General features: G+C 37.6%; 18 protein-coding genes, 2 long non-coding RNA genes and 1 pseudogene across 32 annotated transcripts; 13 read left to right on the plus strand and 8 right to left on the minus strand.

Annotated features, from left to right (window-relative positions):
* Nucleotides 1-449: 449 nt before the first annotated feature.
* Nucleotides 450-71,532, minus strand: LOC138319328 (malate dehydrogenase, cytoplasmic-like). The gene is made up of 6 exons (XM_069262404.1): nt 71,435-71,532; nt 57,319-57,411; nt 56,001-56,097; nt 15,532-15,707; nt 11,349-11,471; nt 450-707 (listed from the first exon to the last, which is right to left on the minus strand). The coding sequence occupies exons 1-6, from the start codon at nt 71,435-71,437 to the stop codon at nt 513-515; spliced, it is 687 nt and encodes a 228-aa protein (XP_069118505.1). The 5' UTR covers nt 71,438-71,532; the 3' UTR covers nt 450-512.
* On the plus strand, nt 45,470-50,612 carry LOC138320111 (uncharacterized). The gene is made up of 4 exons (XR_011208099.1): nt 45,470-45,554; nt 47,213-47,449; nt 48,245-48,368; nt 50,524-50,612. It is a non-coding gene; the product is annotated as an uncharacterized lncRNA (long non-coding RNA).
* On the minus strand, nt 68,428-70,742 carry LOC138319329 (uncharacterized; annotated as a pseudogene).
* Nucleotides 71,533-106,855: 35,323 nt separating the features above from the next.
* On the plus strand, nt 106,856-173,579 carry LOC138319782 (bromodomain adjacent to zinc finger domain protein 1A-like). Its single transcript, XM_069262917.1, has 23 exons — nt 106,856-107,190; nt 107,347-107,622; nt 109,352-109,447; nt 114,981-115,091; nt 115,450-115,537; nt 116,047-116,242; nt 116,491-116,657; nt 126,831-126,969; nt 127,402-127,551; nt 127,724-127,813; nt 128,018-128,242; nt 134,112-134,277; nt 134,543-134,644; nt 135,898-136,963; nt 137,206-137,306; nt 141,379-141,506; nt 144,187-144,258; nt 153,182-153,435; nt 156,829-156,971; nt 161,841-162,091; nt 163,211-163,405; nt 165,926-166,068; nt 167,153-173,579. Exons 1-23 carry the CDS (start codon nt 107,078-107,080, stop codon nt 167,420-167,422), a joined length of 4,542 nt encoding a protein of 1,513 aa, XP_069119018.1. The 5' UTR covers nt 106,856-107,077; the 3' UTR covers nt 167,423-173,579.
* Nucleotides 173,580-185,664: 12,085 nt separating this feature from the next.
* Nucleotides 185,665-254,377, plus strand: LOC138319330 (UTP--glucose-1-phosphate uridylyltransferase-like). Of its 4 annotated transcripts, none has more exons than XM_069262408.1 (14): nt 185,665-185,808; nt 209,917-210,051; nt 218,251-218,358; nt 220,620-220,802; nt 221,524-221,657; nt 224,998-225,066; nt 225,303-225,525; nt 248,067-248,135; nt 248,239-248,270; nt 248,424-248,520; nt 249,384-249,462; nt 250,439-250,602; nt 251,038-251,142; nt 251,425-254,377. In XM_069262408.1, exons 1-14 carry the CDS (start codon nt 185,800-185,802, stop codon nt 251,530-251,532), a joined length of 1,515 nt encoding a protein of 504 aa, XP_069118509.1. In that variant the 5' UTR covers nt 185,665-185,799; the 3' UTR covers nt 251,533-254,377. The 4 variants fall into 4 exon arrangements, with proteins under 4 accessions (XP_069118509.1, XP_069118510.1, XP_069118506.1 ...); XM_069262409.1 differs by having other exon boundaries at nt 185,704-185,739; XM_069262405.1 differs by lacking the exon at nt 185,665-185,808 and adding an exon at nt 193,017-193,142.
* Nucleotides 254,378-268,246: 13,869 nt separating this feature from the next.
* Nucleotides 268,247-315,779, plus strand: LOC138319332 (cytochrome P450 4F2-like). Its single transcript, XM_069262412.1, has 11 exons — nt 268,247-268,692; nt 279,359-279,503; nt 279,723-279,904; nt 282,717-282,841; nt 288,233-288,295; nt 292,530-292,653; nt 307,893-308,022; nt 308,464-308,593; nt 309,003-309,281; nt 309,546-309,611; nt 309,832-315,779. Exons 1-11 carry the CDS (start codon nt 268,504-268,506, stop codon nt 309,932-309,934), a joined length of 1,536 nt encoding a protein of 511 aa, XP_069118513.1. The 5' UTR covers nt 268,247-268,503; the 3' UTR covers nt 309,935-315,779.
* On the minus strand, nt 270,503-271,330 carry LOC138319333 (uncharacterized). Its single transcript, XM_069262413.1, has one exon. The coding sequence runs from the start codon at nt 271,328-271,330 to the stop codon at nt 270,512-270,514; it is 819 nt and encodes a 272-aa protein (XP_069118514.1). The 3' UTR covers nt 270,503-270,511.
* Nucleotides 315,780-315,919: 140 nt separating the features above from the next.
* Nucleotides 315,920-360,220, plus strand: LOC138319331 (cytochrome P450 4A25-like). Of its 3 annotated transcripts, none has more exons than XR_011207995.1 (11): nt 315,920-316,868; nt 333,826-333,970; nt 345,198-345,379; nt 346,894-347,018; nt 347,208-347,270; nt 355,433-355,556; nt 355,766-355,895; nt 356,043-356,172; nt 357,802-358,094; nt 358,464-358,529; nt 359,274-359,327. XR_011207995.1 is itself a non-coding variant. In XM_069262410.1 (11 exons), the coding sequence occupies exons 1-11, from the start codon at nt 316,638-316,640 to the stop codon at nt 359,374-359,376; spliced, it is 1,578 nt and encodes a 525-aa protein (XP_069118511.1). In that variant the 5' UTR covers nt 315,920-316,637; the 3' UTR covers nt 359,377-360,220. The 3 variants fall into 3 exon arrangements, 2 of the variants coding, with proteins under 2 accessions (XP_069118511.1, XP_069118512.1); XM_069262410.1 differs by having other exon boundaries at nt 357,802-358,080; nt 359,274-360,220; XM_069262411.1 differs by having other exon boundaries at nt 315,920-316,832; nt 357,802-358,080; nt 359,274-360,220.
* A 12,373-nt stretch (nt 360,221-372,593) lies between these two features.
* Nucleotides 372,594-638,662, plus strand: LOC138319783 (papilin-like). The gene is made up of 37 exons (XM_069262918.1): nt 372,594-372,777; nt 416,294-416,542; nt 416,881-416,983; nt 421,777-421,921; nt 447,817-448,033; nt 451,839-452,030; nt 453,145-453,235; nt 543,161-543,346; nt 574,226-575,260; nt 578,305-578,488; nt 579,024-579,223; nt 583,180-583,338; nt 583,619-583,771; nt 585,443-585,610; nt 586,732-586,839; nt 594,090-594,284; nt 595,663-595,863; nt 596,240-596,407; nt 598,596-598,705; nt 600,829-600,874; nt 601,683-601,862; nt 602,892-603,068; nt 605,578-605,766; nt 605,932-606,141; nt 609,285-609,458; nt 609,837-610,040; nt 610,221-610,427; nt 619,334-619,501; nt 619,906-620,097; nt 620,260-620,574; nt 623,899-624,084; nt 625,083-625,205; nt 634,430-634,574; nt 635,068-635,222; nt 635,314-635,586; nt 635,814-636,089; nt 636,578-638,662. The coding sequence occupies exons 2-37, from the start codon at nt 416,477-416,479 to the stop codon at nt 636,718-636,720; spliced, it is 7,044 nt and encodes a 2,347-aa protein (XP_069119019.1). The 5' UTR covers nt 372,594-372,777; nt 416,294-416,476; the 3' UTR covers nt 636,721-638,662.
* A 1,835-nt stretch (nt 638,663-640,497) lies between these two features.
* Nucleotides 640,498-642,373, plus strand: LOC138320112 (uncharacterized). The gene is made up of 2 exons (XR_011208100.1): nt 640,498-641,462; nt 641,840-642,373. It is a non-coding gene; the product is annotated as an uncharacterized lncRNA (long non-coding RNA).
* A 20,325-nt stretch (nt 642,374-662,698) lies between these two features.
* LOC138319334 (zinc finger protein Gfi-1b-like) lies at nt 662,699-681,943 on the plus strand. The gene is made up of 2 exons (XM_069262414.1): nt 662,699-662,952; nt 665,529-681,943. Exons 1-2 carry the CDS (start codon nt 662,766-662,768, stop codon nt 666,632-666,634), a joined length of 1,293 nt encoding a protein of 430 aa, XP_069118515.1. The 5' UTR covers nt 662,699-662,765; the 3' UTR covers nt 666,635-681,943.
* A 1,290-nt stretch (nt 681,944-683,233) lies between these two features.
* On the plus strand, nt 683,234-713,163 carry LOC138319336 (ribosome-releasing factor 2, mitochondrial-like). 2 transcript variants are annotated; one of them, XM_069262415.1, is made up of 8 exons: nt 683,234-683,467; nt 684,542-684,670; nt 684,769-684,849; nt 685,607-686,412; nt 688,297-688,620; nt 701,330-701,690; nt 707,449-707,615; nt 712,880-713,163. In XM_069262415.1, the coding sequence occupies exons 1-8, from the start codon at nt 683,251-683,253 to the stop codon at nt 713,141-713,143; spliced, it is 2,349 nt and encodes a 782-aa protein (XP_069118516.1). In that variant the 5' UTR covers nt 683,234-683,250; the 3' UTR covers nt 713,144-713,163. The 2 variants fall into 2 exon arrangements, with proteins under 2 accessions (XP_069118516.1, XP_069118517.1); XM_069262416.1 differs by having other exon boundaries at nt 688,297-688,593.
* Nucleotides 713,164-728,956: 15,793 nt separating this feature from the next.
* Nucleotides 728,957-737,683, plus strand: LOC138319337 (cell division control protein 42 homolog). Its single transcript, XM_069262417.1, has 4 exons — nt 728,957-729,178; nt 734,954-735,012; nt 736,436-736,639; nt 736,831-737,683. Exons 1-4 carry the CDS (start codon nt 729,028-729,030, stop codon nt 737,029-737,031), a joined length of 615 nt encoding a protein of 204 aa, XP_069118518.1. The 5' UTR covers nt 728,957-729,027; the 3' UTR covers nt 737,032-737,683.
* Nucleotides 737,684-763,069: 25,386 nt separating this feature from the next.
* Nucleotides 763,070-772,316, minus strand: LOC138319784 (5'-AMP-activated protein kinase subunit beta-2-like). Its single transcript, XM_069262919.1, has 5 exons — nt 771,792-772,316; nt 770,425-770,579; nt 765,878-765,971; nt 763,677-763,794; nt 763,070-763,233 (listed from the first exon to the last, which is right to left on the minus strand). The coding sequence occupies exons 1-5, from the start codon at nt 771,918-771,920 to the stop codon at nt 763,070-763,072; spliced, it is 660 nt and encodes a 219-aa protein (XP_069119020.1). The 5' UTR covers nt 771,921-772,316.
* A 20,055-nt stretch (nt 772,317-792,371) lies between these two features.
* LOC138319338 (uncharacterized protein CXorf65 homolog) lies at nt 792,372-809,130 on the plus strand. The gene is made up of 2 exons (XM_069262419.1): nt 792,372-792,844; nt 807,911-809,130. Exons 1-2 carry the CDS (start codon nt 792,703-792,705, stop codon nt 808,246-808,248), a joined length of 480 nt encoding a protein of 159 aa, XP_069118520.1. The 5' UTR covers nt 792,372-792,702; the 3' UTR covers nt 808,249-809,130.
* A 4,967-nt stretch (nt 809,131-814,097) lies between these two features.
* LOC138319339 (centrosomal protein CCDC61-like) lies at nt 814,098-856,654 on the plus strand. Its single transcript, XM_069262420.1, has 16 exons — nt 814,098-814,358; nt 816,771-816,951; nt 817,100-817,182; nt 819,083-819,246; nt 826,755-826,860; nt 827,056-827,102; nt 832,107-832,323; nt 832,571-832,650; nt 832,833-833,098; nt 834,489-834,567; nt 843,258-843,349; nt 844,589-844,624; nt 844,976-845,100; nt 848,888-848,940; nt 849,557-849,642; nt 855,311-856,654. Exons 2-16 carry the CDS (start codon nt 816,801-816,803, stop codon nt 855,406-855,408), a joined length of 1,683 nt encoding a protein of 560 aa, XP_069118521.1. The 5' UTR covers nt 814,098-814,358; nt 816,771-816,800; the 3' UTR covers nt 855,409-856,654.
* A 31,432-nt stretch (nt 856,655-888,086) lies between these two features.
* LOC138319340 (arginase-1-like) lies at nt 888,087-897,734 on the plus strand. The gene is made up of 7 exons (XM_069262421.1): nt 888,087-888,263; nt 894,861-895,040; nt 895,151-895,416; nt 895,625-895,681; nt 895,794-895,898; nt 896,127-896,263; nt 896,648-897,734. Exons 1-7 carry the CDS (start codon nt 888,195-888,197, stop codon nt 896,818-896,820), a joined length of 987 nt encoding a protein of 328 aa, XP_069118522.1. The 5' UTR covers nt 888,087-888,194; the 3' UTR covers nt 896,821-897,734.
* Nucleotides 897,735-919,570: 21,836 nt separating this feature from the next.
* Nucleotides 919,571-931,733, minus strand: LOC138319341 (lysosomal proton-coupled steroid conjugate and bile acid symporter SLC46A3-like). Its single transcript, XM_069262422.1, has 6 exons — nt 930,854-931,733; nt 930,491-930,528; nt 926,999-928,188; nt 926,735-926,818; nt 920,850-921,006; nt 919,571-920,151 (listed from the first exon to the last, which is right to left on the minus strand). The coding sequence occupies exons 3-6, from the start codon at nt 928,158-928,160 to the stop codon at nt 920,097-920,099; spliced, it is 1,458 nt and encodes a 485-aa protein (XP_069118523.1). The 5' UTR covers nt 928,161-928,188; nt 930,491-930,528; nt 930,854-931,733; the 3' UTR covers nt 919,571-920,096.
* A 9,817-nt stretch (nt 931,734-941,550) lies between these two features.
* Nucleotides 941,551-959,863, minus strand: LOC138319342 (dentin sialophosphoprotein-like). Of its 6 annotated transcripts, none has more exons than XM_069262425.1 (7): nt 959,754-959,863; nt 948,544-948,582; nt 948,081-948,213; nt 947,186-947,387; nt 943,992-944,578; nt 943,783-943,822; nt 941,551-943,606 (listed from the first exon to the last, which is right to left on the minus strand). In XM_069262425.1, exons 4-7 carry the CDS (start codon nt 947,384-947,386, stop codon nt 942,398-942,400), a joined length of 2,037 nt encoding a protein of 678 aa, XP_069118526.1. In that variant the 5' UTR covers nt 947,387; nt 948,081-948,213; nt 948,544-948,582; nt 959,754-959,863; the 3' UTR covers nt 941,551-942,397. The 6 variants fall into 6 exon arrangements, with proteins under 6 accessions (XP_069118526.1, XP_069118525.1, XP_069118527.1 ...); XM_069262424.1 differs by lacking the exon at nt 959,754-959,863 and adding an exon at nt 949,100-949,301; XM_069262426.1 differs by lacking the exon at nt 959,754-959,863 and adding an exon at nt 948,763-948,804.
* Nucleotides 959,864-999,065: 39,202 nt separating this feature from the next.
* LOC138319343 (homeobox protein Nkx-2.1-like) lies at nt 999,066-1,006,767 on the minus strand. The gene is made up of 2 exons (XM_069262430.1): nt 1,005,901-1,006,767; nt 999,066-1,000,628 (listed from the first exon to the last, which is right to left on the minus strand). The coding sequence occupies exons 1-2, from the start codon at nt 1,006,220-1,006,222 to the stop codon at nt 999,829-999,831; spliced, it is 1,122 nt and encodes a 373-aa protein (XP_069118531.1). The 5' UTR covers nt 1,006,223-1,006,767; the 3' UTR covers nt 999,066-999,828.
* A 58,406-nt stretch (nt 1,006,768-1,065,173) lies between these two features.
* Nucleotides 1,065,174-1,116,199, minus strand: LOC138319344 (5'-3' exoribonuclease 2 homolog). 2 transcript variants are annotated; one of them, XM_069262432.1, is made up of 17 exons: nt 1,116,154-1,116,199; nt 1,113,233-1,113,283; nt 1,112,935-1,113,042; nt 1,112,238-1,112,327; nt 1,112,023-1,112,095; nt 1,111,766-1,111,849; nt 1,111,181-1,111,281; nt 1,107,707-1,107,786; nt 1,107,256-1,107,312; nt 1,105,345-1,105,413; nt 1,105,078-1,105,218; nt 1,095,107-1,095,210; nt 1,073,573-1,073,630; nt 1,068,007-1,068,184; nt 1,067,537-1,067,823; nt 1,067,441-1,067,476; nt 1,065,174-1,067,368 (listed from the first exon to the last, which is right to left on the minus strand). In XM_069262432.1, the coding sequence occupies exons 4-15, from the start codon at nt 1,112,304-1,112,306 to the stop codon at nt 1,067,755-1,067,757; spliced, it is 1,083 nt and encodes a 360-aa protein (XP_069118533.1). In that variant the 5' UTR covers nt 1,112,307-1,112,327; nt 1,112,935-1,113,042; nt 1,113,233-1,113,283; nt 1,116,154-1,116,199; the 3' UTR covers nt 1,065,174-1,067,368; nt 1,067,441-1,067,476; nt 1,067,537-1,067,754. The 2 variants fall into 2 exon arrangements, with proteins under 2 accessions (XP_069118533.1, XP_069118532.1); XM_069262431.1 differs by having other exon boundaries at nt 1,067,441-1,067,823.
* Nucleotides 1,116,200-1,133,943: the final 17,744 nt, after the last annotated feature.

Raw genomic sequence — 1,133,943 nt, forward strand, 5'->3', positions numbered from 1 at the left:
AAATAATGCTCAAAAATGTCTTTTCCCTATATAAACTATAGCAAACTTGACCCCCTCCCCAGGGGGGAACATGAGACCCCAGAGTCATAAAATTCACAATTTTTGTAAAAGAACCTCAAGACCTTTCAATCTATGAAGAGTATTTGATTCTACCATTTCTGGAATTTCAGAAGAAGATTTTTGAAGTTTTAGCCTATTTGACCCCTTTTGGCCCCACCCCTCAGGCTTCTGGGGGCCTGGGACCATATAATTCACAATTTTGGTTGACCTTTGGCTATGGAAGGTTTCTGCAAAATTTCAACAAATTTGGTTCTGTAGTTTTGGAGAAGAAGTCGAAAAAGTAAATTGTTTATCGCCATACGACGCACGACGACGGACAAAAGGCGATTATAATAGGTCACTTGAGACTTCGTCTCAGGTGACCTAAAAAAAGTAAAACGAAAGTAATGTTTTGTATTGTTGGACAACTGTTTTATTTAACTACTAAAAATGTTGAACCTTTTTTTTATATCCTATGACCTGTTACTCACGTTGACAAAGTCCTGGCGAATCCAGTTGTCATCCTTAATTTTAGTAGTAGCATTAACCCAAGTGTCACCTTCCTTGATTTTGGCAAAAGTCACATCCGGGAACTGTGTAGAGGAATGGTTTCCCCAGATGATACAGTTTTTCACATCACTGCATGCAATTCCCAATTTGGTAGCAACCTAAATTACAGAATTCAGACACATTAGATTTAATTTTAGTGCATGCATTGATATTTTATATTTATTATTCCAATAACAAACAAGGGCCCAATGGGCCCAAATCGCTCACCTGCAATCTGGTAATCATACATAATTCATACTTAACAAATAGAGTAAATAAGAATTTATATCATCCCTAAGCACACTAGAGGCCTCTTTGCCTCTTGGTTGTTAAAAAGAAGTCTTTTGAAGATTATAGCCTATTTGACCCCAGTGACCTTGAATGAAGGTCAAGGTCATTTTTTGAACAAACTTGGTAGCCCTTGATCCCAGCATGCTACAGGCCTAATATCAGGTCCCTAGGCCTCTTTGCTATTAAGAGGAACTTGTTTAAAGGTTTTCACCTATTTGACCTCTGTGACCTTGAATGAAATTCAAGGTCATTTATTTGAACAAACTTGGTAGCCCTTGATCCCAGCATGCTACATGCCTAATATCAGGTCCCTAGGCCTCTTTGTTATTAAGAGGAAGTCATTTAAAGATTTTAGCCTATTTGACCCCTGTGACATTGAATGAAGGTCAAGGTCATTCAACAAACTTGGTAGCCCTTGAACCCAGCATGCCACAGGCCCAATATCAGGTCCCAAGGCTGTTTGGTTGTTAAAAAGAAGTCTTTTCAAGATTTTTGCCTTTTTGACCCCTGTGACCTTGAATGAAGATCAAGGTCATTCATTTGAACAAACTTGATAGCCCTCTATCCCAACATGCCCAATATCAGGTCTCTAGCCCTCTTGGTTACTACGGAGGAGTCATTTAAAGATTTTAGCCTATTTGACCTCTGTGACCTTGAATGAAAGTTAATGTCATTCATTTGAACAAACTTGGTAGCCCTCGATCCCAGCATGTCATAGGCCTAATATCAGGTCCCTAGGCCTCTTGGTTATTAAGAAGAAATTGTTTAAAGATTTTAGCCTATTTGACCTCTGTGACCTTGAATGAAGGTCACGGTCATTCATTTGAACAAACTTGGTAGCCCTCTATTCCAGAATGTCACAGGCCTAATATCAGGTTCCTAGGCCTCTTGGGTATTAAAAAGAAGTCGTTTAAAGATTTTAGCCTATTTGACCCCTGTGACCTTGAATGAAAGTCAAGGTCATTCATTTGAACAAGCTTGGAAGTCCTTCATCCCAGCATGTTCCATGCCAAATATCTGTCTCTAGGCCTCTTGGTTATGAAGCAAAAGTCTCAACAAGATATCTCAGCCTATTTGACCCCTGTGACCTTGAATGAAGGTCAAGGTCATTCATTTGAACAAACTTGGTAGCCCTTCATCCTAGCATGTCACAGGCCTAATTTCAGGTTTCTAGGCCTCTTGGTTATTTAGAAGAAGTCTGTTAAAGATTTTCACCTCTTTGACCTCTATGACCTTGAATAAAGGTCAAAGTCATTCATTTGAACAAACTTGGTAGCCCTTCATCCCTGCATGCTATAAGTCAAATTTCAGGACTCTAGGTCTCCAAGTTTTGTAGAAGTAGTTTTTTAAATGGAAAAGTTGACGCCTGACGACGGCCGGATGACGGACGCTGCACTATAGCATAAGCTCACTTGCCCTTCGGGCAGGTGAGTTAATAAACCAAACAAAGTTGAAGTGATATCAATATTAGTTAACAAAAGAAAATTCCTTTGCTTAAGGAAAAGGCTATATCTGGTCTCTTGTTATCTAATTAGCTTACATCTAATCACAGATGTAATCACACAGATTGTAACAGATGTCCTCCTCTGAGAAGTAAAAATTTTCTTGTATTAAACTTTTTTTCTATATAGATTTTTGGAAATAGGAGTTCATACCATAAAAGAAAATGGAAGAAAAAACATATGTCCATGTACTCGTTTTTGAGCTATTGTCAATCAAAGATACCTAGTTGACAAAATATTGGATTTTATGGGAATTTTGCCTTTTTGACCATATACACAAGAGATTAAAGCCATGATTTCCTAATGATGTGTTTGATATGTATGGAGGTTTGTAGAATTCACTTCCTAGTGGTCTTCTTTAACAAGAGCTGTTGGAGAACAGCAAAGCTCGCCTATTCAGAAGAAGTTGATGTTCAAGTATTTAATATTTAAGCATGGAAATATGACAAATTAACAGACTCAAAAAACCCCTAAAGGGCCCCAAATTGGTTGTATTATCACGTTCAGCATCCTTACACATCACAGGGACCTGGCACGATTTTTTTGAAACTAACAGTATACATACATATATATTATAGTATCAAGGGTATGAACTCGGCGGTCTAGAAAAACTGACCTATTTTTTTAAAACCGTGATTTTTTAATAAATGGGTTCTATACAACATTGACGGATATCTTACCTTAAAGAGAAATAATTTCTATTTCCATTGAGTGCTTGATGAATAAAATTGGCCAAGTATTGACGAAGTTATGGCTTGATGAATCGGTAAATTTACGAAAAAATTGCTAGGTAGACATTTCCCTGTCCGGTCGAAATGTCGTCTCGGCTCTAATGGGTACCTCAAAAACCAAGCCAAAATCACAAAATCTACGCTTGTGGTGGTAAACAGTACCCATAACTGTATTCATCCACAATCTCCTTTGGAGGTGTCATGACCCGTACTTTGTAAAAACCCCATTTAAACATCGTGTAGCTCTGTTACATTAACCGTCACCGCCATGTTCATTTGTTTTTCGGAACGCTTCTCGAGTTTACCCACAAGCACAAAACTACATAATTTGCATAATGTAGTCAAGATATGTAAAGCCGAGGAGCGTTCCGAGAGAAAAATGAACATGGCGGTGACGGTTAAAGTAAGTGAGCTACACGATGTTTAAATGGAGTTTCTACAAAGTACGGGTCATGACACCTCCAAAGGAGATTGTGGATGAACACAGTTATGGGTACTGTTTACCACCACAAGCGTAGATTTTGTGATTTTGGCTTGGTTTTTGAGGTACCCATTAGAGCCGAGATGACATTTCGACCGGACAGGGAAATGTCTACCTAGCATATTTGACGTAAATTTCCTGATTCATCAAGCCATAACTTCGTCAATAATTGGCCAATTTTGTTCATCAAGCACTCAATGGAAAGATAAATTATTTCTCTTTAATGTAAGATATCCGTCAATGTTGTATAGAACCAATTTATTAAAATAATCAAGGTTTTAAAAAAAGTAGGTCCGTTTTTTTCGACCGCCGAGTTCATACCCTTGATACTATAATATATATATATATGTATACTATTGGTTAAAAAATTTCGTGCCAGGTCCCTGTGTTACACATTAGGAAAATAAAATCATAAACATTTATGATGACTTATGCTTAAACCATTGACAAAATAGAAACTTGCTCAAAAACTTTAACATGGAAATATGACAAATTAACAGACTCAAAAACCACTAAAGGGCCCCAAATTGGTTGTATTATCACGTTCAGCATCCATACACATTAGGAAAATAAAATCATAAACATTTATGATGACTTAAGCTTATATAAACAATAGACAAAATAGAAACTTGCTCAAAAACTTTAACATGGAAATATGACAAATTAACAGACTCAAAAAAAACCTAAAGGGCCCCAAATTGGTTGTATTATCACGTTCAGCATCCATACACATTAGGAAAATAAAATCATAAACATTTATGATGACTTAAGCTTAAACAATTGACAAAACAGGAACTTGCTCAAAAACTTTAACGTGAAATGGGACGCCAACGCTGACGCCGACGCCAGGGTGACAACATTAGCTCCCCCTATTCTTCGAATAGGCGAGCTAAAAAAATACCATTTTTGATTATTAAGACTCATATTTTTTCTCAGAATAACAACATATGCTACCCCTACCCCTTCATTTTCAGCTACAAAATGCACCATTTTCAGCCATTTTTGCCAAATTTAACCCTCTACAGAAAAAGTTCTGGTATTAAACTTTTGTTAATATTTTGCATATCAACAGGGAAAGGGTTGGTCTTTCTAAATCAGGCAGAAAAATTTGGGGTCCGTGTGCTTACCTTTTTGCCCCATTTGAATATTTGTTATTTTTCAATATTTCAGAGTAAAAAAATTGCTCAAATTACCATTAATCATAATGTGTCATTTCAAACATTGGTGCTCAATATTTTAATTACCACAAACCTAGTAAAGATTTACAGCAAAAATTAGCTCGATACAACTAACAAGAGGCCCACGGGCCTTAACGGTCATCTGATTACCTTGGCAATAGCCGTAGAGGAAATTAATTAGATATGGTGTCATGGTTAAACAAGAGGCCCATGGGCCTTAACGGTCATCTGACTCATGGCACAAAACAACAAAGTCATAGTATAAAGTAGTGGTTAATCATTTATATAAGCAATACAAGGAACTCCTTTGTTGAATATGTAAGTTTCTGAAATAGGTCAAGGTCATTTGTTGAACAAACTTGGTAGCCTTTCATCCATATAAAGTTGTAACCCATTCAAGGATTAAGGAGGGGTAAGATTTTAAAGCCAAGTTTCAGCAGAGCTCCAAGTTTGGACCCCGCCGTTCCATCCCCATGTTTTCATGTTGTTTGCTATCCCTTGAAACCCCTACAGATCAATGTCCATTGAGATCAGAGACCGAAACCTGAAAACAGGAAGTGGGCCAGCGGCCATTTTGGAATACCGAAATCTTTACGAAAATGTTTGCATGTTGTTCGCCATCCTTTAAAACCCCTATAGATCCATTTTCAGTGTGATCGGAGAACGAAACCTGAAAACATGAAGTGGGCCAGTGGCCATCTTGGATTACCAAAACCTTTATATACAAGAGATCCCAAAGGGATCTTGGCGCCCACCAAAGAATGATCTATATCTGACAAAGGAAAGATGGATCTTTTCTCTACTTTTTAAACTTTTTCAAACATACTACATATAAAATTTGAGACAGATCGCTTCAGTACCTTTTGAGAAATAGCGGTAACAAACTTCAACTATCAAAATCCAAGATGACTCCTTGGCGGCCATCTTGTTGATCAATCGGTCCCAAATCACAATATGCACAACTAGGGCCCTAGGGGAACCTACATGTGAAATTTGAGAAAGATCCATTCAATACTTTCTGAGAAATAGCGATAACAAACTTTGAATAACAAAATCCAAGATGGCTGCCTGGCAAAACAAAATTCCTTCAGTAGTTCTCAAAAATATCGATAACAAACTTCAACTGCCAAAATCAAAGATGGCTGCCTGGCGGCCATCTTGTTTTTCCGATCAGCCGCAAAATCTGTACGGCACAAATATGGACCAAGGGGACCCTCCATGTGAAGTTTGAACAAAATCCCTGCAGCAGATTTGAAGAAATAGTGATAACAAGCATTGTTTACGAACGGACGCCGGACGCCGGACGCCGGACGCCGGACCAGGACGCAGGGCGATTTGAATAGCTCACCATCTGATGATGGTGGGCTAAAAATATGATTGTCCTTCCCTAATGATTATTTACACCAAATATGGAAAAAAGCCACTCAAGGGTTAAGGAGGAGTAGGATTTTAAAGATAAATTTCATTGAAGTTCCCCCTTCTGAGCCCCACCCCTCTGTTCCCAGGAGTCAGACCTAACTCATTCATATAAAATATGAATATATCCTTCCCAAATGATGTTTCACACCAAATATGGATGAAATCCACTCAAGAGTTAAGGAGGAGAAGGATTTTAAAGCTAAGATTTAAAAAAAATTCCCTCTTTTGGGGTCCCACCCCTCAATCCCTAGGGGTTCAAGAAAGCTCATTTATATAAAACATGATTGCCCTTTGCCCATGATATTTCACACCAAATATGGATGAAATCCACTCAAGGGTTTTGGAGGAGTAGGATCTTAAAACTAAAATTAGAAAATTTTCTACTTTTGGGGCCCTGCCCCTCAGCCACTAGGGGTAGGAGTAGGCTCATTTATGAAAAATATGATTGTCCTTCCCCATTGATGTTTCACACCAAATATGGATGATATCCATCCAATGATGAAGGAGGAGTAGGATTTTAAAGCTTAAATTAAGAAAATTTGCCATTTTGGGGCCCCGCCCCTCTGCCCCTAGGGGTCGGACCTATCTCACTTATATAAAATATGATTGTCGTTCCCCAATGATGTTTCACACCAAATATGAATGTAATCCACTCAAGGGTTAAGGAGGAGTAGGCTTTTGTATAAATAGTCTTACGCACAACGCACGGCGGACGGCGCACGACGATGGACAAAACATGATGACAATAGGTCATCCTGACCTTTGGTCAGATGACCTAAAAATAAAAACACTTGGTCGGGACCATGTCAGGATCATTTCATGCAAGTGTCAGCCAAATTACACTGACAGAACTCGAGAAGAAGTTCAAAATTCAAGATTTTAGAATATTTGACCAACGTGACCTTGAAAGTTGGTCAATCCATTTGCACAATTTTGTTTTGCACAACTTTTGTAGCCCTTTATCTCATCCGTGTATTAAACCTGAAAAAAAGTATATCTAGCCTAATGTTGAACCCATCTGAACTTGACCTTGTGGAAAGAAGGTATGATAAAAAACCCTAAAACTCATGCCCAACTGCATGCTACAGCACCAAATGTAATGAGTAGAGAACTCTGCTAGGCCTTACGCTGTATATGAAAATGAGAAGAACAAGGTTTGACCCTTGTGAACTTGAAAGTAGGTAAAGTTCATTCTTCACTTGAAAGTAGGTAAAGTTCATTCATTTTCACAACTTTTGTAGCCCTTCATCCCAGCATGCTACAGGCCAAATATGAGTATTTCAGCCAAATTTCAGCAAAGCTCCCATTTTGAACCACTGTCGTTCTATCCCCATCTTACCTCGTCCTTTATAAAATATGTTCCCCCTTCTGAGCCCCGCCCCTCTGTCCCCTAGGGTCTGACCTAACTCGTTTATATTAAATATGATTGTCCTTCCCCAGTGATGTTCCACTCAAGGGTTAAGAAGGAGAAGGCTTTTAAAGCAAAATTTAATCAAAATTCCCCATTTTGAGCCCCGCACCTCTGTCCCCAGGGGTTGGACCTAACTTGTTTATATAAAATATGACAGTCCTTCCTCTACGATCTTTTACACAAAATATGGGTGAAATCCACTCACAGGTTAAGAAGGAGTAGGATTTCAAAGCTAAAACAAGTACATGTAGTCATTGTAATGGACACTAATACATAATCCCCCAAATGACCCTCCCCCTCCCCCTCCCCATCTCCACCTGCAACAAATTAAGAATGCAGTTGCACAGTGTATGAACATTTTGAAAGAAATTTTGAGGTACTTTTACATTCAATGAATTGAAGACGAAAATTTGAAATCAGAGACCGAAATATAACAAGAGATCCCAGAGGGATCTTGGCGCCCACCAAAGAATGATTTATGTCTGACAATGGATAGAGGGATATTTTCCCTGCTTTTCAAACTTTTCCAAACATTCAGCATATTAAATCTAAGACAGATCACTTCATTACTTTCTAAGAAACAATTTCTTGGTGAAATCCAAGATGGCCGCCGGTTTGCCATCTTGTTGACCGATCAGTCCCAAAAGCACTATGCACAACTAAATCCCAAGGGGAACCTATACATGGAATATGAGAAACATCCCTTCAGTAATTTCTGCCATATAGCGGTAATTATCAAAATCCAAGATGGCCGCCCGGTGGCCATCTTGTTCACCGATCGATCCCAAAATGCAATATGCACAACTAGGGTCCTAGGGGAACATACATATGAAATATATGAAAGATCCCTTCAGTATTTTCTGGGAAATAGCGGTGACAATCTTTAATTATCAAAATCCAAGATGGCCGTCTTGCAGCCACCTTGTCCACAGATCGGTCCCAAAATTCAATATGCACAACTAGGGTCCTAGGGGAACCTACATATAAAATTTGAGAAAGATTCCTTCAGTACTTTCTGAGAAATAGCGGTAACAAACTTTAACTATCAAAATCCAAGATGGCCGCCTGTCGGCCATCTTGTTCACTGATCGGTCCCAAAATGCAATATGCACAACTAGGGTCCTAGGGGAACCTACATATGAAATTTCAGAAAAATCCCTTCAGTACTTTCTAGGAAATAGCATAACAATGTTTAACTATCAAAATCCAAGATGGCCACCTGGTGGCCATCTTGTTCACGGATCGGTCCAAAAATCCAATATGCACAACAAGGGTCCTAGGGGAACCTACATATGAAATTTGATAAAGATCCCTTCAGTACTTTCTGAGAAATAGCAATAACAAGAATTGTTAATGGACGGAAGGAGGGAAGGACGGACGGACGGACGGACGGACGGACAGATGGACAGACAACAGACCACGGACGAGTTCTGTTTCCCTTCCCCCAACGATGTTTGTGGCCAAATTTGGTTACAATCCATGCAGAACTCTAAGACAAGTAGTGATTTATAGGATTTACCTCTATTTCCCCTATTGGGCCCCGCCCCTCCTGCCCCCGGGGGGTCAGAGCCAAAATTTATACAAGTTCTGTTCCCCTACCCCCAACGATGTTTGTGGCCAAATTTGGTTACAATCCATGCAGAACTCTAGGACAAGTAGCGATTTATAGGATTTACCTCTATTTCCCCTATTGGGCCCCGCCCCTCCTGCCCCAGGGGGGTCAGGGTCAAAATTTATGCAAAATCTGATCCCCTTCCCCTAAGGAAGTTTCTGGCCAAATTTGGTTGCAATCCATGCAGAACTCTAGACAAGTAGCGATTTATAGGATTTACCTCTATTTCCCCTATTAGGCCCTACCCCTCCTGCCCCAGGGGGGTCAGAGCCAAAATTTATACAAGTTCTTTTCCCCTACCCCCAACGATGTTTGTGGCCAAATTTGGTTACATTCCATGCAGAACTCTAAGACAAGTAGCGATTTATAGGATTTACCACTATTTCCCCTATTGGGCCCTACCCCTCCTACCCCAGGGGGTTAGAGCCAAAATTTATACAAGTTCTGTTTCCCTTCTCCCAACGATGTTTGTGGCCAAATTTGGTTACAATCCATGCAGAACTCTAAGACAAGTAGTGATTTATAGGATTTACCTCTATTTCCCCTATTGGGCCCCGCCCCTCCTGCCCCCGGGGGGTCAGAGCCAAAATTTACACAAATTCTGTTCCCCTTTCCCGAATGATGTTTGTGGCTAAATTTGGTTACAATCCATACAGAAATCTAGGACATGTAGCGATTTATAGAATTTACCTCTATTTCCCCTATTGGGCCCCGCCCCTCCTGCCCCCGGGGGGTCAGAGCCAAAATTTATACAAGTTCTGTTCCCCTACCCCCAACGATGTTTGTGGCCAAATTTTGTTACATTCCATGCAGAACTCTAAGACAAGTAGCGATTTATAGGATTTACCTCTATTTCCCCTATTGGGCCCCATCCCTCCTACCCTCGGGAGTTCAGAGCCGAAAGTTATATAGTTCTGTTCCCCTTCACCCAAGGATATTTGTGGCCAAATTTGGTTACAATCCATGTAGAACTCTATGACTAGTAGCGATATAAAGGAAATGTTGACGGACGGACGACGGACGGACGACGGACGGACAGAAAAAATGTGTTTTCCCTATATAAACTATAGTAAATTTAACCCCCTCTCCGGGGGAAAACCTGAGACTCCAGGGCCATGAAATTCAAAGCTCTTGTAAAGAGCCTTAAAACCTTTCGATCTATGAAGAGTATCTGGTTCCATCAAACCTGTGAATTCAGAAGAAGAAGAAGATTTTTGAAGTTTTAGCTAATTTGACCCTTTGTAACCCCGCCCCTAAGGCCCCTGGGGGTCAGTCATGAAAACTTTGTTAATAGGATTCAATGGCCATTTCATAGGGATAATTCTGACAACGTTTGACTAATTTCCTATTTCAAATGACCAAATAATGCTCAAAATGTGTTTTCCCTATATAAACTATAGTAAACTTAACCCCCTCCCCAGGGGGAAATCTTAGACCCAAGGGTCATATAATTCACATTTTTTTGTAGAGGGCATTGAGACCTTTCTATCCATGAAGAGTATTCGATTCTACCACATCTGTGAGTGGAAAAGAAGATTTTTGAAATTTTATTCAATTTTACCCCTTTTGGCCCCTCCTACAGCCCCCTGGGGGTTGGGGGTCATATAATTCACAAATTTTGTTTGGCCTTATGCCTTAGAAGGTTTGTGCAAAATTTCATTGAAATTGCTTTAGCGGTTTTGGAGGAAATGTCGAAAATGTAAATTGCTTAAAGGCTATTAGAATAGGCCACCAAAAGGCACAACAAGGGCACTTATCTGACTTACCGGTATCTGATATACTATTCAGAGAGATTCATGGAGCTGTGTTGAATGGTTTTGGAGTTATAGTCCAGAAACAAAAAGAAACAGTAATTTGGTATTTATGACAAAGTTTCCATAATAACGGAAAAAAATTCCAAAATAGAAGGTCTGCAACAACAAAAGGTATACAGAAAGTTTCAAGGAGCTGAAACGGTTTTTGAGTTATAGCCTGGAAAAAAATCTCAGACGGAGGGAGCTCAACTTAATATCTCCCACAAACACGTTTTGCAAGAGATAACAAATCAGAGTTTTTGATTGTCAAATAGCCCCAAAAAGTATGACTTTTTTTTTATCACTCATCACTTAATATACATACTGTATTGTGTCACCTACCTGAGCTGTTGCTCGGTTTTGATCAAGACGAGTCAGAGCTGAGAAATTTTGCTTGGGAATGGAGGGTGCAGATTCAGCACAAATCAAGGCATTGGTGTTAGCTGGGTTACCCACTACTACAACCTGAAAGGTAAAACAAGTTAAATGTAAAAGGTGAACCTACACAGAAACTCCGCAATTGTCAGAAAAACTTCAAAAATAACTAGAAATTGTCACCGGGACAATTTGACGGGCTTACTCCGTTCAAGGTCATTCATAACACACTTGGTAGCTCTTAGTTTCAACGTACCAAAAGTCCAACACCAGGTCTTAGGCCTTTCAGAACTTTACAATAAGTCATTTGAAGATTTTAGGATTGTTAGCCCGAGTGCCCTTTGATATAGGTCAAGGTCAATCACATTAAAAAACTTGGTAGACATTTATATCAGCTTGCTTCATGCTTAATATTAGGTCTCTATGCCTTCTAGAAATTGAGAAGAAGATTTTTTTATGATTTTGCCGAAAATTGCATTTTTGAACTTTGTCCCTTATTTCCAACCGGACGTTTTACAGAAAAGTGCTACTTAAATTAATTGTTTCATTTTTGATTCTACATAACATATCCAAAAATGAAAGAAATTGGCTCTGTGGTTAACTAGCTACGGCTATCTCAATGAGCTGTATTTTCACTTGTTCATTTTTATAGCTCTAAATTTACAAGTACTCTGTGACCTTGGATGAAGGTCAAGGTCGTTTATTTTTTCAAAATTGATAATCAACTACCAAAACATACTTCATGGACAAGTATCAAGCCTCTATGCCATGTAGAACTTGACAAGAAGATGTATTCGTGATTTTCACCGAAAACGGCGAATTTACATTATTAGTCAATGATAGACCGGAAGTTGACATTTTAGAGAAAAATGTACAATTACAAAGTTTCTCCATATACTCTTCTACATAACATATAACAAAATGAAAGAAATTGGCTCAGTGGTTAACGAGATATGGCTGTCTAGGTTAAACCGGAAGTGACATCATTGAAGCCATATTTGAATTTGAATCGACACCATATTAACAAGAATTAGTCCCGGTGATAAGTGGAAGATCTTGTGTGAGTTTGGGCTTGATCGGACTGGTGGAATCAGAGGAGATAAAATATAATTGTCGAAATTTGCAAAAAAATCTTACTTAAATATTAATTACGTCATAAAAAATTAATTAGTAGACCAATTTTAAGTTGAACACATCAGAATCTTCAGAATGGCATACTGCATCAATGCAATGCAAAGAGTTGGGAAAAAATGAATAATTAAAAAAAAATCTAAAAATAGTCACTTTTGGTAAACTTTGACCTCTAGCGAGCTTTTTAACGAGACATATTTTGTGGAAACATGTAATGGGTAGAAGTTAGATATGTTCATTCCCTACAATAAAATACTTTCAGATTTGAAACAGCTTTCATACCTTTTGAGTTATAGCAGTTTTTGTGTTTTTAGGTTTTACGTCATGGCGGCCATTTTGGAATTTTTGACCTACATAATTTTGTTCATGGAACCCCTTCAGATACATATTTTAAACAAACTGAAATCATTTTTATCCTATGTCTTACCGTTTGACCGATAGAGCGTTCACAAAAACAGGAAGAAGAATAATAATAAGAATAATAACAAGAATAAGAAACTTAACGAAAACAATAGGTCTTTTCACAAATAGTGAAAAGCCCTAATTATTCATTCAAGAAGGAGGGGGTAATGGCCAGTCAGAGACACCAATTATACAGAATTGTCTCCTCGACAAGAATGTTGTTTAAAACCAATGTAGAAGATCTACTGAGAACTTTATGACTCCTGGAAGCAGCATTTTAATGACATTATTGATGACACAAACTCAGTAAAATTGAGTGGCAATATACCAATTGATCATGCAAAACTAACACTAGCTTATTCTTCAAACAAGAGGCCCATGGGCCTTAACGGTCATCTGACTATTGGCACAATACAACACAGTCAAAGTACACAGTAGTGGCAAGCAAGATTTTAGACTTTTTCACCCCTGTGACCTTGAATGAAGAGCAAGGTCATTTATTTCCTTAATCATGTCTATTCTGTTCTTATGAATGCAAAATGTACCTCGGCCAAGTTTCTATAAATCCACTAAAATTTTTAGGCCCCAAAAATACCAGGACAGTAAAATTTGTGCTCAATCTTGTGCTCTGACTGATGCAATGTCAGCAACTTAGCAAATATATTCAATAGGATGTGATTAAATCACAAGAGGACTTTAACAACAAGAGGCCCATGGGCCTTAACGGTCATCTGACTCATGGCACAAAACAACAAAGTTACAGTATAAAGTAGTGGTTAACAATTAATATAAACAATACAAGGAACTCCTTTGTTGAATATGTAAGTTTCTGAAATAGGTAAATGTCATTTGTTGAACAAACTTGGTAGCCCTTCATCCATATATGGTTGTAACCCATTCAAGGATTAAGGAGGAGTCAGACTTTAAACACAAATTTCAGCAAAGCTCCCATTTTGGACCCCACAATTCTATCCCCATGGGTCTTACCTCGGTAATTTATAAAATATGATTGTCCTCACCTAAAGTTCCCCCTTCTGAGCCCCGCCCCTCTGTCCCCAAGGGTCGGACCTAACTCGTTTATATTAAAATATGATTGTCCTTCCCCAGTGATTTTTTCACACAAAATATGGATGCATTAATCCGCTCAAGGGTTAAGGAGGCAGTGATCAATCTACATGCGCATCCCGAGTCCTGGAATCACAGAATTTTAAAAGGACCCATGATATTTCTGGGAATGGGTATCTATAACACTGTGGGACCCATTGTTTTCACAAAAACCATTGAAAAGGACCCACGAAAAAATAATCATAGATTGAACACTGAGGAGGAGAAGGATTTTAAAGCCAATTTCATCAAAACTCCCTCTTCTGAGCCCCGCCCCTCTGTCCCCTGGGGTCGGATCTAACTTGTTTAAATAAAATATGACAGTCCTTCCCTTATGATGTTTTACACAAAATATGCATGAAATCGACTCAAGGGTTAAGGAGGAGTAGGATTTTTAAGCTAAAACAAGTACTCATTGTAACGGACACCAATACATAATCCCCGAACGACCCTCTCCCTCCTCCTCCCCACCTGCAACAAATCAAGAATGCAGTTGCTCAGTGTATGGACATCTTGAACAAATTTTTGAGGTACTTTCATATTCAATGAATTGCAGACGAAAATTTGAAAACAGGAGGTTGGTCCAGCGACAATCTTTCAAAATTTTTATCATATTGATCAGCATCCTTTAATACCCCTTTATACTAATTTTCATTGAAATCAAAGGCCGAAATAAAAAAAACAACAACAGGAAGTTGGCCCAGCGGCCATCTTGGAATACCAAAATCTTTAAAAAAAATGTTTGTATGTTGTTCGTCATCCATTAAAAAACCTATGGATCAATTTTCATCGAGATCGGAGTCCGAAACCTGAAAACAGGAAGTGGGCCAGTGGCCTTTTTGGAATACCAAAATTTTTATATAAAATATGATTGACCTTCCCTAATGATGTTTTACACCAAATATGGAAGAATGTCACTCAAGGGTAAAGGAGGAGTAGAATTTTGAAGCCAAATTTCATCAAAGTTCCCCCTTCTGAGCCCCACCCATTTATATAAAATATGATTGTCCTTCCCCAATGATGTTTCACACCAAATATGGATGAAATCCACTTAGTGATTAAGGAGGAGTAACGTTTTAAAGGAAAAAGTTTACGCACGACGGACGTCGCATGGCGGACGGCGGACAACAACGGATGAATCACGATGACTATAGGTCATCCTGACCCTTTGGTTCAGATAACCTAAAAATTCTAAAAATAAAATCAGAGCTAGTTTTAATACTTTTCTAAGCTGTTGTACATGTGTTCTGACTCTTGCAAAAAGCAACTTGACCATGTTTCATTTAAATTAAATATGATTAACTGTCAAAATTGGACTTTAAATGCAAATGTTAATGTTTTCGCTGGCGTTGCTGCTACTGCCGCCAGAAAAGCAATACCTTAAGCTTCCATGACTATCGTTGAAGATGAGACATTAGAACTGGTTTTCATGTACAAATATGAAAAACTGTTGATGGTAAAAATAAGTGATTTGTTTGATATATTCTGAATTTCATCTACTACCTGTACATACCTTGATGGTTTTTTTAGCAACTCTGTCAATAGAAGCTCCCTGAGCTTTGAAGATCTTGACATTAGCTTTAAGTAGATCTTTTCGTTCCATTCCTTCACGTCTTGGCATAGCCCCAACCAGCATAGCAACATCTGCATCTTTAAAGGCTACATCTGGATCATCTGTGGCCACCACATCTGTCAAAATAGACATCATGAGTTTCCTTTATAAAGTACAACCCTGTCACATACAGACCATCATATCAAAGCCAAATACAACATGTCATCAGTGAGTACATCTTGGTCACATGGCATCCATCACATCTCACGTATAGGGAACAAGTTGGGCGTAAGGGTGAGAATACGAGATTGCATACATAGTTATGTTATACCCCCCTTTCCCTATCCCTTTCTTATTACATATGTTAAGACATACATAGTTATGTTATACCCCCCTTTCCCTATCCTTTTCTTATTACATATGTTAAGACATACATAGTTATGTTATACCCCCCTTTCCCTATCCTTTTCTTATTACATATGTTAAGACATACATAGTTATGTTATACCCCCCTTTCCCTATCCTTTTCTTATTACATATGTTAAGACATACATAGTTATGTTATACCCCCCTTTCCTTATCCTTTTCTTATTACATATGTTAAGACATACATAGTTATTTTATACCCCCCTTTCCCTATCCTTTTCTTATTACATATGTTAAGACATACATAGTTATGTTATACCCCCCTTTCCCTATCCTTTTCTTATTACATATGTTAAGACATACATAGTTATGTTTATACCCCCCCCCTTTCCCTATCCTTTTCTTATTACATATGTTAAGGCATACATAGTTATGTTATACCCCCCTTTCCTTATCCTTTTCTTATTACATATGTTAAGACATACATAGTTATGTTATACCCCCCTTTCCCTATCCTTTTCTTATTACATATGTTAAGACATACCTAGTTATGTTATACCCCCTTTCCCTATCCTTTTATTATTACATATGTTAAGACATACATAGTTATGTTATACCCCCTTTCCCTATCCTTTTCTTATTACATATGTTAAGACATACTAGTTATGTTATACCCCCTTTCCCTATCCTTTTCTTATTACATATGTTAAGACATACATAGTTATGTTATACCCCCCTTTCCCTATCCTTTTCTTATTACATATGTTAAGACATACATAGTTATGTTATACCCCCTTTCCCTATCCTTTTCTTATTACATATGTTAAGACATACATAGTTATGTTATACCCCCCTTTCCCTATCCTTTTCTTATTACATATGTTAAGACATACCTAGTTATGTTATACCCCCCTTTCCCTATCCTTTTCTTATTACATATGTTAAGACATACATAGTTATGTTATACCCCCCTTTCCCTATCCTTTTCTTATTACATATGTTAAGGCATACATAGTTATGTTATACCCCCCTTTCCCTATCCTTTTCTTATTACATATGTTAAGACATACCTAGTTATGTTATACCCCCCTTTCCCTATCCTTTTCTTATTACATATGTTAAGACATACATAGTTATGTTACCCCCCTTTCCCTATCCTTTTCTTATTACATATGTTAAGACATACCTAGTTATGTTATACCCCCTTTCCCTATCCTTTTCTTATTACATATGTTAAGACATACATAGTTATGTTATACCCCCCTTTCCCTATCCTTTTCTTATTACATATGTTAAGACATACCTAGTTATGTTATACCCCCCTTTCCCTATCCTTTTCTTATTACATATGTTAAGACATACATAGTTATGTTATACCCCCCTTTCCCTATCCTTTTCTTATTACATATGTTAAGACATACTAGTTATGTTATACCCCCCTTTCCCTATCCTTTTCTTATTACATATGTTAAGACATACCTAGTTATGTTATACCCCCCTTTCCCTATCCTTTTCTTATTACATATGTTAAGGCATACCTAGTTATGTTATACCCCCCTTTCCCTATCCTTTTCTTATTACATATGTTAAGACATACATAGTTATGTTATACCCCCCTTTCCCTATCCTTTTCTTATTACATATGTTAAGACATACCTAGTTATGTTATACCCCCCTTTCCCTATCCTTTTCTTATTACATATGTTAAGACATACATAGTTATGTTATACCCCCCTTTCCCTATCCTTTTCTTATTACATATGTTAAGACATACATAGTTATGTTATACCCCCCTTTCCCTATCCTTTTCTTATTACATATGTTAAGACATACATAGTTATGTTATACCCCCCTTTCCCTATCCTTTTCTTATTACATATGTTAAGACATACATAGTTATGTTATACCCCCCTTTCCCTATCCTTTTCTTATTACATATGTTAAGACATACATAGTTATGTTATACCCCCCTTTCCCTATCCTTTTCTTATTACATATGTTAAGACATACATAGTTATGTTATACCCCCTTTCCCTATCCTTTTCTTATTACATATGTTAAGACATACCTAGTTATGTTATACCCCCCTTTCCCTATCCTTTTCTTATTACATATGTTAAGACATACATAGTTATGTTATACCCCCTTTCCCTATCCTTTTCTTATTACATATGTTAAGACATACCTAGTTATGTTATACCCCCTTTCCCTATCCTTTTCTTATTACATATGTTAAGACATATAGTTATGTTATACCCCCTTTCCCTATCCTTTCTTATTACATATGTTAAGACATACTAGTTATGTTATACCCCCCTTTCCCTATCCTTTTCTTATTACATATGTTAAGACATACCTAGTTATGTTATACCCCCCTTTCCCTATCCTTTCTTATTACATATGTTAAGACATACATAGTTATGTTATACCCCCTTTCCCTATCCTTTCTTATTCTTCTCTACCCCCTTCCTATCCTTTCTTATTACATATGTTAAGACATACCTAGTTATGTTATACCCCCCTTTCCCTATCCCTTATTCTTATTACATATGTTAAGACATACATAGTTATGTTATACCCCCTTTCCCTATCCTTTTCTTATTACATATGTTAAGACATACCTAGTTATGTTATACCCCCCTTTCCCTATCCTTTTCTTATTACATATGTTAAGACATACCATAGTTATGTTATACCCCCTTTCCCTATCCTTTTCTTATTACATTATGTTAAGACATACATAGTTATGTTATACCCCCTTTCCCTATCCTTTTCTTATTACATATGTTAGCATACATAGTTATGTTTACCCCCTTTCCCTATCCTTTTCTTATTACATATGTTAAGACTAGTTATGTTATACCCCCCTTTCCCTATCCTTTTCTTATTACATATGTTAAGACATACATAGTTATGTTATACCCCCCTTTCCCTATCCTTTTCTTATTACATATGTTAAGACATACATAGTTATGTTATACCCCCTTTCCCTATCCTTTTCTTATTACATATGTTAAGACATACATAGTTATGTTATACCCCCCTTTCCCTATCCTTTTCTTATTACATATGTTAAGACATACATAGTTATGTTATACCCCCTTTCCCTATCCTTTTCTTATTACATATGTTAAGCGTATACCCTTTCCTATCCTTTTCATTACATACTAGTTATGTTATACCCCCCTTTCCCTATCCTTTTCTTATTACATATGTTAAGACATACATAGTTATGTTATACCCCCCCTTTCCCTATCCTTTTCTTATTACATATGTTAAGACATACCTAGTTATGTTATACCCCCCTTTCCCTATCCTTTTCTTATTACATATGTTAAGGCATACATAGTTATGTTATACCCCCCTTTCCCTATCCTTTTCTTATTACATATGTTAAGACATACCTAGTTATGTTATACCCCCCTTTCCCTATCCTTTTCTTATTACATATGTTAAGGCATACATAGTTATGTTATCCCCCCTTTCCCTATCCTTTTCTTATTACATATGTTAAGACATACATAGTTATGTTATACCCCCCTTTCCCTATCCTTTTCTTATTACATATGTTAAGGCATACATAGTTATGTTATACCCCCCTTTCCCTATCCTTTTCTTATTACATATGTTAAGGCATACATAGTTATGTTATACCCCCCTTTCCCTATCCTTTTCTTATTACATATGTTAAGACATACATAGTTATGTTATACCCCCCTTTCCCTATCCTTTTCTTATTACATATGTTAAGGCATACATAGTTATGTTATACCCCCCTTTCCCTATCCTTTTCTTATTACATATGTTAAGACATACATAGTTATGTTATACCCCCCTTTCCTTATCCTTTTCTTATTACATATGTTAAGACATACATAGTTATGTTATACCCCCCTTTCCCTATCCTTTTCTTATTACATATGTTAAGACATACATAGTTATGTTATACCCCCCTTTCCCTATCCTTTTCTTATTACATATGTTAAGGCATACATAGTTATGTTATACCCCCCTTTCCCTATCCTTTTCTTATTACATATGTTAAGACATACATAGTTATGTTATACCCCCTTTCCCTATCCTTTTCTTATTACATATGTTAAGACATACATAGTTATGTTATACCCCCCTTTCCCTATCCTTTTCTTATTACATATGTTAAGACATACATAGTTATGTTATACCCCCCTTTCCCTATCCTTTTCTTATTACATATGTTAAGACATACATAGTTATGTTATACCCCCCTTTCCCTATCCTTTTCTTATTACATATGTTAAGGCATACATAGTTATGTTATACCCCCCTTTCCCTATCCTTTTCTTATTACATATGTTAAGACATACATAGTTATGTTATACCCCCCTTTCCCTATCCTTTTCTTATTACATATGTTAAGACATACATAGTTATGTTACCCCCCCTACCTTTTCTTATTACAATTTCATACATAGTTATGTTATACCCCCTTTCCTTATCCTTTTCTTATTACATATGTTAAGACATACATAGTTATGTTATACCCCCCTTTCCCTATCCTTTTCTTATTACATATGTTAAGACATACATAGTTATGTTATACCCCCCTTTCCCTATCCTTTTCTTATTACATATGTTAAGACATACATAGTTATGTTATACCCTTCCTGTTATACCCCCCTTTCCCTATCCTTTTCTTATTACATATGTTAAGGCATACATAGTTATGTTATACCCCCCTTTCCCTATCCTTTTCTTATTACATATGTTAAGACATACATAGTTATGTTATACCCCCCTTTCCCTATCCTTTTCTTATTACATATGTTAAGACATACATAGTTATGTTATACCCCCCTTTCCCTATCCTTTTCTTATTACATATGTTAAGACATACATAGTTATGTTATACCCCCCTTTCCCTATCCTTTTCTTATTACATATGTTAAGACATACATAGTTATGTTATACCCCCCTTTCCCTATCCTTTTCTTATTACATATGTTAAGACATACATAGTTATGTTATACCCCCCTTTCCCTATCCTTTTCTTATTACATATGTTAAGACATACATAGTTATGTTATACCCCCCTTTCCCTATCCTTTTCTTATTACATATGTTAAGACATACATAGTTATGTTATACCCCCCTTTCCCTATCCTTTTCTTATTACATATGTTAAGACATACATAGTTATGTTATACCCCCCTTTCCCTATCCTTTTCTTATTACATATGTTAAGACATACATAGTTATGTTATACCCCCCTTTCCCTATCCTTTTCTTATTACATATGTTAAGGACATACATAGTTATGTTATACCCCCCCTTTCCCTATCCTTTTCTTATTACATATGTTAAGACATACATAGTTATGTTATACCCCCCTTTCCCTATCCTTTTCTTATTACATATGTTAAGACATACATAGTTATGTTATACCCCCCTTTCCCTATCCTTTTCTTATTACATATGTTAAGACATACATAGTTATGTTATACCCCCCTTTCCCTATCCTTTTCTTATTACATATGTTAAGACATACATAGTTATGTTATACCCCCCTTTCCCTATCCTTTTCTTATTACATATGTTAAGACATACATAGTTATGTTATACCCCCCTTTCCCTATCCTTTTCTTATTACATATGTTAAGACATACATAGTTATGTTATACCCCCCCCTATCCTTTTCCTTATCATACATGTTTTCTTACCCCTTTCCTATCCTTTTCTATTACATATGTTAAGACATACATAGTTATGTTATACCCCCTTTCCCTATCCTTTTCTTATTACATATGTTAAGGCATACATAGTTATGTTATACCCCCCTTTCCCTATCCTTTTCTTATTACATATGTTAAGGCATACATAGTTATGTTATACCCCCCTTTCCCTATCCTTTTCTTATTACATATGTTAAGACATACATAGTTATGTTATACCCCCTTTCCCTATCCTTTTCTTATTACATATGTTAAGACATACATAGTTATGTTATACCCCCCTTTCCCTATCCTTTTCTTATTACATATGTTAAGACATACATAGTTATGTTATACCCCCTTTCCTATCCTTTTCTTATTACATATGTTAAGCATACATAGTTATGTTATACCCCCTTTCCTATCCTTTTCTTATTACATATGTTAAGGCATACATAGTTATGTTATACCCCCCTTTCCTATCCTTTTCTTATTACATATGTTAAGACATACATAGTTATGTTATACCCCCCTTTCCCTATCCTTTTCTTATTACATATGTTAAGACATACATAGTTATGTTATACCCCCCTTTCCCTATCCTTTTCTTATTACATATGTTAAGACATACATAGTTATGTTATACCCCCCTTTCCCTATCCTTTTCTTATTACATATGTTAAGGACATACATAGTTATGTTATACCCCCCTTTCCCTATCCTTTTCTTATTACATATGTTAAGACATACATAGTTATGTTATACCCCCCCTTTCCCTATCCTTTTCTTATTACATATGTTAAGACATACATAGTTATGTTATACCCCCCTTTCCCTATCCTTTTCTTATTACATATGTTAAGACATACATAGTTATGTTATACCCCCCTTTCCCTATCCTTTTCTTATTACATATGTTAAGACATACATAGTTATGTTATACCCCCCTTTCCCTATCCTTTTCTTATTACATATGTTAAGACATACATAGTTATGTTATACCCCCCTTTCCCTATCCTTTTCTTATTACATATGTTAAGACATACATAGTTATGTTATACCCCCCTTTCCCTATCCTTTTCTTATTACATATGTTAAGACATACATAGTTATGTTATACCCCCCCTTTCCCTATCCTTTTCTTATTACATATGTTAAGACATACATAGTTATGTTATACCCCCCTTTCCCTATCCTTTTCTTATTACATATGTTAAGACATACATAGTTATGTTATACCCCCCTTTCCCTATCCTTTTCTTATTACATATGTTAAGACATACATAGTTATGTTATACCCCCCTTTCCCTATCCTTTTCTTATTACATATGTTAAGACATACATAGTTATGTTATACCCCCCTTTCCCTATCCTTTTCTTATTACATATGTTAAGACATACATAGTTATGTTATACCCCCCTTTCCCTATCCTTTTCTTATTACATATGTTAAGACATACTAGTTATGTTATACCCCCCTTTCCCTATCCTTTTCTTATTACATATGTTAAGACATACATAGTTATGTTATACCCCCCTTTCCCTATCCTTTTCTTATTACATATGTTAAGACATACATAGTTATGTTATACCCCCCTTTCCCTATCCTTTTCTTATTACACATGTTAAGACATACATAGTTATGTTATACCCCCCTTTCCCTATCCTTTTCTTATTACATATGTTAAGACATACATAGTTATGTTATACCCCCCTTTCCCTATCCTTTTCTTATTACATATGTTAAGACATACATAGTTATGTTATACCCCCCTTTCCCTATCCTTTTCTTATTACATATGTTAAGACATACATAGTTATGTTATACCCCCTTTCCCTATCCTTTTCTTATTACATATGTTAAGACATACATAGTTATGTTATACCCCCCTTTCCCTATCCTTTTCTTATTACATATGTTAAGACATACATAGTTATGTTTATACCCCCCTTTCCCTATCCTTTTCTTATTACATATGTTAAGACATACATAGTTATGTTATACCCCCCTTTCCCTATCCTTTTCTTATTACACATGTTAAGAACATACATAGTTATGTTATACCCCCCTTTCCCTATCCTTTTCTTATTACACATGTTAAGACATACCTAGTTATGTTATACCCCCCTTTCCCTATCCTTTTCTTATTACATATGTTAAGACATACATAGTTATTGTTATACCCCCCTTTCCCTATCCTTTTCTTATTACATATGTTAAGGCATACATAGTTATGTTATACCCCCTTTCCCTATCCTTTTCTTATTACATATGTTAAGACATACATAGTTATGTTATACCCCCCTTTCCCTATCCTTTTCTTATTACATATGTTAAGACATACCTAGTTATGTTATACCCCCCTTTCCCTATCCTTTTCTTATTACATATGTTAAGACATACCTAGTTATGTTATACCCCCTTTCCCTATCCCTTTCTTATTACATATGTTAAGACATACATAGTTATGTTATACCCCCTTTCCCTATCCTTTTCTTATTACATATGTTAAGACATACCTAGTTATGTTATACCCCCTTTCCCTATCCCTTTCTTATTATATATGTTAAGACATACCTAGTTATGTTATACCCCCTTTCCCAATCCTTTTCTTATTACACATGTTAAGACATAAGAATTAAAGATTTTTTATGACATGTTGATCTCTTTTTCCTAAATGCCATGAAATGAAAAGCAGGTATACTGAATTAAGGAGAAAACATGTATCACCTTTGACACATAGAGATAGAGAATCTAATTCTGCCACACAACCACACAACAAAATTCTATATAAAACTATTTTTCTACATCCTTATGAAAAATAAAACAAACAATGTGCCACAAAGCATGGCAATATCCCATGCTGTAGTTCATAATATTGATGTACAACCTATATGTATTTCATGGTATCTAGAGACTGTGTTTTCTTATATTAGGTTTACTTTGTATTGAAAATGGGTGGTCCTCATTTCAATAAATTTTATTACATCAAAATACATATACAACTGTAAATAGATTAGATAACAGGCTAAGCCTATATAAATCTTCTCTGTAGTGGTGCAGATAATTCAATTCATTAAAATATTATTTTAGTTTTATTACACTGCTCACACACACTCATTCATTCTCCTTTCATTCCAGTAGGCTAGTGACTTAGACACAAGCATTAGATCATAATTATAATTATACATGACCGTCGTGAGGGTGAGCTTGTTGAACCAAATACATGCAAAAACAAAGCAGAGACTTGTTCTGATTGAAATTGGCTGTTTATTAAATATAAACGCCGCACTTGAAAATATTTACTTTTCAAGCCAATATCAAAACCAATTGACCCCACAAGACATCATTTGGTTCTAGGTGGGATCATAATTATAATTATGATGTAGACTTTATTTATAAATGTATATCAATCCTTATCTTTATAAGAATTATTGAAGATAACAAAAGAATTAAAATTTACCAGTATTTTGATAACTTGATTAACATGAAATTTTACATAGAGACATCAAAAACATTGCCAAAGTATATTGAGTGACTTTTGATGAGATAAATTCATTTACATCTACAGGTAATCTCCAGAAGTGAATAATTCTGTACTTACAAAACCAATTTTGGTGTGAATATCGTTAATTAAATTTCTTCAGTTAATATAATTGTGGCAGTAGAAAAAGAAATGGTTAGAGTCTTCAGTGTGAGCATGATGGATGGAATAAGGTGATCAGTAATTTTATCATAGTTAACATCACTAGCATTATTCCGTAATAGACAAAGTATAATATTATAGATATTCAATTTTCTAGTGTTACAAAAAACAAGAGATCCCGAAGGGATCTTTTCCCTGCTTTTCAAACTTTCATACTATATCATACTATATATGAAACTTGAGAAAGGTCCTTTCAGTACTTTCTGAGATATGTAGCGGTAACAAACTTCAATTATTAAAATCCAAGATGGCCTGTTGATCATCTTGCTGACCGATAAGTCCGAAAAATGCACTAGACATCTCAGGGAACCTGCACATGACATTTGAGAAAGATTCCTTCAGTACTTTTAGGCCATGGGCTAGGAGGGTCCCACATGCACCCCCCCCCCCCCCAAACCTCCGAACCAATATTTTTCTGAACCCTTATGACCCACTGATCACAAATCCAAATGTTAACATTGCATAAGTTGGGATGAACTTCCGGTTATGGCGTCATCAAGATGGCCGCCATCTCGAATTTCACTAAAAATTGAAAAATAGTCATAACATTAACATTTTTCAACCGAAGTAGACAAATGAGGTATCAAAATGACCACAATAGAACAACAAATACATGTCATGACCAAATAAGCCAATATATGTAGTGATTTGAACGCAGGAAATGAAAAAATAATATTTTAAGCTCAAAAATGGTAATTTTTCAGCATTTTTTCATATTTGGCTTGACGCAGCAAAATTGTTTCCCAACAACAAATTATTATTCACAATCAGTTATTTGACCTCTTATCAATCTGTTAAAACAACAACAACAAAAATATATAGAAATGCAAAAGAGATTTGTTATACCATCATTTGGTTTACAAAACATCACCGGATGCGGCATATGATTGTTATTTTTTCCAAACCGCTAACACTACAGTTTCCTGGTGTCTTGGAATTTCCTGAATATAACATTGGCTATTGACGATTTATATCTTAACAAATTTGAATTTAAAGTTGGCTGAATATCTTAGTGGGACTTCAAAATAATCCATTTTCATGCTCGAAATTTTGTAGACTAGTAGCCTTTCAAACTGAATTATTACAGCAAAACGCTAACTAATAGCTATAGGGTATCAAATTAAAGTTCCGTAAATACCATGACACTTTTCGAAACATATTGTGTCTTTTAGAATGAGCACATCCATTGTTTATTTCCTGTGTATAACGCAAGATATAAGATGGTTACTACAGTGTCACATATTTCTTTCACTAGTTCTTAATGCTAATCATTTTCGTTGTGCGTGCTTTCTCGCCAGAGTGTCGTCTTCGACCTCGGTGACCTGATGTGACATTACATTACCGGGTTACCATCGTGGTTCTAACTTGTCAACTGTCCATGGTCAGAGTTAAGATCAGAAACATCGGCTTCAGGGATGTGGGAGCTCTTCCTGTTTCCAACCTAGTTTCACCTAGATTCACATATCGTATATGATGTTCCAGACTTCCCCGGCATGATGGAAAAGACACCAGATCAACATTCTGCGGAGGGTTGAGTTGGTTCTCCTTAATTCGTATGAAGCACAATTCCTAATTCTTGTGAACTTCAGTGACCATAGGTGGCACAGGTGGATTCTTTGAGGTCATAATTGAGGTCTGCAGTGAAGTTTCACTCTTTGCCAAGTCTGGAAAGCACTTTAGAGAACTTTTTACTGGAGAGTCTTCAATGGTCTCTTTGCGCATACACCAGATGTGACACAACCAGCACCTTCAAGGGAGTGGGAAAAGTCATACCAATGAAAAACATTTAACATTTATGCCCTCATTAATGACCTCGATTATATCACCTGTGCCATTTATGGTTGCACGAGGGTCCACAAGATTGATGAATAGTACTTCATACGAATTATGGAGTTATGTGCTTAAGAGAACCAATTCCACCATTGGAAGAATGTGCATCTGGTGTAATTTCCATTATGCCGGAGAAGTCTGAAACAGCATATACGTACGATATGTTAGAATCTGAAAGAGATCCCACATCCCTGAACCTGTTGTTCCTGATATGAACTCTGGTCATGGATGGGTCATAAAAGGCTAGAACAACACTGGTAATGCAGTGTCACATGAGCTCATCGACATCGAAGATGTCGATCTGGCTTTTGACGAATTGGATACTGATATATCGAGTACTCTGATTCGGACTGCATGTACCAGCTACCAGATATGCCGAGTCTCTTCAGTGGATAGGTCAGTGAGACGAGAAAGCACGCACAATGATAATGGTTATCATTGAGAACCAGTGAAAGACATATTAGTGACATTGTGGTAACCATATGACATTTTGCTTATGCTATGCATAGGAAATAAACAATGAATGCGCTCATTTTCAAAGACACAAACGCTTTGGGAACTGTTAATGATATTAACGGAAACACAGGCTTAGCTTAGGTTACATTTGTTACGCTATCAGTAGGTGTTGTGTTATTTTTGAGACGCTGCTAATCTACAAAATTGAGGGTATAACAATTATTTCTTTTTTTGCATTTCTATATATTTTTGTTGTTGTTGTTTTAACAGATTGATAAGAGGTCAAATAACCGATTGTGAATAACAATTTGTTGTTGGGAAACAATTTTGCTGCGTCAAGCCAAATATGAAAAAATGCTGAAAAATTACCATTTTTGAGCTTAAAATATTATTTTTTTTCATTTCCTGCGTTCAAATCACTACATATATTGGCTTATTTGGTCACGACATGTATTTGTATCTATTGTGGTCATTTTGATACCTCATTTGTCTACTTCAGTTGAAAAATGCCAATGTTATGACTATTTTTCATTTTTCAGTGAAATTCGAGATGGTGGCCATCTTGATGACGTCATAACCGGAACTTATACGATGTTAACATTGGTTTTGGTTATTTTTGTTGCTTAAACTGATTGACAAGTGGTCAAAAAACTTATTAGAAATAATAGATTGCTGTTGGGAAACATTTTTGCTGCGTCAAACAAAATATGAAAAATTTGCTGAAAAATCACCATTTTTGAGCTTTAAATCCGATTTTTTCATTTCCTGCGTAGAAATCACTACATATATTGGATTTTTTGGTCCTGATATGTATTTGTTGTTCTATTGTGGTCATTTTGATACCTCATTTGTCTACTTCGGTTGAAAAATGTAAATGTTATGACTATTTTTCAATTTTTAGTGAAATTCGAGATGGCGGCCATCTTGATGACGTCATAACCGGAAGTTCATCCCAACTTATGCAATGTTAACATTTGGATTTGTGATCAGTGGGTCATAAGGGTTCAGAAAAATATTGGTTCGGAGGTTTGGGGGGGGGGGGGGGGGGGTGCATGTGGGACCCTCCTAGCCCATGGCCTATTTCTGAGAAATAGTTGTAACAAACTTTTAACTATCAAAATAAAGATGGCCACCTGTCGTCCATCTTGTTGACCAATCAGTCCCAAAATGCAAGATGCACAACTAGGGTCCTATGGGAACTTACATATGAAAATTGAGAAAGATCCTTTCAGTACTTTTTGGGAAAAAGCGGTAACAAACTTTAACTATCAAAATCCAAGATGGCCGCCGGTCAGCCATCTTGTTGACCGATCGGTCCCAAAATGCAATATGCACAACTAGGGTCCTAGGGGAACTTACATATGAAATTTGAGAAAGATCCTTTCAGTACTTTCTGGGAAAAAGCGGTAACAAACTTTAACTATCAAAATCCAAGATGGCCGCCGGTCAGCCATCTTGTTGACCGATCAGTCCCAAAATGCAATATGCACAACTAGGGCCCAGCTAGGGGAACCTACAAATGAAATTTGAGAAAGATTGCTTCAGTACTTTCTGAGAAATAGCGGTAACAAACATTTAACTATCAAAATCCAAGATTGCTGCCTGTCGGCCATCTTGTTGACCGATCAGTCCCAAAATGCAATATGCACAACTAGGGTCCAAGGGGAACATACATAGGAAATTTGAGAAAGATTGCTTCAGTACTTTCTGAGAAATAGCGGTAACAAACTTTAACTATCAAAATCCAAGATGGCCGCCTGTCGGCCATCTTGTTGACTGATCAGTCCCAAAATGCAATATGCACAACTAGGGTCTAGGGGAACATACATATGGAATTTGAGAAAGATCCCTTCAGTACTTTCTGAGAAATACCGGTAACAAACTCTAACTATCAAAATCTAAGATGGCCGCCAGTCAGCCATCTTGTAGACCGATTGGTTCCAAAATGCAATATGCACAACAAGGGCCCTAGGGGAACCTACATGTGAAATTAAAAAAAAGATCACTTCAGCACTTTCTGAGAAATAGCGGTAACAATAATTGTTAATCGACGGACGGACGGGAGGGACGAACGGACGGACGAAAGGACGGGAGGGAGGGAGGGACGGACGGACGGACGGACGGACGGACAGACGACGGACCACGGACGAAAGGCGATTTCAATAGCCCACCATCTGATGATGGTGGGCTTAAAAAAAGGAGTAATAAGTAGAGGAACAGGATTTGTATTGTTCAATTTTGTTTTAAATAATTATGTACCTATAATGATCATGGCATTAAAGTGATATCAGTATCAAGTGAGTTCCAAATTTGTATGACATCAGGAAAATAGCTATTACCCCAAAAGATTTGATGTAAAAAGATGAAAGGAGAGGTCCTCATTAGTAAAAGTCACAACTAGGGTGCCCTATATATACCCGATATATACAGAAAGCTATTCATTGAGCTTAGTAAAATTGTTTTGGGTTTATACATGTATTCCAGAATGTTTAGCTCAGAAATGAAAGAAAACTGTAGTTTGGTATTTTTATTTTCCTAAGTAACCTTAACGGGCCTTAACGGTCACCTGGGTTCGAATAAAGAATAAAACAAAGACATATAAACACTACATACTGGTCCTTGAAGTCAGTCAGTGATTTTAGATTTGACTTTTTAATCTATGAAGAGTATTTGCTTCCATCAAACCTGAGAACTCAAGATTTTTTTTTAATTTTAGTCATTTTGACCCTATTTGGCCCCGCCCCTCTGGTCCCCCAGGGGGTCAGCAAGGACTGATATGGATGTTAAAAGTTTGACTCATTTCCTATGGAAATTGAGCAAATAATGTTCATAAATGTGTTTTTTCTATATAAGCTAAAGTAAACTTGACCCCCTCCCCAGGGGGATATGTGAGGCCCCAGGGTCATGTAATTCACACATTTTATAAATCACCTTAAGACCTTTCCATCTAAAAAAGTATTTGATTCTACCATTTTCAAAATTTTAGAAGACGATGAAGTTTTAGCCTATTCGACCCCTTTTTGGTCCCACCCTCTGCCCCCAGGGGGTCGGCTAGTACCAATATGGGTATGATGTTAAAATACTATCTCAGGCTAATAACTCTAAACCAAGTATGAAAACTAAGCAAAAAATGCTAATAAAAGTGTTTTCCCTGTATAAACTATAGTAAACTTGACCCCCTCCCCAGGGGGAAACGTGAGACCCCAGGGCCATATAATTCACATTTTTTGTAAAGGACCTTAAGAACTTTCCATCTATGAATCCCTAGTATTTGATTCTACCAGTTCCAGAATTTCAGAATGAAGATTTTTGAAGTTAACTAATTTAACCCTTTTGGGACCGCCCCTAAGGCCCCTGGGGGTCAGTCATGGAAAATTTGTTAATAGGATTCAATGGCCATTTCTTAGGGATAATTCTGACAACGTTTGACTAATTTCCTATTACAAATGACCAAATAATGCTCAAAAATGTGTTTTCCCTATATAAGCTACAGTAAACTTAACCCCCTGCCAAGGGGGAAACCCGAGACACCAGGGTCACATAATTCACATTTTTTTGTAGAGGGCCTTCAGACCTTTCTATCCATGAAGAATATTTGATTCAACACATCTGTGAGAGAAAAAGAAGATTTTTGAAATTTTAGTCAATTTTACCCCTTTTGGCCCCTTCCACAGCCCCCTGGGGGGTGGGGGTCATATTATTCACAATTTTGATTGACCTTATGAAGATTTGTGCAAAATCTCATTAAAATCGCTTCAGCTGTTTAGGAGAAGAAGTCCAAAATGTAAATTGTTTATTGTCGCATGACAGACGACGACGGACAAAAGGAGATTAGAATATATATATATGTCACCATGATATTTCGTCTCAGGTGACCTAAAAATGGAAGGCACCCTATAGCAAAAGCCACAACTAAGGTGCTAGCCTGATAATACAGAAAGTTTCAAGAAGCTAAGTTGAACAGTTTTGGAGTTATACATGTATTCCAGAAAAGTATCTCAGACATATGCACACACTCACACACAATTTAACATCCCATTTCACAGGATATAACAAGAGATCCCAGAGGAATCTTGGCGCCTACCAAAGAATGATCTATGTCTGACAATGGAAAGAGGGATCTTTTCCCTGCTTTTCAAATTTTTTCAAACACACTACATATAAAATTTGAGACAGATGGCTATAGCACTTTCTAAGAAATAATGGTAACAAACTTCAACAATGAAATCCAAGATGGCAGCCGTGCCGCCATCTTGTTGACCTATCAGTTACAAAATGCAATATGCTCAACTAGGGCCCAAGGGGGACCTACATATAAAATTTGAGAAGAATCCCTTCAGTAATTAATGAGAAATAGCAGTAACAAACTTTAACTACCAAAATCAAAGATGGTCGCCTGTCGGCCATCTTGTTGACCGATCGGTCCCAAAATGCAATATGCACAACTAGGGTCCTAGGGGAACCTACATGTGAAATTTGAGAAAGATCCCTTCAGTATCTTTCTGAGAAATAGTGGTAACAAACTTTAACTATCAGGAAACATGTATAAATATGTTCTGTTATGTTCATGGAAGTCACCTGAACCATGCTGCAAGATTAGTATGTCATAAAACGTCGTATTCTAGCCAAATCACGTCTCTGTAAACGACAGCCTGCTTTCCGTGTATTTCGCCATTTGTTATGGTTGGATTTCGCGGATTCCGCACGCGCTATGTAACAAGCGTTTTGATTGGCTCGGACTCGTCGGATGATCACCAGCGCAGGCTATAAAAGGGGGTGAAATCGGACGAAAGTCAGAACTCATTTGAGCTCCCAAACGAGTGGTCGCCTCTTCTGGCCCTAAACTTTGGAAAGCCATGAGTCTCCTCAAACCAATGACCTAATAGTGGTTCAAGATGTTTGAGATCTTCTCCGTAAAGGGAACTTAACGTTCCAAGGGGAGTAACTCTTATAGAGTTAAGTTACAAAGCTCTAAGAATATGAGTGTTGTCCGTTGGCGAAAACGGGGAAACGTCTCCGTATTCGGAAACACTATTTGTAGACGGAAGCACCTCTGTCTATAGACTCATTACATATTCTTATCTAATAATTAATGTTTATTATAATAGCTTTTATATAGTAGGTATTTATTTCTCCATATTCGGAGCATTATACCAGTATAGATGGAAGCACCTCCATCTATGGAAATGTTCCATATTCCAATAATGTATTCAAGGATATAGATCAGTGTTTAGTGTAGAATATTTGTATAACCTTTGTAAATCTCGATGTATCCAGTACCTGTACTTTGATGATTTGTGATTATAATAAATCATAAGTTGATTTTTATTCCTGACTTTGTTCTTTTATGGAGTAGTGCTAGGCTGGAACCGAATCCCTTATATATTACTTTTACTTGGTGATTGCTGAAATACGCAACCCGACTCGAAAAGTTACATTGGTGTCAGAAGTGGGATAAACTGAGTTCCAGTGTCTAGTGGATCCATGAAAAGAACATTAAAATTGGTATATAAAAAAAATCACAAAATTTGAATCCTGAGATATTGAGTTAATCTATACTGAAATCATAAAAATCTGTAGAGATCTTCCCGATTCAGAATTCTGAAGTAACATTCCGGATTAGAATGATGTGTCTGGATACAGAGAATGAAGAGTTGAATAATAGAGCTGCTCCAGACATGGATTCAAAAGTTCTGAAATTACACAAATAGCAAAGATTAAGACTAATAATTCCTGTGATGGAGAATATAAACAAACAGTTTGATAGATTTAAGAGAAGACAATAGAAGGAATTTATGTGGAACACAATAGAGTGTCTTAGAACATAGAAAATAATAGTATACATGAACATGTAAAAGAATCTTTAGATGAATAGAATTAATCTTAGTCATAGGGAAAGGAAATCTCTCTGCAAGACAACACCAGAGGTGCTAAAGTTTGAGGTTCACCATTGGCTTACATAAATTACAAGAGTCCCGAGGCTCCCCCTCATTTGAACACACGAAACACTGCAACACAATACAAGACAGGAGTCTTGAAAAATCCTCAACAATATATCTGGTGGAGAAAATCTAGACTAGAAACTATCTGTCCCAATTTGAAATAGTAGCACAATATAAATGGGTGGGACTATCATACAAAGATCTCTCTATCTAGCTGGAAGCCTAAGTGGAAGTGCGAGAGCCATCCGCACAGAGCTCCAATGCTAAGGAGACCCGAGATTTTGATACCCTAGTTAGGTTACTTAATGTAAGTGTTTGGGTCAGGTGGAACGCTCTGAAATTATACATGAAGCTAGACTCCAAACAAGAGTTTAAAGGAAAAGGATGAACACTCTCTGAGATGGCTCAGTCTATCCAAAAATGACTCGCCAAGCATACCCTATGGCTGATGCACTCAATTGAATAAATAATCCTAGCATTGGATTACTTTATCGATGCTATACCAGACTCTGATACCCCGTTTACGGATCAGGGTAACTGAGACCAAAGAACCTTAAAGAAGCCGAAACGCATGCCCATCATGGCTCGAGGCTCATAGGTTAGCTGATAAGCCAAAGGAGTAAGGTGGCAATACACATGATCTCTGAGGAAAGAGATCGCACTGTGTGCCACAACCCAAATGCTATATCCTGCTAAAATTGTACAGATCAAGAGGGCATTGAAATTGTGACATTGAATAAGTCCATACAAGCCCGTACACAAAACACCAAAAATTTGGTAGATCCAAGAAACTCGGGTATCACATCAAATGGACAAAATCCTAAACCTAGGAATTAGGGTGGAATAGGGAATGGAAATGGTAACAACCAAGTGTTTAATCCATATTATGGAAAACAAACACAAAAATGGTCAATTTACCCAAAAACACAAATCAAAATAGAGTTTCCAAATGTTGGTAACCAAAGTTTTGATTCCCAAAATAGGAAAAGTTCCAGATTTGACACACATGACTATGGCACAAGTACTGGTTCAAATTGGAACCAAACACAGAGGTTCAAGGTCAAATGTCACACAAAGGTCAAACTTTCACAACCCCTCCCACACTTCCCAGTCAATATGGTGGTAATTTCAGTCACCTCCGATTCAGGGAAACTACTAGATACTGAACTTCGAGGGTCGGAAATTCAGTAGAAGAGGTGGAGAGACCCACAGATATTGTTGTGAGCAGCATAAATAATGACGATCACACCGGTTTGTTTGTTTGTGCACAAATCAAAGACTTTGCACTTCCGCTACTAGTGGATACAGGTGCTACTGTAACCATTCTAAGCAATAACTGCTTCCAAAAATTGGGTATAAATAACTCCAATGTAGAACCGGTCAAATTAAATTTTATAAACACGCTAACTGGAGAATAAAAAACACCAATTATTGGAAATATGTAAGCTTGTTTATTGGCTTAGGTAAACAGAAGATGTTACAAGAAGTCTTGATATCAGACATTAAACAACAGGGTATCATAGGATACAAGATTTTTCCTGACCACGCATTCCTATTGATATCTTATTAAACAAGAATTGTGCAATGCATTGAAAATAGATGGAGGAATAAAACGAAAAAACAATGTTTTCCTCTTTTCGATAATTCAAAGCTGAAAGCAGCGCAAAGCCAGCTAGGTTGTAGAGTCCACATCTCATTAATCAGAGATATTATAATTACCTCCAAATTGTGAGATGAATTGTTACTGGAAAAAATTAAATGATCCCAATTTGTAGACAAAATACAAGCCAGTTAATGAGCCTTCACGCAGGATTCATGTCAAAAACATGAGGTGTTAGTGGCCAAAGCTGTTGTAAACCCTAGTATGTGGTTATGTCCCTTTGAGAATTCTGAACTTTAGCGGATAATGATACGCAAAGAGTATACAAGAATTCTGTGGTGGCGACTATAGATACTATTGATGAAATTGTGGATCAAAAGCACGAAAATGTGCAAGTTAAATGAAGTCACTGTGGAAAAACCACAAACTCATGTTATTCCCGGAACATTTGAGAAGTCCCTCTTATGGAGCAATCTTGTGAATATCTGAATGAGAATCAACAGTGGTCAATTAAAAGAATTACTTATAAAGTACAAAGATAGTTTCTCAAAATCATCCCATGATTTGGGTAATGACAGATCTTGCTGAACACAAAATAAATACTGGCTCAACTCCACCTATCCGACAACCGCCTAGGCGGGTTCCTCTATCAATGGTTAAGGAGGTTGAGAAAGAGATAGAAGAAATGGCACAAAAAGGCGTAATCGAACCTTCCGAGAGTCCATGGAGAACTCCAGTGGTCTTAATACGGAAAAAGGATTCTAGCCTAAGATTTTGCCTAGACTATAGGAAATTGAATGATCAACTATCAAAGATAGTCATCCAATTCCTAGGATTGATAGTACTCTTGACTCACTATCAGGTCACAACTGGGTTTTCAACCATTGACCTCAAAAGTGTGATTATACTGGCAAGTTTAAGGTAGCATCTGAAGATAGACCCAAAACAGCATTTTCCATATACCAGGGGGAGGACTTTGGCAATTTGTATCAATGCCATTTGGTCTTTTGTAATGCCCCAGCAACCTTTGAAAGGTTAATGGAAAAAGTACTTATTCACCTTTCCCATGATATTTGCATGGTGTATTTGGATGATATAATAGTACTTCTTAGCCAAGACATTTGATGAAACACATCAATAACCTTGATTAAAGTGTTTGGAGGCTTCAGGAAGCTAATCTTAATAATTGCATGCTAAGAAATGTTTCCTATTATGTAAGAAACAGGTTTCATTTTTGGGCCACATTGTTAGTGAAGGAGGGTATCTCAACCGATCCAGAAAAGATAGAGTCAGTCAAAAATTGCCTATTCCTAATTCTGTTAAAGAGGTGAGACAATTCTTAGGCTATGCTCCTACTATAGGAAGTTTGTCCAAGGATTTGCTACCATAGCTAAACCACTACATAAGTTGACGGAGCAGTACCAAAGGTTTACCTGGTCCTTGGATTGTCAAAGTGCCTTTGACACATTGAAACGGGCATTGACAAGCTCGCCGATACTGGCATATCCAAGGTCTGAAGGTGAATTCATACTGGATACAGATGCTTCTGACTCCAGGTTTAGGTGCAGTCCTCTCTCAGCTACAAGATGGGAAAGAGAAGGTCATATGTTACTATAGTAAAATGTTCAGCATGATCTGAGAGAAAATATAGTGTGACACGTAGAGAATTACTGGCAATAGTAAACTCTAATTAAACAATTTTCACCACTATCTTTATGGGCAATATTTCTTGGTCAGAAGTGATCATGGTGCCCTTACTTGGTTGATCAATTTTAAAAAACCCTGAAGGACAAATGGCTAGATGGTTTGAATTATTATCTGCTTATCAACTTTAAAATTGAATATAGAGCAGGTAAAGCTCATGGCAATGCTGATGCCTTATCTAGGAGACCTTGTTTAGAGAGAAATTGTAGCCATTGTGATAAAGCAGACAAAGGTATGATAATAAAACCTGTTTCTGATGAGGCTACAGATACTATTTGAATGGCCTAAATGGCCTGATATATCTCATTTAGGTGAGAGCACCAAGTTTTATTGGATGCGATTTGATTCCCTCACTATAAGAGATGACATATTATGTCACAAATGGGAAACCATCCAAGGGGGACAACCCTTGTACCAAATGGTTATACCCAAATCCCTAACAGACTATGTGATGAAGCAGTTACACAATAGTGTGACTGGAGGTCATTTAGGGAGTAAGAAAACACTCTCAAAAGTGAGAGAGCGATATTTCTGGGACAGAATGTCGAGAGATATCAAACAGTGGATTAAAAGCTGTGACAAATGTGCAGCTAGAAAAACACCACCAAAATGGCCGAAGGGTCCATTACATACATACAATGTGGGTCTCCCTATGGAGAGATGGGCCATTGATGTATTGGGACCTTTGCCTTTAAGCAATAAGGGGAACTCCTATCTCCTAGTAGTAGCAGATTACTTTACTAAATGGGTTGAGGCAATACCCATGCGTAATCAGAAAGCTACAACAGTTGCACAAAAATTCATAGATAGAATTGTCACCATTTTTGGTGTGCCTATGCAACTTCACTCTGATCAAGGGACAAACTTTGAATCAGATGTATTCCAAGAAATGTGTAGAATCTTGGGAATTGAAAAGACTCGAACCACACCATATAGACCACAATCTGATGGAATGGTTGAACGAGCCAACAGAACAATTGGAAATATGCTCTCCTCATTTGTGGCAGAGAATTTAAGGGACTGGGATGAACACATTAACTTACTCATGATGGCTTACAGGTCATCTTCTCATGAAAGCACCGGGGTCTCGCCTTGTGAGATGGTGTTTGGTCGTAACATAAATCTTCCTGTTGATCTTGTTCTGGGACGGGTTGTACCTGAAATGAACACTTGTACTAATTACACAACAACACTAAGGAAGCAAATGGATAAAATTCATGAGTTTGCTAGAGATAAAATTACACTCTCAACAAACAAAATGAAACTTGAACATGACCGAAACACTCAACTCAATCAATTCAAAAGAGGTGATCCAGTTTGGCGTTACAATCCTAAAAAAAGTGGTATTGGCTCCAAATTACGGTGCTCATGGGAAGGTCCATATGTCGTTATTGAGAAAATAAATGATGTGGTGTATAAAATCCAAAAATCTCCAAAGTCAAGACCTAAGGTAGTTCATCACAATTACTTGAAATCATATGAGGGTGATGAAAAACCAAAATGGCTCAAGAATTAGGAGAATAGTCCTTTAAATAAATGTAGACTGTTGTCTAAATTACTATTCCAATTATTGTTCTGTCTCAGCGATATCTGAACAATATAATTGCACTTTCTCTGCAATTTGGATTTTGGAAAGAAGTCGTAAAACAGTATACCAGTGTACCACCTGTAAAGCTACCTTCGGAAGACGGGATGACAGGATACAAGCACCAGGCTACACCAGGGGATATGGAACTCAATGGACGTGTCCGGACGCCAGGGAATTCCAGTGAAGGAAGTGAACTGTGGAAAACATGAACAATTATTCAATAATTATTGAATTATATCAAGATATTAATGTAAAGTTTTGTAAATATTAATTTAGTAATAATCAAATTATAGAGTATTATATTAATATACATTTTCTCATAATTATTGAGAAATTATAAATAATTATAACTATATTATTTATAAATATAGATACTAAGGAAGTGATATTCCTCATTGAATTATACATGTAAGTATACGTATATAAGATGTTGATGTAGGAATTATTTTGTGTATTATATTGAACATATTTTTTTAAAAGTATTACAATCTCTGTTTATAAATTCACAGCGTGTACTATATTACATTGGAATAATATGTGAGCAAATTATGGCTGCAAAGACTTACCACAGTACTCACCATACATGCATAATAGCTGCTAATTGGTTGTTTCTGAAGTCAAGCACCTGTGTTGTACATTGTGTACAAGCTCCAATATCTTTGGTTGAGTAAACATGACATGCAGGCCATGACTTAATTCCTAAAAATGAAAATATTCGCAAGTGAACTACTGAAATCTCCTATGATATTACATTCGGGACGAATGTTTTTAAGAAGGTGGGGGGGGTGTTACGATCCGTAACGGCGAATATTATACACAGGAATGTAAATTCATGACATCGTCATTTTTTTTCTATCAGAACAATGGAGGCCTAGCCCCGATCTGAGAATGGTTATAAACTCAGCTTCACTCAATGTGATATACGTGATTAAAAGACAGAGAGTCGTAATTATATTCATTATTGATATTGACATGATTAATAGAATGTATGTTGTATTATTATAATTACTTGTGCGACGAATAACTGTCGAACTATCTGACGATTTGAATCTGTAGCGTTAACGTTAGAGTAAAGTATTAAGATTCGACAGATAACGAAAATGACACAAAGTACATATATTTTTATCAGGAAACATGTATAAATATGTTCTGTTATGTTCATGGAAGTCACCTGAACCATGCTGCAAGATTAGTATGTCATAAAACGTCGTATTCTAGCCAAATCACGTCTCTGTTTCGCCATTTGTTATGGTTGGATTTCGCGGATTCCGCACGCGCTATGTAACAAGCGTTTTGATTGGCTCGGACTCGTCGGATGATCACCAGCGCAGGCTATAAAAGGGGGTGAAATCGGACGAAAGTCAGAACTCATTCGAGCTCCCAAACGAGTGGTCGCCTCTTCTGGCCCTAAACTTTGGAAAGCCTTGAGTCTTCTCAAACCAATGACCTAATAGTGGTTCAAAATGTTTGAGAACTTCTCCGTAAAGGGAACTTAACGTTCCAAGGGGAGTAACTCTTATAGAGTTAAGTTACAAAGCTCTAAGAATATGAGTGTTGTCCGTTGGCGAAAACGGGGAAACGTCTCCGTATTCGGAAACACTATTTGTAGACGGAAGCACCTCTGTCTATAGACTCATTACATATTCTTATCTAATAATTAATGTTTATTATAATAGCTTTTATATAGTAGGTATTTATTTCTCCATATTCGGAGCATTATACCAGTAATAGATGGAAGCACCTCCATCTATGGAAATGTTCCATATTCCAATAATGTATTTAAGGATTAAAGTCTCTTTCTGGTGGTTCTATCGAAGGATAAAGTTGAGTAGGGTATCGATATTTGGAATGGACCGCAAGCGGTCCATGAAACAAATATCGATACCCTACTCAACTTTATCCTTCGATAGAATCACCAGAAATAGACTTTAATCCTTATATTTACAGTCTTAACTATTATTTTCATAGCTCAAAATTTACCCTTAATAGTGTTTATGGCATTTATAAGACTAAAATTGAATTATATCGTTTGATTCCGACAGGCATTTCGAACAGCCACTTGAAGTGGCGGAAATTCCCGCCAATTTATCAATGAACATACCAATAAAATGAGTTCCGTCTGATGAAGCATATATCTGAGGTTTTCCCGATATGGAACTATAAATCATTTTATTTTATCTGTTGTTAAAAACACCATGGTGCAAAGCAGTTTGGTTTTAATATTTTGCTTCGTATGATTTCACACGCTTACACAATTCAAAACGTGGCAGGATATTTAACGTAGTTGTGACGCGGCGTCCGATTCAAACCGCCTGTGTCAAGGAGGTGTGACAAACAGAGAGTTTCTTCAATTTTGTGATCACTTGAGTTCTACTTAATCAGTTCACGTTTGAAATTTCTTGAATACACGGATGTTTACATAGTTCCATGTCATTCTTTCCGGATTTTAGAGATTTTCAAATGTATCGGACGTCGTTTCGAGGAACATGTACAAACACAGGTAGGCCCACTACTGTAAACGTTTACTGTACCGCTCTCAAAATGTTAGCTATATTTATATTGTTGTTTTAAACACTTCAATAAATATTAGAGGTATCTATTACAAGTATTGTAAAGCTACAATTGAAGGATTCCGTTTCATTGATATTTCGAAACACCCAAACGTACATTGTGTATGTAAGTCCTACTCTTGCCGATTCACAGTAGATTCTAGATAACGTACAGGACTTGTCTGTCCGCCGAGGTGAACAAAAATGCATTGTCGTGCTAGGTCGTTTTGGTTACACTTATCCAACTCAAATACTGACGTGTTCTGACATATCTTATCCATTCGCGTACAACCAAAGATGTTAAAAATACGAATATAATGTAGATCTAGGCTACATGTTGTAGAGAACAACACAGACTCACAGACACACAACATGTAAACATTGCGACGTCATCGGAATGTGCAAAAACTGTACATTGTACAACATTGTTTATTTATCATACGCACGGAAGCATTGCTCAAAGAGGTACGGTAGTAACATAAACAATGTAACTTTTCTACATTTGTATTTACACACGTACATGTATATGTGTTCAAACCTATTTTGATACATGTACATGTTCATCGAACGTACGTTCGGTTACTGAAAACACCAAAAGTTTCTGATTTGGACAATCATAAATTCATCCGCGCGGCTCCAAATTGCGCGTGACATACTCAATTTATCGAGAAATAAAGTTGAGTAGCCTTTGGTTGAAATCAACGGGGTTTATACTATCAATTTCACCACTGACTGTAAATATTAAAGGATATAGATCAGTGTTTAGTGTAGAATATTTGTATAACCTTTGTAAATCTCGATGTATCCAGTACCTGTACTTTGATGATTTGTGATTATAATAAATCATAAGTTGATTTTTATTCCTGACTTTGTTCTTTTATGGAGTAGTGCTAGGCTGGAACCGAATCCCTTATATATTACTTTTACTTGGTGATTGCTGAAATACGCAACCCGACTCGAAAAGTTACAATACCATAGCGTTACATGTGGATTTCTTTACACCAAGAAAATTTTTGCAAAATTCCAAATTTTTTTTCTACCTTAACCTATTTATTAATTCCTCATAATTCACAGCCATAGAAAAGAACACTACAAACATATGAATCGAAAAGGTGCAACATAGTTTTTGATATTCAAACTCATATTATTACATTTGGAGCGAAGAGCAAATAGAGCTTTACGTCCCTGTTCAGCCACATGTTTAGACATAAAACTAAGTTTATTGTTGAATCGGAAGAGGGCGCCTAAATAACAAAATTGATCAACTACAGAAAGCTGTTCCCTATTGAAAGTCCAAATTTCGTTTGCTTTAACTATACCGCCATTACGAAAAACGACAATCTTAGTTTTTTCTGTATTAACTGTTAGTTTCCATTTATCTGCATATGTATTTAAACTGTTTAAAAGCCCTTGCAACCCTTCAACCGATTCAGAAAACAATACCAGATCGTCAGCGTATAGAAGAAGGAATCAACTCAATTCTCCAAACTCGTAGCTAGGAGCACCATTTTCAATAAAGCTATTCTCAAAATCGTTTATAAACGGAGAAAAAAGCAGGGGGACAATATTTCCCCTTGCATTAAACCTACGTTATTAGAGAAAAAAATTGAACAGTTTCCATTTACTAAAACACAAGATTTAACAGATGTGTAAAGAGATTTGACCGTTGGACAGCTTGTACCAGAGACTTGCTCTATCTACATAATCAAAAGCTTTACGAAAATCTACAAAACAACAATATTAAAGACGTTTTCTTTTAGACAAAGTTTTTGCAATTATAGTTTGTAAAGCGAAAATAGCATCAATTGTACTAACCCCAGGTCTGAATCCGAATTGAGCGCCCGTTAAAATATCATGTCTGTTACATACATCTAATAATCTTTTATTAAGAATTGAGGTAAACAATTTACAGTACAGTAACTGCAGTAGACCATTCAGACGGAAAACAACCAGAGTTTAAAATGTTATTAAATAATGTATGCAACATAGGCAATAAAAACACTACCTTCGATAAAACATTCATTTATCAAACAGTCCAGACCATGTGATTTACCACGTTTAAAATTATTAATTACAGATTGTATTGTATTTCATTAATAGAAAAATACGTGTCTAACTCCTCAAAAATTTCCGCGAGTCATCAACTACAGCCTCGTTCTCGGTTGTAGAAGCGGAGTTTTAACTCCATTGTTAGCTACATTATTAAAATGGTCAAACAACTGATTAATTGAAATTTGGGGTGAGTTAGAGAATTTTTTTTTTCTGATTTTTTTGTAAAAAATATTTTGGGTTATGCTTACGAAGATATTCTAACCTAACACCCTCGTGGAACATGCATTGTCTTTTGTTCTTTTTTTTCAATGATTTTATAACGCTTTTTCTTGGCAATCAACTCAGCGTGCGTCACTGCATTTTTATTTTTGTTAAAGATGCTAAGAGCACTTAAATATTGCCTACGTAAATATTTAATTTCATCGTTAAACCATGGCTGGTCTTCAGTAGATTGACTATTTTGATACTGAGCTCGGTCCGCCCTGTCTTTATTACAAAAATCAGTAGATACATGTTTCTAAAGAAAGGCTCCATAATATTTTGTAATTCAACGGTGAAACGATTGACACTTACATCAATAGATTCCTGGTTTAAATTTCCACTAATTAGGACATGTTCTTTTAAGCTGATCAGAGTTGACGTTTAAAGATTCTATGAACTGATACTTGAAATTATCATTCCACCTGAAATTAGGTTTCCTATTACGATTCACCTCATCTTCTTTTGTCGAGTTATTTAATATACTAACATTTTCAGTAAAAAGTTGCACGTGTAGAGGAGCATGATCTGAATATTCTGTAAAATTGCAAACAATAAAAGATTTTACAATTGGAAATAATGAAAAAGACATCAGTAAATAATCAATCACACTCATACCATAATGACCACAAAAAGTGAAATCATTGGAAGCACCATCATTGTCTTGCCGTTTCTAATACGAAGACCGGTAGACTTACACAACTTAATTAATCTGGAACCATAATCATTGATACCTGCATCAGGGTTATATCTAAGGGGGGGGGATTTTTGTCAACATTCATCGCATACTTAATTAAATATAGATTCAAGGTGATTTCGGACACTTCCGTGAATAAAATCATAATTAATAAAATCTTCCATATTACGAGTTCGACTATTTAAGTCTCCTTATAACATTATTTGCTTGGAAGCAGAAGCCTCCAAAATCAACGATTCCAATTCCTTAAATACATCACAATTATAGTACGTGTAATATTGAGAAGAACTTGGGGTATATATGTAAAAATAAGCATAATAAACATTAGAATGTTATATATACAAGAAGCCATTAATGTTTACTTTCTAATAACACACCTACCAGGCAAACAGCTTGATGTTTGCATTGATTATATATATATAGATAATTAGGAAAGTATGTTTTATTACAAAATATTTCTATCATATAGTGTCATAATTATATTAACATCAATATAATTTTTTACATTTTTCTATAAATCATTAATTCAATTTATCAAAATTTTTAGTAAAATCCCAATAATTCAGTAAATTATTACATTGTGTCTTATTTTATTACTACATGTATTTGAAGAAAAAAAAAAGATTTTTTTTTATATATATTTTTGAATTTAATCTTTTTTGATAAATGAAGGGGCTTTTGTCCTCTTTTTCATTAGTATGGGGGGGGGGGGGGGCTTTTGTCCAAGGGGGCTTTTGTCCAAGGGGGCTTTTGTCCTAGGTAGGGGTTTATGTTCTATGGGGCTTTTGTCCGGGGGGGGGGGGGGAGGGGCTTTTGTCCGTACCCCTGCTACCTTACCTATTCTTTCCCAGGGGGTCCATTAAATAGCATTCAATTAAATTGATCTCATGCTGTGCCAGCCTCGGTACCTTACTTACTACCTGACCCCACGTGGTTGTGATCAAACGAAAAAATCAACCAACACCAACAATAATATATATTTATAAACTTACACAACATGCACTTTATTTAATTTGAAAATTTTTTTCATTCGAGTTACTTGTAAAGTTGTTTATATGCTCGAAGCCTAATTACAAATGTGTAATCCGATATAAATGTATAAATGATGGCGTCAAAATCCCACTATACCATGTGTTTTATTTTATTAACGAATGATCCCGAATCTACTTTCATTTATTCCGTGCATGCTAATATGACTCACCAACAAGAAAAAGCTGCATTGCAATCATGAGTTGACTCATTGAAATGAGTAACTTAACATAAATAGGTCTTACAAGCGAGGAGAATGTAAATTATGTTTCTTTAAAGTCTCAATAAAAGCGGATATAACGTTAGACATGTCATAATTTATTTTTTTATCAATATAAAGAACGTTTACCCTTCTAAAGGTACACATAGGCCTACATGTGCCAAAAACAAACTTTTTGTTTACACCGGAACTCAATATCCGCACATGCGCAGTGATTACTTCATCTCTTGCAGCCATGATTCGTGGTAAATTCGGTAGCAGGGTGAAGGTATGTTAGACAGCCACGTAACTCATAGGTGAGTAAATTCAACGCACGATCTAAGCGAAAATGACAACTTGAAATAATATTCAACATTACTATTATGATCACAAATCCATATGAATCTAAATCGTGACAAAGCGACGAACATTTTCTGCAGATGTGAGGTCTGATGAGGAAACGGTCCCATCAAAGTTCAAAGGGAGAGGTCAATCAGTAAACATTATCTTGTGGTATTACATTAAAATATGTACCATCGTCAAATTGTATTAAAAATTGATGTGATAAGATGTCACACAGTTTGAAAGCGTTTGTTTTAGCTATTATACATATCATTAGACTGGTTGACACAGTCACAATGATAAACAAATTGCAAAGTGACAGTTGTGAACGTGTGACGTGAAAGCGACCTACAAAAACGTATCTTGACTAAGTTCCGAACATTCCAGCCCAATTACCTTTGTATCGTAAATGGATGTAATGTAACAACCATGCCTATATATACACCTGTTCATTAATTAATGTCTGATTATCCCCTGGAGCTCGACCCATCATTTTACGTGCAGTCCTAATTTTTCCCTTGTGGTGCCCCCAGGCATGATGTTTTCTGCAGGAAGCATGCCATTCATTGAGAAAACGTCCCTGGCACTGTTTATTAATTAACCTCATAGCAGATGCTAGGAGGCTCTGTCCTAAAAAATAAATATTTCACACATGTATTTGCCGAATAAGTACTACATGTGTTTTGAGAGAGTCAAAACTCATTTTAGTTCATCAGAAGTTTCTGTCTGCTGGGATATGTGTATAGCTGAATACACTGTCAATTGAGGATGTAATATGTGAGAGAGTACAAAAGCTGGAAGCACTCTAGCCACATTAGTCACTCACATGTGTACATTAACATATATACTTCTGGGTCTATACATGTATTGCATTTCTTCAGCTCTACTCTCTAGGTTTAATTATCCTAAACAATAGGGTAGAATGATTCCTCAGAAATGCACATGTGCAGCATATGCAATACAGCAAATTAGATATGCACACAATGAAAAAATTCATGTGCAACATATTCACATGTAAACTGTACAGTGATTGATCAATCTAGGAATATATATTTGCATTTTTGTGGTAATTAAAGCTCAAGTGTGTTAATTAATCATTTAATTAAATATGTTTTCATTCATTATTTTGTTCTTACATGTAGACAAAAGTGAACATTTCTCTGTAAATATTATAAGCAAATCCCTGGCATGTGACACTCAATTATAATTTAAATGTTTAATGATTTTGTTAATGACACAATAAGCCAGAGGTCTTAAAGGTCATGAGTGATCAATGTTAACACCTTCTGATTTGAAGTGTTGTATTTGGCTGCAGTGCTGCCTCGCCTGTCGAAAACATCAGATTTGTTGTCAGTTGTCATTGATAAAATAATTAATGTGATAACACCTACTATAAATATATAAAACTGTGTTGATATCTTTCTACCCAGTCACTTTTGTCTTGACTGCCATCTGAGAAGGATTGAATCATTGTCAGTGAAATAGAAATTTAAAGGTATACTAGTCGTAAAGATTATGATAAATCTAAGCAATATTGATTATTTATTTTAAGAAACAAAAGTTAAATGTAGATCTATACCGTGGTACCTATATGCCTATAATCAATTCAGTTTTGAATATAATTTGTTTACAGTATATCATGATTTAGATGGAAAACTACAAGGAGGAAATAGAAGGCCCTACTAATATTACGAAAATAGGAAAAATTAACCAGTGACTATGCATGTATATCAGTAGTTGTATGAAGAGGATCTGAGATTGAAGTGACCTGTTGACCTGCCATCTACATCCCTGAGAAGGAATCCCATACACATACCTGAGAACAGGATATGCTAATGATATAATGGAGTAAAGCCCAAACCAGAAAAAGGTAAAGTCTTTATAGGAGTTTATACAGTATAACCAGCTTGTTAAACTTGAAATCAAATCGAAATGAATTAATTATATATAAGACCCTTTACAATATGATTATCAATATATATTTACAGTGTTACTTGTCAAAACCAGCTGTATTGTCTAAGCCAGATTCCTGTGTATTCAGATATAATTGAATGGCATTTTCCTTGTTGATTAATTCAAAAGTCAGGCCATATATACCGGCCAGATAACTAACATGCTGGGATGGTCCAAGTGACATGCAGTTTAGACAAGGTCTAGATCTTCTCTGTTATATATACCTGGTAATATAAAGTACTTTTTTGTTTTATAACTACCAGTCTACCACTTAATTGGTTAAAAATTGACCCTCGCGGTTTGACTTGGACATAATTTCTAAATTTAGTAAAGATATAAATTGTTAAATGGCACTTGAATTTCAATGGCATTATTTCTTTGACTTTAGTAAAATACTTGAAATACATGTATATTTCAATGATATTATGTCTTTTGATTTATTAAAAACACTTGAAATACATTATTCTGGAACGTTCTTAGATAAATATTTAACAGCATTAACTAGAGTTTACTAGATCTATTTATTAATCTATGCAGACATTATTTGTCCTACATAATAATAATGTATATCTGAAATTATGTTTTAATTACCCCATGGGTCAATTGAAGGTACATTTAAAATTTTGTTGATGAATGAGGGCAACTTTGTTAAAAGTTTTAATTGAAGATCCAGATATGAAATTGAAATGATTTGAATGCTTTTATTTTGTAGATGAGTTTACCTCGACCATCAGGGCTAAAAGCGCCCTCAAAAATCGGCAAACCCTCGGGTATGCCAACTCCACGTCCACCAGGTACAAGCATTCCAACTCCTGGTTCTGTGCACAAAGTGCAAAGTAAGCTTGCTCCTTCATGCTTCTGTCTTTCTTTCCTCTCACGATTGTCTGGTTTTTTCCTTTGTTCCATGCATCCATCTGTGTGTATTGTGTGTCAATCCTTTTGTTGTTATAATCACTGTACAAAGCTGATTCTGACATATGAATTTATTTTTTTTACCAATTTTCTCCTAAAATGTCAGAGATGGAATATCTAATCGTTGATTATTGATGATAACTCTTACTAGTTGTAATTTATAAATATAGATGACAGTTCTCACAGAAATGAAAAGTACTTGTTAGTGAATTAATAATTCTGGTAGTTCTTGAATAAGAATGTTAATGTTTTAATAAAAAAAAAAAACTAATTGTCCCACGGAAAAGTACTTGAATTTTGTATACAACTTTAATCAAATGCATTCAATAAGAAATAATTTGCAGTTCAGAAGAATATTAACTGCCTTATATTATTTTGGCTGTAAATTTAACAAATTGTTAAGATAAAAACAGTACTACCATACGTATATAGTACGATATATGAACAGTGGTAAATTGGACTTATCATACATTTACTACTGTACATAATGTCAATATAACATATCGCACATCCATTCCTTATGTTGCTCGCCTCCTGCAGCGTTGAAGTTGAACACAAAGTTTGCACAGACAATCAGATATGACCATTTGTCTATAAATATACCAAATTAAAAAGTGAAATTATCACATAACAGGCCCGTCTAGCCATGTCATACCGCCATGTCATAAATATCGTAAGACACATGTGTAATAACACTATTTTTACGTCACAGGTAGTTTTGACGTTATAACATTTTTTATGACGTTGCCTAATCTTCTCATTAGAAGGAAAAGTCACATCCGAGCCGGATTTCTACTGTTTTTATATAGTGACAAAATTCAAAAGTTTCACTTACATTTCTATTAACAAAAGTTGTGATAAATAGAATCTTACACTCGACTTAATTTCATAATATGAAATTTATCAAACTTGTTAGATAATTCGATATGCCACTTGCCTAAAGGCTTGTGGCATATCAAATAATTGAACTTGTTTGATAAATTTCATATTACATAGCTATTCATGTAATATCCTCTATTTTTAACATTCAAATATATTTGTTCTGTTAAACATTATCTATTGAATTATAATTAAAACCACTTTCGTTCACCAATAAGTGATCAGACGGCATTATTACGGGTGTAAGTACATATGTTTGTTGTGTTAACTAGGTTTTTTGTAAAATTGCAGTGAAACTTGTTGATGCGATAATTTTGTTGATCTTATATTAATTAGGAGCTGTAATTAATCTTATGGGAAAATGTGTTATAACCAATTAACCAGTGCTGTGTACGTGTTGAGTCCTATTAATTGGATAATAAATGGATTATTTAATAATATGAGATGGGTTGGTGTATCCACAGTTATGGCATTGTTTAAGTGTATATTTCAGTGAACACTGCACAAAAATGGGAAAAATATAGTCGGTGATAATTTTAAGATTAATGATATATGTTTTTGCACAAATGTTTCCGTTTGGGTAGATCTAAGTGTTTGCATTTCATGTTGTATTGCAGTTGTGCATGAACACTTGTCATTTTTAACAGTCTCTTTGATTTTGAAGTTTTTTAGCAGTCTCCCATCACTGATTTAAACAGAAACCACATTCTGTCAAGGTCTAAATTCATTTTTTATTTCAATGTTTAAAAAAATATGAGAAAATGAACTACCAACCTCAGAAAACTGACGAGTTAATTTAAGAAATCCATTCAATATGTTTAAAAGTTGTAAGATTGATTAGATTTAAAAGAAAGTAAAAGCTGTTTTCTTGACTTTCTCTCTCTGCTTCTGCTACTCTTTGTTTAGCATTTACAGCAATTCTGCTAGAAAATGGAAATTACAGGCAATTTTTTTTTTCAAAATCGTAATTATTTTGCAAGAATTATTTTCTTTGAAACAAAGAGAGAGTAAACTTGGCTGTTGTGAATGTTCTTCATGTAGACTAGTACTAAAATGTTTTAATGGCTAAAAACTTTCTACATGGTATTAAATAATGGATGCGAGACTTTGCCAGAATTGGTTTGCAGTAGCTGTGTCTTTCTAACTGTCTGCGGTGAACCCTTGCTGTATATGTGTGTTGCTTGATTTGATTTAATCCAGGTGCAATAGCTAAGAGTGCTCGCGCTGCAGGTATTAGTGCTGGTCATGCTGAAAAGTACGCTGCTGATGTCCTACACACTCTCAAAGGTTAAAACCTCATCACAGGTAGAAAGTAGTATAGGGTATACTATATATATATATAGTGTGTATCATCAAAGTGACACACTGTTACATACCTCTATATTGACGCACATCACCCAATTGTACTGAATGCAGTATTGCCAACGCTTATAATTTCCCCCGGGTAGATCCATGTTTTGGACATTTTAGAATACATAATTAACCTGAAATTCGAATCGCTCTTCAGGTCATCAAGTAACCCGGGTTTGAGGACCAGGAGTAAAGAGTAAAAAATCTCACAAAAAATGGCATGTGTCAAGTACCGATCAAGCCATGTCATCAATGTAATATTAATTGCATTTCAGGGCATATCGGCCCTAAATACTTTTTCAAACTGCAAAATAGTTTTCAAACGTAAATTTAACATTATCACAAAACTGGTTTTGATTTTAATTTCTTCACCTTCATTAATATTATAAAAAGTAAATCTTTTGTGTTTTTGGTTATTTATGCTTTAAAATTACACTAAAATTGTTATGCACATGACCCTTTTTTTGATCCTTCACTTGATGTTTATTAACAGAAATTGGCAATACTGTGAATGGTTTATATAACTCTATGTTAGCAGATTTTTTAACAATGTAGGAACAGTAGCTATAGCAGGTCATCATATTAAGGAAATTTAATGTATTTCTCTGTGTTATATGTTCTTAACCGACCTTTCCAATAAGAAAATTTTGTTACCAACTACAATTGATCGTTCTATCTATTGTTTTATTTATTATTTACTCCTTGCACTGAGACTTCCATTGAAATGGTTATAATGCTGTCTTAGCTTGCCAGTCGACTGAATTACTAGTGCTTGTGTAAATGTTTCTTGATCTTGTGACTCTTTTATAGGCAAGAATTTTAATTTTTCATTGCATGTGCATGGTTGTATATCCTACTTTAAATTCATCATTTTATGATTTATTTTGTAATATTTTTTCCCATGCAAGAATCAAATCCAAAGTCTAATTTTGGAGGCAAATTCAAAGTATTCTAGCAGTGACGTACAACCTGCTGGCAGCAAAATACTGTAAACCAACTTACTTTCACATGTGATTCACTTTTTCGTGATCCATGCAAAATTTCACAAATGTCTATCTCCATGAATTATAAGCATCTTCATGAATTTTTATTTTTCAAGGTAAAAAATGTTAAATTCGCGAATGTTAATCTTTGCGAAATTGTTTTGAAATGGAAATCATGAAATTAAGTAGCCACGAAAGAAAGTTGGTTTACAGCTATCAGATATATAAATGGCTAATTCAAAGTTTTGAAGTACAGTAAACTGACTCCAAGACAACTATAAAGTTCAAATCAATTCTCAAATGATTTAGTATTTAGACAAATGCTAAATAAGTTTTATTCCTTTAAGGGGTTTCTGTTCAATCATCTAAGTTTCTTATACACTATTTAACATCAAATATCTTTATGTGTGAAGATTTATTTCTGCTGTTCCACTTTGTCCTTCATTTAAGGATTAACTTGAATACATTTTTTATGTTATGGAGATATAACACAAAAATCTGAGTGTTCTCTAAATAAACCGCTTCATGGTTTATTTAGAGTACACTCAGATTTTTGTGTTATATCTCCATAACATAAAAAATATATTCAAATTAATCCTTATTATTCATTTACTAAAGATAGTCTCTTCAATACTCAAAATTAAATTTTGGGACTCTTTTGTCTATGAAAGTCATTACGCCATCATCTCTGCCAATCAGAAGCAACGTCACAAACGGCGACACCATTTTTAGCTCGCCTATTCGAAGAATAGGGGGAACTAAATGTTGTCACCCCGGCGTCAGGTGTCAGCGTTGGCGTCCCATTTTACGTTTAAAGTTTTGAGCAAGTTTCTGTTTCCGTCAATTGTTTAATCTTAAGTCATCATAAATGTTTATGATTTTATTTTCCTAATGTGTATGGGATGCTGAACGTGATAATACAACCAATTTGGGGCCCTTTAGGGGAAGTGATAATACAACCAATTGGGGCCCTTTAGGGGTTTTTTGAGTCTGTTAATTTGTCATATTTCCATGTTAAAGGTTTTTGAGCAAGTTTCTATTTTATCTTGTTGACCGATCGGTCCCAAAATGCAATATGCACAACTAGGGTCCTAGGGGAACCTACATGTGAAATTTGAGAAAGATCCCTTCAGTACTTTCTGAGAAATAGTGGTAACAAACTTTAACTATCAAAATCCAAGATGGCCGACAGACGGCCATCTTGATGATAAGCCAGTGATCGATCGGTCTCCCAAAATGCATTATGCACAACTAGGGTCCTAGGGGAACCTACATAAGAAATTTGAGAAAGATCCCTTCAGTACTTTTTGAGAGAAATAGCGGTAACAAACTTTAACTACCAAAATCCAAGATGGCCGCCTGCAATATGCACAACTAGTGTCCTAGGGGAACCTACATATGAAATTTGAAAAAGATCCCTTTAGCACTTTCTGAGAAATAGCGGTAACAAACTCTAACTATCAAAATCTAAGATGGCCGCCAGTCAGCCATCTTGTAGACCGATTGGTTCCAAAATGCAATATGCACAACAAGGGCCCTAGGGGAACCTACATGTGAAATTAAAAAACAAGAATTGTTAATGGACGGAAGGACAGACGGACGGACGGAAGGACGGACGGACGGAAGGACGGACGGACGACGGACCACGGACGAAAGGCGATTTGAATAGCCCACCATCTGATGATGGTGGGCTAAAAATATTGACTAACACCACAGTATTGTTATTAGGGGTAAGCACTGCCATAAATGTCACAATGCATATATTACGTAGGTAACATAATACATATAAAGTAATGTATCAACATTGAACAGTTAACAAATGTTTGTTTTTAGGCCACACCAAAACAAGAGGCCCAGAGGGCCTGTATCGCTCACCTGGTTTATTTAGGAATTATCATAAACAAGAGGCCCAGTCGTATTATGATTGCTGTTGAATGCTTAGATTCAGAGAAGTCGTTTATATGGAAATATCCTAATTGACACTTTTGGCCGCCCTCAGGCCCCAGGGGGTCAGCCCGCCCCACAATTTGTACAAGAGGTCCAGAGGGCCTGTATCGCTCACCTGGTTTGTAATGTCAAGTCATGTTCTGAATACAGGTTCATTGTTTCTTTATGAAGGAATTTGAATATTTACCTCTTATTTCCCTATTGGGCCCCGCCCCTCCTGCCCTTGAGGGGTCAGAGCCAAAATTTATACGTATATATATATTATAAATTTATAAGTCCTGTTCCCCTTCCCCTAAGGATGTTTGTGGCCAAATTTGGTTACAATCCATGCAGAACTCTAGGACAAGTAGTGATTTATAGGATTTACATCTATTTCCCGTATTGGGCCCTGCCCTTCATGCCCCTGGGGTATCAGAGCCAAAATTTATACAAATACTGTTCCCCTTCCCCCAAGGATGTTTGTGGCCAAATTTGGTTACAATCCATGCAGAACTCTAGGACAAGTAGCGATTTATAGGATTTACCTCTATTTCCCCTATTGGGCCCCGCCCCTCCTGCCCCTGGGGGGTCAGAGCCAAAATTTATACAAGTTCTGTTCCCCTTCCCCCAAGGATGTTTGTAGCCTAATTTGGTTACAATCCATGCATAACTCTAGGACAAGTAGTGATTTATAGGATTTACCTCTATTACCCCTGTTGGGCCCCGCCCCTCCTGCCCCCAGGGGGGTCAGAGCCAAATTGTATACAAGTTTCTGTTCCCCTTCCCCCAAGGATGTTTGTGGCCAAATTTGGTTACAATCCATGCAGAACTATAGGACACAAGTAGCGATTTACATTAAATGTTGACGGACAGACGACGGAAGCCGCTCCATGACAATTGACATAAGCTCACCGGCCCTTTGGACCAGGTGAGCTAAAAACAAACATTGCCTGTACAAAGTGTAAATGAAAGGTGATATTTTGAAGGAGTTGAGTTAACTATATATACATGTATAGGTGTCTGTGATAAAAATCATCCCAGTTGCCTTTGTAGACTTCACTTGGTAATGCATATAAAAAATTAAATATCTCGTCTGGATTAAAAATAAACTTTAACTGGAAGTCTATTGCTAGGGCTGTGGATTGTCTAACATGTGGCGATCTGATCCGCTCCACGATTCAGGATTGACGATTCACAGATCGGACCACAAATCACCAGTTAGATACAAGCAAAAGATTCAATTGAAGTAAAACTGTATTTATTGATAAATCAATAATGGTCTTATATATTGATAAATGTTTGATTGATAATAAAACCAATTTTAGCAGTTTTACATTCCTTATCATTAAGCAATAGAGTTACAGGTGAAGTACAGCAGGATTCAGTCACTGTAACTGTAAAAAAATCAAATCATTTGAATTTTGAAATAATGTCATCTCAAAAATACTATTGCACAACAATTACGGCATGAATCAAAGTCAAACCATCTGTGAACAGAAATTATCACGGTAAGGGATAATTCACCATATCAAAACATTTCATTGTTACTTTTATTTTAGTCAAATACAGAAAAACATTGAAGTTATAAAAAAAAAAATCTATAAGAGTAGTTACAATTTACTTTGATTCTAGGCCTATAGTTTTTATTTTTAATCAGGTGATTTATGATTTTGACTCATAATTAGCCTACCTTTCGTTTTTGACATGGGTTTCACATCTACAGTACTCAGTTGCCTAATATAATATATTCGTATTTTTACATATTTCCGACCCGTAATGAAAACGAAATCGATAATAATCTTTTACATCTCTAGAAGTCAATAATTATGTTTTATCATTATAATCTTATGAAGAATTTACAACATTGCATCAAAGCGTGGGTACGAAAATAACATGTTGCTAGCTTTACTTCATGCAGCTCTTGTGTACTTCCGGTCTACTTCAAAGTGAAAACATCGATGATATTCAGACTTTAGTGTACATTCCTTCACATTTTTGAGCTATGACAGAATTAAAGAAGGTATTATTTTTTGCTTTTGAAAGATCGCGATCCACAAATATCAGGAGTAACGAATATTCGTATACGATCTTTCTCAATAATTCGTGAATACTCGAGTACTCGGATACTCGTTACAGCCCTATCTATTGCTGACTAATAACACCCACCCTAAATTTCCTCTTGTCTGGCTTGCTAAGGAGTTGTCTGGACAAATTTTGAAACCTGTGTAAAGTGAGGTGACCTGGTTACCATAGTAACACTATGGTACACATCTAAATATGGTCACTAACATTATGGCAAAGTTTCAATGAAATTAATGTAGCAGTCTAGGAATTGTACGGACAAATTTTTTCTACAGACAGATGGACAGACAGACAAACAAGCTGATTCCAGTGTATCCAATGGGTATGATAAGTTACCTTTGACAAGTGGGAGAGCACAGTCCTGAATCTCCATAGCTACACCTTTTAGAGCTGTCATCATTATAGGGATGTCCAACAGCATCAGCTCAACTGGCTAGAAAACAGATTCTGATCTATCAAAGTCACTTCTCTTTAAATCAGAAGGATATAAACTAGAACAAAATAATCGCTACTGAGCCAAATAAAAATACAGCACATTAACGTGCCGGATGAGTTGAGTATGATATCCTTAATTATATTCATAATAAAATCAAAGTATGTGAGTAGAATCATGTACATAATTTGTGTAAACTTGGCTTATTTAAAGATGCTCCACCGCCAACAGAGTATAAATGATACACATTATTTGAATAATAATTGGTGTTTAATTATGGAATAGCTTTTATTTAGTTGAGGTTATGAGGGTATAATGATAATGGAGCACATGTAAATTACACGGGCTCCTTTATAATTATACCCTCATAACCTCAACTAAATAAAATTTTGTTTCTTATATTTACAGTTTTACACACAAATGAATATTATTTATTCTTGCGACAGATGCATATTTTGTTTTTAAATATCCATATGTTTTTCTCTCCCGTCATTATTAACCAATGTCGATTGAACAGTTGATTGTTATCGAGTCATTCATATGTTCCCACCAAAAGTGGGGTCATGACCAAACGTTTCCAGCTGCATAGCTACGCCATTGGCTATTCACGTAACCACAGAATTGCTGCACGTGTTGTGCAATTGTTATACACTGATAATGATAATACTAGAAAGCCTAGTTATTGAGTCCATGTCAGTGCATACTGTATATATTCATGTCTAATTAACACATACCGTAATATAAAATAATTCAATTTACTTTTGCACATTGGTGCATGTGCAGTCAGCTCTTCATTCATATGGGACATAGATTTTTAATACTTTTATCAGGAGGTAAAATCAATGAAACTCAAACTTTTCAATGGTGGTATTGGTGTAAAGAAACTTTGGTAACTGAAGAGTAGTAACATTTATTGGTAAAAAAATAGTATTTGTCAGCGGTGGAGAATCTTTAAAACAAGAAATTCAATAAACTATCACATTTAAAAACCTATAAAGTTTTTGTTAATAGATGCTTCTTCTCAATGATTCTTGAGTTCTTGGTAAAGATAATTTGATTTGAATAGTCCAAATCATCAATCTAAATAAAGCATGATAGCTCAATTAATTGAAGTTGTTACATGGACGGGAACAACATCAGGTGGTTTCTGCCTTTTAGCTATTGGGAAGGAGTTTTTTATACTACAGAAAGACTTAAATGTATGCACTAATAAAAACTTACTGTATCTTTTCCAAATACATCTCCTTTAGCTACAGAGTACAGAAGAGAGTAGGCAATCTGCCCTGCTGCTCCTGTAATGACAACTCGGATCGCCTGGAAATACAGATATATAACTCTTGTCTGATCTTGTCTTAAGGCAATTATAATTTTTGTAAAGTTTTTAAAAACAAGAGGCCCATAATGATGATTAATGCTATCTCATTAAAGTAATTAACAACAGAGAATTCATTTTCAATATTGAGTAACAACTGAACTACCACTCCTAGACATAAATATCACACTAAATCTTAATAATATATGAAAATAAAATCAGACCAATTAGATAATGTGACTTAAAAGCAACTGTAACCGTACCTAGGTGAAACAAGTTATATCAATAGGTAACAAGAGGCCCATGGGCCTTAACGGTCATCTGACTCATTGCACAAAACAACAAAGTCACATTATAAAGTATTGGTTAACGATTAATATAAACAATACAAGGAACTCCTTAGTTGAATACGTAAGTTACTGAAATAGGTAAATGGCATTTGTTGAACAAACTTGGTAGCCCTTCATCCATATATGGTTGTAACCCATTCATGGATTAATTTAAGGAGGAGTCAGATTTTAAAGCCAAATTTCAGCAAAGCTTCCATTTTGGACATCCGCAGTACTATCCCCATGGGTCTTAACTCGGTCCTTTATAAAATATGATTGTCCTCATCTAAAGTTCCCCCTTCTGAATCAATTAAAACCCCTATAGACCAATTTTTCTTGAGATCAGAGACTGAAACCTGAAAACAGGAAGTGGGCCAGCAGCCATCTTGGAATACCAAAATCTTTAAGAAAATGTTTGCATGTTGTTCGGCATCAATTTAAACCCCTATAGACCAATTTTCATTGAGATTGGAGACCGAAATTTGAAAACAGAAAGTGGGCCAGCTAAAATTAAGAAATTTACCCTTTTGGGGCCCCCTAGGGGTCGGACCAGACTCATTTATATAAAATACACCAAATATGGATGAAATTCATCCAAGGATGAAGGAGGAGTAGGATTTAAAAGCTTAAATTAAGAAAATTTCCTCTTTTTGGGCCCCACCCCTCAGCCCCTAGGGGTCGGACCAGGCTCATTTATATACAAGAGATCCCAGAGGGATCTTGGCGCCCACCAAAGAATGATCTACGTCTGACAATAGAAAGAGGGACCTTTCTCTGCTTTTCAAACTTTTACAACATATTACTACCTATGAAATTTGAGAAAGATCCTTTCAGTACTTTCTGAGATATATAACACTAACAAAATTCAATTATCAAAATCCAAGATGGCTACCTGTTGGCCATCGTGTTGACAGATCGGTCCCAAAATGCAATATGCAGGTCCTAGGAGAACCTACATATAAAATTTGAGACAGATCGCTTCAGTACTTTCTGAAAAATAGCGGTAACAAACTTTAATTATCAAAATTCAAAATGGTGGCCTGTTGGCCATCTTGTTGACCGATCGGTCCCAAAATGCAATATGCAAAACAAGGGACCTAAGGGAACCTGCACATAAAATTTGAGACATATCCCTTCAGTACTTTCTGAGAAATAGCGGTAACAAACTTCAACTATCAAATTTCAAGATGGCGGCCATCTTGTTGACGGATTGGTCCCAAAATGCAATATGCACAACAATGGCCCTAAAAACCTACATGTAAAATTTGAGAGAGATCCCTTCATTACATTCTGAGAAATAGCGGTAACAAACTTTAACTATCAAAATTCAAGATGGCGGCCTGGCGGCCATCTTGTTGACCGATCGGTCCCAAAATGCAATATGCACAACTAGGGCCCTAGGGGAACCTACATGTGAAATTTGAGAGAGATCCCTTCAGTACTTTCTGAGAAATAGCGGTAACAAACTTTAGCTATCAAAATCCAAGATGGCGGACTGGTGGCCATCTTGTTGACCAATCAGTCCCAAAATGCAATATGCACAACTAGGGCCCTATGGGAACCTATGTGTAAAATTTGAGAGAGATCCCTTCAGTACTTTCTGAGAAATAGAGGTAACAAACTTTAAGCATCAAAATCCAAGATGGCGGACTGGCAGCCATCTTGTTGACCGATCGGTCCCAAAATGCAATATGCACAACTAGGGCCCTAGGGAACCCTACATGTGAAATTTGAGAGAGATCCCTTCAGTACTTTCTGAGAAATAGCGGTAACAAACTTTAACTATCAAAATCCAAGATGGCGGACTGGCGGCCATCTTGTTGACCGATCAGTCCCAAAATGCAATATGCACAACTAGGGCCCAAGGGGAACCTACATGAGAAATTTGAGAGAGATCCCTTCAGTACTTTCTGAGAAATAGCGGTAACAAACTTTAACTATCAAAATCCAAGATGGCGGACTGGCGGCCATCTTGTTGACCGGTCGGTCCCAAAATGCAATATGCACAAATAGGGCCCTAGGGGAACCTACATATGAAATTTGAGAAAGATCCCTTCAGCCCTTTCCGAGAAATAGCGGTAACAAGAAATGTTAACGGACGGAAGGACGGACGACGGACAACAGACAAAAAGCGATTTGAATAGCCCACCATCTGATGATGGTGGGCTAAAAATATGATTGTCCTTCCCCAATGATATTTTACACCAAATATAGATAAAATCCATTCAAGGATGAAGGAGGAGTAGGATTTTAAAGCTAAAATTAAGAAAATTTGCCTTTTTTGGGCCCAATCCCTCAGCCATTAGGGGTCGGACCAGGCTCATTTTTTTATATAAACAAGAGGCCCAGAGGGCCTGTATCGCTCACCTGGTTTGTAATCCCAAGTAATGTTCTGAATACAGGTTCATTGTTTCTTTTCTGAAGGAATTTTAATATTAACCTCTAAATCCCCTATAGGGCCCCACCCCTCCTGCCCCCAGGGGGTCAGAGCCAAAATTTATACAAGTTCTGTTCCCCTTCCCCCAGGGATGTTTGTGGCTAATTTTGGTTACAATCCATGCAGAACTCTAGGACAAGTAGCTATTTAAAGGATTTACCTCTATTTCCCCTATTGGGCCCCACCTGCCTGTCCCCGGGGACCAGAGCCAAACTTTATACAAGTTCTGTTCCCCTTCCCCCAAGGATGTTTGTGGCCAAATTTGGTTACAATCCATGCAGAACTCTAGGACAAGTAGCAATTTATAGAATTTACCTCTATTTCCCCTATTGGGGCCCCCCTCCTGCCCCCGGAGGGTCAGAGCCAAAATTAATACAAGTTCTGTTCTCCTACCCCCAATGATGTTTGTGGCCAAATTAGGTTACAATCCATGCAGAACTCTAGGACAAGTACCAAATTATAGGATTTACCTATAATTCCCCTATTGGGCCCCGTCCCTCCTGCCCCCTGGGACCAGAGCCAAAATTTATACAAACTCAGTTCTTATTCTCCCAAGGATATTTCTGGCCAAATTTGGTTACATTCCATGCAGAACTCTATGACTAGTAGCGATTTAAAGGATTTACCTCTATTTCCCCTATTTGGCCCCACCCCTCCCGCCACGGGGGGGGGGGCCAGAGCCAAAATTTATACAAGTTCTGTTCCCCTTCCCCCAAGGATGTTTGTGGCCAAATTTGGTTACAATTCATGTAGAACTCTATGACTAGTAGCGATTTAAAATATTTACCTCTATTTCCCCTATTGGGCCTCGCCCCTCCTGCCCCCGGGAACCAGAGCCAAAATTTAAACAAGTTCTTTTCCCCTTTCCCAAAGGATGTTTGTGGCCAAATTTGGTTACAAGCCATGCAGAACTCTATCACGATTAGCGATTTAAAATATTTACCTCTATTTCCACTATTGAGCCCCGCCCCTCCTGCCCCTGGGGAACCAGAGCCAAAATTTATACAAGGTCTGTTCCCCTTCCCCCAAGGATGTTTGTGGCCAAATTTGGTTACAATCCATGCAGAACTCTAGGACAAGTAGCGATTTATAGGATTTACCTCTATTTCCCCTATTGGGCCCCGCCCCTCCTGCCCCTGGGGGATCAGAGCCAAAATTTATACAGGTTCTGTTCCCCCTTCCCCAAAGGATGTTTGTGGCTAATTTTGGTTACAATCCATGCAGAACTCTATGACAAGTAGCGATTTAAAGGATTTACCTCTATTTCCCCTATTGCGCCCCGCCCCTCCTGCCCCTGGGAGATCAGAGCCAAAATTTATACAAGTTCTGTTCCCCTTCCCCCAAGGATGTTTGTGGCTAATTTTGGTTACAATCCATGCAGAACTCTATGACAAGTAGCGATTTAAAGGATTTACCTCTATTTCCCCTATTGCGCCCCGCCCCTCCTGCCCCTGGGAGATCAGAGCCAAAATTTATACAAGTTCTGTTCCCCTTCCCCCAAGGATGTTTGTGGCCAAATTTGGTTACATTCTATTCAGAACTCTATGACTAGTAGCGATTTAAAGGATTAACCTCTATTTCCCCTATTGGGCCCCATCCCTCCTGCCCCCGGGGGGCCAGAGCCAAAATTTATACAAGTTCTGTTCCCCTTCCCCCAAGGATGTTTGTGGCCAAATTTGGTTACAATCCATGTAGAACTCTATAGAACTCTATGACTAGTAGCGATTTAAAGGATTTACCTCTATTTCCCCTATTGGGCCCCGCCCCTCCTGCCCCTGGGGAATCAGAGCCAAAATTTATACAAGTTCTGTCCCCCTTCGCCTAAGGATGTTTGTGGCCAAATTTGGTTACAATCCATGCAGAACTCTAGGACAAGTAGCGATTTATAGGATTTACCTCTATTTCCCCTATTGGGCCCCGTCCCTCCTGCCCCAAGGGTCAGAGCCAAAATTTATACAAGTTCTTTCCCCCTTCACCCAAGGCTGTTTGTGGCCAAATTTGGTTACAATCCATGCAGAACTCTAGGACAAGTAGCGATTCATAGGCTTTACCTCTATTTCCCCTATTGGGCCCCGCCCCTCCTGCCCCGGGGGGGTCAGAGCCAAAATTTACACAAGTTCTGTTCCCCTTCCCTCAAGGATGTTTCTGGCCAAATTTTGTTACAATCCATGCAGAACTCTAGGACAAGTAGCGTTTTATAGAATTTACCTTTATTTTCCCTATTGGGCCGCGCCCCTCCTGCCCCCGGGGGGTCAGAGCCAAAATTTATACAAGTTCTGTTCCCCTTCCCCCAAGGCTGTTTGTGGCCAAATTTGGTTACAATCCATGCAGAACTCTAGGACAAGTAGCGATTTATAGGATTTACCTCTATTTCCCCTATTGGGCCCCGCCCCTCCTGCCCCCGGGGGGTCAGAGCCAAAATTTATACAAGTTCTGTTCCCCTTCCCTCAAGGATGTTTCTGGCCAAATTTGGTTACAATCCATGCAGAACTCTAGGACAAGTAGCGTTTTATAGAATTTACCTTTATTTTTCCCTATTGGGCCGCGCCCCTCCTGCCCCCGGGGGGTCAGAGCCAAAATTTATACAAGTTCTGTTCCCCTTCCCCCAAGGATGTTTGTGGCCAAATTTGGTTACAATCCATGCAGAACTCTATGACTAGTAGGGATTTAAAGGAAATGTTGACGGACGGACGACGGACGGATGATGGACGACGGACGACGCGCCATGACATAAGCTCACCGGCCCTTTGGACCAGGTGAGCTAACAAAACTGATGGCTCCGAGAATGACTGTGTGATCATCGAGACAGGTAATTTCAAAAGAATTTGGTTGATCATATAACCATACACAGAAGTTGGGTGTCACTCATCTGTTAGTACTTATCAAACACATTGCTGTAGGACTGTTATTGGACAGTTTTTTTGGCTTAGAATACCTTCCTCAGTTTTGCTATGACAGAGCCAGGGACATTCTCGATACTCCACTAAAGACTTACTATCACTGTCCTTATATCCACCCCTAGACTATCTCCTAGTAAAACTGGAGGCATCTCAGGTGAAAACGAGAGATCCCAGAGGGATCTTGGTGCCCACCAAAAATGATCTACGTCTGACAATGGAAAGAGGGATCTTTTCTCTGCTTTTCAAACTTTCACTACATGTTACTACATATGAATTTTAGAGATATATAACAGTGACAAACTTCAATTATCAAAATCCAGGATGGCTACCTGTCGGCCAATTTTTTCACCGATCGGTCCGAAAATGCATTGTACACAACCAGACCCCTAGGGGAACCTGCACATGATATTTGAGACAGATCTCTTCAGTACCTTCTGAGAAATAGCAGTAACAAACTTCAATTGTCAAAATCCTAGATGGCGTTCTGTTGGCCATCTTGTTCACTGATCGGTACCAAAATGCAATATGCACAACTAGGGCCCTAGGGGAACCTATGTGAAATTTGAGAAGGATCTAGGGGTGTAACAATACATTTTACTATCATTATATTGCAATTGTATGCCTCTCAACTCATCAATCGATGGCAATTTCAAATAGTTGATAACAATCGCCAATAGTACACCAAACTATTGATAGTTTCAATTGTCAAATATTTTTCTTTAACTTGGACTTAAATCATGTACTCACAGAGGATTGAAAAACAGACTCACAGAGGATTTATAAACAGACTAACATTAGTCATGATAAAATGTCACTTTTTTCATACTATTCAATCAAAACGCAAACACCAACAATGTTTTCAATTATGATCTTCGTTGTGTTTGAGTTGGTACTGATGCTAGCAGGTAAAGGGAAGTAACTCTAACCCTATACTGCACTAGATGTAGGTCATGGAGGCCAATTCGTCGCCTGGATTTTTATATTATTCAGAATGCAATACTATTGCAATACTATTTTAATTGTTGTTTGCAATAGTTAAACTATCGCAATAGTGTTTTCCCTGATAGCAATCATATTGCAATGAGTTGATCCCTTCAGTACTTTCTGAGAAAATTTTTGAAATTTAAAACAAGAGATCCCAGAGGGATCTTGGCGCCCACCAAAGAATTATCTATGTCTGACAATGGAAAGAGGGATCTTTTTTCTGCTTTTCAAACTTTTACTACATATGACATTTGAGAAAGATCCTTTCATTACTTTCTGAGATATAAAACAGTATCAAACTACAATTATCAAAATCTAAGATGGCTACCCGTCGGCCATCTTGTTGACTGATCAGAATGCACAACACGGGTTATAGGGAAACATTAATGTAAAATTTAAGACAGATCGCTTCAGTACTTTCTGCGAAATAGCGGTAACAAGCTACATTTATCAAAATCCAAGATGGTGGCCTGCCTATAATACATTAGTACATCACGTGACAGAATACTGGATTCTGATTGGCTACACACACAGGTACTATTTGTAATAGTGCCCGGGCAAGCGGGCACTATTGAAGTGGCACGAAACCGAACGTGAACATCATTTTAACGTTGCACTTCGACCAAGACGTCAAGATGGCAGACAGGCTGTTGTGTGCGTAGATGAAAGCAAATGTTGTTTTCTACAGAAGACAGTTCACTCATGTTCTTAGTGCCCTCTCAACCAGGCCATAATAGATAATTAGTACTTAATAAGACGGAATAGGTTTCTAGAATGTGTTAAAGAGAACTATCTCATACAACATGTACAAGGTCATACCAGGCACAGACAGGAAAATGAACCATCAACCCTAGATCTAGTACTTTCTAAAGATGAGGATACAGTTAAAAACTTGAGGATTGATGCACCAATAGGAAAGAGTGATCATGTAACATTATTCTATAATATCGAGATTGTGATTGATAAAGATAACACCACCAAAAACAAGTACTGTTTTTATAGAGGGAATTACGAATCAATGAGTTTTGAGATTTCAAACATAGATTGGGAAAACAACATGGATGAGCCACAGGTGTTCGTTTCTAATATAAGTAAATACTGTGGATGCGTGGGCCTAGGTACTTTGTCGACAAAATTAATTCAAGTATGGAAAGATATATACCAGTGACAAAAAGTAGACCTGGAAGGAGGTACAGGAAAGCTTGGATGAATGTTGAAACAATAAACACCCTCAAAAGAAAAAGGAAGACCTGGGAAAATATACTAAAGGAATAAAAACAAGCGCAAACTGGGAAACATATAGATTAGCAAGAAATAGAGCAACATCAGCTTTAAGTGCATCAATACAATACGAGTCCAAAATTGCCAAGGAATTTAAGACAGACTCTAAAAGTTTCTGGAAATTTATCAAATCTAGGATCAATACTAAAACTGGAGTGCCTGAACTAGAGAATGGTGTTATAGAAACTGAGGATGAAGGTAAATCCAAGGAACTAAACAAATTTTTCGCAAGTGTGTTTACGAAAGAAGACCTAAACATCATACCTACACCAACTGCAGTTAATCTACAGTCAGAACTTCTGGACATTCAAGTTACAACAGAAGAAGTGTTTAAAAAGCTATCAAAATTAGATGCATCCAAATCCCCTAAAGAACTAAACCAATGTATTAGTCTCCCCTTATCAATAATCTTTAATAAATCACTACAAGAAGGAGTTCTACCATCAGAATGGAAAGAGGCAAATATAACACCAATCTTTAAAAAAGGAAATAAAAGGAAAGCAGAAAACTACAGACCAGTTAGTTTGACCAGCATCATTGTAAAATGTTTGGAATCTATTCTTAAGAGACAATATGATGGGTCATCTAGATAGGAATAATATTATAATGGACGAGCAATTCGGCTTCATCAAAGGAAAACTACAACACTTCAACTTCTGGAAGTCAATGATGAAATAACTAAAAAGCTGAACGAGGGTGGAAATTTGGATGTGATATATTTGGACTTTAAAAAAGATTTGACACAGTGCCGCATAAGCGTCTGATAAAAAAGCTAATAAATGTTGGAGTACGAGGGAAAATTGTGACATGGATATTCAAAATCTTAAAAGAGAGACGTCAAAGAGTTGTAGTCAACCGAATACATTTTGACTGGGTAGAAGAAGATAGTAGAGTTCCTCAAGGTAGTGTTCTGGGACCTATCCTCTTCATCGTATATATAAATGACCTGCCAAAAGCTATACTTTGAAAATCAAAACTATTTGCGGATGATACGAAAATTTACGGATCATGTAACCAACTTGAAGATTCTGAAAAAAATAAAAATGATTTGGACAAATTAAGTGAATGGTCAACACTATGGCAATTGAAGTTTAATTTATCTAAGTGTAAAGCACTACATTTTGGACAAAGAAATCCCAACTTTGAGTATGTCATGCGAGAAGAAGATTGATCCATACAACAAATTTCTTACGACAAATATGAGAAAGACCTTGGAGTTACTTTCGACACAGAACTTAAGTTTAATCTACATGTAGCAAATTGTGTGAAAAAGGCAAATAGGCTAATTGGAATGATAAAGAGATCATTCAAGATGTTGGACAAGGATATGTTTCTTCCACTCTATAAGTCTCTAATACGACCACAACTGGAATATTCAGTAACAGTTTGGAACCCAATTCTGAAAAAGGATATAATTGAGTTAGAAAATGTACAAAGACGTGCAACAAAACAAGTGCATGGACTCCGTGAAACACTATATACGGAAAGACTGAAACTTTTGGGCCTACCAACTCTACAATATAGGAGACTACGATATGATATGATCCATGTGTTTAGAATTATTAATGGTTTCGACAAGACGAGCCATTCTGCTAATGGATTACTTCCCCGGAACTAAGATAGGAGAACGAGAGGTCACAACAAAAAGCTTAAAAAACAGCAGTCAAGACATCCGTGCAGGAGTAATTCCTTTGCTTTAAGAGTAGTGAACACATGGAATAATTTATTGGACAAAGTGGTTAACTCGGAAAGCATTAGAGAGGTTAAGATTTCATACGTGTACGTGTATGTGCAGAGGGAATTCCCCTACTTTTTACGTGAATTACGTCATCACTTCCTGCTGATTGTTACACGTACACGTAGCCATCAACTTAAGGAGGAAGCAGAAAAGCTGAGAAAAGACGAAGACAGAAAAGAAAAGGAAAGGGAAGTAAAAGCCAAAGAAGTACGGAAAAGAGCAATGGAGTGTCTAAGCCATCAAGTAATGGTAGGAACATGTATACATTATAATGTCATCACTCCTGTTTAGTGTGAAATCATTAGCATTTAATCTTTGGTGTTGTAGTTTACTAATCATTCAAACTGGTAAAAGTAAAAAGTGACTTGATTAAAGGTCAATTGGATTGCCAATATCAAATGCTTATAACTTTAATCTATAAGTATGTAATATGTATGTGTACTTCTATTTTCTATGCATCTATTTTCATTTATTCATCTATATTCATGTCTAATCCGATTTGTATATAAGGTGCAAATAAAATATGTTTAAATCAAATCATTTATAGAAAATGGAGCAGAAATTCCAACTCCTAGAAAGAAAAAGGACCAGGGAGTTATAGAGTATTTAAGAGAAAAGGCAGAGGGAGAACGGGATATGAAGAAGGAGGAACTGGAGATAAGGAAAGAGGAAGTTAAACTTCAACGTGAGAGGTTCGAATTAGAAAAAGAAGAGAGGAGCCAGCGACTTGCTATTGAGAAGGAAGAAAAAAATCTGATGTTTGAACTGTTGAGAAAATGTCTATCAAAATGAATAAAAACCTTTTCGGTCTTATTCACAACTGTCTATGTATATAAATTCAATGACATAAAAAGTATGATATATATACTGCGACTTTGGCTATATCGATTTATCAATTTATATGTGCATTCATTTCAAACGATGAATTTTGATTTTGATACAGTCAAAACTGTCTATAATCGGTTAAAGGGACACAGCAAAATGGCCTTTATAGACAGGTGCCCTTTCTACAGAGGCCAATTAAATAGCTATTTACACCAGTTGGGGTTTATGAGTGTCCTTTATAGACAAGGGATCTTGATATGGAGATGGTCTTTATAGCAAGTTTCAAGCAAAGGTCTTAGAGTTTGAGGAAACCGGAGTGTCCGGAGAAAACCCAGCTGATCGTGTGGGTAACCTTTTCACGTCCGTGCCAGGGACCAAACCTCGGCCGACTAGGTGAAAGGCGAGTGGTTTAACCACTACACCACACGATCACCCATATATTATCATGCGTTCTATTAGACCCAAAAGACTATGAACTTCATCAAAAGAATGATAGACTTTATTACGTAAGTGATCATTCAAATATGCATAGGTGTACCTCAATAAAATTTGTCAGCGTGCACTAGTATATATCATAGTACATGTATACACTGACATACACATAGAAGATTGAAATCGATGTTTTGGATGAAAAATTCAGTGGTCACAACTTTACATGTACTTATTCGTTCAAATATGATACAAGAGATGGTGGGTCAAGTCCGAAGAAAGAGCTAGTCTCGCTTCCATAGAGACAGGTATGGCAATTTGTAAGCAGCGTGGCTACCTTGTAGTACTTTCCTACAGGCTGGAGATACAGTTTTTGATTTTTCTTATAGTCAAGAAATGCAAACAACGAGAGTACCTTCCCGAAATTCCATTCAACACATATCCGGACAGCAGACATTTTCTTGTTAAAAAGCATTTGATTTGCTGACAAGACACCACTTCTATATGGCGTGATTATGTGTGGTGTAACAGTGTTCAATCTACGATTATTTTTCGTGGGTCCTTTTCAATGGTTATTGTGAAAACAATGGGTCCCACAGTGTTATAGATACCCATTCCCAGAAATTTCATGGGTCCTTTTAAAATTCTGTGAGTCCAGGACTCGGGATGCGCATGTAGATTGATCACTGGTGTAAGAGGGTAAGCTGGGTCCCCATAAACGACAAAGGTGTTGCCTTGACGGGTGGTCATCTGTCGATGCATTTGCATTTATACACTACTTTCTCTGAATAATGCAGCATCGTGACGCCGCCCCTCCATTGGTCCAAACAAATGAGCTACAATACCGTTTGGGGTAACGATGCTTTGGAATTTCAAAGAGTGAACTCTCTTATGGCCATTGAAGACAAGCTTTTGTTGCTTCTGTGGTCTACAAATTGGCCGTACCGTTCCGTCAATAAACCCCCAACAGTTATGTAAAGGTCCATGCCGGCCCTGTTTTGATGCTGCAAACTGTTCTAGATTCTGAATGGATAGCCAAGGTCTGTTTAAATTTTCCAATAAATGTCCGTGGACGTTATGCACATAGTCAAGAACCTCGTTAAATATGTAAGATAGTTCAGCGGCTGACCTTCCAAAAAGTGGCCGAAGATCTTCAAGACGACAAGGATATGAAAGACGTCTTAGAAGGATGCAAAAGCCTTCAAGACCGGTACACACTGTACCATTACTGCATGTTATTTTCATTGGAATATTTAAGGCTTGGCATACGATGTAAAGATCATCCTTTGAAAATCTAAACAAATTCAAACATTGCTCGTCTGTGAGGTCTTCGAGACTAAATTTCGGCATGCTCACATCTTCTGCTTTTCGAATCGTTGATAGAAGTAGCAGCTCGTCATCTTCAGTGATAGCAGCTAGAGAACAAATGTCCGCCATTTTCAATATCAGATCAGACGACAAGTCAGGAAATAAAGTGACATATAATTGGACGTTATTTTAACCAATCAACGTCGTAGAATATGTATGTTTTCTTTACATGTACACGTTGTTATATATTCAACATCATTTTTCTTCGCTGAAATATACGTGTATGTGTACGTGTAGCTACACGTACAAGTTTAGATTCTTAACCTCTCTATTCAAAACAAACTTAAACAATGAGTGGAAGAACCATTCTTTGAAATTTAAACCAGATTGCTACAGTGAGATCTAACTGCATAGACAGTCCAAACCTCATAAATTGTGTACATATGATTGAGCTGTTGTGCCATGTGAAGAGAACTTTATTTCACCGGAAGTATATTATTTCAATATCTGTAAAATGGTTTGTACATGACTTATCAAGTGTTTGTACAATAGTTTTTAGAAAACGGAAACACAGACTTTATATACATATAAGATCGGAAGATCTAAAATTGAATGAAGGAAATGAATTTGATTACATCGGACATGCGCAACTCGATGAAATCTACACGACAGAAGTCAAAAGCAAAGGTTGTCTAGACGCCAATGGCTTATCAATAGACCAAAGATCAGGTAAATAATGGATTCTGATTGGCTACACACACAGGTACTATTTGCAATAAAGTCCAGGCAAGTGGGCGCAAAGTGGCACAAAATTTTATGTGAATGTATTGTGACATCACCATTACATGAGGTCATGTATGACATCATTATAACTGGTTGCGCTTCGTCCAAGACGTCAAGATGGCGCACAGGCTGTTGTGTGCGGGGACGAAAACAAAAAATGTTGCTTTTCTACATAAGACAGTTCACTCATTGATCTTCTTTTAATTTTTTTATAGAAACAGATTTCTGTGATAATTCATATGTTGTACTTCTAATGTAACATTGTGGTGTGGAAATGAAGATAGCGTAACGATGACATTAGAATGGGTCTCATGTGAGAGTGATGTACTACAGGGCCATGTATAGTCTCTATATGAAAAAATAGCCAGAAATACATATAACTATACACTTATATGTATTTCTGGTTATTTTTTCATATAGAGACTATACATGGCCCTGTGGATGTACTAAACCCATTATGGCCTGGTTGAAAGGGCACTATTGGATAAAAAAACGACAGTGATAGTAACCCCTGAGGTGGATATGTAACAATCATAGTAACCACTGGAGTAGCGAGTATGAGGTGGATATAACGACAGTGATAGTCATCCTTGGAGTTTCGAGTATGGAGCCGATTTATCGAGTATGGGGGTTGATAAAAAAGTGATAGTAATAGTGATAGTAACCGCTTCGCATCCCAGTTGAAAGCGAGCTTGACTAAATGAGTTTAGACTAGATATAAGACAAAAAGTTGTTCAGAGATGATTCGCTGTAATGATTGTTAAGGAATGTCAAATGACAATAAATCTAGCACAACTTAGTTACTAAAGTGGACGAAGGTGGGAAGAAGGTCATAGTCACGCTGCTGGTGACTGCTGTTTTCGTAAACTTTCGATTTGTTTCAAGGCGAATTTGAATTATCCTACCACAGTCGATACACATTTTACTGTGAAATATTTAGTTAGATAGTCCGTTCATTATTTGGTAATGACATGTCGTTACCATATCTACATATTTTGCTGAAAATCTTACCATAATTTTCCTGTGGATGCCGGCTAGTCTATATTTAGTAGGGTGAAGGTCGTTTATGGAGGTTGATATAAATTTAATGTTAACTGCTTAATAAAGAAACGAAACGAATTAATGAATTACGATGCCCGACAGCTTTGCCACTGGGGTAATCGTGGTACATCGGCTTTTAGCTCACATACATAAATTGTTAGTGTACACCGTCAGCGGCGTAGCTAGGTCTGGATAGGCTTGCATGTCTGGGGGTGAAGGGGGCGACAGCCCCCTGCTCAGGGTCCAGGGGCGAAGCCCCGGTAGGGGGTATGGGGGGCGAAGCCCCCCAGAAGCTGACGGGAAATTGTTACAATGTAGTAACCATTTTACTTCTTTGGTAACTTTTAACGTATATACCAATGGTTAAATGGAGGTCACGATATTTATGTGATAACCATGCAAAACTATATATACATTGTATACATACTAGACTCCCGTGACAAGTGCTCGAACAAAAACACGGATTTTGGCTATAAAAATTAAATTATAAAGTAATGGGAGAATTTTGTGTTATTTTAACTAATGAAAAACTTAAGGAGAATATTTTAAACAATTAAAATTAAGTTTACGTGTTGGTTTGTTTATGACAGCGAGTCAAAGACCACTGTCCAAATGGTGGAAATTGCGTAAGAAGGGACCAGTCCTCGACCACCTCAATAAAAAAAATATTGTATTAATGACCTATTTTTCTACTTATTCTGTTCTATTTCTAACAATTACAACCACAAAAATTCTTTTCTAAATAAAAAATCTGTTCATATTCGACAAAAATAAAAGTCAACTATTTCGTGACACTGGAAATCACGGATTAACACGCGTTTTAGTGAACCAAAATTGATCAATTCACTTTTTCGTTACTAAGGCCAAGAACATGTTGCAATTGCTTTAATTAAGTTGTTTTGATATCATTTTTAAGATGATTATATGTTTTTAGAATATTTCTAACTTTTCATGCGATGTTGTTTATTTTGGTATTCGTAAATGTTTCCCGATTCAAAATCCACAATTGCGTGAGGGATTTTGGTGAAGAAGTCTTCTTCTTTAGTTTAAGTCTAATATTGTCTTCGACAAAATTCAAACATATTTAACAACTTGGTAACCGGAAATATATAGACTATTCTAATAAATTTCCAGAATGGCCAATCTTCAAGTCTTTCAAATGTGCACAAAGTTATGTCAGGCATACAGTTGGGCATATCATATGTATTTATACATAATTTATATTCTGCAGCGTTACGTGTATTCAAATGTTGTGTTTTTTTCTGACTGTTCAAAAATGTAAGTCAGATTATTTTTTGCATGCTTGAGCATGCAAGCATGCACGGGCGCTACGCCACTGACACCTGCGAAGGGAAATGGAAATTATCTATTTTAAAGGAAGACATTGATTTGTATTTACTTTTTAAATGTTGGTGATAAACAAATAATTGTTGGAAAGATACTTTTAAAGCCTTCAGAAAGTATTTGGCATAACAAAATATAACTGTTGATGGTAAACCCTTTTTCTACAGAGCTTGGTAAAGATTAGGAATTCGTAAACAATGAGATTGCTGCCGAAGCCTCGCTCATGCATATTATATCGGCCACGAAGCCAGTATGATTTTTTAATTAGATGGTTTCAAGGTGTTTGTCATAATGGGGCTTATATCGTCTTAATGACGGCACTTTTGGTATAGATGTATAGGATAATTTTGAAAGGAAAATTATCGCTCTTTCCAACGGTAGTTTAAACAATATTTATTCAATATATACATACATATACACAAGAACATACAGACAGCTTGGATGGGAAAACAAGCTAAAAGCTTATATTAATTCCTCTCCTGAAATAAAAGCACGGCGTTTTGACATGGACATGTAGCCTACATATACACAATAACAGGACAACCAGTGAGACAATACATTTCTACTTAAATAGAGATATTTCTGTCTCTATAGATATTTTTTCCGTTGTACATTGAGTGTTTAATATAGAAATATACTGTCAATAGACAATTAATTTTATAAAGGGTCTAGTTACTTTTCAATTAAGTGATAAATCTATATGTTTTTCGTATACATCTACTGCAGACATTTAAAATAATAATTTTGTGATAATAACCGTTTTTATGACGATGTACTAGTAATGTGTTTTTATAGCCGCTAAAGGTAGGCGGGTTAGAAATTTTGAGTCTATAATACCATGTAGAGCCGGTATGATTTTCATCGTTTTTAGCTCGCCTATTCGAAGAATAGGGGGAGCTAATGTTGTCACCCCGGCGTCGGCGTCGGCGTCAGCGTTGGCGTCCCATTTCACGTTAAAGTTTTTGAGCAAGTTTCTGTTTCGTCAATTGTTTAGTAAGATTTAATAAGATTTAATAAGATATTTTGTGGACGCAGGCAAGTAACATGCCTCTATGTCCATATCTCATACAATGAAATACAATGAAATAATATCCATGATTATAAGTGATATCAATTATTAAATGAAGTTAGTTAATTGGCACGTCCGTGTTCCATTTTATAGCTCCCCAAGTGGTTGTATTTAAGTTCCAAATTAGCCCAGTGCTTGTCTAGACTTATCTCCAAGTCTCTTATTGTTGTTGAGTTTATGATATTTTCTGGCAAACTGTTCCATATATCGATAGTTCTAAATCCAAAGGAATATTTCCGTATATCTAGCTTGCAATGCTTTTTCTTTAATTTTTGCGAATGACCTCTCGTCCGGGATGCGGTATCATGCTCAAATATTCCAATGGTAACCCTTTCGTCATGGAAATTGTTCATTATCTTGTATACATTTATGATGTCTCCCCTCAGTCTCCGGTAGGATAGTGAAGGTAAACCTAGACGCTTTAATCTCTCGCTGTAGGGTAGATCTCTAAGCCCTGGAATTAGTTTGGTTGCCCTCCGCTGTACTTTTTCTATAGATTCGATGTCCTTTGTTCTGTATGGATTCCAGACGCTTGCAGCGTATTCTAAATGTGGTCTTACTAATGCTTTGAAAAGTTGTTTAAATGATATTTCATCTATGTATACAAAAGATCTTCTTATAAGTCCAAGAATACTATTGGCTTTATTGGCTGCTTGTTGAATGTGTATAGAGAAATTTAGATCCTTGTCCACATGCACTCCTATGTCTTTTTCCGATGATATGTTCTCAAGATTAATTTTATTACCTCCTGCATCTGTCATGTTGTACTTTCGACTTTCATGGCTTTTTCCTTTTATGGTTAGAACCTTACATTTCAGCGGGTGGAATTTCAGTAGCCATGTGTTTGACCATTCTTGTAGTTTGTCCAAATCCGATTGTAAAGCCTTTTTATCATCTTCATTTCTAATTTCCCTGTAGATTTTGGTGTCATCGGCGAATAGGAAAGTATTTGATGTGTTATGTTTCGGTAAATCATTTATATAAATCACAAATAAGATCCGACCCAAGACACTGCCTTGGGGAATTCCGCTCAATACTGGATAGTCCTTTGATGATTTCCCATTCACTATTACGCGTTGCTTTCGTTGACTAAGAAAGTTTTCCACCCAATTAACTATTTTCGCGTTTATTCTATAACTTCGGAGTTTGGCGATTAATCTCTTATGAGGCACTTTGTCAAAAGCCTTCATAAAGTCCATGTAGACAACGTCTATTTCTCCTCCATGGTCCAGAATATCGGTCCAATCTTCTAGTACCATCAGTAGTTGTAGAGCTGTTGACCTTCTTGCTATGAATCCAAACTGTTTAGCACTGAATAGATTATTTAGGTCCATGTGGTTGACTATTGCATCTCTGATTATCTTCTCCATTGTCTTTCCAACTACACTTGTTAGGCTCACCGGTCTGTAATTTCCTGCATCTGATTTTGAACCCTTCTTGAATATAGCCGTTATGCTGGCTTTCTTCCACGCCTTAGGTGCTATACCTCCATGTACTGATTTGTTGAAAATTATACGAAGTGGTTTACATAGAATTAATTTTAGTTCCTTTAGTAATCTTGGGTGTATCTGGTCTGGACCCTGTGATTTGTTGCTGTCCAAGTTCCCCAGCAATTTCATTATTAACTCCTCGGTACATAAAAGTTCATAAGAGTCATGTTTGATTAGCTTATTATCCAAAGTTGGCATATCTCCTCTAGGTTCCTCTGTAAAAACACTACTGAAAAATTGTGCAAGTACTTCTGCTTTGTCCCCATCCAACACAGCAATTTTTGAATCATCTCCGTCTAGACCCTTAAGTTCTGAAATCCCTGTTTTTACCTTTCTTTTCGAGTTGATGTATTTCCAGAAACGTTTCGGGTTTCTTTTGACATTTCCTGCAATGTCTTTCTCCATATCTCGTCTCGCCTTCCTCAATGCACCCTTTACCTGATTTCTGATTTTAGTATATTCTCTGTATTTCGACTCTGTTCTCACTTCTAAATATCGCTGCCATGCCCTGTGTTTTTTGTTGATTTTCTTTCTAATGTTCTAATGTTGTTTAAGCTTAAGTCATCATGAATGTTTATGATTTTATTTTCCTAATGTGTATGGATGCTGAACGTGATAATACAACCAATTTGGGGCCCTTTAGGGGGTTTTTGAGTCTGTTAATTTGTCATATTTCCATGTTAAAGTTTTTGAGCAAGTTTCTATTTTGTCAATTGTTTAAGTATAAGTCATCATAAATGTTTATGATTTTATTTTCCTAATGTGTATGGATGCTGAACGTGATAATACAACCAATTTCGGGCCCTTTAGGGGTTTTTTGAGTCTATTAATTTGTCATATTTCAATGTTTAAACAGTAAATACTTGAACATCAACTTCTACTGAATAGGCGAGCTTTGCTGTTCACCAACAGCTCTTGTTTATCTAGACCTCTGAAACGTTTAAAAATGGTCTTAGGTCACTCTGGTGGGTCCATGATTATATAATCTGTATCTAATTCTCAGATCCCTGTGATATCGACGGTCACAGGAAAAGCCGATCAACTTTTTTTTTATGATTACTTTTGAGTGAAGTTAATCGCGAATGTAAATAACTAAAAGTGAGAAATTCGATGTTTCAAATACTCTAATTCATGCTCTAATTGCAGGTATCTTCGTGTAGTTATGCAAGAAAATCCACACAGAAAGTTTCCGATTTGTTGTCGAGGAGTTAGCAACGAATATGAGAAATTCGATGTTTTAAATACTCAATACGGGGGTTTCGAGATCCCAAAACGATGTGGGTAAAGTACTATTTACGTTCGATTAGTCCCACCTTCCGGTGATTATGACGTCGTCATTTGACGCGATTTTTGTGACGTCATAATCACCGGAAGGTGGGACTAATCGACGGTAAACAGTATTTTACCCCCGTCGTTTTGGGATCCCGAAACCCCCGTATTCATGCTCTAATTGCAGGTATCTTCGTGTAATTATGAAAGAAAATCCACACAGAAAGTTTCGGATTTTTTGTCGAGGAGTTAAGCAACGAATCAGTTTTAATAAGATAATATTTTCCTGTAGTCTGTAATTTTGATACATTGTGAATTGCAAAGTTTGTGACTGTAAAACGAAATTTTACGTAACAATTAAAGAAACCATTGATTAAAGCAACAATGATATGATGCTTGACGTATACGCACGTACACACCGATGTGGTATTGGTGGCGGTGTAGTGATATTCTATAAATCATGTTTATCAAATAGGATATCTGTCGTAGAAAACATTTATGATAGTATAATATGGATAAAAATTGACGATAACACGATAGATAGATACATCGTGTTTTGTTATTTCCCTCCCGAAAACAGTGTGTTTTATGAAAATGATGAAGTAAGAGATATTGATATGTTTCAAATCCTACAAGATTCTTTAATAAGATATAGTGATCTTGGCAAAGTTTATATTACTGGGGATCTCAATGCACGAACTGGTTGTAGACTTGATATGATAGCAAATGATACTTTAGCTATAAATACTAACCAACCCGCTGACTAAGTTTCTGATGATATATGCGATATTACTGAACGTAAAAATATGGACAAAACAGTTAATTCTTTCGGTAGAAAATTATTGTCATTCTGTAAAAATACTGGTTTTAGAATAATGAATGGACGACATCCTTGTGACCGAGAGGGAAGTGTTACATTTTTTAATACGAATGGTACTAGCCTTATTGATTATCTACTTGTGGAGACTAATAACTTTCATGACATAGTAGAGTTTAAGTCTGGAAATTTTGAACCTGTCTCCGACCATGCACCTATATCTTTGACGTTGAGATTAGAACAAATATCTGAAGTAAGACAAATTAAATATGATATTCATACTAGATGTGTATGTGAAAATATACGATGGATGGATGGAAATATAAATGAGATAAGACAAAATCTTATGGAAAATATGAATTCATTAAATGATTCACTTAGACCTTCATTGACAAACCCGGTTGATATTGAAAGATGTATTGAACGAGTTGGTTCTATTCTACGTGATGTATGTTTACCGTTGTGTGATGTTTTTACTTGTAATTTACATAAATCTGATGAATGTCAAAGGAAGAAATCGGCATTGAAAGAAGATAAACCCTGGTTCAATGATATTTGTAAGCAAAAGTACAACGAATACAAAAGAGCCTTGTATAATTTTAATAATGAGAAAAATGACAGTAATCATAAAGCGCTTGCAGAGAAATAGACCGCTTATAAAAAGTATGAAGTAAGACTTAAAAGAGAATATCAACGACATGAAGGTGATATGATGGAATATTTAAGAAAACATAATCCAAAACATTTTTACAAATTTTTCTGCAAAAGTAAATCAAAAACATCTGATAAACTTTCAATTGATGATTTCTTCCTCCACTTCAAGAATCTCGCGAGCCAATGTAACCAAGATGGGGATCAATGTACCAACAATACTAATGATGTTATTGATAACAATTTGTCCTGTGTGTTTAATGAATTAGATAAGGAAATTACTGATCAAGAGGTATTATTTTCTATACGCAAATTAAAAAGAAACAAAAGTTGTGGTGTCGACAAAATACTTAATGAACTTTTCCTTGATTGTAAGGACATTCTTGCTCCATTTTTGGTCAAGCTTTTTAATGCCATTTTTAATTCGGGCATATTTCCAGAGGCCTGGTCTACTGGTTCTATCACACCAGTTTTTAAGAAAGGTGATACTGAAAATATTAATAACTACAGAGGAATAACTCTTGTTAGCTGTATGGGTAAACTTTTTACATCCATATTGAATGAACGTTTAGTAAAGTGGAGTACTGAAAATGATAATATAACAGATGCTCAATTTGGCTTCAAACTGGGCTATTCAACGATAGATGCAATATATGTACTGTTACATGAACGAATAACAGAAATGAGAAACCAACAGCTAAATTCAAAACACAATTTAATGATATATACAATATTATACAGAGATGGTTTACAATGTCTAAAGTAATTGGTGGTGGTACAAGAGTAGTACGATGATTTAAAGTGTTACTTATCTGTATGCGAATGTCCTGGTATAATCCTTGATCCTTCCAGGTTTCAAATTAACAATAATCACAAATCCACAAGGAAATTGAATGTCCACCGATGATTTGTAAAGTTCCAGGCAATATGAATAAATCCACACAAAGTGTTGTAATAATCCACAGATAAAGTCACAATAGCTCTCCCAATAGAATCTTATATGGCACTGCACAATTCTTGATATGTCTCATTACAGGTCTCATTACAGTTCTGATTAGCCTTGGGCAGCTGGAGTATATATAGCTTAACCCTAATTCAAGAATATTGGAGAACCTTCTACTTCTAGAAATATCTAACTAAAAACAGTAAACAAGTAAACACACAGAACTTTCTGGAAATAGATCATTCTAGATCTCTACTTATAATCAACATGTTTACAAACATATTTGTTTATACATGATTATATTCTAGAAAGTTCTATAACCTAAATCAATGATATGACCTTCATAGGATGTATTGATATTAAAGCTATAGGAGTTATCTCCCTTATCTCATAACTACATGTATTTAGTGTCATACATAACACACCCCTCCTTAAAGAAAAGAAAGTTTTCTTGAAAAGGAAACTTTCTTGACATATCAAGTAATATTTAAATCCTTGATAAAGCATCAGCTAGAATATTGTCTTTCCCTTTGATATGTTAGATGTCAAGATTGTATTCTTGCAAAGTCAAACTCCACCTGAGAATTCTTTGGTTTTTGTTTTTCATTTTCCCAATGAATTCAAAGGGTTGTGGTCGGTGAAGACCAACACAGGCACAACTGTAGTGCAGAGATACACATGAAATTGGTTCAAGACCAAAATCAACGCTAAACATTCTTTCTCAATGGTGGAATAATTTCTCTGGTGTTTGTCAAACTTTTTCGAGAAATAACAAATTGGATGGTCAATTTGTTCAGTACCTTCTTGCATCAAAACAGCACCAACACCTACATCGCTGGCGTCAACAAACAGTTTAAACTGTTTATTAAAATCTGGAGCAGTCAGAACTGGTGAGTTTGATAGTATGGCTTTCAATTTCTCAAAGGCACACTTACATTCGTCTGACCAGACAAATTTGACATTTTTCTTTAACAAAGCAGTAAGTGGAGCTGCTATAACAGAGAAATTTTGACAAAATTTTCTGTAATATCCAGCCATACCAAGAAATCTCATCAGCTCTCTCTTGCTTCCAGGAGATGGAAAATCTATAATTGATTCTACTTTGGCCTGAACAGGTTTAACCTGCCCCTGTCCTACAACATGGCCTAAAAATTCAACAGTTGCATGACAAAATTCACATTTCAATAAGTTTACAGTCAATTTCATGGTAGTGAGTCTTTCGAAGAATTCGCGAATCCCGCGTAGATGGTTTTCCCACGTGTCGTGGTAGTTGATGACGTCATCAATGTATCCATCACAGCCTTCCAGGTCTGATATCACGCTGTTAAGAAGACGTTGAAATGTTGCCGGGGCATTCTTCATACCAAACGGCATAACTTTGTACTGGTACAAACCTTGCGAGGTTACAAATGCCGACACTTCTTTAGCTCTTTCTGTTAATGGCACCTGCCAATATCCTTTCAACAGGTCAAACTTGCTTACGTACTTGGCTTTGCCAACTTTGTCAATACACGAGTCAATCCTTGAAATTGGATAAGAGTATGTTTTACTGACAGAGTTTACTTTTCTGAAGTCAGTACAGAACCGGTATGTCTTGTCTGGCTTTGGTACCAGAACACATGGAGAGCTCCATTCACTTTTGCTTGGTTCAATAATATCATTGTCCAACATGTATTGAATTTCTTTCTTTAAATGTTCTTCTTTCAAAGGATTGACACGGTAAGGATGTTGCTTGACAGGTGGCGCATCGCCTACATCCACGTCATGATAAATAGCATCTGTTTTGCCTGGTGTATCCGGAAACAAATGTTTAAACTCAAGTATCTTTCAGTTCATTGCGTTCCTTTTCTGATAGATGACACAGTATCTTGTCCAAGTTCGCGAGCACATCTGAATTCCGTAACTTAACACCACAGTCTAAACCTACATCTTGTACACCACCATCTAAGTCTAATTTACAAATATCAGCTGTACTTTCACTTTGTGATGGTACAGAGGCCAAAGTAGCAATAGGTTGAGAGGTCTTGCTCTCTTCTCTATCTACATATTTCTTAAGCATATTAACATGACATAATTGAGTTTTCTTGCGCCTCCCTGGAGTTTGTACAATGTAGTTAACATCATCGACCTTTTTCTCAACAACATAAGGTCCAAAATATCTAGCTTGCAAAGGCTGACCCGGTATTGGTAATAGAGCCAAAATTTTGTCACCTGGATCAAAACTTCTTGCACGGGCATCTTTATCATACCATGTTTTCATTTTGGTTTGAGTAACGGCCAAATTTTCTTTTGCCAGTTCGCATGCCCTTGTCAACCTTTGCTTAAAGTTAGACACATACTCTAAGAGATTCACTTTAGAATCTTCGTCCAGAATTTTGTCTTTCAAAATTTTCAAAGGACCACGTACAGTATGTCCAAACACAAGTTCAAAGGGACTGAAGCCAAGAGATTCTTGTACAGATTCTCTAACGCCAAACAACAACATGTGTATACCTTCGTCCCAATCTCTTTTGTTTTCAAAACAATAAGATCTCATCATATTCTTCAATGTCTGATGAAAACGTTCTAAAGCACCCTGAGACTCTGGATGATAAGCACTAGACTTATACTGCTTGATCTGGAGCTGGTACATGACTTGTTGAAAAATACCAGACATGAAATTCGAACCTTGGTCCGATTGGACAGCTTTTGGAAGAACAACCAATGTAAAGAATTTAATTAAAGCCTTGACTATGTTAGGGGCCTTAATATTTCTGAGTGGAATGGCTTCAGGAAAGCGTGTGGAAGCACACATAATAGTTAAAAGATACTCATTCCCAGACTTAGTTTTGGGTAGAGGACCTACACAGTCTATAATGACTCTACTAAATGGTTCCTCAAATGCTGGAATGGGATGCAAAGGTGCAACAGTGATTTTCTGATTAGGTTTCCCTACCACCTGACAAGTATGACAAGACCTACAAAAATCCGCCACATCCCGTTTCAACTTGGGCCAAAAGAAGTGATCTAAGATCCTGTTATAAGTCTTGGTCACACCTAAATGCCCTGCCATAGGTACGTCATGAGACAAACTCAGAATATCTTGCCTATACCTCGGTGGGACAACTATTTGATTAACAACCTTCCAGTCTTCCTCGGGAGACACATCAGGGGGACGCCACTTGCGCATTAACACACCTGACTTACGGAAGTAACAAACTGGGACTTTCTCAGCCTCTTCCTCACTCAAAGCCCGATTACACAATAAGGAGATTTCAGGATCTTTCTCCTGTTCTACTATAAGCTCCTCTCTAGACAAAGATGATTTACTCATCATGTCAGACAAAGAAGTACCCTTGTTAGGAACAACTCTATCACTATCAAAGTCTACAGGATTGCTCAAAAGATCACACTTGCTCCCGACATCCTCTATATCATGAGCCAAGAAAGTGTCACCTAACCCTGGACTATAATGATCCTCAACTACTGCAACATCAGAAACCTTCTTACCCATTGAACGAGTTACAGCACAAGAAGGGAAAATACCAGGAAATTCCTGTTGAATAGTCTCAGCATCACCTGTTTTATCTGGAATACTGGACACTAAGGGATCTACCCTAACTTTCTCTCCAGCCAAGTCATTGCCTAAAATGAGCGACACGCCCTCTATGGGAAGTTCCGGTCTAACACCAATGGTGACAGGCCCAGTAACCAAGTCTGACTTTAAATAAACACAATGGAGAGGCACATTAACAAAACCTAACTCTACACCTTGAAGCAAAACACTACTACCACATGAGGTCTCCTCAGACAAAGGCACTACGCCATCTAATATCAAAGAATGAGAAGCCCCAGTATCTCGCAAAATCTTCACAGGTTTCAAGTTGGTAATATCACTAGTAAGTGAAACAAAACCTTCAGAAATGAAGGGAGAGTACTTCTCCAAGACACTATCAGACTCTGAGCTCTTAATCCCAACAGACACTTTAGAATCTTCCACAATATCACTAAGTTTCTGACTAGGCTTTGACATTGCTAACACAGAAGGAACTGACTGTTTACGCCTTTGCTCCTTACGCTGGAGAGAATAACATTCAGACATAGTATGCCCTACTTTCTTGCAGTAATTACAAACAGGACCAGAAGGAGACCCCTACCTGCCCTATGATCTGTTTTTAGAATCAGACTTAGTCTTATCACCTAATTTAGGTTTGTCGTTAGAAGGGCCACTAAAGGTTGGGTTCCTAGGCTGACCAAATTTACTAGTACCTGTGGTACTGTTTTTGTCTTGAGAACTGTTTTTAACAAATGAGCCTTTGTGGGTGAGAGCGTAATCATCAGCCATTGTAGCTGCTTCACTAAGTGTTTCAGCTTTTCTCTCATCTAAATGAGTTTTTATGTTTATGTGGACACAACGTTTAAACTCCTCTATCAACAATAATTGCCTCAATTTACCGAAATCCTCATCAATTTCTTTAGAATCACACCACCTATTAAACAATTGTTCTTTTTCTCTGGCAAATTCTACATGAGTTTGTTCATCTCTCTTTCTCGAGTTTCGAAATTTCTGGCGGTAAGCCTCAGGAACTAACTCATAAGCTTTCAAAATAGCTTTCTTGACTACGTGGTAATTTGAAATGTCATCTAGAGATAAAGAAGAATAAATGTCTCTAGCTTTACCAATCAAGACACTTTGAAGAAGCATTGTAAGCTTATCTTCAGGCCATTTCATACTATCAGCTATTTTCTCAAAATGCAGAAAATACTTGTCAACTTCTTTCTCTTGAAAAGGAGGAACTAACCTAATATTTCTACTGACATCAAAACCTCTGTTTCCTTGTAAACCCCTAAAAATTAGATTACTTGAACCGTCTTGAGAAGCTAGTTCTAATTCTTTCATTCTAAGTTCTGTTTCAGCTTGAATTTTTTGCTTCTCTAGCTCTAACATCTGATCTCTCTCTTTTTCTTTTAATTCTTTCTCAATTTCTTTTTCTCTTAACTCTCTTTCTTTGTCTATTTCTTTTTCTCTTAACTCTCTTTCTTTGTCTATTTCTTTTTCTCTTAACTCCTTTTCTATTTCTCTTTCTCTCATTTCTTTCTCTTTATCTATTTCCATTTGTCTTAGTTTCATTTCATGTTCAAGTTCCATTTGTCTAATTTGAATTTCTGAACTGACTGTTTCCTCTATACTATCTAATGCACTAGAGTCAAATTTGCCATTGTCAACAAAATATCTTATAATTACATTCCTAATTTCAGCTTTCCTCAAATTAGTTTTGATAGTAAGGCCTAAATGTTTACCCAATAACAGTAAATCCTTCTTACTAACTTGCAAAAGAACTTCCAGGGATGGCGCTTTAACAAACTGTTCTACCTGCATAGTAGTCATATTTATCTAGCTGTTGGTTTCAAATGTAAACTCAAAGTTTGTACACAAATTTTGAAAATTTCTTAATTAATTTTTCAAAGTTAGATTTCACAAATTGAATATCGATCTCGGACACGAGCCCCCAATTCTGTTACATGAACGAATAACAGAAATGAGAAACCAGCAGCTAAATTCAAAACACAATTTAATTACAGTTATATATACAATATTATACAGAGATGGTTTACAATGTCTAAAGTAATTGGTGGTGGTACAAGAGTAGTACGATGATTTAAAGTGTTACTTATCTGTATGCGAATGTCCTGGTATAATCCTTGATCCTTCCAGGTTTCAAATTAACAATAATCACAAATCCACAAGGAAATTGAATGTCCACCGATGATTTGTAAAGTTCCAGGCAATATGAATAAATCCACACAAAGTGTTGTAATAATCCACAGATAAAGTCACAATAGCTCTCCCAATAGAATCTTATATGGCACTGCACAATTCTTGATATGTCTCATTACAGGTCTCATTACAGTTCTGATTAGCCTTGGGCAGCTGGAGTATATATAGCTTAACCCTAATTCAAGAATATTGGAGAACCTTCTACTTCTAGAAATATCTAACTAAAAACAGTAAACAAGTAAACACACAGAACTTTCCGGAAATAGATCATTCTAGATCTCTACTTATAATCAACATGTTTACAAACATATTTGTTTATACATGATTATATTCTAGAAAGTTCTATAACCTAAATCAATGATATGACCTTCATAGGATGTATTGATATTAAAGCTATAGAAGTTATCTCCCTTATCTCATAACTACATGTATTTAGTGTCATACATAACAGTACTTCAAACCTAATTAACAAGTATTTAAGTAAAAAGGGCGGGAGATTGTATTGTTGTTTTGTGGATTATAAGGAGGCATTCGATCTTATTGATAGATCTCAGTTATGGAGTAAATTGATTAAAAAGGGTGTAAGAGGGAAACTGTTACAAATAATTCAATCATTATATAGTTCGGTCAAATCTTGTGTTAAGCATAATGGTTATTATTCAGATTTTTTCTCAAATACAATCGGTCTCTTCCAAGGAGAAATTCTCTCCCCGATTTTGTACTCATTATTTGTAAATGATTGTGAAATGCACTTTATTAATGAATGCTGTCCATCAGTTGAACTCAATTTAATAAGTATTTTTCTTTTAATGTATGCAGATGATACAGTGCTTTTTGCAGAAACACCAGAGAAATTACAGCAAATGTTAGATGCTCTGAAGTCTTACAATAATAAGCATAGCCTTAATTTGAATATTGATAAGACAAAAATAGTTGTGTTTAGGAATGGGGGCATTATTAGAAACACTGAAAAGTGGTTTTATAATGGAAGCGAATTGTTGACCGATCTTGTTTTATTTGGATTAAAAAGAAATAGCCATTGATTGATCAGCCCATGAAGAAACTGGTGATTGATCATCATTCAAGAACTCTGCATGTGTTACTCTTAAAAATTCATCATCATCATCAATACAGAAATGTATCATCAGCAAATATTTTTATATGATATCACATTATCCGTTAAGTCATTTATAATTAATAGGAAAAGAAAAGACCAAGTACTGAACCTTGCGGTACTCCAGCATTTATCGGTTTTTCATTGGATTAATTGATATTCGTTTATTGTTACGCGTTTTCTGTCAGATTAGTAGGCTTCAAACCAATCATATAGGTTAATATTAATTCCATATTTTTTAACTTATACAATAAGCCTAAATGCCATACTCAAAAGCCTTACTTATTTCACAGAAAACAGATGAAAATAGTGATTGATTTATAAGATAAACACACTAAGTGTTTAAAAGGGTCATTTTATGATATTTCAGATCATATCTTACATTATTTGTTTCTCAGAAGAAATCTCTGAATTAAAGAGGAAGATTCTCATCCTTGAAAACAGAAAAATAATACAGCCAAGTATAGATTAAGACTAAGTCAAAAAGTCTACAAATACACGTCAAGTTGATAATTTAACGTTCAATTCAAATATCATGGCAAGTCTGATTTTTTTCTGAAGAATGCCATGCACTGTTTAATACACCATTCTGCAGCAGCATGATAGTTACTGATTTGTTGTTTATCTACAAAGTTGATTTACCTGAAATTTACCTGTGATCTTGCACTGAGAACAATTCTGAGATAGACTATAAGGTGTCTTCACACTTAGCCAACATTCTGAATTTTGAGGTATACAGGTAAGGTGTTTTGTTGGCCAAGTGAGACTAGGTGTGAAAGCTAGAACAATAGTAGATAATTACAAGTAAGGCTATAGGCTGTTTCATAAAAGTTCCAATTTTTAAATGGGTTTGCACTTTATTCAAATTCAACTTTTTTTTGCATTTTACAAATATAAGAATAATATCCAAATACAATTAACATACAGGATACGTGGAGAATAGACAACAGCATTACATAAATGTAGCATCAACGGTACCTAATCCAGGGTGAAACCTAAACTGGGCATCAGTAACAGTACTGTTTGATTCCAACCATTTTATAAGACGATTATTCAAAATTGTTGTAAAAAGTTTTGCCATACAGCTAAGAATTAAGACCTCTATAATTGGCAGGGTCACTACGGTCTCCTTTCTTATAAACTGGTATAATTTTACACAAATGAAATTATAAATATGGGACAAGGAAGTAATTCTAACCGTGTGGACAAAACAAAAATATCACATTTTCGAGGCGATCTGCCAAACAAGACAAACAAAACGAACACGATAACATTATAATAATAACCAATATTATAATTAACAGAAGACACCAAATTAAAATTGGAAATAATTAATTTTATTTGTTTTCTTTTCTAAATTGATCATTTGTAAAAAACAAGTCAGTGATTTACCATTTTGAAATGAAGGTTCCGTTATTGATAATATAAAAAAAAGTTTTAATAGAATTATTAATGTATTTTATTTTTTTTACCTGAAAAACTAAAACTTAAAACACAAATCCATTTTAATCTTCAACTCGTCTTTTTTTATAAATATTTCCTATCATAGAAAGTAAGAACAGACTATAGCTGATACTCAATCAGGTGTAAAACTTGACATGTTGGCCAGGTAATCAACACACCTAACTCCTATGAAAACACCCTATCCTACCCAGAGTTGGTGTTGGGGAAGACCCCTTATAAATATATATATATATATATATATATCGGTGTATCTACTCGTATAGGGATCTTCCCCGAACACCAACTCTGGTAGGATAGGGTGTTTTAATAGGGGTTAAGTATAATTTTGAAATAATGAATTTAAATCTGCCCTTATACTGTAATTAGCCATGCCTTTGGTTGGATGGTTATGTAATACCTGGACCAGGGTGTTTTGTACCTGTACACAACGCCATTCATCGAACTCACCTGTAATTACCTGGCCGCGGGCAATTTGCTATTCAGTGGACTTAAATCAATTCAATGCAATTCATTTTATTCCGTTGACCTTACGGTCCATAAGTACAAATTACATCATGTAAAATATACAATTGATATAACAAATGAGATGGAGAGTGATTTATATAATAGATAATAAATTTCCAGCCAAATGTCTCAACTTTTTAACTTTTCTGACCTTTTCTTAAAAGCAAAATGAATAAATTTGCCAGTATTTTGTAATTCTTTAACGTTGTTAACGCTTAATAATTTAACTAATTTAAAAACGCTTGGTCTTCTGTAATAATATTTCTTAATATACTTTTGGCGTAAATCAACATAAAATGGACATTGTAATAGAAAGTGATATTCATCTTCAAGTTCATTTAAATCACAACATGTACACAATCTATTCTCTCGTGGGATATTTTGTTTTCTACCCTTTTCAATATTCAGATTGTGTGCCGAAATTCTTATTTTGGTTATACATTTTTTATATACAGTGTCAATAGGCTTTCTTAAATAAAATTGTAAACAAAAATTATCATTTAAATGTTTATACAGTATACCTCGTGTTGTATTTATTTATATTGTTGATAACCTCTTGTCTATATACCTCATTAATTCTATTTTCAATAATATTAAATGTATAACAGTCAACGTATCTATCATTCCAGAGGTATGCTAATCCATTTTTTGCTAGTTCATTTTTAATGTTAATTGACCACTCATCATTAGTTTCAATTCTAGTATCTAAACATTCTTTTAAAATACAGTTGGAAGTACCTTTTAGTTTTATCCAATACTTCAAAATTTTAATTTTTCTGGTTATATACAAAGGCAACCTCCCTAGTTCTAAATAGACAAAATCATTACAAGTTTTTTATTTACTCCAAGAACATTTTTGCAAAAGTTAATGTGCACCTTTTCTACCTCAGGAGCTTTATGATGTCCCCAAATTTCACTTGCATATCCCAGTATAGTATTAATATATGTATCAAAAATAGAACACCGAGTCGAAATATTAAATGCATGATTTTTCAACTTACTACATATGGAAAAATAAGCTTTTCTTCCTTGATTTGCAACATGAATTTGCGTTTTCTTAAATTTACCATTGTAATTAAATAACATACCAAGATAATTGAATTCGTCGACTACATCAATGTTAACATTATTGTAAGTCCAATATTCATTTTCCCTCTGTCCACCCCCGTTTCTGAAAATCATTATTTTTGTCTTATCAACATTAAGAGTCAACTTACAATCGTTATTATATTTATATAACGTATCAATCATTTCTTGCAGAGATTTGGGCGACTCAGCGAGTAGAACTGTATCATCTGCATACATAATCAAAAACAAGTTAATCAAACCAATTTCTATTGATGGACAGTTCTCTCTTATAAAACACATTTCACAATCATTGACATATAAACTGTACAAAATCGGTGACAATGTTTCGCCTTGGAATAGCCCGATCGTGTTTCTGTAATATTCAGACAGAAATCCATTATATTTGATACAAGATTTCACATTTTGGTAAAGTGATTGAATGATTTTTAGCATGTTTCCATCGATTCCCTGATTTATAAGTTTAGTCCACAAAATACTTCTATCAATTAGATCAAATGCTTTCTTATAATCTATAAAGCAGCAATATAATCTTTTTTTACTTTTTAAGGTTTTGTTTATCAATGTTTGCAAAACAAAAATTGCATCAATTTTAGAACATCCAGGCTTAAAACCAAATTGGGCATCTGTTATTACATTATACTTCTGATCCCATTTCATCAGTCTTTTGTTAAGTATCGATGTGAATAATTTACCCATACAACTAACTAATGTCAGCCCCCTATAATTACTTGGTTCATTGATATCACCTTTTTTGTAAATTGGTACTACACAACCTTTTGTCCATGACTCTGGGAAAAACCCAGACTTGAATATATTATTGAAAACATTAGTAATACACAAAAGTAGTTCATTCGAACAGTCTATAAAAACCTCATTCAAAATGTTATCTTCGCTACAGCTTTTGCCCCTTTTCAGATTTTGTATGGCAGCTAACACTTCATCGGTGCTTATCTGCATGTCTAATTCTTCAAAAATAGGCTCTCCGTTACTCGAAATGTAGGCATTGTCAAACTCATTATTCAAGTTTTTGAAGTGGGTATAAAAATCATCAATCTTTAAATCCGACTGCGATACTTTAGCTTTTTGTTTCGAGAAATATTTAAAGAATTGTTTCGGATTATTTTTTCGAATCAGATCTAACATATCCCCTTCATGTCTCTTGTATTGTCTTTTCAATTAATTTTCATATCTTTTGTATTCTGTTTTTTTTGTCAATAAGTATATGATGATTAACTTCTGACTTAACTATATTAAAATTTGTCAATGCCTTTTTATAGTCAGCATACTTTTTCTTACATTCATTTGTAAACCATGGTTTATCATCACACCTTTGAGCACTAATTGGCTCAGACATATTACACTTGGAATACGCTTTACGAACTTCACAATAAGGTAAAACACAAGCATCAATAATTTGACAAAAATCATCAATTACACCATTTACATCTATTTGGAAACTAACTATTCTGTTACTTATATTCAACAAATTACTTGAATTATCACTCGGGTTTTTTCGAATGATGTTAATATTTTCATTTTTCCATTTAACAGACTCACACTCAGCTCTTTCCTTACATCTAGATCGTGTATTTGTAGACAAAGCTTCATGTTTATAATTCAAACGTATTCTAAAAGTGATTGGTGCATGATCTGAAATCTGCTAATATCATTAAAGTTTTCAATAGATGTCAATAAATAATCAATAGTACTTTTTCCATTTTTACTGTAGAAAGTGAAACTTCCATCTCTGTCACCTTCGTGACGGCCATTGACAATACGTAAACCACTAGCTTTACACAACGATAAAAGTCTTCTACCAAATGAGTTCACATATTCATCCATATTACTTCTAATCTCTAGGTTTACATCGCTGTTGTAGTTAAAACTTTCTAATTTATCTAGTAGATCATTATTTGGTATGTCATTCTCAATAAAATCATGTCTAACACCTGTTCTCGAATTAAGATCTCCAAGCACGTATACCGAACCTTCATTATTATATTTGACAAGTGTTTCCTCTAAACTCTGAAACAAGTCAGTATTATTAGATGTATAGAATACACTATTTTCCGGGGGCAAGTAACAAAAAATGAAGTGAATTGTACAATTTTGTTTGGTGTATTTCAGAACTATTATTGAATCGTTAGTGTTATGTACAACTCTCATGTTATTATATAAATTATGTTTGTAGAAAATAACTATGCCCCCTCCCCTTCCGCTCTTCCTGGGAAATGCGAAACTAGAGTAACCATGACATTCTATTACATCCTCTTCTGAAATTCAACATTCACTAATGCCCACAATATCGTTATTTTTAATGGTTTCTAAAAAGTCACTGTCATTCAACTTTTTGCAAAAACCTTTCCCGATATTCCACGAAACCACGGATGTAGAATCCGTAAAGTCACTCACCGTGCCTCCCTATCTCAGGTTAAATGGCGTTCCATGACTCGTTGTCTCCTTTAGGTTAAGTTGGGGGTGATGTTCGCTGGAATGACCATTGGCTTCGAAAGACCCATTACCAGCCTCGAAAGATGATAATCGTGCTCTAGAGGTAGGACGATCCACAGCACTGTTGGGAGTAGATGCCGTCCGTTCTCTCTTACCAAAGTCGTTTATGTAGTGTGTGTTTTCAGGACTGTTAGTATATACTTTTTTCTGAAAAGTTTCCTCTTCGGGAGAACTAGTCACCTTGTCATCCTTTCGACGTGGGTTTTCAGTGTTCCATGCAGAATCCTGAAAGAGTTGGCCGTCGATATAAAGTCTATCTCTGACAAGTTTGACGTGGTGGCCAGCCGATTTATGATGCTTCATAATCGGATATAGTCTTTTCCTCCTCACCTCTACAGTGTCTGGGAACTGTTCATTAATTCCGTATCTTTTTCCCTTCAAAAGGTATCCCTTCTTTTGACCTCCTCCTTGTCCTCAAAATGCAGGAATCTCACAACAATAGGGCGGAATTTGCCCGGTCTGTTGAATCTATGAACATTTGCAAACTCTAAATGTTTATTTATGCCAAACTCTCGTCTAAAAAGTCCCTGACCTTGTCTCCCACTCTTTCCTCTTTTTGTTCCAGAAGGCCTGTTAAGACGAGGTTGTACTTCATGCCCTGCATTGTTGGTCCTCCATCGTCCTTTGTAAATCAACAGTATCATGTCGTAGGTTCTTCATTTCATCCTCCATAACTGAAGTGTAGTTGGTTTGCTCAGTCAATGCATCTCTGTATGTTTTCAATTCTATACTGGCTTTAGTAAAAAAAATTGCGTTTTGCTCTGTTTTTTCTTTCACTTTGTCATAGAATTCACTTATTGCCTCGGTACTTTTTTCCAATTCTAAGTTCTTTTCTTTTACAGCTTTTACGTCACATTCTAATTGTTCAACCTTCCCTGTCAACTTGCCGATGGCTGTTTCTAATGCCTCTATCTTGTTAACTTTATTCTCTATTCTAACCAGTTTTTCATCTATTTGTCCGACTTTCTTAATCAATTGTTGAAGCGAGCTTACTAAAGATTCGCTACTTCTATCTAAAACCATACGTGTATTCTCTAGCACCTCCGATGTCGACGTAAATTTAGTACTGGCCATTATATCAGTGTATAGAGTTCAGGTAACGTCATTCTCATCCATCAGATTTACTTCCCTTCATTTCACTCTGTCAGTTGGTATAGCGATAGATTGACAGCCGATGGGGGCCGAGAATGAGGTAACGTCAGTAGTCCGTGACGAATCGCCGATCCTATAAACTTCAGTCCTTCTGAAAAGCGGCTACTGGCGTACGCCGGTCACGTGACCGGGCAACGACCGGGCGATCTGGCAAAACAAGCATAACCGGCGTATTCCATCATGGCGAACATTTTTTCAGAGCTTTAGTTATATTTTAAGTTTAACATCAAACACAATCAAAGACTGAATTCAAGTTGATCAATGCGTATTTGGAAAAAAAGCGATATTGCCAAGAAGAAATTTAGCATTCAAATATTCGTATTTTTCATTACCGGGCCAAGAACTTTAAGAAATTCATAAATCATTAGAGTTAAATATTAATAGGATACCATGACTGGCTAATGTTATTGTTTTGTTGTTTCGCCTATTGGAAAATGACCCCCCCCCCCCCCCCCCTTCTTAGTTTTTATTCATCATGCGTGCTAATCTGTATAATATACATGTGTATGCTGTTTTATTCCAAAAGAAAAATATAAGAAATTGCATCAAACTGCATTAATCTCTTGTGTTGAAATAGAAAACATATGTGATGGCCTATTTCGGCCATGTCGCATTGTCGCTCCTCACAAAATCGCTCCGTGCGTTCCGATAGTAATCCACATTTGATGCAATGTATGATGCATTGTAATTTGTATTGTATAATTATATACATATAATAAGACATAATTTTCTAGCATTACAGCTTGGAATTTAATTTCACATCACAAGACAGTACGCGAAGCAACAGTGAGATAATGCGCGGAGTGACATAGCAACAAAAATACACTGTCGGAGTGTCGGTGCGACAAATTTTATTTTCTCGCTAATGCGACAGAGCGACATGATTGTTTTATCGCACAGTCGCGTGATATCGGCAAGTTTTTTTTGTCGCTCCAAGCACTGTCACTCCTTGCATTGTTGCAATTAGCCACACACCAATCATTATTTATTCTAACTAAAATTCAGGAGATCGCTGAAGCACTGGTTAGTAAAGCATGAGTTATCTTACTAGTAACAAACTGGGTTTAAATTGATACCCTGGTGTGGCAATGTTTATTTCTTACTACATGTCACCAGTAGAATTCTTTATCTCATGTCATGATATAGGAATTAACAGAATGCCCGTACAATCATATTCACTTTTGAGCATTCTTTCTGAATTATGTATTTACAATGTACATGTAGGTATAATACTGTACAAATAAATCTATTTTCTTATGTTACACTCTGAATTACATGTGTTTGACGAAAACGATTCATTGGAACTTTAAAGTTGTATTTCTTGTAATTTTCACTGAAACGACATGTCGTTTTAACATTTGATATTTGAACATGGACATGTATCTTGATGATTTAGCTCCCCAAAACCATATGTCAGCCTATAAGAGAGCCGAAATCTAGGGATAATATATTCCTGGTTTTGAATAAAACGCCTTCAATCATCGCCATGTTCAGTACCTTCGGGTTTTGTCGGAATTCCGAATCGTATCATGTGACTGGCGTCCACACGTCCTGCACGTGGTGATCCAGGTAACTAGTGTAAGCGCATATGTGTTTGTTTACGTTTTCCTTCTGGCTAATATGAGCAAATCTTGCTGGTATATGTCCACAGAGCGAGTATTTGAAACATCTAATTTACACATACAGTAGCTGTAATTCAATATTGTGTGTATCAAATATTGTAATGTGCGAGCATTATTTTCTTTGTCGATCCAGTCTGCTGAGTCGACCACAAGTTTTGTTTACGAAAATAGTTTTCCTTCTGGCTAATATGAGCAAATCTTGCTGGTATATGTCCACAGAGCGAGTATTTGAAACATTTAATTTACACATACAGTAGCTGTAATTCAATATTGTGTGTATCAAATATTGTAATGTGCGAGCATTATTTTCTTTGTCGATCCAGTCTGCTGAGTCGACCACAAGTTTTGTTTACGAAAAATGGTTGACATTTATCTTGGTTTCACAACTCTCGTGTTACTTCGAGATTGTCGCAACGATGTTCGGAAGAGTTCGGAATGATTCAGCCACTTTCGAGCCCATTTTTCACGTGTACACGTTAAAAAGATTTTTTACTTTTATAATTAATAATACTTCTAGTGCTGCAACTTTATAAAAATTGGTAAAATTTGAAAGTTTAAAACTCAGACAAATGGAGAAAAATATGTATAACACTTAAACAGTTTTTACTATGACAAAAAGAGCGAAAGTGATAGACCATACAACTTTACATGTGTTGTTTTCGAAAGTGTAAAACTTAGAATAAATCTTAAATCTGTTTTTATTGTTATTGATAAGAGTCCAAGAGAAGTCATTGAAATTTAATATACTTGGAATAAAACATTCAATTTTTATCAGAGATTTAAATAGTAAATGATATTTAAATCTCTGATTTTTATATACATTATATTTACAAATTTTATTATAATCACACTAATAGAATGAATATACACAGGCATTTGATATAAAACGCTGTGACACCGTATGTATTACATTATATAGAGGAAAAAATATCTATAGAGCCAAACGCCTGGGGTACATACATCTAAGCCTATACATCACCGCTCGTTTCGATGTATTCGCTTCATAAATGGATATCTACATACCTTAGCGTATCAAAAGAGGTTTCAATTCCTGTCCGTTAATGAATACAACAAGAAAATCACAATGTTTGGAGAATTTATGTCTGAACGGAATGAGTTTTGCTTAAAGAGAGTTTCGTCAACAAATATCTAACCCTCATTCCGCCATCTTGCGCCGGTATTGGCCGGTGAATCAAAACCGGCTGATCCGGCGTACGCCGGTCGCGCCACCGGCGCATTTTTTCTTTGAATCGAGTGACTTAGCCGCCTCGCCGGGTCGCCGGCGGCCGCCCGCTCTTGACGAATCGAGCAGGGGTACTGTGAAACTTGTCGAGGTAAAGAATGAACGTACCCATGGGATATGCCCGAATGATATGTTTTTTCCTAATCAGTCACGAACTAGTTTTATCCATTTTACCTTATAGATCTCTATGTCATGTAGACCACAGACGTGTCTGCCAGAAGAACCCTACGTATGATGATTTGTAAAGTTCCAGGCAATATGAATAAATCCACACAAAGTGTTGTAATAATCCACAGATAAAGTCACAATAGCTCTCCCAATAGAATCTTATATGGCGCTGTACAATTCTTGATATGTCTTATTACAGGTCTCATTACAGTTCTGATTAGCCTTGGGCAGCTGGAGTATATATAGCTAAACCTTAATTCAAGAATATTGGAGAACCTTCTACTTCTAGAAATATCTAACTAAAAGCAGTAAACAAATAAACACACATAACTTTCTGGAAATAGATCATTCTAGATCTCTACTTAAAATCAACATGTTTACAAACATATTTGTTTATACATGATAATATTCTAGAAAGTTCTATAACCTAGATTAATGATATGACCTTTATAGGATGTATTGATAAAAAAAGCTATAGGAGTTATCTCCTTTATCTCATAACTACATGTATTTAGTGTCATACATAACAATGTGTACATGTACGTACACGTACAGTATGGCTGCCGATATCTCGAAAAATAAAATAGTGAAATCGTTCAATTTCATGAGTTTACTTTTTATTTTTTAGCCACTTTTATTCCATGTGCCGTTATGTGAAGTCTCAATTTGATATGCTATTACTTTTAAATATCACTGTTTTCTTAGTCTTACTTTGTAAAACACCTTAAGATGTGTGATTGTCACCAAATTAAAGTTTGCTTTCGTAGATCACCCCAAGCGCACGGCAGCCATTACGTACAGTACTGCCGAGATCTCGAATTTCGCCCTTTTTTAGAGTCACAAAATTACGTATTCTAGATAATTTGTTCGTCAGAAATTTTGGATTTTAGCTCATGACATACAAATGAGTCAGTTTATAGTTACTTTTTATCGTATTTTTAAACAAAACTTTTAGTATTTTAGGATTTTCGAAGCCGTGCGCAATGTGTCCTGGTCGGCATTTACAGTATTACGATCTGTATTCATAAATCTAAATGTAGTCTATCTAACATGCATTCAAATTATTTTAAAGTAATATCACTTCAATTTGAGACTTCACTAGCAGTCCATGGAATAAAAGCGACTGACGTTAAAAAATAAACTCTACAGCATTAAAACTGAACGATTTCACCATTTTAATTTTCGAGATCTCGGCAGCCATACGTTTACGTAAACATGTACATTGCGAAGATCTGCATATAAGTGTAACACAGTGGTTTATAGCATTCCTTTAAAGGAAGATATACACGGAAAAGAACGAAATATATATCTTTTACAAGTACTTATTGAGATATGTGTTGGTAATTACGTATTTATATTATTAAATTCCCAACTATGGGCTGTGTCCTGAGGTGATCTACCAGCGAAGGCTCCATGCACGAGCGGCCGTGGTCTGGCAATGTGGTTCACATTTCGTTATATTTAATAGTATTGTGAACAAGTTTTTCATGTATAACAGAAACGTTACACAATAAAATCAATGATCTATTCATAACTTTTTCACAACAAGGATTTCTACCTGTGAAGAAAAAACGGGTACTGTGACGGCCCGACACCGCTTGGCAAGCTGGCTTCAACACTCTATCTACACAAATTAATATATTCAGCAATAAACAATTGTAAATACAAAAATGTAAATGTCTGTAACCTCTGAAACAATAAGAAACAATTCTAAAATCGGAATTTGCAAGTATGAATGTGTATACTTTTGTCAAAGTATCGATTGTGTAGCAGCGATGTACGTATCTGTTATTGTTTTTATTAGTCGCCATACTGTGTTTGTACCTTTGAGGACCCGGATGTAAACTTTCTGTGACGTCACGCCATCTTTTCTGAAATCTCCTATAGTCTCCTTACAATATCGAATGAAATTCACCTATAAGTCTAAATATAGTAACAGTTTGGATTGTAACACAATATACACACATCTAAAAAAAAAACAACACTTTTCAAGTTGACAAAATTCATCAAGGTCACTCCAAAATAATACCAAACAGTTCCGATAACGAATTCACTGCAAATATTGATACTCATCTCGTTACTTCATCGATAATCTCCATCTCTGTCAGAGCAATCTCAAACGTGTCAGTTATCTGGGCGCCGCCATGACACCTTCATCCTAAATCGGGTATTTGTCTTACTGTCAGTCAGGTTAGGACATCCGTTAATTCGATTGTGATTTGAATTATGGAAACTTCGTACTCCGTATCACTAAGTATATTTTTAAAAGGTACAAGATATTATATCTTTTTATAATGCCTGTACACAGGTAATTTCATTTTTCAATTTTAACACTTTATGTGGTCAATTTTCAATTTGTTTATATCCGTAAGCATTGCGGCTTATAAGACACAAAGTACAATTTTAATACATATTGAATAATTTAAACATGTACAGGAGAGTGATTGTATACAATAAAACACAAACATTAGCACACAATTATTATACATCATATACTATACAGTTACGGTGTATTAAGAGACTGAGAACGTTTCTGGAATGCAAGTTTTAAGAATTTTCCGAGATTATTTAAAACTTTAACATTATTTACACTGAGTAATTGAACAAGTTTGAACACACTTGGATGATAAAAATAATAAGGTTTCAGATATCTAACTCGTAGTTGGGTATAAAGAGGACATTTAAGGATGAAGTGAAACTCATCTTCTATATCATTCAGGGCCTGGGGAAGGGGGGGGGGGCAACCCCCCCCCCCCCCCCCCCCGTTCCCCAGGACGGGGGGGCAAACATGTCTTTTTGCCCCCCCCCATTTTCGCCGACTGAAATTTTCTAAAAATGCTTATTTGAAAGAAAAAAGGGTCCTCCTGCACATTTTTCGTACTTCATTCTAGAAAATTTTCCGCTGCGCGGCGCATTTCCTTAAACGTTCAAGCACATAATGTCAAACCTTAAATAGTAAAAATTCAATACACACGAACTAGACTAAAGTGTTCATCAAGGGATTATATGTACTATTTAAAAAAATGTCTCTTAAAAGATCAATTTGTTTATATGTCTTAGCGAGACAATTAAGTCATTTTTTATGTTGCACAACAATGTGCCGATGGTGTGAAGCCGGTATATTCAGATCGAGTAGGGTTGCATAATGTTATGGCGACACAATTATCGTTTCTAAATCGAAAAATTACCATGTTAAGAACGCTTTATAATCATTAAAATACCTCTTAAAACTCATCTCAGCCATTCTAAATCGTAATTTTTTTGTCCAGGGGAGACCCCCGGTCCCCCCTAACACCAAATTCTCGCGCCTTTGAGCGCTCGCAAATTCATCAAAATGCATCGTAAAACTCATCTAAGCCATTCTAAATCGTAATTTTTTTCCGGGGGAGACCCCCGGACCCCCCAAACACCAAATTCTCGCGCCTTTGAGCGCTCGCAAAATCATCAAAATACATTGTAAAAACTCATCTCAGCCATTCTAAATTACAATATTTTTTCCCGGAGATCACCCTCAGACCCCTAAAACACCAAAATCTCTCGCCTTCGACGCTCACACGCTTATTTAGCCAATTTGCATATTCGTTAATTTCCTTTTAGTGACCCCACTGCTTATAAATGTGTACAAGGATTAAATTTAATTAGACATGAAAAATGTACATAAAGCATATATGGTTGGGAGTTGAATGAATCTCCTCCTGTAGGTGCGCCGGGGTACAAAATATTGAGGACCTTTGCCCCCCATTACGTTTCATCTTCCTACGCCACTGTCATTGGTATCACAAACTGTACAGATTCTATTAGGTCGTGCTACATTTTGAAACCTACCACTTTCTATATTTAACTTATGACTACTTAATCGTATACTTGTAATACTATTTTTATACTTTTGATCAATGGGTTTCTTTAAATAATATTGTAAACCAAAATTGTCTACTAGATGTTGATATAAAATTCCTTTTGAGGAATTCTGTATCCTGTATAAAATTTCTTGGGTACATACATCATAAAATTTTTGTTCAATTAGTTTAAATACAATATTACTCTCATACGTTCTTAGCTTATTCAGTTCGGCTTGTATATTCATGATCCAATTATCATTATGGTGCGCTTGTTGTATGATGTAAAAGCAGCACATAAGTCTGCTCGTGATAAACGTAAAGAGTGGATCGCAGATGGAAAACCGCGCGGCTTCCAATATATTTCTTATCGCCAGTATAAATCTGCAAAACGTTAATTCAAAAATATACAGTGCATAGCTTAGGAAGAGTACTTGCGTTCCCAGCAACAGGAATTGAATGACGCTGCGGACTGTGACAGCAAAACGTTTTGGCGGGCATTGAAACAATTCAAAGGTCCTTCTGCACGAAACTGTTCCCCATTAAAAGTTGGCAACCGCATGCTTAGGACTCCGATTGAAATTGCGGACGCTTTCGGAAAGTACTTCCAAAATGTATATTCGGCGAATGCCTCTCGAGTTGTCCCAATGGACATAGAATTAACGGATGGTCCAAGCGATATTCTTGACGCTAATTGGCTGAATAAAAAACCGGCGTTCTCAGAAATAGAACATGCTATTCGGAGCCTTAAGGTAGGGAAAGCTCCAGGGATCGACGGAATCCAGAACGAACATTTAAGATATGGTGGTAGGACTCTAATAGTGTGCCTACAAAAAACTGTTTACTAATTGTATAGAACTTGAGCATGTTCCGTCTATATGGAAGAAAGGCATTATACTTCCTATCTTCAAAGGTGGGAATAAGTCCCGCGGAGATCCTTCAAGTTACAGACCTATCACACTTTTATGTTGTATCTATAAACTTTTTTAAAAGACCATCAGTGCCCGAATACAAGACTCGTTAGACACCTCAGTTGTTACATTTCCTAGCGATCAGCAGAACGGTTTCCGAAAATCCTTAGGATGTACGACAGCCACGTTTTCCTTACAAGAGACTATCTTCCACAATCTTGAACTAAACAGCAAGGTCTTCGTAGCATTTCTTGATATAAAAAAGGCTTTTGACACTGTCTGGCACGCTGGCCTACTGCGTAAGATTTTTGATCTCGGTATCACTGGAAATCTTTTTAACACGATTTGCGATTCCTACACGAATATGCTGAGCTCTGTGACGTGGCACGGAATGACGTCAAAGTGGTTCGCCGTTGAATCAGGAGTTAGGCAAGGTGGAGTATTGTCCACATTTTTATACCAAACATTTATCGACAATCTACTTTTACGTTTAGAAAAAAGTAACCATGGTGCGAAAGTGGAAACACTAAATGTTGGAAATCCAACGCTTGCAGATGACATAACGCTGATAAGCACGTCGCCTCGTTCACTCCAAAGTCTACTGAATATTTGCCATTACAGTGAAAAGTGGAAATTCGAATTCAATAGCACGAAATGCAAAATTATTGTAATCGGGAATAATACCGCACGCCAGCTCGACTTCAATTGGATGCTCGGTCCTGTCGATATAGGTATAACTTGTTCTCAAGTTCATCTTGGAACTCTAGTATCAGCCGGAATGTCCAACGTGGAACGTGTTCGCGCGGCGTGTGATAAAGGAAGAAGAACCATCCACTCGATCATTGGCATTGACCCATCCAATTTCATTAATCCGCTCGTCAAGACCAATTTGTACAAAAAAGTGGTTTTGCCATCTGTTCTCTATGGATGCGAACATTGGGTGCAGTTGAGTGTGAGCGATCTTTCACAACTAGCTCGTTTCCAACACTACGCAGCAAAACTTATTCTTTGTGTACACCGGCGATCAAGATCGGACATGATCGAGCCCATGCTTGGATTATTTCGTATATCTGCCGAAATTGACAGAAGAAAGTTGCGTTTCCTTCAGAAACTGATATCCTTAGAACAGTCGTTTTTAGTCAAGCGAATCTTCACCGCACGATTGTATTCCTATTTGAATGTACAAATTGTAAAACCAGGATCTTCTTGTGGCAAAGGATACCTTCCAGATATCGTTGGAGTCCTTCAAAGATACGAGCTACTCTCATATCTTGACACGTACCTCAGGTCATGTTCATTCCCCTCTAAATGTAAATGGAAATCAATAGTGAATACCGCAATATCATCTACTGAAAACGCGGCCTTGAAAGTCCGTATGTCAAATGATTCAGATTTTGAGATGTTTCGGCTGTGTCATTCATCCTACAAACCGTACGTCATGTTGCAAGCAGCAACATCCTTATTGGATGTTCAGGTAATCTACTCCTTGTGTTCCATGTTGACATTATCAGTCACCCATGATACTATAGTGTGTGTTCTGTGCCTTCAGCACTTCCACGACGCCATAGTTCATTTCTGTGCTAGCTGTGATCATTCCAGAGCTCTCCGTGACAGGTTTCTGCAGGAAATCATGACTGAATTTGGGCCCAGTGTCTTCACCACTATCATAAGCAAAAATGACATTTCATTTGCTGGAACCCTTCTAGGCGAAACGACAGGAGTCCCTTTCCAGGATGATGCTGCTAGAAAGACATACCTGATGAAATCGGCTCGGTTCATCTTGAACGCTTTGCGTTTATTCCATCCGTGAATGTGACATTGATAAAAATTCGCTTAAAAGAGTAATGGCTTGCCTATTACTCTTCTATTTATACTAATTGAACTTCTCTCTTTGTTCTCTTTTATGTCGATTTATATTGTATCTCCACCTGGAGGAAATAAAGTTTGATGATGAGATTTAAGAATCAACGTACCAACACAAGCTGATGATATATTATACGATAAATGTTCATATATCATTCCATTAAATCTCTGTATGATATACGACAGGATCGACAATGAATATACTATTAAGGATTTTGTATAATTTTGAAATAATGATTTTAAATCTGCCCTTATACTGTAATTTAGAAACATATATCAGAAATATCATTGACGTATTTCTGCTTTTTAGTAAACGTTAATGATAAAGTTTCAAAGGCAACAATATAGATAAACATATTATTTTAGGTATAATTTCGGTACTGTTACTCAAATATCACATAACTGACAACCGTCCACATTTTATTTTTACTCAAAAACTGTGCCGTGTTTGCTTCGTTATGGCAGAACTTTGAAATCAAAACACACATTCTAGATATATTCATATTGGGTATTTTTTTTTTTATTTTACTCGTAAAAAGATAGTGTTACATTACACCATTATATTGTAAGATATTTAATACATATTTGATACGGGCTTCATTCCAAGCTCATGGGAAATATGGGTTATAAAACCTATACATGTATATAAGCGTAAAGGGGATCCTAACAATTTAGATAATTATAGAGCAATAAGTCTTGTTTCTTGTCTCGGTAAAGTTTTTACATCCATATTAAACTGTAGACTGAACAAAATGGCTGACGAAATAAACTTGATAACTTCTGCTCAAGCAGGATTCAGGTAAAACCATTGTACAACTGACAATATTTTTATTCTACATGTTCAAACTTCTATCTATTTCTCACTTGGTAAAAAAATTGTTTTGTTCGTTTGTTGATTTTAGAAAAGCATTTGATTCAGTTTGAAGACTCGGTTTATGGCAAAAAGTTCAAAGAAGCAATATAACTGGGAAAATGTTTAAAACAATAATTAATCTACATGAAAATACAAAATCCTGTGTCAAAAATGGAAATGATGTATCTGATATGTTTACTTGCAACGTCGGTGTAAAGCAAGAAGAAAATTTGTCACCCTTCTTATTCGCTATTTTTCTCAAAGATATTGAAAGTTTTTTGAAGAGCATGGTGTCAATTGTTTGAAGAATATAAAAGATTTAGGTAATACTATTGGAATGTATATAAAACTATTTGTAATTCTTTGTGCAGATGATACAGTTATAATGGCTGAATCAGCTAACGATCTACAGTCAGCCTTAAATAAATTTGAAATATATTGTGAAAATTGGAAACTTGAAGTAAACACAAATCAGACATTTTTTTTTCAAAGAGGAAGCCTCGAACTCATCCTCATTTCACATTATTTAACAAAGAGATTGAAATTGTAAGTTAGTTTTCATATCTAGAAATATTGATGAATTTTGATGGGAGATTTCATAAAACGAAATTGAAACTGTTGCAACAGTCAAGAAAAGCTATGTTTGCTGTTTACAAGAAAATAAGAAACATCCCTCTTCCTATTGATCTCCAGCTGATCTCCAGTTACAGCTGTAAAAGTATATGATTCCCTTGTTTTACCAATATTGTTGTACTCAGTAGAAGTATGGGGCCACGAAAATATTACAGCTATAGAAAAGCTTCATTTACAGTTTTGTAAACGTATACTCGGCGTTAGGAAAAGTACGTGTAATTACATGGTATATGGTAAATTAGGGAGATTCCCTCACTATGTATAGGTTAAAAACAGAATTGTTATGATTTGGCACAAATTGATCTTTCAAGTAATATATATATAGGTTGATATTAAACTTGCAAACAAATAATATTATGGAATTCAAATGGATGCAAAATTTCAAAAATACTTTTGAAGAAACTGGTTTGAATTATATATGGGACTACCAGAATGTATGTACATATAATAGAAAATATTTAAACTCTATCGTAAAACAAAGATTACAAGATCAATTAGTACAAAAATGGTTTAATGATATAGAGAATTCACCAAGAGGTCGCAATTATTCTATTTTTAAAAGTAATTTTGAATTTGAAAAACATCTGGTGAAATTAAAGGCAAATAATTATAAAATTCAGAACCTCGAACATTCAATTACCTATAGAAACTGAAAGATGGACTGGGACCCCTGAAGTAAATAGAACTTGTAATCTATGTTTTACTGATATTGGAAACGAATATCATTATTTGTTTCAATGCAGAAATGAAATGGTGAAACGTTTACGAGAAATGTATATACCAAGTTACTATTATAGATACCATAGTGTTATCAAAATGAAAGGCCTGTTTACTATATGTAACATAAATGTTCTGACAAATATATGTAAGTTTTTGAAAAAAAATGAAAAACTATTGATTGAACATGTACATCACTAGTACTAATACATATTGTAATGCACTGTCGCACTATGGGCCCAATATACTTGTATGTTTATATTATGTATAGTGACCACCTGTTACATACTTGTATGTCTGAGAGTGGAATAAAATCTTATATGTATTCGTTTCGTCGCTGGAATTTTATATACTATATATATATATATATATATATATATATATATATATATATATAACTATTTATGATTAGCCTTGAACAATATACTAGTAAAGACTTTAATGACAGGTGTTTATCTTTGAACAGTCAACACCAAGTGAAATAGGACAACGTCTGTTAAACATATCTAAACAAAATAACATGCACCAAATAATAGACCAACCAACTCACATTACAAACACATCTGCCTACATACTTGATCTAATTTTTGTTGATAAACCACATTTTGTTGTAAATCATGGAGTTAATTTTAACAACAAAAACAACAATATAATTAATGACGATAAAGAACAAGAGGCCCAGAGGGCTTGTATCGCTTACCTGGTTTTTTGTGTGCTTTTTTTTTTAGCAATTCTGTAATTTAGTAATTAGCGATCCAAAAATCACAAAGACAAATTGAACCCACGATTTGTTTAATTTTGATATAATGATGCTATTGATACAATGCGAATATGCTATCCAATGCATAGTTTCAGAGAAGAAGTAATTTATATGAAAATAGTAGTCTAATTAACCTTTTGGCCCCGCGCCTAAGGCCCCAGGGGTCAGCCCTATCATTTTTACAATTTTGAATCGTAGGAAGCGGGGGGGGGGGGGGGGGGGGGGGGGGGGTCTTTTCCCCCCCCCCCCCCCCCCCATTTTCGCCGACTGAAATTTTCTAAAATGCTTATTTGAAAGAAAAAAGGGTCCTCCTTCACATTTTTCGTACTTCATTCTAGAAAATTTCCCGCTGCGCGGCGCATTTCCTTAAACGTTCAAGCACATAATGTCAAACCTTAAATAGTAAAAATTCAATACACACGAACTAGACTAAAGTGTTCATCAAGGGATTATATGTACTATTTAAAAAAATGTCTCTTAAAAGATCAATTTGTTTATATGTCTTAGCGAGACAATTAATTCATTTTTTTATGTTACACAACAATGTGCCGATGGTGTGAAGCCGGTATATTCAGATCGAGTAGGGTTGCATAATGTTATGGCGACACAATTATCGTTTCTAAATCGAAAAATTACCATGTTAAGAACGCTTTATAAAGCGTAATTTTTTTGCCCGGGGGAGACCCCCGGTCCCCCCTAACACCAAATTCTCGCGCCTTTGAGCGCTCGTAAATTCAACAAAATGCATCGTAAAACTCATCTAAGCCATTCTAAATCGTAATTTTTTTCCGGGGGAGACCCCCGGACCCCACAACCACCAAAAATCTCGCGCTTTCTGGCGCTCGCAAATTCATCAAAACTCATTTAGCTATTCTAAATCGTAATATTCATTGGACCAAGGGAAATCTATATTTCATATGGTGCCATTTGGTAGCTTTTAGCAGTTTGGGTGTGATTTATTATTATGCAAAATAGTTAACACCAAATAAGTTGCGTTGATAATCTGCATATCAATATATTTTAGTCTCGTAGGCCTATGTCATAGTAAATTAAATCATTTTAATAGGTAGATATCTACCTAAATTGTAATTTATAGACGGTCACTATCATACGTAGTATTCATTCTAAAACGAGTTTCACAGAAATATATAGATTCTACATACATATGTACAACCCAGAGTCTAAACTTCCATGGAATATTGGAATTTTGCATACAGTTGATTTAGTTTCCCGCTGAAATTTAGTCAACAATAGTTATTTCCCTTCTAAGAGGTTTTCTGAATTTGGAGGTAAAATGTCGTTGTATGACCGGGTGACATGAATATTTATAAGACATTAAAATCATCTGACCAATCAGAATACGCCTTTCTCTTTGTAAGCCCCGCCTGCTTTGTGTTTTCCGATCGCATATCGCCAAAAGCTTCAAATATTTTTATTCTGTAAAAAGCGAATAAAGTTGATAAAAAATATCTTTTGATGTAGTTACCTTAATCATGAGTCAATCCACTAATCTGTGTGGTCATAAATATTTTACAATTTTTTACTGAGTTGAAATCACGATTTGTTTTACCCCCACCACAAATCCATTTCGACTGCGTTTTGTCGTGTTTCACGCCAGCAATCCTTTGACCTCATTGTCAGGAAGGAGCGAAGCAGGCCTAGACAAACAGGAACAAATTCACCATAAACAGCAAAGTTCCGTGGAAATACTGAACAGCATTGATCGATTATGATATTTTAAACATCCTACTTTCATTTTGGCTCAGTTCTGGTCGTTTTGAGTGAATTTTGGTCACTCAAAACTTTCTTTGTTTTTCCCTCCAAAATTCAAGATGCCGCTATTGCGACGACAGCCATTTCACAGAGAGAAGCCACCACCTGATTTAGATGGGAACGAGGAGGTTTTCCACTGTAAATTGACTAACGAGATATTTAGAGATTACGAGTAAGTATGTTCATTGAAATGTTTACATGTCGATTTCATAGCTGCGGTTACCACGTGTTTGATTTTGACGACGATCATGTTCGCCAGACGTGTTTATGTAAAAACGCACCGCCATTTTATTGCTAATGCATGCATCTTTTGTCTATCATTATACAGGGAATTCTTTGAGCGTATTATCCTTTGCAATAGCCTGGTATGGTCATGTTCCATCACCGGCCGGGCAGGTCTGACATATCAAGAAGCTATAGAATGCGAAGAGAAGGCCCTGAAGAATTTGGCTACCTTTCCTGGATATTTGCAGAAACCGGTTTTGTTTCTAGCTAACCTTACTCATCGGACACGTTTGGTAGACATGAATGACGACATATTCGTCTTTGCGAAGGACAGATTCTTCATAGGCGAAGTCGCAGAAGTGATGCTTGGCGGAGAGAGGTATACAACATGTACATGTAGCCTACCTTGTTCTGTGCTGGGGGGATGAATGAGCTTGCTATTTCAAAGAATTCATGTGCATTTGTGAAAACGAAAGTTTGGTTTGAGTAATCTGGTATATGAATTGGTAAATATTGAAACTGTCATGGAGGATTTAAGGAAGGATTTTTTTTACTGGTATGTAAACTGCATTTGTTGGACATATACCATATATTTCAACATGACACGTGTCACTCGTTAGGTCATTCTTGATCTGAACAGTGGAAAATTTGGTATGTTTTTAAGTTCTTGGATTTTTCTAAAGATCGACTCCTCCCGAGAGGTCTATCTTTCCTGTGTGATCCTATTATCTCTGGTCTTTTTCTAATTCGCCTAATATTTTTGAATGCTCCATCCATAATTGATGCACCACATCTATTCCTCAACTTTGTAACCACTTTAGCATCAGATTCTTTACCTTTAAATCCATCCTCTTTGTGTTGTTCTGGAATACCGAACAACAACAAATTGTTTTTCCTTTGTTTCCGATTCTCTAGTTCGGTTATAATATCCTCTATCTGGGTTGGTTGTATTTGTCTCGGTGTCGGTAATTTTTCAACTTCGGGGTCTGCGGCAAAAAATTGGCCTCTGCACATATATGGTAAAAATATCTATAGTACCATCTGTTGTATTTTGACCTCTATCTCTCCCAGAGTGCATTGTGGTCCCCATATTCACCTCTGTAAATGGCCCACAGAAATTTCAAGATTCTTGAAAAAGTATTTTTGACGCATATGAAATTCTTCAAAGAGACAATTCAGTCTAAGAGCGTACATTAAAAGTTACATATCAATTGGAAACAAACCACTTCTAATGGAAATTGGATTAGTTGGTTTTACTGTGATTTTACTGTGATATGCCAGAAAAGCCCACTATAGTGAAATGTTCAAACTCGCTTGCTGTCCGCCATTACACATTGTGGTCAGACATCTGGTATGCCGAACCCTGGCCCTTGCCAGTGTAGTAAAGAAATTTTTGCCTAGAACTACTCAAATTGCTTTTACAGTAGTGTGTTTATGTTATTGTAGGTGCATGTTCTTGTCTATTAAAATATCATTTCATCAACTCCTCAGTGGTTATGTATTACATTTGATAAACATACATGACTTTGGCTCGGGTATGGGTACAGCTTACATGTTGTACTGCTTAATCGTATTGATCAACAATTCGGAATTTCAACAGTATCAATCAAAATACTTAACAAGGTCGTGGAGTTTGTCAATATTTCTTGTTATATGTTTCATAAGGAATAGAGAACAATACATTTATGTCATATTTTGCTTCGTGGTTATGTAATAGAATAAGCCTCATTGAAATGTCCCTTTAGTATTTATTGTAAGTTTTCTTTTGTATCATTTTCCTGTAAACGACTTCAGTTCTGGCATATTTTAATTTGAATATTTTGCGGATACACTAGATTTAGTAAATAGTCATGATTTGCATTTGACGTCCACCGTTTCAGAAACAATTACTGTGACGTCATATATATTGTATTAACCAATTGTCATTATGTAATGTTCTGTGACCTAAGGTCAAAATTGCATTCTTATTCTGGTCATGACTCAATGGTGAATGTTGTCAATACTTTCAATAGAATATTCTTGTCAACATGTCAGGAAAATACCCATTAGTTTATCATTTTAAGACAATAAGAGATGTAAATCATTATGATGAACTTTTGATTTTGCAGGAAAGCTTGCAAGATTCTTCGTGTGATTCCACCAAGCTCAGGAATATCTGATGTGAATGGGTGTATTGTTATTGACTCGGATGAAGAAGAAGAGAGGTAATATTATCAGATTTTAAGATGCATTACAGTTTGAGGTAGTACAGGAATGTTTTTGGTTTCGTGCATTAGTTTCTAATTGGCTGCCTCATCTTACAATATGGGCTGATATAGAGTGTTTTTGTGTTTAAAAAATCACCTATAAAACTTTTTGACAATTTTTAAGGGTTAATTAACAAAGAGGTTTCCAGGCTTCTTAAGCTGAGCATATATGCGAGTAAAAAGACGAGTTAAAATTGATCACTCATCGCCATGTGGCGAGTAAAAAAAAAAAAGAGCTGTCGTGGATTTTCTTCTGTACTTAGTTTTTGTACTGATATAACTTAGTATTTGCAAAGAAATAATGAAGATCGACATAATTCAAGGACGTTTGAATTACATAGCCATGGAAGTTGACAAAAATCCTATCAATCTAATTGGTTAAATTATATTCCAACAATTTACTAACACCACCTGGTGAATTAATTACCTCAATCTACACTGATGCTACCTGTATGTATTATGCATGGAGCATATACATGCAATTTATTGTATGACATAATAAAGCAAATTAAGTCAGTCAAGAGATACATGTTTTCTGGTTTCTTGTTTTTGTCATATATTTTCAAACCACTTTGACCAATCGCCTTAAAATCAAGATGTAATCTGGGGGAAAAGAATTATTTGCAAGAACATTTTTCTAGGTTTTGATTTGATACATGCTTACATACTAAAACAGGTAACTAATTTAAGGTTTATATCGAAGTTTGATGATCATTCAACTTTTTTTTCCCAATTATCATTCTTTAACTCTTAAAAGTTGCATGTGCCGTAGTTTTCATACTCACGAATCAAGAAGGGCTTTTAATGTTTTATTCCCCTTAAAAAATTTACCAACATTTTGTGAATACACATGTACTTAAAGGGACTAAATCGCTAAAAAATCATGTAATAAAAGATAAAAAGAATTATAGGACTAAAATTGTAAAAGTTGTGTACTTTGTGGTAATAACAATATTTAAAAGTTTGTATAACAATTTTGTTCAAAATGGAGAAAAACTGAAAATAAATAGTAACCACCTAGTCACAATTTCATATTATTATCTTTCGGCGAGTGTAAACAACCCCTACGTGCATGCGCGACACGTGAACATTCCAAACATCTGATCATTATATCAATATTTGACATTCTATATACATTGTATATCTTTAGTTATAATGTCTAACCGTCTAATGGGCATTCCCTATATATCTCTAGTTATAGTCTTTATCCGTCTAATGGACATTCCTTATATAGCCCTATAGCTATAATATGTATCCGTCTAATGGAAATCCCCTATATATCCTTAGATATATAGTGTCTACCTGTCTAATGGACATTCCCTATATATACCTAGTTATAATAATGGACATTCCCCTACATGTCACTAGTTATATAACTTTTTTCCATCTGATTTACTTAAAAAAAAATCGGCCTAACTATATATCTAAATTTTATGTGTACTTTTATGTATTCAAAGCAAAAATATACCTTACATATACATTATAGACCTATGTATATGTTTGCTTAATAATGTACATGTACACCCGTATTCATGTATAATATATACATAATTAACGGGTGAAAATACCTCTCGCTTCTTGTCATATTTCCATCAAATACTCTAAAGCTTCATAGAACTATGCTGTTTTACTTGGCAATGTAGATACAGGGGCGTAGGAAGCGGGTGTGGGAGGTGGGGGTCGGGGTTGGAGGGGATCAGGGGGGGGGGGGGGGGGGGGACAATTGCCTCCCCGTTTCACAGGACGAGGGCAAACATTTTTTGTTGGCCCCTCTCCACCCATTTTCGCCGAAATGTTCTAAAATTGCACATTTGAAAGAAAAAAGGGTCCTCCTGCACATTTTCGTGAACTAGACTAAAAATGTCAATCAGGGGATTCTACGTACTGTTTTTAAAAAAATGTCTCTTAAAAGATTCATCTGTTTATATGACTTAGCAAGACAATTAATTCATTATTATTTTGTGTTAAACAACAATGAACCGATGGTGTGAAGCCAGTATGTTCAGATCGAGCAGAGTTGCATAGATATGACGGCATTCACAATTACCAATTCTTAATGCAGGTAACTTTAAATAAAAAAAGTATCATGTTAAGAACGCTTTAAAATCATTAAAATACATCGTAAAACTCATCACAGCCATTCTAAATCGTAATATTTTTACCCGGGGGAGACCCTCGGACCTCCTCAAACACCCAAATCTCGCGCCTTCAGGCGCTCCCACATTCATCAAAATGCATCGTAAAGTTCAAAATCGTAATGTATTTCCCGAGGGAGACCCCCGGACCCCTCAAACGCCAAAGTCTCACGTCTTCGGCGCTCGCAAATTCATCAAAATGCATAATTAAACTCATCTTAGCCATTCTAAATCGTAATATTTTTTCTCGTAGGAGATTGTGGCCCCCCCCCCAAACACCAAAATATCGCACCTTTGGCGCTATCATGGCAATTTGCGTATTCATTAGTTTCCGTTTATCGACGCCACTATCTATAAATGTGTACAAGGATTCTACTCAACGATATATGAAAACAGTTTATAAAGTATATATGGTTGTGTGTTGAATTAAAGAATCAATCTCCTCCTGTGGGTGCGGGGCGAGGAGGGGGGTCCAAATATTGAGGACCTTTGCATCCCCCACATTACGTTTCTTTCTACGCCACTGAGATATGCTGTAAATGTATCGGCTATTACGCTTAATCAGGCCAATGTAACCGATGAAATATAAGTTGCCTCTTAGTAGTGTTATTACATCTATATCCATTAGCCGGATGAGATTTTCAACGACCCCGATTCCGAACTCAAAGATTCACTCGGTTCTTTCCGTTGTAAACAGTCAATGCCGACAGATACAATTTCTTGTTGTGTTTGGCGATATTTTAACGTTGATAAACATTGCCAATGGTTCAAATTAAATGTTGTAATTTTGAAAACTTTCTAATTTCAGGTATAAGAACGTTTGTAGGAAGTCAAAAACCCTAAGAAGTCTATGTAAATCTAATGATTTAGTAACTTTAAAATGTATCGGTTTTAATTTTACAAGTACAAAAAAGATATGAAAATGTTTTTGGCAGTACTTGTAAAAATAATTATATCAGTTTTACAATGCAGTGAAATGAGTACATACAGTCACATCATGAAGCCAAGATGTAGTCTACAATTTAATTTTACATTTCTACAGTGTTATTAGTAATTATAAAATTATTTCAGCAGGTATGTTTCCATCTGAACAATATTACATAAGGCATCAAAACAAGAATTTTACAGCACATAAAGTGGGTGTTGTGACAAATGTTTATAGCTTAATAAATGTTTGTCTGTCTATTTCAATGATTTTCTCAATTTATTCATCAAATCTGGCAGTGTTCAACAGATTGCTGAAGAAAAACTAGTATGTCAAAATTTCCCACCAGTTACGGCACATATGACTTTAATTAAAGGGAAAATTCAGTCTAAGAGTACATTAAAATTTGCACATATATCGGAAACAAACCAGTTTTAATAGAAATTAGATTAGTTGGTTTTACTGTGATATGCCAGAAAATCCCACTGCAGTGAAATGTATGTATGCTTACTGTCCGCCATTACACATAGTGGTCGGATGTCTTGTATGCCAAACCCTGTCCCTTGATAGTGTAGTAAAGTTTTTTTTGCCTATAACTACTCAGTTCACTCTTACAGCAGTGTGTGACTGTTCACCTTATTAGATGCATGTCCTTGCCTAAAAATAATTTCATCAACTCCTCAGTGGTTATGTATTGCATTTGTGTAACGTGCGTGACGTTGGCTCGGGTATGGGTACAGTATCTATCAATCAAAATACTTAACAATGTTGTGAAAGTTGTCAATATCTCTTGTTATATGTTTCATAAGGAATGTAGAACAATACATTTATGTCATATTTTGCTTCATGGTTATGTAACAGAATTAGCCTCACTGTAGTTTCCCTTTAAGTGACGTCTTGTAAAACCTAAAAATATACTATAAAATACAGATGTCCTTCCCAGCAATGCATTATAATCTATCAACAGTAAAGCCTAACAATACTTTAAGTACTTTGATTTTTAGCTAACCTGGTCCAAGGACCGAGGTGAGCTTATGGGATACCGCAGCGTCCGGCGTCCGTCAACAATCGACTTCTTCTCCATAACCGCTGGTCGGATTTCAACAAAATTTGACTGGTAGCATCCTTATGGGCTACTGACTGAAAATTGTACAAATGATGGGGCTGATCCCCCAGGGGCCCGAGGGGGCGGGGCCAAAAGGGGTCAATTTGGCTATTTCCATATAAACGACTTCTTCTCTGAAACCAAGCATGGGATAGCACCCATAATGCAATGGTAGCATCCTTATAGGGTGGGGATTCAAAATTGTACAAATGATGGGGCTGACACCCTGGGGGCCTGAGGGGCGAGGTCAAAAGGGGCCAATTTGGCTATTTCCATATAAACGACTTCTTCTCTGAAACTAAGCATGGTATAGCACCCATAATGCAATGGTAGCATCCTTATAGGGTGGGGATTCAAAATTGTACAAATGATGGGGCTGACCTCCCGGGGGCCTGAGGGGCGGGGTCAAAAGGGGCCAATTTGGCTATTTCCATATAAACGACTTCTTCTCTGCAACTTGCAACTAAGCATGGTATAGCACCCATAATGCAATGATAGCATCCTTATAGGGTTTGGATTCCAAATTGTGCAAATGATAGGGCTGACCCCTGGGGGCCTGAGGGGCGGGGTCAAAAGTGGTCAATTTCCATATAAATGACTTTTTCTCTGCAACTTGCAACTAAGCATGGTATAGCACCCATAATGCAATGATAGCATCCTTATAGGGTTTAGATTCCAAATTGTGCAAATGATAGGGCTGACCCCTGGGGGCCTGAGGGGCGGGGTCAAAAGTGGTCAATTTCCATATAAATGACTTTCTCTGCAACATAACATGGGATTACGCTCATAATGCAATGGTTACATCCTTATAGGGTTTGGATTCAAAATTTTGCAAATGATGGGGCTGACCCCCCGGGGGCCTGAAGGGTGGGGTCAAAAGGGGTTAATTTAGCTATTTCCATATAAACGACTTCTCTGCAACTAAGAATGGAAGAGCACTTATAATGCAATGGTAGCATCCTTATAGGATTGGGATTTGAAATTGTACAAATGATAGGGCTGACCCCCGGGGCCTTAGACGGCAATAGATGCGAGGTCAAAAAGGTCAATTAGGCTACTACTTTCATATAAATTACTTTGTCTCTGAACCTATGTATTGGATAGCATATTTGTATGGTACCAATAGCATCATTGTATGGTTGTGATTCAAAATTAAACTTTGGGAGTCAATTTTGCTTATTTTTCTAATTGTCAGAGTCTTGTGATAACTACTAACAAAACCAGGTGAGCGATACAGGCCCTCTGGGCCTCTTGTTAGTTCTTATGAAAATGCTTATTGGCTGAATATTTAGCTAATATTGAAAATGTACATGTGTTTCTGTATAGTTCCACAAAGAGGAAGGGAGGAGCTATTTTGCCAGCAGAACAATACCGCTATGTTGTACAGGAGAAAGGCAAGAACAATATTACTATTACTGTACCATCAAAACAAATCAGGTGGGTTTGATTATAAGATTCTAACAATAACACTTTTTCTTGTTATTTTGAAAACTTCTCTTCCATATGCAATACTTTTTATAGCATGGTTACATATTCTAATGATCATATATTTTTACACAATAGAAACTTGGTAGCCATTAAGTCAATACTAACATCAAAACTATTGAACTAAGTACAGACACCGAAATCTGTTGTTTAACTGTATGATTTAGGAATGGTTTAGTTACCTGTCTGTTAATTACAGTATACCCCAATGCAAAGTTTTTATATGCAGTTGGAAAGGGTAGTTTTGTTGCGACCGATTTGAAACCTAAATCAGTTGTTTAGATTATGTAAGTTATTTTTGAATTAACAGTCGTAAAAAAGGCTTGTACACCAGGGATAAGAGCAAGTTGTTCCTGAAGCAGTATTGTGAACCACACATGGGAATCTGGAGAGTCAAGGTGAGAACGCGTCAAACAGTCATTAAATTCCAAACTAAACAGTTTCATTTGTTAAGTGCGACAACTGGTATTGTAAACTTAACTGTAACGGGTGGCTATCAGTAACTGTTATATGGGATACATTCTGAATCAATGTCAATTTGTACTTGTAAACATATAATACTGTATTTGTTTGTATTTCTTGCCACTTGTTGTCACTTAAATGATAAGACTTAGATAGGCTTTGCCTGCTGTCTAATCCTTTTGACAGTATATAATATAAATGTTAATAAAATTGGTTAAAAATTAAATTGTAACAATGTCAATTTTTGTATGTAGTGGAAGGGAGCATATTAAATCATATAGTTTTGTCCAGCTTTTGTAGACATTATCAGTAATTCTTAGTACAATTTTGGGACCTTTTCTGGAAATTTGTGATCAAATATTTATAGAAAGTTTTAAATCAAAATTAAATGTATACATCAATTAGTGATTGATCTTGTAGTCATTATAGTTCTTTCTTCCTACAGAATGACATAGCTATCAAAAAGGGTCTAGATAAGGCAAGTTTCCTCGACTTTTTCTCTGGTCCACTACCCACATTTGAGATCACAGAGTCAAAGAGGAAATCATTGCCAACATCTAAAAGAGATGAAGAAATGGAAGAACAAGATGTCTCTGGAAAAAGGAAAAAGAAGAAAGAAAAGGAGGAAAAGCCCAAAAAGGGTAAGGGATATGCATGAATTAGAACTTACAACATTAATGAAATAAAAGAATCTTTCATATAGAGGATTTGTAAAATGCCTTCAGGCTTTAAGTATATTTTATCATCAGTTCTATACATATTATAATTATAGTAATATTGTTCTGGCTTATTGTGTAATATTACAATTATAGTAATATTGTTCTGGCTTACTATGTAATAAGGTAGCTATATATTGATTGCTCTGATTTCTATTGTTCTTTATTGAAAGAAAAATCCCCAAAACCCAAACCTGAGCTTGAAATGACAATGGAGCAAAAAGCGGCTATCAAGGAGCAGTTAAAACAGCAAAAGATGGCAGAGAAAATGGCAGAAAAAGAAGAAAAGCGAAGGAAAATGATGGAAGAAAAACAAAAACTAAGAGAGGAAAAGCAAAAGGTGGATATTTGATTGTTGTTTTTGTACAAATATTTCTTTTGTGTCTGTAAATGTTGATGCTTCTGAAGATACTTTATTTTGAATTTTAAGATCATCATTCAAGAGTAATAATATCAATATTTTGTGTAAAATTCTTTCAAAAAAGAAATTATTCATATAAAGAAACAAAATGGATATTAGTTTTATATTGTGTTTAGAGAAAGGGGATCGAAATAACAAATTTTGTTCGAAATAAGTTGTACACAAGGTAGCTACTAGCTAACACTAAATGGTATGTTTTAATTGGTTCCTATGTCATAGCCATGATAGCAAACAGTAATATAAAAGTCATAGCCATGATAGCAAACAGTAATATAAAAGTCTTAGCCATGATAGCAAACAGTAATATAAAACTCATAGCTATGATAGCAAACAGTAATATAAAAGTCTTAGCCATGATAGCAAACAGTAATATAAAAGTCATAGCCATGATAGCAAACAGTAATATAAAAGTCTTAGCCATGATAGCAAACAGTAATATAAAAGTCTTAGCCATGATAGCAAACAGTAATATAAAAGTCATAGCCATGATAGCAAACAGTAATATAAAAGTCATAGCCATGATAGCAAACAGTAATATAAAAGTCATAGCCATGATAGCAAACAGTAATATAAAAGTCATAGCCATGATAGCAAACAGTAATATAAAAGTCATAGCCATGATAGCAAACAGTAATATAAAAGTCATAGCCATGATAGCAAACAGTAATATAAAAGTCATAGCCATGATAGCAAACAGTAATATAAAAGTCATAGCCATGATAGCAAACAGTAATATAAAAGTCATAGCCATGATAGCAAACAGTAATATAAAAGTCATAGCCATGATAGCAAACAGTAATATAAAAGTCATAGCCATGATAGCAAACAGTAATATAAAAGTCATAGCCATGATAGCAAACAGTAATATAAAAGTCTTAGCCATGATAGCAAACAGTAATATAAAAATGATAGCATGATAGCAAACAGTAATATAAAAGTCATAGCCATGATAGCAAACAGTAATATAAAAGTCATAGCCATGATAGCAAACAGTAATATAAAAGTCATAGCCATGATAGCAAACAGTAATATAAAAGTCATAGCCATGATAGCAAACAGTAATATAAAAGTCATAGCCATGATAGCAAACAGTAATATAAAAGTCATAGCCATGATAGCAAACAGTAATATAAAAGTCATAGCCATGATAGCAAAGATAGCAAACAGTAATATAAAAGTCATAGCCATGATAGCAAACAGTAATATAAAAGTCATAGCCATGATAGCAAACAGTAATATAAAAGTCATAGCCATGATAGCAAACAGTAATATAAAAGTCTTAGCCATGATAGCAAACAGTATATAAAAAAGCCATGATAGCAAACAGTAATAGCTGATAGCAAACAGTATATAAAAGTCTAGCCATGATAGCAAACAGTAATATAAAAGTCATAGCCATGATAGCAAACAGTAATATAAAAGTCATAGCCATGATAGCAAACAGTAATATAAAAGTCTAGCCATGATAGCAAACAGTAATATAAAAGTCATAGCCATGATAGCAAACAGTAATATAAAAGTCATAGCCATGATAGCAAACAGTAATATAAAAGTCATAGCCATGATAGCAAACAGTAATATAAAAGTCATAGCCATGATAGCAAACAGTAATATAAAAGTCATAGCCATGATAGCAAACAGTAATATAAAAGTCATAGCCATGATAGCAAACAGTAATATAAAAGTCATAGCCATGATAGCAAACAGTAATATAAAAGTCATAGCCATGATAGCAAACAGTAATATAAAAGTCATAGCCATGATAGCAAACAGTAATATAAAAGTCATAGCCATGATAGCAAACAGTAATATAAAAGTCATAGCCATGATAGCAAACAGTAATATAAAAGTCATAGCCATGATAGCAAACAGTAATATAAAAAGTCATAGCCATGATAGCAAACAGTAAATATAAAAGTCATAGCCATGATAGCAAACAGTAAATAAAAGTCATAAATGATAGCAAACAGTAATATAAAAGTCATAGCCATGATAGCAAACAGTAATATAAAAGTCATAGCCATGATAGCAAACAGTAATATAAAAGTCATAGCCATGATAGCAAACAGTAATATAAAAGTCAGCCATGTAGCAAACAGTAATAAAGTCATAGCCATGATAGCAAACAGTAATATAAAAGTCATAGCCATGATAGCAAACAGTAATATAAAAGTCATAGCCATGATAGCAAACAGTAATATAAAAGTCATAGCCATGATAGCAAACAGTAATATAAAAGTCATAGCCATGATAGCAAACAGTAATATAAAAGTCATGCATGATAGCAAACAGTAATATAAAAGTCTAGCCATGATAGCAAACAGTAATATAAAAGTCATAGCCATGATAGCAAACAGTAATATAAAAGTCATAGCCATGATAGCAAACAGTAATATAAAAGTCATAGCCATGATAGCAAACAGTAATATAAAAGTCATAGCCATGATAGCAAACAGTAAATAAAAGTCATAGCATGATAGCAAAAGTAAAATAGCCATGATAGCAAACAGTAATATAAAAGTCATAGCCATGATAGCAAACAGTAATATAAAAGTCATAGCCATGATAGCAAACAGTAATATAAAAGTCATAGCCATGATAGCAAACAGTAATATAAAAGTCATAGCCATGATAGCAAACAGTAATATAAAAGTCATAGCCATGATAGCAAACAGTAATATAAAAGTCATAGCCATGATAGCAAACAGTAATATAAAAGTCATAGCCATGATAGCAAACAGTAATATATAAAGTCATAGCCATGATAGCAAACAGTAATATAAAAGTCATATAGCCATGATAGCAAACAGTAATAATAAAAGTCATAGCCATGATAGCAAACAGTAATATAAAAGTCATAGCCATGATAGCAAACAGTAATATAAAAGTCATAGCCATGATAGCAAACAGTAATATAAAAGTCATAGCCATGATAGCAAACAGTAATATAAAAGTCATAGCCATGATAGCAAACAGTAATATAAAAGTCATAGCCATGATAGCAAACAGTAATATAAAAGTCATAGCCATGATAGCAAACAGTAATATAAAAGTCATAGCCATGATAGCAAACAGTAATATAAAAGTCATAGCCATGATAGCAAACAGTAATATAAAAGTCATAGCCATGATAGCAAACAGTAATATAAAAGTCTCATAGCCAATAGCAAACAGTAATATAAAAGTCATAGCCATGATAGCAAACAGTAATATAAAAGTCATAGCCATGATAGCAAACAGTAATATAGTCGCGGCGTGTCCAGTTAGAATACCTTTAGGGAGTGGAATCGGTATACGAGGATGACATGGGAATCGTGTGATGACCGATAAAGGTAACTTAGCTTCGCAACTTGGTTCCAAAAGGCAAGACCATGGCGTGGTAGGTGTATTCATGTTTAAAAAAGCAGCAGAGCCGCCATGGGTGTAGGGAACGTCAAACCAGCAGACTATGGTGTAGGGGAAAACATGCAAAAAGCTAGACCTCATGGTGTAGTAGTAATCATCAAAAGCAGATCACCATTGTGTAATGAACATTCGTAAAAGCATGATCACAAATGTGTGGTGCGCGAGGGAGTCATTAAAGTAGGGGCGTGATTACGTCATTGGGTAGGGAAACATCAATTAAAGTATTAAAGAGGGACACTAAGAGGAGAAGAAGACTAGGGAACAATGATTCAAAAGACGAGACCATTGGGAGTTCAAGGGAGACATCTGTGTGTCATAAGAGCAGAACTCCATCGTGGAGTGATCTATACACTTCGTGTAATTAATTTTACCCAAAATCCATTGTCTTGGGCTGTAGCTATGTTGGAAATTTAGTGATTCCTGTGGAGTGATAAAGACTGTGGATATAATGAGACGTTGAACGGATAATTATAATGTATCTGTGGTACTAACAGGAAGGTCTATTCCACTATTTGATGAGACTTTTTAGGCCCAACCAGATTCGAGGAGTTGAGTTTGTTTACTGATATTTGCATCGATAGAAGTACGTTGAAGTGGGTATCTTCTCTCTCAAGAAGATGTTGCGAGCATTTGATAGGGTTCCCTTTAAGGAGAATCTTCGGGTGTGTGCGTATATGAGCATTTTGGGATATCGACTGGGTCAGCAGGATGGGCTGGCCATACCGCGGCGTGGAGGTTGTTGTGATCTAGGATTGAGTAGTTGTTTACCGCCTATTTTCTCGATAACAGTTACTGAAAGGCGAGGATCGTCCGTTCCAAAATGTGCCTAGTGTGCAGGTGTTTGCGTCGTTGGTCCACTTAAGTTTAGTGCATATAAGTATGTAGATATATACCATCTTCAGAGACTGATTGGGTTCAAGAACAAGTGAGCCGGAGCAGTGGGAGCCGTATCTTGGGATTTTAGATGTGTTGCAGGTTTCACTCTAGGGGTTGCTTGTTGGTGCGCATTATTGCTTTTGCCAGATCGAAGTCGGGTCACCTTGATAGGGCCGGCGAGTTGTAGCCATAGTGACGTTTGGAGAATCGCTAAAATTTGAAAGTTTGTTATATATCTCAGAAATTACTGAACGGACTTCTCAAATTCCATATGTAGTAAATAAGATGTAAAGTTTGAAAAGCAGAGAAAAGATCCTCTTTCCATTGTCAAACGTAATCATTATTTGTTGGTCGCCATGGGGGGGCATTAGAGAGGATCCGCGCTCTGGGATCTGCTGTATCTTAATGACTGTGATACTCAACTCTACTAGTGGAGCCTAAAACAAGTATCAATGGCACTAAACTTAATCCCACCTGCCCCAGTTAGGCAGGTCAGAAGATATAACGACCTGCCCGACATGTAGGTGGTCTGACCTGCCCTGAGTTCAGTCGAGCAAAGGTAATGTCGGCTCTGAGCGGTCAATATGTATCAGAAACTTTCACTTTCTCTGAAGAGTTCCAGCTTACTGTCAAACCGAGGAGAGCTTAGGATCAGAGTTCCAGTCGTTGGTGGGCGCCAAATCGACATCTTCTCCCAATAACCGCTGGGATGTCCTCTTTGCCATCCTTAATTCTGACTAATGTACTGTTGATAAACGTCTTCTTCTCTGAAACCAACTCATTACATAATAGGCCTAAACAATGTTCAAATAATCAGATTGGCCTGAGGGGACTCAAATTAGAAAAATATCCACTTCGTCCACTGTCCTAAGCAGTAGTATAAGTCAGGCATCAGGTCATGGGCAGAGAGGGCGTATCAAAACTGACCTGCCCGAGTCCAGCGCACCCATAAATGCAATGGCATCTGAGCGCTGCCCGGGCCTTGAGCAGGACTCGGAGGGTGGGGTGCTAAAGGTTTAAATGATGTCATGGGATTTGCCTCATACGAGCAATGGCTTAAAGGTTTGATTCAAAATTTTGCAATTGATGGGGTATCAGCTCAAACTCAAACGATATCATTAACTTGTCTCCTCTGAAGAGTTGATACAACTCTACATTAGTATCAATGTAAAATATCCAACTCAGCCTGTTTATTGATGGTACGGAGATATAACTGACCTGTCCCAAAGGACCGCAGCCGTCGTCCGTCGTCCGGCAACAATCGACTTCTTCTCCATAACCGCTGGTCGGATTTCAATAAAATTTGACTGGTAGCATCCTTATGGGCTACTGACTGAAAATTGTACAAATGATGGGGCTGATCCCCCAGGGGCCCGAGGGGCGGGGCCAAAAGGGGTCAATTTGGCTATTTCCATATAAACGACTTCTTCTCTGAAACCAAGCATGGGATAGCACCCATAATGCAATGGAAGCATCCTTATAGGGTGGGGATTCAAAATTGTACAAATGATGGGGCTGACCCCCCGGGGGCCTGAGGGGCGGGGTCAAATGGGGTCAATTTGGCTATTTCCATATAAATGACTTCTTCTCTGCAACTAAGCATGGTATAGCACCCATTATGCAATGGTAGCATCCTTATATAGTGTGGGGATTCAAAATTGTGCAAATGATAGGGCTGACCCCCGGGGGCTTGAGGGGCGGGATCAAAAGGGGTCAATTTGGCTATTTCCATATAAATGACTTCTTCTCTGCAACTAAGCATGGTATAGCACCCATAATGCAATGGTAGCATCCTTGTAGGCTGCGGATTCCAAATTGAGCAAATGATAGGACTGACCCCCGGGGGCCTGAGGGGTGGGGTCAAAAATGGTCAATTTCCATATAAATGACTTTTTCTCTGCAACTTAACATGGGATTGCGCTCATAATGCAATGGTTACATCCTTAAAGGGTTTGGATTCAAAATTTTGCAAATGATGGGGCTGACCCCTCCAGGTCAAGATCCCTCTTTCCATTGTCAAACGTAGATCATTATTTGGTGGGCGCCAAGATCCCTCTGGGATCTATTGTATCTTAATGACTGTGATATCAACTCTACATCAGCCTAAACAAGTATCAATGGCACTAAAATATCCACCTGCCCAGTCAGGCAGGTCACAGATATAACTGACCTGCCCGACAGGTGGTCTGACCTGCCCTGAGCAGTCGAGCAAAGGTTAATGTCGAGCCCTGAGCGGTCAAATATGTATCAGAAACTTTCAACTTCTTCTGAAGAGTTCATATTATACAATGTTTTATTAGCTTACCTGGTCCAAAGGACCGAGGTGAGCTTATGGGATACCGCAGCGTCCGTCGTCCGTCGTCCGTCAACAATCGACTTCTTTTCCATAACCGCTGGTCGGATTTCAATAAAATTTGACTGGTAGCATCCTTATGGGCTACTAACTGAAAATTGTACAAATGATGGGGCTGACCCCCCGGGGGCCTGAGGGGCGGGGCAAAAAGGGGTCAATTTGGCTATTTCCATATAAACGACTTCTTCTCTGAAACCAAGCATGGGATAGCACCCATAATGCAATGGAAGCATCCTTATAGGGTGGGGATTCAAAATTGTACAAATGATGGGGCTGACCCCCCGGGGGCCTGAGGGGCGGGGTCAAATGGGGTCAATTTGGCTATTTCCATATAAATGACTTCTTCTCTGCAACTAAGCATGGTATAGCACCCATTATGCAATGGTAGCATCCTTATAGTGTGGGGATTCAAAATTGTGCAAATGATAGGGCTGACCCCCGGGGGGCTTGAGGGGCGGGATCAAAAGGGGTCAATTTGGCTATTTCCATATAAATGACTTCTTCTCTGCAACTAAGCATGGTATAGCACCCATAATGCAATGGTAGCATCCTTGTAGGCTGGGGATTCCAAATTGAGCAAATGATAGGACTGACCCCCGGGGGCCTGAGGGGCGGGGTCAAAAATGGTCAATTTCCATATAAATGACTTTTTCTCTGCAACTTAACATGGGATTGCGCTCATAATGCAATGGTTACATCCTTAAAGGGTTTGGATTCAAAATTTTGCAAATGATGGGGCTGACCCCTCCAGGAGCCTGAAGGGTGGGGTCAAAAGGGGTCAATTTAGCTATTTCCATATAAACGACTTCTTCTCTGCAACTAAGAATGGAAGAGCACTTATAATGCAATGGTAGCATCCTTATAGGGTTGGGATTTGAAATTGTACAAATGATAGGGCTGACCCCCGGGGCCTTAAACGGCAATAGATGCGAGGTCAAAAAGGTCAATTAGGCTACTATTTTCATATAAATTACTTTGTCTCTGAACCTATGTATTGGATAGCATATTTGTATGGTATCAATAGCATCATTGTATGGTTGTGATTCAAAATTAAACTTTGGGAGTCAATTTTGCTTATTTTTCTAATTGTCAGATTCTTGTGATAATTACTAACAAAAAACCAGGTGAGCGATACAGGCCCTCTGGGCCTCTTGTTGGTAATTCAGTCTGTTTTATTCTTGTGTCTTGATCTGATACAAAGATGTTTTTTGTTAATACTTTGACTATTGTATTTTGCCAATAGTCAAATGACCAGTAAGACCCATGGGCCTCTTGTTCTTGATGATTTTGTAAATGTTTAACATTTGGTACTAGAAGTAATATCTCATTGCAGTTGTCTTAAAACGAAATGTACACTCTAGGACAGGTTTGGTTATTGTGGTGGTTAATTATAGGTATTATATGATTTTTAGGTCACCTGAGACGAAGTCTCAAGTGACCTATTCTAATCGCCTTTTGTCCGTCGTCGTCCGTCGTATGTCCGTAAACAATTTACATTTTCGTCTTCTCCAAAACTGCTGAAGCAATTTCAATGAAATTTTGCACAAACCTTCTTAGGCATAAGGCCAATCAAAATTGTGAATTATATGGTCCCCACCCCCCAGGGGGCTGTGGGAGGGGCCAAAAGGGGTAAAATTGAGTAAAATTTCAAAAATCTTCTTCTCTACTCACGGATGTGGTAGAATCAAATACTCTTCATAGATAAAAAGGTCTTAAGGTCCTTTACAAAAATTGTGAATTATATGACCCTGGGGTCTCTAGTTTCCCCCTGGGGAGGGGGTTTAGTTTACTATAGTTTATATTGAGAAAACACTTTTTTGCTTATTATTTGGTCATTTGTAATAGGAAATGAGTTAAATGTTGTCAGAATTATCAGTATGAGATGGTCATTTAATCCTATTAACAAATTTTCTATGGCTGACCCCCAGGGGCTTTAGGGGCGGGGTCAAAAGGGGTCAAATAGGCTAAAACTTCAAAAATCTTCTTCTGAAATTCTGGAAATGGTAGAATCAAATACTTTTCATAAATAGAAAGGTCTTAAGGTCCTTTACAAAAATTGTGAATTATATGACCCTGGGGTCTCACGTTTCCCCCTTGGGAGGGGGTCAAGTTTACTATAGTTTATATAGGGAAAACACATTTATGAGAATGTTTTGCTCAATTTTCATTGGAAACAAGTCAAATTGGTTAGAATTATTAGCCTGAGATAGCATTTTAATATCATATCCACATTGGTCCAGGCCGACCCCCTGGGGGCAGAGGGGTGGGGCTAAAAAAGGGTCAAATAGGCTATAAAACTTCAAAAATCTTCTTCTGAAATTCTGGAAATGGTAGAATCAAATACTTTTCATAAATAGAAAGGTCTTAAGGTCCTTTACAAAAATTGTGAATTATATGACCCTGGGGTCTCACGTTTCCCCCTTGGGAGGGGGTCAAGTTTACTATAGTTTATATAGGAAAAACACATTAATGAGCATTTTTTGCTCAATTTTCATAGGAAATGAGTCAAACTTGGTTAGAATTATTAGTTTGAGATAGCATTTTAATATCATATCCAATTTGGTCCTGGCCGACCCCCTGGGGGCAGAGGGGTGGGGCTAAAAAAGGGTCAAATAGGCTAAAACTTCAAAAATATTCTTCTGAAATTCTGGAAATGGTAGAAACAAATACTTTTCATAAATGGAAAGGTCTTAAGGTCCTTTACAAAAAATTGTGAATTATATGACCCTGGGGTCTCCTGTTTCCCCTTGGGGAGGGGGTCAAGTTTACTATAGTTTATATAGGAAAAACACATTAATGAGCATTTTTTGCTCAATTTTCATAGGAAATGAGTCAAACTTGGTTAGAATTATTAGCCTGAGATAGCATTTTAATATCATATCCACATTGGTCCTGGCCGACCCCCTGGGGGCAGAGGGCGGGGCAAAAAAAAGGTCAAATAGGCTAAAACTTCAAAAATCTTCTAAAATTCTGGATATAGTAGAATCAAATAATTATAGATGGAAAGGTCTTAAGGTGTTTTATAAAAATTGTGAATTATATGAGCTTTGGGTCTCACGTTACCCCCTGGGGAGGGGTCAAGTTAACTTTAGTTTATATAGGAAACATATTTGTGAACATTATTTGCCCAATCTTTGTAGGAAATTAGTCAAACTTGATAAGAATTATTAGCCGAAGATATAGCATTTCAACATTCATATCTGTCCTCGATGACCCCTTGGGGGACCAGAGGGGCAGGACCAAAAAGGGTCAAAATGATTAAAATTTCAAAAATACCTCTAAGTTCACAGGTTTGATGGAAGCAAATACTCTTCATAGTCTAAAGGGTCAAATTTATAAATCACTGGCCAACTTCAAGGCCCAGCATATAGTGTTTATATGTCTTTAATTTGTTTCATTATATATTCTAACTCAGGTGACCGTTAAGGCCCATGGGCCTCTTGTTTTTTTATTCCCAGGTGCTGCCAGAGCCTCAGCCAGTAATGACCAAGATCCCAGTGGAATCCTTTGGAGATGCTGTTATGGTTATTGAATTCATCAATAGTTTTAAGGCTCTATTTGATTTGAAAGAGTACTTTCCAAAAGGATTTACGTTTGGTAAGATATACCAATATTTTATCATGTTTCCTTTAGCAAAATTAAGAATATTATGCATTGTATTTGACTATTTGTAGGTATTCGCTTTATGTCATCCATTGCAGTCATAATCAAGAAATGACAAATGATCTATGAAATCATTCTTAATACTTGCTTTTTTAAGCAGATATTTATTATTTTTAACTGGTAATATGTTTAATGCATAAGCTATTTTATTTACACAACTACTGTAAAACATTCTCTCTACATTACTCTGAACATTGACGTTTAATTGATTACTTCTTAGGTTTGAAGTGGCAAAATCAAACAATATCAATTTTCTTTATTGTGAATAAGGAATTGAAGATTTGCTGTGTGATTACATCCTCCATTTCTATGTGAGTGTATATAGATTGGTACATTTGTGGTATGGTGTGTCATTTGTTTACACAGAGGTATTAGAGAAAGCCTTGCTGGAGACGGACCATAATGGTACATTGACAGACATCTTATTGATGATGATCACAGCTGTGTTCAACCTCCAGGAAGAAGAGGAGGAAGAAGAGGAAGCACTGTCTAAAAAAGACAAGGGAGATAACCAGTGTAGGTAGCATGCTAGACTTTCTCATTATCTATCATAGATAATGCATGTATATTTTAAGTAATTTGGTAGTTTTTTTTTATCCCTTACAGATATGAAAAGCTAATTATATATTGATTTAGCTCATTAATTTTTGTTCGTTGTGATTTACATAAGCAAATTTTTTCCCCCCAGTGTTGGACATCATTGATGATGCAGATGCCTCTAGTTACCAGATGATAGAAACCGCTAGCAGTTATTCTCAGATTCCCCAGCTTAACCATGGTAAGGAAGAGCACAACATACTTCTCTTTGCGACCTTATAATTAAACTTTTTAGATCACATGAGACAAAGTTGCCTTTTGTCAGTCAATTGTTTCCAACCACATAGGTCTGTGGGAATCCAATACTCTGAATATATTGAGTTATTGATGATTCCTATAAAAATGATGATTTCATTACCATTTGGTCCTCTGTTGTGTTGTTTAGGCTCACTGTTGAAGAAGCTACCATTGGATTCCTTTACTCTGTCGGAGATCCTCCGTCTTCACTTGTTGTCATCTGGGGCCAGAGGTAAAGAGAAGAATATCAAGTACCGTTACCAACAAAGGGGTGGCTACACTTCCCAGGATGATCCAGGACTCGACTTCAGACGCCAGGAACAGGCTGTACTCAGAAACCTGTCCAGTTTGTGTGTGTTTGATTTGGAGCCAGGTAAAACAACATTCTCACATATTCAAGATACCTTTACAGTTGTTCGTGATGGGTGTTTTTATCCCCCGCCCAACGAAGTTGGCGGGGGATATACAAATGGGTTCCGTCCGTCCGTCTGTCCGTCCATACGAATGGTTTCCGAAGCATAATTCTAAAACAAGTACAGATATTTCCACGAAACTTCATACACACATTGGTCTTATGGTCTAGTAGTGCCTTTTGCTATTTTAAGGTTTTCGCTTTTTGTACTTTTTTCTGTAACCATGGAATCATTGCTGAAAATGGCAGATTTTTGTATAACAGTCGTTTCCGGAGCACAACTCTAGAACCAGCAGAGATATTTCCATGAAACTTCATAGACACATTGTTCTTATGGTCTAGTAGTGCCTTTTGCTATTTTTAGGTTTTCATTTTATGCACTTTTTCCGTAACCATTGAAACATTGCTGAAAATATCATATTTTTGTACCAGGTTCGTTTCCGCAGCATAACTGGAAAACCGGTTGAGATATATGCACGGAACTCCATAGACACATTAGTCTTATGGGTAGTAGTGCCTTTTGCTATTTTAAGGTTTTCATTTTTTGTACTTTTTTCTGTAACCATGGAAACATTGCTGAAAATGGCAGATTTTTGTGTAAGAATCGTTTCCGGAGCACAACTCTAAAACCAGCAGAGATATTTCCATGAAACTTCATAGACACATTGTTCTTATGGTCTAGTAGTGCCTTTTGCTATTTTTAGGTTTTCACTTTTTGTGCTTTTTTCTGTAACCATAGAAACATTGCTGAAAACATATTTTTGTAGCAGGTTCATTTCCGGACATAACTCTAAAACCAGCAGAGGTCTTTCCACGAAACTTCATAGACACATTCTTTTTAGGCCCTTTATGACACTGTCATTGTACTAGTTATAAACAGGTTAATAGTTTTTCACCTATATGCTTCACATTCATAAAACTATTCACCTTGCTGTATCTGCCCTTAACCAGAAAAGAAAGAAAAACATTTGGATTATATTTGTGGCAGTGTTATTTGGTGGATGAAAGAAAATACAAATACTGCGGTCAAATTTGAATGATATATGTATCTTAAGACATTAGACAACACAGACCTTGAATTTAATACTGCATGGAGTAAAAAACGGGAAAATTATCGCCAACAAATGTCAAGGCTGTATACCTGATTCAACAATTGCAGCCCCGCTCTACTTGAATTATACTCCATCTTTCTTTAGCTCAACTTACTTTTTCCTGTTTTTTTTTTTTTCGTTTACATAAGTCTCCACAATCAAACTTACTTCAGCTTTGATATCTCCATTGGCGGGGGATCTGAATGACTATGTCCTTATTTTCTTTTTTTTGGTGGGTTTTTTTTTTTTTTTTTTTTGGTCATCGGGTCAGGACCTATAGTCGTCATGTTTCGTCCATCGTCGTCCGCCGCGCGTTAACTTTTGACATTTTGAACTTCTTCTGAAGGTCTACCAGTGCAATTTAGCTGAAACTTGCATGAATTGATCCTGACATAGTCCCGACAAAGTGTTGTTATTTTTCGGGTCGATCCGAGATCAAAGATGGCTGCCACAGCCACCATCTTGAAAACACATTTTGAACTTCTTCTCAAGTTCTACCTGTGCGATTTGGCTGAAATTTGCATGAAATGATCCTGACATGGTCCCGACAAAGTGTTGTTATTTTTCGGGTTAATCCGAAATCCAAGATGGCCGCCACAGCCGCCATCTTGAAAACACATTTTGAACTTCTTCTCAAGTTCTACTGGTGCGATTTGGCTGAAACTTGCATGAAATGATCCTGACATGGTCCCGACAAAGTGTTGTTATTTTTCGAGTCGATCCAAAATCCAAGATGGCCGCCACAGTCGCCATTTTGAAAACACATTTTGAACTTTTTCTCAAGTTCTACTGATGCGATTTGGCTAAAACTTCCATGAAATGATCCTGACAAGGTCCGGACAAAGTGTTGTTATTTTTCAGGTCGATCCGAAATCCAATATGGCAGTCACAGCCGCCATCTTGAAAACACATTTTGAACTTCTTCTCAAGTTATACCGGTGCAATTTGGCTGAAACTTGCATGAAATGATCCTGACATGGTCCCGACAAAGTGTTGTTATTTTTCGGGTCGATCCAAAATCCAAGATGGCTGTCACAGCTGCCATCTTGAAAACACATTTTGAACTTCTTCTCAAGTTCTACCGGTGCGATGTGGCTGAAACTTGCATGAAATGATCCTGACATGGTCCCGACAAAGTGTTGTTATTTTTCGGGTCGATCCAAAATCCAAGATGGCTGTCACAGCTGCCATCTTGAAAACACATTTTTGAACTTCTTCTCAAGTTCCACTGGTGCGATTTGGCTGAAACTTGCATGAAATGATCCTGACATGGTCCCGACAAAGTGTTGTTATTTTTCAGGTCGATACGAAATCCAAGATGGCCGCCACAGCCGCCATCTTGAAAACACATTTTAATCTTCTTCTCTAGTTCTACTGGTGCGATTTGGCTGAAACTTGCATGAAATCATCCTGACATGGTCCCGACAAAGTGTTGTTATTTTTTAGGGCTGCCGCGATACGGCAGAAGCGTACCACAATATATTGCGATACACAACAACTGTATTGTGATATGTATTGCAATATTTTGACCTTAACATATGTGTTGTCTATTTTGTATATATTCCATAATAAAAACACCCTTTACATTATACAAACATACAGTGCTATGTTATGTAGTTTTACATCGATTTGAACCATGTTGTTGAGTAACAAAAATGTTCAAATGTGTTCTTGTTTTAAAAAAAAATATGAGTCTGTTTGTGAAAACGCTAGGCTAACTGTTACAGACGATCGTAACCTAATAATGCAATAACTAAACATGATAGTGTCTGCAAATATTTACACTTTTGAACCTAAATGATGAACAAATTTACGTACAATTGTCCTGGCAAAATAAGCTTACGATCGTGATTAAACTTCAAAGGGCTGACCGGCTTGCAGTGTTGTTTTGACACGTGTAGGAAATCGAAAATGGCGGCGGACGATGAAGCCTGAAAAAGCTGGCAAAATCCCTGCAGCCATGTATTCACCGGGCCTTAAATGTGTTTAGAGAATTGAATCATTTGAACATTATACACGTTAGTTACAAACATTTGACCGACATCTGAATCGAATGAAAACGAAAGGGATACCCACATGGCTTCATATTATCGGAAAGGAAAACAAATACAACTTGCTGGTTTTGTTTTAATGACAGGACGTTTTAATTATATCAAATTAATGAAATTATGATACTAAGAAAATATATCGTAAAAAACCGGTACAGGTAAACTGTATCGTGGTACAATATTTTTTGGTGGTATATTGCAATACCCCAATATACCGGTGAACCGCGGCAGCCCTATTATTTTGGGTCGATCCGAAATCCAAGATGGCCGCCACAGCCGCCATCTTGAAAACACATTTTGAACTTCTTCTCAAGTTCTACCCGTGCAATTTGGCTGAAACTTCCATGAAATGATCCTGACATGATCCCGACAAAGTGTTGTTATTTTTCGGGTTGATCCGAAATCCAAGATGGCCGCCACAGCCGCCATCTTGAAAACACATTTTGATCTTCTTCTCAAGTTCTACTGGTGCGATTTGGCTGAAACTTGCATGAAATGATCCTGACATGGTCCCGACAAAGTGTTGTTATTTTTCGGGTTGATCCGAAATCCAAGATGGCCGCCACAGCCGCCATTTTGAAAACACATTTTGATCTTCTTCTCAAGTTCTACTGGTGCGATTTGGCTGAAACTTGCATGAAATGATCCTGACATGGTCCCGGCAAAGTGTTGTTATTTTTTGGGTCGATCCGAAATCCAAGATGGCCGCCACAGCCAACATCTTGAAAACACATTTTGAACTTCTTCTCAAGTTTTCTGGTGCGATTTGGCTGAAACTTATATGAAATGATCCTGACATGGTCCCGACAAAGTATTGTTACATCTCTGGTTGATCCTAAATCGAAGATGGCTACCAAGACACTATATCTAATTAATTTTCTATATGTTAAATCCCTTGGGCCTCTTGTTTGAAATAAAATTTGTTGAAAGAAATTGAAAATGATCCTGACAAGGTCCTTACAAAGTGACACCATATATACATGTAATTAATTTTACTATTGTCAAGGTAGTCAGATGATTGTTAAGGCCCTTTGGGCCTCTTGTTTTTTTGTGAAACCTTACAAAGTGACACCATATATACATGTAATTAATTTTACTATTGCCAAGGTAGTTGGATGACTCTTAAGGCCCTTTGGGCCTCTTGTTTTTTGTGAAAAAGATCTCCCTTTTTAGGTCACCTGACCATAGGTCATGGTGACCTATTGCGATAGCCTTTTGTCCGTCGTCGTCCCTCGTGCGTTAACTTTTTGTTGTGAACACGATAACTTGAGTAAATGTGAACCGAGATTGATGAAACTTTGTATTAAGCAAGGTCACTGCTACTATTTTTAGAAAATCCCTATCAGCACTCTAGCGGCTTCATTCCTTGAGTGATTTTGATCACACTTCACACATAGACAAAAGATCATAATATCTTGTACAAGATTGAGTGTGAAGATTGCCAGACTAAGGTCAAGTCATGATCACTGTTACTATTTTTAGATAATTTCTTTGTCAGCACTCTAGCAGCTTCATTCCTTGAGTGATTTTGATCAAACAGCACACAAATACAAAGGACTGAAAAAGTTTGAGTTTCAAGGTTGCAGGGTCAAGGTCACCGTTACTATTTTTAGAAAATCCTTTTCAGTGCTCTATCGGCTTCATTCCTTGAGTGATTTTTATCAAACTTCACACAAATTTAAAGGACCATAATATTTTCGACAAGATATAGTTTCAGGATTGCCAGGTCAAGGTCAAGGTCACTGTTACTGCAATAGCCTATTGTCCATCAAGCGTTAACTTTACTTTGTGAACATGATGACTTGAGTAAATGTTAACCGAGGTTGATGAAACTTTGTTTGTAGCCTTATATCAACAAGATTTTGTACGAGTTCAAAAATGGGAATTATTCGACAGTAACGTACAAGTTATTGCCCTTTGTTCTAATTTTATCATTGGGCTTGTGAGCAAGATGACTTTGGTAAATGTGAACTGATTTTAATGAAACTCTGTATGTAGCCTTATATCAACAAGATCTAGGATGAGTTTGAAAAAGGGAATTTTTCGACGGTAACTATATTATAGAGTTCATGTCCTTTGTAATAATGCTATTATTGGACCTTGTGTTCTAAAGATATTGTGGTGCTTTATCAGAAATGTGAATTTTATAACCCTTGGCCTCTTTGTTTGCCCCTGGGGAGGAGGCTAAGTTTGCTATAGTTTATATTGAATACTTCTTGGGTATATTTTGTTTATTTTCTACTGGAAATTGTTCAAACTTTTTATTCACATTATAACCACAAGAGGACATTTTGCTATTATGTCATTTTGACCCTGTTTCATCCCCAAAGGCTGAGGGGTGGAGTCCAGTGGGGTCTAAATGGCTTAAATTTTCAGGTCACCTGACCATAGGATGATAAAATTAGAAAGAAAAATAACAACCATATGTCAGTCATGATAAATTGTTCCAGTATGCAAATTCATCCAAGACCTCATTGCATACAGAGTTTCATCAACATCAGTTCATATTTACTTCAGCTTCTGTGTTGAATACAGGAGGGAAAAAAATAACACACCATGTGTTAAAGTCCCTCATAGCTATTATGTTGGCCCTTAAATGACAAATTACTATTGGATGTCAGGTGACCGTTAAGGCCCATGGGCCTCTTGTCTGTGAAAAAAGCATCATGGTTTTACCCTTTCTTGTTGTAGTGGACAAATTAAAAATCCTTCGTGTGCTAACACAGCAGATTCTAACGTATGCAGCAACACGAGATACAATCGAGGACAATTATGAGAGATTACGTCAGTTAAAGTCTGACCTAAAACAGTTACAGTGGAGCGAACATCGACGTGAACGTGAGGAAGCTGCAATAAGGTTTGGGCATAGATAATTCTTGGTATGATTTTATAATATAAAAAGAAATATGAAAGAAAACATTTTGTTAAATGTGTTTTTGTGTAGAGAATGATCCATTTCTTCCTGGCAATTTATTTTTTTCACAGCCTTCACATTCATTATAATTGAAAGAGAAAATGTTGATCTAAGGAAATCTAAGGAAATTTACACTATCAAAATTTATTAATATTTGCTTTCTTCATATATAACATAAATAAAAAAATTCTGCCTGAATTTTCATCAGATATAAGCGCCGGCAGGAAGAGCGTATGATTGAAAGAGAAAAACTGGAACAAAAACGTTTGAAAAAAATGCAGCTTTATGAGGAAAGACTGCGTCTACAGGAGTAAGTTAAATTTTACTAAAGGTATATATAGGTGTGTTCTGCAAACCAGGCTACAAATATTACTTGACTTGCTCTCATGTTAGACAACATGAAGAAGTAACACATGACTTCAGTACCTTGTGTTTGGGATATCAAAATAGTTATGAAGAGTAGATAAAAACTCACTTCCATTTCAAAGAGAAAATTTATTCAGTTGATGACATTTGTCAAATGGTATTTGATTAAGGACTAATTAAATGATATTTCTAGTTGAGATTGACTGAATGTTTTTTAATAAAAAATTTACACAATTTACTCAATAAATTTGTTGAGGTAGGGCATCCAACATCTTCAAATTATTGTTATCCCCCGCCCAACGAAGTTGGCGGGGGATATACAAATGGGTTCCGTCCGTCCGTCCGTCCGTCTGTCTGTCTGTCCATACGAATGGTTTCCAGAGCATAACTCTAAAACCAGCAGAGATATTTCCACGAAACTTCATACACACATTGGTCTTATGGTCTAGTAGTGCCTTTTGCTATTTTTAGGTTTTCACTTTTTGTACTTTTTTCTGTAACCATGGAAACATTGCTGAAAAATCATATTTTTGTACCAGGTTCGTTTCCGGAGCATAACTCTAAAACCAGAAGAAATATTTCCACGAAACTTCATAGACACATTGGTCTTATGGTCTAGTAGTGCCTTTTGCTATTTTAAGGTTTTCACTTTTTGTACTTTTTTCTGTAACCATGGAAACATTGCTGAAAATGGCAGATTTTTGTGTAAAAATCGTTTCCGGAGCACAACTCTAAAACCAGCAGAGATATTTCCATGAAACTTCATAGACACATTGTTCTTATGGTCTAGTAGTGCCTTTTGCTATTTTTAGGTTTTCACTTTTTGTACTTTTTACTGTAACCATGGAAACATTGCTGAAAATATCATGGTAAATGGTAAATGTTACTTTGCAAAACTCCACCCATCTTTGTGTATATAGTCTAATATAAATGTCAAGGCTGTATACCTGATTCAACAATTGCAGCCCCGCTCTACTTGAATTATACTCCATCTTTCTTTAGCTCAACTTCCTTTTTCCTGTTTTTTTTTTCATACACACAAGTCTCCACAATCAAACTTGCTTCAGCTTTGATATCTCCATTGGCGGGGGATCTGAATGACTATGTCCTTGTTTGGTTTACATAGATTTTTAGTAGTATAGACCAATGGTAAACTTGAGAACATTATTACCTGACTGATTCTACTCTGTGTTGTAGGAGTGGCCTTCCAGTACCGCCATTACCAGAGGATGAGGATGATGAGTCCGAGGTAATCCGGTCTGAGCAGGAGAAAGAGGAGGAGCGTGTACAGGAGGAGGAAGAAGAGGCCAACAAGAAAGCAGAGTTCGCATTACAAGAGAAGGAGATGATTGACTCAATATCTCGCCTCCAGCATGCCAGTCAGACTTACCCTCTGGGACGCGACCGTATGTATCGACGATACTGGGTATTCCAGTCTTTGCCAGGACTATTTATTGAAGACTGTGAAATGCATGTTAAGGAAGAATACTTGAAACCTGTTCAACAAAACCCAAGCTCCAATCCTTTTCCAAATGGAACACTTTTTGGACAACAACTTCCCCCTCCAGCACTCCAGGCACCACCCAAAAAGAAATTACCAGAAGAAAACGGAAGTGACAAAGAGAATGATAGCATGAACACATCCTCTGTAAATAATAGCATGAATATATCAACAGCTGACAATAGTTTGAATGTGTCGAATAGCAATGCCGCAGGGAATATGTCCATCAACACTAGTCAAACATCTGTTGTAAATGGTAGTGAAGGGGCTGTTGATGATGTGGTCACAATAAGTGATGACGATTCTCAACCGGGGAAATCAGAGTGCATGCACCAGGGACCACCGATGCTTGATAGTCTGGCTATCAAACAAATCATGGAGGGTCCAAAGCATATGTGGACCTATATATCTGGTACAGAGCAGTTTGAACAGCTAATAAATTCTCTCAACTCGCGTGGATACAGAGAATCGGCTTTAAAACAGAGTTTGATAGATCAAAAGAGCAGAGTATTGGAACTAATAGGAAAATGTCCAACAAAATCTTTGTGTTCAGCTCCGGCTCTTCCTGACCATCTAATTGACGAACGAGAGAGGAGCGAGTCACCGGCTGCTGATGGGGTCACAAAGAAGGCTTCTGTTAAAAAAACATCAAAGGGTATGATAAAGGGAGACCAGGCACAGGAAGTGTTAGAAATCAACCTTCGGGAGTTATTACTGGACCTGGAGGAGAGAGTATTCGTTGGAAGCCTTGGCTCTCTTAAGGTATAATGTTTCAGCAAATTCAAGACAGAATACAATTGTACCCTTGCATTGAGACATTTTGCTTTCTTCTGTTTTTCATGGTTTCATCAGTTGAATTAATAATTTTGTTTGGTGAAATTGAATACAAAAGCAGTGCATTTTTATTTTTTGTTCATTCAGAGAAAAAGAATATTGAAACAAAAGCAAAACTCTCTATAAATGTTAAAATGAATGCTTTATATGCTTAGAAACATTGCTTACAGATTAAAGACCGCTTTGCCTGGAGAGATGCACTAGAGCATGGAAGCTTTGACCCACAGACAAATGATCCTGCTTTTGCCAAATTTGACAAAACAGATGAAAAGTATGCATTCTTATTAATTCTTTAAATCAAAGGAGGGGTATCACTTTGGACCGTTTTACTGTCACTCCGTGATAAGCAAAATATTTAGCTTGAAGATACATTAGATTTTTCCTGCGCTCAAAGGGTGAAAATTCCCATTTTCATTGTTTAAGTCCTAATTGATTACATATTTGAATAGAAATAACATTTTTTTGCAGTTTTTGCCTGTAAATATTGTGTTTGTGAAGTTTAGTTCAGAAAATGTTGAAAAATTCACAAAAAGTAGGTCACAGTGACCTAGTTCAGCATTTATTCTATTTTAGCATTAAAAACTTAAAATTTTTGCTGAAAATTAGGATTATTCAAATATTTGATAGCTTGAAATTGATGTTAAGTACTGTATAAGGATCTTGGCATGATCTGCTTAAGGTGATTACATCCTAGGGTCACATTGGCTAGGTCATGTGCATAAATTAGGTCATAATCAATGAATGGTATCATCTGTCCAATAAGCATATGCTGTTTTCCCATGTTTAAAGCATGAATTTAAATTATTTAAACTTATTTTATGAGCTTAATTTTTAGCCCACCATCATCAGATGGTGGGCTATTCAAAAAGTCTGTGGTCCGTCGTCTGTTCTTCCGTCCGTCCGTTAATAATTCTTGTTACTGCTATATCTCAGAAAGTACTGAAGGGATCTTACTCAAATTTCAAATGTAGGTCCCCTAGGGCCCTAGTTGTGCATATTGCATTTTGGGACCAATCGGTCAACAAAATGGCCGCCAGGCAGCCATCTTGGATTTTGATAGTTAAAGTTTGTTACCGCTATTCCTCAGAAAGTACTTAAGGGATCTTACTCCAATTTCATCTGTAGGTTCCCCTAGGGCCCTAGTTGTGCATTTTGCATTTTGGGATCAATAGGTCAACAAAATGGCCGTCAGGCAGCCATCTTGGATTTTGATAGTTAAAGTTTGTTACCGCTATTTCTCAGCAATTACTAAAGGGATCTCTCTCAAATTTCACTTGTTGGTTCCCCTAGGGGTCTAGTTGTGCATATTGCATTTTGGGACCAATCTGTCAACAAGATGACCGTCCGGCCGTCCGGCGTCACCTTTTCCATTTAAACAACTTCTTCTCCAAAACTTGGAGATCTAGAGTCCTGAAATTTGACTTATAGCATGCTGGGATGAAGGTCTACCAAGTTTGTTCAAATGAATGAACTTGACCTTCATTCAAGGTCACAGGGGTCAAATAGGTGAATATCTTTAACAGACTTCTTCTAACTAACCAAGTGGCCTAGAGGCCTGAAATGAGGCCTGTGACATGCTGGGATGAAGGGCTACCAAGATTGTTCAAATGAATGACCTTGACTTTCATTCAAGGTCACCGGTCAAATAGGCTGAAATATCTTGTTAAAACTTCTGCTTCATAACCAAGAGGCCCAGAGACCCAATATTTGGCATGTAACATGCTGGGATGAAGGACTACCAAGCTGTTCAAATGAATGACCTTGACTTTCATTCAAGGTCACAGGGGTCAAATAGGCTAAAATCTTTAAACGACTTCTTTTTAATAATCAAGAGGCCTAGGAACCTGATATTAGGCCTGTGACATACTCAGATAGAGGGCTACCAAGTTTGTTCAAATGAATGACCTTGACCTTCATTCAAGGTCACAGGGGTCAAATAGGCTAAAATCTTTAAACAACTTCTTAATAACCAAAGAGCCTAGGGACCTGATATTGGGCCTGTGGCATACTGGGATCAAGGGCTACCAAGTTTGTTCAAATGAATGACCTTGACCTTCATTCAAGGTCACTGGGGTCAAAAAGGCTAAAATCTTAAAATGACTTCTTCTTGATAACCAAGGTGCCTAGGGACCTGATATTGGGCCTGTGGCATGCTGGGATCAAGGACTACCAAGTTTGTTTAAATGAATGACCTTGACTTTCACTCAAGGCCGTATCTTCATATTTAAGAATATTTTAGGGAAAATATAACATTAGAAATATTACGATTTCCGCATATGTTTTGGTTTTCTTTTTAGAAAACTAACATGGGTTGCTTTGAGTCTGACGTTTGACTCATAAATCATGGCCAGATACTTTTGCCAAATAAAAGGTACATTGTTTCGTTACGTTTAAAGCTCAGATTTATTTTAAATTCACAAGAACTCTAGTGGGTAACATCAAAAAAGCTTCATGTAATGCATCGGACTTTAGCAAGTCTTTGTAAGACTAACAGTTATCATTTAGTTACTGTACTGGTTGGCGACATATTATCGTGATTTTTGCTTTGCTGACTTTTGAATAATAATATGTCATGGCCAGATATTTTTGCCAAATAAAGTTACATTATTTGGTTACTTATTGCACTCAAATTTCTTTTGAACTTATAAGTTGATAACGTCAAGAGCGTCAGACTTTAGCAAGTCTTCGTAATGCTACAGTACATTACACGCCAATATAATTTCATTTGTCACTCTTAGTAGCTTGTATATATATATATATATATATATATATATATATATATATATTATCATTATATTTTGTAAGTTTATGTTGATAAATTTTGTACTTTTCCCCTTTCAATATAATGCAATTGTCGATAAACAAAAGGCACAACTAGCTCCCAGTGACAGAACAAGGGAGGAACTTCATAACTATTAACTTTTACTGCGCAATAATATCATGAGATATAGTTCGTCAATTCAACCGAAACAAAAACCTCTATAAACGTTATAAGAACTTTCTTTTGCAATTATCTTCCTAACATTTCATTACATTAAGCGATCAGTAGCATGAATTACATAAAATTGAAAAAACATTCACAATCCAAAATCCACCGAAAGTCTGCCGCACAGGAAGACATCAAAGAAGGTGTTCTTGATTTTTGGGACCATACATGACGCGTAGGTATACATAAATCATGGAGTCCCTACTGAACACTTAAAACGGTGCATATGTATGTACAAATTCAATGTTTGTGTTTTTGAATACTGAGGTTCGATTTATTCATACTATCAATAATATGTAAAATGAACAAAACAACATTAAATTTTCATTGCGGAGTGGTTTTATTTTATGTGCACAGGCTCTCCGAGCGTACCTAAGAATGCTGTTTCACAGCATCAAAAAGTACTGAAGGGATCTGTCTCATATTTTATATGTAGATTCTCCTAGGGCCCTAGTTGTGCATATTGCATTTTGTAACTGATAGGTCAACAAGATGGCTGCACAGCCGCCATCTTGGATTTCATTGTTAAAGTTTGTTACCACTATTTCTTAGAAAGTACTATAGCGATCTGTCTCAAATTTTATATGTAGTGTGTTTGAAAAAGTTTGAAAAGCAGGGAAAAGATCCCTCTTTTCATTGTCAGACATAGATCATTCTTTGGTGGGCGCCAAAATCCCTCTGGGATCTCTTGTTAATTCTAAAGTAGAATAAATGCTTCACTAGGTCACTGTGATCACTTTTTGAATTTTTCATCATTTTTCTGAACTGAACTTCACAAACCCAATATTTACAGGCAAAATCTGCAAATATGTTATCTCTAATCTAATATTTAAGAAACATGGAATAGTGAATTTTTACCCTTCGACCTTAAACCTCTGAAATTACGATGAGCACAGAAAAAAATTGGATATTCTGCATAGCACACAATATGCAGCTGACCCTGATGTATCTATCTTCTTGCAAAATATTTTGCTTTTCACTTAGTGGCTGTAAAACAGCCCAAAGTGATGTCCCTCCTTTCATTATATTTGGTAACAACTTAAAGGATAATATTTAAGTATGAAAATGAATTATTTTATGCCTCTGACATGAAGAGGGGTATTAAGCAGTGTCAACCAATCTTATCCTGATTTCACCTTTGATATATATGGAGGTTGGGCAATTCTGTTATACAGGCGTTTCTAGTTTTGCTATAATTTGACATAAATTTAATAAAGATAATTATGGTACACTTATGGTGTATTGATCAGATAAAGTTCTTTGTTGAATTAGTATATACTTTTTCTTTCAAACACATCAGACCTCAATAATGATTATAATATTATCCCCAGCATCTGAGTTATGCTTTGTTTTGAAGGGACAATGATGATGACACCTCCTCTGTAAGTTCTGAGGGATCAACCGAGTCCACTGTTAAAGATCTGGCCAAAGCATTACTACAGATAGAGAGGGCTGTTGAGCCCAAGTACATGACTCCTCCTCTAGGTCAGTATACTATTATACCTGTGTTAACATTAGCCCATCTACTAAGTGCTTTAGTTCATAATAATTCTTGTAAATGGGTTATTATAGTCTTGAGTGACATTTTAATCACCATTTGTCCATGTATGTATGCAAGTCATCCATTTGTTTGCAAAAAACACACATAGTAGCTGAACCGATTTCAGTGATATTTTTTAGCCCACCATCATCAGATGATGGGCTATCCAAATCGCTTTTCATCCGTGGTCCGTTCATCTGTCTGTTAACATTTCTTGTTACCGCTATTTTTCAGAAAGGGCTTAAGAGATCTTTCTCAAATATCATTTGTAGGTTCACCTAGGGCCCTAGTTGTGCATATTGCATTTTGGGACCAATCGGTCAACAAAATGGCCGCCAGGCCACCATCTTGGATTTTGATAGTTAAAGTTTGTTACCACTATTTCTCAGAAAGTACTGAAGCGATCTCTCTCAAAGGAGTAGATATGATAGGACCAGTATTTGGCCTTAATTTTTCAGGTCGAAAAATATTAACTCTGATCCACATCAATTTCACATCAATAAATACTCTCATATTTGCCATTCATCAAAACATAACTTTATATAACCATGTACACGATGTGCTCCACCTATGACGTCATCAAATTGATGATTTTCCTCTTCTCGCCAAATTTTGCTAGAAATTCATCATCTTTAGGTTAGAAAAGGCTTGAAATGGATTTGGCCCCCACCTTGGAGCAACTTTATATTTTCCATGGACATGCGTAAATACACGATACACAACATATGAAAATCTCTTTCTGCTCTACGAAGGCGGCCACATTCATTTTTAGAGAAAACCATTCACAAAGTTTGATTTTTCAAGGATTTTTGTGAAAAATGGCGGGAAACTGCATGTTGATGACGTCAAAGTGAACATAATTGGCACATGCAGAATATTTTCGGGATGTAATGTGTAAGCAAATGTATTCAACTGTTATATGGCAAAATATGTTGTTCTTTACTGGAGAATTAATTTTGGGGCCATATTTGAGTCTTAACGTACCTTCTCCTTTCATATGTAGGTTCCCCTAGGGCCCTAGTTGTCTATTTTGCATTTTGAGACTGATTGGTCAACAAGATGGCCACCAGGCCGCAATCTTGGATTTTAATAGTTAAAGTTTGTTACCGCTATTTCTTAGAAAGTACTGAGGCGATCTCTCTCAAATTTCACATGTAGGTTCCCCTAGGGCCCTAGTTGTGTATATTGCATTTTGAGACGGATCGGTCAACAAAATGGCCGCCAGGCCGCCATCTTGGATTTTGATAGTTAAAGTTTGTTACCGCTATTTCTCAGAAAGTACTAAAGCGATCTCTCTCAAATTTCATATGTAGGTTCCCCGAAGGCCCTAGTTGTGCATATTGCATTTTGAGACTTATCGGTCAACAAGATGGCCCCCAGGCAGTCATATTGGACTTTGATAGTTAAAGTTTGTTACCGCTATTTCTCAGAAAGTATTGAAGCGATCTCTATCAAATTTCATATATAGGTTCCCCTAGGGCCCTAGTTGTGCATATTGCATTTTGAGACTGATCGGTCAACAAGATGGCCACCAGGCTGCCATCTTGGATTTTGATATTTAAAGTTTGTTACCGCTATTTCTCAGAAAGTATTGAAGGGATCTCTCTCAAATTTCATGTGCAGGTTCCCCTAGGGCCCTAGTTGTGCATATTGCATTTTGTGACCGATCAGTCAACAAGATGGTCGACAGGCCACCATCTTGGACTTTGGTAATTGAAGTTTCTTACCATTATTTCTCAGAAAGTACTGAAGCGATCCGTCTCAAATTTTATATGTAGGTTCCATAGGACCTTAGTTGTGCAAATTGCATTTTTGGACCGATCGGTCAACATGATGGCGGACAGGTAGCCGTATTGGATTTTAATTATTGAAGTTTGTTATATATCTCAGAAAGTACTGAAAGGATCTTTGTCAAATTTCAAATGTAGTAACATGTAGTGAAAGTTTGAAAAGCAGAGAAAAGATCCCTCTTTCCATTGTCAGATGAAGATCATTCTTCGGTGGGCGCCAAGTTCACATCACCTAAAGAAATATAGTAACCTGGATAGAATCTATATTTGTATTTACAAGTGTAATGAGAAAAGAATTTTTTAAATACAATAACATGGATAACTTATCTAAATAATAATGTTTTTGTATATTAAAAATTTAAAAAATTGTCATCTGCAACAGATTCAAATACACTACAATGACAGCTTTGTGATGGCAATGCCATATAATTTAGGCTTTGATAAAGCATTCCTAACAAATTATAAGAGCTAGACCAACCTTTAGAATATAATTGTGTCAAAGGGAAGGGTGTACCTGAACTCAATAGCAATGAACAGAAGCATATTCATCATTTATAGAATCCAAATGTCTCATTTAAAAAAAACAACCACATTATTGTATGTTAGTGTTTGTGTTAAGATTACTCTCAATGGATTGTTTGTGTTGATATATCTGGATAGGGTAAAATGTCACATTTTGTTTACTAACAAACTCTCATTGTAGGTATTTAACTAATTCATTTACACGTGGTACTACATAATTCAGATTGTAAAAGAACACTTATCTTGTGTGCTGTGTTAAATGCCAGATTCATTGACAAAGGAGAAAACATAATAACATTTATTTTCATTATAGGTGAAAGTGCAGAAAAACAAAAGTTGAAGCAACTAAAAAAAAAAAAAAAGGAAGAGGAAGAGGACAGTGATGGTTTGTATTTTTACCTAACTTTCATCGCCATTTTAATTTTTAGCTCACCTGGCCGGAAGGTGAGCTTATGTCAAGGCGCGGCGTCCGGCGTCTGTCCGTCAACATTTCCTTTAAATCGCTACTAGTCATAGAGTTCTACATGGATTGTAACCAAATTTGGCCACAAACATCCTTGGGGGAAGGGAAATAGAACTTGTATAAATTTTGGCTCTGACCCCCCGGGGGCAGGAGGGGCGGGGCCCAATAGGGGAAATAGAGGTAAATCCTATAAATCGCTACTTGTCCTAGAGTTCTACATGGTTTGTAACCAAAATTGGCCACAAACATCCTTCGGGGAAGGGGAACAGAACTTGTATAAATTTTAGCTCTGATCCCTCAGGGGCAGGAGGGGCGGGGCCCAATAGGGGAAATAGAGGTAAATCCTTTAAATCGCTACTAGTCATAGAGTTCAACATTGATTGTAACCAAATTTGGCTACAAACATCCTTGGGGGAAGGGGAATTGAGTTTGTATAAATTTTGGCTCTGACCCCCCCCCCCCCCCTGGGGCAGGAGGGGTGGGGCCCAATAGGGGAAATAGAGGTAAATCCTATAAATCGCTACTAGTCATAGAGTTCTGAATGGAACATAACCAAATTTGGCCACAAACATCCTTGGGGGAAGGGGAACAGGGTACCGTTTCACAAAGCATACGTAACTTTATGGGTACACGTAGGATTTACGTGCACGTATCTTTACGTGTAAGTAAATTTTAAGGGTGTTTCACGACGCCGTACGTAACTTTCCGCACTTACGTGCAGGCTTACGTGCACGTAAGGTAGACCGGAAGTGGATAATGTCAAAACAATGAATCTTTATTTTCTCAGATATAGATGTAAAAACATTTTGCTAGTGCCCATCATTTGCTTCCTGCTACCGTTATCCAGAGTATTCTCCAAAATAATCAAAACCACACGATTTAGATGATTACATATACATGTATGTGAATAATAAACTGAGATACATACAATCTATGTGTGTAGCATTAATAATAACAGAACGAATAAAATAATTCGATGCGTCTATAATACCTATATACCGTAATTTTTAGAACGAATATACGTACCTGGCCGCCTACTATACTTTTCGGACAGGTATACGTACGAAATGGTGCCTATGTGTTGCTGAGCACTGCCTCAGAAAATCACTCTTGCATAATTTTCAATATTTTTTTGTGGGTTTCAATTATTTCATGCATGTGTATACGTGCATTTAAATAATATTTTTGTTTTGTCCAAAACAAACATAACGACCATACTTTATATCTACTGTACCGTTCACAAGACGCCCAGTTTATCATTTGTAGAGTTGCCGTATATTTTTCTTTCGAAAAGACTTCATATTTATATGTGAAAAAATGTCTCGCTATTAATTTAATATTTCCGGCGGCTTATTAGGGCCACTATATAATTTTATTTATCTTGCAGGTACAAGTTTGTATCTTGTATTTACAAGTTAGTATCTTGTACAAACAAGTTAGTATCTTGTACGTACAAGTTAGTATCTTGTACGTACGAGTTATTATCTTGTACGTACAAGTTAGTATCTTGTACGTACAAGTTAGTATATTGTACGTACAAGTTCTTATCAAGTTGAGTTGATCTGCTGTTCACCATCGAAGAATTAGTGTTTCATAATTGTAATTTGAATTTGCCGGATTATCAATCGAAATTGTTCATGTATAATTACTTTCATAATTTTGAAACTGGCGTTGTATAGTTGCTCCATTAATATGGGACATTGCAGAACCCTACATAGTTTACGCAACTTCCCTTTATGTCAGGGTTCTGTGTACCAAATTTTATCAAAATCTGTTAAGAATTTTAGGAGGAGTACAGACAGACAATCACACGGATAGACGGGCAACACGATTCCAGTATACCCCCTTAACATCGTTGCGGGATATAAAAACAGGAGCAGACGAATTCAAAATTTTCTTCAGTGACAAATATTACACTTAAACTATCACTGAAAAGTTTTAGCTTTTATTTTACTTCAGAATACAAGTATTGGAAATAATTAATTTTATTCCGATAAAAATCCAAGGTATTATGCCCTATATCCTTTGGACGGCCGTAATGTATTTATGCGTAATTATGCATTTGCCCCATTTCATGCACCCTTCTGGAGCCCCACTGAGACCGTTGAAAACTAAATACTAGTTTTTTGAAAAGAAGATGTTCGTCCCTATATAGCATGTCAATATCGATTCGGTCATTGCATTAGTGACGTCACAAATCACCTTTGAACATGCCCAAATAAGTCAAAAATTGAGGTCTGAAATCCGGATTTTAGTGTGTGCCCGGAAACCTGTCGTTGTGAGCTTAATTATCAAGATACAGACATGCAGATGGTCTTAAACGATAGAAGAGATATCAAAGTAAGAGAAAATAGAGAGAAAGGGGAAAGGAAGGGGAAAATAGCACCAATTTCAAAAAAAAAAAAAAAAAAAAAAAACAAGTCCCACGCGCAGGTTTCTGCCTTCCATGACCCGTGCATGGTGACCTTTAGGGGACTTCCGGTGACTGTTTTTACTTGTTTGTAGTGTGTGCTGTTTGTTATCATCGTGAAAATGGCATCAAACCGAAATCTAGATGCAAACTGCTTTCATAGATGGCATTTGTAATAACCTACTATCAAAATTGAGTCAAGTTCGAATCCTGCCGGCCGTCGAAAGGATATGGAATGAGTTACTGATTGCACAGACAACAAAAGCAAAACACATCATTTTATATTTGTTTTTGAGTTGATGAGACATATATACACATGATTAAACATCGATATTGCATACGGTTCAGTTTTATAACTCAAGTACGATGAAAAGCATACAACCGTTTTCAAAATGGTTTGCATAATCATTACTTTGCTCCATTAGCACGTTATTTCCTGCGTATTGTTCGTGGACTATTTTTAACATAAAAAATGTCTAATGCGCGCTATCTGTGGATATTATTACGAAAATATAAAGATATGCAGGCTATACCTTGTAGCTATATTAAAGATGCACAAAATAACAAGTGAAAAGCTGAGGTACCCTCCTACTATACTAAATTATTTTCATCTGAGCTTATTTCTTGAATTTGAAACCTACTATTAATCACATAGTATGCTAATGACTTTATATGTCTATAATAAACCTATGTCACCCTCTCCAAATGAAAGCATTACAATTTATATAGACTCACGTGTCATTATTAGCACATAGTACACACTATATCTATGTATGTGATTTGTAGGACTTGAGAGTTAGAAAAAAAACATATATCGGAATAGTAAGAGTATAAATTTGAAGAACATGTATGGAACGCTAATGGGACATTTCCTATTTTCTGTATATCCATAGTTTTCAGTACCAATAGCACACAGGAACATTTGATACAAACACATACTTGTAACAATTACGTGTGTTATAAAAGTCTAGCAAAGTTATATAATTAATGTTATACTATCGTATGCCTTTGGTAAGTACATCCAACATTTGTTGTACAATGTAATGTACAGTTTTGAACATTCCGATGACGTAGCAATGAGCACTTGTGATAGTAGTAAATAACTTATAACACATTATTTCAGTGTGCAGTTGTAGCTTTTACGATATTCATAATTATATTACTATTAAGCCGTCAAGAAACTCTTGTTGGTCTACTCAAATAGAAAAAAAAATGGTTTCAAACTTGTGACGTTAACGTTGAAATGTATTTGCTCCTAAGGATGAATTTATGGATTCGGTACATATATTAGTTGTACTATTTTGTTTATGTGTCACAAATTGTTGATGTGATGTCCGTAATATTGGCGAAATTTGACGTCACGTTCGTGTAACGTTGTATCAGTATCTTTGTGACGCGTTAATTAAATGGATACCTTAATGATTGAAACAAGTGATGCGACTCTACATGTATACATGCTAATACAGTCTGTATAACATAACGTTTACAATACAGTATATGTGTTTGTAACCAACAAAATCCAGAAATAATGTCAGGTTTCAATACGAAACGGAACGATTACATCATTAGATTTAGATCTACTGAAATCAGCGACCATCGCTCTGACGTAAACAAATATGCGAATATCGGGATTAGCCCGTGTTTCTTTTGCAAAAAATTATCTAAGTGATAAAAAAGACAATATCCCTGCAACATACGGACATGATGAATCAATATGAAATGAAAATGAAAAACAAATAAAACATTTTAAAAGTAGAAAAATACAAAATACCGTTGACGGCATGGAAATTTCCGCATCGACAATCCAAGTGAGAAAACTTTAAAACTATGATGTAATTTGTTTGGCTATTTGTTCTGAGACTTTAAATATGCCAAACAACAACGATTTTGTGACTTGTATCATACTTTCGTTGGGTTTACGGGTGGTATTTTGTTGGTGTAAGTTACGTACGGTTTTGACGTTATTTACGTGTACCCGTAAGTCATTTACGTTTACCCGTAACTTACGTGTGCTTTGTGAAACGGTCAAAATAACTTACGTACAGGTTACAGGTACCCGTAAAATTAAGTATGCTTTGTGAAACCGTACCCAGAACTTGTATAAATTTTGGCTCTGGTCCCCCGGGAGCAGGAGGGGCGGGGCCCAATAGGGGAAATACAGGTAAATCATTTAAATCGCTACTAGTCATAGAGTTCTACATGGATTGTAACCAAATTTGGCCACAAACATCCTTGGGGGAAGGGGAACAGAACTTGTATAAATTTTGGCTCTGACACCGGGGGCAGGAGGGGTGGGGCCGAATAGGGGAAATATATATAGAGGTAAATCCTTTAAATCGCTACTAGTCATAGAGTTCTGAATGGAATGTAACCAAATTTGGCCACAAACATCTTTGGGGGAGGGGAAACAGAACTTGTATAAATTTTGGCTCTGACCCCCCGGGGGCAGGAGGGGCGGGGCCCAATAGGGGAAATAGAGGTAAATCCTATAAATCGCTACTTGTCATAGAGTTCTGCATGGTTTGTAACCAAATTTGGCCACACACATCCTTCGGGGAAGGGGAACAGAACTTGTATAAATTTTGGCTCTGACCCCCGGGGGCAGGAGGGGTGGGGCTCAATAGGGGAATTAGAAATAAATATTCAAATTCCTTTAGAAAAGAAACAATGAACCAGTATTCACAAACGTACTTGGCATTACAAACCAGGTGAGCGATACTGGCCCTCTGGGCCTCTTGTCTTTGTAAACTTGGTATTAGCTGTCGCAAGATCCAGGCAAATCATTTTATTAATAAAGTGATACAACTATTTCTCTATAGGCTCAAATAGATTTGTACTTGTGTAATGCCAAGTATAAATACTCCGTATGTAGCATATGCCAAGGCCAAAAAAATTCATTCCTAGTTTCTCAGGCCCAGCCGCATCGACATTTACCCCCCCCGCACCAACGTTTTTTATGCGCCATAACTTAAAAATTCAAATCGAGACCGCCGCATTGAACGCACCCCAAATTTCCATTCGAAAACGCACCCGGAAATTGGGTCCAATTTTACTATGCACCTTTCATTTCCGGTAAAAAAATGGTTGCCGATGTCAGCATTTGCTCAAAACGGAATGTTTCCTCCCAGGATTATGTATTTTCTACTGGTTTTCTTTGGATATAGTGACGATTGAGATATTTAAAAGCTGTTCTTAAAGACTGAGTAAGAATTTATATTTTCTACACGTGTTTTCATTGATTTTCATGTCCTTCAAGTGAGAAAAAAATAAAATGTTATCTGCCACATTTGTTTTCAGAGAAATAACAAATAAAAAATATTCCCGCCGCCCGCACTGACTTTTTAGGTCAACTGACCGAAGGTCAGGATGACCTATTGTCATCGTGTTTCGTCCGTCGTCGTGCGCCGTCCGCCGTGCGTCGTGCGTAAAACTATTTATACAAAAGCCTACTCCTCCTAAACCCTTGAGTGAATTACATCCATATTTGGTGTGAAACATCCTTGGGGAAGGACAATCATATTTTATATAAATGAAATAGGTCCGACCCCTAGGGGCTGAGGGGCGGGGCCCAAAAAGGGCAAATTTTCTTAATTTAAGCTTTAAAATCCTACTCCTCCTTCATCCTTGGATGGATTTCATCCATATTTGGTGTGAAACATCATTGGGGAAGGACAATCATATTTTATATAAATGAGCCTGGTCCGACCCCTAGGGGCTGAGGGGTGGGGCCCCAAAAAGGGCAAATTTTCTGAATTTTAGCTTTAAAATCCTACTCCTCCTTCATCCTTGGATGGATTTCATCCATATTTGGTGTGAAACATCATTGGGGATGGACAATCATATTTTGTATAAATGAGCCTGGTCCAACCCCTAGGGGCTGAGGGATGGGGCCCCAAAAGGGCAAATTTTCTTAATTTTAGCTTTAAAATCCTACTCCTCCTTCATCCTTTGATTGATTTCATCCATATTTGTTGTGAAACATCATTGTCGATGGACAATCATATTTTATATAAATGAGCCTGGTCCAACCCCTAGGGGCTGAGGGATGGGGCCCCAAAAGGGCAAATTTTCTTAATTTTAGCTTTAAAATCCTACTCCTCCTTCATCCTTGGATGGATTTCATCCATATTTGGTGTGAAACGTCATTTGGGAAGGACAATCATATTTTATATCAATGAGCCTTGTTGACCCCTAGGGGCTGAGGGATGGGGCCCCAAAAGGGCAAATTTTTAGCTCACCTGGCCAGCTTATGTCATAGCGCGGCGTCCGTCGGCGTCCGTCTGTCCGTCAACATTTCCTTTAAATCGCTACTAGTCATAGAGTTCTGAATGGTATGTAACCAAATTTGGCCACAAACATCCTTGGGGGAAGGGGAACAGAACTTGTATAAATTTTGGCTCTGACCCTCCGGGGGCAGAAGGGGCGGGGCCCAATAGGGGAAATAGAGGCAAATTGTATAAATCGCTACTTGTCCTAGAGTTCTGCATGGATTGTAACCAAATTTGGCCACAACCATCCTTGGGGGAAGGGGAACAGAACTTGTATAAATTTTGGCTCTGATCCCCCGGGGGCAGGAGGGGCAGGGCCCAATAGGGGAAATAGATACAAATTGTATAAATCACTACTAGTCATAGAGTTCTGCATGGATTGTAACCAAATTTGGCCACAAACATCCTTTTTGGAAGGGGAACAGAACTTGTATAAATTTTGGCTCTGTCCCCCGGGGGCAGGACGGGTGGGGCCCAATAGGGGAAATAGAGGTAAATCCTATAAATCGCTACTTGTCCTAGAGTTTTGCTTGGATTGTGACCAAATTTGGCCATAAACACCCTTGGTGGAAGTGGAACAGAACTTGTATAAATTTTGGCTCTGACCCCCTGGGCGCAGGAGGGGTGGGGCCCAATAGGGGATTTAGAGGTTAATATTAAAATTCCTTCAGAAAAGAAACAATGAACCTGTATTCAGAACATTACTTGGCATTACAAACCAGGTGAGCGATACAGGCCCTCTGGGCCTCTTGTCTTAATTTTAGCTTTAAAATCCTACTCCTCCTTCATCCTTGGATGAATTTCACCCATATTTGGTGTGAAACATCATTGGGGAAGGACAATCATATTTTATATAAATGAGTCTGGTCTGACCCCTAGGGGCTGAGGGGTAGGGCCCCAAAATGGCAAATTTTCTTAATTTTAGCTGTCCCAATTCCTGTTTTCAGGTTTCGGTCTCCGATCTCAATGAAAAATTTGTCTATAGGGGTTTTAATTGATGCCGAACAACATACAACATTTTCTTTAAGATTTTTGGTATTCCAAGATGGCCACTGGCCTACTTCCTGTTTTAAGATTTCAGTCTCCGATCTCAATGAAAATTGGTCTATAGGGGTTTTAATTGATGCCAAACAACATGAAAACATTTTCGTAAAGATTTTGGTATTCCAAGATGGCCACTGGCCCACTTCCTGTTTTCAGGTTTCAGTCTCCGATCTCAATGAAAATTGGTCTATAGGGGTTTTAATTGATTCAGAAGGGGGAACTTAAGGTGAGGACAATCATATTTTATAAAGGACCGAGCTAAGACCCATGGGGATAGTACGGCGGAGGTCCAAAATGGGAGCTTTGCTGAAATTTGGCTTTAAAATCTGACAACTCCTCATATTAATCCTTGAATGGGTTACAACCATATATGGATGAAGGGCTACAAAGTTTGTTCAACAAATGACATTTACCTATTTCAGAAACTTAAATATTTAACTTAGGAGTTCCTTGTATTGTTTGTATTTATCGTTAACCAATACTTTATACTGTGACTTTGTTGTTTTGTGCCATGAGTCAGATGACCGTTTAGGCCCATGGGCCTCTTGTTAAAATAGTGGCCTGAGAAACTAACAATTAATTTTGTTTGGCCCAATGTGAATACATGAACAGCCTAGTGATATGTTTGTAAAATTTGTACATAGGTTTATATCAGGCATATTATGTGACAAATACAATATCCTAGAGAGTGTTTCTTGTCAAGTTTGGCATTACTTAATGTAATATATTGAAAATAAGAGTTTAGAATAACAGGTTTAAGTATCTTTGTGAAGTTGAACAAAAACAACAAAATTGCTTTTGGTGCTTGAGTTCTGAAACTCAATTGATATAAACTGTTTGCCAATTTCTAGACATATTTTTGTATGCCCATTCAGTGTACATGTACCAAGTTATAAAGTATAAAGTTATCTTTGTGTATTATCAACATCACTTCTGTAGATATGAATCTTCACGAAATTTAGTTGCTGGGACAGACAGTTTGTTTACAATATGTGTAAATAAAGACTTCATTATGATGTATATTTATTATTAACATATTTGCTATTATAAAGTGGAGAGGGGATAAAGGGGGGGAATTATTGGACATGACCAACTGTTTTCATGGATATTAACCTACTTACAGGAGAGGAGGAGGAGATACAGAAGACACAAGTGCGGTCACTGTTGGAGAGATGGGAGGACTCACTGTTGTACTGCACCAGTCTCTCACAGATATTCCTCCACATGGCCACATTAGAGAAGAGCATAGCCTGGTCCAAGTCTGCCCTCCATGCCCGCTGTCGAATTTGTCGGAGGAAAGGTGACGCTGAACAGATGTTACTGTGTGATATGTGTGACAGAGGCCACCATATGTATTGCCTGAAGCCAAGACTCAAGGTAAGTTTTATGTTAATGGTCAATATAAAAGTCTAGGTCAGGCGTGTTATGTTTATCCTAGTAACAGGTCAATATTAAAGTCTAGGTCAGGCGTGTTATGTTTATCCCTGTAACAGGTCAATATTAAAGTCAAGGTCAGGCGTGTTATGTTTATCCTAGTAACAGGTCAATATTAAAGTCTAGGTCAGGCGTGTTATGTTTATCCCTGTAACAGGTCAATATTAAAGTCAATGTCAGGCGTGTTATGTTTATCCCTGTAACAGGTCAGTATTAAAGTCAAGGTCAGGCGTGTTATGTTTATCCTAGTAACAGGTCAATATTAAAGTCTAGGTCAGGCGTGTTATGTTTATCCTAGTAACAGGTCAATATTAAAGTCTAGGTCAGGCGTGTTATGTTTATCCCTGTAACAGGTCAATATTAAAGTCAAGGTCAGGCGTGTTATGTTTATCCTAGTAACAGGTCAATATTAAAGTCTAGGTCAGGCGTGTTATGTTTATCCCTGTAACAGGTCAATATTAAAGTCAAGGTCAGGCGTGTTATGTTTATCCTAGTAACAGGTCAATATTAAAGTCTAGGTCAGGCGTGTTATGTTTATCCCTGTAACAGGTCAATATTAAAGTCAATGTCAGGCGTGTTATGTTTATCCCTGTAACAGGTCAATATTAAAGTCAAGGTCAGGCGTGTGTTATGTTTATCCCTGTAACAGGTCAATATTAAAGTCAAGGTCAGGCGTGTTATGTTAACCTAGTAACAGGTCAATATAAAAGTCTAGGTCAGGCGTGTTATGTTTATCCCTGTAACAGGTCAGTATTAAAGTTAAGGTCAGGCATGTTATGTTTATCCCTGTAACAGGTCAATATAAAAGTCTAGGTCAGGCGTGTTATGTTTATCCCTGTAACAGGTCAATATTAAAGTCTAGGTCAGGCGTGTTATGTTTATCCTAGTAACAGGTCAATATTAAAGTCTAGGTCAGGCGTGTTATGTTTATCCTAGTAACAGGTCAATATTAAAGTCAATGTCAGGCGTGTTATGTTTATCCCTGTAACAGGTCAATATTAAAGTCAAGGTCAGGCGTGTTATGTTTATCCTAGTAACAGGTCAATATAAAAGTCTAGGTCAGGCGTGTTATGTTTATCCCTGTAACAGGTCAATATTAAAGTCAAGGTCAGGCGTGTTATGTTTATCCCTGTAACAGGTCAGTATTAAAGTCAAGGTCAGGCGTGTTATGTTTATCCCTGTAACAGGTCAATATTAAAGTCTAGGTCAGGCGTGTTATGTTTATCCTAGTAACAGGTCAATATTAAAGTCTAGGTCAGGCGTGTTATGTTTATCCTCATAACAGGTCAATATTAAAGTCAAGGTCAGGCGTGTTATGTTTATCCTAGTAACAGGTCAATATTAAAGTCAAGGTCAGGCGTGTTATGTTTATCCCTGTAACAGGTCAATATTAAAGTCTAGGTCAGGCGTGTTATGTTTATCCCTGTAACAGGTCAATATTAAAGTCAAGGTCAGGCGTGTTATGTTTATCCTAGTAACAGGTCAATATTAAAGTCTAGGTCAGGCGTGTTATGTTTATCCCTGTAACAGGTCAATATTAAAGTCAAGGTCAGGCGTGTTATGTTTATCCTCATAACAGGTCAATATTAAAGTCAAGGTCAGGCGTGTTATGTTTATCCCTGTAACAGGTCAGTATTAAAGTCAAGGTCAGGCGTGTTATGTTTATCCTAGTAACAGGTCAATATAAAAGTCTAGGTCAGGCGTGTTATGTTTATCCCTGTAACAGGTCAGTATTAAAGTTAAGGTCAGGCATGTTATGTTTATCCCTGTAACAGGTCAATATAAAAGTCTAGGTCAGCGTGTTATGTTTATCCTCATAACAGGTCAATATTAAAGTCTAGGTCAGGCGTGTTATGTTTATCCCTGTAACAGGTCAGTATTAAAGTTAAGGTCAGGCATGTTATGTTTATCCCTGTAACAGGTCAATATAAAAGTCTAGGTCAGGCGTGTTATGTTTATCCTAGTAACAGGTCAATATTAAAGTCAAGGTCAGGCGTGTTATGTTTATCCCTGTAACAGGTCAGTATTAAAGTTAAGGTCAGGCATGTTATGTTTATCCTTGTAACAGGTCAGTATTAAAGTGAACAGTCAGGCCTGTTATGTTTATCCCTGTAACAGGTCAATATAAAAGTCAAGGTCAGGCGTGTTATGTTATCCCTGTAACAGGTCAATATTAAAGTCAAGGTCAGGCATGTTATGTTTATTCCTGTAACAGGTCAATATTAAAGTCAAGGTCAGGCGTGTTATGTTTATCCCTGTAACAGGTCAATATTAATGTCAAGGTCAGGCCTGTTATGTTTATCCCTGTAACAGGTCAATATTAAAGTCAAGGTCAGGCATGTTATGTTTATCCTCGGAACAGGTCAGTATTAAAGTGAACAGTCGGGCAAGGATGGCTAAAGTCGGTAAAAATGGTGTGAATGTATCCAGAATAATTTCTTATGGAATAGAAAAATAAACTTTCTCGTCAAAATCTGTCTGCGCACGTAGAAATTAATTTAAAGTATAGGAATCCTAAAACGTCCTCCCAGCTGACTATGCCTGTGGTTACATTTCCACGCAGCCTCGCTTTCAATGTTTTCACCTTTTCTTTATTTCAATGGTCAGAACAGGGAAACATAAGCAGACCTTGACCGTCGCATTAATATGTGAGAACTTTTGGTATGCCAATGAACGCATTTAGACTGGTTTTCTTTGCCCAACTATTCACTTTAAAGTCAAGGTCAGGCGTGTTATGTTTATCCTAGTGGTGTTGTGATGGATCAAGTTCATTGAGTATTGTTGGTCTGGGGTGTTTGACCAATTAATCGAGTAAGAAATGTGTAATCGAATTTGGTCGGGATTGTCCAACATCATGATAAACAAAAGTGTGTAATTAGCCAATCAGTAAAACACGCAAGACATGTCATAGAACACTTGTCGTAATCAATTGCTTGTCTGTGTTGTCGCTCATTTCAAATATGAAGTGTCGAAACAAATTGAAGAGCACAAACATAATTAAACCACATGGCAACATGTGTAGAAGAAACTTTGTATGATTTTCCTGGAAAACGTACACGGTCTTCAGTGCGACCAAAGACAAATATAATCTATTTTAATCGATCATCCGTTGGTTACACAAAACTGATGATCGATCATGAAATTACAACCGATTCCCAACACTAGTTTATCCTCGTTCCAGGTCAACACTAGACTGTTTTCATATGGGGATGTTACTGGATATGTTATTAGAGAATGAAATAAAACTAAACAAAGGTGGCCAGTACCAAAACCTGTGTCCATATAGATAGGGTTCAATCCAGAGAACTGGTGATGATTAGATGTTTTATTTGACAGAATGTTCCGTCAGGAGATTGGTACTGCCCTGACTGTAAACCTAAGGAGACAAAGAGAAGCCCTCTAAAGAATCGACGGCGCACATTTAGTGAGCAGTCAGAAGAAGAGGAAGAAGAGGAGGAGGAAGATGAAGAAGTGGATAGGTATGTTTTTTTTATTATTGATACAATAATCCCGAAGGGCCGGTGAGCTTATGTCATGGCGCGGCGTCCGTCGTCCGTCGTCCGTCCGTCCGTCCGTCCGTCCGTCCGTCCGTCAACATTTCCTTTAAATCGCTACTAGTCATAGAGTTCTGCATGGATTGTAACCAAATTTGGCCACAAACATCCTTGGGGGAGGGGGAACAGAACTTGTATAAATTTTGGCTCTGAACCCCCAGGGGCAGGAGGGGCGGGGCCCAATAGGGGAAATAGAGGTAAATCCTATAAATCGCTACTTGTCCTAGAGTTCTGCATGGATTGTAACCAAATTTGGCCACAAACATCCTTGGGGGAAGGGGAACAGAACTTGTATAAATTTTGGCTCTGACCCCCCAGGGGCAGGAGGGGCGGGGCCCAATAGGGGAAATAGAGGTAAATCCTTTAAATCGCTACTAGTCATAGAGTTTTGAATAGAATGTAACCAAATTTGGCCACAAACATCCTTGGGGGAAGGGGAACAGAACTTGTATAAATTTTGGCTCTGACCCCCCGGGGGCAGGAGGGGCGGGGCCCAATAGGGGAAATAGAGGTAAATCCTTTAAATCGCTACTAGTCATAGAGTTCTACATGGATTGTAACCAAATTTGGCCACAAACATCCTTGGGGGAGGTGGAACAGAACTTGTATAAATTTTGGCTCTGGTCCCCCGGGGGCAGGAGGGGCGGGGCCCAATAGGGGAAATAGAGGTAAATCCTTTAAATCGCTACTAGTCATAGAGTTCTACATGAATTGTAACCAAATTTGGCCACAAACATCCTTGGGGGAAGGGGAACAGAACTTGTATAAATTTTGGCTCTGGTCCCCCGGGGGCAGGAGGGGCGGGGCCCAATAGGGGAAATAGAGGTAAATCCTTTAAATCGCTACTAGTCATAGAGTTCTACATGAATTGTAACCAAATTTGGCCACAAACATCCTTGGGGGAAAGGGAACAGAACTTGTATAAATTTTGGCTCTGACCCCCCGGGGGCAGGAGGGGCGGGGCCCAATAGGAGAAATAGAGGTAAATCCTTTAAAAAGCTACTAGTCATAGAGTTCTTCATGGATTGTAACCAAATTTGGCCACAAATATCCTTTGGGGAAGGGGAACAGAACTTGTATAAATTTTGGCTCTGGCCCCCAGGGGACTGGAGGGATGGGCCCAATAGGGGAAATAGAGGTAAATTCTATAAATCGCTACTTGTCCTAGAGTTCTGCATGGATTGTAACCAAATTTGGTGACAAACATCCTTTTTGGAAGGGGAACAGAACTTGTATAAATTTTGGCTCCGACACCCCGGGGGCAGGAGAGATGGGGCCCAATAGAGGAAATAGAGGTTAATCCTTTAAATCGCTACTAGTCATAGAGTTCTGCATGGAATGTAACCAAATTTGGCCACAAACATCCTTGGGGGAAGGGGAACAGAACTTGTATAAATTTTGGCTCTGGCCCCCCGGGGGCAGGACGGGTGGGGCCCAAATAAGGGAAATAGAGGTGAATCCTATAAATCGCTACTTGTCCTAGAGTTTTGCTTGGATTGTGACCAAATTTGGCCATAAACATCCTTGGGGGAAGGGGAACAGAACTTGTATAAATTTTGGCTCTGACCCCCTGGGAGCAGGAGGGGTGGGGCCCAATAGGGGATTTAGAGGTTAATATTAAAATTCCTTCAGAAAAGAAACAATGAACCTGTATTCAGAACATTACTTGGCATTACAAACCAGGTGAGCGATACAGGCCCTCTGGGCCTGTTTTTTTTATTATTGATACAATAATCCTTATCTACTTAATCTGTGAACTATAATGCATTCCATTCATGGGATCTACATTTCACAGTTTTGTAAATGGAATCCATTTCTGGAGCTTTAACTTTGCAGTACACCAATTCCTTTAAATGCAATAGAACTGCACAAGATAATCATGAAAGCAGCTACCTGGACACTAATAGCAAGAAGTTAGGTTTACTTAAAAAATTCACAGTAATGTTTAATCCGGCAAAATTTTGTTTGTTCCGACTTTCTCACAGTCCTTGCCGGTCTGAATGTCTGGCCATTTTTTTTCAACTTTCATCAGATGGTGGGCTATTCAAATCGTCTTTAGCCCACCATCATCAGATGGTGGGCTATTCAAATCGCCTTTCGTCCGTGGTCCGTCGTCCGTCCGTCCGTCCGTCCGTCCGTCCGTTAACAATTCTTGTTACCGCTAATTCTCAGAAAGTGCTGAAGGGATCTTTCTCAAATTTCATATGTAGGTTCCCCTAGGACTCTAGTTGTGCATATTGCATTTTGGGACCGATCGGTCAACAAGATGGCCATCTTGGATTTTGATAGTTAAAGTTTGTTACCGCTATTTCTCAAAAAGTGCTGAAGGGATCTTTCTCAAATTTTATGTACAGGTTTCCCTAGGACTCTAGTTGTGCATATTGCATTTTGGGACTGATCGGTCAACAAGATGGCCGACAGGCAGCCATCTTGGATTTTGATAGTTAAAGTTTGTTACCACTATTTCTCAAAAAGTACTGCAGGGATCTTTCTCAAATTTCATATATAGGTTCGCCTAGGGCCCTAGTTGTGCATATTGCATTTTGGGACCGATCGGTCAACAAGATGGCCGACAGGCGGCATCTTGGATTTTGATAGTTAAAGTTTGTTACCGCTATTTCTCAGAAAGTACTGAAGGGATCTTTCTCAAATTTCATATGTAGGTTCCCCTAGGACCCTTGTTGTGCATATTGCATTTTGGGACCGATCGGTCAACAAGATGGCCGACAGGTGGCCATCTTGGATTTTGATAGTTAAAGTTTGTTACCGCTATTTCTCAAAAAGTACTGCAGGGATCTTTCTCAAATTTCATATATAGGTTCCCCTAGGGCCCTAGTTGTGCATATTGCATTTTGGGACCGATCGGTCAACAAGATGGCCGACAGGCGGCCATCTTGGATTTTGATAGTTAAAGTTTGTTACCGCTATTTCTCAGAAAGTACTGAAGGGATCTTTCTCAAATTTCATATGTAGGTTCCCCTAGGACCCTTGTTGTGCATATTGCATTTTGGGACCGATCGGTCAACAAGATGGCCGACAGGTGGCCATCTTGGATTTTGATAGTTAAAGTTTGTTACCGCTATTTCTCAAAAAGTGCTGAAGGGATCTTTCTCAAATTTCATATACAGGTTCCCCTAGGACCCTAGTTGTGCATATTGCATTTTGAGACCGATCGGTGAACAAGATGGCCGACAGGTGGCCATCTTGGATTTTGACAGTTAAAGTTTGTTACCGCTATTACTCAAAAAGTACTGAAGGGATCTTTCTCAAATTTCATATATAGGTTTCCCTAGGGCCCTAGTTGTGCATATTGCATTTTGGAACCGATCGGTCAACAAGATGGCTTGGATTTTGATAGTTAAAGTTTGTTACCGCTATTTCTCAAAAAGTACTGAAGGTATCCTTTACAAATTTCATATGAAGGTTCCCCAAGGACCCTAGTTGTGCGTATTGTTAATTGGGACCGATCGGTAAACAAGATGGCCGACCGACGGCCATATTGGATTTTGATTGTCAAAGTTTGTTACCGCTATTTCTCAGAAAGTACTGAAGGGATCTTTCTCAAATTTTATGTGTAGGTTCCCCTTGTACCCTAGTTGTGCATAGTACCTTTTAGGACTGATGCATAATGCCTTTCGGGACTGATCGGTAAACAAGATGGCCAACCGGCCGCCATCTTAGATTTCATTGTTGAAGTTTGTTACCACTATTTCTTAGAAAGTACTATAGCGATCTGTCTCAAATTTTATATGTCATGTGTTTGAAAAAGTTTGAAAAGCAGGAAAAAAAGGTCCCTCTTTCCATTGTCAGACATAGATCTTTCTTTGGTGGGCGCCAAGATCCCTCTGGGATCTCTTGTTTAAAGCTGCTAATGGCTTAGCCAAGCGGCTATATTAAGATAGGTGCATGTTGGACCCATCTCCGGTTGATGCGTGCGCATCTGCTGACCTCCGGTATTGACAGTTAGCCAGATAAACAAGCAACAACCATGTCACCAACCTGTTCATATTATTATAATCATTACTTGATATTTTTGCAGTTCACAAATAAAATGGGATATTCTTGATACATTTTTCTGCATTATTTATTGGCGTGTTTCCCAGTGGGTATGTGGCTTCAGACGATGACCTAGTTTTGATCGCTGGCAGTACCCTGTAAAATGCCGTCGGGTTGAAGCTATACTTTCAAATTTTCGCACCGGGTAGTGTTTGGGAATTTGATCGGTATTGCTATTGATATGAAGATAGTTTGATAATATTTCAGAGATTAATGCAAGTATTAACTGCATTAAAACATTGAAGCAAGTATTTTTGTATCCAGTGTAAACTTTCTGGCTAATCATATTATACTGACTGCATAAACAAAACATGGCGGCCACAAAGTAAAGCATAGTTTCTCCAACTGATCGTGAACTACAGGTACGTTACGTTCACAAATAAACATCTTTGAAACTGTAAATGCCTTTAGTAGATGTTTTAGGTAATAGTTGTATTGGATAAGAATCCACGACTGCAGAAACGATGTGCATCAATGACGAATATCTTCGCCAATTCATGTGAAAAATGACAAGCCTTTCGAACACTGAAACATGTTGACAATGCTGGTTTAAAGTGAAAGCAGTGTACATGGAAAAATATATAGGTGTATGTAGTTGAAAATAACCTTTAATGAGCACTGTCCACAATAAGGACTTCACCCTCAGAAGAGACTGACTTTAAATGACTTAAACTGATATTTTGACTAAACAAAGTAACATAAAACTAATTTTTTTTCTTTTTTTTTCTTTTTTTGTAGTGAGGAGGAGGAGGAAGATGAAGAAGTAGAGGAGGATGAAGATGAGGAGGAGGAAGAGAACAATGATAACTTGTGTGCTGTGTGTAGTAAGGCAGGCATGCTTATCTGTTGTGACACATGCCCCTTATCCTACCATTTGGCATGTGCCAAACCCGCTCTCAAGAAAGTTCCCAAGGGCAAGTGGCTATGTCAGATCTGCTCTGGTGTGGAGAAACAGGGAAAGATCAAACTTGTTAAACTACCAAGCAAAGGTATGTCCAATAACTAAAATTACCATATAAAGGTATGTTGTATGTGCAATTTTAAATCACTTCATGCAGTTTGGAATGCTATGAAACTTTTTACCTGTGTGCCGAGCATGGTGTCAATGATCTTTTTTATTATGCATCTTTATACATTGATTTAACTTGTATATGAATTAGTGCTGGAACGGTTAGTAATAATGCCAACCGGTTAACCGGATCGGATTAACCGAACCGTAACCGGATAACTGTACACTTTTGTAGTTGTTTAAGTAACGTTACAGTCGTACATCGATGCCATGAATTTGTCATACTTCGTCTGGATTCCATAACAATTGTTCATATCTTCCAGGAAACACTCATTTAACACAAAGAATTATTGCTTTGAATTAGATTTATTTTGCTTGTTTTTAATAAAACCATGACAGTGAATTGAAATCAGTGTAAACACTTACAATGTCAAAGTAGGCCTATTTCCTGCACATGTTTTCTTTTGCACACGGCACTTGCGTACATCACACACACTGGAACGTTTGCATAGAAGCCAAGTGACACCTATAAGCGTTTTAGTGACGACCCAGTTTCCGATCACAACACTGTTGTAACCCTTAATTTTATTACAAAATTGCGCTTCTGAAAGCATATATACTTTTTACTATAGGTGAAGATGGTCGTTAGTACAGGTATTTCATTACTTTGAGGAGTATTTTTGCCGTAAGAAATGTATATGGCGGTTATCGGATAGCTAAAATGCTAACCGGATACAAGCTGAAACCGAACCGTGAACCGGTTATCCGGTTACCCGTTCTAGCACTAATATGAATATGTGTTATCATCAACTTTAATTTGGATATAACTTGACATCAATTATTAAAACAATTGTTTACAGTACTGATTGCCAAATTTCAATATATATTAGCTTAGAAATCATTGATATAATGTATATGAAACTCTGCATTTTGTGAATATTATATAAGAAATCTTAGCTTGTATAATAGTTATCCTTTTGATGCAAAATCTAATGAGTGATATTAAAGAAAAGAATACTTCATATTTTGCATTGACGTTTGCTATTGAGTAATTAGTGTCCTGATACTATGTTAACTGGTTAATCTGAATTGTGTTTAGGTGGAAAGAAGTCCTCCAGGTCTACTCCTACATCTAGTAAGGCATCCTCAAGGAAGGGAAGTCCCCGCGACAGCCCAGTCACCGTGAAAAACTCGCGTAAGAGAAGTCGTCCTGTTTCTCCAGTGGAGGAGGTCAAACCAAAACTGAAGAAGACAACCAAATCCATGTCAAAGCTAGCTCAGGATGTAAATGGAGGTATGTAGAATAATGTGTGTTAATCTTAGTTGGAACCTTTGGGAGGGGTGGGGGCAAAAGATTTATGTTCTATACTATCAGTCACACTGGAGGGGGGGAGGGGGCTATAGATTTATGTTGTGTCTTTCTCCTATACTATCAGTCATATTTGGGGGGGGCTATAGATTTATGTTGTGTCTTTCTCCTATACTATCAGTCATATTGGGGGAGGGGGCTATAGATTGATGTTGTGTCTTTCTCCTATACTATCAGCATATTTGGGGGGGGGCTATAGATTTATGTTGTGTCTTTCTCCCTATACTATCAGCCATATTTGGGGGGGGGGGCTATAGATTTATGTTGTGTCTTTCTCCTATACTATCAGCCATATTTGGGGGGGGGGCTATAGATTGATGTTGTGTCTTTCTCCTATACTATCAGGCATATTTCGGGGGGGGGGGCTATAGATTGATGTTGTGTCTTTCTCCTATACTATCAGCCATATTTGGTGGGGGGGGGCTATAGATTGATGTTGTGTCTTTCTCCTATACTATCAGCCATATTTGGTGGGGGGGGGGGCTATAGATTTATGTTGTGTCTTTCTCCTATACTATCAGCCATATTTGGAGGGGGGCTATAGATGATGATGTTGTGTCTTTCTCCTATACTATCAGTCATATCGGGGGTGGGGGCTATAGATTTATGTTGTGTCTTTCTCCTATACTTTCAGTCATATTAGGGGAGGGGGCTATAGATTGATGTTGTGTCTTTCTCCTATACTATCAGGCATATCGGGGGTGGGGGCTATAGATTTATGTTGTGTCTTTCTCCTATACTATCAGTCATATTGGGGGATGGGGGCTATAGATTGATGTTGTGTCTTTCTCCTATACTATCAGGCATATCGGGGGGGGGGGCTATAGATTTATGTTGTGTCTTTCTCCTAAACTATCAGCCATATTGGAGGGGGGGCTATAGATTTAATTATCTTTCCTATATATCAGTCTTGGGGGGGGGGCTATAGATTGATGTTGTGTCTTTCTCCTATACTATCAGTCATATTTGGGGAGGGGCTATAGATTGATGTTGTGTCTTTCTCCTATACTATCAGTCATATTGGGGGAGGGGGGCTATAGATTTATGTTGTGTCTTTCTCCTATACTATCAGTCATATTAGGGGAGGGGGCTATAGATTTGATGTTGTGTCTTTCTCCTATACTATCAGGCATATCGGGGGTGGGGGGGCTATAGATTTATGTTGTGTCTTTCTCCTATACCTTTCAGTCATATTAGGGGAGGGGGCTATAGATTGATGTTGTGTCTTTCTCCTATACTATCATCAGTGCATATGGGGGGGGGGGCTATAGATTGATGTTGTGTCTTTCTCCTATACTATCAGTCATTTTTGGGGGAGGGGCTATAGATTGATGTTGTGTCTTTCTCCTATACTATCAGGCATATTGGGGGGTGGGGGGGCTATAGATTTATGTTGTGTCTTTCTCCTATACTATCAGCCATATTTGGAGGGGGGGGGCTATAGATTGATGTTGTGTCTTTTATTCTCCTATACTATCAGTCATATTAGGGGATGGGGGGGGCTATAGATTGATGTTGTGTCTTTCTCCTATACTATCAGTCATATTTCGGGGGGGGGGCTATAGATTTATGTTGTGTCTTTCTCCTATACTTTCAGTCATATTTGGAGGGGGGGCTATAGATTGATGTTGTGTCTTTCTCCTATACTATCAGTCATATTTGGGGGGGGCTATAGATTGATGTTGTGTCTTTCTCCTATACTATCAGGCATAGGGGGGGGGGCTATAGATTTATTTGTGTCTTTCTCCTATACTATCATGTTGTGTCTTTCTCTATACTATCAGTCATTTGGAGGGGGGGCTATAGATTGATGTTGTGTCTTTCTCCTATACTATCAGTCATATTGGGGGGGGGGGGGCTATAGATTTATGTTGTGTCTTTCTCCTATACTATCAGCCATATTTGGAGGGGGGCTATAGATTTATGTTGTGTCTTTCTCCTATACTATCAGTCATATTTGGGGGGGGGGCTATAGATTGATGTTGTGTCTTTCTCCTATACTATCAGCCATATTTGGGGGGGGGCTATAGATTGATGTTGTGTCTTTCTCCTATACTATCAGCCATATTTGGGGGGGGGCTATAGATTATGTTGTGTCTTTCTCCTATACTATCAGTCATATTGGGGGGGGGGGGCGCTATAGAGGGGGGCTATATAGATTTATGTTGTAACTTTATCCTATACTATCGGCCATATTAGGATTTGTATGGGCTCTATTTCTTATGACGCATTGAAACATCATACTTTGTACATTTATAATATATGGTCTAAGCGAGGGAAATACAACCTAATGGCTGATATGGTGGGGATATAATTTGTCACATTGTCTTGTTAATCTATTCTGATTCTCTGATGAACACAGTAGGATCTGATGATATGAACAGTTATTAGTATGTTTAGATTTACATACATGTGAATGTAAATACCAATTATTTTTATTTTAAGATGCAGATGTTAAACATGTTGCTACAACAAGTTCAAGAGGCAATTCTAAAGTCCAGCACATGAAAATCTGTGAGGACTTGGTCGTTGAGCTTGTGAAGCATGAAGAAAGCACTCCATTCCTTAAACCTGTCAGCAAAAAACTGGTAAGCCTTACCACACTCTCTTCAAAGATTTATTGTTTTCTGATTTACTGTCAGCCAGTTTTCTTTAAAATGCGAAATATCTTTCAAGGAATATGTAATGAAATTAATTTGTCAAAATTTATATCCGCAAATTAGTATCTTCCACAATTTCTGCAGTGCACAATTAAAGGAGGGGTATCACTTTGGACTGTTTGACGGCCACTCAGTGATAAGTAAAATATTTTGCCTGTTATATGCTATTCAGAATATCCAATTTTTTCTGCGCTCATGGTAATTTCAGAGGGCAAAGGTCAAAGGGTGAAAATTCACATTTTCATTGTTTAAGTCCTAATTAATTAAATATTAGAATAGAGATAACAATTTTTGCAGGTTTTGCCTGTAAATATTGGGTTTATTCAGTTCAGTTCAGAAAAATGATGAAAATTTCAAAATGTTGATCCCAGTAAAAGTGTTGACCATGCCGGTTTGAAGTGAAAACAGTGCCTAAATGGAAAAACATATATCAGGGCAAGAAATATCCCTGGTCCAATGGGCGGAGACCAGTAAAATATGCTCCCGGGCAAGTGAAAATTGGTGTAAATTTGTGCAGTTTTAATGTTAATTACCCTATTTTGGGTAAAATTAGACTGAAATCTTAAATTCGGGCAAGTGGTTTTCAAAACAAGTTTCTTGCCCTGTATATCGGCGTATTTGGTCGAAAATAACATCTAATTAAATATAAGCACTGTCCACAATTCATTATTTTTAATTATTAAAATAAATCACTGGTGAATTAACTTCAACTAAAATACAGAAATAACAAACACAAACACTAAAACAGTTGTTCACTACTTGATTTTTCTTTGTTTATAAAACAAATAAAAAACAGTCCGGTACACAATCATTTCAATGAAATTTTTAATTTAATACCCCATTGCTCAAATCCCCCACCTAACCAATGGAAAAATAGGCGATGGGGTCTTATTTTCAGACTTGCTCCTCTCTCTGTTCTCTTTTAGAGTACCTTTGTTGAATTTCATCTCATGATGTGTTGGTATCTCTATATAAATTGATTTTTAATAGATTTCCTTTAACGTTATTGTAGGTCCCAGATTATCATGACATCATATCCTGTCCAATGGACTTCTCAACTATCCGCAACAAGATCAATAGTTTTATATATACTGATGCAATGAGTATAGTGAAGGATGTACGACTCATTTTTTCTAACTGTGCTCAGTACAACAAAAAACAGACTCCTGAATACAAAGCTGGTGGCCTTCTGTCCAAACTGTTTGAGAAACGCCTCCGGGAAAACCACATTGGTGTCGAGGATTCAGCTCCACCTAGCAAGAAACAACGCCGTACATTATAGTATTGAGTGTAGAGTAATGATTTTGTGTGTAATTGATAAAAATTATCATTAGGGGTGTGACAATACACAGCTATGGTATAACACTGTTAAAACACCATACAACACAGCCGTGGATGTAAATCACAGCTCCATTGTCTGATAGGCAGGGGCAGACAGTTCTAGACCTAGATCTTTTACCAATGCTATAAGGAGGAGCTCTATGTATTAAGGTGTGCCATTACTGAAGTATTCTACACCCCTGGTGGTCATTGCTTTGTATGATTATAGTTTGTTACACAACTACATTGTGCACTTCAATGTTTTGCAAGTTTAATTGTAGTAAGTCTGAATTTGATATCCTGTGCATGCGAGAAGTTATGGATCAGTTTTGAGTGAGTTAATAGATATTTAAGACTGATAATGTGTTCATTCCAGGGTGTTCTACCTGGTATTTATCATCATGAAAACAATGAGAGTGCTACTGTTTTACAGGTTCTGTTTTAAATCTTGTTTAAATCTAGAATTCCATCCTATTTTCTTGTTTATTTTTACATTATATGCTTGTCAATGAAAGAAAAGTTAATCCGTACAAAAAATTATCTCGTTAGGTGAGACTGTACATAACGTCAAAAATAAAAAAAATCACAAATCTACACTACTCTATCTAGTTAGTATTACAATTTTCAAAGAGAAAAAAAAAATTAAGATTATGTATGTTGAAAAAAATTGCTAGGTATACATCTTGTTGCAATTATGAATACATCTATTTACACATAGAAGAAACAAGTGAGTATCTCATTCATGACTTGCACACCTTGATTTTTAGCTCACCTGGCCCGAAGGGCCGGTGAGCTATTGCCATGGCGCGGCGTCCGTCATCCGTCCGTCAACATTTCCTTTAAATCGCTACTTGTCCTAGAGTTCTGCATGGATTTTAACCAAATTTGGTCAGAAACTTCCTTAGGGGAAGGGGATCAGATTTTGCATAAATGGTGACCCTGAGGGGTAATAGAGGTAAATTCTATAAATCGCTACTTGTCCTTGAGTTCTGCATGGATTGCAACCAAATTTGGCCAGAAACTTCCTTAGGGGAAGGGGATCAGATTTTGCATAAATGGTGACCCTGACCCCCCTGGGGCAGGAGGGGCGGGGCCCAATAGGGGTAATAGAGGTAAATCCTATAAATCGCTACTTGTCCAAGAGTTCTGCATGGATTGCAACCAAATTTGGCCAGAAACTTCCTTAGGGGAAGGGGATCAGATTTTGCATAAATGGTGACCCTGACCCCCTGGGGCAGGAGGGGCGGGGCCCAATAGGGGTAATAGAGGTAAGTCCTATAAATCGCTACTTGTCCTAGAGTTCTGCATGGATTGCAACCAAATTTGGCCAAAAACTTCCTAAGGGGAAGGGGATCAGATTTTGCATAAATGGTGACCCTGACCCCCCTGGGGCAGGAGGGGCGGGGCCCAATAGTGGTAATAGAGGTAAATCCTATAAATCGCTACTTGTCCTAGAGTTCTGCATGGATTGCAACCAAATTTGGCCAGAAACTTCCCTAGGGGAAGGGGATCAGATTTTGCATAAATGGTGACCCTGACCCCCCTGAGGCAGGAGGGGCGGGGCCCAATAGGGGTAATAGAGGTAAATCCTATAAAACGCTACTTGTCCTAGAGTTCTGGATGGATTGTAACCAAATTTGGCCAGAAACATCCTTGGGGGAAGGGGAACAGAACTTGTATAAATTTTGGCTCTGACCCCCCGGGGGCAGGAGGGGCGAGGCCCAATAGGGGAAATAGAAGTAAATCCTATAAATCGCTACTTGTCCAAGAGTTCTGCATGGATTGCAACCAAATTTGGCCAGAAACTTCCTTAGGGGAAGGGGATCAGATTTTGCATAAATGGTGACCCTGACCCCCTGGGGCAGGAGGGGCGGGGCCCAATAGGGGTAATAGAGGTAAGTCCTATAAATCGCTACTTGTCCTAGAGTTCTGCATGGATTGCAACCAAATTTGGCCAAAAACTTCCTTAGGGGAAGGGGATCAGATTTTGCATAAATGGTGACCCTGACCCCCTTGGGGCAGGAGGGGCGGGCCCAATAGTGGTAATAGAGGTAAATCCTATAAATCGCTACTTGTCCTAGAGTTCTGCATGGATTGCAACCAAATTTGGCCAGAAACTTCCCTAGGGGAAGGGGATCAGATTTTGCATAAATGGTGACCCTGACCCCCCTGAGGCAGGAGGAGCGGGGCCCAATAGGGGTAATAGAGGTAAATCCTATAAAACGCTACTTGTCCTAGAGTTCTGGATGGATTGTAACCAAATTTGGCCAGAAACATCCTTGGGGGAAGGGGAACAGAACTTGTATAAATTTTGGCTCTGACCCCCCGGGGGCAGGAGGGGCGAGGCCCAATAGGGGAAATAGAAGTAAATCCTATAAATCGCTACTTATCCTAGCATTCTGGATGGATTGTAACCAAATTTGGCCAGAAACATCCGTGGGGAAAGGGGAACAGAACTTTTATAAATTTTGGCTCTGACCCCCCGGGAGTAGGAGGGGCGGGCCCAATAGGGGAATAGAGGTAAATCCTATAAATCGCTACTTGTCCTAGAGTTCTGCATTGATTGTAACCAAATTTGGCCACAAACATCCTTTGGGGAAGGGAAACAAAACTTGTATAAATCTTGGCTCTGACCCCCCTGGGGGCAGGAGGGGCGGGGCCCAATAGGGGAAATAGAGGTAAATCCTAAAAATCGCTACTTGTCCTAGAGTTCTGCATGGATTGTAACCAAATTTGGCCAGAAACATCCTTAAGGTTAACAGAATTCGTATAAAATTTGGCTTTGACCCCCTGGAGCAGAAAGAGTGGGGCTCAATAGGGGAATTAGAGGTAAATATTCAAATTCCTTTAGAAAAGAAACAATGAACTTATATTCAGAACATTACATAGCATTACAAACCAGGTGAGCGATACAGGCCCTCTGGGCCTCTTGTTCCTTGTAGGTTTAATAGAGATTATGATACACTATAGTTAAAGAAAATCACTTTTTGAGCATTTAAGCTCTTAATAATTATGGTTCTATTCTAAGTTGATAGGCATATTGACTCTGTCATGTTTTAAAATACTTTCGATAACAATCATTATATTAATGATCTACATGTACTGACATTGATAGTACAATTTGGGTGTCATCATGTGATATAGGGTGTGTTAATGTAAGTATTCCACCCAATAAGCTCCCCGTCCTTATAAGTGCTCCCCCCTTTTAATGCCTCACTTTCATTCACTTACATTGACTCAATACGGACGGAAACTATGAAAACTCAAGTTTCTCTATTTGATTTCTTTTGTTATTAAATTGATTACTGCTTTGGGCTTTTCCTGTAAAATATCTACTCCACCCCTTGAACTCTAGATTTTTTTATGGGGACCATGCATAGAAGCAATTAAATTTTATGTGGTACCAGGGGTAGAAGCATTTTTTACAACATTTGAATCACCCACAGAAGTAGTTTTTAGCACGATGGATCATAGCTCATCGTAGCTTATAGCATGACCCCTAGTTTTGAAAATCACATTGTGAACAGGATATCTCAAGTTATATATCATTAACAGCAATGAAATTTGGCAGAGACATGTAGTTCTATATAAGGTCGGAACTGATAAAACTTGGCGACAAACAGACATAAACTGAATTTTTGAGGAATTAAAATATATATCTTTCCTTCTTTGTCTATAGTAATATTTAAATGAGAAACACAATGCATGATGGAAAATGATATAGCCGACGGTACCACTTCATACAAAAAAAATATAATTTAAGAAAAGATTAAGGCAATTAAGAGATATTCATTATTTTTCTATTCTTAAATATGTTACTCAAAGTGTCATGACATCATAATTACCGGTGTTGGATAATCTATATTCCCTGGACAGTGTCACAAGTCAGGTGCCTAAGTTTCATCTAGATGCTGTTTATAGGTCTATATCTGTGTGTGTATGTGTTAGATATACCATTTACTTTTAAAGGGAAAAACAATGGTTGAGAGTTAATTAATGTATTTTGTTATCAAGGCCCTGGGAAAGGCTCGCCTGTAGCTGCCAATGTTAATTTGTTGACCGTAGTACACATTCCGTTGTGCCGAGACCCAGCCAATATAACTTGTGAAAGGAGTAGATATGATAGGACCAGTATTTGGCCTTAATTTTTCAGGCCAAAAAATATTAACTCTTATCCACATCAATTTCACATCAACAAATACTCTCATACTTGCCATTCATCAAAACATAACTTTTTATAGTCATGCGCACGTTGTGCTCCACCTATGACGTCATCAAATTGATGATTTTCCTCTTCTCGCCAAATTTTGCTAGAAATTCATCATCTTTAGGTTAGAAAAGGCTTGAAATAGATTTGGCCACCACCTTGGAGCAACTTTATATTTTGCATGGATATGCGTAAATACACGATACACAACGTGTGAAAATCTCTTTCTTAGTGAACATAATTGGCACATGCGGGATATTTTTGGAGCATGTCAGGTGTAGAGTCTGTGTACATCCGCTATGCGCAGATTCCAATTGCGCATGCGATACAGGAAGTCTGTTTCTTATACCGATTTCGTCGTGATTTAGTGATACCAATCTTTCAAAAACATATACTATAAGATATACTTGTCAGCAATAATCTACTATAAATTAAGAACAGTGACATTACACAGTGCTAAACACATTTGTTTTGTGTAAACTTAAAGCGGCGTATCATACAAACTCTTGCATCGGTCACGATATTCTAAGCATCTGATCGACTTTGGAAACTTCCGGAACAATACAATGCAAATCAGGTTTATATAGTCAATAAAAGAAAGTGACGATACGGATAAAATTTTGTACCGGCCACACATTTAATTTATTTCATATCATCCTAAGTCCTAGTTGTACGTTGCATTATCGCTTACTTAACCTTGTGACAACAGACCGCATTTGCTACAGTTCTGATAAATATTTCTAAAAGCCTTGCGTATTAGAAACAGATAAAACAAAACATTATAAAATATCAGTCTGAGTGTCTGAGATCTAGATCTAATGTACCCCAGAAAGGCATTCAAGCATGTCACAGGTTAGTCCCCACGTCCATAGAGATTGTAATGTGTTCTAGCGGACAACTATTTTTAACAGCGAAACTAGTCTAGCGTATCAATATCAATATGATAATAAACACACTTCTATGTAGCAAAGAAAACATTTAACAAAGTTCAAAGTAATTTTACATTTAAAGTTTGATGAAGTAAATGAAAGTATTTGTTACAGTACAGCAAGGGCGTAAACTATCTCCTTGCAATAGTCCCAAGGATAATGAGCGAAATTGCTACGTACACCTGTTGCCGAGGAAGTAGTTAGCGAGTACTTAATATCTAACAGACATATTTCTAGGTTTTTCTTTACTAACCTGGGAGCTTATTTAGTTGAATATGGTACATATTATATTATATTGCTCAATGTTGGAAACTTAAAATATTTTCATTCAATAATATTTCAATGTATTATTTTCATTAAAGGCTATTGTGATCATTCTGATGTTGAAATTAATTGGAAACTTATTAAACAAAAGAAGAAATGTGTAACAATTAAAGTTAAATTTGATATTTCAATCGAGAATTTATATATATAGTGAAAGATTGATTAATATCATGATTTCTTTAAGAAATACTATATTGCAATTTTTACTGTTGTATAGCAAAAAAAGGATGATGAATGAAAGAAATCCCATCCTAACTTGAGATTTGGATTAATAGTGGGGAATTCACTTTACATGTGTGATCAGACACTGTAGCTGAGGTAAATCCTCTCGGTCAAAACTAGATAACCCTATCATATTACAATCAACAATGGTTCTAGACTGACTTTTAAACTGTAAGTTATTTATAGCATCATCATCATTATTTAAAACTTGCATGCATGTCTTGTTGAAATAAGTCACTAAGTGAAATTTTTACGGAATCCCATCCTAGTCTACCGACACTTGTAATGTGTAGATGTGCGGTAGTAGGAGGGACTAGGTGGTGTTAGGAGGATGTTGATGGACCAGTATGTTGGTGTCGTTACACCGTTATTATTTATCTTACTAGAATTTTGTCTGTGTTATCACTGGCTGTACTATTAAATTATTGACAACAAAATATTGTATGTGTTTTTGTTTCATTACAACTGGATGATCAAGCCTACAATATACTACTTTTCGGAAATGGCTTTTTAGCCCACCATCATCAGATGGTGGGCTATTCAAATCTCTTTTCGTCCGTGGTCCGACCTTCCATCCGTTAACAATTCTTGTTACCACTATTTCTCAGAAAGAACTGAAGGGATCTTTCTCAAATTCCACATGTAGGTTCCTCTAGCGGTCTAGTTGTGCATATTGCATTTTGGGACCAATCGGTCAACAAGATGGCCGACAGGCCGCCATCTTGGATTTTGACAATTGAAGTTTAATACCGCTATTTCTCAAAAAGCACTGAAGGGATCTGTGTCAAATTGCATGTGCAGGTTCCCCTAGGGTTCTAGTTATGCATATTGCATTTTGGGACCAATCGGTGAACAAGATGGCCGACAGGCCGCCATCTTGGATTTTGATAGTTAAAGTTTGTTACCGCTATTTCTCAGAAAGTGCTGAGGGGATTCTTCTCAAATTTCACATGTAGGTTCCCCTAGGGATCTAGTTATGCATATTGAATTTTGGGACCAATCGGTGAACAAGATGGCCGACAGGCCGACATCTTGGATTTTGATAGTTGAAGCATGTTACCACTATTTCTCAGAAAGTACTGAGGGGATTCTTCTCAAATTTCACATGTAGGTTCCCCTAGGGATCTAATTATGCATATTGCATTTTGGGACCAATCGGTGAACAAGATGGCCGACAGGCCAACATCTTGGATTTTGATAGTTAAAGTTTGTTACTGCTATTTCTCAGAAAGTACTGAAGGGATTCTTCACAAATTTCACATGTATGTTCCCCGAGGGCCCTTGTTGTGCATATTGCATTTTTAGCTCACCTGGCCCGAAGGGCCGGTGAGCTTATGCCATGGCGCGGCGTCCGTCGTCCGTCGTCCGTCCGTCCGTCCGTCCGTCCGTCTGTCTGTCCGTCAACATTTCCTTTAAATCGCTACTAGTCATAGAGTTCTGCATGGATTGTGACAAATTTGGCCACAAACATCCTTGGGGGAAGGGGAACAGAACTTGTATAAATTTTGGCTCTGACCCCCCGGGGGCAGGAGGGGCGGGGCCCAATAGGGGAAATAAAGGTAAATCCTATAAATCGCTACTTGTCCATAGAGTTCTGCATGGATTGTAACCAAATTTGGCCACAAGCATCCTTGGGGAAGGGGAACAGAACTTGTATAAATTTTGGCTCTGAGCCCCGGAGGCAGGAGGGGTGGGGCCCAATAGGGGAAATAAAGGTAAATCCTATAAATCGCTACTTGTCCTAGAGTTCTGCATGGATTGTGACCAAATTTGGCCACAAACATCCTTTGGAGAAGGGGAACAGAACTTGTATAAATTTTGGCTCTGACCCCCCGGGGGCAGGAGGGGCGGGGCCCAATAGGGGAAATAAAGGTAAATCCTATAAATCGCTACTTGTCCTAGAGTTCTGCATGGATTGTAACCAAATTTTGCCACAAACATCCTTGGGGAAGGGGAACAGAACTTGTATAAATTTTGGCTCTGAGCCCCTGGGGGCAGGAGGGGCGGGGCCCAATAGGGGAAATAAAGGTAAATCCTATAAATCGCTACTTGTCATAGAGTTCTGCATGGATTGTAACCAAATTTGGCCACAAGCATCCTGGGGGAAGGGGAACAGAACCTTGAGCCCCCGGGGGCAGGAGGGGCGGGGCCCAATAGGGGAAATAAAGGTAAATCCTATAAATCGCTACTTGTCCTAGAGTTCTGCATGGATTGTGACCAAATTTGGCCACAAACATCCTTGGGAGAAGGGGAACAGAACTTGTATAAATTTTGGCTCTGACCCCTGGGGGCAGGAGGGGCGGGGCCCAATAGGGGAAATAAAGGTAAATCCTATAAATCGCTACTAGTCATAGAGTTCTGCATGGATTATAACCAAATTTGGCCACAAACATCCTTAGGGGAAGGGGAACAGAGCTTGTATAAATTTTGGCTCTGACCCCCAGGGGGCAGGAATGGTGGGGCCCAATAGGGGAATTAGAGGTAAATATTCAAATTTCTTCAGAAAATAAACAATGAACCTGTATCCAGAATATTACTAGGCATTACAAACCAGGTGAGCGATACAGGCCCTCTGGGCCTCTTGTTGGACTGATCGAACGACAATATGGCCGACAGGACGCCATCTTGGATTTTGACAATTTAAGTTTGTTACCGCTATTTCTCAAAAAGTGCTGAAGGGAGTTGTCTCAAATTTCAAGTGCAGGTTCCCCTAAGTCCCTGGTTATGCATATTGCATTTTGGTACCGATCGATGAACAAGATGGCCGACAGGCTGCCATCTTGAATTTGGATAGTTGAAGCATTTTACCACTATTTCTCAGAAAGTACTGAAGTTATATGTCTCAAATTTTATATGTTCCACTAAGACCTTAGTTGTGCATATTGCATTTTCGGACTGATAGTCAAAAAGATGGCCGACAGGTAGCCATCATATATTTTGATAATTGAAGTTTGTTACTGTTATGTATCTCAGAAAGTACTTGAAGGATCTTTCTCAAATTTCATATGTTGTAATATGTAGTGAAAGTTTGAAAAGCAGAGAAAAGATCCCTCTTTCGTTTGTCAGACATAGATCATTTTTTGGTGGGCGCCAAGATCCCACTGGGATCTCTTGTTAATTCTAAAAATGGGAATGTAAGGCAAGATTGATAATTTTGTAGAATCGCATAAAATGCAGTATTAGTTTACTGTTGATATCAAAATTATCACATTCTGAAAAGTTCAATTAAAATGAATTACATGTTAATTTTCATAATGCGGGTTGTCTTGTGTTCCCAACCGTCCTAATTATCTCAAGATAGTTGACTATCACTGGGCAAGATGTAGGAACTGAAATGAATCCGGTGGTTGAATAGACTACAATATTTTATGTGACTAATTTTCAGTAACTAAAAAGCCTATATAGAGACTTGGTATTGTGTCGGTAGCATGCTGAAATGAGGGGCAGCCAAGTTTGTTTGAATGAATGACCTTGACTTGAACATCTTTAAAGGTCACAGGAGTCACATAGGCTAAAAGCTTTGATCTATATATTATGTTAAATAAGTTGATGAATTCTTAGTTAAATGCCTAGAAACATTATGGGACATGTTGCCAACCTTGGAAACCACTGTGCCTAAAATCCCCTACTCTTCGTTTATCAGACTGCAGCCCAGCATAGGCTAATTACATGTACGTGAGTAAACGATGATGGCATGTTGCATGTTTGTTCGAATGACTACCTAGTCAGGTTTGTTCAAATTCATGACATTAACTTTCATTAAAATGTCTTTGATTTTTTGTCGTTAACTAATGTGAAGCCTACCAGACCTGCATCATGCTGGAATGAAGGGTTTACCTGATTTAACAAATGTACTTTGCCCTTCAAGCAGGGGTCAAATATGCCAATATATTTCAGCAGCTTCTTGATGCTGGGTTGATGGACAAAGTTTGTTCAAACCAATAACCCTGACCCGATCTAAGGCCACAAGGATCAAATACTGGTGGTCTATAATCTTTGAACCTAACTGGCATTAAGACCTGATCGTTGAAGGCGCAGGTTTAAACGTTGGGGTGATGGATTAACGTTGGAGGTGACGGGTTAAACGTTGAAGATGACGGATTAAACGTTGTGGCGACGGATTAATGTTGTAGGTGAAGGATTAAATGTGGCGACGGATTAACTTTAGAGGTGTCGGGTTAAACATTGAAGGTGTCGAATTAACGTTTGAGGTGACGATTAAACGTTGAAGGTGACGGATTAACGTTTGAGGTGACGATTAAACGTTGAAGGTGACGGATTAACGTTTGAGGTGACGATTAAACGTTGAATGTGACGGATTAACGTTTGAGGTGACGATTAAACGTTGAAGGTGACGGATTAACGTTTGAGGTGACGATTAAACGTTGAAGGTGACGGATTAACGTTAGAGCTAATGAACTAAACGTTGGAGGTGACCAATTAAACGTTGTGGCGACGAGGATTAACTTTGGAGGTGTCGGATTAAACGTTGGAGGTGACGGATTAACGTTGGAGGTGACGGATTAACGTTGGAGGTGACGGATTAACGTTAGAGCTGATGGACTAAACGTTGAAGGTGACTAATTAAACGTTGTGGCGACGGATTAACGTTGGATGTGGTGGATTAAACGTTGAAGGTGACGGATTAAACAGTGGTGACTGCAGAGTTCTATATGTTCTTAGCTAGTTGTATTCGGACCGAAATGTCATTCTACCTTTATTTGGTCCTGAGTGTCTATAAAGCACATACTTTGAGGATTCTAAAACGCCTGAAAATGATCTGGACCCTAAGAAAATCCTCGTGTATTTACAATGTGTGTTAACTGTAACCAAGTCCTTCTGCTTAGAACAATACGTACACGTATAAAAGACCAAAGGGATCTGAGAATTATTTACAGATTATATAATCATGGACCCACCAGAGTGCCCTTAGACAATTTTTAGACGTTTTAGATTTCTAGATTAACAAAACGGTAAAAATCATACTCTACATGTAGACCGAATAATCTATCTCTTAAAATGAGCTCCTTTTCTTTTTGTTGCCATTTATTGATACGCTCATTTTACTCTACATGGTACTATGTACGAGAAGGGTGGAAACTTCACAGATTCAAAAATTTCCAACCCGCCTACCTTTAGCGGCTATAAAAACACATTTCTAGCACATCTTCATAAAAACGCTACTACCGTTGGAAAGAGCGATAGTTTTCCTTTCCATATCACCCTACACATTTATACAAAGTGTCGTCACTAAGACGATTTGAGCCCCATTTGCACAAACATAACCCTAGATTTTGGAAAATCGACCAATTAAAATTCATAGTGTCTGTTTCCGATAAAATATGCATGAGCGAGGCTTCCACTGCAATCTCATTGGCCGGCTATAAAAAGTCTCTCTTCTACATGTACAGTGTGCACATGTATGTGTTTGAATACTAACGGCGAAATCTAATTATAGATGTAAAAAAAACCTTTTCGGTGCGTCTCTGGTGTGTGGTTGACGCCAGAGATGACTAGAAATTATAAATAATTACTTTGTGACAATTAGAGATAGATGTAATTTTGTCCGTCATATCAAATGTGTTGAATAACTAGCGATGTCTGAACCATCTCAGCATTACGAAAAGACACTGAATTTTAATAGTCGATTTTCCAAAATCTAGGGTTATGTTTGTGCAAATAGGGCTTAAATCGTCTTAATGACGGCATTTTGTATAAATGTGTAAGATGATTTTAAAAGGAAAATTATCGCTCTTTCCAACGGTAGCAGCCGTTTTTATGAAGATGTGCTTGAAATGTGTTTATAGCCGCTTAGTTAGGCGTGAGTCTGTGAGCTTTCTATTCTTCTCGTATATAGAACCATGTAGAGAATGATTTTACCGGTTTTTTTATCTAGACCTCTAAGACGTCTGAAAATGGTCTTAGGGCACTCTGGTGGGTCCATGATTATATAGCCTAATTTGTAACTAATTCTCAGATCCCTGTGTAAAAGACGAACATTTGACCTTAAAGGGACTAAATCGCTAAAAAATCATGTAATAAAAGATAAAAAGAATTATAGGACTAAAATTAATTGTAAAAGTTGTGTACTTTGTGTTAATAACAATATTTAAAAGTTTGTATAACAATTTTGTTCAAAATGGAGAAAAACTGAAAATAAATAGTTATCTTTCGGCGAGTGTAAACAACCCCTATGTGCATCCGATCGACGCGTGAACATTCCAAACATCCGATCGAAGGAAATCTCATCTGTCTAATGGACATATCTACTATCGACTGAAAACACAAATTTATCGACTACAGGTTCCTGATTACTACTGATAACTGATTACTTTTGAAACGTATGCAAAAGTTTTGTGAAGAGTTTCTAAGTGTATATAATCCTATACTGTACAGGTTTTTGTAGCCATAAAGAAGGGTTTTCATTATATTATATGGTTTTATATTTGCTTCTACCATTAGTTTATTTTCATTTGTCATGATATTATGTACTATTCCGCTAAACCTGCCAATATTATTAGGCTTTTAGAAAATGGCCTAATATATAGACTTTATAATAAGGAAAAAATGACGAAAAACTAATAATATAGGCATGTTTAGCGGACTAAGTAAGTACGTGTATTTCTTTTATCATTATATCAATATTTAACATTCCGTATACATTGTATATCCTTAGTTATAATGTCTATCCGTCTAATGGGCATTCCCTATATATCTCTAGTTATAGTCTTTGTCCGTCTAATGGACTTTCCTTATATAGCCCTAGCTATAATATATATCCGTCTAATGGAAATTCCCTATGTATCCTTAGTTATAGTCTCCATCTGTCTAATGGACATTCCCCTATATGTCACTAGTTACATAACTTTTTTACATCTGATTTACTTAAAAAAAATCAGCCTAACTATATATATAAATTTTATGTGTACTTTTATGTATTCAAAGCAAAATACACCTTACATATACATTGTAGACCTATGTACATATATGTTTGCTTAATAATGTACATGTACACCCGTATTCATGTATAATATATACATAATTAACGGGTGAAAATACCTCTCACTTCTTGTCATATTTCCATCATATACTCTAAAGCTTCATAGAACTATGCTGTTTTACTTGGCAATGTAGATACAGGGGCGTAGGAAGCGGGTGTGAGAGGTGGGGGCGGGGTTGGAGGGGGTCGGGGGGGGGGGGGGGGGGCAATTGCCTCCCCGTTTTCCAGGACGAGGGCAAACATTTCTTGTTTTCGCCGACTGAAATGTTCTAAAATTGCACATTTGAAAGAAAAAAGGGTCCTCCTGCACATTTTCGTGAACTAGACTTAAAATGTCAATCAGGGGATTCTACGTACTATTTTAAAAAAATGTCTCTTAAAAGATTCATCTGTTTAATTATTATTTTGTGTTAAACAACAATGTGCCGATGGTGTGAAGCCAGTATGTTCAGATCGAGTTGCATAGATATGACGGCATTCACAATTACCAATTCTTAATGCAGGTATCTTTAAATAAAAAAAGTATTATGTTAAGAACGCTTTAAAATCATTAAAATATATCGTAAAACTCATCACAGCCATTCTAAATCTAATATTTTTACCCGGGGGAGACCCTCGGACCTCCTCAAACACCCAAATCTCGCGCCTTCAGGCGCTCCCACATTCATCAAAATGCATCGTAAAATTCTAAATCGTAATGTATTTCCCGGGGGAGACCCCCTGGACCCCTCAAACACCAAATTCTCGCGGTTTCGGCGCTCGCAAATTCATCAAAATGCATCTTTAAACTCATCTTAGCCATTCTAAATAGTAATATTTTTTTCTCGTAGGAGATTGTCGCCCCCCCCCCCCAAACACCAAAATATCGCACCTTTGGCGCTAGCATGGCAATTTGCGTATTCATTAGTTTCCGTTTATCGACGCCACTGTCTATAAATGTGTACAAGGATTCTACTCAACGATATATGAAAAAAGTTTATAAAGTATATATGGTTGTGTGTTGAATTAAAGAATCAATCTCCTCCTGTGGGTGCGGGGCGAGGAGGGGGGTCCAAATATTGAGGACCTTTGCATCCCCCACATTACGTTTCTTTCTACGCCGCTGAGATACGCTGTAAATGTATCGGCTATTACGCTTAATCAGGCCAATGTAACCGATAAAATATAAGTTGCCTCTTAGTGGTGTTATTACATCTATATCCATTAACCGGATGAGATTTTCAGCGACCTCGATTCCGAACTCAAAGATGCACTCGGTTCTTTCCGTTGTAAACATTCAATGCCGACATATACAATTTCTTATTGTGTTTGGCGATGTTTTAACGTTGATAAACATTGCCAATAGTTCAAATTAAATGTTGTAATTTTGAAAACTTTCTAATTTCAGGTATAAGAACGTTTGTAGGAAGTCAAAAACCCTAAGAAATCTATGTAAATCTAATGATTTAGTAACTTTAAAAAAGTTACGCTTGTCATGTTGAAGTGCAAGACGTTTTCAAATGTATAAATGCTAATGGGGAGCTGTTAATTATTACATGGGTCAAGTTGGTGTGTAAAGTTATGTGATATTCTTGTATAAATAATGTTTCACACTAGACGAGAGTTTCATCAGGAATATATAGTACATGTATACAGAACACATAGATACATAGGCTATCAACACCTCGTACAAGAACACTTCTAACAGCTGTAATAGGGAAATGTTTACATCAACCAGGCAAGAGAAATTTATTGCATTAAAGTTTTTCTAAGTCATTTTTTTTTCAAACAGTCGGATAATTTAGGACACGACATGTTGAAGAAGTGGAGAAAAGCAGGAGTACTAAGGAAAAACGTAATGCACTCGGTTCCGAACTCGTGACCTAGAAATGGACGAAGGATGGCGGGCTAGGGAGGGAGAGCAGACAATCGTAGATTTACAAACGTAACGGTGGAATTTAAGTAAAAGCATGGGGTATACAAAAACACGTCAGACTTCTGCTGAAAACAAGGGGTCAAATTTACCTTATTGATGCCATATATTACTTAATTACCATAAACTGTGCTGTTTTTATCAGTCATAATCCTGAAATAACTCGGCAGTATAGTGCAGCTGAAGTGTGTGTGTTCTGGTAGTGTAAACATATACATCTTAGTGTGCGTGTTCTGGTAGTGTAAATATCATACATCTTAGTGTGCTTGTTCTGGTAGGGTAAACATATACATCTTAGTGTGCTTGTTCTGGTAGTGTAAACATATACATTGTGTACATCTTAGTGTGCTTGTTCTGGTAGTGTAAACATACACATCTTAGTGTGCTTGTTCTGGTAGTGTAAACATATACATCTTAGTGTGTGTGTTCTGGTAGTGTAAACATATACATCTTAGTGTGTGTGTTCTGGTAGGGTAAACATATATATCTTAGTGTGCTTGTTCTGGTAGTGTAAACATACACATCTTAGTGTACGTGTTATGGTAGTGTAAACATATACATCTTAGTGTGCTTGTTCTGGTAGTGTAAACATATACATCTTAGTGTACGTGTTCTGGTAGTGTAAACATATACATCTTAGTGTGCGTGTTCTGGTAGTGTAAACATCTATACATCTTAGTGTACGTGTTATGGTAGTGTAAACATATACATCTTAGTGTGCTTGTTCTGGTAGTGTAAACATATACATCTTAGTGTGCTTGTTCTGGTAGTGTAAACATATACATCTTAGTGTACGTGTTCTGGTAGGGTAAACATATACATCTTAGTGTGCTTGTTCTGGTAGTGTAAACATATACATCTTAGTGTGCTTGTTCTGGTAGTGTAAACATACACATCTTAGTGTACGTGTTCTGGTAGTGTAAACATATACATCTAAGTGTGCTTGTTCTGGTAGTGTACACATATACATCTTAGTGTGCGTGTTCTGGTAGTGTGAACATATACATCTTAGTGTGCTTGTTCTGGTAGTGTAAACATACACATCTTAGTGTACGTGTTCTGGTAGTGTAAACATATACATCTTAGTGTGCTTGTTCTGGTAGTGTAAACATATACATCTGAGTGTGCGTGTTCTGGTAGTGTGAACATATACATCTTAGTGTGCTTGTTCTGGTAGTGTAAACATATACATCTTAGTGTACGTGTTCTGGTAGTGTAAACATATACATCTTAGTGTGCTTGTTCTGGTAGTGTAAACATATACATCTTAGTGTACGTGTTCTGGTAGTGTAAACATATACATCTTAGTGTGCTTGTTCTGGTAGTGTAAACATATACATCTTAGTGTACGTGTTCTGGTAGTGTAAACATACGTCTTAGTGTGCTTGTTCTGGTAGTGTAAACATATACATTGTGTACATCTTAGTGTGCTTGTTCTGGTAGTGTAAACATACACATCTTAGTGTGCTTGTTCTGGTAGTGTAAACATATACATCTTAGTGTGCTTGTTCTGGTAGTGTAAACATATACATCTTAGTGTACGTGTTCTGGTAGTGTAAACATATACATCTTAGTGTACGTGTTCTGGTAGTGTAAACATATACATCTTAGTGTACGTGTTCTGGTAGTGTAAACATATACATCTTATATATTATATTAGGTTATTTGATTTGATAAAAATTTCATTTAAATCTATTTTTTCTGTCCCAACTTTATCCCTTCACTAAGGTATGAAATCATCCATGACCGAAATGTTTCCAATTTGATTTTCATGTTCATTCAAGTTAAATAAATGTGACTTCATTTTGGACACTTATTTATAATGTTTCCGTTTTAGTGTCTACATCATGTTCTTACTCGGATAGAAATGATCATTCTGTATGTATTTTAACTGTACCAGACACATAATCCTATATATACTACTAGATGTACCGAGGGCGCATTTACACCTATAAATAGCTGTACATGTATATATGAGAAGACCAGCAAAGTATGATATATTCATCTTACTTAAACATTCTAAATATTAATATTAAGAATGTGTATGCTGTTAAATGTACATGTAGTTGGCAAAGTTAATCCTAAAGACAACTAGAATACCTTGTAAGTTTCGCTATTAAAAAAAATATATCAATCACAAAGTTGCGGTAGTTACCTTAATCACGTTTTGAGTTATATATAAAATTACCCGAATCGTGTGTTATTTTACATGCTTGATCCCAACCTTTGTGGGTCTCTGCGTATGACTTATGTTTCAAATATTATTGTTACAATGCACGATCTACGGCGGTTATGCCAGAAACATACCCGTCTATTCTGGTTTTTTTTTTATACGGGAACTGCAGTTACCCTAATTCGGTTCCCCATAATATATATTGACTAGGAATCTTATCCAAATCTTTGAGTTTGATCATTTTAATACTGTAGATAGGGTCAATACACACTTGATTGTTTTTAGAAATAACAAACCCAGAAACCTATCGTGTATTTGTCCAGAAATGTCTTAATTGTACATTATGTACATGTATTGCAGAAAAAAATCAAGCACTAACACGGAATGTGATAATGGGGGAAGCATGCTACTTCTGCTGAAATGAAAAAGATATGTAGAATAAGACATTTCTATGGTTACGGTAACCAGTTAAAAAGTGTTTTTTTCTGGTGGTCTGTTAATGATCGCTTATATTACACTAATATCTGTTCTTACAAGAGTATCATCCCAAAAACATGTTTTTCCTGGTGTCTTTAATCGACAATAATGTAAGTTTAATGTATATATTCGCATGTACACGTACTTCGATATGTATCTCTAATTCAGTTTTATTTAGAAATGACTTCATAGTGGTTTTTACTATAACAGCCACCTCACTGCGATCTCCTGTAATTTACCCTTATGACTACAGATGTGTCTGCTATACAATACAGTGATGATATTCCTTTTATATTCTTGGCACTCACGTCGTACATAAGTCATCGTGTCTACATTCACCTTACTTGGTGCAATTCAGATTTTCATTTTGTCTTGGTTCTTAGACCCTGATTTTTGTCATGTTAACTATTTTGCAATGTCTTACCGTCGGACAATCATATGTATGTACATGTATGGGTATCTGAAAATGGTGAAGTGTACGTACCTGTTTGAGAAATATTTTAAATAAAATGTAACCAGTTATCTTTATTATTCATTTTTGATGACAATTCCATCAAAGTTTTTATATATAATATGCCCATGATCACGTACAGCAGCTAAATAATCCTTGATTTCCTCGTATTTTAGTACCGTCAACATGTTGGATACGGGTAACTGCAGTTACCCTAATACGGCAAAGCACTGTACTAATAACTGCTGTGCTCTGCGTACTCGCACGAAATAGTAGATGTTACAGTACACAAAGTACATGTACATAAGTTAGGGCTATAATTTAGGCCTATAATCAGAAACATATATGCATGTATATATGTTTCTGCTATAATTACCGCGAGTCGTATGAAATACCTCATGTAGGCCTACAGTATATTTTTTCTTTGTAGCCTAGTAGCCTAGGCCTACAACTGTTTCGAAGTAACTTGTGAATTTCAACTCCCATGTCCCTGTGTACAAACGTTTCCGTGACCCAAAACGTGCGTTAAAGCGTTTCAGAGACCCTGACAAGCCTATATGAAGCAGGAGATTTGACAGGTCAAGGTGATTGTTAATAACATTACATTTATTTCATCGCTAGTAGCCTTCTTATCGGGAGCAGACATGGCGACTGTAAGTAGAATGTATATGTAACCCTATACTTAAATTCAAATCTTACGTTGTTGGCACTTGTCAGTGTATTACTGCACATGGTCTGGTAGGACAACGTGATATGTTGTAATATTTTATATACCACTGAAATATAGGTGTACGTGATGCACGTGCATTTCATCTGCTCATGAGGCCTATGTCATTATATCTGACAGTGACGTTGCATTGGCAAAGGATCTGTCCGATTGTGTACTGTAAACGTATTAAAAGTAGATCAAACACAATAGATTGACAGTGATGTAGTCAGACTAACTACATATGTACCATATCAGGTCCGGTAGCACGCTAAATCTGGCTATATAGATCTAGCTAGATTAGACTATATAGCCAAATCTGACAACATGTACAGTGGACAAATGTAAACAAACAGGTGAGGTTTGGTCACATTTTTCCTTTGCAGTATGAAAACCTGGATGACGAAACGTGTAACTCGGTGATATGTATAATGTTTGCCTACTTGTTCATTTGCACGCGACTTTTTAAAATTCCATCGTTGCAATTATTTAGTATCCATTATCACTATTCCCTGGTAACAAAACTATAGCGAGGCGAACCAATATGGCGTGGTTGTGTCGTCTGCAGATGTAAAGCATCCACCTGATGAAGATTCGGGCCACTGGTGCGCTTGGAGCATGCAGATCCCGTATAAATTGACCATGTGCAAAAAGTGCTAAAGTCCGATCATAAACAACAAGATACTAAATGGGAAATTTAGATTTCATATCTTTTTCATCAGAACATGAGAATAAATGGATGCAAGTACCAACAAATGCAATGACAAATTTTAAAAAATCACCATAAATTATCTTGGATGACAAAAATATTTCGTTTTGCCGTTTCTCAATATTCGTCATTGAATTTTCAATGTGTACTAGTAAACCCCCAAATTTTACTAGTCCGACTATTTAATCACTAGTCCAAATGAAATATACAGCCGTTTTGCTTCAGCACTTCAGTCATGATAAGTTTACGATTTTTGACACAAATTACAGCCTGAATGTGTTCGTTCATGAACACAAATTTTCACAAAATGATACATCAGTTCTGAAATGATTGGATACACTATGTACTCAAAATGTGTTGTAAAATGCAATTGACCAGCACTCTTTTAAATATAGTATATTTACCCTTTTAATTGAATGGGAGCCGCTAGTCCAATCAGACTAGTTCATTACAATTGGCACTAGTCTGGCTGTAAAATTACTAGTCGTGGGCATCAGACTATTGCTTAAAGTCTCAGACTGAGACTACAAAAGGTCAGTAATTGATTAGGCAATGAAAGAGTTGCCAAAATTTCCACAGATGGTGGTTCGGTGGCACGGTGGTGAAGCCAAAGTTTCCACAGATGGTGGTTTGGTGGCACGGTGGTGAATCTCTGTTCTCTATTTAACAAGACAGGCAGGATTGGATTACAGGATCATACATACAAAGATATGTGTAAAAGGAGTAGATTGGTGTGGCTTGTATATATATGGTTTCCATTAGGGGTGGGTATCGCCTAGGGAAATTTATTATTATATTGGGATAAAAATTTAGTGCTATACTACACCAGTATTAAATAGGTTAGATTGGCAAATGATATAATTTGGGCTTATTAAAGTTGGTTGAGGTGGTATCATGTTTGGAGGCAAAGGAAAGTCTGTGGAGTGAATTTCCCAACAAAAGCTACTAGCCTTTGGTCTAACTTGGCAACTATCTCAGGTGGGTTTGAACTTGACTCAAAGATACAAGGCTAGCATGATAAAGTAAGGGTATCTTTATTACCAATAATGATGGTAATTATTAGTATGATAAGGGAGATAACCCAGCCATAGAAATAAAATATCAGGTAACTTAAGGGAAATAACTCTTTTGATCTTGTAGTTAACTGCTATAGTGTCTTAATTCTCTGTGATTGCTTGCTATCTGTATTACATTGTGGTATGCTTATGCTAATGAAGCATTTGAAAGGAGAAGTGAAATTTTTCTTTGTCTGTGAATGTGGATCTCCTATTTTACTACCCTGGTAAATCTTTTCCACTCTTGATCCCTTTTTCCTCGGTAGGTATTCAGATGACAGTTGATTCTCCTTTAGGCTTTTTTTTTCTAATCGCTTTTTATCCGTCGTCGTACGTCGTGCATCATTCGTCGTCATGTATCTGTAAACAAGTTACATTATCGATTTCTTCTCCAAAACTGCTGAAGCAAATTCAATGAAATTTTGCACAAACCTTCTAAGGCAATTTTGAACAAACCTTCTAAGGCATAAGGCCTATCAAATTGTGAATTCTATGGTCCCCACCCCCAAGGGGGATGTAGAAGGAGCTTAAAGGGGTAAAATTGACTAAAAATTTCAAAAATCTTCTTCTGAAATTCTGGGAATGGTAGAATACTTTTCATAGATGGAAATATCATACACCATGGTTACCTACCTTCACGTAGACAACCACCAGTAAATACAGGTATTACATCATTAAATTACATTGTTACCTACCTTCACCTAGACAACCACCAGTAAATACTGGTATTACAACATGGTTACCTACCTTCACCTAGACAACCACCAGTAAATACAGGTATTACATCATTAAATTACATTGTTACCTACCTTCACCTAGACAACCACCAGTAAATACTGGTATTACAACATGGTTACCTACATTCACGTAGACAACCACCAGTAAATACAGGTATTACATCATTAAATTACATTGTTACCTACCTTCACCTAGACAACCACCAGTAAATACTGGTATTACAACATGGTTACCTACATTCACCTAGACAACCACCAGTAAATACAGGTATTACATCATGGTTACCTACCTTCACCTAGACAACCACCAATAAATACAAGGTATACAACATGGTACCTACATTCTTACAACCAGAAATATGGTATTACCTACCTTCACCTAGACAACCACCAGTAAATATAGGTATTACAACATGGTTACCTACCTCACCTAGACAACCACCAGTAAACACAGGTATTACACATGCTTACCTACCTTCACCTAGACAACCACCATAAATATAGGTATTACAACATGGTTACCTACCTTCACCTAGACAACCACCAGTAAATACTGGTATTACAACATGGTTACCTACCTTCACCTAGACAACCACCAGTAAATACTGGTATTACAACATGGTTACCTACCTTCACCTAGACAACCACCAGTAAAATACAGGTATTACAACATGGTTACCTACCTTCACCTAGACAACCACCAGTAAATACTGGTATTACAACATGGTTACCTACCTTCACCTAGACAACCACCAGTAAATATAGGTATTACAACATGGTTACCTACCTTCACCTAGACAACCACCAGTAAATACAGGTATTACAACATGGTTACCTACCTTCACCTAGACAACCACCAGTAAATATGGTATTACAACATGGTTACCTACCTTCACCTAGACAACCACCAGTAAATATAGGTATTACAACATGGTTACCTACCTTCACCTAGACAACCACCAGTAAATACTAGGTATTACAACATGGTTACCTACCTTCACCTAGACAACCACCAGTAAATACAGGTATTACAACATGGTACCTACCTCACCTTCACCAGTAATAGGTATTACAACATGGTTACCTACCTTCACTAGACAACCACCAGTAAATATAGGTATTACAACATGGTTACCTACCTTCACCTAGACAACCACCAGTAAATACAGGTATTACAACATTGGTAACCTACCTTCACCTAGACAATCACCAGTAAATACTGGTATTACAACATGGTTACCTACCTTCACCTAGACAACCACCAGTAAATACTGGTATTACAACATGGTTACCTACCTTCACCTAGACAATCACCAGTAAATACTGGTATTACAACATGGTTACCTACCTTCACCTAGACAACCACCAGTAAATACTGGTATTACAACATGGTTACCTACCTTCACCTAGACAACCACCAGTAAATACAGGTATTACAACATGGTTACCTACCTTCACCTAGACAACCACCAGTAAATACAGTATTACATCATTAAATTACATTGTTACCTACCTTCACCTAGACAACCACCAGTAAATACTGGTATTACAACATGGTTACCTACCTTCACCTAGACAACCACCAGTAAATACAGGTATTACAACATGGTTACCTACCTTCACCTAGACAACCACCAGTAAATACAGGTATTACAACATGGTTACCTACCTTCACCTAGACAACCACCAGTAAATACTGGTATTACAACATGGTTACCTACCTTCACCTAGACAACCACCAGTAAATACTGGTATTACAACATGGTTACCTACCTTCACCTAGACAACCACCAGTAAATACTGGTATTACAACATGGTTACCTACCTTCACCTAGACAACCACCAGTAAATACAGGTATTACAACATGGTTACCTACCTTCACCTAGACAACCACCAGTAAATACATGGTATTACAACATGGTTACCTACCTTCACCTAGACAACCACCAGTAAATACTAAGGTATTACAACATGGTTACCTACCTTCACCTAGACAACCACCAGTAAATACTAGGTATTACAACATGGTTACCTACCTTCACCTAGACAACCACCAGTAAATATAGGTATTACAACATGGTTACCTACCTTCACCTAGACAACCACCAGTAAATACTAGGTATTACAACATGGTTACCTACCTTCACCTAGAACAACCACCAGTAAATACAGGTATTAAACATGGGTTACCTACCTTCACCTAGACAACCACCAGTAAATACTGGTATTACAACATGGTTACCTACCTTCACCTAGACAACCACCAGTAAATACTAGGTATTACAACATGGTTACCTACCTTCACCTAGACAACCACCAGTAAATACAGGTATTACAACATGGTTACCTACCTTCACCTAGACAACCACCAGTAAATACAGGTATTACAACATGGTTACCTACCTTCACCTAGACAACCACCAGTAAATACAGGTATTACAACATGGTTACCTACCTTCACCTAGACAACCACCAGTAAATATAGGTATTACAACATGGTTACCTACCTTCACCTAGACAACCACCAGTAAATACTGGTATTACAACATGGTTACCTACCTTCACCTAGACAACCACCAGTAAATACAGGTATTACAACATGGTTACCTACCTTCACCTAGACAACCACCAGTAAATATAGGTATTACAACATGGTTACCTACCTTCACCTAGACAACCACCAGTAAATACTGTTTACATTACAACATGGTTACCTACCTTCACCTAGACAACCACCAGTAAATACAGGTATTACAACATGGTTACCTACCTTCACCTAGACAACCACCAGTAAATATAGGTATTACAACATGGTTACCTACCTTCACCTAGACAACCACCAGTAAATATAGGTATTACAACATGGTTACCTACCTTCACCTAGACAACCACCAGTAAAATACTGGTATTACAACATGGTTACCTACCTTCACCTAGACAACCACCAGTAAATATAGGTATTACAACATGGTTACCTACCTTCACCTAGACAACCACCAGTAAATACAGGTATTACAACATGGTTACCTACCTTCACCTAGACAACCACCAGTAAATATAGGTATTACAACATGGTTACCTACCTTCACCTAGACAACCACCAGTAAATAGTAAGTATTACAACATGGTACCTACCTTCACTAGACAACCACCATGGTTAACCTACCTTCACCTAGACAACCACCAGTAATATACGTATTAACAACATGGTTACCTACCTTCACCTAGACAACCACCAGTAAATATAGGTATTACAACATGGTTACCTACCTTCACCTAGACAACCACCAGTAAATACAGGTATTACAACATGGTTACCTACCTTCACCTAGACAACCACCAGTAAATACTGGTATTACAACATGGTTACCTACCTTCACCTAGACAACCACCAGTAAATATAGGTATTACACCATGGTTACCTACCTTCACCTAGACAACCACCATAAATATAGGTATTACAACATGGTTACCTACCTTCACCTAGACAACCACCAGTAAATATAGGTATTATACATGGTTACCTACCTTCACCTAGACAACCACCAGTAAATACTAGTATTACACCATGGTTACCTACCTTCACCTAGACAACCACCAGTAAATACTGGTATTACAACATGGTTACCTACCTTCACCTAGACAACCACCAGTAAATATAGGTATTACAACATGGTTACCTACCTTCACCTAGACAACCACCAGTAAATATAGGTATTACAACATGGTTACCTACCTTCACCTAGACAACCACCAGTAAATATAGGTATTACAACATGGTTACCTACCTTCACCTAGACAACCACCAGTAAATATAGGTATTACACCATGGTTACCTACCTTTACCTAGACAACCACCAGTAAATATAGGTATTACACCATGGTTACCTACCTTCACCTAGACAACCACCAGTAAATATAGGTATTACAACATGGTTACCTACCTTCACCTAGACAACCACCAGTAAATACAGGTATAACAACATGGTTACCTACCTTCACCTAGACAACCACCAGTAAATACTGGTATTACAACATGGTTACCTACCTTCACCTAGACAACCACCAGTAAATACAGGTATAACAACACAGTGGTATTTAGAATGAGATAATTCTGATATGATGGAAACCTGATGGTAACCAGTATAGCACTGGCTTGGTGACGGACTCGGTAACATGATAACATAATTCATAAACTGACTTAAAACTGTAAATTACTTCGTCTAATCTAACTTCACAGTACTGGAGATGTAACCTACCCTAATGGCCTTGTATATCTATATTTGGTCGAGTTTCTGTATAATATCTCTCATCACTCAGTCAATATAACCAGAACTGGTAATTGCATACTCAAGGAGTTGAGATGTAAATTACAGATGTCAGCACAACCTTATAATAACTTGACTGATGTTGAAACTTCAGAAAGAAAAAAAAGAACATCCATTGGTCTAGATCTCAAATGGCCAGCAATTAAAACATTCCTACCAGACCCTGTCATTAAACATCACATTTATACTGTACCATGTCATTTAGAAGACCCTTTTCACTTTCTCTATTGGTGAGTTATGTTTCAAAAAATCTGAATAAAAGTCCATTCTTACAGATGTATATGTCATCAACTGTCTACAGAATGATTTTAGAACAAAAAGGGCGAGTTAATGTTGGGGAATGATCAATCTGGGAGTGGAGTGTGGTTCAGTTGTGATGGAGCTCCTTCAGTACGTAGAGCCATCACAAGTTACCTGTATCGATGGATTCTATTACCTTGAAATGTTGAAGGTATGGTGCATTTTATTGTCGTAGATTTATCAAAGCTGAGAATTTTATGCCATATTTAGCAAAACATGTACCATATTTTACAGCACATGGTATTGTATTTGACTATTATTTCTACTTTTGATGTTCAGCTTCTAGCTTACCTGGCCAGTAAAAGTGACAAGCAAGGCTTGTAGAAGGCTATGTCTTGCCAGAGTTTGGAGGGTCCTAGATTTATACCATAGGCTGACTACTGCAGTGTTTCCCCTCTGACTTATTTTATGCTCCTCTCCATTATTTCCAGCCCTTCCAAGACACTGTTGATATCACTGATGCTAGTGTAACATCCCTCTTGTCCTATACATCCAGTTTTACTTATACAGGTGTTTTAGGCCTCTTATTTCACCATTGTACTTGGGCTATTCTCATTTATAAAGTAAATAGATCTAGACCAGACTGGTAGATAACTGCCATAAATTTGTCTTTGCCAATTAAATCAACTTACCTGAAGGTTAAAGTTACCTGGAATGGAACGGTTACCTGTAGTCCAGGTAGCTTGTTATCAGCAGACAGTGTGACCTCTGCCTAGTCTACACGTCCTGTTAATGTTAGAGAAAAGAAAAGTATGGGGTCAACATAGAATACACCTGTACCTGCTTGTTGTGCTAAATTTACACATTTGTCTAAAAAGAAGACGGGGCTTTAAGTTTGTTTCACTGTGCACACCAGACGAGAGATACTTTCATGATTTACCTGTGTTCTATCTGTGTCCAGCTGTCAAATTACAATAACTTCCAGCTTGCAATGTTTGTTCAGTGTATGTTGTACAAGTAAAGGAGGACAGGATATTAAAGCTCAACAGTATTTTTTGTGTGTGTATACGTGTTAATTTGAAGAAGCATGTCAGCTATGAATGGAATTGACCTATCTACAAGTGACCCTGTGTCGGTCTATGTAAGTACAATATAATGTCTTTATCAAAAACTTTATAAACCTATATAAGATATGAAGATGATATATTGAGTTACAGCATTAACAGAAACTTCCTGTATAACAAAATTGCAAGAATAACGCTTAAAAGGATCACATAAGATATAATGATTGACAGTATTACAGGTGATACATTGACTCACAGTATTACAGAAGATACATTGACTCACAGTATTACAGAAGATACATTGACTCACAGTATTACAGGAGGTACATTGACTCACAGTATTACAGGAGGTACATTGACTCACAGTATTACAGGAGGTACATTAACTCACAGTATTATAGGAGGTACATTGACTCGCAGTATTACAGGAGATACATTGACTCAGTATTACAGGAGGTACATTGACTCACAGTATTACAGGAGGTACATTGACTCACAGTATTACAGAAGGTACATTGACTCACAGTATTACAGGAGGTCCAATGACTCACAGTATTACAGAAGGTACAATTGACTCACAGTATTACAGGAGGTAAATGACTCACAGTATTACAGGAGATAACATTGACTCACAGTATTACAGGAGATATATTGACTCACAGTATTACAGGAGGTACATTGACTCACAGTATTACAAGGAGATACATTGACTCACAGTATTACAGGAGGTACATTGACTCACAGTATTACAGGAGGTACATTGACTCACAGTATTACAGGAGGTACATTGACTCACAGTATTACAGGAGATGCATTGACTCACAGTATTACAGGAGTTACATTGACTCACAGCATTACAGGAGATGGCATTGACTTGCATTTACAGTATTTCAATTACAGGAGTTACATTGACTCACAGCATTACAGGAGATACATTGACAAGCATTACCATGGTATTTCAGGATTGAGTATATTGACTCTCAGTATTACAGGAGATATACATTGACTCACAGTATTACAGGAGGTACATTGACTCACAGTATTACAGGAGGTACATTGACTCACAGTATTACAGGAGATACATTGACTCACAGTATTACAGGAGTTACATTGACTCACAGTATTACAGGAGATACATTGACTTGCAGTCACATGGTATTTACAGGATTGGAGGGATACATTGACTCACAGTATTACAGGAGATACATTGACTCACAGTATTACAGGAGGTACATTGACTCACAGTATTACAGGAGGTACATTGACTCACAGTATTACAGGAGATACATTGACTCACAGTATTACAGGAGGTACATTGACTCACAATATTACAGGAGATACATTGACTCACAGTATCACAGGAGATACATTGACTCACAGTATTACAGGAGGTACATTGACTCACAGTATTACAGGAGATACATTGACACCCAGTAGTACAGGAGAAACATTGACTCACAGTATTACAGGAGATACATTGACTCACAGTATTACAGGAGGTACATTGACTCACAGTTTTACAGGTGATACATTGACTCACAGTATTAGTATACCATTGTCTCAGTTTTACTGTGTTCAGTTGCTCTCCCTGACAATAACGGTACTTTTCAATGTATATAAGAACATTTCTCAGTAATTGTTTGTTAATCTTGTGTTTAATTGTCTGGCTTGTTTTGTGTGACATGAAAATGAAAATGTGAAAAATGTAGATTTTATGTTGACTTGTGTCACATAAATGTCTACACTGAATTCCTCTTGTCTGTTTATTGCAATGTGAAGAACGGGTAACTCTGCATTGTTTAAATGTGAGAACTTGCACTTGTGCATCTCGTTTTAAAACCAGTTTCCCATACAGATATATCCAATAGTCCTGGCAAGTACTTCCCATCCAAATTTCATACTGAGGCAATTAAGGCATGTCTTAGGGGCATTTGTTGTTCATGGCCACAAATGAGAACTTTATAAATTGTATAATGAATGTTATATAATTACAGGATTTTATTTATGAATTGATACAAGCTGTATTACAGGAGGAGTAAGAATAGCTGTGATAGCTGGTGCAGCAGGTGGTGCTGCTTAACTTACACGTACCTAATCCCTGTTTATATGTCTGTTGATTTTATAATTGTCATAACTACTCACATGTTGTGACAGATGTTAATCGTATTAATGTCAATCATTACAGTGGTCCCTGGGAAAAACAGATGTTATCATAATTGCCAACCATGACCATTGACCAATACACTATCATGTGATCTGCACTTTTAAACTGTATCGTTTAATTCACTTGCTTTTGATTGGCTATGCACATACCGGTAGTAATAATGTCACAATAGTATCTCCGGGCATTATGAAAAGTGATGTGGTGTTCAATGTGAATCGTGAATATTCAACGTGTTAAGACGTCACTGTTGTATGACGTCATTATAAGATCTATGTTCTACTGGACCAAGAGGTCAAAATGAATGACATGCATGCTGTGATGAACAATTCAGATATTATGGCCAGCACAATTGTTATCACGTCACTATTGTAGGATGTCATTGTAAAAGTTCATATAAGATCCACTGGACCAAATGTTGGACATGCATGCCATCAGGAACAATTAAGCATTGGCTTATTAAGATATTAGATGACACAGCTGTTATGAATTATGAGATATTGCATCAGAATGTGGTGACATTGCACAAACTTTCCCAAAACTAATCTTTAAAATAGTCCCGAAATACCCAGAAAAAACTCTGTCTCCTTATATGTATGAGAGGTGAGACTGCTAGTTGCTCTACCTAATTCAGCAGAAGGTGTAGATTTCTGTACCAAAGGAATTCTTACCATTCATAATCATCTGTACAGGTGTATTATATACTGTATGGTGTATCATATATAGGGTTGTTTGGAGGAAACTTGAGACTTTTGTATTCAGCTCCAGTTATACCTTCAATAAACATTTTTGGGGCCTGATATATTGTTTCCAAAGTTACTCTGAATGTGATATAGGTTGATGGTATCAATATAGTCTTCTCATTATCTTTATATACAAGACACTAATTTTTAGCATATCCCCTTATATATTACATTTTTCATGAAAAAAAAGGGATTGTCACACAACAAAACCCCATACCATCCCAATTAAAAATTCCCATGATAAATATTTTTCAGGTTATGATCAACGTAAATCCCACCCATCCCATTATCTTTTTTCCATGACAATTCCATGATTCTCTTTATAGTCAATTTATCAGAATCATAATCCCACCCATCATCGAAGACATGTTGTCACATAAGTTGTCATACAACTGTTAAATCCCACCGTATAACTGGATTCTCTTATAAAAATTGTCCAGTGAAAAGGTCCCACCATCCCATATTTTCCATGACATTACTTTAGATCACACAACAATCCCGACCCATTCAATCCCATCACAAAATCCATCCATCCCATATAGACAGTCCATGCATTCTCTTTATAATTGTCACACAACAAAATCCCACCCATCCCATATAATTCACAGTGATTGACTTTATAGTGATTGCCTCACACAACAAAATCCCACCCATCCCATATAACTCCATGATTCTCTTATATAGTGATTGTCACACAACAAAAATCCCACCCCATCCCATATAACTCCAAGATTCTCTTTATAGTGATTGTCACACAACAAAATCCCCCACCCATCCCATATAACTCCATGATTCTCTTTATAGTGATTGTCACACAACAAAATACCCACCCATCCCATATAACTCCATGATTCTCTTTATAGTGATTGTCCACACAACAAAATCCCACCCATCCCATATAACTCCATGATTCTCTTTATAGTGATTGTCACACAACAAAATCCCACCCATCCATATAACTCCATGATTCTCTTTATAGTGATTGTCACACACAACAAAATCCCACCCATCCCATATAACTCCATGATTCTCTTTATAGTGATTGTCACACAACAAAATCCCACCCATCCCATATAACTCCATGATTCTCTTTTATAGTGATTGTCACACAACAAAATCCCACCCATCCCATATAACTCCATGATTCTCTTTATAGTGATTGTCACACAACAAAATCCCACCCATCCATAATAACTCCATGATTCTCTTTATAGTGATTGTCACACATCAAAATCCCACCCATCCATATAACTCCATGATTCTCTTTATAGTGATTGTCACACAAGAAAACCCCACCCATCCCATATAATTCCATGATTCTCTTTATAGTGATTGTCACACAACAAAATCCCACCCATCCCATATAACTCCATGATTCTCTTTATAGTGATTGTCACACAACAAAATCCCCACCCATCCCATATAACATCCATGATTCTCTTTATATAATGATTGTCACACAACAAAATCCCACCCATTCCATATAACTCCATGATTCTCTTTATAGTGATTGTCACACAGAACAAAATCCCACCCATCCCATATAACTCCATGATTCTCTTTATAGTGATTGTCACACAACAAAATCCCACCCATCCCATATAACTCCATGATTCTCTTTATAGTGATTGTCACACAACAAAATCCCACCCATCCCATATAACTCCATGATTCTCTTTATAGTGATTGTCACACAACAAAATCCCACCCATCCCATATAACTCCATGATTACTCTTTATAGTGATTGTCACACAACAAAATCCCACCCATCCCATATAACTCCATGATTTCTCTTTATAGTGATTGTCACACAACAAAATCCCACCCATCCCATATAACTCCATGATTCTCTTTATAGTGATTGTCACACAACAAAATCCCACCCATCCCATATAACTCCATGATTACCTTTATAGTGATTGTCACACAACAAAATCCCACCCATCCCATATAACTCCATGATTCTCTTTATAGTGATTGTCACACAACAAAATCCCACCCATCCCATATAACTCCATGATTACCTTTATAGTGATTGTCACACAACAAAATCCCACCCATCCCATATAACTCCATGATTCTCTTTATAGTGATTGTCACACACAACAAAATCCCACCCATCCCATATAACTCCATGATTCTCTTTATAGTGATTGTCACACAACAAAATCCCACCCATCCCATATAACTCCATGATTATCTCTTTATAGTGATTGTCACACAACAAAATCCCACCCATCCCATATAACTCCATGATTCTCTTTATAGTGATTGTCACACAACAAAATCCCACCCATCCCATATAACTCCATGATTCTCTTTATAGTGATTGTCACACAACAAAATCCCACCCATCCCATATAACTCCATGATTCTCTTTATAGTGATTGTCACACAACAAAATCCCACCCATCCCATATAACTCCATGATTCTCTTTATAGTGATTGTCACACAACAAAATCCCACCCATCCCATATAACTCCATGATTCACTTTATAGTGATTGTCACACAACAAAATCCCACCCATTCCCATATAATTCCATGATTCTCTTTATAGTGATTGTCACACAACAAAATCCCACCCATCCCATATAACTCCATGATTCTCTTTATAGTGATTGTCACACAACAAAATCCCACCCATTCCATATAACTCCATGATTACTCTTTATAGTGATTGTCACACAAACAAAATCCCACCCATCCCATATAACTCCATGATTCTCTTTATAGTGATTGTCACACAACGAAATCTCACACAACAAAATCCCACCCATCCCATATAACTCCATGATTCTCTTTATAGTGATTGTCACACAACAAAATCCCACCCATCCCATATAACTCCATGATTCTCTTTATAGTGATTGTCACACAACAAAATCCCACCCATCCCATATAACTCCATGATTCCTTTATAGTGATTGTCACACAACAAAATCCCACCCATCCCATATAACTCCATGATTCTCTTTATAGTGATTGTCACACAACAAAATCCCACCCATCCCATATAACTCCATGATTCTCTTTATAATGATTGTCACACAACAAAATCCCACCCATTCCATATAACTCCATGATTACCTTTATAGTGATTGTCACACAACAAAATCCCACCCATTCCATATAACTCCATGATTCTCTTTATAGTGATTGTCACACAACAAAATCCCACCCATCCCATATAACTCCATGATTCTCTTTATAGTGATTGTCACACAACAAAATCCCACCCATCCCATATAACTCCATGATTCTCTTTATAGTGATTGTCACACAACAAAATCCCACCCATCCCATATAACTCCATGATTCTCTTTATAGTGATTGTCACACAACAAAATCCCACCCATCCCATATAACTCCATGATTCTCTTTATAGTGATTGTCACACAACAAAATCCCACCCATCCCATATAACTCCATGATTCTCTTTATAGTGATTGTCACACAACAAAATCCCACCCATCCCATATAACTCCATGATTCTCTTTATAATGATTGTCACACAACAAAATCCCACCCATCCCATATAACTCCATGATTCTCTTTATAATGATTGTCACACAACAAAACCCCACCCATCCCATATAACTCCATGATTCTCTTTATAATGATTGTCCACACAAACAAAATCCCACCCATCCCATATAACTCCATGATTCTCTTTATAGTGATTGTCACACAACAAAATCCCACCCATTCCATATAACTCCATGATTACTCTTTATAGTGATTGTCACACAACAAAATCCCACCCATCCATATAACTCCATGATTCTCTTTATAGTGATTGTCACACACAACAAAATCCCACCCATCCCATATAACTCCATGATTCTCTTTATAGTGATTGTCACACAACAAAATCCCACCCATCCCATATAACTCCATGATTCTCTTTATAGTGATTGTCACACAACAAAATCCCACCCATCCCATATAACTCCATGATTACCTTTATAGTGATTGTCACACAACAAAATCCCACCCATTCCATATAACTCCATGATTCTCTTTATAGTGATTGTCACACAACAAAATCCCACCCATCCCATATAACTCCATGATTCTCTTTATAGTGATTGTCACACAACAAAAATCCCACCTATTCCCATATAACTCCATGATTCTTTTTATAGTGATTGTCACACAACAAAATCCCACCCATCCCATATAACTCCATGATTCTCTTTATAGTGATTGTCACACAACAAAATCCCACCCATTCCATATAACTCCATGATTCTCTTTATAGTGATTGTCACACAACAAAATCCCACCCATTCCATATAACTCCATGATTCTCTTTATAGTGATTGTCACACAACAAAATCCCACCCATTCCATATAACTCCATGATTCTCTTTATAGTGATTGTCACACAACAAAATCCCACCCATCCCATATAACTCCATGATTCTCTTTATAGTGATTGTCACACAACAAAATCCCACCCATCCCATATAACTCCATGATTCCTCTTTATAGTGATTGTCACACAACAAAATCCCACCCATCCCATATAACTCCATGATTCTCTTTATAGTGATTGTCACACAACAAAATCCCACCCATCCCATATAACTCCATGATTCTCTTTATAATGATTGTCACACAACAAAATCCCACCCATCCCATATAACTCCATGATTCTCTTTATAGTGATTGTCACACAACAAAATCCCACCCATTCCATATAACTCCATGATTCTCTTTATAATGATTGTCACACAACAAAATCCCACCCATCCCATATAACTCCATGATTTCTCTTTATAGTGATTGTCACACAACAAAAACCCATCCCATATAACTCCATTCTCTTTATAATATTGTCACACAACTCCATGATAACTCCAGATTCTCTTTATATATGATTGTCACACAACAAAATCCCACCCATCCCATATAACTCCATGATTCTCTTTATATGATTGTCACACAACAAAATCCCACCCATCCCATATAACTCCATGATTCTCTTTATAGTGATTGTCACACAACAAAATCCCACCCATCCCATATAACTCCATGATTCTCTTTATAGTGATTGTCACACAACAAAATCCCACCCATCCCATATAACTCCATGATTCTCTTTATAGTGATTGTCACAGAACAAAATCCCACCCATCCCATATAACTCCATGATTCTCTTTATAGTGATTGTCACACAACAAAATCCCACCCATCCCATATAACTCCATGATTCTCTTTATATATGATTGTCACACAACAAAATCCCACCCATCCCATATAACTCCATGATTTCTCTTTATAGTGATTGTCACACAACAAAATCCCACCCATTCCATATAACTCCATGATTCTCTTTATAATGATTGCCACAGAACAAAATCCCACCCATCCCATATAACTCCATGATTCTCTTTATAGTGATTGTCACACAACAAAATCCCACCCATCCCATATAACTCCATGATTCTCTTTATAGTGATTGTCACACAACAAAATCCCACCCATCCCATATAACTCCATGATTACCTTTATAGTGATTGCCACAGAACAAAATCCCACCCATCCCATATAACTCCATGATTCTCTTTATAATGATTGTCACACAACAAAATCCCACCCATTCCATATAACTCCATGATTCTCTTTATAATGATTGTCACACAACAAAATCCCACCCATTCCATATAACTCCATGATTACCTTTATAGTGATTGTCACACAACAAAATCCCACCCATCCCATATAACTCCATGATTCTCTTTATAGTGATTGTCACACAACAAAATCCCACCCATCCCATATAACTCCATGATTCTCTTTATAGTGATTGTCACACAGAACAAAATCCCACCCATTCCATATAACTCCATGATTCTCTTTATAATGATTGTCACACAACAAAATCCCACCCATCCCATTTAACTCCATGATTCTCTTTATAGTGATTGTCACACAACAAAATCCCACCCATCCCATATAACTCCATGATTCTCTTTATAGTGATTGTCACACAACAAAATCCCACCCATTCCATATAACTCCATGATTCTCTTTATAGTGATTGTCACACAACAAAATCCCACCCATTCCATATAACTCCATGATTCTCTTTATAGTGATTGTCACACAACAAAATCCCACCCATCCCATATAACTCCATGATTACTCTTTATAATGATTGTCACACAACAAAATCCCACCCATCCCATATAACTCCATGATTACCTTTATAATGATTGTCACACAACAAAATCCCACCCATCCCATATAACTCCATGATTCTCTTTATAGTGATTGTCACACAACGAAATCTCACACAACAAAATCCCACCCATCCCATATAACTCCATGATTCTCTTTATAGTGATTGTCACACAACAAAATCCCACCCATCCCATATAACTCCATGATTCTCTTTATAGTGATTGTCACACAACAAAATCCCACCCATCCCATATAACTCCATGATTCTCTTTATAGTGATTGTCACACAACAAAATCCCACCCATTCCATATAACTCCATGATTCTCTTTATAGTGATTGTCACACAACAAAATCCCACCCATCCCATATAACTCCATGATTCTCTTTATAGTGATTGTCACACAACGAAATCTCAACAACAAAATCCCACCCATCCCATATAACTCCATGATTCTCTTTATAGTGATTGTCACACAACAAAATCCCACCCATCCCATATAACTCCATGATTCTCTTTATAGTGATTGTCACACAACAAAATCCCACCCATCCCATATAACTCCATGATTCTCTTTATAGTGATTGTCACACAACAAAATCCCACCCATCCCATATAACTCCATGATTCTCTTTATAAGTGATTGTCACACAACAAAATCCCACCCATCCCATATAACTCCATGATTACCTTTATAGTGATTGTCACAGAACAAAATCCATATAACTCCATGATTCTCTTTATAGTGATTGTCACACAACAAAATCCCACCCATCCCATATAACTCCATGATTCTCTTTATATTGATTGTCACACAACAAAATCCCACCCATCCCATATAACTCCATGATTCTCTTTATATTGATTGTCACACAACAAAATCCCACCCATCCCATATAACTCCATGATTCTCTTTATAGTGATTGTCACACAACAAAATCCCACCCATCCCATATAACTCCATGATTCTCTTTATAGTGATTGTCACACAACAAAATCCCACCCATCCCATATAACTCCATGATTCTCTTTATAGTGATTGTCACACAACAAAATCCCACCCATTCCATATAACTCCATGATTACCTTTATAGTGATTGTCACACAACAAAACCCCACCTATCCCATATAACTCCATGATTACCTTTATAGTGATTGTCACACAACAAAATCCCACCCATCCCATATAACTCCATGATTCCTTTATAGTGATTGTCACACAACAAAATCCCACCCATCCCATATAACTCCATGATTACCTTTATAGTGATTGTCACACAAAATCCACCACAAAATCCTTATATTATGTCACACCAAAATCCCACCCATATAACTCCATGATTACCTTTATAGTGATTGTCACACAACAAAATCCCACCCATCCATATAACTCCATGATTCTTTATAGTGATTGTCCACACAACAAACCACCATCCCATTAACTCCATGATTCTCTTTATAGTGATTGTCACACAACAAAATCCCACCCATTCCATATTAACTCCATGATTACTCTTTATAGTGATTGTCACACAACAAAATCCCACCCATCCATATAACTCCATGATTACCTTTATAGTGATTGTCACACAACAAAATCCCACCCATTCCATATAACTCCATGATTCTCTTTATAGTGATTGTCACACAACAAAACCCCACCCATTCCATACAACTCCATGATTACCTTTATAGTGATCAATATTGTAGTTTCTTGTTTGTTACTCTCTCATATCAGATCAGTATTCTATATGTACAGGTAATATGTTGTCCACAACTGAATACTGCATTATTACCTAACATTACATATCAAAAGATCATTTTGTCTGTTTGAAGTTTAAACTTTCTAATTTTACCACTTTTTAGCTAACCTGGCCCAAAGGGCCGGTGAGCTTATGTCATAGCACGGCGTCCGTCATCCTTCCGTCCGTCCGTCCGTCTGTCTGTCCGTCCGTTCAATCCAGGAGGGACGGGGCCCAATAGGGGCAATAGAGGTAAATTCTTTAAATTGCTACTAGTCGAAAAGTTCTGCATGGATTGTGACCAATTTGGCAGAAACATCCTTGGGAGAAGGGGAACAAAGATTGTATAAATTTTGGCTTTGACCCCCCGGGGGTGGGGCCCAATAGGGGAAATAGAGATAAATCCTTTAATTCGCTACTAGTCATAGAGTTCTGCATAGATTCTAATTGAATTTGGCCAGAAACACCCTTGGGAGAAGGGGAACAGAGTTTGTATAAATTTTGGCTCTGACCCCTGGGGGACAGGAGGGGCGGAGCCCAATATTGGAAATAGAGGTAAATATTAAAATTACTTTAGAAAAAAAACCATGAATCTGTATTCAGAACATAACTTGGCATTAGAAACCTGGTTAGTGAAAAAATCTTTTTATCGAGTATACGAGAAAAATATGCCCAAAAGATGCTGAATCATTCTGAACTCTTCCGAACATTGTCATGATAATCCCAAAGTAACTTTTGGTAGATCTTAATTATCAGAGTAATGGCCCCTTGATTTAATAAAAAAAAAGTCATTTTGTGCCACTTCCGTACAATAACTGTAATAAATATAAACCGATTTTCTTCAAACTTAGTAACAAAGTTAAATGTCTTAAGGGCTCGGCCAGGTTCGATCGCCACTTGCGACGGATCTTATTTAGCAGAGTTATGGCCCTTTGATTTAATAAAAAAAAATCATTTTCTGCCATTTCCCTGCAATAACTCTAATAAATCTTAACCGGTTTTCTTCAAACTTGGTAAGAAGGTCAAATGCCTTAAGGGTTTGGCCAAGTTCAATTGCCACTTTTGGCCTACATTATGTAGTGGAGTTATGGCCCTTTGATGTACTAAAAACGTCATTTTCTGCCATTCCCTGTGCAATAATTGTAACAACTGTAACCGATTTTCTTAAAAGTTAGTATCAAAGTTAAATGCCAGCTCAACCAAGTTTAATAGGCACTTTCAGTGGACATTATTTAACACAGATTATGCCCCCTTCATTTACTAAAAATTTCATTTTTTTTCTTCAATCAGTTTCCTTTACCCCATTATACATGTTTTTTCATAAAATAACTAATAAAACATCTTACTTCCAATAAGACTTCAGTTTATTTTTTCATGTTTCAGCCAACGTTAAACCTAACCTCAATAATGTTTACGTACAATATGTCCTGAAAGCGGGGGATGGAAATTCCACACGTATTAATGTCTAATAGCAACAATACATTCAACAATATAAATGTGTTTTACTGTATGTCTCCAATTGTCTCATACATGTATTATTTGTAAAGATTGGCAAGTAATTTTGTGGAATGTCAACATAGTCCGCCAATGTTGACAGGTCACGGTCTCGTTCTGCACCGTTATTGCGAAATAAACAGATCCGCCCCAACATAGTTTATCGATACAGAAACAGTGGCAATTGTAAATATTCATCATATAAATTGGGGACAGCGACAAGTTTCTCATTTGTTTTATCTCCATTAATCATAATGATTTAAATATTTTGTAAATTAATTGTAAGATGCAATTTGTTTTTGTACCAAAAAAATTTGAATTTGCATTAAAACTGTCTTACGAAGATGGATTGGGGCATGTTGTTGTAAAAATAATGATGAACAACAGCATTAATCAGTGGGCGAGCCAACCAATGGGAGGGGCCAGCACTCTAAACAGTACAACCAAACCATGCAGACAGGACAGACCATGTTTACCAAGGCATGCAGGCCACACACTAGTGATGAATATACTTATTATCGCACTTCTCATTGAAGTTTTCTATATATACCTTTTCAGAGCTTTTGTTAGAGGCAATAAATCATGTTTAAACAACTTTCATGATGAAGCCAATGGTTAAATTAAAAAAATGATTAAAAAAAAAAACACAAAAAAAACTTCTTATTTTCATTAAGTAAGCCTTATGATTTTTAAGTTTGTATGTATATCGTTCGGTTAAAGTTGTATTGTTGTATTGTATTACAGGCAATTTGAAGCCTATATTAGACATTTCCAAACAAATACAGTACATTTAATATTACATCTTGAATGAATATTATTATCTCCCCAACCTATCACCACAGAAAAATCTGAAAAAATCTGGAAGTTTCAGATAAATATTCTGATATACATTGCAATAAATATGTATTCTTTTCTTCATCACAATGGTCACAGTCTATCACCAGCTTTCTTCTTGTCACAGGAAAAGCATTTAAATTGTACATTGTACATATTTTTCTCCACCTCTTAGAATTGAACTTTCCATATTTACCCACTTTGATTATGCTTGCATTCATTAAGTTATAAGATAATTTAGTGTATATTTTTCTTTTTCTTGTGTACACATTGAAAATAGCTCAAAAGCTGTTCCAATCTATTTCAATCAGTATTGATATCGCCACAGTCGGTCACATGATGCAACTCGGGAAGTTCTGATCTGTGCAGGTATTGCCTATGTCGTTCACATGATACAAGTCAGGTTTCCAATATTACCTGAAAGTTTAAACATGACGCTGATCTGTGGCAGTTTTACAAACTGCATGATATTTTTTCTAACATTTTCGCCTATCTCAATAATTTGTTGGTGCTTTTATGGGTCTGAATCATGATTTATATAAATCCATAATTACACATTGTATGTTTTACAAGTTTTTTAAGGCCCACTACCTTTCTGGAGCAAAACATAAAGGTTTCTTAAAAAACATTAATAACATCAGAAAATATATGCCGATGGCCTAAGATGAGGTACACAACACCAAACTTATTCAAGATTTCCTCCGTAATATATGGTAACAGTGCAGAGTCATTTCGCTGTTTTGACATCTGACGCAGTGATAGTTAACTACCGCGTGGTATTTAGAATGACTGCGGGAAACTAACATGACCCGCCTTATGAAAATTAACATTCTATTTATTTTAATCAAATTGTTCAGAAGGTGATGATACGTGTAGTATTAACGATAAGTTAATAACTTTAGCAACTCAACAAAATTATCAATCTCGTTTTGCATTCCATTTAAAAAAATTAAAAGCCATTTCGGAAAGGTAATGGGCCTTGAAAGTGAAAATTAAAAGAAATGTAACTTTAATTGATGATGCGGCTTATATGTAATGATATCGTCACAGAACCTGTGAATATTAAATGTGTAGCATTTCAATAACTAGTAAACCATGTGTACACTGCATCTGACAAATGACGTCTTGAGTTCTCTTTAAATGAATGTAGGAGATTGGTGCTATCTCATTGCTGATTTTATTTAACATAACTAGAATTATATCAGTATGACATAAAAAGGCGCTGCAACAACAAATTTTGATTGCTTCATCTTAAACACAATCTATCCGTTACCTACGAACCACGTGTGTTGTATATCCCACTAAAGCATGGGCCTTAATTTCTGAAAGTGTATTGTACAACAAATCTACTGCTAGCGACCAAAACTACGTCATCGTTTGAAGCCATATACCGACCTGGAAACACGCTAATAATACAGAAAAATGTATCACGATAAACCATATTTCTATTGGTGAACTGCAAAAATATTCAGTTATGATGATATGTATAATATTGTAATTAATTTTTCTTTGTTTTCATACCAAATCTGGCTTTCTGATTGGCCAATATTTTTTTTGCATACCACTATGAAAAAAAAATCTGAAAATGGCGCGAAACCCCGACGTTATCGTGATGTCACAATAGAGACATTGACGTTGCGTATTGATTCGGAAAAAAGAATCCCTTGAAAAACCACTATAATGTTACATTTAAACATACTTCATTTTATCAAATAGAGTATAAAATTAATTATAAGTATTGATGTCACTATTTTTTAATTTTATCGGGGTATGAAAAAAAAATTGTTTGCAAACTTTTGTGAGAATCCGCTACGTGGAAGCTTCAACCAGAGATGGGTCTAACATGCACCTATCTTAATAAAGCCACTTGGCTCAGCCATTAGCGGCTTCAAAAATGCCACATATGAAACATTTTCCATATGTGTCGTCACAACATCATTACAAATATCATCACATAAACAACATCATTACAAATATCATCACATAAACAACATCATTACAAATATCATCACATAAACAACATCATTACAAATATCATCACATAAACAACATCATTACAAATATCATCACATAAACAACATCATTACAAATATCATCACATAAACAACATCATTACAAATATCATCACATAAACAACATCATTACAAATATCATCACATAAACAACATCATTACAAATATCATCACATAAACAACATCATTACAAATATCATCACATAAACAACATCATTACAAATATCATCACATAAACAACATCATTACAAATATCATCACATAAACAACATCATTACAAATATCATCACATAAACAACATCATTACAAATATCATCACATAAACAACATCATTACAAATATCATCACATAAACAACATCATTACAAATATCATCACATAAACAACATCATTACAAATATCATCACATAAACAACATCATTACAAATATCATCACATAAACAATTTTACAACTAGAAGAAAATGTTAAGATAAGATAATTTATGAAATGATTTCTGCTTTTCTTGGTCTCTACCTAAGACCTAGTCTTGTCCTATTTAAGACAAGCAAATTAGTCGAAGCATGATTCAAAATGAAAAAAAAATCAAGGAAGTTGGCAGGGCATTTTATGGTTATGTAACTAGAATTGTTGATTATAGAAACTGTGTAACATGGCTGTTTGTTTTTTAAATTCAATAAAACTTGGCATTAACTGTCAGTAGACTTGACATCAACTCTAGTGACACTTAATAATTTTGTGTTTCAGACGGCGTATGTGAGGGGCCACCGACGGACCCCAAGTGATGTCCAGTTCAAGGAGCTGACACGGCGTGACATCATGAAGGCCATGAGTAAGGAAGTCAGCAAACTGGTCAACACAGCGTTACCCGGACAACAGGAGGTACACTTTCCTTCATTGTTACACCCTCACATTGAGTGTTAAAACCAACTGTTAGGTATGGGTTCCTGAATTTTGATTCTAGGATGCTAATTAATTTTTGATAAAAGAGTGTATCAACCTAAAAAATCTGTTATATCACCAAAAGGTAGATTATTTCAAACCTTGTTTCTATCCCCTGTGATTGGATGGCTTTGGGATTTATAATCTATTTATCTACAGCATCGATCTGCTGTATAACTTTGTTCTCTTTACTCTCTGTATCATGTCTGCTTAGGTTATATTCTATTGGAAGATAATACACAGCAACCTATCATACCTTTATCGTTCAGATTCTGAAAATGTAACTAAATTACACCTTTACATAAATGTACACATAGTACCTAACGTCTCTAATGAACTGTAGAACCAATTAACCTGTCCTTATAGACAGCTACTTTGGGAATTATTATGCAGCTATATAAGTATAACATTTGACCTACCGATACAGTTTTGAAGTACTGATGCTAGAACTCTGTGGATGTGATCCTCAACCGACTCTATCCAGAGTTTTATCTAGGTGTCATCAAAAGTAAGATTTATATATTTCTAATGTTTCTAAAATATTCAATTTTCGAACTAATGGATATGTAATAGCATCATATTTTTTTGGATCCCATTATCAAAGGTTTGTAGTGTATATTAGATACCATTATCAAAGTTCTGTAGGTATGTAAGATACCGTTATCAAAGGTTTGTAGGTATGTTAGATAACTGTTATCAAAGGTTTGTAGGTATGTTAGATAACTGTTATCAAAGGTTTGTAGGTATGTTAGATAACTGTTATCAAAGGTTTGTAGGTATGTTAGATAACTTATCAAAGGTTTGTAGGTATGTTAGATAACTGTTATCAAAGGTTTGTAGGTATGTTAGATAACTGTTATCAAAGGTTTGTAGGTATGTTAGATAACTGTTATCAAAGGTTTGTAGGTATGTTAGATAACTGTTATCAAAGGTTTGTAGGTATGTTAGATACCGTTATCAAAGGTTTGTAGGTATGTTAGATAACTGTTATCAAAGGTTTGTAGGTATGTTAGATAACTGTTATCAAAGGTTTGTAGGTATGTTAGATTAAACGTTATCAAAGATTTGTAGGTATGTTAGATACCCATTATCAAAGGTTTGTAGGTATGTTAGATAACTGTTATCAAAGGTTTTGTAGGTATGTTAGATAACTGTTTTATCAAAGTTCTGTTGGTATGTTAGATACCGTTATCAAAGGTTTGTAGGTATGTTAGATAACTGTTACCAAAAGGTTTGTAGGTATGTTAGATAACTGTTATCAAAGTTCTGTTGTTAGTATGTTAGATACCGTTATCAATAGTGTTTGTAGGTATGTTAGATAACTGTTATCAAAGTTCTGTAGGTATGTTAGGTATATCGTTAATCAAAGGTTTGTAGGTATTGTTAGATAACTGTTATCAAAGGTTTGTAGGTATGTTAGATAACTGTTATCAAAGGTTTGTAGTATGTTAGATACCCATTATCAAAGGTTTGTAGGTATGTTAGATAACTGTTATCAAAGGTTTGTAGGTATGTTAGATAACTGTTTTATCAAGGTTGTAGTATTTTAGATAACGTATCAGTTTGTAGGTTATGTTAGATTACTGTTTATCAAAGTTTGTAGGGTATTAAGATAACTGTTATCAAAGGTTTGTAGGTATGTTAGATAACTCTATATCAAAGGTTTGTAGGTATGTTAGATAACTGTTATCAAAGGTTTGTAGGTAAATGTTAGATAATCGTTATCAAAGGTTTGTAGGTATGTTAGATAACTGTTATCAAAGGTTGGATTGTAGGTATGTTGGATATAACCCAAAATCAAAGGTTTGTAGATATGTTAGATAACTGTTATCAAAGTTTTTGTAGGTATGTTAAGATACTGTTATCAAAGGTTTGTAGGTATGTTAGGTACCGTTATATCATATGGTTTTAGGTATGTAGGATAAATTGTCAATCAAAGGTTTGTAAGGTATTTAGGATGTTAGATATCAAAACTGTTTGTTATCAAAGGTTTGTAGGTATGTTAGATAATGTATCAAGGTTTGTAGAGTATGTTAGTACTGTTATCAAAGGTTTGTAGGTATGTTAGATAACTGTATTATCAAAGGTTTGTAGTATGTTAGATACTGTTATAACTGTTATCAAAGAATACACTGTCATCCAAGGTTTGTAGGTGTGTTAGATAAATCTGTTAGCAAAGGTTTGTAAGGTATGTTTAGATAACTGTTATCAAAAAGGTTTTTGTAGGTATGTTAGATAACCTGTCATCAAAGGTTTGTAGGTATGTTAGATAACTGTCATCAAAGGTTTGTAGGTATGTTAGATAACCATTATCAATGGTTTGTAGGTATGTTAGATAAACCGTTATCAAAGGTTTGTAGGTATGTTAGATAACTGTTATCAAAAGGTTTGTAGGTATGTTATGATAACAGTTATCATAGGTTTTTTGTAGGTTATGTTAGATAACTGTCATCAAAGGTTTGTAGGTATGTTAGATAACTGTTATCAAAGGTTTGTAGGTATGTTAGATAACTTATCAAAGGTTTGTAGGTATGTTTGATACCGTTTTCAAAGGTTTGTAGGTATGTTAGGTACCGTTATCAAAGGTTTGTAGGTATGTTGGATATTGTTATCAAAGGTTTGTAGGTTTGTTAGATAAACTAATATCAAAGGTTTGTAGGTATGTTAGATAACTGTTATCAAAGGTTTGTATATGTTAGATAACTGTTATCAAAGGTTTGTAGTGTAGTGTTAGATAACTGTTATCAAAGGTTTGTAGGTATATGTTAGATAAACTCTGTTATCAAAGGTTTGTAGGTATGTTAGATAACTGTTATCAAAGGTTTGTAGGTATGTTAGATAACTGTTATCAAAGGTTTGTAGGTATGTTAGATAAACTTGTATCAAAGGTTTGTGTAGGTACTGTTATCAATAGATAACTGTTATCAAAGGTTTGTTTAGGTGTAGATATTGTCATCAAAGGTTTGTAGGTATGTTAGATAACCATTATCAATGGTTTGTAGGTATGTTAGATAACTGTTATCAAAGGTTTGTAGGTATGTTAGATAACTGTTATCAAAGGTTTGTAGGTATGTTAGATATACTGTCATCAAAGGTTTGTAGGTATGTTAGATACTGTTATCAAAGGTTTGTAAGGTATGTTAGGATATTGTTATCAAAGGTTTGTTGGTATGTTAGTATTATGTTAGACATTATCAAAGGTTTGTATGTATGTTATAAACATCAAAGGTTTGTATGTATGTTAGATAACTGTTTTCAAGGGTTTGTTAGGTATGATAGATACTGTTATCAAAGGTTTGTAATGTATGGGTGTAGTTAACTGTTATCAAGGTTTGTATGTATGTTAGATAACTGTTATCAAAGGTTTGTAGGTATGTTATAACTGTTATCATGGAAGGTTTGTAGGTATGTTAGATAACTGTTATCAAAGGTTTGTAGGTATGTTAGATAACTGTTATCAAAGGTTTGTAGGTATGTTAGATAACTGTTATCAAAGGTTTGTAGGTATGTTAGATAACTGTTATCAAAGGTTTGTAGGTATGTTAGATAACTGTTATCAAAGGTTTGTAGGTATGTTAGATAACTGTTATCAAAGGTTTGTAGGTATGTTAGATACCGTTATCAAAGGTTTGTAGGTATGTTAGATAACTGTTATCAAAGTTTGTAGGTATGTTAGATAAACTGTTATCAAAGGATTGTAGGTATGTTAGATAACTGTTATCGAAAAAAGGTTTGTAGGTATGTTAGATAGATCAAAGGTTTGTAGTATGTTAGATGTTATCAAAGGTTTGTAGGTATGTTAGATAAGATAAAAGTTTGTAGGTAATGTTAGATAGCGTTATCAAAGGTTTGTAGGTATGTTAGATAACTGTTATCAAAGGTTTGGTTTAGATTAGGTAGGTAGGTATGTTAGTTAATCTGTTATACAAAGGTTTGTAGGTATGTTAGATAACTGTATATCAAAGGTTTGTAGGTATGTTAGATAACTGTTATCAAAGGTTTGTAGGTATGTTAGATAACCGTTATCAAAGGTTTGTAGGTATGTTAGATAACTGTTATCAAAGGTTTGTAGGTATGTTAGATAACTGTTATCAAAGGTTTGTAGGTATGTTAGATAATCAAAGGTTTGTACGGTATGTTAGATACCCCAGTATCCAAAGGTTTGTAGGTATGTTAGATAATATCAAAGGTTTGTAGGTATGTTAGTTATCAAAGGTTTGTAGGTATGTTTAGATAACTGTTATACCGTTATCAAAGGTTTGTAGGTATGTTAGATAACTGATAAACTGTTATCAAAGGTTTGTAGTATGTTAGATCTGTTATCAAAGGTTTGTAGGTATGTAGATAACTTTATCAAAGGTTTGTATGTATGTTAGATAACTGTTATCAAAGGTTGTCAGGTAGGTTTGTAGGTATGTTAGATACCGGTATCAAAGGTTTGTAAGTATGTTAGATAATGTCATCAAAGGTTTGTAGGTATGTTAGATAACCATTATCAAAGGTTTGTAGGTATGTTAGATAACTGTTATCAAAGGTTTGTAGGTATGTTAGATAACTGTTATCAAAGGTTTGTAGGTATGTTAGATAACTGTTATCAAACTAGGTATGTTAGATCGTTATCAAAGGTTTGTAGTATGTTTGTAGGTATGTTTAGATAACTGTTATCAAAGGTTTGTAGGTATGTTAGATAAACTAGTTATCAAAGGTATGTTTTGTTATAGGTATGTTAGATAACTGTTATCAAAGGTTTGTAGGTATGTTAGATAACTGTTATCAAAGGTTTGTAGGTATGTTAGATAACTGTTATCAAAGGTTTGTAGGTATGTTAGATAAAACTGTTATCAAAGGTTTGTAGGTATGTTAGATAACTGTTTATCAAAGGTTTGTAAGGTTATCTAAAGGTTTGTAGGTATGTTAGATAACTGTTATCAAAGGTTTGTAGGTATGTTAGATAACCGTTATCAAAGGTTTGTAGGGTATGTTTAGATAACTGTTATCAAAGTAATTTTTGGTTGGTATGTTAGATATGTTATCAAAGGTTTTGTAGGTATGTTAGATCAATCAAAGGTTTGTAGGTATGTTAGAGTGTTATCAAAGGTTTGGAACTGTTATCAAAGGGTGTTGTATGTTAGTATGTTATCAAAGTTTGTAGGTACAGTTATCAAAGGTTTGTAGGTATGTTAGATAACTGTTATCAAAGGTTTGTAGGTATGTTAGATCAAAAGGTATGTTATCATCAAAGGTTTGTAGGTATGTTAGATAATAGGTTATCAGTTACTCAAAAATGTTGGATATTGTAGGTATGTTAGATAAAGGTTAGGTCAGTAAAGATAACTGTTTCACAAAGGGTTTGTAGGTATGATAGATAACTGTTATCAAAGGTTTGTAGTTTGTAGGTATCAAAGGTTAGGATGTTTAGATAACTGTTAACAATGGTTTGTAGGTATGTTAGATAACTGTTTACTGTTATCAAAGGTTTGTAGGTATGTTAGATAACTGTTATCAAAGGTTTGTAGGTATGTTAGATAACTGTTATCAAAGGTTTGTAGGTATGTTAGATAACTGTTATCAAAGGTTTGTAGGTATGTTAGATACCGTGTTATCAAAGTGTCTGTTATCATACAAAGGTTTTGTAGGTATGTTATCAAAGGTATGGTAGGTAAGTTATCAAAGGTTGTTAGCTATATATCAAATTATGTTAGATAACTGTTATCAAAGGTTTGTAGGTATGTTAGATAACTAGTACCTTTAGTCAAAGATTGTTTGTAGGGTTATGTTAGATCAAAGGTTTGTAGGAATGTTTAGATAACTGTTTATCAGAAAGTTCTGTAGTGATTATCGTATAATCAAAGGTTTGTAGGTAAGATTTAATTACTGTAAGGTGATGTAAGATATCAAAGATAACTGTAGTGGTATGTTGGTATATGTAACCGGTATGATAACTGTTATCAAAGGTTTGTAGGTATGTTAGATAACTCATGTTATCAAAGGTTTGTAGGATATGTTAGATAACTGTATATCAAAGGTTTGTAGGTATGTTAGATAATGTTATCAAAGGTTTGTAGGTATGTTAAGATAACTGTTATCAAAGTGTATGTATGTATAGATAACTGTTATCAAGTTTTGGTATTGTACGGTTATGTTAGGATACCATACCTTAAGGTCTTTGGTAAGTATGTTATTTCACTGGTAGTGTATCTAGATGTAGGTACCTAATGAAATGATAAGGACAAAGGTTTTTAAGGTAATGTTAGAATACTGACATCTTTATAGTAGTATGATAACTTCAGTGCAGTAATACTGTTACAGAGACAAGGTTTTGTAAGTACTGTTAGACCTGTATGTTATAAAGTTACTGTAGGTATGAGATACATGTCAAAGGAACTAAAACATATACTTATATCAAAGGTTTGTAGACAGATACATGTCAAGATAACCTAGTTAATGAGACAGAGTGTTACAGGTGAAGCTTCCTTAATAACTGAAATGGATATATACTAGATGTGATATTAAAGTTGTTGTTGGAGACCAAAAGTTAAAGGTATGGAGAATAACTGTTATCAAACTAATTAGTTTGGTAGTGTAAGGTGTAGGTAGGATGTTATCAAATGTTCAAAGTAACTGTTAGAAAAGTTTAGTATAGTCAAAAACTGTTTCGAAAGGGTGTAGGACGTTAGAAACTGTTACCAAGAGATTGTACAGTATGTTAGTATAAGGTTATCAACACAGGAACACATATAAATGGATAAGTAGCTTTATCAAAGGTTTTGGTAGGTAGATGTTTAACTAATAAGTATATGTTCATGTATGTGTTATCAAAGGATTGTAGAAATCTAAGATAACACATCAAAGGTTTGTACTGGTTAATAAAGTTTTATTTAATATGATCAAATTGAAATCCATAGTTTTGTAGAGTATGTATAGATAACTTATATCATAGGTTTACTTAGGTATGTTACTGTGATCAAACTTCCAATCACTTATTTGTGTTATGTATGGTTAGATATCTGTTATCAAAGGTTTTGTATGTATGGTTAGATATCTGTATATACAAATGTTTGTAGGTAATGTTAGATAAAAACAATGTTTGTTTACTCAATATTGTTTTGTAGTTGTAGTTACAAAACTGTATCCATGGTTTGTAGGTGAAGTTAGATAACAGTATATCATAGGTTCTGTAGGTATGGTTATAAAACTGTTTATGCCAAAGTTTGTATGGTAATGTAAGATATAACTGTTATCAAAGGTTTGTGTAGGTATGTTAGATAACTGTTAACCATAGGTTTGTAGGTATGTTAATATAACTAATATGCAAAGATTGTATGGTATGTTGATAACTGTTATCAAGGTTTGTATGGTAATGGTTAATATCGATAATGCTTATTCAAAGGTTTGTAGGATAAGTTAGATAACTGTTATCAATGTGTTGGTAAGGTATTAGATAACATGTTAAAAATACGGTAGGTATGTTTAGATACATTAAATGTCATGTTTATATTTCCTAATGAAAAGGTTACAGACAATTAAATTAATGTTAGGAATATCTTTCTTTATAGTACCCGGAACCATCTCAGTAATACATAGTTTACCTGAGACAGATCACAGTAAAAGTACATGGAAACCTGTATATATTTATACAGAGACCATGTGAATTTCCTAAAACATATATATCCATAAAAGATTACTGAGACAGATACATGTCAAATTTTCCTATAGATTACATTGTGAAGTACCTTTATATAACCTGGATAGATACTTGTAATTTTGTTGGAGACCCAGAAGTAAAGGCACTGAACTAGCTGTATGATTCGTGTAGGTCCAACGACCGTCAAATGTGGTTAGTTACACCAGGATGAAAAAAACTAGATTACCATGTCTTAAGTAACAAAATACTGATGCTAAGAAACTTTTTATATTCTGTAATTTTGACAGTTTACAGCATCACACAAATTTCTGTACTGTAGGTTAAAGTTTCTCTATGTTTAAAACTTTGTCAATCCAAACATACTTATATCTAACAAGCATTTAATGACAGACCTGTTTTGGATAACAGCTTGTACAAGATAAGTCTGATATGTCTTCAATCAATGACTTGGCCTGTTTAACTAATGTGAGGTATAAACGGCTGACATGTTTCAGGAGATGCGCCGTGAACTGGACGATTATGAGGAATTGTTTAACCGCTATCTTCAGGAAACTGGACCATCGTTTATGTGGGACAGAATCAAGCTTTTACCTGACGATGCTGTAAGTAAACTTATTATGTTGTAGATAATGGTTTCTCAGATTTACCTGATTATCAGTTTTGCTTGGTGACCTTCTTGGGCACTTTTACATGATGATTCTACTGGTACAATCTTAACTGATCATTCTCAGAAAAATTTCATATGTAGGTCCCTCTAGGGCCCTAGTTGTTCAATTGTTTCTTGGGACCAATCGGTCAACAAAATGGCTGCCTAGCAGCCGTCTTGGATTTTGGTACTTAAAGTTTGTTATCGCTATTTCTCAAAATGTGCTGAAGGGATCTCTCTCAAATTTCATATGTAGGCTTCCCTAGGGCCCTAGTTGTGCATATTGCATTTTGTAACTGATCGGTCAACAAGATGGCTGAACGGCCGCCATCTTGGATTTTATTATTGAAGTTTGTTACCACTATTTCTTAGAAAGTACTATAGTGATCTGTCTCAAATTTTATATGTAGTGTGTTTGAAAAAGTTATAAAAGCAGGGAAAGGATCCCTCTTATATGTAGTGTGTTTGAAAAATTTTGACATAGATCATTCTTTAATGGGTGCCAAGATCCCTCTGGGATCTCTTGTTACAGAATTGGGGGATTGTCTGAAATAATGCACTATTGATTGATGCTTCTGTTAGTACATTTTTAGGTGGGCTATTCAAAATGCCTTTCGTCCGTGGTTCGTTCTTTCATCTGTCCGTCCATTAACAATTCTTGTTACCGCTATCTCTAGGAAAGTGCCAAAGGGATCTTTTTCGAATTTCATGTGCAGGTTCCCCTATGGCCCTAGTTATGCATATTGCATTTTGGGACCGATCAGTCAACAAGATGGACGCCAGGCAGCCATCTTGGATTTTGACAATTGAAGTTTGTTACCGCTGATCTGTCTCAAATTATATGCAGGTTCCCCTAGGGCCCTAATTGTGCATATTGCATTTTGGGACCAATCGGTGAACAAGATAACTGCCTGGCAGCCATCTTGGATTTTGATGGTTAAAGTTTGTTACGGCTATTTCTCAAAAAGTACCGAAGGGATCTTTTTCAAATATCATATGTAGGTTGCCCTAGGGCCTAAGTTGTGCATATTGCATTTTTGGACCGATCAGTCAACAAGATGGCCACCACATATCCATCTTGGATTTTGACAATTGAAGTTTGTTACTGTTATTTCTCAGAAAGTACTGAAGGGATCTGTCAAAAATTTCATGTGCAGGTTCCCCTGCATTCCTTGTTGTGCATATTGCATTTTGGGATCAATCGGTCAACAAGATGGCCGACAGGACGCCATCTTGGATTTTGACATTTGAAGTTTGTTACCGCTATTTTTCATAAAAAAGTGAAGGAATATGTCTCAAATTTCATGTGCAGGTTCCCCTAGGGGTCTTGTTTTGCAAGTTGCATTTTCAGACTGATTGGTGAACAAGATGGCCAACAGGCAGCGCCATCTTGGATTTTGATAATTGAAATTTGTTACCACTATTTCTCAGAAAGTACTGAAGCAATCTGTTTCAAATTGTATATATATGTAGGTTTCCCTTTGTGCTTATTGCATGTTTGGACCAATCTTTGAACAAGATGGCTGACAGGCCGCCATCTTGGATTTTGATAGTTGAAGTTTGTTACTGTTATTTCTCAGAAAGCACTGAAGGGATCTGTCTCAAATTGTATATTTAGGTTCCTCTAGGTCCCTAGTTGTGCATATTACAATTTGGGACCGATCAGGGTACAATATGGCCGACATACGCCATCTTGGATTTTGACAATTGAGGTTTTGTTACTGCTATTTCTCAGAAAGTACTGAAAGGATCTGTCTCAAATTTCATGTGCAGGTTCCCCTAGGTCACTAGTTGTGCATATTGCATTTTCCGACGGATCGATGAAAAATATGGCAGATAGTCTGCCATCTTCGATTTTGATAATTGAAGTTTGTTACTGCTATTTCTCAGAAAGTATTGAAGGGATCTATCTCAAATTTCATATTTAGATTCCCCTAAGACCTTTGTTGTGCATATTGCATTTTAGGGCCAATCGATGAACAAGATGGCCAACAGGTAGCCATCTTCGATTTTGATAATTGAAGTTTGTTACTGCGATATATCTCAGTACGTAATGAAAGGATCTTTTTCAAATTTTATATATAGTTTGTAGTAAAGTTTGAAAAGCAGAGAAAAGATCCATCTTTCCATTGTCAGATGTTGATCATTCTTTGGTGGGTGCCAAGATCCCTCTGGGATCTCTTGTACTGATAGTGATGTTCCATTGTGTTGTTGTAGGTGAAGACGTATGGAGAGTTACAGATACCTGACCCAGATAAGATCAAGGACCTACTTAACAAGCTGGTCGTAGTGAAACTGAATGGAGGTCTGGGTACCAGTATGGGCTGTACTGGGCCTAAAAGTGCCATAAGTGTCCGAAATGAACTCACCTTCTTAGATCTCACTGTCCAGCAGATTGAGGTATGAGTCACATACATCCACTTGATTGACTGACCACAGGTTCATGGTTCTTCTACATCTTATCTTTGGTTTGTGAATAGACAAGCAATTGCAGAATGAAGTAATTTTGATTTGTATGTATTATGGGTAGTGTCATTATGATACATTAAGTATCTAAATGAGTGGCTATGTAATATGAAAATCAATTAAAGCAGTCCAAAAATTTAATGCCACAATTAAGCCTTTAGCTGAGTGGCATCATTTTATTTAAGGAATTTGATAATTTTCATTATATAGAGTTATGATTGTAAGACTCTTTTTATCACGTAACTTTTATAATAGAAATATAAGTGAAAAATTTAATTTTATCTCTATATAAAAAAGTAGAAATCTGGCTCTGATGTGACGTTTCCATCTTTTCTGACAATCATGTGACTACCTGTGACGTCATAATAGTGTTATTATATGTGTGTCTTACGATATTTATGACATAGCCGTATGACATGGTTGGACGGTCAGTTATGTGATAAATATATAAGAGATAGTGTAATTTCTTGTTATCTGATACCTGTCAGGCTCTCAAGTAACTTCTGGTGGCATTCTATCCTAGATTGTCCTTCAGAGAAGATCGTATTGATCATGGTGTATGAGGAGACTATGTAATCATTTATTGATAGTGGTGTAGGTATTACCTGGCTTGGATAGCTCCATTGTGTATTGATGTACTCTTCATTTTCTACAGTATCTAAACAAGACTTATGGCACAGATGTTCCCTTGGTACTTATGAACTCATTCAACACTGATGAAGACACACAGAAAATCCTGAAGAAATATGGCCAAGTCCGCGTCAATATATACACCTTTCACCAAAGCAGGTAAATTAGTGGATAAATATGACAAGGAGATATGTGTGTAGATTTACTGAGTTACACTGGACAGTGACTATAGTATAAAGCTTGCATGCCTCCAGTGACACTTGTACAACAGAGGTATAACTCACTAAACAGTTAGTGACATCACCAATACCTGCCGCGTAACCATGGTATACTCAAATTCACTAAACAGTTTGTGACATTACCAATACCTGCAGCATAACCATGGTATACTCAAACTCACTAATACCTGCAGCGTATGTGACATTACCGATACCTGCAGCGTAACCATGGTATACTCAAACTCACTAATACCTGCAGCGTAACCATGGTATACTCAAACTCACTAAACAGTTAGTGACATTACCAATACCTGCAGCGTAACCATGGTATACTCAAACTCACTAAACAGTTAGTGACATTACCAATACCTGCATCATAACCATGGTATACTCAAACTCACTAAACAGTAAGTGATATCACCAATACCTGCAGCGTAACCATGGTATAACTCAAACTCACTAAACAGTTAGTGACATCACCAATACCTGTAGCGTAACTATGGTATACTCAAATTCACTAAACAGTTAGTGACATCACCAATACCTGTAGCGTAACCATGGTATACTCAAACTCACTAAACAGTTAGTGATATCACCAATACCTGTAGCGTAACCATGGTATACTCAAACTCACTAAACAGTTAGTGATATCACCAATACCTGCAGCGTAACCATGGTATACTCAAATTCACTAAACAGTTAGTGACATCACCAATACCTGCAGCGTAACCATGGTATAACTCACTAAACAGTTAGTGACATCACCAATACCTGTAGCGTAACCATGGTATACTCAAACTCACTAAACAGTTTGTGATATCACCAATACCTGTAGCGTAACCATGGTATACTCAAATTCACTAAACAGTTAGTGACATTACCAATACCTGCAGCGTAACCATGGTATACTCAAATTCACTAAACAGTTAGTGACATCACCAATACCTGTAGCGTAACTATGGTATACTCAAATTTACTAAACAGTTTGTGACATTACCAATACCTGCAGCGTAACCATGGTATACTCAAACTCACTAATACCTGCAGCGTAACCATGGTATACTCAAACTCACTAAACAGTTAGTGACATTACCAATACCTGCAGCGTAACCATGGTATACTCAAACTCACTAAACAGTAAGTGATATCACCAATACCTGCAGCGTAACCATGGTATAACTCAAACTCACTAAACAGTAAGTGATATCACCAATACCTGTAGCGTAACCATGGTATACTCAAACTCACTAAACAGTTAGTGATATCACCAATACCTGCAGCGTAACCATGGTATAACTCAAACTCACTAAACAGTAAGTGATATCACCAATACCTGCAGCGTAACCATGGTATACTCAAATTCACTAAACAGTTAGTGACATCACCAATACCTGCAGCGTAACCATGGTATAACTCAAACTCACTAAACAGTTAGTGACATCACCAATACCTGTAGCGTAACCATGGTATACTCAAATTCACTAAACAGTTAGTGACATCACCAATACCTGTAGCGTAACCATGGTATACTCAAACTCACTAAACAGTTAGTGATATCACCAATACCTGTAGCGTAACCATGGTATACTCAAACTCACTAAACAGTTAGTGATATCACCAATACCTGCAGCGTAACCATGGTATACTCAAATTCACTAAACAGTTAGTGACATCACCAATACCTGTAGCTTAACCATGGTATACTCAAACTCACTAAACAGTTAGTGATTTCACCAATACCTGTAGCGTAACCATGGTATACTCAAATTCACTAAACAGTTAGTGACATTACCAATACCTGCATCATAACCATGGTATACTCAAATTCACTAAACAGTTAGTGACATCACCAATACCTGTAGCGTAACCATGGTATAACTCAAATTCTTAAACAGTTAGTGACATCACCAATACCTGCAGCATAACCATGGTGTACTCAAACTCACTAAACAGTTTGTGACCTCACCAATACCTGCAGCATAACCATGGTATACTCAAACTCACTAAACAGTTAGTGATATCACCAATACCTGTAGCGTAACCATGGTATACTCAAATTCACTAAACAGTTAGTGACATTACCAATACCTGCAGCATAACCATGGTATACTCAAATTCACTAAACAGTAAGTGACATCACCAATACCTGTAGCGTAACCATGGTATAACTCAAATTCTTAAACAGTTAGTGACATCACCAATACCTGCAGCATAACCATGGTGTACTCAAACTCACTAAACAGTTTGTGACCTCACCAATACCTGTAGCGTAACCATGGTATACTCAAATTCACTAAACAGTTAGTGACATTACCAATACCTGCAGCATAACCATGGTATACTCAAATTCACTAAACAGTTAGTGACATTACCAATACCTGCAGCATAACCATGGTATACTCAAATTCACTAAACAATTAGTGACATCACCAATACCTGCAGCTTAACCATGGTATACTCAAACTCACTAAACAGTTAGTGACATCACCAATACCTGCAGCATAATCATGGTATCCTCAAACTCACTAAACAGTTTGTGACCTCACCAATACCTGTAGCGTAACCATGGTATACTCAAATTCACTAAACAGTTAGTGACATTACCAATACCTGCAGCATAACCATGGTATACTCAAATTCACTAAACAGTTAGTGACATTACCAATACCTGCAGCATAACCATGGTATACTCAAATTCACTAAACAATTAGTGACATCACCAATACCTGTAGCGTAACCATGGTATACTCAAACTCACTAAACAGTTAGTGACATCACCAATACCTGCAGCATAATCATGGTATCCTCAAACTCACTAAACAGTTTGTGACCTCACCAATACCTGCAGCGTAACCAGGTTACATGCCCTTTCAAGATTATATTTTGGAAAGACAGTTAGACTTACGTTACATTTGGTGTAGGTATAGTCGTAGATCAATAGTACTTGATCCTGAGTTAATGCCTCCAAGAATTGATGGATGAGAAAGATCAGACGAATACACCTTTCCATTTCCTACAATTTGACACCAGTCAGTCGTGACCTCTTATCCTTCTTCCTAGTCTGCGGAAAACTAGTATCATGTTATAACAGTATGTCTGTATGAATAGATGACCACAAGAATATCATGCTGAGTATTTTTGCTTTAATCCTAAAATGTTGACAACACTTTATGGTGTTGACACATTACATGTTTTATATCAGTAAATCTGGCAGTTGTAATGTGGAAACATGGTTTCAGATCTTTAGTCATTATACATGTGAATTATGGGTGTTTTTGCAGATATCCAAGAATAAATCGAGAATCTCTGTCACCGATCCCAACCAACTGTAGCTATGACGATCATGAAGGGTAATTATCACCATTCAGTAGATTATTATTTGTATTTTGTAACTACTAATTTACCACTCAATCAGCTTTGTATGGAGCTTTTTCAGGGTGATAACATCTTACCATTTTGGAAAAAAGAACTGTTTAAAAGACCTATTTGGTCATACTAAGAATTACAGTCTTTCTGAAGATTCATATAACTCATATTTTCTTAGTAATTGTGGTGCAAGGGACATTACTCTTTATTTTGTGTACAGATGGTACCCACCTGGTCATGGAGATGTATACAAAAGTTTTTATAACTCGGGAATTTTGGAGGAATTTATCAAGGCAGGGAAGAAGTATGTGTTTATTTCTAACATTGATAATCTGGGAGCTACAGTTGACCTTAGTATCCTGAACTTCCTGCTGAACCCATCTAATGGTCCCGCTCCAGAATTTGTCATGGAAGTCACCGACAAGACACGAGCTGATGTTAAGGTATCAACACATACCATTCTACACAATTAATACGAAACATTAATTAATCAAGGACATGTCAGTTAATTGTGGTATTATCAGTTAATTGTTACAGTAAACTGAATCAAGGACATGTCAGTTAATTGTGGTATTATCAGTTAATTGTTACAGTAAACTGAATCAAGGACATGTCAGTTAAATGTGGTATTATCAGTTAATTGTTACAGTAAACTGAATCAAGGACATGTCAGTTAAGTGTGGTATTATCAGTTAATTGTTACAGTAAACTGAATCAAGGACATGTCAGTTAAATGTGGTATTATCAGTTAATTGTTACAGTAAACTGAATCAAGGACATGTCAGTTAAATGTGGTATTATCAGTTAATTGTTACAGTAAACTGTATCAAGGACATGTCAGTTAAGTGTGGTATTATCAGTTAATTGTTACAGTAAACTGAATCAAGGACATGTCAGTTAAATGTGGTATTATCAGTTAATTGTTACAGTAAACTGAATCAAGGACATGTCAGTTAAATGTGGTATTATCAGTTAATTGTTACAGTAAACTGAATCAAGGACATGTCAGTTAAATGTGGTATTATCAGTTAATTGTTACAGTAAACTGAATCAGGGACATGTCAGTTAAATGTGGTATTATCAGTTAATTGTTACAGTAAACTGAATCAAGGACATGTCAGTTAAATGTGGTATTATCAGTTAATTGTTACAGTAAATTGTATCAAGGACATGTCAGTTAAATGTGGTATTATCATTTAATTGTTACAGTAAACTGTATCAAGGACATGTCAGTTAAGTGTGGTATTATCAGTTAATGTTACAGTTTGTTACATTGGTCAAATTGAAAATCAAGGACATGTCAGTTAAATGTGGTATTATCAGTTAATTGTTACAGTAAACTGTATCAAGGACATGTCAGTTAATGTGGTATTATCAGTTAATTGTTACAGTAAACTGAATCAAGGACATGTCAGTTAAATGTGGTATTATCAGTTAATTGTTACAGTAAACTGAATCAAGGACATGTCAGTTAAATGTGGTATTATCAGTTAATTGTTACAGTAAACTGTATCAAGGACATGTCAGTTAATTGTGGTATTATCAGTTAATTGTTACAGTAAACTGAATCAAGGACATGTCAGTTAATTGTGGTATTATCAGTTAATTGTTACAGTAAACTGAATCAAGGACATGTCAGTTAAATGTGGTATTATCAGTTAATTGTTACAGTAAACTGTATCAAGGACATGTCAGTTAAATGTGGTATTATCAGTTAATTGTTACAGTAAACTGAATCAAGGACATGTCAGTTAAATGTGGTATTATCAGTTAATTGTTACAGTAAACTGAATCAAGGACATGTCAGTTAAATGTGGTATTATCAGTTAATTGTTACAGTAAACTGTATCAAGGACATGTCAGTTAAATGTGGTATTATCAGTTAATTGTTACAGTAAACTGAATCAAGGACATGTCAGTTAAATGTGGTATTATCAGTTTAATTGTTACAGTAAACTGAATCAAGGACATGTCAGTTAAATGTGGTATTATCAGTTAATTGTTACAGTAAACTGTATCAAGGACATGTCAGTTAAATGTGGTATTATCAGTTAATTGTTACAGTAAACTGTAATCAAGGACATGTCAGTTAAATGTGGTATTATCAGTTAATTGTTACAGTAAACTGAATCAAGGACATGTCAGTTAAATGTGGTATTATCAGTTAATTGTTACAGTAAACTGTATCAAGGACATGTCAGTTAAATGTGGTATTATCAGTTAATTGTTACAGTAAACTGAATCAAGGACATGTCAGTTAAATGTGGTATTATCAGTTAATTGTTACAGTAAACTGTATCAAGGACATGTCAGTTAAATGTGGTATTATCAGTTAATTGTTACAGTAAACTGAATCAAGGACATGTCAGTTAAATGTGGTATTATCAGTTAATTGTTACAGTAAACTGAATCAAGGACATGTCAGTTAAATGTGGTATTATCAGTTAATTGTTACAGTAAACTGTATCAAGGACATGTCAGTTAAATGTGGTATTATCAGTTAATTGTTACAGTAAACTGAATCAAGGACATGTCAGTTAAATGTGGTATTATCAGTTAATTGTTACAGTAAACTGAATCAAGGGACATGTCAGTTAAATGTGGTATTATCAGTTAATTGTTACAGTAAACTGAATCAAGGACATGTCAGTTAAATGTGGTATTATCAGTTAATTGTTACAGTAAACTGAATCAAGGACATGTCAGTTAAATGTGGTATTATCAGTTAATTGTTACAGTAAACTGTATCAAGGACATGTCAGTTAATGTGGTATTATCAGTTAATTGTTACAGTAAACTGAATCAAGGACATGTCAGTTAGAATGTGGTATTATCAGTTAATTGTTACAGTGATACAGTAAACTGTATTATCAAGGACAGTAATGTCAGTCAGTTAAATGTGGTATTATCAGTTAATTGTTACAGTAAACTGAATCAAGGACATGTCAGTTAAATGTGGTATTATCAGTTAATTGTTACAGTAAACTGAATCAAGGACATGTCAGTTAAATGTGGTATTATCAGTTAATTGTTACAGTAAACTGAATCAAGGACATGTCAGTTAAATGTGGTATTATCAGTTAATTGTTACAGTAAACTGAATCAAGGACATGTCATGTCAGTTTAAACTGATCAGGTGTCAGTAAATTATTTCAGTTAATTGTTACAGTAAACTGTATCAAGGACATGTCAGTTATGTGGTATTATCAGTTAATTGTTACAGTAAACTGAATCAAGACATGTCAGTTAAATGTGTATTATCAGTTAATTGTTACAGTAAACTGAATCAAGGACATGTCAGTTAAATGTGGTATTATCAGTTAATTGTTACAGTAAACTGAATCAAGGACATGTCAGTTAAGTGTGGTATTATCAGTTAATTGTTACAGTAAACTGAATCAAGGACATGTCAGTTAAGTGTGGTATTATCAGTTAATTGTTACAGTAAACTGAATCAAGGACATGTCAGTTAATTGTGTGGTATTATCAGTTAATTGTTACAGTAAACTGTAATCAAGGACATGTCAGTTAAATGTGGTATTATCAGTTAATTGTTACAGTAAACTGTATCAAGGACATGTCAGTTAATTGTGGTATTATCAGTTAATTGTTACAGTAAACTGTATCAAGGACATGTCAGTTAAGTGTGGTATTATCAGTTAATTGTTACAGTAAACTGTATCAAGGACATGTCAGTTAAGTGTGGTATTATCAGTTAATTGTTACAGTAAACTGAATCAAGGACATGTCAGTTAAGTGTGGTATTATCAGTTAATTGTTACAGTAAACTGTATCAAGGACATGTCAGTTAAATGTGGTATTATCAGTTAATTGTTACAGTAAACTGTATCAAGGACATGTCAGTTAAATGTGGTATTATCAGTTAATTGTTACAGTAAACTGAATCAAGGACATGTCAGTTAAATGTGGTATTATCAGTTAATTGTTACAGTAAACTGAATCAAGGACATGTCAGTTAAATGTGGTATTATCAGTTAATTGTTACAGTAAACTGAATCAAGGACATGTCAGTTAAATGTGGTATTATCAGTTAATTGTTACAGTAAACTGAATCAAGGACATGTCAGTTAAATGTGGTATTATCAGTTAATTGTTACAGTAAACTGAATCAAGGACATGTCAGTTAATTGTGGTATTATCAGTCAATTGTTACAGTAAACTGAATCAAGGACATGTCAGTTAAATGTGGTATTATCAGTTAATTGTTACAGTAAACTGATATCAAGGACATGTCAGTTAAATGTGGTATTATCAGTTAATTGTTACAGTAAACTGAATCAAGGACATGTCAGTTAAATGTGGTATTATCAGTTAATTGTTACAGTAAACTGAATCAAGGACATGTCAGTTAAATGTGGTATTATCAGTTAATTGTTACAGTAAACTGAATCAAGGACATGTCAGTTAAATGTGGTATTATCAGTTAATTGTTACAGTAAACTGTATCAAGGACATGTCAGTTAAATGTGGTATTATCAGTTAATTGTTACAGTAAACTGAATCAAGGACATGTCAGTTAAGTGTGGTATTATCAGTTAATTGTTACAGTAAACTGAATCAAGGACATGTCAGTTAAATGTGGTATTATCAGTTAATTGTTACAGTAAACTGAATCAAGGACATGTCAGTTAAATGTGGTATTATCAGTTAATTGTTACAGTAAACTGAATCAAGGACATGTCAGTTAAATGTGGTATTATCAGTTAATTGTTACAGTAAACTGAATCAAGGACATGTCAGTTAATTGTGATATTATCAGTTAATTGTTACAGTAAACTGAATCGGGACATGTCAGTTAATGTGGTATTATCAGTTAATTGTTACAGTAAACTGATTACATGTCAGTTAAATGTGGTATTACAGTTAATTGTTACAGTAAACTGAATCAAGGACATGTCAGTTAAATGTGGTATTATCAGTTAATTGTTACAGTAAACTGAATCAAGGACATGTCAGTTAAATGTGGTATTATCAGTTAATTGTTACAGTAAACTGAATCAGGGACATGTCAGTTAAATGTGGTATTATCAGTTAATTGTTACAGTAAACTGAATCAAGGACATGTCAGTTAAGTGTGGTATTATCAGTTAATTGTTACAGTAAACTGAATCAAGGACATGTCAGTTAAGTGTGTGGTATTATCAGTTAATTGTTACAGTAAACTGAATCAAGGACATGTCAGTTAAGTGTGGTATTATCAGTTAATTGTTACAGTAAACTGAATCAGGGACATGTCAGTTAAGTGTGGTATTATCAGTTAATTGTTACAGTAAACTGAATCGGGGACATGTCAGTTAAGTGTGGGTATTATCAGTTAATTGTTACAGTAAACTGAATCAGGGACATGTCAGTTAATTGTGGTATTATCAGTTAATTGTTACAGTAAACTGAATCAAGGACATGTCAGTTAAATGTGGTATTATCAGTTAATTGTTACAGTAAACTGAATCAAGGACATGTCAGTTAATTGTGGTATTATCAGTTAATTGTTACAGTAAACTGTATCAAGGACATGTCAGTTAAGTGTGGTATTATCAGTTAATTGTTACAGTAAACTGTATCAAGGACATGTCAGTTAAATGTGGTATTATCAGTTAATTGTTACAGTAAACTGAATCAAGGACATGTCAGTTAATTGTGGTATTATCAGTTAATTGTTACAGTAAACTGTATCAGGGACATGTCAGTTAATGTGGTATTATCAGTTAATTGTTACAGTAAACTGAATCAGGGACAGTCATTAATGTGGTACAGTAAACTGAATCAGGGACATGTCAGTTAAGTGTGGTATTATCAGTTAATTGTTACAGTAAACTGTATCAAGGACATGTCAGTTAAATGTGGTATTATCAGTTAATTGTTACAGTAAACTGAATCAAGGACATGTCAGTTAAGTGTGGTATTATCAGTTAATTGTTACAGTAAACTGTATCAAGGACATGTCAGTTAAGTGTGGTATTATCAGTTAATTGTTACAGTAAACTGAATCAAGGACATGTCAGTTAAGTGTGGTATTATCAGTTAATTGTTACAGTAAACTGAATCAAGGACATGTCAGTTAAGTGTGGTATTATCAGTTAATTGTTACAGTAAACTGAATCGGGGACATGTCAGTTAAGTGTGGTATTACAGTTAATTGTTACATAAACTAATCAGTTAATTGTTACAGTAAACTGAATCAGGGACATGTCAGTTAAATGTGGTATTATCAGTTAATTGTTACAGTAAAAATCAAGGACATGTCAGTTAAGTGGGTATTATCAGTTAATTGTTACAGTAAACTGTATCAGGGGACATGTCAGTTAATGTGGTATTATCAGTTAATTGTTACAGTAAACTGAATCAAGGACATGTCAGTTAAATGTGGTATTATCAGTTAATTGTTACAGTAAACTGAATCAAGGACATGTCAGTTAAGTGTGGTATTATCAGTTAATTGTTACAGTAAACTGTATCAAGGGACATGTCAGTTAAGTGTGGTATTATCAGTTAATTGTTACAGTAAACTGAATCAAGGACATGTCAGTTAAATGTGGTATTATCAGTTAATTGTTACAGTAAACTGAATCAAGGGACATGTCAGTTAAATGTGGTATTATCAGTTAATTGTTACAGTAAAACTGAATCAGGGACATGTCAGTTAAATTGTGGTATTATACAGTTAATTGTTACAGTAAACTGAATCAAGGACATGTCAGTTAAATGTGGTATTATCAGTTAATTGTTACAGTAAACTGAATCGGGACATGTCAGTTAAATGTGGTATTATCAGTTAATTGTTACAGTAAACTGAATCAAGGACATGTCAGTTAAGTGTGGTATTATCAGTTAATTGTTACAGTAAACTGAATCAAGGGACATGTCAGTTAAGTGTGGTATTATCAGTTAATTGTTACAGTAAACTGTATCAAGGACATGTCAGTTAAGAGTGGTATTATCAGTTAATTGTTACAGTAAACTGAATCAAGGACATGTCAGTTAAATGTGGTTTATCAGTTAATTGTTACAGTAAACTGTATCAAGGACATGTCAGTTAAATGTGGTATTATCAGTTAATTGTTACAGTAAACTGAATCGGGGACATGTCAGTTAAGTGTGGTATTATCAGTTAATTGTTACAGTAAACTGTATCAAGGGACTTTAATTGTTCAGTAAATGTTCAGGACATGTCAGTTAATGTGGTATTATCAGTTAATTGTTACAGTAAACTGAATCAAGGACATGTCAGTTAATGTGGTATTATCAGTTAATTGTTACAGTAAACTGAATCAAGGACATGTCAGTTAAATGTGGTATTATCAGTTAATTGTTACAGTAAACTGTATCAAGGACATGTCAGTTAAAGTGTGGTATTATCAGTTAATTGTTACAGTAAACTGAATCAAGGACATGTCAGTTAAATGTGGTATTATCAGTTAATTGTTACAGTAAACTGAATCAAGGACATGTCAGTTAAGTGTGGTATTATCAGTTAATTGTTACAGTAAACTGAATCAAGGACATGTCAGTTAAGTGTGGTATTATCAGTTAATTGTTACAGTAAACTGAATCAAGGACATGTCAGTTAAGTGTGGTATTATCAGTTAATTGTTACAGTAAACTGAATCAAGGACATGTCAGTTAAGTGTGGTATTATCAGTTAATTGTTACAGTAAACTGAATCGGGGACATGTCAGTTAAGTGTGGTATTATCAGTTAATTGTTACAGTAAACTGAATCGGGGACTTTAATTGTTACAGTAAACTGTATCAGGGACATGTCAGTTAATTGTGGTATTATCAGTTTATTGTTACAGTAAACTGTATCAAGGACATGTCAGTTAAATGTGGTATTATCAGTTAATTGTTACAGTAAATTGAATCAAGGACATGTCAGTTAAGTGTGGTATTATCAGTTAATTGTTACAGTAAACTGTATCAAGGACATGTCAGTTAAATGTGGTATTATCAGTTAATTGTTACAGTAAACTGAATCAAGGACATGTCAGTTAAAAGTGTGGTATTATCAGTTAATTGTTACAGTAAACTGAATCAAGGACATGTCAGTTAAGTGTGGTATTATCAGTTAATTGTTACAGTAAACTGAATCAAGGACATGTCAGTTAAATGTGGTATTATCAGTTAATTGTTACAGTAAACTGAATCAAGGACATGTCAGTTAAGAGTGGTATTATCAGTTAATTGTTACAGTAAACTGAATCAAGGACATGTCAGTTAAATGTGGTATTATCAGTTAATTGTTACAGTAAACTGAATCAAGGACATGTCAGTTAAATGTGGTATTATCAGTTAATTGTTACAGTAAACTGTAATCAAGGGACATGTCAGTTTAAATGTGGTATTATCAGTTAATTGTTACAGTAAACTGTATCAAGGACATGTCAGTTAAATGTTGGTATTATCAGTTAATTGTTACAGTAAACTGAATCAAGGACATGTTAGTTAAGTGTGGTATTATCAGTTAATTGTTACAGTAAACTGAATCAAGGACATGTCAGTTAAATGTGGTATTATCAGTTAATTGTTACAGTAAACTGAATCAAGGACATGTCAGTTAAATGTGGTATTAATCAGTTAAATTGTTACAGTAAACTGAATCAAGGACATGTCAGTTTAAATGTGGTATTATCAGTTAATTGTTACAGTAAACTGAATCAAGGACATGTCAGTTAACGTGTGGTATTATCAGTTAATTGTTACAGTAAACTGAATCAAGGGACATGTCAGTTAAAATGTGGTATTATCAATTTAATTGTTACAGTAAACTGAATCAAGGACATGTCAGTTAAATGTGGTATTATCAGTTAAATTGTTACAGTAAACTGAATCAAGGACATGTCAGTTAAATGTGGTATTATCAGTTAATTGTTTACAGTAAACTGTATCAAGGACATGATCAGTTAAATGGGTATTATCAGTTGTTAATTGTTTACAGTAAACTGAATCAAGGACATGTCAGTTTAAAATGTGGTATTATCAGTTAATTGTTACAGTAAACTGTATCAAGGACATGTCAGTTAAATGTGGTATTATCAGTTAATTGTTACAGAAAACAGTGTATCAAGGACATGTCAGTTAAATTGTGGTATTATCAGTAAAATGTGCGTGTTACAGTAAACTGAATCAGGGACATGTTCAGTTAATTGTGGTATTATCAGTTAATTGTTACAGTAAACTGAATCAAGGAGACATGTCAGTTTAATAGTGGTATTATCAGTTTAATTGTTACAGTAAACTGAATCAAGGACATGTCAGTTAAATGTGGTATTATCAGTTAATTGTTACAGTAAACTGAATCAAGGTCATAGTCAGTTAAATTGGGGAATAATCAGTTAATTGTTACAGTAAACTGTATCAAGGACATGTCAGTTAAATGTGGTATTATCAGTTAAATATGTTACAGTAAAGCTTGTATCAAGGACATGTCAGTTAATTTGTGGTATTATCAGTTCAATTGTTACAGTAAAACTGAATCAAGGACATGTCAGTTAATTGTGGTATATTATCAGTTAATTGTTACAGTAAACTGAATCAAGGACATGTCAGTTAAATGTGGTATTATCAGTTAATTGTTACAGTAAACTTGAATCAAGGACATGTCAGTTAAGTGTGGTATTATCTGTTAATTTGTTACAGTAAAACTGAATCAAGGGTACATGTCAGTTAAGTGTGGTAATATCAGTTAAATTTACAGTAAACTGAAACGGGACTTTAATTGTTACAGTAAACTGTATCAAGGGACATGTCAGTTTAATGTGGTATTATCAGTTAATTTTATACAGTAAACTGTATCAAGACATGTCAGTTAAATGTGGTATTATCAGTTAATTGTTACAGTAAACTGAATCAAGGACATGTCAGTTAAGTGTAGGGTATTATCAGTAATTGTTACAGTAAACTGTATCAAGGACATGTCAGTTAAATGTGGTATTATCAGTTAATTGTTTACAGTAAACTGAATCAAGGACATGTCAGTTAAGTGTGGTATTATCAGTTAATTGTTACAGTAAACTGTGAATCAAGGAACATGTCATTTAAGTGTGGTATTATCAGTTAATTGTTACAGTAAACTGAATCAAGGACATGTCAGTTAAATGTGGTATTATCAGTTAATTGTTACAGTAAACTGTATCGGAAAAAGGAGCTATGTCAGTTAAGATGTGTGGTATTATCAGTTAATTGTTCATCAGTAAACTGTATCAAGGACATGTCAGTTAAATGTGTATTATCAGTTAATTGTTACAGTAAACTGAATCAGGGACATGTCAGTTAAATGTGGTATTATCAGTAATTGTTACAGTAAACTGAATCAAGGGACATGTCAGTTAAGTGTGGTATTATCAGTTAATTGTTACAGTAAACTGTATCAAGGACATGTCAGTTAAGTGTGGTATTAATCAGTTTAATTGTTACAGTAAACTGAATCAAGGACATGTCCAGTTAAATGTGGTATTATCAAGTTAATTGTTACAGTAAATTGTATCAAGGACATGTCAGTTAAATGTGGTATTATCAGTTAATTGTTACAGTAAACTGTATCAAGGACATGTCAGTTATAAGTGTGGTATTATCAGTTAATTGTTTACAGTAAACTGAATCAAGGACATGTCAGTTTAAATGTGGTATTATCAGTTAAAATTGTTACAGTAAACTGTATCAAGGACATGTCAGTTTAAGTGGTATTTATCAGTTAATTGTTACAGTAAATTGAATCAAGGACAGTCATTTAATAAGTGTATTATCATTAATTGTTACAGTAAACTGAATCAAGGACATGTCAGTTAAATGTGGTATTATCAGTTAATTGTTACAGTAAACTGTATCAAGGACGTTCAAGGTTAATTAACATGTAAACTGAATCAAGTTAATAAAGTGTGGTATTATCAGTTAATTGTTACAGTAAACTGTATCAAGGACATGTCAGTTAAATGTGGTATTATCAGTTAATTGAATTGTCAATTGTTACAGTAAACTGAATCAAGGGACATGTCAGTTAAATGTGGTATATCAGTTAATTGTTACAGTAAACTGAATCAAGGACATGTCAGTTAAATGTGGTAATATCAGTTTAATTGTTACAGTAAACTCTGTAATCAAGGGGACATGTCAGTTAAATGTGGTATTATCAGTTAATTGTTACAGTAAACTGATCAAGGACATGTCAAGTTAAATTGTGGTATTATCAGTTAATTGTTACAGTAAACTGTATCAAGGACAATGATTCTGTTTAAATGTGGTATTATCAGTCAATTGTTACAGTAAACTGTTAGCTTGTCAGTAAGTGTGGGTAACAGTTTAATGTTACAGATAAACTGTTATCAAGGACATGTCAGTTAAATGTGGTATTATCAGTTTTAATTGTTACAGTAGACACTGTATCAAGGACATGTCAGTTAATTGTTAATTTCAGTTAATTGTTACAGTAAACTGAATCAAGGGACATGTCAGTTTAAATGGTATTAACAGTTAATTGTTACAGTAAACTGTAATCAAGGACATGTCAGTTAAATGTGGTATTATCAGGTTAATTGTTACAGTAAACTGAATCAAAGGACATGTCAGTATAAATGTGGTATTATCAGTTAATTGTTACAGTAAACTGAAATCAAGGACATGTCAGTTTAAATGTGGTATTATCAGTTAATTGTTACAGTAAACTGTATCATTCAAGGACATGTCAGTTAAATGTGGTATTATCAGTTAATTGTTACAGTAAACTGAATCAAGGACATAGTCAGTTTAAATGTGGTATTATCAGTTAATGTTACAGTCAAAACTTGAATCAGGGGGGAATGTCAGTTAAATGTGGTATTATCAGGTTAATTTAATTGTTACAGTAAACTGAATCAAGGACATGTCAGATTAAATGTGTATGTATCATTTAATTGTTACAGTAAACTGAATCAAGGACATGTCAGTTAAATGTGGTATTATCAGTTAATTGTTACAGTAAACTGAATCAAGGACATGTCAGTTAAAATGTGTATTTATCAGTTAATTGTTACAGTAAACTGTATCAAGGACATTTCAGTTTTAAATGTGGGTATTACAGTTAATGTGTTTACAGTAAAACTGAATCAAAGGACATGTCTCAGTTAAATTGTGGTATTATCAGGTTAATTGTTACAGTAAACTGAATCAAGGGACATGTCAGTTTAAGTGTGGTATAAATGTAATTGTTACAGTAAAATTATCTGGGACATGTCAGTTATTGTTAATGTGTTACAGTTAACGGAATCAGGGACCATGAAGTTCAAGTGTGGTATTTCATGTTAATTGTTACAGTTAAACTGGAATCAGGGGACCATGTCATTTAATTGTGTATTATCAGTTAATTGTTACAGTAAACTGTAATCAGGGACATGTTCAGTTAATTGTGGTCATTATCGTTAAGTGTTACAGTTAAGCTGTATCAAGGGACATGTCAGGTAAATTATCAGTTAATTGTTACAGTAAACTGAAATCAGGGGACATGTCAAGTAAATGTGTAGGTATTATCAGATTAAATGTTAGCAGTAATACTGAAACAAGGCACATGATCAGTTAAGTGTGGTATTATCAGTTAATTGTTACAGTAAAACTGAATCAATGGACCATGTCAGTTAAATGTGGGTAATTATCTGTTAATTGTTACCAGTAAAACTGAATCAGGGGCATGTCAGTTAAATGTCGGTATTATTTCCGTACTTGTTACAGTATAACTGAATCAAGGACACTTGTCAGTTAAATGTGGTATTATCAGTTAATTGTTACAGTAAAACTGTATCAGGGACATGTCAGTTTAAGAGTGGTATTATCAGTTAATTGTTACAGAGTAAACTGTATCAAGGACATGTCAGTTAAAGTGTGTAGTAATTATCAGTTAATTGTTAACAGTAAACAGTATCAAGGGACATGTCATGTAAGTGTGGTAATATCAGTTACATTGTTACAGTAAACTGAATCAAGGACTTGTCAGTTAATGTGGTATTATCAGATTAATTGTTACAGGTAAATGCTCGGGGACATGTCAGGTAAGTGTGGTATTATCAGTTAATTGTTACAGTAGGTAATGAATCGGGCTTTCAATTAGTTTACAGTAAACTGTTATCAGGGACATGTCAGTTAAGTGTGTGGTATTATCAGTTAATTGTTACAGTAAACTGTTATCAAGGACATGTCAGTTAATTGTGGTATTATCAGTTAATTGTTACAGTTAAATCTGAATCAAGGACATGTCAGTTAAGTGTGGTATTATCAGGGTTAATTGTTACTGTAAACTGAATCAAGGGGACATGTCAGTTAATTGTGGTCAATTATCAGTTAATGTGTTACCAGTAAAACTGAATCAAGGACATGTCAGTTAAATGTGGTATTATCAGTTAATTGTTACAGTAAACTGAATCAAGGAACATGTCAGTTAAATGTGGTATTATCAGTTAATTGTTACAGTTAAACTGAATCAAGGACATGTCAGTTAAGTGTGGTATTATCAGTTAATTGTGTACAGTAAATCTGAATCAAGGACATGTCAGTTAAATGTGGTATTATCAGTTAATTGTTACAGTAAACTGTATCAAGGACATGTCAGTTTAATGTGGTATTATCAGTTAATTTGTTACAGTAACTGAATCAAGGACATGTCAGTTAAGTGTGGTATTATCAGTTAATTGTTACAGTAAAACTGTATCAAGGACATGTCAGTTAAATGTGGTATTATCAGTTAATTGTTACAGTAAACTGAATCAAGGACATGTCAGTTAATATGTGGTATTATCAGTTAATTGTTACAGTAAACTGTATCAAGGACATGTCAGTTAAATGTGGTATTATCAGTTAATTGTTACAGTAAACTGTATCAAGGACATGTCAGTTAAATGTGGTATTATCAGTTAATTGTTACAGTAAACTGAATCAGGGACATGTCAGTTAAATGTGGTATTTATCAGTTAATTGTTACAGTAAACTGAATCAAGGACATGTCAGTTAAATGTGGTATTATCAGTTAATTGTTACAGTAAACTGAATCAAGGACATGTCAGTTAAATGTGGTATTATCAGTTAATTGTTACAGTAAACTGAATCAAGGGACATGTCAGTTAATGTGGTATTATCAGTTAATTGTTACAGTAAACTGTATCAAGGACATGTCAGTTAAATGTGGTATTATCAGTTAATTGTTACAGTAAACTGTATCAAGGACATTGTCAGTTAAGTTGTGGTATTAATCAGTTAATTGTTACAGTAAACTGAATCAAGGACATGTCAGTTAAATGTGGTATTATCAGTTAATTGTTACAGTAAACTGAATCGGACATGTCAGTTTAAGTGTGGTATTATCAGTTAATTGTTACAGTAAACTGAATCAAGGACATGTCAGTTAAATGTGGTGTTATCAGTTAATTGTTACAAGTAAACTGTATCAAGGACATGTCAGTTAATTGTGGTATTATCAGTTAATTGTTACAGTAAACTGAATCAAGGACATGTCAGTTAAGTGTGGTATTATCAGTTAATTGTTACAGTAAAACTGAATCAGGACATGTCAGAAAGTGTGGTATATCAGTTAATTGTTACAGTAAACTGTATCAGGACATGTCAGTTAAATGTGGTATTATCAGTTAATTGTTACAGTAAACTGTATCAAGGACATGTCAGTTAAGTGTGTTTTATTATCAGTTAATTGTTACAGTAAACTGAATCAGGGACATGTCAGTTAAGTGTGGTATTATCAGTTAATTGTTACAGTAAACTGAATCAAGGACATGTCAGTTAATGTGGTATTATCAGTTAATTGTTACAGTAAACTGTATCAAGGACATGTCAGTTAAGTGTGGTATTATCAGTTAATTGTTACAGTAAACTGAATCAAGGACATGTCAGTTAATGTGGTATTATCAGTTAATTGTTACAGTAAACTGAATCAAGGACATGTCAGTTAAGTGTGGTATTATCAGTTAATTGTTACAGTAAACTGAATCAAGGACATGTCAGTTAAATTGTGGTATTATCAGTTAATTGTTACAGTAAACTGTATCAAGGACATGTCAGTTAAATTGTGGTATTATCAGTTAATTGTTACAGTAAACTGAATCAGGGACATGTCAGTTAAATGTGGTATTATCAGTTAATTGTTACAGTAAACTGAATCAAGGACATGTCAGTTAAATGTGGTATTATCAGTTAATTGTTACAGTAAACTGTATCAAGGACATGTCAGTTAAATGTGGTATTATCAGTTAATTGTTACAGTAAACTGTATCAAGGACATTGTCAGTTAAATGTGTGGTATTATCAGTTAATTGTTACAGTAAACTGAATCAAGGACATGTCAGTTAAATGTGGTATTATCAGTTAATTGTTACAGTAAACTGTATCAAGGACATGTCAGTTAAGTGTGGTATTATCAGTTAATTGTTACAGTAAACTGAATCAAGGACATGTCAGTTAAATGTGGTATTATCAGTTAATTGTTACAGTAAACTGAATCAAGGACATGTCAGTTAAATGTGGTATTATCAGTTAATTGTTACAGTAAAACTGAATCAAGGACATGTCAGTTAAGTGTGGTATTATCAGTTAATTGTTACAGTAAACTGAATCAAGGACATGTCAGTTAAATGTGGTATTATCAGTTAATTGTTACAGTAAACTGAATCAAGGACATGTCAGTTAATTGTGGTATTATCAGTTAATTGTTACAGTAAACTGTATCAAGGACATGTCAGTTAAATGTGGTATTATCAGTTAATTGTTACAGTAAACTGAATCAGGGACATGTCAGTTAAATGTGGTATTATCAGTTAATTGTTACAGTAAACTGTATCAAGGACATGTCAGTTAAATGTGGTATTATCAGTTAATTGTTACAGTAAACTGAATCAAGGACATGTCAGTTAAATGTGGTATTATCAGTTAATTGTTACAGTAAACTGAATCAAGGACATGTCAGTTAAATGTGGTATTATCAGTTAATTGTTACAGTAAACTGAATCAAGGGACATGTCAGTTAAGTGTGGTATTATCAGTTAATTGTTACAGTAAACTGAATCAAGGACATGTCAGTTAAATGTGGTATTATCAGTTAATTGTTACAGTAAACTGTATCAAGGACATGTCAGTTAAGTGTGGTATTATCAGTTAATTGTTACAGTAAACTGAATCAAGGACATGTCAGTTAAATGTGGTATTATCAGTTAATTGTTACAGTAAACTGAATCAAGGACATGTCAGTTAAATGTGGTATTATCAGTTAATTGTTACAGTAAACTGAATCAAGGACATGTCAGTTAAATGTGGTATTATCAGTTAATTGTTACAGTAAACTGTATCAAGGACATGTCAGTTAAATGTGTGGTATTATCAGTTAATTGTTACAGTAAACTGAATCAAGGACATGTCAGTTAAGTGTGGTATTATCAGTTAATTGTTACAGTAAACTGAATCAAGGACATGTCAGTTTAAATGTGGTATTATCAGTTAATTGTTACAGTAAACTGAATCAAGGACATGTCAGTTAAATGTGGTATTATCAGTTAATTGTTACAGTAAACTGAATCAAGGACATGTCAGTTTAAGTGTGGTATTATCAGTTAATTGTTACAGTAAACTGAATCAAGGACATGTCAGTTAAGTGTGGTATTATCAGTTAATTGTTACAGTAAACTGTATCAAGGACATGTCAGTTAAATGTGGTATTATCAGTTAATTGTTACAGTAAACTGAATCAAGGACATGTCAGTTAAGTGTGGTATTATCAGTTAATTGTTACAGTAAACTGAATCAAGGACATGTCAGTTAAAGTGTGGTATTATCAGTTAATTGTTACAGTAAACTGAATCAAGGACATGTCAGTTAAATGTGGTATTATCAGTTAATTGTTACAGTAAACTGAATCAAGGACATGTCAGTTAATTGTGGTATTATCAGTTAATTGTTACAGTAAACTGTATCAAGGACATGTCAGTTAAATGTGGTATTATCAGTTAATTGTTACAGTAAACTGTATCAAGGACATGTCAGTTAAATGTGGTATTATCAGTTAATTGTTACAGTAAACTGAATCAAGGACATGTCAGTTAAATGTGGTATTATCAGTTAATTGTTACAGTAAACTGTATCAAGGACATGTCAGTTAAATGTGGTATTATCAGTTAATTGTTACAGTAAACTGAATCAAGGGACATGTCAGTTAAGTGTGGTATTATCAGTTAATTGTTACAGTAAACTGAATCAAGGACATGTCAGTTAAATGTGGTATTATCAGTTAATTGTTACAGTAAACTGTATCAAGGACATGTCAGTTAAATGTGGTATTATCAGTTAATTGTTACAGTAAACTGTATCAAGGACATGTCAGTTAAATGTGGTATTATCAGTTAATTGTTACAGTAAACTGAATCAAGGACATGTCAGTTAAATGTGGTATTATCAGTTTAATTGTTACAGTAAACTGTATCAAGGACATGTCAGTTAAATGTGGTATTATCAGTTAATTGTTACAGTAAACTGAATCAAGGACATGTCAGTTAAATGTGGTATTATCAGTTAATTGTTACAGTAAACTGAATCAAGGACATGTCAGTTAAATGTGGTATTATCAGTTAATTGTTACAGTAAACTGAATCAAGGACATGTCAGTTAAATGTGGTATTATCAGTTAATTGTTACAGTAAACTGAATCAGGGACATGTCAGTTAAATGTGGTATTATCAGTTAATTGTTACAGTAAACTGAATCAAGGACATGTCAGTTAAATGTGGTATTATCAGTTAATTGTTACAGTAAACTGTATCAAGGACATGTCAGTTAAATGTGGTATTATCAGTTAATTGTTACAGTAAACTGAATCAAGGACATGTCAGTTAAATGTGGTATTATCAGTTAATTGTTACAGTAAACTGAATCAAGGACATGTCAGTTAAATGTGGTATTATCAGTTAATTGTTACAGTAAACTGAATCAAGGACATGTCAGTTAAATGTGGTATTATCAGTTAATTGTTACAGTAAACTGAATCAGGGACATGTCAGTTAAATGTGGTATTATCAGTTAATTGTTACAGTAAACTGAATCAAGGACATGTCAGTTAAATGTGGTATTATCAGTTAATTGTTACAGTAAACTGTATCAAGGACATGTCAGTTAAATGTGGTATTATCAGTTAATTGTTACAGTAAACTGAATCAAGGACATGTCAGTTAAATGTGGGTATTATCAGTTAATTGTTACAGTAAACTGTATCAAGGACATGTCAGTTAAATGTGGTATTATCAGTTAATTGTTACAGTAAAACTGTATCAAGGACATGTCAGTTAAATGTGGTATTATCAGTTAATTGTTACAGTAAACTGTATCAAGGACATGTCAGTTAAATGTGGTATTATCAGTTAATTGTTACAGTAAACTGAATCAAGGACATGTCAGTTAAATGTGGTATTATCAGTTAATTGTTACAGTAAACTGTATCAAGGACATGTCAGTTAATGTGTGGTATTATCAGTTAATTGTTACAGTAAACTGAATCAAGGACATGTCAGTTAAATGTGGTATTATCAGTTAATTGTTACAGTAAACTGAATCAAGGACATGTCAGTTAAATGTGGTATTATCAGTTAATTGTTACAGTAAACTGAATCAAGGACATGTCAGTTAAATGTGGTATTATCAGTTAATTGTTACAGTAAACTGAATCAAGGACATGTCAGTTAAATGTGGTATTATCAGTTAATTGTTACAGTAAACTGTATCAAGGACATGTCAGTTAAATGTGGTATTATCAGTTAATTGTTACAGTAAACTGTATCAAGGACATGTCAGTTAATGTGGTATTATCAGTTAATTGTTACAGTAAACTGTATCAAGGACATGTCAGTTAAATGTGGTATTATCAGTTAATTGTTACAGTAAACTGAATCAAGGACATGTCAGTTAAATGTGGTATTATCAGTTAATTGTTACAGTAAACTGAATCAAGGACATGTCAGTTAAATGTGGTATTATCAGTTAATTGTTACAGTAAACTGAATCAAGGACATGTCAGTTAAATGTGGTATTATCAGTTAATTGTTACAGTAAACTGTATCAAGGACATGTCAGTTAAATGTGGTATTATCAGTTAATTGTTACAGTAAACTGAATCAAGGACATGTCAGTTAAATGTGGTATTATCAGTTAATTGTTACAGTAAACTGAATCAAGGACATGTCAGTTAAATGTGGTATTATCAGTTAATTGTTACAGTAAACTGTATCAAGGACATGTCAGTTAAGTGTGGTATTATCAGTTAATTGTTACAGTAAACTGAATCAAGGACATGTCAGTTAAATGTGGTATTATCAGTTAATTGTTACAGTAAACTGAATCAAGGACATGTCAGTTAAATGTGGTATTATCAGTTAATTGTTACAGTAAACTGAATCGGGGACATGTCAGTTAAATGTGGTATTATCAGTTAATTGTTACAGTAAACTGAATCAAGGACATGTCAGTTAAGTGTGGTATTATCAGTTAATTGTTACAGTAAACTGAATCAAGGACATGTCAGTTAAGTGTGGTATTATCAGTTAATTGTTAAGTAAACTGTATCAAGGACATGTCAGTTAAATGTGGTATTATCAGTTAATTGTTACAGTAAACTGTATCAAGGACATGTCAGTTAAATGTGGTATTATCAGTTAATTGTTACAGTAAACTGAATCAAGGACATGTCAGTTAATTGTGGTATTATCAGTTAATTGTTACAGTAAACTGAATCAGGGACATGTCAGTTAATTGTGGTATTATCAGTTAATTGTTACAGTAAACTGAATCAGGGACATGTCAGTTAATTGTGGTATTATCAGTTAATTGTTACAGAGTAAACTGAATCTGGGACATGTCAGTTATCATTGTGGTATTATCAGTTAATTGTTACAGTAAACTGAATCAAGGACATGTCAGTTAAATGTGGTATTATCAGTTAATTGTTACAGTAAACTGAATCAAGGACATGTCAGTTAAATGTGGTATTATCAGTTAATTGTTACAGTAAACTGTATCAAGGACATGTCAGTTAAATGTGGTATTATCAGTTAATTGTTACAGTAAACTGAATCAAGGACATGTCAGTTAAATGTGGTATTATCAGTTAATTGTTACAGTAAACTGTATCAAGGACATGTCAGTTAAATGTGGTATTATCAGTTAATTGTTACAGTAAACTGTATCAAGGACATGTCAGTTAAATGTGGTATTATCAGTTAATTGTTACAGTAAACTGTATCAAGGACATGTCAGTTAAATGTGGTATTATCAGTTAATTGTTACAGTAAACTGAATCAAGGACATGTCAGTTAAATGTGGTATTATCAGTTAATTGTTACAGTAAACTGAATCAAGGACATGTCAGTTAAATGTGGTATTATCAGTTAATTGTTACAGTAAACTGTATCAAGGACATGTCAGTTAAATGTGGTATTATCAGTTAATTGTTACAGTAAACTGAATCAGGGACATGTCAGTTAAATGTGGTATTATCAGTTAATTGTTACAGTAAACTGAATCAAGGACATGTCAGTTAAATGTGGTATTATCAGTTAATTGTTACAGTAAACTGTATCAAGGACATGTCAGTTAAATGTGGTATTATCAGTTATTATCAGTTAATTGTTACAGTAAACTGAATCAAGGACATGTCAGTTAAATGTGGTATTATCAGTTAATTGTTACAGTAAACTGTATCAAGGACATGTCAGTTAAATGTGGTATTATCAGTTAATTGTTACAGTAAACTGTATCAAGGACATGTCAGTTAAATGTGGTATTATCAGTTAATTGTTACAGTAAACTGAATCAAGGACATGTCAGTTAAATGTGGTATTATCAGTTAATTGTTACAGTAAACTGTATCAAGGACATGTCAGTTAAATGTGGTATTATCAGTTAATTGTTACAGTAAACTGAATCAAGGACATGTCAGTTAAATGTGGTATTATCAGTTAATTGTTACAGTAAACTGAATCAAGGACATGTCAGTTAAATGTGGTATTATCAGTTAATTGTTACAGTAAACTGTATCAAGGACATGTCAGTTAAATGTGGTATTATCAGTTAATTGTTACAGTAAACTGAATCAAGGACATGTCAGTTAAATGTGGTATTATCAGTTAATTGTTACAGTAAACTGAATCAAGGACATGTCAGTTAAATGTGGTATTATCAGTTAATTGTTACAGTAAACTGTATCAAGGACATGTCAGTTAAGTGTGGTATTATCAGTTAATTGTTACAGTAAACTGTATCAAGGACATGTCAGTTAAGTGTGGTATTATCAGTTAATTGTTACAGTAAACTGAATCAAGGACATGTCAGTTAAATGTGGTATTATCAGTTAATTGTTACAGTAAACTGAATCAAGGACATGTCAGTTAAATGTGGTATTATCAGTTAATTGTTACAGTAAACTGTATCAAGGACATGTCAGTTAAATGTGGTATTATCAGTTAATTGTTACAGTAAACTGTATCAAGGACATGTCAGTTAAGTGTGGTATTATCAGTTAATTGTTACAGTAAACTGTATCAAGGACATGTCAGTTAAATGTGGTATTATCAGTTAATTGTTACAGTAAACTGTATCAAGGACATGTCAGTTAAATGTGGTATTATCAGTTAATTGTTACAGTAAACTGAATCAAGGACATGTCAGTTAAATGTGGTATTATCAGTTAATTGTTACAGTAAACTGTATCAAGGACATGTCAGTTAAATGTGGTATTATCAGTTAATTGTTACAGTAAACTGTATCAAGGACATGTCAGTTAAATGTGGTATTATCAGTTAATTGTTACAGTAAACTGAATCAAGGACATGTCAGTTAAATGTGGTATTATCAGTTAATTGTTACAGTAAACTGAATCAAGGACATGTCAGTTAAATGTGTATTATCAGTTAATTACAGTAAACAGGACATGTCAGTTAATTGTTACAGTAAACTGTATCAAGGACATGTCAGTTAAATGTGGTATTATCAGTTAATTGTTACAGTAAACTGTATCAAGGACATGTCAGTTAATGTGGTATTATCAGTTAATTGTTACAGTAAACTGAATCAAGGACATGTCAGTTAAATGTGGTATTATCAGTTAATTGTTACAGTAAACTGAATCAAGGACATGTCAGTTAAGTGTGGTATTATCAGTTAATTGTTACAGTAAACTGTATCAAGGACATGTCAGTTAAATGTGGTATTATCAGTTAATTGTTACAGTAAACTGTATCAAGGACATGTCAGTTAAATGTGGTATTATCAGTTAATTGTTACAGTAAACTGTATCAAGGACATGTCAGTTAAATGTGGTATTATCAGTTAATTGTTACAGTAAACTGAATCAAGGACATGTCAGTTAAATGTGGTATTATCAGTTAATTGTTACAGTAAACTGAATCAAGGACATGTCAGTTAAATGTGGTATTATAGTTAATTGTTACAGTAAACTGAATCAAGGACATGTCAGTTAAATGTGGTATTATCAGTTAATTGTTACAGTAAACTGAATCAAGGACATGTCAGTTAATTGTGGTATTATCAGTTAATTGTTACAGTAAACTGTTTATCCCCATTCAGGGAATAATTGAATCTTAGTTGTTGTAAGATTCTCCTGTAAGGGTAAGATGGTTAAGTTGTCAAACACAAGTGCCGAGTGTTAGACAACTTAAAGAATCTTACCCATTGGTTGAGATCTCCTGTCTCGCCCTAAGGAGGGTGAATAATTATTTTTCTCTTAATCTGTGTGAGCACGTGCAAAGATCTGTTGTAGCTTGTCTTTACCTTAGGGTGATAGAGAAAAATCTCACACAAGTAAAATTGTGGATATCCCTGTCTGGGATAGGAGAAACAATGATCTGTTATTTAATTACACTGTGTCTATAACACAGTTGCATACTACAAACATATATGTGGAGCTATGTATGTGTGGTAATTAATTTTCTGTATCCTGTTGACAGGGTGGTACACTTGTAGAGTATGATGGTAAACTACGTCTTTTGGAAATCGCACAAGTACCAAAGGAACACGTAAGTGGATTTTCACAGTGATTCACAGTGATTTATACTTGATTTTGTTTCCATTTCCCTTTGTTACCATGTCTTTTATCTCTTGTTCTTACTGTATTTACAGGTTGATGAATTCAAGAGCGTCAGTAAATTTAAGTAAGTATAAGGTATCCTTTCTGTCAAATTTTGCTAGAGAAATACAGGTACCAGTATTCTGAATTTTTTCAAAGGCTTATATCCACCTTTTTTACATTTTTTTCCACTACTTTATTACAATTTGTTGTGAAAATAGACATTTCTTTATTATAGAATATTTAACACCAACAACCTGTGGATAAGTTTAGAAGCCATGAAGAGAGTAGTGGATGAGAAAACACTGGATATGGAAATTATCGTCAACCCTAAGGTAAAAACATCTATACAGACAGTAGTCAGTGTTAAACATCATATTATTAGAATATAATGATCTTTCATATTTTTAGGTCACCTGACCATAGGTCCGCCGTCATCCATCATGCATTAACATTTCCTTGTGAACATGATGACTTGAGTAAATATGAATCAAGATTAATGAAACTTTGTATGTAGACTAACATTGGAAATATCTCGGACGAATTGAAAATCAGCTTGATTCGACAGTAATTTACGGAGTTATTGCCCTTTGCACTTATAACTGTTATTGGACCTTGTGAATGCGATAACTTGAGTAAATATAAACGGAGCTCAATAAAACTTTGTATGTATACTAACATTAAAGATCTCGGAGGAACACTAACATTGGAAAGATCTCAAACGAGTTTGAAAATCAGCTTGATTCGACAGTTATTTACGAAGTTAATGCCCTTAGCACTAATGATTATTATTGGACCTTGTGAACATGATAACTTGGGTAAATATGAATCAAGCTTAATGAATCTTCATATGTAGACTAACATTAGAAAGATCTTGAACGAATTTGAAAATCAGCGAGATTTTATGTTATTTTACAGAGTTATTGCCCTTTGCACTAATAATTATTATTGGACTTTGTGAACGTGATAACTTGAGTAAATATAAACTGCGCTTGATTAAACTTTGTATGTAGACCTATTAGATCTGTGTTCCTGATTCGTAAACTTAATTTGTATCAAACATCAGGTGACCGTTTAGGCCCATTGGCCTCTTGTTTCAGAAATGCATGCCAAATTTGAATTAATGAATAGGTTGGGATCTTGCAGATTTTCAGCCTATATAGAAGTGGGCTGATGCATTGTTTATCTCTTGTTACAGATTCTGGATAATGGACTTAACGTCATTCAGCTGGAGACAGCCGTCGGGGCAGCCATTAAAAGTTTTGATGGAGCGCTAGGTCAGTATCTATACTAAATATGTATCCATGGTCCGCAAAACCTACCTATACTATAATCCTATGTCGCGGTGTTTGAATTCACTGTGAACATAAAATCTATTATATTAGGTCTTAAAACTACATGCGCTGTGTATTGTCTGAATTTACATGTCCCTGTGTCATGTAATGTCCTGTACATGTAAATGTGTATGTAAGTTGTTATGATGACGTAGGAGAGGTGAGTGAATGGATTGGTTGAGTGTGTCACATTGACCCTGCATGACCCTGTCCTTGCACGTGCACGCCCACCCTGGTGGAAGCGTGTCCACACATGACATGGAAAATAGGCACCGGACATGTAACACCTATAGCTGGAAGCCTGTGTGCTTTACGGCCACAGTGCTGAAAGGTTATCTGTCTCCGTTATTGTATAAATAAACTTTCAACTGTTTATAGTTGTCTTAGCAGTTTTTATACGAAGAGAACCAATATCCACATACTATCACTCTCGTGACACCTATATAAACCTATAGTCATCATGTGACGTCCGTCTTTGTCAACCATGTGCCATGTGCTGTCCGCTGTGTGTAAACTTTTCACATTTTGAACTTCTTCTCCAGTTCTACCAGTGCAATTTGGCTGACACTTGAAATGATCCTGACATGGTCCAGACAAAGTGTTGTTATTTTTCAGGTCAATCGAAAACCCAAGATGGCCTCCACAGCCACGATCTTGAAAACACATTTTGAACTTCTTCTCAAGTTCTACAAGTGCGATTCGGTTGAAACTTGCATAATTTGTTATGACTATACAGGTATAGATATGTACAGTATACCTAGGTTTCAGTTCTTACCTGTCTTAATTGAGTATTTTACATTTACAGGTATAAATGTTTCTAGGCGCCAATTCTTACCTGTCTAAGTATTTTACATTTAAGGTATAAATGTTCCTAGGCGCCAATGCTTACCTGTCTTAATTAAGTGTTTCTCATTTACAGGTATAAATGTTCCTAGGCGCCGATTCTTACCTGTCAAGACAACCTCTGACCTGCTTCTGGTGATGAGTAATTTATACAATATGAGAACAGGTTCTCTGGAGATGAACCCTAAACGTAGCTTTCCCTCCGTTCCCCTCGTCAAACTAGGATCTCACTTTAGTAAGGTAAGATTTCTTGGAAGGTTAACTCTAAACTGAGTTTTCCTTCTATGTCTCTTGTTAGATAAGAGTTAGCTAAAGATACTATTTAGGACTTCACTATCTTGTAAAACATTGAAAACTATCACTATTGTAATTGAAAGTTATATTACTTGTGTGACATAACTTTCTCTTCTCCAAAGTTACAGTAATCTTGTCACCAGTGTAGGATTTAAGAATGACTTAATAATCAGTATTATCTGATGTTCTCCAGGTAAAAGAGTTCCTCACCCGTAATCAGTATTATCCTATGTTCTCCAGGTAAAAGAGTTCCTCACCCGTAATCAGTATTATCTTATGTTCTCCAGGTAAAAGAGTTCCTCACCCGTAATCAGTATTATCTTATGTTCTCCAGGTAAAAGAGTTCCTCACCCGTAATCAGTATTATCTTATGTTCTCCAGGTAAAAGAGTTCCTCACCCGATTCTCCAACATCCCAGACATGTTAGAACTCGATCACCTTACAGTGTCTGGAGATGTGACCTTTGGTAAAAACGTCATACTCAAGGTCAGTACTCAAGGTCATTGCTCTAAAGCTGATATAGATTCACAAAAAAGGAAAAACAAATAATAGGCATATCATTATAATGTTTTATGTCTCTCTAATTGAAGATCAGATTTGATAAAAGTGATGTATAAGAATATTAGCACATTAATCTTACCTCACAGATAGAATCTGTATGGTATATTAGTAGGCTCACATTCATATTTATCACAAGGTAATAGTTTGAGAGATTAGAAATATATCCTTCTGTGATCAGAATATAGCTGCTATTTGTATTGATTACAGGGGACAGTGATTATCATTGCCAATCACGGTGAGAGAATCGACATCCCCTCAGGATCTGTGCTAGAAAACAAAATTGTGTCAGGAAACCTGAGAATCTTGGATCACTAGTGGGATGATGTTGTGTTGGTCAGGAAAGAGTCCCCTACACTGGGGTGTTTTGATTTAATCTTCTTTATCACATCTTTAGGAATGCTGTAGTTCCCAAGGAATCCAATCTTAATGTTATACAAATGTACTGACAGCATTCCAAACCATGAAAATCGGCAGGATATCAAAAATCCTATATTAAGGTCATTTTTCTTTAAGAAAACATTTTGATTATCAAAAAATCTGATGGTTGCCATAGATAAGGCAGATATTATGGTTATGGTCACACACTCGGATAGTTTGAAGTGTGATGTTTGTAGCATTAAACATGGAATGACCATGTGTGATTTATTGTCTGTAGTAACACACTATTATTGCTGTCAACCTCTCTTATATTACGTGACAAGTGGGGCTATTTCTGTGTATGATAATGTATGTTGTTACATGGCTGGTAGTGCTGTATCTACCTGGTATGTGTGATGTGGTATTGGTATGTGTATGAATGTGAAAGCTAAACAGAGCAATGTGATAGTGATCCAGTGTGTAAGTGCCAGTCCTGCTAACAACCATGAGCTCACCAGACAACAGGGTAGGCATATGTAGGTTATTGTTAACCATATGCATGAGGACACTCCTTGTTTCTGTATGATACCTACGGATGTATCCAGGTACATATTTTGATGCTACCATGAACCTTAAAGAGTTTTATGACTTTGAATGGTCTTTGAAAATAAAACAATTATTGATTGTAGTTTTTGTCTATCACAGATTTTCAGACTTACCATTCTAAACAATATTTTTTTATGCCTTAGGCATGGATGGGTATTGTCCATTAGGCACAGTTCATAAGTCACATATTAAACTTCCTATGTACCATATTTGCCGTAATTAGTGCCCCTCCCCTTATAAGTGCCCCCCTCCCTCCTTTTCTGGAGAAGTGTTGGAAGTTTTGTATAAACGCCCCCATTTTATGGAAATAACCCTGTTTTACAACATATAAATATAAACTTTATTTATTTTACATGGATTGAGAAACAAGTTATATAACTTATGTAAATCATTCTGGATGGCCCAGATGTAAGCGTGTGAATGGTCTTCGTGTGGGAGGAAACCAGAGTGCCCGGAGAAAACCCATGTGATCGGGCAGGTGACCCCTAACCTTTACACGTCTGTACCGGGGATCAAACCCCGGCTGGCTAGGTGAATGGCGAGCGCCTTAACCACTACACCACCCGATCGCAACATATGATGCCTCTAACATTAGCCATGTATCCCATATATTACATAAACTTGCAAGTCTTTTACATGTGAATCATGCCATAATAATGTATCTCAAATGTTAAAAGACATTGCATGTTTACTGTAACATTAATGTGTCATGAGTAAAGAAAAATTAAGAATATGGCTGACTTTTTGCTTCTACAACTTACAGCTCATGTACTTCAAAGAAGATCTTTAAAAAAATTCAGACATACAGATGATTTTACTGAAGGTTTGTGTCCAGAATAAATAAGATGATAGTTCTATCATGTGCTGGGAACTGTTAGGGTCTTCAGAAGATATTCAATTTTTAAATACATGTTTATGTGTGTTTTATTTGACAAGGTTAAGAAGACATGTATGGAAGAGTACAAATTAATTTTTAATTGTATAGCAGAATTAATAACTGCAAAAATAGTGTTATTTATGAATAAGAGTAATATATTAACTGAAATATTAACAATAGTAATTGTAAATGGTTGCTTTGGTTAGCCCAGGCAGTACACAGTACAGTTAAATAATTAACAGATTAATATTTGATATTTGATGGAGGTGTGGGGTTGAAGCTCCAACAATTGTCTTTTCTATGTATTTACCTTGTGTTGGGGTATATTACTTATTAAAGGAGGTGTGAAATGATGGTGAAATTGATTAGCTTTACTGTTTTTGTCTAGTCACATTCATACACGACTACAGTAAACTCACTTACATTTTGTATTCTCATGGCTAACAACTCGTTTTCACAGCAATTAAATTTCATGATATAGTCTTGTGATGCTAGTGTACCATTCATTGCTTGTAATGTTTTTCAAGTATAGCAAATATTTTTGCATAATTTTAATAGCCCGGAAAAATTGTTCAATTTTTTTAAAAAAAATTTTTAAATTGAACAGGAAAAATTGTACATGAAGTTGGTTTGCAGTGATCACGTAAGGTATGGGTTCTGCTGCTCACATTGGAATATTTTCCATTCCATTCTTTTATCACAAGAAGATTATGTCACTGTAGAATGATGATAGTCTGCACGAGGACTCCAATACCTGGACTATATATGTAGAGGAGGACATTATAAAAGCAGTCCATTGACCGACATACTGAGGATTCATTCCTTTGTTTTCAGATCTGCTGATTTGTTACATCATCTGTGCTAGTCATACAACAGACTTTGGTATTATTTTACACCAATCCTTTTATACATATAAAGTTACCCCACAGTATTGTTATAACAGAGCTAATATTTACTATATACATGTCCCAGTAATATATCTATTATCTTTTTGGTACATGTATGGTCATTTACTTAACAAAACAATTTTAATCATATTTATTTGATAGGGTTATAGATTAATGTATATGATGCATAATTTGAGGATGAAGTTCTGCTTTTCATCATCCTTGTGTGGATATATTTAATTTCCCTGCCTAATGTAGTCCCAGTATATAGTTACTGAGTTGAGAAACCTACTCTATCTTTTAGCCATTTTGGGGAGCTGGTAGTGTGAGGGATGTTTGTACATAGTTGATGACAGCCTGTTGTGTGTGATAGCAGGGATTGTTACTGAGATATTAATGAGACAGAAATGTATATTAAATGTAAAGTCTACTAGCCTGGTGTTTTTGTTGTGTTTTCCTGCAGTAATCCATCCTTACTAGATAAGCAGCTGATACACCTAGCCTACATACTACAGGTATATAAATCTGTTGATACACCCAGCCTACATACTACGGGTATATAAATCTGTTGATACACCCAGCCTACATACTACGGGTATATAAATCTGTTGATACACCCAGCCTACATACGACGGGTATATAAATCTGTTGATACACCCAGCCTACATACCACGGGTATATAAATCTGTTGATACACCCAGCCTACATACGACGGGTATATAAATCTGTTGATACACCCAGCCTACATACGACGGGTATATAAATCTGTTGATACACCCAGCCTACATACGACGGGTATATAAATCTGTTAATACACCCAGCCTACATACGACGGGTATATAAATCTGTTGATACACCCAGCCTACATACCACGGGTATATAAATCTGTTGATACACCCAGCCTACATACCACGGGTATATAAATCTGTTGATACACCCAGCCTACATACGACGGGTATATAAATCTGTTGATACACCCAGCCTACATACGACGGGTATATAAATCTGTTGATACACCCAGCCTACATACGACAGGTATATAAATCTGTTAATACACCCAGTCTACATACTACGGGTATATAAATCAGTTGATACACCCAGCCTACATACTACGGGTATATAAATCTGTTGATACACCCAGCCTACATACAACGGGTATATAAATCTGTTGATACACCCAGCCTACATACTACGGGTATATAAATCTGTTGATACACCCAGCCTACATACGACGGGTATATAAATCTGTTGATACACCCAGCCTACATACGACGGGTATATAAATCTGTTGATACACCCAGCCTACATACGACGGGTATATAAATCTGTTGATACACCCAGCCTACATACTACGGGTATATAAATCTGTTGATACACCCAGCCTACATACGACGGGTATATAAATCTGTTGATACACCCAGCCTACATACGACGGGTATATAAATCTGTTGATACACCCAGCCTACATACTACGGGTATATAAATCTGTTGATACACCCAGCCTACATACTACGGGTATATAAATCTGTTGATACACCCAGCCTACATACGACGGGTATATAAATCTGTTGATACACCCAGCCTACATACGACGGGTATATAAATCTGTTGCTGAAAAGTAATATACTTTAGATGCATGGAACAAAATTGTGGATTATAATAAAGTACAAGAGTATTTCAGTAGCAAGCTGGTCACTGGGATCAACCTGTACCACAGTAAATAAGATTGTTGGAAGTAAGTCATTCAAATCTACAAATTAAATAAACCTTAGAGGGCGTACACAACAAATATTGGTGATCTGAGCCAGCGGTCAAGATGACCTATCAATCCACATCTTGTGAAATGCTGAAGCAGTGAAGCTTATATACATGTCTCCTGCTGACTCTTGCAACCTTTTGCACTTATGTTAATCTTTTGTTAGTATGATTGACCATTGACCTCAAATTAAATTCCAAGCTGTGCTACCTCATAAGATACCATATGATATTGTATGAAGTTTTAAGAAGATCCATCAAATCATTCGTAAGTTATTGTCAGTAAAATAAAATGTGTTTCTAGGTCACCTGACCATAGGTCATGGTGACCTATTGCGATAGCCTTTTGTCCATCGTGCGTCGTCCGTCGTGCGTTAACTTTTTGTTGTGAACACGATAACTTGAGTAAATGTGAACCGAGATTGATGAAACTTTGTATGTAGCTTAATATAAACAAGATCTCGGACGAGTTCGAGTTTCAGGGTTGCTGGGTCAAGTTCAAGGTCACTGCTACTATTTTTAGAAAATCCCTATCAGCACTCTAGCGGCTCCTTTCCTTGAGTGATTTTGATCACACTTCACACATAGACAAAGGATCATAATATCTCGGACAAGTTTGAGTGTGAAGATTGCCAGACTAAGGTCAAGGTCACTGTTACTATTTTTAGATAATTTCTTTGTCAGCACTCTGTCATGTGTTAACTTTTTGTTGTGAACACGATAACTTGAGTAAATGTGAACCGAGATTGATGAAACTTTGTATGTAGCTTAATATTAACAAGATCTCGGACGAGTTCAAGTTTCAGGGGTCAAGTTCAAGGTCACTGCTACTATTTTTAGAAAATCCCTATCAGCACTCTAGCGGCTTCATTCCTTGAGTGATTTTGATCACACTTCACACATAGACAAAGGATCATAATATCTCGGACAAGTTTGAGTGTGAAGATTGCCAGACTAAGGTCAAGGTCACTGTTACTATTTTTAGATAATTTCTTTGTCAGCGCTCTAGCGGCTTCATTCCTTGAGTTATTTCGATCAAACTGCACACAAATACAAAGGACTGAAAAAGTTTGAGTTTCAAGTTTGCAGGGTCAAGGTCAGGGTCACCGTTACTATTTTTAGAAAATCCTTTTCAGTGCTCTAGCGGCTTCATTCCTTGAGTGATTTTGATCAAACTTCACACAAATTTAAAGGACCATAATATTTTCGACAAGATACAGTTTCAGGATTGCCAGGTCAAGGTCAAGGTCACTGTTACTATTTTTAGGTCACCTGACCATACATTATAGTGACCTGCTGCAATAGCCTATTGTCCATCGTGCGTTAACTTTACTTTGTGAACATGATGACTTGAGTAAATGTTAACCGAGGTTGATGAAACTTTGTATGTAGCCTTGTATCAACAAGATTTCGTACGAGTTCAAAAATGGGAATTATTCGACAGTAACGTACAAGTTATTGCCTTTTGTTCTAATTTTATCATTGTGCTTGTGAACAAGATAACTTTGGTAAATGTGAACTGATTTTCATGAAACTCTGTATGTAGCCTTATATCAACAAGATCTAGGATGAGTTTGAAAAAGGGAATTTTTCGACGGTTACTATATTATAGAGTTCATGTCCTTTGTAATAATGCTATTATTGGACCTTGTGTTCTAAAGATATTATGGTGCTTTATCAGAATTGTAAATTTTATAACCCTTGGCCTCTTTGTTTGCCCCTGGGGAGGAGGCTAAGTTTGCTATAGTTTATATTGAATACTTCTTGGGTATATTTTGTTTATTTTCTACTGGAAATTGTTCAAACTTTCGATTCACATTATTACCACAAGAGGATATTTTGCTATTATGTCATTTTGACCCTGTCTCATCCCCAAAGGCTGAGAGGTGGAGCACAGTGGGGTCTAAATGGCTTAAATTTTTTAGGTCACCTGACCATAGGATGATAAAATTAGAAAGAAAAACAACAACCATATGTCAGTTATGATAAATTGTTCCAGTATGCCCGGCAAATTTATCCAAGACCTCATTGCATACAGAGTTTCATCAACATCAGTTCATATTTACTTCAGCTTCTGTGTTGAATACAGGAGGGAAAAATTAACACACCATGTGTTAAAGTCCCTCATAGCTATTATGTTGGCCCTTAAATGACAAATTACTATTGGATGTCAGGTGACCGTTAAGGCCCATGGGCCTCTTGTTAGTATCAGTAACCTTTGAACTTAATTGCCCTTTTGAGACCAAATTCAATCCCAAGCAGGGTTACCTGATAGGTTACTATTGTTTCCACGAAAAAAATACAAAAAAACATTGATCCATTCTCAAGTTACTGTCTGGGAATCAACATCCGAACAGACAGACCGACACACTGATTGGGATTATAGTCCCCTTCTGTCACGAGGCCAGGAGACCTGATATTGAATCGTTAGCATGCTGGGGTGAAGGGCTACCTACCTTGACTCAAAAGGTCACAAGGGTTTCACCTAATTGAAAAGGGCAAAGAGACCTGGCATTGGGTATGCAGCATGCTGGCATACAGTACTACAAATAAATGACCATGCTAAGATCACAGGGTTGAAATAAGCTAAACATTTTGGCTTCTTGTCAATAACTAACAGGCCGGCCAATAGACTTGATATTGAGTTTACAGCATGCTTTGATGAAGGGCTACCAAGTTTATTAAATAAATGGCATTGACCTACATTGAGTTAAATATCTTACGATATCTTTCAACTAATTAAAAGGCCAAGAGACCTGACATAGGATATGCAGCATGTTGGCATACAGTACTACAAATAAATGACCATGCTAAGATCACAGGGTTGAAATAAGCTAAACATTTTGGCTTCTTGTCAATAACTAACAGGCCGGCCAATAGACTTGATATTGAGTTTACAGCATGCTTTGATGAAGGGCTACCAAGTTTATTAAATAAATGGCATTGACCTTCATTCAGGGTCGTATGGGTCTGTGTCTGCAGCATACTGGAATGAAGAACCGAAACATTTGTTCAAATAAATGACTGCCTTTCATTGAAGTCACAGAGGTCAAATATTCTAAACTCTTGAACCTACTTCTAACAAAAACTAACATGTTTAGAAACCTGATACTGCATATGTAGCATGCTTGGATGAACGACATTGATTTTTATTCTTGTAGGTCATATAGATCAAATATGCTCAGCTCTTTGTAAAAACTTCATGTAAATAACTAACAGGCCTAGAGAACTTATAATTATTGCGTCTGTAGCATGTTGTAATAATGGGTTACAAAATGAATGGCCTAAACCTACTTTCAAAGTGACCAAATATATGGACAACTTCTACTGATGCGTTCTTTATGGTATACAATGTCTTAACTGTAAGTACATGTAAGTCAAAGAAAAAGGGAGCATTTTTTTCTGTTTTATTATCCCCCACGAAACGTGTTTGCATGGCATACTAAATTGGGCTCCTGCCTGACGATTGGTTAAATTGTCTAAAGATTTCATTATGTTTAATTGTGTGACCTTATGATATTTAATAATGCTCGGTAGACCATTACTGAACAGTTGGCTTGAAGTCTTTTCCAACTTCGCTAGCCAAGGGTAATCAGTCCCATAGAGTACGGCACTGAATACCATTGGCTAGCGAAGTTGAAAGTCTTGGAACCTTTAGATTTCAACAAGAAATGTTTTTAAATATGTCATTATATTTCCACCTTAAAGTTGTATAGGCCGACATATGCATTTGGGGAGCTAAATAATCAAGTTACATGTCCATGTTTAAATTTCAAATGTTTAAGCCACAAATCATTATAGTGAAATTCACATGAAATATATCTTTAAATGGTGTTGGTTATTCATGTGAACAAACGCCATGCAGTTCTTTATTCCAGTACACTACAACTAACGCTTTTTGACACTTTATACAAACCATTCCTCCACTCTGCTGACTCCATGTTTGCACGTCCTAGCGACAAAGTTTAACTTGATGTGTTGACGATATAAAGATAGTATTGGACGTTTCCTGATTAGCTTGTCTAGCTACGTTACCGGTCGTGTTATCAGTATAGCCTTATTTGTATATATATAGGTTACCGGTCGTGTCATCAGTGTAGCCTTATTTATATATATATAGGTTACCGGTCGTGTTATCAGTATAGCCTTATTTATATATATATAGGTTACCGGTCGTGTTATCAGTATAGCCTTATTTATATATATATAGGTTACCGGTCGTGTTATCAGTATAGCCTTATTTATATATATATAGGTTACCGGTCGTGTCATCAGTGTAGCCTTATTTGTATATAGATAAGTTACCGGTCGTGTTATCAGTATAGCCTTATTTATATATATATAGGTTACCGGTCGTGTTATCAGTATAGCCTTATTTATATATATATAGGTTACCGGTCGTGTTATCAGTATAGCCTTATTTATATATATATAGGTTACCGGTCGTGTTATCAGTATAGCCTTATTTGTATATAGATAAGTTACCGGTCGTGTTATCAGTATAGCCTTATTTATATATATATAGGTTACCGGTCGTGTTATCAGTGTAGCCTTATTTATATATATATAGGTTACCAGTCGTGTTATCAGTATAGCCTTATTTGTATATAGATAAGTTACCGGTCGTGTTATCAGTATAGCCTTATTTGTATATAGATAAGTTACCGGTCGTGTCATCAGTATAGCCTTATTTGTATATAGATAGGTTACCGGTCGTGTCATCAGTATAGCCTTGTTTGTATATAGATAAGTTACCGGTCGTGTCATCAGTGTAGCCTTATTTGTATATAGATAAGTTACCGGTCGTGTCATCAGTGTAGCCTTATTTATATATATATAGGTTACCGGTCGTGTCATCAGTGTAGCCTTATTGGTATATAGATAGGTTACCGGTCGTGTCATCAGTGTAGCCTTATTTGTATATAGATAAGTTACCGGTCGTGTTATCAGTATAGCCTTATTTATATATATATAGGTTACCGGTCGTGTCATCAGTGTAGCCTTATTGGTATATAGATAGGTTACCGGTCGTGTCATCAGTGTAGCCTTATTTATATATAGATAAGTTACCGGTCGTGTCATCAGTATAGCCTTATTTGTATATAGATAGGTTACCGGTCGTGTCATCAGTGTAGCCTTATTTGTATATAGATAAGTTACCGGTCGTGTTATCAGTATAGCCTTATTTATATATATATAGGTTACCGGTCGTGTCATCAGTATAGCCTTATTTGTATATAGATAAGTTACCGGTCGTGTCATCAGTATAGCCTTGTTTGTATATAGATAAGTTACCGGTCGTGTTATCAGTATAGCCTTATTTATATATATATATAGGTTACCGGTCGTGTCATCAGTGTAGCCTTATTTATATATAGATAGGTTACCGGTCGTGTCATCAGTGTAGCCTTATTTATATATATATAGGTTACCGGTCGTGTCATCAGTGTAGCCTTATTTATATATATATAGGTTACCGGTCGTGTCATCAGTGTAGCCTTATTTATATATATATAGGTTACCGGTCGTGTCATCAGTGTAGCCTTATTTGTATATAGATAAGTTACCGGTCGTGTTATCAGTATAGCCTTATTTATATATATATAGGTTACCGGTCGTGTCATCAGTGTAGCCTTATTTATATATATATAGGTTACCGGTCGTGTCATCAGTGTAGCCTTATTTATATATATATAGGTTACCGGTCGTGTCATCAGTGTAGCCTTATTTGTATATAGATAAGTTACCGGTCGTGTCATCAGTGTAGCCTTATTTGTATATAGATAAGTTACCGGTCGTGTCATCAGTATAGCCTTGTTTGTATATAGATAAGTTACCGGTCGTGTTATCAGTATAGCCTTATTTATATATATATAGGTTACCGGTCGTGTCATCAGTGTAGCCTTATTTATATATATATAGGTTACCGGTCGTGTCATCAGTGTAGCCTTATTTGTATATAGATAAGTTACCGGTCGTGTCATCAGTATAGCCTTGTTTGTATATAGATAAGTTACCGGTCGTGTCATCAGTATAGCCTTGTTTGTATATAGATAAGTTACCGGTCGTGTTATCAGTATAGCCTTATTTATATATAGATAGGTTACCGGTCGTGTCATCAGTGTAGCCTTATTTGTATATAGATAAGTTACTGGTCGTGTCATCAGTATAGCCTTATTTGTATATAGATAAGTTACCGGTCGTGTCATCAGTATAGCCTTGTTTGTATATAGATAAGTTACCGGTCGTGTCATCAGTGTAGCCTTATTTGTATATAGATAAGTTACCGGTCGTGTCATCAGTATAGCCTTGTTTATATATATATAGGTTACCGGTCGTGTCATCAGTGTAGCCTTATTTGTATATAGATAAGTTACCGGTCGTGTCATCAGTGTAGCCTTATTTGTATATAGATAAGTTACCGGTCGTGTCATCAGTATAGCCTTGTTTGTATATAGATAAGTTACCGGTCGTGTTATCAGTATAGCCTTATTTATATATAGATAGGTTACCGGTCGTGTCATCAGTGTAGCCTTATTTGTATATAGATAAGTTACTGGTCGTGTCATCAGTATAGCCTTATTTGTATATAGATAAGTTACCGGTCGTGTCATCAGTATAGCCTTGTTTGTATATAGATAAGTTACCGGTCGTGTTATCAGTATAGCCTTATTTATATATAGATAGGTTACCGGTCGTGTCATCAGTGTAGCCTTATTTGTATATAGATAAGTTACTGGTCGTGTCATCAGTATAGCCTTATTTATATATATATATAGGTTACCGGTCGTGTCATCAGTGTAGCCTTATTTATATATAGATAAGTTACCGGTCGTGTCATCAGTGTAGCCTTATTTGTATATAGATAAGTTACCGGTCGTGTCATCAGTATAGCCTTGTTTGTATATAGATAAGTTACCGGTCGTGTTATCAGTATAGCCTTATTTATATATAGATAGGTTACCGGTCGTGTCATCAGTGTAGCCTTATTTGTATATAGATAAGTTACTGGTCGTGTCATCAGTATAGCCTTATTTGTATATAGATAAGTTACCGGTCGTGTCATCAGTGTAGCCTTATTTGTATATAGATAAGTTACCGGTCGTGTCATCAGTGTAGCCCTATTTGTATATAGATAAGTTACCGGTCATGTCATCAGTATAGCCTTATTTGTATATAGATAAGTTACCGGTCGTGTCATCAGTATAGCCTTGTTTGTATATGGATAAGTTACCGGTCGTGTCATCAGTATACCTTATTTGTATATAGATAAGTTACCGGTCGTGTCATCAGTATAGCCTTATTTGTATATAGATAAGTTACCGGTCGTGTCATCAGTATAGCCTTGTTTGTATATGGATAAGTTACCGGTCGTGTCATCAGTATACCTTATTTGTATATAGATAAGTTACCGGTCGTGTCATCAGTATAGCCTTATTTGTATATAGATAAGTTACCGGTCGTGTCATCAGTATAGCCTTATTTGTATATATATAAGTTACCGGTCGTGTCATCAGTATACCTTATTTGTATATATATAAGTTACCGGTCGTGTCATCAGTATAGCCTTGTTTGTATATGGATAAGTTACCGGTCGTGTCATCAGTATACCTTATTTGTATATAGATAAGTTACCGGTCGTGTCATCAGTATAGCCTTATTGGTATATAGATAAGTTACCGGTCGTGTCATCAGTATAGCCTTATTGGTATATAGATAAGTTACCGGTCGTGTCATCAGTATAGCCTTGTTTATATATATATAGGTTACCGGTCGTGTCATCAGTGTAGCCTATTATTTGTATATAGATAAGTTACCGGTCGTGTCATCAGTGTAGCCTTATTTGTATATAGATAAGTTACCGGTCGTGTCATCAGTATAGCCTTGTTTGTATATAGATAAGTTACCGGTCGTGTTATCAGTATAGCCTTATTTATATATAGATAGGTTACCGGTCGTGTCATCAGTGTAGCCTTATTTGTATATAGATAAGTTACGGTCGTGTCATCAGTTAGCCTTATTTGTATATAGATAAGTTACCGGTCGTGTATCGTATAGCCTTTTTATATAAATAAGTTACCGGTCGTGTCAGTTAGCCTTATTATATATAGTTATAAGTTACTCGTAGTACCTCCGTCGTGTCATCAGTTAGCCTTTTTGTATATAGATAGTTACCGTCGTGTATCAGTGTAGCCTTATTTGTATATAGATAAGTTACGGTCGGTCATCAGTGTCATCAGTTAGCCTTATTTATATATATATATAGATAGGTTACCGGTCGTGTCATCAGTGTAGCCTTATTTATATATAGATAAGTTACCGGTCGTGTCATCAGTGTAGCCATAGTAGTAGCCTATTTGTATATAGATAAGTTACCGGTCGTGTCATCAGTATAGCCTTGTTTTATATAGATAAGTTACCGGTCGTGTTATCAGTATAGCCTTATTTATATATAGATAGGTTACCGGTCGTGTCATCAGTGTAGCCTTATTTGTATATAGATAAGTTACTGGTCGTGTCATCAGTATAGCCTTATTTGTATATAGATAAGTTACCGGTCGTGTCATCAGTGTAGCCTTATTTGTATATAGATAAGTTACCGGTCGTGTCATCAGTGTAGCCCTATTTGTATATAGATAAGTTACCGGTCGTGTCATCAGTATAGCCTTATTTGTATATAGATAAGTTACCGGTCGTGTCATCAGTATAGCCTTGTTTGTATATGGATAAGTTACCGGTCGTGTCATCAGTATACCTTATTTGTATATAGATAAGTTACCGGTCGTGTCATCAGTATAGCCTTATTTGTATATAGATAAGTTACCGGTCGTGTCATCAGTATAGCCTTGTTTGTATATGGATAAGTTACCGGTCGTGTCATCAGTATACCTTATTTGTATATAGATAAGTTACCGGTCGTGTAATCAGTATAGCCTTATTTGTATATAGATAAGTTACCGGTCGTGTCATCAGTATAGCCTTATTTGTATATATATAAGTTACCGGTCGTGTCATCAGTATACCTTATTTGTATATATATAAGTTACCGGTCGTGTCATCAGTATAGCCTTGTTTGTATATGGATAAGTTACCGGTCGTGTCATCAGTATACCTTATTTGTATATAGATAAGTTACCGGTCGTGTCATCAGTATAGCCTTATTGGTATATAGATAAGTTACCGGTCGTGTCATCAGTATAGCCTTATTGGTATATAGATAAGTTACCGGTCGTGTCATCAGTATAGCCTTGTTTATATATATGTAGGTTACCGGTCGTGTCATCAGTGTAGCCTTATTTGTATATAGATAAGTTACCGGTCGTGTCATCAGTGTAGCCTTATTTGTATATAGATAGGTTACCGGTCGTGTCATCAGTATAGCCTTGTTTGTATATAGATAAGTTACCGGTCGTGTTATCAGTATAGCCTTATTTATATATAGATAGGTTACCGGTCGTGTCATCAGTGTAGCCTTATTTGTATATAGATAAGTTACCGGTCGTGTCATCAGTATAGCCTTATTTGTATATAGATAAGTTACCGGTCGTGTCATCAGTATAGCCTTGTTTGTATATAGATAAGTTACCGGTCGTGTTATCAGTATAGCCTTATTTATATATAGATAGGTTACCGGTCGTGTCATCAGTGTAGCCTTATTTGTATATAGATAGGTTACCGGTCGTGTCATCAGTGTAGCCTTATTTGTATATAGATAAGTTACCGGTCGTGTCATCAGTATAGCCTTATTGGTATATAGATAAGTTACCGGTCGTGTCATCAGTATAGCCTTATTGGTATATAGATAAGTTACCGGTCGTGTCATCAGTATAGCCTTGTTTATATATATATAGGTTACCGGTCGTGTCATCAGTGTAGCCTTATTTGTATATAGATAAGTTACCGGTCGTGTCATCAGTGTAGCCTTATTTGTATATAGATAAGTTACCGGTCGTGTCATCAGTATAGCCTTGTTTGTATATAGATAAGTTACCGGTCGTGTTATCAGTATAGCCTTATTTATATATAGATAGGTTACCGGTCGTGTCATCAGTGTAGCCTTATTTGTATATAGATAAGTTACTGGTCGTGTCATCAGTATAGCCTTATTTGTATATAGATAAGTTACCGGTCGTGTCATCAGTGTAGCCTTATTTGTATATAGATAAGTTACCGGTCGTGTCATCAGTATAGCCTAGCTTGTTTGTATATAGATAAGTTACCGGTCGTGTTATCAGTATAGCCTTATTTATATATAGATAGGTTACCGGTCGTGTCATCAGTGTAGCCTTATTTGTATATAGATAAGTTACTGGTCGTGTCATCAGTATAGCCTTATTTGTATATAGATAAGTTACCGGTCGTGTCATCAGTGTAGCCTTATTTGTATATAGATAAGTTACCGGTCGTGTCATCAGTGTAGCCCTATTTGTATATAGATAAGTTACCGGTCATGTCATCAGTATAGCCTTATTTGTATATAGATAAGTTACCGGTCGTGTCATCAGTATAGCCTTGTTTGTATATGGATAAGTTACCGGTCGTGTCATCAGTATACCTTATTTGTATATAGATAAGTTACCGGTCGTGTCATCAGTATAGCCTTATTTGTATATAGATAAGTTACCGGTCGTGTCATCAGTATAGCCTTGTTTGTATATGGATAAGTTACCGGTCGTGTCATCAGTATACCTTATTTGTATATAGATAAGTTACCGGTCGTGTCATCAGTATAGCCTTATTTGTATATAGATAAGTTACCGGTCGTGTCATCAGTATAGCCTTATTTGTATATATATAAGTTACCGGTCGTGTCATCAGTATACCTTATTTGTATATATATAAGTTACCGGTCGTGTCATCAGTATAGCCTTGTTTGTATATGGATAAGTTACCGGTCGTGTCATCAGTATACCTTATTTGTATATAGATAAGTTACCGGTCGTGTCATCAGTATAGCCTTATTGGTATATAGATAAGTTACCGGTCGTGTCATCAGTATAGCCTTATTGGTATATAGATAAGTTACCGGTCGTGTCATCAGTATAGCCTTATTTGTATATAGATAGGTTACCGGTCGTGTCATCAGTGTAGCCTTATTTGTATATAGATAAGTTACCGGTCGTGTTATCAAGTATAGCCTTATTTGTATATAGATAAGTTACCGGTCGTGTCATCAGTATAGCCTTATTGGTATATAGATAAGTTACCGGTCGTGTCATCAGTATAGCCTTATTTGTATATAGATAAGTTACCGGTCGTGTCATCAGTATAGCCTTCTTTGTATATAGATAAGTTACCGGTCGTGTCATCAGTATAGCCTTATTGGTATATAGATAAGTTACCGGTCGTGTCATCAGTATAGCCTTATTTATATATAGATAGGTTACCGGTCGTGTCATAAGTATAGCCTTATTGGTATATACAGTAGATAAGTTACCTGTCGTGTCGTCACTATACCTTATTTGTATATAGATAGGTTACCGGTCGTGTCATAAGTATAGCCTTATTTGTATATACAGTAGATAAGTTACCTGTCGTGTCGTCACTATACCTTATTTGTATATAGATAGGTTACCGGTCGTGTCATAAGTATAGCCTTATTGGTATATACAGTAGATAAGTTACCTGTCGTGTCGTCACTATACCTTATTTGTATATAGATAGGTTACCGGTCGTGTCATAAGTATAGCCTTATTTGTATATACAGTAGATAAGTTACCTGTCGTGTCGTCACTATACCTTTTTTGTATATAGATAGGTTACCGGTCGTGTCATCAGTATTGCCTTATTTGTATATTTCTTTTTAACAGCACCAAACCATTCCATTGCCTTCAACGTTCATTTAAAGTAACATTAATTGAGTGATTAAAACACCTATTTCTCTACAAATCTACGTTGCCAATTCGTGATATGACTTTAATGGACAGTTCAATTTCTATACAAGCATTAGCAAGGTGTCATCTTATCATTTTGCATTTTTTCGTTAAATAAAGTTAAACAGCGCCGTTTCCGTCTAAAGAGTGGACAGTTTCTGGTTCAAACCTCTGTTTGTATGGACGTCACATCCCCCCATCCCCTACAGTTCCAATTGTTGAACCAGGGCCGTTTTCGTTTATTCGGAACAACCGGTTCGACCGTTGGTTAAAGTCATTATTTCAAGTATAAATCCTGACGAACCCGCATTTTTTTATACAGGCCTGTGAGGGCTTTGTCAAAGCTCGTCTGAAAACAATATAAAATCTCCAGGTCCGTCTTTAATTAATAAACGAACAACTAGGTCCAACCAGTCAAACCGCATAATCGAAAACAGCCCAGATACACAGTAGTGTCGTCTGCTGACACGAGGTACCTTTGACCTATTGTACATATTCCGTCATTTATTGATAAACGTGTACATGTAGTGCTTGACGAAGACCGTTCCCCAAACAGCAAAAGCTGCTATATACCTAGTTTGTTACATGGAGTTCATCTTGCATACCTGAGTGGCTTTCCTACCTGATATTACATCGAAATGTAGGTAATTAATGAATAGGCATGCTCGGGTCACTTTAAATAGCACATATTTTGAACTCTAGCAATACGATCACAGAGAGGACAAAAACGTGACGCGGACTTAGCAAAAATACAACTGCAGTAGGTTACGTTGATGTAACATTACACGATACCTCGAAAGTACATGCTCATCAATCAAGATATATCATAAATGACTCGAAAAGAAGTTGTAACAACGAACCGAGCTTACCCACTTTATTCGTAAAGACTTTCCTTATGATTTATGTGTAGTACATAGTTTGATCAAACAGTATGTATGAGACGGGTGCTGTGACAGTCCTCTCCCCGGGGAACTTGGTAACTACCCTGGTGCTGGGTGCTGTGATCTATGTGCTTTTCGAGGGGATACGATTTCTGTTTAACTTGCAAAGGCTTAAGAAGGCCTTCAAAGACGTACCCGGACCTGGCAACGTACATTGGCTTTATGGCAACCTTTTGCAGGTAATCAAGTCATATCATTTGAGAGTTCATTTATCAAAATAATTTTTTATTACATGGTATGTATCAGGAGCGGAAAAATGCAAAATAACATCAGAAAATGTATGTCGATGGCCTAAGGTGAAGATTCCCTAATGCAAGATTCCCTGTGAAACCCACAGGGATCTGAGAATTAGTTACAGATTATATAATCATGAACCCACCAGAGTGCCCTACAATAGATACGTAGCAAACGTTGCCATTGTGATCACATTCCACAGTGTGAACTTTTACATATAGCGGTATTTTGGAGCATTGGTTCCATACATTCCAGACCATTTTTAGACGTAAAAGCCATACTGTACATGGTACTATCTAGAACGAATATACGTACCCGGCCTACTATAGCTTTCGGCCGGGTACGAATTGGTCCCTATTTGTCGTAGTGGAACACTGCCTCTAAAAATCACTCGGGTATAGTTTTCTATATTTTTTTTGTAGGTTTCCAATTATTTTATGCATATACATGCATTTACATATTATTTTTGTCCAAAACAAACATAACTACCATTCTTAATATCTACCGTACCGCTCACAAGACGTCAAATTCATAATTTGTGGACTTGCCGTATAAATTCCCTTCAGAAAGACTGTGACGTTTCTAAATGGGTTCGTCACTTATAGTGAATGATCTTGGTTAGTGACTAGTCTACAGAAGCAAATATATACAGATATGACTACTATTTGGTAGAGCGTAAAACATAACATAAATTACGAGCGATTAACAATAGACATACTTTAATATATAAGTATATATACAGTGGTCTGCCTGACCATCGACACCTGGTCTTAAAGATTGGGTATACAACAAACAATCTATATTCACTGACTATATCCTATAGTCGTCAACCACCCCGTGGTCACTGACCGTGTCACTGACTACCGTGTAGTCGTTAACCACCCTGTGGTTACTGGCCTAGTCGCCGACTATCGCTAGCCGCTGACTCTCGACAACAGTGTTGTCGCTGACTACCTTGTAGTCGCTGACTACCTATGTAGTCGCTAACCACCTTGTGGTTATATGCCTATAGTCACTGTCCTGTGACTCCCGACAACTATGTTGTCGCCGACTACCTTGTAGTCGCTGACTACCTATGTAGTCGCTAACCACCTTGTGGTTATATATGTATAGTCACTGTCCTGTGACTCCCGACATCTACGTTGTCGCCGACTACCTTGTAGTCGCTGACTAGGTAGTCGCTAACCACGCTGTGGTTGTTACTACCGACTATACTATGTATGCGTAGTCATTGACCTATCACAGGTCACGAGCCGCTGCCAAACACTCTATCAAGGGGAATACTGTTATAGCATATACCTGATATTCTCCGATCTTCTCAGCTTGAGTGTTGATTTCAGACTGACATTCGATTGATTGATTGATTGATGGGGCTTAACGTCCTTGTTCCGGTTATAACCGAGCCTAGGACACCGAGACTGACATTCGTCTGCGAGCGCGGGCTTTTATACCCTCGGATTTTGTCAATCCGGGTCTCGCAAACGCTTTACTCGCTAGCGTAAACTTGACTAGCCCAGCGTGTAATACACCGAGACAACAAACAGGAAACCCGGACGCACACATGTTGTAAACAAATATACAGCGATGCCTGATCGGTATGTGTTTATTATTATTTATTACATTACCCACGCCTTCGAGGTTGAAGCTTCCACGCTTCTAAATCATCAAAACTGAATTACAAGAATCATAGAAAACACACAAGTAATGAATCATCAATAATTTTTAATATACAGTAAAATGAATGTTTTTCTCCCCTATATGAGTCTATTCACGGCTATCACCAAATGCCTTGAAGTAGAAGAATGTCTCATCTACGGTAGTTTGCTTTACCCGTTTATCAGCCTCACGGTAGCGATAAGTTGTAGTGACAGTTCTCTTAGTGGTGTTTAAAGCCGTGTCCGTCTGGACACCTACACTGACAAAACGACGGGTCACTGTTTGAGTGTGTCGTTTGTTAGGTTGTTCAAGAGTTACAGGTTTGGGGATAACATTGCGTAGATCTGATGCACGTAACTTCTTGCTCGTTGCAACGTTTTGCTCCATGGCCGCTCTTTTCTGGTTAAAAGGTAACGTAGGTTTAGTGGACTTCCGAATGACTCTTCCAAGCAACGAATCATCATTAGGTTCTTGATCATTGCATGTTCCTTCTGCCGAGGTGGATGCTCCTTCCTCAGGTTGGAACACATGTTCACTAGATTCCATTTCTGATTCCTCTGACAGTAATGGCCCCGGATCCTGTGTTTGCCAGTCTTCTGGTGATGAGACATCGGAATCGTTATCCGAGTCACTATCATTACTGCTGCTGATGCTTAAGGCTTCGTCGCCTTTCCCGTCAGGCTGGCTGGACACTTGTCCTACTTCAGGCTGACTATTCTTGTCTTCTGATTTCTGGTGCCTTTTCTCATGGCGGGTTAGGTATATTTGCTTTGACGTTGTGAAATTGCAGTGGCTGCAGGAGAAGGGATTCTTTTCCGCATTTTTCAAACCACAAAGCACCAGGTGCTCCTTAAGCTCATGAGTTCCAGCTGTCCGGAATTTACACATTGGGCAGGCCTTCATTGGAAATGTTTTAGTGTTTACCATCCTGAAAGTACAGAACACTTTGATTAGAGGGAATATATATCAGTAATATAACATATTACTTTTGGCAATAATTTATTCATATTATTCTGGAAATTGTATAACATTTTAGAACAGAATATAATCAGAGTGTTTGGCAGGTGCTTTCCTATGCCTACGACCTTGTCGTGGTACTGTGTTTGTACCCTTTGTCGTGGTACTGTGTTTGTACCCTTCAGACATTCTTCCTCACACTTCAACTCTGTCTCACATTCAGGTATAAGGGTAGAGGAACTCTCCTCAAATGAATTGTTCACATTCTCTCCAATTATGTCTTGTTCGCTCTCGAAACAACTCTCATTCACCTGTGTCTGCTGCTCTTTAACTTTTGCAAAATCTTCAGCCTTTTCATTTCGTAACTGCTGGGTTATCTTTTGTGTCATGCGGTCCACATGAATGACTTGCATCTTTCCCTTACGCCCACAACGTACGCGATAAGTCACGTCAGTGAGTTTTGATATCACTCGGAATGGACCTTTCCAGCGGCAAGCAAGCTTCGGGCTTTGCCCTGGCTTGACATTAGGGAAGAAAACAAAGACATCATCACCAGCTTTGAACTGTTGCCATGAAAGTTTCTGGTCATGCAGCTTTTTCTGTCGCAACATCTGGCCTTTGACATTTCCTCTGACCAACTGATGTGCATCTTCCATCTTCTCCTGTAGTTCCCAGGCCCACGTGTTCTGTGGCAAGGCTTTCAAGTTCCGTGGCATGGAGTATTGTAGATCCAGTGGAGTAGATGTCTCTCTTCCAAGCATCATAAAATTTGGTGAATGGGAGGTAGTCTCATGTTCAGTTGACCGATATGCCATCATGACATAAGGTAAGTGTCTATCCCAGTCAGTGTGTCGTTCATTCACAAAGGCCCTTAACATGGTGACCAATGTCTTATTGAATCTCTCGACCATACCGTCCGACGGAGGGTGGTAGGGAGTGGTACGGGTCTTTTCAATCTGCAATATGTGACACATTTCCTGAAATAAAGCACTCTCGAACTGAGATCCCTGATCTGAATGGATTATGCTTGGGACTCCGAATCGACAAACAATTTCTTCCACTAGTATGCGTGCTACGGTCTCAGCGCTCATATCTCGCATAGGGAAACTCTCTGTCCACTTAGTGTAATAATCTGAGATGACCAAGATGTGCCTGTTGCCATCATCAGTCTCAGGCAGCTCGCACAGAATGTCCATGGCTATACGCTCCATGGGATAGCCAGACTCTGTCACCTGCATAGGTGCTTTCTTCGTCTGTGTCATGTTCTTGCTTTTAGCGCACAGTGTGCAACCTGTGACATATCGTTTGACATCATCTTGCATTCCAGGCCAGTAAAACTGTTGGCGGATCTTTGCAAGGGTCTTCCTTATTCCTAGATGAGCAGCTGTTCTGTTGTCATGGGCATGGTTAAGAACTGTGCGACGCTCGTCTCTAGGTATGATAACTTGAACCATATTTTTCTCTGTCTTCCTTACCAACAGGTTATCTTGCATGGACAGTGTTTCGAACTGTGACCACAAAGATTTTACTGTTTTGTTTCTGCCACCTATGGACTTGTAACCAGGCTTTTTCTCTTGCCTGACCCAGACGATAACCAACCCTAGGTCGTCATCATCCTTTTGTTTTTCGCTCAAGGTCTTCTCCTGTATCTCTTTGTTCTCAGACTTACAGGGATCTTGACTTTTTAATACGTTTGCTGCACATGACGATGTTATGTCGCCAGCCTTCTGTTCCCAGTCCGGGTCATAGTTACACTGGCGACATGGAATCCTGCTCAAGCCATCTGCATTTTGATGTTGCTTGCCTGGTCGATGGACGATGTGCATATCGTAAGAGCTTAAGACTTGCAACCATCTGGCCATTTGCCCCTCTGGGTCTTTGAAATTCAGCAACCACCTAAGTGAACTATGGTCTGTTCTGACAGTGAATTTTCTGCCATACAGGTAATGCCTGAAGTATTTTGTGAAGTTAACAACTGCCAGTAACTCCTTGCGAGTAACACAGTACTTCCTTTCCGCCTTGGTCAATGTACGACCTGCAAATGCTATTGGCCTTTCCACACCATCTACTATCTGTGATAGTGCAGCCCCGATTGCTTCATGACTCGCATCTGTGTCGAGTATGAACCCCTTACTAAAATCGGGATGAGCTAAAGTCTTTGTGCTGGTTAGCTCTTTCTTCAGAGTGTCAAATGCTGTTTGACACTGGGGTGTCCAGTCAAATTTCCGCCCCTTCTCTGTCAGTTTGTGTAGACTTTGCAATTGCAGAAAAGTCCCTGACAAATTTTCTGTAGTAACTACAGAATCCTAAGAATGATCGCAACTGCTTAACGTTGACAGGCACCGGCCACTCTGCCACTTTCTTCACTTTATCAGGGTCAGTGGAGATACCTTCCTCCGAGATCTTGTAGCCTAGGAAAATTACTTCCTTAGCAAACAGACAACATTTGCGTGCTTTAAGCTTTAACCCCGCATCTTGGAGTCGATTGAATACTTGTCTGAGATTCTCGACCATTTCTTCAAATGTCTTTCCGGTCACAATAACGTCGTCCAGGTATATCAAGAAAGTCTGCCACTGTAAACCTGCTAACACTGTCTCCATCAGTCTCTCGAATGTTGCAGGAGCTGATGCTAAACCAAATGGCATGACCGTAAATTCGTATAGCCCTGTCCTTGTTGCAAAAGCAGTTTTCTGCCGATCTTCAGGTGCCAACTCAACTTGCCAATATCCAGAGCTAAGGTCCAATGTTGAGAACCATGAGCAACCTGACATCTGATCAAGAGCCTCATCGATTCTTGGAAGTGGATACGCATCAGGGATGCTGACAGCATTCAGCTGTCTATAGTCCACACAAAATCGTAAGCTTCCGTCCTTCTTTTTCACTAAGACAATGCCAGAGCTCCAGGGACTGGATGACTTCTGAATAATGGCGACTAATGCCTTTTCCGTTTTAAGGAAAGTATCGGGCTTCTCAACTAGAAGCAGATTACTGACGGTTTCGCCCTCTGGTAGGCATACCTTTCCCTGAACCATAACCTCGGTGTTGGCGGGGAGTGTCACTTTCTCTACCAAGGAAAGTCGGTAACAACCCATACTGCCCTTATAGGTTGTCGGTATTTCAACACCGTCAAGAGTGAGAACACCTCTTGTGAAATCAAGGGAACCATTTCGGTCCTGCATAGCGTCAAGTCCTAGAATACCATCAGTATTTATCTTGGCAACAATGCCTTCAACACAAATATTCTTTGTGCTGTTCAGTTTCATAACAAAACTGCCTTTGCCTTTGACCTTTATTTTTTCACCACTGGCTGTTAATACCTCTTGGCGAACTTGACTCAGTCGGGGTTTCGCTGAATCCGGAACTTGATCAAAGACGCGCTCTGATATAATGGTGACTGTCGCCCCCGTATCAACCAAAAGATTTACTTTTGTTCCGTGCAGTTCGGCAGCAATATACATGCCTGCCTCTTGCACTGCAGTTGAGGACCCTATACCAGCTCTCGGCTTCTTCCGTCGCTGCCGACGGCGAGTGTTTACTTGCTGGGCACCAGCCTGTTTCTGATCTTTATTGACATCTTTCTTTTTGTTAGGTTTAGGACAGTTTCTCTTGAAGTGTCCCTCCTCACCACAATTAAAACAACTTCTGTTTTTGACTGTATTGGTTTTTGTGTTTGGCTTGCTCTTAGTTTTTATCTTTCCAACATCTTTCTCTAAGGACTCTAACTTCTTCTGCATATCTTGCAACAGCTTAAGCATCTCTGACTGTTCAGATGGTTCAGCAGTAGTGTTACGGAGATATGACTGGCCTTCTGTTGACTTCTTCTCGCAGCGGTTGTAGGCTTCTAACTCTACTGACAACTGTATAGCCTCAGTCAAATTCTTAGGCCTAGCCTGCTTGATGCGTATGCGCATCTCTGAGTCTGCGAGTGCCTCTATGAACTGCTGCTTCGCCAACGTTTCCTTAACATCACTTGACACAGTACGGTATGTCAAGTTTACAAGCCGCCTGATGGCTTGCCCCAACTCTGGTAGACTTTCGTTAGCCTTTTGGCGTCTCTCCATTAACTGGACCCTATACAACTCCGTCTGGTTAGGGGGAGCAAACCTTTCTTCTAAGGCTCTGACCAGTGCCCCATAATCCTCCTGCTCAGCAATATCGAGGTCACCTAATATGCCCTGAGCTTGGCCTCGTAGCGACACCGCTAGGTGGAGACCTTTCTCACTAGTGGACCAGCGATTTATTCTCGAGCAAGCCTCGAAATGTGACCTAAAGTCAACCCATGGAGTTGTGCCATCGTATGTTGATGCTTTCACATTAACAGTTTTCTTTCTCTGTTTCCTGGTCGTGTCACTGACTTCGCCATGCTCATCATCTGATTCATCAACATCATGACCAGCAGTTCTGTATGATTGTTTCTTGCGTGTCGTGACATGGTCAAACTCGTGACTACCTGATATGGGCCCTTTGGTTTGTTCTGATGTCGCCGGTTTTGTTCTTGCCAACAGATTGTAATTGTCAGTTTTCATTTGCAACATCTGTTCTCTGAGATCGCTGATCTCTTTCTCGACCTTTTGGATACTTTCATTTTGTAACCCCAAACTCGTATCAAGGTTCAGTTTCACCACTTTTAGGCGAGTATCCTTCTCCCTAGTCCCCAACCCAGAGTCAGTAACTGAACTTGGGCCATATGGTATATTGGGTATATAGGGTTGTGAGAATGGGGTAGAGAAATCAAAATTCCGCTGACCGGTATTGTCAAAATCAAGGCCATGGTCAGACTCATCACCCAAAAGATCACGGATATTGGCTTCCGCCATGATGATTGAGAACAACAAATAACCACACCGTTTGGTGATTTTATTACAAAAACAATTTACAGTACTGTAATATCAATTAGTTTCAAAGTGTAGACTTATACAATTATATTACAACACGTTGTCAAATAATCAAGATCCACACCGCTGCCGCCAAAAACTGTGACGTTTCTAAATGGGTTCGTCACTTATAGTGAATGATCTTGGTTAGTGACTAGTCTACAGAAGCAAATATATACAGATATGACTACTATTTGGTAGCGTAAAACATTACATAAATTCCGAGCGATTAACAATAGACATACTTTAATATATAAGTATATATACAGTGGTCTGCCTGACCATCGACACCTGGTCTTAAAGATTGGGTATACAACAAACAATCTATATTCACTGACTATATCCTATAGTCGTCAACCACCCCGTGGTCACTGACCGTGTCACTGACTACCGTGTAGTCGTTAACCACCCTGTGGTTACTGGCCTAGTCGCCGACTATCGCTAGCCGCTGACTCTCGACAACAGTGTTGTCGCTGTAGTCGCTAACCACCTTGTGGTTATATGCCTATAGTCACTGTCCTGTGACTCCCGACAACTATGTTGTCGCCGACTACCTTGTAGTCGCTGACTACCTATGTAGTCGCTAACCACCTTGTGGTTATATATGTATAGTCACTGTCCTGTGACTCCCGACATCTACGTTGTCGCCGACTACCTTGTAGTCGCTGACTAGGTAGTCGCTAACCACGCTGTGGTTGTTACTACCGACTATACTATGTATGCGTAGTCATTGACCTATCACAGGTCACGAGCCGCTGCCAAACACTCTATCAAGGGGAATACTGTTATAGCATATACCTGATATTCTCCGATCTTCTCAGCTTGAGTGTTGATTTCAGACTGACATTCGTCTGTTTGTTTAGTTTTACGTCCTATTAACAGCCAGGGTCATGTAAGGACGTGCCAGGTTTGTTGGTGGAGGAAAGCCGGAGTACCCGGAGAAAAACCACCGGTCAGCGGTCAGTACCTGGCAACTGCCCCACATGGGATTCGAACCCGCATCCCAGAGGTGGAGGGCTTGTGGTAATATGTCGGGACATCTTAACCACTCGGCCACCGCGGCCCCTGACATTCGTCTGCGAGCGCGGGCTTTTATACCCTCGGATTTTGTCAATCCGGGTCTCGCAAACGCTTTACTCGCTAGCGTAAACTTGACTAGCCAAGCGTGTAATACACCGAGACAACAAACAGGAAACCCGGACGCACACATGTTGTAAACAAATATACAGCGATGCCTGATCGGTATGTGTTTATTATTATTTATTACAAGACCTTCATATGTATTATGTAAAATAATAATGCCTCGATGAGAATTTAATATTTTATGTGGTTCAGTTTTATTGCCTAGTAGATAAGCGATATCAAACAAGTACGATAAAATGCAAACAAACGTTTTATTTTTAAACTTTATTTATTTTACATCGATTGAGAAACAAGTTATACAACTTATGTAAATCACTCTCGATGGCTCGGATGTAAGCGCGCGAGTGGTCTTAGTGTGGGAGGAAACCGGAGTGCCCGGAGAAAACCCACGTGATCGGGCAGGTGACTCTGGACCTTTTCACGTCCGTGCCGGGGATCGAACCCCGACCGCCTAGGTGAAAGGCGAGTGGCTTAACCACTACACCACCCGATAACGTTTTATAATGGTTTGCATAATCATTACTTTGCTCCATTAGCAGTAATAGGCACCAATTGTAGCTCTAAAGACGACACCATTTTCTGTCAAAAAGTCTTTTGAGCTACAATATTGCAGCTAGGTACTATCTAGACCTCTTAAACGTCTAAAAATGGTCTTCGGACACACTGATGGGCCCATTATGACTGGTTGTGTAAACTTAATAAATTGTGACCACTGTCACTTCATCCTGAATTATAACGTCAAACTAAACACTTTTATTACATGGACTAGAAAACTTCCGTCATATGGAAATGTTTAATTTTTAATGATTTTAAACTGAAAAGAGGAATAAAATTAGTATTTGAGCCCGATAAAATGACAGTTGTCCGAATCAGCAAAACGTCTTGTACATAAGGAGACTGGTCTGTTTTATTGGAATGGGAACTATATCATATCAAGTATCCTCTCTCAGGAAGCTGAATACCAGTTTGACACATTTTACAATAGAAGGAAGATACGTAGCAAACGTTTGTCATTGTGATCACATTCCACAGTGTGAACTTTTACATATAGCGGTATTTTGGAGCATTGGTTCCATACATTCCGGATCCAAATGATCTTTATACCAATAGGTCTAATATGGCCTCCTTAGTGTTACTAGTAAGTGACATATTTACGTTACAGTGACATATTTTCTACGTTTCAGTGACGTATTTTCTACGTTACAGTGACCTATTTCCTACATTACAGTGGCCTATTTCCTACGTTACACTATTACATAAGTCACATTGACCTATTTGCTATGATACAGTGACCTATTTCCTATGTTACACTTTTTCCTACGTTACAGTGTCAGACTTATTTCCAACGTTGCAATAAGATATTTCCTACGTCACAGCGAACTATTTCCTGCGTTACAATGACCTATTTCCAACGTTATGATGGCCTATTTCCTATGTTAGTGACCTGTTTCCTATGTTAAAATAACCTATTTCCTATGTTACAGTGACCTATTTCCTATGTTACAATAGCCTATTTCCTATGTTAGTGACCTGTTTCCTACATTACAATGACATAATTCCTATGGTACAATGACCTATTTCTATGTTACAGTGACCTATTTTCTACATTACAATGACCTATTTCCTGTTACAATGACATAATTCCTATGTTACAATGACCTATTTCCCTGTTACAATGACCTTTTCCCTGTTACAATGACCTATTTCCTATGTTACAATGACCTATTTCCTGCATTACAATGACCTATTTCCTGCATTACAATGACCTATTTCCTGTTACAATGACCTATTTCCTATGTTACAATGACCTATTTCCTATATTGCAGTGACCTATATCCTATGTTACAGTGACCTATTTCCTACGTTACAGTGACCTATTTCCTATGTTCCATTTACCTATTTCCTACGTTATAGTGGCCTATTTCCTATGTCATAATAACCTATTTTCACCGTTACAGTGACCTATTTCCTGTATTACAGAGTCCATCAGAAGGATACAAAAGGTTAGAATATCTTAACAAATTGACGAAAGAGTTCCCCCGCTTCTTCCGTCTTTGGATCGGTCCTAGACCGACGGTAATGCTGAATCACCCAGATACCATAAAGGTGGTCCTTAAAACAGCAGGTATGACGCCTTGTTCACTGGCCTCAGAATTTGCCAAAAACACTGTTGTTTTTTTTACAAAGCTATATGGTATCAAATACAGAAAAAGAACAAAAAAAGGCGGGGGTGGAGGAATCAGTCAATTCACCGACCATTTTTTATTGCTATCCATCCATCAGACGTGTTACTTGTGTGTGATGTGACCCTTATTTCACGACTGCAATTATATCGTTTTATTAGAGCCTAAAACTGTAAGTTTTGGAGGGATATATCGTCACGGTCGTCCCTGGTTAGGAGACGGGCTCCTGATAGCGGGGGGACAGCGCTGGGCCCGATCGCGGAGACTTCTCACCCCAGCTTTCCACTTCGATGTCCTTCGTCCATATATGGAGATTTACAACGAGGCTGCCGAGGAACTAATGGTAAATACCCCGTGGTGTTCTCAGTTCTAACATCCAGTAAATGCTATCAGAAGGTATTGACAATTCTAACATCTGGAAAATATCACCACAAAATATTAATAATGATATCACCTGGTATTTACCACATGATATTAACAATATCCAGTCACAGGCGTCTGCTTCTGGTTTTGGAAAAAAATATAATAGTCTACCCTACTACACCGGAGTCTTAAACATAAAATCGTGCACTTTGTGATACAAGTATGAATTTTGTCAGCCGTTTTGAAAACAAGATGGCCGGCGGCTTTAAACAATTACTAATGTTAATATTCGACTAAATTTAGGATCTTATCTTTTCTCTTCTTCCTAACTGACTGTGTCTTTCCTAATGCCCCCCTTGGCACCGCCTCACTTTTGGTCTTGAGTTGAGCGTTCGCCCCTGTGAGGAAGGCTCTGGGTTCTGCCCCCTGGCCGAGACACACCAAAGTATTTAAAAGTGGTAGTTATTGCTTCCGGTCGCTTAAAGATGCTCCACCACCGACAGAGCATAAATGATATCCCTCAGTTGAACAATAATTGGTGTTTGATCGTGTATATATATATCTAATTTACACAAAAATTAATATAAAATAATTTATTTCGCCTTTAGTGCATGCGCAATCAGTACTTCCTTCCATATAGGATATAGTGACACGGAATTTTTTCGGGATGCAATTAATTATTTTTCATATTTTTAACTTGAAGAAAAATTAGAAGCTCAAACTTTTCAATGGTGGTAATGGTGTAAAGTAAGTAACTTTTGTAACTGAAGAAAAATACTCAATCGTCTGCTCCTGTTTCTGATAGTGAAAAAATACCATTTGTCAGCGGTGGAGCATCTTTAAATTAAAGTGCTCATCATACAGGGAGTGGGACGACTGGTTCGTCCGTTGTCAGTATAATGTGACCGGGTGGGACATGTTGCTTGGTGTCTTCGGCGGCATGCTTCAGTGATGTAGCACTATGAAAAGGGCAACAGTTCCACTATACAAGAAGACACAACATGAATATACCACAGTCTCCTAACACACGCACTTCTCACAACATACACGTAACCACCGCATACCACAGGAACCTGGCATGATTTTTTTAAACTAACAGTATACATATATATACATATTATAGTATATATATGTATACTGTTGGTTAAAAAAATTTTTTGCCAGGTCCCTGTGTCGCATACATGGGATGCCGTCCTATGACCATAGCTGTTAATAGGACGTTAATTAATCAAACAAAAAATCAAGCATTCAGCAACCCTGAAAATATAGAATAAAAATCAGGATTCTATATTTCGTTTTCAAGATATTAGACTTTAAATATTTTTATGGCAGCCATGGCCGTCAGAAGCAAGATCACTTGGGGTCCCGTTCTCAAATACCTTGTATTAGGTCATAGTAATGGTTTACTTGTATCACAAAGTGCACGACTCGGCCAAAAGGCGGACTTATATGGCAAGCCAAGTTACTTTTTATTCAAATTTCCGATATCGGGAATTCTAATTTCCGATATCGGGAATTCTAATTTCCGATATCAGAAATTCATTTTCCGATATCAGAAATTCAATTTCCGATATCAGAAATTCTAATTTCCGATATCGGGAATTCAATTTCCGATATCGAGAAATCAATTTCCGATATCGGGAATTCATATTAATTCTAATTCCGATATCAGAAATTCTAATTTCGATATCGGAAATTCTAATTCCCATATCGGAAATAAGAAAACAAATTCTGATATGGGTAATTCTATTTCCGATATCGGTATTTCAATTTCCGATATCGAGAATTCAATTTCCGATATCGGAAATGAAGTATAATCTGCAATGCAAATAATGAGTGCTCCCAATTTACCGGAACCGGAAACAGAATAAAAAGCGCGAAAATCTTACACGTGTAAGGTTCAACATCACAACATGGCTGAGGAAATCCTGGCGACAGACGTCGGATTGTTATTTCGAACGTATTCGGATATTTCACGCACAGCCCTACCCACGTTTCTTAATACTTCCAGGCTCATACTTGCCTCATACTTCGGCCCATGTGGTTTGCGGAAATGCGCAGTGAAAGTCTGCGCATCGACTATCAGGGAGCAGTTATTGCAAGAAAATGAGAGAGAATTTCCGATATCGGGAATTGAATTTCCGATATCGGAAATTGTTTTCTAATTCCCGATATCGGAATTAGAATTTCCGATATCGGAATTAGAATTTCTGATATCAAGAATTTTTGTTCTAATTCCGATATCAGAATTAGAATTTCCGATATCGGAATTAGAATTTCCGATATCGGAATTGAATTTCTGATATCGAGAATTCTAATTCCGATATCGGAAATGAATTTCTGATATCGATATCGGAATAAAAGAATAAAAAGTAACTTGGCTTGCCATAGACTTAAGCCTCCGAACTATACTATATGAACTTTCATATAGTAGGGTCAGGCTATTTTATTTTTCCAAAACCAGAAGCAGACGCCCGTGATCCAGTAAATACCACCAAATGATATAAATTCTAATCACCAGTATAAACATCCGATAAAATACAACGTGGTATTCACAGATCTACATGTGAATCGAGTGATTTCACGTGATACTAAATTATCATAGTTACAGTATATATTCTTAAATCTTTGATACAATTGTCTACAGTTGTACCAATTTAATTTAAACCATGTTCATGTGCATCCGGTAAATTCCACGTGCTAGTAAATTGTCTTAGTTGTAGCTTTGATGTTCTTAAATCATTATACAGATGCATTCAGTTGTACCGTTTTTAAATGATGTTCCATTTCAGAGAAATATAAGTTTGTGTGTGGAGAAAGGGGAGAGTTTTGAGACGTTCAGTGTGGTTAGTGCGTGTACCCTGGACATTATACTGCGGTGTGCATTCTCCTACCGGACCAACTGTCAGAGTTCTGGGTACGATCTCTCAAATATCAACCCGTACATATAGCATAGCATACATAGTATACAGTTATTGAATGGGTATGAGGGAAATAGCACTTTTATTGTCCCCCGATACATAAACTATTTCCCGAGGCGAAGCCGAGGGAAATAGTTGTGTCAAGGGGGACAATAAAAGTGATATTTCCCGAATAAACCCATTCAATAAGTGTTTTATTATACCGTTGAGACAAATGCTATAACATATAACCCGTTGATATTTTCACTTGTTCCACATTCCATATCATCGAGTGACCAGAGATTTTTCTCGTACGTAGTCCTTTGAAGTATTAACTGCTGTTTTAAGAACTTTCTGTGTATTTCCACCGTCCCTACATGGTCAACAATTTTTCGAGAGATTCCTCGTCTAGGTTGTCGAATCTGGAGGCCATGTTTTAAACAAGTTGTCGTCTGCAGCGTCAAATCTAGATCACCTAAGCGCCTTGTGTTTTTTCGTTGGAAGTGAGATACAGTCTGAGAGGTTCCGAAAGTACTCCCAATGCGTTATCCAATCAAATTCATGATTAAGCAAAAGTCCGCGAAAATTTGAATGCAGGTAAATAGCTCATTTTCAGGTAAATAGTTCGAATGACTATTTACCTGGTATTATTTTGAGTTACACAACAATGTGCCGAAGGTGTGAATAGTACATGTGCATGTAATAGTACATGTATGACGACATTTACAATTATCATTTCAAAATGCAGGTAACTTAAAATAAGAAATTACCGTGTAAAGAACGCTTTAAAATCACCAAAATACACTGTAAAACTCATCTCAGCCATTCTAAATCGTATTTTTTCGCGGGGGAGACCCCCGAACCTCCCTAACAACAAAATCCCGCGTTTTCGGCGCTCGCAAATTCATCAAAATACATCGTAAAACTCATCTCAGCCATTCGAAATCGTAATATTTTTTCCCGAGGGAGACCTCCGGACCCCCCAAACACCAAAATCTCGCGCTTTCGGCGCTCGCAAATTCATCAAAATACATCGTAAAACTCACCTCAGCCATTCGAAATCGTTATATTTTTTATCGACAGTTTGATGATTTCCATTAGTCTCCAGACATGTTTCGAATGATTTTTGCCGATCTCTAAAAGTAGATGTAGCTCTTATTTGGTATGAATATTCGAGTATATGCACAGTTCTTGGCGCTTACCGACTGCAGTTTTCCATTTTTCTTCTTGAAAGTTTTTAATTACATTGACAATAAAATGTTTCCAGCTCACTTTTCTCATTGTATCTCCGTACATAAAGAACTCACCAAAGAAAATCTTTAAAACATACTGTTCATGTAGAACGACAATATCCCACATAGATCCCGATGAGGTGGTCTAGGTAGCCACGAAAGAACACATCCTGTACGGACATTCAGAATGCTTTTCCATAGAAAGCTAGAGTTCCCTGTGGTAAGCCGGTTCCAAAATACCAGTTTGCATTTGTCAACAAGTGCCTGGATTTCCCACAATCCTAGGGTTTGGATGTTTACACATGTAGGAGAGTCATAATCAAGTCTCGTATATACTCATATTCTAGCTTCCTTCCTCTGAAATGTTTCCAGGTCAGACTATGTGGCTGCACGACGAAAATTGTTCCAAAGCTCGCATCCTTAAGTCAGCGATGGAAGTAGTATCTTGTTCCAAATGATAACGCTTAACGCTGGAGACATCCCATGACTATGAACACCAAGGCTTATTAAGCGAGTTGGATAATTTTTAACTTTTTTTTTCATTTGCTTTATCATACAGTCGGCGCTCGTTAGAGACGTTGTTAGAAGACCCGCATAAACAACGCTGCCTTTATATCCCTTTGACACTTGTGATTTTGTACACGAAATCCAATTTTCTGTAGACAATAACGAATTTTGTTCAACAAAAATGAGTGCGAGTTAACAAAATTTATAACATATTACAAAAAATAAGTTTTGTTATACAAACAATCTTTCAGTGGACAAAGATAATGAAGAAATCCAATTTTGTAGATAAAAATCAATTTCGTGACACAAAATTGAATTCTGTCGTAACAAAATCATTTATAACTTTTTTATAATAGTTAATTTCCGTTATGACAAAAATATTTTTTTTAAACAAAATTATCTTTCAGTGAACAAAAATCATTTTTGTTATGACAAATTTCATTTTTGTGGACAGAATTCATTTTCGTCTCGACGAATTTCAATTGAGTCTCGACGGAATTCAATTTCGTCTCGACAGAATTCAATTTCGTCTCGACGGAATTCAATTTCGTCTCGACAGAATTCATTTTCGTCAGTTAAGTATGCAAATGAGTCCATGTTTGACCTTTACTTGTAAGCTGCAAACCGATTGGTTGAAACGCTTACAGTTGTCCCAATCTTTGGCGAAGGATAACCGGACTTGAAAGTTGTGATAGTGAACGAATGTTTGTTGAATAGGTACGGAATCATTACGATTATGACAATTCATGTGCATTTCCTTTAAAAATCTATTCCATAGAGTATCCATTTCTGTATGGTAACCTCCCTCCCCTTCTACTAGGCCTTATAAATGATATTCCAGAGCATGCGCCTTTTACGTGACATAATCTGCTGATTAAAGTAAATATATTAACATCCACAGGAATGACACGGATGATACAAACACAAGTGCTTTCTCCAAAAACTCTTGCAGCCTATCCTTTATGTAATTGAGTAACGATAAGCTATGTCTAGATCATTTTGTAAATGAGTATAACATGCTGCTACAACAAGCGTGTCATGTTAATCACCTATAACTAGGCCTTTTTTTTGCATTGTCTAATGTAAGTTCATCTATCGTCACTAAAAAAGCCACGCAGAGATCATACAACCTTGACCGACACCCTGTGTGACGTCATACGATTCCGAAAGACGTCCTCTGTAAAGTACATGAGCGGTAACTGACTAAAAGAGTCGCGCAATAGTCGCCATATTTTTTCATTGAAGCCAAGTTTTGATAGTTTCACAAGCAGTTCATCGATCCAAACAGAATTAAACACCTTTTGGTTGTCCAAGAAGGGGACGAAAACGGAAGAATCTCGGTCAATATAGTGTTGTATACTCTCCTTATGTATAGTTTTTGTTTTGCTATGTAACATCAGTTCATTATTCTTTGTAAAGATGGTGAGTCTAACAAATAATATTTTAGCTGAACTATTCAAAAAAGAAAATGCACTTTCGATTTTGAATGTCCGATGCTAGGTCCCTGTGCATGTATTGTGATTGTAGTAAGACCCACCCGTATGTGACATGACGACATTTTCTTTCATACCTGAGGGTGTAATACTGATACTGGTTTAGGGCAATACACTCATGTCGCCAGAGCCTCGTGATGTCACGGCGTCAACAAAATTTCTATTTCCTCGCTAAAATTTTAATATTTTTTCCACAAACTTTCTATAAAAGATGCAAACAACGGATTTTTTGTTGAAAATATCATTGAATTAGTGAAAAATTGATTTTCAGCAAAGGATTTCTTCGAATTTATTTCAAAATGGCGGGATATTATAGTTGTAAAATTGCAATAAAACGTCGAGGTATGAAAGAAAAATACTCTTTCGTAAGTGGATATAAAGGATAGGGATATTCTACCCTCGGCAGACCTCGGGTTTTACTACATTTTGTGATCCTCGGGTAGAATATCCCTATCCTATAGTACTGACCTCCTTCTGATATCCTGAATGTGTATTGTGTTTGTAGTAAACCCACCCATATGTGACATGACGTCATTGTACTGACCTCCTTCTGATATCATGTATGTGTATTGTGTTTGTAGTAAGACCCACCCATATGTGACATGACGTCATTATACTGACCTCCTTCTGATATCATGTATGTGTATTGTGTTTGTAGTAAGACCCACCCATATATGAAATGACGTCATTGTACTGACCTCCTTCTGATATTATGTATGTGTATTGTGTTTGTAGTAAACCCACCCATATGTGACATGACGTCATTGTACTGACCTCCTTCTGATATCATGTATGTGTATTGTGTTTGTAGTAAGACCCACCCGTATGTCACATGACGTCATTGTACTGACCTCCTTCTGATATCATGAATGTGTATTGTGTTTGTAGTAAGACCCACCCGTATGTGACATGACGTCATTGTACTGACCCCCTTTTTGTAGTAAGACCCACCCATATGTGACATGACGTCATTGTAATGACCCCCTTTTTGTAGTAAGACCCACCCGTATGTCACATGACGTCATGGTACTGACCTCCTTCTGATATCATGAATGTGTATTGTGTTTGTAGTAAGACCCACCCGTATGTGACATGACGTCATTGTACTGACCCCCTTTTTGTAGTAAGACCCACCCATATGTGACATGACGTCATTGTACTGACCTCCTTTTTGTAGTAAGACCCACCCGTATGTCACATGACGTCATGGTACTGACTTCCTTCTGATATCATGTATGTGTATCGTGTTTGTAGTAAGACCCACCCGTATGTGACATGACGTCATTGTACTGACCTCCTTCTGATATCACGTGTGTGTATTGTGTTTGTATTAATACCCATCCGTATGTGACATGACGTCATGGTACTGACCTCCTTCCGATATCATGTATGTGTATCGTGTTTGCAGTAAGACCCACCCGTATGTGACATGACGTCATTGTTCTGACCTCCTTCTGATATCATGTATGTGTATTGTGTTTGTAGTAAGACCCACCCATATGTGACAATACGTCATTGTACTGACATCCTTCTGATATCATGTTTGTGTATTGTGTTTGCAGTAAGACCCACCCGTATGTGACATGACGTCATGGTACTGACCTCCTTCTGATATCATGTATGTGTATTGTGTTTGCAGTAAGACCCACCCGTATGTGACATGACGTCATGGTACTGACCTCCTTCTGATATCATGTATGTGTATTGTGTTTGCAGTAAGACCCACCCATATGTGACATGACGTCATTGTACTGACCCCTTCTGATATCCTGAATGTGTATTGTGTTTGCAATAAGACCCACCAGTATGTGACATGACGTCATAGTATTGACCTCCTTCTGATATCATGTATGTGTATTGTGTTTGTAGTAAGACCCACCCATATGTGACATGACGTCATTGTACTGACCCCTTCTGATATCATGTATGTGTATTGTGTTTGTAGTAAGACCCACCCATATGTGACATGACGTCATGGTACTGACCTCCTTCTGATATCATGTATGTGTATTGTGTTTGCAGTAAGACCCACCCGTATGTGACATGACGTCATGATACTGACCTCCTTCTGATATCATGTATGTGTATTGTGTTTGCAGTAAGGCCCACCCATATGTGACATGACGTCATGGTACCGACCTCCTTCTGATATCATGTATGTGTATTGTGTTTGTAGTAAGGCCCACCCGTATGTTACTGCCGTTAACGAGCTGGCGGAAGAATGGACCAACAGAAATAGGTACGTCTTCTCGTGCATGGACAATCTAGTATATATTGGTGTTGTGTTGGTGATCAGTCTAGCACCGTACATATTGGCGCTGTGTTGGGGATCAGTCCAACACCATACGTATTGGCGCTGTGTTGTCCAGTTTAGCACCGTATGTATTGGCGCTGTTTGAAATTAGTCTAGCACCGGGCGTATTGGCGCTGTGTTGAGGACTAGTCTAGCACCGTAGGTATAGGCGCTGTGTTGTCGAGTCTAGCACCGTACGTATTGGTGCTGTGTTGTCCAGTCTAGCAGCTTGCATATTGGCGCTGTGTTGGTGACCAGTCTAGCACCGTAGGTATTGGCGCTGTGTTGGTGATCAGTCTAGTACCGTACGTATTGGTGCTGTGTTGTCCAGTCTAGTAGCGTACGTATTGGTGCTGTGTTGTACAGGCTAGTACCGTACGTATTGGTGCTGTGTTGTACAGTCAAGTAGCGTACGTATTGGTGCTGTGTTGTACAGTCAAGTACCGTACGTATTGGTGCTGTGTTGTACAGTCATGTAGCGTACGTATTGGTGCTGTGTTGTACAGTCTAGTACCGTACGTATTGGTGCTGTGTTGTACAGTCTAGTACCGTACGTATTGGTGCTGTGTTGTACAGTCAAGTACCGTACGTATTGGTGCTGTGTTGTACAGTCAAGTAGCGTAAGTATTGGTGCTGTGTTGTATAGTCTAGTAGCGTACGTATTGGTGCTGTGTTGTACAGTCAAGTACCGTACGTATTGGTGCTGTGTTGTCAAGTCAACTACCGTACGTATTGGTGCTGTGTTGTACAGTCAAGTAGCGTAAGTATTGGTGCTGTGTTGTACAGTCTAGTACCGTACGTATTGGTGCTGTGTTGTACAGTCAAGTAGCGTACGTATTGGTGCTGTGTTGTCCAGTCTAGTAGCGTACGTATTGGTGCTGTGTTGTACAGGCTAGTACCGTACGTATTGGTGCTGTGTTGTACAGTCAAGTAGCGTACGTATTGGTGCTGTGTTGTACAGTCAAGTACCGTACGTATTGGTGTGCTGTGCTGTACAGTCATGTAGCGTACGTATTGGTGCTGTGTTGTACAGTCTAGTACCGTACGTATTGGTGCTGTGTTGTACAGTCTAGTACCGTACGTATTGGTGCTGTGTTGTACAGTCAAGTACCGTACGTATTGGTGCTGTGTTGTACAGTCAAGTAGCGTAAGTATTGGTGCTGTGTTGTATAGTCTAGTAGCGTACGTATTGGTGCTGTGTTGTACAGTCAAGTACCGTACGTATTGGTGCTGTGTTGTACAGTCATGTACCGTACGTATTGGTGCTGTGTTGTACAGTCTAGTACCGTACGTATTGGTGCTGTGTTGTACAGTCAAGTACCGTACGTATTGGTGCTGTGTTGTACAGTCAAGTACCGTACGTATTGGTGCTGCTGTGTTGTACAGTCAAGTAGCGTAAGTATTGGTGCTGTGTTGTACAGTCTAGTACCGTACGTATTGGTGCTGTGTTGTACAGTCAAGTAGCGTACGTATTGGTGCTGTGTTGTACAGTCAAGTACCGTACGTATTGGTGCTGTGTTGTACAGTCTAGTACCGTACGTATTGGTGCTGTGTTGTACAGTCAAGTACCGTACGTATTGGTGCTGTGTTGTACAGTCTAGTACCGTACGTATTGGTGCTGTGTTGTACAGTCAAGTACCGTACGTATTGGTGCTGTGTTGTCAAGTCAACTACCGTACGTATTGGTGCTGTGTTGTACAGTCAAGTAGCGTACGTATTGGTGCTGTGTTGTACAGTCATGTAGCGTACGTATTGGTGCTGTGTTGTACAGTCAAGTAGCGTACGTATTGGTGCTGTGTTGTACAGTCAAGTAGCGTACGTATTGGTGCTGTGTTGTACAGTCTAGTACCGTACGTATTGGTGCTGTGTTGTACAGTCAAGTAGCGTACGTATTGGTGCTGTGTTGTACAGTCTAGTAGCGTACGTATTGGTGCTGTGTTGTACAGTCATGTAGCGTACGTATTGGTGCTGTGTTGTACAGTCAAGTAGCGTACGTATTGGTGCTGTGTTGTACAGTCAAGTAGCGTACGTATTGGTGTTGTGTTGAACAGTCAAGTACCGTACGTGTTGGTGCTGTGTTGTACAGTCAAGTAGCGTACGTATTGGTGCTGTGTTGTACAGTCAAGTACCGTACGTATTGGTGCTGTGTTGTACAGTCAAGTACCGTACGTATTGGTGCTGTGTTGTACAGTCTAGTAGCGTACGTATTGGTGCTGTGTTGTACAGTCTAGTAGCGTACGTATTGGTGCTGTGTTGTACAGTCTAGTAGCGTACGTATTGGTGCTGTGTTGTACAGCCAAATACCGTACGTATTGGTGCTGTGTTGTACAGTCAGTAGTAGTAGCGTACGTATTGGTGCTGTGTTGTACAGTCAAGTAGCGTACGTATTGGTGCTGTGTTGTACAGTCTAGTAGCGTACGTATTGGTGCTGTGTTGTACAGTCTAGTAGCGTACGTATTGGTGCTGTGTTGTACAGTCTAGTAGCGTACGTATTGGTGCTGTGTTGTACAGTCTAGTAGCGTACGTATTGGTGCTGTGTTGTTGTACGTAGTTAGTAGCGTACGTATTGGTGCTGTGTTGGTGACCAGTCTAGCACCGTACGTATTGGTGCTGTATGTGTTGTCCAGTCTAGTAGAGTGCATATTGGCTCTGTGATGGTGACCAGTCTAGCACCGTACGTATTGGTGCTGTGTTGTCCAGTCTAGTACCGTACGTATTGGTGCTGTGTTGTCCAGTCTAGTAGAGTGCATATTGGCGCTGTGATGGTGACCAGTCTAGCACTATATGTATTGGCGCTGTGATGGTAACCAGTCTAGCACCGTAAGTATTGGTGCTGTGTTGTCCATAGCTGCAATATACGCTCAATAGACAGAAACTGGTGTCGTGTTTAGAGCTACAATTGGTGCCTATTACTACTAATGGAGCAAAGTCACGATTATGCAAACCAATATCGTTTGCATGTATTTTATCTTACTTGTTTTATATCGCTTACCTACTAGGCAATAAAACTGAACCGTATAAAATATCTAAATTTCAGCAAAACATTATTTTTGTACATATACATATGAAGGCCTTTCTGAAGAGAATCTATAGGGCAAGTCTACAAATTATGAAGTTGACGTCTAGTGAGCTGTATGGTAGATATAAGAATGATAGTTATGTTTGTTTTGGACAAAAATATTATGCAAATGCTTGTATATGCATAAAATAATTGGAAACCTACAAAAATGTATAGAAAATTGTGCCCGAGTGATTTTCGGAGGCACTGCTCCACTATGACACATTGAGACCAATTCGTACCCGGCCGAAAGGTATGGTAGGCCGGGTACGTATATTCGTTCTATGTTGTCCAGTCTAGCAGCGTGCATATTGGCGCTGTGTTGGTGACCAGTCTAGCACCGTACGTATTGGTGCTGTGTTGAGGACTAGTCTAGCACCGTAGGTATTGGCGCTGTGTTGTCCATTCTAGCACCGTACGTACTAGCACCGTACGTATTGGTGCTGTGTTGTCCAGTCTAGCAGCGTGCATATTGGCGCTGTGTTGGTGACCAATCTAGCACCGTAGGTATTGGCGCTTTGTTGGTGATCAGTCTAGCACTATATATATTGGCGCTGTGTTGGTAACCAGTCTAGCACCGTACGTATTGGCGCTGTGTTGTCCAGTCTAGCACTGTCGATATTGGCACTGTGTTGTGGACCAGTTTAGCACCGTAGGTATTGGCGCTGTGTTGTCCAGTCTAGCATCGTGAATATTGGCGTTGTGTTAGTGACCAGTCTAGCACCGTAGGTATTGGCGCTGTGTTGGTGATCAGTCTAGCACCGTAGGTATTGGCGCTGTGTTGGTGACCAGTCTAGCACTATATATATTGGCGCTGTGTTGGTAATCAGTCTAGCACCGTATGTATTGGCGCTGTGTTGTCCAGTCTAGCACTGTCGATATTGGCACTGTGTTGTGGACCAGTTTAGCACCGTAGGTATTGGCCCTGTGTTGTCCAGTCTAGCATCGTGCATATTGGCGTTGTGTTGGTGACCAGTCTAGTACCGTAGGGATTGGTGCTGTGTTGGTGATCAGTCTAGCACTGTACATATTGGCGCTGTTTTTGTGGTCTGTCTAGCACCAGTGGTATTGTCACTGTGTTGGGTACCAGCTAAAATTGAGAAGGTTTTATTGTTTTTGTAGAAAACCCTGGTTGTTTCCTGACATCATCTTTTACTTGACCAAAGGCGGTCGGAGGTTCAGACGAAACTGTAGATTTGTACATGATGTCGCTGAAGATGTGATCGATAAGAGACGCCGCACTCTCGTACGTGTCCACACTTAATATCAGTTTTATAAACATTTCATGCAACCCTTACATTATACCTTCCAAATTTAAAGGCCCACTGCCTTTCCGAAACGGCTATTAATTTTGAAAACGGGAATGTAAAACGAGATTGATAATTTTGAAGAGTCGCAAAAGTAATTAACTAACCATTAATACTACACGTATGCCTTATGAACTTTTATCAATATAAATAAAATGTCGTCTTATGTTCCCGCCGTCTCCCTAAATACCTAATTAAATTTGACTATCACTGCTCCAGACCACAGGGACTTGGCACGATTTTTTAACCAACATATATTTATTATAGTATCACATATATATATATATATGTGTGTATACTGTTGGTTAAAAATTTTCGTGCCAGGTCCTGTGCGGCAGAAGGCAAAGGGAGGCTGAAGTTGGTTCCGAGTTCCGAGTTCCGAGTTCCGAGTTCCGTTTAAGCTAAACGGAACTCGGAACCAGTTCCGAGTTCCGTTTAAGTAAAACGGAACTCGGAACCAGTTCCGAGTTCCGTTTAAGGATTTTGTTTTTTAAACAAAATTTTAAAAAAATCAATTTATGTAATTTGAACATATTACAAATGTTTTCTGTTGTGTTTTTTTCATGGATAATTTGTGATAGAGCTAGTTTAAATACGTTTTCAAATAACATATATTTCCGTTTAAGAAAAACGGAACTCGGAACCAGTTCCGAGTTCCGTTTAAAGAAATTCTCCATCTATTAAGATGAAATCATTCAATATGCCTAAGACATATGAATAATGTTGCCAGTTGTCATTTTTCATGGGTTACTAGTGGCAAATCCACTTTAATTTAGTTTTCGATCGACTTCCATTTCCGAGTTCCGTTTAAGTAAAACGGAACTCGGAACCAGTTCCGAGTTCCGTTTAAGGAAATTTTCTATCATTTTAGATAAAATCATTCTATATGCCTAAGACATATGAGAAATGTTGCCTGTTGTCTTTTTTCACGGGTTACCAGTGATGAATCCACTTTAATTCAGTTTTCGATCAACTCCTATCTCCCAGTTCCGTTTAAGGAAATTTTCTATCATTTTAGATAAAATCATTCAATATGCCTAAGACATATGAATAATGTTGATTGTTGTCATTTTTACTGGGTTACTAGTGGCAAATCCACTTTAATTTAGTTTTCGATCGACTTCCATTTCCGAGTTCCGTTTAAGTAAAACGGAACTCGGAACTAGTTAAATTCCGTTTAGATAAAATCATTCAATATGCCTAAGACATATGAACAATGTTGCCTGTTGTCTTTTTTCGTCGGTTACTAGTGAGGAATCCACTTTAATTTAGTTTTCGATCAACTCCTATCTCCCAGTTCCGTTTAAGTAAAACGGAACTCGGAACCAGTTCCGAGTTCCGTTTAAGGAAATTTTCTATCATTTTAGATCAAATCATTCAATATGCCTAAGACATATGAATAATGTTGATTGTTGTCATTTTTACTGGGTTACTAGTGGCAAATCCACTTTAATTTAGTTTTCGATCGACTTCCATTTCCGAGTCCCGTTTAAGTAAAACGGAACTCGGAACCAGTTCCGAATTCCGTTTAAGGAAATTTTCTATCATTTTAGATAAAATCATTCAATATGCCTAAGACATATGAACAATGTTGCCTGTTGTCTTTTTTCGTCGGTTACTAGTGAGGAATCCACTTTAATTTAGTTTTCGATCGACTTCCATTTCCCAGTTCCGTTTAAGTAAAACGGAACTCGGAACCAGTTCCGAGTTCCGTTTAAGGAAATTTTCTATCATTTTAGATAAAATCATTCTATATGCCTAAGACATATGAGAAATGTTGCCTGTTGTCTTTTTTCATGGGTTACTAGTGATGAATCCACTTTAATTCAGTTTTCGATCAACTCCTATCTCCCAGTTCCGTTTAAGTAAAACGGAACTCGGAACCAGTTCCGAGTTCCGTTTAAGGAAATTTTCTATCATTTTAGATAAAATCATTCAATATGCCTAAGACATATGAATAATGTTGATTGTTGTCATTTTTACTGGGTTACTAGTGGCAAATCCACTTTAATTTAGTTTTCGATCGACTTCCATTTCCGAGTTCCGTTTAAGTAAAACGGAACTCGGAACCAGTTCCGAGTTCCGTTTAAGGAAATTTTCTATCATTTTAGATAAAATCATTCAATATGCCTAAGACATATGAACAATGTTGCCTGTTGTCTTTTTTCGTCGGTTACTAGTGAGGAATCCACTTTAATTTAGTTTTCGATCAACTCTTATTTCCCAGTTCCGTTTAAGTAAAACGGAACTCGGAACCAGTTCCGAGTTCCGTTTAAGGAAATTTTCTATCATTTTAGATAAAATCATTCAATATGCCTAAGACATATGAATAATGTTGCCAGTTGTCATTTTTCATGGGTTACTAGTGGCAAATCCACTTTAATTTAGTTTTCGATCGACTTCCATTTCCCAGTTCCGTTTAAGTAAAACGGAACTCGGAACCAGTTCCGAGTTCCGTTTAAGGAAATTTTCTATTATTTTAGATAAAATCATTCTATATGCCTAAGACATATGAGAAATGTTGCCTGTTGTCTTTTTTCATGGGTTACTAGTGATGAATCCACTTTAATTCAGTTTTCGATCAACTCCTATCTCCCAGTTCCGTTTAAGTAAAACGGAACTCGGAACCAGTTCCGAGTTCCGTTTAAGGAAATTTTCTATCATTTTAGATAAAATCATTCAATATGCCTAAGACATATGAATAATGTTGATTGTTGTCATTTTTCATGGGTTACTAGTGGCAAATCCACTTTAATTTAGTTTTCGATCGACTTCCATTTCCCAGTTCCGTTTAAGTAAAACGGAACTCGGAACCAGTTCCGAGTTCCGTTTAAGGAAATTTTCTATCATTTTACATAAAATCATTCAATATGCCAAAGACATATGAGAAATGTTGCCTGTTGGCTTTTTTAATGGATTAATATTGGTAAATCCACTTTAATTTAGTTTTCGATCGACTTCCATTTCCGAGTTCCGTTTAAGTAAAACGGAACTCGGAACCAGTTCCGAGTTCCGTTTAAGGAACTTTTCTACTATTTAGATAAAATCATTCTATATGACTAAGACATATGAGAAATGTTGCCTGTTGTCTTTTTTCATGGGTTACTAGTGATGAATCCACTTTAATTTAGTTTTCGATCAGCTCCTATTTCCCAGTTCCATTTAAGTAAAACGGAACTCGGAACCAGTTCGGTGTTCCGTTTAAGGAAATTTTCCCTCTATTTAGATAAAATCATTCTATATGCCTAAGACATATGAGAAATGTTGCCTGTTGTCTTTTTTCATGGGTTACTAGTGATGAATCCACTTTAATTCAGTTTTCGATCAACTCCTATTTCCCATTTCCGTTTAAGTAAAACGGAACTAGGAACCAGTTCCGAGTTCCGTTTAAGGAAATTCTCTATCATTTTAGATGAAAACAGTCAATGTGCTTTAGACATATTAGAAATGTTTTCTGTTGGCTTTTTTCATGGATTACTATTGGTGGATCCACATTGATTTAGTTTTCGATCGACTTCCAGTTCCGAGTTCCGTTTAAGTAAAACGGAACTAGGAACCAGACCCGAGTCCGTTTAACACGAATACTTTGCAACGAGCCGAGTTCCGTTTAATAGGTTTCCTACCTCTAATTGCATGTTTTATTACATATATTGGAATCGAACTCTAGATTTTGCTGCAATGATACAACTCAGAATGAATCACTTAAGTACATAATGTATTTTCTAAAACATATCTAACACCCATACCCCAGTTCCGTTTAAGCTTAAACGTAACTCGGAACTAGACCCGAGTTCCGTTTAACCTCATGCTTGCATCCTTGATCAGCGAGCGGGGTTCTGTTTATTATTAATTCTACTTATGATAAGATACGTAATTACAAATGTAATCAATTAATTGTAATTGAAGCATTTATCATCGATAAACAGTGGAAATCTCTATAGCGTTGAGTTTTTAAACGAAGCTGACACACAAACCTGAGTTTCGTTGAACCTTTTACTAAACTAGAAACCAAACCCGAGTTTCGTGCAACAGCCCACCTGACCCGAAGGGCCGGTGAGCTTATGTTATACCGCGGCCTCCGGTTTCCGTTGTCAGTCCTTCGTCTGTCAACTTTTTCACAAAAATCTCTACTAGTCCTGAATTGCTTAATGAATTTTGACGAAAATTCGGCTGAAGCTTCCTTGTGTGAACGGTGGCCCTGGCCCCTAGGAGGCCTGAGGAACGAGGACTAGTAGTGGAAATATTGCAAATTCTTTAAAATCCATTTTCTTCTGTAGGAATGAAGAAAAGTTTGAATTTAGTCTAAAGCTTCATTGGAGAGATGTGGAACCATTTTTTTATAAACAGGGGGTCTGAACCCAAGGACGTCAGCCACACCATTTGCATAATTTTGAATCCCCGTCCAATAAAGATGCTACCATTGCAATATGACTTATATCCCGTGCTTAGATTCATAGAAGTCTTTCATATGTACATTAGAGGTGTATCAATGTAAAACCACTCTTCATGATATACAGTAATATTAACCATACGTTTAGAATGTAAACACGCTATCTGTCCAATCGTTGTAGCCTTGACAAAAATAAGATTTGTGAACCCCGTTACCCTACCGTACCTTATCTCGTATTTGACGAGAGTATCATAGAGTGGTATCCCTTCTTCTAAATTCTTTATGTAGCCATAAGACGAAAATGACTGAGGAGGAAAGGGGATAAACTACTGTGGGACCCCATAAAGTATTACATTGTGAAAATGGTTTTTTTACTGAAAAATCTCAATTTCAGTTCAGCAATACGCTACCACAACTTTAGTATACGAAAGCGTCTTTCCGTAGTAGAGAGTCCGAAGCAAGTCAGCCTAGTCAAATGGCAAATTAACCCCCGAAGGAAAGGAATACAAAATGGATATACCTCCTTGTGAAAAGAGGTGCACCATTGTGAAACCTGCTCGTATACAGTTAAAAACCACGAATGTATATAATGTCTACTGAGGAGGAGCAGTCAGAGACTGAGTCACCACAACCGCACCCAAGGAAATCCGCCCATCTGATTGGGAGGACAGAGACAGTGAAGGTCAGTGAAAGCAGACTGACCACGTCAACCGGCAGATGATGTCATGGAACAAGGACCCATCGAGGAGAAACGACATGATAAGTGAGAATGGTAATGGCAGAGGTATCTCTAGCCCAACGAAGGCGCGAAGAGCGAATAGGCAATGCATATATATATCTCCTCCCGCGGCATCAGGCATGAGTAAGAAGGAACAGTCTTAAACGTTACAAACATTATGGTGCCCCCATAACACGTGTTCTATGTTCCACTGTGGAGCTAACTACTGTACCATATGCCTGTCGAGACTGAACCCCCAAATCAAGGCAGACAAAGAAATGGAAGTTTCTACCTCTGGTCTACCATGAAAAGTACACTGGCAGTTTCTGTGTATCTGTGCGATAGTCTGCAATACTACCAGGGACAGGATGGCGCTCACTAGTCAACAAGAATAAGGAAACTCGCAAGCAGCTGGGCAGAGGCCATGACCGGATCCATCTTTCTGAAGATACACCACTAACAGAAGATCTTTCATCGTGACTGGTAGATGGCAGAAGAGGAAGACCTAATTGATCGGGCGATGCGAGCTGACATATCCGAATAAAAGCCTGTCTGAGAGAGGACTCATGAAAAAACTTCCATGAGTGAAGGTAGAGGATCTCAGGACGTGAATGTAACGTCTCGGGCCTAGGCTTGCGCAGGAGAATGATTCTGGGTGGGAAAACCAGAGAACATCCACCAGAAACGACAAGAGCTCCGGAAAGCAGTGTTGTCTCGGACACAGTGGCGCTATCGGAAGGAGGGACAATGATGCTTTCGATATGTAGAACCTGTCCACCAGGTTGAATGACGGGGATACATAAGCATGCATTGACGGGATTGCATAAGCATGCAATTCCTACCAATTCAGAGATAGTGCGTCCACAGCCCAAGCCATTTGGTTTGGCACTGAGAGACAAAGGTTGGCAACTGGTTATTCAGGAAAGTGGCAAAAAGGTTTATGTGAGGCATTTTCCAAGCATGACAAATGCCCTCGAAGATCGAAGGATTTAGCTGCCGTTCTGTTAGAACCGGCTAGTGGCGCCTGGAGAGATTATCCGCCAGATCATTCAACCTTCCGGGAAGATGCTTGTCTAAAATAGTCAACTGCATTTCCTGACAGATGGGAAGAATACGGAAATACGGATAGCGAGGGCACAAAGGACGTGATATCGTATCTCCCTTTCTCTCTATATACGCGACATCTGTAGAGTTGTTCGTAGTCACACAAACCCCCCTTGTAATGCAGAATCTTCTGTTAAGCATGCAGAGCAAACAGAAAAGCCATCATCTCCAGCATGTCGTTGTGCTCTGTCAAGGTAAGCCAACAACCTTCACATGAACGCATCCGTGAACATGGTCATGGTTGGAGCTGGCCTACACAACGAAACCCCCTGCAGGATATTTTAAATTGCCTTTCAGAGTACACCACCGAAAAACCCCATGCGTTGATATAACACAAAACACTGAAACCAACGAATATGGACGTTGGACCAGCCGAGATGAAAGTAAAAGGCATTTTCGAATTTCTCCAAAGGTGGAAGGACAATACCCTGAATTGTGTTGAAACGGTTTCTGAAGACAAAGTCCTGGAAGGGTACATCTCGGAGTCTTGAAGGAATTCAAGTCGACTTTGATCAAACGTTTCAGGACCAGACGGGTGTTCCGCTCCATAGAATAGATGTGAACATGTCTTCCCCGTAGTGCAGAAATCCCGTAAAAACTAGCAGCTTCTGATGGAACGCTCCCAACTTCTTGTGGATAAGAAACATTCTTGAATAGAAGCCGGATGTATATTCTACCATAGGTACCTCCTCGACCGCACCCTTTTAAAGCGTGGTCCTTACTTCCTCCTGAATGGCAAGTGCTTTCTCTGAATCCCCCGATGGATGAAAGATGATAAACCTTGACGCAAATGGTGGATCTTGTGTGTGATTTCCTTCTAATGACTTTGGGAGAAAGGCGAAAAGCCGATCTGCTACAACAAGATGGTGACGAGGAAGATAGAGACCCTCCTAGGTGGGAAATTGTTTCCTAACCCGAAGACTCATCTGCAGGAGAAGGAGCTGTATCTGAGTTCTCCAGAAGAGACCTTTCGTATGGAACGATCAAGGAGGGGGAAATTAATCAGGAACTTTTCTCCCTGTCCCCTTGAGGGTTTATATTATCTTACCCTTCCTTCTGTTGCCCTTGAAGTAAGGCTTTGACTTCGACCGCACAGTACACTTGGGAGCTGAAGATCTAGCCTTCTTCTTGGGTGGTGCTGACCCCTGCGAGGTAATGGCCTTCAATGTCTGAATTTTCTTCAAAACAAGACAGAAAGGACCGAGTCCTCATTCAAATCAGCGTGTCGCATGCGAAATCTTCGGTGTGGTTGATTTCCTCGAAAACGGCTACTGGCTGCATAAAGTATATCCCGATATGCTCTGATTCTAGGCCAGAGGTCATGCGGTTTGGCTAACCCATGCGTGCGAGATGAGGAAGAATTCGTCTTCCAAAGAGTTTAAATATGAATGACCTTGACTGTTATTCCTTGTTGGATAAGAAAACGTCAAAATTGTCCAATAAAATATTCTAATTAAACATTTGGGAATCATAATAAACGAACTCCGCTCATTGGCCAGTAAAAAGCACGTAAACTTAAAGCTGACAATGCAAGTTGAAAAGCATGCATTTGAAACTAAATAAATATACATGTATATATATAATGAAATATTTTTTTTCGAAAATTGTTTTTGAGATATCCCCTAGTTACATTGTATAACGGTGCCGTATCCAAGAAAGTGGCAGGCATTTTTCTTTTGCTCTGCTTAGTAACCACCACTGGCCACCCCTTATAAAAAAGCACGGGACTTGACACACGTGCATCATTCTAAACATACCTGGTCTAAGATACACATGCCGTGATATTGCAAATAACAATGTCAAACTGAAGATAAACATTGCACTCACCTGACAAGATTTCAATGAAGAAATACATAAATGTGTTGTCAGCTAGATCCCAAAATATGTATAATACGAACTAATAAAACACTTCAATATATGCAAAATTTACACTTACATCGACACGTTTGTGTCCTTGGTAGTTGTCGCCCGTTTGGGACAGCTACGTCACGTGTATATATATAGCCAGTCGAGAGCATCGAGTACGATGATATACGTGGAGATTTGTGGACGGATTATCAATTTGGATTTCTATTCACTTGTGTTGGAATTTTATTTTGTCAAGCATCTAAATGACAACTTAGAGGATTTGACATGTATTCTTGCTAAAATAAGCCCCACACAGATTTACAGGTAAGTGGAATTTTTACGTATTAGTAGGTGATACACAGTGGACGGCTGCTAGGTCTATATGTGCATGACTGAGCGCAAGTGTGTTGATCCATGCGCTTTATTTAGGGGCCGGTAGGCGTGTTCTATCCAAGCAGAGTTAATACAAAATGGCGACTGCCCGTCCTTAGAAACCCAAAGGGTTATCTCAGAAATGTTTGAAAAAAATTATTGTTTTAAATCTCAAATGTATATTTTTTTAAACTTGCATCGTCAGCTTTAACATGGAATTTGCAAGCATGGGGTTAAAAGGAACTCAGGTCTGGTTCCGTGGATCCCAGGATTCGTCTGACGTGGCCGCGCACATTGTATGAGGTTACAACAACGACGGTAGAGGCACTGGAAAGAACCATCAGCAAGTTCTTGCGAAGATGGCTAGCAGTACCCCAAGCTTCACGAGCGTTGGCCTGTACAGCTCCCAATTTCATCACTGGTTGAGGAGTTCAAGGTGATTAAGGCAAGACAGGTGATGACTGTGAGGCACTCAAAAGACGATAACATCAGGTTCGCGGGCATAGAGACGAGAACGGGGAGGAAAATGGTCTGCAAGCAACGCAGTAGAGGCAGCTGAGAGCCGCCTGAGACATCAAGGCATCGTTGGTACAACGTGCGTATGATGCCAGGGACTGGGTACAAGTCATGTGCAGCGCTGGGGGACATCAGAAAAAGCCGGCAAGAGGAAGATGGTACAGGACAACATCAGGAAAATGGAGGAGGAAATCAGGAAGGCCAAAGTGGTGGATATTGGGAGCCCAGGAAGCATGGACGAGGTGGAGAACTAAAGACAGAAGACTGTCTTGGTCGGACATCTGGCTTATGGAACCTTGCCGAATCCAGTTCCTGCTGAGGTCAGTTTACGACCTGCTTCCCTCGCCTACTAACCTTCATAGGTGGGGCTTGACTGAGACTCCAGACTGTCCATTGTGCAACCGACCAGGGAACCTTGCGCTTGTACTTTCATGATACAATGTCGCCCTTACGCAAGGACGCTACAGATGGCGCCATGACAAGGTGCTAAATGAACTGGCTGACATCCTTGAGAGGGAAAGGATTAGAAGCGGAAGCCTTTAAGGGTTGTACATTCATCCACTTTGTACGAGGCGGGGATGGAGGACACACTTCTTCAACTGTTCACCAGGGGGTATCCTTGACGGCGCACAGAACTGGGAGATGAGGGTCGATCTAGACAGAAGACTTGCATCCCCCGTAATCATCCAGACCAATCTGCGTCCAGATATCCTCATATGGTCAACGCAGGGAAAGAAAATGGTCACTGTGGAATTGACAGTTCCATGGGAAGAAAGATGTGAGGAGGCATTTGAGCGAAAGAAGGGGAAGTATGAAGAATTTGTAGGAGACATCGGGGCCCTAGAGTGGAGATATGATGCAGAGGATTACCTGCACATTCCACATGAAACATGTTTGCAGCACTGGGTGTGAAGGGCAGAGACAGAAAAGCAGCAGTGGACCGACTGTCAAGAACAGCAGAGAAGTCGTCCAGCTGGCTGTGGTGGAGACGACAACACATGAGCTGGACACTATCCACAGACGGGCAGTGATTTGGCCAACCTTTGTCGACTCGCCATCTTGAGGACGTTCAAAGTCGAAACGTTCGAGGAGAGGTGGACCTGGCTGATGACGTCTGTGGAGCTGCAATCCAGGGATTGTATTTAGGTTATGACAAGCATCTAAATGACAACTTAGAGGATTTGACATGTATTCTTGCTAAAATAAGCCCTACACAGATTTACAGGTAAGTGGTTTTTTACGTATTAGTAGGTGATACACAGTGGACAACTGCTAGGTCTATATGTACATGATAGAGCGCAAGTGTGTCGATTCATGCGCTTTATTTAGGGGCCGGTAGGAGTTTTCTATCCAAGCAGAGTTAAAACAAAATGGCGACTGCCCGTCCTTAGAAACGCAAAGGGTTGTCTCAGAAACGATATTTGAAAAAAAATTGTTTTAAATCTCAAATATATATTTTTTAACTTGCATCGTCAGCTTTAACATGGAATTTGCAAGCGTGGGGTTAAACGGAACTCAGGTCTGGTTCCTATTTTTGGTATACATGTAATCTAAAACGGAACGGGGACCTCGTTATTGGCTCCGTTTAAGAAATCGACGATATACAGAATTTTACTGTGACTTTATGTTATTGAAGGTTCAAAAGACGATTCCTGTAAAAAAAACTAAAACACTGACATATCAGAAAAGGCCCCGCTCAATCTACATTACGATTAGAAAATGGAATATACAATTGAAGCTATCACTCGAAAAAGATTGATGACACTATAGTACAAAAGGTCTCAGAGAATTATCGGCGCCTACCAAAGTAGTATATATTTCTGACAATGGAAAAAGAGATCTTTTCTTTTTTTAAACTATAAATATCAAAATACAAGATGGCTGCCTCTTGGCCATCTTGATGAATTTGCTTGAACGAGTTTTATGGCCCATCGACAACTAATGTCCTTCAGAGTCATTGTTTTAATAGATCTATCCAAAAATGTCATATGCACAACAAGATCCTAAGGGAAATCTACCTATAAAATTTGAGACCGATCCAGTTGGTACTTTCTAAGATAAAAGGGTAACAATTTTCAACTATCAAAATCCAAAATATATGCTTATCGGCCATCATGTTGACCAATTGGTCCCAAAATGCAGTATACAAAACATGGGCGCCGGGGTAACCTACAAATGAAATTTGAAACAGTTCCTTGTCTTTTGATAAATAGTGGTAGCAAAAAGCGAAACAGCCGGTCGGACAGGCGGACAGAAAACCATACAGACGGACGGACCGATCGACAGGCAGACGGACAACCTGATTACTAAAAGGCACCCGTATTGCGATGCGATCATAAGCATCAAAATATTCAGTCTTTAACAGCAATGTCTACGCCAGCATCGGCCTAAACGGAACTCAGGTCTGGTTCGTAGTCTATTCATTAAAAAATTCTTCAACGTAAATCGGAACAGGCAACAATTCTATTATGTACCAAGTACATTGACTGCTTTTATCTAAAATGATAGAAAATTTCCTTAAACATAACTCGAGTTCCGTTTTACTTAAACGGAACTCGGAAATGGGAGTTGATCGAAAACTGAATTATAGTGGATTCATCACTAGTAACCCATGAAAAAAGACAACAGGCAACATTTCTCATATGTCTTAGACATATAGAATGATTTCATCTAAATAGATAGAAAATTTCCTTAAACGGAACTCGGAACTGGTTCCGAGTTCCGTTTTACTTAAACGGAACTCGGAAATGGGAGTTGATCGAAAACTGAATTAAAGTGGATTCATCACTAGTAACCCATGAAAAAAGACAACAGGCAACATTTCTCATATGTCTTAGGCATATAGAATGATTTTGTCTAAAATAATAGAAAATTTCCTTAAACGGAACTCGGAACTGGTTCCGAGTTCCGTTTTACTTAAACGGAACTGGGAAATGGAAGTCGATCGAAAACTAAATTAAAGTGGATTTGCCACTAGTAACCCATGAAAAATGACAACTGGCAACATTATTCATATGTCTTAGGCATATTGAATGATTTTATCTAAAATGATAGAAAATTTCCTTAAACGGAACTCGGAACTGGTTCCGAGTTCCGTTTTACTTAAACGGAACTGGGAAATAAGAGTTGATCGAAACCTAAATTAAAGTGGATTCCTCACTAGTAACCGACGAAAAAAGACAACAGGCAACATTGTTCATATGTCTTAGGCATATTGAATGATTTTATCTAAAATGATAGAAAATTTCCTTAAACGGAACTCGGAACTGGTTCCGAGTTCCGTTTTACTTAAACGGAACTGGGAAATGGAAGTCGATCGAAAACTAAATTAAAGTGGATTTGCCACTAGTAACCCAGTAAAAATGACAACAATCAACATTATTCATATGTCTTAGGCATATTGAATGATTTTATCTAAAATGATAGAAAATTTCCTTAAACGGAACTCGGAACTGGTTCCGAGTTCCGTTTTACTTAAACGGAACGGGGAAATAAGAGTTGATCGAAACCTAAATTAAAGTGGATTCCTCACTAGTAACCGACGAAAAAAGACAACAGGCAACATTGTTCATATGTCTTAGGCATATTGAATGGTTTTATCTAAACGGAATTTAACTAGTTCCGAGTTCCGTTTTACTTAAACGGAACTCGGAAATGGAAGTCGATCGAAAACTAAATTAAAGTGGATTTGCCACTAGTAACCCAGTAAAAATGACAACAATCAACATTATTCATATGTCTTAGGCATATTGAATGATTTTATCTAAAATGATAGAAAATTTCCTTAAACGGAACTGGGAGATAGGAGTTGATCGAAAACTGAATTAAAGTGGATTCATCACTGGTAACCCGTGAAAAAAGACAACAGGCAACATTTCTCATATGTCTTAGGCATATAGAATGATTTTATCTAAAATGATAGAAAATTTCCTTAAACGGAACTCGGAACTGGTTCCGAGTTCCGTTTTACTTAAACGGAACTCGGAAATGGAAGTCGATCGAAAACTAAATTAAAGTGGATTTGCCACTAGTAACCCAGTAAAAATGACAACAATCAACATTATTCATATGTCTTAGGCATATTGAATGATTTTATCTAAAATGATAGAAAATTTCCTTAAACGGAACTCGGAACTGGTTCCGAGTTCCGTTTTACTTAAACGGAACTGGGAGATAGGAGTTGATCGAAAACTGAATTAAAGTGGATTCATCACTAGTAACCCATGAAAAAAGACAACAGGCAACATTTCTCATATGTCTTAGGCATATAGAATGATTTTATCTAAAATGATAGAAAATTTCCTTAAACGGAACTCGGAACTGGTTCCGAGTTCCGTTTTACTTAAACGGAACTCGGAAATGGAAGTCGATCGAAAACTAAATTAAAGTGGATTTGCCACTAGTAACCCATGAAAAATGACAACTGGCAACATTATTCATATGTCTTAGGCATATTGAATGATTTTATCTAAAATGATAGAAAATTTCCTTAAACGGAACTCGGAACTGGTTCCGAGTTCCGTTTTACTTAAACGGAACTGGGAAATGAAAGTCGATCGAAAACTAAATTAAAGTGGATTTGCCACTAGTAACCCATGAAAAATGACAACAGGCAACATTATTCATATGTCTTAGGCATATTGAATGATTTTATCTAAAATGATAGAAAATTTCCTTAAACGGAACTCGGAACTGGTTCCGAGTTCCGTTTTACTTAAACGGAACTGGGAAATAAGAGTTGATCGAAACCTAAATTAAAGTGGATTCCTCACTAGTAACCAACGTAAAAAGACAACAGGCAACATTGTTCATTTGTCTTAGGCATATTGAATGATTTTATCTAAAATGATAGAAAATTTCCTTAAACGGAACTCGGAACTGGTTCCGAGTTCCGTTTTACTTAAACGGAACTGGGAAATGGAAGTCGATCGAAAACTAAATTAAAGTTGGTTTGCCACTAGTAACCCATGAAAAATGACAACAGGCAAAATTATTCATATGTCTTAGGCATATTGAATGATTTTATCTAACATAATAGAAAATTTCCTTAAACGGAACTCGGAACTGGTTCCGAGTTCCGTTTTAGGAGATAGGAGTTGATCGAAAACTGAATTAAAGTAGATTCATCACTAGTAACCCATGAAAAAAGACAACTGGCAACATTTCTCATATGTCTTAGGCATATAGAATGATTTTATCTAAATAAATAGAAAATGTCCTTAAACGGAACTCGGAACTGGTTCCGAGTTCCGTTTTACTTAAACGGAACTGGGAGATAGGAGTTGATAAAAAACTGAATTAAAGTAGATCCATCACTAGTAACCCATGAAAAAAGACAACTGGCAACATTTCTCATATGTCTTAGGCATATAGAATGATTTTATCTAAATAGATAGAAAATTTCCTTAAACGGAACTCGGAACTGGTTCCGAGTTCCGTTTTAATTAAACGGAATTCGGAAATGGGAGTTGATCGAAAACTAAATTAAAGAGGATTTACCAATATTAATCCATTAAAAAAGCCAACAGGCAACATTTCTAATATGTCCAAAGCACATTGACAACTTTTTTCTAAAAAGATAGAGAATTTCCTTAAACGGAACTCGGAACTGGTTCCGAGTTCCGTTTTACTTAAACGGAAATAGATGTTATTTGAAAACGTATTTAAACTAGCTCTATCACAAATTATCCATGAAAAAACACAACAGAAAACATTTGTAATATGTTCAAATTACATAAATTGAATTTTTTAAAATTTTGTTTAAAAAACAAAATCCTTAAACGGAACTCGGAACTGGTTCCGAGTTCCGTTTTACTTAAACGGAACTCGGAACTGGTTCCGAGTTCCGTTTAGCTTAAACGGAACTCGGAACTCGGAACTCGGAACCAACTTCAGCCTCCCGAAGGCAAAACAGTGAAATGACTCTCCACTGTTATCATATACAACGGAGTAAATCTCGCATATGTTTGGTGTTGTTACCTCATCTTATGCCATCGATAAATATTTTCTGATGTTATTAATGTTTTAAAGAAACCATTATGTTTAACTCCGGAATGGTAGTAGGCCTTTGATATAACCTTGGCCATACTATTATACGAAATTTATGAAAAGTCTTATTAAATTGCACAAATCTTGACAGTATTGTTGACAGAGTCACGTCCTTTTCAAACTTTAGTGTTGAGTTGTTGTTCTTCTATGTATTCACGATCAATTACTGAATAATTACCCAGGAAGCAGGAGGTGTTCCGGACAAGAAGTACAAAGATTTCCTGGACATTCTACTGATGGCTCGGGATGAGAACGGGAACGGACTGACCAGGGAGGAAATCCGGAATGAGGTTGACACGTTCCTGTTTGAAGGTGAAGTTTAACAAATATATCTAGCTGATCTTCAAACCTTATCAGGTTCCGCAAAAAAAAAAAAAAAAAAAAAAAAGGGATCTTCAAGAATGTGTTGTCGTTCCACTGTATTTAGTTTTTCATTTCAGTTTCTCAATAGGGATCGCGATTACCGAGTTAAGATGTCTCCACAGATTACCACAACCCCTCCACCTGTTGGTCGCGAGTTCAAATCTCATGTTAGCAGTTGATAGGCAATGACCGCTGGTCGGTAGTTTTCCTCCGAGCACCCCGACTTCCCTTCATCCATAAACCTGGCTTGTCCTTAACTAACCATGGTTGTTAAAAGGACGTTAAACTAATCGATCCAAGATTCGTTTCGATCACTATGGGTGGTTTTATACTATTTTATGTTATATATTATATGGAATATATTATATATCATCATTATCATTGGTACAGGACACGACACAACGGCCAGCGCCATCTCGTGGATACTGTACTCCCTAGCAACACACCCAGAGCACCAGACCAAAGTCCAGGCGGAAATTGACAGTGTCCTGGAAGGTCGTGTGTCGGACCATCTTAAGTGGTCAGTTTCCCATAACTACCTAGCGAATTAATTACTGGTTTGTGTGCTTTTCTTCGACAGACAAACGAAATTCTACGATTTGACAGGAAAGACATACTAAACCTATACATTAACAGTCAAAACTCAATATTCCTAGTTCAAGGAGCTAAAAGAAAAAAAATGGAAACGGGGACCAAGAATTATTCGGACTATAGCTCGACGTAACCTTGACCTTATAACCATAGCTGTGACGTGATATAAAGTGACCCTTTTATTGATAAAGTCAATATGTTTGTTGTTTATAATGTATCATTTTCAATAATTATAATCCTACATTGGTCAGTACGTTGCCCCCACAGTGATGCAGGAGCCTGTAGACATAAATTTCCTTTCGTCATTCGTTCAATATTTGCCTTGTGTGTGTTTCTAGGGAGGACATGCCAAAGCTACAATATCTAACCATGTGTATCAAAGAAGGTATGCGGCTCCACAGTCCCGTCCCCTTCATACAGAGAGAAAGTACCCGCGAGTTCACTATTGACGGGAAAACCTTTCCACCCGGGACTTTTCTTTCCTGTGCTATCTACTCTGTCCACCAGAACCCCGCGGTATGGAACAACCCCCAGGAATTCATACCCGAGAGGTTCTCCAAAGAAAACGCCACAAAGATGGACTCGTTTGCCTTTATTCCCTTTGCTGCTGGCCCAAGGTTAGACTTGTACTGAGGTTATCGATGTGTCCATGAATGTTTTGTTGATTTTAACCACTTATTTGGCTAAGAAACGGGACTGTTTTCTTGATTTCATTATTATCAATTTATCTGTGTTGTCGGCACCCCCAGTTCCATTCATTAGACCCAGCATGTGTTGTTCCTGTTCATTTCATTCTCATCAGTTTGTCTGTTGGTAAACTGTGTGGATTTCTTGACTATCTATTTTCCTTGTGTTTATTTAATTGTTTGTTTTCGTCACAGGAACTGTATTGGACAGACGTTTGCAATGAATGAGGAGAAAGTCACTATCGCAAGGATACTGCACAAGTGAGGCTTCTGTAATACTATTTGGTAGTCTCTCCTCCATACATTTACTGTTTCAGATAATAGTACGGTTTTCATGTGTTTGAACGACTAGTGTAGTTATGCAAAGCATGTTTGGGAAACAGTATTTCTTTATAACAAACAAAACAAAAAATATATATATAGTATTCGAAAACTCATTTCAGACGCGTGTTATACTGTAAATTCTGTCTGTTATTTCCAGGTACACGTTTGAACTTGACCCGTCCGTTGAAGTGAAGAAACAACCTGCCGCTGTGATGAGGAGTAAGAATGGTATATACCTTAACGCCAAAGCTCGCTGCTGATTGGTCAACTAAGAATAGTAGAGAGGTGCCTTCACGCCAAAGCTCTCTTGTGATTGGTGAAACTAATTAAGCATATGTGACTTTCAAGAAAAGGCCAAGACTAACTGAAGTCACACATTGTGTTGACATTTTGCCACCAATTTGTTGCTATACAGTATATTTATGTATCAAATTGCCAATGATAATTATGGTCATTTCATATAATTGTATAAATTGGTGAAAATTAAATTATACCCGAGTGTAGATTCATTCAAAGTTTAAAAAAAATAACGTATAGAATGCATTTATCAGATTGATTGATCTCAATAAAACCTAATCTTCTCAGTGATTGGTTGCAACACGATTTGTAATGCTAGATTATCATGGATTGGTTCATAACATGTTAACTTGTCATCGGTCTCTGTTTTGTGTCAGCTTTTTTTCTGATAGGTACACGTCAGCATTGCTGGTGTCTAACGACATTGTGTTAGATATGCATGTACGTACGTGTATTTTATACATAGTAGATAAAGAATCCAGGCTTCATAGATAAAACGGCTTTATGTTGTAAATATCCCTACATCATAATAACGTAAAGATCAATATCCGCGGACAGGATCTGTACAACATTTCATTTGCTTAAATATCAGAATTTTATACGAACATAATTGGCATATATACTGGACATGTAATGCAATTGTATACTGGACAATGGAGAATATCTGCAAAAAGACTGTCTTGTTACATAGACTACAAAAAGACTGTCTTGTTACATAGACTACAAAAAGACAGTTTTGTTACATAGACTACAAAAAGACAGTTTTGTTACATAGACTACAAAAAGACTGTCTTGTTACATAGACTACAAAAAGACAATCTTGTTACATAGACTACAAAAAGACTGTCTTGTTACATAGACAACAAAAAGACTGTCTTGTTACTTAGACTACAAAAAGACAGTTTTGTTACATAGACTACAAAAAGACAGTTTTGTTACATAGACTGCAAAAAGACAATCTTGTTACATAGACTGCAAAAATACAGTTTTGTTACATAGACTACAAAAAGACTGTCTTGTTACATAGACTGCAAAAAGACAATCTTGTTACTTAGACTACAAAAAGACAGTTTTGTTACATAGACTGCAAAAAGACAATCTTGTTACATAGACTGCAAAAATACAGTTTTGTTACATAGACAACAAAAAGACTGTCTTGTTACATAGACTGCAAAAAGACAATCTTGTTACTTAGACTACAAAAAGACAGTTTTGTTACATAGATTGTAAAAAGACAATCTTGTTACATAGACTACAAAAAAACAGTTTTGTTACATAGACTGCAAAAAGACAATCTTGTTACATAGACAACAAAAAGACTGTCTTGTTACATAGACTGCAAAAAGACAATCTTGTTACTTAGACTACAAAAAGACAGTTTTGTTACATAGACTGCAAAAAGACAATCTTGTTACTTAGACTACAAAAAGACAGTTTTGTTACATAGACTGCAAAAAGACAATCTTGTTACATAGACTGCAAAAATACAGTTTTGTTACATAGACAACAAAAAGACTGTCTTGTTACATAGACTGCAAAAAGACAATCTTGTTACTTAGACTGCAAAAATACAGTTTTGTTACATAGACTGCAAAAAGACTGTCTTGTTACATAGACTACAAAAAGACTGTCTCGTTACATAGACTACAAAAAGACTGTCTTGTTACATAGACTACAAAAAGACTGTCTCGTTACATAGACTACAAAAAGACTCTTTTGTTAAATAGACTGCAAAAAGACTGTCTTGTTACATAGACAACAAAAAGACAATCTTGTTACATAGACTACAAAAAGACTGTCTTGTTACATAGACTACAAAAAGACTGTCTCGTTACATAGACTACAAAAAGACAATCTTGTTACATAGACTACAAAAAGACAGTTTTGTTACATAGACTGCAAAAAGACTGTTTTGTTACATAGACTGCAAAAAGACAGTTTTGTTACATAGACTACAAAAAGACAATCTTGTTACTTAGACTACAAAAAGACAGTTTTGTTACATAGACTGCAAAAAGACAGTTTTGTTACATAGACTACAAAAAGACTGTCTTGTTACATAGACTACAAAAAGACAGTTTTGTTACATAGACTACAAAAAGACTGTCTTGTTACATAGACTACAAAAAGACTGTCTTGTTACATAGACTGCAAAAAGACTGTCTCGTTACATAGACTACAAAAAGACAATCTTGTTACTTAGACTACAAAAAGACAGTTTTGTTACATAGACTGCAAAAAGACAGTTTTGTTACATAGACTACAAAAAGACTGTCTCGTTACATAGACTACAAAAAGACAATCTTGTTACTTAGACTACAAAAAGACAGTTTTGTTACATAGACTGCAAAAAGACTGTCTCGTTACATAGACTACAAAAAGACTGTCTTGTTACATAGACTACAAAAAGACTGTCTCGTTACATAGACTACAAAAAGACTCTTTTGTTACATAGACTACAAAAAGACTGTCTCGTTACATAGACTACAAAAAGACAGTTTTGTTACATAGACTGCAAAAAGACTGTCTTGTTACATAGACTACAAAAAGACAATCTTGTTACATAGACTACAAAAAGACTGTTTTGTTACATAGACTGCAAAAAGACTGTCTTGTTACATAGACTAAAAAAAGACTGTCTTGTTACATAGACTGCAAAAAGACTGTCTCGTTACATAGACTACAAAAAGACAATCTTGTTACTTAGACTACAAAAAGACAGTTTTGTTACATAGACTGCAAAAAGACAGTTTTGTTACATAGACTACAAAAAGACTGTCTCGTTACATAGACTACAAAAAGACAATCTTGTTACTTAGACTACAAAAAGATAGTTTTGTTACATAGACTGCAAAAAGACTGTCTTGTTACATAGACTACAAAAAGACAGTTTTGTTACATAGACTGCAAAAAGACTGTTTTGTTACATAGACTGCAAAAAGACTGTCTTGTTACATAGACTGCAAAAAGGCTGTCTTGTTACATAGACTACAAAAAGACTGTTTTGTTACATAGACTACAAAAAGACTGCCTTGTTACATAGACTACAAAAAGACTGTCTTGTTACATAGACTGCAAAAAGACTGTCTTGTTACATAGACAACAAAAAGACAATCTTGTTACATAGACTGCAAAAAGACTGTCTTGTTACATAGACTGCAAAAAGGCTGTCTTGTTACATAGACTACAAAAAGACTGTTTTGTTACATAGACTACAAAAAGACTGTCTTGTTACATAGACTACAAAAAGACTGTCTTGTTACATAGACTGCAAAAAGACTGTCTTGTTACATAGACAACAAAAAGACAATCTTGTTACATAGACTACAAAAAGACTGTCTTGTTACATAGACTACAAAAAGACTGTCTCGTTACATAGACTACAAAAAGACAGTTTTGTTACATAGACTGCAAAAAGACTGTTTTGTTACATAGACTACAAAATGACTGTCTTGTTTCTTAGACTACATAAAGACTGTTTTGTTACATAGACTGCAAAAAAATGTCTTGTTAAATAGACTGCAAAAAGACTGTCTTTTTACATCGACTGCAAAAAGACTGTTTTGTCACATAGACTACGAAAAGACTGTTTTGTTACATAGACTGCAAAAAGACAGTTTTGTTACATCGACTGCAAAAAGACTGTTTTGTTACATAGACTGCAAAAAGACAGTTTTGTTACATAGACTACAAAAAGACTGTTTTGTTACATAGACTGCAAAAAGACTGTCTTGTTACATAGACTACAAAAAGACAGTTTTGTTACATAGACTACAAAAAGACTGTTTTGTTACATAGACTGCAAAAAGACAGTTTTGTTACATAGACTACAAAAAGACTGTTTTGTTACATAGACTGCAAAAAGACTGTCTTGTTACATAGACTACAAAAAGACTGTCTCGTTACATAGACTACAAAAAGACTGTCTTGTTACTTAGACTACAAAAAGACTGTTTTGTTACATAGACTGCAAAAAGACTGTTTTGTTACATAGACCGCAAAAAGACAGTTTTGTTACATAGACTACAAAAAGACAGTTTTGTTACATAGACTGCAAAAAGACTGTCTTGTTACATAGACTACAAAAAGACTGTCTCGTTACATAGACTACAAAAAGACTGTCTTGTTACTTAGACTACAAAAAGACTGTTTTGTTACATAGACTGCAAAAAGACTGTTTTGTTACATAGACCGCAAAAAGACAGTTTTGTTACATAGACTACAAAAAGACAGTTTTGTTACATAGACTACAAAAAGACTGTCTTGTTACTTAGACTACAAAAAGACTGTTTTGTTACATAGACTGCAAAAAGACTGTTTTGTTACATAGACCGCAAAAAGACTGTCTTGTTACATAGACTGCAAAAAGACTGTCTTGTTATATATAGACTACAAAAAGATAGTTTTGTTACATAGACTACAAAAAGACAGTTTTGTTACATAGACTACAAAAAGACAGTTTTGTTACATAGACTACAAAAAGACTGTCTTGTTACTTAGACTACAAAAAGACAGTTTTGTTACATAGACTACAAAAAGACAGTTTTGTTACATAGACTACAAAAAGATAGTTTTGTTACATAGACTACAAAAAGACAGTTTTGTTACATAGACTACAAAAAGACAGTTTTGTTACATAGACTACAAAAAGACAGTTTTGTTACATAGACAACAAAAAGACTGTCTTGTTACATAGACTACAAAAAGACAGTTTTGTTACATAGACTGCAAAAAGACAATCTTGTTACATAGACTACAAAAAGACTGTCTTGTGACATAGACTACAAAAAGACAGTTTTGTTACATAGACTGCAAAAAGACTGTTTTGTTACATAGACTACAAAAAGATAGTTTTGTTACATAGACTACAAAAAGACAGTTTTGTTACATAGACTACAAAAAGATAGTTTTGTTACATAGACTACAAAAAGACAGTTTTGTTACATAGACAACAAAAAGACTGTCTTGTTACATAGACTACAAAAAGACAGTTTTGTTACATAGACTGCAAAAAGACAATCTTGTTACATAGACTACAAAAAGACTGTCTTGTTACATAGACTGCATAAAGGCTGTCTTGTTACATAGACTGCAAAAAGACTGTCTTGTTTCTTAGACTACATAAAGACTGTCTTGTTACATCGACTGCAAAAAGACTGTTTTTGTTACATAGACTGCAAAAAATTGTCTTTTTAAATAGACTGCAAAAAGACTGTCTTGTTACATCGACTGCAAAAAGACTGTTTTGTCACATAGACTACAAAAAGACTGTTTTGTTACATAGACTGCAAAAAGACAGTTTTGTTACATCGACAGCAAAAAGACTGTTTTGTTACAATGACTGCAAAAAGACAGTTTTGTTACATAGACTACAAAAAGACTGTCTTGTTACATAGACTACAAAAAGACAGTTTTGTTACATAGACTACAAAAAGACTGTTTTGTTACATAGACTGCAAAAAGACTGTATTGTTACATAGACTGCAAAAAGACTGTTTTGTTACATAGATTGTAAAGTTTATTAAATTTCACGACGTATATTACTTGCTTTAAAGACGGAATATTTAGAGGATATGTCTTAAATTTTCGTTAAAAAAGATCGACAGCTCATGAAATGACGGCCCCGCTTCAGAAAGTAAGACGGTAACCCTCGCACCCGCAAGCTACATCAAAGGCTGCGCCGGCGGATATCAAAGGAAAATCAGTCGTCGCCCAACGTCACGGTCAGTGCACAAACACAAAAGCGCCTGCCTTGGACTTCCCCAAAACCCAGTGTGACTTATCCTTCTCATATACGTCCTTGATTTATATGGCTCATGAACAACGAAAACATGAGTATCCTCATGCCTCTGTCTGATTTTTAAGACACAGCCACTTCTCGTTGTCGCTAACAGTTAGGAATCTAATTATCAAATTGTATAATTTTAACTATCTACATGTATCTACTGTTGGTTGTATATCTACTATTATATAACCTTTATAGTTATCTAGTCATAAGTGCGTTTTCACTTTAAAAGTTGTCCTGTATGATGTCTACTTTATGTAATCATAAATGTTTTGTATGTGAATGATCCGTGCGGGACCTTGATTGGTTTAATAAACATTGTATTTTGTCTATATTGTCTATTGTCAGAAATATGTATAGATATGTTTCTGCTATTGTGTATTGATACGGATGCGCACATGGGGAAAGAGCCCGAATTTTATGTTCGTAAACATGTTTTTATTTTCATGTAATATGCATACCGACAAGTGTGTATAGTGTACTTAAACTGTTTTTGGTGTGATAAAACGTAAACTACGAATTAATACAGACATAAGACTTACAGCGACATGTGTTGGTAACATAAATATGACATCCTTCGATCATCATCAGTATCACATACATGGTCTTTTAACGTACCAAGGGAGATTACTCGTATGTATATGTAGGCCTATAGCTACACAAACGATCTAGTTCTTAACCCCTGTGAACTATGCGCCGTGGATCCGGATGCATGAACGTGATTTGTGCTGATATTTATTGTTAGATATGTAGCCAGCTTTGTTGTTATGCATCGTCCACCTACCGCCGATATCATCATTGTGACATATCCCGGTTGACAAGAAAGGGAGCATTGTTTACAACACCAGCCACATTGTTTACAACTATTCTGTGGGTTGACAATGTTAAAATCAAGTCTTTTATTCAACACAGCGTTGACCCCCGGAAACATCGTGGGGACTGTTTTTCTCGGATTAGTAATTTACGTACTGTACGAAGTCATACGGTTCCTGCTACACGTGCGATACGTGTCTAAAACCTACCGTGATTTACCTGGGCCTGAAGGGGCACACTGGCTGTATGGTCATCTTCACCAGGTAAAATACAAAATGAAGTGTATAACGATTCATAAGGTAAATTCGTGTAAAGGTGTAGCTATGATCAGATAAATATTGTACAGTCGACCAGGTAAATATTGTACAGATGTAGCTATGATCAGGTAAATATTGTACAGGTGTAGCTATGATCAGGTAAATATTTAACAGGTGTAGCTATGATCAGGTAAATGTTTTACAGGTGTAGCTATCATCAGGTAAATATTGTACAGATGTAGCTTTGAACAAGTAAATATTGTACAGTCGTAGCTATGGTCAGGTAAATATTGTAAATGTGTAGCTATGATCAGGTAAATATTGTACATGTGTAGCTTTGAACAGGTAAATATTGTAAAAGGTGTAGCAATGATCAGGTAAATATTGTAAATGTGTAGCTATCATCAGGTAAATATTGTACAGATGTAGCTATGATCAGGTAAATGTTTTACAGTTGTAGCTATCATCAGGTAAATATTGTACAGATGTAGCTATGATCAGGTAAATGTTTTACAGGTGTAGCTATCATCAGGTAAATATTGTACAGTTGTAGCTATGATCAGGTAAATGTTTTACAGGTGTAGCTATCATCAGGTAAATATTGTACAGATGTAGCTATGATCAGGTAAATGTTTTACAGGTGTAGCTATGATCAGGTAAATATTGTACAGTTGTAGCTATGATCAGGTAAATGTTTTACAGGTGTAGCTATCATCAGGTAAATATTGTACAGATGTAGCTATGATCAGGTAAATGTTTTACAGGTGTAGCTATCATCAGGTAAATATTGTACAGATGTAGCTATGATCAGGTAAATGTTTTTACAGGTGTAGCTATGATCAGGTAAATATTGTACAGTTGTAGCTATGATCAGGTAAATGTTTTACAGGTGTAGCTATCATCAGGTAAATATTGTAACAGATGTAGCTATGATCAGGTAAATATTTTACAGGTGTAGCTATGATCAGGTAAATATTGTACAGGTGTAGCTATGATCAGGTAAATGTTTTACAGGTGTAGCTATGATCAGGTAAATATTGTACAGATGTAGCTATGATCAGGTAAATATTGTACAGATGTAGCTATGATCAGGTAAATGTTTTACAGGTGTAGCTATCATCAGGTAAATATTGTACAGATGTAGCTATTGTTACATTAACGAATAACAGAAAGGAGAAACCAGCAGCTAAATTCAAAACACAATTTAATTATATATACAATATTATACAGAGATGGTTTACAATATCTAAAGTAATTGGTGGTGGTACAAGAGTAATATGTTGATTTAAAGTGTTACTTATATGTATGCGAATGTCCTGGTATAATCCTTGATCCTTCCAGGTTTCAAATTAACAATAATAAAAAATCCACGAGGAAAATGAATGTCCACAGATGATTTGTAAAGTTCCAGGCAATATGAATACATCCACACAAAGTGTTGTAATAATCCACAGATAAAGTCACAATAGCTCTCCCAATAGAATCTTATATGGCGCTGTACAATTCTTGATATGTCTTATTACAGGTCTCATTACAGTTCTGATTAGCTTTAGACAGTTGGAGTATATATAGCTAAACCCTAATTCAAGAATATTGGAGAACCTTCTACTTCTAGAAATATCTAACTAAAAGCAGTAAACAAATAAACACACATATACTTTCTGGAAATAGATCATTCTAGATCTCTACTTAAAATCAACATGTTTACAAACATATTTGTTTATACATGATTATATTCTAGAAAGTTCTATAACCTAGATTAATGATATGACCTTTATAGGATGTATTGATAAAAAAAAGCTATAGAGTTTATCTCCCTTATCTCATAACTACATGTATTTAGTGTCATACATAACACACCCCCTCCTTAAAGAAAAGAAAGTTTTCTTGAAAAGGAAACTTTCTTGACATATTAAGTCATATTTAAATCCTTGATAAAGCATCAGCTAGAATATTGTCTTTCCCTTTGATATGTTTGATGTCAAGATTGTACTCTTGCAAAGTCAAACTCCACCTGAGAATTCTTTGATTTTTGTTTTTCATTTTTCCAATGAATGTTAAAGGGTTGTGGTCGGTGAAGACCAACACAGGCACAACTGTAGTGCAGAGATACACATCAAATTGGTTCAAGGCCAAAATCAATGCTAAACATTCTTTCTCAATGGTGGAATAATTTCTCTGGTGTTTGTCAAATTTTTTCGAGAAGTAACAAATTGGATGGTCAATTTGTTCAGTACCTTCTTGCATCAAAACAGCACCAACACCTACATCACTGGCGTCAACAAACAGTTTAAACTGTATATTAAAATCTGGAGCAGTCAGAACTGGTGAGTTTGATAGTATAATAATAATAATAATAATAACTTTATTTAAACGTCGATGACCCATTGAGCCAATGGCTCATCTCCCATGGGGTCGACACAAAAGCATGCAATACAACAGACAATAATATGACAAATTATACATGTATATATAGAAGTAAATCAACTAAACTAAGGTAATTAATAAAAAAAAATAACATACGAAAACATTTACATTTATATGTATATCAACTACGACTACAAATCAAGTTAAATGAATCAAAGTAAAAAAATAGATTCATCACCACATACTATTCATGGACAGGATCTCGATTGTGTTGTTTACAACTATTAAACAATTTTCAATATACATTTGCAATAAATGCATTTTTAATCGGTATTTAAAATTTGCAAGTGGCGCACATTCTTTAATTTGCCTGGGTAATAAATTCCAGTTAATCACTCCAGAGTAGCTAAATGACTTTTTCATTAGTTCTGTACGAGGCTTTGGGAGCACAGGCTGACATTAGACCTTACGAACAGCTGGATGAGACTGGTGTAAATAATGTTGATATGTATTCAGGGGCCACTCCGTGAATTGATTTGTATATTAACACACACATGTGGTATTTGATTCTATACTCAAAGGGTAGTATTTTGAGTTCATTAAACATTTCCTTAGAAGGTGTGAGAGGTGGTTTATTAAGAATTATTCTCAATGCCTGCTTTTGAATTTTTGTTAATTTTTTTATCTGTTCTTTAGTACAATTTCCCCAGACAATAGACGCATAGTCAAGAATTGGTGAGATATAAGCATGATAATACAACAGTTTCGCGTCTTTTGACAAATAGGTATTTAATTTTCTGAGGAGGGCTAATCTAGTTGCCAATTTAGAGTAAACCTTATTAACTTGTTCATTCCATCCAAGGGTCTGTGATCAATGTGTATCCCTAGCACTTTTTGTGTAGTGACTGAGTTTAATATGTAATTGTCTAATTCTAGCTCTAAAACTCCAGCAGTATGTAATGCTCTGGGTTTGCCAAGGAGCATACATGTCGTTTTTTTCTTTATTAAAAGCCATATTGTTATTTGTACACCACTGCTTTATATGATTTAGGTCAATTTGGAGATTTTGATTGAATTACATCAAGAGTCGTGCCGTTGATGTGAATGGTAGAGTCATCAGCATACATGTCGATATTTGAGTGTTTAGTGTATAATGGTAAGTCATTTATATACAAAATAAACAGCAGAGGACCAAGTATTGATCCCTGAGGAACACCTGATATAACTTGTTGGGAGGTAGATTTAATGTTCTCATTTTAACCGATTGTTTTCTTTGGTTAAGATATGATTCAAACCAAAGTAAACTATGTGCTGATATTTTCATTATTTTTAATTTTATGCAATAGAACTCTATGGTCTACTAAGTCAAATGCTTTTTTAAGATCTAAGAAAATGCTACCGACTAAATCATTATTATCAATGTTAATTCTCCACTGATCTATTAATTTAACTAGAGCTGTTTGACAAGAGTGATTTTCCCTAAATCCTGATTGTGCAGAGTGGAGAAGTTCATATTTAAGGAGGTATCTGTTTAAGTGATCCGTAACATGTCTTTCAATTATTTTAGCAAGTGTCGGTAGAACTGAAAATGGTCTATAGTTTCCAGCTTCATCAACATTACCTCCTTTAAATAAAGGAGTTACTCTGGCCTCTTTTAGTCTAGCGGGGAAGATACCAGATTGCAAACTTAAATTGATTATGTACGCTATGTGTGGGAGCTAGCTGTTGAACACACAGCTTGATAATTTTGGGTCCAACACCATCAATCCCAGTGGCCTTTGCAGTATTTAGATTATTCACGAGATCAAAGACGCCTTGTACAGAAATTAACGGAATAGAAAATTCAGCATGATTAGGTACCATGTTTAGTACATGGTTTTCAAGTAATGTATGATCTTGTTCATTTAGGGGAGTTTTTGCCACACCATGGGATATATTGACAAAGTGGTTATTGAGATGTTCTATTATATCCTGTTTTTGGTTAAGTGTAACATCCCCGTCTTTTAGGGTTGACGGTATTGTCGAATTTGAAGATTTGGAGCGAAATGATTTTAAGTGATTCCATAAAACACTTGTATTCTTATTGTTTTCTACTGCATTGATGAAAAAGTTTCTTTTTGAAGTTACTAACAAATTCTTAGCTTTATTTCTCCAGTCAAACCAGCTCTCCTCCCTATTTCCCCACCCCACCACCTAAGTCAAATAGTCTTCCTCCCCTTTCCCCACCCCACACCTAAGTCAAACCAGCTCTCCTTCTTTCCCCACCCCACCACCTGTCAAACCAGCTCTCTGCTCCCTCTTTTCTCCCCACCCCACCACCTAAGTCAAACCAGCTCTCCTCCCTCTTTCCCCACCCCACCACCTAAGTCAAACCAGCTCTCCTCCCTCTCTTTCCCCACCCCACCACCTAAGTCAAACCACCCTCCTCCCTCTTTCCCCACCCCACCACCTAAGTCAAAGCAGCTCTCCTCCCTCTTTCCCCACCCCACCACCTAAGTCAAAACCAGCTCTCCTCCCTCTTTCCCCACCACCCCACCACCTAAGTCAACCAGCTCTCCTCCCTCTTTCCCCACCCCACCACCTAAGTCAAAACCAGCTCTCCTCCCTCTTTCCCCACCCCACCACCTAAGTCAAACCAGCTCTCCTCCCTCTTTCCCCACCCCACCACCTAAGTCAAACCAGCTCTCCTCCCTCTTTCCCCACCCCACCACCTAAGTCAAACCAGCTCTCCTCCCTCTTTCCCCACCCCACCACCTAAGTCAAACCAGCTCTCCTCCCTCTTTCCCCACCCCACCACCTAAGTCAAACCAGCTCTCCTCCCTCTTTCCTCCACCCCACCACCTAAGTCAAACCAGCTCTCCTCCCTCTTTCCCCACCCCACCACCTAAGTCAAACCAGCCCTCCTCCCTCTTTTCCCCACCCCACCACCTAAGTCAAACCAGCCCTCCTCCCTCTTTCCCCACCCCACCACCTAAGTCAAACCAGCTCTCCTCCCTCTTTCCCCACCCCACCACCTAAGTCAAACTAGCTCTCCTCCCTCTTTCCCCACCCCACCACCTAAGTCAAACTAGCTCTCCTCCCTCTTTCCCCACCCCACCACCTAAGTCAAACTAGGTCTCCTCCCTCTTTCCCCACCCCACCACCTAAGTCAAACCAGCTCTCCTCCCTCTTTCCCCACCCCACCACCTAAGTCAAACCAGCTCTCCTCCCTCTTTCCCCACCCCACCACCTAAGTCAAACCAGCTCTCCTCCCTCTTTCCCCACCCCACCACCTAAGTCAAACCAGCCTCCTCCCTCTTTTCCCCACCCCACCACCTAAGTCAAACCAGCTCTCCTCCCTCTTTCCCCACCCCACCACCTAAGTCAAACCAGCTCTCCTCCCTCTTTCCCCACCCCACCACCTAAGTCAAACCAGCTCTCCTCCCTCTTTCCCCACCCCACCACCTAAGTCAAACCAGCTCTCCTCCCTCTTTCCCCACCCCACCACCTAAGTCAAACCAGCTCTCCTCCCTCTTTCCCCACCCCACCACCTAAGTCAAACCAGCTCTCCTCCCTCTTTCCCCACCCCACCACCTAAGTCAAACCACAGCTCTCCTCCCTCTTTCCCCACCCCCACCACCTAAGTCAAACCAGCTCTTCCTCCCTCTTTCCCCACCCCACCACCTAAGTCAAACCAGCTCTCCTCCCTCTTTCCCCACCCCACCACCTAAGTCAAACCAGCTCTCCTCCCTCTTTCCCCACCCCACCACCTAAGTCAAACCAGCTCTCCTCCCTCTTTCCCCACCCCACCACCTAAGTCAAACCAGCTCTCCTCCCTCTTTCCCCACCCCACCACCTAAGTCAAACCAGCTCTCCTCCCTCTTTCCCCACCCCACCACCTAAGTCAAACCAGCTCTCCTCCCTCTTTCCCCACCCCACCACCTAAGTCAAACCAGCTCTCCTCCCTCTTTCCCCACCCCACCACCTAAGTCAAACCAGCTCCCTCCCTCTTTCCCCACCCCACCACCTAAGTCAAACCAGCTCTCCTCCCTCTTTCCCCACCCCACCACCTAAGTCAAACCAGCTCTCCTCCCTCTTTCCCCACCCCACCACCTAAGTCAAACCAGCTCTCCTCCCTCTTTCCCCACCCCACCACCTAAGTCAAACCAGCTCTCCTCCCTCTTTCCCCACCCCACCACCTAAGTCAAACCAGCTCTCCTCCCTCTTTCCCCACCCCACCACCTAAGTCAAACCAGCTCCTCCCTCTTTCCTCCCTCTTTCCCCACCCCACCACCTAAGTCAAACCAGCTCTCCTCCCTCTTTCCCCACCCCCACCACCTAAGTCAAACCAGCTCTCCTCCCTCTTTCCCCACCCCACCACCTAAGTCAAACCAGCTCTCTCCTCCCTCTTTCCCCACCCCACCACCTAAGTCAAACCAGCTCTCCTCCCTCTTTCCCCACCCCACCACCTAAGTCAAACCAGCTCTCCTCCCTCTTTCCCCACCCCACCACCTAAGTCAAACCAGCTCTCCTCCCTCTTTCCCCACCCCACCACCTAAGTCAAAACCAGCTCTCCTCCCTCTTTCCCCACCCCACCACCTAAGTCAAACCAGCCTCCTCCCTCTTTCCCCACCCCACCACCTAAGTCAAACCAGCTCTCCTCCCTCTTTCCCCACCCCACCACCTAAGTCAAAACCAGCTCTCCTCCCTCTTTCCCCACCCCCACCACCTAAGTCAAACCAGCTCTCCTCCCTCTTTCTCCCACCCCACCACCTAAGTCAAACCAGCTCTCCTCCCTCTTTCCCCACCCCACCACCTAAGTCAAACCAGCTCTCCTCCCTCTTTCCCCACCCCACCACCTAAGTCAAACCAGCCTCTCCTCCCTCTTTCCCCACCCCACCACCTAAGTCAAACCAGCTCTCCTCCCTCTTTCCCCACCCCACCACCTAAGTCAAACCAGCTCTCCTCCCTCTTTCCCCACCCCACCACCTAAGTCAAACCAGCTCTCCTCCCCCTCTTTCCCCACCCCACCACCTAAGTCAAACCAGCTCTCCTCCCTCTTTCCCACCCCACCACCTAAGTCAAACCAGCTCTCCTCCCTCTTTCCCCACCCCACCACCTAAGTCAAACCAGCTCTCCTCCCTCTTTCCCCACCCCACCACCTAAGTCAAACCAGCTCTTCTCCCTCTTTCCCCACCCCACCACCTAAGTCAAACCAGCTCTCCTCCCTCTTTCCCCACCCCACCACCTAAGTCAAACCAGCTCTCCTCCCTCTTTCCCCACCCCACCACCTAAGTCAAACCAGCTCTCCTCCCTCTTTCCCCACCCCACCACCTAAGTCAAACCAGCTCTCCTCCCTCTTTCCCCACCCCACCACCTAAGTCAAACCAGCTCTCCTCCCTCTTTCCCCACCCCACCACCTAAGTCAAACCTGCTCTCTCCCTCTTTCCCCCCCACCACTAAGTCAAACCAGCTTTCCTCCCTCTTTCCCCACCCCACCACCTAAGTCAAACCAGCTCTCCTCCCTCTTTCCCCACCCCACCACCTAAGTCAAACCAGCTCTCCTCCCTCTTTCCCCACCCCACCACCTAAGTCAAACCAGCTCTCCTCCCTCTTTCCCACCCCACCACCTAAGTCAAACCACAGCTCTTCTCCCTCTTTTCCCCACCCCACCACCTAAGTCAAACCAGCTCTCCTCCCTCTTTCCCCACCCCACCACCTAAGTCAAACCAGCTCTCCTCCCTCTTTCCCCACCCCACCACCTAAGTCAAACCAGCTCTCCTCCCTCTTTCCCCACCCCACCACCTAAGTCAAACCAGCTCTCCTCCCTCTTTCCCCACCCCACCACCTAAGTCAAACCAGCTCCTCCTCCCTCTTTCCCCACCCCACCACCTAAGTCAAACCAGCTCTCCTCCCTCTTTCCCCACCCCACCACCTAAGTCAAACCAGCTCTCCTCCCTCTTTCCCCACCCCACCACCTAAGTCAAACCAGCTCTCCTCCCTCTTTCCCCACCCCACCACCTAAGTCAAACCAGCTCTCCTCCCTCTTTCCCCACCCCACCACCTAAGTCAAACCAGCTCTCCTCCCTCTTTCCCCACCCCACCACCTAAGTCAAACCAGCTCTACTCCCTCTTTCCCCACCCCACCACCTAAGTCAAACCAGCTCTCCTCCCTCTTTCCCCACCCCACCACCTAAGTCAAACCAGCTCTTCTCCCTCTTTCCCCACCCCACCACCTAAGTCAAACCAGCCCTCCTCCCTCTTTCTCCACCCCACCACCTAAGTCAAACCAGCTCTCCTCCCTCTTTCCCCACCCCACCACCTAAGTCAAACCAGCTCTCCTCCCTCTTTCCCCACCCCACCACCTAAGTCAAACCAGCTCTCCTCCCTCTTTCCCCACCCCACCACCTAAGTCAAACCAGCTCTCCTCCTCCCTCTTTCCCCACCCCACCACCTAAGTCAAACCAGCTCTCCTCCCTCTTTCCCCACCCCACCACCTAAGTCAAACCAGCTCTTCTCCCTCTTTCCCCACCCCACCACCTAAGTCAAACCAGCTCTCCTCCCTCTTTCCCCACCCCACCACCTAAGTCAAACCAGCTCTCCTCCCTCTTTCCCCACCCCACCACCTAAGTCAAACCAGCTCTCCTCCCTCTTTCCCCACCCCACCACCTAAGTCAAACCAGCTCTCCTCCCTCTTTCCCCACCCCACCACCTAAGTCAAACCAGCTCTCCTCCCTCTTTCCCACCCCACCACCTAAGTCAAACCAGCTCTCCTCCCTCTTTCCCCACCCCACCACCTAAGTCAAACCAGCTCTCCTCCCTCTTTCCCCACCCCACCACCTAAGTCAAACCAGCTCTCCTCCCTCTTTCCCCACCCCACCACCTAAGTCAAACCAGCTCTCCTCCCTCTTTTCCCCACCCCACCACCTAAGTCAAACCAGCTCTCCTCCCTCTTTCCCCCACCCCACCACCTAAGTCAAACCAGCTCTCCTCCCTCTTTCCCCACCCCACCACCTAAGTCAAACCAGCTCTTCTCCCTCTTTCCCCACCCCACCACCTAAGTCAAACCAGCTCTCCTCCCTCTTTCCCCACCCCACCACCTAAGTCAAACCAGCTCTCCTCCCTCTTTCCCCACCCCACCACCTAAGTCAAACCAGCTCTCCTCCCTCTTTCCCCACCCCACCACCTAAGTCAAACCAGCTCTCCTCCCTCTTTCCCCACCCCACCACCTAAGTCAAACCAGCTCTCCTCCCTCTTTTTCCCACCCCACCACCTAAGTCAAACCAGCTCTCCTCCCTCTTTCCCCACCCCACCACCTAAGTCAAACCAGCTCTCCTCCCTCTTTCCCCACCCCACCACCTAAGTCAAACCAGCTCTTCCTCCCTCTTTCCCCACCCCACCACCTAAGTCAAACCAGCTCTCCTCCCTCTTTCCCCACCCCACCACCTAAGTCAAACCAGCTCTCCTCCCTCTTTCCCCACCCCACCACCTAAGTCAAACCAGCTCTCCTCCCTCTTTCTCCCCACCCCACCACCTAAGTCAAACCAGCTCTCCTCCCTCTTTCCCCACCCCACCACCTAAGTCAAACCAGCTCTCCTCCCTCTTTCCCCACCCCACCACCTAAGTCAAACCAGCTCTCCTCCCTCTTTCCCCACCCCACCACCTAAGTCAAACCAGCTCTCCTCCCTCTTTCCCCACCCCACCACCTAAGTCAAACCAGCCCTCCTCCCTCTTTCCCCACCCCACCACCTAAGTCAAACCAGCTCTCCTCCCTCTTTCCCCACCCCACCACCTAAGTCAAACCAGCTCTCCTCCCTCTTTCCCCACCCCACCACCTAAGTCAAACCAGCTCTCCTCCCTCTTTCCCCACCCCACCACCTAAGTCAAACCAGCTCTCCTCCCTCTTTCTCCACCCCACCACCTAAGTCAAACCAGCTCTCCTCCCTCTTTCCCCACCCCACCACCTAAGTCAAACCAGCTCTCCTCCCTCTTTCCCCACCCCACCACCTAAGTCAAACCAGCTCTCCTCCCTCTTTCCCCACCCCACCACCTAAGTCAAACCAGCTCTCCTCCCTCTTTCCCCACCCCACCACCTAAGTCAAACCAGCCTCTCCTCCCTCTTTCCCCACCCCACCACCTAAGTCAAACCAGCTCTCCTCCCTCTTTCCCCACCCCACCACCTAAGTCAAACCAGCTCTCCTCCCTCTTTCCCCACCCCACCACCTAAGTCAAACCAGCTCTCCTCCCTCTTTCCCCACCCCACCACCTAAGTCAAACCAGCTCTCCTCCCTCTTTCCCCACCCCACCACCTAAGTCAAACCAGCTCTCCTCCCTCTTTCCCCACCCCACCACCTAAGTCAAACCAGCTCTCCTCCCTCTTTCCCCACCCCACCACCTAAGTCAAACCAGCTCTCCTCCCTCTTTCCCCACCCCACCACCTAAGTCAAACCAGCTCTCCTCCCTCTTTCCCCACCCCACCACCTAAGTCAAACCAGCTCTCCTCCCTCTTTCCCCACCCCACCACCTAAGTCAAACCAGCTCTCCTCCCTCTTTCCCCACCCCACCACCTAAGTCAAACCAGCTCTCCTCCCTCTTTCCCCACCCCACCACCTAAGTCAAACCAGCCTCTCCTCCCTCTTTCCCCACCCCACCACCTAAGTCAAACCAGCTCTCCTCCCTCTTTCCCCACCCCACCACCTAAGTCAAACCAGCCCTCCTCCCTCTTTCCCCACCCCACCACCTAAGTCAAACCAGCTCTCCTCCCTCTTTCCCCACCCCACCACCTAAGTCAAACCAGCTCTCCTCCCTCTTTCCCCACCCCACCACCTAAGTCAAACCAGCTCTCCTCCCTCTTTCCCCACCCCACCACCTAAGTCAAACCAGCTCTCCTCCCTCTTTCCCACCCCACCACCTAAGTCAAACCAGCTCTCCTCCCTCTTTCTCCACCCCACCACCTAAGTCAAACCAGCTCTCCTCCCTCTTTCCCCACCCCACCACCTAAGTCAAACCAGCTCTCCTCCCTCTTTCCCCACCCCACCACCTAAGTCAAACCAGCTCTCCTCCCTCTTTCCCCACCCCACCACCTAAGTCAAACCAGCTCTCCTCCCTCTTTCCCCACCCCACCACCTAAGTCAAACCAGCTCTCCTCCCTCTTTCCCCCCCCACCACCTAAGTCAAACCAGCTCTCCTCCCTCTTTCCCCACCCCACCACCTAAGTCAAACCAGCTCTCCTCCCTCTTTCCCCACCCCACCACCTAAGTCAAACCAGCTCTCCTCCCTCTTTCCCCACCCCACCACCTAAGTCAAACCAGTCTCTCCTCCCTCTTTCCCCACCCCACCACACCTAAGTCAAACCAGCTCTCCTCCCTCTTTCCCCACCCCACCACCTAAGTCAAACCAGCTCTCCTCCCTCTTTCCCCACCCCACCACCTAAGTCAAACCAGCTCTACTCCCTCTTTCCCCACCCCACCACCTAAGCCAAAACCAGCTCTCCTCCCTCTTTCCCCACCCCACCACCTAAGTCAAACCAGCTCTTCTCCCTCTTTCCCCACCCCACCACCTAAGTCAAACCAGCTCTCCTCCTCTCTTCCCCACCCCACCACCTAAGTCAAACCAGCTCTCCTCCCTCTTCCCCACACCTTCTCTCTCCTCTTCCCCACCCCACCACCTAAGTCAAACCAGCTCTCCTCCCTCTTTCCCCACCCCACCACCTAAGTCAAACCAGCTCTCCTCCCTCTTTCCCCACCCCACCACCTAAGTCAAACCAGCTCTCCTCCCTCTTTCCCCACCCCACCACCTAAGCCAAAACCAGCTCTCCTCCCTCTTTCCCCACCCCACCACCTAAGTCAAACCAGCTCTCCTCCCTCTTTCCCCACCCCACCACCTAAGTCAAACCAGCTCTCCTCCCTCTTTCCCCACCCCACCACCTAAGTCAAACCAGCTCTCCTCCCTCTTTCTCCACCCCACCACCTAAGTCAAACCAGCTCTCCTCCCTCTTTCCCCACCCCACCACCTAAGTCAAACCAGCTCTCCTCCCTCTTTCCCCACCCCACCACCTAAGTCAAACCAGCTCTCCTCCCTCTTTCCCCACCCCACCACCTAAGTCAAACCAGCTCTCCTCCCTCTTTCCCCACCCCACCACCTAAGTCAAACCAGCTCTCCTCCCTCTTTCCCCACCCCACCACCTAAGTCAAACCAGCTCTCCTCCCTCTTTCCCCACCCCACCACCTAAGTCAAACCAGCTCTCCTCCCTCTTTCCCCACCCCACCACCTAAGTCAAACCAGCTCTCCTCCCTCTTTCCCCACCCCACCACCTAAGTCAAACCAGCTCTCCTCCCTCTTTCCCCACCCCACCACCTAAGTCAAACCAGCTCTCCTCCCTCTTTCTCCACCCCACCACCTAAGTCAAACCAGCTCTCCTCCCTCTTTCCCCACCCCACCACCTAAGTCAAACCAGCTCTTCTCCCTCTTTCCCCACCCCACCACCTAAGTCAAACCAGCTCTTCTCCCTCTTTCTCCACCCCACCACCTAAGTCAAACCAGCTCTCCTCCCTCTTTCCCCACCCCACCACCTAAGTCAAACCAGCTCTCCTCCCTCTTTCCCCACCCCACCACCTAAGTCAAACCAGCTCTCCTCCCTCTTTCCCCACCCCACCACCTAAGTCAAACCAGCTCTTCTCCCTCTTTCCCCACCCCACCACCTAAGTCAAAGCAGCCCTCCTCCCTCTTTCTCCACCCCACCACCTAAGTCAAACCAGCTCTCCTCCCTCTTTCCCCACCCCACCACCTAAGTCAAACCAGCTCTCCTCCCTCTTTCCCCACCCCCCCCTACCTAAGTCAAACCAGCTCTCCTCCCTCTTTCCCCACCCCACCACCTAAGTCAAACCAGCTCTCCTCCCTCTTTCCCCACCCCACCACCTAAGTCAAACCAGCTCTCCTCCCTCTTTCTCCACCCCACCACCACCTAAGTCAAACCAGCCCTCCTCCCTCTTTCCCCACCCCACCACCTAAGTCAAACCAGCTCTCCTCCCTCTTTCCCCACCCCACCACCTAAGTCAAACCAGCTCTCCTCCCTCTTTCCCCACCCCACCACCTAAGTCAAACCAGCTCTCCTCCCTCTTTCCCCACCCCACCACCTAAGTCAAACCAGCTCTCCTCCCTCTTCCCCCCCACCCCACCACCTAAGTCAAACCAGCTCTCCTCCCTCTTTCCCCACCCCACCACCTAAGTCAAACCAGCTCTCCTCCCTCTTTCCCCACCCCACCACCTAAGTCAAACCAGCCCTCCTCCCTCTTTCCCCACCCCACCACCTAAGTCAAACCAGCTCTCCTCCCTCTTTCCCCACCCCACCACCTAAGTCAAACCAGCTCTCCTCCCTCTTTCCCCACCCCACCACCTAAGTCAAACCAGCTCTCCTCCCTCTTTCCCCACCCCACCACCTAAGTCAAACCAGCTCTCCTCCCTCTTTCCCCACCCCACCACCTAAGTCAAACCAGCTCTCCTCCCTCTTTCCCCACCCCACCACCTAAGTCAAACCAGCTCTCCTCCCTCTTTCCCCACCCCACCACCTAAGTCAAACCAGCTCTCCTCCCTCTTTCCCCACCCCACCACCTAAGTCAAACCAGCTCTCCTCCCTCTTTCTCCACCCCACCATCTAAGTCAAACCAGCTCTCCTCCCTCTTTCCCCACCCACCACCTAAGTCAAACCAGCTCTTCTCCCTCTTTCCCCACCCCACCACCTAAGTCAAAGCAGCCCTCCTCCCTCTTTCCCCACCCCACCACCTAAGTCAAACCAGCTCTCCTCCCTCTTTCCCCACCCCACCACCTAAGTCAAACCAGCTCTCCTCCCTCTTTCCCCACCCCACCACCTAAGGTCAAACCAGCTCTCCTCCCTCTTTCCCCACCCCACCACCTAAGTCAAACCAGCTCTCCTCCCTCTTTCCCCACCCCACCACCTAAGTCAAACCAGCTCTCCTCCCTCTTTCTCCACCCCACCACCTAAGTCAAACCAGCTCTCCTCCCTCTTTCCCCACCCCACCACCTAAGCCAAAACCAGCTCTCCTCCCTCTTTCCCCACCCCACCACCTAAGTCAAACCAGCTCTCCTCCCTCTTTCCCCACCCCACCACCTAAGTCAAACCAGCTCTCCTCCCTCTTTCCCCACCCCACCACCTAAGTCAAACCAGCTCTCCTCCCTCTTTCCCCACCCCACCACCTAAGTCAAACCAGCTCTCTCCCTCTTTCCCCACCCCACCACCTAAGTCAAACCAGCTCTCCTCCCTCTTTCCCCACCCCACCACCTAAGTCAAACCAGCTCTCCTCCCTCTTTCTCCACCCCACCACCTAAGTCAAACCAGCCCTCCTCCCTCTTTCCCCACCCCACCACCTAAGTCAAACCAGCTCTCCTCCCTCTTTCCCCACCCCACCACCTAAGTCAAACCAGCTCTCCTCCCTCTTTCCCCACCCCACCACCTAAGTCAAACCAGCTCTACTCCCTCTTTCCCCACCCCACCACCTAAGCCAAAACCAGCTCTCCTCCCTCTTTCCCCACCCCACCACCTAAGTCAAACCAGCTCTCCTCCCTCTTTCTCCACCCCACCACCTAAGTCAAACCAGCTCTCCTCCCTCTTTCTCCACCCCACCACCTAAGTCAAACCAGCTCTCCTCCCTCTTTCCCCACCCCACCACCTAAGTCAAACCAGCTCTTCTCCCTCTTTCTCCACCCCACCACCTAAGTCAAACCAGCTCTCCTCCCTCTTTCCCCACCCCACCACCTAAGTCAAACCAGCTCTCCTCCCTCTCCTCCCCCCACCCCACCACCTAAGTCAAACCAGCTCTCCTCCCTCTTTCCCCACCCCACCACCTAAGTCAAACCAGCTCTCCTCCCTCTTTCTCCACCCCACCACCTAAGTCAAACCAGCTCTCCTCCCTCTTTCCCCACCCCACCACCTAAGTCAAACCAGCTCTCCTCCCTCTTTCCCCACCCCACCACCTAAGTCAAACCAGCCTCCTCCCTCTTTCCCCCACCCCACCACCTAAGTCAAACCAGCTCTCCTCCCTCTTTCCCCACCCCACCACCTAAGTCAAACCAGCTCTCCTCCCTCTTTCCCCACCCCACCACCTAAGTCAAACCAGCTCTCCTCCCTCTTTCCCCACCACCCCACCACCTAAGTCAAACCAGCTCTCCTCCCTCTTTCCCCACCCCACCACCTAAGTCAAACCAGCTCTCCTCCCTCTTTCCCCACCCCACCACCTAAGTCAAACCAGCTCTCCTCCCTCTTTCCCCACCCCACCACCTAAGTCAAACCAGCCCTCCTCCCTCTTTCCCCACCCCACCACCTAAGTCAAACCAGCCCTCCTCCCTCTTTCCCCACCCCACCACCTAAGTCAAACCAGCTCTCCTCCCTCTTTCCCCACCCCACCACCTAAGTCAAACCAGCTCTCCTCCCTCTTTCCCCACCCCACCACCTAAGTCAAACCAGCTCTCCTCCCTCTTTCTCCACCCCACCACCTAAGTCAAACCAGCCCTCCTCCCTCTTTCCCCACCCCACCACCTAAGTCAAACCAGCTCTTCTCTCCTCCTCTTTCCCCACCCCACCACCTAAGTCAAACCAGCTCTCCTCCCTCTTTCTCCACCCCACCACCTAAGTCAAACCAGCTCTCCTCCCTCTTTCCCCACCCCACCACCTAAGTCAAACCAGCTTCCCTCTTCTCCCCCCCACACCTTTCAAACCAGCCTCCTCCCTCTTTCCCCCCCACCACCTAAGTCAAACCAGCTCTCCTCCCTCTTTCCCCACCCCACCACCTAAGTCAAACCAGCTCTCCTCCCTCTTTCCCCACCCCACCACCTAAGTCAAACCAGCTCTCCTCCCTCTTTCTCCACCCCACCACCAAAGTCAAACCAGTTCTCCTCCCTCTTTCCCCACCCCACCACCTAAGCCAAAACCAGTTCTCCTCCCTCTTTCCCCACCCCACCACCTAAGTCAAACCAGCTCTCCTCCCTCTTTCCCCACCCCACCACCTAAGTCAAACCAGCTCTCCTCCCTCTTTCTCCACCCCACCACCAAAGTCAAACCAGCTCTCCTCCCTCTTTCTCCACCCCACCACCAAAGTCAAACCAGTTCTCCTCCCTCTTTCCCCACCCCACCACCTAAGCCAAAACCAGCACTCTTACTACACTAGTAAACATAATAACATGGTTATATAGATAGAAATATGTACTAACTCTGTTCACTTTCTATACTAAAATGTACAAATTTTTGCATATTTTGCCAAAATTTACAAACAATACAAAAATCTACGAGCCAACTAATATCTAAAGGTTAAGAAGGATGCAAACTAAGTTATGTTTAGGTACTCCTAAGAAGTGATATATATATAGGCATACATTTGTACGAAAAAGTCACTAGTTAAAACAGGATTTTAAACCATCAGGTAACTTTCTAGATCTAAAACTACATGTAGATATATATGCAGTTACAACAGGGTTAACCCACCTGATTGGTATGTTGTAATGATAAAATGTATATTGTAATAGAAATGCTTTGTTTTATGTTATAAATATAGTAAGATTTACAGTTTGTCTATATATATATATATATGATTTGTTAGATATTAAGTATTGTCAAAGTTTGCATTAATTTGTTTTCTTCCAGCTTCCCAAAACAAGCCATGAAAGACTTGAGTACGGCAGGAAGAACACTGAACAGTTTCCACGATACTACCGCTTCTGGTCAGGTCCAAGGGCTAATATTGTTCTCAACCACCCAGACACTATCAAAGTGGTCATCAAAACTGCAGGTAGCTATAGCGAAGTGTGTCCTGTGTGTCTGGTCAGTATGTTGATTGTCCCTTTAGTGTTTGTCCCCTCATTGTGATTGTTTGTCCCCTGATTGTGATTGTTTGTCCCTCAATGTGATTGTTTGTCCCTCAATGTGATTGTTTGTCCCTCAATGTGATTGTTTGTCCCTCAATGTGATTGTTTGTCCCCTCATTGTGATTGTTTGTCCCCTCATTGTGATTGTTTGTCCCCTCATTATGATTGTTTGTCCCCTCATTGTGATTGTTTGTCCATTGATTGTGATTGTTTGTCCCCTGATTGTGATTATTTATCCCCTCATTGTGATTGTTTGTCCCTCAATGTGATTGTTTGTCCCTCAATGTGATTGTTTGTCCCCTCATTGTGATTGTTTGTCCCCTCATTGTGATTGTTTGTCCCCTCATTGTGATTGTTTGTTCATTGATTGTGATTGTTTGTTCCATTATTGTGTGATTGTTTGTGCCCTCATGTGATTGTTTGTCCCCTCATTGTGATTGTTTGTGCCCTCATTGTGATTGTTTGTGCCCTCAATGTGATTGTTTGTCCCCTCATTGTGATTGTTTGTGCCCTCAATGTGATTGTTTGTCCCTCATTGTGATTGTTTGTGCCCTCAATGTGATTGTTTGTGCCCTCAATGTGATTGTTTGTGCCCTCAATGTGATTGTTTGTGCCCTCAATGTGATTGTTTGTCCCCTTATCCCATTCAATATGATTGTTTGTCCCTTCAAATTTGTCTCATTTGATTGTTTGTCCCCTGATTGTGATTGTTTGTCCATTGATTGTGATTGTTTGTTTGATCCCTTCAACGTGATTGTTTGTCCTTCAATGTGATTGTTTGTCCCCTGATTGTGATTGTTTGTGCCCTCAATGTGATTGTTTGTCTCATGATCCCTGATTGTGATTGTTTGTCCCCTCAATATGATTGTTTATCCCTGAATGTGATTGTTTGTGCCCTCAATGTGATTGTTTGTGCCCCAATGTGATTGTTTTGTGATTGTTTGTCCCCTCATTGTGATTGTTTGTCCCCTCATTGTGATTGTTTGTCCCCTCATTGTGATTGTTTGTCCCCTCATTGTGATTGTTTGTCCCTCATTGTGATTGTTTGTTCCCTCAATGTGATTGTTTGTGCCCTCAATGTGATTGTTTGTCCCCTCATTGTGATTGTTTGTCCCCTGATTGTGATTGTTTGTCCCTCAATGTGATTGTTTGTCCCCTCATTGTGATTGTTTGTCCCCTCATTGTGATTGTTTGTCCCCTCATTGTGATTGTTTGTTCCCTGATTGTGATTGTTTGTCCCCTCATTGTGATTGTTTGTCCCCTCATTGTGATTGTTTGTGCCCTCATTGTGATTGTTTGTGCCCTCAATGTGATTGTTTGTCCCCTCATTGTGATTGTTTGTGCCCTCAATGTGATTGTTTGTCCCTCATTGTGATTGTTTGTGCCCTCAATGTGATTGTTTGTGCCCTCATTATGATTGTTTGTCCCTCAATGTGATATTGTATTGATTTGTGCCCTCAATGTGATTGTTTGTCCCATCAATTGTGATTGTTTGTCCCTAGTGATTGTTTGTCCATTGATGTGATTGTTTGTCCCTTCAATGTGATTGTTTCGTCCTATTTTGATTGTTTGTCCCCTCAATATGATTGTTTGTCCCTCAATGTGATTGTTTGTTCCCTCAATGTGATTGTTTGTGCCCTCAATGTGATTGTTTGTCACCTCAATGTGATTGTTTGTGCCCTCAATGTGATTGTTTGTCCCTCAATGTGATTGTTTGTGCCCTCAATGTGATTGTTTGTGCCCTCAATGTGATTGTTTGTGCCCTCAATGTGATTGTTTGTGCCCTCAATGTGATTGTTTGTCCCCTCAATGTGATTGTTTGTCCCCTCAATGTGATTGTTTGTGCCCTCAATGTGATTGTTTATCCCCTGTTTGTGATTGTTTGTCCCTCAATGTGATTGTTTATCCCCTCAATGTGATTATTTGTCCCCTCAATGTGATTGTTTATCCCTGATTGTGATTGTTTGTCCCCTCAATGTGATTGTTTATCCCCTGATTGTGATTGTTTGTCCCTCAATGTGATTGTTTTTTTCCCCTAAATGTGATTGTTTGTCCCCTCAATGTGATTGTTTGTCACCTCAATGTGATTGTTTGTGCCCTCAATGTAATTGTTTGTGCCCTCAATGTGATTGTTTGTGCCCTCAATGTGATTGTTTGTGCCCTCAATGTGATTGTTTGTCCCCTCAATGTGATTGTTTGTCCCCTCAATGTGATTGTTTGTCCCCTCATTGTGATTGTTTGTCCCCTCAATGTGATTGTTTGTCCCCTCAATGTGATTGTTTGTCCCCTCAATGTGATTGTTTGTCCCCTCAATTGTGATTGTTTGTCCCCTCAATGTGATGTTTGTCCCCTGATTGTGATTGTTTGTCCCTCAATGTGATTGTTTGTCCCCCCTGATTGTGATTGTTTGTCCCCTGATTGTGATTGTTTGTCCCCTCAATGTGATTGTTTGTCCCCTCAATGTGATTGTTTGTCCCCTCAATGTGATTGTTTGTCACCTTATTATGTGTTTGTTTGTGCCCTCAACGTAATTGTTTGTCCCCTTATTGTGATTGTTTGTCCCCTGAATATGATTGTTTGTCCCCTCAATGTGATTGTTTGTACCCTCAATGTGATTGTTTGTGCCCTGAATGTGATTGTTTTTGACCTCAATGTGATTGTTTGTTTGTGCCCTGAATGTGATTGTTTTTGACCTCAATGTGATTGTTTGTGCCCTCAATGTGATTGTTTTTGACCTCAATGTGATTGTTTGTGCCCTCAATATAATTGTTTGTGCCCTCAATGTGATTGTTTGTGCCCTCAATGTGATATTGTTTGTGCCCTCAATGTGATTGTTTTGCCCTCAATGTGATATTGTTTGTCCCCTGATTGTGATTGTTTGTGCCCTCAATGTGATTGTTTGTCCCCTGATTGTGATTGTTTGTCCTCTCATTGTAAGTGTTTGTCCCCTCAATGTGATTGTTTGTCCCCTCAATGTGAATGTTTATCCCCTCAATGTGATTATTTGTTCCCTCAATGTGAATGTTTATCCCCTCAATGTGATTGTTTGTCCCCTCAATGTGATTGTTTATCCCCTGATTGTGATTGTTTGTCCCTTCAATGTGATTGTTTTTTTCCCCTAAATGTGATTGTTTGTCCCCTCAATGTGATTGTTTGTCCCCTCATTTTGATTGCTTGTCCCCTCAATGTGATTGTTTGTCACCTTATTGTGTTTGTTTGTGCCCTCAACGTAATTGTTTGTCCCCTCATTGTGATTGTTTGTCCCCTGAATATGATTGTTTGTCCCTCAATGTGATTGTTTTTGACCTCAATGTGATTGTTTGTACCCTCAATGTGATTGTTTGTGCCCTGAATGTGATTGTTTTTGACCTCAATGTGATTGTTTGTGCCCTCAATGTGATTGTTTTTGACCTCAATGTGATTGTTTGTGCCCTCAATGTGATTGTTTTTGACCTCAATGTGATTGTTTGTGCCCTCAATATAATTGTTTGTGCCCTCAATGTGATTGTTTTTGCCCTCAATGTGATATTGTTTGTCCCCTGATTGTGATTGTTTGTTCCCTCAATGTGATTGTTTGTGCCCTCATTGTGATTGTTTGTGCCCTCAATGTGATTGTTTGTCCCCTGATTGTGATTGTTTGTCCTCTCATTGTAAGTGTTTGTCCCCTCAATGTGATTGTTTGTCCCCTCAATTTGATTGTTTGTCCCATCAATGAGATTGTTTGTGCCCTCAATATGATTTTTAGGTCATCTGACCCGAAGGGTCAGGATGACCTATAGTCGTCATGTTTCGTCCGTCGTTGTTCGCCGTGCGCCGTGTGCCGTGCGCCGTGCGTTAACTTTTCACATTTTGAACTTCTTCTCAAGTTCTACCAGTGCAATTTAGCTGAAACTTGCATGAAATGATCCTGACATAGTCCCGACAAAGTGTTGTTATTTTTCGGGTCGATCTGAAATCCACGATGGCCGCTACAGCCGCCATCTTGAAAACACATTTTGAACTTCTTCTCAAGTTCTACTGATGCGATTTGGCTAAAACTTGCATGAAATGATCCTGACATGGTCCCGACAAAGTGTTGTTATTTTACGGGTCGATCCGAAATCCAAGATGGCTGCCACAGCCGCCATCTTTAAAACACATTTTGAACTTCTTCTCAAGTTCTACCGGTGCAATTTGGCTGAAACTTGCATGAAATGATCCTGACATGGTCCCGACAATGTGTTGTTATTTTACGGGTCGATCCGAAATCCAAGATGGCCGCCACAGCTGCCATCTTGAAAACACATTTTGAACTTCTTCTCAAGTTCTACCGGTGCAATTTGGCTGAAACTTGCATGAAATGATCCTGACATGGTCCCGACAAAGTGTTGTTATTTTACGGGTCGATCCGAAATCCAAGATGGCCACCACAGCCGCCATCTTTAAAACACATTTTGAACTTCTTCTCAAGTTCTACCGGTGTGATTTGGCTGAAACCTGCATGAAATGATCCTGACACGGTCCCGACAAAGTGTTGTTATTATTCGAGTCGATTCTGAAATCCAAGATGGCCGCCACAGCCGCCATCTTGAAAACACATTTTGAACTTCTTCTCAAGTTCTACTGGTGCAATTTGGCTGAAACTTGCATGAAATGATCCTGATATGGTCCCGACAATGTGTTGTTATTTTACGGGTCGATCCGAAATCCAAGATGGCCGCCACAGCCGCCATCTTTAAAACACATTTTGAACTTCTTCTCAAGTTCTACCGGTGTGATTTGGCTGAAACCTGCATGAAATGATCCTGACATGGTCCCGACAAAGTGTTGTTATTTTACGGGTCGATCCGAAATCCAAGATGGCCGTCACAGCCGCCATCTTTAAAACACATTTTGAACTTCTTCTCAAGTTCTACCGGTGTGATTTGGCTGAAACCTGCATGAAATGATCCTGACATGGTCCCGACAAAGTGTTGTTATTATTCGAGTCGATTCCGAAATCCAAGATGGCCGCCACAGCCGCCATCTTGAAAACACATTTTGAACTTTTTCTCAAGTTCTGCTGGTGCAATTTGTCTGAAACTTGCATGATATGATCCTGACATGGTCCTGACAAAGTGTTGTTATTTTTCGAGTCGATCCGAAATCCAAGATGGCCGCCACCGCAGCCATCTTTAAAACACATTTTGAACTTCTTCTCAAGTTCTACTGGTGCAATTTGGCTGAAACTTGCATGAAATGATCCTTACATGGTCCCGACAAAGTGTTGTTATTTTACGGGTCGATCCGAAATCCAAGATGGCCACCACAGCCGCCATCTTTAAAACACATTTTGAACTTCTTCTCAAGTTCTACCGGTGTGATTTGGCTGAAACCTGCATGAAATGATCCTGACATGGTCCCGACAAAGTGTTGTTATTATTCGAGTCGATTCTGAAATCCAAGATGGCCGCCACAGCCGCCATCTTGAAAACACATTTTGAACTTCTTCTCAAGTTCTACCGGTGCAATTTGGCTGAAACTTGCATGAAATGATCCTGACATGGTCCCGACAAAGTGTTGTTATTTTACGGGTCGATCCGAATTCCAAGATGGCCGCCACAGCCGCCATCTTGAAAACACATTTTGAACTTCTTCTCAAGTTCTACCGGTGTGATTTGGCTGAAACCTGCATGAAATGATCCTGACATGGTCCCGACAAACTGTTGTTATTATTCGAGTCGATCCGAAATCCAAGATGGCCGCCACAGCTGCCATCTTGAAAACACATTTTGAACTTCTTCTCAAGTTCTACCGGTGCAATTTGGCTGAAACTTGCATGAAATGAACCTGACATGGTCCCGACAAAGTGTTGTTATTTTACGGGTCGATCCGAAATGCAAGATGGCCACCACAGCCAACATCTTGAAAACACATTTTGAACTTCTTCTCAAGTTCTACCGGTGTGATTTGGCTGAAACCTGCATGAAATGATCCTGACATGGTCCCGACAAAGTGTTGTTATTATTCGAGTCGATTCCGAAATCCAAGATGGCCGCCACAGCCGCCATCTTGAAAACACATTTTGAACTTTTTCTCAAGTTCTGCTGGTGCAATTTGTCTGAAACTTGCATGATATGATCCTGACATGGTCCTGACAAACAGTTGTTATTTTTCGAGTCGATCCGAAATCCAAGATGGCCGCCACCGCAGCCATCTTGAAAACACATTTTGAACTTCTTCTCAAGTTCTACTGGTGCAATTTGGCTGAAACTTGCATGAAATGATCCTTACATGGTCCCGACAAAGTGTTGTTATTTTACGGGTCGATCCGAAATCCAAGATGGCCACCACAGCCGCCATCTTTAAAACACATTTTGAACTTCTTCTCAAGTTCTACCGGTGTGATTTGGCTGAAACCTGCATGAAATGATCCTGACATGGTCCCGACAAAGTGTTGTTATTATTCGAGTCGATTCTGAAATCCAAGATGGCCGCCACAGCCGCCATCTTGAAAACACATTTTGAACTTCTTCTCAAGTTCTACCGGTGCAATTTGGCTGAAACTTGCATGAAATGATCCTGATATGGTCCCGACAAAGTGTTGTTATTTTACGGGTCGATCCGAATTCCAAGATGGCCGCCACAGCCGCCATCTTGAAAACACATTTTGAACTTCTTCTCAAGTTCTACCGGTGTGATTTGGCTGAAACCTGCATGAAATGATCCTGACATGGTCCCGACAAACTGTTGTTATTATTCGAGTCGATCCGAAATCCAAGATGGCCGCCACAGCTGCCATCTTGAAAACACATTTTGAACTTCTTCTCAAGTTCTACCGGTGCAATTTGGCTGAAACTTGCATGAAATGATCCTGACATGGTCCCGACAAAGTGTTGTTATTTTTCGGGTCGATCCGAAATGCAAGATGGCCACCACAGCCGCCATCTTGAAAACACATTTTGAACTTCTTCTCAAGTTCTACCGGTGTGATTTGGCTGAAACCTGCATGAAATGATCCTGACATGGTCCTGACAAAGTGTTGTTATTTTTCGAGTCGATCCGAAATCCAAGATGGCCGCCACCGCAGCCATCTTGAAAACACATTTTGAACTTCTTCTCAAGTTCTACCGGTGCAATTTGGCTGAAACTTGCATGAAATGATCCTGACATGGTCCCGACAAAGTGTTGTTATTTTACGGGTCGATCCGAAATCCAAGATGGCCACCACAGCCGCCATCTTGAAAACACATTTTGAACTTCTTCTCAAGTTCTACCGGTGTGATTTGGCTGAAACCTGCATGAAATGATCCTGACATGGTCCCGACAAAGTGTTGTTATTATTCGAGTCGATTCTGAAATCCAAGATGGCCGCCACAGCCGCCATCTTGAAAACACATTTTGAACTTCTTCTCAAGTTCTACCGGTGCAATTTGGCTGAAACTTGCATGAAATGATCCTGATATGGTCCCGACAAAGTGTTGTTATTTTACGGGTCGATCCGAAATCCAAGATGGCCGCCACAGCCGCCATCTTGAAAACACATTTTGAACTTCTTCTCAAGTTCTACCGGTGTGATTTGGCTGAAACCTGCATGAAATGATCCTGACATGGTCCCGACAAACTGTTGTTATTATTCGAGTCGATCCGAAATCCAAGATGGCCGCCACAGCTGCCATCTTGAAAACACATTTTGAACTTCTTCTCAAGTTCTACCGGTGCAATTTGGCTGAAACTTGCATGAAATGAACCTGACATGGTCCCGACAAAGTGTTGTTATTTTACGGGTCGATCCGAAATGCAAGATGGCCACCACAGCCAACATCTTGAAAACACATTTTGAACTTCTTCTCAAGTTCTACCGGTGTGATTTGGCTGAAACCTGCATGAAATGATCCTGACATGGTCCCGACAAAGTGTTGTTATTATTCGAGTCGATTCTGAAATCCAAGATGGCCGCCACAGCCGCCATCTTGAAAACACATTTTGAACTTCTTCTCAAGTTCTACCGGTGCAATTTGGCTGAAACTTGCATGAAATGATCCTGACATGGTCCCGACAAAGTGTTGTTATTTTACGGGTCGATCCGAAATCCAAGATGGCCGCCACAGCCGCCATCTTGAAAACACATTTTGAACTTCTTCTCAAGTTCTACCGGTGTGATTTGGCTGAAACTTGCATGAAATGATCCTGACATGGTCCCGACAAAGTGTTGTTATTTTTCGGGTCGATCCGAAATCCAAGATGGCCGCCACAGCCGCCATCTTGAAAACACATTTTGAACTTCTTCTCAAGTTCTACCGGTGCAATTTGGCTGAAACTTGCATGAAATGAACCTGACATGGTCCCGACAAAGTGTTGTTGTTATTTTTCGGGTCGATCCGAAATCCAAGATGGCCGCCACATTTGATGAAATGAAAACACATTTTGAACTTCTTCTCAAGTTCTACTGGTGTGATTTGGCTGAAACTTGCATGAAATGATCCTGACATGGTCCCGACAAATTATTGTTACATCTCTGGTTGATCCTAAATCGAAGATGGCTACCACAACACTATATCTAATTAATTTTCTATATGTTGAGGCCCTTGGGCCTCTTGTTTGAAATAAAATTTGTTGAAAGAAATTGAAAATGATCCTGACAAGGTCCTTACAAAGTCACACCATATATACATGTAATTAATTTTACTATTGCCAAGGTAGTCAGATGACCGTTAAGGCCCTTTGGGCCTCTTGTTTGTTCCCTCAATGTGATTGTTTGTCCCCTGATTCTGATTGTTTGTGCCCTCAATGTGATTGTTTGTCTCCTCAATGTGATTGTTTGTGCCCTCAATGTGATTGTTTGTACCCTCAATGTGATTGTTTGTCCCTCAATGTGATTGTTTTTGACCTCAATGTGATTGTTTGTGCCCTCAATGTGATTGTTTTTGACCTCAATGTGATTGTTTGTGCCCTCAATATAATTGTTTATGCCATCAATGTGATTGTTTTTGCCCTCAATGTGATATTGTTTGTCCCCTCATTTTGATTGTTTGTCCCCTCATTGTGATTGTTTGTCCCTTATTGTGATTGTTTTTGACCTCAGTGTGATTTTTTTTGTCCCCTCAATGTGATTGTTTGTCCCCTTAATGTGATTGTTTGTCCCCTATATGTAATTGTTTGTCCCCTCAATGTGATTGTTTGTCCCTCAATATGATTGTTTGTGCCCTCAATAAGATTGTTTGTCCCCTCAATGTGATTGTTTGTCCCCTCAATGTGATTGTTTGTCCCCTCAATGTGATTGTTTGTCCCTGATTGTGATTGTTTGTCCCCTCCATGTGATTGTTTGTGCCCTCAATGTGATTGTTTGTGCCCTCAATGTGATTATTTGTGCCCTCAATGTGATTGTTTGTGCCCTCAATATGATTGTTTGTGCCCTCAATGTGATTGTTTGTGCCCTCAATGTGAGTGTTTGTCCCCTCCATGTGATTGTTTGTGCCCTCATTGTGATTGTTTGTCCCTCAATGTGATTGTTTGTCCCCTCAATAAGATTGTTTGTGCCCTCAATTTGATTGTTTGTGCCCTCAATGTGATTGTTTGTGCCCTCAATGTGATTGTTTGTGTCCTCAATGTGATGGTTTGTCCCCCCATTGTTATTGTTTGTTCCCTCAATGTGATTGTTTGTGCCCTCACAATGTGATTGTTTGTGCCCTCATTGTGATTGTTTGTTCCCTCAATATGATTGTTTGTGCCCTCAATGTGATTGTGCCCTCAATGTGATTGTTTGTCCCTCAATGTGATTGTTTGTGCCCTCAATATGATTGTTTGTCTCCTCAATGTGATTGTTTGTTCCCTCACTATGATTGTTTGTCCCCTCATTGTGATTGTTTGTGCCCTCAATGTGATTGCTTGTCCCTGATTTTGAATGTTTGTCCCTCATTGTGATTGTTTGTCCTCTCAATGTGATTGTTTGTGCCTTCAATGTGATTGTTTGTGCCCTCAATGTGATTGTTTGTGCCCTCGATGTGATTGTTTGTCCCTTCATTATGATAATTTGTCCCTCAATGTGATTGTTTGTGCCCTCAATGTGATTGTGCCCTCAATATGCTTGTTTGTCCCTCAATGTGATTGTTTGTGCCCTCATTGTGATTGTTTGTGCCCTCAATGTGATTGTTTGTCCCTTCAATGTGATTGTTTGTCCCCTCATCGTGATTTTTTGTCCCCTCATTGTGATTGTTTGTGCCCTCAATGTGATTGTTTGTGCCCTCAATGTGATTGTTTGTCCCCTCATTGTGATTGTTTGTCACCTCAATGTGATTGTTTGTCCCCTGATTGTGATTGTTTGTCCCCTCAATGTGATTGTTTATCCCCTGATTGTGATTGTTTGTCCCCTCAATGTGATTGTTTGTCCCCTCAATGTGATTGTTTGTCCCCTCAATGTGATTGTTTGTCCCCTCTTTGTGATTGTTTGTCCTCTCAATGTAATTGTTTGTCCCTCAATGTGATTGTATGTCTCCTCAATGTGATTGTTTGTCCCCTTATTGTGATTGTTTATGCCATCATTGTGATTGTTTATGACCTCAATGTGATTGTTTGTGCCCTCAATGTGATTGTTTGTGCCCTCAATGTGATTGTTTGTGCCCTCAATATGATTGTTTGTGCCCTCAATGTGATTGTTTGTGATTGTTTGTCCCCTTATTGTAATTGTTTATGCCATCATTGTGATTGTTTATGACCTCAATGTGATTGTTTGTGCCCTCAATGTGATTGTTTGTGCCCTCAATGTGATTGTTTGTGCCCTCAATGTGATTGTTTGTGCCCTCAATGTGATTGTTTGTCCCATCATTGTGATTGTTTGTGCCCTCAACGTGATTGTTTGTCCCCTCATTGTGATTGTTTGTCCCATCATTGTGATTGTTTGTCCCCTCAATGTGATTGTTTGTCCCCTCAATGTGATTGTTTGTCCTATCAATGTGATTGTTTGTTCCCTAGTTGTGATTGTTTGTCCCCTCAATGTGATTGTTTGTCCCTTATTGTGATTGTTTGTTCCCTCAATGTGATTGTTTGTCCCCTCAAAATGATTGTTTGTCCCTTGTTGTGATTGTGTGTCCCCTAAATGTGATTGTTTGTCCCATAAATGTGATGGTTTGTCCCTCGTTGTGATTGTTTGTCCCTCATTATGATTCAATAATGGTCATACTGTATTTATTTCAGAGCCAAAGCCTACAGGATTTGGGGGCTCATACAGACATGCTCTGCCTTGGCTGGGCCAAGGACTTCTGATTGCTGGTGGTAAGAAATGGGCCCGCTCTCGTCGTTTGCTCACACCTGCCTTCCATTTTGATGTGTTAAAGCCATATATGGAAATCTATAATGAAGCTGCAGAAGAACTCCTGGTATGATCACAGTAACCAATCAGTTGGACTGTTACAAGTCACACAGCTACAAAGTAACCAATCAGTTGGACTGTTACATGTCACACAGCTACAAAGTAACCAGTCAGTTGGACTGTTACATGTCACACAGCTACAAAGTAACCAATCAGTTGGACTGTTACATGTCACACAGCTACAAAGTAACCAGTCAGTTGGACTGTTACATGTCACACAGCTACAAAGTAACCAGTCAGTTGGACTGTTACAAGTCACACAGCTACAAAGTAACCAGTCAGTTGGACTGTTACATGTCACACAACTACAAAGTAATCAGTCAGTTTGCCTGTTACATGTCATACAGCTACAAAGTAACCAATTGGTTGGACTGTTACATGTCACACAACTACAAAGTAACCAGTCAGTTGGACTGTTACATGTCACACAGCTACAAATTAATAATTCAGTTGGACTGTTACATGTCACACAGCTACAAAGTAACCATTCAGTTGGACTGTTACATGTCACACAGCTACAAAGTAACCAGTCAGTTGGACTGTTACATGTCACACAGCTACAAAGTAACCAATCAGTTGGACTGTTACATGTCACACAGCTACAAAGTAACCAGTCAGTTGGACTGTTACATGTCACACAGCTACAAAGTAACCAGTCAGTTGACGTACAGTCACATAAAGTAACATCAGTTGGACTGTTACATGTCACACAGCTACAAAGTAACCAGTCAGTTGGACTGTTACATGTCACACAGCTACAAAGTAACCAGTCAGTTGGACTGTTACATGTCACATGTCACAGCTACAAATTAATAAGTCAGTTGGACTGTTACATGTCACACAGCTACAAAGTAACCAGTCAGTTGGACTGTTACATGTCACACAGCTACACAAATTAATAATTCAGTTGGACTGTTACATGTCACACAGCTACAAAGTAACCAGTCAGTTGGACTGTTACATGTCACACCAGCTACAAAGTAACCAGTCAGTTGGACTGTTACATGTCACACAGCTACAAATTAATAATTCAGTTGGACTGTTACATGTCACACAGCTACAAAGTAACCAGTCAGTTGGACTGTTACATGTCACACAGCTACAAAGTAACCAGTCAGTTGGACTGTTACATGTCACACAGCTACAAAGTTAATAATTCAGTTGGACTGTTACATGTCACACAGCTACAAAGTAACCAGTCAGTTGGACTGTTACATGTCACAAAGCTACAAAGTAACCAGTCAGTTGGACTGTTACATGTCATACAGCTACAAAGTAACCAGTCAGTTGGAATTTTTCAAGATAAATAGATGTAAATTAATTAATTTTCATTTGTATATGCCCAGATATAGATTAAGTTATTTCTTGGAAATTAATATATTTTCTAAAGACATGGAGATAGGCTTTTCTTTTAATTTGTGTCATATAAATTGTTGGGTTTTAGTTAATGTTCAGTTAGATATACAAAGTAGCTTGTTAATGCACTTTAACTTCATTACGTTATATTGTATTGTTTTACAGGAAAATATCAGTTTGTGTTTGGAGAAAGGGGAGAGTTTTGAGACTTTCAGTGTGGTTAGTGCATGTACCCTGGATATTATACTGCGGTGTGCCTTCTCTTACCGGACCAACTGTCAAAGTTCTGGGTAAACTCATCTCACAAAACTCTCATATCATCTCGGTTTTCATTATAAATGTACTAATAAAGACAAAACCTAGCATAAGTATGGAAATGTGATAAGTTTTGATAAAGTATTTTGAACCTAAACCTTTTATAAGAGTTTTTTGTAACCTATGTGATTTGTAACTGTAATGCTGTGATAATGATTTTGTAGAAAACAACATCCATATGTGGCAGCTGTGAAGGAATTGTCAGAGACTTGGGGGGAAAGAAGTCGGTAAGTATTTGGGGGGGGGGGGATAGTCAGGTACCTGGGGGGGGGGATAGTCAGGTACCTGGGGGGGGGGGCTGGGGTGAAGTCAGGGACCTGGGGTAAAGGAGTCGGTAAGTATTGGGGGGGGATAATCAGGGACCTCTGGGGGGGGGGGGGGGGGGGGGGAGGGGGCTCAGTAAGTATTGGGGTGGGGGCTGGGGGTGGAGTCAGGGACCTGGGGGAAAGGAGTCGGTAAGTATTGGGGTGGGGGGATGGGGGGAGTCAGGGACCTGGAGGAAAGGAGTCGGTAAGTATTGGGGTGGGGGCTGGGGGTGGAGTCAGGAACCTTGGGGAAAGGAGTCAGTAAGTATATTCGGTGGGGTCAGACCGGGGGAAACGAGTCTGCATGTATTGGGAGGGGGGAGTCAGAGACCTGGGGGAAGGAGTCGGTAAGTCTATAAGTATTGTGGGGGGTTATCCAGGGACCTGGAGGAAAAGGAGCCAGTATATATTGGGGGGGGGAGGAGTCAGAGATCAACATAGATGAACATGGGTTTTTAGCTAACCTGGCCCGAAGGGCCGGTGAGCTTATGTCATGGCGCGGTGTCCGTTGTCCGTCGTTCGTCCGTCATCGTCCGTCTGTCGTCTGTCCGTCAACATTTCCTTTAAATCGCTACTAGTCATAGAGTTCTGCATGGATTGTAACCAAATTTGGCCACAAACATCCTTGGGGGAAGGGGAACAGAACTTGTATAAATTTTGGATCTGACCCCCCGGGGGCAGGAGGGGCGGGGCCCAATAGGGGAAATAGAGGTAAATCCTATAAAACGCTACTTGTCCTAGAGTTCTGCATGGATTGTAACCAAATTTGGCCACAAACATCCTTGAGGGAAGGGGAACAGAACTTGTATAAATTTTGGCTCTGACCCCTCCGGGGGCAGGAGGGGCGGGGCCCAATAGGGGAAATAGAGGTAAATCCTATAAATCGCTACTTGTCCTAGAGTTCTGCATGGATTGTAACCAAATTTGGCCACAAACATCCTTGGGGGAAGGGGAACAGAACTTGTATAAATTTTGGCTCTGACCCCTCCGGGGGCAGGAGGGGCGGGGCCCAATAGGGGAAATAGAGGTAAATCCTATAAATCGCTACTTGTCCTAGAGTTCTGCATGGATTGTAACCAAATTTGGCCACAAACATCCTTGGGGGAAGGGGAACAGAACTTGTATAAATTTTGGCTCTGACCCCCTGGGAGCAGGAGGGGCGGGGCCCAATAAGGAAATAGAGGTAATTCTAATAAAACGCTACTTGTCCTAGAGTTCTGCATTGATTGTAACCAAATTTGGCCAGACACATCCTTGGGGGAAGGGGGAAAGAACTTGTATAAATTTTGGCTCTGACCCCCCGGGGGCAGGAGGGGCGGGGCCCAATAGGGGAAATAGAGGTAAATCCTATAAAACTCTACTTGTCCTAGAGTTCTGCATGGATTGTAACCAAATTTGGCCACAAACATCCTTGGGGGAAGGGGAACAGAACTTGTATAAATTTTGGCTCTGACCCCTCCGGGGGCAGGAGGGGCGGGGCCCAATAGGGGAAATAGAGGTAAATCCTATAAATCGCTACTTGTCCTAGAGTTCTGCATGGATTGTAACCAAATTTGGCCACAAACATCCTTGGGGGAAGGGGAACAGAACTTGTATAAATTTTGGCTCTGACCCCCCGGGGGCAGGAGGGGCGGGGCCCAATAGGGGAAATAGAGGTAATCCTATAAATCGCTACTTGTCCTAGAATTGTAACCAAATTTGGCCACAAACATCCTTGGGGAAGGGGAACAGAACTTGTATAAATTTTGGCTCTGACCCCCCGGGGGCAGGAGGGGCGGGGCCCAATAAGGAAATAAGAGGTAAATATTCAAATTCCTTCAGAAAAGAAACAATGAACCTATAGTCAGAACATGATTTGACATTACAAACCAGGTGAGCGATACAGGCCCTCTGGGCCTCTTGTTTTGTTGAACAATTACGCAAACAGACAAATGCAAGTGTAATCAGTTAGCAAACTTCAGACGGAATAACCTAGACAACTCTTTAACATTTATTATTGAACTACAGATAATCTTGTCTATAAAGACCACCCATGGGACCAAGAAAACAGGTCTTATAGCAGGTGATCTTTATACACAGGTCTTATAGCCAGGTGATCTTTATACACAGGTCTTATAGCCAGGTGGTCTTTATACACAGGTCTTATAGCCAGGTGGTCTTTATACACAGGTCTTATAGCCAGGTGGTCTTTATACACAGGTCTTATAGCCAGGTGGTCTTTATACACAGTTATCAGTGTTATACACAGTCTTATAGCCAGGTGGTCTTTATACACAGGTCTTATAGCAGGTGGTCTTATACACAGGTCTTATAGCCAGGTCTGCAGGTGGTCTTTATACACAGGTCTTATAGCCAGGTGATCTTTATACACAGGTCTTATAGCCAGGTGATCTTTATACACAGGTCTTATAGCCAGGTGGTCTTTATACACAGGTCTTATAGCCAGGTGGTCGTTTTACACAGGTCTTATAGCCAGGTACACAGGTGATCTTTATACACAGGTCTTATAGCCAGGTGGTCTTTATACACAGGTCTTATAGCCAGGTGATCTTTATACACAGGTCTTATAGCCAGGTGGTCTTTATACACAGGTCTTATAGCCAGGTGGTCTTTATACACAGGTCTTATAGCCAGGTGGTCTTTATACACAGGTCTTATAGCCAGGTGGTCTTTATACACAGGTCTTATAGCCAGGTGGTCTTTATACACAGGTCTTATAGCCAGGTGGTCTTTATACACAGGTCTTATAGCCAGGTGGTCTTTATACACAGGTCTTATAGCCAGGTGGTCTTTATACACAGGTCTTATAGCCAGGTGGTCTTTATACACAGGTCTTATAGCCAGGTGGTCTTTATACACAGGTCTTATAGCCAGGTGGTCTTTATACACAGGTCTTATAGCCAGGTGGTCTTTATACACAGGTCTTATAGCCAGGTGGTCTTTATACACAGGTCTTATAGCCAGGTGGTCTTTATACACAGGTCTTATAGCCAGGTGGTCTTTATACACAGGTCTTATAGCCAGGTGGTCTTTATACACAGGTCTTATAGCCAGGTGGTCTTTATACACAGGTCTTATAGCCAGGTGGTCTTTATACACAGGTCTTATAGCCAGGTGGTCTTTATACACAGGTCTTATAGCCAGGTGGTCTTTATACACAGGTCTTATAGCCAGGTGGTCTTTATACACAGGTCTTATAGCCAGGTGGTCTCTTTATACACAGGTCTTATAGCCAGGTGGTCTTTATACACAGGTCTTATAGCCAGGTGGTCTTTATACACAGGTCTTATAGCCAGGTGGTCTTTATACACAGGTCTTATAGCCAGGTGGTCTTTATACACAGGTCTTATAGCCAGGTGGTCTTTATACACAGGTCTTATAGCCAGGTGGTCTTTATACACAGGTCTTATAGCCAGGTGGTCTTTATACACAGGTCTTATAGCCAGGTGGTCTTTATACACAGGTCTTATAGCCAGGTGGTCTTTATACACAGGTCTTATAGCCAGGTGGTCTTTATACACAGGTCTTATAGGCAGGTGATCTTTATACACAGGTCTTATAGCCAGGTGGTCTTTATACACAGGTCTTATAGCCAGGTGGTCTTTATACACAGGTCTTATAGCCAGGTGATCTTTATACACAGGTCTTATAGCCAGGTGGTCTTTATACACAGGTCTTATAGCCAGGTGGTCTTTATACACAGGTCTTATAGCCAGGTGGTCTTTATACACAGGTCTTATAGCCAGGTGGTCTTTATACACAGGTCTTATAGCCAGGTGATCTTTATACACAGGTCTTATAGCCAGGTGGTCTTTATACACAGGTCTTATAGCCAGGTGGTCTTTATACACAGGTCTTATAGCCAGGTGGTCTTTATACACAGGTCTTATAGCCAGGTGGTCTTTATACACAGGTCTTATAGCCAGGTGGTCTTTATACACAGGTCTTATAGCCAGGTGGTCTTTATACACAGGTCTTATAGCCAGGTGGTCTTTATACACAGGTCTTATAGCCAGGTGATCTTATACACAGGTCTTATAGCCAGGTGGTCTTTATATACAGGTCTTATAGCCAGGTGGTCTTTATACACAGGTCTTATAGCCAGGTGGTCTTTATACACAGGTCTTATAGCCAGGTGGTCTTTATACACAGGTCTTATAGCCAGGTGGTCTTTATACACAGGTCTTATAGCCAGGTGGTCTTTATACACAGGTCTTATAGCCAGGTGGTCTTTATACACAGGTCTTATAGCCAGGTGGTGATCTTGTATACACAGGTCTTATAGCCAGGTGGTCTTTATACACAGGTCTTATAGCCAGGTGGTCTTTATACACAGGTCTTATAGCCAGGTGGTCTTTATACACAGGTCTTATAGCCAGGTGGTCTTTATACACAGGTCTTATAGTCAGGTGATCTTTATACACAGGTCTTATAGCCAGGTGGTCTTTATACACAGGTCTTATAGCCAGGTGGTCTTTATACACAGGTCTTATAGCCAGGTGGTCTTTATACACAGGTCTTATAGCCAGGTGGTCTTTATACACAGGTCTTATAGCCAGGTGGTCTTTATACACAGGTCTTATAGCCAGGTGGTCTTTATACACAGGTCTTATAGCCAGGTGGTCTTTATACACAGGTCTTATAGCCAGGTGGTCTTTATACACAGGTCTTATAGCCAGGTGATCTTTATACACAGGTCTTATAGCCAGGTGGTCTTTATACACAGGTCTTATAGCCAGGTGGTCTTTATACACAGGTCTTATAGCCAGGTGGTCTTGATACACAGGTGATCTTTATACACAGGTCTTATAGCCAGGTGGTCTTTATACACAGGTCTTATAGCCAGGTGGTCTTTATACACAGGTCTTATAGCCAGGTGGTCTTTATACACAGGTCTTATAGCCAGGTGGTCTTTATACACAGGTCTTATAGCCAGGTGGTCTTTATACACAGGTCTTATAGCCAGGTGGTCTTTATACACAGGTCTTATAGCCAGGTGGTCTTTTTACACAGGTCTTATAGCCAGGTGGTCTTTATACACAGGTCTTATAGCCAGGTGGTCTTTATACACAGGTCTTATAGCCAGGTGGTCTTTTATACACAGGTCTTATAGCCAGGTGGTCTTTATACACAGGTCTTATAGCCAGGTGGTCTTTATACACAGGTCTTATAGCAGGTGTCTTTATACACAGGTCTTATAGCCAGGTGGTCTTTATACACAGGTCTTATAGCCAGGTGGTCTTTATACACAGGTCTTATAGCCAGGTGGTCTTTATACACAGGTCTTATAGCCAGGTGGTCTTTATACACAGGTCTTATAGCCAGGTGGTCTTTATACACAGGTCTTATAGCCAGGTGGTCTTTATACACAGGTCTTATAGCCAGGTGGTCTTTATACACAGGTCTTATAGCCAGGTGTCTTTATACACAGGTCTTATAGCCAGGTGGTCTTTATACACAGGTCTTATAGCCAGGTGGTCTTTATACACAGGTCTTATAGCCAGGTGGTCTTTATACACAGGTCTTATAGCCAGGTGGTCTTTATACACAGGTCTTATAGCCAGGTGGTCTTTATACACAGGTCTTATAGCCAGGTGGTCTTTATACACAGGTCTTATAGCCAGGTGGTCTTTATACACAGGTCTTATAGCCAGGTGGTCTTTATACACAGGTCTTATAGCCAGGTGGTCTTTATACACAGGTCTTATAGGCAGGTGGTCTTTATACACAGGTCTTATAGCCAGGTGATCTTTATACACAGGTCTTATAGCCAGGTGGTCTTTATACACAGGTCTTATAGCCAGGTGGTCGTTTTACACAGGTCTTATAGCCAGGTGGTCTTTATACACAGGTCTTATAGCCAGGTGGTCTTTATACACAGGTCTTATAGTCAGGTGGTCTTTATACACAGGTCTTATAGCCAGGTGGTCTTTATACACAGGTCTTATAGCCAGGTGGTCTTTATACACAGGTCTTATAGCCAGGTGGTCTTTATACACAGGTCTTATAGCCAGGTGGTCTTTATACACAGGTCTTATAGCCAGGTGATCTTTATACACAAGTCTTATAGCCAGGTGGTCTTTATACACAGGTCTTATAGCCAGGTGATCTTTATACACAGGTCTTATAGTCAGGTGGTCTTTATACACAGGTCTTATAGCCAGGTGGTCTTTATACACAGGTCTTATAGCCAGGTGGTCTTATCACAGGTCTTATAGCCAGGTATCTTTATACACAGGTCTTATAGCCAGGTGATCTTTATACACAGGTCTTATAGCCAGGTGGTCTTTATACACAGGTCTTATAGCCAGGTGGTCTTTATACACAGGTCTTATAGCCAGGTGATCTTTATACACAGGTCTTATAGTCAGGTGGTCTTTATACACAGGTCTTATAGCCAGGTGGTCTTTATACACAGGTCTTATAGCCAGGTGGTCTTTATACACAGGTCTTATAGCCAGGTGGTCTTTATACACAGGTCTTATAGCCAGGTGGTCTTTATACACAGGTCTTATAGCCAGGTGGTCTTTATACACAGGTCTTATAGCCAGGTGGTCTTTATACACAGGTCTTATAGCCAGGTGATCTTTATACACAGGTCTTATAGCCAGGTGGTCTTTATACACAGGTCTTATAGCCAGGTGGTCTTTATACACAGGTCTTATAGCCAGGTGGTCTTTATACACAGGTCTTATAGCCAGGTGGTCTTTATACACAGGTCTTATAGCCAGGTGGTCTTTATACACAGGTCTTATAGGCAGGTGTCTTTTACACAGGTCTTATAGCCAGGTGGTCTTTATACACAGGTCTTATAGCCAGGTGGTCTTTATACACAGGTCTTATAGCCAGGTGGTCTTTATACACAGGTCTTATAGCCAGGTGGTCTTTATACACAGGTCTTATAGCCAGGTGGTCTTTATACACAGGTCTTATAGCCAGGTGGTCTTTATACACAGGTCTTATAGCCAGGTGGTCTTTATACACAGGTCTTATAGCCAGGTGGTCTTTATACACAGGTCTTATAGCCAGGTGATCTTTATACACAGGTCTTATAGTCAGGTGGTCTTTATACACAGGTCTTATAGCCAGGTGATCTTTATACACAGGTCTTATAGTCAGGTGGTCTTTATACACAGGTCTTATAGCCAGGTGGTCTTTATACACAGGTCTTATAGCCAGGTCTTTAGCAGGGTCTTTATACACAGGTCTTATAGCCAGGTGTTCTTTATACACAGGTCTTATAGCCAGGTGGTCTTTATACACAGGTCTTATAGCCAGGTGGTCTTTATACACAGGTCTTATAGCCAGGTGGTCTTTATACACAGGTCTTATAGCCAGGTGTCTTTATACACAGGTCTTTAGCATACACAGGTCTTATAGCAGGTGGTCTTTATACACAGGTCTTATAGCCAGGTGGTCTTTATACACAGGTCTTATAGCCAGGTGGTCTTGATACACAGGTCTTATAGCCAGGTGGTCTTTATACACAGGTCTTTAGTAGTCAGGTGGTCTTTATACACAGGTCTTATAGCCAGGTGGTCTTTATACACAGGTCTTATAGCCAGGTGGTCTTTATACACAGGTCTTATAGCCAGGTGGATCTTTATACACAAGTCTTATAGCCAGGTGGTGCATCTTTATACACAAGTCTTATAGCCAGGTGGTCTTTATACACAGGTCTTATAGCCAGGTGATCTTTATACACAGGTCTTATAGTCAGGTGGTCTTTATACACAGGTCTTATAGCCAGGTGGTCTTTATACACAGGTCTTATAGCCAGGTGATCTTTATACACAGGTCTTATAGTCAGGTGGTCTTTATACACAGGTCTTATAGCCAGGTGGTCTTTATACACAGATCTTATAGCCAGGTGATCTTTATACACAGGTCTTATAGTCAGGTGGTCTTTATACACAGGTCTTATAGCCAGGTGGTCTTTATTCACAGATCATATTGTGTTGAAATTGACCACCTTGAGAATGTGGTCTTAAACAGGCACTCTTTTGCAGAGGCACTCACTTAGTTTGGCTATATGTGTATTTTTAACTATATGTATTTTTAACTATGTGTATTATTATTTGCAGGAATCCTCTGATGTTTCCTGACATCATCTTCTACCTGACCAAGAATGGTCGACGCTTCACAAAAAACTGTAACTTTGTACACAAAGTGGCTGAAGATGTGATAGACAAACGCAAACAAACTCTGGTATTATCTTGTACTATCTTACAAAATTTGATCCATATTATCAATGAACTTTTGATTGTTAAATCTGATTAATGGACACCTTTTAATCTGTCATACCTTACCAGTCAGTGATACATTCTTCAATGTGTGTTTGATGTCCCTGGAATCTTTACAAATTCAGGTTTTGTTCACCTAAAACTACTTATTACCTCCCTTTACTTAACATCCAGGAAGCAGGAGGTATTCCGGACAAGAAGTACAAAGATTTCCTGGACATTCTACTGATGGCTCGGGATGAAAACGGGAACGGACTGACCAGGGAGGAAATCAGGAATGAAGTTGACACATTCCTGTTTGAAGGTAAAAATTATTTAGATTATTTCAACATGTGTACAACAAGTACCTTTTTAAACTGTTTAGAAATATGTAAATACCAAATGAAAGTTGACAAACTTTATAACCGTATAGATAAGAAATGTTAGATATCTGAATGTTCTACTTCCCCAGGTCATGACACGACCGCCAGCGCCATCTCCTGGATCCTGTACGCTCTAGCAACACACCCTGAGCACCAGACCAAGGTCCAAGAGGAGATTGACCGTGTCCTTGTTGGCCGGGAGTCCGACCGGCTGGAATGGTCAGCTTTGTTTTCCATTGTCAACGAGAGAGAAACGTTTTTATAATGAATTAGACTTGTCATAAGCTTTTATATGCATTATATTACTCTTTTTTTATACTGATCACATAACATGTTCTGATACTGGTCGCATGAGTCTGAAGCAATTACATATCTGTTTGCGTTTGTAGTTTTATTAGAGCTCACCTGGTCCGAAGGGGAAATAGAGGTAAATCCTTTAAATCGCTACTAGTCATAGAGTTCTGCATGGATTGTAATCAAATTTGGCCACAAACATCCTTGGGGGAAGGGGAACAGAACTTGTATAAATTTTGGCTCTGACCCTCCAGGGGCAGGAGGGGCGGGGCCCAATAGGGGAAATAGAGGTAAATCCTATAAATCGCTACTTGTCCTAGAGTTCTGCATGGATTGTAACCAAATTTGGCCACAAACATCCTTGGGGGAAGGGGAACAGAACCTGTATACATTTTGGCTCTGACCCCCCCGGGGGCAGGAGGGGCGGGGCCCGATAGGGGAAATAGAGGTAAATCCTATAAATCGCTACTTGTCCTAGAGTTCTGCATGGATTGTAACAAAAGTTGGCCAGAAACATCCTTGGGGGAAGGGGAACAGAACTTGTATGTATAAATTTCGACTCTGAACCCCCGGGGGCAGGAGGGACGGGGCCTTATAGGGGAAATAGAGGTAAATCCTATAAATCGCTACTTGTCCTAGAGTTCTGCATGGATTGTAACAAAAGTTGGCCAGAAACATTCTTGGGGGAAGGGGAACAGAACTTGTATAAATTTGGCTCTGACCCCCCTGGGGGCAGGAGGGACGGGGCCAAATATGGGAAATAAAGGTGGATCTGATAAATCGCTACTTGTCCTAGAGTTCTGCATGGATTGAAACCAAATTTGACCACAAACATCCATAGGGGAAGGGGAACAGAGTTTGTATAAATTTTGGCTCTGACATCCGGGGGCAGGAGGGGCAAGGCCCAATTTGGGAAATAGCGATAAATCCTATAAATTGCTACTAGTCATATAGTTCTGCTTGGATTTTAACCAAATTTGGCCCAGAAACATCCTTGGGGTTAACAGAATTTGTATAAAATTTGGCTTTGACCCCCTGGAACAGAAAGAGTGGGGCCCAATAGGGGAATTAGAGGTAAATATTCAAATCCTTCAGAAAAGAAACAATGAACCTGTATTCAGAACATTACTAGGCATTACAAACCAGGTGAGCGATACAGGCCCTCTGGGCCTCTTGTTTTGAGACTACTTAAAGCTTCTCCTGATTGGTATTTAATGTTTGTTGTCAGGGAGGACATGCCGAAGCTGGAGTAAAGCTTCTCCTGATTGGTATTTAATGTTTGTTGTCAGGGAGGACATGCCGAAGCTGGAGTAAAGCTTCTCCTGATTGGTATTTAATGTTTGTTGTCAGGGAGGACATGCCGAAACTGGAGTAAAGCTTCTCCTGATTGGTATAAGCTTAACTTCCTGATTGGTATTTAATGTTTGTTGTCAGGGAGGACATGCCGAAACTGGAGTAAAGCTTCTCCTGATTGGTATTTAATGTTTGTTGTCAGGGAGGATGCCGAAGCTGGAGTAAAGCTTCTCCTTATTGGTATTTAATGTTTGTTGTCAGGGAGGACATGCCGAAGCTGGAGTATCTGACCATGTGTATCAAAGAAGGAATGAGACTCTATAGTCCTGTACCATTTATACAGCGACAGAGCACACAGGAATGTGTTATCGATGGCAAGACCTTTCCCTCAGGGACGTTTCTATCCATCGGTATATACTCTCTACACCACAACCCCATGGTCTGGGAAAACTCATTCCAGTACATACCCCAGAGGTTCTCCAAGGAAAACGCTGCTAAGATTGACTCCTACTCCTTCATCCCTTTCTCTGCTGGACCCAGGTATGAATGAGGCTGTAAGATCATTTTATCACTTATGATTTAAAGAACATATAAAACACTTTTATATAAAAAATGTCTACAAAAAGAGCAAAGTTAACATGGAATTAAAGGCCATTGATAGACGCCGCAACGGCAGAGTGGTTAAGATGTCCCGACATATTACCTCAAGCCCTCCACCTCTGGGGTGCAGGTTCAAATTCCATGTGGGGCAGTTGCCAGGTACTGACCGCTGGTCGGTGGTTTTTCTCTGGGTACTCCAGCTTTCCTCCACCAACAAACCTGGCGCGTCCTTACATGACCATTGCTGTTAATAGGACATTAAACTAATAAAACCTAAACCATAAAGGCCATTGTTGTTTATAAAATAACCCTTTTGTTTTCAGGAACTGCATTGGACAGAATTTTGCTATGAATGAGGAGAAAGTTGTTATAGCTAGAGTACTACAAAAGTAAGTGTCTTCATCGTTCCCATCTCTATACCTGGTAATGTAACAGACTTTATACCTTTTTGATTGATAAAAAACTTTCCCTTTAAATAAGACTTTTACCTTTCCATAAGACAGTTTAAGTTTATCCCCCCTGCAATAAGTTTCCTGTTTCTACCCTTTTGTTGTACAAATTATCTCCTCTTTGATAACTTACCTGTCTTTCTCTTTTGTTGCACAAATTATCTCCCTTACGATAAGTTACCTGTATGTGCCCATATGCTTTATAAATCATCTCCTCTTTGATAAGTTACCTGTATATACTCATTTGTTTTACAAGTTATCTCCCTTTGATAAGTTCTCTGTATCTCCCAATTTGTTTTACAAGTTATCTCCCCTTTGATAAATTATCTGTATCTCCCAATTTGTTTTACAAGTTATCTCCCCTTTGATAAGTTATCTGTATTTACTCATTTGTTTTATTAGTTATCTCCCCTTTGATACATTATCTTACCTCCCCTTTTGCTGTACACTTGATCTCCCCTTTGATAAGTTCTCTGTATCTCCCCGTTTGTTTTACAAGTTATCTCCCCTTTGATAAGTTATATGTATCTACCCATTTGTTTTATTAGCTATCTCCCCTTTGATACATTATCTTACCTCCCCTTTTGCTGTACACTTGATCACCCCTTTGATACGTTATCTGTATCTCCCCTTTTGCTGTACATGTTATCTCCCCTTTTATAAGTATATAAGTCTGTGTTACAGGTATACACTAGAACCTGATCCAAGTGTAGAGGTGAAGTTGAATTCGGCCGCGGTAATGAGGTCATTAAATGGTGTTTACCTTTTCAACAAACGCCGTCAGTGATTGGACAGTCTTTATGAGGACAGTGTATGGTGCCTATAACTGTACAATCAGACTGTATTTAGGAGAGTCATTCAAATCATTTGTGATATCGTTGTACAAAGAATCTGGCCCCGATTTCTCGAAATAAAAGTGTAAACTTAAGTCTGTCTCCTTTTGTTACTTATATGAAAATTTATGACTTAAGTCAGTTTTTTACTTAAGTTTGTTCCTAGAAATCGGGGCCATGTCTATTTGATAACATGGAACGAGTATTTCTGACTTCACATGATAATACATCAGCGTAAAATACTCCATACAAATATGCAATCAGAGGAATGGGTTCATGTGGTACATTTTACCCTAGAAAACATTTGAACAAAGCCTATCAATTGTGTTCAGTAATCGGAAATGATAATTCTGGCTGTTTTTGTTGATGACATTTTATTTGTTATTTGTCTATGAAATATGTTCTTGGTATTTAATATGTTGTAAAGGGTTGAATTAATATACAGTTAATCGAGTTGATTATTTCCTGTAATATAAGGAGTATACGGGGATGGTTGATGCCTAAGTATAAAATCATTTTGTTATACAGTAAAACAAGGTTATAAAAAAGTCTCTAGGGACCGACAAAATCACTTTGTTATAAGAGATTGTTATATAATGAATTGTACACATATTGCAAACATATATGGGTAGAGGAAACTTGACAGGGAATCACTATGTTATAACCATGAATTTGTTGTAAGCATGTTCGTTATAAACATTTTTTACTGTAAAAGGGTTAATCTGACATCTATTCCTTGATTATCTACTGTACATGTACGTCTTTGTAGATCAATAAGATTTTCCTGCTTGAACTGTCTTTTTTTCTCTCTTTGTGTTTATTCTCCATCAGTTTTATCCAATGTTAGCAAGCTATACTTGTACATATTTTAGAGAAGATGATGTTTTAATCACAGGTTTTTGCATTTTAGGTCACCTGACCATAGGTCATGGTGACCTATTGCGATAGTCTTTTGTCCGTGGTCGGACTTAATGAAACTTTGTATGTAGTCTTTTGTCCGTCATCGGACTTAATGAAACTTTGTATGTAGATTAACATTGGAAAAATCTCAGACGAGTTCGAAAATCAACTTGATACAACGGTAATTTATGGAGTTATTGCCCTTTGCACTAATGATTATTATTTGACTTTGAGAACGCAATAACTTTAGTAAACAGAAAATGAGCTTAACAAATCTTTGTATGTAGACTAACATTGGAAAGATCTCGGACGAGTTTGAAAATCAGCTGAATTCAACGGTAAATGGAGTTATTGCCCTTTGCACTAATAGTTATTATTGGACCTTGTGAACACTATAAATTGAGTAAATATGAACCGAGCTTAATGAAATTTTGTATGTAGACTAATATTGGAAAGATCTCAAACGAGTTCAAAAATCAGCTTGATTCGACGGTAATTTCCATGTATGGAGTAATTGCCCTTTGCATTAATAGTTATTATTGGACCTTGTGAACACATTAACTTGAGTAAACATGCACGGAGCTTATTGAAACTGTAGACTAACATTGGAAAGACCTTGGACGAGTTTGAAAAAAGGCCTGATTCGATTTTAACTTACGGAGTTAAATAATAATGATTGAACCTTGTGAACACAATGGGTTGAGTAAATATGAACCGAGTTTAATTAAACTTTGTATGTAAACTAGCATTGGAAATATCTCGGACAAGTTCGAAAATCAGCTTGATTTGATGATAATTTACGGACTTATTGTCCTTTGCACTAATAATTATTATTGAACCTTGTGAATATGATAACTTTAGTAAATGTTCACTCAGCTTCATGAAACTTTGTAATTAGACTAAAATTGGAAAGATCTCAGATGAGTTTGAAAATCAGCATGATTAGAATTCAACTTTCAGAGTTATTGCCCTTTGCAATTATAATTATAGAGCCTTGTGGCCATGATAAATTGAGTAAATATGAATTGACCTTAATGAAACTTTGTATGTAGACTAACATTGGAAAAATCTTGGACGAGTTTGAAAATCAACTTGATTCAATTTAAGCTTACAGAGTTATTCCCCTTTGCACCAGTAATTATTGAACCTTAAGCTTGTGAACATGATAATTTCAGTTAATATGCACTGAGCTTAAGGAAATTTGCATATAGACTACCATTGGAAATATCTCGGAACAAGTTTGAAAATGAGCTTGATTCGGCTGTAATTGACAGAGTTATTGCCCCTTGAACTAATCATTATGATTGGAACTTGTGAACACAGTAATGTGAGTAAATGTGCACCAAGCTTAATGAAACTTTGTATGTAGACCTCTTCGATTTATGTTCCTATTTTGTGAACAAAAGACATCAGTTGGCTAGTAAATGACATAACTAATTTGTATCACATATCAGGTGACTGTTAAGGCCAATGAGCCTCTTGATTAAAACTAATTGTGGGAGTTATCTCCCTTATAACTTGTCCAGAGGTATAATTGCAAATGTCAATGACACTCTATGCCTAGTTGACAGTAATGTTACATAAACTTGTTGTCAAATATTCAAATGTCAACTCACTTTTGTCAACCAAGCTGTTCATGAAGATGTCTGTTATCATAAATATGTTGTTAAAACAAATACAGAGTCGGATGATTCACAGGCAGGTGTACATATATTTGTTGACAAATTATTTTGTATTTCGTAGTAATTTGTTCAGTGACATCACATGTACAGATCAACAAGTATTTGTTCCAAGTATTTCTGTATATCGTTACGGTAAATTGACGACACATGTAGAGATTATGTAGTTGTTTAATTATGATACATTGATGTCACATATACATACATGCACATACATGTTATGTAATATAATATACTAGTAGTTCACATCTTTCAATTAAATTTCATTTTAATTTAATTCCTTTTAATTTCCTTAAGCCTTCATAAAAGATGTAATCTATTTATGAAATTTCTATTTCTGACAACATAAATATGCAAATCCAAACTAAATAGACGAGGCCAATAAAAAGGATGATTTGAAGTCTTTAAACATATCATGTAGATGAATTATTTATGTTGCTGAATATATTTGATAAATGTGCAATATGAAATCAAGTGATAAAGGCCAAACATTTCCTATCCTCACCATCGCAATATGAAATCTGGGTTTTCTCTCATTGGTGGTACTCTGATACACTGAACACCGGAAACTAGAAACCATACTGGAAGCCAGGGACCACACCGGAAGTTGGCTATAGGAAACACACCTATTCAGGCTCCGCTCATTGACCAGTTATACACTGAGGCACAGATGTGAAGTTATATGTAGCCAACAGAACTCCTTTAATATGCATACCATAACGAAGTAACATGCATTAATGCTGGGCTCCTATTGACACGCTCAAATTTCTCTTATCATCATATTACCGGGAATACATCGGCGTGCAAACCTGAACACTGGAAGTAGTGTAAAGCTTTTTTTTTTGAAAACCAAATGTTCGAATGAAGCTGAACGTTTAACGAATAAATTAGTTAAATTAGTAAGTCTTAAGCTTTTTACCTATCGGTGAAAAGCTGCACCCAAAGTTGTATTCAAATGATCTCTGAAATGGTAAGAGATTTATATGCCAATTAACTTAGAAATAAATGTATCACCATATTGTACGGCAGGAGTTGAAAGTGTGACAGCAGCATTTTCATGTTGGTCAAACATCCAATAATGCCGCTATGACCTCACTTCCTGTTTTAAACTTATGTCGGTATCTTGTTAACGACTTGACATTTAAAAAAAAATCATCAACTAATCCAACACTTTTCTCTAAACTGTCAACTTTCGGTTGGATAAAAGTTTAAAGGTGCAATTTTTCGAGAGAAAAAAACATGGCAACCAACATAATGACAAACAAATTCATGCGTGCACATCTACACATGGTCCTTAACATTGCTGCCAAGTTTCTATGAAGTTATTTAGCAGTTAAGAAGGAGTTACATGAAAACATTTTTATTAGCCCACCATCATCAGATGGTGGGCTATTCAAATCGCCTTTCATCCGTGGTCCGTGGTCCGTCCGTCCGTCCGTCTGTCCGTCCTTCCGTCCTTCCGTCCGTTAACAATTCTTGTTACCGCTATTTCTCAGAAAGTACTGAAGGAATCTTTCTCAAATTTTACATGTAGGTTCCCCTAGGGGTCTAGTTTTGCATAGTGCATTTTTGGACCAATCGATCAACAAAATGGCCGCCAGGCAGCCATCTTGGATTTTGATAGTTAAAGTTTGTTACCGCTATTTCTCAGAAAGTACAGAAGGGATCTCTCTCAAATTTTACATGTAGGTTCCCCTAGGGGTCTAGTTGTGCATATTGCATTTTGGGACCAATCGGTCAACAAGATGGCCGACAGGACGCCATCTTGGATTTTGACAATTGAAGTTTGTTACCACTATTTCTCAAAAAGTACTGAAGGGATCTGTCTCAAATTTCATGTGCATGGTCCCTTAGGTCCCTGTTTATGCATATTGCATTTTGGTACCGATCGGTTAACAAGATGGCCGACAGGAAGCCATCTTGGATTTTGACAATGAAGTTTGTTACCGCTATTTCTCAGAAAATACTGTAGGGATCTCTCAAATTTTACATGTAGGTTCCCCTAGGAGTCTTGTTGTGCATATTGCATTTTGAGACCAATCAGTCAACAAGATGACCGACAGGACGCCATCTTGGATTTTGACAATTGAAGTTTGTTAACACTATTTCTCAAAAAGTACTGAAGGGATCTGTCTCAAATTTCATGTGCATGGTCCCTTAGGTCCCTGTTTATGCATATTGCATTTTGGTACCGATCGGTTAACAAGATGGCCGACAGGAAGCCATCTTGGATTTTGACAATGATGTTTGTTACCGCTATTTCTCAGAAAGTACTGAAGGGATCTGTCTCAAATTGCATGTACAGGTTCCCCTTGGCGTACAGTTGTGCATATCACATTTTCAGACTGATCGATGAACAAGATGGCTGACAGGCCGCCATCTTGGATTTTGATAGTTGAAGCTTATTACCACTATTTCTCAGAAAGTACAGAAGGGATCGCTCTCAAATTTTACATGTAGGTTCCCCTAGGAGTCTTGTTGTGCATATTGCATTTTGGGACCGATCAGTGAACAAGATGGCCGACAGGACTCCATGTTGGATTTTGACAATTGAAGTTTGTTACCGCTATTTCTCATAAAGTACTAAAGGGATCTGTCTCAAATTGCATTTGCAGGTTCCCCTAGGGGTCTAGTTGTGCATATTGTATTTTGGGACCGATTGATGAACAAGATAGCCGATAGGCCGCCATCTTGGATTTTGATAGTTGAAACTTGTTACCACTTTTGCTCAGAAAGTACTGAAGTGATCTGTCTCAAATTTTATATGTAAGTTCCCCTAGGACCTTATTTGTGCCTATTGCATTTTCAGCTGATCAGTCAAAAAGATGGCCGACAGGTAGCCATCTTGGAATTTGATAATAAAGTTTGTTTCTCAGAAAGTACTAGAAGTATCTTTCTCAAATTTCATATGTAGTAATATGTACAGCTGTACGAAAAGTTTGAAAAGCAGAGAAAAGATCCCTCTTTTGTTTGTCAGACATAGATCATTCTTTGGTGGGTGCCAAGATCCCTCTGGGATCTCTTGTTGTGAAAGACAGACAGACAAACAGACAGGCAGACAGACAGACCAGACATGCAGACAGACAGACAAACAGACAAACAGACATAACAGACAGACAGGCAGACAGACAGACAGGCAAGTCGGTTCAATATAACTCCTCCCCTTCCTACTGAACTCTTTGTTGCCAGGATGTGAGTGGGGTATAGCAATTCTAATCGCTTTTGTCCGTCGTCATGCGTCGTCCGTCGTGCGTCGTCCGTCGTATGTCCGTAAACAATTTACATTTTCGACTTCTTCTCCAAAACTGCTGAAGCAATTTCAATGAAATTTTGCACAAACCTTCTAAGGCATAAGGTCAAAATTGTGAATTATATGGTCCCCAGCCCCCAGGGAGCTATGGGAGGGGCCAAAAGGTCCTTTACAAAAATTGTGAATTATATGACCCTGGGGTCTCACGTTTCCCCCTGGGGAGGGGGTTAAGTTTACTATAGTTTATATAGGGAAAACACATATTTGAGTATTATTTGATCATTTGTAATAGGAAATGAGTCAAATATTGTCAGAATTATCAGTATGAGATGGCCATTGAATCCTATTAACCAATTTTCCATGCCTGACCCCAAGGGGCCTTAGGGGCAGGGTCAAAAGGGTCAAATAGGCTAAAACTTCAAAAATCTTCTTCTGAAATTCTGGAAATGGCAGAATCACATACTTTTCATAGATGGAAAGGTCTTGAGGTCCTCTACAAAAATTGTGAATCATATGACCCTGGGGTCTCACATTTCCCCCTGGGGAGGGGGTCAAGTTTACTATAGTTTATATAGGGAAAACACATTTATGAGCATTTTTTGCTCAATTTTCATAGGAAATGAGTCAAACTTGTTTAGAATTATTAGCCTGAGATAACACTTTAATATCATATCTATATTGGTTCTGGTCAACCCCCTCGGGGCAGAGGGGCGGGGCCAAGAGGGGCAAATAAGCTAAAACTTTAAAAATCTTCTTCTTAAATACTGGAAATGGTAGAATCAAATACTCCTCATAGATGGACAGGTCTTAAGATATTTTATGAAAATTGTGAATTATATGACCCTTGGGTCTCAGGTTTAGGGGGTCAAGTTTACTTTAGTTTATATAGGAAAAACACATTTATGAACATCATTTGACTATTTTTCATAGGAAATTAGTCAAACTGGGTTACAATTATTAATCTGAAATAGCATTTTAACATCATATCCATATTTGTCCTGCCCGACCCCCAGGGGCTAGAGGGCCAGAGCCAAAATGGGTCAAAATGGTAATTTCAAAAATCTTCTTTTTGAATTCACAGATTTGATGGAACCAGATACTCTTGATAGATTGGAAGGTCTTAAGGCCTTTTACAAAAATTTGTAAATTTCATGGCCCTGGGATCTCAGATTTTCCCCTGAGGAGGGCGTCAAATTTACTATAGTTTATTTAGGAAACACACATTTAGGAACATTATTTGCTTAGTTTTCATAGGAAATTAGTCAATCTGGGTTAGAATTATTAGCCTGAGATAGCATTTTAACATCATATCCATATAAATTTTTCTTCTGAATCCACAGATTTAATGGAACCAAATAATCTTCATAGATTAAAAAGTCTAATTTATAAAATCACTGACTGACTTCAAGGGCCTGATGGGCAAATATATAGTGTTTATATGCATGTCTTTGTTTCATTCTGTATCTGAACTCAGGTGACCGCTAAGGCCCATGGGCCTCTTGTTGATATTTCTGAAGTTTGTTCAATGTGTCATAACATAAAACATTTATGAAACTATTTTGGGGAAAAATTGAATACTATTTATTAACTATTGATGTGTGTAGCTAAGATCGTTGCTGTTATTTAATTTGCTCTCTGTTTTCCCTAAAATGACCAAAATTGATCTTTGTGTGATATTTTGACAAAATATTTATCTCAAAGTATTATAAAACATTCAACTGTACATAATTAGCATACTTAATGCTAAAAGCATTGGAATTAAAAGGTGATCTAAAGTTCTGGCTGCCAAGGAGGTATTACTGCATATTTGACCATATAACCTTTGACCCCTTACTTTAACCTCACAGTACGGTAAAAAAAATGACATTATCATTTTTCTGAAAGAGGATGACCTACTGAACATTTTGGTATATGATGTCAAACTTCATCACTAAGTGCCCACGGAACCCCCAAAACCCGACATAAGCCACCGGACTAATAAAAAAAATCTCAAGTTTTGGGAGGTCTATAGAGTTATTTCGCATGTTGTTAATATGAATGACCTTGATCTTCATTCAAGGTCAGGGCCAAAAAAATCTAAAATTTTAAACAACTTCTTGTCAAGTTCTGGAAGGCTTGGAGACCTGTTATTGGACCTGAAAATACTGAGATCTATGGCTACCAAGTTTAGTAATATGAATGACTTTGACCTCATTAAGGTCAATGCATCAAAAACAGAAAAAAAAAAAAACAACTTCATGTCAAGTTTTAGAAAGCCTAGAAACCTGATATTGGACATGTAGCAACACATGTGCTGAGAGTTCAAGGTCATTTATTATTAACACACTTACATGTAAGTTACTGTTAATTATCTCAGCCTCAGATTAATGTCTACTAAGTGTGTTCATATCAATGACATTAAAAATTGTTTTAGGTCACAGGTGTCAACAACCCAACATATTAAAACAACTTCCTATCACGGTTTTAGAAGTTGTAACCTTGGTGATGTGTGTAGGTAGTAACCTTGGTGATGTTTGTGGGTTGTAACCTTGGTGATGTGTGGGTTGTAACCTTGGTGATGTGTGTAGGTTGTAATCTTGGTGATGTGTGTGGGTTGTAACCTTATTGATGTTTGTGGGTTGTAACCTTAGTGATGTATGGTTTGTAACCTTGGTGATGTATGGGTTGTAACCTTGGTGATGTGTGTGGGTTGTAACCTTATTGATTTGTGTGGATTGTAACCTTAGTGATGTGTGGGTTGTAATCTTGGTGATGTGTGTGGGTTGTAACCTTGGTGATGTGTGTGGGTTGTAACCTTGGTGATGTGTGTGGGTTGTAACCTTGGTGATGTGTGTGGGTTGTAGCCTTGGTGATGTGTGTAGGTAGTAACCTTGGTGATGTGTGTGGGTTGTAACCTTGGTGATGTGTGTGGGTTGTAGCCTTGGTGATGTGTGTGGGTTGTAACCTTGGTGATGTTTGTGGGTTGTAACCTTGGTGATGTGTGTGGGTTGTAACCTTGGTGATGTGTGTGGGTTGTAACCTTAGTGATGTGCGTGGGTTGTTACCCTGGTAATGCATGTGGGTTGTAACCTTGGTGATGTGTGTGGGATGTAACACTGGTAATGTGTGTGGGTTGTAACCTTGGTGATGTGTGTGGGTTGTAACCTTGGTAATGTGTGTAGGTAGTAACACTGGTGATGTGTGTGAGTTGTAACCTTGGTGATGTGTATGGGTTGTAACCTTAGTAACCTTAGTGATGTGTGTGGATTGTAACCTTGGTGATGTGTGTGGGTTGTGACCTTGGTGATGTGTGTGGGTTGTAACCTTCATAATATGTTTGGGTTGTAACCCTGGTGATGTATGTGGGTTGTAACCTTGGTGATGTGTGTAAGTAGTAACACTGGTGATGTGTGTGGGTTGTAACCTTGGTGATGTGTGTGGGTTGTAACCTTGGTGATGTGTGTGGGTTGTAACCTTGGTGATGTGTGTGGGTTGTAACCTTGGTGATGTGTGTGGGTTGTAACCTTGGTGATGTGTGTGGGTTGTAACCTTATTGATGTTTGTGGGTTGTAACCTTAGTGATGTGTGGGTTGTAACATTGGTGATGTATGGGTTGTAACCTTGGTGATGTGGGTGGGTGGTAACCTTAGTGATGTGTGTGGATTTTAACCTTTGTGATGTGTGTGGGTTGTTACCCTGGTTGATGCGTATGGGTTGTAACCTTGGTGATGTCTGTGGGTTGTAACCTTTGTGATGTGTGAAGGGAGTTACCTTGGTGATGTGTGTGGGTTGTAGCCTTGGTGATGTGTGTAGGTTGTAACCTTGGTGATGTTTGTGGGTTGTAACCTTGGTGATGTTTGTGGGTTGTAACCTTGGTGATGTGTGTGGGTTGTAACCTTGGTGATGTGTGTGGGTTGTAACCTTAGTGATGTGCGTGGGTTGTTACCCTGATAATGCATGTGGGTTGTAACCTTGGTGATGTGTGTGGGATGTAACACTGGTAATGTGTGTGGGTTGTAACCTTGGTGATGTGTGTGGGTTGTAACCTTGGTAATGTATGTAGGTAGTAACACTGGTGATGTGTGTGGGTTGTAACCTTGCTGATGTGTATGGGTTGTAACCTTAGTGATGTGTGTGGATTGTAACCTTGGTGATGTGTGTGGGTTGTGACCTTAGTGATGTGCGTGGGTTGTTACCCTGGTAATGCATGTGGGTTGTAACCTTGGTGATGTGTGTGGGTTGTAACCTTGGTGATGTGTGTGGGTTGTAACCTTGGTGATGTGTGTGGGTTGTAACCTTGGTGATGTGTGTGGGTTGTAACCTTGGTAATGTATGTAGGTAGTAACACTGGTGATGTGTGTGGGTTGTAACCTTGCTGATGTGTATAGGTTGTAACCTTAGTGATGTGTGTGGATTGTAACCTTGGTGATGTGTGTGGGTTGTGACCTTGGTGATGTGTGTGGGTTGTAACCTTCATAATATGTTTGGGTTGTAACCCTGGTGATGTATGTGGGTTGTAACCTTGGTGATGTGTGTAAGTAGTAACACTGGTGATGTGTGTGGGTTGTGACCTTGGTGATGTGTGTGGGTTGTAACCTTGGTGATGTGTGTGGGTTGTAACCTTGGTGATGTGTGTGGGTTGTAACCTTGGTGATGTGTGTGGGTTTTAACCTTATTGATGTTTGTGGGTTGTAACCTTAGTGATGTGTGGGTTGTAACATTGGTGATGTATGGGTTGTAACCTTGGTGATGTGGGTTGGTGGTAACCTTAGTGATGTGTGTGGATTTTAACCTTTGTGATGTGTGTGGGTTGTTACCCTGGTTGATGCGTATGGGTTGTAACCTTGGTGATGTCTGTGGGTTGTAACCTTTGTGATGTGTGTAGGGAGTTACCTTGGTGATGTGTGTGGGTTGTAACTTTGATAATGTGTGTGGGTTGTAACCTTTGTGATGTGTGTTGGTTGTAACCTTGGTAATGTGTGTAGGTAGTAACACTGGTGATGTGTGTGGGTTGTAACCTTGGTGATGTGTATGGGTTGTAACCTTTGTGATGTATGTGAATTGTAACCATGGTGATGTGTGTGGGTTGTGACCTTGGTGATGTGTGTGGGTTGTAACCTTGGTGATATTTGTGGGTTGTAACCCTGGTGATGTGTGTGGGTTGTAACCATGGTGATGTGAGTGGGTTGTAACCTTGGTGATGTGTGTAGGTAGTAACACTGGTGATGTGTGTGGGTTGTAACCTTGGTGATGTGTGTAGGATTTAACCTTGGTGATGTGTGTGGGTTGTAACCTTGGTGATATGTGTGGTTTGTAACCTTGGTGATGTCCGTGGATTGTAACCTTAGTGATGTGTGTGGATTGTAACCTTAGTGATGTGTGTTGGTTGAAACCCTTGTGATGCGTGTTGGTTGTAACCTTGGTGATGTGTATGGGTTGTAACCTTGGTGATGTGTGTAGGTATTAAACTTGGTGATGTTTGTGGATTTAACTTTGGTGATGTGTGTGGGTTGTTACCTTGGTGATGTGAGTGGGTTGTAACCATAGTGATGTGTGTGGATTGTAACCTTGGTGATGTGTGTGGGTTGTAACCTTAGTGATGTGTGTGATTTGTAACCTTAGTGATGGGTGTGGGTTGTAACCCTGGTGTTGTGTGTGGGTTGTAACCTTGATGATGTGTGAGGGTTGTAACCTTGGTGATGTGTGTAGGTAGTAAACTTGGTGATGTTTGTGGATTTAACTTTGGTGATGTGTGTGGGTTGTTACCTTGGTGATGTGTGTGGGTTGTAACCATAGTGATGTGTGTGGATTGTAACCTTGGTGATGTGTGTGGGTTGTAACCTTAGTGATGTGTGTGATTTGTAACCTTAGTGATGGGTGTGGATTGTAACTCTGGTGATGTGTGTGGGTTGTAACCTTGGTGATGTGTGTGGGTTGTAACCTTAGTGATGGGTGTGGGTTGTAACCCTGGTGATGTGTGTGGGTTGTAACCTTGGTGATGTATGTAGGTAGTAACACTGGTGATGTGTGTAGGTTGTAACACTGGTGATGTGTGAGGGTTGTAACACTGGTGATGTGTGTAGGCAGTAACCTTGGTGATGTGTGTAGGTAGTAACACTGGTGATGTGTGTGGGTTGTAACACTGGTGATGTGTGTAGGCAGTAACCTTGGTGATGTGTGTAGGTAGTAACACTGGTGATGTGTGTGGGTTGTAACACTGGTGATGTGTGTAGGCAGTAACCTTGGTGATGTGTGTAGGTAGTAACACTGGTGATGTATGAGGGTTGTAACACTGGTGATGTGTGTAGGCAGTAACCTTGGTGATGTGTGTAGATAGTAACACTGGTGATGTGTGAGGGTTGTAACACTGGTGATGTGTGAGGGTTGTAACACTGGTGATGTGTGAGGGTTGCAACCTTGGTGATGTGTGTAGGTTGTAACCTTGAATTGGTGATGTGTGTAGGTTGTAACACTGGTGATGTGTGAGGGTTGTAACCTTGGTGATGTGTGTGGGTTGTAACCTTGGTGATGTGTGAGGGTTGTAACCTTGGTGATGTGTGTGGGTTGTAACCTTGAATTGGTGATGTGTGTAGGTTGTAACACTGGTGATGTGTGTGGGTTGTAACCTTGGTGATGTGTGTGGGTTGTAACCTTGAATTGGTGATGTGTGTGGGTTGTAACCTTGAATTGGTGATGTGTGTGGGTTGTAACCTTGATGGTATTGTTGTATTTGTTGCTTTATTTCGTGATATGTAAGGACATAATCTCGACGATTTAGATGTGGCTTGTAACCGTTTTGGTATTGTGTGAATTACTATTTTGAAACAATTTACAGAATTAACCCTTAACTCAATAGATATTGTGAGTACATATAATTAGCGGTTGATATATATACAGGTTTACAGGTGCATGTTATACATGTTATATGCTGTTTAGATTCGCATCGTTTCTCGTATCTCTATACATTATAAATAAATTAGGTAATACATGTACCGTGACAGAAGCACACTTACAGGTATACATGGTAGCGTGTTTGGTATATCTGTAAGTGTAATTGTAAACAAATATTATCACCGGGTTCTCCATCCATATGTTTATATACCGATACATGCATTAATGTGTAGTGGTAGTGGGTAAGACATTACTCAAGTCTCCGTGTCCCTCATCTCAAACTCAACTCCAAAGAAGTAAAAAAGAATCATTAAAAATAGTCGGAAAAGTAAAATAAAAATACCATCGATGTATAGTTTTGTAACAGGTAAGACACAAGCATTCAGGTGGTAGGGATGCTTTGTTGAAATCAATATGTCAGAGAGAGACAGGCGTGAGAGATAGGGGATGATACAACACCTGGCACAGTCCCTACTGTCTCCGAGGTGGCGAGTTCGGCGACACGGAGCCGGGTGAACATACCGTTCCTCTATTGGCTTATATAGGAACATTGTGTTCATTTGTGAAAACGTATTTCGACTTAAACTACTGAAATTTGTGATATTTGTGCCCAGGATTGGTTTCGAATATTCCAGGTGATATTAAAGTTGTCACAGGTAAGTTAATGTAATCTTATACATTTTAGTATAGATTAACAGACTACTTATGTAATGTTGGTATTACACGTAGCAATGTAAATAGAAATACTACACAGCTCATATATATAGCTGTTATATTTATCCTTACGGCATATCTTTTATTGCGGGACAGACTTGTATATATACTAGCGACGGAGTATGTCTTTGAAATTCTCTGTCTGCTCATAATGAATGCAAATTGTACCATCCCCTACCCGCGTAAATAATAAAAAAAACGAAAATATCAATATGATATATAACATACAGGTGGGTATATACTCCGATCTGTATGTTATAAGTCTTATCGTAGAACAGGTTAAAAATGTAAATAGAAATACTACACAGCTCATATATATAGCTGTTATATTTATCCTTACGGCATATCTTTTATTGCGGGACAGACTTGTATATATACTAGCGACGGAGTATGTCTTTGAAATTCTCTGTCTGCTCATAATGAATGCAAATTGTACACCGAACATATCTACACCATGGAACTGTTATGTAGGAACCATAGCTGTCGTCTTAAGCTTACTGTCGTCCCTGATTTTACATCCCCTACCCGCGTAAATAATAAAAAAAACGAAAATATCAATATGATATATAACATACAGGTGGGTATATACTCCGATCTGTATGTTATAAGTCTTATCATTTATAATGTTTGAGAACAGGTTAAAATTGTTGTGTATTAAAAGCGGTGAGAATCTACTCTCACAAGAACACACCTGGCCTGCCTTGAGTAATAGGTCTGTGGACACTACTTTTTTACGGGGCCGATTTATTTCAGTAAGAACCCGTATTGGATCCTTGTGTATATAATATATCGTCTGTCATTGGGTGAGTTCAGTAGGTTTAGTTTAATTGATATCCCATTTCATTAAACCGAAAAAACCCAAATCAATGGCGTACCGTCGAGTGCACGCCTGCCGTTGTCTGTACGTACTGACTTGGCCATGATCTTATCTGCGGAACATAACTCGTCTGGTGTGTCACACACCGAGCGTGCCCCACACAGCACTGACAGTCTATACCCGGGAATACCGAGCGTGCCCCAAACAGCACTGACCGTCTATACCCGGGAAAACCGAGCGTGCCCCACACAGTACTGACCGTCTATACCCAGGAATATCCAGAGCGTGACCCACAAAGCACTAACTGTCTGTATCCTAGCCTGGAATTCCAATCGTGTCCCACACAGTAATGACCGTCAATACCCGGGTATACCAAGCGTGCCCCACACAGTACTGACCGTCTATACCCGGGAATACGAAGCGTGCCCCACTCAGTACTGAACGTCTATACCCGGGAATACCGAGCGTGCCCCACACAGTACTGACCGTTTATACCCGGGAATACCGAGCGTGCCCCACAAAGTACTGACCGTCTATACCCGGGAATACCGAGCGTGTCCCACAAAGCACTGACCGTCTATACCCGGGAATACCGAGCGTGCCCCACACAGTACTGACCGTTCATACCCGGATATACCGAGAATGCCCCACACAGCACTGACCGTTTATACTCGGATATATCGAGCGTGTCCCACAAAGCACTGACCATCTGTACCCTAGCCTGGAATACCGAGCGTGTCCCACGAAGCACTGAGCGTCTATACCCTGGAATACCGAGTGTGCCCCACACAGCACTGACCATCTGTACCCTAGCCTGGAATACCGAGCGTGTCCCACAAAGCACTGACCGTCTATACCCAGGAATACCGAGCGTGCCCCACAAAGCACTGCTGTCTCTCCCCTAGAATACGAAGCGTTCCCCACACAGCACTGACCGTCTATACCCGGGAATGCCGAGCGTGCCCCACACAGTACTGACCGTCTATACCCGGGAATACCGGCGTGCCCCACACAGTACTGACCGTCTATACCCGGGAATACCAAGCGTGCCTCACGCAGCACCGACCGTCTCTACCTGGGAATACCGAGCGTGCTCCACACAGTACTGACTGTCTTTACCCGGGAAAACCGAGCGTGCCCCACACAGTACTGACCGTCTATACCCAGGAATATCCAGAGCGTGCCCAACACAGTACTGACCGTCTATACCCGGGAATGCCGAGCGTGCCCAACACAGTACTGACAGTCTTTACCCGGGAAAACCGAGCGTGCCCAACACAGTACTGACAGTCTTTACCCGGGAAAACCGAGCGTGCATCACACAGCACTGACCGTCTGTACCCGGGAATACCGAGCGTGCCCCACACAGTACTGACCGTCTATACCCGGGAATACCGAGCGTGCTCCACACAGTATATGAATAAAATACTGTTTAAACTAATCTTAACAGTATCACATTACGTAGTCGTTTCAAGTACGTATATTTATTGACTCATTTATTCGTCAACTTTAGAATATAAACCAATAAGTTGGTCAGAAGATGTTAATCCAATAAAAAAGGCCAACTATAAATATTGCACCCTTTTCATATATCGTTGTGATCCTTATTAAATACGACAGACCTACATAATGTGACAGCGTCAGATCAGTCAACTCTTTCGAATACATTGCATCAATTGCCAATTATTGAAAACTATTGTTCGCGCAGTGCCAAATCAGTTCATCCGTGCTTTCGTTGAAATATTGGATAATTAAACTCAATTGAATGACCAATTAGCAACTGGTCTATTTCAAGGGAATCGAATAGCGATATAAGGGATTCAGACGACAATCTATTGAGAGACGCGAAGGTCAACTTGACAATGTCACTAACTGGATCACAGTATTGTATGGCCTTGTTTGCTCAGACCCACCCTGGCGTATTTGCTCATTTTAGCCCTCCATCATCAGATGGTGGGCTATTTTAAATCGCCTTTTGTCCGTGGTCCGTCCGTCCTTCCTTGTAGGTTCCCCTAGGACTCTTGTTGTGCATATTGCATTTGGTACCGATCGGTTAAGAAGATAGCCGCCAGGCAGCCATCTTGAATTTTGATGTTAAAGTTTGTTACCGCTATTTCTCAGAAAGTACTGAAGGGACCTATTTCAAATTTCATATAGGTCCCCCTAGGTCCCTAGTTGTGCATATTGCGTTTTGGGACCAATCGGTTTACAAGATGGCCGACCGGTCGCCATCTTGGATTTTGGTAGTTGAAGTTTGTTACCGCTATTTCTCAGAAAGTACTAAAGGGATCTGTCTCAAATTTTATAGGTACAGGTAGGTTTCCCTAGGACCCTATAGCTAGTTGTGGATATTGCATTTTGGGACTGATCAGTCAACACGATGGCCGACCGGCCGCCATCTTGGATTTTGATAAATGAAGTTTGTTTCTGATATTTCTCTTAAAGTACTAAAGGGATCTTTTTCTAAATTACATTGGTAGGTTCCCCTAGGACCCTAGTTGTACATGGTGCATTTTGGGATTGATTGGTCAACAAGATGGCCGACTGGCCGCCATCTTTAAATTTTGATAGTTAAAGTTTGTTACCGCTATTTCTCGGAAAGTGCTAAAGGTATCTGTTTCATCTGTAGGTTCCCCTAGGGCTTTATATGTGCATATTGCATTTTTGTACTTATTGGTCAACAAGATGGCCGACCGACCGCTATCTTGGATTTTCGTAGTTGAAGTTTGAAAAACAAAGAAAAGATCTCTCTGTCATATGTCAGACATAGATCATTCTTTGTTTGGCACCAAGATCCCTCTGGGATCTCTTGTTGGTCATTTTTACATAAATGTATTTGCTTAAATGATATGAAACCGGATGAAGCAGGTGTAGATGTCGCGTTAGTGTTCCAGAGCAAAGCACGGAAGAAAAGCGTGTAGGCCAAAAGCAGCCATTATATCGCGTAAGCGTTCTAGAGCAAAGCACGGAAGAAAAGCGTGTAGGCCAAAAGCAGCCATTATATCGCGTAAGCGTTCTAGAGCAAAGCACGGAAGAAAAGCGTGTAGGCCAAAAGCAGCCATTATATCGCGTAAGCGTTCTAGAGCAAAGCACGGAAGAAAAGCGTGAAGGCCAAAAGCAGCCATTATATCGCGTAAGCGTTCTAGAGCAAAAGCACGGAAGAAAAGCGTGTAGGCCAAAAGCAGCCATTATATCGCGTAAGCGTTCTAGAGCAAAGCACGGAAGAAAAGCGTGAAGGCCAAAAGCAGCCATTATATCGAGTAAGCGTTCTAGAGCAAAGCACGGAAGAAAAGCGTGTAGGCCAAAAGCAGTCAATATATCGAGTAAGTGTTCTAGAGCAAAGCACGAAAGAAAAGTGTGAAGGCCAAAAGCAGCCAATCGGAGTCTTTGTGTGGAAGAAACCTTTGGAGTATTTTCTTTTATACTGCTGTCCATGTTGTACAAATTGATCCAATGTCAGAATGCTGAATGTTTAAATGTCACCAAAACTTAAGTACGCGTGTCTTATGTCCTCGTAGGGGATACTTGTTACATAATCTATCAGGTAATCCTATTCTGGTGATAGTCTATCTAAGATCATGACAAGGGCCGAGTATTTACTATCACAAGGACACTTGACGAGGCAATGCCAACCAGGGGTGCTTAGTCAGAACTGATATCGCCGTTGTGTTTGGTAAGGACGTATTTCTGTCAAATATCAATAGGACGAAGATGCCAAATAAATTGATAAATTCAATATGATGACGACAACTAAATAGTGATGAATCCAAATGTGGTTACAGTACCAATATGGTAAAAATGTTAACGCTGGTCAATATGGCGATAGCACTAAGAAAGACGAGATCTTGCACAATAGGGATGTGTATTAATGACAAATTGGATGAGGTGTGTTGATGACGAATTTTATTGTGGTGAATAAGGATAACGATTTGATGTAATTAAGCGTCCTTTATTGATAGCATATAAGCCAGAGTACACAATTGGCAAATATTATGACAAGCCAATTTAACATTTATTGAAGGAGCAAGGCCTATCCCGTATTTAATCGAATTATATAAGATATCTTATATCTATTAAAGATATCCTATATCTTTATAAGATATCTTATAAAGTATATAAGATATCTTAGAAAGTATATAAGATATCTCATATAGAAATTAAATAAGATATATTGTATAAGTATATAAGATATCTCATATAGTATATAATATATCCTATTTCATTTTCTATATAAGATATCTTAATTAATACATAAGATATCTTATATAATTGAAATCTCGTTGCTATATAAGATATCTTATATAGAATGAGATTTCGTAAAATTTAAAACCAGAAACTAATTTCCCCCTCGAGCATCATTCGAAGCACTTCGGAACACATCTTACAATCGCGATGACAGAGATGGCATTGAAAGGGAGAATCAACCGCTGTTTGGTTGTATTCAACGATGTATTGAAAACACAGAAGCAGTTAATTCCCATCACTCTAGTTGTCAATTCAAACATGGCGACAATAAATATATTGGCTATAATGGTGATCTATAGATGAATACTTTTTCTCGTTCAACCAAACGCTTGATACTAGCGTAGCATGCGAAGCCAACAAGAGTCTGGCTGACCGAGTAGTAGTATACTGTATAGCTCTCTACGGCTTCCGGGTAGGGAGACTTCATTTCTGGGCCTTTGTTGAAATCTCGTTCCTTTATAAGATAAAGGTAACTTAAATGAGATATCTTATATGTTATATGAGATATCTCATATGCTATATGAGATATCTTATATCTCAATTAAGATATCTTACATATATGCAGTGAAATTAACGATCGACATTGCTCTTTGAATAAATGTCATGTTGGCTTGCCATAAAATATCGCTGTTATTGTAAGCAGCTGTGCTAGGAAACGATTCAGCTTGAATTCAATATTTATCAGGTTCAATCAATAAGATGAAAGAGTTGACTGTATTATAATTGGATAGATTCGGACTGTTATACGGGCACCTGTATGAGTTTATGATCTGTACGAGGTCATCACATTCTTATACTGTGAACTCCTTTTCTGTACACTGAATAATGTCCTACTAACTATTCATGTCCTATCCTAACTATTAATGTCCTATCCTAACTATTCATGTCCTATCCTAACTATTCATGTCCTATCCTAACTATTCATGTCCTATCCTAACTATTCATGTCCTATCCTAACTATTCATGTCCTATCCTAACTATTCATGTCCTATCCTAACTATTAATGTCCTATCCTAACTATTCATGTCCTATCCTAACTATTCATGTCCTATCCTAACTATCCTAACTATTCATGTCCTATCCTAACTATTCATGTCCTATCCTAACTATTCATGTCCTATCCTAACTATTCATGTCCTATCCTAACTATTCATGTCCTATCCTAACTATCCTAACTATTCATGTCCTATCCTAACTATTCATGTCCTATCCTAACTATTCATGTCCTATCTATTCATGTCCTATCCTAACTATTCATGTCCTATCCTAACTATTCATGTCCTATCCTAACTATTCATGTCCTATCCTAACTATTCATGTCCTATCCTATCCTAACTATTCATGTCCTATCCTAACTATTCATGTCCTATCCTAACTATTCATGTCCTATCCTAACTATCCTAACTATTCATGTCCTATCCTAACTATTCATGTCCTATCCTAACTATCCTAACTATTCATGTCCTATCCTAACTATTCATGTCCTATCCTAACTATTCATGTCCTATCCTAACTATTCATGTCCTATCCTAACTATTCATGTCCTATCCTAACTATTCATGTCCTATCCTAACTATTCATGTCCTATCCTAACTATTCATGTCCTATCCTAACTATTCATGTCCTATCCTAACTCATGTCCTATCCTAACTATTCATGTCCTATCCTAACTATTATGTCCTATCCTAACTATTCATGTCCTATCCTACTATCATGTCCTATCCTAACTATTCATGTCCTATCCTACTAACTATTCATGTCCTATCCTAACTATCCTAACTATTCATGTCCTATCCTAACTATTCATGTCCTATCCTAACTATTCATGTCCTATCCTAACTATTCATGTCCTATCCTAACTATCCTAACTATTCATGTCCTATAACTAACTATTCATGTCCTATCCTAACTATTCATGTCCTATCCTAACTATTCATGTCCTATCCTAACTATTCATGTCCTATCCTATCCTAACTATTCATGTCCTATCCTAACTATTCATGTCCTATCCTAACTATTCATGTCCTATCCTAACTATTCATGTCCTAACTATTTCGTAAAGGAAGTTATTTAATCTTTCTTTACGTATCGGACTACAAGTTCGTGTACACGTAACATCATCTCCTTCCTCAGGAGATGGTGCTCCGCCCTATACACTTTAATGTTCCAGGAGAGGTACCAAACACCCGCCATGACCTCGGCGACTCACGGTCTATACGGGTTAGGTTTCGTTAGTGAGAGTTTAGGGGTAGAACTAATGATCGACACACTTTTACACTCACACATTAAGTATATTAGAGTTGACCCGACGTACAGCAAAGTTTGTTTGGGAAAGGCACGACGTCATATCCTGTTCTGTTGATCTTTGTGGCGCCGACACATTTCTGGGTCACCAACTGGATTTCTTTACTATAATTAGCTTTGACCGATTAAGTAGAAATAATCTAGCCAATCTAGCAGCCATGGATATTGATCAATGCAGTTATAACACAATTTTAAAAGATTTTTTTAAAAGGCGTCTTTTAATTAATATTAATAGCTTGTAAGAACGAATAATCATACCCTGCCTCCACTCCGTTCTGACGACGACCATCTGTCAGAAATCTTCCGTCCGTCGTTCAGAGCTACGTCATCGCAGCTAATGTATAGAGTGACCAGTCCATCGCTTGTGTCAGATAAATTACGTATAGCCTTACATATAATAGCCTTGCCAACCTGACAGTTGACTGTCACGAATACTGTTTGGTACATACGATTTTTCAATAATGCTCGTTAAAAAGTGTTTCTGTTCAGATCAAAAGCAAAAACAAGACAATAAAGCGGTAAGAATGCGAATGTTTCAATATATATGATAATGATGAACACACATGTTGTTTTCAGATCGGTATTTAAATAGGTAGCGTGTAGCTTATTATTGCTAGTTTATAATCTATTTATGTTCCGCATGAAAATTAAGTTATTGATTGGTAGTAGGGAATATCGATATAGTTTCACTGTGAGTGCCAACAGCCACGGTGTATCTCACGGCCACAAGGCTTACCTCTCAGAGAGTGTGAGGTACATTAACCTATCTTAGTGATGTCAATTGATTCCCATTTAAGACTGCGATTTCATTCCGTCACTGGAACTGTCCTGTAACATACCATGACACAGCAGGTGAGCGACCCCTGGAACGTGACAATGACGGAAGACTGTCGGTACGACATTACCCCTAATGCCTCCATCGGCTTGTTCTGTTTGACGATGTACGTATACGAGTGGGAAGCACAAAACCAGTCTTTCTCGTCATCTGTCACTGTCACTGTAAACAACTGTAACGTGGAATTAGATAGTGTTGATGCGTTAAGTTATGGATTACTGGGGTATACAGTCGTATTGTTACCTTAATTAGCTACCTGTCCACAAAGAGTACGAAAGGATACGATTGGTGCCGAAACAATAGTCACCAAAAATGTTGTAACATACAATCAAACAGAATAATTATTGAAAACGAAAGAAATATAAAGCATTCCCAAAAGTTCAATTAAAGTTTGTCGCTCCAGAAAGGCAATCACGGCAAAAAACTGGAATTTTATTCAGCATTGTATTTATAATGCAATGCCCCTCTCCGTCGGGCTTTCTTTACCAGTCTCACAATGTGGCATCACCTGTTAATGGGACGTTACGCAATTAGCAGACCAAAGCATAAACATTTATCACGGGCACTATATGTATGGGTTGAGCCTGGTGCATATGCTATATCACAATACATTGTCTGTGTATTCCTGACTGTACCTACATCCTATATATCTGTATAGTAAGTCAGGTGCACACATGTTAATACATTATATTGTTATTGAATATAAAAGTAAAGAAAGTAGGTTTAATGGGGTCTGTCCTTGTCATCATGTTTGTAGACATGACATTGAAAGCAGTTAATGCTCCGACGACAAGCTCCACGTGTATATTTATATAGCAGCATTGGTTCTGTCAGGAAACCCCGCTGTTTCTTTCAGTCCGAGCGAATAATGGTAGAACAAGATGATCTGAGATGCGTTTAAGACACTGTTGGTCGAGTGTGACATTGATTTAACAAACCCACTAGAAGGGGTCGACCTTTATATTTAATAACCAAGTAAGTATCCTGCTTGAATCAATCTGTATATTCAGTTACAGAAACTATTTATCCGACCCGGGTAATTAAGGTCACAGAAACCTCAGATGGAAGGGTAACAACCAGCGCTTTTAAGTAGATACAATGATGATCAATGTCGGATGAGCACGCGAGCCCGTCACGTGGTATCTGATAAATATACTAATACTCTTACTCCTGAAAGGAGGGAACAAAACACCCCTATGAAATTTAATGTGCCTTGAAATGACACGGTTTCAGTTTGCCTTTCTATTTGGATACATTTATCATGCTAAGCGCATCGTGTCAGATTTCATCAACGTTAGTTCCAACACTGTACTCACATGTACACCGACTTTCTTGCAAGTGTAAAACGAATAGACATCTGAAACTCTTGCGCATACTTCGCATATTTCATGAGCGTGAGGTCGACAACATCCCATTAAGGGGTAGGTTCTGGGGACCGCTCTACCCTCCAATGACTTTAGAGATAGGAAAAGGATTCTGACAGCTCTATGCTCAAGAAACTTGGAGACAGCAATTTGATTGGTCAATCTAAAAGGTCACCCGAATCTGAACCGTAATTAGACATTGACCGGTATGTTTGGAACGAAGTGGGAACAAAAATCTATATTTTAACCAGATCGTGAATACCACACATGGTAGTTCGCTCATGGGTTCAGAACCACAATGGCTCTAAACGTTCTTCAATCATTAGCTTTTCGCGTTCAAAAGTGACAGTGATTTCAAAACTAAACCTTTTACAATGTTTATTGTTTAAGTGGGGAACATGTGTCTTAAAAAATTTAAAAAAAAAAAAAAAAGCTGCAAAATTGAATTAATTCTGTCGGTACATATCACAACATTTTCTCGGTTCATGAGGATCCAAGATCTGCTGAAATACCTATTTAACTTCCTGTATGCAGACAAACTATTGCAGTGGCGTAGGAAGATGAAACGTAATGGGGGGGGGGGGGCGCAAAGGTCCTCAATATTTTGTAACACCCCCACCCCCCCTGTACATTTTTCAAATATCACCAAATTAAATCCTTGTACACATTTACAGTGGGGTCGCTAAAAGGAAATCAACGAATAATTAACGAAGATTTTGGTGTTTTAGGGGTCTGAGAGTGACCCCCGGGAAAAATATTGTAATCTAGAATGGCTGAGATGAGTTTTACAATGTATTTTGATGATTTTGCAAGCGCCCGAAAGCGCGAGATTTTGGTGTTGAGGGGGGGGGGTCCGGGGGTTTTTCCCGGAAAAAAATTACGATTTAGAATGGCTTAGATGAGTTTTACGATGCATTTTGATGAATTTGCGAGCGCCCAAAGCGCGCGAGAATTTGGTGTTAGGGGGTTCCGGGGTCTCCCCCGAGAAAAAAAAATTCGATTTAGAATGGCTGAGATGAGTTTTACGATGGATTCTAATGATTATTATTATAAAGCGTTCTTAACATGGTAATTTTTCGATTTAAAGCTACCTGCATTTAGAAATGATAATTGTGTCGTCTAACATTATGCAACCGTGTTGTGTAACATAAAAAAATGAATTAATTTTCTCGCTAAGACATGTAAACAAATTGATCTTTTAAGAGCCATTTTTTTAAATAGTACATAGAATCCCTTGATGGACATTTTTAGTCTAGAATTTTTACTTTTTAAGGTTTGGCATCATGTGCTTGAACGTTTTAGGAAATGGGCCGCGCAGCGGAAAATTTTCTAGAATGAAGTACGAAAAATGTGCAGGAGGACCCTTTTTTCTTTCAAATAAGCATTTTTTAGAAAATTTCAGTCGGCGAAAATGGGGGGGTGGGGGGGGCAAAAAGACATGTGTTTGCCCCCCCCGCGCGTCCCCCCCCCCCCCGCGCTTCCTACGCCCCTGTATTGGGTTGTTTAAGATCACCAGTCTCAACTAAATATCTACATATAATTACTCTATCTACACGTGGTGTCTGATTGGTCCTTGGAATGTTGAAAACCTATATGTTGATTGATAGTTAGACATTTTCGTGATTGGTGTAAAAACAAGAGGCCCATGGGCCTTAACGGTAATCTGATAGATGGCTAAAACAGTCATAGTAAGAATAAGTTGTTAACAATTAATAAAAGCAATACAAGGAACACCTTAGTTGAATAATTATGTAAGTTTCTGAAATAGGTAAAGTCAATTTGTTGAACAAACTTAGTAGCCATTTATCCTAGTATGCTGTAGGCCTCTTAGTTATTCACAAGAATCTGTTAAAAGATTCTAGCTTTTTTGACTCCTGTGAAGTTGAATGGTCAAGGTTATTCATTTTTATATTTTTTTCTACGATATATATGGTTATATTTACACTGACATGGACTCAATAAACATGCTTTCTAGTATTATCATTATCAGTGTATGATGATAGCACAGCACGTGCGGCGACTCTATTGTTACGGGAATAGTCACTGGCGTAGCAACGTTGGGTCATGACCCCACTTTTGGTGGGAACGAACATATGAATGACTCGATTCCAATCAGCTGTTCAATCGAATTCGTTGACTATGACGGGAGAGAAAAAAATATGGGTATTTTGATAAAAAAAAAATGCAACTGCCTCGAGAATAAATAATATTCATTTTCGTCAAAAACTGTAAATAATAGGAATATATTTTGATTTTGTTGAGGTTATGAGGGTATAATGATAATGGAGCACGTGTAAATTATGTAACCCCGACGAAGCCGGGTTACATAAAATTTACACGGTCTCCATTATCATTATACCCTCATTACCTCAACAAAATCAAAACATATTCCTTAAGTAACCCATTCAAGGATTAAGGAGGAGTAATATTTGAAAGCAAAATTTCAGCAAAGCTCCCATTTTGGACCCCGCCGTTCTATCCCCATGGGTCTTACATCGGTCCTTTATAAAATATGATTGTCATCACCTAATGACAAATATGGTTGTAATCCACTCAAGAATTAACGAGGATTGAGATTTTAAAGCAAATTTTCATAAAAGTTTTCCCTTGAGAGCCCCGCCCCTTTGTCCCTAAGAGTTAAATTTTGCTCATTTAAATAAAACATGATTGTCTTCCTACATTGATATTTCACACCAATTATGGTTGCTATTCACTCAAGGATTAAGGACCTGTTACACCTACCATTGAATTTTGCCCACGAACCAATTTAACAAAACCCGGGTGCATTTTGTAGTACTATGATAGTGAACCTATAAGATACCTTTAAAAGGGGCCTGTGCTAGATATTAGTTAATGTTGCCATCCCAAGGTGTACACCAGGGTTCCCTTTTAGGTAAAAAATTATATGAAATTAATGTTCAATTTCGAAAACCGATATCATGTTCTCAAAAGTATACATTTCCGCAAATATTGACTAAATATATGTAACTTAAAAATTTGAAATAATTTTTTTACAGGTTCTTGAAACAAATTTTCATCAAAATGGTACACCCACTTCCAGTTCTTGTACACTCAAAATATTTAGTAACTTTTTAGCACATAATGTTAGAACACTATATTCAAAATTAAATCCCAAACTGATTGGTAGAAGGCCACAGATAATTGGTGGAGAAATGTTTTGTTATTGGATGGAACTGTTACACGTTTACTGATTGGTAGGAAAGCCACTGGTGATTGACGGGGAAATGTTTTGTTATTGGATGGAACTGTTACACGTTTACTGATTGGTAGGAAGGCCACTGGTGATTGGTGGAGAAAACACGTTTACTGATTGGTAGGAAGGCCACTGGTGATTGGTGGAGAAATGTTTTGTTATTGGATGGAACTGTGTTACACATTTACTGATTGGTAGGAAGGCCACTGGTGATTGGTGGGAGAAATGTTGTTATGTTGGATGGAAATGTTTCACGTTTACTGATTGGTAGGAAGGCCACTGGTGATTGGTGGAGAAAACACGTTTACTGATTGGTAGGAAGGCCACTGGTGATTGGTGGAGAAATGTTTTGTTATTGGATGGAACTGTTACACGTTTACTGATTGGTAGGAAGGCCACTAGTGATTGACGGGGAAATGTTTTGTTATTGGATGGAACTGTTACACGTTTACTGAGAAATGTTTTGTTATTGGATGGAACTGTTACACGTTTACTGATTGGTAGGAAGGCCACTGGTGATTGGTGGAGAAATGTTTTGTTATTGGATGGAACTGTTACACGTTTACTGATTGGTAGGAAGGCCACTGGTGATTGGTGGAGAAAACACGTTTACTGATTGGTAGGAAGGCCACTGGTGATTGGTGGAGAAATGTTTTGTTATTGGATGGAACTGTTACACGTTTACTGATTGGTAGGAAGGCCACTGGTGATTGGTGGAGAAAAATGTTATTGGATTGTTACACGTTTTGATTGGTATGAAACTGATTTACACGTTTACTGATTGGTAGGAAGGCCACTGGTGATTGGTGGAGAAATGTTTTGTTATTGGATGGAACTGTTACACGTTTACTGATTGGTAGGAAGGCCACTGGTGATTGGTGGAGAAAACACGTTTTCTGATTGATGGGAAGGCCACTGGTGATTGGTGGATTGATTATTGGATGGAACTGTTACACGTTTACTGATTGGTAGGAAGGCCACTGGTGATTGGTGGAGAAAACACGTTTACTGATTGGTAGGAAGGCCACTGGTGATTGGTGGAGAAAACACGTTTACTGATTGATAGGAAGGCCACTGGTGATTGGTGGAGAAATGTTTTGTTATTGGATGGAACTGTTACACGTTTACTGATTGGTAGGAAGGCCACTGGTGATTGGTGGAGAAAACACGTTTACTGATTGGTAGGAAGGCCACTGGTGATTGGTGGAGAAATGTTTTGTTATTGGATGGAACTGTTACACGTTTACTGATTGGTAGGAAGGCCACTGGTGATTGGTGGAGAAATGTTTTGTTATTGGATGGAACTGTTACACGTTTACTGATTGGTAGGAAGGCCACTGGTGATGAATGGTGGAGAAAACACTTTTACTGATTGGTAGGAAGGGTCAAACTGGAACTGGTGGATAAAACACGCCGTTTACTGATTGGTAGGAAGGCCACTGGTGATTGGTGGAGAAATGTTTTGTTATTGGATGGAACTGTTACACGTTTACTGATTGGTAGGAAGGCCACTGGTGATTGGTGGAGAAAACACTTTTACTGATTGGTAGGAAGGCCACTGGTGATTGGTTGGGAAATAGGTTTGTTATTGGATGGACGATGTTACTGATTGGTAGCAGGAAGGCCACTGTTGATTGGTGGATAAAAACACGTTTTACTGATTGGTAGGAAGGCCACTGGTGATTGGTGGAGAAATGTTTTGTGTTATTGGATGGAACTGTTACACGTTTACTGATTGGTAGGAAGGCCACTGGTGATTGGTGGGAAATGTTTTGTTATTGGATGGAACTGTTACACGTTTACTGATTGGTAGGAAGGCCACTGGTGATTGGTGGAGAAAACACGTTTACTGATTGGTAGGAAGGCCACTGGTGATTGGTGGAGAAATGTTTTGTTATTGGATGGAACTGTTACACGTTTACTGATTGGTAGGAAGGCCACTGGTGATTGGTGGAGAAAACACGTTTACTGATTGGTAGGAAGGCAACTGGTGATTGGTGGAGAAAACATGTTTACTGATTGGAAGGAAGGCCACTGGTGATTGGTGGAGAAAACACGTTTACTGATTGGTAGGAAGGCCACTGGTGATTGACGGAGAAATGTTTTGTTATTGGATGGAACTGTTACGTTACGTTTACTGATTGGGTAGAAAACACGAGATTGGCCAAGGCCACTGGTGATTGGTGGAGAAATGTTTTGTTATTGGATGGAACTGTTACACGTTTACTGATTGGTAGGAAGGCCACTGGTGATTGGTGGAGAAATGTTTTGTTATTGGATGGAACTGTTACACGTTTACTGATTGGTAGGAAGGCCACTGGTGATTGGTGGAGAAAACACGTTTACTGATTGGTAGGAAGGCCACTGGTGATTGGTGGAGAAATGTTTTGTTATTGGATGGAACTGTTACACGTTTACTGATTGGTAGGAAGGCCACTGGTGATTGGTGGAGAAATGTTTTGTTATTGGATGGAACTGTTACACGTTTACTGATTGGTAGGAAGGCCACTGGTGATTGGTGGAGAAATGTTTTGTTATTGGATGGAACTGTTACACGTTTACTGATTGGTAGGAAGGCCACTGGTGATTGGTGGAGAAAACACGTTTACTGATTGATAGGAAGGCCACTGGTGATTGGTGGAGAAATGTTTTGTTATTGGATGGAACTGTTACACGTTTACTGATTGGTAGAGATAAAACTGTTAAACACGTTTACTGATTGGTAGGAAGGCCACTGGTGATTGGTGGAGAAAACACGTTTACTGATTGGTAGGAAGGCCACTGGTGATTGGTGGAGAAAACACGTTTACTGATTGATAGGAAGGCCACTGGTGATTGGTGGAGAAATGTTTTGTTATTGGATGGAACTGTTACACGTTTACTGATTGGTAGGAAGGCCACTGGTGATTGACGGAGAAATGTTTGATTAGTGGAGAAAACACGTTTACTGATTGGTAGGAAGGCCACTGGTGATTGGTGGAGAAAACACTTTTACTGATTGGAAGAAAGGCCACTAGTGATTGACGGGGAAATGTTTTGTTATTGGATGGAGCTGTTACACGTTTACTGATTGGTAGGAAGGCCACTGGTGATTGGTGGAGAAAACACGTTTACTGATTGGTAGGAAGGCCACTGGTGATTGGTGGAGAAATGTTTTGTTATTGGATGGAACTGTTACACGTTTACTGATTGGTAGGAAGGCCACTGGTGATTGGTGGAGAAAACACGTTTACTGATTGGTAGGAAGGCCACTGGTGATTGGTGGAGAAAACACGTTTACTGATTGATAGGAAGGCCACTGGTGATTGGTGGAGAAATGTTTTGTTATTGGATGGAACTGTTACACGTTATTGATTGGTAGGAAAGCCAACGGTGATTGGTAGAGAAAACACGTTTACTGATTGGTAGGAAGGCCACTGGTGATTGGTGGAGAAAACACGTTTACTGATTGATAGGAAGGCCACTGGTGATTGGTGGAGAAAACACGTTTACTGTTGATTGGTGGAGAAATGTTTTGTTATTGGATAGAACTGTTACACGTTTACTGATTGGTAGGAAGGCCACTGGTGATTGGTGGAGAAAACACGTTTACTGATTGGTAGGAAGGCCACTGGTGATTGGTGGAGAAAACACGTTTACTGATTGATAGGAAGGCCACTGGTGATTGGTGGAGAAATGTTTTGTTATTGGATGGAACTGTTACACGTTTACTGATTGGTAGGAAGGCCACTGGTGATTGGTGGAGAAAACACGTTTACTGATTGGTAGGAAGGCCACTGGTGATTACGTTTACTGATTGGTAGGAAGGCCACTGGTGATTGGTGGAGAAATGTTTTGTTATTGGATGGAACTGTTACACGTTTACTGATTGGTAGGAAGGCCACTGGTGATTGGTGGAGAAAACACGTTTACTGATTGGTAGGAAGGCCACTGGTGATTGGTGGAGAAATGTTTTGTTATTGAAAACACGTTATACTGATTGATAGGAAGGCCACAGGGTGATTGGTGGAGAAATGTTATGATTATTGGATGGACCTGTTTACACGTTATGTGATTGGTAAGGAAAGCCAACTGGTGATTGGTGGAGAAACACGTTTACTGATTGGTAGGAAGGCCACTGGTGATTGGTGGAGAAAACACGTTTACTGATTGATAGGAAGGCCACTGGTGATTGGTGGAGAAATGTTTTGTTATTGGATGGAACTGTTACACGTTTACTGATTGGTAGGAAGGCCACTGGTGATTGGTGGAGAAATGTTTTGTTATTGGATGGAACTGTTACACGTTTACTGATTGGTAGGAAGGCCACTGGTGATTGGTGGAGAAAACACGTTTACTGATTGATGGGAAGGCCACTGGTGATTGGTGGAGAAATGTTTTGTTATTGGATGGAACTGTTACACGTTTACTGATTGGTAGGAAGGCCACTAGTGATTGGTGGAGAAATGTTTTGTTATTGGATGGAACTGTTACACGTTTACTGATTGGTAGGAAGGCCACTGGTGATTGGTGGAGAAAACACGTTTACTGATTGGTAGGAAGGCCACTGGTGATTGGTGGAGAAAACACGTTTACTGATTGATAGGAAGGCCACTGGTGATTGGTGGAGAAATGTTTTGTTATTGGATGGAACTGTTACACGTTATTGATTGGTAGGAAAGCCAACGGTGATTGGTAGAGAAAACACGTTTACTGATTGGTAGGAAGGCCACTGGTGATTGGTGGAGAAAACACGTTTACTGATTGATAGGAAGGCCACTGGTGATTGGTGGAGAAATGTTTTGTTATTGGATAAAACTGTTACACGTTTACTGATTGGTAGGAAGGCCACTGGTGATTGGTGGAGAAAACACGTTTACTGATTGGTAGGAAGGCCACTGGTGATTGGATGGAACTGAAAACACGTTTACTGATTGATAGGAAGGCCACTGGTGATTGGTGGAGAAATGTTTTGTTATTGGATGGAACTGTTACACGTTACTGATTGGTAGGAAAGCCAACGGTGATTGGTAGAGAAAACACGTTTACTGATTGGTAGGAAGGCCACTGGTGATTGGTGGAGAAAACACGTTTACTGATTGATAGGAAGGCCACTGGTGATTGGTGGAGAAATGTTTTGTTATTGGATGGAACTGTTACACGTTATTGATTGGTAGGAAAGCCAACGGTGATTGGTAGAGAAAACACGTTTACTGATTGGTAGGAAGGCCACTGGTGATTGGTGGAGAAAACACGTTTACTGATTGATAGGAAGGCCACTGGTGATTGGTGGAGATATGTTTTGTTATTGGATGGAACTGTTACACGTGATTATTGATTGTTAGGAAGGCCACTGGTGATTGGTGGGAGAAAACAGTTTTACTGATTGGTAGGAAGGCCACTGGTGATTGGTTAATTGGTAGGAACTGTTACACGTTTATTGGTAGGAAGGCCACTGGTGATTGGTGGAGAAAACACGTTTACTGATTGGTAGGAAGGCCACTGGTGATTGGTGGGAGAAATGTTTTTGTTATTGATTGGTGGAGAAACTGTTATTTACACGTTATTGATTGGTAGGAAAGCCACTGGTGATTGGTGGAGAAAACACGTTTACTGATTTAGGAAGGCCACTGGAGAGAAAACTGGTGTTATTGGTGGAAACTGTTACACGTTTACTGATTGGTAGGAAGGCCACTGTTAATTGGTGGAGAAATGTTTTGTTATTGGATGGCACTGTTACACGTTTACTGATTGGTAGGAAGGCCACTGGTGATTGGTGGAGAAAACACGTTTACTGATGGATAGGAACACGTTTACACGTTTACTGATTTGGAAGGTGTTTTTGTGATTGGATGGATGGAACTGAAAACACGTTTACTGATTGGTAGGAAGGCCACTGGTGATTGGTGGAGAAATGTTTTGTTATTTGGACTGGATACAAACACGTTTGTTAAAGGTTTACTGACGTTTGGTAGGAAGGCCACTGGTGATTGGTGGAGACTGTTACACGTTTACTGATTGGTAGGAAGGCCACTGGTGATTGGTGGAGAAATGTTTTGTTATTGGATGGAACTGTTACACGTTTACTGATTGGTAGGAAGGCCACTAGTGATTGACGGGGAAATGTTTTGTTATTGGATGCAACTGTTACACGTTTACTGATTGGTAGGAAGGCCACTGGTGATTGGTGGAGAAAACACTTTAACTGATTGGTAGGAAGGCCACTGGTGATTGGTGGGAAATGTTTTGTTATTGGATGCAACTGTTACACGTTTACTGATTGGTAGGAAGGCCACTGGTGATTGGTGGAGAAAACACGTTTACTGATTGGTAGGAAGGCCACTGGTGATTGGTGGAGAAATGTTTTGTTATTGGATGGAACTGTTACACGTTTACTGATTGGTAGGAAAGCCAACTGGTGATTGGTGGAGAAAACACGTTTACTGATTGGTAGGAAGGTGATTGGTGGGTGTTTTGATTGGTGGAAAAAACACGTTTACTGATTGGTAGGAAGGCCACTGGTGATTGGTGGAGAAAACACGTTATTGGATGGAACTGTTACACGTTTATTGATTGGTAGGAAAGCCAACGGTGATTGGTGGAGAAAACACGTTTACTGATTGGTAGGAAGGCCACTGGTGATTGGTGGAGAAAACACGTTTACTGATTGATAGGAAGGCCACTGGTGATTGGTGGAGAAATGTTTTGTTATTGGATGGAACTGTTACACGTTATTGATTGGTAGGAATGCCACTGGTGATTGGTGGAGAAAACACGTTTACTGATTGGTAGGAAGGCGTTTGGTGATTGGTGGAGAAAACACGTTTACTGATTGATAGGAAGGCCACTGGTGATTGGTGGAGAAATGTTTTGTTATTGGATGGAACTGTTACACGTTTACTGATTGGTAGGAAGGCCACTGGTGATTGGTGGAGAAAACACGTTTTGATTTGATAGGCCAAGGTGTTTGGTGGATTGGTAGGAAAAACACGTTTACTGATTGATAGGAAAGGCCACTGGTGATTGGTGGAGAAAACTGTTTACTGATTGGTAGGAAGGCCACTGGTGATTGGTGGAGAAATGTTTTGTTATTGGATAAAACTGTTACACGTTTACTGATTGGTAGGAAGGCCACTGGTGATTGGTGGAGAAAACACGTTTTACTGATTGATTGGTAGGAAGGCCACTGGTGATTGGTGGAGAGAAAACACGTTTACTGATTGGAAGGAAGGCCACTGTGATTTGTAGGAGAAATGTTTTTGTTATTGATGAGAAAACACGTTTACTGATTGGTAGGAAGGCCACTGGTGATTGGTGGAGAAAACACGTTTACTGATTGATAGGAAGGCCACTGGTGATTGGTGGAGAAATGTTTTGTTATTGGATGGAACTGTTACACGTTATTGATTGGTAGGAAAGCCAATGATGATTGGTAGAGAAAACACGTTTACTAATTGGTAGGAAGGCCACTGGTGATTGATGGAGAAATGTTTTGTTATTGGATGGAACTGGTGATTGGTGGAGAAAACACGTTTACTGATTGATAGGAAGGCCACTGGTGATTGGTGGAGAAATGTTTTGTTATTGGATAAAACTGTTACACGTTTACTGATTCGTAGGAAGGCCACTGGTGATTAGTGGAGAAAACACGTTTACTAATTGGTAGGAAGGCCACTGGTGATTGGTGGAGAAAACACTTTTACTGATTGGTAGGAAGGCCACTGGTGATTGGTGGAGAAATGTTTTGTTATTGGATGGAACTGTTACACGTTTACTGATTGGTAGGAAGGCCACTGGTGATTGGTGGAGAAATGTTTGGTTATTGGATGGCACTGTTACACGTTTACTGATTGGTAGGAAGGCCACTGGTGATTGGTAGAGAAAACACGTTTACTGATTGGTAGGAAGGCCACTGGTGATTGGTGGAGAAAACACGTTTACTGATTGGTAGGAAGGCCACTGGTGATTGGTGGAGAAATGTTTTGTTATTGGATGGAACTGTTACACGTTTACTGATTGGTAGGAAGGCCACTGGTGATTGGTGGAGAAAACACGTTTACTGATTGGTAGGAAGGCCACTGGTGATTGGTGGAGAAAACACGTTTACTGATTGATAGGAAGGCCACTGGTGATTGGTGGAGACATGTTTTGATTATTGGATAGGAAACTGGTGATTGGTTACGTTACACGATTGGTAGGAAAGCCAACGGTTATTGGTGGAAGAAAACACGTTTATTGATTGGTAGGAAGGCCACTGGTGATTGGTGAGGAAAACACGTTTACTGATAGGAAGGCCATGGATTGGTGGAGAAAACACGTTTACTGATTGGTAGGAAGGCCACTGGTGATTGGTGGAGAAAAATGTTTTGTTATTGGATGGAAACTGTTACACGTTTACTGATTGGTAGGAAAGCCCACTGGTGATTGGTGGAGAAAACACGTTTTGTTATTGGAAGGGAACTGGTGATTGGTGGAGTTACACGTTTATTGATGTTAGGTAGGAAGGCCACTGGTGATTGGTGGAGAGAAAACACGTTTACTGATTGGTAGGAAGGCCACTGGTGATTGGTGGAGAAAACACGTTTACTGATTGGTAGGAAGGCCACTGGTGATTGGTTGGGAAATGTTTTGTTATTGGATGGAACTGTTACACGTTTACTGATTGGTAGGAAGGCCACTGGTGATTGGTGGAGAAATGTTTTGTTATTGGATGGAACTGTTACACGTTTACTGATTGGTAGGAAGGCCACTGGTGATTGGTGGAGAAAACACGTTTACTGATTTATAGGAAGGCCTCTGGTGATTGGTGGAGAAATGTTTTGTTATTGGATGGAACTGTTACACGTTATTGATTGGTAGGAAAGCCAATGGTGATTGGTAGAGAAAACACGTTTACTAATTGGTAGGAAGGCCACTGGTGATTGATGGAGAAATGTTTTGTTATTGGATGGAACTGTTACACGTTTACTGATTGGATGGAAGGCCACTGGTGATTGATTGGTGGAAAAATGTTTTTTATTGGATTGCAACTGTTACACGTTACTACTGATTGGTAGGAAAGGCCACTGGTGATTGTAGGAGAAAACACGTTTACTGATTGGTAGGAAGGCCACTGGTGATGATTGGTGGAGAATGTTTTGTTATTGGATGGAACTGTTACACGTTTACTGATTGGTAGGAAGGCCACTGGTGATTGGTGGAGAAATGTTTTGTTATTGGATGGAACTGTTACACGTTTACTGATTGGTAGGAAGGCCAATGTTTTGTTATTGGTGGAGACTGTTTACACGTTTACTGATTGGTAGGAAGGCCTGGTGATTGGTGATTGGAAAGACGTTTACTGAACATAGGAAGGCCACTGATTGAAAACACGTTTACTGATTGATAGGAAGGCCACTGGTGATTGGTGGAGAAATGTTTTGTTATTGGATGGAACTGTTACACGTTATTGATTGGTAGGAAAGCCAACGGTGATTGGTGGAGAAAACACGTTTACTGATTGGTAGGAAGGCCACTGGTGATTGGTGGAGAAAACACGTTTACTGATTGATAGGAAGGCCACTGGTGATTGGTGGAGAAATGTTTTGTTATTGGATGGAACTGTTACACGTTATTGATTGGTAGGAAAGCCAACGGTGATTGGTGGAGAAATGTTTTGTTATTGGATGGAACTGTTACACGTTTACTGATTGGTAGGAAGGCCACTGGTGATTGGTGGAGAAAACACGTTTACTGATTGATAGGAAGGCCACTGGTGATTGGTGGAGAAATGTTTTGTTATTGGATGGAACTGTTACACGTTATTGATTGGTAGGAAAGCCACTGGTGATTGGTGGAGAAAACACGTTTACTGATTGGTAGGAAGGCCACTGGTGATTGGTGGAGATGGTGGAACTGTTACACGTTTACTGATTGATAGGAAGGCCACTGGTGATTGGTGGAGAAATGTTTTGTTATTGGATAAAACTGTTACACGTTTACTGATTGGTAGGAAGGCCACTGGTGATTGGTGGAGAAAACACGTTTACTGATTGGTAGGAAGGCCACTGGTGATTGGTGGGAAGAAAACACTTGTTATGATTTGATGGAACTGGCCACTGGTGATTGGTGTTTTGATTGGAAGGAAGGAAATGTTTGATTATTGGAGGAGAAAACACGTTTACTGATTGGTAGGAAGGCCACTGGTGATTGGTGGAGAAAACACGTTTACTGATTGGTAGGAAGGCCACTGGTGATTGGTGGAGAAAACACGTTTACTGATTGATAGGAAGGCCACTGGTGATTGGTGGAGAAATGTTTTGTTATTGGATGGAACTGTTACACGTTTACTGATTGGTAGGAAGGCCACTGGTGATTGGTGGAGAAAACACGTTTACTGATTGGTAGGAAGGCCACTGGTGAGAAAACACGTTTACTGATTGATTGGTAGGAAGGCCACTGGTGATTGGTGGAAAACACGTTTACTGAAAACACTGTTTATTGGTGATTGTTTTTGATTAGGAAGGATGGTGACTGGTGTTACACGTTTACTGATTGTAGGAAGGCCACTGGTGATTTTTGTTATTGGATGGAACTGTTACACGTTTACTGATTGGTAGGAAGGCCACTGGTGATTGGTGGAGAAAACACGTTTACTGATTGGTAGGAAGGCCACTGGTGATTGGTGGAGAAAACACGTTTTACTGAACTGTTTACACGTTAGGAAGGCCACTGGTGATTGGTGGAGAAATGTTTTGTTATTGGATGGAACTGTTACACGTTATTGATTGGTAGGAAAGCCAACGGTGATTGGTAGAGAAAACACGTTTACTGATTGGTAGGAAGGCCACTGGTGATTGGTGGAGAAAACACGTTTACTGATTGATAGGAAGGCCACTGGTGATTGGTGGAGAAATGTTTTGTTATTGGATGGAACTGTTACACGTTTACTGATTGGTAGGAAGGCCACTGGTGATTGGTGGAGAAAACACGTTTACTGATTGGTAGGAAGGCCACTGGTGATTGGTGGAGAAATGTTTTGTTATTGGATGGAACTGTTACACGTTTACTGATTGGAAGGAAGGCCACTAGTGATTGACGGGGAAATGTTTTGTTATTGGATGCAACTGTTACACGTTTACTGATTGGTAGGAAGGCCACTGGTGATTGGTTGAGAAAACACGTTTACTGATTGATAGGTAGGAAGAGAAAAAACGTGTTTACTGATTGGTAGGTGATTGGTGGAAATGTTTTGTTATTGGATGGAAAACACGTTTACTGATTGGTAGGAAGGCCACTGGTGATTGGTGGAGAAATGTTTTGTTATTGGATGGAACTGTTACACGTTTACTGATTGGTAGGAAGGCCACTGGTGATTGGTGGAGAAAACACGTTTACTGATTGGTAGGAAGGCCACTGGTGATTGGTGGAGAAATGTTTTGTTATTGGATGGAACTGTTACACGTTTACTGATTGGTAGGAAGGCCACTGGTGATTGGTGGAGAAATGTTTTGTTATTGGATGGAACTGTTACACGTTTACTGATTGGTAGGAAGGCCACTGGTGTGAATGGTTTTAGAGAAAAACACGTTTTACTGTTTACTGATTGTGAGAAAACACGTTTACTGATTGGTAGGAAGGCACGTTTACTGATTGTGATTGATTGTGGAGAAATGTTTTGTTATTGGATGGAACTGTTACACGTTTACTGATTGGTAGGAAAGCCACTGGTGATTGGTGGAGAAAACACGTTTACTGATTGGTAGGAAGGCCACTGGTGATTGGTGGAGAAATGTTTTGTTATTGGATGGAACTGTTACACGTTTACTGATTGGAAGGAAGGCCACTAGTGATTGACGGGGAAATGTTTTGTTATTGGATGGAAACACGTTTTTTTACTGATTGGTAGGAAGTTTAACGGTGATTGGTTGAGAAAACACGTTTACTGATTGGTAGGAAGGCCACTGGTGATTGGTGGAGAAAACACGTTTACTGATTGATAGGAAGGCCACTGGTGATTGGTGGAGAAATGTTTTGTTATTGGATGGAACTGTTACACGTTTACTGATTGGTAGGAAGGCCACTGGTGATTGGTGGAGAAAACACGTTTACTGATTGGTAGGAAGGCCACTGGTGATTGGTGGAGAAAACACGTTTACTGATTGGTAGGAAGGCCACTGGTGATTGGTGGAGAAAATGTTTTTGTGATTGGATGGAAAAAACACTTTTATTGGATGGAACTGTTACACGTTGGTGATTGGTAGGAAGGCCACTGGTGATTGGTGGAGAAAAACACGTTTACTGATTGGTAGGAAGGCCACTGGTGATTGGTAGGATTGAAGGAACTGTTTGGTGATTGGTGGAGGAAATGTTTTGGTGATTGGATGGAGAACATGTTTTGTTATTGGTAGGAACTGTTACACGTTTACACGTGATGATTGGTAGGAAGGCCACTGGTGATTGGTGGAGAAAACACGTTTACTGATTGGTAGGAAGGCCACTGGTGATTTGGTGATGAGAAAATGTTTTGTTATTGGATGGAACTGTTACACGTTTACTGATTGGTAGGAAGGCCACTGGTGATTGGTGGAGAAATGTTTTGTTATTGGATGGAACTGTTACACGTTTACTGATTGGTAGGAAGGCCACTGGTGATTGGTGGAGAAAACACGTTTACTGATTGGTAGGAAGGCCACTGGTGATTGGTGGAGAAATGTTTTGTTATTGGATGGAACTGTTACACGTTTACTGATTGGTAGGAAGGCCACTGGTGATTGGTGGAGAAAAACGTTTACTGATTGGTAGGAAGGCCACGTTTGGTGATTGGTAGGAGAAAACACGTTTGGTGATTGGTAGGAAGGCACTGTTACACGTTTACTGATTGGTAGGAAGGCCACTGGTGATTGGTGAAATGTTTTTGTTATTGGATGGAATTGGTGTGTTATTGGATAAAACTGTTACACGTTTACTGATTGGTAGGAAGGCCACTGGTGATTGGTGGAGAAAACACGTTTACTGATTGGTAGGAAGGCCACTGGTGATTGGTGGAGAAATGTTTTGTTATTGGATGGAACTGTTACACGTTTACTGATTGGTAGGAAGGCCACTGGTGATTGGTGGAGAAATGTTTTGTTATTGGATGGCACTGTTACACGTTTACTGATTGGTAGGAAGGCCACTGGTGATTGGTGGAGAAATGTTTTGTTATTGGATGGAACTGTTACACGTTTACTGATTGGTAGGAAGGCCACTGGTGATTGGTGGAGAAAACACGTTTACTGATTGGTAGGAAGGCCACTGGTGATTGGTGGAGTTTTGTTAAAATGTTTTGTTATTGGATGTAGAAACTGTTACACGTTTACTGATTGGTAGGAAGGCCACTGATTGACAGGGAAATGATTGTTATTGGAGCAACTGGTGAAAACACGTTTACGTTGATTGATTGGTAGGAAGGCCACTGGTGATTGGTGGAGAAAAACGTTTTACTGATTTGATAGGAAGGCCACTGGTGATTGGTGGAGAAATGTTTTGTTATTGGATGGAACTGTTACACGTTTACTGATTGGTAGGAAGGCCACTGGTGATTGGTGGAGAAATGTTTTGTTATTGGATGGAACTGTTACACGTTTACTGATTGGTAGGAAGGCCACTGGTGATTGGTGGAGAAAACACGTTTACTGATTGGTAGGAAGGCCACTGGTGATTGGTGGAGAAATGTTTTGTTATTGGATGGAACTGTTACACGTTTACTGATTGGTAGGAAGGCCACTGGTGATTGGTGGAGAAATGTTTTGTTATTGGATGGAACTGTTACACGTTTACTGATTGATTAGGAAGGAAGGCCATTGGTGATTGGATGGAGAAAACACGTTTACTTGATTGATAGGAACTGGCCACTGGTGATTGGTGGAGAAATGTTTTGTTATTGGATGGAACTGTTACACGTTTACTGATTGGTAGGAAGGCCACTGGTGATTGGTGGAGAAAACACGTTATTACTGATTGGTAGGAAGGCCACTGTGATTGTGGAGATTGGTGGAGGAAGGAAATGTTTTGTTATTGGATGGAACTGTTACACGTTTACTGATTGGTAGTAGAAGGCCACTGGTGATTGGTGATTGGTGGAGAAAACACGTTTACTGATTGGTAGGAAGGCCACTGGTGATTGGTGGAGAAAAATGTTTTGTTGGTATGGAAAACTGTTACACGTTTACTGATTGGTAGGAAGAGAAAACACGTTTACTGATTGGTAGGAAGGATTGGTGGAGAAATGTTTTGTTATTGGATGGAACTGTTTACGTTTATTGATTGGTAGGAAGGCCACTGGTGATTGGTGGAGAAATGTTTTTTGTTATTGGATGGCCACTGTTAGAAAAACACGTTTACTGATTGGTAGGAAGGCCACTGGTGATTGGTGAATGTTTTGATTGGAAAACTGTTACACGTTACTGATTGGTAGGAAGGCCACTGGTGATTGGTGGAGAAAACACGTTTACTGATTGGTAGGAAGGCCACTGGTGATTGGTGGAGAAAACACGTTTACTGATTGATAGGAAGGCCACTGGTGATTGGTGGAGAAATGTTTTGTTATTGGATGGAAACTGTTACACGTTTACTGATTGGTAGGAAAGGAGGAGCCAACGTTTTACTGATTGGTAGGAAGGCCATTGGATTGGTGGAAAACAACTGTTTACTGATTTGTAGGAGGAAGGCCACTGGTGATTGGTGGAGAAATGTTTTGTTATTGGATGGAACTGTTACACGTTTACTGATTGGTAGGAAGGCCACTAGTGATTGACGGAGAAATGTTTTGTTATTGGATGGAACTGTTACACGTTTACTGATTGGTAGGAAGGCCACTGGTGATTGGTGGAGAAAACACGTTTACTGATTGATAGGAAGGCCACTGGTGATTGGTGGAGAAATGTTTTGTTATTGGATGGAACTGTTACACGTTTACTGATTGGTAGGAAGGCCACTAGTGATTGACGGGGAAATGTTTTGTTATTGGATGCAACTGTTACACGTTTACTGATTGGTAGGAAGGCCACTGGTGATTGGTGGAGAAAACACGTTTACTGATTGGTAGGAAGGCCACTGGTGATTGGTGGAGAAATGTTTTGTTATTGGATGGAACTGTTACACGTTTACTGATTGGTAGGAAGGCCACTGGTGATTGGTGGAGAAAACACGTTTACTGATTGGTTAAGGCCACTGGTGAACTGTTACACGTTTACTGATTGGTAGGAAGGCCACTGGTGATTGGTGGAGAAATGTTTTGTTATTGGATGGAACTGTTACACGTTTACTGATTGGTAGGAAGGCCAACGGTGATTGGTGGAGAAAACACGTTTACTGATTGGTAGGAAGGCCACTGGTGATTGGTGGAGAAAACACGTTTACTGATTGATAGGAAGGCCACTGGTGATTGGTGGAGAAATGTTTTGTTAGAAAACACGTTTACTGATTGGTAGGAAGGCCACTGGTGATTGGTGGAGAAAACACGTTTACTGATTGGTAGGAAGGCCACTGGTGATTGGTGGAGAAAACACGTTTACTGATTGATAGGAAGGCCACTGGTGATTGGTGGAGAAATGTTTTGTTATTGGATGGAACTGTTACACGTTTACTGATTGGTAGGAAGGCCACTGGTGATTGGTGGAGAAAACACGTTTACTGATTGGTAGGAAGGCCACTGGTGATTGGTGGAGAAAACACGTTTACTGATTGATAGGAAACACGTTACTGATTGAAATAGGATTGGGCCACTGTTACACGTGATTGATTGGAGAAATGTTTTGTTATTGGATTAAAACTGTTACACGTTTACTGATTGGTAGGAAGGCCACTGGTGATTGGTGGAGAAAACACGTTTACTGATTGGTAGGAAGGCCACTGGTGATTGGTGGAGAAATGTTTTGTTATTGGATGGAACTGTTACACGTTTACTGATTGGTAGGAAGGCCACTGGTGATTGGTGGAGAAAACACGTTTACTGATTGGTAGGAAGGCCACTGGTGATTGGTGGAGAAAACACGTTTACTGATTGATAGGAAGGCCACTGGTGATTGGTGGAGAAATGTTTTGTTATTGGATGGAACTGTTACACGTTTACTGATTGGTAGGAAGGCCACTGGTGATTGGTGGAGAAAAACACGTTTTAAGGCAACTGTTACACGTTTTGATTGGTAGGAAGGCCACTGGTTTACTGATTGGTATTGGAGTGATTGGTGAAATGTTTTGTTATTGGATGGAACTGTTACACGTTTACTGATTGGTAGGAAGGCCACTAGTGATTGGTGGAGAAATGTTTTGTTATTGGATGGAACTGTTACACGTTTACTGATTGGTAGGAAGGCCACTGGTGATTGGTGGAGAAAACACGTTTACTGTGATTGGTGGAGAAAACACGTTTACTGATTGGTAGGAAGGCCACTGGTGATTGGTGGAGAAAACACGTTTACTGATTGGTAGGAAGGCCACTGGTGATTGGTGGAGAAATGTTTTGTTATTGGATGGAACTGTTACACGTTTACTGATTGGTAGGAAGGCCACTGGTGATTGGTGGGAAATGTTTTGTTAAACACGTTTACTGATTGGTAGGAAGGCCACTGGTGATTGGTGGAGAAAACACGTTTACTGATTGGTAGGAAGGCCACTGGTGATTGGTGGAGAAATGTTTGGTTATTGGATGGCACTGTTACACGTTTACTGATTGGTAGGAAAGCCAACGGTGATTGGTGGAGAAATGTTTTGTTATTGGATGGAACTGTTACACGTTTACTGATTGGTAGGAAGGCCACTGGTGATTGGTGGAGAAAACACGTTTACTGATTGATAGGAAGGCCACTGGTGATTGGTGGAGAAATGTTTTGTTATTGGATGGAACTGTTACACGTTTACTGATTGGTAGGAAGGCCAACGGTGATTGGTAGAGAAAACACGTTTACTGATTGGTAGGAAGGCCACTGGTGATTGGTGGAGAAAACACGTTTACTGATTGATAGGAAGGCCACTGGTGATTGGTGGAGAAATGTTTTGTTATTGGATGGAACTGTTACACGTTATTGATTGGTAGGAAAGCCACTGGTGATTGGTGGAGAAAACACGTTTACTGATTGGTAGGAAGGCCACTGGTGATTGGTGGAGAAAACACGTTTACTGATTGATAGGAAGGCCACTGGTGATTGGTGGAGAAATGTTTTGTTATTGGATGGAACTGTTACACGTTTACTGATTGGTAGGAAGGCCACTGGTGATTGGTGGAGAAAACACGTTTACTGATTGGTAGGAAGGCCACTGGTGATTGGTGGAGAAATGTTTTGTTATTGGATGGAAATGTTACACGTTTACTGATTGGTAGGAAGGCCACTGTTAATTGGTGGAGAAATGTTTTGTTATTGGATGGAACTGTTACACGTTTACTGATTGGTAGGAAGGCCACTGGTGATTGGTGGAGAAATGTTTTGTTATTGGTAGGAAGGCCTTTGGTGATTGGTGGAGAAAACACGTTTACTGATTGGTAGGAAGGCCACTAGTGATTGACGGAGAAATGTTTTGTTATTGGATGGAACTGTTACACGTTTACTGATTGGTAGGAAGGCCACTGGTGATTGGTGGAGAAAACACGTTTACTGATTGGTAGGAAGGCCACTGGTGATTGGTGGAGAAATGTTTTGTTATTGGATGGAACTGTTACACGTTTACTGATTGGAAGGAAGGCCACTAGTGATTGACGGGGAAATGTTTTGTTATTGGATGCAACTGTTACACGTTTACTGATTGGTAGGAAGGCCACTGGTGATTGGTGGAGAAAACACGTTTACTGATTGATAGGAAGGCCACTGGTGATTGGTGGAGAAATGTTTTGTTATTGGATGGAACTGTTACACGTTTACTGATTGGTAGGAAGGCCAACGGTGATTGGTGGAGAAAACACGTTTACTGATTGGTAGGAAGGCCACTGGTGATTGGTGGAGAAAACACGTTTACTGATTGGTAGGAAGGCCACTGGTGATTGGTGGAGAAATGTTTTGTTATTGGATGGAACTGTTACACGTTTACTGATTGGAAGGAAGGCCACTGGTGATTGGCGGAGAAATGTTTTGTTATTGGATGCAACTGTTGGAGAAAACACGTTTACTGATTGGTAGGAAGGCCAATTGGTGGGCCATTGGTGATGATTGGTGGAGAAAACATGTTTACTGATTGATACTGGAAGGCCACTGGTGATTGGTGGAGAAAATGTTTTGTTATTGGATGGAACTGTTACACGTTTACTGATTGGTAGGAAGGCCACTGGTGATTGGTGGAGAAAACACGTTTACTGATTGGTAGGAAGGCCACTGGTGATTGGTGGAGAAAACACGTTTACTGATTGATAGGAAGGCCACTGGTGATTGGTGGAGAAATGTTTTGTTATTGGATAAAACTGTTACACGTTTACTGATTGGTAGGAAGGCCAACGGTGATTGGTGGAGAAAACACGTTTACTGATTGGTAGGAAGGCCACTGGTGATTGGTGGAGAAAACACGTTTACTGATTGATAGGAAGGCCACTGGTGATTGGTGGAGAAATGTTTTGTTATTGGATAAAACTGTTACACGTTTACTGATTGGTAGGAAGGCCACTGGTGATTGGTGGAGAAAACACGTTTACTGATTGGTAGGAAGGCCACTGGTGATTGGTGGAGAAAATGTTTTTTTGTTATTGGATGGAACTGTTTATAGGACGTTTACTGGTGATTGGTGTAGGAAGGCCACTGTGATTGGTTTTGTTAAAAACGTTACACGTATTACTGATTGATAGGAAGGCCACTGGTGATTGGTGGAGAAAATGTTTTGTTATTGATTGTAACTGTTACACGTTTACTGATTGGTAGAGAAGGTTTGGTGATTGGTGGAGAAAACACGTTTACTGATTGGTAGGAAGGCCACTGGTGATTGGTGGAGAAAACACGTTTACTGATTGCCACTGGTGATTTTGGTGAGAGAAATGTTTTGTTATTGGATGGAAACTGTTACACGTTTACTGATTGGTAGGAAGGCCACTGGTGATTGGTGGAGAAAACACGTTTACTGATTGGTAGGAAGGCCACTGGTGATTGGTGGAGAAATGTTTTGTTATTGGATGGAACTGTTACACGTTTACTGATTGGTAGGAAAGGCCAGGCCACTGGTGAAATGTTTTGTTATTGGATGGAACTGTTACACGTTTACTGATTGGTAGGAAGGCCACTGGTGATTGGTGGAGAAATGTTTTGTTATTGGATGGAACTGTTACACGTTTACTGATTGGTAAGAAGGCCACTGGTGATTGGTGGAGAAAACACGTTTACTTATTGGTAGGAAGGCCACTGGTGATTGGTAGGAGAAATGTTTTGTTTTGTTATTGGATGGAACTGTTACACGTTTACTGATTGTTACACGTTGTTACACGTTTACTGATTGGTAGGAAGGCCACTGGTGATTGGTGGAGAAAACACGTTTACTGATTGGTAGGAAGGCCACTGGTGATTGGTGGAGAAATGTTTTGTTATTGGATGGAACTGTTACACGTTTACTGATTGGTAGGAAGGCCACTGGTGATTGGTGGAGAAAACACGTTTACTGATTGGTAGGAAGGCCACTGGTGATTGGTGGGGAAATGTTTTGTTATTGGATGGAACTGTTACACGTTTACTGATTGGTAGGAAGGCCACTGGTGATTGGTGGAGAAATGTTTTGTTATTGGATGGAACTGTTACACGTTTACTGATTGGTAGGAAGGCCACTGGTGATTGGTGGAGAAATGTTTTGGATGGAACTGTTACACGTTTACTGATTGGTAGGAAGGCCACTGGTGATTGGTGGAGAAAAATGTTTTGAATTGATAGGAATTGGTGATGGAGAAACTGTTACACGTTTTACTGATTGGTAGGAAGGCCACTGGTGATTGGTGGAGAAAACACGTTTACTTATTGGTAGGAAGGCCACTGGTGATTGGTGGAGAAACGTTTACTGATTGGATTGGATTGTGGAGAAATGTATTTGTTACGTTCGTTTTGATTGATAGGAACTGATTTACACGTTTACTGATTGGTAGGAAGGCCACTGGTGATTTGGAGACACGTTTACTGATTGGTAGGAAGGCCACTGTGATTGGTGGAGAAATGTTTTGTTATTGGATGGAACTGTTACACGTTTTACTGATTGGTAGGAAGGCCACTGGTGATTGATGGAGAAATGTTTTTGTATTGGATGGTGATTGGTGAGAAATGTTTTGTTATGATTGGTAGGAAAGGCCACTGTTTATTGATTGGAGGCCACTTATTGGATTGACTGTTACACGTTTTAATGTTTTGTGTTATTGGTGATGGAATTGTTACACGTTTACTGATTGGTAGGAAAGCCACTGGTGATTGGTGGAGAAATGTTTTGTTATTGGATGGAACTGTTACACGTTTACTGATTGGTAGGAAGGCCACTGGTGATTGGTGGAGAAATGTTTTGTTATTGGATGGAACTGTTACACGTTTACTGATTGGTAGGAAGGCCACTGGTGATTGGTGGAGAAATGTTTTGTTATTGGATGGAACTGTTACACGTTTACTGATTGGTAGGAAGGCCACTGGTGATTGGTGGAGAAAACACGTTTACTGATTGGTAGGAAGGCCACTGGTGATTGGTGGAGAAATGTTTTGTTATTGGATGGATGGAACTGTTACACGTTTACTGATTGGTAGGAAGGCCACTGGTGATTGGTGGAGAAATGTTTTGTTATTGGATGGAACTGTTACACGTTTACTGATTGGTAGGAAGGCCACTGGTGATTGGTGGAGAAATGTTTTGTTATTGGATGGAACTGTTACACGTTTACTGATTGGTAGGAAGGCCACTGGTGATTGGTGGAGAAATGTTTTGTTATTGGATGGAACTGTTACACGTTTATTGATTTGGTAGGAAAGCCACTGGTAATTGGTGGAAAAATGTATTTTTTTTTGGATGGAATTGGTTGCACATTTAGTGATTGGTAGGAAGGCCACTGGTATTATGTGGAGAAATGTTTTGTTATATGATTGGAACTGTTGCACGTTTTTACTGATTGGTAGGAAGGCCACTGGTAATTGGTGGAGAAATGTTTTGTTATTGGATGGAACTGTTACACGTTTACTGATTGGTTTTTAGGAAACCACTGGTAGGGAAATGTTTTGTAATTGGTAGAAAACACATTGGTTAGCACCAAACTTTTCTTCACATTTTCATTACCAAATACTTAGGTTGGCGATGTAGCGTGTTTGTTGACTACGTAATTATCAGATTAATTGGAAATATTAAAAAATACTAGATGTCTAAGAGCATAAATTTTCAACGTTTAATTTGTCATTATCGCAGATAGCATTGGCTTCTTGTTGATTTAATGCAGCATAAAGAAATTGTGCCTTCAGCTTCAGTCGACATTGCAGTTTTGTGCCATCTGCCGAATTCAATAACCCTATACATGTTGGTTTGGCATAATTAATACGCCAAGTGCTGAGACTGCAGTCAAGCATCCGTCAGAGATGGAGTTGTGGTGATATGTGTGGATAATCCCTTTCCGTACCCCAGACTTGTCTGAAGGTGACAGAGTTACATTATGAATTGTCCCTAGTGATGTAGCAGTGTTATGTGAAATAGGACTCGAATTTAGATACAGCTTCGTATGTACAGGTAGGTGTCATCTCCATTAATGTCCGTGCCGCATGAACAGCAAGGCATACATAACATTGTCATGTTTGAAATATGGTCAATTATCCACGGAAAGAAAATTATTTTGAAAATTATATATGCTGTCAAACGATTTTAATAACCATAGCATAACTCATTTAAAAATGCATTATCGAACGAGGTGTGGCTCGTGAAAATGATGTGATAATGTGATGGGTACAGAGATATTTTTTTTTACTTTCCGGCAGGTGGCGGGACAGTCAATACGTATTGTTTATATGACAACCATTTTCAATGTTAAACTTTTTTATTGCAACTAAAGGAAAGCTTCATTTTTTCTGATGTAGTAAATCAAACCCACGCATATCCCATGTAAATCATATTTCTAACGATGTCAGCTCGTACGTGTGGCGGACAAGACAGGTCACTGAGTTTTAGTTTCGTCGGGAGACAATGATTAGCGCATTTGTCTAGAGAGGGGCAGAAACCAGGACTATACTGTAACTTTCTATCGCGTATAACAGGACTTCATTACCTTACATGGTCAGGATCAGTTTTTTTAAATACGTATCGTGGTAGCATGGTGTAATAGACGTATAGGATACAAATGTAATTCTATGATGTACTAATCATGTTAGATCTATAAAACATGATTCTGTTACACGATTCTTTACATTCCTCAAAATAATTTCTAGGATACCCAACCTCAGTAAGACGAATGATCCATTCCGGCGGTAATGGTCCACAGTGTATCGTCCATTTTTTTTCCAAGGTGACCCACGAAAGACCCCATATTTTACCACGATAGTTTATCCCGCCCTAGATATGCATTCCGCTGTAAAAGTTGTGATAAAAGAAGACATAATTCTACTTTTTTTCTTCTGTAGTCCAACCAGAATATTTATCAACTCGCCAGTCCGTCTGTATTACTATAGCAATGCGTATTGTATTACTATAGCAATGCGTATTGCCCTCGGCTAGGACCTCAGTGACTTACGCCAGAATTTATATATAAAAAAACGTATGGTCGTCAATTACATTAGCATTTTAATCATGTACAAACGGAATAGTTTACGTATCTTTTAACGTTCCGATCAAGATTTCATGTTTTTTTTATGATATGACACCGTTTCCAGGTATGACTCGGGGCTACCATTTACTGTGCAGTCCACATGTATATATAAAACATTTCGTATAAATATTAATAAAACACATTACGCATATGTACATAATTTTTTAACTGCATTTTTTTGCCCAGTACCGATTTTAACTGTGACAAACGAACGATGATTTGTTTGTCGTAGATATATATAGAATGACCTTGTGAAAATTGGATACCGCTGTAAATATATAACACATCACACACAGTCTCTCTCATTTATTTGACATGGATATACTGCAGAATTGCACGTACTGTACGGTCAGCTGCAAATTGCAAGCTTCTAAAGAACAAAAGAAGGTCAGATCATTTAACCAATATTATCATTTCAACAATAAACACATGTTTTAGTATGTTTAATATTCATGAATTATATAATAGGTGAAATAAAACGCTTTTTTCACATTCTTTCATGATCTTACATAGAATTAGGACATGGCCGACTGGGATTGGCTGACACTAGGACATGGCCGATGGATGGTTGACATTGTAAGGCATCGCCGACTGGGATTGGTTGACATTAGGACATGGCCGACTGGGATTGGCTGACACTAGGACATGGCCGACTGGGATTGGCTGACACTAGGACATGGCCAACTGGATTGGTTGACATTGTAAGGCATCGCCGACTGGATTGGTTGATCCTATAAGACATATCTGACAAGGATGGTTGACACGTAGGAATGCCGACATTGGTTGACACTGACATGGCCGATTGGATTGCTTGACACTAGGACATGGCCGACTGGGATTGTTTGGCACTAGGACATGGCCGACTGGGATTGGTTGACACTAGACATTGCCGACTGGGATTGGTTGACACTATCAAGACATATCTGACAAGGATTGGTTGACACTAGGACATGGCCGACTTGGATTGGTTGACACTAGGACATTGGCCGACTGGGATTGGTTGACACTAATAGGACATGGCCGACTGGGATTGGTTGATCAATATAAGGCAAAGCCGACTGGGAGTTGGTTGACATGGCTAGGGTACTGGCTGACTGGGATTGGTTAACACTATAAGGCATGGCCGACTGGGGCATTGGTTGATCCTATAAGACAAAGGCGACTGGGATTGGTTGACACTAGGACATGGCCGACTTTGGATTGGTTGACACTAGGACATTGCGACTGGGATTGGTTGACACTATAAGGCATGGCCGACTGGGATTGCTTGAAACTAGGACATTGCCGACTGGGATTGGTTGACACTATTAGGCCGACTGAGATTGGTTGATCATATAAGGTAACAAAGCCGACTGGGATTGGTTGACACTAGGACATGGCCGACTGGGATTCGTTGACACTATAAGGCCATGTTGCCGACTGGGATTCGTTGATTCCTATAAGACAAAGCCGACTGGGATTAGTTAACACTAGGGACATGGCCGACTGGGATTGGTTGACATTAGGACATGGCCGACTGGGATGGTTGACCACTAGGACATGACCGACATGGGATTGGTTGACATTAGGACATGGCCGACTTGGATTGGTGATCCTATAAGACATAACCAATTTGAAATACATGTTTGCCCTATGGTATTACCATAAGCATTAAGCACGACTTAAGACAATGTGAAATATTGTTTGTTACATACATGTGCCCTATGGTATTACCATAAGCATTAAGCACGACTGAAGACAATGTGAAATATTGTTTGTTACATACATGTGCCCTATGGTATTACCATAAGCATTAAGCACGACTTAAGACAATGTGAAATATTGTTTGTTACATACATGTGCCCTATGGTATTGCCATAAGCATTAAGCACGACTGAAGACAATGTGAAATATTGTTTGTTACATACATGTGCCCTATGGTATTAGCCATAAGACATTAAGCACGACTGTTAAGACAATGTGAAATATTGTTTGTTACATACATGTGCCCTATGGTATTGCCATAAGCATTAAGCACGACTTAAGACAATGTGAAATATTGTTTGTTACATACATGTGCCCTATGGTATTGCCATAAGCATTAAGCACGACTGAAGACAATGTGAAATATTGTTTGTTACATACATGTGCCCTATGGTATTGCCATAAGCATTAAGCACGACTTAAGACAATGTGAAATATTGTTTGTTACATACATGTGCCCTATGGTATTGCCATAAGCATTAAGCACGACTGAAGACAATGTGAAATATTGTTTGTTACATACATGTGCCCTATGGTATTGCCATAAGCATTAAGCACGACTTAAGACAATGTGAAATATTGTTTGTTACATACATGTGCCCTATGGTATTGCCATAAGCATTAAGCACGACTTAAGACAATGTGAAATATTGTTTGTTACATACATGTGCCCTATGGTATTGCCATAAGCATTAAGCACGACTTAAGACAATGTGAAATATTGTTTGTTACATACATGTGCCCTATGGTATTGCCATAAGCATTAAGCACGACTTAAGACAATGTGAAATATTGTTTGTTACATACATGTGCCCTATGGTATTGCCATAAGCATTAAGCACGACTTAAGACAATGTGAAATATTGTTTGTTACATACATGTGCCCTATGGTATTGCCATAAGCATTAAGCACGACTTAAGACAATGTGAAATATTGTTTGTTACATACATGTGCCCTATGGTATTGCCATAAGCATTAAGCACGACTGAAGACAATGTGAAATATTGTTTGTTACATACATGTGCCCTATGGTATTACCATAAGCATTAAGCACGACTTAAGACAATGTGAAATATTGTTTGTTACATACATGTGCCCTATGGTATTACCATAAGCATTAAGCACGACTTGAAGACAATGTGAAATATTGTTTGTTACATACATGTGCCCTATGGTATTACCATAAGCATTAAGCACGACTGAAGACAATGTGAAATATTGTTTGTTACATACATGTGCCCTATGGTATTACCATAAAGCATTAAGCACGACTGAAGACAATGTGAAATATTGTTTGTTACATACATGTGCCCTATGGTATTACCATAAGCATTAAGCACGACTGAAGACAATGTGAAATATTGTTTGTTACATACATGTGCCCTATGGTATTACCATAAGCATTAAGCACGACTTAAGACAATGTGAAATATTGTTTGTTACATACATGTGCCCTATGGTATTACCATAAGCATTAAGCACGACTTAAGACAATGTGAAATATTGTTTGTTACATACATGTGCCCTATGGTATTACCATAAGCATTAAGCACGACTTAAGACAATGTGAAATATTGTTTGTTACATACATGTGCCCTATGGTATTACCATAAGCATTAAGCACGACTTAAGACAATGTGAAATATTGTTTGTTACATACATGTGCCCTACGGTATTACCATAAACATTAAGCACGACTTAAGACAATGTGAAATATTGTTTGTTACATACATGTGCCCTATGGTATTACCATAAGCATTAAGCACGACTTAAGACAATGTGAAATATTGTTTGTTACATACATGTGCCCTATGGTATTACCATAAACATTAAGCACGACTTAAGACAATGTGAAATATTGTTTGTTACATACATGTGCCCTATGGTATTGCCATAAGCATTAAGCACGACTTAAGACAATGTGAAATATTGTTTGTTACATACATGTGCCCTATGGTATTGCCATCAGCATTAAGCACGACTGAAGACAATGTGAAATATTGTTTGTTACATACATGTGCCCTATGGTATTGCCATAAACATTAAGCACGACTTAAGACAATGTGAAATATTGTTTGTTACATACATGTGCCCTATGGTATTACCATAAACATTAAGCACGACTGAAGACAATGTGAAATATTGTTTGTTACATACATGTGCCCTATGGTATTCCATAAACATTAAGCACGACTTAAGACAATGTGAAATATTGTTTGTTACATACATGTGCCCTATGGTATTACCATAAGCATTAAGCACGACTTAAGACAATGTGAAATATTGTTTGTTACATACATGTGCCCTATGGTATTGCCATAAGCATTAAGCACGACTTAAGACAATGTGAAATATTGTTTGTTACATACATGTGCCCTATGGTATTACCATAAGCATTAAGCACGACTGAAGACAATGTGAAATATTGTTTGTTACATACATGTGCCCTATGGTATTGCCATAAGCATTAAGCACGACTGAAGACAATGTGAAATATTGTTTGTTACATACATGTGCCCTATGGTATTACCATAAACATTAAGCACGACTTAAGACAATGTGAAATATTGTTTGTTACATACATGTGCCCTATGGTATTGCCATAAGCATTAAGCACGACTTAAGACAATGTGAAATATTGTTTGTTACATACATGTGCCCTATGGTATTGCCATAAGCATTAAGCACGACTGAAGACAATGTGAAATATTGTTTGTTACATACATGTGCCCTATGGTATTGCCCATAAGACATTGTTTGTTACATACATGTGCCTATGGTATTCCATAAGCATTAAGCACGACTGAAGACAATGTGAAATATTGTTTGTTACATACATGTGCCCTATGGTATTACCATAAGCATTAAGCACGACTGAAGACAATGTGAAATATTGTTTGTTACATACATGTGCCCTATGGTATTGCCATAAGCATTAAGCACGACTTAAGACAATGTGAAATATTGTTTGTTACATACATGTGCCCTATGGTATTGCCATAAGCATTAAGCACGACTGAAGACAATGTGAAATATTGTTTGTTTTCTCACAAACAAATTATGATGACATAAAATGTTAAGCCTCTGCTATACTGTTTGACTAAAGCTATTAATATTACGAAGTAACTCACAATTTCATTTGAATAAATGAATCTTACTTTCCCCTCAAAAGCTGTCGTGTTAAGAAAAATGTAGCTGGAGATATCTAGAGGTATGTGTTGTCATAAATGGCGGGTACTCGGTAACCATCTGAAATATTGTATATAATCGGTGTATAGTTATGACTACACATTTGTGCTGATGTTGAATTTTAGAATGTTGTGCTTGACAGATAAAATTAGACAGAAGTGATGTGTCATAATCACTGGGCCAATTCGGTACGATAAGTAGCATCTGCCAACAAATGAAACCCTGACCCACATTGAAGACACAACTTTAACATTTAAAATTCAGATTGACACATTTTAAAAAAAAACCCATAAAATGTTGCTCTGAGGACACGAGCAACAACATATATAATACAATGTAGTATCTTATCCCATACAACAAACTTGGTATATTATGCTGGATTATAACAAAATTGAAATGTGAGAAACATGCAAAAAATGCCCGCGTGTTTGCTCTTAGTGTGCAAACGGGTAAATACCAAACATGAGCTAGGAGAGACATGATGGGAAGCTCCGTATCCTTGGTCAGAACCTAGCTAGGCTATTTGGGTTAGGAGGATGAGCTGACAAAGCACACCTATAATTATCCTCGTTAACATGGTAAAGGTGTAGCTGTAGCGACCTTCTCGAGTTCCCCCTCTCTGGAACACTAGTCACTCTGGTAGCGCACTGGTAAGGCTCATTATAACGTACCGTATACAGGTGTAACCTATGTGTGAACGGGGTAAATTAATCTTGTTATCAGATTATGGAATTAGAATTAAAAGATTGATTTTTTAAATTGTAGAGTATGAAAGATCGTTTTATGTGGCGTGTATATTTTATGGGTGTTTAACCCGACACCGTCTGTCTATTAGAGCTAACATTTCAGAGTTGGACGGATGCGCCAATATCACCGCCTTCGGTGTCTAATTTGAATATTGTTATTACGCACCCAGCCTACACATCATAGGTAAGTATGACAAGACAGCCTCCGCGTTAACACCATCCCGGTATACATGTCGCGATAAAAAACATTGACCTTCGTTCAGCAGTAATGACTTTTAAAAAATGCATAAACGCTTTCTGTTGTAGTCTCGTGCGCGTGTATTTCACATTTCAGTATTACCTGACTATACGTCAGTGTACCAGACGATTACCGTGGCATCTCTAGCCAAACACACAGCCAACAGTACAGGTGACATTTAGTTTAGATTTAGGCTACCTAATGTGGTAGTTCTAGCGCTGTCATCTGACGTCACTTCCGTTATCGACGTTATCCACAAATAGCGTTACGTTGTAGCATAACCAATTCTTATATCAATATTTCAAAGACGACATATTTTGTGTTCAATTAAATTTTCTTATTTTCTTCTGTCTCAGCTAAAAAACATACATGAACTTTGTTATCTAGACGAATTTACACCCAAAGCCGTATTTGGTACGTAAACGTACTGTATTATTGTGTTTTATAATAGTATTGGCCTAGATGTTCATAGCGAAACTAATCAAATGTACTTTAAAACGTTCTGTTGTGCAAATTGTCGTTTAAGTTTTTAATTGTGAGAACATTACATAGATAGAGATATATCGGTCAATGAAATAAGCCTGTTTCATTGACCATAAACTGATACCCTGTGTAGAATTTAGGTTGTCTGTAGCCCCGGGGGTCGGGCTATCCTAATGACTCTTGTTAAGCATGTCAATAGTGTGTAATCTATCTCCTTGTGAATTTAAGGACCAATTATAGACAGGTATAAACCCGACAGGTGGATCACACAGCCTATATCTAAAGGATTTCGTTATCATGCCTATAACCCTAGCTATCCCGAGGACGTATACACACTACACAGGTGTTAATATTGGAAATGAAACGTACACACTTGTGACCGGAAGAGCCACAAGACCACATATGGATCTCTCGTTATAATTGTATTTCCGGTTGAGATGTTTGTATTGTTTAGTGTTAATCACCTGTTCCTTAATATAATGGAGACTGTTTACGAGTAGTATAATTAATCTAAGTTTTACCGATTCGCTTTATCAAGACCCTAAAACGCCCAAAAATGGTCTATGGACTTCTACGTCCAAATACATGTACATACTGTATAACTGTTAACTACATCATGTAATTCTCAGATTCATGGTGGACATTGGGATGAAAAGGATTTGAATTATAAAGTGGCCAGATGGATATTTGTTTCTCAGTAAATTCTATAATATAACTAGTCAGTATTTCGTGACTACTCCAGAGCTTAAGTTTTTTTGCTCACGTTTAGAACCTCCGTTTTAGTATTAACCTCTAAGGCGAACAACGGAGTTAACATGAGACCAAGATCTATCAGTGTTACGACATTTGTTTGTTGTAACTTTACTTAACGGATTTCCCTTCAATAGCTGTTAAAATCATTGCGTCAAAAGCTATACATCATTGTGTAATGCAATCTTACACCTAAAAGTCAGGAGGAAAGTGTGAAATCTTATGTGTATGAGACACTTTTAATTGTGACCATTCAGGATCAAATCTGGGACCCTAAATCAGTCTACAAAGCTAGTGTGACATCTGGGTTTTATATTCAGTACTCTCAGTGACTATAGCACGAACGGTATTCCGTCTCCGCAGGAACTTCTACTTCCTGTTTTTAATACACGGCCGGTCAGTAGGGGATCGGATTACAGAGGTGTCGGTATGTAAGAAATGACCACGTGCACGTCAGTGTTCATTTAGAAGCATTTCTAATAGTACTATTCCGGGAAAGGGAACTTTTGGACACATCGTATTTGTATGACTCTAATTACAGTCGGAGTGGTACAATATACTGCGATAATGGATATATAATGTGTCTAAAGTTTTCCTGTGTGTGATCTTCCACCTGTAGACAGAAAGTCAATATTATTCTAACCCCTCTACTATTTATCTAGATTTGACAAAAAGGTATTGTGTGAAAATATACACGCTCGAATTCCACGACTCATTACCGAATAACACACGCGGGATCTCTCAGGACAAAACCTAGCCCCTATCAGCTGTCCATCTCCGGCCAACACTACTGACCAGTCCATTTTCTTTATTAGGTGACCATTTACTGGGAGTGATACCTGTCCGACCGGACTGACCATCAAGTGTTTGGATACTGATCGGCAGTGTTTGGATAAATTATTTTGACATGATAGCCGAGATGACCAGCTCCAGATCATATATCGCCTTATAATGTGGGAAGGGTCCAGCCTATTTACTTGAAAACTAGCGAGAGGAAAATGAGCGCCAGCTACCACAGAACTGCTAATTATGCATTAATAATCCTGTCTGTGATTATTTATATGGTGAGTACCTTAACGAGTTGATTTCTTATTATTTTTTTGGATAGAAATTAAAACTTAATGATATAAAAAAAATGTGATGTGTCTTTCATCTTACGTAAAAAGTTTTACAACCACGCATTCTTATCTAAACTAGACTACGTAAACAAAATTGTACATAATGCATTTATCAGAAAACAATAATTATTAAACAATATAACGGAGACATTTAAGAAAGGATCATCTGCAACTTGGGAACCAATTCGAAAACTGATGTGCGAAATTTTCTGTGTTTAAGTAGTTTCGCGCCATTTTTGGCAGTTCGCCGTGCTATCTTCTGCTGATGCTTGCTTCCTTTACAGGCAGCTGGTGACAACCATGCTGGAGGTTTTATGGGAGGGGAAGGGTCCAGATACATCTGGTCCTACGGTCAGTGGACAGGTTGCTCTGTGGAATGTGGGGAGGGTAAGTAAATCCTGGATCGATCTCGCCATTTTACTGTGAGGGTAGTCACACGCTCTTTACCTACCGTAAAATGTCTTGTGGTCCTGTTCTTACTAGATGACAACAAACCCACCCCTCCACGTAAACATTTGATTTATATTGCACATGCACGCGGCGGGGACGCGTATGTATCGCCCATTTGAAGACCATAAACCCACTCTCCTATATTTGTCCATCCTCATACTCTAGGGCGTTACTATAACAGAAAACTATCGTTACAAACCCCTGGAGTTGTTTGAAGATGGTATCTACCTTCAGAAAACTTGGCTCCCTCCCATGTATCTGCCATAAGGGGATTTTGCCGTCAGACCCTTGACTCTCTCCCCTTTATCTGCCTCACCAAAATTTGCCATTAGTCCTCGGCTTGACTCCCTCCCCTATGTCTGCCATCAGACCCCTTGGATCCCTCATCCTCATCTGCCATTAGTCCACGGCTTGACTCCCTCCCCTGTATCTGCCATCAGACCTCTTGGCTCCCTCCCATGTATCTGCCATCATACCCCTTGGCTTCCTCCCCTGTATCTGCCATTAGACCCCTTGACTCCCTTCCCTGTATCTGCCATCAGACCACTTGGCTCCCTCACCCATATCTGCCATCAGATCACTTGACTCCCTCCCCTATGTCTGCCATTAGACCCCTTGGATCCCTCCTCTGTATCTGCCATTAGACCTCTTGGTTCCTTCACCAATATCTGCCATCATACCCCTTAGCTTCCTCCCATGTATCTGCCATCATACCCCTTGGCTCCCTGCGCTGTATCTGCCATCAGACCCCCTGGCTCCCTCCCGTGTATCTGCCTTCAGATCCCTTGGCTCATGCACCAAAATTTGCCATTAGTCCTCGGCTTGACTCCCTCCCCTATGTCTGCCATTAGACCCTTCGATCCCTCCCCTATATCTGCCATCAGACCCCTTGGATCCCTCGCCCATATCTGCCATTAGTTTCTGGCTTGACTCTATCCCCTGTGTCCGCATTAGACCCCTTGACTAACTCCCCTGTATCTGCCAAAAATTCTCCTTGGCTTCCTCCCCTGTGTCTGCCATTAGACCCTTCGATCCCTCCCCTATATCTGCAATCAGACCCCTTGGCTCCCTCACCAATATCTGCCATAAGTCTCTGGCTTGACTCCCTCCACTGTGTCTACCATTAGACCCTTGGATCCTTCCCCTATATCTGCCATTAGACCCTCGGACCCTCGCCTGTATCTTCCATCAGACCCCTTGGCTCCATCACCAATATCTGCCATTAGTCTCTGGCTTGCCTTCCTCCCCTGTGTCTGCCAGTAGACCCCTTGACTCACTTCCCTGTGTCTGCCATTAAACCCCTTGGTTCCCTCCCCTGTATCTGCTAAAATTCTCCTTGACTCCCTCCTCTATATCTGCCATTAGACCCTTGGATCCCTCTCCTGTGTCTGCCATTTGACTCATTGATTCCTTCCCCTGTGTCTGCCATCAGACCCCTTGGATCCCTCCTCTGTGTCTGTCATTAGACCCTTGGATCCCTCCCCTGTGTCTGCTATTAGATCCTTGGATCTCTCCCTTGTATCTGCCATTAGACCCCTTGGATCCCTCTCCTATGTCTGCCATTAGATCCTTGGATCCCTCCCCTATATCTGCTATTAGACCCTTGAATCCCTCCCCTGTGTCTGCCATTAGATCCTTGGATCCATCCCTTGTATCTGCCATCAGACCCCTTGGATCCCTTGTATCTGCCATCAGACCCCTTGGATCCCTCCCCTGTGTCTGCCATTTGACCCTTGGATCCCTCCCCTGTGTCTGCCATTAGATCCTTGGATCCCTCCCCTGTATCTGCCATTAGACCCTTGGACCCCTTCTCTGTGTCTGCCATTTGATTCCTTGATTCCTTCCCCTGTGTATGCCATCAGACCCCTTGGATCCCTCCCCTGTGTCTGCCATTAGATCCTTGGATCCCTCCCCTGTATCTGCTATTAGATCCTTGGATCCCTCCCCTGTGTCTGCCATTCGACCCTTGGATCCCTCCCCTGTATCTGCCATTAGACCCTTGGATCCCTCCCTTGTATCTGCCATTAGACCCTTTGGATCCCTCTCATGTGTCTGCCATTAGAGCCTTGGATCCCTTCCCTGTACTGCCATTAGACCCTTGAATCCCTCCCCTGTGTCTATCATAAGATCCTTGGATCCCTCCCCTGTGACTGCCATTAGATCCTTGGATCCCTCCCCTGTAGCTGCTATTAGACCCTGGACTCTTTCCCCTGTGTCTGCCATTAGACCCTTGGAGCTCTCTCCTGTGTCTGCCATTAGACCCTTGGACCCCTTCTCTGTGTCTGCCATTTGATTCCTTGATTCCTTCCCCTGTGTATGCCATCAGACCCCTTGGATCCCTCCCCTGTGTCTGTCATTAGACCCTTGGATCCCTGTGTCTGCTATTAGATCCTTGGATCCCTCCCCTGTGTCTGCGATTAGACCCTTGGATCCATCCCTTGTATCTGCCATTAGACCCCTTGGATCCCTCCCCTGTATCTGCCATTTGACCCTTGGATCCCTTCCCTGTGTCTGTCATTAGATTCCTCCCCTGTATCTGCCATTAGACCCTTGGATCCCTACCCTGTGTCTGTCATTAGACCCTTGGATCCCTCCCCTGTGTCTGCTATTAGATCCCTGGATCCCTCCCCTATGTCTGCCATTAGACCCTTAGATCCCTCCCTTGTATCTGCCATTAGACCCCTTAGATCCCTCCCCTGTGTCTGCCATTAGAGCCTTGGATCCCTCCCCTGTATCTGCCATTAGACTCTTGAATCCTTCCCCTGTGTCTGCCATTAGATCCATGGATCCCTCCCCTGTGTCTGCTATTATACCCTTGGATCCCTCCCCTGTATCTGCTATTAGACCCTTGGATCCCTCCCCTGTATCTGCTATAAGACCCTTGGATCCCTCCCCTGTGTCTGCTATTATACCCTTAGATCCCTCCCCTGTGTCTGCCATTAGACCCTTGGATCCCTCCCTTGTGTCTGCCATTAGATCCTTGGATCCTTCCCCTGTATCTGCCATTAGATCCTTGGATCCCTCCCCTGTATCTGCCATTTGACTCTTGGATCCCTCCCCTGTGTCTGCTATTAGACCTTTGGATTCCTCCCCTGTATCTGCCGTTTGACCCTTGGATCCCTCCCCTGTGTCTGCCATTTGACCCTTGGATCCCTCCCCTGTATCTGCCATTTGACCCATGGATCCCTCCCCTGTATCTGCCATTAGACCCCTTGGATCCCTCCACTGTATCTGCTATTAGACCCTTGGATCCCTCCCTTATATCTGCTATTAGAGCCTTGGATCCTTCCCCTGTGTCTGCCATTTGACTCTTGGATCCCTCCCCTGTGTCTGCTATTATACCCTTGGATCCCTCCCCTGTGTCTGCCATTAGATCCTTGGATCCCTCCCTTGTATCTGCCATTAGATCCTTGGATCCCTCCCTTATATCTGCTATAAGAGCCTTGGATCCCTCCCCTGTGTCTGCCATTAGATCCTTGGATCCCTCCCTTGTATCTGCCATTAGATCCTTGGATCCCTCCCTTGTATCTGCCATTAGACCCTTGAATCCCTCCCCTGTGTCTGCCATTAGAGCCTTGGATCCCTCCCCTGTATCTGCCATTAGACCCTTGAATCCCTCCCCTGTGTCTGCCATTAGACCCTTGGATCCCTCCCCTGTGTCTGCTATTATACCCTTGGATCCCTCCCTTGTTTCTGCTATTAGAGCCTTGGATCCCTCCCCTGTGTCTGCCATTAGACCCTTGGATCCCTCCCCTGTGTCTGCTATTATACCCATGGATCCCTCCCCTGTATCTGCTATTAGACCCTTGGATCCCTCCACTGTATCTGCCATTTGACCCTTGGATCCCTCCCCTTTGTCTGCCATTAGATCCTTGGATCCCTCCCCTGTATCTGCCATTTGACCCTTGGATCCCTCCCCTGTGTCTGCAATTAGATAATTGGATCCCTCCCCTGTATCTGCCATTTGACTCTTGGATCCCTCCCCTGTGTCTGCTATTAGACCTTTGGATCCCTCCCCTGTATCTGCCGTTTGACCCTTGGATCCCTCCCCTGTGGGTGGCATTAGATCCTTTGATCCCTCCCTTGTATCTGCCATTAGACCCTTGGATCCCTCCCCTGTGTCTGTCATTAGATCTTTGGATCCCTCCCCTGTGTGTGCTATTAGACCCTTGGATCCCTCCCCTGTATCTGCCATTAGACCCCTTGGATCCCTCCCCTGTGTCTGTCATTAAACCATTGGATACCCCCCCCTGTGTCTGCCATTAGACCCATTGGCTCCCTCCCTGTGTCTGTCATTAGATCATTGGATCCCTCCCATGTGTCTGCCATCAGACCTTCAAGAAACTCCACTGTATTTGGCAATTGATTCCTCTTTGATTCTTCCATTGTGTCCTGCTATATTTCATACCATATGAGGCACAATCAATCACACATACACAAAATACTAATCTTTTTGTTGCTTTCATTATTAGTCAGTGTATTTTTCATTTTAATAACATTATTTCATAACATCAAAAAGGATTCTATTAAATCTATTTACTATTCTATTGTATACAAAATGCAAAGAAAGGAAAACTTACTATTCTGATTATAAAGGGAAATAAATATGCATTATAAACCAACACCTCTGGCAAAAACATTCCACTATGATGCAAAGAATATCTATGGTGTTATACATTTGTATAAGGTGATATGTGTTTCATTAGACATTTTGTGTTAAATAATTACAGGTATCCAGTTGCGTCAAGTGTCCTGTATAGACTTAAATACAAGACAGATGGTAGATAAGTCGTTCTGTAACAGAGGTATCCAGCCCACACACAGACAGAGGTGCAGTAACGGGCCCTGTACTAACCAGCACATAGAGAATTCTGTGTAAGTTATAAGTCTGTAGAGGGTGCTGTGTAAGTTATAAGTCTGTAGAGGGTGCTGTGTAAGTTATAGGTCTGTAGAGGGTGCTTTGTAAGTTATAGGTCTGTAGAGGGTGCTGTGTAAGTTATAGGTCTGTAGAGGGTGCTTTGTAAGTTATAGGTCTGTAGAGGGTGCTGTGTAAGTTATAAGTCTGTAGAGGGTGCTGTGTAAGTTATAAGTGTGTAGAGGGTGCTGTGTAAGTTATAAGTGTGTAGAGGGTGCTGTGTAAGTTATAAGTGTGTAGAGGGTGCTGTGTAAGTTATAAGTCTGTAGAAGGTGCTGTGTAAGTTATAAGTGTGTAGAGGGTGCTGTGTAAGTTATAAGTGTGTAGAGGGTGCTGTGTAAGTTATAAGTGTGTAGAGGGTGCTGTGTAAGTTATAAGTGTGTAGAGGGTGCTGTGTAAGTTATAAGTGTGTAGAAGGTGCTGTGTAAGTTATAAGTGTGTAGAGGGTGCTGTGTAAGTTATAAGTCTGTAGAGGGTGCTGTGTAAGTTTTAAGTGTGTAGAGGGTGCTGTGTAAGTTATAAGTGTGTAGAGGGTGCTGTGTAAGTTATAAGTGTGTAGAGGGTGCTGTGTAAGTTATAAGTGTGTAAGGGTGTGCTGTGTAAGTTATAAGTGTGTAGAGGGTGCTGTGTAAGTTATAAGTGTGTAGAGGGTGCTGAGGGTGCTGTGTAAGTTATAAGTGTGTAGAGGGTGCTGTGTAAGTTATAAGTGTGTAGAGGGTGCTGTGTAAGTTATAAGTGTGTAGAGGGTGCTGTGTAAGTTATAAGTGTGTAGAGGGTGCTGTGTAAGTTATAAGTGTGTAGAGGGTGCTGTGTAAGTTATATAAGTGTGTAGAGGGTGCTGTGTAAGTTATAAGTGTGTAGAGGGTGCTGTGTAAGTTATAAGTGTGTAGAGGGTGCTGTGTAAGTTATAAGTGTGTAGAGGTGCTGTGTAAGTTATAAGTGTGTAGAGTGTGCCTGTGTAAGTTATAAGTGTGTAGAGTGTGCCTGTGTAAGTTATAAGTGTGGTAGAGTGTGCCTTGTAAGTTATAAGTGTGTAGAGGGTGCTGTGTAAGTTATAAGTGTGTAGAGTGTGCCTTGTAAGTTATAAGTGTGTAGAAGGTGCTGTGTAAGTTATAAGTGTGTAGAGGGTGCTGTGTAAGTTATAAGTGTGTAGAAGGTGCTGTGTAAGTTATAAGTGTGTAGAAAAAGGGTGCTGTGTAAGTTATAAGTGTGTAGAAGGGTGCTGTGTAAGTTATAAGTGTGTAGAGGGTGCTGTGTAAGTTATAAGTGTGTAGAGGGTGCTGTGTAAGTTATAAGTGTGTAGAGGTGCTGTGTAAGTTATAAGTGTGTAGAGGTGCTGTGTAAGTTATAGATATGTTGTAGATGACAGTACCCTGGTAAGTTATATGTGTAGTGACAGTACCCTGGTAAGTTATCATGTGTAGTGACAGTACCCTGGTAAGTTATATGTTGTAGTGACAGTACCCTGGTAAGTTATATGTGTAGTGACAGTACCCTGGTAAGTTATATGTTGTAGTGACAGTACCCTGGTAAGTTATATGTTGTAGAGACAGTACCCTGGTAAGTTATATGTGTAGTGACAGTACCCTGGTAAGTTATATGTTGTAGTGACAGTTACCCTGGTAAGGTATATGTTGTAGTGACAAGTACCCTGGTACGTGTATATTGTCAGTAGTGTGACAGTACCCTGGTAAGTTATATGTGTAGTGACTGTACCCTGGTAAGTTATATGTGTAGTTGACAGTACCCTGGTAAGTTATATGTTGTAGTGACAGTACCTCTGGTAAGTTATATGTTGTAGTGACAGTACCCTGGTAAGTTTATATGTTGTAGTGAAAGTACCCTGGTAAGTTATTATGTTGTAGTGACAGTACCCTGGTAAAGTTATATGTTGTGTGACAGTACCTGGTAAGTATTTATGGTGTATGTGTAGTAAAAAAAACCCAAGACAGTACCCTGGTAAGTTATATGTTGTAGTGACAGTACCCTGGTAAGTTATATGTTGTAGTGACAGTACACACATATTTTGTCGATGACAGTACCTGGTAAGTTATATGTGTAGTGACAGTACCCTGGTAAGTTATATGTGTAGTGACAGTACCCTGGTAAGTTATATGTTGTAGTGACAGTACCCTGGTAAGTTATATGTTGTAGTGACAGTACCCTGGTAAGTTATATGTGTAGTGACAGTACCCTGGTAAGTTATATGTTGTAGTGACAACAGTACCCTGGTAAGTTATATGTTGTAGATGACAGTACCCTGGTAAAGTTATAGTTCCATGTAGATGTGACAGTACCCTGGTGTTATATGTTGTAGTGACAGTACCCTGGTAAGTTATATGTTGTAGTGACAGTACCCTGGTAAGTTATATGTTTGTAGTGACAGTACCCTGGTAAGTTTATATGTTGTAGTGACAGTACCTGGTAAGTTATATGTTGTTAGTGACAGTACCCTGGTTAAGTTATATGTTGTAGTGACAGTACCATGGTAAGTTATATTGTGTAGTGACAGTACCCTGGTAAGTTATATGTTGTAGTGACAGTACCCTGGTAAGTTATATGTTGTTAGTGACAGTACCCTGGTAAGTTATATGTGTAGTGACAGTACCCTGGTAAGTTATATGTGTAGTGACAGTACCCTGGTAAGTTATATGTTGTTAGTGACAGTACCCTGGTAAGTTATATGTTGTAGTGACAGTACCCTGGTAAGTTATATGTTGTAGTGACAGTACCCTGGTAAGTTATATGTTGTAGTGACAGTACCCTGGTAAGTTATATGTTGTAGTGACAGTACCCTGGTAAGTTATATGTTGTAGTGACAGTACCCTGGTAAGTTATATTTGTGTGACAGTACCCTGTTGTAGTGTGACAGTACCCTGGTAAGTTATATGTTGTAGTGACAGTACCCTGGTAAGTTATATGTGTAGTGACAGTACCCTGGTAAGTTATATGTTGTAGTGACAGTACCCTGGTAAGTTATATGTTGTAGTGACAGTACCCTGGTAAGTTATATGTGTAGTGACAGTACCCTGGTAAGTTATATGTGTAGTGACAGTACCCTGGTAAGTTATATGTTGTAGTGACAGTACCCTGGTAAGTTATATGTTGTAGTGACAGTACCCTGGTAAGTTATATGTTGTAGTGACAGTACCCTGGTAAGTTATATGTTGTAGTGACAGTACCCTGGTAAGTTATATGTTGTAGTGACAGTACCCTGGTAAGTTATATGTGTAGTGACAGTACCCTGGTAAGTTATATGTTGTAGTGACAGTACCCTGGTAAGTTATATGTTGTAGTGACAGTACCCTGGTAAGTTATATGTTGTAGTGACAGTACCCTGGTAAGTTATATGTGTAGTGACAGTACCCTGGTAAGTTATATGTTGTAGTGACAGTACCCTGGTAAGTTATATGTGTAGTGACAGTACCCTGGTAAGTTATATGTGTGTAGTGACAGTACCCTGGTAATAGTTATAGTTATATGTGTAGTGACAGTACCCTGGTAAGTTATATGTTGTAGTGACAGTACACCTGGTAAGTTATATGTGTAGTGACAGTACCCTGGTAAGTTATATGTTGTAGTGACAGTACCCTGGTAAGTTATATGTTGTAGTGACAGTACCCTGGTAAGTTATATGTGTAGTGACAGTACCCTGGTAAGTTATATGTTGTAGTGACAGTACCCTGGTAAGTTATATGTGTAGTGACAGTACCCTGGTAAGTTATATGTTGTAGTGACAGTACCCTGGTAAGTTATATGTGTAGTGACAGTACCTGGTAAGTTATATGTGTGTAGTGACAGTACCCTGGTAAGTTATATGTTGTAGTGACAGTACCCTGGTAAGTTATATGTTGTAGTGACAGTACCCTGGTAAGTTATATGTTGTAGTGACAGTACCCTGGTAAGTGTTATATGTTGTAGTTGACAGTACCCTGGTAAGTTATATGTTGTAGTGACAGTACCTGGTAAGTTATATGTTGTAGTGACAGTACCCTGGTAAGTTTATATGTGTAGTGACAGTACCCTGGTAAGGTATATGTTGTAGTGACAGTACCCTGGTAAGTTATATTGTTGTGTAGTGACAGTACCCTGGTAAGTTATATGTTGTAGTGACAGTACCCTGGTAAGTTATATGTTGTAGTGACAGTACCCTGGTAAGTTATATGTTGTAGTGACAGTACCCTGGTAAGTATATATGTGTAGTGACAGTACCCTGGTAAGTTATATGTGTAGTGACAGTACCCTGGTAAGTTATATGTGTAGTGACAGTACCCTGGTAAGTTATATGTTGTAGTGACAGTACCCTGGTAAGTTATATGTGTAGTGACAGTACCCTGGTAAGTTATATGTGTAGTGACAGTACCCTGGTAAGTTATATGTTGTAGTGACAGTACCCTGGTAAGTTATATGTTGTAGTGACAGTACCCTGGTAAGTTATATGTTGTAGTGACAGTACCCTGGTAAGTTATATGTTGTAGTGACAGTACCCTGGTAAGTTATATGTTGTAGTGACAGTACCCTGGTAAGTTATATGTGTAGTGACAGTACCCTGGTAAGTTTATATGTTGTAGTGACAGTACCCTGGTAAGTTATATGTTGTAGTGACAGTACCCTGGTAAGTTATATGTTGTAGTGACAGTACCCCTGGTAAGTTATATGTGTAGTGACAGTACCCTGGTAAGTTATATGTGTAGTGACAGTACCCTGGTAAGTTATATGTGTAGTGACAGTACCCTGGTAAGTTATATGTTGTAGTGACAGTACCCTGGTAAGTTATATGTTGTAGTGACAGTACCCTGGTAAGTTATATGTTGTAGTGACAGTACCCTGGTAAGTTATATGTTGTAGTGACAGTACCCTGGTAAGTTATATGTTGTAGTGACAGTACCCTGGTAAGTTATATGTGTAGTGACAGTACCCTGGTAAGTTATATGTTGTAGTGACAGTACCCTGGTAAGTTATATGTTGTAGTGACAGTACCCTGGTAAGTTATATGTGTAGTGACAGTACCCTGGTAAGTTATATGTTGTAGTGACAGTACCCTGGTAAGTTATATGTTGTAGTGACAGTACCCTGGTAAGTTATATGTTGTAGTGACAGTACCCTGGTAAGTTATATGTGTGTAGTGACAGTACCCTGGTAAGTTATATGTGTAGTGACAGTACCCTGGTAAGTTATATGTGTAGTGACAGTACCCTGGTAAGTTATATGTGTAGTGACAGTACCCTGGTAAGTTATATGTGTAGTGACAGTACCCTGGTAAGTTATATGTGTAGTGACAGTACCCTGGTAAGTTATATGTTTGTAGTGACAGTACCCTGGTAAGTTTATAGTGTTGGTAAGTTAGTGTAGTGACAGTACCCTGGTAAGTTATATGTGTAGTGACAGTACCCTGGTAAGTTATATGTGTAGTGACAGTACCCTGGTAAGTTATATGTTGTAGTGACAGTACCCTGGTAAGTTATATGTGTAGTGACAGTACCCTGGTAAGTTATATGTGTAGTGACAGAACCCTGGTAAGTTATATGTTGTAGTGACAATACCCTGGTAAGTTATATGTTGTAGTGACAATACCCTGGTAAGTTATATGTTGTAGTGACAGTACCCTGGTAAGTTATATGTGTAGTGACAGTACCCTGGTAAGTTATATGTTGTAGTGACAGTACCCTGGTAAGTTATATGTTGTAGTGACAGTACCCTGGTAAGTTATATGTTGTAGTGACAGTACCCTGGTAAGTTATATGTTGTAGTGACAGTACCCTGGTAAGTTATATGTTGTAGTGACAGTACCCTGGTAAGTTATATGTTGTAGTGACAGTACCCTGGTAAGTTATTATATGTGTAGTGACAGTACCCTGGTAAGTTATATGTTGTAGTGACAGTACCCTGGTAAGTTATATGTGTAGTGACAGTACCCTGGTAAGTTATATGTTGTAGTGACAGTACCCTGGTAAGTTATATGTTTGTAGTGACAGTACCCTGGTAAGTTATATGTGTAGTGACAGTACCCTGGTAAGTTTATGTTGTAGTGACAGTACCTGGTAAGTTATATGGTAGTGACAGTAGTAAGATATGTTGTAGTACCCTGGTAAGTTATATGTTGTAGTGACAGTACCCTGGTAAGTTATATGTTGTAGTGACAGTACCCTGGTAAGTTATATGTGTAGTGACAGTACCCTGGTAAGTTATATGTGTAGTGACAGTACCCTGGTAAGTTATATGTTGTAGTGACAGTACCCTGGTAAGTTATATGTTGTAGTGACAGTATCCTGGTAAGTTATATGTTGTAGTGACAGTACCCTGGTAAGTTATATGTGTAGTGACAGTACCCTGGTAAGTTATATGTGTAGTGACAGTACCCTGGTAAGGTATATGTGTAGTGACAGTACCCTGGTAAGTTGATATGTGTGTAGTGACAGTACCCTGGTAAGTTATATGTTGTAGTGACAGTACCCTGGTAAGTTATATGTGTAGTGACAGTACCCTGGTAAGTTATATGTTGTAGTGACAGTACCCTGGTAAGTTATATGTTGTAGTGACAGTACCCTGGTAAGTTATATGTTGTAGTGACAGTACCCTGGTAAGTTATATGTTGTAGTGACAGTACCCTGGTAAGTTATATGTTGTAGTGACAGTACCCCTGGTAAGTTATATGTTGTAGTGACAGTACCCTGGTAAGTTATATGTTGTAGTGACAGTACCCTGGTAAGTTATATGTGTAGTGACAGTACCCTGGTAAGTTATATGTGTAGTGACAGTACCCTGGTAAGTTATATGTTGTAGTGACAGTACCCTGGTAAGTTATATGTGTAGTGACAGTACCCTGGTAAGTTATATGTTGTAGTGACAGTACCCTGGTAAGTTATATGTTGTAGTGACAGTACCCTGGTAAGTTATATGTGTAGTGACAGTACCCTGGTAAGTTATATGTGTAGTGACAGTACCCTGGTAAGTTATATGTTTGTAGTGACAGTACCCTGGTAAGTTATATGTTGTAGTGACAGTACCCTGGTAAGTTATATGTTGTAGTGACAGTACCCTGGTAAAGTTATATGTTGTAGTGACAGTACCCTGGTAAGTTATATGTTGTAGTGACAGTACCCTGGTAAGTTATATGTTGTAGTGACAGTACCTGGTAAGTTATATGTTGTAGTGACAGTACCCTGGTAAGTTATATGTGTAGTGACAGTACCCTGGTAAGTTATATGTTGTAGTGACAGTACCCTGGTAAGTTATATGTGTAGTGACAGTACCCTGGTTAATGTTGTTAGTACCTGGTGTGTAGTGACAGTACCCTGGTAAGTTATATGTTGTAGTGACAGTACCCTGGTAAGTTATATGTTGTAGTGACAGTACCCTGGTAAGTTTATATGTTGTAGTGACAGTACCCTGGTAAGTTATATGTTGTAGTGACAGTACCCTGGTAAGTTATATGTGTAGTGACAGTACCCTGGTAAGTTATATGTTGTAGTGACAGTACCCTGGTAAGTTATATGTTGTAGTGACAGTACCCTGGTAAGTTATATGTGTAGTGACAGTACCCTGGTAAGTTATATGTTGTAGTGACAGTACCCTGGTAAGTTATATGTTGTAGTGACAGTACCCTGGTAAGTTATATGTTGTAGTGACAGTACCCTGGTAAGTTATATGTGTAGTGACAGTACCCTGGTAAGTTATATGTTGTAGTGACAGTACCCTGGTAAGTTATATGTTGTAGTGACAGTACCCTGGTAAGTTATATGTGTAGTGACAGTACCCTGGTAAGTTATATGTTGTGTAGTGACAGTACCCTGGTAAGTTATATGTTGTAGTGACAGTACCCTGGTAAGTTATATGTTGTAGTGACAGTACCCTGGTAAGTTATATGTGTAGTGACAGTACCCTGGTAAGTTATATGTGTAGTGACAGTACCCTGGTAAGTTATATGTGTAGTGACAGTACCCTGGTAAGTTATATGTGTAGTGACAGTACCCTGGTAAGTTATATGTGTAGTGACAGTACCCTGGTAAGTTATATGTGTAGTGACAGTACCCTGGTAAGTTATATGTTGTAGTGACAGTACCCTGGTAAGTTATATGTTGTAGTGACAGTACCCTGGTAAGTTATATGTGTAGTGACAGTACCCTGGTAAGTTATATGTGTAGTGACAGTACCCTGGTAAGTTATATGTTGTAGTGACAACCCTGGTAAGTTATATGTTGTAGTGACAGTACCCTGGTAAGTTATATGTTGTAGTGACAGTACCCTGGTAAGTTATATGTTGTAGTGACAGTACCCTGGTAAGTTATATGTGTAGTGACAGTACCCTGGTAAGTTATATGTTTGTAGTGACAGTACCCTGGTAAGTTATATGTTGTAGTGACAGTACCCTGGTAAGTTATATGTTGTAGTGACAGTACCCTGGTAAGTTATATGTGTAGTGACAGTACCCTGGTAAGTTATATGTGTAGTGACAGTACCCTGGTAAGTTATATGTGTAGTGACAGTACCCTGGTAAGTTATATGTGTAGTGACAGTACCCTGGTAAGTTATATGTTGTAGTGACAGTACCCTGGTAAGTTATATGTGTAGTGACAGTACCCTGGTAAGTTATATGTTGTAGTGACAGTACCCTGGTAAGTTATATGTGTAGTGACAGTACCCTGGTAAGTTATATGTGTAGTGACAGTACCCTGGTAAGTTATATGTTGTAGTGACAGTACCCTGGTAAGTTATATGTGTAGTGACAGTACCCTGGTAAGTTATATGTTGTAGTGACAGTACCCTGGTAAGTTATATGTTGTAGTGACAGTACCCTGGTAAGTTATATGTTGTAGTGACAGTACCCTGGTAAGTTATATGTTGTAGTGACAGTACCCTGGTAAGTTATATGTGTAGTGACAGTACCCTGGTAAGTTATATGTTGTAGTGACAGTACCCTGGTAAGTTATATGTTGTAGTGACAGTACCCTGGTAAGTTATATGTTGTAGTGACAGTACCCTGGTAAGTTATATGTGTAGTGACAGTACCCTGGTAAGTTATATGTGTAGTGACAGTACCCTGGTAAGTTATATGTGTAGTGACAGTACCCTGGTAAGTTATATGTTGTAGTGACAGTACCCTGGTAAGTTATTATGTTGTAGTGACAGTACCCTGGTAAGTTATATGTTGTAGTGACAGTACCCTGGTAAGTTATATGTTGTAGTGACAGTACCCTGGTAAGTTATATGTGTAGTGACAGTACCCTGGTAAGTTATATGTTGTAGTGACAGTACCCTGGTAAGTTATATGTTGTAGTGACAGTACCCTGGTAAGTTATATGTTGTAGTGACAGTACCCCTGGTAAGTTATATGTTGTAGTGACAGTACCCTGGTAAGTTATATGTGTAGTGACAGTACCCTGGTAAGTTATATGTTGTAGTGACAGTACCCTGGTAAGTTATATGTGTAGTGACAGTACCCTGGTAAGTTATATGTGTAGTGACAGTACCCTGGTAAGTTATATGTGTAGTGACAGTACCCTGGTAAGTTATATGTGTAGTGACAGTACCCTGGTAAGTTATATGTGTAGTGACAGTACCCTGGTAAGTTATATGTTGTAGTGACAGTACCCTGGTAAGTTATATGTTGTAGTGACAGTACCCTGGTAAGTTATATGTTGTAGTGACAGTACCCTGGTAAGTTATATGTTGTAGTGACAGTACCCTGGTAAGTTATATGTTGTAGTGACAGTACCCTGGTAAGTTATATGTTGTAGTGACAGTACCCTGGTAAGTTATATTTGTAGTGACAGTACCCTGGTAAGTTATATGTTGTAGTGACAGTACCCTGGTAAGTTATATGTTGTAGTGACAGTACCCTGGTAAGTTATATGTTGTAGTGACAGTACCCTGGTAAGTTATATGTTGTAGTGACAGTACCCTGGTAAGTTATATGTTGTAGTGACAGTACCCTGGTAAGTTATATGTTGTAGTGACAGTACCCTGGTAAGTTATATGTTGTAGTGACAGTACCCTGGTAAGTTATATGTTGTAGTGACAGTACCCTGGTAAGTTATATGTGTAGTGACAGTACCCTGGTAAGTTATATGTTGTAGTGACAGTACCCTGGTAAGTTATATGTTGTAGTGACAGTACCCTGGTAAGTTATATGTTGTAGTGACAGTACCCTGGTAAGTTATATGTGTAGTGACAGTACCCTGGTAAGTTATATGTTGTAGTGACAGTACCCTGGTAAGTTATATGTTGTAGTGACAGTACCCTGGTAAGTTATATGTGTAGTGACAGTACCCTGGTAAGTTATATGTGTAGTGACAGTACCCTGGTAAGTTATATGTGTAGTGACAGTACCCTGGTAAGTTATATGTTGTAGTGACAGTACCCTGGTAAGTTATATGTGTTGTAGTGACAGTACCCTGGTAAGTTATATGTTGTAGTGACAGTACCCTGGTAAAGTGTATATACCTGGTGTATATTGTAGTGACAGTACCCTGGTAAGTTATATGTTGTAGTGACAGTACCCTGGTAAGTTATATGTTGTAGTGACAGTACCCTGGTAAGTTATATGTGTAGTGACAGTACCCTGGTAAGTTATATGTTGTAGTGACAGTACCCTGGTAAGTTATATGTGTAGTGACAGTACCCTGGTAAGTTATATGTGTTTGTAGTGACAGTACCCTGGTAAGTTATATGTGTATGACAGTACCCTGGTAAGTTATATGTTGTAGTGACAGTACCCCTGGTAAGTTATATGTTGTAGTGACATACCCCTGGTAAGTTATATGTTGTAGTGACAGTACCCTGGTAAGTTATATGTTGTAGTGACAGTATCCTGGTAAGTTATATGTTGTAGTGACAGTACCCTGGTAAGTTATATGTTGTAGTGACAGTACCCTGGTAAGTTATATGTTGTAGTGACAGTACCCTGGTAAGTTTATATGTTGTAGTGACAGTACCCTGGTAAGTTATATGTTGTAGTGACAGTACCCTGGTAAGTTATATGTTGTAGTGACAGTACCCTGGTAAGTTATATGTTGTAGTGACAGTACCCTGGTAAGTTATATGTTGTAGTGACAGTACCCTGGTAAGTTATATGTGTAGTGACAGTACCCTGGTAAGTTATATGTTGTAGTGACAGTACCCTGGTAAGTTATATGTTGTAGTGACAGTACCCTGGTAAGTTATATGTTGTAGTGACAGTACCCTGGTAAGTTATATGTTGTAGTGACAGTACCCTGGTAAGTTATATGTTGTAGTGACAGTACCCTGGTAAGTTATATGTGTAGTGACAGTACCCTGGTAAGTTATATGTTGTAGTGACAGTACCCTGGTAAGTTATATGTGTAGTGACAGTACCCTGGTAAGTTATATGTTGTAGTGACAGTACCCTGGTAAGTTATATGTTGTAGTGACAGTACCCTGGTAAGTTATATGTGTAGTGACAGTACCCTGGTAAGTTATATGTTGTAGTGACAGTACCCTGGTAAGTTATATGTGTAGTGACAGTACCCTGGTAAGTTATATGTTGTAGTGACAGTACCCTGGTAAGTTATTTGTTGTAGTGACAGTACCCTGGTAAGATATATGTGTAGTGACAGTACCCTGGTAAGTTATATGTTGTAGTGACAGTACCCTGGTAAGTTATATGTGTAGTGACAGTAACCTGGTAAGTTATATGTTGTAGTGACAGTACCCTGGTAAGTTATTATGTGTAGTGACAGTACCCTGGTAAGTTATATGTTGTAGTGACAGTACCCTGGTAAGTTATATGTTGTAGTGACAGTACCCTGGTAAGTTATATGTTGTAGTGACAGTACCCTGGTAAGTGACAGGTATATATGTTGTAGTGACAGTACCCTGGTAAGTTATATGTTGTAGTGACAGTACCCTGGTAAGTTATATGTTGTAGTGACAGTACCCTGGTAAGTTATATGTTGTAGTGACAGTACCCTGGTAAGTTATATGTTGTAGTGACAGTACCCTGGTAAGTTATATGTTGTAGTGACAGTACCCTGGTAAGTTATATGTTGTAGTGACAGTACCCTGGTAAGTTATATGTTGTAGTGACAGTACCCTGGTAAGTTATATGTTGTAGTGACAGTACCCTGGTAAGTTATATGTTGTAGTGACAGTACCCTGGTAAGTTATATGTTGTAGTGACAGTACCCTGGTAAGTTATATGTTGTAGTGACAGTACCCTGGTAAGTTATATTTGTAGTGACAGTACCCTGGTAAGTTATATGTGTGTAGTGACAGTACCCTGGTAAGTTATATGTGTAGTGACAGTACCCTGGTAAGTTATATGTGTAGTGACAGTACCCTGGTAAGTTATATGTTGTAGTGACAGTACCCTGGTAAGTTATATGTTGTAGTGACAGTACCCTGGTAAGTTATATGTGTAGTGACAGTACCCTGGTAAGTTATATGTTGTAGTGACAGTACCCTGGTAAGTTATATGTGTAGTGACAGTACCCTGGTAAGTTATATGTTGTAGTGACAGTACCCTGGTAAGTTATATGTTGTAGTGACAGTACCCTGGTAAGTTATATGTTGTAGTGACAGTACCCTGGTAAGTTATATGTGTAGTGACAGTACCCTGGTAAGTTATATGTGTAGTGACAGTACCCTGGTAAGTTATATGTGTGTAGTGACAGTACCCTGGTAAGTTATATGTTGTAGTGACAGTACCCTGGTAAGTTATATGTTGTAGTGACAGTACCCTGGTAAGTTATATGTGTAGTGACAGTACCCTGGTAAGTTATATGTGTAGTGACAGTACCCTGGTAAGTTATATGTGTAGTGACAGTACCCTGGTAAGTTATATGTTGTAGTGACAGTACCCTGGTAAGTTATATGTTGTAGTGACAGTACCCTGGTAAGTTATATGTGTAGTGACAGTACCCTGGTAAGTTATATGTTGTAGTGACAGTACCCTGGTAAGTTATATGTGTAGTGACAGTACCCTGGTAAGTTATATATGTTGTAGTGACAGTACCCTGGTAAGTTATATGTGTAGTGACAGTACCCTGGTAAGTTATATGTTGTAGTGACAGTACCCTGGTAAGTTTATGTTGTAGTGACAGTACCCTGGTAAGTTATATGTTGTAGTGACAGTACCCTGGTAAGTTATATGTTGTAGTGACAGTACCCTGGTAAGTTATATGTTGTAGTGACAGTACCCTGGTAAGTTATATGTTGTAGTGACAGTACCCTGGTAAGTTATATGTTGTAGTGACAGTACCCTGGTAAGTTATATGTGTAGTGACAGTACCCTGGTAAGTTATATGTGTAGTGACAGTACCCTGGTAAGTTATATGTGTGTAGTGACAGTACCCTGGTAAGTTATTATGTGTTGTAGTGACAGTACCCTGGTAAGTTATATGTTGTAGTGACAGTACCCTGGTAAGTTATATGTTGTAGTGACAGTACCCTGGTAAGTTATATGTTGTAGTGACAGTACCCTGGTAAGTTATATGTTGTAGTGACAGTACCCTGGTAAGTTATATGTTGTAGTGACAGTACCCTGGTAAGTTATATGTTGTAGTGACAGTACCCTGGTAAGTTATATGTTGTAGTGACAGTACACTGGTAAGTTATATGTGTAGTGACAGTACCCTGGTAAGTTATATGTTGTAGTGACAGTACCCTGGTAAGTTATATGTGTAGTGACAGTACCCTGGTAAGTTATATGTGTAGTGACAGTACCCTGGTAAGTTATATGTTGTAGTGACAGTACCCTGGTAAGTTATATGTTGTAGTGACAGTACCCTGGTAAGTTATATGTTGTAGTGACAGTACCCTGGTAAGTTATATGTTGTAGTGACAGTACCCTGGTAAGTTATATGTTGTAGTGACAGTACCCTGGTAAGTTATATGTTGTAGTGACAGTACCCTGGTAAGTTATATGTTGTAGTGACAGTACCCTGGTAAGTTATATGTTGTAGTGACAGTACCCTGGTAAGTTATATGTTGTAGTGACAGTACCCTGGTAAGTTATATGTTGTAGTGACAGTACCCTGGTAAGTTATATGTGTAGTGACAGTACCCTGGTAAGTTATATGTGTAGTGACAGTACCCTGGTAAGTTATATGTTGTAGTGACAGTACCCTGGTAAGTTATATGTGTAGTGACAGTACCCTGGTAAGTTATATGTTGTAGTGACAGTACCCTGGTAAGTTATATGTTGTAGTGACAGTACCCTGGTAAGTTATATGTTGTAGTGACAGTACCCTGGTAAGTTATATGTTGTAGTGACAGTACCCTGGTAAGTTATATGTTGTAGTGACAGTACCCTGGTAAGTTATATGTGTAGTGACAGTACCCTGGTAAGTTATATGTGTAGTGACAGTACCCTGGTAAGTTATATGTTGTAGTGACAGTACCCTGGTAAGTTATATGTTGTAGTGACAGTACCCTGGTAAGTTATATGTTGTAGTGCAGTACCCTGGTAAGTTATATGTTGTAGTGACAGTACCCTGGTAAGTTATATGTTGTAGTGACAGTACCCTGGTAAGTTATATGTTGTAGTGACAGTACCCTGGTAAGTTATATGTTGTAGTGACAGTACCCTGGTAAGTTATATGTTGTAGTGACAGTACCCTGGTAAGTTATATGTGTAGTGACAGTACCCTGGTAAGTTATATGTTGTAGTGACAGTACCCTGGTAAGTTATATGTTGTAGTGACAGTACCCTGGTAAGTTATATGTGTAGTGACAGTACCCTGGTAAGTTATATATGTTGTAGTGACAGTACCCTGGTAAGTTATATGTTGTAGTGACAGTACCCTGGTAAGTTATATGTTGTAGTGACAGTACCCTGGTAAGTTATATGTTGTAGTGACAGTACCCTGGTAAGTTTATATGTTGTAGTGACAGTACCCTGGTAAGTTATATGTTGTAGTGACAGTACCCTGGTAAGTTATATGTTGTAGTGACAGTACCCTGGTAAGTTATATGTTGTAGTGACAGTACCCTGGTAAGTTATATGTTGTAGTGACAGTACCCTGGTAAGTTATATGTGTAGTGACAGTACCCTGGTAAGTTATATGTTGTAGTAGTGACAGTACCCTGGTAAGTTATATGTGTAGTGACAGTACCCTGGTAAGTTATATGTTGTAGTGACAGTACCCTGGTAAGTTATATGTTGTAGTGACAGTACCCTGGTAAGTTATATATGTGTAGTGACAGTACCCTGGTAAGTTATATGTGTAGTGACAGTACCCTGGTAAGTTATTTGTGTAGTGACAGTACCCTGGTAAGTTATATGTTGTAGTGACAGTACCCTGGTAAGTTATATGTTGTAGTGACAGTACCCTGGTAAGTTATATGTTGTAGTGACAGTACCCTGGTAAGTTATATGTTGTAGTGACAGTAACCCTGGTAAGTTATATGTGTAGTGACAGTACCCTGGTAAGTTATATGTTGTAGTGACAGTACCCTGGTAAGTTATATGTTGTAGTGACAGTACCCTGGTAAGTTATATGTTGTAGTGACAGTACCCTGGTAAGTTATATGTTGTAGTGACAGTACCCTGGTAAGTTATATGTTGTAGTGACAGTACCCTGGTAAGTTATATGTGTAGTGACAGTACCCTGGTAAGTTATATGTGTAGTGACAGTACCCTGGTAAGTTATATGTGTAGTGACAGTACCCTGGTAAGTTATATGTGTAGTGACAGTACCCTGGTAAGTTATATGTTGTAGTGACAGTACCCTGGTAAGTTATATGTGTAGTGACAGTACCCTGGTAAGTTATATGTTGTAGTGACAGTACCCTGGTAAGTTATATGTGTAGTGACAGTACCCTGGTAAGTTATATGTTGTAGTGACAGTACCCTGGTAAGTTATATGTGTAGTGACAGTACCCTGGTAAGTTATATGTGTAGTGACAGTACCCTGGTAAGTTATATGTGTAGTGACAGTACCCTGGTAAGTTATATGTTGTAGTGACAGTACCCTGGTAAGTTATATGTTGTAGTGACAGTACCCTGGTAAGTTATATGTTGTAGTGACAGTACCCTGGTAAGTTATATGTTGTAGTGACAGTACCCTGGTAAGTTATATGTTGTAGTGACAGTACCCTGGTAAGTTATATGTTGTAGTGACAGTACCCTGGTTAAGTTATACTGTTTTGTAGTGACAGTACCCTGGTAAGTTATATGTTGTAGTGACAGTACCCTGGTAAGTTATATGTTGTAGTGACAGTACCCTGGTAAGTTATATGTTGTAGTGACAGTACCCTGGTAAGTTATATGTTGTAGTGACAGTACCCTGGTAAGTTATATATGTGTAGTGACAGTACCCTGGTAAGTTATATGTTGTAGTGACAGTACCCTGGTAAGTTATATGTTGTAGTGACAGTACCCTGGTAAGTTATATGTTGTAGTGACAGTACCCTGGTAAGTTATATGTTGTAGTGACAGTACCCTGGTAAGTTATATGTGTAGTGACAGTACCCTGGTAAGTTATATGTTGTAGTGACAGTACCCTGGTAAGTTATATGTTGTAGTGACAGTACCCTGGTAAGTTATATGTTGTAGTGACAGTACCCTGGTAAAGTTTATGTTGTAGTGACAGTACCCTGGTAAGATATATGTGTAGTGACAGTACCCTGGTAAGTTATATGTTGTAGTGACAGTACCTGTAGTAAGTTATATGTTGTAGTGACAGTACCCTGGTAAGTTATATGTGTGTAGTGACAGTACCCTGGTAAGTTATATGTTGTAGTGACAGTACCCTGGTAAGTTATATGTGTAGTGACAGTACCCTGGTAAGTTATATGTAGTAGTGACAGTACCCTGGTAAGATATATGTGTAGTGACAGTACCCTGGTAAGTTATATGTTGTAGTGACAGTACCCTGGTAAGTTATATGTTGTAGTGACAGTACCCTGGTAAGTTATATGTTGTAGTGACAGTACCCTGGTAAGTTATATGTGTAGTGACAGTACCCTGGTAAGTTATATGTTGTAGTGACAGTAACCTGGTAAGTATATTTGTTGTAGTGACAGTACCCTGGTAAGTTATATGTTGTAGTGACAGTACCCTGGTAAGTTATATGTTGTAGTGACAGTACCCTGGTAAGTTATATGTTGTAGTGACAGTACCCTGGTAAGTTATATGTTGTAGTGACAGTACCCTGGTAAGTTATATGTGTAGTGACAGTACCCTGGTAAGTTATATGTGTAGTGACAGTACCCTGGTAAGTTATATGTTGTAGTGACAGTACCCTGGTAAGTTAGTTTATGTTGTAGTGACAGTACCCTGGTAAGTTATATGTTGTAGTGACAGTACCCTGGTAAGTTATATGTGTAGTGACAGTACCCTGGTAAGTTATATGTTGTAGTGACAGTACCCTGGTAAGTTATATGTGTAGTGACAGTACCCTGGTAAGTTATATGTTGTAGTGACAGTACCCTGGTAAGTTATATGTGTAGTGACAGTACCCTGGTAAGTTATATGTGTAGTGACAGTACCCTGGTAAGTTATATGTTGTAGTGACAGTACCCTGGTAAGTTATATGTTGTAGTGACAGTACCCTGGTAAGTTATATGTGTAGTGACAGTACCCTGGTAAGTTATATGTTGTAGTGACAGTACCCTGGTAAGTTAATGTTGTAGTTTAACCCCTGTAATTATATGTGTAGTGACAGTACCCTGGTATAGTTAATGTGTAGTGACAGTACCTGGTAAGTTATATGTTGTAGTGACAGTACCCTGGTAAGTTATATGTTGTAGTGACAGTACCCTGGGTAAGTTATATGTGTAGTGACAGTACCCTGGTAAGTTATATGTGTAGTGACAGTACCCTGGTAAGTTATATGTTGTAGTGACAGTACCCTGGTAAGTTATATGTTGTAGTGACAGTACCCTGGTAAGTTATATGTTGTAGTGACAGTACCCTGGTAAGTTATATGTGTAGTGACAGTACCCTGGTAAGTTATATGTTGTAGTGACAGTACCCTGGTAAGTTATATGTTGTAGTGACAGTACCCTGGTAAGTTATATGTTGTAGTGACAGTACCCTGGTAAGTTATATGTGTAGTGACAGTACCCTGGTAAGTTATATGTGTGTAGTGACAGTACCCTGGTAAGTTATATGTTGTAGTGACAGTACCCTGGTAAGTTATATGTGTAGTGACAGTACCCTGGTAAGTTATATGTGTAGTGACAGTACCCTGGTAAGTTATATGAGTATGTTGTAGTGTAGTGACAGTACCCTGGTAAGTTATATGTGAGTGTAGTGACAGTACCCTGGTAAGTTATATGTTGTAGTGACAGTACCCTGGTAAGTTATATGTTGTAGTGACAGTACCCTGGTAAGTTATATTGTGTAGTGACAGTACCCTGTAAGTTATATGTTGTAGTGACAGTACCCTGGTAAGTTATATGTTGTAGTGACAGTACCCTGGTAAGTTATATGTGTGTAGTGACAGTACCCTGGTAAGTAAGTTATATGTTGTAGTGACAGTACCCTGGTAAGTTATATGTTGTAGTGACAGTACCCTGGTAAGTTATATGTGTAGTGACAGTACCCTGGTAAGTTATATGTTGTAGTGACAGTACCCTGGTAAGTTATATGTTGTGTAGTGACAGTACCCTGGTAAGTTATTATGTTGTAGTGACAGTACCCTGGTAAGTTATATGTGTAGTGACAGTACCCTGGTAAGTTATATGTGTAGTGACAGTACCCTGGTAAGTTATATGTTGTAGTGACAGTACCCTGGTAAGTTATATGTGTAGTGACAGTACCCTGGTAAGTTATATGTTGTAGTGACAGTACCCTGGTAAGTTATATGTTGTAGTGACAGTACCCTGGTAAGTTATATGTTGTAGTGACAGTACCACTGGTAAGTTATATGTTGTAGTGACAGTACCCTGGTAAGTTATATGTTGTAGTGACAGTACCCTGGTAAGTTATATGTGTAGTGACAGTACCCTGGTAAGTTATATGTTGTAGTGACAGTACCCTGGTAAGTTATATGTTGTAGTGACAGTACCCTGGTAAGTTATATGTGTAGTGACAGTACCCTGGTAAGTTATATGTTGTAGTGACAGTACCCTGGTAAGTTATATGTTGTGTAGTGACAGTACCCTGGTAAATTATATTGTGTAGTGACATACCCTGGTAAGTTATATGTGTAGTAGTGACAGTACCCTGGTAAGTTATATGTGTAGTGACAGTACCCTGGTAAGTTATATGTTGTAGTGACAGTACCCTGGTAAGTTATATGTTGTAGTGACAGTACCCTGGTAAGTTATATGTTGTAGTGACAGTACCCTGGTAAGTTATATGTTGTAGTGACAGTACCCTGGTAAGTTATATGTGTGTACAGTAGTGACAGTACCCTGGTAAGGTATATATGATTGTAGTGACAGTACCCTGGTAAGTTATATGTGTAGTGACAGTACCCTGGTAAGTTATATGTTGTAGTGACAGTACCCTGGTAAGTTATATGTGTAGTGACAGTACCCTGGTAAGTTATATGTTGTAGTGACAGTACCCTGGTAAGTTATATGTTGTAGTGACAGTACCCTGGTAAGTTATATGTTGTAGTGACAGTACCCTGGTAAGTTATATGTGTAGTGACAGTACCCTGGTAAGTTATATGTGTAGTGACAGTACCCTGGTAAGTTATATGTTGTAGTGACAGTACCCTGGTAAGTTATATGTTGTAGTGACAGTACCCTGGTAAGTTATATGTTGTAGTGACAGTACCCTGGTAAGTTATATGTTGTAGTGACAGTACCCTGGTAAGTTAGTATGTGTAGTGACAGTACCCTGGTAAGTTATATGTGTAGTGACAGTACCCTGGTAAGTTATATGTGTGTAGTGACAGTACCCTGGTAAGTTATATGTTGTAGTGACAGTACCCTGGTAAGTTATATGTGTAGTGACAGTACCCTGGTAAGTTATATGTTGTAGTGACAGTACCCTGGTAAGTTATATGTTGTAGTGACAGTACCCTGGTAAGTTATATGTTGTAGTGACAGTACCCTGGTAAGTTATATGTTGTAGTGACAGTACCCTGGTAAGTTATATGTTGTAGTGACAGTACCCTGGTAAGTTATATGTGTAGTGACAGTACCCTGGTAAGTTATATGTGTAGTGACAGTACCCTGGTAAGTTATATGTTGTAGTGACAGTACCCTGGTAAGTTATATGTGTAGTGACAGTACCCTGGTAAGTTATATGTGTAGTGACAGTACCCTGGTAAGTTATATGTGTAGTGACAGTACCCTGGTAAGTTATATGTGGTGTAGTGACAGTACCCTGGTAAGTTATATGTTGTAGTGACAGTACCCTGGTAAGTTATATGTTGTAGTGACAGTACCCTGGTAAGTTATATGTTGTAGTGACAGTAACCCTGGTAAGTTATATGTTTGTAGTGACAGTACCCTGGTAAGTTATATGTTTGGTAGTGACAGTACCCTGGTAAGTTATAAGTTGTAGTGACAGTAACAGTACCCTGGTAAGTTATATGTTGTAGTAGACAGTACCCTGGTAAGTTATATGTTGTAGTGACAGTACCCTGGTAAGTTATATGTTGTAGTGACAGTACCCTGGTAAGTTATATGTGTAGTGACAGTACCCTGGTAAGTTATATTGTTGTAGTGACAGTACCCTGGTAAGTTATATGTGTGTAGTGACAGTACCCTGGTAAGTTAGTTATGTTGTAGTGACAGTACCCTGGTAAGTTATATGTTGTAGTGACAGTACCCTGGTAAGTTATATGTGTAGTGACAGTACCCTGGTAAGTTATATGTTGTAGTGACAGTACCCTGGTAAGTTATATGTTGTAGTGACAGTACCCTGGTAAGTTATATGTTGTAGTGACAGTACCCTGGTAAGTTATATGTGTAGTGACAGTACCCTGGTAAGTTATATGTGTAGTGACAGTACCCTGGTAAGTTATATGTTGTAGTGACAGTACCCTGGTAAGTTATATGTTGTAGTGACAGTACCCTGGTAAGTTATATGTTGTAGTGACAGTACCCTGGTAAGTTATATGTTGTAGTGACAGTACCCTGGTAAGTTATATGTTGTAGTGACAGTACCCTGGTAAGTTATATGTTGTAGTGACAGTACCCTGGTAAGTTATATGTTGTAGTGACAGTACCCTGGTAAGTTATATGTTGTAGTGACAGTACCCTGGTAAGTTATATGTGTAGTGACAGTACCCTGGTAAGTTATATGTTGTAGTGACAGTACCCTGGTAAGTTATATGTTGTAGTGACAGTACCCTGGTAAGTTATATGTTGTAGTGACAGTACCCTGGTAAGTTATATGTTGTAGTGACAGTACCCTGGTAAGTTATATATGTGTAGTGACAGTACCCTGGTAAGTTATTATGTTGTAGTGACAGTATATGTGTAGCGACCTGGTAAGTTAAATGTGTAGTGACAGTACCCTGGTAAGTTATGTGTTGTAGTGATTGTACCCAGGTAAGTTATATGTTGTAGTGACAGTACCCTGGTAAGTTATATGTGTAGTGACAGTACCCTGGTAAGTTATATGTGTAGTGACAGTACCCTGGTAAGTTAGTAAGTGTGTGAGGGTGCTGTGTAAGTTATAAGTGTGTAAGAGGGTGACAGTGTGTAAGTTATAAGTGTGTAGAGGTGCTGTGTAAGTTATAAGTGTGTAGTAGAGGGTGCTGTGTAAGTTATAAGTGTGTAGAGGGTGCTGTGTAAGTTTATAAGTGTGTAGAGTTATAAGTGTGTTAGAGGTGCTGTGTAAGTTATAGTGTGTAGAGGGTACACCTGTGTGTTATAAAGTAAGTTATGTAGTGTAGAGGGTGCTGTGTAAGTTATAAGTGTGTAGAGGGTGCTGTGTAAGTTATAAGTGTGTAGAGGGTGCTGTGTAAGTTATAAGTGTGTAGAGGGTGCTGTGTAAGTTATAAGTGTGTAGAGGGTGCTGTGTAAGTTATAAGTGTGTAGAGGGTGCTGTGTAAGTTATAAGTGTGTAGAGGGTGCTGTGTAAGTTATAAGTGTGTAGAGGGTGCTGTGTAAGTTATAAGTGTGTAGAGGGTGCTGTGTAAGTTATAAGTGTGTAGAGGGTGCTGTGTAAGTTATAAGTGTGTAGAGGGTGCTGTGTAAGTTATAAGTGTGTAGAGGGTGCTGTGTAAGTTATAAGTGTGTAGAGGGTGCTGGTGCTGTGTAAGTTATAAGTCTGTAGAGGGTGCTGTGTAAGTTATAAGTGTGTAGAGGTGCTGTGCGTGTAAGTTAAGGTAAGTGTGTAGAAGGTGCTGTGTAAGTTATAAGTGTGTAGAGGGTGCTGTGTAAGTTATAAGTGTGTAGAGGGTGCTGTGTAAGTTATAAGTGTGTAGAGGGTGCTGTGTAAGTTATAAGTGTGTAGAGGGTGCTGTGTAAGTTATAAGTGTGTAGAAGGTGTAGAGGGTGCTGTGTAAGTTATAAGTGTGTGTAGAGGGTGCTGTGTAAGTTATAAGTGTGTAGAGGGTGCTGTGTAAGTTATAAGTGTGTAGAGGGTGCTGTTGTTTAAGTTATAGAAGGTGCTGTGTAAGTTATAAGTGTGTAGAGGGTGCTGTGTAAGTTATAAGTGTGTAGAGGGTGCTGTGTAAGTTATAAGTGTGTAGAGGGTGCTGTGTAAGTTATAAGTGTGTAGAGGGTGCTGTGTAAGTTATAAGTGTGTAGAGGGTGCTGTGTAAGTTATAAGTGTGTAGAGGGTGCTGTGTAAGTTATAAGTGTGTAGAGGGTGCTGTGTAAGTTATAAGTGTGTAGAGGGTGCTGTGTAAGTGTGTTATAAGTGTGTAGAGGGTGCTGTGTAAGTTATAAGTGTGTAGAGGGTGCTGTGTAAGTTATAAGTGTGTAGAGGGTGCTGTGTAAGTTATAGGTCTGTAGAGGGTGCTGTGTAAGTTATAAGTGTGTAGAGGGTGCTGTGTAAGTTTTAAGTGTGTAGAGGGTGCTGTGTAAGTTATAAGTGTGTAGAGGTGCTGTGTAAGTTATAAGTGTGTAGAGGGTGCTGTGTAAGTTATAAGTGTGTAGAGGGTGCTGTGTAAGTTATAAGTGTGTAGAGGGTGCTGTGTAAGTTATAAGTGTGTAGAGGGTGCTGTGTAAGTTATAAGTGTGTAGAGGGTGCTGTGTAAGTTATAAGTGTGTAGAGGGTGCTGTGTAAGTTATAAGTGTGTAGAGGGTGCTGTGTAAGTTATAAGTGTGTAGAGGGTGCTGTGTAAGTTATAAGTGTGTAGAGGGTGCTGTGTAAGTTATAAGTGTGTAGAGGGTGCTGTGTAAGTTTATAAGTGTGTAGAGGGTGCTGTGTAAGTTATAAGTGTGTAGAGGGTGCTGTGTAAGTTATAAGTGTGTAGAGGGTGCTGTGTAAGTTATAAGTGTGTAGAGGGTGCTGTGTAAGTTATAAGTGTGTAGAGGGTGCTGTGTAAGTTATAAGTGTGTAGAGGTGCTGTGTAAGTTATAAGTGTGTAGGGGTGCTGTGTAAGTTATAAGTGTGTAGAGGGTGCTGTGTAAGTTATAAGTGTGAGGGTGCTGTGTAAGTTTAGTGTGTAGAGGGTGCTGTGTAAGTTATAAGTGTGTAGAGGGTGCTGTGTAAGTTATAAGTGTGTGTAGAGGGTGCTGTGTAAGTTATAAGTGTGTAGAGGGTGCTGTGTAAGTTTTAAGTGTGTAGAGGGTGCTGTGTATGCTGTGTAAGTTATAGGTCTGTAGAGGGTGCTGTGTAAGTTATAAGTGTGTAGAGGGTGCTGTGTAAGTTATAAGTGTGTGTAAGATAAGGGTGAGGTGCGTGTGTGTAAGTTATAAGTGTGTAGAGGGTGCTGTGTAAGTTATAAGTGTGTAGAGGGTGCTGTGTAAGTTATAAGTGTGTAGAGTGTGCCTTGTAAGTTATAAGTGTGTAGAGGGTGCTGTAAGTATAAGTGTAGAGGTGCTGTAAGTTATGTGTGTAGAGGGTGCTGTGTAAGTTATAAGTGTGTAAAGGGCTGTGTAAGTTATAAGTGTGTAGAGGGTGCTGTGTAAGTTATAAGTGTGTAGAGGGTGCTGTGTAAGTTATAAGTGTGTAGAAGGTGCTGTGTAAGTTATAAGTGTGTAGAGGGTGCTGTGTAAGTTATAAGTGTGTAGAGGGTGCTGTGTAAGTTATAAGTGTGTAGAGGGTGCTGTGTAAGTTATAAGTGTGTAGAGGGTGCTGTGTAAGTTATAAGTCTGTAGAAAATGCTCACAAAATGCTCACAAAATTGCTCCTCCTCATTTCCCAACTCTTGTTTGAGTTTTTAGGTCACCTGAGACGATGTCTCAAGTGACCTTTTCTAATCGCCTTTTGTCCGTCCTGGTGCGTTGTCGTTCGTCGTATGTCCGTAAACAATTTACATTTTTGACTTCTTCTCCAAAACTGCTGAAGCAATTTCATTGAAATTTTGCACAAACCTTCTAAGGCATAAGGCCAATCAAAATTGTGAAACATATGGTCCTAACCCCAAGGGGGCTGTGGGAGGGGCCAAAAGGGATGAAATTGACTAAAATTTCAAAAATCTACTTCTCTACACACAGATGTGGTAGAATCAAATAGATAGAAAGGTCTTAAGGTCCTTTACAAAAATTGTGAATTAGATGACCCTGGGGTCTTTCGTTTCCCCCTGGGGCTGGGGTTAAGTTTACTATAGTTTATATAGAAAACACATTTTTGAGCATTATTTGGTCATTTGTAATAGGAAATGAGTCAAATGTTGTCAGAATTATCAGTATGAGTGGGCCATTAAATCCTATACACAAATTACACAGGGGCCTTAGGGGCGGGATCAAAATGGGTCAAATAGGCTAAAATTTCAAAAATCTTCTTGAATTCTGGAAATGGTAGAATCAAATACTTTGGTCTTAAGGTTCAAACTTGGTTAGAATTATTAGCCTGAGATAGCATTTTAACATCATATCCATATTGGTCCTGGCCGGCCTTCTGGTGGCAGAGGGGCGGGGCCAAAAAGGTCAAATGGGCTAAAACTTCAAAAATCTTCTTCTAAAATTCTGGAAATGATAGAATCAAATATATTGTATAGATGAAAAGGTCTTAAGGTGTTTTAAAAAAGTTGTGAATTAAATGACCCTGGAGTCTCATGTTAATTCCTGGAGAGGGGGTCAAGTTTACTATAGTTTATATAGGAAAAACACATTTATGAGCATTTTTTGCTCAATTTTCATAGGAAATGTGTGAAAGTTGGTTAGAATTATTAGCCTAATATAGCATTTTAATATTGATATATCCATATTGGTCCTGGCCAATCCCCTAGGGGCGGGGCTAAAAAGGGTCAAATAGGCTAAAACTTCAAAAATCTTCTAAAATTCTGGAAATGGTAGAATCAAATAATTTTAGATGGAAAGGTCTTAAAGTATTTTATAAGATTTGTGAATTATATGACCCTGGGGTCTCATGTTAATTCCTGGAGAGGGGGTCAAGTTTACTTTAGTTTATATAGGAAAAACACATTAATGAACATTATTTGCTCAATTTTCATAGGAAATGAGCCAAACTTGATTAGAATTATTAGCCTGAGATATAGCATTTTAACACCCATATTGGTCCTCGATGACCCCCTAGAGGACCAGAAGGGTGGGACCAAACAGGGTCAAAATGACTAAAATTTTGAAAAATTCTTCTTCTTAGTTCACAGGTTTGATTGAAGCAAATACTCTTCATAGACTAAAAAGTCAAATTAATAAATCACTGACCAACTTCAACTTAAGGACAAGGCCCAGTATATAGTGTTTCTATTCAAACTCAGGTGACCGTTAAGGCCCATGGGCCTCCTGTTAGCATTGACAATCTAGAGAGGACGCTGTTATCATGATGTGGAAATTATGTAATATCTCTTATATGGGAAATGGTGTATTTGAATGTTTGTGACATTAATTTGATTTGCTTATACAGACAATGGGTCCCAGGAGAGTGGGGGACATGCTCCACCACCTGTGATATTGGGGACCAGAGAAGAGCGGTCAACTGTGTTGCCGTCAGAGAGGACGGCGTGTCAAGGTCAGTCAGTGATGACCTTTGTGTCCGTGCCTATGGACAGAAGCCGCAGTATGTACGTTCTTGTAATGAGGAGGTGGACTGTCCACAGTGGACATCATCAGGCTGGTCCAAGGTATGTATAAGGTCTACGTGGCAGGCTGGTCCATTAGGTACATATAAGGTCTGTGTGGCAGACATCATCAGGCTGGTCCAAGGTACGTATAAAGTCTATGTGGCAGACTGGTCCAAGATACATATAAGGTCCCTGTGGCAGGCTGGTCCAAGGTATGTATAAAGTCTATGTGGCAGGGTGGTCCAAGGTACGTATAAAGTCTATGTGGCAGACTGGTCCAAGGTACGTATAAAGTCTATGTGGCTGGCTGGTCCAAGCTTTGTTTAAGGTCTATGTGACAAAGACAGTGCAATATTTAGATTGTCATCATGCACCGTCCGTCGTCGTGCGCCATCAGCCATGCGCCGTGCGTAAACTTTTCATTCAAACAACTTCTTCTCAATAACCGAAAGGCCCATAGTACTGATATTTGGCCTGTAGCATGGTGGGACAAAGGGCTACCAAGTTTGTTCAAATGAATGACCTTGACCTTCATTCAAGGTCGCAGGGGTCAAAAAGGCCAAAATCTTTAAACAACTTCTCAAGACCCAGAAGGCCTAGGGTAGTGATATTTGGCCTGTAGCATGCTGGGATAAAGGGCTACCAAGTTTGTTCAAATAAATGACCTTGACCTTCATTCAAGGTCACAGAGGTCAAATAGGCTACAAATCCTTAAAAAAACTTCTTGTGAATAACTAAGAGGCCTAGAGACCTGATATTTGGCCTGTAACATACCTGGATGAAGGACTACCAAGTTTGTTCAAATGAATGACCTTGATCTTTATTCAAGGTCACAGGGGTCAAATAGACTAAAATCTTTAAACAACTTCTTCTCAAGAATAGAAAGGCCCAGGATATTCATATTGGGCCTGCAGCATGCTGGGATGAAGTGCTACCAAGTTTGTTAAAATAAATGACGACCTTCATTCAAGGTCACAGGGTCAAATAGGCTAAAAATACTTTAAACAACTTCTTGGGAATAACTAAGAGGCCTAGAGACCTGATATTGGGCCTGTGACATGCTAGGATGAAGGGCTATCAAGTTTGTTCAAATGAATGACCTTGACCTTCATTCAAGGTCACAGGGGTCAAAAAGGCTGAAATCTTTAAACGACTTCTTCTCAAAAACAAAAAGGCCCAGGATACTCATATTGGGCATGTAGCATGCTGGGATGAAGGGCTACCAAGTTTGTTCAAATGAATGACCTTTACCTTCATTTGAGGTCACAGAGGTCAAATAGGCTTAAATCTTTAAACGACTTTTTCTCAAGAACCAAAAGGCCCAGGATACTCATATTGGGCTTGCAGCATGCTTGGATGAAGGGCTACCAAGTTTGATAAAATGAATGATATTTACCTTCATTCAAGGTCACAGGGGTCAAATTGGCTAAAATATTTTAAACGACTTCTTTAGAGTAAGTAGGAGGTCTAGAGACCTGATATTGGGCCTTTGACATGCTGGGATGAAGGGCTATCAAGTTTGTTCAAATGAATGACCTTGATCTTTATTGAAGGTCACAGGGGTCAAATAGGCTTAAATCTTTAAACAACTTCTTCTCAAGAACCAAAAGGCCCAGGATACTCATATTGGGCCTGCAGCACGCTGGGATGAAGGGCTACCAAGTTTGTTCAAATGAATGACCTTGATCTTCATTCAAGGTCACAGGGGTCAAAAAGGTTAAAATCTTTAAACGACTTCTTGAGAATAACTAGGAGGCCGAGAGACCTGATATTGGGCCTGTGACATGCTGGGATGGAGGGCTACCAAGTTTGTTCAGATGAATGACCTTGATAATCATTCAAGGTCACAGAGGTCAAATATGCTAAAATCTTGAAATGACTACCTTGTGTTGTGCTAATGGTCAGATGACCGTTAAGGCCCATGGGCCTCTTGTTAGGTTACCTGAGACGAAGTCTCAAGTAACCTATTCTAATCCCCTTTTGTCCGTTGTTTTCCGTTGTGCGTCGGCTGTTGTCTGTCGTATGGCGATAAACAATTTCCTTTTCGATTTCTTCTCCAAAACTACTACACCAAATTTGTTGAAAGTTTGCAAAAATCTTCCATAGCCAAAGGTCAACCAAGATTGTGAATTATATGGTCCCAGCCCCCCAGGGGGCTGAGGGGTAGGGCCAAAAGGGGGCAAATAGGCTAAAACTTTTAAACTCTTCTTCTCAAATTCCAGAAATGGTAGAATCAAATACTTTTCATAAATGGAAAGGTCTTAAGGTTCTTTACAAAAATTGTGAATTATATTACCCTGGGGTCTCACATTTTCCCCTGGGGAGGGGATCAAGTTTATTATTGTTTTTATAGGAAAAACATTTATGAGCATTATTTGCTCAATTTTCATAGGAAATGAGTCAAATTTTGTTAGAATTATTAGCCTGAGATAGTATTTTAACGTCATATCCATATTAGTCCTGGCCGACCCCCAGGGGCCAGAGGGTGGGGCCAAAATGGGTCAAAATGGCTAAAATTTTGAAATTCTCCTTCTGAATTGACAGATTTGATGCAACCAAATACTCTTCATAGATTGAAAGGTCTTAAAGCCCTTACAAAAAATGTGAATTTCATAGTCATGGTATCTCAGATTTTAAAATTTACTATAATTTGTATAGAAAAAACACATTTATGGGCATTATTTGCCCAATTTTCATAAGATAAGTCAAACTTGGTTAGAATTATTACCCTAAGACATAGCATTTTTAGCCCACCATCATCAGATGGTGGGCTATTCAAATTGCCTTTCTTCCGTGGTCCGTCGTCCGTCCGTCCGTTAATAATTCTTGTTACCGCTATTTCTCAGAAAGTGCTGAAGGGATCTTTTTTAATTTCACATGTAGGTTCCCCTAGGGCCTTAGTTGTGCATATTGCATTTTGGGACCAATCGGTCAACAAGATGGCCGACTGGCGGCCATCTTGGATTTTGATAGTTAAAGTTTGTTACCGCTATTTCTCAGGAAGTTCTGAAGGGATCTTTCTCAAATTTCATATGTATGTTCCCCTTGGATCCTAGTTGCGCATATTGCATTTTTGGATCGATCGGTTTGGCCGACCGGCGGCCATCTTAGATTTTGATAGTTAAAGTTTGTTACCGCTATTTCTCAGAAAGTAATGAAGGAGTCTTTCTCAAATTTCATATGTAGGTTCCCCTAGGACCCTAGTTGTGCATATTGCATTTTGGGACAGATCGGTCAACAAGATGGACTTCAAGAGGCGAGTTAAAAATAAAATAAGCTAAACACTGTTAAATTGTTTCATAATTATACTCATTTTATAAGGAATCCTCCAGAAGGGAACACGAATGTTTTTGTGCTGATGATAGTCTTACACTTCGAGTCAATCCTACATGCCTGTCAGTCTTACACTTACGAGTCAATCCTACATGCCTGTCAGTCTTACACTTACGAGTCAATCCTACATGCCTGTCAGTCTTACACTTACGAGTCAATCCTACATGCCTGTCAGTCTTACACTTACGAGTCAATCCTACATGCCTGTCAGTCTTACACTTACGAGTCAATCCTACATGCCTGTCAGTCTTACACTTACGAGTCAATCCTACATGCCTGTCAGCCTTTATATACTGCTAGGATGAGAACCTTTAATTGGTTACTTAATTTAAATGAAGATTTACATCAACTAAGCATATCTGATCATTTCTGTTTGTAGTTCCTAGTAAAGATACCAGAGTTGTCTACCTTTGAATGTTCTGACATTATATTGGTAGCTGTGACACTAAATAATATCTTGTACTACACACCTGATTTTTCACTAAGGGAAACAATGACGGCTTCATCCTTTGTTTTAACTTTGTGATTACAGTGTACAGCAGACTGTGGGATTGGGAATCAGACACGTCGAGTCTACTGTATCCAGCTAACACCTTCTGAATCGTCCAACTACAAGGTACTCCCGGACCACAAGTGTCCCCAGGACGATATTCCCCCGAGTCAGCAGCAGTGTACAGACACATCCTGTCAGAGTTCAGACTCCAGACCAGAAAGAACGGATGAGGTATCTGTTCTCTGACCAATCCATCATACTGAGATAGGCCTATCTCAATCGTCACCAGGAATTTACATCAATTCTGATCATGTCTGCAATGCTCTAAAATCTATATACTGTGGCAAAATAAATGCATTTCCCTTTATATCAATTTTCAAATAATGTGGATGGTTATCAGTTGAAAAAAATTAAACACTTGCACAATGTTTTCAGTCATGAATGATGATTCTTCATTTGATCTGGGAAAAAAAGTAATTGAGCTTTCTTAGAAATGTTATTTTAAAGAAGCTCAACCGATGACGGAGCATAAATGATATTCATCATTTGAACAAAAATTGGTGTTTAACGGTGTATATATATGTCTAGTCAACTCAAAAAATAATATAAAATAATTTATTTTGCCTTTGGTGCTCGCGTAATAAGTACTTCATTCCATATAGGATATAGTGGCGAGGAATTTTTTCGGGATGTAATCCAATTATTTATCATATTTTTAACTTTAAGTAAAATTAGAAGCTCAAACTTTTCAAAGGTGGAAATGGTATAAAGTAAGTAACTTTTGTAACTGAAGAAAAATACTTAATCGTCTGGTTCTATTTTTGATAGTGAAAAAATACCATTTGTCAGCGGTGGAGCATCTTTTATATGTAGCATACTCAAATTTAGGTAAAACTTTAATTTTTATTAACATTTATGTGTACAAATATTATCAAAATTTTCAAGAGATTTATGGATGAAAATTGTGGAAAAAATACCATTTGTCAGTGGTGGAGCATCTTTTATATGTAGCATACTCAAATTTAGGTAAAACTTTAATTTTTATTTACATTTATGTGTACAAATATTATCAAAACTTTCAAGAGATTAATGGATGAAAATTAAGAAGAACTAAATAATCCATAGATGATATATGGTACAGGTAATGAGGACTCTTCTGGCACTGACATTAAACTCAGGGCCTTATTGTTCAACAGGTGATTAGCTTATAATCTCTTGATTAGTGAAATTGGCTAAAGAATTATTTTCAGTCTTATACTATAAGGAAATGTTTTAAATTATGTGAATGAAAATAAAATCATCATTTTAATTTTATTGAAGATTTTGTTTTGTGCCATCCTTTCAGGAGAGAAGTTGTGAGAATACACTGCATGGTTGTTGTCGTGACGGCAGAACAGCATCCTTAGGACCTGGGTATCAAGGCTGTCCAATAGAGGGTAGGTTAACATCAACTCAAACTCATCCACATTTTGTAAATTAGTTAATCTCCAGAAATTTTTTAGCTGTTATCAATTTTATACCGGTGGGAGTTATGTCCCCTCTATTTGGAAAGATAACATCATTTTTGAAGAATCTTTGGATTATCCCCCCTTACCTGTGGTTGTTTTATTTTGCCAGGATAAAATGGTCTTATCTGATGATTGATAAATGTTGTCATATCCTGAGAACTGTCTACAAACTGCTTGATAGATAAATGTTGTCATATCCTGAGAACTGTCTACAAACTGCTTGATAGATAAATATTGTCATATCCTGAGAACTGTCTACAACCTGCTTGATAGATCGTTACAATGTTAAAAGTTTCTGATTCCGTTAAACTTAAAGCTTTACTAACTTGAGTGCATCATAGGATGTTTCCTACAGGGAGAGCACTTGTTGAATTTAGGCATCAATTTAACTGAAGTAGTTATATGCACTAATGTAAAGGGTTTCTGCTGGGAGCTGGCAGCGGGATATTAGTGTGGCAGCAGATACTTTTCTTACCATCGAATATCTCATGAAAAGTTGTTGGTAAACATTTCTTTTTTACAGAAATTAAAATTTTACTGGTATATGCTGGTTTTGCTAATTTCGAACATGACTCATGATCATTTGATATGTTGACAAATCTAAGTTAATTAAAATGTTCTTGTTTTGTTCTGTTGACTCCTGCTCATTACAACATTGATTTTTGCTACCAGGATATTATATTCTTAATAGGAGTTCTATATCGAGTTGTTTGAAAGGATTGCAGAGGAAAAAATGTAAAAATACAAAAGACTTTTTACATGTGGTATATGTTGGTTCATGTGTAGTAATTGCCATGTGCCTGATTAGACTGTGGAATGTGATAGTGAAGGCCAGCATTTCATGTTCCGTGGCTTAACTATACAAACACATCAAACACATGTAACTAGATTTTAAAAATGATTTTTTGCCATGTTTGAGAACTTTTTATTCCTGGTAGTAATCGGTTGTACAGATTACACCTGGCCCTTATTATAGGAGTTCAGTGAGAAATGTTCTGTCTGATTACTATCAGTTATTGTATCTGCCTATAAACTCTTCCTATAATTGTTTGTCTTACATATAATGTCAAACATTCCTGTGAGGTAAATGTTTACCTCAGAATTTAATTAGACAAAAAGGTTATCGTTGTAGAATATCTTAAAGAGACAATAACACAGAATTATCATTTGCTCATCAAACTTGTTTTAATGGTGATGTAATAATACAAAATAATAAGCAGCAAAATACACCCTACAGAAATGCTTTTAAGTACTGGCGTCTTCTACAGTGTACATAGATAGCTAGCATTATATAATTTAAACAGTTGTCTTAAAAGTTGATTGGTGGTGAATTGAAATGTTTACATAGACAACTGGTGTCTTGAGAGGGTCTTCATGGAAAGGTGTTACCTTGTGAGGGCCTAAATAGACTATTGGTGTCTTGTGAGGGCCTACACATACAGATGATGTCTTGTGAGGGCCTACACAAACAAATGGTGTCTTGTGATGGCCTACACAGACAAATGGTGTTTTGTGAGGGCTTACACAGACAATTGGTGTCTTGTGAGGGCCTACATAGACATATGGTGTCTTATGAGGACCTACATAGACAGATGGTGTCTTTGAAGGGCGTACACATACAGATGGTGACTTGTGAGGGTCTACATAGACAGATGGTGTCTTGTGAGGGCCTATGTAGACAGATGGTTTCTTGTGAGGGCAAATACATACAGATGGTGTCTTGTGAGTGCCTACAGATACAGATTGTGTCTTATGAGTGCCTACTTAGACAGATGGTGTCTTGTGAGGGTGTACACATACAGATGGTGTCTTGTGAGGGCCTATACAGACAAAAAGTGTCTTGTGAGGGCCTACACAGACAAATGGTGTCTAGAGAGGACCTACACAAACAGATGAGTCTTGTGATGGCCTACACAGACAAATAGTGTCTTGTGAGGGCCTACACAGACAAATGGTGTCTTGTGAGGACCTACACAGACAATTGGTGTCTTATGAGGGCCTACATAGACATATGGTGTCTTATGAGGACCTACATAGACAGATGGTGTCTTTGAAGGGCGTACACATACAGATGGTGACTTGTGAGGGTCTACATAGACAAATGGTGTCTTGTGAGGGCCTATGTAGACAGATGGTTTCTTGTGAGGGCGTACACATACAGATGGTGTCTTGTGAGTGCCTACACATACAGATGGTGTCTTATGAGTGCCTACTTAGACAGATGGTGTCTTATGAGGACCTACATAGACAGATGGTGTCTTTGAAGGGTGTACACATACAGATGGTGACTTGTGAGGGCCTACATAGACAGATGGTGTCTTATGAGGGCCTATGTAGACAGATGGTTTCTTGTGAGGGCAAATACATACAGATGGTGTCTTGTGAGTGCCTACAGATACAGATTGTATCTTATGAGTGCCTACTTAGACAGATGGTGTCTTGTGAGGGTGTACACATACAGATGGTGTCTTGTGAGGGCCTATACAGACAAAAAGTGTCTTGTGAGGGCCTACACAGACAAATGGTGTCTAGAGAGGACCTACACAAACAGATGTCTTGTGAGGGACTACACAGACAAATAGTGTCTTGTGAGGGCCTACACAGACAAATGGTGACTTGTGAGGACCTACACAGATAAATTGTGTTTTGTGATGGCCTACACAGACAAATTGTGTCTTGTGAGAGCCTACGCAGACAAATTGTGTTTTGTGATGGCCTACACAGACAAATGGTGTCTTGTGAGAGCCTATACAGACAAATGGTGTTTTGTGATGGCCTACACAGACAAATTGTGTTTTGTGATGGCCTACACAGACAAATGGTGACTTGTGAGAGCCTACACAGACAAATTGTGTTTTGTGATGGCCTACACAGACAAATGGTGTCTTGTGAGGACCTACACAGACAGATGGTGACTTGTGAGAGCCTACACAGACAAATGGTGTTTTGTGATGGCCTACACAGACAAATTGTGTTTTGTGATGGCCTACACAGACAAATGGTGACTTGTGAGAGCCTACACAGACAAATGGTGTTTTGTGATGGCCTACACAGACAAACGGTGACTTGTGAAAGCCTACACAGACAAATTGTGTTTTGTGATGGCCTACACAGACAAATGGTGTCTTGTGAGGTCCTACAAACAAATGGTGACTTGTGAGGTCCTACAATCAAATGGTGTCTTGTGATTGTCTACACAGACAAATAGTGTCTTTTGAGAGCCTTCACAGACATATGCATAGTGTCTTGTGATTGCCTACAAACAAATGATGTCTTATGAGGGCATATGTAGACATATAGTGTCTTGAGAGGGCCTACACGGACAGGTAGTGTCTTGTTCCAAACAATAAATGGTGACATTTTGATTCCCTGAAAAAGATATGGATAAAATATTTTGAAAATATTTAAAGATGCTCCACCGCTGACAAATGGTATTTTTTCACTATCAAAAACAGCAGCAGACGATTTAGTATTTTTCTTCAGTTACAAAAGTTACTTACTTTATACCATTTCCACCTTTGAAAAGTTTGAGCTTCTAATTTTACATCAAGTTAAAAATATAAAAAATAATTAATTGCATCCCGAAAAAATTCGGTGGAACTATATCCTATATGGAATGAAGTACTGATTGCGCATGACCCAAAGGCAAAATAAATTATTTTATATTATTTTTTGTGTTAATTAGACTTATGTATACACGATTAAACACTTATTATTGTTCAAATGATGAATATCATTTATACTCTGTCGGCGGTGGAGCATTTTTAAGCATTGATGTTACTATTTTTTTATTTTATCGGGGTATGAAAAAAAAATTTGTTTGCAAACTGTGTGAATCCGCGTAGCGGATTCTCACAAAAGTTTGCAAACAATATTTTTTTTATACCCCGATAAAATTAAAAAATAATGAAATCAATATTTATAATTAATTTTATTCTCTATTTGATAAAATGAAGTATGTTTAAATGTAACATTATAGTGGTTTTTCAAGAGATTCTTTTTTCCGAATCAATACGCAACGTCAATGTCTCTATTGTGACGTCATGATAACGTCGGGGTTTCGCGCCATTCTCGCATATATTTTTTTCATAGTGGTATGCAAAAAAAATATTGGCCAATCAGAAAGCCAGATTTGGTATGAAAACAAAGAAAAATTAATTATAGCAGCATGACCACTTAAATTGAACCTACTGTCATATATTATACATATACCTACATGTAAAATTGTAGGATTGAAAGAATGCTGTTTTCACTTTGATATGTTCACAATGTAGTTAGGAGTTTCAACAAGGTATTGAAATGTTTTAGCCAATAAATCAAGCTGAATTCACAAAATAAACGTTTGTGTCTCTGAGTTTAAATTAAATGGAATAAACATTTGATGAATGTCTAGAAATTTTTTTCGAGTAAAAGAAAGCTTTAACTCAATCCAAAGGTAAGTCTTTTTATATTGATGGAAAAAATGATCCCAGTAAAGTACAGGTTGATCCAACTTGAGCTAGCTATGGCTACCATCAGGACAGACTTACACTACGGAGGCTGGCCAAACCAATCATTTAAATCAGAGCCTGTTACCACTGAAGTAGTCTTATAAAACAATGTTAAGGATTGTGGATGATCTCTCATTTCTACTGTTCTAACACAAACATAGCATACTCACCTAGATCATGTCATCAGATAAGGAGGCTGAACAAATAGGGGGTAAAGTACCTCCGTATTGGTAAAGTACCTCCGTATTGGTAAAGTACCCCCGTATTGGTAAAGTACCCCCGTATTGGTAAAGTACCTCCGTATTGGTAAAGTACCTCCATATTGGTAAAGTACCCCCGTATTGGTAAAGTACAGCGTCTGGCCATAGACAGACCACTAGCCTACTTTTCTGTCATTGTCCAATACACGAATTATGAAGATTGTGTATGTTAGTGAAAATAAATTATCTAATCCGACAAATAATGTATAAAAGTAAAAGCTTATATCGTTAAAAAAGTTCACATACATTTTTATTAGTCCTATAAAAACCTTCAATAGGCGACCCCTAGCTGCAATATTGTAGCTCAAAAGTATTTTAGACTGAAAATGGTGTCTTCTTTAGAGCTACAATTGTTCCTTATTACTGCAAATGGAGCAAAGTGATGATTATGTAAACCATTATAAAACTTTTGTTTTACATTTTATCGTACTTGTTTGATATAGCTTACCTACTAGGCAATAAAAACGAACCACATAAAATATCAAATTCTCATCGAGGCATTATTTGTTTACATTATACATATGAAGGTCTTTCAGAAGGGAAATTTATACGGCAAGTTCACAAAATGTGATTTTGACGTTTTATGAGCGGTACGGTAGATAGTAAGCATGGTATTTATGTTTGTTTTGGACAAAAATAATATGTAAATGCATAGTAGGCCGGGTACGTATATTCGTTCTAGGCGGCCCCCAGACCCCCATCCTTTTTTTTGCTTCGTGCCTCTATAAATATTTAGATTTTAGGCAGTGCAATTCTGTAACTTTATATTCAAAATATGACATTAGACGTCAAAAATAATAAACGAACATTTTTACATGGCTTCAAATATTTTTTGGGAAAAGTGTACATGAAGTCCTCAGAAAGCAGGATTTATTAGCATTTATTCGAGGGCTTCTGGGGGCCTAGGCGGCCCCCAGACCCCCACCTTAAGATTTTGATATTGCAATTCTGTAAGTAAAAAATATTAAATCAAAACTTCAAATAAAAAATATGACACTTGACACGAAAACCATAAATAAACATCATTAAATGGCTTCAATTATTTTCTGGAAAATGTGTTCATGAAATCCTCAGAATGCAGGATTTTGCACCATTTATTCTAGAGCTTCCTCGCCTGATTTGCTTGGTCACACGCCCCCTCTAACCTCAAAACCTGAATCCGCCCCTGCCCCCGTATTGGTAAAGTACACCCATATTGGTAAAGTACCCCCCATATTGGTAAAGTACCCCCATATTGGTAAAGTACACCCATATTGGTAAAGTACCCCCCGTATTGGTAAAGTACACCCATATTGGTAAAGTACCCCTCATATTGGTAAAGTACACCCATATTGGTAAAGTACACCCATATTGGTAAAGTACCCCCCATATTGGTAAAGTACCCCCCATATTGGTAAAGTACACCCATATTGGTAAAGTACACCCATATTGGTAAAGTACACCCATATTGGTAAAGTACCCCCATATTGGTAAAGTACACCCATATTGGTAAAGTACCCCCATATTGGTAAAGTACCCCCATATTGGTAAAGTACCCCCCATATTGGTAAAGTACCCCCGTATTGGTAAAGTACACCCATATTGGTAAAGTACCCCATATTGGTAAAGTACCCCCGTATTGGTAAAGTACCCCCATATTGGTAAAGTACACCCATATTGGTAAAGTACACCCATATTGGTAAAGTACACCCATATTGGTAAAGTACACCCATATTGGTAAAGTACACCCATATTGGTAAAGTACCCCCGTATTGGTAAAGTACCCCCGCATTGGTAAAGTACCCCCGTATTGGTAAAGTACCCCCCATATTGGTAAAGTACCCCCATATTGGTAAAGTACCCCCGTATTGGTAAAGTACACCCATATTGGTAAAGTACACCCATATTGGTAAAGTACACCCATATTGGTAAAGTACCCCCATATTGGTAAAGTACCCCCGTATTGGTAAAGTACACCCCGTATTGGTAAAGTACCCCCGTATTGGTAAAGTACCCCCGTATTGGTAAAGTACCCCCATATTGGTAAAGTACCCCCATATTGGTAAAGTACCCCCATATTGGTAAAGTACCCCCATATTGGTAAAGTACACCCATATTGGTAAAGTACACCCATATTGGTAAAGTACCCCCATATTGGTAAAGTACCCCCATATTGGTAAAGTACCCCCATATTGGTAAAGTACCCCCATATTGGTAAAGTACCCCCCATATTGGTAAAGTACCCCCATATTGGTAAAGTACACCCATATTGGTAAAGTACCCCCCATATTGGTAAAGTACCCCCATATTGGTAAAGTACCCCCATATTGGTAAAGTACCCCCATATTGGTAAAGTACCCCCATATTGGTAAAGTACCCCCATATTGGTAAAGTACACCCCATATTGGTAAAGTACCCCCATATTGGTAAAGTACATATTGGTAAAGTACCCCCATATTGGTAAAGTACCCCATATTGGTAAAGTACCCCCATATTGGTAAAGTACCCCCATATTGGTAAAGTACCCCATATTGGTAAAGTACCCCCATATTGGTAAAGTACCCCCATATTGGTAAAGTACCCCCATATTGGTAAAGTACCCCCATATTGGTAAAGTACACCCATATTGGTAAAGTACACCCATATTGGTAAAGTACCCCCCATATTGGTAAAGTACACCCATATTGGTAAAGTACACCCATATTGGTAAAGTACCCCCGTATTGGTAAAGTACCCCCCATATTGGTAAAGTACCCCCATATTGGTAAAGTACCCCCATATTGGTAAAGTACCCCCATATTGGTAAAGTACCCCCATATTGGTAAAGTACCCCCATATTGGTAAAGTACCCCCATATTGGTAAAGTACCCCCATATTGGTAAAGTACCCCCATATTGGTAAAGTACCCCCATATTGGTAAAGTACCCCCATATTGGTAAAGTACCCCCATATTGGTAAAGTACCCCCATATTGGTAAAGTACCCCCATATTGGTAAAGTACCCCCATATTGGTAAAGTACCCCCATATTGGTAAAGTACCCCCATATTGGTAAAGTACCCCCATATTGGTAAAGTACCCCCATATTGGTAAAGTACCCCCATATTGGTAAAGTTACCCCCATATTGGTAAAGTACCCCCATATTGGTAAAGTACCCCCATATTGGTAAAGTACCCCCATATTGGTAAAGTACCCCCATATTGGTAAAGTACCCCCATATTGGTAAAGTACACCCATATTGGTAAAGTACCCCCATATTGGTAAAGTACCCCCATATTGGTAAAGTACCCCCATATTGGTAAAGTACCCCCATATTGGTAAAGTACCCCATATTGGTAAAGTACCCCCATATTGGTAAAGTACCCCCATATTGGTAAAGTACCCCATATTGGTAAAGTACCCCCCATATGGTAAAGTACCCCCTATTGGTAAAGTACCCCCATATTGGTAAAGTACCCCCATATTGGTAAAGTACCCCCATATTGGTAAAGTTACCCCGTATTGGTAAAGTACCCCCATATTGGTAAAGTACCCCCATATTGGTAAAGTACCCCCATATTGGTAAAGTACCCCCCATATTGGTAAAGTACCCCCGTATTGGTTAAAGTACCCCCGTATTGGTAAAGTACCCCCCGTATTGGTAAAGTACCCCCGTATTGGTAAAGTACCCCCATATTGGTAAAGTACACCCATATTGGTAAAGTACCCCCATATTGGTAAAGTACCCCCCATATTGGTAAAGTACCCCCGTATTGGTAAAGTACACCCATATTGGTAAAGTACCCCCATATTGGTAAAGTACCCCCATATTGGTAAAGTACCCCCCATATTGGTAAAGTACCCCCATATTGGTAAAGTACACCCCATATTGGTAAAGTACCCCCATATTGGTAAAGTACCCCCATATTGGTAAAGTACCCCCGTATTGGTAAAGTACACCCATATTGGTAAAGTACCCCCCTATTGGTAAAGTACCCCCATATTGGTAAAGTACCCCCCATATTGGTAAAGTACACCCATATTGGTAAAGTACACCCATATTGGTAAAGTACCCCCATATTGGTAAAGTACCCCCATATTGGTAAAGTACCCCCGTATTGGTAAAGTACCCCCATATTGGTAAAGTACCCCCATATTGGTAAAGTACCCCCATATTGGTAAAGTACACCCATATTGGTAAAGTACACCCATATTGGTAAAGTACACCCATATTGGTAAAGTACACCCATATTGGTAAAGTACCCCCCATATTGGTAAAGTACCCCCGTATTGGTAAAGTACACCCATATTGGTAAAGTACCCCCATATTGGTAAAGTACACCCATATTGGTAAAGTACCCCCATATTGGTAAAGTACCCCCGTATTGGTAAAGTACCCCCATATTGGTAAAGTACCCCCATATTGGTAAAGTACACCCATATTGGTAAAGTACCCCCATATTGGTAAAGTACCCCCCATATTTAAGTGTAAAGTACCCCCATATTGGTAAAGTACCCCCATATTGGTAAAGTACCCCCATATTGGTAAAGTACCCCCCATATTGGTAAAGTACCCCCATATTGGTAAAGTACCCCCATATTGGTAAAGTACCCCCATATTGGTAAAGTACCCCCATATTGGTAAAGTACCCCATATTGGTAAAGTACACCCATATTGGTAAAGTACACCCATATTGGTAAAGTACCCCCATATTGGTAAAGTACCCCCATATTGGTAAAGTACCCCCATATTGGTAAAGTACCCCCGTATTGGTAAAGTACACCCATATTGGTAAAGTACCCCCCATATTGGTAAAGTACCCCCATATTGGTAAAGTACCCCCATATTGGTAAAGTACCCCCATATTGGTAAAGTACCCCCATATTGGTAAAGTATGTAAGTACCCCCGTATTGGTAAAGTACCCCCATATTGGTAAAGTACCCCCGTATTGGTAAAGTACCCCCATATTGGTAAAGTACCCCCCATATTGGTAAAGTACCCCCATATTGGTAAAGTACCCCCATATTGGTAAAGTACACCCATATTGGTAAAGTACCCCCGTATTGGTAAAGTACCCCCATATTGGTAAAGTACCCCCCATATTGGTAAAGTACACCCATATTGGTAAAGTACCCCCCATATTGGTAAAGTACCCCCATATTGGTAAAGTACACCCATATTGGTAAAGTACACCCATATTGGTAAAGTACCCCCCATATTGGTAAAGTACCCCCGTATTGGTAAAGTACCCCCATATTGGTAAAGTACCCCCGTATTGGTAAAGTACCCCCATATTGGTAAAGTACCCCCATATTGGTAAAGTACCCCCGTATTGGTAAAGTACACCCATATTGGTAAAGTACCCCCATATTGGTAAAGTACCCCCATATTGGTAAAGTACCCCCCATATTGGTAAAGTACCCCCGTATTGGTAAAGTACACCCATATTGGTAAAGTACCCCCCATATTGGTAAAGTACCCCCATATTGGTAAAGTACCCCCATATTGGTAAAGTACCCCCATATTGGTAAAGTACACCCATATTGGTAAAGTACCCCCCATATTGGTAAAGTACCCCCATATTGGTAAAGTACACCCATATTGGTAAAGTACCCCCGTATTGGTAAAGTACCCCCATATTGGTAAAGTACCCCCCATATTGGTAAAGTACCCCCATATTGGTAAAGTACCCCCATATTGGTAAAGTACCCCCATATTGGTAAAGTACACCCATATTGGTAAAGTACACCCATATTGGTAAAGTACACCCATATTGGTAAAGTACCCCCATATTGGTAAAGTACCCCCCATATTGGTAAAGTACCCCCCATATTGGTAAAGTACACCCATATTGGTAAAGTACCCCATATTGGTAAAGTACCCCCATATTGGTAAAGTACCCCCATATTGGTAAAGTACCCCCATATTGGTAAAGTACCCCCGTATTGGTAAAGTACCCCCATATTGGTAAAGTACCCCCATATTGGTAAAGTACCCCCATATTGGTAAAGTACCCCCCATATTGGTAAAGTACCCCCGTATTGGTAAAGTACCCCCGTATTGGTAAAGTACCCCCCGTATTGGTAAAGTACCCCCGTATTGGTAAAGTACCCCCGTATTGGTAAAGTACCCCCATATTGGTAAAGTACCCCCATATTGGTAAAGTACCCCCATATTGGTAAAGTACCCCCCATATTGGTAAAGTACCCCCATATTGGTAAAGTACCCCCATATTGGTAAAGTACCCCCATATTGGTAAAGTACCCCCATATTGGTAAAGTACCCCCTATTGGTAAAGTACCCCCGTATTGGTAAAGTACCCCCATATTGGTAAAGTACCCCCATATTGGTAAAGTACCCCCATATTGGTAAAGTACCCCCATATTGGTAAAGTACCCCCATATTGGTAAAGTACCCCATATTGGTAAAGTACCCCCATTGGTAAAGTACACCCATATTGGTAAAGTACCCCCATATTGGTAAAGTACCCCCCATATTGGTAAAGTACCCACCATATTAGTAAAGTACACCCATATTGGTAAAGTACCCCCCATATTGGTAAAGTACCCCCATATTGGTAAAGTACACCCATATTGGTAAAGTACCCCCCATATTGGTAAAGTACCCACCATATTAGTAAAGTACACCCATATTGGTAAAGTACACCCATATTGGTAAAGTACCCCCATATTGGTAAAGTACACCCATATTGGTAAAGTACCCCCATATTGGTAAAGTACACCCATATTGGTAAAGTACCCCCCATATTGGTAAAGTACACCCATATTGGTAAAGTACACCCATATTGGTAAAGTACACCCATATTGGTAAAGTACCCCCATATTGGTAAAGTACACCCATATTGGTAAAGTACCCCCCATATTGGTAAAGTACACCCATATTGGTAAAGTACCCCTGTATTGATAAAGTACCCCCCTTTTGGTAAAGTACACCCATATTGGTAAAGTACACCCATATTGGTAAAGTACACCCATATTGGTAAAGTACCCCCCATATTGGTAAAGTACACCCATATTGGTAAAGTACCCCTGTATTGATAAAGTACCCCTCCTATTGGTAAAGTACCCCTGTATTGATAAAGTACCCCCGTATTGGTAAAGTACCCCCGTATTGGTAAAGTACCCCCATATTGGTAAAGTACCCCCCTATTGGTAAAGTACCCCCGTATTGGTAAAGTACCCCTGTATTGATAAAGTACCCCTGTATTGGTTAAGTACCTCCATATTGGTAAAGTACACCCGTATTGGTAAAGTACCCCCATATTGGTAAAGTACCCCCGTATTGGTAAAGTACCCCCATATTGGTAAAGTACCCCCATATTGGTAAAGTTCACCCATATTGGTAAAGTACCCCCATCAAATAAAGAACCAAAATACAATTCTTATTGTTTGTTCTGCATCACCCCATTAGTTCTATCCCAATTTTATATGGAGGCAGGGCATTAATGTTTTACATTAGTAATTTATTAACAGAGTTACTAATGAATTGGAGGATGTAGCTGATGAGGACTAGATTCACTTAAAAATTTATCTTTGGGATATTTATATGGTGCGACAGGGTGTATTAAAATCAATCTGACACCAATGTGATTCCTTTGTCAGAGAACAATAGCTGCAGTACAATGGATTCTCTGTATCAAATGTTATTGTTGTTTTAGTGTGTGAGGGTCCAAATGCAATGGAGGAAAAAATTATGAAATTCTGTTTTTTTTCCCCAAATTATTGTATGTTTCTAAAATATTGTTTGAATAACTTTCCATTCACCCAGGAGTTTCCATCAAAGTTTTGTTGAATGGTACTTAGTTTGTGTTCTTCTGATATATATATTGTAATTATTGTGATAGTATTGCTTTTAAGTGTCAGACTTTAAAAGTTTATAGTTATTGCTCTTATTTAAATGTGATGCTAAGAAAAAACACAACAGTTTGTTTGATGCTCCATACGCTTGGGGAAGGTGCAAGTTGTTAAAAAACAATTTCATGTTTGACTCCTGAGAATAATAAGTATCAAATGATCTGAACCAAGGAAGGGGTTGCCTTTCTGAATAGCTGGGTCCCATAAACAGCTTTTTATATCTGGTAGCTACCTGACTGCTCACAGCCCTGTATGAGGAGAGCATTAACATCAGCTAATCTCTGTCCTATTAACAGACTTACAATCCAGACAAATAGAATTATAACATAGCATAACTACATCAAAGACTAGTTCAGGTTTGATAGGAGCTAATGAAAAAAAGTCAACAGATTCAAGCTAAATCATCAGACATTAATGATAATATCATGATCTATTGGATACATGCTTGTTTGATTTATCATATTACATGTATATCAGCTGGTTATCTCTCTACTGAAGGCTTGAAATCTTGATAAATGGAAGCTAGATTTATCTGGTTAATTGAAATACTAAACAATTTGATCATGCTCAATGTTTTAAGTTGTAGATATAAGACACAACAGTAATGCAGGATGGTATGGGTTAAGTAATAAGAATGGAGGTTTAAATTCTTATGGTTGATGATGGTATACAATGTAGCTGTCTCCTGAGGAGGGTATACAATGTAACTGTCACCTGATGTACAATGTAACTGTCTCCTGATGAGGGTATACAATGTAGCTGTCTCCTGATGAGGGTAGACAAAGTAACTGTCTCCTGATAATGGTATACAATAAAACTGTCTCCTGATAATGGTATACAATGTAGCTGTCTCCTGATGATGGTATACAATGTAACTGTCTCCTGTTGAGGGTATACAATGTAGCTGTCTCCTGATGATGGTATACAATGTAGCTGTCACCTGATGAGGATATACAATGTAACTGTCTCCTGATGATGGTATACAATGTAGTTATCTCCAGATGAGGGTATACAATGTAACTGTCTCCTGATGAGGGTATACAATGTAGCTGTCTCCTGATGAGGATATACAATGTAACTGTCTCCTGATGAGAGGATACAATGTAACTGTCTCCTGATGATGGTATACAATGTAAGTGTCTCCTGATGAGGGTATACAATGTAACTGTCTCATGATGATGGTATACAATGTAACTGTCTCCTGATGAGGGTATACAATGTAACTGTTTCCTGATGCGGGCATACAATTTAGCTGTCACCTGATGAGGATATACAAGGTAACTGTCTCCTGATGAGGGTAGACAATGTAACTGTCTCCTGTATTTGTCTCCTGATGAGAGTATGCAATGTAACTGTCTCCTGATGAGGGTATACAATGTAGCTGATTCCTGATGAGGGTATAAAATGTTACTGTCTCCAGATGAGGGTATAAAATGTAGCTGTCTCCTGATGAGGGTATACAATGTACCTGTCTCCTGATGATGGTATACAAAGTAGCTGTCTGCTGATAATGGTATACAATGTAGCTGTCTCATGATGATGTATACAATGTAACTGTCTCCTGATGAGGGTACAATGTAACTGTATCCTGATGATGGTATACAATGTAGCTGTCTCCTGATGATGGTATACAATGTAACTGTCTCCTGATGATGGTATACAATGTAGCTGTCTCCTGATGATGGTATACAATGTAACTGTCTCCTGATTAGGGTATACAATGTAGCTGTCTCCTAATGAGGGTATACAATGTAGCTGTGTCCTGATGAGGGTATACAATGTAACTTTCTCCTGATGAGGGTATGCAATGAAGCTGTCTTCTGATGAGGGTATATAATGTAACTGTCTTCTGATGAGGGTATACAATGTAGCTGTGTCCTGTTGATGGTATACAATGTAACTGTCTCCTGATGAGGGTACAATGTAGATGTCTCCTGATGAGGGTATTCAATGTAGCTGTCTCCTGATGAGGGTATACAATGTAGCTTTCTTCTGATGACAGTATACAATGTAGCTGCCTCCTGATGAGGGTATACAATGTACCTATCTCCTGATGAGGGTATACAATGTAGCTGTCTCCTGATGAGGGTATACGATGTAACTGTCTCCTGATGATGGTATACAATGTAACTGTATCCTGATGAGGGTATACAATGTAACTGTCTCCTAATGAGAGTATAAAATATAGCTGTCTCCTGATGATGATATACAATGTAACTGTCTCCTGATGAGGGTATACAATGTAACTTTCTCGTGATGAGGGTATACAATGTAGCTGTCTCCTGACAAGGGAAATTATCAATTGCATGTTATTCATATAATATTTTTCTTCAGAACTCGTTATGAGGCTGTAATTTACATCCTTTATTGCTAGTGTCATGCAGGATCAGGTGTATAGAACATTGTGTTGCTAATCGGTTTGGAGATGAAAAACCAAGATGTGCATTGAATAAAACTTAAAATTTGTTTGGAACAGGTTTTCTATTTAATGGGAAATAAGAATATTTATTGACCAATTTACCATACTAATAGATTTATATATAAGGGCACATAGAAGCTTGGTGTTTTTATGTTGTGTTGGAGGTGCATGTCATACTGTCATTTGTGATCAATCAAACTGAGGGTGTACACATTGGTATATCACAGTCATATCACTTCTACAGGTACTAAATCATATCATTCTTATATTACACTAGAGATAAAACCACTTAATGAGTATAACTGCAGTGCCTAATTTGTATGAGCGTGGAAATGAATGGCCTTACTTATACAATGAACACTGTATTTAACACTACAGTTCTGTGACTACTGCAATTGTTGATGCATGTCCACAGTCATTAGGGAAAAAAGAATCATGCTACCTGTGAACCTGTAGATATTTCAAAGGTGTTTGTATGTAAATGGGTATAATTTAAAATGTTTTAATTGAGGTGTAGAGATTATAATTTTACCTAGGGGAATATTTGCCTGTAGATAGATGTGTCTGTAGTAGTTAGACATCTGCAGGCTGATTTACTTAATTTGTATACTGTTTCTCATTAGGACAGATGTCCAATGATACTGCTGTTTTATTAAATAGCCCTGTATATATACATGAACATAGAATCATGTTGCTAGATATTCTGGACTGTTTCTGAATTTCAGTTTTACATGTGTCCATATATTACAATGCTAAACAAAACTATTATGAAATTATATATTTTCTGACAAAACTTTGGATAAGATATAGAACAGACCTCTTCAAGATACTTTGTAGTAGATTGGGTCTATCAATCTTTGATTGTTAATTTGAACAGTACTTTGGCATATGTATTCAACAAACTTCTTGAACCTTTAGGTATTTAATAGAGCAGGTTGCTTGTGTCTTTTTAGATTGAACAAGTTTATTAAATTTGGTTCAATTTTAGCATAAGTGTGTGTTTTAGAACAGGTCTATCGGGCCTTTTTGTTTTTCAGTTTTGTAGATTAGGCTTCATGGATCTTTGGTAGAACATGACTCTTGAATTTTTTATTGTTTTGTAGACTAAGAACATGCCCCTTGAACTTTTTGTAGAACAGGAATCTTAGGCCTTTTATTATTTTGTACATTATCAACAGGCCAAATGGACTTCTATGTTGATTGGTAGAACAGGACATTTTATTGTTTTATAGATTAAGAACAGACCCATAGAACATAGAACAGGACTCTTGGACCTTTTATTTTTTTGTAGATTAGTAACATGCCCAATGGACCTTTTGAATAGGTCCCTTTTCCTGTAAAGGAGATCTATCTATTGATGTATCTCCTGTTTTTGTTGTAGCTCTAACAGCTGGTGTTAATAGTCTGTATATCCATAATTTTTTCTCACAAACTTAAAAAAAAAAAATCCAAACTACTTTTTGAATTATACTTCTAAATGTTTGTGAACATACATATTAGACACACACATGTACACTGCTGATTAACTTTTACCTGAGTTTTTACCTGTGTTATGAGTAGCGTGCACTGCCTATGGGTGCCACTACTGCGAGGGTAGACTGACTGAGTGGAGTGGTGTAGTATCATTAGCGGCAGAAGCTACTGTAGATGAAAGGAGATGCGATGGAGGGAATCCTGTTTATGTTACGTGTGACCGACTAGCATTTAAACCTTCCACATCATGGATAGCATGTTTTCTACCCAAAATATTTCTACATGCTGGTTGATGTCATAGGAACAACCTGTCATTTTCCATTTTAATTCTGCTTTTGTTTTTCTTTATGTTGGCTTGAAAGCATGAACCATTCGGAAAAGTTTATTAGTGTTTTATGGTATTGCAGTGAAGTCTTTCATGAGTGTATATAAGGAGTATGTTTTATTTCACAAATGAATGAGGATTACCACTGATATTTTGGATTAATTTTGAAGATGAAGATGAAGGTTTGGTTGTGTGTGGTGTTACTGGTGATGTGTCTCAGTGTGTCGTATGGGAGGAGAAGGAGTAGGGAGAGGAACACCAGATATCGTGGATTTGTTCCTTATATATTGTCTCTTTATGCCGATAAAGGTAACCATAGAACAACAAAATCTCGTGTTAATGTTACAAAGAATCCCAAGTATGTTGTAATCGACCTCCAAAATTCTCGTCCAAAAGACCAGCCAACAAGTCCTGTGACACAGCCTACCAAAAAGCCTGTCCTAGACTCTCCTCGCACTCCTAAGCCTGTGAAAAAAGGGAAACTTGTGCGTACCAGGGGGCCTATACTAGAACTTACACAGGCTACCACAAGTAGGCCGAGGATTCCAGACTCCAAACCTACTTGGCCTCCGGTCAGTTCTGTAGTGGAGTTGTCTGGGGTTGACCGATCTGACCCTTGGACAAAGTGGAAGCAACTCACAGGTAAATTTTTAGTATAGATAAAAGAGGTGTAATTTACTAAAATATTTTGTAACAATCATCTTTTATTTCACTTTTCATTCTTTAGTAAATTTTTAAATTAATTCTTTAATATTTGATAGAAAGAATATTATGTTTTTACTGAAAAAAGGTTTTAAATATTTGTTACATTCCTATAAAGGCACTGACACTTTCGGTACGGTTATATGTGCACTATTAACACGTACATACTAAAATGATTTGGGAAAATAACAATAAAGGGAGACCTCTACCAGATTGAGATGGGAACAGGTTTACAAGGTGATGGGTACATATGTTGGTCTTGTGCACTGTTGCAGAAACATGAGTTTGTCATTGATAAGTAATAAAACTTGATGGTGGAAGTTATTTGAGTGGCTGATTAAAGAACTAAACATTTGTGTGATGGTGTAGTTAGGATTATAATTATCTAAGTATCATTATTGATGAATCAGCCACACAAGGAGACGACAGCCAGCTTAGGAAAACTCTTCTATAATTAATCAAAGTGATTTAAGTAACACAAAGCTGGCATACTGTCTAGTACATGTCTGTACATTTGGGTTAGGGGGAGGGGGTTGTTGTTGGAGTTTAGGTTGGGGATACTTGGCTGGGAGAAGTTGTCTTCGTTCTGGGCCGACAGTTGTAGTTATTTTGAATTTGCCTAATATTTGGATCAGTTATGGACAAGCATACCTGATATCTAGAACATGGTCCTGGGCAGGGATGATTGACAGCCCTGTAACCGTAGCTCTAACTGCTGTTTTGTCCTCCTGTCAGCTCGCCCTATCATTACCATAACTTAAACTTCTCAGCCCTAATCCCCCAATGATTTGCTGATTTCTTGATTTCTACTGATCACTTTGAAGTTTTCAATTACACCAGACATCCCCCTGTAACCAATACTGACACAAGTTCAGGTTACAAAGACGATGTCTCAATACCGGCTCCTAATTCCTTTGTTAAAACAATTAACATCTATTTGTGTAGAGTTGAGACTTTATCTATATCTGACCATTATCTGTCCTGTAGTTAGAGAGTAAGGCAATGTGTCCTTGGCTTTAGTTTGATAGAGTGTAAATTAGTTACTTAATCATGTATTATCTTTCATACAAAGTTGTCTCCACTTTATTGTTGTCTTAGCTGGCCTGGCTGAATCTTGTCATTGATTACAATGTATTATGTATACTGTATTGTAAAACAATTACTAATGGAAATGAAGCATTTATCTTTTTAATTTCATACATGAATGAATGAGGAGCAAACCATTTTAATTTTACGTCTCCATTTCCCCCTAAATGCCATCATTATGTCATATCCCTGCCCTGTCAAATCTTGTCCTTGTCCGGTCCTTTCCCTGCCCTGTCCCATCTTGTCCTTGCCCTGTCCTTGTCCTGCCCTGTCCCATATTGTCCTTGTCCTGCCCTGTCCCATCTTGTCCTTGCCCTGCCCTGTCCAATCTTGTCCTTGTCCTGTCCTTACCCTGCCCATTCCCATCTTGTCCTTGCCCTGTCCTTGTCCTGCCCTGTCCCATCTTGTCCTTGCCCTGCCCTGTCCCATCATGTCCTTGCTCTGTCCCTGTCCTGCCCTGTCCCATCTTGTCCTTGCCCTGTCCTTGTGCTGCCCTGTCCCATTATGTCCTTGTCCTGCCCTGTCCCATCTTGTCCTTGCCCTGCCCTGTCCCATATTGTCCTTGTCCTGCCCTGTTCTATCTTGTCCTTGCCCTGTCCCATCCTGTCCTTGTTCTTGTCCTTGTCCTGCCCTGTCCCATATTGTCTTTGTCCTGTCCTGTCCCATCTTGTCCTGCCCAGTCCCATCCTGTCCTTGTTCTTGTCCTTGTCTTTGCTCTGTCCCATCTTGTCCTTGTTCTTGTCCTTTTCCTTTGACCTTGTTCTCATTCTTGTCCTTGTCTTGTCATTGTTCTTGTCCTCATTCTGTCCTAACCCTGCCCTGTCCCATCTTGTCCTTGCCCTGTCCTTGGACTGTCCTGTTCAATCTTGTCCTTACCCTGACCTTGGACTGTCCTGTCCCATCTTGTCATCACTGTCCTGTCCCATCCTGTCCTTATCCTGTCCTTGTCCTGTCCTGTCCCATCTCGTCATTGCCCTGTCCCATCCTGTCCTTGTCCTGTCTTTTCCTGTCCTATCCTCTGTCTTGCCCCAATGTCATATGAGACAAACCAATGATTGTGACTTTGAGTTTTGAACATGTTGAACAGGAGGGAATTGAGAAATGTAATAAATAAGTAATACATGATAGCTATAGTTAGACGATATCTAAAAACATCAAATTGTGATTGACACCACAAAAGTATGCATTTACAAATGTATTTCATATGATTTCAAAAGTACATAATTTAATTTTATGATATGAAAAAGACCATAAGAAATCATGAAAGTTGTCAGAAACTTGCCATTTCATGGAATTTATTAGGTCAGAATATCAACTTTTTATGATGTTAAAATCATGATTAAGTGCTGGTATCGTTTCTTAAGAGACTTTTAAGTGAATATTTATTGGTTAAAGCTACTGTTTTATGTTTAGATGAAGTGTGGGAAGTTCAGATATGAATGTGATTAAGTTTCTGTAGAAATAAAGAATTAGATAAAGCTGTTATTAAATCATTATTTCTTTTGATATATGATAATTCAGAAGACTACATTATGCCTAATACAAGTAAATCTTTGAAAAAAGTATGAACTTACATGTACGTGTATTGCATTAAAAATGTTTCATATAGACTATTACTATGTCCATTTACACACGTTTGTATGCATGGTGTCCCTAGGTATAATTGTCCATTTACACATGTTTGTATGCATGGTGTCCCTAGGTATAATTGTCCATTTACACACATAATTGTCCATTTACACATGTTTGTATGCATGGTGTCCCTAGGTATAATTGTCCATTTACACACGTTTGTATGCATGGTGTCCCTAGGTATAATTGTCCATTTACACACGTTTGTATGCATGGTGTCCCTAGGTATAATTGTCCATTTACACACGTTTGTATGCATGGTGTCCCTAGGTATAATTGTCCATTTACACACGTTTGTATGCATGGTGTCCCTAGGTATAATTGTCCATTTACACACGTTTGTATGCATGGTGTCCCTAGGTATAATTGTCCATTTACACACGTTTGTATGCATGGTGTCCCTAGGTATAATTGTCCATTTACACACGTTTGTATGCATGGTGTCCCTAGGTATAGTTGTCCATTTACACACGTTTGTATGCATGGTGTCCCTAGGTATAATTGTCCATTTACACACGTTTGTATGCATGGTGTCCCTAGGTATAGTTGTCCATTTACACACGTTTGTATGCATGGTGTCCCTAGGTATAGTTGTCCATTTACACATGTTTGTATGCATGGTGTCCCTAGGTATAGTTGTCCATTTACACATGTTTGTATGCATGGTGTCCCTAGGTATAATTGTCCATTTACACATGTTTGTATGCATGGTGTCCCTAGGTATAATTGTCCATTTACACACGTTTGTATGCATGGTGTCCCTAGGTATAGTTGTCCATTTACACACGTTTGTATGCATGGTGTCCCTAGGTATAATTGTCCATTTACACACGTTTGTATGCATGGTGTCCCTAGGTATAATTGTCCATTTACACACGTTTGTATGCATGGTGTCCCTAGGTATAATTGTCCATTTACACACGTTTGTATGCATGGTGTCCCTAGGTATAGTTGTCCATTTACACATGTTTGTATGCATGGTGTCCCTAGGTATAATTGTCCATTTACACACGTTTGTATGCATGGTGTCCCTAGGTATAATTGTCCATTTACACATGTTTGTATGCATGGTGTCCCTAGGTATAATTGTACATTTACCCACGTTTGTATGCATGGTGTCCCTAGGTATAGTTGTCCATTTACACATGTTTGTATGCATGGTGTCCCTAGGTATAGTTGTCCATTTACACATGTTTGTATGCATGGTGTCCCTAGGTATAGTTGTCCATTTACACATGTTTGTATGCATGGTGTCCCTAGGTATAATTGTCCATTTACACACGTTTGTATGCATGGTGTCCCTAGGTATAGTTGTCCATTTACACACGTTTGTATGCATGGTGTCCCTAGGTATAGTTGTCCATTTACACACGTTTGTATGCATGGTGTCCCTAGGTATAGTTGTCCATTTACACATGTTTGTATGCATGGTGTCCCTAGGTATAATTGTCCATTTACACACGTTTGTATGCATGGCGTCCCTAGGTATAATTGTCCATTTACACACGTTTGTATGCCTGGTGTCCCTAGGTATAATTGTCCATTTACACACGTTTGTATGCATGGTGTCCCTAGGTATAATTGTCCATTTACACACGTTTGTATGCATGGTGTCCCTAGGTATAATTGTCCATTTACACACGTTTGTATGCATGGTGTCCCTAGGTATAATTGTCCATTTACACACGTTTGTATGCATGGTGTCCCTAGGTATAATTGTCCATTTACACACGTTTGTATGCATGGTGTCCCTAGGTATAATTGTCCATTTACACACGTTTGTATGCATGGTGTCCCTAGGTATAATTGTCCATTTACACACGTTTGTATGCATGGTGTCCCTAGGTATAATTGTCCATTTACACACGTTTGTATGCATGGTGTCCCTAGGTATAATTGTCCATTTACACACGTTTGTATGCATGGTGTCCCTAGGTATAATTGTCCATTTACACACGTTTGTATGCATGGTGTCCCTAGCTATAATACATCATTACCAATTGTAATATTTGATACCACATTTGTAACTGGTTCCTGATATATAAGACATTATTACCGGTGACTAGACCTGAGCCAATAATCAGTGTGATACTTAAATGTTTTAACTGGTTTACCAGTTGATATTAATACCAAAAATTTATGGTTCTTCAATACAGATATTAAATGAGCATCTTAATGCTTGCATGCTGTTAGATATTCAATGATATCAAGCTTTGATCCTCCCATATGTTTGATTTGGCTTACAGATTATTTTTCATACTTTCATCGCTGAAAATAATATAACAGTAATGATATTAATACCTTGAAAGATGCCAGCAAATGTATTGAGGTATGACCCATAGAGGATAGCAACATAGGTGTACGTCTGGTCCTAAAGGACGCCCACATCCTATTGGTGAGAATTAAGACTACCATTACAGAAATGAATATTGAATGTGCTGTCTCCCCATTACTGATGGCTTGGCTATTTGATCAACTTGATATGGTGTAAGTAGTAGATCAGTTTTTCACTTTAAAAAAGAAAGTTTCATAAAACAATTTTTGATTCGTGACCACATACAACATCAACCCTCAGTTTAAAACATTACACAGTTTTGTTGTCCGTGCAGAGTGTCTATACCACAAATAGGATCTCCTATGTCATCACCTTACTGTTGGGCATTTAAGCATGCAAGTGTGTAATTTGGGACTCGGGTACAACTCAAGCTGTTAGCTGGTGAATGGAACTCTACCAGACTTTTTAGACTGCCTGTTTTTTTTTGTTTTCATTTGTATGAATGAATACAAGATTCAGAGAGGCATAAAATTTGACGTTATAACATTTCTTTTAGGTTTTTGTGTGAAGAAAAAAATGGAATATGTGCTATGAATAATGTTTGATAGCACTTTAAGATACTCCAAGTAGCTAATATATATCCCAGCAGCTTCAATACAAATCAGATAGGCTTAGTTTTTATCAAAGTTTCAGCAAAGTTTTTAAGTTAAATCGGATCAACTAAAGTAGATAAAAGCTACACTGTTAGGTATTGAGGTAAGGACACTGATGACAATGCTATTGCATCACAGCTTATCTGAATTTACTTGGTCCAATGAAGCCCACCTGAAGTACGTCTGTCCAACAGAGGCTGACGAGACTCAGATGTCTTCATACATAGGTACCAGGTGTGGGCAGGCTACAGAGAATAATGAGGGGTAGTCTAGGTAATAAGCTATTGACCTCTTGTGAACTTTGACCTCATATACCCTAGAGATGTCCTCATACCTAGATGTAGATAGGCTGGTATAGAATACACTGGTCTAGGTATCTTTGTTGACCTCTTGTGACCTTGACCTCTTTTGACCTAGAGTGTCTGAGGGATGTCCCCATACCTAGATATGGATAGGCTGTATAGAATACAGTGAGTCTATGTAACCTCTGGTGACCTTTTCTGACCTTTAGTGGCTATAGAGATATAGTTTTAAAAGGAAACTGTGATGTCTGATATCCTTTGATTAGTTGATTACTCATTATAGATGAGATTTTTAGGGTATCATGAAAGCTGAACAATAATTCCATATTTTATATTTGATGGCTCCTAGTGTGGAAGTCTATCTGTGATATTTGGGAATCTGGTGACACACAATTGTGTTGTCCTGAAATAAGAAACAGAAACAATTGCTTATTGCTTACTCATCTAGACGAGTAGCTTTGTTGTATGTAGAATTAGGATATAAAGTCATCTGTAGGAAGGTCACCATATATGAATATTAACAATAAAGATTTTATCAGACTTCTGCTGACAAAAAGGTGTTTATACTATACACATTTGACCTATATATATATTGTCTAAATAGAGCTCCTTAAATGGGTAATGGCCAGTCACAATGACCACTTTAAACGTAGCCTGAAATGGTAATGATATTGTAGATGATAAAAATCAGTAATATGTTGTGTAGAGCGGATAGTATGGTACGAACCACAGCTAATGTGTGGCTAAAGTACACAAAGCAACCACTCAGGTGAAAGTTTCCTCAAACAAAAAACACAGGTTTTATTCCTATTTAGGATCAATATACAGAAAGTTATTTGACACAAATGTGCCCGTTTCCAGTTTATTTTGGAATAAACAATAAAAGATAGGAATCAGTAGTGTTGTCATTTTGTGTAAAATTTTGTCCACTTTCACTTTTTGAATATTTCTTTTAAAGAAGCTGTAATGAAGCATGTTTAAAGCACAATAGAAATCTCCTGAAATGACAGACCTGTCAGAAAAAGTTTTTTAATTGCACAAATTAACAAATTAGCCCCAGCTGAGGTTATTGTCGTGTGAGCTCTAACCCTTGGTATACAGAGTGTGGCTCATCCCATTCATGCCTACATAATTGTTTGCTATTATTATTCATACCAGTTCAGCAGTTGTTATGTCTAAAGCCAATTTTTGCCCCCAAGTTTTCCAAAGACTTTTTTTCTGAAAAGTTTATTTTAGAACATTTTAGGTAACTCCTTTTTGTTTAAATTATTTTATGTGAATTTCTTGAAAAGGTTTGCTCTAGTTAAACACTTTTTGGGCCACTAAAATGCATTGTTTACATATGTTTGTTAATGTGTTATCACCTATTACTCGTTTTACTACTGTAAAAAAACCATAGATGATAACATTTTTAGAAGTTACAGTTTACTTATAAGAATATCTGAATACTTAACATTCAGATGAGGTGCCATCCACAATACCAATTTGATGCACAAGTTGTCCAATTGTGAAACAAAAAATGAAGCCCTCCTGTTTTATTGAGCCATTTTTTTGTTTGTTTTGTTTTTCTGAATATGACACCTTGGCAATAAGATTTTTTCTGACCATTTGGCAGGTAAAGTACATCGTTTGGGGAATATATAATCAGTACAATCTGTTACCATGACAACACTACTCAGTTTTTTTAAGGAATTAATTGCACTTTTATAGTAAACAGGTTTAAAAAAAAATTATTATTGTTTATCATTTTGTACTCCAAAAAACCAAAGAAATGCCTGAGGAAGAATCAGGTCCTCAGATAATTGTCTGTGTAATGAAAATTGTCTTGTACAGTTATTTTATGTACAAGTAAGTGAATAACTAATGTATCTCAGTGGGGTGATATAGACAGGATTCCTTCCTTATCCTACCATCAGCCCCACTGTTTTAAGGAGGTTCAAAGCCTCTGTGACTATAGTAATCCTGATGTACCACTCCCTAGAATGTCCCTGATGTGTATTCACCTCTGTGACTGTAGTAATCCTGAAGTACCACTCCCTAGAATGTCCCTGATGTGTATTCACCTCTGTGACTGTAGTAATCCTGATGTACCACTCCCTAGAATGTCCCTGATGTGTGCTCTCCTCTGTGACTGTAGTAATCCTGATGTACCACTCCGTCCCTGATGTGTATTCGCCTCTGTGACTGTAGTAATCCTGATGTACCACTCCCTAGAATGTCCCTGATGTGTATTCACCTCTGTGACTGTAGTAATCCTGATGTACCACTCCCTAGAATGTCCCTGATGTGTATTCACCTCTGTGACTGTAGTAATCCTGATGTACCACTCCCTAGAATGTCCCTGATGTGTGCTCTCCTCTGTGACTGTAGTAATCCTGATGTACCACTCCCTAGAATGTCCCTGATGTGTATTCACTTCTGTGACTGTAGTAATCCTGATGTACCACTCCCTAGAATGTCCCTGATGTGTGCTCTCCTCTGTGACTGTAGTAATCCTGATGTACCACTCCGTCCCTGATGTGTATTCACCTCTGTGACTGTAGTAATCCTGATGTACCACTCCCTAGAATGTCCCTGATGTGTGCTCTCCTCTGTGACTGTAGTAATCCTGATGTACCACTCCCTAGAATGTCCCTGATGTGTATTCACCTCTGTGACTGTAGTAATCCTGATGTACCACTCCCTAGAATGTCCCTGATATGTGCTCTCCTCTGTGACTGTAGTAATCCTGATGTACCACTCCGTCCCTGATGTGTATTCGCCTCTGTGACTGTAGTAATCCTGATGTACCACTCCCTAGAATTTCCCTGATGTGTGCTCTCCTCTGTGACTGTAGTAATCCTGATGTACCACTCCCTAGAATGTCCCTGATGTGTGCTCTCCTCTGTGACTGCAGTAATCCTGATGTACCACTCCCTAGAATGTCCCTGATGTGTATTCACCTCTGTGACTGTAGTAATCCTGATGTACCACTCCGTCCCTGATGTGTGCTCTCCTCTGTGACTGTAGTAATCCTGATGTACCACTCCCTAGAATGTCCCTGATGTGTGCTCTCCTCTGTGACTGTAGTAATCCTGATGTACCACTCCCTAGAATGTCCCTGATGTGTATTCACCTCTGTGACTGTAGTAATCCTGATGTACCACTCCCTAGAATGTCCCTGATGTGTGCTCTCCTCTGTGACTGTAGTAATCCTGATGTACCACTCCCTAGAATGTCCCTGATGTGTATTCACCTCTGTGACTGTAGTAATCCTGATGTACCACTCCCTAGAATGTCCCTGATGTGTGCTCTCCTCTACCTTGTGTTAATAAATACTCTCCTTCATTAAAGTGAATAGTCGGGCAAAGAAAACCAGTCTAAATGCATTCATTGGCCTTCCAAAAGTTCTCACATATTAATACGACGGTCAAGTTCTGTTTAGTTTCCCAGTTCTGACCATTAAAGTAAAGAAAAGTTGAAAGCATTGAAAGCGAGGCTGCGTGGGAATGTAACCACGGACATAGTGAGCCGGAAGGACGTTTTAGAATTTCCATACTTTAAATTAATTTCTTCGTACGCAGACAGATTTTGACGAAAGATTTTATTTTTCCATTTCATAAGAAATTATACTGGATACATTGACACCATTTTTACCGACTTTAGCCATCCTTGCCCGACTGTTCACTTTAAGTGTTACACAGCTAACTTGTACACCTTTGGCCTCTATAACACTATATCTATACTAAAAGGTTGTTGTTTGTACTGTCTATGACCTGTTGTGGCCACCACCAACAACAGACAATAACAGTAGGACACTACACACAATAACAGTAGGGAACTACACACAATAACAGTAGGACACTACACACAATAACAGTAGGACACTACACACAATAACAGTAGGACACTACACACAATAACAGTAGGACACTACACACAATAACAGTAGGACACTACACACAATAACAGTAGGACACTACACACAATAACAGTAGGACACTACACACAATAACAGTAGGACACTACACACAATAACAGTAGGACACTACACACAATAACAGTAGGACACTACACACAATACCAGTAGGACACTACACATAATAACAATAGGACACTACACACAATAACAGTAGGACACTACACACAATAACAGTAGGACACTACACACAATACCAGTGGGACACTACACATAATACCAGTGGGACACTACACACAATAACAGTACAACACTACACACAATAACAGTAACACTACACACACTACACACAACATACCAGTAGGACACTACACACAATACCAGTAGGACACTACACACAATAACAGTAGGACACTACACACAATACCAGTAGGACACTACACACAATACCAGTAGGACACTACACACAATAACAGTAGGACACTACACACAATAACAGTAGGACACTACACACAATAACAGTAGGACACTACACACAATAACAGTAGGACACTACACACAATAACAGTAGGACACTACACACAATAACAGTAGGACACTACACACACAATAACAGTAGGACACTACACACAATAACAGTAGGACACTACACACAATAACAGTAGGACACTACACACAATAACAGTAGGACACTACACACAATAACAGTAGGACACTACACACACAATAACAGTAGGACACTACACACAATAACAGTAGGACACTACACATAATAACAGTAGGACACTACACACAATAACAGTAACACTACACAATAACAGTAGGACACTACACACAATACAGTAGGACACTACACACAATACCAGTAGGACACTACACACAATAACAGTAGGACACTACACACAATAACAGTAGGACACTACACACACACACAATAACAGTACGACACTACACACAATAACAGTACGACACTACACACAATAACAGTAGGACACTACACACAATACCAGTAGGACACTACACACACAATAACAGTAGGACACTACACACAATAACAGTAGGACACTACACACAATAACAGTAGGACACTACACACAATAACAGTAGGACACTACACACAATAACAGTAGGACACTACACACACAATAACAGTAGGACACTACACACAATAACAGTAGGACACTACACACAATACCAGTAGGACACTACACACAATAACAGTAGGACACTACACACAATACCAGTAGGACACTACACACAATAACAGTAGGACACTACACACAATAACAGTAGGACACTACACACAATACAGTAGGACACTACAATAACATAACAGTAGGACACTACACACAATAACAGTAGGACACTACACACAATAACAGTAGGACACTACACACAATAACAGTAGGACACTACACACAATAACAGTAGGACACTACACACAATAACATAGACACTAGGACACTACACACAATAACAGTAGGACACTACACACAATAACAGTAGGACACTACACACAATAACAGTAGGACACTACACACAATACAGTAGGACACTACACACAATACCAGTAGGACACTACACACAATAACAGTAGGACACTACACACACTACACACAATAACAGTAGGACACTACACACAATAACAGTAGGACACTACACACAATACAGTAGGACACTACACACAATACCAGTAGGACACTACACACAATAACAGTAGGACACTACACAATACAGTAGGACACTACACACAATACAGTAGGACACTACACACAATAACAGTAGGACACTACACATAATAACAATAGGACACTACACACAATAACAGTAGGACACTACACACAATAACAGTAGGACACTACACACAATAACAGTAGGACACTACACACAATAACAGTAGGACACTACACACAATAACAGTAGGACACTACACACAATAACAGTAGGACACTACACACAATAACAGTAGGACACTACACACAATAACAGTAGGACACTACACACAATAACAGTAGGACACTACACACAATAACAGTAGGACACTACACACAATAACAGTAGGACACTACACACAATAACAGTAGGACACTACACACAATACCAGTGGGACACTACACACAATACCAGTGGGACACTACACACAATAACAGTAGGACACTACACACAATAACATAGAGGACACTACACACAATAACAGTAGGACACTACACACAATACAGTAGGACACTACACACAATAACAGTAGGACACTACACACAATAACAGTAGGACACTACACACAATAACAGTAGGACACTACACACAATAACAGTAGGACACTACACACAATAACAGTAGGACACTACACACAATAACAGTAGGACACTACACACAATACCAGTAGGACACTACACACAATAACAGTAGGACACTACACACAATAACAGTAGGACACTACACACAATAACAGTAGGACACTACACACAATAACAGTGGGACACTACACACAATAACAGTAGGACACTACACACAATACCAGTAGGACACTACACACAATAACAGTAGGACACTACACACAATAACAGTAGGACACTACACACAATAACAGTAGGACACTACACACAATAACAGTAGGACACTACACACAATAACAGTAGGACACTACACACAATAACAGTAGGACACTACACACAATAACAGTAGGACACTACACACAATAACAGTAGGACACTACACACAATAACAGTAGGACACTACACACAATAACAGTAGGACACTACACACAATAACAGTAGGACACTACACACAATAACAGTAGGACACTACACACAATAACAGTAGGACACTACACACAATAACAGTAGGGAACTACACACAATAACAGTAGGACACTACACACAATAACAGTAGGACACTACACACAATAACAGTAGGACACTACACACAATAACAGTAGGACACTACACACAATAACAGTAGGACACTACACACAATAACAGTAGGACACTACACACACAAGACTACACACAATACGTGGACACTACACACAATAACAGTAGGACACTACACACAATAACAGTAGGACACTACACACAATAACAGTAGGACACTACACACAACATACACAATAGGACACTACACACAATAACAGTAGGAACTACACACAATAACAGTAGGACACTACACACAATACAGTAGGACACTACACACAATAACAGTAGGACACTACACACAATAACAGTAGGACACTACACACAATAACAGTAGGACACTACACACAATAACAGTAGGACACTACACACAATAACAGTAGGACACTACACACAATAACAGTAGGACACTACACACAATAACAGTAGGACACTACACACAATACCAGTAGGACACTACACACAATAACAGTAGGACACTACACACAATAACAGTAGGACACTACACACAATAACAGTAGGACACTACACACAATAACAGTAGGACACTACACACAATAACAGTAGGACACTACACACAATAACAGTAGGACACTACACACAATACAGTAGACACTACACACAATAACAGTAGGACACTACACACAATAACAGTAGGACACTACACACAATAACAGTAGGACACTACACACAATAACAGTAGGACACTACACACAATAACAGTAGGACACTACACACAATAACAGTAGGACACTACACACAATACAGTAGGACACTACACACAATAACAGTAGGACACTACACACAATAACAGTAGGACACTACACACAATACAGTAGGACACTACACACAATACAGTAGGACACTACACACAATAACAGTAGGACACTACACACAATAACAGTAGGACACTACACACACACAAATAACAGTAGGACACTACACACAATAACAGTAGGACACTACACACAATACCAGTAGGACACTACACACAATAACAGTAGGACACTACACACAATACCAGTAGGACACTACACACAATAACAGTAGGACACTACACACAATAACAGTAGGACACTACACACAATAACAGTAGGACACTACACACAATACCAGTAGGACACTACACACAATAACAGTAGGACACTACACACAATAACAGTAGGACACTACACACAATAACAGTAGGACACTACACACAATAACAGTAGGACACTACACACAATAACAGTAGGACACTACACACAATAACAGTAGGAAACTACACACAATAACAGTAGGACACTACACACAATAACAGTAGGACACTACACACAATAACAGTAGGACACTACACACAATAACAGTAGGACTACACACTACTGAATACACAATAACAGTAGGACACTACACACAATAACAGTAGGACACTACACACAATAACAGTAGGACACTACACACAATAACAGTAGGACACTACACACAATAACAGTAGGACACTACACACAATAACAGTAGGACACTACACACAATAATAACAGTAGGACACTACACACAATAACAGTAGGACACTACACACAATAACAGTAGGACACTACACACAATAACAGTAGGACACTACACACAATAACAGTAGGACACTACACACAATAACAGTAGGACACTACACACAATAACAGTAGGACACTACACACAATAACAGTAGGACACTACACACAATAACAGTAGGACACTACACACAATAACAGTAGGACACTACACACAATAACAGTAGGACACTACACACAATAACAGTAGGACACTACACACAATAACAGTAGGACACTACACACAATAACAGTAGGACACTACACACAATAACAGTAGGACACTACACACAATAACAGTAGGACACTACACACAATAACAGTAGGACACTACACACAATAACAGTAGGACACTACACACAATAACAGTAGGACACTACACACAATAACAGTAGGACACTACACACAATAACAGTAGGACACTACACACAATAACAGTAGGACACTACACACATAACAGAATACACACATAACAGTAGGACACTACACACAATAACAGTAGGACACTACACACAATAACAGTAGGACACTACACACAATAACAGTAGGACACTACACACAATAACAGTAGGACACTACACACAATAACAGTAGGACACTACACACAATAACAGTAGGACACTACACACAATAACAGTAGGACACTACACACAATAACAGTAGGACACTACACACAATAACAGTAGGACTACACAAAAACTACACACAATAACAGTAGGACACTACACACAATAACAGTAGGACACTACACACAATAACAGTAGGACACTACACACACAATAACAGTAGGACACTACACACAATAACAGTAGGACACTACACACAATAACAGTAGGACACTACACACAATAACAGTAGGACACTACACACAATAACAGTAGGACACTACACACAATAACAGTAGGACACTACACACAATAACAGTAGGACACTACACACAATAACAGTAGGACAATAACTAGACACTACACACAATAACAGTAGGACACTACACACAATAACAGTAGGACACTACACACAATACACATAGGACACTACACACAATAACAGTAGGACACTACACACAATAACAGTAGGACACTACACACAATAACAGTAGGACACTACACACAATACCTAGGACCTACAACATACACACAATAACAGTAGGACACTACACACAATAACAGTAGGACACTACACACACAATAACACATAGGACACTACACACAATAACAGTAGGACACTACACACAATAACAGTAGGACACTACACAAATAACAGTAGGACACTACACACAATAACAGTAGGACACTAAAGAGGACACAATAACAGTAGGACACTACACACAATAACAGTAGGAAACTACACACAATAACAGTAGGACACTACACACAATAACAGTAGGACACTACACATAATAACAATAGGACACTACACACAATAACAGTAGGACACTACACACAATACCAGTAGGAAACTACACACAATAACAGTAGGACTCTACACACAATAACAGTAGGACACTACACACAATAACAGTAGGACACTACACACAATAACAGTAGGACACTACACACAATAACAGTAGGACACTACACACAATAACAGTAGGACACTACACACAATAACAGTAGGACACTACACACAATAACAGTAGGACACTACACACAATAACAGTAGGACACTACACACAATAACAGTAGGACACTACACACAATAACAGTAGGACACTACACACAATAACAGTAGGAAACTACACACAATAACAGTAGGACACTACACACAATAACAGTAGGACACTACACATAATAACAGTAGGACACTACACACAATAACAGTAGGAAACTACACACAATAACAGTAGGAAACTACACACAATAACAGTAGGACACTACACACAATAACAGTAGGACACTACACATAATAACAATAGGACACTACACACAATAACAGTGGGACACTACACACAATAACAGTAGGACACTACACACAATAACAGTAGGACACTACACACAATAACAGTAGGAAACTACACACAATAACAGTAGGATACCACACACAATAACAGTGGGACACCACACACAATAACAGTAGGACACCACACAATAACAGTAGGACTTTTTTGTTTGTTTGTTTGTTTGATTTATTAACGTCCTATTAACAGCTATGGTCATGTAAGGACGGCCTCCCATGCACGCGGTGCGCTGCGTGTATGTTGTGCGAGGTGAGTGTATTGGGAGACTGCGGTATGTTCGTGTTGTGTCTTCTTGTATAGTGGAACTGTTGCCCTTTTTATAGTGCTATATCACTGAAGCATGCCGCCGAAGACACCAAGCAACACACCCCACCCGGTCACATTATACTGACAACGGGCGAACCAGTCGTCCCACTCCCTGTATGCTGAACGCTAAGCAGGAGCAGAAACTACCACTTTTATAGACTTTGGTGTGACTCGGCCTGGGGACAGAACCCAGAGCCTTCCTCACAGGGGCGAACGCTCAACTCAAGGCCAAAAGTGAGGCGGTGCCAAGGGAGGCAATAGGAAAGATAAAGTCAGTTAGGAAGAAGAGAAAAGATAAGATCCTAAATTAAGTCGCCTTTTACGATCATGCAATAGGTGCAGCAGGTACAATTCTAACGCCCTACCTGCAGGGCCTAACAGTAGGACACCACACACAATAACAGTAGGACACTACACACAATAACAATAGGACACTACACACAATAACAGTAGGACACTACACACAATAACAGTAGGACACAACACACAATAACAGTAGGACACTACACACAATAACAGTAGGACACTACACACAATAACAGAAGGACACTACACACAATACCAGTAGGACACTACACACAATAACAGTACAACACTACACACAATACCAGTAGGACACTACACACAATACCAGTAGGAAACTACACACAATAACAGTAGGACACTACACACAATACCAGTGGGACACTACACACAATGCCAGTAGGACACTACACACAATAACAGTAGGACACTACACACAATACCAGTAGGACACTACACACAATAACAGTAGGACACTACACACAATAACAGTAGGACACTACACACAATAACAGTAGGACACTACACACAATAACAGTGGGACACTACACACAATAACAGTAGGACACTACACACAATACCAGTGGGACACTACACACAATGCCAGTAGGACACTACACACAATAACAGTAGGACACTACACACAATACCAGTAGGACACTACACACAATAACAGTAGGACACTACACACAATAACAGTAGGACACTACACACAATAACAGTAGGACACTACACACAATAACAGTAGGACACTACACACAATACCAGTGGGACACTACACACAATACCAGTAGGACACTACACACAATAACAGTAGGACACTACACACAATACCAGTGGGACACTACACACAATAACAGTAGGACACTACACACAATAACAGTAGGACACTACACACAATAACAGTAGGACACTACACACAATAACAGTGGGACACTACACACAATAACAGTAGGACACTACACACAATAACAATAGGACACTACACACAATAACAGTAGGACACTACACACAATAACAGAAGGACACTACACACAATACCAGTAGGACACTACACACAATAACAGTAGGACACTACACACAATAACAGTAGGACACTACACACAATACCAGTAGGACACTACACACAATAACAGTAGGACACTACACACAATAACAGTAGGACACTACACACAATACCAGTAGGACACTACACACAATAACAGTAGGACACTACACACAATAACAGTAGGACACTACACACAATAACAGTAGGACACTACACATGATGTTATGTCCAGTTTCAGGGTCTGGGTTATTTGCTGGTTTGTTACAGTTAGAATAGTAAGTTTTAAAATATTGCTACAGTAAATGTGTGAAGTAGATAGAATGGATGTATACAATCTAATATGTGGTAATAGGCGTTGATTTAATATGTGATTACTTGTATTTGTGGTTGGAAGTGAAGTACAGAGACCAGTCCTAACTGTGAATGTGGAGAGGCTGTGAGATAGATGTGTAGAGGACAGTGATGATATAGGGGAGGGCAGACGAGTGTTCGATTACCTTAGTCTATCACACAGATCACAGTCCTATTAAACACCTACTGTGTCCGGGTTAATCAGCTCTACACATACATACCAAGGATTACTCTGGTATTTCTACTTCTCTAACTTACTTAATTCTTATCTACTTCAAAAAAATGTTTGCTTGAGTAAATTTAGTTATAAGTCACAAGTTGATCATCAGTAAGTCTTCAGAAAATATGGAAGCTAGGTCCCAGTGGTTATAATAGCAAAGAATGTTAGAGTAGGTCAAGTCTGAGTAATGGTAAAACTTTGTGGAGTGTTCATCAGTAAATAGTTTCATTTCAACAAACTGTTCAGTCCGCTTTTGATTTTTGTTTATTAATTTACATATCACAAAACAACTTAGAAAAAAGCTGTTTGTTGGATTATCTCCCTTCTGTAAAACTATAAGATTATCTCCCTTCTGTAAGATTGGTGTTGAGTTATTGCCCTTCTGTAAGACTGATGTCAAGTTATCTCCCTTATGTAAGACTGATGTTGAGTTATCTCCCTTTTGTAAGACTGCTGTTGAGTTATTTCCCTTCTTTAAAGTTGACATTGTGTTATCTCACTTCTTTAAGATTGATGTAAGGTTGCTCCCTGTTGTAAGACTGCTGTTGAGTTATTGCCCTTTTGTAAGGCTGCTGTTGAGTTATCTCCCTTGTGTAAGACTGTTGTTGAGTTATCGCCCTTCTGCAGACTGCTGTTGAATTATCTCCCTTGTGTAAGACTGCTGTTGAATGATTGTCCTTCTGTAAGACTGTGTTGAGTTATCTCCCTTCTGTAAGATTGCTGTTGAGTTATCTCCCTTCTTTAAAGTTGATGTAAGGTTGCTCCCTTCTGTAAGACTGCTGTTGAGTTATCTCCCTTCTGTTAGACTGATGTTGAGTTATCTCCCTTCTGTAAGATTGCTGTTGAGTTATCTCCCTTCTTTAAAGTTGTATAAGGTTGCTCCCTTCTGTAAGACTGATGTTGAGTTATCTCCCTTCTGTTAGACTGATGTTGAGTTATCTCCCTTCTGTAAGATTGCTGTTGAGTTATCTCCCTTTTATAAGATTGCTGTTGAGTTATCTCCCTTCTGTAAGATTGCTGTTGAGTTATCTCCCTTCTTTAAAGTTGACATTGTGTTATCTCACTTCTTTAAGATTGATGTAAGGTTGCTCCCTGTTGTAAGACTGCTGTTGAGTTATCTCCCTTTTATAAGATTGCTGTTGAGTTATCTCCCTTTTATAAGATTGCTGTTGAGTTATATCCCTTCTTTAAAGTTGACATTGTGTTATCTCCCTTCTTTAAGATTGATGTAAGGTTGCTCCCTTCTGTAAGACTGCTGTTGAGTTATCTCCCTTTTATAAGATTGCTGTTGAGTTATCTCCCTCCTTTAAAGTTGACATTGTGTTATCTCCCTTCTTTAAGATTGATGTAAGGTTGCTCCCTTCTGTAAGACTGCTGTTGAGTTATCTCCATTTTATAAGATTGCTGTTGAGTTATCTCCCTCCTTTAAAGTTGACAATGTGTTATCTCACTTCTTTAAGATTGATGTAAGGTTGCTCCCTTTTGTAAGACTGCTGTTGAGTTATCTCCCTTCTGTTAGACTAATGTTGAGTTATCTCCCTTCTGTAAGATTGCTGTTGAGTTATCTCCCTCCTTTAAAGTTGACATTGTGTTATCTCACTTCTTTAAGATTGATGTAAGGTTGCTTCCTTCTGTAAGATTGATGTTGAATTATCTCCCTGGAGTCCCTGCTGTAAAATTGATTTTGGCTTGCTGTAAGACCTTTTTGGGGTCTTTTATGTGTAAGACTTATAGATGTAGTTGTCTTCGCCTTCTAAAATTGATATTTTGATCAATTTTCCTTTATCAGACATTTTGCGTGAATAGATTAATAACATCTATCTCTGTACCAAACCAGGTCAATTCTTCGATCTCCTGGTTATGTATAGTTTTCTGTTAGACAGGTTATTTCTCATCTCTGTAAATTGACAGTTTTGGAATTAAAGGTCAACATCGTTTTTGTTGTGTTATTGAGCTAGACTTGATGAAGGAGCCTGTGGAACCTGGTATCAGGATAGAGAGATATTTGTATAGAGCCGAATGAAAACCACCCATTCTGTAACAGTGTGATCATATACCAAAATCACAGTCATAAGACCTGGGCCCAGTTTCATGAACATTCCTTAACTTAAAATTCTCCATAGGAAAGCATTACAGATTTTAAGGAAGGCTCCTTAACTAAAGGGATTTCCCTTAACTTCCGTAATGATTTCCTATGGAGAATTTGAGTTTTTACAACGTGTCTTTTGAATTTAAATAATACGTATAAAAGTTGCGAGTTGAATGGATCCCCTCCTGTGTGAGGGCAACCTATTGTATCATTTCCCTCTTTTAAGTAATAAAAATCTTTTTTTTTTCCTACAAAAAAAAAAAAAAAAAATTTGAGTTAAGGAATTCCTTACAATTAAGGAATGTTCATGAAACTTGCCCGGGCACACCTACATTGTATCAAACTGATGTTTTATGTAAACAGTTACTGATTCTATATCTATGCATTATAGTTGCTGAATTTGAAGATTAAAAAAAATAGGTTAAATCTGCTCTGACTGTTTATAACATCCATCATTGCCAAAATTGTTTCAATATGTTACCCCACCCATCTAAGATGTTCTGAATTTCACCATTTAAAAAAGGTGAAAAATTTATGATTTGCTATCTAAAGTGACCTGATGTATGGATTGGTTGTCTGTGTAGGACTTGGCTTGTCTGAGATAAGGTCCATGTATCTTACATCTCTGACCCCATAAATCGCCTGTGTATGATGGAAGTCAGTGATAAAGGTCCACACATTGGTAGGGATGGAGCCGTCTACAATGGTCTGGACAACATTGTCCTCCTCTGGTTCCGTCTACAATGGTCTGGACAACATTGTCCTCCTCTGGTTCCGTCTACAATGGTCTGGACAACATTGTCTTCCTCTGGTTCCGTCTACAATGGTCTGGACAACATTGTCCTCCTCTAGTTCCGTCCTAATGACCTTAAAAATTGTACAAATCTCTAATTTCAAAAGAAAAAATTAAAACTCATTAAATTCCATTTCTGAAAAGAAATAATCATAAATTGACTTTCAATTGGAAGCGATTAAAAGAATTGTCTTTTCTTTAATTTCTGAACAAATTATAGTACATTCTGAAATCATTGAAATACTCCAGTGGCTCTCTAATATGAAAGCTAAAAAGTCAGAACTGGTGGTCGTTCTAATTCACCATGGTGAATTCCATTAGAAGGAGCCAGATATCCATATCATTAGTTCAGTATTGGACTATAGGAGATGAATGATGTGAGTTTTCAAGTACAATAGACATGTTGCTAATACTGAGGAGATGGATGTTGTGGTGGGGGACAGATTTACGAACTGTCTCAGGTTACTTTAGACATCTCTCTGCTGATCAAGGCTAAGTAGAAGTTCAGGTATCTACAAGTGTAGTTATCTGGGAGGAAGACGGCTATGTCTATACTCTATACATATGGTGAAACTCTTCCTGAGGAACTTGGTTTTGGTGTTGTGTTCAACACTACAAAGAGAAAGTCAAACCAATGAAATCTTATATACGTTACAAAGGAGCATTTTTCAGCATGTTTTTTGTAGGTTTTGTAATCAGCTGTATCTGAGTCTGTATGCTGTTACAGAGGTTGTCATCTGAAACAAATTAACCGTGTTTCTGAGCTGGTATTGGCACCCACTGCCTTGGAATGTACAGGCTGTATATCGCCACTGAACCAGATATGTCGAAGGGTCAAATCAGCTTCCATACTGAAAGTTTTTAAAATTGTTTGAGATTTTTGTTTTAAGTGGTTAGAACAGAAACTTGAATTGACATTCTTTGCCACTTTTTTCCAATCCTAAAAATGCAATTGGTGGGTAGTGAATTGGCAGACCCAATCCAACCCACCCCCCAGAGTCTGTCTGGAACACTTTGGCTTTAATGGTCTCTAAAGCTTCTTGGCTGCAGTATTGTAGGTAACTGGAGGCACCTGACATGTATCTACATTGATCTGTAGGTAACTGCCTTGTATCCACATTATATTGCCGCTAACCTGTAGGTAACTGCCTTGTATCCACATTATATTGCTGCTGACCTGGAGGTATCTGGATTGTATCCACATTGTATTGCCGCTGACCTGTAGGTAACTGGATTGTATCCACATTGTATTGCCGCTGACCTGTAGGTAAATGGATTGTATCCACATTATATTGCCGCTGACCTGTAGGTAACTGCCTTGTATCCACATTATATTGCCGCTGACCTGTAGGTAACTGCCTTGTATTCACATTATATTGCCGCTGACCTGTAGGTAACTGCCTTGTATCCACATTGTATTGCTGCTGACCTGTAGGTAACTGCCTTGTATCCACATTGTATTGCCGCTGACCTGTAGGTAACTGCCTTGTATCCACATCGTATTGCTGCTGACCTGTAGGTAACTGCCTTGTATCCACATTGTATTGCCGCTGACCTGTAGGTAACTGGATTGTATCCACATTATATTGCCGCTGACCTGTAGGTAACTGCCTTGTATCCACATTATATTGCCGCTGACCTGTAGGTAACTGCCTTGTATTCACATTATATTGCCGCTGACCTGTAGGTAACTGCTTGTATCCACATTGTATTGCTGCTGACCTGTAGGTAACTGCCTTGTATCCACATTGTATTGCCGCTGACCTGTAGGTAACTGGATTGTATCCACATTATATTGCCGCTGACCTGTAGGTAACTGCCTTGTATCCACATTATATTGCCGCTGACCTGTAGGTAACTGCCTTGTATCCACATTATATTGCCGCTGACCTGTATCTGTTTTACTGCGTTATCCTTTACAATCCAGGTGTATACTTTACACTCCATAAAAATTGTAATTGTCAGAACCAACAAGCATCGGAACTTTTACAAGTCCATAGAGGCACAAGCTACCCCCAATTAAATTTGCACCATCTTGGAATGTGTTTTTGTGTAGGATCAGTGATTAATGGGTTAGCCTTGATGGGTATACAACATTTCTGGTGTTGTCTGTGTTACACCATCGAGGATGTGTCGCCATTCCTTACATTGATAGCTGTGACGTTCTGTACTCCTGCCAATCTCTCTTAATTCACTTTTCATTTTTCATGGCAGTATGTCTAGTTGATTTGTCTATTGTTTTTATTCCACTTCCTGACACTGTATACCTATATACTGTAGAACACATGTTTATCAGGCTTCCTGATTTGTGTTTTTATTTCCCCTCTTCCTTGGCCTCCCTCCATCTATAAGTTTACTCCAGGCCCTAAGGTGCAGGTCTAGTGGTAGATTTGTACAGTAGTACTTGGCTACATTGTGTTGGTTTTAGTTATTTGTTTACATGATTTGTATGATGATTATAGCAATTGTTTATTTTTTATGACATTAGTAGCAATATCATCCCCTTACCATTTGTAACTACCTTACAGTCTCATTGCCAATACAATGTACACTGTCAGGTAAGACAGAACTTAAATGTTAATATTTTGGGTGAGATTTAGGTACTTTCTTATTATATTACTGTCACGACCAACGCACCACTAATGCTGATTAAGGACAGAATACCATCATCGGCAGTCCTCTCCACAAACCAATTTTATTAGTGTACTTGTTACACCCCCATAACGTGGTTCAGCTTATATATAATTATCAAATTAACAACTAATTATGCATACATTTCACACCTGCAGGCCAAACTTTGGGCTACAATGCATACCTTACTTATATATCAGATAAATTTGTAAACTATAAGTAAACTATCCTTGGGGAAAGTCTCCTGTTCTGCTAAAAAGAAATTATATCTGTCAAGTTAAGCCATGATATCATCAAAATTCTGTTTAATATACTGGAGTAAGTAGGTTGACCATTCCTCAGTTCCCTGTAGTAACAAGTTCAACACCTTACATCCCACATGAATATCTGTTTAACTATTTTAAATCTGATGTCGCCTCTCCTTCATATTTGTCAGTTTTTCACTTTGTACAAGATGCTTCTGATTAGATCACCTCCTCCAATTGGGCATGCATCACAAATCACACTTTTATTATTTATATTTAAATGTAATTTTTCACTCAGCTTATTTCATACCATGATGTATTAGGCTCTTTATCATCTCACAATCAGATTCTTATTTCCTCATGTCAAAGGTGTAAAAGATAGTTTGTGAAAAAAGGAATTTTCTAATATTTGGAATATTCATAGCTAATTAAACAGTTACAAATAAACTAAAGTTGAGGTGATTAGAAGTTATTACTCTAGAAATCTTGTATCTGTGTTATAATTATGAACATTAGATGTGCTGGGTTTTCTGATTATTGGTGTCATTATTACAGAATGGTTGCTAGGGAACAGAAATAAATGATTTATCGTTGGTAGTTAACATGCTGGTGTCATGGTAATGTACCTATATTTTCTCTGCTAATTGTTGATTAGGTTTTAGGCTGTGTAATATGCCCTTCATGACTTGTCCCAAACACTTTGAGTTCTGCTTTTATGACACATTGTAATGAGTGCATGTTCCTCCTCATCAACAGTATAGGTATGAGAAGCCCACATCACAGCACTGAGTCCCACATAGGTACAATAGTCAAATACCCATGGTAAAAACTTCACTACACAAGTACCGTAAGATTAGAAGGATGCATTCGCCATCTAGACATCGGCACATCGGGCTGAACAATAAAATGACACTTTCTACATTTGTCTTTTGTCTTCCATCATTCTGTGGGCAAACATGAATGCTATAATGATTACCTGTAATGCATATGTACAACAATATACCAGGGCAGAGCTTGCCAAATACAATCATTTATCTTCATAAAAATGAGATGGATTTGAATCCTTCAGCTATGTGCAGTTTCTGACAAATCGCTAAGTTGTGTTCCCTTTCAGCAGGAAAGATTTGCGCTAGAAGAGGGATAGCGTGTACTTATTGTAGTAGTGAAATACAGTGAAACCTCACTATGTCAGCCACACTAAGTTATCTAATTTAGAGAAGAATTCAATATATGGCTATTAAAATTGAAAAGAGTAATAGTGAGTAACAAAATAACTCAGACAGTGTGTTGGAGTTATTCATGTTTTAAATTCAGTTGATAAAGTTCAACTGTAATTTCTCAAAATTGATAGACTCATTGTCATATATATAACAAAACTGATGGTCACACGCACCAAGTACAATACTAGTACCTATAATGTAGAGTGAGGGTTCGTAGTGTCCTGTAGATTTGATAGATTTAAAAGGTAAGGTGATTAGAAAGAGGAATCATGCATTTTTTGGGTGGGAAAAGGCCATCCTGAGTGACTAAATATGTATTTCATTGAGTCTGGCTACTACCTACCCACTTATGGTGTTGTTGGCTCTCGCATTACAAAGCTCAGGCATATTAATGGTCATTAGGATTGTATTAGCATTTCATTGAGGAAAAATGACCTTCCACAAAGATTCAGATTGTGGAAGTCGTATATTAAATCAGCATTCAATTAAAGCTGAAAAGATACCTTATTAGAAAGATGAGATATTTGATATAAGTCAGAAGAATGTTTAGAGTGATAGAAGAGATATCGTCCACAACGCTATCCTATGGCCATGTATATTCATGTTGAGCGTAGGTCGATGATCTAAGGCCCCTAACAAAGAGCTAATATACGACAGTTATGGACCCACTGGTGCTACCTTAGCCACGGGCAAATGCTTTGATGACAAAAAAACAACATCAAATATTTCCACAAAATAAAAATCTACATTACATTTTTATCATACCTACAAATTTATGTCTGTATTTTAGTTATGATGGGTGTCTATTGTCCCTATTGTCAGATATTATCTGTGAGGAAAAAAAAATCAGATTTGAAAACAGTATTGTGATTTTTGATGCCTTCTGTTAGCAGTATGATAATATGCCTGTATAGTAAAGTTGTGGCTGTTTAGATAAAACAAAAATGCTAATTGGTCAATTTAGAGGCAGAATAACATGGGTCTTACCAAGGTGACATGTTTACCTAGATAGTAGGCATATATGTAGCACATGTCTTAATAATTTGCTAATGCATATAAGATGATTTGATTGCCTATTTTGCATTATGTTGGGGAAGGAGTTTAAGTTATATAAATGCTGCCTTCCTCGTCTCTTCTGGGGAAGGAGTTTAAGTTATATAAATGCTGCCTTCCTCTTCTCTTCTGGGGAAGGAGTTTAAGTTATATAAATGCTGCCTTCCTCGTCTCTTCTGGGGAAGGAGTTTAAGTTATATAAATGCTGCCTTCCTCGTCTCTTCTGGGGAAGGAGTTTAAGTTATATAAATGCTGCCTTCCTCTTCTGCCCCACTTCCAATGGATGTTTAACAACTATGTGGTAATACTAGATGACTTGCCAACATTATATTGTACCAATGCTGTTTTTTCAGAGGTACTAATGATAATGTTTATACTTTGTTATTACACAAATGATGGTTTTGTTACTTTGTTATGGCAGTACTGATTTATAGCCTGTGAAACAGGAGGTCCAGGAGGTCCACTTCGTCCTCATGATAAACGATGACAATGGAGACCAGGGCCTGTCAGGGCAAACCTGTTACTGTATCATTCCTAACAAGAATGTCACAATTAAGGCCAGAACATGAAAGGAATGGAAAGGATTACTTGTTACCTGTCAAACAGTTGTTAGGGTAACTTCAGGTTAGAGGTCATAGGTCAGTCTCTTAGCTGACCCTAAAGTAAGTTTTGTTATCTGGTGAATCATTTGTTTGTTGCAGTTAAAAATCAAAACATACACATTTATCAATAGTAGCAATAGAAAACAAAAATATAAGTGAAAGTGAAACCTGACCTTTTTAGGTCATCTGACCATAGGTCATGGTGACCTATTGCGATAGTCTTTTGTCCAGCGCCATGAGTCGTGCGTTGTCCGTTAACATTTCCTTGTGAAAGCGATAACTTAATGAAACTGTATGTAGACTAATATTGGAAAGATTTCGGACAAATAAGAAAATCAGCATGATTCGACTGTAATTTACGGAGTTATTGCCCTTTGCACTAATAATTATTATTTGACCTTATGAACGCGATAACTTGGGTAGATATAAACCGATCTTAATGAATCTTTGTATGTAGACTAACATTGGAAAGATCTTGGAAAATTAGAGTATTTGATATTAATTTTCAGAGTTATTGTCCTTTGAGGTAATGATTATTGAACCTTGTGAACACGATAATGTGAGTAATATGCACCAACCTTAATGAAACTTTGTATGTACATAGACCTATTAAATCTATGTTCCTATTTCATGAACAAAAGACATCAGTTGGCTAGTAAATGACATAACTAATTTGTATCAAATAGCAGGTGACCGTTAAGGCCCATTGGCCTCTTGTCTTAGATGAACCTTTTCTTGACCTTTTCTTAGCTGAACCTGACCTAACCTTTCCTTAGCTGAACCTGACCTGACCTTTCCTTAGCTGAACTTGACCTGACCTTTCCTTAGCTGAACCTGACCTGACCTTTCCTTAGCTGAACCTGACCTGACCTTTCCTTAGCTGAACCTGACCTGACCTTTCCTTAGCTGAACCTGACCTGACCTTTCCTTAGCTGAACCTGACCTTACCTTTCCTTAGCTGAACCAGAACCTGACCTTTCCTTAGCTGAACCAGAACCTGACCTTTCCTTAGCTGAACCAGAACCTGACCTTTCCTTAGCTGAACCAGAACCTGACCTTTCCTTAGCTGAACCTGACCTGACCTTTCCTTAGCTGAACCAGAACCTGACCTTTTCTTAGCTGAACCTGAACCTGACCTTTACTTGGTTGATCTCTGTCTTTACTGAAATCCAGTTTTAAGAACAAAATTGTTCGAAATGAGTTTTTGTTTAATGAATATTAACTTTATTGAATCTTCTGGTGAATTTCAGACAATATGTTCTTTGGACATACTTTCATCATAAATGAAATCAGCAACAGGATCACACAAAATCATATAAGTAATTATAGTAGATAGCATATAAGAGTCAAACATTCTGCACATGCTCTATAGAATCTAACAGACACTAATTGTAGATTATATCTACTCCACATATCCTTTCTACCTGAGTGCAGTAAAAACATTTTACATTTGAAGATGAGTCAGAGAATAGTTTAATTCATCCGAGTTTACAGACCTACATCGGATATCAGAAGAAGCCAACCTTGTTGAAATTTTGTCATTTTTTATTTCCATGGACTAACATCTAAGACTGTGAATAACATGGAAAATAAAAAAGATAAAAACCATAATAAAGTTTAAAATTGATAAACATGGAAGTTTCTGGGTTACTAGCTATGTTAGGTGTTTAGTTTGTGAGTGTTAGTGAGAATGCATCGTCTAGGTGAGTAATTTGTCGCTAGGCAAATCTACTAATGACAGGAAGCAAATATTTATGTATTTTACACTTACATTTTATGTCTACTGGAAATTTACATTTCTAAAGATAAGAGCCAGCTATTTGTCACACATAATGCAGTAGATACAGATATATGTTATACATGAATAAACTCTCTTTGAATCTTGTCGTCACACCATTTAAATAGAAATTCTCCACTGATTTATGAATTAAAGTTTGGATGTTTTAAAGCCCATTAAAGTTATTAGGTCATGCACTATGTAAACTTGATTTAGTACAAAATCACAACTATCAGTTAGTGTCTACAAATATCCTTAAGGTTTGTAATCCTAAAACTAAAATCATGAATACTAGAGTCTATATTTATCCTTGTGCTAAAATCACAATCAACATTTTCTGATAGCTAATATATATCACATAAATTAGGGTGTTGCATTAATGTTGTGCTGAAATTATCTTATCAATAAATACTTGGTTAAGACTAATACAGATTGTATTAAGGAGGCACAGGTTGTCTCCCTTTACACATTAAAACTCTGCTATATTATGGAATGTGTATTTGTGACTTGACCATTGAGCTCCAAATAGCCTTTCTATTACATGTTTGTTAAAAAAAGAATATGGCAATGTTTAAACTTCCTCAATTTTCACAGAGAAAAATTATCAAAATATAATGGAACATGTCTAAATAATGGTAATATTCATATTGAGAAGGCTTAACCTTCAGGACGGTGGTGTTTGTTTGTTTTGTTTTGTTTCCTATTTAACAGCCAGGCCGGTCATTGAAGGATATGCCAGGTTATGAAGGTGGAGGGGAACTGGTAACTGAGGTACCCTGGAAAACTTTTGACCTATGTTCTGATGATAGAGTACCAAAACTAGGGGGTGACAACCTACACCTAAAGTAGCATAATTCAGCTGAGGAATTCCTATCTCAAAATTAGGATTTATTAGTTTTATTTCTAAAGTGTCATTATCATATTTTGCAGGCTTTTATAATCCCCACCTTGAAATGGGGTGGGGCATACAATGTCACCTATGTCTGTCCCTTTCTGAACCCCACCCTCCTTTGATGTGTGGAATGGAGGCGGGGTATTACCCAGAAATTAAATACATCACATGATACTTATTATTTGTTTAAATCTTTTATGTCTCATTGAGAGGCTTTCATGAACCTGACACAAATAAATTAATATAAGGTGGTAAGGTATGCTTTGGTACACAGGTAACATTAACCGTTGTGACTTTATACATTATATAATGTGAAATCCAGAATTCTATGTGTGTTTGTTAGGGACACGATCCTGGGAATTGTGCCAAAATGTTCTGTTATATTACCACTGAAGGTTAATTGTGTGAAGTATACCAGTTATTCTAACAAGGTTACAAGTGATGGTTAAAGGGAGATAACTTGGATATTAAGTAGAAACCTAAATCATCTTGTAAAACATATTTATTGTTTGTAAGTTGGGAAATATATTATACTTGCCTCCTTTAATGTGAAACTGAACAAATTATTGTTTGTGCTTATTGTTTGCTACTTTTCCATTTTCTGAAAAGTAGAAATAATATTTATTCCTGCTCAAAAGGAGAACTTTTTCCAGAAAACATTATACCATTTACAATAGGACTCTTTACCACCAGAAATAGCAGCACAACCAATACTTTCCTCTTTCAAATCTTCAATCTGTGGTATTAATTATCATATATATCATGTACCAGCCTACGCACACACTAAACCTTGCAGAAGTCTTTATCTTTCATGATGAGTAGGAATATGTGACCGGTAGAAGAAGTGATCAAGTTATTAAAAGACAATGCATTTTATAAGGGAGATGACTCTGTAATAGCTATTGAGAAATGAGGAGATGTGATATCCTGGACCAAAAGGGTTGAAATTAATGCAAAAAATAAAATACCAGATACTCATTGATAGATGCTGGATAATATCTCTTTTATGAATCTTAGTGCCCATGAACAGACTGATGAATTAACAGGTAAGAAACTGAGGAAGACCTTTCTGGGCAAAAGTCGACTGATCAGAGGAATTATCAAATTATAAACATACTTGTCATGATCAGATTGAATATAAACAAATTTCAGGAGAAATTTTATTGAACATAACATATTTCATTGAACATGAGCACATTTCATTGAACATGAAGAAATTTCATTGAACATAACATATTTCATTGAACATGAGCACATTTCATTGAACATGAAGAAATTTCATTGAACATAACATATTTCATTGAACATGAGCACATTTCATTGAACATGAAGAAATTTAAATTGAACATGAACACATTTCATTGAACTTGAACATAATACTGAAGGTAATGGTGAACATTGCCAAGCTCATAAGGATTTTATTGAAGTACCGTATTCACTGCAAATAGCTCCCTGAAAATTTGTAACAAAGGAGGCGCTTATTAGTGAACCAAACCATAAGTGAAGTCAGCAGTATGGGATACATTGCTAAGAGGCATCGTTTAATCCATATGATGGGGTGCGTTTATACAACTTCAACTCTTTCTCCAGAAAAGGGGAGGGGCTCTTATGGAGGAGGCATGCTAATTATGATGAATACGATTATAAAAATTATAAAGTCAAGATGAAATTATATATTGTACATAGACTAGCTTTTCACTCAACTGTTGAAATTATATTAATGTAATTTTTAAGTTGTTCAATGTATATTTCTCACAAATCAAGTTACAGGCAACTAGAAACCTGAGGAAATGTTAACACGACTATATAGAAATTCTCTTCACCTGACACGTATCTCATATATTTTTGTTTGTCGATGTTGTAACTATAGAGAAGTATTTATTCAAGTTAATAGTCAATGTTATTTAATATTTTGCTGGAAGTTGTATAGATTTGCCAGACAGGGAGGGTGGGGGTTTCCAGACCATGTAAGTCCTTAGGTCATCTACTGATGGTCCAGACTTGGAAGACAGCCCATCAGTGTAGAAATGAAAGGGATACAAGATGGCCGACAATTTTATTGTCATACTTACATCACAACAGGAATCCTGGAACACTCCAGAAATTATCTAATTAATGTTTTCCCTGTACAAGACCAGTAAAACAGTGGCCACATGTTTATTAAAAACTTCATGTGAGCTAGGATGATAGTAGATTGTTCAATGAATGTCCAAAAAATCAGTTTTAGTATAAGAATATAATTTTTTTAATGAATATTAATATGCCACATTATTGAGATGAGGTAATTCAGAGTGTCACAACAAAAACCACCAACCCTGGCACAGTCAGTACAACTGACCCAAATTTGATCTTAAAACCAAAGTGTAGGGCTAATGCGGTAATATATGGAACATCAATAAGCCACCAAAAACAATTTTATTCAGAATAACTAAAGACCAAAACATTTTGGATTAAAAGACATGATGGAAATTTGTCCTCAGTGATATAAAGTACATATACTATCAGAATATATTACAGAATATAACGTGATCATTTAACCATCACCAAAGAAAGTGTAAATAAGATCAGTCTATATGCCTTGACTATATCAATAATAATGAATCTTTGAAACTCAACTGTCATATTCAATTGTTTGTGGCAGCATCTAATAAGTTCTTCTGCAGACAAGTAATTCTGAGAGAAACCGTAGCCTGTATGGTTGGGGATATATTTTGAGAGCTTGTATTACCGGTGAAGGAGAGAAAGCTTGCGGCATTCCTGTATGGTTAAGGATATATTTTGAGACCTTGTATTACCGGTGAAGGAGAGAAAGCTTGCGGCATTCCTGTATGGTTAAGGATATATTTTGAGACCTTGTATTACTGGTGAAGGAGAGAAAGCTTGCGGTATTCCTGTATAGTTAGGGATATAATTGGAGAGCTTGTATTACTGGTGAAAGAGAGAAAGCTTGCTGTATTCCTGTATGGTTGAGGATATATTTGGAGAGCTTGTATTACTGGTGAAGGAGAGAAAGCTTGCGGCATTCCTGTATAGTTAGGGATATAATTGGAGAGCTTGTATTACCGGTGAAGGAGAGAAAGCTTGCGATATTCCTGTATAGTTAGGGATATAATTGGAGAGCTTGTATTACCGGTGAAGGAGAGAAAGCTTGCTGTATTCCTGTATGGTAAGGGATATATTTTGAGAGCTTGTATTACCGGTGAAGGAGAGAAAGCTTGTGGTATTCCTGTATAGTTAGGGATATAATTGGAGAGCTTGTATTACTGGTGAAGGAGAGAAAGCTTGCGGTATTCCTGTATAGTTAGGGATATAATTGGAGAGCTTGTATTACCGGTGAAGGAGAGAAAGCTTGCGGTATTCCTGTATAGTTAGGGATATATTTGGAGAGCTTGTATTACCGGTGAAGGAGAGAAAGCTTGCGGTATTCCTGTATAGTTAGGGATATATTTTGAGAGCTTGTATTACTGGTGAAGGAGAGAAAGCTTGCGGTATTCCTGTATAGTTAGGGATATAATTGGAGAGCTTGTATTACAGGTGAAGGAGAGAAAGCTTGCGATATTCCTGTATAGTTAGGGATATATTTGGAGAGCTTGTATTACCGGTGAAGGAGAGAAAGCTTGCGGTATTCCTGTATGGTTAGGGATATATTTTGAGAGCTTGTATTACTGGTGAAGGAGAGAAAGCTTGCTGTATTCCTGTATGTTAGGGATATAATTTGGAGAGCTTGTATTACTGGTGAAGGAGAGAAAGCTTGCGGTATTCCTGTATGGTTAGGGATATATTTTGGAGAGCTTGTATTACGGTGAAGGAGAGAAAGCTTGCGATGTTCCTGTATAGTTAGGGATATATTTTGAGAGCTTGTATTACTGGTGAAGGAGAGAAAGCTTGCGGTATTCCTGTATGGTTAGGGATATATTTGGAGAGCTTGTATTACCGGTGAAGGAGAGAAAGCTTGCGGTATTCCTGTATGGTTAGGGATATATTTTGAGAGCTTGTATTACCGGTGAAGGAGAGAAAGCTTGCGGTATTCCTGTATGGTTAGGGATATATTTTGAGAGCTTGTATTACCGGTGAAGGAGAGAAAGCTTGCGGTATTCCTGTATGGTTAGGGATATATATTTTGAGAGCTTGTATTACTGGTGAAGGAGAGAAAGCTTGCGGTATTCCTGTATGGTTAGGGATATATTTTGGAGAGCTTGTATTACTGGTGAAGGAGAGAAAGCTTGCGGTATTCCTGTATGGTTAGGGATATAATATTTGGAGAGCTTGTATTACTGGTGAAGGAGAGAAAGCTTGCGGTATTCCTGTATGGTAGGGATATATTTTGGAGAGCTTGTATTACTGGTGAAGGAGAGAAAGCTTGCGGATTCCTGTATGGTAGGGATATATTTTGAGAGCTTGTATTACGGTGAAGGAGAGAAAGCTTGCGGTATTCCTGTATGGTTAGGGATATATTTGGAGAGCTTGTATTACGGTGAAGGAGAGAAAGCTTGCTGTATTCCTGTATGGTTAGGGATATATTTTGAGAGCTTGTATTACTGGTGAAGGAGAGAAAGCTTGCGGTATTCCTGTATGGTTAGGGATATATTTGGAGAGCTTGTATTACTGGTGAAGGAGAGAAAGCTTGCGGTATTCCTGTATGGTTAGGGATATATTTGGAGAGCTTGTATTACTGGTGAAGGAGAGAAAGCTTGCTGTATTCCTGTATGTAAATCTGATGTAGTAGTTAGCCTGTATGGTTGGGGATATATTTGGAGAGCTTGTATTACTGGTGAAGGAGAGAAAGCTTGCGGTATTCCTGTATAGTTAGGGATATAATTGGAGAGCTTGTATTACAGGTGAAGGAGAGAAAGCTTGCGATATTCCTGTATAGTTAGGGATATATTTTGAGAGCTTGTATTACTGGTGAAGGAGAGAAAGCTTGCGGTATTCCTGTATGGTTAGGGATATATTTGGAGAGCTTGTATTACTGGTGAAGGAGAGAAAGCTTTGCGGTATTCCTGTATAGTTAGGGATATATTTGGAGAGCTTGTATTACTGGTGAAGGAGAGAAAGCTTGCGGTATTCCTGTATAGTTAGGGATATATATTTGGAGAGCTTGTATTACTGGTGAAGGAGAGAAAGCTTGCGGTATTCCTGTATAGGTTAGGGATATATTTGGAGAGCTTGTATTACTGGTGAAGGAGAGAAAGCTTGCGGTATTCCTGTATGGTTAGGGATATATATTTGGAGAGCTTGTATTACTGGTGAAGGAGAGAAAGCTTGCGGTATTCCTGATGTAAATTGATGTAGTGTTAGCCTGTATGGTTGGGATATATTTGAGAGCTTGTATTACTGGTGAAGGAGAGAAAGCTTGCGGTATCTGTATGTATTCCTGTATGGTTAGGGATATAATTGGAGAGCTTGTATTACAGGTGAAGGAGAGAAAGATTCCTGTTTGCGTTGTATTCCTGTATTGGTTAGGGATATATTTGGAGAGCTTGTATTACGGTGAAGGAGAGAAAGCTTGCGGTATTCCTGTATGGTTAGGGATATATTTTGAGAGCTTGTATTACTGGTGAAGGAGAGAAAGCTTGCGCTGTATTCCTGTATGGTTAGGGATATATTTGGAGAGCTTGTATTACTGGTGAAGGAGAGAAAGCTTGCGGTATTCTGTAGTAATCTGATGTATATAGCCTGTAGGGATATATTTGGAGAGCTTGTATTACTGGTGAAGGAGAGAAAGCTTGCGGTATTCCTGTATGTAAATCTGATGTAGTAGTTAGCCTGTATGGTTGGGATATATTTGGAGAGCTTGTATTACTGGTGAAGGAGAGAAAGCTTGCGGTATTCCTGTATGTAAATCTGATGTAGTAGTTAGCCTGTATGGTTGGGGATATATTTGGAGAGCTTGTATTACTGGTGAAGGAGAGAAAGCTTGCCGGTATTCCTGTATGTAAATCTGATGTAGTAGTTAGCCTGTATGGTTGGGGATATATTTGGAGAGCTTGTATTACTGGTGAAGGAGAGAAAGCTTGCGGTATTCCTGTATAGTTAGGGATATATTTGGAGAGCTTGTATTACTGGTGAAGGAGAGAAAGCTTGCTGTAGTTCCTGTATGGTTGGGATATATTTGGAGAGCTTGTATTACTGGTGAAGGAGAGAAAGCTTGCGGTATTCCTGTATGTAATCTGATGAGTAGTTAGCCGTATGGTTAGGGATATATTTTGAGAGCTTGTATTACTGGTGAAGGAGAGAAAGCTTGCGGTATTCCTGTATGTAAATCTGATGTAGTAGTTAGCCTGTATGGTTGAGGATATATTTGGAGAGCTTGTATTACTGGTGAAGGAGAGAAAGCTTGCGGTATTCCTGTATGGTTAGGGATATATTTGGAGAGCTTGTATTACTGGTGAAGGAGAGAAAGCTTGCGGTATTCCTGTATGTAAATCTGATGTAGTAGTTAGCCTGTATGGTTGGGATATATTTGGAGAGCTTGTATTACTGGTGAAGGAGAGAAAGCTTGCGGTATTCCTGTATAGTTGGGATAAATTGGAGAGCTTGTATTACGGTGAAGGAGAGAAAGCTTTATTTCCTGTATAGTTAGGGATATATTTTGAGAGCTTGTATTACTGGTGAAGGAGAGAAAGCTTGCGGTATTCCTGTATGTAAATCTGATGTAGTAGTTAGCCTGTATGGTTAGGGATATATTGGAGAGCTTGTATTACTGGTGAAGGAGAGAAAGCTTGCGGTATTCCTGTATGGTTAGGGATATAATTTGGAGAGCTTGTATTACTGGTGAAGGAGAGAAAGCTTGCGGATTCCTTATTAAATCTGATGTAGTAGTTAGCCTGTATGGTTAGGGATATAATTTGGAGAGCTTGTATTACTGGTGAAGGAGAGAAAGCTTGCGGTATTCCTGTATGTAAATCTGATGTAGTAGTTAGCCTGTATGGTTGGGGATATATTTTGAGAGCTTGTATTACTGGTGAAGGAGAGAAAGCTTGCGGTATTCCTGTATGTAAAGGGATATATTTGGAGAGCTTGTATTACTGGTGAAGGAGAGAAAGCTTGCGGTATTCCTGTATGGTTGGGGATATATTTGGAGAGCTTGTATTACTGGTGAAGGAGAGAAAGCTTGCGGTATTCCTGTATAGTTAGGGATATATTTTGAGAGCTTGTATTACCGGTGAAGGAGAGAAAGCTTGCGGTATTCCTGTATGGTTAGGGATATATTTGGAGAGCTTGTATTACTGGTGAAGGAGAGAAAGCTTGCGGTATTCCTGTATGGTTGGGGATATATTTGGAGAGCTTGTATTACCGGTGAAGGAGAGAAAGCTTGCGGTATTCCTGTATGTAAATCTGATGTAGTAGTTAGCCTGTATGGTTGGGATATATTTGGAGAGCTTGTATTACTGGTGAAGGAGAGAAAGCTTGCGGTATTCCTGTATGTAAATCTGATGTAGTAGTTAGCCTGTATGGTTGGGATATATTTGGAGAGCTTGTATTACTGGTGAAGGAGAGAAAGCTTGCGGTATTCCTGTATGTAAATCTGATGTAGTAGTTAGCCTGTATGGTTGGGGATATATTTGGAGAGCTTGTATTACTGGTGAAGGAGAGAAAGCTTGCGGTATTCCTGTATGGTTAGGGATATAATTGGAGAGCTTGTATTACTGGTGAAGGGTGAAGGAGAGAAAGCTTGTTGTATTCCTGTATGGTTAGGGATATATTTGGAGAGCTTGTATTACTGGTGAAGGAGAGAAAGCTTGCGGTATTCCTGTATGGTTAGGGATATATTTGGAGAGCTTGTATTACTGGTGAAGGAGAGAAAGCTTGCGGTATTCCTGTATGTAAATCTGATGTAGTAGTTAGCCTGTATGGTTGGGGATGTATTTGGAGAGCTTGTATTACTGGTGAAGGAGAGAAAGCTTGCGGTATTCCTGTATAGTTAGGGATATAATTGGAGAGCTTGTATTACAGGTGAAGGAGAGAAAGCTTGCGATATTCCTGTATGGTAAGGGATATATTTTGAGAGCTTGTATTACTGGTGAAGGAGAGAAAGCTTGCGGTATTCCTGTATGGTAAAGATGTAGTAGTTAGCCTGTATGGTTGGGGATATATTTGGAGAGCTTGTATTACTGGTGAAGGAGAGAAAGCTTGCGATATTCCTGTATAGTTAGGGATATAATTGGAGAGCTTGTATTACTGGTGAAGGAGAGAAAGCTTGCGGTATTCCTGTATGTAGTAGTTAGCCTGTATGGTTGGGATATATTGGAGAGCTTGTATTACTGGTGAAGGAGAGAAAGCTTGCGGTATTCCTGTATGGTTAGGGATATATTTGGAGAGCTTGTATTACTGGTGAAGGAGAGAAAGCTTGCGGTATTCCTGTATAGTTAGGGATATAATTGGAGAGCTTGTATTACTGGTGAAGGAGAGAAAGCTTGCGATATTCCTGTATAGTTAGGGATATATTTTGAGAGCTTGTATTACTGGTGAAGGAGAGAAAGCTTGCGGTATTCCTGTATGGTTGGGATATATTTGGAAGAGCTTGTGTATTACTGGTAGAAGGAGAGAAAGCTTGCGGTATTCCTGTATGGTTAGGGATATATTTGGAGAGCTTGTATTACCGGTGAAGGAGAGAAAGCTTGCGGTATTCCTGTATGGTTAGGGATATATTTTGAGAGCTTGTATTACTGGTGAAGGAGAGAAAGCTTGCGGTATTCCTGTATGTAAATCTGATGTAGTAGTTAGCCTGTATGGTTGGGGATATATTTGGAGAGCTTGTATTACTGGTGAAGGAGAGAAAGCTTGCGGTATTCCTGTATGGTTAGGGATATATTTGGAGAGCTTGTATTACTGGTGAAGGAGAGAAAGCTTGCGGTATTCCTGTATGGTTAGGGATATATTTGGAGAGCTTGTATTACTGGTGAAGGAGAGAAAGCTTGCGGTATTCCTGTATAGTTAGGGATATATTTTGAGAGCTTGTATTACTGGTGAAGGAGAGAAAGCTTGCGGTATTCCTGTATGGTTAGGGATATATTTTGAGAGCTTGTATTACTGGTGAAGGAGAGTAAGCTTGCGGTATTCCGGTAGGGATATTATTACTGTATTACTAGTGAAGTGCAGAGGAAAGATTGCGTAGTATTCTGTATAGTTAGGGATATATTTGGAGAGCTTGTATTACTGGTGAAGGAGAGAAAGCTTGCGGTATTCCTGTATGGTTGGGGATATATTTGGAGAGCTTGTATTACTGGTGAAGGAGAGAAAGCTTGCGGTATTCCTGTATGTAAATCTGATGTAGTAGTTAGCCTGTATGGTTGGGGATATATTTGGAGAGCTTGTATTACTGGTGAAGGAGAGAAAGCTTGCGGTATTCCTGTATGGTTGGGGATATATTTGGAGAGCTTGTATTACTGGTGAAGGAGAGAAAGCTTGCGGTATTCCTGTATGGTTGGGGATATATTTGGAGAGCTTGTATTACTGGTGAAGGAGGAGAAAGCTTGCGGTATTCCTGTATGTATTCCTGTATGGTTGGGGGATATATTTGGAGAGCTTGTATTACTGGTGAAGGAGAGAAAGCTTGCTGTATTCCTGTAAGTAAATCTGATGTAGTAGTTCCTGTATGGTTGGGATATATTTGGAGAGCTTGTATTACTGTGAAGGAGAGAAAGCTTGCGGTATTCCTGTATGTAAATCTGATGTAGTAGTTAGCCTGTATGGTTTGGGATTTATAGTTGGAGAGCTTGGCTTGTATTACTGGTGAAGGAGAGAAAGCTTGCGGTATTCCTGTATGGTTGCATATTTTTTGAGAGCTGTGTATTACTCATGAAGGAGGGCCTGTTTTGTGTGGAGTCAAATGCTGTATTTGTTTGTATTTACTGGTGTGTCACGCTTGAAGAACATCAGCTGGGATTCCTGTATTTCTCATAATCTGATAGGGGATGGAGACTGGTTTCAGCCTGTTAGGTCAGGTATATAAGGTTGATCAGTCGGTCACAAGTGTTTAAAATATCTATTTAAGGACGAGACGAAAGCTCCAGTATCAGTAAACAGGTGTAGTAAGTTATACTCCCTGAGTATACAGGGGGGAGACAGCTGTGATGTTACACTGTGTAAGGAGTAGCTCTAAACAGCTGGTATTCGTTAGGAAAACATCAGTTAGAAACATAGCCATGTGCTGATGTTACAGGCTAGGAAACATTCAGGTGTTAAAAAAACATAGCTTCATCATCATGGATCCTGCCTGAAATTATGGTGAGGGGAACCATGCTATAAACACCTGTAAACTACAGTTTAACGAGTTTAAGACCACTGGTGAAGGAGAGAAAAGCCTACAGTCATGTCGGCGCTTTGATTAGATTAAAACATTAGTGAAAGTGGGATTAGTGCCAGCTCTCAAGTTTACATTTACCTGTCTCTCAAGTTAATACACAATCTATTACTCTGGTTTTACATTTACCTGTCTCTCAAGTTAATATCAACAATTTACTACTTTGGTTTTACATTTACCCGTCTCTCAAGTTAATAAACAATCTATTACTCTGGTTGTACATTTACCTGTCTCTCAAGTTAAATATACAATCTATTACTCTGGTTGTTCATTTACCTGTCTCATCAAGTTAATACACAATCTATTACTCTGGTTTTACATTTACCTGTCTCTCAAGTTAATACACAATCTATTACTCTGGTTTTACATTTACCCGTCTCTCAAGTTAATACACAATCTATTACTCTGGTTGTACATTTACCCGTCTCTCAAGTTAATACACAATCTATTACTCTGGTTTTACATTTACCCGTCTCTCAAGTTAATACACAATCTATTACTCTGGTTTTACATTTACCCGTCTCTCAAGTTAATACACAATCTATTACTCTGGTTGTACATTTACCTGTCTCTCAAGTTAATACACAATCTATTACTCTGGTTTTACATTTACCTGTCTCTCAAGTTAATACACAATCTATTACTCTGGTTGTACATTTACCTGTCTCTCAAGTTAATACACAATCTATTACTCTGGTTGTACATTTACCTGTCTCTCAAGTTAATACACAATCTATGACTCTGGTTGTACATTTACCTGTCTCTCAAGTTAATACACAACCTATATGACTCTGGTTGTACATTTACCTGTCTCTCAAGTTAATACACAATCTATTACTCTGGTTTTACATTTACCTGTCTCTCAAGTTAATACACAATCTATTACTCTGGTTGTACATTTACCCGTCTCTCAAGTTAATAAACAATCTATTACTCTGGTTTTACATTTACCTGTCTCTCAAGTTAATACACAATCTAGTACTCTGGTTTTACATTTACCTGTCTCTCAAGTTAATACACAATCTATTACTCTGGTTGTACATTTACCCGTCTCTCAAGTTAATACACAATCTATTACTCTGGTTGTACATTTACCTGTCTCTCAAGTTAATACACAATCTATTACTCTGGTTGTACATTTACCTGTCTCTCAAGTTAATACACAATCTATGACTCTGGTTGTACATTTACCTGTCTCTCAAGTTAATACACAACCTATATACTCTTACCAGGTGACTCTGGTTGTACATTTACCTGTCTCTCAAGTTAATACACAACCTATATGACTCTGGTTGTACATTTACCTGTCTCTCAAGTTAATACACAACCTATATGACTCTGGTTGTACATTTACCTGTCTCTCAAGTTAATACACAACCTATATGACTCTGGTTGTACATTTACCTGTCTCTCAAGTTAATACACAACCTATGACTCTGGTTGTACATTTACCTGTCTCTCAAGTTAATACACAACCTATATGACTCTGGTTGTACATTTACCTGTCTCTCAAGTTAATACACAACCTATATGACTCTGGTTGTACATTTACCTGTCTCTCAAGTTAATACACAACCTATATGACTCTGGTTGTACATTTACCTGTCTCTCAAGTTAATACACAACCTATGACTCTGGTTGTACATTTACCTGTCTCTCAAGTTAATACACAACCTATGACTCTGGTTGTACATTTACCTGTCTCTCAAGTTAATACACAACCTATATGACTCTGGTTGTACATTTACCTGTCTCTCAAGTTAATACACAACCTATATGACTCTGGTTGTACATTTACCTGTCTCTCAAGTTAATACACAACCTATATGACTCTGGTTGTACATTTACCTGTCTCTCAAGTTAATACACAACCTATATGACTCTGGTTGTACATTTACCTGTCTCTCAAGTTAATACACAACCTATATGACTCTGGTTGTACATTTACCTGTCTCTCAAGTTAATACACAACCTATATGACTCTGGTTGTACATTTACCTGTCTGTGGTATCGTTAAACTCACTAACAGTATCAAACTAATGATACCTTCTTTTCTATTACCATTCAATGCACTAGATTTTCAATTGTAAGTTTGAACTTTCTTGAGATCATTCTATATTAATAGAAGTTTATTAAGATTGGAAGGTATCAGGACTTGTTAACCAGTTAACTAAAAAAAAAAAGACAGCATGAAAAATATTTCATTTGATGATTTCTGCCACTTCCCAAAAAACCTAAGCATCATGTTTTGTTTTAATGTACTTGAAGTTGGCATGAACAGTTTCATTCATTGCTAAAGTGTCATTAAGGGAGATACTTTCCACATGATCCCGCCATTCACCCTTTAACGACTTTCCTTACAGTACATCACACCAGTACAGACTTACAATAACTTTACACCTTAACACACAACCTCTCAACACCTCACATATCTACTCTTCAGTTTCCTATCCCAATTTTTGAACCCAAAGTAATATTCAGTTGAACCTGCCTTAATGATCACCTTTCTCTTTTGTTAAGAGTCCCAATTGACCAATTTCCTTACAATTTGACCTGTGGATAAAGACCACTTTCTACAGCAGTGTCCGTTGGTTGGTCTTTATAGACAGTTGTGTTATGTTAAGATGTTAAGTTGTCTTTGATAAAGTGTTACACTGTTTAATAAATAAAATTGGGGACATGTTATATGGTAGTTCATTAGATCTAGAGTAAGAATATGATAATAATTATGTAGGAATTTCTATACTTTGTGTACTGGGTGTAGAAACTGTCTCAGCACTCTGGGCTGTGTTTATGTATACCAATAAAAAACTGTCCAAGTGTTGAGTGAGATGGCATGGGGATGCTTAGTCATAACTGCAGCAAATAGTTGTGTATGAAAGAAATATTACATTTTTGTAAATAATTCATCTCAGGAAATCTCAATGTCTCCTAATTGTGCAAAAGAATGGCAGTTTCTATTCATATCACCACACCAGATCAATCTTCAGACAAAAAAAAGTTACATAACCAGGTCAGACAAAAAAAAGTTACATAACCAGGTCAGTATGTAGGCTCATCAGGCGACTGTTGACAAAAAATACTTTAAAATTTTCATTAATGGAATTTGTATCTCCTACACCCTGGTTTAGAAGTAAACTTTGATCATAAAACTGTGGATGTGGCGAAAGTTTGGACCATGCTGATTCATCAATAATTCCCAAATGCTTGACTAAATTTGACCTTTTGGTCAGCTGAAGTGTGGACAATTTGGTCAAGTGTATTTCTTAATACTGACTCTTGGTCAGGGATGTCCTACTTTGAAGGATTATAAAGATTTGAGAGGCCGAAGTGTCCGAAGTGTCCGGACGGATGAGATAGTCCACCAATTAGAGCCTAAACTCATCACTGTGGATCTGGGTAAATAGTCTAACTTACATAAACAATAATATCATAAATAATCAAATAATAACTCACATACACAATGATATAACAAATAATCAAATAATAACTCACATACACAATAATATAACAAATAATCAAATATAATAACTCACATACACAAATAATATAACAAATAATCAAATAATAACTCACAAATAACACAATAATATAACAATAACAATAACTCACATACAATAACAATAATCAAATAATAACTCACATACACAATAATATAACAAATAATCAAATAATAACTCACATACACAATAATATAACAAATAATCAAATAATAACTCACATACACAATAATATAACAAATAATCAAATAATAACTCACATACACAATAATATAACAAATAATCAAATAATAACTCACATACACAATAATATAACAAATAATCAAATAATAACTCACATACACAATAATATAACAAATAATCAAATAATAATTAATAAACAACACTTTCAATCATGTATTTGAGAAAATTAAATTGATAAACAAATATTTCTTTTGTGACTTATCATTTGTGACATTTAGTTGCTGGACTTTTAGAAAACACGCAGATGTTCTTTTGATATCAATCATTGATGTGCCGAATTAGATGTAATGGTAATGAAAGTTCTAGTTTAATATCATCAGCTGAAGTCAAGCAAGAATGGTAATAAGGCTTCAAAACATCACAATATCTGTCATAATTAAGGTACCTTCAATCTGTAGACACCTCTTTTTTATTGTACCTTTAAGCAAATGGATTATCTGCCCTTGGGGGCTAAAGTTACAACAGTACAAAGTCTACCTGTACTGTCTAGAAATGTCAGGTCCCGATCAACAGTCTGGACAGTTAGGCAGATATATTTTGTCAGAATTTGTAACCCGATAAGAATTTTAACTACTACAAATGAATCAAAAATACTTGGGAATTAATTCTAGCTATATACAATAATTTCAAATGTCAAACTATTTAGTTACAGATTGAGTTGGTTGTAATGATAACCAATTACTGTACTGCTGTAGCTGTTTTTATATTGACCATCAACTGATGTAGTTTGTTTGTACAAAGGCCTGCTGTCACGAACTTCACCAGTCGTGACCAATTACACTTTTATTTCATGGTGTCCTGACGAAAATAAAGTTCAGTTTGTGGAAAACAAGAGTTTAAATAGCTTCTCATTGATAAACATGATTTCTATCAGTGAGTAATATAACCGGGCCAGACTTTGTATCCCCATAGTTTATATATTTCAGCTTCCTCAACCATTCTGCACAAGGATGTACAAGGAAATTATGTTATTTATCATAATGACAGTACAGCTTTCAGTCATGACTCCAATATGGAAGGCTCTCATCTCTGCCCCTCGCGTGAGATGAGGGAGGGACAGCAAGCATTACCAGTCCCTGTCCTTTCCTGTCCTGTTACGTCCCCTTTGAGTTCCCTCCCATTCCATCCCATCCCATCCTCTCACGCTCCGTTTGGAGGTAGACAATTAATGTCTTATGGCCACAGTCCCTGTCCTTTCCTGTCCTGTTACGTCCCCTTTCAGTTCCCTCCCATTCCATCCCATCCCATCCTCTCACGCTCCGTTTGGAGGTAGACAATTAATGTCTTATGGCCACAGTCCCTGTCCTTTCCTGTCCTGTTACGTCCCCTTTCAGTTCCCTCCCATTCCATCCCATCCCATCCTCTCACGCTCCGTTTGGAGGTAGACAATTAATGTCTTATGGCCATTTTTAGTTTGAACAATACTTTGCTTGGTTATAATTTTTAGTGTGTTTTCCTCCTAAACACAATTTCAGACATGTATACTTTTTGAACATTTGATTTTTAAAGTTTTCCACTTTTTTTAACCCATTAGACATCAAACATTTCATTTTCTCACAATTAATTTGATTTTTTTGGTGAATTGTTGAACTTTGTGACATGTGTATAGCTTTGTGTACGTGAGAATTGAGTTGTTTGTAATCTTTGTGGTTGTACTAGAAGGTATTTCCTGTACTTACCAAGATTTAAACTGAATGGCCATCGTAATGGTGTGGTCACCCAAGTACACGGAGTAGGATTAGTACGGGTTAGTCAGTAAAACAGTCGTACTAATGTAAACATATTTACAGAGTTTTCAATCAACATTTACATCATTATGTTTTAGTGGTCCAAATATTGAAGTGATTCATATCATGTATACCTAGAATTGAAGTTTCATTTTAAAGAAAAATCAATAAGATTAAGATAGAGTTTATCTTAAAAATGTCTAAGTAGATTTTGAGTGAACTATTATTTGAATTTGTTTGATGTGTTTTTGAAGATAATGATATGGTCTGGTATGATGGGTGGCCTCTGTTCAGATTTATGCCACTATATATATGATATATTGGGTAGAAAAGAAAAGTCATTATGAAGAGGGAGTCACTTTAATCAGGTGGTCGTAGGTTATTCTCTTTTTTAGAAGAGGTTGTGGGTTACAGGCTGTTGCCCCTGGAAACACTTTGTTGCTGTTTGATCCAGAATTCTATTTAGTCAGTAAATGCAATATAGTCCTTACCTCAGAATGGGTTTAATAGTTGCTGGACAGTCTCGCATATTAAAAAAATGTAAACACGGGATATGTCTTTGAGGTATACTGGCATCCTAGATTTGTATGAAATGAACTTGAGCCAGTTTTTACAGGGAGATAACTATTTTAAAGACCGAAGCGACACATTTGACAGTGTTTAGTCAGCACAAACCTGCCTATATTGATGAACTATAAATCAGACTTGTGTGACCTATCTGTTTGGTGAGCCTTCCCTCCCACTATCTGTAACAGCCTAGCTATTCACACTGTTCCTTTTAAACCTACACATCTCCCTGTCCACATAAATATCAATGAAGCACTCCATTGAAAGTACAGAAGCTTCTATAACTCTATCAATACCAAGGGTCACTGTCTGCTCCGAGGAAGCCAATATTAAACAGACTTTGGTTACACCGACACAGATATACTAGGTGACAATCCTACCTACTGTTTGTCACGTTTAGACACAGATATACTAGGTGACAATCCTACCTACTGTTTGTCACGTTTAGACACAGATATACTAGGTGACAATCCTACCTACTGTTTGTCACGTTTAGACACAGATATACTAGGTGACAATCCTACCTACTGTTTGTCACGTTTAGACACAGATATACTAGGTGACAATCCTACCTACTGTTTGTCACATTTAGACACAGATATACTAGGTGACAATCCTACCTACTGTTTGTCACGTTTAGACACAGATATACTAGGTGACAATCCTACCTACTGTTTGTCACGTTTAGACACAGATATACTAGGTGACAATCCTACCTACTGTTTGTCACGTTTAGACACAGATATACTAGGTGACAATCCTATCTACTGTTTGTCACATTTAGACACAGATATACTAGGTGACAATCCTACCTACTGTTTGTCACGTTTAGACACAGATATACTAGGTGACAATCCTACCTACTGTTTGTCACGTTTAGACACAGATATACTAGGTGACAATCCTACCTACTATTTGTCACGTTTAGACACAGATATACTAGGTGACAATCCTACCTACTGTTTGTCACGTTTAGACACAGATATACTAGGTGACAATCCTACCTACTATTTGTCACGTTTAGACACAGATATACTAGGTGACAATCCTACCTACTGTTTGTCACGTTTAGACACAGATATACTAGGTGACAATCCTACCTACTGTTTGTCACGTTTAGACACAGATATACTAGGTGACAATCCTACCTACTGTTTGTCACGTTTAGACACAGATATACTAGGTGACAATCCTACCTACTGTTTGTCACGTTTAGACACAGATATACTAGGTGACAATCCTACCTACTGTTTGTCACGTTTAGACACAGATATACTAGGTGACAATCCTACCTACTGTTTGTCACGTTTAGACACAGATATACTAGGTGACAATCCTACCTACTGTTTGTCACGTTTAGACACAGATATACTAGGTGACAATCCTACCTACTGTTTGTCACGTTTAGACACAGATATACTAGGTGACAATCCTACCTACTGTTTGTCACGTTTAGACACAGATATACTAGGTGACAATCCTACCTACTGTTTGTCACGTTTAGACACAGATATACTAGGTGACAATCCTACCTACTGTTTGTCACGTTTAGACACAGATATACTAGGTGACAATCCTACCTACTGTTTGTCACGTTTAGACACAGATATACTAGGTGACAATCCTACCTACTGTTTGTCACGTTTAGACACAGATATACTAGGTGACAATCCTACCTACTGTTTGTCACGTTTAGACACAGATATACTAGGTGACAATCCTACCTACTGTTTGTCACGTTTAGACACAGATATACTAGGTGACAATCCTACCTACTGTTTGTCACGTTTAGACACAGATATACTAGGTGACAATCCTACCTACTGTTTGTCACGTTTAGACACAGATATACTAGGTGACAATCCTACCTACTGTTTGTCACGTTTAGACACAGATATACTAGGTGACAATCCTACCTACTGTTTGTCACGTTTAGACACAGATATACTAGGTGACAATCCTACCTACTGTTTGTCACGTTTAGACACAGATATACTAGGTGACAATCCTACCTACTGTTTGTCACGTTTAGACACAGATATACTAGGTGACAATCCTACCTACTATTTGTCACGTTTAGACACAGATATACTAGGTGACAATCCTACCTACTGTTTGTCACGTTTAGACACAGATATACTAGGTGACAATCCTACCTACTGTTTGTCACGTTTAGACACAGATATACTAGGTGACAATCCTACCTACTGTTTGTCACATTTAGACACAGATATACTAGGTGACAATCCTACCTACTGTTTGTCACGTTTAGACACAGATATACTAGGTGACAATCCTACCTACTGTTTGTCACGTTTAGACACAGATATACTAGGTGACAATCCTATCTACTGTTTGTCACATTTAGACACAGATATACTAGGTGACAATCCTATCTACTGTTTGTCACGTTTAGACACAGATACAGTAAAACCTCGATGTATCGAAGTTCAAGGGACCGTCAGAAAAACTTCGATACATCGAGACTTCGAATTATTTGTGGTTGAAATTAGACCGATGTTTTTTTTACCATGACCAACTGTGGTAGTTGTGTACATGTCCTCTCTGTTCTGTAAACTTTATAATCATTGCACCACAAGCAAAACAAAATAAAAACGAAGTATGCAATTAATCACGTGTATTGCTATCGTTAGCAATACATATGTATATTATAAACAAGACCGACGTGTACTAGGCCTAACCCATGTACAAGTGTTCGTTTGGTGACTATTTAAGCGATAGTTAATATTACGGAATGAATATAAAAACAAAACCACGTTGTAAAAACGAAACTAAAAAGGAGGAACCGAAAGCGCTACAACACCTACAAAATACTTCGATTTAGAATGATCGATTTCCTCAAGTATTTATGCCAAAGTTGTGCAATGTAACAGTTTTGAGTATGAGTTACTAATAATGTGGTTCGCTATTTACCGTTCCGTAAATTCTACAAACCGCTACCAATGGCGGCGGTGAACATCAAAAACGACTAACTGTACTGTATCTTTGCCGTACTAATGATTTAATAACGCAGCTTGTAAAAACAAAGCACCGGTATCGGCCTGATTAGTGATATTAATTATCTTGATGATATCAAGCTAGCAACACAAGCTGTCATAATCCCTATTGTCCGGCGAAGGGCCGTCGCGAGACAGCTAGGTGTGACAGCATGCCGAGGGGTATCGGCGAATACCTGATCTGTACAGGTAAATTTTTATTCGATTCATCGAGTGTCAGTTACCTATGATTCTATAACAAATGGTCCATGAAAAAAGTTCGATACATCGAGAACTTCGATTCATAAAACTTCGATTCATACATGGGTTAGTTAGTAATGTTATATAGTGAAGAAATTCGGGACCAGACAAAAAGTTCGATACAGCGAGAAATTCGATTCATCGAAGTTCGAATCATCGAGGTTTGACTGTATACTAGGTGACAATCCTACCTACTGTTTGTCACGTTTAGACACAGATATACTAGGTGACAATCCTATCTACTGTTTGTCACGTTTAGACACAGATATACTAGGTGACAATCCTACCTACTGTTTGTCACGTTTAGACACAGATATACTAGGTGACAATCCTACCTACTGTTTGTCACGTTTAGACACAGATAAACTAGGTGACAATCCTACCTACTGTTTGTCACGTTTAGACACAGATATACTAGGTGACAATCCTACCTACTGTTTGTCACGTTTAGACACAGATATACTAGGTGACAATCCTACCTACTGTTTGTCACATTTAGACACAGATATACTAGGTGACAATCCTACCTACTGTTTGTCACGTTTAGACACAGATATACTAGGTGACAATCCTACCTACTGTTTGTCACGTTTAGACACAGATATACTAGGTGACAATCCTACCTACTGTTTGTCACGTTTAGACACAGATATACTAGGTGACAATCCTACCTACTGTTTGTCACGTTTAGACACAGATATACTAGGTGACAATCCTACCTACTATTTGTCACGTTTAGACACAGATATACTAGGTGACAATCCTATCTACTGTTTGTCACGTTTAGACACAGATATACAAGGTGACAAACCTATCTACTGTTTGTCACGTTTAGACACATATACTAGGTGACAATCCTATCTACTGTTTGTCACATTTAGACACAGATATACTAGGTGACAATCCTATCTACTGTTTGTCACGTTTAGACACATATACTAGGTGACAATCCTACCTACTGTTTGTCACGTTTAGACACAGATATACTAGGTGACAATCCTACCTACTGTTTGTCACGTTTAGACACAGATATATACTAGGTGACAATCCTACCTACTGTTTGTCACGTTTAGACACAGATATACTAGGTGACAATCCTACCTACTGTTTGTCACGTTTAGACACAGATATACTAGGTGACAATCCTACCTACTGTTTGTCACGTTTAGACACAGATATACTAGGTGACAATCCTACCTACTGTTTGTCACGTTTAGACACAGATATACTAGGTGACAATCCTACCTACTGTTTGTCACATATAGACACAGATATGCTAGGTGACAATCCTACCTACTGTTTGTCACGTTTAGACACAGATATACTAGGTGACAATCCTACCTACTGTTTGTCACGTTTAGACACAGATATACTAGGTGACAATCCTACCTACTGTTTGTCACGTTTAGACACAGATATACTAGGTGACAATCCTACCTACTGTTTGTCACGTTTAGACACAGATATACTAGGTGACAATCCTACCTACTGTTTGTCACGTTTAGACACAGATATACTAGGTGACAATCCTACCTACTGTTTGTCACGTTTAGACACAGATATACTAGGTGACAATCCTACCTACTGTTTGTCACGTTTAGACACAGATATACTAGGTGACAATCCTACCTACTGTTTGTCACATTTAGACACAGATATACTAGGTGACAATCCTACTTACTGTTTGTCACATTTAGACACAGATATACTAGGTGACAATCCTACCTACTGTTTGTCACATTTAGACACAGATATACTAGGTGACAATCCTACCTACTGTTTGTCACGTTTAGACACAGATATACTAGGTGACAATCCTACCTACTGTTTGTCACGTTTAGACACAGATATACTAGGTGACAATCCTACCTACTGTTTGTCACGTTTAGACACAGATATACTAGGTGACAATCCTACCTACTGTTTGTCACGTTTAGACACAGATATACTAGGTGACAATCCTACCTACTGTTTGTCACGTTTAGACACAGATATACTAGGTGACAATCCTACCTACTGTTTGTCACGTTTAGACACAGATATACTAGGTGACAATCCTACCTACTGTTTGTCACGTTTAGACACAGATATACTAGGTGACAATCCTACCTACTGTTTGTCACGTTTAGACACAGATATACTAGGTGACAATCCTACCTACTGTTTGTCACGTTTAGACACAGATATACTAGGTGACAATCCTACCTACTGTTTGTCACGTTTAGACACAGATATACTAGGTGACAATCCTACCTACTGTTTTGTCACGTTTAGACACAGATATACTAGGTGACAATCCTACCTACTGTTTGTCACGTTTAGACACAGATATACTAGGTGACAATCCTACCTACTGTTTGTCACGTTTAGACACAGATATACTAGGTGACAATCCTACCTACTGTTTGTCACGTTTAGACACAGATATACTAGGTGACAATCCTATCTACTGTTTGTCACGTTTAGACACAGATATACTAGGTGACAATCCTATCTACTGTTTGTCACGTTTAGACACAGATATACTAGGTGACAATCCTATCTACTGTTTGTCACATTTAGACACAGATATACTAGGTGACAATCCTACCTACTGTTTGTCACGTTTAGACACAGATATACTAGGTGACAATCCTACCTACTGTTTGTCACGTTTAGACACAGATATACTAGGTGACAATCCTACCTACTGTTTGTCACGTTTAGACACAGATATACTAGGTGACAATCCTACCTACTGTTTGTCACGTTTAGACACAGATATACTAGGTGACAATCCTACCTACTGTTTGTCACGTTTAGACACAGATATACTAGGTGACAATCCTACCTACTGTTTGTCACGTTTAGACACAGATATACTAGGTGACAATCCTACCTACTGTTTGTCACGTTTAGACACAGATATACTAGGTGACAATCCTACCTACTGTTTGTCACGTTTAGACACAGATATACTAGGTGACAATCCTACCTACTGTTTGTCACGTTTAGACACAGATATACTAGGTGACAATCCTACCTACTGTTTGTCACGTTTAGACACAGATATACTAGGTGACAATCCTACCTACTGTTTGTCACGTTTAGACACAGATATGCTAGGTGACAATCCTACCTACTGTTTGTCACGTTTAGACACAGATATACTAGGTGACAATCCTACCTACTGTTTGTCACGTTTAGACACAGATATACTAGGTGACAATCCTACCTACTGTTTGTCACGTTTAGACACAGATATACTAGGTGACAATCCTACCTACTGTTTTGTCACGTTTAGACACAGATATACTAGGTGACAATCCTACCTACTGTTTGTCACGTTTAGACACAGATATACTAGGTGACAATCCTACCTACTGTTTGTCACGTTTAGACACAGATATACTAGGTGACAATCCTACCTACTGTTTGTCACGTTTAGACACAGATATACTAGGTGACAATCCTACCTACTGTTTGTCACGTTTAGACACAGATATACTAGGTGACAATCCTACCTACTGTTTGTCACGTTTAGACACAGATATACTAGGTGACAATCCTACCTACTGTTGTGTCACGTTTAGGGACACAGATATACTAGGTGACAATCCTACCTACTGTTTGTCACGTTTAGACACAGATATACTAGGTGACAATCCTACCTACTGTTTGTCACGTTTAGACACAGATATACTAGGTGACAATCCTACCTACTGTTTGTCACGTTTAGACACAGATATACTAGGTGACAATCCTACCTACTGTTTGTCACGTTTAGACACAGATATACTAGGTGACAATCCTACCTACTGTTTGTCACGTTTAGACACAGATATACTAGGTGACAATCCTACCTACTGTTTGTCACGTTTAGACACAGATATACTAGGTGACAATCCTACCTACTGTTTGTCACGTTTAGACACAGATATACTAGGTGACAATCCTACCTACTGTTTGTCACATTTAGACACAGATATACTAGGTGACAATCCTACCTACTGTTTGTCACGTTTAGACACAGATATACTAGGTGACAATCCTACCTACTGTTTGTCACGTTTAGACACAGATATACTAGGTGACAATCCTACCTACTGTTTGTCACATTTAGACACAGATATACTAGGTGACAATCTCCTACTGTTTGTCACGTTTAGACACTGTTTAGTGTCACTACTGTTGTCACGTTAGACACAGATATACTAGGTGACAATCCTACCTACTGTTTGTCACGTTTAGACACAGATATACTAGGTGACAATCCTACCTACTGTTTGTCACGTTTAGACACAGATATACTAGGTGACAATCCTACCTACTGTTTGTCACATTTAGACACAGATATACTAGGTGACAATCCTACCTACTGTTTGTCACGTTTAGACACAGATATACTAGGTGACAATCCTACCTACTGTTTGTCACGTTTAGACACAGATATACTAGGTGACAATCCTACCTACTGTTTGTCACGTTTAGACACAGATATATATACTAGGTGACACAATCCTACAATCCTACTACTGTTTGTCACGTTTAGACACAGATATACTAGGTGACAATCCTACTACTGTTTGTCACGTTTAGACACAGATATATAGTGACAATCCTACCTACTGTTTGTCACGTATTAGACACAGATATACTAGGTGACAATCCTACCTACTGTTTGTCACGTTTAGACACAGATATACTAGGTGACAATCCTACCTACTGTTTGTCACGTTTAGACACAGATATACTAGGTGACAATCCTACCTACTGTTTGTCACGTTTAGACACAGATATACTAGGTGACAATCCTACCTACTGTTTGTCACGTTTAGACACAGATATACTAGGTGACAATCCTACCTACTGTTTGTCACGTTTAGACACAGATATACTAGGTGACAATCCTACCTACTGTTTGTCACGTTTAGACACAGATATACTAGGTGACAATCCTACCTACTGTTTTGTGTTAGACACAGTATACTAGACATCCTACCTACTGATTTGTCACAATTTTAGACACAGATACTAGGTGATTAATCCTACCTAGTACTGTTTGTGTCACGTTTAGACACAGATATACTAGGTGACAATCCTACTACTGTTTGTCACGTTTAGACACAGATATCTAGGTGACAATCCTACCTACTTTTGTCACGTTTAGACACAATATATATGACTATGGTGACAATCCTACCTTTTGTTTGTCACGTTTAATCTTATACAGAAATGTGGGCAGGTTGTCGTTGAATGCAAAAGGTTTCAAGTAATTTCAGCCCATGCCGATTTTCTGTTGTCAATGAAATTTCCTTAAGAAAAAACGATAGTGCATTAGTTGTATGCCCTGTATCCTTGTGTTTCATTACTAAATGCTGATACGCAATGCTGATACGCTTTGTTGAAATTTGATGACTTAGATGATAATTTAAAATGATCAGACTTTGTCCCCCCCCATTATTCATTAATGTCAAACAGTACCATTGTGGGTGCTTGTATCCTTACAGGCTATTTCCTTAGTGATACTTATATCAGTGTACCTATTCTATACCTATCCTTACAGGCTATTCCTTAGGGATACTTATATCAGTGCTACCTATTCTATACCTATCCTTACAGGCTATTTCCTTAGGGATACTTATATCAGTGCTACCTATTCTATACCTATCCATACAGGCTATTTCCTTAGGGATACTTATATCAGTGCTACCTATTCTATACCTATCCTTACAGGCTATTTCCTTAGTGATACTTATATCAGTGCTACCTATTCTATACCTATCCTTACAGGCTATTTCCTTAGTGATACTTATATCAGTGCTACCTATTCTATACCTATCCTTACAGGCTATTTCCTTAGGGATACTTATATCAGTACTACCTATTCTATACCTATCCTTACAGACTATTTCCTTAGGGATACTTATATCAGTACTACCTATTCTATACCTATCCTTACAGACTATTTCCTTAGGGATACTTATATCAGTACTACCTATTCTATACCTATCCTTACAGACTATTTCCTTAGGGATACTTATATCAGTACTACCTATTCTATACCTATCCTTACAGACTATTTCCTTAGGGATACTTATATCAGTGCTACCTATTCTATACCTATCCTTACAGGCTATTTCCTTAGGGATACTTATATCAGTGCTACCTATTCTATACCTATCCTTACAGGCTATTTCCTTAGTGATACTTATATCAGTGCTACCTATTCTATACCTATCCTTACAGACTATTTCCTTAGGGATACTTATATCAGTGCTACCTATTCTATACCTATCCTTACAGGCTATTTCCTTAGTGATACTTATATCAGTGCTACCTATTCTATACCTATCCTTACAGGCTATTTCCTTAGGGATACTTATATCAGTGCTACCTATTCTATACCTATCCTTACAGACTATTTCCTTAGTGATACTTATATCAGTGCTACCTATTCTATACCTATCCTTACAGGCTATTTCCTTAGGGATACTTATATCAGTGCTACCTATTCTATACCTATCCTTACAGGACTATTTCCTTAGGGATACTTATATCAGTGCTACCTATTCTATACCTATCCTTACAGGCTATTTCCTTAGGGATACTTATATATCAGTGTACCTATTCTATACCTATCCTTACAGACTATTCCTTAGGGATACTTATATCAGTGCTACCTATTCTATACCTATCCTTACAGGCTATTTCCTTAGGGATACTTATATCAGTGGTACCTATTCTATACCTATCCTTACAGGCTATTTCCTTAGGGATACTTATATCAGTGCTACCTATTCTATACCTATCCTTACAGGCTATTCCTTAGGGATACTTATATCAGTGCTACCTATTCTATACCTATCCTTACAGGCTATTTCCTTAGGGATACTTATATCAGTGTCTACAGTACTTTTTATCAGTGGTACCTATTCTATACCTATCCTTACAGGCTATTTCCTTAGGGATACTTATATCAGTGCTACAGTACTTTTATCAGTGGTACCTATTCTATACCTATCCTTACAGGCATCTATTTCCTTAGGGATACTTTTATCAGTGGTACCTATTCTATACCTATCCTTACAGGCTATTTCCTTAGGGATACTTATATCAGTGCTACAGTACTTTTATCAGTGGTACCTATTCTATACCTATCCTTACAGACTATTTCCTTAGGGATACTTATATCAGTGCTACCTATTCTATACCTATCTATCCTTACAGGCTATTTCCTTAGGGATACTTATATCAGTGCTACCTATTCTATACCTATCCTTACAGACTATTTCCTTAGGGATACTTATATCAGTGCTACCTATTCTATACCTATCTAACAGGCTATTTCCTTAGGGATACTTATATCAGTGCTACCTATTCTATACCTATCCTTACAGGCTATTTCCTTAGGGATACTTATATCAGTGCTACCTATTCTATACCTATCCTTACAGGCTATTTCCTTAGGGATACTTATATCAGTGCTACCTATTCTATACCTATCCTTACAGACTATTTCCTTAGGGATACTTATATCAGTACTACCTATTCTATACCTATCCATACAGGCTATTTCCTTAGGGATACTTATATCAGTGCTACCTATTCTATACCTATACTTACAGGCTATTTCCTTAGGGATACTTATATCAGTGCTACCTATTCTATACCTATCCTTACAGGCTATTTCCTTAGGGATACTTATATCAGTACTACCTATTCTACACCTATCCTTACAGGCTATTTCCTTAGGGATACTTATATCAGTACTACCTATTCTATACCTATCCATACAGGCTATTTCCTTAGGGATACTTATATCAGTGGTACCTATTCTATACCTATCCTTACAGACTATTCCTTAGGGATACTTATATCAGTGCTACCTATTCTATACCTATCCTTACAGGCTATTTCCTTAGGGATACTTATATCAGTGCTACCTATTCTATACCTATCCTTACAGACTATTTCCTTAGTGATACTTATATCAGTGGTACCTATTCTATACCTATCCTTACAGGCTATTTCCTTAGGGATACTTATATCAGTGCTACAGTACTTTTATCAGTGGTACCTATTCTATACCTATCCTTACAGGCTATTTCCTTAGGGATACTTATATCAGTGCTACAGTACTTTTATCAGTGGTACCTATTCTATACCTATCCTTACAGGCTATTTCCTTAGGGATACTTATATCAGTGGTACCTATTCTATACCTATCCTTTCAGGCTATTTCCTTAGGGATACTTATATCAGTGCTACAGTACTTTTATCAGTGGTACCTATTCTATACCTATCCTTACAGGCTATTTCCTTAGGGATACTTATATCAGTGCTACCTATTCTATACCTATCCTTACAGGCTATTTCCTTAGGGATACTTATATCAGTGCTACCTATTCTATACCTATCCTTACAGGCTATTTCCTTAGGGATACTTATATCAGTGCTACAGTACTTTTATCAGTGGTACCTATTCTATACCTATCCAGCTTCAAAGAAAGATAGATGGTAGGAAGAATACCATTGAATTCCCTTGAAATGGTTTACCAAAGGTTGGAAGCAATACAGGAAATCATAAAATTCAACATCAGTAACTCAAATGTAATCCAAGAATTTCGTAGAGAACAGATACAGGGATGGACCTGATTAATTACCGTATTTTCCCTATTAATAGCGCCCCCTCGACTGAGGGCGCTGTCACATTTTCGCTGGAAAAAAAGCAACCCTTATTTAATACAATTTATGTTGCAGATGGTATTGATATATCTTTGCAGGTGGTAATAAGATAGTTTGATGTTTAACACATCAATTACATCTTGTATATTAAAAAAAAATATTGCATTGGTCAACTTTGGACATTTTTGCCGAGTGTTTACACATAGAAACAGTGAGATTGCCATATTAAAATCAAAATGTGTCACTTGTAGAAAATAAAGTTTACTAGGTTTGTAACTAAAAATTACAGATGCAAGTTTATCTAACTCCCTAACCAGGTATAAGTATCTTTTGAAATATTTGACATTCTAAGGTTGACTCTGAACACAAGGTTAAGATATTTATCTCAGACATATTAAGTAATGAGAACATTTTGTCAGTTGTACTGGGTGTGGCTGGGGACATATGGCTATTACTGGACAATGGTCATTAGTAGGATATGTTCCTAATATGGATTAGTGGAGACCTTGACCAGTGGTCTAAATGGATGGGTCAGATGTACGGATGTGGGTACTTATCCTGTAGAGCCTGGAATGGACAAACCAGTTACTGAGTGATAGGTTACTGGTCAGAAATGGAGTCACAAATGTTTGACCTGTGTCCATTGTCAGCCATTGCCTTAGAAAGTGGCTCAAACAAGCGCTGTTTTTATAACTGTTGTTGACTGTTGCTTCGATCAGCAGGGCAGCTAGGAAAGAGTGGTTCCATCCTGTACAAGGAAATCTATCAGATACGACCATTACACCTTAATTACCTATTATCATCAATTTATATTGTATCAATGCCATCTCTTGTCCTTATCTCTTTGCGTTAATGTTGTATCCTAAGTAAATAGAGGTGTGGGAGCTAGTAGGAGTTCTCTTCACTGTTATGGATTTATCCTTGTTTGTTACTGGTTTGGTTGCTGATTTATCCTTGTTTGTTACTGGTTTGGTTGCTGATTTATCCTTGTTTGTTACTGGTTTGGTTGCTGATTTATCCTTGTTTGTTACTGGTTTGGTTGCTGATTTATCCTTGTTTGTTACTGGTTTGGTTGCTGATTTATCCTTGTTTGTTACTGGTTTGGTTGCTGATTTATCCTTGTTTGTTACTGGTTTGGTTGCTGATTTATCCTTGTTTGTTACTGGTTTGGTTGCTGATTTATCCTTGTTTGTTACTGGTTTGGTTGCTGATTTATTCTTGTTTGTTACTGGTTTGGTTGCTTGAAAATGGTTTTTAGTATTGTAATGAAATCCTGCTGACATTGCTTCGATGTATCTGGAAGTACAAGTGAGGACAGTGAACATAATTTAGGTGATGTCTCCCTTTGCTTCATTTTCATTACTGTCTGATTCAATTTATATAGATATCTAAATATTTAATTGTTTAGTTGTCTCCTTTCAAACTGCTGTACTAACCTCTCCACACTGGGTAATAAAGTGATATAATTCTGTCCAATCACCAAGTTGTCTCCCCTGATTTCATTCTCCCTTAATTGATCATCAGCAACAATAGAACTGTCTTCATTCTCAATACTGACTAATGAAACCTTTTTGTGTATTATATATACTTAATTTTTACACTTTTTCCATCTACCTACTGGTTGATGACATTTTATTTTCAAAGATAAGCAAATGTTAAATTGTCTCCCTTTATTCCCTTTATTTAGATGATAGATTTTTACTATCTAATAGCAGCAGATCAGTAATTTGTCCTCCTTCTCCTTACTAGATGATGAAATAATACTGTCAAACATTAGCATACCACATCATTTCTGAGTTTCATACCTGCAATAAAAGTTCATCTCCTCAGTAATTATTATGCTGAAAATGAGATGTAAAAATTCACATTGACTTAAATTGTCATTTTGGTGTGTAAATATGCATTATATTTTGGTGTTTTATCTACACATTTGTGTCAAAATTCGTGTGGAATGCATACTTTGACACTAGATTGTTGATGGCTGTGAAATGACTACTCTAGTTCTAGTGTAGCAAGAATTGGATAGGATAAGTTATAGACACATGGCTAGGGTAGGTTATAGACACATGGCTAGGGTAGGTTATAGACACATGGCTAGGGTAGGTTATAGACACATGGCTAGGGTAGGTTATAGACACATGGCTAGGGTAGGTTATAGACACATGGCTAGGGTAGGTTATAGACACATGGCTAGGGTAGGTTATAGACACATGTCTAGGGTAGGTTATAGACACATGGCTAGGGTAGGTTATAGACACAGGGATAGGGTAGGTTATAGACACCTTGCTAGGGTAGGTTATAGACACATGTCTAGGATAGGTTATAGACACATGACTAGGGTAGGTTATAGACACCTTGCTAGGGTAGGTTATAGACACATGTCTAGGGTAGGTTATAGACACATGACTAGGGTAGGTTATAGACACCTAGCTAGGGTAGGTTATAGACACATGTCTAGGGTAGGTTATAGACACATGGCTAGGGTAGGTATGGCTAGGATAGGTTATAGACACCTAGCTAGGATAGGTTATAGACACATGCCTAGGGTAGGTTATAGACACATGACTAGGGTAGGTTAGAGACACATGTCTAGGGTAGGTTAGAGACACATGTCTAGGGTAGGTTAGAGACACATGTCTAGGGTAGATTATCGACACATGTCTAGGGTAGGTTATAGACACATGACTAGGATAGGTTATAGACAGATGTCTAGGATAGGTTATAGACACATGTCTAGGGTAGGTTATAGACACATGTCTAGGGTAGGTTATAGACACATGTCTAGGATAGGTTATAGACACATGTCTAGAGTAGGTTATAGACACATGGATAGGGTAGGTTATAGACACATGGCTAGGATAGGTTATAGACACATGCCTAGGGTAGGTACATAGTTTGATAAACACACACACAGGATACCAAAAGTGAAAATAAAATATTCATAAGTTATGCAGAATATGTACCTTTAACTTCCCCTTAGTTTTCAATATGTGCATCGCGTATAATTACAGCTCACAAAAGAATAGATAACAGAGGCAGAGGTTGACGATGCATTACATTATAATAGACAGTGAATAGAGCGGAGCGTGGACATTAAATGGTGGCACTTCATTATCACCAGTTGTATAGTTCTGATGTTATCGATATATGGTATAGTAGGCTTTATATCTATATCAAATGCAAAATGTTCCCATTTATATTGTGGTGGGAGTAAAAAAAGATCACTGTTTCTCTCGTCAGGTCTGTAGGTGTCTGTCTGTTGCCTCGTACACCATCTAAATATCATTATATGCATAATCAAGACGGCTAAACTACATTTTATTGTAACTACAACAATACGATGCGGTTTCTCCAGTAAAAAAGACATGGTTGTGTTTTTGTTACCATGGTAACATACACAGTAGGTTTTATAATCTTGGTCTGTTTTTGTCATTTAATACATTTCATACCTATGACTCTAGACAGTGTCTACACAAGCAAAAGCCTAAATACATTTATCAATTATGTACCTTATTTCATATACCAATGACCCAAACCTGAAGACATTGGGAATTTCGTCACCAATGAGGTGTTAGATAAAGGATTTCTGAGAAAAAGGCTTTATCCAACAGGAATGTCATAATTTCTATCCATGTTAGTGGTCCATATACAGGACTGTTAGATCCTGTTCTATCTTATTAATTAATTTGTTTAATTTGGCCAAAAATAAATCTTCTCTTGCTGGAAACCAAACTTTAATTCTTTTGTCTTATTTTAAAACCAAACATAAAATAAATGTTCTCTAGTTAGGGGTTGTTATAAATGCTATCTTATCTAGTAACAAACAAACCCCCTTTCTGTTGACTTATCCTCTGTGTAAGGAGACTACTGTCTAGTAACAAACAAACCCCCCTTTCTGTTGACTTATCCTCTGTGTAAGGATACTACAGTCTAGTAACAAACAAACCCCCATTCTGTTGGCTGTGTGTAAGGAGACTACTGTCTAGTAACAAACAAACCCCCTTTCTGTTGACTGTGTGTAAGGAGACTACTGTCTAGTAACAAACAAACCCCCTTTCTGTTGGCTGTGTGTAAGGAGACTACTGTCTAGTAACAAACAAACCCCCTTTCTGTTGACTTATCCGGTGTGTAAGGAGACTACTGTCTAGTAACAAACAAACCCCCCTTTCTGTTGACTTATCCTCTGTGTAAGGATACTACAGTCTAGTAACAAACAAACCCCCATTCTGTTGGCTGTGTGTAAGGAGACTACTGTCTAGTAACAAACAAACCCCCTTTCTGTTGACTGTGTGTAAGGAGACTACTGTCTAGTAACAAACAAACCCCCTTTCTGTTGGCTGTGTGTAAGGAGACTACTGTCTAGTAACAAACAAACCCCCTTTCTGTTGGCTGTGTGTAAGGAGACTACTGTCTAGTAACAAACAAACCCCCTTTCTGTTGGCTGTGTGTAAGGAGACTACTGTCTAGTAACAAACAAACCCCCTTTCTGTTGACTTATCCTGTGTGTAAGGAGACTACTGTCTAGTAACAAACAAACCCCCTTTCTGTTGGCTGTGTGTAAGGAGACTACTGTCTAGTAACAAACAAACCCCCTTTCTGTTGGCTTATCCTGTGTGTAAGGAGACTACTGTCTAGTAACAAACAAACCCCCTTTCTGTTGACTTATCCTGTGTGTAAGGCGACTACTGTCTAGTAACAAACAAACCCCCTTTCTGTTGGCTGTTTGTAATGAGACTACTGTCTAGTAACAAATAAACCCCATTTCTGTTGGCTGTGTGTAAGGAGACTACTGTCTAGTAACAAACAAACCCCCTTTCTGTTGACTTGACTTATCCTGTGTGTAAGGTGACTACTGTCTAGTAACAAACAAACCCCCTTTCTGTTGACTTATCCTGTGTGTAAGGAGACTACTGTCTAGTAACAAACAAACACCCTTTCTGTTGGCTTATCCTGTGTGTAAGGAGACTACTGTCTAGTAACAAACAAACCCCCTTTCTGTTGACTTATCCGGTGTGTAAGGATACTACTGTCTAGTAACAAACAAACCCCCTTTCTGTTGACTTATCCTGTGTGTAAGGAGACTACTGTCTAGTAACAAACAAACCCCCTTTCTGTTGACTGTGTGTAAGGATACTACTGTCTAGTAACAAACAAACCCCCTTTCTGTTGGCTTATCCTGTGTGTAAGGAGACTACTGTCTAGTAACAAACAAACCCCCTTTCTGTTGACTGTGTGTAAGGAGACTACTGTCTAGTAACAAATAAACCCCCTTTCTGTGCTTATCCGGTGTGTAAGGAGACTACTGTCTAGTAACAAACAAACCCCCTTTCTGTTGACTGTGTGTAAGGAGACTACTGTCTAGTAACAAACAAACCCCCTTTCTGTTGGCTTATCCGGTGTGTAAGGAGACTACTGTCTAGTAACAAACAAACCCCCTTTCTGTTGGCTGTGTGTAAGGAGACTACTGTCTAGTAACAAACAAACCCCCTTTCTGCTGGCTTATCCTGTGTGTAAGGAGACTACTGTCTAGTAACAAACAAACACCCTTTCTGTTGGCTGTGTGTGGAGACTACTGTCTAGTAACAAACAAACCCCCTTTCTGTTGGCTTATCCGGTGTGTAAGGAGACTACTGTCTAGTAACAAACAAACCCCCTTTCTGTTGACTTATCCCGTGTGTAAGGAGACTACTGTCTAGTAACAAACAAACCCCCTTTCTGTTGGCTTATCCTGTGTGTAAGGAGACTTCTGTCTTGTAACAAAAAAAAAACCTTTCTGTTGACTGTGTGTAAGGAGACTACTGTCTAGTAACAAACAAACCCCCTTTCTGTTGATTTATCCCGTGTGTAAGGAGACTACTGTCTAGTAACAAACAAACCCCCTTTCTGTTGACTTATCTGGTGTCTAAGGAGACTACTGTCTAGTAACAAACAAACCCCCTTTCTGTTGGCTTATCCTGTGTGTAAGGAGACTTCTGTCTTGTAACAAAAAAAAAACCTTTCTGTTGACTGTGTGTAAGGAGACTTCTGTCTAGTAACAAACAAACCCCCTTTCTGTTGGCTTATCCCGTGTGTAAGGAGACTACTGTCTAGTAACAAACAAACCCCCTTTCTGTTGACTTATCCCGTGTGTAAGGAGACTACTGTCTAGTAACAAACAAACCCCCTTTCTGTTGACTGTGTGTAAGGAGACTACTGTCTAGTAACAAACAAACCCCCTTTCTGTTGGCTGTGTGTAAGGAGACTACTGTCTAGTAACAAACAAACCCCCTTTCTGTTGGCTGTGTGTAAGGAGACTACTGTCTAGTAACAAACAAACCCCCTTTCTGTTGACTTATCCCGTGTGTAAGGAGACTACTGTCTAGTAACAAACAAACCCCCTTTCTGTTGACTTATCCCGTGTGTAAGGAGACTACTGTCTAGTAACAAACAAACCCCCCTTTCTGTTGACTTATCCTGTGTGTGTGGAGACTACTGTCTAGTAACAAACAAACCCCCTTTCTGTTGACTTATCCCGTGTGTAAGGAGACTACTGTCTAGTAACAAACAAACCCCCTTTCTGTTGACTTATCCGGTGTGTAAGGAGACTACTGTCTAGTAACAAACAAACCCCCTTTCTGTTGGCTGTGTGTAAGGAGACCACTGTCTAGTAACAAACAAACCCCCTTTCTGTTGGCTGTGTGTAAGGAGACTACTGTCTAGTAACAAACAAACCCCCTTTCTGTTGGCTGTGTGTAAGGAGACTACTGTCTAGTAACAAACAAACCCCCTTTCTGTTGACTTATCCTGTGTGTAAGGAGACTACTGTCTAGTAACAAACAAACCCCCTTTCTGTTGACTTATCCTGTGTGTAAGGAGACTACTGTCTAGTAACAAACAAACCCCCTTTCTGTTGACTTATCCTGTGTGTAAGGAGACTACTGTCTAGTAACAAACAAACCCCCTTTCTGTTGACTTATCCGGTGTGTAAGGCGACTACTGTCTAGTAACAAACAAACCCCCTTTCTGTTGGCTGTGTGTAAAGACAACCTACTAGTAACAAACAAACCCCCTTTCTGTTGGCTGTGTGTAAGGAGACTACTGTCAAGTAACAAACAAACCCCTTTTCTGTTGACTTATCCTGTGTGTAAGGAGACTACAGTCGGATGATGAAAGTAAAAGCATTTTAATATTATGTATCAATGACAATAGAGACTATGTGGGGCCGTAGGTATTACTGCTGGAGAAGTTTATCAACAATGTGATCTCCACAGGAAGTCTGACCCTATATACTCAGCCCTTCATTAGGATGTGTCATATACCTATCTCTAACATTTTATGTGATGAACACAATCGAAAAATGTCCAAAAGTTTGGGTTTTTCTTTTCTTTAAATCTGAAGGTGAAATAAAAACATGGCTTCTAGGAATATCTTAATGTAGAATTTTGGAACTAGAATTTTCTGTAATAGAAAGTGCTGGAGAAAAGATAGAATGTGTTCAATTCATTGAGGAAAAGTAAGACCATACAAGAGAAACATTTAATTTGGTATCGTGACATGTTTCACTAGGACATTTATTTTATAGCAAGTTTTGTTTAACTCTGTTGATAATTGATTTAAAGTAAATAACCTGTCTTGTTGAGGAATCTGCTTTGACTGTTCTGGTCAGTGTTTGATAAATGATAAGTGACAAACACTGGTCAAGGTGTACTCAGGCAGGTATTTCTCGTTAGGGTGTAACAGGTATACGATGGTACGGTCAAGTAGGAGAGGAGAATGGTGGTGTGTACTACAGACACTATTGTCCAGCTCTGGGCTGTTGCTCAGTATTATCTCCTGTATTGTCCACTATTGTTGGAGAGGGGCTAGAGGGCGGTAAAGCTCAGTAGAAGTTTGAATGAGACGGGGAAATATTTAGACTCAACAAACAGTTGGATGTGGGTTTGATAACATTAGTGGTAGCTATTGGTCTGTCAAGGCTGATGAATGGGTCATCTTTTATAGGACAAACTTAAGTGGGGTGACATCAAGACTTACATATCCAACAACTTTTTCAAGGCAGAATAAAATGTTTTTTTGTTGGGTAAGAGAGAGGAGTTATTGGCATAAGATGTCCATAGACAGTTTACTTTATAAATGGCCCAACATGTTCTATTTTATAAAGTTGGAGATCCTGTGTGACCAGCACACCGTATGGGTGGGGACTGTTTACTCCAGGTTAGTATGTCCATTAATAAGGTCAGCGTATTATAGGAGATTTAGTTATTGTTACAAATAACTATAGCTGGTGAAGGGATTTAAACCCTCAATACAACATTTTGGTGTGAAATTTCATTAAAAAAATTTGTTTATGTATCTTCAGAACTTTATGTTATTTGTTTATTAGAAATGACAAGTAAAACCTATTTTTGTGTAAGAGAAGCATCAAGACCAGGTTTGAACTGTGGACCTCCTGACACTATCCCTATTCTCTAGATCTAGTGACTCTTTCCTCCTTCTTATACAGAAACAAATGTCACCAAACGTAAGAGGAGCAGAAAATGTTGAGCCAGACTCATAGATTTAACATAGGACCTCTGATATCACTTTTGGTTGACTGGTCAATTGGATCCAGAACTCTGACATATACAAATGGATCATGTGTGTTGTACTTTCATGTAGGAAGTATTTGTTCTGTAACAGGAGAGGAGAAATTGTAACGGCCAGAACGGGATTCGAACCCGGGACCGTCCGAACACTAGCCGAGTGCTCTACTATATCAACTTTGGACAAAGATGACTGTACTATAGAGTTGTATGGATCTGTTGCTGGCCCGTTACTCCATATGTTAATCCTCAATGTCACATCTAATGAAAGTCAGATATCTACAGGCCAACTTTATAAACAGCTGTTTCTGTTGGTATTGTTCTGAATTAACTCAACAAAGAGTTCAACAATCCAGATAGAAACCTGATGAAGACACTTAGGTATATATGGCCATGCTGATGTTAGGGACCAGGCAGCATCACCATGCTCCAACAGTAACAAGTGCTGCCATTACTACATTTTAAAGTGGTATTTAATTTAATACAGCTTTTTGCCACATTTGAGGTGTTTATGGTTTTTCTCTAGCATAAAAATACCTATGGAAATGTCTTATATCAAAATACCTACTGAAATGTCTCATATAAAAGTACATTCTGAAATGTCGGAAAAATGTATAAAAATAATTGAGAAATCTCTATAGTATAGAAATGTCTTGTATAAAAATACTTTCACAAATGATATCAAATCTCAAACAGCTAATATAGGTTCTCAGTTGGTAGTTGAGCTTGGCACAGTCGTACTTAATACTATGCATAATATTTGTGGATTATGGTGGATTAAGTCTGAGAGAACAGGTGGACCTATAGCCCACCTGACAGAGTGACCGCCACGAGCCCACCGAGCCCACCGGACTAAGGTGCCACAATGACCGGTGTTGGCTGAGGTCAGGTGATACACAGTTTGATCGGGTGTAAACATTCTTATGTAACTTAAATTGACTCGTATAAGTACCCTCAAACATGACTGAATTTGTAGTGAAATGATCTACTTCTAAAAGACTTGTTTACTTAGGCCTGGGCCCACTAGTACTATTGGGGTTAAATAACCAACTATGTGTACATATTTGAATTTAAAAATCACTAGTCAACATATTGTGAGAGGAACAAGATATTAAGTCATATTTATTTTCAAAAGAGATTTCCCTAGATTGACATTATTCATCAGTCGGTGATATTGATGAACAAGTTTGGATCAATGGCCAAGGATCCTAGTCTATTGTTAACCAGAAACATGTCTGTCAAAAATGGCTATTGATGATAATCTTGTAGATTAACAAAATAAAGTAAACACAAAATCTGCCTTTATTGTTGATACTGCTTCCCAATACTTAATTATACTAACGTCCATTTTGTTTGACAGTCTTGTTCTGTTTAAATGTAACCCCTTGCCCCTCACCTCCATTTTCTGCCCTGTTGATAGATTACAATGATTATGCCTATGTGATTAAATTTAGGATCTTATCTTTTCTTTCACTTTTGACACTATCTAAATTAAAAAAATCTTTTTGAGCTTATTTCCATGTAACACAAGCCAGAATTGTAGTTGATACACATGTTTCATACCCCCTGTTTAGGGAAATTAAAGCAATGGATTCATGTGGATCAGTGTTGATGTACTACTTGATGTCTAAATGAGTTGATCAGTTGGGCTGTACTATAACTTTGAGTATCATTCATTGGGATAGCCCTATATCTGTACTATAACCAGGACGATCACTTACCAAACACATTTATCCCTTACAAGGTTGGTGGAACAGTAGCTGTAAAATCTCAAGTTACTGTAAGTGAGGCTCTAGGAGCAACTTCTGTAGCCAGCCGAGGTAAAGATTTAAGTAACAGGCAAATATTTCATTGTAATACAAGAGGAAAGCACAGGAAAAAACCTTCTTTATATAGTTTTCTTATCATTTGATGTATATGAAATAAATATGACACAGCTGTGTGCATGTGATATGTGTGTGTTTGTTGATGTGTGTCGTACTTTCATTGATAATGTCAAAGGGCAAAAATCGCGTGTGCAAATTTGGTATATCTCCTTTTGTACTCAATGACAGGCTTGGTACGCTGTGACGTTGAGAAAGTGAACACTAACATGAATGAAATACCTGAATGGGTTTTAGCGATGTGAAGAGAAAATTTAGTGGGGAAGAATGAGTTTTGTGGTTTGATCCTGAAGGGGAACATTTATGAATGAAACCATTTTCAATTGACTAGTTTCAAATGAAAATAGCATAGAAACCTAGCTTACAGCTTATCACTAATAATTCACATGTCTTACTTCCCTCTGATTTCTTGATGTTAAATTAAATATATAACACCATATGGAAATAATGAGAAACAATGCTAGTTAGTGAAATGGAACACTCTTAATGAGATATACCTTCAGTTAATGAGATATACCACCAGTTAATGAGATATACCACCAGTTAATGAGATATACCTCCAGTTAATGAGATATACCAGTTAATGAGATATACCAGTTAATGAGATATACCACCAGTCAATGAGATATACCACCAGTTAATGAGATATACCCCCAGTTAATGAGATATACCCCCAGTTAACGAGATATACCACCAGTCAATGAGATATACCACCAGTTAATGAGATATAACCCCAGTTAATGAGATATACCCCCAGTTAACGAGATATACCTCCAGTTAATGAGATAAAAGTTAATGAGATATACAACCAGTTAATGAGATACACCAGTTAACGAGATATACAACCAGTTAATGAGATATACCAGTTAATGAGATATACCAGTTAATGAGATATACCATAGATATACCTCCAGTTAATGAGATATACCACCTAATGAGATATACCACCAGTTAATGAGATATACCAGTTAATGAGATATACCACTAGTTAATGAGATATACCCCCAGTTAACAAGATATACCACCAGTTAACAAGATATACCACTAGTTAACAAGATATACCACCAGTCAATGAGATATACCCCCAGTTAATGAGATATACCAGTTAATGAGATATACCTCCAGTTAATGAGATATACCACCTAATGAGATATACCACCAGTTAATTTAATGAGATATACCAGTTAATGAGATATACCAGTTAACGAGATATACCACCAGTTAATGAGATATACCCTCAGTTAATGAGATAAAAGTTAATGAGATATATAACCAGTTAATGAGATATACCTCCAGTTAATGAGATATACCAGTTAATGAGATATACCACCAGTCAATGAGATATACCACCAGTTAATGAGATATACCCCCAGTTAATGAGATATACCCCCAGTTAACGAGATATACCTCCAGTTAATGAGATAAAAGTTAATGAGATATACAACCAGTTAATGAGATACACCAGTTAACGAGATATACAACCAGTTAATGAGATATACCAGTTAATGAGATATACCTCCAGTTAATGAGATATACCACCTAATGAGATATACCACCAGTTAATGAGATATACCAGTTAATGAGATATACCACTAGTTAATGAGATATACCCCCAGTTAACAAGATATACCACCAGTTAACAAGATATACCACTAGTTAACAAGATATACCACCAGTCAATGAGATATACCCCCAGTTAATGAGATATACCAGTTAATGAGATATACCTCCAGTTAATGAGATATACCACCTAATGAGATATACCACCAGTTAATTTAATGAGATATACCAGTTAATGAGATATACCAGTTAACGAGATATACCACCAGTTAATGAGATATACCCTCAGTTAATGAGATAAAAGTTAATGAGATATATAACCAGTTAATGAGATATACCTCCAGTTAATGAGATATACCAGTTAATGAGATATACCACCAGTTAATGAGATATACCACTAGTTAATGAGATATACCTCCAATTAACAAGATATAACACCAGTTAACGAGATATACCACTAGTTAATAAGATATACCACTAGTTAATGAGATATACCACTAGTTAATGAGATATACCACTAGTTAATGAGATATACCACCAGTTAATGAGATATACCTCCAGTTAACAAGATATAACACCAGTTAACGAGATATACCACTAGTTAATAAGATATACCACTAGTTAATGAGATATACCACTAGTTAATGAGATATACCACTAGTTAATGAGATATACCTCCAGTTAACAAGATATACCACCAGTTAACGAGATATACCACTAGTTAATAGTTAATAAGATATACCACTAGTTAATGAGATATACCACTAGTTAATGAGATATACCTCCAGTTAACAAGATATACCACCAGTTAACGAGAAGTATATACCACTAGTTAATGAGATATACCACTAGTAATTAAGGAAAAGATATACCATTAGATTATGAGATATACCATTAGAATTACCATGAGAGATATACCATAGATTAGTGAGATATACCATAGATTAGTGAGATATACCATAGATTAGTGAGATATACCATAGATTAGTGAGATATACCATAGATTAGTGAGATATACCATAGATTAGTGAGATATACCATAGATTAGTGAGATATACCATAGATTAGTGAGATATACCATAGATTAGTGAGATATACCATAGATTAGTGAGATATACCATAGATTAGTGAGATATACCATAGATTAGTGAGATATACCATAGATTAGTGAGATATACCATAGATTAGTGAGATGTACCATAGATTAGTGAGATATACCATAGATTAGTGAGATATACAATAGATTAGTGAGATATACCATAGATTAGTGAGATGTACCATAGATTAGTGAGATGTACCATAGATTAGTGAGATATACCATAGATTAGTGAGATATACCATAGATTAGTGAGATATACAATAGATTAGTGAGATGTACCATAGATTAGTGAGATGTACCATAGACTGGTGAGATGTACCAGTAGTTAGACACTTACGATTGGCATGTTACAGTACTGATTACTAATGTGATGTGACTGATTAATTCTCTATTCAGTGTAATGCCCCCCAGCCTATACTTATAAAGACCTGGTGACACATACAATAGGGTCCCACCTATCTATCCACTATCCCTTTAACCCTGTGATCCTACATATATCATAGCCCTAAATGGATTCTCCACTTTAATGTAAATGGTTTGCTGGTAGGTTTTATGATGGTTTGGTCACCGTTGTAAAGAACTTTAACTTGGCCTATATATAATTGTATGATACTGTTGGGCCTATCAGCCTGGTGCTATATAGGGCCTGTACAGATAGCAGCCCAGCGGTACACCTACACCACTGTCCTCCGTCACTCAGTCGAGGCAACTTGGGGTGTACTGCAGCACGTGTAGTGCATAACATCAGCCAGGATTACACCACAAAGCTTCCAAACATTACAGAATTAACAATTCTATTGTTGGATATTTAAAAATCTTGAAATTGAGATTTAAAAAAAAATTAATTTCTGAAAGGGAATTGACATGATCTTATGTGAGCGCAGTGATTGTGTATAGGATTAGGTCTTTTGTGGATTAGCGTACCTGGTGATTCAGTCGCATGCTTTGTGTGGCGTGATTTCCTACACACATATTAAACACTTTCATTAAATATTTCCACGTGACATAAAGTGTTCCTCCAGGATTAGATTAAACTAATAGAATGACCACACATTTCTGATACTTGATTTTCCTACACTAATTGTGCCAATTTGTGCTGTGACCATGAGTAGACTGTGTACCCCCATGTTTGTGACATTCCTAATTGTTCTGACTAGCATGATTCTTACTTCAGCACAGAATAGTCCTTGTGGATTTAAGAAGGACCGTGGACCATGTTATGAATTTGGAGCTAAGTGGTATTATGACTCTGCCAGGAAGGATTGTTTTCGGTTTTGGTACGGAGGATGTGAAGGAAATGCCAACCGGTTTGAATCTCAAGAGGAATGCCAGACAGAGTGTTCGGGATACTCTGGGACAGGTACCACATTTGGCATGTTACCTTGCTGTCCTCATCCATTGGTGCTTTGCCATTCAGCTGACAAACCAATACCATAGTTTGCTTGTCTTATAGAACTTGTGCTTATTCTTTCTTTCAGTCTGTTTCAGAACTTCGATGGCTTGTCTCATAGAAATTGTGCTTCTTTCCTCTTTCATTCTGTTTCAGGGCTTAGTTTGCTTGTTTGCTTTATTACTTCATATTTGTTCATTTGTTTGAGAACTTTGCTTACTTGTTTGGTAACAGTGATGCTTTTTGATTTTTGTAAGAGGATGCTGCTAGAAAGCCTTGCTTCTGTATATGAATTGCATGTTCATGCATTGACATTTTGGGTTCTTGTTTACATTGTAAAATGTTAAATGAAGACTTATGATAGAGTATGTTCCTCAGAATGTGGTGCTTGTGCTTTATGTATATTCCATGTTTTATGTGTTAGCAGGCTGATAAAAACTAGCTCACCTTTATATAAACCAAGCTAGTTATAAAACATCAAGTGTCAGGTACAGTCAGCTATGTGGTAGTGCTAAAGTTATTTGTAATTTTGATCAGTGATATTCTGTAAGATGGTACTGAAGTTGTAGAGAAGCTGATTCTTTCAAGTATTTGCTGATGTTGGGAAAAACTTTAATCTGATCTTCAGTCGCTTCATCATAGATTTTTTTTTTACAAATGAATATGCGACTTGTTGTCTGTTACATAATCAGCATCTTAACACATAAAAGTAGTAAGCACATGATGTTAATTTATAAAAGCATTGCAAAAAGTTTGTAGCACAGGTGAGACCAATCAGACTTAGACGGTGTACCGTGATGTTTGTATTATAGGCCGATGATTCAGTAACGAAATTCTTCTAATGGCTATAGATGTAGTAATGTTAGCTCTATCCTCTTTTCTTCAGCATCAACTGTTATTTACAAATATTTGTAAGTTCTGTTTTATTACATGTCAGTTATTACTGTGATATTTATGGAATTGGGCGTAAGTTCCTTCTATGTTTATGATATCATTGCTATTTCTATTTAATTATTTTACAGAACATTGGGTTACACATCAATAATGTATCAGTAGGCCCATATACTCTTTAGGTGATTTACGAAGTATTTAATCCAGTCTGATAAAAGGAAATTAAATTATTTAGTTTGTAAGGCAGTAAAAAGTATTGGTCAATAAAAACCTTAGCAAACAGGTTTTAAGATAAGTGCAATCTTGGGTTATTATCAATATAGTTATCAAATCACTTGAACTGCTTTTCATACAATTTGTTGGCCCATTAAAGTTAATGAGCATTCAGCCTAGCGTTTCCTTTCTGGGTAAGTGATAGACGACCTTGTGTTGTAGACGAGGTATATGGTAAGTTGACTAGTAATGATGATATCCCCAGTATTGAGGGAAGACAGTGTACTGGAATCCCAGCATCATTACCATTGCCTTCCATAGTACACAACACACCATAACTTATAACCAATACAAAAAGGATCTTATACAATGCTTATTATATGACCTTTGACCCCAGTAATACGTCAGTTTTGCACATTTAAGCAATGTGACCTTTGTACAGAGATATTTTGGGTGGTAGCTGTGTGTGGGGACTAGTCCCTATAGACCTTCAGGATAACTCGGTATAACAAGATAACTAGTCAGACAAAGGCGTCTGAGAAATAATGATGGGAGTTTATCAAATACCATAAAGCCATACTTTGTCTACAGGGTGTGTTACCATATATAACTAATAGTGTAAGGAGAAATCCTTACTGACCTCTGGCAATGTCAGAATAGGCATGCCTAACACAAGTTACAAAAGTTGAGTTCAAAGTTTTATAACATGGGCCCAGCATTAAATTGCAGTATGTGTTATCTAAAGTAATAAAAGAGGATGAATTCCCCATGGGCCTTTTGTCAGTATACCTGCAGTCTCATTTCCCTATGTCCTACCTCCCTACACCCCATCCCGAACAACCCTCCATAAAGCTTTGTTCATTAGATCAAGAAAGTGTTTAGTGGTAAAAAAAAAATATGTCATTGTTACAGCTACAGCCTAGATTGTATAGGTAGGAAATCACTTGACATTTACAGGTAAAACAAACAGGGCCACTGTCACAGTATTGATTGGATTTAGGCAGGACAGGTAAACATCTCATACAGGTAACACTGAGGTGTGCAATAAATGAATTACACTAATATTCATCAGTATTTTATCAAATAAAGTAATATCACAGTGATCAAATCATGGGTTCACCAGATGCTTTATTGTAACCGTTTCTTTGATGAGATAACATTGGTGATACTGAGGAGATCTGTGTAATGTTTGTGGAGGAGTTGATAGAGAGTAGAGACTCTGAAAAAAAAGGTCTAGCAGATATCCACAGGATTAGTCTACCTATAGTCGCTGTCTTCATCTAAGTGTAGTCCTGTATCTTCTTGTAGGAACATTCAAACGCCTGGTCTATACATGTTCAAATGGTTGTCTGGTCTATAAATGTTCAGATAGTTGCTTGGTCTATGAATGTTCAGATAGTTGCTTGGTCTATGAATGTTCAGATAGTTTCTTGGTCTATGAATGTTCAGATGGTTGCCTTGTCTATGAATGTTTAGATAGTTTCTTGGTATATGAATAGATAATTGCTTTAGATAATTGCTTAGTCTATGGATGTCCAAATACTTGCTTGGTCTGTGAATGTTTAGATAATTGCTTGGTCTATGAATGTCCAGATAGTTGTTTGGTCTATGAATGTTCAGATAGTTGCTTGGTCTATGAATATTTAGATAGTTGTCTGGTCTATGAATGTTCAGATAGTTGCTTGGTCTATGAATGTCCAGATAGTTGTTTGATCTCTAATGTTCAGATATTGTTGGTCTATGAATGTTCAGATAGTTGTTTGATCTCTGAATGTTCACATAGTTGTTTGGTCTATGAATGTTCAGATAGTTGTTTGATCTCTGAATGTTCACATAGTTGTTTGGTCTCTGAACGCTCAGATAGTTGTTTGGTCTATGAATGTTCAGATAGTTGTTTGGTCTATGAATGTTCAGATAGTTGTTTGGTCTATGAATGTTCAGATAGTTGTTTGGTCTATGAATGTTCAGATAGTTGTTTGATCTCTGAATGTTCAGATAGTTGTTGTTTGGTCTATCTGTAACGCTCAGATAGTTGTTTGGTCTATGAATGTTCAGATAGTTGTTTGATCTCTGAATGTTCAGATAGTTGTTTGGTCTATGAATGTTCAGATAGTTGTTTGGTCTATGAATGTTCAGATAGTTGTTTGATCTCTGAATGTTCAGATAGTTGTTTGGTCTATGAATGTTCAGATAGTTGTTTGGTCTATGAATGTTCAGATAGTTGTTTGGTCTATGAATGTTCAGATAGTTGTTTGGTCTATGAATGTTCAGATCGTTGTTTGGTCTCTGAATGTTCAGATCGTTGTTTGGTCTATTAGTGTTCAGATAGTTTTTTAGTCTTTTAATGTTCAGATAGTTTTTTAGTCTATTAATATTCAGATAGTTTTTTAGTCTATTAATGTTCAGATAGTTTTTTAGTCTATTAATGTTCAGATAGTTTTTAGTCTATTAATGTTCAGATAGTTTTTTAGTCTATTAATGTTCAGATAGTTTTTAGTCTATTAATGTTCAGATAGTTGTTTGGTCTATTAATGTTCAGATAGTTTTTTAGTCTATTAATGTTCAGATAGTTGTTTGGTCTATTAATGTTCAGATAGTTGTTTGGTCTATTAATGTTCAAATAGTTGTTTGGTCTATTAATGTTCAGATAGTTGTTTGGTCTATTAATGTTCAGATAGTTGTTTGGTCTATTAATGTCCAAATAGTTGTTTGGTCTATTAATGTTCAGATAGTTGTTTGGTCTATGAATGTTCAGATCGTTGTTTGGTCTATTAATGTTCAGATAGTTGTTTGGTCTATTAATGTTCAGATAGTTTTTTAGTCTATTAATGTTCAGATAGTTTTTTAGTCTATTAATGTTCAGATAGTTTTTTAGTCTATTAATGTTCAGATAGTTGTTTGGTCTATTAATGTTCAGATAGTTTTTTAGTCTATTAATGTTCAGATAGTTTTTTAGTCTATTAATGTTCAGATAGTTTTTTAGTCTATTAATGTTCAGATAGTTTTTTAGTCTATTAATGTTCAGATAGTTGTTTGGTCTATTAATGTTCAAATAGTTGTTTGGTCTATTAATGTTCAGATAGTTGTTTGGTCTATTAATGTCCAAATAGTTGCCTGATTTATGAAGGCTTGGGGTTGTGCATATAATCACAGAAGTAAATTTTCTGATTTGTTCTGAAATTCAACAATAGGAAATGTTATCATTCTTTAGATATTTAAATCTAGAATTAGGTCAGTCAAATCATATGTTAAAATGGCATGTTGTCATTGACAAACATGATGGTACACATATGGGGTAGGTCTGTTTACTTTGTAAACTTGTTGAGAAGTGAAATTGAATTGGTGTATTAAAGGGAACTGGTATCTGTGAGGAGATATAGGTGATTCACTGACGTAGGTAGAAATCCCATTGTGTTTTATATATTACATAGACTAGGTAGATAGGTAGACTTTAGATACAGATGGTCACAGGGATCATACATTACCAGGTTTATTAGCCGGGTGATGATTTATATAAAAAACTTCTGTAATTTCCAATTAGTGCCATTAGCCTGTGTTCATGGTTTTACCAAGTGTCTTTTTGTCTTGCTGAGTTGGTGTGAAAGAATTCAAGATCACTGCAAAAATCATTTTGTTAATGTCAAAATTCATGTCATCAATCTGCATACATCAATTCCATATAGCATGTTGAATGATTTGTTTAGATTGTGTGTTACATATGAATGTTATTTCCTTACTATCATAGCCGGTGTCATTGGCACTACCAACATGGAACATAATTCAAGTATCCATAGCAGACTTCTTCAAAAGAAAAAAAATTAGTTCCTTATAATAAAAGTTATGGTATTAGTTAACCTTCCATTCCCGTCTCTTTGAAGACATTAGAGACATTTGTAAAGTTTAATAGTGCTGAAGAATTCTGGTGTGGAAGCAATGTGAGGAAGGTCATTAATATTCCATTATGGACTGTCGTGTATATATACAGGATATGTCGACAGTATCTAGTAGTTCGGGCGGGCTATGTTACCCTCTTTTACTAGAGTTTGTTTGTTTCTTTAAGATATTTTTGATAGTGTTTTTGATGGGTTTACCGTTGATGTGGGGTTCCTTGTTCTAATGACTCGACACAGGTCAGTCCCACCTTGTGGCCAAATCATTAACATACTTGGAGGAGATGAGATTTGGAGATGAAGAAGTGTATAAGTCCTCTGGGGTGCCTTTCCACCCCCTGAAGAATGACATTTACATTATTTCACTAGGCCATGAAATGTGTAGGCTGTGTCTCAGCCATCCAAACCAACCAGACTCCAAATTATGGTCCCTTTACATCATTCTGTTTCATGGGAGAAAAAGTTCTTTTCAACTTCATTGATTTCATGTAAGAAAAACATGTAATATGAAACTGAACTTCTCACAATTTTTTTTGTCTGAAATCTGACGCTTCAATATCATGACATCATCTGTTGCTTTCTCCATGCTTTACGGATAAGCAAGCATTTTTTTATAATAATAATGACTGTTTTTTGTTGTAAAAGTTTTGAGATTGTGTTAGATGTTGAACAGGGCGGTTGTTGTGATGGAGATGAGGAATGTATCTCAGGTTAGGTATAGATTAGATCACAGTGTTTTAATACACTATGGCCTGTATTGTCACATGTACTTTGTCAGCCCTTTATCTGTTCGGTTGTCTTCAGATGATTGGAAAGATTGACGTTTTTAATGTCAAGTTTTATAAATATATTAATGCTGACCTACCTAAAAAGAGCGATCACAGCAGTATTATTTAAATCATCAAAAATGTCTCCCTAATAAGGCAGAACAGGTTTTTTGTTAAAAGTCTTTTTAAACGGTGTTATATTTTTTGAGATGACGCTGAGTCTGTGGGTGTAATATAAGCTGGCTGTAGCCCTGGTGTCACTGATCACACAAAATTAGTGTCTGTCTTCTCTGTCATATCACAGACATAGCCACACTATAGACAGATCTTCTCACAATAATAAACTTACTTTACAACACAGCCTGAGAGGTGCACTTGTTGGAACTCTGATGATAACAGACACACCAATATTACTCACTCATGAAACACTCTGGAGGAATTTGTTTATTTCTGTGATATTTCAACATATCAAGCATAAAATATATAGATTTTCTCCTGATATATGGTAATTAAATTTCCATTATAATGATATAATGTAGTTATTACTAAATAAACAGAATTTTGGTTAACCAACTCTTAGTGCCTCATGCACAATGCTAACCTATACTGTATCTCTGGTTATAGAGCTGTGTGTATATGCAACTGATTCTGGACATTCCAACCAATTCTCTTTCCCACATTCATCTTGACAAGTCCATCTAGCAATTGTCTGGTGTATTTTGGCCAAACTTAATAATGTATGTCATAGTTACTGGCCTGTAATACATGTGATAGTTATTCACTAATTATGAGGTGATTTGTGTGTTGTCAAACCATTTATCTATCTGTAGCACCACACAGTTCAAGGACTCGGTGTGTAGTCCTGTCCAGTACTATAACTTCATACAGACAGGTAGCAATAGGTAGAAGTTGGAAGCTTCCTTCAGCATTTTATTTCCTACTTCTCCATACATTTCTATATATGCCAAGGTTCCCCACAGTCAGAGCTGACCTCTCAGGTATGAAAGAGGCAACATGCCGCAAATAGATGGGAACCATTGAATTTGTATATCAAAAGCCATTCATCAATGGGATTGTTTACACTAAGAACATATCTGGTGATGTGATGAATATTCATAACTTAAGGAAACAAACACATTATGAAAAAGTCAAGGTGAAAGTACATGGAATAGATGAAAATGATATAAAAAATTTGTAAAATTGAGGAAGGATTTGAGTGAATTAAGTTTTTATCATATAAACTTAGCTAATGATATTCACAGTACAGGGTTAACATGAAGGTATACCTGTGGTGTATACTCTTACAAAGGTACATATATATAGATCATTGACTACCAGTCCCTTTCCATGCATAAATATGCAATACATTAACACGCCTTTTGAAAAGATGATTTACCTGGGAAAACAGGTGTAAAATAGGATCTTGTTTAATGTGTCAGCCGTCTGTTGAAGTTTAAATATGAGGATTAAGTTGTTTACAGATGACCTAAATACAATCATGATCATAGACAAATAATTCATATCATCCATCTACACTCAAACTTAAACAGTACTTACAATCCATCTACACTCAAACTAAAACTGTACTCACAATCCATCTACACTCAAACTTAAACAGTACTTACAATCCATCTACACTCAAACTTAAAACAGTACTCACAATCCATCTACACCCAAACTAAAATACTCACAATCCATCTACACTCAAACTAAAACAGTACTCACAATCCATCTACACTCAAACTAAAACAGTACTCACAATCCATCTACACTCAAACTAAAACTGTACTCACAATCCATCTACACTCAAACTAAAACTGTACTCACAATCCATCTACACTCAAACTAAAACTGTACTCACAATCCATCTACACTCAAACTTAAACAGTACTCACAATCCATCTACACTCAAACTAAAACTGTACTCACAATCCATCTACACCAAACTAAAACTGTACTCACAATCCATCTACACTCAAACTAAAACTGTACTCACAATCCATCTACACTCAAACTAAAACTGTACTCACAATCCATCTACACTCAAACTAAAACTGTACTCACAATCCATCTACACTCAAACTTAAACAGTACTTACAATCCATCTACACTCAAACTAAAACTGTACTCACAATCCATCTACACTCAAACTAAAACTGTACTCACAATCCATCTACACTCAAACTAAAACTGTACTCACAATCCATCTACACTCAAACTAAAAACTGTACTCACAATCCATCTACACTCAAACTAAAACTGTACTCACAATCCATCTACACTCAAACTAAAACTGTACTCACAATCCATCTACACTCAAACTAAAACTGTACTCACAATCCATCTACACTCAAACTAAAACTGTACTCACAATCCATCTACACTCAAACTAAAACTGTACTCACAATCCATCTACACTCAAACTAAAACAGTACTCACAATCCATCTACACTCAAACTAAAACTGTACTCACAATCCATCTACACTCAAACTAAAACTGTACTCACAATCCATCTACACTCAAACTAAAACTGTACTCACAATCCATCTACACTCAAACTAAAACTGTACTCACAATCCATCTACACTCAAACTAAAACTGTACTCACAATCCATCTACACTCAAACTAAAACAGTACTCACAATCCATCTACACTCAAACTAAAACTGTACTCACAATCCATCTACACTCAAACTAAAACTGTACTTACAATCCATCTACACTCAAACTAAAACTGTACTCACAATCCATCTACACTCAAACTAAAACTGTACTCACAATCCATCTACACTCAAACTAAACAGTACTCACAATCCATCTACACTCAAACTAAAACTGTACTCACAATCCATCTACACTCAAACTAAAACAGTACTCACAATCCATCTACACTCAAACTAAAACTGTACTCACAATCCATCTACACTCAAACTAAAAGTGTACTCACAATCCATCTACACTCAAACTAAAACTGTACTCACAATCCATCTACACTCAAACTAAACTGTACTCACAATCCATCTACACTCAAACTAAAACTGTACTCACAATCCATCTACACTCAAACTAAAAGTACTCACAATCCATCTACACTCAAACTAAAACTGTACTCACAATCCATCTACACTCAAACTAAAACTGTACTCACAATCCATCTACACTCAAACTAAAACTGTACTCACAATCCATCTACACTCAAACTAAAACTGTACTCACAATCCATCTACACTCAAACTAAAACTGTACTCACAATCCATCTACACTCAAACTAAAACAGTACTCACAATCCATCTACACTCAAACTAAAACTGTACTCACAATCCATCTACACTCAAACTAAAAGTGTACTCACAATCCATCTACACTCAAACTAAAACTGTACTCACAATCCATCTACACTCAAACTAAAACTGTACTCACAATCCATCTACACTCAACTACTGTACTCACAACAAACACAAACTAAACTACTCACAATCCATCTACACTCAAACTAAAACAGTACTCACAATCCATCTACACTCAAACTAAAACTGTACTCACAATCCATCTACACTCAAACTAAAACTGTACTCACAATCCATCTACACTCAAACTAAACTGTATCACAATCCATCTACACTCAAACTAAAACTGTACTCACAATCCATCTACACTCAAACTAAAAGTACTCACAATCCATCTACACTCAAACTAAAACAGTACTCACAATCCATCTACACACAAAACTCACAAATCTACAAAACTGTACTCACAATCCATCTACACTCAATAAACTACACAATCCCTACACTAAAAAACAGTACTCACAATCCATCTACACTCAAACTAAAACGTACTCACAATCCATCTACACTCAAACTAAAACAGTACTCACAATCCATCTACACTCAAACTAAAATGTACTCACAATCCATCTACACTCAAACTAAAACTGTACTCACAATCCATCTACACTCAAACTAAAACAGTACTCACAATCCATCTACACTCAAACTAAAACTGTACTCACAATCCATCTACACTCAAACTAAAACTGTACTCACAATCCATCTACACTCAAACTAAAACTGTACTCACAATCCATCTACACTCAAACTAAAACTGTACTCACAATCCATCTACACTCAAACTAAAACTGTACTCACAATCCATCTACACTCAAACTAAAACTGTACTCACAATCCATCTACACTCAAACTAAAACTGTACTCAACATCTACACCAAACTAAACTCACTCACAACCAAACTAAAACTGTACTCACAATCCATCTACACTCAAACTAAAACTGTACTCACAATCCATCTACACTCAAACTAAAACTGTACTCACAATCCATCTACACTCAAACTTAAACAGTACTCACAATCCATCTACACTCAAACTTAAACAGTACTCACAATCCATCTACACTCAAACTAAAACTGTACTCACAATCCATCTACACTCAAACTAAAACTGTACTCACAATCCATCTACACTCAAACTAAAACTGTACTCACAATCCATCTACACTCAAACTAAAAGTGTACTCACAATCCATCTACACTCAAACTAAAACTGTACTCACAATCCATCTACACTCAAACTAAAACTGTACTCACAATCCATCTACACTCAAACTAAAACTGTACTCACAATCCATCTACACTCAAACTAAAACTGTACTCACAATCCATCTACATCCACTAAATCTACACTCAAACTAAAACTGTACTCACAATCCATCTACACTCAAACTAAAACTGTACTCACAATCCATCTACACTCAAACTAAAACTGTACTCACAATCCATCTACACTCAAACTAAAACTGTACTCACAATCCATCTACACTCAAACTAAAACTGTACTCACAATCCATCTACACTCAAACTAAAATTACTCACAATCACCCAAACTAAAACTGTACTCACAATCCATCTACACTCAAACTAAAAGTACTCAAACCATCTACACTCAAACTAAAACGTACTCACAATCCATCTACACTCAAACTAAAACTGTACTCACAATCCATCTACACCAAACTAAAACTGTACTCACAATCCATCTACACTCAAACTAAAACGTACTCACAATCCATCTACACCAAACTAAACAGTACTCACAATCCATCTACACTCAAACTAAAACAGTACTTACAATCCATCTACACCAAACTAAAAGTGTACTCACAATCCATCTAACTCAAACTAAAACAGTACTCACAATCCATCTACACTCAAACTAAAACTGTACAAATCCATCTACACTCAAACTAAACAGTACTACAATCCATCTACACTCAAACTAAAACAGTACTCACAATCCATCTACACTCAAACTAAAACTGTACTCCACAATCCATCTACACTCAAACTTAAAACAGTACTCACAATCCATCTACACTCAAACTAAAACTGTACTCACAATCCATCTACACTCAAACTAAAACTGTACTCACAATCCATCTACACTCAAACTAAAACTGTACTCACAATCCATCTACACTCAAACTAAAACTGTACTCACAATCCATCTACACTCAAACTAAAACTGTACTCACAATCCATCTACACTCAAACTAAAACAGTACTCACAATCCATCTACACTCAAACTAAAACTGTACTCACAATCCATCTACACTCAAACTAAAACTGTACTCACAATCCATCTACACCCAAACTAAAACTGTACTCACAATCCATCTACACTCAAACTAAAACTGTACTCACAATCTATCTCTTACACCCAAACTAAAACTGTACTCACAATCCATCTACACTCAAACTAAAACTGTACTCACAATCTACTACACCCAAACTAAAACTGTACTCACAATCCATCTACACTCAAACTAAAACTGTACTCACAATTCATCTACACTCAAACTAAAACTGTACTCACAATCCATCTACACTCAAACTAAAACAGTACTCACAATCCATCTACACCCAAACTAAAACTGTACTCACAATCCATCTACACTCAAACTAAAACTGTACTCACAATCTAACTACACCCAAACTAAAACTGTACTCACAATCCATCTACACTCAAACTAAAACTGTACTCACAATTCATCTACACTCAAACTAATACTGTACTCTCAAATCCATCTACACTCAAACTAAAACTGTACTCACAATCCATCTACACTCAAACTAAAACTGTACTCACAATCCATCTACACTCAAACTAAAACTGTACTCACAATCATCTACACTCAAACTAAAACTGTACTCACAATCCATCTACACTCAAACTAAAACTGTACTCAAATCTACTACACCAAACTAAAACTGTACTCACAATCCATCTACACTCAAACTAAAACTGTACTCACAATTCATCTACACTCAAACTAAAACTGTACTCACATCCATCCATCTACACTCAACTAAAACAGTACGACTCACAATCCATCTACACTCAAACTAAAACTGTACTCACAATCCATCTACACCCAAACTAAAACGGTACTCACAATCCATCTACACCAAACTTAAAACTGTACTCACAATCCATCTACACCCAAACTAAAACGGTACTCACAATCCATCTACACTCAAACTAAAACTGTACTCACAATCCATCTACACTCAAACTAAAACAGTACTCACAATCCATCTACACTCAAACTAAAACTGTACTCACAATCCATCTACACTCAAACTAAAACTGTACTCACAATCCATCTACACTCAAACTAAAACTGTACTCACAATCCATCTACACTCAAACTAAAACTGTACTCACAATCCATCTACACCCAAACTAAAACTGTACTCACAATCCATCTACACTCAAACTAAAACTGTACTCACAATCCATCTTCACCCAAACTAAAACGGTACTCACAATCCATCTACACCCAAACAAAAACGGTACTCACAATCCATCTCAGGTGTGTTTTAAACCAGTAGTTCAAGATTGTGTGACAGTCAAATTCTTATTGCTGAGAAAATAGGGTGCTATACTAATCAATCTGGAAAAGAAAGAGAGAAAGTATTTATTGTGTAAAAGATAACATTGTAGTGGTGTATAGTGGTACATGTTGCATTGACGAGTTCCTGATAAGGGAGGTAATATGGGATAGTTTAGTCGGTGTTAGGTCTGTATATCATTTGCTGACAGGTTTCTGTACCATAAATACTGGAAAAGTATAAAGGTTGTGTAAAACAGTTTATGTTTGACCCATACAGCCACGGTGCAGTATAACACTACCACTCTCACATGAGTAGAGGTCTGTGGCAGCTGATAATTGGTTGTTCCTCATCCTAATCTGCTGATGTTACCTCATTCCAGTACAGATTTTACAGATTACTCGGGGTGACAAGATCTACATAAACTACTTAGACATAATTTACCAAAAAATGTCACTTTTGTACTATATACACAGTGATGTGTGATCTCGACAACAAAGCCGACAATATTCTGTAACGCTAAATGGTGGCGGTGATCAGTCCTGTAGAAGTTAAGACGCTTGTTACACTGGATTAGGATTCAGATAAGATACTTCAGCCTCTGAATTGGAAATAAAACAGTTTCCTTGTTGAGCAGATTATGAGGAAGATGAAATTCTTTTGACCTTGTCGGAAGTAAATCTGGCTGCAGCTGCCATACTCAATTGCTCTGTAGATCTTGATGAGATTCTTTTCTCCCTTGCAGCTTTCGACCTCTGCATCATGTTGTTGCAATGATTATGATAAGATTTCGACCCTTCATTCCTCGTCTGTAGAATTGGGTCCAGCTGCTGTTCCTAGCCTCCATAACAGTTGTCAACGAGATAGCTGATGACATGTGAATGGATAGAGCAAAAACATATGTCTTTCTTCATTCAGTACAAATAGTAATCATAGAGTCTTAATTACAGCATGTTACCATTGTCAAACATTTACTTCCTATGGAATCTACTGTAGGGAAACACTGCTGTTTAGATAGGCTAACAAGATTTTGTGAAATATTGGAAATGGAAATATGCCCAATCTATAATCAAAAACATATTAAGAAAGGTCTTTTGCAGCATTGAAAACTTTATATGACTATAAACACATGACTTGTCATACCAAAAAATTAAAAGACCATGTAAAATTTCTTATTTAACGCTCAATAGCTTCTAACAAACAGAATCCTGAAATGTATGAGGCCTATAACTGCAGCTTTACACATGGGAACGTGGAAAGTGTTATAAAATCAGCTCACATTAAAGATGGAAAACTGTTATCCTATTTTACCCATGTGTTGTACTTGCCTGTCTACATGTGTTTGTACTTTGTTATATAGGACAGTTTGAATCACACCATACAGTTAGCCAGTCCTCAGGGAAACTTCCTCAGAACTATTGTCTCAGTGAAACAGGGTCAAGGTCGGTGCTAAAATCCTATATTACTTAGGAAAAGTAACCAGAGAACAGTTACTTAAAACAAGGTCAAGGCCGCTACTGAAAATTTAATATTGATTAGGAAACAAAAGTAGAAATAATATTGTCATCAGGAAAAAAAGGTCAAGGTCATAGGTAAATTTAATATTGATTTGGAAACAAAAGCAGAAATAATATTGTCATCAAGAAAATAGGGTCAAGGTGATAGGTAAAACTGTAACAAGATATAATGGCGGGGTCTAAGATATTTAGTTTGCATAAGCTAGCATGAAAACTGTGTCTGTAGTCAGATGCCTGATAACCATGGTGGTCATATATAAAGAAAAAAGTGTTGTGATGAAGCTGTGATGAAGCCAAGAAAAAACATATATAACAATATCGGGGGAGACTGACTATAGATCACCGTGGATGGAGTGGTCAAATTAGGCACAGAGGTCAAAACATGCATTAGATGATATTTCTGGCTCATGTCACAAGTTACCACATATTATGAATAGCTTGTTTAATTGTCCTGCTGTTAGCTTTACTCAAATATAGAAATGTTGGACACCATAATGGGCCTAATGAATGGAAAAGGTCCAAGTGAAATGAACAAATTACTGGGTGGAATTTTGATATTGTCACTAGGAGTACTCTTATGTACTATTGTTTATTGTACCAGTTCTGTGTTGGACTGGTCAACATAGCAACCTGGTAGCTCTATTGGTAGAGTTTCTGGCTAGTGTTCATAGGATCAAGGTTGGAACTCCGGTCTGCCTGTCCATTGGTCAATGAGTAACAAATCTCATGATCCAGGATGAAATAATAATAATCATGTATAATGTATGTGAAAGGTTAGTAACAATATATAGCGAGAGTTTATGATAGTGATGGGAAAGTGAGAACCTTTCAGTACTAAACCTACAGCATACCTATAGCACTACATGGTGTATGTACTACACAATGTTGTGGTATATTGCGTCACACCTGCTGTATAATACAAATCCAAGCTGTTAGTGTAATATAGTAGTACTTCTGGTAGGCTACATATATATATAACTGAGAGACATAAAAAAGGGTGTTGTTCTACTTGAACAATGTGCATGTAGATATGCATTGTGGACATGCTGATGTCGTGTTGATGGTAGGGAGTACTCTATCTTCGGTGTGATGGATGGGAGATATTATATGCATGATGAAGAATCCTAATTGGCTGTACTATGTATTGTTATACATTGTCATTGAAGGCTACGGTGTGTAGATGTAGTAAAAGTCGAGCTAGAAGTGGTGTTATTTGTATTTACTGATTTTGGCTAGGGGATGAAGGGATCTACAATATACATAGCCATTCATTTCTAGTACAGGTGATATCACTTACCTTCGTTAGGAATACTTTTATGGTTATATGGTCAGTGTCCAAAATGCATTCACTCTACAACATGAAGAAAGATTTGCAGTGTACATCAGAATCTTAAAATATTCTCAAGGTCATCGAACAAACCTTATAAGGTCAAAATCTACATATATATATAAGATATTAATCCACTAATCTTTGTTAATAAAATCTACCAAAGTGAAGTGTTAGACAAATGGTCAGCACATTCGTGAACTACCTGACATTAACTTCTGATAATCTGTATTGGTATAATGATCACCTCACTGCTTAGGGTCAGGACAATCCTGGAGTACAGGATACATGTATTCTACCATTGTTTGTACCCGTGGCCCTATACCATAACCACCCACCCACATTTAACCAGGATACTCGTTTAGAAACGTTTAAAGTCAGATTTTTTTATTTGGTTTTAAAGGTTTAACTGTTAGGTATATATACTGAGTATAATGTGTTGGTAATTGTATCCCAAATAATTGTTATCCAAGACACACGTTTATTGTGTACATGTTATTATATACAGCTGTATATGGTACTGTTAGTGTATTTTAACAAGTTAATTGCTATTGTACATATTTGGTAAATTGGAGTCTGAATTAGAAGTGACAGCCCTCTGCTGACTTTGCCAGGTAGGGTGAGGGTGGGTTGATGGCTAGCTATGTTTATCCTGTCTAGACGTGATCCACATTGTAACTACCAATGTAAATTATGGCCTACTGGACCCACTGTCTGGCTATAAATACTGATGGTTAACCGGGTAAGCCATTAATTACTGTTACTGTGTGGACATTGCCAACCTAGTAATCTTAATGTTTATGGGTGACACTCAAACTTCCAGCCACTGGGCCAGTGTGTGTACCCTGTAAAAACGGATTCGCTGTAATGCCAAAAGCAACAAATACTTTGAAATTGAACAGTCAAATTATGCGTGGCAGCCACTGGGCCAGTCTTGAATCAACCCTATAGATGTTTCAGTTAGCTATACAGTGTATTAAGTTATTTATATGCCAATTTTATAACAACATGCCTATTTTATTGAGAATTAAACTCCATTCTGTGATCTTGGAAGTCTGTTGTTCTAAAATACTTGATAGTCAACATCCTGTGTTGACAGAGGTGAGTATATAAAGGACAAGTGTAAATGGCTGTAAAATTGTTCCCCTTATTTTCGTAGTTTGTATCGTCATCACTGTCGACATTTAAGGTAGCTGCTGTAAAATAGTTAAAATGTCAGCCCTCTGAAATTGCTTGCTCTTAATTCATAGATGATTCACTCCTACAAATGCCAAGGTAAAACAGAATTTTCTGTAATTTTGAAAATCTTTGACTTCAAAGGGGTAAATTACCTAAGTAAGTGTATTAGAAGTTGATGGGAATGTTGATAGACAAGGTACAAATGAATCTACCGAAGAGTGGGTCAGCGAAGAGTGGGTCGGCGGCAGATGTTTTATTGTTGACAGTTATAGTCAGAGACTTACACCTTCACTTGTTTGCCAAACATCATACTCAAACCATGCAATGAACTGGACAGTTTAAGTTCAAGTCTTAGATAAAGAATACAGACTCGTTGCTACTGGCTAAACTTTGCTCTAAAATGACCTTGATGCTTTGTTCTGACCTTGAACAATATGACTACATTAAATTATGTTCCTATCCAGGTATACCACTATTAAGCTAGGAAGTGGTTGCCAGAGACTTGCAGTAGCCAGCGGAATCCTAGGGAGCACATTGAAAGCCTTTAATTAAACACAGCGGAGATGTTTTCTTATTTTATATTACATCCTGACAAAATTAGCCATTAACACGGAGCTATGTAGCCTCAGTCTTCTGCTGGCCTGACAGAATCAGGATGGGAAGCTCAGCAAAGCTTTGGTGAAATACAGACCTGGGATACAGGGTGATAGTGGAGGGTTTATAAAGGATCATCCTAATAGGAATATAACAATGGGTAGGAGCTGTAATATAGATTATAGTCTAACTAACACTAACCAATTACTGTTATACTACACATATGATAGTATACTATCTGTCTCTCTTCACCAACCAGCTGTATATCATTCCATCTTAAACTTTGAACCTCCATGTTTTCATTTTCTTTTTCATTGCAGTCAGAAATCCTCATTTGTGTTTTCTTTACTCACACACTGAACCAGCAGTATGAGTAATACCAGGGGAGAAGTGCTGAGTCTGACATTTTTATCACAACTACATCTTGGCAATAGGAAGGGCATGATATTTCTCTCTCTTTGTTTTAGAACTTCTATTTTGAAAGAGACTTTTTATTGGATGAATCAGTCACACTTAGAACATCTTAAACACAACATTTCCACATTGTAGAATTCAAATTTCAATGATTGGAGATAGAGAAATTTCCAAATAAACCTTATCAGCTTAACACGAAATGACATTCAGCGGTGAATACATAGGTAATATATTATGTTATTATCATTGGAAACCCCTTCTAATGCCAGTCTAATTTCTATACACACAAAATAATTGAAAGTTAAAAAACACAAAAAAAGTACACAAAAGATAGTAGTACAGCATATGGAAATAGATAACAGAACATTTCTGTCTCTAGCCAGGAACCTGTGAACATTGGGAACCTGTGTACATTGGGAATCTGTTTACATGGGGATCTGTGAACATTGGGAACCTGTGTACATTGGGAATCTGTGTACATTGGGAATCTGTGTACATTGGGAATCTGTGTACAATGGGAATCTGTGTACAATGGGAACCTGTGTCATTGGGAACCTGTGTACATTGGGAATCTGTGTACATTGGGAATCTGTGTACAATGGGAATCTGTGTACAATGGGAACCTGTGTCATTGGGAATATGTGGACATTGGGAACCTGTGTACAATGGGAACCTGTGTCATTGGAAATTGGGAACCTTTGTACATTGGGAACCCTGTGTACAATGGAAATTGGGAACCTGTGTACATTGGGAACCTGTGTACATTGGGAACCTGTGTACATTGGGCATTGGGAACCTGTGTACATTGGGAATCTTTGTACAGTGGGAACCTGTAGACATTGGGAACCTGTGTATATTAAGAACCTGTGTACATTGGGAACCTGTGTACATTTGGAACCTGTGCCATTGGGAATTGGGAACCTGTGTACATTGGGAATCTGTGTACATTGGGAACCTGTGGACATTGGGAACCTGTGGACATTGGGAACCTGTGGACATTGGGAACCTGTGTCATTGGGAATTGGGAACCTGTGTACATTGGGAACCTACGTACATTGGGAACCTGTGTACATTGGGAACCTGTGTACATTGGGAATCTGTGTACAATGGGAACCTGTGAATATTGGAAACCTGTGTGCATGGGGAACCTGTGTACATTGGGAACCTGTGTTCATTGGGAACCTGTGTACATAGGGAACCTGTGCACATTGGGAACCGGTTTACATGTTGAAACTGTGAAATTGGGAATCTGTGTACAATAGGAACCTGTGTAATTGGGAATCTGTGTACAATGGGAACCTGTGAACATTGGAAACCAGTGTACATTGGGAAACTGTCTAATTGGGAATATGTGTACATGGGAATCTGTGTACATGGGGAACATGCGCACATTGAGAACCTGTGTACATTGGGAATTGGGAACCTGTGTACATTGGGAATCTGTGAACATTTGGAACCTGAGTACATTGGGAACCTGGCAACATTAGGAATCTGTGTACATTGGGAACCACATTAGGAACCTGTGTACATTGGGAATCTGTATACATTGGGAACCTGTGTTCATTGGGAACTGGGAACCTATGTACATTGGGAATCTGTGTACATTGGGAACCTGTGTATTTGGGAACCTGTGTAATTGGGAATCTGTGTACATTGGGAACCTGTAGACATTGGGAACCTGTGTATATTAAGAACCTGTGTACATTGGGAACCTGTGTACATTTGGAACCTGTGCCATTGGGAATTGGGAACCTGTGTACATTGGGAATCTGTGTACATTGGGAACCTGTGTACATTGGGAACCTGTGGACATTGGGAACCTGTGTACATAAGGAACCTGTGTCATTGGGAATTGGGAACCTGTGTACATTGGGAACCTACGTACATTGGGAACCTACGTACATTGGGAACCTGTGTACAATGGGAACCTGTGAATATTGGAAACCTGTGTACATTGAGAACCTGTGTTCATTGGGAACCTGTGTACATAGGAAACCTGTGCACATTGGGAACCGGTTTACATGGGGAAACTGTGTAATTGGGAATCTGTGTACAATGGGAACCTGTGTAATTGGGAATCTGTGTACAATGGGAACCTGTGAACATTGGAAACCAGTGTACATTGGGAAACTGTCTAATTGGGAATATGTGTACATGGGAATCTGTGTACATGGGGAACATGCGCACATTGAGAACCTGTGTACATTGGGAATTGGGAACCTGTGTACATTGGGAATCTGTGAACATTTGGAACCTGAGTACATTGGGAACCTGGCAACATTAGGAATCTGTGTACATTGGGAACCACATTAGGAACCTGTGTACATTGGGAATCTGTGTACATTGGGAACCTGTGTTCATTGGGAACTGGGAACCTATGTACATTGGGAATCTGTGTACATTGGGAACCTGTGTACTTGGGAACCTGTGTAATTGGGAATCTGTGTACATTGGGAACCTGTAGACATTGGGAACCTGTAGACATTGGGAACCTGTGTATATTAAGAACCTGTGTACATTGGGAATCTGTGTACATTGGGAACCTGTGTACATTGGGAACCTGTGGACATTGGGAACCTGTGGACATAAGGAACCTGTGTCATTGGGAATTGGGAACCTGTGTACATTGGATCCTACGTACATTGGGAACCTATGTCATTGGGAATTGGGAACCTGTGTACATTGGATCCTACGTACATTGGGAACCTATGTACATTGGGAACCTGTGTACATGGGGAATCTGTGTACAATGGGAACCTGTGAATATTGGAAACCTGTGTACATGGGGAATCTGTGTACAATGGGAACCTGTGTACATAGGAAACCTGTGCACATTGGGAACCGGTTTACATGGGGAAACTGTGTCATTGGGAATCTGTGTACAATAGGAACCTGTGTAATTGGGAATCTGTGTACAATGGGAACCTGTGAACATTGGGAACCAGTGTACATTGGGAACCTGTCTAATTGGGAATATGTGTACATGGGAATCTGTGTACATGGGGAACATGCGCACATTGAGAACCTGTGTACATTGGGCATTGGGAACCTATGTACAAGCCAAATCTGTGTACATTGGGAACCTGTGTACTTGGGAACCTGTGTAATTGGGAATCTGTTTACAATTAGAACGAATATACGTACCTGGCCTACTATACCTTTCGGCCGGGTATGAATTGGTCCCTATGTGTCGTAGTGGAGCACTGCCTCCGAAAATCACTCTGGCATAGTTATCTATACTTTTTTGTATGCTTCTAATTATTTCATGCGTATACATGCATTTGATATTATTTTTGTCAAAAACAAACATAACTACCATTCTTAATATCTACCGTACCGCTCACAAGACGTCAAATTCACAATTTGTGGACTTGCCGTATAAATTCCTTTCAGAAAGACCTTCATATGTATTATGTAAAAAAAACAATGCCTCAATGAGAATTTGATATTTTATGTGGTTCAGTTTTATTGTCTAGTAGGTAAGCGATATCAAACAAGTACAATAAAAATGCAAACAAACGTTTTATAATGGTTTGCATAAACATTATTTTGCTCCATTAGCAGTAATAGGCACCAATTGTAGCTCTAAAGACGACGCCATTTTCTGTCAAAAAGTCTTTTGAGCTACAATATTGCAGCTAGTTTACAATGGGAACCTGTGAACATTGGGAACCAGTGTACATTGGGAACCTGTCTAATTGGGAACCTGTGTACATTGGGAACCAGTGTACATTGGGAACCTGTCTAATTGAGAATATGTGTACATTGGGAACCTGTCTAATTGGGAACCAGTGTACATTGGGAACCTGTCTAATTGAGAATATGTTTATGGAATGGGAACGGAATGAACTGTACATTGGAACCTGTACATGACTGGATTGGGAATGAATTGTACATGGGAATCTGTGTACATGGGGGACATGCGCACATTGAGAACCTGGGTACATTGGGAATTGGGAACCTGTGTACATTGGGAATTGAGAACCTGTGTAAATTGGGAACTGTGTAAATTGGGAACCACATTGGGAACCTGTGTACATTGGGAACCTGTGTACATAGGGAACCTGTGCACATTGGGAATATGTATACATTGGCATACTGGTCCATCTGAACTGCTGGGATTTGAGTATGATAATAAGATGTACACTATCTGTCCTGTCACAGAGTCATGATTGGTAGAGTATGTAATAGTAAGGAGAGAGAAGTTGGTGTGTAACAGGCATTCTCTCCATGTTCTACAGACAGACAGGTCAATTATCACTGACTGTAAAGCCTGGTGCAAAGCAAATCACTTCAGAATACACTTAATTATCTAGAGGTAATCTTCGTACATAATGCATGTACAAGTTGTTGCTTTTCATGTGCTGTTGAGGTAGGAAATAAATTATAATGGATAAAAAATAAGCATACTTAGCAGCCCTTGTCAGAGTTAATAGGTCTTCTCTGTACACACATCACCCTCATACTCCCAGCTGGACTTAGACTCTTTGTGGTGCTAAACCAGTGTATTGTGATCTTTAAGATTTGGAGAACTTTTAAGTCTGGTCCAGCTTAATAAGTTTTATTTGAAGTTTAGGTCTGCAGAGAGTGAACAAAGTCTTGTACAAGACTTTACAATGTATAACAACTAACAGTCCTTCAGTCTTCTACAGGAATGTCTGGGGAAAATATATATACGAGGTTATCTGCCCATAGTTTTAATTTCATTGAGACCAAGTTTTAGTAATATGCTTTAGCTCAACTGCCCAAAGCCAATGTGATAGTGTACTTGTCCAGCTGTCCTCCGCCTACTTACCAGCCCGCTCATCTATCAACTTTCCATTCAAGGTCATAGAAGATAATTAGCTGTAATCTTTAACCAACTTCTCATTAACCAAGAGGCCAACAAGCCAAAGCATATTAGTTTGTTAAAATGAATGACCTTGACCTTCATTCATGCTAACAGGATTCAAATGCACTTTATATGTTGCATTTGATTTAGATATAATTTCCATGAACATTAATTGTCCTGAAAGGTTTAGATCTAATTATTACTAAATTTATAATAAAAGTTTGGAGTATTTGTGTGAGCTTGATGTTGGTGTTTCAGACCAAGGGCATGCTATACAGTAAAGACAAGGGTGTGCACATTCTTAGGTTACTGTATGAGATACAGGTACTTATGGTTGGGTCAAGGTCACTGTTCTCAAGTGTGTGGGTCAATATGTCAGAGAGCTTTTTATAGCCTGTACCAGGGTACTCCAATGTTTGATCACACCGACTTATGTTATCATAAGAATGTGATTACTCACACTTTATCTTTATCCTTTCAGGGCAGAAATTAAATATATTTTCTATATGAATCAATCTTGCACTACGCCCTAGACAACTGACATATGCATGATTTGCAATGTGACTAGGTGCTATTTAGTCAATCAATTGAGACTTTAAATGTTAACGTTCATATCACTGACCAGTTTTGTTGAGACAATTTGTAATTTTGACAAAGATTATTGATACTTTTTGCTTGAACCTACATAGGTTATTAGTGGGTATAATCGTATTATAATTATTTGATGAACCTAATACAGTCATAAATGATAATGTGGGTATAAGTAAGATATATACTTTCAAAGCTAAATCACTTATTTTTTTATTCTTTTTTCAAAAACTTTTTGTCCTTTTAACTGAAAATTACAAAATACACCCTGACAGTTATAGATTGACCGAGATTGGGTGCAGTGATTATCAAGCAGGATATATTTTTTGTTTGATATTGACTGAGATGGTGTTAGTCTTTGAAGTGACCATGTATTATCTTCCACATACAAGTAGCTATCAAATGAAACACAATAGTCAATAATACTGTGTGATGTAGCTGGATTCCTGCTGTTTTGGGGAGATTGGTGATGATTGTGTCCATACTACAGTGATCGTCCAGATAAACCATAGGGAGTCCCTTTTATACAGAAGTGGTCCCTGATAGGGGTTTCAATCGGCAGGGTTGTTGACTAACCCCTAAGGATTAAGTGTGTTTAATAGTGCAGATAAGGTGTTAGATTTAGATGTATAAGAAAGCTGGTTGAGTAACCTTTGTGTTGTACTCATGTGTTGTAGGGGGCACCTGTTCATACCCAGTAATTAATGCCATCACATAATATAGCATTAGTTTACTTGAAGTGTACATACAATTACTAGAAATACATGCCCTATTCGACCATGACATTATGATACTGTATAAATATTATTTAGACATCCCTAGGGGTTAACTGTAGTATTCACATTAAATATGTGTGTATCCATTCATATGAATGCTTGTAAGGAATGAAATTCCTTGTTTTGTGGTTATGAAATCTGATTTAATTACAAGACAGGGTAAAATTGTTTGTGATGCTGGCTACATATCGGCCATATCCTGGTGTAAGTAGATCTTATGTCAACTGATATCCTGATCAGTTTTATTTACAGATTCTATTTACGGTTCGCCCTACCTGTGTAACCGACAACAAAATCTATTGTCAAGACCTTTGTTGAATCAAAATAATTTATATATCGTATTTCCCTCCAGTGCTGGTTGTGATTGCTGTCTCGATATCTTAAAGGTTTAATGTAACGTGATCGGGACTACCACAGTAAGAGAACTACCTGGTCTACCGAGACATCCCACACTCTAGGATGTTGCACAAGTTTATTAAATCACCTACTTCTAACACAGGTCTGTGTATCAAAGTCATTTACAAAATCTCTCCGACAGCTGGATAAAAAGAAAGTTTAAAATGAGCTTATAACATACAAGTGGTATACATTGTAAATTTTAATGATCTGTCAACCATGCCTACGTTGACATCCGATTTCTTTTCTTCCATTAATATCTGTTTTTTACAACATTTCCACACACGGTGATGTATTGTCAGTATTATTGTAATGCTAAAAAACATTGTCACATATGATACAGGTAACTGTCAACGGTTAGCACTGTCGGTTAGCACTGTCGACTTACTCACTGGCCCGACGTAGTCTTATCAGTTGCGCCATCTTCATTTGTTCACCGACGTCAGTCAATCTTGCAGAAAATTGGTTTTGTTGTTCATTTCAAGATAATGTTGAATTAAATATAGTTTTCTGCTTGTGCCAGTTGATTTTGGTTTATCAGACTTTTGTGAGTGATTTACGAGTGGGAGAAGAACAGTTTGAGTGATTTACGAGTGGGAGAAGAACAGTTGTTTAGTGGAGGACCAGAGTGACAATGTAGAATTGTCTGAATCATCAATAAGATGTCCAAGTAAGCAGGATAACGGTTGGAATACTTCTCATTCCTATTGGAGACATCATCCGAGGCACTTGATTTGATTGGTAGAATGATGTAAGTGTGTGACCGATATTTATAAGTGCCCTCCCCCTCACCACAAGGACTTTAAGGTCGACGTTTTGTGAGTGGTCCTCACCACTAAGACCATGAAGATTGTTGGAGGATAGTCGTTACTCTATCATCTAGCACTTCCTTTTCACTATAATGATAAAGCAAATCCTATTCCTATATTCCTTGAGAAAATAAATTTGCTGCACGTCTACATTTTGAAAGATTCAGATTTTTGTTCATTGTTTATACTACTATACTGTATCTAAGATTTGATATTTCTGTATTTAGGTACTCTTATTTTTACTTTGTCCCTTTTATCATAATGATACCATTTGATGGAGATGAGCTGGTGGTTAGGAGCTGAGCTCCACTGCTCTGACATTTTCATTACTCATGGTGATCTCCAACAGATAGGCTGTTTACACTGGTCAGTTTGTCCAGTCCAGGTTTTCGTTTCTAGAAACATTTGTCAGACATCTGTCCCTAGAAGATAGAACTTTTTTGTCTTGAGCTGAGTACTGATGAGGACATAAGTTGCTGTCCAGCCTAACCACAAAGTCTAAGGGCGTTAGGGTAGTCTGTCTGACCGACTACCGTACAGGCTTTCTGCTTGACTGGTCAGTGATTAGGCTGATAGGGCCCAGGGATATTGATCCATCAGGTACAATCCGAGCCAGATTTTATATTCATTTTATGATAACAGCCATAAAAACTCCACCTTGAAATCAGACTTGGTACAAAGTAGCAATTTATGGGAGAAAGCCCAAACACAAAAGTCGGGGTGTGACCTCTATGAACTTTTCATCAAAAGCTCCAGACATGTTTTTTTTTTTATTCTTGGGAGAAACACAGTAACTGGTGTCCAGGCCTAGCTGGCCATTATTGTATACACTCTGGTAACTACATGTGATTAGTGTTGGTCAGTCATAGCTTCCTAGCCTTTATTGCCATGGTCAGTCTGATAAAAATCACCACAGCAGCTAATTCCAGAGCAAATTACTTATATCAATATTATCTGGTGGGTAAACACCGCTGCTGGCATCTTAGGGCAAAAACAAACAAGAGTGTCTAAGTGGTATACAAGTTATTTCAGGAAGCACACAAGTCTTAAGACAGAGGTATTGTATAACTAAGCATCCATCAGATTTCAATTAGGTCTGCACCTCCTATACACCCATACACTTTCTGTGGAAATTATTTTTCTTCCAATGATAAGGGAATCATTTTTATACAATTATGAAAAGGTTGAGTTGAGTCCTGATTATGAAGCAAGGAAATTCTGTAATATTAGGCCTACTTTGGGAGAAACTAGTGGTCCTAGTTGTACATGTTGACAGAACCTAGTTGTCCTAGTTATACATGTTGACAGAACCTAGTTGTCCTAGTTGTACACGTTGACAGAACATAGTTGTCCTAGTTGTACACATTGACAGAACCTAGTTGTCCTAGTTGTACATGTTGACAGAACCTAGTTGTCCTAGTTGTACACGTTGACAGAACCTAGTTGTCCTAATTGTACATGTTGACAGAACCTAGTTGTCCTAGTTGTACATGTTGACAGAACCTAGTTGTCCTAGTTGTACACGTTGACAGAACCTAGTTGTCCTAGTTGTACACGTTGACAGAACCTAGTTGTCCTAGTTGTACACGTTGACAGAACCTAGTTGTCCTAGTTGTACATGTTGACAGAACCTAGTTGTCCTAGTTGTACATGTTGACAGAACCTAGTTGTCCTAGTTGTACACGTTGACAGAACCTACTTGTGCAGATCTGTTGGACTTGTTGACACAAGTTTTTTGACCCATCTCCTTCCGATTGTGTAGGACAAACACTCATTGTACTAATAACTACAAGTAGTGGGTCACTATTGACAGAGAGCCTTTCTTTACAGGCTAGATACCCTGATGACCATGAACTGACCATTATATTCCGGCCACATTATATTATCCAGGACCAGTATAGAGGATCAGCCGATCACAAGCCTTCTCAGGGCACTCCAGCACCATAGGTGGTTATTATGACGTATTATCTCTGCCACAAAAATACTCGCCCTGACGTCATAATGTACTGCTTGAGATCGGATAGATCAGCTTAAGTGTTTTACAGTAGTGTTAAAAAGTATGTCCCGATGTGAAAGTTTGGGTTGAGGTTAGACAGCCAATCGGCACCTCTGACTGCTCAGTCTGGACGGGCCGGATAATTACCTAGCCAGCACCAGTCAACCCTGTAATCCCCTGTTGCAATATTATGCAGCCCCAGTAAGTAGCTGGCCCCCTAGGTGACCAGATCAACATGGTGGGGTTAGTACTGTTAGTGACTGTGATAGTATTGACCGGCTCATCTGCCCAGGATAATACAACACAAACGACCAGTAAGTAATTATTGTAGCCAGTACAGTACTGTGTAAATCATTCTGCTAATTATAAAGGCTGTTATACTCCAAATACTACCAATTCAACACATTTTCCGCATGGTCTGGTGCAAATCTTTTTTCCTCGCTTTTAAAACATTTTTCTTTAGACAACTTTCAAATTTTGCTAGGCTTACACTCAAAAACTGTCCTTGTGTTAAACTCATTTATCTTGTGAACTATTTTAGGTGTGTTCTGTGATCTTTAAAACATGCTATCCCATGTTCTTTTTGACAGTAGAATGGGGGATGACTGTGTAACAAACTGGTGATGTTATCTTGTGAATATCAGCCTTGTTTTATAACAAGGCACCATGACTGTGTTGACATTGAAATAGTGTACAAATATGTATAAAAATATTTTGGAACTATTTGAAGAAATAAGATGGAGGTTTCATTTCCAATTGAATGTTGGTCTGTTTATGATGGTCCTTATGGAATGAGTTGATTTCTGTAGCTACTAATTTACAGAGGCTCATTCCAAACATTTTCTCTTTATCAATAACTACAACATAATTATTATCATAAAAAGCTTCAGAAAATCCTTGACAGTAACAATACACAATGGGAAGTTCTTGTAAATTCTGTCTGAGTTATTGCTGTAAATTCTGTCTGAATTATTGCTGTAAATTCTGTCTGGATTATTACTTTAAATTCTGTCTGGATTATTGCTGTAAATTCTGTGTGAATTATTGCTGTAAATTCTGTGTGTGAATTATTGCTGTAAATTCTGTGTGGTAAATTCTGTCTGGATTATTACTTTAAATTCTGTCTGGATTATTGCTGTAAATTCTGTGTGAATTATTGCTGTAAATTCTGTCTGAATTATTGCTTGAATCTGTGTGCCTTTGGAAGTGACGTTAGGTGACTCATAACTAATGTACAAATGTAAGAGATAGTACCATTTGTTAAAATGGTTAAAATTAGTTTTGATTACAATAAATGACAATGATACCTTTGTATTCCTATTTTTATCTCCATGGGAACAACCTAGCATGCCATGACTACATCAATTGTTTTGTAGAATGATTGTTTGAAAGGAATGCTAATTTATTGGTTTATTATTGAATTTGATAACGGCCATGTATAAGATGAGTTGACTTTTGTATGGATAATTAGATTTAGATGATATGGTAACGCTGTCCTCAGAATACTGCTCATGCTGTCTTAATATCTGATTGTTGTAAAGAAACACATTCGTTTGAAATGCAAGTGCTGCACTTAAAAAACAGTTCAAAGGAGAATTCTTTGTGAATGAGACTAATTTTCGGACCACGTGATACCCAATAACGTTTGTGCGGAACTACCATTTTTATTAGTGATGGAAGGACGTTAAAAGATGATATCTCACACTTATGTCATTTCAGCAGGAAGAGTTATGTTCCATCACTACTGGAGATACTAGTCCTGCACAAATGTTATCAGGCATCACATGGTACATGAATTAGTCCCATTGTTTCCCTGTGAGAGACCACACTTTCCCCTGCACAATTAAATGCAGAGCAGTATCTGTGATATTTCTGTTACTTGTCAGACTCAGGAATATCATTGGTGTCCATGGGAGATGCCATCAGAGGCCTTGGTATATATAGACATGGTGCACATGTTTCAACAACAAAAAAGGGATTCCAAGACATGCGTGCATCAAAGACTGCAGTGTGTTGAATAGTGTTGGCTATGATTGTCACTGATTATGCAAGTCTGATTCATTTCCTCAATGTCTTCAAAACTGCACTTGAAGGAAAAAGTAGCCAAGAGCTGTGAGATAGCATCAGTGTGGTGTTATGTAGGGATCTGGTGACGAACCTGTCATAAGGGTTATAGGCCATTGTGTCAATTGGTGGAGAGTTAGTATCAGGGTTATACAGTATAGATCTCAGTAAGGCATGATAGAAAGACTCTTACATCTTTTGTAAAATAGGTCTGACTGCTGGGGGTAGGAGTTGTAACACCCAGGCAAAACCAATGTGGTTAGGAGGGTCACCAATGTCTACCTTTTCACCTCCCATCATGTGGCTATTTATAGTTAAAAGTTGACAGCATGACCAAGTTTGGTGACACTATAACAAAGTTTAATGACAGTTCAACCAGGGCTGCTATGATTGGTGATAGTTTGATATCATTTTAGTGAGAGTATAACAAGGTTAACTTAGAAGTTGAGCAGGTTTGGTGATAAGTTGATTCAGAATGCTTCCTTTTCTTACTACTCACTGATAAGTTGATTCAGAATGCTTCCTTTTCTTACTGCTCACCATCACACACATATATTGTATACAAACGGCAATTGAAATGATAAAGCAAGGCTTTCTCTGGATAAGTTCTAATGTTTTGAGATTGCATGTCTAGATTATTCTCAGACTCATAAACAAACAATTTTGTAACAAGTTTGGTCCTTACTGAACCCAGGCGTCAGCAGACTTCCAGTTTGACAGCAGACTAAGCATCCATTTTGACAATGGTGATAAGACTGATCACAAAGAATGCGGCGGTTTTAGAAAATCATAGGAATGTTGTTGTTTTGTGTAACGTTCACCTGTTTCTGATTTGACTCTTCAAACCTGCTGTGATTGTGTATGGTGAGGTGATGGTTTCCCAGCGTCCTGCGGGTCAGAACGCTGTCTCCATTCTCATGATACATTCCATAGAGCATAATACTATGTCAGTTCACTACATGTCATTCCAGTCCTGTATTCCGTCTCTCTTTCCTTCCTGAGTTGCCTCTGTGCTGTTCTCTTCACTACATGTTGATTAATCGTAGATTCTGTCACGTTTCTTCTTAAGCTTAGTTAGCTCCCTTGATAACAACTGTAATGTAATAATAAAGATCAGATTATCTTCCTTCTCTTCTGAAGAAAACTAATAATTTAAAGATTATTACAGTAGTTTCCAAATATTTTGGCATAGATAATATGTAAAGGCTTAAACATCTGATAGTTACTGAGAAGGAAGGCTGTTTGTTTGTGAGAGGCACACAGATCAATTCATATATACACACTAGCTAGTTTTTAGCTTAAAGTATTTAATGCTTCAAGTTACAGCACATTTAGTTGTAATCAAACATAAGCATGAACTAACTTAATGATCAACTAAATTGTCATTCCTTGTGAACTAAGTTTATCTTTCTGATATATCCAACATAAAATGTGAAGTCTTACACTTCTAAATTTGTGTTCCCTTCTAAAATTATGACTTTATGTTATTAATAAAGAATAATAAAATTATGTACATTACACATCAGCCGTACTCCCCAGTAACTCACCGTTGGTGACGTCGTACCAGAGACTACTGATGCTAATGTGACCCAGAAAGCTGCTGTGGTGTGACTTTTGACCAGAATATTGTCTGTACTCCATGCTTAATGCTTATCTTACCTGTGTTTTGTTGCATGTGTTTTCAGAAGTGGTTGTTGAACCTGATGAGCCCATTCTAGTTGGTGGATGTGCAGGAACACGTTACGGGTGTTGCGAAGATGGCATAACTTCAGCCCTAGGAGAAAATCGTCGTGGTTGTCCAGAAAAAGATTTAATCGTAGGTGGATGTAAAGGAACACGTTACGGGTGTTGTGAAGATGGCATAACTTCAGCCCTTGGAGAAAATCGTCGTGGTTGTCCAAAAAAAGATTTAATCGTAGGTGGATGTGCAGGAACACGTTACGGGTGTTGTGAAGATGGCATAACTTCAGCCCTTGGAGAAAATCGTCGTGGTTGTCCAGAAAAAGATTTAATTGTAGGTGGATGTGCAGGTACACGTTACGGGTGTTGTGAAGATGGCATAACTTCAGCCCTTGGAGAAAATCGTCGTGGTTGTCCAGAAAAAGATTTAATCGTAGGTGGATGTGCAGGAACACGTTATGGGTGTTGTGAAGATGGCCTAACTTCAGCCCTTGGAGAAAATCGTCGTGGTTGTCCAGAAAAAGATTTAATCGTAGGTGGATGTGCAGGAACACGTTATGGGTGTTGTGAAGATGGCATAACTTCAGCCCTTGGAGAAAATCGTCATGGCTGTCCAGAAAAAGATTTAATCGTAGGTGGATGTGCAGGAACACGTTATGGGTGTTGTGAAGATGGCGTAACTTCAGCCCTTGGAGAAAATCGTCGTGGTTGTCCAGAAAAAGAGTTAGTTGTTGGTGGATGTAGTTCTACACCCTTCGGATGCTGTGAGGATGGTGTTAACTCTGCTCTCGGGGAAAATAGATACGGATGTCCCGAAACACGCACACCACGCCCCCCAGGAGGTTGTGGTTCAACACGCTATGGATGCTGTGAGGATGGTCTTACATCAGCTCTCGGGGAAAATAGATATGGATGTCCAGAAACACGTGACAGATTGCTTGGGGGATGTCGGGGAACCCGCTATGGGTGTTGTGATGATGGTCGTACATCGGCACGTGGCGAGAACAGATATGGCTGTCCAGAACTGACTGTCACCTCAGGTGGGTATCTTCATATCTAATGGTTTTATACAGAGGTGTAAACAGGAGGGATTTAGAATCATACCTTAAGGTCTTCACAGAGAAGGTGAATACATTGTATCCCCCTGTAAAGGCATTGGTGTGTTGTGTTGTCAGGACTGAGCAACTATTTAGCTTATACAATCTCCCGACCTGATCAATGTTCATGCATGGCTTTTTATTAGGTCACCTGAGACGAAGTCTCATGGTGACCTATTCTAATCGCCTTTGGTCCGTCGTCGTCCGTCGTGCGATGATGAACTTTTTACATTTACTGAAGCAATTTCAATGAAATTTTGCACAAATCTTCTAAGGCATAAGTCCATGCAATCAAAATTGTGAATTATATGACCCCATCACCCCCCAGGGGGCTGTGGGAGGGGCTAAAAGGAGTAAAATTGACTAAAAATTCAAAAATCTTCTTCTCCACTCACAGATGTGGTAGAATCAAGTACTCTTCATGGATAGAAAGGTCACAATACCCTCTACAAAATTGTTAATTATATGACCCTGGGGTCTTTGGTTTTCTGCTGGGGTGGGGGTTAATTTTACTATAGTTTATATAGGGAAAACACATTTAGGAGCGTTATTTGGTCATTTGTAATAGGAAATAAGTCAAATGTTATCAGAATTATCCCTATGAAATGGCCATTGAATCCTATTAACAAATTTTCTATGACTGACCCCAAGGGGCCTTAGGGATTGGGTCAAAACAGGTCAAATTAGCTAAAACTTGAAAAATCTTCTTCTGAAATTCTGGAACTAGTAGAACCAAATACTCTTCATAGATGAAAAGTTCATAAGGTGTTTTACAAAAATTGTGAATTTTATTACCCTGGGGTCTCAAGTTTCCCCCTGGGGAGGGGGTTAATTTACTATAGTTAATAGAGGGAAAACACATTTTTGAGCATTATTTGGTCATTTGTAATAGGAAATTAGTCAAATTGGGTTAGAATTATTAACCTGAAATAGCATTTTAATGTCATATCCATATTTGTCCTGGCCTGATGCCCTGGGGCCAGAGGGTTTGGGTCAAAATGGCTAAAATTTATAAAATCTTCTTTTGAATTCACAGATTTGATGGAAACAGATACTCTTCATAGATTGAAAGGTTTTAAGGCTCTTTACAAGAATTGAGAATTTCATGGCCCTGGAGTCTCAGGTTTCCCCCTGGGGAGGGAGTTAAGTTTACTATAGTTTATATAGGGAAAACACATTTTTAAGCATTATTTGATCATTTGTAATAGGATCGAAATTAGTCAATGTTATCAGAATTATCCCTATGAAATGTCCATTGCATCCTATTATCAAATTTTCTATGACTGACCCCAAGGGGCCTTAGAGGAGGGGCCAAAAGGGTCAAATTAGCTAAAACTTGAAAAATCTTCTTCTGAAATTCTGGAACTGGTAGAATCAAATACTCTTCATAGATGGAAAGCTCATAAGGTGCTTTACAAAAATTGTGAATTATATGACCCTAGGGTCTCAAGTTTCTCCCTGGGGAGGGGGTCAATTTTACTATAGTTTATAGAGGAAAAATACATTTATGTACATTATTTGCTTAGTTTTCATAGGAAATTAGTCAAACTGGCCATGGGTTAGAATTATTAACCTGAAATAGCATTTTAACGTCATATCCATATTGGTCCTGGCTGACGCCCAGGGGCCAGAGGGGCCCGGGGTCAAAATGGCTAAAATTTCAAAAATCTTCTGAATTCAGATATTTGATGGAACCAAATAATTTTCATAGATTAAAAAGTCAAATATATAAAATCACTGACTGACTTCAAGGGCCTGGTGGGCCAATATATAGTGTTTATATGTCTTTATTTCATTCTGTATCCGAACTCAGGTGACCGTTAAGGCCCATGGGCCTCTTGTATCTAAATGTCAAATGTCAAGATTAAACTACAGAGATTATGATTCTAAACAATAATTTTAATATAACTCATGGGCTATATGATTTTATTATAGATATCTCTTCTGAAATTTAAAATAGCTCATATCATTATTCTTTAAATTGTAGCTGTAATTACATTATTTGATTAATATGAAGAAATTTAATTTTTTTTGAAATCAATACCAGTTTTTTCCTAACATTCTACCTGAATACTGATAATACATAGCCACAAAGGAGTCAGGATTACCTGTAGTCTTCATGTTTTGTCTGTCCTCGTCCCCCATGCTGTTCGCAAATTTTTAATATTTTAAACGTCTTCTCCATTTCTCCCACTGGGAATTTGGCTGAAATATGTCTGAAATGATCCTGACATGATCCCAGCAAAGTGTTGTTATTTTTGGGTTAATCTGAAATCCAAGATGGCCTCCACAGTCGCCATCTTGAAAACACATTTTGAACATCTTTTCAAGTTCCACTGGTGCGATTTGGCTGAAACTTGCCTGAAATGATCCTGACATGGTCCTCACAAAGTGTAGTTATTTTTTGGGATATTTCGAAATCCAAGATGGCCACCATCTTGAAAAAACATTTTGAACTTCTTTCGGTGGTGAGATAGTCGGATAACTATAAAGGCCAAATGGACCTCTTGTTAAGTTTCACTGGTGAATCTATCTGGTTAACTTTGTTGATTCCCTAAAAGTCTTCTTTTCTACAACAAATGACCATAGTTGTTCTAAATATCATGTTATACCATTGTAGAACAACAGGGGAAACTATACATTACTGTCAAGTGTTCCGACCAGGAATCAAACCAGAGGCATGTTCAGGATGGTGGGGGCTCGAGTGCACACTGTGGTCTCTCATGTACTTGTTTTAATTGGCTCTTATTTTCACAATAAATATGTATTTAAAAAATCCCTAACTGTTAGTCTAAACAGGGCTCCGTTCATGTCCATACAGAAGCGAGCGCCCACTAGCACTGGTAAGCGCTCGCCATCCTGAACACGCCTCAGGTCAATGATGTGTGAAAAACTATAGCTCTACCAACTCATACTCTGTCAGCAGAGTGACAGAGACCGCATACCACAATGTACATTAATGTATAGATAATGCCTTGATGTTATAGATGTGTGCAGTCTAGAGAGTAAACGTGGTACTTGTTCGGATTACTCCGTCAGATGGTACTATAATTCAGCTGAATCCCAATGTGACCGATTCTGGTACGGTGGCTGTGATGGTAATGGTAACAATTTCGCTAATGAGGAGGAGTGTAAGGCAAGATGTGTCAATGCCCCAGCCGTCACTATCAGGTAGGTGGTCTATATATAGGTACACGACCAAATAAGGGCACATGGATAACATTCATTATTATGTAGTTTTTATGAAACAGTGTAATCATGGTACAATAAAGGTATAGTCAGTGATGATGATCTAACCCTAGTGAATACTAAGCCTCAATATACCGCTCAGCTAGAGAGAAGATTTTTTGCTCGATCGATTGAGCGTCAGACAAGTAACCCAGAGGTCCCGAGTTTGATCCCTGTTTAACTGTAATGGCCGCCATAGAATGGGGTGATTCTAATAAAGAGCCGGATTTTGGTATATTTTTTCAGGATATCACTAAAAAAAATTTGTTTTTGTTTTTAAGGGTGATTATTTTCTCTAGAATATTGGTGTAAATTTTAGAAACAAATATTTGTAGTTTTTTTCTTTCACTGGTAAGCGCTCGCCATCCTGAACACGCCTCAGGTCAATGATGTGTGAAAAACTATAGCTCTACCAACTCATACTCTGTCAGCAGAGTGACAGAGACCGCATACCACAATGTACATTAATGTATAGATAATGCCTTGATGTTATAGATGTGTGCAGTCTAGAGAGTAAACGTGGTACTTGTTCGGATTACTCCGTCAGATGGTACTATAATTCAGCTGAATCCCAATGTGACCGATTCTGGTACGGTGGCTGTGATGGTAATGGTAACAATTTCGCTAATGAGGAGGAGTGTAAGGCAAGATGTGTCAATGCCCCAGCCGTCACTTCAGGTAGGTGGTCTATATATAGGTACACGACCAAATAAGGGCACATGGATAACATTCATTATTATGTAGTTTTATGAAACAGTGTAATCATGGTACAATAAAGGTATAGTCAGTGATGATGATCTAACCCTAGTGAATACTAAGCCTCAATATACCGCTCAGCTAGAGAGAAGATTTTTTGCTCGATCGATTGAGCGTCAGACAAGTAACCCAGAGGTCCCGAGTTTGATCCAGTTTAACTGTATAGTGTTACCTTTTGTTACAGTGTAACTATATAGTGTTACCTTGTGTTACAGTGTAACTATATAATGTTACCTTGTGTTACAGTGTAACTATATAATGTTACAGTGTAACTATAAAGTGTTACCAGTGTAACTATATAATGTTACCTTGTGTTACAGTGTAACTATATAGTGTTACCTTGTGTTACAGTGTAACTATATAATGTTACCTTGTGTTACAGTGTAACTATATAGTGTTACCTTGTGTTACAGTGTAACTATAAAGTGTTACCTTGTGTTACAGTGTAACTATATAGTGTTACCTTGTGTTACAGTGTAACTATATAGTGTTACCTTGTGTTACAGTGTAACTATATAATGTTACCTTGTGTTACAGTGTAACTATATAATGTTACAGTGTAACTATAAAGTGTTACCTTGTGTTACAGTGTAACTATATAGTGTTACCTTGTGTTACAGTGTAACTATATAATGTTACCTTGTGTTTGTGTAACTATTTAGTGTGTAACTATATAGTGTTACCTTGTGTTACAGTGTAACTATATAGTGTTACCTTGTGTTACAGTGTAACTATATAGTGTTACCTTGTGTTACAGTGTAACTATATAGTGTTACCTTGTGTTACAGTGTACCACTATATATGTTACCTTGTGTTACAGTGTACCTATATAGTGTTACCTTGTGTTACAGTGTACCTATATAGTGTTACCTTGTGTTACAGTGTACCTATATAGTGTTACCTTGTGTTACAGTGTACCTATATAGTGTTACCTTGTGTTACAGTGTAACTATATAGTGTTACCTTGTGTTACAGTGTAACTATATAGTGTTACCTTGTGTTACAGTGTAACTATATAGTGTTACCTTGTGTTACAGTGTAACTATATAGTGTTACCTTGTGTTACAGTGTAACTATATAGTGTTACCTTGTGTTACAGTGTAACTATATAGTGTTACCTTGTGTTACAGTGTAACTATATAGTGTTACCTTGTGTTACAGTGTACCTATATAATGTTACCTTGTGTTACAGTGTAACTATATAGTGTTACCTTGTGTTACAGTGTAACTATATAGTGTTACCTTGTGTTACAGTGTACCTATATAGCGTTACCTTGTGTTACAGTAAAACTATATATTGGTTACCTTAGTTACAGTGTACCTATATAGTGTTACCTTTGTTACAGTGTAAATAACTATATAGTGTTACCTTGTGTTACAGTGTACCTATATAGCGTTACCTTGTGTTACAGTGTAAACTATATAGTGTTACCTTTGTGTTACAGTGTACCTATATAGTGTTACCTTATGTTACAGTGTAACTATATATAGTGTTACCTTATGTTACAGTGTAACTATATAGTGTTACCTTGTGTTACAGTGTACCTATATAGTGTTACCTTATGTTACAGTGTAACTATATAGTGTTACCTTGTGTTACAGTGTAACTATATAGTGTTACCTTGTGTTACAGTGTAACTATATAGTGTTACCTTGTGTTACAGTGTAAATATATAGTGTTACCTTGTGTTACAGTGTAACCTATATAGTGTTACCTTGTGTTACAGTGTAAACTATATAGTGTTTACCTTGTGTTACAGTGTACCTATATAGTGTTACCTTGTGTTACAGTGTAACTATATAGTGTTACCTTGTGTTACAGTGTAACTATATAGTGTTACCTTGTGTTACAGTGTAACCTATATAGTGTTACCTTGTGTTACAGTGACCTATATAGTGTTACCTTGTGTTTACAGTGTAACTATATAGTGTTACCTTGTGTTACAGTGTAACTATATAGTGTTACCTTATGTTACAGTGTAACTATATAGTGTTACCTTGTGTTACAGTGTAACTATATAAGTGTTACCTTGTGTTACAGTGTAACTATATAAGTGTTACCTTGTGTTACAGTGTAACTATATAGTGTTACCTTGTGTTACAGTGTAACTATATAATGTTACCTTGTGTTACAGTGTACCTATATAGTGTTACCTTGTGTTACAGTGTAACTATATAGTGTTACCTTGTGTTACAGTGTAACTATATAGTGTTACCTTACAGTGTTACAGTGTAACCTATATAGTTTACCTTGTGTTACAGTGTACCTATATAGTGTTACCTTGTGTTACAGTGTAACTATATAGTGTTACCTTGTGTTACAGTGTAACTATATAGTGTTACCTTGTGTTACAGTGTAACTATATAGTGTTACCTTGTGTTACAGTGTAACTATATAGTGTTACCTTGTGTTACAGTGTAACTATATAGTGTTACCTTGTGTTACAGTGTAACTATATAGTGTTACCTTGTGTTACAGTGTAACTATATAGTGTTACCTTATGTTACAGTGTACCTATATAGTGTTACCTTGTGTTACAGTGTACCTATATAGTGTTACCTTGTGTTACAGTGTACCTATATAGTGTTACCTTGTGTTACAGTGTAACTATATAGTGTTACCTTTGTGTTACAGTGTAACTATATAGTGTTACCTTGTGTTTACAGTGTAACTATATAGTGTTACCTTGTGTTACAGTGTACCTATATAGTGTTACCTTGTGTTACAGTAAAACTATATAGTGTTACCTTGTGTTACAGTGTAACTATATAGTGTTACCTTGTGTTACAGTGTAACTATATAGTGTTACCTTGTGTTACAGTGTAACTATATAGTGTTACCTTGTGTTACAGTGTAACTATATAGTGTTACCTTGTGTTACAGTGTAACTATATAGTGTTACCTTGTGTTACAGTGTACCTATATAGTGTTACCTTGTGTTACAGTGTACCTATATAGTGTTAATGTTACAGTGTAACTATAAAGTGTTACCTTGTGTTGTGTACCTATATAGTGTTACCTTGTGTTACAGTGTAACTATATAGTGTTACCTTGTGTTACAGTGTAACTATATAGTGTTACCTTGTGTTACAGTGTAACTATATAGTGTTACCTTGTGTTACAGTGTAACTATATAGTGTTACCTTGTGTTACAGTGTAACTATATAGTGTTACCTTGTGTTACAGTGTAACTATATAGTGTTACCTTGTGTTACAGTGTAACTATATAGTGTTACCTTGTGTTACAGTGTACCTATATAGTGTTACCTTGTGTTACAGTGTAACTATATAGTGTTACCTTGTGTTACAGTCAGGTACATGTAACTATATAGTGTTACCTTGTGTTACAGTGTAACTATATAGTGTTACTTACTTATGTTACAGTGTTTACTATATAGTGTTACCTTGTGTTACAGTGTAACTATATAGTGTTACCTTGTGTTACAGTGTGTAACTAATAAGTGTTACCTTGTGTTACAGTGTACCTATATAGTGTTACCTTGTGTTACAGTGTACTATATAGTGTTACCTTGTGTTTACATAGTGTACCTATATAGTGTTACCTTGTTTACAGTGTAACTATATAGTGTTACCTTGTGTTACAGTGTAACTATATAATGTTACAGTGTAACTATATAGTGTTACCTTGTGTTACAGTGTACCTATATAGTGTTACCTTGTGTTACAGTGTAACTATATAGTGTTACCTTGTGTTACAGTGTAACTATATAGTGTTACCTTGTGTTACAGTGTACCTATATAGTGTTACCTTGTGTTACAGTGTAACCTATATAGTGTTACCTTGTGTTACAGTGTAACTATATATAGTGTTACCTTGTATCACAGTGTAACTATATAGTGTTACCTTGTGTTATAGCCCCCAGGGAGGAGTACAAGCCAGGCCAGTGTCCTGCTGTCGCCCGTGACCGTACTGGGACCTGTAGTAATGAGTGTGAGTCGGATTACCAATGTCAGGGAGCCCAGAAGTGTTGTACTAGCAGCAGTGGGTGTGGACGATCCTGTCGTAGTCCTGTTGGTATGTTCAAAGGTTATCCTGATAATGTTTAAAAATCTCTAGCTATGATCACATCATCTTTACATATATTATTTGGATAATCCCCCAATAAACTGGACATTTGCGTCCCCAGCCCAAACCATCTGATCCTCAACATTTTCAAGCAGTGTGAGGTTTTGGCACTCTGTCAGTTTAAGGATCATTGAGGGTCCAATGTATATCCATAGTATGTCTTGACCAACATGTTTAATGTACATGTTCTAATATGTGTATTTAACATTGATCCTTATTTCTACTACAGGGGAAACAGAGGAGTTTAAGCCAGGTTCCTGTCCAGTTGTCCCCCTTGGAAGGATGGGACCCTGTGTGGAGGAGTGCCGATCTGATTACGAGTGCTCGTCTGATCAGAAGTGCTGCAGTAACGGATGTGGTCACACCTGTCAGGATACGCAATGTAAGGGGGCAAGGCAACATCTGTCAGATTACACAATGTAAGGGGGAGGGGTCACACCTGTCAGGATACACAATGTAAGGGGGAGGGGGTACACCTGTCATGATACGCAATGTAAGGGGCAGGTTTACACCTGTCAGGATACACAATGTAAGGGTGTGGGTCACACCTGTCAGGATACACAATGTAAGGGGGCGGGGTCACACCTGTCAGGATACACAATGTAAGGGGGCGGGGTCACACCTGTCAGGATACACAATGTAAGGCGGCGGGGCCACACCTGTCAGGATACACAATGTAAGGTGGCAGGATCACACCTTACAGGTTACACAATGTAAGGGGGCAGGGTCACACCTGTCAGGATACACAATGTGAGGGGGCGGGGTCACACCTGTCAGGATACAAAATGTAAGGTGGCGGGGCCACACCTGTCAGGATACACAATGTAAGGGGACAGAGTCACACCTGTCAGGTTACACAATGTAAGGGGGCGGGGTCACACCTGTCAGGTTACACAATGTAAGGGGGAGGGGGTACACCTGTCATGAAACGCAATGTAAGGGGGAGGGGGTACACCTGTCATGATACGCAATGTAAGGGGGCAGGGTCACACCTGTCAGGATACACAATGTAAGGGGGCGGGGTCACACCTGTCAGGATACACAATGTAAGGGGGCGGGGTCACACCTGTCAGGATACACAATGTAAGGGGGCGGGGTCACACCTGTCAGGATACACAATGTAAGGGGGCGGGGTCACACCTGTCAGGATACAAAATGTAAGGTGTGGGTCACACCTGTCAGGATACACAATGTGAGTGGGCGGGGTCACACCTGTCAGGATACAAAATGTAAGGTGGCGGGGCCACACCTGTCAGGATACACAATGTAAGGGGACAGAGTCACACCTGTCAGGTTACACAATGTAAGGGGGCGGGGTCACACCTGTCAGGTTACACAATGTAAGGGGATGGGGTCACACCTGTCAGGATACACAATGTGAGGGGGCGGGGTCACACCTGACAGGATACACAATGTAAGGGGGCGGGGTCACACCTGTCAGGTTACACAATGTAAGGGGACAGAGTCACACCTGTCAGGTTACACAATGTAAGGGGGCGGGGTCACACCTGTCAGGTTACACAATGTAAGCGGATGGGGTCACACCTGTCAGGTTACACAATGTAAGCGGATGGGGTCACACCTGTCAGGATACACAATGTGAGGGGGCGGGGTCACACCTGACAGGATACACAATGTAAGGGGCAGGGTCACACCTGTCAGGATACACAAAGTAAGGGGACGGAGTCACACCTGTCAGGATTGTCACCTGTCAGAGTCACACATCTGATATTCAACTTAAAGGGAAGGGTTGTATATGGATATACAATGTAAAGAGAATGTGTTATACTTGGTGGGATACACCTGGAGGTAGCAGGGGTTTCATTATCTTTAAGCAGAGGCGGTACAATATTGCAATTTCAGGGTGTACTTTTCTATACCATCTGTATGCTATCTGGATTGGGAGGATAACTTGTTACCCATGTCTTCACTATCCTGTAACATTATGTCCCATCACATTGTGTTCACTTTCCACTTTGATATGTACAGGAGCAGGCATTTATGTTTTACAGTCATCTATTATCATTCTATTTCACTGTTTAAAACATTTCAGATGAACGTCCAGAGTATAAGGAAGGACAGTGTCCAGCTCTGCGTCCTGGTGAAGTTGGAACATGTGCGAATGAGTGTCAGACCGACTATCAGTGTGCTGGTACACAAAAATGTTGTTACAACGGCTGTGGGTACTCCTGTTCTGAGCTCCTGGATAACAGAGGCAGTGGTAGGTCTAAAGGTGTTCTCAGGTCGGGGGTCACAGAGGCAGTGGTAGCATATAGGTGTTCTCAGGTCAAGGGTCACAGAGGAAGTGGTAGGTATAAATATAAACCGAGCTTAATGAAACTTTGTATGTACACAAAGATTGGAAAGATCTCGGACGATTTCAAAAATCAGCGTGATTCGATGGTAATTTACAGAATTATTGCCCTTTGCTCTAATAATTATCATTGGACATTGTGAACGCAATAACTTGAATAAATATAAACCAAGCTTAATGAAACTTTGTATGTAGACTAACATTGGAAAGATCTCCGACGAGTTTGAAAATCAGCTTTACTCAAAGGTAATTTACGGAGTTATTGCCTTTTGCACTAATAATTATGATTGAACCGTGTGAACACGATAACTATAGTAAATATGAACCGAGCTTAATGAAACTTTGTATGTAGACTAACATTGGAAAGATCTCAGAAAATTACGAAATTCAGCTTGATTCAATTATAACATACAGAGTTATTGCCCTTTGCAATAATAATAATTGAATCTTGTGAACACGATAACTTGAGTAAATATGAACCAAGTTTATTCTTAAAACTTTGTATGTAGACCAACATTGGAAAGATCTCAGGCAAGTTTCAAAAACAGCGTGATTTGATTGTAACTTACCAAGTTATTGCCCTTTGCAATAATAATGATTGAACCTTGTGAACATGATGACTTGAGTAAATAGGAACTGATCGAGCTTAATGAAACTTTGTATGATTGGACCTTGTGAATAGGATAACTTTCGTAAATTTGCACCAAGCTTAATTTAAACTTTGCATGTAAACTAACATTAGAAAGATCTTGGACGAGTTCAAAAATCACTTGTTTTGAATTATTGGCCTTTTTGATAGTAATTATTGAACCTTGTGATCACGATACTGTGAGTTAATATGCACCAATCTTAGTGAAACTTTGTATGTAGACCTATTAGATCTATGTTCCTATTTGACATGAACAAAAGACATCAGTTGGCTAGTAAATGACATAACTATTTTTTTTTTAAATATCAGGTGACCGTTAAGGCCCATGGGCCTCTTGTTGTGTTTTGTTTACTTATTTTGTATATTTTGTTGCTTTTAGTACCGATGTCGGCCCCACAGGACCTTACTCCAGTCTCAGTAGAAGGTGATCCTCGATCAGTTACCCTCAACTGGCAACCACCAGCAGATACCAGAGGACAAGTGGAACGTAAGATATCACAAATCAAAGTCGGTTACTTCTATTTCTCAATGATTACTATGATAATCTTTCTTGCTTTTCATCCTCATGTAGATTTCTCATGATTCATAGTAACACCATGATACACAAACGGTCATATTGAATTGTTCTGGTCAGCTGTTTGATACTGACTTCAATAGTTTGGCCTTAGTTGTTTGTTTCTGACTTCAATAGTTTGGCCTTAGTTGTTTGTTACTGACTTCATTAGTTTGGCCTTAGTTGTTTGTTACTGACTTCAATAGTTTAGCCTTAGTTGTTTGATACTGACTTCAATAGTTTAGCCTTAGTTGTTTGTTACTGACTTCAATAGTTTGGCCTTAGTTGTTTGTTACTGACTTCAATAGTTTAGCCTTAGTTGTTTGTTACTGACTTCAATAGTTTGGCCTTAGTTGTTTGTTACTGACTTCAATAGTTTGGCCTTAGTTGTTTGTTACTGACTTCAATAGTTTGGCCTAAGTTGTTTGTTACTGACTTCAATAGTTTAGCCTTAGTTGTTTGTTACTGACTTCAATAGTTTGGCCTAAGTTGTTTGTTACTGACTTCAATAGTTTAGCCTTAGTTGTTTGTTACTGACTTCAATAGTTTGGCCTTAGTTGTTTGTTACTGACTTCAATAGTTTGGCCTAAGTTGTTTGTTACTGACTTCAATAGTTTGGCCTTAGTTGTTTGTTACTGACTTCAATAGTTTAGCCTTAGTTGTTTGTTACTGACTTCAATAGTTTAGCCTTAGTTGTTTGTTACTGACTTCAATAGTTTAGCCTTAGTTGTTTGTTACTGACTTCAATAGTTTAGCCTTAGTTGTTTGTTACTGACTTCAATAGTTTGGCCTTAGTTGTTTGTTACTGACTTCAATAGTTTGGCCTTAGTTGTTTGTTTACTGACTTCAATAGTTTGGCCTTAGTTGTTTGTTACTGACTTCAATAGTTTGGCCTTAGTTGTTTGTTACTGACTTCAATAGTTTGGCCTTAGTTGTTTGTTACTGACTTCAATAGTTTGGCCTTAGTTGTTTGTTACTGACTTCAATAGTTTGGCCTTAGTTGTTTGTTACTGACTTCAATAGTTTGGCCTTAGTTGTTGTTTGTTACTGACTTCAATAGTTTGGCCTTAGTTGTTTGTTACCGACTTCATTAGTTTGGCCTTAGTTGTTTGTTACTGACTTCAATAGTTTAGCCTTAGTTGTTTGTTACTGACTTCAATAGTTTAGCCTTAGTTGTTTGTTACTGACTTCAATAGTTTGGCCTTAGTTGTTTGTTACTGACTTCAATAGTTTGGCCTTAGTTGTTTGTACCTTCAATAGTTTGCCTTGTTGTTTGTTACTGACTTCAATAGTTTGGCCTTAGTTGTTTGTTACTGACTTCAATAGTTTAGCCTTAGTTGTTTGTTACTGACTTCAATAGTTTGGCCTTAGTTGTTTGTTACTGACTTCAATAGTTTGGCCTTAGTTGTTTGTTACTGACTTCAATAGTTTGGCCTTAGTTGTTTGTTACTGACTTCAATAGTTTGGCCTTAGTTGTTTGTTACTGACTTCAATAGTTTGGCCTTAGTTGTTTGTTACTGACTTCAATAGTTTGGCCTTAGTTGTTTGTTACTGACTTCAATAGTTTGGCCTTAGTTGTTTGTTACTGACTTCAATAGTTTGGCCTAAGTTGTTTGTTACTGACTTCAATAGTTTAGCCTTAGTTGTTTGTTACTGACTTCAATAGTTTGGCCTTAGTTGTTTGTTACTGACTTCAATAGTTTGGCCTAAGTTGTTTGTTACTGACTTCAATAGTTTGGCCTTAGTTGTTTGTTACTGACTTCAATAGTTTAGCCTTAGTTGTTTGTTACTGACTTCAATAGTTTAGCCTTAGTTGTTTGTTACTGACTTCAATAGTTTAGCCTTAGTTGTTTGTTACTGACTTCAATAGTTTAGCCTTAGTTGTTTGTTACTGACTTCAATAGTTTAGCCTTAGTTGTTTGTTACTGACTTCAATAGTTTAGCCTTAGTTGTTTGTTACTGACTTCAATAGTTTGGCCTTAGTTGTTTGTTTCTGACTTCAATAGTTTGGCCTAAGTTGTTTGTTACTGACTTCAATAGTTTAGCCTTAGTTGTTTGTTACTGACTTCAATAGTTTGGCCTAAGTTGTTTGTTACTGACTTCAATAGTTTAGCCTTAGTTGTTTGTTACTGACTTCAATAGTTTGGCCTTAGTTGTTTGTTACTGACTTCAATAGTTTGGCCTAAGTTGTTTGTTACTGACTTCAATAGTTTGGCCTTAGTTGTTTGTTACTGACTTCAATAGTTTAGCCTTAGTTGTTTGTTACTGACTTCAATAGTTTAGCCTTAGTTGTTTGTTACTGACTTCAATAGTTTAGCCTTAGTTGTTTGTTACTGACTTCAATAGTTTAGCCTTAGTTGTTTGTTACTGACTTCAATAGTTTGGCCTTAGTTGTTTGTTACTGACTTCAATAGTTTGGCCTTAGTTGTTTGTTTCTGACTTCAATAGTTTGGCCTTAGTTGTTTGTTACTGACTTCAATAGTTTAGCCTTAGTTGTTTGTTACTGACTTCAATAGTTTGGCCTTAGTTGTTTGTTTCTGACTTCAATAGTTTGGCCTTAGTTGTTTGTTTCTGACTTCAATAGTTTGGCCTTAGTTGTTTGTTACTGACTTCAATAGTTTGGCCTTAGTTGTTTGTTACTGACTTCATTAGTTTGGCCTTAGTTGTTTGTTACTGACTTCATTAGTTTGGCCTTAGTTGTTTGATACTGACTTCAATAGTTTAGCCTTAGTTGTTTGTTACTGACTTCAATAGTTTGGCCTTAGTTGTTTGTTACTGACTTCATTAGTTTGGCCTTAGTTGTTTGTTACTGACTTCAATAGTTTAGCCTTAGTTGTTTGTTACTGACTTCAATAGTTTGGCCTTAGTTGTTTGTTACTGACTTCAATAGTTTAGCCTTAGTTGTTTGTTACTGACTTCAATAGTTTGGCCTTAGTTGTTTGTTACTGACTTCAATAGTTTAGCCTTAGTTGTTTGTTACTGACTTCAATAGTTTGGCCTTAGTTGTTTGTTACTGACTTCAATAGTTTGGCCTTAGTTGTTTGTTACTGACTTCAATAGTTTGGCCTTAGTTGTTTGTTACTGACTTCAATAGTTTGGCCTAAGTTGTTTGTTACTGACTTCAATAGTTTAGCCTTAGTTGTTTGTTACTGACTTCAATAGTTTGGCCTAAGTTGTTTGTTACTGACTTCAATAGTTTAGCCTTAGTTGTTTGTTACTGACTTCAATAGTTTGGCCTTAGTTGTTTGTTACTGACTTCAATAGTTTGGCCTAAGTTGTTTGTTACTGACTTCAATAGTTTGGCCTTAGTTGTTTGTTACTGACTTCAATAGTTTAGCCTTAGTTGTTTGTTACTGACTTCAATAGTTTAGCCTTAGTTGTTTGTTACTGACTTCAATAGTTTAGCCTTAGTTGTTTGTTACTGACTTCAATAGTTTAGCCTTAGTTGTTTGTTACTGACTTCAATAGTTTGGCCTTAGTTGTTTGTTACTGACTTCAATAGTTTGGCCTTAGTTGTTTGTTACTGACTTCAATAGTTTGGCCTTAGTTGTTTGTTTCTGACTTCAATAGTTTGGCCTTAGTTGTTTGTTACTGACTTCAATAGTTTGGCCTTAGTTGTTTGTTACTGACTTCAATAGTTTGGCCTTAGTTGTTTGTTACTGACTTCAATAGTTTGGCCTTAGTTGTTTGTTACTGACTTCAATAGTTTGGCCTTAGTTGTTTGTTACTGACTTCAATAGTTTGGCCTTAGTTGTTTGTTACTGACTTCAATAGTTTGGCCTTAGTTGTTTGTTTACTGACTTCAATAGTTTGGCCTTAGTTGTTTGTTTACTGACTTCAATAGTTTGGCCTTAGTTGTTTGTTACTGACTTCAATAGTTTGGCCTTAGTTTGTTTGTTTCTGACTTCAATAGTTTGGCCTTAGTTGTTTGTTACTGACTTCAATAGTTTGGCCTTAGTTGTTTGTTACTGACTTCAATAGTTTGGCCTTAGTTGTTTGTTACTGACTTCAATAGTTTGGCCTTAGTTGTTTGTTACTGACTTCAATAGTTTAGCCTTAGTTGTTTGTTACTGACTTCAATAGTTTGGCCTTAGTTGTTTGTTACTGACTTCAATAGTTTGGCCTTAGTTGTTTGTTACTGACTTCAATAGTTTGGCCTTAGTTGTTTGTTACTGACTTCAATAGTTTGGCCTTAGTTGTTTGTTACTGACTTCAATAGTTTAGCCTTAGTTTGTTTGTTACTGACTTCAATAGTTTGGCCTAAGTTGTTTGTTACTGACTTCAATAGTTTAGCCTTAGTTGTTTGTTACTGACTTCAATAGTTTGGCCTTAGTTGTTTGTTACTGACTTCAATAGTTTGGCCTAAGTTGTTTGTTACTGACTTCAATAGTTTGGCCTTAGTTGTTTGTTACTGACTTCAATAGTTTAGCCTTAGTTGTTTGTTACTGACTTCAATAGTTTAGCCTTAGTTGTTTGTTACTGACTTCAATAGTTTAGCCTTAGTTGTTTGTTACTGACTTCAATAGTTTAGCCTTAGTTGTTTGTTACTGACTTCAATAGTTTAGCCTTAGTTGTTTGTTACTGACTTCAATAGTTTGGCCTTAGTTGTTTGTTACTGACTTCAATAGTTTGGCCTTAGTTGTTTGTTACTGACTTCAATAGTTTGGCCTTAGTTGTTTGTTACTGACTTCAATAGTTTAGCCTTAGTTGTTTGTTACTGACTTCAATAGTTTGGCCTTAGTTGTTTGTTACTGACTTCAATAGTTTGGCCTTAGTTGTTTGTTTCTGACTTCAATAGTTTGGCCTTAGTTGTTTGTTACTGACTTCAATAGTTTGGCCTTAGTTGTTTGTTACTGACTTCAATAGTTTGGCCTTAGTTGTTTGTTACTGACTTCAATAGTTTGGCCTTAGTTGTTTGTTACTGACTTCAATAGTTTAGCCTTAGTTGTTTGTTACTGACTTCAATAGTTTGGCCTTAGTTGTTTGTTACTGACTTCAATAGTTTGGCCTTAGTTGTTTGTTACTGACTTCAATAGTTTAGCCTTAGTTGTTTGTTACTGACTTCAATAGTTTGGCCTTAGTTGTTTGTTACTGACTTCAATAGTTTAGCCTTAGTTGTTTGTTACTGACTTCAATAGTTTGGCCTTAGTTGTTTGTTACTGACTTCAATAGTTTGGCCTTAGTTGTTTGTTACTGACTTCAATAGTTTGGCCTTAGTTGTTTGTTACTGACTTCAATAGTTTGGCCTTAGTTGTTTGTTACTGACTTCAATAGTTTGGCCTTAGTTGTTTGTTACTGACTTCAATAGTTTGGCCTAAGTTGTTTGTTACTGACTTCAATAGTTTAGCCTTAGTTGTTTGTTACTGACTTCAATAGTTTGGCCTAAGTTGTTTGTTACTGACTTCAATAGTTTAGCCTTAGTTGTTTGTTACTGACTTCAATAGTTTGGCCTTAGTTGTTTGTTACTGACTTCAATAGTTTGGCCTAAGTTGTTTGTTACTGACTTCAATAGTTTGGCCTTAGTTGTTTGTTACTGACTTCAATAGTTTAGCCTTAGTTGTTTGTTACTGACTTCAATAGTTTAGCCTTAGTTGTTTGTTACTGACTTCAATAGTTTAGCCTTAGTTGTTTGTTACTGACTTCAATAGTTTAGCCTTAGTTGTTTGTTACTGACTTCAATAGTTTAGCCTTAGTTGTTTGTTACTGACTTCAATAGTTTAGCCTTAGTTGTTTGTTACTGACTTCAATAGTTTAGCCTTAGTTGTTTGTTACTGACTTCAATAGTTTAGCCTTAGTTGTTTGTTACTGACTTCAATAGTTTGGCCTTAGTTGTTTGTTACTGACTTCAATAGTTTGGCCTTAGTTGTTTGTTACTGACTTCAATAGTTTAGCCTTAGTTGTTTGTTACTGACTTCAATAGTTTGGCCTTAGTTGTTTGTTACTGACTTCAATAGTTTGGCCTTAGTTGTTTGTTTCTGACTTCAATAGTTTGGCCTTAGTTGTTTGTTACTGACTTCAATAGTTTGGCCTTAGTTGTTTGTTACTGACTTCAATAGTTTGGCCTTAGTTGTTTGTTTCTGACTTCAATAGTTTGGCCTTAGTTGTTTGATACTGACTTCAATAGTTTGGCCTTAGTTGTTTGTTTCTGACTTCAATAGTTTGGCCTTAGTTGTTTGTTACTGACTTCAATAGTTTGGCCTTAGTTGTTTGTTACTGACTTCAATAGTTTGGCCTTAGTTGTTTGTTACTGACTTCATTAGTTTGGCCTTAGTTGTTTGATACTGACTTCAATAGTTTAGCCTTAGTTGTTTGTTTCTGACTTCAATAGTTTGGCCTTAGTTGTTTGTTACTGACTTCAATAGTTTAGCCTTAGTTGTTTGTTACTGACTTCAATAGTTTAGCCTTAGTTGTTTGTTTCTGACTTCAATAGTTTAGCCTTAGTTGTTTGTTTCTGACTTCAATAGTTTAGCCTTAGTTGTTTGTTTCTGACTTCAATAGTTTGGCCTTAGTTGTTTGTTTCTGACTTCAATAGTTTGGCCTTAGTTGTTTGTTACTGACTTCAATAGTTTGGCCTTAGTTGTTTGTTACTGACTTCAATAGTTTAGCCTTAGTTGTTTGTTTCTGACTTCATTAGTTTGGCATTAGTTTTTTGTTACTAACTTCAATAGTTTGGCCTTAGTTGTTTGTTACTGACTTCAATAGTTTGGCCTTAGTTGTTTGTTACTGACTTCAATAGTTTGGCCTTAGTTGTTTGTTACTGACTTCAATAGTTTGGCCTTAGTTGTTTGTTACTGACTTCATTAGTTTGGCCTTAGTTGTTTGTTACTGACTTCAATAGTTTGGCCTTAGTTGTTTGTTACTGACTTCAATAGTTTGGCCTTAGTTGTTTGTTACTGACTTCAATAGTTTGGCCTTAGTTGTTTGTTTCTGACTTCAATAGTTTGGCCTTAGTTGTTTGTTACTGACTTCAATAGTTTGGCCTTAGTTGTTTGTTTCTGACTTCAATAGTTTGGCCTTAGTTGTTTGTTACTGACTTCAATAGTTTGGCCTTAGTTGTTTGTTACTGACTTCAATAGTTTGGCCTTAGTTGTTTGTTTCCGACTTCAATAGTTTGTCCTTAGTTGTCCTTAGTTAGCCTTAAAACTTTTCTGTTAACATTTGAACTGTGTTTTATCTTTACACAGGGTATATGTTGTATTATACAACAAACGCCAGAGAGGAAGAGAATAGCTGGAACAGACAGGAAATGTTAGGAGATCAGCTCACCAGTACTGTCAATGGTCTTAGTCCAGACACATTGTATTACTTCAAGATCCGTGCCAGTAACCGTGAAGGCATGGGACCGGTTTCTTCTATTGTCTTCTATAAAACCCCTGATGGTGAGTTCAGTTCTAGGCCTCTAGTGTAGTCTTCTGTAAGATTCCTGGTGGTGAAATCAGGTTAATTTTTGTAAACTTATAGGAAATATGATGTACATTAATAACAGTTCTATTATTTAACCTCATATATGTAATATAAGGTATGGTGATTAAGTCTCCAGTGACCTTATTCTAAACGCCTTTTGTCTGTCGTCGGGCATCATCTGTTGTCTGTCGTGTGTCCATAAACAGTTTACATTTTCGACTTCTTCTCCAAAACTGCTATTAAAAGCAATTTCAATGAAATTTTGCACAAACCTTCTAAGTCATAAGGCCGATCAAAATTGTGAATTATATGACTCCCACCCTGAAGGGGGCTGTTTGAAGGGCCAAAAGGCGTAAAATTAACTAAAATTTCAAAAATCTTTTTCTCCACTCACAGATAGAATCAAACACTCTTCATAGATAGAAATGTCTCAAGGCCCTTTACAAAAATTGTGAATTGTATGACCCTGGATTCTCAGGTTTCCCCCTGGGGAGGGGGTTAAGTTTCCTTTAGTTTATATAGGGAAAACACATTTTTGAGCATTATTTGGTGATTTGTAATAGGAAATTAGTCAAATATTTTCAGAATTATCCCTATCAGATGGCCGTTGATTCCTGTTAACAAATTTTCCATGGCTGAGGGACCATAGGGACGTGGCTAAAAGGGGCAAATAGGCTAAAACTTCAAATATCTTCTGAAATTCTGGAAATGGTACAATCAATACTCTTCATACATGGAAAGGTCTTAATGTCCTTTACAAAAATTGTGAATTATATGACCCTTGGGTCTCAAGATTCCCCCTTGGGAGAGGGGGTTAATTGACTATAGTATATATAGGAAAAACACATTTTTGAACATTATTTGCTTAGTTTTCATAGGAAATGAGTCAATCCGGGTTAGAATTTTAATTAGCCTGAGATAGTATTTTAACATCATATCTATAATGGTCCTGGCCGACCCCCAGGGGCCAGAGGGGCGGAGCTAAAAGGGTTCAAACTGACTAAAATTTCAAAATCCTTTCTTTTGAGTTCACAGATTTGATGGAACCAAATATTCATCATAGATTAAAAAAACTAATTTATAAAATCAATGACTGACTTCAAGGGCCTATATGTAGTGTTTATATGTCTTTGTTTCATTCCTTATCCGAACTCAGGTGACCTTTAAGGCCATGGGCTTCTTGTTAACTTTGAAATTATTACTGTAGCTGCGATTGATAGGCAAAGTTTGTAAACATGCACTCCATACCTAAGCATTATACAGCATTATTTGTTTCCTTATTGATGCCTGTAAATAAACACCTTGATTCTACACCTGGTGAACTCACCTGACCACAAATTTCTTTATTTCCAGAGGTAGTGGTTGTCTCTGGTGCTGTGTGCGACAGAGAGGCATATCGTGGAGACTGTACTGACTATGTCGTACGTTGGAACTATAACACTGACGAAGCCCGCTGTAAACGATTCTGGTACGGAGGCTGCAACAGCAACGGTAACAACTACGAGACTGAGGAGGAATGTTTACAGGCGTGTAAAACACCAGTGAAGATTACAGGTAAGCATAGAAATGTTACTACAATAATAGCAACATCACTAATCGCTGTTGTGACACCATGCTTACTCATTGCTGAATTCTCACCAAACACTTCACCTTTGTTTAATCTCCAACTTACAGTTGACCCTCTGTGTTCCAAGTCCATAACGTCTGGATTATTGTGAAGGTTCCAGACTGCTTGGTTTCATTATTCTAGTACTCATTTCATTGAAATATAGGCATAGCCTGCTGCCCAATCCCAATTGTAATACTACAATAAAAATAATCTGAAATGAAATTTCATTGAAATAGTTGGTAATTGTTTATTTACGATATTTCTGTCATCCTTGCTGAAGCTAGTGACCATTTCCTACTACTACTACTATACTTTATACAGATGTGTGTACCCTGCCGGCTGTCACTGGTAGGTGTCGTGCTGCTCACAAACGTTTTTTCTTTAACACCGCCACTGGATCCTGTGAACAGTTTACCTATGGAGGTTGTCATGGCAACGCTAACCGATTCAAAACTCGTGAGGAATGCGTGGCTCGTTGTGGAGGACGAGGTTAGTCTATACCTACAGTATTACGACTCACATAATTATCTTACCTACATTTGGTTATGTGGCCTGATTTAATGAAGTCAATTACAGTATCAGAAATGCTGTAAAGGGTCAGTCAACTAGATTATCAAAAATGCTGTAAAGGGTCAGTCAACTAGATTATCAGAAATGCTGTAAAGGGTCAGTCAACTAGATTATCAGAAATGCTGTAAAGGGTCAGTCAACTAGATTATCAGAAATGCTGTAAAGGGTCAGTCAACTAGATTATCAGAAATGCTGTAAAGGGTCAGTCAACTAGATTATCAAAAATGCTGTAAAGGGTCAGTCAACTAGATTATCAAAAATGCTGTAAAGGGTCAGTCAACTAGATTATCAGAAATGCTGTAAAGGGTCATTCAACTAGATTATCAAAAATGCTGTAAAGGGTCAGTCAACTAGACTATCAGAAATGCTGTAAAGGGTCAGTCAACTAGATTATCAAAAATGCTGTAAAGGGTCAGTCAACTAGATTATCAAAAATGCTTTAAAGGGTCAGTCAACTAGATTATCAAAAATGCTGTAAAGGGTCAGTCAACTAGATTATCAGAAATGCTGTAAAGGGTCAGTCAACTAGATTATCAAAAATGCTGTAAAGGGTCAGTCAACTAGATTATCAAAAATGCTTTAAAGGGTCAGTCAACCAGATTATCAAAAATGCTGTAAAGGGTCAGTCAACTAGATTATCAAAAATGCTGTAAAGGGTCAGTCAACTAGATTATCAAAAATGCTTTAAAGGGTCAGTCAACTAGATTATCAGAAATGCTGTAAAGGGTCAGTCAACTAGATTATCAGAAATGCTGTAAAGGGTCAGTCAACTAGATTATCAGAAATGCTGTAAAGGGTCAGTCAACTAGATTATCAAAAATGCTGTAAAGGGTCAGTCAACTAGATTATCAAAAATGCTGTAAAGGGTCAGTCAACTAGATTATCAAAAATGCTGTAAAGGGTCAGTCAACTAGATTATCAGAAATGATGTAAAGGGTCAGTCAACTAGATTATCAGAAATGCTGTAAAGGGTCAGTCAACTAGATTATCAGAAATGCTGTAAAGGGTCAGTCAACTAGATTATCAAAAATGATGTAAAGGGTCAGTCAACTAGATTATCAAAAATGCTGTAAAGGGTCAGTCAACTAGATTATCAGAAATGATGTAAAATGTCAGTCAACTAGATTATCAGAAATGATGTAAAATGTCAATCAACTAGATTATCAGAAATACTGTAAAGGGTCAGTCAACTAGATTATCAGAAATGATGTAGTAAAGGGTCAGTCAACTAGATTATAAGAAATGCTGTAGTAAAGGGTCAGTCAATTAGATTATCAAAAATGCTGTAAAGGGTCAGTCAACTAGATTATCAAAAATGCTGTAAAGGGTCAGTCAACTAGATTATCAGAAATGCTGTAAAGGGTCAGTCAACTAGATTATCAGAAATGCTGTAAAGGGTCAGTCAACTAGATTATCAAAAATGATGTAAAGGGTCAGTCAACTAGATTATCAAAAATGCTGTAAAGGGTCAGTCAACTAGATTATCAGAAATGATGTAAAATGTCAGTCAACTAGATTATCAGAAATTCTGTAAAATGACAATCAACTAGATTATCAGAAATGCTGTAAAGGGTCAGTCAACTAGATGATCAGAAATGCTGTAAAGGGTCAGTCAACTAGATTATCAGAAATGCCGTAAAAGGTCAGTCAACTAGATTATCAAAAATGATGTTAAGGGTCAGTCAACTAGATTATCAAAAATGCTGTAAAGGGTCAGTCAACTAGATTATCAGAAATGATGTAAAGGGTCAGTCAACTAGATTATCAAAAATGCTGTAAAGGGTCAGTCAACTAGATTATCAGAAATGCTGTAAAGGGTCAGTCAACTAGATTATCAGAAATGCTGTAAAGGCTCAGTCAACTAGATTATCAAAAATGCTGTAAAGGGTCAGTCAACTAGATTAACAAAAATGATGTAAAGGGTCAGTCAACTAGATTATCAGAAATGATGTAAAATGTCAATCAACTAGATTATCAGAAGTGATGTAAAGGGTCAGTCAACTAGATTATCAGAAATGCTGTAAAGGGTCAGTCAACTAGATTACAAGAAATGCTGTAAGAGGTCAGTAAACTAGATCTTTACTCACTAAATAAGTTTTATTTTCAGATGTAGGAGTAGAGACGAAGCTGTGTAAGGCTGCACAATATGGCTGCTGTAGAGATGGGATCACTGTTGCTGCTGGCCCAAGTTACTACGGATGTCCAGATCACTGTTCAGTAAGGCCAAGCACTATTCAGTATGGCCATTAAAACTTAAATATCTGTATTGTGTTTTAGTATGGCCAGTAAAACTTAAATATCTGTATTGTGTTTTAGTATGGCCAGTAAAACTTAAATATCTGTATTGTGTTTTAGTATGGCCAGTAAAACTTAAATATCTGTTCAATGTTTAGGTATGGCCAGTAAAACTTAAATATTTGTACAATGTTTTGGTATGGCCAGTAAAACTTAAATATTTGTACAATGTTTAGGTATGGCCATTAAAACTTAAATATCTGTTCAATGTTTAGGTATGGCCAGTAAAACTTAAATATCATATAGTGTTTAGGTATGGGCTTATCATTAAAACTTAAATATCTGTTCAATGTTTTGGTTTGGCCAGTAAAACTTTCTTATCTGTACAATGTTTAGGTATGGCCAGTAAAACTTAAATATCTGTACAATGTTTGTTGCAGTAAAACTTAATATCTGTTGTTTTGGTATGGCCAGTAAAACTTAAATATCTGTACAATGTACAATTTTGGTATGGCCAGTAAAACTTAAATATCTGTACAATGTTTTGGTTTGGCCAGTAAAACTTAAATATCTGTACAATGTTTTGGTATGGCCAGTAAAACTTAAATATCTGTACAATGTTTTGGTATGGCCAGTAAAACTTAAATATCTGTACAATGTTTAGGTATGGCCAGTAAAACTTAAATATCTGTACAATGTTTAGGTATGGCCAGTAAAACTTAAATATCTGTACAATGTTTAGGTATGGCCAGTAAAACTTAAATATCTGTACAATGTTTTGGTATGCCAGTAAAACTTAAATATCTGTTCAATGTTTAGGTATGGCCAGTAAAACTTAAATATCTGTACAATGTTTTGGTATGGCCAGTAAAACTTAAATATCTGTACAATGTTTTGGAATGGCCAGTAAAACTTAAATATCTGTACAATGTTTAGGTATGGCCAGTAAAACTTAAATATCTGTACAATGTTTTGGTATGGCCAGTAAAACTTAAATATCTGTACAATGTTTTGGTATGGCCAGTAAAACTTAAATATCTGTACAATGTTTAGGTATGGCCAGTAAAACTTAAATATCTGTCATGTTGGGCATAAAACTTAACAATGTTTAGGTATGGCCAGTAAAACTTAATATCTGTCAATGTTTATGGCCATAAAACTTAAATATCTGTACCATTTTTAGTTAGGGCCAGTAAAACTTAAATATCTGTACAATGTTTTGGTATGGCCAGTAAAACTTAAATATCTGTTCAATGTTTTGGTATGGCCAGTAAAACTTAAATATCTGTACAATGTTTAGGTATGGCCAGTAAAACTTAAATATCTGTACAATGTTTTGGTATGGCCAGTAAAACTTAAATATCTGTACAATGTTTAGGTATGGCCAGTAAAACTTCAATATCTGTACAATGTTTAGGTACGGCCATTAAAATTTAAATATCTGTTCAATGTTTTAGTTTGGCCAGTAAAACTTTCATATCTGTACAATGTTTAGGTATGGCCAGTAAAACTTAAATATCTGTATAGTGTTTAGGTATGGCCATTAAAACTTAAATATCTGTTCAATGTTTTGGTTTGGCCAGTAAAACTTAAATATCTGTACAATGTTTAGGTATGGCCATTAAAACTTAAATATCTGTACAATGTTTTGGTTTGGCCAGTAAAACTTTCTTATCTGTACAATGTTTAGGTATGGCCAGTAAAACTTAAATATCTGTACAATGTTTAGGTATGGCCATTAAAAACTTCAATATCTATACAAAGTTTTGGTATGACCAGTAAAATTTAAATATCTGTACAATGTTTAGGTATGGCCATTAAAACTTCAATATCTATACAATGTTTTGGTATGGCCAGTAAAATTTAAATATCTGTTGAATGTTTTGGTATGGTCATTAAAACTCAAATATGTGCACAATATTTTGGTATGGCCAGTAAGAATAAAATCTGATTATTCTGTATAAAACTATAATTTCAGTAAATTTTTTCTCTATATCCAATAAAGCTGAATGTACTGTATTATGAGCAAACCCATGGCGGTTATAAGTTTGCTACCAAACAGCTCCAAATGTGGGTAACAAGGTTGTATCATTATATTGTTGTAGAGGAGTGAGTTTGGATGCTGTGAAGACCAGGTGACTACAGCTACAGGTAAGTTTATCCAGATCATTGAGCAATGGCAATCCTCAGGTCACTAATGATTTAACAAGGTTACCATGGTGGCAAAAACGTCCTTAGTAAATGATTGGTTACCATGGTGACGGTCCCCAGTTAATGATAGGAATTGTGGCGCTTTTTATCCCCATCTTGGACCATATCTTTATTTTGCTTATATGCTTTATAAAAATGATTGAAAGAATCATTTTATGTTTATGTCATATCTCGTCGTTTATCATAATAAACGGCCATTTTCAATTCATATCATGTTGTTGGTTTTCATTCACTTGCTTGGTCCAACAAGCTAGCCCTTGTCGACATTACGCGCCGGTATAAGTAACAATTAAAGGTTAACACAGTGATTAAAAACTTAAAAGAATTAAAGCCTGAATGAAAGTAATGGATAAGTAAAGAGTTTATCATTGTCAATAAGTGCAAAAATTAAAATAAATTAGTTTCCAACTAAATATAAGTTCTTAAAGTTAATGAAAAACTTAGTGAAGGTAACATGGTTATAACTTTGTCAGTGGTATCAGGGCTAGCACCTTATGCTGAGAGGTCTCTGTGTGCCTAATGTGATGAAGCTTTAACTTCATCAACACATTCCATACAACAGGTTCAAATATCAAAGGTATAGGAATTACTAAAGATAGAACATGTGTACAACATGTATCCTTATGATGGCAAAGTCGGTACCTCCAACTTCTATCCTGGTTCCTGAATACCTGGTAATGGCTTTGACATACTGATTCATTTTATCATTTATTACCTGAACACTTTGATAGAAAGCTATGTTTGACAGGTCCTAATGAGGAGGGATGTGATGGTGTGGATGAGGGGTCCGGAGACACTGACACAGATAACGACTGCCAGGAGAATGTCCACGGCTGCTGTCCAGACGGTACCACTCCAGCCACTGGACCTAACCATGAAGGCTGTGATAAGGATGAAACTGTTGTTACCATCAAACCTTCCTCTGGAGGTGTGTACCATTCTTGGTTAAATGTCCTGTTTCAATTCTTGTCCTGTCCATGATCAGGGAAAATCTGTTACAATTCATAGCTAGCCACCTCTAGCTAAAAATGTTCTTGTTACAATTCATCACAAGCTCAATATTAAATATTAATCCCATAGACTTATTTATATAAGAATATTTTTAACATGATAAACAGTGCTAGTAAATAAGTTAAAACTTGTGTTGTTTCTCTTAGACACCTGTAACAAGCCTTAAATAAGTTAAAACTTGTGTTGTATCTCTAAGACACCTGTAACAAGCCTTAAATAAGTTAAAACTTGTGTTGTATATCTTAGACACCTGTAACAAGTCTTAAATAAGTTAAAACTTGTGTTGTATCTCTTAGACACCTGTAACAAGCCTTAAATAAGTTAAAACTTGTGTTGTATCTCTTAGACACCTGTAACAAGCCTTAAATAAGTTAAAACATGTGTTGTATCTCTTAGACACCTGTAACAAGCCTTAAATAAGTTAAAACTTGTGTTGTATCTCTTAGACACCTGTAACAAGCCTTAAATAAGTTAAAACTTGTGTTGTATCTCTTAGACACCTGTAACAAGCCTTAAATAAGTTAAAACTTGTGTTGTATCTCTTAGACACCTGTAACAAGCCTTAAATAAGTTAAAACTTGTGTTGTATCTCTTAGACACCTGTAACAAGCCTTAAATAAGTTGAAACTTGTGTTGTTTCTCTTAGACACCTGTAACAAGTCTTAAATAAGTTAAAACTTGTGTTGTTTCTCTTAGACACCTGTAACAAGCTTTAAATAAGTTAAAACTTGTGTTGTTTCTCTTAGACACCTGTTAAAAGCCTTAAATAAGTTAAAATTTGTGTTGTATCTCTTAGACACCTGTAACAAGCCTTAAATAAGTTAAAACTTGTGTTGTATCTCTTAGACACCTGTAACAAGCCTTAAATAAGTTAAAACTTGTGTTGTTTCTCTTAGACACCTGTAACAAGCCTTAAATAAGTTAAAACTTGTGTTGTTTCTCTTAGACACCTGTAACAAGCCTGCGATGAGGGGTCCCTGTTCCGACTATACTGTAAAATGGTTCCATAACTCCACATCTAAGCAATGTGAGAGGTTCTGGTACGGAGGCTGTCAGGGAAATGGAAATCAGTTTGAAGAGGAGGAGGAATGCACAAGAACTTGTGTTGAAAAAACTCAGGACAGTACGTATATGGCTGATGGCAGGGTAGTTTTGACTGTCTGGCTTTCCCTACTATATCGCTGATGGCAGGGTAGTTTTGACTGTCTGGCTTTCCCTACTATATGGCTGATGGCAGGGTAGTTTTGGTTGTCTGGCTTTCCCTACTATATGGCTGATGGCAGGGTAGTTTTGACTGTCTGGCTTTCCCTACTATATGGCTGATGACAGGGTAGTTTTGGTTGTCTGGCTTTCCCTACTATATGGCTGATGGCAGGGTAGTTTTGGTTGTCTGACTTTCCCTACTATATGGCTGATGGCAGGGTAGTTTTGACTGTCTGGCTTTCCCTACTATAATGCTGATGGCAGGGTAGTTTTGACTGTCTGGCTTTCCCTACTATATGGCTGATGGCAGGGTAGTTTTGACTGTCTGGCTTTCCCTACTATATGGCTGATGGCAGGGTAGTTTTGGTTGTCTGACTTTCACTACTATATGGCTGATGGCAGGGTAGTTTTGACTGTCTGGCTTTCCCTACTATATGGCTGATGGCAGGGTAGTTTTGGTTGTCTGGCTTTCCCTACTATATGGCTGATGGCAGGGTAGTTTTGGCTGTCTGGCTTTCCCTACTATATGGCTGATGGCAGGGTAGTTTTGGCTGTCTGGCTTTCCCTACTATATGGCTGATGGCAGGGTAGTTTTGGCTGTCTGGCTTTCCCTACTATATCGCTGATGGCAGGATAGATTTGACTGTCTGGCTTTCCCTACTATATGGCTGATGGCAGGGTAGTTTTGGCTGTCTGGCTTTCACTACTATATGGCTGATGGCAGGGTAGTTTTGACTGTCTGGCTTTCCCTACTATATGGCTGATGGCAGGGTAGTTTTGACTGTCTAGCTTTCCCTACTACATTACTGATGGCAGGGTAGATTTGACAGTCTGGCTTTTCCTACTATATGGCTGATGGCAGGGTAGTTTTGACTGTCTGGCTTCCCCTACTATATGGCTGATGGCAGGGTAGTTTTGACTGTCTGGCTTTCCCTATTATATGGCTGAAGGCAGGCTAGATTTGACTGTCTGGCTTTCCCTACTATATGGCTGATGGCAGGGTAGTTTTGGTTGTCTGACTTTCCCTACTATATGGCTGATGGCAGGGTAGTTTTGACTGTCTGGCTTTCCCTACTATATGGCTGATGGCAGGGTAGTTTTGGTTGTCTGGCTTTCCCTACTATATGGCTAATGGCAGGGTAGTTTTGGCTGTCTGGCTTTCCCTACTATATGGCTGATGGCAGGGTAGTTTTGACTGTCTGGCTTGCCCTACTATATGCCTGATGGCAGGGTAGTTTTGGCTGTCTGGCTTTCCCTACTATATGGCTGATGGTAGGGTATATTTGACTGTCTGGCTTTCCCTACTATATGGCTGATGGCAGGGTAGTTTTGGCTGTCTGGCTATCCCTACTATATGGCTGATGGCAGGGTAGTTTTGACTGTCTGGCTTTCCGTACTAAATCGCTGATGGCAGGGTAGTTTTGACTGTCTGGCTTTCCCTACTATATGGCTGATGGCAGGGTAGTTTTGACTGTCTGGCTTTCCCTACTATATGGCTGATGTCAGGGTAGTTTTGACTGTCTGGCTTTCCCTACTATATCGCTGATGGCATGGTAGTTTTGACTGTCTGGCTTTTCCTACTATATGACTGATGGCAGGATAGATTTGACTGTCTGGCTATCCCTACTATATGGCTGATGGCAGGGTAGTTTTGACTGTCTGGCTTTCCCTACTATATGGCTGATGGCAGGGTAGTTTTGACTGTCTGGCTTTCCCTACTATATCGCTGATGGCAGGGTAGTTTTGACTGTCTGGCTTTCCCTACTATATGGCTGATGGCAGGGTAGTTTTGGCTGTCTGGCTTTCCCTACTATATGGCTGATGGCAGGGTAGTTTTGACTGTCTGGCTTTCCCTACTGTATCGCTGATGGCAGGGTAGTTTTGACTGTCTGGCTTTCCCTACTATATGGCTGATGGCAGGGTAGTTTTGGCTGTCTGGCTTTCCCTACTATATGGCTGATGGCAGGGTAGTTTTGACTGTCTGGCTTTCCCTACTGTATCGCTGATGGCAGGGTAGTTTTGACTGTCTGGCTTTCCCTACTATATGGCTGATGGCAGGGTAGTTTTGGCTGTCTGGCTTTCCCTACTATATCGCTGATGGCAGGGTAGTTTTGACTGTCTGGCTTTCCCTACTATATGGCTGATGGCAGGGTAGTTTTGACTGTCTGGCTTTCCCTACTTAATGTTATAAATCAACCAACCTCAAAACTTGGCTAACTTTTTCTATACGATTTCTTGTCACTCTATATGAATTCACTTAAAGAGATGTCACAAGTAAAAGGTCACACTGACCTACTTTCTGACTATATAATGAATATGATATACATGTATGATGCTGTATTAAATCAATTTATATAGTGGTTTCTGTAACTGCTCATAATGGCATCTTATATAGACACCAATCTTTAATTTCCTTTTGTTTGCTCCAGTTAACCTGCCATGCAAGCTTCCCAAAGATATCGGACCATGCCGAGCCCTTGTTCCACGATTTTACTTTAACCAGCAGACAGAGCGATGTGAACAGTTTGGCTATGGAGGTTGCCAGGGCAATGCCAACAACTTTGCCACTATTGAACTTTGCCGACAGACGTGTGAGGAGATTATCGTGGAAGAACTTGGTAAATAATCTGTGAACTGACTATCAATACTTAATCATGTAATCAAGGCGTTTAAAATATTTGTACTCTAAAACATTTCTTTTTCATTCTCTGTCTGAATTATATTGATGTTATAATTTTTTGTGTCTATGGAAACAATAATGTTTATCCCGCGTTTGTTTGTAGACACTTGCCAGCAGCCAATGGAGATTGGTCCATGTCGCGGTAGTTACCCACGCTACTACTACAACAGTAGGACACGGGAATGTACACAATTCACCTACGGAGGGTGTGATGGAAATGAAAACAATTTCGACAGTCGTGAGAGATGTGTACAGCGCTGTGCTCCCAATGTCATTCCATCGGTAACGGATGCACCAGTCGTTCCTACAGAAGGTAATGTTTAGATCAGTTTGTCCCATATACAACAAAAATTGGGTCTGAATAATTCAAATACAACAAAGATTGTGTCTGAATAATTCAAATACAACAAAGATTGTGTCTGAATAATTCAAATACAACAAAGATTGTGTCTGAATAATTCAGATACAACAAAGATTGGGTCAGAATAATTCAGATACAACAAAGATTGGGTCTGAATAATTCAGATACAACAAAGATTGTGTCTGAATAAATCATATACAACAAAGATTGTGTCTGAATAAATTCACATACAACAAAGATTGTGTCTGAATAATTCAAATACAACAAAGATTGGGTCTGAATAATTCACATACAACAAAGATTGTGTCTGAATAATTCAGATACAACAAAGATTGGGTCTGAATAATTCACATACAACAAAGATTGGGTTTGAATAATTCACATACAACAAAGATTGTGTCTGAATAATTCAGATACAACAAAGATTGGGTCTGAGTAATTCACATACAACAAAGATTGTGTCTGAATAATTCAAATACAACAAAGATTGTGTCTGAATAAATTCACATACAACAAAGATTGTGTCTGAATAATTCAGATACAACAAAGATTGTGTCTGAATAAATCATATACAACAAAGATTGTGTCTGAATAATTCTAATACAACAAAGATTGTGTCTGAATAATTCAAATACAACAAAGATTGGGTCTGAATAATTCACATACAACAAAGATTGTGTCTGAATAATTCAGATACAACAAAGATTGGGTCTGAATAATTCACATACAACAAAGATTGCGTCTGAATAATTTAATACAACAAAGATTGTGTCTGAATAATTCAGATACAACAAAGATTGTGTCTGATTAATTCTAATACAACAACGATTGGGTCTGAATAATTCAAATACAACAAAGATTGTGTCTGAATAAATTCACATACAACAAAGATTGGGTCTGAATAATTCACATACAACAAAGATTGGGTCTGAATAATTCAAATACAACAAAGATTGGGTCTGAATAAATTCAAATACAACAAAGATTGGGTCTGAATAAATTCACATACAACAAAGATTGTGTCTGAATAATTCACATACAACAAAGATTGCGTCTGAATAATTCAAATACAACAAAGATTGTGTTCTGAATAATTCACATACAACAAAGATTGTGTCTGAATAATTCACATACAACAAAGATTGGTCTGAATAATTCACATACAACAAAGATTGGGTCTGAATAATTCAAATACAACAAAGATTGGGTCTGAATAAATTCACATACAACAAAAATTGTGTCTGAATAATTCACATACAACAAAGATTGCGTCTGAATAATTCAAATACAACAAAGATTGTGTCTGAATAATTCTCATACAACAAAGATTGTGTCTGAATAATTCACATACAACAAAGATTGTGTCTGAATAAATTCACATACAACAAAGATTGTGTCTGAATAATTCTAATACAACAACGATTGGGTCTGAATAATTCAAATACAACAAAGATTGTGTTACAACAAAGATTGTGTCTGAATAATTCACATACAACAAAGATTGTGTCTGAATAATTCTAATACAACAACGATTGGGTCTGAATAATTCAAATACAACAAAGATTGTGTCTGAATAAATTCACATACAACAAAGATTGTGTCTGAATAATTCTAATACAACAACGATTGCGTCTGAATAATTCAAATACAACAAAGATTGTGTCTGAATAAATTCACATACAACAAAGATTGTGTCTGAATAATTCTAATACAACAAAGATTGTGTCTGAATAATTCACATACAACAAAGATTGTGTCTGAATAATTCACATACAACAAAGATTGTCTGAATAATTCAATACAATTGTGTGTCTGAATAATTCAAATACAACAAAGATTGGGTCTGAATAATTCAAATACAACAAAGATTGGGTCTGAATAATTCAAATACAACAAAGATTGAGTCTGAATAATTCACTTACAACAAAGATTGAGTCTGAATAATTCACATACAACAAAGATTGGGTCTGAATAAATTCACATACAACAAAGATTGTGTCTGAATAATTCAAATACAACAAAGATTGAGTCTGAATAATTCACTTACAACAAAGATTATGTCTGAATAATTCAGATACAACAAAGATTGTGTCTGAATAAATCATATACAACAAAGATTGTGTCTGAATAAATTAACATACAACAAAGATTGTGTCTGAATAAATTAACATACAACAAAGATTGTGTCTGAATAATTCAAATACAACAAAGATTGAGTCTGAATAATTCACTTACAACAAAGATTGTGTCTGAATAATTCAGATACAACAAAGATTGTGTCTGAATAAATCATATACAACAAAGATTGTGTCTGAATAAATTAACATACAACAAAGATTGTGTCTGAATAAATTCACATACAACAAAGATTGTGTCTGAATAATTCACATACAACAAAGATTAGGTTTGAATAATTCACATACAACAAAGATTGTGTCTGAATAATTCAGATACAACAAAGATTTGGTTTGAATAATTCACATACAACAAAGATTGGGTTTGAATAATTCAGATACAACAAAGATTGTGTCTGAATAATTCAGATACAACAAAGATTGTGTCTGAATAATTCAGATACAACAAAGATTGTGTCTGAATAAATTCACATACAACAAAGATTGTGTCTGAATAATTCACATACAACAAAGATTGGGTTTGAATAATTCAGATACAACAAAGATTGTGTCTGAATAATTCAGATACAACAAAGATTTGGTTTGAATAATTCACATACAACAAAGATTGGGTTTGAATAATTCACATACAACAAAGATTGGGTTTGAATAATTCAGATACAACAAAGATTGTGTCTGAATAATTCAGATACAACAAAGATTTGGTTTGAATAATTCACAAACAACAAAGATTGGGTCTGAATAATTCAGATATCAAGCTGGATATGATGAGTATATCAGTTTTTCAATTATGTTAACAGTATATATAGAATATGACAATTTGTTACAATAAAATTGTGAAGTAAATCTCTGCCTAATTATTGTACATTACTTAACTATAAAATGTTTATTTACCAGTAGAAAATTATTTTGTTTTTCTGATAATTGTATAAAGACAGATTTACAATGATTACTTCACAGAAAAAGACATCTGTCTTTTATCGTATGAGGCTGGACCCTGCTCCGGAACAGAAACCAAATGGTATTATGACTTCAATGAGGGTTTCTGTAAACAGTTTGTGTACGGAGGCTGTGGACAAAATGAAAACAATTTCAATTCCAAGGAGGAATGTGAAAACCGATGTAGTCGAGCACGTAAGTATAGATATAGAATGTAAAATGTGAAAACCAATGTAGTCAAGTATATAATTATATACAAGGTACCAATATATTGCAGCACATATATATTTGGTAGTAGGTAAGTCAAATTCAACATCACCAGGTAAAGATATGAAAAATGAAATCATCAGTCGCAGACTCGCAATACTTATACCATAGTAACCTGCAACAGTATCGCCTCACAGAGGTATATGATATTATAATATTCTAGCCTGTATCTAGTAAGGTTTGCTGACAACCAGTGTAGTAAAATCACACCTTTATATTCCTAATTAGACAAATAAGAAACCTAATTAGACAAACAAGAAACCTTCAAATGATACCTGTATTGCTCTTTTACCTGGCATGTTCCAGATGTGTGTGGTAGTGGCGAGTCCTCCTCCCCAATACAGTGTAACGCTTACATCCGACGTTACCGTTACGACCGCCAGAGCGCCTCCTGTCAGGAGTTTATTTATGGTGGTTGTGGAGGAAACTCGAACAATTTTGCCTCCCTTGAAGCTTGTCAGCGCAAGTGTATCACCGGAGGGTCAGTAACCAGACCAATGTCACAGAAAGGTGAGAGATCTAGGAATAACATCAACCATTTTTAACAGTAGCAAAACTTTCTAAGCTTTTTTTTTTACACTTTGACCTGAGATCTAGGAATACCATCAACCATTTTTAACAGTAACAAAACTTTCGAAGCCTTTTTCTTTATACTATGACCTGTCTGATGTATTCTTTTGGTGTTAACAGAAATCTGTGCTCTGCCGAAGGAGAGTGGGCCATGTTTCGCATACATCAGGAGATATTTCTACAACTCTAACTCTGGGTCATGTGAACAGTTTATCTACGGTGGGTGTAGTGGGAACCAGAACAATTTTGAAGACATAGGAACCTGCCAGGAGAAGTGTGCTGAGGACTCTGTCGATGGATCAGGGGAGGTGGAAACCGACACTGCAGGTAAATTATCTGTACATGGGAGTCAACTCCATTATCAGGGGAGGTGGAAACCGACACCGCAGGTAAATTATCTGTACAGGGGAGTTAACTCCATTTTCAGGGGAGGTGGAAACCGACACTACAGGTAAATAATCTGTACAGGGAAATTAACTCCATTATCAGGGGAGGTGGAAACTGACACTGCAACTAAATTATCTGTACAGGGGAGTTAACTCCATTATCAGGGGAGGTGAAAACCGACGCTGCAGGTAAATTATCTGTACAGGGAAGTTAACTCAATTATTGGGGGAGGTGGAAACCGACACTGCAGGTAAATTATCTGTACAGGGAAGTTAACTCCATTATCAGGGGAGGTGGAAACCGACACTACAGGTAAATAATCTGTACAGGGGAGTAAACTCCATTATCAGGGGAGGTGGAAACTGACAATGCAACTAAATTATCTGTACAGGGGAGTTAACTCCATTATCAGGGGAGGTGGAAACCGACACTGCAGGTAAATTATCTGTACAGGGAAGTTAACTCCATTATCAGGGGAGGTGGAAACCGACACTGCAGGTAAATTATTTGTACAGGGGAGTTAACTCCATTATCAGGGGAGGTGGAAACCGACACTGCAGGTAAATTATCTGTACAGGGGAGTCAACTCCATTATCAGGGGAGGTGGAAACCGACACTGCAGGTAAATTATCTGTACAGGGGAGTTAACTCCATTATCAGGGGAGGTGGAAACCGACACTGCAGGTAAATTATCTGTACAGGGGAGTCAACTCCATTATCAGGGGAGTTGAAAACTGACACTGCAGGTAAATCATCTGTACATGGGAGTCAACTCCATTATCAGGGGAGGTGGAAACTGACACTGCAGGTAAATTATCTGTACAGGGGAGTCAACTCCATTATCAGGGGAGGTGGAAACGGACATTGCAGGTAAATTATCTGTACAGGGGAGTCAACTCCATTATCAGGGGAGTTGAAAACTGACACTGCAGGTAAATCATCTGTACATGGGAGTCAACTCCATTATCAAGGGAGGTGGAAACTGACACTGCAGGTAAATTATCTGTACAGGGGAGTCAACTCCATTATCAGGGGAGTTGGAAACCGACACCGCAGGTAAATTATCTGTACATGGGAGTCAACTCCATTATCAGGGGAGGTGGAAACCGACACCGCAGGTAAATTATCTGTACAGGATAGTCAACTCCATTATCAGGGGAGGTGGAAACCGACACCGCAGGTAAATTATCTGTACAGGGGAGTTAACTCCATTATCAGGGGAGGTGGAAACCGACACTACAGGTAAATAATCTGTACAGGGGAGTAAACTCCATTATCAGGGGAGGTGGAAACTGACACTGCAGGTAAATTATCTGTACAGGGGAGTTAACTCCATTATCAGGGGAGGTGGAAACCGACACCGCAGGTAAATTTTCTGTACAGGGGAGGTCAACTCCATCATCAGGGGAGGTGGAAACTGACACTACAGGTAAATAATCTGTACAGGGGAGTTAACTCCATTATCAGGGGAGGTGGAAACCGACACTGCAGGTAAATTATCTGTACAGGGGAGTTAACTCCATTATCAGGGGAGGTGGGAAACCGACACTGCAGGTAAATTATCTGTACAGGATAGTCAACTCCATTATCAGGGGAGGTGGAAACCAACACTGCAGGTAAATTATCTGTACATGGGAGTCAAATCCATTATCAGGGGAGGTGGAAACTGACACTGCAGGTAAATTATCTGTACAGGGGAGTTAACTCCATTATCAGGGGAGGTGGAAACTGACACTGCAGGTAAATTATCTGTACATGGGAGTCAACTCCATTATCAGGGGAGGTGGAAACCGACACTGCAGGTAAATTATCTGTACAGGGGAGTCAACTCCATTATCAGGGGAGGTGGAAACCGACACTGCAGGTAAATTATCTGTACAGGGGAGTCAACTCCATTATCAGGGGAGGTGGAAACCGACACTGCAGGTAAATTATCTGTACATGGGAGTCAACTCCATTATCAGGGGAGGTGGAAACTGACACTGCAGGTAAATTATCTGTACAGGGGAGTCAACTCCATTATCAGGGGAGGTGGAAACCGACACTGCAGGTAAATTATCTGTACAGGGGAGTCAACTCCATTATCAGGGGAGGTGGAAACCGACACTGCAGGTAAATTATCTGTACAGGGGAGTTAACTCCATTATCAGGGGAGGTGGAAACTGACACTGCAGGTAAATTTATCTGTACAGGGGAGTTAAACTCCATTATCAGGGGAGGTGGAAACCGACACTGCAGGTAAATTATCTGTACAGGGGAGTTAACTCCATTATCAGGGGAGGTGGAAACCGACACTGCAGGTAAATTATCTGTACAGGGGAGTTAACTCCATTATCAGGGGAGGTGGAAACTGACACTGCAGGTAAATTATCTGTACAGGGGAGTTAACTCCATTATCAGGGGAGGTGGAAACCGACACTGCAGGTAAATTATCTGTACAGGGGAGTTAACTCCATTATCAGGGGAGGTGGAAACCGACACTGCAGGTAAATTATCTGTACAGGGGAGTTAACTTCATTATCAGGGGAGGTGGAAACCGACACTGCAGGTAAATTATCTGTACATGGGAGTCAACTCCATTATCAGGGGAGGTGGAAACTGACACTGCAGGTAAATTATCTGTACAGGGGAGTTAACTTCATTATCAGGGGAGGTGGAAACTGACACTGCAGGTAAATTATCTGTACAGGGGAGTTAACTCCATTATCAGGGGAGGTGGAAACTGACACTGCAGGTAAATTATCTGTACAGGGGAGTTAACTCCATTATCAGGGGAGTTGGAAACTGACAATGCAGGTAAATTATCTGTACAGGGGAATAACTCCATTATCAGGGGAGGTGGAAACCGACACTGCAGGTAAATAATCTGTACAGGGGTGTAAACTACATTATCAGGGGAGGTGGAAACTGACACTGCAGGTAAATTATCTGTACAGGGGAGTTAACTCCATTATCAGGGGAGGTGGAAACCGACACTGCAGGTAAATTATCTGTACAGGGGAGTAAACTCCATTATCAGGGGAGGTGGAAACTGACACTGCAGGTAAATTATCTGTACAGGGGAGTCAACTCCATTATCAAGGGAGGTTGGAAACTGACACTGCAGGTAAATTATCTGTACAGGGAGTTAACTCCATTATCAGGGGAGGTGGAAACTGACACTGCAGGTAAATTATCTGTACAGGGGAGTCAACTCCATTATCAGGGGAGGTGGAAACTGACACTGCAGGTAAATTATCTGTACAGGGGAGTCAACTCCATTATCAGGGGAGGTGGAAACCGACACTGCAGGTAAATTATCTGTACAGGGGAGTCAACTCCATTATCAGGGGAGGTGGAAACCGACACTGCAGGTAAATTATCTGTACAGGGGAGTCAACTCCATTATCAGGGGAGGTGGAAACCGACACTGCAGGTAAATTATCTGTACATGGGAGTCAACTCCATTATCAGGGGAGGTGGAAACTGTCACCGCTGGTAAATTATCTGTACATGGGAGTCAACTCCATTATCAGGGGAGGTGGAAACTGACACTGCAGGTAAATTATCTGTACAGGGGAGTTAACTCCATTATCAGGGGAGGTGGAAACCGACACTGCAGGTAAATTATCTGTACAGGGAAGTTAACTCCATTATCAGGGGAGGTGGAAACCGACACTGCAGGTAAATTATCTGTACAGGGGAGTTAACTCCATTATCAGGGGAGGTGGAAACCGACACTGCAGGTAAATTATCTGTACATGGGAGTCAACTCCATTATCAGGGGAGGTGGAAACTGACACTGCAGGTAAATTATCTGTACAGGGGAGTTAACTTCATTATCAGGGGAGGTGGAAACCGACACTGCAGGTAAATTATCTGTACATGGGAGTCAACTCCATTATCAGGGGAGGTGGAAACTGACACTGCAGGTAAATTATCTGTACAGGGGAGTTAACTCCATTATCAGGGGAGGTGGAAACTGACACTGCAGGTAAATTATCTGTACAGGGGAGTTAACTCCATTATCAGGGGAGGTGGAAACTGACACTGCAGGTAAATTATCTGTACAGGGGAGTTAACTCCATTATCAGGGGAGTTGGAAACTGACACTGCAGGTAAATTATCTGTACAGGGGAGTTAACTCCATTATCAGGGGAGTTGGAAACTGACACTGCAGGTAAATTATCTGTACAGGGGAGTTAACTCCATTATCAGGGGAGGTGGAAACTGACACTGCAGGTAAATTTTCTGTACAGGGGAGTTAACTCCATTATCAGGGGAGGTGGAAACCGACACTGCAGGTAAATTATCTGTACAGGGGAGTTAACTCCATTATCAGGGGAGGTGGAAACCGACACTGCAGGTAAATTATCTGTACAGGGGAGTTAACTCCATTATCAGGGGAGGTGGAAACTGACACTGCAGGTAAATTATCTGTACAGGGGAATAACTCCATTATCAGGGGAGGTGGAAACCGACACTGCAGGTAAATAATCTGTACAAGGGAGTTAACTCCATTATCAGGGGAGGTGGAAACTGACACTGCAGGTAAATTATCTGTACATGGGAGTCAACTCCATTATCAGGGGAGGTGGAAACCGACACTGCAGGTAAATTATCTGTACAGGGAAGTTAACTCCATTATCAGGGGAGGTGGAAACCGACACTGCAGGTAAATTATTTGTACAGGGGAGTTAACTCCATTATCAGGGGAGGTGGAAACTGACACTGCAGGTAAATTATCTGTACAGGGGAGTTAACTCCATTATCAGGGGAGGTGGAAACCGACACTGCAGGTAAATTATCTGTACAGGGGAGTCAACTCCATTATCAAGGGAGGTGGAAACCGACACTGCAGGTAAATTATCTGTACATGGGAGTCAACTCCATTATCAGGGGAGGTGGAAACTGACACTGCAGGTAAATTATCTGTACAGGGGAAGTTAACTTCATTATCAGGGGAGGTGGAAACCGACACCGCAGGTAAATTATCTGTACAGGGGAGTTGGAAACTGACACTGCAGGTAAATTATCTGTACAGGGGAGTTAACTCCATTATCAGCGGAGTTGGAAACTGACACTGCAGGTAAATTATCTGTACAGGGGAATAACTCCATTATCAGGGGAGGTTGAAACTGACAATGCAGGTAAATTATCTGTACAGGGGAATAACTCCATTATCAGGGGAGGTGGAAACCGACACTGCAGGTAAATAATCTGTACAGGGGAGTAAACTCCATTATCAGGGGAGGTGGAAACCGACACTGCAGGTAAATTATCTGTACAGGGGAGTTAACTCCATTATCAGGGGAGGTGGAAACCGACACTGCAGGTAAATTATCTGTACAGGGGAGTTAAACTCCATTATCAGGGGAGGTGGAAACCGACACTGCAGGTAAATTATCTGTACAGGGGAGGTCAACTCCATTATCAGGGGAGGTGGAAACCGACACTGCAGGTAAATTATCTGTACAGGGGAGTTAACTCCATTATCAGGGGAGGTGGAAACCGACACTGCAGGTAAATTATCTGTACAGGGGAGTTAACTCCATTATCAGGGGAGGTGGAAACCGACACTGCAGGTAAATTATTTGTACAGGGGAGTTAACTCCAATATCAGGGGAGGTGGAAACTGACACTGCAGGTAAATTATCTGTACAGGGGAGTTAACTTCATTATCAGGGGAGGTGGAAACCGACACTGCAGGTAAATTATCTGTACAGGGGAGTCAACTCCATTATCAGGGGAGGTGGAAACCGACACTGCAGGTAAATTATCTGTACATGGGAGTCAACTCCATTATCAGGGGAGGTGGAAACTGACACTGCAGGTAAATTATCTGTACAGGGGAGTTAACTTCATTATCAGGGGAGGTGGAAACTGAAACCGACACCGCAGGTAAATTATCTGTACAGGGGAGTTGGAAACTGACACTGCAGGTAAATTATCTGTACAGGGGAGTTAACTCCATTATCAGGGGAGTTGGAAACTGACACTGCAGGTAAATTATCTGTACAGGGGAGTTAACTCCATTATCAGGGGAGGTGGAAACCGACACTGCAGGTAAATTATCTGTACAGGGGAGTTAACTCCATTATCAGGGGAGGTGGAAACCGACACTGCAGGTAAATTATCTGTACAGGGGAGTTAACTCCATTATCAGGGGAGGTGGAAACCGACACTGCAGGTAAATTATCTGTACATGGGAGTCAACTCCATTATCAGGGGAGGTGGAAACCGACACTGCAGGTAAATTATCTGTACAGGGGAGTCAACTCCATTATCAGGGGAGGTGGAAACCGACACTGCAGGTAAATAATCTGTACAGGGGAGTTAACTCCATTATCAGGGGAGGTGGAAACCGACACTGCAGGTAAATAATCTGTACAGGGGAGTAAACTCCATTATCAGGGGAGGTGGAAACCGACACTGCAGGTAAATTATCTGTACAGGGGAATAACTCCATTATCAGGGGAGGTTGAAACCGACACTGCAGGTAAATTATCTGTACAGGGGAGTAAACTCCATTATCAGGGGAGGTGGAAACCGACACTGCAGGTAAATTATCTGTACAGGGGAGTTAACTCCATTATCAGGGGAGGTTGAAACCGACACTACAGGTAAATAATCTGTACAGGGGAGTAAACTCCATTATCAGGGGAGGTTGAAACCGACACTGCAGGTAAATTATCTGTACAGGGGAGTTAACTCCATTATCAGGGGAGGTGGAAACCGACACTGCAGGTAAATTATCTGTACAGGGGAGTAAACTCCATTATCAGGGGAGGTTGAAACCGACACTGCAGGTAAATTATCTGTACAGGGGAATAACTCCATTATCAGGGGAGGTGGAAACCGACACTGCAGGTAAATTATCTGTACAGGATAGTCAACTCAATTATCAGGGGAGGTGGAAACCGACACTGCAGGTAAATTATCTGTACAGGGGAGTTAACTCCATTATCAGGGGAGGTGGAAACCGACACTACAGGTAAATAATCTGTACAGGGAAGTAAACTCCATTATCAGGGGAGGTGGAAACCGACACTGCAGGTAAATTATCTGTACAGGGAAGTTAACTCCATTATCAGGGGAGGTGGAAACCGACACTGCAGGTAAATTATCTGTACAGGGGAGTAAACTCCATTATCAGGGGAGGTTGAAACCGACACTGCAGGTAAATTATCTGTACAGGGAAGTTAACTCCATTATCAGGGGAGGTGGAAACCGACACTGCAGGTAAATTATCTGTACAGGGAAGTTAACTCCATTATCAGGGGAGGTGGAAACCGACACTGCAGGTAAATTATCTGTACAGGGGAGTTAACTCCATTATCAGGGGAGGTGGAAACCGACACTGCAGGTAAATTATCTGTACAGGGAAGTTAACTCCATTATCAGGGGAGGTGGAAACCGACACTGCAGGTAAATAATCTGTACAGGGGAGTAAACTCCATTATCAGGGGAGGTGGAAACCGACACTACAGGTAAATTATCTGTACAGGGAAGTTAACTCCATTATCAGGGGAGGTTGGAAACCGACACTGCAGGTAAATTATCTGTACAGGGAAGTTAACTCCATTATCAGGGGAGGTTGAAACTGACACTGCAGGTAAATTATCTGTACAGGGAAGTTAACTCCATTATCAGGGGAGGTGGAAACCGACACTGCAGGTAAATTATCTGTACAGGGGAGTAAACTCCATTATCAGGGGAGGTGGAAACCGACACTGCAGGTAAATTATCTGTACAGGGGAGTCAACTCCATTATCAGGGGAGGTGGAAACCGACACTGCAGGTAAATAATCTGTACAGGGGAGTAAACTCCATTATCAGGGGAGGTGGAAACCGACACTACAGGTAAATTATCTGTACAGGAGGGACATCATATTTATGGGGGAAGGTACTACATATGTCTTTATAGTGGACACAAATCCACAAACTAGCTATATATCAGTTCTAGGTGGAGAATATATGGCCATTATACTAGGGTAACAGCTCCACAGAACTTATTCATGATGAGGTTGTGTGTGACAATTTTAGTTAGATAAATAGATAATTAGTCCATTGTCAGGCCCTGCAGGTAGGGCGTTAGAATTGTACCTGCTGCCTCTATTGCATGATTGTAAAAGGCGACTAATTTTAGGATCTTATCTTTTATCTTCTTCCTAACTGACTATCTTCCCTAATGCCTCTCTTGGCACCGCCTCACTTCTGGCCTTGAGTTGAGCGTTCGCCCCTGTGAGGAAGGCTCTGGGTTCTTTCCCCTGGCCGAGACACTCCTGCTTAACGCTCAGCATAAAGGGAGTGGGACAACTGGTTTGCCCGTTGTCAGTATAATGTGACCGGGTGGGGTGTGTTGCTTGGTGTCTTCGGCGGCATGCTTCAGTGATATAGCACTATAAAAAGGGCAATAGTTCCACTATACAAGAAGACACAACACGAACATATCGCAGTCTCCCCAAACATGCACTTCACACACGCTAAACACTGCATACATGGGAGGCAGTCCTTACATGACCCTGGCTGTTAATAGGATGTTAAAATAATCGAACAAACAAACAAACAAGTCCATTGTCAGGGGGAAACTTGTAATGGTTGTCATTATCATTAGTGTATTGTCCAAAGGGAAATAAATTTTGTTAAATGTGTCTCAGATTGTTGGATGGAAGCTTTACCAAATACTACATGCACTGTATGTGTATTGTATCCTACTGTGGCTTGGAGATAGACAAAGGGCCTTGTCAACTTGTGCACTAGTGTTATTTTTATCCATGTATATTGTATCCTACTTTGGCCTGGAGATGGACACAGGGCCTTGTCAACTTTTGTGCTGGTGTTATTTTTATCCATGTATATTGTAGACTATTGTGGCCTGGAGATGGACACAGGGCCTTGTCGCGCCAGTATCCCTGCCTGGTATTACAGCCACACAGAAGGCCAGTGTAAGGAGTTCTTATATGGAGGATGTGGCGGCAATAAAAATCGATTTATTTCAAGGAGTATGTGTGAGGCATCCTGCAACCGTGACGGTAAGTTTCTTATACTGGTCATAGAAAGGTCAGAATCCATTTAGACCTTCATTACATCCACACAATGTTGACAAAGTGGCAGAGGATACAAACAGAACGCTGAAACAGGGATATACTATCTTTGAAGGAAACTACTACAGAGATATGTTGTTTTATATAATATTGCTAAATAAATATTCGTACTATCTTTTGTAAATAATAAATTTGCTGCAGAATATCACAATGTCTGCCGAAGAAAATAATGTTGCTACATAGATATTTGAAATGAGAGTGTTGATACATATCTAGTAGATAGCGATGGTCAGTTCCTCGTGGAGAATTGTACAGACTGGTTTGTTACATTTGAGGGGAGATACAGATGTGTATAAAGTTTGTAGTAACATGTCCTTGGTGTTTGTCCACAGCCGTGTGTAAACTTCTGCCTGACAAGGGTAACTGTGTACAGAGTGTCCAGCGCTACTACTATGACATGTCTCAGGATGCCTGTGTCAGTCTCGACTATGGAGGCTGCGGGGGTAATGCCAACAATTTCGAAACCCGTGCAGCATGTGCGACTAAATGTGGAGGCTCCTACGTCACGCCACCACCACGCAGTGGTAAGTATACTGATTTGATAACTGGCTGTATAGGTGTGTATGTAATAATAAAAATTGTGTGTGAAATGGCAAATGTATATTTAATAATATATAAAGATTTATAAAATATATAATAGCCTGTCAACATGCACCCATTATTAAACAGGTTACCAATGTTTCTAGATGATGTGTGTGCCATGGACAACGAGAGGGGTCCCTGTCAAGACTACTCTGTAAAATGGTTCTATAATCGGGATGAACAAGTCTGTGGTCGTTTCTGGTATGGAGGTTGTGACGGAAACGGCAATCGTTTTGATAGTGAGGATGAATGTAAACAGAGATGTGGTGAAGAGATAGTCACTTCGCGCCCCCGCCCGACCTACGCCCCAGTCACAGCTCGACCAACGTATGCCCCAGTCACCACCCCTAGACCAGAGCCTGTGTACACACCGAGACCAGTTTACACCACTCCCAACCCAGACACTAATGTCATCGTGGGTAAGTAGTGGTACTGAGACCAGCATACACCACTCCCAACCCAGACACTAATGTCATCGCAGGTAAGTAGTGGTACCGAGACCAGTATACACCACTCCCAACCCAGACACTAATGTCATCGCGGGTAAGTAGTGGTACCGAGACCAGTATACACCACTCCCAACCCAGACACTAATGTCATCGTGGGTAAGTAGTGGTACCAAGACCAGTATACACCACTCCCAACCCAGACACTAATGTCATCGTGGGTAAGTAGTGGTACCGAGACCAGTATACACTACTCCCAACCCAGACACTAATGTCATCCTGGGTAAGTAGTGGTACCGAGACCAGTATACACCACTCCCAACCCAGACACTAATGTCATCGTGGGTAAGTAGTGGTACTGAGACCAGTATACACCACTCCCAACCCAGACACTAATGTCATCGCGGGTAAGTAGTGGTACCGAGACCAGTATACACCACTCCCAACCCAGACACTAATGTCATCGTGGGTAAGTAGTGGTGCCGAGACCAGTATACACCACTCCCAACCAAGACACTTATGTCATCGTGGGTAAGTAGTGGTACCGAGACCAGTATACACCACTCCCAACCCAGACACTAATGTCATCGTGGGTAAGTAGTGGTACTGAGACCAGTATACACCATTCCCAACCCAGACACTAATGTCATCCTGGGTAAGTAGTGGTACCGAGACCAGTATACACCACTCCCAACCCAGACACTAATGTCATCGCGGGTAAGTAGTGGTACTGAGACCAGTATACACCACTCCCAACCCAGACACTAATGTCATCGTGGGTAAGTAGTGGTACCGAGACCAGTATACACCACTCCCAACCCAGACACTAATGTCATCGTGGGTAAGTAGTGGTACTGAGACCAGTATACACCACTCCCAACCCAGACACTAATGTCATCCTGGGTAAGTAGTGGTACCGAGACCAGTATACACCACTCCCAACCCAGACACTAATGTCATCCTGGGTAAGTAGTGGTACTGAGACCAGTAATACACCACTCCCAACCCAGACACTAATGTCATCGCAGGTAAGTAGTGGTACTGAGACCAGTATACACCACTCCCAACCAAGACACTAATGTCATCGCGGGTAAGTAGTGGTACCAAGACCAGTATACACCACTCCCAACCCAGACACTAATGTCATCGCGGGTAAGTAGTGGTACCGAGACCAGTATACACCACTCCCAACCCAGACACTAATGTCATCGTGGGTAAGTAGTGGTACCGAGACCAGTATACACCACTCCCAACCCAGACACTAATGTCATCGTGGGTAAGTAGTGGTACCGAGACCAGTATACACCACTCCCAACCCAGACACTAATGTCATCGTGGGTAAGTAGTGGTACTGAGACCAGTATACACCACTCCCAAACCCAGTATACACCACTCCCAACCCAGACACTAATGTCATCGTGGGTAAGTAGTGGTACTGAGACCAGTATACACCACTCCCAACCCAGACACTAATGTCATCGCAGGTAAGTAGTGGTACTGAGACCAGTATACACCACTCCCAACCAAGACACTAATGTCATCGCGGGTAAGTAGTGGTACTGAGACTAGTATACACCACTCCCAACCCAGACACTAATGTCATCCTGGGTAAGTAGTGGTACCGAGACCAGTATACACCACTCCCAACCCAGACACTTATGTCATCCTGGGTAAGTAGTGGTACCGAGACCAGTATACACCACTCCCAACCCAGACACTAATGTCATCCTGGGTAAGTAGTGGTACTGAGACCAGTATACACCACTCCCAACCCAGACACTAATGTCATCGTGGGTAAGTAGTGGTACTGAGACCAGTATACACCACTCCCAACCCAGACACTAATGTCATCCTGGGTAAGTAGTGGTACTGAGACCAGTATACACCACTCCCAACCCAGACACTTATGTCATCCTGGGTAAGTAGTGGTACCGAGACCAGTATACACCACTTCCAACCCAAACACTTATGTCATCCTGGGTAAGTAGTGGTACCGAGACCAGTATACACCACTCCCAACCCAGACACTAATGTCATCCTGGGTAAGTAGTGGTACTTGATTTCCAGAGTACGACTTCTGTGACCTTGACAATGTGTTTGATTTCCAGAGTACGACATCTGTGACCTTGATAATGTGTTTGATTTCCAGAGTACGACATCTGTGACCTTGATAATGTGTTTGATTTCCAGAGTACGACATCTGTGACCTTGACAATGTGTTTGATTTCCAGTGTACGACATCTGTGACCTTGATAATGTGTTTGATTTCCAGAGTACGACATCTGTGACCTTGACAATGTGTTTGATTTCCAGAGTACGACATCTGTGACCTTGACAATGTGTTTGATTTCCAGAGTATGACATCCATGACCTTGATAATGTGTTTGATTTCCAGAGTACGACATCTGTGACCTTGATAATGTGTTTGATTTCCAGAGTACGACTTCTGTGACCTTGATAATGTGTTTGATTTCCAGTGTACGACATCTGTGACCTTGACAATGTGTTTGATTTCCAGAGTACGACATCTGTGACCTTGATAATGTGTTTGATTTCCAGAGTACGACATCTGTGACCTTGATAATGTGTTTGATTTCCAGAGTACGACATCTGTGACCTTGACAATGTGTTTGATTTCCAGAGTACGACATCTGTGACCTTGATAATGTGTTTGATTTCCAGAGTACGACATCTGTGACCTTGACAATGTGTTTGATTTCCAGAGTACGACATCTGTAACCTTGAAAATGTGTTTGATTTCCAGAGTACTACATCTGTGACCTTGACAATGTGTTTGATTTCCAGAGTACGACATCTGTGACCTTGACAATGTGTTTGATTTCCAGAGTACGACATCTGTGACCTTGATAATGTGTTTGATTTCCAGAGTACGACTTCTGTGACCTTGACAATGTGTTTGATTTCCAGAGTACGACATCTGTGACCTTGATAATGTGTTTGATTTCCAGTGTACGACATCTGTGACCTTGACAATGTGTTTGATTTCCAGAATACGACATCTGTGACCTTGACAATGTGTTTGATTTCCAGAGTACGACATCTGTGACCTTGATAATGTGTTTGATTTCCAGAGTACGACATCTGTGACCTTGACAATGTGTTTGATTTCCAGTGTACGACATCTGTGACCTTGACAATGTGTTTGATTTCCAGAGTACGACATCCATGACCTTGATAATGTGTTTGATTTCCAGAGTACGACATCTGTGACCTTGATAATGTGTTTGATTTCCAGAGTACGACATCTGTGACCTTGATAATGTGTTTGATTTCCAGAGTACGACATCTGTGACCTTGACAATGAGCGTGGATCCTGCAGTAACTACACTATTAGGTGGTACTACAACAATGAAGATCAGAGATGTATGAGGTTTTGGTACGGAGGCTGCGACGGTAACGCCAACAACTTCCAAGATGAGGCTGAGTGTCAGAACATCTGTATTGAGCGTCGTCGCCCCGTGGGTAAGTCAGTACAATAGGAGCTACTATAGTGGTGTAGGATTTAATACAGAACACATATAGAGTGACAAGTCCCTGACATTCTATGACATGACAGTATCATCCTTAAACCAACTGACAAATCAGAATGTGAACCCTGCACTCTAGATGTTCAATTAAACAATAACCTTCCTTTACATCAATGTGGAATTTGGACGGGGTCATTTGGAATTTGGACAGGGTCTTTTGGAATTTGGACAGGGTCATTTGGAATTTGGACAGGGACCTTTGGAATTTGGACAGGGTCATTTGGAATTTAGACAGGGATAAGGGGAGAAAATGAAGTGAAAGGGAGACATATTCTATCATAAATATCTATTCATGGTTGTGGACAATTAGGGATTTTGATGATGTATTTTTTAATGTATTCATTAATACCAATATGTAACACAAGATGTAACATTTACATAGCTAAAATATCACAAATAATTTAATTACTTTAAAAAACATGGAGGTCTTGATAATTGATAATCTACTTGAAGCATGTTAACATTACCTAATAATACCGTGTTAAATATCTATTAAAAAAACACAATTTTATCAATGTAAATGTAACATTTATATTTGTATATAAAAAAGTAATAACACAAGATAACAAGTGTACACAGTAATTAGTATAAACTAATAGATCCACACCTAGACTCCTAACAATTGACCACCTAACCCCAGTACCTATAGTGAGTGCATGTCTCTGGCATGACACAGCTCTGATTAGTTAACTCTCGTGATTGTGGCCCAATGCCTGCTCGCATCCTGTTCTGATACCAGATTGAAGTTCTGAATTGCATGTATCTGTTAATTAAGATCTCTAAGACAGGTTTGTATGACAAATCACCAATCCGTGGAATGACATTAGGTTGCCCATTTTAACCTTGGTTATGGTGTTTCTAATTTTACATTCTGTTAATTTCTTTTTTTATTTTATCATTAACATTATTTCTAACCCCATTGCATGCCTTCAGTTACTCGAGCTCCAGTCACCCCTCGACCTGACAGTGGTCGTAGGGACTGCCAACTGTCACGTTTCGGGTGTTGTCCCGACGGAGTCCTACCGGCCGCCGACATATACTTCAGCAACTGTCGAGGTACAGTCACAACTACTGTGTGCATGTCACTGAATATATCTGTCAATAGGTAACTTTTATTGTGTCTGTATTGAGTACCTGTGTAGGTATTGTCTCTGTATTGAGTACCAGTGTAGATATTGTGTCTGTATTGAGTACCAGTGTAGATATTGTGTCTGTATTGAGTACCAGTGTAAGTGATGTGTCTGTATTGAGTACCTGTGTAAATATTGTCTCTGTATTGAGTACCAGTGTAGGTGATGTGTCTGTATTGAGTACCAGTGTAGATATTTTGTCTGAATTGAGTACCAGTGTAGATATTGTGTCTGTATTGAGTACCAGTGTAGGTGATGTGTCTGTATTGAGTACCAGTGTAGATATTGTGTCTGAATTAAGTACCAGTGTAGAAATTGTCTCTGTATTGAGTACCAGTGTAGGTGATGTGTCTGTATTGAGTACCTGTGTAAATATTGTCACTGTATTGAGTACCGGTGTAGGTGATGTGTCTGTATTGAGTACCAGTGTAGATGATGTGTCTGTATTGAGTACCAGTGTAGATATTGTGTCTGTATTGAGTACCAGTGTAGATATTGTGTCTGTATTGAGTACCAGTGTAGGTGATGTGTCTGTATTGAGTACCAGTGTAGATATTGTGTCTGTATTGAGTACCAGTGTAGGTGATGTGTCTGTATTGAGTACCAGTGTAGATATTGTGTCTGTATTGAGTACCAGTGTAGGTGATGTGTCTGTATTGAGTACCAGTGTAGATATTGTGTCTGTATTGAGTACCAGTGTAGATATTGTGTCTGTATTGAGTACCAGTGTAGGTGATGTGTCTGTATTGAGTACCAGTGTAGATATTGTGTCTGTATTGAGTACCAGTGTAGGTGATGTGTCTGTATTGAGTACCAGTGTAGATATTGTGTCTGTATTGAGTACCAGTGTAGGTGATGTGTCTGTATTGAGTACCAGTGTAGGTGATGTGTCTGTATTGAGTACCAGTGTAGATATTGTGTCTGTATTGAGTACCAGTGTAGATATTGTGTCTGTATTGAGTACCAGTGTAGATATTGTGTCTGTATTGAGTACCAGTGTAGATATGTGTCTGTATTGAGTACCATGTAGATATTGTGTCTGTATTGAGTACCAGTGTAGATATATGTGTCTGTATTGAGTGTATGTTGTATTGAGTAGTGTAGATATGTGTCTGTATTGAGTACCAGTGTAGATATAATGTCTGTATTGAGTACCAGTGTAGGTGATGTGTCTGTATTGAGTACCAGTGTAGATATTGTGTCTGTATTGAGTACCAGTGTAGATATTGTGTCTGTATTGAGTACCAGTGTAGATATTGTGTCTGTATTGAGTACCAGTGTAGATGATGTGTCTGTATTGAGTACCAGTGTAGATATTGTGTCTGTATTGAGTACCAGTGTAGATATTGTGTCTGTATTGAGTACCAGTGTAGATATAATGTCTGTATTGAGTACCAGTGTAGATATTGTGTCTGTATTGAGTACCAGTGTAGATATTGTGTCTGTATTGAGTACCAGTGTAGATATTGTGTCTGTATTGAGTACCAGTGTAGATATTGTGTCTGTATTGAGTACCAGTGTAGATATTGTGTCTGTATTGAGTACCAGTGTAGATATTGTGTCTGTATTGAGTACCAGTGTAGATATTGTGTCTGTATTGAGTACCAGTGTAGATATTGTGTTTGTGTCTGTATTGAGTACCAGTGTAGATATTGTGTCTGTATTGAGTACCAGTGTAGATATTGTGTCTGTATTGAGTACCAGTGTAGATATTGTGTCTGTATTGAGTACCAGTGTAGGTGATGTGTCTGTATTGAGTACCAGTGTAGATGATGTGTCTGTATTGAGTACCAGTGTAGATGATGTGTGTGTATTGAGTACCAGTGTAGATGATGTGTCTGTATTGAGTACCAGTGTAGATATTGTGTCTGTATTGAGTACCAGTGTAGATATTGTGTGTGTATTGAGTACCAGTGTAGATGATGTGTCTGTATTGAGTACCAGTGTAGATATTGTGTCTGTATTGAGTACCAGTGTAGATATTGTGTCTGTATTGAGTACCAGTGTAGATATTGTGTCTGTATTGAGTACCAGTGTAGATGATGTGTCTGTATTGAGTACCAGTGTAGATGATGTGTCTGTATTGAGTACCAGTGTAGATGATGTGTCTGTATTGAGTACCAGTGTAGATGATGTGTCTGTATTGAGTACCAGTGTAGATGATGTGTGTATTGAGTACCAGTGTAGATGATGTGTGTATTGAGTACCAGTGTAGGTGATGTGTGTGTATTGAGTACCAGTGTAGGTGATGTGTCTGTATTGAGTACCAGTGTAGATATTGTTTATTGTCTGTATGTTGTATTGAGTACCAGTGTAGATATTGTGTCTGTATTGAGTACCAGTGTAGATATTGTGTCTGTATTGAGTACCAGTGTAGGTGATGTGTGTGTATTGAGTACCAGTGTAGATGATGTGTCTGTATTGAGTACCAGTGTAGATATGTGTCTGTATTGAGTACCAGTGTAGGTGATGTGTGTGTATTGTGTTGGTAGATATTGTGTCTGTATTGAGTACCAGTGTACCAGTGTGATGTGTGTGTATTGAGTACCAGTGTAGATATTGTGTCTGTATTGAGTACCAGTGTAGGTGATGTGTCTGTATTGAGTACCAGTGTAGGTGATGTGTCTGTATTGAGTACCAGTGTAGATGATGTGTGTGTATTGAGTACCAGTGTGTAGATGATGTGTGTGTATTGAGTACCAGTGTTGTGTATGAGTACGTGTGATTGTGTGTGTATTGAGTACCAGTGTAGATGATTGTGTCTGTATTGAGTACCAGTGTAGGTGATGTGTCTGTATTGAGTACCAGTGTAGTATTGTGTGTGTATTGAGTACCAGTGTAGGTGATGTGTGTGTATTGAGTACCAGTGTAGGTGATGTGTGTGTATTGAGTACCAGTGTAGGTGATGTGTGTGTATTGAGTACTGTTGTAGGTGATGTGTGTGTATTGAGTACCAGTGTAGATATTGTGTGTGTATTGAGTACCAGTGTAGATGATGTGTCTGTATTGAGTACCAGTGTAGATATTGTGTCTGTATTGAGTACCAGTGTAGATATTGTGTCTGTATTGAGTACCAGTGTAGATATTGTGTTGTATTGAGTACCAGTGTAGATATGTGTGTTGTATTGAGTACCAGTGTAATATTGGTGTATTGGTAGTAGATGTGTCTGTATTGAGTACCAGTGTAGATATTGTGTCTGTATTGAGTACCAGTGTAGATATTGTGTGTGTATTGAGTACCAGTGTAGATATTGTGTGTGTATTGAGTACCAGTGTAGATGATTGTGTGTGTATTGAGTACCAGTGTAGATATGTGTTGTATTGAGTACCATGTAGATATGTGTGTATTGAGTACCAGTGTAGATATTGTGTCTGTATTGAGTACCAGTGTAGATATTGGTGTCTGTATTGAGTACCAGTGTAGATGATGTGTGTGTATTGAGTACCAGTGTAGATATTGTGTGTGTATTGAGTACCAGTGTAGATATTGTCTGTATTGAGTACCAGTGTAGGTATTGTGTCTGTATTGAGTACCAGTGTAGATATTGTGTCTGTATTGAGTACCAGTGTAGATATTGTGTCTGTATTGAGTACCAGTGTAGATATTGTGTCTGTATTGAGTACCAGTGTAGATATTGTGTCTGTATTGAGTACCAGTGTAGATATTGTGTCTGTATTGAGTACCAGTGTAGATATTGTGTCTGTATTGAGTACCAGTGTAGATATTTGTGTCTGTATTGAGTACCAGTGTAGATATTGTGTCTGTATTGAGTACCAGTGTAGATATTGTGTCTGTATTGAGTACCAGTGTAGATATTGTGTCTGTATTGAGTACCAGTGTAGATATTGTGTCTGTATTGAGTACCAGTGTAGATATTGTGTCTGTATTGAGTACCAGTGTAGATATTGTGTCTGTATTGAGTACCAGTGTAGATATTGTGTCTGTATTGAGTACCAGTGTAGATGATGTGTCTGTATTGAGTACCAGTGTAGATATTGTGTCTGTATTGAGTATTGTCCAGTGTAGATATGATGTGTCTGTATTGAGTACCAGTGTAGATATTGTGTCTGTATTGAGTACCAGTGTAGATATTGTGTCTGTATTGAGTACCAGTGTAGATATGTCTGTATTGAGTACAGTTAGAGTATTGTGTAATGAATTGTGTCTGTATTGAGTACCAGTGTAGATATTGTGTCTGTATTGAGTACCAGTGTAGATATTGTGTGTGTATTGAGTACCAGTGTAGATATTGTGTCTGTATTGAGTACCAGTGTAGATATTGTGTCTGTATTGAGTACCAGTGTAGATATTGTGTCTGTATTGAGTACCAGTGTAGATATTGTGTCTGTATTGAGTACCAGTGTAGATATTGTGTCTGTATTGAGTACCAGTGTAGATGATGTGTGTGTATTGAGTACCAGTGTAGATATTGTGTGTGTATTGAGTACCAGTGTAGATGATGTGTCTGTATTGAGTACCAGTGTAGTGTGTATTTGAGTACAGTGTAGTGATGTGTGTGTATTGAGTACCAGTGTAGTGATGTGTGTGTATTGAGTACCAGTGTAGGTGATGTGTGTGTATTGAGTACCAGTGTAGGTGATGTGTGTATTGAGTACCAGTGTTGATTGTGTCTGTATTGAGTACCAGTGTAGATATTGTGTGTGTATTGAGTACCAGTGTAGATGATGTGTGTGTATTGAGTACCAGTGTAGATATTGTGTGTGTGTGTATTGAGTACCAGTGTAGGTGATGTGTGTGTATTGAGTACTGTTGTAGGTGATGTGTGTGTATTGAGTACCAGTGTAGATATTGTGTGTGTATTGAGTACCAGTGTAGATGATGTGTGTGTATTGAGTACCAGTGTAGATATTGTGTCTGTATTGTGTGTGTATTGAGTACCAGTGTAGATGATGTGTGTGTATTGAGTACCAGTGTAGATATTGTGTCTGTATTGAGTACCAGTGTAGGTGATATGTCTGTATTGAGTACCAGTGTAGGTGATGTGTCTGTATTGAGTACCAGTGTAGATGATGTGTGTGTATTGAGTACCAGTGTAGATATTGTGTCTGTATTGAGTACCAGTGTAGATGATGTGTCTGTATTGAGTACCAGTGTAGATGATGTGTGTGTATTGAGTACCAGTGTAGATATTGTGTGTGTATTGAGTACCAGTGTAGATGATGTGTGTGTATTGAGTACCAGTGTAGATATTGTGTGTGTATTGAGTACCAGTGTAGATGATGTGTGTGTATTGAGTACCAGTGTAGATATTGTGTGTGTATTGAGTACCAGTGTAGATGATGTGTGTGTATTGAGTTCCAGTGTAGATATTGTGTGTGTATTGAGTACCAGTGTAGATATTGTGTGTGTATTGAGTACCAGTGTAGATATTGTGTCTGTATTGAGTACCAGTGTAGATATTGTGTGTGTATTGAGTACCAGTGTAGATATTGTGTCTGTATTGAGTACCAGTGTAGATATTGTGTCTGTATTGAGTACCAGTGTAGATGATGTGTGTGTATTGAGTACCAGTGTAGATGATGTGTGTGTATTGAGTACCAGTGTAGATATTGTGTCTGTATTGAGTACCAGTGTAGATGATGTGTGTGTATTGAGTACCAGTGTAGATGATGTGTGTGTATTGAGTACCAGTGTAGATGATGTGTGTGTATTGAGTACCAGTGTAGGTGATGTGTGTGTATTGAGTACCAGTGTAGATATTGTGTGTGTATTGAGTACCAGTGTAGATGATGTGTGTGTATTGAGTACCAGTGTAGATATTGTGTGTGTATTGAGTACCAGTGTAGATATTGTGTGTGTATTGAGTACCAGTGTAGATGATGTGTGTGTATTGAGTACCAGTGTAGATATGTGTGTGTATTGAGTACCAGTGTAGATGATGTGTGTTGTATTGAGTACCAGTGTAGATATTGTGTGTGTATTGAGTACCAGTGTAGATATGATGTGTGTGTATTGAGTACCAGTGTAGATATTGTGTGTCTGTATTGAGTACCAGTGTAGATATGTGTGTGTATTGAGTACCAGTGTAGATATTGTGTCTGTGTTGAGTACCAGTGTAGTGATTGTGTGTGTCTGTATTATGAGTACCAGTGTAGATATTGTGTGTGTGTATTGAGTACCAGTGTAGATATGTGTGTGTATTGAGTACCAGTGTAGATATGTGATGTGTATTGAGTACAGTGTAGAGATGTGTTGTATTGAGTACCTGTTGTAGGTGATGTGTGTGTATTGAGTACCAGTGTAGGTGATGTGTGTGTATTGAGTACCAGTGTAGATGATGTGTGTGTATTGAGTACCAGTGTAGATGATGTGTGTGTATTGAGTACCAGTGTAGATATTGTGTGTGTATTGAGTACCAGTGTAGATGATGTGTGTGTATTGAGTACCAGTGTAGATGATGTGTGTGTATTGAGTACCAGTGTAGATATTGTGTCTGTATTGAGTACCAGTGTAGGTGATGTGTGTGTATTGAGTACCAGTGTAGATGATTGTGTGTGTATTGAGTACCAGTGTAGATTTTGTTATTGTGTGTGTATTGTGTGTATTGAGTACCAGTGTAGATATTGTGTCTGTATTGAGTACCAGTGTAGATATTGTGTCTGTATTGAGTACCAGTGTAGATATTGTGTGTGTATTGAGTACCAGTGTAGATGATGTGTGTGTATTGAGTACCAGTGTAGGTGAATGTGTGTTGTATTGAGTACCAGTGTAGATATTGTGTCTGTATTGAGTACCAGTGTAGATATTTGTGTGTGTATTGAGTACATGTAGTGTTGTGTATTGTGTGTGTATTGAGTACCAGTGTAGATGATGTGTGTGTATTGAGTACCAGTGTAGTGATGTGTGTGTATTGAGTACCAGTGTAGTGATGTGTGTGTATTGAGTACCAGTGTAGATATTGTGTCTGTATTGAGTACCAGTGTAGATGATTGTGTGTGTATTGAGTACCAGTGTAGTGATGTGTGTCTGTATTGAGTACCAGTGTAGATGATGTGTGTGTATTGAGTACCAGTGTAGATATTGTGTCTGTATTGAGTACCAGTGTAGATGATTGTGTCTGTATTGAGTACCAGTGTAGATATTGTGTTGTATTGAGTACCAGGTGATTTGTGTGTATTGAGTACCAGTGTAGATATTGTGTCTGTATTGAGTACCAGTGTAGATATTGTGTCTGTATTGAGTACCAGTGTAGATATTGTGTCTGTATTGAGTACCAGTGTAGATATTGTGTCTGTATTGAGTACCAGTGTAGATATTGTGTCTGTATTGAGTACCAGTGTAGATATTGTGTCTGTATTGAGTACCAGTGTAGATATTGTGTCTGTATTGAGTACCAGTGTAGATATTGTGTCTGTATTGAGTACCAGTGTAGATATTGTGTGTGTATTGAGTACCAGTGTAGATATTGTGTGTGTATTGAGTACCAGTGTAGATATTGTGTGTGTATTGAGTACCAGTGTAGATGATGTGTGTGTATTGAGTACCAGTGTAGATATTGTGTCTGTATTGAGTACCAGTGTAGATATTGTGTCTGTATTGAGTACCAGTGTAGATATTGTGTCTGTATTGAGTACCAGTGTAGATGATGTGTCTGTATTGAGTACCAGTGTAGATATTGTGTCTGTATTGAGTACCAGTGTAGATATTGTGTCTGTATTGAGTACCAGTGTAGATATTGTCTGTATTGAGTACCAGTGTAGATATTGTGTCTGTATTGAGTACCAGTGTAGATATTGTGTCTGTATTGAGTACCAGTGTAGATGATGTGTGTGTATTGAGTACCAGTGTAGATGATGTGTGTGTATTGAGTACCAGTGTAGATATTGTGTCTGTATTGAGTACCAGTGTAGATATTGTGTGTGTATTGAGTACCAGTGTAGATGATTGTGTCTGTATTGAGTACCAGTGTAGATGATGTGTGTGTATTGAGTACCAGTGTAGATATTGTGTCTGTATTGAGTACCAGTGTAGATGATGTGTGTGTATTGAGATGTTTGTAGTATGTGTGTGTATTGAGTACCAGTGTAGATATTGTGTCTGTATTGAGTACCAGTGTAGGTGATGTGTGTGTATTGAGTACCAGTGTAGATATGTGTCTGTATTGAGTACCAGTGTAGATATTGTGTCTGTATTGAGTACCAGTGTAGATATTGTGTCTGTATTGAGTACCAGTGTAGATATAATGTCTGTATTGAGTACCAGTGTAGATATTGTGTCTGTATTGAGTACCAGTGTAGATATTGTGTCTGTATTGAGTACCAGTGTAGGTGATGTGTGTGTATTGAGTACCAGTGTAGATATAATGTCTGTATTGAGTACCAGTTTAGATATTGTGTCTGTATTGAGTACCAGTGTAGATATAATGTTTGTATTGAGTACCAGTGTAGATATTGTGTCGGTATTGAGTACCAGTGTAGATATTACACACCTGTACCATCTGTATAATTATTATCTGTTAAACTTTAAATCGCTCATGGAGAACATCATGTACAGGAAATGTTCTCCTGTTGTCCTTTGACTAGCATGTTCTGTCTGTTTCACTCTCTGTGCATGAGTTTTGCATGTTCTCTCTTCATTCTGTTCCTGTTAAATGTTTTATATAATTTTTTGTTTGCTTTTTCTGTTTAAAAAATCGTATACAAAATGTAATGTATGTTTGTCACAAGTGTATATTGATTTCTTCAGGAAAATAAGAAATTGTTTGTGTTCTGTAAGATGAAGATATTGATTTTGTTGTTTAGTTGAGCTTTGTAAATATGAATTTTGAAAGAGTAGAACAGATGAGTACAACTAAGGGACATAACTCCTGGATGTAGTGGGAATGAGATGTTTAAAATACGTAGGCTTGTCACATGTCAGGATAATTAGTGAGAGTATATATATCTTAAACCAAGACATGTTTTATGTTTAATCAGGTAAGAAAAGATTTTTTACTTCAAGGCTACAAAGCATGCTTTAAAGCTTCTTTTACACTATGATTTCTGGACAAGTTCACTGCACCTGCCAGATCGAAATCTTTCACTGAAACCTTGTATGATCAAACTGGCTTTGCATTTTGACTTGAACTAAAACCGTGAATGAATTAAGTTTGAGTGTATGAGTGACTTTATAAGTTTTTGGTTATTTAGACCCGAGTAGCGGTTCAGAGGAGACGGGACTGATCGACGGAGACTACACCTCCATCATAGAACAGCCAGGACAGGATGTAATGCTGCCCTGCTCGGGCTACAAACCTGGCACCAACACAGGCACCATCGCCTGGTACCGCGACGCGTAAGTCTGCTTCATTACATACTTTATACATATCAGACAGAGGAGTTAAAATGATTGATTTACTTTTTAATTTTGATTATCCTTTTTTGAATGGTTAAAATAGCAAATGGAGACAAGAATGCTTTATTAATTGTTTAAATAGTGTCTTTATTCCCAGAGGATTAAATTTTGTTATATTATCTGTCAAGTCAGTTTCGGCGAAATTAGAAAGAATGATAAGTGATATAATTTGTAAAGCTTACTGTTAAAAATTGACAACTGCGCAAACACTGTGAATTAGTATTAAAAAGGAGATCACAAAATTTTCTTCACACAAACAGACATACAGTATTCATGTAATTGCAAGTAAGAATGCAGATCCAAGCAGTCAATCTACAGAGTTTAACCAAACTATGATTTAGCTAGAGTTGTCTTTGTATTTTTCAATACTTCAAATTAACCTGAGACAGCATAGTATGATGTGTTATCATTGTGGTTTGAACTCCATTAACAGATTCTTGGTGTCCAATGACCAACGTTATATTAACTACCAGAATGGCTCACTCCTCATACGCGGTATCACGAGCCAGGACTCCGGGGTGTACGCCTGTCGGGTCACCAACGGCAACGTACTGCCATACATAGAGAGATATAGACTACAGGTTGAAGGTGAGCATAAAAGTTAAAAAAGATCCTCAATGTTTGGTAACAAAAACTTTCACAAAACTGTAGTTTTACTATGATTGCCTTTTCTCTACAGTGGCCATTGGAATCTTCCCCACCCCAGCCAAGATTGTAGTAAAGCCTGGAGGAAATGCTTTCCTGCACTGCCAGGCCTACGGTACCCCGCGTCCTTCTGTGTCCTGGACCAAGGGAGGAACTGCAGTCCAGTCTAGTGGAAGGTTTGCTGTTTACGATAACGGCACTCTGATCATATCCCAAGTGGGAGTGCGCGACACTGGGGACTACACTTGTATGGCCAGCAATGGGGTGTCTACTCCTGCACAACGTATCATGATGTTAGCCATCAGAGGTAAGATTCCTTGTGTGGGTTGATACCTCTGTACTAGTATTCTGTCTATCTAATACACTATAATTATTATTGTCACATATGTTGAAAGATTGAAAGCTATGTTATGGTTATACAATATACTGTAGCACAACCACTCACTGTGTACTGTCACACTTTTGTACCATATAGACAGAAGTATGTGTTAAACACTTCTTCTCCTTTATGTATGATATTTTATTTGTTAACAGAATCCCTGAGGGTTTCCATTGATGAGGTTCATATGAAGAAGCCAAGGGAAGGTGACCGTCTTTACTTGACCTGTCGAGGATATGGCTACCCGGAGCCCACACTTACATGGGAGCGACTAGGGCGGCCCCTACAAAATGGCCCGGGAGTGTTTGTAAGGGGAGGTGATCTTCGTATCACCAATCTGACATTAGATGATACAGGGCTGTACACCTGTATTGCCACCAACAACGAAGAAAAAGTGGAGGATGATGTATCTATCCAGGTGTTACAGAAAGGTAAAGGTTGCTATAACTTGTATGTTCTGTAAAACTGTTAATAATGACCAGTAGTTAATCTGGGCCGACTCTCCTTGTTGACCAGTGACATGAGATAGTGTCATGCTTTTACGGCTGACTTAGTCATTAAAACCACTAACCATTCATCACCAATAGACTAAGATCACCCATTCTTGTACTTGTTTGGTGTTGCTACGGCGTCACTGTAGTGATCTTTGTTCTTTTGACTTAGTTATCCTTTGTGGTGCCATAGTGGTATGATAGCGGTGTAGGAATACTGTTACCATGGTTTTCCTTTGCCATTGAACACTATGTCTATTCTTAGATGGCCAAAGCAAGGAATCTTGTACATTGAGTCTGCAGTGATGATGCTGTATGTTCTTGAAATAGTAAAATTCAAATAAAATCATATTTAAATGCTTTAGATTTCAGTCAGATTTTATCAATTGCAGAAAATGTGTAATAATTTGATAATTCTTTTTTGACAGATGCCACACTGCCTGACTGTAAGGACCGTGCTCCCCTACTGAAGTGTCGACTAATCGTGACAGCTATGTTATGTAATTACAGTATATACTCCAAACAGTGTTGTGCTAGCTGTGAACGAGAAAGGTCACGCTTGATTGGTTAAGCTGTCTACCAATAATACTCCACAACACATTACACAAACAGCTTCTGAGGCAATCTGTGGGTCACAGTGACCTATTTTGACTGGTATGTCCTGTCTGCTCATTCTTAGGCTCACAACACAGGACAGGCTTCAGGACAGACCAGTCAATTGATACAATACCAAAGATGTGCATTTTACAGTGACCTTCCATTCCTGGAGAGGAGAGGGCAGGACGTTTCAGCTGGGGAGAGCTGTCTGGACATTTACACTATAGCTGTATGCCAGACAGTATTGTTGAACAAAGTCCCATCATAGGTTCAAAATGTTTGTTTGTAATTTTGTAGATAACATTTAGTAAATATTTTCATTTCTGTCGGCCACAATAACAAATAAATCCTGATATATTGTATAGAGATTATGGAACGTCTGTCATGTATGTTTATCATCTCTCATGTAAACTAACCTTCATATTAGGCATAGTATTTACTACTAGTCTTTCTTCATATAGTCTGCTCCATGTTAATCCTTGCATTTCCATGGCAACATGGTTTGGTTTATTTTCTGTAACAGCTAAAAACACGTGAGTCAGTACATTACCAAAGATTACAGTAAAAGAAAATTATGTTTTTCATGGTGTTTCATTATGATGAGTTGATAGAAATTTTGATATTGGTGAATTTTTGGTTTTGACAATTAACTGATTTTTAGACATAATACACTGCATTATGACCGATTTCTCATTGCATTGTGGGTAGAACTACCTTTCACATTCATGGTGTCCAATTCAGTTGACTAGAGAATGGTGTCTAAATGATTTTTTATGTTTTCTCTGTGGAATATGTGTGTGTATGCAATAAGATTTGTCTTCAATAAAGAAGTTTGATGCTTTTTAAGTTAACAGCAATGTAACGTGGATGTGTCTTTCCTGAGCATATCCTAGCAGGTGACTGGCTTTATATTTTATAATCTCACAATAGGTCCCAACAAGTACAAAACATACGAAATACCTCATACCCCTAGATATTTACATGTTCCACTTGATCTGCTCATCACAGACCTATAGTGAGACATACACTGTCCCCTATGTACCTTTGGGGATGTATAGCCTTGTAACAGTCAGAAAGCTGGCAGTGTTTGCAAGGTTATCTGAAGGTCAACTGACATCCTAGCTTTTTAGACAAGTTTTATTATAGATGCTATTTGGATGATGTACACTGAGTCATTAGCTAATGGCTCCGAGTGGAGGATTGTTACAACAAATGTATTTCACCATTAACATGTAACTGGCCAGTGTTATTTATCTATTTATACACTGATTATATGTCATCTTTGTACTGTAATACGGGGCCCATCATTATTCTTTATGTGGAGGCATTGCTACACATCAAGAAGCCAAAATCCATCAACTGTTCTCTGAAGGAATCAAGAAGAAAATCATATACTTGGAAAAATGAACTTATTCTGTGTATGTTTAGGGTGGCTTTATGAATTAAAACATTATAATAATGATATATAAGTGGGATGAAAGTAGAGCTATATATGTAGGACTTGTGTTGACGGGATTATAATGGGGAGGTCAGATTGTGTTAGTGGTGAGATGGTCACCGCACCGGCTACTAACACATTCCTCGTGTTTCTTAAGACATGTCGCTATTCAGGCTAGAATACCATTCCTCTGCAAACTCTGACAGTGCTTGGTTCTATAAAATATATATAGGGAAGACAAGAGTTGTCCCCCTTACGATGGGGACATGCAGTGCTGCCTTAATCACCATCCATTGTGCCCTGTAGTTTGCCATTGTCTATAAATGTACCTATATATCCATGTATATATTATAAATAAACTTTTCTACTTTATTAGGATAAATAATTACTGTTTCTTCCCATATATAACAATTAATATGTTGTGTAAATGTATTTTACATCATTTTATAAAAATATTAAAATGATGACAAAAAATCAATGCATTGTTACTGTCTTTTGTTCGCTAGTAAGATTACCATCACAAACATCCCAATGTGATTTTACACATTATGATAAGGTCTTTAACTAGTCAATGTATTTATTACAAGTATAACTAGTCAAGGTATTTATTACAAGTATTTATTACAAGTATAACTAGTCAAGGTATTTATTACAAGTATTTATTACAAGTATAACTAGTCAAGGTATTTATTACAAGTATTTATTACAAGTATAACTAGTCAAGGTATTTATTACAAGTATAACTAGTCAAGGTATTTATTACAAGTATTTATTACAAGTATAACTAGTCAAGGTATTTATTACAAGGATAACTAGTCAAGGTATTCAAGTATCCTATACCACAGACACTTGCATCAGATTTGAAACTTTGTTTAAACAGTACTCACAGTGTATGAACAGAAGCGTATAGTATTTTTTAAATTTTGGTAGTTGGAGTCTGTAAAGCGGTACTTGGTCACATCTTAAGACAAATGAGAGATGTATAGTGGATATTTTTTGCCAATATTATTTATTCTATACGTTTTTGTTGTATTCTTAAGTTATAAACGCATCATGGATAGCAATTTGAACTACCAGTGACTAAAGAAATGTTGAGGGTTAACCAGAATTAACATTTCAGACACTTTTCATGAGATGATCTGCTGTTCATCATGGAAGAATCGAGGAAACTCTAATATTTTGCACTATTATAAAGTATTCAGTCTGGCTTTCATTATTTCAAGCACCATCACAGGTTTATAAATGAATACAACTATATAAAACCATAGAGACATATTAATGGACACAATATATTTTACTCAATCGTATTTTGAAGTTGTAGGATGATCAGTTAAAATTGTATAGTCACTTGCATTGTTTTGAAACTGGTGATGTATAGCTGCTTGCGATGACACTGTATAGTCGCTTGTTATAAAGAGGAAATATATTCAGTGATAAAAGACTGAAGCTAACAAATTTGACAACGCTATCAATTTAAACGTTTAGTCAACTTTGTTGCACAGATCATAATATATAGTCATTTGCAATTTAGATGGAGTAAATGCAGCAAAAATGCAATGCCACGTTGTGATATTCAGGTATAACTTGGATTCCATGGACCAGTCATTACTTTAAAAATGTCAGAATTACGGAGAAAACAAATCCTTCTATAATCATAAATGAAAATTGCTTACGTCATTTCCATATTTCTTACGCCGGAAATTGTTGTTCACTTACAAAATTATTTCATATTTTCTTTATCTAACGTTATTCTACGAGGATTCAATTTCGCGATTTAAACTTTTGATTTTAATGTAATGCCATTGTTGCGGCGATTGATTTTCCCAATTTTTATCACCAGCGAGATAAGTGACATCCAATCGCACGCATAAATATATATTGGTATCAAATATACCTTATAGGGAAAAGAATAGCTCCATTAGTATGGACAAAAATAATGTCAAATTCGAGCCGATCTGTCCCATTATCAAGACACAAAAAGAACAAACAAAATTTATTGTTAATGACGTCGTGGTCAAAATGCCCACATACTCACACTTTTTTTTTAGATAATAATACATATAGGCTGATTAATATTAGTGATGATAGTGATGAGCATCTAATCTACCCTTGTACGTCTGTATCGATTGGTATGTACATATTTAATATCGTTGTCGCCCAGGAATCACGTGATCAAATGTGATCAAACGTTAATGGCGCCATGGTACGAAGGCGCCAGTAACTTAACGGCCATGGTACGAAGGCGCCAGTAACTTAACGGCCATGGTACGAAGGCGCCAGTAACTTAACGGCCATGGTACGAAGGCGCCAGTAACTTAACGGCCATGGTACGAAGGCGCCAGTAACTTAACGTTGATATTCTATGCAAAGGTGATCTTAACATTTCAATCATCAATAACATGAAAATTGCAAAAGCTGTACAGCAATTCCTGGTAAGAACGGGTAGATTCGATTGATCGACTCTCTCTCTCACTCTCTCTCTGTCACACTTTCTCTCTCTCTTTCGCTCTCTTACCTATTTCCTATTCATTACAAGTTGTCAATATTTTTTTTATTTTTTTTTCCATTTTTCATCGCTTGTTTTATATATTATAATGGTATCACACGAATACTAAGAGTACAAATCTACGGAAGCGTATTTAGGACATCAGACAAAAAAATAGCAATCTGCCCCGGCAAATAAATAATCTGCTCGGGCAAAATAATAATCTGCTCGGGCAAAATAATAATCTGCTCGGGCAAAATAGTAATCTGCTCGGGCAAAATAATAATCTGCTCGTACAAAAAAATAATAATCTGCTCGGGCAAAATAATAATCTGCCCATGCAAAATAATAATCTGCCCATGCAAAATAATAATCTGCCCATGCAAAATAATAATCTGCCCATGCAAAATAATAATCTGCCCATGCAAAATAATAATCTGCTCGGGCAAAGTAATAATCTGCCCATGCAAAATAATAATCTGCCCATGCAAAATAATAATCTGCCCATGCAAAATAATAATCTGCCCATGCAAAATAATAATCTGCTCGGGCAAAAAGATAATACTATACCCGGGCAAATTAACTATCTGGCATAATGACCACACGTACAGGCAATATGTCAAATGGTAAGCTAGTAATAAGCTCAGTAAGTAAAACAGCAAAGGATGGATGAGTATATTGGTGTATATTTCGATCTCGGCTTTAGCCAAAAGGAATAACAGAATCACGGAATATATATCAGTCAGAGACTAAACGTCAAACGAGCTACACGATCTTGCTTCGTAATGGAAAGGTATGTACCAGACAATTTATAATTAATTAACAGAGATTTATATCACCTACGTCTTTGATTTTAAGTAAGTAATGATAATATCATGCCTATATCCTTGCCATCGAGAGTGATTTGCATAAGTTGTATAACTTGTTTCGTAATCGATGTAAAAAAATAAAGTTTATATTATTGAAAGTGCATGTTTTTCATACAGAATAACAAAGATCAAAAGCGATGTTTGTAATATAATAGCCTGACCAAGTACTTGATGTAGGTCTCTCCTTTTTCGACTTACGGTTATCCCTAACCCTAAACATGAATACTCTTGACTGCATCTACATTATTAGTATTTTTATTTTATTTTTTTTTTACCATTTACTTTTGTGTATTTTTTCCAGATAAATATGGATACAGTGGCAAAGTTAGGACCCCATAATCAGGAGCTTGCACAGTTTCTTTGTTTGGGAGACCGCATGGATCTTCTTAAGTTTTGTACTGAGAAAAAATCCAGTATTTGGCGAATCGAAGAACTCAAAAAGGAAGAAAAGACATTATGACTCCATTAGAAAGAAAATGATGCTAGCTATAGGTAAACCAAATGATCGTGATGGAGAATCTGACGAGGAAGTGACAAAATCACACAAAATGATTGGAAATCAGAATGCGAAAAAAAAAAGAAACTAGGACAGTAGAGATCGGGTGGTACCATGAAGGCGTTAATGTTCGAGGATGCCTTGGAGGTGGGACCAGGAAAATGACTGTGATGCAAACCTACACGGTTGACAAGTTATTTTCAACTCAAAATGTCAGTATAAATGAAAAGTATCAAGTTTAATTTCATGTGGTCGAAATTCGTTTCAATTCAATATTCCCAAAGGCGTAGAGTCAAGTGAACATGTGCCCAATTTAAACATTAAAGTATATTTCTTATGCTCTAGTTTTTATTTTTTTTTTGTTTTTACAAAATATCTTATAAAGTATACAAGATATCTTATAAAGTATATAAGATATCTTATAGCATATATCTTATAGCATATAAGATATCTCATTAAGTATATAAGATATCTTATATAATTATATAAAATATCTCATATAAAAATTAAATAAGATATCTTATATATGAATATAGTATTTAAGATATTTTATTCAATTTTCTATATAAGATATCTTATATCGTATATAAGATATCTTAATTAATTTATAAGATATCTTATATAATTGAAATCTCGTTGCTATATAAGATATTTTATATAGAATGAGATTTCGTAGCATTTAACACCAGAAACTAATTTCTCCCTCGAGCATCATTCGGAGCACTTCGGAACACATTTTAGAATCGTTCGCAATGACAAAGATGCCACTGAAAGGGAGAATCAACCGCTGTTTGGTTGCATTCATCGATGTATTGAAAACACAGAAGCAGTTAATTCCCATCACTCTACAGTTGGTAGTAGACTAAAGGTTACACATTGTGCACACGGTGTGAACTACGAGTGGACACGGAGTGCACGAGGTTTAGACTACATGTAGACACGGAGTGCACGAGGTTTAGACTACAGGTAGACACGGAGTGCACGAGGTTTAGACTACAGGTAGACACGGAGTGCACGAGGTTTAGACTACAGGTACACACGGAGTGCACTACGTGTGAACACGGTGTCCACTACAGGTGGACATCGTGTCCAGGTAAAATGTCCACTACATCAAGACCACAGACAGACTAGATGATGTGCCACAGATATATGAGAAAAAATGTATTTATTCTGCAGCCTATATGGATTTTGACAGATAGAAATATTTATTGCGATCAGAAACATAATATTTATACGAAAATGTTAAAGCCTGTGTAAAACTCGATGGCCATTTGAGTCAATGCTTCCCGAACAGAACCGGACTCTTACAAGGGGAAATATTGTCACCTGTACTTTACTCAATGTATGTTAATGATTTTGAAATGAGTTTTATTAATGATAATTGTCCTAATATTGAACTACAAATGCTTAATTTGTTCCTATTAATGTATGCTGACGACACGGTCCTATTTGCCAATAGTCCAGAAGGTTTGCAATGCATGTTAAATTCATTATTAGATTATTCTAGACGCTGGAACCTGGAGGTTAATGTCGAAAAAACGAAAATTATTGTTTTTAGAAACGGTGGTCACTTACGAAGTAATGAATCATGGAAATATGACAACATGAATGTAGAAATTGTTGACACGTTCAAATACTTAGGTATGCTTTTTAATTACAACGGCAAATTTACAAAAACACAGAAACATCTTGCAGAACAAGGTAAAAAGGCATTATTTGCATTAGCATCTTCCTTTAAAAATCATTGTTTGAATGTTGAAACATATTGTTCAGTTTTTGATTCACATGTAAGTAGTATTCTATGTTATGCAGCCGAAATTTGGGGACTACACAAAGCACCAGATATAGAAAGGGTACACTTGAATTTTTGTAAGAGAATTCTAAAAGTTAGAAAATCTACAAGTAATGATTTAGTATATTGTGAACTAGGTCGCTTACCAATGTATGTAGTTAGAAAACTAAGAGTGTTTAGATATTGGTTAAAGCTCAGAAATACGGATAACTTGATTGTGAAAACTTGTTTCGATGATCGCGTGAACGAAAATGACGAGTGGATAAGTAATATTAAGAATGAATTAGCATTATTAGGACTCGGTTATATGGTTGACACTTACATTCCTGACAACGTTGCTTTTCAAATAATAAAACAGAGACTAGTTGATAGCACTAAGCAAAACATCTTAGCAAAAATATCTGCCTCACCAAAAGGTTCATTATATCAACACTTGATAAACAATCATTGTGTCCAATTTTATCTTCGTAAATCTATTGAGGTCAAATACAAACATGTAATAACCAAATTTAGATTATCATGTCACAACTTAAATATTGAGGTTGGTAGACACCATAACATTTTACGTAGAAATAGAATATGTATTAAGTGTAACCTAAGAGATGTAGAAGACGAATTTCATTTTATTCTGATGTGTCCTTTTTATAATGATTTAAGGTTGAAAATACATCAAAAAATACTATTATAAAAGACCATCTGTTTTCAAATTAATACAGCTCCTAAGTATTAATAATGTAAGAGAATTATCCAATCTAGGTAAATATCTATATTTAGCATGCAAAAGGAGGAATTGAAAGCCTTATTAATATATATTTAGATAACAAATGTAATATATAAGTGTCCTTGTTAATTATCTTTCATTTATTAGATTTGAGTTTGAAATCTGTCAACTGTCTCGCATTGAATTTATAATATATTATTTTACTACATGAATATTATTATTATTATTATGAACCTATGTAATATTCCAATATTTGTTGATCACTCTCCTTATATGGATTGGTACGTTGCAATTGATAAATACATGTTGTTATTTTCACCTATAGGTCGAAAGGCCTACGGAATAAAATGAATGAATGTTAATATTTATTGCAACATAAAATTGCCGTTAATTACTGGAAATCATTCGTACTGTAATGTTTATTTGAATAGATACATATAAAGTAAAATGTATCAATACATATTATCATACAATTTGATTTATAAATAAGGACGTTTATTAGAAGTTATAAAAGCAAATTAAGTGCGTACGGTAAACCACGTACTGGTTATGTCTCATCAATGGATAGTTCAAGTCCGCATTTTCCCAGTAAAAACTATTTTTCTTAGCTAGTGATATGTAGTTTAAAGATGAAATCCTTGCGGAGAGTAAGATTTTCAGTGTTAGCAAATCGTCGCCCAAGAGATATTTTGATCGGCAAAAAATTTTGATTAAAAAGGATATATTGATGGGCATAATAAAAGCAAGGACATCATGATAAACATAAAATTCTTCATAAAATTTTTAACTATGTATGTATGGAATATAGTTTTCTAAACGGCAAGGTGCGCAAAATAGTTTTAATCCTGTCAAATGTATAATACGTATACATTTGCTACATAGAACCTGGCGCGTTGTAAAGCATTGGAAATAAATTATGTGAAATCGTCCATAGACGTTAAAAATCGGCATTAGAAATTACATTTTATTGTGTCAACCGATTGAGGAACCTGTAAGCACTGGCTTATAGAAAGCAAAAATTTAGTATCGGGCATGTGGCTGTTCGTGAGCATCAACACTATTCAAAGGACCGATCGCAAAAATGTAGGTCACATGCCTGATAATAAATCAAACAGACAGAATCAAAATAAATCCAACTTCTACACATTTAAACTGTAGATTCATAGTTGTTGATTAGATTCTGAATTTGTCACAATTATATTAATTCTAGAAACTCTGATAATTTGACAATATCCTATTCTGACCTTCTTTACAATGTGTGATCTGATCATACATGTATACATAGTATATTATACACTTAAAATATGCCTGCTCGAAAGGTAGACCCCTCGGCTAGGACTGCAGTTGCCATGGTCACTTGGACTTCATACTGTTCCATCAACCACACGGATATGATAATCTAAATTACCTAACAATGGTCAGAGTGGGGCCAGGGGCCTGGGGCCTTCTTTGGGCACCCTTCAATATGTTCAGTCAAGTGTATCTCAGACTAACAACACCTGTATACATGAAGTACCTTATCCCAACCCCAGGAGGTCCCTAGCATACTGTACTTAGGTGGCAGCCTCTCTACATATACATTGTACTCATCACACAAATACGAAGTTATACAACAATAGTAGTCAATAGGGATAAGTATTTTAACTGGTAGTGCATTTTAATTTATTTGATAATGAAGCTTTATATATTAAAATAAAAAATAATTAAAATACCAAGTGTATAATTAACTCATTATGAGGAAAAACGGTATAAAGCTAGTATATTAATAATCCGAAATAAAAGGCCAAAATAAATAAATTCAAAGTAAAATCAAAATCATTTCTATGGAATATATATTCAGCCACTATAGGGCCTTCTTCAGTCCGAAATAACTCTAACACAACGTGTTCGTCTACATGTTTGTTTACATCTATTGTGTGCAGGTACGAAATGTCTCGGCCCGTTTGATGTATACGGCGGGTTATTTCGACCCAACATGCTATGTGCACTAAATCAACCCCAGTGTTTAAACAATGGTTATAACCACAAGATACTTTATCAGATAGACTCGTGTAGCCATAAACATAACACTGACGTATCAAAAGGGGATATTATATGCAATCACATGCACGGTCGAAACGTCAGACATACCGGCTTTTCGAGGTGGCAATCGAAAGAAAAGTTTGACAATCGACTAAGGGTATGTTATTGTTTTGAGACAACTCGTACCTCACACTATTCTCTAGACATAGTGCCTATTACATCAAATCTAATAAAATAAAACACAGATTCCTATTATCATTACGTTTGATAAAAAGGATCAGAGAAAATCCCACTAGGGGCCACGTCCACGTGATCCTTGATAAAGACCAGTCAAATTGCTGCCCCCAAAACTTTCACACCTAAGGTCATCTCGCCCCAAGAGCACAACATAGCTTACCGTATATGTATACTGGGACGAAATGTCGTATACACTTGATGCAGCAAGGTGCAGAACCCACACGTGGTCGTGAGTACACGTGGTATAAAGGTCACCTGAACATGACATGACCCCCCATGGGACGCTGTCAGATCCTCTAATTACTGGAGTGGTCATAAAGATCTGTATTTTAATCAGATTTCCTATCACATATTGCTGTTCACAGTCGTGGTTCCCTAGTGACCACCAATCTCTCTACGGCAGGTTGCTCCCATTCTGACTTAGAATTGAGGAGCTTGTCAGCAACTGATCCGTGTATAGCGACCTCCTCTGAAACTTGTCGTTCGAGTGGCTTGGAGAAGGTCTTGATGACTTCACACTTGAAGTTTCTAATGTCACCTTCGTCTCCTGGGTGTTCTTCGAGCAAGTGCTTAGCCAGAGCATTAGAGAGATTACCACTCTCTACTTGGCGCCTGTGTTCCTGGAACCGGGTATAGGCATTTCGGCCGGTTTCACCAATGTACTCAGCCACTGTGTTGTGCTTGGCACAGATTTTGCATGTGGCTTTGTACAGCGCACCGGACCGGAAATGTAATGACCCACCACCAGAACCAGGGTTGCTCTGACACAGCACACACTCTCCTCGTTGACACTCATCACCAAATTTAGTGTCGGTACGAACAAGTTGCTGCTTGATCGTCTGCCCACCAGTTTCAACCACCCTGATATTCACGTCAAGTCTGGGCCCCTGTACCGCTGTCACCCCTCGCACACGTCTGGCAAGTTCTGCACCAGGAGTTGATGGTACGAAAATTACGGTGTCAGCTGGTCGAAACCACGAAGCCTTTTTCACGTTCTTCCTAGACCCGCGCTCATTCTCCTTCCAAGATCTATGCCGATATAGTGGCGTATCACCACGCTCGCTCGCGGATACCTGATTGGCATAGCCTCTGAGGGCAGCAATGATTACATTGGCCCTAAAAGACTCTGGGTATCCTGAGATCAGCATCATCTCTGCAAGATCCTCCATAAGCTCTTGGCGCAGTTCTGGTACCAAAGATGGTCTGGTGTTACGCAATCGGCGTATGCCGTCCTGAATTAGGGATTGGCGTTTCACGGACACAGGGAGTGCACTGCGATTGAGGATGAATTGTGAGCTGGAAACCTCTTTCTTGTAGAACTTAAGCTTCCAGTCCACAGATCCATCTGCGTCGCGAATTTGGACCTGAATGTCCAGCAACGGCATCCATCCAGAATCATGGGCCGATGGATAGTCAACCTCCATTCTTGTATATGGGCATACTGAGTTGGCAACCTCTTTAATTATCTGCGACGTCCTCTCATCTGCTGGTCTTATTCTATCCCTCTCCACCAATTCATCCACAATCACGATCTTGCTCTCAACAAACCTACTACCTGGTGGTAACGCCTCCACAACAAGGTTCTGGTCATCCACATAAACTTTGTGTACGTATACCTTGGTGGTTAAGGAAGGTTGACACGGTGGCTGCTGCCATTTTCTGCCTGAACTGTCGGCACCAGAAAATCATATGGATCTTGGCTAACGCTCCAGATAATTTAAGACCAATGGGACCTCCTTTCTGTTGGTGGTATAAGTCTCCCTGAAACGTGTAAGTATGGTGGTTCATTACTATTTTGATTCCCTCTTCCAAGGCCAACGCGAACATGAGACGTGTCTCATCTGACCTAGGTACACTTTCAAGTTCTCTAAATAGACTCGGAGCCTGGTGGTCTTTCTCCCCTCCTCCTAGCTGAAGTAACTTCATAATTAACTAAAACATTTATTTCAAAATTATTGGAAAATCATATTTCATCCAATATCTTTTCATTAATTTAATTCTTTTTTACACACTGGCTATTTACGTATATCGGAAACCTGATTATCATGACTATGTATATAAAATACCATATTACAATGTTGAATAAGTACCTAATCTAAATTAATTTTGATTATAATATATACATGTATTATTGGTAAATTCAAGGTTGTGACAGACATGCTTGATTTACGCATTGTACAGCTCCCGTCAGCTCCACTTCACGGCTGCCTGTCATGACAATAATTGAGGTGTATTCAGCATCACATACTATATGTTTTGCCAGCTAGTTTTTACCTCATCCCAATCTAACACCCCCCCCCCCCCCCCCAAAGGGAAATGGTGTACATGTTTACCCAGGCTCTACAACAAACATGTACATGTATCTAATAAGAATGGTACTTTTGTGTTTCAAACTCATAAACCTATATGATTTTTAAAAGCTGAAGTATATTTGTTTGTCTTAATAAACTTCCATAGAAACAATTCTAAAATCACATATTATATAAAGATACTGCCTCCATTCTCATAAAGCCGTGCAAACACAGAAGACAACGATTCTGCCCTATGGCCATCTATCGATGGTCACCTTGAGGTACCTGTATAGCTGGACACTGTGACTTACCTGTATGTTTGACAAGTTTTAATTATTGGACCATGACGCAATATACGGTCAAGATAACTTGCGGGGTTGGGATCATAAACATATTGTGTGTACCGGTAATTAAGAATCAAAACAAGCTGAATTGGATACTTGTAGGTAGACTATAGCTACGTCATAAAGTGTGAAGTGGATTTATTCTGCATGATCTTTTAAAGACGTTCAGTTTTTAATAAAGAATATGTAATTAAGCTATTTTTACGTACAATACTTTTAGAACTTAAAATAGCGAAGAAAAATATTATAAAAGTGTATATTTTATGAAGGACGATGTACAAGGGTGTCGCTAGAAAACCGATTGATAGGGACCAAATCTTTTTATTTAAAAGCTATATGTATTACCCGGTATATGATTGTATTACTAATAGCTTAAATTATAAAAGAAAAAGTGTCTCAAAAGCACAGTAGGACTGGTTTTTGCCGTAGCTGCAAGATTGTAGTAAGACTTTTAGACAGAAAATGGTGTCGTCTTAGTAGGCCGGGTACGTATATTCGTTCTAGTTTTTGCCGCAATTCAAAGTTGTTTTTGACTTGTATTTACTATTTCATGTAAATGATATATATATATATATAATTAATGCAATTTACCCATAAAACATTGACTTTTGAAAACGTAATATAGACAATTTAAGATATGAAATGGAAACTACTGATATAAAATTAAATAGACATATACTTAATGAATACAAATTAATCTTTATTACTTTTTTGCAGTGAAAAGGTTTTATTCATGTATACTAAAAAAATATCGTATTATATAGTTATATATATACTGTACATTAAATTGTAATTTAAAAAAAAAAAAAAAAAAAAAAAACCACTAAAAAATTATAATTACGTATCATTTCAAATTGAAGAACGTATTCTTCCCCGATCCCTAACTATAACACATCACCTTGTCTGTATAGGTCTGAATGTACCTGGACACGATGTCCACCTGTAGTGGACACCGTGTTCACACGTAGTGCACTCCGTGTCTACCTGTAGTCTAAATCTTGTGCACTCCGTGTCTACCTGTAGTCTAAATCTTGTGCACTCCGTGTCTACCTGTAGTCTAAACGTAGTGCACTCCGTGTCTACCTGTAGTCTAAACCTCGTGCACTCCGTGTGCACAAGGGTGTAACCTTTAGTCTACTACCAACTGTAGTTGTCAATTCGAACATGGCGACAATAAATATATTGGCTATAATGGTGACCTATCTATACATGCATACTTTTGTCTAGTTCAACCAAACGGTTGATACTGGCGTAGCATGCGAAGCCAACAAGAGTCTGGCTGAACGAGTTGTAGTATACATGTACTTTACCAATCTCTCCCAGGACTCATTGCGGTCCTTACATTCACCTCGTGATATTGTGGGGACCGCAATGCACCCTGGGAGAGATTGATACTTTACAGCTCTCTATGACTTCCGGGTAGGGAGCCTTCATTTCTGGGCCTTTGTTGAAATCCCGTTGCTTTACAAAATATCTTATAAGATATCTTATATGTTAAATAAGATATCTTTTATATCATATGATATATCTCATATACTATATAAGATATCGTATATTTTAATCAAGATATCTTATATATATGCAGTAAATGACATGTTGGCTTGCCATAAACTACACATAATATACAATCTTTGTTTTACAACCTACATAGAGAACTTTCCTTTGTAACTTTCTATTGTAAATAAAATGTCAAAAAGTAATCAATTACATTTCGAAGACATTTTTGGACATTATAAAGCTTACAACTATCGGTGTTTTCACAATGTGTACATTTAAAGATATACTTTTATTTTTGTGTGTGCGTTTTCTAATGTTAGACGTATGCATTTACAGAAGATATATAGTTTGTCTCCGTCGGCGATGTTGCAATTGTAATTATCATACAAGAATATCATTCATGTAGTCTTTTTTTTTTTTTTTTTTTTTCCATGTTTTCCCAACTTTGATCGTATGATATACTAGTACTATGAAATTCAGTACTTTTTGCTCCATGTTTCTTGCTTTCGCATGACTTTCAATAGGTTCAATTATCTTAATATTGAGATATGTTCAAAGAATATTCTACCTTATTCTCAAGAAAGAATTTCTTACTATGCACCCACTTTATTATGTTCCAATGAAGCATGTAATGTAAGGAGATATACATGTATGAAGCATATATTGTTATAAGCTGAAGTATGCCTTAATCTTCATTTAATTAAAATATGTTATTTTAAGTAAAAAGAACTCCTTTTTTATGTGTTTATTTATCATTTTTACAACACAGCATCAAAATCAGGTCCAAATTGCTACGCTTATGACACATATAATGGTTAATTGTCACTTTTATGTAACGACCACAAGCAATGACCTTTGCATAGATTCTTTATAGAAAATGAAGATCGGATCTAATTTGGTTTCTCAGATTAATATATATTTGTGCAGCTTCATATCCAGTGACTGGGCAAGACCAGTCATTTACAGGATATTTCAAATATGTCTCTATCACAGGGATGGCTCTCCTTGTAACACATCCAGATTCACACTCACGCACGTCTTCTCGATTGATGGGTACAAGTTTGTCTTCTGCTTGGTACAACTCCGGTTGGGAATGCAAGAGTATAGGACGTCCTCCTTGGCTATTTGTCTTTCTGTTTGGCCGCATTCTATGAGAGTTCCAGGAATATTGAATCTGATCGAGATCATCTTAAAATATGAATAGCATTCATAAAACAAAGTAATGAAAGTACTTATGTGAAGCGATTGTTACCGGTAAAGAAATGCAGCAAAATGATGTGAATCTATGTAATAATATATAATCAACTGAAGTGGGACTCAATATTCTTACCAAACGTACACAAGTTCTTTTAAATGCTTTTCACTGGGCGTATGAATATATCAGATATGGTAAAAATATAGTCCGTGGTCATTTTTCATTATATTAAAAAGCTGTTTCACAAGTCATGTCAGAAAATATAATCATTTTGGCCTATGCTCTGTGGAATATCAAATAACATTTTTCTCTTAGATATTGTTATAGATGTTACCGGAAAACGACTGCAATTACGACGATTCAGGTTCTATCACACAACGCTTGAATGACAGTTCCCCTAGTTTTCTGGGGATAGATACTTCCTTTTTTAATTACCTGAATGATTTCCATGAAGCAAAATCTAACCAATTCTGTGTCCAATTGATCTCCCGTAAACTCTCCGTCTTCTTTCAATAGGTGCAAAATATCAATGTAATACTGCATACAGTTTTTTCGAAGAAATCCCCACCATGCCTCTATCCTTTGGTTTGTGACGCTGGTACCAGAAATAAAGCTTCGTTCTCCGGCAAATCTGTCCGTGTCGTGTCTCCGAAAGAATGTTTGTGGTGTTTTAATATGGATGTTTTCAGTTCCCATGTCTGCCCTTATTTTCCTTGGACAGCCACCCATTTCCATAACAGCACGCATATAGTATCCCAGTATTACTTTTGGATTATTGTTTGTATGATATGCTTCTAACCATATAATATTTCTGGAGAAACCATCAATACACCCACTAATAGTGATGCCGAAAGGTTTAACCTTATCATACCCATCAACATGCCAAATTTCATTCGATCCATTGCTGCGATACTGACGACGAACTAGCCTGTGTTTTCTACGAGCTTCAACACCTTCGGGGTCTAAGAAATTGAGAAGTTCACGGACAGATTTTTGGGTTATAACTAGTCCGTGTTGTAAGCATTTGCTGTGCATCCACCGGTAGCCAACAAGCTGGCCAGAAGTTTCCAATTGTTCTTCGATAAATAAAGCAACCGTCCATATATCCGTTTGTCTGCTTCGTCTTCTCAGTTTTTGCTTCCTTAATAGTCTTCGTAAATGTCTCTGACTGATATATATTCCGTGATTCTGTTATTCCTTTTGGCTAAAGCCGAGATCGAAATATACACCAATATACTCATCCATCCTTTGCTGTTTTACTTACTGAGCTTATTACTAGCTTACCATTTGGCATATTGCCTGTACGTATGGTCATTATGCCAGATAGTTAATTTGCCGGGTATATTATTATCTTTTTGCCCGAGCAGATTATTATTTTGCATGGGCAGATTATTATTTTGCCCGAGCAGATTATTATTTTTATTTTGCCCGAGCAGATTATTATTTTGCCCGAGCAGATTATTATTTTGCCGGGGCAGATTGCTATTTTTTTGTCTGATGTCCTAAATACGCTTCCGTATTGCCTGTACGTGTGGTCGTTATGCCAGATAGTTATTTGCCCGGGTATATTATTATCTTTTTGCCCGTGCAGATTATTATTTTGCATGGGCAGATTATTATTTTGCCCGAGCAGATTATTATTTTTTGTTTTGTACGAGCAGATTATTATTTTGCCCGAGCAGATTATTTATTTGCCGGGGCAGATTGCTATTTTTTTGTCTGATGTCCTAAATACGCTTCCGTACAATAGGGAAAGGGTTGTTCTTTCAAAATCAGGCAGAAAAATGGGGGGTCCGTGTGCTTACTTTTTTGCCCCACTTGAGTATTTGTTATTTTTCAGTATTTTAGAGTAAAAAATAAAAGTGCTCAAATTACCATTAAATGTAAAAATAAAGTGAAAAAAGTGAATCATTTCACATATTAATGCTCAATATTTTAATTATCACGAACCAAGTAAAGATTTACAGCAAAAATTAGCTCGATACAGCTAAAAAAGCTTGTGCAGTGATGATTTAAGTAAAAACAATTTCAGTCAAAAATGGTAAAACTTTGGCTCTACTCAAAGCGAAAAAAGACAAAATTTCAAAATGGCCGCCAAATGGGCCATTTCTTAAAATCCCCGTATAAAAAAAAATCTGCTAAAGTTAGAACTGTAATTTTTTGACAAAATTTGCAACAGGCAACTTGCTACAGATATTGATAAATTGTATTTGAAAATCTCATAACTTCTTTGATTTTTGTCGAAACGAGACTTCAACGGGACTGACACCTCAGAAGAATACATCCTAAAGGGTACAATAAACAAGTCAAACAAAGGGGAATGAAGCGCAAATATAAGTCGTTTTAAATACATGTACATATTGTACAATATAACGACGTTTACAGATATATAATAAAGGTCATTTTTCGGTAAGGTTTGATCATATGCATCATTTATTCATGGAGCAACGTTAATCCACAGGTGTTCGTTTCTAATATAAACATAAGTATAATACTGGGTCAGTATTATACTTATACTTATATTAGAAACGAGCACCTGTGGTTAATCCTAATGCAATCAAATTACAGTGTACATAAGGCTTACAATCGGACATCTTAAGCTTGTATGTGTGTAAGATAATTCATAGAACATATGCTAGTGAGATATTTTTCCTATAACACATAAACTTTTTACATTGTAATTTTTTTTGTGTAATTTTGACCTTGCAATGCTCCATGAAGAAATGGCAACTTGCCGTCCATAGAAATTGTCAGATCAGCAGTGCAGAAAAAATGTTTTCGTGAAAATACAACTGTACGTTGAATTATTTACTAATTTTCAGACTATCGGGCCTTCGGACTATTGGGCCTTCGGACTAACGGGCCTTCGGACTATTAGGCCGTAGGGATATAAGGGTGTATTGGGACTAACACTTAGGTATGGGAGAAAATTATATAGACAGAAACATATATACATAGAGATTGGCAACTTCGCCATTTTTACGATAGGCAGATGTACCTCTGTATGTCCCTAGGGGCTTTTAGATAAACTCTTAAATAGTTAAATACAGCAGAATAACTTTGATATGTTATAAAATTTAAAAAGTAATTTTCAGATGGTTTGAGTACGATTTTGGAAAGAAAAAAATAATATTTTAAATTATATATTAATAAAACAAAATGCACTTCCGGTTTTGAATGCCTGATTTTCGAAAAACCAGGTAAAATTGCTCATTTTCATACTTTCAAAAATCATATTAAATAACATCAATTGGGAAAACTGATCACATCCAAACCATGATATAATGTTTAAACTTTGTGTTGATGCAAACATTTCATGTTTAAAAGAATGCATTTAAAAGTAGTTAGCCAAGGGAAAATGCCTATAAACTGGAGATCCCTCTGCCTGTCAACATAGACAAAGAAGGAGTTTCCAATCTCGTTATGTATATAAGTTTCTGATATAGATTCTCAATTACATGTACACTGTATGATGAAAACATCACTAGTCCGCTATATCATATAAGACTATCATGCATGAGTAACATGAGACTTCTTATGTATTCTACAATATAACAACACGTTAACAGATTTTTTTTTTTAATTACATATTTTTTTAATTACATATAAACCACTATGTTAAACCAGAAACATATGTTTCTGGTTAAACGTAAACAAACGCGTGCTAACAATAATCTGTGTACGGTTCGAGGTCATATGCAAAACAACCACATTTGATACCTGTGACGTCAGCTTTTCGGGAAATTTTGGAACTCTTTTGCGTCAACGAGTAAAAAAGTAGTGGACAGGGCAAGAGGTACGAGACATGGTGGAAACTATTGTAAACAGTTTGAAAAGTTTCTCAAAGTTAGTTAAAGTTGTTTCTGACACTGGGATGTAGTACCAGGCAGTAAGGTATGTTATTTAAACACACCAGAATATGTAAGATAGAGTCTCAAACCGACATACTCCCTGTAAACACTTTTGGAAATTGGGGTCACGGAATTCTAGGACATGCAACAACAAGGCCCCGGGTGTCATTATTGCTAAAGTTTACTGTTTAATCGATTATAGCAATCGATGATAAAATGGAGTAAATTAAATTTGATCTCATTAGATTTCATTTGTTAATTCTGTAGTGAATCATTAAAACCACGATAGAAAAAGAAAAGTAAACAAAAAGTTTTATTTCTAAGACTTCTGCATAAATTATGAAGTTGGGTTCACGGTTGATTGAACATAACAGCAACTGGCAGGAGTATATCACATTGTAATAGTAATATTGTGAAAATTAGCTTTAATATGTATTTATCAATCACATAGACGATTTATCTATAGGTTGAAAGACATTAAAATAATAACTGCTCACTCTATGGGTAGCATTTTGGGCATTTTGCTAATGATACACACTAGAAATCTAATTGCTAAAAGATAAATAATCACTTTAGCATTTTCTGCTAAGCCATTTTTTTACTAGAGAAAGAAAATATATCTGTAATCTCATTTTTTTAGTTCATTCTAAATACCTGAGCTATCAAATCCATTAAAGATGGATTTTAACCAAGAGCACTGAAAAAATGGTGACCGCCTTAAATCCCTACGGCCCAATAGTCCGAAGGCCCATTAGTCCTAAGGCCCGTTAGTCCGAAGGCCCAATAGTCCGAAGGCCCGATAGTCCGAAAACAGATAATACAATTGGGATTTATATGCGAATAGTACTTGAAATGAAACAAACGTTTATTACAGTTTTCGATGCAAAAGATTTGTTGTAAACTTGCTAAGGTATACTTACATGTATGTGACTATAGAATTGATACGGAAAATGATATGAAACAACGAAATGTAGCGTATTTTCAAAAAGAGCATAATCTTGAAATACATAAACGTATCTGATATTAAAGAGTATTATTTTGTATATGTAAAATGTGATCCTGTTTAATATTTCCCCGAAAAATATCATTATGCGGACCATTTCCATCATTATGGGTAGAATAAACAATTCAAAGAATGGGGAAGCAAAAATAAGTCCTTAAATACTGTATATTTTGTACAAAATAACGACGTTTACAGGTATAATAAAAGTCATTTTTCGATAAGATTTATTTATATACATCATTTATTCATGAAGCAATGTTAATCCTAATGCAATACAGTGTACAAAAGGCTAACAATCGGACATTTTAAAGCTTGCATGTTTGTAAGATAATCCATAGAATGTATGCTTGTGAGATATTCTATAAAATGTAAGATGTTATTTTTATTATTTTTTTTTATCTATTTTTTTTTTTATTTTGATGTAATTTTGACCTGGCATTGCTCATGAAGAAATGACAACTTGCTGTCCATAGAAATTGTCAGATCATCAGTGCCGAAAAATGTTTTCGTCAAAATACGTTAATTATAACAACTCTCTAACTTGCAATATTTACTAATTTTCGGACTAACGGGCCTTCGGACTATTGGGCCTTCGGACTAACGGGCCTTCGGACTATTGGGCCGTAGGGATATAAGGGTGTCACCGAAAAAATAATGGCCTGGTTATGGCCTTGAGAAATTGGGATGAGTATGAAAATATCATGTTCTTTTATTATGCTCTTTACAGTTTACATTTAGCAATTAAAAGCATCCCAAATATTTCCTTGTGCGCTATTGTAGATATATATCACTCATATTTTTAGTAATTTTAAAGGACAAAAAATGACTTTGTCAGGCTCTAGGTGCACGTGCATTCCGTTTAAAACATTTCTCTTTTGCTAAAAAAAAAAAAAAAAAAGAGAAAGGTTTTAGAAACTTTTGCTAATGTATTTTCTGATCAAGAGTTACCAGCGAATAAATAATAGGTCAATACCAAATTAAGTCATTGACTAAATTTTGAAATGAGGAAGCTACATGTATTTGTAACGACTGGTCTATTACGACTGTAGTCAGAACATCTAGTAGAATGTTACAATTAATTTGCCCTTTGATCGACTGCCGCATTGTTAACTTGCAGATTCCTATGTCTTGCTATGAAATTTCCGGGGTCTGTGTATGATGCCTTATTCCACCCTAATTACATTGGTTGGATATGCGAGATCCGTGTGTCCGCCATGTTGCTGTCAGCAACCGATTATTTGTCACTGTGTTTAAACTAATCAAAGACAATTAAAGCCACAGGCCCCATTCCCAAAGCAGTGAGAAAAAGCCCTGCAATTTGAATGGCAAGATACAGAAACAATTACTGATTGACTTACTTGTTGATTACTGTACACGTGGAAATTTATGTGAGGGTGAAATTTATGCTAATTACGGGAAGGTCGCTTGATTGCAAAAATGTTCCCCGTGTGTAATATTTTGTACATGTATGAACATTGTTTTAAAACTCTAAAGGTTTATGCAAGTAAATCTACATTTATAGTAAATTATGCAAATTATTTTGTATGACACCCAGATATTGTTAAATCCATGTTAAATGTATTCAAGCCTATTGTCACTAAAACATTATGACTGTTTTTGTTAATAAATATAAAACACAAAATTTAAATTTAGCAAAACGCATAGTGAAAATGAGGCTTATTTCCTTCTGCCTGTTTGATTTTTTGCATACACGTATAGATAACCCCTAATTTTCATAAATACTCACTATTCCTATTCAAATTAAAAATGGCGGACAATACAAGTAAAAATATGGTGAATGTTTTAAGAAATGCATTAATCACAGATTCTTGGACTAATTTGTTAGAAAAGTTTTGCAAACACGTGTATGATATCTAAATCCAGAAAAGATAGATGATTCCCAGCAACAGGAATCAATGGCCGTGCTAGTCAGAGGTCACTTGACACAATGTTAAAAAGTATCTCATTTGGTTAATCTCTAGCTAACATTGGTGCAGTACGAGTACTGGTGAGAATGGATAATGGACAACACCATATTCGTTTTACATTTCATTAATATTTAACGAATGTAAATTTAACAATAACAAGAATATACCTGTGTGGCTCAGTGAGAACTAGTGTAATAGACAATATTGCTGCTATCACCTATAATATGTGAATTGTACAACAATGATTGACCAAGCACATGGCACTGCCTACAGGGCTGATTATAGATAGTTCTACCTTCAAATTCACTACACACCAACGGCTATCAACACAAGAGTGAAGAATATTAATCACTATCGAAACCCATCTAAAAGCGAAACATTCCATTTCCAACATTGTAAAAATTCACAAGTCTTTCAAACCCAAAAATAAAGCAAAAATATCGACTGACATCGAAAAATACACACTAGTAATGTTAATGCCTTTCCATACTACAAGAATGATGATGACAGCAAATTTGGGAAAGGATGGGCTTCAGATATAAATAAATCACATAAAACTCGCATCTTATATATATACCTGAATATTTTTAGCAGTCCTGAGATCTTGTGACCAGCAAAGTCTCTTTGTAAAGTCTATGTTTATACAACATTTTCCGGAAGATGATCGGGAATTATAACGGAGCATGCCGCTTCATCCAGAAGATGATCAAGAAATATAACGGAGTATACCGCTACATAGTCACACCAAAGCCTCGATGTTGCCAAAGAAATAAAATTTAAAAAATATGTATATCATGCCCATGTGAAATGCCATTATCAAACTACATGTTCTTTAAACCCATTGAATGAATTGATTTATAAGATTATCATAGTGATATAATAATTGTTAGTAAATTAATATTTAGACTGAGAAAAAGTTAAAGATGCTCCACCGCCGACCAAAGCATAAATGATATTAATCATTTGAACAATAATTGGTGTTTAATTGTGTATAATGTGTCTAATTAACACAAAAATTATGTAAAATAATTTATTTTGCCTTTGGTGCATGCGCAATCAGTACTTCATTCCATGTATAGGATTAAGTGCCATGGAATTTTATCGGGATGCAATAAATTATTTTTTATATTTTTAACTTGAAGTAAAATTAGAAGCTCAAACTTTTTAACGGTGGTAATGGTATAAAGAAAGTAACTTTTGTAACTGAAGAAAATACTAAATTGTCTGCTCCTGTTTTTTCAAAATACCATTTGTCAGTGATGGAGCATCTTTAAAATATATTTCATGTTTGACCTGTTTCTCAATAGAATGCAAAATATGTGTACAAGGCTAAAAGTTGATTGTTTAATGTACCTATATGTAGAGTTTTTGGATTTTTTTATTTTTTATTTCAGAAGTTTGCACAAAACAGTCTTGATAAAAATGCCATTGACTGGTTGGTGGTAACAGTTCTCCAACAAAATGAATGCTAAAGATGGCTCACTTTGAAGCTGTGTCAGACAGAGAGGTTCTGCTGAACTACTACAATGAACTTCTCTCACACAACAAGATCAATGCCTGTAAGCGTCGCAAAGTGTCAACAGAGGAGACAGAGTCTTCTACTTTTGCAAACAACAGTCTCATATCTGTGGAGATAAGGAACACTGAATCATGTAAGTGATTTTATAAATTTTATTCCATGTACATCCCCATATCATATATTGTACACTGTATATATTCCTGTATCTTTGTTTAACCGATTATTTGTCACTGTGTTTAAACTAATCAAAGACAATTTGAATGGCAAGATACAGAAACAATTACTGATTGACTTACTTGTTGATTACTGTACACGTGGAAATTTATGTGAGGGTGAAATTTATGCTAATTACGGGAAGGTCGCTTGATTGCAAAAATGTTCCCCGTGTGTAATATTTTGTACATGTATGAACATTGTTTTAAAACTCTAAAGGTTTATGCAAGTAAATCTACATTTATAGTAAATTATGCAAATTATTTTGTATGACACCCAGATATTGTTAAATCCATGTTAAATGTATTCAAGCCTATTGTCACTAAAACATTATGACTGTTTTTGTTAATAAATATAAAACACAAAATTTAAATTTAGCAAAACGCATAGTGAAAATGAGGCTTATTTCCTTCTGCCTGTTTGATTTTTTGCATACACGTATAGATAACCCCTAATTTTCATAAATACTCACTATTCCTATTCAAATTAAAAATGGCGGACAATACAAGTAAAAATATGGTGAATGTTTTAAGAAATGCATTAATCACAGATTCTTGGACTAATTTGTTAGAAAAGTTTTGCAAACACGTGTATGATATCTAAATCCAGAAAAGATAGATGATTCCCAGCAACAGGAATCAATGGCCGTGCTAGTCAGAGGTCACTTGACACAATGTTAAAAAGTATCTCATTTGGTTAATCTCTAGCTAACATTGGTGCAGTACGAGTACTGGTGAGAATGGATAATGGACAACACCATATTCGTTTTACATTTCATTAATATTTAACGAATGTAAATTTAACAATAACAAGAATATACCTGTGTGGCTCAGTGAGAACTAGTGTAATAGACAATATTGCTGCTATCACCTATAATATGTGAATTGTACAACAATGATTGACCAAGCACATGGCACTGCCTACAGGGCTGATTATAGATAGTTCTACCTTCAAATTCACTACACACCAACGGCTATCAACACAAGAGTGAAGAATATTAATCACTATCGAAACCCATCTAAAAGCGAAACATTCCATTTCCAACATTGTAAAAATTCACAAGTCTTTCAAACCCAAAAATAAAGCAAAAATATCGACTGACATCGAAAAATACACACTAGTAATGTTAATGCCTTTCCATACTACAAGAATGAAGATGACAGCAAATTTGGGAAAGGATGGGCTTCAGATATAAATAAATCACATAAAACTCGCATCTTATATATATACCTGAATATTTTTAGCAGTCCTGAGATCTTGTGACCAGCAAAGTCTCTTTGTAAAGTCTATGTTTATACAACATTTTCCGGAAGATGATCGGGAATTATAACGGAGCATGCCGCTTCATCCAGAAGATGATCAAGAAATATAACGGAGTATACCGCTACATAGTCACACCAAAGCCTCGATGTTGCCAAAGAAATAAAATTTAAAAAATATGTATATCATGCCCATGTGAAATGCCATTATCAAACTACATGTTCTTTAAACCCATTGAATGAATTGATTTATAAGATTATCATAGTGATATAATAATTGTTAGTAAATTAATATTTAGACTGAGAAAAAGTTAAAGATGCTCCACCGCCGACCAAAGCATAAATGATATTAATCATTTGAACAATAATTGGTGTTTAATTGTGTATAATGTGTCTAATTAACACAAAAATTATGTAAAATAATTTATTTTGCCTTTGGTGCATGCGCAATCAGTACTTCATTCCATGTATAGGATTAAGTGCCATGGAATTTTATCGGGATGCAATAAATTATTTTTTATATTTTTAACTTGAAGTAAAATTAGAAGCTCAAACTTTTTAACGGTGGTAATGGTATAAAGAAAGTAACTTTTGTAACTGAAGAAAATACTAAATTGTCTGCTCCTGTTTTTTCAAAATACCATTTGTCAGTGATGGAGCATCTTTAAAATATATTTCATGTTTGACCTGTTTCTCAATAGAATGCAAAATATGTGTACAAGGCTAAAAGTTGATTGTTTAATGTACCTATATGTAGAGTTTTTGGATTTTTTTATTTTTTATTTCAGAAGTTTGCACAAAACAGTCTTGATAAAAATGCCATTGACTGGTTGGTGGTAACAGTTCTCCAACAAAATGAATGCTAAAGATGGCTCACTTTGAAGCTGTGTCAGACAGAGAGGTTCTGCTGAACTACTACAATGAACTTCTCTCACACAACAAGATCAATGCCTGTAAGCGTCGCAAAGTGTCAACAGAGGAGACAGAGTCTTCTACTTTTGCAAACAACAGTCTCATATCTGTGGAGATAAGGAACACTGAATCATGTAAGTGATTTTATAAATTTTATACATCCCCATATCATATATTGTACACTGTATATATTCCTGTATCTTTGTTTTACACTGTATAGATATCCACACATCATTATTGTACACCGTAAAGATATCCCCACATCATTATTGTACTCTGTAAGATATCCCCACATCATTACTGTACACTGTATAGATATCCCCATATCATTATTGTACACTGTATAGATATCCCCACATCATTATTGTACACCGTAAAGATATCCCCATATCATTATTGTACACTGTATAGATCTCCCCTTATCATTATTGTACACTGTATAGATATCCCCATATCATTATTGTACACTGTATAGATATCCCCATATCATTATTGTACACTGTATAGATATCTCCATATTATATATTGTACACTGTATAGATATCCCCATATCATTATTGTACACTGTATAGATATCTCCATATTATATATTGTACACTGTATAGATATCCCCATATCATGATTGTACACTGTATAGATATCTCCATATTATATATTGTACACTGTATAGATATCCCCATATCATTATTGTACACTGTATAGATATCCCCATATCTTTATTGTACACTGTATAGATATCCCCATATCTTTATTTTACACTGTATAGATATCCCAATATCATTATTGTACACTGTATAGATATCTCCATATTATATATTGTACATTGTATAGATATCCTCATATCATTATTGTACACTGTATAAATATCTCTGTATCTTTATTTTACACTGTATAGATATCCCCATATCATTATTGTACACTGTATAGATATCCCCATATCTTTATTTTACACTGTATAGATATCCCAATATCATGATTGTACACTGTATAGATATCTCCATATTATATATTGTACATTGTATAGATATCCCCATATCACTATTGTACACTGTATAGATATCTCTGTATCTTTATTTTACACTGTATAGATATCCCCATATCTTTATTTTACACCCTATAGATATCCCCATATCATTATTTTACACCCTATAGATATCCCCATATCATTATTGTACACTGTATAGATATCTCCATATCCTTATTGTACACTGTATAGATATCTCCATATCATTATTGTACACTGTATAGATATCCCCATATCATTATTGTACACTGTATAGATATCTCCATATTATATATTGTACACTGTATAGATATCCCCATATCTTTATTGTACACTGTATAAATATCCCCATATCTTTATTGTACACTGTATAGATATCCCCATATCTTTATTTTACACTGTATAGATATCCCAATATCATTATTGTACATTGTATAGATATCCTCATATCATTATTGTACACTGTATAGATATCTCCATATTATATATTGTACATTGTATAGATATCTCCATATCATATATTGTACACTGTATAGATATCTCCATATCATTATTGTACACTGTATAAATATCCACATATCATGATTGTACACTGTATAGATATCTCCATATCATTATTGTACACTGTATAGATATCTCCATATTTTATATTGTACATTGTATAGATATCCTCATTTCATTATTGTACACTGTATAGATATCTCCATATTATATATTGTACACTGTATAGATATCCCCATATCCTTATTGTACACTGTATAGATATCCCCTATCATTATTGTACACTGTATAGATATCTCCATATCATTATTGTACACTGTATAGATATCCCCATATCATTATTGTACACTGTATAGATATCCCCATATCATTATTGTACACTGTATAGATATCCCCATATCATTATTGTACACTGTATAGATATCCCCATATCATTATTGTACACTGTATAGATATCCCCATATCATTATTGTACACTGTATAGATATCCCCATGTCATTATTGTACACTGTATAGATATCTCCATATCATTATTGTACACTGTATAGATATCCCCATATCATTATTGTACACTGTATAGATATCCCATATCTTATTGTACACTGTATAGATATCTCCATATCATTATTGTACACTGTATAGATACCCATATATTATTGTACACTGTATAGATATCCCCATATCATTATTGTACACTGTATAGATATCTCCATATCATTATTGTACACTGTATAGATATCCCCATATCATTATTAACTGTAATACCCTACATTATTGTACACTGTATAGATATCTCCATATCATTATATATTGTACATTGTATAGATATCCCATATCATTATTGTACACTGTATAGATATCCCCATATCATTATTGTACACTGTATAGATATCCCCATATCATTATTGTACACTGTATAGATATCTCCATATCATTATTGTACACTGTATAGATATCTCCATATCTTTATTTTACACTGTATAGATATCCCCATATCATTATTGTACACTGTATAGATATCTCAATATCCTTATTGTACACTGTATAGATAACCCCATGTCATTATTGTACACTGTATAGATATCCCCGTATCTTGCTAATACACATTCAAATTGATGTACCACATATTTTCATTACTCTATTCAGCATTGTCCTTGATATTATTTAAAAGGTAGATATAAGATGGTTTACAATTCTTTATTTCAGCATTAGATTCACCGAGTTCAAGCTTAAGTCCATCTGGAGGTGAACAGAGTGATGCAGAACACTCCCCTTCAAAAGGATTCACTGCCACGGAGATCACCACTTCCTATACCATCCTCCCTCCAGAGGAGGAAATCTCACCCTATGAGGATATCCCTCCCAACGAGGAGATTACATCCTATGGAGTCATCTCACCAACCAAGTTTGTCCTTCGCAAAGAGGTCACAAGTCCAATCAACCTTACAATTTCCACCAAGGTCACGAGTCCCACCAAGGTCACGAGTCCCACCAAGGTCACGAGTCCCACCATGACATGTTCCACTGAAGATTCATCTGATGGCAGCCCTTCCACTAAAGTCCCTACTCAGACATCTTCTCCAGTGAGCCCATCATCTCCACCAACACCCATTTTATCGCCGACCCCTACTACTCCAGTACTGCCCCCTTCCTCTACCAGTCCACTGACACCTACAGACAAGCCATCTAATGGCACGGAAAATACACCCGAGGATCTAACTGATACGCTGAAAGATGTCACTCAGACACCAACGAATGAACAAGGTTCCTATCCATGCCCGAAATGTGAAAAGCAGTTTGCTTATGTAGGCAACTTGAAGAGACATATAAAAATGCATCATGGAGAGTTTCGGCCATATAAATGTTCTTTATGTGTCAAAAGGTTCTGGGGGAATGACAGTCTGGAACAGCACTGCAAACGTGTTCATTCCAAAGATAAGCCTTATGCTTGTGCCCACTGTGAAAAGAAGTACTCGGTGTGTTACGACCTTCAGAAACATGTCCGCAGTGTCCACGGAAAAGACATAGACTGGGAGGTCAGTGTACCAAGCAAATCACCGGGACCTGAAGATACTGGCTCAGACCGACGGAAAGTGACAGGGATAACCACAGTTCATCTGGGACAGCTGAACCACAAATGTAAATTCTGCAACAGAGGATTTGCTACGTTTAATGGACTAGGCGTGCATCTTAAAATGCATTTTCGTTGTAAGGTATGTCAAAAGGGTTTTAACACTGAAGAATCGTTGAGGACCCATGTAGAGAAAGCTCAACATCATGCAGGGGGACTGGACCAGGAGTATGTTCTATAATTCAGTATTAGATAAACCTGCTCACCCCAAACATTCCAATATATATCCATCCAATCTTTATAATGGATCATTTCACTCTCTGGAATAGGGGTTCCGGTATGCATAGGTTGAATCATTCTGTAGAAATCCATTCATTTTATATCTCTGCTTAATGATGGTGGTTACTGTTTTCTTTTTTTTTTTCTTTTTTTTTAATTTTTTTTTTTTAAGATTTGTTTTTGTTTTGATTTTTAGTGTTTACAATATTAATATACATAGCTTTAACGTTGGTTTTTAGTATTTACATTGTACATAGCTTTAATTGACGAGTATGTCCTAAAACAAACCATAGACTATGGCGATATCTGTATCATCGAAATATGGGTATGATAGTATGCAATTTTAAGATGAAACAATGACTATTTTTCATAGTGCTATTAAGATATGTCTCATCTTTAAAGGATTTGTGCAGCCAAATTTTTTTTTTGGTAATACGTCAGGGTATTGCTTTACATGAATGAAAAATCAAGTCCCATCCAACGAATCGTCTAGCTTTTAGCGCTATCGGTTGGTTTTGGTCGTGATTTACGGGTAGTGTCGACTAAAGTTCAGAGATAATGAGCTAGGCGGTCACATGGTTTTGTGATGTCAGAGTAGTCCGCGGCTACACAAGGTAAGCCTAGTACTATACATGTATACAGCATATATACGTATACGTTAGATCTACAATATGAGTTTTTCGAATAAATGGTTATTCTAGCTTTATGATGTAAATATTTTCAGTTTCAAAACATTCCATTTACACCATTTCAAACATTCAAACAAGCATTTATCGAACTTTAGATTACATAATCAGTCCAATTTGATAGATATATCAAAATGATGTTCGGATCAGTCTGGACTGAGATTTAGATAGCATATGATGTAAATTTCTGTGTAATAAAAACAGTATAATGTAACACTATATTTTTACGAGTAAAATCACAAAAATAAGCATGAATATATCTAGAATGCGTGTTTTTATTTCAAACTTTTGCCATAACGATGCAAACACAGCACAATTATAATTAAAATAAAATGTGGACGGTTGTCAGTTATGTTATATTAGAGTAACAGTACCGAACTTAAACCAAAAGTAATATGTATATGTATATTGTTGCCTTTGAAACTTTATCCATAACATTTACTAAAAAGCAGAAATACATCAATGATATTTCTGTTATATGTTTCTAAATTACAGTACATATATATAAGTGTAGATTTAAATTCATTATTTCAAAATTATATTAAATCCTTAAAATAGTATATTCATTGTCGATCCTTTTGTATATCATACCGAGATTTAATAGTATGATATATGAACATTCATCGTATAATCCAAAAAGTAACCACATATAGTGTTCAAATGAAAAATGAAATTACTTGTATACAGGCATTATAAATAGATATAATATCTTTTCAAAAATACACTTAGTGATATTTAGATAAATTTTTGTTTCTGAATAAGTCAACTTCCATTATTGTTTTACCTGTGTACGACATATATATACATAATGTGAATGTAATATATATTCCTAGGTATGATCAGGGATATTTTATTTTCATTTGCTAGAGCATAGATGTAGGGGGTTTCCATAATTCAAATCACAATCCAATTAACGGATGTCCTAACCTGATTGACAGTAAGACAATAGCAAATACCCGATATAGTCCACCGAATAGCAAATTGCCCGCGGTCAGGAAATTACAGGTGAGTTCGATGAATGGCACAGGTAAACAACATCCTGTTCCAGGTATTACATAACCATCAAACCAAAGGCATGGCTAATTATATATCTATATCGGAGTGTCTACTCGTACATATGTATATCGATTAAAAATTAAAAGCGACCGCACAGTCTGAAAAAATAGTTTGTTTTGCTTAATATCTCAATATTTTGATCTTTTATAATATCAAAAATATATTCTTTCTACCACATGTTGAAATGTATCACAATTTATTCGGTTAGCAACACACAACACAATGTTTGTAATGATCAATCATCGGTGTGTAAGTACGTCAATACTTTAATCAAGGATTTCTTAAATTGTTACGTAAAATTTCATTTTACAATCACAAGCTTTGTAATTCACAATGTATCAAAGATACAGACTACAGGAAAATATCTAATTAAAGCTTATTCGTTGCTGAACTCCTCGACAAAAAATCAGAAACTTTTATTTCTGTGTTGATTTTCTTTCATAATTACACGAAGATACCTGCTATTAAAGCATAAATTAGAGTATTTAAAACCGAATTTCACTCTTTTAGTTATTTACATTGGAGCCAAAGTTATTGTACGATTAACTTCACTCAAAAGTAATCATAAAAAATCGTTGATCGGCTTTTTCTGTGACTGTCGATGTAAGTGATAGCACATCAGTTATAGTACAGCTATAAGCCACGGACTATTATGACGTCACACGGTTTAGAGCTAGAAAATATGCATAATCGGGCGGTCAGAATTTTGGACCTCGATATCGACAGCTTACGGGTTATTCCGGTTGCGCACGGCACGGAGAGATTTCTACACATGCTAATAAAGCCATTTCCAGCATAAACTAATTATATAAAATTATCATTTTTGACTGCACAAATCCTTTAATGAAATGATTAAGTGGTTAATTTGTTTATCATGCCAATATTATGTGCACATTTTTTCATCAGTTAAATAATGAATTGCAGACATCCTTTCTTCATATTTAAATACAGCTTATACAATTATACTTGAATTCCCAATATACTAAAAATATAACTACATGTAGTTGCAAAACGTTATAAGCCCACTACCTTTCCAAAATAAAAAATAAAAGTTTCTTTAAAACAATGATAACATAAACAAAATTTAGATTGATTGCCTAAGATGAGGTTACAACACCAAACAAATGTGTGATAATGAGGACATCGACAGTAATTAAGACAACTGCAGGAAACAAAAGTTGACCTGTGTTATGAAAATTTATATTTGATTTATTGTAATTAAATTGTTCAGAAGTTGGTGATAAGTGTAGTTTTAACAGTAAGCTGATCACTTTTGCGACTCTACAAAATTGTCTATCTCGATTTATATTCCGATTTAAAAAAATCAAAAGTAGTTCCGCAAAGGTAGTGGGCGCTTAGTTTAATTTTACGCCGATATTGATATTGTTTGTAGGTGTAGTCAAGAATATTTATAATGATTTCTTAGTAACTTTGGTACAGAAGTTGTTTAAATTTGAGACTTGTTCAGAAAGACGTGGCATAGTCATGTGTTGTTCTCAGCAATGACATTACAATGTGATCTCAGCAAATGACATTACAATGTGAGCTAACTTCTGTTCGTTTGAAAAGTAGAACTCACTTAAGCTATGTTCAAATTACACAAGAAAAATGTACAGTATTTGAATTTTTATCAAAAGTTTCTGAATAGTTACCGCCAATTTGGACTTCTATTTATTAATAGTCTTTAAACATTTTATTTAATTAAAAACTGTTTACAATAGATTTTATTTTCAGAAATCCTTTGAATCATGAAAAAATTCTGGGAAATATATTTGTTGGAACTTAAAGAGTCCCAAGAATTGTATGTTCGTTGGAACTTTAATAGTTCCAAGAATTGTAAGTAATTTCTTGTCTTGTAAAAACTCTAATTTTATACGCTGGTCAGCTGCTGACAATCAGTATTATCTATAATTAATGAAAGGATTTGTATAGTTATACCTTCTAATGTCTGAATAATAAGTAGGTAAAGTGACGAAGTAGGATAGGTAACAGACACTGCTCCGAGGCCAGCTTGTCCTTGTATGTCTGTTACCTGACTTACTACTTTCTCTTCCATGCGTGTATAACTCACTGTTTATCTAACATTGTTGATATTACTTTTTTGTTTGGATTTAATTTCAGTAAAATTTTGTTGATATCTGTATGTTATAAGGATATGTGGCATCTTTTGACCTTTCTGTGGCATTGGTATAATTCTTTACAAAGTCTTCTGACAAAATCTTTATATGTCTTCAATGAATTTTTCTTCCAATATATATATATACATGAAAAGAAAACACAACTATAAAACAGTTTTTTCCTGTTTAACAGGAAAAAACTGTTTTATAGTTGTATTTTCTTTTTATGTATATGGAAACCATCACATGGACATGGTTGTTTTTTACCTATATATATATATACTATGAGTAATGAGGAGTTATCTGCCCTTGTTCTGTTTTGCTTTGGCATTATTGACCTACATATGTACCTACAGGTATAGGTAACTGTGATATTGTGTTTTCACGTATAGATTTAAAGTCTCTACAAAAAACTTTTTTTTTAATTTAGGTACACTTATAATTTAAGTTATGTTTGTAAAGTAATACTTTGGATGTAATTTTGATAACTTGCTACCTTACTAGATCCCAGCTATTAAAAGAGTTTTATCTTTCAATGTACAATATTTTTACCAATAACAGTGATTCTGCATTGAATATCATTTACACAGATTTACTCTAAAATTCAGAGGTGAATGGTGTCTGGTAGAAAAGTAACATTATACTATATCATAGTATATGTTACGTTGCAATAGATAGACTGTGTATTGCGTTGTCTTTATTAGTAATTGTTTGTCCTGAGAGTTGTCTATATCTATAGTGTTAATTACATTGTAATAATCAATTTACATTTACAACCATTCAACAGATTTCAATAAAACTATATAGAAATACTTTATTGACCACAATTCAATCAAAATTGTGAAAGCAATGGTACCCCCCCACCGCACCCCTTTCTAATTTTATTGATATCTTGTCCCTAGGGTAGTTTCTATACTACAACTGCCTGCCTGTAATGACGAGCACCAAGTAGAACATATGTCATTCACCTTATTTTTTTTTTATCTTCCTGTATTGAGAAGGTAACCAACTTAGATTTTACAGATCCATGCATGATATAGAGAAGATTCTACTTGTTTGAATTGATTTAATGATTAAGTGATTTTAAGTTAAGAGACTAAGACCCTATACATTAAACTGTGTCTTTTGTTAGTTCTGACCAAACAATTTGTATATTCAAGTAGACCTGTGACCAAACACTTGGAAAACATCAACTTTTATCATGGCTCTGTTAACTCCAAGTTAGAATGTTTCCTTATTTCAAATATTAATGGGTGTATTGTGTATGTATGTATATTTGAAATCCAGATCCACTGAAAGTGCACAATTATGCACTTTTTTTTGCAGTCCATTTTTAAGATGGACTATTTATGCAAATATTATGTTTCTACAATACAATTGTATAGAACATTTTTCTACAGAGAATACTTTGGTATATTGATATTTTGATACTGAATTTGTATATACATGTATATGTGTAAGCAGATCATGAAAAGTGCAGGTAATAGCATGGTGATTTCATAAAGATTTTCATGTGTGTAATTATTATTCTTGATACAATGAATTTCTAGTTTTAAGTCAAATGAGTTTTAATCAACAATTGAAAAGACAATACAGGTATTTGGTAAGGTAACACCTATATAGGTGTGTAACAGTGTTAACACCTGTACAGGAACACCTGTACCCTACTTTTTAGGTCACCTGATCATGATACACAGTCTCACATGACCTATTCTAATCGCCTTTTGTCCATTGTCATGTGTCATCTGTCATGTGTCCGTAAACAATTTACATTTTCGACTTCTTTCCAAAACTACTGAAGCATTTTCAATGAAATTTTGCACATACTCTTCATAGATTGAAAGTTCATAAGGCCCTTTACAAAAATTGTGAATTTCATGGCCCTGGGATCTCAGATTTTCCTCTGAGAAGGGGGGGGGGGTCAAATGTACTGAAGTTTATATTGGAAAAACACATGTATGAGCTTTATTTGCTCAATTTTCATAGGAAATGAGTCAAACTTGGTTAGAATTATTAGTCTGAGATATGGTATTGTAACATCCACATCGATCCTCGCTGATCCCCAGGGACCAGAAGGATGGGGCCAAACAGGGTCAAAAAGACTAAAATTTAAAATACCTTCTGAATTCACAAGTTTGGTTGAGGAAAATACTCTTCACAGATTAAAAAGTCAAATTTATAAAATCACTGACTGACTTCAAAGGCCAATATATATAGTGTTTATATGTATTTGTTTCATTCTGTATACAAACTCAGGTGATGGTTGAGGCCCATGGGCCTCTTGTTTAAATGTATGGATATTGATTTATATAAAGATATATTTAAGCATATGTTGATATAGTGATGTAAATGTATAAGATTGATATTGGGCATTATGACTGTACACTTGTACATGTAGTATTGAAATACTGTCACATGACAGTAGATCTTGATTGTTTGTATTTTTTTTAATGCTTTTGTAAAGATGAAGTTACTATTGAGTAATGTCTGTTTGCTATTGTATAGAGATGTATATCACTAACACCATACTTACCTCTGGATGTTTTTTTAGAATGATTGATAATTATGTCAGTACAATACTCTTCAGTTTGTATATGACCTGCTACAACATAACACTGACATAATATGAGGTATATGACCCGTTACAACATAACACTGACATAATATGAGGTATATGACCTGTTAAAACATAACACTGACATAATATGAGGTATATGACCCGTTACAACATAACACTGACATAATATGAGGTATATGACCTGTTACAACATAACACTGACACAATATGAGGTATATGACCCGTTACAACATAACACTGACATAATATGAGGTATATGACCCGTAACAACATAACACTGACATAGTATGAGGTATATGATCTGTTACAACCTAACACTGACATAATATGAGGTATATGACCCGTTACAACATAACACTGACATAATATGGGGTGTATGACCCGTTACAACATAACACTGACATAATATGAGGTATATGACTCATAACAACATGACACTTATGACCCGTTACAACATAACACTGACATAATATGAGATATATGATCTGTTACAACATAACACTGACATAATATGAGGTATATGACCTGTTAAAACATAACACTGACATAATATGAGATATATGACCCGTTACAACATAACACTGACATAATATGAGGTATATGACCTGTTAAAACATAACACTGACATAATATGAGGTATATGACCTGTTACAACATAACTCTGACATAATATGAGGTATATGACCATGCAAAACATAACACTGACATAATATGAGGTATATGACCTGTTACAACATAACACTGACATAATATGAGTATATGACCTGTTACAACATGACACTGACATAATATGAGGTATATGACCTGTTACAACATAACATTGAAATAATATGAGGTATATGACTTGTTACAACATGACACTGACATAATATGAGGTATATGACCTGTTACAACATAACACTGGCATAATATGAGGTATATGACCTGTTACAACATGACACTGACATAATTTGAGGTATATGACCCGTAACAACATGGCACTGACATAATTTGAGGTATATGACCTGTTACAACCTAACACTGACATAATATGAGGTATATGACCCGTTACAACATAACACTGACATAATATGGGGTGTATGACCTGTTACAACATAACACTGAAATAATATGAGGTATATGACCTGTTACAACATGACACTGACATAATATGAGGTATATGACCTGTTACAACATAACACTGGCATAATATGAGGTATATGACCTGTTACAACATGACACTGACATAATTTGAGGTATATGACCCGTTACAACATGGCACTGACATAATTTGAGGTATATGACCTGTTACAACCTAACACTGACATAATATGAGGTATATGACCCGTTACAACATAACACTGACATAATATGGGGTATATGACCTGTTACAACATAACACTGACATAATATGAGGTATATGACCTGTTACAACATAACACTGACATAATATGAGATATATGACCTGTTACAACATAACACTGACATAATATGAGGTATATGACCCGTTACAACATAACACTGACATAATATGAGATTTATGACCTGTTACAACATAACACTGACATAATATGAGGTATATGACCCGTTACAACATAACACTGACATAATATGAGGTATATGACCCGTTACAACATAACACTGACATAATATGAGATTTATGACCTGTTACAACATAACACTGACATAATATGAGATTTATGACCTGTTACAACATAACACTGACATAATATGAGGTATATGACCCGTTACAACATAACACTGACATGATATGAGGTATATGACCTGTTAAAACATAACACTGACATAATATGAGATATATGACCTGTTACAACATAACACTGACATAATATGAGGTATATGACCCGTTACAACATGACACTGACATAATATGAGGTACATGACCTGTTATAACATAATACTGACTTAAAACTCCTTCTTTAAGATTTAGCAGTATACATGTAACAAGCTGTTTTATAAATGTTTTATTAGGTCATCTGACCCAAAGAGCCGTGCGACGTCCGTTAACTTTTCATTCAAAAGACTTCTTCTCAATAACCAAGAGGCCCAAGGTACTGATTTTTGGCCTGTAGCATGCCGGGATGAAGGGCTACCAAGTTAGTTCAAATAATTGACCTTGATCTTCATTCAAGGTCACAGGGGTCAAAAAGGCTAAATTCTTTAAACGGCTTCTCAAAAACCGAAAGGCCCAGGGTACTAATATTGAGCCAGCGGCATGCTGGGATGAAACGCTACCAATTTTGTTCAAAGGAATGACCTTGATCTTCATTCAAGGTCACAATGGAAAAATAGGCTAAACTCTTTAAACAAATTCTTGTGAATAACTAAGAGGCCAAGAGACCTGATATTGGGCCTCTTACATGCTGGGATGAATGGCTACCAGGTTGTTCATAGTAATGACCTTGATCTTCATTCAAGGTCACAGGGATCAAATAGGCTAAAACCTTTAAGCAAATCCTTGTAAAGAACTAAGAGGCCTAGAGACCTGATATTGGACTTGTAGCATGGTTGGGATCAAGGGACCTTCATTTATGGTCTTATTCATCAAATACATTGTATATATATATATATATATATTGTGCGAATAGTCAGATGACTGTTAAGACCCATGGGCCACTTGTAAAATGCTACATTTTTGTGTGCATGTGGATTTGAATAAGACTTGATGTCTCTAAACATACTAGTGTTAATATTAAATTAGGCCAAAAAAATATGTCTGTTTAGGGTTACCGGACCGACCCTAATTTTTTTACTCCAGATATTTTTTCAGTGCCATAGCTTTCAAAAATCTTTACATGGCTTTATGAGACTAAATGTGATTTGGAGTACATTGTGATTTCTCCTCAGTGTGACCTTGATATCACACACTCACACATGATTAGTGTTTGTAGGATACTAGGCATTATTCTTTCTACAATTCTTACCTGATAGTTGTGTAACTCACTGACAGCCTGTCAGCTTAGTACAGAAGTCATCAAGGTTTTCTTAATTATAATGAACAAACTTTTTTTATAAACATTTTATTAAAAGCCTGCTTTATGACTTAATTTTAGCCGAAGAGAATGACTGTGTTCATGAGGTAAATGTAGAATGATTTAATTTAAATCTTTATGATAACCTGTTCCCAGTATTTATTATGAAGATATTTATAGATATTGGCATTATGTATCCTTTAATCATTTAGTATATCAGCATTATATTTTACTAAGTTCATATTCATACATTTGTAGAATAACATTAAGATTGTTTAGAATTTGCTTTTTTGTATGGTTCCAGATTTGGAACATTCAATGTTTATGTTGTATCTAGATTTCTTAGTTATAATTGAATTGTTGGTTATAGAAATGATATTATTAATGAAATAGAAGCATGTAGTTTTTTTTAGAGATAAATTACCAAATCCTTTAGTAACCAACAACCTGTCTGTATTTTTACATATTACAGAATTATCTGCCCTTGCAGGAAGATCTTGATTATTATGTGTTTGTGAGTGCTACATCATTTTTGTTGTTGAGAAATTGACCCTATTATTATTACACAGAAGAATGATGATCTAATTGAAACCTGCAAGTATACTTAACTGTATAACATGCTAGGAGGGAAAATAAGACATGAAACACCATAGTAACTAACAGATGTCATTACATCTTTGTACATAACAGATTAACCTCCCTTGCAGGTAGGTATCCATGCTGACGTCAATATTTTGTAAGCAAACAGCGTTTCTGAATTGAAAAGTGTGATGTTACGCTCTCAGATAGGATGTCACAATTAATATCTACCTGCAAGGGCAAATAACTCTTTGGTATACAAATACAGAATAATCACTCCGCATGAAATTCTATAATGATCATGACTGTACCCATTTTTAACTGTAAATTTATGAGTCCGGTGAAGAGGAACTAAATAGTTCCTGAAGTGAAAATTTTCTGTATTCCACATATTTTCTATATTCTAACATATTATAGTTACCAACAACCATTATAATTACTAAACGTGAAATCCTATAATTACCAACAACCATTGTAATTACTAGACATGAAATCCTATAGTTACCAACAACCATTGTAATTACTAGACATGAAATCCTATAATTACCAACAACCATTGTAATTACTAGACATGAAATCCTATAGTTACCAACAACCATTGTAATTACTAGACATGAAATCCTATAATTACCAACAACCATTATAATTACTAAACATGGAATCCTATAGTTACCAACAACCATTGTAATTACTAGACATAAAATTCTATAGTAACCAACAACCATTGTAATTACTAGACATGAAATCCTATAGTTACCAACAACCATTGTAATTACTAGACATGAAATCCTATAGTTACCAACAACCATTGTAATAGCTGAACATGGAATCCTATAGTTACCAACAACCATTGTAATTACTAGACATGGAATCCTATAGTTACCAACAACCATTGTAATTGCTAGACATGAAATCCTATAGTTACCAACAACCATTGTAATTACTAGACATGAAATCCTATAGTTACCAACAACCATTGTAATTACTAGACATGAAATCCTATAGTTACCAACAACCATTGTAATAGCTGAACATGGAATCCTATAGTTACCAACAACCATTATAATTACTAAACATGGAATCCAATAGTTACCAACAACCATTGTAATTACTAGACATGAAATCCTATAGTTACCAACAACCATTGTAATTACTAGACATGGATCCCTAAAGTTAACAACAACCATTATAATTACTAAACATGGAATCCTATAGTTACCAACAACCATTGTAATTACTAGACATGAAATCCTATAGTTACCAACAACCATTGTAATTACTAAACATGGAATCCTATAGTTACCAACAACCATTGTAATTACTAGACATGAAATCCTATAGTTACCAACAACCATTATAATTACTAAACATGGAATCCTATAGTTACCAACAACCATTGTAATTACTAGACATAAAATTCTATAGTAACCAACAACCATTGTAATTACTAGACATGAAATCCTATAGTTACCAACAACCATTGTAATTACTAGACATGAAATCCTATAGTTACCAACAACCATTGTAATAGCTGAACATGGAATCCTATAGTTACCAACAACCATTATAATTACTAAACATGGAATCCTATAGTTATCAACAACCATTGTAATTACTAGACATGAAATCCTATAATTACCAACAACCATTGTAATTACTAGACATGGATCCCTAAAGTTAACAACAACCATTATAATTACTAGACATGGAATCCTATAGTTACCAACAACCATTGTAATTACTAGACATGGATCCCTAAAGTTAACAACAACCATTATAATTACTAAACATGGAATCCTATAGTTACCAACAACCATTGTAATTACTAGACATAAAATTCTATAGTAACCAACAACCATTGTAATTACTAGACATGAAATCCTATAGTTACCAACAACCATTGTAATTACTAGACATGAAATCCTATAGTTACCAACAACCATTGTAATAGCTGAACATGGAATCCTATAGTTACCAACAACCATTATAATTACTAAACATGGAATCCTATAGTTATCAACAACCATTGTAATTACTAGACATGAAATCCTATAATTACCAACAACCATTGTAATTACTAGACATGGATCCCTAAAGTTAACAACAACCATTATAATTACTAGACATGGAATCCTATAGTTACCAACAACCATTGTAATTACTAGACATGGATCCCTAAAGTTAACAACAACCATTATAATTACTAGACATGGAATCCTATAGTTACCAACAACCATTGTAATTACTAGACATGGAATCCTATAGTTACCAACAACCATTATAATTACTTGACATGAAATCTGATAGTTACCAACAACCGTTGTAATTACTAGACATGGAATCCTATTGTTACCAACAAATGTTGTATTTGTAAGACATAAAATCCAATTGTTACCATTTACTCTATATTCTTTAAACCCTATTGTTACAGGAAATGAAATCCTTTGATCAGAATCACTATTTGTATGTAATTATGTAGACATGTAATTGTGTAGTTACTATCTCTGACACACGATAGGTATGTAATGTAGATAACATAATAATGTGACAACCTGGTATTCTGTATCTCTGGAACCAGCAAATCATCGTGATATTTTAATTGATAAATAAGAAATCCGGGACCAGATTCTGTTTATTTCTAATCTATGTTAAAACTTGTTTATTTTGTAATTCATTGTGTTATTTTCTTGATATGTTTTGTATTAAGCTGTCCAGGGAACTTTGATTTAATCAGTTTCTTGGTGTGTAACAATGTATTTTTAAAGATTTTGTTGACCAAAAAGACTTGGAATAGCATCTTCATTTTGTATATAAAGAAATGTGGCATTACTCGAGGTTTTATTGCATACAGCATGTGTAATAAGGTGGGGCATTATAGCAACGTTTGACTGTATTTTACAGATTTTTGTATAGTACAGGGTCTCGCATTATAGCAATGTTTGACTGTATTTTACAGATTTTTGTATAGTACAAGGTCTCGCATTATAGCAATGTTTGACTGTATTTTACAGATTTTTAGCCCACCATCATCAGATGGTGGGCTATTCAAATCGCCTTTCGTCCGTGGTCTGTCGTCCGTCCGTCCGTCCTTCCGTCCGTCCGTCCTTCCGTCCGTCCGTCCGTCCGTCCGTCCGTTAACAATTCTTGTTACCGCTATTTCTCAGAAAGTACTGAAGGGATCTTTCTCAAATTTCATATGTAGGTTCCCCTAGGACCCTAGTTGTGCATATTGCATTTTGCGACCGATCGGTCAACAAGATGGCCGACAGGCGGCCATCTTGGATTTTGATAGTTAAAGTTTGTTACCGCTATTTCTCAAAAAGTGCTGAAGGGATCTTTCTCAAATTTCATATGTAGGTTCCCCTAGGACCCTAGTTGTGCATATTGCATTTCGGGACCAATCGGTCAACAAGATGGCCGACAGGCGGCCATCTTGGATTTTGATAGTTAAAGGTTGTTACCGCTATTTCTCAAAAAGTGCTGAAGGGATCTTTCTCAAATTTCATATACAGGTTCCCCCAGGACCCTAGTTGTGCATATTGCATTTTGGGACCGATCAGTCAACAAGATGGCCGACAGGCGGCCATCTTGGATTTTGATAGTTAAAAGTTTGTTACCGCTATTTCTCAAAAAGAACTGAAGGGATCTTTCTCAAATTTCATATGTAGGTTCACCTAGGACCCTAGTTGTGCATATTGCATTTTGGGACCGATCAGTCAACAAGATGGCCGACAGGCGGCCATCTTGGATTTTGATAGTTTAAGTTTGTTACTGCTATTTCTCAAAAAGTACTGAAGAGATCTTTCTCAAATTTCATATATAGGTTCCCTAGGGCCCTAGTTGTGTATGTTGCATTTTGGGACCGATCGGTGAACAAAATGGCCGACAGGCGGCCATCTTGGATTTTGATAGTTTAAGTTTGTTACCGCTATTTCTCAAAAAGTACTGAAGGGATCTTTCTCAAATTTCATATGTAGGTTCCCCTAGAACCCTAGTTGTGCATATTGCATTTAAGGACTGCTCCATAATGCTTTTTGGGACTGATCGGTAAAAAAGATGGCCAACCGGCCGCCATCTTAGATTTCATTGTTGAAGTTTGTTACCACTTTTTCTTAGAAAGTACTATAGCGATCTGTCTCAAATTTTATATGTAGTGTGTTTGAAAAAGTTTGAAAAGCAGGGAAAAGATCCTCTTTCCATTGTCAGACATAAATCATTCTTTGGTGGGCGCCAAGATCCCTCTGGGATCTCTTGTTGTATAGTACAGGGTCTCGCATTATAGCAATGTTTGACTGTATTTTACAGATTTTTGTATAGTACAGGGTCTCGCATTATAGCAACGTTTGACTGTATTTTACAGATTTTTGTATAGTACAGGGTCTCGCATTATAGCAATGTTTGACTGTATTTTACAGATTTTTGTATAGTACAGGGTCTCGCATTATAGCAATGTTTGACTGTATTTTACAGATTTTTGTATAGTACAGGGTCTCGCATTGTAGCAATGTTTGACTGTATTTTACAGATTTTTGTATAGTTCAGGTTCTCTTGATTAACTTCTGTTAGTTAATAAGAACTGATTTTGTAATTGTTGTTGATTATGTTACCCAAAATGTATTGTATCAACCAATTTCAGAGATAAGCACAAACAATGAAAGCAGTATGTTCAATATTTTGAGGTCATCTGACCGAATTTGAAAGGGTCAGAATGGCCTATAACCATCATGCTTCGTCCATGGTTGTGCACTGTCCTCTTTTCATATTTTGAACTTGTTTTTAAGTTCCACTTACGGGATTGAGCTGAATTTGCCTAAAATGATCTTGACAATAATTATTGGTGTTGATGTAAAGGTAGGGCACCTCAAGTGATGTTATTTTTAGACACTCAATGTCATTGCCCTTTCAAGATGGATGCCAAAGTTACCAATTTGAAAAACCAAATTTTATTAATTCTTTTCCTATTTAGCTGCTGCCATGGTTGTCAGATGACCGTTAAGGTCCTAGGGCCTCTTGTTGCAGAGGGAAATATGACATTTAAGTGTTTTCTTTACTGTCATCATATTTTATCATCACTCCTTAGAACTATAGATATTGATAGGTGTTCAGTGTGCTCTTGGTTTTTATGAGTTTTGTGTTCTTTCCTCAATAAAGGTGTAATACTGTGTTAATCATTTCAGCTAATTTTTTACCAAAATCACTTAAATTACTTCATTGTATGACTCTATCATGTTATATTATGGATTTTAAAGACAAACAGAAATAAACAAGATTGAGCAACATAAAGGCTTTGTGGTTTGATGTTTGTTTAAACACTTTCTGAACACAGGTTTATATGCTTGTGGTATCAATGGTTTCTTTCAAACTTTACATGTCAACTTCATGGTTACTTTAGAAACAAATCTCACATACGATGAGGTAAGGCCGACTTAATACTTATACTTTGTAGTCTAGCTTTGTCATTACTCTACTGACCTGGTCAGAACATAAGCCATCCTGCAGTGTCTACCGGTCATCATTTCAGCTTAATTGCCAGGAGTACTAAAGCACTCAATGGATTTTTACGAAATTTTTCATGGGAAAAGTGGAATCAGATTTCTTCAAAGTGTTGGTCAGGCCCATGAGGGGTTGCACTCAATAGTAGAAATACAGCAAAATATTTAAAATCCATCTTCTGAAAGGATTTGGACTAAACTATATCTGGATCAACAAGGAATATATAAGAGAGGAGTTCTGATAAAGATAAAATGGTCATATCTTCCTAAGTCCTCTACTCTCATGACCATGTACAGGTTAAGTACCAAACAATAACCCCTGCAATCATAATGGGCCCCAAGGTCTCGATCCTGGTAAGCAATACAGGCACCCTCGGCCACTTCTCTTTATTTTTGGAACCATGTTGCATTTCTCTGATAGTTGATGATGAAGCAATGAAAATGATCCATAAAAAATATTATAGATGTGAGTACGATAATCTGACATAAAATTTCAGCATTTACAATGATACATGTATATGAACAACTAAAAAGGTGAATATTATACATGACATTAGCATTGCACACAATTTTCTGACAAATCCTGAACAGAAACCTTAAATATCAGGCAGCAAAATTATGTATAATAATCTGCAGATGATCTCTGATAAGCAAATTAATCCATAATTTGGCAGACAGCTTTGAATGCAAATAATATACATTTAAAAAAAAGAAATCTTTATGCTGTAGTTCTTATCGTTATCAGAAATATATATACATTTAATACAGGCATCTAATATAAGTTTTTGTCATAGTCAAAAGTTTCTATTTATGACGGCAATAGACAGAGATTTAGATAGTATCTACAGCTGAAATTGTACCAATACCTATATTTACTAAATTCTGCTCAAATAAATTAATCCATAAATATCATATTATGCACTTACATAGTGCTATTAAACGACAGAAAAAGTAATTCGTAATTTAAAAACACATTTTAATAAATAATCCGGATTTTTTTCCTAAACCGGATTCTATATTATAGTCCACGAATAACTCGTATTGTCTCGGGGTTTTACATCAAAATAGTGTAAAATTCCGAAGGGACAAGAATTGGCCATGCGACCTTTATTTACAACCAAGACAATATACCTGTTTCAAACGATTATAAAACGAAGATATCCTCTAATGATGCAACACAGATTAGTTTTCAAGTTATCAAAATCCGAAGTAACGAATCGAATACGGAATATTGGCATCATAGCACACATTGACGCCGGGAAAACTACAACAACTGAACGCATGCTGTTTTATTCGGGGTTCAGTGAACATTTGGGTAGGATAATTATTTAACTTAGTTTGTAGAATATATCCAGTAATACAATGTTCGAAATATTGGATTTTGATACAAATTACATGGAAATATGAATGGCCAGTCTTCATAAATGAATGTTAAATGGAATTGGTTAAAATGAAAGTAGATCTATTTATAGCTTTTTTGGACTGGGACCCTACAAGTAGTCGTGAAGGATCTGACAGTGGTCGTGATTTGGGAAAAAGTATCTGTTTGCATCTCATGAAACACATTATTTCCACATAATCAAAACAAGACTATCATGAAGTATTCGTCAACAGCTCCTGACATTCGGAAATCTGGATGCACAGTAGAATATATTGCCTACATTCACGACTACTGGTTGGGTAATAGGCACAACCAGACAACAACAATCTAGTAAATGATGAAAAAACCACACCACAACTAGCTGAAACCAGCTAACTGTAGCAAGCCTTATGACAAAATATTGTTTACACACACACTTCAGGCAATCTTTGTCACAATATATTTGACTTCTGACTGACTTTTGGAAAAGTCTGTTATAAGTGGAATATTTTGTCCACTTACGCCAGTAGTTTGTATTGTACATAATTAACCATGTGAAATTTTGAAACCACTGCTAACCAGGTAGGTCAATGGATAGAGTATCCTATCTGGCAGCATCGTCAGTTACCCACGTTAATCAGCCTACGGTCTGATACGGAACGTAGTGGAATTAAACACTGGGTTTCCAAGGGTGACTTGGCAGACCCTGGTTAATCAAACATTAATTTTGTTGTCCATTTTTTCTGTTCTACTTACATATGTACATTTAGTGCCTGTTACCAAACCTTCTCAAGTTGAATGCTTGATGTGGGATACCTTAACCTTGGTTGTGAGTGGAGTCTTTGATTGTAAAAGAGATAAGTGTACATGTTGTGGATCGGGTCAATTATCAGCAACCAGGTTGCACTTTGTAGAGTATCTTGTTGATGTTTGAAGGTCCTGGGTTCTAACCACTGTCAAGCAATGATCTTCTCTGCTACTCTATCAGTATAAGAGGTACATCAATGTATTACATGCTACACATTACAGGATCAGTTGATGATGGTGACACAGTGACAGACTACATGGATCAGGAACGAGAAAGAGGAATCACAATCACATCAGCTGCTGTGACATTTGACTGGAATAAACACAGAATCAATCTCCTTGATACTCCAGGTATGCTAACATCATATCCTGGAAAGTTTTATGATAAATCACTCTTCTATCTGCCTAACTGAATACTTGATTACTTGTGTATTATGCTGTTTTAACAGGACACATAGATTTTACAGTAGAGGTAGAAAGATGTCTCCGAGTGCTGGATGGAACAGTCACAGTTCTAGATGCTGCTGCAGGTTTGTTTTCCTATCATTTAAGTTATAACTAGATCCTATAAAATGTTAGATAAACTATGACTTTATTATTGTGAAAATGCATGGTCCTGGTTGAAAACAAGTGTTGACCAAATGATGCCATTGTTGAGTTAGTGGTGACCGTGATCATTGTAAGAATCAACTTGGCCTTTTACAAGTCTTAAGTCAAAGTTATACACTGTACAGTACAGGTAATATGGCCTTTTACAAGTCTTAAGTCAAAGTTAACTTGGCCTTTTACAAGTCTTAAGTCAAAGTTATACACTGTACAGTACAGGTAATATGGCCTTTTACAAGTCTTAAGTCAAAGTTATACACTGTACAGTACAGGTAATATGGCCTTTTACAAGTCTTAAGTCAAAGTTATACACTGTACAGTACAGGTAATATGGCCTTTTACAAGTCTTAAGTCAAAGTTATACACTGTACAGTACAGGTAATATGGCCTTTTACAAGTCTTAAGTCAAAGTTATACACTGTACAGTACAGGTAATATGGCCTTTTACAAGTCTTAAGTCAAAGTTATACACTGTACAGTACAGGTAATATGGCCTTTTACAAGTCTTAAGTCAAAGTTATACACTTTAAAGTACAGGTAATATGAATTTGATCTAGCTTTCACAGAAGGCTGCAAAAAAAAAAAGCTATCCTTTTGTTCTCCATTAATGACTTCTAGTACACAGATATTATGAAAATGATTACAATTAAATATAAATACTACTGTCTCTCTTTTAACCAGGCGTTGAGGCCCAGACATTGACTGTTTGGCGACAGGCTGAGAGGTACAAAATTCCTTCCATTATTTACCTCAACAAGATGGATAAACCTTACGCTGACTTCCAGCAGTGTCTACAGTCAATAGAAGACAAACTAAATGTGAAGACTATGCCAATATTTGTACCCATCAGCTGTGATAGAAACACCATGAAACAGATTGATGTTATTGGTATGAAAGTACTAACATGGGATTTGAAGGAATCCCCAAATGGAAGAAAGTTTAACGTTAAGAAAATGACACCAGAGACAGATCAGAAGTCATGGGAAGAACTGATGCAGTGGCGAACATATGCTGTCGAGACTTTAGCAGACTTTGATTCTAAACTAGAGGAGCATGTGTTATATAATACCCCTATAGCAGAGGTCCCGGCTATAGATCTGGTACGAGGCCTGAGGCAGGCTACAGTGGACAGGCATATGGTGCCAGTATTGGGAGGAAGCTCGCTACGTAACATGGGTATACAACCTCTGATAGACTCTATATGTCTCTATCTGCCTAACCCTAGTGATAGGAGCTTTGATTTCACAAAGTTTTATGGTAATGACTTGTGTGCTCTGGTGTTTAAAATCATTCACCATAAAGAAAGAGGAACACTGACTTTTCTTAGAATATATAATGGCAATATAAAAGCAAGAACTAACATATATAATGTGAATCAGAATTTAAGTGAGAAAGTGACCCGACTTCTTCAGGTGTATGCTGATGATTTCCAGGAAATACCTCTGTCTGGCCCAGGCACTATAGTCTGTGTTACAGGGCTCAAGTCGGTAAGTCTCTAACCCAGGGGCTGTAGATCCATTACATAACAACATAAGGCAGATTGGTTTAGCCTAAATCAAACAACTTGTACATTAATCAAATATATATATATATATATATATATATAAAAAAAATAAAAGTCAACGACTTTCCTCTTGTACATTCACCATTTCATGATGGCTCTTCAGGAGTAGAAATGTTTATTTTTCAAAGAACAAATTAATGACGTCACAAATAGCGTGACGTCACAAGGTACACACGTTTACATAACAATAATATGAAGTTGCGCCATTTTCTATTATGGCCTATTGAGAGTTGGTTTTAATATTTTTATAAGTTGATTTTCTTTGTTTTCCAACAAAACAGAGTCTGAAGAATGCAATTGATATAAAGGTATAACATTAAATTGATCACCTGCACAATCATGAACATGCTTATTGACATTCAAATTACGTAGAGAATCCGTTCTTGTTTGTTGCCTATGAACAGTCATACGTGTTCTAAGTTCATTACTAGTTTGGCCGATGTAAAAATCACCACAACGAGAACAAATTATAGCATATATCACACACTTCGATTTGCAATTCATGTTTGCTTTTACAGTAAAATGCAAGCCATTTTTAAAAACATATGTACTACATTCAATAATAATTGGACATGTACCGCATCTAGGTGTCTTACATTTCGACACCACGGGGTCAGCAATAGATTTATTGAACCTGGAACTTGTCAACATTTGTTTTAAATTTTTAGGTTGTCTTCTACTTTGCAAAATTGTATGGTTTTCAAAAATCTTTCTCATACGATCACTACTTTGCATTAACTCATTACATTTATTTTTAATCACAGGAAAAATATTGAAATTTCTTGGATTGAAAGTAGAAACAAAAGGAATCAAAGCCGTATTAACTTTATGTTCATGTATGCGGGATGTAAAAGGTCCCTTTTCAATTGCCTTTCTAATACCATGCTCTATTACCTCAACAGGATAACATTGAGCCTTAAGATATTGTTGTAACTGACCAAGTCTAATATCTTGTATTTTCTTCTCACTAACAATTGTAATAATCCTTGAGGCGAGATTAAAGGGAATATTCACTTTAGTATGTTTTATGATTCTCTACGTAATTTGAATGTCAATAAGCATGTTCATGATTGTGCAGGTGATCAATTTAATGTTATACCTTTATATCATTTGCATTCTTCAGACTCTGTTTTGTTGGAAAACAAAGAAAATCAACTTATAAAAATATTAAAACCAACTCTCAATAGGCCATAATAGAAAATGGCGCAACTTCATATTATTGTTATGTAAACGTGTGTACCTTGTGACGTCACGCTATTTGTGACGTCATTAATTTGTTCTTTGAAAAATAAACATTTCTACTCCTGAAGAGCCATCATGAAATGGTGAATGTACAAGAGGAAAGTCGTAGACTTTTATTTCTTATATATTCAACTCTACATGGACACGTACTCTTTTTCTTGGTTTATATATATATATATATATATATAAATATATATATGATACAGTTATACATATGGAACAAGACTTTGGTCAAAAGTTAACCGGTTGATGTTTGTCTTTCTAAAACCTCTTAGTATTATTTTTCTATAGAGTTGTCTCCCTTTATTATTATTTTTACTGTGAACTATTAGATTTGTCTCCCTTCATCAGTTTGTCTTCCATTAGATGCTGCAAGAGCCAAGTGGTGATGGACTCCTAAAATCCTAGCACTATATCTCCATCTCTTAGTCCTGAATTCCACAAAGGACACTGAGTGTAGGTCGATCAGTTGTTTTATTGATGTACTCCAGATTGCCCTTAAAAGACCATGACTGGTTAAGTTATGCTTGTATCCCTGTGACATTGAAGGATTTTATCTCCGTAGGTAAGAACAGGTGATACAATCACATCCAATCAGACAGCAGCCAAAAGAGCTAGAAAAAATATGCTTAAACTGCAACAGGAAGAACTTGATTCAAGTAGTGACCTAGTCCTGGAAAGTTCAGGCGAGTATGATGGAGAAGACATCGAGTATGAGGAAGATCTGAGTAATGCTATTCTTGCTGGGATACAGATACCACCTCCAGTGTTCTTCTGTTCCATAGAACCACCTTCAATGTCTAGTCAGAGGAAGATGGAGTTGGCACTGGAGTGTCTCCAACGTGAGGACCCAAGTCTCCAGGTGTGTACAGGTAGTAATAGTAACCAGGTGTGTACATGTAGTGATAGTAACCAAGTGTGTACCTGTGGTCATATTAACCAGGTGTGTACATGTAGTGATAGTAACCAGGTGTGTACATGAAGTCATAGTAACCAGGTGTATACATGTAGTGATAGTAACCAAGTGTGTACCTGTGGTCATATTAACCAGGTGTGTACATGAAGTGATAGTAACCAGGTGTGAACATAAAGTCATAATAACCAGGTGTGTACATGTAGTGATAGTAACCAGGTGTGTACATGAAGTCATAGTAATCAGGTGTGTACATGTAGTGAGAGTAACCAGGTGTGTACATGTAGTGATAGTAACCAAGTGTGTACCTGTGGTCATATTAACCAGGTGTGTACATGTAGTAATAGTAACCAGGTGTGTACATGTAGTGATAGTAACCAAGTGTGTACCTGTGGTCATATTAACCAGGTGTGTACAGGTAGTAATAGTAACCAGGTGTGTACATGTAGTGATAGTAACCAAGTGTGTACCTGTGGTCATATTAACCAGGTGTGTACATGTAGTGATAGTAACCAGGTGTGTACATGAAGTCATAGTAATCAGGTGTGTACATGAAGTCATAGTAACCAGGTGTGTACATGTAGTGATAGTAACCAGGTGTGTACATGTAGTGAGAGTAACCAGGTGTGTACATGTAGTGATAGTAACCAAGTGTGTACCTGTGGTCATATTAACCAGGTGTGTACAGGTAGTAATAGTAACCAGGTGTGTACATGTAGTGATAGTAACCAAGTGTGTACATGTGGTCATATTAACCAGGTGTGTACATGTAGTGATAGTAACCAGGTGTGTACATGAAGTCATAGTAATCAGGTGTGTACATGTAGTGAGAGTAACCAGGTGTGTACATGTAGTGATAGTAATCAGATGTGTACATGTAGTGATAGTAATCAGGTGTGTACATGTAGTTCATAGTAATCAGGTGTGTACATGTAGTCATAGTAATCAGGTGTGTACATGAAGTCATAGTAACCAGGTGTGTACAGGAAGTCATAGTAATCAGGTGTGTACATGAAGTCATAGTAACCAGGTGTGTACATGTAGTCATAGTAATCAGGTGTGTACATGAAGTCATAGTAATCAGGTGTGTACATGAAGTCATAGTAACCAGGTGTGTACAGGAAGTCATAGTAACCAGGTGTGTACATGAAGTCATAGTAACCAGGTGTGTACAGGAAGTCATAGTAACCAGGTGTGTACAGGAAGTCATAGTAATCAGGTGTGTACATGAAGTCATAGTAACCAGGTGTGTACAGGAAGTCATAGTAACCAGGTGTGTACATGTAGTCATAGTAACCAGGTGTGTACAGGAAGTCATAGTAATCAGGTGTTTACATGAAGTCATAGTAACCAGGTGTGTACATGTAGTCATAGTAATCAGGTGTATACATGAAGTCATAGTAACCAGGTGTGTACAGGAAGTCATAGTAACCAGGTGTGTACAGGAAGTCATAGTAATCAGGTGTGTACATGAAGTCATAGTAACCAGGTGTGTACAGGAAGTCATAGTAACCAGGTGTGTACAGGAAGTCATAGTAATCAGGTGTGTACATGAAGTCATAGTAACCAGGTGTGTACAGGAAGTCATAGTAACCAGGTGTGTACATGAAGTCATAGTAACCAGGTGTGTACAGGAAGTCATAGTAACCAGGTGTGTACATGAAGTCATAGTAACCAGATGTGTACATGTAGTGAGAGTAACCAGGTGTGTACATGTAGTGATAGTAACCAGGTGTGTACATGAAGTCATAGTAACCAGGTGTGTACATGTAGTGATAGTAACCAGGTGTGTACATGTAGTGATAGTAACCAGGTGTGTACATGAAGTCATAGTAACCAGGTGTGTACATGTAGTGATAGTAACCAGGTGTGTACATGAAGTGATAGTAACCAGGTGTGTACATGTAGTGATAGTAACTAGGTGTGTACATGTAGTGATAGTAACCAGGTGTGTACATGTAGTGATAGTAACCAGGTGTGTACATGTAGTGATAGTAACCAGGTGTGTACATGTAGTGATAGTAACCAGGTGTGTACATGTAGTGATAGTAACCAGGTGTGTACATGTAGTGATAGTAACCAGGTGTGTACATGTAGTGATAGTAACCAGGTGTGTACATGTAGTGATAGTAACCAGGTGTGTACATGTAGTGATAGTAACCAGGTGTGTACATGTAGTGATAGTAACCAGGTGTGTACATGTAGTGATAGTAACCAGGTGTGTACATGTAGTCATAGTAACCAGGTGTGTACATGTAGTGATAGTAACCAGGTGTGTACATGAAGTCATAGTAACCATTTGTGTACATGTAGTGATAGTAACCAGGTGTGTACATGTAGTGATAGTAATCAGGTGTGTACATGAAGTCATAGTAATCAGGTGTGTACATGTAGTCATAGTAATCAGGTGTGTACATGTAGTCATAGTAACCAGGTGTGTACATGAAGTCATAGTAACCAGTGTAAGTCATAGTAACCATTTGTGTACATGAAGTCATAGTAACAGGTGTGTACAGGAAGTCATAGTAACCATTTGTGTACATGAAGTGATAGTAACCAGGTGTGTACAGGAAGTCATAGTAACCATTTGTGTACATGAAGTGATAGTAACCAGGTGTGTACATGTAGTCATAGTAATCAGGTGTGTACATGAAGTCAAAGTAGTAACCAGGTGTGTACATGAAGTCATAGTAACCAGGGTAGTACATGAAGTCATAGTAACCAGGTGTGTACATGTAGTCATAGTAACCAGGGTAGTACATGAAGTCATAGTAACCAGATGTGTACATGTAGTGATAGTAACCAGGGTGTACATGTAGTCATAGTAATCAGATGTGTACATGTAGTGATAGTAATCAGGTGTGTACATTAGGTCATAGTAATCAGGTGTGTACATGTAGTCATAGTAGTATTGTGTACATATGTATGTTTGAGTCTCCAGGTGGACCTATTGATAGGTTCCATTGGTTACATATGTATGTTTCTGTCTCCAGGTGTGACATATTAGGTTCCATGGTATTACATATGTATGTTGTGTCTGTTCCAGGTGGACCTATTAGGTTCCATGGTTACATATGTATGTTTCTGTCCAGGTGGACCTATTAGGTTCCAGGTGTGTACATGATGTCATATGACCCAGGTGTGTACATGAAGACATAATTAGGTTCTATGGTAGTACATTGTATGTTTCTGTCTCCAGAGTGGTGGACCTATTAGGTTCCATGGGTTGTATATGTATGTTTCTGTCTCCAGGTGTGACCTATTGAGGTTCCATGGTTACATAGTATGTATGTTTCTTGTTTCCAGGAGGTGGATAGTAATCAGGTTCCATGGTTACATATGTATGTTTCTGTTCCAGGTAGGACCTATTCTCCAGGGTTTATATGTATGTTTCTGTTTCCAGTGTGACCTATTAGGTTAACCTATGGTTACATATGTATGTTTCTGTCTCCAGGTGTGACCTATTAGGTTCATTATGTGTTCTGGTAGTTGTTCCATGGTTACATATGTATGTTTCTGTCTCCAGGTGGACCTATTAGGGTTCCATGGTTACATATGTATGTTTCTGTCTCCAGGTGGACCTATTAGGTTCCATTGGTTACATATGTATGTTTCTGTCTCCAGGTGGACCTATTAGGTTCCATGGTTACATATGTATGTTTCTGTCTCCAGGTGCAACCTATTAGGTTCATATGTAATGTTTCTGTTCTCCAGGTGGACCTATTAGGTTCCATGGTTACATATGTATGTTTCTGTCTCCAGGTGGACCTATTAGGTTCATGGTTACATATGTATGTTTCTGTCTCCAGGTGGACCTATTAGGTTCCATGGTTACATATGTATGTTTCTGTCTCCAGGTGGACCTATTAGGTTCTATGGTTACATATGTATGTTTCTGTCTCCAGGTGGACCTATTAGGTTCCATGGTTACATATGTATGTTTCTGTCTCCAGGTGGACCTATTAGGTTCCATGGTTACATATGTATGTTTCTGTCTCCAGGTGGACCTATTAGGTTCTATGGTTACATATGTATGTTTCTGTCTCCAGGTGGACCTATTAGGTTCCATGGTTACATATGTATGTTTCTGTTCTCCAGGTGGACCTATTAGGTTCATGGTTACATATGTATGTTTCTGTCTCCAGGTGACCTATTAGGTTCCATGGTTACATATGTATGTTTCTGTCTCCAGGTGGACCTATTAGGTTCCATGGTTACATATGTATGTTTCTGTCTCCAGGTGGACCTATTAGGTTCCATGGTTACATATGTATGTTTCTGTCTCCAGGTGGACCTATTAGGTTCCATGGTTACATATGTATGTTTCTTGTCTCCAGGTGGACCTATTAGGTTCCATGGTTACATATGTATGTTTCTGTCTCCAGGTGGACCTATTAGGTTCTATGGTTACATATGTATGTTTCTGTCTCCAGGTGGACCTATTAGGTTCCATGGTTACATATGTATGTTTCTGTCTCCAGGTGGACCTATTAGGTTCCATGGTTACATATGTATGTTTCTGTCTCCAGGTGGACCTATTAGGTTCCATGGTTACATATGTATGTTTCTGTCTCCAGGTGGACCTATTAGGTTCCATGGTTACATATGTATGTTTCTGTCTCCAGGTGGACCTATTAGGTTCCATGGTTACATATATATGTTTCTGTCTCCAGGTGGACCTATTAGGTTCCATGGTTACATATGTATGTTTCTGTCTCCAGGTGGACCTATTAGGTTCCATGGTTACATATGTATGTTTCTGTCTCCAGGTGGACCTATTAGGTTCCATGGTTACATATGTATGTTTCTGTCTCCAGGTGGACCTATTAGGTTCCATGGTTACATATGTATGTTTCTGTCTCCAGGTGGACCTATTAGGTTCCATGGTTACATATGTATGTTTCTGTCTCCAGGTGGACCTATTAGGTTCCATGGTTACATATGTATGTTTCTGTCTCCAGGTGGACCTATTAGGTTCCATGGTTACATATGTATGTTTCTGTCTCCAGGTGGACCTATTAGGTTCCATGGTTACATATGTATGTTTCTGTCTCCAGGTGGACCTATTAGGTTCCATGGTTACATATGTATGTTTCTGTCTCCAGGTGGACCTATTAGGTTCCATGGTTACATATGTATGTTTCTGTCTCCAGGTGGACCTATTAGGTTCCATGGTTACATATGTATGTTTCTGTCCAGGTGACCTATTGGTTCCAGGTTACAATGGACCTATTAGGTTCCATGGTTACATATGTATGTTTCTGTCTCCAGGTGGACCTATTAGGTTCCATGGTTACATATGTATGTTTCTGTCTCCAGGTGGACCTATTAGGTTCCATGGTTACATATGTATGTTTCTGTCTCCAGGTGGACCTATTAGGTTCCATGGTTACATATGTATGTTTCTGTCTCCAGGTGGACCTATTAGGTTCCATGGTTACATATGTATGTGTTTCTGTCTCCAGGTGGACCTATTAGGTTCCATGGTTACATATGTATGTTTCTGTCTCCAGGTGGACCTATTAGGTTCCATGGTTACATATGTATGTTTCTGTCTCCAGGTGGACCTATTAGGTTCCATGGTTACATATGTATGTTTCTGTCTCCAGGTGGACCTATTAGGTTCCATGGTTACATATGTATGTTTCTGTCTCCAGGTGGACCTATTAGGTTCCATGGTTACATATGTATGTTTCTGTCTCCAGGTGGACCTATTAGGTTCCATGGTTACATATGTATGTTTCTGTCTCCAGGTGGACCTATTAGGTTCTATGGTTACATATGTATGTTTCTGTCTCCAGGTGGACCTATTAGGTTCCATGGTTACATATGTATGTTTCTGTCTCCAGGTGGACCTATTAGGTTCCATGGTTACATATGTATGTTTCTGTCTCCAGGTGGACCTATTAGGTTCCATGGTTACATATGTATGTTTCTGTCTCCAGGTGGACCTATTAGGTTTCCATGGTTACATATGTATGTTTCTGTCTCCAGGTGGACCTATTAGGTTCCATGGTTACATATGTATGTTTCTGTCTCCAGGTGGACCTATTAGGTTCCATGGTTACATATATGTATGTTTCTGTCTCCAGGTGGACCTATTAGGTTCCATGGTTACATATGTATGTTTCTGTCTCCAGGTGGACCTATTAGGTTCTATGGTTACATATGTATGTTTCTGTCTCCAGGTGGACCTATTAGGTTCCATGGTTACATATGTATGTTTCTGTCTCCAGGTGGACCTATTAGGTTCCATGGTTACATATGTATGTTTCTGTCTCCAGGTGGACCTATTAGGTTCCATGGTTACATATGTATGTTTCTGTCTCCAGGTGGACCTATTAGGTTCCATGGTTACATATGTATGTTTCTGTCTCCAGGTGGACCTATTAGGTTCTATGGTTACATATGTATGTTTCTGTCTCCAGGTGGACCTATTAGGTTCCATGGTTACATATGTATGTTTCTGTCTCCAGGTGGACCTATTAGGTTCCATGGTTACATATGTATGTTTCTGTCTCCAGGTGGACCTATTAGGTTCCATGGTTACATATGTATGTTTCTGTCTCCAGGTGGACCTATTAGGTTCCAATGTTACATATGTATGTTTCTGTCTCCAGGCGGACCTATTAGGTTCTTTGGTTACATATGTATGTTTCTGTCTCCAGGTGGACCTATTAGGTTCCATGGTTACATATGTATGTTTCTGTCTCCAGGTGGACCTATTAGGTTCCATGGTTACATATGTATGTTTCTGTCTCCAGGTGGACCTATTAGGTTCCATGGTTACATATGTATGTTTCTGTCTCCAGATGGACCTATTAGGTTCCATGGTTACATATGTATGTTTCTGTCTCCAGGTGGACCTATTAGGTTCCATGGTTACATATGTATGTTTCTGTCTCCAGGTGGACCTATTAGGTTTCCATGGTTACATATGTATGTTTCTGTCTCCAGGTGGACCTATTAGGTTCCATGGTTACATATGTATGTTTCTGTCTCCAGGTGGACCTATTAGGTTCTATGGTTACATATGTATGTTTCTGTCTCCAGGTGGACCTATTAGGTTCCATGGTTACATATGTATGTTTCTGTCTCCAGGTGGACCTATTAGGTTCTATGGTTACATATGTATGTTTCTGTCTCCAGGTGGACCTATTAGGTTCCATGGTTACATATGTATGTTTCTGTCTCCAGGTGGACCTATTAGGTTCCATGGTTACATATGTATGTTTCTGTCTCCAGGTGGACCTATTAGGTTCCATGGTTACATATGTATGTTTCTGTCTCCAGGTGGACCTATTAGGTTCCATGGTTATATATGTATGTTTCTGTCTCCAGGTGGACCTATTAGGTTCCATGGTTACATATGTATGTTTCTGTCTCCAGGTGGACCTATTAGGTTCTATGGTTACATATGTATGTTTCTGTCTCCAGGTGGACCTATTAGGTTCCATGGTTACATATGTATGTTTCTGTCTCCAGGTGGACCTATTAGGTTCCATGGTTACATATGTATGTTTCTGTCTCCAGGTGGACCTATTAGGTTCTATGGTTACATATGTATGTTTCTGTCTCCAGGTGGACCTATTAGGTTCCATGGTTACATATGTATGTTTCTGTCTCCAGGTGGACCTATTAGGTTCCATGGTTACATATGTATGTTTCTGTCTCCAGGTGGACCTATTAGGTTCCATGGTTACATATGTATGTTTCTGTCTCCAGGTGGACCTATTAGGTTCCATGGTTACATAGGTATGTTTCTGTCTCCAGGTGGACCTATTAGGTTCTATGGTTACATATGTATGTTTCTGTCTCCAGGTGGACCTATTAGGTTCTATGGTTTACATATGTATGTTTCTGTCTCCAGGTGGACCTATTAGGTTCCATGGTTACATATGTATGTTTCTGTCTCCAGGTGGACCTATTAGGTTCCATGGTTACATATGTATGTTTCTGTCTCCAGGTGGACCTATTAGGTTCTATGGTTACATATGTATGTTTCTGTCTCCAGGTGGACCTATTAGGTTCTATGGTTACATATGTATGTTTCTGTCTCCAGGTGGACCTATTAGGTTCTATGGTTACATATGTATGTTTCTGTCTCCAGGTGGACCTATTAGGTTCTATGGTTACATATGTATGTTTCTGTCTCCAGGTGGACCTATTAGGTTCTATGGTTACATATGTATGTTTCTGTCTCCAGGTGGACCTATTAGGTTCCATGGTTACATATGTATGTTTCTGTCTCCAGGTGGACCTATTAGGTTCCATGGTTACATATGTATGTTTCTGTCTCCAGGTGGACCTATTAGGTTCCATGGTTACATATGTATGTTTCTGTCTCCAGGTGGACCTATTAGGTTCCATGGTTACATATGTATGTTTCTGTCTTCAGGTGGACCTATTAGGTTCCATTGTTATACAGATGTATATGTATGTTTCTGTCTCCAGGCAGACCTATTAGGTTCTATGGTTACATATGTATGTTTCTGTCTCCAGGTGGACCTATTAGGTTCTATGGTTACATATGTATGTTTCTGTCTCCAGGTGGACCTATTAGGTTCTATGGTTACATATGTATGTTTCTGTCTCCAGGTGGACCTATTAGGTTCTATGGTTACATATGTATGTTTCTGTCTCCAGGTGGACCTATTAGGTTCCATGGTTACATATGTATGTTTCTGTCTCCAGGTGGACCTATTAGGTTCCATGGTTACATATGTATGTTTCTGTCTCCAGGTGGACCTATTAGGTTCCATGGTTACATATGTATGTTTCTGTCTCCAGGTGGACCTATTAGGTTCCATGGTTACATATGTATGTTTCTGTCTCCAGGTGGACCTATTAGGTTCCATGGTTACATATGTATGTTTCTGTCTCCAGGTGGACCTATTAGGTTCTATGGTTACATATGTATGTTTCTGTCTCCAGGTGGACCTATTAGGTTCCATGGTTACATATGTATGTTTCTGTCTCCAGGTGGACCTATTAGGTTCCATGGTTATATATGTATGTTTCTGTCTCCAGGTGGACCTATTAGGTTCCATGGTTACATATGTATGTTTCTGTCTCCAGGTGGACCTATTAGGTTCCATGGTTACATATGTATGTTTCTGTCTCCAGGTGGACCTATTAGGTTCCATGGTTACATATGTATGTTTCTGTCTCCAGGTGGACCTATTAGGTTCCATGGTTACATATGTATGTTTCTGTCTCCAGGTGGACCTATTAGGTTCCATGGTTACATATGTATGTTTCTGTCTCCAGGTGGACCTATTAGGTTCCATGGTTACATATGTATGTTTCTGTCTCCAGGTGGACCTATTAGGTTCCATGGTTACATATGTATGTTTCTGTCTCCAGGTGGACCTATTAGGTTCCATGTTACATATGTATGTTTCTGTCTCCAGGTGGACCTATTAGGTTCCATGGTTACATGTATGTTTCTGTCTCCAGGTGGACCTATTAGGTTCCATGGTTACATATGTATGTTTCTGTCTCCAGGTGGACCTATTAGGTTCCATGGTTACAATATGTGTTTCTGTCTCCAGGTGGACCTATTAGGTTCCATGGTTACATATGTATGTTTCTGTCTCCAGGTGGACCTATTAGGTTCCATGGTTACATATGTATGTTTCTGTCTCCAGGTGGACCTATTAGGTTCCATGGTTACATATGTATGTTTCTGTCTCCAGGTGGACCTATTAGGTTCTATGGTTACATATGTATGTTTCTGTCTCCAGGTGGACCTATTAGGTTCCATGGTTACATATGTATGTTTCTGTCTCCAGGTGGACCTATTAGGTTCCATGGTTACATATGTATGTTTCTGTCTCCAGGTGGACCTATTAGGTTCTATGGTTACATATGTATGTTTCTGTCTCCAGGTGTGGACCTATTAGGTTCCATGGTTACATATGTATGTTTCTGTCTCCAGGTGGACCTATTAGGTTCCATGGTTACATATGTATGTTTCTGTCTCCAGGTGGACCTATTAGGTTCCATGGTTACATATGTATGTTTCTGTCTCCAGGTGGACCTATTAGGTTCCATGGTTACATATGTATGTTTCTGTCTCCAGGTGGACCTATTAGGTTCCATGGTTACATATGTATGTTTCTGTCTCCAGGTGGACCTATTAGGTTCCATGGTTACATATGTATGTTTCTGTCTCCAGGTGGACCTATTAGGTTCCATGGTTACATATGTATGTTTCTGTCTCCAGGTGGACCTATTAGGTTCCATGGTTACATATGTATGTTTCTGTCTTCAGGTGGACCTATTAGGTTCCATTGTTATACATATGTATGTTTCTGTCTCCAGGTGGACCTATTAGGTTCCATGGTTACATATGTATGTTTCTGTCTCCAGGTGGACCTATTAGGTTCATGGTTACATATGTATGTTTCTGTCTCCAGGTGGACCTATTAGGTTCTATGGTTACATATGTATGTTTCTGTCTCCAGGTGGACCTATTAGGTTCTATGGTTACATATGTATGTTTCTGTCTCCAGGTGGACCTATTAGGTTCTATGGTTACATATGTATGTTTCTGTCTCCAGGTGGACCTATTAGGTTCCATGGTTACATATGTATGTTTCTGTCTCCAGGTGGACCTATTAGGTTCTATGGTTACATATATGTATGTTTCTGTCTCCAGGTGGACCTATTAGGTTCTATGGTTACATATGTATGTTTCTGTCTCCAGGTGGACCTATTAGGTTCTATGGTTACATATGTATGTTTCTGTCTCCAGGTGGACCTATTAGGTTCCATGGTTACATATGTATGTTTCTGTCTCCAGGTGGACCTATTAGGTTCCATGGTTACATATGTATGTTTCTGTCTCCAGGTGGACCTATTAGGTTCCATGGTTACATATGTATGTTTCTGTCTCCAGGTGGACCTATTAGGTTCCATGGTTACATATGTATGTTTCTGTCTCCAGGTGGACCTATTAGGTTCCATGGTTACATATGTATGTTTCTGTCTCCAGGTGGACCTATTAGGTTCCATGGTTACATATGTATGTTTCTGTCTCCAGGTGGACCTATTAGGTTCTATGGTTACATATGTATGTTTCTGTCTCCAGGTGGACCTATTAGGTTCCATGGTTACATATGTATGTTTCTGTCTCCAGGTGGACCTATTAGGTTCCATGGTTACATATGTATGTTTCTGTCTCCAGGTGGACCTATTAGGTTCCATGGTTACATATGTATGTTTCTGTCTCCAGGTGGACCTATTAGGTTCCATGGTTACATATGTATGTTTCTGTCTCCAGGTGGACCTATTAGGTTCCATGGTTACATATGTATGTTTCTGTCTCCAGGTGGACCTATTAGGTTCATGGTTACATATGTATGTTTCTGTCTCCAGGTGGACCTATTAGGTTCCATGGTTACATATGTATGTTTCTGTCTCCAGGTGGACCTATTAGGTTCCATGGTTACATATGTATGTTTCTGTCTCCAGGTGGACCTATTAGGTTCCATGGTTACATATGTATGTTTCTGTCCCAGGTGGACCTATTAGGTTCCATGGTTACATATGTATGTTTCTGTCTCCAGGTGGACCTATTAGGTTCCATGGTTACATATGTATGTTTCTGTCTCCAGGTGGACCTATTAGGTTCCATGGTTACATATGTATGTTTCTGTCTCCAGGTGGACCTATTAGGTTCCATGGTTACATATGTATGTTTCTGTCTCCAGGTGGACCTATTAGGTTCCATGGTTACATATGTATGTTTCTGTCTCCAGGTGGACCTATTAGGTACTCCAGGTGGACCTATAAGGTTCCATGGTTACATATGTATGTTTCTGTCTCCAGGTGGACCTATTAGGTTCCATGGTTACATATGTATGTTTCTGTCTCCAGGTGGACCTATTAGGTTCCATGGTTACATATGTATGTTTCTGTCTCCAGGTGGACCTATTAGGTTCCATGGTTACATATGTATGTTTCTGTCTCCAGGTGGACCTATTAGGTTCCATGGTTACATATGTATGTTTCTGTCTCCAGGTGGACCTATTAGGTTCCATGGTTACATATGTATGTTTCTGTCTCCAGGTGGACCTATTAGGTTCCATGGTTACATATGTATGTTTCTGTCTCCAGGTGGACCTATTAGGTTCCATGGTTACATATATGTATGTTTCTGTCTCCAGGTGGACCTATTAGGTTCCATTGGTTATATATGTATGTTTCTGTCGCCAGGTGGACCTATTAGGTTCCTATGGTTACATATGTATGTTTCTGTCTCCAGGTGGACCTATTAGGTTCCATGGTTACATATGTATGTTTCTGTCTCCAGGTGGACCTATTAGGTTCTATGGTTACATATGTATGTTTCTGTCTCCAGGTGGACCTATTAGGTTCCATGGTTACATATGTATGTTTCTGTCTCCAGGTGGACCTATTAGGTTCCATGGTTACATATGTATGTTTCTGTCTCCAGGTGGACCTATTAGGTTCCATGGTTACATATGTATGTTTCTGTCTCCAGGTGGACCTATTAGGTTCCATGATTACATATGGTGGACCTATTAGGTTCCATGGTTACATATGTATGTTTCTGTCTCCAGGTGGACCTATTAGGTTCCATGATTACATATGTATGTTTCTGTCACCAAGTGGACATATTAGGTTCCATGATTACATATGTATGTTTCTGTCCCAGGTGGAGTACAAGGAGGAGACAACCCAGACTATACTATCAGGGATGGGAGAACTCCATCTTGAGGTCATAAAGAACCGTATTATACAGGAGTATAAAGTGGACGTGGAGTTAGGACCATTACAGGTAGCCTACAGGGAGGTCATCGGTGGAAAGGACATTGTACAAAAGGAAACCTTAGATACTGTTATTGGTAACCAACAACATACAGTTAATCTTACAATGTCTGTCAGTTATACCCCAGAGGATGAGAAATTCACCAACCTCAAGATAGTGAAGAGTGAGGAAGCACCTGCCCTAGAAAACATTAAATGGAAGCAAGTGAAGGCCATCCAGAATGGGATCAAATCAGCTTTATCAGGAGGTAGGTTGTGGAACTGGATACCGTCATATCAGGGGAAAGGTCCGGGATACAGTCATATCAGGGTGTAGGTTGGGGATACAGAAATATCAGGGGGTAGGTTTGGGATACAGTTATATCAGGGTGTAGGTTGGGGATACAGACATATCAGGGTGTAGGTTGTGGGATACAGTCATATCAGGGGGTAGGTTTGGGATACAGGTTGGGGATAGACATATCAGGGTGTAGGTTGGGGATACAGACATATCAGGGTGTAGGTTGGGGATACAGTCATATCAGGGTGTAGGTTGGGGATACAGACATATCAGGGTGTAGGTTGGGGATACAGTCATATCAGGGTGTAGGTTGGGGATACAGTCATATCAGGGTGTAGGTTGGGGATAGACATATCAGGGTGTAGGTTGGGGATACAGTCATATCAGGGTGTAGGTTGGGGATAGACATATCAGGGTGTAGGTTTGGGATACAGACATATCAGGGGTAATGTTGGGGAGGTAGGTTTGGGATACAGACATATCAGGGGGTAGGTTGAGGATACAGTCATATCAAGGTGTAGGTTTGGGATACAGACATATCGGGGTAGGTTTGGGATACAGACATATCAGGGGGAAGGTTGGGGATACAGTCATATCAGGGGGAAGGTTGGGGATACAGTCATATCAGGGGGTAGGTTGGGGATACAGTCATATCAGGGTGTAGGTTTGGGATACAGACATATCAGGGTGTAGGTTGGGGATACAGTCATATCAGGGGGTAGGTTTGGGATACAGACATATCAGGGGTAATGTTGGGGAGGTAGGTTTGGAGATACAGACATATCAGGGGGTAGGTTGGGGATACAGTCATATCAGGGTGTAGGTTTGGGATACAGACATATCAGGGGGTAGGTTTAGGATACAGACATATCAGGGGGTAGTTTAGGGGATACAGACATATCAGGGGGTAGGTTGGGGATACAGTCATATCAGGGTGTAGGTTTGGGATACAGACATATCAGGGGGAAGGTTGGGGATACAGTCATATCAGGGGGTAGGTTTGGGATACAGACATATCAGGGTGTAGGTTGGGGATACAGACAAATCAGGGGGTAGGTTTGGGATACAGTCATATCAGATGGTAGGTTGGGAATACAGACATATCAGATGGTAGGTTGGGAATACAGACATATCAGGGGGTAGGTTGGGGATACAGTCATATCAGGGAATAGGTTGGGGATACAGTCATATCAGGGTGTAGGTTGGGGATACAGTCATATCAGGGTGTAGGTTTGGGATACAGACATATCAGGGGGTAGGTTGGGGATACAGACATATCAGGGGGCAGGTTGGGGATACAGTCATATCAGGGGGTAGGTTTGGGATACAGTCATATCAGGGTGTAGGTTTGGGATACAGACATATCAGGGGGTAGGTTGGGGATACAGACATATCAGGGTGTAGGTTGGGGATACAGACATATCAGGGGGCAGGTTGGGGATACAGTCATCATCAGGGTACAGTCATATCAGGGTGTAGGTTTGGGATACAGACATATCAGGGTGTAGGTTTGGGATACAGACATATCAGGGGGTAGGTTGGGGATACAGACATATCAGGGGGCAGGTTGGGGATACAGACATATCAGGTGGTAGGTTGGGGATACAGACATATCAGGGTGTAGGTTTGGGATACAGACATATCAGGGGGTAGGTTGGGATTACAGACATATCAGGGTGTAGGTTGGGGATACAGACATATCAGGGGGCAGGTTGGGGATACAGTCATATCAGGGTGTAGGTTTGGGATACAGACATATCAGGGTGTAGGTTTGGGATACAAACATATCAGGGTGTAGGTTTGGGATACAGACATATCAGGGGGTAGGTTTGGGATACAGACATATCAGGGGGCAGGTTGGGGATACAGTCATATCAGGGTGTAGGTTTGGGATACAGACATATCAGGGGGTAGGTTGGGGATACAGACATATCAGGGGGTAGGTTTGGGATACAGACATATCAGGGGGCAGGTTGGGGATACAGTCATATCAGGGTGTAGGTTTGGGATACAGACATATCAGGGGGTAGGTTGAGGATACAGACATATCAGGGGGTAGGTTTGGGATACAGACATATCAGGGGGAAGGTTGGGGATACAGTGATATCAGGGTGTAGGTTTGGGATACAGGCATATCAGGGTGTAGGTTTGGGATACAGACATATCAGGGGGAAGGTTTGGGATACTTACATATCGTATTGAATTTTATATCACATAGTAAATTTTAATTAAAAGGTCTTTTTTTCGTTTGCCATATGATTTTAATTGAAATGTTCTATTTTGTGTTACCCTGTGATTTAATTGACAGTTCCTTTTTAGCCCACCATCATCAGATGGTGGGCTATTCAAATCGCCTTTCGTCCGTGGTCCGTGGTCCGTCCGTCCTTCCGTCCGTCCGTCCGTCCGTCCGTTAACAATTCTTGTTACCGCTATTTCTCTAAAAGTACTGAAGGGATCTTTCTCAAATTTCATATGTAGGTTCCCCTAGGACCCTAGTTGTGCATATTGTATTTTGGGACTGATCGGTCAACAAGATGGCCGCCAGGCAGCCATCTTGGATTTTGATAGTTAAAGTTTGTTACCGCTATTTCTCAGAAAGTACTGAAGGGATCTTTCTCAAATTTCATATGTAGGTTCCCCTAGGACCCTAGTTGTGCATATTGCATTTTGGGACTGATCGGTCAACAAGATGGCCGACCAGTCGCCATCTTGGATTTTGATAGTTAAAGTTTGTTACGGCTAATTCTCAGAAAGTACTGAAGGGATCTTTCTCAAATTTCATATGTAGGTTCCCCTAGGACCCTAGTAGTGCATATTGCATTTTGGGACTGATCGGTCAACAAGATGGCCACCAGGTAGCCATCTTGGATTTTGATAGTTAAAGTTTGTTACCGCTATTTCTCAGAAAGCACTGAAGGGATCTTTCTCAAATTTCATATGTAGGTTCCCCTAGGACCCTAGTTGTGCATATTGTATTTTGGGACTGATCGGTCAACAAGATGGCCACCAGGCAGCCATCTTGGATTTTGATAGTTAAAGTTTGTTACCGCTATTTCTCATAAAGTATTGAAGGGATCTTTCTCAAATTTCATATGTAGGTTCCCGTAGGACCCTAGTTGTGCATATTGATTTTGGGACTGATCGGTCAACAAGATGGCCGACCAGCCGCCATCTTGGATTTTGATAGTTAAAGTTTGTTACCGCTAATTCTCAGAAAGTACTGAAGGGATCTTTCTCAAATTTCATATGTAGGTTCCCCTAGGACCCCAGTTGTGCATATTGCATTTTGGGACTGATCGGTCAACAAGATGGCCGACTGGTGGCCATCTTGGATTTTGATAGTTAAAGTTTGTTACCGCTATTTCTCAGAAAGTACTGAAGGGATCTTTCTCAAATTTCATATGTAGGTTCCTCTTGGACCCTAGTTCTGCATATTACATTTTGGGACTGATCGGTCAACAAGATGGCCGACAAGCAGCCATCTTGGATTTTGATAGTTAAAGTTTGTTACGGCTATTTCTCAGAAAGTATTGAAGGGATTGTTCTCAAATTTCATATGTAGGTTCCCCTTGGACCCTAGTAGTGCATATTGCATTTTGGGACTGATCAGTCAACAAGATGGCCGCCAGGTAGCCATCTTGGATTTTGATAGTTAAAGTTTGTTACCGCTATATCTCAAAAAGCACGAAAGGGATCTTTCTCAAATTTCATATGTAGGTTCCCCTAGGACCCCAGTTGTGCATATTGCATTTTGGGACTGATCGGTCAACAAGATGGCCGACAGGTAGCTTTCTTGGATTTTGATAGTTAAAGTTTGTTACCGCTATTTCTCAGAAAGCACTGAAGGGATCTTTCTCAAATTTCATATGTAGGTTCCCCTAGGACCCCAGTTGTGCATATTGCATTTTGGGACTGATCGGTCAACAAGATGGCCGACCGGTGGCCATCTTGGATTTTGATAGTTAAAGTTTGTTACCGCTATTTCTCAGAAAGTATTGAAGGGATTGTTCTCAAATATCATATGTAGGTTCCTCTAGGACCCTAGTTCTGCCTATTGCATTTTGCGACCACCATCTTGGATTTTGATAGTTTAAAGTTTGAAAAGCAGAAAAAAGAATTGTAAGTTTGAAAAGCAGAGAAAAGATCCCTCTTTCATTTGTCAGACATAGATCAATCTTTGGTGGGCGCTAAGATCCCTCTGGGATCTCTTGTTAGGTTACCATATGATTTAATTGACAGTTCCTTTTTAGGTTACCATATGATTTTATTAACAGGTCCTATTTTGTGTTACCCTGTGATTTAATTGACAGTTCCTTTTTAGGTTACCATATGATTTAATTGACAGTTCCTTTTTAGGTTACCATATGATTTAATTGACAGTTCCTTTTTAGGTTACCCTGTGATTTAATAGACAGGTTCTATTTTGTGTTACCATGTGAATTAATTGACAGTTCCTTTTTAGGTTACCATATTATTTAATTGACAGTTCCTTTTAGGTTACCATATGATTTAATCGACAGGTCCTATTTTGTGTTACCCTGTGATTTAATTGACAGTTCCTTTTTAGGTTATCATATGATTTTATTAACAGGTCCTATTTTGTGTTACCCTGTGATTTAATTGACAGTTCCTTTTTAGGTACCATATGATTTTATTAACAGGTCCTATTTTGTGATACCCTGTGATTTAATTGACAGTTCCTTTTTAGGTTACCATATGATTTTATTAACAGGTCCTATTTTGTGTTACCCTGTGATTTAATTGACAGTTCTTTTTTAGGTTACCATATGATTTTATTTACAGGTTCTATTTTGTGTTACCCTGTAATTTTATTAACAGTTCCTTTTTAGGTTACCATGTGATTTAATTGACAGTTCCTTTTTAGGTTACCATATGATTTAATTGACAGTTCCTTTTTAGGTTACCATATTATTTTTTGACATGTTCTATTTTGTGTTACCCTGTGATTTAATTGACAGTTCCTTTTTAGGTTACCATATGATTTTATTAACAGGTCCTATTTTGTGTTACCCTGTGATTTAATTGACAGTTCCTTTTTAGGTTACCATATGATTTAATTGACAGTTCCTTTTTAGGTTACCATATGATTTTATTGACATGTTCTATTTTGTTTTACCCTGTGATTTAATTGACAGTTCCTTTTTAGGTTACCATATGATTTTATTAACAGGTCCTATTTTGTGTAACCATGTGATTTTATTAACAGGTCCTATTTTGGGTTACCATGTGATTTAATTGACAGTTCCTTTTTAGATTACCATGTGATTTTATTTACAGGTCCTATTTTGTGTTACCATATGATTTTATTTACAGGTTCTATTTTGTGTTACCCTGTGATTTAATTGACAGTTCCTTTTTAGGTTACCATGTGATTTTATTTACAGGTCCTATTTTGTGTTACCATGTGATTTAATTGACAGTTCCTTTTTAGGTTACCATGTGATTTTATTTACAGGTCCTATTTTGGGTTACCATGTGATTTAATTGACAGTTCCTTTTTAGGTTACCATGTGATTTTATTTACAGGTCCTATTTTGTGTTACCCTGTGATTTTATTTACAGGTCCTATTTTGTGTTACCCTGTGATTTAATTGACAGTTCCTTTTTAGGTTACCATGTGATTTTATTTACAGGTCCTATTTTGTGTTACCATGTGATTTTATTTACAGGTCCTATTTTGTGTTACCATATGATTTTATTTACAGGTCCTATTTTGGGTTACCCTGTGATCAATGTGGAGGTGTTCCTTTTGGACTTCAGTGTAGGAAGGGGGACGTCCTTGCCCATGATCAGTGCCTGCGCGTCCCAGTGTGTACGACATGCCTTAGGGCAGGCGGAGCCAAGACTTCAGGAGCCTTTTATGAAACTTGAAGTGAGTAGCAGTACTAGCAATGTCTGTTGTATTTCTTTGTCCCTTTAGTTGGACTTGTATGAATTGTGTTATAGTTATCCAATAGGACTTATCTTCACTATCAGTACAGTGAAAGGCGTTCAAGCGTCCAGATTAGACTCCTCCCTCAAATGTTGTAACATTCTGTTACGACAGCCAATGAAAACTCTAGGAAGTTGCCTTGATTGGTTAGATTCAATGTGGTGTAGCGCAAACAATGTTGACTTCAAAGGGATCTACTGATTTGACTTGGTCACACATTTGTACCAAAGATTTGTTAGCATACACTTGGCGATAAAAAGGTTTCAAACATGTTTTTGAAATCAATCGTACCATATAACCATCGAAAGACAATACCACCATATCTTGATAGCTTCGTAAAACGTTCCCTGTAACATACATGGTTGTAGCTGTATATATAAGGCCAAAAAATATGTATGTTTAGATATATGGCTCCTATTTATAAAGAAAATGATTAAACACTAGTGTCTTTCACTGTTGGCTCTTTATTTATCAATGGATAATTGGAGATTTGACGAAGAAAGACGATATAAACAGCTCAGATTGGCCTAGAGTAAAGCTATTAATAGGAGTATCCTTTTAGGTACAGAAAAAAATAGGGTTGGGGCTAATAAATTAGGGTCTGTCGCGCGATCGGGTAACCCTAACCAGACATATTTTTTTGCCTAATTTAGATGTTACATCCAGAAGCAGACATCCCACCTCTAATTGTTAGGTGTATGAATTGTAATAGTAATTTTTAAAAGTATGTTTGAAGTTATGTAGATTTCTATTCAAACCTATGATAAGTTGTGCTAAAAACACTCTATTGTAGTTCAAGAAAGCATAATTTGACGTTTGGAATATACATTAACATGTATAAAGTAACGACTATCTAGCTCATGTGATTTCAAATAGAATAGTATTGTAAAGTTGAGATATCAAATTTCAAATTTCCACTCATTTTAACCTGTGACTATGGCTATGTACCTGCAGGTCATGACTATATACATACACGTAATGCTGTTTTTATTTTACGATTTTGTTTGCCAAATTGTTGCGGTATTAATGATTAAAATTGCGTAAGTTTTTGAATGTGTAACAGCTATAACAGGTAAACTCCGCCCTCAGTTAGATTATCCCTGTTACTAAACTCCGCCCACGGTTGAAACTATTCACGTGATTTGTGGTTTGAACGATCCGAAAGTCAAATCCGGACGCTTGAACGCATTTCACTGTATATACGGCTACGAGGGGGTGAAGGCACAGGGTCCTAGGAAGATGAATTTTGTTAAGATTTTGATGAAACTGACTGTGCATCCATGTAAATACAGAGGCCATTAATATAATCCATAAAGTAATTACATGTACGTAAAAAAAATAAGCGAGTCCAACATGGAAGTTCCTTCGCGTAAATAGATGATTTACTTCGAGGGTTGTTGACATGTTTCAACTCAGACCTAAGTGTATAATGTATTAGCTGATATGGCTGTTATCTGTTATTTTTATTGTTGCAAACCCTCAGGCACTTTTAAAATTAATATGGAAACAGCACATATCAATGGTACGTTTGTATTTAATATATTAAAAAATTCAGATAATTCTTGATTTTTATTTCCTCTCTTTTTGATGCTGTGAAACAGCATTCTTACGTACGCTCGGCGAGCCTGTGCTCATTAAAACAATGAAACCACTCCTCGATGAAAATTAAAAGTTGTTCTGTCATTTCACGTAATACTTGATGGTATGAAAAATGAAACCCCAATATTCAAAACCACAGACATTGAATTTGTACATACATATACACCATGGATGGAGTGTTTTAAGTGTTCAGTTGGGACTCTATGATATTGGTATTACGAGATAGTAGTCTCCGGAAAATCACGAACAACGCCTTCTTCACTGTCTTCCTCCGCGGCAGACTTTCGGTGGATTTTGGATTGTGCATGTTTATCTAAATTTTACGTAATTCATGCTACTGATCGATTATTGTAATCAAATGTTTGGAAGGTTACTACAAAAGAAAGTTCTTATAACGCTTATAAAGTTTTTTGTGTTGGTTGCATTGACGAACTATATATCTGATGGTATTATTGCGCAGTAAAAGTTAATAGTTTGAGTATGCGTTTCCTCTCTTGACCTGTTACTGGGAGTTGTGTCTTTTGTTTATTGACAACTGCGTTTTATTGAAAGGGGAAAGGTACAAAATTTATCAACATAAACTTACAAAATATAATGATAATATAGATCTATATATGTACGAGCATTTTAAAGTGACAAATAAACTTATATTGCAGTGTAATGTACGGTAGCCTTATGAAGACTTGCTAAAGTCCGATGTATTGCATGAAGTTTTCTTGATGTTAGCGTTCTTATGAACTCGAAAGAAATTTGAGTGTTATAAGTAACCAAATAATGTACCTTTTACATGTTTCATTATGAGTCAAAAGTCGGCAAAGCACAACTCACAGTATAATGTTCTGCACGTTAATATCTCGCCAACCAGTTACTGTTAGGCTTACAAAGACTTGCTAAAGTCCGGTACATTACATGAAGTTTTCTTGATGTTAACGGCTAGCGATCTTGTGAATTTAAAAATGTACCTTTTATTCAGCAAAAGTATCTGGCCACGATTTATTAGTCAAAAGTCGTCAAAGCAACCCATGTAAGTTATCTAAAATGGAAACCAAAACATGTCAAGAAATGGTAATATTTCTAATGTTATATTTTCTGAAAATATTCTTCAATGTTAAGTGAATATTAAGATACGGATATGTTTACTTATTATTTTTTGTCTTTGAAGAGACATTGATGAAATTGATAATTTAGTAATTAAAAAAAAATTATAAAAAATGATACTCAGATTCTGAACGGTTTCATTGGTGTCAAAATCGTTATTTCAGAAATAATAAGATATAAAATTTATTACACTTATTTCAGGAAAATGAGTTATTCAACTTCTATATCATAAAATAAATACGGTATACCGTAAATATATTTTGTTAAACTCCAAAATTCAACACTGCACACTTAAAGTATACTAAATTCAATATTTAAATGAAAAACCAATTTCTTTATTATTTGGTTTGAATCCTTCAATCACAGCATCTATGAGTGGCCTTGGCACTTTGATTGAACAGAATTTGTATTAAGAGGGTCATATTGACATTTAAATATTTACACAGACTGTATATGATAGTGATTTTGGACCAAATTGTGATTTATATTACCTTTCTTATAAATCATGTTTTGGTACATGTATCTGAAACTTACCCTGGCCTAAACTGAATCTATGACATGGCCATGTGACAGAACAGGCCAGTGATATGTGATAACAGGAGTAATGCCCCTTGGTGTACATTTAAGAGACATTTTATTCTACCCCATTGGACAGAGATATCTGCACTTCCAGTGAGTGCAAGATTTCTCTGTCTTACCCAGGGCAAGGCAGCCGGCATGCGTAGAACATATTGGTGTGATAAACCGGAAGCTATAAAATGTCATATGCAAATAAAAATCCAATTAGACAATTAATATCACATTCAAACTCAAGCTTGTGCTTCACGCGCGTGTTGAACTTTGACTTTATAATGATCGACGCAATCAGAATTCCACCTACCTTCACATATTTCATTGATATTTACTCACTGTTACCGGGTAAAAAGACTTATTTAACAGATTTTCATACAATATTAGTTTTCTATGGCAGTGAATATTTCAAAATGATGATGTGGTATATCCACATAGAATCCTGTATGTTACAGATCAGTGAGTAAAGTACAGTAGTATTATGTGATGGTATATCCACATAGATCCTGTAAGTTACAGACCAGTGAGTAAAGTACAGTAGTATTATGTGATGGTATATCCACATAGATCCTGTATGTTACAGATCATTGAGTAAAGTACAGTAGTATTATGTGATGGTATATCCACATAGATCCTGTATGTTACAGATCAGTGAGTAAAGTACAGTAGTATTATGTGATGGTATATCCACATAGATCCTGTATGTTACAGATCATTGAGTAAAGTACAGTAGTATTATGTGATGGTATATCCACATAGATCCTGTATGTTACAGATCAGTGAGTAAAGTACAGTAGTATTATGTGATGGTATATCCACATAGATCCTGTATGTTACAGATCAGTGAGTAAAGTACAGTAGTATTATGTGATGGTATATCCACATAGAATCCTGTATGTTACAGACCAGTGAGTAAAGTACAGTAGTATTATGTGATGGTATATCCACATAGATCCTGTATGTAACAGACCAGTGAGTAAAGTACAGTAGTATTATGTGATGGTATATCCACATAGAATCCTGTATGTTACAGATCAGTGAGTAAAGTACAGTAGTATTATGTGATGGTATATCCACATAGATCCTGTATGTTACAGATCAGTGAGTAAAGTACAGTAGTATTATGTGATGGTATATCCACATAGATCCTGTATGTAACAGACCAGTGAGTAAAGTACAGTAGTATTATGTGATGGTATATCCACATAGAATCCTGTATGTTACAGATCAGTGAGTAAAGTACAGTAGTATTATGTGATGGTATATCCACATAGATCCTGTATGTTACAGACCAGTGAGTAAAGTACAGTAGTATTATGTGATGGTATATCCACATAGATCCTGTATGTTACAGATCATTGAGTAAAGTACAGTAGTATTATGTGATGGTATATCCATATAGATCCTGTATGTTACAGACCAGTGAGTAAAGTACAGTAGTATTATGTGATGGTATATCCACATAGAATCCTGTATGTTACAGATCAGTGAGTAAAGTACAGTAGTATTATGTGATGGTATATCCACATAGAATCCTGTATGTTACAGATCAGTGAGTAAAGTACAGTAGTATTATGTGATGGTATATCCACATAGAATCCTGTATGTTACAGATCAGTGAGTAAAGTACAGTAGTATTATGTGATGGTATATCCACATAGATCCTGTATGTTACAGATCATTGAGTAAAGTACAGTAGTATTATGTGATGGTATATCCACATAGAATCCTGTATGTTACAGATCAGTGAGTAAAGTACAGTAGTATTATGTGATGGTATATCCACATAGAATCCTGTATGTTACAGATCAGTGAGTAAAGTACAGTAGTATTATGTGATGGTATATCCACATAGAATCCTGTATGTTACAGATCATTGAGTAAAGTACAGTAGTATTATGTGATGGTATATCCACATAGAATCCTGTATGTTACAGATCAGTACAGAAGAAGAATGGCTGTCTGCCATCCTGAAGGATCTGACGATGAGGAGGAGCGAGCTAGAGGGAGTACAGTACAGGGACGGGGTACGCTTAGTTGAGGCTCTCGTCCCCCTGGTCGAGCTCCGTGGATACTCGTCAGATCTCCGTCGTATTACCTCAGGGTCCTCATCCTTTGTTATGGAACTCTCCCATTTTAGAAATATGTCTAGTGAAGAAGAGAGGAAAGCGATAGAAACAGCTACAGGATTTTCTCCATAGTATTAAATATTTATTTTAAATTCTCTGTTTTGACTGTCTTTGTGCTTGGTCTATTATATTAACTTAGAATGGTGTGCGGTCGTGCATGCATTGTGCCAGTAACTTGCTTTAGCTGTACCTGCTCATGAGCTGCTGGTTTTTCATTGGGAACTCCAACATTCATTAGATTTTGCATGGTGGATTAGATTTCTTAGTCTAATGTGCTATTAACAGTCAAGGTTATTTAAGGACATTGGATCCTAGAAAAGCAGTTAGTATTTGGAATCTGCCCTTCAAGGGTTTCAAACTCGCATCCCAGAGTTGGAGGGCTTGTGATAATAGATCGAAACATCTGATTTTTAGCTCACCTGCCCGAATTGAAAGTGAGCTTATGCTATGGTGCAGCGTCCGTCGTCCGTCCGTCGTCCAGCCGTCCGGCCGTGCGTCTGTCCGGCCGTGCGGCGTCAACTTTTCCATTTAAACAACTTCTTCTCCAAAACTTGGAAACCTAGGTATCGTTTCACAAAGCTTCGTAACTTACGAACGTTCGTAAATATTTACGAAAACGTTACGCAAAACTTACGAAATTCGTAAGTGCGTTTCACAAAGGTGTTCGTAACTTTTTTGCGTAACTTACGAAAAGACGTAGGAATCCTCGTTCCTACTGGCATGAATTTCTGGTGAATCTAAAATAAGATATGTGAAATTCTTTGCAAATGTAGGAGTGATTTGTGCCATTTATTGAAAAAAAATAACGTTTATAATAAAGTGTTGAGAAATATGTTATTAAAAATATAAAATCTTTCTTGAAATGTGCATTTAATTGAAATAAACTTGAACTGCAGGTTTTCATCTTGTGGCATAATATATATATATGTTTTGTGATGTCATCTCTGATTGGCCGATACCTCTGTCCATAGAATAATGGAATGAGGGAATGATGCACAATTTATTTAATGTCATTCTTAAGAAGGTTTGTAAACCTATTGGTGACAGCAAATGGCTTTAGAGTGTGTGCGCTCTTAGGTATGTACGAAGAATGTTGGCTTTTTTGCATTTTTTTAGGGGGGTACATATGTACATATATGTAGCTACCATAGACTCCCGTGCACCCTTATCATTTTTATGTTCTTTTATACAAAATCTATGAGAACTCATTTCTTTTACCTGACATGAAATATAAAATCAAAGGCAGTTATGACGAACTTTTATGTACCCACTAATTTATTTTGACTTCATTATAAGATATGTCAAAATGCATAGACTAGACTACTTGAATTAAACGTTAGCGTGATTATTGTCTATCATACCGTAATGGAATGGCTAGTATTGGCTACATGTAATAATTTACTAGAGTGTCAATTAAATTGTCGGGAAATGAAATGGGGTTTCTTCACTAGTGTAATGATCCAACTTTATGCAAATTACACTTGCAATATCAGGATGTGGGTCACACATATTTTGGTAACAAGTTTACTTTGTAGGTAGAGTGATATTAAGTCGGACACGATCTAGAGTCGGACATTTTTACCACGTCTTACCATCCTTATTTCGGTTACCGCGTTACAAAAAAAAAAAAAAACCTTTTTACATACTTAATGAAGTATAGATTTTCTAGAGTTGTCTCCCGTTGATAACTTTCTCGTTTACATATTTTGCCGAGTCCGATCGCGAATAGTAACAAAGGCAGTACATTTCACAGTGAGAGCAGGTCAAGTTTTGTGACTCCAAACTTAAATAAGAAGTCATTTCTTTTAATTATTACGACATAAAACTTAAAGCTGAAGTTTAACTGTAAGATTTGTGTAAAAGAAATGCAGAATTATCTTCACTTTGCCAAGAGACACAGCATTTCATCTGATAATTTGGCTCAAAGTCACAAACATGATTTGATCTTGAGTCGGACACCAAAAATGTTCAAAACGATCATAAGTCGGACAGTGTATATGATATATAGACATAAACAAGTGCTGTATTAATCCTTTTTTCATCATGTAAGTTTGAAACTCACTTTTTTTTAAATAAATATTTCATATCTATTTTTATTTTCTAATCAGTCTTTTAAGTTTCCTTTCAAGTCACCATTGACATTTTTCTTAAATATAGCTAAAATATACCGCATGCATCTGCACATGGTCCGTACGTGTTGCAAATCGAAAGTGATAATCCATGCATCCCGGTTGGGCCTACTAATATAAATAGATATCGCTGGACCATCAGCATAATATATATTTGTTTTTTTCCCTTTTTTAACATATGTCAAAAATGATTTAAAATTCATTATTCTATAAGCAATTAATATCCCTTGTAAATGTTCGCTAATATCTTTGTCCATCTCCATCACACAGGTTCTTATTTTGTACTGATGACGTCAAAGTTAAAATTTGTACCAGACCGCGATTTCCGTTGAAATTATTTGCTGATTTGTGGAATCAATACACAACTTATTTGGGTACGTAATGAATTATAAAATGAATCATTTTAACCAGTGTTTTCTCGGCTTTTATGGTATGTATAATAAATTGCTATTTTTGTTTATCTTATATTAGAATTTGTTCAAGTTGTATGTGTAGTGCACAGAGTACCTATTGCATGTATTTATTCTACGAGAAAATCACTTTTAGAGTGTATTTCTTTCTATATAATTGGTCATACATAAAATAGAAATAATCAACTACTAAACCTGTGACATACAAGCATTATTTCTCGCTACTTATTAATATTTCGAAACGCAATGTCTTCATGTAATTTCCGCTCCGGCGATTACACCGCCCGACGTCAACAATTTAAAAATGCTCGTAATAAGACTAAATTGACACGATTTTTTAACTCACTGAAAGAGAAAGTGGACATTTCCAAATGAAATTTTTCTTAGAACAAAAGTTCTCCGTTTCTATCTATAGTTTTACAACGTGTAAATAGTATTGCGCTTGATCCACAAATGAAGTAGATATGACGAGTTTTCCAACACCGACATGAAAATGCGTAGAAGTTACGACAGGGTAGAGTTGGCGTAAAGTTACGCAAGATTTTTGACGTAACTTACGAACGTTCATAAGTTATGAAGTTTTGTGAAATGCTTAGTAATTCGTAAATATGACTTACGCAAAAGTTACGAAAATTCGTAAGTTACGAAGCTTTGTGAAACGGTACCCTAGAGTCCTGAAATTTGAGTTAAAGCATGCTGGGATGAAAGGCTACCAAGTTTGTTCAAATGAATGACCTTTACCTTCATTCAAGGTCACAGGGGTCAAATAGGTGAAAATCTACAACAGACTTCTTCTATATTACCAAGAGACCTAGAGACCTGAAATTGGGCCTGTGGCATGCTGGGATGAAGCGCTACCAAGTTTATGCAAATGAATGACCTTGGCCTTCATTCAAGGTCACAGGGATCAAAAGGCTAAAATCTTTTAACGACTTCTTCTTAATAACCAAGAGGCCTAGGGACCTGATATTGGGCCTGTGGCATGCTGGGATCAAGGGCTACCAAGTTTGTTCAAATGAATGACCTTGACCTTCATTCAAGGTCACAGGAGTCAAATAGGCTTACATCTTTAAACGACTTCTTCTTGATAACCAAGAGGCCTAGAGACCTGATATTGGGCCTGTGACATGTTTGGATGAAGGGCTACTAAGTTTGTTCAAAAGAATGACCTTGATCTTCATTCAAGGTCACAGGGGTCAAAAAGGCTAAACTCTTTAAACGACTTCTTTTTAATAACCAAGAGGCCTAGGGACCTGATATTGGGCCTGTGGCATGCTTGGATCAAGGGCTACCAAGTTTGTTCTAATGAATGACCTTGACCTTCATTCAAGGTCACAGGGGTCAAATAGGATTGAATCTTTAAACGACTTTTTCTTGATAACCAAAAGGCCTAGAGACCTGATATTGGGCCTGTGACATGTTGGGATGAAGGGCTACTGAGTTTGTTCAAATGAATGACCTTGATTTTCATTCAAGGTCACAGGGGTCAAATAGGCTTAAATCTTTAAACGACTTCTTCTTAATAACCAAACAACATAGGTACCTGATATTGGGCCTGTGGCATGCTGGTATGAAGGTCTACCAAGTTTGTTCAAATTAGTGACCTTGACCTTCATTCAAGGTCACAGGGGTCAAAAAGGCTAACATATTTAAACAACTTCTTCTTAATAACCAAGAGGACTAGGGACCTGATATTGGGCCTGTGACATGCTGGGATCAACGGCAACCAAGTTTGTTCAAATGAATGACCTTGACTTTCTTTCAAGGTCACAAGGGTCAAAAAGGCTTAAATCTTTAAACGACTTCTCCTTGATAACCAAGAGGCCTAGAGACCTGATATTTGGCCTGTGACATGTTGGGATGAAGTGCTACTAAAATTGTTCAAATGAATGACCTTGACCTTCATTCAAGGTCACAGGGGTCAAATAGGTGAAAATCTACAACAGACTTCTTCTATATTACCAAGAGACCTAGAGACCTGAAATTGGGCCTGTGGTATGCTGGGATAAAGCGCTACCAAGTTTGTGCAAATGAATGACCTTGGCCTTCATTCAAGGTCACAGGGATCAAAAGGCTAAAATCTTTTAACGACTTCTTCTTAATAACCAAGAGGCCTAGGGACCTGATATTGGGCCTGTGGCATGCTGGGATCAAGGGCTACCAAGTTTGTTCAAATGAATGACCTTGACCTTCATTCAAGGTCACAGGAGTCAAATAGGCTTACATCTTTAAACGACTTCTTCTTGATAACCAAGAGGCCTAGAGACCTGATATTGGGCCTGTGACATGTTTGGATGAAGGGCTACTAAGTTTGTTCAAAAGAATGACCTTGATCTTCATTCAAGGTCACAGGGGTCAAAAAGGCTAAACTCTTTAAACGACTTCTTCTTAATAACCAAACAGCCTAGGGACCTGATATTGGGTCTGTGGCATGCTGGGATGAAGCGCTACCAAGTTTGTTCCAATGAATGACATTGACCTTCATTCACAGTCACAGGGGTCAAAAAGGCTAAAATCTTTAAACGACTTCTTTTTAATAACCAAGAGGCCTAGGGACCTGATATTGGGCCTGTGGCATGCTTGGATCAAGGGTTACTAAGTTTGTTCAAAAGAATGACCTTGACCTTCATTCAAGGTCACAGGGGTCAAATAGGCTTGAATCTTTAAACGACTTTTTCTTGATAACCAAAAGGCCTAGAGACCTGATATTGGGCCTGTGTGATGTTGGGATGAAGGGCTACTGAGTTTGTTCAAATGAATGACCTTGATTTTCATTCAAGGTCACAGGGGTCAAATAGGCTTAAATCTTTAAACGACTTCTTCTTAATAACCAAACAACATAGGTACCTGATATTGGGCCTGTGGCATGCTGGTATGAAGGTCTACCAAGTTTGTTCAAATTAATGACCTTGACCTTCATTCAAGGTCACAGGGGTCAAAAAGGCTAACATATTTAAACAGCTTCTTCTTAATAACCAAGAGGACTAGGGACCTGATATTGGGCCTGTGACATGCTGGGATCAACGGCAACCAAGTTTGTTCAAATGAATGACCTTGACTTTCATTCAAGGTCACAAGGGTCAAAAAGGCTTAAATCTTTAAACGACTTTTTCTTGATAACCAAGAGGCCTAGAGACCTGATATTTGGCCTGTGACATGTTGGGATGAAGTGCTAGTAAGTTTGTTCAAATGAATGACCTTGACCTTCATTCAAGGTCACAGGGGTCAAAAAGGCTTAAATCTTTAAACGACTTCTTCTTAATAACCAAACAGCCGAGGGACCTGATATTGGGCCTGTGGCATGCTTGGATTAAGGGCTATCAAGTTTGTTCAAATGAATGACCTTGACTTCCATTCAAGTTCACAGGGGTCAAATAGGCTTAAATCTTTAAACAACTTCTTCTTGATAACCAAGAGGCTTAGAGACCTGATATTGGGCCTGTGACATGTTGTTATGAAAAGCTACAAATTTTGTTCAAATGAATGACCTTGATTTTCATTCAAGGTCACAGGGGTCAAATATGCTAAAATCTTTAAACGACTTCTCCTTAATAACCAAACAGCCTAGGGAACTGATATTGGGCCTGTGGCATGCTGGGATGAAGGGCTACCAAGTTTGTTCAAAAGAATGACCTTGATTTTCATTCAAGGTCACAGGGGTCAAATATGCTAAAATCTTTTAAATGACTTCTCCTTGATAATCAAGAGGACTAGGGACCTGATATTGGGCCTGTGACATGCTGGGATCAACGGCAACCAAGTTTGTTCAAATGAATGACCTTGGCTTCCATTCAAGGTCACAGGGGTCAAATAGGCTAAAATCTTTAAACGACTTCTTCTTGATACCCAAACAGTCTAGAGACCTGATATTGGGCATGGGACATGTTGGGATGAAGCGCTACAAAGTTTGTTCAAATAAATGACCTTGACTTTCAATCAAGGTCTCAGGGGTCAAATAGGCTAAAATATTTAGATGACTTCTTCTTAATAACCAAGAGGCCTAGGGACCTTATATTAGGCCTGTGACATACTGGGATAGAGGGCTACCAAGTTTGTTCAAATGAATGACTTTGACCTTCATTGAAGGTCGCAGTGGTCAAAAAGGCTAAAATCTTTAAACGACTTCTTCTTAATAACCAAGAGACCTAGAGACTTGATATTTGGCATGTGACATGCTGGGATAAAGGGCTACCAATTTTGTTCAAATGAATGACCTTGACCTTGATTCAATGTCACAGGGGTCCAATAGACTTGAATTTTTAAATAACTTCTTGATAACCAAGAGGCACAGGGACCTGATATTGACCCTGTGGCATGCTGGGATCAAGGGCTACCAAGTTTGTTCAAAAGAATAACCTTGACCTTCATTCAAGGTCACCTGGGTCAAATAGGCTAAAATCTTTAAAAGACTTCTTCTTAAAAACCAAAAGGCATAGGGACCTGATATTGGGCCTGTGGCATGCTGGGATCAAGGGCTACCAAGTTTGTTCAAAAGAATGACCCTGACCTTCATTCAAGGTCATAGGGGTCAAATAGGCTAAAATCTTTAAACGACCTCTTTTTAATAACCAAGATGTAAAGGGGCCTCTAATGTGCTTAGGGATGATATAAATTCTTATTTACTCTATTTGTTAAATATGAACCACGCATGATTACCAAATTGCAGGTGAGCGATTCGGGCCTATTGGGCCCTTGTTTCATGTACAAAATGTATATTCATAATTGGCCGTTGGGGGCCGCAGTGGCTGAATGGTTAAGATGTATCGACATATTACCTCAAGCCATCCACCTCTTGGTCGTGGGTATGAATCCCATGTGGGGCAGTTGCCAGGTACAGACCGCTGGTCGGTGTTTTTTCTCCGGGTACCTGGCACATCCTTACATGACCCTAGCTGTTAAAAGGACGTTAAACTAATAAAACCCAAACTCTTAATTGGTCAAAGATGTCATATAGATGATAAATGGTTTTGTAATCAATCAGTCTGTGTTGAGTCAGTAACATACTGAACAAATTGTTCAATATTGTTTCCATAAAGACGTGTCTGGTTCTGTGTCTGGTTCTGTGTCTGGTTCTGGTTCTGGTTCTGTGTCTGGTTCTGTGTCTGGTTCTGTGTCTGGTTCTGGTTCTGTGTCTGGTTCTGTGTCTGTGTCTGTGTCTGGTTCTGGTTCTGGTTCTGGTTCTGGTTCTGTGTCTGGTTCTGGTTCTGGTTCTGTGTCTGGTTCTGTGTCTGGTTCTGTGTCTGGTTCTGGTTCTGTGTCTGGTTCTGTGTCTGTGTCTGTGTCTGGTTCTGGTTCTGTGTCTGGTTCTGTGTCTGGTTCTGAAACCTTACTAGATCTAGGCATGGGAACCTCGTCCGATCAAACGTACAATATGTTTAGTTTTACATATACTCTTAAAGATGCTCCACTGCTGACAAATGGTATTTTTTCACTATAAAAAACAGGAGCAGACGATTTAGTATTTCTCTTCGGTTACAAAAGTTACGTACTTTACATCATTACCACCATTGAACAGTTTGAGCTTCTAATTTTACTTCAAGTTAAAAATATGACAAATAATTAATTGCATCCCGAAAAAATTCCGCGGCACTATATCTATATGGAATGAAGTACTGATTGCGCATGCACCAAAGGCAAAATAAATTATTTTATGTTAGTTTTTGTGTTAATTAGACAGATATATACACGATTACACACCAATTATTGTTCAAATGATGAATATCATTTATGCTCTGTCGGCGATGGAGCATCTTTAAGTTATATGTGCCATAAACTGGGTGAACATTTTTTCATGCTATTTTTTTCTCCAGTAATCTATTGAAAACCATCAGGTTAGATGATTTAAGCTGTGAAAATCATTAAAATGGGCAAGCATGTCTGATTCCTTATACATGTACTGTTCTTGGTCATCAGAGATGAAATCTGGTCAACCTCAGAATTAAGACCCAACTCGCTATTTGAGACCAATTTTACTCAGACCGCTGGGTGATCTTAATAGAGAGGTTTTACTTTAAATGTTAGTTGTTACAACACTTGCTATTTTTGTTTATCTTATATTAGAATTTGTTCAAGTTGTATGTGTAGTGCACAGAGTACCTATTGCATGTATTATTCTACGAGAAAATCACTTTTAGAGTGTATTTCTTTCTATATAATTGGTCATACATAAAATAGAAATAATCAACTACTAAACCTGTGACATACAAGCATTATTTCTCGCTACTTATTAATATTTCGAAACGCAATGTCTTCATGTAATTTCCGCTCCGGCGATTACACCGCCCGACGTCAACAATTTAAAATGCTCGTAATAATAAGATACTAAAAATTGACACTATTTTTTTAAACACAGTTGAAAGAGAATAGTGGAACATTACCAAATGAAAATTTTTCTCATAGAACAAAAGTTCTCCTGTTTCAAACTAATAAGTTTCTAGCAACGAGAGTTGTTAAATAGAATTGCTCTTGTTGTAACCACAAAATGAAGAGTTAGATATGGACGATCTTTTCCAAACACCTGACACTGAAAATGGCTTATGAAGTTACGATCATCGGAAGAGATGTCGTAAAGTTACGCAAGCTTTAATACGTAACGATACGACGAACTCGATCATAAGATTATGAAGTTATATGAGATAAATGCATAGTAAATTCGTTGAATAAAGTACTAAAACCGCACAAAAGTTAACGAAAATATCGTAAAGTTGACGAAGCATTTTGTAGAACCTGTAACCGCTAGTGTCCTGAAATTATTGAGATGAAAGACATGGCAGGGATGAAAGGCTACCAAGTTTGTGTCAAATGAATGACCTTTACCTTCATTCAAGGTCACAGGGGTCAAATAGGTGAAAATCTACAACAGACTTCTTCTATATTACCAAGAGACCTAGAGACCTGAAATTGGGCCTGTGGCATGCTGGGATGAAGCGCTACCAAGTTTATGCAAATGAATGACCTTGGCCTTCATTCAAAGGTCACAGGGATCAAAAGGCTAAAATCTTTTAACGACTTCTTCTTAATAACCAAGAGGCCTAGGGACCTGATATTGGGCCTGTGGCATGCTGGGATCAAGGGCTACCAAGTTTGTTCAAATGAATGACCTTGACCTTCATTCAAGGTCACAGGAGTCAAATAGGCTTACATCTTTAAACGACTTCTTCTTGATAACCAAGAGGCCTAGAGAACTGATATTGGGCCTGTGACATGTTTGGATGAAGGGCTACTAAGTTTGTTCAAAAGAATGACCTTGATCTTCATTCAAGGTCACAGGGGTCAAAAAGGCTAAACTCTTTAAACGACTTCTTTTTAATAACCAAGAGGCCTAGGGACCTGATATTGGGCCTGTGGCATGCTTGGATCAAGGGCTACCAAGTTTGTTCTAATGAATGACCTTGACCTTCATTCAAGGTCAAGGGGTCAAATAGGATTGAATCTTTAAACGACTTTTTCTTGATAACCAAAAGGCCTAGAGACCTGATATTGGGCCTGTGACATGTTGGGATGAAGGGCTACTGAGTTTGTTCAAATGAATGACCTTGATTTTTTACATTCAAGGTCACAGGGGTCAAATAGGCTTAAATCTTTAAACGACTTCTTCTTAATAACCAAACAACATAGGTACCTGATATTGGGCCTGTGGCATGCTGGTATGAAGGTCTACCAAGTTTGTTCAAATTAGTGACCTTGACCTTCATTCAAGGTCACAGGGGTCAAAAAGGCTAACATATTTAAACAACTTCTTAATAACCAAGAGGACTAGGGACTTGATATTGGGCCTGTGACATTGCTGGGATCAACGGCAACCAAGTTTGTTCAAATGAATGACCTTGACTTTCTTTCAAGGTCACAAGGGTCAAAAAGGCTTAAATCTTTAAACGACTTCTCCTTGATAACCAAGAGGCCTAGAGACCTGATATTTGGCCTGTGACATGTTGGGATGAAGTGCTACTAAAATTGTTCAAATGAATGACCTTGACCTTCATTCAAGGTCACAGGGGTCATGATAGTGTGAAAATCTTTACAATCAGGACTTATTCTTCTCATTATTTCCAGAAGGACGACCAGGGACCTGTTAATTGGGCCCTGTGATAATGCTAGGATGGAAGGCGCTACCAAAGTTTTGTTCAAAATGAATGACCTTGACCTTCAATCAAGGTTCACAGGGGTCATAAAGGCTAAAATCTGTTAAAGGATTCTTCTTAATCAAGAAACAGAAGGACCAGGGTACATGATTATTTGCCCTGTAGCTAATGCGGGGGATGATAAGGGCTACCCAAGTTAGTTCAATATGAATGACCTTGACCTTTCATTCAAGGTCACACTGAGATCAAATATGGCTAAAATCCTTTATATAACTACTTCTTGATTAAATATAGACGGCCTAAGAGAACCTGATTATTTGGGCCCTGTGGCATGTGTTGGACTGAAGGAGCTACTAAAGTTTGTTCAAAAGAATGACCTTGATCTTCATTCAAGGTCACAGGGGTCAAAAAGGCTAAACTCTTTTTAAACGACTTCTTCTTAATAACCAAACAGCCTAGGGACCTGATATTGGGTCTGTGGCATGCTGGGATGAAGCGCTACCAAGTTTGTTCCAATGAATGACATTGACCTTCATTCACAGTCACAGGGGTCAAAAAGGCTAAAATCTTTTAAACGACTTCTTTTTAATAACCAAGAGGCCTAGGGACCTGATATTGGGCCTGTGGCATGCTGGGATCAAGGGTTACTAAGTTTGTTCAAAAGAATGACCTTGACCTTCATTCAAGGTCACAGGGGTCAAATAGGCTTGAATCTTTTAAACGACTTTTTCTTGATAACCAAAAGGCCTAGAGACCAGATATATGGACCTGTGTGATGTTGGGCATGAAGGGCTACTGAGTTTCCCCCCCGCTCACTCTGAATGACCTGGGATTGAAGGGATATCCAATAGTTTGTTTCATAATAATTGACCTTTCATTCATTCAAGGTGCTACGAGGGGTCAAATTACGGCCCTAAAATCTTTAACACAGATCATTCTTCTAAGAACCAGAACAACCCAGGTTATCTGATATTGGGACGGTCGACATGCTTGGTTGAAGGCTTACCAAGTTTGTCTATCAAAATAAAATGGATACCTTTGACATCAACTTCAACGGTTCACATGGGGTCAATAAGGCCTAACATCCTTTTAACAGCTGCTTGTGAATGAATATCTAAGAGGCCTAGAGCCCTGATATTAGCGCAGGTGAGGACTTGCTGGGATGGACTCGAAACCAAGTTGTTTCAAATAATTGACCTTGACTTTCATTCAAGGTCACAAGGGTCAAAAAGGCTTAAATCTTTAAACGACTTTTTCTTGATAACCAAGAGGCCTAGAGACCTGATATTTGGCCTGTGACATGTTGGGATGAAGTGCTAGTAAGTTTGTTCAAATGAATGACCTTGACCTTCATTCAAGGTCACAGTGGTCAAAAAAGGCTTAAATCTTTAAACGACTTCTTCTTAATAACCAAACAGCCGAGGGACCTGATATTGGGCCTGTGGCATGCTTGGATTAAGGGCTATCAAGTTTGTTCAAATGAATGACCTTGACTTCCATTCAAGTTCACAGGGGTCAAATAGGCTTAAATCTTTAAACAACTTCTTCTTGATAACCAACTATGTTCTTCTGGTGTCTGTGTCTGTGTCTGGTCTGTGTCTGGTTCTGTGTCTGGTTCTGTGTCTGGTTCTGAAACCTTACTAGATCTAGGCATGGCATGGGAACCTCGTCCGATCAAACGTACAATATGTTTAGTTTTACATATACTCTTAAAGATGCTCCACTGCTGACAAATGGTATTTTTTCACTATAAAAAACAGGAGCAGACGATTTAGTATTTCTCTTCGGTTACAAAAGTTACGTACTTTACATCATTACCACCATTGAACAGTTTGAGCTTCTAATTTTACTTCAAGTTAAAAATATGACAAATAATTAATTGCATCCCGAAAAAATTCCGCGGCACTATATCTATATGGAATGAAGTACTGATTGCGCATGCACCAAAGGCAAAATAAATTATTTTATGTTAGTTTTTGTGTTAATTAGACAGATATATACACGATTACACACCAATTATTGTTCAAATGATGAATATCATTTATGCTCTGTCGGCGATGGAGCATCTTTAAGTTATATGTGCCATAAACTGGGTGAACATTTTTTCATGCTATTTTTTTCTCCAGTAATCTATTGAAAACCATCAGGTTAGATGATTTAAGCTGTGAAAATCATTAAAATGGGCAAGCATGTCTGATTCCTTATACATGTACTGTTCTTGGTCATCAGAGATGAAATCTGGTCAACCTCAGAATTAAGACCCAACTCGCTATTGAGACCACTTTTACTCAGACCGCTGGGTGATCTTAATAGAGAGGTTTTACTTTAAATGTTAGTTACAACACAGAATTTGTGCAATGTAAAATTCTTGTTTTTCTTGCCTTTTGTATGTTTAGACGGAAACATACTTGCAGAAATCACTTTTAAAACAGTTACTACACAAACGTGTATTGAAATAGCAGATTACACCTTGGCTTCTTGGTCTGCCATTATAATGATTTCTGGCAGTGAGTACTGCAAAAATCGTTTTCAGCTCTTATTTGTACTTGTAAAATTTAAACTTCTACTTTGTAAATATTGTAATTCTCAAAATGTTAGCAACTTTGGTGGTAAATAACATATTAAAAACTGTTCTTGATTTGTGAGTATGAAAAATACGGCATATATATCATAAATATATTATATACACATGAGTAAACTGGCTGTTGTTATACCAAGGACATGGATACTAAACACACCAGGTTGATGTGAATTGTGTATTATTTGAGCCATAAACGCGCGGGGGTTCTCCTTCTCCGGTTCAGCAGAGCACGTCCGTTCCGGACTTTAGTATTGCGTTGTTCTAGGGCGGGCCTGTTTTAAGTTTCCTGTGATGTTTGGCCTGTGGTCAGACTACCTATACGTAAGCTGACTTTGGGTACTAAAATACAAACTTTACCCATCTTCTGTATTTCACAGCTATTGTCGGACGACTTCAGTTTCAACTTCTACCCAATCTTATTTTTATTAATCTCTCAAGAGATTTTATATTTTCGCGTTTGGTCAGTGTAATGGGTATATCGCAGCTTTTCTTCTATTGCACCATTGCATTTATTAATATAGTGGTTTTTTCGAAATTGCTCATTATAAAGTAGTTAAAATGTTTCGACATCATGTCAATTTGAATAATGTTCAATATATTATATTACTTGATTTCTTCGAGCCTGCTGATATTATATAATTACTAAAAGCTAGTGTATACATATGTAGCCGTAGGTACGAATAAAACGAGTCCACATAATTAAAAGACTAGAACTCGACCGGTGGTCATTATAAAGAACAGCTAGACCTTGTAATAACCAGCGTTACAACCTCTAGATACATGTATATTTGTGTCCCTAGCTTAGAGCTCGGAAGATGTATGAAAATGATCGATGCATGATTGTCCTACTTTGAATACTAAAATTTCTTGCAATGACTCGGAGAAATCAAGTAATATATTATATTGTACATCATGCAAATGAACATGATTTCGAAATATTTGAAAGGAAGTGTGCATTTCACAGAAAACATTACAAAAATGTGTCAAAGTCTTACAATGAGCGTCACTAAACAGGAAAATTATTATAAACAGCATGCTTGTAAACAATAATCCGAGGTAAAGGAAATGCGTCTAATCACAATATCCCTGGTGACCTCTCGGAAGTAAGGGAAGTGCATTTCACAGAAAACATCACAAAAATGTGTCAAAGCTGTGTATCATAGGTGACCGCCTTATGTCCATACGGCCCAATAGTCCGAAGGCCCATTAGTCCTAAGGCCCGTCAGTCCGAAGGTCCAATAGTCCTAGGCACGTTAGTCCGAAGGCCCGATAGGCCGAAAAAAAATATATAACTGGAATTTATATGTGAACAGTACTCGAAATGTTTATTACGGTTTTCGATGCAAAAGATTTGTTGTAAATTTGCTAAGGTATACTTACATGTATGTGACTATAGATTTGATGAAAAATGATAATAAAAAACGAAATGTTGCGAATTTTAAAAAAGAGCATAATCTTGAAATACGTAAACGTATCTGATATTAAAGAGTATATGCATTTTAATTTACAATGCAATCCGGTTTAACATCACCCCCCAAAATATCATTATGCGGACCATTTCTGTCATTAAGGGTAGAATAAACAAGTCAAAGAAAGGGGAAGGAAACGCAAAATACATGTACATATTGTAAAGTATAACGTATATAAGGTATAATAAAGGTCATTTTTCGGTAAATTTTGATTATATACATCATTTATTCATGGAGCAATGTTAACCCAAATGCAATCAAATTACAGTGTACATAAGGCTTACAATCGGACAACTTTAAAGCTTGTATGCTTGTGAGATATCTTATAAAATATAACATATAAACCTGTTTTAGTATTATTTTTTTTTTATTTTGATGTAATTTTGAACTCGCAATGCTTCATGAAGAAATGACAACTTGCCGTCCAATCGTCTATATAAATTGTCAGATCAGCACTGCAGAAAAATGTATTCGTGAAAATACAACTGTACGTTAATTATAACAACTATATAACTTGCAATATTTACTAATTTTCGGACTAACGGGCCTTCGGACTGAAGGGCCTTCGGACTAACGGGCCTTCGGACTATTAGGCCGTAGGGATATAAGGGTGTCACCGTATCATATATCTCCATCCTATTTAGCTATATAATATAACACTATTATATGATGATGTTGGACGGGCAAGTCTTTTTGATTATCGAAATTTTACATTGTTGAATTACATACCAGCAATCTTTGATAAATACTGCCAAACGTGGTTCTTAATTAAACAGGTATGAACAATTTCTCCTAGATCAGACATCTAATAAAATGGGGAGTAAAGAATAAAAAAAAAACCTCTTTAGTTAAAAGAAATCCTGTTAATAAACAATATAATTAATGTTTTATTTGAATCTTTATGATTCATGATGTTTGAAAACTGTTACGTGTGAGTGAGTTGTGTGTATACAGTTGAGAATGGCGTGTCTACACACACCATTGATTGCAACAGAAATTGGTACATATATCTGCAATTGATTAATCAATTCCTGACTGATTCACTGATTGACACACAACGGCCGAAGTGTCAAATCCCAATATACAGGTATGTTACAGGTAACTAACAATTAGTCGCCAGACGCCACACCTGAAACACTGAGACAGATACTGTATTACGATTGGTCGACTCCGTCAGACTCGGATGACGTCACCAGACGAGGTGTATATGATATTATTTCCAGTTTATTGTGTATATGGGACATGTGTATGAGACATGGTGTATGGATGTTTAACGCTAAGACAAGATGAAGAAGCGATACGAGTTTTGGGAGAAGTTAAGTTTGAAGTGTGTGTTGATAGGAGACACTGGGGTAGGGAAGAGTAGTCTGGCTGCCAGAGTGTCCAACAGATCCTTTAAAACCGACTACACACCAACTCTGTTTGATAATTATGCCGGTAAGTTATAGATAATTGTGGTAATACCTTAGTTAAACTATATATGTTATCCATTGATAGTCCAATGAAAACCTTATTGGTGTTTTTGTATCAACAATAAAAATATTTCTGATATTCGAACAATAAATTTATAGTAATAGATTTTTCTACTGCTTATTAAAACTATTACAGAGATCGTCGATATATCATTTGTGATCTAGGACAATACAAGTAAAACAATTATTTCCAAAATTAGAACCAAATATAAATAATTATAATGTACTCCCTAATATATTCTGTAAACGACACCAGTTTACCCTATACCTTAGATTAATTATTTCCATATTTCCGATAGGCGATTCCCATGTGTTTTTACCTGACAATCACACTTTCCGTAGCGACAGAAACATATGTTTCTGGTGGCGATAACTAACTCGCCGCTCCTCAAATTTTAATAAATTCAACCACAGATACCACACTTTAAACCCTGAGTACACAGTGGTTGGTGTTTGTAAGTGGTTATGTAAGTAGCGCGAGAGTCACTCCCACGGTAGATTCCTACAGTTCCTTACTAACTACACTATAAAATGATACCACGAGAATGTCAAGGTGACTATCCCACCAGATGCATTTTTTTTCAATCCCTACACAATTTGTCCTCTGGGATGCGTTTATTTATTCTCCCATCCCAACTTCGCAATTCACACAGTATATCGAAAATCGATTTGTCAACATTCCTTTTTTCACTAGCAGCACTCTAGTGAGACTAGTTAAATTATTAAGCTTATTTGAGTAAAGGATAGCCATATAGTTATGTAGAGGCAATACTTGTGTAACAGTTTTCGTGAAGTGGATTTTGGGTATCGCTCCTGGGTTCCGTGTGTTTAATAAATGATGTAAAAATAATGTATTGAATGAGTAAATGTATATATATATTGAAATGTGTTATTCGGATAAATAACATCCAGTTTCTTATCGACTTTGTATAATACAGTTTAGGTAGCGATGTTACACGTTTGTATATTACTGGAGATATAATAACACGGATATGTGTCAATCAATGTGTGAGAGCAGCTGTTATTAAGATCGGACAGCATAGAGAGGAAGTAGGGATTAGTCTCTCAGACTGGAAAAATAACTATACACATACGAACAGAGTCAGAGTTTCCTGTGAGTTATCTCCAACCCATGACTTTATACAAACGGACGAATACTAAGTCAGTATTTCCGCGTGAACAACACCACATCCCCCATCCAAACTACCTCTACCCTCCTACCCCCAAAGTAAAACTTAAATTCGAATTCTCCTATAGTTTTGAGGAGCAGCTATTAGGCTATTGAACTCGTCCTAACTACACTATAATAGATTTTATATGGTTTCGTCAGACAGTATATAAGATGACACAGACGGTGTTTTTGATATAAACCACAAATATCCCGTGATGATTCAGCTGTATAAGCCCTAGCTTCCTCCATCCTACATACCGTAATATATATACCTGGGGTGGCCTCTGGTGTCTTACTGTACCTGTTATCACCTGTGATGTCGTCACCGTATTGACATCTCACCCCAGGGGTGCCATATACTGTACCTAGAACCCTTACCCCAGGGGGTGTCGTATTCACTGTACCTCTCCTCTCCCCCAGGGATGCCATATACTGTACCTAGAGCCCTTACCCAGGGGTGTCATATACTGTCTGTACATAGAGCCCTCACCCAGGGGGTGTCATATACTGTACCTGGAGCCCTCCTCTCCCCCAGCGGTGCCATATACTGTACCTAGAGCCCTCACCCAGGGGGTATCGTACCCCCAGGGGTGTCATATACTGTACCTAGAGCCCTCCTCTCCCCCAGGGGTGTCATATACACTATACCTAGAGTCCTTCCCTCCTTGTTTAACTACCCCCAAACCTATCCGGATGTACCTGTATACTTGTATCTATACACGTAAAGAGATAAATAAGGGTACCGCTCATCTACATCATAGTCGGTCCTCATCCACGTTACCGACAGTGAAAGTAAGCAATGGAACATCGAGGATGCTCCATGTGAGATAACTCCATAATTTACCCGATCCCTACCGGTAAACTAAGTCACTGATTAAGTCCCTAACGGTAAACTAAGCCACTGATTAAGTCCCTACCGGTGAACTAAGCCACTGATTAAGTCCCTACCGGTAAACTAAGCCACTGATTAAGTCCCTACCGGTAAACTAAGCCACTGATTAAGTCCCTACCGGTAAACTAAGCCACTGATTAAGTCCCTACCGGTAAACTAAGTCATTGATTAAGTCCCTACCAGTAAACTAAACCACTGATTAAGTCCTACCGGTAAACTAAGTCACTGATTAAGTCCCTACCGGTAAACTAAGCCACTGATTAAGTCCCTACCGTTAAACTAAGTCACTAATTAAGTTCCTACCGTTAAACTAAGTCACTGATTAAGTCCCTACTGGTAAACTAAGTCACTTACTAAGTCCCTACTGGTAAACTAAGCCACTGATAAAGTCCCTACCGGTAAACTAAGCCACTGATTAAGTCCCCTTCCGGTAAACTAAGTCACTGATTAAGTTCCTACCGTTAAACTAAGTCACTGATAAAGTCCCTACCGGTAAACTAAGCCACTGATTAAGTCCCTACCGGTAAACTAAGCCACTGATTAAGTCCCCTTCCGGTAAACTAAGTCACTGATTAAGTTCCTACCGTTAAACTAAGTCACTGATTAAGTCCTTACCGTTAAACTAAGTCACTGATTAAGTCCCTACTGGTAAACTAAGTCACTGATTAAGTCCAACCGGTAAACTAAGTCACTGATTAAGTCCCTACTGGTAAACTAAGTCACTGATTAAGTCCCCTTCCGGTAAACTAAGTCACTGATTACGTTCCTACCGTTAAACTAAGTCACTGATTAAGTCCCTACTGGTAAACTAAGTCACTGATTAAGTCCCAACCGGTAAACTAAGTCACTGATTAAGTCCCAATCGTTAAACTAAGCCATTGATGAAGTCCCAACCGGTAAACTAAGTCACTGATTAAGGCTCAACCGGTGAACTAAGCCACTGATTAAGTCCCTACCGGTAAACTAAGCCACTGATTAAGTCCCTACCGGTAAACTAAGCCACTGATTAAGTCCCTACCGGTAAACTAAGCCACTGATTAAGTCCCTACCGGTAAACTAAGTCATTGATTAAGTCCCTACCGGTAAACTACTGATTAAACGGTAAAACTAAGTCACTGATTAAGTCCCTACCGGTAAACTAAGCCACTGATTAAGTCCCTACCGTTAAACTAAGTCACTAATTAAGTTCCTACCGTTAAACTAAGTCACTGATTAAGTCCCTACTGGTAAACTAAGTCACTTACTAAGTCCCTACTGGTAAACTAAGCCACTGATAAAGTCCCTACCGGTAAACTAAGCCACTGATTAAGTCCCCTTCCGGTAAACTAAGTCACTGATTAAGTTCCTACCGTTAAACTAAGTCACTGATAAAGTCCCTACCGGTAAACTAAGCCACTGATTAAGTCCCTACCGGTAAACTAAGCCACTGATTAAGTCCCCTTCCGGTAAACTAAGTCACTGATTAAGTTCCTACCGTTAAACTAAGTCACTGATTAAGTCCTTACCGTTAAACTAAGTCACTGATTAAGTCCCTACTGGTAAACTAAGTCACTGATTAAGTCCAACCGGTAAACTAAGTCACTGATTAAGTCCCTACTGGTAAACTAAGTCACTGATTAAGTCCCCTTCCGGTAAACTAAGTCACTGATTACGTTCCTACCGTTAAACTAAGTCACTGATTAAGTCCCTACTGGTAAACTAAGTCACTGATTAAGTCCCAACCGGTAAACAAAGTCACTGATTAAGTCCCAATCGTTAAACTAAGCCATTGATGAAGTCCCAACCGGTAAACTAAGTCACTGATTAAGGCTCAACCGGTAAACTAAGTCAATGATTAAGTCCTACCGGTAAACTAAGTCACTGATTAAGTCCCTACCGGTAAACTAAGTCACTGATGAAGTCCCAACCGGTAAACTAAGTCACTGATTAAGTCCCTACCGTTAAACTAAGTCACTGATTAAGTCCCTACCGGTAAACTAAGTCATTGATTAAGTCCCTACCGGTAAACTAAACCACTGATTAAGTCCTACCGGTAAACTAAGTCACTGATTAAGTCCCAATCGTTAAACTAAGCCACGGATTAAGTTCCTACCGTTAAACTAAGTCACTGATTAAGTCCCTACTGGTAAACTAAGTCACTGATTAAGTCCCAACCGGTAAACTAAGTCACTGATTAAGTCCCTACCGTTAAACTAAGCCACTGATTAAGTCCCTACCGGTAAACTAAGTCACGGATTAAGTCCAACCGGTTAACTTAGTCACGGATTAAGTCCAACCGGTAAACTTAGTCACTGATTAAGTCCAACCGGTAAACTAAGCCACTGATTAAGTCCAACCGGTAAACTAAGTCACTGATGAAGTCCCAACCGGTAAACTAAGTCACTGATTAAGTCTCAACCGGTAAACTAAGTCAATGATTAAGTCCTACCGGTAAACTAAGTCACTGATTAAGTCCCTACCGTTAAACTAAGCCACTGATTAAGTCCCTACCGTTAAACTAAGTCACTGATTAAGTCCCTACCGGTAAACTAAGTCATTGATTAAGTCCCTACCGGTAAACTAAGCCACTGATTAAGTCCTACCGGTAAACTAAGTCACTGATTAAGTCCCTACCGGTGAACTAAGTCACTGATTAAGTCCCTACCTCACTGATTAAGTCCCTACCGGTAAACTAAGTCACTGATTAAGTCCCTACCGGTAAACTAAGTCACTGATTAAGTCCCTACCGTTAAACTAAGCCACTGATTAAGTCCCTACCGGTAAACTAAGTCACTGATTAAGTCCCTACCGGTAAACTAAGTCACTGATTAAGTCCCTACCGGTAAACTAAGCCACTGATTAAGTCCCTACCGTTAAACTAAGTCACTGATTAAGTCCCTACCGTTAAACTAAGCCACTGATTAAGTTCCTACCGTTAAACTAAGTCACTGATTAAGTCCCTACCGGTAAACTTAGCCACTGATTAAGTCCCTACCGTTAAACTAAGCCACTGATTAAGTCCCTACCGTTAAACTAAGTCACTGATTAAGTCCCTACCGTTAAACTAAGCCACTGATTAAGTGCCTACCGTTAAACTAAGTCACTGATTAAGTCCCTACTGGTAAACTAAGTCACTGATTAAGTCCCTACTGGTAAACTAAGTCACTGATTAAGTCCCTACTGGTAAACTAAGTCACTGATTAAGTCCCTACCTCATTGATTAAGTCCCTACCGGTAAACTAAGTCACTGATTAAGTCCCTACTGGTAAACTAAGTCACTGATTAAGTCCCAACCGTTAAACTCAGTCACTGATTAAGTCCCTACCGTTAAACTAAGTCATTGATTAAGTCCCTACCGGTAAACTTAGCCACTGATTAAGTCCTACCGGTAAACTAAGTCATTGATTAAGTCCCTACCGGTAAACTAAGCCACTGATTAAGACCCCACTACGTTTCCGAAGCAAACACATACAGGCCTATGTATTGATGGTCCAAGATGAAGTTACAATATTAACAAATGTATGATTCACTGTATAAATCATAAATTATTTAGGAAGTCATGATAAGTGTAGTATTAACAGTAATTAATAAGGTGATAACTTTTTGGACTATACAAAATTATCAAACTCGTTTTACTAAATTTGCCCTTCCGATTAAAGTATATGTATATATGTTAACCTAGTGTTTTGTACTTCCAGCCACTGTTACAGTAGACAACAAACCCTACCACTTGAGTTTGTTCGACACTGCCGGCAAGGTAAGTACTAGAAGTAGATTTACATGTATGTACATACTCGTATAAATAGCATTAGTAGCTTTTCGTGTAAAAAGTAGAAATCTGTGAAGAGTATTGAAGAGTAGAATTTATAAATTGTAGCAGAAACACAGCTGATAAAAAGTGTCAACTAAACACAACATTCCATCGCTAAAAGACAGTACTTAAAGCTCTTTATAAACTCATAAACTAGAAAACAATTCGAGTCACTTGAATTCCCCGGCTTTGTGAGAAGCCGTTTTATCTTATCGGGCCAAATGTTGAGCTTCCGGTTATATTTTCCCTCTTGTTGCCGGAAATACACAAGTTACAATGGAGATGACACGCGACAGCAACACTTTAATTTTCATTTTTATAATTTTTTATTTTTTTTTTTAATTTCATTGATACATAATATCTTATTCACACATCATCGTCCTCATCCTCATCAATTAATTCACATCATTCACATCATCAATCATCCTTACAAAACAATAATTATCCTCACAAATAGATATCAACATCAATATTGAACACAAACAATACATGATATCATCATCATCATAACTTCATCATCATCATCATTTCATCTTCATCGTCATCCATCATCACCATCATATAATCAGTCATCATCATCTTCATCTTGATATCATCATTAATCATCATCATACCATCATGTCGTTGTAGATCATGATTCATCAGCAACACTTGATTAGGTTTGTTTTAAATCTTTATCAACAAACAGACGGCGCTATCCGCACTACTATTCTATTATGGCCCTTTCCAGAGGGAACTGTTCTCCTACAGTGTTGTCTGGCGAGGTATAGTCCCCGAGTCGAAGACGAGGGGGCTAGGCCCCTATACCTCGCCAGACAACACTATAGGAGAACTGTTCCCGAGGTAAAGGGCCATAATAGATTTAGTACGTCACATGATATTCATTATGACGTCATATATTTGGTCGCGTGCTCATTTCCGGGGGACTTACTTTAGTATAGTTCCCGTAGTCAGGTATAGTCTCCTATAGTCAAGAAGGACAGAGAACTGTCGCAAAATAGACCATGGCTATTATCCAATAGCATTCCTAGTAATTATCATATGATGTACTACAATTGCAAGTCAGGCGGCAGCGCCGTGGCGCTATATATGGCGTCGTGTGATACTCGATATTGCTTACTCGGTGATGTTAATATAACTATTTGCTCTCCCTACACCCGCATGATACGGATATTCTTTCCTCGGTTAAGCCATGTCTACTTAATCAAATTCTTTATTATATTACCAAACAAGCCAAATTACTACATACTAAATGTATTATATGATCCTGTATTAACGACCTATACTTTGGCGAATTTTCACATTTTAAATAAAACACAACCTGTCCACAATATTGTGTCCCTCTACAGTTGCACCTTGTCTTTTCCAGGAGGACTTTAACAAGTTGAGAGTTCTCTCTTACATCAACAGTGACGTGTTTTTGGTCTGCTTTTCTGTAAACTGTACCGAATCTCTGGAGAATGCTGAGGCATGCTGGGTACCGGAACTTCGTCAGTACATGCCGGATACCCCGTTCGTGTTGGTGGGAACGCAGACGGATATCCGCTCTAAGAAACCTAACACTAAGGACCAGGTACGGACTATTTACTGCAAATAACGGAACCAATTGTCAATCTAATTAAAAGTAGATCATGTAAAATCAAAAGACGACCATTCATGATATGTCCCTTCTAGTTATGAAAATTCTGTTACATTTGTGGCTTCTTTCTTTGCTTTAGGTTGTACGAAATTCTGTTACATTTGTGACTTGCTTCTTTGTTTTAGGTTGTACGAAATTCTGTTATATCTGCGAAACAAGCATCTGAAGTTGCCAACAGAGTTGGTGCGATTTCTTACGTCGAGTGTTCCGCCATGACGGGAGAAGGTATTGAAGACTTGACCGGAGAGATCATCATGGCCGCCCATCGCGCATGGGAAACAAAATGTACGAAGAAAACCAAGTGCTGCAACTGTAAAGTCTTGTGATGAGATAATCTGACTGCGGAACTCTTCAACCCCAAAGGTTGTGAAATTGTGCTCGGCAAGACGATTGTGTGGAGACAAGGCCGTGTCGCGACGTCACAGAATATGACGTACCGCCTGCTTTTACACACGTTTTGGATACATTAATCCAACTGTTGCCGTTACCGTGGTTCGGCGCTCAACTTCAGCTCGAACTGTGCAAAGTGCCCGAAGCCAGATGAATGGACTGGGAATCAGTACCTTGTGTTTGCGGCAGTATTGTGTCGGAAGGTCAACCTGCAGGGGCATAAACACAAACAGGCCATGTGGTATATCCAAATGATGCCTAAAGATTTGATTGATTTACAAGTTGGACTCTTAGGTTGTAACTAACTCGGCCACATAGGGGACATTTTTTTGTGTCATCAAGTTCAATTGTCACATACTGATAGCCCTTAATATCCCTTAACCTGACAGTATTGCTGTTTGTCTAAATTAGACTGTGACATTGTCAGTGATATCTCGTGGCGAAATGTGTTAGAGGAGCTGGGCCGGAAGTACCGTTCCGACGATAAAACTTTTACGCTTCTCAGGCGTAAAACCTGAAGTATGACATACGGGTCGATCATATGTATAATATTACCTCGTTTTTATTAAACAAGTACCATTTTCACAAGTCTTTTTGCGTGTTTTTTTAAACAATAATGTGTTCTATGTATCGTATCATTTATTTTATAAATTGTGTGCATGTACTTTAAACTGAGATTATGAAATACCGATTTATTTTGCATTTTGATCAGTATATCACCTAATACTGCGTCTTATAGAGGCCACGTCCATTAGACTCCACCAGGTACGTTACATTTTAGATATCCATTAGGTTTTGTCATTCTACATATATCTACCAGATATTCTTTATAAGAAAATGTCTCACTAGATATATCAGACTAAATTCCACTCCTGAATTAGAAATTCAATAGATTCTGCCACGTACGTTGTTTAATTAAATTACTAATCAGACTCCGACACATTAAAAACAGTTGTCTTGGTAATTCCTCGGGTTTTTTTATTCAGATTATAGATCTATTATATACTGGTCAGTACCAGTATTACACATGTAGAGGTGTCTGTAATCACTAGAATATCTTGTCATTCAGTACGAGTATTACACATGTCGAGGTGTCTGTAATCACTAGAATATCTTGTCATTCAGTACCAGTATTACACATGTCGAGGTGTCTGTAATCACTAGAATATCTTGTCATTCAGTATCAGTATTACACATGTAGAGGTGTCTGTAATCACTAGAATATCTTGTCATTCAGTATCAGTATTACACATGTCGAGGTGGCTGTAATCACTAGAATATCTTGTCATTCAGTACCAGTATTACACATGTAGAGGTGGCTGTAATCACTAGAATATCTTGTCATTCAGTACCAGTATTACACATGTAGAGGTGTCTGTAATCACTAGAATATCTTGTCATTCAGTACCAGTATTACACATGTCAAGGTGTCTGTAATCACTAGAATATCTTGTCATTCAGTACCAGTATTACACATGTAGAGGTGGCTGTAATCACTAGAATATCTTGTCATTCAGTATCAGTATTACACATGTAGAGGTGTCTGTAATCACTAGAATATCTTGTCATTCAGTACCAGTATTACACATGTCGAGGTGGCTGTAATCACTAGAATATCTTGTCATTCAGTACCAGTATTACACATGTAGAGGTGTCTGTAATCACTAGAATATCTTGTCATTCAGTACCAGTATTACACATGTCGAGGTGTCTGTAATCACTAGAATATCTTGTCATTCAGTACCAGTATTACACATGTAGAGGTGTCTGTAATCACTAGAATATCTTGTCATTCAGTACCAGTATTACACATGTCGAGGTGTCTGTAATCACTAGAATATCTTGTCATTCAGTACCAGTATTACACATGTAGAGGTGTCTGTAATCACTAGAATATCTTGTCATTCAGTATCAGTATTACACATGTCGAGGTGTCTGTAATCACTAGAATATCTTGTCATTCAGTACCAGTATTACACATGTAGAGGTGTCTGTAATCACTAGAATATCTTGTCATTCAGTACCAGTATTACACATGTCGAGGTGTCTGTAATCACTAGAATATCTTGTCATTCAGTACCAGTATTACACATGTCGAGGTGTCTGTAATCACTAGAATATCTTGTCATTCAGTACCAGTATTACACATGTCGAGGTGTCTGTAATCACTAGAATATCTTGTCATTCAGTACCAGTATTACACATGTCGAGGTGTCTATAATCACTAGAATATCTTGCCATTCAGTACCAGTATTACACATGTCGAGGTGTCTGTAATCACTAGAATATCTTGTCATTCAGTACCAGTATTACACATGTCGAGGTGTCTGTAATCACTAGAATATCTTGTCATTCAGTACCAGTATTACACATGTAGAGGTGTCTGTAATCACTAGAATATCTTGTCATTCAGTACCAGTATTACACATGTAGAGGTGTATGTAATCACTAGAATATCTTGTCATTCAGTACCAGTATTACACATGTAGAGGTGTCTGTAATCACTAGAATATCTTGTCATTCAGTACCAGTATTACACATGTCGAGGTGTCTGTAATCACTAGAATATCTTGTCATTCAGTATCAGTATTACACATGTAGAGGTGTCTGTAATCACTAGAATATCTTGTCTTTCAGTACCAGTATTACACATGTTGAGGTGTCTGTAATCACTAGAATATCTTGTCATTCAGTACCAGTATTACACATGTAGAGGTGTCTGTAATCACTAGAATATTTTGTCATTCAGTACCAGTATTACACATGTCGAGGTGTCTGTAATCACTAGAATATCTTGTCATTCAGTACCAGTATTACACATGTCGAGGTGTCTGTAATCACTAGAATATCTTGTCATTCAGTACCAGTATTACACATGTCGAGGTGTCTGTAATCACTAGAATATCTTGTCATTCAGTACCAGTATTACACATGTCGAGGTGTCTGTAATCACTAGAATATCTTGTCATTCAGTACCAGTATTACACATGTCGAGGTGTCTGTAATCACTAGAATATCTTGTCATTCAGTACCAGTATTACACATGTAAGGTGTCTGTAATCACTAGAATATCTTGTCATTCAGTATCAGTATTACACATGTCGAGGTGTCTGTAATCACTAGAATATCTTGTCATTCAGTACCAGTATTACACATGTAGAGGTGTCTGTAATCACTAGAATATCTTGTCATTCAGTACCAGTATTACACATGTCGAGGTGTCTGTAATCACTAGAATATCTTGTCATTCAGTACCAGTATTACACATGTCGAGGTGTCTGTAATCACTAGAATATCTTGTCATTCAGTACCAGTATTACACATGTCGAGGTGTCTGTAATCACTAGAATATCTTGTCATTCAGTACCAGTATTACACATGTCGAGGTGTCTGTAATCACTAGAATATCTTGTCATTCAGTACCAGTATTACACATGTCGAGGTGTCTGTAATCACTAGAATATCTTGTCATTCAGTACCAGTATTACACATGTCGAGGTGTCTGTAATCACTAGAATATCTTGTCATTCAGTACCAGTATTACACATGTAGAGGTGTCTGTAATCACTAGAATATCTTGTCATCAGTACCAGTATTACACATGTCGCATGTCGCGGTGTCTGTAATCACTAGAATATCTTGTCATTCAGTACCAGTATTACACATGTCGAGGTGTAAGTTAGGCAAAACAAAATGTTTGTTTAGGGTTACCCGACCGACTCTAATTTTTTACTCCTGACCCTATCCCCCTCCCCCCCCAAAAAAAACCCAAAAAACAAGAGGCCCATGGGCCTTAAAGGTCATCTGACTCATGGCACAAAACAACAAAGTCACAGAATAAAATATTGGTTAAAGATTAATATAAACAATACAAGGAACTCCTTAGTTGAAAATGTAAGTTTCTGATATAGGTAAATGTCATTTGTTGAACAAACTTGGTAGCTCTTCATCCATATATAGTTGTAACCCATTCAAGGATTAATATAAGGAGGAGTCAGATTTTAAAGCCAAATTTCAGCAAAGCTCCCATTTTGGACCTCCGCCGTACTATCCCCATGGGTGTTACCTCGGTCCTTTATAAAATATGATTGTCCTCACCTAAAGTCCCCCCTTCCGAATCAACTAAAACCCCTATAGACCAATTTTCTTTGAGATCGGAGACTGAAACATAAAAAAGGAAGTGGGCCAGCGGCCATCTTGGAATACCAAAATCTTTACGAAAATGAGTGCATGTTGTTCGGCATCAATTAAAACCCCTTTAGACCAATTTTCATTGAGATCGGAGACTGAAAACAGGAAGTGGGCCAGCTAAAATTAAGAAAATTTGCCCTTTTTGGGCCCCACCCCTCAGCCCCTAGGGGTCGGACCAGACTTATTTATATGAAATATAATTGTGTTTCCCCAATGATGTTTCACACCAAATATGGATGAAATTCATCCAAGGATGAAGGAGGAGTAGGATTTTAAAGCTAAAATTAAGAAAAAAAATCCAGACCTGATATCTCAACAGCTTCGATCTTAATTAAAAGTTAAAATGTTAAACTTCAATATGATAACAAGAAGTCATACTGAACTAGTCTACTTTTTTCACAAACAGCCTCGAAACTTGAAAATTTGACGAATTTTCCTTAGTCGGACATGACCAAGAACATTTTTGCAAACCAGAATGTCTATTCGCTACACTGAAGACACGGCAGTCTACATTAACAGGCTTTGACATAAAGAAACATCAAGGGAGCCCACCATCATCAGATGGTGGGCTATTCAAATCGGTTTTCGTCCGTGGTCCGTCCGTTAACAATTCTTGTTATCACTATTTCTCAGAAAGAACTGAAGGGATAATTCTCAAATTTCATATGTAGGTTCCCCTAGGGCCCTAGTTGTGCATATTGTGTTTTGGGACCGATCAGTCAACAAGATGGCTGCAAGGTAACCATATTGGATTTAGATACTTAAAGTTTGTTATCGCTATTTCTCATAAAGTACTGAAGGTATCATTCTCAAATTTTATATGTAGATTCCCCTAGGGCCCTACTAGAAAATATTGTGTTTTGGGACTGATCGGTCAACATTCGCTACTAGGCAGCCATCTTAGATTTTGATAGTTAAAGTTTGTTATCGCTATTTCTTATGAAGTACTGAAGGGATCTTTCTCAAATTTCATCTGTATGTTCAACTAGGGCCTTAGTTGTGCATAGATCGTTTTGGGACCGATCAATCAACAAGATCGCCGCCAGGCAGCCATCTTAGATTTTGATATTTAAAGTTTGTTATCGCTATTTCTCAAAAAGCATTGAAGGGATCTGTCTCAAATTTCATATGTAAATTCCCCTAGGGCCCTAATCTAGTTTTGTATATTGTATTTTGTAACTTATCAGTCAACAAGATGGCCGACCCGCCACCATCTTGGATTTTGATAGTTACCACTATTTCTCAGAAATTACTTAAGGGATCTCTCTCAAATTCAATACGTAGGTTCCCTTTGGGCTCTAGTTGTGCATAATGTCTTTTGGGACTGATCGGTTAACAATATGGCCAACCGGCCGCCATCTTGGATTTTATCAATGAAGTTTGTTACCGCTATTTCTCAGAAAGTACTGAAGCGATCTGTCTCAAATTTATATGTAGTATGTTTGAAAAAGTTTGAAAAGCAGGGAAAACATCCCTCTTTCCATCGTCAGACATAGATCATTCTTTGGTGGGCGCCAAGTTCCCCCTGGGATCTCTTTTTTCACATCATCCTCGAAACTTGAAAAATTGACGAATTTCCCTTAGTCGGACACGATCGAGAACATTTTATGCAAACCAAAAGACTATTTCAGTAAAACTTACTTGTTAGGGGGACGAACTAGTCCATCAAAGGATTCTATTTCTCTATTTAAAAAAATTCATCTTGTATCCCTCTCGAGTTTTGCATAATGAAGTTAACAATTATCATTTCTTGTTAGGGGTTACCATTATTTTTTGGGAAAACATTTCTACAAAAAATTACTTTGTTCCCTTTGGGCTAAGTTATCAGTATAACTTCTTGTTACCATATTGAAGTTTAACATCTTAACTTTCAGGGGCGTAGGAAGCGGGGGGGGGGGGGGGGGGGGGCAAACATGTCTTTTTGCCCCCCCCCAAAACCTAAAACGTTCAAGCACATAATGTCAAACCTTAAATAGTAAAAATTCAATACACACGAACTAGACTTAAAATGTCCATCAAAGGATTCTATGTACTATTTAAAAAAAATTCTCTTAAAAGATCAGTTTGTTTATATGTCTTAGTGAGACAATTAATTTAGTTTTTTATGTTACACAACAATGTGCCGATGATGTGAAGCCGGTATATTCAGATCGAGTAGGGTTGCATAATGTTCTTACAATTATCATTTCTAAATGCAGGTAGCTTTAAATCGAAAAATTACCATGTTAAGAACGCTTTATAATCATTAAAATACATCGTAAAACTCATCTCAGCAATTCTAAATCGTATTTTTTTCCCGGGGGAGACCCCCGGACCCCCCTAACAACAAATTCTCGCGCCTTTGGGCGCTCGCAAATTCATCAAAATGCATCGTAAAAACTCATCTAAGCTATTCTAAATCGTAAAAATTTTTCCGGGGTAGAACCACCGGACCCCTCAAACACCAAAATCTCGCGCTTTCGGGCGCTCGCAAAATCATCAAAATACATTGTAAAACTCATCTCAGCCATTCTAAATTACATTATTTTTTCCCGGGGGTCACCCTCATACCCCTAAAATTCCAAAATCTCGCGCCTTCGGCGCTCACACGCTAATTTGGCCAATTTGCGTATTCGTTAATTTCCTTTTAGCGACCCCACTGTCTATAAATGTGTACAAGGATTGAATTTAATGATATATGGAAAAAGTATATAAAGTATATTTAGTTGTGTGTTGAATTAATCTCCTCCTTTAGGTGCGGGGCGGGGGTGTTACAAAATATTAAGGACCCCCCCCCCCCCATTACGTTTCATTTTCCTACGCCACTGACTTTTAATCAAGACCAAAGCTGTTGTGATATCTGGTCTTGATATTTTTTTACAGCACTTAGAACTAAATTACCCAATTTTGCATCACGGAGGAGTTCCTTACCTTTCTCTATATATTAGTCTATAGTGGGTCTTTGTCTTACCAGCGTGCTAAACACCTATGGATGAAACAAATGAGTTTGGCACAAAAAGCGGGAAGTTGTGGTTTACAAGACCCCGACACTTAAATCCGTAGTGTCCGTTAAAGGACGTTTATCTTCAATACAAACCGTACACGTAAGGAAATATTGAACTTAAGGATTACGAGGAGGAAATAGAGTGTGTAGAACAGTTCAGTGATCTGATCGCCTGTGGGGAGGTAAAAGGAAGGAAAACAAGTACAGTGGCACATGCAAGTCATCAATATGACCCTGGCTGTTAATAGGACGTTAATTAATCAAAAAAACAAATCATGTATTTGATTCTAGGCTGGTTTATACACCATACTTCCCAAATCACAGTTGCAGCATTAGAAGGACTAATTAAGCTTCGAAATAATTGTACGTGCATTCATAATGCCATGAATACTGTTATTTCATTATCGATTCAGTAATGACTGATTGATACAACATGTTCCGGTTTATCCTCGGAAACCCAGCGTCAGAAAATATAATATTGATTGCACTGACATTAAAAATAATGATTCAACTTTATTTCAAAAATACCATTGCGCGTATCAAACGTTTTTGTCCGTTTTTCTGCTATTTTAAAAAGATGAAAAGGACAGGGAATTTGGGTCGTTTAATTACTTGGAACTGTAACTAAAATGAATTTTCATGTTTAGGAGTGGTTTTAAGTTTCAATTATGTCGCCCCAATACACGTGGAACATGACGTCATGGCCGGAAGCCTGCACCGGACACTGACAATAGTGTTGTTGTTGTGTTATAGGCGATAACACTACAAATACTGCCCATTGTTCTGGTGTGTATAAGTACATTGTAGGTATAACATCATCATAGAAAGTCGTTTACAGAAAGTTGTATCCATTTAATCCAGATGTATCATGACCCGACGTTCCAGCAAATTTGGAAGTATCACCATGAACCAATTTGACTCCAAGGACTCCAATCCTATTGAAATGAACCAATTTGACTCCCTCCCTTCTGTATTGTTCCATCAACGCACCGGCTTTACGATACCTTTGAAATAATTCTAAAATTAAAATATATATTGACTGGGCAGTATAGGTATTTAGCACGCTAGCAGGTCAAACACCCACTATAGACTAATTATACAGTCAATAATAGGTCCGACTTACCAGCGTGCTAGATACCAACGGATACGAACATACAGTAGCCACCCAAAATATATATAGACACATTCACACATGTCGCATACAGGGGCGATCGTCCTTGATTGACAGCAACAGACCATCGAAGCTATGGAGTATGGACTGAGTTCTCTTTTTGATCCATAACTTTTATCAATATACTTAACTGCAAATTCTGACTGAAAAGTGTAACTAAAACATGCCAAGCGCAATCTTAACAGTATTGCATACAAGAAATGGCCAAACTTGGGACACCTTTTACAATGCCATTTACATTTGCGGAACACAGGTAGGGCTCTTTGGTAAACACAAAAAGTAGTTACCAACATGTCACTAGCTATTTCTATCCATACCTCTTGTGAAAACAGTTTACCAACAATCCTGAAATCAAGGGGTATACCTAAACATACTTCGTTGCATAGGTTGCATACATTTGCATCAGGCAGTGCTGGGATTTACGTAAGTTTTCGTTTCCACATAATACCAAAACAGTATTACATTTGAATAATTCCCGTTTTAACACCTCCATTTTCATATCGGTTTCAAATTAAAGCGCGACAGTTATACTAGTTATAACGAATGCGATGTAAATGAAATAATAAATGTGTGAAACCAAAATTAAAAGCGCATCACTCATATAATATTGATTATCTGTTTTCTGAAGCGGGATTACTGTTAAAAAAACGGCTTGTCGATCACACCCCTAAGTATTTTACATCTGAACAAGTTTCATGTAAATAGGCGAATTCAAATCCCCCACTTTTTGTCTCATTGAGCAACATTTTTTTTAAACTGAGGTTAAAAATTAAAATACATGTATAGGTTACAGTGACCTAATTTTAGCACGCGACACAACGTCTCAACCAGGTGGATCCTCACACCAAATATGTAGTTTAATCAATGTCTCATAGTATAGATCGGTTTGGAAAGTTCTCTTTCTTTAACTGAAGTCAAAGGTCCAATATCAGATATCTTACTTCTTCTTTATTGACAAAAGTCATTCAAGGATTTAAATTTTAGTCTATTTGACCCATAAGGCCTTTAATGAAGGTCAAGGTAATTCATTTGAACAAACTTTATAGTCCTTCATTCTAGCATGCCACAAGCCCAATATTAGGTATATCTATAGGGTTCATACACATTGACAAGGCAGTTAAGATTTTAACCCACGTGAATGGAAGCCAAGGCCATTCGTTTGATCACACTTAGAAGCCCTTTATCTCGGTATGCCACAGACCCAATATTAGGTATCAAGGCCTCTTAGTTATTGCCAAGAAGTCGTTCAAATATTTTAACTTATTTGATCCATTGTGAACTTATGAAGGTCAAAGTTATTCATTTGAGCAAATGAAGGTCAAAGTTACTCATTTGAGCAAACTTGGAAACCACCACAGGCCAATATCAGGTCTATAGATATCTTAATTATCGTCAAGAAGTCATCTATGATGTAAGCCTATTTAACCCCTGTGACACTGAATAAATTTAAAAGTCCTTCATCTAAACATGTTATATGTGTAATATGATATCTCTGTGCTTAATGATTTTTGAAGTCCTTTAAAGGAAAAAATTGATAGCCTGCAATATTCATTTTCATTACATCTATCTATAGTTGTTACCAAAAGGAAATCAGTCACAGAAAATACATAAGTAAACAACTAATAATTACGATTGATTCTTTTTTATTTCTCCTTGACAATTTTCCTTATGTTTTGACAAACCAGCACACAGGTTAAATACTGCTTGTACTTCACATACAGGTTAATCGAGTCATACATCCATTAACATGGTTTTTGTTGCCAGTTGCAAAGTTTCTTGTGTCAACAGTGACATTTCTGTGGTACATGTAACTTCCCTCCAAATCTCACTAATAATTCTGAAGTGACTTCCATCCTTACCAAATCTCACTAACAATTCTGAAGTTGACTTCCCTCCTTACCAAATCTCACTAACAATTCTGAAGTGACTTCCCTCCTTACCAAATCTCACTAACAATTCTGAAGTGACTTCCTTCCTTACCAAATCTCACTAACAATTCTGAAGTGACTTCCCTCCTTACCAAATCTCACTAACAATTCTAAAGTGACTTCCCTCCTTACCAAATCTCACTAACAATTCTGAAGTGACTTCCCTCCTTACCAAATATCACTAACAATTCTGAAGTGACTTCCCTCCTTACCAAATCTCACTAACAATTCTGAAGTGACTTCCTTCCTTACCAAATCTCACTAACAATTCTGAAGTGACTTCCCTCCTTACCAAATATCACTAACAATTCAATTGAAGTGACTTCCCTCCTTACCAAATCTCACTAACAATTCTGAAGTGACTTCCCTCCTTACCAAATCTCACTAACAATTCTGAAGTGACTTCCCTCCTTACCAAATCTCACTAACAATTCTGAAGTGACTTCCCTCCTTACCAAATCTCACTAACAATTCTGAAGTGACTTCCCTCCTTACCAAATCTCACTAACAATTCTAAAGTGACTTCCCTCCTTACCAAATCTCACCAACAATTCTGAAGTGACTTCCCTCCTTACCAAATATCACTAACAATTCTGAAGTGACTTCCCTCCTTACCAAATATCACTAACAATTCTGAAGTGACTTCCCTCCTTACCAAATCTCACTAACAATTCTGAAGTGACTTCCCTCCTTACCAAATCTCACTAACAATTCTGAAGTGACTTCCCTCCTTACCAAATCTCACTAACAATTCTGAAGTGACTTCCCTCCTTACCAAATCTCACTAACAATTCTGAAGTGACTTCCCTCCTTACCAAATCTCACTAACAATTCTGAAGTGACTTCCCTCCTTACCAAATATCACTAACAATTCTGAAGTGACTTCCCTCCTTACCAAATATCACTAACAATTCTGAAGTGACTTCCCTCCTTACCAAATCTCACTAACAATTCTGAAATGACTTCCCTCTTTACCCAAATCTCACTAACAATTCTGAAGTGACTTCCCTCCTTACCAAATCTCACTAACAATTCTGAAGTGACTTCCCTCCTTACCAAATCTCACTAACAATTCTGAAGTGACTTCCCTCCTTACCAAATCTCACTAACAATTCTGAAGTGACTTCCTTCCTTACCAAATCTCACTAACAATTCTGAAGTGACTTCCCTCCTTACCAAATCTCACTAACAATTCTGAAGTGACTTCCCTCCTTACCAAATCTCACTAACAATTCTGAAGTGACTTCCTTCCTTTACCAAATCTCACTAACAATTCTGAAGTGACTTCCCTCCTTACCAAATCTCACTAACAATTCTGAAGTGACTTCCCTCCTTACCAAATCTCACTAACAATTCTGAAGTGACTTCCCTCCTTACCAAATCTCACTAACAATTCTGAAGTGACTTCCCTCCTTACCAAATCTCACTAACAATTTCTGAAGTGACTTCCCTCCTTACCAAATCACTCACTAACAATTCTTAAGTGACTTCCCTCCTTACCAAATCTCACTAACAATTCTGAAGTGACTTCCCCTTCTTACCAAATATCACTAACAATTCTGAAGTGACTTCCCTCCTTACCAAATACTCACCAACAATTCTGAAGTGACTTCCCTCCTTACCAAATATCACTAACAATTCTGAAGTGACTTCCCTCCTTACCAAATATCACTAACAATTCTGAAGTGACTTCCCTCCTTACCAAATCTCACTAACAATTCTGAAGTGACTTCCCTCCTTACCAAATCTCACTAACAATTCTGAAGTGACTTCCCCCTTCTTACACAAAGTATCACTAACAATTCTAAAGTGACTTCCCTCCTTACCAAATCTCACCAACAATTCTGAAGTGACTTCCCTCCTTACCAAATATCACTAACAATTCTGAAGTGACTTCCCTCCTTACCAAATATCACTAACAATTCTGAAGTGACTTCCCTCCTTACCAAATATCACTAACAATTCTGAAGTGACTTCCCTCCTTACCAAATATCACTAACAATTCTAAAGTGACTTCCCTCCTTACCAAATCTCACCAACAATTCTGAAGTGACTTCCCTCCTTACCAAATATCACTAACAATTCTGAAGTGACTTCCCTCCTTACCAAATCTCACTAACAATTCTGAAGTGACTTCCCTCCTTACCAAATCTCACTAACAATTCTGAAGTGACTTCCCTTCTTACCAAAATCTCACTAACAATTCTAAAGTGACTTCCCTCCTTACCAAATCTCACCAACAATTCTGAAGTGACTTCCCTCCTTACCAAATATCACTAACAATTCTGAAGTGACTTCCCTCCTTACCAAATATCACTAACAATTCTAAAGTGACTTCCCTCCTTACCCAAATCTCACCAACAATTCTGAAGTGACTTCCCTCCTTACCAAATATCACTAACAATTCTGAAGTGACTTCCCTCCTTACCAAATATCACTAACAATTCTGAAGTGACTTCCCTCCTTACCAAATCTCACTAACAATTCTGAAGTGACTTCCCTCCTTACCAAATCTCACTAACAATTCTGAAGTGACTTCCCTTCTTACCAAATCTCACTAACAATTCTAAAGTGACTTCCCTCCTTACCAAATCTCACCAACAATTCTGAAGTGACTTCCCTCCTTACCAAATATCACTAACAATTCTGAAGTGACTTCCCTCCTTACCAAATATCACTAACAATTCTGAAGTGACTTCCCTCCTTACCAAATATCACTAACAATTCTGAAATGACCTCCCTCTTTACCCAAATCTCACTAACAATTCTGAAGTGACTTCCCTCTTTACCCAAATCTCACTAACAATTCTGAAGTGACTTCCCTCCTTACCAAATCTCACTAACAATTCTGAAGTGACTTCCCTCCTTACCAAATCTCACCAACAATTCTGAAGTGACTTCCCTCCTTACCAAATATCACTAACAATTCTGAAGTGACTTCCCTCCTTACCAAATATCACTAACAATTCTAAAGTGACTTCCCTCCTTACCAAATATCACTAACAATTCTGAAGTGACTTCCCTCCTTACCAAATATCACTAACAATTCTGAAGTGACTTCCCTCCTTACCAAATCTCACTAACAATTCTGAAGTGACTTCCCTCCTTACCCAAATCTCACTAACAATTCTGAAGTGACTTCCCTCCTTACCAAATCTCACTAACAATTCTGAAGTGACTTCCTTGCTACTAACAAAATATCACCACCAACAATGACATCCTTGTTATTAACCAAATATCACCACCAATAATTTGAGGAGACTTCCTTGCTACTAACCAATTATCACCACCAACAGTTCTGAGGAGACGTTTCTAAGGCGACTTCCTTGTTATTAACCAAATATCACTAACAATAATTCTGAGGAGACATCCTTCCTACTAGCCAAATATCACTAACAATAATTCTGAAGTGTCTTTCTTGTTACTAACCAAATATCGCCACCAACAATTCTAAAGTGACTTCCTTACTACTAACCAAATATCCACCAACAACAATTCTGAACTTCTACTACTAACCAAATATCGCCACCAACAATTCTAAAGCACTTCCTTTCTACTAACCAAATATCGCCACCAACAATTCTAAAGTAACTTCCTTGCTAACCAAATATCACCACCAACAATTTTGTGGTGACTTCCTTGTTATTAACCAAATATCATCACCAACAATTCTGTGGTGACTTCCTTGTTACTAACCAAATATCATCACTAACAATTCTGTGGTGACTTCCTTGTTATTAACCAAATATCACCACCAACAATTTTGTGGTGACTTCCTTGTTATTAACCAAATATCACCACCAACAATTCTGTGGTGACTTCCTTGTTATTAACCAAATATCATCACTAACAATTCTGTGGTGACTTTGCTGCTACTAACCAAATCTCCCAGTGATGCACAAAAGCAATTGAACATAACTTGAAGACTAAAACAAGGCTAATATTTGACATCATGATATTGTTGCTTAGCAACTGATTTATGATATTAATACCAGCGCTGTTATTACCTTGGTATTCATATTAACACAACAAGAATGGGAGGAAAATAAATTAACTTTTAACGCTAGGAAAATAGTTTGGAGATTATGTTTGTGTTTTGAAGTAATGTTTCTACTAAGGTATGTTAAGTGAAACTAAATGTACAAGACCCAAAGCTGGAAACATACAATATAATTCCAATGTAAAGATAAGCCAGCATGAATTACAAGGTGAACATGAGTTGTGTCCCTTGAATACAGTGCTTCTACATAAGGCGCTTAGGACCGATTCAGATCTAGCAGATTGACTTACCTTTATTTCACTACCTCAGTTATTGACAGAGTGAAAAGAAGAGAAGTAACTCTGGTATATTAGAAAGTTAGAAATTGTGTGACAAGCCCCTAAATTAGTTTGGGGATCTCTATCAGTGACAGTGGCCAGAATAGAAAGGAACCTTCAACTTGGACAAAAGACATAAAAATGACCATTGAGTAATGCTGTCTCTGTACCAAATGGCTGCAGTAATTCTCTTTGGCAGACAGCTTATATAAATGTTTAGATCTATTAGTTATAACAGGCATTGTATGCTTTCACTTTTTTGATATTTCTGAAATCATATCATAGGAAATACCTATACATATATTTACTCTGTGAATCAGTTTTGAACTTAAGATTTGATATACTGTCACTAGAACAAAGTTATTGGTGATGAGTTGTCCCCCTTGTTTCCTGATGAGAAATTGAAGAATGGATAGACAACAACGTGTGCCCACAACATTCAGTTCTAATTATGAAAGCATTTTAAAAGATAGACTCAACCCTTTTCTGCAGATATAAGTTTAAAAAAGGTTTAGTTACTTGTATAAAACACAAGTTTTCAAATAGAGTACAGTATATCATGTTTAAGAAGATGAAAAAAAAAATGTAGGGCATAAACCTACTTATTTATTAGAAGATTTTGTTTAGTAATGTATTGGAGAGAAATTTGACCTCCACTATTAGAGACTGGGGTAGTTTGTATCACAGAACCTAGAGATCCATCCATTATTGAGACATGTTGTATGTGGACATTCCTTATTTACTGACTAGGCTACCATCTTACCAGTAATTTATAAATACTGGTTATATTTCTATCTGTCCATCACTGTACTGAATATTTCGTTACAATACTTAATTGTCTACTATCAACCTAAATCTTTCCCTATAGGGTGTCTAGATCACACCACTACAGACTACAGTGGCTAGTTTTAGTCTCCACATCACCTCAAATACAATCATCAACTTTCATCAACTTTCAATTTTTCCTGAACAGTAATGGTCGTAAAAACTTACATAAATACCTTTTTAACAATTTATTTGCATCTTCAACTTATCACCAAGTTTCTATATCCATGCATATGTGTCTCACTATGTTACGGCAATAGCAACTTTATACAAATGTATACCTGTAGTTAACACCTGTAGTTAAGTGACCAAAATACCCAACAATGGGGAAAACATTAAACAAATTGTCATAAAAATTATCAGATTTAATGCCAATCAAAATAATAAGACATAAAATCATCATGGCAAACAAAAGTACAAGCACTGGTGGCATATTAATGTCACGGTTCTATTGGATCTATCACAAATGTACTACTAGAGTTTCAATCTGGAGTAAATATATATACACATATACAATAAACGCCCTATTGTGTACTCATATACTTAGTAATTGTTCAAAGAAGTTTCATTTAAAATCTAATTGCAATTACAAATAACTTAATAAAAAAAAGAATATTCTGTAGATCAAATCAATACAAAAATAAACATAAAATTGATATTCTGCCAATGTGAATAAAATGATCAGGTACATGCATCGATTAATTAATTAATTTCAGTATTTTTGCATACTGGTAATTTGATACTGAGATTAGAACATGAAGAATCAAGGTATCATTGCTCTACCTAATTCTACATGAATAAGGAATAAACAGATTTACTGGTGTGTGTTCCACAACTTAACATTACATGACAGAAATGAATATTGGTTAATTCTATTGATTACAGAAAATTTCATTCAATTATTTTTTTTACAGATATCAAACATGCAGCATATGTCTTTAAAAAATTATCTATATATATATATTTAAGACTCTCCCACGACTGAATAGGTTTGGTGTAGTGAATACAGGGGCGATTATACCCCAAAAATTAACTACGGTGATCATAAGAGTGTTAAACAAAATTTCATTATTGCACAATTTGTTAATTTTGTTTCAATTGTTAGTGTATACATTGAAATATAATGTTACCATGACATCTATAACTAAGTGTTCTGTTACAAATAATGTCAGTACGGAATCGTAAAATCTTAGTGAGGGCTTGTATATACCTATCACAGTAATACAGCATCAAAAATGAAAACTTTGGTTGGTAAATATCGTCTTTAGCTCTTCCTACCAATGTCTCTATACTTGGAGTTGACCACAACACAGGGCATAAGTGATAGGTGTTTTTAGTTTCTGATCAACGCTATAGTAAAATAAGATGTTTGTGTGTCCTTTATTTCATAGTGTAGGGCTTACATATTTCATTACACGAATGTATCAAATAAAATGTCATTGTTATTATATTGTGGTACAACAATAACCAATAAAAATATCCTTTGTGGTAGAACCGTAACCACAGAAACAATGTCCACATAACAGATACCTCATCACATACAGTATTTACATGAGCTGGTGTGTCTTTGTTGAGTATAAACAGACAAGTTAGGACCGGTGTGACTTACATGAGCTGGTGTGTCTTTGTTGAGTATGACAGACAAGTTAGGACCGGTGTGACTTACATGAGCTGTGTGTGTCTTTGTTGAGTGTATGACAGACAAGTTACACGGTGTGACTTACATGAGCTGGTGTGTCTTTGTTGAGTATGACAGACAAGTTAGGACCGGTGTGACTTACATGAGCTGGTGTGTCTTTGTTGAGTATGACAGACAAGTTAGGACAGGTGTGACTTACATGAGCTGGTGTGTCTTTGTTGAGTATGACAGACAAGTTAGGACCGGTGTGACTTACATGAGTAGGTGTGTCTTTGTTGAGTATGACAGACAAGTTAGGACCGGTGTGACTTACATGAGCTGGTGTGTCTGAGTTGAGTATGACAGACAAGTTAGGACCGGTGGTGACTTACATGAGCTGGTGTGTCTTTGTTGAGTATGACAGACAAGTTAGGACCGGTGTGACTTACATGAGCTGGTGTGTCTTTGTTGAGTATGACAGACAAGTTAGGACCGGTGTGACTTACATGAGCTGGTGTGTCTTTGTTGAGTATAACAGACAAGTTAGGATAGGTGTGACTTACATGAGTGGTGGTGTGTCTTTGTTGAGTATGACAGACAAGTTAGGACCGGTGTGACTTACATGAGCTGGTGTGTCTTTGTTGAGTATGACAGACAAGTTAGGATAGGTGTGACTTACATGAGCTGGGTGTGTCTTTGTTGAGTATGACAGACAAGTTAGGACTGATGTGACTTACATGAGCTGGTGTGTCTTTGTTGAGTATAACAGACAAGTTAAGACAGATGTGACTTACATGAGTGGGTGTGTCTATGTTGAGTATAACAGACAAGTTAGGACCGGTGTGACTTACATGAGCTGGTGTGTCTTTGTTGAGTATGACAGACAAGTTAGGACCGGTGTGACTTACATGAGCTGGTGTGTCTTTGTTGAGTATAACAGACAAGTTAGGACCGGTGTGACTTACATGAGCTGGTGTGTCTTTGTTGAGTATAACAGACAAGTTAGGACCGGTGTGACTTACATGAGCTGGTGTGTCTATGTTGAGTATAACAGACAAGTTAGGACCGGTGTGACTTACATGGTGTGTCTTTGTTGAGTATGACAGACAAGTTAGGACCGGTGTGACTTACATGAGCTGGTGTGTCTTTGTTGAGTATGACAGACAAGTTAGGACAGGTGTGACTTACATGAGCTGGTGTGTCTTTGTTGAGTATGACAGACAAGTTAGGACCGGTGTGACTTACATGAGCTGGTGTGTCTTTGTTGAGTATGACAGACAAGTTAGGACCGGTGTGACTTACATGAGCTGGTGTGTCTTTGTTGAGTATGACAGACAAGTTAGGACCGATGTGACTTACATGAGCTGGTGTGTCTTTGTTGAGTATGACAGACAAGTTAGGATAGGTGTGACTTACATGAGCTGGTGTGTCGGACGGGTGTTTGAGTATAACAGACAAGTTAGGACCGGTGTGACTTACATGAGCTGGTGTGTCTATGTTGAGTATGACAGACAAGTTAGGACAGGTGTGACTTACATGAGCTGGTGTGTCTTTGTTGAGTATAACAGACAAGTTAGGACCGGTGTGACTTACATGAGCTGGTGTGTCTTTGTTGAGTATGACAGACAAGTTAGGAAGGACGGTGTGACTTACATGAGCTGGTGTGTCTTTGTTGAGTATGACAGACAAGTTAGGACCGGTGTGACTTACATGAGCTGGTGTGTCTTTGTTGAGTATGACAGACAAGTTAGGACGGTGTGACTTACATGAGCTGGTGTGTCTTTGTTGAGTATGACAGACAAGTTAGGACCGGTGTGACTTACATGAGCTGGTGTGTCTTTGTTGAGTATAACAGACAAGTTAGGACTGGTGTGACTTACATGAGCGGGTGTGTCTTTGTTGAGTATAACAGACAAGTTAGGACCGGTGTGACTTACATGAGCTGGTGTGTCTTTGTTGAGTATGACAGACAAGTTAGGATAGGTGTGACTTACATGAGCTGGTGTGTCTTTGTTGAGTATAACAGACAAGTTAGGACCGGTGTGACTTACATGAGCTGGTGTGTCTTTGTTGAGTATGACAGACAAGTTAGGACAGATGTGACTTACATGAGCTGGTGTGTCTTTGTTGAGTATGACAGACAAGTTAGGACCGGTGTGACTTACATGAGCTGGTGTGTCTTTGTTGAGTATGACAGACAAGTTAGGAGGTGTGACTTACATGAGCTGGTGTGTCTTTGTTGAGTATAACAGACAAGTTAGGACAGATGTGACTTACATGAGCTGGTGTGTCTTTGTTGAGTATAACAGACAAGTTAGGATAGGTGTGACTTACATGAGCTGGTGTGTCTTTGTTGAGTATGACAGACAAGTTAGGATAGGTGTGACTTACATGAGCTGGTGTGTCTTTGTTGAGTATGACAGACAAGTTAGGACCGGTGTGACTTACATGAGCTGGTGTGTCTTTGTTGAGTATGACAGACAAGTTAGGATAGGTGTGACTTACATGAGCTGGTGTGTCTTTGTTGAGTATAACAGACAAGTTAGGACCGATGTGACTTACATGAGCTGGTGTGTCTTTGTTGAGTATGACAGACAAGTTAGGATAGGTGTGACTTACATGAGCTGGTGTGTCTTTGTTGAGTATAACAGACAAGTTAGGACTGATGTGACTTACATGAGTGGGTGTGTCTATGTTGAGTATAACAGACAAGTTAGGACAGATGTGACTTACATGAGCTGGTGTGTCTTTGTTGAGTATAACAGACAAGTTAGGACCGGTGTGACTTACATGAGCTGGTGTGTCTTTGTTGAGTATGACAGACAAGTTAGGACCGGTGTGACTTACATGAGCTGGTGTGTCTTTGTTGAGTATGACAGACAAGTTAGGACCGGTGTGACTTACATGAGCTGGTGTGTCTTTGTTGAGTATAACAGACAAGTTAGGACAGGTGTGACTTACATGAGCTGGTGTGTCTTTGTTGAGTATAACAGACAAGTTAGGACGTGTGACTTACATGAGCTGGTGTGTCTTTGTTGAGTATGACAGACAAGTTAGGATAGGTGTGACTTACATGAGCTGGTGTGTCTTTGTTGAGTATAACAGACAAGTTAGGACCGGTGTGACTTACATGAGCTGGTGGTGTCTTTGTTGAGTATGACAGACAAGTTAGGACAGGTGTGACTTACATGAGCTGGTGTGTCTTTGTTGAGTATAACAGACAAGTTAGGACCGGTGTGACTTACATGAGCTGGTGTGTCTTTGTTGAGTATGACAGACAAGTTAGGACCGGTGTGACTTACATGAGCTGGTGTGTCTTTGTTGAGTATGACAGACAAGTTAGGACCGGTGTGACTTACATGAGCTGGTGTGTCTTTGTTGAGTATGACAGACAAGTTAGGATAGGTGTGACTTACATGAGCTGGTGTGTCTTTGTTGAGTATAACAGACAAGTTAGGACCGGTGTGACTTACATGAGCTGGTGTGTCTTTGTTGAGTATGACAGACAAGTTAGGACCGGTGTGACTTACATGAGCTGGTGTGTCTTTGTTGAGTATGACAGACAAGTTAGGACAGGTGTGACTTACATGAGCTGGTGTGTCTTTGTTGAGTATAACAGACAAGTTAGGACCGGTGTGACTTACATGAGCTGGTGTGTCTTTGTTGAGTATGACAGACAAGTTAGGACCGGTGTGACTTACATGAGCTGGTGTGTCTTTGTTGAGTATGACAGACAAGTTAGGACCGGTGTGACTTACATGAGCTGGTGTGTCTTTGTTGAGTATAACAGACAAGTTAGGACCGGTGTGACTTACATGAGCTGGTGTGTCTTTGTTGAGTATGACAGACAAGTTAGGACCGGTGTGACTTACATGAGCTGGTGTGTCTTTGTTGAGTATGACAGACAAGTTAGGATAGGTGTGACTTACATGAGCTGGTGTGTCTTTGTTGAGTATGACAGACAAGTTAGGACCGGTGTGACTTACATGAGCTGGTGTGTCTTTGTTGAGTATGACAGACAAGTTAGGACCGGTGTGACTTACATGAGCTGGTGTGTCTTTGTTGAGTAACAGACAAGTTAGGACGGTGTGACTTACATGAGCTGGTGTGTCTTTGTTGAGTATGACAGACAAGTTAGGACCGGTGTGACTTACATGAGCTGGTGTGTCTTTGTTGAGTATGACAGACAAGTTAGGACGGTGTGACTTACATGAGCTGGTGTGTCTTTGTTGAGTATGACAGACAAGTTAGGACGGTGTGACTTACATGAGCTGGTGTGTCTTTGTTGAGTATGACAGACAAGTTAGGACCGGTGTGACTTACATGAGCTGGTGTGTCTTTGTTGAGTATGACAGACAAGTTAGGACGGTGTGACTTACATGGTGTGTGTCTTGTTGATAACAGACAAGTTAGGACGGTGTGACTTACATGAGCTGGTGTGTCTTTGTTGAGTATGACAGACAAGTTAGGACCGGTGTGACTTACATGAGCTGGTGTGTGTCTTTGTTGAGTATGACAGACAAGTTAGGACCGGTGTGACTTACATGAGCTGGTGTGTCTTTGTTGAGTATGACAGACAAGTTAGGACCGGTGTGACTTACATGAGCTGGTGTGTCTTTGTTGAGTATGACAGACAAGTTAGGACCGGTGTGACTTACATGAGCTGGTGTGTCTTTGTTGAGTATGACAGACAAGTTAGGACCGGTGTGACTTACATGAGCTGGTGTGTCTTTGTTGAGTATGACAGACAAGTTAGGACCGGTGTGACTTACATGAGCTGGTGTGTCTTTGTTGAGTATGACAGACAAGTTAGGACCGGTGTGACTTACATGAGCTGGTGTGTCTTTGTTGAGTATGACAGACAAGTTAGGACCGGTGTGACTTACATGAGCTGGTGTGTCTTTGTTGAGTATGACAGACAAGTTAGGACAGACTTACATGGTGTGTCTTTGTTGAGAACTTACATGAGCTGGTGTGTCTTTGTTGAGTATGACAGACAAGTTAGGATAGGTGTGACTTACATGAGCTGGTGTGTCTTTGTTGAGTATGACAGACAAGTTAGGACCGGTGTGACTTACATGAGCTGGTGTGTCTTTGTTGAGTATGACAGACAAGTTAGGACCGGTGTGACTTACATGAGCTGGTGTGTCTTTGTTGAGTATAACAGACAAGTTAGGACCGTGTGACTTACATGAGCTGGTGTGTCTTTGTTGAGTATGACAGACAAGTTAGGACCGGTGTGACTTACATGAGCTGGTGTGTCTTTGTTGAGTATGACAGACAAGTTAGGACCGGTGTGACTTACATGAGCTGGTGTGTCTTTGTTGAGTATGACAGACAAGTTAGGACCGGTGTGACTTACATGAGCTGGTGTGTCTTTGTTGAGTATAACAGACAAGTTAGGACAGGTGTGACTTACATGAGCTGGTGTGTCTTTGTTGAGTATGACAGACAAGTTAGGACCGGTGTGACTTACATGAGCTGGTGTGTCTTTGTTGAGTATAACAGACAAGTTAGGATAGGTGTGACTTACATGAGCTGGTGTGTCTTTGTTGAGTATGACAGACAAGTTAGGACAGGTGTGACTTACATGAGCTGGTGTGTCTTTGTTGAGTATAACAGACAAGTTAGGACCGGTGTGACTTACATGAGCTGGTGTGTCTTTGTTGAGTATGACAGACAAGTTAGGACTGATGTGACTTACATGAGCTGGTGTGTCTTTGTTGAGTATAACAGACAAGTTAGGATAGGTGTGACTTACATGAGCTGGTGTGTCTTTGTTGAGTATAGACAGACAAGTTAGGACCGGTGTGACTTACATGAGCTGGTGTGTCTTTGTTGAGTATGACAGACAAGTTAGGACCGGTGTGACTTACATGAGCTGGTGTGTCTTTGTTGAGTATGACAGACAAGTTAGGATAGGTGTGACTTACATGAGCTGGTGTGTCTTTGTTGAGTATGACAGACAAGTTAGGACCGGTGTGACTTACATGAGCTGGTGTGTCTTTGTTGAGTATGACAGACAAGTTAGGACGGTGTGACTTACATGAGCTGGTGTGTCTTTGTTGAGTATAACAGACAAGTTAGGACCGGTGTGACTTACATGAGCTGGTGTGTCTTTGTTGAGTATAACAGACAAGTTAGGACCGGTGTGACTTACATGAGCTGGTGTGTCTTTGTTGAGTATGACAGACAAGTTAGGACCGGTGTGACTTACATGAGCTGGTGTGTCTTTGTTGAGTATGACAGACAAGTTAGGACCGGTGTGACTTACATGAGCTGGTGTGTCTTTGTTGAGTATGACAGACAAGTTAGGACCGGTGTGACTTACATGAGCTGGTGTGTCTTTGTTGAGTATGACAGACAAGTAGATGACAGACAAGTTAGGACCGTGTGACTTACATGAGCTGGTGTGTCTTTGTTGAGTATGACAGACAAGTTAGGACCGGTGTGACTTACATGAGCTGGTGTGTCTTTGTTGAGTATAACAGACAAGTTAGGACAGGTGTGACTTACATGAGCTGGTGTGTCTTTGTTGAGTATGACAGACAAGTTAGGACCGGTGTGACTTACATGAGCTGGTGTGTCTTTGTTGAGTATGACAGACAAGTTAGGACCGGTGTGACTTACATGAGCTGGTGTGTCTTTGTTGAGTATGACAGACAAGTTAGGACCGGTGTGACTTACATGAGCTGGTGTGTCTTTGTTGAGTATGACAGACAAGTTAGGACCGGTGTGACTTACATGAGCTGGTGTGTCTTTGTTGAGTATGACAGACAAGTTAGGATAGGTGTGACTTACATGAGCTGGTGTGTCTTTGTTGAGTATGACAGACAAGTTAGGACCGGTGTGACTTACATGAGCTGGTGTGTCTTTGTTGAGTATGACAGACAAGTTAGGACCGGTGTGACTTACATGAGCTGGTGTGTCTTTGTTGAGTATAACAGACAAGTTAGGACAGGTGTGACTTACATGAGCTGGTGTGTCTTTGTTGAGTATGACAGACAAGTTAGGACCGGTGTGACTTACATGAGCTGGTGTGTCTTTGTTGAGTATGACAGACAAGTTAGGACCGGTGTGACTTACATGAGCTGGTGTGTCTTTGTTGAGTATGACAGACAAGTTAGGACCGGTGTGACTTACATGAGCTGGTGTGTCTTTGTTGAGTATGACAGACAAGTTAGGAGGTGTGACTTACATGAGCTGGTGTGTCTTTGTTGAGTATGACAGACAAGTTAGGACCGGTGTGACTTACATGAGCTGGTGTGTCTTTGTTGAGTATGACAGACAAGTTAGGACCGGTGTGACTTACATGAGCTGGTGTGTCTTTGTTGAGTATGACAGACAAGTTAGGACCGGTGTGACTTACATGAGCTGGTGTGTCTTTGTTGAGTATAACAGACAAGTTAGGAAGGTGTGACTTACATGAGCTGGTGTGTCTTTGTTGAGTATACAGACAAGTTAGGAGGTGTGACTTACATGAGCTGGTGTGTCTTTGTTGAGTATGACAGACAAGTTAGGACGGTGTGACTTACATGAGCTGGTGTGTCTTTGTTGAGTATGACAGACAAGTTAGGATGGTGTGACTTACATGAGCTGGTGTGTCTTTGTTGAGTATGACAGACAAGTTAGGACCGGTGTGACTTACATGAGCTGGTGTGTCTTTGTTGAGTATGACAGACAAGTTAGGACCGGTGTGACTTACATGAGCTGGTGTGTCTTTGTTGAGTATGACAGACAAGTTAGGACCGGTGTGACTTACATGAGATGGGTGTGTCTTTGTTGAGTATAACAGACAAGTTAGGACCGGTGTGACTTACATGAGCTGGTGTGTCTTTGTTGAGTATGACAGACAAGTTAGGACCGGTGTGACTTACATGAGCTGGTGTGTCTTTGTTGAGTATGACAGACAAGTTAGGACCGGTGTGACTTACATGAGCTGGTGTGTCTTTGTTGAGTATAACAGACAAGTTAGGATAGGTGTGACTTACATGAGCTGGTGTGTCTTTGTTGAGTATGACAGACAAGTTAGGACCGGTGTGACTTACATGAGCTGGTGTGTCTTTGTTGAGTATGACAGACAAGTTAGGACCGGTGTGACTTACATGAGCTGGTGTGTCTTTGTTGAGTATGACAGACAAGTTAGGACCGGTGTGTGATGTGGTCTTGTTGATATACAGACAAGTTAGGAGGTGTGACTTACATGAGCTGGTGTGTCTTTGTTGAGTATAACAGACAAGTTAGGAAGGTGTGACTTACATGAGCTGGTGTGTCTTTGTTGAGTATGACAGACAAGTTAGGACCGGTGTGACTTACATGAGCTGGTGTGTCTTTGTTGAGTATGACAGACAAGTTAGGACCGGTGTGACTTACATGAGCTGGTGTGTCTTTGTTGAGTATAACAGACAAGTTAGGACCGGTGTGACTTACATGAGCTGGTGTGTCTTTGTTGAGTATAACAGACAAGTTAGGACGGTGTGACTTACATGAGCTGGTGTGTCTTTGTTGAGTATAACAGACAAGTTAGGACCGGTGTGACTTACATGAGCTGGTGTGTCTTTGTTGAGTATGACAGACAAGTTAGGATAGGTGTGACTTACATGAGCGGGTGTGTCTTTGTTGAGTATGACAGACAAGTTAGGACCGGTGTGACTTACATGAGCTGGTGTGTCTTTGTTGAGTATGACAGACAAGTTAGGACCGGTGTGACTTACATGAGCTGGTGTGTCTTTGTTGAGTATACAGACAGACAAGTTAGGACCGGTGTGACTTACATGAGTTGGTGTGTCTTTGTTGAGTATAACAGACAAGTTAGGATAGGTGTGACTTACATGAGCTGGTGTGTCTTTGTTGAGTATAACAGACAAGTTAGGACCGGTGTGACTTACATGAGATGGTGTGTCTTTGTTGAGTATGACAGACAAGTTAGGACCGGTGTGACTTACATGGTGTGTCTTTGTTGAGAACTTACATGAGCTGGTGTGTCTTTGTTGAGTATAACTTGAAGTAAATGTGGAGGTAGTATCGGTGGCCCACTGTGTTTCTCGCCTGGTCGTCGAGGTGGCACTTCCTGTCCGTACTCAGTTTGGGGGCCACTGACATCGTCTGTAACAACACATTAACAGACAATTACAGTTTTCATATATCATAACTGATGAATATTACACAAAATTTAAGTCCTGCAACGACAGCTGTCTGCACTAAAACCAATCTTAAAATCAGCCAAGCTAATCTCTATAAAATATGTGTCTAATACAGGCATAGTTCACCATCTATTATTGGAAAAAAAACTCCTTTGACCCATGGGATAGGTTATAAGAGCAAAGGGCATTAATCTGCAGATTTCCTTTTGATGACACAATTACACAAAGCTATTTCAACGTAAAATAATTTGACCCAGAAATTGGTATAAATTAGCAGACCACGAGCCAGACTCCTTTATTATTTGACATACTTTATACATGTATATCTGCATGTCCTTTGAACTACTATAAGTCTCCCTGTACACAACCTATCTCTCACAAGGACATCCCACTCTCTATACTTACGTCTTTTGGCACTGTTGGTGTTTTTACTATCCAGTGCTAAAGCTTCAAACACTTCAAAGTCCGATTTTTTAACGTTGATAACATTGTTCAATGAACCAACTGTATTCTCCACAGTAGGCTGAAACAAAGAGGGCAAACATAAGTTATACAGAGGTCAAACAGTGGTCACACATACAGAAATTCAAACTTAAATACATCTTTCCTTTAATGTTATCATGAACTGTGATATACATGATGATGTATGATTAATAGGACATTCCAAAGTTTGTAACTGTGCTTTGATTTACCAGTATTCTGTAAGAAATAAGCTCTTTCAAGTTAACTCAGAAAAGTGAATTGTTTCTATTTAGCTGAGTCGATATAATCACTTAATGAGAATAAGAAAATGAATTATAAATGTACAAGACAGGCACTTTTAAAAACTATTGAAGAAAGCGGCTGAATACTTTATCTAGCAGGATGATATAAGATCAAAACTAAAACTCTAATGAGCCAAGCCTAGGGAGAGAGTACCAGCCGGTGCATTGGTTGATAAGCAACATTTGATAATTAATATTGATATCAAGATATGTACCAGATAAAGCAATACATATATCTGTGATACACATATTGTTTATTCATGCACATAGCATGCAATATTCTCTGCTGCAAGGCACAACAGTGTAGGATAAATCAACAAGAGGCCCATTTAGCCTACATATCGCTCACCTGTTCTGTGGGACCAGACCCATTTTATACAAAATTGGTTCCCCTTCACCCAAGGAAGCTTCAGACCATATTAAAACCAAATCTCTTCATTCTGACAGAAGAAAAAGGTTTTAAAGAATTTGCTCTATATTTTCCCTATTGGGCCCCGCCCCTCAGGCCCCTGGGAGGCCAGGCCAAGGATTTAAACAAAATTGGTTTGCCTTCACCCAGGGAAGCTTCAGACAAAATTTGATTAAAATCCATTCTGCCGTTTATGACTAGTAGGGATTTTTGTGAAAAGTTGACAGACAACGGAGGATGGACCCCTCGCCATGACGTCAGCTCACCAGCCCTTCGGGCCAGGTGAGCTAACTAGATAAATAAAAATTTACAGACCTTTTTAAAAAAAATAAATGAAAAAAACCCATGTTAATGAATATTAAAACCAACCCAATAAAAAATATCAAAATTAACCCACTGAAATGAATGTCAAAACCAGCTGATATAAAAGAATATAATATTTAATGTTAATACAAAATGTTGGAACATAAAACAGATAATTCAATTTTTCTAACACATCTTGAGTTATCTCCCTTATTGATTAGATCTGCCACTATAGATTTCATTTTTTTTTTTTTTTATTTACTTCATTTTTTAATAAAAATACACTTCATTTGAAATTCATATGAAAATAATAGCATTTTTGTTGAAAGTTGAATTAGTATTTCATCATGTCTCTGATGGAGCATTGGGTTGTGATAAGATACTGAGAATCATTAGGGTGTACAAGAATATAAGACTCTTTCATATGTGGATATGAAGGATAGGAATATTCTACCCGAGGGTCACAAAATGTAGTAAAACCCCAGGCTTGCCGAGGGTTTTGCAACATTTTGTTATCCCAAGGGTAGAATATCCCTATTCTTCATATCCACTTATGAAAGAGTATTTTTCTTTCATACCTCGACGTTTCATTGCAATTTTACAACTATAATATCCCGCCATTTTGAAATAAATTTGAAGAAATCCACGACTGGAAGCCAATTACCATACATGAAAAATTATGTGATATTTTCAACATAAATTCCGTTTCTTGCATCTTTTATAGTAAAATCAGTCCATTTTGTGGAAAAAAAAAATATTAAAATTTTACTGAGGAAATAGAAATTTTGTTGACACCATGACGTCTCGAGGCTTTATTGCATGGGTAGCCATGCAATACAGCCTCAGGCGACATGAGTGTATTGCCCTAGACCAGCCAGTATTACACCAGTGGGTATGAAAGAATACAGGGCATTAGACACTACTCTATGGAGGTATATGCTGTTGCAGTTGTTTCCTGTTAGTTAGTTTGACATTTACATGGGTCTTTGTCATTATCCTAGAGGTTGTATGTAGTAATTCTACAGGGCTAATGGTAGGGACAGTTCATGAAATCAGAACCAGTGACCCATGGTGACCTTGATCATTGTGCTGTACATAATTACATACAACACAAGGGGACATAACTCTACCTCCTCCTCTCCGTGTATCCACTGCCCATCCACATGAAATTTATATTGATGCTCCCCCTCAGGCAGATCTAAAATCGTGATAAAGTTTCCATGGCTGAAACACAGTGAAAGATGTCCAAACATAAAACAGAGCAGCTCAAGTGTTTAGAACCAGTAAGCACACCAAACAAGCGTATCACTAAGGTTAAATATGTGGCCAAAGGTCTCCACCAACCATGTACCCCAATGACAGTGTGACAGGAAAAACATCAGAAATCAGCCATAGACTTAACATTATCATAACTATCATGGCAGAACAACTAATGGATTAAAGAATACTACAGTACATTTTGTACATTATACTGTGGATAGACTTCAGTAAAATTAACATGGAAACTGTCCTGTGTTTGTGAAACACATTGTTTAATTTTGATCATTTCATCATACGTGACAATGTAGTATAATTACTGCTGGTATTTTTGCTTCCTGACAAAATGCTCAAGAACGACCAGCAGCAGCTATTAAGATTTTATGTTTTACAGAAGATAAACAAGAATGTTACAAAGCTGAATCAGATCTCACTTCCTGTTTCACCGTCCGGTGTACTTAGTATATACAACAAACACAGGCCCATCTGTCAACATTGTACTGACAGTAAAACCAATGTCAAAACATGCTACATTATCATAATATCACAATAGTATAACAGACACGTTACTACTGTCAGTACGACATGGTGACAGAGAAACAGGTTAGGAAACACTGCATGCTCTACACTAGATTTCAGTAGGAAACGAACAAACGTGTCCATTGTGTGTATACAGCAGTTCACCTGTCCATCCACACTGGTCAGTACCAGGTAAACAACTGGCTAATACTCGTATCATAATGCTTCGTTAAAAAAATGAAATAAATTAAAGATAAAGTTTATATCATATCAATGAACCAAATAATGACAATTATGAGCAATCTCATTTTTCAGATCACATAAAGAACAGATTTGGAATATTCAAAATAATTTTTTTTTATATTAAATAGGGACCTAACATATTACTAAGTAGGCTGAAAGCAGTTAGAGGAACAGGATTCCTGACACACACAAAGGTTCACCATGTACGAGTACCTCGTTAGGATTGTGTACCCACTGACCATCAACAAAAAATTTGTATTGATGATCTCCTTCCTCTATATTCACAATTGCAAAAAAATCGCCATGGCTGAAATCAAAATGATGCATTTACAAAATAGCAAAAACAATTTGGCATACATATACTTCTGTTTGGTACAAAGTTTGTTTTCTGGAGCTAGTGTATTTTGCCTTATATAAAATTATCATGGACTATACTTTTCATTGTTTTATTCCTCAGACTTTCTTTTATTTTTTTTTATAGTTTTTAACCCAGTCTAGAATAAATCTAAGATACCAGATGCTATTGATATTACAGATGCTACACCACTGACAATTGGTTTTTTTCTCTATCAAAAAGAGGAGCAGACAAATTAATATTTTTCTTCAGTTACAAAAGTTAATTATATATCAACACCAATGAAAAGTTTGAGCTTGTAATAAATTATTTTACTTCAAGATCAAAATGTTAAAAATAATGAATTGCATACTGGTAAAAAAAACTTGCACTATGTCCTATATGGAATGATGTATGCATATGCAATGCACATGTACTAAAAGCAAAATTAATTACGTACCAGGTATTCTAAATTTATTTTTGTGTTAATTTTATTAGACCCATATACATTTGTATACATGATAAATAGTAATTTGCAAATGATGAGTATCATTTATGCTCTGTCGACTAGGGCTGTGGATTGTCTAACATGTGGCGATCCGATCCGATCCACGATTCGAGGTTGACGATTCACAGATCGGAGCACGAATCACCAGTTAGATACAAGCACAATTCAATTTAAGTCGAAACTGTTTTTATTGATAAATCAATAATGCTCTTATATATTGATAAATGTTTGATTGATAATAAAACCATTTTTAGCAGTTTTACATTCCTTATCATTAAGTAATAGAGTTACAGGTGAAGTGCAGCAGGATTCAGTCACTGCAACTGTAAAAAAAATCAAATCATTTGAATTTTGAAATGACGTCATCTCAAAAATACTACTGCACATCAATTACGGCATGAAATCATCATGGTAAGGCATAAATAACCATTTGAAAATATTTTCACTGTTACTTTTATTTTGGTCAAATACAGAATAAACATTGAGATTAAGAAAAAAATGTTTAAATCTGTAAGAGCAGTTACAATTTAATTTGGTTCTAGGCCTATAGTTTTTATTTTTAATCAAGTGATTTATGATTTTGACTCATAATTAGCCTACCTTTCGTTTTTGACATAGGGTTCACATCTACATACTCAGTAGCCTAATGTAATATATTCGTATTTTTACATATTTCCGACCCGTAATGAAAACGAAATCAATTATCATCTTTTACATCTCTAGAATTCAATAATTATGTTTTATCATTATTATTTTATGAAGAATTCACAACACTGCATCGAAGCGTGGATACGAAAATAACATGTTGCTAGCTTTACTTCACGCAGCTCTTGTGTACTTCCGGTCTACTTCAAAGTGAAAACATCGATGATATTCAGATTTTAGTGTACATTCCTTCACATTTTTGAGCTATGACAGCATTAAAGAAGGTATTATTTTTTGCTTTTGAAAGATCGCGGTCCACAAATATAAGGAGTAACGAATACTCGTATCCGATCTTTCTCAATAATTTGTGAATACTCGAGTACTCGGATACTCGTTACAGCCCTACTGTCGACGGTGGAGCATCAAATAGGATTATTTGTTTTAATGTCCTGTTAACAGCCAGGACCCTCAAGGTTTAGGTGGTGGAGAGAAGCCAGATTACCAAGAGAAAAACCATCAACCAGTCATCATTTACCTGGCTACTGCTCCACATGGGATTTAAACCCATGACCTAGAGGTGGGCCACCATGGCCCCTGATCAAGCAGGAAATGAGCTCAGATAGTGTAATCATCAATAAACTAAAAACTCAGAGAAATAGACCTCATAAACCCGTATATGATACCATCAATAGCCATGTGTAAGTTTCCTATCTATAGTAATATCACTAACATGATATTGCAGACCTCCTAATATAGCTACATTATGATATATAATAACTTCATACACATTCACTAAACTATACACATAACTGGTCCAAACACAGTCGTCATGTATGTCATATATGGTAGCTGTTCTAGATGCTAGCAGGACAGAATCTGATCTAAATCATTCTTTTAAAACTCTTCACAGAATACAACTAGATCCAGCTCACTGTCACAAAAAAAAATCATCATGCATAGCTTTGAATACTTGGTTAACCTGAAACCCAATATTAACAAGGGTAAAATTCACAGAAGCACAGGACATCAAAGTCTGGTGCAGTAAAGCTGTACAGGAAATAGGAAACATGATTAATACACAATGACTTGAGAAGACTAATCGTATTATACCAATCCCAATGCACACTTTAAAGTTAATTTTATTCATATTTCATAAATGCCCTAGAGCAAAATATTCACGAATAATTGTTATTCAAACTCTTGCCACTAAACTATTATCAGTGTGAAATTTCCAAACTCACAAGAAAAAATAACATACAAGTTTTATGATGAATTATGTAAAACAGACAATAATGCAATGACAAAATATTCCAAATTACGATGTCATAATTTTAATCAATTTGATTTGATCATCACTACACCGTCCACAAGCTACCTATAACATATCATAATACTGGTTAGATACAAAATGGTTGACAATATTCACATGCCCACTCCTGGTTTATTAATTTCACAACAGCAATTCATTTATGTAGGATTTTTTCTCATGGGTTTTGGACTCACCAATTTAGCAAATGGCAAGTGCCAGACAAAATCAATGAGTCTCAAAATGTATATATAAGTCCTCTTGTATCCCTGTACTTTTTTCTTAAATGATGTCCTTCTGAATAGTCCAAAAAGACCACCATAATACATATACCCAATCAAATGGAAATCTCAAAACTAATTAATTCCTTACAATCATTTATTTAAAACTCCATCTGTCATTTGAAATTAGCCACAAACACCTTGAGTACACTTTGGGAAATGTAATTGAAATTGTATATTTACTAACATTGAAAATCCAAGAGATTATCTTATATATTGTTCCCAAAATATTTCATCTGAAGCATATTTTTTCCTTGCTAATCAACACCAATTAAAGCCTACTAGGTGTTTTAGGTACGTGGAAATTGTTAAAATAAAACAAATACACTGTAAACTATCTAATTTTAGCGTATCAAGTAGAAATTGTAAAAAATATATTGCCATGAAAAAGTGTCAGGCATATAGGTACAGTAGAACCATAGGACTCTAAATCACAAAATTTAACATCATGCAGCGAAAAAGTTGGAATGAAAATGCAAAAATAAGTGACTGGTTTACAGAACCATGTTTTTGTTTATTTCTTCTTATGGAATCTGCTATGTTCAATCTGTTATTCATTTTCATCCTGATTTTATTTAAGGTACCTTTTGGCGAGTGGTATTTTATGTCTCCACTGATTGAATGAGCCTGAAATGTACACGTCCTTGCCGCCTCCTTCCCATTTGAACACTGTAGGTAACAACTTCTCTTTAAGGTTCTCAGGGTCACCCTGACTTTGTGTGGTAGCAGCTCTGGCTCTCTGAAACATACAATAAGGCTTAAGCTTGTTTGACACCATTTTACATACTAAAGTGCCTTGTAAGGACACGTGTACTCCTGCTTGAACTACCACTGACTCCTACATTCTTATGAATATTTCTTCACCATTGAAAACACAATTTATGTTAAGAAGTAATAATTAATGTAAAATATTTGCTGTTTTAAATTATTTATTAGAATTAGTCACTTTGATCTGGTCACTTATAACTTTGAAAATTTTGCAAAAATCAAAAACTTTTGAGAAACTTAGGTAAATTCTTAATGAACTGCAATGAGACTTCTAGAGGATGGGAATTCAGATACTTTGTAATCAATAAAGGAAAAGTCTACAGAGTTTATTGCCATATGGCAATAAAATCTGTAGAAGGCGGCGGCAAGTACATATGTAATCTTTTCAGTCTTTATACATTGCTAAACGTGATCACTTGATGCATTTATCTACTGCCAAAACATATGGCAACTCAAGTCAAGGTCAACATGTATGTTGACAAATCATGTATCATGTTTTGACAATTCAAGAGAAAACTATACTCCATGTACCTTGAATACAAGTTTATCATCAAAAGACAATGCTTTAAAATAAATTATCAGCTGAGGTTGGTCGTGTTTTGGGTCCACAATTTATTACACATGACATGAAGGTCAACTCTTATAACTGTTGTTTCTTACCACTCCATCACAACATAGACTCTCATTCACTTCAACCTCAAATGCCCTGGCTTCATGTAGATCTTGCAGGAACTGTTCAATTTCTCCATGCATAAACATGGTATGAACAACAAGATAAAAAGTATATTAGGGGAATTGTCTCCTCAAACTGTCCCTCTCGAATGTCGGAAGTACGGTAGATCTAGTACGATTGGCAATGACCTCGTGGCAAAATATTACCAAAACAGCATAAGTGTCCTTAGGTAGGCCAACAGAACAAGCGTTTTGGTTTGACAGTAAGCCTGAGTATTCTATATCCACAATGAATGACAAACCATTTGATAAAAACAAATGCTGAAAGTAAATGGACAATAAACGTAAACAAAGACACTTCTACAAGCATGGATGTAAACAACTGCTGAATATTCAGATCCTACGATGTGACCTTGACCTTTAAACCAATCGTGAAAATAATTTTTGGAAACATGACTGAATAAAGTATTGGCTTAAAGCTATTAAATTATACTAAACACATGGAACTTACCCGAAAGTTTGGTGGAAGAACATCTGGCGGGTCGAATGATCCGGATTCGTTCAGATATCGACCAGCTGTTAAAGACGGCCCCATGTCATCCCCAGACGCATGTCGACCCTTTTGAGTGGTGTTTCCCATATCTCTTGCGGCGGTACAAAGAGATCGACGGTTGTAGATGAAAAAGTAAGTTGTCGATTCCAGAAGTCGACGATTTTAAACAGTTCACTTTAAGGAAGAAGAAATGGATTATAGATGTTGGCAAATGACGTTTCGATTCGCCAGCTCTGCAGGTTAATCTAAAACAGCATGTGCGCGGATTATTTACACCTATGGACAAGCCAAAATCAACAGAAAGAACAGTACAATTATCCCCTACTTGAACAGTATAATGTTTTAGACGTAAACTATGTCATTCTGCCTCTGACTTCCATCCTAATAGAACATATATCAAATACTAGATCGCGAGGTGAACGAAACGGTCTGCAAAGGTAAACAAACATGGAGGACGATCACCTCCACTGCGCATGACAGATTGAATCCTGGGATTTGACAAAACTAAAATTCTATCCAAAAGCTGTGACGGAACATTTCGGATCTTTAATCATGACGAAAATAATATTGATAATAAATTAATAATAAAAATCCGATAAAATTGATGAGTTATAAACATTTAGAATGGTTTATTTTGATTCTTGATAAACAATACATAGATTTATTCTGACAACATTACCGATTTTTTTTATAGGCCTAATCCTATACAGTACATGTAGTCTAATAGTCAGCTCTTAGAAATTTACGGATTTATTTTTTCAGTGTATTTATAACACTTTTGTGGCTAAACACAATAGCATACAATATACACAATACCCAATCGGAACACCTCGCCCACTTCTTCGAACACACATGAAAATGATGTATTTTGTGATCCGCCGGACAATGACCAAATTACCACTACCTGTAGGACTATATCATAGAGGGTTACCTCCCTTGTGAAACATACAGCGTTATTTTTGTCTGCTTCAAATCTCTATATGTACCACAAAAAAGTATACTATCTAAATTTGTGTTTTACAAGACGTATGAGATATATTTATTGGAATGAACATGAATGCTCGAACAAGAAACTATGAAATGTTTTAGAAAATTTATCCAACGGTAACCTTTTATGAATGGAATATATGACTTAATACATTATACTTCTTTGAAGAATGTTCATAAATTGTACCTCAGTTCGTGCGTTATTTATACCATTAAAACCGCCGACCAATGGTATTTTTTTCTATAGTATAAAAAACAGGAGCGGACGAATCAAGTTTTTTTCAGTTTCAAAAGTTACATACTTTACACCATTACCGTCATTGAAAAGTTTGAGCTTCTAATTTTACTTCAAAATAAAAAATGTCAAAAATAATTAATTGCTTATCAAAAAAATACATATCACTATGTCCTATATGGAATAAAGTACTGATCACGCATGCACCATTTAGTAAAATATTCTATTTTACATATTTGTGTTAGAAAGACATACATTTATATGAGTAAACACCATTTTTTTTCAAATGATGAGTATCGTTTATTCTCTGTCGGCGATGGAACATCTTAAAACACATTTGTACCGAAATATCCATTTATTTGTGTGGTGACTGTTCCAACTTGAAGACCAGATAAGATACATTTTTTTTTCATATGAAAACGATATAGACAATAATCTAATTTGTTTACATGCTTCATCCGTGATTCCGGTCGCGTGGCATTATCAGTTCAATTAATATATCATTAAAAATTTAATTCTCCATAGTTAAAACTTTTATTCCTCGAATAAGAGATACAGAAAATGAGATATAAATACAATGTATATATATATATACACGTGAACATATATACAATCAAGGAAACATTATCGTAATTATTACAAACTCCTCTTCTGATTTTACTTATCAGCCATTATAATCATACATGTACAAACAAATTTACTAATACTGCAGCTATTAATATACCGCTAATTTCATTAGTTTGTAATCATGGTTTTAAAGAAGTTCATAGAATATTCAAAACCTTTTGAATGATATCCTTAATCATCATTTTAATAATACGTAAAGATAAAATAATTACATGTTACAAGACATTCACTTTTAACAAAATTGGTGATGTCCATTAAAAACACATTTTGAGTCCGATATCGCTGTTTGAAGTAGCCACATGTACCCCATTCCTAGCATTAATGTACCATAAAGACGCCAATTGATTACCACTTCGTGTTTGGTTTTAGCTTTGTGTGGCTAAGTCATATTAAATCTAGAAATATACCTGTCTCTCATATCCCTACGGCCCAATAGTCCGAAGGCCAGTTAGTCCTAAGACCCGTTAGTCCGAAGGTCCGATAGTCCCAGAACAGATAATGTATCTGGAATTTATGCGAACACGGTACTCAAAATAAGACAAAATACTTTGTAGTTAACTTGCTTAGATATAAGAGACACGGAAAATGCTATTGAAAAACGAAATGTAACGAATTTTAAAAATTGCGAAAATGATCATAATTTTGAAATACGTAAACGTTTATGATGTTAAAGAGTATATACATGTACATTGCAATCACGTTTAACATTTTCCGAGAAAGTAATATTATGGAACAATTTTCATCATTTAAATAAATCAAAGAAAGGGGGAATGAGACGAAAATAAAAGTCGTTAGTCGTTAAATTGTACAATATAGCGACGAACATTAACTTTCAAGAGCGGGACGCGTGGCAGAACGGACTTGTGTGTAAAAAAAAAAAAAAAAAAAACACACACACACACACACACACACACACACACACACACACACACACACACACACACACACACACACAAAACCCCAAACATACCGGCCCCTCCTTAAATCAAAAAGGTTATCTATATATATTGCAATTATTCTTATTTTACAATAACTCATTTTCGTTACCACAAGAAATTTGAAGACATTACAACTATCGGACACTACATTGTATATTCAAAGTAGGGATACGTAATGAAAAAAAACTTTTTATAGCATATTTTCTCTACCATTACTCCTATGGTAGATTTTTTAAAGAGACTGTGCAAAAATTTGATTAATTTGTTCACAGGATCCCCTCCAATATGCTAAATTATCATACTACCGCTAGATAAAATTCAATTCTAGACATTTAGATATATACTTTTAGATAGTATAAGTTTGAAATATTGAACGTAAACGGTTGAAAACTGAATAAACAACAAAGTCGTAAAATGTTTCTTGAATTTTAATTTTTACATTGATGACTCTAAATAACGGAACTGTTTTCACTGGGACCTTTTGAATCAAGGCCTGCTGTTTGACCGTACACCGCCCAAAAGAGAGCGATTGAGTCATTATCAAAAATGAGGCAATTAATCAAATTTCTAGTTGTAATCTATATACAAAATCAAAGATACCATCATCTATAACTCATGTACAGTAGATATAGATGCAGTCGAGGAATAAATACCTCTTATAGCCAACTGATTACGTTGAAGCGTGCCGCCATTTTTTCCGAAAGTAGTTCAAAATGGTTACTACTTAGGTCCGAGTCTAGTTTCGGAGAAAATGACGAGGTGATCCGATTGACACAATACCATCTGCGATAAAAAAGAAACAACTGAGTTATTTTGTCTCTTGGATAATAATTACAATACAACCTGCGGTTAAAAAGAAACGAGTGAGTGACTAATCGCTAAGCAGTGTGTAGCCATGTCATTGCATACACAATTAGTGACAATACAAAATGCAAAAGCAAAGACGTATGAGCTTATAAATCCTTGGCAAAAGTCACATGCGGTACGAGGACGATTTGATTGACAGCTGTCGATCTGTGTCCTTGATAATAATGTACTGTATAGTTTGAAATGTCCTTCTGAAAAATATAAGAATTGAGTTTTATTTCAACAATAAATTATATAAACAGCTCGCAGATGCTTAAAATAATGAGATTATCTTATACAAGAACGCGTTTCATCCCAAAAGGGATATACCTTTTGATTTCGATTATGAGGAGATAATGATAATTGAGCACGTGCATAGATGATATTATAATATATGTAATCCCGCTAGTGTACACTGACGATGTTTTTCAAACGTATGGTTATTGAAAAGATGTCAGCGCATTTAATGTAAATAAATAGTCTCCGGTAATATCAAGCGTGTTATCAATATCCTAGCTCTGCTTTCATCGAAACGTGATATTAATTTGTGTTTGTCTGTCTGTTTATCTAGAAAATATGTATCTGTGTAACTCTTTGCATATAACAGAGTTAGCTCCCTTGCGAATAGGTATCCATTAATTGTGATATCATTATTTTGAGAAAAAACACGTCGTTTTCTGTATAAATATTTTTTCTTTGTTTTCATACTAAATCTGCCATTTTGATTTACCACTGTGGGGGGAAAACCTCGAGAATGGCGCGAAGTCCCACGTTATCGTGACGTCACAATAGAAAAATTACATTTACCCCAACAAGACACAAACACGGGAAAAGACTTTTGTCCGTCGTCGTCCGTCGTCCGTCGTCCGTCGTGCGACGTCCGTTAACATTTCTATGAACACGATAACATAAGTAAATGAACCGAGCTTAATGAAATTTTGTATGTAAACTTACATCGGAAATATTTCGAACGAGTTCGAAATTCAGCGTGATTCGACAGTTACTTACGGAGATATTGTCCTTTGTTTGCACAAATTGTTATTTTTTGACCTTGTGAACATGATAACTGGAGTAAATAATTATGCACTCAGCTTCATGAAACTTTGTATGTAAACTAATATTGGAAAGATCTCGGACAAGTTCGAAAATCAGCGTGATTCGACAGTAATTTACGGAGTTATTGGCCTTTGCACTAACAATTATTGGACAATGTGAACACAATAACTTGAGCTATTAATGAGATATGAACCGAGCGGAATGAATCTTTGTATATAAATTAATTGGAAAGATCTCGGACGAGTTCAAAAATCAGCGTGATTTAACTGCCACTTACGGAGTTATTGTCCTTTGTCAAATGATTATTAAAGGCCCACTACCTTTCCGGAGCAAAATATAAAGATTTCTTAAAAACATTTATTACATCAGAGAATATATACCGATGGCCTAAGAAGAGGTTTCAACACCAAACATATGTAAGATTTACCGCGTAATATATGAAAACAATGGAGAGTCATTTCGCTGTTTTACCGTCTGGCATAGTGATATTCAACTACCGCGCCGTATTTAGGACGACGGCGGGAAACATAAGACGACCCGCGTTATGAAAATTAACATTTTATTTATTTTGATTAAACTGTTCAGAAGGTGATTATATATGTAGTATTAACAGTAAGTCAATAACTTTTGCGACTCTACAAAATTATCGATCTCGTTTTACATTCCCATTTTAAAAATGAAAAGCCGTTTCGGAAAGGTAGTGGGCCTTTAATGGACCTTGTGAACAAGATAACTTGATTAAATCTGCACTCAGCTTAACGAAACTTTGTATGTAGACATTTTATATATTAGATCTTAGCAATATTGTAGCTTAAAAGACTTTTAGACAAATAATGGTGTCGTCTTTAGAGCTACAATTGGTGCCTATTCCTGGAGCAAAGAAATGATTGTGCAAATCATTATCAAAACGTCTTTATGCATTTTATCGTACTTGTTTTATATCACTTAATTACTAGGCAATAAAACTGAATCGTATAAAATATCAAATTCACAGCGAGACATTGTTTTTGTTCACATATATATCTGAAGGTCTTTTCGAAGGAAAATTATACGGCAACTTATGAGTGGATATTAAGAATGGTCGTTATGTTTGTTTTGGATAAAAATAATATATCAATGCTTGACTAGTAAATGACATAACTGATTTGTATCAAATATCAGGTGACCGTTAATGCTAGGTTTACACTATGTTCACGGCGGCCACGGCAGCCCCGTTTCAGACCACCGTGGACAAAACGGTCCGCGAGACAACGTGAGACAGCGCAGAAGGACGTGATAGACAAACGTAAGCGGTCGTGAATACCGTGGATGCCGTGCCAGATTTTTTAAACTGTCAAAAAATTGCCACAGCAATAACGGTACAGATGGTGAACGCCACAGGACGTAATAAAACGGGATTGACGTGACAAAACGTACCAGTGCGTACGAGGCGTAACAAAACTTCCAGACGGTCCGTGGTGGAACGGGCAGCAAGCACGTTCCCCGGAATCTCACGATGATTTCAAGTTTTGTGACGTTCTGTTGCGTTTTTCCACGTTTCATCACGGTTGATGCAGATTTGCTGCACGCTTTGTGCCGTTTTGTCCAGGTTTTGACGGCAAGCCAAGGTGGATGATAGCTGTTTCGATGCGTTCTGTCACATCGCGGCTTGTAGCGGTTGAAAGCCCGAAGTGATATGGCGTGTTACGTCTTATTACGGTCTTACGTTGCAAGCAATATATGATGGGGTATCATTGCCTGGCCTGGTACATATTTGCTACTTCATGGAGTTATTTGTATCAATAAATAGAAATAGTCATTATCAAACACGTTTAAACCATCAAATTATACCAAAGCTATTATTGCAAAAGGCAGATTAAGTGAGAACCATTACAGAAAAAAAATATTTGCTTAGAAACACTTGGAAATAATAATTTTATATTTATACCAAATATAGTTAAGATTTTCTTTTCTTTTTATTTAGTGTTTGAAATGACATTTTCGACAATAAATATTGTTTCATTTGCTCCAAAAAAGCCCGGCATCAGACTTTCATCCCTAGTAAACCTTGACGGACCGTGAAAAACGTATCGGAGCTTGATCAAAGCGTGTAAAACGTAGCAGACCTCATCAGATCGTAACAGGCCTAGAGAGAACGTAGTGGTATTCTTGATAGACCGTGCTAAAGCCGTAGTGTACCTTTAAGCTCCAGGAACAGCACTTTCCCCTATATCAGACCACAAGACCTAGCTCAACTTGATTACAGAGACAAAAATAGCCAAAATTCCACGACGTACCACGTTTCGGGCAAACGGGACTACCGTGGTCGCCGGGAACATAGTGTAAACCTAGCATAAGGCCCATGGGCCTCTTTATGTCTTAAACGTGCGATGTATACCACAGGGACCAAACACGAAAATTTTTAGCCAACAGTATACATATATATATTATAGTATCAAGGGTATGAACTACTTTAACTTTATCAAAGACTGCGTCTTTTATCTTTCTTGACTCGTATGGCACTTGCGAAACGGAAATATCAGAAGGAAAGAAACGAACAAAGTGAAGGAAAACCATGGAAGGAGATATGTTGAACATTGATAAGCCGAAAGTTGTGCGTAGTGGATTGTGTACTTGTGCCATCTGGGTCGAGAAAGATCATTCACACAGTCTTAAAAATGTTTCTTTTTAATGAAAATATCTTAACTATGATTTATGATAATATAAATGAAGGCCTCTGTCACATTCTTTTCATATACCTGCACCTTCTTACATCCTATCTTTGCCCTTCCCTTATCCACACTTCAAAACATACTATTTTATTGTTAATGTCATCTTGTATAATTTTGTATGTGTTACCTAATATTGTATGGAAAGGGCTTAATATAAGTTGGAAAACTTGTGCCCAATCCTATTGTACATATTTGATACAATAAAAATATGTTTAAACTAAACTATGAACTCGGCGGTCGAGAAAAACGGACCTATTTTTTAAACCGTGATTATTTTAATAAATGGGCTCTATAAAACATTGACGTATATCTTACCTTAAAGAGAAATAATTTATCTTTCCATTGAGTGCTTGATGAACAAAATTGGCCAAGTATTGACGAAGTTATGGCTTGGTGAATCGGGAAATTTACGAAAAATATGCTAGGTAGACATTTCCCTGTCCGGTCGAAATGTCGTCTCGCCTCTAATGGGTACCTCAACAACCAAGCCAAAATCACAAAATCTAAGCTTGTGGCGGTAAAAAGTACCCATAACTGTGTTCATCCTCAATCTCCTTTGGAGGTGTCATGACCCGTACTTTGTAGAAACTCCATTTAAACATCGTGTAGCTCACTTACTTTAACCATCACCGCCATGTTCATTTGTTCTTCGGAATAATATGCACAATTAATGTAAGACAAAGATGAATCCTTCACAATAGTGCTGTTTAGTAAAAGGATTTTTGTGTAGTTTGTCAACGTGTACAGCGTATGTGGTTTTAAGATCATCTGACCCAAAGGGTCAGGATGACCTATAGTCATCATGCACCGTCCGTCGTCGTCCGCCGTGCGCCGTGCGCCGTGCGTAAACTTTTCATTCAAACAACTTCTTCTCAATAACCGTAAGGCCCAAAGTACTCATATTTGGCCTATAGCATACTGGGATGAAGGGCTATCAAAGTTGTGAAAATAAATGATCTTGACCTATTTTCAAGGTCACAGGGGTCAAATAGGCTAAAATCTTTGAACGACTTCTTCTAACTAACCAAAAGGTCCAGGGTACTCATATTTGGCCTGTAGCATGCTGGGATAAACGGCTACAAAAGTTGTGAAAATTAATGACCTTGGCCCACTTTCAAGGTCACAGGGGTCAAATAGGCTAAAATATTTGAACAACATCTTCTAACTAACCAAAAGGTCCAGGGTACTCATATTTGGCCTGTAGCATGCTGGGATGAAGGGCTACAAAAGTTGTGAAAATTAATGACCTTGACCCACTTTCAAGGTCACAGGGGTCAAATAGGCTAAAATATTTGAACAACATCTTCTAACTAACCAAAAGGTCCAGGGTACTCATATTTGGCCTGTAGCATGCTGGGATAAAGGGCTACAAAAGTTGTAAAAATTAATGACCTTGACTCACTTTCAAGGTCACCGGGGGTCAAATAGGCTAAATTCTTTGAACGATTTTTGTTAACTAACCCAAAAGTACAGGATACTCATATTTTGCTGATGGCATGCTGGGATGAAGGTTTACCATAATTATAAAAATGAATTACCTTGACCTTCTTTCAAGGTCACAGGGGTCAATTAAGCTAAAATCTTTAAACTACACCTTTTAATTAGCCGAAAGGTCCAGGGTATTCATATTTAGTCAGTAGCATGCTGAGATAAAGGGCTATCAAAGTTGTGGAAATGAATGACCTTGACCTACTTTCAAGGTCATGAGAGTCAAATATTCCAAAATCTTGAATTTTGAACTTCTCAAGTTCTACCAGTGTGATTAAGCTGAAACCTGTATGAAATGATCCTGACATGGTCCCTACGAAGTGTTGTTATATTTTATGTCGATCCAAAATCCAAGATGGCTGCCACAGATGATCCAAGATGGCTGCCACAGATGCCATCTTGAAAACACATTTTGAACTTCTTCTCAAGTTCTACCAGTGCAATTTAACTGAAACTTGAAACACGAAATGCGGCTGATATGATCTTGTCAAAGTATTGTTATATCTCTGGTTGATCCCAGATTGAAGATGGCTACCATGACACCATATCTAATTATTTTCCTATACAGCTATTGCCAAGATAGTCAGATGACCGTTAAGGCCCTTGGGCCTCTTGTTGTGTAGTTTGTCAACGTGTACAGCGTATGTGGTTTTTGTGTAGTTTTTCAACGAGTACAGAGGTATGTGGTTTTTGTGTAGTTTGTCAACGTGTACAGCGTATGTGGTTTTTGTGTAGTTTGTCAATGTGTACAGAGTATGTGGTTTTTGTGTAGTTTGTCAACGTGTACAGAGGTATGTGGTTTTTGTGTAGTTTGTCAACGTGTACAGAGTATGTGGTTTTTGTGTAGTTTGTCAACGTGTACAGAGTATGTGGTTTTTGTGTAGTTTGTCAATGTGTAAAGAGTATGTGGTTTTTGTGTAGTTTGTCAACGTGTACAGAGTATGTGGTTTTTGTGTAGTTTGTCAACGTGTACAGAGGTATGTGGTTTTTGTGTAGTTTGTCAACGTGTACAGCGTATGTGGTTTTTGTGTAGTTTGTCAACGTGTACAGAGTATGTGGTTTTTGTGTAGTTTGTCAACGTGTACAGCGTATGTGGTTTTTGTGTAGTTTGTCAACGTGTTCAGAGTATGTGGTTTTTGTGTAGTTTGTCAACGTGTACAGCGTATGTGGTTTTTGTGTAGTTTGTCAACGTGTACAGAGGTATGTGGTTTTTGTGTAGTTTGTCAACGTGTTCAGAGTTTGTGGTTTTTGTGAAGTTTGTCAATGTGTACAGAGTATGTGGTTTTTGTGTAGTTTGTCAACGTGTACAGAGTATGTGGTTTTTGTGTAGTTTGTCAACGTGTACAGAGTATTTGGTTTTTGTGTAGTTTGTCAACGTGTACAGAGTATTTGGTTTTTGTGTAGTATTGTGGTTTTTGTGTAGTTTGTCAACGTGTACAGAGTATGTGGTTTTTGTGTAGTTTGTCAACGTGTACAGAGTATTTGGTTTTTGTGTAGTTTGTCAACGTGTACAGAGTATTTGGTTTTTGTGTAGTTTGTCAACGTGTAAAGAGTATGTGGTTTTTGTGTAGTTTGTCAAAGTGTACAGAGTATGTGGTTTTTGTGTAGTTTGTCAACGTGTAAAGAGTATTTGGTTTTTGTGTAGTTTATCAGCGTGTACAGAGTATGTGGTTTTTGTGTAGTTTGTCAACGTGTACAGAGTATGTGATTTTTAGCTCACCTGCCCGAAGGGCAAGTGAGCTTATGCTATGGTGCAGCATCCGTCGTCCGTCCGTCGTCCGTCCGTCCGTCCGTCCGTCCGTCCGGCGTCAACTTTTCACACAGGGGTCAAATAGGCTGAAATATCTTGTTAAGACTTCTGCTTCATAACCAAGAGGCCTAGAGACCCGATACTTGGCATGTAACATGCTGGGATGAAGGACTACCAAACTTGTTCAAATGAATGACCTTAACTTTCATTCAAGGTCACGGGGGTCAAATAGGCTAAAATCTTTGAACAACTTCTTCTAACTAACCAAAAGGTCCAGGGTACTCATATTTGGCCTGCAGCATGCTGGGATGAAGGGCTACAAAAGTTGTGAAATTTAATGATCTTGACCTACTGTCAAGGTCACCGGGGGTCAAATAGGCTAAAAATCTTTGAACGACTTCTTCTAACTAACCAAAAGGTCCAGAGTACTCATATTTGGCCTGTAGCATGCTGGGATAAAGAGCTACAAAAGTTGTGAAAATTAATGACCTTGGTCCACTTTCAAGGTCACAGGGGTCAAATAGGTTAAAATATTTGAACAACATCTTCTAACTAACCAAAAGGTCCAGGGTACTCATATTTGGCCTGTAGCATGCTGGGATGAAGGGCTACAAAAGTTGTGAAAATTAATGACCTTGACCCACTTTCAAGGTCACAGGGGTCAAATAGGCTAAAATATTTGAACAACATCTTCTAACTAACCAAAAGGTCCAGGGTACTCATATTTGGCCTATAGCATGCTGGGATAAAGGGCTACAAAAGTTGTGAAAATTAATGACCTTGATCCACTTTCAAGGTCACAGGGGTCAAATAGGCTAAAATATTTGAACAACATCTTCTAACTAACCAAAAGGTCCAGGGTACTCATATTTGGCCTGTAGCATGCTGGGATAAAGGGCTACAAAAGTTGTAAAAATTAATGACCTTGACCTACTTTCAAGGTCACAGGGGTAAAATAGGCTAAAATCTTTGAACGATTTTTGTTAACTAACCCAAAAGTCCAGGATACTCATATTTTGCTGATGGCATGCTGGGATGAAGGTTTACCATAATTATAAAAATGAATTACCTTGACCTTCTTTCAAGGTCACAGGGGTCAATTAAGCTAAAATCTTTAAACTACACCTTTTAATTAGCCGAAAGGTCCAGGGTATTCATATTTAGTCAGTAGCACGCTGAGATAAAGGGCTATCAAAGTTGTGGAAATGAATGACCTTGACCTACTTTCAAGGTCATGTGAGTCAAATATTCCAAAATCTTGAATTTTGAACTTCTCAAGTTCTACCAGTGTGATTAAGCTGAAACCTGCATGAAATGATCCTGACATGGTCCCGACCAAGTGTTGTTATATTTTATGTCGATCCAAAATCCAAGATGGCTGCCACAGATGATCTAAGATGGCTGCCACAGATGCCATCTTGAAAACACATTTTGAACTTCTTCTCAAGTTCTACCAGTGCAATTTAACTGAAACTTGAAACACGAAATGCGGCTGATATGATCTTGTCAAAGTATTGTTATATCTCTGGTTGATCCCAGATTGAAGATGGCTACCATGACACCATATCTAATTATTTTCCTATACAGCTATTGCCAAGATAGTCAGATGACCGTTAAGGCACTTGGGCCTCTTGTTGTGTAGTTTGTCAACATGTACAGCGTATGTGGTTTTTGTGTAGTTTGTCAACGTGTACAGAGGTATGTGGTTTTTGTGTAGTTTGTCAACGTGTACAGAGGTATGTGGTTTTTGTGTAGTTTGTCAACGTGTACAGCGTATGTGGTTTTTGTGTAGTTTGTCAACGTGTACAGCGTATGTGGTTTTTGTGTAGTTTGTCAACGTGTACAGAGGTATGTGGTTTTTGTGTAGTTTGTCAACATGTACAGAGTATGTGGTTTTTTTGTAGTTTGTCAACGTGTACAGAGTTTGTGGTTTTTGTGTAGTTTGTCAACGTGTACAGAGTATGTGGTTTTTGTGTAGTTTTTCAACGAGTACAGATTTATGTGGTTTTTGTGTAGTTTGTCAACGTGTACAGCGTATGTGGTTTTTTTGTAGTTTGTCAACGTGTACAGAGGTATGTGGTTTTTGTGTAGTTTGTCAACGTGTACAGCGTATGTGGTTTTTGTGTAGTTTGTCAACGTGTACAGAGGTATGTGGTTTTTGTGTAGTTTGTCAACGTATTCAGAGTTTGTGGTTTTTGTGAAGTTTGTCAATGTGCACAGAGTATGTGGTTTTTTTTTGTGTAGTTTGTCAACGTGTACAGAGTATGTAGTTTTTGTGTAGTTTGTCAACGTGTACAGAGTATTTGGTTTTTGTGTAGTTTGTCAACGTGTACAGAGTATGTGATTTTTGTGTAGTTTGTCAACGTGTACAGAGTATGTAGTTTTTGTGTAGTTTGTCAACGTGTACAGAGGTATGTGGTTTTTGTGTAGTTTGTCAACGTGTACAGAGGTATGTGGTTTTTGTGTAGTTTGTCAACGTGTACAGAGTATTTGGTTTTTGTGTAGTTTGTCAACGTGTACAGAGTATTTGGTTTTTGTGTAGTTTGTCAACGTGTACAGAGTATTTGGTTTTTGTGTAGTTTGTCAACGTGTACAGAGTATGTGGTTTTTGTGTAGTTTGTCAATGTGTACAGAGTATGTGGTTTTTGTGTAGTTTGTCAACGTGTACAGCGTATGTGGTTTTTGTGTAGTTTGTCAACGTGTACAGAGTATGTGGTTTTTGTGTAGTTTGTCAACGTGTACATAGTATTTGGTTTTTGTGTAGTTTGTCAACGTGTACAGAGTATTTGGTTTTGGTGTAGTTTGTCAACGTGTAAAGAGTATGTGGTTTTTGTGTAGTTTGTCAAAGTGTACAGAGTATGTGGTTTTTGTGTAGTTTGTCAACGTGTACAGAGGTATGTGGTTTTTGTGTAGTTTGTCAACGTGTACAGAGTATGTGGTTTTTAGCTCACCTGCCCGAAGGGCAAGTGAGCTTATGCTATGGTGCAGCATCCGTCGTCCGTCCGTCGTCCGTCCGTCCGGCGTCAACTTTTCACACAGGGGTCAAATAGGCTGAAATATCTTGTTAAGACTTCTGCTTCATAACCAAGAGGCCTAGAGACCCGATACTTGGCATGTAACATGCTGGGATGAAGGACTACCAAACTTGTTCAAATGAATGACCTTAACTTTCATTCAAGGTCACTGGGGTCAAATAGGCTAAAATCTTTAAACGACTTCTTTTTAATAACCAAGAGGCCTAGGAACCTGATATTAGGCCTGTGACATACCAACTTTGTTCAAATGAATGACCTTGACTTTCATTTAAGGTCACAGGGGTCAAAAAGGCTAAAATCTTCAAACGACTTCTTCTTAATAACCAAAGAGCCTAGGGACCTGATTGTGGGCCTATGGCATGCTGGGATCAAGGGCTACCAAGTTTGTTCATATGAATGACCTTAACATCATTCATGGTCAAAGGGGTCAGATAGGCTAAAATTTTTAAACAACTTCTTAATAACCAAGAGCGCTAGAGACCTGATATTGGGCATGTGTCATGTTGGGGTGAAGCGCTACAAAGTTTGTTCAAATGAATGCACTTGACTTTCATTCAAGGTCACAGGGGTCAAATAGGCTAAAATCTTTAAAAGACTTCTTCTTAGAAACCAAAAGGCATAGGGACTTGATATTGAGCCTGAGGAATGCTGTGATAGAGGGCTACCAAGTTTGTTCAAAAGAATGACCTTGACCTTCATTCAAGGTCACAGGGGTCAAATAGGCTAAAATCTTTAAATGACTTCTTTTTAATAACCAAGAGGCAAAAGGGATGATATAAATTCTTATTTACTCTTTGTCAAGTATGAACCATGTATGATTACCAGATTGCAGGTGAGCAATTCGGGCCCATTGGGCCCTTGTTGTGCAGTTTGTCAACGTGTACAGAGGTATGTGGTTTTTGTGTAGTTTGTCAACGTGTAAAGAGTATTTGGTTTTTGTGTAGTTTGTCAACGTGTACAGAGTATGTGGCAGTGGCGTAAGAAGATGAAACATAATGGGGGGGGGGGGGGGGGGCAAAGGTCCTTAATATTTTGTAACACCCCCCGCCCCGCACCTACAGGAGGAGATTAATTCAACACACAACTAAATATACTTTATATACTTTTTTCATATATCATTAAATTTAATCCTTGATCATTTATAGACAGTGGGGTCGCTAAAAGGAAATTAACGAATACGCAAATTGGCCAAATTAGCGTGTAAGCGCCGAAGGCGCGAGATTTTGGAGTTTTAGGGGTCTGAGGGTGACCCCCGGGAAAAATATTGTAATTTAGAATGGCTGAGATGAGTTTTACAATGTATTTTGATGATTTTGCGAGCGCCCGAAAGCGCGAGATTTTGGTGTTTGAGGGGTCCGGTGGTTCTACCCCGGAATTTTTTTTACGATTTAGAATAGCTTAGATGAGTTTTTACGATGCATTTTGATGAATTTGCGAGCGCCCAAAGGCGCGAGAATTTGTTGTTAGGGGGGTCCGGGAAAAAAAATACGATTTAGAATTGCTGAGATGAGTTTTAAGATGTATTTTGATGATTATAAAGCGTTCTTAACATGGTAATTTTTCGATTTAAAGCTACCTGCATTTAGAAATGATAATTGTAAGAACATTATGCAACCCTACTCGATCTGAATATACCGGCTTCACACCATCGGCACATTGTTGTGTAACATAAAAAAACTGAATTAATTGTCTCACTAAGACATATAAACAAACTGATCTTTTAAGAGAATTTTTTTTAAATAGTACATAGAATCCTTTGATGGACATTTTAAGTCTAGACGTGTGTATTGAATTTTTACTATTTAAGGTTTGACATTATGTGCTTGAACGTTTTAGGAAATGCGCCGCGCAGCGGAAAATTTTCTAGAATGAAGTACGAAAAATGTGCAGGAGAACCCTTTTTATTTTCAAATAAGCATTTTTAGAAAATCTCAGTCAGCGAAAATGGGGGGGGGGGGGGGGGCAAAAAGACATGTTTGCCCCCCCCCCCGTCCTGGGGAACGGGGGCAGTTGCCCCCCTGCCCCCCCCGCTTCCTACGCCCCTGTGTGGTTTTTGTGTAGTTAGTCAATGTGTACAGAGTGTGTGGTTTTTGTGTAGTTTGTCAACGTATACAGAGTATGTGTATACTGTTGGTTAAAAATGTTCGTGCCAGGTCCCTGTGATGTATACTGTTATTGTTTAGACTGTGTCCTCCGTCATTCGTCTTTTTTGATATTTAAGTGTTTATATGAATCAGTGATGTAGATACACGTCCTTGTATGCATCTTTTGAAAACCAACAAATATCGAAGTTGAAAACTAAATTACAAGGTAGCCTGGAGGCCCTACCCATAATTCCTGGGTAGGGCCTCCAGGCTAAATTACTAGGTGGACATCAGGCCGGATCACACAGGCGTTTGGCTCTATAGACATTTCTCTCTCTATTTATATGTAATACTGTGTCGTTTCGAACATTTCGACGCAGTACATATAAAGAGAGAAAAGAATGTCTATAGAGCCAAACGCCTGTGGGCCTGACTATAACAACTGCCGATAAGAGTTTCTTCTCGAGCCGAGCAGACCTCCCGGATAGTACATTGTATACTTAGTTGTTCCCAATCACATCTCGTATCTCGTGGTCCCTATTTATCAGGAAGACTGTGCCAATGAATAGCCATCATATATCCTGTCTATCAGAAGATCAACAAACATCGCACATCATTATCAACCTATACCGTTATCTCTCTCTCTCACATTTCTTCTAAGACAGGGCGAGACTTGACCAGTAGATTCACACAAAACATCTTTGTACTTTCTTTCAAAGCGTTCGACGATATACGCGACTCCCTCCACCTTAAAATAATGTTATCATACTTGGGTGTTGATTTGACCCTAGAATGATATATTACGCATTATACTTATTCCTCAAAAAAATCATTCAATGTATTTTACACATGTAATAAAATCATTCAATGCACAGGGACCTGTCACGACTTATTTAAACTAACAGTATACATATATATATATATTATAGTATCAAGGGTATGAACTCGGCGGTCGAGAAAAACGGAGCTATTTTTTAAAACCGTGATTATTTTAATAAATGGATTCTATACTACATTAACGGATATTTTTTTTTGCCTTAAAGAGAAATAATTTATCTTTCCATTGAGTGCTTGATGAACAAAATTGGCCAAGTATTGACGAAGTTATGGCTTGATGAATCTGGAAATTTACGAAAAATATGCTAGGTAGACATTTCCCTGTCCGGTCGAAATGTCGTCTTAAAAAAATAGGTCCTTTTTTTTCGACCGCCGAGTTCATACCCTTTATACTATAATATATATATGTATACTATTGGTTAAAAATTTTCGTGCCATGTCCCTGTGATTCAATGTATTTTAAACGTGTATTCACTTCCACATTTTTATAAAATACTGACCGCATCAAATTGATACAGTGTAATACAACGTATTTAATTCTTTACAATTATACGCAATTTTTAATCGGCAGCATTTAGGCCTAATACATTGTATTTTATTCACCACCACACTAAACCGCACCAAATAGTTACTGTAACAGGGAAATTGTAAACTATATGTTGAAACAGGTTTGTAATAAAAAGAGAAAGGTACAGATACATTATATTGTACACGCAAATAACGGTATAAATATCAATACACAGATTGGTTAAGGCTATATAAATTATAATGATTGACTGATAATACCAGCTTTTTACCGTAACATATGCCTGAAGTGGCAGGAGTTTCGCCATCTTTCCGTGAAACATATCATTTAGAGTCATGTGATTCCCCACCCTGGTTAAACAGTGTATCAATTTGCATCCTCGATATTCCAGGGCTTCCGATCACTTACGATCTCTACACCCCTGGACTATCTCATAGTGAAATTGAAGGCAGCTCAGCGGAAAACATTTGACCAATCACAGCTAGCAAAGATTTCCTTTGAAGACTACAGAGAGAGCGACGCCTAACATCAAAGCCACACAGTCAACCACAGTGTACCGTTATACGGCTCTTTTGATGTACATCAAATGACTAAATTACCTGTTCTATTCTGTTGCCTCCAGTTTCACTATGAGATAGTCCAGGGGTGTAGAGATCGTAAGTGATCGGAACCCCTGGAGTATCGAGGATGATCAATTTGATGCGGAATGAGAATTGCGTGAAGAATTTGCCATCACAATTATTCCACATCAGACATTGTATAAGTCCGCTAAATCTGCTTATATTATTAGTTTTTTTTTTATATTTATTTATCTATTTTTTTTTATTTGCCTAGTCCACTAAACCTGCCTATATTATAAGGCTTTTTTTGTTTGCTTAGTCCGCTACACCTGCCTATATTATTAGGCTTTTGTATTTTTTCGTTTGCCTAATATATAATGGGCAAAAAATTAAAGCCTAATAATATAGGCATGTTTAACGGACTAACGTTTTACGTGCCTTTTCCACAGCAGACATCGTACGTGCTTATTCCACATCCAACATCGTACGTACTTATTCCACAGCAGACATCGTACGTACTTATTCCACAGCAGACATCGTACGTGCTTATTCCACATCCAACATCGTACGTGCTTATTCCACATCCAACATCGTACGTGCTTATTCCACATCCAACATCGTACGTGCTTATTCCACATCCAACATCGTACGTGCTTATTCCACATCCAACATCGTACGTGCTTATTCCACATCCAACATCGTACGTGCTTATTCCACATCCAACATCGTACGTGCTTATTCCACATCCAACATCGTACGTGCTTATTCCACATCCATACATCGTACGTACTTATTCCACAGCAGACATCGTACGTGCTTATTCCAAAACATCATCCAACATCGTACGTGCTTATTCCACATCCACATCAAACATCGTACGTGCTTATTCCACATCAACATCGTACGTGCTTATTCCACATCCAACATCGTACGTGCTTTTCCACATCAACATTGTACGTGCTTATTCCACATACAACATCGTACGTGCTTATTCCACATACAACATCGTACGTACTTATTCCACACATATATCGTACGTGCTTATTCCACATCCAACATCGTACGTGCTTATTCCACATCCAACATCGTACGTGCTTATTCCACATCCAACATCGTACGTGCTTATTCCACATCCAACATCGTACGTACTTATTCCACAACAGACATCGTACGTGCCTTTTCCACATCAAACATTGTACGTGCTTATTCCACATCCAACATCGTACGTACTTATTCCACAGCAGACATCGTACGTGCTTATTCCACATCCAACATCGTACGTGCTTATTCCACATCCAACATCGTACGTGCTTATTCCACATCCAACATCGTACGTGCTTATTCCACAGCAGACATCGTACGTGCTTATTCCACACCATATATCGTACGTGCTTATTCCACATCAGACATCGTACGTGCTTATTCCACATCCAACATCGTACGTGCTTATTCCACATCCAACATCGTACGTGCTTATTCCACAGCAGACATCGTACGTGCTTATTCCACAGCAGACATCGTACGTGCTTATTCCACAGCAGAAATCGTACGTGCTTATTCCACACCATATATCGTACGTGCTTATTCCACATCAGACATTGTACGTGCTTATTCCACATCAGACATTGTACGTGCTTATTCCACATCCAACATCGTACGTGCTTATTCCACAGCAGACATCGTACGTGCTTATTCCACATCAGATATCGTACGTGCTTATTCCACATCAAATATCGTACGTACTTATTTCACAGCAGACATTATACGTGCTTATCCCACATCAGACATTGTATGTGCTTATTCCACATCAGATATCGTACGTACTTATTCCACATCAGATATTGTACGTGCTTATTCCACACCATATATCGTACGTGCTTATTCCACACCATATATCGTACGTGCTTATTCCACATCAGACATTGTACGTGCTTATTCCACATCATATATCGTACGTACTTATTCCACAGCAGACATTGTACGTGCTTATTCCACGTGTTTATTCCACATCATACATTGTACGTGCTTATTCAACATCAGATATCGTACGTGCTTATTCCATAGCAGACATTGTACGTTCTTATTCCACATCAAACATTGTGCGTGCTTATTGCATATAAGACATTGTACGTGCTTATTCCACAGCAGACATTGTACGTGCTTATTCCACACCATATATCGTACGTGCTTATTCCCCCATCACACATTGTACGTGCTTATTCCACATCGGATATCGTACGTGCTTATTCCACATCAGACATCGTTCGTACTTTTTCCACATCAGACATTGTACGTGCTTATTCCACATCAGACATTGTACGAGCTTATTCCACATAAAACATTGTACGTGCTTATTCCACATCGGATATCGTACGTGCTTATTCCACATCAGATATCGTACATGCTTATTCCACAGCAGATTAAGACACCATCAACTGATGATGAAGAAACACGTACAATATGTCTTAATCTGGTGCGGAATAAAATTGTTATACAACGTACCACATTTTATGTGTCACTTGTAACTTGGGTTTGTGTTCCGTGGTCGTTGTCAACTGCCCTTGACGGATAAAAATAATTGAAAAGCATTCTAAATAGAAAATTCATAAGTTGTTGGGTTTTTTTTTCATTCCTTGGGAAATGTTATATATGGTTTCCTAATGGTGTTATTTTCGCTGTAAGTTACTGTTATACCGTTCTTGTTTTCGTAAAATGTAAACAGACGGGAAGTTAAAACTGTCCAGGTAAGTATTATGTTCGTGTTGGATCCTGTGTCATTTACGCTCGTTTAAAGGTGGTATTTATACACACACCTGTCGAATGCATTTAAAGTAGTTCAATACAGGTAATACCCAACTGTCGTTATCATAATCCTTCAATGGTTTAAATTGAACAATTTACCCCCGAGCTCGTGTAGTCTGGCGAGCTAGGCCGGGTGGTAGACAATACTTAGCTAAGCCTGGCAGTGCGATTGTGGTGGATTTTGAATTAACATTCATTCATCCCCGCTGTTCTGTGGTGTTAAGTCAAAATACTGTGGGGGTATAGATCGACCGGGTACCGGTCTGACCACGTCCGGACAGCAGTAATGAAACATTGGACTACAGTTTATACTATAAGGAATGTACTTTAGATGTGTGATTTTTTATTAACCGTTTTATAGGATAATATAGTTCCGTACAGGACAACATGTTTATCTGTGTTAAATACGGTGATAATGAGACGCTGATCTGTAACCCAATGTGTGCCGTGATCAACCTTCTAAACAGCATCAAACGCCGAGCCGGATACGGAAACTCCAACGTGACGGTGGATCTATCGGACGAGACAGGTGAGTCTGGCGACAATATGGGAGGGGTATTAATGAGATGTCAGTCCCCTCCATCGGGGACGTAACGAGGGGTAACAATTCACTTTTGATTAAATAAAATGTATAAATGGGAGTTATGGCACCATGCTGGACTGATTTGATTTGGTTTTATTAGTTTAACGTCCTATAACAACAAGGGTAATTTAATGACTTGCCAGGTTTGTTGGTGGAGGAAAGCCGGAGTACCTACAGAAAAACTACCGACCAGTGACTAGTACCTGGCACCTGTCCCACATGATATTTGAACGCGTAACCCAGAGGTGAACCACTCGGCCACCCCGTTTTCCCCTAACGACTCTATATTTTTCCTTTACAACTTTCAATACACACGCTTTTACTAAATACTAATTATGGTCAACGTGTATATAACCAGTCAGCCTATAACTTGTGTCTAAATCGAACACACGAATATTGAAGACGCCTAAACAATAATTGTTTATAAAGATTTAAAACGCCTGTGGTGTATATATATCTCATAAGTCATTACATAAACAATGATATTTTGTGTATTCTTATTTGCCGTTATTTATTGGTTATGGTATACCTGACAAAATACGGACTAGGTATACGTAAGATAGACAAGTCTCCTAGCTACCACTATATGTGTTATAACGACATTACAAACACTATTTCCAATGCCTAAATGATTTCATTGAAATATTATTCGGTTATGAATGTCGATTATTTATAATGAATTCTATTTCAATGGACCTGACTTCACAGAACATCCTGTTGCTCGTGTTTGTTAATCATCCCCGACTATTACCTGTGATTGATAAGCCATTCACTCGCCTTTAATGGCTGTATAATGTAAAATCTACCCTTACATTGATTGTCCCATCAAGTAGTACTATTATACATAGAACTGTCCCATACGTCCATGTAATATCGGTTTTCAAGTATATGGAAGAAACGGAATCATTCTTAAGTATATACAGTGCAATAACAATGAATTGACCAGAACGGACGAAGCGTACAAGTTATTAGAAGTGTGGGAAATTTTCAAAACCCGATTTTCATGGCTCTTTTTTGAAGAAATTGTACCGCTTATCAGACATGATTTCTTGGTAGTTTGGATACCCTGCCATATTACGTGTATCTGGTATGCATCCATCCTCGATACTCCAGGGGTTCCGATCACTTACGATCTCTACACCCCTGGACTATCTCATAGTGAAACTGGAGGCAACGGAATAGAACAGGTAATTTAGTCATTTGATGTACATCAAAAGAGCCGTATAACGGTACACTGTGGTTGACTGTGTGGCTTTGATGTTAGGCGTCCTCTCTTTGTAGTCTTCAAAGGAAATCTTTGCTAGCTGTGATTGGTCAAATGTTTTCCGCTGAGCTGCCTTCAATTTCACTATGAGATAGTCCAGGGGTGTAGAGATCGTAAGTGATCGGAAGCCCTGGAATATCGAGGATGGTATGCATCCTCTATATTAGATAGTGTGGTCTAATTTTACGTGTATACAAATGATTGACCGCCTATGTTACGTACGATAACAGTAATGTTTAATTATTGAGATTTCAATGGCTTGTACATTAGGTATACATCTATACAAATACAGATTTTCTCATTTATAAACTTCAATATTGACCTTTCTATTAGTTTAGTAGTGAGTACAAACAGGCCGAGTTGGGCACCTAATGTAGCCGTCCCACGTCAAATGGCCATACGGGAGTCGATTACAGAGAAATACGAGTTGCTTTACTGGCACGTTATTGAATTTTCAAACATAAACTATGCGAGAAGGATTGGATTTCCCCACTTAAAAACCAGGACTGTCCATGTTTTTGAAGGAATATACGTGTCAAATGTTGCTGCTAACAAAGGCATGTATTGTTTACACAGACAATGACAAATTGGAGTTGGATCAGAGGCGACCACTTATTTTACACGGTCTGATTTACACGGTCTGATTTACACGGCCTGACACGGTCTGATTTACACGGTCTGATTTACACGGCCTGGTTTACACGGCCTGGTTTACACGGTCTGATTTACACGGCCTGATTTACACGGCCTGATTTACACGGTCTGATTTACACGGTCTGATTTACATGGCCTATTTACACGGCCTGCCTAGTTTACACGGCCTGGTTTACACGGTCTGATTTACACGGCCTGATTTACACGGCCTGATTTACACGGTCTGATTTACACGGCCTGATTTACACGGCCTGGTTTACACGGCCTGATTTACACGGCCTGATGTACACGGTCTGATTTACACGGCCTGATTTACACGGCCTGCCTGGTTTACACGGCCTGGTTTACACGGTCTGATTTACACGGTCTGATTTACACGGCCTGATTTACACGGCCTGATTTACACGGTCTGATTTACACGGCCTGATTTACACGGTCTGATTTACACGGCCTGATCAATCAAATCGACATGTTCTTTATCCATCCTCTGTACCTATTTCGGCTGAGGGTTTAATTTGTTTATAGTCTTTAGTTTTGTCCATCTAACAGGAAGTCCATCCTCCTCGTTACCTTGATAAAAGGTTAATAGATGCCGAATTATGACGCCTATTACTGTTTTTAGTCGCAGGTTAACAAGGCTAATGTAATATTTCAACATTTGTACCATTTTGCAACCCCGTAACAGTTGTTAAAATACTACCTATTGAATGTGCTCCCTGAACTATATAGGCTGCGGTGACCGACTGGTAAGGTGTATCACTATCAATAATTTCACCTTACCCACACATTTTCCGGGCTGCGAGTTCGAAACCAACGTGGGTCTGTTGCCAGCTACTGACCGTAGGTTGGTGATTTTTCTTGTGTATTCCGGTTTTATCCACCCACTTAAATAGCGCTTGTTAATGTATAATCCAAAGATTGTATGAACTATTTAGGGACGGCAGGGTTGTGAAGAAGTTAACCAGACTTTGTCCGTGTACCACTTGTTACAATATCAACTTGTTACAAAGCAATGATTCTAAAAAGTTGCTGTTGAACTGATATAGTTGTACCGTTATAGAACCTAAGGCAATTGGACAGTCCTCGCTTACATCACGAAGACACGTTTACTTGGATATTTGATCACTACTGAGTGTTCATTACAAACTACATACTATAACAGGTACCCGGTGACACGGACACACAGACACGTAAAAAGGAATGCTCAATGATATGGTATTTAATGTAAAAGTGATTGTTTTAAAGGCTATGAGACCACACCTCGCACGTCAGTCGACAAAAGATATGGTTGATTGTCTGCACAAGAAAGATCTAGATAGGTATCCATAAGCGTACATAAATACCCTTAATACAGTTACAAAGGAAACATAATAGTCCGGTATTACTGTCACGAGGAAAACATGTCCCCGTCCCTGACCTCGCGCGAGCTTTTCACAGGAACCAATGACAACATAAAGAAACGTCAGACCGACCTGACAATAAAATGTATACTGTGTGGAGAATCTGCCACAAGCCCCGGGTGCCTTGGGTAAGACATCAGTCATGTAAACAACATTTCTGAATGAGATAAATAGTGCTAGGTCGTTTATCTGTGTTAGATATGGCACAACTCCAACATGTACGGGCAAATAAAGCCAAATCACGTTCACTCATTCCCACTAAGATGACGACAACGTATTGTTCAGTGTATTTATCTTCGTGCTGTTAGATTATGAAATACAATACTGTTTTATTATGTTTTAGAATAACGCACTGGACCATTCGACAGGAGAATTACCAACTGATCATTTCTTATGATCATACGAAGCCGGTTACTTGCCGGGACATAAGACACCATTTAAGAAAAATATGCTATGATTTTCCATCCATTTTCTCAAATGAAACCGAGTATACGATTCACATCACTCCAAATAACTACTCAGAATGACTAGTATACCATATTATTACGCACAATTGCAACCTTTTTGCAACCCCCTTTCTCCACTTGTCATGCCTGTGAACTGAGCCACCATGATACGACGTAGATTATGAAAGTTCAACAGGGATAGAGTTACCTTTATTCCGTTAGTTATTATAGCTTACCATCTCTATGCATGTACTGAAATCCGTGTGTTATTACAATTAATTGTATAACCTGCACTCTAGGTACCAACTCTGTCTTAGACTTCCGTTTTACCTGGAATGTTATCTCAAACTTTCCTTATAAATGATAGCAATCAAGTTGTTCGTGTAAGCCAATACAAGTAGCCATGGGTGGGTAAATCAGATTTTGACACATCAAGGCGATTAATTGTACTTATTTTTTTAAACAAGTTTATGAATGAAAATCAACCTATTTGTGCCTATAAACATTTGGTCGATACGGTGTCGCAATCACTGTATGGTTGGTTTGCTCTACCATTAGAACCGCTACTGTTGTTTGATCTGTAGATGGCAGTATCATAGTAAATAACAACAAACAAATACACAATCTGATGACTTTTGGTTTTAGCTGCCTGTGACATAGCTCAGGAATACCCATTATACATCGTTGCTATTTAAATAAACAGACATTTACATGTATTTGAATAGGGGAATCCCGTTAAAGATACTGCTTTATGCATTTTAATCCTGCCGGAATGTCACATGGAACAATATTATCTGATCCTATAGTATTGATCACAGTCCATTTAGGCAGAGCCCAATTTCTATAGATTTTTAATAAATGGTGACCTCTCGAAACCTGTATTGCACTTTAAGCTAAATGGTTTAATATATAACATTGTAATCAGATTAAAGTTCGACCCGCCAGAGTGACAAGCATATTTAAACACAGGCCCATATTATACTGTAAAGTACAACAATGTCCACATATAACCCCTACCACTGACAGTCGCCACATAACCCCTACCACTGACAGTCGCCACATATAACCCCTACCACTGACAGTCGCCACATATAACCCCTACCACTGACAGTCGCCACATATAACCCCTACCACTGACAGTCGCCACATATAACCCCTACCACTGACAGTCGCCACATATAACCCCTACCACTGACAGTCGCCACATATAACCCCTACCACTGACAGTCGCCACATATAACCCCTACCACTGACAGTCGCCACATATAACCCCTACCACTGACAGTCGCCACATATAACCCCTACCACTGACAGTCGCCACATATAACCCCTACCACTGACAGTCGCCACATATAACCCCTACCACTGACAGTCGCCACATATAACCCCTACCACTGACAGTCGCCACATATAACCCCTACCACTGACAGTCGCCACATATAACCCCTACCTAACTGACAGTCGCCACATATAACTCCTACCACTGACAGTCGCCACATATAACCCCTACCACTGACAGTCGCCACATATAACCCCTACCACTGACAGTCGCACATATAACCCTACCACTGACAGTCGCCACATATAACCCCTACCACTGACAGTCGCCACATATAACCCCTACCACTGACAGTCGCCACATATAACCCCTACCACTGACAGTCGCCACATATAACCCCTACCACTGACAGTCGCCACATATAACCCCTACCACTGACAGTCGCCACATATAACCCCTACCACTGACAGTCGCCACATATAACCCCTACCACTGACAGTCGCCACATATAACCCCTACCACTGACAGTCGCCACATATAACCCCTACCACTGACAGTCGCCACATATAAACCCCTACCACTGACAGTCGCCACATATAACCCCTACCACTGACAGTCGCACATAAACCCCACCACTGACAGTCGCCACATATAACCCCTGACAGTCGCCACATATAACCCCTACACTGACAGTCGCCACATATAACCTACCCCTGACAGTCCACTATAACCTACACTGACGCGCCACATAAACCCCTACCACTGACAGTCCCACATATAACCCCTACCACTGACAGTCGCCACATATAACCCCTACCACTGACAGTCGCCACATATAACCCCTACCACTGACAGTCGCCACATATAACCCCTACCACTGACAGTCGCCACATATAACCCCTACCACTGACAGTCGCCACATATAACCCCTACCACTGACAGTCGCCACATATAACCCCTACCACTGACAGTCGCCACATATAACCCCTACCACTGACAGTCGCCACATATAACCCCTACCACTGACAGTCGCCACATATAACCCCTACCACTGACAGTCGCCACATATAACCCCTACCACTGACAGTCGCCACATATAACCCCTACCCTGACAGTCGCCACATATAACCCTACACTGACAGTCGCCACATATAACCCCTACCACTGACAGTCGCCACATATAACCCCTACCACTGACAGTCGCCCATATATAACCCACTACCACCACTGACAGTCGCCACATATAACCCCTACCATGACAGTCGCCACATATAACCCCTACACTGACAGTCGCCACATATAACCCCTACCACTGACAGTCGCCACATATAACCCCTACCACTGACAGTCGCCACATATAACCCCTACCACTGACAGTCGCCACATATAACCCCTACCACTGACAGTCGCCACATATAACCCCTACCACTGACAGTCGCCACATATAACCCCTACCACTGACAGTCGCCACATATAACCCCTACCACTGACAGTCGCCACATATAACCCTACCACTGACAGTCGCCACATATAACCCCTACCACTGACAGTCGCCACATATAACCCCTACCACTGACAGTCGCCACATAAAAACCCCTACCACTGACAGTCGCCACATATAACCACTGACATGACAGTCGCCACATATAACCCCTACCACTGACAGTCGCCACATATAATAACAGTCGCCACATAAACCCCTACCACTGACAGTCGCCACATATAAACCCCTACCACTGACAGTCGCCACATATAACCCCTACCACTGACAGTCGCCACATAATAACCCCTACCACTGACAGTCGCCACATATAACCCCTACCACTGAACAGTCCCACATATAACCCTATCACTGACAGTTGCCACATATAACCCCTACCACTACAGTCGTGCCACATATAACCCCTACCACTGACAGTCGCCACATATAACCCCTACCACTGACAGTCGCCACATATAACCCCTACCACTGACAGTCGCCACATATAACCCCTATCACTGACAGTCGCACACATATAACCCCTATCACTGACAGTGACAGTCGCCACATATAACCCCTACCACTGACAGTGCCCACATATAACCCCTACCACTGACAGTCGCCACATATAACCCCTACCACTGACAGTCGCCACATATAACCCCTACCACTGACAGTCGCCACATATAACCCCTACCACTGACAGTCGCCACATATAACCCCTACCACTGACAGTCGCCACATATAACCCCTACCACTGACAGTCGCCACATATAACCCTACACTGACAGTCGCGTCACAATATAACCCCTACCACTGACAGTCACCACATATAACCCCTACACTGACAGTCGCCACCCCTATCCACTAACCCCTACAGACAGTCGCCACATATAACCCCTACCACTGACAGTCGCCACATATAACCCCTACCACTGACAGTCGCCACATATAACCCCTACCACTGACAGTCGCCACATATAACCCCTACCACTGACAGTCGCCACATATAACCCCTACACTGACAGTCGCCACAGTACCACTGAAAGTCGTCGCCACATATAACCCCTACCACTGACAGTCGCCACATATAACCCCTACCACTGACAGTCGCCACATATAACCCCTACCACTGACAGTCGCCACATATAACCCCCCAGTTTGCCACCACCCCTGACAGTCGCCACATAACCCCTAACCACATATAACTAACCCCTACCACTGACAGTCGCCACATATAACCCCTACCACTGACAGTCGCCACATATAACCCCTACCATAGTCGCCACATATAACCCCTACCACTGACAGTCGCCACATATAACCCCTACCACTGACAGTCGCCACATATAACCCCTACCTCTGACAGTCGTCACATATAACTCCTACCACTGACAGTCGCCACATATAACCCCTACCACTGACAGTCGCCACATATAACCCCTACCACTGACAGTCGGCCACATATAACCCCTATCACTGACAGTCGCCACATATAACCCCTACCACTGACAGTCGCCACATATAACCCCTACCACTGACAGTCGCCACATATAACCCTACCCCTCCGCCACACTAACAGTCGCTAAAACATATACATAAACCCTACCACTGACATTCGCCACATAAAACCCCTACCAATGACAGTCGCCACATATAACCCCTGCCAGTCAGTCGCCACATATAAACCCTTACCACTGTCAGTCATCACATATAACCCCTACCACTGACAGTCGCCACATATAACCCCTACCACTGACAGTCGCCACATAAAACCCCGACCACTGACAGTCGCCACATATAACCCCTACCACTGAGAAACGCTACATAAAACCCCGACCACTGACAGTCAAAACATATAATCTCGACCACTGACAGTCACCACATATAACCCCTACAACTGACAGTCACCACATCAAACACCTACAACTGACAGTCACCACATATAACCCCTACAACTGACAGTCACCACATCAAACACCTACAACTGACAGTCACCACATATAACCCCTATCACTGACAGTCACCACATATAACCCCTATCACTAACAGTCACCACATATAACCCCTAAAGCTGACAGTTGCCACATATAACCCCTACCACCTACAGTCGTGTCTTATAACCCCTACCACTGACAGTCGCGTCATGTAACCCCTACCACTAACATTCGCCACACATAACCCCTATCACTGACAGTTGCCACATATAACCCTTACCACTGACAGTCGCCACATATAACCCCTACCACTAACAGTCGCCAGATATAACTCCTACCACTGACAGTCGCCACATATAATCCCTACCACTGACAGTCGCCACATATAACCCTACCACTGACAGTCGCCACATATAACCCCTACCATTGACAGTCGCCAAATATAACCCCTACCACTGACAGTCACCACATATAACCCCTAACACTGACAGTCGCCACATATAACCTGTACCACTGACAGTCGCCACATATAACCCCTACCACTGACAGTCGCCACATAAAACCCCTACCACTGAAAGTCGCCACATAAAACCCCTACCACTGACAGTCGCCACATGTAACCCCTACCATCTACAGTCGTGTCTTATAATCCCTACCACTGACAGTCGCGTCATGTAACCCCTACCACTGACATTCGCCACATATAACCCCTACCACTGACAGTCGCCACATATAACCCCTACCACTGACAGTCGCCACATATTACCCTTACCACTGACAGTCACCACATAAAAACCCCGACCACTGACAGTCGCCACATAAAACCCCGACCACTGACAGTCACCACATATAACCCCTACCGCTATCAGTCGCCACATATAACCCCTACAACTGAAAGTCACCACATAAACCCCCTACCACTGACAGTCACCACATATAACCCCTACCACTGACAGTCGCCAAATATAACCCCTACAACTGAAAGTCACCACATAAAACCCCTACCACTGACAGTCACCACATATAACCCCTATCACTGACAGTCGCCACATAAAACCCCTATCACTGACAGTTGCCACATATAACCCCTACCACTGACAGTCGCCACATATAACCCCTACCACTGACAGTCGCCACATATAACCCCTACCACTGACAGTTGCCACATATAACCCCTACCACTGACAGTCGCCACATTTAACCCCTACCACTAACAGTCGCCACATATAACCCCTACCACTGACAGTCGCCACATATAACCCCCCTACCACTGACAGACGCCACATATAACCCCGACCACTGACAGTCACCTCATATAACCCCTATCACTGACAGTCGCCACATATAACCCCTACCACTGACAGTCACCACATATAACCCCTACCACTGACAGTCGCCATATGTAACCCCTACCACTGACAGACGCCACATATAACACCGACCTCTGACAGTCACCACATATAACCCCTACCACTGACAGTCGCCACATGAAACCCCTACAACTGACAGTCGCCACATATAACCCCTACCACTGACAGTCGCCACATTAAACCCCTACCACTGACAGTCACCACATATAACCCCTACCACTGACAGTCGCCACATTAAACCCCTACCACTGACAGTCGCCACATATAACCCCTACCACTGACAGTCGCCACATATAACCCCTACCACTGACAGTCGCCACATATAACCCCTACCACTGACAGTCGCCACATATAACCCCTACCACTGACCGTCGCCACATAAAACCCCTACAACTGACAGTTGCCACATATAACCCCTACAACTGACAGTCGCCACATATAACACCTACCACTGACAGTCGCCACATATAATAACAGTCGCCACATAAACCCCTACAACTGACAGTCGCCACATAAAACCCCTACAACTGACAGTCGCCATATATAACCCTTACCACTGACAGTCGCCACATAAAACCCCTACCACTGACAGTCGCCACATATAACCCCTACCACTGACAGTCGCCACATATAACCCCTACCACTGACAGTCGCCACATATAACCCCTACCACTAACAGTCACCACATATAACCCCTACCACTGACAGTTGCAACATATAACCCCTACCACTGACAGTTGCCACATATAACCTCTACCACTGACAGTTGCCACATATAACCTCTACCACTGACAGTCGCCACATATAACCCCTACCACTGACAGTCGCGTCATCGTCAGCATTCTACAGATTGTCTGAAATCATCACATCAATGCAACTTCTCAAAACTTTGATCTCGCACTCCATACTGACCTCTTAAACCAAATGATTCAGTTTCCATTTCAACAATTTTTTTTATATTAATTCTTGATGGCAAATGTGATCATGTGCTTTTTGTGAATCAGAGAAGTGAGAGAACCCCGTTTGGTATAGGAGTATGGAGACAACTCATACGAATGGATCTATATACAGACGTCCAGGGTCTACATTGTTATCGACCTCGAGTAGTTGATAAAATGATAGGATATCGATCTCTCTGAGTGGTATGATCACGTAACCAAGTGGCCCTCAAGTATATATTGATAGGAATGTTTTACGACTGGAAAATGTGTGGCTATTCTGGAAAGTGGCCAATAGAGCACGCCTTTTGGTTCTGACTAGGTCTTTGATTGGGTAGAAGTGACATGAGTTTTACTAGAGATACTTCACAGTTGCTCCTGCGTCTTCTTGGGACGCATCGTAGTTCATCTCTAACGTCAACTACGCACCAGAGACCCATCGAAAAAGGGTCTAACTTTGAGATAAAATGTAAACAATTGGCATGCTTGTATTCCTATGGTTTATATTTTATCTCAAAGTTAGACCATCTTGTTCCTAAATTTTTAAAGATAATAGTTCGGCACTAAAAGTAGCGTAGCCCGGATGTGTGTTCCGGTCTGGACGTTGTAGAGTTTGAGAGACCCTGATGTATGTCCCAGTTTGAGTTTGGATATCTTGAGTGTCTGGATGTGTGTCCTGGTCTGAATGGTGTATTTTCTTTCGACGTGTGTAAATTAAATACGAAAGCGCAAGTTTAACGCTGATTCATGTCATCACAATCCCTTTAAATTGCGATTCAATATATATACCGATCGATTTAGACCGTCAATAAATGGGCTTTGATTGGCACATTGTCGCAGATAGCCTATATATTCTTCTGCAGTCCCATGAATCACGTGACCAGTGACGTATTCCCGCGTTAATCTCCAATCTATAGCCGCTTTTAACATAATCATCATTTATTTTATAGTGTTTATCTGATAAACTGGTAGTTTGTGTCATTTAGAATCAATTAACTGGAATAAATAATCAGCTTTGCGATAAGTTGACAGTCCTATAAATGTAGCCACGTCGATGTATCCGCATCAGACATATAAATTATTTTCTATTTAAAGTCCATAGTTTTAAGGCAATCCAAATAAATATCATATCATGGGTTTTTTTCGTGTTAAAGTGATTCTAATGATCAGTAAAACGATGTCAACGACATCTGTCCTAGAAATCCGGGATGTACATTGTCATGATGTACATTGTATGATATGTGATGTGTTATGTTTGAGGATTTAAGTTGACTTTATAAATAGAGCGTGTGTTTAAAATGCATTTAGAATGAATTATTTACATACAGGTAAATGCATTTACATTGACTACACGCTGTATGTATATGTAGGCCCGCGGTATACAAACATTTTATATATATACCTTTAGAAAAGTCATGATCCTCAGACCCCCTGGTGGGATTCCTGTGTTCGGAAGGTCGTAGGTGCATACACATCTAATATAAATAAAATCATTACATAACTCAACAATAAGGCCACATATGTGAAATTTATATTGTAGCGTGTGTCAGAAATTAAATCCGTGATCCTTGTCAATTTCCTACCATAAAACATAATGTGTAGAAATCATTTGCAGGGGCGTAGGGAGCGGGGGGTGGGGGGGGGGGGCATGTCTTTTTGCTCCCCCCCCCCCCTCCATTTTCGACGAGTGAAATGTTCTAAAATGCACATTTAAATGAAAAAAGTGTCCTCCTGCACATTTTTGTACTTCATTTAAGAAAATTTTCCGCTGCGTGGCGCGTTTCCTAAAATGTTCAAAAATGTCCATCAAGGGGTTATACTATTTCAAAAAATGCTTCTTAAAAGATTAATTTGTTTATATGTCTTAGCAAGACAATCAATTCATTATTATTTTGAGTTACACAACAATTTGGCGATGGTGTGAATCCGGTATGTTCAGTTGCATAATGGTATGACGACACTCACAATTATCATTTCTAAATGCAGGTAACTTTATAAATAAAAAATTTACTGTGTTAAGAACGCTTTAAAATCATCAAAATACATTATAAAACTCATCTCAGCCATTCAAAATCGTAATATTTTTCTCGGGGGACCCCCAAACAACAAAAAATTACTCCTCGCAAGTTAATCAAAATACATCCTAAAACTCATCTCAGCCATTCTAAATCGTAATTTTGTTCCGGGGAGACCCCCGGACCCCCCAAACACCAAAATCACGTGCCTGCGGCGCTCGCAAATTCAACAAAATGCATTGTAAAACTCATCTCTCCCATTCAAAATCGTGCATTTTTTTCCGGGGGTAGTCCACTGCACCCACCAAACACAGTGGCGTAGGAAGAGGAAACGTAATGGGGGGGGGGGGGGGGGGGGGGGGCAACGATCCTCAATATTTTGTAACAACCCCCCCCCCCCCTCGCGCGCCCCGCACCCACAGGAGATACTTGATATACTTATTACATATAATCCTCGTACACACAGTGGCGTCGCTAACAGGAAATTAATGAATACGCAAATTAGCATGCGAGTATGGGGGGTCCGAGGTATCCCCTGGAAAAATATTAGAATTTAGAATGACTGAGGTGAGCTTTACAATGTATTTTGATGACTTTTCGAGCGCCGAAGGCGCGAGATTTTGGTGATTGAGGGATCCGGGGGTCTCCCCGGGGGAAAATTATACGATTTAGAGTGGCAGAGTTTTACGATACATTTTGTTGAATTTGCGAGCGCTGAAGGCGCCAAATTTGGGTGTTGGGGTGTCCGGGGGTCTCCCACGGGAAAAATTTTACGATTTAGAATGGCTGAAATGAGTTTTACGATGTACTTTGATGAATTTGCGAGCACCGAAGGCGTGAGATTTTGTTGTTTGGGAGGTCCTGGGTACTCCCCCGGGAAAAATTTTACGATTCAGAATGACTGAGATGAGATTTACGATGCATTTTGTTGAATTAGCGAGCGCCGTAGTCGCGAGATTTTGTTTGTTTTTTGGGGCGGGGGGTCTCCCCACGTGAAAAAATATTACGATTTTGTATTTTGATGATTTTTAAGAGTTCTTAACATGGTATTTTTTTATTTAAAGTTACCCGCTATGAAATGATAATTGTGAGTGTCGGCATATACCATTATGCAACCCAGCTCTTTCTGAACATACCGGATTCACACCATCGGCACTCAAAATAATAATGAATTGATTGTCTTGCTAAGACATATAAACAAATTAATCTTTTAAGAAACATTTTTTGAAATAGTATAATCCCTTGATAGACATTTTTAGTCTAGTTCATGTGTATTGAATTTTCATTATTAAAGGTTTGAACATTACTTGCTTGAACGCTTTCGGAAACGCGCCGCGCAGCGGAAGTTTTTCTAAAATTAAGTACAAATATGTGCAGGATGACCCTTTTTTCTTTCAAATGTCCATTTTTAGAACATTTCGAACATTTCACTCAGTGAAAATGGGGGGGGGGGGGGGCAAAAAGACATGTTTGCCCCTCCGTCCTGGGGAACGGGGGGGGGGCAATTGCCCCCCCCCCCCCCCCCCCCCCCGCTTCCTACGCCCCTGAAACACCAAAATCTTGCGCCTTCGGCGCTTGCAAAATCATCAAAATTCTAAATCGTAATATTGTTCCAGGTGATACTGCGGACCCCCCAAAACCCACGCTAATTTGCGTATTCATTAATTTCCTGTTAGCGACGCCACTTTCTATATAGAACTGATGTACACTAGGATTATGTGTAATGATATATGAAAAAAATCAAGTATCTCTTGTGGCGCGCGAGGGGGGGGGGGGGGTGGTGTTACGAAATATTGAGGACCTTTGCCCCCCCCCCCCATTACGTTTCATCTTCCTACGCCACTGATTTGGCATTGTTAGAAGGCATGTAACATCTACCTCTTATTATACATAGATTTATTTGCATTTTTTTAATTTGGAAGTTGCGATTGAGATTTAAGTACACGTTTGATAATAATAAAAATAATTGGTTTTACTTTTGTGAAGACGTTTGCAGTACAATGTTATTGGTGGCAATGAATGACAAAAGAAATCGGGGATTTAACTTACGCTAAAACATATAGCATAAACAATAAATAATATATCACATTATTTCATAGTAATTAACAATTAATTGTTCATACATTATTCAAATTCTCTTCAACATTTGATAACAATGTATTATACAAGTTCGTACTTAAATTGGTTTCTCGATTTGCTTTAATTTTCGGTTCTTTTCGTATTATACAGGTTTGGTTAAAGAGCTGGATATGCATAAACATGAGTATGCAAATAAGTTCCTGACGTCACACGGCACCTACATACTAGTACAGAAGGAAATGATGTCAGACAGTATATCAATAGATTCTGGGTCGACCCCGTTACCATCCCAGTATCAGTATACACCACTGTTACAGGAACTGGAGGAACATTTCCCCAACTACAAACTCCACGTAGAAAACCTTCAACCTAAAGTCACGAGAAAACGAACCGGAACCAAGTCACCAAGCCCGGCCGGAAGATACAGTTCCAAATCCAAGAAAACGGAAGGCACGTCAAAACGAGGCACAGCAAAGAAACGACAATGATGTGGACAATTATTCAAAACCTTGTCAAACATTTTACCAGTCCATTATAAAAGAGACGAATTATTTCAACTTCACTATCTACTGGCCAGCTTTTATTAAGTTTGTTTCAAGGCTAAATTTTTATCATAAGACCTCGTTTCTAATGATGACATATACATGTATAAGATATAAATGTATGTAAATAGACGTGACCTATCTTATACATATCTCATGAATCATAAGGAACGAGGCCCTGTATTTTTATGGCGGTCCTATTCGGCTTCCGTACAAGGCAGATGGTTTGTGTGTTGAAAATGACAATAGAGACACTTATTATATCAGTACACATGTACTGCTAGTTAAATTTGACATATGAACTGGTCAGGCCACTGTCAGTTTGGAGTATGTCGTCAAAGATAACACTAAAATTGTCTTCACGGCTCTTCTTTAAAGTAAACGGTATGTTCCATTACACACTAAGGTTTTACGATACTTTTGTGTGTATCGTAAACTATCTATGACTCCGAGAATCAAATTTGATCTATACATTCATGTTGACAGAACGACAGGTTCTCGGGAACTCTTCTGGAACATAGCATCCTGGGAGACTGATGTTAATCTCTCCTATTTGTTTATATAACTGTGATAATACGTTACTCCACGTAGAAAACCTTCAACCTAAAGTCACGAGAAAACGAACCGGAACCAAGTCACCAAGCCCGGCCGGAAGATACAGTTCCAAATCCAAGAAAACGGAAGGCACGTCAATCCTGATGTCAATCTCTCCTGTTTGTTTATATATACTGTGATAATACGTTACAATCAACTGTGACAAAAAATATTTATTTTTACATTAAAGTCATGTTATACATGGCAACAGATAAAATAAAAATTAAATAAAAACATGGCTTGGGTTTTGTTAAAGGTTTCGCATTACCATTTTACACTAATTCAGCCCCTGTATAGATGATACATGTATACGTTGGTATTCTCTACACAACAGGAACATTCGTTACTTTACCATTCAGAATCTTCGTCCTCTGACACCCAGTTTCCATCAATTTCTGTGTCATTTTAGGCCCATCAATGAATAAAAGTGCGTAGCTAAATAATACTAGTCAGTAAAACGCGCATCTGATAGCGATGTTCTCAAATATATTCCATGCATGGATGAATCTAATGGAAAACAAATAACACGTGTACTAATAAACAGATCTTTCGATATGGTTTTGAATTTTTTGTAAATCTAAATAGTTGTAATATAACACAAATGAATATTAACCTGGGTTGTACTGTTGGACAGAGGTAAATAAACATTGTATATGGATCTTTTCAAAATTTGGATGTAAACGAGAATGTTATGCGAGCCTGTGAGAAAATGAGGCTCCTCTATATAGGTTTAAACATATCACAAGGATTTCGCTACCTTATAACAAATGTTATATTACACCAGAGGATTACTAATGGATTGGTGATATAGAGTTGGACTTATCGTATTACCAATGGAAGTCAACCGATCATGTCAACTGCAGCTGCCCAGATACTGCCTGGACAGCTGTAGAAATTCTAAATATGGCCATCTTTTCAATAATATATTCTCCGTTTCTCCTGAGGATGTACTGGACCGGAACCTTTGGTAAGTGATAGGTAAGTCCAGCAACATCTCATGGACATTACGGTCTTGCCTTAGTACCTTTCTTATATTGAATATTGGAATATGCTAGAAACGACTTTAGAGGCAATTTGCTGTATTTCCACGCCTACAAGTCCTAACGAAAACAACGTTAGATCTACGAGTGTACGATATCTGTCCTTGAATGTTTCAAAAATGGCACATTCTACAAGAAATCCATTAACAGCCTATGAATCTTGAATGCATCAAAAGTACGTGTAGACGATATAGACACTTGGTAAGCTGATTGATAAAGATACAAACGGAGGTAAACTTAGCGTGAGGTGGGTCTCACGGCAGCTATTACGTTGTTCTCTTAGTAACGTTTGTGACGGATTCAGATCATTTAGTTGGTTATATCAGTCGCCATCATTAAATTACAACAAGGGAACGTAAGGTATATCAATAGTCTAATGGGGGGGGGGGGACTCCGTGACAGTTGTAATCTTACGATTTAAGACCCTGTTTAAACTAGTGATATTTTATATGACTATACACCGTAAACTTGGATTTTTTCACGAGTGCTTAATTTCGCGTTTTGCATCCATAAAACTTTCACGGTGATGTTATTTTTGCGATAGATACACTTTTAGACATTCAGCATCAAAGTTCACACATGTACAAAACATTACGCGCGGAGGGATTTTTGCGATCAAGCGGCATTCGCGTAATTAGCGTAAATTTGCCCCTCACGAAAATGTACACGTTTACAGTGTTACACCTTCGGTGTACTTGTACATACCTTGATAAAAAGTGTGTATGCGTCAGGGCTAACCGTATGTATTACTGTTGACTCGAAGATTGGGTGTTTGGTTTGTGTGACAAAAATACGCAAAAAATTGTACATTTCAGTTTTGTAAGTCCACAGGGTTCGGTATTTCTGTCACCAAATAAGCATGCCCTTTTGTTTACTAGTGTACTAGGAGCGCTGGTTTGACGGGATTCGACTTTACAAAGGCATACACATCAAGTCCGTTTGACCTTGTCAGGAAAATGGCGGCTGTAGATTATATGATGCCAATATAGTATATAGGAAGTTAATCGTCTCAAATACGTCTATTACATACTTATATAAACACTGAACATCGAACACGTCTATTACATACTTATATAAACACTGAACATCAAATACGTCTATTAAAAAAAATGCAGATTTGTGGTTTTCTTACATTTCCCCACTATCTTCAGATGGCATTATAATATGAATATATACGTTGGTATCAATTGGGACGCCCCATATGTGCCAAATTTGTATGTAGAAAGGAGTTAATCCAGTGTAAGGAATGGTGCAATATTTAATATTTACCATTGCCCAAGACGTGTTCAACCTGTCTGATACTAAACTAACGTCTACTGAGGTAACATAACAATAGGGGCAGCGTCACGTTCACTCGAAAAGAAGTTCTATCAAACCTATGGATTACACGCAATAATCAATTGTACCCATGACGTCACACAAAGATCAGTCTAACACGCTAATATCAGGGTCCGCTCAAGGAGAATTAAGTCCCGGATTAGTATATTCTAGTGATAACAGGACGAAGTGTTAAAGTGAAGATTAATCGAATTCTTCGACAGCTTAATTCATGTCATCGAGGTCGATAATACCAGAATTATTACTGAAAGTCGCATGGACGTCATCTCCGATACTTTATCATCGTGTGTTGATATGGTAGTTTTGATTTTAATAGGAAAGTTAAAAATTTTGGTTTGTTATCTATCTACCTCTTTCTTCTCTCTTATCTGTTCCACTTTAAGAAAAATAATTATGATACAATATTTAAAATATAAAGCCATCTTATGATAGATATATTACATGTGTTGTAAATTGTAATGGAGAGGAAGTTTGTAAGTTAGAATTAACTTTGTGCCCGATCGTGTTGCTAATATGGCAATAATATATGTTTAAACTAAACTAGTTTTGATCTCTTTTGATCTCTTTTGAAGTTGACGATTTTGACCATTTTTTATATTTACATATTCAGCATTTCATGACTTTGGCTATGCGTGATTTCGTTTTATGTGACTAGTTCGAGTTTAACAGTCGCCATGTCAAAATAAAAAAAAAATCCCCATGGTTATATGATACAATTTTTGTTTAATAATACCGTTATTTCCCAGAAACTACTGAAGGGTTAATACTCAAATCTCATTTGTAGGTTTCTCTAGGTCCCTACAGTTGTGCATATTGAAATTTCGGACAGATACGTTCACGTAATTTAAGATTATGCTCTTTTTTAAAATTCGCAACATTTCATTGTTTATTTTCATTTTTCGTATCAAATATATAAAGTCACATACATGTAATTATATATAATAAGTAGGCCTTAGTACTTTTGTGTCAAAAACTGTAATAAACGTTTGTTTCATTTCGAGAAATGTTCGCATATAAATTCCAGTTATATTATCTGTTTTCGGACTATCGGGCCTTCGGACTATTGGGCCGTAGGGATTTAAGGCGGTCACCATAGAAATGTACAAGAATTAAGGATTATATGTAATGATATATGAAAAAAGTATATCAATTACCTCCTGTGGGTGCGGGGGCGCCCGACGGGGGGGGGGGGGGGGGGGGGTTACGATATATTGAGGACCCCCCCCCCCCCCCCCCCCCCCCCCCCATCACGTTTCATCTTCCTACGCCACTGGCTATCTACTCTTTATGTACATTGATGTGCTAACGTAGACTTTAACCGGGGCTAATAGCAAACCGGACTACGCTATTAACGCTCCGGGAAAGACCTTTTTTGATCGATGTTCAGCGGCCAAGAATCCAAATATACAAGTTGCCCACGGAACAGTAGAGTGTTTCAACAATGCGTAGAAGCAAATTGATGTTTTATTGTATTACACTTTGTCCTGCATTTTGTAAACAGTGGACCTACAGACGGGTAGGCCTAGTCCGCTAAACCTTATTAGGCTTTTTATCCTAATAACATATACAGGTTTAGCGGGCTAGGGTAGGTCCATTCTGGTTGAAAAGTGTGATTTTTCTTCCCAAATTGTCATATATTCAAACATATATATGTAAAGGAGAGACAGGGCTAAAACTGGATTCAATTCATAAAATTTTCAGATTTCAATGATTAGGTGACACTTTCTTGTTAAATGTTACTGTTATAACTATATTTTCTGAACTAGGTGTGTTTGTGTATGTTACCTAACAAACTCAAACCACAAATGCTTCGCCTGTCCTCTTATATAATCCCTTTCTTACTTTTACAACTACACTTTGGGTAAAATATCAACGACTACTTATATACGCGTGTGTGGATAATTACAAGGAGTTATATAAGGCCAAAAACATTATATGTCTGTTAAGGGTTACATGTACATTGGCAAAAAACCAGGGTCGGTAGGTCGGGACTTATTTTTTATTTTTTTTTTTAGTGTCTTTCACTATAAAATAATGGCTGTAACCGGAATCTGGGATCGATATCCCGACTTTATTTTTTATCGTAGAAAAATGGAAAAAAAAATAGGGTCGGTGGTGAAAACTTAGGGTCGATCGGATAACCCTAAACAGTCATATTTATATATATTGCCTAAGGAGAGAAACGCAAACGTATGTTGAGATCTTGTTTCAAGACGTGAAAATCCGAAATATTCGGAAGTGATATTTAATTGTGATAAAAATCAAGTACAATGTAAACGTTTCTCCCCATCCGATACGGATACGATTACTGAATCAGGATTCGGTTATTTTGTATCAATACTTAGTCAACTAATTCTAAAAAGTAAAACAACGAATTCCCATGACTTTTTCTACAATTTTAATGCAAATCATTGAAGGCAAATACTGAAATAGAATACAAATCCAAACAATATATACAATAAACTTTAAATTAATGGTTTTAATGCAAAATATACTTTATAAAATATAACTTATTAAGAAGGTTTACACAAAACCACTTTAAATGACCAATGACAAAGGATATTGATATGAAATTGCAGACTGCCACATTTGAAATAGCCAAAGGTTAGCCATTGATATTTCGTTCGAACGCAATAAATATTTCGTTCCCACGAAAAAATTATTTCGTTCGAACGCAATAATATTTCGTTCCCACGCAATAATTTTATTTATTTCATGTCCGCTCCCAGCCACCGTAGATTCGTGCTTAGTGCGAAAACTCATTTTATAAACAAACAAAAAATCGCTGTTCCGGAAAATCCGGAACGTCTAAAGAACCATTAACTATACACGCCTCAACCTAGTGACGTTTATTTCAACATGGCTGCCTTCATGCGGTTGTTTTGAACTCAGGAATGTCTCAAACTTGGTTTATACACACGAAACTCAAGGTTGGAAGTCAAGATGTTAATCAGAAAATCATAGGTACTGTTATCAACGGATCAAAAGATAAGACGATTCGAGCTGCGGATTAAAAGGAGCCTGTATCCATTTCTGTTGCACGACAAAATCTTGACAAGTCGAGACTGGTTTAGTCTGTTGTCTGTAAGTTATGTAGGGTTAATACAATTTATCTCACAATTCTGCATTGTTTTAATTTACCGTCTTTTACTTAAATAGATATAAAAAAATAACATAATGTTTATGCAGATAATGTTTAATTTGCAGAAAATATCCTCTCTGAGTCTGCATGAACTCTAACATTAGGCCTATCTGAATATCATCTGTCAGATAATTCACAATCACTAAACATTCCTTCAGGTACAGTTTGATAATCAGGCAGATTAAAACAAACCCACCAAACACTTTGATTTCGAAACAATTGATGACCTTATTTTATGTATAAGCATGTATAATTAGCATGAGAGATTTTTATAGATTGTAGGAGGTAACAATTATAACAGAGTGACTGAAGAAATCTCGCCCTGTTGTAACATCACATCTTAAATGTAAAGCCAATGCAATGAACTTGCAATTGTTGGAAGCAGGAGAAAACCACCAGGGTCAGGACTCAGGAGTGACTCCTACAAGATAATGTCATACAAAAAACTTTGTTTAGATAATGTCTAAAAATTATCTGATTTGATCAATGATAAACATGTTGTCATGTTAGTATCAATCTTTAGCAAATGAAAACATTGGTTAATGTTGACTTATGTGCATGTTGTTATAACAACTTAGTATGTCGTAATAACGACTTAGTATCGTGTATAGCGTAGCTATATCGTTATAAAGACTTAGCTATTAGTTTCTCGTAACAACGACTTAGTACATTTGTATGTCGTAATATTTACAGTATGCACTGACATGGACTCAATAACCATGCTTTCTAGTATTATCATTATCAGTGTATAATGCTAGCACAACACGCGCGGCGATTGTATTGTTATGTGAATAGTCGATGGCGTAGCAACGTGAGGTCATGACTCCACTTTTGGCGGGAACATATGAATGACTCGATTAGAATCAGCTGTTCAATTGAATTCATTGACGATGACGGGAGAGAGAAAAAATGGGTATTTTAATAAAAAAAATATGCAACTGCCGCGGTAAAAAATAATATTCATTTACTTGAAAAACTGTAAATATAAGGAATAGATGTTTATTTTGTTGAGGTTATGAGGGTATAATGATAATGGAGCATGTGTAAATTATGTAACCAATGAGGTTATGAGGGTATAATAATATGGAGCCCCTGTAAATTTTATTTAACCAATTTACACGTGCTCCACTATCATTATACCCTCATAACCTCAACAAAATAAACATCTATACCTTAAATAATGACTTAGCTATGTCGTTATTACGACATACTAAGTCATTTTTACGACATAGCTAAGTTGTTATTACGACATACAGTGGATAAGCCTTTATTTCGAGATACTTAATCATTATATTTTAACGACATAGGTAAGTCATTATTATCAGATACTATGTCATTATAAGACATACTAAATCGTTATAACGATATAATTTTTTTTTCAATGTGACCCTAACAGGCTTTAGTACTTATGAAGTCTGGACAAACAAGTGCCCTACGTACCCTAAAAGCACATCATTGTGGCAACTGAAATCTAATACAGTATTATTCGCAAATTTTGACATTCCATTGGGGTCCTTTTCGATTTCCCAGTGTTTTGAACTTCAGAAATGCATATTCATTTATTAATTTTTGGGGAAATATGATATTTTTACCTGATAATTCTGAAAGTTTCTTAGTAAGAGTTTGATATTCCATTTTCTATATATAAATTGATTTCTTTTATCACATTTCATAATCTGCCAGATATTCAGTAGCTTAATTTGGTTACATACTATTTTTAGGTCATATGACCCTAAGGGTCAGGATGACCTATAGTCGTCATGTTTCGTCCGTCGTCATGCGCCGTGCGCGCCGTCCGTTAACTTTTCACATTTTGAACTTCTTCTTAAGTTCTACCGTTGCGATTTGGCTGAAACTTGCATGAAATGATCCTGACATGGTCCAGACAAAGTGTTGTTATTTTTCTGTAGATCTGAAATCCAAGATGGCCGCCACAGCCGCCATCTTGAAAACACATTTTGAACTTCTTCTCAAGTTCTTCCGGTGTGATTTGGCTGAAACTTGCATGAAATGATCCTGACATGGTCCCGACATAATGTTATTACATCACTGGTTGATCACAAATCCATGATGGCTACCATGACAATATCTAATTAATTTCCTATATGATTATTGCCAAAGTAATCAGATGACCGTTAAGGCCCTTGGGCCTCTTGTTGTCATTAGTATGATATAACCTTGAGCACTTTTTATTGGCTGGAAATCCATGGTGACATCATCAATTGATGCCAATAAACAATGCTGTGACATCAAGGCTCGCAAAAATAAAACAAGATCTAAGACTTGTTTCATGAAATTCCATATATGATATCAACACTCGATCATATATTTATTTGTTCCCAAATACTTTACAGTCCAAAGCTTGAGCTGCAGATTAAAAGCCTATGATGGAAGAGGAGACAACAGTATCCACCTCCTATGTGTTCCGGGGAATTGAGTATATTGTAACAATGTCCACTCAATCCCAGAGTCTTACCCTGGAGGTAGAAGATAGACTCACAGCCGACCAATGGAGGGCTACCTTTGACTCAGCTTGTAAGTATTGTTCTTTAGATATAATTATACATTTTCTTTTCATTTCAGCCTTGAGTTATTACATTTCATGTAAAATTAAGCCTTTAATATACAATATAAATTGACTTTAAGTTTGTATTATATCCTGTCTTATCATTATTTGTTTTAGATATAGAGGATTTGACCCATAAGACAGGAAACTTCAAACAGTTTCATATCTTCATTAGCATGTTGGAGTCTGCTGTTACACAGGTGGGTATAGATTTCTATATGAAAGTTCTACCAAATCCTTAAAATAAGAATTCTTCCACATACAGAGTGAAATGATCAGGTCGATAATATTTAATCTAGAAAAAACTTATATAATCAATAAAGGATTGCAAATTCTTTCCTTTAAAATTTATCATTCAATGCCCCATAATCTACCCAATCTATTTAACAACTACCATTTAGCATTTCGAAATCATCAAAACCTATATAAAACATACAAGTATAATGAAAGAATAAATTTTCACCTGCACAATGAGCACTTTAGATACCAGAGTAGTGAGACTATTGATACAATGTATGTTACTGTTTCCTCTTTAATGAGGAGGGTAAAACAGTCATTAACAGTCAATCGGTAACCATGTGTAGGAGTCATATTTATGCTAATTAAACTTATTTACATATCAAACTTCAGCACAGATCAAACACCAAAAAAAAGTTATAGGTGGCATAACTGAGTGTTTGACATGATGATGCTATTTTTAGTTTTACATGATGATGCTATTTTTTTCTTTCTGTAATCTATTGAAAAAAAATCAGGTATCATATGTTTAGATCCATGGAACATACCTGCAGAAATCACTTTACTATAACTAATATTGAATAATACTGTAAAAATGTGAAAAATGTAATTATGGACCACAACTTGGCTTCATGGTCTGGCAGTATGTACTTATTTATACTCTACTGTAGATGTACAGTACTGCCGAAAATCGTTTTCAGGTCTTATTTGTTCATGTGAAGTTAGAACCTGGTGTGGATTGTAACTTACTAAGTCTCAAAATGTTTCATTATATTGCTCTTCTTGATATAACTTTAAAAATTTTATGTATGTGTGTATTAGATTCAACATCAATTACTAGTCCATCTAGTTGTTAGTTTGTAAGAAGGAGATAACCCATACAATTACTATACATATTACACCTAGAGTTGTGGTTCTCTTTGCTATTATTGTGATTGTATTCTCCTTATATGATGTCCATGATGTTTAATCTAATACCACACATACATGCATACAATTGTTAATCCTTATGTGTTTGATTTGTGCTGAAGTTTGATCTGTAAATGATTATAAATATGACTCCAACACATGGTTACTGAATTTCAAAATTAATTAATTGCATTAAATTTCAACTAGTAAGTAAAAGATTATAAATTATGATACATGTGTTCATTCCAGTATAGTTCACCATTTTGTATATGGCTCTGACTTATTTGTAGCTGAGATTGAAATTACTTGAACCTAGAACATTATATCCCGTACGGAAGTTGGTGGGGAATATTGGAATCACCCAGTCTCTCTATATATGTCTGTCTGTTGTCCACAAATTTTGCTTAATAAATGTTAACCATATAATTTATTACAGGCTTCTGATTTGTTAAAATTAGATGTTGTCCTTTGAAGGTGAACAATGCTAAATAATGGTTCTAATTGATAACAAATACATTGGTTACAGTTGTCAAGACACCAGATTGTCATTTGGTTACCTTGGTTACCAAATAAACATCAAAGTGAACATACAAAAATTGTGTGTAGATCATTGGTGAACTTATGTAGCCCTATTTATAACAAACATATGTCATGTGGTTGCCTTGGTCTGACATTAGGAGAGACAGTGGATATTAGTTTGCCATTTGATTATAGGTCTCGTTATATGTGTATTTGCAATATTAACATTGCTTTGAAGTTATTTGGAATTTTTGGGGATACTTTATTAGTGGTTTGGATATAAATCATTTTGTTGTCTTTATATCAAGTTTTCCACCAGAAAGTAAAATGTATGTAAAGAATATTTTTTGTTGGCTTATTTGCCACACTCCTTTAGAAGTAAATTGGAGAATTTGGAATTGTGCTGATATGGTTGTGTAATATTTTATTTGACAGAGCAGCGACAGTGTATCCTTAGACCTTCTTACCTACTCAGACCTGGAGTCTCTCCGACAGAGAAAGACAAATGTCCCAAAAACCTCCATTCCTGCCAACAGATCGGTGTCTGTCAACTCCAAACGCTATCTCATCCTCACGTACACAGTGGAGTTTGACAAGATGTGTCTGTCAATCCAAACGCTATCTCATCCTCACGTACACAGTGGAGTTTGACAGGTGAATAGATTGTGTTGTTTACTGAGACCATCGATCATTGTAAACAAGTAGACAATCATGTATTGAAGGCCAATCATTACATGTATAGGATTAATAAAAGATCATAAAACTCTACCAGAATATATATATTTTTTATCTTCAGTTATTACTGTAGTGTAATTACTGATACCTACATTTTAAGTCAGTATTCAAACATAGTGTACATTTATAGTCTAATTACTGGTATGTCATCTTAAGTCAGTATTCAAACATTTTGTACATTTATAGTGTAATTACTAGTATATATGTCATCTTAAGTCAGTATTCAAACATAGTGTACATTTATAGTGTAATTACTGTTATGTCATCTTAAGTCAGTATTCAAACATAGTGTACATTTATAGTGTAATTACTGGTATGTCATCTTAAGTCAGTATTCAAACATAGTGTACATTTATAGTGTAATTACTGTTATGTCATCTTAAGTCAGTATTCAAACATAGTGTACATTTATAGTGTAATTACTGTTATGTCATCTTAAGTCAGTATTCAAACATACTGTACATTTATAGTCTAATTACTGGTATGTCATCTTAAGTCAGTATTCAAACATAGTGTACATTTATAGTCTAATTACTGTTATGTCATCTTAAGTCAGTATTCAAACATAGTGTACATTTATAGTCTAATTACTGGTATGTCATCTTAAGTCAGTATTCAAACATAGTGTACATTTATAGTGTAATTACTGTTATGTCATCTTAAGTCAGTATTCAAACATAGTGTACATTTATAGTCTAATTACTGTATGTCATCTTAAGTCAGTATTCAAACATAGTGTACATTTATAGTGTCTAATTACTGTTATGTCATCTTAAGTCAGTATTCAAACATAGTGTACATTTATAGTGTAATTACTGGTTATGTCATCTTAAGTCAGTATTCAAACATAGTGTACATTTATAGTGTAATTACTGTTATGTCATCTTAAGTCAGTATTCAAACATACTGTACATTTATAGTCTAATTACTGGTATGTCATCTTAAGTCAGTATTCAAACATATGTACATTTATAGTCTAATTACTGTTATGTCATCTTAAGTCAGTATTCAAAACATGTTTGTACATACAATACTGTATGTATCTTAAGTCATTGTACATTTAAGTCATTATTCAAACATAAGTCATGTACATTTATATGTCATCTAAATTACTGTGTATACATCATCTTAAGTCATTAAGTCAGTATTCAAACATACTGTACATTTATAGTCTAATTTACTGGTATTGTCATCTTAAGTCAGTATTCAAACATACTGTACATTTATAGTCTAATTACTGGTATGTCATCTTAAGTCAGTATTCAAACATAGTGTACATTTATAGTCTAATTACTGGTATATATGTCATCTTAAGTCAGTATTCAAACATGGTGTACATTTATAGTCTAATTACTGTTATGTCATCTTAAGTCAGTATTCAAACATAGTGTACATTTATAGTGTAATTACTGTTATGTCATCTTAAGTCAGTATTCAAACATAGTGTACATTTATAGTCTAATTACTGGTATGTCATCTTAAGTCAGTATTCAAACATATTGTACATTTATAGTCTAATTACTGGTATGTCATCTTAAGTCAGTATTCAAACATAGTGTACATTTATAGTGTAATTACTGTTATGTCATCTTAAGTCAGTATTCAAACATAGTGTACATTTATAGTCTAATTACTGTTATGTCATCTTAAGTCAGTATTCAAACATAGTGTACATTTATAGTCTAATTACTGTTATGTCATCTTAAGTCAGTATTCAAACATAGTGTACATTTATAGTCTAATTACTGGTATGTCATCTTAAGTCAGTATTCAAACATAGTGTACATTTATAGTCTAATTACTGTTATGTCATCTTAAGTCAGTATTCAAACATAGTGTACATTTATAGTCTAATTACTGGTATGTCATCTTAAGTCAGTATTCAAACATAGTGTACATTTATAGTCTAATTACTGTTATGTCATCTTAAGTCAGTATTCAAACATAGTGTACATTTATAGTCTAATTACTGGTATGTCAATCTTAAGTCAGTATTCAAACATAGTTGTACATTTATTGTCTAATTACTGTTATGTCATCTTAAGTCAGTATTCAAACATAGTGTACATTTATAGTCTAATTACTGTTATGTCATCTTAAGTCAGTATTCAAACATAGTGTACATTTATAGTCTAATTACTGTTATGTCATCTTAAGTCAGTATTCAAACATATTGTACATTTATAGTCTAATTACTGTTATGTCATCTTAAGCAGAAACATTTTTGAAATGGGAATGTAAAACGAGATCGAAATTTTGTATAGTGCTAAATTAACTTTACGTTAATACTACACGGTGTCATCTCTGAAAAGTTTGTTCAAAAATGTTAATATTCAAACGCGGGTCGTCTTATGTTTCCGCGGCGTCCAAATACCGCCTGGTAGTTGACTCTAGCAATGTTACTTTAGTCATCTACCGGCAAATCATTAATCTCTAACTGTTGTAACTCATAAGTCAATTCAAACATAGTGTACATTTATAGTCTAATTACTGGTATTTGTCATCTTAAGTCAGTATTCAAACATGTTGTACATTTATAGTCTAATTACTGTTATGTCATCTTAAGTCAGTATTCAAACATATGTAATTCATAGTGTACATAGTGTTATACTAGTTAATTACTGGTATGTCATCTTAAGTCAGTATTCAAACATACTGTACATTTTATAGTCTAATTACTGGTTATGTCATCTTAAGTCAGTATTCAAACATAGTGTACATTTATAGTCTAATTACTGGTATGTCATCTTAAGTCAGTATTCAAACATACTGTACATTTATAGTCTAATTACTGTTATGTCATCTTAAGTCAGTATTCAAACATACTGTACATTTATAGTCTAATTACTGTTATGTCATCTTAAGTCAGTATTCAAACATAGTGTACATTTATAGTCTAATTACTGGTATGTCATCTTAAGTCAGTATTCAAACATAGTGTACATTTATAGTCTAATTACTGTTATGTCATCTTAAGTCAGTATTCAAACATACTGTACATTTATAGTCTAATTACTGGTATGTCATCTTAAGTCAGTATTCAAACATACTGTACATTTATAGTCTAATTACTGTTATGTCATCTTAAGTCAGTATTCAAACATACTGTACATTTATAGTCTAATTACTGGTATGTCATCTTAAGTCAGTATTCAAACATAGTGTACATTTATAGTCTAATTACTGTTATGTCATCTTAAGTCAGTATTCAAACATAGTGTACATTTATAGTCTAATTACTGGTATATATGTCATCTTAAGTCAGTATTCAAACATGGTGTACATTTATAGTCTAATTACTGGTATGTCATCTTAAGTCAGTATTCAAACATAGTGTACATTTATAGTCTAATTACTGTTATGTCATCTTAAGTCAGTATTCAAACATAGTGTACATTTATAGTCTAATTACTGTTATGTCATCTTAAGTCAGTATTCAAACATAGTGTACATTTATAGTCTAATTACTGGTATGTCATCTTAAGTCAGTATTCAAACATACTGTACATTTATAGTCTAATTACTGTTATGTCATCTTAAGTCAGTATTCAAACATACTGTACATTTATAGTCTAATTACTGGTATGTCATCTTAAGTCAGTATTCAAACATACTGTACATTTATAGTCTAATTACTGGTATGTCATCTTAAGTCAGTATTCAAACATAGTGTACATTTATAGTCTAATTACTGTTATGTCATCTTAAGTCAGTATTCAAACATAGTGTGTACATTTATAGTCTAATTACTGGTATGTCATCTTAAGTCAGTATTCAAACATACTGTACATTTATAGTCTAAACTGTTTATCTTAAGTCAGTATTTATGTCATCTTAAGTCAGTATTCAAACATACTGTACATTTATAGTCTAATTACTGTTATGTCATCTTAAGTCAGTATTCAAACATACTGTACATTTATAGTCTAATTACTGTTATGTCATCTTAAGTCAGTATTCAAACATACTGTACATTTATAGTCTAATTACTGTATGTCATCTTAAGTCAGTATTCAAACATACTGTACATTTATAGTCTAATTACTGTTATGTCATCTTAAGTCAGTATTCAAACATATGTACATTTATAGTCTAATTACTGTTATGTCATCTTAAGTCAGTATTCAAACATGTGTACATTTATAGTCTAATTACTGTATGTCATCTTAAGTCAGTATTCAAACATACTGTACATTTATAGTCTAATTACTGTTATGTCATCTTAAGTCAGTATTCAAACATAGTGTACATTTTATAGTCTAATTACTGGTATGTCATCTTAAGTCAGTATTCAAACATACTGTACATTTATAGTCTAATTACTGTTATGTCATCTTAAGTCAGTATTCAAACATAGTGTACATTTATAGTCTAATTACTGTTATGTCATCTTAAGTCAGTATTCAAACATACTGTACATTTATAGTCTAATTACTGGTATGTCATCTTAAGTCAGTATTCAAACATACTGTACATTTATAGTCTAATTACTGTTATGTCATCTTAAGTCAGTATTCAAACATACTGTACATTTATAGTCTAATTACTGTTATGTCATCTTAAGTCAGTATTCAAACATAGTGTACATTTATAGTCTAATTACTGTTATGTCATCTTAAGTCAGCATTCAAACATACTGTACATTTATAGTCTAATTACTGTTATGTCATCTTAAGTCAGTATTCAAACATACTGTACATTTATAGTCTAATTACTGTTATGTCATCTTAAGTCAGTATTCAAACATAGTGTACATTTATAGTCTAATTACTGTTATGTCATCTTAAGTCAGTATTCAAACATACTGTACATTTATAGTCTAATTACTGGTATGTCATCTTAAGTCAGTATTCAAACATACTGTACATTTATAGTCTAATTACTGTTATGTCATCTTAAGTCAGTATTCAAACATACTGTACATTTATAGTCTAATTACTGGTATGTCATCTTAAGTCAGTATTCAAACATACTGTACATTTATAGTCTAATTACTGTTATGTCATCTTAAGTCAGTATTCAAACATAGTGTACATTTATAGTCTAATTACTGTTATGTCATCTTAAGTCAGCATTCAAACATACTGTACATTTATAGTCTAATTACTGTTATGTCATCTTAAGTCAGCATTCAAACATACTGTACATTTATAGTCTAATTACTGTTATGTCATCTTAAGTCAGTATTCAAACATACTGTACATTTATAGTCTAATTACTGGTATGTCATCTTAAGTCAGTATTCAAACATAGTGTACATTTATAGTCTAATTACTGGTATGTCATCTTAAGTCAGTATTCAAACATAGTGTACATTTATAGTCTAATTACTGTTATGTCATCTTAAGTCAGTATTCAAACATAGTGTACATTTATAGTCTAATTACTGGTATGTCATCTTAAGTCAGTATTCAAACATAGTGTACATTTATAGTCTAATTACTGGTATGTCATCTTAAGTCAGTATTCAAACATAGTGTACATTTATAGTCTAATTACTGGTATGTCATCTTAAGTCAGTATTCAAACATAGTGTACATTTATAGTCTAATTACTGGTATGTCATCTTAAGTCAGTATTCAAACATAGTGTACATTTATAGTCTAATTACTGGTATGTCATCTTAAGTCAGTATTCAAACATAGTGTACATTTATAGTCTAATTACTGGTATGTCATCTTAAGTCAGTATTCAAACATAGTGTACATTTATAGTCTAATTACTGGTATGTCATCTTAAGTCAGTATTCAAACATACTGTACATTTATAGTCTAATTACTGGTATGTCATCTTAAGTCAGTATTCAAACATACTGTACATTTATAGTCTAATTACTGTTATGTCATCTTAAGTCAGTATTCAAACATACTGTACATTTATAGTCTAATTACTGTTATGTCATCTTAAGTCAGTATTCAAACATACTGTACATTTATAGTCTAATTACTGTTATGTCATCTTAAGTCAGTATTCAAACATACTGTACATTTATAGTCTAATTACTGTTATGTCATCTTAAGTCAGTATTCAAACATATTGTACATTTATAGTCTAATTACTGTTATGTCATCTTAAGTCAGTATTCAAACATACTGTACATTTATAGTCTAATTACTGTTATGTCATCTTAAGTCAGTATTCAAACATACTGTACATTTATAGTCTAATTACTGTTATGTCATCTTAAGTCAGTATTCAAACATAGTGTACATTTATAGTCTAATTACTGGTATGTCATCTTAAGTCAGCATTCAAACATACTGTACATTTATAGTCTAATTACTGTTATGTCATCTTAAGTCAGTATTCAAACATAGTGTACATTTATAGTCTAATTACTGGTATGTCATCTTAAGTCAGCATTCAAACATATTGTACATTTATAGTCTAATTACTGTTATGTCATCTTAAGTCAGTATTCAAACATACTGTACATTTATAGTCTAATTACTGGTATGTCATCTTAAGTCAGCATTCAAACATACTGTACATTTTATAGTCACTAATTACTGTTATGTCATCTTAAGTCAGTATTCAAACATACTGTACATTTATAGTCTAATTACTGGTATGTCATCTTAAGTCAGCATTCAAACATATTGTACATTTATAGTGTAATTACTGTTATGTCATCTTAAGTCAGCATTCAAACATAGTGTACATTTATAGTCTAATTACTGGTATGTCATCTTAAGTCAGCATTCAAACATACTGTACATTTATAGTCTAATTACTGTTATGTCATCTTAAGTCAGCATTCAAACATATTGTACATTTATAGTCTAATTACTGGTATGTCATCTTAAGTCAGCATTCAAACATAGTGTACATTTATAGTCTAATTACTGGTATGTCATCTTAAGTCAGCATTCAAACATACTGTACATTTATAGTCTAATTACTGTTATGTCATCTTAAGTCAGTATTCAAACATAGTGTACATTTATAGTCTAATTACTGGTATGTCATCTTAAGTCAGCATTCAAACATATTGTACATTTATTCCGAATTTACATATTACAGAGTTATCTGCACTTGCGGGTATGTATTGATTGTGACGTCATGCGTTTGGGAGCGTAACGTCATACGTTTCTGAGAAAACGATGTGAATTTCGCTCACAAAATAATGACGTAACAATTGATACCTACCCGCAAGGGAGCTAACTCTGTAATATGCAATGACAGAATAGTTTAATTATTGGTATGTCAAAATTTGAACTTCTTGATATCAGTATGTGTGAATATATGAACAAAGTTTTAGTGAAAATTCCCACGCTATGATCATGAATAATTCCACTTTTCCATTATAGAAGCTGATCTTTACCACTAATAAACTAAGTGTATGTCTTACTGTTGTTCTACTATCTCCCAGGATACACTACCCTCTCCCAATTCCTTACATGGGAAAGCCTGACCCACGCCGCCTTCAGGAGACCATCCGACAGCTCAGAGAGGAAATCAAGTCTCTACGACAACAGGTACAATAACAGAGAGCTTGATAATTACAATAACTGTTTGGGGTAAACACGAAGCTGAATCGATCCAATATCAAGATCAGGGGTACTCGGGTTGTGCTATATTTCATGTGAGCTAATTGTAAAAACAAGACATTGTGTGTTTAGTTGGTTGTATAGGGATACATATTTAAAACTCTATTTTATCATTGACTATAGGGAGGATCAGAATTTAAGTCCAAGGAAATGGAGAAGCTTCAGAGAGAGTAAGTTGAAAGTTTCTTTACATTGAACTACATATGTAACCATTCATATACCTATCGTTAATATTTCTTGCCAACAGAAATCTGTTCAAACACTAATTGTCAAAAAGTCTGGCTCATTTGCTTTAACTTCCAATGGGAATAATTCATGTACCATGTAATACCTGATAACGTTTGTGTGGGACTTTTGTTTCTATGGGTGATTGAATGACGCTAAAAGATGATATCCTGCACTAACCTCATTTCAGCAGGAAAATATCGAAGAGTTACGTTCCATCACCACTGGAGATACTGGTCCAGAACAAATGTTATCGGGTATCACATGATACAAGATTATTCCTATTAAAAAACAAACTATGTTATAGGTAATTATTGGTGCTATATTTAAAGGTAGGTTTCGCCCAACCAAATAAATATTTTTTTGTGAATTGCGATAAGCGGAAGAAAAGATGAAAAAACATATTAAAATATCTCAATTTAATTTCTTTATGTGTTTGAGATTCAACAAATGTGTCTTGAATACAAAATTGAAGGAAATCCTTGATTTATTACGGTGTCCGTCAGACAAAATAATATGCAAATGAAGCTGCGATGGATTGTGTTGTCGAAGTTTGGCGCATGCGCATTGTCACGCACTAAAAGTAAACAAAATGGCTGAACGAAAGTGTGTGCGATGAAAAAAATATATCTGAATCGGCAACAAAGTGGAGGAAATTATAATGGATTCGGTAGCACGCTAGGATATCTATAGGGAATTAAATTCAGAGATGGCATGTAGCAATAGAAGAAACAGAAGCCACATCTCAAGCGGAACTTGCCGGGATCTGTTGGGACTCGTGTAACGGCATTGCACGTTGTGAGTTAAATTTCAACACATATGCCAGCGCACAAACAGCCGCAGACTAACTACGTGTATATTTGGTGTACAAAGTTAGCGAGCGTATGTAAGTAACATGAAGTGTTTTAGATTATATGATATGTATAAACAGTCCCTCGCACTTCGACTTGTTGTTGTTGTTTTTTTTAACTAAACATGCCGTGGCAAGACTGTCACTTCTATATGACATTTTGTTGCACGCATCCGTTTGTTGCTGCGGCCTCGTTTTGGAAAAAATACGTCATGTTCTATGTAAAGCTTGACTTCGCTCTATTTTTAGACGGGTATTTTCCTGGTCAAGCTAGGCAACTGACCACCCATATTGTTCGCTGTATGCATTGAAAATGATCTGAAAATTATATCTATGTATAGGATAAATTTCAATTTCGTAGTCGTTTTTTTTTAACTAAACATGCCGTTTTTTTACTAAACATGCCGTGGCAAGACTGTCACTTCTATATGACATTTTGTTGCACGCATATCATTGGGCGAAACCTACCTTTAAAGTGAATAGTCGGGCAAAGGAAACCAGTCTAAATGCGCGTTCTTTGGCCTTCCAAAAGTCATTGTATACCATAATGATGGTCAAGTTCTGCTTACGGTGTCCAGTTTTGACCATTGAAATTTTGGGGAAGCCCCGTGTAAATTTAGCACAGTTCTAAATATAAATTCGCCAAACTCTTTGAAAACGAGGCTGCGTGGAAATGTCAACATGGACATGTGTTTCTCAGTCGTGTCGGTTTCGTTTCGTGTGATAAACCACTAATGCGGTATGTAAATTGTTGTTTTGAGATGATACATTTGATGCAAATGAAGTATTCTTACATTAATGACAATGCTTTGTAATCATTTTTCGATAAAAGCATCTTTATACATGGAAATCGACACAAATATTCGGCCGATGCAGAGATGGGGCCCCGGCAAGTTGCAATTATTGCAGCATCGCATTCGTCGTATTTTACATCAACCGAATCATGAAGGTTAAATACAAATAATCGTAACATAATTTCCCATTTAAAACCACACGAAAACGTTCCATACAACGTCCATGCATGTAGCTGTCAAAGATGTGAAAATAAATTAGCTCATACATAGATATTTTACTAGTACAATATATGTGTTCAATTATTCGTGTAGTTTTTTGCAGAGATTTAATTAAAATATCTATGTCTCTGTTTTTTTTTTTGTAAACAATATTTGAGTTCTGGAGAGAGATGACATGAATGTCCAGCTGGAAGGAAAGAAACTTTTATGATGTATATGTATTGTACAATGTATATATGTAAACGTACATTCCATGTAGCTGCTATAGAATTACAACTAGGAAATTCTCTCAAACATTGATAATATTTAATTCTTCACATTCATGTACATGTAGGCCTATGCTGTGAGAATTAACACATCATATATATTTCCAGAAAACATATAGGCCTACATGTATGTTACTTTCCTTTTCTGTTGTTTCCTGTTCTTTTTTGTGCTCTGGAGAAAAAGATTATTGAGTTGGAAGAAAAGTAATTAATTAAGAGAAATGTGTACCACAGTACTTTGTCTGTAGCTGAGGGGTTCTATACTGTTTAATAGTCCAGTAATTAATAATTAAATTGAAAATTTCAAAATTAAGATGAAATTGTAAATTCCATTTTTGAATGAAGTGGTTCCCCTCCTTTGAGAGTACACAGTGTGTATACCCTTTTTGGTTTTTAGGAATAATACCTGAATAGGAACCTGAAATAACATGACAATCAATCAGGTATGTGTGTGTTGGGGTGGGTGGCTAAAAGACAGAAGAATCATGAGGTTGGGAAGTTGTAACTTGGGTGGGGGGTTGAAATATAGAAGAAATAGCAACAGATAACTGGAAGTGGAAGGGTGCTTTATCATTGATCTGGTCATTGCATACATGGCTTTTTTTTGGTTATTTAGTCTCATTGATTTTGGAGCAACTTTGAATCCATATGGTACTGTATATCTTTCTTTTTTCCATGTGTAGCTATTTCTTCTGTATTTTACCCCCATCCAAGTCACAACTTCCCAATAGGTACCACTTTTTTGTTTAGAACTCAAATCAAAGACAGATGTACATAGTACTACATACTACATTTTAGTCTATGTGTTTGTAATCACTGTTACTACAGTATTAATACATAAATGGTCTATGTACAAGTTACACATAGACAATAAATGTGAAATTTGGTTCAGACAAAAAGATTTGTAACATTTCAGATAACTTGCTAGTTTTATGGTTTTATTTATATGTTGAGTCTACTCTCTTGTAAAGTAGAATTTAGAAATCCTAAGACAATGGTATCTATATTGCTATATGTAAAAAAATCCTTATATTTTAAAAGTAATTGAAAAGCTATCTCACAAGCCCTGACAAACAAATGGGCAGGCATATGGATGCAAGAATTATAATCACTGGCTCTAGAGGACTAATATAAACAAATATTTCTACAAAGTTAAACAATGAAAAAGTATTGCATCATAATTTTATTTAATGATTACAGTTGAAAGGAACATTTAATAAATTAATACTGTTTAAATGTTCTGTTCATGATCTTCTAGGTCCATATTGGTAAAGTTTACTTTCAAGAGCACTCAAATCAACATTCTTCAGTCTTCATATGATGCTAATTGTATGTATATGTATACATACACTTGTATACAGGTCCAAGGGATGAACTTTCTGTATTCATGTCACTATGCATGCATGGTGCCTGAAAAAAAAAGAACCAACAATTTTTTATATCTGTTGAATATGACAAAAATTGAAATGATGAATTTCAAATACATATAAATGAATAAATGTAGGTTCATTCTACAGGTTTTTTTTTATTTTAAGTTGTGAATGTGTCACTGATGCATTTGATAGAATCAAATATTGTTTCAAAAAAGATACAAAATTCATTATCTATAGTTCCAACAAAAATTCAGAATAATTATAAATGATACATGGCTGCAGTACATTTCAACTCTGTAAAGTTTGTCATATACACATGAACCAGGTACAGTTGTAATAAATATACAAACACTATTTATTATTATGACCAGAAATAATACTGTATGTGCCCTCCAAATATATCTAAAGAACAAGCTAAAACCTACATGTACATATGTGTATGTGTATATCAGAACATATACAATACAATTTTACCAATTAACCTACAATGTAAATCCTACGTACAATGTACATGTATGTGTATAACACTACCAGAACATGTACAGAACAATAATTTACAAATTAAAAATCTATAAATATATACATCAGAACTGTATGAATTGACCGGTAGCATAATATTATAGATTAATTGAAACAAATCTTAGCTTGATAATGCACTAGCGGTTACATTCTAACTGTACATGCATTACAACGGTACATTTTATAAATATACAGGGCATTCATTACCCCTAAAGAGGCCCCACGAAAGAACCGCTATTTACCCCAGGGTTACGTTTTACGCGATTGGGGAACAGGTATAAAACATGTGACCATATGTGACCACTCATTCATGAAAAAATACTGCTAGGGACTATTTACATAATGATCAAAATACGAAGACTCACTCACTATCAGCTGAGCAGTTAGTACCGGGTAGTAGGCCTAGGTACGTACAGTAGCGGTCCGGAGCCGCGTGCTCGTTTGAACTGTTCTCTTCACTATAACAAGTTGTATTAACACTCTCCATGCGTCGTAATGTTTACCGAGTCATTTGTTGGGATTGTCGCTGCTCCATTGCCTTTCCTTTCGCATTTTAGGTGAGTCAGTTGGTTGTTTTGGCGGAAACCTTTTGGTTCAAAACTACGGTAGCCATGTTTTGTTTACTACGGAGAGTGGTGGATGTTGCGCATGCGTTAAGATTGAACTGCACTGATAGCCGGTCGGGAGGACGCATTAGGATTCCCATAATAAATATTAATTTCTTCGCATACAGAGCGATTTTGATGGGAGATTTTATTTTTCTATTTCATAAGAAATTATACTGGATATATTAACACCATTTTACCGATTTTAGCCCTTCTTTGCCCGACTATTCGCTTTAACTGTTGATGTAAATAATGTAGAATTATTGCTGAATGAATTGAGAGTAGTACATGACTGAGATTTAAACTTGTGTCACCTGTTCTAGTTATAAGACACTTCTGAAGGAAAAGGAGGAGACAGAAGCTGAATTCCTACAGTACCGACGTGAGATGAAGAACACATCATCTGGAAATGCTGTAAAAGAGATTCGGGCTTTAAAGACGTTTAGTAAGAGTCTAGAGGAGGAACTGATGAAGGAGAAGACGCGACATCAAAGATCTACCAGTAAACGTAGCCAGGAGTATAGGGATCTCCTGGAGGAGGTAACTCAGGCTTAATTACAGGGAGTTCCTCATTAACCCTTTATTAGTCTGCATGTAGGTTGAAGACTATTAGGACATCCTCTCCTTACATACATATATGATATAAATTTCAATGCACTTCCTCTTAAGTATGCAGGATGTGACAATGTGTCTTTTAGTTTAATTTACGGATTTTACTATTAGAATATCATGTCAATTAAAACTTTTCCTGTTGATTTGGTTTTGCATACTTTATCTTTTTACATAGGTTGAAGAGTTGAGGGCATCCGAGAGGAATCTTCGAGTAAGAGTAAAGAGCTTAACCAATGAACTCGCCATGTACAAAAGGTAACTACTTCTGAATGTTACAAAGACATTAAACCGGCAGTTTCTTCTCCATGACAATGACAGCAATCATAGTCTCTGAAAAAGATTATTGTTAAGTTTTGTTAATGACTTAACACTAATATTTTTGTGGAGTGTTTGCTATTATAGAATTAACATTAACACCACAAACTTTGTTATCACAGAGACAGAATACATCCCCCAGTCCACCACCAAAGATCATCTCGACCTCCAGCACGTGACAGATTTTCCTCTCGAGAACGATCACTCTCACGGGAACGCTCACTGTCCAGGGATAGATCATGGTCTAGTGACCGATTGTCGGTCAGAGACAGGTCATTGTCCCGAGATCGAGATCGCCCCTCCTCGGCACCAGACCGGAGTCGTAACTCCTCGTACAGAAACTCCTTCACCAAGCCTCGGAGTCGCACACCCTCTCCCTCCCCAGCAGGTTAGTGTGTATCAATACAAAATATGACACTCTGATGATCAATTGTTGAAAGCCATGTTTGTTTAAATTTTGAAAAAAAAGGTATGTTAAACTAATCAAAAACTATGTTATGCATACATATATATTATAGGGTAAAGAAGTAATTCTAACAGTGTGGACAAAATATATATATATATTATAGGGTAAAGAAGTAATTCTAACAGTGTGGACAAAATATATATATTATAGGGTAAAGAAGTAATTCTAACAGTGTGGACAATATATATATATATATTATAGGGTAAAGAAGTAATTCTAACAGTGTGGACAATATATATATATATATTATAGGGTAAAGAAGTAATTCTAACAGTGTGGACAATATATATATATATATTATAGGGTAAAGAAGTAATTCTAACAGTGTGGACAAAATATATATATATATTATAGGGTAAAGAAGTAATTCTAACAGTGTGGACAAAATATATATATATATTATCGGGTAAAGAAGTAATTCTAACATTGTGGACAATATATATATATATATTATAGGGTAAAGAAGTAATTCTAACAGTGTGGACAATATATATATATATATTATAGGGTAAAGAAGTAATTCTTATAGTGTGAACAAAATATTGTCAAATTGTCTTGGTGATCTGCTGCTTTTTCAAGACACAAAAAGAACAAATAGAGTTACAAGGACGGTAACGAATGTTCACCAAAACATACACAAATAACACATAAGAGTTACAAGGACGGTAACAAATGTTCACCAAAACATACACAAATAACACATAGAGTTACAAGGACGGTAACGAATGTTCACCAAAACATAAACAAATAACACATAGAGTTACAAGGACGGTAACGAATGTTCACCAAAACATACACAAATAACACATAGAGTTACAAGGACAGTAACGAATGTTCCTCAAAACATACACAAATAACACATAGAGTTACAAGGACAGTAACGAATGTTCCTCAAAACATAAACAAATAACACATAGAGTTACAAGGGCAGTAACAAATGTTCACCAAAACATACACAAATAACACATATAGTTACAAGGACGGTAACGAATGTTCACCAAAACATAAACAAATAACACATAGAGTTAAAGGACGGTAACGAATGTTCACCAAAACATAAACAAATAACACAGAGTTACAAGGACAGTAACGAATGTTCACCAAAACATAAACAAATAACACATAGAGTTACAAGGACAGTAACGAATGTTCACCAAAACATAAACAAATAACACATACATCTTTACCCTATATTTACTACTTAAAGTAATTCATAACCTGTACACATATGTTTGTAAGGATGCAGTGTTATATGGAAAACAACAGTTGATATAACTTTATTCACCCAATTATATATATTTGTACTTTACAGGTGCCAGAAATCCAAGGTTTGATCCTTCAGCTTATATCAAAGATCAAGAACGGCGGAAGACAGAGAACAAATTAAAAAAGTGAGTGAAAGGATTGTATTGATATTTACTCAATGGGAGTCGTTATTTCTGCTCATCTGAGTCAATGGGTGTTCACCAGATTAATGAAATTTTGTATTGACATTATCAAATATAGCTGTAATATGGGAGGGGGGTTGAGATACATAATTTAAACAATGAAGGTGAAGTACAATTTAACGTCAATTAGTCCAACCTTCCTCTGATTGTGATATTTTTAGCCCACCATCATCAGATGGTGGGCTATTCAAATCGCCTTTCGTCCGTGGTCCGTCTGTCCGTCCGTCCATCCTCCGTCTGTCCATCCTCCGTCCGTCCTTCCATCCGTCCTCCGTCTGTCCTTCCGTCCCTCCTTCCGTCCTTCCGTCAGTTAACAATTCTTGTTACCGCTATTTCTCAGAAAGTCCTGAAGGGATCTTTCCCAAATTTCATATGTAGGTACCCCTAGGATAATAGTTGTACATATTGCATTTTGGGACCGATCTGTCAACAAAATGGCCGACTGGCGGCCATCTTGGATTTTGATAGTTAAAGTTTGTTACCGCTATTTCTCAGAAAGTCATGAAGGGATCTTTCTCAAATTTCATATGTAGGTTTCCCTAGGACCCTAGTTGTGCATATTGCATTTTGGGACCAATCAGTCAACAAGATGGCAGCCAGGCGGCCATCTTGGATTTTGATAGTTAAAGTTTGTTACCGCTATTTCTCAGAAAGTAATGAAGTGATCTTTCTCAAATTTCATATGTAGGTTCCCCTATGTAGGGCCCTTGTTTTGCATATTGCATTTGGTAAGTGATTGGTCAACAAGAAGGCCGACCAGCCGCCATCTTGGATTTTGATAGTTATCGTTATTTGTCAGAAATTACTGAAGGGATATCTCTCAAATTCCATGCGTAGATTCCCTTGGGCCTTAGTTGTGCATAGTACCTTTGGGACTAATCCGTCAATAAGATGGCCAACCAGCCGCCATCTTGGATTTCACCACTGTAATGAAGCGATCTGTCTTAAAATTTCATATGTAGTATGCTTGAAAAAGCAGGGAAAAGATCCCTCTTTCCATTGTCAGACATAGATCATTCTATGGTGGGCGCCAAGGTCCCTCTTGGATCTCTTGTTTTCAATATATTGTGATTTTTATGATGTCACAATCACTGGAAGGTGAGACTAGTCAATGTTAAGTCATACTTCACCCATGCAGGGTTGCCACCTCTCACATTCTCGGTGGGAGACTCACAATATTGAATAATTTGTCCCACAAAGACTTACCTCAGGCGACGTGAGACGAAAACTCACATTTTACGATAATTCCTCCCACCAACCAAAAACAGCAGCAAAGCCAGATTTTTTTTCATACGGTTTAATTATTAAAATAAAATTTGTCAGCCCTAGGCATAACTTAACAAACCACCAGGCAGTGGAGCAGTGGGGCACTGGTATGATAGATAAGTAAACAAAAGAGTTGTGAACACTACCTGGCTAACACCCCAGCGGCCCTAATTAGCAGCCTGCTTGGCTTCGTGTCACATTCGCTCGTGTTACGTACATACGTAGGAGGTCAACCAGCCGCTTGGAAACAATCATCTGGCCTTTCAAGGAATGTTGTGTATTATAGATAATGAGTATTACTTCAAAAACAAACACTGCTTATAACTGTAAATGATTTACTCACGTTTTGAATATTTAAAAGGCCTAGGCTAACTTTCCAATGTAAACAAACTTTGCAATCGAAATGGCCGCCATTTTGGGTAATTGCAATAGCTAGATCCGGATATTGGTATAAGTTTTCAGGATTTTACTTTAAGAAAAAAGAAATGGGATTATTTTTCCAGAAATTTGGTGTAAATTTGAGACAAAATATTGATAAAATAATGATAGAAATAATAGTAAATTTTGAATTTAAATGGACAATTCAGTCTAAGAGAACATTAAAATTTGTACATAAATCGGGAAAAACCCAGAGATCTAATGGAAATTAGATCAGTCAGTTTTACTGTGATATGCCTGAAAAGCCCATGGTTGTGACATGTGTGTAGATGTTCAAACTCGCTCGCTGTCCGCAATTACACATTGTGGTCGAACTTCTTGTATGCCGAACCCTGTCCCTTGCTCGTAGAGTAATGCAACTTTTGTCTAGAACTGCTCAAATCGCTCTTGACAGTAGTGTGTTTACCTTATTAGGTAAATTGTCTTGCCTAAAAATAATTTTATCATCTTATCAGTGGTTATGTAGTTTGATATTTCAATGATATTAATTAAAATACTAAACAATGACATGGAATTTGTCAATATTTTATGTTATATGTTTCATAAGAAATGTAGAACAATACATTTATACCATATTTTGCTTCTTGGTTATGTAAAAGAATTAGCCTGAGTGTATTGTCCCTTTAAATAAGTCAAATTTCAATGAAATTTTACTTTTTTCTCTCTCTCTCTCAGGTTAGATTTAAAGTTACATTTAGGCCTATTAGTGAAACAGGTCTGAAAATATTTTTTGAAATTAGTACTTATGTTGTTATGAAAATTAAGTACATTGCTTCATTATCCATAATTGTAAAACATGTTTAATTAATTCAATTAGGCTACACCAATTTGAAAAATAATTCTTCAGGATTTTGGAGGAAAAAACTGGGGCGAGAGGGTGTTTTTTTTTTTTTTTTTTTTAATTTTCATTTTCCAAAAAAAAAATGGGGCGAGCAGTATCAAAAAATTGACAAGAATGAGAACATGATGCATACAAACACAAAGACAAGGCTAAATCCATTATATTTATGTTTTATGTACATACAGGTTGTAGCATTTTAGGTTTGAGAGTCAAAAGAAAAGATATAAATACAGTCAAACCTCAATGTATCGAAGTTCAAGGGACCGTCAGAAAAACTTCGAAACATCGAGACTTTGAATTATTCGTGGTTGAAATTAGACCGATGTTTTTTAACCATGACCAACTGTGGTAGTTATGTACATGTCGTCTCCGTTCCGTAAACTTTATAATCATTGTACCACAAGCAAAACAAAATAAAAAACGAAGTATGCAATTAATCACATGTATTGCTATCGTTAGCAATACATATGTATATTATAAACAAGACTTACGTGTACTAGGCCTAACCCATGTACAAGTGTTCGTTTGGTGACTATTTAAGCGATGGTAAATATTACGGAAATATTACGGAATGAATATAAAAACGAAAACACGTTGTAAAAACGAAACTAAAAAGGAGGAACCGAAAGCGCTACAACACCTACAAAATACTTTGATTTAGAATGATCGATTTGCTCCAGTATTTATGCCAAAGTTGTGCAATGTAACAGTTTTGAGTATGAGTTACTAATAATGTGGCTCGCTATTTACCGTTCCGTAAATTCTACAAACCGCTACCAATGGTACTAACTGTATCTTTGCCGTACTAATAATTTAATAACGCAGCTTGTAAAAAGAAAGCACTGAGTATCGGCCTGATTAGTGATATTAATTATCTTGATGGTATCAAGCTAGCAACACAAGCTGTCATAATCCCTATTGTCCGGCGAAGGGCCGTCGCGAGACAGCTAGGTGTGACAGCATGCCGCGGGGTATCGGCGAACACCTGATCTGTACAGGTAAATTTTTATTCGAATCATCGAGTGTCAGTTACCTATGATTCTATAACAAATGGTCCATGAAAAAAGTTCGATACATCGAGAACTTCGATTCATAAAACTTCGATTCATACATGGGTTAGTTAGTAATGTTATATAGTGAAGAAATTCGGGACCAGACAAAAAGTTCGATACAGCGAGGAATTCGATTCATCGAAGTTCGAATCATCGAGGTTTGACTGTAACATTTTTGGCCTCTGTGCTATTGACTTGCCTGAAAGACTAAATTGTTGTCTGAAGAATGTTGTACAAGTTCATGTTCAAAGATATAAAGATCTACAATATTGGGAACCTGTAAAATTATGCCACACCAAATAAAACACAAGCTGTGCATTTGCGTACATGAAAATACTTTTTTAAATGTGAATTTTCAAGTATGCAAATTTGATAATACGAATGTTTAAGAGTCACACAAAATCAAATGTAACTAGATTTGATCGCGATCAAAACACGGGATTTCCACCTATGTAATGATATAAGTAATGTTAGCGAACAGACGATTGCTTTAATGCTCTTTTCCTTCGCTTCAAGTCGAATTCTTGAACGGACGGACGATCTCATTCAACATTAATCAGAAAACGTTTCTTACGAAAGTAGTCTGGTCCAACCGAAAAACAGATTTAGGGGAATCCCCTTTTGGGCACAAGATTTCATAGAGAGGTGAATATATCGGAGCCTGCTGATTGGATATATTCAGGGTACATCAGTTAATGGTTAATGTGTGGGTCGGGCAATACATGTAGATGTAAAATTTGTAAAGAATTTTGATGTGAATTTGTTTGGTTCTGTGGTTTCAAAACTGCCGGGTATTTTCCCCAACATAGCACCGGTTTTGCTTAAACATCCGGTGTCACAGGTGACAGCTCTGCCACACACATAAAAGGTTTTGAACCTGTCAGTTATTGGGTTTGTGCATTGCCTTTCTTAGATTAAATGTACGTCCTATCAATAGCTAGGACGGCCTCCCATGCATGCGGTGTAGCTACACATGTACATGTACGTGTATTAACGCAAACACGGCGATTGTGTACATTGTTCATGTAGAACTTAAAACATCTCGACATTAAAGTATTCAAGTTGGGTATAGGTAACAACCAGCCAAATGAAAAAAAGACCTTCGAAACGGCCCGTGTGTATAGAAGATTGAGCCCAGGACAGAATTTTAACCCGGCTGCTGATTGGCTGGCTAATCTTGAATTTCAAAAGTAAAAATGTTTTCCGACAGGTAATTATTCATTGATAACCATGATATGAATTTGGAAATTCAGATTGAGATTTAGGTTCAAAATATCAATTTTGATAATGAATAGGTAAACACATTAGAATTTCAGGTTTTTTTTAAAGTGCAAAAATTCTCCTTTTCTTATGAAGATCATGGACCAATGGGGAATAACTCGTGGGAATAACTCGTACAATTAGAGTTTTAGTATTAGATACGGATTATCTCCCTTTGGCCACAGGCCACATCATGTAATCTCAACTACTGTACATACACAACACCCAACGCACAAAATAAAATCGCTGAAAGGACAATTGATGGTCTATACCTCAGCCATTTTGAATCATATGATATTGAAATTGGTCAATATATGTGTCTGAGAGCGTGCCCTTTCACATTCGATTCAAGACCTTTCTCTTGGAAATTTCTTAAATTACGGTAAAATTTACGTTAAAAAAGTGAACGAAACGCCATATTCGGAGGGGTGTATTTCCACCATTTTCAAATTCTTGATTTTGAAATTATAACCATGTACAGACAATATATCAATGTCTACATTTACATAAAATCAACACCCTAAATTATATCATAAAGGCCCTACGAGCTCACGAATTACGGAAAAAAATAAGGAAATGGAACAAATTGCCATATTTGGAGAGCTATATTTCCGCCATTTTTCTATATAACCCCTTTAATTTTGAAGACAAAAGTTTATACAACATAGGTATGAAAAATCAACTTTGTACATACAGGTTTAAAGGCGCTGAAATGCGTGCCGCAATGACAAATATAAACTAAAATTTCGATTTTTGATGTCCTATATCTCAGCCATTTTGAATCTTATGACCTTGAAATTGGTCATTTTATGTGTCTGAAAGCATGCTCTTTCACATCCATTTCAAAACATTTCTCTTTGAATTTTCATGAATTACGCTAAAATTTACGTTAAAAAATGAACGAAACGCCATATTCGGAGGGCTATATTTCCGCCATTTTCAAATTCATGTCTTTGAAATTAAAAACCTGTACAGACAATAGGCTAAAGCTTACATTTACAAAACATCAACACTCTACATGAGATGATAAAGGCCCTACGAGCTCACAAATAACGGAAAAAAATAAGAAAAAGAAACAAATTGCCATATTTGGAGAGCTATATTTCCGCCATTTTTCTATATAACCCCTTAAAAATAAATAACTTGTGAAGACAAAAGTTAATACAACATAGGTATGAAAAATCAACACTGTACATACAGGTTTAAAGGCGCTGAAACGTCTCGCGCAAGAACAAATATAAACTAAAATTTCGATTTTCGATGTCCCCTATCTCCACCATTTTGAAACATATGACCTTGAAATTGGTCTTTTTATTTGCCTGAGAGCATGTTCTTTCATATGCGCTCTTCAAAACTTTTCTGCGACAAATTTCATTTTTGACCTTTGCTTGACCCCGTAGCGACTCTTGACCTTGACATAATCTCTGATAACATGGCATGAGAAAAGCACGCGAAATGTCAGGATCTGTCTGCATAACTAAACGTGGACGATGTACAGCGTACAGTTATGAAGTTATGAGCGTTTAAAGTTCGTTTTAAAAAAACGTTTTTTTACGTCTGTGACCTTGACCTTGAACGTTATAGTACAAAATCGAACGTATGTTTCAAGCACTCATGTACGTACATAACGTGTCCAAATTTGAGCGCCGTACCTTGTTCCGTTCGTGAGAAAAAGTGTTAAGATTGTTTCGTGGAAATAATAATAATAATAAGAAGAAAAAACAGAACAATAACAATAGGGATTTCCATCCTGAATGGAAATCCCTAAATATATCAAATATTAAAAATCACAGTGTAGATATAATCATGAGTACTAATTTGAGTATTGGCAGACTTATCACACACAAAACTGTTCATAAGAGAGAAGCTCTGTTCCGGTAACATGTACATAAGCAAAAGTAGTCTACATATTGAGATCAATGACCTGCATGCATGGATGTCTAAAAAAAATTTTGTACTGGTTTAACCTGTTCCGGTTATGCGTTGCTTTGGTACTGCTCTCCCCAAATATATATCTAATTAATGCAAATGCATAACAGGAATAATTAAAAAAAGATTTTTTTTTAAATTATTTTTCAAATAATAATAATAAGACTTGAAAATTAAAAGCTATGGAATGCAGTCAAATTATCTACCAAGCGAAGATGAACACAAATGTTGCAAAATCATAAGATTTGTGTACGCGGCACTCCAGGCCATGCATGGACACAGAGAAATCCAAATCTTTGAGTTCATTTCTTTGAGTTAATTCTAGACAATTATTTTTATCCCCCGCCCAACGAAGTTGGCAGGGGATATACAAATGGGTTCCGTCCGTCCGTCTGTCCGTCCGTCTGTCCTTTTGTCTGTCCGTCCGTAGGAATGGTTTCCGGAGCATAACTCTAAAACCAGTAGAGATATTTCCACGAAACTTCATGCACACATTGGTCTTATGGTCTAGTAGTGCCTTTTGCTTTTTTTAGGTTTTCATTTTTTGCATTTTTTCCATAACCATGGAAACATTGCTGAAAATATTATATTTTTGTAACAGATTCGTTTCCGAAGCATAACTCTAAAACCGGAAGAGATATTTCCACGAAACTTCATAGACACTTTCTTTTTATGGTCTAGTAGTACCTTTTGCTATTTTTAGGTTTTCATTTTTTGCACTTTTTCCGTTACCATGGAAACATTGCTGAAAATAGCATGGTAAATGGTAAATGTTACTTTGCAAAACTCCACCCATTTTGTGTATATAGTCTAATATAAATGTCAAGGCTGTATACCTGATTCAACAATTGCAGCCCCGCTCTACTTGAATTATACTCCATCTTTCTTTAGCTCAACTTCCTTTTTCCTGTTTTTTTTCCATACACATAAGTCTCCACAATCAAACTTACTTCAGCTTTGATATCTCCATTGGCGGGGGATCTGAATGACTATGTCCTGGTGTCATATACTTCTATAGTTTAAAGTACGTCCTTTTATTTCTAAATTATGTCTTCTAGCTACATGAAATAGAAAATAAAATAAACAAGTAGAGCTTCGCTCTTCCCATGCCGTGCATGATCATATTATTATGCATCATATTATTTCAAGTACATTTATTCCAATTTTAGTTTCTGTGCCTTTCTTTCATCTTAGAAATTAAAAAAAATCAATACAAAAGCATTCTAAAGTTGGAAGGAGATAAATTCTATACATTGATCATGTTCTTGCCATGATATGAAGTCAAAGTAAAAAAAAAAAAAACATTGAATGTGATGTCAATAATCAGAAAAGAATATAGGTTTGCGATTTTAAGTATCGGATTTTCTATGATGCATGTAATTTTACGTCAACCACATCGATCACATTTTCGCCATTTACGTTTATAGAATCTAACTAATCTTTAATCTATTCACTCGGGCATTCTGTTACAGTACAGGCAGCAACAACATCTCTGTCAAAAGTTCTCACAGTTGCAATGTAAACTCCTGCCATATTTTCATTGGTTTTTTTCTTAATCTGGTTCCCTTTTGCGCTTATACTGTCATTTTCCTACCGGTTCAAGCGCTCAAATGATAAAGATTTTGGCGTATCTAAAGCACAAAGCAGAAACATCTCCCACTTTGACATCTCTGGAGGGTGGCAACCCTGCCCATGTCGTTTTTGTATCTCAAAATTGACATATTGTGTAAGTTCTAAATAGACTACAATTTTTACATATTTCTTCAGAAAAAATAGGCCTTCTTAACAATGGTATTATGTCATTGCATTTCATTTGATATTTTTGTTTTTTTGTGACTATATCACAGACAGAGACAAGTGAAGTCTAATTTATCGGGCAGTTCTAACAGATCAAAACAGTCACCAAGCACCTCCAGGATAAACTCTAGTCGTCTCTCAGGTACATCATACACATTCTCATATTCATTTTCATGAAATTTTAAAATTATTATGGGAACGTAAACAATATATTAATGAATATCAAAGTTTTATGTAAGTTAAATGATGAATGGCAATTCTGCTCTTTTCTTCACCAACCATCCTGTTTTTAGGTCACCTTAGATGAAGTCTCAAGTGACCTATTCTAATCGCCTTTTGTCCATCGTCGTCCGTCGTATGGCGATAAACAATTTAAATTTTTACTGCTGAACCAAATTTGTTGAAATTTTGCAGAAACCTTCCATGGCCAAAAGTCAACCAATATTGTGTATTACATGGTCCCAGCCCCCAGGGGCAAGATGGATGAGGCCAAAATGGGTCAAAGAGCCTAAATTTCAAAGATCTTCTTCTGAAATTCCAGAAATGGTAGTATCCAATACTCTTCATTGATGGAAAGGCCATAAGGTCCTTTACAAAATTTGTGAATTATATGACCCTGGGGTCTCATGTTTCCCCCCCTGTTGATTGGTCAAGTTTACTATAGTTTATATAGGAAAAACACGTTTATAACTATTATTTGCTCAATTTTCATAGGAAATGAGTCAAAATTTGTTAGAATTATTACCCTGAGATAGTATTTTAACATCTTATCCATATTAGTCCTGGCTGACCCCCAGGGGCCAGAGGGGCAGAGCCAAAAGGGGTCAAAATGGTTAAAATTTCAAAAATTACTCTGAATTTGCAGATTTGATGGAACCAGATACTCTTCATAGATGAATAGGACTTAACTCCCTTTGCGAAAATTGTGAATTTCATAGCCCTGGGATCTTAGATTTTCCTTGGGTAGGGGATCAAATTTACTATATTTTATATAGGAAAAACACTTTAAATTTATGAGCATTATTTGCTCAATTTTCATAGAAAATGAGTAAAACTTTGTAAGAATTATTACCCTGAGATATAGCATTTTAACATACCCACATCGTCCCTCGCTGACCCCCAGGGACAAGTGGGGTGGGGCCAAACGCGGTCAAAAATGACTAAAATTCCCAAAAATCTTCTTTTGAATTCACAGATTTGATGGAACCAGGTACTCTTCATAGATTAAAAAGTCAAATTTATGAATGATTTCAAAAGTCTGATGGACCAATATATAGTGTTTCGTTTTGTATCCGAACTCAGGTGACCGCTAAGGCCAATGGGCCTCTTGTTCTTTAATATCGTGGATGATCCAAACATATTTTATCTTAAACTTCTACAGCAGCAAGCAGTCGAAACAGATCACGAGGATCATCTTGTAAGTGATGTTTGATTGTGGTTTCTTATAATGTATTATTCTAATCCTAAATTTTATATATCAAAGGCTAAATGCCATGGCCTTGCTAGAGATATACACATGTCTTATGATCAGTCATAGCCTTGCTAGAGATATACACATATCTTATGATCAGAATTTCTTGTACATACCATCAGATGAGATGTTCTTACCATATTAAATGATCTGAAAATATGTTATGTTAGAGCAGATCTTTAGTTAAAATATCTCTTCAAAAGATTCAGCATTGTGTCAAATTTAGACTGAAATCTGAATTTGCTAAACTAAAGGAATAGCTACCAATCCTGTTTGAATGTGTATTTTGTCATGTAGATGGAAGTGCTGGAGAGTTAAGTGATGGAGGCATGTCAGACTCGTCATACTCACGCTTACGGACATACAACAAAAATTACGCACGGAACAAACAGTCCAATCCTTATCTATCCAGTCCTGATGTGGTAAGTCAGATTGTATACATCCTTAAGTATGTGAGGTGACTGATGTAGTAAGTCAGATTGTATACATCCTTAAGTATGTGAGGTGACTGATGTGGTAAGTCAGATTGTATACATCCTTAAGTATGTGAGGTGACTGATGTGGTAAGTTAGATTGTATACATCCTTAAGTATGTGAGGTGACTGATGTGGTAAGTCAGATTGTATACATCCTTAAGTATGTGAGGTGACTGATGTGGTAAGTCAGATTGTATACATCCTTAAGTATGTGACGTGACTGATGTGGTAAGTCAGATTGTATACATCCTTAAGTATGTGACGTGACTGATGTGGTAAGTCAGATTGTATACATCCTTAAGTATGTGACGTGACTGATGTGGTAAGTCAGATTGTATACATCCTTAAGTATGTGACGTGACTGATGTGGTAAGTCAGATTGTATACATCCTTAAGTATGTGAGGTGACTGATGTGGTAAGTCAGATTGTATACATCCTTAAGTATGTGAGGTGACTGATGTGATAAGTCAGATTGTATACATCCTTAAGTGTGTGAGGTGACTGATGTGGTAAGTCAGATTGTATACATCCTTAAGTATGTGACGTGACTGATGTGGTAAGTGAGATTGTATACATCCTTAAGTGTGTGAGGTGACTGATGTGGTAAGTCAGATTGTATACATCCTTAAGTATGTGACGTGACTGATGTGGTAAGTCAGATTGTATACATCCTTAAGTATTTGACGTGACTGATGTGGTAAGTCAGATTGTATACATCCTTAAGTGTGTGAGGTGACTGATGTGGTAAGTCAGATTGTATACATCCTTAAGTATGTGACTTGACTGATGTGGTAAGTTAGATTGTATACATCCTTAAGTATGTGACGTGACTGATGTGGTAAGTCAGATTGTATACATCCTTAAGTATGTGACGTGACTGATGTGGTAAGTCAGATTGTATACATCCTTAAGTATGTGAGGTGACTGATGTGGTAAGTCAGATTGTATACATCCTTAAGTATGTGACGTGACTGATGTGGTAAGTCAGATTGTATACATCCTTTAGTATGTGAGGTGACTGATGTGGTAAGTCAGATTGTATACATCCTTAAGTATGTGAGGTGACTGATGTGGTAAGTCAGATTGTATACATCCTTAAGTATGTGACGTGACTGATGTGGTTAGTCAGATTGTATACATCCTTAAGTATGTGACGTGACTGATGTGGTAAGTCAGATTGTATACATCCTTAAGTATGTGACGTGACTGATGTGGTAAGTCAGATTGTATACATCCTTAAGTATGTGACGTGACTGATGTGGTAAGTCAGATTGTATACATCCTTAAGTATGTGACGTGACTGATGTGGTAAGTCAGATTGTATACATCCTTAAGTATGTGACGTGACTGATGTGGTAAGTCAGATTGTATACATCCTTAAGTATGTGAGGTGACTGATGTGGTAAGTCAGATTGTATACATCCTTAATATGTGAGGTGACTGATGTGATAAGTCAGATTGTATACATCCTTAAGTAAGTGACGTGACTGATGTGGTAAGTCAGATTGTATACATCCTTAAGTATGTGACGTGACTGATGTGGTAAGTGAGATTGTATACATCCTTAAGTGTGTGAGGTGACTGATGTGGTAAGTCAGATTGTATACATCCTTAAGTATGTGACGTGACTGATGTGGTAAGTCAGATTGTATACATCCTTAAGTATTTGACGTGACTGATGTGGTAAGTCAGATTGTATACATCCTTAAGTGTGTGAGGTGACTGATGTGGTAAGTCAGATTGTATACATCCTTAAGTATGTGACTTGACTGATGTGGTAAGTTAGATTGTATACATCCTTAAGTATGTGACGTGACTGATGTGGTAAGTCAGATTGTATACATCCTTAAGTATGTGACGTGACTGATGTGGTAAGTCAGATTGTATACATCCTTAAGTATGTGAGGTGACTGATGTGGTAAGTCAGATTGTATACATCCTTAAGTATGTGACGTGACTGATGTGGTAAGTCAGATTGTATACATCCTTTAGTATGTGAGGTGACTGATGTGGTAAGTCAGATTGTATACATCCTTAAGTATGTGAGGTGACTGATGTGGTAAGTCAGATTGTATACATCCTTAAGTATGTGACGTGACTGATGTGGTAAGTCAGATTGTATACATCCTTAAGTATGTGACGTGACTGATGTGGTAAGTCAGATTGTATACATCCTTAAGTATGTGACGTGACTGATGTGGTAAGTCAGATTGTATACATCCTTAAGTATGTGACGTGACTGATGTGGTAAGTCAGATTGTATACATCCTTAAGTATGTGACGTGACTGATGTGGTAAGTCAGATTGTATACATCCTTAAGTATGTGACGTGACTGATGTGGTAAGTCAGATTGTATACATCCTTAAGTATGTGACGTGACTGATGTGATGTGGTAAGTTAGATTGTATACATCCTTAAGTATGTGAGGTGACTGATGTGGTAAGTCAGATTGTATACATCCTTAAGTATGTGAGGTGACTGATGTGATAAGTCAGATTGTATACATCCTTAAGTAAGTGACGTGACTGATGTGGTAAGTCAGATTGTATACATCCTTAAGTATGTGACGTGACTGATGTGGTAAGTGAGATTGTATACATCCTTAAGTGTGTGAGGTGACTGATGTGGTAAGTCAGATTGTATACATCCTTAAGTATGTGACGTGACTGATGTGGTAAGTCAGATTGTATACATCCTTAAGTATTTGACGTGACTGATGTGGTAAGTCAGATTGTATACATCCTTAAGTATTTGACGTGACTGATGTGGTAAGTCAGATTGTATACATCCTTAAGTATGTGACGTGACTGATGTGGTAAGTTAGATTGTATACATCCTTAAGTATGTGACGTGACTGATGTGGTAAGTCAGATTGTATACATCCTTAAGTATGTGACGTGACTGATGTGGTAAGTCAGATTGTATACATCCTTAAGTATGTGAGGTGACTGATGTGGTAAGTCAGATTGTATACATCCTTAAGTATGTGACGTGACTGATGTGGTAAGTCAGATTGTATACATCCTTTAGTATGTGAGGTGACTGATGTGGTAAGTCAGATTGTATACATCCTTAAGTATGTGACGTGACTGATGTGGTAAGTCAGATTGTATACATCCTTAAGTATGTGACGTGACTGATGTGGTAAGTCAGATTGTATACATCCTTAAGTATGTGAGGTGACTGATGTGGTAAGTCAGATTGTATACATCCTTAAGTATGTGACGTGACTGATGTGGTAAGTCAGATTGTATACATCCTTAAGTATGTGACGTGACTGATGTGGTAAGTCAGATTGTATACATCCTTAAGTATGTGACGTGACTGATGTGGTAAGTCAGATTGTATACATCCTTAAGTATGTGACGTGACTGATGTGGTAAGTCAGATTGTATACATCCTTTAGCACCTGACTGTCATTACCACTTCCTGTATTAACAGATGACCGGTCTGCTGGGTAGGCAAAACACAAATGTTTATTTATTGATTTAAAATTCCTGAATAGATAGAAATTAAGTCATTGCATTTGTTTATGAGAGACATTACATCAAAGTACATTTGACATTCCAGGTAACTTGATGATGTGAATGCAATTACATATTTGTAATATATAATAATAGTTTAAGCTCTGATACCAAGGAGATAGAAGTAAATCCACCAAATATAGAAAATCAGAATAACCTAGGATATGTCTATTATCTAATGATCATTTCTTGTTTTTTCCACTTCAGCCCCAGAAAACATCAAGTAGAATAACCACCAAATCAAGAAACCACAAAAATCTATATCCTTACAGTCTGTATTTGGTTGATATTTCCTGTCTCAACTGAAAGTTAAGAGCTCTTGTTCCTCTCGGAAGAAAATAAAATGGACATAAATGAGTTTTTAAATTTTTAGTAGTTACTCTTTAAAATTGTTAATATGTTGCATACAAAATTGAAATTTTAGATTTTCCAAAATATATTTTCTGAAACCTCATGAATTGAGTTTTGTCTCTTTCTTGTAAGATTGGTGAGAATTTAAAAAAATCATATTTGAAAACAGTTCTTGGTTTAATAATGAACATACTCCGGTCTTTACCAAATATAGGAGGACTCAGAATTTTTAAAAGTCTCTGAAATAACCGTCTTCTTTAACAAATTGTGAATGATGACATTTGGAATTATCTAAACATAAAATGCTTAAGTCTTTTTTTTTTTTTTTATTCTTTGCATCCAAATGATGACTGAATGTAAATATGACATAAAAAAGCAGTGTCCATATCATGGATATGGACATTAGAATGCAGATAGTCGTTCCTCCAAGTAAGTATTGTATATTTCTATGGGTATCTTCTTATAATCATACTGTTATCATCAGATTATTTAATGTATTAACAAAAATGACCTTGACCTTGTCACTCCTGTGTCCAGTACTCCAGATAACCACTATCAGACCAAGAGGAAGCGACCACTACGGAACAAGGAAAACTACCCTGTCGAAAGTGGTAAGGATTTCCAGGATTTCATTATTTATTGGGCAATTCAAACTTGTTCAGAAGTCTGAATATCATTGACATTCTGCTTAGGCGTCATTATTTACCACAGATCGGCACAGAAGTAGCTAGTTTAACGGTGTACCAAAGTTAACAAGACATTTCAACTAGGTAATGCTGTAAGTCTTGTTGTACTTGCTCTTTTAATGGTTAGTGATATCACCTATGACATATAAAATTAACTATAAATCTATAAATGATAGGATGTGACACAAGGATACAATCATTAGATAGGATGTCACATAAGGATACAATCACAAGATAAGATGTCACACAAGGATACAATCATTAGATAAGATGTCACACAAGGATACAATCATTAGATAGGATGTGACACAAGTATACAATCATTAGATAGGATGTCACACAAGGATACAATCATTAGATAGGATGTCACACAAGGATACAATCATTAGATAAGATGTCACACAAGGATACAATCATTAGATAGGATGTGACACAAGGATACAATCACAAGATAAGATGTCACACAAGGATACAATCATTAGATAGGATGTCACACAAGGATACAATCATTAGATAGGATGTCACACAAGGATACAATCATTAGATAGGATGTGACACAAGGATACAATCATTAGATAAGATGTCACACAAGGATACAATCATTAGATAGGATGTCACGCAAGGATACAATCATTGGGTAGGATATCACACAAGGAAACAATCATTAGATAGGATGTCACATAAGGATACAATCATTAGATAGGATGTCACATAAGTATACAATCATTAGATAGGATGTCACACAAAGATGCAATCATTGGGTAGGATATCACACAAGGATACAATCACAAGATAGGATGTCATACAAGGATACAATCATTAGATAGGATGTCACACAAGGATACAATCATTAGATAGGATGTGACACAAGGATACAATCACAAGATAAGATGTCACACAAGGATACAATCATTAGATAGGATGTCACACAAGTATACAATCATTAGATAGGATGTCACACAAGGATACAATCATTAGATAAGATGTCACACAAGTATACAATCATTAGATAAGATGTCACACAAGGATACAATCATGTCACACAAGGATACAATCATTAGATAAGATGTCACACAAGGATACAATCATTAGATAGGATGTGACACAAGGATACAATCACAAGATAAGATGTCACACAAGGATACAATCATTAGATAAGATGTCACACAAGGATACAATCATTAGATAGGATGTCACACAAGGATACAATCATTAGATAAGATGTCACACAAGGATACAATCATTAGATAAGATGTCACACAAGGATACAATCATTAGATAGGATGTCACACAAGGATAACAATCATTAGATAGGATGTACACAAGGATACAATCACAGATAAGATGTCACACAAGGATACAATCAATGTCACACAAGGATACAATCATAGATGTCACACAAGGATACAATCATTAGATAAGATGTCACACAAGGATACAATCATTAGATAGGATGTCACACAAGGATACAATCATTAGATAGGATGTCACACAAGGATACAATCATTTGATAGGATGTCACACAAGGATACAATCATTAGATAGGATGTCACACAAGGATACAATCATTAGATAGGATGTCACACAAGGATACAATCATTAGATAGGATGTCACACAAGGATACAATCATTAGATAGGATGTCACACAAGTATACAATCATTAGATAGGATGTCACACAAGGATACAATCATTAGATAAGATGTCACACAAGTATACAATCATTAGATAAGATGTCACACAAGGATACAATCATTAGATAAGATGTCACACAAGGATACAATCATTAGATAGGATGTCACACAAGGATACAATCATTAGATAGGATGTCACACAAGTATACAATCATTAGATAGGATGTCACACAAGGATACAATCATTAGATAGGATGTCACACAAGGATACAATCATTGGGTAGGTTGTCACACAAGGATACAATCATTGGGTAGGATATCACACAAGTATACAATCATTAGATAGGATGTCACACAAGTATACAATCATTAGATAGGATGTCACACAAGGATACAATCATTAGATAGGATGTCACACAAGGATACAATCATTAGATAGGATGTCACACAAGGATACAATCATTAGATAGGATGTCACACAAGGATACAATCATTAGATAGGATGTCACACAAGGATACAATCATTAGATAGGATGTCACACAAGGATACAATCATTTGATAGGTTGTCACACAAGGATACAATCATTGGGTAGGATATCACACAAAGATACAATCATTAGATAGGATGTCACACAGGTATACAATCATTAGGTAGGATGTCACACAAGGATACAATCATTTGATAAGATGTCACACAAGGATACAATCATTTGATAGGATGTCACACAAGGATACAATCATTAGATAGGATGTCACACAAGGATACAATCATTAGGTAGGATGTCACACAAGGATACAATCATTAGGTAGGATGATTCACACAAGGATACAATCATTAGTAGGATGTCACACAAGGATACAATCATTGTAGGATGTCACACAAGGATACAATCATTAGATAGGATGTCACACAAGGATACAATCATTAGATAGGATGTCACACAAGGATACAATCATTAGATAGGATGTCACACAAGGATACAATCATTAGGTAGGATGTCACACAAGGATACAATCATTAGATAGGATGTCACACAAGGATACAATCATTAGATAGGATGTCACACAAGGATACAATCATTAGATAGGATGTCACACAAGGATACAATCATTGGGTAGGATATCACACAAGGATACAATCATTAGATAGGATGTCACACAAGGATACAATCATTGGGTAGGATGTCACACAAGGATACAATCATTAGATAGGATGTCACCAAGGATACAATCATTGGTAGGATATCACACAGGACAATCATTAGATAGGATGTCACATAAGGATACAATCATTAGATAGGATGTCACATAAGTATACAATCATTAGATAGGATGTCACACAAAGATGCAATCATTGGGTAGGATATCACACAAGGATACAATCATTAGATAGGATGTCACACAAGGATACAATCATTAGATAGGATGTCACACAAGGATACAATCATTAGATAGGATGTCACACAAGGATACAATCATTAGATAGGATGTCACACAAGGATACAATCATTGGGTAGGATATCACACAAGGATACAATCATTAGATAGGATGTCACATAAGGATACAATCATTAGATAGGATGTCACACAAGGATACAATCATTAGATAGGATGTCACACAAGGATACAATCATTAGATAGGATGTCACACAAGGATACAATCATTAGATAGGATGTCACGCAAGGATACAATCATTGGGTAGGATATCACACAAGGATACAATCATTAGATAGGATGTCACATAAGGATACAATCATTAGATAGGATGTCACATAAGTATACAATCATTAGATAGGATGTCACACAAGGATACAATCATTAGATAGGATGTCACATAAGTATACAATCATTGGGTAGGATATCACACAAGGATACAATCATTAGATAGGATGTCACATAAGGATACAATCATTAGATAGGATGTCACATAAGTATACAATCATTAGATAGGATGTCACACAAGGATACAATCATTAGATAGGATGTCACACAAGGATACAATCATTAGATAGGATGTCACACAAGGATACAATCATTAGATAGGATGTCACACAAGGATACAATCATTAGATAGGATGTCACACAAGGATACAATCATTAGATAGGATGTCACACAAGGATACAATCATTAGATAGGATGTCACACAAGGATACAATCATTAGATAAGATGTTACACAAGGATACAATCTTTAGATAGGATGTCACACAAGTATACAATCATTAGATAGGTTGTCACGCAAGGATACAATCATTGGGTAGGATATCACACAAGGATACAATCATTAGATAGGATATCACACAAGGATACAATCATTGGGTAGGATATCACACAAGGATACAATCATTAGATAGGATGTCACACAAGGATACAATCATTAGATAGGATGTCACACAAGGATACAATCTTTAGATAGGATGTCACACAAGGATACAATCATTAGATAGGATGTCACACAAGTATACAATCATTAGGTAGGATGTCACACAAGGATACAATCATTAGATAAGATGTCACACAAGTATACAATCATTAGGTAGGATGTCACACAAGGATACAATCTTTAGATAGGATGTCACACAAGGATACAATCCTTAGATATGATGTCACACAAGGATACAATTGTTAGATAGGATGTCACACAAGAATACAATCATTTGATAGGATGTCACACAAGGATACAATCTTTAGATAGGATGTCACGCAAGGATACAATCATTAGGTAGGATATTACACAAAGATACAATCATTAGATAGGATGTCACACAAGGATACAATCATTTGATAGGATGTCACACAAGGATACAATCTTTAGATAGGATGTCACATAAGTATACAATCATTAGATAGGATGTCACACAAGGATACAATCATTAGATAGGATGTCACACAAGGATACAATCATTAGGTAGGATGTCACACAAGTATACAATCATTAGGTAGGATGTCACACAAGGATACAATCATTAGATAGGATGTCACACAAGTATACAATCATTAGATAGGATGTCACATAAGTATACAATCATTAGATAGGATGTCACACAAGGATACAATCATTAGATAGGATGTCACACAAGGATACAATCATTAGATAGGATGTCACACAAGGATACAATCATTTGATAGGATGTCACACAAGGATACAATCTTTAGATAGGATGTCACGCAAGGATACAATCATTAGGTAGGATATTACACAAGGATACAATCATTAGGTAGGATGTCACACAAGGATACAATCATTAGATAGGATGTCACACAAGGATACAATCATTTGATAGGATGTCACACAAGGATACAATCTTTAGATAGGATGTCACACAAGGATACAATCATTAGGTAGGATATTACACAAAGATGCAATCATTAGATAGGATGTCACACAAGTATACAATCATTAGATAGGATGTCACATAAGTATACAATCATTAGATAGGATGTCACACAAGGATACAATCATTAGATAGGATGTCACACAAGGATACAATCATTAGATAGGATGTCACAGAAGTATACAATCATTAGATAAGATGTCACACAAGGATACAATCATTTGATAGGATGTCACACAAGGATACAATCATTAGATAGGATGTCACACAAGGATACAATCATTTGATAGGATGTCACAGAAGTATACAATCATTAGATAAGATGTCACACAAGGATACAATCATTAGGTAGGATGTCACACAAGGATACAATTATTAGAAAGGATGTCACACAAGGATACAATCATTAGATAAGATGTCACACAAGGATACAATCATTAGATAGGATGTCACAGAAGTATACAATCATTAGATAGGATGTCACACAAGGATACAGTCATTAGATAGGATGTCACACAAGGATACAATCATTAGATAAGATGTCACACAAGGATACAATCATTAGGTAGGATGTCACACTGTGGTTCATTGATTCGCCTTATCATAACATTGGTGTTTTTTCAGGGGAAGATAGTGAATATTTTGACCGATCAGTGGAAATCTCAGAAATTGATGAGAGACTGAGCCGCTTACAAGCATTGATGAAGACCAGTATGGAATGACACAGTAGTTGGTGTAGAGACAGATCTGGAGCCACCGTACAGATTAAATTACTATGGAACCATTATATACCCAAAGTACTGTGGAGCCATCATTTACCCAAAGTACAGTGGAGCCATCATTTACCCAAAGTACAGTGGAGCCATCATTTACCCAAAGTACTGTGGAGCCATCATTTACCCAAAGAACTGTGGAGCCATCATTTACCCAAAGTACTGTGGAGCCATCATTTACCCAAAGTGCTGATGTGGACAGTGATCCAGGTCTGCAGCAGAGAGAGAGAGAGAATAGAGACAGCTGGTACATCTGACACTGATCAGCTGGGCAGTCTTACGCATTCCAAATTACTGACGTTTTACGAAGATTTATGGAAACAACAACAACAAAAATGTTGGACGATGGTGCAAGTTTACAAAGTACATCTATAACATTGATGTGTTTATATCTTGGTTTTTCTTTTTTTATGGAGTTATCTCCCATTACTACAACGCGGTATGTTTATTTCAACTGCTGCAAATAGTAAGTCAAAATCAAATGGTTTGTTTTAACAAGCTGTATTCATTTTTAGATGTATTTATTTAAAACTTTTAGAGTATTTTCTGTACAGTATTATAGAGTAGACACTAGACCACAACCTGATATCTATTACAGTGCCGTTCACAGGCTTCGATACCTTGCTATTCTGCAGGACATCGCCACAAGAATTTTATGTACCAAACTTTGAGATTACGGTTTTTCTTTTTGGACCTTTCCTTCTCCGAGTTATGTAGTAGAGGTCACAGTTACACTGTTCATCATTGGAATCCATGTTCTGTTATATTCAACAAATCCTATGTCATTCTGAAATAGAAAATATATTGAATCAAATATGGACAAAAGAATTGGCAAACTATACTCACATTTTACAGACTACACATAAGTATTCAGAAGTACCCCAGTATGTGAAATGGTCACATTGTTACAAGAGATCTGTCTATATTTTAAAGTAAATCTCTGTTTATATCTGTATCAGTGCGATAAAGTAGTGGGCACTTGTTTATATACACCTAGAGGTAGGACAACAATAGATTACATAGAGTTATTGTATGTTGACTAGATATTACCAAATAGTACAGTCATTTGTATGGTTGAAAGGGATGTGTGATAGTTTCTACATTTTGTAATAAAATTGGTTGATTAGAAGTCAATGTTAAATATATATCGCTATTTATTCGCAGATTCAAATAAATTTATACATATCATTTTAAAGTACCGATTTCTTTGGATTATTACGTCATATGACCCGAAGGGTCAGGATGACCTAAGTCATCATGTTTCGTCCGCCGTGCGTAAACTTTTCACATTTTGAACTTCTTCTCCAGTTCTACCTGTGCGATTTGGCTGAAATTTGCCTGAAACGATCCTGACATGGTCCCGACCAAGTGTTGCTACATATTTGGTTGATCCTAAACCGAAGATGCCTACCATGACACCATATCTAATTGATTTCCTATACGACTATTGCCAAGGTAGTCAGGTGACCGTTAAGGCTATTGTATCAATTGTTTTCATTTGCTGATCATTTAAAAATAACTGTTTTGACGTGTAACTAAATAGCATCCGATAACCGATTACTCACATTATCAGCCTATACAAGGTTGCAGTCCGATATAAACGGAGCGTAGTGGAGTTTAGATGTATCCTCTCAGGGTTCCTCCTACAGAACTGATTATCAACATTACCAGTTTTCATCTGATGTGGCAAGGGGTCATGTCAGACGAGGTAGACATCCATGGTTTGGTAGGAAAAACTTGTTGTATACTTACTCCAAAATCTCGAATTGAGTTCGTCGTGCACCAGGAGTCAAAGATCCCGACTTGAGTGTGTCCTGTACCAGGAGTAAAAAGTCCTACTTCAGTGTGTCCTGTACCAGGAGTAAAAAGTCCTACTTGAGTGTGTCCTGTACCAGGAGTCTCCTGGTGTTCCCGGAATTGTTCAGGTTCAACCAATCGAGCCAATTTCCCTGATAATTGATCAGACTCCGATTTCTCGAAACAATAGTGCAGACTTAAACTTAAGTCTTTCTTCTTGTGTAACTTATATGAAAAATTAAGTAAGTTTTGAACTTAGTTTGTTTCCAGAAATCAGTGCCTGTTTGTTAAAAATAGTAGACTCACATAGAGCCTGAAGATTCGCATTGTGTACGAGACCCGATGTCTCTTGATGACCGGCATTGTGTTGTAATATTAGGCTGTTGGTCTGATGACACGAAAAGTATCTCTCCAGTACCTGATGAAGTGATGTCTCCCTCAGTGAATCGAAGCTTAATTTCAATATTGTCTGATAATTGTCTAAATGAGGTCCGGGACAGAGGTGTGCTGTAGATCAACTGTGAGGAGTACAACCAAATTTATAAGGTATCCATGTCTCATAATTTCTTACTTTGTAAATTGGATGATGTTTTTGTAGAATCCTTTAATGTCTCCATTCTTCACAGACAAAAATTATATTCATTAGCAGTAGTATGACAAAGTTATTTCTTTCTATACTCTGAAAGGAGACTGTAATTGGTCTTCATAAGTTTTGGACACATACCTTGTAAACAGTGTACGGTAAACCAAAATAGGTCCTGTTGCTGATGCTAGGAAGACTGTCTCTAGCTATTTGGTAATATGGACAGATGTAACGAATTTGTTATTCTTTCCCAATAAACCATAAACTAAGCAAAGGATACAAACGTGTTCACATGATCAAGTCTCCGCCATAACATCTTTTAATGTTCAAGCATATATAACCAACACAAAGGTAGGTGACGAACTTTGTGTTCTAGAAGGGCGAGTGTCTTTGCGCTTCTCCAATTCAGCACGAAGAATATCGGAATAGTCAAAGGTATGCAGTGTTTAAAGTATAAAACCTAATCTAAAGGCCCGGTCCCACTGAAGAGCGGATTAATTACGGATGAATTTAGTTTATAAATTTTGGCCGTTCGTTGTCATCTGCAACAAAATTGGCTTAAAATAAGAAATGTTCAAGTATAAATAACGGATATATTAATAACATTCTGCGAATTTATAACGAACAAATGCGGATATTTCACGAATACAAGCGAATATGATAACGGACGCTCTCCCGTGAGGTGAACAATCGGTGGGATTATCCAACAATGCGGATACGTAACAAACAATTACAAATATATAACGCATATATTGAGGAAACAGATAGGAAGTATTGCGATTGTTACGGAAATATTACGAATCTATTAATAATGCATTGCGCAGACGTAGCGGAAAGAACGGCTGTATTGCGCATGTAGGGCATCTGAATTACGGAGTTAAAAGAAGCGCGCTCGGGCCTTTCGGTATCGCTTTTCAAGCAAGCTGCAACTTTCATTCAACCTCCTCCAGATACAAAGAAGGTCCAGTCTGTTTCAAATTCAAATCAAAGTAGATAACTTTTTCTTTTCTGTCTTTGAAACAATTTCATGACTTGAACAAGTAGATTAATATGTTGTTGGATACCATTGTTACGCTGCATTGGTATTATTGCCGATGACCCATTATTACACCAGTACTTCCTGGCGGACAGGAAATAATACACAAATATGTCGAGTTTTTGCCATATTTATACCGTAGTTTTGGTTTACGCAACACATTTGTTATACATTCGCAAATTATTCTCAAATCAAATGCAAAACAGACCCAAAACAAACGCTGAACTCTATATGCATTCGCTAAAATTATTTTAATTCGTGATGTCAACGTGATAGGTATGCTATACATTCGTTTTACACACTGTCCCAGTTCTCTACAAAGCCACAAAACCCTGTCCGTTGCGGATATCAACGAATAACAGCGGATATACAGCGCATATAGTAATCATGTATTATAAGACTCTTTCATATGTGGATATGAAGGATAGGGATATTCTACCCGAGGGTCACAAAGTGTAGTAAAATCCGAGGCTTGCCGAGGGTTTTGCAACATTTGTGATCCCGAGGATAGAATGTCCCTATCCTTCATATCCACTTATGAAAGAGTTTTATTCTTTCATACCTCGACGTTTTATTGCAATTTTAGAACTATAATATCTCACCATTTTGAAATAAATTCGAAGAAATCCACGGCTGAAAAAACATTTTTCATACATGAAAAATTACGTGATATTTAATACAAAAATTCCGTTGTTTGCATCTTTTATAGTAAAACCAGTCAAGATTGTGAAAAAAACATGTTAAAAATTTACCGAAGAAATATAATTTTTGTTGACGCCGTGACGTCACGAGGCTTTATTGCATAGGTAGCCATGTAATACAGCCTCAGGCGGCATTACTGTATTGCCCTAGACCAGCCAGTATTACACCCGAAGGTATGAAAGAATGAGTATGTATTGCGTACGAATAGCGTATCTAATGCGAAGGATTTCCGCAATCAAAATTTTGTGCAGTTCAAAAATCCTGGGAACGGAAAAACATGCCATTGCGGATAAGTGCGGACGTGTGCGGATGTTGGGCGACAGATACAAGTACGATTTACGAATATTGCGTATGTTCAGCGAATATCAGCCAATTTTGTGCGCAATACATTCGCAAATCTTCCTAAAGGCCAGTGGGACCGGGCCTTAAACTTTATTACAACTGGAATAAAGTAAATAAATTATGGTTTTCTGTAACACATATTTAAAACAAACCCGTGTGAGAGACCAGACGTACTTGATTCGATAGATTTTCTGTAATACATATATAAAACAATCCCGTGTGAGAGACCAGCTTTACTTTATATAAAACAAACCCGTGTGAGAGACCAGACGTACTTTATATAAAACAAACCCGTGTGAGAGACCAGACGTACTTTATATAAAACAAACCCGTGTGAGAGACCAGACGTACTTTATATAAAACAAACCCGTGTGATAGACCAGGCGTACTTTATATAAAACAAACCCGTGTGAGAGACCAGACGTACTTTATATAAAAACAAACTAGTGTGAGAGACCAGACGAACTTTATATAAAACAAACCCGTGTGAGAGACCAGCTGTACTTTATATAAAACAAACTCGTGTGAGAGACCAGACGTACTTTATATAAAACAAACCCTTGTTAGAGACCAGACGTACTTTATATAAAAAACCCCGTGTGAGAGACCAGCTGTACTTTATATAAAACAAACCCGTGTGAGAGACCAGCTGTACTTTTATAAAACAAACCCGTGTGAGAGACCAGACGTACTTGATTCGGTAGATTTTCTGTAACCCATATATAAAACAAACCCGTGTGAGAGACCAGACGTACTTTATATAAAACAAACCCGTGTGAGAGACCAGAAGTACTTTATATAAAACAAACCCGTGTGAGAGACCAGACGTCCTTGATTCGATAGATTTTCTGTAATACATATATAAAACAAACCCGTGTGAGAGACCAGACGTACCTGATATAAAACAAACCCGTGTGAGAGACAAGACGTACTTGATTCGGTAGATTTTCTGTAACCCATATATAAAACAAACCCGTGTGAGAGACCAGACGTACTTGATTCGGTAGATTTTCTGTAACCCATATATAAAACAAACCCGTGTGAGAGACCAGACGTACTTTATATAAAACAAACCCGTGTGAGAGACCAGACGTCCTTGATTCGATAGATTTTCTGTAATACATATATAAAACAAACCCGTGTGAGAGACCAGCTTTACTTTATATAAAACAGACCCGTGTGAGAGACCAGACGTACTTTATATAAAACATACCCGTGTGAGAGACCAGCTGTACTTTATATAAAACAGACCCGTGTGAGAGACCAGACGTACTTTATATAAAACAAACCCGTGTGAGAGACCAGACGTACTTGATTCGGTAGATTTTCTGTAATACATATATAAAACAAACCCGTGTGAGAGACCAGACGTACTTTATATAAAACAAACCCGTGTGAGAGACGAGACGTCCTTGATTCGATAGATTTTCTGTAATACATATATAAAACAAACCCGTGTGAGAGACCAGACGTACCTGATATAAAACAAACCCGTGTGAGAGACCAGCTGTACTTTATATAAAACAGACCCGTGTGAGAGACCAGACGTACTTTATATAAAACAAACCCGTGTGAGAGACCAGACGTACTTGATTCGGTAGATTTTCTGTAATACATATATAAAACAAACCCGTGTGAGAGACCAGACGTACTTTATATAAAACAAACCCGTGTGAGAGACGAGACGTCCTTGATTCGATAGATTTTCTGTAATACATATATAAAACAAACCCGTGTGAGAGACCAGACGTACCTGATATAAAACAAACCCGTGTGAGAGACCAGCTGTACTTTATATAAAACAGACCCGTGTGAGAGACCAGACGTACTTGATTCGATAGATAGAGAACTATATAGTCTATATGACTGGTGTCTTAAAATATTCGCTGTGTTTTGGCGAGGATGAAGAAAAATAAAAGTGGCGAGCCACTTTTTCATTCTGACCCCAACCAAAAAAGGTATCACGGAATTAAATTGTTACGTGTAATATACAATATCACTAGAATTTCTTATCTTGTTTAAGAGATAAATTTCCACTTCATAGGCTTGGGACTATTTATTTGATTATCTTTTTATTATTTTTAGTATATCCAGGTTATTGTTGGTATATAAACCGTCGCCTGTCTTGACATTAATAATTGTCCTAAACCGATTGTGTTTGATATTGTTACATCTATTGTAGTATATGTAGTATGCACTGTGTGCTATCTATACAACAGTCTGAATCCAAATATATACATAATCTCATTTTTCTACATGAAGTACGTAATCCGCTATTAAAAGTCCTTGAGAAGGCATTGTGTGATTCAGTATATTCACCCGTGCTCCGATAAACATACACTGATGTAGCGGTGAATCTGATGAGGAACACGATACTTCTCTACCGTACGTTTTACACCCCACTCCAACATATCGGACAGTTTTAACAGCCACGCTTAATTGGTTTTCTAAATTACAATTTAGTTTAATGTTTGGGATTGACAAGATGGCGAGTTTTGTGAGTTATGATGGTTTTGATAGCCAGCGGATTGGGAGTTACGCGTCTGACTAATACGATTTGAATAAAATAAAATGGTCGGGCGTGTCAACTGGAACGACAAATTCATCATACCTAGAAACCCGTTTTTCGTCTGCTGTGACCAGATGTGAACTCTTGACACACATTTATCTGAGATGTCCGAGAACACAATACATCATTTTACTTGTGTGTATGTATGGGGATTTTTTTTATTTAGCTCACCTTTAGGCTCCGTGCGTCCGAGATTCTTTTCTGAGCTATAACTCATTTTGATTCCATTTGGGAATTTTTTCCGTTGCCATAGGAACTTATTCAAAAATACCAAATTACTGTTTCCTTTTGTTTCCGGACTATAACTCCAAACCGTTTAACGCAGCTCCTTGAAACATTCTGGTTACAATAGACAAATGCCCTATTTGGGTTTTTATACCAACTGCGGGGCGCGGATGTACTCCCGGTATGATTTTTAGCCATTTTGGCTTGGTCCCCGGCTGGACACCAGACATGGCCGACCGGTGGTCGGGGCTTTTAGTCAGCATCGGAGAGATGCCCGAAGAGTTTTAACCCGAAGTTAAAATCTCTCCGATGTCCCGTAGATTTTCATAACAGTCTACATATCCTTCACACATCGTTTAAGTATCGTCCGATATTCGGCCGGGAACCGAGATGTAATCACACGTCATTCAAATTGCTTTTCGTCCGTGGTCCGTGGTCCGTTCGGCCGTCCTTCCGTCCGTCCGTTAATAATTCTTGTTACCGCTATTTCTCAGAAAGTACTGAAGGGATCTGTCTCAAATTTCGCATGCAGGTCCCTCTAGGGCCTTAGTTATGCATAATGCATTTTGAGACTGATCGGTGTACAAGATGGCCGAAAAGCCGCCATCTTGAATTTTGATAATAGAAGTTTATTACCCCGCTATTTCTTAAAAAGTACTGAAGGGATGTGTCTCAAATTTCATATGCAGGTTTTCTATGGTCCTAGTTAAGCTTATTGCATTTTGGGATCTATTGGTGAACAAGACGACCGACACGCCGCTATCTTGAATTTTGATAGATGAATATTGTTACCGCTATTTCTCAAAAGGTGCTGAAGGGATCTGTCTCAAATTCTATGTGCAGATTCCCCTAGGTCCCTAGTTGTGCATAATACAATTTTGGACCGATCGGTGAACAATATGCCAACCAGGCTGCCATCTTGAATTTTGATAGTTGAAGTTTCTAACCGTTATTCTCAGAGAGTAGTGAAGGGATCTGACTCAAATGTCATGTGCAGGTTTCCCTCGGACCATAGTTGTGCATAATGCATTTTTGGACTGATCGGTGAACAAGATCTCCACCAGGCCGCCATCTTGAATTTTTATAGTTGAAGTTTGTTACCATAATTTCTCAGAAATTACTGATGGGGTCTGTCTCAAATTTCATGTGCAGGTTCCCCTATGACCCTTGTTGTGCATACAGGGGAGACAGCTAGACAGGGCTAGAGAGAGAGGGAGCTAGACTGGAGCACACACCTTGTTAGACTGGCCACCAGACCCTAAGTTGCTGATAAGACTTTCTCAGCAGAGTTCTTTACTAGATTATCTCCCCATAGTTTAAAACTAAGCCAATTTTTAGTGATTTGTTTAATATTCTAGAGACTGGTAGTCAGTCTAACACCTTGTGTGTGGTCCCATTTTGGGCTCCCGACATAATGTACAATGTATATTGCATGCATATTGTAAAATGCACCAAGAAAATAACACGTCGACACAATATTGGTCTCCTTCATCACTGAACCACAACAAAGACACCATGCCGGCCAATTACAGTAACAACGCCAGCATCTACCGACAAGTTGTAAAGTCATTTTATTTTTCTGGCGCTGTGACGTGCGATGGGACCTGGGTTTTGCAGAAGGACACCACTTTATGAATACCATTGGACACTTCGCGTAGCTACTCCACTAAATGATCACCAGCTACAAACAACACATCAACAACAAGTTTTCGACCAGCAGCCATATCCCATTCCATTCTACGATCATCAGTGCCACAAGAACACAGTACACAATTACAATAAGAATCTTCAAGAAACCAACGACCACCATACACCAATCAGTAAGATGACAGAAGAACGAAGAAAGAAAATAGAAAATGAATTCTGTATAATAATTGTGATTTTCTAAAATTTTGGACATTTATCAGTGTTTTGAGATATTGGAATTTAGTGCTCGGTAATGTATTATGTTTAATTTTTCTAAATCTATATTTACATCTTTTCTTAATTCTTAATTTGTTCTTCCTCTAAGTCTTATAAGATCTCAATTTAACGTTACTTTTACTACAAATTTTAAAAAACAATGTAAAACTAAGTTTATTATTTTTACACACACGCAAAAGGATGATAGTTGTTCTAAGCAAATATTTATCTAGTAATGTAGTGTAATACATGCTAAATTTTGTATGTTTACTATACACACCTTCATTTTACTTTACCAAGTTGTTATTACAATAATTCTGTAATGTATAATTTAGTGATATTATTTTTTTTCCTGAACTTAGATTTTTGCTAAAGTTATATTATGTTAATTTAATTTTATGGATATGTTCATGACTTGTGCTATTCATTTTCATCATTCCCAGAGAAGGTTCCTTAACATACTTTTTGCTTAAAACTATTTTTTTATTTACACAAATACACTTTCATAATATAAAACATATATTTAAACGTCTGGAAATGTTCTGCTGACATGGTCTAACATGCAGTTTTAAAAGTAATTGGAACTTCCAGTATGTCTGAGAACAATAGGGTGGTGAGCTATCTCAATAAGGCCCATTTTCTCGATATTAATGACATATTTACGTTTATGTATATTATTTCACGTTGGGAGGAATACCCGATGCAGTTTAATGCCGGGCACAAACAAGTTTTTAGCTCACCTGGTCCGAAGGGTCGGTGAGCTTATGTCATGGCGCGGCGTCCGTCGTCCGTCCGTCCGTCGTCCGTTCGTCAACATTTCCTTTAAATCGCTACTAGTCATAGAGTTCTGGATGGATTTTGACCAAATTTGGCAAGAAACATCCTTGGGGGAAGGGGAACGGAATTTGTATAAATTTTGGCTCTGAACCCCCGGGGGCAGGAGGGGCGGGGCCCAATAAGGGTAATAGAGGTAAAACATATAAATCGCTACTTGTCCTAGAGTTCTGCGTGGATTGTAACCAAATTTGGGCAGAAACATCCTTGGGGGAAGAGGAACAGAACTTGTATAAATTTTGGCTCTGATTCCCCCGGGGGCAGGAGGGGCGGGGCCCAATAGAGGTAATAGAGGTAAAACATATAAATCGCTACTTGTCCTAGAGTTCTGCGTGGATTGTAACCAAATTTGGCCAGAAACATCCTTGGGGGAAGGGGAACAGAACTTGTATAAATTTTGGCTCTGACCCCCCGGGGGCAGGAGGGGCGGGGCCCAATAGGGGTAATAGAGGTAAAACATATAAATCGCTACTTGTCCTAGAGTTCTGCGTGGATTGTAACCAAATATGGGCAGAAACATCCTTTGGGGAAAAGGAACAGAACTTGTATAAATTTTGGCTCTGACTCCCCCGGGGGCAGGAGGGGCGGGGCCCAATAGGGGTAATAGAGGTAAAACATATAAATCGCTTCTTGTCCTAGAGTTCTGCATGGATTGTAACCAAATTTGGCCAGAAACATTCTTGGGGAAGGGGAACAGAACATGTATAAATTTTGGCTCTGACTCCCCGTGGGCAGGAGGGGCGGGGCCCAATAGGGGTAATAGAGGTAAATCCTATAAATTGCTAGTTGTCCTAGAGTTCTGCATGGATTGTAACCAAATTTGGCCAGAAACATTCTTGGGGAAGGGGAACAGAACATGTATAAATTTTGGCTCTGACCCCCCGGGGGCAGGAGGGGCGGGGCCCAATAGGGGTAATAGAGGTAAAACATATAAATCGCTGCTTGTCCTAGAGTTCTGCATGGATTGTAACCAAATTTGGCCAGAAACATCCTTGGGGAAAGGGGAACAGAACTTGTATAAAATTTTGGCACAGACCCCCCGTGGGCAGGAGGGGCGGGGGGTAATAGAGGTAAATCCTATAAATCGCTACTTGTCCTAGAGTTCTGCATGGATTTGTAACCAAATTTGGCCAGAAACATCCTTGTGGGAAGGGGAACAGAACTTGTATAAATTTTGGCTCAGACCCCCCGGGGGCAGGAAGGGCGGGGCCCAATAAGGGAAATAGAGGTAAATCCTAAAAATTGCTACTTGTTCTAGAGTTCTGCATGGATTGTAATCAAATTTTGCCAAAAACATCCTTGGGGTTAACAGAATTCGTATAAATTTTGGCTTTGACCCCCTGGAGCAGAAAGAGTGGGGCCCAATAGGGGAATTAGAAGTAAATATCCAAATTCCTTCAGAAAAGAAACAATGAACTTATATTCAGAACATTACTTGGCATTACAAATCAGGTGAGCGATACAGGCCCTCTGGGCCTCTTGTTTATGTTTCGTCAACGTTTACATACACAAACACACAACATGGAACTTTCTTTGAAAGATGATTTTCATTTCATTTTTCTTTTCATTAACTTCATTTTTATATAGCACAAGTTTGAACAGTACTAGTTCAGGTTAGTCATTTTTTTTATCCTTTTTGGATTTATGAACTAAATGCAATTTCTATGCTTATGAACTCTATCATCCTTTATTTTACAAAATCAAGATATTAAAACATTCTTAAAATTACTATTAGTCTAAGATATTTAAAATACAATACAACAATATTCTGTATTACATATGTTGTTACTCTGAGCAAATGTACAATTACTTTTTTATAGCATTTTCATTTTTACTGGTTGGTTAATACTTAAATATTATTCACAATACATTTGTAACCATGCACTTGGTAATTTCTATATATTGGTCATTTTATAATTGATTTATCAACTAACGTTTATTAGATATACAAAACACTGTGCCAAGGTTAAATTATTCAATCAATTATATTGCATCATGTACATTTATAACTGATAACTAACAAGAAACATATCATCTTCTATAGGAGATTTCAGAAAAGATGGCGTGACGTCACAGAAAGTTTACATCCGGGTCCTCAAAGGTACAAACACAGTATGGCGACTGATAAAAACAATAACAGATACGTACATCCCTGCTTCACAATCGATACTTTGACAAAAGTTTATACTTTCATACTTGCAAATTCTGATTTTGAAATGGTTTCTTATTGTTTCACATGTTACGGATGTTAACATTTTTATATTTTCATTTGTTTATTGCTAAATATAACAAGTGTAGATTTAGTGTCGAAGCCACCTATCGAAGCGCTGCCGGGCCATCACACGTTTCCGATTTTGTTCATACGTATAAATTGAGGTTGTGAAAAAGGTGTTTATGAATAAATGATTTATTTCAATGTATCATTTCAATGTATCATGTTTCTATTAAACATGAATAAACAAAACGTGAACCACCTGACCAGACCACGGCCGCTCGTGTATGGCTTCATCGCTGGTAGATCACCGCAGGCCACAGCATTGTTGGGGAAATAAATCATATGAATGATTACCAACACTTTTATCTAAAAAAGTACTTGTTTAAGATATATATATTTCGTTATTTAATATGTACATGTTGTTTTAATGGAATGCCCTTGTATCAACTACTGTGTTACACGTACACGTACATGTATGGCTGCCGATCTCGAAAAATAATATATGGTGAAATCGTTCAGTTTTCATGCTGTGCATATTTCATTTTTAATATTTCATTTTCAGCCGCTTTTATGCCATGGACTGCTGTGTTAAGTCTCCAACTGAAATGGTATTAATTTTATATAATTTGAATACATATTAGGTAGACTTCATTTAAATTGATATAAATTACAGATCGTAGTACTGTACGTAAATGCCGACCAGGATACATTACGCACGGCTTCGAGAATCCTAAATACTCAAAGTTTTGTTTAAAAATATGATATAATGAACCTACAAACTGACTCATTTGTATGTTATAAACTAAATCCCAAAATTGATGACAAAAATATTAACCAGAATACGGAATTTTATGACACTGAAAACGGACGAAATTCGGGTTCTCGGTTGTACTGTAATGGCTGCCGTGGGCTTGGGGTAATCTACGAAAGCAAATGTTTAATTTTGTACTAATCACACATCGTAAGGTGTTTTATCAAGAAACCCTTCGAAAACAGTAATTGCTTATAATTATATTTTGGGTGACTTTGAATTTAATATGTAATTTCAAATTGATATTTGCAATATATCTGTCAATGTTTATACGTAATGGCGACCGTGTTTTCTCGTGGCGGTCGAAAATGGAGTATAAACAGAGTAAAATATATGAATACCATATGTTTAAAATTGTAAATTATTGTAAAATATTTTTATTTACACTTTTCGAAATGTAAATAACGCAATAGTTCTCGGATTGTCGTACTATTTATTACAATAAAATGTAAACAAACATCGCAAGCGGCTGTGTTCCCTCAATGTTTATGTGTACAGATATAGGAGTTGTACCTTTGAGCGCCCGGATGTACCTTTGTGTGACGTCATCGCCATCTTTTCTGAAATCTCCTATTGTAACTACACACTGTAACATAAATACCTATGATTAATTAGAGAATATTTTCCCACTCTATTAATAGTACAGATTTTCTTAAAGCAATGTAATGATTTATTGCTAAATTTTATATACTCTGTGACTTATTCGTGTTTATGCTGTTGTTCTATAATTTTTCATATGAAAGTTCTTTTAACATTTAATATTGTGACATTAATACATATGAAATTCATATTCAATTAAACATAATGTGAGAGTTATCATAAGGATTTTAGTGCTTTCTTATAATAATACAATATTGTAAAACAAAGGACAGTGAACGCGTACCTACATATAATTTTAACGGACAGATGGATGCATATATTTATTTCAGACACTACATTTGATATTGCTATACAAATTTTCTTGATTTTATTGTTGTTGGATTAACCGCGGTAATTATATCTGCTTCAATGTCACATAAAGTTAATTGAGTAATTATATTACGTACACGGGGCAACCAGGTGGTATGACACTTAGCCTCAGGGCAATGGACACGCCAATTAAGTATAATTAGCCTACCCGCCTGACCAGTAAATTTAGGGCAGTAAATGTCAGGTGTTTATCTGTTGTATTTCATTTAAGCTTATATTATGTTTACACTGAGTGAAGGCCACGACCACCGAACGGACAACACGGCACTATTTTGGATTATCCAGGATATGCCTACCGTTCACGGCCAAAATGCTAGTGTAATAAAAGACCGTCAAAAGAGATCATTACGGATCCTTGTTTCTTTTACGAAATCAACATTTTGTATAATAAGTGAAAAAATTTCCTTGTTATAGATATACAAACACATTAACTTAGAATAATTTGGGGAATGCCTAATGCAGTTTTATGCTGGGTTCACATAAGTTGAAATAATAATTATGTTCCTCTTGCGTTATTTACACAACTTTGCTACATTTATTACTAACACAACAACAAAGAACTTCCTGTGAATTGTATCATTAATTACATAAATTGTTTACCAGTCTTAGTCTTATTAAAGACAAGGCATCATGCTAGTGTTTTAAAACGATATGACGTTGACCTAGCGCTTTTCATTTGCTTTCATTTTCATTTTTATTTTAATAACAGCAAAATTATCATGAATATGTCGAAGTCATGTAATTGTATTTTGTATTTTGCTTACACAAACTCTAGCAACAAATATAGGCTCAGTTCTTGTATGTTCTTCAAGTTGATTTACAGTGTACATTATTTATAATTATCAAGCTTTATACCAATTCTACATATTTCATATGATAATGTTTAAGTCTTGTATCATTTTAGATTGTATTTCGGAAACATAACGGAATATAATAAGTTTTGTTTTAGATTTGTTATTATCATTTCAAATTATAACTAAGTTTAAATAATTATTAACAAGGGGACGTAATATAATATAATAAGTTTTATTTCATAAGATAGTGATATAGACTTACAGCTATTCGTGTGTGTCCCAGGTCTAAACGTTTTGTATACTGTCAGTTGTCGTCAGTGTCTTGCGATAGTTGGCCAGGTCTGTACATAATAGTCTGGGTTATAGGTATAGGTTTCTCGTTGTTGTGTAATGGTATGTGGTGCCTGAACATCTTATATGTAATGCTAATTGTGAAAGTGGTCAGTATTAATTGGTTCAGCGTGTTACTTATGTTATACAGTAGCTATCCATGTATCAGATGTTTCAGGTGTTGGATATCCTGGCCAAATACTGATCCCCATGCTCTCGTTGTTATGTATAAATAGAGCTGACAAGTGATATATACAGGGGAGACAGCTAGACAGGGCTAGAGAGAGAGGGAGCTAGAATGGAGCACACACCTTGTGTGTGGTCCCATTTTGGGCTCCCGACATAATTTACAATGTATATTGCATGCATATTGTAAAATGCACCAAGAAAATAAAACGTCGACACAATATTGGTCTCCATCATCACTGAACCACAACAAGGACACCATGCCGGCCAATTACAGTAGCAACGCCAGCATCACCAGAAACAACCTGGACATCTGTATACCAACCAGTTTTCAAAATCATTTTATTATAATCGCCGACAGGCCGTCATCTTGGATTTTGATAAATGGAGTTTGTTTCGGCCATTCCTCAGAAAGTACTGAAGTAATCTGTCTCAACTTTTATAAGTAGGTTGTAGTCAAAAATCAGAGAAAAGATCTCTCTTTCCGTTGTCAGACATCATTCTTTCCCTCTTGGATCTCTTGTTTATCAATGGTTTGTGCCAATTTTTTTGACCGGTATTGTCCTATGTCGGAAAAATGACCAAAACCAGCGGATATGAACTCCCCAATTACCCACCCCCTATACCGGCCGATCATTGTGTCTATGGCATAACCACCTGGTAAGGACATTCTCTGATTGGATGGAGTTTAACACAAACAGTATTTCCTGATTGGTGACACGATGGTCATACTGCAGTCTGGCGAGCTATGGCGTGTGGCGGGTAAAGAGAGTATGTTGTAAACTGATGTCATCCAGTACTGGTGATGCCCGCACTTGTGTTGTCACATAAGATGAATCTCCATCATGACAAAAATAGTTTTCCATTACTTGCTGAAATGGTGTCTCCCACAGTGAATCGAAGCTTGATTTCACTACAATATTTTCTGGTAATTGTCTTAGTGTGGTCCGGGATAGTAGTTATGAATCCATATGCATGTGAGAGGTGTAAATACATATCTGTAAGGTCTGATGAGCTGGTTGATGTTCTGTGTATTTAATACACCTGTCATTTCTCACAGATAAAAAGTATATTTGCTAGCTGTCATAAAGGTTGTCTGGCAAATATGGCGAAGATCTTCCTTTCTACATTCAAAAAGGAGATAGTCCTCACTTGGTTGATGCTCTTTAAATTCTTCTCATCTGGACAAATTCTCTCTTCCCTCGACAATTTTGCTGATATCTTGTCTTTCACCCAGATGACATTGAGGAGTCCCCGCAATTTCTTCATAAGTTTTGGACTCGCCATATAGACAGTGTATACCATTAGGCTATTTTGCTAATGCGAAGAAGACTTGCTTCTTGTTCCCTGAACGGTTCCTCAGATCAAACGAATTTATTATTCTTTCCTAATAAACCATGAACTTAGTAAAGTATACAAACCTATGCTCAAATTAATAACCGATATACACCGTAGGTAAGGGACCATGTGTTCCAGAAGAGCGCGTGCCATCGTCTCCTCTAATCCAGCACTTTGAATATCGAAAGCTGAAACAGGAATACAATGTTTTAATGACTCTAAACCTGATTACTACTGGAATAAAGTAATAATTACGTGGTGTTCTGTAACACATAAAATACAAAATCGTACGGGAGGCCAGATCTACTTGACTCGTCCGATAGATGGTATGTACAGGAAAATGTTTCCAGACAAAAGGATAGTAAAGAATTATATTGTTTCCTTTAGTATACAATATAACAATTAGAATTTCTGACCTTGTTTGTGGGATATATTTCCACTTCATAGGTTTGAGACTTTCTGTTTGATTATTCCTTGTTTACATATTTACATTTAGTATATTTAGGTTATTGTTGATATATCAACCGTCGCCTGTCTTGACATTAATAATTGTCCTAATTATAAACCGATTGTGTTTGATATTGTTACATCTATTGTAGTATGGGTAGTGTGCACTGTGTTATCTACCTAATCTTCTTCATGAAGTACGTAATCCGCTATTAAAAGTCCTTGAGAAGGCATTGTGTGATTCAGTATATTCACCCGTGCTCCGATAAACATACACTGATGTAGCGGTGAATCTGATGAGGAACACGATACTTCTCTACCGTACGTTTTACACCCCACTCCAACATATCGGACAGTTTTAACAGGCACGCTTAAATTAGTCTTTGAATTTGGTGGTCAGTGAGTTTAGTGCTTGACGGGCTTTGAGTTCATATTATTTTCAATGGGCCAAACATTTACGATATTTCATCAATGTCTCTGTAGTCAGATCACCATATAGAATTTCAGGAAATGTTTTTTTGTTTAATTTCTGTAATATCAGGGAAAACGCCGATAAAAGTGACCAATACTTACACAGATCAGAGATGATACGCATTGATCTGACACTCAATATTACCACGTAGTCAGAGTGGTTGAAAACGGTAGTTCAAGTTTCTTATCGCTATTGAGTTGTACCGAAGCAACAATTTTTCATGTTCACATCTTACAATTCGGATGAGATATTATGGATGATATCAAGAGCATTAAAACAAATGCAAGATACATACCCAGACACCAGTAAGGTTTGCTATACCATCATTAGTTTATCTTACTACTCGATCACGTTAAAGGAAGGAATGAAGTTTATAAAACTATCAAAATCATGCATACTGGACCTATTATTAAGAAATGGTAATTCGGGTCATTGTGTGACATTTCAGTGATAATATCGTACAGAAAAACAAATAAAGATTAGCTACACATCATATTTTGTCAAGGTAAGAGAGTAAAATGGGCTATTCTTAAAGTTGTATTGCTGCTAATTTCACTGTAACGATGTAACTTAAACATTTGATCATATATTCCTGGTTTTGAATAAAGCGCCTCCAATCACCGCCACATTCAGTGACTCCGGGTTTGTCGGATTCCTAATCGTATCACGTGACTGACGTTCGACACGACCTGCACGTGGTGAGCCAGGTAACTAGCGTAAGCACACATGTGTTTGTTTACGTTTTCCTTCTGGCCTATATGAGCAAATCATGCTAGTATATGTCCACAGATTGAGTATTTGAAACATCCAATTTAGACATTACCGTAAAATGTTGTGTGTATCAAATATTGTAATGTGCGAGCATTATTTTCTTTGTAGATAGAGTCTTATGAGGTCGACCACATATTTTGTTTATGAAAAATTGTTGATATTTTTCTCTTGGTTTCACAACTCTCGTTTTACTTCGAGATTGTCGCGACGATGTTCGGAAGAGTTCGGAATGATTCGGCATCTTTCGAGCCTATTTTTCACGTGTACACGTTAAAAAGATTTTTTACTTTTATAATTAAATATACTTTCAGTGCTGCAACTTTATAAAAAGTGGTAAAATTAGAAAGTTTAAACCTCAGGCAGACGGAGAAAAATATGTATAACACTTAAACAGTTTTCACTATGGCCAAAAGAGAGAAAGTTATAGACCATACAACTTTAACATTGTAACATTTGGTAACATTGATAGATTTGTACGTATCCTAAAGTACATGTAACTTGGTGTAACTGATAAATGAAAGATACTGCATGCTCATGTTGCAAGGGAAGAAAATTCAGACAGAACAAGCAATATTTTCCAAAAGAGTAAATTTGATATTGAAAAAAAATCAACTATATATAAATTATAAATTGCCTCGATAGGATGGTTATGAGTTGTAGATAGGCTAAATGTAATTAATCAGCAATCTACTTTTGCTATCAATAACCATGCTACTGTTACAGTAATGCTATCCTTCATTAGACATGCGCATGTGTCATCTGCTGTATGTGTCACTCTCTGGTTATTCACAACCATGATATTCACATTACCAGTATTATTCCCAAACACCTTCTGGACGACATTAATGGAATCATATTTCAAACTTGGACTATATTTAACCAACTAGAGTTTTAATTAACCTCTTAGTTGACTATTACGCCAAATTACAGACTTAATGGCTCATCTACACTACACAATACTCGACACCGTTTAACCGTTTCTTAATAGAATTGAATTTTTATTCTTCATTATTACAGCTTTGTCGCTGGATATTTCAGTGGGTGCGTGTATTCACAGTTCCTAACAAGGTGTTTAAAATATGTAAACAAACGTCAATATCTTAACCAAGGATGTGAGAAAATTATTAATGCAACATAAAATACAACAACAACATTTGTGTTTATTTAAATGCCATGCACCACATTTACAAACATTTACGATAGTTAGGCAAACATTAAACATACATTTTTCCTTATAGCATTGTTCACAAGATACGTATCCGGGAAAAGTCTTTACCTAATACTTTATGCCTTTCGCAGACGTCAATCGTTAGCCGTATCACCTGTAGTGGGTCGCGTACACCTAACAATAGCCATACTGACACGCGTACCCGTGCTAGTGTTCAGCAGGGCCAGACACACACACGCGTACGCGAGGCCTCTCCTTCGGTAGACTCCAAACGTAAACAAGTTTCAGATGAAAGTGTAGTTCACCCTGGTTCTTCCGATGATGTATTACGCAATATCACTGAAATACCCTATCCTGATATCGACGATAGCCCAACTAGTCGTAACATACCGACTACGGATTCCGAGGAAAGGCATAACACAGTTTCCCCTCCTCGTGCCTATGCGGACGTTGTAAACAAAATTCCCGTCCGAGTTGTTAACCGGGAAACCAGCCCTACAGTTACCTCACGCAATCTGGATAACTCGACTAATAATGACATTTTTGTGGGAGCTCGCAGAGCCAGAGCTGTCCTGTTCTATATTGGTAATATCGGGGAATCTTCCACTGAAACGGGTATTAAAAAATACCTGTCAACAGCCGGTGTTAATGTATCGCGAATCAACATCTTCAACTGGCGAAACGGCTTGCTTTCGGCAAAAGTATCAGTACCTAAGTCTCAAGCGCACATACTGGAAAGCGATAATTTTTGGCCTAATGAAATCAAATGCAGGAGATGGATCCGGAATAAGTTATGGCGTGGTAAATTTCCCCCAAATCCAGTAACCTCATTTAGTGAAATCAATGACAATTACTTTTAACATTTACTTGTGTTCGGCAACTCTCTGGATTACCATGTCACTATCTATTCTTTCTTGGAACGTGCGAGGGATCATCTCGTCATCCCTTTGTATAAACAATATACTGTCAGCTAAAGCGTACGACATAGCCTTCTTAAGTGAAATACGTCTCTCGCAGCACTGTGCTGATTTTCCTAATAGTATTCACGAACATTTTTACGCCTATCCGAGTACTAAAGACGCGAACTTTGAAACTATTTGTTGTGGACCCGGTGGTCTTATATTTTTAGTAAACAAAGATCTTTGTTATACCGTTGACACGGTTGATACCAGCCGGTCAAACCACATCATTGGATTATATATTCATCGAGGTAATTCTACACCACTCTATCTGTTTGGCGTTTACATGCCCAGTGACTCGAACATTAACCAATATTTCGAAGAAATTGAAACTCTCAATGATTTCGTCCGCTTCTACTCTGAGTTAGGAGATGTCATTGTGATTGGTGATCTCAACCCACAATGCGACACACTACCCGTGTCGTACCCAGCGCGTCGTAAGCAAAGCCTATTTCACGAATTCATTTCGACCAACAACCTCATCCCGGTCAACAAATCGAGTCTATTTAGTGGCCTCCCCTACACATTTTTACCTCTTGAAACTACCATTGATTATATTCTTGTGACAGACACGATGCTCGACTGCATTCAATCATGCAGAGTCTTTTCCTCTGCCGATGCCGATATCGCCTCTGATCATGCAATTTTGGAATGCGTTCTTAAATCACCTCTGATCCAACGATCTGCGTCTCCTATCCCTACCACACATCCTCTTTGGAGTAAATGTTATACAGATCAGCTAATCAAGTATCAGCTAGCAGTCGACTATATGTTACAGTCTTTTCAAGATTTCGAAATTAATGCACCAGCAGATATTGACAGATTCCATGTTTTTATCACCGACGCATTGATCGCTTGTGCACTTTCATATATCCCAACCTCAAGATACAACCCGCGCCTGAAGCCTTACTGGAATAGTAACGTCAAATCAGCCCACAGGGCTGCCCGTGCGCGACGAAGAGAGTGGATCGCAGAAGGTAAACCAAGGGGATCCGATCATCATTCATACCGGGAATATAAGCTAGCTAAACGTGTTTTCAAGAATACCCAACGTGCAGCATACCAGGAATATCTACGAAATCTCCACCAAGATCTGAACGACGCTACAGACGGTGAAAGTAAGACATTTTGGAAAGTTTTTAAGCTTTTAAAGGGTCCTTCACGCCTCAGTGTCTCGCCATTTAAGGTTGGTGACGAAACTTTACGTTCTCCAATTGATGTCGCGCAGGCGTTTGGTAATTACTTCCAGTCAGTGTATAAGGCTAATTCTGAGCCGACAGATCTGTCCGACGACGCTGATCCTGATGACCCTAAGGACGCTTTCGATCACGACGAGCTTAATAGGAATATAACCTTCGACGAGGTTGAACGTGCTATCCTTGGTCTCAAACTTAAAAAAGCACCAGGGATTGACCGTATCCAAAACGAGCATTTAAGTTATGGAGGACGAACACTGATATTGTGTCTTCAAAAACTGTTCACGAAATGCATTGAGTACGAACACGTGCCCGAAGTATGGAAACGAGGCATAATTCTCCCCATAGTCAAAGGAGGTAACAAGTCTCGCGGCGATACTGCAAGCTACAGGCCAATCACTCTCTTATGTTGTACGTACAAACTCTTTGAAACGGTGGTCAACAACAGGATACAGGAAAACTTAAAAACTTCACCTATATCGTTTCCAAATGACCAACAAAACGGCTTCCGCAAGTCCCTCAGCTATACAACTGCTACCTTTTCTCTTCAAGAAACTATCTTTCATAACATTGAGTCGGGAAGCAAAGTGTTTATCTCATTCTTGGATATAAAAAAGGCCTTCGATACCGTCTGGCACACAGGCCTTTTTCGTAAACTCTGTAGTATCGGCATCACAGGCCGGCTGCTTAATACCATTCGCGCCTCGTACAAGGATATGTTAAGCGCCGTGACGTGGCATGGTATGACGTCACATTGGTTTCCTGTTGAATCTGGAGTCAGGCAAGGTGGTGTCTTATCTACCTTTCTCTACCAAACGTTTATTGATAATCTACTCGATTGTCTAGAAAAAAGCCAACACGGTGCCTCTATCGGTAGGATTACCTCTGGGAACCCAACTCTGGCAGACGATATTACACTAATCAGCACTTCTCCACGATCGCTTCAACACCTATTGAACATTTGTCAGGTATACAGCACTAAGTGGAAGTTTGAATTCAATGATTCAAAGTGTAAAATTCTAGTAATAGGAAACTACATTCCAAGAAATCCGATGGAAACATGGACACTGGGCCTTCATACCATTGAAATCTCACACTCCCAAACACACCTGGGTACAATTATTTCGTCCAAACTGACTAATGCCAAACGCATCACCAACGCTTGTGATAAAGATAGAAGAACCTTACATTCGATCGTTGGTGTAGCCCATTCCTTATCTGCAATGAGTCCAATCGTTAAAGCCAGTCTTTATAAGAAAGTCGTCTTACCATCTATTCTGTATGGTTGTGAACATTGGGTAAATCTCTCCGCTATTGACATCTCCAAGATAGCACGTTTTCAACATTACGCTGCAAAACTTATGCTTGGCTTGCCGAGCCGTACGAGGTCCGATATAGCTGAGCCTATTATTGGCCTCTTCAGAATTTCAGCAGAGATCGACCGGAGGAAACTACTGTTTCTGCAAAAAATTATCGCTATGGACCAACGTTACCTGCCAAAGCAAATTTTTACTGTTCGTCTTCATTTGTATATTTCAAAGAGACCCACGGCTAACCATGAGAAGGGATATTTCCCTGATATAGTTAAGGTACTCCAGAAATACAACCTTCTTGCTTATTTGGAGTCTTATCTACGATCTTACATTTTTCCTTCCAAGATCCAATGGAAACGTATAATAAATTCCAATATCAGATCACGTGAAAATTCGGCGCTCGAGGATCGTATGGCAAACGATAATGACTTATCCTTTTTAAAAACTGTACATTCCTCATACGACCCATATATACTGTGGCTTGCTGCTGAATCTGTATCCGATATTAAGACCATCTACTGTTTATGTAAAGTTTTGGCAGTACCGAGAGTGTTTGCTGGTAACCAGTGTCCGCTCTGCTCTCTGACTTTTGACAACGCTGCAGTTCATCTTTGTTCTGAATGTACATTCTACGACACCCTAAGACAAACTTTCATGGAAGATATTCAATCTGAACTTGACCTTTCTATTTCCAATTTCATTGAAAATTTGGATCCTTCCTCCTTCACTCGTAGCCTTTTAGGAGCCAGTACAGGAATTCCCTTCACCAGTGTTGCAGACCAAAGACAATTCTTTATAAAGTCAATTCAATATGTTGTACGCGTTACGCGATGCCTTTTGTGAACCATTGAAGTTAACCAACGTTACTGAACTGCGCGGCTATATAACTTATTCATAAGTTGTATATTCCAGCAGCGAGCTCCGACCTATTTAACTTTTATTTTCATTATTCTTTTCTTTATATTTTTGTGGATTTGATTGTATTCAATATCCTCTAACGGGGGAAATAAAGCTTGATGACTAATGCTTATTCGAGCGATTTTTCAAAAACATTTAAAGTTGGGGCTTCAACTACGGACTTTGGGAGTTCCATAGATCTACCAGTCGTCGACTAAAGATCCCTTGTGTTACTGAGGTCCTACTTTGTTTCTAATATAGTTTCATAGAGTTTTCTCTAGTTGTAGTGAGTGACTGTGTGAATAACTTGTTCTTATCTAATTTTGACAGGTCGTTTAATATTTTATACATTTCTACATACTCTACATAACTTTCATACTCTAGTGTAGGTAGTCCTAGTGTTTTTAGTCTTTCATGGTATGGTAGGTCTTGTATAGTATGTACTCTTTTGGTGGCTCTCCGCTGGACATTTTCAATATATATTTGGTCTTTCACTAATGTTCAAGACCACACTTGAGTGGCATGTTCTAAATGAGGACTAATAAGACTTTAATAGAGTGATAAGAACTTAGTCATATTCAGGTATAAGAAAGTTATAAAAATGAGATCTAGGATACTATTTGCTTTTTTTACTGATTGTCTAACATGTTGACTGAATTTTAATATTGCTTTGGATGAATGAAAAATTAAGTCTCACCCAACGAATCGCCTTGCTTTTAGCGCTATCGGTTGGTTTTGGTCGTGATTTACGGGTAGTGTCGACTACGGTTCAGAGATGAGCTAGGCGGTCACGTGGTCTTGTGATGTCACAGTAGTAACATACGGAAACTTCCGTACGTTTTGTCAAGAAGTAAAGATGACGTAAGAAAATGTTGAAGTTGAACTTTGGAATTTAATGATGATAACTTTGACTTGACGGATGGCTATTCTGGAGTGTCCAGAATATAGCTGATGTGTTCCGTACAAAGTCGGAGACCTAACTGACTTACAAATAAAATATTTCATGCGTAAATAATGTACATACAATAAAATTACAGAATTATGATTGACAGATATCGCTCATTGGCAGATTAATCAGCCGTGGTCAGTGTCCTTTAGGCAATTAGGATGGCTGTGACATTAATCCGGTTACGTAATAGAATGGAACTTAAAATCTTTCAGAAAAGTTATCAAAGTAAATTGCCAGAGGATATACACAGTTATCACACATATGGGGTTTTATCTCAAATGTCACAAACGTAAATATGATCAAGAATATAACCTTAGGAATGTCAAATTACACACAGTAGTATTAACTGATAATTGATGTTAAAATTTAGCAACTATTAACGCAAGTTCAAAGCACTTTAAAATTTATCACAAAATTCTTTGTGATAACTTCCTTCCGCTCCGGGAAAGACGCGTCCCGCGTCTTAATTAAACTGTCCTCTGTTTTGATGGAGTCTATTCGCTCGGTTTTCATAGGAAATGTGTGGTCGCTGGCGTCGTGAATTATTTTGTGGTTGGTTTCGTGGTCCGGGAAAAGTATTCAGTCTGGTAGTATTTGGAGCGCTGTAGTAACTGAGTTGTTTTTGGAGGCTTGTGATTATGTTTTGTTTCTGTTTTAATTCCTCGTCCTTCTCCGAAATTTTGAACTTTATATTCGCAATCTGTCGTTGTGTCTGTTCTTTTTGTTTCGCGGTTGTTTGTAATGTACTGATTGTTTCGTCTTTGCTTTTCATAATTTTCTTTCTGTTGTCCAATGCTTTTTCTAGTTCCTTAATTTGAGACACATAATTGGTTATATTCACATTTTTGACGCGCGCACATTCCTCTTCTAGAATTTCGTTTGATCTTTGTAATTTTGCACACTTTTCTGATATTTTGGAGATGGTAATTTTGGAACGAACAAGTTTTGACTGTAATGAAATTATCTGGTTGCTGTAGTTAGAGTCTTTCTGGAAATCGTTTTGAAGTTCACTATTTTCAATGATACTGAATGGAAAAATACACAATACCTTTTTGATTTCTCGGAATTTCCTGAGACGTTCAGAATCTCGCCGCCGTTTAGATGTTGACTTGGCCTTTTTCTTTGGTGCAGTGCGAATAACGGACTTACTGTCCGAAGAGTTTTTCGGGACAGGAACAGGATGGATAGGCAGTTGTCGCTGACTGGTCCAGGGATAATATCCTGTTGTACCAACATTTGTAGAACAATGTCCGGTTCGATTAAAACACATTCTCGAAAAGTGGCCAATGTTTCCACATCGGAAACAGTAACATCCGTTTGCTGGACAACACATCGGATGGTTTGGGGCGAAGTGGCCTCCACATCTATAGCATAATGCCATCCTGAATGGTTACAGTCAAAACGTTACCCTGGTTAACTCCAAAGTATGGCGAACACAGTCTTGGTTAAAATCCAGTCCGTGTGATTCCGAATAGAGTTGGTCCTTCTTTGAGTCACTCGCGGGAAATACTTGCTTGGCAGTTGAGGTTTCGGGAAAGCGTACCCAGCGTAGAAGTGGGTACTACCAGGATTATCTCCACCAATTAACATACGGAAACTTCCGTACGTTTTGTCAAGAAGTAAAGATGACGTAAGAAAATGTTGAAGTTGAACTTTGGAATTTAATGATGATAACTTTGACTTGACGGATGGCTATTCTGGAGTGTCCAGAATATAGCTGATGTGTTCCGTACAAAGTCGGAGACCTAACTGACTTACAAATAAAATATTTCATGCTTAAATAATGTACATACAATAAAATTACAGAATTATGATTGACAGATATCGCTCATTGGCAGATTAATCAGCCGTGGTCAGTGTCCTTTAGGCAATTAGGATGGCCGTGACATTAATCCGGTTACGTAATAGAATGGAACTTAAAATCTTTCAGAAAAGTTATCAAAGTAAATTGCCAGAGGATATACACAGTTATCACACATATGGGGTTTTATCTCAAATGTCACAAACGTAAATATGATCAAGAATATAACCTTAGGAATGTCAAATTACACACAGTAGTATTAACTGATAATTGATGTTAAAATTTAGCAACTATTAACGCAAGTTCAAAGCACTTTAAAATTTATCACAAAATTCTTTGTGATAGTAGTCCGCGGCTACACAAGGTAAGCCTAGCATACTATACATCTATACAGCACATATACGTATACGTTTGATCTACAATTTGAGTTTTTCGAGTAAATGGTTATTCTAGCTTTATGATGTAGATATTTTCAGTTTCAAAACATTCCATTTACACCATTTCAACATTCAAACAAGCATATATCTAGCTTTATATTAGATAATCAGTCCAATTTGATAGCGATATCAAAATATTGTTCGGATCAGTCAGGACTGAGATTTAGATAGCATATTATGTAAATTTCTGTGTAATATAAAACAATATAATGTAACGCCATCTTTTTACGAGTAAAATCCCAAAATTTAGCATGAATATATCTAGAATCCGTGTTTTTATTTCAAACTTCTGCTATAACCATGTAAACACGGCACAGTTTTTGAGTAAAAATAAAATGTGGACGGTTATGTGATATTGGAGTAACAGTACCGAACTTATACCGAAAATAATATGTATATCTATATTGTTGCCTTTGAAAATGTATCCATAACGTTTACTAAAAAGCAGAAATACATCAATGATATTTCTGATATATGACTCTAAATTACAGTATAAGTGTAGATTTAAATTCATTATTTCAAAATTATACTAAATCTTTAAAATAATATAATACCGAAATTTAATTTATGATATTTGAACATTTATCGTATAATTCAAAAAGGAACCACAAATAGTGTTCAAATGAAAAATGAAATTACTTATATAGAAGCATTATAAATAGATATAATATCTTGTACCTTTTTAAAAATATACTTAGTGATATTTAAATAAGTATATTTAGTGTGGTAATGGTGTAACCCTACATGTATGACTATACATGTACATGTAGATTCGAAACGGTGAAAATACATGCTTAGAATTTTTACTAATACCATAGAAATTACGGAAGATTGCTCTATGCCATGATTCCGTAATTACAGTACTAGACTGGATTAATTTTTAAGGTTAAACCTTTACTTGAAATAGTTCTTAGAACCATATATATAATAATTATATATGTAATATATATTCCTATGTATGATCAGGGATATTTTATTCCCATTTGCTTTTACATCTTCATTTTAAAAATGGAGGTGATAATAAAAAACCTAGAGCATAGATGTAAGGGTTTCCACAATTCAAATCACAACCCAATTAACGGATGTCCTATCCTGATTGGCTGTAAGACAATAGCAAATACCCGATATAGCCCATCGAATAGCAAATTGCCCGCGGCCAGGTAATTACAGGTGAGTTCGATGAATGGCGTTGTGTACAGGTAAACAACATCCTGGTCAAGGTATTACATAACCATCAAACCAAAGGCATGGCTAATTATATATCTATATCGGCGTATCTACTCGTTTATCGATTAAAAATTGAAAGCGACCGCACGGTCTGAAAAATAGTTTGTTTTGCTTAATAATTCAATATTTTGAACTTTTATAATATCAAAAATAAATTCTATCTACCACATGTTGAAACGCTTTATGGTATTGTAATAAATGTATCTAAATTTATTCGGTTAGCAACGTAACACACAGCACAATGTTTGTAATGATCAATCATCGGTGTGTACGTACCCCAAACATCATATCCCTGATGCTTTAATCAAGGATTTCTTAAATTGTTACGTAAAATTTCATTTCAAAGTCACAAACTTTGCAATTCACAATGTATCAAAGATACAAACTACAGGAAAATATTATCTAATTCAAGCTTATTCGTTGCTGAAATCCTCGACAAAAAATCCGAAACTTTTATTTCTGTGTCGATTTTCTTTCATAATTACACGAAGATACCTGCTGTTAGAGCATAAATTATAGTATTTGAAACATCGAATTTCACTCTTTTAGTTATTTACATTCGAGCCAAAGTTATTGTACGATTAACTTCACTCAAAAGTAATCTTAAAAAAAATCGTTGATCGGCCTTTTCTGTGACCGTCGATATAAGTGATAGCACATCAGTTTTAGTGCAGCTATAAGCCACGGACTATTATGACGTCCCACGGTTTAGAGCTAAAAAATATGCATAATCGGGTGGTAAGAAAATTTGACCCCGATATCGGCGGTTTACAGGTTATTCCGGTCGCGCGCGGCACGGAGAGGTTTCTACACGTACTTGTCTCGGTAAAGTTTTTACATCCATATTAAATTGTAGACTAAACAAAATGGCTGATGAAATAAACTTGATAACTTCTGCCCAGGCAGGATTCAGGAAAAACCATTCTACAACTGATAATATTTTTATTCTACATGTTCTTACTTCTATCTATTTCTCACTTGGTAAAAAACTGTTCTGTTCGTTTGTTGATTTTAGAAAAGCTTTTGATTCAGTTTGGAGACTCGGTTTATGGCAAAAAGTTCAAAGAAGCAATATAACAGGGAAAATGTTTAAAGCAATTATTAATCTATATGAAAATACAAAATCCTGTGTCAAAAATGGAAATGATGTATCTGATATGTTTACTTGCAACGTCGGTGTACAGCAAGGAGAAAATTTGTCACCCTTCTTATTTGCTATTTTTCTTAATGATATTGAAACTTTTTTTGAAGAGCATGGTGTCAACTGTTTGAAGAATGTAAAAGATTTAGGTAATACTATTGGAATGTATATTAAACTATTTGTAATTCTTTATGCAGATGATACAGTTATAATGGCTGAATCAGCTAACGATCTACAGTCAGCCTTAAATAAATTTGAAATTTATTGTGAAAATTGGAAACTTGAAGTAAACACAAATAAGACAAAAATTGTTATTTTTTCAAAGAGGAAGTCTCGAACTCGTCCTCATTTCACATTATTTAACAAAGAGATTGAAATTGTAGATTCGTTTTCTTATCTAGGGATATTGATGAATTACAATGGGAGTTTTCATAAAACGAAATTGAAACTGTTGGAACAGTCAAGAAAAGCTATGTTTGCTGTTTACAAGAAAATAAGAAACATCCCTCTTCCTATTGATCTCCAGTTAAAAGTATATGATTCCCTTGTTTTACCAATATTGATGTACTCAGTAGAAGTATGGGGTCACGAATATATTACAGCTATAGAAAAGCTTCATTTACAGTTTTGTAAACGTATACTCGGCGTTAGGAAAAGTACGTGTAATTACATGGTATATGGTGAATTAGGGAGATTCCCTCACTATATAGAGGTTAAAAACAGAATTATTATGTTCTGGCATAAATTGATTACTACTGATAATCGTTCAAGTAATATATATAAGTTGATGTTAAACTTGCAAACAAATAATATCATGGAATTCAAATGGATGCAAAATGTTAAAAACATTTTTGAAGAAACTGGTTTAAATTATATATGGGACTTCCAGAATGTATGTACATATAATAGAGAATATTTGAAATCTATCGTAAAACAAAGATTACAAGATCAATTTGTACAAAAATGGTTTAATGATATAGAGAATTCATCAAGAGGTCGTACTTATTCTATTTTTAAAAGCAATTTTGAATTTGAAAAGTATCTTGTGAAACTAAAGCCAATAGATAGACAAATCATCATAAAATTCAGAACCTCGAACATGCACTTACCTATAGAAACTGGAAGATGGACCGGGACCCCTAAAGTAAATAGAACTTGTAATCTATGTTTTACTGATATTGGAAACGAATATCATTATTTGTTTCAATGCAGTAATGAAATGGTGAAACGTTTACGAGAAATGTATATACCAAGCTACTATTATAGAAACCATAGTGTTATCAAAATGAAAGGCCTGTTTACTTTATATGTAACATTACTGTTCTGACAAATATATGCAAGTTTTTGAAAAAATTTGAAAAACTATTGATTGAGCATGTACATCACTAATACATATTGTAATGCACTGTTGCGCTATGGGCCCAATATACTTGTATGTTTATATTATGTATAGTGACCTCCTGTTACATACTTTTATGTCTGAGAGTGAAATAAAATCTGAAATCTGAAATCTGCTAATAAAGCCATTTCCAGCATAAACTGAAATTATCATTTTTGACTTCACAAATCCTTTAATAAAAACCAAGTAATTGATGCATTCTTTAAGCGTTATAACATGTGGCGAGTTTTCACGAGTTGTGTAGTTCTGATCAGCGAAGTGTACTCAGTCATGTCACCTCTAGTATAGAGGCTACTCATTACTGAACACACACGAAACGAATCACTACTTTCCATCAATTGGATTTTGGCTTAACAATTCTAACAATGTTACCTAGAATATCATGGTTGAGTTGGGCCCTTGTTTTTGATGACATGATCGTCCAGAAAACAATTTTGCCAGAATGTGTTGATACAAAACAAGTTTTCTATAAACCAGATTGCGTGACAACATGCATAGCCTACCTACCATCTGGGTCGTCACAGGTACAGCAGCAACATGGCGACTAACCAACACAAATAAAAAATACCAAATATACGAGTTTGACAACAGTTATAACACCCATCCTTGTATGATGATTTTAAAATTGTTTTATAAACTACAAAAATTATATTTTGGTACCTTTAGTGCCTTTATTTTTTTTTGTTCCTGTTTACCGTTTGCAAACTTATTTCGTTGTATACTGTGCTCCAGCTTCGCTAGTCAAAGGTATTCAGTCGTGTACTCTTGCAGGGATAAATATCGGACTGAATACCCTTGGTTAGCGATGTTGGCTGTGCTCAAGAAGTTAAACTTTATATTAATTTCTACAGCTGTTACAGATGCGATGTTATTCCATTGAAGTGGAAATGCTGTCTGAAATTTTAAGATTTTGTATTATTATTAATCTTGCATATTGCGTTTCCTTGTGTTTTTTTGAGTAAGTAATAAGCCGTAAGTAATAAGCCAACAAATGATTATGATATCTTTGACTACATGCATCACTACAAAATTAGTGTAAGTCGTTATTAGAATAAGCAGCTTAGTGCATCCAAGTACACGTGTACTACATTGTATAGTATCAAGTGCACTAGGTGATATTTGAAATTCCTGTCTGAAACAACGGTTAAGACTTTAAATATACTTTAGTTACTGACTATACTGACCGTATATATAATAGTGTATTATGGTTCGGCGTGTTGTTAGCCAACATTTATTATTTACACCACTACATATGTACTTATTTTGACTTTCCTGCATAATGCATGCACACATCACATCTGATTGATGTACTTTGAAATGTTAATATTCATTATAAACTTGCTTTCTGTTGTAAATAAGCCATTTACCTTACATGTACATGTACGCATAGACATACCAACTCTCTATTTGTTACTCTAAGCACGTTTGTCGCGCTCGACCAATCTTCCTCGCTTGTTTTTAGACAATGAACGTGACACTATATTTAGATTACATACACATATTTTTTACCGTTTCGTATTACTGGTATTACGCCGTGCTTGGCTGGATAATTGCCCGATAACCTGACGTTCAAAGCTGACTGATACAAACCCCTCTAAAGTACTAGGTTTCATTAATATCGTAAGGCTTAGATAAAAAAAACACATAATTAGGTTTAAAGATATTCTTTGAAAAATGAAATAAATATTTGTAGAATTTCGATTTGCATCAGGTTCTGAAATCCCCACTTAAGGGCCCCATTATCTGGTCAAAATGTGACGTCACGAAAATGACGAGATATCATTGGCCATTGTAGACACACCTCGTTTACATTGCAACTTTACAGAAGAAAAGGGGGGTATATAAAAGACTCAAAGTGGGCGATTTTTGACTTATAGCAAAGACTGATCAACATTTAGAGAGATACACTGAGGACAGAGAAGAAAATGCCAGAAATCGACATGCCAGCCTCCCAAGACATTGGAGTGATAGGGATCCCATTCAGCAAAGGCCAGGTAGGACTGAGTTTTCTATTTCACACCAAGACCAATATAACATCAAATACAACACGTAAGAAATCAGAGACCTAGTTTAAATTGTGTTTTTATGTCAAAGTATTCATTCGTTAATACCTTCTTTATTAAGAAAAAAATGATTATTCGTTTTAGATAAAATCATATACCGACAAACATATTTAAGGTGTATCGCGTTCCCATTAATGATTTTTCTCAAGTTTCGGACTCAGGGGAAAAGAAAAAGTAGAGACAGATGCATTTTAGAAAATATCTATTCATAACAGGTATGAAAAATATGAAAATAAAAACTAAAAAACAAAACGAATAACATTGAAATTTGAAACAAAATATATCTTCTAATGTGAAATTAATGAACCGTTGGACTACATGGCAACGGTGCGAATATAATTTTAAATAACATCAACTTAATTTGTCTTAAGTTTATAAACAAACATAATGGTTGATTTCATTAGAAATGATACATTGATTTTGGTATGCCTTTATAAACATCAACACCACGATAGAGCGGCGTGTCTATGGCGCCTTCTGATTGGTTGAAATGCACACACCCCTACGTAAACAGTGTCTTACAGTCGATTATTTACCTTTGTTTTGTGTTTATGTGTTTTATATTTTGATAGGAACTTTTTGGCATTTAGCCTTCTTGTGTATCAGTATATATATATTGTAGGTCACTCGTGACCGATGTGACACCACTAAGTCAGGTCCCTATTGTGATGTCAATAGATACCAACATAGCTAGCACAACAATGATAGCACCCCAGTGTGGGCTAAAATGGTATCACTGACTAGTCATTAATAGACCGGCTATATAGATTGTCAGATAGCAATTATAGTGGTTAGTTAGGTAGAGGTGATTTAATATGAAATAACGAACAGGTGAACGAGGCAGCAGTCATAACGTAACACCACGATCCAGAATGATGCTTCACTCATGGCGAATTCATATACCGGTTATAGCCACTAGATAGTAAATGACCAACTAATCATATTAAAGTATACCAAATATGCCTAGTCTGAAATTGGACGTTTGTTTGTTTGGTTGGTTGGTTGGTTGGTTGGTTTTCCTTTCCTTTTTGTCTTTTTTTTGTCAGGTCTTTTTTTTAAATATTAATTCGTCATGCCATGTATCTAATATCATGGTTAATCTATTTTTTGCTCTGTTTTTTTTTTATTTCTTTTTTTTTGTTTTTGGTTTGTTACTTGTTATTTGGTTGAAATGCAAGAAACTTTGTTTAATTTTTTGTGTCTCATAGCATTTTTATCAAGATCAGTAATACCCACGGAAACACCATTGCGTGAGACATACTGCTGAGACTCCATGATGCGTGATTAGGATGGTAATCTGAACGTTTATAGTGACGGCGAGATGGCGTGTTTTAAGGCATGCAACTTGATACCGAACCACATGATTGGTGACGCGTCGTGAAGTCACCAGCTCCATTCACAACCACCAACAATATAGAGAGTTCATGCCTTGGTGCATTGACAGTTGATAACAACAGCAATACGTAATAGGTCTGAAGGCTGTTGACAGGATTAACATATTCTTTCACTACCTTGCCCTCTTTATACTAGGTCAATTACCCCTAAAAGGTTACTGACCTTTACTTATCAACATGGCTATCCAAATGATCTCCTTTCACTACAGTTGTGTTCTGTAATACCCTCCTTTCACTACAGTTGTGTTCTGTAATACCCTCCGTTCACTACAGTTGTGTTCTGTAATACCCTCCTTTCACTACAGTTGTGTTTTGTAATACCCTCCTTTCACTACAGTTGTGTTCTGTAATACCCTCCTTTCACTACAGTTGTGTTCTGTAATACCCTCCGTTCACTACAGTTGTGTTCTGTAATACCCTCCTTTCACTACAGTTGTGTTCTGTAATACCCTCCTTTCACTACAGTTGTGTTCTGTAATACCCTCCTTTCACTACAGTTGTGTTCTGTAATACCCTCCTTTCACTACAGTTGTGTTCTGTAATACCCTCCTTTCACTACAGTTGTGTTCTGTAATACCCTCCTTTCACTACATTTGTGTTCTGTGATACCCTCCTTTCACTACAGTTGTGTTCTGTAATACCCTCCTTTCACTACAGTTGTGTTCTGTAATACCTTCCTTTCACTACAGTTGTGTTCTGTAATACCCTCCTTTCACTACAGTTGTGTTCTGTAATACCCTCCGTTCACTACAGTTGTGTTCTGTAATACCCTCCTTTCACTACAGTTGTGTTCTGTAATACCCTCCTTTCACTACAGTTGTGTTCTGTAATACCCTCCTTTCACTACAGTTGTGTTCTGTAATACCCTCCGTTCACTACAGTTGTGTTCTGTAATACCCTCCTTTCACTACAGTTGTGTTCTGTAATACCCTCCTTTCACTACAGTTGTGTTCTGTAATACCCTCCTTTCACTACAGTTGTGTTCTGTAATACCCTCCTTTCACTACAGTTGTGTTCTGTAATACCCTCCTTTCACTACAGTTGTGTTCTGTAATACCCTCCTTTCACTACAGTTGTATTCTGTAATACCCTCCTTTCACTACAGTTGTGTTCTGTAATACCCTCCGTTCACTACAGTTGTGTTCTGTAATACCCTCCTTTCACTACAGTTGTGTTCTGTAATACCCTCCTTTCACTACAGTTGTGTTCTGTAATACCCTCCTTTCACTACAGTTGTGTTCTGTAATACCCTCCGTTCACTACAGTTGTGTTCTGTAATACCCTCCTTTCACTACAGTTGTGTTCTGTAATACCCTCCTTTCACTACAGTTGTGTTCTGTAATACCCTCCTTTCACTACAGTTGTGTTCTGTAATACCCTCCTTTCACTACAGTTGTGTTCTTTAATACCCTCCTTTCACTACAGTTGTGTTCTGTAATACCTTCCTTTCACTACATTTGTGTTCTGTGATACCCTCCTTTCACTACAGTTGTGTTCTGTAATACCCTCCGTTCACTACAGTTGTGTTCTGTAATACCCTCCTTTCACTACAGTTGTGTTCTGTATTACCCTCCTTTCACTGCAGCTGTGTTCTGTAATACCCTCCTTTCACTACAGTTGTGTTCTGTAATACCCTCCTTTCACTACAGTTGTGTTCTGTAATACCTTCCTTTCACTACAGTTGTGTTCTGTAATACCCTCCATTCACTACAGTTGTGTTCTGTAATACCCTCCGTTCACTACAGTTGTGTTCTGTAATACCCTCCTTTCACTACAGTTGTGTTCTGTAATACCCTCCTTTCACTACAGTTGTGTTCTGTAATACCCTCCTTTCACTACAGTTGTGTTCTGTAATACCCTCCGTTCACTACAGTTGTGTTCTGTAATACACTCCTTTCACTACAGTTGTGTTCTGTAATACCCTCCGTTCACTACAGTTGTGTTCTGTAATACCCTCCTTTCACTACAGTTGTGTTCTGTAATACCTTCCTTTCACTACAGTTGTGTTCTGTAATACCCTCCGTTCACTACAGTTGTGTTCTGTAATACCCTCCTTTCACTACAGTTGTGTTCTGTACTACCTTCCTTTCACTACAGTTGTGTTCTGTAATACCCTCCGTTCACTACAGTTGTGTTCTGTGATACCCTCCGTTCACTACAGTTGTGTTCTGTACTACCTTCCTTTCACTACAGTTGTGTTCTGTAATACCCTCCTTTCACTACAGTTGTGTTCTGTAATACCCTCCTTTCACTACATTTGTGTTCTGTGATACCCTCCTTTCACTACAGTTGTGTTCTGTAATACCCTCCTTTCACTACAGTTGTGTTCTGTATTACCCTCCGTATACAATTGTGTTCTGTAATACCCTCCTTTCACTACAGTTGTGTTCTGTAATACCCTCCTTTCACTACATCTGTGTTCTGTAATACCCTCCTTTCACTACAGTTGTGTTCTGTAATACCCTTCGTTCACTATAGTTGTGTTCTGTATTACCCTCCGTATACAGTTGTGTTCTGTATTACCCTCCGTATACAATTGTGTTCTGTAATACCCTCCGTTCACTATAGTTGTGTTCTGTAATACCCTCCTTTCACTACAGTTGTGTTCTGTAATACCCTCCTTTCACTACAGTTGTGTTCTGTAATACCCTCCTTTCACTATAGTTGTGTTCTGTAATACCCTCCTTTCACTACAGTTGTGTTCTGTAATACCCTCCTTTCACTACATTTGTGTTCTGTAATACCCTCCTTTCACTACAGTTGTGTTCTGTAATACCCTCCTTTCACTACAGTTGTGTTCTGTAATACACTCCTTTCACTATAGTTGTGTTCTGTATTACCCTCCTTTCACTACAGTTGTGTTCTGTAATACCCTCCGTTCACTATAGTTGTGTTCTGTAATACCCTCCTTTCACTACAGTTGTGTTCTGTAATACCCTCCTTTCACTACAGTTGTGTTCTGTAATACCCTCCGTTCACTACAGTTGTGTTCTGTAATACCCTCTTTTCACTACAGTTGTGTTCTGTAATACCCTCCGTTCACTACAGTTGTGTTCTGTAATACCCTCCTTTCACTACAGTTGTGTTCTGTAATACCCTCCGTTCACTACAGTTGTGTTCTGTAATACCCTCTTTTCACTACAGTTGTGTTCTGTAATACCCTCCGTTCACTACAGTTGTGTTCTGTAATACCCTCCTTTCACTACAGTTGTGTTCTGTAACACCCCCCTTTCACTACAGTTGTGTTCTGTAATACCCTCCTTTCACTACAGCTGTGTTCTGTAATACCCTTCTTTCACTACAGTTGTGTTCTGTATTACCCTCCGTATACAGTTGTGTTCTGTAATACCCTCCTTTCACTACAGTTGTGTTCTGTAATACCCTTCCTATACTTCCGTATAATTATACGGACCTCTTAAACACTATAATACATTTTGAGAATACGGATCGGGCATCTTTGGTACTTCTGTACTCCCAAAGTAATGGATTTGGTTTGTTTAGTTTTACCTCCTATTAACAGCCAGGGTCATGTAAGGACGTGCCAGGTTTGTTGGTGGAGGAAAGCCGGAGTACCCGGAGAAAAACCACCGGTCAGCGGTCAGTACCTGGCAACTGCCCCACATGGGATTCGAACCCGCATCCCAGAGGTGGAGGGCTTGTGGTAATATGTCGGGACATCTTTACCACTCGGCCACCGCGGCCCCGATAATGGAAGTGAAATTGTTCCATAATTAAACTTGTATTTCTTGTAAATTTCACCATCACAAACTCTCATAAAACATACATGTACAATGTGTGAACATGAATGTTTACATATGATAGTTCATGTCCATGAAAACACCTTTATACTATTGACATTGCGGTAAATGTCGCATGAAATATCACACGTTTTGAAAGAACCGCCACAGTCAACGCCATGTTGCAAACTTTCGGGTAATATCGGAAAATCGAGTTGCATCACGTGACCGACATCGGCGATATCCGTGTAGATAGGAACCTCCCGAGCAGTATCACGTGCTCAATATCGGCAATACATAAAAAAGATCTTTCACTTTTATAATTAAAAATACTTCCAGTGCTGCAACTTTATAAAAAGTGGTAAAAGTAGAAAGTTTAAACCTCGGACAGACGGAGAAAAATGTGTATAACTCACTATGACAAAAAGAGCGAAAGTGATAGACCATACAACTTTAACAAGGATATAACGTTTATGTCTAATGAAGACGAAATATTGCTCACCTCATCGTCCCCCGCGACTGGGTTTTCACCACAACCTTCCTTTCCTGTCTTGAACCCCCCCAAAAAAAATTTGGGTGGAAGCGACTTGGCTAACTTATGATAGGAAAAAGCTAGATAGCGCGACTGGGTTTTCACCACAAACTTCCTTTCCTGTCTTGAACAGATGCAAGGAAAGATGAGCAGTTATCATTGAACTCGCCGAAAACTTAAATGAAGAAATACACAGCTTCTGATTCAGTTTACAAACATGAGTTATTGTTACATTAGGGCTTAATTAGATTATTAAAGTGGAAGACGGACGGACAATTTCAATCGTTTTGCAAAATAAATTGATGGAAAAACTTTTGTTATTCTCTACGGGTGCTATATTATTTGACAGTGCGTGGGTGAAGGAGTCATTGGTCTCCTTAGAAAGTTCTGTAAAGGCCATTTGACATATAAGTTGGCAGTCACAACACACCAGTCAGTGTAATGGTCGCTATAAGCCTTTGAGTGGCAATAATGGACTTGGTCATGTTTCTGTCGGGTGCCGGGCAGGTACGTCACTGATCTGCTCTAGGTCAGTCGCTGACTTAAGGGACAACCAACTGAGCATGGCCATCCCGACATAACCACAGAGATGCATCCGGGTGAACGACCGTTCCACTGGTCGAAACGTTTACAGCAATGATCTGCAACAGTATTATATCATTACGCTTGGCACTTAGTCGTCTTAAGCAGCCTATCGCAGCAAACGCCAGTGCTTTTAGACAACCATATATTTTCTAGGCTTTCTCCGCAAATGATATAGGATAATGTGGATATTTTACGAGGTCGAGTATATACAATTTAGCAAAACACACTGTAATTTTATCCAACTTAGATTTAATAAAAATTGTATAATCGATTTTTCCAGTCACGTCATGGGACGGATTTGGCACCTCAGAGATTCAGGGACGCTGGGCTGATAAAGAAACTTGAAGAACAAGGAATCAATGTGACTGACTATGGAGATCTCCCATTGGAGACTCATCCTGATGACCTCCAAATCGGACTTACCAAAAACCCCAAAACCGTTGGAGCAGCTTCAGAAATGGTAAGTAAGCATGCGAAGGGGATAATGGTGTATGATGGATTTCGTTTAACACATAAATTAAGAACATATTTACCCAATCAAAATGCTGAAACAATCCTTTTTTTATTCAGATTGCCAAATCAGTAGAAAACATCCTAAAGGAAAACAAGACCGTACTAGCTCTCGGTGGGGACCATAGCATGGCTATTGGTTCCATATATGGGCACTGGAAGGCTCAACCAGATGTTGTCATCATCTGGATCGATGCTCACGCAGACATAAACACACCTCTGACATCCGGAAGTGGCAACATGCACGGGATGCCACTTTCGTTTCTCATCAAGGAACTTGACAGTTATATGCCAGAACTCCCGGGCTTGGAGTACGTCAAACCTTGGTAAGTGGATTGGTTCTACCTTCACCCGATTCCAGACACTGGGGGTGCATGTAAAATACTTTTGCGAAAGGATCCAAATAAGCTCTTAAACGCAATTACGTAAAACTCTCAAAGGTTCGGGAATGCTGCTTGCAATTCTTTCATAAAGGCTATGAATAAAACGTTTGATAAAATGAGTTATTATATTTTTGTATACTTTATTTCGTAGTATATCGGCTAAAAACCTTGCCTACATCGGACTACGTGATGTGGACCCTGGTGAGAGGTAAGTGCAATGTAGTTAGCTGGTCTTGTGTTCTTTTAAACTTTTATCTTCGTTCTGCGGTAACGAATCTTAGCATATTCGTTTCAAACACTTTGCAATTTTATTTTTGCAGAAAAATCATCGAAATGCTTGGAATCCCAGCGTACTCAATGCAGGAAGTTGACAAGTTTGGTATAAAGGAAGTCGTAGAGATGGCACTAAAAGCGGTAGATCCAACGTGAGTGTTTTATCCTCATTTTACTGACTGTTGTGAAATATTACGGGGGAGTAGCAAAATTATTAGGTTTCTGATCTTTGTGATAAAAACGACTCGCGCAAAATGAACAAAAATTATATAAAAGTGAAAAAATATACAAAAAATGTACATACATGTATGATATATTATCATAGCCAAAGTCAATTTAGACATTGCAGTAACCTCCAAATTGTTCTTCCTTTTTTGCAGAGGACAGAAACCCATCCATTTGAGTTTTGACGTGGATGCTCTGGATCCCACCCTCATACCCAGTACCGGCACCCCTGTACATGGCGGTCTGTCCCTCAGGGAGGGGCTTTATATAGCGGAGGAAATGGCAGCGACAGGTAGATAACAAATATATCAGTCCTTACCCTCTGTTCTCCAACATTATCAGACCATTTATATATCATAGATCTCTAAATTTTAACGTTTCAGTTTTTTTCTTTGTTCGGTGCTGTAACTCCATCTTAGGTCATGGATATATTTGTTCTAACATTATAATTGGTATTGATATACTTGTATTTTGCTTTTGTACTCGTTTTTATCTCAGCCAGTACAACCTTTTTTGGTAGCAATTTTTGATAGACTCGTTCTTATTTCCGGTGATACTTCCAACATGTTGTTTTGTACTATACTTCTAGTGGTATCCACATCCCATTACGTGGGATATCGAGCTGTTGTCTTGCTAACTTTTGCGAGGAATGTAAGAGCTAATATTTTGTTTGTAGGCCGGATGTCCGTGGTGGATATCGCGGAGGTAAACCCAATGCTTGGTGACGACACTGACGTTGCTAAGACACTAGATATGACACTGGAGATAATACAGCGGTGCTGTGGGAGAAGGCGGAGAGGGGCGTATCCTCCAGGCTACACAGTCCCCGTCCCACAGACATCATCGTAGATCCGCAAGGGTTCCGTGGTCATCCCCACACAGACATGGATATCTCATAAAACAGTCGTGACCGTAATCGGCCTCTCATGAGGGGAACGGGACTAATATGGTGACCATGACTACTAAATAGTAGCCTTATCCGAAAGGCGTGACCAGACATTACAGAGACAAGGAAATCCAGGCGTTGAATTCTTTATTATAATGGCGTCATTTATTGTTATTGTAAATTGATTTTTTGTTTCTGTTATACCATTGATCGTTGATGTTTTCGTTTTAAACATAACACAATATGTCCCTGTTGGGTCTGTGACTACCAGTATTGTTCACTAGCGACCCGTGCGTGTTGTCTTAATTTTTTATCACTGCCTTCAATGTAACTTATTCTCAAGTGTAAATACCATGACCGAGAGTTCATCCTAGAGATGGGTCTCTACTGACTCGATTGACCATTTCAAGTCTTGTGTGATGATATTACTGACACATTCAGATGAATTGTTTCAATCTGTAGACATGTTACTAACAAACTGACAACCTTATCCGTCTTTGCATATTACATAGTTAGCTCCCTTGTGGGTATGTATCGATTGTTACGTCATTATTTTGTAAGCGCAATTCACGCCGTTTTCTCTGAAAAGTATGACGTTACACATGGCTTCATAATCATTACCTATCCGCAAGGGCAGATAACTCTGTAATATGCAAATACAGGATATGACATTGATACAAAATGCCTGGATGTGATAGTCATTAGAACACATTGGTGTACTGACGATATATATTTGACATCCCAGAGTATTGATGTGATCGGAACAGGTGGCGCTGAGTGTATATAACAGTGAAACATGTCTTCTATTTTAATATTAATGCTGTCATAATTCAAATTAATTGCTTATTTTGCAAATAAACTGTTATTGTTAATTAAATGGCATTTGTTGCTCTTTTTTATCCTTTAAAGGGTTGTAGCTGAAAATCTATATTTCTCCGCAACGTCCTCATCATAATTTTCTTGGATTTTTCAACAATTTGGGCATCAACAAGCTCGGCGTTTTCTAACAGTCTATCTAACAGTGATAGGATGCACCAAGGTGGGGCAGTAAACACCACGATTTCAACTTTCCAGTTGATAATTTACAACTTATTATGTCCATCAAAGAAGAAGGGAAAGTATTGGTTTTACGAATCTTAATGAAACATATAAGTATTCATCATGGTCCAGCGATGGGCATGTTAATTTTCCTATCCATTAACAAATAATTATTTTTTCTTTATATTGGCCGATTCATTTTCATTCGACTATGGGAAAAAATCCGAGAATGGCGCGAATTCCGACGTTACCGTGACGTCACAATAGAAATATTGACTTTGTGTAATGGTTTGGAAAAAAATAATCTCTTGGAAAATCAAATGGAATCGTATGTGTAAACGTATTTCATTTTATCAAGTTATCTGGAAAATTATTTTTTTTGTTTGCAAACCTTTGTGAGAATCCGCTACGCAGTTTGGAAAGAAAATTTCTTTCATACCCTATGAAATTAAAAAATAGTGACATCAATACATAAAGTTGTATTTCTTGTAATTTTCACCATCACAAACTCTCATAAAACATTAGTATGTGAATATGGATGCTTATAAATGACGGTTCAGATCCATGAAAGCACCAATATACTATTGACATAGCGGTAATTGTCGCATGAAATATCGACGTTTTGAAACCACCAAGTCAAAGTCATGAATCTAACCATCACCTCATGCAGGGTCCAGAGATTCAATGTCACGGCCCAGATTTTTAGCGGTAAAACTTGTTTAAGCTTACAGAGTGATTCTTGCTAGTTTATATTGTATCTATGTGCAAATTACTACCACAAGTACCACGAACCGCTAAAATTTGGGCCATTACAAAAGTTTTATCGGAAAGAATCAAACCGTTACTTCCTAAAATAATTTATAATGATCAGGAAGGGTTTATCAAAGGGCGCAACATAGAAGACGCAATACGATTATTAAGTGACGTGATTGAATATACAGGGCAAATGAATATGGGTGGGGCAATTATTTTCCTTACTATACATTTTGCAAGCAAAGGTCCTGCATGTTCAATAAGGAATTACGTAGCTATCAATGGTAGTGACTTACCAAGAGTAAATTTCAAACATATTCAAGTAAAACTTTATATGCTTCTGTTCGCAGACAATTCTTTGTTAGTAGCGCGATCAGTTTACCAAACATTTTCCACATTCTATCTAGATATGAAAAAGCATCTAGTGCAAAGGTAAACTTAGAGAAAACACAAGGATTTTGTATAGGTATTTGGAAACAGAGACCTCAAAATTGAAAAAAAAATCATGGGTGAAAGATAACATTAAAGCGCTCGCTGTATATCATGGATATGATATCAATGAAGAACACATATGGGAAAGTAAACTTTTAAAAATTCGAAACATAATAACACAATGGAAAAAAAGAAACCTAATGCTTGAAGGAAAAAATCTCACAATTAAATCTTTGATCTGTTCCCAGGTAACTTATGAATTATCTTAAAAGACCATTCCGAAAAACTGCAAAATTAAGATAAACGACTTGACTGATGAGTTCCTATGGAACAGCAAAATTCATAAAGTAACTAAACAGTTATGTTATTAGTCAAGAAATCAGGATGGTTGGACATGTTGGATATAGACGTTATTGATAAAATAAAAAGTCAAAATCATATATAAGCTTATTCAAAGTGAAACAGAGGCATGGTATATCTTAGGAAAATACTGGCTACAAACTTATGATAAAACGTTCAACATTGATTACTTTCTTTGCAAATGTAGCACCACAAAAGGGTTAGAACTCCGGAAATTACCAGATATAATACAGCAGGCCTTAATTCAATGGCAGTTCATTATCCAAAAATGTTCTAATCACACCCGGCAAGGCATATTGAATATGAATCTTTTTGGCAATGGCAAAATATTATTTAAGCACAAACCACTTTTCTTTAAACAATGGTGTAAGTGCTGAAAATCTAAAATCAAACATGTATGGAATAACACAAAAAGCAGTGTTATTACCTCAGAAGCATTACAGAAAAAAAATCAACATAACTGGATATCAGAATTTTCTAAAACAAAGAAGGCAATACCTAGTAATTGGTTACGAATCTGAACAAATGAACAATAAGAGGCCCAAGAAATAACTAAGATCACCAATGATTTATGTCTAATTTATGTCTTATTTGGCAAACAATCAAATATTAAATAGCTGATAAAACAAATTTAAGTAGTTTCAATGGAAACTTATACAAAGAATAGTAAGCACAGAACATAAACTTAAACAAATGAATAAATCAAATGGCCTATTTACATTCTGTAAAATTAATGAAGAAACCTTAACTCATTTATTGTATTAATGCCCAAAAATTGAATTACTATGGCAAAATATTAAAAAAATATCATTATAAGGCTATTTAACTTACCCCAAAATTATATTATGGAAGAAAAAACATTATGTTAGAACTGAACACTTATTTCAACAAGGAACAGCTAATCATTACCAGTTTTATTATTATGACAACAAAATGGTGGATTTGGAAAACAAAAAATATTATTAAATATCAAAACATTGATCATGATGAAAATTTGGACATTGGCAAAATTGATTAAGATATCAGAAAATTAGGTGTGATTGTAATAGAATGGATGAATGTAGAATGAGTCAATGGATGTTAACAAATTACAACCTAATTAGCATTACGGAAATATCAGATATTATATTGAATGAAAGAAGAATAAGTAAGAGAACGATAGTATTAGAGTAATTGTAATAAAACTGAGAGAAAATGAGAGATATATGTACAACGAAAGGAAATAGTAGTGCGATAATCCGCTGAATTATATTACAAAATGTTTACAAAAAATAAATGAGAGATGAGTAAGTAAGTGATTGATGACTATGTACAAGTTGTTTATGTGTAAAATGTTTTATACTATTATATATATATATATTAAAACTTTGCCATGACATTGAATCTCTGGCAAAGAGCCAACGCTTATGAATACCTCGTCAACCTAGTGCACTGATGATAGATCCTACATGGCAATTCTCTATACAATGCTCCCTTATAGGTTAGGTTGACATTATAAAAATATGAAATTAATTAGACTGTGAAATTAGATCTTCTTTGTTCGTTTCTATTTTCTTGACCCTGCAGAGGCGATGGTACGGCGGCGTATTAGGGCCACTATATAATTTAATTTATCTTGTACGTACAATTTATTATCTTGTACGTACAAGTTAGTGTCTTTTACGTACAACTTAGTATCTTGTACGTACAACTTAGTATCGTATACGTACAAGTTAGTATCTTGTACGAACAAGTTATTATCTTGTACGTACAAGTTACTATCTTGTACGTACAACTTATAGTATCTTGTACGTACAAGATAGTAACTTGTACGTACAACTTAGTATCTTGTACATACATGTTGAGTTGAACTGCTGTTCATCACTATAGTCTGTCTACTTTGCATTGCTTGAAGCACGATCACAGGTTTATTAATTTATTTGACAATATTAAAATATAAATATATATTAATGAGGACAATATCTTTTTCACAATCGTAATTTGAAATTGCCGGATTATGAGTTGAAACTGTATAGTCACTTGTATTATTTTGAAACTGACCCTGTATAGTTCCTTTCGAGGAAACTGTATAGTCGCTTGTTTTATAGATAAGATATATATAGTGATGAAATGGATATGATACATCTCCGATGAATTATAAGTTTTATCTATTAAAAAGCGGATAAAACAAATTCGTAATTTTCTTCAGTAATTAAAGTTAAATACTTCACACTGGTGCCATTATTGGAAATGTTGGAGCATTTATTTTAACTCAGAATAGTAGTATTGAAAATAATTAACTGCATCCGAAAAAAAATCCTAGGCATTATGCCCTAATTCGAACGAGTTGCACTGACAACAAAAGCAAACAAATTGTTTCATATGTGTTTTTGTGTTTATTAGACATATATATACACACATCAATTATTGTCCAAATGATGATCATAGTTAATACTCCGTTGTAAACATTTACATTTATATGTTCGGAAACCCAAAATGTCGCAAGGTATTCTTTTTTTCCATTTGGCTTAAACATAGGGTACGTAATATACGTATAGCTTCATGCGATGCCATTGTGACAGTAAACCAGTCACAGCCTTTAATACCGAGAGTTTCAACATTATACTATCTTGTACGTACAAGATAGTAACTTGTACGTACAAGATACTAAGTTGTACGTACAAGATACTAATTTGTACGTACAATCTTGTACGTACAAGATACTAAGTTGTACGTACAAGATACTAACTTGTACGTACAAGATAGTAACTTGTAAGTACAAGATAATAACTTGTACGTACAAGATATTAACTTGTACGTACAAGAAACTATCTTGTACGTACAAGATACTAAGTTGTACGTACAAGATACTATCTTGTACGTACAAGATACTAACTTGTACGAACAAGATACTAAGTTGTACGTACAAGATACTATCTTGTACGTACAAGATACTAAGTTGTACGTACAAGATACTATCTTGTACGTACAAGATACTAACTTTTACGAACAAGATACTAAATTGTACGTACAAGATATTAACTTGTACGTACAAGATACTATCTTGTATTGTACGTACAAGATACTATCTTGTACGTACAATATACTAAGTTGTACGTACAAGATACTATCTTGTACGTACAAGATACTAACTTGTACGAACAAGATACTAAGTTGTACGTACAAGATACTAAGTTGTACGTACAAGATAATAACTTGTACGTACAAGATATTTACTTGTACGTACAAGATACTAAGCTGTACGTACAAGATAGTAACTTGTACGTACAAGATACTAAGTTGTACATACAAGATACTAACTTGTACGTACAATATACTTAGTTGTACGTACAAGATAATAACTTGTACGTACAAGATTAAACTTGCAAGTACAAGATAAATAAAATTTTGTATTGGCCCTAATACGCCGTCGTACGATGGCTAGATTCATGACGTTGACTTGGTGGTTTCAAAACGTCGATATTTCATGCGACAATTACCGCTATGTCAATAGTATATTGGTGCTTTCATGGATCTGAACCATCATATATAAGCATCCATATTCACACATTGTATGTTTTATGAGAGTTTGTGATGGTCACACATTGTATGTTTTATGAGAGTTTGTGATGGTCACACATTGTATGTTTTATGAGAGTTTGTGATGGTCACACATTGTATGTTTTATGAGAGCTTGTGATGGTCACACACTGTATGTTTTATGAGAGTTTGTGATGGTCACACACTGTATGTTTTATGAGAGTTTGTGATGGTAGATATTACAAGAAATACAACTTTAAGGATTGATGTCACTATTTTTTAATTCCATAAGAGCATGAAAGAAATTTTGTTTGCAAATTGCGTAGTGGATTCTCAAAAAGGTTTTCAAACAAGCGTCCAATTTATAATATTTCAATTCTTACTGAAGTTTGACTCAATTAAACTACTTGAAAAATCCTGTTTCATTTCTTCATGAACTTGGGTATCTTTTACACCGATTTTCGAGCAAGAAAATATTCTAGACCTACTTTTGCCTACGAAGGCGTAGCTTCCGAGGCCTAGATCTACTAGGCCTACTGTAGGCCTAGATCTAAACAGTGGTGTTTAAAAAAAGGTGCAAATATTACAGATTCTACAATTTAATTTGGAGGGCTGAAGTTGGTTGCGAGTTCCTAATTCCTAGTTCCGTTTAATAAAGGGAACTGGGAACCAGACCCGAGTTCCGTTTAACTTAAACGGAACTAGGAACCAGACCCGAGTTCCGTTTAACTTAAACGGAACTAGGAACCAGATCCGAGTTCCGTTTAAGCATATACGGCACTAGGAACCAGACCCGAGTTCCGTTTAACAAAAGTACTGGTCAACGAGCCGAGTTCCGTTTATTACATATTATATATAGGAATCGAACTCTGAGCTTTCAGCAACGTTACAACACAGAATTAGCCTCTATAACACAGATTTCTTTAAACGGATCTGATACCTAGACCTCAGTCCCGTTTAACTTAAACGGAACTAGGAACCAGACCCGAGTTCCGTTTAACTTAAACGGAACTAGGAACCAGACCCGAGTTCCGTTTAACTTAAACGGAACTAGGAACAAGACCCGAGTTCCGTTTAAGCATACGGAACTAGGAACCAGACCCGAGTTCCGTTTAACTTAAACGGAACTAGGAACCAGACCCGAGTTCCGTTTAACTTAAACGGAATTAGGAACCAGACCCGAGTTCCGTTTAACTTAAACGGAACTAGGAACCAGACCCGAGTTCCATTTAAGCATATACGGAACTAGGAACCAGACCCGAGTTCCGTTTAACAAAAGTACTGGTCAACGAGCCGAGTTCCGTTTATTACATATTATATATAGGAATCGAACTCTGAGCTTTCAGCAACGATACAACACAGAATTAATCTCTATAACACAGATTTCTTTAAACGGATCTGATACCTAGACCTCAGTTCCGTTTAACTTAAACGGAACTAGGAACCAGACCAACTAGGAACCAGACCCGAGTTCCGTTCAACAAAAGTACTGGTCAACGAGCCGAGTTCCGTTTATTAGGATTTGTACCTCTAATTGCATGTTCAATTACATATTATATATAGGAATCGAACTCTGAGCTTTCAGCAACGATACAACACAGAACTAATCTCTATAACACAGATTTCTTAAACGGATTTGATACCTAGACCTCAGTTCCATTTAACTTAAACGGAACTAGGAACCAGACCCGAGTTCCGTTTAACTTAAACGGAACTAGGAACCAGACCCGAGTCCCGTTTAACTTAAACGGAACTAGGAACCAGGCCCGAGTTCCGTTTAACAAAAGTACTGATCAACGAGCCGAGTTCCGTTTAACTTAAACGGATCTGATACCTAGACCTCAGTTCCGTTTAACTTAAACGGAATTAGGAACCAGACCCGAGTTCCGTTTAACAAAAGTAATTTTAATATTTATAGTTAAAAAAGAAGAGAAAATATTCCTCTTTCGTCAGACACACATCATTCTCTGATAGGCGCCAAGAATCCCCTAAGATCTCTTGTACTATACTGTCATCGATTATTTCGAAATCAGAGCTTCAATTGTACATTTCATTGTCAAGATATTACTTTTCCTAATCGCAAAGACCTTGAGCGGGGCCTTTTTTGACGTGTCAGTGTTCTAGTATTTTACAGTAATCGTCTTCGGAACCTTTAGGAACATATAATCACAGTAAAACTCAATATAGCGTACAAACGGAGTCGAAAAACCATGCCCGAGTTCCGTTTAAGATCATACGAATCTAGGAATTAGACCCGAGTTCCTTTTAACCCAACGCATTCAAATTCAATATTCAGTTCACGTGCTTTTACTGGCCAATGAGTTGAGTTTATTTATTATGATTCCCACGTGTAATTAGATGTTTAACTAGACATTTTCATTGGACAATTTGACGGGTGTTTATCTAACAAGGAAAAGTGGTCAATGGCATTCATATCTTAACTCGAGTTATGAAGAAGAATTTTTCCTCATCTCGCATGCTTAGGTTAGCCCTGTTGCACCTCAGTTTTGGTCTAAGGTTCAAGCCCCTGGTTGTGCAATACACGATAGACTGCCGTCCTGTTTGCCAGCTAAGCTTGAGTGTTGAACTCTGGAAACTTGGTCTGTTAACCAGGTAGTGTTCGGCTCCAAGGATGGAGAGGCTGTTGCGTCTCTCCATCCAGAGTTTATATAAACTTGAATACTTCTGCCCTGAACAGGACATTGAGAGCATTGGCTTCTTTGAAGGTGTCATTGCTCGTCAATGTCTTGTTGGCTAGGCGTTTCTCTCTGTTTTAAAAACAAAACCGCTCTGTCGAAGAACCCTACCGGTCCAGTTTGTTGATTACACTTTCTCAGAGCTCACTCTTCCTTCTGTTCTGATTTGAAGCAGGACGTGGTCTCTTCTGTCCTTTTTTGTAGAGAATTCAGACATTGAAGGCCATTACCTCACAGAGGTCAGCACAACCAAAGAAGAAGGCTAGAAATTCTGCTCCCACTGTTATATGCGACCGAAGTCAAAGCCTTATTTCAAGGGTGACATTGGGAAGGGTAGGAAGGGTACAAAGCCTCATTGGGACAAGACGAAAAGTTCCTGATTCGTTTCTCCGTCCTTGATCGTTCCATACGAAAGGTCTGCTCTTGAGAATTCAGCCAGTCTCAGATTCAAGTCCTCCTCTCGTAAATTAGGGTTTGGGTTAGGCAACAATTCTCCATCTGTGAAGGTCTCGATATTCCTCGTTTTCATCTTACTGTAGCAGATCGTCAGCCCACCTTCTTTCTATAGTCAATGGAAGGATATCACACAGGACTCTTGAGCCTTTTCTGTAGTGAAGGAGCGGTTTGGCATTCCATACTTGCGGCATCCGAAATTTGTGTCAAAGTATTATTTTTTCCCTCCTTCGGGGGATCCGGAGAAGGCAGTTTCCATCCGGGAGGAAGTAAGGACCATGCTTTTAAAGGGCGTGGTCGAGGAGGTGCATATTGTGGACTACACACTCGGCTTCTATTCCAGAATATTTCTGATTCGCAAGAGGTTGGGAGCTTCGTGTTCCATCAACTGCTGCTGGTTGTAGTGTGATTTCTGCACTCTAGGGAAGACATGTTCACAACTATGTCGACGAATTCCTAATGATCCATTTAGTTCGGCAATCTTTGGATCGGAACATCCGTCTGGTCATGAAACTTTTGCTTAAAGTTGGCTTAGTTCCTTAAAGATTATGAGGTTCCCCTTCTTAAAATATTGTCTTCTTGGGAAACCGTTTCCACACGGTTCATGGTATTGTCATTCCACCTTTGAAGAAATTCGAAAAGGCCATAGATCTTCCTCTGACCTTCATCGGCCGGTCCCTCGTCGAAATTCGTTGGTCTCTAAATATTCTGTGTTATCTCAACTCAAGGGGTTTGCTCGGCGGTGTACTCTGAAAGGCAATTACAAATGTTCTTCAGGGGGTTTCGTTGTCGTCCATGCCAGCTCCCACCGTGACCATGTTCAGGGATGCGTTCATGGAAGTGTTAGGGGCTTATTTCGACATCCATTGCCAGTCGATGGAGTGGTCTGGGGAACATGCAGAAGATGATGGCTGTTCTGTTTTCTCTGCAGTCTTTTTGGAAGATTATGCATGCCAATGCGGTTTGAATGGTTACGGACAACTCTACAGTGGTCGCTAATCTGGTATTTCCGTATTATTCCTATCTATAAGGAAATGCAGTTAACCAATTTTAGTCAAGCACCTTCCAGAAAGGGCAAATGTTCTGGCGGATAATCTCCAGGCGGCGCCAGCTGGTTATGACAGAACGGCATCTATATCCATCGATCTTTTTGCCTCCTTTCTCAATAATCAGTTGTCAACCTTTGTCTCTCCATGCCAAACCAAATGGCTTGGGCCGTGGACGCAGGGTTCTACAGAAGTTTCCGGAGCATTATTGCTCCCTCTTTCCGATAACGCCACTGTTGTCGCGACAACCCTGGTTTTCGGAGCTCTTGTCGTTTCTGGTGGCTCGTCCTCTGGTTCTCCCACCAAAAACAAATGTCTTTCGTTAGCATCGACCCCAGACGTTACCTTCACGCTTGGACATGATTTCAGGAGTCCTAGCTCAGACAGGCTTTTCTTCGGATATGTCAGCATCGCCCGATCAATTAGGTCTTTCTCCTCTGCCGTCTACCAGTCACGCTGGAAGATCTTCTTTGATTGGTGTATCGTCAGGAATATTGATCCGGTCATGGCCTCTGCCCAGCTGATTGCGAGTTTCATTCTCCTTGTTGTTTAGGGAGCGCAATCATGTACTATTACAGGCTATCGCACAGCTATTGCCAGTGTACTTTCTTTCCGTGGTAGACCAGAGGTAGGATCTTCATTTCTTTGTATGTCTTGATTCGGGGGTTCAATCTGGTTAGGCCTAACGTACAGTAGTTAGCTCCACAGTGGAACATAGAACTCGTGTTAGAGTCACAAATGGGGGCTTCGGCTTCTAATGTGCCTTTAGGATCGGTCTCCATAAAGTATTTAACTTTTAAGACTGTCTTCCTGCTTGCTGGTGCCTCAGGCCACAGGAGAAGTGATAAATATGCATTGTCTCTTCGCTCTTTGCGTATTTCTTGGGCAAGAGCTAGCTCTGCTGTTACCCTTCTCACTGATCCTGCAATTTGGGCAAAAAAATGGAAACCAGGTTTTTCGCCCCATTCCATTAGAATTCCTTTCCTGTCAGTCTCTATTGAGTCTGGGGAGAATTATCGGATGCTTTGTTCCTGTCGGGACCTTAAAACACAGGGTCAGCAGGATATCTCCTCCCAGTCCATCTCCATATTGATATGTGAGGTGATCAAGATTGCTTACGAGCCGTCTAATGATCAATCTCAGGCGAAATGCAAGGTGAGGGCTCATGACGTTAGAGCCCTTGCGACTTCTTTGGCTCTCCGCAATGTTTCTTGTACCAGGACATCATGTCTTCTGCCGTTTGGCGTGGTCAGTCTACTTTCACCTCCGGTCTCTGTCCTTCCACTCTGTTGGACTGTTTTCCTTGGGCCCGGTTGTGATGACTCAGTCTGTGACTGTTCGTCCTCAGTAGACATTATATACATTTATGGTCTTTTAACCTTATGCGAGCAGGTTTCCCAATGGCGCACCTCTTTCCACGGGGAGGTATATCCGTTTTTTCCTTTGTTCATTCAACCCTGTTTTATATTCTCTGCCTGGGGCCTGTCCCCTACATTTGCCATTTGACTGGGCTGCCTGGCTTCGGACTCACCATTACGGTAAGACAAATTCGCATACTAAAGTTATGGTAGCGTATTACTGAAAAGAAATTGAGGTTTTTCAATGTAAAACCAATTTACATGATGTAAAACTAACAATAACTTTATGGGGTTCCACCCTTCTGTCCTCTCTCCCTTTCCTCCTAAGTCATTTGGCCTCGTGGCTACATAGAGGTTTTTAAGAAGGGACACCATTTTATATACTCTCGTCGAGTACGAAATAAGGTACGGTAGGGAGACGGGATTCTCAAATATAATGTTTTCAGGGCTATACAAATTGGTGTATGTAGTGTATTTGAATTCTAAAGTTATGGTCAGTATTATATCATGTAAAGTGGCCTAACATTGAAAAAACTCTAATTTCCTTATAAAAGACTTCTTCTCTAAAACTAAGCACGATATATAACAACTCATATTGCAAAGGTAGTATCTGTATGGGGTGAGGATACAAAATTATACAAAGGGTGTGGCTTATCCCCTTGAGCTTGAGGGGCGGGGCCAAAAGGGGTCAATTTGATTATTTCCATATAAACGACTTTTTCTCTGAAATTAAGTATGGGATAGTACTCATATTTCGATGATAGCATCCTTAGTGGGAATTCAAAATTGTAAAAATGCTGGCACTGACTCTCTACCGCTATTGAATAGCACTCATAATCATATGATATTGAAAGCATCATTATATGATGGAGATATAAAATCGTGGAGCCTGTTTTGCTATTTCCAATTGTAAGAGTTTTCGTGACAATTACTTCATAAAACAGGTGATTCTTCGTGATCTATTTTGTTGACTCATGGAAGGATATTCTTAACCAATATCAATAGGTCCAATATACATGTATATTTCAAAGGCAGTTTTGGTTTATGCTTGCAGTTCGATAAAATGCAATTTTTCGAGGAAACATGTTAGATTTAAAATTAAAAATAAAATCCTTTTACCATGGGGATTAGATAAAGATATCTGTTAAAATTGTATGTACTGGGCTTAAACGGTCTGTTGCCTAGAATTTCCATTTAATTTCAAAAGAATTCCGGTCTCATTAATAAACGCCGCACGTCGCGTTATCGCATAACTTCACTCGGTCCTTTGGACCAGTGGAACTAAAATGAGTAAATGCTATGGCAAGCCAATTTGAAATTTATTTAAGGAGCAAGGTCCATCCAGAATTTAATCGAATTATATAAGATATCGTATATTGTTTTTATTCGATATCAGGCCTTTCGGGTCAGGTGAGCTTTACAAATGTCTCTGCAAGTGTGGGGTTATACGGAACTCAGGTCTGGTTCCTAGTTCCGTTTAAGCTTAAACGAAACTCGGGTCTGGTTCCTAGTTCCGTATATGCTTAAATGGAACTCGGGTCTGGTTCCTAGTTCCGTTTAAGTTAAACGGAACTCGGGTCTGGTTCCTAGTTCCGTTTAAGTGAAACGGAACTCGGGTCTGGTTCCTAGTTCCGTTTAACTTAAACGGAACTGAGGTCTAGGTATCAGATCCGTTTAAAGAAATCTGTGTTATAGAGATTAATTCTGTGTTGTATCGTTGCTGAAAGCTCAGAGTTCGATTCCTATATATAATATGTAATAAACGGAACTCGGCTCGTTGACCAGTACTTTTGTTAAACGGAACTCGGGTCTGGTTCCTAGTTCCGTTTAAGTTAAACGGAACTCGGGTCTGGTTCCTAGTTCCGTTTAAGTTAAACGGAACTGAGGTCTAGGTATCAGATCCGTTTAAGGAAATCAGTGTTATAGAGGCTAATTCTGTGTTGTAACGTTGCTGAAAGCTCAGAGTTCGATTCATATATATCATATGTAATTGAACATGCAATTAAAGGTAGAAATCCAAATAAACGGAACTCGGCTCCTTGACCAGTACTTTTGTTAAACGGAACTCGGGTCTGTTTCCTAGTTCCGTTTAAGTTAAACGGAACTCGGGTCTAGGTATCAGATCCGTTTAAGGAAATCTGTGTTATAGAGATTAATTCTGTGTTGTATCTTTGCTGAAAGCTCAGAGTTCGATTCCTATACATAATATGTAATAAACGGAACTCGGCTCGTTGACCAGTACTTTTGTTAAACGGAACTCGGGTCTGGTTCCTAGTTCCGTATATGCTTAAATGGAACTCGGGTCTGGTTCCTAGTTCCGTTTAAGTTAAACGGAACTCGGGTCTGGTTCCTAGTTCCGTTTAAGTTCAACGGGACTGAGGTCTAGGTATCAGATCCGTTTAAAGAAATCTGTGTTATAGAGGCTAATTCTGTGTTGTAACGTTGCTGAAAGCTCAGAGTTCGATTCATATATATTATATGTAATTGAACATGCAATTAGAGGTAGAAATCCAAATAAAAGGAACTCGGCTCCTTGACCAGTACTTTTGTTAAACGGAACTCGGGTCTGGTTCCTAGTTCCGTTTAAGTTAAACGGGAGTGAGGTCTAGGTATCAGATCCGTTTAAAGAAATCTGTGTTATAGAGATTAATTCTGTGTTGTATCGTTGCTGAAAGCTCAGAGTTCGATTCCTATATATAATATGTAATAAACGGAACTCGGCTCGTTGACCAGTACTTTTGTTAAACGGAACTCGGGTCTGGTTCCTAGTTCCGTAGTTCCTAGTTCCGTTTAAGTTAAACGGAACTCGGGTCTGGTTCCTAGTTCCGTTTAAGTTAAACGGAACTCGGGTCTGGTTCCCAGTTCCGTTTATTAAACGGAACTAGGAACTAGGAACTCGCAACCAACTTCAGCCCTCCATTTAATTTTAAAGAATATTTGATGAACTCTCATTTTGTAGTTTTAGCTTTATTTTTTTCACATCATGAGCAAAGAAGGATTGTGAAACATCGTTGCTTAGCTTTTTGTGGAGGGGGAGGGGGGCGTTGTAGGCATTAGGCATATTATACACCTTTTAAGGTTTAGTCATGATTTGATTGGGTCTATCGGATCAATTTCTGTCCTTTCATCGTTTTACTGACCCATGTTTATCATTCGTGTCTAGCAACATTGCTGTACCGAAGAATAAAATGTGTCATGTCCCTGTGTGACGTGTGTCAAATCTAAGAACGTCTCTGTAATAAGCAAGTGATGAAGGCGAAACGAGGATAAAAAAGCTATATGAAAGTCAACGAAAAATGATTTACCTTTAATCATTAGTTTTACTTGTATCAAGTCTAAAAGGTACATAAACCATTAGAATAATGCCGGTCTCATCACGTTACGGTGACTCTCTATTTTGAATCAAAGCGGCATACAACCCGTATAACACAATCTAGACATTATCCTTCCGCACCTTTGGCGGACGATTTTTGCAATATTTCTAAATATATATTTTAATGTTTTATTTTTCATCCGGATTACACCGATAAGATAATTGTTTCTAAATAAATGTATGACAAATTGTAATATTTTTTATTTTAATTAGTTGTATTTTGATGACAAACTACTTTCTTATGTCTCTCGTTGTAGACTTGCACGAGTCCAGAGACTCGCAAAACTTAATTAATTTATATAAGAAGGAATTAACTAAATACGAATGAATTGAAATATAAGGATTGAACCTTGCTTTGTTTCAAGAGGAACTCAATTCATCACCCCATGAAATCGAACAAAGCAAGATTCAATCCTTAAATGAAATGAGTTGCGGATGTGGAAACAAAGACATTGAGTGCAAACACGTGGTAATTAATAGTTAGCGACAGTAAAAACATAGGGACCAAGTTTTAAACGAAGAATTAGGCACCAAAAAGCTTCTTGTCATTTTGTTTTGTTTACCAGGAAGTATGAAACTAATAAGGGGATTTATGACATTCTTTAGATGTTTTGCAGCAGATCTACAATAGAGTATACCGTGACGTTTCAGAGATCACTTATGTAAACACGACAAAGCACATTTGTATGCATATATCGTACCTGTGACCGATATAACAAAGCGAAACCAAACACTACCCATCCCTTTTAAAAAGGTATAAATTTAGAAACTTTTTGGCATTATCAAGAAAATGATAGCGTGATGAAGTAATTCAAATTTCAAACAACGCAGATCTGTCGTGATGTCACGCAAAGGCTCAAGTTGCTATGGTAGACATGCTGATGAGGCTCGGTAAAGGTATCGAGATGTTAAAACTGACACATCTACACATCTACAGTTTGGATATCTTTTGGTCCCCAGGTAACCATCCGAAATATGCAAAAATTAAATATGAAAATGTTGAAATTTAGTCAATTTTCGCCATATTTTGGCAAGTTTTTCATATAAAAACCATACAGTGCATCCTTGAACAAACTTTATATTTCTCCTTAAGGTGTATATATAAGGTACCGACATATTCAGAAGACATGTATATGTTAAGTTTGTTAAAAATTTCGCTCTATTGTTTCTTAGACAAAAACTTTTTAAAAAAAATAGGCAAAAATGGCTAAAAATTCAAATTCAGTTAATTTATGCATCTTTCGGATGGTAACATGGCAACTTAAAGCTGCAAAAATAGGGATGTACTAACTGTCAAATGCAAAAATTGTATTTCTTAATTCTTAGTTAAAAAAATCAATGTATTTGGGGGACAAAAAGGGCCCAAACTATACATATTCCTTTAATGGGTTCAATGTTACGTATCAACATTAACTGTCAGGCGAAAAATAGTTGATAAAACATATAAATATATATTACACAATGGAAATCAATTACAACAGCTCAAAGGCAACAGAAATAGGTGTTTCGGAAGAATAAGAGTTTCCTACTTCACTGGTAACAAGGACAAATTACCATACCAAATCCTTCAACGATAAAGTATCCATACAAAATGCTCAAATATCTCAACATATGTGAATAAGTGTGCTTGTTTCGCTGTAAGTACAGATGGGATAAGGTGTTGATTCTGAAGGGCCTGTGGTATCCTTATTTAACATATGTCTACAGTTGTAAAAGGAATGTTTTATAAAACATTAATTTAGAGAGAAAATGTAGAGACCTCCCATTGAACATGTGAAAATCATTTTTTATGTCGATAGTCGGTATATCCCGTCGAAATCAACTTGTGCGAGCAACTCTTAAATTAGCCAAATGTGTTATACGTATTACACCAAAGATAGCCGAGTATTCTGACTTCCATTTGAAAAGTATAGATTATACACTTAACTATGCTTTGTCAATGTTCCCGTTAAAATTAAAACGAATGGATGTAATTGGTGAGCAAGTCAGGAGAAGGAAGCGGCGGTAGTGGGACCGGTTAGAGAATAACTTGGTACAACTTGATGTCACATTAAGGTCCACATTAGAAGGATAAGTCGTCCTTTTGTCAATGACCTGTAATGATAAAGTCTTGTGTCAACATCGTCTGTTTCATTTGTTATAATACAGTTCATATGATAATACGACTATATTACAATCTATTGTTCAAACTAAGTACCTAACAGCTGTATGTTGATTTCTTATTAATGTCGACATAACACGTGAGTATAACACTGTATGTCGTATCAAGATACCCACAAAACATCATGGTGTAACAATGCTTTACATTCCGCACATAACTTTACCTCAGAAAATGTTTTATTATTTCAGATAGATCGCAATTTAACAATTAGATTATTAATATTATACCAACTTCAAATTTCTCAGAGAAATAAAAAATATATTCAGATACGAGATTATTACTTGACAGTACTAGGGGTTTCAGACCGTGGTGACAAGCTGTCAGTATCGGGATTACCAGGATTTCCAGTTAACCTGGTTTTATCAATGCATTTTGTAAACAAACATGACGTGATTACGGCAACATTGTGTGCTCGTGCTGTCGTCGCGTGACTTTTTGTATGGTATCGCGTGAACGAATAACTTGTCAACAATGATCAAATAAATAAATCTTTGTAGGAAATCAAGAATGAAGTACAGTCCTTAATGAAACAAATTTCAAATTTCCCCAAAACATTAGCTTATTGAGCAATGGTTCTTTACAAGAGGTGTCGCTATGGCAGGCTTTGCTGTAAACTTGACAACAGATTATATAAACCAAAAGAAAAATCATTATAATACATTCCAAAAGCTTTGCAGCTATAGCATAATGATCATGCATTGTATGTAGATCCAAAACCGTAATGATTAGTGATGTCGATGAACTCAAAAGGCCGCGACAGACTCTTCGATATAAGCTGTGTACCTAGACGGTAACGCATAACACAATCAATAAGACAGCTAAACGCATCTGTGTAATTCTTATTGCTTATTTACCATGGTTAACATATCTCTGATTTTTCCCTATTCAATGTTATCTTTCACTTATACAAGGACCATTGACTAGTCGTTTCTGTGAAAGATGTCGAATAACAACGGGATAACATGGTCGACAGGTTTTACGATCGATTTAGTGCTAAAAGGTATCACCGGAGGTTAGCGAGACAAATAATCCAACATCTAAGATGTATATATGTTTGTTGTTAATGGGACAATTCAGCAAAGCAAAATATGAAATAAATGTATTGGTCTATATTCCTTATGAAACATATAACAAGAAATATTGACAAATTCCACGACATTGTTCATTGTTAATTATTTTGATTGTTACCGTTGAAATTCCAAATCGTTGATAAATGCGATTAGGTAGGTACGAAGTGAATTGTAGATCATCATACTTGATGTAGTTTATTGTAATCTTGTTATATGTTTACGTCAATTCTATAGCTGTAAAGATCAGCTGATTGCTTTGAACATTCAAACGTAAGTTTTAGTATTATATAGGAATTGGATTTCGTTTATATGTTAACCATGCTTGTATGGAGCAATTCCTCTAAGAATATATTCTATGGGGCGCGTTAGAGCGATTTGAGTAGTTCTAGACAAAAAAAAATCTTAACTACACTGGCAAAGGCAATGGTTCAGCATACAAGACGTCCGACAACAATGTGTAATGGCGGACAGCAAGCGAGTTTGAACATTTCACATATACTTCACTGCAGTGGGCTTTTCTAGCATATCACAGTAAAACTCGATAATGTAATTTCCATTAGAACTGGTTTGTTTCCGATATATATGCAAATTTCAATGTACTCTGTCCCTTTAACAAATATAAGGGTATTTTCGTTTGGGACAGTGGCTTTTTCGAAAATTTGATCCATATTTGCATGGCAAGTGTAGTTGTTGATATTTTACCGTTTTGTGTTGAATTCTGACAATGATGACATCTCGGTAAACATGTTTTGTGACATAAAATACACATGTGTATGTTAGCTTGGTAAATATGTTTTGTGACATAAAATACACACGTGTATGTTAGCTTGGTAAATATGTTTTGTGACATAAAATACACATGTGTATGTTAGCTTGGTAAATATGTTTTGTGACATAAAATACACACGTGTATGTTAGCTTGGTAAATATGTTTTGTGACATAAAATACACACGTGTATGTTAGCTTGGTAAATATGTTTTGTGACATAAAATACACACGTGTATGTTAGCTTGGTAAATATGTTTTGTGACGTAAGATACACATGTAAGTTAGCTTGGTAAATATGTTTTGTGACATAAAATACACACGTGTATGTTAGCTTGGTAAATATGTTTTGTGACATAAAATACACAAGTGTATGTTAGCTTGGTAAATATGTTTTGTGACATAAAATACACACGTGTATGTTAGCTTGGTAAATATGTTTTGTGACGTAATATACATGTGTATCTTAGCTTGGTAAATATGTTTTGTGACCTAAGATACACATGTGTATGTTAGCTTGGTAAATATGTTTTGTGACGTAATATACATGTGTATCTTAGCTTGGTAAATATGTTTTGTGACCTAAGATACACATGTGTATGTTAGCTTGGTAAATATGTTTTGTGACGTAAGATACACATGTAAGTTAGCTTGGTAAATATGCTTTGTGACGTAAGATACACATGTGTATGTTAGCTTGGTAAATATGTTTTGTGACATAAGATACACATGTGTATGTTTGCTTGGTAAATATGTTTTGTGACATAAGATACACATGTGTATGTTTGCTTGGTAAATATGTTTTGTGACGTAAGATACACATGTGTATGTTAGCTTGGTAAATATATTTTGTGATCTAAGATACACATGTGTATGTTTGCTTGGTAAATATATTTTGTGACGTAAGATACACATGTGTATGTTTGCTTGGTAAATATGTTTTGTGACGTAAGATACACATGTGTATGTTTGCTTGGTAAATATGTTTTGTGACATAATATACACATGTGTATGTTAGCTTGGTAAATATATTTTGTGACCTAAGATACACATGTATGTTAGCTTGGTAAATATGTTTTGTGACGTAAGATACACATGTGTATGTTTGCTTGGTAAATATGTTTTGTGACATAAGATACACATGTGTATGTTAGCTTGGTAAATATGTTTTGTGACGTAAGATACACATGTGTATGTTAGCTTGGTAAATATGTTTTGTGACGTAAGATACACATGTGTATGTTAACGTGGTAAATATGTTTTGTGACGTAAGATACACATGTGTATGTTTGCTTGGTAAATATGTTTTGTGACATAAGATACACATGTGTATGTTAGCTTGGTAAATATGTTTTGTGACGTAAGATACACATGTATGTTAGCTTGGTAAATATGTTTTGTGACGTGAGATACACACGTATGTTAACTTGATAAATATGTTTTGTGACGTAAGATACACATGTGTATGTTAGCTTGGTAAATATGTTTAGTGACGTAAGATACACATGTGTATGTTAACGTGGTAAATATGTTTTGTGACGTAAGATACACATGTGTATGTTAGCTTGGTAAATATGTTTTGTGGGATGATGGACAACCTTCCCAGTTTTGTATCTTATCAAATTTAACCAAATTTGTTTCATTTCAAAATATTTTTAAAATCTTTATAAAGGAATGGACGATAGGCTATGCCTATATTTGCCTTCTCCTTTTTAATCAATTGTCTTGTAGATTTTTCTTGTGAAGAAGTCGTTGTATTTATTGTTTCCCTATTTTTTCACTCCTTTGTTGCACCGGTGTATATTTTTATTGTACGCATCAAGAGGCTTTGACCGTATTCCAGACACGACACATCGCCTGTAAGAGGCATCCTGTTCCTTTGTTACAGAGAGATCAGGATTAGTTTACAGTCTATTCAAATGTATAATATTCTACACAAACATAACAAACTACATACCTGTACCACTACGTCACATTGAGATATATCTATGTTCATCGTCAAATGACGAGGCTTTAGCTGTATACCTTGGGTATCTCGTTACATCTAAATAGGTTACCACGGCGATCTGCTTGTTCTGCATAGCAAGTTTGAAATACAATAAATATGAAAAATGCATATCGAAAACTTCTTATCACATCTTATATGTCATGATAATCCTTTTTGGAAATATAAATAAGTAAACAAAATGATAGATAAAAACATACATTTTGTTTGTGACGTAAAGGCGACTGGTATTCTCCATTTAAGTAGCACATTCCTTATACAATGCCTTATATAGCTCATTATAACGTACATGTAAGAATCCCTATTGTCCCCACTACAGGTTGTTGTATTGTTCTACGATGTGTAAATATACTAGATGTTTATAATGTTCTACGTTGTGTATATGTATTAGATGTTTATAATGTTCTACGTTGTGTATATGTATTAGATGTTTATAATGTTCTACGTTGTGTATATGTATTAGATGTTTGTAATGTTCTACGTTGTGTATATGTACTAGATGTTTATATTGTTCTACGTTGTGTATATGTACTAGATGTTTATATTGTTCTACATTGTGTATATGTATAATATGTTTATATTGTTCTACATTGTGTATATGTACTAGATGTTTATATTGTTCTACGTTGTGTATATGTATAATATGTTTATATTGTTCTACGTTGTGTATATGTACTAGATGTTTATATTGTTCTACGTTGTGTATATGTATAATATGTTTATATTGTTCTACGTTGTGTATATGTACTAGATGTTTATATTGTTCTACGTTGTGTATATGTATAATATGTTTATATTGTTCTACGTTGTGTATATGTACTAGATGTTTATAATGTTCTACGTTGTGTATATGTATGATATGTTTATATTGTTCTACGTTGTGTATATGTACTAGATGTTTATATTGTTCTACGTTGTGTATATGTATAATATGTTTATATTGTTCTACGTTGTGTATATGTACTAGATGTTTATAATGTTCTACGTTGTGTATATGTATTAGATGTTTATATTGTATTACGTTGTGTATATGTATGATATGTTTATATTGTTCTACGTTGTGTATATGTACTAGATGTTTATATTGTTCTACATTGTGTATATGTACTAGATGTTTATAATGTTCTACGTTGTGTATTTGTACTATATGTTTATATTGTTCTACGTTGTGTATATGTATTAGATGTTTATTTAAGGAATAGATGTTTATATTATTGAGGTTATGAGGGTATAATGATAATGGAGCACGTGTAAATTATGTAAGCCCGGCGAAGCTGGTTTACATAAAATTTACATGGGCTCCATTATCATTATACCCTCATAACCGCAACAAAATAAACATCTATTCCTTATATTTACAGTTTTTCACGTAAATGAATATTATTTTTTCCCGCGGCAGTTGCATATTTTTATTTATATAACCATTTTTTTCTCTCCCGTCATCGTCAACGAATTCGATTGAACAGCTGATTGGAATCGAGTCATTCATATGGTCCCGCCAAAAGTGGGGTCATGACCTCACGTTGCTACGCCATCGACTATTCACGTAACAATATAATCGCCGCGCGTGTTGTGCTAACATTATACACTGATAATGATAATACTAGAAAGCATGGTTATTGAGTCCATGTCAGTGCAAACTGTAAATATATTGTTCTAAGTATGCAAAAAGACATCTAGGTCTTAAATAGACGGCCCCTTTAATTCCATGAAAAATATAAAAGATTGCTAAATTATAAATAATAATAAGAGATAAAAATATATATATATAATGATGTTTGTCTTTTTATGAGAATAAACTGAAGGACTCTATCACCGTGTGTGAGAACATCTTAGGACAATGGTGACAGTGTATCGTTGTCGACCACTCTGTTTTCAGATATATATAGATAGTATGGTAGCCACAGATGTAAATGTATAGTGAGAGAAAATTGCATATGCCGACGGCTTATGGAATAAGGGTGCGCAAACAAAATCATCAATGTTATCGACTAGATTAGAAGATTGCGATTTCTTTGATTTGGTTTGGTATAGACAATAGAAGCGGTCATCTGATATAACAAGCTATATATTACGGTATATAATACGTTAATGTATAATGTCTTCTTTCTTACATATCATAGAAGATATTTAGAAATGTAATCAGCTGACTGTTTTTTTGTTTGTTTTTTGTTTTGTTGTTGTTGTTTTTTAACAAATCTTCAGCTTTTCATTTGTTTAACGGCATTTCCTTTCCTGATCTTCTGGACACCAAAGCAAATACCCTGAAAACAAATGACAGAAATACAGTTAATAAATACTCAAGTCGTACCCTAATCACAAAGACATTCCAAGACTATCTCATATGTTTTTTTTCTACTATCATCTTATTATCATATTTTTTTTTTGAAAATTGCAATTTCTGCATTTTACTGTTTGTGAGTATTCGTTTTAGTTACTACTGTACGTTAACCGGCTACAGGCTGCAGTTGAATGGCGAAGGAAGGGATAGAGTAGAGAAATGTATTGTGATTCGGTAAAAGTCATTGAGACAAAAAGATCATTCTTATTTTGAAATGAAACCATGGTCTAAATGATTCATAATTGGAAAAAAAGGATTGTGGGCATTTTAAGGTTGATGTGAGGATATGACAAATGGAGAGTACACGGCAGTCAAGTGAATTCCAGACACGAGGTGTGGGTCACCTCTTAGACTGACATAAACAACAGTCATGGTCAGGTGGCAGGTTTGATGTGGACCGATGAGAACAAAACATATCAGTATTGGAGTTGACAAAAAGCCAATATTATAATTTTGTGGACCAATCAACATACTCCATGATCAGAATTGACCAATCAATGCATGGCATAACTAGAGTGGATCAATCAATACATGGTAGAAATGGAGTTGTCCAATAAAAATAAAATATACGGAAAGATTTATGAGCTTCTCTAAGACTTATAAAGCAAATGATATTCTCACACGAATAAGAAAAGAACGAGAACACAGTATCCCGCAGACAGAAGGAAGACGGCTCCCCGAGCTACGTCAACAGTGGCAATGTACACGGACTTGGTCAAAGGATCAACAACAACGGTACATAGGGTCTGTACCATAGCCAGTCCGGCAAACAAAGCTCCTGGAAGTATAAAAATAAACAACGGTTCACTGGGTCTGTACCATAGCCAGTCCGGCAAACAAGGCTCCTGAAAGTACAAAAATAAACAACGGTACACAGGGTCTGTACCATAGCCAATCCGGCGAACAAGGCTCCTAGAAGTACAAAAATAAACAACGGTACAAAACGTCTGTACCATAGCCAGTCCGGCAAACAAGGCTCCTGGAAGTACAAAAATAAACAACGGTACACAACGTCTGTACCATAGCCAGTCCGGCAAACAAGGCTCCTAAAAGTACAAAAATAAACAACGGTACACAGGGTCTGTACCAAAGCCAGTCCGGTAAACAAGGCTCCTAAAAGTACAAAAATAAACAACGGTACACAGGGTCTGTATCATAGCCAGTCCGGCAAACAAGGCTCCTGGAAGAACAAAAATAAACAACGGTACACAACGTCTGTACCATAGCCAGTCCAGCAAACAAGGCTCCTAAAAGTACAAAAATAAACAACGGTACACAGGGTCTGTACCAAAGCCAGTCCGGCGAACAAGGCTCCTAGAAGTACAAAAATAAACAACGGTACACAACGTCTGTGCTATAGCCAGTCCAGCAAACAAGGCTCCTAAAAGTACAAAAATAAACAACGGTACACAACGTCTGTACCATAGCCAGTCTGGCAAACAGGGCTCCTAAAAGTACAAAAATAAACAGCGGTACACAGGGTCTGTACCATAGCCAGTCCAGCAAACAAGGCTCCTAAAAGTACAAAAATAAACAACGGTACACAGGGTCTGTACCATAGCCAGTCCAGCAAACAAGGCTCCTAAAAGTACAAAAATAAACAACGGTACACAGGGTCTGTACCATAGCCAGTCCAGCAAACAAGGCTGCTGGAAGTACAAAAATAAACAACGGTACACAGGGTATGTACCATAGCCAGTCCGGCAAACAAGGCTCCTAAAAGTACAAAAATAAACAACGGTACACAACCTCTGTACCATAGCCAGTCCGGCAAACAAGGTTCCTAAAAGTACAAAAATAAACAACGGTACGCAGGGTCTGTACCATAGCCAGTCCGGCAAACAAGGCTCCTGGAAGTACAAAAATAAACAACGGTACATAGGGTCTATACCATAGCTAGTCCGGCAAACAAGGCTACTAAAAGTACAAAAATAAACAACGGTACACAATGTCTGTACCATAGCCAGTCCGGCAAACAAGGCTCCTGGAAGTACAAAAATAAACAACGGTACACAGGATCTGTACCATAGCCAATCCGGCGAACAAGGCTCCTAGAAGTACAAAAATAAACAACGGTACAAAACGTCTGTACCATAGCCAGTCCGGCAAACAAGGCTCCTGGAAGTACAAAAATAAACAACGGTACACAACGTCTGTACCATAGCCATTCCGGCAAACAAGGCTCCTAAAAGTACAAAAATAAACAACGGTACACAGGGTCTGTACCAAAGCCAGTCCGGTAAACAAGGCTCCTAAAAGTACAAAAATAAACAACGGTACACAACGTCTGTGCTATAGCCAGTCCAGCAAACAAGGCTCCTAAAAGTACAAAAATAAACAACGGTACGCAGGGTCTGTACCATAGCCAGTCCGGCAAACAAGGCTCCTGGAAGTACAAAAATAAACAACGGTACATAGGGTCTATACCATAGCTAGTCCGGCAAACAAGGCTACTAAAAGTACAAAAATAAACAACGGTACACAATGTCTGTACCATAGCCAGTCCGGCAAACAAGGCTCCTGGAAGTACAAAAATAAACAACAGTACACAGGATCTGTACCATAGCCAATCCGGCGAACAAGGCTCCTAGAAGTACAAAAATAAACAACGGTACAAAACGTCTGTACCATAGCCAGTCCGGCAAACAAGGCTCCTGGAAGTACAAAAATAAACAACGGTACACAACGTCTCTGTACCATAGCCATTCCGGCAAACAAGGCTCCTAAAAGTACAAAAATAAACAACGGTACACAGGGTCTGTACCAAAGCCAGTCCGGTAAACAAGGCTCCTAAAAGTACAAAAATAAACAACGGTACACAGGGTCTGTATCATAGCCAGTCCGGCAAACAAGGCTCCTGGACGAACAAAAATAAACAACGTTACACAACGTCTGTACCATAGCCAGTCCAGCAAACAAGGCTCCTAAAAGTACAAAAATAAACAACGGTACACAGGGTCTGTACCAAAGCCAGTCCGGCGAACAAGGCTCCTAGAAGTACAAAAATAAACAACGGTACACAACGTCTGTGCTATAGCCAGTCCAGCAAACAAGGCTCCTAAAAGTACAAAAATAAACAACGGTACACAACGTCTGTACCATAGCCAGTCTGGCAAACAAGGCTCCTAAAAGTACAAAAATAAACAACGGTACACAGGGTCTGTACCATAGCCAGTCCGGCAAACAAGGCTCCTAAAAGTACAAAAATAAACAACGGTACACAGGGTATGTACCATAGCCAGTCCGGTAAACAAGGCTCCTAAAAGTACAAAAATAAACAACGGTACACAGGGTCTGTATCATAGCCAGTCCGGCAAACAAGGCTCCTGGACGAACAAAAATAAACAACGTTACACAACGTCTGTACCATAGCCAGTCCAGCAAACAAGGCTCCTAAAAGTACAAAAATAAACAACGGTACACAGGGTCTGTACCAAAGCCAGTCCGGCGAACAAGGCTCCTAGAAGTACAAAAATAAACAACGGTACACAACGTCTGTGCTATAGCCAGTCCAGCAAACAAGGCTCCTAAAAGTACAAAAATAAACAACGGTACACAACGTCTGTACCATAGCCAGTCTGGCAAACAAGGCTCCTAAAAGTACAAAAATAAACAACGGTACACAGGGTCTGTACCATAGCCAGTCCGGCAAACAAGGCTCCTAAAAGTACAAAAATAAACAACGGTACACAGGGTATGTACCATAGCCAGTCCGGCAAACAAGGCTCCTAAAAGTACAAAAATAAACAACGGTACACAACCTCTGTACCATAGCCAGTCCGGCAAACAAGGTTCCTAAAAGTACAAAAATAAACAACGGTACGCAGGGTCTGTACCATAGCCAGTCCGGCAAACAAGGCTCCTGGAAGTACAAAAATAAACAACGGTACATAGGGTCTATACCATAGCTAGTCCGGCAAACAAGGCTACTAAAAGTACAAAAATAAACAACGGTACACAATGTCTGTACCATAGCCAGTCCGGCAAACAAGGCTCCTGGAAGTACAAAAATAAACAACAGTACACAGGATCTGTACCATAGCCAATCCGGCGAACAAGGCTCCTAGAAGTACAAAAATAAACAACGGTACAAAACGTCTGTACCATAGCCAGTCCGGCAAACAAGGCTCCTGGAAGTACAAAAATAAACAACGGTACACAACGTCTGTACCATAGCCAGTCCGGCAAACAAGGCTCCTAAAAGTACAAAAATAAACAACGGTACACAGGGTCTGTACCAAAGCCAGTCCGGTAAACAAGGCTCCTAAAAGTACAAAAATAAACAACGGTACACAGGGTCTGTATCATAGCCAGTCCGGCAAACAAGGCTCCTGGACGAACAAAAATAAACAACGTTACACAACGTCTGTACCATAGCCAGTCCAGCAAACAAGGCTCCTAAAAGTACAAAAATAAACAACGGTACACAGGGTCTGTACCAAAGCCAGTCCGGCGAACAAGGCTCCTAGAAGTACAAAAATAAACAACGGTACACAACGTCTGTACCATAGCCAGTCTGGCAAACAAGGCTCCTAAAAGTACAAAAATAAACAACGGTACACAGGGTCTGTACCATAGCCAGTCCGGCAAACAAGGCTCCTAAAAGTACAAAAATAAACAACGGTACACAGGGTATGTACCATAGCCAGTCCGGTAAACAAGGCTCCTAAAAGTACAAAAATAAACAACGGTACACAGGGTCTGTATCATAGCCAGTCCGGCAAACAAGGCTCCTGGACGAACAAAAATAAACAACGTTACACAACGTCTGTACCATAGCCAGTCCAGCAAACAAGGCTCCTAAAAGTACAAAAATAAACAACGGTACACAGGGTCTGTACCAAAGCCAGTCCGGCGAACAAGGCTCCTAGAAGTACAAAAATAAACAACGGTACACAACGTCTGTGCTATAGCCAGTCCAGCAAACAAGGCTCCTAAAAGTACAAAAATAAACAACGGTACACAACGTCTGTACCATAGCCAGTCTGGCAAACAAGGCTCCTAAAAGTACAAAAATAAACAACGGTACACAGGGTCTGTACCATAGCCAGTCCGGCAAACAAGGCTCCTAAAAGTACAAAAATAAACAACGGTACACAGGGTATGTACCATAGCCAGTCCGGCAAACAAGGCTCCTAAAAGTACAAAAATAAACAACGGTACACAACCTCTGTACCATAGCCAGTCCGGCAAACAAGGTTCCTAAAAGTACAAAAATAAACAACGGTACGCAGGGTCTGTACCATAGCCAGTCCGGCAAACAAGGCTCCTGGAAGTACAAAAATAAACAACGGTACATAGGGTCTATACCATAGCTAGTCCGGCAAACAAGGCTACTAAAAGTACAAAAATAAACAACGGTACACAATGTCTGTACCATAGCCAGTCCGGCAAACAAGGCTCCTGGAAGTACAAAAATAAACAACAGTACACAGGATCTGTACCATAGCCAATCCGGCGAACAAGGCTCCTAGAAGTACAAAAATAAACAACGGTACAAAACGTCTGTACCATAGCCAGTCCGGCAAACAAGGCTCCTGGAAGTACAAAAATAAACAACGGTACACAACGTCTGTACCATAGCCAGTCCGGCAAACAAGGCTCCTAAAAGTACAAAAATAAACAACGGTACACAGGGTCTGTACCAAAGCCAGTCCGGTAAACAAGGCTCCTAAAAGTACAAAAATAAACAACGGTACACAGGGTCTGTATCATAGCCAGTCCGGCAAACAAGGCTCCTGGACGAACAAAAATAAACAACGTTACACAACGTCTGTACCATAGCCAGTCCAGCAAACAAGGCTCCTAAAAGTACAAAAATAAACAACGGTACACAGGGTCTGTACCAAAGCCAGTCCGGCGAACAAGGCTCCTAGAAGTACAAAAATAAACAACGGTACACAACGTCTGTGCTATAGCCAGTCCAGCAAACAAGGCTCCTAAAAGTACAAAAATAAACAACGGTACACAACGTCTGTACCATAGCCAGTCTGGCAAACAAGGCTCCTAAAAGTACAAAAATAAACAACGGTACACAGGGTCTGTACCATAGCCAGTCCGGCAAACAAGGCTCCTAAAAGTACAAAAATAAACAACGGTACACAGGGTCTGTACCATAGCCAGTCCAGCAAACAAGGCTCCTAAAAGTACAAAATAAACAACGGTACACAGGGTCTGTACCATAGCCAGTCCAGCAAACAAGGCTGCTGGAAGTACAAAAATAAACAACGGTACACAGGGTCTGTACCATAGCCAGTCCGGCAAACAAGGCTCTTAGAAGTACAAAAATAAACAACGGTACACAGGGTCTGTACCATAGCCAGTCCAGCAAACAAGGCTCATGTAATTACAGAAATAAACAGCGGTACACAGCGTCCGAACCATAACCAGTCCAGTCAATATGGCTTTGTGTTGATTAGGTTTGCCAAGTATTCATATGTCATTATTTGTCCGTACTTTTGATATTACTTAACACAATGTATATTTGTAAATAAATCATTACCTACCTTGTCTATCCGCCGGAGTCATTCGAGACATGATTGACCTGAGTATCGGGCCAGTCACCATGGAGAATACACCGATCACAGGCACTGAAACAATAATCGTTATTTGCCTCATACGATAATTTATAATAATCGCTTCTCAACTCCTTTTAACAACTGCATTATCATAAGATTACTGCCATACTGATTAGATAACAAAGCTCTGATAAGGAATTATGCTAAACATATTAATCTTCCAATTAAAGTGCGAAAACATTTCGTGTTTACCAAAAAACATCATCGCATCAGTGGTAGCGAAGGCTTCCAACAGGTACGCCATACATCCTGATACCGCGCTCACCACCACCATCACCTCGTCAGAGATATGATTCTGGAGTCCCCGGATGAGGGCTAAACCAATCACATTCCGCGACACATCGCTGAGACTTGAGTACCAGCCGATTGTAATGGCGTCCCAGCAGAACGGGGCATTAAGCTGGTAGAGCTGGTCAATGGTTTGACGACTTAAAGCACTAAAGTTAAATAGAATAAAAATGGCTACACACACGATATACTTCCAGCGTTTAGCTATCGCAGATGTGTCACGAGTGTAAAATGCAAATGAACTTTTTAGAAGATGAATAGTTCTACCTTTAACACTATTGGTCTCGTTTACTGTATCTGGTAAACAAAGGACCATAATTAAAATATTGAGAAAATTCATCAAAGTTAATGCCATCATGGCGTACATAAAACCCACTCCGTCTATCAAGTAACCGGAAGTGACCCCTGCCAGTACTAAACCGAGACCAACTGATATCTCAATTAGAACAATGGAAGAAGTTCTCGATTTGCCGACTAATGTCACATCGGAAACATAGGCAAAGCCAAGAGAGACGACAGCACACCAGCCGCCAGCAAACCCTTCCACGGCGATAAACATTATAAAATAATGGACATCCACTTCGTAGTGCATTCCTATCATAGTCATTAATGTCTTGACAAACGTTCCCAGAAGGGAGACAATTATGAATATTTTTCTGCCATAGCGGTCGCTCAGCACCCCTATGATGACGTCCATGAAGAGAGCTGGAGCACATCCCGCTATGACGAAGGTCAGTGAGGCAGTGGTGGTGTCCTTCTGTATCTCTGTACGTTGTTGGTACAGGTCCGAGTTCACTATCACGGTACAGGGCGAGTTGTCCTGGTTCAGCTCCACAGCGGTTACGTTAGGTATAATTCTCCTGGCGAAGTAGTCGTACAGGTACTGTGTGGTGACCAGGTTGTAGAATACGTAGGAGAAGAAATGCACAAGGATACATGGCACCATAAAATAATGCCGACCACGGATCGACGTCACATTATCAAAAGTCCCTTTGGTTTTATAAAACTTCGACGAGTCCAAATCGAGGGTTGAAATAAGAGGGTTGTTTTCGTTTTTATTCACCATGGTTTTACCCAGTCCTGATTTTCACAATCTACAGAGGAAGCAAACGTATGATTGAGTCTTACATACATATTCATACCAAAAACAGTAAAAAATAGATCTTTAAGACGAGGAATGGATAAACGAGGAAAATTAATGGTTAATATTAATTTATCAATGCCTATAGCAAATTAACACTAGTTATGATTTAGTAATATACACCATTGGGTAACGTCTGTTTCCGTGTAAGATATCTCCCTTGTGGTATATTATGTTTTGACAATATGTTGTCTAGTACCTATGTGATATTTCTTCCCAATGAATTGCCAAAACAATTTTCCCTTACATTGACCCGTTTATAATATGATTGTAGAGAATTAAAGTTCAGAAATGATATAAAAATAGTTAAAGATGCTCCACCGCCGACAGAGCATAAATGATATTCTTCATTTGAACAATAATTGGTGTTTAATCGTATATATATATATATATATGCCTAAAACAATTAATGTAAAATAGTTTATTCGCCTTTGGTGCATGCGCAATCATTACTTCATTCCATATAGGATATAGTGCCACGGATTTTTTTTCGGGATGCAATTAATTATTTTTCATATTTTTAACTTGAATCAAAATTAGAAGCTCAAACTTTTTAACGGTGGTGATGGTGTAAAGAAAGTAACTTTTGTAACTGAAGAAAAATACTAAATCGTCTTCTCCTGTTTTTGATAGTGAAAAATACCATTTGTCACCGGTGTAGCATCTTTAACTTCGTCATGAATATGCGCCAAAATTCTGAGCTTTTGATGTAAATTGATATTGGAACTGCATAAAACATTTCCGCAGTCTATGGCCATGTGTTATGATGGATACAAAAAGTACGAAGTTTCAGTACTATAAGAATCCAAAAGTAAGCTTTTACAGAAAGAGTTTTAGCCCTCAAGGTACTAGAACCAGGTACATGTGAAGTATGGCAAGCCAACATGACATTTATTCAAAGAGCAATGTCGATCCGTAATTTCAATGAACATGTATAAGATATCTTGATTGCGATATAAGATATCTCATATAATATATATTTTTAATTAATTCTATATAAGATATCTTATATAGTATATAAGATATCCATTTAAAATATCTATATAAGATATCTTATATAACTGAAATCCCGTTGCTTTATAAGATATCTTATAAAGCAACGAGATCTCAACAAAGACCCAGAAATGAAGTCTCCCTACCCAGAAGTCATAGAGAGCTGTACTGTATACTAATACTCGTTCACCCAGACTCTTGTTGGGTTCGCATGCTACGCCAGTATCAAGCGTTTGGTCGAACGAGACAAAAGGATGCATGTATAGATAGGTCACCACTTAAGCCAATATATTTATTGTCGCCATGTCAGAACTGACAACTAGAGTAATGGGAATTAACTGTTCTGCATTTTTAATACATCGTTGAAAGAAACCAAAAAAAACTTGGTTCTCCCTTTCAGTGCCATTTCTGTCATTGCAAACGATTCTAAGATGTGCTCCGAAGTGCTCCGAATGATGCTCGAGGGAGAAATTAGTTTCTGGTTTTAAATTTTATATAAGATATCTTATATAGCAACGAGATTTCAATTATATAAGATATCTTGTATATTAATCAAGATATCTTATATACGATATAAGATATCTTATTAAGAAAATTAAATAAGATATCTTATTTACTATATGAGATATCTTATATACATATTTGAGATGTCTTATTTAATTTCTATATGAGATATCTTATATACTATAAAATATATCTTATATAGTTATATAAGATATCTTATATAATATATGAGATATATCATATACTATATGAGATATCTGATATAGTATATAAGATATCTTATATATGTTATTTATATATTATATAAGATATCTTATAAAGATATAAGATATCTTTTATAAGATATCTTATATAATATATAATATATTTTATATAATTCGATTAAATACAGGATCGACCTTGATCCTTCAATAAATGTTAAATTGGCTTGCCATAATGAAGACTTTTGCAAAGAGAAACTTGACCCAGTTTGGTCCAGTTGGATGTGATTAACATTGTCAAAGCGGACTTGAACGCAATCGTTGACATCGTCGTCCGAAATGCAAAACTTCCTCGCTTTCCTCGAATGACGAAAGGGAGAAAAAAAATGATGTTATTGCATATTTCTATATTTTAATACAGTTAAGTGTAATCAGAATGAAGTTTCTGTACTGAAGTCAAACTTCAGTATTTAAGATAATTCCCGCTAAGGATATTATCTAGTGTAGACACCTCGTCTGTTTGTTATTATCATCTGTGTAAATATGTCGTGTTCTTACCTCACTAGGATATCTCCACTATCTGTGTACATCATTGTCTGTAAATAAACCAAAGTAAGAAGAGTGATGTAAGCGATAATCATTTACACGTGTTTTGTCTCGACACCAATATCACGTAATAGTCTGAAACAGTTTTTAGTTTAGACTTAGGCGATCAAATGTTACGTTAAGAAAGTTACCTAACTGTTAGTATGTAATTTTTGATCACCTTATCAAACACTTATCATTATTATTAAAAGTGTAAAATTGTTTCATAAATCTGAAGCCTTGTCAGTAATTACATCCGAGTTCAGTCCCAGCGTCTACATAGATCAGTAGAAAACTACATAAAAAGTTTGGTTTCTCATAGAACATTGATCGTACCTGTGGAGAATACCATCCACAATGGGTTTGTCAGTATGTATCTATAGTCGTATATGTAAGACTTGCTCCAAGGCTAAACTATCACGGAGGTGATACCATACCGAAATCCATGGTCGAACAAGTGTTATATTCTTGGCCCATTGTCTCTAGACTCACCATTACCACATCGACATTAATTCGTCGACGACTGAAAACAAAGTTACTTCAGTATACGGACGTTGTATACATTTAAGCTAGGCTTCTATGGACCGCTGATACAGTCGTCAAAAGTATAAACGGTAAAATCCATATCGACGATTTTTGTCGACATTTATATGAATGACGATTTTAGTACGATGAATCCATGATCTGATAATTACTCACTTTTATAGCTACAATAACCAATATACCTATGATGTAAGCCACCTTCACGATGAGTTCGAATGTTCCTACACATATGTATACGGCAGGACGTCATGATAACTCAAACAGAACCGGTCCGAGTCAATATGACATCTGTTATCTGTGTGACAGTTATCTCACTGGTCCGATACGTCTAGGTGATGTTAGACACAGAAACATCCGCATCAATACTGAACCAGCCAAGAAGTTTACACTAGGAAATTGTTTTCTCGTATAGATGTTTGAAAATGGAAGTTCATACCATAGAAGAAAATTGAAGAAAAACATATGTTCGTGTGTTCTTTTTTCAGTTACTGCCATTCAAATATAAATCTTTACTGTTCTGTAAACGTTCTGGTGTTAAATGTTTTGCACATCTAAAGTTAAATGATTGTTCTTAAAAAAACATCGGGAATCCGCGTGTTTACTCTTTTGTTCAATTCAAATGTTTGTAATTGTTTTATTTTTTGGAGAAAAAAGTGCTCAAATTACACTAAAATGTAATAATGCAGTGACAAAAGTGTCATTTCCCCACATCTACATTTGATATTGCAATTATAATGAACCTAGTGCAGATATACAGCAAATATTGATTCGACAGAGCCAAAAAAGATGTCGCAGGTGATTAAAGTTAATAAAAGTAAAATGAAAGCGTATATCCTGGAATGTTGCTATGTAAACTTATATATAATATATATGTAAGGCAATATGTAATATATATGTAAGGCAATATGTGGTAGTGAAACAGGGTTTGGTCGAGTTGTCTCAATTATCGGAATGCCGCGGGTATTCGGGATACCTCGGGTATTTGTGTGTCTCCGATAGGTAGTTGACAAATCTCGCCAGTCTTGAATCCAGCACCAGCCAGTAAACACGCGAATTACGTATCTATTTAGTATTGACTATGACTGTAGATGACATGTATGTTAAAGGGACAATTCACTCAGGCTAATTCTTTTACATAACCAAGAAGCAAAACATGGCATAAATGTATTTTTCTACATTTCTTATGAAACATATAACATAAGATATTGACAAATTCCACGTCATTATTTAGTATTTTAATTGATACCGTTGTAATTACAAATCGTTGATCAATACGATTAAGCAGGTACAATATGTACGCTGTACCCATACCCGAGCCAAAGTCACGCACGTTAAACAAATGAACTACATAACCACTGTGGAGGTGATATAATGATTTTTTAGGCAAAACAATTCACCTAATAAGGTAAACACACTTCTGTCCGAGCGATTTGAGCAGTTCTAGACAAAAGTAGCATTACTCTACGAGCAAGGGACGGGGTTCGGCATACAAGATATTCGACCACAATGTGTAATGGCGAACAGCGAGTGAGTTTGAACATTTCACACGCATTTCACCACCATGGGATTTTCTGACATATCACAGTAAAACCGACTGATCTAATTTCCATTAGAACTGGGGGTTTTCCGATATATATACAAATTTTAATGTTCTCGTAGAATGAATTGTCCCTTTAACGACGTGTATATGCCTGTACTCGCCAAGAGCCACAGTTCCTGCTGAGTATACTTTCATTATCAGTGACCGTGTAGTTTCATGTATGGCATTGCGCGAGGTTTTACAAAAATGTAAGGCAATATGTAATATATATGTAAGGCAATATGTAATATACATGTAAGGCAATATATAATATACATGTAAGGCAATATGTAATATATATGTAAGGCAATATGTAATATATATGTAAGGCAATATGTAATATACATGTAAGGCAATATGTAATGTATATGTAAGGCAATATGTAATATACATGTAAGGCAATAATGTAAGGCAATATGTAATATACATGTAAGGCAATATGTAATATATATGTAAGGCAATATGTAATATACATGTAAGGCAATATGTAATGTATATGTAAGGCAATATGTAATATACATGTAAGGCAATAATGTAAGGCAATATGTAATATACATGTAAGGCAATATGTAATATATATGTAAGGCAATATGTAATATATATGTAAGGCAATATGTAATATATATGTAAGGCAATATGTAATATATATGTAAGGCAATATGTAATATATATGTAAGGCAATATGTAATATACATGTAAGGCAATATGTAATATACATGTAAGGCAATATGTAATATACATGTAAGGCAATAATGTAAGGCAATATGTAATATACATGTAAGGCAATATGTAATATATATGTAAGGCAATATGTAATATATATGTAAGGCAATATGTAATATATATGTAAGGCAATATGTAATATACATGTAAGGCAATATGTAATGTATATGTAAGGCAATATGTAATATACATGTAAGGCAATAATGTAAGGCAATATGTAATATACATGTAAGGCAATATGTAATGTATATGTAAGGCAATATGTAATATACATGTAAGGCAATATGTAATATACATGTAAGGCAATATGTAATATATATGTAAGGCAATATGTAATATACATGTAAGGCAATATGTAATATACATGTAAGGCAATATGTAATATATATGTAAGGCAATATGTAATATACATGTAAGGCAATATATAATATACATGTAAGGCAATATGTAATATATATGTAAGGCAATATGTAATATATATGTAAGGCAATATGTAATATATATGTAAGGCAATATGTAATATACATGTAAGGCAATATGTAATATATATGTAAGGCAATATGTAATATATATGTAAGGCAATATGTAATATATATGTAAGGCAATATGTAATATACATGTAAGGCAATATGTAATATATATGTAAGGCAATATGTAATATACATGTAAGGCAATATGTAATATATATGTAAGGCAATATGTAATATACATGTAAGGCAATATGTAATATACATGTAAGGCAATATGTAATATACATGTAAGGCAATATGTAATATATATGTAAGGCAATATGTAATATATATGTAATATATATGTGAGGCAATATTGATATATATGTAAAGCAATACGCCATTTACTTGACATAACAAATGCACATTCAAGTAGTTTGTGCTAATTGTAATAATTTTAATTACTGTATAATGACTGTCATTTTTTCATAAATCATGTGCATATATTTTATCAGTTTGTGCAATGCTGTTTTACTACAAAAATGCTGTTGTACTAACTATTAAGGACCATGTGAAGATTAGCTTTTAGTTAAATATGTATCATCCTCTTTAAACAAAATATATTATACGAATACGAATGAATTATGAAAATATGGAAATTTTGACAATTTGGGCAAGTTTTTGTCTACGTAACTATGAGTGCATCCTTGAACAAACTTAATATTCACAGATAATATACATGCACTTCCAATACATCTTTAGAAATATATTTTTGTTCAAGGATGCGCTCTACGGTTTCTAAAACAAAAAATTAGTTTAAAATGGCCAAAATTTCCCCATTTTCATAATTTATACATATTTCGAGTGTTTACCAAGGCAACTGAAACTGCACAGTTAGAGACCTATCTTTACATTTAAATTGATGATGTACTAAACATGTCAAATCCAACAATCTAAATACTAAAGAACAGTTTTGAAAATTTGACGGATTTGGGGGTCAAAAAGGCCCAAAACCATTCATAGTCCTTTAAACGAAAATAGATCATTTGAAATAATGCATTTTAGATATTGTTTTCTATTTAAATTTTAAATTGTATAGTGAATTGAGTTTATTATAGGTCTATAAAATAGTGTTATGCTTTAGTCGATTTTTTATAAACACTAAATTCATTTGATTGTATTAAACGTAGACTGCCCGTATCTACTGTAACTTAGACAAAACGTACTGGTATATAATGGTTATCTGATTACAACTGTTTTAAAATTGACAGAATTTAGGATACGTATTAAATAGAATCACTAAGAACGGTATTGAGAAGAACATATAGAAACTCTGACATTCGATTCTCATTTTTAATGTGATAGTAAAGGGTTCACTCGAAATGACGTGACGCTCATTACTACTTCACAATATTACATAGAGAGATACGTTCAAATGAAGTCATTTTCTGTCTGTCAATTTATAGTTGGATTCTTTATACGTGTTACTATTAGTAAGTTTCGTTACTCATTTCTCACCAGTTTCTCACCAGTCCAACACCATTGGAAAACCAAAAAAGGCTTGTAGTGATATATAGTAGTATTTACAACAAGAGGCCCAGAGGGCCTGTATCGCTCACCTGGTTTGTAATGCCAAGTAATGTTCTGAATACAGGTTCATTGTTTCTTTTCTGAAGGAATTTTAATATTAACCTCTAAATCCCCTATTGGGCCCCACCCCTCCTGCCCCCAGGGGGTCAGAGCCAAAATTTATACAAGTTCTGTTCCCCTTCCCCCAAGGATGTTTATGGCCAAATTTGGTCACAATCCAAGCAAAACTCTAGGACAAGTAGCGATTTATAGGATTTACCTCTATTTCCCCTATTGGGCCCCACCCGTCCTGCCCCCGGGGGGCAAGAGCCAAAATTTATACAAGTTCTGTTCCCCTTCCAAAAAGGATTTTTGTGGCCAAATTTGGTTACATTCCATGCAGAACTCTATGACTAGTAGCGATTTAAAGGATTTACCTCTATTTCCCCTATTGGGCCCCGCCCCTCCTGCCCCCGGGGGACCAGAGCCAAAATTTATACAAGTTCTGTTCCCCTTCCCCCAAGGATGTTTGTGGCCAAATTTGGTTACAATTCATGTAGAACTCTATGACTAGTAGCGATTTATAGGATTTACCTCTATTTCCCCTATAGGGGCCCACCCCTCCTGCCCCCGGGGGGTCAGAGCCAAAATTTATACAAGTTCTGTTCCCCTTCCCCCAAGGATGTTTGTGGCCAAATTTGGTTACATTCCATTCAGAACTCTGTGACTAGTAGCGATTTAAAGGATTTACCTCTATTTCCCCTATTGGGCCCCGCCCCTCCTGCCCCCGGGGGACCAGAGCCAAAATTTATACAAGTTCTGTTCCCCTTCCCCCAAGGATGTTTGTGGCTAATTTTGGTTACAATTCATGCAGAACTCTAGGACAAGTAGTGTTTTAAAGGATTTACCTCTATTTCCCCTATTGGGCCCCGCCCCTCCTGCCCCCGGGGGGTCAGAGCCAAAATTTATACAAGTTCTGTTCCCCCTCCCCCAAGGATGCTTGTGGCCAAATTTGGTTACAATCCATGCAGAACTCTATGACTAGTAGCGATTTAAAGGAAATGTTGACGGACAGACGGACGGACTGACGGACGGACGACGGACGGACGACGGACGACGGACGCCGCGCCATGACATAAGCTTACCGGCCCTTCGGGCTAGGTGAGCTAATAATGGTAAAAGATTTAAAAACTAGTGATTGCTTACAATCCTTAATAGCAAGTCCTAGGTTTGTGTGTAATATACTTTTATTTCTAGGTTGATGGTTGAAATTTCGTTATGTGGTTTTCCCGGTGCTTGTTTAATGTGTTTTTGAAAATGTTCAAGTAATCAGAATTGATCACATCAACATGGAGAGAATTCCAGGTCTCCAATATCCTATTACTGAAAACATTCCTGGCTGTATGGAGACGAAAGGGCTTTTGGTAGAGTTTTTTTGTTGTGTCCTCTTGTACCAAAGTGTCTCATTGAAGTACACATGTTCTCACTGGTAACAATGTCGATTTTGTGGATTATCTTAAAGGTCTCCACCATATCAGTCCTCAGTCTTCTATACCCGAGTGTTGGGATACCCAAGGTCTTTAATCTGTCAGGATAAGAGAGATCCTTAAGGTTAACAAGTATTTTTGTACCTCTTCGCTGGACGTTTTCTATGGTTTTTATATCTTTTTTATCCAGGGGTACCAAACAACAGAACAGTATTCCAAATGAGATAGGTTTTAAAGGTTTGGTTGTCAAGATAAGCAAATGTTTTGAAAATGATAACCAATGATACTGTTTTCGGTATAGTGTTAAGTCGGTATAGTCCTTCTAAACCTCAGTTTAATTTACTATACTGTTCACATATTGAGGAAACATCTCTCGTATAGAAGTATGGAATAATGATTTGTGTAACGAGGGATGAGAATTAATTGACAGAAATAATTTTAAATGCAGGATGTTACAGTATTGGTTTAGTCGTCTTATTAAGTTTTATTGCACTTAGTACTAGTCAAAAGCAGCTTGGAATAAACCATGAAATGGACAAACTAACATGGCAAGAAGGGAATATTGGTCAATAAAATAGTTTAATTGTATGTTTAGTGATTCTTGATTAGTTTTATCAAAGAAGACTTAATACTGGAAAATAAAGATTCAGCAGAGCTCATTTACTGATGAATCCTACAATAATCATCTGAACCACTCAAAGTCATAGTATATACCAGGGTACGGAGTTTACCTGTATACGGAGGAAATCATCTGACATACTCAGAGTCATCGTATATACCTTGGTACGGAGTTTTCCAGGATACGGAGGTAATCATCTGACACACTCAGAGTCATCGTATATACCAGGGTACGGAGTTTAACTGGATACGGAGGTAATCATCTGACACACTCAGAGTCATCGTATATACCAGGGTACGGAGTTTAACTGGATACGGAGGTAATCATCTGACACACTCAGAGTCATCGTATATACCAGGGTACGGGAGTTTAACTGGATACGGAGGTAATCATCTGACACATTCAGAGTCATCGTATATACCAGGGTACGGAGTTTAACTGGATACGGAGGTAATCATCTGACACATTCAGAGTCATCGTATATACCAGGGTACGGAGTTTAACTGGATACGGAGGTAATCATCTGACACATTCAGAGTCATCGTATATACCAGGGTACGGAGTTTAACTGGATACGGAGGTAATCATCTGACACATTCAGAGTCATCGTATATACCAGGGTACGGAGTTTACCTGGATACGGAGGTAATCATCTGACACATTCAGAGTCATCGTATATACCAGGGTACGGAGTTTACCTGTGATACGGAGGTAATCATCTGACACACTCAGAGTCATCGTATATACCAGGGTACAGAGTTTACCTCGATATGGAGTCAATCATCTGACACACTCAGAGTCATCGTATATACCAGGGTACGGAGTTTACCTCGATATGGAGTCAATCATCTGACACACTCAGAGTCATCGTATATACCAGGGTACGGAGTTTACCTCGATACGGAGTCAATCATCTGACACACTCAGAGTCATCGTATATACCAGGGTACGGAGTTTACCTGGATACGGAGGTAATCATCTGACACACTCAGAGTCATCGTATATACCAGGGTACGGAGTTTAACTGGATACGGAGGTAATCATCTGACACACTCAGAGTCATCGTATATACCAGGGTACGGAGTTTACTGGATACGGAGGTAATCATCTGACACACATCAGAGTCATCGTATATACCAGGGTACGGAGTTTACTGGATACGGAGGTAATCATCTGACACACTCAGAGTCATCGTATATACCAGGGTACGAGTTTATGGATACGGAGGAATATCTGACACACTCAGAGTCATCGTATATACCAGGGTACGGAGTTTACCTGGATACGGAGGTAATCATCTGACACACTCAGAGTCATCGTATATACCAGGGTACGGAGTTTACCTGGATACGGAGGTAATCATCTGACACACTCAGAGTCATCGTATATACCAGGGTACCTGAGTCAATACGGAGTTATATACCAGGATACGGTACAACGGAGGTAATCATCTGACACACTCAGAGTCATCGTATATACCAGGGTACGGAGTTTACCTGGATACGGAGGTAATCATCTGACACACTCAGAGTCATCGTATATACCAGGGTACGGAGTTTACCTGGATACGGAGGTAATCATCTGACACACTCAGAGTCATCGTATATACCAGGGTACGGAGTTTACCTGGATACGGAGGTAATCATCTGACACACTCAGAGTCATCGTATATACCAGGGTACGGAGTTTACCTGGATACGGAGGTAATCATCTGACACACTCAGAGTCATCGTATATACCAGGGTACGGAGTTTACCTGGATACGGAGGTAATCATCTGACACACTCAGAGTCATCGTATATACCAGGGTACGGAGTTTACCTGGATACGGAGTCAATCATCTGACACACTCAGAGTCATCGTATATACCAGGGTACGGAGTTTACCTGGATACGGAGGTAATCATCTGACACACTCAGAGTCATCGTATATACCACGGTACAGAGTTTACCTGGATACGGAGGTAATCATCTGACACACTGAGTGCATCGTAATATACCAGGGTACGGAGAGTTTACCTGGATACGGAGGTAATCATCTGACACACTCAGAGTCATCGTATATACCAGGGTACGAAGTTTACCTGGATACGGAGGTAATCATCTGACACACTCAGAGTCATCGTATATACCAGGGTACGGAGTTTACCGGATACGGAGGTAATCATCTGACACACTCAGAGTCATCGTATATACCAGGGTACGGAGTTTACCTGGATACGGAGGTATCATCATCTGACACATTCAGAGTGACACGATGAATCGTATATACCAGGGTACGGAGTTTACCTGGATACGGGAGGTAATCATCTGACACACTCAGAGTCATCGTATATACCAGGGTACGGAGTTTACCTGGATACGGAGGTAATCATCTGACACACTCAGAGTCATCGTATATACCAGGGTACGGAGTTTACCTGGATACGGAGGTAATCATCTGACACACTCAGAGTCATCGTATATACCAGGGTACGGAGTTTACCTGGATACGGAGTTAATCATCTGACACATTCAGAGTCATCGTATATACCAGGGTACGGAGTTTACCTGTATACGGAGGTAATCATCTGACACACTCAGAGTCATCGTATATACCAGGGTACGGAGTTTACCTGGATACGGAGGTAATCATCTGACACACTCAGAATCATCGTATATACCAGGGTACAGAGTTTACCTGAATACGGAGGTAATCATCGGACACATTCAGAGTCATCGTATATACAAGGATACAGAGTTTACCTGGATACGGAGGTAATCATCGGACACATTCAGAGTCATCGTATATACAAGGATACAGATTTTACCTGGATATGGAGATAATCATCTGACACACTCAGAGTCATCGTATATACCAGGGTACAGAGTTTACCTGAATACGGAGGTAATCATCGGACACATTCAGATCATCGTATATAAGGTACAGATTTCTGTACGGAGATATCATCGACACATTAGAGTCATCGTATATACAGGTACAGAGTTTACCTGAATACGGAGGTAATCATCTGACACACTCAGAGTCATCGTATATACCAGGGTACGGAGTTTACCTGGATACGGAGGTAATCATCTGACACACTCAGAGTCATCGTATATACCAGGGTACAGAGTTTACCTGGATACGGAGGTAATCATCTGACACACTCAGAGTCATCGTATATACCAGGGTACGGAGTTTACCTGGATACGGAGGTAATCATCTGACACATTCAGAGTCATCGTATATAACAGGGTACGGAGTTTACCTCGATACGGAGGTAATCATCTGACACACTCAGAGTCATCGTATATACCAGGGTACGGAGTTTACCTGGATACGGAGGTAATCATCTGACACACTCAGAGTCATCGTATATACCAGGGTACGGAGTTTACCTGGATACGGAGGTAATCATCTGACACACTCAGAGTCATCGTATATACCAGGGTACGGAGTTTACCTGGATACGGAGGTAATCATCTGACACATTCAGAGTCATCGTATATACCAGGGTACGGAGTTTACCTGGATACGGAGGTAATCATCTGACACACTCAGAGTCATCGTATATACCAGGGTACGGAGTTTACCTGGATACGGAGGTAATCATCTGACACACTCAGAGTCATCGTATATACCAGGGTACGGAGTTTACCTGGATACGGAGGTAATCATCTGACACATTCAGAGTCATCGTTTATACCAGGGTACGGAGTTTACCTGGATACGGAGATAATCATCTGACACACTCAAAATCATCGTATATATTCGGGTACAGATTTTACCTGGATACGAAGGTAAACATCTGACACACTCAGAGTCATCGTATAAACCATGGTACGGAGTTTACCTGGATACGGAGGTAATCATCTGACACACTCAGAGTCATTGTTTATACCGCGGTACGGAGTTTACCTGTATACGGAGGTAATCATTTGACACACTCAGGGTCATAGTATAAACCAGGGTAGAGTTTACCTGTATACGGAGGCAATCATCTGACACACTCAGAGTCATCGTATATACCAGGATACAGGGTGTACATGGATACTGAGGTATAAGAGAAACAACGAAAAGGCTTAACTAGGCATAGCAGTTTATTGCCCAAAACAATATGGCATTCATTCCTTCATTCATTCAAATGACCAATCAGATAACACGTTTTTGTTTGTGTCAAAATTATATCTTATAGACATTCATATCGTATATACTTATTGCACTTTACCTTTCATGATCTTTTAGATATCGTTGGGCCCGTAATGAAAACATCTATATCATTTATTATATACAAGCATCTCTCTGAGTATACAGATGGTTTCAAGTCCGTTTGTAAGATTGCCGAATAACTTTATCAATGTATTGTTGATATGAAAAGCTCCACATATTGGCTAGATATTCAGAAAACATAGATAACAATAAAAAATATTTCAACAAAAAATGTGCTATTTAACACAAACGTTATATGACTATTCCAGTGTGAAGTCGATGTGTGTTTTTGTCTTTATGACGGGGCTTTTTAAACCTCACCAAGTAATAAATCAATTAAAGATGCTACACCGTCGACAGAGCATAAACGATACTCGTCATTTGAACAATAATTGTTGTTTACTCATGTAAATGTATGTCTGATTAACACAAAAATAAAATTAAATAAGTTATTGTGAAACTGAAGAAAAATCCTAATTCGTCTGCTCCTGTTTTTGATAGAGAAAAATACCATTCGTCAGCGGTGTAATATATTTAAATAATTACATAAAGAACAGATAAATATTCGTTCATGTTGTTGTCACGCTCTCCATCGATACATGATACGGAAGGATGTTGTAATGTTTTAGCGTTTCCAGAATGAGATATAACATATACCACCACGTTGACCAATGCACCGTTCAATTCCGAGTCGCCATTATTCAAGTCTGTCACTTGAGTCTATGGGAACGAAGACGTCTGAATTTCTGGTGTTACAATTTTCTCGTTTTCATCGACAGAGATTCGATTAGTTTCGTTAGGAACCGAATCGCAATGTTCTGATATTTCACCCAATATCGAGTCATTTAAAGAGCAATGTGCATTTTCTTTAGAATAATCTTTGGAGGATCCCGATTCACCATTTATTTCTACACTCGGATCCTTAGTCTCCGTTTTCAATGGATTTTCTGACATTTCAACCAATATCGAGTCATTCAAAGAATATTGTGTATTTTCTATGGAGTCATCTTTTGATTCGGTTTCACCATTTGTTTCTACATTTGCCTCTGAAGACTTTGGAGACGGCGCCAAATAACTGTCTTGCGTAGCAATTGTTTTCGAGTCACCATTATGATCTTTGGTACCTTCGTTTGAGATATGTTTTTGCTCTGAAATGTCTGGTACGGAGATTGGGCTTTCTGTCCCTCGAATTTCACTTGAATCATCAACAGGACCCTGAACTGTGTCATGAGGTTTACATGGAGATGTTGGTTCTTTCTTACAGGCGAGTGTCATCGAAGTTTCCAAACTGGCGTCACTAGGAGATATTTGAGAGGTGTCACTGTTGCCGTCAAGGCTCGGAGGTAAAATTCCCTCGTCATTATTTTCTAAACCATTTAATAGTCCGATTTTTTCCGAGTTAAACGTATCGGGCACTACTTCAGTTCTCTGGTCTAGAACATTATGTGCAGGTTTTGAAACTGTTGATTCGATACTGTCTTGATGGCTGATACGATCCACTTGCGTGTCTGACTGAAAACTTTCATGGATTTGAGTGTTAGTATTTTCTAACGAATCTGAAATTGGCGATACGGCGTCGGAATAATCGGAGATAAGCTCTCCTTGCGTGTCTGAGTCTGCATATGCTAGAGTAGTCAGTAGAGAATCTGAAGTTGACAATACTTCTCCTTGCGTGTGTACATTAACAAGAGTTTCAGTATTCAGAAGAGGATATGAAGCTTTAGATAAGGCGCTGTCCTGTTGGGTGATACACTCCTCTTGCGTGCCCGAGTCTTCACATGTGTGAGTATTCTGAATCAGCGTGGTGATATGATCTGACCTCTGGTTGTCATGGTGATACAAGATGAGCATTGGCGTTCTATCGGTTGTAGCCTCGCTATCATTTGGGAATCCTTTTGTTTTGTCTACGTCATACCGTCCATGACGTTTCTGGAAGTATATTACAGTAATTACATGTCAGAAAAACAGATGACAAACCATACAAATCAAAACATGTCTGGTTTACTTTTAATGGATGCTTTAAACTTACACCTTAGAGGAAATTTTAGAATTATTTAGAAATTGAGAAATAATTATTTACTGTAATTAACGACCTATATACGTACCTCACTTTTACTTATCTCCAATCGCCTACATATAAGAATTCTGTAACGTTAAAGTGTAAAACTGGTTAGGTGATTAATACAAGACATTACCAGAAATCAACAATAATGTAAAAATTAATATACACAAGACATGACCAGAAATCATCAAGAACATGAAAATTAACACAGAGGTTACTGACTAAATCGGATATGCATAGTAAATGACTTACATGATTCCAATAGATAACAATGGTACCAAAATCCCAACAAATACTGGTATGACGATCAGATCCACTGTCGGTTCCCGTTCCGGAAGCAAATGTGCGGTACGGACCACGTGGTCAGTTGCGTTGTCTGTGTTGCCGCCTGTATATTCTTGGTAAGTCGTGTCCGGTGTGTCACCGGTGTAAGTCGTACTAGGTGGGTAGGTGATTGTGGTCGTGTCATCTTTACTGGAGCAATTGACGAAAAGACTTCTGAGCCGCAAGAATTCAACTGGACAACTCTTTAGCCAAAGACCACATGCACTTTTCAATTTACAGCTTTCTTTTCTAGTGTCCAAATAATAAAATGGCCTATCTGAAGACAGAAAGCACTTCCGAAGTACTGAGTACTTTTCGGAACAGTTCAATCTTGACGCTGCATCTGACGAGCAGACGAGAGCAGGTTCCCATACGGGTGGACAAGGCACAATATTCAGCAATCTTTCCACAGGGTCCGGCTGTACACACGGATTCTCTACTATACAGTTCCTGTCAGCTAGTCGACATGGGGGTTTCACACTTGGATCCAATAGCACTGGCACGCGTCGACAAACCTGGAAAATTTGAATCGGTCAGTTGGTCCGAAAATAATTTACCTGACCAACCAAAAACATCGTCCGGTCTTACTTCACGCTGTTCAGAGATATTTCCAGCTATTTTACTTAAGAACTGGACCAAAAAATAATTATTCATGCACACGATAATTTTCCACTATCATAAGACAGCGCTCATAAAACTGCCCTGCCAAGAACGTCTGAAAAACCTAAAAACAAATGGTAGGTGCGTGTGGTAAATAATCTTAATAAACTTTGAATATATATTCGGCCATCCAAAGATGAGGATGAGCCATTTTACACAAATCTCTTGTTGTGTGATTTTCTCTGAGTAAACAGATCTTGCTGTCATTTGCTTATATAGAGATGTTAGGGTTGAACACGCAGAGAAGTGAAAAAAATCTATGCCAAAAATACAGCAAGTCACAGACCATACAACTTTAAGGAAGGGAGAGAATACCACAACTACTTCTAACAGGGATGTAAAGACATGTAACAAAGGATTTTAATTAACCTTTCCTTTGTGTTATATGTAATTTGGATATAATAAAATATCAACAGAGACATAGATAATTTGTTGATCTTCTGACTTTGAGTTACGTAGTATAATGTTACTTAACCCATCAATGTGAGACGTAGATACTTTGTTGATCTTCTCACTTTTAGTTACGTGGTATAACGTTACTTACCCTATCGATGTGAGACGTAGATACTTTGTTGATCTTCTGACTTTGAGTTACGTAGTATAACGTTACTTACCCAATCGATGTGAGACATAGATACTTTGTTGATCTTCTGACTTTGAGTTACGTAGTATAACGTTACTTACCCTATCGATGTGAGACATAGATACTTTGTTGATCTTCTGACTTTGAGTTACGTAGTATAACGTTACTTACCCTATCGATGTGAGACGTAGATACTTTGTTGATCTTTTCACTTTTAGTTACGTAGTATAACGTTACTTACCCTATCGATGTGAGACGTAGATACTTTGTTGATCTTCTGACTTTGAGTTACGTGGTATAACGTTACATACCCTATCGATGTGAGACGTAGAGACTTTGTTGATCTTCTGACTTTGAGTTACATAGTATAACGTTACTTACCCTATCGATGTGAGACGTAGTTACTTACCCTATCGATGTGAGACGTAGATACTTTGTTGATCTTCTGACTTTGAGTTACGTGGTATAACGTTACTTACCCTATCGATGTGAGACGTAGATACTTTGTTGATCTTCTCACTTTGAGTTACGTAGTATAACGTTACTTACCCTATCGATGTGAGACGTAGATACTTTGTTGATCTTCTCACTTCTAGTTACGTGGTATAACGTTACTTACCCTATCGATGTGAGACGTAGATACTTTGTTGATCTTCTGACTTTTAGTTACGTGGTATAACGTTACTTACCCTATCGATGTGAGACGTAGATACTTTGTTGATCTTCTGACTTTGAGTTACGTAGTATAACGTTACTTACCCTATCGATGTGAGACGTAGATACTTTGTTGATCTTCTGACTTTTAGTTACGTGGTATAACGTTACTTACCCTATCGATGTGAGACGTAGATACTTTGTTGATCTTCTGACTTTGAGTTACGTAGTATAACGTTACTTACCCTATCGATGTGAGACGTAGATACTTTGTTGATCTTCTAACTTTTAGTTACGTGGTATAACGTTACTTACCCTATCGATGTGAGACGTAGATACTTTGTTGATCTTCTGACTTTGAGTTACGTAGTATAACGTTACTTACCCTATCGATGTGAGACGTAGATACTTTGTTGATCTTCTGACTTTGAGTTACGTAGTATAACGTTACTTACCCTATCGATGTGAGACGTAGATACTTTGTTGATCTTCTCACTTTTAGTTACGTGGTATAACGTTACTTACCCTATCGATGTGAGACGTAGATACTTTGTTGATCTTCTGACTTTTAGTTACGTGGTATAACGTTACTTACCCTATCGGTGTGAGACGTAGATACTTTGTTGATCTTCTAACTTTTAGTTACGTAGTATAACGTTACTTACCCTATCGATGTGAGACGTAGATACTTTGTTGATCTTCTGACTTTTAGTTACGTAGTATAACGTTACTTACCCTTTCGATGTGAGACATAGATACTTTGTTGATCTTCTGACTTTGAGTTACGTAGTATAACGTTACTTACCCTGTCGATGTGAGACATAGATACTTTGTTGATCTTCTGACTTTGAGTTACGTAGTATAACGTTACTTACCCTATCGATGTGAGACATAGATACTTTGTTGATCTTCTGACTTTGAGTTACGTAGTATAACGTTACTTACCCTATCAATGTGAGACATAGATACTTTGTTGATCTTCTGACTTTGAGTTACGTAGTATAACGTTACTTACCCTATCGATGTGAGACGTAGATACTTTGTTGATCTTCTGACTTTGAGTTACGTAGTATAACGTTACTTACCCTATCAATGTGAGACGTAGATACTTTGTTGATCTTCTGACTTTGAGTTACGTAGTATAACGTTACTTACCCTATCAATGTGAGACGTAGATACTTTGTTGATCTTCTGACTTTGAGTTACGTAGTATAATGTTACTTACCCTATCAATGTAAACATCACTGGTGTTGTAGGTGAATCCATAGTTGTTCAACGACTCCAGGTTGCCACCAGAGGGCGCACACAATGTTATAGTAGACTGTAAAATCAGCAATCCAAAGAGACCTATTACCAAGACTTGTCTTCTTGATAGAATAACAGCTTTAAAATGTCTGATCTGTGTCATCTTCAACGGTTCGGTCATTCTGAAACAGTAAATATCAAGTTTTCAAGATATATAACATTAACAACAATCATTTAACACGTTTGTTAAGACATAAAATATCTAAATACAATTTACGTTTTATATCAACGTCTCATCATTTGTGAGAATCTCTAATACCGGAAGCCGTGTTGTTGGCCAATGTGGCCAATAAAAACATATCATCTAAAACGGATCTCGGGTCTGGTTCCTAGTTCCGTTTAAGTTAAACCGAAGTAAGAACTCACAATTAACTTCAGCCCTCCAAAGTTTTAGGGGAAGCACACATTTTATTTAGAGTATCCGATTCTTACAAACTATCCGTTTGTAATATGACATATATTTAAAGTATTTTAGAATTGAATTAGCAATGCTAACTTGTTGCCTTATTTATTTCTATCACATATAGAAATGTAAGTATGCATGTAGCTAAACACAAATTATATACACATATTAAGTGGGACCAAAATGTCAAGTTTTATCAATGAATCATCGATACTGAGTCAAGTGACGTGCACGTACTTAACCAGACAAATATATGAGGATATGTTTGTGACAAGGCTGTGGAACATCTTGTCATTAGTCATGTGTAAGTACAAACAAGGACAGGGCGACTGAGAAAATATTGTTGGTGTTACTTATGTCAAAATTTATATTTCATCAACATCATCTTCATCACTTTTCATTATCTACTCACCTTTATTTCACCGCTCAGAATTTACATTTCATCAACGTCATCTTCATCCCATTTCATTATCTTCATCGGTAGCTTATGAATGGTTCAGGGAATGACGACATCTTTTATTGGAGATTTAGAGAAAAACCATCATCTGAAATACAATGATCGATTACAATATCTCGAGTTTTTTTATCAATCGAGATTAAGTTATCCTAGATTAGAGATAACCAAGATGTATATTAGATCATTCCTACTATCTGGGTACCATCATTCACCCTTAGTTTTGCCTCTGCATTATATCAGAGTAGCGGTAAAGAGAGCGAGCGCGAAGTTTGTCCCCTCCATACTTTTATTGTGATGAAATATAGCCGACGTTTACGTTGTATGATGATAATAGAGGGTATACTATAAGATGTTATATCATTATACTGGTAGAAGAGTATAACTTGGGATTAAAAGTCATAATGAATTAATGGCCTACCTTCGTATGAACAGTGTGGCAGCACAGCGTTCCGGAGATCTGTAACGTAGACGAAGCAGATTAAGTTATGTAATATTGGGAGTAAAAGATCGCCGACACGTAATTCTTAAGTGTAGTTATCGTCAGAGATGCCTAGCTGATAATATCATTTCTAGCTAGTCATTATACAGTGATACTAAACAGTCTACCCCATCAGCTGTTATACATCTGTTTACCCACCAACCTCCACATTTGTAAAGTAACTACACAAGCTAATATTATGTCAGGAAGACCAGGGAAGGAAACGAAGCACTAAACTTTATGTATCATATACCCTTCCTTATTTGTATGCATGCTCAAATGACCAATTGTAAGCGGTCGTTATAGTTTATAATAATTACATGTAAATGTTTAAAGAACTTATATTTATGGGAAGATATTCAAATATAAAAGTTGTAAACTCAAGTATTTAAAGTAATCATAAACTTCCTGTACCTACACACATACACACGAACACATGACACGCTATCAGGCGCCACACGTGACGGCAGGTCATGTAACCAGGACTCATACTTACAGCGTGATTCTGATAAAAACATCCGAATCCTTGTTTTTAATGATACTCTACTCCAATTTGGCAAAACTGTGGGGAATGCTTGTAACTATATCCATAACAGCACACTATACTCGACTGGTCTCTAATCTGCAGTTAGGAAGTGTGTGAGTGTTTGGATGATTTCATTGTGATGACGCTCACTTCGGTTGGAAACTGTGCAAGTATTTTCTCTAGGGGCTTAACTATATTTAAATATGGCTGCTACCAGATTCATTTACGTGCAACATCCGTAATGTATTATCTGCCAGCAAAATGTCAAAGTATAATATCGAGAGAACTGTATTGTTGTAGGGAACACTAAGTCTGTTATTATTTAATACCAACCACGCTGTACTGGCTAGGGATATTTAATGATATCCTAACCAGCAGGCTTACAACAATTACATTCGATGATTGCTTAAATCCCATTGGCTGGTGGTATCAAACATTACAGGGGCTGTATTCGATCATGTTATTTTGTCATAACATTCATACACGCACCATGGCATTCACCACAGGGACCTGGCACGATTTTTTTAAACTAGCAGTATAGGTATATATAGTATAGTATCAAGGGTATGAACTCGGCGGTAGAGGAAAACGGACCTATTTTTTTTAAAAGCCGTGATTATTTTAATAAATGGGTTCTATACAACATTGACGGATATCTTACCTTAAAGAGAAATCATTTATCTTTTCATTGAGTGCTTGATGAAAAAATTGGCCAAGTATTGACGAAGTTATGGTTTGATGAATCGGGAAATTTACGAAAAATATGCTAGATAGACATTTCCCTGTCCGGTCGAAATGTCGTCTCGGCTCTAATGGGCACCTCAAAAACCAAGCCGATGGACTTATTTGCCAGGGAGACCGTTATAGTCATGGCTAGTCTAACCTGTGTCACCAACGAGACGCATACCTTTTTTGTTGTGTCGTAACTGGTGTCATAGCAACTGTCGTGCCAGGTCTTTAAGGTGAAAAAATTGGGAATGCCTAGATATGTATCTGAAGCTTGAACCTGTCAAAGACTTAGCCAAATAAAAGCACGACGCAAAAGTGTGGAAAACTAGCGGATGGAAGACTATTCTGCTGACCTTGTTACATATGAAGGTTTAACTAATGAGATCCATATCTACGGAAACACAGGGTAGTCGTGTGATTGTCCGTTAAGTAGATACAATTATAGCCTATCCGGTCCTAAGACGGAAAACAACAATGACAACAGGGCTGCTAACGAGGACCAAATAGAAAGTAGAAGGCATAGTGACATCGAGGCGTCATATAGAATATGACGCTATATTAGACGCCTCATTGTCACAATATCTTTTGCTTATTCTTCTTATTCTAAAAATGAAGAAACTTATTCAGTCCACGAACCATGGTAATAACGAGGTGTTATCGGTAAACATGTCATATCAACCACATTGGGCTTCTTCTTCAGTCTTGCATTTCAAAATGAGTTTACCGCTTTTGCCCAAATTTTATTGCATTCGTTTGACTTCGTTGAAAAAAGGACTTTCTAGTTTCACTGTATAGATGGGTATCGCCTAACATTTCCACGCACCTTGGTTGTAGTTTGATGGAACTACAAGTATTGTTACGTTTTGTGGTATATGCTGATCCACGCCTTCTGCAATGTCTCTGATGTAACTCGTACGTGTAATAGAGACCAACGTTCGAGGCACTCTTTTTATATAATTGGTAAATTATTCTATTTCTGTTCTTTGGTGATATTTGTTGGCTTGAGTAATTACAGTTTTACCACTGACCGTTCGTAATTGGAGATAAAAGTTCTGGTTTATACCCAGTGACATTAGTAGAACCAACGTAATTGACATGAATACTGTTATCCAGAATCTTACATACAGTCTCACAATTTCACAGTGGTATGTGCTAGTCTCTGTAGCATTGTTGAAATTAGGTCCTCATGTCAGCCGTGTATCTACACCAAATGGTGGGTTCTGAGCTGGGTTCTTTCTAGTATAAGTTAGTAACTGTTGAGGCATAAATGAAGTAATATATATATGGTATCAACGTTATTCTTTCGCTGTGTCTCACGTGATTACCAGTTTTAGTTACTAACACTGTCAGTGAAAGATGTTATCCTGGAAACACCCGATGTCCATGGATCTTCTGAACAATGTCCTGTTAGCAATATCTCATGTCCTTGAATCTTCTGAACAATGTCCTGTTAGCAATATCTCATGTCCTTAAATCTTCAGAAAATTTCCTGGTAGTACCTCAAGTTCTTGGATGTTCTGAACAAAGCCTGGTAATACCTCAAGTCCTTGGATCTTCTGAACAAAGCATGCTAGTACCTCAAGTCCTTGGATCTTCTGAACAAAGTCCTGCTAGTACCTCATGTCCTTGGATCTTCTGAACAAAGTCCTGGTGGTACCTCAAGTCCTTGGATCTTCTGAACAAAGTCCTGGTGGTACCTCAAGTCCTTGGATCTTCTGAACAAAGTCCTGTGGTACCTCAAGTCCTTGGATCCTCTGACAAAGTCCTGGTGGTACCTCATGTCCTTGGATCTTCTGAACAAAGTCCTGTGGTACCTCAAGTCCTTGGATCTTCTGAACAAAGCCTGATGGTACCTCAAGTCCTTGGATCTTCTGACTTAATAACTCAAGTTCTTGAATCTTCTGAACGAAGTCCTGGTGGTACCTCAAGTTCTTGAATCTTCTGAACAAAGTGCTGGTGGTACCTCATGTCCTTGGATATTATGAACAATGTCATGATAGTACCTCAAGACCTTGGATGTTCTGAACAAAGCCTGGTAATACCTCAAGACATTGGATGATCTGAACAAAGCCCTGGTGGTACCTTAAAACCTTGAATCTTCTGAACAAAGCCTGCTAGTACCTCAAGCAATTGGATGTTCTGAAAAAAGTCCTGTGGTACCTCATGTCCTTGGATCTTCTGAACAAAGTCCTGGTTGTACCACAAGTCGTCCTTGGATCTTCTGAACAAAGCCTGATAATACCTCAAGTCTTTGGATCTTCTAAACAAAGCCTGGTAATATCTCAAGTTCTTGAATCTTCTGAAAAAATCCTGGTGGTACCTCATGTCCTTGGATCTTCTGAACAAAGTCCTGTGGTACCTCAAGTCCTTGGATCTTCTGAACAAAGCCTGATAATACCTCAAGTTGTTGAATCTTCTGAACAAAGTCCTGGTGGTACCTCAAGTTCTTGAATCTTCTGAACAAAGTCCTGGTGGTACCACAAGTCCTTGGATCTTCTGAACAAAGCCTGATAATACCTCAAGTCTTTGGATCTTCTGAACAAAGCCTGGTAATACCTCAAGTTCTTGAATCTTCTGAAAAAGTACTGGTGGTATCTCATGTCCTTGGATCTTCTGAACAAAGTCCTGGTGGTACCACAAGTCCTTGGATCTTCTGAACAAAGCCTGATAATACCTCAAGTCTTTGGATCTTCTGAACAAAGTCCTGTGGTACCTCAAGTCCTTGGATCTTCTGAACAAAGCCTGATAATACCTCAAGTTGTTGAATCTTCTGAACAAAGTCCTGGTGGTACCTCAAGTTCTTGGATCTTCTGAACAAAGTCCTGGTGGTACCACAAGTCCTTGGATCTTCTGAACAAAGCCTGATAATACCTCAAGTCTTGAATCTTCTGAACAAATCCTGCGGTACCTCAAGTCCTTGGATCTTCTGAACAAAGTCCTGGTGGTACCACAAGTCTTGATCTTCTTGAATCTTCTGAACAAAGCCTGGTAATACCTCAAGTTCTTGAATCTTCTGGAACTTGTAACATCCTAAATCCTGGTGGTACCTCATGTCCTTGGATCTTCTGAACAAAGTCCTGTGGTACCTCAAGTCCTTGGATCTTCTGAACAAAGTCCTGGTGGTACCTCAAGTCCTTGGATCTTCTGAACAAAGTCCTGGTGGTACCACAAGTCCTTGGATCTTCTGAACAAAGCCTGATAATACCTCAAGTCTTTGGATCTTCTGAACAAAGCCTGGTAATACCTCAAGTTCTTGAATCTTCTGAACAAAGTCCTGGTGGTACCTCAAGTCCTTGGATCTTCTGAACAAAGTCCTGGTGGTACCTCAAGTCCTTGGATCCTCTGAAAACGTCCTAGTGGTACCTCATGTCCTTGGATCTTCTGAAAAAGACCTGGTGGTACCTCATGTCCTTGGATCTTCTGAACAAAGTCCTGTGGTACCTCAAGTCCTTGGATCTTCTGAACAAAGCCTGATAATACCTCAAGTCTTTGGATCTTCTGAACAAAGCCTGGTAATACCTCAAGTTCTTGAATCTTCTGAAAAAGTACTGGTGGTATCTCATGTCCTTGGATCTTCGTAACAAAGTCCTGTGGTACCTCAAGTCCCTGGATCCTCTGAAAAAGTCCTAGTGGTACCTCATGTCCTTGGATCTTCTGAAAAACCGGACCCTGCGGTACCTCAAGTCTTGATCTTCTGAACAAACCTGTTACCAAGTTTTAATCTTCTGAACAAGTCTGTGGTAGTCCTTGGATCTTCTGAACAAAGCCTGTGTACCTCAAGTCCTTGGATCTTCTGAACAAAGCCTGGTGGTACCTCAAGTCCTTGGATCTTCTGAACAAAGTCCTGTGGTACCTCAAGTCCCTGGATCCTCTGAAAAAGTCCTAGTGGTACCTCATGTCCTTGGATCTTCTGAAAAAGTCCTGCGGTACCTCAAGTTCTTGGATCTTCTGAAAAAGTCCTGTGGTACCTCAAGTCCTTGGATCTTCTGAACAAAGTCCTGGTGGTACCACAAGTCCTTGGATCTTCTGAACAAAGCCTGATAATACCTCAAGTCTTTGGATCTTCTGAACAAAGCCTGGTAATACCTCAAGTTCTTGAATCTTCTGAAAAAGTACTGGTGGTATCTCATGTCCTTGGATCTTCGTAACAAAGTCCTGTGGTACCTCAAGTCCTTGGATCCTCTGAAAAAGTCCTAGTGGTACCTCATGTCCTTGGATCTTCTGAAAAAGTCCTGCGGTACCTCAAGTCCTTGGATCTTCTGAACAAAGTCCTGGTGGTACCTCAAGTTCTTGGATCTTCTGAAAAAATCCTGCGGTACCTCAAGTCCTTGGATCTTCTGAACAAAGTCCTGGTGGTACCACAAGTCCTTGGATCTTCTGAACAAAGCCTGATAATACCTCAAGTCTTTAGATCTTCTGAACAAAGCCTGGTAATACCTCAAGTTCTTGAATCTTCTGAACAAGTCCTGGTGGTATCTCATGTCCTTGGATCTTCGTAACAAAGTCCTGTGGTACCTCAAGTCCTTGGATCCTCTGACAAAAATCCTGGTGGTACCTCATGTCCTTGGATCTTCTGAAAAAAAACCTGTGGTACCTCAAGTCCTTGGATCTTCTGAACAAAGCCTGAAAATACCTCAAGTCTTTGGATCTTCTGAACAAAGCCTGGTAATATCTCAAGTTCTTAAATCTTCTGAAAAAGTACTGGTGGTATCTCATGTCCTTGGATCTTCGTAACAACGTCCTGTGGTACCTCAAGTCCTTGGATCCTCTGAAAAAGTCCTAGTGGTACCTCATGTCCTTGGATCTTCTGAAAAAGTCCTGCGGTACCTCAAGTTTTTGAATCTTCTGAACAAAGTCCTGTGGTACCTCATGTCCTAGGATGTTCTGAACAAAGCCTGGTAACACCTCTAGTCCTTGGATGTTCTGAACAAAGCCCTAGTGGTACCTCAAGTTCTTGAATCTTCTTAAAAAGTCCTGGTGGTATCTCATGTCCTTGGATCTTCGTAACAAAGTCCTGTGGTACCTCAAGTCCTTGGATCCTCCGAAAACGTCCTAGTGGTACCTCATGTCCTTGGATCTTCTGAAAAAGACCTGGTGGAACCTCATGTCCTTGGATCTTCTGAACAAAGTCCTGTGGTACCTCAAGTCCTTGGATCTTCTGAACAAAGCCTGGTAATACCTCAAGTTGTTGAATCTTCTGAACGAAGTCCTGGTGGTACCTCAAGTCCTTGGATCTTCTGCACAAATTCCTGGTGGTACCTCAAGTCCTTGTATCATCTGAACAGAGTACTGGTGGTACCTCAAGCTCTTGAACCTTCTGAACAAAGTCCTGTGGTACCTCATGTCCTTGGATCTTCTGAACAAACTCCCGTGGTACCTCATGTCCTTGGATCTTCTGAACAAAGTCATGGTATGACCTCAAGTTCTTGAATCTTCTGAACAAGGTCCAGGTGGTACCTCTAGTCCTGGGATGTTCTGAACAAAGCCCTGGTGGTACCTCAAGTCCTTGAATCTTCTGGACAAAGTCATGGTGGTACTTCAAGTCCTTGGATCTTCTGAACAGACTTGTGTGGTACCTCATGTCCTTGGATCTTCTGAAAAAGTCCTGGTGGTACCTCAAGTTCTTGGATCTTCTGAACAAAACCTGGTAATACCTCAAGTTCTTGAATCTTCTGAAAAAGTCCTGGTGGTACCTCAATTCCTTGGATCCTCTGAACAATGTCAACATTTAACTATGACGTCAACAATAAACGCATGCAAACGCTCCGTCCTGGTCAACAGTCAAAATATTGACCGGTTAATAGGCGAAATTACTTCATTTACCTTTATATAGAGTCAGGTAACAATATAAAATGAGCTCCACTACCACAAAGAGATATATCACAAACATACTGCAGCGTCCCAAAACACACACGCACGCAAACATACTGCAGCCTCCCAAAACACACACGCACGCAAACATACTGCAGCCTCCCAAAACACACACGCACGCAAACATACTGCAGCCTTCCAAAACACACACGCACGCAAACATACTGCAGCCTCCCAAAACACACATAAACGCAAATATACTGCAACCTCCCAAAACATACACGCACGCAAACGAACTGCAGCCTCCCAAAACACCCACGCGCGTAAACATACTGCAGCCTTCCAAAACACACACAAACGCAAATATACTGCAGCCTCCTAAAAACACACGCACGCAAACATACTGCAGCCTCCCAAAACACACACGCACGCAAACATACTGCAACCTCCCAAAACATACACGCACGCAAAAATACTGCAGCCTCCCAAAACACACACGCACGCAAACATACTCCCAAAACACACACGCACGCAAACATACTGCAGCCTCCCAAATCACATACGCACGCAAACATACTGCAGCTTCCCAGAACACACATAAACGCAAATATACTGCAACCTCCCAAAACATACACGCACGCAAATGAACTGCAGCCTCCCAAAACACACACGCGCGCAAACATACTGCAGCCTTCCAAAACACACACAAACGCAAATATACTGCAGCCTCCCAAAAAACACACGCACGCAAACATACTGCAGCCTCCCAAAACACACACGCACGCAAACATACTGCAGCCTCCCAAAACACACACGCACGCAAACATACTGAAACCTCCCGAAACATACACGCACACAAACATACTGCAGCCTCCCAAAACACACGCGCACGCAAACATACTGCAGCCTCCCAAAACACATATGCACGCAAAAATACTGCAGCTTTCCAAAACACACACGAACGCAAACATACTGCAGCCTCCCAAAACACACACGCGGAAACATACTGCAGCCTCCCAAAACACACACGCACGCAAACATACTGCAGCCTCCCGAAACATACACGCACACAAACATACTGCAGCCTCCCAAAACACACGCGCACGCAAACATACTGCAGCCTCCCAAAAAACATATGCACGCAAACATATTGCAGCTTTCCAAAACACACACGAACGCAAACATACTGCAGCCTCCCAAAACACACACGCACGCAAACATACTGCAGCCTCCCAAAACACACACGCACACAAACATACTGCAGCCTCCCAAAACATACACTCACGCAAACATACTGCAGCCTCCCAAAACACACACACGCGCAAACATACTGCAGCCTCCCAAAACACACACGCACGCAAACATACTGCAGCATCCCAAAACACACACAAACGCAAATATACTGCAGCCTCCCAAAAAATACACGCACGCAAATATACTGCAGCCTCCCAAAACACACACGCAAGCAAACATACTGCAGCCTCCCAAAACACACACGCACGCAAACATACTGCAGCCTCCCAAAACACACACGCACGCAAACATACTGCAGCCTCCCAAAACACACACGCACGCAAACATACTGCAGTCTTCCAAAACACACACGCACGCAAACATACTGCAGCCTCCCAAAACACACATAAACGCAAATATACTGCAACCTCCCAAAACATACACGCACGCAAACGAACTGCAGCCTCCCAAAACACACACGCGCGTAAACATACTGCAGCCTTCCAAAACACACACAAACGCAAATATACTGCAGCCTCCTAAAAACACACGCACGCAAACATACTGCAGCCTCCCAAAACACACACGCACGCAAACATACTGCAACCTCCCAAAACATACACGCACGCAAAAATACTGCAGCCTCCCAAAACACACACGCACGCAAACATACTCCCAAAACACACACGCACGCAAACATACTGCAGCCTCCCAAATCACATACGCACGCAAACATACTGCAGCTTCCCAGAACACACATAAACGCAAATATACTGCAACCTCCCAAAACATACACGCACGCAAATGAACTGCAGCCTCCCAAAACACACACGCGCGCAAACATACTGCAGCCTTCCAAAACACACACAAACGCAAATATACTGCAGCCTCCCAAAAAACACACGCACGCAAACATACTGCAGCCTCCCAAAACACACACGCACGCAAACATACTGCAGCCTCCCAAAACACACACGCACGCAAACATACTGAAACCTCCCGAAACATACACGCACACAAACATACTGCAGCCTCCCAAAACACACGCGCACGCAAACATACTGCAGCCTCCCAAAACACATATGCACGCAAAAATACTGCAGCTTTCCAAAACACACACGAACGCAAACATACTGCAGCCTCCCAAAACACACACGCGGAAACATACTGCAGCCTCCCAAAACACACACGCACGCAAACATACTGCAGCCTCCCGAAACATACACGCACACAAACATACTGCAGCCTCCCAAAACACACGCGCACGCAAACATACTGCAGCCTCCCAAAAAACATATGCACGCAAACATATTGCAGCTTTCCAAAACACACACGAACGCAAACATACTGCAGCCTCCCAAAACACACACGCACGCAAACATACTGCAGCCTCCCAAAACACACACGCACACAAACATACTGCAGCCTCCCAAAACATACACTCACGCAAACATACTGCAGCCTCCCAAAACACACACACACGCGCAAACATACTGCAGCCTCCCAAAACACACACGCACGCAAACATACTGCAGCATCCCAAAACACACACAAACGCAAATATACTGCAGCCTCCCAAAAAATACACGCACGCAAATATACTGCAGCCTCCCAAAACACACACGCAAGCAAACATACTGCAGACTCCCAAAACACACACGCACGCAAACATACTGCAGCCTCCCAAAACACACACGCACGCAAACATACTGCAGCCTCCCAAAACACACACGCACGCAAACATACTGCAGTCTTCCAAAACACACACGCACGCAAACATACTGCAGTCTTCCAAAACACACACGCACGCAAACATACTGCAGTCTTCCAAAACACACACGCACGCAAACATACTGCAGCCTCCCAAAACACACACGCACGCAAACATACTGCAGCCTCCCAAAACACACACGCACGCAAACATACTGCAGCCTCCCAAAACACACACGCACGCAAACATACTGCAGTCTTCCAAAACACACGCACACAACAAACAACATATAAGGGCCTGATATGACCCTGACTGTTAACAGGATCTTTGAAATAATTTTGTCATACATTACAATCAACTACTATAGACCTCAGATATTAGATTGAAATAGTAAACATGACTTTAAATATTGAACTAAAAATTCACCACTAACATACGGCTCACCTCGGTAAAAACAGTGATATTGTTTTGAACAATATGGCAACAACATAGTGTTTCTTTTCAGTCTTATTGTGTTGATCTTTGTGCATATTTAGAATAAACTCTGATTTTTGTTATATCTCCTTCACTAAAAATGTGCAGGTCAATGTTTTCCTTTTCCCGAGAACTCCTACCTCTCCATCAGATGCGACATTACAAGCGATGACGTCATTTTACATTACGTGATGATTAAGATTCTAATAATTCTCGTTACGAGTAAGATATACTTACAGTGGCAGGATGAACTTATCAAAGTGTAACATGAATAACCTTTAACGGTCCAGTTGTCACACACAACCACGCGGCCCTATTTATAATTACAGCCTTATTGCCTTATTGCTGTAATTAGACCTCCATAGAAGCCTGGTGTTTACTTTTAGGTGTTCCATCAACTGTGAAAATTCAAATCAAAGTGTCATCTTGATATAAATTATAGCATATAAATACCAAAAACAAAATAATCTGGCAAGTCAAACTGGCTGGAATAAAGGTGTGTTTTTGATTAAAGGGAATTAACCCTTACAATTTGATGTTATCGGGACAGCTGCTATAACCTGAGTGTGTCTGGCGCACCATGTTTCACAGTCGAATGACACACAGATATGTAAACACTATGCTTTACACTCGTGTCTCAATACAGGGTACATCATATATACGTACCTATCGGAGTAGTGTCCGTCATTCTTTGTCATCGTCCAGAATTGGATAGGACGATTTCACGTGCTCGTTGTTTCGGTTTGTGGTTACTATAGAGAGCACTGTCTGCTTTGTCCTTGTTACTCAACACCCGGCGTTACACAAAGCTTTGTCTAATGTGACGCATGCGTTCAGTAATCGCTTGAACTATTATTATTCAAGTTACCTTTTATCAACAGTTCATCTAAATCAATAGACAATAACTTTATATTTGCTTATACCGTGTAGTTGTTCTCTCTTTTTTTTTTTTACATTTTTGTCACTCGGATAGAAGAACAAAAGTACGGAAGCCGTCTGGCGCCACACCAAAAAATATATTTATTGTGTTCCCTCACAATAACATTGTGAGGCCACACAATACTATTGTGAGGGAACACAATCTTATTGTGAGGCCACACAATAATTATTGTGAGGGAACACAATATTATTGTGAGGGAACACAATATTATTGTGAGGCCACACAATCTTATTGTGAGGGAACACAATAATTATTGTGAGGGAACACAATATTATTGTGAGGCCACACAATCTTATTGTGAGGGAACACAATCTTATTGTGAGGCCACACAATAATTATTGTGAGGGAACACAATATTATTGTGAGGCCACACAATGTTATTGTGAGGGAACACAATCTTATTGTGAGGCCACACAATCTTATTGTGAGGGAACACAATCTTATTGTGAGGCCACACAATATTATTGTGAGGGAACACAATATTATTGTGAGGGATCACAATCTTATTGTGAGGGAACACAATATTATTGTGAGGCCACACAATCTTATTGTGAGGGAACATAATATTATTGTGAGACCACACAATATTATTATGAGTATTGTGAGGCTACCCACAATAAGATCGTTAGAGATGGAAGTTATTCCAGGTCAAGATGGACACTACCTAATTGGCCACTCTCTACTTTGATTTGGGATTGCTACAAAGGGAAATACTTTCTACGTTGGTTTCAGAACATGGTTTTAATCGGAGAACGAACTCTTCAAATAATTTTGAAACAAATGACATTGTCGCGACTTTGGAAATGTAATAATGTTCGACATTCACCGGCAGGATTTAAAGGGACAATTCAGTCTTAGAGAACATTAAAAATTGTACATATATAGGAAAAACCCCAGTTCTAATGGAAACTAGATTAGTCGGTTTTACTGTGATATGCCAGAAAAGCCCATAGTGGTGAAATGCGTGTGAAACGTTCGAACTCGCTCGCTGTCCGCCATAACACATTGTGGTTGAACATCTTGTATGCCGAACCCTGTCCCTTGCTCGTAGAGTAATGCTACTTTTGTCTAGAACTGCTCAAATCGCTCTGACAATAGTGTGTTTACCTTATTAGGTGAATTGTCTTGCCTAAAAAATCATTTTATCACCTTCTCAGTGGTTATGTAGTTCATTTGTTTGACGTGCGTGACTTTGTCTCTGGTATGGGTACAGCGTATCATTGTACCTGTTTAATCGTATTGATCAACGATTTGTAATTACAACGGTATCAATTAAAATACTAAACAATAACGTGGAATTTGTCAATATTTTATGTTATATGTTTCATACGAAATGCAGAACAATATATTTATGCCATATTTTGCTTCTTGGTTATATAAAAGAATTAGCCTGAGTGAATTGTCCCTTTAAATGGTACCGGAAAATTAAACGGAAATAGATGGATGTATCAGAAATGTCCTTACTACAGAGTTAAAGTACCAGAATGATAATGCCTGTCATAGCCATCAGAATAAGAAGAAGAAGGAGGATACACAGACGAGAATATTTTTCAAATGGACAAACTTCATCTCATCGTCAAAATGACAAAAAAGTGAGAGGTTCGTTGTTGACATTTACAATAGAAATATTATCATCGTTTTTAGTTTAGCAAATGAGACAATATTGTTATTTGTTCAGCTATTCACACCATTTTCACCTGAATAAAGATATCATAGGATGGACATTTTAGACCATAACAAACATTAGTGCTTAGATTTTCGTGCATTTATGGAATTTAATCTTAAAGGGTAAATATTCATTTTTTGGCAATACCGTGTTCTTAACTTGATTTTAGATATGTAGTGTGCTAAAAATTGGAATTATTAATTAAGTTAAAAGTCTCGTTTCAGGTATTCTGCATAACCCCTTATACAACTGACATTATCGAGTCTAATAGCCCTTAAACTTATGAAACTGAATAATTGCAATGCTTTTTATGTCTGATTTCAGGATCAGCTGGATGATTTTTAGCGATTGTGGTACAATCACGTGTTCCGTCGTCCCAGGAATGATAAGGTACTTTATCATTCCCATCTTTACGGTACCCAATATTTTCTTCAACTGCTGAGCGACGAACAGTGTTCTGATTTAGAGTTTTGTTAAGACGCCTGTCAGGAAAGGAAGAGAAGACGGTACTATGTGACAACTTTTAAACTTTGCAAGCGTTGTACATCGCGAGTCTGCTTAACATTTGTATACATGTATACATACTTTTAAGAGAGAGTATTGTAGAATTGCCTACAAACCCATTGAATGCATAAATTAAACACCGACTACTACGAACTCAACAATATGTTCCGGTACGAACATATTCGATATTCCAGTGGTTACTATCATTGTCGTTATATTCACGTGGATATTACGAAAGTTGTTACAGGCCTATCTAATAACAATCCGAATGTCTTTATCTTGGATTATGATGCGCTTCAGTGGTTGTAATTTAAAAGCATAAATGTTAACAAAACATTAGTTTTCATATTAAAATGATGAAATAGATTCAGAATTGTGTTGTCTGTTTTCCGTGCCATGATATATATCATGACCCTCCAATCATGCTGGTATAAATTCGTCATGTGACGTGCACACGCAGTATGCATTTTTGTAAGACCTATCGAACCGTTTTGTTACTATTTAGTATTGAATTGGATATCTGTCTTATCTGATACATCGACGATTCTGCCATAGTGAGTTAGAGACTAGCGTAGTTATAAATAAAATAAATTTTACATAAAATAAAGTTATAAAGAATTGGGGCTGATTTTACACCGTATACCCTTTAAGATTTTCACCTATCGGAGGATAAAGCTATTAGTCAGATCAATTGGATTGAATTAGATTGATTAAATTAAGGATTGAATTTCGCTTTAGTCGATTCTATGGTATGACATCATCGATTCTCAATGGGTTACCATCACTGACATTATATCCACCCATGGGCTATCTCATAGTAAAACTGGAGGCAAAACACACACAGGTAATTTGATCCTTTGATGTACAGCAAAGGAAAGAATAGAGATGGTATGTGATGGGAACCCCTGGAGTATTGAGGATGACATTACTATTACACAATGATATATTATTGCGTTCATACGTTAATGATAGATTTCTGGTACAGGATAACATTACTCCAGAATTTATGATAATATATGATTTTATTTCTTGTAACGTCTTCAAACATTAACTGGCATTGAAGTTCATTTTTGAAATAATTCAACTTTCTAGCACAAGCAATACTTCACGTATCTGGTAAAGAATTGGATATTTAAGTTAAAATAATTTGTGTCTGGTCCTGTTGTACAATAAAGTATGTTTCAAGCCGAAGTGGTTCCACACCTATACACAGGGACCTGGCACGAAAATTTTTAACCAATAGTATACATATATATATTATAGTATCAAGGGTATGAACTCGGCGGTCGAGAAAAACGGACCTATTTTTCTAAAACCGTGATTATTTTAATAACTGGGTTCTTTACAACATTGACAGATATCTTCACTTAAAGAGAAATAATTTATCTTTCCATTGAGTGCTTGATGAACAAAATTGGCCAAGTATTGACGAAGCTATGGCTTGGTGAATTGGGAAATTTACGAAAAATATGCTAGGTAGACATTTCCCTGTCCGGTCGAAATGTCGTCTCGGCTCTAATGGGTACCTCAAAAACCAAGCCAAAATCACAAAATCTACGCTTGTGGTGGTAAACAATACCCATAACCGTGTTCATCCACAATCTCCTTTGGAGGTGTCATGACCCGTACTTTGTAGAAACTCCATTTAAACATCGTTTAGCTCACTTACTTTAACCGTCACCGCCATGTTCATTTGTTCTTCGGAACGCTTCTCGAGTTTACCGACAAGCACAACATAACATAATTTGCATAATGTAGTCACGATATGTAAAGTCGAGAAGCGTTCCGAGAGAAAAATGAACATGGCGGTGACGGTTAAAGCGAATAGTCGGGCAAGTGACTGTAAAATCGGTAAAAATGGTATTAATATATCCGGTATAATTTCTTATGAATAAGAAAAAGAAAACTTTCCGTCAAAAATCGCTGTACATGCGAAGAAAATAATAATATCTATGGGAATCCTAAAAGTCCTCCCGGCCGGCTATGAGTGCAGTTCACCCTTAACGCATGCGCAACATCCACCACTCTCCGTAGTAAACAAAACATGGCTACCGTAGTTTTGAACCAAAAGGTTTCCGCCAAAACAACCAACTGACTCACCTAAAATGCGAAAGGAAAGGCAATGGAGCAGCGACAATCCCAACAAATGACTCGGTAAACATTACGACGCATGGAGAGTGTTAATACAACTTGTTATAGTGAAGAGAACAGTTCAAACGAGCACGCGGCTCCGGACCGCTACTGTACGTACCTAGGCCTACTACCCGGTACTCCCTGCTCAGCTGATAGTGAGTGAGTCTTCGTATTTTGATCATTATGTAAATAGTCCCTAGCAGTATTTTTTCATAAATGAGTGGTCACATATGGTCACATGTTTCATACCTGTTCCCCAATCGCGTAAAACGTAACCCTGGGGTAAATAGCGGTTCTTTCGTGGGGCCTCTTTAGGGGTAATGAATGCCCTGAATATTTATAAAATGTACCGCTGTAATGCATGTACAGTTAGAATGTAACCGCTAGTGCATTATCAAGCTAAGATTTGTTTCAATTAATCTATAATATTATGCTACCGGTCAATTCATACAGTTCTGATGTATATATTTATAGATTTTTAATTTGTAAATTTTTGTTCTGTACATGTTCTGGTAGTGTTATACACATACATTGTATGTTAGGATTTACATTGTAGGTTAATTGGTAAAATTGCATTGTATATGTTCTGATATACACATATACATATGTACATGTAGGTTTTAGCTTGTTCTTTAGATATATTTGGAGGACACATACAGTATTATTTCTGGTCATAATAATAAATAGTGTTTGTATATTTATTACAACTGTACCTGGTTCATGTGTATATGACAAACTTTACAGAGTTGAAATGTACTGCAGCCATGTATCATTTATAATTATTTTTATTTTTTTTTGGAACTATAGATAATGAATTTTGTATCTTTTTTGAAACAATATTTGATTCTATCAAATGCATCAGTGACACATTCACAACTTATAAAATGTTTTCTCTAAAATTAAAAAAACCCTGTAGAATGAACCTACATTTATTCATTTATATATATTTGAAATTGATCATTTCAATTTTTGTCATATTCAACAGATATAAAAAATTGTTGGTTCTTTTTTCCAGGCACCATGCATGCATAGTGACATGAATACATCTAAAGTTCATCCCTTGGACCTGTATACAAGTGTATGTATACATATACATACAATTAGCATCATATGAAGACTGAAGAATGTTGATATGAGTGCACTTGAAAGTAACCTTTTCCAATATGGACCTAGAAGGTCATGAACAGAACATTTAAGCAGTATTAATTTATTAAATGTTCCTTTCAACTGTAATCATTAAATAAAATTATGATGAAATACTTTTTCATTGTTTAACTTTGTAGAAATATTTGTTTATATTAGTCCTCTAGATCCAGTGATTATAATTCTTGCATCCATATGCCGGCCCATTTGTTTGTCAGGGCTTGTGAGATAGCTTTTCAATTACTTTTAAAATATAAGGATTTTTTTTTACATATAGCAATATAGATACCATTGTCTTAGGATTTCTAAATTCTACTTTACAAGAGAGTAGACTCAACATATAAATAAAACCATAAAACTAGCAAGTTATCTGAAATGTTAAAAATCTTTTTGTCTGAACCAAATTTCACATTTATTGTCTATGTGTAACTTGTACATAGACCATTTATGTATTAATACTGTAGTAACAGTGATTACAAACACATAGACTAAAATGTAGTATGTAGTACTATGTACATCTGTCTTTGATTTGAGTTCTAAACAAAAAAGTGGTACCTATTGGGAAGTTGTGACTTGGGCGGAGGGTGAAATACAGAAGAAATAGCTACACATGGAAAAAAGAAAGATATACAGTACCATATGGATTCAAAGTTGCTCCAAAATCAATAATACTAAATAACCAAAAAAAAGCCATGTAAACCCCAAATATGCAATGACCAGATCAATGATAAAGCACCCTTCCACTTCCAGTTATCTGTAGCTATTTCTTCTATATTTCAACCCCCCACTCAAGTTACAACTTCCCATCCTCATGATTCTTCTGTCTTTTAGCCCCACCCCCCCCACCCCCAACACACACATACCTGATTGATTGTCATGTTATTTCAGGTTCCTAATCAGGTATTATTCCTAAAAACCAAAAAGGGTATAAACACTGTGTACTCTCAAAGGAGGGGAACCACTTCATTCAAAAATGGAATTTACAATTTCATCTTAATTTTGAAATTTTCAATTTAATTATTAATTACTGGGCTATTAAAACAGTATAGAACCCCTCGGCTACAGACAAAGTACTGTGGTACACATTTCTCTTAATTAATTACTTTTCTTCAACTCAATCATCTTCTTCTCCAGAGCACAAAAAAGAACAGGAAACAACAAAAAAGGAAAGTAACATACATGTAGGCCTAAATGTTTTCTGGAAATATATATGATGTGTTAATTCTCACAGCATAGGCCTACATGAATGTGAAGAATTAAATATTATCAATGTTTGAGAGAATTTCCTAGTTGTAATTCTATAGCAGCTACATGGAATGTACGTTTACATATATACATTGTACGATACATATACATCATAAAAGTTTCTTTCCTTCCAGCTGGACATTCATGTCATCTCTCTCCAGAACTCAAATATTGTTTACAAAAAAAAAAACAACAGAGACATAGATAATTTAATTAAATCTCTGCAAAAAACTACACGAATAATTGAACACATATATTGTACTTGTAAAATATCTATGTATGAGCTAATTTATTTTCACATCTTTGACAACTACATGCATGGACGTTCTATGGAACGTTTTCGTGTTGGTTTTAAATGGGAAATTATGTTACGATTATTTGTATTTAACCTTCATGATTCGGTTCATGTAAAATACGACGAATGCGATGCTGCAATAATTGCCCCTTGCCGGGGCCCCACCTCTGCATCGGCCGAATATTTGTGTCGATTTCCATGTACAAGATGCTTTTATCGAAAAATGATTACAAAGCATTGTCATTAATGTAAGAATACTTCATTTGCATCAAATGTATCATCTCAAAACAACAATTTGCATACCGCATTAGTGGTTTATCACACGAAACGAAACCGACACAACTGAGAAACACATGTCCATGTTGACATTTCCACGCAGCCTCGTTTTCAAAGAGTTTGGCGAATTTATATTTAGAACTGTGCTAAATTTACACGGGGCTTCCCCAAAATTTCAATGGTCAAAACTGGACACCGTAAGCAGAACTTGACCATCATTATGGTATACAATGACTTTTGGAAGGCCAAAGAACGCATTTAGACTGGTTTCCTTTGCCCGACTATTCACTTTAAAGTAAGTGAGCTACACGATGTTTAAATGGTGTTTCTACAAAGTACGGGTCATGACACCTCCAAAGGAGATTGTGGATGAACACGGTTATGGGTATTGTTTACCACCACAAGCGTAGATTTTGTGATTTTGGCTTGGTTTTTGAGGTACCCATTAGAGCCGAAAGGACATTTCGACCGGACAGGGAAATGTCTACCTAGCATATTTTTCGTAAATTTCCCGATTCTTCACTCCATAGCTTCGTCAATACTTGGCCAATTTTGTTCATCAAGCACTCAATGGAAAGATAAATTATTTCTCTTTAAGGTCGGATATCCGTCAATGTTGTATAGAACCCATTTATTAAAATAATCACGGTTTTAAAAAAATAGGTCCGTTTTTCTCGACCGTCGAGTTCATACCCTTGATACTATAATATATATATATGTATACTATTGGTTAAAAATTTTCGTGCCAGGTCCCTGTGCACCTATATGCAAGGAATTGCTTCTATTTCCGGTCTTAGTTGAAACATCCATACTCAGCTTAAATGATAACAATAATTATAAAGTGTTTCCAAGTTCACAAGTCCCTTCCGTTTTGACTTAAAGGATTGGATTTAAGTTTTCAGCAGGTGTTTGTGTGTAATGAGATTATTTAACTCTCACTGTACGAGTTATTCCCCTTGGGCGACGCTCATCATCTTTGATTAACTTAGAGATTAATTAAACAGAGACTTGGAGCCGAATAGATGCGGTTTTTTTTGTGTTTTTTGTTTTGTAAAGAATCAACACATGTATAGAGCGAGTTCCCCAACCCAACCTCACGTCCATGACATTTATACTGTTAGTACACACCATATTTCATATACACGGTTTAGTATGTATGCTATACTTCATTCTTTTCCTTTCCGGTTGCCCTTTTCTCAAATTGACTGTATTAAAAAAAGAAAAAAAAAAAAAAAAAAAAAAAAACGGGGAGGGGGAGTGAACACAACGTGCAATTATGAATCGTAAACAGTACCACCTGGGTTAAAGGCCCACTACCTTTCCAAAACGGCTTTTAATTTTAAGAATGGGAATGTAAAACGAGATCGATAATATTGTACAGTCAAAAAAGTTATTAACTTACCGTTAATACTACATTTATCATCACCTTCTGAACAATTTTATTGAAATAAATAAAATGTTAATTTTCAATACGCGAGCCGTCTTATGTTTTCCGCCGTCATCCTAAATACCGCGCGGTAGTTGACTATCCCTGCGCCATACGGCAAAACAGCGAAATTACTCTCCACTGTTTTCATGTATTACGCAGGAAACTTGCATATTTTTGGTGTATATATTTTCTGATGTCATTAATGTTTTTTAAGAAAACTTTATATTTTGCTCCGGAAAGGTAGTGGGCCTTTGATAGGATTTGGTATTTTACAAGCATGTTGTATTAAAAGTTGATATACACATCCATGATTGGTAGTTGCAGAATAATTTCATTGTCTTTGAATGTTAAGGTGGTTGTGGAGCGAAAAACGGTGGCGAAGATAAGTACATTGTATATCACCTATAATGCAATCCCCGCACCATCTGGAAAAATCAAAAGAATAGACAATACAGATAAGCAACTAAAATATCCCCTTAAATCTGTATAAAGCGCATAAAAATCTGGAAATTCATTTTATCTAATTACAGTACACTACATTTTGATTTGTGAATTATCATAACTCAACATTTTGTAGCTGCGCTTACATCACGTCAAGCAACATATTAGCTCATAAAGCTTTTGATATTAGATATGTATGTTTTGATGACTGATTTCTGTCATCTCGCGTTGTCGTACCATTTTTTACCTGAACACAGCGCTCGGTGTTGACTTCAGATCTGTCTTTCTCAGTCTCTCACTAGGCCGCCTAAACTGAATGTCACTGTCCTCATTTACAGTACGTATTGTCTGGCCTGACAATAAGATTGTGTTCCCTCACAATAATTATTGTGTGGCCTCACAATAAGATTGTGTTCCCTCACAATAACATTGTGTGGCCTCACAATAAGATTGTGTGGCCTCACAATAAGATTGTGTTCCCTCACAATAAGATTGTGTTCCCTCACAATAATATTGTGTGGCCCCACAATAATATTGTGTTCCCTCACAATAAGATTGTGTTCCCTCACAATAAGATTGTGTGGCCTCACAATAAGATTGTGTTCCCTCACAATAATCATTGTGTGGCCTCACAATAAGATTGTGTTCCCTCACAATAGTATTGTAAGGCCTCACAATAAGATTGTGTTCCCTCACAATAATATTGTGTTCCCTCACAATAAGATTGTGATGCCTCACAATGACATTGTGTTCCCTCACAATAAGATTGTGTTCCCTCACAATAATTATTGTGTGGCCTCACAATAAGATTGTGTTCCCTCACAATAATTATTGTGTGGCCTCACAATAAGATTGTGTTCCCTCACAATAGTATTGTGTGGCATTGTGAGGGAACACAATAAATATATTTTTTGGTGTGGCGCCAGACGGCTTCCGTACAAAATTTAAACTATTACAACAATTTTATTTGGATGGATTATATTTGACGGTAAATATGACAAAAGAATAATTAAACAACGTTACTAGCAAACGTAGTCTTTTTATGTCTATATACATATAGTTTCTATCACCCTGCCTGAGAAAGAATTTGGACAAAGCAGAATGTCCATAGACCATTTATAGAAGTTTTAAGAATCTAGAAAACCACACCGTACATGGTGTATGATAGGTGATTTTACGGAAGATTGATATAGACCCCAAAAACGTCTAAAAATGATCTCACTGAGTCTTAATTATTTGAATTATAAAAACTGTAACTGATTCTCAGATCCCTGTTCTTTTATACACATGATTAATGAAACATAAGTGTATAAGTAATTTATTGTATAGTTCACAATCACATTACAATTAGTAAAATAGGCCTGTACGAGTTATGCCTCTTCGACTATAGGATTCTAAGCTACATTGTAATAATATTATAACTGTGTTTATGATGGTCATCTAATCGTCGTTTATACGGAGCTTAGTCGAAGTTTAGACTCTGGGTTTCTGAGAGTTCATGTTTGTATACAATTGTAGTTACAAAAACACACTTTTAAAAGATAATGCGGTATCAGTTATCTGTAATTATATGTAGTTTGATATTTATCCACGTGTTAATGTTAATGAAAATATTCAAGAATGTTAACGAGTATTTAATTTCAATATATATATATATATCATTATCACACTTTTGTCTTTGATAATGAACGTTTTGCCCATGCGATACTAGTGCTGTCCGTGCCGTCATAACAGCGCCCGGGCTGATCTCACACTATGACGTCATAATTTGATATCAGCCCGGGCTGATATTATACAATTATCGACCTATTTTCAGGTGGATACGGTGAGTTATCAACCCGAATAAGTGATATATCCCGAGGCCGGAGGCCGAGGGTTATATCATTTACTTTTAATACATGTTTAATGTATTTGCTTTTAATACATGTTTAATGTATTAACTTTTAATACATGTTTAATGTATTTGCTTTTAATACATGTTTAATGTATTTACTTTTAATACATGTTTAATGTATTTACTTTTAATACATGTTTAATGTATTTACTTTTAATACATGTTTAATGTATTTACTTTTAATACATGTTTAATGTATTTGCTTTTAATACATGTTTAATGTATTTGCTTTTAATACATGTTTAATGTATTTGCTTTTAATACATGTTTAATGTATTTGCTTTTAATACATGTTTAATGTATTTACTTTTAATACATGTTAATGTATTTTTAAATTAATGTATTTACTTTTAATACATGTTAATTATTTATTTTAATACATGTTTAATGTATTTACTTTTAATACATGTTTAATGTATTTACTTTTAATACATGTTTAATGTATTTTTTTAATACATGTTTAATGTATTTGCTTTTAATACATGTTTAATGTATTTACTTTTAATACATGTTTAATGTTTTTACTTTTAATACATGTTTAATGTATTTGCTTTTAATACATGTTTAATGTATTTACTTTTAATACATGTTTAATGTATTTACTTTTAATACATGTTTAATGTATTTACTTTTAATACATGTTTAATGTATTTGCTTTTAATACATGTTTAATGTATTTGCTTTTAATACATGTTTAATGTATTTACTTTTAATACATGTTTAATGTTTTTACTTTTAATACATGTTTAATGTATTTACTTTTAATACATGTTTAATGTATTTACTTTTAATACATGTTTAATGTATTTGCTTTTAATACATGTTTTTAAATTGTTAAAATTTCTTTCTCCTTTTTTCAAAATGTGTGATAAAAAGGTTATGATATGTCAATTTTGATATCGCACCCTTTATCAGCCCTTGACCTGATATCATCCTCGGGCCTGCGGCCCTTGGGCTGAGATGGCGGTCTCTGGCTGATAAAGGATGCGATATCAAAATTGTCATATAATAACCTCTAAATACAGTCTAGTGTGATACACATGCAATCATTGTAATGTATAGTGTCTGTATTGTAGTGTAAGGTTTAGTTTTGTCCAATGTAATATTGCACCGTGTATGTTATGAAAATCACAAAAAAATTGAAATGTTAAAAAAGTTGTTACAGTATGTAATACGAAACTAAAGAAAAAATGGGAAAAAATCTTCTATGAATAATTAAAATGGGTCGCAAGTTCGAATCCCTTGTTGGATAGCTGCCAGGTACTGACCGCTAGTCGACGGATTTTCTCCGGGTTCTTCGGCTTTAATCCACCTCATAAACCCGTTATGCAACCGATATGACATGTCGTCTGTTTACATTAAAATATGTTTAAATGTATTACAAACAGAACGAAAATAGAGTCGATGGGTTGAGGGTACAATATCCCTTTATTTATGGGTGTTATATCCTCCAGGGGTGAATGATATCACTCTGGCTGTGTATGGACTGGTAGGGGTTTTATGTTTACTGCATACACAAATTACATTTATTTGTGGTTAAAACCAAATATTTCGATAAAACGAAATAAAATCTCGATAAAACGAAACAGTATTTCGTTAAAACTGTGTGGCATGTCAGTCAGGTTAATCAAACTAGAGTTACCTTCCTTTTGACAGTTTCGTGGTTTATGATCGTGTCCACAGAACAGTAAGAGCTTTTATAGTATTTTGTTTGGGATTTTATCATTGTGAACTATTGATTTTGTTGAGTCTTATAATTCTTTTTTCCTTATTTTCCGGACATTTGTGAGGAATGTGGAGAATACTTCAGTCGTAAGGCTGTAGTTTTGTAATAGTAATGAAGTCGGCCAAATCATCATGACACCATATCGCTTTACAGATTTCCCTAACTCGTATGGATAGTGGTTAGTTATAATATCCGTATTTTACTATATGAATAAAAATAAAGAAATCCCATTTGATTTATGAGGGTGTGTGTTTTTTGTTTTAGTTTTTTGCTTCTTTTTTTTTCACTTCAGACCTTTAAACCTTTAATTATAGCAGACACTCATAACTATGGATTTATGAATTAGGCAAGCAAACGATATGGTTGATATTAGGTATTTAACAGAATTCCTCAGAAAGTCCTTTCTGTCGTCAGTGGTGTATTCGAAATAATCCTTGTATTCTTTCTTTTAAAACATGTCCTGGACGTCCTCCTCAGTATTATAACATTGGATTAAGATCTGGCCAAATATATCATGCCCGTCTGTGATTAGAATGTTGCTCATTAAATATGACTTTTGTTGAATAAATCTAATTAGGGGTCCATTGTGTTCGTGTAAGAATAGATATGGATATCATCCTGGTAAAAGGAGCCATGAAATAATGGCTGTACTGTTGTTGTTTGGTGATACAAAGCCTTATCATACGACCACAATGGTGGAATTTATAGCCGCTCAAAAGATCATAATTTCACCAAGATTACTCGAATAAAATAATTACTGAACAAGATGGTGTCCTTCATTTATAGTGTATGATTTTTTATGTAATTGAACACAACCAACCGGACTCAGGCCTGATACAACTTACTACTAACTTTCTAGCTCTTTCCCTTTATTTTTTTTCTTTTATATTTTCTTATAATACATGTATATCAATGATTTTTTTTTATTTACTCAGATTAACTTCAACATATCATATCATATACTTGATAGGTTATTTAAAACGAATGTATACCTAACCACCATTCTTTTCTGTGTAGGAAGTTATATTCTATTTATATGATCAGTTTGTACAGTATTAGAACTGTCATTTCGACCAAAATTGTATGGTATTTTTTTCAATTTGTGTGTACTATCTTCACTAAGTATTTTATTAAGGTTACCATATTCTGAAAGTGTAAGCTAATTCTTTTTTTTTCTTTTGTCTTTTTGTTTCTCTGTAAAAAAAACATATAGCAGTCTTGATTACTGTTAAAATTAAGATATTTTATTATGTATTGTGTAAGACGTTTCATCACATGAAAAGATAGTTAGGTTTTTGGTGGTCAGAAAATCTATTGTAAATGCATGATATGAGTATGATTTTTTATTTATATAATTTTGAGCTAGTCACTATATTGAGACTCATCTCTGATACATCGGTAACATTATATTCTCAATTACATAGGGCCTCATGACGACAATCTTAATGTGCTGTTCTATTGACGTAAAAAAGTATAAATGTTAAAAATGAAAATAAAAATCAAATATAGAAAACTGGTCACCTTCATTCACAATGTGGGTCCTGCAGACTAGATTTTATCTGGCGTGCATTCTGCAAAGTCTTCAGTTAAGTTAAATAAAATTCGACATATCGAAGCCTGGGCGGTTTAATGTTTTATCTGAATTATCTGAAATTGTTTTCTAATCTATTTCTTTATGTTTAAGATACATTTCTCTCGTGTGTGAAATACGTTATGATTCACAATATCAAGTTGATTTTATATTTTCATACGCTATTTATCGACTGTTTTGACTTTCGATTATCTGAATACGATAGATACTTCTATGTGATTAGTGTACAGATTGAATTGCCTTTCATTTCGGTAAAATAGACTTTGACTGAAACCTCTCTGATTTGTTTCCCGATATTGTTTCCTACATTTGACTGTATATCGCGGGTTTGTTTATCGCAGTTAAGATATGATAATACCATAATCTTTCCTTCATTGCTTCCTTACTTATTATTTGAAGTGTTTATGGCTAGATTACAAGAATATGTATTTTATGTTTCATACTGCGAATGAAACAACGTTAACCTTGTGGTACTATTATGATTGCTTAGATTTCATAATTCTGTATTATATATTTTTCTTCAAGGAAAAAACCAAATTAATTGAATTTAATAGAAAGAAGAGTAAATAAGCTTTTATTTTGTTTAATTATTTAGGTGAAATTTCATATAATGAACTCTCTTTAATACTTCAAGATGCCATTTAGAGTGTTTGAGCTAAAACACTTTAACGTTTAATATTGTGCACTAGGATCATAGTAAAGGTTAAATGGATGTATCGCTGTTCCCGTAGTGTGGTATCTTCATTAAAGACATTTCATAGAGCGAAGCTGTTGATATATTTAAACGATCTTTTTGATGAATTATTAACATAGTGGTATTTTGTATTTCAGGTATTATAACGCCTGATAATGGTTAATAATGTAGCTTAAAGATATCTTTAATCTATGGTTATCTTTGTAAGTTTAGGTGTCATATTGTAATAATGTGCGATACTGATTACATTTGTCACAAAAGGTAGGTTGTTGACCACCTTCCATTTTGTAATTTTGATCTTACAGACTAGTTGTGCGGGGTTTAATTGTGTAATTTTCGTTCATACGATACCATTATTGACGAAAAAGAATAAATGACAATTTTCAACTAGTTTCGATACCAAGTGTATACTCTGTCTTTCTTTTTTTTAAATTATTTTTTGGCAAACGAAATACAATTTTATGTTTGTTTGAATAAAAAAATAGCTTTCTGATTGATTGAGAGTTTTCATTACACAAACAATCTAAATGCCGTGGAAGCGCAACGCCACAATATGAACATTACATAATGAGTTCATAAAATTATTAACTTATCGATTCAATATTTTTCATTAAAAAGTTGTTTTCCCTAAATTCCCGAACTTTCTATTGCTTCTTACGTCACGGATTTACTTGATCTGTTTCGGTATTGTGAAAGCGAATCCCCGAATTGTATTCCTGTTCTTACCCTTTTGTGTCGGTTCTATTTCAACAAATGTCGGATTCAATACATAGTGTCAGCGAAAACCAGTTGATATTTTAGGTAATTCAACAAAAATACTACAAGTAGTGAAGTGGATTCACGTCAACATACAAACGATTTCTAGTACTTGCATGAAAACCAAAGATATTTTATTAGTGGCGTCTTTCCTTTTACATTTCAATTCAAAACAGGAAATGTCGCTGAAATATCGAAATGTGAACTATGACATTTATGAGATTTAAGCAACAGTATCCCCATCAAATCAGTACAATAAACCACAAAAGGGCTTCATGTGTATAAGCTGAGCTTCAAAACTAATTCTAAGCATTGATGAAAACATATTGTTACTTATTTTGGAGACCACATTTATGATTAAATACATGTATCGCACTTTCTCGGTTTCTGTACATTGAATTCTGGTTAGCATTTATTGTTTACAATCGATAAAAACAAGTACAATCGTATCATATGTTATTGCACTTTCTCAGCTTCTTAAATATCATGCTTGAATGGCTATGTTTCTAATGATTGTATAAGGAAGTCAGCTTTCGGATTGTTAGGTTTTTTTCACAATGGAAGAGCGACTTAAATCAAGATCTGCAGTACGTATTGTGTAAAATAATTCCTTATGAAACCATAAAACGTACAAAGACTTGAGTTTCTAATTTTCTTTTGTTTTGTTGTTGTGTTTTTTCCAATATTTGTAAATGACTGTTCGGATGTTTGTAAATGACTGTTCAGATGTTTGTAAATGACTGTTTAGATGTTTGTAAATGACTGTTCAGATGTTTGTATATGACTGTTTAGATGTTTGTAAATGATTGTTTAGATGTTTGTACATGACTGTTCAAATGTTTGTAAATGACTGTTTAGATGTTTGTAAATGACTGTTCAGATGTTTGTAAATGACTGTTTAGATGTTTGCAAATAATTGTTTAGATGTTTGTAAATGACTGTTTAGATGTTTGTAAATGACTGTTCAGATGTTTGTAAATGATTGTTTAGATGTTTGTAAATGACTGTTCAGATGTTTGTAAATGACTGTTTAGATGTTTGTAAATGACTGTTTAGATGTTTGTAAATGACTGTTTAGATGTTTGTAAATGATTGTTTAGATGTTTGTAAATGATTGTTTAGATGTTTGTAAATAATGTTTAGATGTTTGTAAATGACTGTTGAGATGTTTGTAAATGATTGTTTAGATGTTTGTAAATGACTGTTTAGATGTTTGTAAATGATTGTTTAGATGTTTGTAAATGACTGTTCAGATGTTTGTAAATGATTGTTTAGATGTTTGTAAATGACTGTTTAGATGTTTGTAAATGATTGTTTAGATGTTTGTAAATGACTGTTTAGATGTTTGTAAATGACTGTTTAGATGTTTGTAAATGATGTTTAGATGTTTGTAAATGATGTTTAGATGTTTGTAAATGATTGTTTAGATGTTTGTAAATGATGTTTAGATGTTTGTAAATGATTGTTTAGATAGATGTTTTTTAAATGATTGTTTAGATGTTTGTAAATGACTGTTTAGATGTTTGTAAATGATTGTTTAGATGTTTGTAAATGATTGTTTAGATGTTTGTAAATGACTGTTCAGATGTTTGTAAATGACTGTTTAGATGTTTGTAAATGATTGTTTAGATGTTTGTAAATGATTGTTTAGATGTTTGTAAATGATGTTTAGATGTTTGTAAATGATTTTTAGATGATGTTTGTAAATGATTGTTTAGATGTTTGTAAATGATTGTTTAGATGTTTGTAAATGATTGTTTAGATGTTTGTAAATGATTGTTTAGATGTTTGTAAATGATGTTTAGATGTTTTAAATGATGTTTAGATGTTTGTAAATGATTGTTTAGATGTTTGTAAATGATTGTTTAGATGTTTGTAAATGATTGTTTTGATGTTTGTAAATGATTGTTTAGATGTTTGTAAATGATTGTTTAGATGTTTGTAAATGATTGTTTAGATGTTTGTAAATGACTGTTTAGATGTTTGTAAATGATTGTTTAGATGTTTGTAAATGATTGTTTAGATGTTTGTAAATGATGTTTTAGATGTTTGTAAATGACTGTTTAGATGTTTGTAAATGATTGTTTAGATGTTTGTAAATGATTGTTTAGATGTTTGTAAATGATTGTTTAGATGTTTGTAAATGACTGTTTAGATGTTTGTAAATGATTGTTTAGATGTTTGTAAATGATTTAGATGTTTGTAAATGATGTTTAGATGTTTGTAAATGACTGTTTAGATGTTTGTAAATGACTGTTTAGATGTTTGTAAATGATTGTTTAGATGTTTGTAAATGACTGTTTAGATGTTTGTAAATGACTGTTCAGATGTTTGTAAATGATTGTTTAGATGTTTGTAAATGATTGTTTAGATGTTTGTAAATGACTGTTTAGATGTTTGTAAATGACTGTTTAGATGTTTGTAAATGACTGTTTAGATGTTTGTAAATGATTGTTTAGATGTTTGTAAATGACTGTTTAGATGTTTGTAAATGACTGTTTAGATGTTTGTAAATGATTGTTTAGATGTTTGTAAATGATTGTTTAGATGTTTGTAAATGACTGTTTAGATGTTTGTAAATGACTGTTTAGATGTTTGTAAATGAATGTTTTTGATGTTTGTAAATGATTGTTTAGATGTTTGTAAATGACTGTTTAGATGTTTGTAAATGACTGTTCAGATGTTTGTAAATGACTGTTTAGATGTTTGTAAATGACTGTTTAGATGTTTGTAAATGATTGTTTAGATGTTTGTAAATGACTGTTCAAATGTTTGTAAATGACTGTTTAGATGTTTGTAAATGATTGTTTAGATGTTTGTAAATGACTGTTCAGATGTTTGTAAATGATTGTTTAGATGTTTGTAAATGATTGTTTAGATGTTTGTAAATGACTGTTTAGATGTTTGTAAATGACTGTTAGATGTTTGTAAATGATTGTTTAGATGTTTGTAAATGACTGTTTAGATGTTTGTAAATGATTGTTTAGATGTTTGTAAATGACTGTTTAGATGTTTGTAAATGATTGTTCAGATGTTTGTAAATGATTGTTTAGATGTTTGTAAATGATTGTTTAGATGTTTGTAAATGATTGTTTAGATGTTTGTAAATGATGTTTAGATGTTTGTAAATGATTGTTTAGATGTTTGTAAATGATTGTTTAGATGTTTGTAAAATGTTTAGATGTTTGTAAATGATGTTGATGTTTGTAAATGATTGTTTAGATGTTTGTAAATGACTGTTAGATGTTTGTAAATGATTGTTTAGATGTTTGTAAATGATGTTTAGATGTTTGTAAATGATTGTTTAGATGTTTGTAAATGATGTTAGATGTTTAAATGATGTTTAGATGTTTGTAAATGATTGTTTAGATGTTTGTAAATGTGTTTTAGATGTTTGTAAATGATTGTTTAGATGTTTGTAAATGACTGTTTAGATGTTTGTAAATGACTGTTTAGATGTTTGTAAATGATTGTTTAGATGTTTGTAAATGATTGTTTAGATGTTTGTAAATGACTGTTTAGATGTTTGTAAATGATTGTTTAGATGTTTGTAAATGATTGTTTAGATGTTTGTAAATGACTGTTTAGATGTTTGTAAATGATTGTTTAGATGTTTGTAAATGACTGTTTAGATGTTTGTAAATGATTGTTTAGATGTTTGTAAATGATTGTTTAGATGTTTGTAAATGACTGTTTAGATGTTTGTAAATGATTGTTTAGATGTTTGTAAATGACTGTTTAGATGTTTGTAAATGATTGTTTAGATGTTTGTAAATGACTGTTTAGATGTTTGTAAATGACTGTTTAGATGTTTGTAAATGACTGTTTAGATGTTTGTAAATGATTGTTTAGATGTTTGTAAATGACTGTTTAGATGTTTGTAAATGACTGTTTAGATGTTTGTAAATGACTGTTTAGATGTTTGTAAATGATTGTTTAGATGTTTGTAAATGATTGTTTAGATGTTTGTAAATGACTGTTCAGATGTTTGTAAATGATTGTTTAGATGTTTGTAAATGACTGTTCAGATGTTTGTAAATGATTGTTTAGATGTTTGTAAAATGTTGTTTAGATGTTTGTAAATGACTGTTTAGATGTTTGTAAATGATTGTTTAGATGTTTGTAAATGATTGTTTAGATGTTTGTAAATGACTGTTCAGATGTTTGTAAATGATTGTTTAGATGTTTGTAAATGATTGTTTAGATGTTTGTAAATGACTGTTTAGATGTTTGTAAATGATTGTTTAGATGTTTGTAAATGATTGTTTAGATGATGATTTGTATTAAATGACTGTTTAGATGTTTGTAAATGACTGTTAGATGTTGTAATGTGTTTAGATGTTTGTAAATGATGTTTAGATGTTTGTAAATGACTGTTTAGATGTTTGTAAATGATGTTTAGATGTTTGTAAATGATTGTTAGTGATTTGTAAATGACTGTTTAGATGTTTGTAAATGATTGTTTAGATGTTTGTAAATGACTGTTTAGATGTTTGTAAATGATTGTTTAGATGTTTGTAAATGAAGATGTTTGTAAATGATGTTTAGATGTTTGTAAATGACTGTTTAGATGTTTGTAAATGATTGTTTAGATGTTTGTAAATGATTGTTTAGATGTTTGTAAATGACTGTTTAGATGTTTGTAAATGATGTTAGATGTTTGTAAATGACTGTTTATAGATGTTTGTAAATGATTGTTTAGATGTTTGTAAATGATTGTTTAGATGTTTGTAAATGACTGTTTAGATGTTTGTAAATGATTGTTTAGATGTTTGTAAATGACTGTTTAGATGTTTGTAAATGATTGTTTAGATGTTTGTAAATGATTTTTAGATGTTTGTAAATGATTGTTTAGATGTTTGTAAATGACTGTTTAGATGTTTGTAAATGATTGTTTAGATGTTTGTAAATGATTGTTTAGATGTTTGTAAATGATGTTTAGATGTTTGTAAATGATTGTTTAGATGTTTGTAAATGATTGTTTAGATGTTTGTAAATGATTGTTTAGATGTTTGTAAATGATTGTTTAGATGTTTGTAAATGATTGTTTAGATGTTTGTAAATGATTGTTTAGATGTTTGTAAATGACTGTTTAGATGTTTGTAAATGATGTTTAGATGTTTGTAAATGATTGTTTAGATGTTTGTAAATGATTGTTTAGATGTTTGTAAATGACTGTTTAGATGTTTGTAAATGACTGTTTAGATGTTTGTAAATGATTGTTTAGATGTTTGTAAATGACTGTTTAGATGTTTGTAAATGATGTTTAGATGTTTGTAAATGATGTTTAGATGTTTGTAAATGACTGTTTAGATGTTTGTAAATGACTGTTTAGATGTTTGTAAATGACTGTTTAGATGTTTGTAAATGATTGTTTAGATGTTTGTAAATGACTGTTTAGATGTTTGTAAATGACTGTTTAGATGTTTGTAAATGACTGTTTAGATGTTTGTAAATGATTGTTTAGATGTTTGTAAATGACTGTTTAGATGTTTGTAAATGACTGTTAGATGTTTGTAAATGATGTTTAGATGTTTGTAAATGACTGTTTAGATGTTTGTAAATGATGTTTAGATGTTTGTAAATGACTGTTCAGATGTTTGTAAATGACTGTTAGATGTTTGTAAATGATTGTTTAGATGTTTGTAAATGACTGTTTAGATGTTTGTAAATGATTGTTTAGATGTTTGTAAATGACTGTTTAGATGTTTGTAAATGACTGTTTAGATGTTTGTAAATGATTGTTTAGATGTTTGTAAATGATTGTAATGACTGTTAGATGTTTGTAAATGACTGTTTAGATGTTTGTAAATGACTGTTCAGATGTTTGTAAATGACTGTTTAGATGTTTGTAAATGATTGTTTAGATGTTTGTAAATGACTGTTCAGATGTTTGTAAATGACTGTTTAGATGTTTGTAAATGATTGTTTAGATGTTTGTAAATGACTGTTTAGATGTTTGTAAATGATTGTTTAGATGTTTGTAAATGACTGTTCAGATGTTTGTAAATGATTGTTTAGATGTTTGTAAATGACTGTTTAGATGTTTGTAAATGATTGTTTAGATGTTTGTAAATGAGATTTGATGTTAATGTTCAGATGTTTGTAAATGATGTGTTGAGATGTTTGTAAATGACTGTTAGATTTGTTATGATGTTTAGATGTTGTAAATGACTGTTTAGATGTTTGTAAATGATTGTTTAGATGTTTGTAAATGACTGTTTCAGATGTTTGTAAATGATTGTTTAGATGTTTGTAAATGATTGTTTAGATGTTTGTAAATGACTGTTTAGATGTTTGTAAATGATTGTTTAGATGTTTGTAAATGACTGTTCAGATGTTTGTAAATGACTGTTTAGATGTTTGTAAATGATTGTTTAGATGTTTGTAAATGACTGTTTAGATGTTTGTAAATGATTGTTTAGATGTTTGTAAATGACTGTTTAGATGTTTGTAAATGACTGTTTAGATGTTTGTAAATGATTGTTTAAATGTTTGTAAATGACTGTTGATGTTTGTAAATGATGTTTAGATGTTTGTAAATGACTGTTTAGATGTTTGTAAATGATTGTTTAGATGTTTGTAAATGATGATGTTTAGATGTTTGTAAATGATTGTTTAGATGTTTGTAAATGACTGTTTAGATGTTTGTAAATGATGTTTAGATGTTTGTAAATGATTGTTTAGATGTTTGTAAATGACTGTTTAGATGTTTGTAAATGATTGTTTAGATGTTTCTAAATGATTGTTTAGATGTTTGTTAATGATTTTTTAGATGTTTGTAAATGACTGTTCAAATGTTTGCAAATAATTGTTTAGATTTTTGTAAATGATTGTTTAGATGTTTTGTAAATGATTGTTTTTAGATGTTTGTAAATGACTGTTTAGATGTTTGTAAATGACTGTTTAGATGTTTGTAAATGATTGTTTAGATGTTTGTAAATGACTGTTCAGATGTTTGTAAATGATTGTTTAGATGTTTGTAAATGATTGTTTAGATGTTTGTAAATGACTGTTCAGATGTTTGTAAATGATTGTTTAGATGTTTGTAAATGACTGTTTAGATGTTTGTAAATGACTGTTTAGATGTTTGTAAATGATTGTTTAGATGTTTGTAAATGACTGTTTAGATGTTTGTAAATGACTGTTTAGATGTTTGTAAATGATTGTTTAGATGTTTGTAAATGACTGTTCAGATGTTTGTAAATGACTGTTCAGATGTTTGTAAATGATTGTTTAGATGTTTGTAAATGACTGTTTAGATGTTTGTAAATGACTGTTTAGATGTTTGTAAATGACTGTTTAGATGTTGTAATGATGTTAGATGTTTGTAAATGACTGTTTAGATGTTTGTAAATGACTGTTAGATGTTTGTAAATGATTGTGTTAGATGTTTGTAAATGACTGTTCAGATGTTTGTAAATGATTGTTTAGATGTTTGTAAATGATTGTTTAGATGTTTGTAAATGACTGTTCAGATGTTTGTAAATGATTGTTTAGATGTTTGTAAATGACTGTTCAGATGTTTGTAAATGATTGTTTAGATGTTTGTAAATGACTGTTCAAATGTTTGTAAATGACTGTTTAGATGTTTGTAAATGACTGTTTAGATGTTTGTAAATGATTGTTTAGATGTTTGTAAATGATTGTTCAGATGTTTGTAAATGATTGTTTAGATGTTTGTAAATGATTGTTTAGATGTTTGTAAATGATTGTTTAGATGTTTGTAAATGACTGTTTAGATGTTTGTAAATGACTGTTTAGATGTTTGTAAATGACTGTTTAGATGTTTGTAAATGATTGTTTAGATGTTTGTAAATGACTGTTTAGATGTTTGTAAATGATTGTTTTAATTGGACTGTTTAGATGTTTGTAAATGATTGTTTAGATGTTTGTAAATGACTGTTTAGATGTTTGTAAATGATTGTTTAGATGTTTGTAAATGACTGTTCAGATGTTTGTAAATGACTGTTTAGATGTTTGTAAATGATTGTTTAGATGTTTGTAAATGACTGTTTAGATGTTTGTAAATGATTGTTTAGATGTTTGTAAATGATTGTTTAGATGTTTGTAAATGATTGTTTAGATGTTTGTAAATGATTGTTTAGATGTTTGTAAATGATTGTTTAGATGTTTGTAAATGACTGTTTAGATGTTTGTAAATGATTGTTTAGATGTTTGTAAATGACTGTTTAGATGTTTGTAAATGATTGTTTAGATGTTTGTAAATGATTGTTTAGATGTTTGTAAATGACTGTTTAGATGTTTGTAAATGATTGTTTAGATGTTTGTAAATGACTGTTTAGATGTTTGTAAATGACTGTTTAGATGTTTGTAAATGATTGTTTAGATGTTTGTAAATGACTGTTTAGATGTTTGTAAATGATTGTTTAGATGTTTGTAAATGATTGTTTAGATGTTTGTAAATGATTGTTTAGATGTTTGTAAATGACTGTTTAGATGTTTGTAAATGATTGTAGAGATGTTTGTTGTAAATGGCTGTTCAGATGATTGTAAATGACTGTTTAGAAGAATGTAAATAATTGTTTAGATGTTTGTAAATGACTGTTCAGATGTTTGTAAATGACTGTTTAGATGTTTGTAAATGACTGTTCAGATGATTGTAAATGATTGTTTAGATGAATGTTAATAATTGTTCAGATGTTTGTAAATAGCTGTTTAGATGTCTGTACATGATTTTACCCAACAAAGAACTGGAAAGCTTTTATATAAGTTGAATTTTGGAAGAAACATATGCAATCCTACTGACTGGATGACGCCATCGAATAAAGATGCAACATCAATAAAGAGTGTTCTAGCTATTGTTGTCGTGAACATTTTAAATGTTAACACATTCGATCATGAATATATGTATTTAGCTATGAATATCGCTCTATGAGATATGATCAAAACACTATTGAATCTCTACAGTGTCCATATCGTCTGGAAATGTGTATCACTTCGTCCTTCATTGTTCATTTCCGACTATCTTTCTCGATTCTCTAACACCTCAATCAGTTTTGAATGCACCCGTTTCAGAGTTCGTTTTCATTTATTCTCATTTATTCATTTGTTATTGGTTAAAAAAAAGCAATGTTGACTTGATTAAAATCGCATTTAAAAATATGTGTAAATTATGTAGTTGTACGTTTCAAAAGTAGATAGCATTCATATTAATACCAGAAAAAAGTCACTTATAAAGATAATTTTACTTTCATTTTATTTCTAAGAAAGGGTTTTGGTGAAAAGCTATATTGACAGTTACTTCCGACTGGATCCGAAATTACAGGAAATTAACATGGAATCCTATAAAGTCAAGTCTAACTGTGATTTCTTTTTATTACGATACCTATAAATACACTGTAGTAATAGCTTGAATATATATAGTTTTTTGATGATGCAGCTAACTTAATCAACTAAATACGCAACGATAATGATACAAGTCAATTTTAAATAGCTGCGATTCATCGCCATATGTCAAATTCTTCTCAAAGACATTCAAGTGTTTGTCGAGGTGTAGACCATTGTGGCCAGGGTGATGACTTGTCAGTATTAATGGTCATTACATAGCCATCAGTATATGATAAAATATACTTGTATGTGTCAATCGATAGTGTGAATAGATAGAAAGATATTAAAATCTTTTGAAATATAAACAGCAGTGAATTATACAATAATCCAGATATACATTCAAGTGTATCATTAACTCTATTAGATAAGCCACCAAGTGGCTGTATAAAGTTTATTGTTGTCTACTACAAATGGACCTTAAGTCGGGCAGGCTGAGGCTTCTAGGACATTCAGTCCGATTATAGGACCTGAAGTCTGGCGTTAGATATGGCGTGTCTGTCCTCAGTACCATCAAAGAGTATCACAATGAGGTAACTTTTCACACTTAATACCATCAAAAGGCCTCGATCATTGTCTGTGTACACACTTAATACCTGTATCGAATGATCAGCACCAACACCGACCTAGCCATTACCTTACATTATACCAGCCCTTGTAATCGAGAACTACACATAATTGACTGCATATATAATCCCTATAATGAACTCATATAGCCCTGTTCCGTCTTTTTGAAACAGCTTGAGGTTTTGTCGATAAAACTATACTGGAAATCTCGGGGTAAAAAACGCCTTGTCAAGACACAAAGACATTTATTAGGCTCAATTGTGTTTATATGATGACCAAATAAAATATCATTTTCTTTACATCTTTTATGGGAGAAATTTAAATCAACATGTTGATTATCGGGAGGAAGTCCCTGTGAAGCTAGGCGGACGCCTGCAGCCATTGTGTTGGATTGTGTGCGCTGCGTAGATTACCAGTATTTTGAAGAGGTAGCAGATACTAAACTTGGCTATTTACATTTCACGCTTTGGGAAATGGGACAATGGCATATTTCGCTGCAATTCAATTGACAATGTGAACGATTGGGAGAGGGAATGAATCAAAATAGTGTATGTCAACAAAAGAAAACTTTCCCATCAACGTCGGGAGAAGGATATTGATTGCGATATTGACGATATTGACGAGGATAGCCCGAGGAGACTGAGATGATCGGACGTGAAACTTCACAAATCTCTAATAACTCGGGAAACAAAGCCAAAGAACTGACAAATACTCGCTCGGAGTATGTAACATCAATATTACTGCTAATTTTGCTACTGGCAATTTTATAATATTAAGACATAACATAGATGTCAAAATAGAAGACTAATCTTTGTGTTTCTTTTAAACACGTTTTCATATTTTATGAACAGTGTTATTGGATGTATCTATCCGTGTTTACCCCGAACGGGTGTCTATTGTAAAATAAAACGCTGTTATTCATACAAATACAATATGGCAGCACATTCTTTTAATCTTTAGAGTAAGCTTTCATATTTAATTAATAAATCAGCAAATGCTCTTCATTACTTTTCAATAAAAGAAATTATTCTATATTAGATTAATTGTCTAGATAACATTGATTTACTTTAGTTGTTTTTCTTTTCGCTATTTATTTGATTTTTTTTAAATTATCTGTTTCATTGCAAAACCATAGAAAAAACACGCATACTAGAAACTAAATTGATATTTAAAATGTCATTCTTATTAGTGACGTCACAAAAAGGTCAACCCAAAGGTCAATAAATATATTTAAGAAATTTGATTTGTGGTTTTAAGTTTCCGAACAAATATCCGTTGCACACCTACTTAGGATGTCAGAGTTGTGATATGAATAGCATTAGGTGACCTGCTCCATAATGTCCACTCCAGTGGTCAGTTTGTTCAGGCTCGCTCTGTGTAAAGTGTATACAAAACTAGCTGTCCATCACCAATACCTGTGAATACCTTTCTTGTTTGTGGTTCGGCTTACTATAACCAGTATTTATATTAACAATGGTCCTTCGATAAACGTGTCAGCTTCACTGAAAATATGTTTACTGTAGTTTTTTCTCTCAGTACTTGGATTTAGTATCTCTACGCCTACCTATATGAAGTTATTTTTGAAGGTCAAAGACTATACTTTTGATTAAATCATGATTTGTATTTTGCAAAACCATCCCGTCATGTGTTGTTGATTTAATGTTCAAACGTTTTTGCGTGTTATTAAAATGAAAACTTTATCAACACTATAACGCTTTCGTGCGTCATTATACGATGATTAAATTTTAATTTTGGACGCAAAACAACATATATTTCTAATTCTTATTTTTTTCTAAATGATAATTGGAATGTTTTTCGAAAATTCCTTTTTTCAAATATTCTTTATTTAAGTAATTTGTGAAACATCTATGAAAATGACAAAAATCAATAATATTTTTAGGATATGGTATGAATAGAGAGCTGAGCATTTTTTTTCTAAATTATACCTACAAAATAAAAACAAAAAACAAAAACAAAAGATATAAAAGTTACAATAAAACAATGAGTGTTGGAGCATGGGAGCATCTAAAATTAGACTTAATGACCTTTAAATCACGATTTCAAATCTCTTTTTTTTATCTTATTACTTACATGTTTAATAGCGATATGTAACTGAAACTCTTCCATGAAATATTTAGAGGCATTGGTTCTGTGGTACCTAATATTTGCACATGAAAAAAACCCATTTAACCCCCATCCCACTCCTGTAAAACAATGTTTAACCCCCATCCCACTCCCGTAAAACAATGTTTAACCCCATCCCACTCCTGTAAAACAATATTTAACCCCCATCCCACTCCTGTAAAACAATGTTTAACCCCCATCCCACTCCTGTAAAACAATGTTTAACCCCCATTCCACTCCTGTAAAACAATGTTTAACCCCCATCCCTGTAAATAATAACATATAAAACAGATATATGTGAATTTATTTAATCACTCACAATTACATATTCAAAAGATTGCCATACACATAGAAATGATATGTATCAAAACTTACAAGCATTTTGGCTTCCATTGCTGCTCCAGCAAGGATTGGCATAAATGACCATCTTCCATGGAATCATGAGGTCTAAAAATACCTTCTGAACATGTTGTCTTAGAAAATCATCAAACAACCGTCCTACAATGCGTATGTTCTTATAATGTGTGAAAGGTATACCATATAAAAGATAGGCCTATTTGTTTCAATATCATTCAAAAGATGTGAAATAATTCAGGTACTTCACTCAAATAAACTCCATTTGTAATTAATATATAGGTGGGTTTTTTTGTTTTATTTATAATGGTTATTGTTATACATCGTAAATGAATAAAATAAATATTAATTTCAAAAAATAAGAAGCTTGTGGCTTTTATTTTTATGTTCGTATTAACACCCATTTTACCTATAATAATCCTATGTAAATGATGTGAAACTCTACTAGCATCCACATCACACTCATTTTTTAACAGTTCCATTTGTTTTTAATATTTTACATCTTCATAAATACTTAATATACGTAATACATGTATATGTTGTGAGTGTAAGTAATCGTGCATTATTATGACATTCGTATTGTCTAATGTCAGTATGGTGGGGCAATGATAGATACAGTTATACAAGAGAAAATAGAATTGAAACATATTTTATTGTCAAATTACAAAAGGATTGGGCATATATGGTTATATATCAACCCATTCAGTCCTTTTCTTAATAATACAAAACAATATAGCATACAAACATTACCTGATGATAACAAAATACGAGAGAGACAGAGAGGGAGGAAGACAAAGAGAGAGACAGACAGAGGGAGAGAGACAGAGAGATAGAGCGTCGTGAACAGCCACAGAGAAGTAGAGAAAAAAAAGTGAGATATAATTTACCAACACTAGTTACGTCTAGTTTAGTTTCCAAAAAATCAAAAACAATTACTAGACCTTATAAATATATGTACATTGTTGAAAATACTTGTATTTTGGTCTATAGAAAATTCTAGACTTCCAAATAAGAGTACTTGTAAATTTATGTTGTCATTCAGCTCGTCTAAATTGTGAACTAAAACAATTCTTTGAGTTTCAAATTGTTTACACTCATAGAAATAGTGTACATATAGCTATTTTAGTACTATATGTAGGTGCATTTATTAGACAAAATAATTAAGAAGAAAGAAAACAACAAAATAATGATAAAAAACAATACATAAAACAATAATTTAAACACTTCTGTATGCATATATACACAACGAATCCAATCAATTTACTGCATATATAAATACTAACGTCCTAAGAAGCTATGTGCATTGATCATACAACAATACGTGTAATATACATTAAGTAAGATTAGTCATAATTAGATTTGATAATCACTTGAAAAACTCATTTGACATTTTTGAAACATAGCTTATAGAAACGTGGCGAGATTCTATTATAGCTTATCTGTTCAACTCATACATTATTTTGCCACCTATAAGTATATGTAATAAATGACTGTAAGTATACGTTAAAACCGATTCCATCTTTACTTTTGAAAAAGATCACACCAAAACCGATCTCGCACCACTTCCGTAAATCCATATTGTAAAAAAATAAACATATATATATAATTAGACATTTTGACACTCTTAGGACAGAAATCTAATTTCTCAGCCTCTGGACTTTTAAATTAACAGAAAATGATTCTTGTTTATAACAAGCATTTTTATTAGTGTAAAAATTGACATCGCTGTCTGTAACGTCGCATCTGATTGGCTGACACAACGGTGAAATGATTTCATATGAAAAATAAATTATCAAGATTAATTTTGATATAGTTTTCATGTTCGTAACATATAGTAAAAATACAAAATATTTATGCGTTTTATCTCCTTCTCTACAGTATTGGAATGTTTTGCACACCAAATAAGACTTTCAAAAGATAAATTTAAAATAAAATAAATTGGCCAATGTTTTTGTAGTAGAAAGTGCTATATAAAACTTTTAATACCTTTTTTGTCTTTTTAAACGTTTCGTTAAACAGATATTAGCTTATGGCAAATATATTAATTTCAACATGCATTTCTCTTTATTAAAAATACATAGAACTATTTACATAGAATATTAAGTAAATTATCCACTAGAAAAAAATCTAATAAAACTTCTGGTAATTAGAAATTCTCCAAAGGACAGAAGCCTTGGCAATATTCTTATTTTCATTTTTTTTCTATTCACAATTTGTATTTATCAATCATGTTCTTCAAACACTTTTTTGTTTGATTATCAGAAGTTCTTCCTATTGGGCACATCAAAGTGTTTTGGGCATTTAATAAAATCTACATATACATGTACTTATATAGAGTCAATAGCGCCTACCAAGCCTCAGCTAGATCAAAAAGATACATACACACACCTAATCAGGGAAATCAAGCCTGTAGGATCGCTTATTAAGTACCAATTCAGACAGGGATCTCTTACTCTGAGGGTTTACCTTACTGTCGAGTCCTTGTTCTTTTGCCCTGTGTCGATTCAAACTGTATTTTCTCTCCGTGCCTATCGCCGACAACTTGAAAACGCTCGACTTAGCTAAACTGGCAGCGTGAAGGGTTATCAACAAGGTGTTCTGTTTGTTGATATCTGCCGACAAATGAGAGTATTTAGCCTTCAATTAAACTTGAAGAGAAAAGCTGAACATATATATTTATTGAATGACAAACAATACAGAGCTAGGTTGTTATACCGTAAGACGGTGGAAGAATTCCGGCCACTCGCTCTGTAAGCTATATAATCCGAAACAGGTGCGCGAAGAATTGACATTTGGTAAAAGCGACATGCTGACAAACTAGTAATTGATCCAAAATGTTCATTATAAACGCTTTCTTTATTGACTGTATTGGTTGTATCTTTCTCAGTTAATACCTAATGAGAAAAGACAGAATGAAAACATAATGAAGCAATATTACCGTAGTTGTGTTTTGTTCTGGGTATAATCAATGGAAGCCCTTAGTGAAGCTTTCTATAGACAGACGATAAACGCATGAATATTGGTCAGAACCAAGGCTTGGTTAAACAACGTTACGTGTTTAATTTGCGTCTGCAAATATTAAAGTGTTTTTTTCTTTAAACAAACATAAATTATATGAGGATAAATATTTAATTTTACCCGTGTATCAATTTATACTTTTTCAAAGTAATAATCCTACATTTCAATGCACCTAAATCGGGTCTATTGTACGTAAAGAATCGTGAATTTACTTTATCTCGTTGTATTTGATCTAGCGCCAGCCCGCGGTGTACGTGCCGTTACAATGCTCGCTGGTGTAACTCACATCGCCGGATATTCTTCTGACGTAGAAATGTTACTTCTATTGAGCTACGTCAGGAAGAAGCCTCAAGCAAGCCAGCGAAGACTTACAAGAACAAACTGTATTGTTCTTGTCATTTTGATTGCATCCTCTCCTTCAATCGACAAAATTAAAGGCGAAATTAACAACATGGAAAACGCCTTTGATCTGAAGCTTTCAATCGTATAATTCGTCAGTTCAACATCCCTTAGATTTCCATACATCTTCTTGTAATCAGAGTCTTTTCGTAGGTATAGGGCTTCGATGTGTGTGCCATTTAATAACAGTTTATCTAATTGTTTACAAGATATGAAAACAACGCGAGGATACACACCACAATACGCACTTTCTTCGTCCCCAATATCATAAAAAGATGATACACACCACAATACGCACTTTCTTCGTCCCAAATATCATAAAAAAGATGTGATATTTCACCATATCCTCCTCGTGGGCTTTTATAATGTTTTATCATTTTATGGTCTATTTGTACCATTTTGTTATTAGAAATACTTTTTACATCTGCTGTTTTATATGATGATTCTGTATGTGTTCAGCACTTTGTAAATTTTATTCTATTTTCCATACCCTGTTAACGGTATTAAAATGAGAACAGCATTGAATAACGGGTATCCCAATGATAAGTGGTTGTAAACGATGACATCTCACAGTAAAGATTGTAAAACATGCACACAATTCAGTATTAGGTGTTTCTAGTATAGAATGTCTATACATTATATCAATATATGAATATAATACTGTTTAAACTAATTCAACATAGAGCATCATCCGGATCAGTGGTGAACAGAAAATTTTTATTATCATTTGTGACGAGTTTTTCATTCAAATAAATTGAAATTCCTTAACTCGAACCCGTATAACCAGGGAATCATATTTAATTCGTAATAACTAGCTGGTCCGATTAACAATTTTCACGAAATATAGTACAACAGAACTCGAGGTGGGACTGTACCAAAAAAGACAAGATGTAAATAAAAAAAACTTCATTTACCACGTGAAATTCGAGACAGTCAATTTCAAGTCTCTGGGTATTTGCTGTGATGTAAAATGGTAGAATTAGTCAGTGTTCTTTAAAAATCAATTTTTATTGTCCAAAACGTTTGAGCTTGTGAACATGATCCAATGTTTTCGTTCACTCAAGAGCTTTAATTTTTAACTACAATGTACATAAAACAAACAAATAAATAATACATTATTTAAACATTGATAAACCTGTGTAACAAGGATTGGTGGATGTCATTATCCACGGTCTGACCTTTCTAATATGGAAAGGAAATGCCATCGTAGCGAACCTGTTTTTATATTAAAATCGCGAAAAACAACCGCAAAAAATTGTTGGTTTACAATACCGCATAACTAGGACTGTACTGTAATACAACACTAAGATATATTGTGTTATTAGGAGTAGTAACTATAGTATAAAAATTACAGGGTGTAAATTAATTAGAAATGTAACAAAGTTACAAAAATACAAATATATACTGAATAATAAGGAGTGGTGAATGTTACAAAGTTACAAAAATACTAATATATACTCTGTAATTAGGAGTGGTGGATATGTCAATGTGTTAGAGAAATATCAGTTTCTTGACAAAGATATAATACTATAATGATATACCTCTAATTGAAAACTTGAGCACTTTGAGAAATAGCTCCTTTTCTGTCTGATCAGACGAAGAGTACAACTGTAGAGAGAACCACCCTGGGACCTTAATCACACACATACATCTAGGGGCTCGTTAAATTGGTGGGGAGGGGCCTGGATTTGCTCTGCAATTGAAGTCAAATATTTGGATGATAATATCGTATTTGAGTGAGTGTTGTACTATACAGGTTGGTTGCGGTGTATGCATAAAGAGGGGGCGTGATTACGGAGTAGGGGGTACAAAACAGCCGGGCGAGGGGTCCGTATACGCTTTGTACGCCTCGACACAATCGCCCTAAAAGGAAACATTAGATGGCTTCCTTCAGGTGAAAAAGAAAGTATTTAATCGGTAAATAAATGGGAGAATTGACAAAAGGTCTTATTGAAGCACAGGTGTTTCACTGTATGAAAATACTTCATCATTATCGGGCAGAGTTTTTTTTTACCTGTGTCGATTTATTTCTAAACATTCTAGGAGTGTATTATACGTAGTGTGTTAATTAAAGCAAGGTAGTTTGGTGGTATATAGCTCAGATCAGGGCGGTCACCATCAACACACCATCAAACGCATTCTCGTACTTCTAAGCAAAGATCATTCATCTATACCTATTGAGTGAATTATTCAGTGATTTTCCATCGAAATATCTATTAATGCTAAAATCGTCGACTATGTGATATGACAGTGGTATTTTGTTGGACACATTAAGCGTGAGTCTGTAATTATTAGAACATGGATTGTCTATTATTGTAAAATAGCCTATCCTCGATAACTCGAAATATTTGGATTAAGAAAACTTTGACTTATTGGTGTATATTCTGATAAGTATATTTAAACCTGTAATGAAAAGTCTGGTTGAGTCCAACAAAACACTTCGAATTAAACAGGAAATTCGAGTTGTATCATTGTGAATTAACATATGTTAACCGGAATTACATACATTACTAGTATAACAGTCAAGAAAAACTATTAAATAATTATTCCAAAATCCATAGCATAATACTAATTAAGATATTCTTGCTGAATTACGTTTATTGCATAGATACCCTATTAACACCTGTAATCTATATAAGGCGGCTATACGTGTATTGTCGCAGATAATTTCTGCTATCTTTGAATCAGCTCATGTAAAGAGCCTGCTTCATGTCGAGAATGTCTCAATTATCCTCTTTAAAAGTAAAGAGACTACCTAATGAAGTGTACTTCTATTTTGTTGCAAATAATGAAGATAGTCCACAGGGCTTTTAGGCCAACTTAAATGCTGTGAAATGATGCTTCTAAATCACTAGATATCAAAAATAAAATAAAATCTAGATTAGTCTTCAGGAAAGAAATAAGAACGATTGTCATAGAAACGCACGTGAAAGCGTGATCTTTGAATCGTTTGAAAAATTTGAAACAGACATACTTGAAAGTGGCATGGAAGCATGGAAGGACATTTTAGTGGAGTAGTGGAGTCTGTTATACTATAACTGTTACCCAGCAATACTTCCAACAGGAAGGGGTACTTGTGTTATAAACGCAATTTAGATGACTAGTGGTGCCTTGTTATATCACAGTCCCCACCCTGCCTCTCCACCGACAGACAAGCGGACACAACAAACAGCAATCTTACATTATTATTGTAAACATCTCGTAATCACGAGTTCAGCCACTCTAGTGTGCAGGCTGCTTGGTGGACCGCTCATGCCCGACAGTCGCCGAGCTGTTACTTATCTTCCTCGTGCTTTGGAGGTTTTACACGAATCTGCCTCGAGTAGCGCTGGATATGGTTGTTGTATAAATAAGTTTAACTTAGATTACTGTAATGGACTTACACCATTGACAGTGTATGGATCTCTTTATCACCGGATAAAACGGGGGGACATTTCGGGTGCAAATAAAACGATTAGAGTGACAGTGGGGATTATATGGCCCCCATGTGATCCCCCCGTGTACTGACTCCTGCCATAATAGTTGGCTGACTGGATCAGCACCACTCCAACAGTCCTACACGTTCTAACGGCTGTCGTGATAAACTTTGCCCTCCATACCGTACGGCCACTGTCGTATCCCGTCTAAATGTTCTCCATTGGAATACTATCCCATTGTTTTATCAGCCCTGATAAATACATGCCTACCCACCGCCAGCCTTTTCTATATATGGCATGATATTTAGTGAATACAGCTACATTGTATGATTAGGCAACTCAGACAGCAATACAATCAATAGGGATAGGTCCGTTATTGCGAGAAGTAGACGAAAACAAAGAAGAAGAAGTAGATGATGATGATGATGATGATAAAGCATTATGTTATCATTTCGATGCGAACTTTGTGATGTGGCACTGTTTAAACAGATTATTAGACCAGTATCAATAGTTGTAGATAATTAGACATGTATGAGTATAACGATTCAAGGGTCTTCTCATTGAACAATTAAGAAATTTATTATTTGACCTAGGGTGCAATGAGGGGCATATGTAAAAATAGCATGGAACAGTTACAAACACCTCAACATGCCCCACAATTCAATATGGTCATTAATATTAGAGATATGCAAACAAAAGTACTAAGAAAAAAATAATCATTTCGTTGAAAGTTCGTATCCCTTACTTTCTATAGCGAAAGATTGTTATAGGTATATGTGCCTTAACTTTTATCTTTCTGGATCAACAAGCACTTTTAATTACTACTTTAATATGTTATTCACCACCAAAAGTTATCCCCATTTGCGAAATTACAAGAACGTCAAATCAGAGCTCAAATTAAATTCGGGAGATATTTCCAAAAACCATGTTGTACCCGTACATCTGCTTCACAGTTTTAATATTTGATGTAATTTGTATGTGTTTGTCTGACATCAAAACAAAGATTTGTACAGTGCATATACAGTATTATAAGTTGTTACTCGTGTTATAAAGCATCATGCATGCTTGTCCTCTCTATGATTTTCACAGTCCAGTATAATGGTAGAGGAACCTTACACAGTTCTGTCGTACTGAAACAAAACTGTATTGCTATCGATTATCGATCTTCCTCGGTAAATAGTGACACTTAATTGTCTTAATATATGGTTTATAATGTATTTGTAATCGTATCTCAAATGTAATATCTATCTATGGATGATGATAATTGGTGTATAGATATTTATTTCTCTGTTTTATTATTGAATCTCTGTTTAAAATTGTTTTCACTAACATTTTCAACTATAAGATAACTATTTTTCTTTAGTTGTGTTAATTTCAAGATGGATATACATCCATGAATTCTACCTTTCAATTTGGAAAAGAAAGCAACTTTGAGAGATAGTTAATAAAAATGTATATTTTCTTAATAATTAATACTATCCGAATAAAATACTTTGTACAATTCACGTTTATTACCTAATAATAATGGTGAAAAGTAACACATATATTCGCTTCAAATTAGTAATGTTGTTTCCTATCTTATTGTTTAAAAAATCGCCTCGGTAGTTTGTATTTTTGAGTCTTACAAATTATTGAATGGTAATGACATAATCATTTGAATGTATGTCACAGTGTATAATGCTATTTCCACATCATACCTTCTGCGTTTGTACTGTGAAGATAAAATGTTAACATATAAATTTCATGCTATCGAGTCTTTTCAAATTCCTGTTTGATTTTTATGTCAATAGATCAGTACATTTTTACTCCAGCGCTCTCGGTGACCAACCTGATTAGGACCCCAGTATAAAGAAAGGTAGAAAGGAGAAAGGTAACAAAATCTTTGGATGGTGTTGTCCTCCTTCCTCAAGTTTTTTTCCGTGAAAATTACATAAAAAGGATCTTTTAAGGATGTATTCTTCTGAGGTTTCAGTCCCGTTGAAGTCTCGTTTCGACAAAAATCAAAGAAGTTATGAGATTTTCAAATACAATTTATCAATATCTGTAGCAAGTTGCCAGTTGTCAAAAAATAACAGTACTAACTTGAGCAGATTTTTTTATACGGGGATTTTAAGAAATGGCCCATTTGGCGGCCATTTTGAAATTTTGTCTTTTTTCGCTTTGAGTAGAGCCAAAGTTTTACCATTTTTTATTGAAATTGTTTTTACTTAAAACACAACTGCACCAGCATTTGTAGCTGTATCGAGCTACTTTTTGCTGTAAATCTTTACTTGGTTCGTGGTAATTAAAATATTGAGCATTTATGTGTGAAATGATTCACTTTTTTCACTTTATTTTACATTTCATGGTAATTTTACTCTAAAATACTGAAAAATAACAAATATTCAAGTGGGGCAAAAAAGTAAGCACACGGACCCCCCATTTTTCTGCCTGATTTTGAAAAAACAACCCTTTCCCTATAGATATGCAAAATATAAACAAAAGTTTAATACCAGAACTTTTTCTATAAAGGGTTAGATTTGGCAAAAATGGCTGAAAATGGTACATTTTGTAGCTCAAAATTAAGAGGTAGGGGTAGCATATGTTGTTATTCTGAGAAAAAATATTAGTCTTATTAATCAAAACTGGTATATTTTAAAAGAAGACTACTGGAAAATAAATTCTACAAACATTAATACATATTAAACACCTCATTAGGAAATTATGGCTTTAATCTCTTGTGTATATGGTCAAAACGGCAAAATTCCCATAAAATCAAATATTTTGTCAACTAGGTATCTTTGAATGACAGTAGCTCAAAAACGAGCACACGGACATATATCGAGTCCTATGATTAATTTCACAGGATGCAGTAAGTTAATTAAAAATTACTTTTAAACGTTAACAAAATTGTGTCAGCTAGTTAAGGATAAAATTGAATATATTCTTATTTATGGAGATATAGCACACAAATTTTAGTGTACTCTAAATATTAACAATTTATATATATATATTAAAATATTTATATTTAAATATAAATACATTTTATGATGATAATACGGTTTTTATATATCTCGATAACATAAAACTATATACAAATTGATCCTTATAATTCAATATACTTTAAACAGTCTGTTCTAAATTCCAAATTCGTCGAGGGATCTTTTTACGCCGTTGTTCCAGCCAATCAGAAGCTATATTACAAACGGCAACGTCACTTTTTTTCTTGTATGGGGTGATAAAGTAAATTTTAGGCTAATAAAAAATGCTCGTTAGAAAAAATCTGGAAATATTTTAAAATTCCATGAAAGAAAAATGCCATCGGTGTTGATGATTCATGTTTAAACTCTATCTAAGGGAGAGTGTGTGAAGCTCTTTCCTTATCATCAGCAATAACATACGGGGATTTAAGTAAAATGGAAACAAAATCAATTGAGACAAATATCTGCATAGATAATAAAGTTTTCTTCTTCCTTCTGTTGTGTGCGGGTTATAAAAACATCCTACATCTTATCTATATCTGTTTGGTCACTGTTGACAATTGACTCACGCAATTTAGCTTTTACCTTAGCTTAACTTTTTATGATATTTTAGTATCGACTGTTTTGTTTCACTGGTTTTACGGTGGTATTATACAGTGAGGTTATAGATAGAATTATTTATAAGTCTTTCTTCTCCTTAATGTTGTGTACATTAAATTATGTATTGAAATATATTACATACAGCTACAGAAACATAAAGTATGTCAAATCAAATCATGCCGTTAATCTGTGTAAAATGAAATTTTTACAATGTTTTATATCGAATATGGTTATAGCAAATGGTTGTCTTGTGATAAAAATATTCCCCATAATAATTCATTGGTTCTTATCATGGAATTGAGTTACCCATGGTATATGTATGTCTCCAACCTCAACTCCGATGTGGGAAAGACTGCTACAATAACGTGACATGTCATCCCTTCAGTTTAATCAGTTATTGGAACACCTTATGTAATACGTTATGACTCGTAAGTTATTAATGAAACAAGCACAAATATAATAGTTTAGCTACAATATTTAATTAGAAACATACATAATATGGCGCTCAGTTACACACAAATACATCAACAGAAAAATGCGTTTTCTCTTATAAGTTAAAATCATGACAAAATACACAACGTAAACAAAATCAGGATTTAAATGTTATTTTTGCTGGAATCCTCGGATGATAAATGTCGGGAATACCCGTGCTCTAATGACGCCAGCATGGAATGACGACAAGATTGGTAAGACCGCCAATCAGATTGTTCGGTTCTCGTTTGAAATGGTAACACGTCATTATTACAAACATAATTAAATCTGTTCGAAGTTGAAGTCGTTAAAATATTGTTTTATATTTGTCGTTAACCGAATGCCGACCGCTTTACCACGGGTACACATCGTCAGAACACGCGGCAGCAAGGGAATGGGTCGTACGCCACCCGCTAACAAACATCCAAATATATTTATAACAGTCATAAATGTTTATTGAGATCGACAGGAATTTATAGGTGAAAAGCAAATTTATTTAGAGGGAATGTGCTGGGCCCGATGGATTTACACTTTTACAACACCAGTTTACGAGCTCCTGTTCACAGTCAGCTGGCAGGGACGCACCATTCCAATATTTCACTTTTTTACTTGAACAAAATTCCATGGATACACATTGGAGAACAGAAACGGTCAGAATCATTGAATAAAAGTGAAACAGCACGAATAGTCAAGTTTTATTCTAGAATTTCCAAAATAAAATATTTCAGTCATTCCAAAATGAACAGTTCTATCACCATGTTCTGCCATTTAGTATATACGGCGATGATCCCAAACTACTTCCGGTCATACCGGAAGGTTGATAATGAAGATTTTGATGAATGCCTCCGTTGATGGTTGGATGAGAGTTTGGTCCACAGTGAGCCGATAATGGCGGTGTGTTCAGTGAGTGCGAATTCTGCATGGATTTGGAACTTGAACTGTGATGTGACGTAGAATGGTGACCACCGGATGTTGTTCCCAGAGATGAAGCACTAACTCGCGATGTTCCCATAGAACTTTGCTGTGAAGATTGTTGCGCGTGCGTTGTGGTTTGAGTGTCACCGGATGTGGAGCATGACTTACCGTCCTTGATTAGGACGGGTACAGCTACCCGCCTGGGAGAGGACTGGGTAGGATGAGAGTTCTGTGTCTGTTGTCCTGGAGATGATTGTTGAGACGAAGCCGAGGGCGAGCTCGCCGGTGACTGAGAATCATTCTTGTCCTTATCTTTAATTTGACGTTTGCACTTGTAACGATGGTTTTGGAACCAGATTTTTACCTGGGTAGGAGTTAAGTTAATCATACTGGCCAGGTGTTCACGTTCTGGTGCAGACAGGTATTTCTGTTGTTTAAACCTTCTCTCTAGCTCGTAGACCTGGGCTTGAGAGAAAAGCACGCGCCTTTTGCGTCTTTGGGTGATAGGAAATTGAATTCCCTGGGGTTTTGAGTGTTCAAATCCACTAAGGGCTGACATGTTCACGTGGTTCATGTTCATTCCAGACGACATGGGAGACATAGCGCACGAGCTAGGGCCGTTAATGAGTCTGGACACTGGAAAATATAAAAGAAAATATGGTTATAATACTGCAATCCCAATTCAGCACACAATAATACATGTACAATATATTTCCTTCAAAGAGTTACGATTCATTTGAAAGTCATTAAAAGACAGCATTTTTTGTAATATTCTAACATTGGTACAGTAATTGGTACAGCACAGTATAAGAGTTTTAAATGTTTTAATATCTCTGCCGTTTTGTCTTTAATGGATAAAAAGTTAAGTGATGAAATTTTTTTTCTTAAAACAAAAAAAACATTTTTGTGTTAATAACAATTTTATTATGATGAAAAGTAACAGAAACACCAATGATATTGTTAATTTTTAAGCATTTCGACAAATACTTTCCCAGAGACGACTCTGTAAAATGATTAAGATAAGCAAGTGTTGTAAATTGGCGTTTATTTTTTTTATTTTTTATTTTTTTTTCATTTTTTTTCATTTAGTTGTTTACTCATTAGAACTCAAATACCATTTGGCATATAATTCATTTCTGGACATATCAAATGGGTTAATTATCTTTAGAGTTTTTTTCTTCCAATCTAACAAGACCCATGTTTATATCGATGATAAGATATTCAATGTGGACAAAGGCTTTGTCACTATAGATCACGTGAAATATTTTTGTACATTTTGGAAGTTGTTCAGCTGAAGAAAGAGAAGAACATTGCAGTAATATATCAATTACGATATCTGAAATAGATTTTGAATGTATAATATTTTACCATTCACTGTTTAATTATACTGTGTACTTCAGTATCCGACTTTAATATTTACCATTGCTATAAGACGCCTAAAACAAATGTATTATTTTAGAGAATCTAAATTGAAATGATAACCTTATTATATTTGTTAACTAGATATATCATGAATAGATTTATAAATATTATCTTACACGATTGGAGTGTATCGTAATGGGAGTGTTACCAAATGATTTTAGAAACAATTAACTATAAAACTATTACAGAGTTATGTACGACACTGTTTGACTGACGTTACATTTAACGCCAGTATACAAACCCTAATTTACCTTACGCATGAGATGACTAACATATTTACCAGACGTGAACGGATAATGGACATATTTGATGTAGAAATAATTTCTGTTCCTTTGTTTTTGTGTAACTTATATTTCTAAAGATATCATATTTTGTCTGATATTTTGAAGATAATTTTTTTCTGCAAATCATGGGTCTTGTGAGAAATAATATTTTTTGTGTAATCCAGATTTTTGTTGAAATATTTGTATTGCTAGTTGTTATAATTTAAACAGAGAAAAGTTTTTATTGGTTTTATGTTTAAATGTCAATAAACAGAAAAAAAACCCGCTGTATGTGTAAAGTGAGACGAGATTAATATTATACTTAACATTTGGTCTAAGTTGATGAGAACAAAATATATATATTGCTACCCTGAATATAATATTATCCTCTAACTTCAGGTTCAGCGACTTTAAAAATATCAAGTATGCAACAGTTGCATCTGATAATATTAGCTTGTATCCGGTTGCTCTCGCAGCTGAATAGTGTTATTGTGCATGCGAGAGAGATTCGTTGCATTCATTGTGATTGGCAGGTATTAGATCATTCGATGTTTAATTGTTGTATTCTGTATTAACAATTACCAAAAACTCTTTAAACAATATTACAGAATTAGCTTATATAACAACAGTCCTAATGATTTATTCTCTCCGTTTTCCGTTTTAAATGACATTTTTATATTAACATTAGCTACAAGAGCTACCATATTTCCAGTGTATTTTAAGGTAGCAAACTTGTGATAACTTGCTGTATATAAATAGTTATAATAAATCGATGTCTTATTCGAAAAGTTGTGACACATTTCCCTTTTTCTTTTTCTATTTTTTCAATTGTTGAACAATAGAAGGTAAAGTACAATTCAATATTTTCATTTCTTTGAACCTTACGGTTCACCAGAAAAGGTGCATGAATATATACAGTGCAACAAAACAATAATAATAATTTACAATAACATAGAAATTTACACACAGACACACATACATTATACAAATACATCCAACACCTGCACGACAGCTACTCTAGTGCAGAGGATGTTTCTACGTTTGTTTCAAACAGTATTTATTCTTTTTTCATGGCCAAAGCTATAATTTTTTTCTAAATTAGATAATTCTTTATTATTTCTTGTTTCCAGAAGCTGAATAAATTTGGCCATGCTAGGTTTATTATGATAATATTTTTTAATGAAACGGTTACTAATATCTGAATAATTATTGTGAATTATGAAATGGTAAAAAATAATTGTCTATCGTTTTTGTTCTGATTACTATATTTATATCAACATATTCGTATATTGTTAAATAAATTACTTTGTCAAATTATATATCATTCTATAAAAGGGTTTAAAGCAACTTGTCATCATTTTATCTACTTGCAGAGTGTAGCCGTTCCGAACAATTTGAAATGTCGAATGACATATATATGTCAAGTTGTGACCGAAATAAGCCTAGATATTTTAGACCATGACTTATTTTTTTATATTCTATTTGTGTATCCTGTACTTACAGAAAAGTACTTTTTTTGTTCCGTGTGATATATATTTGTACATTCGACAGCTTTAGGTGTAAAGCCGCGCACTGTTGATATAAATTTCTGTCGTCTTGTAATCGCCGGGACATGTACAAAAACGTCAACATAAAACAGCCAGAAGTGTATTGAGTTCCACTTATAAACGATTTGGTTCTTAGGGAGACTATGATACTAAAATCAATTGGGTATATAATAGGAGCTAGTAAAAGTCGACTCTGTTAAAGTATAGCAGGCCAAAAAGATCGATCAAAAAAGTATTATTGCTACATACAGGTGAATTACAAAACACACTACGCCGGTGTGTTATATTTAGTTGCTATCTTCATTTGAACTCTTTTTGTGCGATTTCTACAATAATATTACATTACAATAACTAAATCAATAAACTGGTAGTAATCCCAGGTAAATTCTGTTCCCGTCAGACAATAAACTATTCCGTGATATATTAAATATTAATGATATTTGAATGGATATTACTTGTTATTATTTCTAACAAAATTATACCGCTTTCTCTGACATTCACCATTAAAGAAGAAATGTCAAAATTAATGTTGGAATAGCTTAAGTAACACAGCTTTTTCTTTATATTCAATTTGTTATTTGGATTAACAATACACCTTTCGTTCTCAGGATGTTTTGTCTAGTTGTATTTACGGGTTGTATGTTCTTACAAAATAGTATAAACAGATTTACAAAAAATGGCTTTCTATTTTATTTTCGGAGAACAATGTTTTTATGGTATATTATACATTATTATCAAGAGTATGTTAATCGTTATACATTTGGAAGTTATGTAAATAGAATATATTTATAAGCTATTTTTGAGAAGATATGATTTAGTGTATATACTTCTATGGAGTATATTTTATCATGCAATACAGGTTCATGTTTTGTGTTATAGAGTTTGAAATGTTATAATTTAAAGATAAGTTAAATATATTCGACACAACTGCGCTTAATAACGTTTCTGTGGGAAATTGTTTATTTAATTTTATTTAAAAAAAAACTATTTCACATTATAAATGACACGCGTCCAAAGATTTATATTTATTTTATTAAAATAGGTTTACTGCAATTTTTATTCGGAAATAATATAAATGAAATGATAACAGTAGCGTACATGTACCTAAACTTTGACTGAAATAATTACCCTCTTTGACATTTCATGAATCGTTCAAAACGGTTATGTTAGTGTCTTTTTATTTCGGTAATTAATAACATTTTATAGAATGTATGACCGTTACGCCAGCCTATCACCAACATAAATTGTCTGTATGGTAATGATCAGTAACACTATATTAGGATAGATTTTATATTTACTCGTGACTAAAATTTAGCCCGTGTTATACAAAGTGGTCCGATAATTATTCCATAATAAAATGTGAAATTACGATGTTACCGATTTATTTTTTTAATGAGAAAATTTTATCAATGTTTGGATTATTTTTAGAAAATAAATGTATTGAAATGCATGTGTGTGATAAACTCGTTGTTAAAATAGGAACAGATTATCCGTTACTTTAAGAGGAGGGATATCTTATAAATTATCTGAAACAATTTCTTTATTTTTTTCGCTAACACAATGCACGTGTTCGTCTAATAAACGGTTATATGAGAATGTGTGAATTATTACTGCAATAAAACATCACAAATCATTCCTAAAGTCCACTTTGTTCCGCAGTGTAAATATTATTATAAGAAGTTGAATAAATACTACCTAAAAGTAGTGTGATAGTTTTCCGTACGATTGGTTTTAATGAAGACTTGTGTGAGAATTAGGCCTGATATTTATTGTGATAACAGGTTATGATCCTTCGGACACTTCCGATACTCCGGGCCAGGCTTTAGCTGGTCAGGCGAACACCGGACACCTGTGCTTCTTAACCATGTAAAAACTACAACTGGTAAATCGAAATACCATAAGCCTGTTACTGCTCTAGTTCAGGTATACTAATGCGGCCATGGAAAATAAAAACGGAACATATTTAGTTGTCTCGATGTTTCCACATTAGATATTGTTTTAGACTCCGTAGATAATATTTGTCTATGTTTTCATCGGTATAAGTATACAGCCTAAATTTACTGTTAAATACAGATAAAACTTACATTATCACCTATTTAAAAACGATGTTGTAATGTTTTGAGCCTGTATAATCTAAAGCAGACCTTAAGTGGCCAAGCTAAGTCCATATCCGTTTAAAATAAGATCATAATAAATATAAAATCACATGGCGGTCCTATCTGGTGATAACGTATCGCGCCCTTGTTTGAACAATTCTGATAAAATATGCCCACGATAAAACTGGAGAAGGAGTTTCCAGAAACTGTCAAACTACTAGAAACTTAAACCACTTTAATATATATTGGTTTTGGTCCGAGCCAGGGAGGAAAACATACTCGAAAATATCAATAGCATGCCAGACTTTCAAACCAGACAATTTAGGTTCCAAGCAAGTCTCCAAGGGTTATCGAATCTATATTTTTCGTTATTATTGCCCTATTCAAAGCACTTTTGTCTCCAGCAAAGCTTGTTGACAACTATCCAACTTTCTTAAAATGTTTCATCTTGGTAGCGCTCGAGTGATGTTAGCCGATCTTAGCCGCTGCTAAGTACCCTTGCTGTGGCTATATTACACATGATGATATTCCAGAGATGTCCTATACTCGCTAACAATGACCCTTAATTAATGGTACTTACGTGTAAAGCCAGCGTCCCTGTTGTTGCTGTACCATGAGGCACTAGTAGTCCGGGGGTCCCCGTACCCGAAGTCCGGGGCATTGCAGTACTGGGGTGGGAAGCTGGGTGTGTGATGAGAGAGGGGAGGCACATATCCCGTGTGGTAGGGATTGGTAGCGCTCATACTAGCCATCTGATGGGACGGGTGTTGGGTGTGGTTCCTGTAGGGGGTGAGCGGAGGGATGTTAGCCTCAATAGTGGTCCTCTTGTAAGTCTCCTCGATAGGACTTAGAATGTCTGTCACTGAAAACGGTGTTGTGTGCGGCCTCGGACTGAGGGACATAACGTATGTCAGCACGTAATTCTGACTTCCACTTTGGGTTTTTGCAAGCCCTTCAGAGCTACTTTATTGTGTGAAGGACCAATCTCGTCGGTCAAACACATCATACCGATTGTGTACCTTTCATTCTTAACAAATTATGATTCAAAGATAGCGCGCGCATGCGCAGGGCGGTTTTCAGTGTTGACATACAATCGTTAAGTCCCACCTTTCCGATTAAGGTGGGAGGAGACTACAGTTCCGTCAATAAATAACGATATCTGTTATTGTCACTGTCTCTTCTCCCTGCTGCCGCACCCCCGGGATTCCTGACAGTTCTGAAAGGTAGAACACCCGCTGGTAGAGGTCCTATTTACCTGTATGGCATGGTAATCAAATTTGCACACCTGTGTAATGTCTTAACTCATTACGAGGTTTATGGTTCGACAGCCTATCATAACTCGTGTCAAATTCTACCAGTGATTCCCAACCCCGCACTGGGGCGGAGTTAGACGTAGTGGTGCATTCAGTACTTAAAAACACAATATGGGCACATTAGCCGGTCTTACAGATAGATCGGCTAGTAGACTACCTCATTAACACATGAAGTAAAACTCACTGAAAAAAAGTTGTGCTGATTTGTTGAATTTTAAGTAGATTTTATTTCTAGTTCTTGTCCGTGTTTATTTCGGTTTTTATCTCTGGTTATTTTTTATATAAGTCTGTAATCTGTATTTATCTGACATTCCTTAATTTACATATCAGTAAACTTATTAGGGCATGAGAGATAACAAAACATTACAGCAGAAATTAGACAAATTTTCACAGTACAAAAACTATATGTAATGAGGAGATGTAAGGCAGACAAGACGAAACACATTTTCTCATGGCAATGATAAACAAACAAAAACAAATTAATTTTATTGAGTTTTCTTGTTACGGAATATTCTTTTTTTTTTATTTTAACCTAAGAATAAGGTAAGAACATGTAGGTCTTATATCAATGCAATCTTATTTTCCTTTTTACTTTAAATTTATTAATTATCTTAGTCAAGTACTAACACAATCAACATATACAAAATAAAGACAAAATACGTGAAAACACGCCAATAATTCGACCAATTTTCTTTCCGACAACGAAGCGCTTTTATCAGATTTCGTGGTGCTAAATAAACTGTAATGTGATTAAAACTCCCATGATAATAATGTCGTGTGTTTACCCTGCCTATCTATAAACACTAACGCCGTGTATTTGATATTATTTTGTGATGCGATAAACAGCAGATTATAGTAAATGTTTTAGATTAAAACATATTTTTATTGTTCAATTAAATGATGGTGATTAAGCACAAGCGGTCACAACTTAGAAGCACCTTTTCCTCACGATTAATTATTTACAGTATTATGTGAAGTCATTTTTATTCTAAATAATATGTATGCAATAAACGTAGATACAAAGACAGAATGGAATATAATTTTTCCTAAACTATCAATATTTTTACATGATAACATAATCATGTAAAATACACTGTCAATATTGCATAGCATGTGAAATCACATAATGTGTTAATGCTATTTTGAGAGAAAAATATCTTCATGCATACAGATTTTATACGTGATGAATTAATTAAAAGTGAATGTCCTTTTATACGAAAGTATGCGGAAATAAGTTGAAATCGATTCTGAGAGTATTTGCTAAGAACTAGAATTACAATGTCTGTTATGAAAAGTAGACCTTGCTTGGTATTATATGTTCACCACCTTGTGAAATATAGCCCGAGTTTTGTAACATTGGCAATCATTTTACATTATTTCTAAAGGGGAGCATCTTTTATTTTGTGTAATTCTATACTGATGAGTTTTAACACGGAAGGATCATTTAGCAAAATGATCGATCAGTTTGGTTTGTAACCCTCAGAGTCCGCGACAGAATGTAGACAGAGTAGGTTATTATAACGGTAAATCATGATTTATTGTCAACCAACAAGCTGCGAAAATAACTGGGATTTAAAAATCAAAAATTCAAATTTTGTTTATTAATTTCCACGTCTACAATAATGAATGATGGGAGCGTTGTGTCTCCGGTAATTATAAGGTCCGATTACTGGAATTTCGAATGGTCAATGTAGATTACGGATTACTGCGCACGGTGTGAAGAAATGACAGACCTAATCAAGATATAATCCGGACATTCACGTCTCTTTATTACCGATTCATCATCACTATTGTCAAATACCGAACAAATAGAACATAGGAAAGTAGCGCTCCGCAGATGAAATATACTCTAAAACACAAACCATAGTTAATCCTAAAGCTGTATTTATTTGTGTGTAGATAAAGTAAGGTGTGATTCTCACAGTCCTCGTATTTAGTTTTGACAGGTTGGAACAAACCTGGTTACGTAAGACCATCGTGAACCTGTCACAAAGCTGGCCCTGTATTGTTATATACCTGTAGGCCTATCAGACCCCTGGGTAGGCAGATAAAGCCCCGTCCCTACAGCCTGGCGACCCCTAATACAGGTCCCACGGGTCCCCTCCCCACGACGTCCAGGGCTGCGATGGAAACTCGGTAAACATCTTCCCGATGAAATTCACATGTCCTGCAAATAAAACGCGATTGTCTTTGGATACTGTCCAACTGTTTTGTTTGCTCGCAGGTGTGCATGCTACCCACACATGACATTATTTCTGTGTGTTTTTTATACCCATAATGCTGTATAATCGTTTCAACAACTGATCCAGTATATTAAGGATTACTCAAGTTAATTCACACACCAAAATATCTATTTTTTCGCACCAGAGAAAAGTGAACTTTACTTTAATATAGAAATTATTTTTTCTGTGGGTAATTTCATTTTTCATATTAAGATGCATATTCGACGTGGATTGTTTCATTAAGTTTTTTTTTCAATGTTTTTTATTTCAATTTCTATTATTTTATTTTTTCCGTAGACAATATGTAAAACGCGTTTTAAAATCACTTTTTTTATATTTAATTTTACATGATAAAAACACTTACGCATGTTGAGGATCTGATACTCTAATTGATTGAACATTAAATTCTTTACAAACACTTTCCGAAATTTTACCCGGTTAAACACTTTTCTAAAGAATGTATTCATGTCAATTAAAAAGGTTGAATTTGGACAAAATATCAGTAATCTGTTGTATGTGTAACCCTAGCCGGACACTGTTTACACTAGGACCAGTGGCAGGGAAGGGATTGAAACTCAAACCGGATATAAACGTTAATTAAATTCATTTAATACGGCTAGTGTTTACCCGCGGTGGATACGTTACCGTGTGGACTGGGCAGAGCACTGTTCAGACGGAAGACACTCGCTGGAACTGTGTACATGGTAGTCTATTGAAACAGCGCAAAATTACCCTAAATCCTGTTTAAGTTTGTCGTTTAGGAAAAGGTTGGGGTGGGACACAGACACAAAACTAACTTAGTCGTGGCAAAATTTAAGTCGTGGACAAACAAAATGGTCTTGTAGCGTTATATTGTTAACTTGTGTGTCAGTGCTTAGCTAAAGTCAACAGCATCGCCGCGGTCAAACACAGAACCAATGGACATTGGTGATCTCTTGGTCAATATATACAGTACTGTCCACGCCAGCACCGCCAATATATACAGACTTATTGCTAGAGAATAAATCCTGTGAAAATATTGAATTCGTCAACATATTGAGATAAATGGTCAGCACACAAATACCATAAAACCTGTCACTGGCGATTTTAGTTTAAGTGCAATCCTGACGAATATCACTCCGCCCCTGTTTACCGTCCCGATTATAGGCCCTGCCGTAACACTGACACTAATACACTGTTACTACTCGCTTTTAAAAACCTACAAATGTACAATCTTTTATCAATAAAAAAAATTGGCTAATGACCACTTATGCTCACTCATGTTCGGTCAAGTTGGTGATAACGACTCTCTGGCCGCTAAAGTCCGTGAAAGCCTATCCAAGTAGAAATCAAAAGCATTGTTTGAGTATCACAAACATAAACACAAGAACAGTCGGCTAATATCCTACCAGATACTACCTATACAAACGTTTGTTTTTTATAAACTAGTCCTATATCAAGAACGAACAAGATATGTATCTGTGTCCGTGTTGTGGTGAAAAATATATCCTCAAGATTATTTTTATCGTAGAATTAGTAGAATACTTCCACAACTATAGGTAGTAATACGACCTTACGAAAAGCAGGCAAAGACTTCCTTGAATAATTACACACAATGTCCGAAATAAATGTTGATAATTCATTTTGCTTGTTACGAGCATTTCCATTGGCTTAAAAATTTACTTTATCAGCCAATAAAGGAAAAAATGGCGTCGCCGTTTATAACGTTGCTTCTGATAGGCTGAGATGACGGCGTAATGATTTCATAGACAAAAGAGTCCCAAAATGAATTTTGAATATTGAAGAGATTATCTTTAGTAAATTGAATTATAAGGATTAATTTGAATATATTTTTTATGTTATGGAGATATAACTCAAAAATCTGAGTGTACTCTCATCATAATTAATTTTTCTTTGTTTTCATACCAAATCTGGCTTTCTGATTGGCCAATATTTTTTTGCATACCACTATGAAAATAATCCGAGAATGGCGCGAAACCCCGGCGTTATCGTGACGTCACAATGGAGACATTGACGTTGCGTATTGATTCGGAAAAAAAAATCCCTTGAAAAACCACTATAATGTTACATTTAAACATATTTCCTTTTATCAAATAGAGTATAAAATCAATAATAGGTATTGATGTCACTATTTTTTTTAATTTTATCGGGTTATGAAAAAAATTGTTTGCAAACTTTTTCTGAGAATACAGTTTGCAAACAAATTTTTTTTCATATCCGATAAAATTAAAAAGTAGTGACATAAAATTCGCGGTTTATTTAGAATACACTCAGATTTTTGTGTTATATCTCCATTACATATAAAATCTATTCAAGTTAATCCTTAAATACTATATCAATATGTGATTGAAAAAATACTCTGTTGATTTCGTCACAATAAAGCAGAAAGTCGCCCTGAGAAATGACGAGTAGACAAATCTGCATAGCATGCTGATATTAGGCGGATACGGAGACATATTCATCCTGTTTAATGCAATTTGAATAGAAACGTATACTTTTTCCAATAAAAGATGTTTTTGAAGAAAATGGGAACTATTTAGTCAAGTAGTGCAATGAGCATTAAGTAAGTGTGAATTTATAGGATCAAAAAGAAACGTGATGCTTTACCGTCAATTTCACATCTTCCGATGATAATGACGTCACAGAAATCACGTCACAATCGCCGGACGATGGGACTAAATCGAGGGTAAATCGTCGTACTTTACCCACGTCGCTTTGGGATCTCGAAACCCCGTATTGAAACAATTTGTTACAACTCGGAAGAGGTTATTTAGATGATGGAAACATAAAATGTGAACGGAAAAGGAGTGTGACAAATGGTAACATCAGCACGTACATGACCGGAAGTGCTTTTTGATGGTTATAACCACTACAGCAAATGACCGGAAGTGGAGTGTGATAGTAACTGCATAAGTAACAAGGTATTCTTGTAATTACGAGTATGATCGCAATACATCATCGATCCCTCTTTTTGTAATTTCTGACTTAGACTGACAGACGTTTCTGATTTGTTGACTTATTAGCTACAGAGCGCCCCCTCTCGGCGGGACGTCGATAGACGTCAGACAGAAATTAAAAAGACAATGACATCCTGTTTGGTGTGAGTGACAGCGATATTGATGGACGCTGACTGTCGGGATATAAGCCCTTGTGATCGGCCCCAATAAACACATTATCCTCCAATACTCGGCTTTATGGGGATTCGGCGCACTAGTGTTATGGAATATGATATGAATTTTATGGTCTTCGTCTTAAAGACTTCCCGTGTCAAACCCATATACGGTCGTTTGATGTGGGGTACTAATTTCCCCATAAACCGGTATGTGGTAGGTTTGTCGTGCAGAGATGTAGTTACAGGTGCGACACAAATAATGACGTCATATACATGGTATAACTTACCGTGCGTTCCATTTGCAGATACAACTGGTACGAACTCGCTGTATCTGTACTGGAACGCGCTGTACCAGCCGAACCGAACTACTACAAGTGGTTCGTTTTCAGAGGCGTACCACTTGGATCCAAGATGTCGGACTCGAGATTCTTCATTTGTCACCGGAATGTTTTCTTTGTTAAAAACAAGGCAGAGCGTATTTATATCCGATAAAATTACATGGATCGTTTATTTCAATGTGTGCTGAAACAATTTAGGTATTATTCTTAAATCTATTTTATTGCTAGAACCGAAAATACATAGCTTTTATCTTCGAAGCGTATCTTTCATATGGGTGCCGCCATCATGGAAAAATCCAAACGCGTTCCATTTGGCGGTGCCGTATCACTTTAGTGCAACTGGTACGAATCCACAAATGAAACGCACGGTACATTGTACGCAGGGTGGGGGTTAGGTGATGAGGGGTGCAGTTAGGGATTATATGTAGGTGATGAAGGGTGCCTATAACAGATAAGGGGGAACAGTTGGGGGTTACATGTAGGTGATGAGGGATGCCTATAACAGGTAAGGGGGAACAGTTGGGGGTTACATGTAGGTGATAAGGGGTGCCCATAACAGGTAAGGGGAAACAGTTGGGGTTACATGTAGGTGATGAGGGATGCCTATAACAGGTAAGGGGGAACAGTTGGGGGTTACATGTAGGTGATAAGGGGTGCCCATAACAGGTAAGGGGGAACAGTTGGGGTTACATGTAGGTGATGAGGGGTGCCTATAACAGGTAAGGGGGAACAGTTGGGGGTTACATGTAGGTGATAAGGGGTGCCCATAACAGGTAAGAGGGAACAGTTGGGAGTTACATGTGGGTGATGGGGGATGCCTATAACAGGTAAGGGGGAACAGTTGGGGTTACATGAAGGTGATAAGGGATGCCTATAACAGGTAAGGGGGAACAGTCGGGGGTTATATGTAGGTGATGAGGGGTGCCTATAACAGGTAGGGGGAACAGTTGGGAGTTACATGTAGGTGATGAGGGGTGCCTATAACAGGTAGGGGGAACAGTTGGGAGTTACATGTAGGTGATGAGGGTTGCCTATAACAGGTAGGGGGAACAGTTGGGGGTTACATGTAGGTGATGAGGGTTGCCTATAACAGGTAGGGGGAACAGTTGGGGTTACATGTAGGTGATGAGGGGTGCCTATAACAGGTAGGGGGAACAGTTGGGGTTACATGTAGGTGATGAGGGGTGCCTATAACAGGTAAGGGGGAACAGTTGGGGTTACATGTAGGTGACGAGGGATGCCTAAAACAGGTAAGGGGGAACAGTTGGGGTTACATGTAGGTGATGAGGGTTGCCTATAACAGGTAAGGGGGAACAGTTAGGGGTTACATGCAGGTGATGAGGTTTGCCTATAACAGGTAGGGGGAACAGTTGGGGGTTACATGTAGGTGATGAGGGATGCCTATAACAGGTAGGGGGAACAGTTGGGGGTTACATGTAGGTGATGAGGGATGCCTATAACAGGTAAAGGGGGAAAGTTGGGGGTTACATGTAGGTGATGAAGGATGCCTATAACAGGTATAGGGGAAAAGTTGGGGGGGGGGGTTACGTGTAGGTGACGAGGGGTGGCTATAATAGGTAGGAGGAACAGTTGGGGGTTACATGTAAGTGATGAGTGTTGCCTATAACAAGTAAGGGGCAACAATTGGGGTTACATGTAGGTGATGAGGGTTGCCTATAATAGGTAGGAGGAACAGTTGGGGGTTACATGTAAGTGATGAGTGTTGCCTATAACAAGTAAGGGGCAACAGTTGGGGTTACATGTAGGTGATGAGGGGTGCCTATAACAGGTAGGGGGAACAGTTGGGGGTTACATGTAGGTGATGAGGGTTGCCTATAACAGGTAGGGGGAACAGTTGGGGTTATATGTAGGTGATGAGGGTTGACTATAACAGGTAGGGGGAACAGTTGGGGGTTACATGTAGGTGATGAGGGATACCTACAACAGGTAAGGGGACAGTTGCGGGTTACATGTAGGTGATGAGGGATACCTAAAACAGGTAAGGGGGACAGTTGGGGGTTACATGTAGGTGATGAGGGATGCCTATAACAAGTAAGGGGGAACAGTTGGGGTTACATGTAGGTGATGAGGGTTGTCTATAACAGGTAAGGAGGAACAGTTGGGGGTTATATGTAGGTGATGAGGGGTGCCTATAACAGGTAAGGGGAAACAGTTGGGGTTACATGTAGGTGATGAGGGGTGCCTATAACAGGTAAGGGGGAACAGTTGGGAGTTACATGTAGGTGATGAGGGGTGCCTATAACAGGTAAGGGGAACAGTTGGGAGTTACATGTAGGTGATGAGGGGTGCCTATAACAGGTAAGGAGGAAGGAACAGTTGGGGGTTACATGTAGGTGATGAGGGGTGCCTATAACAGGTAAGGGGGAACAGTTGGGGGTTACATGTAGGTGATGAGGGGTGCCTATAACAGGTAAGGGGGAACAGTTGGGGTTACATGTAGGTGATGAGGGTTGCCTATAACAGGTAGGGGGAACAGTTGGGGGTTATATGTAGGTGATGAGGGATGCCTATAATAGGTAAGGGGGAACAGTTGGGGTTACATGTAGGTGATGAGGGATGCCTATAACAAGTAAGGGGGAACAGTTGGGGTTACATGTAGGTGATAAGGAATGCCTATAACAGGTAAGGGGGGAACAGTTGGGGGTTATATGTAGGTGATGAGGGATGCCTATAACAGGTAAGGGGGAACAGTTGGGGGTTACATGTAGGTGATGAGGGGTGCCTATAACAGGTAAGGGGGAACAGTTGGGGGTTACATGTAGGTGATGAGGGGTGCCTATAACAGGTAAGGGGGAACAGTTGGGGTTACATGTAGGTGATGAGGGTTGCCTATAACAGGTAGGGGGAACAGTTGGGGGTTATATGTAGGTGATGAGGGATGCCTATAACAGGTAAGGGGGAACAGTTGGGGGTTACATGTAGGTGATGAGGGGTGCCTATAACAGGTAAGGGGGAACAGTTGGGGTTACATGTAGGTGATGAGGGATGCCTATAACAAGTAAGGGGGAACAGTTGGGGTTACATGTAGGTGATAAGGAATGCCTATAACAGGTAAGGGGGGAACAGTTGGGGGTTACATGTAGGTGATGAGGGATACCTACAACAGGTAAGGGGGGCAGTTGGGGGTTACATGTAGGTGATGAAGGTTGCCTATAACAGGTAAGGGGGAACAGTTGGGGGTTACATGTAGGTGATGAAGGATGCCTATAACAGGTAAGGGGGGACAGTTGGGGTTATATGTAGATGATGAGGTTTGCCTATAACAGTTAAGGGGGAACAGTTGGGGGTTACATGTAAGTGATGACAGGCGCGTTGCTAGCTGCAATGTTGTAGCTCAAAAGACTTAGACAGAAAATTGTGTCGTCTTTAGAGCTACAATTGGTGCCTATTACTGCAAATGGAGCAAAGTAATGATCATGCAAACCGTTATAAAACGTTTGTTTGCATTTTATCGTACTTGTTTGACACGTGACGTACAGGTTCCACACTGCGGTATTTATGGTGTGGTACAGGTCGATGCAAACAGACCTTATTTTGCCAAAATTTACAGGCAACAACAATCTACGACTCAACAGTAATACCAAATGTTAGGCCTGCTGCATACAGAGTTTCTATTATGGGTTCTGTTCAACTACACCTAAGAAGTTATATAGGCATACAAAAATAGCACTAGTTTAATCGCGGTCTAAAACCTTAACATGCTACACCATTGACCAATGGTAATTTTTCTCTATCAAAAACAGGAGCAGACGTATTCGTATTTTTCTTCAGTCGCAAAGGTTACTTACTTTTCACAATTACCACCATTGACAAGTATAAGCTTCTTTTCTTACTTTAACATAAAATATTAAAAATAATTAATTGCGTCCCTAAAAAATTCCGTGGCACTATGTATGTCCTATTTAGAATGGAGTACTGATTGCGCATGCACCAAGAGCAAAAAGAATTATTTTACATGTACTTTTGTGTTAATCAAACACATATATACACGGTTTAAACACATATATACACGGTTAAACATATATACACGGTTTAAACACATATATACACGGTTAAACATATATACACGGTTTAAACACATATATACACGGTTAAACACATATACAAGGTTTAAACACATATATACACGGTTAAACACATATATACACGGTTTAAACACATATATACACGGTTAAACATATATACACGGTTTAAACACAAATATACACGGTTTAAACACATATATACACGGTTTAAACACATATATACACGGTTAAACACATATATACACGGTTAAACACATATATACACGGTTAAACACATATATACACGGTTAAACACATATATACACGGTTTAAACACATATATACACGGTTAAACATTTATACACGGTTTAAACACATATATACACGGTTAAACACATATTTACACGGTTTAAACACATATATATACGGTTTAAACACATATATACAAGGTTAAACATATATACACGGGTTAAACACATATATACACGGTTTAAACACATATATACACGGTTAAACATATATACACGGTTTAAACATATATATACACGGTTTAAACATATATATACACGGTTTAAACACATATATACACGGTTAAACATATATACACGGTTTAAACACATATATACACGGTTAAACACATATATACACGGTTTAAACACATATATACACGGTTAAACACATATATACACGGTTTAAACACATATATACACGGTTTAACACATATATACACGGTTTAAACACATATATACACGGTTAAACACATATATACACGGTTTAAACACATATATACACGGTTAAACATATATACACGGTTTAAAACATATATACACGGTTAAACACATATATACACGGTTTAAACACATATATACACGGTTTAAACACATATATACACGGTTTAAACACATATATACACGGTTTAAACACATATATACACGGTTTAAACACATATATACACGGTTTAAACACATATATACACGGTTTAAACACATATATACACGGTTTAAACACATATATACACGGTTTAAACACATATATACACGGTTTAAACACATATATACACGGTTTAAACACATATATACACGGTTAAACACATATATACACGGTTTAAACACATATATACACGGTTAAACACATATATACACGGTTTAAACACATATATACACGGTTAAACACATATATACACGGTTTAAACACATATATACACGGTTAAACACATATATACACGGTTTAAACACATATATACACGGTTAAACACATATATACACGGTTTAAACACATATATACACGGTTTAAACACGGTTAAACATATATACACGGTTTAAACACATATATACACGGTTAAACACATATATACACGGTTTAAGCACATATATACACGGTTAAACACATATATACACGGTTTAAATATATATACACGGTTAAACACATATATACACGATTTAAACACATACATACACGGTTAAACACATATATACACGGTTTAAACACATATATACACGGTTAAACACATATATACACGGTTTAAGCACATATATACACGGTTAAACACATATATACACGGTTTAAACACATATATACACGGTTAAACACATATCTGTTGGCGATGGAGCATCTTTAAGAATTATTTCCATAACGCGTAAGCCATTGAGTAAGATATAGAACAATGGTTGTCATGTATTTGTAGATCTGTGTTAATCAGTAGACACATTTAGTAGTATAAATGTACTGTCATATAAAAAGATATACATCAACCATACCAGAAAATGAAATAAAGAATAAAACTAGACTGACTTTGTCTCAATAACCATACTCTTTAAAATATTATTATCAGTGTATAATAATACAGAAACTCGCGGGCTCATTTGTTGCTAGGAACTTCCAAATCTCCGATTGGATGAGTTACGATTGAATAAGCTGTTGACTCTAATATGTTTACAATAACGGTATATAGGGGGAAAAACACGTAATTTACAGAAAATGAAGACATTTCTGACATAAGAAAAAATCTTATGCTAACTGAGCTCATGTGACTTGGCCGGGATTATATATTATGTGCAGTGATAGACGATGCGCTTACCTGTGATAGCTTTTTCTGGAGAAACTGAAATAGAGTAAGAAACAAACGTGAGTACTTGTGATAAATAACGATGGAGGGAGGAGGGCACCTTGGCGACACCATTTGGTATTTTATATGTCATAATTACTTTATAAACGTTATAAAATGGTCATATGGACACGATTTACTATTATCCACTTACACTACACAAAAAATCACAGCAGATTAGGTGTTTGGAGGTGTCGACTGGAAAAGGGAGACGAAAAGATGGAACTTCAGTCGTAATATTTTACCTTAGTCGTTTTTACAGCGAACTTACTGACACTGCGGTGCTACCTCGTTCTGATAAGTATATTGACAGTCCATAAAAGTGGCAAAAGTCTTCCTAGCCAAACATTCTATCAATATAAAAAAGAATTTTACAAGCTGTCCTAAGCTTCTGTCACAATATTGAAAGTCATAAATGTATAGGACTATAGTTCCAATACACGTCACGTGTAAAGCCTTCGCACCTGTTCAGTGGATTAACGTCCGGCCGAACAACTCTCGGATTAGCAGCGATTCCACCTCTACCTTTAGTGTTTATGCGTGACACATGCTCATTTCGTATGTTTTCTCAAAGACAGATTAAACAATTTTGTCAATAATTTCTGTACGTTTGATATATGCCGCCTCAAATCAGGTGCGAAAAAAGTACATTTAATGAGAAAGAAAACAAAAATCGCTGTTTTTCCTGGTAGTGGTATTTGTGTTTATTTTAGGCAGGTATTTACCTCTCGGCAATACACAGGTGTAACGCACCTGAGCGGGGTTGTTACATACTGACAATGAAGTCAAACTAATTATTGGTCTAGTTATCATGATTTAAGACAATAATGTAAAACAAACTTTTGTTTTGAGATTTGATATGAAAAGAAACAATCAAAATAATATATCCACACAAGATCAAGTCTTAATTCTATATTATCTTCACCGCTACAAATTTCCAACATTTTTTATAAATAAAATTGTTTAAAAATTTCACTTGATAAATAAAATTGTTCTAAAATTTCACTTGAAAAATAAAGTTTTAATTGATCCCATTGCGTGTATGACAACCGAAACTAGTTTCCCCGGTTTTAGTGATTTGTCTAATAATTATAATTAATTATAATATGTCCATGAATGGTTATGGCCTAACCTCAGTCGGCAGGAAGTATGCACATGTGCTGTTATATCTTAGCTGGAAGCGTTATGAGAATCCGGAATATAAATCAGACCTGTCGGGTAGAGGAGCCTCCGAGCCACCCTACTTAATTCTCACTCTGTGTGAGCGCGCCCCGCGCCAACAGGACAACGAAAACTTATTTACTTATACATCATTTATTTAATTTCTTATGTAACGTGTTTTAGGGTTAAGATTCCGAGGGGTGCCCTGGAACAACTTGACTTTCTCTCGAGTTGATCATACTCGTGCCTGAGGAACGCGTCTTGAGGACCTCTCCATGTCACTTGCCCGTCCACCATGATTGAATACCCCCGGATTAGATATAAATATTTTGTCAAGTTTTCATTTAGACCAAGCAGAGAAGACAAACAGTGGCAGTAGAATCAAATAACTCGATCATTTATTAACAAGTTTGTGGATAATCGCGAAAAAAGCAATGGTGTGTGTGTTGATTGACGATAGTACAGCAAATGTGTTTGGTACAACACGCCTCAACACCCTGTAACATTGGTGATTGTCTCTACCCACTTTGTATAGTCATCTTCTTTATCCTTCTTTTTCCACTCTAAACAAGCTGACGAAACTCGTTAAAAGATGATTTAGGACAAAAACAAAATAATAACTTGAAACCAAAGAAATATATTTTAACACAATCAATGAGATCACGTCCACTTTCGTACACGTTTTGTAATTGTGAACGGTTATCAAATCCAAATCAACTACAGTTTGACACAATAGAATACAATTGAAATAAGATGAATAACAGCAACAGTCCAATCCTTAGGGAAACTTGCGTGACTGTTAAACAGTGGTGTTCTGATCTATACGCCGGCTGTGCGGCAGTGAAGGTCTGTACAAGTGTTGAATCAAGGCGCGGTTAGAAGACTGTCTATCCTAAACTAAGTCAGTAGTTATATGTCTGTATATAATCACAATCTGCCTCCTCTCTTTCGTCCATCCTTCAGATCTGAGTCATCGCAGCTAGAGAGAATAGTGAGCTGTCTGTATAGAATATCACAATGATCTGTCAATAAATGGGAGAATAGTGAGCTGTGTGTGTAGGAGATCATAGTGAGCTGTTGATAAATGGGAGGGTAGTGAACTTTCTGTGTAGGAGATCACAGTGATATGTCGATAAATGGGAGGATAATGAGCTCTGTGTGTAGGATATAAAGTGAGATGCCGATAAATGGGAGGATAGCGAGCTGTCTGTATAGAATATCACAATGATCTGTCAATAAATGGGAGAATAGTGAGCTGTGTGTGTAGGAGATCATAGTGAGCTGTTGATAAATGGGAGGATAGTGAGCTGTGTGTGTAGGAGATCATAGTGAGCTGTTGATAAATGGGAGGATAGTGAGCTGTCTGTATAGAATATCACAATGATCTGTCAATAAATGGGAGAATAGTGAGCTGTGTGTGTAGGAGATCATAGTGAGCTGTTGATAAATGGGAGGGTAGTGAACTTTCTGTGTAGGAGATCACAGTGATATGTCGATAAATGGGAGGGTAATGAGCTCTGTGTGTAGGATATAAAGTGAGATGCCGAAAATGGGAGGATAGCGAGCTGTGTGTGTAGGAGATCATAGTAAGCTGTTGATAAATGGGAGGATAGTGAGCTGTCTGTATAGAATATCACAATGATCTGTCAATAAATGGGAGAATAGTGAGCTGTGTGTGTAGGAGATCATAGTGAGCTGTTGATAAATGGGATGATAGTGAGCTGTGTGTGTAGGAGATCATAGTGAGCTGTTGATAAATGGGATGATAGTGAGCTGTCTGTATAGAATATCACAATGATCTGTCAATAAATGGGAGAATAGTGAGCTGTGTGTGTAGGAGATCATAGTGAGCTGTTGATAAATGGGATGATAGTGAGCTGTGTGTGTAGGAGATCACAGTGATCTGTCAATAAATGGGAGGATAGTGAGTTGTGTGTGTAGGATATAAAGTGAGATGCCGATAAATGGGATGATAGTGAGCTGTGTGTGTAGGAGATCATAGTGAGCTGTTGATAAATGGGAGGATAGTGAACTGTGTGTATATGATATCACAATGATCTGGCAATAAATGGGAGGATAGTGAGCTGTGCATGTAGGAAATCATAGTGAGCTGTCGATAAATGGGAGAGTAGTGAACTGCCTGTATATGATATCACAATGATCTGGCAATAAATGGGAGGATAGTGAGCTGTGTGTGTAGGATATAAAGTGAGATGCCTATAAATGGGATGATAGCGAGCTGTGTGTGTAGGAGATCATAGTGAGCTGTTGATAAATGGGAGGATAGTGAACTGTCTGTATATGATATCACAATGATCTGGCAATGAATGGGAGGATAGTGAGCTGTGCGTGTAGGAAATCATAGTGAGCTGTTGATAAATGGGAGGGTAGTGAACTTTCTGTGTAGGAGATCACATTGAGCTGTTGATAAATGAGAGGATAGTGAGTTGTCAGTGTAGGGGATCACAGTGAGCTGTCAATAAATGGGAGGGTAGTGAACTCGATTCGATTTGTATGAAGCTGTTGGTATGTTGATGTGAGGCCTACTCCAGTGTCCGCACAGGTGTTCGGTATAGAAACAGGTGTACACACAACTGGATCAAATACTCATTCATCTCAGGCCTGGTATACGTTACATACCCGCTGTGCTCGAGTACTCCGCCTTCCTTCTGGCTAATCGGGGACTTTGTCCGTCCCAGAGAACCCCTGGTCCTCCAGTAATGGTCACCACCGCGACACTGGTATCTGATACTGAAAACGAGGCTGTGATAGTTTCCACGACATATCATAGAAATATTTACCGTCTGAAAATACTGTCTGGTAATTATCTGAGGAGAACTGTTGATTGTTTTGATAGTTTCCTTTTAATCAGATGACACTAAAACAAATGTTTACTAGAACGTTCTTTTTTTATTCTTTTTATTATCTTTGAAGGTCAATTAGTGTTTCGGAACATTCATGGGCAGTATATCGGGAGTTCTGAGAAATCTCACTTTGTTCTAATTATAAGATATAACCCTAAGTAGTCAGTAACTTACAGAGAGATTTTGTTCAATTGTGATAAGGAAACAATATTCGAAGAAAGGTACGATTTTTTCAAAGAAAACAAGTCTTTGAGTGGAAAATGTGAGATTGCTTCGGGAAATAACCGCAACATAATCAAGGAAATTGGTATTCCAAAAACGTGCATTAGTGTCAAGCCTGTCGATAAGGGGCTTGTGTGAAGTTATAACATCCGGTACAGACTCCATTAACTTCCGGTCACACGGAACTGCAAAATATCTTGAATTGTAGATTCGAGGTCTAGATTTGGATCGAAAAAGGTGTAAAAACTAACTCCGCATTGCGCATATTTATGCGTTATCATTTCAAAGGAATATTTTCACCATTTTGAAATGCAAGAGAACAGAACTGTCTTTTGAAATCCTTCGGTTTTTATTTCTCTTTGATGTTAAAACCAAATCTATGAGTTGATTAGTTATTTCGTCACTAATTAGTCCGAGTCTCCCTTGGTGGGCCGGGCGTCAGTAGAGCCACCCGATTGTGTCCTTCTATACACAACATACAGAAATACCACAATAACAATCAATTCTATACACAACATACAGAAATACCACAATAACAATCAATTCATATAAACGACTTCAAAACCTTAAATTCAATTCACTCTTTTGATTGATGTATTTCTGAGGATGTTCTCTCCTGTCGATGACTAAATATACTTTTCAAGGACAATTCCTTACATGTCCGATCTTGTGCCTCCCCCGAGATTGTCGTCCCCTCCCCCCTCTTTTTTACTCTCGCTACACAGTATATTACTACTATATTTCCTAATTACACCGTCTACACTGTCTTACCACACTGACTCCTTGTGTCACAGACCAGGATGATGTATACCATTAATGTATTTATTTATCTAAGCTGTGACAACACAATATGTACATTAATCTTACTATGCTTGCTATGTTAAGCACGCACTTGTCTTCACTGTAGTGAAATATCTCTTTAATCCGCCAGTTATTTTGATTTAACTTACAAGGAGTGACATTGATATAAAATTAAATCTATTATCCGAGAATACGATTTAGTCCTTGTGTGTTTCTCTTGACTTTCAAAGTAAATACATGCTGATGTGTGATGAGTAGGATGCCGATATGTACTTCCGATTATAAAACGGATCGTCTTAAATAAACATGTTATTAATACTATCAACGGACCGGATGTGGTTCTACCGGATGTTGACAATATTTCCGGAGAATTTTTTTTATAATTTTCACTACCAATTTTTCATATTTCTACTATAGTTTTTTTATTGTATCTCTGTCGACACCTGCTGCTTTCTTTCGCTCCATGTTTGTAAGTATCGACTCCGTGGAAAATATCGCTATTAAGAATCATTTTAAATAAGCGACGGAACCTTGCGGGATCCCCCAATTTATATGACCAGGTATATCCACAGTTTACAAGTGGGGGATTTTTTCTATCTCAACCTAGGGTAAAGACTAGCTATACGAGATCTTTGCACGTTCTCAACAATTGTATGACGTCACGACAACAGAATCATGACGTCGCGGTAATAGTATTATAACGTCACGACAACAATGAAATGACGTCACAATGACGGCGAAGACGACGATTCATTGAGGTTACATCATCCTCGCTTCCATAAGTGACACATTTATTAGAGACGCAAAGTGTTACACGGGGTAGGAGAAAAAGAATCATTCACCCTCTTTGTAAGCCTCGTGTTTGACAACTTAAGAATATTACCCCTTGGGTTGAGATTAATAGAATCTTTTACCCCCTTAGGGATGAGACAGGAGAATCTCAACCCACGGAGTAAGATTCTTAAGTTATCAAACACTCATAGTCTCGTGTTTGACAGCTTAAGAATCTTATCCCGAGGGTTGGGATCTCCTGTCTCACCCCAAAGAGGGTGAATGATTCTTTTTCTCTTACCCCGTGCACCATTTTGTGTCTTTAATAAACGTGTCACTTATGCAAGCGAGGATGACGTAACCTCAATGAATCCTCGCCTTCGTCGTCTTTGTGACGTCATTTCATTGTTGTGGTGACGTTATAATACTATTACTGCGACGTCATGAGACTGTTGTTGTGACGTCAAACAGTCGTTGAGCACGTGCAAAGATCTCGTGTAGCTTGTCTTTACCCTAGGGTGAGATTGAAAAATCCCACACCTGTAAAGCTGTGGATTAATAGAATCTTACATGGGTCTGTCAAGTGGACAGGGATATCTCAACCCGAGTGGAAGATTTTGGCTGGTCAACCCAAGGCTTGCCGAGGGTTGACAGCCAATATCTTTCATGAGGGTTGAGATATCCCTGTCCACTTGACAGACCCATGTAAGATTCTTTTTCTCCCATATTTGGTAGACAAAAGACGAAATTCCTGTTTGTTTCCAGCTGTTTAGTTGCGCCACTATGCAGGAACGTCGTTATGCGTCAAAATTGATGACGTCATCTACAATGCACGCCGCGGTTACGCCGCATTTATTGATGACATTACGTAATTGTCTACCGCGTGTAAGCTGTCTTACACCCACCTGTGTAAGACAGAGATATCTTTTCCCTAGCAACCAAGGGATATCCCTGTGAAGTATGGGAGAAATCCCTGTCTGGGATAAGGGAATCTCCTGTCTCACCCCAAAAGGGATGAAGAAAGATTCTATTAGTCCTCGTCCCTCTTAGTTTTATGTAATTATCTATTTTTGTGCTCATTCTACCCCGATTCCGCAGTTTTAACAATATCAGCCAGGTTTCGTAGGCTGGTGAATATTTCTAAAATGAAGATAACATTGTAAAATTCTTATCGATTTATCACTTGATAATCCGGGTTTTTAGTCATTAAATCGTACCGACGATCATTAACGATACATACTGATGCGATATATTAAACCGTCTGGCTAGAACAGGCACGAGGGAGGGATCTGACGTAACTCGACCCTTGACCTCTATCAGCCATTTCTAAGTGTTATAACGAGGGCTCCAAGAAGACTTGACATGGTTTTAAGCCTTCGTGATACAAAGAATGACAAACTCACAAGAATGAAGAGTCATTGATTCCGAGAACCTTCTCACAAACCCATTAGGCATAACGGAATTACGAGATTATAGCTGCCTCCGCGTATTCAAACTATTTTTTAGGATCGCACGATGGAATAGCTGATTCAGCCCGAAAATTAAATTAATAATGATATAAAGTTTGACCATTAAAAGATTAGCCCATGATAACTTACTATTATGGTGAATAACGATTTTTTCTTATTTCACTATTTACAACCACAAGCTAGTATTATTATCGCTATTTTTATCGTCTTTTTTATTTATTACTTTATTTCAAATGCAATAAACACTACACGGTGATCAACAGTTAATTTGGGTCTCAAAATATATTTCACTACAGCTTTCAAATGAAAGGATTTGATTGGTTGCTGCAGAAGAACGTTAAAATAAAATTTTGGCGTTTAAACATATTTTTGAATTCAATTTAACAATATGTTTAGGACGAGCCTCCTGAGGGGAGGATGAGACAGGGAAGATGGTCCCCGTATGTCCAGTTGAACAGGTCTAACATGGCGGAAACGAACGTTACGGGACACCAATCACACACTGTAATCAAAGACGGCAGGAACACATGCGGAGGCGGGGCGGAAATATTGGCTAGCTATTTAGTGAGCCGGAATAATTTAATGAATGTGTCTTTAATGTCGCCTAATGCGAAGTTTATCTGGCGTTTAATTTGTGGGTTCTGGAACCCATCATTACGACTGTCATCAGTTGTTGGCTATCGTTGTCCGTGAGTGATGTCGCGCGACATACATCAGGAATCTTCACCAACAGGCCGTAATGTCGCGCGCGAGACATCAGAAATCGTCACCAACAGGCCGTAATGTCGCGCGCGAGACATCAGAAATCGTCACCAACAGGCCGTAATGTCGCGCGACAGACACCAAGAATCTTCACCAACAGGCTGTAATGTCGCGCACGAGACATCAGGCATCGTTACAAACAAGACGTATAATGACAGGACCGTTTTAGCAAATCCAACAAATAGACATGTAAAACTTGTACTGTAAAATCGACAAAATGAAGACATTAAAAAAGAAACATTTAACGAAGATTCCTTTATTTCAAATCAGAGTTCATATATGCGCTCCGGCTTAAACTCGTGTAATATCCCGATTTAAAAAAATGAAAGTAGCAACGAAACCATAAATTCGTTGAATGAAACACTAACGTAACGACATTAAAAGAAACAGAACAATTTTCAAAATCTGTCGTCCCTAAAATTATTCCCTAATTTTACTCGAACCACATCTCTCGAGTCACGGTAAAACTCCACCACCATTAGACAGTGGCATTGCTTTTGCATGGACTTCTCTGTCCCCGGTCGAGACACACCAAAGTCTATAAAAGAGATAGTTTCACGACTGGTTCGCCTGTTGTCAGTATAATGTGACCTGGTGGGGGGTGTTGTTTGGTGTCTTCAGCGGCATGCTTCAGTGATAAAGCACTATAAAAATGGCACTTCTCACACGCTACACATTGCATCCATGGGAGTCCGTCCTTACATGACCATGGATGTTAATAGGACGTTAAATCTCGGGTTGTCGCAGTTTGAGATCGCGACAACTCGACAAGGCGACATCTCGACAAGGCGACAACACGATAAGGCGACAACACAACAACACGAGATGGCCGTAATCAGCCACCATACGTTAAGATAATCAAACAAACAAACAATTGTCTTGAATTCTATGCGGCGTTGACGGTTACTTTGCGGTTGTGATGTCGACAGTTTACGGTAGACTAGACAATCCTTACCTGTGGTATAGCTATCAGACTCGAGTTCTCGGAACAAAAACAGCCGACTAAAGCTAAATCAATAAAATCAACTTCAACATGCAGTATTACGGGTTTTTAGTCAGTCTTTGAGTCTTGTTCCAAGACATTGGAGACAGGATTTAACTCTTTGAATGTTCTCTGTAATATCATATTCAAAACTTTAACGGGTAGGTCGTTGTTTATTTGTTCATGAAATGGACATCAGTTCGGGCCAACATGTGGATAAGGTGTGCGATAAACTGATTAGGAGCCAAACACGTAACAAATGTTTGTAATTTCTTATATATCAGATAGTCTATAGATCTGATGTATATTCTTAAATAACTTGTGTTCGATCAATAACACTGTACACCAAATACAGTCATGTACGGCTATCAAAACTACCCAAATACTGAATACTGTACTTAATACGGAGACACCACCTTTGGGTAAATATATATAAGTCGACATGATGCTGTAAAATCATTGGAAATAATAGTAAACATTGAATTGAAATCGCTTATAAATATTTTTTAATGAAAAGCGAATGCATGTGTTTGAATATTTCATATTATAATAAGGGTATGATTTGTTGTTATTTGATATCAATTTTTATTAAATGAGTAAACATAAAACAAAAAGAAACTGCATTTCTTGAATATCCTTGAAAGAAGAGAATGGTCAAGTCAATGGAACTGATTTGAATATGACTTGCATTGTTAGAAAATTGCATGCAATATGTCATTGATATATCATTCAAATGGACTTTTTAATAGTCCTGAAAAGGCCTGCCAACTTTGTGAAATCGACTAATTATAACCAGTGTCGGTGACTGTGTTGATTATCATTTTGTCATAACAATCCAACAAACACTAATATATGTATAGTTACAGCAACAATATCCAACATGTTTTTGATAATCTGTGTTGTTCGTAGAATTCTATTTTCATGTAGTGATCTTTTGCTACCTTCCGTTACACATGTAGTTGTATTTGGTTTCTTTTTTCTACCAACATTATTTTCTTTTACTATAAAACAGACCCATAGTTGTATGGAAAGTCAAGGAAGTCTGTTGTATTCGCATTGGAATCTTTGAACTTTGGACTTGGACCAGAATGTCTAATTTCAATACACTGTTTAACTTTTAAAGTCGAGAAAAATTAATAACACTGGTAAAATATTAACCTAATAGTCCATGTAATGAACCAACCAACTGCACATTAATTAATCTTAAAATGTATTGTGACATTATTCTAACACTTGTCGTACGTCTGTCATATCAGATACAGACAAATATTGTTTGGTCATTCGCTTTTAATCTAACTGCCAATCAGTTTTTATAAGTATTTATTAGAACAAAGCATGGAATACTTATCTATTATTGTTATACATGCTACGCATTATTATGCTTTAATTTTATTTGCACAAACACTATATTTTCTAATCTTTGGAGTTCTCTCATACTATTCAGATTTTATACAGATGGCTTATGCCAGGAATACTTGATATTTCTTCCTTAAATTCAAATATTTTGAGTGAAAATGAATTTTTCCTCGTTTTTGTCTTCCATACAAGTTATACAAAGTCCATTATTTCTAACAATGTTTTCACCTCTTCCAACTTATACATTGAGATTATGAGTAGATAGACGAAGTTTAGTTATTGTAATTCTATATTGTTGTGCAATAATGTAGTTAATAAGTAATTTTGTAAAGTGACATCATCCACAAGATATTTAATATATAGGCCACGCAATGTTACTGTAATATATACGATATTGTTTTTGATTTCATTTTTATGTCTGTTAGTATTGGCATGTTTCATGACTATTTCTTTTGCTCTCATATAACATGTTTTTGGGATGGTAACACTTGTTTTGTTTCTCAATATATGGATACATTCATTTCGCCAAATGTCCAGTATTACCTTGGTTAGTGATTGGCGCAGATTTTTTTAAACTGATCTATTTGTTGCGGACAAAGAAGACAACAATCTTTGTAGACAAATTTATACCAACTCATTGTTTGATTATATTCCTAGGTTGACACCTTACTTAACCTACCAGTGACAACCAAGGCTTGTGTTACATAGAAACTACAGAACTTGGTGGACGAGTCCCCATCATATTAACTATTATTTTGGTAAGTTTGTTTTGTAAGATTGGCGCACAGCTTAACGGACAGTTAGATAGGTTTGAATGGAACCACAGACAAGTGGTTGGTACAAAGCTGAATGATGTAATATCGCTGTAATATGGAGCGATAATGCTTCCCCTTTACCTGTGTGTGCTTAGATGAATGAATGGAAGGAGAAGGGAAATGAAACCTTGTTCCATGACAGATGTGGTATCTGTGGACAGTAAGTAAAATCTATCAGGATAAAAAAAATTCAAAAGTGTGAAAATTGATCAAATTAAGTCTGGAGTGTCCCTGGGCTACAATTAAACTTGTGTGTGATTTCATTTCGTCACGCTTTATGTTTAACAAGCAGCATCAAGTATTGGCTCCAGAGTTACACATTCATGACTTAAAAAAAACACAGGCAAACCTAGCCACTAATCCCCTTTAGGAACTAGGATGAATTTCAAACTTGACTGCAGACCGCGAAAGCACAGAAATAATGATGTGTACACTTCCGGCCTAGGGGGTACACAACATTCTTCTTTGTGTAACCCCAATTAATGGACAAGTTCATATGCCATAGACTTTATAATTCTGAGGCCTATATCATGCTGATTTGCAATCTTAATGCCATTATTATACTTATTTGTAATTCATTACTTTTTGAGGAAAACTGGAAGCCCTGGCTTTTTCATTAAACACTCTCTATACCATTATCATATCTTTGTGTCTGCTCAGACTGTTGTCAACTGTATGTATGCCAAAGGAACGCGTGTTCGGAAAGTTCTTTAATGTCATCTGAATTCTGAATAATAGATCAGATTGACTACTGAAGTCAAATAATCTTGTAAAATACGAAAAGTAGAGACATGTCCGTATCGGAGAGTCCAGTGAGAATGTACCATGGTGTTTATGGCTGGTTCATACCGATATGTGATGTTTTAAGTAGCACTTCACGGTCTCCGTATTTGTCCTAAATAGGTATCGAAGAGGTCAAAACGGACCATAAATGGTCACTAGTGGTTAACGCGCGTTCCAGTCCAAGTGAAGAGGTTTAGTACGTGACTTAAAGTCAAACCATAAAACATATCATATAATATATTTGTCAGGTTATAAAACATTAGTCGGTTTTAGGTTAACACATCTCTGACAATATACAATATAATAAAGAGAATCATCTGTCTCGTGACCTATAGGTTAAACAAAGGAATAGCCCTTTCTACAGGAATTTTCACTTGTCGAGGTATTGTACGTGTATTGGAAAACCGATACTCCATTTCTGTATGACAGCGGATGGTAGCCGTGGATGGATCGGCTCCACGTCAAATTGCTCTTGAGAAATGTTTGTGAAACAAGCTGATGATTATAAGACACATAAAATAGAGGAAATCGTCTTAAAGAGAAGACAATATGACTGGGACTTAATTAATCAATATAACGCCGACACCGATTGATAACACAGCCCTTTGATCACCTGCTCAGCTCTTGGTTTGTCCGTGCATGCTCGTCTCCACGACCTTTGACTCTGCTCGTACAAATTCGCGCTCGGATATTTGACTGCACGTGAATGTTGTTTTGTTGATTGTTTTATTGAAATTGCCATTTTCCTGAGGTATTTATGGTTATGAAAAACAATGCAAGTCCTTTTGGTTATTAAATCTATTTAGGGGGTTTCCGCTATCGGAGTAGACAAAATATGATTGCAAATTTCCTGATATTAGGTCACACACGGAACAGCGGTAAGGGACCTAATAACTACATACAAACACATACACTCTGTTTTTGTACCCTGTAATTATACCCCACTATAACAATACTCTATAGCTAGCTAACTATGTAATCAACACCACTTTGCAGAATGACATCTCTCTTTAGGAAATATATCTATTGTTTTGTATTCCATTAGTTATCCAGGAGAGAGGCGATGTTTCTACGGTAGCCAGATGGAGTGTTTGATTGGCCTATATATTTAATGACAGCGATAGATGTGCCAACAATGCTCTATCCACGTGTTCCTGTCTGGGTTATCGAGCCAATCATTACCCGACTAAATTATCCCTAATTGTTCCATGTGTACAAACGTTATCATCGCGATAAAAAACGGAAATTGTACAATTTTTATTTCACGTCTATAAGTGTTAACTTCTGTGTAAAAGGCTAATAAGTGGTTGAGATTTACAGGAGGGCTGTGTCGGCCGACTCTCCTTCACAGCGAGTCGAGTATTTACAAGATACTCGTCTTCTGCTATCAGATAATACAAACTCACAATCCATTATTCCAACTTCTAAAGATTCGTTATCATTTATGTATACAATGTGTATTTACTTCAAGCAGACTCATGATGAGATATCGTCATGACAACGGACGGGAACAGCTTCCGGATGTTAGAGAGAATATACTTCCCGAGTGTGCGCACACGTCGATAAAATGCAATTTGTAGTTGTTGAGGGCTGGGGCGATGCTGTCCTCCTTATTGTCTCTTGTCTTTGAGAACGGATTGTATTCAGTCAACAGCTTTTCCTTCCTGAACAAACACGAAGCGGACGTATCCCTCTTATGTCGAGAGAGCACGCGATAGATTCCAAACCGTCGTCAAGGAGAGACCCGCATGGACAATCGGACAATCGGGAGAACTATCGAATTAGTGACATTATTTTTTCTCGACCCACGCCTGGCGTTATGCAATTGATAAGAACACATATAAAATCGTGATTTATCAGCAACTGACCGCGTATGGTCATTGGCATTTCGGTTGCTTGATAAGAAGACACGCGCTCATTCCCTCGCCACGCGCCGCTCATGCACATGGGTCAGTTTTACCCAAGTATTTCACAGATAATTTCGGCGCATTAAATTGTGAAATAGTCTAATCTGTGGTTGTTCAAATAAAAATACATAACTATTGATACAGGATTTATACAAAGTAGTCTGGAAATAAAGCTAAAATAAAAGAGGACCCCTGTAGAACAACGTGGTATCATTGGGTAGGTAGCAACGAAGTATAATTATCAACGGCAGCAATCAATGAATACTTTATAAGGAGCTATCAGCAACATGACAAGTCTACGACAATCGGGGATAACCGACTCATTAGTGTAACATAATTTATATACAGAAACATGGTGTCACTTCTTTGTCTTCTCCGGGCTCTACTGAATAAAACCCTGTCCTCCGTAAAGAATGTTGCCCCCAGGAGAAAGGTGGAAGTAGCATAAAACTTTGTAATTGTTCTTTGGTGTAAGGATATACGAAACTTTCTATGTAAACTTAAACTCTTCACTACAAAACGAAAATGACTAGCATCACTTTATCAGTAACACAAAGACATGGGGTAAGTGAAAACGAGCCGAGGAGACAAGTGTTGGACAGAACAGACTGGCCTTATAGACAAGGTCATGACCTCGATAGGAAATTAACAAGCAAAAGTAACGAGGAGGATTTAATCCCGTATAGTAGACTACTACATCAGTTATCTTGTCTACCCAATCGGGTACAATCTCCGCTTGTTAGCGACGGCTCCTCTTTCCAATTTGCAGCAGTTTCCCGATGGGTGCTCACTTTGATGCTAATTTATCTGAGCATTAAGAATCTTCGGAGCGATATAATTGGACCATTTTGTCTCCCAGTTGGTGTTATCCTTGATTTTATCTGTTACATACTTAAGTATGTATAAGTATGTAACTTTGTTTACATTATCCATAAATTCCCGTAAATTATCGCCCCGTGAGCCGATTTATCTGTCGCCAAATATCCCTACCGACTAGTCCCATACACAAAGTCTAGCAAGGATAATTCGTCCCTGTCTCTCCGATATGTATATCCCAGATTTATTCCAAAATAACTTTGTGGTCATCGGTATCTTGTGTCTATTCTGCTCTTACATAAGTACAGCAGGGTGAAGTAGACGTCTGTCGAGCCGGTAATGATCTAAGTAGACCAGTCATTGGATTAACAGGACACACAGGGATCTCCCCAGGGCCGGAGACAGACTGACCCTAGACACACTGACCACACGAATAATACTGTTTACTACACGTTTTTTATGTTTGGTATGTACAGGTAGTCTGGGTCAAACTGAAAACATTTGATCCGTAAATAACAATGTTGATAATTACTGGTGCTCCACCCGAAATGCAACAACAATATACTCACAATCCCGGCCCAGACAATACAACACCCGGCTCTAATGTTTTAACACCATTTCTTGTCTCTTTATTCTTCAAAACCATTCCTTACCTCTATTTCTTAAACGCCATTTAGTGGCACTAATTATTCAACATCATTCACCACAACTCAAGCAATGCTATTTCTCGCCACCGATTCCTCAATACTAATTTCTATGCCTTTTCACCTCAGGACCATACTAACTACACTAATAGGAGTAAACCAGTGGGTACATCAAGTCATATCTGTCGGCTGTAAGTTGATGTCAAAGCGAAACTTTTATTCTTGGGTTGTTTTCTTTCTTCAATAAATGCCTCCCCAGGAGCGTAGGAAGGAATTGCTCCCTCCCCCCAATGTCTTTTTGCCCATCTCCCCCACCCCCATTTTCGTCGATTGAAATGTTCTAAAAATGCACATTTGAAAGAAAAAAAGGTCCTCTTCCTTTCGTACGTTGCGCGGCACATTTCCTAAAACGTTCAAGCTCGTAGTGTTCAAACCTTTGATGATAAATATTCAATACACATGAACTAGACTAAAAATGTCCATCAAGAGATTCTACTATTTCAAAAAATGCCTCTTAAAATATTAATTTGTTTATATGTCTTAGCAAGACGATTAATTCATTATTATTTTGAGTTACACAACAATGTGCCGATGGTGGAGACACCCGGACCCCCAATTACCAAAATCTTGCGCCTTCGGCGCTCGCACACTAATTTGACCAATTTGCGTATTCATATTTCTTGTTAGCGACTGTCTATAGATGTGTACAAGATTTATATGTAATGATATATGAAAAAAGAATATCATCCTGTGGGTGCGCGCGCGGAGGGAAGTTTACAAAATATTGAGGAACTTTGCCTCCCCCCATTACGTTTCATCTTCCTATGGCAATGCTCCCTAGGTTAGATGAAAATATATCTTCAGCTGAGAAGATATAATGACAACCATTCACACCAGACGCCATATGGGTACGGATGTCAGAGAGACAGCATTGCAAGTATACACAATACACAACGACAGCAACAAAAATGAGACTATATGTATGTATATGATGGTTAAGGATGTTAATGTCTTATTTCTAATACTGAATTCAACTTTTCTATTCAGTACCGTGGATACTACATTTTATGGGGAAGTCAAAACTGATAATGCGGTTTATTTTTCTAAAAGTAAGCTTTGTCAAGTTTGTATCTTAATCATATTGTAAGCGTTCTTGTGAGGACAAAATAAAATCCAACGTGTTCACACCAAGACGTCCTAAAATTACACAAAGGGACCAATAGGAAATCCAATTAAGTTTCAGGATTCCATTTTTTTTTCAATTTATTTATTTCCGTAAGCCTTGCGGCTTATAAGACACAAAGTACAATTTTAATACATATTGAATAATTTAAACATGTACAGGAGAGTGATTGTATACAATAAAACACAAACATTAGCACACAATTATTAAACATCATATACTATACAGTTACGGTGTATTAAGTACAGGAGAGTGATTGTATACAATAAAACACAAACATTAGTACACAATTATTATACATCATATACTATACAGTTACGGTGTATTAAGAGACTGAGAACGTTTCTGGAATGCAAGTTTTAAGAATTTTCCGATATTATTTAAAATTTAACATTATTTACTCTGAGTAATTGAACAAGTTTGAACACACTTGGATGATAAAAATAATAAGGTTTCAGTATAAAAAGGACATTTAAGGATGAAGTGAAACTCATCTTCTATATCATTGGTATTACATACTGTACAAATTCTATTAGGTCGTGCTACATTTTGAAACCTACCACTTTCTATATTTAACCTATGACTACTTAATCGTATACTTGTAATACTGTTTTTATACTTTTGATCAATGGGTTTCTTTAAATAATATTGTAAACCAAAATTGTCTACCAGATGTTGATATAAAATTCCTTTGAGGAATTCTGTATTCTGTATAAAATTTCTTGAGTACATACATCATAAAATTTTTGTTCAATTAGTTTATATATAATATTACTCTCATACGTACTATTCCACAAATACCCCAATCCTAGCTTATTCAGTTCGGCTTGTACATTCATGATCCAATCATCATTATCTAATATTCTTTGCTCATAACATGCCTAGAATTCTTTTACAAAAACTAACATGTACTTTTTCAACCTCAAGTGCTCTATGAAAACCCCATACTTCACATGCATAACCCAATACGCTACTTACGTAAGTATCAAATACTGATCATAATGTTTCGGTGTTAAAACTATGCCTTTTTAATTTATTTGATATTGCAAAATATGCTTTTCTGCCCTTTACAGCTAAATGTTGTTGAGTTTTGTTAAATTTACCATTATAATTAAAAAACATACCTAGGTAGTTAAAATCATCTACCACTTCTACTTCTTTATGGTCGTAAAACCATTTTTCTTCTTGTCTTACAATACCACCATTTCTAAAAACTACAATTTTAGTTTTTTCTACACTAAGTGTAAGCTTCCATTCATTATTATACAAAAGCATTGTATCCAACATAGTTTGTAAATCATGCGGACTTTCTGCAATAAGCACTGCATCGTCCGCGTACATAAGTAAAAACAAGGATATCATACCAATTTCAACCGGTTGACAACTTTCCTTTATAGAATTCATTTCACAACCATTCACAAAAAGACTGTATAAAATTGGTGAGAGAATTTCGCCTTGGAAGAGACCTATTTTTTTTTCATCAAAATATTCTGATATATGACAATTGTATTTCACACATGATTTTACATTTTCATATAGAGACTTAATTTTTTTTTTTTTAAATTTCCTTGAACTCCGTGTTTTATTAGTTTACACCAAGTTTCCCTCTATCAATAAGATCACATGTCTTTTTATAAGCAATGAAACAACAATACAAATGTTTCTTTTTATTAAGAGTTCTATTAATTAATAATTGAAGGACGAATATTGCATCTACTGTTTAGTGACCAGCTTTAAAACCAAATTGAGCATCAGTTATAACAGAATTTTCCTTATCCCACTTAATGAGCCTTCTGTTTAATACTGCGGCAAATAGCTTTCCCATACAACTGACTAAAGTAATACCTCTATAACTATTGACATTATTTATATCACCTTTTTTATGGGCCAATGGAGCCACGTGACCACACCTCTGGAAAGAACCCGGATTCAAAAATTCTTCTAAAGAGTTTTGATATACATGGTATCAATATATCTTCACAATCTAAAAATAATTCGTTTAAAATTAGATCTTCACTGCAACTTTTATCTCTTTTCAGATTAAGAATAGCAAAATGTATCTCCTCTTCAGAAAATGGTTCATCTAATTCATTAAATATTGTTGAATCTATATCGTTATGCGACAATTCGTCACTAGTGTCATCTGTATCAATGTTACTACTAATATTACTAAAATAGTCTAAAAATTCATCCATACTAATATGTGGTTGGGATACATGATTTTTACGCTTTGAAAAATGTTTTTAGAATTTCTTGGGGTTATTCTTTCTGAGAAACTCTACCATATCACCTTCTTGTCGTTTGGATTGCCGCTTAAGTCTATATTCCAACTTCTTGTAAGTTTGTTTTTTTACTTATAAGAACCGGATGATTATCATGTGTCTTGTTAACATTAAAATTAACTAATGCACGTTTATACTCATTATATCTATTTTTACATTCATCAGTAAACCATGGTTTGTCCTCTTTGCCACCTTTATACTGGTGAGTGTATTGATTCATATTACTTGTATTTCTAACATTACGGTTTGGTAAAACAACATGATTTATATCACCACAAAATTTGGTTACACATTCATCAATTTTTTCTTGAGAATTTAACGACATATCACATATATTAAGAAGGTCATGAACTATTGCTTGAAGGTCATTGCATATTCTATCTACATTGTCTTTGTTCCATCTCACAGTTTTTGTTGTACTACCACTAAATAAGACATTATTGCGGTCATCAATTGTATTAGTGTTACACAGATTGAAGGAAAAACACAACGGTGAATGGTCAGAAATAGTATTGAACTCGCCCGTGCCAAATTTTAAAACATTTGAAATATAATCACAATCAACTAATAGATAATCAATTAGGCTCATTCCGTTGTTATTACAAAAGGTATAATTTCCATTTTTATCGCCTGTATGACGACCATTAACTATTCGCATACTTGTAGATTTACACAATGTAAGTAATTTTCTACCATATGTATTTACATGTTTATCCATATTACTACGAGGACAACTAGTTGAATCGTTATTACAAAACATATCATCAAACAATTCATCATCAAGCCCATCATTTACAATATTAATTGGCCTAGTTCCTGTTCGAGTCACCGGCTACATACATATTTCCATTTGTTTTGTAACGGCTTAAGCCATGATCACTAAATCTAGCTGGCTTTCTTAACTATCGACAAATTTTATACTGTTTTGCCGTTTTTACCATATACACGTTAAATTAAAGCGAATTTTTTTCTAGTGGGTTATTTGATATGTATGAATGCTTGCAGAAAGTTTTGAAGAGTTGTCTGTGATAAATGTTTTATGACACTCTTATTTTTACTCAAAATAGCAGCATATGGTTCCCCTACCCTTTAATTATGAGTTACAAAATGCACCATTTTAGCCGTTTTGCTAGATAAAGTGACAAAAGTTCATAATACTTAATATTTAAATAACAATGAACATAGTAAAGATTCCCTGTCAAAATTAGCCTAATAACCTGACAATGCTGCCGCAGTGATGCTATGTAAAATACCTGAAGCAAAAAAATGGTGGACATTTGGCTCTAGGCCTACTCAATGCAAAAGACACTGAAAGACACATTTTCAAAATGGCCGCCAAATGAGTTATTTCCTTAAACCGCTGTATAAATTAAAATGTGTACCAAATATAATAGATGTCTATTTTTGACAAAATATTAAAATGACAACTTGCTACAGATGTTGAAATAACCGGACGTGCATCCTAAATTATGCATTATAAAGTAAGTCTGTGATTGGTTAATACCCGAGATACACGTGTCCTCTCACACCGCCTATCTAGGTAATAATGATATGTTACCATAATACCAAATCCGGCTCTCTTTAACACGCCGAACGCTGAGTATAAAACTAACCTTCCCCCATAAATCCAAAACGCTGCCAATCCCGCGTTATGGTTATCTTTGGTAACAGTAGTGTGTCACGCAGGTATGTCCTGTAAAGTTGTGATTGGACTTAATTTTGCCTTTCTAACTAGCTATTGTATAAATAATGCGTACTTCGGTATATAACTGATATTGATATTTTACCTTGTGGTTGTGGTGATGATGACGATGATGATAGTTCGTGACAAGGCATGCACGACAGTAGTAAAGATTATTTCGTATTGTTACTAATCATGGCAAAATAGAGAGTAAGTCAGCTTATGGTTGAGTTTTCAGCCCTTCTGACCACTCATTACATTATGATAGTATGCCTTCTATTTGTTTGTATTTGATTTTATATGTTTATTTGTCTTTGTATTTTTTCAATATTTTGTCATCGCTTAATCTTTCATCAAGTTCTCCGTATTACTCCTATGTTATTAATCGCTACTCGATCTTGTTTTTGGATTTTCTGGACTTTAGCCATTTGGTTATATATCTGTGGACTTTATCATTTACTTTGACTTTACTTTTCTGTGAATCCACAACGGGATTGAATGCATTAGATAATGGCTAAATTCGTGATAACAATCTGATTATGATATCTTGATATACCCTGTATATACAACAGAGTTAAGTCGCTTGTTGTTGACTCGAGGAATTGCACTGGCTCTAATAAAATAGAGGAACTTATCAAAAACAGACGGACGGTACTACGTGATGTCAAAAGTTAAAATATTCAGTTTATATTAAAACTGAAGAAAAAAAGCATCTAATCATAACTGTGTTAGGATTGTGCATCTTGAAAATCTCTTCGTTGGCTTTTCTGTGTCGTTTTATGAAGTGTTAGCGATTACGATTTGCTTTTCTAAAAAGCGTTTTTTTTGTGTTTTTTTTTGTAATATTATTTTTTGTTATACAAAGATATAAGATAAAAATATATTGTATATTATTTTGGAAATGATTTGCAGGCTTTGTCTGTTGTCCGATCCATTTGTCAATACTTTATTATTTAATGATTTATATTGTATTAATGTTTGTAATTCTTGTATTATCAATAAATATTTTGAAACGTGAAATTTGGTTGTGGTATTTAGATATTAAAAATGGGATCAAAGTATCAGCATTACTGTCTTAATAGTTATCAGATTAATTCATAAAAAAACGAAAAACAACAACAACAACAAAACACATACAGCTGCTTAAAATTCTAAATAAATATTGTACGAAGAGAATATTGACTTTAATTATTTCTAAAAGCATTAAAGATACAAAACACCGTGTAAATATCAGATAAAAGCACCATGTAAATATCAGATAAAAACACCAGGAAAATATTAGATACAAAACACCATGTAAATAATAGATACAAAACACCATGAAAATATCAGATACAAAACACCATGAAAATATCAGATACAAAACACCATGGAAATATCAGATACAAAACACCATGTCAGTATCAGATAAAAACACCAGGAAAATATCAGATACAAAACACCAGGTAAATATCAGATACAAAACACCAGGTAAATATCGGATACAAAACACCAGGTAAATATTAAATACAAAACACCATGTAAATATCAGATACAAAATTCCATGTAAATATCAGATACAAAACACCAGGTAAATATTAAATACAAAACTCCATGTAAATATCAGATACAAAACACCAGGTAAATATTTAATACAAAACTCCATGTAAATATCGGATACAAAACACCAGGTAAATATTAAATACAAAACACCATGTAAATAATAGATACAAAACACCATGAAAATATCAGATACAAAACACCATGAAAATATCAGATACAAAACACCATGAAAATATCAGATACAAAACTCCATGTAAATATCAGATACAAAACTCCATGTAAATAATAGATTCAAAACACCATGAAAATATCAGATACAAAACACCATGAAAATATCAGATACAAAACACCATGGAAATATCAGATACAAAACACCATGTCAGTATCAGATAAAAACACCAGGAAAATATCAGATACAAAACACCAGGTAAATATTAAATACAAAACACCATGTAAATATCAGATACAAAACTCCATGTAAATATCAGATACAAAACTCCATGAAAATATCAGATACAAAACACCATGTCAGTATCAGATAAAAACACCAGGAAAATATCAGATACAAAACACCAGGTAAATATCAGATACAAAACACCAGGTAAATATCGGATACAAAACACCATGTAAATATCAGATACAAAACTCCATGTAAATATCAGATACAAAACTCCATGTAAATATCAGATACAAAACACCAGGTAAATATTGAATACAAAACTCCATGTAAATATCGGATGCAAAACACCAGGTAAATATTAAATACAAAACACCATGTAAATATCAGATACAAAACTCCATGTAAATATCAGATACAAAACACCAGGTAAATATTAAATACAAAACACCATGTAAATATCAGATACAAAACTCCATGTAAATATCAGATACAAAACTCCATGTAAATATCAGATACAAAACACCAGGTAAATATTAAATACAAAACACCATGTAAATATCAGATACAAAACTCCATGTAAATATCAGATACAAAACTCCATGTAAATATCAGATACAAAACTCCATGTAAATATCAGATACAAAACTCCATGTAAATATCAGATACAAAACACCAGGTAAATACCAGATACAAAACTCCATGTAAATATCAGATACAAAACACCATGAAAATATCAGATACAAAACACCAGGTAAATATCGGATACAAAACACCAGGTTAATATCAAATACAAAACTCCATGTAAATATCAGATACAAAACTCCATGTAAATATCAGATACAAAACTCCATGTAAATATCAGATACAAAACTCCATGTAAATATCAGATACAAAACACCAGGTAAATACCAGATACAAAACTCCATGTAAATATCAGATACAAAACACCATGAAAATATCAGATACAAAACACCAGGTAAATATCGGATACAAAACACCAGGTAAATATCAAATACAAAACTCCATGTAAATATCAGATACAAAACACCAAACATAGACCTGTAAGACCCGTCAAAACACTATGATGCAAAACATTAATGTAAAATATATAGGATTAATTGACTAAACCAACGTTAATTATGTAATAATATCGTAGACATTTAACTGCAAAGATGGAGTTGGTGTGATGATACTTACGGGGTCTACTCACTTACAGAACCATGTATAGTCGCTCTCTCCCATACAAACAGGGTTCAATGACTCCTTTGAAGTGTGAAATAACAAGATTTGATACATTCATTCTTTGGGTTGACTTTGATAGTTACAATACCCGAACTATTCGTTCTAAGGAGAGAAGATCGATCGGTGTATTGAGCATAAAGACATGGTGTAGGTACATTAAAAGTGTAAATTTAAACTTCTATCTATCCTCGGGTAATTTCAAGTATCAATTTTCTTGCAAGTCTCCCCTACAATTAAACACTGAACGATGTAAACTTGACAAAAGGAGAGGGCGGTGACGTTGTAGACACAAGCGTATTCATTTTATATTAATTCATTAAAATTTACTTTTAACTTCTTGAAGATATTTGTGTGTAAAGATATGATTTAAATCAGTCCAGGAAACTTTAAGTAAATATCCAGGCAAATGAACTGAATACACATGAAAATCTCTTATTATACCTTTTATGTAGAATGTGGATTTCAACAAACATAGCAAGATTTGTAAAGCTTTAAAACCTACATTCAGGATATTTGAGTTTGTTTATTTTTATCCTTTCCTATTATTATACCTGTATTCGCACACCTGGACAGGTAATGCCTAGACCCACTGTATCAATAGTACCAGCGAGGGTTCGCGTGCCCTATTTACAGCTCTCATTACTTGAGATTTGTATGTCTAACTCCTCTCCATATAAATGCCTAAATATCGTCAAGAGCACCATCTCCTCGCTCAACACTACGCTTCTCCTGTACACTTAAGAACCACTAATATTCAATTTTCAACACAGATGTAAAATCTTCTCAATTTCAAAGATAGCTTTTTGTTTATTTTCCTTTCTCGAATTGATCACCTATAACGATACTTAAGTGCTTTTGAAGTTCTACCTCTCCTGTCCGCCATGTAACCCTAATGAGCTAACACGTACTCTTTATGTACAATTCGTAAACTATTCGTGAAAAAGCACGAGGGTTCAAGTGCCCTACAGTGCACCGAGTGGCTATTCCAACCTGAGTTAATGAAATGATTTCTAATTGTTAAACGGATTTCCATCAGTGATTGTTGACGGTCAACACGGGCCTATTAGGCAGTGCTAGATAATATCTATTCAAACAACTTATAGGAAATTGATCCTAATTTGGAAGTAAATTATTTACAACAGAAACATCAAACCTGTTAAATCTGCACAAATCGAAATCGTGTGTAATCCGCTTTACCTTTATATCAGTGGGGTTACCTGTGAACTTCCGAAACATGTTGATACCGAAACAGGTTGATTCAGAAAGTAGATGATACTGGCTTACAACCATTTCGTCATCGCATGTGTAACGCAAGTGTAGTCGCGAACAAATATCATCTTCTGGTGAAAGACGCTATGAAGGATATCTTCACCAAAAAATGCCTGAAAATTTACGTGTGTTCGTATGTTGTACACGCATTGTCAAGAACTGGTACATAGGCGAAAAGTGATCGTTAATCAGTATTTTTTACAGTTATATTGTTAGTTTCTTCTGTCATTTATTTGTCACATAGATTTTGATATAACCAATATTTGTTTTGACACAATCTACCAATGGCTATATTTATCAGGGTGTCATAAAACTGATGTCCTTTGTAATGTCAGTACTTATGATCATATACCTCCTCTCACAGCCTAATTACAAACTCGGCCTCTCTGCCTTTACTTTCTCTCTCTCTCTCCTGCCATGTCTAAGTGGTAATTACAAATACTTTGACACTACCTCTCATTTATATTTATATAATTTCGTTTTGTAGAAAATTAAAATTAAAAAAATAATATCCGAAAATGTTCCATTTCGCAGTCAAAACTAAGCTAATAGTAAATTATTTCTGAGTGCTAAGAAAAGACCGAGATTCCTTTCTTCAGCTGCTTGTACTTTTTCCGTGTTAAATTATGAATTAAAGTTACAATGTCTTCTTGCATGTTGTGAACAGTTAATTGTTGAGGAATGATGCTTCTTTTCAAGGAAGAAATTTATAAGGAGGGCTCTTGATATGGGCGAGCGACATTTATATTTAAGCATATGACACCAAAAAAATTGCATCATTTGTACAGCTAGATGCTAGACTCACCTGACCAGTGCTCGAACAGGACACTGCTCGAACTCTTACTTTATTTTTCGCTTCTTATTTCTATTATCAGTCGATTCTTTTGTATATGGTGTATGATGATTGTGGTATGTGTTGACACTTTTCTTCTGCCAGTTAGAAAAGTTCCCTAACCAGTTCCGTAATTTGAATATGAACAGACGACTTCTGACGGCAAATCACAAAATTTACGATCGACAAAAGAAACAACATCGCATGAAAAAATAGAAATTTTCTGAAAATATTTAATTAAGTTAAAATTATAACAAAATATCTCTTCTTAAAGAAAAATAGCATTTCCAATATGTCTTGGTCTAAGTAACGAAAAAAAGTTAATTTTACAATTTTGGTTCACTTCCCGTCCCGTTAAAACAAGTGTTAATCCATGATTTCCGGTGTATTACCCACGAAATAGTTGACTTTGTATTTTGTCGAATATGAACAGGTTGTTGATTTATATTTTTTTCTTTTTGTTTTTAGAAATAGAGATCTAAATAGATAGATAGAAAACTTGTCATAAATACAATGGTTTTTTTTTATTGGAGTGTTCAAGGACTGGTCCCTTCGTACGCAATTTCCGCCATTTTGACAGTGATCTTTGACTCGGTGTCGTAAACAAACCAACACGTGAACTTAATTTTAATTTTGTTGAAAATATTCGCCATAAGTCTGTCCTAAGTTAAAATATCACAAACTTCAGCCATTGCTTACTATTTTAATTTAAACAGCCAAAATCCATGTTTTTTTGTTCGAGCACTGGTCAGGGTAGTCTAGTTTATATTACTTTTTTTTTTATCTAAGCCTCTCATGTCGTACATTTGTTGTACTTGCTTGTACAATAACTAATGAATTTGGTTCAAATTAAAAGGCAAATAGCCAGAGAAAACGTTTTAAATAGTTTGTTTCTTATATTTTAAATTTACATAATTTTGCACACGAAAAGCAAGCCTATAAATATAGAATCTTACATGAGTGTTCATTTCATATGAGATGTTATGAAACGAGTCTAAGAAGTTTTTATTTTTGCGAACTTTGGCGAGGATTAAAAAAGCAAAAATTAAAACTTCGAGACGAGCTTCATAAAATCTCATATGAAATGAACACAAATTTAAGATACTTTTTATCACATAACTGCAAATACCTACATACACTGTAACAAAGAATTTCACGTCAGAATGTATTCCGAAAATCCAGCATAGGCCGCCATTTTATCCCGTCGTCATCGTAATTCTGACGTTACGTCATTTTTCCTTACGTCATTTTATTGTTTCTGTTTGACGTCACAATGGATTTTCAGTCAGTGAAAATCGCTCCAGGTCATATTACACTAGTGACATATGCAAAAATATTACACGGGCGAAACCACTGGATATCAGGAGGATTATGTGATAAATGTATTTAAAAGCGTATTAATACTTGATCAATAAATCTCAGATGTATCTGTTTTGATGAATTTATTCAACTTTGTATTCAGATTCGTATTTCAACCTAATCTGGACGTATGGTTTGTTCGTGTTTTTATTTTACTTAATATATTATATCTGGGTCATTTTGGTATTAAAATAAAATAAATAAAGACTAATGATAACAAATAAGAATATTCAACATATTGCTTATTAAATACGATGTTAATGTTCATTGTAGGCTTTGTTCAAACTTTCAATGATCTAATGATATAAGAAGAAAGGTAATTTTGGTAACTGGGATGAAGATACAGATACAAGGAGCCGCAAGGCGTGGCATTAACCCCCGCGTCCCGCAGTTGGTATAAAAACCCAAATACACCAAGGTCAAAGTAACAATTATTCAAGTATAAATGTATGCGAGTATTGTTAAAAAAAAAAAAAAATAACAGCAGGTGACAAAAAGAAACAGTAATTCGGTATTTTTGACCGAGTTTCAATGGTAACAGAAAAATACCCAACATGGAAGGTCCGCAATAGCAAAAGGCACAACTAGGGCAATGCGCACTTGCCTGATATATTCAGAAAAATTCCTGGAGATGCGTTGACGGTTTTGGAGTTATAGTCCGGAAACAAAAGGAAACAGTAATTTTCTATTTTTGACTAAGTTTCCTTGGTAACGGAAAAAAATCCCAAAATGGGAGGTCCGCAATAGCAAAAGGCACAACAAGTACTTTTTTGATGTATACAGAAAGTTTCAAGGAGCTGCGTTGAACGGTTTTTGAGTTATAACCCGGAAAAATCGGAATAGGCCGGACGGACGGACGGACGGAGTCCAAAACAATATCCCCCGCAAACACGTTTTGTTGGGGATAAAATAGTTTCGGGAGTATTGGTGTAGGAAGTAAAACATTATCTTATATCCGCCTGCTTACATACAAGATGTATAGAAAGGTGTTCTGTCATTGTAAACGCTAAAAATCCATGTAGTGTTTATTGTCATAACCCAAAATCATTGTCAGTTTTCCCTCGCTGAGTGAAATGTTCTTTTGGTGTAATCATCATTATTGACGAAATTAAACATGAACTCGTGTGATGTTGCTAGTCATTGTCGGTATTACTCTACCTGTCGATTATAACATTAATATAGCCAAACAAATACAGAGCTATCACGAGGGATAAATTTGATTGAATTTCTCCAGGATTAGTGTACAGATCCGCCACCCCATTTAACCCCTGCGCGACACACAGTCATCATTAAAAGAATCCCGGATTTATCCGGACCGCTGTAATTGAATTTTAAGTTAAGCACTCCCTAATTGGCCGCTATCGGAAGCAGATTAGTTAAGGTACAAAGGAGACACAGCCATTTGGTCGTTAGCACAACAGGAAATTCCCTAGATGGCAAAACTCTGAGTACGGATGTCAGCGTCGGCTCTGGGAGCGAGAGTGACGTACATTTTTATCAACCTCCTTCCCTTTGTCAACTCGTTCTATACATGTGCACCTGCGCCATGAACCGTTTCGGCCTGTAGCACATAGTCTATACAAAATGATCTGGATTCTACCAACCCTAACTGGCAGTTCGGTAGGCCAAGCGGTTCTCGCCACTTTTCAAGGACCTCTTGAGTCCAGCAGCTGCCACAAGACATTTTCGAGTGGAGTTTTGGATGAAATCAGTGTCCCTAACGCTTGCTCTGTAATGAAGACTATTTATTGTCAATAGTTTTACATGACTCCAATTATTCTGTGACACCAGGTAGTTGTAACGGTGATACGTCTGTCACCCTGTCAGTCGTGTTCTCACTCGAGAACGACACTACCTCAAGTCTGGAGAGAGGGCTTGGTGAGGGCCTCACATCATAAAACATCTTTAAGGTGAAAGTCAATGGTAAGGCTGAGTGTAAAGATGTGGTATTTGGTCGTCAGAGTTCTTAAATAATGGAGAATCATGTACAATGTAGATTGAGATTTTAGAGATACAAATCCGTTGATAGCATACAATGAATAAGTACAGACGCAACAAGACTATGGAGGACAACACTGTAGTCAATGATGCTTCTCTAACAGATGAGAGAAGAGACGCTGGAAACAATACAATCTTCCTGGTTGTCTGCAGTATTGCTCCCATCCTCCTGTCCTATGATATAATAACACCATGGACTGACCATATATTACATGTCTGGGTTTACTCATTTATGTAACACAGAAATAACTCGGAGACATAGCAAAGTATCTCTCGACTAAAAGTGATCCCAAATATCACAACATTACTTTCAAAGTTGATAGCACGTGGAGATACAAAGAGATTCTGGAAAGACAAACACTGTAGTAAGCATAAATATAATAAATGAATACAAAATTCAAAAGAGAAACGTATCCAAATGTGACGAAAGGCCATTGTTTGTTTATTATTTTATTAAAACATAAAAATGATATGTATGTAGCATATTCAGGGTAAAGATTAAAGCGTATTCGTTGTCGTTATGAATATGAAGTTTCGCACGTGACCACCACGCCGAATTTTATTTCAAAATATATTTGAAATACGCTATGATTTATAACAAAATAAATAGTTTACGATCGATAGTTTTGACATTTAGGTCGTTTTATTTTATGTAGGTGTTAATTGTTACACTTATGAAATCGTTTATTACAATTAAAATTATTCCCTTTTTGAAGAAGTCATTTTAAAGATTTCTTTTATCTCTACACCAGGCACCAGCATTCGTGTAATATGCAAAAAATGGTAAAAAGCACAAGACAACAATACCGCCTAATTGTGCAAAATGCCATTATTTTGATTTCGAAATGTATCCTTTGCAAAATTTTTTATATCATTGCCATTTAATTTTAAATGAGAAAAACAATCTTTGTATTGCATTCTACTGTACCATTAAATCGTAGTATAAAACAATAATTATTTGAGTGAAGACGCTGATAATCATTAAAACATGGGTTGGGTAACTATCGCATATCAATACATAAATTAAAAAAAAACCTTTAAAATATAGTAACTTTATATTGTTAATGTTGTCCCGTTATCTTTTAGAACAGAACAATGTTAAACAGTGTTTTGTTGCTATTGTTCGCGGACTCTCGTGATAATCTACTTGTATTATCATAATTGTTTGAAGTAACGATATACAATGATCACTCTAGATAAGCAATATTACTATTGAATAAGATAAAAGTAGATGAAGTACAGTTTAAGAGTTTGCTTTATCAGATAAACAATGACGATAATATAGATATTCTTTTTTACTTTAATTGTGATGGACATTATTAGTATGTGCTGCTACCACAAAATAAATTTATTAAACATTGCGAAATTGATGCAGCAAAGTTTTTTTTCGTTTTCCAAAAGCTATTCCTAACAATAAGCCAATTTATATATATAAACGGATTATAATTATACTGTCAAACATCGACGCATAAAGACTTAATGTCAGTATTTCATATAAAAAATACTGAATATTTACATTACTTATTATTTATTTACAAGTTCGATCTGTAGGATATTGTTGGGAAATGATAACTATGAAACGAGTCTAAGAAGTTTTAATTTAATCAAGCCCTATTTAAGATCCTATACACAGTATAAGTCATTTTACCGCCCGTACTATTGAATGATTAACATGTTTGCAGTCGTCATTATTATTTTTCGAATTCAAATGTAATTTTAAAAAGAAAATTAAAATAAAATGATTTTAGAGTTACTCAAATAGGATTTATGCTGATAAAACTGATGTTGGAAACACAAAAATAAAAATATTATGATATTCTGCCTCATTTGATTATAAAAGGTCAAATTAAAAATATGAGTTTGTGGAATGGCAAAATCACAGATTTTCTAACAGAAATATTAATCGATCGTATGAGTAAACATTTACATGTATATTTGTTTTTAAACCACAAAGAATGAGCAATTCACATTAATTCTTAATGCTTGTTTCAAGATATTTTACGACCGAAAAATTCTATGAAACAATTGTAAAAATTCAGCATCGTTCCTATATTCATTTAAGCATTGATGTCATTGTTTTCTTAATTTTTGGACAATTAAAAAGATGTTAATAAATTTTGTTTGAAAAATTAATTGCAAAATTTGTAAACAGAATTTATTTCTTAACACAATGAAATTAAAACTAGCGAGATAAATGCTTTGATTAATTTTCAGACTACTTGATGAAATAAAAGACGTTAAGACATACTATTTTTTAAAGAATTATTTATCGAAATCAATACACAACGCGTTTTCGCGCCATTCTCGGATTTTCCTTTAAAGAGGTATGAAGAAAAAGAATAGGTCAATCAGAAAATCGGATTTGGTATGAAAACAAAGAAGAAATAATCATTGTTTGATAGCCAAAAATATAAACGGAATATAAAAATGTGTACATGATCAAAATGAAAGAAATATGTAAAATGTTAGCAATTAATGTTAGTACACTGCGTGTAGACGAATTCATTTCAATACAAAAATGAGGTGTTTCAGTGTATTGGGCAATCTAGCGAGATTTTGTACTTACGTTTTGAAGTGTCTCTATATTCCATTAAAGTTAATAAAAAATGTTATTTTTACTTTTTTTCTTTAAATTTAAAAATATCAACAACAAAAACGACAGCTACTGCGTTCTCTTACATTTATTATTCAATTCTAAGCAAATTCTACAAAAATTATATAAAAAAAATATAATAGTTGTGTATAGCTTAAAGTTTCAAAATTGCAAAATGATTCTAATGTTTTATGCGGCCATCAGGTGAATGGAAACCTTAATACATTTTAACCTAATAAAATATTTCCAATCCATCCAAAGCTTAATTGACCTAGTACACGTTATGGGCCACTTGTTCGGTAATATGCCCGGGCCATTACATACACATCTCCGCCCAAATCGTAAATCACTAAGTCCAGGTTTACTATTCCAATCCAGATCAAATGTGTTGAAGCACTTGATTCATTGACACGCAGGTAAAAATACTTGAAAATAATATGTGACTATTTTTAATATATTGATCTACTTACGGGAGAGTGGGGGAAGACGAGCTTTTACCTTACAGTGGTTGGATAGTTTGTAGCGTTCACTAAGCGTATTAGTTACAGGTGCGAGGTGTTTATACCCGAGCACACCTGCACGCTCCACAGGCATACCTTATTAACACCTTACCCATTCTCTTAGTATTTCCAAACAGCATGTCCACTAGTACTGTGGTCAGTCGCTAACAATGATGGAATTCCCGACTGGGCGTTGTCCGAAATTTCTACAAAAGTGACCACTATTTCGGTGTTTCTCCTGAATTTAACATAACAAGCTGGTCAGATAATGTAGCTAATATCCGCGTAATACTCCATACATAGAACTCTAAAGCCATTGCCAAAAAGACATCAGATAGATTCCCCAAATAGACGAGGGCACTGATATACCTGGTATCAAATTCATTTTGCCTTGACTAATCCTCTAAAAATGTCGTATCAAGGAATCGACAATGAAAGTCTTGGGTTTGATTTTTTAGTCTAGTTATCCCGTAAAAATTGGTTATTTCTAAATTACAATCAGTTCAATGTTTAATAGACAGTGAAATATAGATTTTGTTGCTGTTTACAGGTATCACGTTTATCATTTTTGACTGAACTTCATAAACTTACGTTTATTAGATTTTAAATTTCCAAAGCGTCGTAAGTCCAAGAAAAAACTAAATGGAACTAGTTGTGAATTTTAATTGCAATAAAAAAAAAAGAAAAGAAACATTATGTTTTGACTGGATGTTGCTTTATGAATGAACTTTGAAACTAAGAATCAGTCGATAAAAAGGGCGGCTATGCCTTCAGTATCAGCACAGTTGAACCGGCATTTACTAAAAATTATAAGAGCAGAGATGAAAAGATATTGTAGAAACATTTTGACTGCAAATGATCGCACGAAATAGGATATGCTCCATTGTTTTGTAAACAATGTTTTTTATATATTTGTTTAAATCAAAACTTGAAGAGCTTTGCTATTGCAGTTCTTATGCTTTCGAAATCTGGTTTCATCTTACGTTTTGGAAAATGGAATCTGTAACTGGTGTATACTTTTGGGATTACGAAAAAATCATGAATGGTTCCTAGATAGTGAAGCAGTGACGATGGAGTGGTCAGCTCGGGAAGCTATAATACCTAGGAGTTGTATAGAGGTGTCAGGGGCTCATTACCTAATGAGAACACAGACGTGCAAAAACATAAAGCCGAGGTGAAAGAGAATTCCAATCTGCCTAGAGTAGTGTTTGTTGAACCCTTCATTAAACGGCGTGTCAGCCAAGCACTTGAGGGTGGATTATAGACCTAGTACTGGCACTTGGCCTTCTCTCAAGCACTGGTAAGTACTACGGCCATTCATCGGGAGATTTCTCTGGACGTAGTGGTCACGACGCGCCAACAAAACACCTACAGAGCCTTCGTCCACGTACATTAATGGAACTAGATCTTTACTTATATTCGTGCAGGTGTTGAAATGACATAAGCAATGCTAATAGGGATAACCAAACATAGCCCTAAGCCTGCACTTTCTAAAGACTCTATTATAACAGAACCATTTAACACTGTAATCGTGTACAAATGTCCCTTTCATATTCACACCAAGAACAAATGGTTTGATAGTCTGAATTAATACCTGTATATTTTATATAGAGCTAATTTGGATTTTGAAAGTCAATGGGGCGATGCAATTTTGACACGAGATTTAATGACGAAACACCCAGATCACCCATATCGACAAGACTAGCCGGCTTACACGGTGAATGGGATTTCTGAGTAAATCTTGTTAAGATCAAAAAACATAAAATACTTACCCAGGATCATTAATATACACGGAGAGTGTTTGTCGTATTTATTTTGTTTTCCTATCAATACCGGTACCGTTACAACATCACCGTGTCTTCGTGTGCACTAAGCATTCAGCAGAAATGTTAGGCAGCGTGTGTTTACCTTCTGACGAAATGTTTGCTTTATTACGCAAACACTTAGTTAGGTAGGGAACCATTCACATATATCCTATTAATGCACAAGCACTTGCCACTGTTAAGTTAATTAACCCGGGTTTTGATGTTACCCTGTCGTAAAGCCTGTCTAGGATTTAATATTATGTAACCTAACTTCATCTGTTATTAACCAAATGAATGGCTTTATGTTGCGGAGTAAGGAAGAAATTGGGACCACATGCTCAGAGTCTTTAATCAAGAGACCCAAACGCCGCTATTTTTTTTGTTTGTTTGTAGGAATTGGAGAAGTTAACATATTTAAGATCAGAATATTATATTTTTAAGAAAATATGAGAAATAAGAAACATTTAAGTTAAATTTCCTATATTACTGAGATGCTAATTAAATACGCACACCGGTAAATGTATCAGGTTTAAATATAGGGTTTAGTTAGTGTATCATCCGCAAATTCAGAAATAACAGAGTTTATCATTCTGTAATGGGTACCTAATTTGTTTTCAAAATGAATTCTTAAGGAAAATTATTTGTCATCAAATTTTGCATATATAAAAAATATTTATCCAGCATGATGATCAAACAACAACAAACAAATAAAATAATCAACTTTTTCTCCTAAAGAGGCGTAATCCAAGTGCTAAACTGGTGAATTGTATGATAATGTATGATTTCATTGTCAATATGTGTATTTTCTTTGGTGAAAATATTACATAAAACCTGTGATAATGGTGATTAACAACTATTTTGAAAATTTGAGTAAAATCAAATGGAATAGATATTATAGGAAATATTAATGAAAACACTGTTCCGTTCGTATAGTAAACACCGAGTCAGGTAAAACCACCAACATTCACTCAAACTGTTCACATCATGGCGAATCATTATCCAGGACGCCTCATTTATAATGTAGTAGTTAAGGATTGATCTGAAATAATTAATATCGGTAGTTAACTAAAACATAAAACCTATAGGTAAATACAATGTGATGTGTAAACATAAAGCCTATTATGGACATCAATCATAGTACGTATTAAATATCTCAGAATGTGGTTTTATTTTAATAATAAAAATGTGATAAGGCAAATGACGATTTCGCAATTAATTTCACATTTTTTAAACTTTTGAATAAATAGAGATGGTAGAGTATCCTTGTGTACATTGTATTTGGTTATTACTAACAAAAACCTAGTGTAAATGTACAAAAATAGAGAGTAACAGATTAAGATTATCTAAAGATGTCTTAAAACATCGAATGTTTGACGTATTTAAATCCCAACAATTTGGCTCACTGTACAGACCAAATATTTGTTTTCTACAAATTTCAGCATGTGAATCATAGATTTATAAAAATATGCGATATATTACGATATTGGAAATAATATTGTCACGGGGAAATATTGGAAAGTTTTGTAATTAATTGCCCAGCCCTGCTGCATATCAAGGTGACAATGAGGGAGTCGGACATGATGAATCAAGACAATTACGGGATGATTGCATTGTTCCCTATCCATACCTGACATTCTTACGCAGACAGCAGACAAAGCAGCATCTAAGAATAACTGACATTTTGGAAATAAAGCAAGCACAAAGAATTTCAGATTAATCATGAAATAATCAAAATTTGATTGAAATCTCAGACAAGTCGAATTACATTGATTTCTGGTAAGGATTTTGGACGGACAGAGACAAACAGTTACAGGGGTATAATTGCACAACAGCTATAGATACTAAATCAGAATGATTAGAGACATAAACCTCTTAAGGCAATTCATCACGCTGTCTGGCAGTGTGTAATGAACCCTATAGTAATTTGTGTACACTCCATCACCAGTCAGAGGCCGGACCCTAATCGGATAGAGGCAATTGGAGGGACCGCTTCGATTGTCAGGTATCAACACCATCTACTATCGCCACATTTACCTGAACAAGTCCACGATCGGTTTATCATATTGGTTTTTCTTCGATACTCTACTTTCACATTCAACTGGAGTATTATAGAAAATAGAACGAGTAGCTCAAGAGTCAATCCATTGCCTTTGGATGGGTGCTCTTAGACTGCCTGACATGGCCCAACACTAGCTCAACTCTCCAGAACCAACGCGCCGTGAAACATAAGAATGCTCACTTACATGTAGTTATACATCACAAGATCCTCCACACACACACAAGAGATGCTACTCTACATGATAAAGTGGCTCCACTGTTGTTTAACTAAGGTTTATTGTTATTATAGGCCCTAATAAAGTGCACTATAAGCGTGTTGGTTTATCCTGTATCAGTGGTGAAGTTACACGAACCTAATCCTTGTATCATATGCTACTTTCACAATACCTGTATATAGTATTGTGTGTTTGGGCGGATTACTGAGACTTTAATCCTGTTTAATTTTATATGATAGGCCTGTTTTCTAGTGTCCATCTGTTGGAGAGGACAAGCCATCCCATCTGTTAATCAACACTTGCGTCACTTGTATTGATTCTGGGTATAGGACCAGACAGTCCATACCGTGGCTATACTGTCACATGCCTGGCATCACTACAGCTCAAAGTATTTATAGACAAAGTAAATAGTTCACAAGCACAAGTAGAATTAGCATTAAGATCCTTTTACGGTGTCAGTTACATAACACTGTTTTCCTCTTAAAGTAAAATTACGTTTTTGTGTTTGTAAGATTTGTAAAACTTAGTAAGAATGTTTGGCATCTTCATATCTTATTTTCTTTGTTATACTTCTAGTTAGCTTTAATGTATTATATGCCCTTGGACTATCATAGAAAAAAAATCTTTTCATAACAACGAAGCGCTCATAACTTACAAGCAACTTAAAAGATTCTAACCCTAATGTAATATAGTATTTTTATCGGTGATACTACCAAAACTATCGATAATGGGAGCGGCCATCACAGATCAATACTCTATATATATAGCCAGCAAGGTCTCCTTCTCTGTACATACAACCTTATAGGTGGGCCAAAAGGTAAATACCTTGACATATACATTGTTTCCTTCCTCGAAAATATATGAGAATTTTAAACGACTATAACACAATCCAAGATGACAAGCTTTCAACTAGAATTAGAAGTAAAAGGGTTTGAACGACTGGTCTACAAATTAACTTTGAGATCTTTCTGAAAATAAATTTTGACATGATTTATTTCAAACATAAAAATAATTATTCCTAACAATATTAATGCAAATTGTTATATACATGTACTTATTCTCTTTTCACACTCAAAGTTGTTCTTTTTTAATAAATTTGTCAAAGAAAATAAATCACATGAAACAAAATAAGCAATGTAAAGGATCTGGCGCTATTAAACACGGAGACCCGGAAATTGGTCGTAAATTGATAGATCCTTAAGGATCTATTCTTATGAGGAGTCCTCTAAAATGACCCCAGGGTGACACTAGTGTTAAACAAAGGGCAAAGTCATAACTGTCTGCAATCCTAAATTATAGCACGACACTATCGGGGGTGAGCACCTCTTTATTTTTCACACAAAGTATAAATACATATTTTACACGGCCCAAATATATCACCAAGTGTCATTAATCAGTCATTTTCAGCCTCGAAAATCGCCATGATCTTGACTAAATATTGACAGTCACAGTTGTTGCCGATATGGATGACAATATCTCCACCATGATAACCTACCGTCCACTCCTCTGGTCCGAATTACACGAGAGGAGAAGACTCGCTGTAAAAATGTTTCACTATCAGTGATGACGGTCTAACGGGTATGAAGCACCCGAGAGTACCCTTCACTGGGAGTCAGAGGACTGTTTAGGCCCATTGACAACTTACTCAAGTCCTCAATGAATTCCATATATATTGAAACCTAAAATAAAGGACCCTCTGTATCTGTTAACGAGGTGCTAATCTACCACAGATAATTATACTTGAATGAAAAACCCGATCTATGAATAATTTATGAGTAAGACTTTTGTTGCCAGGATTTGTCTCTACTATATCTATATTGTGTATCTGATAGCCACCTGACGCATGATCTACCCATAGAACATCTGGTCCAGTCCGAATCCGCTCGCTCTCATACTCAGGTGAACAAACACTGACCAGTGTATAGCGGACTCTGTTGCGTCCATCTAACAGCTCATTCGGACGTCTTAAAAACAATATGAGCATTTATCAAAATTTATTTTAATCGTTATTATTATTATTTTACAAATATGATTTCTATAATGCGTTGCAAAGCTACTTTAAATGTGTTTTTTTTTTTACAAAACTGAATTAATTCTTTATTATTAAATTACTTCAATAGTGTTTTACATGTAATGCAGTTTTACCAGCAATTTGCTCTAAAGAAACCGTGCAAAATTTATGTTAATTGTATTAAGAAAATACAGAGAATAATTATCTCTCAAAAAAATCGTTGTACCTACAGAAATTTGTTTGAAAAAAGATTATATGGACATTGTTTGATATAGAAGTATATATCTAATTCAATTTTGATATCTAACAAATACAAACCAGTGAGTCGTATTGTTGTGACATTCATGCTACCATGCCTGTTTAAACATTCAAAGCAATTCAATTTTAAGAAAAATTATATTAAAAATATAGAATTAATAAACATTTGACTTTGAAAGAATTCTCCTTTTTCATTCATTTATCCCTCATATTATTTTTGAAACTCATTTTCATTCCATAAACTTTTGATTTGTTGTTGTTCGTTTAAAGACATACCAGACGTACAACAAACAGTATCGCGCATCACAAAACTTCCACAACTATCAATGGACATCACTGAATTGACCCAGATACAAATAAGCTGACTTAAAGTCCAGATAAAAGAAAAAAATGATAAAAAATGTTTATCTACCGTAAGCATTGTAAAGGGTACACTATCTGTTTATTTTTTTAATCTATCCAATCGATGAACACCTTTGGTATATAGACAAGTCAAAACTAGCAAACTAACATAAAACAAAACATTATCTGAGCCAATCAATACTGCAGGATTCGACCAATAAAACGGCTACGATAAAGTACAACTAAATATTATCTGGATCCTTTACTGGGAAACATAAAAGATAATGGGTTATCTTTGTCAAACTTTGAGTCTGGGGGTAAATAATTGGTGTGATGTATCCCAAGACAATAGGGACATTGACAATGGACAAATATTGACAGAGTTAGGGTTCTGTCGCTCTTAGCATTCTTTGTATCTCGGTCAACATTTTCAAGCGAAAAATAAAGTGTGTGCATTAAGTAAAGCAGTGTCCAGGGAGTGTTAAACAATTAGCACATCCTTTAAGAGTCCTGACGTCTGTTACAAAGTCTGTTTAGGGCATGTTTGACTCTCAATAACTCTGATTTACAAGTGTGGTTAATGTTACCCTCATTCTTACGAATGATAAAAAAAGAACATATTATAAGAAATTATTTCCTCGAGTACATCTGTGAGAAATGTCCAGATACATTTACTGGAACAAAGTAGGACTTTGGTGCAAAACGAAAATATTTCCACTAAAGTTTCGATATAAAACATGAAGACAAGTACAGAAAAGTGCATGTTTATAATGCATGAATTTATATCAAATTTATAATGCCTGCTTTGCAACTATGTGTGTTAGTTTTATCTATTAAAAAAAAGTATTATGAACTTATAGACGTCTTTCATACTATTCCATTTTATCTTTGATTTTACGATAGTTCACTTATTGTGCCAAAACCTACGTGCCACATTAGACACATAAATCTGTAATATCTAGCTCTGAGTCTCTTAATAAGTACAGAAATTAAAGAATATGTAAAGAAATTAAAGAATATGTGTAGAAATTAAAGAATATGTGTAGAAATTAAAGAATATGTCTAGAAATTAAAGAAATTATTTTAAGATTTGTGAATAGATTAACGGTAAATAAGGGAAAAACGTAACACCCCCCCCCAAAAAAAAAAACCCACTTCGTATGTCTGAAATTAGGCATTACTTTAGTGGAATCTTCCACATTAAATATTTGGATAATTTTACAAAAGGCATGCCATATACATGAAAGGATATTTTTCATATCCAAAACATTGTTCTTGACAAGTGCAATAATAACCGTAGATTTTTCCGTATACACACACGAATGTCTGCAATGCATTATTAAAAACGGAATTCACTGTTAAAGTTTCCATCAGTGATAGATAGACTTGTATGTACCTTACATTCTCCTTTATAAAAACAATGATAGTAATTGTATTTATTTAAAGTCGATTACACTTTGAGTCAGAGACTCGTCTTCCAAGTGGTCGATATAAAAATATACAAGGCCAAAAAAAAATATGTCTGTTTTGGCAAAAAAATAGGCTCAGTAGGTCGGGAGGATTTTTTTAGTGTATTTCACTCTAAAATAATGGCCTGAACCGGAGTCTGAGATCTAAATCCACACTTTAATTTTTTTTCGTAGAAAAGTGGGCAAAAATCAGAGTCGGGGGTAAAAAATTAGGGTCGGTCGGGTAACCCTAAACAGACATTTGTTTTTGGCCAAATATTTACAACATGGCATATATCACAGACACTACAGCATTATTATAATGAATATCACTGAATATCACAGTTGGTTTATCACAAAAGTTTATTTTAAAAGGCAACCATAAAGCTCATGGTGCATAAATATATGGAAAATAAAAAACACATCTTAATGACATTAGTGTCTAATAAACATATGTCAATATGACAAAAGATTGACAGTATATATGCTATTTTAGCATGCATTAAAACTGATTTAGTTTGATTAATTTATGATAGTTTACTAAGAAAATAAAAGAACAAAAAGTAATGCGTTTACTAAAATAGGTATATCATCACTGACATAAATGTAGAAAGTGTTTTTTGCATTCGTATTTAAATTTAGAAAGTTTTGTAGTTTTAGAAACACTTTCTGGCAAATCATCCCATATATAGTGATGGTCCACTACACTTAAAAGAGCTTTTAAATTTTTCTTGTATAACATATTTTCCTGTAGTGGCTGATCTACTCTTCTTTTCGTGAACATTGGATACTAGATTGTTACAATCTAAATAATTAGGACATAATTTATTGATTATTTTGAAAATAAGAATACATAAAATAAGAATACATAAAATAAGAATAGCCATTTTAATTTACAAAGGGGTTCATCACCTGATACAGTATAATCTTCGTCTAGAATAATACGAAGTATTCTCTTTTGCATTCGTTCAAGTTTGTTTATGTACAGCTGGCTACAATGGCCCCAAACATTTGAACAATAATCAAGATAGGGTAAAATGATTTTTTTTTATTTATTGAACGCTTAATTTCCTTTTCTCTTTATTGTTGGTGTCGTTATAACGTTTTATGTTAAGTATAAAAACTCGCTGTTCAAAAAAATAAACCAATTTGTATCGTAATATGAGTTCGTGGAATCCATTTTTTATTCAGACATATAAACTTACGCCGAATTATTCTTTTTATTATTTAGAGCGTGGAGTGCTTATATTGAAAGTACATATTCCGTTGTAAATTGTATATTTTCTTTGTATGACCATGGCTGATTTGCACTACCTATTTCAACGAACGAAAGACTGGAAACTTTTACTTTTTATCATTATAATTTTTAACGTTTTTTTTAAACACATTATAAGTACAGTTTGATCGTTTTTGTCGTATATTTCGTCGTCAGATTCATCCATCTCATTTGAAGTCCAGTATTTTGTCATCTTTTTTAATTAAGGTTTGATATAAAGCTACAATATCGGTGATAGCGACAGAAGTTTATTGACAGTAACATTCTTAAGAGATCTGTAGTTACAGCTAATCTATTTACAGTATTATAATACAATATCGACAGTACAGGACAACAGTATAATCAGATTAGGACAGTTAGTACTGTTATACCTATCTACCATCGTGTGAACACCCAGCACCACTTATCAAGTTCACATTAGACTTATCAAAACTCTTGCTGAGAATTTGACAAGTTTGTCAACAAACGCCGCATCACTTCCTGGATGTGAGGCCTTGGGCCTGAATTACCACGCTATCATCCCAGGGAGTCACGTGATTACTTTTCCAACGTCTATGGTCATTTCTTCACGTTTTCAAATTACGCAATGGTAACCTCCTTGTTGTCTCACATCTGAGTTCAACAATAAGCATACATTCCACAATTTCTTCAACAATAATATGAACACGTTCTATTGGTTTTTAAACCTTGCTTGCATATTAAGTAATAATAGATATGTCTGGTATTATGCTGTAAATGCTACATAGTTATCAGTATCGACCGGTGATCTGTTTACAACATAGAAAATAACTACCACAGTCAGACATGGCCCTGCATGATTGATAGATATGCATCAGCGATATTACTGTTACATAAAATATTAACGATATGATAAAATAATTGAACAAACAAATTGTAATTGGTGATACAAAGAGCTGATCAACAAACTGGCACATAAGCAAAAAAGTCAAAAACAAAAACAATAGGACAATAAACGGTAACTGTGTGGAATAAGAGATGTTACCCGTAGGCTCTTATAGTACAAAAAAATAGTATAAGAATTGAGAAAAAAACTGCGGAATGATGAAGAATAGAAAGAACATCACAAAACCGCAATCATCAACATTTAGGGGTTTATAAATGAATAAAAATGTCGTTGACATTTTTTTCTTTTCTTTTTAACATCTTTCACTTTCCTTTTTTTTTTCTTTTTTAAAAAAAGTTTTCATTTTGACTTTATGTTAGTTTTTTATCCTATGCCGGAATTAGACTGACCTTTTCATTGTCCTTAATTGTATTATAACTTTATTATCATTTTTGGTCATCATTTTGTCTTTAGTCTTCATTTTTTATTTGTTTTGTGTTATATTTGTATATGTTGCATGCTGTTTTCTATCAAACAATCGAATCCATGTTTTCTGCTTTATTTCTTCTGCATAACTTGATATTTTTGTCTCTTTTTTCACGCTTTCTTTTTCGTAAAGATATTTTCACTGGCTTTATAGGAACATATATGAACATATAACCCCAAATATACTCTAAAAGTCTCTCGAGTAAATATTCATTGCAGGTAGTAAAAATCCATGAAAGAGCATAAATTGATGGCCTAGTTCCTCGACAGAAACCTATTGCGATAGAAAGAGATCTGCGTTTTGACAGCGCAATTAGTTCACATGCAAGATAATGAAATGGTAAAATACATGTTTTTTATTTTTAATTTTATTTTCAATCTCCATATTTGTCACAAAAATCAAAGCGATATAATAAATATTTATATATATTACAAAAAGATTATTTCATATGAATATTCTTCTATCTTTAATAATAATACTGACCTATGACAAATTGTTTTATACTTATGTAAATAGATTAGAAATTATTAATGTTGGTGAATTTGTAATCTTAAAAACACAGTTTTACTCCAATACTAGTGATCCCTAAAGCCATTCGGCGATTCCTGCCTTGGTCTCACTCCAAGAAGAAATGTCCTCTAAACCTTTTATGACAATATCAAATTCACAGAAAAGGTGAATTAATTTTTCATCCAACCCCCCCCCCCCCCGAAAGATTAAAGGAGAAATTAATGTTTTGTAGTATAAAGTTTTAGACGAAGATTTTAATAAATGATGTAGTATATTTATGCACACGTCTAAATGTGGTTTTAGTCAGAAACTGACGAAGAGTCCGTCCTTGGCGGGAGTTTATTGGAAGCCAAGTCGCTACTGTGGCATTGCTAATAACGCCAATTGGCCGTCACGTGCTTGAGAGTGGTCATTTACTGACTTATGATATACAACAAATCTCCATTATACGACCATAACAACTTTATAAGGGGTCTGGAAATGTCTATAAAACCAGACCTTTATCACTTTACTGTCTGTGAAAATACCCTGTGTCTCCACAACATACAAACTACTCCTACACCAACCAGAATTCAGTAACATTTCATTGTAGAGGTTTTATTACTCTGGGAGGTTTATTTCGTAACAAAAACTTTCACTGTAGATGTGTAATTACCCTTTTTAGTTATTGTTTGCACCAAAAATCTGGTTCTACTTCATCTACGACTAGGCCATTCGATTAAAAACAACTTCACGAGTGTTTGTGTAAGGTATTTTGTTGTCGTATTTAATAAGCAGGTTTAGTAAGTCTCTATCCATGGTGATGTATTTATTTTAATACAAAATCTGCCAAATTATTTCGCAATCGGTCGTCACGTTTGAATGAAAAGGATAAAAGTAGTTAAGATTTTCATTCCTCTTTGTATCTGTATCACGGTCATATTGTCAAAACAGCAATTAAACGCTACCACAGAATAATACAAACGCCAAAGCCTGGAGTTTTGGAGATTTTACTTATGTGAATTTGCAAACAAGCAAATCCCAACATTGACACTATGTTTCGGTACTTGTTGAAAACCATTAGAGTATAACCGTATGTCGGGCCAGGTTCAGATAGTAGCAAACACATGGATTATTTATCTTATCACACTATATATCCAATGTGACAAACTCAGTTATACTTCAAATTGGAGACAAGCTGTAATATTATTTCTGCCGATGTCAAACATTGTCATATTGAGTTCATCTGCTGAAGCTTTACTGAATGTATTTTTTACATACTTATTTTTTTTTTGCGCAGCAATAATGTTCTATAATTTTTCGTATGTTGTCATATTAGCTCTTCAGTGCTTGTTTCTATTCCCTATATCAACCGATACAATTTTTACTATGTATCTTCTAGTTTTACAATTAATAAATGTATCTGATAAATATTAGTTATGAGATGTATATTTCATAAGCCTTTTCGATCATTATATATACTACCGGGGTCTTTAATTCATCTGTAAAGATTTTTGATGTCCTCTTAGCCCACTTTACACGTTGTGGATTACGCTGAAAAAATTTCTTTTATGTCTTTACAAAGTGCAATGCAGTAAGCAACATTCAGACATGAAGTATTTCCTAAAATACTTGTCAGTTTTCTCATTGTTTATTTATAAGATTTACATTGCGAAACAAACAAGACATCCATTTTACAGGAATTACAATATCTTTAATGCACTTATTTTCAATATGGATTCTTTTTTAAAAATAATAAATGAGCGGCGAAAGTATTTATATGAAATATATGAAATTCTCCAGATTTGCCGATCGGTTATGGTAGCCTGGGTTTTTCAGCTGAAGAAGTGAATTTCTGACAGGTGACATGTATGCTTTCTCTAATCAAATTTTATCGCTGCGTTTACCGCCATTCCGTACTCAACCTTGTCAATTAGCCTAACCGATTTGTAAACTTTGAAATTTTCGGATTTAACTGCTGGACTTTGTTTTGACATTGGGTTGGTGTGTTTGTGGGTAGATAACAGTCAGCGTGACACCAGCTGACAGGTGGGGATTCATTTATATGACAGGCCAAATGAAAAGTTGCACACGTACCGAGGGACGGATTCTGGCCAACACCCGCCCGAGACAGTAAGCCAACACGAACTACTGCAAACGCTTATACAACGTATGTAGAAGCAGACGACCAACGCTAAAATCACGGCGCCCAGCCCAATCACATTTCTCAATGATGGCACTGTTGAACTCCACAACCCTACACGAGAAGGGAGACAAAATCTGTCACACAAAACCGCCGAGTTAGGAAGCAAAACTTGACCTTGAAGGATCCCAGATGAGATTGGCTGTCAAACTTTTTATTTTTTGTTTTAATAATTTGTAACAGTGAGGTAGGTTTTGAGTCAATATGTTGTTGGTTACAATGTTTACATCACTGGCACCGATATTTCTGTAACCGAGTCCTGTACTTGTGGATTATTTTACTGATGTCCTAATTAATGTGTTTTATGTACAGAAAGAACGGTGTGGACGACGTACTGTGAACATCTGTAAATTCTCCTTTTATAATGATGTTGTAGGGATGATAAATTTTGATAGAGAAGGTTGTCAAAATCGATCAAAAGATATTTCCTAACTCAAAATTACCCTTTTTGTTATGCCTCATATTCCTTAAGACATATATACATCATTGAAATGAATTTATTTCAGTGAAAAAAACTTAAGATAAGCACAACTATATTACTAGAATTATGAGATCGTTTTATCATGTTTGCGAGAACAATATTATTTACTGTAACAATGCAATGCATTTTTCTCATTGAAAATAATTTTATTCCATGTTGAATTTTATATTTTACTATACTATATATGATAAAACACTATAAGTCATATGTCCAAGTCTATCACTTCTTAAACTGGTGTTCGAGGAATTTTTTTATCCTCAAATTTTATTGATTTTTCCTAACTCTATAAGGACACCCGCATCTTTTTACATACCGGTATAAATTTGAATGATTTGTATTTTATTAAAATTTGTTTATTTATCTAATAAATCTGTAATCATGGTGGTGATCTTCCTTTTTCTATCAAATACGATTTTTATTGTTTCTATATACACTTTATCACAAGATATACAGCAAAGTTTGAACATTATACATACATATACTAACATGGCTGAGACACGTGATTACGTACGTGGTCAGAGCCATAACAAACCTATCAAATGTGGATAAGCTGCTGAGTAATATAATCAAATCAAAACAGAAATCAAATAAGATGTGATAAATTTTATTTAACAGATGTAAAAACAACACTGTACTTACACAGTGCTGATGAAATATAATGGACAGTTTCTGCTAAAATTAATTATGTTATGCTTTAAATTTAACAAATGGATTTAAAAAAATGGTTAAACTTTAAATTGATCAATTGATTCAATTCTACATTACTGTGGAATAAATAACAAGAGGCCCAAAGGGCCTTAACGGTCATCTGACTACCTTGGCCATAGTAAAATTAATTATATATGGTGTCCCTTTGTCAGGACCATGTCAGGATCATTTTCAATTTCTTTCAACAAATTTTATTTCAAACAAGAGGCCCAAGGGCCTTAACATATAGGAAATTAATTAGATATATATAGTGTCATGGTAGTCATCTTCGATTTGGGATCAACCAGATCTAGATGTAACAATACTTTGTCTGGACCATATCAGGATCATTTCATGCAAGTTTCAGCCAAATCGCACCGGCAGAACTTGAGAAGAAGTTCAAAATGTGTTTTCAAGATGGCGGCTGTGGCGGCCATCTTGGATTTTGGATCAACCCGAAAAATAACAACACTTTGTCGGGACCATGTCAGGATCATTTCACTCAAGTTTCAGCCAAATCGCACCGGTAGAACTTGAGAAGAAGTTCAAAATGTGTTTTCAAGATGGCGGCTGTGGCGGCCATCTTGGATTTTGGATCAACCCGAAAAATAACAACACTTTGTCGGGACCATGTCAGGATCATTTCATGCAAGTTTCAGCCAAATCGCACCGGTAGAACTTGAGAAGAAGTTCAAAATGTGTTTTCAAGATGGCGGCTGTGGCGGCCATCTTGGATTTCGGATCGACCCGAAAAATAACAACACTTTGTCGGGACCATGTCAGGATCATTTCATGCAAGTTTCAGCCAAATCGCACCGGTAGAACTTGAGAAGAAGTTCAAAATGTGTTTTCAAGATGGCGGCTGTGGCGGCCATCTTGGATTTCGGATCGACCCGAAAAATAACAACACTTTGTTGGGACCATGTCAGGATCATTTCATGCAAGTTTCAGCCAAATCGCACTGGTAGAACTTGAGAAGAAGTTCAAAATGTGTTTTCAAGATGGCGGCTGTGGCGGCCATCTTGGATTTTGGATCAACCCGAAAAATAACAACACTTTGTCGGGACCATGTCAGGATCATTTCACTCAAGTTTCAGCCAAATCGCACCGGTAGAACTCGAGAAGAAGTTCAAAATGTGTTTTCAAGATGGCGGCTGTGGCGGCCATCTTGGATTTCGGATCGACCCGAAAAATAACAACACTTTGTCGGGACCATGTCAGGATCATTTCATGCAAGTTTCAGCCAAATCGCACCGGTAGAACTTGAGAAGAAGTTCAAAATGTGTTTTCAAGATGGCGGCTGTGGCGGCCATCTTGGATTTCGGATCGACCCGAAAAAATAACAACACTTTGTCGGGATCATGTCAGGATCATTTCATGCAAGTTTCAGCCAAATCGCACCGGTAGAACTTGAGAAGAAGTTCAAAATGTGTTTTCAAGATGGCGGCTGTGGCGGCCATCTTGGATTTCGGATCGACCCGAAAAATAACAACACTTTGTCGGGACCATGTCAGGATCATTTCACGCAAGTTTCAGCCTAATCGCACTGGTAGAACTTGAGAAGAAGTTCAAAATGTGAAAAGTTAACGCACGGCGCACGGCGGACGGTGGACGGCGCACGGCGCACGGCGCACGGCGGACGACGACGGACGAAACATGATGACTATAGGTCATCCTGACCCTTCGGGTCAGATGACCTAAAAATAATTCTTAATTTTCACATCATAATATGAATGAAAATAAAGATACTCTTCCATGATGTTAAATTAATTCCGTACAGTAAATAGTTATCCCTTTACGTCATTTGGGATTAATTCATTTTTTCTTGGTTTTCGTAAAAGTCATCAACTTCCTCCTGTAGACATAATTACGAGGATTTAATGTCTCTGGTTAACACAAGGGGGTTGATCTCGGTAAAATACTAATATCCTCACTCTGTCATTCTAGCAGGACAACAGTAGGAAATACTTCTGTTTTCCCTTTGCCAGCACAAGGTACGACTTCAGTGAGGTTTTATCTGTCCATGTCAGCCGCCTTCTGGACACATGATCAATGGTCACATGAGTGTAAGCTTTTCTGACTGATCGTCACTCAGCCTCCACCTGACTGTCTGGTAGGGTCATCGACCTTACTAGACAGTCAGGTGGAGGTCCCGACATCGTCGGGACCTCCACCTGACTGTCTAGTAAGGTCGGGACCTCCACCTGACTGTCTAGTAGGGTCGGGACTTCCACCTGACTGTCTAGTAGGGTCAGGACCTCAACCTGACTGTCTAGTAGGGTTGGGACCTCCACCTGACTGTCTAGTAGGGTCGGGACCTCCACCTGACTGTCTAGAAGGGTCGGGACCTCCACCTGACTGTCTAGTAGTGTTGGGACCTCCACCTGACTGTCTAGTAGGGTCAGGACCTCAACCTGACTGTCTAGTAGGGTCGGGACCTCCACCTGACTGTCTAGTAGGGTCGGGACCTCCACCTGACTGTCTAGTAGGGTCGGGACCTATTCTGATTATATCGCTGATGGTGTTGAGGATAACCACCTCCTCTGTTGTCCTGCCAACAGGAAAAAATTAAATGTTTAATAATTTAAAACATTACTCAATCTAAATTGAATTCAAATTGATGATGAATCAAGATCAAGGACAAGCAATTTGTATTTCAAAGAAAAAATATCCTTATTTTGATTACGGCGTTAATGCTTGCTTGAACACAGGTCTAACAATACCATCAACTCACCCTGAAGTTGTCTCTCTGATTACCATAACCACCACGACCACCATGGTTGCCTCTTTGGTTTCCATAATTTCCTCCTTGGTTTCCATAGCCACCTCTCTGGTTACCATAGCCACCACCACCACCACCATAGTTACTGCGGGAGTCATAGTTCTGTCCCCCACCTCTCCCTCCACCATACCTAAAACAAAGGAAATATCATTTATATGTCTACTATAATTCTACACAATAAACAAGAGAAATATCATTTATAGTTCTGTTACAATTCTACACAGAAAACAAAAGAAATATCATTTATAGTTCTGTTACAATTCTACACAGAAAACAAAAGAAATATCATTTATAGTTCTGTTACAATTCGACACAGAAAACAAAAGAAATATCATTTATAGTTCTGTTACAATTCTACACAGAAAACAAAAGAAATATCATTTATAGTTCTGTTACAATTCTACACAGAAAACAAAAGAAATATCATTTATAGTTCTACTACAATTCTACACAGAAAACAAAAGAAATATCATTTATAGTTCACCTACAATTCTACACAGAAAACAAAAGAAATATCATTTATAGTTCTACTACAACTCTACACATAAAACAAAATACATAACATTTGAAGTTCTACTACAGTTCTACACATTAAACAAAAGAAATATTATTTATAGTTCTACTACAATTCTACAAAGAAAACAAAAGAAATATCATCTATAGTTCTACAGTTCTACACATAAAACAAAAGAAATACCATCTATAGTTCTACAATTCTACACATAAAACAAAAGAAATACCATCTATAGTTCTACAGTTCTACACATAAAACAAAAGAAATACCATCTATAGTTCTACAATTCTACACAGAAGCGGTTGTTGATACTTTTGTTGTAAATTTTAAGATTACTAGGTATTTTTTTCAACATTCAATGTTTGTTTACCAAACAATTGGAGAAATAAACTCTAAGAGCAGGTTAGAATCCAACAATACAATAGTAGAAATGATCTAGCTAATTTTCTTGTGTTTGGTCATCACGAGTAACAGCTTAGTGTTTGTATACACTACTGTTACAGGGGAGGTACAAAGCTGCCAGGACCAGGCTAAAATCTGGAGGTTTTGTTTACAATCAGCATGTGTAATGTCCCACAGCAATAGGCCTGACACCTCCAGGTACAATGGAGGATAATGTCTTTTCTCGAGGCGGGGACCCCCATGAGAGAGGGGGGAGTGTAGGGAGCTGTGGGGAGCGGGCGAGATGATATACACAGGTGTGCGGGATCCGAGCTTGACAATCCAGGCACTCTCAAGTGATCCTCTTCAAATTTAATTGCTACAAGTTCTAAGAGAATGCCTTGCTAAGACCACAATGCAGTTTCCAGGTCAATCAATGAGTCTAGCCTAATGAGATCGCTTCAGCAAGACTGAGACTGCCATCAGCTGATTGTTTTCTTGTTAGAGTGGAGAAAATATTTCTTGAGAACTTGTTCCAACCCTCTAAAATAATGCCGTACCATAGAACATTAAATTCACTCCTGTATGAATTACTGCTGATACTCCACTAAACACTACAGTACTCTCAAACCTCGATTACTATAATATACATTTTTTATTCATTTTTGCATCTACATCTTAGATTTTTGCTAATTATCAAAAGAATGATCCAATCTTTTTAAGTTATTCAATTATTTCATTTTTTTTTTTTTTACTGATTATTTTTTATCCATATGAAAATAAATGATTACCGTATATCGAAAAGTTTACGCATATATTGAATTTAAAAAATAACCTACTGAAGAGTCCATGGATCAGGTTGAATGTAACATACCAGGTAAATGTACAAAGTATCTTCTTATCATTATGTCTACACATCAGACAGAAGGTGTACCACAATTTTGTAAAAATGAATTGAGTAACTCTCCATCCATAAATGTTTTGAATAATGCACATCTACAATAAGTATTGTAATATACGGCAATTAAAAATTAATTTCTACCCAGAGATATTTATCAGTAACTGGTATTCTCCCTCCCAATAATCCCGTCTATACACACAAGCGTTTGATAAGTAAATTGAAACTGTCTAGTGCTGGTCAGACAGTGTTCCCCACCTCTACCGTATAAACCACAAACGTTTTGTAATGACAGCTTATTCTATCCATGACATTTTTACCTAACCTGTCATGTTGTTTGATATACAAGCTAATCAAGGTGAGTTATAATATCAGACCACCAGTGTCGCCGGGGAGCCAAATTACACAGGCTGCTCAAATTCATTCACCGATCTACTGTTGTTATTCTATAGTTATTGACACCGACTATCTCGGAAGTTTCACCTCGCTTCTTAATGTTTGATCGTCAATTATAATATCACCATGTCCACCCTCAGGCTCATAGTGACGCCATTATTGGAGCTCATTTATCTTCCTATTCCAGGTAAAAACTAAACGAAGCTATCCCAATCACATACCCGATTAATAAACGGATTTACTTTTGTCTCGTAACTTCAAACATCTCGATACATCATAAGAACCCCAGGGGTCAGACCTCCATTTAAAGGATCACCTAATTAAAATGATTACAACTCCATGCAAGAAAACATCTTTTTTGTCATAAATCGTTTCATATTCCAAAGCTACTGTCAATGTGGATTTGAACAAGAAGTCCTGGATTCCAATTGATGTCAAAATGGAGAACAAATTCGAGGACACTATTCAACAATCACAACACACATAACAAGCATCATGAATCAACAACACTTGTACAAGTCAAGTCACCACAGATATCTCTCATCGACACACTTCAAAGAAACCAAAACCCCTTTTATTACTACATTTTTGTACAAAAGCTTCATGAATAATAGTAATGATATCAAAGCTATTTTAACCGTACTTTCTAGATTTATAAGGATTAATTAATACAATACACTATAACCTCAACACAGATGGTCAAGCTAATATAAGATAAATCCTTTAATGATTTACTTATGTAGTGAAAGAAAGTTTCTAAATATGTTTCATTTTTTGAAAGATATGGTTACAATTATCTTTTAATTAACCTACTTCTATCTCATTCTAAACACAGATATAAAGTGAAAATTCCAACAAGAGGCCCAAGGGCCTTAACGGTCATCTGACTATCTTGGCAATAATCATATAGGAAATTAATTAGATATACATATGTAGTGTCATGGTAGCCATCTTCGATTTGGGATCAACCAGAGATGTATGAATACTTTGTCGGGACCATGTCAGGATCATTTCATGCAAGTTTCAGCCAAATTGCACCGGTAGAACTTAAAGAAGAAGTTCAAAATGTGTTTTCAAGATGGCGGCTGTGGCAGCCATCTTGGATTTCTGATCTACCCAAAAAATAACAACACTTTTTTGGGACCATGTCAGGATCATTTCATGTAAGTTTCAGCTAAATCGCACTGGTAGAACTTGAGAAGAAGTTCAAAATGAGAAAAGTTAACGCACCGCTGACGGCGACAGACGAAACATGACGACTATAGGTCATCCTGACCCTTCGGGTCAGATGACCTAAAAATGGAGGACAAAACACCTGAAACACTCATCTAAGAGGAAGCCCTATTGATTACGTATAACAAAATATTATCACTTTTAATACAGCATGAACAGGTAATCTGAAATCTGTATTATTAAAACTATAAATTGAGTCCAAGAATTTATTTCAACATTAAACATGAGTTACTTATTAAAGCGTAAGGAGTGCAAGATTCCACAAAACATTCGACAAGAATAAATCTTGGAGCACTCGTGCAAATTAAACTTTTCATTCTTTGCCATTAATTTTATACAGTGTACATGTTGTACAGTGTTATAACACCTATGTCTTACTGTCCGTAACGACCCCTATCCCTACACCCCCTGTAGGCCTAATATCTCTAAATTATCCATAATTGTAGCCGCCTCCCCCTATGGCCCCCTAACTTACTCCTGGTTGTAGCCTCCCCCTGAGGCCCCCTAACTAACCCCTGTTTCTAGCCTCCCCCTGTGGCCCCCTAACTTACCCCTGATTGTAGCCTTCTCCCTGTGGCCCCCTAACTTACCCCTGATTGTAGCCTCCCCCCTGTGGCCCCCTAACTTACCCCTGGTTGCAGCCTTCCTCCTGTGGCCCCTTACACCCAACTTACCCCTGTTTGTAGCCTCCCCCTCCCCCTGTGGTGCCCGAACTTACCCCTGGTAGTAACCACCTCCTTCCTGTGACCCCTATCCCTAACTTACCCCTGGTTGTAGTCACCTCCCTCCTGTGGCTCTGAAATTACCACTGGTTGTAGCCTCCCCCTGTAGCCCCCCTACCCCTAACGTAACCCTGGTTGTAGCCACCATTCCCCTGAGGCCCCCGAACTTACCCCTGGTTGAAGTCTCCCCCTGTAGCCCTCCCCTAACTTACCACTGGTTGTAGCCTCTACCCTGTAGCCCCCCTACCACTAACTTACCCCTGGTTGTAGCTTCCCCCCTGTAGCCCCCCTATCCCTAACTTACACTTGGTTGTAGCAACCTCCCCCCTCCTCTCCCTTGTAGCCCCCTAGCCCTAACTTACCCCTGATTGTCGCCATCTCCCTTCTGTGGCCCCCTAACTTACCCCTGTTTGTAGCCCTCCCCCACTGTGGCCCCCTAATTAACCCCTGTTTGTAGCCCTCCCCCACTGTGGCCCCCTAATTTACCCCTGTTTGTAGCCCCCCCCCCCTCAACACACAACTGTGGCCCCCTAATTTACCCGTTTGCAGCCCTCCCCCTCTCTGGCCCCCTAATTTACCCGTTTGTAACCCCCCCCTCTGTGGCCCCCTAATTTACCCCTGTATGTAGCCCTCCCCCACTGTGGCCCCCTAATTAACCCCTGTTTGTAGCCCTCCCCCTCTGTGGCCCCCTAATTTTCTCATGTTTGCAGCCCTCCCCCTCTGTGGCCCCCTAATTTACCCATTTGTAGACCCCCCTCTGTGGCCCCCTAATTTACCCCTGTATGTAGCCCTCCCCTTCTGTGGCCCCCAAATTAACCCCTGTTTGTAGCCCCCCCCTCTGTGGCCCCATAATTTACCCCTGTATGTAGCCCTCCCCCACTGTGGCCCCCTAACTAACTCCTGTTCGTAGCCCCCCCTCTGTGGCCCCCTAATTTACCCCTGTATGTAGCCCTCCCCCACTGTGGCCCCCTAATTAACCCCTATTTGTAGCCCTCCCCCACTGTGCCCCCTAATTTACCCCCTGTTTTCCCCCCCCCCCCCCCCCCCCCCCCCCCCACACACACACACACACACATCTGTGGCCCCCTAATTTACCCGTTTGCAGCCCTCCCCCTCTGTGGCCCCCTAATTTTCTCATGTTTGTAGCCCTCCCCTCTGTGGCCCCCTAATTTACCAGTTTGTAGCCTCCCCCCCCCTCTGTGGTCCCCTAATTTACCCCTGTATGTAGCCCTCTCCCCTTCTAGCCCCCTAACTTACTCCTGGATGTAGCCATCTCCCCCTGTGGCCCCCTAACTTACTCCTGGTTGTAGCCTCCTCCCCCTAACTTACCCCTGGTTGCAGCCTCCCCCCAGTGGCCCCCTACCCCTTACTTACCCCTGGTTGTAGCCACCTCCTCCCTGTTGGCTTCTTCCTCCATATCCTCCATTTCCACCTGTCAATAAAAACAACCTTATAATACAAACTATTGAACATTAAATCCAGCTAATAAATGTTATTGGTACATTTGCAGTTAATCTTAAAACAATTACATACCAAAATGTTATGTTTGTAATGTTTTGCATGTTTTTAATTTCTATTTGCCTGGTAAAATTGGAAAGTACTGGGGAATAGTGTGTAGTTGCTAATATTTGTAGGAGTTTTAATTTTGCTTATTTCACAAAATTCAATTCCACACAAAACTTTTCACATAGCATGGTTTTACATGTCAAACTCTTGTTAGTAAATTAATTCCTCAGAGGCTACAAAAAAATCCTGAAAATAATCCCTCGTAAACAATTTCTAAACAGTAAATTGTCAAATTTTACACCCGTGAAATATGTTTTTTCAAAACACATACATGATATTTAGACATAACATCATCCACCACATACACATTCATTCAAACAAATCTAATGTTTTTCCAAATTCTAATATCTTTCATACAATCATTCACACTGAAGGATAACAAACACATAATGTACATTTGAATAGTAAAAGGGGAAAAGAGAAAAGAGAGAGAGAGATACAGGTAGGGGTTGGGAGTTAAGGGAAGAAGGGAGGGGGGGGGGGAGGAAGAGTTAGGAGATCACTTTACCATATACAATATGTGGTACATATAAAACGAATCAGAATAGATAATTTATCAGTTCTAATATATAATGTCTCCATAATATGCCAAACAATTATACATGTTTATGCATCCACCTTTGAATTATATCAACTATAGAGTATTATAATTAATTTTTATTTGTTTTCATACTAAATTCCAACTCTCTGATTGGCAGATTCTTTTTCTTTATATACAATGAAGAAAAAATCTGAGAATGGCACGAAAATCCGACGTATCATGACGTCACCATGACGTTGCGTATTGATTTAGAAAAATAATTCATTTGAAAATCAATAGAATCATACATTTAAACGCATTTTACGTTATCAAGTGGTCTGAAAAGTTAATTACAAGCATTGATGTAACTTTTTTTTTTTTAACTTCATAGAGGTATGAAAGAAAATTTCTTTCATACCTCTATAAAGTTAAAAAATAGTAACATCAATGCTTAGTTTGAAAGATTTTTTTTTCTTTATTAAAATTATTTCAATAGAAAATGGTTAACAAAATCTTTACAGTACATTTTATATTCTAGATAACATTAAACAGTATAAAAAATAAATTCTTTTGGAGAAAAAGAAAGCTTTGCATTTGAACTCAATCTAAATACATTTTTTGATAAAAGTATTAAAATATTTCTGTAGAGGATATTCCTGGTTTCTTGATGAATACCAGTTATATTTCATCAAGTGAGACATTTTTGATGAATACCAGTTATATTTCATCAAGTGAGACATTTTCACGAGTGCAATATGCAAAATAAGATATATTCCACTGAAGTATCTTATAAAGAAATATTCTCTTAGAAGTTGTAAACCGCAACCCTTTATTTTGTGGTAAAACTGCAATTTAATTACTGCCATTCAGAAGGTTTATTACATACAATCTCATGCTTTTTGAGGTTTTTTTTTTAAATGAAGAAAGATAAACATTAAATAATAACAACACTGGCATAATTTTATCCTTTTACCATGTTTGCACAAACACAGTCTGGTTTAACTTTTGAAGGGCAGTTAATGCAATAAGGGATAGGATAAATGTTTTTCTGCTCCAGACAATATTAGGGTGTAGTTATAAAGCCATGATTTGGTGAGGAGCAGCTGTAGAGGCGACACAGGAACGTACCAATCACACTCTACAATACAAATTGGATTTTTGAGTGTGTAAATGACAAGATCCGGAACTTGCAAGCAAACTCCAAGACAATCACACCAGGACAATTCTAGCTTCCTATTTGTACCAAGTCAAATCAGCGTCGGAATACCTTCAAACGGTGACACAGAGTGATGTAAAAAGTACTCAATGATGCAGAATTAGACCCTAACAGGGTATGAAAGAGGGACTTAATCATTTACAACAACACATTCAGATCGACAAAATGGCCGAGAAAAGCCATTAAATCAGGGGTAAAAGAGATGAAGAAGTAGGGAGGAATTACTGCCCCAATGTCTGACAAATCAGGCTCAAGCTATTGAATTAACAAGCTTGGCCTATTAGCTGGCCTAGGGGCACGTCAGCTTTGTCACAGACTACTGCCTCATTAGGGATTCCCCGAGTCAGTCAGGCCCCAAAACCCAAAAATCACTCAACTCAGCGATTTATCAATCAAAGCAAGATAATTTGTCAAATTTGTCGCAAAATGTATAGGAAAATCATTAAATGTGGATGCATTTCACCCTGAAGGCTTTAAAACCTGGGCGTGATAAACAGATGCTATGAGTTGTCTCCCCTGTATGGGGGCAGGGTAGTGGTGATTTGGGGTATAATTATCTAGGTGTAAACATGTAATTTACCGCTGGGGTAATCACACCGACAATATTTCTGTGACAAATAGAGAATAATGCGAGGCCAACAACAGCAATGTATAGGTGGAAATGCTCTACTCTTACCACACATGCCGGAACTTAGTTATTGTGATAATAAAAGGTAATATTTGTCTTGTTAAGGGTAAGGATACAAAAATGGAATTACGGCATTAACCACTTATAATTTGGAAATTAGTACATTGTGTGTATGTGTGTGGTATAGGGATGGGGTAGGTGGAGGGCATTAAATAGAGAAGTAAACATCGTATCTGTACGTGAAATTAGAAAATATGAATTATTGCAAAACAACTAACTTCACAAATTTTTAATCCATGAAAGTAATCTCTATATTGAAAAAATAATTGAGAAATTTAGTAGCCATGAAATAAAGTTGGTTTACTATGTATTCCAGGTACAAAAACAGGTAAAAAACGATTTAGGTAGTATGGGTGTAACAAAGGTAAGATCTATCTACAAAAACAGGTAAAATACGATTTAGGTAGTATGGGTGTAACAAAGGTAAGATCTATCTACAAAAACAGGTAAAATATAATTTAGGTGGTATGGGTGTCACAAAGGCACTATCTATCTACAAAAACAGGTAAAATACAATTTAGGTAGTATGGGTGTAACAAAGGTACTATCTATCTACAAAAACTACAGGTAAAATACGATTTAGGTAGTATGGGTGTCACAAAGGTAAGATCTATCTACAAAAACAGGTAAAATACAATTTAGGTAGTATTGGTGTAACAAAGGTAAGATCTATCTACAAAAACTGGTAAAATACGATTTAGGTGGTATGGGTGTAACAAAGGTACTATCTATCTACAAAAAAACAGGTAAAATACGATTTAGGTAGTATGGGTGTAACAAAGGTAAGATCTATCTACAAAAACAAGTAAAATACGATTTAGGTAGTATGGGTGTCACAAAGGTACTATCTATCTACAAAAACAGGTAAAATACGATTTAGGTAGTATGGGTGTAACAAAGGTAAGATCTATCTACAAAAACAGGTAAAATACGATTTAGGTAGTATGGGTGTCACAAAGGTACTATCTATCTACAAAAACAGGTAAAATACAATTTAGGTAGTATGGGTGTAACAAAGGTACTATCTATCTACAAAAACAGGTAAAATACAATTTAGGTAGTATGGGTGAAACAGAGGTACTATCTATCTACAAAAACAGGTAAAATACAATTTAGGTAGTATGGGTGTAACAAAGGTACTATCTATCTACAAAAACAGGTAAAATATGATTTAGGTAGTATGGGTGTAACAAAGGTAAGATCTATCTACAAAAACAGGTAAAATACGATTTAGGTAGTATGGGTGTCACAAAGGTAAGATCTATCTACAAAAACAAGTAAAATACGATTTAGGTAGTATGGGTGTCACAAAGGTACTATCTATCTACAAAAACAGGTAAAATACAATTTAGGTAGTATGGGTGTCACAAAGGTAAGATCTATCTCTACAAAAACAGGTAAAATACGATTTAGGTAGTATGGGTGTAACAAAGGTACTATCTATCTACAAAAACAGGTAAAATATGATTTAGGTAGTATGGGGTGTCACAAAGGTACTATCTATCTACAAAAACAGGTAAAATACAATTTAGGTAGTATGGGTGTCACAAAGGTAAGATCTATCTACAAAAACAGGTAAAATACGATTTAGGTAGTATGGGTGTCACAAAGGTACTATCTATCTACAAAAACAGGTAAAATACGATTTAGGTAGTATGGGTGTAACAAAGGTACTATCTATCTACAAAAACAGGTAAAATACGATTTAGGTAGTATGGGTGTCACAAAGGTAAGATCTATCTACAAAAACAGGTAAAATACGATTTAGATAGTATGGGTGTCACAAAGGTAAGATCTTTCTACAAAAACAGGTAAAATACAATTTAGGTAGTATGGGTGTAACAAAGGTAAGATCTTTCTACAAAAACAGGTAAAATAGGTAAAATACGATTTAGGTAGTATGGGTGTCACAAAGGTACTATCTATCTACAAAAACAGGTAAAATACAATTTAGGTAGTATGGGTGTAACAAAGGTACTATCTATCTACAAAAACAGGTAAAATACGATTTAGGTAGTATGGGTGTCACAAAGGTAAGATCTATCTACAAAAACAGGTAAAATACAATTTAGGTAGTATGGGTGTAACAAAGGTAAGATCTTTCTACAAAAACAGGTAAAATACGATTTAGGTAGTATGGGTGTCACAAAGGTAAGATCTATCTACAAAAACAGGTAAAATACAATTTAGGTAGTATGGGTGTAACAAAGGTAAGATCTATCTACAAAAACAGGTAAAATACGATTTAGGTAGTATGGGTGTCACAAAGGTAAGATCTATCTACAAAAACAGGTAAAATACGATTTAGGTAGTATGGGTGTCACAAAGGTACTATCTATCTACAAAAACAGGTAAAATACAATTTAGGTAGTATGGGTGTAACAAAGTGTTAAGATCTTTCTAGGTAGTATGGGTGTAACAAAGGTAAGATCTATCTACAAAAACAGGTAAAATACAATTTAGGTAGTATGGGTGTAACAAAGGTAAGATCTTTCTACAAAAACAGGTAAAATACGATTTAGGTGGTGCAATCCAATTTTTGCGTCAAAGTCATCTGAAACAGAATGTGGATGACTTTGATAAGCTAAGATTGAAAGCGAATGGTATCAACCACTTGGTATTGTGAATTAGTGGTGTCATCACGCACAATCATCTATTTGTAGAGAAAATCACGTTTCAGAAGTAATAGACACATCAGACACTAAAGAGGAGTCCTGTTGTAAATGTTGTTTACACAATAATGACTATGACTGCAGACACAAGATGACTATAGACTGCCGACACAGGATGGCTAAACCGTGTCTCTAGTGTCTAATATTGGGCTAAGGGGATGAAAGCAATGAAACAATAGAGATGAGACAGAGACTTGACAATGGTAAGAGGCCTGCATTGATTCTCTCCTCTACAGACGGTTATCACAATACTACCATCTGTGGTACACAGGATGAAGGGGGGGGGGGGAGTCTGTTCTACATTAGGGAGAGGGGGGGTCTCTTCTACATCAGGGAGAGGGGTGATCTTTTCTACATTAGGGAGAGGGGGATATGTTCTACATCAGGGAAAGGGGAGAATCTGTTCTACATCAGGGAGAGGGGGAATCTGTTCTACATCAGGGAGAGGGGGGATCTGTTCTACATCAGGGAGAGGGGGGAATCTGTTCTACATCAGGGAGAGGGGAGGGGGATCTGTTCTACATCAGGGAGAGGGGTGATCTGTTCTACATCAGGGAGAGGGGTGATCTGTTCTACATCAGGGAGAGGGGTGATCTGTTCTTCTACATCAGGGAGAGGGGGGAATCTGTTCTACATCAGGGAGAGGGGGAATCTGTTCTACATCAGGGAGAGGGGAGGGGGTCTGTTCTACATCAGGGAGAGGGAGGGGGGTCTGTTCTACATCAGGGAGAGGGGTGATCTGTTCTACATCAGGGAGAGGGGTGATCTGTTCTTCTACATCAGGGAGAGGGGGGAATCTGTTCTACATCAGGGAGAGGGAAGGGGGATCTGTTCTACATCAGGGAGAGGGGTGATCTGTTCTACATCAGAAGAGGGGATCTGTTCTTCTACATCAGGGAGAGGGGGAATCTGTTCTTCTACATCAGGGAGAGGGGGGATCTGTTCTACATCAGGGAGAGGGGATCTGTTCTTCTACATCAGGGAGAGGGGGGATCTGTTCTACATCAGGGAGAGGGAGGGGGATCTGTTCTACATCAGGGAGAGGGGTGATCTGTTCTACATCAGGAAGAGGGGATCTGTTCTTCTACATCAGGGAGAGGGGGAATCTGTTCTTCTACATCAGGGAGAGGGGGGATCTGTTCTACATCAGGGAGAGGGGAATCTGTCTCTTTACATCAGGGAGAGGGGGGGATCTGTTCTACATCAGGAAGAGGGGGGGGGGGGATCTGTTCTTCTACATCAGGGAGAGGGGGGATCTGTTCTACATCAGGGAGAGGGGATCTGTTCTTCTACATCAGGGAGAGGGGGGATCTGTTCTACATCAGGGAGAGGGGATCTGTTCTTCTACATCAGGGAGAGGGGGGATCTGTTCTACATCAGGGAGAGGGGATCTGTTCTTCTACATCAGGGAGAGGGGGGGATCTGTTCTACATCAGGGAGAGGGGAATCTGTTCTTCTACATCAGGGAGAGGGGGGGATCTGTTCTACATCAGGGAGAGGGGGATCTGTTCTTCTACATCAGGGAGAGGGGGGGATCTGTTCTACATCAGGGAGAGGGGATCTGTTCTTCTACATCAGGGAGAGGGGGGATCTGTTCTACATCAGGGAGAGGGGATCTGTTCTTCTACATCAGGGAGAGGGGGGGATCTGTTCTACATCAGGGAGAGGGGAATCTGTTCTTCTACATCAGGGAGAGGGGGGATCTGTTCTACATCAGGGAGAGGGGATCTGTTCTTCTACATCAGGGAGAGGGGGGGATCTGTTCTACATCAGGGAGAGGGGAATCTGTTCTTCTATCATCTGTTCTACATCGGAGAGGGGGGATCTGTTCTTCTACATCAGGGAGAGGGGGGATCTGTTCTTCTACATCAGGGAGAGGGGGGGATCTGTTCTACATCAGGGAGAGGGGATCTGTTCTTCTACATCAGGGAGAGGGGGGGATCTGTTCTACATCAGGGAGAGGGGATCTGTTCTTCTACATCAGGGAGAGGGGGGGATCTGTTCTACATCAGGGAGAGGGGGATCTGTTCTACATCAGGGAGAGGGGGATCTGTTCTTCTACATCAGGGAGAGGGGGGATCTGTTCTACATCAGGGAGAGGGGATCTGTTCTTCTACATCAGGGAGAGGGGGGATCTGTTCTACATCAGGGAGAGGGGGATCTGTTCTTCTACATCAGGGAGAGGGGGTGATCTGTTCTACATCAGGGAGGAGAGAGGGGGGATCTGTTCTACATCAGGGAGAGGGGTGATCTGTTCTACATCAGGGAGAGGGGGGATCTGTTCTACGTCAGGGAGAGGGGGGATCTGTTCTACATCAGGGAGAGGGGGGATCTGTTCTACATCAGGGAGAGGGGTGATCTGTTCTACATCAGGGAGAGGGGGGAATCTAATCTACATCAGGGAGAGGGGGAATCTGTTCTACATCAGGGAAGGGGGGGGTCTGTTCTACATCAGGGAGAGGGGGGATATGTTCTACATCAGGGAGAGGGGGATCTGTTCTACATCAGGGAGAGGGGGTCTGTTCTACATCAGGGAGAGGGGGAATCTGTTCTACATCAGGGAGAGGGGGGATCTGTTCTTCTACATCAGGGAGAGGGGGAATCTGTTCTACATCAGGGAGAGAGGGAATCTGTTCTACATCAGGGAGAGGGGAGGGGGGTCTGTTCTACATCAGGGAGAGGGAGTCTGTTCTACATCAGGGAGGGGGGGATCTGTTCTACATCAGGGAGAGGGGGGATATGTTCTACATCAGGGAGAGGGGGGATCTGTTCTACATCAGGGAGAGGGGGAATCTGTTCTACATCAGGGAGAGGGGAGGGGGTCTGTTCTACATCAGGGAGAGGGGTGATCTGTTCTACATCAGGGAAGAGGGGTGATCTGTTCTACATCAGGGAGAGGGGGTCTGTTCTACATCAGGGAGAGGGGGAATCTGTTCTACATCAGGGAGGGGGGAATCTGTTCTTCTACATCAGGGAGGGGGGGAATCTGTTCTACATCAGGGAGAGGGGGGGGGTCTGTTCTACATCAGGGAGAGGGGTGATCTGTTCTACATCAGGGAGAGGGGTGATCTGTTCTACATCAGGGAGGGGGGAATCTGTTCTACATCAGGGAGAGGGGGAATCTGTTCTTCTACATCAGGGAGGGGGGGATCTGTTCTACATCAGGGAGGGGGGGATCTGTTCTACATCAGGGAGAGGGGGGGATCTGTTCTACATCAGGGAGAGGGGGGATCTGTTCTACATCAGGGAGAGGGGGGATCTGTTCTACATCAGGGAGGGGGGGAATCTGTTCTACATCAGGGAGAGAGGGGATCTGTTCTTCTACATCAGGGAGAGGGGAATCTGTTCTACATCAGGGAGAGGGGGATCTGTTCTACAACTGGGAGAAGGAGGAGGGGGATATGTTCTACATCAGGGGGAGGGGGATCTGTTCTACATCAGGGAGAGGGGGGATCTATCATACATCAGGGAGGGGGGGGGCTCTACCAAGCAGTCTCATCCACAACGACACCAGCCAAGGAAACCACTCTCGCTAGCAGTAATGTAATTGGACAAACTCGTACTCTTCAACACCTCAGGAAAGGTCAATATATTTGGGAGTGAAATCCATCATTTGAAACCCTGTCAGACCGGGTATATTGGAAAGTCTACATGTAAAGCTTCGCTTTTATTTAATACCAGCGTAATTCTCCGTGTAATTATACTTAAGGAGGCGCAAGCCTCGTATCGAGTACCCCTCAAATGAAATTTGTTCTCGTTTGTTCCTCGGGAATATTGGATAGTGATAGAATCATTAAATCGTAGAGATAGCGTTTAATGAGAAATGACAAGTTTTTGTTATCCATAATGAGTACAAAAATCCAATTTCTTGACGTGGAATAATTCCTTAAAGAGAGGGAATAATTGACTTAGTATGTTTATGAAGTGATGAATTCTCGACAATAACACTTTCTACAGGATTTGACCAAAATTGGTGCCTCCTGCCCAGAATAAATCTGCATAACATATTGGCTACAGTGGAAAAGTCAGGGCAGCAGAACACAGCTAATCGTACAAATGTGATTCCAGGATAACTCGCCCCAGTAACACTCCAGTGTGGTAATAACTAGTTTTACAATGGTACAACAAATCCCATGAATATCTAAATCCCGATTCAGCTGTCACTATATCACATGAGAAAGACATTAACAATTTCCCGGAAATAAAACTTGTTAAGATTCTTTTCCTATGTCGGTATATACAGTAACACACCAAAATTATTCAGTCATGTCATATTTTTAATATATATTTAATGCATTTTGACAATTTTTCAGTTTATTGTAAGATTTTGATTTTGATCATATTTTCTTGAAATTTCAACAGTTCGTAGATAACTATTTTTACTAGTATTAAATATTTTTAAAATGTTTTAATTACATTTCATTTTTGTGAAACAGATGATTTCATGCAGTGTAAGAAATTTTTGTTCTTTATTCTTCCTTTATTACACAAATGAAAATACAACATGATATATCTCTTGAAATCAGCTATGGAAAACTATAGAAATATTATCAAAGGAATCTGCAAAGAGTTTTCTAGTTTCACATTAAATTTAGGAAAATTTGATTGAGAAAGGAATCCATGAAAACTGAAGTATTTGTCTCATCTTTCCCTAATTGCATGATGTAAAAAGTCAAAAACAAAAATACGACAAATATAGTAGTTAGTACTTGACCAAGCCCCGATTTCTCAAAACAAACGTAAGTCAAAAACTGACTTAAGTCATAAATTGCAATATAACTTACAAGGAGAAAAACTTTTTGTTTTGACTTAAGTCTGCACTTTTGTTTCAAGAAATTGGGACCAAGTCTCAGTTCAGATTTAGAATAACTTTATCAAAATGTAGACATTCACACAAATTCTCAAAATCAAATTTTTTTTCTGCTGTTTTTCAATCAAAAAGTACTAGAACAAGGCTGAATTACTTTCTTTAAATTTCCTTAAAAAAACTGTAATTAATTAATGTCTTTCTTAATCTCGTATTTTGACAGATGCAAAGAGCAACTTGACCAAGTTTCAATTCAATTTGATATGGTTAACTTTGTCAAAACGGACTTCAATAATGCAAATTCTCAAGTTTTTCGGTTTTCCTCCAAAAATACCACAACCAGTTTAAATATTTTCTCAGCTTTTCTCTACGCGTTTTGACTGATGCAAAGATTGGCTTGACCAAGTTATAGTTCAATCTGATAACATTTTTAAAAAGTGGCCATTAAGATAAATGTTGATGCCGCCGCTGACAGAATGTTCCTCAACTATCAGAGAAGGCAAAACAAAAGTAACATGTACAACACTGTATGTAGTAAACTACGGGTATAACAGAAAATGTTCATTGGCTGAAAGCCTACATAAAAAAATGACAGAATGGCAGGGCTATGTACCTTGATACTTGTCAGTAGTTACACCTGTACCTATATGCAGGTATACAAACTAGACCTCCAGCAGGCGTAGGTCACAAACCTATAAAAACATAATGACCAATCTCTGGTGTGGATGTAGGTCGGAATCAAACGACAGCAGTCAACAGTGTGGATGTAGGTCAGGACTGTTGGACAGTGGTCAACAGTGTGGATGTAGGTCGGGACTGTAGGACAGTGGTCAAAAGTGTGGATGTAGGTCAGGAGTGTAGGACAGCATCAGCAGTGAGGATGTAGGTCAGGATTGTAGGACAGTGGTCAACAGTGTGGATGTAGGTCAGGATTGTAGGACAGTGATCAACAGTGTGGATGTAGGTCAGGACTGTAGGACAGTGGTCAACAGTGTGGATGTAGGTCAGGATTGTAGGACAGTGGTCAACAGTGTGGATGTAGGTCAGGATTGTAGGACAGTGGTCAACAGTGTGGATGTAGGTCAGGAGTGTAGGACAGCATCAACAGTGTGGATGTAGGTCAGGAGTGTAGGACAGTGATCAACAGTGTGGATGTAGGTCAGGATTGTAGGACAGTGGTCAACAGTGTGGATGTAGGTCAGGACTGTAGGACAGTGGTCAACAGTGTGGATGTAGGTCAGGAGTGTAGGACAGCATCAACAGTGTGGATGTAGGTCAGGAGTGTAGGACAGTGATCAACAGTGTGGATGTAGGTCAGGATTGTAGGACAGTGGTCAACAGTGTGGATGTAGGTCAGGAGTGTAGGACAGTGGTCAACAGTGTGGATGTAGGTCAGGAGTGTAGGACAGTGATCAACAGTGTGGATGTAGGTCAGGATGTAGACAGTGGTCAACAGTGTGGATGTAGGTCAGGATGTAGGACAGTGGTCAACAGTGTGGATGTAGGTCAGGAGTGTAGGACAGTGATCAACAGTGTGGATGTAGGTCAGGAGTGTAGGACAGTGATCAACAGTGTGGATGTAGGTCAGACATGTAGGATGTAGGACAGTGGTCAACAGTGTGGATGTAGGTCAGGACTGTAGCACAGTGGTCAACAGTGTGGATGTAGGTCAGGATTGTAGGACAGTGGTCAACAGTGTGGATGTAGGTCAGGAGTTGTAGGACAGTGGTCAACAGTGTGGATGTAGGTCAGGAGTGTAGGACAGTGGTCAACAGTGTGGACAGAGTCAGGATGTAGGTCAGGACTGTAGGACAGACTGTGGTCAACACAGTGTGGATGTAGGTCAGGTTGTAGGACAGTGGTCAACAGTGTGGATGTAGGTCAGGATTGTAGGACAGTGGTCAACAGTGTGGATGTAGGTCAGGATTGTAGGACAGTGGTCAACAGTGTGGATGTAGGTCAGGACTGTTAGGACAGTGGTCAACAGTGTGGATGTAGGTCAGGACTGTAGGACAGTGGTCAACAGTGTGGATGTAGGTCAGGACTGTAGGACAGTGGTCAACAGTGTGGATGTAGGTCAGGACTGTAGGACAGTGGGTCAACAGTGTGGATGTAGGTCAGGGACTGTAGGACAGTGGTCAACAGTGTGGATGTAGGTCAGGACTGTAGGACAGTGGACAGGATTGTAGGACAGTGGTCAACAGTGTGGATGTAGGTCAGGACTGTAGGACAGTGGTCAACAGTGTGGATGTAGGTCAGTAGGATGTAGGACAGTGGTCAACAGTGTGGATGTAGGTCAGGATTGTAGGACAGTGGTCAACAGTGTGGATGTAGGTCAGGACTGTAGGACAGTGGTCAACAGTGTGGATGTAGGTCAGGATGTAGGACAGTGGTCAACAGTGTGGATGTAGGTCAGGATGTAGGACAGTGGTCAACAGTGTGGATGTAGGTCGGGACTGTAGGACAGTGGTCAACAGTGTGGATGTGTGGATGTAGGTCAGGATGTGTAGGACAGCGTCAACAGTGTGGATGTAGGTCAGGACTGTAGGACAGTGGTCAACAGTGTGGATGTAGGTCAGGACTGTAGGACAGTGGTCAACAGTGTGGATGTAGGTCAGGACTGTAGGACAGTGGTCAACAGTGTGGATGTAGGTCAGGACTGTAGGACAGTGGTCAACAGTGTGGATGTAGGTCAGGATTGTAGGACAGTGGTCAACAGTGTGGATGTAGGTCAGGGTAGACAGGACAGTGTAGTGGACAGTGGTCAACAGTGTGGATGTAGGTCAGGACTGTAGGACAGTGGTCAAGCAGTGTGGATGTAGGTCAGGATTGTAGGACAGTGGTCAACAGTGTGGATGTAGGTCAGGATTGTAGGACAGTGGTCAAACAGTGTGGATGTAGGTCAGGACTGTAGGACAGTGGTCAACAGTGTTGGATGTAGGTCAGGACTGTAGGACAGTGGTCAACAGTGTGGATGTAGGTCAGGACTGTAGGACAGTGGTCAACAGTGTGGATGTAGGTCAGGACTGTAGGACAGTGGTCAACAGTGTGGATGTAGGTCAGGATGTGTAGGACAGTGGTCAACAGTGTGGATGTAGGTCAGGACTGTAGGACAGTGGTCAACAGTGTGGATGTAGGTCAGGACTGTAGGACAGTGGTCAACAGTGTGGATGTAGGTCAGGATTGTAGGACAGTGGTCAACAGTGTGGATGTAGGTCAGGACTGTAGGACAGTGGTCAACAGTGTGGATGTAGGTCAGGACTGTAGGACAGCAGTGGTCACAGTGTGGATGTAGGTCAGGATTGTAGGACAGTGGTCAACAGTGTGGATGTAGGTCAGGAGTGTAGGACAGTGGAACAGTGTGGATGTAGGTCGGGTATGGACAGTGGTCAACAGTGTGGATGTAGGTCAGGATTGTAGGACAGTGGTCAACAGTGTGGATGTAGGTCAGGACTGTAGGACAGGGTCACAGTGTGGATGTAGGTCAGGGATTGTAGGACAGTGGTCAACAGTGTGGATGTAGGTCAGGATTGTAGGACAGTGGTCAACAGTGTGGATGTAGGTCAGGACTGTAGGACAGTGGTCAACAGTGTGGATGTAGGTCAGGACTGTAGGACAGTGGTCAACAGTGTGGATGTAGGTCAGGACTGTAGGACAGTGGTCAACAGTGTGGATGTAGGTCAGGAGTGTAGGACAGCATCAGCAGTGTGGATGTAGGTCAGGATTGTAGGACAGTGGTCAACAGTGTGGATGTAGGTCAGGACTGTAGGACAGTGGTCAACAGTGTGGATGTAGGTCAGGACTGTAGGACAGCATCAACAGTGTGGATGTAGGTCAGGACTGTAGGACAGTGGTCAACAGTGTGGATGTAGGTCAGGACTGTAGGACAGTGGTCAACAGTGTGGATGTAGGTCAGGATTGTAGGACAGTGGTCAACAGTGTGGATGTAGGTCAGGATTGTAGGACAGTTGGTCAACAGTGTGGATGTAGGTCAGGGGACTGTTAGGACAGTGGTCAACAGTGTGGATGTAGGTCAGGATGTAGGACAGCATCAACAGTGTGGATGTAGGTCAGGACTGTAGGACAGTGATCAACAGTGTGGATGTAGGTCAGGATTGTAGGACAGTGGTCAACAGTGTGGATGTAGGTCAGGACTGTAGGACAGTGGTCAACAGTGTGGATGTAGGTCAGGACTGTAGGACAGTGGTCAACAGTGTGGATGTAGGTCAGGACTGTAGGACAGTGGTCAACAGTGTGGATGTAGGTCAGGACTGTAGGACAGTGGTCAACAGTGTGGATGTAGGTCAGGACTGTAGGACAGTGGTCAACAGTGTGGATGTAGGTCAGGACTGTAGGACAGTGGGTCAACAGTGTGGATGTGGTCAGTGACCAGATGAGGACAGTGGTCAACAGTGTGGATGTAGGTCAGGACTGTAGGACAGTGGTCAACAGTGTATGTAGGTCAGGACTGTAGGACAGGGTCACAGTGTGGATGTAGGTCAGGATTGTAGGACAGTGGTCAACAGTGTGGATGTAGGTCAGGACTGTAGGACAGTGGTCAACAGTGTGGATGTAGGTCAGGATTGTAGGACAGTGGTCAACAGTGTGGATGTAGGTCAGGACTGTAGGACAGTGGTCAACAGTGTGGATGTAGGTCAGGATTGTAGGACAGCGGTCAACAGTGTGCATGTAGGTCAAGATTGTAGGACAGTGGTCAACAGTGTGCATGTAGGTCAGGACTGTAGGACAGTGGTCAACAGTGTGCATGTAGGTCGGGACTGTAGGACAGCGGTCTACAGTGTGGAGGTAGGTCGGGATAGTAGGACAGTGGTCAACAGTGTGGATGTAGGTCAGGACTATAGGACAGTGGTCAACAGTGTGGATGTAGGTCAGGACTGTAGGACAGTGGTCAACAGTGTGCATGTAGGTCAGGACTGTAGGACAGTGGTCAACAGTGTGGATGTAGGTCAGGACTGTAGGACAGTGGTCAACAGTGTGGATGTAGGTCAGGATTGTAGGACAGTGGTCAACAGTGTGGATGTAGGTCAGGATTGTAGGACAGCGTCAGCAGTGTGGATGTAGGTCAGGATTGTAGGACAGTGGTCAACAGTGTGGATGTAGGTCAGGACTGTAGGACAGTGGTCAACAGTGTGGATGTAGGTCGGGAGTGTAGGACAGTGGACTGTAGGTCGGACGTAGGACAGGGTACAGTGTGGATGTAGGTCGGACTGTAGTCGGGACTGTAGGACAGCGGTCAACAGTGTGGATGTAGGTCAGGACTGTAGGACAGTGGTCAACAGTGTGGATGTAGGTCAGGTTTGTAGGACAGTCAACAGGTCAGCAGTGTGGATGTAGGTCAGGATTGTAGGACAGTGGTCAACAGTGTGGATGTAGGTCAGGATTGTAGGACAGCGTCAGCAGTGTGGATGTAGGTCAGGATTGTAGGACAGCGGTCTACAGTGTGGATGTAGGTCGGGACTGTAGGACAGTGGTCAACAGTGTGGATGTAGGTCGGGATAGTAGGACAGTGGTCAACAGTGTGGATGTAGGTCAGGACCGTAGAACAGTGGTAAACAGTGTGGATGTAGGTCAGGACTGTAGGACAGTGGTCAACAGTGTGGATGTAGGTCAGGACTGTAGGACAGTGGTCAGCAGTGTGGATGTAGGTCAGGATTGTAGGACAGCGGTCTACAGTGTGGATGTAGGTCAGGACTGTAGGACAGTGGTCAAAAGTGTGGATGTAGGTCAGGACCGTAGGACAGTGGTCAGCAGTTTGGATGTAGGTCTTGACTGTAGGACAGTGGTCAACAGTGTGCATGTAGGTCAGGATTGTAGGACAGCGTCAGCAATGTGGATGTAGGTCGGGACTGTAGGACAGCAGTCTACAGTGTGGAGGTAGGTCAGGACTAGGACAGTGGTGAACAGTGTGGATGAAGGTCAGGACTGTAGGACAGTGGTCAACAGTGTGGATGTAGGTCAGGACTGTAGGACAGTGGTCAACAGTGTGGATGTAGGTCAGGACTGTAGGACAGCATCAGCAGTGTGGATGTAGGTCAGGATTGTAGGACAGTGGTCAACAGTGTGGATGTAGGTCAGGACTGTAGGACAGTGGTGAACAGTGTGGATGTAGGTCGGGACTGTAGGACAGTGGTCAAAAGTGTGGAGGTAGGTCAGGACTAGGACAGTGGTCAACAGTGTGGATGTAGGTCAGGACTGTAGGACAGCATCAGCAGTGTGGATGTAGGTCAGGACTGTAGGACAGTGGTCAACAGTGTGGATGTAGGTCAGGACTGTAGGACAGTGGTCAACAGTGTGGATGTAGGTCAGGACTGTAGGACAGCGTCAGCAGTGTGGATATAGATCAGGACTGTAGGACAGCAGTCAGCGGTGAGGATGTAGGTCAGGACTGTAGGACAGTGATAAGCAGTGTGGATGTAGGTCAGGACTAGGACAGCGTTCAACAGTGTGGATGTAGGTCAGGACCGTAGGACAGCGGTCAACAGTGTGGATGTTGGTCAGGACTGAAGGACAGCGGTCAACAGTGTGGATGTTGGTCAGGACTGAAGGACAGCGGTCAACAGTGTGGATGTAGGTCGGGACTGTAGGACACAGGTCAGCAGTGTGGTTGCAGGTTGGGACTTTAGGACAGCGGTCAACAGTGTGGATGCAGGTCGGGACTTTAGGACCCGATAAAACAGTGCGGAAGTAGGTTGGGACTGTAGGACAGTGGTTAACAGTGTGGATGCAGGTCGCGACGATATGACACCGGTCAGCCACAATGTGATACCAGTTCTAAATCTACTGTTTCAATTGAGGATCTAGTAAGATTAGAGATCACAATAAATTGTCTTAAGTTTCCTTAGAGGGTTAGGTTAGGGTCCATTATTTTATTTTATTATTCTTAGTGAAGTGGAGAAAAGTATGTTAGGTTTTGTCCACAATTTTCTCTGTTTTGGCAATGTGAATACAATATAATTTTAGGGTTGCATCTTCGCCTTTCAATAACTGGTCAGCATGATAACCGAAAATGTTTGTGCAGGACTAGTTTCTTCAGAGGTAAAGGTATCATGTGGTCCCTTTTGTTATCTGTGAACATCTGTATCTAGTAATATTAGAATATTAGTACCATTATGGTAAGAAAGTAGACCAAAACAAAAGCCTTCACAAAGCGAAATCAATTCTACTATGGCAAGGGAAGTAACTCAAACAAAGTAATGTCAGGAAGGATAACAAAATTCTACTGTTGTAAGGGAAGTAACTCAAACAAAGCAACATGAGGAAGGAAAAAAAATTCTACTATGGTACGGGAAATAATTCAAACAACTTGGTTGGCCCAGGTAGTGCAATATTCCTACCAGAAATTATTGTTTTTTGCAGAAAGTATCTTAATATAATTTAATTTCAAAATTATAATGCTGGTCATTTTGGTTTTGTTTGACAGGGATCAATCTAGCTCTGATTTATTACCGTTAAATGGGTAAATTTCCCCTCAAGGAATAAATTCCCCTCTGGCCTTAAATTCCCCCTGAAGATTTAAAAATCCCCCATTTGAAGCTAAAAAATGACCGTTTTTGTAACACAATTTCCCCTGTGACTATTTTTCATTAATTTTTTAAGAATTTTGTTTGCAAATTTCTTCATATTTATCATACAGCTACTGCATATTTAATGATAAACTCAAATTTTTCATTATTGAGATTAAAATCTTAATCCCCCTCCATATGACCTGTAGTCTCCCTAACTTACCCATTGACATTAGAGATGGTGGCCCTCCTCCGCCTCCATATGACCTGTAGTATCCCTTACTTACCCATTGACATTAGAGATGGTGGCCCTCCTCCCCCTCCATATGATACTGACCTGTTGTCTCCCATATGAACTTACCCATTGACATTAGAGATGGTGGCCTCCTCCCCTCCATATGCCTTACTTACCATTGACATTAGAGTGGGCCCCCCCTCCATATGACCTGTAGTCTCCTTTACTTACCCATTGACATTAGAGATGGTGGCCCTCCTCCGCCTCCATATGACCTGTAGTCTCGCTTACTTACCCATTGACATTAGAGATGGTGGCCCTCCTCCCCCTCCATATGACCTGTAGTATCCCTTACTTACCCATTGACATTAGAGATGGTGGCCCTCCTCCCCCTCCATATGACCTGTTGTCTCCCTAACTTACCCATTGACATTAGAGATAGCGGCCCTCCTCCCCCTCCATATGACCTGTTGTCTCCCTAACTTACCCATTGACATTAGAGATGGTGGCCCTCCTCCCCCTCCATATGACCTGTAGTATCCCTTACTTACCCATTGACATTAGAGATGGTGGCCCTCCTCCCCCTCCATATGACCTGTTGTCTCCCTAACTTACCCATTGACATTAGAGATGGTGGCCCTCCTCCCCCTCCATATGACCTGTAGTATCCCTTACTTACCCATTGACATTAGAGATGGTGGCCCTCCTCCCCCTCCATATGACCTGTTGTCTCCCTAACTTACCCATTGACATTAGAGATGGTGGCCCTCCTCCCCCTCCATATGACCTGTAGTCTCCCTAACTTACCCATTGACATTAGAGATGGTGGCCCTCCTCCCCCTCCATATGACCTGTAGTCTCCTTTACTTACCCATTGACATTAGAGATGGTGGCCTTCCTCCCCCTCCATATGACCTGTAGTCTCGCTTACTTACCCATTGACATTAGAGATGGTGGCCCTCCTCCCCCTCCATATGACCTGTAGTATCCCTTACTTACCCATTGACATTAGAGATGGTGGCCCTCCTCTCCCTCCATATGACCTGTTGTCTCCCTAACTTACCCATTGACATTAGAGATGGCAGCCCTCCTTCCCTCCATATTACCTGTTGTCTCCCTAACTTACCCATTGACATTAGAGATGGTGGCCCTCCTCCCCCTCCATATGACCTGTTGTCTCCCTAACTTACCCATTGACATTAGAGATGGCAGCCCTCCTTCCCTCCATATTACCTGTTGTCTCCCTAACTTACCCATTGACATTAGAGATGGTGGCCCTCCTCCCCCTCCATATGACCTGTTGTCTCCCTAACTTACCCATTGACATTAGAGATGGTGGCCCTCCTCCCCCTCCATATGACCTGTAGTCTCCCTTACTTACCCATTGACATTAGAGATGGCAGCCCTCCTCCCCCTCCATATGACCTGTTGTCTCCCTAACTTACCCATTGACATTAGAGATGGTGGCCCTCCTCCCCCTCCATATGACCTGTAGTATCCCTTACTTACCCATTGACATTAGAGATGGTGGCCCTCCTCCCCCTCCATATGACCTGTAGTATCCCTAACTTACCCATTGACATTAGCGATGGTGGCCCTCCTCCCCCTCCATATGACCTGTTGTCTCCCTAACTTACCCATTGACATTAGAGATGGTGGCCCTCCTCTCCCTCCATATGACCTGTAGTATCCCTTACTTACCCATTGACATTAGAGATGGCAGCCCTCCTCCCCCTCCATATGACCTGTTGTCTCCCTAACTTACCCATTGACATTAGAGATGGCAGCCCTCCTCCCCCTCCATATGACCTGTTGTCTCCCTAACTTACCCATTGACATTAGAGATGGTGGCCCTCCTCTCCCTCCATATGACCTGTAGTATCCCTTACTTACCCATTGACATTAGAGATGGTGGCCCTCCTCTCCCTCCATATGACCTGTAGTATCCCTTACTTACCCATTGACATTAGAGATGGTGGCCCTCCTCTCCCTCCATATGACCTGTAGTATCCCTTACTTACCCATTGACATTAGAGATGGCAGCCCTCCTCCCCCTCCATATGACCTGTTGTCTCCCTAACTTACCAATTGACATTAGAGATGGTGGCCCTCCTCCCCCTCCATATGACCTGTTGTCTCCATAACTTACCCATTGACATTAGAGATGGTGGCCTTCCTCCCCCTCCATATGACCTGTTGTCTCCCTAACTTACCCATTGACATTAAAAATGGCGGCCCTCCTCCCCCTCAATATGACCTGTAGTCTCCAATACTTACCCATTGACATTAGAGATGGTGACCCTCGTCCCCCTCCATATACTGTAGTCTCTCTAACTTACCCTTTGACATTAGAGATGGCAGCCCTCCTCTCTCTCCATATGACCAGTAGTCTCCCTAACTTACCCATTGACATTAAAAATGGCGGTCCTCCTCCCCCTCCATATGACCTGAAGTCTCCCTTACTTACCCATTGACATTAGAGATGGTGACCCTCCTCCCCCTCCATATGACCTGTTGTCTCCCTAACTTACCCATTGACATTAGAGATGGCAGCCCTCCTCCCCCTCCATATGACCTGTAGTCTCCCTAACTTACCCATTGACATTAGAGATGGTGGCCCTCCTTCCCTCCATATTACCTGTAGTCTCCCTTACTTACCAATTGACATTAGAGATGGTGGCCTTCCTCCCCCTCCATATGACCTGTAGTCTCCCTAACTTACCCATTGACATTAGAGATGGTGGCCCTCCTTCCCTCCATATTACCTGTTGTCTCCCTAACTTACCTATTGACATTAGAGATGGTGGCCCTCCTCCCCCTCCATATGACCTGTAGTATCCCTAACTTACCCATTGACATTAGAGATGGTGGCCCTCCTCCCCCTCCATATGACCTGTAGTCTCCTTTACTTACCCATTGACATTAGAGATGGCGGCCCTCCTCCCCCTCCAAATGACCTGTTGTCTCCCTAACTTACCCATTGACATTAGAGATGGCGGCCCTCCTCCCCCTCCAAATGACCTGTAGTCTCCTTTACTTACCCATTGACATTAGAGATGGCGGCCCTCCTCCCCCTCCAAATGACCTGTAGTCTCCTTTACTTACCCATTGACATTAGAGATGGTGGCCCTCCTCCCCCTCCATATGACCTGTAGTATCCCTAACTTACCCATTGACATTAGAGATGGCGGCCCTCCTCCCCCTCCAAATGACCTGTAGTCTCCTTTACTTACCCATTGACATTAGAGATGGTGGCCCTCCTCCCCCTCCATATGACCTGTAGTATCCCTTACTTACCCATTGACATTAGAGATGGTGGCCCTCCTCCCCCTCCATATGACCTGTTGTCTCCCTAACTTACCCATTGACATTAGAGATGGTGGCCCTCCTCCCCCTCCAAATGACCTGTAGTCTCCTTTACTTACCCATTGACATTAGAGATGGCGGCCCTCCTCTCCCTCCAAATGACCTGTAGTCTCCCTAACTTACCCATTGACATTAGAGATGGTGGCCCTCCTCCCCCTCCAAATGACCTGTAGTCTCCCTAACTTACCCATTGACATTAGAGATGGTGGCCCTCCTCCCCCTCCAAATGACCTGTAGTCTCCCTAAATTACCCATTGACATTAGAGATGGTGGCCCTCCTCCCCCTCCAAATGACCTGTAGTATCCCTTACTTACCCATTGACATTAGAGATGGTGGCCCTCCTCCCCCTCCAAATGACCTGCCACTATTCCATTGACCTCTCTGGTCATGTCCACCTCCTCCACCACCTGTACCATGTCTATACAAACAATATATCAATGTGTAATGTGTGTACAAACAATGTATCAATGTGTAATGTGTGTACAAACAGTGTATCAATGTGTAATGTGTTGTGTGTACAAACAGTGTATCAATGTGTAATGTGTGTACAAACCTTGTATCAATGTGTAATGTGTGTACAAACAATGTATCAATGTGTAATGTGTGTACAAACAGTGTATCAATGTGTAATGTGTGTACAAACCTTGTATCAATGTGTAATGTGTGTACAAACCTTGTATCAATGTGTAATGTGTGTACAAACAATGTATCAATGTGTAATGTGTGTACAAACAATGTATCAATGTGTAATGTGTGTACAAACCTTGTATCAATGTGTAATGTGTGTACAAACAATGGATCAATGTGTAATGTGTGTACAAACAATGTATCAATGTGTAATGTGTGTACAAACAGTGTATTAATGTGTAATGTGTGTACAAACAATGTATCAATGTGTAATGTGTGTACAAACAATGTATCAATGTGTAATGTGTGTACAAACAATGTATCAATGTGTAATGTGTGTACAAACAATGTATCAATGTGTAATGTGTGTACAAACAATGTATCAATGTGTAATGTGTGTACAAACAATGTATCAATGTGTAATGTGTGTAAAACAATGGATCAATGTGTAATGTGTGTACAAACAATGTATCAATGTGTAATGTGTGTACAAACAATGTATCAATGTGTAATGTGTGTACAAACAATGGATCAATGTGTAATGTGTGTACAAACAATGTATCAATGTGTAATGTGTGTACAAACAATGTATCAATGTGTAATGTGTGTACAAACCTTGTATCAATGTGTAATGTGTGTACAAACAATGGATCAATGTGTAATGTGTGTACAAACAATGTATCAATGTGTAATGTGTGTACAAACAATGTATCAATGTGTAATGTGTGTACAAACAATGTATCAATGTGTAATGTGTGTACAAACAATGTATCAATGTGTAATGTGTGTACAAACAATGGATCAATGTGTAATGTGTGTACAAACAATGTATCAATGTGTAATGTGTGTACAAACCTTGTATCAATGTGTAATGTGTGTACAAACCTTGTATCAATGTGTAATGTGTGTACAAACAATGTATCAATGTGTAATGTGTGTACAAACAATGTATCAATGTGTAATGTGTGTACAAATAATCTATCAATGTGTAATGTGTGTACAAACAATGTATCAATGTGTAATGTGTGTACAAACAATGTATCAATGTGTAATACATTTACAAACAGGGTATCAATGTGTAATACATGTACAAACAATGTATCAATGTGTAATGTGTGTACAAACAATGTATCAATGTTAAATTTGTGTACAAAAAATATATCAATGTGTAATACATGTACAAACAGTGTATTAATGTGTAATACATGTACAAACAATGTATCAATGTGTAATGTGTGTACAAACAATGTATCAATGTGTAATGTGTGTACAAACAATGTATCAATGTGTAATGTGTGTACAAACCTTGTATCAATGTGTAATGTGTGTACAAACAATGTATCAATGTGTAATGTGTGTACAAACAATGTATCAATGTGTTATGTGTGTACAAACAATGTATCAATGTGTAATGTGTGTACAAACCTTGTATCAATGTGTAATGTGTGTACAAACAATGTATCAATGTGTAATATGTGTACAAATATTGTATCAATGTTAAATTTGTGTACAATCAATATATCAATGTGTAATACATGTACAAACAGTGTATTAATGTGTAATACATGTACAAACAGGGTAACAATGTGTAATATATGTACAAACAATGTATCAATGTGTAATGTATGTACAAACAATGTATCAATGTGTAATGTGTGTACAAACCTTGTATCAATGTGTAATGTGTGTACAAACAATGTATCAATGTGTAATGTGTGTACAAACAATGTATCAATGTTAAATTTGTGTACAAACAATATATCAATGTGTAATACATGTACAAACAGTGTATTAATGTGTAATACATGTACAAACAATGTATCAATGTGTAATGTGTGTACAAACAATGTATCAATGTGTAATGTGTGTACAAACAATGTATTAATGTGTAATGTGTGTACAAACAATGTATCAATGTGTAATGTGTGTACAAACCTTGTATCAATGTGTAATGTATGTACAAACAATGTATCAATGTGTAATGTGTGTACAAACCTTGTATCAATGTGTAATGTGTGTACAAACAATGTATCAATGTGTAATGTGTGTACAAACAATGTATCAATGTTAAATGTGTGTATAAACAATATATCAATGTGTAATACATGTACAAACAGTGTATCAATGTGTAATACATGTACAAACAATGTATCAATGTGTAATGTGTGTACAAACCTTGTATCAATGTGTAATACATGTACAAACAATGTATTAATGTGTAATGTGTGTACAAACAATGCATGAAGTTAAATGTGTGTACAAACAATGTATCAATGTGTAATGTGTGTACAAACAATGTATCAATGTTAAATGTGTTTACAAACAATGTATCAATGTGTAATGTGTGTACAAACAATATATCAATGTGTAATACATGTACAAACAATATATCAATGTGTAATACATGTACAGTGTATCAATGTGTAATACATGTACAGTGTATCAATGTGTTATACATGTACAAACAGTATATCAATGCGTAATACATGTACAAACAATATATCAAAATGTAATGGCCTTAGTGTTGTAGTCAGCCTACTGACTAACCAAAGACATCATAGCTCCATGTAACAAAGGGATGGTCAATATTAGATGCCCAATTTAAGAAACTGAACTCAATTGAGATGTTTTGTAATGATTACACAACCACATTGCAGTTAAGATAGCCACTAAACCTTTATCTATAGTTTAAAGTCCCATTATGTTTTTATGATTGTTCTACAAATTAACATCGATGATCCTTATGAATTTATCTTTACTTAATTTTGTGCAAATATGTACAGTTTCGACAAAATGCTTATTAAAGATATATATAAATAGAACATGTATATGTGTATGTCTTAAAATAACCTATGTGCCTGTACGTACCCGGATGATTACCAGGTAAATCCCAGCAACACCACGGGGAACATGTTTAGATTTATTCAGTGTTTTACAATGTTCGTCCTTATAAAAGTGGTTCTTCTTTCCAAAATAAAAACAGAATATTTCAGGAGAACTGTATACTTCATTCTGACGACTTTAAACACGCACTTGTACAACAAAACTACAAAAGAGCTCATTATTACTAAGTAGAGAATACCCCTCAAATGCGGAATGCCTCTTAATCAAGCGTGTGTAACCTCTCGATCTCATATGTGTAAACTGTTTGTTCGCTTAACACTTACTTATTTAAGTAATTGACTTTCCATGGTTAACTCCCTAACTGTTTTCAGAAGACTAATCTCTGATGATAGTTTTTAAAGGATTTTAAAAGTGATTAAAATAAGATGACAATGCATTAGCGTTGTCTGTCAATATCTATCAGTTGACAAACATACCTTGGGTCAAATGTTATACAAAGCGGTTCTCATATGTGATGTGTGGACTGTGGCAGCAACAAAGCATAACAACAGAATCCCCCATCATTGCTACAATCCTGATTAACTACGACATTTTTAATCAAGAAATATCGCTATAAGGATATCAACTCTATCATGTGACGAAATTTCTTTTTTCTTTTTTCAATTAAATGTTTTATGAAAACATGATGGTACTTTTAGGTTTCTAAAAACAATATGCCTTACAGAAAAGTCCAATTTCAAGATTTTTACACATGAATTTGTGGAACTCTTCTTAGAAAAGAATGTGCACACCTTTAAAATGTATCATACCTCCTTAAGTATATATATATATATAATGTATCATACCCCCTTAAGTATAAATAGATAATGTATCATACCTCCTTAAGTATATATACAGTGGAACCTCCCGAAACCGATCATGGTCGGTGCATATAATTTCGGCCGGTTTAGAGAGGGTTCGGTTTGGAGAAGTGAACCGAATACCGATCATCACGATCCGGATTTAATCGATCGGAAGACGTTTTTTACATTAGTGCATCCCATGTATGCCTAGTGTTCGTTAAAACCGACCGATATTGATTGTTAATGTGAATGTTATCACAAAAGAGAGAATCATACGTTTAAAAGGAATGGATTACAGCAAACTTGACTTTGTAACCGCTTATAAACGGAGTTTAGTTAGTTAGTTGCGTGAATGTTCTTGGGGATGTTCTCGTCTGCAACCTACATACGACCGATCGCTTCCGGTTACGTCAAGAATCAAATTATATGGTCTAATTACACGATGATCAGTCGATGCCGGTCATTATATGACATAGTCATTTTCTAAAACAATACATGGCTTCGGCTTCTTCATACAGATAATTTACGTTATCCGACAACTACATATGTAAATAAAAAAAAGTGTGATTTGAATACGAAACTTTCTCTTTATTACTAGCTCTGCTTGTATTCTTAGAGTAAACAAACCGTGCGCACATGGTAGACCTTCGTTAGATATCTTAACAATAGGCATGATGAAATAATTACACCACCATCTCGGGTATAATTACCGTGTACCTATAACCATTCACATCTGTATACATGCCCAAGGACATGGCATGCAACAGCTATGGTACAGGTACGTGTGTATTTCACGGTCGGTTGATCAGACCTAAATGTAATTTATCGGTGTCGCTCGGGTAAGGCCGGTTTTCAGAAGTGTATTTTAGTTACATTTGACTATTCCGATCTCAAAATCGGTCCGGTATTCGGAATTGGGAGGGATCGGTTTTGGGAAGTTTTATATACTATTAATAAAGAGGAATTCATTCCGTACATGACATCCATGTTCGGTTTCTAGAGGTGATCGGTTTTGAGAAGGTTCGGTTTTGGGAGGTTCCACTGTATATATATAATGTATCATACCTCCATAAATATATATATATATATAATGTGTCATACCCCCTTAAGTATAAATATATAATGTATCATACCTCATTAAGTATATATATATATAATGTATCATACCCCCTTAAGTATAAATATATAATGTATCATACCTCCTTAAAGGATTTGTGCAGTCAAAAATGTTAATTTCAGTTTAAGCTGGAAATGGCTTTATTAGCACGTGTAGAAACCTCTCCATTCCGCGCACGACCGGAATAACCTGTAAACCGTCGATATCGAGGTCCAAACTTCTGACCGCCCGATTATGCATATTTTCTAGCTCTAAACCGTGTGACGTCATAATAGTCCGTGGCTTATAGCTGTACTATAAGTGATGTGCTATCACTTACATCGACGGTCACAGGAAAAGCCGATCAACGATTTTTTATAATTACTTTTGAGTGAAGTTAATAACTTTGGCTCGAATGTAAATAACTAAGAGAGTGAAATTCGATGTTTCAAATACTATAATTTATGCTCTAACAGCAGGTATCTTCGTGTAATCATGAAAGAAACTCCACACAGAAATAAAAGTTTCAGATTTTTTATCGAGGAGTTCAGCAACGAATAAGCTTTAATTAGATATTTTCCTGTAGTCTGTATCTTTGAATTACAAAGTTTGTGACTGTAAAATGAAATTTTACGTAACAATTTACGAAATCCTTGATTAAAGTATTGACGTACATACCAGAAACATATATTCATATATGTATGTATGTTTCTGTACATACACACCGATGATTGATCATTACAAACATTGTGTTGTGTGTTGTGTGTTGCTAACCGAATAAATTGAGAATGAGAGTCAGCATGTGGTAGAATGAATTTATTTTTGATATTATAAAAGATCTAAATATTGAGATATTAAGCAAAACAAACTATTTTTTCAGACCATGCTGTCGCTTTCAATGTTTAATCGATATACGAGTAGATACTTCGATATAAATATATCATTAGCCATGCCATGCCTTTGGTTTGATGGTTATGTAATACCTGGACCAGGATGTTGTTTACCTGTACACCACGCCATTCATTGAACTCACCTGTAATTACCTGGCCGCGGGCAGTTTGCTATTCGGTGGACTATATCAGGTATTTGCTATTGTCTTACTGTCAATCAGGTTAGGACATCCGTTAATTGGATTGTGATTTGAATTATGGAAACCCCGTACATCTATGCTCTAGTTTTTTTTATTGTCACCTCCATTTTGAAAATGAAGATGTAAAAGCAAATGGAAATAAAATATCACTGATCATACCTAGGAATATATATTAAATATATACACATATATATGTCGTACACAGGTTAAACAATATTGGAAGTTGACTTATTCAGAAACAAAAATGGTTCGAAGACCTATTTCAACTAAAGATTTAACCTTAAAAATTGTTCCAGTCTAGTACTGTAATTACGGAATCGTGGCATATAGCAATCACCCGTATTTTCTAAGGTATTAGTAAAAATTCTAAGCATGAATTTTCACTGTTGAAATCCCATGTTAAGTTGCAGAGAAAAAGTCATTTATATGGAAATTGACCACTTTTGACCCCGCCCCTCAGGGCCCCCGGGGGTCAGCCCTTTCATTTGCTCAATTTGGAATCCCCAGCCTACAAGGATGCTACCATTGCATTATGGGTGCTATACCATGCTTAGTTGCAGAGAAGAAGTCATTTATATGGAAATAGCCAAAATGACCCCTTTTGACCCCGCCCCTCAGGCCCCCGGGGGGTCAGCCCTATCATTTGCAAAATTTTGAATCCCCAGCCTACAAGGATGCTACCAGTGCATTATGGGTGCTATACCATGATGCTACCAGTCAAATTTTGTTGAAATCCGACCAGCGGTTATGGAGAAGAAGTCGATTGTTGACGGACGCCGGACGCCGGACGCCGGACGCTGCGGTATCCCATAAGCTCACCTCGGTCCTTTGGACCAGGTGAGCTAATAATGTATCATACCTCCTTAAGTATATATATATAAGCATGAATTTTCACCGTTTCGAATCTACATGTATAGTCATACAAGGGTTAAATCATTACCACACTAAATATACTTATTTAAATATCACTAAGTATATTTTTGAAAAGGTACAAGATATTATATCTATTTATAATGCCAGTATACAAGTAATTTCATTTTTCATTTGAACACTATATGTGGTTACTTTTTGGATTATACGAATTGCGGTATGATATACAAAGGATCGACAATGAATATACTATTTTAAGGATTTAGTATAATTTTGAAATAATGAATTTAAATCTACACTTATACTGTAATTTAAAAACTTATATCAGAAATATCATTGATGTATTTCTGCTTTTTAGTAAACGTTATGGATAAAGTTTCAAAGGCAACAATATAGATATACATATTATTTTCGGTATAAGTTCGGTATTGTTACTCCAATATCACATAACTGATAACTGTCCACATTTTATTTTTACTCAAAAACTGTGCTGTGTTTGCATCGCAATGGCAGAAGTTTGAAATAAAAACACGGATTCTAGATATATTCATGCTAAATTTTGGGATTTTAATCATAAAAAGATAGTGTTACATTATACTGTTTTTTATTACACCGCAATTTACATAATATGCTATCTCAATCTCAGTCCAGACTGATCCGAACATCATTTTGATATCGCTATCAAATTGGACTGATTAATTAATCTAAAGTTAGATATACGCTTGTTTGAATGTTTGAAATGGTGTAAATTGAATGTTTTGAAACTGAAAATATCTACATCATAAAGCTAGAATAACCATTTACTCGAAAAACTCAAATTGTAGATCTAACGTATACGTGTATGTGCTGTATAGATGTATAGTACTAGGCTTACCTTGTGCAGCCGCGGACTACTGTGACATCACAAGACCACGTGACCGCCTAGCTCATTATCTCTGAACCGTAGTCGACACTACCCGTAAATCACGACCAAAACCAACCGATAGCGCTAAAAGCTAGGCGATTCGTTGGGTGGGACTTAATTTTTCATCCATCCAAAGCAATATCCTGACGTATTATCAAAAAAAAATTTTGGCTGCACAAATCCTTTAATGTATCATACTCCCTTAAGTATAAATATATAATGTATCATACCTCCTTAAGTATATATATATAATGTATCATACTCCCTTAAGTATAAATATATAATGTATCATACCTCCTTAAGTATATATATGTGATGTATCATACCCTCTTAAGTATAAATATATAATGTATCATACCTCCTTAAGTATATATATGTGATGTATCGTACCCCCTTAAGTATAAATATATAATGTATCATACCTCATAAAGTATATATATATATATAATGTATCATACCCCCTTAAGTATAAATATATAATGTATCATACCCCCTTAAGTATATATATATAATGTATCATACCTCCTTAAGTATATATATAATGTATCATACCCGCTTCAGTATAAATATATAATGTATCATACCTCCTTAAGTATATATATATAATGTATCATACTCCTTAAGCATGAATATATAATGTATCATACCTCATTAAGTATGTATATATATATAATGTATCATACTCCCTTAAGTATAAATATATAATGTATCATACCTCCTTTAGTATATTTATATAATGTATCATACCCCCTTAAGTATAAATATATCATATATCATACCTCCTTAAGTATATATATATAATGTATCATACTCCCTTAAGTATAAATATATAATGTATCATACCTCCTTAAGTATATATATATAATGTATCATACTCCCTTAAGTATAAATATATAATGTATCATACCTCCTTAAGTATATATATATATAATGTATCATACTCCCTTAAGTATAAACATATACAGTCAAACCTGTGTATAAAGGATGATTTGTTTAATTTAACATTATTTCCGCACTTTAATTAAGACAGTTTAACCTATGATCAATTTCTGAAAACCTACCTAATAACATCTACACGTTGCTCTAAGGACAGAGCCTTTCGTGAAGGTTTTGAACAAGCCATAATATCGTCTGTGTTTGTAAAATCCCAAATTAAAAGTGGCACAAAATGAGAAAATGAGAAAATCGATGTTTGGGCTCATTCAAAAATTTCCATTTGAGGTTGACAATATCTTGGAAGATTCCATCTTTTTGCCACTCATTGGTCCGTACATGTAATTGTTTTAAACACATTATTAAAGAGCCGAGTAAAGTGTCCACGCTGTCTTGAATCTCTTAATAATTATTTCAGACAAAACAAATGTAAACACATGTAGTTGTGAATTGGCCGACATCAAAAAGTTGCCATATAAACAATGGTTCACACCCGAGTTCCAACACAGATACAATGCAAACCCCAGAGTGTTACGAAAGGGGACGTAAGGGAAATAACTCTAATTGACTAACGCAGAAGAACATTGCCGATATGGCTTCCTTTGTTGTTTTACCGATGCACAGGTTCAAAATAAGATGTTCGCTGTTTGTATTATAGAATACTTACTGTCTTCAGGTTAAATTTAAGTGTCCGCTTTCTTCATAGAAAGTGATGTCAAAAACGATGTCCTTTTGTGTCCACTATACTGTATATTTATGTAGTCTAACTTCTACTGAAAGCTTATGTTTTTTTCGAGTGAAAGTACCGACGTTCGGAAAATTTATTTGTGTCGGTTATATCGAAATTTTACCGACTTACAGACTAAATTTAGTGTCCGCTGTCCGCATTGAGGAGGTATCCGCTATATACATGACATTTATATAGTGATTTTTGTTGGGGATTCCTAGCACTGTCCGTTATATAGAGGTGTCCGCTATTGCAAGTTTGATTGTATATAAAGTATCATACTCCCTTAAGTATAAATATATAATGTATCATACCTCCTTAAGTATAAATATATAAACAGATAAACAATTACCTGATCATTCTAAGAGCTGTGTCAATATCACGGGACCCACGATTTGAGGATCCACCACGTGACATTCCTATCTGGGGTACCCATGGTTTCCACGGTTTGTTTTTATTAAAGTCCTCAGGCTTCAGGACACGAGGAGGCATTCTGAAATGGTCGTACATAAATTCTATATCACAAGTGCACCTTTCTGTATCAACAAGTAAAATCTACATTAATTTGGAAGTTATAACTGTTCAGTATAAAGCTGGTAGCTTTCTACATGGTACTTACTTTGCTCCAGGGAGAACTTTAGCCTTGTAGATATAACCTTGTTCATATACTGGGTCTAAATAATGTACTCTAAAACATAAAGTATCACAGTAAATTGTTTATATACACTCACTGTTTATAACATACACACTTATAATGAATCCTTGGTTACAATAAATTGTTTTCATTCTAGTCAAGGTTCTTACAAAATGTTTGTGATATGTGTATAATGATCTGTTTTAGTGTTTGTTGGTACTAAGACATTCATTATAACCATGTTTTACTGTACTAAGTCTCTCATAATAGGATCACAGCTAGAACACTGACACGTCAGAAAGGACCCTGCTCGATGTGCCTTACAATTAGACAAAAATTCCATGAAGTGGATGTGTCACTTGCACAGCAGTTTAAAACATCACAAAAAATTGTAATTTACAGTTGAAAATATTGTAATAATTAGGTGAAGTTATCAAGTCCTGTAACTCTTGCAAATATTAACAGATTTTAACCAGTATCAAACCAATCCGAGATCTCATTGATATAAAGCAATATACCAAAATTAGTTGAAATTGGACAATAAATACTAAAGTTATCGAGCAAAAACCATAGATCTATCTGTTTTGAAGATTTTAAAGTCCCATAACTCTTGTTATATTGACAGATTTTGGCCAGTATCGAACGTAACTGATTTGAGATCTCATTGATATAAAGCAAAATACCAAATTTAGTTGAAATGACAATATATACTAAAGTTTTTATGTGTCCTTGCGTTGCAGGCAATATATACTAAAGTTTTTATGTGTCCTTGCGTTGCAGGCAACTCAAAAGTGACTTATGACAGAGAACAAGAGATCCTAGAGAGATTTTGGCGCCTACCAAAGAATGATCTATGTCTGGCAATGGAAAGAGCATTATTTTCTCTGCTTTAAACTTTAAATATCAAAATCCAAAATGACTGCCTGTTGGCCATCTTGTTGATGGGTCGGTCTAAAATACCATATGCACAATTAGGGTCCTTGGGGAAACTGACCTATGAAATTTGACATCTTTGGTAATTTCTGAGATAGAGAGGTAACAAGTTTCAACTACCAAACATGTCTTGTATGTCGGCCCTCATGTTGACAAATTGGTCCTTAAATGCATTATGCACAACAAGGGAACTAGGGGAACCTACATGTACGAATTAAATCTTTATTACTTTGTGAGAAATTGCAGTAACAATTTTCAACTATGACAAGAGATCCAAGAGGGATCTTGGAGCCCACCAAAGAATGATCTACGTCTGACAATGGAAAGAGGTGTTTTTTCTCTGCTTTTCAAACTATGACTACATACTACATATTTAATTTGAGACAGATCGCTTCAGGAATTTCTGAGAAATAGCGGTAACAAACTTCGGCCATCTTGGTCACCAGTCGGTCCCAAAATGCAATATGCTTAACAAGGGCCCTAGGGGAACCTGCATAAGAAATATGAGATAGATCCTTTCAGTACTTTCTGAGAAATAGCTGTAACAAACTTCAACTATCAAAATCCAAGTTAGCAGCCTGTCGGCCATCTTTTTCACCGATCGGTCCCAAAATGCAATATGCACAACTAGGGCCCTAGGGGAACCTACATATAAAATTTGATATCCCTTCAGTACTACGGATGATGGACCACGGACGAAAGGCGATTTGAATAGCCCACCATCTGATAATGGTGGGCTAAAAATCCAAGATGACTGCCTGGTGGCTATTTTGTTGACCAATCAGATGCACAACTAGGACTATATGCGAACCTACCTATGGAAGTTAAGATGGATCCCTTTAGAACTTTTTGAAAAATTGCCGTAACAAACTTCAACTTTCAAAATTCAAGATGGCTGCCTGTCAGTGAGATAGTCACTGAATTAACCATTACAATCCCCTGGTATAAATATCCTGTACTCACCCAATGGCCCTGTTATCTGGAGTATCGTGTAGAGTTGGTACCGGACACATAACAGTCCTAGAAAAAATACAGGAATTTCTGATATCAGACATTTTATAGAGTCCTCCACATGAGTCAACTCAGTGATCACCTACACCCATCTTCTCTGTCTGAAACAAACTATGAGTATGTATTTATTCTCTTTTTAGAACCTGGCTATCTCTGGCTATGTGTGTTCTCACACACCCCAAACATAGTAAAACACTAAAACAAACTATGAGTATGTATTTATTCTCTTTTTAGAACCTGGCTATCTCTGGCTATGTGTGTTCTCACAACCCCCCAAACAGAGTAAAACACTGAAGTTTTATTTATTCAGTTATCTATAAATTTATTTTTGTTTGATAAATCGTTTGATATGGTATTTGATGAGTATTAAAAGAGATATATTTGGTTGTCCCTTGATCCGTACCCTCCGGTCATCACAGCTGTCTCATCACACCACACCTTGCCTGCCAGACCCTGGGTCAGTTTGGGATCCATGTCAACAGGCTACAGTAGAAACATTTATAGGGGACTTCATAAAACAAGTCCTGGTCATCAAACATTTAAACTTCATAAGAAATTAACACAAAGACACAGTCTATCAAATTGGCCATTTAAAATCTAAACTTCATAAAAAATCAACACAACACATTCTATTAAATTGGTCATTTAAAATGTTAACATCATAAAAAATCAACACAATTTAAAGACACATTCTATTAAATTGGCAGTTTAAAATTTAAACTTTAAACAAGAGGCCCATGGGCCTTAACGGTCATCTGACTCATGGCACAAAACAACAAAGTCACAGTATAAAGTATTGGTTAACGATTAATATAAACAATACAAGGAACTCCTTAGTTGAATATGTAAGTTTCTGAAAAAGGTAAATGTCATTTGTTGAACAAACTTGGTAGCCCTTCATCCAAATATGGTCGAAACCCATTCAAGGATTAATATAAGGAGGAGTCAGATTTAAAAGCCAAATTTCAGCAAAGCTCCCATTTTGGACCTCGGCCATGCTATCCCCATGGGTCTTACCTTGGTCCTTTATAAAATATGATTGTCCTTACCTAAAGTTCCCCCTTCTGAATCAATTAAAACCCCTATAGACCAATTTTCATTGAGGTCGGAGACTGAAACCTTAAAACAGGAAGTGGGCCAGCGGCCATCTTGGAATAACAAAATCTTTACGAAAATGTTTGCATGTTGTTCGGGCATCAATTAAAACCCCTATAGACCAATTTTCATTGAGATCGGAGACTGAAACCTTAAAATAGGAAGTGGGCCAGTGGCCATCTTGGAATACCAAAATCTTTACGAAAATGTTTGCATGGTATTCGGCATCAATTAAAACCCCTATAGACCAATTTTCATTGAGATCGGAGACTGAAACCTTAAAACAGGAAGTGGGCCAGTGGCCATCTTGGAATACCAAAATCTTTACGAAAATGTTTGCATGTTGTTCGGCATCAATTAAAACCCCTATAGACCAATTTTCATTGAGATCGGAGACTAAAACCTTAAAACAGGAAGTGGGCCAGCGACCATCTTGGAATATCAAAATCTTTACGAAAATGTTTGCATGTTGTTCAGCATCAATTAAAACCCCTATAGACCAATTTTCATTGAGTTCGGAGACTGAAACCTTAAAACAGGAAGTGGGCCAGCGGCCATCTTGGAATACCAAAATCTTTACGAAAATGTTTGCATGTTGTTCGGCATCAATTAAAACCCCTATAGACCAATTTTCATTGAGATCGGAGACTGAAACCTTAAAACAGGAAGTGGGCCAGCTAAAATTAAGAAAATTTGCCCTTTTGGGGCCCCACCCCTCAGTTCCCAGGGTTCAGACCAGACTCATTTATATAAAATATAATTGTGTTTCCCCAATGATGTTTCACACCAAATATGGATAAAATTCATCAAAGGATGGAGGAGGAGTAGGATTTTAAAGCTAAAATTAAGAAAATTTGCCCATTTGGGGCCCCACCCCTCAGCCCCTAGGGGTTGGACCATGCTCATTTACATCAAATATGATTATCCTTCCGCAATAATGTTTTACACTAAATATAGATGAAATCCATCCAAGGATGAAGGAGGAGTAGGATTTTAAAGCTAACTTAAGAAAATATGCCCTTTGGGGGGCCCCACCCCTCAGCCCCTAGGGGTTGGACCACGCTCATTTATATAAAATATGATTGTCCGTCCCCAATGATGTTTCACACCAAATATGGATGAAATCAATCCAAGCATGAAGGAGGAGTAGGATTTCAAAGCTAAAATTCAGAAAATTTGCCTTTTTGGGGCCCCACCCCTCAGCCCCTAGGTGTCGGACCAGGCTCATTTATATAAAATATGATTACCCTTCCCAAATGATGTTTCACACTTAATATAGATGAAATCCATCCAAGGATGATGAAGGAGTAGGATTTTAAAGCTAAAATTAAGAAAATTTGCCCTTTTGGGGCCCCGCCCCTCAGCCCCTAAGGGTCGGACCAGGCTCATTTATATAAAATATGATAACCCTTCCCAAATAATGTTTCACACTAAATATAGATGAAATCCATCCAAAGATGAAGAAGGAGTAGGATTTTAGAGCTAAAATTAAGAAAATTTGCCCTTTTGGGGCCCCGCCCCTCTGACCCTAGGGGTCGGACCAAGCTCATTTATATAAAATATAATTGTCCTTCCCTAATGAAGCTTCACACCAAATATGGATGAAATCAACCCAAGGATGAAGGAGGAGTAGGATTTTAAAGCTTAAATTAAGAAAATTTGCCCTTTTGGGGCCCCACCCCTCAGCCCCTAGGGGTCGGACCAGGCTCATTTATATAAAATATGATTGTCCTTCCCCAATGATGTTTCAAACCAAATATGGATGAAATCCATCCAAGGATGAAGGAGGAGTAGGCTTTTGTATAAATAGTCTTACGCACGACGCACGGCGGACGGCGCACGGCGCACGGCGCACGGCGCACGACGACGGACGAAACACGATGACAATAGGTCATCCTGACCTTCGGTCAGATGACCTAAAAATCAACACAACATATTTTTGCCATTTAAAATCTAAACTTCATAAACAAGAGACCCATTGAGTCTGTATCGCTCACCTGTTTCAGGCTAAGAACACAAGCTATCAACTTGAAGGCTTTAGATTTGAACTTTGTCCATTTATTTCTACAGAAGGATTTTAAAGAATTTGCTTTATTTCCCCTATAGGGCCCCGTCCCTCTGCTTCCTGGGGGATCAGCCCCACCATTTATGCAAAATTGGTTCTCCTTCACCCATGGAAGCTTCAGACTAAATTAGAAATAAATTCCTTCATTCCTACAGAAGAAGAAGGATTTTAAGAATTTGCTATATTTCCCCTATTGGGCCCAGCCCCTCAGACCCCTGGGGGACCAGACCCACCGTTTATACAAAATTGGTTCCCCTTCACCCAAGGAAGCTTCAGACCACATTAGAACAAAATCCCTTCATTCCTACAGAAGAAGAAGGATTTTTGAAAAATTTGCTATATTTCCCCTATTGGGCTCCACCCCTCGGGCCCCTGGGGGGCCAGGGTCACTGTTAATACAAGATTGGTTCCCCTTCTACACAACACATTCTATTAAATTAGCCATTTCAAATTGAGATTTAATAAGAAATCAACACAAATTAAAGACACAGTCTATTAAATTATTTTAAACTAAAAATGTCTGTAAAGACATACCTCCCTTGCCTTGATGCAAAATCAATTTATAATTAGTCAATTACATGATAACATACTAGTACTATCTTCAAATATCAATATTAACATAAGGAATTGTATAAAATGTAAATAATCTATCATGATATCATCAATGAACCTGAAAAAGATGCCATGTAATCTAGGTTATATGAGGTTGATACTTACATCAACAGTCATCGTGCCCTCATACAGTCCCTCGAAAAATGTATAGACAGGATGCCGAATACCAACAAACATCCGATCACTGCCTTTTGTGTTTCTTTTCCCTGTAAACAATATATCACCAAATGATACCTTGTTTGACAGAATCAATGTGTGATTAGATTTTGAGTGAGTTTTTTTTAGATAAGAATTCATGAAAATAATTCGCCACAAAAATTTTTACAGCAAAGATACTAAGTCTATATAATTGTAAAATCACCGAGAATGGTTAGACATAAAAACATGAAATTTAGTCTCTGTGAACTCTGTGTAGTCTCTGTGAAATCAATAGGTTTACAGTATATGAACACCGTAACCATGGAAATATTTTAATGTAAAACTTTCTTCTGTGCATATTATTTTGATTATGTATGAAAGTTATGTTGCAAAATGCTAACAGAGGGGTATTTATCATCAAATTAATAACATAGCAAAATGTTCACCCGTGGTAACCACAAAATGAAGCATTGATGAAAATATCCACATTGATTGTATTAGAACCACTGTGATTGACTATAAGAGCGTCTGTTACACCAATGAAGGACTCACGTTCTCCACTTGTGAGATCTGGGTAGACTGTAGCTAGGGCAGATAGAAGTCTTTTCTCGTCCACGAATGGTAGAAGGGCCACGCCTATAAATATAACACAGTGTTACCATAGATACCATTCAGTATTCCTTCACAGCAATATAGGCCAGTTTACACTAACAGCATATATATATACAGGTACAACTCAATAAAACTGGTTTACTGTTTAAAATATTGGAAGAGCCGGATGCAACTTTATAAAGTGAATTTTTTATTACCTTGCCAGGCATATTTCTTTCCATTCAGATCTATCTTGAAGTCAACAGGATAGAAGTCAATAATTGGAGATTCCTGAGAAAATAAGACAAAGATTCAAAATAATCTGATTATTGTTGGTTATAGTAAACAAACATATGTATACATTTAGTAGTCCAAACAATCTTGTAAAGTGGACAAACATTTAAATTAATTAGGAATAAAAAGTCATACTTACAGGATCGGTCATTAGTCGTTGCCAGGTAACCGGCAGATGTTCCTTACTACCAGCGGGAAACACGCCCATCAACTGTTCTAGAGGCTTAAACTGCAAGATAGAATGCATCCTATAGTTACTTATCTAAAGTAGCGCTATATCACAATAATAACAAGAGGCCCAGAGGGCATGTATCACTCACCTGGTTTGTAATGCCAAGTAATGTTCTGAAAACAGATTCATTATTTTTTCCTGAAGAATTTTAAAGATTTACCTCTAATATCCCTATTGAACCCAACTCTCTCTGCTCCAGGGAGTGAGAGCCAAATTTATGCAAACTATATTGCACTTCCCCCAAGGATGTTTCTGACCAAATTTGGTTACATTCCATGCAGAACTCTATGACAAGAAGTGATTTAAACGCTTTACCCCTATTTCCCATATAAGGCCCTGCTCCTCCTGCCCCAGGGGGGTCAGAGCCACAATTTATACAAACTCTGTTCCTCTTCTCCAAAGGATGTTTCTGACCAAATTTGGTTATATTCCATGCAGAACTCTATGACTAGTAGCGATTTTAAAGGAACTGTTGACGGACGGAAGAACAGACAGTTGGGCCAGGTGAGTAAAAAATGCATTTCAATTGTCTTTTAAAATGTCTTTTTCTTAGATTTCCTGTATAATACAGACAAATCATACCTGTTTTACAATGTAAACCTACCGGTTCAGTGTTAGCTTCAAATGAATTTGATAGTTCTCCGATGTTAACAAAGTCTGATGCAAACGGTGCATAGTGATATGGGAAATACCACTTCCAGGAAGGACATCCCTGAAAAATACAACAATCATATCAAAACACACCAGCCCTTAAACAACACTAAAAATATTAAATGTTTTTCTTCATGCTTCAAAGATGTATACAAATGTATAAATAGTGTACCTGAAGTTTGGGATTTAATCTGTACTGTAATAGTTAACCCAGTCATTACTGAAAACCTCTACAAAAGAATTCTACAAACCTGGTAGTAGTACCTTAATACCCAGCACAGCCCTCGCACGTAATGATTGGCCTGTAAGTACACAAGTTAATACCAAAACATACAGAAATAGCAATGTCAGTATGTGATAAACCTACTTACAACATTATGTCAGAAGGCTATGTTGTCACTCCATACATTGTCAGTATGTGATAAACCTACTTACAACATTATGTCAGAAGGCTATGTTGTCACTCCATACATTGTCAGTATGTGATAAACTTACTTACAACATTATGTCGGAAGGTTATGACGTCACTCCATACATTGTCAGTATGTGATAAACCTACTTACAACATTATGTCGGAAGGTTATGACGTCACTCCATACATTGTCAGTATGTGATAAACCTACTTACAACATTATGTCGAAAGGTTATGTCGTCACTTCATACATTGTCAGTATGTGATAAACCTACTTACAACATTATGTTGGAAGGCTGTGTTGTCACTCCATACATTGTCAGTATGTGATAAACCTACTTACAACATTATGTCAGAAGGCTATGTTGTCACTCCATACATTGTCAGTATGTGATAAACCTACTTACAACATTATGTCAGAAGGCTATGTTGTCACTCCATACATTGTCAGTATGTGATAAACCTACTTACAACATTATGTCGGAAGGCTGTGTTGTCACTCCATACATTGTCAGTATGTGATAAACCTACTTACAACATTATGTCAGAAGGCTATGTTGTCACTCCATACATTGTCAGTATGTGATAAACCTACTTACAACATTATGTCGGAAGGTTATGACGTCACTCCATACATTGTCAGTATGTGATAAACCTACTTACAACATTATGTCAGAAGGCTGTGTTGTCACTCCATACATTGTCAGTATGTGATAAACCTACTTACAACATTATGTGGAAGGCTATGTCGTCACTTCATACATTGTCAGTATGTGATAAACCTACTTACAACATTATGTTGGAAGGCTGTGTTGTCACTCCATACATTGTCAGTATGTGATAAACCTACTTACAACATTATGTCAGAAGGCTATGTTGTCACTCCATACATTGTCAGTATGTGATAAACCTACTCACAACGTTATGTCGGAAGGCTACGTTGTTACTCCATACATTGTCAGTATGTGATAAACCTACTCACAACGTTATGTGGGAAGGCTACGTTGTCACTCCATACATTGTCAGTATGTGATAAACCTACTTACAACATTATGTCGGAAGGCTATGTTGTCACTCCATACATTATCAGTATGTGTTAAACCTACTTACAAAATTATGTCGGAAGGCTATGTTGTCACTCCATACATTGTCATTATGTGATAAACCTACTTACAACATTATGTCGGAAGGCTATGTCGTCACTCCATACATTGTCAGAATGTGATAAAACTACTTACAACATTATGTCGGAAGGCTATGTCGTCACTCCATACATTGTCAGTATGTGATAAACCTACTTACAACATTATGTCAGAAGGCTATGTTGTCACTCCATACATTGTCAGTATGTGATAAACCTACTTACAACATTATGTCGGAAGGCTATGTTGTCACTCCATACATTGTCAGTATGTGATAAACCTACTTACAACATTATGTCGGAAGGCTATGTTGTCACTCCATACATTGTCAGTATGTGATAAACCTACTTACAACATTATGTCGGAAGGCTATGTTGTCACTCCATACATTGTCAGTATGTGATAAACCTACTCACAACGTTATGTCGGAAGGCTACGTTGTTACTCCATACATTGTCAGTATGTGATAAACCTACTCACAACGTTATGTCGGAAGGCTACGTTGTCACTCCATACATTGTCAGTATGTGATAAACCTACTTACAACATTATGTCGGAAGGCTATGTTGTCACTCCATACATTGTCAGTATGTGATAAACCTACTTACAACATTATGTCGGAAGGCTATGTCGTCACTCCATACATTGTCAGTATGTGATAAACCTACTTACAACATTATGTCGGAAGGCTATGTCGTCACTCCATACATTGTCAGTATGTGATAAACCTACTTACAACATTATGTCGAAGGCTATGTCGTCACTCCATACATTGTCAGTATGTGATAAACCTACTTACAACATTATGTCGGAAGGCTATGTTGTCACTCCATACATTGTCAGTATGTGATAAACCTACTTACAACATTATGTCGGAAGGCTATGTTGTCACTCCATACATTGTCAGTATGTGATAAACCTACTTACAACATTATGTCGGAAGGCTATGTTGTCACTCCATACATTGTCAGTATGTGATAAACCTACTTACAACATTATGTCAGAAGGCTATGTTGTCACTCCATACATTGTCAGTATGTGATAAACCTACTTACAACATTATGTCGGAAGGCTATGTCGTCACTCCATACATTGTCAGTATGTGATAAACCTACTTACAACATTATGTCGGAAGGCTATGTCGTCACTCCATACATTGTCAGTATGTGATAAACCTACTTACAACATTATGTCGGAAGGCTATGTCGTCACTCCATACATTGTCAGTATGTGATAAACCTACTTACAACATTATGTCGGAAGGCTATGTTGTCACTCCATATCATTGTCAGTATGTGATAAACCTACATGTCAGAAGGCTATGTGTCACTCCATACATTGTCAGTTGTGATAACCTACTTAAACATAGTGGAAGGCTATGTCGTCACTCCAATACATTGTCAGTATGTGATAAACCTACTTACAACATTATGTCGGAAGGCTATGTCGTCACTCCATACATTGTCAGTATGTGATAAACCTACTTACAACATTATGTCGGAAAGGCCTATGTCGTCACTCCATACATTGTCAGTATGTGTTAAACCTACTTACAACATTATGTTGGAAGGCTATGTCGTCACTCCATACATTATCAGTATGTGATAAACCTACTTACAACATTTTGTCGGAAAGGCAACGTCGTCACTCCCTACATTGAACTTTATTTCTGTATGTAGTATCGGTCTTTCCAGCCACTTCCACAGCCTTAACAGAAATTTTTATTTGTCCTTGAAGGTAAACAAGCTGTAGACATGTTCAGAATTAAACATCCTGGGTCCAAAATATAAACTGTGAATCGCTTCTGATACACCAGGGCTAACATATGATCACTATGGGGTAATCCATGATAACCTGTACCTAACTATTTGTTATCTTCCAATCATGTCAGTATATAACACACAACTGTCCAATGCGACATCAATGATACCATGACAACCTAACTGGTAATAAACTGTGATATGACAACACAACGTCCAATGTAAACATCATGATACCATGACCAACCTACTGGGTATAAACTGTACAACATATGACAATAAACACAACGTCCAATGAAACATCATGATACCATGACAATGCCTACTGTGGTATAACTGTGTTATGACAACACAACATCCAATGTAACATCATGATAACCCTAACCATGACAACCTACTGGGGTATATAACTGTGATATGACAACACAACATCCAATGATGACATCATGATACCTATGACAACCTACTGGGTAGTTAACTGTGATCAATGACAACACAACATCCAATGTGACATCATGATACCATGACAACCTACTGGGTATAACTGTGATATGACAACACAACATCCAATGTGAAACATCATGATACCATGACAACCTACTGGGTATAACTGTGATATGACAACACAACATCCAATGTGACATCATGATACCATGACAACCTACTGGGTATAACTGTGATATGACAACACAACATCCAATGAAACATCATGATACCATGACAACCTACTGGGTATAACTGTGATATGACAACACAACATCCAATGTGACACATCATGATACCATGACAACCTACTGGGTATAACTGTGATATGACAACACAACGTCCAATGAAACATCATGATACCATGACAACCTACTGGGTATAACTGTGATATGACAACACAACATCCAATGAAACATCATGATACCATGACAACCTACTGGGTATAACTGTGATATGACAACACAACATCCAATGTGAAACATCATGATACCATGACAACCTACTGGGTATAACTGTGATATGACAACACAACATCCAATGAAACATCATGATACCATGACAACCTACTGGGTATAACTGTGATATGACAACACAACGTCCAATGAAACATCATGATACCATGACAATCTACTGGGTATAACTGTGATATGACAACACAACATCCAATGAACATCATGATACCATGACAACCTACTGGGTATAACTGTGATATGACAACACAACATCCAATGTGACACCATGATACCCTACCATGACAACCTACTGGGTATAACTGTGATATGACAACACAACATCCAATGTGACACCATGATATACCATGACAACCTACTGGGTATAACTGTGATATGACAACACAACATCCAATGTGACACCATGATACCCTACCATGACAACCTACTGGGTATAACTGTGATATGACAACACAACATCCAATGTGACACCATGATACCCTACCATGACAACCTACTGGGTATAACTGTGATATGACAACACAACATCCAATGTGACACCATGATACCCTACCATGACAACCTACTCGGTATAACTGTGATATGACAACACAACATCCAATGTGACACCATGATACCCTACCATGACAACCTACTGGGTATAACTGAGATATGACAACACAACATCCAATGTGACACCATGATACCCTACCATGACAACCTACTGGGTATAACTGTGATATGACAACACAACATCCAATGTGACACCATGATACCCTACCATGACAACCTACTGGGTATAACTGTGATATGACAACACAACATCCAATGTGACACAATGATACCCTACCATGACAACCTTCTGGGTATAACTGTGATATGACAACACAACATCCAATGTGACACAATGATACTTTACCATGACAATCTACTGGGTATAACTGTGATATGACAACACAACATCCAATGTGACACCATGATACCCTACCATGACAACCTACTGAGTATAACTGTGATATGACAACACAACATCCAATGTGACACCATGATACCCTACCATGACAACCTACTGGGTATAACTGTGATATGACAACACAACATCCAATGTGACACCATGATACCCTACCATGACAACCTTCTGGGTATAACTGTGATATGACAACACAACATCCAATGTGACACCATGATACCCTACCATGACAACCTACTGGGTATAACTGTGATATGACAACACAACATCCAATGTGACACCATGATACCCTACCATGACAACCTACTGGGTATAACTGTGATATGACAACACAACATCCAATGTGACACCATGATACCCTACCATGACAACCTACTGGGTATAACTGTGATATGACAACACAACATCCAATGTGACACCATGATACCCTACCATGACAACCTTACTGGGTATAACTGTGATATGACAACACAACATCCAATGTGACACCATGATACCCTACCATGACAACCTACTGGGTATAACTGTGATATGACAACACAACATCCAATGTGACACCATGATACCCTACCATGACAACCTACTGGGTATAACTGTGATATGACAACACAACATCCAATGTGACACCATGATACCCTACCATGACAACCTACTGGGTATAACTGTGATATGACAACACAACATCCAATGTGACACCATGATACCCTACCATGACAACCTACTGGGTATAACTGTGATATACAACAACACAACATCCAAATGGGATAACATGAAAACTCCAATGAACATGATTACCATGACAACCTACTGGGTATAACTGTGATATGACAACACAACATCCAATGTGACACCATGATACCCTACCATGACAACCTACTGGGTATAACTGTGATATGACAACACAACATCCAATGTGACACCATGATACCCTACCATGACAACCTACTGGGTATAACTGTGATATGACAACACAACATCCAATGTGACACCATGATACCCTACCATGACAATCTACTGGGTATAACTGTGATATGACAACACAACATCCAATGTGACACCATGATACCCTACCATGACAACCTACTGGGTATAACTGTGATATGACAACACAACATCCAATGTGACACCATGATACCCTACCATGACAACCTACTGGGTATAACTGTGATATGACAACACAACATCCAATGTGACACCATGATACCATGACCAACCTACTGGGTATAACTGTGATATGACAACACAACATCCAATGTGACACCATGATACCCTACCATGACAACCTACTGGGTATAACTGTGATATGACAACACAACATCCAATGTGACACCATGATACCCTACCATGACAACCTACTGGGTATAACTGTGATATGACAACACAACATCCAATGTGACACCATGATACCCTACCATGACAACCTACTGGGTATAACTGTGATATGACAACACAACATCCAATGTGACACCATGATACCCTACCATGACAACCTACTGGGTATAACTGTGATATGACAACACAACATCCAATGTGACACCATGATACCCTACCATGACAACCTTCTGGGTATAACTGTGATATGACAACACAACATCCAATGTGACACCATGATACCCTACCATGACAACCTACTGGGTATAACTGTGATATGACAACACAACATCCAATGTGACACCATGATACCCTACCATGACAACCTACTGGGTATAACTGTGATATGACAACACAACATCCAATGTGACACCATGATACCCTACCATGACAACCTACTGGGTATAACTGTGATATGACAACACAACATCCAATGTGACACCATGATACCCTACCATGACAACCTACTGGGTATAACTGTGATATGACAACACAACATCCAATGTGACACCATGATACCCTACCATGACAACCTACTGGGTATAACTGTGATATGACAACACAACATCCAATGTGACACCATGATACCCTACCATGACAACCTACTGGGTATAACTGTGATATGACAACACAACATCCAATGTGACACCATGATACCCTACCATGACAACCTACTGGGTATAACTGTGATATGACAACACAACATCCAATGTGACACCATGATACCCTACCATGACAACCTTCTGGGTATAACTGTGATATGACAACACAACATCCAATGTGACACCATGATACCCTACCATGACAATCTACTGGGTATAACTGTGATATGACAACACAACATCCAATGTGACACCATGATACCCTACCATGACAACCTTCTGGGTATAACTGTGATATGACAACACAACATCCAATGTGACACCATGATACCCTACCATGACAACCTACTGGGTATAACTGTGATATGACAACACAACATCCAATGTGACACCATGATACCCTACCATGACAACCTACTGGGTATAACTGTGATATGACAACACAACATCCAATGTGACACCATGATACCCTACCATGACAATCTACTGGGTATAACTGTGATATGACAACACAACATCCAATGTGACACCATGATACCCTACCATGACAACCTACTGGGTATAACTGTGATATGACAACACAACATCCAATGTGACACCATGATACCCTACCATGACAACCTACTGGGTATAACTGTGATATGACAACACAACATCCAATGTGACACCATGATACCATGACAACCTACTGGGTATAACTGTGATATGACAACACAACATCCAATGTGACACCATGATACCCTACCATGACAACCTACTGGGTATAACTGTGATATGACAACACAACATCCAATGTGACACCATGATACCCTACCATGACAACCTACTGGGTATAACTGTGATATGACAACACAACATCCAATGTGACACCATGATACCCTACCATGACAACCTACTGGGTATAACTGTGATATGACAACACAACATCCAATGTGACACCATGATACCCTACCATGACAACCTACTGGGTATAACTGTGATATGACAACACAACATCCAATGTGACACCATGATACCCTACCATGACAACCTACTGGGTATAACTGTGATATGACAACACAACATCCAATGTGACACCATGATACCCTACCATGACAACCTACTGGGTATAACTGTGATATGACAACACAACATCCAATGTGACACCATGATACCCTACCATGACAACCTACTGGGTATAACTGTGATATGACAACACAACATCCAATGTGACACCATGATACCCTACCATGACAACCTACTGGGTATAACTGTGATATGACAACACAACATCCAATGTGACACCATGATACCCTACCATGACAACCTTCTGGGTATAACTGTGATATGACAACACAACATCCAATGTGACACCATGATACCCTACCATGACAACCTTACTGGGTATAACTGTGATATGACAACACAACATCCAATGTGACACCATGATACCCTACCATGACAACCTACTGGGTATAACTGTGATATGACAAACACAACATCCAATGTGACACCATGATACCCTACCATGACAACCTACTGGGTATAACTGTGATATGACAACACAACATCCAATGTGACACCATGATACCCTACCATGACAACCTACTGGGTATAACTGTGATATGACAACACAACATCCAATGTGACACCATGATACCCTACCATGACAACCTACTGGGTATAACTGTGATATGACAACACAACATCCAATGTGACACCATGATACCCTACCATGACAACCTACTGGGTATAACTGTGATATGACAACACAACATCCAATGTGACACCATGATACCCTACCATGACAACCTACTGGGTATAACTGTGTGATATGACAACACAACATCCAATGTGACACCATGATACCCTACCATGACAACCTACTGGGTATAACTGTGATATGACAATGTGAACATGATACCATGACAACCTCTGGTATAACTGTGATATGACAACACAACATCCAATGTGACACCATGATACCCTACCATGACAACCTACTGGGTATAACTGTGATATGACAACACAACATCCAATGTGACAACACCATGATACCATGACAACCTACTGGGTATAACTGTGATATGACAACACAACATCCAATGTGACACCATGATACCCTACCATGACAACCTACTGGGTATAACTGTGATATGACAACACAACATCCAATGTGACACCATGATACCATGACAACCTACTGGGTATAACTGTGATATGACAACACAACATCCAATGTGACACCATGATACCCTACCATGACAACCTACTGGGTATAACTGTGATATGACAACACAACATCCAATGTGACACCATGACCCTACCATGACAACCTACTGGGTATAACTGTGATATGACAACACAACATCCAATGTGACACCATGATACCCTACCATGACAACCTACTGGGTATAACTGTGATATGACAACACAACATCCAATGTGACACCATGATACCCTACCATGACAACCTACTGGGTATAACTGTGATATGACAACACAACATCCAATGTGACACCATGATACCCTACCATGACAACCTACTGGGTATAACTGTGATATGACAACACAACATCCAATGTGACACCATGATACCATGACAACCTACTGGGTATAACTGTGATATGACAACACAACATCCAATGTGACACCATGATACCCTACCATGACAACCTACTGGGTATAACTGTGATATGACAACACAACATCCAATGTGACACCATGATACCATGACCATGACAACCTACTGGGTATAACTGTGATATGACAACACAACATCCAATGTGAACACCATGATACCCTACCATGACAACCTACTGGGTATAACTGTGATATGACAACACAACATCCAATGTGACACCATGATACCATGACAACCTACTGGGTATAACTGTGATATGACAACACAACATCCAATGTGACACCATGATACCCTACCATGACAACCTACTGGGTATAACTGTGATATGACAACACAACATCCAATGTGACACCATGATACCCTACCATGACAACCTACTGGGTATAACTGTGATATGACAACACAACATCCAATGTGACATCATGATACCATGACAACCTACTGGTATAACTGTGATATGACAACACAACATCCAATGTGACACCATGATACCCTACCATGACAACCTACTGGGTATAACTGTGATATGACAACACAACATCCAATGTGACACCATGATAACCATGACAATCTACTGGGTATAACTGTGATATGACAACACAACGTCCAATGTGATACATGATACCATGACAACCTACTGGGTATAACTGTGATATGACAACACAACATCCAATGTGACATGATACCCTACCATGACAATCTACTGGGTATAACTGTGATATGACAACACAACGTCCAATGTGACACCATGATACCATGACAACCTACTGGGTATAACTGTGATATGACAACACAACGTCCAATGTGACACCATAGATGATACCATGACAACCTACTGGGTATAACTGTGATATGACAACACAACATCCAATGAAACATGATGATACCATGACAATCTACTGGGTATAACTGTGATATGACAACACAACGTCCAATGTGACACCATGATACCATGACAACCTACTGGGTATAACTGTGATATGACAACACAACGTCCAATGAAACACCATGATACCCATGACAACCTACTGGGTATAACTGTGATATGACAACACAACATCCAATGTGAAACATGATGATACCATGACAACCTGGTTATAACTGTGATATGACAACACAACGTCCAATGAAACATCAATGATAACCTGACAACTGGGTATAACTGTGATATGACAACACAACATCCAATGTGACACCATGATACCCTACCATGACAATCTACTGGGTAATAACTGTGATATGACAACACAACATCCAATGTGACACCATGATACCATGACAACCTACTGGGTATAACTGTGATATGACAACACAACATCCAATGTGACACCATGATACCCTACCATGACAACCTACTGGGTATAACTGTGATATGACAACACAACATCCAATGTGACACCATGATACCCTACCATGACAACCTACTGGGTATAACTGTGATATGACAACACAACATCCAATGTGACACCATGATACCCTACCATGACAACCTTCTGGGTATAACTGTGATATGACAACACAACATCCAATGTGACACCATGATACCCTACCATGACAACCTACTGGGTATAACTGTGATATGACAACACAACATCCAATGTGACACCATGATACCCTACCATGACAACCTACTGGGTATAACTGTGATATGACAACATCCAACGACACAACATCCAATAATGTGAACCATGTGACACCATGACCCTACCATGACAACCTACTGGGTATAACTGTGATATGACAACACAACATCCAATGTGACACCATGATATACCATGACAACCTACTGGGTATAACTGTGATATGACAACACAACATCCAATGTGACACCATGATACCCTACCATGACAACCTACTGGGTATAACTGTGATATGACAACACAACATCCAATGTGACACCATGATACCCTACCATGACAACCTACTGGGTATAACTGTGATATGACAACACAACATCCAATGTGACACCATGATACCCTACCATGACAACCTACTGGGTATAAACTGTGATATGACAACACAACATCCAATGTGATACCATGATACCCTACCATGACAATCTACTGGGTATAACTGTGATATGACAACACAACATCCAATGTGACACCATGATACCCTACCATGACAACCTACTGGGTATAACTGTGATATGACAACACAACATCCAATGTGACACCATGATACCCTACCATGACAACCTACTGGGTATAACTGTGATATGACAACACAACATCCAATGTGACACCATGATACCCTACCATGACAACCTACTGGGTATAACTGTGATATGACAACACAACATCCAATGTGACACCATGATACCATGACAACCTACTGGGTATAACTGTGATATGACAACACAACATCCAATGAAACATCATGATACCATGACAACCTACTGGGTATAACTGTGATATGACAACACAACATCCAATGTGACACCATGATACCATGACAACCTACTGGGTATAACTGTGATATGACAACACAACATCCAATGTGACACCATGATACCCTACCATGACAATCTACTGGGTATAACTGTGATATGACAACACAACATCCAATGTGACACCATGATACCATGACAATCCTACTACTGGGTAACAACTGTGATATGACAACACAACATCCAATGTGACACCATGATACCCTACCATGACAATCTACTGGGTATAACTGTGATATGACAACACAACATCCAATGTGACACCATGATACCATGACAACCTACTGGGTATAACTGTGATATGACAACACAACATCCAATGTGACACCATGATACCCTACCATGACAACCTACTGGGTATAACTGTGATATGACAACACAACATCCAATGTGACACCATGATACCATGACAACCTACTGGGTATAACTGTGATATGACAACACAACATCCAATGTGACACCATGATACCCTACCATGACAACCTACTGGGTATAACTGTGATATGACAACACAACATCCAATGTGACACCATGATACCATGACAACCTACTGGGTATAACATCCTACTGGGTATAACTGTGATATGACAACACAACATCCAATGTGACACCATGATACCATGACAACCTACTGGGTATAACTGTGATATGACAACACAACATCCAATGTGACACCATGATACCCTACCATGACAACCTACTGGGTATAACTGTGATATGACAACACAACATCCAATGTGACACCATGATACCCTACCATGACAACCTACTGGGTATAACTGTGATATGACAACACAACATCCAATGTGACACCATGATACCCTACCATGACAACCTACTGGGTATAACTGTGATATGACAACACAACATCCAATGTGACACCATGATACCCTACCATGACAACCTACTGGGTATAACTGTGATATGACAACACAACATCCAATGTGACACCACTACTGGGTATAACATGATACCCTCCAATGACACATGATACCATGACACCTACTGGGTATAACTGTGATATGACAACACACACAACATCCAATGTGACACCATGATACCCTACCATGACAAACCTACTGGTATAACTGTGATATGACACAACAACAACATCCAATGTGACACCATGATACCATGACAACCTACTGGGTATACAACTGTGATATGAAAAACAACACAAAATCCAATGTGTGACACCATGATACCCTACCATGACAACCTACTGGGTATAACTGTGATATGACAACACAACATCCAATGTGACACCATGATACCATGACAACCTACTGGGTATAACTGTGATATGACAACACAACGTCCAATGAAACATCATGATACCATGACAATCTACTGGGTATAACTGTGATATGACAACACAACATCCAATGTGACACCATGATACCATGACAACCTACTGGGTATAACTGTGATATGACAACACAACATCCAATGTGACACCATGATACCCTACCATGACAACCTACTGGGTATAACTGTGATATGACAACACAACATCCAATGTGACACCATGATACCCTACCATGACAATCTACTGGGTATAACTGTGATATGACAACACAACATCCAATGTGACACCATGATACCCTACCATGACAACCTACTGGGTATAACTGTGATATGACAACACAACATCCAATTGTGACATCATGATACCATGACAACCTACTGGGTATAACTGTGTGATATGACAACACAAACATCCAATGTGACACCATGATAACCCTACCATGACAACCTACTGGGTATAACTTGTGATATGACAACACAACATCCAATGTGACACCAATGATACCCTACCATGACAACCTTCTGGGTATAACTGTGATATGACAACACAACATCCAATGTGACACCATGATACCCTACCATGACAACCTTCTGGGTATAACTGTGATATGACAACACAACATCCAATGTGACACCATGATACCCTACCATGACAACCTACTGGATTAATAACTGTGATATGACCAACACAACATCCAATGTGACACCATGATACCATGACAAACTTTCTGGGTATAACTGTGATATGACAACACAACATCCAATGTGACACCATGATACCCTATCCATGACAACCTACTGGGGTATAACTGTGATATGACAACACAATACCAATGTGACACATGATACCCTACCATGACAACCTACTTCTGGGTATAACTGTGATATGACAACACAACATCCAATGTGACACCATGATACCATGACAACCTACTGGGTATAACTGTGATCATGACAACACAACATCCAATGTGTACACCATGTATAACCCTAGCCATGACAACCTACACTGGGTATATAACTGTGATATGACAACACAAACATCCAAAGTGACACCATGATACCCATGACCATGACAATCTACTGGGATATAACTGTGATATGACAACATACAACATGACACCAAATGTAGACCATCCAATGATACACAACTATCCATGTGACAGAACCATACTGGGTGATGAACACGTGACGTATGGACAACGCCATGACAACCAACTGTATACACCAGATACCCTACCAAGACCAATCCTACAGGGTATGTAACTGAGATATGTACAACACAACAACACAATGTGTACACCATGATCCATCTAGCCCTGACAACTACTGGGTATAGTACCTGTGAAATTGACAACACAACATCCAATGTGACATCCATGATATCCTACCATGACAACCTTAGCTGAATATAACCATGTGATATGACAAACACAACATCCAATGTGACATATGATACCAAGATACCATGACAAAACCTACTGGGTATAACCATCTTAATAACACATGACAAGCCTAATGGGTATAACCATTGATTCCATGACAACCTACTGAGTATACCACTGTTAATTGCAATGACAACTTACTGGGTATTACCATCTTAAATGACCCTGACAACTTACTGCGGGTATAACCATCTTAATAGACACCATGACAACTTTACTATGGTATAAAACCATCTGTAAAGCCATACCATGACAACTTACTGGGGTACTAAGAACCATCCTGTACATACCATGACAACACTGGGTATAACCATCTTAAAATGCCATGACAACTTACTGGGTCATAACCAATCTTAATAGACCATGACAACCTACTGAGCGGTATAAACCATCTTAATAGTCATGACAAAACTACATCCAATATCCAAACCGATCTTTAAATAGCCATGACAACCTACTGGGTATCACTATCTTAATAGCCATGACAACTTACTGGGTAATACTACATCCTTAATTGCCATAACAATGATACTGGGTACATAACCATCTTCAATCGCGCCATGCAAACTGAACTTACTGGGTATAACATCTTATTATGCAATGACACACCTACTGGGTATAACCATCTTAATAAGCCATGACAACCTACTGGGTATAACCATCTTAATAATACACAATGACAACCTACTGGGTATAAACCATCTTAATATCCATGACAACCTACTGGGTATAACTGAAGATAGTGACAACTGACAAAATCCCATAACCATCCTTATATCACCATGACAACCTTACTGGGTATAACCATCTTAATAGCCAATGACAACCTACTGGGTACAATAAGATACCATCTTCAATAGGGCATGACAAGATTACTGGGCGTATAACCATCTTAATAGCCATGACTAACTTCTGGGTATAACTGGGTATTACCATCAATGTTAACCTTGGAGCCATGACAACTTACTGGGTATAACCATCTTAATTAGCTCAAGTCGCATGACAACCTACTGGGTATAACCATCTTAATAGTTCAATGAACAACCTACTGGGTATAACCATCTGCCCATAATGAGCCAAACCTTCATATGACACCATGATACCATGACAGACTGTGTATAACCATCTTTAAATAGCCATGACAACTTACTGTGGTATGCTATCCACATCTTAATAGCCATGACAACTTACTGGGTATAACCATCTTAAATGCCATGACAACTTACTGGGTATAACCATCTTAATAGCCATGACAACTTACTGGGTATAACCATCTTAAATGCCATGACAACTTACTGGGTATAACCATCTTAAATGCCATGACAACTTACTGGGTATAACCATCTTAATAGCCATGACAACTTACTGGGTATAACCATCTTAAATGCCATGACAACTTACTGGGTATAACCATCTTAATAGCCATGACAACTTACTGGGTATAACCATCTTAATAGCCATGACAACTTACTGGGTATAACCATCTTAAATGCCATGACAAAACTACTGGGTAATAAACCACTTAATAGCCATGACAACCTACTGTTGTATAACACCATCTTAATAAGCCCATGACAACCCTACTGGGTATAACCATCTTAATAGTCCCATGACAACTTACTGGGTATAACCATTCTTAATAGCCATGACAACTATCTGGGTATATACAACCATCCTAATAGCCATGACAAACTACTGAGGGTATAACAACCGATCTTCTAATAGCACATGACAACTTACTGGGTATAACCATCTTAAATTAGCTCCCATGACAACCTACTGGGTATAACCATCTTAATAGTCATGACCAACCTACTGGGTATGCTAAACCATCTTAGTTAGCCATGACAACTTACTGGGTATAACCATCTTAATATGCCATGACCAACTTACTGGTTATAGAACATCTTAAATAGCAGCCATGACAACTTACTTGGGTAATAACCATCTTAATAGCCATGGACAACCTTACTGGGTATAACCATCTTAATAAGCCATGACAACCCTACATGGGTATAACCATCTTAATAGCCACTGACAACCTACTGGCGAGTAATAACCATCTTAATAGCCATGACAAACCTACTGGGTATAAACCATCACTTTAATAGGCCATGACTAAAGCTCATGAACAACCTAACTGGGTATAACCATCTTAATAGCCATGACAACTTTACTGGGTAATAACCATCTTATATAGTCATGAGACAACTTATGGGTTATAACCAATCTTAATAGCCATGACAACTACTGGGTATTAACCATCTTAATAGCCATGACAACTATTACTGGGTATAACCAATCTTAATACTGCCATGACAACTTACTGGGTTATAACCATCTTAATTAGCCATGACAACCTACTTGGTATAAAACCATCTTAAATAGTCAATGACAACCTACAGGGTATAACGACATCTTAATCGCAGCCATGACAACCTACTGCGGGGTATAACCATCTTAAATAAGCCATGACAACTTACATGGTATAACCATCTTAAAAGTCTATGACAACTTAACTGGGGTATATAACCATCTTAAATAGCCATGACAAACCTACTGGGTATATAAACCATCTTAATAGTCATGGACAACACTACTGGGTATAACAATCTTAATAGCCATGACAACCTACTGGGTTATAACCATCTTAATATCGCCCATGACAACTTACTGGGGTATAACCATCTTAATTAGCACATGACAACCTACTGGGTATAACCAATCTTTAATAGCCATGACAACTTACTGGGTATAACCATCTTAATAGCCATGACAATCGTTACTGGGTATGTAACCATCTTAACTAGTCTCATGACAACCTACTGGGTATAACACATCTTAATAGCCATGACAACCTACGGTTACCACCATCTTAAATGCCATGACAACCTTACTGCTAATATAACCATCATCTTAATAGCCATGACAGACTTACTGTGGTATAACCCATCTTATCGCCCATAGACTAACCTAACTGGGTATAACATACTTAAATGACAACTTACAACCAAACACAGGGAGTATAAACCATCTAAACAATAGCCATGACAACATTACTGGGTATAACCATCTTAATAGCCATGACATACTTACTGGGTATAACCATCTAATAGGTCATGACAACTTACTTGGGTATAAAACATCACCAATAGACACATGGACAACTTACTGAGGTATAAACCATCTTAAATGCCATGACAACTTAACTGCGTAAAAACAATCTTGAAATAGCCAAGACACAACCTACTGGGTATAACCATCTTAATAGCCATGACAACTGTATATTACTGGTAGTCATGACAAACCACTTAAATAGCCGTGACACAAACTTACTGGGTATAACCCTCTTAATTTTGCCATGACTCAAACTTACTGGGTATAACCCATCTTCACAATAGCCCATGGACAAACCTACTGTGTCATAATAATCTATCTTAATAGCCCCTTGCTATACAACCATACTGGGTATAAATCCATCTTACTGGTTTAGCCATGACAACTTACTGTGTTATAACCATACTTAAATGCACATGACAACTTACATGCTGGTATACACCATCTTAATAGCCATGACAACCTTACTGTGTATAACCATCTTAATAGCCATGACAACTTACTGGGTATAACCATCTTAATAGCCATGACAACTTACTGGGTATAACCATCTTAATAGCCATGACAACCTACTGGGTATAACCATCTTAATAGCCATGACAACCTACTGGGTATAACCATCTTAATAGCCATGACAACTTACTGGGTATAACCATCTTAATAGCCATGACAACTTACTGGGTATAACCATCTTAATAGCCATGACAACTTACTGGGTATAACCATCTTAATAGCCATGACAACCTACTGGGTATAACCATCTTAATAGCCATGACAACCTACTGGGTATAACCATCTTAATAGCCATGACAACTTACTGGGTATAACCATCTTAATAGCCATGACAACTTACTGGGTATAACCATCTTAATAGCCATGACAACCTACTGGGTATAACCATCTTAATAGCCATGACAACTTACTGGGTATAACCATCTTAATAGCCATGACAACCTACTGGGTATAACCATCTTAATAGCCATGACAACTTACTGGGTATAACCATCTTAATAGCCATGACAACTTACTGGGTATAACCATCTTAATAGTCATCGGACAACTTACTGGGTATAACCATCTTAATAGCCATGACAACCTACTGTGGTAGTCATACCATCTTTAAATGCCATGACAAACTTTACTGCGGATAAACCATCTTAATAGCCATGACTACGTTCCTGGGCTATAACCATATTAATAGCCATGACAACCTTACTGATTGTTTAACCATCTTTAATGTAGCCATGACCAACATTACTGGGTTATAAAACTATCTTAATAGCCATGACAACTTACCTGGGTATTGAGTACCATTCTTAAATAGCCATGTGACAACTTACTGGGTATAAACCATCTTAATAGCCATGAAAACCTACTGGGTATATACCATCTTAATAGCCATGACAACCTTAACCGGGGTATGTAAACACATCTTAATAGCCATGACAACTGTACTGGGTATAACCATCTCTAATCTATCCTTGGACAACCTACTGGTGTATAACAATCTTAATAGAAAGGACAAGCCTACTCGGGGTAATAAACCAATCTTAATATGCCATGGACAACGAACTGTGTTAAAACCATCTTAAATGCCATATGACAATCTTACTTGGTATTAACCCATCTCAATAGCCATGAACTTCTTACTGGGTATAACAATCTTAATAGGCCATGACAATTACTGTGTATAAACCATCTTAAAGCCATGAACAACTTTACTGGATATAAACCATCTTAATAGCATGACAACTTACTTGTATAACTTCTTAAATGCAATGACAACCACTGGGTATAACCATAGTAATAGCCATTGACAAACTACTGGGTATATAACCATCTTAAATAGCCATTACAACCTACTGTGTATAACCACTCTTAAATAGCCAATGACAAACCTACTGGGGGGGGGGGTATTAACCATCTTAATAGCCATGACAACTTACTGGGTAATAACCAATCTTAATAGCCTATGCACCAACCTACTGGGTACTAAAACCATCTTAATATGCCATTGACCAATTTACTGGGTATAAACCATCTTAATACGCCATGACAACCTACAGGGTAAAACCATCTTAAATGCCATGACAACTTTACTGGTTTAACCATCTTAAATGCCTTAACCAAATTACTTGACATCATCTGGCGGTTCTTGTTCTTCCTTCTTCTTCTTCCTTTTTTTCACTCTAGCCATGCCTTTTCTGGATTGTCTCTCTATCAGTTGAACATACAAAACAATATGTTATACGTTCTTGTTGTTCTGTAGGCACTGTCAATGTACAGGTTCTATCTTTTTATGAAGTTTATAATCTGACATAAGATTATGCCTTAATTGGATTCATGAAAATCTATTTAGAAAAAAAAACCAACCTCGAATGAAGCTAAGGGCACTCAATTCTATGATAGTTACCAATTGCACTGTGTGATAAATATTCTTTCTATCTTGTACATTAAAGGATATAGTCAGGATGAAGGGAGATATCTTGAAAGACAAGCAGTACTATATAGCCTCCTATGATGTCTGTATAACTCTTGATATATTGATATATAGCAATAGGTATATATTGTTACCTATATTGGTTTCCAATCAATTGCCTTGAGGGCCTGAGCTGCGTCTGAGTTGCGGCCCGACGTCACGACCTCCTGTGGTCCTCCCTAGAGTCACGTGACGAGTGGGAATTGACCTAGAGGTTGAGGAGTAAGAGCGCCACCTGGTATCCATTTAGGACCCTCCTGCATCTGAGCGCAATAAACGAAAGAGTGGTTAAAATATTTAGTACTAGAATGATAAATAAATGACACACTGAAAAACATAATATATAATG

This window comes from Argopecten irradians, chromosome 3 (assembly GCF_041381155.1).
Source record: "Argopecten irradians isolate NY chromosome 3, Ai_NY, whole genome shotgun sequence".
In the NCBI taxonomy this organism is placed as follows: Eukaryota; Metazoa; Mollusca; class Bivalvia; order Pectinida; family Pectinidae; genus Argopecten; species Argopecten irradians.

Coding starts and splice junctions, on each gene's coding strand:
- LOC138319328 (XM_069262404.1), bottom strand. Junction 56,098..57,318: donor ATGTATTTGGAAAAGATACA/GTAAGTTTTTAT, acceptor TCTGTTTTCTAG/CCAGTTGAGCTGATGCTGTT. Junction 15,708..56,000: donor TGCTCTCCCACTTGTCAAAG/GTAACTTATCAT, acceptor CTATTTTGACAG/ATGTGGTGGCCACAGATGAT.
- LOC138319782 (XM_069262917.1), top strand. CDS start 107,078: ATGCCGCTATTGCGACGACAGCCATTTCACAGAGAGAAGCCACCACCT. Junction 115,538..116,046: donor TGGGAATCTGGAGAGTCAAG/GTGAGAACGCGT, acceptor TTCTTCCTACAG/AATGACATAGCTATCAAAAA. Junction 137,307..141,378: donor TTTGACAAAACAGATGAAAA/GTATGCATTCTT, acceptor TTTGTTTTGAAG/GGACAATGATGATGACACCT.
- LOC138319330 (XM_069262405.1), top strand. CDS start 193,032: ATGATCAATCTGGGAGTGGAGTGTGGTTCAGTTGTGATGGAGCTCCTT. Junction 220,803..221,523: donor TCACTGTCCAGCAGATTGAG/GTATGAGTCACA, acceptor CATTTTCTACAG/TATCTAAACAAGACTTATGG. Junction 248,521..249,383: donor AAATTATCGTCAACCCTAAG/GTAAAAACATCT, acceptor CTCTTGTTACAG/ATTCTGGATAATGGACTTAA.
- LOC138319332 (XM_069262412.1), top strand. CDS start 268,504: ATGTATGAGACGGGTGCTGTGACAGTCCTCTCCCCGGGGAACTTGGTA. Junction 268,693..279,358: donor TTTATGGCAACCTTTTGCAG/GTAATCAAGTCA, acceptor CCTGTATTACAG/AGTCCATCAGAAGGATACAA. Junction 279,905..282,716: donor AGGCTGCCGAGGAACTAATG/GTAAATACCCCG, acceptor GTTCCATTTCAG/AGAAATATAAGTTTGTGTGT.
- LOC138319333 (XM_069262413.1), bottom strand. CDS start 271,330: ATGGTAAACACTAAAACATTTCCAATGAAGGCCTGCCCAATGTGTAAA.
- LOC138319331 (XM_069262410.1), top strand. CDS start 316,638: ATGTTAAAATCAAGTCTTTTATTCAACACAGCGTTGACCCCCGGAAAC. Junction 345,380..346,893: donor AAGCTGCAGAAGAACTCCTG/GTATGATCACAG, acceptor ATTGTTTTACAG/GAAAATATCAGTTTGTGTTT. Junction 355,896..356,042: donor TGACACATTCCTGTTTGAAG/GTAAAAATTATT, acceptor CTACTTCCCCAG/GTCATGACACGACCGCCAGC.
- LOC138319783 (XM_069262918.1), top strand. CDS start 416,477: ATGAGCGCCAGCTACCACAGAACTGCTAATTATGCATTAATAATCCTG. Junction 421,922..447,816: donor CAGCACATAGAGAATTCTGT/GTAAGTTATAAG, acceptor TTGCTTATACAG/ACAATGGGTCCCAGGAGAGT. Junction 596,408..598,595: donor GGCTCGTTGTGGAGGACGAG/GTTAGTCTATAC, acceptor TTTTATTTTCAG/ATGTAGGAGTAGAGACGAAG.
- LOC138319334 (XM_069262414.1), top strand. CDS start 662,766: ATGCTAAAGATGGCTCACTTTGAAGCTGTGTCAGACAGAGAGGTTCTG. Junction 662,953..665,528: donor GATAAGGAACACTGAATCAT/GTAAGTGATTTT, acceptor TCTTTATTTCAG/CATTAGATTCACCGAGTTCA.
- LOC138319336 (XM_069262415.1), top strand. CDS start 683,251: ATGCGACCTTTATTTACAACCAAGACAATATACCTGTTTCAAACGATT. Junction 683,468..684,541: donor GGGGTTCAGTGAACATTTGG/GTAGGATAATTA, acceptor TACACATTACAG/GATCAGTTGATGATGGTGAC. Junction 686,413..688,296: donor GTGTTACAGGGCTCAAGTCG/GTAAGTCTCTAA, acceptor TTATCTCCGTAG/GTAAGAACAGGTGATACAAT.
- LOC138319337 (XM_069262417.1), top strand. CDS start 729,028: ATGAAGAAGCGATACGAGTTTTGGGAGAAGTTAAGTTTGAAGTGTGTG. Junction 729,179..734,953: donor TCTGTTTGATAATTATGCCG/GTAAGTTATAGA, acceptor TTGTACTTCCAG/CCACTGTTACAGTAGACAAC. Junction 736,640..736,830: donor AACCTAACACTAAGGACCAG/GTACGGACTATT, acceptor TCTTTGTTTTAG/GTTGTACGAAATTCTGTTAT.
- LOC138319784 (XM_069262919.1), bottom strand. CDS start 771,920: ATGGGAAACACCACTCAAAAGGGTCGACATGCGTCTGGGGATGACATG. Junction 763,795..765,877: donor GGATACACGGAGAGGAGGAG/GTAGAGTTATGT, acceptor TCTTTGTTTCAG/CCTACTGTGGAGAATACAGT. Junction 763,234..763,676: donor CACCAACAGTGCCAAAAGAC/GTAAGTATAGAG, acceptor GTGTTGTTACAG/ACGATGTCAGTGGCCCCCAA.
- LOC138319338 (XM_069262419.1), top strand. CDS start 792,703: ATGTTTATCTGTGTTAAATACGGTGATAATGAGACGCTGATCTGTAAC. Junction 792,845..807,910: donor GGATCTATCGGACGAGACAG/GTGAGTCTGGCG, acceptor CGTATTATACAG/GTTTGGTTAAAGAGCTGGAT.
- LOC138319339 (XM_069262420.1), top strand. CDS start 816,801: ATGATGGAAGAGGAGACAACAGTATCCACCTCCTATGTGTTCCGGGGA. Junction 832,324..832,570: donor ATAGGGATCTCCTGGAGGAG/GTAACTCAGGCT, acceptor CTTTTTACATAG/GTTGAAGAGTTGAGGGCATC. Junction 845,101..848,887: donor ATCTATCCAGTCCTGATGTG/GTAAGTCAGATT, acceptor TTTCCACTTCAG/CCCCAGAAAACATCAAGTAG.
- LOC138319340 (XM_069262421.1), top strand. CDS start 888,195: ATGCCAGAAATCGACATGCCAGCCTCCCAAGACATTGGAGTGATAGGG. Junction 895,417..895,624: donor TTGGAGTACGTCAAACCTTG/GTAAGTGGATTG, acceptor TTTATTTCGTAG/TATATCGGCTAAAAACCTTG. Junction 895,682..895,793: donor GATGTGGACCCTGGTGAGAG/GTAAGTGCAATG, acceptor TTATTTTTGCAG/AAAAATCATCGAAATGCTTG.
- LOC138319341 (XM_069262422.1), bottom strand. CDS start 928,160: ATGGTGAATAAAAACGAAAACAACCCTCTTATTTCAACCCTCGATTTG. Junction 926,819..926,998: donor TGATGCGATGATGTTTTTTG/GTAAACACGAAA, acceptor TTATTGTTTCAG/TGCCTGTGATCGGTGTATTC. Junction 921,007..926,734: donor GACTCCGGCGGATAGACAAG/GTAGGTAATGAT, acceptor TTATACTTCCAG/GAGCTTTGTTTGCCGGACTG.
- LOC138319342 (XM_069262425.1), bottom strand. CDS start 947,386: ATGACCGAACCGTTGAAGATGACACAGATCAGACATTTTAAAGCTGTT. Junction 944,579..947,185: donor GTGATGTTTACATTGATAGG/GTAAGTAACATT, acceptor CAAATTTTCCAG/GTTTGTCGACGCGTGCCAGT. Junction 943,607..943,782: donor TGGAGATAAGTAAAAGTGAG/GTACGTATATAG, acceptor ATATACTTCCAG/AAACGTCATGGACGGTATGA.
- LOC138319343 (XM_069262430.1), bottom strand. CDS start 1,006,222: ATGTCCCTCAGTCCGAGGCCGCACACAACACCGTTTTCAGTGACAGAC. Junction 1,000,629..1,005,900: donor CAGGGACGCTGGCTTTACAC/GTAAGTACCATT, acceptor TATATTTTCCAG/TGTCCAGACTCATTAACGGC.
- LOC138319344 (XM_069262432.1), bottom strand. CDS start 1,112,306: ATGGGCGTGTTTCCCGCTGGTAGTAAGGAACATCTGCCGGTTACCTGG. Junction 1,105,414..1,107,255: donor CCAGATAACAGGGCCATTGG/GTGAGTACAGGA, acceptor TTTATGTTTTAG/AGTACATTATTTAGACCCAG. Junction 1,095,211..1,105,077: donor ACAGCTCTTAGAATGATCAG/GTAATTGTTTAT, acceptor TTGTTTGTATAG/ACATGGTACAGGTGGTGGAG.